Source organism: Schistocerca cancellata, chromosome 2 (assembly GCF_023864275.1).
Source record: "Schistocerca cancellata isolate TAMUIC-IGC-003103 chromosome 2, iqSchCanc2.1, whole genome shotgun sequence".
Lineage (NCBI taxonomy): Eukaryota > Metazoa > Arthropoda > Insecta > Orthoptera > Acrididae > Schistocerca > Schistocerca cancellata.
The window spans coordinates 753,029,916-754,088,202 of record NC_064627.1 but is presented as its reverse complement, the minus strand read 5'-3'; the positions used below and the strand labels follow the sequence as shown (position 1 = coordinate 754,088,202).

At 42.3% G+C, this 1,058,287-nt stretch overlaps 5 protein-coding genes and 1 non-coding gene across 9 annotated transcripts; 3 read left to right on the top strand and 3 right to left on the bottom strand.

The window, feature by feature from the left end:
* The first annotated feature begins 22,606 nt into the window (after positions 1–22,606).
* Positions 22,607–43,462, top strand: LOC126162577 (centrosomal protein 20-like). Of its 2 annotated transcripts, none has more exons than XM_049919171.1 (5): positions 22,607–22,700; positions 22,908–23,072; positions 23,149–23,352; positions 23,672–23,756; positions 38,299–39,024. In XM_049919171.1, the coding sequence occupies exons 2-5, from the start codon at positions 23,045–23,047 to the stop codon at positions 38,390–38,392; spliced, it is 411 nt and encodes a 136-aa protein (XP_049775128.1). In that variant the 5' UTR covers positions 22,607–22,700; positions 22,908–23,044; the 3' UTR covers positions 38,393–39,024. The 2 variants fall into 2 exon arrangements, with proteins under 2 accessions (XP_049775128.1, XP_049775129.1); XM_049919172.1 differs by lacking the exon at positions 38,299–39,024 and adding an exon at positions 43,261–43,462 and having other exon boundaries at positions 22,620–22,700.
* An 83,539-nt stretch (positions 43,463–127,001) lies between these two features.
* LOC126162576 (POC1 centriolar protein homolog A-like) lies at positions 127,002–258,888 on the top strand. 2 transcript variants are annotated; one of them, XM_049919169.1, is made up of 7 exons: positions 127,012–127,042; positions 127,138–127,306; positions 127,393–127,787; positions 175,956–176,155; positions 187,289–187,408; positions 240,820–240,990; positions 258,190–258,888. In XM_049919169.1, exons 2-7 carry the CDS (start codon positions 127,149–127,151, stop codon positions 258,532–258,534), a joined length of 1,389 nt encoding a protein of 462 aa, XP_049775126.1. In that variant the 5' UTR covers positions 127,012–127,042; positions 127,138–127,148; the 3' UTR covers positions 258,535–258,888. The 2 variants fall into 2 exon arrangements, with proteins under 2 accessions (XP_049775125.1, XP_049775126.1); XM_049919168.1 differs by having other exon boundaries at positions 127,002–127,306.
* Positions 258,889–272,082: 13,194 nt separating this feature from the next.
* LOC126162570 (protein singed) lies at positions 272,083–623,720 on the bottom strand. The gene is made up of 8 exons (XM_049919161.1): positions 623,530–623,720; positions 429,786–429,959; positions 426,608–426,898; positions 362,905–363,319; positions 283,927–284,083; positions 278,596–278,757; positions 275,003–275,139; positions 272,083–274,819 (listed from the first exon to the last, which is right to left on the bottom strand). Exons 2-8 carry the CDS (start codon positions 429,948–429,950, stop codon positions 274,617–274,619), a joined length of 1,530 nt encoding a protein of 509 aa, XP_049775118.1. The 5' UTR covers positions 429,951–429,959; positions 623,530–623,720; the 3' UTR covers positions 272,083–274,616.
* On the bottom strand, positions 406,531–406,605 carry Trnas-cga (transfer RNA serine (anticodon CGA)). Its single transcript has one exon. It is a non-coding gene; the product is annotated as a tRNA-Ser (tRNA).
* Positions 623,721–858,093: 234,373 nt separating the features above from the next.
* LOC126162569 (exocyst complex component 7) lies at positions 858,094–971,559 on the top strand. 2 transcript variants are annotated; one of them, XM_049919160.1, is made up of 14 exons: positions 858,094–858,240; positions 858,338–858,503; positions 860,150–860,340; positions 864,335–864,452; positions 875,399–875,631; positions 886,607–886,668; positions 895,262–895,362; positions 922,644–922,828; positions 934,428–934,607; positions 951,136–951,370; positions 961,521–961,737; positions 963,919–964,033; positions 971,139–971,272; positions 971,391–971,559. In XM_049919160.1, exons 1-14 carry the CDS (start codon positions 858,190–858,192, stop codon positions 971,491–971,493), a joined length of 2,091 nt encoding a protein of 696 aa, XP_049775117.1. In that variant the 5' UTR covers positions 858,094–858,189; the 3' UTR covers positions 971,494–971,559. The 2 variants fall into 2 exon arrangements, with proteins under 2 accessions (XP_049775117.1, XP_049775116.1); XM_049919159.1 differs by having other exon boundaries at positions 875,399–875,634.
* A 43,818-nt stretch (positions 971,560–1,015,377) lies between these two features.
* On the bottom strand, positions 1,015,378–1,050,708 carry LOC126162571 (uncharacterized). The gene is made up of 3 exons (XM_049919162.1): positions 1,049,925–1,050,708; positions 1,032,388–1,032,748; positions 1,015,378–1,016,330 (listed from the first exon to the last, which is right to left on the bottom strand). The coding sequence occupies exons 1-3, from the start codon at positions 1,050,689–1,050,691 to the stop codon at positions 1,016,178–1,016,180; spliced, it is 1,281 nt and encodes a 426-aa protein (XP_049775119.1). The 5' UTR covers positions 1,050,692–1,050,708; the 3' UTR covers positions 1,015,378–1,016,177.
* Positions 1,050,709–1,058,287: the final 7,579 nt, after the last annotated feature.

Genomic DNA, 1,058,287 nt, shown 5'->3' with positions numbered 1-1,058,287 from the left:
AAACGTAATTTATTGTAAAAAAAATTGAGTTTAGTCATCTGTAACAGTATATTTCCTGTCTTTTGCATTATCATGGTTGTGTAAGTGTCTTTTTCATTGTGCCTATCTGCAACATAACGTGTCATCTTTACGGTAAGCAGCAATCTATCTTTTCCTTACATTGTTGACATTCCAACCCGGAGTTCCCATTGTTTGAATACTTCTCCTTTGTATGACATGTGTACAAGTTGTGTGTGTGTGTGTGTGTGTGTGTGTGTGTGTGTGTGTGTGTGTGTCTACTGCTGACAAAGGCCTCAATGGCCGAAAGCTGTAATTGTGTGAATCTTTTTATTGTGCTTATCGCGACTTAGCATCTCCGCTACATGGTGAGTAGCAACTTTCCTTCTCTGGTATTGTTACATTCCATCCTGGATTTTCCATTGTTTGATTTGTTGTACTTTTAAAGCAATGTTTTGTGGGGTACATTATACACTGAAGAGCCAAAGAAAGTGGTCCACTTGCCTAATACCATGTAGGGTCCCCATGAGGGAGCAGAAGTGCCGCAACATGATGTGGCATGGGCTCGACTAATGTCTGAAGTATTGCTTGAGGGAATTAGAGTATGAGAGTATGAAGAGATGGAGATCTCTTCTGAACAGCACATTGCAAGGCATCCCTGATATGCTCAATAATGTTCATGTCTGGGGAGGTTGGTGGCCAGAGGAAGTGTTAACTGAGAAGAGTGTTCGTGGAGCCACTCTGTAGTAATTCTGAACATATGGGCATTGCATTGTCCTGCTGGAGTTGCCCAAGTCCATTGTAATCCACAATGGGCGTGAGTGGACGGAGGTGATCCGACAGGATGCTTACATATGTGTCACTCGTCAGAGTCGTATCTAGATGTATCAGAGGTACCATATCATTCCAGCTGCACATGCCCCACAACATTACAGTGTCTCCACCAGATTGAACAGCTCCTGCTGACACACAGGGTCCATGGATTCATGAGGTTGTCTCCATACCTGTAAACGTCCATCCGCTTGATACAATCTGAAACGAGACTCGTATGACCAGGCAACATGTTTCCAGTCATCAACAGTCCAGTGTTGGTGGTGATGGGCACAGGGTAAGGCATAAAGCTTTGTGCCGTGCAGTCATCAAGTATACACGTGCTGGCCTTCTCCTCCAAAAGCCCGTATCAATGATGTTTTGTTGAACGGTTCGCATACTGACACTTGTTGATGGCCCCGCATTGAAATCTGCAGCAGTTTGTGGAAGGGATGCATTTCTGTCATATTGAATGATTCTCTTCAGTCGTCATTGGTCCCGTTCTTGCAGGTTCTTTTTCTGGCTGCAGCGATGTTGGAGATTTGATGTTTTACCAGATTCCTGATATTCACGGTACACTCATTAAATGGTCGTACGGGAAAATCCCCACTTCATCGCTGCCTTGGAGATTCTCTACTTCATTACTTGTGCGCCGACTATAACAACATGTTCAAACTCACTTAAATCTTGATAACCTGCTGTTGTAGCAGCACTAACCGATCTAACAATTGCGCAATTCACTTGTTGTCTTAAGTAGGTGTTGCTGACCTCAGCACTATATGCTGCCTGCTTACGTATCTCTGTATTTGAATATGTGTGCCTATACCAGTTTCGTTGACACTTCAATGTACTTCACTGAATAGCCGTATGTTTAATAAGCAACAATTAAAAATTTAGAAACTTGTGAGGCATGTTCACCAAAAGTTTATAAATTATACTGCAACATTTCTTGTAATATATTTTTCTTACAATTTACTCATCTTCTGGTCAGGTTTCTTCCTTCAGAATCAGCTTTTTATAATTATATGGTAACGGAAGGTCTTTGGTGGAATATAAAAAAGGGAGGAATAAAAGTAACATCTCACCATATAGTTGTGTAAGAATGTCAATGGGCATGTAAACAAGACTGAGGATGCTGCTGAGCTTCCAGATGAATCATCCTTCACACACACACAAACACACACACACACACACACACACACACACACACACGTTCGTCAGATATATAATAAGGACTTGTGATACTTAAAAATGAATTCATAGAGCAACTGTAACAGGTAACATCAATGATGAAATTGCAGTACTACCTGCTTTTGCTCATAATTCCTGTGCAAACGCCTGAGACATTTTGTGACGGTCTGGAATTGCTCATACAAAAGTTTGGGTGATCCTGCACCGTCACAAATACCTTTCCTACCACATATCCATGTGTCAAGAACATTCATAAGAATGATTTTCGCAGGTGGGTATGGTTTTACAATTGAGCACTTGTGCAAATACAAAGAGGTCCAAAATTCTTTTATCAGGCAACGTTCTCTTATGAGACAACAGTTATGAATCCTGGTGAAGTTAACTAACATAAGATGCATTACTGGAGTGTGGAACACATGCACTGGATACTTGAGGTCCTTGGTCTGTTAACATTTGGGTTAATGTCGTAAGGGACAAGCTAATCGGCCCCCTTCTCGTGGAAGGCACACTGAATGGGTAAAGATATCATAAGTTGAAACTTCCTGGCATATTAAAACTGTGTGCCGGACCGAGACTCCAACTCGGGACCTTTGCCTTTCGCGGGCAAATGCCCTACCAGTTCGAGTCTCAGTCCAGCACATAGTTTCAATCTGCCAGGAAGTTTCATATCAGTGCACACTCCGCTGCAGAGTGAAAATCCCATTCTGGATATCATAAGTTATTGCAAGATGAACTACCCATTCTGTTGGAAGATGTACCCTTCATAGTGTGACAGAACATATGGTTGCAATATAATAGTTATCCAACTTGTTATGCTGCAACAGTCAAAGAAACATTGAAGTGTGATTTCACTGGTTGCTGCATCGGTAGAGGTGGTCCAGTTACGTGGCCTGTCAGATCATATGACATTGTCACCGTATTTTTTCTTGTGGGGTTATCTGAAATATAAAGTGTGTGCAGAAGCACCAACTACTCGACAGAAAATGCTAGAACATATCAGAAATGTGTAACACAAACATTGCACCAGACATGCTTTTAAGTTGTGTTCTTGCACTCTATGCATGAATTAATAAATATATTTAAGTATAAAGTAGGCAGTTTGAGCATTTGTTGTGAATTACATTTATGGTTAGAGGCAAGAGACTCCCCTAAATCAAGCACCCCAATGGTGGGAGGCAAAGGGCACACTGATATCAATTATTCCACTGGAAACAGAAAGCTATTGTGTCCAGGTGTTGTTACTGGATCACACTAAATGTGGTTTCTAATCAGACATTGAAACGGCTAACCATATTGTACTGTACAACCAAATTTACAAGACTAATGGACATTTTGTACACAAATATCGACTGTTGGAAGACAAATGTTTACATTTACACAATAAATGAAATTTAGAATCAAATTCATAAGTTCTTAATTGCAAAAACGGGCACACTTGGGATTTTGCCAATAACAGCATCATCCAGTATGAACGAACGTCGTATACCATGAATGGAAAAGAATATGTATAAGTAAACTGTACAGATTTTTTTGACTTAATATCCAATAAAAATGGAGGGATTCCCATTTGAGAACAGAAAGCCGACCCTCCCCATGCAAGGGGAGTGTTTTGGTTGTGGCCAGTTGTAGCACAATCAGATGTCCCCTTTACTAGTATTAACTTTTCACCTAGAACTTTTCTTATTATTATACATTGTTTTTGAGATAACAAGATGTCTCACATTGAAACAAACAGCTTGTATACACATGAACTGGTTCTCCTAAGAAATTCATCAATAGATTAGGAGTTGGTCACCAATAAATCCTCTAGGCTCCTATTTAATGCAGTTCATTAGTAATTAAATTTTTTATGACTGCTTGCAAGTTATTGAAAATGTGTGTTCCTGAATAATGGACAGCTTTTTGGACCAAAGTAAGTTAGCGAATTTAAATATTTGTGGTGCTCATTTGTATTTCTAATACTCATTCCATGAACTGACCTGTGGGTTTGGAAAAGGAATGTACTTTTACTGACTGGCTGGAGTTGCCCAAGAGAAGGAAAGAAAGAAAGAGTGAGAATCAGTAGTGATGTTGCTGAACAAATGATTGAGCCCAACGTTTTCCAGGAGAATGTAGGTGAACCGTAATTCTTCAGGCCACATGAAGCCAGGTACATTTTTACAATGCAGTGAAAGTCAAATGTGGAAATAAGGAATCCAGACTCACTCAGTTTAACAGTATGCTGCATAAATGATTCCTCCTCTTGTGAAGTAAATGCACAGGTTCATTCAGGTACAGCCTTTATTCTGAGAATTTTAGAACTATGTGCAATCCCATAGACCAATACAGCCTTGTGAGAGTATAGCATTTTTGCCTTGATATCCTCTGAACACTATTGCATCACATCATCAGAATAAATTTTGTATGGGTGACCCACAATCTTCTGTCATGCTCTCTTACCATCATTCATTGTTGCCTAAAAGTTACCTAAAACAATCCAGAAATACTTCACCCTTCTTTAAGTTTTTAATTATACACTCGGAAAGATATTTTCATCAGTGAAGAACATGGAACAAACAGTGGTCCACACTAGAATGTAGACCATAGTTGCACTCAAAGTTACACATTCTACTTTTATTGCATGTTTCTCACATACATCATCAGTAGATAAGCACCAAACTGAGGATGGCATATGCCAAATATATTATAAGGTAAATAAAGAAAATTCATATGAGGTAACTCATACCTAGCTTTCAGTATGGAGGAAAGTAGGATGGCTAAGTTAAAAATAAGCTGCTTTACGTTTATGCTTTGGATGTCACGATGCATTATCAAGCAGGGCTTTGCAGTTTCTTGCTCTGCTGCTAGGGGCAGACCACCTAAATATTTCAGGAGCGATGATAGCACTCAGCTATTACCAAACAGTGCTGTGTGGAGTCTTTGTAACCAATATGGACCATCATTGTGCTTCAGGACCATATTTAGGGGAATCTTCTATATGCTAATGTACTTTCACGGATCCTAAGCAATGGTCCTCACAGATATGGAATATGTGAAAAAAATCTTAAACATATTTTGATTTAATAGGTAACAAATTACTTTTCACAAAACATGCCAGTGTCCAATACACTCAAGAGCATATGATAATTCTTAGGCCGTTGTAGTCATGTGCCATCAAATAAGAAAATCAATTTACAGCACTTATTTACAATGATTGTATTAATGAATTGATTTGCACAGAAGTCATACTGTACCAATACTTGCATTATTTAATATTATTGGTAAAATATACACATGAACTGGTTCTACTAAGGAAATCAGTGAAGCAGTTGTTCACCACTAAATCCTTTAGTCTTCTTTTAAACTGAACTTTGTAGCAATTAACCTTTTTGTGGCTGCTTGTAAGTTATTGAAAATGTGTGTTTCTAAATAATGGATCTCTTTTGGGAGCAAAATAAGTGATTTAAATCTCTGTGGAGATCTTTCTCATTTCTGATATTGATACCAGGAACTGATCTGTTAGTTTGAAAAAGAGAGATACATGGTCCAGTCACATAACTGTGACCACTTTCTGTGCCCGATGTCAATATGCAATAACCACTCAGACGGCAGGCGACAGCACTGGCAGTGGAGGGTCTATTAACTGTGGCAGGGTGATATAGAAAACAGTGCAGTCATTGTCGTAATGCAGAAACAGAGTGATTTATCTGACATCCAAAAGGGCATGATCATTGGGTTACAGGTAAAGGGTGGATGCATTTTTGAAACAGCTATATTTGTAAGCTGTTTGCATGCAACCATGGTTAAGAGTACCTTGCATGGCAAAATGGCACTAACCAAAACTGGCACCAAGGCAACTGTTGTGCACTGCTGTCCATAGATTGCAGGTGTGAACAATGGCTGCAGGGATTTGTATGGGCAAACAGATGTGTAATTGTTGAACACCTGACCACTCAGATGAACCACGAGGCTACCAACAGTGTCTCCTCAATGACATTCAGTGATGGTTGCTGCGTATGGACCTCTGCAGCAGGCGTTGGTTCATGCTGACTGCTGTTCAATTGGCGACGAAGGCTGGAACTTGTATGTCAGTACCACAGAGTGGTGACAGGTAGCATTTTCAGGTGAATAACTTTTTATGCTCCATTGGACAGATTGCTGTTGATACCTGCAGCAGACACTGGTAGGGTCCAGGATGAGGGTGGGAGCATTATGGTCTAGGGAATGTTTTTGTGGCATTCCCTAGGCGATCTCGACATTCTTACAGGCACAGTGGATCAAGACAAGTGTGCATGTATCCTTTGGGACCATGTCCATTTCCACATGCAGTTTGTTTTTTCTGCAGCATGATGACATCTACCAGAAGGACAATGCAATGTGCGACACAGCTTACAATGCACATGCATGGTTCAAGGAGCACCTGGATGAGTTTCCCATAGTCCCCTAGCCAACAAACTTGCCAGTTTTAAACCCAATTGAGATTCTGTGGGACCACCTTGACCAGGCTGTTCATGTCATGGCTCTTCGACTGAGAAACCTTGTGCAGCTGGTCACAGCACTGGAGTTAGCACGTCTCCACGTTCATGTTGGTACCTTCCAGAATGTCATTGACTCTTGTTATTCAGATTTTTGACAGGTGGTTATATTAATGTCACTGGACAATGTATTTTTAATGACAAATTTCATTAAGGCATAAATATTGGAAAGCAGTATTTTGCATCCCCAGTCTTCTACACAGACTTCTGTAGGATGATGTGGTTCACACACAAAAGAATTCTTATTACATGTTTTTGGATGCAGAAACCTGTAGCTTTGCTTGATCATTTACACCAAAAAATAAACCGGTAAGGCATTATGGTATGAAAGCAAGTAGTGTGCTGGCTTTTTAGTTATTGTGTCACCTATGTCTGACGACATTCACATTGTAATGGTGATTAGTTTGGTTGCTTCTGTAATACGTTCCTCCAATTACATTTATTATCAATTATCTGGGTTGCATCACCAGCAATTATTTCAACATATAATTTCATTACTGTCTCACAGTTATAGAATTTTGTATTGTGGGCGTATACACCTGTAAAACTGTACCATAATTAAAAAGCAGTATGATAAATATTTATTTATGTACCAACTAGTTTCATGATGTTAGAGCCAAATCTTAAGGAATATAAATTCATTTCATAACTTAGTTCAAGCTACTCTGTCCAATTGTAAAAATAAATGTTCACCTGTCAAGTGGTTGCTAGTCAAGTTAAAACAGACCAGAATGCAGGGAACATCATTTTTATAAAGGAAACCAAAGATGTAACATTTTTGTGAAGACATAAAGCACACAGCGGCCACCAAGACTTCCACTCAAAGCAGTTGCTGCATGCCTCACGTCATCACGACAGTGTTGCACTTTTGGTTTCCTTTATCAGAATGATGTTTCCTGCATTATAATGTAGTTTAACTTAATGACCAACCTGCTGATGGCTGAACATTTTTATTACAACTGAATTAAAGTATGAAATAAATATGTGTTCCTAAAGATGTGACTCTAACATCATGAAACTAGTTGATTCATAAATAAATGTTTATCATTCAGCTGAAGTAGTTTTCTTCGTCATGATACCTCACTATTTTGGACAAGAAGAGAATAGAAGCTTTCGAAATGTGGTGCTACAGGAGAATGCTGAAGATTAGATGGGTACCTCATATAGATAATGAGGAGGTATTGAATAGGATTGGCGAGAAGAGAAGTTTGTGGTACAACTCAACTAGAAGAAGGGATCGGTTGGTAGGACATGTTCTGAGGCATCAAGGGATCACCAATTTAGCATTGGAGGGCAGCGTGGAGGGTAAAAATCGTAGAGGGAGATCAAGAGATGAATACACTAAACAGATTCAGAAGGATGTAGGTTGCGGTAGGTACTGGGAGAGGTCTCAGGACTGAAGACCACAACAACAACAACCACCCCACTATTATGTCAGTCACTGACAAGCAGGCAAATTCCAAAAGAAGGACAATGGTCAAGGTTCAAAATCCCGTTGGCAACAAAGCCGTGACGGACTAGGTTTGCCATATCTAGCTGGACCTCGTTGGGACACTGTGAGATGGGGATGTAGAAATTAAATGAAAAATTATTTAACATAATTACAAGGTGTACAACTTTGTTTCTGCCATTTGCCGATAGTTGGTGACAACGGTAAGTAGCGGTCGAAAGAAGCAGATCGCAGATGTCAGGCAGTTAGCTTGGACCTGAGTCAACATAACCTCATTCAAACATTAGTCAATTTGTGTCTGCATCATAAAGTTGTTCTTGATTGAAAATGTCAGTTTACGAGCCTAATTCTCATCATTTGCGGGAGGTGTTACTGTTTTGTTTCAATATGCAGAAAACAGCGGCTGAGTCTCATCAAGTGCTCATAAGTACATATGGTAAGGAGTAAGGATGCTAGTAGTGAAAGAACGTGCCGTGAGTGGTTTCAACGCTTCAATAATGGTGATTTTAATGTCGCAGACCGGCGTAATGGTGGAAGATGCAGAATTGGAGACGTTGCCGAGTGAAGACTCGTGTCAAACTCAAGAAGAATTGGCACGATTAGTGGGAGTGACACAGCAGGCCAGGATGAAAAATGGGTTCATTACGATAACCCTAAACGCAAAAAATCGTGGGGATTTCCTGGCCGTGCTTCCACGTCGACGGCCAAACCAAATATTCACAGCTACCAGATCTGCATTTGGTGAGACCAGCTCGGCGTCATGAACTATGAGGTGTTAAAACCATGTGAAACAATCACAGGTACTTGTGAGCAAACGCAATTAATGCATTTGAGCAGAGCATTAAAAGACAAACGGCTACAATACAGCGAGAGGCCCATAAAGTGATTTTGCAACATGACAACGCTCAACCCCATGTTTCAAAAGAGGTTAAAATGGGGAGTCCTACCCCACCTGCCGTATTCTCCAGATATTGCTGCCTCTGTCACTTGTTTAGATCATGGCCTGGCTGACCAACACTTCCGATCTCATGAAGAAGACACAAATTGGATTGCTTCAAAAGATGAACAATTTTTTCGACGTGGGATTCGTATACTGCCCAAAAGATGGGAGAAAGTAGTGGCCAGCGTTGGAAAATACTTTGAATGATACATGTGTAACCAGTTTGTTTCATTAAAGTCTCTAATGTTGGGGAAAAAATGGCGGAAGCAAAGTTGTACACCTTGTGCTTACTATTTAGAACACAATTACATGGAACTTGTAGCGGCAGAAGTAGTTGGTACACCATATTTTTTGTGAGATTTCATCTTTTTCAGCAAGCCTTTATGGAACTCTATGTAAGTCAGCTTGTAATTAAACTGACACCGTAAGACTGATTCCACAGTCCCTGGCAGCAGTCAATTTCTTTTATCAGGACTGGGCCGACATCAGTAAAAACACTTTTTCCACAATAGTGGTGTGGCAGGAATAAAAAGCGAATATTTGCATAATTTTGGCATTTGCTTTCAGGAGTTTTGGTTTTCGTAAGAAAGTAAATCCACCTTTCTTTCATGGAGTGTTAGACTTCCATTCTTCCAAGTCATGCTTAGTTTCTAAAAAGCTCTCCAGATACATATATTCCCGAAAACAATTGTCACCTGAAATCTTGACCCCATTTTTAGTCAGTTATGGAATAGAGTTTTCAATCATCTCCCAATCTGAGGTTTCAGACAGCATCATTCAATTGGATACTTGGTATTTATTAAAAGAAATAGCCCATTTCTCTAACAAGGGGAGGCCACAACATTGGAATGACAGATTTACTACAAACTTTGTATACTTTTGGTAGGCCATTAAAACAACACAATGCGCAAGTAGTAAGAATTCCGAGGAAGTCGCAAGAGAAGTTTTGTGCATTTATTATGTATCGGATATATCTGTATGCAGGTGCCCTATGTTAAAGATCATGATAGTCAGGTTGTTAGCATTCGAGTGCCATGAGGCAGACGTGTATGAAGTGACAATTCAACTCCAACTCAAATTTAATTTTTAATCCATAGTTTTTTCATCACTGGTCACACAGTTTAATCCATGTGACATTTGAGAGGTAATATAATTTTAAAAAGCACATCTATTTGCACGAAGTTCTTAATGAATTTAGTGTTATTTGACTACTTACTATTTTTAATTAAATTTAATTATTACTACAAATATTTTATATCTATCAACAAGTAAATGAAGAAAAGCTTAAAATTTTCCTGAAAATGTATGCTTGTTGTGATTTGCAAAATCAATTATGCATGCAATCTGGTGAGATACCCAGAACTACTTCCTGGAACTACTTTGCACCACGACACTTTGAGCTGCAGACACAGAGGCTGGCCTCATTTGGCAGTTAACGTGCATAATGGTGAGACATTGGTAACGTAGCAACAACGAATGGTGTAGGTGCAAATTTTTTGAATATCACAGAATTTACACTTGTGCTATAAAAATGAAGATTTGAGTGGGTATCGAACTGTCACCTCGTATACTTTCATCTAACAAAGTTCAGACACTAACCACTAGTTTTTCCATAGGGTAAAAGAATAGAAGGAATGGTCTCAGTGGCAAAGTGAGCAGGGGTCATTGTACGAGGCCTGGCCACGATGTCTTTATCACCAAACAGCAACACATGGAAGGGGTAAATGGCCACAGGAGAATATTCATTTATTTATTGACAAAAATAAATCTGCCTATTCTGTGACTTGTCTCTAAAAAAAAAAAAAAGGAAAATAAACACAAAGCTACACTTCTGTGACATGAACATGTGGCATCGATACTCCACAGACGCTGCTGCCCCATTTTCATGGCATGTCTTCTCGTAATGTCGTGTAGGTACCGTTATCTGTTCGTTTCCTTGTGTGAATGTATCAAATATGTCTCCTGCGATGAATAATCCAGCTACGGGGCGGATCGTGGAAGATGCTCAGCAAGAAGTTTGAAAAATATTGACTGTACTAGTGTTCTTCTCAATAGCACAATGACGATCGTATAAATAGGTCCAAAAATCCACGAGTCCTCTGACACCACCTCCAAATAACGAATCGCATGACCTCTTACCCATGTGACAATGTTGGGTTTCGTCCTTAGGTAATAAACAGTATCTGGGTAGAGGAGAGTGTGGGAATCGATATAAGCGGATGGCATATGCAAAAAGAGAGCCAAAATTTGATGGAAAAAAATACCAGTTCTCTTCCGCTGGCCCACAATGTAGTCGGTGTTCATCTGCATCCAGGACGTTGCAGTTCACAAATAAAGGCAAATCTGCAAGATGGATCCAATGGAGTCTCGAGTAATTTGTTTTCTGTTCACCATCAAGTACCAGGTCAAATGTACATCTGAATCTAGCGTTACAGTGTTGACAGTGCGCCGTATGACATTCCAGTGCATGGCAGGACATCTCAGTTCAATGACATTAGGCGAACAGCAGCAAAGTAGTGTGCAATAGATGTCACTGGCCAATGGTAAGTGAGAGATGGAGAGAACGTCCAGATAAAACCTCCCTAAGTAGGAAAAGTGCCCCTGGTATCTCAGTAAGTAGAGTCAAGGGAATGTGGTGCCAGAGCCGCCATGAGGCTGGTCAGGTATCATAGCCAAAGCTTGAGATGCATACTGATATATATATAGAGACACTGCTCGGTCTTGAACACTGATAAGGCCAAGTCCACCCCGTACTTTAGGAAGAGTGAGGGAGTCATATCGAACCTTAAACGTCATTCGAGTGCTGACAAAGGAACTGAATGCCACCATGATGCTCCGTGTTAGTGTTTAAGGGGATACGGAATCGGATTTTGGGTTAAAAAATCGAATTTTTTTTTATTGGCGTATTATATTCTGCCATGTTTCCTCTTTAAAATGACGTATCATACATAGCTCTACTACAATTATAACTATTTTATTTTTATATATTTGTGAGATCGGGTATTGCGCTTTAGTTATACACGTCTCTCGTGGTTGACCATGAACTTTTTGGCAGTACCTTTAAAGTGACATGAATTCAAATATCCCGGTTTCCAGCGACTATTTATACACTAGTTGCCCGAAAATGTTTCTCTCTGGTTTCCTCAAGTTACTCTTTGACTTTGTGGCGGGACTGTTTTGTAAACAGTGTGATATAAGAAAGTAGTTGTTGTTGAGTTATTTCGTATTTAGTGCTTCATTTTTCGCAGTGAAAATGCCTAGAGCTAAAGCAAAAGTATTTAAAAAGCGTGTGAACTGGCAAAAGAAAAGAAATAATGATTCATTAGCAAAGCAAAGCAGTTCATCATCATCACTGTTGGAAAATGTGAATCCACTTATTACTGATTTGCCGAACGAACTTACACCAAATGAAAACAGTGCTTCTCATAAAAAACTAAGAGATTTGGAAGAGAAATATAATTTACTTGATAGAGGGAATGAAGTTTTTGAACTCATTGATACGAATATATTGTGTGAAGCTCTTGAAAACAGTTTGTGCTGCAAAAAATGTCATGGAAACGTTTCTCTGAAAGTAGAATCCCATGTTGGCCTGGCTGCCCAGTTTAATTTAATATGCAGTGTTTGTAAATACAGCTGTAAGTTTCCAAGTTCGGTTTCAGTAACTGTAAATAATGGATACAAGAAAACTGAACTTTATAGTGTAAATATTAGGTTAGTTTATGGATTGCGAGCAATTGGCAAGGGCAAAGCAGCTGGTGATATGCTATGTGGTGTTCTAAATCTTCCAAGTGCACCTTCAAAGTTTGAAGCTTACAATTATGTACTAGGATCTGCAGTTGAAGATGTAGCACAGAAGTCAATGCAGGTTGCTGTGGAAGAAGCAGTGGAAGAAAATGACGGCAGTCGTGACCTCACAGTGGCGTTTGATGGCACGTGGCAGAAAAGGGGCCACACCTCCAACAATGGTGTTGTAACAGCAACTAGTGTTGATACTGGCAAGGTTATTGATGTTGCAATAATGTCTAAATACTGTAGGTGCACAGGCAGGCTGAAAAATGAACACAGTGATGACTGTATTGCTAATTATTATGGTAGTAGTGGTGGCATGGAGGTTGCTGGGGTGAAGAAAATTTTTCATCGCTCTTCACAGTGGTATAATGTTCGCTATGTCAAATATCTGGGAGATGGTGACTCTAAAGCATTCAAAGAAGTTTTGGAAAGCAAACCATATGGGAACAGTGTAAATATAAGCAAACTTGAATGTATAGGACATGTGCAGAAGAGAATGGGTGCCAGGCTGAGAAGGTTAAAATCAGTTATGAAAGGGAAAAAACTAGATGATGGGAAAACCTTGGATGGCAGAGGAAGATTGACTGATTCCATAATAGACCACATTCAGAACTGCTATGGCCTTGCAATCAGGCAAAATACAGGCAATCTTGAAGAAATGAGGAGAGCTATATGGGCTTTATATTTCCACACCGCATCCACGGATGAGCATCCACAACATGGTTTGTGCCCCAAAGGTGAAAACAGCTGGTGTAAATACAATAGGGGACTAACAACAGGAGAGAAATACATTCACCACCACAGTCTACCATCAGCCATCATGGCAGAAATAAAGCCCATTTTCAGAGATCTGGCTGACAGAAGTCTTCTGATGAAATGTCTTCACGGAAAAACGCAGAACCCCAACGAGTGCTTGAATAGTGTGATATGGCATCGTCTCCCAAAAACAGTGTTTGTCGGAATTAATACACTACATTTTGGTGTGTATGATGCTGTGGCAACCTTCAATCTTGGAAATATAACTAAATGCCAGGTCCTTCAAAAGTTGGGTATGTGTGTTGGTTCCCGTACGGTACGTGCTATGTTCTTTTTAGATCAGCACAGACTAAGGCATGCTGATAATATAATCAAGACATTAGTGAAAAAAGCAAGACAGGTGCAGAGGGGTGCCAAAAGAAGACTTGAAGATGATTATGAAGACTGTGAAGGGGGTATTAGCTACGGATCAGGAATGTTTTAATCTTCTTTCTCCGTTTCCCGTAAGTTTACTTTTTACTTCATCTAGGAACATTATCTCAGGTACTGGTCAACCTAGAAGTCTGAAATTTTTATGACGTAGTGACATAGGTCCCTATTACATACTGAAACAACGATTTTTTAATTACTTGATTTACAAAAGACTTAGGGGTGATAGTCTAGTAAAAAGCGATGGAAAAAATTTACTTAAAAATAAATGTACAATATCTCTGTAAGAAAATACTTTGACAATAAACTGTTGTTTCAGTATTGTTGTAACATATGAATGCACATACAGTAAAATTTTTACCTCTCTGTCTCCAGTAGTTTGTGAGAAAATGTTCCCTATAGTAGGCATATATTAACATTGCGGGGATAGGTGATTCCGTATCCCCTTAAGCATCAGTAGTGCTTGCACTACATGTGGAATTCATGATGCCTGATAGATATTAAGAAATTCCGTCCACTGATGAAGGTCCAAAGCATGAAGATGATGATCCGCAAGTCCAACACGGATGTGTTGCAAGAGGCTGCGATAATTAAGGGTCATCGTGCTTTAGATGTCACCTGTGAAGCTGATGCCAAGACAGCAGATCATATCACACAGTCTGAGTGGGGCAATGCTTGCAGGTGTCGTCCCAGTGCCAATATTTAAAGCCATCAATTTATGTATATTTATACAGCTCCCCAAAGCTTCACCATAAGTGGCTAACCAATCCAAGGCTCTGTGTACATCATGTTCGTCATGAAGAACTAACATCTAAAAATGAAGCCACCAGAGATAAACCTGTGAGGTGGTGTTGCAGACCACACAACAAAGATTCTAATGCTAAAGTGTACAGTATTGTTGATAATGGGCATCCCTGTATATCAGAGCAGCGAATTTGCAAGGTGTTCAACAGTCTACCATTGACAAGCATTTTCGATGTTGGGCCACATAGGAGGCAGCGTACCACCCCGACAAAAGTGCTCAGGTAATGCATATTTGGAAGAACAGCAGTTAAGTACTTATGACTGACGCCATCAAATGCTAGACTGAAGTCTATCACAGCCAGTGTTCCCAGTATTTGATGCACCTTAGTGAGGTCCCTGTAGTGGCACGGGGCAGTGCGGATATTATGCATTCTACCCATCGATACCTGATCCACTGATAGGACACAAGATGTCATACACCAAATTCGAGCTGCAAGTAGATGTGTGGAGATTTTCATATCAAAGTTTAACAAAGTTAATGGTCGATGGTCCGTAATATGTGATCCTCTGTGAGGTTTACGAATAGGGATGACAATACTTCCACAAATGCAGCCAGAAGTTGCATCTCCAATAGGGCACCAAAAGTCTCGGAAGGCCCTATAAAACTCCAAGGTAACCCATCAAGTCCTGGTGACTTATTGGGTACCCCTTTTCCTATTGCATCCAACACCCTTTTCCTGTTGCATCCAACACTTCTTCTTTAGTTAATGATTCTAGCGTTTCCTGTTGGAGTTCCGGAGTAACCGTTGCGTGTGTCAAACCAGTGACAGGAGTTGTGATCTCTGGATCAGATATCTTCTGTGCATACAGGTGAGAATAATGTGTAAGGTATGCATTGCTTATGTCTCTTTGCGTGACGTGACGGACGCCATCTTCTGTGGTCACCTCATGGATCAATGTCCTGTGTCTGCGCTTTCTTTCCATGGCTATATGGTACATGGAGGGCCATGGTTATGGAGGACCATTTGTTGGCTATTCTGACCCTTTGACATGTAAGAATGATGGTCACTTCCAGGTGTTGTTGTATCAACATCAAAATCTTTGCTTTTGCTCAGTTGACAGTCATCTGGTGGGCTGCTGATGGGGGCATAACGGAACACTCCCCCAGAATGGCATAATAGAACACTGTAGTGCTGCGCCTCCATGCTGCAGCTGTGCTGCTAAAAGTCTTCAAGGTACGTCGAAGTCTCGGCTTGGCACAGTCCAGCCACCACTGTAAAGCAGATGTATATGCTCCTCATCGTCATAGGCACAGTCTCCCACTGCCACTTGACATTCTGGTGAGGCCAGGTGAGTCGTGTTACATTTCCATGGGCTGCGGTTGCACCACACTTGTTGACGTCGAAGCATGATGGTACAGTATGGTCAGTAAATGCTGCTGGCCACAACTCAGCTGCCGTGACCACATCCCTGAGATAGTGGGAGGTATGTATCCTATCAATTCTTCTAGACAAAAGTTCCATAAAGTGCACGAAACCCAGTCTATCAGCATAGATGATGTCCCAAGTGTCTACCAAACCGAGCTCACGAATGACAGTGCCAACTGCTGGGCATGGTGAAAGCTGAGGAATTTGGTCCTTGGGAGATCGTGTACAATTAAAAGTGTCCCCAATCACCATATCATCTGTCCTGCTTTTGCATAGTTGTGTTAATTCATCAGTAAAGAATAGCGAACTTTCATGCCTCTTGCTGGTACCGGACAGTGCATAAGCATTGACGAGATGTATCCCTTGAACTATAAGCGCAACGCCCCTAACACTCAGCAGGTAATGTACACTCCTGGAAATTGAAATAAGAACACCGTGAATTCATTGTCCCAGGAAGGGGAAACTTTATTGACACATTCCTGGGATCAGATACATCACATGATCACACTGACAGAACCACAGGCACATAGACACAGGCAACAGAGCATGCACAATGTCGGCACTAGTACAGTGTATATCCACCTTTCGCAGCAATGCAGGCTGCTATTCTCCCATGGAGACGATCGTAGAGATGCTGGATGCAGTCCTGTGGAATGGATTGCCATGCCATTTCCACCTGGCGCCTCAGTTGTACCAGCGTTCGTGCTGGACGTGCAGACCGCGTGAGACGACGCTTCGTCCAGTCCCAAACATGCTCAATGGGGGACAGATCCGGAGAAGTATTGTGACACCACTACCTGTATCCAACACGTGTAATATTCATGTCGTGTATCTGGAGATATCCTGGAAGCCAAGAACGTTTACTTCCTGCAATAAGATACGTCATTGTCGGCAACATAAAGTGTGTTGTGTAATAATGACAGCTTCTCGTTCGACTGGTTGTTACTGATGTTAATCATCACAAATCGATATGACTGCCATTCGTCCTTGAAGGCAGTGGCAGTCATTGGTGTACGCAGTGGCGTTGGGGTTGGTCACTCCCATGCCACCCTGTCGTCTCTATTATCAAGCTGTCCACAGGAGATGAAGAGAACTGTGTAACTCTCCATCTTCTGCAAGTGATGTGCCCACCAAAGAGTCGTCTTGCAAGTCATCAGCCCATGAGTCACTGGAGAGAGGCTGTCGGTGTGGTTCATCGGCTACCAAAGAGGCCCTTGTTGTGATTCCTCATGGCTGCAATGGTGTTACATAGCCCCTCCATCTCTGAACGGGTTTCCAGGAGAAGAAAAGTCCATCATCTCAATTCCTACAGAGAGCAGTGTCGGTCAAGCAGGAGCATCACGACACTGTCGAAATCAATACGATCGTATGTATCTGTCCGCAAGAGACAATCGTCAAGCGGCGCCCGTCAGCGTTTATTGTGCTTGCTGGCTGAATGGTTCTTCTCGACATGCGTCTCTATTTCAGAATCTGAATGTAGATCCGACTCCTCTCCACCTTTCGAGAGGAAATCTCGATTTGGCATGACTCATGGATTAACATCCATCCACTCATTGTGCGGTGGCAGTTGCTGTTTGAGTTTATCTGGCGACTCCGTCTGCAGAGAGCGGATGGTTTGTGCCTCATCAATAGTGTCTCCGTCTACACACGGTGGTAACCTATCCAGTCCCCACCACCTAATGTCACAGGTTTAGGCGCCATCACTTGTGTGAGAGATGTTGTGGGTGCCATCACTTATGCATAAGTAATTGGTAGAATCGATGGAGGAACATGTTGTACTGCTTCTCCTGATGCAATCTTGGTGATCCGCCACTGCAAACAATCAGAGCGAACATGATCCACCTGTCCACATCCTGATCATGTGCGTAGTTGTCCATTGTTCATGATAATTGTACAACAACCAGCAATGTTTAAGTACGAAGGAACGTGCTTCATCAGTTCGATTTTGACCTGTCTTACTCTGTTGAGTACGGGATACGTTGTAAAAGTCTGCCACTTCTCAGCCATGTGGCTAATGACAGTCCAGTACGACTTAAAAGCGGACATAATGGACTTGGCAGGTACCTCAAAAGGTAGCTCGAATGCCTGTAGGATCCTTATCCTAGGCCAGTACGTTCAACAGTAACAGCACCGGTATGTCCATCTGAGCGCCAAAGCTGGAGTTTGCCGGCAGAGCCAGCGACCACCTTTGTGCACTCTTCTTCGTTAATCATCTTAACATTGACTACACTGGCTGTGATCGAAAAGTGAATACCAATTATATCCTGTGGATCTAGACATAGTTCATCATGCAATAAGTTTTCTACTTCATATGCTCGCAGTCTTGTATATTCTGCTTGGAACATTATCTTGATAGTGTTCTTTCTATATAAGTTCGCCATGTTACTTCAATGAGCTTGTAGTAAACGCCTCGCGCTCGCGGGAAGTAAACAAACTCGCGTACGTCACTAGACCGGTGGGGCAGTAAGCGCATGTCCTCCTCGCTCCGTCGCTGACGGCCAACTGCCACCTCACCTCTATCCAGCACCTACGCACAAATACATCAGTTATACAAAAGGTGCTTATTGCAACTTTTTCGGAGTTGGCAGAGTGGCGCATCTTACTACTTGCACATTATGTTGTTCTAATGGCCTAATAAAGGTGTACAAAGTTTGAAGTAAATTTGTGATCCGAACAGCGAGGCCACTCCTCGTAAGTAAGCAAGTTCTGTGGTGTAGAAAGCAGTGGCGGACACCAATCATAATCCCACCATCAAACCACGATCTCCATACAGGTCCCTTTCAAGGACATTAAGGGGTGGTATCTGATTCCTGGTTCACGCCAGATGAAAACCAGCGAGAATCACGGTTCAGACTATATTTGGACTCGTCAGTGAACATAACCTGGGACCATGTACTGTGTTCTTGACACCAGGCTTTACGGGCTCTCCTATGACCAACCCCCGTTCCCCCCAACCCTTGCGGTACCCACCCTAATTGCCACCCGCGCCGTCCCTGCCAGTCAGCCCGCACGCTATTCGTTCGTTTCTTTCGTCAGTCGACTCGACCGAATCGAGTTATCGAGAGTAGTTGTACTTTCCTATGTAGCACGCGGGTCCGCGTCATCGTATTTTATACGTTTCTGTCTGGCACATAGATAGCTAACACATACCTACGAGAAAAGTCGCGGCCATTCTAGTGATCTCGATACGTTATTCTGTCTGTCATTTGTTCGAGAAAAGTCGCGAATATTCTAATGTTGTCTTGTACAGAGAACCTTCGGTACGTAGCGTTATAAATGCGGACTATTCTCCGAATAGGAAGCAACGTAGTTTACATTCAGAAGCAGAAATATTAAGACTGAATAATGAATAAGTAAAAAGAATTGTAGCAAGAGCAAATGTGAAGATTAGTCAAGAGTGAGAGTGATCAGCTGATTGCGAAGTATTAGTAAAAGTAACTCATTAGTAATTACTCAGTAAAAATATTGTTACACGACTCGTACATTATTTTTACTAATAACGTAACATTAATTTCCCCATACCTAACTCGTATATCTCCGGTAATAGTGACTTTCGAGAAGATTCCTAAAAGCGCATTATCTCCATCGAATGCACTAGAAAGGAACGGAATCGACAATAAAAGTTCCCCATACATAAATTGCTGGATGACGTCATCACTGGAAACTCGCCCTTATATTATAGGGTGTAAGGTAGATATTTGCTTGTTACTTTCACAGTAGGTATTTGTTCACACTCCGTAAAAGTCTGGAAGCGAGCGGTAGCTCAAGATATCTTTAGCGCCCCCTGCTTGAGGTTCTCCTGTATCCGCTACTGATAGAAAGTCATTGTATTTTCCTCAAATTTCGAAATCAGATTAATTATTTCTTGGTTAGGATTCTCCTTCTTTAATTTGTTCAAATTCATCCTGGTTTGCATGCCAATAAAATTGGCAGTCTTCCTTTCATTCGGACGTTTACATGTTGCACTGACAGATGGCGTTACTTCAGTATCGAAGCCAAGCTTACAAGTCGTAAAGCCTAGTTTACACGACGACATTGGGTTGCGCCACTCGTTGCGTGGAATGAGTTGCACCCAAATGGTTTCATAATTGACAGTAGACACGGCGAAACCAGTATATACATCAGTTTCGTCGTTTTGTGGGTTCCTGAGTCGTGTCTGAAATGAAAGTTTTGCACGAGTTGTGATGGAGTTAAAGCTTGTTACCTGGAATCGCTGCATAAGAAAAAAAATAAGAAACCTGTTTCGATTCGTGACCAAAACCCAGGCGATCATTGTAGGCAAAACCACCCCTTCCTTCCGCCTCCTTGATTTCTATCTCACCATCTATGGCCGTCCTATCGCCCTCACTCCCACCCTTAAGTACCTTGGCGTCACCCTCGACCGTCGCCTCTCCTGGACTCCCCATCTCCGGACAATCCAAGCCAAGGCACGTTCCTGACTCCGTCTCCTCAAGCTCCTTTCCGGCCGTACGTGGGGTCTGGACCCCTCCACAATCCTCCACACCTATAAATCCCTCATCCGCCCTATCCTTTGTTACGCCCATCCGGCCTGGATCCCCGCCCCCCCCCTACCTTTTATAAATCCCTCCAAATCCTTGAACGCCATGCTGTCCGCCTCGCCTATCGCATCCGTCTCCCCTCCCCCACGAGGATCCTGTATGATCTCATCCCCTTCCCCCACCTCCTCCTTTTCCTTGAAAGGATACGGATCCTGTACACATCCCGCAAACTCGATCCTCCTCATCTGCTTGTCTCACCCATCCTCTCCCACCCCCACCCGCTGCTGTGCCTGTATTCCCACGTCCCACCCGGTCTCCATCTCTCCACCCTCCTCACCCTCTCCCAAGATGGCTTCCGCCAGCTCCCCCTCCCTGATGATGTCCTCCTCCCCTCCATCTACCCCTCCTATCAACTTTGATCCTGCCCCCCCCCCCCACATCCTGTGTCCTTTCCATTAGGCACCCTCCCTCCCTTCTCTTTCCTTTTTCCCCTCCCCCTTCCTCCCTCCCCCCTATCTCCCCTGCCCATGGCATCTGCTCTCCCCTCTCTCACCCCCCCTCCTCTCTTGGCAGGTCCCCGGACTCGTACACGGATAGTGAACATTCACGCGCCGGAGATCAGCGCCTCGTGTTCTGTGTGTGCCGTCGTTTTGTGCTTAAGTGATTCAGTGTTATTCGTTTTGTGCCCTTACGTTCACGTGTGATAATTTTCGTCTCTGTCTGTGTCGAAGTGTCTGAACAATTTTATCTTGAACTCTCCGCCCGTGAACGGCACCTTGTATTTTAAAAAGTGTTTGTCTCCGTTTATATGTCCACCATGTTTCTTTCTTTAAATGTCTTCATTTGTATATTTGTGTTCTCTGCGGCTAAAGAGCGGCGTCGTCTGCTGCTGCATGGCCTGCCTGTAATACAGGTTTCAAAATAACAATAAAGGGAAAAAAAATCGATTCGTGACTGGATGAAGAAAAGACGTCATCTCGGTTGTTCAGCATCCCTGCTGAAATAATTTGTAATGGAAGACCCAAGAAGTTCTTTTAATTATCTTAGATTGTCACCAGAACTGTTAACGTTTCTTCTAAATAGAGTTAATTATGCGATAAGGAATAAAGATATTGTAATGCATGAACCACTGTTGCCAGAACTGAAATTACATATCATATAGCATGCATTACAATCGAGAACACTCGGCATGCCATAAGATACGGTTTTAGTTGGTAATGACGCTTTTTCATTAACTACTCTCTAGAAGATAGATCTGTATAGTGGCAATAATTCAAAATTCAAACATATGTGAATGGGAAGCACTGCTGCGATGTTTTAAATAGATGAATACTGAGTAAAAAATGTAGCTTATTGATTTGTGTAGCATTTCCTCCTGTCAACAATACTCCTTAAAAAAAATCGGCTAATTCGAACGATGGGATTTTAGTCCTGTAGACAAGAGCATTTCTACAGCTAGAATTACATTTGCTTGTATTTTTCTTAATTCATTTGTATATGTGCTCCTAATTTAATAAATTTTGCCCTGCAGTTCAGATATTGTCAAACTGTCTATGTTCTGATAGTACGTGACGGTCTCGTAAGCAGCAAAATGTTGCTTATTTTTGTAATCAGCATCACTGAAATCCCACAAACACCTATGCAAAGCATAGATATCCAAAAAACGAACATTATTCTCCGTTTCCCCACTTCATATTTCAGTTTGTCTACACTTAACCTCAAAACCCATTCAACTAGTGTCGCCAAAAGTTTGAACACGCCGAAACTGTTTAGTTTCACCGACGATTTGCGCAAAAGCGCGGCGCGCTTGCGCAGTGACCGGTAGCGCAGTTGCATGCAAGAGTCGTCGTGTAAACTAGGCTTAACAGTAGTTTGCAAAATGGAGACAAAAATTACGTCTTTTCAGGACAGGAAGGTCCATAACGGTGACAGTCCCGTTATATCGGGACGGATGACAACTGTATTACGGAGGAAATCAACCTCAGACTATAGAGAAAAATGAAAGAAACGATGTAACCTTTCAAGTATTGTTTATTGATTTTTGGGAAATCGCGCAGTTTGAGATTCTGATGGCCGAACTGAGAGTTGAAACCGATCCTCCCGAATGGGGCGCCCCACATTAGGCGTAGTTAACATCTGTCTGCATGCTACTCGGTAATTATAAATACAGTAGTAAAGAGTTTGAGGGATAAATGCAGCGCTTATTACATGTTTCTGTTTTTGTTTTTAAGAACTGACCGTGTCAGTACCGGTATAGATATAAAATCAGGATGCGCTCTCGATCGCGTGATGTCCTTAGGTTTTTTTCCTGCAGCAATGCTATGTCTTGTGAATTCTAATGGGATCATTTCAATTTTTCAGAAACCCAAATTTTCTAAACAAGACAAAGGAATGTGTTTTTAAGATCCTGGCGTCAGAGATAACTTACCATAGAGAAACAAATCAAGGAGTGGTAGCGAGAAGTTGTCACAGCTACTGCGAAGGCGGCGATACGAAAAATGGATTCAGAGCGGGAGCTGTATGAAGGTGCTGAAGCGTGTAGGTTTCAGAAGTAAATAATATTTGTGGTATATTTTATGGTTACTAACTCTTGGCGTTCCAGCTTTAAAGGAAAACTTGGAATCATCGGGAAGCCTGCGCAAAGTGAGAGCCGAAGTAAAATCAGAAATAATGAAAGTTTTCGACACTAATCCGCAGCCACGGGATAAACCAGAATTGCCCGAAAGTCTACTACTTATTAACAGTTTAATTCAAGAATACTTGGAATGGAATGGGTACATGTATACGTCCCAGATTTTAGCCGAAGGTGAGTTGAAGTGTGTAGAAGAATTTTTGAAATCTAAATATCGTCTCGGAGTCGACGAAAGTACCTTTCCGTAGGTTAAAAGTGTACTGAGGCGGAAATACACTTTCAACAATAATGTACACGAAAAGAATCATCGTGAGGTGAATAACTGACTGCTTTTTGTGTAGTATCAGTGATTCTGATAACATTCGCCAATGATTTAATAGTTTTGTAATTTGTTAGGCGTAGCCTTAGATGTAGTGTGTTTCATGCAACTGTCATTACGGTATGCAGGTCTTAAATCTAGGTGTAGGACTTTCATTTTATTGTTAACTTTCAGAGTCCGGAATGACAAGCAAGACATACAGTAGGCAGAGTATGCAGAAAGAACTACAGGTTTCAGAAGACGAAAATACTCGAAAACTGTGAGTACTTACAGTTGTGCTAATAACAAATGTAAAAAATTGTAAGGTTACACTTTTGATTCAGCATTTTTTGTTTTGTTATCTATTATGTATTATTTTCATTTTATGGCCTTCATTGGACTACTCCAGTCGGTTATACATAGCATTAGACTGTGGGTTTAATTTAATAAGAAATTCAGTAGTGTGGTAGTTATACAGGGATTGTTATAATGTATTATTACTTGAAGGTTGTATTTCTCTTCTGTCTGCCCAGTACTTCTTCATTCTTTCAGATATTTTCTTTCTTCGTCTGAGATCATTCTTCCTGTAACCCGGTTATTGAACCTCATTTGTAGCCTGGTTTGTGTGGCTTGCAGTAGTCTGCTTCTCCCTGTTTTTGTGTTGTATACTGTAATTTTGAGTTCTTGTATTTTCATAATTTATGTGCTCCTTTTAACGTTGCTCTTACTATTCCACAATTTTTCTATTATTATCACACTAATTCTGTTTTCTGATGATCTAAGCAGATGTCCAAAGAATGAGATATGCTTCTTCCTGATTGTGCTCATTACTGGTTCTATTTTCTTGTACACTGTTTCATTTGAAGCTATTCTCCAGTGCCCATTTACTTAATATTGTTTATTTATGCATGTCCTAACTATTATTCTTTCTGACTTCAATGTATTGTCAATTTCTGCTGTATTAGTTGTTTTGAAGATGGTTTCGGCTGCATAAGTTATTTCTTGTTGTGTGACTGCTTTATAAAGTTTTAATTTTGTTTCTATGGATAGGCTTTTTTTGTTCTATGTGTTTTTGTAATTTACTTTATTCAGTTTTTTATTCTGTTTTGTCATGTTGCTTTCTCATTTAGATTGTAAGTTAAGATTTCACCTTATTAAGTTTATCAACAATTTTGATTTCTTGTTCCCCTATTGTAATTTTGTTTGCAAGTGCTTGGTCAGTTAGCATAATATCTCTTTTCTTTTTTTTTTTTTTTTTTCCTTTAATGATATTCTGAGTCCAATTTTCTGTGCTATTTCTTATAGTGATTTCACTTGTTGCCTGGTTTCTCGAACAGCATTGGCTAGGAGAGCAAGATCATCAAATCCCATGCATTTCAAACTGACATTATATTTAGCACATCCAATTCTTATGTTCTTTGGGTTATCGTTGTACCATTCTCTCATTGTGTATTCCAGGGCACAGTTAAACAATAATGGTGATACATGGTCAGTTGTCGTAAGCCTGTTTTTATAAGGAGTGGTTCAGAAATGTCTCTTCTAAATGTAACCTTCGAATTGGTGTCTGTTAGAGTAAGGAATTTAATTAGTTTTGTGTGGAGTCCCAGATTTCTTAAAATATTTAGTACTGGAGGTCTATGGAGGCAGTCATATGCCTTCTTAAAATCTGCAAATGTTATTTCAAGATGTTTGTTCCATTCCATGTAGTATGCCATAATCAGTTTTAAACTAATGATCTGCCCTGAAAAGCTTCTCTATGGTCTGGAAGCTCCCTGGTATTCCCCTAACTCGTTTTATTATTTGCGTTTAGACAATTTTCATAGAATTAGACACACAGTTCAAACATAAGCAAGAATAACCTGTTAGCTGTTTGTGTTCCAGAATTGATTGGATGTACATGCATTGAGTACACTGAAATACACTTGAAAAAACTAAACGAAAACCGTGCATAAATGTGCACACATTAACGAAATCTTTGCTGGAGACACAAATACTCATATGCACATATGGTTTGTATTATTTGCAAGCCCGCATCTCGTGGTCGTGCGGTAGCGTTCTCGCTTCCCACGCCCGGCTTCGATTCCCGGCAGGGTCAGGGATTTTCTCTGCCTCGTGATGGCTGGGTGTTGTGTGCTGTCCTTAGGTTAGTTAGGTTTAAGTAGTTCTAAGTTCTAGGGGACTGATGACCATAGATGTTAAGTCCCATAGTGCTCAGAGCCATTTGAATTTTTATTATTTGCAACGATGTTCTTACAAGTATTCTCATATAGGGAGAAGGCTCAGCCAGTTAACATTTTAGTAGTTGTTGAAATGCAGACATTACGTTTTTGCTCCTTTGTTTTGTGGAAGTTTCTGGTCCTTATTCATTAGTTTGTCATTCACTTGTTACATGATGATTATTCATGCTTCCAATATTTGCTCAAAAATACATCAGTGTTCTTAAAAATACAGTATTGCCTGAAGTGTTACGATTATGAGAGTTTTAATTTTTTTCTGCAAGGTTCTCTTGACTGTGATTTTGCCAGTATTATTTCTTTATTTGATCTAAATGCTCTGATATCATCCACTGGGCTACAGATGTCAGACTAAATGTCAGTATTTACACTGGGTGTATTATAATTTACAATATACCACTACAGATTTATATAAAATTTGATGTGCTGAATAATCCATTTGACTTTATGCTTATGGGAAGTTTTCTGTGAATCTGACGGCCCTTGTTAAATGTTCCCTTTTGACAGAGCTGTGTATTGGCAATGTAACACATGAAGATTTGAATTTATTCTTGTGTAATGTTTATGAGTGTCACTGCTTTTCGTTAGTCTGCATTCATTTGGAAATGACTCTAGAAAAGAGTTCACTAAAATGTGTTTTAGATGTTATGAAATGATTAGCAGAGAGAACATAATAGCAAAAGCATGAATCTAAATTTGACCAACAATAAAGAGGGGACTGGATATTCTGCTAAGTTAAAATATACTGTACGTGCTTTGCATGTTGCGGCACATAAGAAGCAAAGCTACAGTAATAAAATCGACAAAAAAGAATGGATCTGAAGGGACGTTTTCTGTATATGATTATTTCAGTTCAGATTCAAGAATGCCACCATAAATCTCAAATACCAGAGCAAATAGAAATGCAATGCAGAAGAAAGGCCTGCTATTAAAAGGTAAGCCTGTGACACAAATGCAAGTGAAAAAATTTTGATGCTAATTTTTTTGAATATATGTATATAGAGCAAACTATAAATTAACAAAGACTTATTTATGTATTTCGGTAATGGTACACGTGCAAATTAAATCACTTATGAGTTGCCATTATCCAGATGAGATGCACAAATCATAAAATACATGAATAAGTGTTTTTGTCTTTACTGTGCCTTCTCCATGTATGAGGTGGTCAGAAACTGTGCGAAGAGTGTATAAGCATGTTGCAGGGGAAGTTGTGGTAAGAAATAATTGTTAAGAAAAAAGTTCAATAATTTATATCGTTTCAGTGTTTTGTAGCATTGAAGTTACCCAACCAGGTCATTGTGCACACAAATTCAAGCATCCTGCCAGAGGCAGTTGCCAAACATGTGCTTCGTTTGATTTCTTCAGATTGAACATACATAGCTTTTCCTTTTGTAACTTACATTTGCCACTTCCAAAAAAGGGACACTTTAACTGATAATGAGCATTTCAGCAAGTGGTAACTGATGGACCCACAGATATCTGTGCATTGGCATGTGTAAATACTTGAATACGCTCTCGCGATGACAAGACTGGCTGACTTGAGTGCTTGTGTGCGTGTTTATAGTAGCTTTACTGTAGCACCGTTAATAGGGTTTGATGTGATCTATGTTACCTTTTACTGTTCTTCTTCAGATAATGTCACCTTTTTGTTTTGTTCTCGTGGTCCGGCTACTCAATACCATGACCATTTGTGAACTTATTCTTCTCTACTTCATCTCCAGGCAGGGTGATTCTGTAAGAGAGTGTCTCACTATTTCCTACCACTGGATGATGAACATGTCTTCAATGATAATCTGCTGCATTATTTCAACTATTTAAGCCAAGTGTGAAGACAGATCCAGTTATCAATAACTCATAACTTCAAATGTACCATTCAATACATCTGACTACACCGAACACAACTTAAAATCTAAGATTTACAGTCTTCATTTGTCTTGAACGTTTTATGTTGTAGTATGTCTGTTTTCTCTAGGGTGTTCTTAACACTTTCAAGGGGCACCACCACCAAGGTATAAATGTTCACGTCCAGCAAGTGCTATTGTGCTCGCCACACTGTGCCGTGCCCCTGCTGTGTTATGCCACTACACAGGCACCGTTTGCACAGATCACAGATCAGTATATGCACAGTGGATTTTTGTGAGTACATTAAATGACCATCTTTCACCAGTATGAGTGTCTGTGGTGGAACATAGGTCATTCTCGCGAACAACCCACGTTACACTAGGAGCTTCATTTTCAGTTGCCACACGTCACATCTTTTCTCGTTCACGATGAAGCTGTAAGCCTTGCGCCAATCTAGGATTTACTTTTTGCCTTTCAAACTACACAAAAATTCCCAATCAGTTAGCTGACTCGTTTTTGCAGCTCAATGAAACTTGCTACAATTTTGAAACCAGTCACGGTTTGAATGGTTGCCAAACTATTCACTGGTAGAGAATAAGTAAACACAATGCAAGCGATGTCACAGAAAGAAACCAAAGACCAAATATTCAGTGCCAATATCTTCAACTACTCACAAACTGTACAATATGAAATATACATAATATATAAAAAGCGCTCCACTCTCCAAATGCAGCATATGTTTACAGAATGAAATTGCAGAATGAAAGCAACAAAATGAGCAATATAATGAAAGGTATATCACACCCGTATTTTACAGCTCAGTTCTCATTTAGGGGGAAAAGGAAATTTTACACTGTGACATAGTCATTACTGATGCAGTATAAAATTCAGTATTTTAGGACAGGCACTTCAAACACATTTCAAATGGCATAATTATTCTTGCATGTTTAACAGCTCAAATGTCACATTCCAACCTAGGTACAGACCAGTGAGTCACCACAACCAAAACTTTTGCTTTCACGTTCATCAACTTTGCCAACTCCTAATCAAACTGTTACATTTTGACCTAATCTAGATTTCGAGATGTGCTACAGATCAGTCTGTTAGCGCAGTCAAGCTTGTTATCATCACATTTGCTGTCCTTGCTGACTCTCAACAAATGCTTTACAGCTTAACCTAGACCTTGTAATACACTACACATCAGTTTGTCTCTGCAACCAGATTTTTTGTACTCACTTCTGTGTCAATCATTTAATGCTACTTCACCAGTGAATGATGTAACATCAGAGTTGTAAACCTATATCTACATCCATACTCAAATGCCTCTGTGTGCATTGTAATTAATCTAATCTCCTCATCACTAACCCCATGGAAGCAATGTGTAGTGTGTTACTGTATATGCCTAGACTCACCATTTCAAGTTGGTTCTTCTAGACTTTCATGGGATAGTTTGTGTCCGTCTGAATAGAAGAACTTCAGTGCAGCATCTATTCACCACCACCCAAATACATCGTATCTATAGCAGAATGGAACGAACTTTTCCTCATAAGCTAATTCGTACAACACAGAGAGACTGGCAAGAACAGATGAGGTACTTTTGGACATTCTCTATCAATTAAGTAACAGAATGCATCGAGATGACTGGGACAAGACTGACTGCATCACCCACAGGAGCACGCAGAGTGACCTCAAGTGCTGCACTGAGCGACAGAAGAAAAAGTTTGTAATATGCTGGAAGCAGACCGACAAGGCGTTTCCCGACATGTCGCATGAAGTGGTCAACCTCACTGAACCACAATTGACCACAAAGGAAGTGTCTGTCCAAAAAGCAGGAAACTTCACGGTCATCGTGAGAATTGTACCTGTGAAGGACATCATTGCTAATATCAAAGCAGCCATTTGGACCATTCCTTGTGAAAGAGCGGAGGAAATATGCACTGAAACAGCCAGGATACTCTGCTAAGCAAACTCACCAGCTTGCAACCTGAAGAAAGAAGAGGTACAATCTATTAAGAATTTTAATACTGACAAGAGTTTATTGGCACTGCTTGCCGATAAGGGAAATGCAACTGTCGTAATGAAGACCGAAGATTATGAGCAGAAGATCTGGGGCGTACTAGATCCGACGACATACACTGTGTGATCAAACTTATCCGGACACCTGCCCTCCATGGTAATGCTGGAATTCAATATGGTGTTGGCCCATCCTTAGCCTTGATCAGTTTCCATTCTTGCTGGGGCGTATGTTCAATCGGGTGCTGGAAGGTTTCTTGGGGAATGGCAGCCCATTCTTCACAGAGTGCTGCACTGAGGAGAGGTATAGATGTTGGTCGCTGAGGCCTGTTACGAAGTCGGCATTCCAAAATATCCCAAAGGTGTTCTGTAGTATTCAGGTCAGGACTCTGTGCAGGTCAGTCCATTACAGGGATGTTATTGTCGTGTAACCACTCCGCCACAGGCCGTGCATTATGAACAGATGCTCAATCGTGTTGAAAGATGCAATTGCCATCCCCGAATTGCTTTTCAACAGTGGGAAGCAAGAATGTACTTAAAACATTAATGTAGGCCTGTACTGTGATAGTGCCACACAAAACAACAAGGGGTGCAAGTCCCCCTCCATGAAGAACACTACTATACCATACCATACCATAACACCACCACCTCTGAATTTTACTGTTGGCACTACACACGCTGGCAGATGATGTTCACCAGGAATTCGCTATACCCACACCCTGCCATGAGATCGCCACATTGTATACCATGATTAATCACTCCACACAACATTTTTACAGTGTTCAATCATCCAAAGTTTACGCTCCTTACACCAAGCAAGGCATCGTTTGGCATTTACCGGCGTGATGTGTGGCTTATGAGCAGCTGCTCAACTATGAAATCCAAGTTTTCTCACCTCCCGCCTAACTGTCACAGTACTTGCAGTAGATCCTGATGCAGTTTGGGATTCCTGTGTGATGGTCTGGATAGATGTCTGCCCATTAGACATTATGACCCTCTTCAACTGTTGGCGGTCTCTGTCAGTCAGCAGATGAGTTTGGCCTGTGCGCTTTTGTGCTGTAAGTGTCCCTTCACATTTCCACTTCACTATCACATTGGAAACAGTGGACCTAGGGATGTTCAGGAGTGTGGAAATCTTGTATACAGACGTATTACACAAGTGACACCGAATCACCTGACCACGTTCGAAGTCCATGAGTTTTGTGGAGCGCCCCATTCTGCCCTCTCATGATGTATAATAACTACCAAGGTCGCTGATATGGAGTACCTGGCAGTACGTGGCAGCACAATGCACCTAATATGAAAAAAAAACATGTTTTTGGGGGTGTCCGGATACTTTTGATCAAATAGTGTGCCAAAAACTAAATACAGATCCAACACTGTGTATCACACAGAATACGAATCGGTGAATCAAGGCATCTTCTCTGCCGGTGGACGTACAGAGGAACCTGTGCAACACAGAAGCCCTCCCGCCTCGGCTTTATGGATTACCTAGAGTCACAAGAATAATGTTCCACTAAGACCGATTGTTAGTGCTCCTGGCTCACGACGTATAACCTGGCAAAACACTTGGCCTCCCTGCTTCGTCCGCATGTGGGGAAGACTGACACATACATAAGGACTCAGAACATTTCATTGAGAAGCTGAAGAATCTTAAACTTGCACCAAACGACATCTTGGTCAGCTTTGATGTTGTTTCTTTCTTTATGAAATTGCCATTCAGTTACTCTGTGGAGCAGATCGGTTCCATTTTCACACAAGAAATCGCAAAACTCTTTCATGCATGTCTCACCACGAGCTATTTCACGTGGAATGGCAACTTGTATGAACAGCTGGAAGGTGCCACCATGGGTAGTCCTCTTAGTCCAGTGGTGGCGAACTTCTTCAAGGAACATTTCAAAGCACATGCACTGGACTTGGCACCTTTTAAACCTAAGGTGTGGAACGGATACGTCGATGATACCTTTGTTGTGTGGGGCCATATGGTGAAGAACAGCTCGGCGACTTCCTAAGACGTTTGAACAGCTCCATGTCAACATAAAATTTACCATGGAATTAGAAAAGGACAAACTACCATTTCTAGATGTGCTGGTCACAAGGGATGTTGAAAACCTGGGACACAGCATGTATTTAAAACTGACACATATGGACCGATACCTGCATAAACTATCAAATCACCACCCAGGCCAGAAAAGAGGCATGATTAACACGCTCGTAACGCAAGCAGGATGAATATGTGAGCTGCTGCAACTCAGACGCAAAATAAAACATTTGGAAAGTGTTTTGAGGAGCTTTGGGCACTTCACAACTTATATTAAAAGTATAACAGGGCCAAACACTTGGCGAAGTGACAAATCAGAGAAAGAAATGTCTGGTACGGCCTTTCTGCCATACAGTCCCAGAGTGACTGACAGAATCGGCCATATGTTGGGCAAACACAGCGTAAGTACTATTTACAAACCGACAAAGAAGATAGAGTGTCTCAGATTGACAAAGGAGAAAAGGGATCAACTTGCAATGTTGGTAATATACCACATACCACCCACCTGCGGGAAAGTTTATGTTGGAATGACTGGATGATCAATCAACATCAGGATCACAGAATATAAGCAACTTTGCAGGTTGGGCAAGTGGAGAAGTTGGCTGTGACAGAGCACGCTCTATGTGAGATCGACCACGTAGTAAGATTTGCTGACACGGAAGTTCTGGCTATAGAGAAGAACTATCACACACCCTTGTTCAGAGAAGCTATAGAAATACACAAACATGAGAACAGCTTCAACAAGAAAGAAAAAAGCCTCAAGCTAAACGAATCCTGGCTTCACTTGCTGCACAGTGAATGACCATCACAGGTAGCAAGAGAACCACATTGGAGATGACCACGGGGGAGCCTTTGGACATTGGTGCTCCACGTAAATATAGTCTGCGGCCTTGAGCTCGGCTCCGGTCCACCACCGGCAATGGAGAGAGAAACTTTGACATGGCCAGACATTTACTTGTGCTGGTAAAATGTCTGAAAAATGATCAGACAAGTGGCCGAAGAACCTGAGACAGCAGCCAACAGGCAGTAAGATCAGCATCTTTGGATATGATGGAATTAAATTTGTTCGTCATGACTAGGCAAAGACTTATTGCCTTAGTGCACCACTGCTACTGTGAAGCATTCTATCTGTATCATGGTGTGGGGCTGCATGCCAAGTCATGTCTGGCAGCGTTACAGGACAACGTTATCGCAAAAAAGCGCCAAGTCTTAAGGCCATCATCAGTTTGTGATGAAACCAGATGATCTTCGACAGCTGGTGGACTCAATGCCTTGCAGAGTCGAGGCAGTGATTAAATCAAAAGGACATTCCGTAAAATACTAACAAATATTGCAGTAACTGTTGTGCCAAGGGAATTTGTAACTTTCTGAAATTATTGGGCTGTGAATATTTTGTTTCGATTTCTTGACATTTTTTATTAAATTTTTGTATTTGAACTTTAATTTGCAAATAATGGACATTAAGGTGTGTTTCCTGAAAACTTTAAGTGAATTATCTTGTACATTTCAACTAAAATAAATTCCTGAATGCAGTACTCAGTGAAATCTCTACAAAGTATCCAGTATTAACACCATTTCTCTAAGTCTGTTTCTGTATTTACTTTTAATGTGCATGAACTCAGAAAACTCACTTTCACACATGTAACTAGTAACAAACACCACTAAAACTCAGATAGCTTATTTCAAAGGAGGTGTTTTTTTTCCCAAAGAGAAAGAAGAGTATTCGTTGTGAAATCATCTTGCATTGACCATCAGAACAATATGAAGAGTTTTGGGCATATTCTCAGAAGCCAGTCTTTCTTAGTGTATTATGCAGTGTCTGCTTTGACAATCAGGTACAACATTCTTCATGTTTGCTGTCATTCCTGTTAAGTTACCAAACATTGTCTTGGCCCCATCTGTACAAATAGCAACACCTTTTTGCCATGAAATGCTTATTTTTAACAAATAAAGGGCAATCATATAGGAAATGTTCTCTGCTGAAGCATTTGACGCAAGTGATTTGCAGAAAAAGACACACTTCTATTATACCATCATGATAGTCAAAACATACAAAAATGAGGAACTGTGCCATAATTGTGCTGCCTCCACTCTTGTCTATTTGAAGAGCAAAATCGGTGCACTCTTGCAGTTGTAATAATAATGCTTCTTCAATATTGGAAGACATGACTTCAGCTCTCCGTTTTACTGTATTCTTGGATAATGGAACTATTTGTATTTCTTTTGCCTCTTTTCCCCCAAAAACTGCTGGGGCCGTATCTAGTTGCAAGCAGTGGGAGAGACGCATGAGGTTTTCCTTCCTTACCAATTCTAAAACTAACCAGGTGTGAGGCTTTTATTGAGTTAGTATCAGTGTTAATCAAATTTGCCACCAATATGAACTTTTTTTACGACGTCCACAGCTCATGGTCGCATTCTCGCTTCCTGAGCATGGGCTCCTGGGTTCGGTTTCCGATGGGGTCAGGGATTTTCACCTGCCTCGAGATGACTGGGTGTTTGTGTTGTCATCATCATTCATGAAAGTGGCGAGTTTGGACTGGGCAAAGGTTGGGAATTTGTATGGGTGCTGATAACCTCCCAGTTGAATGCCCCAAAAACCAAACATCATCATCTTTTTTACAAAACACACATTTCTTTTGAAAAAAAAGTCAGTAGTTTTACCAGCTGACTCAGAATGCTTAGAACTTCGAAGATATTTTAATAAAGAAGGCTTCATGCTTTGATTTGAAAGCATTTCTGAGCATACAATGCATAGGAGGATTGGGTTATTACTGGTTTCTTTGTCGGCCTTTACCCGTAATGGAAGGGTGTTGGCAGGGTATAATCTGAACTTCCTGTGTCTTGCATACAGCCTGAAATAAACATTCTGTGACTCCTCAGGGGGCTCCTGGCTCTTCAATGAGCTTGTGCATTACCCCCAAGCTGTTGCGGCCATTTCTTTCATCCAGGGCTGCATTCCTTTTTTCATACCCTCCCTCCTTCCCCTCTGCCCCCTCCTTCCCCTCTGCCCCCTCCTTCCCCTCTGCCCCCTCCTTCCCCTCTGCCCCCTCCTTCCCCTCTGCCCCCTCCTTCCCCTCTGCCCCCTCCTTCCCCTCTGCCCCCTCCTTCCCCTCTGCCCCCTCCTTCCCCTCTGCCCCCTCCTTCCCCTCTGCCCCCTCCTTCCCCTCTGCCCCCTCCTTCCCCTCTGCCCCCTCCTTCCCCTCTGCCCCCTCCTTCCCCTCTGCCCCCTCCTTCCCCTCTGCCCCCTCCTTCCCCTCTGCCCCCTCCTTCCCCTCTGCCCCCTCCTTCCCCTCTGCCCCCTCCTTCCCCTCTGCCCCCTCCTTCCCCTCTGCGTTTCCGGCTATCCTCCTGGTTATTGGTACTCCTTCTGGTTTTTGTTCCTCTTTATTTTTTGTTTTCTCCTTTCCTTTTTGGCATTTTTGGTCCCCTATGGGATTTGATCTTCCCTTTTTAATATTCACTACATAGTGTGAGCCAACTGGGGAAGAACACCTTACTTAGTGTCTTCGGAAAGTGCCTTACCACCTCCTGGAGAAGGTCAAGCTTGTGTGTTATTGCTGTGACCTGAAGCCATACGTTCTCCCCACCATAAGGTGTTTTCTGTATTTACATTTCGGGTACATGTCTTCCCACTGTACAGCAGCAGAGCCTCTATGCTGTGAATGTAGTCATCCACTCCATGAGGGGAGGCCCTGTGTTCCGCCACCCGTGTTTAATAATTGTCATAACTATCACTCTCCACACTTGCCAAATTTCCTGGTTTACAGAAAGGAAAAGAAGATAAAGAAGTGTAAATCCCTTGAGCACTTATCATACATTGAGGCTTGTCAGAAATATGACTGTCTTCACCCTGTCTCTATGACAGCTAACTTTGCCTCTGTTATAATCTTTGCCCCTCCTCCCTCCTTACCCCAGTCCAGGTACCTCTCATCTCTACCTCCCTAGCAGCTCCCACGTGTTTTCCCCTCCAATGCCTCTCTCCCTACCTGGCCGGAGTAGTGTGTCCCTTCTTCGGCACCTGTTGGTCTTGATGCCCTTCTCCCAGCTTGTCCCAGACTGGAGGTCTGGCACCACAGGTTGGCCATTGGACCCACAGTTCATGCACCCAAGGTCACCCATTCTCTTTCAGTCCCAGTTCTCACTGAATCCAACTTTCTGTCTCTCTCTGGGCCCTGCCCTCCTTGACCTATGAAATAATGGTAGTCCTGGGACGAGGCTGCTCCAGTGCTCCTGGAGGTGGTGACTCCCCCCTCACAATCGGAGTCGTACTTCTTGTTTATGGATATCACCCCATCCATCTACATACCTCCCAGGTTGTGTTTACCCCTTCTTTATTGGGTAGTATTGATGAAGTCTTCCATGACATGTCTGATAGAATTATTTACACCACCGGTATTGCTGTCCCCCACTTGACGAGCCCCTTTTGCCACCAGCCAGTCGCTTGGTGGAGCACAACCATTGCTTTAAGCAGCAGTCATGCTCCACCGGTCTTATCTACCTTCTTCACACCAGAGCCTGTTACTTAATCAAACACAGCCAGCAGGTGTGTTGGGAACATTTTGTCCCCTCCCTAGGTTCTTTTGTCCCTTCATCACGGGTCTGGGCTTTGCACCACACCCTCCAAGGTTGCCAACAGCAGTCTTCTATCCTGAGCCTTGCCCTTCCGGTGCCCTTTGTGTGGATCCATTGGTTCTCACAGAACAACTTGCGAAATATTTTGTGACAGCATCTGCCTCCTGTCCAGCCACCTTCCTCCTCCAGAAACAGTGGGCTGAAGCTTCCCATTTACGTTTCATCTGCTTGTCAGGCGGAATCCTACAATAAACTCTACATCTAGTAAACTTTGTGTGATAAAGGGAATTCCCACCACATTGCATCCTTCCATTCACCTTCTCTGGAGGGACCCTACCACCCTCTGCTCTCTTCATATCGACCCATGATTTTATGCTCCATAACGAGCCTCCCCCCCCTCACAGTGGTCCATATTTTGCTGAAATGCCACCATGTTTTGGTCCTTCGCATTAAATATGCCCTCCCCCCCTCCTGATCTTTATTCTTCCTGCCATCCCAACATTTATTTTGCCTCTTTGTTTGCCCATATTCCTTTACCAACCATTGACTGAACCATGCTGTTCATGTTGTTCCTTTGTTCAATCATTTTTCTCACTTTCATTTAAAAATAAGGCAACATAAGAGAATAATTTTACGTATATTGATATGTCTTTTGGTTACTCAAATGTGTACCAGCTGAAATGTCCTTACTTACCACGAGAGGTATGCATATCACCATTTGGGAACCTCTGGTCTAGAAGCAAATTAGAAAATGAATCTAGCAGATATTGTTTAGCTACCACAGGGAGATGCCAATTATGATTACTTTTCTTGTAACTTTCTTCATTGCAAAGATATGAACACCAGTAAGTCTTTTAAATAGTACCCTATTTTTTAATTTTGTAATCCACATTGTCTCCTCAAGACCAGTTCAAACACTTATCACAGTGTAACGTTTGAATAAACATGACATTATTAAAAATGTAACACAAAACTGACTTTGGCCCTCTAGTACTAGCACACAGTCTGGGTACCTGATTGACATGTCGTCCACTTGTTAGAGTTGACAGTAAATAAACGGATAAAGATTGCAATGTTGAGAATGAATCCACATTTTGCATGTTGGATATGAGATAGCTTTTAAAATAATGCACAGCATAAGAATGACTGGTATTTGTAATATAGCATGGTTATTGGTGTGGCAAATGCTCTTATTTTCACATTTATGCAGCTTAATTGCTGATAAAGAAATAAGGCCAATGAAAATTTCTAGAACATTGTACATGACATTGGTGCCGCAACCCATTCAGGCACACATTAGAGAACAGTTACAAAAAGTTAAAACCCATATAACAAGTCTATAAGAAACAATGCTTTTGATAAGCAAAGATTAATCCTTAGTTATAAGAAATATAATATTTGAGGTTTTACAGCTAAAACCATGTAGGTAAAACATGGATGGATGGTGCCAAGAAGATACAAATTAATTTAAGTGATATCAGAAATTACTTTCATTCCCATAATTGTTTTAATGAAAACCATGATAAACGTGGACCGATTGTTGGTTAAAATTTGATAAACCCATTGTTTTGTAATTTTTGTAAATAATTATGATCTCTCAAAACTTACACAAAATTTGGAAGTTAAATGAAATATTAAAGTAGGATTAGAGTTGGATGAAAACATCTTAAAATCATGCTTGCCTGGGAAGCATTGATGCTCACTTTACGATTAAAATACATTGTACTAGGTAATTTTGTTGTGGTATGAAATTATGTTAAGTAATACCAGTCAAAGCTTATGTACTGCAATGTTGCCAGTATGTTGCACAGCCGGCCGCGGTGGTCAGTCCGGAACCGTGCGACTGCTACGGTCACAGGTTCGAATCCTGCCTCGGGCATGGATGTGTGTGATGTCCTTAGGTTAGTTAGGTTTAAGTAGTTCTAAGTTCTAGGGGACTTATGACCACAGCAGTTGAGTCCCATAGTGCTTTGAACCATTTGAAGTATGTTGCACATATCAGTCATGTTGCTGTTATTGCATTATATTAGAACTAAGTGAATTTTAATGTGGGCAAACTATTGTTGCTCATGTGGTAGGTATTTCTGTAACCAAAGCAGCCAAAGTATTTGGTGTTGCAGGAGGCACCATATTGACGATTTATACTGCATACAAGAAAAGAGGAAAAGGCTCATCCACTTAGTTGTGACACAGTTGAAAGTGTGTGTCGAGTGATAGCACAGACAGGCATTGAAAGAAGACTGTGATGAAAAATAAGAAGATAACAGCTGCAGAAGTCACTGCAGAACTGAATGTTGCACTCACAAACTCACTCTGTCAGCACCAAAACAGCATAAAGGGAACTCCATAAGCAGAGAACTGCAGGGCAAGCTGGAATTACAAAGCCATTCATCGGTGATAAAAATGCCTGTAACAGGAATACATGGTACTGGAGCCATAAAACCTGGACTATGGAGCAATAGATTATCACCATTTGGTCTTATTTCACACTGTTTTTGACGTACGGGAAAGTATACATCCCAAGAATGGAACATGACAGGTGCTCTGTGAAGATTTGGGCAGCCATATTGTGGTATTCCATGGGCCCCAGCTTACTTTACAAGGCACATTACTGCTAAGGATTATGTGACCATTTTGGCTGTTCAGGTGCATCACATGGTACAATGTTTGTTCCCAGATGGCCTTGCTATCCTCCAAAAAGACAGGGCCTCTGTTCAAACAGCTATCATCTTCCAGGACTGATTTTGTGAGCACAAGGATGAGTTGTCACATGTGCCCTGGCTGTCACTGTCACCAGATCTCAATGTTATTAAGCGTTTATGGTCTCCTTTGGGGAGAGAGAGAGAGAGAGAGAGAGAGAGAGAGAGAGAGAGAGAGAGATAGAGAGGGGGGGGGGTGCACGTCATCACTATTCACCTCTGTCATCGTTATTTGAACTTGCCACTGTTTTTCAGGATGAATGGCACAAACTTTTCTTGAAAACCATACAAGATTTGTTTTTATCCATTCTGAGATGACAGGAATCTGTTTTGAATGCCAAAAAGTTTCTTACACTGTATTAGGCATAGTTATGTAATGTCTTTTGAGTTTCCATATTTTTGTTCAACCCCTGTAATTAGTGTCCTCTGTTATCTGTTGCTCATTATATTTACAAGTTACCACACTTTGGTTCCTGGTATTTTATGTAGCCGAGTGCTTAAATTCTTTTACAGGTGAGTAAGTGACTTCGGAAACCATGTATGTCTAGAATTTTTTGTAACATATTTTTTCACATTATTTAACTTGTCTGGGATCAACATACAGTGTGCATAGTCCAGTGCCTCATCTCAAAGATGCTGAACCATAGAAAACTGCAATGATGGCAGGGACAACACAAGTCCGTAATGTATGCAGCTTCTGCTCCGATCAGAAGATGCCATAATAATGCTTGGGAATGATACTCTGGTGTTGGTTCTGGGCCGATCAGTAGATGTCACAACAGTGCTTGCGAGTGATACTGTGCAGGTGTGTTTGGCATTAACAAATGATGTGTCCACACTGTTGTCAGCTTTCAAACACTGTACTGTTTGTTAAGAATCCGTTGTAATATGGGGATACTCGCCAATCTGTTGAAAATGTTACAATGTACCGGATGTGCAAATTGGAAAAATAACTTCATACCAGCAAGAGCAACAGCTCCTGTCTGTAAGTGAGCATACAGTGTTTCTTCAAATTAAGTACTGACCAAAAGTCTGGCTTGACCAACACTGTTAATTTGTTGGTAACCTGCAACAACCCATCAAAAAGGAATAACATAAAAGAGAGTAAACCTCAAAGTGCCTGTCCGAAATCTTGCACAACCTCCTTGAAATAAAATATTTTGATTGATGGAAAACAAATATGTACATTAGAGTAGCATTTAATTCATTGCATGGTGTAATAGAAAACAGGATGCTGTGACTGACAAAGCTACTATTGAAAGGAGTTGTGCTGTTGTGTAAGTGAAGGAAATATCATAAGAAAAATGAAACAGATGCAGAAATATACGTTGAGATTCATGATCATATTGAGAAATTTCCAGCTAAGTTCAATCATTATCATTACCAGAATATAAAGTACTTAGATGCTGGGCTGGACATGACTCTGTATCTGGATTCACATGGGAAATAATTTAATGAATCTGTAATCTGCACACAAGTGATGGTATCATTAAATGTGAGTGGAGACATTTTACTGTCATCCCTTATGAGAAAAGTAACTAAAAAAGAAATAGAAGTTAATGAAAGGAGAGCAAAGAATTTTGCCGTAAAACTTAAGTGCAAAATTGATTTGGGCATGGAACAGGATGAGACTATTGGTGTCATATTTTACTTCAATGAGAATCTTCTGCTAGCAAAACTTCTCAATTTTTTAAAAAAATATTTATTTGTTTATTTATTTATTGTGAAAGAGAAGTAGGGAAAGAGCCATACACTATTACTCAAATACATAAATGAATATTTACCTCCTCCACTAAAAATCTTCACCTTTTCCTGATGGTTATCCTGGACAAAGTCGTAACTGGGTTTTGATTTTGTTTTGTTCTGACATTGTAAGTGCTCAGCAAGATCATGCATAACTTTCCCATTAGATGCCATTCCTGTCTCCATAATGTTCAAAAGTAATATAATTGGTTGTATGTTCCAGAAGAGTATGTAGTCATAATCAGTTAATCTAAATTTGAAGTGACAAAATTCACATCCTCGCACATTTTGGATTTTCATTATTCACTATGGAAAGACTGTTACTAGAGGAGTACTATAGCTGTGGAACCACTGGGTACGTCCTATGCTGGCCAACAAAGAAACTTAATTTTTACCTGGTAAATACATGGAATTTCTGTATGATTCACAGCACAAGGATCTTGTAATAGCCAATGAGTTTATTGATAGATTAGTGTGTTAGTCAGGTTCAAAACACGTCAGGCTGTCCAACTCTCTCTCCCTCTCTCTCTCTCTCTCTCTCTCTCTCTCTCTCTCTCTCATCCTTCTGGACCTGTTGCAGTAAGTAAAATTATGTTAAACAATGTGACGAAGATGGTGGGATATATAGTGCAGGATTTCCACAAATTTTATAAAAATTTCTGCATGTTTCCCAGGGCTGAGTTGGCAGATGACACTGCAGATTATGTTTTTCGAATTTATCACTCACATAACCTTTTGTATTCTGTCTTTTACAACAATAAATTTTCAGTGTGTTGCTTTTTTTGGCATTTTACAAGGCTTGAATGAGAAGTAATGCCTCCACCTTCGTTAATTGGGTTTGGAAGGGAATATTTTAATAAATCAAATGCAGAAATAACCCTTAGAACGTGATCTTTAATTACCAATATTCACTTTTCCACATAATCACCAGCCAATTGGATACATCTCTGCCAACGATGAACAAGTTACAGAAGACATCGACACTTTTTCCGCAACCACAGTCTCTCAGTTCTCTCAACGTCTTCATCAGAAGCATAATGATGTCCCCGCAGATTGTCTTTCATTATCAGGAACAGATGGAAGTCAGACAGTGGTAAATCTGGACTGTATGCCGTATGGTGGTGAGATTCAGTCTCTGAAGTTCTGCTTTAGTGGCACGCGAAGTGTGTGGTTTGGCATTGTCATGCTACAGGAAAACATTTCCCTTTTCCTTTTGGACCCTTGTTATCCATATCCAAGTTTGCAGCATTGTGATGTTATGCTCTGGATTTATTGTTGTTCCACGATCATGGAAATCAACATGGATAACACCATCTGCGTCCCAGAACACTGTGACCATGATTTTTCCAGCTGAGGGCTGCGTCTTGAATTTCTTTTTCTGGTGCGAGTCTTTGTGTCTATATTCCACAGACTGACATTTCGTCTCCGGGTTGTAATGGTGTACCCACATTTCGTCTGCTGTGACAATTGGATGGAGAAAGAAATCACCTTCATTCTCATAACGTGAGAGGAGTTCCCGGCAAATTTAAAAGTGTGTGCGCTTTCATTTCAAGAGTGAGCATCTGGGGTACCCATCTTGCACAGATCTTCTGATAACCAAGCAAAGCAATAATGTGACCCACACGTTCATGTGAAATGCCGATTGTGCTTGCAATTTCTCTCCAAGTGATACAATGATCATCCTGAATCAATCTATCAACATTTTGCTTGTGAAACTTGTTGGTTGTTGTCACAGGACGTCCAACTCTTTGTTTATCATGCAGGTCAGATGTTCCTGCGTCAATATCCTTAAACTTACTTGCCCAATGACACACAGCACTCACATCAACACAATCACCACAAACTGCTTTCAATCTCTGATTAATTTCCTTTGGGGTCACACCTTCTACTGTCAAAAATTCAGTGACTGCACGTTGCTTAAATCGCATTGACCAACTGTCTATGCAGGGTTCCATACTTTACACTGTAACAACACAACCGTTGTGCTAAGGCTTCCCACCAACTGGAGTTGTAGAGAAGAGGCTACGGAACAAGCCAGTACCTGCTGCATACCAATGCTGCCAACTGTTGAAGAGTTACAAAGATGGAGGCATTACTTTTCAGTCAGCCCTCATATGAATTTCAGGTGTCTTCATAAGTGTTGAAAATGAGAGGTGTTTTATCATATTTCCAAATTTGTTTTGAATCTGGAAAATAAAACTGGATGAGAATTTGTGTTCCATCTACTTTGGTGATTAAACGTCTACCTTCTCTGAGTGTTTTCTTTTTTCAATTTTTCCCCCCTCATCCAAGTGTTATTTAGTATAGACACCATGTAAAACATTTTTACAAACAGAAATTTAAATTAAATTTGAAACGTGTAAAAATCAGATGGACTCTGTTCTCTCTTTGGATAGATACAAAAGATACAATTTTTTTCCTCTTCTGTAAAATTTATAAAATTTGGTTTATGTCATTTTTGCAGTCACCTATTCAATTGCAGTGTAAAAATTGGTAAAACTGCAAACTTTCTTTTGAGTCAAACGTTCGACACTAAGCAGCTCAACAAGGAATTCTTATATTACTAACAAATTTACATGTATTGTGAAAATAAAAAATAATTTCTTCAAATTAAGTGTCTGACTCCACTGATCTTTCCAGGCCTCTGTTATGCAGTTTAGTATCAACATTCAAGGAGGGTGCAGGTAAAATATCGCAGTGACATTTTGTGTGCATGATTATTAAATTATTAGTAGGTTTGTATTTTTTAAAGAAGAGATTGGTGTAGCAACAATTGTTTAATAAATATGTGTACATTTCTGTGTGTTTTTACAAAAGCAATTAAAGTATACTTTGACATTTATTTTTTCTACACTTTTATTTTTAGTCCAAACAATTACTCAGCCAATTTTAGTGGCAGAAACCATGAGAGATCAGATATCCCTTGGACAGGGTCATGACTGCTTCTATTTTCCATGACATTGCAGCTGCTCATTTTGCTAGGTGTCAACGTATGATTAAAATGTAATAAAAAATAGTGTTCAATATAAAGATGTGTTATAACCCCAACATTCCAATATTGTCATGTATTTATATTCCTACATTTTTAAAATTACACAGCTATATCATTCCAGAGTGAAAGTTTTTTAAATTAGCCATAAGTTGCAATTAGAGTTCTTCCTAGACGTGTGAAATTTTTCCACGATATTTTGGTGACGTGTTGTTGAACCTTGTAACAAGATACTTTTTTAAAAACAATTAATACTGTTCTCATTTACACCAGAAATTAGGCTATACTATCTAAACCTCAAGACCCATGATAGCATTAAAGGTTGGGTTGCTTCTTCCTGTCCCAAGGCAATCCCTTGTTGAAGTTGTTTTGGCTCACTCATCATGACGGAAAAATCTCTGGTGTCAGTGTTCTTAATCTTGATTCCGTCAGAGTGTGGTTGGTTGAAAGTCTCAATAACAGATGCAATAGCAAGTGAAGAGAGGTGTTACAAGACTGGAAGAAAAATAAACCACTGATGTGCAAATTTAGGAAATACATGAAATTGTTGTCAAAAGTCTTATCAAACCTATTGAGAAGTGTGTTATAGCAAATGCTGTGAAAGTTGAACTATCAGTTTGTTAATTTGGTGTTTGAGGTAAGTTAAATATTGCAAATTATAAGTGAGTACCATATCAGACTGAGTAATAACTAACTGAAAGTGAACATTCATTGTAAATACGTTGTTAGTGATGCTTTTAAGTAGGCATCAATGTGTTTGTTTATTATTCTGGTTTGTTTGCATCACAATAAATAGAAGCCACAGTGTTTGTAAGTTTTGTGTAGGCATTTAACATTCAGAACTAACATACACTCATCCTGGTTTATTCAAGAAATTGAGATATGTTATAGTAAGCTCTTCAGATCAAAGCAAGCTGTGTTTAAGTAAGTAATCAAATCAAAGTCCAGTTCATGCAATGTCAGAGTAGCCAGTTACTAAAAGATTCCAATCAGTAAGCATCCACAAACAAAATCCATAGTGAAAATCAAACCAATAAAGCAACTGGCATGGACTTCGACTGTTTCAGTACTGCAATAAAACTGTGCGCTGACCCGAAAGGGAAAGGCCTCAGTGAAGAAATGGCCCTGTAAGTTGCCTTAAAACTGCAGAGGGTGTTATAGAAAATGTGCATCATTTCCTTGTAGAGCTGGGTCTTGAAAGTGTACACAACTGTTGGAGGCAGGGTTAAGTACAAGGTGTTGAATCCTGTTATGGACACAAAACTGCCAAAGTCATGGGAGCTGAATGCCATCCTGTTATTTGAAGCTAAGTGTGGGGTGCCTTCAAGAGCAGATATGTTTCCCAATGCCACAGTAGTAGAGGAAGAAATCACCTTGAACATCCCAAACATACAAGAGCTGTGAGACAATAAATCAATCCCAATTAAATTACATTGTCTGAAAAAAAAAACAGGTTAACAAAAATCTATGTAGATACACTCCTATGACTCCATAACATTAGGTCAGGGAGAGAATCATTGGATAGGTCCAGTTTGTGGGGCCTGACAGGTGGATCATTGGTGGACAAGTCGGAATTAATATTGGGCCGGAACATGTGTTGTGCCGAAGTTTTCATGCAGGACTTGCACTAATGGGCAGTATACAAGAGGCGCAGTACTCGTGCAAAAGAGAGGGAGGAATGAAGATGAAGTGGTCAGAGACAGACAACAGAACTCATTCGTTTAGGTGCATTGGATTTTGCCATGGCCACCAGGGGTGAAAACCAGATCTGAGAAGTGTATCTGGCCAACCGTGTTGTACAGAGTGAGGTAGTGTAACATATTGGTCCAAAACTGAAACTGGGACAGCGTATCTGCATTAGCATGTGAAGTCGCTACCCAGTGGTGGATATAATAGTGAAAATTAGGCAAATACAGCAGCCTGGGCTGGAAGTGATAGATAGTCAGAGTTGATATGTGATGCATAGGGCCAAAGATGGAGGAGAGAAATGGTCGATTGCATGAAAGAACACTTGCACAAATTTTCGTTTGAGTCTTTTTGCTGCTGCTCTCTGGAAATAAGAGCTTGAGATTGTGAAAGTGGTAGCACATTTGGAATATCTTGTAGTAACTGGTCCATAAAATGCTGAAATAGGGCAGGGAATAATGAGATTTTGTAAGATAACTTACTATAATGTTGTATGGTGTATTTAGCACTAGGTAAGCTTGTGATGCTGAGTCCAAGCGATTTTGGTAATATGCTTCTGTGATGTCAGTCTTACTGAAAAGGTGCTGTGCTGTGGCCTAATTTTGGCAAAAGTTCATCTATGTTTGGTAATGGAGAAATTTCAGTCACTGAGTTGAGCTGCAAGTATAAAGAAACTTTGAAAAATACTAATAGCAAACTTCAATTAAAATAATAATGCTGCATGAAGTGAAAGGATGTTATTGGTCTGAGAAGGCTCGGTAGCGCATCAATGCAAAATCATTTCTGTAATGTAGTTATGAGTAAATATTTTATAATATTGAAGGAAATTCTTGGAAATGTAGTAAAATTTTGTTACAGTGATGATCTGGGGACTGAAGTAATGTTTTTCAGAAGAAAGTGCTTTGTTTTATGTAGAAATTACGAAAATGATAGAGTAGTTTTGAACGTTCAATCATAGGTTAGTCAGTAGTTATACAAGTAAAGCATTTTCAAAATTCCAGTCCTAGTGTGGTAAAAAATATGCATGAATCAATTAAAACACGATATGCATTCAGTAGTGCTGTATATTATTAATAAAGTAAAATAATCAGTGGAAAGCTCACTAAAATTACTAAATTACAAAACAGAATGATTTTAAAAAAAATACAGAGAAAACTGAGGTACTAAGTTTTATTTGACTTTTTCAGTGCATTAAAAATTTCGTTGTGGTAGTGTTAGTTGAGAGGTCAATTTCCAGAAAAAAAATTTTGAACACTTCCTGAAGCCACTGCATCTAAATCACTGTAGCCTGTAGGCCCGCGTATTCAGGCATTACTTTTCTGATGTTACTGTTTATATATTTATGTGAAATGTGGAATCATTCATTGTTTCCAACTGCCAGTAGGCTTGTGCAACCCTGAATTCTGTAATGTCTGTACATAATGTAATATGATTGTAATATTCTGGCCACGAGTACCATCGATGATGCACTCCGGAATTTAATACGACAATGCTCTTTGCTCTGATGACAATTCTCTTTGCTTGGGGGGGGGGGGGGGGGGGGCAAAAAAAGTAATTGTTGGAGATAAATAATGCTGATTGGACATTGCGTTTTTTTTGTTGGAGATAAGTTTGCATATAAAAGTAATGTGAAGTGCAGAGGTCAACATGTAATCACGATTATCAAGAATAAAAATTGAATTTGTGATAAAGGTAAATATCATTTACTGACTTTTATTCGATGTTGGATCCCCAGACCTTAAAAAACTGTTAGTTTGTTTAGCAATACAGTACATAGTGATTTCTTCGCGAATTAACAGTACTGGGCAAATCCTTTACTATCATGGTTCAAACGACGAGCGCGCAATATTTCGCCGTTACTTGTATGTTCAAGATGTTCCCAAAGCGACCAGTTTGTTAGTCAGAAGATATTGTACTGCCACTGTTGTTCAACCTTATCATTCTCAAAGTGTTTCCAGGAAAGAAAATCTTACGGCAACTGTTTATATTGTAGCAGCTGAGGGAGACGGCGTCTTTGTTGCGAGTTGTAGCTGTTTTCTCTGGCTTTGCCTGGCGTTCTCTGAGAACTGAAGAACCAGAAACCTCTGACCAACTCATCCTGTACCTAACCCGTTCTCTCCTTACAGCAGCCACGAAGAAAAACATATTCGTCTATAGTCAATTTTTTCACAAATTGTTTATATTAGACAGGTAAAAATTTTATAATGCATCTAGGTAAAAAATTCAAAAGAGAGTTCTTTTTAATGCAGTACCTGTCTTATCTTTGTCAAAGACAAAAAGTCAAAGAGCAGGCAAGTTCATTAATTAATAATATTTTCTTTTCATGTAGAAGCAGTCTCGTTTCAATTCCTACAGGGTTAGTGTTCTAAAGTAGAAAGGTTTTTCCATATTTCACCTATTGTGTAACACGTAAATGAGACAAGGACACTTATCTGGATCACCAGTTCCTACATGACTGAAGGTAACCGCCTGAAACCATATTGAGGATGACTAGCAGAACTGATTCTGAAAGATATGTGGTAAAATTGAGGCAGCATTCACTTCCACAATTTGACTTTCTTGACACTAATGTAATATACAGAGATCGCAATGTTGTATACTACAATATTTACAACTAAACAATGAAAACACCAGGATGGAATATCAACAATGCAGGGGAAGATAGATTGCTGCTTACCACAAAGATGGCATGTTAAGTTGCGGACTGGCTCAATTGAAAGACACTTTACACACAACTTTCGGCCGCAGCCTTCATCAGAAAAGAAAGAAAAACCCGAATGAAAGGTGAGTTTCTTTTTCTGACGAAGACTGTGGCCGAAGGCTTTGTGTAAGTGTCTTTTAATTGTGCCTGTCTGCTACTTAATGTGTCATCTTTACGGTAAGTAGCAGTTTGTCCATTTCTACAGTTTCATATTATTGCATTGGTACTTCACAATTAAGATAATTTCTTTGTAATTTTTCTTTTGTTCTCATTAGTCTATAAATGAAGTAGTTAAATAAATCAGTTAATAACCGGGATGCACAAAACACTGTATTGTTAACGACACTTGATTCAAGTAATTTTCATATAAAGATGTCATTTTTTTGGTTCCAATCACTGGAAACATGATTATACAGTGGAATCTCAGTAGCATGAGCCTGATTACTCCATTTTGCTGCATAGTATTTAAATTTTTGGAAGTCCCAGTCACAATAGCATTAAAAACATACATTTCTCCCTCCCAGCTTAGTGTGTTCAAATTTAGCGGTATTGGTAGTGTTTGGCTGTTGCAACTTTGGCCGCCGAGAGTTGTGAGAGCGGTGGGAGTAGGAAGCTCGCGACCGCATGGTGCAGAAATATGGAGGAAGCAGTATTGCCAGCCAAATAAAAGCTACTTCAGAGACAAGCATACTCAGATTCTGCTATAATATAAAATATAACTTATTATATAGCCTACACAAATTACCGATGATGTACAGGCTAAAAAAAGAACTTAAACTATAAAAAAATATATTCCAAATTTTCTAGCTAGCCAGTTGATGATGAGCAATGCCAAAGATGACAGTGACTGAAGATTGTGAATCATTCACAATGTCACTGTTAATATGATAACTGTAATTTGATGCAACACTTTCCTTTTGATGTGGAATTTGAACTTGTGAAGGTATCAGATATTCATTCACAAGGGGGCTTTGTTAGCTTTATGTGTGAAATGTTTTAATGTTTCTTAAAATGGCGGTGAAATACACAAGCCTGCAAATATAGCACTAATTTGCTCACCTTGGGGTAGCTGTTGGTGTTTGTTAGAGAGCTGATACGTACATTTTTCAAAGCAGTACTCAATGAAATATTTTTTGTACTTCAAACTGGAAATTTACAGAGGTTTTACTTTCAGGCAAAAGAAGTTAAATTACATTACATTTTTTTATAATTTCACAATTCTGCCACTACACCACAAAGATCAAAAAAATCCTCTTGTGTGTGGCAGAATTCCACAACAGTTGGCAACATCGGCAGGGAGACAGTACTATTCTGTGCTGGCAACTTTGTAAGTAATACAGATAGTTTGCTATATTATGGAAAGGATAGATCACTGTGCACTACATAGTGGAGAGTGATATACAGATTGCTGCTTACCACAAAGATGGCATGTTAAGTTGCGGACTGGCTCAATTGAAAGACACTTAACACAAAACTTTCGGCTGCAGCCTTCATCACTATGTGGTGAGTAGCAATCTATGCTTTTCATAATATTTTCATTATTCCGTCCTGGATTTTCCATTGTTAGATCATTTGCTCTGGTAAAAATTTCACGTAGAGAAGTGGTTCATTTAGTTTGGTCATAGCTCTGATGATTTCAGGCTTCTATAGCGGTGAGACAAACCGAATAGCGTATAATTATCACTGGTCTCCTTTGTTCGTGTTTAGCGTTTGACTGACTTTCAGTCCATGATTTCTTTGCATTCTTTTTAGCCTGATTTTTTTGTGTTAAATAGTGTACCGGTTCATCATGAATAAAAAGAATGAGACAGTTTACAAATAAGGAAAAGTGGGAGATTATTCAGGAAATGGAAAAAAATTCACACATGAATGTGTTGATATTACACGAGAACTGAACATTCCTCCATCAAAATCAAATACAGTTGTGAGCAAACAAAACATAAATGAGGCAGCAAGTTTGGAAACACAAAACAGCGAATGAAGACTAGTGCATGATGGTCAGCATCCAGAAATGGAAAACATGCAACTAAAGTGGATAAAACAAGCCTGTGCTTGCAGCATTCTAATTGACAGTACAATGATTGGTGCTAAAGGCAGTATATTTGACACAAAAGATGGGACTCTCAAAGTGTCCAACTATTGGATCGAAAGGTTAAATAACTGAAATAATTGAGTGTATAAATGTGTTCGAACTGATATTGGAATTGTGAACATTGCCACTGTTCAGCCAAGGAAAATACTCTTTCCTCAACATAGAAAAATATGGTACAATGATGTTTTCAATGCAGATGAAATGGGCATATATTTTTGTAATGATCACATAAAGTCACGCGGGAAGAATGTGAACGTATTTCAAATCAGTGGGAGTACTGCGCAAATGCTCTAATGGTCAGTAAATCAGACGACACCAGCTAATACACCAGTGACTTTATTTGATGTATTTCGAGTAGAACCCATCATCAGAGTGCTTGCAGACAAGAAATACACAGCAAATAACTGAAAACGTATCATACAAAGAATAGAAAAGAGTACGAACATCTCGGTGATCAGATACATAAAGACGTATTGTAACAAACAAAGCTGTCATCATAGACTGACTGACTACCTACAGTAGTCAGGAAGACAATTTAAGCCACCAGAAGTTGCAACATGTACTGACAAAAGCAGATTATTATATAAAAGTAAAAATTTGCAAAAGTTTACAACGTGTGAATAATAAAATGAAAGTTATACAAGGTGTGATCAAAAAGTAATGTGAATTTTTGTTTTTCTTAACATATTGACTGCCACGTGAGTTAAATATAACTCACAGGAAAAGTTCTTTTTGGGCCACGTGAAGTAAATACAACTCACGGACATTTTTCCATTTAAAGCTCCGTGGTGCAGTTGTAACTCGCAGGAGCGTCCTGTGACTCTGTGTTCTAGTAGGTTATGGCCCCAGTAACAAAACATGTTCATGGCCTACGGTTTTCAAGAGAGAAAGAGTAGTTATTGACATTTGAATTCGTGAGTTATATATAACTCTCATGGCTCAGTCATATTGGACTTTTCTTCTTTTTATTATTTATTTATTATTTAGTTTGACATATTACACTCCTGGAAATGGAAAAAAGAACACATTGACACCGGTGTGTCAGACCCACCATACTTGCTCCGGACACTGCGAGTGGGCTGTACAAGCAATGATCACACGCACGACACAGCGGACACACCAGGAACCGCGGTGTTGGCCGTCGAATGGCGCTAGCTGCGCAGCATTTGTGCACCGCCGCCGTCAGTGTCAGCCAGTTTGCCGTGGCATACGGAGCTCCATCGCAGTCTTTAACACTGGTAGCATGCCGCGACAGCGTGGACGTGAACCGTATGAGCAGTTGACGGACTTTGAGCGAGGGCGTATAGTGGGCATGCGGGAGGCCGGGTGGACGTACCGCCGAATTGCTCAACACGTGGGGCGTGAGGTCTCCACAGTACATCGATGTTGTCGCCAGTGGTTGGCGGAAGGTGCACGTGCCCGTCGACCTGGGACCGGACCGCAGCGACGCACGGATGCACGCCAAGACCGTAGGATCTTACGCAGTGCCGTAGGGGACCACACCGCCACTTCCCAGCAAATTAGGGACACTGTTGCTCCTGGGGTATCGGCGAGGACCATTTGCAACCGTCTCCATGAAGCTGGGCTACGGTCCCGCACACCGTTAGGCCATCTTCCGCTCACGCCCCAACATCGTGCAGCCCGCCTCCTGTGGTGTCGCGACAGGCGTGAATGGAGGGACGAATGGAGACATGTCGTCTTCAGCGATGAGAGTCGCTTCTGCCTTGGTGCCAATGATGGTCGTATGCGTGTTTGGCGCCGTGCTGGTGAGCGCCACAATCAGGACTGCATACGACCGAGGCACACAGGGCCAACACCCGGCATCATGGTGTGGGGAGCGATCTCCTACACTGGCCGTACACCACTGGTGATCGTCGAGGGGACACTGAATAGTGCACGGTACATCCAAACCGTCATCGAACCCATCGTTCTACCATTCCTAGACCGGCAAGGGAACTTGCTGTTCCAACAGGACAATGCACGTCCGCATGTATCCCGTGCCACCCAACGTGCTCTAGAAGGTGTAAGTCAACTGCCCTGGCCAGCAAGATCTCCGGATCTGTCCCCCATTGAGCATGTTTGGGACTGGATGAAGCGTCGTCTCACGCGGTCTGCACGTCCAGCACGAACGCTGGTCCAACTGAGGCGCCAGGTGGAAATGGCATGGCAAGCCGTTCCACAGGACTACATCCAGCATCTCTACGATCGTCTCCATGGGAGAATAGCAGCCTGCATTGCTGCGAAAGGTGGATATACACTGTACTAGTGCCAACATTGTGCATGCTCTGTTGCCTGTGTCTATGTGCCTGTGGTTCTGTCAGTGTGATCATGTGATGTATCTGACCCCAGGAATGTGTCAATAAAGTTTCCCCTTCCTGGGACAATGAATTCACGGTGTTCTTATTTCAATTTCCAGGAGTGTACTTACACAGTAGATTGGAAATTGCATACAGTTTTATTTACATTCTTCAACTCTAATTGCAACAACAATGAAACTGAAAAATTTGGGTCATTCCACTTTGTTTCTCTAAAACCTGTATGCACTGTGCTTTATGAAAAAGAAAAAAACACTCTGCAAAAATATGAGTCACAAGTCTTATATTTCCATTCAGTTTGTTTGCATTTCTTGACAGCTTGCTCGTCCAAATTCATTCTTCATTTTTTCGTAGCACATTGTACATCTATGTCTGGCTACTCCCATGTACAAGTTACATGTACAAATTAGTTTGTTGAGTCACATATTCTAAAATTTCACCAGTTACAAAATATTTGAAGAAATCGTATGGTGTTTTGCCTTTGAGAGTTAGTGCAACAGAAGCATTTACACCAGAACTGGAATGAATAAATGTAAAGTTTTTCATATTTTTTTTATGTAACTGGCCCCCAGACAATCTCGTTAAATTTGTTCTAAGTTTGTCATCTTCATCTTCAGAACTTTCTGGTATTACACTTGCTTCAATTGAACCTGAATCAACTGCAGTAGTTATGGCACTAACACGGTTAGAGGTGCTTTGTTGCCTGGTTTTTACAGCTGTGAAGTCTAGTTCTTTGACTGAACATGGACATAAAGCTCTTCTTCCTATCTTCACTGATGTGATTTCATCATCAGAACTTCCGGTTTCACTTCTGGTCTCCTGTGGTAAAAATTCATTTGAGCTATCACCAAATAAAGACACAGAATCTCCATCATATCTAAAAGCTGCTGTACATGCCTTTGTTCATCTTCATAACTTCTACGAGACATTTTATTCTGCCACAATATCACTTTGTTATGGAGGAAACAACACTGAATAAAGCCTGTAGCAACAATGCAGGAAAGCAATAATGGAACTGTACACAAATAATGCTGTGGAATGAAAAACTGACAGGAGTGCAAACCTAAAATTATTAGTGACATAGCAAATGACACACCTGGTACCTTTACTCTGGGGCTGTGTGAATCATATGTAACTCAAACAAAAAATTTTAAAAAAGGTACTAAAATGGCATATTTTCGCTTTATTTGCACTTAACAAGTTTAATTGGAGCAAACTAAAGCAGGATATTGAAAAAATAAATGGCCCCAAGGGGTCGTAACCCAACTCTACCATGGCAGTCAATGTGTTAAAGAATCTCTATTTAGTTATCATCATCTCAACATTAACTTTGCCTGCTTCCTGTCAGATGTACACCAAAGTGACAAGAAGTGTGAGATACTGTGAAGAAGCAAGCAGGGATCTTTTTACTTCCTCTCTTGTTTTGCCATCTGACTCCTTAAATCCATTTTTTAAATGTTTGACTAATTACCTTTAACATACGTAAGTATAATCTGCATTTTCATAAAAGAGAAAGGTTGGATCTCAATTTTAAAGAATATAACACCAGATCTAGTATTGTGAAGAGTTTTGTGTATGTCATCAATTTCCTAATTTATTTTGCCTATTCCTAGTTAATATTTTTGTTCTAGGGTGAAATCAGTAATTATTTTGTAGCTTAAATTCTATTGTTGATTTATAGAGAAATATAAATTCTGTACTAACTATAAACATTTGGAAGACAAAACACTAGAATTCTTTAAGTATTTATTTGGCTCTATTCGAAAACATGTTAGCAAAGCCAGCCCTTAATTAATTCCAAAGTAATTGCCAGTTTTGTCAAAAGTATACTTTGTATATGCGCTGCCACTACCACCTGCATATATGCATATTGCGAACCCGTGACTTGATGACTTACTGTAATACGCTTGCCCATCACTTTTATCAATCTTGCAAGCAGTTCTGGAACTCACTTTTGGGTATGGTGTTCAAATCCTTCATCAATTATTTTTATTTCATCAGTGATGGGAAAACGACATCCTTTCATGGTTCTCTTCAGCCTCAGGAATAGAAAGAAGCCACATAGGGACGAATATGGTGGCTGAGCCAAAAAATGACGAACAATCGTGGAGAGCGGGAGCTTTATGGTGATGCAATGTCCGCAAATGATTTTGACACAATTCTGGTAGTTTCTTTCGAATTGCTTCACACAAACAGCGCATAACTTCCAGGTAGTATTCCTTATTAACTGTACAACCATAAGGCAAGAACTCATCATGCATTATCCCACTGTAATCGATAAAACAGTGACAAGAACCTTCACATTTGATCGAAATTGTCGATTTTATTTTCTGTCTTCGCACTTCAGACAGTTTAAATTGGGACAACTGGGCCTTGGTTTTGACATCATAACCGTCTTATAAAGCTCTGGATCGGTGCCAACATCATTCAGCAATTCCTGAGTGATGTCTATGCCACGTCATTTTTGGCCAAAATCCAGCAAGTTCAGAAACTTCGCCGCTACACGTTTCATGCCCAAAACGTTTGAAAAAATTGCGTGGCATGAATCAGAGGATATACTGACATCATCAGTAACCTCTCGGCTAGTGATTCGACAATTTTCAGAACTGTTTTCTTTACTTCTTTCACAGTGTCGTCTGTAATTGATGTGCTAGGGCGTCCAGCACGGTCGATGTCTTCAACATCTCGTCAACGCTCTTTTAAACGTTTATATCACTTGTAAGCTCTTGTCTTACTCATATCAGATTCACCAAAAGCAAAGTCAACATTTCCGACACAGTGCTTGCACTTTATTCCATTTTTCAAGCAAAATTTAAAACAAATTCTTTTGTTCCTTCTTTTTCAAAAGTAAAAGGTCGCCAAGCACTCTAAAAATATATCAATAATTAATTAAGTTTTCAAAACAGCTGAGGAAGCAAACATACATCAGGAACATGTGTACCAACGAGATTAAAAGAAGTTTGGGAATTGGAGGTATAAAGCCTATAATATTAAAAAATTCTTGTTACTCTTTGATCACATGTCGTACAAAAAATACCATCATAAAAGCATACATATAAACTGACAGATAGAATTATAATTCCTCAACAGTTACATAAATTCAAGGCTTCATACAAAATTACATAAAAATGTGAAGGAAAACAATACAAAAAATTACAATAAAATACAAATAATAATAAAAGCAATTGTAAGATAAGGCAAGGACTCAAACCATCGCAAAATTAGGTATGGGATATTGTGCTCGTAAAACTCGTTATAAGATAAAATACATGATGTAACAATAAAAGACGAAGGAAAACAGTGGAAAATAGGGGATATTATAAAATTTCTGAAAGAATTAGGCTAAGCCAGTAACAACAACCTATTCGGCACATGAGCATTAATTACAATATTAGATGTCAAGGATGTCAGGAACTGGAATACTAAAAAAATACGTATAACAAAAAGCGATAAGTTTGGGAAACAGTTACATGTATGGAGAGACATAAAGCACGGGATAATACATGCAGGAATGCTTTAAATTACAGGCCCAGTGTTTCACAGAATATCTTAAAGAACCACTTCCATCTAGAAGACAGCTGTTCATGAAAAGTTAAAAATATTTTGAATTTCACACAGGCTTTGAACCAGTTGCATCGTAAAATTTGTTTCACTGTTGAATTGTAGAATAATAAGCATCTCAGTTTTCTAGATCTTATGGTAACAGTAGTGTGCCTCACTTACATGAGATATTATTATAATTCCTTTTTGTGTGCCATTCACTGTGGGAATCAAGGTGAACGACATGACGATATTTAATGTGTACAAGTCACCCTCCAGCTCTTGGTCTCCATCCATGCTCCCTGTGACAAAAAAATGGTTCAAATGGTTCTGAGCATTATGCGACTTAATTACTGAGGTCATCAGTCGCCTAGAACTTAGGACTAATTAAACCTAACTAACCTAAGGACATCACACACATCCATACCCGAGGCAGGATTCGAACCTGCAACCGTAGCGGTCGCTCGGATCCAGACTGTAGCGCCTAGAACCGCACGGCCACTCCAGCCGGCTTCCCTGTGACACTTGACCCCTCTGTCTACATAGGAGACTTTAACTCTCATCACTTCAAGTGGGGATATAACAAGAACAACAGTGATAGCGTCTGCCTGGCAGACTGGGCTGAAACCAATAACTACCACCTTCTGTACGATGCCAAAGATAAGCCCACTTTTCACTCGAGTGCATGGAAGACCAAAACTACTCCCGACTTACATTTCGTGTCCAGCACAAATACAGGAGCAGCAATGCCAGCATCACTGACAGTACTAAACCGCCTGCCTAGAAGCCAGCACTGCCCAGTCTTAATAAAAAATAGGCCTACAGCTACAAATTGTAACCAGCCCTCCCATCCCACGTTGGAATCTGAGAAAATCTAACTGTGAAGCATATTGAGAAAGCGTGGAGAAAATGATAATGAGAATACCACCTACTGCTGCAAACTATGCACGCTTCTGTAAGTTACTCATCCATGCAGCTCATAAAAATATCCCCCAAGGAGCCAGATAATACCACATCCTAGGCTGGTCTGAAGAATTCAGCAACCTACTGGAAGAATTTAGCAGAACAGAAGATGAGGGCACTGCCCAGACTCTTACTGACCTACTGGACGAGTAACAAAAACAAAGATGGCACAACCTGATGGAACAAATGGACTTCACACATTCAAGCCGTAAAAGCTGGAGTCTCATGAGAAAGCTGGGAGGAGCCAACCACAGGAAGTCAGCAGAGGCCTGTATCCACCCAAACAAAATCAGCAAGAAACTCGGGGATAACGCCAAGATAACAGTGACTCCTGAGTAAAGAAAAAACATAAAAGCTCAGATGGCTATGTCACTGCAGGAATGTGAAGAAACAGCCGACACGTTCACGGCAGCAGTCCAAGAAGAAGAGGTGAAGATGGCACTCCAACACACACGGGCAGGGAAGGCAGCTCGACCAGACAACATCCTCCCTGAATTTTTGAAAAATCTTGGACCAAAAGTGCTGAAATGGCTATGCAAACTATTCACGAGAATAATGGAAACCTGTGAAATCTCCAGAGAATGGAAAACAGCCAAAATCATTGCCGTACTTAAACCAGGGAAGAGTGGAACTGACGCAGGGAACTTCAGGCCAATCTCATTACTGTGCATAACCTACAAACTGTTTGAAAGGATACTGTTGGAAAGACTTAAACCAGTACTGGAGAAACAACTACCGGTGGAGCAAGCAGGTTTTAGACAAGGAAGCAGCTGTTGCGACCAGATGCTGGCACTTACCACACACATTGAACGAGGCTTTCAGGAAAAGAAGAAAACAGGGATAGTCCTCATTGACTTGACATCAGCGTACGACACTGTATGGCTAAATGGTCTCATGCTAAAACTGGCAAAGATAGTCAAATGCAAAATAACGTTGAAGCTCATGAACAACATGCTGAGCGAAAGGAAGTTCAGGGTCAAATTAAATGGTGAAACCAGCAAGTGCAATACGCTAAAAATGGTCTTCTGCAAGGATCAGTCTTAGCTCCTTCAACATCTATATAGCAGATTTACCTGATCTGCACTCACGTAAATTTGCCTACACAGATGATTTAGCTATTAAAGTGCAAAGTAACTTGTTTGAAAACCTGGAATCAACACTAAATGAAGATCTAGCTACACTGAAAAAATACTATGACACATGGCATCTAAAAATCAATGTGACAAAAACAGTAAGCACAGTCATGCATCTAAACAACAAGGAAGCGAGAAGGGAACTGCCCAAAATATCTTGGTATTAAGCTAGATTGCAGCATGACTTTCAGACAACACCTAACTGATACTGCCCAAAAGCTAAAGACGAGAAATAACCTGCTCAACAGACTGGCAGGCACCACTTGGGGCTGTGATGCTGCCAATCTATGAACTGCTGCACTGGCATTGGTGTATAGTGCTGCAGAATACTGTGCCCCAGTCTGGAGCAGAACCCCGCACGCCAAAAAAGTGGATGTACAACTAAATGCCACTCTGAGAACTGTCACCAGCACTCTCAGGCCAACCCCTGTCGAGTGGCTTCCGGTGCTGGCAAACATCGCTCCTGCTTCCATACGTAGAGAGAAAGCAACCCAGGACATAGTAGAAAAAATTGAAGCAAACCCAAGGTTACCCATACATGCCGACATGGGAGGACCCACGAGACTCAAGTCCAGGAAACCTATCGTCTGGAGCAGAACATTGAGCACAGAGGGCCTTGATGCTGAATGGAACAATGCCTGGCAGGGTCTGAGAAGAGGCGTCGTGGAAAACCATCACCTAATCCACGACCCAACCAAAAGGGTTGAAGGCTTCAATCTCAACAGGAAACACTGGTCGGCTCTAAACATGTTTCACACGGGAGCTGGATGATGCAGACAGCAAACAACCAAATGGGGCTATAAAGACGATTTGTGTTGTGACTGTGGACCATCGTCTGTTTTGTAACATTCATGGTTTCAGAGACGGCTCTCTGATGCCGCTCCACAAGTTAATGGACAATGCCAGGAAATGGCTCCCTAATCTTAATGTTACTGTGTAATTAATTGTCTTCAATTTATGTGATTTTTGTTCCTTTTAATGTAATAATGTAGTTTCCCTGACATAATTGTAATGTAATAACTGATATAATTTGTTTCCACATTGTAAGTTCCAAAAGTTTATTGTGATCTACACTCCTGGAAATGGAAAAAAGAACACATTGACACCGGAGTGTCAGACCCACCATACTTGCTCCGGACACTGCGAGAGGGCTGTACAAGCAATGATCACACGCACGGCACAGCGGACACACCAGGAACCGCGGTGTTGGCCGTCGAATGGCGCTAGCTGCGCAGCATTTGTGCACCGCCGCCGTCAGTGTCAGCCAGTTTGCCGTGGCATACGGAGCTCCATCGCAGTCTTTAACACTGGTAGCATGCCGCGACAGCGTGGACGTGAACCGTATGTGCAGTTGACGGACTTTGAGCGAGGGCGTATAATGGGCATGCGGGAGGCCAGGTGGACGTACCGCCGAATTGCTCAACACGTGGGGCGTGAGGTCTCCACAGTACATCGATGTTGTCGCCAGTGGTCGGCGGAAGGTGCACGTGCTCGTCGACCTGGGACCGGACCGCAGCGACGCACGGATGCATACCAAGACCGTAGGATCCTACGCAGTGCCGTAGGGGACCGCACCGCCACTTCCCAGCAAATTAGGGACACTGTTGCTCCTGGGGTATCGGCGAGGACCATTCGCAACCGTCTCCATGAAGCTGGGCTACGGTCCCGCACACCGTTAGGCCGTCTTCCGCTCACGCCCCAACATCGTGCAGCCCGCCTCCAGTGGTGCCGCGACAGGCGTGAATGGAGGGTGGAATGGAGACGTGTTGTCTTCAGCGATGAGAGTCGCTTCTGCCTTGGTGCCAATGATGGTCGTATGCGTGTTTGGCGTCGTGCAGGTGAGCGCCACAATCAGGACTGCATACGACCCGGCATCATGGTGTGGGGAGCGATCTCCTACACTGGCCGTACACCACTGGTGATCGTCGAAGGGACACTGAATAGTGCACGGTACATCCAAACCGTCATCGAACCCATCGTTCTACCATTCCTAGACCGGCAAGGGAACTTGCTGTTCCAACAGGACAATGCACGTCCGCATGTATCCCGTGCCACCCAACGTGCTCTAGAAGGTGTAAGTCAACTATCCTGGCCAGCAAGATCTCCGGATCTGTCCCCCATTGAGCATGTTTGGGACTGGATGAAGCGTCGTCTCACGCGGTCTGCACGTCCAGCACGAACGCTGGTCCAGCTGAGGCGCCAGGTGGAAATGGCATGGCAAGCCGTTCCACAGGACTACATCCAGCATCTCTACGATCGTCTCCATGGGAGAATAGCAGCCTGCATTGCTGCGAAAGGTGGATATACACTGTACTAGTGCCGACATTGTGCATGCTCTGTTGCCTGTGTCTATGTGCCTGTGGTTCTGTCAGTGTGATCATGTGATGTATCTGACCCCAGGAATGTGTCAATAAAGTTTCCCCTTCCTGGGACAATGAATTCACGGTGTTCTTATTTCAATTTCCAGGAATGTATATTAATCTTATTTGTTCTTTGTAAAACGTATCTGGCAAATCGAACGAGAAATAATGTGTGCCATTGAGGAAAAAGATTTTGGTAAAAGCAGTCTTCAGTGTACTGTAACCTCAGGAAAACTACTTTATGCTTCTATCTCTTATCAGGACCACATATGCTTGTAAGAAAGTGAAATTTGTAACGTGTTTGTATGCAAGTGATTTGGCCACCTGGAAGTAGTACGAGGTGAGGTGAATTTGTTTGTGAGACTTAGTGCTGGCAGTCAGCCCAATGCTGCCAAGTTCTGCGGCCGTTCCAGTGGCAGTGACCGTTGCTGGGGAAGCCAGGTGCAGATACAAAGGCTTGACTAGATATGAGGAAAATCCTGGTATGGGGATTTTAACGCTTAAGAAGACAGAGTGCTCCAGGAAATGATAGTGTGTCAGACAGGCTGAAATATAGCTTCTCACAGCCCTCCAAGAATCTATAATAATTCAAAGGCAAGTATTAAGCAAATCTGAATACATATTCGATCTCAGAAATTGAGGTGCATCCAATGACACAACAATATTTCAATATCTTTAAAACTACAGACGATAATATTTCACAGCGAATGAAAATTGTTGGAATGAATCTCTGAATTAACAATTTTTAAATGCTTCATGTGATTTCAACATACAATATCTTAAATGATAGCACTGCTCTGTAGCTGTCATCTCTTAAAGCTACGTATCTGTATATAGTTTATTTCTTGATGTATTATGCTTCTATGTCTTTTCATCGTGCATATGTTTGTCAGAACATTGTATTCTCCACAATTGCACAGCAAATGAATACAGCATGAACACATCGTATTTTGTCATGCTTGTCTATGTATTTAATGAATATGGTACTATTTTGCCAGTAATTTGACTTAAATATTAATTACAATTGATAATACAAAAAACAGTAATTTAAGAAGTGGTCAGTCATATGTGTTAGCTGACACCAGCTTTGAAAATAGTGCTTATGATAAGCTGGCTAAATAGTATTGAACGACAATCTGTTGTCATTTATTGCGGATCACTCTTGTGCAAGAATACTGGCTTGTTTATTTATGGACAAACCTGTATTTCCACTGATCGGCCAGAACACTATGAGCACCGACCTACTATCGATATAAAACCGTCCAGGCAGTAGCAGTGTCACCTGACGGAATGACAGCTAGTCACACACACACACACACACACACACACACACACACACACACACACACAGCGGTAGACAGAGGATGTGTGCTTGTAATATCAGTGAGCGAGCTGTGTGCGTAGAATGAGGAAGACACGTGATCTGTCTGAGATTTAGGAAGTGCTACGCAGTGTTGATGGTAACTCGGAGCCAGAACGAGATGCCTCTCCTGTTGGGCCAGCGGCTAATTTTTCTGCCTAGTCTGGACAAGTGCAGAGGGTGGGTATGCTTGCCACTGGGAGCTCCAGTGTTAGGTGGGTGATGAAGCCCCTCAGGGAAATAGCAGGCAAGGCAGGAAAGAATGCAAGCTTGGACTCGGTATGTCTGCTGGGGGTCTCATCCATGATATGGAAGAGGTCCTACAAGCAGCTATCGAGCACAGTGGGTGCAACTGGCTGCATATAGTAGAACATATCGGCATGAATGCCGCTTGCCACTTGTGTTCTGAGGGCATCCTTCGCTCCTTTCAGTGATTGGCTGATTTGGTAAGGCAACTAGCATTGCACACAGGGTGCAGGCTAAGCTGTCTACTGATCGCGCTCCTCTGGTTTGGAGTAGAGTTGAAGGTCTAAACTAGAGGCTCAGATGACTCTGCGACGGTATCGAATGCGAATTTCTGGACCTCCGCTATCGGGTAGAGAATTGCAGGGTTCCTCTTAATAGGTCAGGCAAGCACTACATGCAGGAAGTGGCTACTAGGGTGACGGAATATGTGTGGCGTGCACATGGGGCCTTTTTAGGTTAGAGAAAAACCCTCCCTTGGGCTCAAAGACCACAATGTCCCCAGAGAATTTTCGTCATCACAGATCAGAGTTAGAAAAGGTTAATATGATTTTAGTGAACAGCAGTTGTATCCAAGGGAGATTTCGATTGTGAAGTAGTTTGGGTGAAGTTAAGCTGGTTGGTTGATTTGTGGGAGGGGACCAAAAAGTGAGGTCACTGGTCCCTTCGGGTTAAGGAAGGATGGGGAAGGAAGTTGGCCATGCCCTTTCAAAGGAACCATCCTGGCATGTGCCTGGTGATTTAGTAAAATCACTGAAAACTAAATCAGGATGGCCAGATGCTGGTTTGAACCGTTATCCTCCCGAATACAAGTTGAGTGTGATAACCACTGCGCCACCTCGCTTGGTGAAGTATCAAAGATAGGTCAAAAATGGTAATCAGATGCTTTTATAGACCGCCTGCGTCAGGAGCTCTAGTGGTACAGTGCTTCAGACAGAACTTGCAGAATATCGTTACTAATTTTCCTGATTCCAGCGAAGTTGTAGCAGGGGTGACATCAACTTGCCAGGTATAGGTTGGGAGTGTCATGCTATCAAAACTGGTGCTAGAGACATAGATTCATGTGACATTGTTCTGGATGTCTTTTCCGAAAATTACTTTGACCAGATAAGTAGAGAATCAACCTCCTGGCAACAAACAGACCTGAACTTATCAAATCAGTTAACGAAGAGAAAAGTATCAGTGATCATAAGGCTGTGACAGCATCTATGACGACAGATCCTACAAGTAATATTAAGAAAGGCTGGAAGATATATTTGCTCAGCAAGGGGGTGAGGATACAAATTTCAAATATCTCAGCAGTCAGCATCAAATAATAGGTGATGAGGACGAAGATGTGGAGAACAAATGGAAAAACTTCAAAGGAATCATTCAATATGCCCTAGACGAGTATGTTCCGAGTAAGGTTTTAAGAGATGGGAAAGATCCGCCATAGTTTAATAGCCGTGTTAGGGGGGGGGGGGATGAAAGGGACCAGACTAGCCGTGTTAGAAAAGCGCTACATAAACAAAGAGCACTTCATCTCAGACTCAAGAGAAGTAAAAAAATAGCTGACAAACAAAAGTTAAATGAAGCGAGAATGAGCATAAGGAGAGCAATGAGAGAAACGTTCAATGGTTTTGAAAGTAAGACTTTGTCAACAGACCTGCACACTTGCACCAGATTGGAAGATCACAGAGAGAAGGCCGAAATACTGAATTCGGTCTTCCAAAATTGTTTCACTGTGAAAGATCGCAACATGTCTCTCTTTCAGTCATCGTACAAATGTCAAAATGTCAGATAATGTGATAACCGACCGCGGAGCAGAAAAACAACTACAAACGCTTAGAAGTGGAAAGGCGGCAGGACCAGATGAAATACCTACAAGATTCTACAAAGATTATGCGAAAGAACTTGCTCCCTTGTAGCAGTAATTTATCGTAGATCGCTTAAGCAACGGAGGGTATCTACCGACTGGAAGAAAGCGCATGCCATTTTCCCGGTTTTAAGAAGGGCCGTAGGACAGATACACAAAATTATAGATCTATATCATTGACGTCAATCTGTTGTAGAATTACTGAACATGTTTTATGCTCAAGACTTACGACATTCTTAAAAAAGGAAAATATCCTCTACAAAAATCAACATGGATTCCGCAAACATAGATCCTGCAAAACCCAGCTCGCTCTGTTCCTCCATGAGTTCCACAGTGCCATGGACAATGGCGCTCAGGCTGATGCCGTGTTACTTGACTGCAGGAAGGCATTTGCCGTCCCACACTGCCTTTAGTGAAAAAATGCTAGCTTATCGAGTATTGGAGCAGATTTTGACTGGATTCAGGACTTCCTTGCAAACGAACTCAAGTCGTCGCTCTGAATGGAACAAAAGCGACAATGTAAAGGTAATGTCTGGTGTGCCCCAAGGAAGTGTGATAGGACTGTTACTGTTTATGATATAAATAAATGATGTAGTAGAAAGCATCAGATGCTCTCTAAGGCTGTTTGGAGATGATGCGATTGTCTATAACGAAGCAACAACACCAGAAGAAGTAACGATTTGCAGAATGACCTCTAGAGATGATGATGCAGGCTCTGGCCATTGATCCTGAACGTAAATAAATGTAACATATTGCTCCTACATAGGAAAAGCAATCCACTACTGTATAGCTACAGTATTGATATCAAACCACTGGAAACATTATCCGCTGTAAAATATCTAGGAGTAACTATCTGGAGCTACTTCAAGTGGAACGATCATATAAAACAAATAGTGGGAAAAGCAGATACCAGACTCAGATTCATAGGAAGAATCTTACGGAAACGTAACTCATCCTCAAAGGAAGTGGCTTATAAGGCGCTTTTTCGAGCCATTCTTGACTATTGTTCATCTGTCTGGGATCCCTACCAGATAGGACAAATAGAAGAGTTAGAGAAGATCCAACGAAGAGCGGCACATTTCGTCATGGGATCATTTAGTTGGCACGAGAGCGTTATGGAGATGCTCACCAAACTCCATTGGCAGACATTACAAGAGAGGTGTTGCGTGTCACAGAGAGATTTACTACTGAAATTTCGAGAGAGAACTTTCAGGGAAAAGTTGGACAACATATTACTTCCTCCTGTGTACATCTGAAATAATGATCATGAGGAGACAATTCGAGAAATTAGAGCCAATGCAGAAGCCACCCGATACTCATTCTTCCCACACGCTATTCACGACTGGAACAGGGTTGGAGGGCTCAGTTAGTCATACAAAAGTACCTTCCACTACGCACCATTACGTGGTTTGCAGAGTATGATGTGGATGTAGCTGTAGATGTAGAGGGCAGATTGTGATGGTAAAGAGGCTCAGCAGAAACCTTTCGGAAACTGCATGACTTGTTGGGTGTTCGAGGAGTGCTGAAGTGAGTGTCTTCAACATGTGGCGAAACCAAGGTCAAACCACGTCCACATGTCGTGGGGTTGGATGGCTACCCCTCATTACAAATGTCAAACATCATAGGCTCGGCAGCCAATTAAAATAGGATAGGTCGCGAACTGTGGCAGACTTTACTGCTGGGCAGAATACAATTATGTCTGAACACCCATTTCCTGTGTACGACACACTATGTACCTGATACGAACTGTAAGTATTTATCATCTGAACTGTCCATCAAGAACATGTATGACTTGTATAAGGTGAAATATCCGGGTGAAAATACCAAGTATGAGATTTATAATACATATTTCGAAGAAAATTTTAACGTAAAGTTCGGAAAGCCACAAATTGACACCCGTTGCTTTTGCGAGGAAAAGAAGGTGAGGATATGTAGTCTTGATTTACATGATAAGGAAAAAGAGTTGCAGATGCAGAATTAATGGTGCACATGAGGCGAGCTAAAAAGTTCACATCTGCACTTGATGAAATGACTAAAACGAGTAAAGACAATGGAAACATTTTAGGCCTTGTGTTTGACTATATGCAAAATGTAAGTTTACCGAAGATCCCTGTTCAAGAAATTTATTGCTTGAGGCAACTCACAGTGAACGTTTTTTGTATTTTCAACACAGATACAGATTTAGCTCATTACTACATCTACCGTGAAGGACAGGCCTGCAAAGGACCCGATGAATTTGCTTCATTCCTGTTGGACTACATTAAACATCATGTACATTACCGAGCTACACCTATTTTCGGATAATTGTCCTGGTCAAAACAAGAATCAAACATTGTCAAGAGTTTGTATTGTCCTAACCAATAAATGCTGTATAAAACAGTTCTTTCCTTCTCGTGGACACTCCTATAATCCATGTGACCACATGTTCAGACTAATAAAACGTTCCATTAGAAAATGTGACCATATTTACAGGGTTATTACAAATGATTGAAGCGATTTCACAGCTCTACAATAACTTTATTATTTGAGATATTTTCACAATGCTTTGCACACACATACAAAAACTCAAAAAGGTTTTTTAGGCATTCACAAATGTTCGATATGTGCCCCTTTAGTGATTCGGCAGACATCAAGCCGATAATCAAGTTCCTCCCACACTCGGCGCAGCATGTCCCCAGCATCGTTGATGCGAGCTCGCAGTTCTGGCACGTTTCTTGGTAGAGGAGGTTTAAACACTGAATCTTTCACATAACTCCACAGAAAGAAATCGCATGGGGTTAAGTCGGGAGAGCGTGGAGGCCATGACATGAATTGCTGATCATGATCTCCACCACGACCGATCCATCGGTTTTCCAATCTCCTGTTTAAGAAATGCCGAACATCATGATGGAAGTGCGATGGAGCACCATCCTGTTGAAAGATGAAGTCGGCGCTGTCGGTCTCCAGTTGTGGCATGAGCCAATTTTCTGCGGGCTACGCGTGAAACTTGCCCGCACGCATTCAACCGTTTCTTCGCTCACTCCAGGCTGACCCATTGATTTCCCCTTACAGAGGCATCTAGAAGCTTTAAACTGCGCATACCATCGCCGAATGGAGTTATCAGTTGGTGGATCTTTGTTGAACTTCGTCCTGAAGTGTCGTTGCACTGTTATGACTGACTGATGTGAGTGCATTTCAAGCACGACATACGCTTTCTCGGCTCCTGTCGCCATTTTGTCTCACTGCGCTCTCGAGCGCTTTAACGGCAGAAACCTGAAGTGCGGCTTCAGCCGAACAAAACTTTATGAGTTTTTCTAAGTATCTGTTGTGTGTCGTGACCATATGTCAATGAATGGAGCTACAGTGAATTTATGAAATCGCTTCAATCATTTGTAATAGCCCTGTATACTCCACATGAAGTTAGTGAGCTTATAGCCAATGCTGAGAAAAATATTCAGGGAGAGTTATGCTGGTCGAAACACACGTGATCATTGGGTGTTCTACTTGATGCCCTACTTATTATAAGAAGTTGACTGTCTCTCTTGAAACCAGATACGTTCCCAGAAATGAAAGGATGCAGTTTCATGTTTCCAAACATCATTATTTTGAGTACGCACATGAATACAAAGATATCGTTAAAGCAAGTGAGTTTGTAAGATATTCTGGTTTTCAAAACCTGAAAACCTTTATCCTAAATACTACTGAAGTATCTTCACCTTATCAGGAAGATTATCCAGAAGGAAGAATACAAATCAAGAAAAGCAAAACTGAAGACTCAAAAGAAGTTACGCCATATATTGTAGAAGAACACAATCAAGAAAAGCAAAATTGAAGACTCGAAAAAAGTTATGCCATATATTGTAGAAGAACACAAAAGCGTTTCACAGTGGCCAGTAGCTGATATTTCTCTCGATGATAATGAATAAAGTTCAGAAAACCATGTCTCAGTAATGTAAAAATATTCTTTGCCTCTTAAAGAATTGTGTTTGTAATATGAGATAACAGATATTACTCTTTATTTAATAAAAAACCTGCATTATTTTAAAGTAATGCTATGCTTTAAATTTTGTGGAGTGTTAAAAGGGACCTAAGTCAGCAAGATAAAATAATTTGTTTCTGTTTTACTATTAGGTATATTGCGTGAAAAGTGTACCTAATTGTAGATCTATCAGTATATTCTAATATGTAACTTAACCAGTGTGGCATTTAACAGCACAAAAGAGAAAATAAGTTTTTTTGTTTCTCTCGGAACTATGAAAAAATGACTTAGGTACCTTTTAAAAATAAGCCATTCAAATATTGTTTTAATATATTAGTTTAGTGTGGTAAGAGGTCATCTTGAGGCAGATCATGTCTATAGAGCACAAGGACATCGTAGTTTTGGTGGGATTGGCCTTCTGCCAACGGAAAAGCAAACAGTAGCGGAACACTATGGGAATCAAGTGGAGACTGGGACTTTTAGAAGGAAGGACTCAAGGGAGCGATTCTGGACACTTGGATGTTCGTTCTGGAAAAAGGTAGACCTGCCTGTGATAATGTGTGATATTCAGACATTTGACTGATATACTCTTCATGGTGAATGCCCAATACAGTACTCTATATTTTGAGAGGTCTAAATGTGCTACAAAGTAGGACTCTTCAACTTTTTCTACTTGTATTACGGAACTGAGAATAGACAGAGTATGTGTTGTTATTCTTTATATCACATGTGTTAATTTGTAAATCATCACATTGTACTCTGAACTGTTTTGAGCTGGTGAATATTCCATGTACTGTGATTGCAAAATTGACTTAGTTTTGATGCACACATCAAAAAAAGTTTTGCATCACCTTCGTTCCGAGAGTTCCGGAACCTGTACAGAAAATTGAAATAGAGAGCAACATAAACATCATTTCCGCCGTTTTTATTGCTCAAGAAAACCACACATTGCTTGTTGTACCACCATACAGCGACACCTTCAGAGGTGGTGGCCAAGATTGCTATACACACTGGTACCTCTAATACCCAGTAGCACGTCCTGTTGCATTGATACATGCCTGTATTCGTCATGGCATACTATCCACAATTCATCAAGGTACTGTTGGTCTAGATTGTCCCACTCCTCCAGAGTGGCTGGTGGGTCACCTCATCCATAAACAGCCCGTTTCGATCTATCCCAGGCATGTTCGATATGGTTCATGTCTGGAGAACATGCTGGCCACTCTAGTCGAGCGATGTCGTTATCCTGAAGGAAGTAATTCAAAAGATGTGCACGATGGGGATGCGGATTATCGTCCATGAAGACAAATGCCTCCCCAATATGCTGCCAACTATGGTTGCGCTATCGGTCGGAGGATGGCATTCATGTATCGTACAGTCGTTACAGCGCCTTCCATGACCACCAGCGGCAGATGTCGGCCCCACATAATGCCACCCCAAAACAGCAGGGAACCTCCACCTTGCTGCAATCGCTGGATAGTGTGTCTAAGTTGTTCAGCTTGACCGGGTTGCCTCCAAACATGTCTCCGACGATTGTCTGGTTGAAGGCATATGCGACACTAATCAGTGAAGAGAACATGGTGCAAATCCTGAGCGGTCCATTCGGAATGTTGTTGGGCCCATCTGTACTGTATTGCGTGGTGTCGTGGTTGGCAAGATTGATCTCGCCATGGACGTCTGGAGTAAAGTTGTGCATCATGCAGCCTACTGTGCACAGTTTGAGTCGTAACACGACGTCCTGTGGCTACACGAAAAGCAGTATTCAACATAGTGGCTTTGCTGTCAGGTAGCGGTCATCCACTGCAGTAGAAGCCCTTGGGTGGCCTGAACGAGGCATCTCATCGACAATTTCTGTTTCTCTGTATCTCCTCCATGTCCGAACAATATTGCTTTGGTTCACTCTGAGACGCCTGGACACTTCCCTTGTTGAAAGCCCTTCCTGGCACAAAGTAACAATGCGGACGCGATCGAACCGTGGATTGACCATCTAGGCATGGTTGAATTACAGGCAACACGAGCCGTGTACCTCCTTCCTGGTGGAATGACTGGAACTGATTGGCTGTCGGATCCACTCTGTCTAATAGGCTGTAGGGAAGCAGCATACTCACGCCTTATAAAATTCACATCAGTCTTTCCATTGTGTGCCAGCCTAGTCCGCTGTAACTAGCTCTGACGTCATAAATATTGCGCAATACTTTTAAAATCAAGTAAATAACCTGAAACGTTTCTAGCATGTCAGGAGTAATACTAAATCAATATGTGTTGAATATCAGTTCAATAACTCTAACCATTTTCGAAATTTGGACGTTTTTCTGTAAAAATCATTGGCACAACAGAAAAGAGCTAGAAACTTAAAAATTTATATTTAGATTCCTTTTGCATAATAATTTAGTAGAAACAGTATTCTGGATCTCACAAATTAAAATTTTATTTGAAATTCATGATTTTCTGGTTTTTGTCTTAGAAATTAAGGAAGCAAGATAGATTAAGTAGGCAAATAAATAAAGCTAGGATGTTTAAATTTAAGTAGAAGGGAGATCCGCTATAATCATAAAGATGTGAGACGTTTCAACTGAATAACTATAAAACTATAGCGATAGCATATCTCCAAAGGGCAAGTTCAGAGCTCGTGTGTGTAGTGTAATTAAATTAATAATCTTGACCAAAATATTTGACTTAGCCACGTCAGACTTTTATTATGATTACTTACCTGTGTGCTGATTGCACATTTAAATTGAGAGCTTCATCGGCCATCATCAAAGGAAGCAATGATTTATTCGATAACTTAAAGTGGTGCATTACTAGCCCAATGGCTAGTCGGGAGAGCAGATTTGATCAGACGTTCCCTTAGCCGTCCGCACTGCGGCTTTATATGTAAGAACGCTGCATTCACTTAAACATTTAATTTGAACAGTTATAGTGGAATCAGCGCATTAGACTCTGAACTGCTCTGGTAGTTGGATTGTGTGGCTTCTTTTTGGTCTGTGACTTTCAGAATATAGTGAACATTTTAGAGAGAATGGTTTTTGATTATGAATCCCAGACAATCTCCTAATTCTTCAGAGCTATAAGCTGTAGCTATAAATGTACTTCTCATATGAAGTGGGCACTAGGAATTCTAATTACAGGCTTCAATTTTTGCTAATCACTTTCTGGTTGCCAATATTGTAGTTAGAGAGCCAGTGTTGGCAAACAGCATAAATACAAAACATTTATTCTATTATTCAACCCGCCGCCCCACAAGGCGCTGCGCATGCATGGTTGTTTACATCTTTGGGCAGGTTTTGCGACATCTCTGGGCAGTCGAAAGGACTGTGTCTGTGATACAATATCCACAGTCAACGTCTGCCTTCAGGAGTTCTCGGAACCAGGGTGATGCAAAACTTTCTTTGATGTGTGTATCTTCAGTGCTACCATTTTCATAACGCTGTCAACGTAACTTTACTGAATTTGATAAGGTTTATTTGTCTGTATCTTAACTGAATATCATAGGACATATTCCCATTGATTTGAGATGCCCTTTCTTGTATAAACATTATTTAACAGAATTCTCTGGGTTTTTTTACATCAGTAAAGACATTAGAATAAAACATTTTTTATTAAATTATTCATTTAACTTTAATTTTGTAGTTCTGTGTAAAATAATTCAAAATTCTGGCCAGTACAGAGACTATTTGACTGCAGAATCATGGCTACAAGTTATTTATGCGACGAATTAGTTCTTGGGCATGAAAGCAGACATGTATGGCTTGACCCTATGACTAGATCAAGCTATTCTTTTTAAACATAGTCATGCGAAGCCCAAGTACCTAAAGTATGAGTAGTCACAGGGAAAGACACAACTGGTTTGACAATATGGGATGCTTTCTAGAAGAGCAATTACAATAGCAGTAACCATTAGGTACCATCACAATTGATGTTTTCTCATCCACTATTTAAATTTAACCCTTTTAGAATCACAACTATAATTCAAACACACTACCATGCTGTGTGATCCACATCCAAAATGCATGGTTGGCAGGTCATGTGGGTGGCCATGCATGAGACTTTGCAGCAGTTGTGTACATGAGAATCGGTAGCAAAAGTTAGGTATGTGGAAATTAGGTGCAGAATTTCAAGAAAGAAGGAGGAGACTACGTTGAGGCATGATGAGTTGGAATCTGCAGCAGCTATCAGCAGCAGAGATACGGCGGCAACAGCAGTATGGGCAACTTCATTCATAGTATTGGCATCGCCAGCATCTAAATATTCGGAAATAGCAGTATGGCAGAAGCAGCTAGCATGTCTTACAACTTAAGTACTTGCACCAATAGTGTTAATGTATGTGAACCTACATTGTTACTGTCACTGATGGAACTTCCAACGATTAAGCAATCACCCAGAATGTGTAGTTCAGACAATGTTAGTGGGCCAGTTAGTCCTAAATATAAACATGGTGATGTTGATAGGAACAATGTAAATGGGCAAAATCAGAAAGGGAAGGAAGCTTCTGGACAATACATCGTCACAATTAATGAAAATTTTCCTAGAAATGCAGTTTGGTATGGTGGTGTAGGATACAGAGCTAACTTCTGTAAAAACAGATCTAGGTTCAGTAGGGATAAAAATTGAGAATGTAGAGACTAGTGTAGCAGAACGTACAAAATCTAAGATGAAGAAAATTAAATCTGATATGGAAGGGATGACTGATTCGAAGTTGGAAGGGCAGATGTGGGCAAAATTTCTCAGGAGATTTATCTGGATACCAGAGTAGATGCAGTAGAAAACGATTTTGGGGAAACGTTGAAAAACATACAGGACGAACCAGGGGGTGATATTAGGAACTGTGTGCCAAGGCAAAGGGCACGTTAGAAAGTAACAACTGAATTGGTTAACAATTTGTGAAAATCAAACAATGAAAATTCCAGGATGGATAGAATGAGAAGGAAAGTTGCTACTAACCATATAGTGGAGATGATGCATCGCAGATAGACTCAACAAAAATATTCTGACAGTTAAAGCTTTTGGCCATTAAGGGCTTCATCAGCAATAGACACACACACACACACACACACACACACACACACACACACACACACTCTCTCTCTCAAGCAAATGCAACTCACACACTACTGCAGTCTCAGGCAACTGAATTTTATTTGCCTGAGACTGCAGTCACGTGTGTGTGTGTGTGGGGGGGGGGGGGGGGGGCGCGCGCGCACGCACACACACCTGTGTCTGTCTGTAGTTGATGAAGGCCCTAATGGCCGAAAGCTTTAATTGTGAGGGTATTTTTTGTTGTGCCTACCTGCGACATTCTGAACCCATGTTAATTAAAGAAGCTGTGGAGCTTGAATGGCAGGTTAAAGACATATGGCCAGAATTAAATTCCTTAGCGGTGAATCAGGCTACTACTGTGATAGGTGCTCCATGGGTTAGTTTAGGAATGAGAAAGTGTTTTGAAAATGATGGAAAATAGCATCCAGTTGATTGTCTTATTGCACTTGGAGATGTTTTGGTAAGAGGACTACCGAAGAGGCGAAAATTAAGTTCATTAAAAGATATCTTGAGGTCAAATTTAATGAGTGGTTCATTTACATCTGCTTCGTTTACATCCTATGAAGTGTTTGAGAGTGGTTTTCTGAACAAATTTGGGAGTAAAGCAAACAAACGCAACTTCAGAATGAGTTCCTAAGCCCACCAAGTTTCAAACACAGAAGTGGGTCGATGAAGAATTTTTGTGTGCATGAACTGTCTAGGTTGACACATATAAATTGCCTGCTGGGAGTGTTGAAGAAGTATACGATGCTCAAGAGATGCGTACCAGTATTTTTACAATGGGATCTTGTCCACAGTCCAACAAATTCGTTTCTTATTTTATTGAGAAGGTTGCACAAATGTTGAAATTCAAGCCTCATAATGGGAACAGTAAACAGGGAAATGGGTATCAGAACAGGAATAATAGTAATATCCACGAACATTATAATGTTCATAACAAAAATAATTATCACTGTAATAATAATTTTCCATGGAGAAATGGAAATGGGGACATACATAACGGAAATCAAAACTAGGAATGAAGATTTGAGGATCAGGAGCCTCATGAAATGCAACACTAGAATAAGCGGTTGGGGAATTACTGATCGCCATATCTCAGGTCAGGAGATGGAGAAATAAACTGGCATTGAAAAATACAAGTTATTTTAAAAATTCTGTGAGAGTCGAAAATTATGCAAATAAGCCACAAATGTTGGAGAAGGAAGTTATAAGAAGAAAGGGGAGTAATTTTAAGCAGTGCAGCCATAAAGATGTCGCAAGAAATATGGTAAAATGTGTTGATGATTTTGATGATGATATGGGGCTGAATAATTTATATTGTGAAAGGGAAGTGAATGATGGAATGCATGTATGTTTGTTGACAGATTCTGTGAACAAAAGAGAGGCAGAGGTAGATCTGAATTTACTGAAGGTGGACTCTATGATGAACTTTACGAGGTACTAGTCAGTAGCAACAATTACAGTAATGTAGATGATTTTGTATCAGAGGAAGTAGATGAAGGTATCTGTGAAGGCAGTGAAGCTGTAGCCTCGTCAGCTATAGGTGAATTTTGTGGTTTATCGATGGAAGTATATGAAAGTATTGGTGAAGGCAACCTAGCAATGTTGTCATCAGCTGGTGATGAACCGTGTTATGTCTTGGTGGAGCGGATTTCAGTGATTTATTGTTAGAGGGAGGTAAAACTGATGTTGAAGCTGCTGATTTAGATATCTTCGCAGAAGGAGTCTGTACATTTCTTTCTACTGATGGAAGTGAACCAATGGTTCTTGATTAAAGCATGTATTATGAGTGGATGTGGAAGGATAATGTGAAAATGTATTGGACATGGCATAAAGAGTGGCAGAGGTATCTGAGAGTAGTGAAAATAGACCTGAGACAGCTAGATACGAGTTTCATACAATTCGCATGTACTGTGAATTCTAATGTGGAATGACGTAGTAGCGGCAGTTTGAGAGCTGTATTGGTAGAGGTTGATGGAGTTATTGGTGATGATTTCCATGATGTATCGATGGATGTTTTAAGGAAAGAAGCTTATGGGTTATCGGTGGATGTTAATGAAGTTAATTGTGATAAACTTTGTAGTGATTTGGTAGAAATAAGTGAGGATTTGTTTAAGAGAGACGAAATTTTAAGTTATGTTGTTAATTGTGAGAATGTTGAAGTTACTGGTATCGTTAATTCAGAGGAAGGGAACAATATATTTGATGCTAACAAGGACAAAAAAGCGACACATGTAGAGGATGTTTTAAATGCTGCAGATGATTTCGAGGTAGATCAGGAGAATATGGGAATGGGCAATAACGAAAATATTTGTTTAACAGATGATGTTAGTACAGAATGGTACAGTAAGGAAGAAAGTGAATATTCTTTTAATGGTTGGAAATTGTATGGAAAAATATTGGAATCATTACTGCCTCACTCGTAGGAATGGGAGAAATATAAATTAGCAAGACGTTTTGAAGGGAGAAAGGACGAAACTGCGATGAAGGAAGTGTTTAATGAATTGTTTGATGATGATAATGAGATTGAGGGTTGGTCTGAAGTTGCAGTGTGTGTCATAAATATGGAGTAAAAACGAACGGATTTTGAAAATGTTGTCTTGAGAGAGAAATGTTTAGAGAGGGTTGAAATTAAAAATGTGCAGTCTATAAGCGAAATGATCCAGGTTGATGAAGAAAGAAAGTGTGTGTTTCTCCAAGGTGTTCCAACAGTAGTCACAAATTTTGTATGTAAACATAAGAGTCCATTGGTATATGAGGAAACAGGACTGGAATATGAGCAGGAGGAAAAGTGGAAAAAGTGAGGTTCAGTATATACTGTCACTGGCGACATAAATCTATGAGGCAACGATGAGAGTTGCACCATGTAAAAGAAGAATGGCACAGGGGTGTTATTTGTATTGTGTGTAAGGGGTGAACTCAAGATGTATGTGGTACAGTAGGGAGGCAAAATTTAATACGAGAATGCAATTATATTGGTCGCACAACTCATGGTGCATGGAGGTTGGCAGAACATAATTAATTTTTCATTTAAGAAACAGTGAAATATTAATCATAATGCTCAAAGAAATTGGGAGAAAATACACAGGTTATTTAAATGTGTTACTTGTAGTATTTTAGATGGGTTTCTCATGTAATATGTGTAGTTTATTTGTAAATATGTTCACACAAAATTTGGTGTGTGGAGGTCATCAGGCCTCAATAAAATTTTAATTGATTGTGGAAATATAACTTGTAGATACATGCAAAGTGTGAGCTAATATTTGGGGGGTATGTTATATGAGTACTATGATGTATTTTCTTTTGGAAGGGTTTTGAATAGATTTGTATTTAAAATTTTTGGGGACAGTTTCATGTAATGTTTAAGTAAATAAATGTAGGGGATAAGTGTTTTATTATGCAAATGGGATATTGATGAATTTAGAATACATTTATTAACTGAGTTGAAAGGAAAGTTAAAAGGGCGATTTCTGCACAAGTTTTAAAGTTTCCAATTAGACACAGTGAAAGTGAAGAGTAATGATGAAATGTTAGTGGATTTATGGTGCTGAACAAATTTCATAGGATGAAAGATGTGTTTTCTAGTGGTAACTTCCACAGTGTTCGAAATGTCAAGCTGAAGCATATGTGTTTTGCTACACTTTAAATCGGTTTTTGCTTGGTATCCTGTATGTGACTGTATCGATTCCACTGGGGAGGACGTTCAGTGCCTGATCTGGGGGGATTCGGGAAGTCATATGGTTACTGATAATTATACCACAGTCGATTTCGACAGCCATCGTTCTGCAGCATTTACTGTGATTGCAGACTGATGCTTGTTTGGCACAGTACACGGGCAAGAGGGTCACGAAATTCTTCAGAGGCGGCTGGAACATGAACCATCTAAACTTCAACACCATAAACGAGGCTTGTGTGTGTTGGCGATGGTGAAGTGATACGATGTGATCATACCAAAAAAGTGCTATCAGATGAGCGCAAAAGCGCTAAAAACTTTTGAAAACATCGAGCTGACTCGAAAGTTACGTAAAAATTATGTGTTTATTTACACTTTTAATTAATATGCCATTATGGTTATAATTTCTGGTTGATTTAGTAAACATATACCAATAATATGTAATGACGTATCCTATGAGGTACATGATGTTCCACACACCACCACAAAGGAAATTACACAATTGTGCTGACACACAAGTAGTACACGCTATTTATTACTTTATGTATGTATTTATTATATTATTTATGCTAGTCAAATTTCGTGTCATTTAATATGCCGAGTTAGAGCTCTAACATGCTACATGAAGTGGAAGTGTGTAACATTACATGTATGGAGCCGAGCGATTTGACTGCATGGAAGTGAATCGTAGTATACAAAATTAAACATTTACAAAAGTTTACAAGTTGCGAATAATAAAGTGGGCAAAAATAACAGCACCAGATCATAATTTGCTTTATGTGGTTCCCTATAGGTCTAAACAATGTAAGTAAATAAATAAATAATAATACTAGTAGCAGTAGCAGTAGTAGTAATAGTAGTATCAGAAAATTCAGAAAATAAAAATGACCATGCAGGTGTCATCCAACGCATTACGAAAGAGAAGGTACAAAGTAACATCTAATTAAGCAGACTACAGGATAGATGGCAATGAGGAAAAATACTAATGAGATCAATGCAGACAGAAAAGCATTGGCTGCTAAAAGTTAATCACGTCGAGCTCCTCAACTACATCGAATGTGGTCTTTAGTTAACGATAACAGATGCTTAGTACAAGTGAATAGAAGAATTGTAATAACAAACAAGCATTTACAGCCAAGACATTTCAACAATTAAACCCATCAAAGAGGTAATACATAAATGTAATTAAAAATCAACTATACGGGATTTACACCTCTATAATTCTGGGGAATTAAGCAAAGAACTTTCTAGAAGCAACAGTAGTTTACATGGAAGGGAGCAGGGACTAGGACAATACGGATGCAAACAATGAAAAATCTGAAAGCACCATGACACGCAAAGAAAGGTAAATGGAGAAAATAAAGAGAAGGAAGATGCAAATCATTTCATAAATCTTTATATACATCATTTTTTTCCTTTATTGTTAGTTTCACACCTGATACAGGTAGGCCAGCAGCGGCATACTACGCCGTTCTTCGGCCACAGATATGACTAATGATACAAAAGAAGACAATTGCAGAATAGACATTGTAGATATACAAACGTAGACATACAAAATTAAAACACAAGGAGCTGTTCACGGGCACAGTGTCCAAAATAAAAACGTTCATAATCGTCAAGATGCACAGAAAAGACAGAGATGACACACGTGAACTAGGGAGCACAAACGATGAAACACTGGAACACGAACATGGCACCACACACAAACACTAGGCGATCATCTCCGGCGCGGGAAAGTTCACTATAAGTGTACGAGTCTGGGGACCTGCCAAAAAAGGGGAAAAGGTGGGGGAAGAGGGAGAGGGGAGGGTGTAGATGCCAGTGGCAGAGGAGATGGGAGGGGGAGGAAAGAAGGTAGGGGGGTAGGGGAGGCCTGGGGGGAGGAGGGAGGGAGGAAGGGAGGAGGGAGAGAAGGGAGAGAGGGTGCCCTTGGGGAAAAAAACACAGGTGGTGGATGGGGATTTTTAAAGTTGGTAGAAGGGGTAGATGGAGGGGAAGAGGGCATCATCAGGAAGGGGGAGTTGGTGGAAGCCACCTTGGGCAAGGGTATGGAGAGTGGAGAGATAGAGAGCAGGTGGGACGTGGGATTACAGGCGTGGCAGCAGATGGGGGTGGGAGAGGATGGGAGAGACAAGCGGGTGAGGGAGAACAAGTTTGCTGGAGGTTTAGAGGATCTGTATCCATTTGAGGAAAAGGATTAAGTGTGGGAACGAGATGAGGTCATATGGGATGGGAGGCAGATGCGATAGGCGAGGTGGAGCACATGGCGTTTTGCATTTGAAAAGGGTAGGAGGGGTGGAGATCCAGGCAGGATGAGCATAGCAGAGAATAGGGCGGATGAGGGATTTATAGGTGTGGAGGACCGTGGAGGGGTCCAGACTCCATGTGCGGCCAGAAAAGAGCTTGAGGAGACAGAGTCGGGAGCGCGCCTTGGCTTGGACAGTCCGGAGATGGGGGGTCCAGGAGAGGCGACGGTCAAGGGTGACGCCAAGATACTTGAGGGTGGGAGTGAGGGTGAGGTGATAGGATGGCCATAAATGGTGATATAGAAGGAAGGGGTGGTTTTGCCTACAATGATCGCCTGGGTCTTGGAAGGATTGACCTTGAGCAACCACTGGTTACACCAAGCGGTGAACCAGTCAAGATGTGATTGGAGAAGGTGTTGGGATCGTTGCAGGGTGGGGGCGAGGGCAAGGAAGGCGATGTCATCGGCATATTGGAGAAGGTGGACGGGGGTAAAGGCGGCGGAATTTCCGCCGTATACAGAAGGTATAAAGAAGGGAGAGGACGGAACCTTTGGGCACACTGGCAGAGGGGTAGAAGGTGTAGTAATCCGAGTTATGGATCATGACATAGGAAGGATGTTGGGAAAGAAAGGATCCGATCAGACAGACGTAGTTGATAGGAAGGGCGAAGGTTTGGAGTTTGAAGAGGAGACCGGTATGCCACACATGATCTTATGTGCGTTCAAGGTCGAGGGAGAGGAAGATGGTGGAGCGATGGGAGTTGAGCTGTTCGGAGAGGAGATGAGTGAGGTGAAGGAGAAGGTCATGGGTAGAGAAGGATGGTCGAAAGCCACACTGGGTAACGGCAAGGAGGCGGTGCTGGCGGAGATGCTGGTGGATGTGCTGGGTAAGGAATAATTGCAGGACTTTGCTGAAGGCCGAGGTAAGGTTGATGGGACAGTAGGAGGAGACAGCGGACATTGGTTTATTGGGTTTGAGGAACATCAGGATCTGGGAGGTTTCCCACAGGTAGGGTTGATGCCAGTGGACAAGACCACATTATACAATCGGGCCAGGGTGGAGATGAAGGACGTGGGAGCTTCATGGAGATGGTGATAGGTAACATGTTCGTCACTGGTAGCGGTGTTGCGTTTCACGTGGAGTGTAACGATGATATCCTGAGTTTTGATGGGAGCATTGAGTTCGTTGTGTGTAATGTTGTCCAAGTACTGGAACCAAGAGTGAGTGTCAGTTCGATCGCAGACATCAGGGAAGAGTGAGTAGTCGAACCGGGGATCGTCAGGGAGTGTGAAGATATCGGGGAGGTAGGAGGCAAAGTGATTGGCCTTACTAAGGTTGTCAGAGAAGGGGCAGTCATCATGATGGAGAGGGTAGTAGGGGGGGGGTTAGATCCGGTAAGGCGGCAGAAGGCTGATGACCAGTACTTGGACGAGTTGATAGGTAGGGTAGCATTAAGACAGGTGCATGTCTGGAGCCAGTCCCGGCGTTTCTTAGCTGCGAGCAAGTTTCTGACGTGTCATTGTAGTTGGCGGTGGCGTTGTAGTGTGTCCCAGTCGCGTGTGTGAAGGAGGGCATGATACAGAAGGCAGGATTCACGGAGGAGGAGGACGACCTGTGGGAGTAAAGTGGGACGGTGCAGGTGGATGGCGACAGTGAGGACATGGGCATCCACGGCCTCCGACTAGGTCTGCTGGAGAAAGGAGGCAGCATGGGTAACATCATCATGGTGGTGGTAGGCGAGGGGGTTGCTATCGACCTGGGTAGAGAGAGTATCCCAGTAGGCATTCCAGTCGACACGGGAATAATCATGGACATACTTCGGGGGAGGGTCGATGTAGGAATTGGGACAGGGGTGTCGACCATCTGAAACAGTGAGGAGGACAGAGAGATGGTCACTTCCAATAGGGTCAAGGACGTCCACCGCTATGCGGCCAAGGAGGTTAGGGGAGGAGAGGACGACATCGGGAGTTGTATTGGATTCGAGGCAGGTGTGCTGGGGAAGGGGAACGTGGTCACCTTGGAGGGTGGAGAGGAACCGATGCCACCACCGTAACTGGGCGGCAGAACAACTATGGATGTTGAGGTCGGCGGCAATCATGTAGGAGGAGAAGGTATGGTCGATGTGGGAAAGGAAGTCAAAAGGAATAGGTGCAGTGGGGCGGACATAGTTGGTGGCGCAGGTAATGGTAAGGCTGGGGAAGAAGAGACTAATGATCAGGTGTTCTGTGTGGTGGGGAAGGAGGGGTTGGAGCCGAACAGGGATCTGGCAGTGGTGGCCAATGGCTACTCTGCCACACACTATCAGGAGAGGATTATCAGAGCGGTGGAGGAGGTAGTGTGATGTGTGTACGGTATGCTGAGGCTGCAGAAACGTTTCATTTAAGAGGAAGGAATCCACATGGTGGGTCGTGAGGGTGTGCAAAATCGATATACTTCTGATAATCCGTCAAGCGTTGCTTGATAGCAGCTTTTCAGCATAAAAGTCCATGATCTTTCAGTCTCCTTCTCACAGTTCTTGCACTACCAGCAAACTGAAAAATCTCTCCCAGTTGACGGCAACTGAGGAACTGATTGGTGTGTATATTGTCGACGAGACATTGGTCGTCCTTCTCACTGGACACACGGACACACGGACACACGGGGTCACCCACTCCCACTTACCGCCCGATACAGCCCGTTCCGATATAGTTTTTCCACGAACGCCTAGTCGTCCTCTTTGGTACTCTGCACCTCTCACAGGCTGCAGACGGGCAGTAATTTCCGTCCTCAATCACTGCGATAAAACGTACTCCTCTACCTTGGTTCCACTGAGCATGCACTATGACTGGTGCTTTCCTGATGTACAGCACAATTTATGTACCATGTGTATGTATGTATGTATGTATGTATGTGTGTGTGTGTTGAAAGAGGGCTGATGAAAGAAGGGGGGGGGGGTTATCAGCGCCCTCACGCAAACGGAATACAATTTATTGTGACAATGACGAAAACAAATGTATTAAATAAAAAATCACAAGTTTAAATAGCTAATGAGATGGAAAACGAAACTAGTTACAGTATTGGTAAATAAATATCATGGATAATTCTGTAGTGGGGGTGGGAAATGACAACGTGGTCGATCTGGTATTCACCAAGATGCTCGATCGGAGATCGCCATATTTTCTATTTTTCTGCTTTTTTCCTCAAGTAAGTAGACATCATTTTGAGGTTAAGTTGTTGGCAAATGTCAATCAGACGTGTGCCATTGGTGTTAGGGTTTTGGTGTGCTGAATTTTTAACGATGATGTTTCTACAGGTTTTTTTCTCTCTCAAATTTAGTGTTGAAGTCTCCAATTAGGGTTTTGACGCCATCTTGGTGAACTTACCCATGGTTTTTGCGAGTGTGTTCCAGAATTTTTCGACATTTTCGGGGTTTTTCTTATTTTCGATGTTGGTGGGGGCATGCGCATTGATGAGTGTATATATTTTATTGGCGCTCTGAATGCGCAAAGTCGTAAGTCGATTGTTGATGGGTGTGATTTCTTTGACAGAGTTGATGAAGGATCTGTGTAGGATAATTGCCATGCCATAGATTTGTGCACCTTTCGCTACCTTTTGTTGCGTTTTGCTCTTGAAGATGCGATAGTTTCAGTATTGCAAGGTTTCATTGTCAGTTAGTCATGTTTCTTGAAGAACAAGGATGAGAATTTTTGTCGGTCTATTTCTTATGTGAGATTATGTAGTTTTCCTTTTTGGACGAATGTATTGATATTTAGTGTTCCAATGCATGTTTTCTGCTTATAGGAAGTTTACCAGAGATCTCCCATATTCTCTGCTGTGCTAGCCTGGACTCCCCAGAATCCGAAAGTCCAGTTGCCGTCTGTCGACGGGCAGGTTGTGTACCACATGGGGTAAAGTTGAATTTACTTGCACAGTTCATGTTTGCTTGTGTTTCATTGGTTTGGCCTGAATGATACCAGGACTGGATAGGACCAGAGATTGTTAAAGCCCTTGGAACCAAATATTTTCAGCCGAACTCATTGCGCTAACAGAAGCTGACCAGAGTACCGGTGATATTCACTCAGACGTGTCTGGTTTTTGGATTCAATGGGTTGAATAGCCGTTGAGGATTGTGTTAGTATTTGGTCCAATCCAAGTATTTGATTTCCTCGGTACCATCCGTAACTGGGAGACTTCTCCCCTATCTGCCACCTGCGGAGGCGCCCGATCGAGGGTCTAACTACCTCACACAGGGTTATTATTATTATTGCTATTATTATTTTTATTATGTCATCAGTGAATCCGATATGGTGTATCTTCCCACCACTAAAATAGATGTGTATTGTTCAATTCAATATTTTCATAACATAAGTATAGTTGTATAAGTATTGCTGCTAGTTAACATATTCCTCACTTTTTCTTAGCAGTTACTACCTGTTACTCCATCAAAGGAATTTATATGTGCAGCATTGTTGCAATACGGACGTTCAAATTATCCGATTTCTGTAGTTTCAGGTCGATACAAGATCGTTCTAATCGAATTCAGCCAGTCAGTATTAATGTGGATTTCCGACTACGACTCTCATCATATGATAGACTCGGTAAACCATTCCTAATCGGACTGTTGAATCTAGATCACTTACCTATGACAGGGTTTGAATTCTTAAACACTATGGAAAATGCTAATACGATGTGCATTTTACAAATATGTTATTTAAATATAAATATATGAAGTAACGAGATAGCAATTTATTTACAGGACCACAGCCCCATCCATCAGAGCAGAGCAGTGCAAGACTGGTTTCAGGGCCAACAGAAGATAAAGCTGTTGCCGTTTGTCCCACGATCACCAGACCTCAACCCGCTAGAGAATATGTGGGCAGAGGTAAAGAACCCATTACCATGTGGACCTACAAATGCAAGCGACCTTTGGACGACCAGAGAAAACGTATGGTGGGAAGTAGAACATCACACTCCACTACGAGCACCTTAGTGGAATCAATGCCCCCAAGCCTTTGAGAAATCTTACGTAATGATCGTGGGAGAGTTGATTACTAAAAGTATACTCGTCCACCAAACCCATGTGGACAATCATATGATAATAATCAGTCAAGCTTTGTATTGTCGCAGCTCTTTAACATGCAAGTCCATATACTTTCAGTCTCCTCCTCACAATTCTTGCAGTGCAAGGTAACTGAAAAATCTCATCCACTCGACGCCAACTGAGGAATTGATTGGCGCATGTGTTGTTCAACAGACAGCAGTCGTCACACTCTCTGGAATCAATAACTGTGTGTGTGTGTGTGTGTGTGTGTGTGTGTGTTTTCGTGTTCACGCACAATCTGAGTCAATACTACACTCCTGGAAATTGAAATAAGAACACCGTGAATTCATTGTCCCAGGAAGGGGAAGCTTTATTGACACATTCCTGGGGTCAGATACATCACATGATCACACTGACAGAACCACAGGCACATAGACACAGGCAACAGAGCATGCACAATGTCGGCACTAGTACAGTGTATATCCACCTTTCGCAGCAATGCAGGTTGCTATTCTCCCATGGAGACGATTGTAGAGATGCTGGATGTAGTCCTGTGGAACGGCTTGCCATGCCATTTCCACCTGGCGCCTCAGTTGGACCAGCGTTCGTGCTGGACGTGCAGACCGCGTGAGACAACGCTTCATCCAGTCCCAAACATGCTCAATGGGGGACAGATCCGGAGATCTTGCTGGCCAGGGTAGTTGACTTACACCTTCTAGAGCACGTTGGGTGGCACGGGATACATGCGGACGTGCATTGTCCTGTTGGAACAGCAAGTTCCCTTGCCGGTCTAGGAATGGTAGAACGATGGGTTCGATGACGGTTTGGATGTACCGTGCACTATTCAGTGTCCCCTCGACGATCACCAGTGGTGTAGTACGGCCAGTGTAGGAGATCGCTCCCCACACCATGATGCCGGGTGTTGGCCCTGTGTGCCTCGGTCGTATGCAGTCCTGATTGTGGCGCTCACCTGCACGACGCCAAACACGCATACGACCATCATTGGCACCAAGGCAGAAGCGACTCTCATCGCTGAAGACGACACGTCTCCATTCGTCCCTCCATTCACGCCTGTTGCGACACCACTGGAGGCGGGCTGCACGTGAAACGTCCCCTTTAGAACAATTTATACATGACTGTGCTGATAAACCTCTTACACTATTTGCTTTTCAAACAGCTGAATAAACTGAACGTACTCACACATTCACTAAAGTGACACACAATATTTTTAGCGCAACGCAATCTGACTATCAAAGATCCCTGCAAAAGAATGGCCCTGACTAACATTAACCTATACCTTTCAGAAATCACTTACCTCACAAAAATCTTCATTCCTCGAACTACTGCAATACAGCGAGCGCCACTACTGCCAGCTAAATAAAAGATTCAAACTACTGAAGGCACTAACTACTGATAGGGATAGTTAGCAAATGAAAGAATTTAATAGAGAACAAACACTGTATTTACCTTAATAGTCATAATATATATAGCAGTTCAGGACAAATTACAAAACTCCGCCATCTCTCTCCCCACATCCACCACTGCTGGCGGCTCACCTCCAACTGCGCAACGCTACGCGCTGTTAACATCCAGCTGCCCCTCTACAATGGCAGACAACAATGCAAACTACCCACAGACTGCACACAGCACAGCCAGTGATTTTCATACAGAGAGCGCTACGTGGCGGCGGTGTTACCAATATAAGAACCTAAACAGCCTGCTTACATAAAGAAAACATAAACAGCCTACTTACATAGGCCCCATGCTCCCCACAAAAATTTTTACAAATGGTGTTGGGCACTGGCCAATACAGATTTGAAAAAAAATTTCACAATTACAGTAATAAAGATATAAAATGCACACAATTATTGATACAATGTTGGTCAAAAGCTAAAATTTTCTCACAGTCCATAAAGATAGTCCTGATCATTCATCATAATAGTAATTACAGTTTCTCATTAGTAAAAGAAATTGCACACAGAAGTAGTGGATTTCCATGCAGTCTTGAAGAAGTAGTGTTGTCCTTCCAACGGAAAGACAGTGCTGACTCTTGACATGCTGACAGGTAATGGGCCACAACAGAGCAAACCCACAGCAGAGTCATTCGACATTTTGAAGAAGATTGATAGGTAGGTCATCACAGAGCAGACCCACTGCAGTCCTTGTAGAAATAATGGTATTGGTGAGTCAGCAAAGGTGTAGACCCACTGCAGTCCTTGTAGAGATGGCCAGCAGCCATCTGTTGTGACTGTGCAGGTGCACAATCACCATCGAAGAGTCTTGTGGACAATATAGCAAGTCCATGAACCACCACTTGTGCACTCACAAAGTTTTTTGGAATTGTCCTTAGAACCAGCAATGCTGTTATCCAGTCCCTTGCTGGATTAGTAACACACGTGCAAACACTAACAGTCCCAACTTCTCACATAGTGTCCTTATAGTATGACCAACAGAAAAGTGTGCAGTGAAATGAATGCTTACAAGTTAATAATATGATGTACTGGTGTCAATTACAATTTTATGACATAAGAATACAATTACAAAGGTACAAAATACATCATTAAAAACATAACAATACAGATAACATTTGTAGTACAGGCTTTACAACAGAATAGAAATAAACATATACATCAGTGTTACAGGAATTACGACATGAGTAAATACATAAAAGATCAGAATAACTTTCGAAACATCAACTTTACACATGAGCATTACAACAGAATAAATAATGTCTAAGCAATAACATATTATTAATGCCAATTATATTTGAGGATAACAGTATTAGCTTAATATTAAAAGAAGAAAAAATTCTATGTAACTACACAGAGACAGGAAGAAAACAAATACACAAGGGTACACAAACACATAGTGGGATAGCACAAAAGGAAAGGACGGGGTTCGTTTTACTGCAATATTTTGCATGGAGTACTCCCTTCGTTCATCATTATTCCCAAAAGTCCTATCTAAGCCTGCTTTCTGTATTCTGTTCACATCCTCTGTCAAAATACTTTTTCTCCACTGTACAGTATCCTTTTTTTTTTTTTGCCCAAACCATTTTCATATAGCTTCTCAATACATTTCTTCCAAGTCATCATAGTTAGTTTCTTATATAGTCTACCCCCTCTTAAGCTAACTTAAATCTACTGAGCTCAGATGCTAAACTAAGGGACGAGGCAATGCAGCAGCATACAACAAATCAACACAAACAGCAATGACAAAAAAATGCCAATTTGCAAAGCAAGCCACAGTAAATCTAAATTAACAGATAAAATGCAAAATTGCAACTAATATGAGCCAATGTGCAGCAACAAGAAAAGCTTAACAGAGTAATACAAAGTTAAATTCAATAACACTATGCCTGGCAAACAGCAGCAACTTATACCTAAACATGACATAGCTCAAGCAGAAAAAATATTACAGTAAAAACAACAATGCAGACAAGGGAAATGTCTATTCACATCTTAATGTCTATGTAATTAAAGTGGTGCACCACAACAACTTATTGTAAAAAGAAATAATACCATGTACTTGAAAAGAAAATTATTTGTTACTGTTACTAGTTCCTTCTTATTGTTCTTTCCTTTCCAAGTGCTCCTTTTTTAAAGAATGTGGATTACAAAATTATTATTTAATAGATCTGTTGACAGAAAGTGTTCACATTAGCAAATGCATCTAAGTTTATTTTATAAAACTAATGCTGCAACGCAGCTGGAAAACAGGTATCAAATGAAATAAGCAATTACGCAAACCAAAGCATAAAAATATCATTCAATAGACATGTGGCCTTTCATAAGTCAGTAGCTCTCAACTCTCGTAGAAAGACACTTGTCATAATCAGGTGTGCAGATGTACGAATATTTCCCATCAATTTATAAGCATTTCAGTAATTAGCACAAAGTACGAGTAATCATATGTTTTCAGGTAATGAGCGTGTAATATTTGCGATGCTTTCTACAAAGGAATGTCAATAGCAAGGTTAATGGAAGTAATGAGGGTGTCGCATTTGCAATATTTTCTCTAAAGGAATGTCAATGGCGAGAATAAAGGCCTGCCTTTTTTCTTTTTTTTCTACCTGTGCTTCCGGAAAGGCACACCCTAATGGCTTGTTCTCCAGGTGTTGGACACAGCTGTGTGCAGGTGGTCACTTAACTTTCTTACGGAAATATTTACGACACCAGTTTCCGCTACAGTGACAGTCTCATATGAAAATTTCACAGGTCGAAAATTTACGTCACAAGTGTGTAGAAACAAAATCCTATGAATATAACAGTGTCCAAAAAAATTTTCGCCGGCATTGTGATACATTCACGCATTTACACACACATTTCATAACTCTTAAAGTACGATTCTCGGTTTCCAACATCCTCTTTCACAAGTCAAGAGTCCTTAACTTCTTTCATTATTCATATACATATAAACACGTAATCACATTCCTCATATATGGTAGCATCATATTATTGACATAAACATACCTCAACAGCATAATACACATCGTCGTTGTAAAAATAACATCATAACACCTCAGTCAAGTCTCAAAATCGTCGTAGCTTTCTGCAATAATTTCAAACCATAAAAAATATTCTCTGCTCATTTCAATAGTGTCATCTGCCTCAAACGTACTTTAAAAATCATGATCTCATACCAAATACATCATTCAAAGCTCTCATAGTATCACAATGGTTCCGAAAAAATATGAAGAGTTCACACAGTACAGACAAAATACAATTTCATAAGTGTGAAGTTACCCAACGGTGTAATTACGTAAACATGTGTCACTGATGTAGTAAAAAACATGTTTATCTCTCAGTTAAATGATCAGATAGTTGTGTAATTTATGTGTTAGAGAAATATGGTACCAATGTGTTAAATTGTATAAGCAAATACCATATTAGCTAGGGCTCCTTGTGCTTGCCAAACACATGATACACAAAGTAGGCGTGTACCCCCCTGAGGATTATTGTAATTATACCCTCAGGTGTTACAGATTACAAGAATGGAATGAAATGTATTACGGAAAACCTTTGTATCATTGTATTTCAAATATCTTTGAAAATAAATGTTTTTAGTACAAAATTAATCACTCAAATACATGTCCTGTAGCGCTAAATGTGCGTCTTGCTGTAAGATAATCTCTGTGGGAGTGTCGTAGTTATCGTCCTCCGAAAGCTAAGTTCAGCAGAAGCCAATGTACTTACCTCATGATAAACAAAGTGAAATGCTTTGCGTATAGATATCATACTTATTACGTTTATTGCCGTGATGAAGAAAGTACTGTGCTGTAACGTATTGTTGTGCTACAGAAAAGGCTGTCTCCTTGTAGCTATACCACAAAAGTTACTACTAAAACATGTTTTACTTTCCAGAATAATACAGAAAAACTGTGCAGATATAAAACAGAAACACCGCAAAAGCAACACTGTAAATTGTCGCTCATTAGTAGCGTCGTGATAAAATCGTGTAGCTGTCACATAAACTAACCACTGTCTCATCTGGTATCTCACTGAAAGTACCTTAAATCCAGAATCCACTCTCAAGCAAACCAAAATGTTGCATGAAAATTTCATTACCAGTGCCGGTATATGTTCCAAGTATGTGAGCCTTATAGTCGTTACATAATCGTGCAACTAACAAGCAAGAATGCACACACACAATAACACTGTGTCGCCTGTTCACAATAACAATGCATTCGTAATTTCTGTTTAAATAAGTTCTCTTGGTTCTTGACTGGATATTTAACTTCAAACATTGTTGCATGTTAACAGTTTCTCAGTGTGACAAATTGTACAAGTAGCGTGAAGTGAAAATTGCAAAGACTAAGTTAAAAAGCAGATTATCTGTCAATAAATGGTTTTACATGAGAAATGTGGTGTAAACCTTTACTCTTCCTAGTACGCAGAGTTTCAACTTCAACGCAATTATCATGTGGTATACGTCGGATTCTGTAAGGTCCATTGTAAACTAGAAAGAATTTGTGACTCAAGTGTTTCTTCTTATGTGACTATGAATGAGCTTTAATGAGAACATTCTGACCAATACATAATTTCTTTGCATTTGCTTTACCGTGTAGTTTTCTCCTTTTGTCTGCTGCAGATTTTATATTTTTAAGAGCCAAATCAATTATGTTTTTGTGTCGAAGTTTACGTGTATTCGGGAAAGGTACAAGCTCTCTGATTCTGTTCGGAGGTTCTACATTCTTCAGTACAAGAGTAGGTGGTAAAGCAGTGGAATCATGAGGCATTTTATTCAGCACATTTTGAAATAAGTGTAAATATCTGTCCCAATGCTGATGCTTTCTGTGACAATAAAGTCTGCAAAGCTTATTGATTTCTTTCATAATCCGTTCAGACGGGTTACAATGTGGTGAATACAATGAAATAAAAACAGGTTTCATTTTATGATTCCGAAGCATGCGTGACCAAACAGCAGATCTGAATTGCGGTCCGTTATCTGAAATGACTTTACTAACGTGTCCAACTTCACGTAAGAAATTTTTAACAAAGGCGTTGGATACAGACCGTCCAGTGGCTTTACGTAACGGAGTGAAAGAAACAAATTTTGAAGTAAGTTCAACAGCGACTAGAACGTACGCAAATCCATTAGATGTTCTGATAAGTGGTCCCAAGAGATCAACAGCAGCAAATTCTTTTAATTTAGAAGGAATGATAGGAAACAGCGGAGCACGATGTGAGACAGTAGATGGTTTCGCCTTTTGACAAAGTTTACAAATAGACAAGACTCTTCGAATTCTCTTTTCCATATTGTTAAAATAACAAGTCGTTCGAAGAATATGATAACATTTTCGTGGACCAAAATGTGCGTAGCTGAAATGAATGTACCAAATGAGCTTATTAACAAAATCGTCTGGAATGCAAAGTACCCATAGCTTGTCATAGCGTTTGAAGAGTATGTTGTTTCTAACCAGGTAATACTGCCGAATCTGAGTGTGTGTCTTTTCATGCCATTTACTTTTGATGTCTTTCCAAATCGGATCTTTATCTTGTTCATGAGCAATGTCCTTTAAAGATGTGGTGATGAAGTTTTCAAAGGCGACTTTCTGAATGTAAAGAATACTGAAATTTTTCTCGAGGTTGCCTTCTGTGTTACTTTTCTCAAGCCCAGCCGGTGCGCGTGACAGCGCGTCCGCAACAATGTTCTCCTTGCCGGGAATGTAGACTATTGTGAAGCGGAATTCTTGCAGAAACAATGCCCAACGTTTTAACCTATCATGATTTAATTTTGAAGACATAAGAAATTTTAATGCACGATGATCACTGTATACTTTTACATGCTTACCAGAAAGAAAGAAACGGAATTTGTTAAATGCCCAAACGATCGCTAAAGCTTCTAATTCAGTAACGGAATAATTTTTTTCAGATTTTGTTACCACTCGGCTAGCAAAAGCAATGATTTTCTGAACAGTAGTGTCATTTTCTATGGCTTCTTGAAATAAGTGGGCACCAAGACCGACTTTAGAAGAATCCGTGCTAAGGCAGAAATCTTGTGACAGATCTGGATGAGCTAGTATTGGCGCGTGAAGTAACGCTTCTTTCAAAGAATTGAATTCCAACTGTGCTTGTTCGTCCCAGTTCCAAATAGTAGAACAAAGTTTTGGTGTAACTAGAATTTGCATATTCAGAAAACGACGGTAAAAATTTACGAGACCTAGAAAACTGCGGACTTGTCTTTTTGTGGATGGAACTGGAATGGCTCTGATTGCTTCTAACTTTTCAGGATCCGGCTGAATGCCTTCAGAAGAAATAATATGTCCCAAAAACTTCACCTTTGACCTACCGAATTCAAACTTTTCCAAGATTCCAGATTCTGCAAAAATACGTAACAAACTGTTGAGGATGCGGTTATGTTGTTCCCATGAACCTTCTGCTATTAGAATATCGTCCACATATAAGGTGATGTGACGTTTTAAGAACTCAGGTAATATGGAATTTAACCCGTGAATGAATGCTGCCGAAGAAATGTTCATACCAAAAGGAAGTTTCCGAAACTGATAACAAACGCCGAAACAAAGGAAAGCTGTGTATTTTCTGCATTCTGGATGAAGTTCGATCTGATAAAAGCTGGATCTGAGATGAATGGAAGACAACACTTTTACACCATTAAAATTTTGAAGAAGTTCTTCCATCGTCTGCGGCCTGTCTGTTTCAGGAATAATGATAGTATTGATTTGTCTCGAATCTAAAACAAGCCTGATCGATCCATTTTTCTTCTCAACAACATGTAATGGGTTGTTGTATGAGCTTACTGCAGACTCAATAATGCCCTCATTAAGCATAGATTGTATTTCTGTTCTAACACGGTCCCTATAATGCGCCGGAATTACGTATGGTCTAACACAAAATTTAGTATGCTCACGAACACGAAATTGGTATTGAAATCCCTTGATTGTCCCTGTTTTGTGGGTAAAAACTGTGGAATGTGTTTGTAAAATCTCAAAAACGTCCTGCCTATCAGTGTCATTACAATTCTCAATTGTTTGAATTTTATTCTGAATTAACTCATTAATTTCAAATATGCCGTCAATGTCATCCCTGTCAGTACTTGCAGAGTGATTGTTAGTGTCTAGTTCCGTAGAAAATTCCGAACTGTTATCTAACAGAACGTAAAGCCGATTAATTTCCTCATCATGGTTTGAGAGCCAGTCTTCAAATTTCAAAGCTATTGACTTACCTTCTTTCTCTAAACTTATTTCAGCATTGTGAAAGCTTAAGATTGCTTTGTATTCATTCAAAAAGTCTACTCCCAGTATAATTTCCGTCGACAATAATGGAACAATAAGAAAGTTCATAGAGAAGCTGTGGCTTTGACAAAAGAATTCTAAGTTGGTTTGTTGGCGTACATCTACACTTTTTCCAAAGATTGCACCTTGTAATTTAATCTTACGTAACGGAAGTGTGGGGCAATCGTTCGATTTGTTGCATTTGCTAAAAGCTGTTTCACTAATTACTGAAATGGGACTGCCAGAGTCAAGTACTGCCGTAAATTTTACGTCATTTACAGTAATGTGAATCACAGGATAAGCAATGTTGTTATGTTTTACGTCGTGTTCCTGGAGTAAGATGTCCCTAATGTCTTCCATTTTTACGTAATTACTAGCTACGGCAGCTGCGTCGTCAGTTTCATAAGTACGTATTGTGGCTGCCAGCGGATTGAGTCATTGCCTATTGTCTCTTTGTTGGCGCGCTTCGTTATTGGGATTTGGAGACCTAACTTCTACAAATTCATCGTGACGAGAGTGCTCTGCTCTGTTTAAATCTCGCCAGTTCTGATGCAATTCAGGTCTGTCGTTACGATCATATCGTCTGTCGTCATGTCGGTAGATTCCATAGTTTCTTTCTTGTCGGTCACGTGGTGGAGAATTTCTCCCTGAATCGTAACTGCGCGCTGGACCGTTGCGTCTAAAGTTATTCTGTCTCCCTTGATAATAATTATTTTGGTTCCCATATTGTCTGTTTCTCTGATTGTCTCTGTGATAGTCATTACTGCGGAGAGGTGATCTTTCCCTGTAATTATGACTACTCTGCCAACGGTTGTCATACAGGTGGTGTCTATTTTGGTCACGATTTGTGTGGTGAGAATAGCCTTGTCGCATCCCGTTATCATTTCTGTCGTCACGGAATTGTGACGGATGTGACCTGTAGTGATTGTTTTCCTGTTTTCGCATCCCGTGACTGTCTGTGTCAATTTCTAATTCTTGTAACAGTCCCTGAAAAGCTTCAATGTCGTCTTTGCAACGTCCTGCTAAAATAATATGTCGTAAATGTTCAGGCAGTTTGATTAAGCAAATGCGTATGAGTTCTGAGGGGCTGTATGGGTTTGACAGGTACTGATTCTTTTGCAACATGTCTTCAAAATATTTCACAAGACTGGAAAATTCAGATTGTTCGAAGTGTTTCATCATTATGATGCTATGTTTTACTCGGTCTTGGGTAGCTTGAGACCAATATGCTGAGAGGAAGGCATGATAAAAATCTCCTTCACTGTGACAATCGTGAATGACCGATCGCATTCTTACACCTGGTTCATTCTCTAAGTAGCCATACATAAATTCTAACCTGTGCTCCAATGACCAGTTGGGAGGGAAACAATGAGAGAATTGATGGAGCCACGCTTGTGGATAAATGTCGTTGGCAGAATTCTTAAACGTTTTGAATTTACGTGTAGTAATGAACAGCTTATAGTCAAAATCATCGTGTCGGCGAGTAGCATATCAGCCATTGTTACGTCGTGTCGGCGGTTCCATCTCAAAATTCGGTGTACCTTGCCAATTTCTTTCATAATTACCGAAATGCCCTGTGTTATTATTTTGTGGCTTTTCCGTATTTCTAAGTTCCTCTTCCCGTGTTGGAGCGCGAGTGTCCTCTGAAATATGTAATTCTTGTATTACCTGTGTCAGCTGATCTTGTACTTCCCGGATTTCTCTTTGGTGTTGCGTATTAATTTGATTCAGATTTTGTTTCAGTTTCCTAATTTGTTCGCACTCTTCTGTGTCAGTGATGGCTACAGGTCTTGTGTCATTCAGATCATCATCTACCTTTGTAGATAAGTTAGTGACCTGATCCGAAAGTTCGACTACTTTCTCCGATAGTGAACACGTTTCCTCAGTGTGTCTTTCTACTGTGTCCTTTAAGTTTTCCTGAGTTTTTGCAAGTTGTGTAACCGAATCGGTAGATGCAACTGTGTCAATTTTAGCTTGCAAGGTCTCATGATTTTCATGAACAATAGTTTGCAGTTCTTTTATGGCTGCTTCGTGATTCTGTAATGCATTTTCATGACGCGAAAAAATAGGCTGAAAATGCTCACAAATTTGTGTTTTTATGTCATTACAGACTTTTTGACATTTCGATTCAATGTTATGTAACTCAGTAGTTAAATCTTCACGTGTTTGTTCAAGTGTGTTGTCTAACTTCCGAAGACTTTGTTCCATTGTGTCTAACTTTTGCAGCTTTTCCTGTGTTTGTCTCTGATTTTGTTCCATTGTGTCTAACTTTTGAAGATTCTGTTCCATTGTGTCTAACTTTTGAAGATTTTGTCCCATTGTGTCTAACTGTTGCTGTGTTTGTCTCTGATTTTGTTCCATTTGTTGCATTAGTTGTAATAACAATGCATTAGTGTCTGGAATCTTTCCTCTACTCTTTTCGGCAGTGCATTTGCACCGGCAACATTCATATTTTGACAAGCTGAAAATGTGTCTTGACTTATTTGAGAAAACGGTGAGGACGCAAAACCTGAATCTACAGTATTTGTAAAATTGTGTCCTGTCATTTCGGATTCCTAAGGCGAGCTGTTGCCGACCGATCGATCGATAATGCTTCCCTGTTCACAACCTGTTTCACTGTCTACACCATTATTTGCCGCCCGCTCCATCTCCCTATGCACAATTACCAAATTACTACTTCGAATGTCTGTTAATTCACTACCCAGTGGTGCTGATAAGCTACGCTCGTCGTCACTATTATTTCTCAGTTTACTTTGGAGCCGAGTGTTACGTTTTTCACACGCCATTATTGTGACAATATTTCACACGATAACACAGAAAAACACAATTTGAAGAGCAAAAATAAGAGAACACATTAATATAGCACTGAAAATAATATCTAGTTAATTGCAGCTGCGAAATACTTGGTGCAAATCTACATGCATGCCACAACTGTTTTGCAGTACAACAATGAAAGACTGCAACTACAAAGGAGATTCTCTCTACAATTACGCGCTAGCAATAAACAAAAGCTACACTAAATACACAAACTACAAGAAAAAATCAGAAGATTCCAGTGAGGTATCCTAGGCTAAGGGTCGACATATGAAACGTCCCCTTTAGAACAATTTATACAGGACTGTGCTTAACCTGACACACAATATTATTTAGCGCAACGCAATCTGACTATCAAAGATCCCTGCAAAAGAATGGCCCTGACTAACATTAACCTATACCTTTCAGAAATCACTTACCTCACAAAAATCTTCATTCCTCGAACTACTGCAATACAGCGAGCGCCACTACTGCCAGCTAAATAAAAGATTCAAACTACTGAAGGCACTAACTACTGATAGGGATAGTTAGCAAATGAAAGAATTTAATAGAGAACAAACACTGTATTTACCTTAATAGTCATAATATATATAGCAGTTCAGGACAAATTACAAAACTCCGCCATCTCTCTCCCCACATCCACCACTGCTGGCGGCTCACCTCCAACTGCGCAACGCTACGCGCTGTTAACATCCAGCTGCCCCTCTACAATGGCAGACAACAATGCAAACTACCCACAGACTGCACACAGCACAGCCAGTGATTTTCATACAGAGAGCGCTACGTGGCGGCGGTGTTACCAATATAAGAACCTAAACAGCCTGCTTACATAAAGAAAACATAAACAGCCTACTTACACACGATATTGGGGCGTGAGCGGAAGACGGCCTAACGGTGTGCGGGACCGTAGCCCAGCTTCATGGAGACGGTTGCGAATGGTCCTCGCCGATACCCCAGGAGCAACAGTGTCCCTAATTTGCTGGGAAGTGGCGGTGCGGTCCCCTACGGCACTGCGTAGGATCCTACGGTCTTGGCGTGCATCCGTGCGTCGCTGCGGTCCGGTCCCAGGTCGACGGGCACGTGCACCTTCCGCCGACCACTGGCGACAACATCGATGTACTGTGGAGACCTCACGCCCCACGTGTTGAGCAATTCGGCGGTACGTCCACCCGGCCTCCCGCATGCCCACTATACGCCCTCGCTCAAAGTCCGTCAACTGCACATACGGTTCACGTCCACGCTGTCGCGGCATGGTACCAGTGTTAAAGATTGCGATGGAGCTCCGTATGCCACGGCAAACTGGCTGACACTGACGGCGGCGGTGCACAAATGCTGCGCAGCTAGCGCCATTCGACGGCCAACACCGCGGTTCCTGGTGTGTCCGCTGTGCCGTGCGTGTGATCATTGCTTTTACAGCCCTCTCACAGTGTCCGGAGCAAGTATGGTGGGCCTGACACACCGGTGTCAATGGGTTCTTTTTTCCATTTCCAGGAGTGTATTAAAATGAGAGAGACAAGCAAACAATGAACATTGTGTCAAATGTAACTGTAAAGTATTTTAATGTGATGGAAAGTTACAAACTGAATTTTTACCCAACCCATGTCCTGCATATTACGTTATGTAAGTAAAATCTATTAACCCCATAATATCGTTAGTAGAGACAGTGCACTCTTGTCGCGGCTCGCGACAAGTGCAGCGACTCGCAGTGCCCAATGCCGCCGCGATTGTTTTATGTTGGCTGAGCGTGGACACTGCAGCAGACGCTTCGCCATAAACAGAAAGAAATCGCCTTGGCTCTGACTGCAGTGAGCGGGATTCAAATAAATGGTTCAAATAGATCTGAGCACTATGGGACTTAACATCTATGGTCATCAGTCCCCTAGAACTGAGAACTACTTAAACCTAACTAACCTAAGGACATAACACAACACCCAGTCATCACGAGGCAGAGAAAATCCCTGACCCCGCCAGGAATCGAACCCGGGAACCCGGGTGTGGGAAGCAAGAACGCTACCGCACGACCACGAGCTGCGGACATGAGCGGGCTTCACTGCCTGCATGTATAGTAACCAACGTGAGATTCTACTCACAGGTGCCATGGAGCAATTGGAACCGGTATTATGCCATTAGTCATCAGAATATTAACCACCCTATTTGAATCCCAATAAAATAGGAACATTCTCTCAAAGTAATGTGAGGTGATATCAAAATTTATCCAACACACAAAAATTAACTGCAGAGCTTTCATGCACGCATTAGTAGCACACAAGGAAATATGTCGTGGAAGTGTATACTTCTTTTCCTCCTCTAATGTTAACGCCCTTGTTTTAGTATGACGTGAGAAAATGAACACAATAAAACAAAAGCTCCCGAGAAGCGTATAAGTCATTTCCTCTTCTCATGTCATAGCTTTTTTTTTTAGTATGAAGTGGAAAAGAAACAGTTTAGGGTTCTGAAGCATAATATGACAGCAGATTGTTATCGTAGGCCGAATGGAAACGCAAAAAGCAGGGAGCTCTCCAATCTTTTGTCCAACATTCTGTTTCCTTTCATGCATTACTGCCGCTCGCAGATTCTTATTGAAGGACTTGCGGGCATCAAGTTCTTCAGCACAATGAGCCTTATGTTATTGTGCTAATTACGGTTTGGAAAAATGCAACAAAAACGAGTTGCCCTAGACCAGTGAAGATACTTGCACGTGTCTGTATTAAGCAATGACTGCCTGCTGCCACAACACTTTACAGAATTCATGCGGCAGGCAATAACTGTGAGTGCACTTCATTCAGTAAGTCGTCAGGAGACGGACGAAAACGTCATATTAATGTCGCTTTCCGAGTCATATTCAATCCAAAATGAGGTGATATTAAGGTAGTTCCGAGTGTTCTAGCAATTACACTTTGATAATGCCCATACGAGTATCCCGATAGCCAAAAGAAACCGCCACTGTGAAACCATCGGGAACTACATTACTATGAAACTGCAAGAACTTGAGACAATACGTGGACTCTTCCCTTCGCTGGGTAAACTCTTACTATTATTTACGATTCTCTCTGTCCTTGGCGTGATGCAAATGGAACTTCATGAGGCGTTTTCCGCTATTCTTGACAAACATCAGCAACTTGTAATCACTGCGAGTAATAACTGTGTGATGATAATGGTACAGGTTGTCAGTGGTGTTATGCTGTCAAACGCTGAATACCTAAGTAAGGATAGTGTGGTGGTGTCGTCACTCCTCTTTATTAGGCATCAGCTTGAGTAATCTGATTTAACGACCATAGTGCTCCATTCACGAGCTGCTAATGATACAGTCTGACTACAGAGATCATCGTGCGGGTATTACATTAATTCTGCAGTGAATTGGTTCAAATGGCTCTGAGCACTATGGGACTTAACTACTGAGGTCATCAGTCCCCTACAACTTTGAACTACTTAAACCTAACTAATCTAAGGACATCACACACATCCATGCCCGATGCAGGATTCGAACCTTCGACCGTAGCGGTCACGCGGTTCCAGACTGTAGCACCTAGAACCGCTCGGCCACACAGGCCGGCTGCAGTGAATTGCTTGACAAGTATTATCGTCGGTTATGCAGCTGAAATGACTCATTACACAGGTACTCTACGTTGCACTTGGTTAAGCGATCAGCTCGCTGCAATCCTTCTACTGTTCATAACTACTTGTATACTGACCATTCGTTATTCGACTAAATATGCGATAGAATCTGATTCGCATGTATATGACATGGGTTAGCGCCATCACAAAGCAATGACTAGGGAATGGATGCCGTTGAAGTCCCGTTGTATTGATGGCAAGATAAATGTTCGCAAATCACCTGTATTGCCTCGGAAAACAATTGCATCTTAAATATCGAAAGACAGACGTCCACACTGTCACAGGGCGTTGAAATGCAATAACGGCGGCAGAAGAAAATTTGTGCCCCTCCGGGGTTCAAACCTGGACATCCTGCTTACAAGGCGGACGCGCTGACCATTACACTATCGGGACAAAACGGCCAATCTGCCTGAAGGATCTATCTACGCAGTCTAGTCAGGCGCAAATTCCCATCTTTGCCGCATACCACACACGCGGTACCCCGCCGTCCATTATTCCACTTGCTCGCAGCCACACTGTATTCCCGCGTTGGTTTGGACGATGACGTGCATTTAGAACTAAAAACTTCCGGTGGTCCATCGAGACCTGAATAATTATACGGGATGTTTCAGGAGGAATAATAAATATTGTATGAGATGGCAGTATAGACAAATTGCAAAAAAAAAAAAAAAAAAAAAAATCGTTTGTTGTTCCTTACAGGACCCTGTTGTCTACACTTTCTTGAAAATGAGCTTCCAGCATTATTGGAAGAGGTTCCTTTGGCTACAAAAAAGCGTATGTTCCTCCAGCATGAGGGGGCTCCTGCACATTCTAGTCGTCAGATGACACATCATCCAAATCTAACATTTCCCGGAAGATGGATCAGTAGATATGGGTACTTTTGTTGGCCACCAAGGTCTCCGGACCTTATCCATTTGGATTTTTGGCTGTGTGGATGGTTAAAAGGCGAAGTCTACAAAGAAAAAGTAAACCCAAGAGCCGATTTGATCGTTCGGGTTATGAATAATGCAGCCCTCATAAAACAACGCAAAGACGACCTCGGAAGAGCTACACGTGGTATTCTCTAATCAAAAATAAATAAATAAATAAATAAAAATAATTCAAATGGCTCTGAGCACTATGGAACTTAACATCTGAGGTCATCAGTCCCCTAGAACTTAGAACTACTTAAACCTAACTAACCTAAGGACATCACACACATTCATGCCCGAGGCAGGATTCAAACCTGCGACCGTAGCGACTGAAGCGTCTAGAACCGCTCGGCCACACCGGCCGGCTTAATTCCTAAGGGACCAAACTGCTGAGGTCATCGGTCCCTAGACTTACACACTACTTAAACTAACTTATGCTAAGGACAACACACACACACACACCCGTGGGAGGACTCGAACCTCCGTCGGGAGGGGCCGCGCAATCCGTGACACGGCGCCTCAAGCCACGCGGCGTGTTGTTTTCAAGGGAAGTCAAAAGGGCATTGAAGTTGGTGGGGGAATTTTTGAAAATAAACTGTGAACGTCCTCATTTGCCTTTGCTTTGAGGTTTTTAGGTTTACGTACTAACAGCTATATCTCTGCACTCAATAAAAAGTGGACACATTTATATGGAATTTTTTATGCAATTCGTCTATACCACCACCTGCTAAAATATCTACTATTCTTCCTGAAACACCCATTATATGCATATATGTGTGGTGTCTGTTCTTTCGGACATGTCCGAAAGGAAAGACACCACGCATCCGGGTTCGAACCTGGTCGGGCACAAATTTTCATCTGCCGCCGTAGCTGTAATTTTAGTGCCCTGTGACAGCCTGGACACCCTTCCTTCGACATTTAATTAATTAACAAGGCAGTCCGTTCCGAAAGAACAGGCGCCACACACACACACACACACACACTTCTATCTTAAGTGCTATTCGGAAAGTGTTTGGCAACTCAGTGACGGACTGGGGCTGCATTAACCTACTCATTTCACTAGTAATAAGTGACAGCGTTTTGGAAAACTTACGTTTGCGAGATAGTTACTCTATGCGATAATTAGGGTGTCTCTCATCGTTTACTTTGTGGGAAAACTGTTTCTTTCTGCCTCAGCCTACGCTACAGTAATGAGTGAATGCTCACATTCTTGATACCTCACTGGATGTACTACTGCAACTGTAGCCAAAGATTCAAATCGCGCTGGAAAAGTCTATTTCAAGTCAGATGATTTCCCTCTTCCTCTACAGTCATTGAAAACTATCACAACGAAATTAAGTGTAGGAATCCTACGAAACCCTTAAGATCATACTGCCGTGCTGTGCAGATGAAAAAAGTAGTTTTTCACAATTATAGATTTCAGATGGAGTTCGCCAGATTCCACTAATTATGACTGCTTTATTAATTGTTGGTTCACATGCGCTTTTCTGCCGCTTATTGTAACTATCTTTTGAATGTTAGAGCTAGAAGAATAGAAACATCAGATTTTCACCATATGGAATATTCGAACTCAACTTGAGTCTTCGCGTTTCGAGCAACGGCAGAATATCCGTCAGAACAGCTGACAACAGGAAGTCAGGTCGTGCTGGTCTTCTGGCGGGTGTGCCAATGACAGTGATCTCAATAACAGTATTGTACAGCAAAGATACATTGCTAACTCAACCATTTGAGAAGCTCCAAAATTGTGAATCGCGTCTGGTGAATACGCTCTCAAGGTTTCAGTTCGATTAAGACAGTAAAACATAAATAATTTCGCAGTTATTAATTTATGGCGTTTCGTTGCACTTAGTGCATCGATGTGTTACAAGTAATTACACTCTAGCCCCTAAACCTAGTTAGAGAAATGCGAATAAGACTAATTGACATATAATGATGATATTCCGGCCCTTGCCACCCACTGCTTTGAGACGAAGCTACAGGCACTTCCGACGTCACTCACAGAACACATCAGCTGGTATCCTTCCTGGTAGAATAACTGAAACATTGCAACTATGCAGAATATGTATGGCAACTCTGCGACCAATGAGTTAACTTCCTTCATGGTACAGAACTATCATGCTAAATGCACTTGATATTATCATGTCATTTCAATTGAATAATGTGAGGGATTTTCTCTTGAGATGTGATAAAAGGATATCAGTTAATGCTTTTGAGTCCATGAACGTCGTTCCATACGGGAAATACAACTACTCTCGTCTCTCTTGTTGCGATCTATCTGTCATAGAGGCTACTGGGCCAATAAGTAAAACATATATGCCGCACCTCCTAACATTCTGCATGGTGTCTGTTTGTTCTAAGTCGTGTCTCCCTACCTCTTTCGCGCAACGACGCTCTGAGCGTGTTTTTTAGGGAATTGACTAGTTTGAACCTGTGACCTGTTGCTGGTAAGGAGACGCCAGACCACACATGACATGTAGAGTTCAGAAGAGTTCAGTGAGACTAGCGATGATATAATCGAATACTTAATGATTTCGGCGTCAGCTCCACTGCACTCCCTGTAAAAGAATCTTAATACTAACTAAATTCAGTGGAAGGGGTTCAAGGCTTTCCTATTTTTAATTAGCTGGTAAAATAACGTCGAAAAAGCATTTAAGTTTACCACTGGAATTTTTATTCTACTCACAAAACACTGTTTATAAATTGCACTATTCATAAAAGGAAATATTTTAATACAGGATGATAAAAAACAACAGCATTCAACAAAATTGTGAACGAATATTCCATGAATGGGTTTCCAAGTTCTATAATGGATTGAAGGATGACCTATGCCATATCACATCTATAATCTAGGTTTAAGTTAAGTTTCATAAAAGAGAAAACTATCAAAATGGTCTACAGTGACCCTCAATTATCTTCAATTACTTATTTAACTTGTCATAAATTACAGTGGCTGATGTGGCTTCTCAATATTTATATAACAGAAAAATCATCGCGTTTCAGATTTTAACTTCTGGTAGCAAATGTGAATACCACTAAGTTTAATTGACGATCGACACTAGTATTACGTAGAAAGGGGATGTAACAGATGAGACTTCTGCAGTTCTGAGTGAAGCCTTATGCGCTCTTATGCGGCATCGCGTCATCGCGTACGTTCATTACCTTGTCGTTGGTTAGGCAGCGTCAGCCGGCGGGCGGGCGGCGCAGCTCCACACACCTCGCCATCTCGGAAGCAACTCTCTCTAACTTCTCTTTACTACAATTTACTGAAGTGGGTTAAAGAAAAAGGTATCTGGCTGCGTTTTCAACTGACCAATCAGGGTCTCAGTGTTAACCTTAAGCTCCGCCTACAAAAATTCTGTCTATCAAATGAGAAACGTTATACTTTTCGTGGTGAGGCAATGTTTTTAATGTTTGCAACGTAACAGAGACGCGTATAGTCTCACGCTAAAACGTGCAGCTGGTGTGGCCCTTTTAGTGTTATCGTAAGATCTATACTGATCTTCTGGAGGTCTCCATCTTTTAATATGGGCTGGGGGGGGGGGAGGGGGTGGTCTCGGCGGTCGGCCGGCGATGTGGGTGTCCGTCCCTTATCGTAGGGCCTTCTAGCTTACACGGGTCTGCTCTCGGCTTCTGTTCTCGTTTCTCTCACCGGAACTGCGTCTGTTTCACGGTGGGAAGGTATGACATGCATTTAGGCGTTCTTGTGTTAGTCTGAGGTATCCCATTTGCACACTCGTTGATCGTATTACTTTGGTTAATTTAATGTCAGGATTTATTCGGAGCTATGTGACATACTGCCGGATTTCCTATCATGTCAGGGTTTTCATGGAAGGTGTTGGATTTGCCTGACACCTTACAACCTTTCCGCTAGCTCCGAGGTAATGTGCTTGCCTACCAGGTGCAAGTTGCTTTAGTTCGCCTTTCGAGAATAGCTGAATGCCAGGTTTTTAATTCTTTTTGTAGCAGAGCTACAAGCAGGCAGGTAGAAACTCAATAAGGAAATTGTAATACAACGCTCGAGCAAAAGTCGTTTTCCTACTTTCAGTACCCCTTAGTGTCAGAGCGAAAACCTTATAGTGCTGCAGATATTCATAATGCAACTTTTGTTTTGTGCTGACATATTTTTGGTTGTTGCGAATGCGTAATTTTATCTATGAACTGCCACATTTTCATAATACTTGAGTGTGATACAGGACATGAAGTAAATACATACCTTTTCGAAGTCAAAAGTCGGTAATACCCTACCAATTCGTGTTAAAAATGGCTCTGGGCACAATGGGACTTAACATCTGAGGTCATCAGTCCCCTAGAACTTAGAACTACTTAAACCTAACTAACCTAAGGACATAACACACATCCATGCCTGAGGCAGGATTCGAACCTGCGACCGTAGCGGTTGCGCGGTTCCAGACTGAAGCGCCTAGAACTGCTCGGTCACACCGGCCGGTAATTCGTGTTAAAATAGGCACGATCGTGTTACAGGCACTTAATGCTTTATTAAGGTAGACTGCCGTCGAGATGTTTCTATAGTAAGTCGAATTTAATTTGTTTTAGTACAGTGAATATTTTAATTGCATTTCCATTAGTTTATTGAACACAACAAGAGAAATTAATCAGCAACAGTATATTCTTCCACGATATGTTAAACAGTCTGACAATGCTAAAGTAGTTTATCAGTTCTACGCCTGTAGAAACCTACTGGATCTAACGATGTCATTAAACCAGTGTAGTCTGAAGAGCGTTTTCGTCTAGAAATGAATTGCCTTGACGGTTGATCGATCAAGAGCGGGAAAGGTAAAAGGTTACGAATAAACGATCGAGGGACAAGTGCCTGAGAGATGACTTCCCTATCAATACAAGTGCCTGAAAGATGACTTCCCTATCAAGCTCCTGGATAGTTTTGTTTCTCAAATCAACAGAGTGCATTAGGATGCAGTAGCACGCATGATGTAGTTTTGTCGGTCGATTTTCTTACACTGAGACCGAAAGGTGTCTCATTTGTTGGCAACAAATTTCAGCTGTGATGGACAAACCCTTCGGGAAGAGTTCGTAGTGCAAAACACACATTTGGAGCTATCAGATGGAAAATATTGCGTTCATACTACTCTTTGCTCGAGTTTACGTCTTTTGGTAGGGCTCCGCCTATCTTTTCTTCTTAGGAAGTTAACGATAAAGGCATCATAACTCATCACCAGTAACAGTATTGCGTAGGAATGCTCAATGAGCGATGTAATGACGTTCAAGCAAAACTGCAATAATAGTCACTCCGTTGATATTTGTTGTTTCGAATTAGTGCATGTAGTACACCTACACCAGACGTCTGGACCTTGTCTGCTGAATGTAAATGTCGCATGATGGTTAAATGGTAGTGCATCACTTATATCAGTAGTCCAGACTTCATTCATGCCAGAACCATCTTTGTTGAAACAAGAATATCTTTTCTGGCATATTTTTCCTAGAAGCACTCACTCCACACACAGTTCAAATCTTACGAGCTGCCTCACCTGCATTCACCCCTCTATTATACCAAAAATAAATATTGTGTTGCAAATGTTACACCTTTTGCACTTGCGACTCCATTTTACAACGCTTAACCGTAGTTCGTGATTTTAAAGTATGCAAAATCTAATGCTTAACTGCAAGATGATAATTAGAACTTAAAATTCGAAAATGGCAGTTGATACGCACACTGGCAGTGTCGCGCCACGTTCGCCTGGGCGGCACCCGATTTCAGGCGGCGGGTGGCGTCTGGCCGGTGGCAGGTTTCCGCTGCAGCGCGAGGAAATACTCGAGCGTAAACTGTTGTGATCGCGACGCAGCCACGAGCTGTCCCGATGAATTGTTTTGGAAGTATTAAGTTATTACTGGTGGGTAGAATGTAAAGCCAATTATCCTCGATGTTCAGTCAGACTCATAACTTTAGACAAGGGCCGAAAAGTGACAAAAAAGAAAAATAGAGTAGGACGCGAACACATGGCTATAAGTTTAGAATTCGCGACGATTACCACTTTTTTATTATACTAATTTATTTATTTATTTTTATATATTTGTTGAGATCACATAGGACGCCATACAGACGAAAAACTATTATGTGTAATTACCATTAATAACAAACAAAATAAAAAGGCAATTATAGAATTTAAAGAAAACGCCCTCCTGGCAGAACAGACAAAATGGCATCCGCGTCCCGCTAACTTGTGGGTAGACGCACACTGTATCCCAAGGCAGTCAGGCATGTTCCAGGCACGTCTTCACGAAGAATATTGCATTTGCCGATATATTGGATCGAGTCCTGGTACTACACAATCTCACTGAAATCACTTTCTCATACCTAGGACACCCCTGCTGCAGGGGGGATCGAAGAAGGCACTACCCATAAAGTTGGCATGGTACTGACGGTATCGCGGATGGTGCACGAGAGAAGTAAAGCGATCTTGCAGGAACGTCCAAAAATCAAGAACACTCTTATCACCTTCATGGAACAAATAAGAGATAGAGAGGCCTTTATCCAGATCACAGCGTTGGTCTTCGTACGTGGGAAGTAAGTCTCATCTGGGAACAGAATAGATTGCGGTGTAATGGCATGGGGAGCCGTACGTAGAAGAAAGGCAAGCATCTTCTGAATCAGCTGCCACACCTCTGCGGAAGATCCGCACATCAGTTGATGTTCGTTCGTATCGAGCGTGTGACAACGAGGACACAGCGGCGAATCTGTCATTTTTATGGCGTGTAGACGAAGTTGGGTCATGTATTTTCCATTAAAGACCAGATACCAGGTCGTACGAGCGCTCGTGTCGAGGAAGATGTGGTGCACAGAACGCCAAACCACGGGCCATGCGATCGTTGGATGTTGGCTTCCCACAACATTCCTAGTATGATTTCTCATCATTAGGCGGTAAACATCACGTGCGGTAGGGTTTCTGGTACTAGGCAAGTCGGCATGGACATAACTGTATTCGATGAAAAAGGTCCTGACATGTGAGAGAGAGGAAGAAATATGGACTACTGCAACGGGCGCCACTCGAGAGGGAGGGGCCAGTTCGTCAATCAGGCTCCCCGATAATCCGGTTCGGCGGCGGATCCAAGATTTAACCATCGTACTTACATAAAGGGCAGCTGCTCTCGCTTGGACGTAGAAAGGCCGAGGCCGCCATCTCGAGGAGGAAGTGTCAGCGTGTCATAGCGGATTTTGAGGATAAGACCCGCGCTTACAAAGTAGCGGAACGCAGCCTGAAGTCTGTGTGTCATTGCCTTTGGCATCGGTAAAATCTGTTCTAAATGGGGCAGTCGCGAGACGAGATGAGTGTTAACAAAACCTACCCTTGTAACATGTTCAATCTCTCAGGAGGTTGCCATGAACGTACGCGCGGATAGCTTGAAGCAGGCGTTTATAGTTAAATGAGATTGTGCGCTGTATATCACTCGTGAAGGTGATCCCCAGACATTTAAGATTGTCCACTAATGGCAATCGAGCCACACCCTCTGCTGGAAGACCTCTACTGACGGACATAGCACTAGATTTCGTCAGGTTCACACGGCTGCCCACAGCAGTACCTCTCGCACTTCATCCTCCGATAGAACCAAGAACACCACGTCATTGATCAAATGCGTCTTATGACATATCGTATCACAGAATGATGTTTCATGAATATGAGAACAACAATATATAAGCAAGTCAAGCATAAAATAGCTATTACATAAAACAACATACATGATACACTGATTATAAGGATCATGTTCATACACTAGCTGTTTTATGTAATAGTTATTTTGTGCTTGACTTGCTGATATACAGTTGTTCTCATGTTCATGAAATATTGTTCTGTGATATGACATAAGATGCATTTGGTCAAGATTCAGTCAAATGTAGTGCAGAAGATCTGATTACGGCAATGTGGTTTGTTGAAACTAGTTATCACAACAAAGACTGTACAATAACAATCTTAGCTGTTTCAAGTTATACTTCTATTTCTCCCTGATAAGAAGCACTTGGCTTGCGTTGGGGTCTACAACCGTGAAGTTTGGTCAGGCAGTCTTTTGTCTGCATGCTGATGTTTCTTGTGGTGGGTCTTGAGCGCCAATAGGTGGTGTCATCTGCCTAGCTTGGCTTGGTCAGAAGGGGAATGTCTGTCGTATAGATGAAGTGTAGTAGGGAGAAGATGATTTGCCCTTGTACTACGAGTGCTTGAAGGGAAAAGAAAGAAGATGTCTTGTCATTTAACTTAGCCTTGCACAGTCTGTCCTGTAGTTGTATTTTAATGAGTTTTACTGTCTTGAGGGGGAGGGATGGGAGCAGCATCCTATCTTCAGAAGTATATATAGGAACCTATGTTTGATATGTGTTTGGGCATATCCGTTGTCAGTCTTAGGAGTGGGTCATTCATTGGGTAATATTTCTGAAATTCGGACTGGAGAGGGGAGATTACTTGTCATTTGTTGAAGAATTTGGTTAGTCATCCATTAATATTCAAACAAATGTTAGTGATATGGGGCGGTAGGTTTTTGGGTCTGTCTTGGTCTTGCCGAGGTTTGGGCTAATTATGGTCTTTGTTATTTTCCAGACCGTGGGAATCATGTTGTGGATCAGGATTAGTTGTAGAGCTTGGTCAGTAGAGGAGTTAGAGTTGACAGTGGCGTTTTTCTAAGGCATTCTGTTTGCATATCAGTTTCTCCTGGGACTGAATTTCTACCAGCAGTGATTACCTCTCGAACTTCCGTATCTGTAATTTCTTTCGTCAGTTCATAATCATCTTCTGTGGGGGCTGTTTGCATGTTAGGTAGTGTGGGGACTTTGTTAGTCACGGTTTGTAAGAATTGTTCGTCAAAGAGAATGTCCTGGGGAAGCCGTGGATGTCTACCAGTACATCTTCTAATGCTTTAGGCACTTCTGTGGAATCTGTGCTAGAGGTGCTGTCAATCGTTCAGCTTGTAGTCTTTTTGAAAGTCCTGGAATCCAATTAGAAGCACTTTATCGTAATAAATACATGTTGGGAGGAGCAGTTCTCTTCTCCAGTCATTTCCCAGCCTTACAGGATAACCTAAGCGTATTGATTCATTTATAAATTATGTAATTACATATCATCCAATCGCATGCTTAATACTTATTACAAATAAAATATATTTAACAAGAAGAATATAAATTCACTTGGCCTCTCAATAACAGGCGTCTTCTAATACTCTTCTCTATGTTGGTTTCAGAGAATACATAAGTGGCACCAATTTTAAATGACTTGTATCTTTATAAATAGCCAAATGAATATTCAATTCATTAACTGAGCTGTCATTCTAAGAATTATACGTATGAGATATTGGGAAATACGACATGGTTATAGGTACAGCATCCTGTATTCATAATGTGTCTACATGTGGAAAAGCCCTCGTTCTGATAAATTTGCATAATAGCTATAATAAAAATATGCTCTGGTTTAAACTATATGTTAGAGGCGCAGTGAGTTTCTACAGCTGACTCTCTCAGCTATCGCCTCACATTCTGGCTGTAGTTATTGCTCAAAGTGTTTACTAGTCATTCATTTTGAAAGACTTATGTAATAGTGTTCCTATTAATTGTGACGACTTAACTTCTGTAAATTTGGAAGTACAACTATGATTCAGGTCAAAATGTGGTGATAAGTTCACTGCAAGTGGGATAAAGAATTACAGTAGTTCATAATTTCTCATTGTTAGTCTGGGAAAAAGCACATTTAAGCAACCATCACAATTAATACTTCACACTGTCTTGAAGAATACCAATTTTGTTTCAAACACTTGCACCTGAAGTTCGTTTCTAAACAGTGTACATCACTGGCAAGGGTTTAAACAGCTTCTTTAACTTCACAAAAAATTATTCTAAAATAATTTTCGAAACAAATGCATATTTGTGAGTAGTGGTGCAGCTTTTCCTTTTCACTCCTAAATGTTTGTTTTTCTGTATCATTTGATATAAAAATTATACATGGTTGTTAGATAAAGCTCAAAGGCAATACGTCTCTCAAAAGTTCGAAAATGAAGCAAGTAATCACCTCGTAGATTTGTTGTATTTCGAAAAGCTTTTAAATAAAGATAGATATTGGGATGAGCCTATTTTGCATAGAGGTGTGTTACGAATACTTACAGCAAAGTTTCCTCTGGACATAAGAGAAAAGCTAGTCCACGTTCCAGAGATGATATTAGAACACTTCGTGTCCATACGGGAGTCTACTGATTTAATACGTAAAGATTCTAAGGTCACTAACGATAATAGTAACGATGGTGTGGTGCAGTTCATTCACCACACCCATGGTTCTATCATCATGGCAAATGAAATGACTGTCATGTTAACTCTGTGATGCAGCTGCTGGCACCTCTGCTGTACAACACTTAATCAAGGCCCACCAAATTTTTAAAAAAGGAGAAGAGTAGATAATAGGCACCATCTAGAATATTTAGTAATGGAGCAGGTCGATGCCATCAAACCAGTAATAATCAGTCGAATTCCAGTGTGAGAATTTTGTTCTACAAACAGGATTTTTTGAGTAGCTTATACCATTTACACCCTGTATAATTCCTTACTGCATGCTGCTTGAAAATCACTGGCATGGTGATCTATGACAGTTACAGTGATATAATCTGTGAATTTAAATGATGAGTGTGCAGCAGGAATGTGTTAAAGACTCTGGAAGCTCAATAAAACTTTAAACTCAATTTCTGGCAACTTTTGTTTTTTTCTAGTCTAATGTACATATTCTCTGAAACCATTTATCCCAGACCAATGCAATTCTAACAGTCAATCTTCTTTGTATACATGCATTAAGTGGCATTATGTAGCTTTCTTTATTATTAAGCAATCTCTGATATTTTTTATTTTAAAAATGTGCCCACAAAATGGGACATTATTAAAACATCTTTCAAAATTAAAATTTTAATACACTAGTTTCAAAAAGTGTCAGATTGTTGGCAAACGGTGTAAATGCTAGCGAAAAAATGTCAGTATTCTACTGTTAATACTTCCTGAGAAAACGTACATTGAAAATGGTCAATTTAACGCAGTGGAGACATAAGATATCTTCTCCCATTAACTACAAATAGTAGTACTGCCAGAAACTTCTCCCAGTTCATGGCAAAAGGTGTTGCGAGGACAGCTGTACGCCAACGAAGACTTCCTGCACGATCGACATTTGTTACTGTTCACCAAAGCTTTGTATCATCATACTTCTCTATTTTTACTCGATTATTTTTCTATCCACCCGTAAGGAAGTACAGTAGTTATCTTTACCTTTAATTCTGCATGCGAAGCGTATTGTAAGTTCCGATATGCTTCCGTTTTATTGTTCAGTAAATCACGACAGAATACAGTTTACGAGTAAGCATTTAATTTGCATAGATTGAGAGATACTGGTTCTTTACTACCCCTCCTCGCGGAAGGAAGAGGTGTACACCGCAAAGAGCGTACGATGGAAGCTGAGGAACAAATTCTGCACCACGTCCACCAAGATCCCACTCAGAGTACTAGCAGCATCAAGTGAGTGTATCGCACACTGTCGTTCATCGCACTTTGAAAGAGGAGCGTCTGCAGCCCTACCACATTCAATGCTCGATGCATGCAAGAGCAAGGTTTCCCTCTACGACGAGAATTCTCATAGTGGCTTTTGTTACAAAGTGCGCAGCATTATTTTGTAAATAAAATACTCGTCACGAATGAAAACAATATAACCAGTTTCCCTAACATGCACACGTGGAGTATTCACAAACCGCGCCAAGTAGTAGCAGCACATTTTCAGCAACTCCATTTGGGCGGGTATAATCGATTATTACAGTATTGGGCTTACATTTTACCCGCGCGATTGACCAGTGATAATTACCGAACCTTTCTAGAGGAAACATTGCTCTCAGCTTTATTAGATAATATTCCGTTAGCCGTACATCATAGCAACAATGGTGGTCCACCTCACATTGGTCACAGAGTACGAAGATTTTTGAATAGGCGATTTCCAGGACGATGGACGACGGGCGATGGATAGGACAGTTTGGTCCACGTCGATGGCCAGCATACAGTCCTGATTTAAATCCATTGCATTTTTACTTTTGGGGCCAATTCAACGAACTTATTTATGCTCAGCAAAAAAATTACGTGGACGAACTTACGCAGAGGATCTTAGATGCTGCCAATATCATAAAGACAAATGTGCATATGTGTGGACGAGCGAGACGAAACTGGGTTCATCATAATGAAGCATGTATTGAATCGAATGGTGGACATTTTGAACAGTTATTGTAGCATTGGTGTAAAAGGAAACAAAGTAATATGGGTTTCATTTTCGTTACGGTACTGACGTAGAACTGAAAAATAATCTGAATTTGATTTTCGTTATGATAGTGTTGTAAAAAGAGCAAACAGTCGATTGTAATTAACGCACAACAAATTGCGTGGTAACTGGTTGATTTTTTACTAAGGGAAACACATTTTATTTGACTTTATTTGACGTTAGCTTGCATTTACTACTACGACAATCGTTGTGATGTTCTAAAAGAGAAAACGTCTGACTGTACTTAACTAATTGTTTATGTAAAACTAATTACACTTTCTCTACAGCCCAGTGACTGCTTACATTGCTTGTTTCGGTAGTACCTAGCCGCCGCACCGCGTCGTTGTTCGCCTCCAATGTTTACATTGCTGTGGTTCGTCTGTTACCTTCCTCTGACCGCCGTTGAAGTCAGTAATACACAAGCAAGGTCGTGTGTCATCAGTTGACAATATAAACAGATGTGCGTCTACAATCAAATCTACAAATATTTTTCTTATAGAAATACAAAAATAAAGAACGTGATACAACGATATTTCATTAGAGTTTTTTGTAAAGCACACCAAAATGTACCGTCTGTATAATTTTGGCAGCTTATACTATTTATACCAAGTATTTCTGAATTTTTGTAGAAGAGCTTGGTAAGTTCTTAATGGCAATCAAGATTTCCCCTACTGTCCAATACCACTGTCTAATAGCCTGTGTGCCATACACAAACCTAATATTGTTTTCATTATATTCACTGTTTTCTTTCTTCCATGTCCTCCAGACCTTTACTCGACAATTTTTGTGGCTGACCTCGGCATTTCTTTCCTTAGAAACAAAAAACACACTTGTAGCATTATTTATTGTATTGAACTGGGGACTTAGAAACGATGGAGAGGCTTCGTCCCAGCCATAGCCCTCATCAGTACACAACCCCACAACAGACTACAGCAGTCCACTCACCCCACCACCGGCCAACACTGAACCCACAGTTATTGTTCGGTTCGACCCCCAGTGGACCACCCTCACTGGGAACGTGTCACATCAAATGAGTGTAACCCCAAATGTTTGTGTGGTAGAGTAATGATGGTGTATGCGCATGTAGAGACAGTGTTTGCGCAGCAATCGCCAACTTAATGAGGCAGAATAAGGGGAATCAGCCTGCATTCGCCGAGGCAGATGGAAAACCGCCTTAAAAACCGTCCACAGGCTGGCTGGCGCACCGGACCTCGAATCTAATCCGCAAGGCAGATTCGTGCCAGGGACCGGCACGCCTTCCCACCTGGAAAGCAATGCATTAGACTGCGTGGATAACTGGGCAGGCTGTAGCTAACAGCTGAAAGCTCAAATCACTGGAACGAATGTTCCCAGTCTTGTGAGTTCAAAGAATAGAGGTCACGGAGGAACGAGTGGGTGTCTCTCACTTTGCAAGCTACCATTTACATGGGCATTTGAGATCTTTATATAACAATTTTGTCAAAGATATTTTTATATCCGCACAAAGCATACTTCAAGCCACTGTAACCACCAACAAAAAGAAATTTCACATATTCATCATTTTCAAGGTCTCTACTGCCCTTAAGCAATTTTTGCATGTTGATGGCACTGATGTTTAGTGTATAGAATAAGCAACCCTTGCCACAGCATCTGTTTACTTCAGAAGAACTGATTATTAGGTACTGCCCTAGTTATATCTCACACGAAGTGAAACAGTTTTTTCATTGTACTTCCACCGCATGTTATACGTCATTAACACAATGCTCGCTGAGTGAGATGACGAATACAAAACGAAAAACAGTACCTATCTAAAAAGCTATACATACACGTTTATATTGCTTTCATAAAAGAAAGAAAATACTGAAATGAGTATAAACTGTGCATACAGAAAATTTCAAAACATATACTAAATGCCACTTATCTAGAACAATATGTTTCCTTAAACTGAATTTACACAAGAGGAATAACTAAAAGACTCAACGTTTGTACTGCATTTTGCACTAACTTGAAATGGGTATGAATTTATTTTGCAATGATGTGTAATGCCTTTAACCTTGTAAATTGTTTAAGTCTGAATGCCCTATCAGTTTTCCTTGCAAATACTGCATCCAAAGGGCGAGAGGCAAATTTTTTAAAAATATATTCATGAGCATATAACTAAATCCAGACTTTAACCTTAAGTCATGATGTCTAGTGTTCTATTGCAAAATTTTATCAAATCTCTAGCTCTCAAATCACTTGCATGAATGCCATGATGAAGATGTCATTCCAAACCATACTGATTTATTGAACTGACTTTAAAAAATAGTGGTCTTTAATGAGATAACCTTTTCACCAAAAATACCATATGTTCAAATTGTTGGATGTGAGGTCCGCCAGTTATGCAAAACACCGTTTTTCTCAGTACCCAAACATGTTTTGGCACCACTGTGCCATCATCAGTGGGTTTTCGTTTTTATTTATTCTGCAATGTGAACATTTTTGTTAAATGACTATAAAATTATGTGCATTTTTAGTTCAAAAAACATCGTTTCTTTTTGTAAATACCTTTATATTTGGTGTGAATGAATTATCTGGATAACTTGTGTGTTAATTACTACAGATAGCTTGTCATCTGCAACCAAACAATGTTGATAGTAGCACAGTGGTGCTAGAACATGTTTGGGTACAGAGAAAATCGGTGTTTTGCATAACTGGCGGACCTCACATCAAACAATTTTAACTGCAAACACAGCCAATACAAGGAGCTACAAATCACAATGATGGAAATACTATATGTTCATTTTACAATGGCTATGATACTGTGTTTTTGCATGTCAGCTGTTGAAACTCCTGAGTGGAGTAGGTGAAATTGATAGGTGTCATGTATAATTTTTGTATCTGAATTTTTAGTAACTGAATCGATTTTGAATGAACAGCGATATTTTAAGCTATATCGCAGAAGTTAAGCTTACATATTTGAGCTGTGCAAGGGCGCAGGGGAGCAGACAATGTTTAGCTTTGGTAGAGACAGAGTCGAAATCCAGTTGTGTTAGAGTTAGGCTGATAATGTTAAGCAGTGTTAGTTAGGAAGCTATGGCAATATTATGATACAAATTTAATGTCTTAATTTATCACTTAGTTGAATCAACATGATTATGAAACTTAAATCATGTTACTTTTATTCACTATTGCTGTGCCATCGAACGAACTTGGTTATTGTGCTGAAAGTTGTTAAATTTGAGAGATAGGAAAGTGTATTGTTTGGATGTTGAAATGATCATTAAATTTAAAATTGCCTTGAGCACTTTTTCTCAATACATTAAAGAACATAGTGTTGTCATTTTTCTGGATATTTCATTTTCTTACCAACATTTCTCTTACAATTCTTTTTAATGGATTTTCCAACCAAGTGTGTTCGATTGGCAACTAACAGAGAACCCATTGCACCTCTCAAGTGTCTCTATGTAGCTACAGTAATCTGCAGTTTAAGCATAGTGGCGCACAAAACAGAGCAGTACTGCAAATGCATTATCAGAATAGAGGTAAGGAGAAAAGATTATGATTTTTTTATTTATTCAATCAGGGCCAACTTATGTTAGTCAGAGACAGTTTTTGTGATAAAATTTTGCAAAGCCAGTTACTCTACATTTCATGTCCAAGTTAATTATTCAGGCACTTCATACTGTTCAAAATTCTTGCAGTCAGGTTGCTAACTTTTACAGTATGAAAGATTTCCATTTCGACAATTAATTACTATCACAGTGCAGCTTTGCCTTCACTTTAAAACAGTTGATGTATTATCACAGCCCAGGCTTACAATCAGAAACAGTATACTTCAGTCCATATTTTTATTTATTTAAAGATAACTTTCAAAGTGAAACTGAATACATCGATGTACTATAATACACACTGTCTGTACCATGCAAAAGGGTTGTGCAGCAAAACATTTGATTTCAAGCTGCCACACTGACTGAACTTGATGTTTCGATATCACAGGTACGATTATATCTCTGAAATCAATTTCAGCTTTGTATACAGTACGTCTCTGAAAGAGGTTTTTGATCTTATCTAAAAAAATAATGGAACTGAAATTCCTTCTTCTTCTCCTTCAATCATCAGTAATGTGAGGTTGTATCATTCCTGTAACTTGAATTAATGTTAAGTAATAATGGTGTTTCAGTTATTTCCCCTTGATTTGATTGCAAGTTCAAAACAGCAAATTCCAACATTAATGAAATTTACTTTGTGTAAATTTGGCTTGTAACTTAGTTGGAAGTAGTCAGTTCAGTGATGCAATGATCGCAAGCTGTTAGTAAGCTGTGTTTTTAACGAATTCTGATCTGATTATCATGCAAAGCCAACTTTTCACATTAACAAATAACAAGGGGAAATAGCAGGAAAGTTAAAGGGGGGAGGCACTGTCATGAGTGGTAAAATACCAGTGGTTATAGGATTCAGAAAAGACCCTTTTTTAGGGTAGGGAGGACAGAAAGAAAGCAAATTTTAAGAGAGGTTAGAACTGAGACAAACCTTCAGTTTGAGAAAGAAATCAAAAAACATAATTCCAGCTTATTACATCAGCATAAACAGCCATTGGTTAAGAATTTTCAACTGTCAGCAGATATTTTAACTCCACCCAATTTTAACTCAGTCAATGTGAAATGTCAGCTATCTTTATTGTATCAAAATATTCGAGGAGTGAGAAATAAAATTAATGAATTAACTATCTGCATAGATGAATTAGAGTCTTCAAACCCAGCTGACATAATCTGCCTCTCTGAACATCATGTGACCACTGGTATAGAACTTTTAAGTGTTAAAGGGTTTAGGTTAGCATCTCACTTCTGTAGATCAGAAATGGAGAAAGGAGGAGTTGCCACATTCATCAGGAACTGTCATAAATTTAAGAACATAGACATTCATAAATTTTGCCTAGAACAGCATATGGAAGCATGTGCAACAGAATTAGAATTTCACAAAAAATCCTTCATAATATTAAGTGTATATCGAGCACCTGCAGGTAACTTTAATCTGTTTGTAAACCACCTTGTAGCTGTATTGGCCCATTTAACTACCAAAAACAAAGAAATAGTGGTTGCTGGTGATTTCAATGTAGATTTCCTTAAAGACTCTCCCAATAAGAACTTATTTGAGTTAGTAACACTATCATTCAACTTAATTCCCACTGTAAAGTTCCCCACTAGGATAGCCACTTGCTCACAAACAGCCATTGATAATATCTTTATAGAAAAGTCCAATGAACAAAATTATATTACAAAACCAATAGTCAATGGCCTCTCAGACCATGACATGCAGTTCCTTCTATTAAATGTTAATACTGAACAGGATATAAAATCTGTTAAATCTGAGCTCGAGAGGGTAATCAGTAAGCCAAAAATTGATTATTTTAGGACACTCCTCAGAGACATTCACTGGACTGATGTTTACAGTGCTCATGGCATGAATGAAAAATATAACATTTTTGCTAATAAAGTGCTTACCTTATTCGAACACTGCTTTCCCCCAAAACTTACCAAGGTTAGAGCAAAGTCTACAAAGAAGCCATGGATTACTCGAGGAATAGGGGTATCTTGTAAAACAAAAAGAAAACTGTATCTGTCAATCCGAAACATTTCCAGTGTTGATGCTATAGCACATTATAAGAAATACTGCAAAATATTAAAGACTGTAATACGGATGTCAAAGCAAATATATTGCAAGGAAAAGATAGTCATATCAGATAACAAAATAAAGACAATATAGGATATAGTGAAGGAGGAGACCGGTAGAACCAGACATGAAGAGGAACAAATAGCATTAAGAGTAAATGATACATTGGTGACAGATGTGTATAGTGTTGCAGAACTTTTTAACAAACATTTTATAACTGTTACTGAAAAGATGGGGTTGTCAGGTTCGGTAGATGCTGCTATGGATTACCTTAGACCAGATATCTCAAGTAACTTCCATAATATGAATTTGACCCTCACTACCCCAACAGAAATAATGTCCATCATAAAATCTTTAAAATCAAAAACATCTAGTGGGTATGATGAAATATCAACAAAGTTAATTAAAGAATGTGATTCTGAGCTAATTAACATATTAAGCTATCTGTGTAACCAGTCGTTTATCAGTCGAATATTTCCTGAGTGGCTGAAATATGCTGAAGTTAAGCCACTGTTTAAGAAGGGAGATAAAGAAATAGCATCAAATTTCTGTCCAATTTCACTGTTGCCAGCATTCTCAAAAATTTTCGAAAAAGTAATGTACAGTCGTCTTTATAACCATCTTATCTCAAATAACATACTGTGAAAGTCACAGTTTGGATTTCTAAAAGGTTCTGATATTGAGAAGGCTATCTACACTTACAGAGAAAATGTGCTTAATTCATTAGACAAAAAATTGCAGGCAACTGGTATATTTTGTGATCTGTCAAAGGCATTTGACTGTGTAAATCACAATATCCTTTTAAGTAAACTAGAATATTATAGTGTAACGGGAAATGCTGCAAAATGGTTCAAATCTTATATCTCTGGCAAGAAACAAAGGGTGTTATTAGGAAAGAGACATGTATCAAGCTATCAGGCATCATCCAACTGGGAACTAATTACACATGGGGTCCCACAAGGTTCCATTTTGGGGCCCTTACTTTTTCTTGTGTATATCAATGACCTTTCATCAGTAACATTACCAGATGCCAAGTTTGTTTTGTTTGCCGATGATACAAACATTGCAATAAATAGCAAATCAAGTGTAGTCTTAGAAAGATCAGCCAATAAAATATTTGTGGACATTAATCACTGGTTCCTAGCCAATTCTTTGTTACTAAAATTTAAAAAAACACACTACATGCAGTTCAGAACTTGTAAGGGGTGTCCCAAGAGTATATGTCTAACATATGATGACAAGAAGATAGAAGAAGTGGACAGTGTTAAATTCTTGGGATTACAGCTTGATAATAAATTCAACTGGGAGGAGCACACCACAGAACTGCTGAAGCGTCTTAACAAATCTCTGTTTGCAATGCGAATTTTGTCAGACATAGGGGATATAAAAATGAAAAAGCTGGCATACTATGCTTACTTTCATTCCATAATGTCATATGGGATTATTTTTTGGGGTAATTCATCAAGCCAAGCTAAAGTTTTCCGGGCACAAAAACGTGCAGTAAGAGTTATATGTGGTGTGAACACAAGAACATCCTGCAGAAGCCTGTTTAGGGAACTAGGGATACTAACTACTGCTTCCCAATATATTTATTCCTTAATGAAATTTGTCATTAAAAATATATCACTTTTTCAAACTAACAGCTCAATTCATGGAATCAATACTAGAAATAAGAATAATCTTCACAAGGATTTTAAGTCACTTAGTCTTGTACAAAAAGGTGTGCATTATTCAGGAACACACATTTTCAATAACTTGCCAGCAGCCATAAAAAGCTTAACAACCAATGACATTCAGTTTAAGAGAAGCCTAAAGGATTTATTGGTGGCCAACTCCTTCTACTCCATTGATGAATTTCTTAGTAAAACCAACTGATTTGTTTATAAGTACAACATAACTTCTGCACAATTTCAGTGCAGTAATGTGTTCATTGAAAATGTGTGTGTGTGTATGTAAGTATAATCTAACTTCGGCACCATTTCAGTGCAGTAATTGTAAATAAGTATTACAGTAGTTGTATTACATGTTACCTTATAAATAAATAAAAAACTTTTTTATTTTAAATTCAGTGCATTAGTATTTGTAAAATGACTCTTTAGTGTTCATTAAAAAATGACGATCATTCCACTTGGGACCTGTGGAATGGTACATTAGCTTACTTGTTTTAGTTGTAAATATTTGTTGTGTATTGTTGTTTTTCTGACATGTTCCACATCCTGGAGGACCTCCTCACTACGGATCAATTGGAATGAAAGTAAATCTAATCTAATCTAATCTAATAACATGGTTATTGTCACCGGACTTACTACTTTCCAACAACGACTTCATGCCCTAATCAACAAATAGTCTATGAGATACACAATGTTACCATACACTACCATCAACAACATCAAATGCACTATAACGTGCCTGAATATATCACTTGCAACAGTAAGCTACTCAACTACTAGCAAAATTTATGTGCTCCATCACAGAATAAATTAGTGATTTGATAGACTCCATAATGAGGACACCTTGGTGTTCTGATACATGATGCAGACACATTGAGAAAACCAAGAAGTGTTTTCCCCAAGAATTTTATAATAGAGGTAAAGAAAGATTCACTTAGAAAATTTCAAATAGATGTAAGGAATTAATAGATAATAGCATGTTGCTCTTCATGGAGGAATAGACTTTTAAACTTAACATCAAAACCCACAAATCCATGAACTACATTCACAAATAAAGCTGCATAAGGATGGAAAATCTATACATTCTGTTGCGAATATCAGCCGTTGCCCAGACTATGAAATACATAAAGAACTGAATGACAGGTTGAAGGCAGCATATAAATATCGCTAAAATTATAACATTACGAACAGTTACAAATTGTCTGCAGAAATTAAGTTTATAGTAACAACTGAGGGCACATCACTTGCATCATTGGATATCACCAATACAAAGAAATATTTATATGAAAGACATGAAAATCTCATCAAAAACTCATTCCTCACATACAAAAAAGTAGCACTAGGAGAAGTAACTGAATTAATGGAAATGTCAGAACTGGTTTTATCATTCAATTACTTCACATCCAGTCAGAAAATTTATCACCAGATCGATTTTTGCTTTTGTACAAAGGAGACAAAAGTAACAATGAAAACATAGCACCTAAAATACGTTCTTAGCAACCCAAGATTAAATTCACTATGGACTTCGTGGAAGAAACTATGTGAATGCACAAACTATGTGAATGTAATACTAATAAGGAACTACAGAAAACATGAATTTACCATATTCAGGATACATACATGTACAGATGTTGTTGTTAATGAATACCCATGCCACCTCAACAATAAAAGTGGGCATATTTTATTGCAATGACGTGTAATTTATGCCAAGCAGGATGTAAAAAAAGAACTGTGGCCTTGGCGAATAGATACAGGAGCAGGAATGCGGTGAAATTTATAAAAAGATAAAGAAAAATCAGCTAAAATGAATAAATGGAAGTCATCTCACAACTAAGACTAACAACAGAAGATATATCGGTATGACTTGTATTGTATGGAACTGGGGACCTAGAAACAATGGAGAGGCTTGTTCCCACCATAGTCCTCGGTGGTTCACAACCCCAGAACAGGCAGTCCACTCACCCCACTGCCACCCCACACCAATCCCAATGTTATTGTGCACTTCAGCTCCCAGTAGACCCTGGGAACATCTCACACCAAACGAGTGTAACCCCAATCTTCGCGTGATAGAGTAACTATGGTGTAAGTGTACGTGGAGAAAGTGTTTGAAAAGTTACCTCTGACATAGTGTAACTGAGGCGAAATAAGGGAAACCAGCCCACATTCGCCAAGGCAGATGGAAAACCGCCTTAAAAACCATCCACAGAGTGGCCGGCACACCGGACCTCGACACTAATCAGCTGGGCAGATTCATGTCATTGACCGGCTAACTGGGCAGGCTTAGGTATGACTTACTATGGAAAGACTTCCAACAAAATCAAGTTATATTTTCGTAAAGCTAATATTAGATTGGTTTTTCTTTAAATAGCATGTTAAAATTCAGGCTCCTCCATAAAATCTATAATAACAGCAACAAATTTCTGTGTTCATGTGTGTATAGAATCAAATGCAATGACTACAGTAAACATTACATAGGATAAATGGAGAGGAACATTGAAACTAGATTCAGGGAGCGTAGATACTCTCAGAACAAAGCAGAATTTGGGGCACATATGAAAACATGAAACACTCAGTCGCAAACTTTGATCTAAATTTTGACATCCTACACAGAGCTCAAAATGGATACTTCCTTAATTTCTTGGAGAAACTCACCAAAAGCAAGTTCTGAATCTAATTCTGGATGAGAAAGAGCAAATTCAGTAACAATTCCCAGTTTAACATTTATGACGATTTACTAATGTATGATTGTTGTATATGGATCTCCAAGGGACAGGTAAGAGAGAGTGTGTGGTAGGACAGCTGGAACATGTGAGCTGCACCTGATATTGGAGGAGGGGCCCTCCTGCATGGCCCTCTACCCGCAGATGTGGTCAGCACAACACCATGTGAGAAAGCAACAAATTACAAAAAAATTGTAATGTACAAATGTCTTTTAACTTTGACAGACCGCAAATTTTAGCTAAGTATCACCAATAACAGCATTCACACTAAACAAACAATAATAATTATTAAATAGTGTCAGGTATATATGTTTATTCAATAATGACAAATACGCCAGATACCACCTGCTGACAGTAGCCTTGTGGGCTGTATTAATAACTGAACTGGCTGAATCTGTTCTTCTGTGTCTCCCAGCTGTTCATACTCTAAGACTTTACTGGTTAACAAACCACTATTTTATCCTGTGATGTTGCTTGTAAATTTTGCTGGTAATTGCACAGGCTACTCTTGTAACCATTACAATCAGGTATTTTTTGGTACATTTGATGTTTGATGATGGTATGATATGATAACATCATTTATTTTCCTACATACTTGCTGATTAGTTATTTTACTGTTGTCTGCAGATCTGGAGCTCTTTATGTTGAACACAAACTGGTCATTTTAAAAAATTAATGTAAACATGTCAGGCAATAAAAAGATCTGACTTGGGAAATTATTTGAAGTTTAATATGATCCAGGTTTTTTGAGCTGAAATGTTTCTTGCACTCTGCTACTTCCACTCACTGGGTTTCTAGAAAAATATAAATTTCATCTCTTGTAATGCATTCAGTGCATCATGTTTTAGTACCAAGTCATTGTAACAGTATTTCTTAGAAAGGACTGAAAGCTCGCGCTGTGGATATTTTATTTTCTCACTACAATCATTCTCTGATGGATAAACATTTCTTTCTTGGCATGTTAAATTATGATCATGGTTAAGCTGTTTTCCACATAAACTACACAAATATATTTATCCTTAGTTGTCAAGTGATATGTTTCTTCTCAAATTCTTGTTGTAATCTTATAGTTCTCCGATTTCTGAACCTGTGTATTTTTGCCTTCATTCATCATGTTTTTCAATAAGGAGAAGAACCTTACTCATTAAACACACTACAAAGAATTGACAGTAAATCAATGAAAACAATTCACTGTTTAGCTATAGTTGCACATCAGGGGCTAGACACAAGTTGGAGCTAAAGTTACATATCAGAGGCTAGATACTAGCTCCAACTCTATCTTAGATCCCATGTCACAGAGTTAGTTTTATAATAATGCCTCCCAGAAATCTACAAAGAACAATACTGAGCTATCCTGATGGTTTTAGTTTGTGCTTAGTGGGTTCTCGAAACTGGATTTGTACTTCATAGAGTTGGCCAGCCAAAATTGTTCACAGTTGACAATAAATGCCCTAGTTTTTCCAACTACTCAACACTAATAACAATGCTGCCCTTTGTAGTGGCAGTCTTAGGCCTATAACCTAACTATTGTATTTCCTTTCCGCACTTCTCGAATTACGCAACTTTCGCTGAGGAACACGATAAAGAGTTTTTACTTATTTATTTATTGCTTACCCATGAACTCTAGTATACTCAGGTAACCAATAGGACAATTATACATAGTTTGAAACCAGCGATCATTAGCATCACTATTCTGCTAGATGATAATACTGCTGCTAATAAAGGCACAGCAAAGAAAACTGCAAAAGCTGCAATAACTACTCAAAAACGACTAGTGAAATGATTAAGGATAAGAATAAAAATAAGTATTGTTATTATGTGATAGTCGTGGGCATGGATATGCATCATCTTAAATGACGTAGCTCCTAATAAGCAGTAGTAAAATAAAATGCATAGTTTGAGAATGTTGTCAGGGAAACAGTTTAAAAAATAACTCTTCAGAGACTTGTCTTTGAGTCACAAGAGGTGTACAAGCATAGTGTAACCAGTCTCTTCAGTAGAGCTGTTGCATTTTCTAAGTGTTCTGGCAATAAATCACAGTCTTTTGTTAGCTTTCCTCACAACATTATTATGTGATCTTTCTAGTTTAAACTATTCATAATTGTGATCTGTAAGTATTGGGTTGAATTTACAGGTTTTAGCTTTGTGTGATATACTATGTAACCAAAATTTAGGGAATTCCTTTTATTGCTCATGTGGATGACTTCACACTTCATCTTTAGTATAAATTGCCAGTTTTCTTCTCCAATAAAACAACAAAGTAGACAGTGTTTCACACCAGGCCAGATTTGATCTTACATTGACAGTTTCTTGGTTTTAGACTCAAAGAAACTTCTTTTGGATTCAAATTAAATCAGCAGTAGCCAAATGACTGGATTTCCATAGACACCAGTACCACTGACCTCAGCAGTTTGGTCCCATAAGACCTTACCACAAATTTCATAATTTTCCATAGTCACCATAGGTCCTTCACTTGACTGGCTCAATAAAATAAACGAGTTTGAAGTGACATTTTACAGTTTCAATGGGTGACATGTTGTTGAATGTGCAATAACGTGAAAGTTTCCCAAAATGCATCTTTATCTAAGGCCAAGAACCTTCATTATAGTAAGACATCTGAACACAGAAGCTAAAACAGATAACATAAAAAACTTGCCACAAGAGAAAATCTTCAGTGGGTTTCTGAGTCATCTTCCTGAGCTACAGTTAGTGTTTGTGAATGTTCTAGCGCTTAATATTAAGCCTTTGAAGGTAGCTATTATTAGGATATACAGATCCTTATTTATTATAGTTTTAGGTTTAATCATGCTTAATAATATGCACCACCACTTAAAAACATACAGTTAATGAGGCTGAGGTTAAAACTCTCATAGACTGCAGTACAACAATATTCCGAGGCCCACGAGGGTGGGCCCTGAACAATATTTTCACTGTCGTCATACGCGTTAGCCAATAGCAGGGTGACCCCTGGTAATGGGGTACCTCATTATTTCTAATTGCACTGAGATTCTGTGTTAAATGTTGTGGCAGTGACTGCACTTCAGCTAAACTTCTTGCAATTGCTCTTGAGTTGAAATTATCATGGAAGAGACATAGCGATATCTGTACACAGTTAATGTGTGTTACATATTTGTTAGGGAAAATGAGGGTTTGTGATAGTGATAAGCTATTGCTCAACGGATACTATGCCTTTTTCCACATCCACCTTGGGTATGCCAGTTTCTTGTAGAGGAATCCCCCTGGAGCACGAAAGTTCTCATTTGCCAAAAGAAGGCAGTCAGATGCATCTGTGGAATAGAAATAATGAGCCTTCACTTACATCTACATCGATACTCCACAAGCCAACATACAGTGCATGGTGAAGGGTACCCTGTACCACTACTAGTCATTTCCTTTCCTGTTCCACTCACAAACAGAGAGAGGGAGAAACAACCATCTATATACCTGCAAATGACCCCTTATTTCTCGTATATCATCTTCATGATCCTTTTGTGCAATGTATGTTGGTGGCAGTTGAATCGTTTGGCTGCAGCTTCAAGTGCCGCTTCTCTAAATTTTCTCAGTAATGTTTCTCGAAAAGAATGTCACCTTCCCTCCAGGGATTCCCATTTGAGGTCCCGAATCATCTACATAACACTTATGTGTTGTTCAATCCCACCAGAAAGAAATTTAGCAGCCCACCTCTGAAATGCTTTGATGTCTTCCTTCAATTCGACCTGCTACAGATCCCAAAAACTCGAGCAGTACTCAAGAATACGTTGTACCAGCGTCCTATATGCGGTCTCCTTTCCTAAAATTCTCCCAATAGACCAAAGTTGACTACTTGCCTTCTCTACCACAGTTGTCACACGCTCGTTCCATTTCATATTGCTTTGCCACGTTACATCCAGATATTTAAACAACTTGACTGTGTCAACCAGGACACTAGTAACACTGTATTCAAACAATACAATATTCCAAAAATCTGAAAATATTAGTGGTTGCATGCTCCTTTATACTAAAGGTCAACACAGATCAACACCACAGTCACTAGACTTAACAAAACTCAATATAATTACAAACATAAGGAGGTAAAACTATTTCACATATTGCCAATATAGGCACACAATGTACCGCTGAGTATGTTTGAAAACACCACACAGAACAGCTTAGAGTAAAAGCATTTTATACAACAGAAGAACTCAAAATGTGTCTTAAAGATGATATATAAGTATAATATAGATTGAATTTGGATATGTGAATATGCTAAACGTATTATATGCGGTATGCTGGACGATTTTGTATCTTGACAGCAAAATTATCTGAAAAATCTTTCGTAAAATATATGTTATTTTATATGTAATTGTGTATGTACACAAAAGACGACATCGGTTGCATTTTTAATTCTTAAGATGGATAGTAAACAAACAAATAACAATAGTTGATAAGTTTCAGCTGAAAGTATTGAGTACGTCTTCTGTTGCCACACAGCTCGACAGTCGACATGAATTCCCAATAGAAACAAATATATCAAAGAACTCAATTGTTCCTGGATGCTCTAGAGAAACAGTCCTCTCTAAATGTTCTGGTCTTATTGCTTTTGAAGTTATTTTTCATGTGTCAGTATAAAACTCCCAAGTATCTTGTTTTATCTACATCTAAGAATATTCGAAAGTGACTTAAATTGCAGACGTTCTTATATGGGACTACCGACGTAAGTACTTATCTAACTAAATGTACAGAATAGTTGAAATAATTTCCCAATTCTACATTCTGTGGTTGGAGCCATGTTGCCCTCAATAGAGAAATTTATTTTGGTAATGTTGACTACAGTTGACTTGCTTTTGTTCCACCAATAGAGAAGGCCGGTAGATTTGAGTTTGAGATGTAAATGTTGTATGTGTTGTTTTTGATATTTGTGATGTTTTGAATATTGTCGTAAGTTGTCAGAAACTGATGTTTATTTGTGCTGTACACGGTGCCGTCTATAGAACTGTATAAAATGACTCAAGAAGATCCAACTTTAGAACGTCATTTCAGAGGCCATCGCGGTGGAGTTACCGCGCTGTCATTTAATCCTAATAGTAAACAGATTGTTTCGAGTAGTCTCGATTCATATTTAATGCTATGGAGTTTTTCAGACGGTGTGAGAGCTTTCAGGTATGTAAATACATTCCAAATGCTTATAACAATTTTTGAAACTGTTATGTAGATTTGTGCACTAACTGTTTAATTTATATATTCAGGTTTATTGCCCACAAAAATGCAGTGACAGACGTCAAATTTTCTCCCACGGCGCGTTTGATGGCATCTGTCTCCCGTGATAGGACAGTACGTTTGTGGGTCCCGTCCCTGCAGGGAGAAACAGCTGCTATTCAAGCACATTCAGGTGTAGTGCGTTCTGTCGATTTCTCACCTGAGGGAGGAAAATTTCTTACAGCTTCTGATGATAAAAGTGCTAAACTATGGGCAGTTCCGAGGAGAAAGTTTATTACAAGCTTCACTGGCCATACACACTGGGTGCGCTGCGCAAGATTTTCTCCGGATGGAAAAACTATAGCTACGTGCTCTGATGATAAGACGGCGAGGTTGTTTGATATTGACAGCGGACAGAATATTAAGGTGTTTCCTGAGTTGGGTGGTAAGGCGTATCCAGTTTTTTTTCTTTTCATTTATTTAACAGTCAAGTGTAATATTTCTTATTTCTGTATGATCAGTCTGACCACATAACTTGTATAGCGCAGTCATCGTGTTCTAACTTTCATAGAGTGGCACTGTGCTTTAAATATTAAATATGTGTTGACTAGAGATAATTGTAACACATTAGTGCACTCTTCAGTCTCGTTTATTATGTTCCTGCGTGCTTTTTTATCAGGGTGGCAGATCGGCCAAATATTTTGTCACCCGATATGTTTTACATTTTTTAAAAATTGTTTTGATAACAGAATTTTCGCATATTGAGGTAAAGATTGAATCATCATCATCTTTGTTGCAATTTCCTCTGTTGTGAGTATGTTGATTATTAGAAAGTTAAACTGAGTCTTATCGTTCATAAAAGTGCAGTTAAATGTCTGTTGGACAGTAGTAGTATCCTGATATCTCGTAGCTGTTAGGGTAATCTGGAACACTTCTTTCTACAAACATCATCAATCCACATTTCAGTTTTTGTGGATTTGAGTTCATAAATATCAGCAACTTATTTACAATACTAGTAACTCCATGTGCAAAGCTTTAACCCCACATAACAACGTTGTTGTTAGATTTGTAACATCTGACTTGTACTACAATCCTAGAGATGAAAATTTGTTTTTGTTGCTTTTTGAATTTTTTACGGGATGCCAAAATAATGAATTACACCTGCTTTGTCATGTGTTTTCTTACTTCTTGAGGTGCTGTGAACTTTTGACATGACATCTGGCTAAGTTGTGAACACACAAGATTAGATTTTGGTCCATTTGAAGACTACTGCATAAGTCACTGAAATACATTGCACGTAAGTGGGAGCATTAACTCATGTGAAAACCTAACAACGTGTCATCGGTGGTTCCTTGAATCCTTTATGTGCTGTGAGCTATTCCATATAGGCAAATTAAAAAACAACACTGTTAAAAATTCTCAGGTTTTGACAAGAATTTTTACTATATCAACAGTGTTGTAATATTCTTGGGAAAGTTCATCTGCAAAAATGGTCACACACTATGGGCACCTTTTTTTTTTGAGCTTCCTGTGTTTGCATTTGGTCTTCTCTGCATTCGTGCACACCAATCTTGCTGTGTGTCCTCTACATCTCAGTCTTGATTCCAGCAAATAGAAACCTTTCTGTACAAGGTAGTTTATTGGGTAGCTTGCCTGTTCAATGATATGCCGCCGCCCCCCCCCCCCCCCCCCCCCAGCACAAGGCTAACTTTTTCCAGTTTGAACAGGTTTCTTGGTATTTATAGTAAGCTATTAATGAGCTCTTGTTCATGGCTCCTTTTCCCCATGAGATGAACATTTCTTATAAAATGATGTAGTGGTAAACATTATAGAGCATCATTAGACAAATAACAATAACAACAATAAAGGAAATTAAATAGAGGTCCTGTCCTGTTTCGATAACTATAACTTAACTGAAAACACGTAGGAATAAACGATTTCCTAACATTGACAGTGTGTATTGCACCTCTTAATAAACAAGAAAATAAGGGTTTATTAGATTTACTCTGTCAGCTATTGTGTACACCACTGACAGACATTATTACCAAAAATACACCTATACTCGGAACAATTGATTCTTCATACTATTCTTGAAGAAAAATGTTCGCCGAGATCACTAGTAATTCTTTTTATTACTATGACTGGTTTCAGCAGATCTACGCTGTTACAATCACATGGCGCCATTGTTGTCAAGCGATTAGTGTATGATGGGACATCAGCAGTTATTTTATTTGCGACACGCTGATGTTCCCTGCCATGTTTTATTTGGTGCAATATGACTATGTGACTTTCAGTATATTAACAAGCATGTACATCTAATAATGTTAAAAGATCCAGTGATGACAGCATAGATCTGTTGAAACCGATCATAGTACTAAAAAGAATTGCTAGCAATCTTTACAAACTTTATTCTTCAAGAATAATATAACTTTAAGATTGCCACCAAACTGAAGCAGTGTCAAACGTATATTGATTCTTCACTGAATTTTGAACTTCTATAAATTCTCTGGAGCTGTTTTATGTAGTTCTTGAAAGTCTTGAGAAATTAACTACTGTGTGACCTTTTGTAAAAAAAAATGACAAAAATTTGGGGTGATATTTTGATAATCTTTAATTGAATGAGTGCAAAACTACAAGTACAGCATTAAAAGCATTTGTGGAATTGCATATCTACATACTGTATTTCAGTAAAAGAGGCACTTTCACGTACTTGACAGTGCTGATCTTTTCACTCATGGCAATGTAAGCTGTGCTTTTATGTTCCTGCCTAACAACAACATCTAGACTTTCAACATTATTGAAAGAAACAGCAGAGTAATAGTGACAATAAGAGTGTAACTATTATTGTTACTCATTTCATTCACATCAGTTTAAACTGTGCTCTTAGGTTCGTATCTAACCACTCTTTGAAATCTTGACATATTTGAAAAAAGCCAAGTATTTTTGATAAGCAAATGCACTTATACTATATATTTACTCAAAAGTGCACTTAAGATGCAACCTACACATAATATAAATTTTAAATTCCTATGAGAGAGAGAAAATATCAGCTAATGTAATTTATAACATGAAAGAAATGAGAAACGACATCCTCATTGGCTGTCAACATCTGTCTCAAGATTGCCCATTAACATTTCCTGTGATGCGCCACACTGTTAGCAACATCTGCATCAACGCACAAGTCGCCGAAGTGGTGTCAATATAAAAGAGTTGCATCAGGTGATCAGGTCTACCTGCTGGGAGGCCCTCGCCACACTATGTTTCATTTCACTAACATCTGCATGTCACGTAAAAACTATTGACACCAAAAGTGCACTTCAACAAAACCAGTTGCCATTGAATGACCGATAAATATTTGTTATTTAATATAATTGTGGATGCAATAGCATTTTTAATTAGTCACATTACTGCTAATTTTACTATGTTAAATTCAATATGAATAATCACAAATAATTTGCAGCAGCTTAACAAAAGTTAAGCGTTAATGGAGTCTACAGATTCAGTTTCTAATAACATTATCTTTGTTAATGTCTTCCTTGATTTGTTCCATGTCCTTTGAAGGTTCTCAGTTATGATGTATTTTGAATGTGCTGTGTGATGAATGAGTGTATGAATGAACTCAAGCCAATATCAGGACACATTTCACAGCCCTAAGATTTTAAATACTTTTGTTACATATACTACTAACTACCTTTGTACCTATCATAAAATCCAGCTTATACCCTTTACAGTAGTCTGATATGGCAGGTGAATCACATTTTTCATGTGGGTAGTGTGGTGTCACCGCCAGACACCACACCTGCTAGGTGGTAGCTTTAAATCGGCCGCGGTCCATTAGTACATGTCGGACCCGCGTGTCGCCACTGTCAGTGATCGCAGACCGAGCGCCACCACACGGCAGGTCTTGAGAGACGTACTAGCACTCGCCCCAGTTGTACGGACGACTTTGCTAGCGACTACACTGACGAAGCCTTTCTCTCATTTGCCGAGAGATAGTTAGAATAGCCTTCAGCTAAGTCCATGGCTACGACCTAGCAAGGCGCCATTAACCATTTCTAGAGAGAGTCTCACTTGTATCATCAAGAATGCTGTATACAAATGATGGATTGGCTAATCTGCCGACACAACAGGTAGATACCTGGATTGGAATAACAAAATGATTGACATGGAATGGGTTTTGGAGGGCCTCGTGACGTCTCACAAGCTGTGCATCCTCAACATGATTACTCACACACGTTTCTCTACTGCTACTGGGTCATTCCCAACCATTGACCTCTCTTTCTGTTCTCCCGCCCTCGCCAACTGTGTTCAGTGGGAAGTCATTGACAACCTTCATTCCAGTGACCACTTCCCAGTCTGCCTTCATCTACTCAGGGCTAACTGGATGCGTTTCAGCCAGCTGGCTGTATTTGAACACTGCGACAGCGTCCAAGGATGGGTTGACCGCATCACACGAGTGATCCATCGTGCCTCTGACTTCTCCATCCCACAGTCGTCACGTTATCTTACGAGGCGACCAGTACCTTGGTGGATAGATGAGTGCTGTTCCGTGATCCAGGAATGGCATGCGGCTTTTGGACATTTTAAATGTCGATGGACAACAGACAACTTTAGGGTCTTTCGAGTCATGAGGGCCAAGGCTCGACGCATCATTAGGAAGTGTAAGAAAAGGTCATGGAAAGTGTTCCTGGACTCCATCAATTGTTCCACTTCTTCTATAAAAGTATGGGAAGCCATCTGGAGGATTTCCGGTAAACGCAGCTGTTTACCGATAGCAGCAGTCCTGAAAGAAGCGGTGCCTCCAAACAACACCCAGAGACATTGCTCAGACGCTGGCCGAACTTTTTCTCAAAATACTGCCAATGTAGGCCGTGATCTGGCGTTTTGTCGCTATTGTGTGACTGTAGAGAGGGAAAAGTTGGACTTCAGGTCGAACAGTTCTGAGGCCTACAACTCTCATTTCTCCATGAGGGAGCTTGAATTGGCACTTATAACCCTCCTACCTCTCCAGCTAGTTAGGCTTTTCTATATGACCATGTACCTTAAAGTCCCTAATCTGTGGGGAAAAGGCATCTACTCCAAAGAATATGGCAAAACCAAGAGAAGTAGATGAAATTATAACTGAATTACCACTGGTTAGTATTTCAGCAATGACGATTAAAAACAAATTTCAGTCAGATTTATATATTCTTAATTATGTAAAGTAGGTTTTTAATTTACATTAGTTAGTGGAAAATTTGGAAGAAAAGTTTTCAAAGTATGTCATTAATGAAATAACCAACGGTCGCCTGTTTCTCACCAGAAGAAGACTAATTAAATTGAAACTGAACTTTATACTCGTAAGCAATCTTACATAAGTTATTGGCATCATGACGTAGGAACAGTACCTAACGCACATCTTCAAATACTTTACACCACACATCACAGTAGTCAGATTATAATCAATTAGCAAACACATACAACATATAATATTAATTTTCAAAGATCAATTAAAGTAAGATTGTTTACTGGCTGTGAACAGAAACATTTTGGTACATTACTCACCATAATACTGACTGTCGTAATTGTAGCAAACGGAAAGATTATTTGAATTTACCCATTGGTAAGGACTGTCATTTACATAGCAGTTACTTTGATATTTCTTTGTAATAAAAGTTATAAGTTATGCCACAAGCTATAAATTAGAATTATGCTTTGACAATGAAATTCAGTGTCCAAGTTACGTAAAGTTTTACTACCAATTTTTTATTACGAAATTTACTCTATTTTTAGCAAATGAATTAATACTGGCTTTTGCATCATTCTATTTCTGACATTTATACTAAAACCAAAGATTTAATTACTATGTAATTGTGCAAAAGTTGGAAAAATTATGTTTCGACAATCTAATAAATTAATGTTCATTTTCAGTTCATTTTCTGATTATCTCGGTTCATACAAAGGGATAAGATCGATACTACTTGGACAATGACTTACAAAAATTATTTGTGTGAGAATATGCATGAAAACAATGTTATTCAAGCAATAAAATTCCAACTACGCTGTTCAGTCTATTACACTTCTAGTTATAAAAGTCTAGATCTTACTTCACTTCATAATGCCATTGGTCTGTTGAGTGGCTTAATTTAGCGGTAAATAGGGCACATGTTGATCTTCTTGCCATACCATAGCCAATAACAAGGGCCCATAGTACTCTTGATGTTATGTGAATTACTCTTGCTGCATTTGTACTGTGCCCAATAAATGCCATAGCTTGCCCATATTAAACATCCACCAAAACAACCAATTCAGTTTTCACTGCTCCGCACTTTTGCATAGCCACACCAGCGAATACACACAACCAACGACACCAATCGTCTCCTCGTGACTCCCAACTGCTACTTTTTTGGTGTGCTCGCACACCCAGCAATAATGCATTTACAATTTATTACACTCTTTGACAATAGCTTTTCCCTGACTAGACCGGTGTGTCTACTTACAAAATGTTAACATTCCATGCCTATTCTCCTTATTAAATAACAAATAGCATTTGTAACTTCACAACGTATTTACAAGAATAATATTCAGCACAACTAATAAAGCAAACTTCGCAAAACATGTAGAAAATGTATGATCATCCACCAAGTTGTGGTGTTACACACAGACTGAGATTCGTGACACTGCACCCGGTCACGACAAAATCTGGTACTGCATGCTTTGGCATTTGCCAGTGACATCATCAAAGGAAATCCTCCTTGAATGTTTTACTCTAATATGGCAGACAGACAACTTCCCCAATTAATGAAGGGAGGCAATTCTGATCCCTCTCCTCAAACCAGTAGTTATCGGAGTATTGCCTTAACAAGCTGTGTAGGAAAGTCCCTGGAGCGAATGGTTAACCATTCTCTAGTCTGGTTGTTAGAGACCAGGCAACTCCTTAGCCGCTCTCAGTGTGGATTCCAAACCCTTAGCCGCTCTCAGTGTGGATTCCAAAGATTTTGGTCCACTATCGACAATCTGACCATCCTAGAGGCAGATATTCAGCAGGGTTTCCTCTGTAAGCATCATATTCTTCGATATAAGTAAGGCATACAATACTACTTGGAAACACTGTATTCTCGCACAACTGCATCAATGGGCCTTTCATGGCCACCTCCACATTATCATATGGTCTTTCCTGTCTCAACTGTTTTTTAGGACCCAAGTTGGTGGCACGCTGTCTGATCAATTTGAGCAGGAGAATGGTGTTCCTCAGGCCATTGTTTTAAGTGTTACTCTCTTTGCCATAGCCATCAACAGTATCACAGCTACGGTGAGGAGTCCTGTACAGTGCTTCTTATATGTAGACGATTCTGCTGCTTTCTGTTCCTCCTCCATTGTTGCAACAGCAAGCAATCATATGCAACTTACAGTGCGGCAGTTAGAGGAGTGGGTTGCAAAGATGGGTTTTCGGTTTTCTGCAGATAAGTGTGTGTGTGTGTTCATTTTAATTGTTCTCATCGTCTTTTTAATTTGCCTGCCTTGAATATGGGGGACACCATCCTACATTTTAGAGACACAGTGCGGTTTCTGGGCTTCATTTTTGACTCCTGATTGTCGTGGTTACCACACCTGTGAGACCTGAATGTCAGAACCCTAAAGGCACGGAACATCTTCAAGTGCCTTAGCCACAGTGTTGGGGAACGGTCAGGGCGCATCTCCTTCAGTTTTATCGGGCTTTTGTGCGTTCGCAGCTGGACTGTGGTTGCACAGTGTATGGGTCAGCAAGGCCCTCTTACTTGCGTATCGTTGTCTCTCTCCATCATGAGGGGATTCAGCTGGCCACAGGTGCTTATTGGATCAGTCCCTTACCTAGTATCTGTGCTGAGGCGGGGGAACTGCCACTTACCATCTGGCGCCAGCTCCTCATGGTTCATCAGGCATGTAAGGTCCTTGCAGCTCCAACTTCACCTGCACACCATACTGTTGTTTTTCCACATTTGGAACGCCTTTTTTCCATCTGTCCACGAGCCACAATGCCATTTGAGATCTGCGTGCAGTGTGTGCTGGACTCACTCGGTGTGGAGCCAGTACAACCCAAAACCCAGGGTTTTAACTGCCTGCGACCCTGGTTACTGGAGAGGCCCAGAGTGATTTTAGACTTAGTGCAGTACAGGAGAGATAATACTCCTGCTTCCGTTTTTAAAGTGATATTCTCTGATATTTTATCTAAGTACCATGACCACGTAGCTGTTTTTATGGATGGGTCTAAGAAAGGGGGGGACACTGTTGGTTGCTCTGTTTTCCAGGATCGTGTCCTCAAGGTCAGATTGCCTCCAGAATTTACCATCTTCATCGCAGAATTATATGCGATCTTGCAAGCACTGAGCAGATGAGATGGTCTCCTGGTGTTAGATTTCTTGTTTGCTCTGATTCTCTGAGTGCCCTTTACTCCCTCCAGCATTTGTACCCAGCAGATACAGCAACCCAGAATATCCAGGATGCCCTCCTACAACTACAACGACTGGGGAAGGAGGTGTCTTTCTGCTGGGTACCAGGGCACTTTGGAATTGCGAGGAATGAAAGGGCGGATCGAACAGCCAAGGAGGCGTGTTGTGATCCTTTGGTATATCGGTGTGCTGTCCCGCTACATGCTATCACCTCACTGAGGTTCAAAGTCATGTGTCAATGGCAAGGCAAGTGTCTGGCAGTGACCAATAACAAGCTCCGTGTCATCAAGCCCACAACTCGGCTGTGGAGTACTTCCTTCCAGCCACGGTGGTGGAACGAGATCCTTCTTACTTGTCTTCACTTAGGCCACAGCCCTGTACACATGGATTCTTACTCCAGCAAGAGGACCCTCCAATGTGTGTTGCTTGTGGCGTGCAGATCACGGTGCACCATGTTTTATTGGACTGCATTTTATTTGCGAACAGGCGGATCTGCAGTCTATTTTATGTAATGATCAAACGGATGTGGTAAGGGTTTTAAAGTTTTGTAAATTGTCCAACATTTTAACAAGATTTTAGGAAGATGTTTTTAATGTGTTGAAGGGTGGCTGGCTCATCCTAGATTTTTTTAAGTGGTCAGCCAGTCACAGTTCCCTGTGCTTTTCTTTTAGTTCTTCTGTGTTATGTTTTCTCTGTGTTTTAATTTCTTGATTAGCTCTCTTCCCTCCTAATACGTTTTAATGCATGTGAGAGTGCATGTGATACAGAGTGACTGTGTGGTCATTTCGAGTGCATGCATGTACAACACTTCTAGTTAATCTCCACATTAATTTGTTTTGTTATAAGTGTAATTCTCACTCTACTCATTTTTGAATCTATTCTAAAAAGGAATGTCTCTACTGTTTATAATAAGAAAGACTAGGCCTATCCACTATATTCAACCTAATTAGTATTATCAATATATCCTTCTCATATTGGCGAAGTGTAAGCCATGCCTCGTGAAGTCCAATTTTCTGATTCTCAAAACAGGTATCAAAAATCTGTGCCAAGTGTGCTGCCATCAGTTTAATATTCAACTGTGCAGTAACATACTTCACAGAATTATTTATACAACACCAGTCATTGTGTGAGAATGACTTGACAAAATACACATTAGTACAGCGAGTCCAAGTAATTACCAATATTATATGTTCTGTCCCATCCCAAATTGTTACACACACTACAAACTTTCAATAATATATCTTTTTAGATTCCTAACCTGGAGCTCCTATATGTTATCCCATTTTATGACACTATGAATTAAGCTTGAAGTGGCTATTGACTTGGAGCTTTGTTTGTGTTAACTCCTCCCCAAGACCACTAACTAGCAGCAGTATTTTCATATTTGCAACAGTTCTCTTGGTCTCATGGTTATTGCCAAAGTATACTGCTTATCTTATGCCATACCTCGTCACCTAGATAGTTTCTTTGTTTTATTATTAATTGTCACCATGGCACTGTGACTTATTCCTCTCTCACTTTTCACTGTGTCTAGACCGAGTCTTCATTATTCTACACATACAAGCATATGTAAAAATTACTTTTAGCACAGTTCTCTTGCTTGTTTTCAGTAATTGCACCTGATGATGGGCGTTTGTTAAGCCCAAAACCAATCATGACTTAAAAAATAAAAGCCTTGCAACTGAAGTGGTGGTTTTCATGTCTGCTGCAATGCTCAGTTGTGGATGTCCCCCCAACAGGATTGTCTGCTCCATTTTGTTCTATAGTCACTTCTGTGCTCATAATGGCATTATCCCAAATAAACTGAATATGCTGTTGTGAAACCTTTTTTTTTTTTTTTAATGAAGATAATGTAAAAAATGTGTTTATAATGTACAATCGCTATATAAGTACTAAATAAAATGGCGCATTTTAAGAAACATACAGTTAGGATTTCAGAAAGAGCTGTCTGCTGACAAGACTATTAAGCAGAACGCAGTAAGATTTACACTGAGTAGAGGCCACTCAAGATAAAATATCTGGGCTTAGAACCAGTTGTGCTCAAGGCATACACAATGCTTTCATGTTAGTCTTGATGCATACTGTTGTCATTTTGGAATATCTGAACTGCATCCACTCCAACAGAAGATCGGTATACCATGACATAAATCTGTTGTAAACTGTAATACGATCACCTCCAGCAGTTTGTACAATAGGCAGTATGTAAAATGTTCCTAAACCCTTGTGAATTAATTGCCACATTTCAAATAGAGCATCTCCTAAAAGTGCAACTATCTGCAACATTAAGAAATAATCAAACAATGGAAACTCCAGATAGGAATATATCAACAATGTAGGAGAAGATACTGCTACTTACTGTAAAGAAGACATGTCAAGTTGCAGACAGAGATGATTAATAGACACTCGCACAAGAGTTTCCTTTAATCATACCTTTCTGCAACTTTATGTGTCTTCTTTACGGTAGGTAGCAGTCTACCTTTTCCTAAACTGTTGACATTAAGAGATAAATTGTCTGTGTTCTTACAATTTATGCAATGTCACACAGTTATCACATCCCAGATACATGGGTGTTGCTCAGGATTGGGCAACACAATTCGTATTAAAGGATTCAGCTGGTTGACTGTTGTAAGAGAGAGACTTTGATGTACAGTCAGAGGATTTGGAAGTTGTCTTGAGTAATAAAACCCATCAAAAGAATTACATTACTTCGAAGTTTTTTCTACCACTTTCAGTTACGCAAGCTAACAGCTTTGACTGAGATATCTTCAGTCTTAAAACATAGATAGTGATTGTCTATCACCATCCCATTTGCTCTCTGTGAAATCTACTATAGCTTCCCATGACAAAGTAAAACAGCAGAATGTTCTAAGTTCTCGTTAACATTGACTGAAACCAGCAACTCTGCCTAATCACCAGCTGTTGACTCTCAACTGTTTCCTACTGCAACTGCAGCTGACTCGGGATGTCCTGCCTTCTAGTTTTGCCCCATTTTCCCTGTAGACCCCCTCTTGCTGTAGCAGTGACATAAGGTCTTGTCGTGACTGTCATTGAGTTGATGCTACCCCTTCCACTCTTGGCAACACCCCGAGCTGTATGGTGGAATTGAGATGTTCTTGTTAAAACAGGCTATTAATGTGGGAAGGCTGACTCTCAGGTCTTTCATTGGCAAGTGATGACTTTCTGGAGACACCACCACGTGTCGTATCTCTTTTGCTTCCCACACTTCGTCTCGCCAAATTGCTGACTTCAGCTTTAACTGTGTTTTGTTATTGATATTCACTCCAGTCTTCTAGGCATATATGCATTTTACTGCATCTGCTGTCAAAATCCCCACGGTCCAAACAATGCTAGTGACATAGGATTTTTCGGTTTTAGAATATGTCTGTATCTTTATCAGACAGGAGACTTCTCAGCCACGTGGTGCCTGGATACTTTTCCAGTGTGAATACATGATGCCCTGTGACTTCTTTTGCCTTTCCCTAAAGTCTATTTCTCTTTTCAGTTATTTATTAGATACGGCTTTTACCCGTAGACAAGATACAGTGATGAACAATTTCTCCGTAACACTGAATGCTCATTATCTGCTGACTGCGTAGTTTCCTTGCTGTGCTGCCTGAGACTGAGCAATTTTCATGATGATGTTTATAGACTACAGAGATGTTCATAATTCATAGCTCATTCATTTTACATTGTTGTAACAGCCATGTTACACATTTTCTTGGAGATAACTTTGTGTTTACAAATCAATAGGTAATCCAGGATCTCTCTCTCTCTCTCTCTCTCTCTCTCTCTCTCTCTCTCTCTCTCTCTCTCTCTCTTCTCTATCAGCAGCTGTGAGGTTTGTTGGCAGCAGCTCCCCATTCTTCTCACTTGCCCACCTTCCATTTCAACTTGTAGTGTGAAGAACAATTCATATCTTCCATTATTTGTATAATGTACTCTAGTCTGCATCTTCCTGTGAATTTCTACCCTCTACTGTTCCCACAGTTATTTCTTTCAATAGACCATCATGTTGGAGTATAAGACCTGTCAACTGAGCCCTTCGTCTTTTTAATTGTTTCATGAAGCATGTTTTTTCTCTTACTCTAATGAAAACTTCATTTGTGATCATTTCTCTCCAGCTAATTTTTATCATTCTTCTGTACCACCATGTTTCGAATGCCCCCTCACACCTATCCTGCAAGCTTCGCCGCTGTATGTTGCAATGCACCACACATAGCTCTTCAACATTTGTTTCCTCATGTCATTGTTTATATTCTTTGTAGTGATCTTGGCCTGGGCAGTTCTGCGTACTATCTCCGTGTAGCTTCTTCCATTGCTCATGATTTTACTTTACAGGTGATTAAACTTGTTCACTTCCTCAGTTGTTTCAATGTTTCATTTTTTGACATTACCACTCTCTTGCTTTCTTTGTTTCTACTGTAGACTACAACTTTTGTTCTGTGTGTGTTTATTGTCTTATGAAATTCCTTTTCCATTATTCTATCCTTTGTGTTCAGAATTTTTTGCAGATCTCCTTCACTTTCTGCAATTAATACTATATCATTGGCAAAACACTGTCAAATGCTTTCTCAAGATCTGCATATGCTATGAATGTGCGGATGGATATGTGTGTGTGTGCGCGAGTGTATACCTGTCCTTTTTTCCCCCTAAGGTAAGTCTTTCCGCTCCCGGGATTGGAATGACTCCTTACCCTCTCCCTTAAAACCCACATCCTTTCGTCTTTCCCTCTCCCTTAAAACCCACATCCTTTCGTCTTTCCCTCTCCTTCCCTCTTTCCTGACGAAGCAGCCGTTGGTTGCGAAAGCTAGAGTTTTGTGTGTATGTTTGTGTGTCTATCGACCTGCCAGTGCTTTTGTTTGGTAAGTCTCATCATCTTTGTTTTTAGATATATTTTTCCTACGTGGAATGTTTCCCTCTATTATAACCCATAGTTCTAGCGTATCTAATAAGCCACCCCCTTGTTGTGTTGCGGAACCTTACAACAGTAGCTCACACTCTGGTTTAATGGCCCCACCTTCTTGTCTCTCCAAGCTAAGAATGTCTTCCAGATTCTTTGCATCTAATATTGATGGAAAACTCACAGACAGTTGAACTGGTTCCCCATTTTCTCCTTGAAAGTGATTTTTATTCTTAGGTATAATGTTTTAAACTACTTTTGGGACAGGGCAGGGTGATTGGGCTTGGTTCGTTTCACACTGCATGCTGAGTCTGGAGGAATCCTCAACGCTGCCTGCTTTTCTAACTGCCTTGGTCATCCCTCTTTCACTTGGTATTAATTGCTTATAGATGTGATAGTGTCCCCCCCTCCTCCCCTCCTCTGCAAGCACCCTGTTTACAGATTTAGGGGTAGCACTCCAGTGAATAGTACCAGCTTTTCATCTCTTTAACACTTTGAATATAACATATCAGGGGAGACAAAATTGGTAGATGTAAAGGCAGCAGTTTCAGACATACCCCAAGGAAGTATGATGGGGTGGTTACTCTTTACATTATACAGGGTGAGCACAGTCTTGCCCTGATTATAACAATTTATTACAGAATAACCATTTGACATAACAATTTACTTTTGATGTCATTACATAGATTAGTGTTACTAGTTTTTTTTTAAGACCACTATTGTACCCCATTCTTTTTAACTCCCTACACACACTCATTGTGGCAGCTGGTAGCAGTTTGAAACTCAGAGCGATTCCTTCCACTGATTTCGTGTGATTCTTTACAGCCACCCCCTGTAAAGCTTGACAGTCCCTGAAGTGAAGTCTACCGGGTCTTGGTTTAGCTGTTGTTGTTCCTTCATGTGTGTGCTACAAATAAGAACACCAGGAAACACACGGTCTTAAAACAGTATTGTTTATTAGGTCACGGAGTGACAAGAAGGCTGTATTGGATGTAGTTACAAGCAGCGCATACTCACTTAACAACTGAGAGCACCTAGCCGTGTGTATGGTCTTAAAAAGATGCTGTCTCTGTTTGGTGTCCTGTGCATGGCAGAACATTTGACAGCAGTCGGTGACTGGGTTGCCCCCGGTGTCCACCTCGAGTAGCTGTGGCTGCACTTGCCATAATGGTCCAACTCACATCCACTGTCATTGGTGAGTTTAGTATCCAGTGGGTTACTGCATTCCTCCTCCCTTGGGGAAGGAGAATGACCATATCAACGGCTGCAACCAAAGGTGCGAGAAGTTCCTGATTCGCTCGAACTTAAATTGGGGGTAGCAAAGCAAAAGCTGAAATACTTAACTCTGTTTTCAAATTTCCTTTACAAAGGAAAACCCAGGAGAATTGCCCCAATTTAATCCTTCTACCCCTGAGAAGATGATTGAAATGTTAGTGCCAATGGAGTTGAGAAACAATTAAAATTAATCAAAGCTCCACGGCTTGATGGAAAGGGATATGAAATGGAATGATCACATAGCCTCTGTTATGGCTAAAGCAGGTGGTAGACCTTGGTTTATTGGTAGAACACTGGGGAAGTGCAATAAGTCAACAGAGGAGTTTGCTTACAAATTACTTGTGCGACCATTTCTAGAATATTGCTCGTGTGTGTGGAACCCGTAGCAATATGACTAGAAAGGTATATTGAATGTATACAGGGAATGGAAGCGAGAATGGTCACGTTTGTTTGGCGCATTGGAGAGTGTAACAGTGATACTGAAAAAACTGAACTGGCAGACTCTTGAGGATAGGCTGAGAAAGCCTACTTACAAAGTTTCAAGAGCTGGTTTTAAATTAAGACTCTAAGAGTATACTACAACCCCCTACATCTCGTACACTTAGGTACTGTGAGGAAAAGATTAGAATAATTACAGTACACACTGAGGCTTTCAAACAATCATTCTTCCTGCACTCCATACATGAATGGAACAGGAAAAAACACTAATAACTGATACAATATGATGTACCCTCTGCCATGCTTTTACTGCTGGTTTGCCGAGTAAGGATGTAGATGTAGCTTTAGAACCCGCATGTACAGAAAAGAGTGATTGGTGTGAGAGCATCCCCACCGTCCACAGATACTGGGGATACTGCTGGGTAGGACTTGCGATGGGGGCTGGATCCACCTGGATGTCGGAGTCCACGACGAGGGACATCGCTAGGACTCTGATGACAGTGGAATGATAAAGAGAGGCTTTGGCAGCGAAGACAAAGCTTCTGTCCCCGCTGACAGAGGTGCCAGCTCAGAGCTGTGTGAGGTACCAGGACTGGCTGCATGAAGCAAACCTGTCATTAGTGTTAACGAAGTCCTTATCACCGGGATAGACGAGCACAGCCAGGTGTGCTCAACCCTGGGAGGGGCCAGGGCTGGTGAAGACAAAGATGTCATGCCCACAGCCAGAGCAGGGGGTCCAGCACCCATCATGGGACACAAATGGTTCTTGTTGTGTGCTACGAATCAGTCTTCAGTGTGATGGTGCCAGCTGTGGATGATAGCTGGAATCCAGTGATGGCACTGAGTGAAAAAACAGGGCTCAGACTGGTGTGCCATCTGTGATTGTTGACGGAACTGTTGGTGCTGAAGGACACCTGCACAGCAACGAGGGAGTAAGCAGTGTCCGTGTCCACAGCTGCCGGCCATGCGGGAACTCAGCGAGACTCTTGGCCCCAGTTGACATTTTTCTATAAGAGCTTAGAAATAATGAGAGAACCTTCTCGGCCAGGAATTCGTCGATGTATTTGCACATCAGCATCTTAAATGTTTGGACAAGGCATTCTGCCTTACCATTCAACTGCATATGGAATGGAGATGCTTTGATGTTTTTGTGTTCAAAAGTCCTTGAAAGATCGCACTACAAATTGAGGACCATTGTCAGAAACCATAGAAGCAAGCCTTCGATGGAGAATATCTGTGACAGTTTTGTCTACTGTCACAGATGGACAATGAATGACATAAGAATGGCGCAGTGCATAATCATTCTGAAGAAGATGCAATACACGGCCTGATGGACAATCAGGCCACTCATGTTGTATCATTCGTATGGCCTTCCATAGTACTGGATCTGCCACCTAACCAGAGATAGTATGGGAACTGGTGATGGAGAAGTCATCCACTGTGCGAATTACCTCCATATCTAGTTGAAAACAAAGTAGTTCTTCCTGGCTGAATGAGGAGTTACGGCTTACGGGAACAAGAACAAGACATCTGTGTTTGCATGTTGTGACGTGGGACAAAAATGGATCTCATAATTGTACTAGACAAGAATGGAGTCCAATGCTAAAGACAATTAGCAGGTTTGTCCGGTAAGGACACCAATGGGCTAAATAGGAAAACGTAAGGCTTTTGGTCAGTAATTAATGAAATTTTGCACCACACAAGAACACGTGAAAGTTTTTTAGGGCATAGATATTGGCAAGGGCTTTTTTTCCATCTGAGAATAATGTTGCTGAGCCAAGTTGAATGTTTTCAATGCAAAGGCTATTCGGAGCCATCTGAATGGTGATGGGTCAGGACAACATCCACACTGTACTTGGAGGTGTCCATGGCTAAAACCAAATTCTCACCCTGTTGGAATGTTGCAAGACACATTGCAGAGTGAAGACTATCCTTAAGCTGTGCAATACATGTCACAAGCTGCAGACCAAACCATAAGAGCACATTTCAGAGCAACATATGCCAGGGGTGTGTGATAGCAGCCGCTGTGGGAATGAACTTGTGATAGTATGACACCGTGCTTGAGGAAAGCTGTAATGTCAGCAGTGAGTTGTTCTGCTATGAAATTTCATGACCCAAGTAACCACTGCAAGGTTGCAAAAAGTGAGACTTGGGAAGATTACATTTGAGGCCGTCATCTTAAAAAACAGTAAACAAAGAACGGAGGTTACATAAGTGATCCTCCATGGCACCACTTGTTTAGCAGTATCATCAAGATGGTTAATAGATGTTCTAAAAAGGTTGAAAGATAGCAGGCGCGCTAATGAGCCCAGACACAAGCCATTGGTATTGATAGAGGCCAAAAGGCATGTCGACCACAGACAACTATTTTGATACCTTGGCCAACAGAATCTAGAGGTAGGCTTCTGATAAGTCAATTTTCGAAAGACTTGACGCACAGTCAAATTTGTGAGCAGTTCTCCCGCGCCTGGTAGGGGTTATGTGTCTACAACCGACTGTGTGGTAATAATGACCTTGAAGTCGCCACAGAGCCCATGTTAAGCGGCAGCTTCTTTACGATCACTAAGAGTGTAGTCAGTTCACTTGAAAAAAATCATTTTAATCACTCCCAGTGACGTTAATGCGACCCAGCTTCGTCACGACTGTCGCATAAAGGTATTGGCACTGGCTGCACAAAAAAAAAAGTGAGAGTGGGTGGAGTCTTTGAGGATAATGTGTGCTGTGAAATTGTTTGCACAACCAAACTCTGGGGCAAACAGATCCGAAACTCGGAACACAACGAAAATAATTCATGATAAGGCACTTTGTCTCACACCAGATGCACTACATCCAGATTGAAAAACCAAAAGCAACAAAGGCATCTAACCCAAATAAATTTTCAGTATTCACAGCAGTAATCACCAAGTACATAACAGATGAACAACTGAATTGTAAACTGTATCAGCCATTAATTGGCTAAGAATAGGAATCTGCGGTTTGCTATACCTTACGAACCAAAGCTTGATGTGTGCCAACAGTGGCCAACTGAACCTGGCTTCTGATGATAGGCGATAGTCAAAAGAAAGTGACGCTGGTTCCTACAAAAGAGTTAACTGGCGCAGTAAATGACACATATGAGAGGGTGTCCACAATGAGAAAAGAGTTTTATGGAATACTGTGTCAGCCACTCGGAACTCCTCAAAATGTTGGTAAAGTTGCTTCTTGTAATTGTCCCAATCCAGCTTCCACAGATTCATCTTGGATGGTGGGGAGGGGCGCAGCAATTGAACAACTGGTGGTGGAGCCTGACTCATTGTAGCCAACAGCTATTCCAACATGGCCATATTCATCTGTTGTTGTTGCAGAAGTGACTGGAGTGGAGCCTCTATGGAAGAGCCAAATGGCAGATGAATGACAGGATCTGAAACATGGAAAAATACCACCCTCATCATCACTTGTGTTCTAACTAGAAACACCAGGCTCTTTTAAGAGTATGGTTTATTAGGTCACAGAGTGACATCAAGAATAATTTGTTGGAGGTTGTTAAAAGCAACAAATACATTTGACAACTGAATATCTGGAGGCCCATGTACGGTGGTGTCACTAGAGTCACGATCCGCACACTCCGTGGAACAGGTAGCTGCACTTGGTGCCAGTGTTGCTCCTGGTGGCCACCTCGGGTCGCCGTGGCCACACTGTTTGATTGTCGCCGTGCACTGTGCTTGCTGTAGTGGCTCAACTCTCATCCGCTGTGGGCGGTAAGTGTAGTAACCAACAGGTTACTACAGTTTTCACTTCACAATCACATCATCAACAGTCAGCTTGAGTAGCCTTGGAAGTGTTGAAATGTCACTGTTGGATTTGTTACTCTGGTGACATCCAGTGACTAGCCTACATTCGAAGTGAAATCACTGAGCTCTCATGAGTGACACATTCTGCTATTACTGCTTCTCTGTTGACAGCACAATAATCCCCACGTCCTTTTATAATGACAGCTCTGCCTCTCAAGGCATGTAGTGGATAGTTACCTCAGGGAGTCGGGATACTTTTGATCATATAGTGTATTTATGTAGCTATTTGCTGACCATTTATGGATTTGTAATTGACTACTTTTTCTGTTTGAGACTTCCTCTGTGCCATACAAGGAGTTGTTAAGTAGAAATAACTTTAATTTATGTTTTAAAACCCTTCTCTATCTATCAGATACTTCATAATCAAGGGCAGATTTTATAGCTACACACTTTTTCCGTGCAAACATTTCTTCTCTAGAGGCAAGTGCAGATAGTTTTTCCCTATAGTATTGAAACTCTCTAACTACAAAGGATTGCTGGCAACAAATTTTGTCAGTGAATAAGTGTACTGTGATGCTGTTGTTAATATTCCCAATTGCTCAAACAGATACCAGCCAGGTGTTTGTCCCCCCTGCGGGTTCGGGGGTTAGAATAGGCCCGCGGTATTCCTGCCTGTCGTAAGAGGCGACTAAAAGGAGTCTCAACTGTTTCGGCCTTTAATGTGATGGTCCCCATTGGGGTTTGACCTCCATTTTTCCAAATTCAACAGAAGTACGAGCCTTTTGGGGAAGGACACCTTACGTGGTGCACCATGAGTCCTCTGTGCCCTAAGACCTTGGCACTCTTGATCGCCTTGGCGTCTTCACTGCACCCTCCATCCCTCATTTTGGGCTTACACAGCTGTGTCACCATCTGCGCCCACGATCACTATGGACTACCCATGGAACCCAAAATCCAGCACGGTAGCCAGTCCGTTGTGGTGGGGTAGTCATGTACCCTCTAGGTTGTAGCCCCCTGACAACACAGGGATCGTACTGCCGATGCCTGAGCTGACACCTCTCCACGTAAGCCAAGGAGTCGATGCTCATCTCTCTAGGGCATCAGGACTCCCAGCAACGGCCATCCTGCCAGGTGGCCTTTGCTGTGGCTGGGTGGCGTCCGTGGGGAGAGCCCCCGGTCGGAGTGGGTGGCATCGGGGCGGATGCCCCGCAATGAAGCGGGTGAAGTCTCAATCCAGTGGTTGCACGACCGCCAACGTCTCTAAGCACGGTAAGACAGAATTTAATGCTGTGACATATAACCCCAAATCGTTCCCTTCCCTAGCCACACCATGGGAGGAACGTAGGGCTGCGGACAGACAGGAGCCGTATTCACCGCGATACCTTATGTGCAGCAGAACCGATGGGAATTCGTTTTTGGGGACTAAGCCTCTCTTCTTTGTTCACCATCTTGAAGATAAGTTTGGGGAAGTGGCATCTGTTTCCAAAATGAGGAGTGGGGCTATTTTGATACAAGCAGTTTCATCTGCACAGTCACGGGCGTTACTCGCCTGTGAGAAGCTCGGTGACATCCCCGTTCACGTCACTCCCCATAAGTCCTTAAATTTGGTCCAGGGGATTATCTTTCATAAAGATCTTCTGCTACAGTCTGATGACAAGCTACGGGAGAACCTGGCACGACGAGGTGTGCACTTTGTCCGTCATGTCTTTAGGGGTCCCAAGGATAATAGGGTCGCTACCGGTGCCTTCATCCTGGCCTTTGAGGGTGACTGCTTGCCTGAGAAGGTCAAGGTCATGATCTACCAGTGTGATGTCAAGCCCTATGTCCCGCCCCCTATGCGATGCTTCCAGTGCTGGAAGTTCGGACATATGTCCTCCAGATGCACTGCCAGCCCCACGTGTCGTGATTGTGGATGACCTTCACATCCTAATGCTCCATGTGCTCTGCCTCCCACCTGCGTTAACTGTGGGGAGCATCATTCTCCCTGCTCACCAGACTGTGCAGTCTACCAAAGAGAGCGGAAGATACAAGAAATTAAGACCCTGGACCGTTTAACTTACCAAGAGGCAAGGAAGAAGCTAGAACGGCTCAACCCCACATCTATGTTGAGGAGTTATTCTGCTGCAACTCTGCCGCCACCAGTTCCTGCAAAGATTCCCTTCTCAGTTGGCCCACAGAACAGTAAAGTTACGCCTGCCCCACCGCTGGTAGGGGCCACACTCTCCCACAGCTCCCAAAACACCCGGTTTGGGAGCATTGGACCCCGAACAACTGGGGACATCCATCCCCACCTCTCAGCCGGAGAGGCACCAGCCTCCTCCGGCTGCTCAGCCGGAGAGGCAAGAGCCTCTTCCGGCTGCTCAGCCGGAGAGGCAAGAGCCTCTTCCGGCTGCTCAGCCGGACAGGCAAGAGCCTCTTCCGGCTGCTCAGCCGGAGAGGCAAGAGCCTCTTCCGGCTGCTCAGCCGGACAGGCAAGAGCCTCTTCCGGCTGCTCAGCCGGAGAGGCAAGAGCCTCTTCCGGCTGCTCAGCCGGACAGGCAAGAGCCTCTTCCGGCTGCTCAGCCGGAGAGGCAAGAGCCTCTTCCGGCTGCTCAGCCGGAGAGGCAAGAGCCTCTTCCGGCTGCTCAGCCGGAGAGGCAAGAGCCTCTTCCGGCTGCTCAGCCGGACAGGCAAGAGCCTCTTCCGGCTGCTCAGCCGGACAGGCAAGAGCCTCTTCCGGCTGCTCAGCCGGAGAGGCAAGAGCCTCTTCCGGCTGCTCAGCCGGAGAGGCAAGAGCCTCTTCCGGCTGCTCAGCCGGAGAGGCAAGAGCCTCTTCCGGCTGCTCAGCCGGAGAGGCAAGAGCCTCTTCCGGCTGCTCAGCTGGAGAAGCAACAGCCTCCTTCGGCTGCTCAGCCAGAGAGGCAACAGCCTCCTCAGGCCTCACTCGTTCGGAAGGGGTCCCTTGGGGCAGTCCCTTCCAAGGATTTTACCAGTGTCTCGCAAGACGCTAGCCAGTGGCTGAGGAAGCCACCAGCTGCTGGTCGAAGGGCTTCACGCTCTTCCTCTGTTCCTGACAATGCATCAGGAAAGCCCTCCCAGCATGCGAACCCTCCTCCCAAAGACAAGAGAGAGAAGAGGAAGCTCTCTAAGAAGCCTAAGGACCCAGTGGTTCCCACACCAACGCTTCCTGTCAGCTCAGCCTCTGAGGATGAGGTCGAGCTCTTTGCGTCCCCTGATGACCTCGATCTCGCTGTCTCAGAAATGATGGCAGTTGCGACGTCAGTCACTCAGTCGGTGGCAGCATGTGACTCTGTGAAGTAATTTGCTTTTTCAGTACCTTAATGCCCTCCCAGGACACGCTTTGTACAATTCTCCAGTGGAATTGTGGCGGTTATGTTAGCCATCTCCCTGAGCTACGACAGCTTCTAAGCATAACACCTGCTTTCTGCATTGCCCTCCAGGAAACCTGGTTCCCGGCAATGCGGACCCTTCTCCTTCGTGGATACAGGGGTTATTACTGCAACCGTAGCACTTACAATTGTGTGTCAGGTGGAGCCTGCGTGTATGTCCTTACCTCTGTATATAGTGCTCCTGTGCCCCTTCAAACATCATTGAAAGCTGTGGCTGTCTGCGTAAGGACTACCCAGGACATAACCGTCTGCAGTGTCTATCTCCCTCCAGGTGGTACAGTCTCCCTGACCGAATTGGCTGCACTTGTCGCCCAACTCCCCACGCCTTTTCTTCTCCTGGGTCATTTTAACGCCCACAATCCCCTGTGGGGTGGAACGAAGGTTACTGGCCGAGGCAGAGAGGTCGAGAATCTCATCTCCCAACTCGACCTCTGCCTCTTAAACACTGGTGTTGCCACACATTTCAGTGTGGCGCATGGCACGTTCTCGGCCATAGATCTGTCGTTGTGCAGCCCAGGGCTTGTACCATCGGTCCACTGGAGAGTCCACGAGGATTTGTGTGGTAGTGACCATTTTCCCATCTTCCTTTCACTACCACAGCGTCGCTCCCTTAAACGCTCGCCTAGATGGGCATTTAGCAAGGCAAACTGAGACACGTTCTCCTCTGCTGCCACTGTTGAATCTCTCCCCCACGGTACCATCAATGTGGCGGTTGAGACACTGACTGCAGCGATTGTTTCCACTGCGGAACGTACCATTCCTCGTTCGTTAGGGTGCCCCCGGCGAAAGTCAGTGCCTTGGTGGTCTCCATAGGTTGCTGACGCCATTAAAGAACATCGGCGGGCTCTTCAGCGACATAAGCGGCACCCGTCTCTGGAGAACCTTATTTTATTCAAACGTCTCCGTGCTCAGGTCCGGAGGCTTATCAAACGGCAGAAACAGGAGTGCTGGGAGAGGTACGTTTCCAACATTGGTTCCCGTACTTCACCCTCCCAGGTGTGGATGAAGATTCAGCGCATCTTTGGATTGCAGTACTCTACAGGTGTCCCAGGGCTTACCATCAACGGGACGGTATCCACCGATGCCGATGCAATCGCCGAGCATTTCGCACAGCACTATGTTCGGGCCTCTGCGTCGGGGAATTACCTGCCTGCGTTTCGCGCGCTCAAACGCTGGGTGGAAGGCAAACGGCTTTCTTTTGCTTCTCGCCACCCTGAGGCGTATAACGCCCCATTTATTTTGTGGGAACTCCAGAGCGCTCTGGCACAGTGCCCCGATACAGCCTCTGGGCCAGATGGCGTCCACAATCAGATGCTCAAACACCTGTCCCCGGACTGTCAGCGATGTGTTCTTGCCATCTTCAACCGCATATGGGGCGATGGTGTCTTTCCATCGCAGTGGCGAGAAAGTACCATCATTCCGGTGCTGAAGCCTGGTAAGGACCCACTTAATGTGGATAGCTATTGGCCCATCAGCTTGACAAATACTCTGTGCAAGCTACTGGGATGTATGGTGAGTCGACGGCTGTGTTGGCTGCTCGAGTCTCGGGGTCTTCTGGCTCAGTGCCAGAGCGGCTTCCGTCAGGGCCGTTCCACCGCCGATACTTTGGTCTTCCTTGAGTCTGCAGTCCGCACTGCTTTTTCCAGGCGAGAACACCTCGTCTCCGTCTTTTTCGACCTCTCCAGAGCATATTACACGACGTGGCGGCACCATATTCTCGCCACGTTGCACGGGTGGGGTCTCCGGGGCTCTCTCCCCATTTTTATTCAGAATTTTTTATCTCTTTGGACATTCCGCGTTTTAATTGGCACATCCCGTAGTTTACTTCATATCCAGGAGAACGGCGTTCCACAGGGCTCTGTATTGAGCGTGCTCCTTTTCCTTGTGGCCATTAATGGCCTTGCAGCAGCAGTAGGGTCGTCTGTCTCACCCACATTATATGCTGACGATTTCTGCATCTTTTTCAGCTCCTACACCATTAGTGTTGCAGAACGTAGGTTGCAGGGAGCCATACACAAGGCGCAGGTGTGGGCCCTAGCCCATGGGTTTCAATTTTCTCCTGCGAAGACTTGTGTTATGCACTTTTGTCGGCATTAAACTGTCCATCCCCACCCTGAGCTTTATCTTCAGGATGCCATGCTCAGGGTTGTTGACACGTGCCGTTTTCTGGGATTGCTGTTCGATGCCCGGCTTACTTGGCTTCCACATATTCGTCAGCTCAAGCGTCAGTGCTGGCAGCATCTGAATGCCCTCCGCTGCCTCAGCAACACAACTTGGGGTGCAGATCGTAACACGCTGCTGCAGCTCTACAAAGCCCTTGTGCTGTCCCGACTGGATTATGGGAGTGTGGCGTATGGCTCAGCGTCGCCCTCAGCGTTGCGACTGCTGGACCCCATTCACCACTGTGGGGTTCGACAGGCGATAGGAGCATTCCGCACCAATCCTGTTAATAGCCTACTTGCTGAGGCTGGGGTTCCTCCGCTCCACATTCGGCGTCTACAACTCTTAGCCAACTATGCTGCCCACGTTCGTTGTTCGCCTCGTCACCCTAACTACAGTCTCCTTTTCGCTGATGCGGCAGTCCATACCCCACACCGGTGGCCTCGATCAGGCCATACCATTGGGATCCGTGTTCGGTCACTCCTTAGTGACCTCGCGACTTTGCCTCTTCCATCTGCTTTTCAGGTCCACCCACATACACCACCTTGGTGTATTCGTCGGCCACAGCTTCGGCTGCCTAGTCCGCCGCTCGTGGTCTCGCGGTAGCGTTCTCGCTTCCCGAGCACGGGGTCCCGGGTTCGATTCCCGGCGGGGTCAGGAATTTTCACCTGCCTCGAGATGACTGGGTGTTTGTGTTGTCCTCATCATTTCATCATCATCCAGGAAAGTGGCGACATTGGACTGAGCAAAGATTGGGTAATTGTACGGGCGCTGATAACCACGCAGTTGAGCGCCCCACAAACCAAACATCATCATCACAGCTTCGGCTGGACCTCTCACAATGGCAAAAGGGTCCAGTTCCTCCTGCAGTCTTGCGTCGCCAATTTCTTGCTCTCCTCGACGCATCCCGCGACTCGGAGGCTATCTATACAGATGGCTCGATGGTTGATGGCCGTGTGGGGTACACTTACGCTCATGCGGACTATGTAGACCAGCGCTCCTTGCCGGACGGCTGCAGTGTTTACACCGCAGAGCCATTTTTCGTGCCCTTGAGCGTATTCGTACCACCACTGGCGAGTCTTTTGTCATTTGCAGTGACTCTCTCAGTAGTCTACAGGCTCTTGACCAGTGCTACCCACACCATCCCATTCTTGTTGCCATCCAGGAGTCTGTTCATGCTCTTGAACAGCGTGGACGTTCAGTGGTGTTCATATGGACCCCGGGACACGTTGGGATAGCGGGAAACGAACACGCCGACAAGTTAGCTAAAGAAGCCACCCGCAAACTGCCGTTGGAGATCGGCCTCCCGGCAACTGATCTCCGATCGGTGTTACGCCGTCAGGTCTTTGGGATGTGGGCAGACGAATGGCGCACTCTGTCTGTACCCAACAAGCTGCGGCATGTGAAGGAGACCACGACCGTGTGGGGTTCCTCCATGCGGGCCTCTCGCAGGGATTCTGTTATTCTCTGTACGCTCCGCATTGGTCACTCTTGGCTGACGCATGGTCATCTGCTGCGTCGAGAGGACCCCCCTCATTGTCGCTGTGGTGAAACCATGACGGTGGTCCATATATTGTTGGAATGTCCTCTTTTTTAACCGCCCTCAGGCGAACTTTTATTCTCCTGGGTGATTTATCATCTCTTTTAGGTGACAATGTCTCTATGGCAGATCGTGTTTTAAGTTTTATTCGAGCAAGTGGCTTTTATAGGTCCCTCTAATTTTATTGCGTCACCCTCTTTTGTGCTGTCTCTTTTACTTTGTTTTGTGTTGAAATTCGACTCCACCCTAATCTTTTAGGCTGGAGGTTTTAACGTGTTGCAGAGTGGCTGGCTCATCCTATTATTTTCGTGATCAGCCAGCCACAGTCTTCTGCTGTGCAGTTTTAATTCCTTCTGCCTTTGTTCTCTATGTTTTTGTTGCTGTGTTTCCGTGTTGTCTTACCATTGACCATGGGGCTTTTCTTCCCCCGGAATTTTTATTTTAGTGCTTCGCCTGACTGGTGGATGGTTTCACTGTGCTCTGTGTTTTTATGAAACAAGGGACCGATGACCTTTGCAGTTTGGTCCCTTTAATCTTTAAACCAACCAACCAACCGGGTGTTTGTATGAGAACATCACAGTAATTGAAGGTGTCTGCAGACAAAAGTTTTAATTTACAATAGTGTATTTTGCATCACTGCATGTGTTTAAATTCAAAGATAAGAGAACAAATACAATACAGTTAAGCAGTTTATACAGGAGACAGCATTTTGCATCAATATATATGGACCTAATTGTTACCATAATGTGATGTGTTCGAAAACACGACATTGAGCAGTACTTTTAACTTGCCAATTTGTGCATCCTCCAAGTTGAAAATTACTCGTATGGCAAACATAGCTAAACTCAAATGTTTATCAGGTCTTCTGTATGTATTTTCCAGTTTATGTTTTCATCAATATACACTTTCAAGAACGTAAAGCTATCCATCCCATTTGTTATTTTTTATTGATACACTACATTTTTGACAGTATAGTACTGGAGAAGTTGTTTAAAGTTTAAAGCTGGTCAGTTTGCGCAAACCGAATTAATAAACTGCAACAAAAACCTCATTTATGATTTTCCCTGTATCATCTGAAAACTCTTCTGGTTCAAATACTGTAAAACATTAAATCATTGAAATAGAGTAAGAACTGTAATGGGCATATCATCTGACCTTGTGATATGTCTTTGTGACTCTTCTCCATAAAAATGATGTGCTCTCCCTATTTTTGTATAATTCAAACTTCATGGTGTAACATTCCACATCCTGTCATGAAACTGACGTTCAGATTCCTTTGATGAGTTGCAGAAGATCCCAACTGGTGATACTTTATTGTTTAAAAATTGTACGATGTGCTCAGTGAAAGTTAGCCAATCAGCTCTCGAGTCCTTAAGCAGTAAAAGTCAGAGGACGTCAGTAGGTATTCATTAATATGTTATTGGAAATGATACCAGTTCCATAAAAATTTTTTTGAGTAACTCATTAATTTTCCTTATTTCAGATATGTTAGAAATTTTCATTTCACTTTTCCTTTGTTTTGCTTCTTCAGTGTATTGTTTTTCTTCATATGGAGTGGGGTGCCACTGTGATTAATACACAAGACTTGCTTTTTGGAGGAGCATGGTTCAAATCACCATTTTGCCATCCAGATCTAGGTTTTCTGAGATTTCCTTTGCTTAAGGCAAATACTGGGATGGTACCATTGAAAGGTATGGCCAATTTCCTTCCCCATCTCTCCTTAATTCGAGCTTGTGCTCTTTCTGTACTGGCCTCAGAATGTTAAACCCTAATCTTCCTTTTTTTTAAGCCTACATCAATGTGGATACTCTGCAAGTCACATTTAAGTGCCTGGCAGAGGGTTCATAGAATCACCTGCACAATTCTCTATTACTCCAATGTCGTATAACGTGCGGAAAGAACAAACACCTATACCTTTCCATATGAGTTCTGATTTCCGTTATTTTATCGTAGTGATCATTTCTCCGTATGTAGGTCGGTGTCAACAAAATAATTTCACATTCAGAGGAGAAAGTTGGTGATTGGAATTTCGTGAGAAGATCCTATCACAATGAAAAAAGCTTTTCTTTTAATGATGTCCAGCCCAAATCCTGTGTCATTTCAGTGACACACTCTCCCATATTTCGTGATAATACAAAACATGCTGCCTTTCTTTGAACTTTTTCGATGTACTCTGTCAGTCCTATCTGGTAAGGATCCCACACCGTACAGCAGTGAAATTTTTTAGCTGGTTGAACCAGTTTGTTCATCTACTTTTTAAAATATAATCATGATGTGCAAACTTTTAGATTTATTTTACAACTTTTCTGAAAAATGTTGCAACATTGTTTATAATATGAAAGTGTGTTTTTTAAAGTGGAACCACACCTGTCAACATCAATAAAATAAAAATAGAGTATATTAGAATGTCAGTGTTGTTTTTTGAAGGATCGTAGTGCAAGTCGTTAACAAGATATCATATTTTGAAAAGTTCCCACACTGACACTTGTACAATACCTGTGGTAGCACACACTAAAGAACAGCTCAAGTGCATGCACTAGTTATGTGAATTCCGACCAGTAATGAGACAATTGACCATCACAGGTTGTGTTCAAAATGACCAATGGCAGTGGCAATACATGCTAACATTTCAGGGAAGATATCTGATCAGACTGCAGTAATATGTCGTTGCATATCATCAGATGTAGTTGGCATGTCTTTATAGACAGTGTCTTTCAGCTTTTCCTACAGAAAAACACCTACAGGTGTCAAGTCTGGGGAATGGGCCAGCCAAGGTACAGGTCCTTTGCGTCCAAACCAGTGATTTGGAAACAATTAATCAAGACTTGCTGTAGTACTTTGTGCATTGTGGGCTGGACAACCATCATGTCAGTACTGCAGGTTCCTTGTAGTCTGCAGAGAAATGTCTTGTAGCAGCCATGGAAGATGATCTGTTAGAAGACTGAGATACTTTTGCGCTATCAGTGTTCTGTCTAAGAAAAATGGACCTATGAGCTAATGGTTCACTATCCCACATCACACGTTTACACTCTATGGACACTTACATGCCACCTGATGAAGCCAATGGGATTGTCAACAGATCAACAGTGCATGTTTCAGCAGTTTACCTGTCCTTGACTGGTAAATGTGGCTTCATCACTAAACAGTCTGGAATATCCTGTCTTCATGCCCATGTACAGAAGTTAACACATATCTCATAGTCATTTCCATGCAACTCTTGATGGAGAGAGACATGATAGGGGTGGAACCTGCGTCAATGGAGAATGCATAAGACACTTGCCTACCTCATGCCACTTCCTTGTGCGATTGCGTGTAAGCTAATATGCAGAGTAACTCCAGCAGCAGCAAGAACGTTAATTTACCCCTCTTCTGTTGCCACTTGTTTCCGTCTGTTGCGTTGTCTAGATGTCACACTGCCTCAGTCATGTAACTGGTTTAAGAAGCTGATAAATAATTGTGGAGATGGTTGACATCTGTTGGGATATCTTGCCTCATACACTGTACAAGAACAAACTGCAGTTTTCCTACACTCTCCATACACTATGAGCATGGCAGCTTTTTCTGCATTGGTAAATCCCTTTGTCTGCCCATGACCCACTGCTTGGCCTGTCACACACTGACTTACTAGCAAGATGCAGTCCACTCAAGGGCCAACCAAGCACACTGTAAGCAAACACAACAATATTGTACCTAGCACCTATGCATGCTGAATAGTGCAAACAATTGTTGATGTGGAAACTTTTCAAAATACGATATCTCGTAAATTATTCACATTAGACTCGTGCAACAAACACCACTGGCATTTTAATGTACAATCTGTTTATTGGCTAACAGTTTGAGCCCCTGACTACCAATCCATTCTTTGAAAGCCACACATCTATAGTGCTTTCCATTTCTGGAATGTTTGAGGTGCAAATTTTAGGTGATTCACCCTGTTCGTGAGTAGGGAAATAAATGACTGATACCAAATTTACTTTTCCTCCAGATTCTTTTAATAAATTAACATTAAAATCTTCTAAAGTCCCTTCTTCGTATCTGATGGAAGGCATAGTGTGTGTCCTCAAAATTTTTCATGAAAATTTCCCAACTACTCATTGGGACCAGTATACTGTAACAATAACAAATATTCCTTTGCCCAATATTAACACCAATTACTTGATTCTATATTCCAATCTGAGATGTTTTTAATGAATCTGACAACTTCTACTTGATCCATGTTGCATCTTTGTGCATATGCATCTAATTTATATCTCTTACTTTAATGTTTTGTATCCCTTTGAGTTTCTTCCAGACCATTGAAATCTTGAAGAATATGTTGTCATCAGTCTTTTGACTGGCTTTGGTGAAGAATTCCGTCTTCGACTATGCTGGTTTTATTCTTATACCATCTTCAGTTCATCTTCTACATAGTTTCCAATTTCAAAGTTAAGTTTGACATTAACTTTATTTCTGCTACTCATTGGCACTTCTGTCTGCCTTTTAGTTTACTCTGAATTCATATTCTGTGCTCAGCAGAGTGTTCATCCCATTGTAATTCTTTCTCCTTTTCACAGAAAATAACAATGTCATCCTTAAATGTTATCATTTATATTCTTTCATCGTACCTTTTCTAATCCAACTACTTCTCTCTTAATCTTGCGTCTTTATTAGCCCCTCTTGGTTCTTGTACATATATTATGTTTTTTTCCTTGTAACATACCTCTTTTTCTAAGAATTTGAAACATCATCAACCACTTTTCCAGATTGACAAATCCTATGAAAGAATCTTGATTTGTCTTAAGACTTGGTTCCATTATCAAATTTAGTGCCGGAACTGCCTCTCTGATGCCTGTACCTTTCCTAAAGTCAAGTCGATTATCATCTAACAGATTCTCAGTTTTTGTTTCCAGTCTTCTTTACATTATTCTAATCAGCTACTTGGAAACATGAGTTGTCAAACTGAATATGCAATAATTCTTGCAGTTACATCTGTGTGGATAACATTCTTCTGAAAGTCTGATATCTTATCTCCAATCTCATAGATTTTACACACTAACTTGATTAATAATTGTTTGATTGCCACTTTCTCCATTGAGTTTAGAATAACGCAACGAATTTAACTATTCCTTCTGCCTTATTTGATTGTGAGTTCTCTCAACTCCATCAGAGGGCAACATTAGACCCCAAGTGTCTTCCAAATCAAAGGCTATTTCATCTTCTATAACATTATCGGATTGTTCCTCCTCTTCTTAGAGCCCCCACCCCCACCCCCCACCCCTCCCTCAGTGACTTTCCACTTATCTGCTCTCTCCTCTGCATTTAACAGTGGAATTCCTTGGAGACTGTTATTGTTGATGCCTTTCCTTTTAAAATTTCCCAATGTTTTCAGATTTTCTAAATGCTGCCTCTATCTTTCCAAGTATCATTTGTCTTCTAATTTTTTTCACACTTTTCCTGCAGCCATTTTGCTTCAGCTTAGCTGCACATCCTAATGATTGCAATCCCAAGTATTTCTTTCTTTTCCTGACAAAAGAATTTCCTTGTTGCATTGATTAGTTGAGGTAGTTACTCAGTTGCCCATAATTTCTTTGCAGTTACCTTGCTTATAGCTATATCTGTTGAACATCAGTAATAACCCATTTCGGAGATGTCTCTTCGTCTTCAACTGACCTGTCTACAGTGCTGTTCACTATCACAATATCTAGACTTTCAAAGAACTTCGAATGCTCTTCATACACCAGTATCCTACTTATACACTGATTTTTATGATGCTATTTCTTACACTTTAGCATACTCAGGCAGCCCTCAAGATGCTGTTCACTGTGGGCGAAATATTCTTACTCCTACTTAAAAAAATTAGATTTGTAAATGCATTGGATGCAGATTTCGTACTCACCAAGGTTTGTATTTAAATGGACTGGGTAAACGTCTAATAACCAAGCAAGTGTTAGAACAAATAAACCTCACACATTAAATACACAGTAAATAACATTAGGATGGTATCAACAGTATCATCACAAATATTTTTTAGGTTAAGTGTGGATACTGACAGTGTTGAAAAAGTACAAAGTGAATTGCATTCAAACAGGACAGACCTCCCCCATCTTGAAATAATTCTATTTAGTTTTGTGTCTCAACATCAGAGTTTCGACAAATGAGGTAGATGATCTTAGTGTTCTACTAGGAGAAAGTAAAAGTTCTGCTGCATATATTAATGAACATGAGCTAAATACAAATCAACTACATTTGTATGAGCAGTCAGGCTATTGCATAAAGTTTTTGTAGCAGTCTGAAAAATTATGAAAGTTCTTCGATATATATCAACAATGACCTTACAGAAAAATGCACAAATCTTGACATCAGTAATTTCTGCATTGAAGTTGAATTTGAGGCACTTGCTGTATTATTTCCAGGCCTCAAAGTAATTGTAGTGCTTGTATTCTGTACATCTGATTGCAACATTGATGTCTTTACAGAGGCTCTAGATAGAACAATCTCCCTCTTGCAGAACTACACTTAACGTAAATATTTAATCTTTGGGCATATTAATATTGACATTAGGGTTACAACAGCAATGTAATTACATTTGCATAGTGTCCTTGAGTTACCTGTTAAATGGCAGGAGTCATGTGGGGGGGGGGGGGGGGGGGGAATATGTGCTTGTGGTTTTACAATACAAATTCCTGTTCATCATTTACTAATAGAAACCAAAGTCTGAATGTGGCTGTAATACATTGTGCACATTATATTAAATAAGTGGGTGATAGCAAACTTAGTGGTAATGACCATATTAACAAACAAATTATTAAATTTATAATATCAGCATCTTTGGAATCAATGGTACCTTTTCCTTGTGAATCATGAAAGATCTTTACAAAAATCAGCAAATTCTTTAAAATAAATATTCATTCAGAAACTATCCAAAGGGACAAACAAGGTATGTACATCAGTTATCTTGAGATACATCAAAATCTGTACTTACTTAGCACACTAAATTTTACAGAATCAAATGGTGATCAACAGCATATACAGAACCATCTGACAGATAACCTCAGCACTCCCAGCGTAATAAATATTTAAAGGTATGGCATAGCAGGAGGCTTCACAACTAAACATCACAATAGAGGATGATATTCATTTGCAGCCCATAAAAACATGTGGTTACAGAGATAGGTAAACATTTATTCATTTATATGAGAGACCAACAAATTGACAACACAGTTTCATAAGGACCCTAGCACATACTAGTAACACAACTCAATGAATGACGGGGGAGGGGGGGGGGGAGAGAGAGAGAGAGACAACAAACAAACAAACAAACAAACACACACACACACACACACACACACACACACACACACACACACACACACATAGCAGCAGAAAATGGCAAGCCAAGAGTTACACTCACTGCTGGTGACTCCATGGCATCCATCTGCGTGCCATATTGGGTAAATGGCATCAAGTTAATGACATGTTAACAGCCTGCTGCTGATGCCTGTTACTCCACAACATCCATGCAGATGTCATCCTCAATGTGTGATGCTGAGAAGTAGCAGACAGACTCAATGTGCACAGCCTAGGCCTGTTGCCCTCCATGCTCAGTGGTTATGGCCACAACTCCAATATCCAGTTTGCCTGCTACCCAAGGTACACCATCAGGCCACGTGATCCCTTTCTTGTTCATAGACAGATTCGTAGCTGCACTTGACAGTGCTTCCTTTCTGCTTTGACCAGATACAACAAGCGCATTCACAGCAAGGCTGTCGGATATTGATTACCAGAAACATACTGGCATGGCTCAATATGTTTTGTCCAGATAACAAGCCAAAAAGGCATTGTCACATCTGGACAATGTTAAAACAAATGTAGAAAGAAATTGTGTGAAACTGGTTTTTTTAATACTATGTATCTGTCAGATCATGAAGGAATATCATTAAAATTGCCAACAAAAAAATCTCACAGAGCAATGTGAACAACCCAAATACAAAGGAATTTATAATGATTCTTATATCTGTGCTTTCAGACCACAGCTGTGTATGATAGTGGTCCAATTTCCTGCCCCAGTTTACAAATGTTGGTGAAGCTTTTCACAGCTTTGTCAGTCTTGTTTCCAAGATGTTTAATAAGTGTTGTACTAAAGTACTAAAAATACACAAGGGGGAAACAAGCCAAAGTAATCATAGAAGTTTATATTGGTGGTTCACAACTGACCTCAAGAAATTAAGAACACAGGTCATGAATCTCTATAACAGATGAAAGAACAGTGGAGATGACAGACGTTCAGTACCTTCAACTAAAGAAGAGATACAGATCGGAAATTGTGAAACATTTGTGAATGGCACATGGTAACTGTATTCGGCAACCACAAAACAAATGCAAGGATGCTTGGAGAATTATATAGTCAGAACTGGGTAATAATAATATAACCATTTGTGATACTGCCAATATCACACCTGATGAATTGAATAACTTCTTTATTAATTCTGGTAGCAGAGGACACCCAGCTCATCCTAATGACCATTATAAATCAGGCATTAATAAACATAAAAAATAGTTTTTCATATCGCACAACAAACATGGAACATCTACATCTAAGTGAGCATAAATTCTTGTCACTGACATTGCAGTAGCTATATTGTGATTCAGCAACTCAGTCGGAAAAGGGTCATTCCATGTCAAATCAACATACTGATTCAGACTTGATGTCTCAGATTTCCATGATTTTTGGTATGCAGCAATGTATCGTAGACTTATGGAAAAATACCAAATTTCAGTTATGAAGCACAATTATTTTTAAAGTTATTAATTTTTAAAGATTTAAATTTTTATGAAGAAATTTCATGTTTTGGCACCTTTGGATGCCTATAGGCTGGCAACCAGTGATGATATAAACTTGTGAGTGGTCTCATTTTAAAGCTGTGGAATGGGGCTTTAATATGATATGCCACAAGACAGGCGTTACAATTTAAAAAAAAAAAATTTAAATTTAAATTTCTCAAAAAGTGGCAATTTTTAAAATTCCAAAAAATTATCGAATACAGTTTGTAATGTCTTAAAACAGATAGTAAAATTCTATCATGGGGTCAGGAGATAAAGGACTTCAGAAATACACGTTTTGTGAAAAATACGAGAATTAGTATCGTTTCAGAAAATTTTAAATAGTTCATTGAATGAAACAAGCAACACATTACAATGAAACAAGCAGTAGCTATTACTTTTACATTTTTTAATGGAGAAAGCTCACATAGACACGTAAGTGTAACATTAAAAATCCAATATTATGAGTAAAGTTAAGGATTAACAAATTAGTTCATCGAGACTTCAGTCGTTGGAAGATACCCATACATTTGTTCACTTCACTGTCTGGTAAACTGTATGTTCGGCCAGTCTGTGTGACGGGGCTCACTTTGCATATCACATCTGCAAAAGGGATCAACAATGTATCAGGTGGTATGTGATATATAAATGAGGGTGATGGCCCTGAAGGATGGAGGAATGTAACTTGCACTTTACTGCAGTCTTCATCTTTATCCAGAACACAACTCAACCACCAAGTGTAACCATAGATTGATGTTACATACCCACTAATATCTGCAAATAATATCTGCTGTATGTCCTTTACAACATGAAAAATGCTTGAAACAACTGCAGAAGAAAATAAATTCACATTTACTTTGGTTCCACATTTGAGAGGTGTGAAGGCATGAAATTTCTGGGTGCCTGATATAGTTTCAGCAGTATTGTACCAGTTGGACAGTTGTTCTTCAGTTTTAATGTATTCTTCAAGGGTCACAAATACGAAGTCTGTGTTAGATATGTTCTGATGTGACCATTCAAACAGTTACCTTGCATCCATAATTTGGTCCATATACGGTCTTTGTAGGCTTGCTCTGGCTACTAGTCTTTTTACTCTGGCCCCCAGCACATCGCGTGGTCCTTTGCCATGTGCCATTGCTGAAAAATGCCGTTCAGCATCAGCTCCAAAATTTTGCCTGTGATTACACAAGTTAATAAAGTTTTTTTTATTTTTGTATTGGGCATCAGAGTCGTCGGAAAAATAGAAGAATTTTTTGGAAGGTCTTTGAAACTTGCATTTCAGATATTCCATCAACTTTGTCTGGAACAGGTAGATGGCTGTAGTGTTGTGGTTGAGGCAGTCTGATATTATTACAAAATTTAAATGTTTGACTTCTTTCTCTTTAAAATACACCACAAAAGGGTGAATGGTTGCTTGACTATTTGTGTTGTAACTGCGACCGGGATGGTCGCGGGGTTGAAATGACGGAAAGCGCAGCGGGACCCGCGGAGAGGCCCGCAAACAACAACACAATGGGAGAGGACAGAACAAACAGCAACAACAAGATCGAACAGCGGAGTCACAAGGAAACCTAACAAACACGTCCACTCATACAAAGAACAAGAAAGTAAGCTGTCTTAACGTGAGGTGAGGTGTACACAGACGTACGTGAGATTAGACTGGCTGGCTGAGCAGGAGGCAGACACCTAAGTAGTCTTATCAGGGGTGCCGCTATTGGCTGCTGGAACCACATGTTCCACTGTGGCGCCCTCACACTAAAAGCGGGCCAGGAGGTGCGTGCTGCCACAATTTAAAGCGCGATTGTGCAGAGACCTGTAGGGGTCTTCGACATCCATGACGTCTGGCAGGGATTCAAATTCCACGGCGCGCGATACCAGAATTTGACCAATGATATGGTTGTGCCTCATCTCACAAAATGATCGAATAATTCTCAGGCAAGTCACAAATGACAGTCACTTCACATTCCAGGTGGTTTTCCTTGGTATGTCTCAGAAATGCACTCTGTTCCTTTGCTGTGAAGTTATTACAAAGTAGGACAGGAAGTTTTTCACAAAATACATCAGCAAATTCACTTACCAGTTTTTGAATTATTTCCAAATTACATCGAACCACAGAGATCCACTGTCTGTATGTGACAGTCTCAATTGCATTGTTTTCATATGCTCTTTCGAAAAGTTCTCTAGTCCTTTAGTACCTGGACATGACATGCAATTTGTAAAGCAGCAGTCAGTTGATGGGGGGCTGCAAACCATCATTTGCAGGCAGTACTTGTATGTTTCAATTTTACCTTCCGTCATTGAAATCATTCTTGCATTTTCAAACATAAACTTCACATTCTGATGAGTGGTGCTCACACTGACTGAGTGTGTTCCGCTTTGGCCTGCTAGCACACAATTTTTAGGCCAAAGTTGTGCAAACTTAGAAAATCCCACATTTACAGTTGGGAATTTTTCTTTGAAAACTATATACGTTTCTTTTAAATTATTAAGCATCAACCTTTTTGAAACATGTTCTTTACCACCTGTGCTGTCGTCTTTCACTTAGATATGTTCTGATGTGACCATTCAAACAGTTGCCTTGCATCCATAATTTGGTCCATATACGGTCTTTGTAGGCTTGCTCTGGCTGCTAGTCTTTTTACTCTGGCCCCCAGCCGTTTCTTTTCTTCATCCTGGGCATCACTCTGCTCATTTTGTTTTGTCACTTGTAAAAAATCCTTTAACAATATGAACGGTATGATTTGACAGATTTTTTCCTGGTTTCAGATCAGGACCAGACAAGGTGCCCCCCCCCCCCTCCTCCCCCCCAACGTCTTGTCTCGTCGATCTAAGTAGTTAGAGGCCAAAAATTCCTGCATTACTTTCCTCACACCAGCTGTCAGGCATAAGAGTCAGCAGTTGAAGCTTCTTCTTCTTCTTCTTCTTCTTCTTCTTCTTCTTCTTCCTACTAGTGAAGCTGTTGTACACTTTCTTTACGTGTGTTAAGAACTCATCTTGTGAATCATCATTCTCATCATCGCTAGATGCATTCACTAGCAGTTTTCTCTTGACAGCCACATTGATTCTGTTGGCCTTCTCAGTAGAGTAAATTTTGGATTGCATCCTCTTTGTGTCTATAGGTGACTCTCCCATCTCTAAAAGAGTTGTTAAGAGAACTCAGAGCTTCACATTCATTTGAAAATAGCATATCAATAGTTTCTTCAATTTCAGTATCAGACCGACCTCCTTCATGTATGTAGCTAGTTCCAGTGGAAATTTCTCTGTTTTTCATTTTTCAACTTTGTCAGCTGCTTCCTACAACTGTCACAGACCTTGGATAACTCAGGTGTTCCGGAATCAAGTCACACATCCCTGAAGTAACATGTCTCAAACCTTTTCTTGCATGGGAGTGATTAAGCTTATTTGAAGGATTAAAACAATCCATTTTTACTATCTTGTCAGTGGTATCCATCCTGCAAGGGAAAAACAGTGAGAAATTAACAAGGAAAAGTGCAGTGGCCAAGAAATGGGTTGTGTTCTAAACATACAATATCACAGGAAACATCAAATGAACTTCATACCAGCAACTCTGATGCTACACTGGCTATAAATGAGTGGTATTGTCAGCTTGACCAATCAGCTTCCACCTTGTGAAAGGGGATTTCCCATGAGGGAAATTCCCTTTTTATCTGAGTAAAAGGGGATTTCCCTCTATTTGTAGGCCAAACAGCTTGTTTTCTTTTAAAGAGAGGTTTCCAAACATGGTACCTATAAAGTAATCATTGCATTTTATTAATTTAATAGTAACCTGCCCACTGAATAGCAAAATTAGTAATTCAAAAATAAAATTTTACTAATTTGGTACATTATTTACAAAACGTGTATTTCTGAAGTCCTGTATCTCCTTATCCCATTGAGATCCCATAATAGACCCCTCAGGGGCTCAGCATTTAGTTGCTGGGGGGTTTGGTGACCCCGGGGTCCCTGAGCTGGGAAGTGCCACCAGTTCTCAATACCGTAAGCTCTGAGCATGCTTCAACGACCACCATAAGGTGCGACGGTGGAACGTTGTACGGTACAGAGCCCGGGGATCTTGGCTTAACTGCCTGGGTCACGAGGATGGTATAAACCTCTATAAAAAAAACCTCAATCTCAAGGTGTGCTGCACGCCCAGGAGACGCATGGCTGTTGAGGTAGAACAGTTGCTAGCGGGCGACCTCTGGGGAACCTGCCGCCCCCCGGTTGTATTAGGCTTACCCAGGCAAGCGGGGCTCTGTCTGGGTGGAAATTCCTTCCCCTAGCTGCTTGTGGGACCACCATGAAACGAAATACGAATAGTGCGCAAGCACGAGTCTCTAAGAAAGGAAAGTTCAATGCTTTACAGTATGACCCCCAATCGTTCCCTTCCCTGTCCACACCAGGGGAGGAATGGCGGTCTAAATTACCTGGTGTGATGTATTCTCCTCGATTTCTGGTTTGCAGACGAACAGATGGGGGACTCGTTTCTGACCACAAAGCCTCAGTTTTTTGTGGAAAATTTAGAGGACAAGTTTGGAGAAGTTGAGGGCATGTCTAAAATGAGGTCTGGAGCAGTCCTCATACAGACAGCATCCCCAGCACAGTCAACGGGCATTGCTTGCTTGTGACAAGCTCGGTGATGTTGCAGTCTCCATTTACGCCTCAATATGGTTCAGGGACTTATTTTTCATCATGACCTGTTGTTGCAGTCTGATGACAAGCTCCGTGCAAATCTCGAGCGCCGCAGTGTCTACTTTGTGCGACGTGTCTTCAGGGGACCTAAAGATAGTAGGGTCGCCACCGGCACCTTCATCATGGCTTTCGAGGGAGACACCCTGCCCAAGAAGGTCAAGGTGATGATATATCGATGTGATGTTAAGCCTTACGTCCCTCCTCCCATGTGCTACTTTAAGTGCTGGAGGTTTGGGCATATGTCATTGAGATGTGACGCCAACCCTACCTGTCGGGATTGTGGACATGCCTCCCACCCCAATGTCCCGTGTTCGCCGTCCCCTGTTTGTGTCAACTGCGGACAGAAACATTCACCTTGCTCGTCAGACTGCGCGGTTTATCAAAAAGAATGGAAGATTATGGGGTATAAGACCTTGGACAGGCTCACTTACACAGAGGCTAAACGCAAGTACAACCGACTTCACCCTGTGCGCATTTCATCAACGTTTGCTGCAGCAGCTTCGATGTCGCCACCAGTGGCGACGAGCCCCCAAGATCCACCGCTTTTTGTGGCCCCTCCAGCCCGGCCGTCTATTTCTGCCCCCCCCCAGGTAGTTGGGGGAACACCCTCTTCCGTTGCTCCCCTGTTATCAACATCGGGAGTAACAACCCCTCCTTCTTTGGGGACTTCAGCCCCCAACTCTGAGCCAGAGAAGTGCCAGCCTCCTCCGGCTCCCCTCACGTGGGAGGGATCGCTTGGTGCCCTCCCTTCCACGGTTACTGCCCCTCCAGATGTCAGCCAGTGGCTGAAGAAGCCACCACCTGAGGGCCGTAGGGCTTCCAGGTCTTCCTTGGTCCATGAGCCTGGGTCGGAAAAGCCCACCCAGCCTGATAAACTGAAGGACAAACGGGACCCTACCAAAAAGAAGAGAAAGCAAAAGGAGAATGACATAGAGACAGAAAAGGAGTTCACCACTGCACCTGAAGATGATGTGGAGCATCTAGCGTACCCTCAGGAGCTAGATGTTGCTCGACCTGCAGCTCCTATGGCAGTTGATCAGGCTACTTTGCAATTGGTGGCGCCGCGCGCTTCTAAGGCGTAACATATCCCCCCCCCCCCCCCCCTCCCCCTGGTTCTTTCATGTCTTCAGTCTTGGATACCATTATCCTTCAGTGGAATTGCCGTGGTTTTTTCCACCACCTTGCTGAATTGAAACAGCTTTTGTGCTGCTTCCCTGCCACTTGTCTGGCCCTACAGGAAACCTGGTTTCCTGTTCGGCGGATCCCTCCCTCCGTGGCTACCAGGGTTACTATAAGAACCATGTAGAATATGACAGGGTGTCTGGTGGTGTCTGTGTTTATGTTCTTGCCACTGTCCCTAGTGCCCCAGTGCCACTTCACACAGCTCTTGAGGCCGTGGCTGTTAGAGTCCAAGCAGGAATGGAGCTTACCATCTGTTCCCTCTACCTTCCCTCGGATGACGTTGTCCCTCTTGCCGACCTAGCTGCCTTGTTTGCCCAGCTCGCCCCGCCATTCCTCCTTTTGGGGGACTTTAATGCCCACCACCCTTTATGGGGTGGGGCCCAGATCTCGGGCCAGGGTAGGAACATTGAGGCTCTTTCGGCACAGCAGGACGTTTGCCTCCTTAACACTGGTGCTCCCACATATTTTAGCTTGACTCGTGGCACATACGCGGCCATTGACCTCTCTCTTAGTAGCCCAGGTCTTCTTCCATACCTTAGTTGGAGGGTCCACGATGACCTATGTGGTAGCGACCACTTTCCTATCTTGGTTTCTCTTCTTCAATCCCAACCCTCTGACCAGCTGCCATGATTGTCTCTTTGTGTAGCTGATTGGGCAGCCTACACTGCAGCTACTATGGCCATTGCTCCGCTTCCTTGTGGCATTGATTTGGCAGTGGACGACGTCACTATGGCCATTGTTTCTGCTGCCGAGGCAACTGTCCCCTGCTCTTCAAGTACCCTAAGGCGTAAGTCAGTTCCTTGGTGGACACCAGAGATTGCAGAAGCTATCCGGGACTGCCGGCGAGCCCTGCATCGACACCGGCATCATCCTTCCCTAGAGAATCTGGTTGGCTTCAAACGGCTGCGGGCCCAGGCTTGGCGGTTCATCCGGTGGAGCAAGCAGGACTGCTGGGAACAACATGTTGCCACCATAGATTCTCGCACCTCCCAATCTCAGGTGTGGTCGCGGGTTCGGCGCATTTTTGGCTTTCGCCCTCATGCGTATGTCCCTTGCCTTTCTCTTCGGGGTACACTTTGTACTGACCCAATCACCATCGCCGAACATCTGACAGTATTTCCGCGACAGCAGACTACAGCACAGAATTCCGCGCCATTAAAGAGTAAGCTGAGCGTACGCAGTTGTCATTTCGCACGCACCGTTGGGAACGATACAACGCCCTGTTTAGTGAATGGGAGTTCCAAAGTGCTCTTACACCTTGCCCCCATACCTCTCTAGGTGCAGACTGAATTCACGACCAGTTTCTTCGCCATCTTTTGGCACACTGTCAGGGTGAATTACTCGCCCTGTTTAACCGCATCTGGACGGAGGGCGTTTTCCCAACTTGTTGGCAGGATAGCATTACCATTCTGGTGCTGAAACCTGGTGCAGATCTACTGGTGGTTGATAGCTATCGCCCTATCAGCCTTACCAACGTTATGTGCAAACTCCTGGAATGGATTGTGAGTCGGCAGCTCATGTGGATCCTCGAAGCTCTGGGCCTCCTAGCCCAGCAACAGGGGGGGCTTCCGTCAGGGCCACTCAGCAATCGACAATTTAGTCTTGCTAGAGTCGGCTATTCGTACAGCTTTTTCTCAGTGAGAACACCTGGTTGCTGTTTTCTGTGATCTTTGGAAGGCGTACGATACCACCTGGAGCCATCATATCCTTGGTACGCTGCACGAATGGGGCTTACGGGGCCCACTTTCGATTTTTCTACGGAATTTTCTCTCCAATCACTCCTTTCGGGTTAGAGTTGGCACATATTGTAGCTCTGCTCATATTCAGGAGAACGGTGTCCCGCAGGGCTCTGTTCTCAGTGTTCCCCTCTTTTTGGTGGCGATTAATGGTCTTGCGGCTGCGATGGGCTCATCGGTCTGTTCCTCTCTATATGCCGATGACTTTGTCTTTATTACAGGTCCCCAAGCACCAGTGTCACTGAACAGCAGCTGCAGGGAGCTATCCGTAAGTCACATTTTTGGGCATCCAACCATAGTTTTCAGTTCTCAGCCTCTAAGACCCGAGTGATGCATTTCTGTCATCGTCGAACTGTCCACCTCCATCCAGAGCTCTACCTCGCCAATGAACTCCCTCGTGTTGAGGAGATGCATCGCTTCCTTGGCATGCTGTTTGATGCTCAGCTCACTTGGACACCTCATCTTCATGAGCTTAAACAACGGTGCTGGCGGCACCTCGACATCCTTCGCTGCCTCAGCCACACCATTTGGGGGGCTGCACGAACAACCCTCCTACAGCTCTATAAGGCCTTAGTCCAGTCCCGTCTCGACTACGGGAGCGTGGTGTACGACTCAGCAGCACCTTCAACATTGCAGATCCTCTACCCAATTCTCCATTGTGGCGTCAGACTGGCAACAGGTGCCTTCCACACTAGTCCGGTGGCTAGCCTTCTTGTAGAAGCTGGAATCCCTTCCCTTACGATTCCGCCGACAACAATTGCTTGTGTCATACATCCCCCGCGTCCATGCCTCACCCAACCACCCAAACCGCAGGCTCCTTTTTCAATCTACTGCACTCCCGTTCCCATGACAGTGGCGTAGGTCGGGTCTCCCGATCGCGGTCCGTGTTCGTTCCCTTCTTTCGTCGCTAAAGTCCTTTCCTCTTCCTCCATCCTTCCTGCCCTCTTTTTTTACCCTTCCTTGGTCCCTCCATCGCTTGCGGCTTTGCTTGGATTTGTTCTGCGACTCCAAGTCCTCCGTTCCACCTGCCAGTCTTCGTCAACAATCCCTGGCTCTTCTTGCCTTGTTTCCCGATGTAGATGTAGTCTACACCGATCATTCTGTGGTCAGTGGACGCACTGGGATTGCTTTCATCCACGGCGACTACGTTGAGCAGCATTTCCTGCCTTGTGGAAGCAGTGTTTTCACTGCGGAGCTGGTTGCTCTTTATCGTGCACTCGCTCACCTTTCCTCCTGCCCTGGGGAGTCATTTGTCGTATGCAGTGACTCCCTGATTTTATTGCAAGCACTCAACCAGTGTTTTTCTCGGGACCCTTTGGTGTGCTGTTTTCAGGATGCTGTCTTTGCTGTCGCCGAGTGTGGTTGTTCAGCGGCGTTTGTGTGGACCCCGGGCCACATCCGCATTCCAGGAAACGAACGTGTCGATCGGTTGGCCAAGCAGGCCATCCCTGGAGCTTGGTCTCGTGGAAAGAGACCTATGGTCAGCCCTACATCGCAAGATCCGCGATGTCTGGAGCTCTGAATGATCTGTCTTGAACATGCCAAATAAGCTCCACATGGTCAAGTCGTCCACGGCCGTATGGAACTCATCCTTGAGGGGCACGCGTAGGGACTCAGTTGTTCTCTGCCGTCTTCGAATTAGACATACGCGGTTGACCCAAAGCTATCTCCTTTGTCGTGAGAACCCGCCCAAGTGTAACTGTGATACAGGGCTGACAGTGGTCCATCTTCTGATGGACTGCCCCCTTTTAGCCCCCTTGCGGTAGTCCTTTAATTTACCAGCTGCACCTCCTTTAATTCTCGGTGACAATGCCTCTATAGCTGACTCAGTTTTAAGTTTATCCATGCAGCTGTGTTTTATCACTCACTCTAGTGTGGGCACTCTCGCATGATTTCTCAAGCTACACACACTCCAGTGACTTTTAATTGTGACGTAGATACCAAAATAGTGTCTTCTATGGTAACAAGGACGTAGATACCAAAATAGTGTCTTCTATGGTAACAAGTTGTATTGGTACCTCTATCAACGTTTTCCAGCTGGATGTTCTTCGTTTGTTGTTGAGTGGTTGACCTTTTACCTGATCCATAAACCACTGTAGTATGTTTTACTCTAGTCAACTATTTGCTCTGCTCCTTTTAAGTGTCCTCTATTTTGTGTTACTGCGGTGCTCATTTTAGATCTGTAACCCCTTGGTGTTCCCTCCCTCTGGGTGCAGAGGTTATGCTTTTACTGTATAGGCCTTTTATAAGTATGTCTGTTTGGAACTGGGGACTGATGACCTCGATGTTTAGCCCCCATCAAACCCCAAAACCAACCAACCAAGCCATGATGGAATTTTGCTATAAGTATTAAGACATTACAAACTATATTTGATAATTTTTTGGAATTTTTGAAATTGCCACTTTCTGAGAAATTTAAATTTTAAAATTTTCAATTTTTTAAAAATTGCAATGCCTACCTTGTGGCATATCATATTAAAGCCCTATTCAACAGCTTTAAAATGAGACCACTCCCAAGTTTATAACAACACTGGTTGCCAGCCTATGGGCATCTAAAGGAACAAAATACAATTTTTTTTTTCAAAAAAATTTGAATCTTTAAAAATTAATAACTTCAAAAATAATTGTGCTGTATAACTGAAATTTGGTATTTTTTTCATAAGTGTGTGATATATTGTTGCATACCAAAAATCATGAAAATCTGAGACATCAATTCTCAAAATCTCCCGAAATTTTGTTGATCTGACATGGAATGACCCAAAACTTGTATGTTCCGCCTAATTTTGTTGTTAAAAAGATGACAGACATTATACTGCAACAACTTTGTATACTAATAAATTGGATTTTTATGGGTTGTACTTTTCCAGTCTGCTTAAAGATAACATAATTGTCCCTCTACATAAAAAAGGAGACATATCCTGTGTTGATAATTACTGTCAAATTTCTCTTGTGCCAATACTTTCAAAAATAGTAGAACAGTGCACGTATTAACAAGAATTTCACCTTTAATGGAACACTGAAAACTGTTGAAAATGTTGTTTCAAAAATATTCAGTGCCTCTGAAAAAAATTTATTTGCTGATGCCCTACTGATTGACTTGTGCAAAGCATTTGTCTCTTGTAAGTCATTGGATTCTAATAGATAAACTTAGTTGCTACGGTCTTGGAGATTCAGACCTAACTCTTGTATAATTGTTTTCTCGACAGTAGAAAGCAGAAGGTACACTTTAATAATATAAGCTCTAGAGGCGTGTCTCAAGGTTTCATGCTGGGACCTTTATAGTTTGCAGTTTATTTTAATGACCTACCTAGTATCATGCTATGTGAATCTGTTTTCTAGGCTGATGATACTACCTTCATTGCAACTGAAATGACATGGAGGACCTAAAGGAACAAGGACAGTGAATTAACTATAAATCAGAATAAAACTAAAAGTGTAATTTTTAGTTTGTGCAGTACCGACGATGATTGTATGGCTGTTAAACTTCTGAGTGTACACTTGAATTCCAAATTAACTTGGAAACTCCACACAGATTTTGTATACACTAAATTATCAAGAGTCATATACTTGTTACATAAAATTAGAGCATGTGCGAGTGAAAACATTATGCTTAGCTCCTATTATGCATTTTTTAATAGCCACATAATATACTGTATACTGCATTGATGCAGTGGGGCAAAAAGAGGGATTATGTGGCAGAAAAAGGCTATCAGACGTGTAGCATGTGTTTTCAAAAACAGTATATCCTGTAGGAAACTGGGTGTCTTTATTTACTCTCAGATGTCCAGTATACACAATAAAACCAGGAGCACTACAAATTAAATCAATCATTTCATTATCACAATGCATGTCAAAAAGAAAAGATTGACCAAGACCAAGCAAGGATCACAATAGCCATATATACCTTCCAGTTAAGTTGTGTAATGCGCTACCAGCAGAAGCGTACCGAGCAAGGTGGTGCAGTGGTTAGCACACTGGACTCACATTCAGGAGGACGACCGTTCAATCCCACGTCCAGCCATTGTGATTTAGGTTTTCCGTGATTTTCCTAAACTGCTTCAGGAAAATGCTGGGATGGTTCCTTTGAAAGGGCATGGCCGACTTCCATCTCCATCCTTTCCTAATCCAATAAGATCGATGACCTCGCTGTGTGATCTCTTCCACCAAATCAACCCAACCCAACCCAGAAGCATGCACTAATTCATTAAAAACTTACATGAATTTTCTATAAAACTTGCTTAATAAGAAAGCTTTGTATGCCATGGAGGAATACTTTGATTGTGCAAAAGAATGTGAGGTATGCTCATTGTATGTTTGTAAATATATAATATTTAACAGTTTGGTATTATTTTATTATTATTATTATTATTATCATCATCCAGCTGGTTTGTTCTCGTGTCTCCGGGCCTTTTCCAAGAATATCTTCCTTCCTTCTCTGTGCATACAGTGTATTTCTCATTGCTAGCTAAAATTTATTGCAGAACTCAAGGGTTTTCCAATGCCTTGTTGCTGGGCATGTGTTCTCATGATAGCCCGCCTTCTATTTCATCCTCCCGTATAACATTCCAAACTGACAACTCATGTACTTTATTTTTTTAGCAAGTTAGCAAGTTGATTTTCCCCTTCACCTCTTCTCTTATTTAATGAACTAGGTATATGTCAGTTTAATTTCTTTTATTACCTTCTGTGTAAATTATGAATTTAACATAAAACAGTTATCTGACCAAATCCCAATAACCTCTAGGATTTGCCAATGTGCTGAAGGGGAACCCCTTATGCTTTCTACTAATAGATTTGCTAACTTGTCTTTAACCCTTGTCTTCAAGTTTAGACCATGAGTATATCTTCCAATAGTATCCACTGGAACTGCACCAATATGAAATCTTGCATCCAAAGAAATCCTCTCAGCTTTGTGTTTACTTGCTTTACAGGAGGGTTAACACAGGTCTACTCATTGCACCATAGGACCTCCATAAACGCAAGTAGTTGCTTGTAGTTTGGTCAAGTAACACACGAATGGTGGTCAGAAACAGTCTGAAAAGCTTGTAAGGGTGTTGTAGGAGAGGCTGTGACGAGAAACAATTCTTCAGAAAAACATTTGATATGTTGCATCGTTTGCATTATTTAGCATTGAAGTTAGCCCATCAGGTCATTGCTTGCGCTATTTCAAGCAGCCTGCCAGAGAAAGCATTGCCAAATGTGTTCTTCGTTTGGTTTCCTCACATGAAAAAAATGTAGCTTTTGCTCACCTAGCTTAAATTTATCACTTCTGAAAAAGGCAAAATTTATATTATAATAAGCATTTCAACAAGTAGTAACTCACAGATCCACAGACATCTGTGCAAGTCCTTGAATTTCATGCTCAGTGACCTGATTGGCTAAATTCAGCACTAAATAACTCCAAAATGGTGCAACATATCAAATATTTTTCTTAACAAATATTTCTCAGCACAACCTCCCCTGCAACATTCTTACAAGCTTTTCAGACTGTTTCTGGCCACCCTGTGAACTATGTATTACATTTATAGCAAGACTGTTTTCAGCTCCCCCATCTGTCAGCACTTGATCATCCTCACTAAAGGCTTTACATATTTTTCTCAAGGCTTACTACTTGGTGTCACAGTAGTTGTGATCTGATATCGTGAATCTGATGTTTCCTATAGCTGCTAGGCCACGCATCTCCCATGACTGCTACTGAGCAGCAGAACTCTTCTTTTTCTCTTCCATTCTGTTTTGTTCCCAATTTACGTGAAAATCTCCTATCACTGATCTACTGCACTTTACATTCCACTACATGTACTGTTTGTTTACCACTTTTTCCCAGCATCCTTTCTCTCTCTCAAAACACCCACCTCTTCCAATTCTACAATCCTGATGCTATCTAACACCAAACTCCTCTCTTGAGTCTTGCAGGATTCCTTCTCTGCACATTGGAATGTGTTGTAACATTGATCCTGCCATCTTTTCAGAATTAAGGCAAATGGTGGGATGGTTCCTTTGAAAGGGTATGACTGATTTGTTTCCTCAATTTTGCATATTCTAACTCTGCTTAACAGACAAATATCCTTTCCTACTGTACAATTTTCTGCTCTTTGTAAGATGATAAAAATTCATGTAAGAGTTTTGTTGAGCATCCCATTCTCTTCACAGTTTAATAGTCTATGGCAACAACCATAATCCTCACATACGTCAAGTGCCCAGAATAGTGCAAATCTGACAGTACAGATTTTCAATAAGACAACCTATTCCCTGCATAATAATAAATTATTTATTTGCAGAAATACACCTCATGGAACGCCGTCACAAATTTAATATTACTTTTTACAGATTCGGGATTGAACATAGAATTTCATCCATCAGGAATGTATTTTGCTGTTGGACTCACAAATAGTGGTGTGAAACTGTATGATATAAGAACATACAAGCTTCTGCAGAATTATAAATGTCACTCTGGAGCTGTCAACAAACTGGCTTTTCATCCAAATGGGAACTATATTCTTACTGCTTCTGCAGATTCCACGATGATGGCAAGTGAATAACTTTCTAATCATATGCTAGGATTATTAATGTCAAATTTTCAAGATAGATTTTCTATCCTTGCTTTTACACTGCACAATTAACATTGTTGCCAGTAAAGGTCGCACTGTTTTCAGTATGGCTGTATCATGAAACTTCCTGGCAGATTAAAACTGTGTGTCGGACCGAGACTTGAACTCGGGACCTTTGCCTTTCGCGGGCAAGTGCTCTACCAACTGAGCTACCCAAGCACGACTCACGACCCGTCGTCACAGCTGCAGAGTGAAAATCTCATTCTGGAAACATCCCCCAGGCTGTGGCTAAGCCATATCTCTGCAATATCCCTTCTTCCAGGAGTGCTAGTTGTGCAAGATTCGCAGAAGAGCTTCTGTGAAGTTTGGAAGGTAGGAGATGAGGTACTGGCGGAATTAAAGCTGTGAGGACAGGTCGTGAGTCGTGCGTGGGTAGCTCAGTTGGTAGAGCACTTGCCCGCGAAAGGCAAAGGTCCCGAGTCCGAGTCTCGGTCCGGCACACAGTTTTTAACTGCCATGAAGTTTCATATCAGCGCACAATCCACTGCAGAGTGAAAATCTCATTATGGCTGTATCACTTTTGGATCGTAATGAGTCTAATTGTAATGGTAAACTAATCAGTGATTTGTTTGAGGAAGTTTAGCATTATCTGAATTTTATCTAGTGAGTCAACATGGAATTAGGTTTTAAGTAAGTATTAAACTCTGTCAAATAGAGATAGAAATAATTTACTTTTCACTTGGCTGTAGAGTAGCATATACAAATTAAAATAAAAAAAACTTACAATGTTTTGTGCTTGAGATTTCTTGACAATGAGAGGAAAATGTGGAAAACAAGTGGGACCTTACAAAGCTTTATATGTGAAAGTACCCAGACTGGATTGTATGTCAGATTAAAACCGTACCATGACTAGACCTAAACCTTAACAAGCAAGGTATTGGAAATAACACCCTGGTCCAACTTAAATTTTCACTGTTAACTGCTTTACTGAACTCTTAAGCTCTCTTTTTAACTACTGATGTGTTAAGTTGTGGTGAGCACTAGATTTTATCAGAGTGATAAGTGGTGGTAGTGGTAATGATACTAAAAATGTCCCAGGTGGCAGATGGGGGAGAAGGGGGGCGGCATCCTCACCTGATAGTGATAGATGTGAGTGAGACAAAATAGCTCTAACAGACTCTGGAACTTTAATTCCAGTTTTAAGAATGAATTAAGAAATTCATATCCCCCTTCGAAGTTCAAGTAACCTTGGAATGCATGGTGGAAACATCTCAAGAAAGGACTACATAAGGAGGTGTCCTGATAAGGGATCCTCTGTCACTTTAGGCAACACAGTTAGTCTTGTGGATTATGGATATGCCAAACCAGCATTCAAGAACGAGTCTGAGCATTCTGAAAACCCCTTGTTAGAATTCAGGTGCAAAACAAAATACTTTCTTATATTTTGGCATTCCAGGAAACATTGTTATAGGATGACAATACTGTGTAATATGAGAACTATTGCAGTTTTAAAGGAGAAGATATTCAACATAAGGGTATGGCATTTGCCATATGTTGTAAAGTGGTGAAGTCCTTCATAAATTTTTATTCTCCTTCAGAAGACAGTCTCTTGTAACATTATCGTGTGGAAACAAAGTTACACGCTTATTGCCTGCCATGCTCCTGTAAATTAAGACAGTAGGAAGAACCCAAATAAGGTGAATAATTTTGGGAACCCTTAGGAAATGAAGTATCCAAAGTATCAAATCAAAGTGTCAGAATATTGCTAAGATATTTTAAACCTGAAATTGAGAAAGAGAAAATCTTTTGCAAAATCGTCTGAGACTACCCAGCACATAAAAGAACCAATAGAAAATGCGAGAGACTGATCAGCCTGTGCAAAACTGTCAACTTAAAAATGATGTTCACTTATATCAAAAAGCTCCTCAGAAAACAAGAAGCTTGGAAATCACCAAATCCAAATTTTGGAGACTTCCAAATTGATGATGTTGCAGTTTAAAGTAGAAATATTAAAGAAATGATGAATGTAAAGGCGAAGAAAGGAGTAAATATTCAAAAAGACTATTACTTCATGACAGTTAAGGTAAAATTTAATCCCCAGTGCAAGACTAGGTGGTAGAGGTATAAAATATTTGAGACTGACTGATAGAAATTACAAAACAATGAAGAAGTCTTCCAGAAAAAATTAAACAATTTAGATACTAGTGATCGGAAAAGCATCAGTACCAAAACAGTATATGCTGCGAAGGAAACATCTCCATTGGAAAAAGAAAAAATAAAAACCACGGAAGGTGGAATCAAGACTGTGATGGTAGCTTAGAAGGAAAGATTGAGAGCATGGGAAAGATAGTATTCTGCAAAGAAGTTGATTACATGCAATTCATAAACCAAAGAAAGCAAAGGGCAAAACAACACAAAAAAAAACATCGAATTCCAGTCACCCATGACTATTGAATTTTCGTCTCCCTTCACTATCTGAATAATTTCTTTTGTCTCATCATACATTTCTTCAATTTCTTCGTCATCTGCTGATCTAGTTGGCATAATAACTTGTACTACTATAGTAGTCGTGGGCTTCGTGTCTATCTTGGCCACAATAAGGCGTTCACTATGCTGTTTGTAGTAGCTTACCGTCACTCCTATTTTTTTTTATTCATTATTAAACCTACTCCTGCATTACCCCTATTTGATTTTGTATTTATAACCCTGTATTCACCTGACCAGAAGTCTTGTTCCTCCTGCCACCGAACTTTGCTAATTCCCACTATATCTAACTTTAACCTATCCGTTTCCCTTTTTAAATTTTCTAACCTACCAGTCCGATTAAGTGATCTGACATTCCACACTTCGATCCGTAGAACGCCAGTTTTCTTTCTCCTGATAAGGACGTCCTCTTGAGTAGTCCCCGCCCGGAGATCCGAATGGGGAACTATTTTACCTCCGGAATATTTTACCCAAGAGGACGCCATCATCATTTAACCATACAGTAAAGCTGCATGCCCTCGGGGAAAATTACGAAAGATAAATCTGACTAAAACAACACACCAAGTCAGTGGTGGCAGAATACCAGGATGAGTGTGACAAACACATTGATTTTGGTGAAGCTCTCATACTGACAAAATAGCCTCGTACTTTAAGGAGAAAGATTAGAGAGGAAATAGAAATAGTCATGTGACCTGCCAACGTGAACAGGGAAGGTGGGTACCAACTGCCGATGTCTTGGCTGCCAGCAATAGCAGCATTACGGGACGACAGCTCACATGAAGCAATACATACGGGCATGCGGGAGACTGCAGAGACCGCAGGCACGTAGAGCACTGGCACGCCTCAGCCGGTACTAGAAAACAGGAAAACAATGCCATGTCAAAACTGCTGCCTGGTTTCCCATTCGCATATTTACACCAACCACAAGCAGTAATGCAAACACCAATCAAAATGTTGGATTTCCACAAATGAAAAGGAATAATAAAAACACCAATAAAGAACTTCTAACATCCCTCTTCTCCATCCTTAACAGCCTATCAAAATTAGATAACAGCCACGTCTGCAGGTACATAAGAAACAAAGCTTTCTCATTCAGCAGTAAACAAAAAACCCTGAAGGAGGTCACTTGCAACAGTGACCAAAACATCGGTAGTTTTACGTATTGACAATGTGGTCACAAATACAGAAAAAAAATATTGACTGTGATAATGGCTGTGGAAGCCTACATTTATAAAAACATTTGAGCACTGCAAAGTGAATGACGGTGTCAACTACCACTACAGGAGGCCAAATGCCAAAACACGTTAATTATGGTTTGAAAAAGGTGTCGTCACAATGATCACAACAATCGCACAACTGCGTTTACGCAGTAGAGATAGTTTGGAATGGTTGTGATTGGTCATTATATCTGTATTCGAACGAACCTAGTTACTCCCATCAGCTTGGCAGTCGCGGTAGATACGGCATGAATTGTTCCAACTTTTACACATTTACCGGTTCAGATCCGCTGAGTAGAGTGCCCTGCTGTCAAGAAACTTAACCATGTAATATTTACAAACAATACTGAACGGTCAACATCATGCCAGTGTCATTTTGTTCTCCATGATCATTTTTTTGTAATGCGTAAATCTTGGGGAAATTGTAAATATGTTAATGCAAAATTGGGTACAAATTAACATTGTGGGCAGAGTAAATTTGACGGAAACAATAAAAATGTCGTAAATGGCGGGAAACGCTAATTCCGGGAATGTAAAGGCGAGGTTATACTGCAGTTACAGAAACATTGATACAAGCAAAGTCCAAAGTAAAATACCATGCAGAAATTCAGAACCATTGGGAGGGGAGGGGGGGGGGGGGGGGGGGATATACGGTGTAAGGGAAGTTGATGGCTTTTCCCCTTTGTTCTTCAGTTGCGTTTTGGAAAGGGTAATGGAATCTTACTCTTCAGCAAAAAGGAACCCAAGAAATCTGATTGGGATATAAAACCTCGAATGTTAAACTGAACTGTCTAACCTTAGCACATGATGTAGCAATATTTTTCAGAAAAGTTGATACAGCAATTTAACAAATCAACCTGTTTGAAGAGAAGACAGAATAGGCTGGATTACAAATTTCTTTTGAGAAGACAAAATTCGTAACAAACATTAACAATGCTCCAATATACCTAAGCACAAAATATGGTAGAATCGAAAGAGTGAATAAATTTAAGTACTTAAGGAAAATAACACAGCTAATGGTCTAGATAAAGCAGCAAATAAAGTGCAAAGAAAATGGATATGGCTTATCAATTAACAAAGGACTTACAATAAAAAATCCCTCTCAGTAAAAATAGAAATACAACATTACAACACTGTCTTAAAACTGGAGTGACTTTCTGCAGCTTAGTGTTACATCCTCAACAAAAAGGGAGAAATTGAAGAGTTGGAGAAAAAAAGAAAGGAAGGTCCTAAGGAAGATATTCGGCCTAAGAAGAGTTGGGACTCCACAGACAAAAAGAATTAATGAGGAAATGTACACCCAACTGAAAAATCATCTGATGCTCTCCGGAAAAGGAGAATTTCGTTTTATGGTCACTAGGTTTGAAAGAGTTGAAAAAGACTGTCTAAAAAAAAGTAATTGACCATTTTGACAAAAATCTCAAACACAAATCCTTCAGTTCAGGGAAGTGAAATCAACATTACAAAGGCATAAATTATAGACGGGCCATTTCTGTAACAAGGTTAGAAAGTTGGGTGTTTTCAGGAAGAGACCAAAAACTGCATCACACAGTATCATAAGGAGATTACTTCACACAGTCCATGGATGGTTGAAATAGAAAGAAAGAAGGAGAAGAAATATAGCCTCTGTTGCCTGACTAAAGTCTATTGGCTGATTGTAACACTGTGTAGAAAGCTGTTGATTCAAATACAAATGTTGCCAGTATGCCGATAAGTCATTGGAACATAACGGTTTCCGATGTAGATCTCTGAATCCTTTTGAAGTTATGCACTGATTGTAATTTTGTAACCACTCAACCAACCATCTAGCTAGGTAGCAATGTAACTCACCTACTTCCTCTGTGGTTCTCTGTATGTACCACCATTATGTTTATACTGATAAAAATTTGTGATGTTAAAGCCACTAAATTTTCCAAGTTCTGAAGTCAGTCTCAATTCTCCATATCGTTACAGATTCCATCCTTAGCTCCAGATATGAGGTATCAAGATATATGGAAGGGAATTCCTACAGGTCTACACATTGGAAAAACTACACTCTTCAGTTGACACACATGTAATCATAATCTAGTTGGTGTTAAACAAACATGTGGCGTAATGCTACAGTGCTTAAAATTTGGGTAATTCTTCCACAATCATCAGAGTCATGTTTCCGTTCCACAAATAAATTGTTAAAGTAATACTATTGCATTTTTTATCACATAGTGTCCTATCTGAAAAGCAACTGCAAGTAGCTGAATCCACATAACAACAATATCTGGTTCCATAAGGCACAAATTCGCCCTCTTGCCTCTGAATCCCAACCCCAGTTGGAGTGTCTTGTAACATTGACACATGTTATCTTGTCAAAATTAACCCTTCCCACTTTCTCTTAAATTTACATAAATTCACAATGTATGGTTTTGTATGTACATAGCTTGAGGCAACGAAGCGCATCACCTACACTACGTCAGTAAGTGTCCTTAATCTTGTAAGACACCCTCTCATAATTTTCTAAATTAATCATCTTATATGCAGATTTAGTATAAGCTGGTGATCACATGCTAATGTGCTACAGTACTCTGTAAATATTGCACTAAAACTATACCGTTTCTCTTTGAAAGCAATACAGAAATGACACTAAAATTATACCAATTCTCTTCAAATGCAAGCTGGAAATCACACTAAAATTATGACAGTTCTCATCAACTGTGTGCTGGTATGCAAGTAAAACAGATAAAAACGTGTTTTGTACTGCTCTGTCCATGATAACTAGAAATGAGCGTCAGGTGTTGAAATGATGCCTTATGATCAAATCAGAGAAGTGATGCAGCTGTCAGTTTTTAATTTCGCATTCCCTGATGTGACTTTACCTTTGCTGGCACTGACGGTGCTGTGTTGCTCACAGCACTAGATCAGTATTTTTCTTTGATCACGGCATGTAAAGTATTGTGCAGGTATAGAGTATGATGAATTTTAGAGGAGCAGCTGACACATGGTGCCATAGCCCAGTGGTAAAGTGCAGCGACTGGCAGTTGTTTGGGTCAGGTTTGAATCCCTCTGCTAACATCAATTTTTTTCCACACAGTGAAAATATTAATTATAAAATTTAACCATTCCACTGGTGCAGATGTGCTCTCTAAATTCTGGGCTGAGACTGGCTTTGTTGCCACTGTATGCTCACCTAATGCTGTTATCTGTGCTGAGATAAGACATTCCAGCCTCAGTGAAATACTTATCATCTGATTTTAAGAATGCTGTTCAGTGAAGAAACTTGATCTTCTCACATCTTACAGTTTGGTATCTTTCCTTGATAAAGGACTGAATTTCTTTTCATTATTGTCATCGTTACTCTGCAACATCAAATTAAGTAAAGCATTGCACTAAAATTTAAAGAGTTTGCTGAGGTAAAAATGTGTTGCACAAATATTGCATACAGTTGATTTTAGCCTGTACATTACTGTGTATGAAATATAGATTAATATAAAATTTTATTTAAAATTGAGAGCAGAACAATATCTCATTTGTTTCTCAAGTTATTGGTTATTACATCTGGTGGATATTATGCACTGAGATATGGAAGTAACTCATCCGCAGCAGTGAGAGGGTCGGCAGGACTGGACGCATAAACACGTTAATAGCATTCAATTTTAGTAAAGATTTAGATGCAGAGTATGAGAGATTTTCAAGCAACGGCTCTGGAACGAGGCCCGTATTCGAATGGTCAAGTGCACAGACTGCGCCAATTCATTGGCTTAGGTCCTATTCCTGTTGCTACAATTTTTTTTTCCAAGCTGCTTTAAATAATTAATTATGAAATTTAAATATATCTAAAGAGTTCAATTTATATAAGTAAAATTAATGTATTCAGTTTAGTTATGATTACTACCCATGTAAGTCAAATGGCTTTAGGCCACCCCATTGTAAGTCACGGTAAAATTTTGCATGAGCCGCCACTGTGCAGATTTACATTCACAGTAAAACAGAATTCTTCCCAAGGTATTAATATTTTAGAGAGACAGTATCCCTGCCCCACCCCCCTCCTCCTCCACAGCACACACTGTTGTTTCCTCCATTTCCAAGCTAAAGTGCTTTCAAACATTATGAATTTACTGTGTCAACAGTTGTGGATTAGGACAACTTGTAATGTCCATCCAAAAAAGTATTGATACCTCAGGCATTTCTGGAGACATTAACTGGTTCTTATACTTTACAGTCATAGGAACACTGCTGAGATTGATAATGATTTGTTTTTAAGTAAGTTCATGTAGAAGTAGTTCTTACATTTTAGGACTGAGAGTACATTGATTTATGCACTGAATCTATGACGGATTGCCACTATATCCTAGAAACTAATATAGCGGAATATTGTGATTTAGTTCTCGTCAGCACTTAGATTTTTTCCTCCAGAGTAATTAGATCAGTGTTAAGTTCACAGAAGCATTGTTTTGCAACTTTAGTGGAACAAAATATTGTGTGTACTTAACAAACATTTACCTTCTGTGTTAACTGTGTAACTTCTGTAGCATAGAAAAACAGATGAAATTTTAGTGCCATGTATTTTACATATTTATTGTGAAAAGGATAGATTGCTACGCAGCATGTAGAGAAGAGTCACAGATAGGCACAATGAAAAAACTGCTACAATTAAGCTTTTGACCCTAGAGGTCTTGTCTGCTTCTACGTTTACACATTCTTAAGTAGGAATCATTTTAATTTGAACTTACAAGGAAATGCACATAGTTATTCAATAGTATGAAAAGGATAAATTGCTACTCACTGTAAAGATGAGATGTTGAGAGATGGAGACAAGCATGACGAAAAGACGGTTACACAAGAGCTTTCGGGAAAAACATTCTTCATAGAAGAAGAATGCACTCATATTCACACAAGCAAGCAAGCAAGCGCCCACACACACACACACACACACACACACACACACACACACACACACACACACACACACACACGACCACGACCACTATCTTTGGCCACACTGGTCATACTGCAGTTAAAACACACTGAATGGGAGCAACAATCCAGAGTGGGCAGGCAAGTGAGATGGATAGCAAGGTATGGGTGGGAGAAGATGCATCATTGCTGCCTGGCAGAGCATGAAGTGTCTTGAGGTGGTAGGACAGGGCTGCCAGGCACTGCATCAGGAGGCTTTGTGGGAAGGGAGATGGGGGAAATTGGGGAGCAAAAGGAGAGGAGCAGAGAAGGGGAAAAACCCAGTGGGTGTGCTATCAGAGAACAGCGCACAATGAGGGTGAGTGGAGGCGAATTTTGTGGAGGTGACAGAGGAAGTGGAAACAGTTGGATGGAAGGTGTGTGGACAGTAGGTTACTGTAGGTTGAGGCCGGGATTATCTCGGGAGCAAAGAATCTGTTGTAAGGATATCTCCCATCTGCACAGTTCAGGAAAGCTGGTGGTGGAGGGGAGGATCCAGATGACTCATGTCATGAGGCAGCATTGAAATCGAGCATGTTATGTTGATCTGCGTCTTGCGCCACAAGGTGATTTACTTTTATCATGGCCACAGTTTGTAGGTGGCCATTCATCCTGGTGAACAGCTGGTTGGTAGTCATACCAATAAAAAAAACTGTTCAATGATTATAGCAGAGCTGGTATATGACATGGCTGCTTTCACAGGTTGCCCGGCTTCTGATGGGTTACTACAAGCCAGTGACAGGACTGGAAAGGAAAATGCTGGATGGGTGAATTGGACAGGTCCCGCACTTGGGTCTTCCACAGGGTTATGATCCCTGTGGCAGAGTGTTAGGATTAGGACTAGCATTAGTAATGGACTGAGATGTTGTGGAGGTTGGGTAGGCCATGGAAGACTAGGGGTGGGGAGGATCTTTGGTAGGATGTCCCTGATTTCAGTGCAAGATGGTAGATAATCAAAGCCCTGATAAAGGATGTGCTTCAGTTGTTCCAGTCCAGGATGGTACTGGGTGATTGAGGGAGTGCTTCTTTGTAGCTGGTGCTGGGGGATGGGGTGAGGATTTAGGGTATGTAGGGGTATACCTTGATAAATCTGTTTGTGGACTAGGTCTAGAGGATAGTGATGTCGTTGTAGGCCTTCGTGAGACCACCTGTATACTGGGCAAGGGATCTCTGCAGACATGCCGTACCTGCATAGCCTGGCTGTATTTGAGGGATTTTTGTGGTATGGAAGGGATGACACAAAAAATCCCTCCAATACATCGTAGCCACCTGGTGATGGCATATCTGCAGGGAAGAGAGCTCCCTTGGCCAGTATCCTGCGCAATCCACCCACCCAGTCCTGTCACAGGGTTATACTACCCCATCAGAGCCTGGGCAACCTGTGAAAGCAGCTATGTCATACATCAGATGTGCTGCAATCGTTGCTCAGTTTTTTATATTGGTATGTTCACCAGATTGAATGGCCTCCTCCAAAATGTGACCATGAGCAAAGTAGGTCACCCTGTCATACAACATGCAGCTGAACATAATGTGCCTGATTTCAATGCGGCTTCATGACCCAGGCCATCTGGATCCTCCTCTCCACCACAGCTTGTCTGAACTGCGCTGATGGGAGTTATCCTTACAATACATTCTCCATTTCCAAGATCATTCCAGCCTCAACCTATTAAATCCTACTGTCCTCACACCCTCCACCCAACTGTTTCTGTCCCTTCTCCTGTCACCTACTCATGATTAGTCTTCCCTTATCTTCGTTGTGCACTGTTCTCTTCTAGCACATCCACCAATTTTTTCCCTTTCTCTACTCCTCTCCTTTCTGCTTCCCATTTCCCATTTCTCCCTTTCCACACATCCTCCTGATGCTGTGCCTGACAACCCGGTCACACAACATCGAGACCGTAAATGCTCCACCGGGCGGCACTGATTCCTCTTTCATCACCATGTGCTCATATTTTCGTCATGCCTGTCTGCAAATCAACATTTCATCTTTATGGTGCTTTTTGTGGCTTTTCATAATGTTGTTGATATTCCAAGTAGGACTTTTCATTGTTCCTTTAGTTGCCATATTTATTGAACCACTTAGAGTAAATTTTGTGTGCATCTATAATTTATTACAATCAGACATTTTTTCATTAAATTTTGTGTACAAGTATTCTGTCTCGGAGGTTGATAAATGTTCAGTTTTAAATTAAGAGACAGTTGTTGGCTATTACTTACCTTCTGTTGGCAAAATATTTCATACAAGTGATAGATACATTTTTTTTTTTTTAAATGTTCTCCTTTCTCTTGTCACCAAGGAAGGCAATAATAGGTCCAAAAGCTAAGATATTGTTGTGTTCTTTTATATTTACCTATTGGCAGTGCCAAATATTTGCCTCTTGAATTTAATTACTGGCCAACAATTGTTTGTAATAATTTTACGTTTTTTTCAAATGAGTTATCCTTTTGATAGAAACATTTGGTTTAATCATGTTTAACTTTGTAGGTGCTTGACTTATTAGAAGGTCGGCCAGCATACACACTTCAGGGCCATGAAGGAGCTGTGACAGCTGTCACATTTTCTGCAACTGGAGAATATTTTGCATCTGGTGGACAGGACTGCCAAGTAAGTGTATCTCATTAGGGCAGCTGTAGAAATACTGTATTTGACAGCAAATATGTAGAAGTAAATACACTAGCAGATGTTTCCTTTTTCTGTGTTCTCTCATTATTGTTATAGTTTAGAAACCTTAATTAGTTAGTTTCATTGCGATATACTCTGTATAGTGCATAGCAGAAAATATTACACTTAATTTTTATATTTATTACATCCTGTGATCTGAATTGGCCACTTAGACGTAAGTTGCAAAATGTTTTTATACCTCAAAATAATTATACAGTCAGTTCCAGGAAGACTTCAATATCCATCATATGTTAATGCTCATTATGCAGTAATCAAGTTGTTGGGCTATTCTATGTAATGCTTGGGTGTGGTAATTCTTTGAAGTTATTCTTTTTTTTTTTTCTAGTGTAAAATGGCATTTCTTTTCTAAATGAGGTACCCCTCTTATGTCATTCCATGTGGTTTGTTATCAAATTCTTATACCAGTAATGTCTGCAACTCACAGTCTGGTGATTGGTACAGCTGCCTGTAGATCGTGGGGTCTTGGGTTTGATTCCTGGCTGATTCAGAGATTTTCTTCACTCAGGGACTGGATGTTTGTGCTGTCATAATCATTTCATCTCAACTTTATCATAAAGATGCACTAGTTGCCAGGTGCTGTCAGATAGAAAGACTTGCACCTTGTGGATATCCAACCATGCTGTGGGTCTCTCAGCCAGTACAGCCGTACAGTCATTTCATTTCTACCAGTTATTTTTATAATTTTTTTTTTCGTTTTTTAAATACTTCCCTTTCTCATTCTACCGAGTGTGTCAAAACATAATTAACTTTTTGTTTTCATTTGTAAATTGTTACTGCAAGTAATTTTCAGTAGAGATTTTGTTCTTTGCACTGTTCTCATTTTCTGTCCTCCTTTTCTTTCTTTATTAAGGCATAATCCATTACAGTGATGTTATCCTATTGGCAGACTGACTGCATGTTTTGGAAACTTCAGCCCATATTGAAGCAATTGCCAAACAATAAGAGTGTCTCTAGTGAGGTGACTTGAGTATGTAGTGATGTAAATTAAAAGGAGGTGGACAGGAAATTAAATTAAGGTGAAGAAATGACAACTTCTTGAAATGTGTATGTTAATCCATAGCAGTCAAATGTGACCCAGTTACATCACTTTAATGAAATTGCTGCACTGCCTTCTGTGACGTCGCTGGTGTCCACTCCAGTGCCTCGACACAGCACCTGCAAAGCCTAGTTGCTTTTGTTGTTATGTCGACAGTATGTTCATTTTCTGGTCTCATGGGTGTCAAAAGCTAGGAGAATTCTTGAACCACATCAACAATATCCATAACATCACGTTCACAATGGAGGTAGAGACTGGTGGTGCCATTCCTTTCTTTGATGTCCTCGTCTGTCATAAAGCAGATGTATGTGTCAGCCAAAATGTTACCGGAAACCCACGCACACAGGCTGATATCTGCGCGCTAACATCTGTCACTAAAACATTCTTTTCTGAGGATGTTGGTCCATTGAGCAAAGCCCATCTCAGACGTTGAAAACCTCCGTAAGGAACTGAGACACTTACAAAAAGTATTCAATTAAAACGGCTACAACAACTGCCAGCTTTCACAAGCCATCTTTTTGAAAACAGGGAAGCCGCAGGACCCCAAGGAGGACTCAAAGAAGCTTACATTTTTGCCCGTCTGTTGCTTAGTAACAGGAAACATTAGCCAGCTCACAAAGAGGCATAAAATCGTATGTCTTCAGGGGTCCAAAAAAAATTTGATAAGTCATGAGGCCAGAGAAAGGCGATGTAGGCCTCAGAACACCAGGAGAATGTATAGTAGTATGCGATTGTGGACAGTTTTATGTTGGACAGACTGTGCATTCTATTGAACAGCTCTATGTAGAACATGAGAGTTGCTTTCACTTTTGGTACCCTGAGAAACCAGCAGTAGTAGTAGAGCATGCTCTAGAAAACGGACATAGTATTGCATTCAAAGAGACGTCAGTTATTAGACAGACTGCTAGTCTCTGGACTAGCGTAGTTAAAAAAGCAATAGAGGTAAAAATTGGTGCATCACCCTCAATAAAGATGGCAGCCTATAGCTAAGCACAGCTTAGTTGTTGAAGTGTGCACATAATGAAAACATTACCTGTTGTGGTGCTGGAGCGGGCGGTGTTGTTGTTGTTGTTGTTGTTATTGTTATTGTTGTGGTCTTCAGTCCTGAGACTGGTTTGATGCAGCTCTCCATGCTGCCCTATCCTGTGCAAGCTTCTTCATCTCCCAATACTTACTGCAACCCACATCGTTCTGAATCTGCTTAGTGTATTCATCTCTTGGTCTCCCTCTACGATTTTTACCCTCCACGCTGCCCTCCAATGCTAAATTTGTGATCCCTTGGTGCCTCAGAACATGTCCTACCAACCGGTCCCTTCTTCGTGTCAAGTTGTGCCACAAACTCCTCTTCTCCCCAATTCTATTCAATACTTCATCATTAGTTACGTAATCTACCCATCTAATCTTCAGCATTTCTTCTGTAACACCACATTTTGAAAGCTTCTATTCTCTTCTTGTCCAAACTATTTATCGTCCACTTTTCACTTCCATACATGGCTACACTCCATACAAATACTTTCAGAAACGACTTCCTGACACTTAAATCTATACTCGATGTTAACAAATTTCTCTTCTTCAGAAACGCTTTCCTTGCCATTGCCAGTCTACATTTTATATCCTCTCTACTTCGACCATCATCAGTTATTTTGCTCCCCAAATACCAAAACTCCTTTCGTACTTTAAGTGTCTCATTTACTAATCTAATTCCCTCAGCATCACCTGACTTAATTCGACTACATTCCGTTATCCTTGTTTTGCTTTTGTTTATGCTCATCTTATATCCTACTTTCAAGACACTGTCCATTCTATTCAATTGCTCTTCCAAGTCCTTTGCTGTATCTGATAGAATTACAATGTCATCGGTGAACCTCAAAGTTTTTATTTCTTCTCCATGAATTTTAATACCTACTCCGAATTTTTCTTTTGTTTCCTTTACTGCTTGCTCAATATACAGATTGAATAACATCGGGGAGAGGCTACAACCCTGTCTCACTCCCTTCCCAACCACTGCTTCCCTTTCATGCCTCTCGACTCTATAAGCATCTGGTTTCTGTACAAATTGTAAATAGCCTTTCGCTCCCTGTATTTTACCCCTGCCACCTTTAGAATTTGAAAGAGAGTATTCCAGTCAACATTGTCAAAAGCTTTCTCTAAGTCTACAAATGCTAAAAACGTAGGTTTGCCTTTCCTTAATCTTTCTTCTAAGATAAGTCATAAGGTAAGTATTGCCTCACGTATTCCAATATTTCTACGGAATCCAAACTGATCTTCCCCGAGGTCGGCTTCTACCAGTTTTTCCATTCGTCTGTAAAGAATTCGCGTTAGTATTTTACAGCTGTGACTTATTAAACTGATAGTTTGGTAATTTTCACATCTGTCAACACCTGCTTTCTTTGGGATTGGAATTATTATATTCTTCTTGAAGTCTGACGGTATTTCGCCTGTCTCATACATCTTGCTCACCAGATGGTAGAGTTTTGTCAGGACTGGCTCTCCCAAGGCCGTCAGTAGTTCCAATGGAATGTTGTCTACTCCGGGGGCCTTGTTTCGACTCAGGTCTTTCAGTGCTCTGTCAAACTCTTCACGCAGTATCATATCTCCCATTTCATCTTCATCTACATCCCCTTCCATTTCCATAATATTGTCCTCAAGTACATCGCCCTTGTATAGACCCTCTATATACTTCTTCCACCTTTCTGCTTTCCCTTCTTTGCTTAGAACTGGGTTTCCATCTGAGCTCTTGATATTCATACAAGTTGTTCTCTTTTCCCCAAAGGTCTCTTTAATTTTCCTGTAGGCAGTATCTATGTTACACCTAGTGAGATAAGCCTCTACATCCTTACATTTGTCTTCTAGCCATCCCTGCTTAGCCATTTTGCACTTCCTGTCGATCTCATTTTTGAGACATCTGTATTCCTTTTTGCCTGCTTCATTTACTGCATTTTTGTATTTTCTCCTTCCGTCAATTAAATTCAATATTTCCTCTGTTACCCAAGGATTGCTACTAGCCCTCGTCCTTTTACCTACTTGATCCTCTGCTGCCTTCACTACTTCATCCCTCAGAGCTTCCCATTCTTCTTCTACTGTACTTCTTTCCACCATTCCTGTCAATTGTTCCCTTATGCTCTTCCTGAAACTCTGTACAACCTCTGGTTCTTTCAGTTTATTCAGGTCCCATCTCCTTAAATTCCCACCTTTTTGCAGTTTCTTCAGTTTTAATCTACAGTTCATAACCAATAGATTGTGGTCAGAGTCCACATCTGCCCCTGGAAATGTCTTACAATTTAAAACCTGGTTCCTAAATCTCTGTCTTACCATTATATAATCTATCTGATACCTTCTAGTATTCTTCCATGTATACAACCTTCTTTCATGATTCTTGAACCAAGTGTTAGCTATGATTAAGTTATGCTCTGTGCAAAACTCTACCAGGTGGCTTCCTCTTTCATTTCTTAGCCCCAATCCATATTCACCTACTATGTTTCTCCCTTTTCCTACTCTCAAATTCCAGTCACCCATGACTATTAATTTTCGTCTCCCTTCACTATCTGAATAATTTCTTTTATCTCATCATACATTTCTTCAATTTCTTCATCATCTGCAGAGCTAGTTGGCATATAAACTTGTACTACTGTAGTAGGCATGGGCTTCGTGTCTATCTTGGCCACAATAATGCATTCACTATGCTGTTTGTAGTAGCTTACCCGTACTCCTATTTTTTTTATTCATTATTAAACCTACTCCTGCATTACCCCTATTTGATTGTGTGTTTATAACCCTGTATTCACCTGACCAAAAGTCTTGTTCCTCCTGCCACCGAACTTCACTAATTCCCGCTATATCTAACTTTAACCTATCCATTTCCCTTTTTAAATTTTCTAATCCACTTGCCCGGTTAAGGGATCTGACATTCCACGCTCCAATCCGTAGAACGCCAGTTTTCTTTTTCCTGATAACTACGTCCTCCTGAGTAGTCCCCGCCCGGAGATCCGAATGGGGGACTATTTTACGTCTGGAATATTTTACCCAAGAGGACGCCATCATCATTTATCCATACAGTAAAGCTGCATGCCCTCGGGAAAAATTACGGCCGTAGTTTCCCCTTGCTTTCAGCCATTCGCAGTACCAGCACAGCAAGGCCGTTTTGGATAATGTTGCAAGGCCAGGTCAGTCAATCATCCAGACTGTTGCCCCTGCAACTACTGAAAAGGCTGCTGCCCCTCTTCAGGAACCACACGTTTGTCGGGCCTCTCAACAGATACCCCTCCGTTGTGGTTGCACCTATGGTACGGCCATCTGTATCGCTGAGGCGCACAAGCCTCCCCACCAACGGCAAGGTCCATGGTTCATGGGGAAGGGAGCGGGCATTAGAGACTTCAAAAAAGGCAGTGCGATTGTATAAGGATTGCAGCAACAACCAAAACTCAGCCAGAAGCTCATGGGTTTTAAACCACTTGATTCGGTTGGAAGCTCAAGAGAATTTCATCAGTACATATCGCTGTGAAACTATGCATTCGTATAACTCGGTTACCTATTGCTAAACAATAGGCTTACCCTCTTTGCTTTTTCCTCAAAATTCTGAAATCTCATTACTAATCAAGAGGGTACTCTAAGATATATGTATGCCCCAACTGTATTGTCAGGTTGATCTTTCTTTTCTTGTGGATGGGATGATCTGAGGATGAGTTTGTGGGAGCAGTTACACATGCTCACAAGATAATTTACATAAATGTGACTGAAATAATGCAATTTTTTGTTGTAGATGTTCACATTGTAATTGCCCTGAGATGTCCATGTTAAAGTATTCTTACTTAGCCCGCATGAAGTGCTATTTAGTAAATGGAAATTTAGTGAATACATATACATAAATCTTGAGGAGGGAGAATTAACAACTAGATGTGGGTCAGGCTAATGGAGAAGTGATCCAGCCTCAGGTACTCCATGATGACACACATTGGCATCCATATCTAAATGTCATGCCAATGTCTTTGCTACATGGAGCACAGTATAAATCCTTATGTGATATTAAGTCCCTCAAGTTTGCCATACCTCATCTACTCAACAAAGAAATTAATATTCTTGGCAAATGAATTAATTGAGAATGGTAATTACAGCAAAGGTAATTGTCAGATATTACAAATGCCATTCCTTCTATTATTCCATGTAATTGGGATGGGCTGATATCAGTAGAAATAGTGTACAATTTTGTAGATGAAAAATTAAGCATTATAATTCAGTACACGTAATAAAACTAGCTGCTGAATGCTTTGCAGTTACATTGATCAGTTAGTGAATATGTGCAACGCTACTGTTGTGTCATGAGAAGCTTAAAGACACTGAAATGCAAAACTGACATGACAGGCATTAGCAAATTGCTAGTCTAAGTGATAAACAGATTTTTAATGGTTTCTTGATGCCTTCAGCTGCCACTCTCTTTATTTCATGTGTGATTGTCAATTTTTATTTTATGGGCGATTCTTTGGTGGTATATTGCGCCATGTATGCCTTTCGAATGTAACATACTTCTAAAATAGTGAGTATGAGAGAAGGATTATCGAAGTTGAGGGTCACAAGGCAACAGTGGAGGTGGCATCCAACTGGGGCTAGGGGAGATAGGCCAGGAGAGATATGAGATCAAAAGATGTGCTGCAAGAACAATTCCCATTCACATAATTCAGAGGAGCTGGTGTTGAGTTGGGGGATCAGTATGGCATGTTCATGATGCAGCCATTGAAATGTAGCATGTTTTGGTAAGCAGTGTGCTCCAACACTGGGTAGTCAGCTCTGCTCTTAGGTAGAGGTTGACAGTGACTATTCATTCAGGCGATTGTCCATATAAAATGCTGTGCAGAAATGGCAGCAGAGCTGGTATATGACCTCTAATAGGAAGGGATATTCCTGTGATAGGATTGGAGTAGGAGGTGCTGGGTGGGTGCATTGGGCAGGTCTTGTACCAGAGTTTTCAGAGGTCTGACAAACATAAGACAAGAGGGTCTGGCAGTTTCTGGTGATTAAGGGTGCCAGTGTGGTACTGGTGTGCAAGACTCTCACTCCCCCTTGGCTATCGAACTTTCTGGGAGTTGCTTCAACCATCTTCTGTCCAGGATAGCCGGCTGCGATTTCCTGCACAGCTTCTTTTCCAAAGATAAAATGCTACTCTGGAGGAATTTTTTATTCTTTTAAAATAACTCCATACACTTGAGAATACTTTGAAATCAGTCTCACTGTATTTTCATCACACATAACAGTTTTCGTACAACTAAAATATTTTTCGTAAGCTCGACGCCTTCTGGTCCATCAGAAACTATCACATTCATTTTTCGATAAATACGGTCCACAGATCTCTCCAAGTTTAACAAGATAACTGTCCGGACCTTACGAAAGTAAGAGAATGAATGAATAAGTAATTGTCTCTTCTCTTCTTTCAACAACGTTCAAATGTTCACACAATAATGTTTGATGTCGTACGGAGTATGGTGTGTTTATTCCTTGAGTTGGACACGTAACTTCTTAGGTGGGCTCGGCAACTACCTTCCCGCGCTGATCATCCGTCCGATACACGTTCGTCTTGCACACACATAATTGTGGTTCAGTAGACACAGTTCTACTTTACCCAACTCATCTCTAAAATAATGCGTGTTCGAGACAGTGGAAATATAAGGGTCTCTAGAATTTACCCCAAAATTCTCAAGGCACTACATATCCCTTCCCATAGCTCGAATACACGATATTTTATACATGTTCATTATGTACATCAGTATTGTATTCATATAATATTACTTTACGTTTCCACCAATTTATATAACATTTTTCTAGCCATCGGGTACTTCATATATAGCTCTCTTTCCTTTTCCATGTTAATACCATTATAATCATGGACCTTTTGATCATTGTAAACTTTGTAAGAATAAGAATCTTGCTATTCCCTTTCCGGTTGTAAATTCCAAGTGTGCATTACCCAAGTGTATGCGGTTGTTTGCTCTTACTTTGCTTACTACTTTTTCTTAGTATGGATTTATTCAGTACCTTTTACAATCTCGAGCAACTCTGGGTAAATAAAGGTGTTCTTTTCAACACATGTAACTTCACACAAACATAACAATACGAGTGGAAACTAGAATTCAAACTTGCCCGAATAATCTCTACAAAATGTGAGGCTTTTGTCACGATACTGCCCTTTTCCTGTAGGCACAGTACGTATACCTTACATACAGGTTGATACTATGAAAGCACTTTCTCCTTCCATTTCGGTGGGTACGCCCCTTTAAACAAATTCCTAATATATGATGGTACAGGTCAATACTCTTCTTGGTGCTCCTACCCGCACAGTATAGGTCAGCCTTTCTTGGGTCTGCCTACCTGACCTTTTCCATCCAATCAATGCTTGGTGCGCCCTCCTCCTCCTTCCTGAGTAGGCTTCATAGTCCATTGCCCTAGCATACCGTATTTACTCATATCTAAGCCACACTTTTTTCTGATTTTTGTAATCCAAAAAACCGCCTGCAAAGTAAGCGGAAGTTTTGAAAAATGTTGGTAGGTGTCACAACAACTAACTTCTGCTGTCGAATATATGTAGCACTACACAGGCATACTTTGCAGGCACAAAGATAAATACTGGCACAAAAATCTCTGTATCAGTAAATAAATTAAAAAAAAAAGGTAGAAGACGAGCTTTTTTCTCTGCCCCGAGTTTCGACCACTGCATTTTCATACATTATCCAACAAAGTAAATAGAAATTCCATATTGTTCATCTTCGAATATAGCAGCCTTTCAAATATTCTTAGCAACAAAAATAAATTTCTGTACACAAAAATACCAACAATGCACAAGGCTTTAGGATTGTTGCACGAGTTGATATGCTGGGGCTCATTAAGATTTCACGTAGCGGCACCTATTGCTTCGTGGAATTTTGTGAAGTGCTTGTTGGTATTAGTGAACCATATTGAATTGCTTTCATTATAGTGCCAAATTCAAGAGAGGAATTATTTCTTTTGCAGAACAAAGTTCTAATCGTGCTGCAGGTCTGCGATACGGGATCGGTGAGAGCAATGTCAGGCAATGGTGACTGCAGAGAGACAAATTATTTGAATGTTCAAGTAGCAGGAAAGCATTTAGTGGGCCAAAGTGTGGCCGATATCATGCACTAGAAGTAATTTTAAATGAATTTGTTAAGGAACAGTGTCAGAAATTTCTGCTTGTGAATGCCGAAATTTTAAAAATTAAGGCACATGAAATTGCTAGAGAGGAAAAAAATCGAAAATTTTAAGGCTAGTTGCAGCTGGATTGATCTGTTTATGAAGCGCTAGGGTTTTTCCCTTTGGAGGCGAACTTCATTTGCATAGAAGCTGCCGAAAAATTATGAAGAACAACTTGTGGAATTTCAGCGCTTCATAATTAGGCGGCACACAGAAAAGCAATACCTTCTTGGTCAGATAGGAAATGCTGACCAGACTCCGGTATATTTCGACATACCATCAAATTATACAGTTGACACCAAAGGAAAGAAAGACATAAGTGTTCTTACATCAGGGGGTGAAAACAGCGGATGTCCGTCATGCTTGCTTGCACAGCAGATGGGTAAGTCCATTACCCCCATTCATAGTTTTCAAGCGAAAGACTTTACCGAAATTGGAAGTGTTTTCAAAAACTGTAATTGTACGAGCAGATAAAACATGGTGCTGGAATGGATTAGGCGTGTGTGGAATCGTCGTCCTGGTGCAATGCTTGGTTTATGCAGTCTGTTGGTATTAGATGCGTATGCAGGCCATACTACACCTGCAGTAAAACGAAAATTAGAGGAAAGCAAAATGGACTTTGCAGTAATTCCAGGTGGGATGACGTCAATTCTGCAACCACTTGACGTCTGTTTGAATAAACCGTTTAAGGACAAGCTTAAATGCATGTACACAGACTGGCTTTCGAAAAGCGACGGACAACTGACACAAACAGGACGTGTAAAACGCGCAAGTTTGTCGCATGGAAGTGGCTTCCAAATCAGAGTGTGCAACAAGCATTTAAAACTTTTCGATATCCAATGCATTAGATGGTACGGAGGATGATGCTCTGTATGAAGAAATGAATAACAAAGAATCAAGTGATAGATTCAGAATCGTGACTGATATTTTAAACATTTCGTATAAGATGTATTACAAACCTAATAAAATTTTGTTTTAAATTTCAGCATTTAATTTCTAAAGTTACTTTCAGTCTTATTTTATAAGTGTTGCTTCTCTGCATTGCACAGGATAGAAAAGTGTGGAGATCACTAAAAATCAACTATGAAAATCTGACTGGTAAGACTGGGATGTGTGTCAATATGGCCAACTCTACGTTCTGAATTTTTTCCTACCTGTGACGAGATTGTTGCTAATAGGAACTTCTATGAATCGTGAATCACATGCAGTATTTTCTTCACTACAAGAATAATACGAATGTAAACATTATGCCGTGTATTCTTTCGTGTTTGCTGCTATCTCATTTGAATCTTGTCTGCCTAATAAACTACAAAACTAGAGTGAGACAACAGCAAACACGGAAGAATGTACATATCATGTCATGTTTATATTCGTATTATTCTTATGCTAGATAATGATACAGTCAGAAATGAAGCACGGCAACTGACAATATTTTAAAATCTGAGATGACTCTAATTTCTGTGCAGAATGTAATGTACTAAAGAGGTGTCTGCAAAGATTTTCAAAGGGAGAAAAATTGTCGCTAAACTCTTGTTCAGAACATCTTCTGTCATACGCAGTCCTTTATTTGGTTCTTGTTGATTATTATCAAAGAAAGCAGCATTGTAAGTAACAACAAATATCAGCCTCTTGCCATTGTTTCGCTAATGAGACAATTCCCCTCTCTCTCTCTCTCTCTCTCTCTCTCTCTCTCTCTCTCTCTCTCTTTTTTTTTTTTTTTTTTTTTTTTTTTTTTTTTTTTTTTTTTTTTTTTAAAAAAGCGTTGGTGGTACGCACGAAAGCAAGCCATACCGCGAGCGGCAACAGGTCAATAATGCATTTTCAGCTTGGAGTGACATAAACACCTATAACAAAGAGAACGGCACTTATGAGATCAAAACAAAATAAGCAATAAATTCAAACCAGACGAACCATGTGAGAAAGGAAGGGTACCCATATAAATATGCACGGAGCCCCTGACACATAGCTACCTGGTAAAGCTTAACTGCTAAGCTTACGACTCGAACCAAACTACTGTAGTTGTATCTTCATCCATTCATCCTAAATTGCGTCTCATGTTACAATGGACCAACTTTCAATTTGGAGGTGCGGTCTAAAACTTTTCTCTTCCCTTGAATTTCGAGTCACAAATTTCAGGTGCGGCTTAGATACGGGAAATTTTTTTTCTTGATTTCGAGTCTCATTTTTCAGGTGCAGTTTAGATTCGAGTAAATACGGTACATCTTTATGTGTCCTAGAATTCAAATACCTCTTAGAGAAATTAACATCCTACTTCACTCCTTACACTCGCTTCTCAATACTTTGTTTAACCCTTTAGAGTCCTCCATTTCTCTTCCAGTCCTGTGTTCCCAATAGACACCACACTTGGAAATATTTTATATATATAGTTAGACTGACACCAATTCTGTCCACTTAAGTATACAATGTAGCATAACGAACAACAATATGTTCCTCCTCCTCTCATGTACACATACTGGTGTAATACCATCATTATAACCATAAGTACTCTTAGCTCATACATATATAAATACACCCCTGTACATACCTTTACGTGATGCGGAACCGTCACCTCACATTACCAGTTGTGCATACCTGTCACTATGTGCACACTTTTCTCCCTCCAACACGGCAGTTCCCACATTATCTTAAACTGTGCTCTTCCTGTTTGTGTGTTTGTGTTTCATTGTGTGTATGCATATGGGTAGTTGTGTAGCCTGATTCTTCGGCCAGCTTATGAAAAATAAGTTGAAGGTTATAGAAAACCACAGAAATTCAGGAGGACTTCAGCAATAGAAGTGTATGCATATGGACAGAGGGAAAGATAGACTGGTAGAAAGAGAAGTAAGAAAGGAAAAAGTAGAAATTGTTGCTAAGATCGAAGAAGAGAAAGAAGATAGCCCCAAAGACAGGAAACCTTTCCCACCCCCCTTCCCCAGGATCCCCACTTTGCCGGTACTTTGTGTGCCGGAGGAGGTATCATGTTAAATGTCTCCTGCAGAACAGGCATTCTCACCTTCACCTTTGAAGTCCCCGAAGAAAGATCTTAGCAATTCCTATAGAATGGCAATGGTGAAGAATCTGTCACACTTGTCTGTGAGGGTCGTTTGAAAGGTGTGGTGTGTGTATATCATCATAAGTAGAAATTATGTATCAGATCATCATAAATATCTCATTATTCCTCGTACCCCCTATCGTATCATTCACATCATTTTTCACAAAGGATATACAATATTCAGTAGTAAGTAGAAAAAACTATGTATCATGTTATTGCAAATATAGAAATATTCATATTATATCGTATCCTCCAATAGGTTAGGCCCGAATCAGACATAACTGTACATTGGTTGGCTAGGCAAAAATATGACCTAACTACACGCGGATGGTGGGAGAGACTGGTTGGTTAGGCAAAAATATGACCTAACAATCCATGGAGACTGCATGTGCTGCTGCGACACTACAAACGAGACCCCAGAAGCAGTCACGAAGACCAGCAATAGCGCTCCTGGAACAACCAAGGAGGACGTTACAGCGGGTATAATTTTTCTTTCCGTTGCCACCCATGAATACCTCTGCACACAGGTTCATAAGGAAAATTGGTGAAGAGATTACGTTCACAGACTACTTTCGGCAAAAATAAAACCTAAACATGATCGGATTCGAAATCCGTGATGAGTAGAGCAGAGCGTGCTGTCAACTCACCTTTACATCAAGACTAGAACGGAACACGCTGTCAACTCAAATAAAACCTAACTATGATCGGATTTGAGATCCTTGATGAGTAGAGCGAAGCATGCTGTCAACTCACCTTTACATCAAGACTAGAGCGGAGCGTGCTGTAAGTTCAAATATTATGATATATTACCCAATGCTTCAGTCTTGACTTGATATAATAACCTAATTCATCATGATGAATATACAACGGGGAATCGCAGTGCCCATAAAACAAGTAAGACCGTGTATATTGACGTGATCAATTACTATTACCTGCACACGAAGCAGTATGACCTTGATATAAACCCTGCTTGTCTGTGACGTCTGGAGGTGTATGCTCAAGTACTAAACTATATGACAGTATGAGAGGAAGAAAACAGAATACAGGATAGTATAAGACTTGAAGAGAATTCGATGTAGGAAAATGAATATGGAAGTAACAACGAACCCAATTCGGGATCCAGTGGTCGTCACTCCGCCCGTTACCACAGAATGTTAACGTCCCTGGGGAATATACCACTTTATATCCTTAACATATCCCCTTTTTCTTCTCCAGTTGTAGGGTCCACTAAAATAAGGTTTTTGGGTGGATCACCGATTGTACTTTGTAAAGCCCCACATACTTTTGAAAAAATTTATGCATTTTACTAAGACTAGGTCATCGACCTTATATTGAGGTTCTATAGCCTTCTTGTTGTGCTTGCTTACTCGTTGTTGTGCTCTCTTAACTAAGTTCTTAGCAACTATCGTTTAATTCAGTGGTAATCAGTAGTAGGTTGTTCTGGCCAAGTAAAACATTTAATAAGTGATTCACCTACAAAGGGTTTACCTAATACTTCCAAGGGTGTTTGTCCAATTGATAAATGTGGTAACTCATTTAAAATAAGCTCAAAATCTTTAATTTTTGTCACCCATGATGTATGGTTTTCATGGCATAAGTACAGCATAATTTCCCACTCTCCTTCAAAACTCTTTCACACAGGTTAGGAGATGAATTATAGTTGGATATTAATATTTGATAAATTCCTCCCCATGCTAAAAATTCTTTAAACTTGTTACTAGTAAACTGTGGTCCAGTGTCAGAAAGAAATTGTCTCAGTTTGCCTACTTCAAGAAAGTATTGTTGTAGACAAAGTATTACTGTCTGTGTGTTTGCTTTTTTTAATGGGGTAGAATTTAACATACTTCGACCAACACACACTGAGGACAAAAATGTAGGCCACTCCTCTTCTTCCTTTTGGAATTGGTCCAAAGAAATCTGCAGCTGTCAGATCGTGCAACACTTTAGGAATAATTGGATACATTTTATATTTAATGTGAGAGTTACCCTCTTTTAGTCTTAATGAATGATTCTACTTTATGTCCTATCTTTTTAAAGTAATAGAACTTATTCATATGTGTAATGTATTTCGTTATACCGAAATGTCTATACCCCGTGTGAATGTACCACACTAACTTGTTTTCCACTAAATTTGGTGTACATAAACGCCAATTGTGCATTGTTTTACCGTCTCTCCAGAACAGATTATGTCCTACAATCTGCCACCTTCCCTCTTGACTCGTCGGTAGTGACTTACTAACCCACATAGCAAAGATGTCCGTAAAATAAGGTTCTCTGTTATTTTCTGAGCCATCTCTTGCAACTTGTTGCGTGGGTATTCTAATGTCAGAAAATTAATCACAAAGATTACGCCAGGTCCTTCCGAATGCTCTAGTTCTTTCATGCCTATTGGTAGCCAAGACAAAGTGTCGGGTACGATGTTCTCTGAACCCTTTACATACTGGATCTTAATGTCATACTCTTGAAGAAACAACATCCACCGCATCAACCTACTATGTAGTAATCGGCTATTCATTAGAAATGACAGAGCTTGGTGATCAGTATAGACATACATTTTGGACCCCCATATCAGTGTTTGGGATTTTTGTACACCCCCATACTATGGCTAATAATTCCTTTTCTGTTGCCGTATAATTTAATTCATGTTTGTTGAGACTCCGGCTAGCGAAAGATATTGACCTATGGTCTATACTGTCTAATCCCCATTCACCATGAGAAAGCTCTACAGCTGTACCATAACTGATGCATCGGTCGAAATCTTAAATGGTTCACCCATCACCAGATGGTACAGTATCGGTGATTCTGATAGCGCCCTCTGCCTCTTGGTCCCAACTCCATGGTATTACCTTTTGTAATAAACGCAAAAGTCGAGGGTCGTTGAACTCTTGATTTTGTACATATCATCCATAATACCCTGCCAATCCAAGAAATCCCTTCAATTGTCTTATGTTTCTAGGTGGTGGACACTCCTTAATAGCCTTTATACATTCTGGGTCGGGCTTAATTCCTTGTTACACCTACAATATGTCCCAAGAATTTTAGTTCTTGCTTGGCAAAGTGGAACTTAGATAATTTTACTGTAATACTTTTTAATTTTGTCAGGGTTTTCTCAAGGTTAGGCAATGCTCATTCCAGGTGGGTGATATTATCAATGTATCATCTACCTATATAATTAACTCCTTTAATAAATCTTTCCCTATCGCTTCGTCCAATGCACTTATAAACACTGATACCGAGATATTTAGCCCAAATGGTAACACATTAAAATGATATGATTTTCCATCAAAAAAGAATATATATTTCATTGAATCTGGATGTAACAGCACCTGCCAGTCCCCATCAGTCAGGTCCATTGAGCTAAAGTACTATGCTTTCTCAAATTTGGATAACAACTCGTCGATGTTAACAGGTCTATCCCTTTTGGTTTCTATATGTTTATTCAGAGTGCGCGTGTCCAGTATGAGCCGCACACCATCATTAGCTTTTTTCACTACTACCAAGGGATTATTTATAATGCTTGTACTGCGTTCTATTATTTTATCTACCATTTTATTTATCTACCATTTTATTTATCTACCATTTTATTTATCTCCTCCTTAACTGCCTCTTTTAAACTCACCGGTGTCGGGTACGGTTTACAGAAGAATGGTGTATCATCTTTTTACATTTGTAGTCACTAATACTACCTGGACTGCCTAAAAATACCATTTTATATTCTAATAGAATTTTGGCTAATATATTAAAAAACTAAAAAACCTGCCTCTATTGTGAAAAAAGTACCTAGTGTTAAGTGATAACCCAGGTTTTGGCGTAGATAACTACACCACCTTCAGAACAACAATAAAACCCACAAGTGCCTAAGAAGACCTTTGTCAATGATTAAAAGAACACCATAGCTATACATTTATAAACGTGAGGTGTTCATGTTTTATCCCTATATCTTTATTACCATGACGTCTGTAGATTATGTCCCCTCAGCCCCCCCACCCCCCCCCACCCCACCCCCCAAGCTAACTATTGGCTTTAGGTATAGTTTTTAAGAATTCCTCCTGTTGTCATAGGTAGCTTCATATGTAAGTTTCTTTACTAGCATAAGTAACCGTGTGCAGTTATTTTTAGGCTTCATCTCCTATTTAGCTCGTCTCTTGTTCTATCTATTTCATTTTTTGATATACGTTGATCCACAGTTGGAAATATATGGGCTATTTAGCCCCGACCCATGTATAAACTTTCTCGTATTCCTATGCGCGTGCGCATTCAAGTATCTTCCCTTGTCTTGCGTATGTGCATAGATAGCGGGTCAGACTTGTGAGCGAGCAACCATTTGTAGCTGCAGTTTATGGCGGGTCATGGCCCATCGAACATAGGCTGGTGTGAGGTGGAGTGTACACCATTAAGTTAAATAGTGGTTTTGACTTTGTACATATGTATTGTTTGTGTTTCCCTTTCTTTTTCGTTTATAAATGTATAGCTATGGTGTTCTTTTAATCATTGACAAAGGTCTTCTTAGGCGCTTGTGGGTTTTATTGTTCTGAAGAAGGTGTAGTTATCTACGCCAAAACCTGGGTTAACACTTAACACTAGGTGCTTTTTACGCAATCGAGGTGGGGTTTTTAGTTTTTTAATATATTAACCAACGATTGCTGACACGCTGCGGTGTTGAAGGTTCTTAATTTTGGCTAAATCTGTTTTCTGGTCATTGGTTAATATTGGGGATTCACTTACTTTATTTTGTATGTCAGTTCGTTGTGATGCATGGCTTAAGTTTTCCATCTCTGGTGATGATTGCGCTGTCGTGGTTAATTGTAAACTCTGGTGTTCAGTTGATTGTTTATCAACATAACTGTCTGCTACAAACTTAACAGAATATTTATCTTCCTTGAGTCCTAAACAAAGGCAGCTCTTTTCAGAAATCAATATAATGTTAAACTCTGACAGCCAATCTAAGCCAAATAACACCTCTCTATTAATATTTTCTACTACCAGCAGTGTTCGCCGTAACGTGATGTCACCGATGTTACAGTTTACTTGGGTTTCATATTTGACAACCTTGTTTTTAGTTCCAGTTATACCAATTATATATACTCCTGTTGCTGGTAATACAGGTAAGCTATTGCTAGTTCTTAACTTATTAAAGAATCCACTAGAAATAAGTGATACTTCACTACCAGAATCAATAAATATGTTCACTTCGGAATCCTCTATTTTTCCAACTGTAATCGGTTGTGGATTAACTGTAGCTACACAGTGTTCTTCTAGTAGCAACCATTCTTTTGTTAGTATTTTATGCATAAAGGAAACATACTTAGTATGAGGTAGGCCTCTTGATGTATCTCTATGACCTGCCCCCCGCCCTGGGTCCAGATCGCCCTGCGTTTTCCTCACTATTTGTAATCACCGGCTGGTCACCAACCCTAGGTATGACATTTCAGTTTTGAGCCCTATTATTGCCAGGTACAAATTCTTGTGTAGTTAGGGGGACTATATTTGAAGGTGGATGTCCTTTTTTGATAATTTTCATTACCCTTATTCTGACTATATCAGTGTACTTTAGTCAAATTTGTCTCGTGTCTTTTGAAATTACCAGAGTTGTTATTATTACTCCTACTGTAGTTTTGATTCTCATTCTGATACGCATTCTCATTTCGGTCTTTATTTATTGCATTCAGTGCGTAACTCTTCTACCGTCTTACCGCCCACTACATAATATATCTTTCCTAACGTAAGTGGGTAATCACCTTATCAAAATATGTACTAATCCCTCTTCCTCCATTGGTTTATCTAAATATTTGGCTCTTGTTAATTGCCAGTCGAAATATTTTCTCGTTGTACCCCACATACTATTATAATACTTTGGGTCCCATTAATCAGATATTAACTTCTCCTGGGCACTTGATGACCAGTATTTCTTAAACTTTCCCTGAAAGTCCACTCAAGACAAGAAATTTTCTATATTCACTGTGCCCCATTCGGAAGCCTCTCCTAGAAGGTAACCTACAGCAAATTTTATGTTTTTTGCATGTTTCCAATTGTTTGTTAAGGCTTGATTAAATCTTTTTAAGAAACGGATTGGGTGCACGTCTCCATCTGGTCTAAATTTGGGCAGTTGTCTGGTGAGTCCAGAATTTGCTCCACATTGTAAATCTGTTACTACTTCACTAGTCAACACTACATTCTGTGAAGCTACTCCCTTCTCTATCTTATTCTGGATAAGTTTAAATTCCCTCCACAAATCATCTATGCCTTTTTTTAGTACCATCAGTTTCTGATGCTAAACGTGGTGGAATGTTGTCTGTGTTTAGCCTTTCGGCAACTTTCTGGTCGATTAATTCCTCTACCTGTTCCTCCAGACCGCTTATATTTGTGGTGTCAGGTTTTCATTAAAATTTCTCTCTACCGCATCTACACGAGTGTTGACCCCTGCAATTTTCGATTGGACAATAGGGATTACTTTGACTTGTCTTTCAATGGTATCTTTTAAGTTATTTAATCTCTGTTCCACTGCGTCGAATGTAACATTACACATGCTTTGAAATGACCCTAACTTCTCATTAAATTCAGACTCTATATTGGTTCACTTATCCTCAATATCAAATTCTAATTTCTGGGCCATCTTCTGAAATTGATCATCCTGCTTTTTGTTAAAGTCCATAAACATTTGATTCATTTGTACAGTTGAAGAATTACTTAATGCATTCTTAAATGTACTCGTAAATTTTCCACTTTATCATTTAACATCTCAAATTTATAATTTGAAGCTTCACCCTGTGCTTCTAATTTTTTAAAAGCTTCACTCCGTGCTTCTAATTTTTTCATTTAAAGAAACATTTTGATCACTTATTTCGTTCCTCAAAGAGGAAATTTGAGCAGCTGAAGAAGTTACACTCTATGCATCTAACTTTTCACTTAAAGTAGTACTTATTTCATTTCTCAAAGAGTCAATTTGAGGAGTGGCGGCTACACTTTGCCCATCTATTTTTTCACTTAATGAAACATTCTGAGGATCTAATTTGGTATTGAACTTAGTATTCACAGAGTCTAACTTCAGACTTAATCCTTTAATTAAATTTGCTACTTCAGTCCAGTCTGGTGTGACCTTAGTCACTGTTATCGCCATGGCTTGTTCTACTGTTTTTGCAGGTTCCTCCTCCTCCCCCATAGTCCTAATTTTCTTTGATCTTGTATCATTAAAAAAATCACCTCTGTGAATAATGACAATCCTAATTTACATTCAAATAGTTATTATCTTGAGCTCGCCCGGCATAGGTTTGTAGGCTGCATCGGTGAGGTGTAGAAATGGCACTGGTGAACTGCACGGGCAGTGGCAGCGTCAAATGTTAGTCGCGACATCAGCGGGCACGAAGTCAACAACTCAAATAGCAACCAGCAACAATGGCTGGTTACTGCGTCGGCGTCGGCTGGTTACTGTGTCGGCATCGGCTGGTTACTGCGTATGTGAGGATTGCTTCCTCCCCACAACCAAATCATCTTAATCGAATCTTGCAGACCAATTTTTTCATCTCATTATTATATGTTGCTATGGCAACTCTCAACTTTTTCTCATCTCAATCTTCTTCAAAAAATTCCTCTTTTTCATGTCCTGCTAACTTTGGTCACCACATTCTGGCAGTTTCCGCTGATTAAGGGTGGCAGTGTGGCACTGGTGTGCAAGACTATCACTCCCCCTTGGCTATTGAACTTACTTGGAGTTGCTTCGCTTATCTTCTTTTCAGGAGAGCCGGCTGTGACGTCCTGCACAACTTCTTTTCCGAAGATAAGATGCTACTTTGGAGGAATTTTTTATAGTTTTAAAATAACTCCATACACTCGAGAATACTTTGAACTCAATCTCAGTGTATTTTCATCACATGTAACAGCTTTCATACAACTAAAACATTTTTCGTGAGCTCTACACCTTCTGGTCCGTCAGAAACTATCACATTCATTTTTCCATAAATACGGTCTACAGATCTCTCCAACTTTAATAAGACAACTGTCCGGATCTTCCAAAAGTAAGAGAATGAATGAATAAGTAATTGTCTCTTCTCTTCTTTTAACAACATTTAAATGTTCACACAATAATGTTTGACGTTGCACGGAGAACGGCGCGGTTATTACTTGAGCTGGACGTATAACTTTCTAGGCGGTCTCAGCAAATACATGCCTGCGCCGATCATCTGTCCGATACATGTCCGTCCTGCACACACATAATTGTGATGCAGTAGACACAGTTCTACTTCACCACACTCACTTCTAAAATAACACATGTTCGAGACGGTGGAAATACGAGGGTCTCTAGAATTTACCCCAAAATTTTCGAGGCATTACAAGGTTGGGAGTGGATGTGGCATAAGGATGGACTAGTATATTTTGTAGACTGTATGGGTGGCAGAATACCACTTTGTGATGGGTGGGAAGGGTCTTAGATAGGATGTTTCTTATTTTTGTGCATTGTTGTAATTGAAGCCCTGCCGAAGGATACCGTGAATTTTTTCCAGTCCAGGGTGTTACAGGGAGATGATGTGGGTGCTCCTTTGCAACAGGTTCAGGGGGTTGGTCAGAGGATTAGGGGCACTTATGGATATGGCACAGGGTGTCTGCCAAATGGTTCCAGTCATTGAAGGCCTTAGTGAGACTTTCAGCGTACTGGACAAGGGATTGCTCATCACTGCAAATCTACTGTCCACCATTGGCCATAATATTCGAGAGATGCTTCTTAGTGTAGATGGGATATGGAATGTCAGCCATCAGAATTGCAGTTACTTTTGATGATTGTTAGTAGATTTGTGGACAGAGGTTTGTGTGAATCCATTGGAGAGGGAAGAGTTCAGTGTCCAGGAAGGTGTCACACTGAGCTGACCAGGTGAAGCACATGGGAGAGGTGTGGAACCTGTGGAAGAATGAAGATAGTGTGTCTTGGCTCTGGGATGATATCATCGATGAACTTGAATCAGATGGGAGGTTTAAAATCTTGAGTGGCTAGGAATGCTCCTCTATATGGCCAATGACCCATAAACAGGTTGACATAGGAAGAAGTATCCATGATCACACTGCATTAAGGTGCTGGGTATGGAGTTGGTAGAGCTAATGGGGTGGGGATGGTTGAGACTAGTGAAAGAAGTGGTTTATACCTTTCATGTGGGAAGCTAAGCTGTATGGAATGGATTGAAGGTGCTGGTCTACAAGACGTAAAATTGTTTCTGTGGAAACAGTAACTATCAACAATGGTTGGGGCTATGGATTCTGCAGCTCGTGGAAAGTATATGTCTGTGGGGGTAGTTGAGAGTGAGGAGTGTGATGGATTTGAGGGAGAGATGCTGAGATAAGCTACCGAGTGAGGTAGCACAATGGTTAGCACACTGGACTCGTACTTGGGATAATGACAGCCCAAATCTGTGTGCAGCCATCCAGATTCTGATTTTCCGTGATTTACCTAAATCTCTGTGGACAGATGCCAGGATGGTTCCTTTGAAAGAGTGCAGCCAGTTTTCTTCCCCATCCTTAAAATAGTACGAGCTCGTGCTCCATCTCTGATGACCTCTATGTCAATTGGATGCTAAACCCCAATCTTCGTTCCTTTCTTTCAGAGATGAACTTAAGGATATGAGTAGGTGTTGGAAGTTACATTGGACTTCTAGGATGGGATCATTGTGGCAGGGGCTTGTAACTGGAAGAGTCAGACTATTGGCAAATACTTTGTGTCAGGTAAGTACTGTGGTTTATCATGACAGTGATGGAGCCTTTGTCTACAGGAAGGATGATTAAATCATAGTCTAAATGTTCTGAACATCTGTTCTGTCCTCTGTTGAGAAGTTCGTATTATGGGAAGGGACATAGAAAGAAGGGTAATGCCATGTTGAAGGCAAGGAATTCCTAGAATGTAACCATTGGGTGGTTAGGTGGGAATGGGGATTGGTTACAGTTGAATGGAGCTGTGAATGGCGACAGGCAAAGTTTAGTGGCGGACACTGGTTGGCTTTGGTTAGAATGGTAGGTGCCAAAGAGTGTTTCTACTATGGGAATCTGTAGGAGGAGAGCTGGTTTTTCACAGGTCCAGCATGGTTTAACTTGGATATGAGGCTGAAGTTGGACTGAAGTCCCATCACAGGCATATTCTATGCTATCCAAGAAAGGGTCACTTGTGAAAGCAGTCATTATCATGTCAGCTCTGCTGTAACTTCTGCAAAGGATTGTATGTGGACATGACCATCAACCAGTTGTTCCCCAAAATGAATTGTCACTGTCAAATTGTAGTCAAGAGTAAAGTTGACCATCCAATAGCAGAACATGCTGCTAAACACAATACACTGGATTTCAATGGCTGCCTCACAATCCGTGCCATCTAGATCATCCCCCCCCCCCCCCTCCCCATGTTTTGAAACGTCCCCTTTGAAAAATTATACATGACTGTGCTTAAACTGACACACAATATTTTTTTTAGCGCAACACAATCTGACTTTCAAAAATCCCTTCAAAAGAATGGCCCTGACTAACATTAACCTATACCTTTCACAAATCACTTATCTCACCAAAAATCTTCGTTACTCGAACTACTGCAATACAGCGAGCGCCACTACTGCCAGCTAAATAAAAGATTCAAACTACGGAAGGCACTAACTACTGATAAGCATAGTTAGCAAATGAAAGATTTTAATAGAGAACAAACAATGTATTTACCTTAATAGTCATAATATATATAGCAGTTCATAATATCCAGTATAACAAATTTCAAAACTCCGCCATCTCTCTCCCCGCATCCACCACTGCTGGCGGCTCACCTCCAACTGCGCAACGCTACGTGCTGTTCACATCCAGCTGCCGCTGCCCAACACTACAATGGCAGACAACAATGCAAACTAGCCACAGACTGCACACAGCACAGCCAGTGATTTTCATATAGAGCGCTACGTAACGTTGCCGATAAGAAAACATAAACAGCCTACTTACATAGCCCCCATGCTCCCCACAAAAAATTTTACAAATTGTTTTGGGCACTGGGCAATACATATTTGTTAAAATTTTTTCACAATTAAAATAACAAAGACATCAAATGCACACACTTATTGATACAATGTTGGTCAAAATCTAAAATTTTCTCACAGTCCATAAAGACAGTCCTCATCATTCATCACAGTGAAACTGCCGTTTCTTTTCTCAAAGTCTGAGCAGTAAAAGACAATGTGCACGGAAGTAGTGGATTTCCATGCAGTCTTGAAGAAGTAGTGTTGTCCTTCCAACGGAACGACAGTGCTAACTCTTGACATGCTGACAGGTAATGGCCACAACAGAGCAAACCCACAGCAGAGTCATTCGACGTTTTGAAGAATATTGGTAGGTAGGTCATCACAGAGCAGACCCACTGTAGTCCTGGTAGAGATTATGGTATTGGTGGGCCACCAGAGGTGCAGACCCACTGCAGTCCTTGTAGAAATAATGGTATTGGTGGGCCACCAGAGGTGCAGACCCACTGTAGTCCTTGGAGAGATAATGGTATTGGTGAGTCAGCAAAGGTGTAGACCCACTGTAGTCCTTGTAGAGATGGCCAGCAGCCATCTGCTGCGACTATGCAGGTGCACAATCACCATCGAAGAGTCTTGCAGAGAAGATAGCAAGTCCATAAACCACCACTTGTACACTCACGAAGTTTTTGGAATTGTCCTTAGAACCAGCAATGCTGTTATCCAGTCCCTTGCTGAATTATTAACACACGTGCAAACACTAACAGTCCCTACTTCTCACATATTGTCCATATACTATGACCAACAGAAACGTGTGCAGTGAAATGGAACTTACAAGTTAATAATATGATGAACTGGTGTCAATTACAATTTTATAACATAAGAATACAATTACAAAGGTACAAAATACATCATTAAAGAACATAACAATACAGATAACATTTGTGGTAATATGGGCTTTGCAAAAGAATTGAACTAACATATACATCAGTGTTACAGGAATTATTACATGAGTACATACATAAAAGATCAGAATAACTTTCGAAACATCAACTTTACACATGAGCATTAAAACAAAACAGAATAAATAATGTCTAAGCATATTTACAGGGTAAATAACATATTATTAATGCCAATTATATTTGAGGAGAACAGTATTCCTCATCATAGTGAATGTAGCTTAATATTAAAAGAAGAAAAAATTCTATGAAACTACACAGAGACAGGAAGAAAACAAAAACACAAGGGTACACAAACACATAGTGGGATAACACAAAAGGAAAGGACAGGGTTTGTTTTCAGTGTAACATTTGGTACTGCAGTCCAACCCAAAACTTCATTCCATAGATCTTTCGTCTTATTTCAACCTTTGTTTCCACCAAAAAAATCCTATCCAAGCATGCTTTATGTATTTTTCTCGTATAACCTCTCAGTGCATTTCTTCAAATTCATCGCAACTCATTCTCTTATATAGTCTACCCCTTCTTAAGCTAACTTAAATCTACTGAGCTCAGATGCTAAACTAAGGGACGAGGCAATGCAGCAGCACAAAACAATTAATACAAACAGCAATGAAAAAAATGGAAATTGTCAAAGCAAGCTACAGTAAATCTAAATTACCAAGCAAATGCAACATTACAACTAATATGAGCCAATGTGCAGCAACAAGAAAAATAAATCAGTAGTAAAACTGGCTTAACAGAGTAACACAAAGTCAAATTCAGTAACACTATGCCTGGCAAACAGCAGTAACTTATACCTAAACATGACATACCTCAAGCAGAAAAAATATTACAGTAAAAACAACAATGCAGATAAGGGAAATGTATATTCACATCTTAATGTCTATGTAATTAAAGTGGTGCACCACAAATTATTCTACAAAAGAAATTACCAAGTACTTGAAAAGAAAATTATGTATGCAAGTCCTGTGAAGGGAAATGGCTTTTTGTGCTCCTTCGTTTTTTTTTAAAGTTATTGTTTACTGGATCTATAGGCATAAAATATCTATATTAGTACATTCATAAAATTTTATTTTAAACAATGCTGCAGTGCAGCTAGAAACTAGATATTAAAGAAAATGAGCAAATAAATACATAAAGCAAGCCATATGGCATTTCTCTCAACTAGAAAGACAGTAGTCATAATCAGGTGTATAGACATAAAAATATTTCTCGTCATTTCATTAGGCATTGCAGTAAATATCATAAATTAAGAGCTCCACAGTGTTATCATGTTTTCAAGTTTGAGGGTGTCGTATTTACGATGCTTTCTACAAAGGAATGTCAACAGCGAGGATAATGGCCTCCCCTTTTTTTTTTCTACCTGTGCCTCTGGAAGGCACTAATGGCTTTTTTCCAGGCGACGCGCAGCTGGCCGCTCAAGACGCATTACGTCAAGGTCACTTGGCTTTCTTACCAAAATATTTACGACACCAGTTTGCGATGCAGTGACAGTCTCATATAAAAATATTTCACAGGTCAAGAATTTGCGTTACAAATCTGTCGAAACAAAATCCTATAAATATAACAGTGTCCAAAAAATTTTCGCCGGCATTGTGATACATTCACGCATTTACACACATTTCATAACTCTTAAAGTACGATTCTTGGTTTCCAACAACCTTTTTCACAAACCAGAGTCCCTAAACACTACTCATTATTCCTTACCTTATTCGTCGACACGTCTTCAATATTTCATCATAACAGATACGTAGCTTAATCAAATAACTCATATAGCATCAGCTTATTTATCATAAACATACCTCAACAGCATAATACACACCGTCATCGTAAAAATAACATCATAACACCTCAGTCAAATCTCAAAATCGTCGTAGCTTTCTGCAATAATGTCAAAACCTAAAAAAAATTCTCTGTTCATTTCAAGAGTGTCATCTACCTCAAATGTACTTTAAAAATCATGATCTCATACCAAATATATCATTCAAAGCTCTCATAATATCACAATGGTTCCGAAAAAATATGAACAGTTCACAAAGTACAAACAAAATACAATTTCGTAAGTGTGAAGTTATCCAACTGTGTAATTGTGTAAACATGTGTCACTGACATAGTAAAAAAAAAATGTTTATCTCTCAGTTAAATGATCAGATAGCTGTGTAATTTGTGTGTTAGAGAAATATGGTACCGATGTGTAAAGTTGTATAAGCAAATACCATATTAGCTAGGGCTCCTTGTGCTTGCCAAGCACATGGTACACAAAGTAGGCGTGTACCCCCCTGAGGATTAATGTAATTATACCCTCAGGTGGTACAGATTACAACAATGGAATGAAATGTATTACGGAAAACCTTTGTATCATTGTACTTCAAATATCTTTAAAAATAAATGATTTAAGTACAAAATTAATCACTCAAATACGTGTCCTGTAGCGCTAAATGTGCGTCTTGTTGTAAGGTAATCTCTGTGGAAGTGTCGTAGTTATTGTCCTCCGAAAGCTAATTTCTGCAGAAGTCAATGTACTTACCTCATGATAAACAAAAGTGAAATGCTTTGGGTATAGATATCTTAGTTATTACGCTTATTGCCGTGATAAAGAAAGTACTGTGCTGTAACATATTGTTGTCCTACGGAAAAGGCTGTCTCCTTGTAGCTATAGCACAAAAGTTACTACTAAAACATGTTTTACTTTCCAGAATAATACAGAAAAACTGTGCAGATATAAAACAGATACACCGCAAGAGCAACATTGTAAATTGTCACTCATTAGTAACGTCGTGATATAATCTTGTAGCTGTCACATAAACTAACCACTGTGTCATCTGGTATCTCTCAGAAAGTACTTTAATTCAGAATGTATTTTCAAGTACACCAAAATGTTGCATTAAAATCTCATTAGCAGTATTGGTAAATGTTCTAAGTATGTGAGCCTTATAGTCGTTACGTAATCGTGCAACTAACAAGCAAGAATGTACACACACAATAACACTGTGTCGTCTGTTCGCAATAACAATGCATTCGTAATTTCTGTTTAAATAAGTTCTCTTGGTTCTTGACTGGATATTTAACTTCAAACATTGTTGCATGGTAACAGTTTCTAAAGCATACTAGTAACGTGAAGTGAAACGTTTTATGGCAAAGACAAAGTTAAAAAGCAGATTATCGTTCAATAAACGGTTTTACATGTGAAATGTGGTGTAAACCTTTACTCTTCCTAGTACGCAGAGTTTCAACTTCAACGCAATTATCATGTGGTATACGTCGGTAAAGAATACTGGAATATTTCTCAAGGTTAGCGTCTATGTTATTTTTCTCTGAGCCAGCCGGCGCAAGCGGCAGCCTGCGGTGCGAGTCATTGTCTGTTCCTTTGTTGGTGCGCGTCATTATTGGGATTTGGAGACCTAACTTCTACAAATTCACCGTGACGAGAGGGTCCTGCTCTGTTTGAATCCCGCCAGTTCTGATGCAGTTCAGGTCTGTCGTTACGATCATATCGTCTGTCGTCATGTCGGTAGATTCCATAGTTTCTTTCTTGTCGGTCACGTGGTGGAGAATTTCTCCCTGAATCGTAACTGCGCGCTGGACCGTTGCGTCTAAAGTTATTCTGTCTCCCTTGATAATAATTATTTTGGTTCCCATATTGTCTGTTTCTCTGATTGTCTCTGTGATAGTCATTAGCGCGGAGAGGTGATCTTTCCCTGTAATTATTACTACTCTGCCAACGGTTGTCATACGGGTGGTGTCTGTTTCGGTCACGATTTACATTGAAAGAATAGCCTTGTCGTATATTATTTCTGTCGTCGCTGAATTGTGACGGATGTGATCTGTAATTGTTGTGCTCCTGTTTTCGCGTTCCGCGATTGTCAGTGTCAATTTCCAGTTCTTGTAACAGTCCCTGAAAAGCTTCAATGTCGTCTTTGCAACGTCCTGCTAAAATAATATGTCGTAAATGCTCAGGCAGTTTGATTAAGTAAATGCGGATGAGTTCTGAGGGGCTGTATGGGTTTGAAAGATACTGATTCTTATGCAACATGTCTTCAAAATATTTCATAAGACTGGAAAATTCAGATTGTTCGAAACGTTTCATCATTATGATGCTATGTTTTACTCGGTCTTGTGTAGCTTGAGACCAATATGCTGAGAGGAACGCATGGTAAAATTCTCCTTCACTGTGACAATCTTGAATGACCGATCGCATTCTTACAGCTGGTTCATTCTCCAAGTAGCCACACATAAATTCTAACCTGTGCTCCAATGACCAGTTGGGAGGAAAACAATGAGAGAATTGATGGAGCCACGCTTGTGGATGAATGTTGTTGGCAGAATTCTTAAACGTTTTGAATTTACGTGTAGTAATGAACAGCTTATAGTCAAAATCATCGTGTCGGCGAGTAGCATATCGGTCATTGTTACGTCGTGTCGGCGGTTCCATCTCAAAATTCGGTGTACCTTGCCAATTTCTTTCATAATTTCCGAAGTGCCCTGAGTTATTATTTTGTGGCTGTTCCGTATTTCTATGTCCCTCTTCCCGTATTGGAGCACGAGTGGCCTCTGAAATACATAATTCTTGTATTACCTCTGTCAGCTGATCTTGTACTTCCCGGATTTCTCTTTGGTGTTGCGTATTAATTTGATTCTGATTTTGTTTGAATTTCCTAATTTGTTCACACTCTTCTGTGTCAGTGATGGCTACAGGTCTTGTGTCATTCAGATCATCATCTACCTTTGCAGATAAGTTAGTGAACTGATCCGAAAGTTCGGCTACTTTCTCCGATACTGTACTTATTTCCTCAGTGTGTTTTTCTGAACCAAGTTTCAGAGTGTCCATTTGTGTTGAAATCGTATCTACTGTGTCCTTTAAGTTTTCTTGAGTTTTTGCAAGTTGCGTAACCGAATCGGTAGATGCAACTGAGTCAATTTTAGCTTGCAAGGTGTTGTGATTTTCATGAACAATAGTTTGCAGTTCTTTTATGGCTGCTTCATGATTCTGTAATGCATTTTCATGACGCGAAAAAATAGGTTGGAAATGCTCACAAATTTGTGTTTTTACGTCATTACAGACTTTCTGACATTTCGATTCAATGTTATGTAACTCAGCAGTTAAATCTTCACGTGTTTGTTCGAGAGTTTGTTCCAATGAGTCTAACTTTTGAAGCTTTTGCTGTGTTTGTCTCTGATTTTGTTCCATTGTGTGTAACTGTTGCTGTGTTTGTCTCTGGTGTTGTTCCATTGTGTCTAACTGTTGCTGTGTTTGTCTCTGATTTTGTTCCATTGTGTCTAACTTTTGAAGATTTTGTTCCATTGTGTCTAACTTTCGAAGATTTTGTCCCATTTGTTGCATTAATTGTAATAACAATGCATTAGTGTCTGGAATCTGTTCCTCTACGCTTTTCGGCAGTGCATTTGCACCAGCAACATTCACATTTTGACAAGCAGAAAATGTGTCTTGACTCATTTGAGAAAACGGTGAGAACCCAAAACCTGAGTCTACAGTATTTGCAATATTGTGTTCTGTCATTCCTAATTCCGGAGGCTAGCTGTTGCCGACCGATCGATAATGCTTCCCTGTTTACTACCTGTTTCACTGTCTACACCATTATTTGACGCCCGCTCCATTTCCCTATGTACAGTTACCAAATTACTACTTTGAATATTAGTTAATTCATTACATGGTGGCGTTAACACACTGCTTTCGTCTTCACTGTCATTTCTCAGTTTACTTTGATTAGATTAGATTAGATTTACTTTCATTCCAATTGATCCGTAGTGAGGAGGTCCTCCAGGATGTGGAACATGTCAGAAAAACAACAATACACGACAAATATTTACAACTAAAACAAGTAAGCTAATGTACCATTCCACAGGTCCCAAGTGGAATGATCGTCATTTTTTAATGAACACTAAGAGTCATTTTACAAATACTAATGCACTGAATTTAAAATAAAAAAGTTTTTTATTTATAAGGTAATAAACACGTAATACAACTACTGTAATACTTATTTACAATGAACACATTACTGCACTGAAATGGTGCAGAAGTTAGATTATACTTACACACTTACACACACACACACACACACACACACACACACACACACACACACACACACACACACAATTTTCAGTGAACACATTACTGCACTGAAATTGTGCAGAAGTTATGTTGTACTTATATACAAATCAGTTGGTTTTACTAAGAAATTCATCAATGGAGTAGAAGCAGTTGGCCACCAATAAATCCTTTAGGCTTCTCTTAAACTGAATTTCATTGGTTGTTAAGCTTTTTATGGCTGCTGGCAAGTTATTGAAAATGTGTGTTCCTGAATAATGCACACCTTTTTGTACAAGACTAAGTGACTTAAAATCCTTGTGAAGATTATTCTTATTTCTAGCATTGATTCCATGAATTGAGCTGTTGGTTTGAAAAAGTGATATATTTTTAATGACAAATTTCATTAAGGAATAAATATATTGGGAAGCTGTAGTTAGTATCCCTAGTTCCCTAAACAGGCTTCTGCAGGATGTTCTTGAGTTCACACCACATATAATTCTTACTGCACGTTTTTGTGCCCGGAAAACTTTAGCTTGGCTTGATGAATTACCCCAAAAAATAATCCCATATGACATTATGGAATGAAAGTAAGCATAGTATGCCAGCTTTTTCATTTTTATATCCCCTATGTCTGACAAAATTCGCATTGCAAACAGAGATTTGTTAAGACGCTTCAGCAGTTCTGTGGTGTGCTCCTCCCAGTTGAATTTATTATCAAGCTGTAATCCCAAGAATTTAACACTGTCCACTTCTTCTATCTTCTTGTCATCGTATGTTAGACATATACTCTTGGGATACCCCTTACAAGTTCTGAACTGCATGTAGTGTGTTTTTTCAAAGTTTAGTGACAAAGAATTGGCTAGGAACCAGTGATTAATGTCCACAAATATTTTATTGGCTGATCTTTCTAAGACTACACTTGATTTGCTATTTATTGCAATGTTTGTATCATCAGCAAACAAAACAAACTTGGCATCTGATAATGTTTGGAGCCTAGTGTTACGTTTTTCACACGCCATTATTGTCACAATATTTCACACGACAACACAGAAAAACACAATTTGAAGAGCAAAAATAGGAGAACACATTAACATAGCACTGAAAATAATATCTAGTTAATTGCAGCTGCGAAATACTTGGTGCAAATCTACATGCGTGCCACACCTGTTTTACTGTACAACAATGAAAGACTGCAACTACAAAGGAAATTCTCTCTATAATTACGCGCTAGCAATAAACAATAGCTACACTAATTACACAAACTACAAGACAAAAATCAGAAGATTCCAGTGAGCTATCCCGGCAGGGTCGCCATATGAAACGTCCCCTTTGAAAAATTATACATGACTGTGCTTAAACTGACACACAATATTTTTTTTAGCGCAACGCAATCTGACTTTCAAAAATCCCTTCAAAAGAATGGCCCTGACTAACATTAACCTATACCTTTCACAAATCACTTATCTCACCAAAAATCTTCGTTACTCAAACTACTGCAATACAGCGAGCGCCACTACTGCCAGCTAAATAAAAGATTCAAACTATGGAAGGCACTAACTACTGATAAGCATAGTTAGCAAATGAAAGATTTTAATAGAGAACAAACAATGTATTTACCTAAATAGTCATAATATATACAGCAGTTCATAATATCCAGTATAACAAATTTCAAAACTCCGCCATCTCTCTCCCCACATCCACCACTGCTGGCGGCTCACCTCCAACTGCGCAACGCTACGTGCTGTTCACATCCAGCTGCCACTGCCCAACACTACAATGGCAGACAACAATGCAAACTAGCCACAGACTGCACACAGCACAGCCAGTGATTTTCATATAGAGCGCTACGTAACGTTGCCGATAAGAAAACATAAACAGCCTACTTACAGTTTCTGCACATACAAGCTGGTTTGAATTGTATAGATGGAATTTCTGCAACACATTCTTTAGTCCTGTAATCCTCCTGGCCTCAATCTCCACTAGCCCCTGCCCCACACTCAGCACTATCCCTGTACCATGAGTCTAACTTTACTCACCCTGCATTCACACCCTCCTCTCAACAGTCGCTCATCTATTTCCATCTCCAAATCTACTTTACATTTCAGAAATGACTTGTAAGCAATATACACTACTGGCCATTAAAATTGCTACACCAAGAAGAAATGCAGATGATAAATGGGTATTCATTGGACAAATATATTATACTAGAACCGACATGTGATTACATTTTCACGCAATTTGGGTACATAGATCCTGAGAAGTCAGTACCCAGAACAACCGCCTCTGGCCGTAATAACGGCCTTGATACACCTGGGCATTGAGTCAAACAGAGCTTGGAGGGCGTGTTCAGCTTCCACACGATACCACAGTTCATCAAGAGTAGTGACTGGCGTATTGTGACGAGCCAGTTGCTCGGCCACCATTGACCAGACGTTTTCAATTGGTGAGAGATCTGGAGAATGTGCTGGCCAGGGCAGCAGTTGAACATTTTCTGTATCCAGAAAGGCCCATACAGGACCTGCAACATGTGGCCATGCATTATCCTGCTGAAATGTAGGATTTTGCAGGGATGAAATGAAGGATAGAGCCACAGGTCATAACACATCTGAAATGTGACGTCTACTGTTCAAAGTGTCGTCAATGCGAACAAGAGGTGACCGAGACGTGTAACCAATGGCACCCCATAGCATCACGCCAGGTGATATGCCAGTATGGCGATGACGAATACACGCTTCCAGTGTGCGTTCACCGCGATGTCACCAAACACGGATGTGACCATCATGATGCTGTAAACAGAACTTGGATTCATCCGAAAAAATGACATTTTGCCATTCATGCACCCAGGTTCGTCGTTGAGTACACCATCGCAGGCATTCCTGTCTGTGATGCAGCATCAAGGGTAACCGCAGCCATGGTCTCCGAGCTGATAGTCCATGCTGTTGCAAACGTCGTCGAACTGTTCGTGCAGAAGGTTGTTGTCTTGCAAACATCCCCATCTGTTGACTCAGGGATCGTGACGTGGCTGCATGATCTGTTACAGCCATGCAGATAAGATGCCTGTCATCTCGACTGCTAGTGATACGAGGCCGTTGGGATCCAGCACGGTGTTCCATATTAACCTCCTGAACCCACCGATTCCATATTCTGCTAACAGTCATTGGATCTCGACCATCGCGAGCAGCAGTGTCGTGATATGATAAACCGCAATCGCAATAGGCTACAATCTGAACTTTATCAAAGTCGGAAACATGATGGTACGCATTTCTCCTCCTTACACAAGGCACCACAACAACATTTCACCAGGCAACGCCAGTCAACTGCTGTTTGTGTATGAGAAATCGGCTGGAAACATTCCTCATGTCAACATGTTGTGGGTGTCGCCACCGGCACCAACCTTGTGTGAATTCTCTGAAAAGCTAATCATTTGCATATCACAGCATCTTCTTCCTGTCGGTTAAATTTCGCATCTGTAGCACGTCATCTTCATGGTGTAGCAATTTTAATGGCCAGTAGTGTACAGTTGACAAGAACAACTTGCGGTTGGTCCTGACAAATGTATACTTATTTTTGTTGCCATTTTCATGACATGGTGTTGTACATGAGTAACAAATACACACAAAAGCACAGTTAGTGCCTACCTTAAAATAGAAATGTACACACAATAGACAGGAAAATCTGTAAGGTAACAGTTATAGTTAATATTTATGTATATAGTGTTATTATTGGCTAGTGACTGTGATTATGAAACAAAAATACAGTTGTGTTTTAGTTAGATTTTCAGCCACCCCTCGTGGGTTAATAGTTCCAAGAGAAATGGAGAAAGTGAGTGCAGACAAGTTTATATTGACACATTAGATAAAAAGGTATGCAGTATGTCATATACGCTATGACACCACCTTGCTTATGTGACAAATTTGGAAACTCACTCTTCCAGGGTTCTGGATTTGAGATTCTTCAAGACGTTGCTGTGTAGTATTGACTATAATGTGTTGATATTCAATTCCGTGGCATGTGATCTAGTAATTTCCATAGCCTCCAGCTGACACCACCCTACAACATTTTTACTCTATGTATATCTTCCATGGGTTTGTCTAGGATTGTCACCAACCCAGTATTGAAATTAGACATCTTAATCTCCTTCCTTCCCAGTGCTGCAATCTCTCATCTCTGACTCTCCGTTTCTTACTCTCTTTTTTGTGGTGGCAGCCATTGATGTTGACCGGGATATTCCCTAGGTTATGCCTACCTTTCTCGGAATATTCATTCATTCATTCACTGCCTTTCGGCTGACGTAATTTGTGGACTCCTTCTGGGTTTTACCTTTATTTTCCAAATTATTCTGTAGTGTGGACTGACTGGGGGAGAAGACCTCAAATAGCGCCTATTGCAAGCTGTGTTTAAGATCTGCACACAAGAGCTTCTCTTATTTGCACTTCAAAGCCAATGCAGTAGCCAATTCAGTGTGGTGGATTCATTATGTACCCTTTTGGTTGGGCCCGCTGAATACACAGAGATCACACTGCTGAAGCCTGAGCTTCTGTGCCAAGGAACAGATGACCAACTTCCTGGAGTATCGGTACTCCCCACAGCACCCATTGTGCCAGATGGCCTTTGCTGTGGCTGGGTGGCTCCTGTGGGGAGAGCCCTTGATTGGAGTAATTGGCTTCAGAATGGACATTTCACACATGAAATGTATTAGGTAACACACAAAAAAATGGCCATTCTGGTTGGACTGTCTCATCAGACAGGTATAGAAATTTTAATGCAGATAGTTGTAACATTACTGTGTTCCCTGCCCTGGCTATCCCATTGGGAGACTGACAAGCCTGATGTCTAGGAGGAAAACAATTAATCCAATTCTTAGTATGCACTTGAACTGATGTGGATACTTTTACTGCAACAAAGTCATTATTTTTTGTGGAACATATTGGAGATAAGTTTGGAGAAGTTCAGTCACTGGGCAAAATGCGCAGTCGCTCACCATTGATTAAAGCTCCTCTGCTGCACGATCCACAACTCTTCAGGCAAGTGAACATGTGGGTGATTTACCAGTGACCATTCCCCCTTACAAAACGTTAAACATGGTCCAAGAAATCATCTTCCAAAAAGACCTTACACTCTAAACAGACAAATGTATCAATGCATACATTTTGTCCGACGTGTCCAAAAAGGTCCCAAGCATAGTATAACAGATATAGGTGCCTTCATCTCAGTGTTTGGAGGGAATGTCCTTCTGGTAAAAGTTAGTCATGGTCAACAGGTATGACATGAAACTTCATGTCCCATCACTCCTGTGATGCTTCTGATGCTTATACTTTGGTCTTGTGTTGAATCATAAACCCAAATCATAAAATAAACATTTCACTGATTGGAAACTGCCACAGGCTGTTGCCTTGTCTCATGATAAGCCAGACCTTGATTCAATTCATGATCAGATGACCCATCACCTGAACGTTACTCAAAGGGTCTTCAACCGTATTTGGCTAGGATCCGTCTTCCTTTCACAATGGTGAGATAGTATCGTCGTCCCAATCCTTAAGCCAGGCAAAAACCCAACATCTCATGACAGCTACCAACCAAGTGCTCAGAGAACAGCTTGAAAGGATGGTTGGCCACATATTATGATTTGTTCTTGAATCTCAGGGCGTTTTGTCCCCCTATTCTTGTGGTTTCTGGGAGCCATGATCCTCACCTTTTCGAAACGCCAACACTTGATTACAGTCTTCGTTGACCCCTTAAGGCATATGACAATCCTTGACATCATTGTGTTTTACTTACCCTTCATTTCTATTTTTATTCATCAGTTTTTATCCCACCAGTTGTTCTGGGTTACAGTTGATACTTCAGTCACCTGTCCATGGGTCGAAAAGAACAGCATCCGACAGGGCTTCGTACTGAGTGTCACACTCTTCCTCATTGCCATCAGTGGACTATACCTCTGTTGGATCACTGATCACCCCTGCACTGTATGTCAACATCTTTCGCATGTGGTACAGATCCCATTCAGCAGCCTCGGCTGGACATCAGTTCCAAAGCGCTATCCGAAGGGCCTCCACTTGGACACTTTCCTGAGGTTTCCACTACTCTCCTGCAAAAATCCGGGTCATGCATTTCAGGCACCATAACACTGTCCATCCTGAACCAGAACTCTCCTTGGGTGCCCAGCACTTGGACATCGTTGCACAGTCCCATCTGTTTGGGCCTCCTTTTTGATAAAAAGCTGACTTGGCTGTCCTGAATTCGCCCACCAAGGAGCTGCATGCAGAAACTAAACTTCCTTGCTCATACCTCTTGAGGCACGGACTGTGCTTCTCTTCTCTTACTTACTGGGCCCTGGTCTCATCCTGACTGGACTGTGATTGCAGGTTTATGGCTCAGTGGCACCTTCAGCATTGAAGTTGTTAGATGCAGTCCGTCATTGTAGAGCTCGACTGGTTACTGGCGCCTTCTAGACTTGTCCCTTAGACAGTCTCCGTGCCGTCCCTCTTCAGTTCTAACACTACCAACTATTAGTCTCCTATACAATTGCCATTTGACAGTTCCTTAACCATCCTAATATCCCTTTGTTTTTGTGTACGAGGGGCAGCAACCTTCTGACACCCACTCTCAGGTGAGATTATCAGTTATTCTACACATCACAGGCAACTGCCATGATCTCAGCTTCTAGTACTTGGAATGTGCTTCCCATGTTTTGTTGCGAACCCCGCTTGGTTGATGCACAAGCCACAAATTAGGATCAATCTATTGCAAGATCCTAATGTTTGTCACCCTCATGACCTTTCAGTGTCTGTTACATTCAGTTCTTAATGGGTTCCAAGGTGTTATCATCTTTTACACTGATGCTCTAAAACCATGGATAAGATGTGATATGCTTTCACTTCTCTAGCTGATGAGGAACACCATTGGTTGCAGGGAACTTGTAGTTTTTTTATGGTGGAGCTGATAGCTAACAAAGCCCTCCAGTTTATGAAATGAGCTTCCTTTGATCGTGTTTTAATATGTAATGACCTAGTGAGCATTCTTTAGGCCATTGACTGATGTTACTCCTGTCGCCCCATGGTGTCTGCTGTTCATGACCTTCTCGTTGACATCAATCATACTGCTTGCTCAGTTTTCTTTAGGCCCCAAGTCGTGGGTATCCCAGGGAATGAACTGGCCGACGTTTGGCTAAAAGGGGCAATTACTCGCTGACAGTAAATCTTAGCAGTTAAATTTTACAAGAAGTATGGTAAAGAGATGCACCAGTTATCAAATGCACCTTCCATTCTGTCAGAACCAGAATTCTCTGCATTGCCCTTCCCTCAAAATGTTCTCGTACCAGTAATTTAGGAAGAGTACTTCGTATATTTGATTTGTGACTTCAGTCGCTATGAACATTTTATGGCTTTGCATTAGGTGTAGTTTATTGCCTTTCTCATGGACCTTATATGTAATAGTATTTTATGGTGTGGAGTGTGCTAAGAGTTGCAGTTTCAACATATGAAACACTATTGCACAACATGCAGTCCAGTTGTACAGGGTGAGGCAGCTAAGTCATAACACCCCTTGTATCTCCCCAACCGTAATAGATACAAAGATGCCGTTTGGACAGTGAATTGCAGGGACATGGGCTACTTGAATACATCACATTTCATGTCTGTGCTATTCTTTATTACAGAGATATGAGGCAGGCAATCTTTGTTTTGTTTTTTTAAATAGAACCCTATGTTAAATTTTACATAACATGGTGGGCTTAAAAAGACTGTTTTAAATATGTGTATATCATAATATTTAGGCAAATAGTTTTTGAGACACAGATATGTTCTCGTATCGTGTTCGTCCTTCGAAGCGGTGTTGTCCAATGCAACCTTTCCTGTTGTCTAGAATACATGGGAAACGTCGCAAGTTCGTCCTTACACAAACACGCCCATATACCCGACAATAGTAATACATACTGTGATATTTTGCGCAAAAATTAAATGTTGACATCACGCAAATATTATTTAGTTATTTGACAACTGTGATACCAAAATAGTAGACAACATACAGTATTAAAATACTACAAGATGTTAAGACATTTTAAGTAACAGAAGTACAAATGTAAATGAGGAGGCCCTTATTGGTCACAATTATTTCATACGTATTTTTTATTTGTAAATATTTACTATTGATCACAATACGAAGCAAATACACATAAAGATGCAACATACGTGCTGTACATGATACAAAACTTTACTGAAGCATGTGCTCAAAATGCTTCCCCTCTGCTGCAATACGCATTTGTGATCTCTGTTTGAATGATTTGTGAACAGTTGCGAGGGTGTCATGTGAGAGATCGGCATATGCTTCGATGATACGTTGCTTCATATTGTCTGACATAGTTGGTATTTGAGCATATACTTTGTTTGATTGCTCCCCACAGAAAAAAATCAAGTGAGATCAAATCAGGAGACTGGGCTGGCCACTTCACTTCAGCATGTCATCCTATCCAACAATTCGGGAACTTTCATTAAACAGCTTTGTAACAACATGGGAGGAGTGAGCAGGACAGCCGTCATGTTGGAACCACATGCACTGACGTGTAGTTAGTGGTACCTCTTTCAGCAAAATGGGTAGAATGTTTCGCAGGAACTGTGCATAGTTATTGCCATTTAGTATACCCGTAATGACGTACGGCCCCATAATGACATTTCGGGTGATACCACACCACACGTTAACACTCCACAGTTGCTGATGCTGTACCTATCGAAGCCAATAAGGGTTCTCTATTGAGCAGTAACGCATATTTTGCAAATTCATATTACCGTTGTTGGTGAAAGTCGCTTTGTCAGTAAAAAGCACCCACTGAAAAAACATTGGATCGTCTTGTGGGCGCTGCAGAGCAAACCGGCAAAATTCCTGGCGCCGTTCGAAATCCACACCGGAGAGTGCTTGATGTAATTAGAGGTGAAACGGGTGAAATCTGTGCCGGTGCAATATGGTAGAACACTCCTCTGACTTAAACTACATTCCACATTCGCGACGAAACAGTAGGGTCGTTATGCGCCAATGCTAGAACACCCTCTTCATGTACCTAGGCAGTTGCAGTTTTCTGCCTTGTCCTCTTTATGGCTTTCCATGATCGCAATTCAAGTAGTTTCTTGCAAATACGTGCAAAAAGCTGGCGTGTAGGACACTCACGATCAGGATATGGCTCTCCATATCGCTTCATTGCTCTAACAGCATTTTTTGCTTTTACCATACACTAGAAGCATTTCTAACTTTTCTACGTTGGTGTAAATGTCTGCTCCAAGAAACTGTGATGGAAATGTGATGTCTCATTACCCCAGTAGCACATTTATACCCTTCTCTCCAGCTACGTCATGCGTCACCTTGTGGCATTATCGAGAAGCAGGAAAACAAGGCCTTCCCTGTTATGTTCCTCAGTGCCTCAACAGGAAAGGTCACATTGGACAATGCCGCTGCGAAGGACGAATACAATACGGGAACATATCTGTGTCTCAGAAACTATTCGCCTAAATATGATGATATACACATGTTTGTAATCGTCTTTTTAAGCCCATCATGTTACACTAAAATTTAACATAGGGCTCCATTAAAAAAAAAGGCCTCATATCTCTGTAATAAAAAAATACCACAAACTTAAAATGTGATGTATTCAAGTAGCCCCTGTCCCTGCAATTCACTGTCTAAATGGCATCTTTGTATCTAATACGGTTGGGGAGATACAAGGGGTGTTATTACTTAGCTGCCTCACCCTGTATAGTAGTCCTACAGCCAATTTATAACAGAAAGTGATTTGTATGTGGTGTCTACACACTTAGTTTTCATGCAGAATACAATAAACAGAAACACACAAACTGAAACAATAGCATAACAATGACAAAGTGATCTTTTAATCTGTACATAGTATATGTTGCATTGAATATATGTAACAAGTTAAAGCTGTTCGCTGCACCAGGATTTAAACTGAGATCCTTGATTCATGAGCAGTGTGCTACTGTTCATACCACCCAAGAGCACTCTTCACATCTGACTCAAAGCTTCAACTTGTCCATACTCTACTCTCCTACCAAGCTATGTTGTCTCACCCACAGCTCTATAATATTAGCACTACTGAGAAAAAGGATACAGCTTTTCATTTGATTTACCCACAAACTCAGAATTGTTGCTGAGGAAGAAACTGTGTATTTTATGCAGACCATCAATCCGTACATTGATACTCTGCAAACAACTGTGTAGTGCATGAGTATCTCACTTTTCTATTTTTGTATGGACCACAATATAAATGACTGCTTGAATGTCCTCTGTGTGTACTGTAAAGTAGTTTAATCTTGAAACTTCCTGACGGACTAACACTGTGTGCCAGGCCGAGACTCGAACTCGGGACGTTTGCCTTTCGCGGGCAAGTGACTACCAACTGAGCTATCCAAGCATGACTCACGACCTGTCCTCACAGCTTCAGTTCTGCCAGTACCTCGTCTCCTACCTTCCAAACTTCACAGAAGCTCTTCTGTGAACCTTGCAGAACTAGCACTCCTGGAAGAAAGGATATTGCGGAAATATGGCTTAGCCACAGCCTAGGTGATGTTTCGAGAATGAGGTTTTCACTCTGCAGTGGAGTGTGCACTGATATGAAACTTCCTGACAGACTAAAACTGTGAGTCGTGCTTGGGTAGCTCAGTTGGTAGAGCACTTGCCCGCAAGGGGCAAAGGTCCCAAGTTCGAGTCTTGGTCCGGCCACAGTTTTAGTCTGTCAGGAAGTTTAATATCAGCGCACACTCCACTGCAGAGTGAAAATCTCATTCTGGTTTAATCTTGTCATCACATTCTCTTTGAGTGACACGTAGGGGCTGTAATATAGTCCTAGATTTCTCGCTTAATACTGGTTCTTGAAATTTCATAAATAGGCTTTTGTGCGATAGCTGACATCTATCTTCATTTTTCAATGATTCTGTGGCACACTCCCTTGTTTCAAACAAATCTGTGGCCATTCATGCTATATGTGTGTTTAATAACTCCTGTTAGTCCTATTTGGGTCTGTCACACTTTAATAGTCTACCATGGGATGCCTGGCAGACTTGTTCAAGGTCCATTGAGCTTGCCAGTCTGCGGATGGCTTTTAGGCGGTTTTCCATCTGCCTCGGTGAATGTGGGCTGGTTCCCCTTATTCCGCTGCAGCTACACTATATTGGTGATTGCTGCGCAAACAAGTTCTCCACATATGCGTACACCACCATTACTCTACCATGCAAACATAGGGGTTACACTCATCTGACGTGAGACGTTCCCTGGAGGGGTCCACCATGCCCTGGTGGACCACACAATAACCCCGGGTTCGGTGTGGGGCGGCGGAGGGGTGAAGTGGACTGTTGTAGTCATTGTGGACCACTGCGGCTGCGCAGGGACGGAGCGTCTCCATTGTTTCTAGGTTCCCAGTTAACATACAATACATACAATTGGATGCCTGATGGTTTTGTGAGCAATCTCCTTTGTATACTAACTGAATTTTCCCAGCAGCCTACCAGTGAACTGAAACCTGCCATCTGCTTTAGCCATGCTTGAAGTTATATGATATTACGTAATATTACCACAAATTGTTACATCTAGGTACTTCTGTGGGTTAACTGACTTCGGTTCTGACTAACTGATATGGTAGTCAGAGAATACCATATAGATTTGCATTTTGTGAAGTGCGTAGTTGTAGATTTATGAGCATTTAAAGCAAGTTGCCAATCTTTGTGTCACTATGAAATGTTACCCAAATCTTATTGGATATTTGTACAGCCAGTTTGAGATAGTATTTTGCTATGGAATATATCCAAACCAAGTGCAACAGTGGTCTTTACCTGACCATCTTCAGTTTGAAAACAATTTAGACAGATGTTCCTTATAGAATAAAACTCGTCTGTGGTAAATTTAGCTCAGGATACAAGAAAGTCATGATTTTACATGACTCATTAATGGGCTGCAAAATGTCATAAAAGTTCAATGACAGTTTAAAATTTAAAACAGTTGCAATCAGAAGCAAATATTTGGATCAGATACACAGCTTGTTGTGCTCAATACGCTGATCAGATTTCAAAGCTGTGTAATTCACCACTCTCTGCTTACACCTCCCCAAGCCATCAAACAGTGCAGTGTGGAAGGTGCCCTGTACACTGCTAGTCATTTCCTTTCTTTTTCTGCTGGTAAATAGAGCGAGGGGAAAACGACTATCTATATGCCTCCATGGGAGCCCTAATTTCTTGTATCATATCTTCATAGTTCTTACACAAAATGTATGTTGGTGGCATTAGAATCATTCTGCAGTCAGCTTCAAATGGTGGTTCTCTAAATTTCCTCACTGGTGTTCCTTAAAAAGAATGTCATCTACCTTCCAGGGATTCCCATTTGAGTTCCTGAAGCACCTCCATAATACTTCTGTGTTGTTTGAACATAACGGCAACAAATCTAGCAGCCTGCCTCTGAATTGCTTTGATGTCTTCCTTTAATCCGACCTTGTGTGGATCCCAACTCAAACAGTACTCAAGAATAGGTCACACTAGTGTTTTATATGCTGGCTCCATTACAGATGAACCACACTTTCCTAAAATTCTCCCAATAGACGGAAGCTGACTATTTGCCTTCTGTACCACAATCCTCACGTGCTCACTCAATTTCATATTGCTTTGCAGCGTTATGCTCAGATACTTAAAAGACGTGACTGTGTCAAGGAGGACACTACTAATACTGTATCTATACATTATGGGTTTGCTTTTTCTACTTATCTGCATTAATTTAAATTTTTGTACATTTAGAGCTAGCTGCCTTTCATCACACCAACAAGAAATTTTGTCTTAAGTCATTTTCTATCCTCCTACAGTCTCTCAATTGCAACACCTTCCCGTACACCAAAAATCATCAGCAACCACTGATTGCTACCCATCCTGTCCACCAGATCATTTATGTATATAGAAAATAATAGCTATCCTACCATACAGCCCTCGGGCACTTCTGGCGATACCCCTGTCTCTAATCAATACTCATGAAGTACCTGAGGTCAAAGTTGGGAAAAATCAGTCTCAACAATTTTTCAGCCATTTTGTAACAGCAGCAGCTTTAATCTGTTGATTGTAATTTAGTAGTTCCACAGAGAAGTTACTTGTTCCCAGTTCTACATAACTGCAACAGTTATTTGTTAGTATTCTAGAAGTTATTGATTGTAAGCATCCTGTCACACTGCTCAAATTTAATGCAAACATTTTTTATGGCACTTCCCATATTAGTAACTTCTAGAATAATCCAAATCATTGCTGCAATCCAGTAGAACTGATTGCAGATAACTTCTGTATGAAACTACTGAAGGGTTTTCAGTATACTTTGTTAAAAAATTATTGCAGTCACAAAAAGCTTAAAAATTTTGCAATAGGTTTTTTTCCAAATTTGGTCACATGTAGCATGAAAATGGTGAATGACTCACACTGTAAATTTGAACACTGTGAAGAATACAGGAAGTTGTGAATCTAATCGATCCATCTTGCCAGCATTACTGAGAATTGAGAGCAGACAGACAATCTTTCTTCAGATCTGAAGAACACTCACCACCCCCTCCTGCCCCCCCCCCCCCTTCTGCACTTTCTATAGAATAAGAATGCCTCCTAAAGCTAGCAAAGTTCTCTGTCTTCGTTATATGCAGGTCAATAATTTATCACTTACGTTACTACTTGTTTTAGTTTTAAGCTATCTTAAATTTGGACATTCGTAAAGAGGTCAGGCCTCTTTGTTAAAAATATTAGCACTAATTTATTTCCATCATGAGCTGTATTCCAAATTATCTGTCCTGAGTAGTTTCCAAAGAAGGCTTGTAGTATTGTCTCACAAGAGTTCTAGCCAAGCCTCCACTTATAAAATGTAAACTATTTCAATCAATTTTTGGATGATGAAAGTCTCCTGTGATGATGATAGTATGATTGGGGGGACACCTAATAGTGAGCTGAGGCTACATCTGGTGCCTAATTTGATGGTCTGTAGTAATACTCAATTGTAGTTTATGCTCACCCTTAATACTGAGTACTGCTGAAATAATCTCTCCTGCAGCTTCAATTTCTGTCTCAGTGGACCCAAATTTCTTGTCTGCTGTGACAAATATCCAACCTCTTATTTCCTATTAGCCTATCTTTATTATATACATTTAGATTTATTACCCTAAAATTCTCACTGATGTCAGTTTCGGATTTTATTTAGCTTTCTGTGCATAATATTATGTGACCTCCACTGTTTTTAGGAGTGATTCAAACTGTGGAATTTTAGTGTGAATGCATCAGCAGTTTGTCGCTTGGATTTTAATAGTGCTATCTGTGGTATTTTGTAAATTACATCATGGTCACTTTTTAACTGTAAAATTAATTTTGCAGTCAAAAGATAACATGAAGTCATTTACAAAATTCTGCACACCTATGAATTCCAGGAACAAGAAATTAATCATCTGTGGGAGGCACTTCTTTGGGTCGTGTACTAAAACTTCGGGGTCCCATCTGGAGTTAATTGAGGTGTCCCACACACTCTGCTATACTGCGCTGAATAAATCTGAAAATTAAAACTTTGTGATAGACCAGGATTCCTATTCAAATCCAAGTCTCGTTGTAGGCAGTGTAATAGCAATAATACAATCTGTGCCATCCTCACAGGCAGACTTAGCTTCAGCTTGGCATGTACTCTGCAAAGAGTAAAGATAGGTCTCTCAGCAACAACCATGAGCTCCATGAGGAATCACGGCGCTACTAGTTTGACAGCCTCTTGTGAGGAGAGCCTCTGCATAACAAAGGAGAGAAGCTTTTGGAAAGTTGAAGCTTTGAATGAGTCTATCACCTACATTTTTTGGTTTAAAATTATGTGGTTTACATTGAAACAAGTGACTACTTTTTTGCAGATGCATGGTGGATGGATGCCCTTTAAGATCGGTTAATTATGTCAAATTTTGAGGTGACTTTCATTGTTATGAACAGTCATGGTAAAATACTTTAAATGAGATAAGTAATAGACCAAAGTAATCAGGACATGTTTTTGTGTTTATTTACAAATGGCTTTTTCAAGTTATGCATTAGAGCTTCACCTTTTGGCCTTAAAAATATGTGATAGTATTTGGTAGTAACATATTGCACATTAGGGGACGCATTGTCACCTGCTCATTCCATTGTGATGTTTCCTTTAGGAAAAATTTGTTCAGAACAACAATGACCTCTCAGTTTGGATTATACTTATAATCACTGTTATCAGTATGCAGTCTACCACACCTATTCTGTTTGTTGATTATTTCACAATTTCATATATCTCCTAAAGCTTTTCAGACACTTCTTTTGATAAAGCTGTAGAGATGTATCTCCTTTCAGCATTAAAATAGTGTGTGTCTGTTGCAATACTATATCATTTGAATGACTGAACAAGAGACTGGAAACATTTGTCCAGAAGGAACAGTTTGGTGTCTCTTTTAATTATTTGTCACAGTCATTTTACCAGTCCAGTTTGACTTGATTGGCACAGTTCACCAGTTTAAAAATCCATGTTTTCGTAAGGCTTAGGATAAGAGCATTGGCAGACTAATAGCTCGGTACAAACGTAAATCTTTTCTTCATTTGACATAATTTTTTTATTTTATTTTTACATGCCATCCAAATTACTGGAAAGATGGGTGGACTAATGACTGTAATAATGATGGTATATCCACTTTGATACTCAAAGTGACGGTAGACCTGTCAGTAAAAATCAAGAGGTTGAATAGGGTAAAAAATACCTATATTCACAAATTTTTGTACAGTGTAGGTGGGAGTGTCCTGAACAATATACAATCAATTCTGACTAGTGAGATGTGAGCATAGGGGTAGGCAGACATTTAAAGATCACTTTCACGTTTTTCTTGAACACCCCAAAAATCATGGATTCTAGTGAGAATGATTCCAAAAACAAAACTCAGCTTCATTATATTTCCTGCAAAAAAAGTCCTATTCTCTCTCTCTCTCTCTCTCTCTCTCTCTCTCTCTCTCTCTCCCCCCTTCTTCTTCTTCTTCTTCTCTCTCTCTCTCTCTCTCTCTCTCTCTCTCTCTTTTCTTTTTTTGCTAGTAGTTTCCATGTGGTAGGGATGGAAAAACCACAGTTATTGAAAAGCATGTTCTAACAGTTTAAAATTGATGTTTGTTGTTAAATGCAGTAGGCTAAGAACAAAAATTAAATGTGTGTGTCACATCTGAATTCAGGAGAATCAGATTAATGGATAGACTGCCTTCTGGGGGTGTGGCGGGTTGGACAGAGGGGGCAGGGGGAGAGGGCGAATGAGACGCATGAGAGAAGGCAGGTTGCCAGATTGTGACCTTGAACTTCCCTCCTTTCTAGGTCTGCAAGCTGGAGAACAAGCTGGAGATTCCCCACTTTCTCTTTGCCACTGCAGGTATTTTACAAACTTATACTGACCCTTCTGCAGCTTTCCTTATGAATCACTGGCAACACAGTGTGCAGACACTATTGAAATGAATCTGGGTGTTTATTTTCCGCAAAGTGTGTTAACACCACATTGAAATAAAACAATGGAAATTCCAGGTTGGAATATGAAAAGGATAGATTCCTACTCACTGTAAAGATGACACATTGAATTGCAGATAGGGGCAACGAAAAGACTGTTACACATTGAGCTTTCGGCCAAAGCCTTCTTCAGAAAGGAAAGGAAATACACACATTAACACAAGCAAGCGCTCGACTGCTATCTCCACCTGCATTGTGGTTGGAGATAGCGGTTATATGTGCACAAGGTGTGCTTGCTTGTGTGAATGTGTGTGTGTTTCCTTTCCTTTCTGAAGAAGGCTTACACCGTAAGCTTAGTGTGTAGCAGTGCCTCTCTGCAACTCAACATGTCATTTGTGCATTGAGTAGTAAGCAGCACTTTCCACAATATTGTCAACACTACAGTGAATACAGATATACAGATGCTAATAATGCAGATGTAAGAAAATCATATGGACGGATTCTATATAATTCTGCTCATTGCTCTACACTGTTAAAGGGGAAATTGATTCTTAATCATCCTGTATGGCAGCTGTAGCATTCTTTCCTGGGAAAAGCAACTTCCCTCACCACAAGTGCTGCTCACTGTTCAGTTCATATAGCTAAAAAGGAGGGAAGTTCATGCACACAATCTAGCTACCTGCCTTCCCTCATGCATCTACACTCACCTTCCACCTCCTCCAGCCCATCAGACTCGTAGAACACACTTTGTCCCTTAATATGGTCCTCCTGCACTTATATGTGATACACACATTTAATTTTTGTTCTGAAACCACTTCACTTAACATTAAACATCAATTTTTTCCTGTCAAAACATTATTTTTAAATATCTGCGAGGAAAGTGAATAGGACCTTTTCTGGAGGAATTTTAATGCAGTTTAATATTGTACTGGAAAAAGTGTTCACTAGAAGCTGCAGATTTTGAGATATTCAAGAAAAACATTAAGTCAAGTGATCTACAAAGATAATAGCTCACTAAATACTAGAGATGTTGATTTGAAGACAGACACATAAACAAGACTGAAGACATGCTGGTTTTCAGAGGAATCCTTTTTCAAGCTAGGGTGTGACACATAGCCACAGGAACTGGTATTTTTGTGTAGTACTCGGTAAAATGATGTGGAGGAGTGGATTGGAAGGGGTGATGGAACAGCCCCATACTCAGGTTCAGTCGTGCTGGACATGTGTAATACCTACTCCCCTTCTCCTGACACGTCCAAGTTCAGTCATGCTGCACTCGTCAAAGACCTACTATCATTCTCCCGATTTCTACAGTGCAAACACATTTTTGCTACCAATTCCTTCGACAAAAGCCAAACTAATCCCACCATTGAGCTTTGCCTCTCCCAGTTCACACCTAGCCCCTTGTCACAGGGATTACTCTGTGGAAGACCCAGGTGCAAGACCTGCTGGATTAACCTTTCCAGCACATCCTACTAGTGTCCTGTCACGGGCATATCCTATCTTGTCAGAGGCATGGCCTCCTGTGAAAGCACCCATGTCATATATCATGTCTGTGCAGTTTCTGCACAACTTTCTTTGTGGGTGTGACCACTGATAAGCTGTACATCCAAATGAATGGTCACTGCTAAACTGGGGCCAAGAGCAGAGTTGACCACCCAGCGGTGGAACATGTTGCTGAGCACAAGCTGTTCAATTCCAATGGCTGTGCCATCCAGATCGTCCCCCAAACACCAGTTTTTCTGAGGTATGTAGATGGGAGTCCTCCTTGCAACACTTCCTCCATTCCCATAATACTCCTGCCTCAACCTCTACTAGCCCCTTGCCCCCACCCACACCTCCACCCTGTCCCAGAACTCTTTAACCTCGCTCAGACTGACCCACACCCTCTTCCTTACAGTCTTCTCCTTCTGTTCCTTCACCCCCTCCTCATCCACTCCTTCATGTCTTCTTCATTATGTGCTGATGAACTAACCTGGCACCAGCATCTGTGTGTTGTATTCCTTCCTGTATACACACACACACACACACACACACACACACACACACACACACTCTCTCTCTCTCTCTCTCTCTCTCTCTCTCTCTCTCTCTCTCTCTCATTCGTATTGTGTACACCTGCTGCCTCTCCCTCTCATATTCCTTTCCCGTACATCTACTGCATCTTTACAAGCTGTTAACCACCCTTCCCCAACCTACCATCCTTGCTACCTACCTATGTTCTCCCCTCCCCAACTCTACTTGATACAAGTAGTGTTACCCTCTGAGATGAATTTTGTTATGTTGACCATGATATACCTAACGGAGGTGGCTTATCGGAAGTGAAAGTCAGAAATACGTAAATATTTAAACAGTTATAAATAATATTTAACCTATCCACACTGTTCAAAGGATAAAGAAAACGGTCACCAGCCTAATTAGGCAAGAGAATGATTAGCATTTGTGTTCAAGAAAATAGTTATTAGTAACTTTAACAGACAAACACAACTTATACTTTACCACACACAAGTGCAATGAACTCTGACACCTGCATATGTTAACGTTACGGTTGTAACTAACAGCTAGAGCAGCACAAACTATTTGCAAAAATATAACAGATAACGAAACACACTATTACTTTCAGGGCTTATTCAAACTGAATGGTCTTTTTAACATTACTATTAATATTCACTGCAGAATCATTAATTGGACATAGGTTCAGTATTATTGTTCAAACATTTTCCTAGCTAAAATTATAAATGTAGTTCACTGCAAAATTATGAACTGGTCACAGGTTAAGTATCTTTCAACTAAATACTATTCTATTTAGAATGAAAGTTAAATGGAATTCACTAGCAGGTTACTTCTCACTGTCTTTTTGAACAAAGAAATTATTGTTTTCATAAATAGCGGTCTTTCTATTAATTGTTATTTATCATGACCATAATGGATAACCTGTGGATCTTTTTACACTATTAATATGCACATTCAATACCCAAAATTAACGAGTATATAACTTTCCACAAGTGCAGTTTTCCACATTTACTACAGTGAGACACAAAATTAACATATTTGTAAGATACTGGCTCACCTTTTGTGATTTACAGCAGGCAGCAATGTGATCATTTACAAAGCAAAACTTTATAAGCCTCAGTCTTGAGAACTTTTGATTTTTAAGTTAATAAGCAGTTTTAATAGGAAAATTATTTTCAGCAAGCATCATTTACTTTAACTCACTCTTGGCACATTAACTTTAACTTTCTTTTTACTATGTTCAAGAGGCATTAATTAGCAAAACACTGGGCTTTAATGTTCTTTTAGTAAGGACACTCGGTAATCACTTTAGTTCAAACGGAGAGGAACCTGAGTGGTGTTATGATAAGGAAAAAAAATCAAGGTAGGTACATAAATTCAGTTATAAATTACCTTATATTTGAGCACACTAACACATCCAATAAGCTGATCCTTCACTGTACATTATTATAGTGTTCCGTTACAGTGATTGCGCAATGTGGTGGCAATTGCATGTTAGTATGTGGATTTGTAGGTATAATTGCTGGACTCTGTCATTTCTTGGTGGCGATGATAGATACCAATTTCAGAAAATTTCCAGCTCTTCATCCATCCATCGGAGGCATTAGAGAGCGTCAGGAAAAGTCTCTCTCGGAACCAGCACAAAACATATTTCCTTGAGCAGTTGATAGTTTAGTAGCTCGTCCCCGACTTACTCTTGGTTCCACCTTTTCTACCTAGGCCAACCACAATTTGCACGCGCTACACAGTTCCGTTTCCAAGGGGAACCAGAACACCTTTTACATATGACATAGCTAAGAATCCTAAGTGAAGGTCAGCAGTTTACAGAACAACAAACAAACATTTTAAATAAAACAGCACCTTTGCACATGTTAACATTTCTATAAAAATTACTTAAATAAAATTACAATTATATACGGAAGTTTTGTCTCCCTCCAATTGGGACAAAGAATTTAAATGACAGATACACTACATTGCATAGAATCAAATCATGACATCAAAGTTTTAACAAAGAAAGGAGTATACAATTTTGTGTTATCGATCCAAACACATTTACAGAAGCTCAACGATGTAACATTAAATAAAACAAAAGGCAAAATAAATCAGTAGAGCATTAGAGCTATGGTGTTACACTCTCATCCCAGTCAATGTGCAAAGCTGCAATTCTGCCATTATGTATTCTGTCGGCACAAGTTTTGTGTATGTGCATTTCTATTACTCAGTGCCTCTGTCATTTGGCAAGCTGTTACCTTTGCTCCTATATATTTACATTGTGTCAGAACTTTCCATTGACATATTTATATCACCACATGGCTCCCTTCTGTGCTAAATATCGTGTTACTTGTTGTTTGTTACTGTTTCACATCATGCACCACCTTTATACCTCTTTCGTTGTCCATCTGTATCTTTCCCTACATTTTCTTTTTCATCTTTTTAAGACCTCTAAGTGTGCATCACATTTGCACAGACAGATTATAGTATGTAGACAGGAGATTTGAACAGATGTGCAATGTACTCAAACCTATAAGTTGGAGGTTTGAGAAAATTTGCTCAAATCTACACAGACAAAATCATTGGCTGTGGACAGGAGATCATCACAAATATTGTGCACAAAATGTGTTTTGAGTCAGCTGTTTGTTCAGTATCGATGTGCTTCAGTGCTGTAGGGAGTTCATTGCTGAATTCATTGAAATTCTTTTTTATAGTTACGGACTGCAGCAAAATTACTAGTTCTGTGCCAGCTAGAAATCTGCGTTATTATGTTGACCTGTATAAAAAACTGCTAACATAAATTTGACTCAGTACTGCCTTATGGTATAATCTTTCGAGGCAGTGTCAGTAAAAGGAAAAAAGTTTTTATTCTACAGAAAAGTGCAGTCAGAAGTTGATAAAGGTTGTTTCGCAGCAGTGTCTTCAGGGTCATACGTACTCTTATACTTGTGTGTTGTTACATTTCCCCCTAATCAAATATGTGGTTCATGAAAAGAGGGAACCAGAGGTAATACATACACTTCACTATCACTGTATTGATAGTAAAATTTTCCATATAGATTATGAGTCTCTAACTTGTGAAAAAGTTTGTTACAGGTTGCTGGTAGACTTGAGGCATGGGACTGAAAATCCACAGATACTCGGAATCAAAGTAAAAGATGTGCCATTGACCACTCCCATAATTTATTAGAATATATGGAGTTCCAAATAAATTTAAAAGAGTGAAAATATTATGTGTAACATCTTGCAATTAATGTGTGATTTAATTTAGATGATGTAACTTACCAAATGAAAGCGTTGGTATGTTCATAGACACACAAACACACACACAAAATTCAAGCTTTCGCAACCGAAGGTTGCTTCATCAGGACAGAGGTAAGGAGAGGGAAAGACAAAAGAATGTGGGTTTTAAGGGAGAGGGTAAGGAGTCATTCCAACCCCGGGAGCGGAAAGACTTACCTTAGGGGGGAAAAAAGGACAGGTATACACTCGCGCTCACACACATATCCATCCGCACATATACAGACACAAGCAGACATGTGTAAAGGCAAAGAGTTTGGGCAGAGATGTCAGTCGAGGCGGAAGTACAGAGGCAAAGATGTTGTTGAATGACAGGTGAGGTATGAGCAGCGGCAACTTGAAATTAACGGAGGTTGAGGCGTGGTGGGTAACGGGAAGAGACGATATATTGAAGGGCAAGTTCCCATCTCCAGAGTTCTGATAGGCTGGTGTTAGTGGGAAGTATCCAGATAACCCGGACGGTGTAACACTGTGCCAAGGTGTGCTGGCCGTGCACCAAGGCATGTTTAGCCACAGGGTGATCCTCATTACCAACAAACACTGTCTGCCTGTGTCCGTTCATGCAAATGGACAGTTTGTTGCTGGTCATTCCCACATAGAAAGCTTCACAGTGTAGGCAGGTCAGTTGGTAAATCACGTGGGTGCTTTCACACGTGGCTCTGCCTTTGATCGTGTACACCTTCCAGGTTACAGGACTGGAGTAGGTGGTGATGGGAGGGTGCATGGAACAGGTTTTACACCGGGGGCGGTTACAAGGGTAGGAGCCAGAGGGTAGAGAGAGAGAGAGAGAGAGAGAGAGAGAGAGAGAGAGAGAGAGAGAGAGAGTGTGTGTGTGTGTGTGTGTGTGTATATCGGGTATTATTACATTCAATGCTTGTTTGGACTTCGCTGTCGAAAATTCTAAATCCTTGTAATTTCTTCCTAACACCAGGAAAAGCAGTGTTGCTATCAGCCATTCTTGGAGTGAAATTATGAGTAGTAAGTGTATTAAACTATGTTTCCATGTCACTTCACAAATAATTTCACCAAATCATTGGGTACAATTGCCAGTAGCGGCTCTCACTTTTTGTGCAGATTCTGGGTCACAGTATTACGTTAAACTATAATTAAGGATAAATGTAACAGTCATGTTATCTATTAATGACTGCTTCATTCTGAACTGGAAACATGCACAGAGTGATTTCCATGACACTGTTTGCTAGAATTACAGTTAAGAATGTAATCCTCAAATTATTTGGTGTATCAAAATCAGCACCCATGCAAATTTGTGGCTATCAATAGTTTTACCTTTTTATCCTTTCAGGTTTTAGTGTGGAAGACTAACTTTGACAAAGAAGAAGTCCTCCGAGAAAATCTGAAGCATTCTTCTCATTCATCAATAAAAGAATCATCAACAGCATTCAACGATCCAATAAAATTTTCTGCAGTTGATGCACGGAAGAGTGTTCGTCAAAATGTGGGGCCAGATGTTCCTGTAAGTATTAAGTGTGAGTCCTCCTTTTCACTTCTTAAGAAATAATTTCAGTTTTAAAAACTGATACTTTAATAGCTTTCATTTGTAAAGCTCATGTATGAGTAACTTTCTATAACAGCACACTAAAACTTGTACTGCATGTCATTGGATTTTCAGAAGCAATTCATTTGAAAGTTAAGGTGGCAGAATGTCCAGATTAACCAGCTTCATTAAGTATCTCTCTGTTGGACAACTTAATCAGTTTTTTTTATTTTTTCCATTGTAATTAATTAGGGAACGACCAGATGAAAAAGATTTGTTTTAGAAAAAAATGGCAGATATTCACTTACTTTGAACATAAAACAATGTAAATATCTGTCCATAAAAAATTAATAAAAATAACATATCTTGTAATACACATATGCATGTGGTTAAGAAAAGCTTTGAGCTTACCGTATTTACTCGAATCTAGGCCGCACTTTTTTTCCGGTTTCTGTAATCCAAAAAACCGCCTGCGGCTTAGAATCGAGTGCAAAGTAAGTGGAAGTTCTGAAAAATGTTGGTAGGTGCCGCCACAACTAACTTCTGCCTTCAAATATGTGTAGCGCTACACGGGCATGCTTTGCAGGCACAAAGATAAATACTGGCGCCAAAACCTCTGCATCAGTAAAAAAAATTTAAAAAAGGTGGAAGACGAGCTTTTTTCTCCGCCCCAAGTTTCGAACCACTGCATTTTCGTACATTATCCGAAGAAGTAAATACAAATTCCATATTGTTCATCTTCGAATGTAGCAGCATTTCAATGTACTACGAAAATCCGACTGGCAAGACTGTTTGGGATGTTTGTCAATATGGCCAACTCTACGTTCTGAATTTTTTCCTACCTGTCAGAAGAGATGGCTGCTAATAGGAACTTTTATGAATTGTGAATCACACGCAGTATTCTCTTCAGCATAAGAATAATACGAATATAAACATTTTGCCATGTATTCTTTCGTGTTTGCTGCTATCTCTTAAATCCTGTCTGCCTAATAAACTACGAAACTAGATTGAGACAACAACAAATGCGGTAGAATATACATATCATGTAATGTTTATATTCGTATTATACTTATGCCTAATAGTGATACAGTCAGAATTGAAGCACGACAATTGACTAGATTTTTAAATCTAAGATGACTAATTTCTGTGCAGAATATAATGTACTAAAGAGGCGTCTGCAAAGATTTTCAAACGGAGAAAAATTTTCGCTAAACTCTCGTTCAGAACATCTTCTATCATACGCAGCCTATTATTTGGTTCTTGTTGATCATTGCCAAAGAAAGCAGCAGTGTAAGTAACAACAAATAGCAGTCTCTTGCCATTGTTTCGATAATGAATAATGAGACGATTCCTCTCTCTCTCTCTCTCTCTCTCTCTCTCTCTCTCTCTCTCTCTCTCTCTTTTTTTTTTTTTTTTTTTTTTTTTTTTTTAATGAGCAGTGGTAGCGTGCGCAAAAGCAAGCCATGCCGCGAACGGTGACAGGTCGTAAACACTCATTATCAGAATGCGACAAACAATGCATGACAGTACAGTAATGCATTTTCAGCTTAGAGTGACGTAAACACCTATAACAAAGAGAACGGCACTTATCAGATCAAAGAAAAATAAGCAATCAATTCAAACCAGACGAAGCATGTGAAAAACGAAGGGTACCCGTATAAATACGGACGGAGCGACTGACGCATAGCAATGGCTACCTAGTGCAGCTAAACTGCTAAGCTTACGACTCAAACCAAACTACTGTAGCTGTATCGTCATTTATTCAACCTAAATTGTGTCTCATATTACAATGGACCAACTTTGTTTCGATTTGGAGGTGTGGCCTAAAACTTTTCTCACCACTTGAATTTCGAGTCTCAGACTTCAGGTGCGGCTTAGATTTGGGCAAATTTTTTTCCTTGATTTCGAGTCTCATTTTTCAGGTGCGGCTTAGATTTGAGTGCGGCTTAGATTCGAGTAAATACGGGTAGATTTGGTGGGGGGGGGATATGCAAACGTATAACTACGGTTTATATGCATTTTCGGTAACATCATCAATGGGTGTTACCTACTGCAATCTCTTCTTTTGCCTCTTCCTTCATCCGTTTGAGTGACCAGTGTACGAGGGCAAATCAGAAAGCCTTTGCCCCCTCTTTTTCTCTTTCTTCTTCTTATTTTTTATAGCCAAATTACAGATGTAAATGTGAAGTCAACACATCCAGTCCCAGCACTGGACCTTTCTTGGTTCATGCTGACATTATCTGGCAGTTGTGCTTCACATGTCCACGGCATTAGAGCAACGAAGTGTGATTCGTTTTTTATGGAGCAAGAGATGAATGCCCATCGAGATCTACAGGAAAAAGCAACCCATATATGGAGAAAACTGTCTTGCTTTGAGAACTGTGGGGTGATGGTGTTGTGAGTTCAACAAAGACTATGAAGTCTTGCATGACAATGTGTAGTCGGAGAGGCCGTATTTGTTGCTGACTGATGACAACAGTTCTTGCATGGATGCAATAGTGAAAGAATACTGGTGTGTGCACATCATGGCCATTTCCTGGGAGCTTGGCATATCGTATGGGAGTGCTTAAGTCATTGTTCATAGGTCCTTAGGGTATCAGAAGGGTTCATGCTGGTGGGGATGTAAGTAGTTGGATGACATGATGAAAGGCAAGTGAATGGTGTCTTCATTGAATTGTCTGAAATGGTACTCCAAGGAGGGTGAAGGTTTCCTGGACCATATTGTTACTTGCAGTGAAATGTGGGTACTGCATTTCAAGCTCGGATCCAAACAGCAGCACATGGTGTACAAAGATCCAGGTGTGCCTGTGACAAAAAAAATCCGTTCAGCACCACCTTTTGGGAAAATGATGTTAAACACCTTCTGGGATAGCTGTGGACCATGCTGGATTTCATGCCACGAGGTGCAACCATCAATGCTGACTGTTATTATTTCAAATTGTCACATCTGAGGGCTGCCATCAGGTGAAGGCACCAAGGAATTCGCGATATGGACAACGTGATTCTGTTTGATGACAGTGTGAGACCACATGTAGCAATTGGAACTACCAAAAAGCTCTGGGCATTTCACTGGGAGATTCTGGACCACCCATCGTACAGTCCAGACCTTGCCTTCTAGTGATTTAAACATTTTTCAGACTGCTGAAGGGGCTACTGGCAGGACAGTGGTTCACAAGTAATAATGAAGCCAAGACAGCAGTCCAACTGTGGTTCCATATTCAGCTGGACAAATTCTACTGCAGTGGCACCTCAAATTTAGTGCTGCAATGGGACAAATGTGTGAACCAATGTGGGGACTATGTGGAAAAATAGTGGAATGTACATAGAATAGGATGTATATTAATCATTCCAGTATCTACCTTACTTTGCCTAATAAAAATAGGGCAAAGACTTTTTGACTTGCCCTCGTATTTGTCTATGTAAGAAGCTGTTATTACAAAAAAGAACTGAAAATGTGTTACTCAGCAAAGTAAACTGAAGATCTGGCGAGGGTGGCAGCACCACCATGTTTTAAGCCTCAGAAACAGGGAGGTGGGGTAGTAATAATATGTAATCCAGTATTCTTACAAGGAAGGACTGTTACATGATACTTCTCTATGTATGCCACCAAATCCATTGCCCATTTAGAATATGATGAGGAATAGGATGTACAGTATATTCGTCTTAACTTGTGCTACTCATTACCTCAGCAGACAGTAACCATCCACGGTGATGTTGCTGTCAATGTCACTGTATCTTATCAATTTGTAGACTGCAATTTCAGTTGCGGTTACCAATGATGACAGTTTTGTTGCCCACTGATCATCTTTCCTCCAGAAATAGCAAACACATTTTAGCTCGATATGTGGCTTTTCTCCAGTCTTTTGGTGACACATTAAGAGTGATGACAATGAATCTGAAGGATGCATAAAATCAACAATATTATTCTGTTATATTTAAAAATAAAACACTGCACCCCCCTGCGGGTTCGGGGGTTAGAATAGGCCCGCGGTATTCCTGCCTGTCGTAAGAGGCGACTAAAAGGAGTCTCAAACTTTTCGGCGTTATGTGATGGTCCCCTGTTGGGTTTGACCTCCATCTCTCAAAATTTTTTCCGAAGAGCGAGCCGATTGGGGAAGGGCACCTTACTTGGTGCATTGTGTCCATCTTGCGTTGAGATCTTTCACCAGCTTATTCGTTGTTGCATTGCAGTCCTGCCTGCTCTCCATCTATTGGGCATGGATACGATCCTGCGTGCAGTTTCTGCCGTGCAATGTGCAATGCCACTTTCCCACGCCCGGGTTTCCGGGTTCGATTCCCGGCGGGGTCAGGGATTTTCTCTGCCTCGTGATGGCTGGGTGTTGTGTGCTGTCCTTAGGTTAGTTAGGTTTAAGTAGTTCTAAGTTCTAGGGGACTTATGACCATAGATGTTAAGTCCCATAGTGCTCAGAGCCATTTGAGAATGCCACTTTCTGCACTAACGGTGACCATGGACTACATGTCACCTAAAATCCAGCACGGTAGCCAGTCTGTTGTGGTGGGGCTGCCATGTACCCTGTAGGTTGTAGCCCCCTGACAACACAGGGTTCGCTCTGCTGATGCCTGCGCCGTTTACTCCCCATGTATACCAAGGAGTAGATGCCCATCTCCCTGGGGCATCAGGACTCCCGGCAATGGCCATCCTGCCAGGTGGCCCTTGCTGTGGCTGGGTGGCGCCCATGAGGAGGGCCCTTGGTCGGAGTAGGTGGCATCAGGGTGGATGACATGCAATGAAGCGTGGCACCACCAGCAGTCTCTAAGTGTTCGAGGGCTCATTTTAAAGGTAACGTTTATGACCCCAAATCGTTCCCCTCCCTGGCCACACCATGGGAGGAATGAAAGGCAATGAATGACAGTGAATCGTATTCGCCGAGGTATCTCATCTGTACCAGAGCTGACGGGGAATCCTTTCTATCCGTGAAGCCTCAGTTCTTTGTAGAGCATTTAGAGGACAAATTCGGGGAGGTGGAGGGCTTGTCCAAAATGCGGTCCAGTTCGGTATTGATAAAAACCGCATACTCTGCCCAGTCACGGGCCTTGCTCGCTTGTAATAAGCTGGGGGATTTTTCCGTTACTGTCACGCTCCATAAAAGGGCATTATTTTCCACAGGGATCTCCTTTTACAGTCCGATGACGAGCTGCGCACCAACTTAGAGCGACGAGGTGTCCATTTCGTCAGGCGCGTCAACCGGGGTCCGAGGGATCATCAAGTTGCCCCGGTGCGTTCATCTTGGCCTTCGAGGGTAACACATTACCTGAGAAGGTCAAGGTGATGGTCTGCCGTTGTGATGTCAAACCCTATATCCCTCCCCCGATGCGGTGCTTCAAGTGTTGGAAGTTCGGCCATATGTCTTCTCGCTGTGCTTCCACCCTCATCTGTCGCGATTGTGGTCGACCATCCCATCCTGATACTCCATGTGCCCCGCCTCCCATCTGTGTCAACTGCGGGGAGCACCATCCCCCTTGCTCACCAGATTGTAAGATTCTCCAGAAGGAGCGGAAAATAATGGAATACAAGACCCTGGATAGGCTGACCTACACTGAGGCTAAGCGTAAGTTTGAACGACTGCATCCAGTATGCATGACGCCCACTTATGCTGCCACTGTCACTCCTGTTACAGTTCCCATAGCTGCACCACACTCCATTAGCTCTCAGAGCCAGAGAACCACACCTGCCCCCTTGATGGTGGGGGGGGCACTTCACTCTCTGTTGCTCCTGCTCCATCTACTTCAGGAGCAACGCCCCCCCCCCCCCCCCCCCCAACCATCGGGGACATCAGTTCCCCCTTCCCAGCCGGAGAAGCATAAGACTTCTTCGGCTCCTCTCGCCAGGAAGGGGTCCCTTGGGGACCTCCCTTCGCAAGTTCCGACGGGTACAAAAGCAGACACCCGCAAGTGGCTCAAACAACCACCGGTCCCTGGTCGTAGGGCCTTACGGTCGTCGTCCGTCCCTGAGACTGACCCAGTGAAGCCCTCCCAGCCTGAACCACTGAAGGCACAGCGAAATAAGCTGAAAAAAAAAGGTACCCGAGAATCCCGACACTGCGGTGGCACCCGTCCCACCGCTTCCTACAAGCTCAGCTTCTGAAGACGAGGTCGAGATTCTGGCGTCTGCTGAAGACCTGGATCTCGCTGGTCCCTCAGACGCCATGGATGTCACTCGTGCGGGTTCTGAATCGGTGGCAGGGAGTGAACAAGAGGCATAAATTGCCTTCCCAGTCCCTTCACACCTTTCTCAGCCATTGACAATATTATCCTCCAGTGGAACTGCAGCGGTTTCTTCCACCATCTAGCTGAGCTCCGACAACTTATCAGCCTTCACCCTTTCTTCTGCATTGCTCTTCAGGAAACTTGGTTTCCAGCAATGCGAACCCCCGCCCTCCGTGGCTATCGGGGTTATTATACGAACCGGGCAGCTTACGAAAGGAGTCTGGTGGCGTCTGCATCTATGTCCTTCACTCTCTTCACAGTGAGTCTGTCCCTCTACAAACACCTTTAGAGGCTGTCGCTGTTCGGGCTGTTACCGTCTGCAGTCTTTACCTTCCACCGGATGGTGATGTCGCGCAGCATGTCCTGGCTGCGCTGATAGCCCAATCGCCGCTACCTTTCTTGTTACTGGGCGACTTCAACACCCACAACCCTCTGTGGGGTGGGTCAGTTGCAACAGGTTGAGGCACCACCATTGAGCATTTATTGGCACAGCTCGATGTTTCCATTTTAAATGATGGTGCCGTCACACTCTTCAGCGTGGCACATGGCATGTACTCCACCATCGATCTGCAGCCCTAGCCTCTTACCTTCTGTCCAATGGAGTGTGCATGACGACCTGTGTGGTAGTGACCTTTTTCCGATCTTTCTGTCGCTGCCACAGCATTACTCTTCTGGGCGCCCTAGCAGATGGGCTATGAATAAGGCTGACTGGGACTTCTTCTCCTCCATTGCCGCTATTGAGCCTCTCTCTAATGAAGCCATTGATGCGGTGGTTCACTCGGTCACCACCAGCATCATTACTGCCGCAGAATCTTCCATTCCCCGTTCTTCTGGTTCCCCTCGGCGGAGGACTGTGCCTTAGTGGTCGCCTGAGATTGCTAAGGCGATTAAAGATCGCCAGCGGGCGCTACAGCGTCACAAGCGACATCCCTCCATTGAACACCTCATCACCTTCAAACGGCTGCGTGCGCGGGCCCGCCGCCTTATCCGCCAACGCAAGCAGGAGTGCCGGGAGCGGTATGTGTCCACTATTGGCCTCCATGTCTCTCCATCGCAGGTCTGGGCCAAGATTAGACGCCTCTATGGCTATCAGACCCCTGTCAGCGTCCCTGTGCTCTCACTGAATGGAGCAGTTAGTACTGACTCCGACGTAATTGCCAACCGCTTGGCAGAGCATTTTGCTCTGAGTTCCGCTTCTGCGAATTACCCGCTGGCCTTCCGCTCCATAAACGTCGGAGCTTTTCCTTTCACACCCACCATCATGAAACCTACAATGTTCCATTCAGTGAGTGGGAATTTCACAGTGCCCTAGCCGCTTGCCCTGATACCGCTCCTGGGCCAGATCGCATCCACTGTCAGATGCTGAAACACCTTTCAGTGGACTGCAAGCGACGCCTCCTCGACCTTTACAACCATCTCTGGGTCGAGGGTGAGTTTCTGTCGCAATGGCGGGAAAGCATTGTCATCCCCGTTTTGAAACATGGCCAGAACCCTTTGGAGGTGGACAGCTACCGCCCCATTAGCCTCACCAATGTTCTTTGCAAGTTGCTAGAAACGATGGTGAGCCGACGGTTGAGTTGGGTACTCGAGTCGCGGGGCCTTCTGGCTCCTGCTCAGGGTGGGTTCCGTAAGGGCCGCTCTGCCGCCAACAATCTGGTGAGCCTGGAGTCAGCCATCCGTATAGCCTTTGCGCGCCATCAGCACCTGGTCGCTGTCTTTTTGGACATTCGGAAGGCATACGATACGACTTGGCGTCATCACATCCTACCTACGCTTCATGGTTGGGGACTTCGGGGTCCACTGCCGATCTTCATTCGAAATTTTCTGTCGCATCGTACCTTCCGCGTGCAAGTCACAGCCTCCCATAGTTCCTCCAAAGTCCTGTAGAATGGTGTGTCACAGGGATCTGTTTTAAGTGTCTGCCTGTTTTTAATAGCCATTAACGGGCTCGCTGCGGCGGTGGGAACGTCTGTCTCAGTGTCCTTGTATGCTGATGACTTCTGCCTTTACTACAGCTCTATTGGCATTGCAGCTGCTGAACGTCAGCTACAGGGCGCTATCCATAAGGCGCAGTCTTGGGCTGTAGCTCATGGGTTCCAGTTTTCGGCAGCCAAGACCTGCGTTATGCATTTCTGCCGGCGATACACTGTCCACCCAGAGCCGCGGATTTATCTTGACGGCGAACTTCTTGCAGTGGTGGAGTCACATAGGTTTTTGGGGGTGGTTTTTGATGCTCGGTTGACTTGGCTGCCTCATATTCGGCAGCTTAAACAGATGTGTTGGCGGCATTTAAATGCTCTGCGATGCTTGAGCCACACCCGCTGGGGCGCCGACCGATCTACCCTGTTACGGCTCTACCAGGCGTTAATCCAGTCCCGTCTGGATTATGGGAGCCTGGCTTATGGCTCAGCATCCCCATCTGCATTGCGGGTGCTGGACCCAATCCTCCACAGTTGGATACACCTTGCCGCTGGTGCTTTCCGGACCAGCCCTGTGGACAGCATACTTGTGGAGGCAGGTGTCCCTCCACTGCGGTTACGACACCAACAATTACTGGCTGCTTATGCTGCCCATGTTTTTAGCTTGCCCGGGCATCCAAATTGTCGTCTCCTGTTCCCGCAGTCAGTCGTCCATCTCCCAGAACGTCGGCGCCAGTCGGGTTGTCCGATCGCCGTCCGCGTCAGAGAGCTTCTCTCCGGGCTTGGGGTTTTCCCTGTTCCAACTCCTTTCCGGGCCCCTCTGCATACACCCCCGTGGTGTGTGCCTTGCCCTTGCCTTCGGCTCGAATTGGCACAGGGCCCGAAGGACTCAGTCCCTCCGGAGGCCTTCCACCGCCACTTTTATTCAATCCTAGCCACGTATCAGGGCTCTGGCATTGTCTACACTGATGGTTCGATGGTTGCTGCTCGGGTCGATTATGCTGTAATTCTAGGGGACCATTACGTACAACGATCCTTGCCGGCTGGCTGCAGCGTTTTTACTGCTGAGCTGGTCGCCATCTTTCGTGCCCTAGAGTATATCCGCTGCTGCTCAGGTGAGTCCTTCGTTATCTGTAGTGACTCCCTGAGCAGTTTATGAGCTATCGACCAGTGTTTCCCTCGCTCTCGTCTGGTGATGGCTGTCCAGGAGTCCCTGCATACTCTTGCCCGTTGCGGCCGATCTGTGCTCTTTATGTGGACCCCATGCCATATTGGGATACCCGGCAATGAAAATGTTGATTGAGTGGCGAAAGAGGCCACCAATAAACCATCTCTGGACATTGGCCTCCCGGAGACTGATTTGCGAGCAGTCTTACGCCGCAAAGTTTTCGCGCTATGGGCCGATGAGTGGCGCGGTCTGACCATCCCTAACAAACTCCGTGCCGTCAAGGAGACGACGACTGTGTGGCGCTCTTCCTTGCGAGTCTCTCGCAAGGAGTCTGTTGTCCTCTGCCGACTGCGCATTGGGCACACTCGGCTGATGCACGGCCACTTATTGCGGCATGAGGACCCACCTCTATGTCGCTGTGGCTCGGCATTGACAGTGGTCCACATTTTATTGGACTGTCCACTTTTAGCTGTGCTCAGGCAGACATTTGTGCTGCCTGACACGCTCCCTGCCCTTTTAATAGATGACTCTGCCGTGGTGGAATTAGTTTTGCGTTTTATTTGGGCAGGGGTTTTTTATCATTTAATCTGAGTGTTTATGTTTTTTTTAGTGTTGATTCTGGCTTTTGGCCTCTGATTTTAAACTGAGTTTTTAATGTGTTCTTGGTGGTTGGCTTTTCCTTTTTTTTCTCTATGGTCCGCCAACCACCGTCACACTGTGTGTGATTTTAATTTGTTTTGTCTGATCTCTGTCGGAGTATTTCTTGTCCTGTGTCATCTGCCGTCTTTCCTGTTATTCGTTTTTTATTCTCTTTGGGTAGTTTTAGTTTTTTGGAAAAAGGGACCGATGACCGTAGCAGTCTGGTCCCTTTAATCCCACAAACCAACCAACCAAAACACTGCACCAGTTACCTTTTTTCCTCAGGCATAGCATGTTGTGTTTTAGGAATTTATTCCCATTATCAAATTCAGCTATTTAAGTTGGCATTTTATGTGATGTCTGCATGTACGTTGTTCTGCCTCTAATGCCCTGTTGTTGTTTTTGTGTTTTTTAGGTACTATGCCTACTTCGTTGTGCAGAAATTCACATACACGCAAGTCGTCACTCATACTGCTTGTGTACATGAAACAAACTTTGTGAGTGATGCTTTGCATGTATGTGATATTCGGGGAGGAGGCACAGAACCTTAAAACCATAAAAACATAACTGCAGGGTAAGAGAGGCAAAACAACATATATGCAGATATCACATAAAAAAACCATTGTAAATTTGCAGACAGGCATGATTAAAAGACACTCACATGTAGCTTTTGGCCACAGTCTTCATCAGTAAACACACACACACACACACACACACACACACACACACACACACACACACACACACAAAGCAAGCACACCTCACTGATACACGACCATCATCAACTCCAGTATCCCGGGTCAGAATGCAACATCACGTGGGATGCAAGCAGCCATATGTAGCGGGTGGAGAAGAGGAAGGAACAGTAGTGTACGGGTGAGCAGAGAGACGAAAGTTGTCTGGTGGAGTGTACAGGGACTAGACTTCAACAGGTGCAATGTCAAGAGGTTGTGGGGCAGGGAGGTGGGGAAAAAAAGGAACAAAAAATGAGAAGAGTGGGGAAAGATGTGGATGCATTGGAAGAGAGCTGCAAATAAACAGGGTCGTAGACGAGAATGGGGAGGAGATGATAGGACATCGGGGATGGAACTGTTGGGTGGAGGGTGTGGGGACAGTATGTTACCACAGGTTGAGGCCAGGATAATGCAACATATTATCTGCTCCCTTAATTATCCTGGCCTAAACCTATGGTAACATACTATCCCCACACCTTCCATCCAACAGTTCCATCCCCGACATCCTGTCATCTCCTCCCCATTCTCGTCTCCCACTCTGTTTATTTGCAGCCCTCTGCCAAGGCATCTGCCCATCTTTACTCTCTCCTCTCCTTTTTCCCCCATCTTCCTCCCTGCCCCACAACCTCCTGAAGCTGTGCCTGTTGGAGTCTGGTCCCTGCACACTCCTCCCTCCCCACCTGTACACTACTGTCTCTTCCCCTTCCCCACCCCTTCCAGATTGCTGCTTGCATCCCACTTGATGTTGCGTTATGGCCCAAGATGCTGGAGAAGGCAGTCGTGTGTGTGTGTGTGTGTGTGTGTGTGTGTGTGTGTGTGTGTGTGTGTGTGTGTGTGTGTGTGTGTGTTATACCACAGGTTGAGGCCAGGATAATGCAACACATTCTCCGCTCCCGTAATTATCCTGGCCTAAACCTATGGTAACATAATGTCCCCCACACCTTCCATGATTAAAAGACACACATGTAGCTTTCGGCCCCAGCCTTCATCAGTAATTACATGATGAAGGCTGGGGCCAAAAGCAACATGTGTGTGTCTTTTAATCGGCCTTGTCTGCAACTTGACGTGTCTCCTTTACAGTAAGCAGCCACCTATCCCCCAATAATGGAATTGACTTTTTGAGACCAAGTGTACAATCATGTAGGTTAAGAGCCCAAGTATGACACCCTGCAGCCATTCAGCCTCGTGTGTCATTGTTTACAAGAAATTAGCCCAAAAAAAATGGAATTTTGCGTGATAGTAACATTAAAAAAGTTACATTACACAGTCTGATTGTGTGGTGTAGTGGATAGGATAATAGTTTCATTTGCAGGAGGTTGTGGGTTCAAATCTTGTCAGATACAGTTAATTTTTTTTATTATTTTTAAATCTTTATCGAAATGGCTTTGATCATTGTTTTTATTCAATTAATTGTTTTAACTGTAAACATTATTTATTCACCATGTGAACTTTTTAATTTGTTTCATTCTTCCTTTATATCATTCTTTTCCCAATCATAATTTTAGTGAATATGAATTTAATTATGTTTATCTATTATAATATTCAATTATTTGAAAATTCCTATCTTAACAGTTAAAAAACAAAAGGCAACATAATCTATGTATGTTGACTGTGCGGTGATGTGAAAAATGTATTTTTCATTACCAGATGCAATTTATTTGCATGGTAACCGCCATAAAAGATTCAAGACGTAAGCTAAATATCAATTGCACTATAGACAAAGAAAACAGTTGAACATTTAAATGAAAGAAGGGTTTATAAGTAAAACAAAATTCAAGCAAAATGTGAAATAGATATAATGAATGCAATAATGTGGACAAAAAGCAGGGTGATAAAAGAAATTAAATCAAAATTAAGACACAAAATTAATTAGAAACACATGAACAGAGATTTCAAGTGGAAAAAGAATGATAGGAAGAGCAATGAGAGCAAATGAAGAAGTTTATATGATTAAAATTATGTAACAAAGGACTGGAAATAAAAAATACATTTAAATGATTTAATTGAATAAAAATGATTGGTCACTTCGATAAATATTTAAAAATAAAAAGTTACTGCACTTGACAAGGTTCGAACCCATAACCTCCTGCATGTGAAGCTATCATCCTATCCATTGTACCACACAACCTACATTGCACAGCTTTTTTAATGCTATTGAGTGTCATACAAAGTTCCGAATTTTTTTTTTCATTAATTACTTGCAAACGAGGGTCCACCAGGGTGAATGGCTGCAGTGTGTGATACCTGGGATTTTAACCTACATAACCACATAGATGGCTTTAAAAAGTTTATCCCACCACTGAGAACCTTCTCCTAATTAGTGCCATACTATAGTTCCTAAGGTTTTGGCTTTAATCTCGATTCAATCCTAGGATTTTTCTCTCTCTTCATTTCTTTCACTTCCAGCCATTTGTTAATGTGAAAAAGGCTGAGTTACCCTGTGGTTCAGAATCCACATTAAGTGGATAACTGGTAGAGTCAATCAGTTCAAAGGTCAAAAGAAGGCAATGGCATACCCCTCTCTAAAAACACTATGCCTAGTAAAATGTTTTTGAACTAACCTTTGGATTAATGACCGCTTTACATTAGCTTTTGCCTTTCCCTGCATGTGGCGTGAAAGTTCGGGATCAGTTACATCCATTTCTATATACCTTCTGTAATTGTATATAAACATTTGTGTAGCCTACTTTAATAATAGTGCAGGCTGCAAAAATATTTGTAAGGACTTTACTTACTGGTGAGAACCTAATCGTGTATGTCTTGTACTTGCCCCACTGTTTGTTCCAATAGTTGCACATAACAAAATACCATGTTTTCAGATGGCTAATATATTAGCCAGTGACTATATACTCATATATGGCATTTCTACAGGGAAGTCTTGTTTATAAAGTAAGAGTTCAAATGTCTCAGACACCAGTAGGAACACTTTATGCCTGAATTCCCTGTTAAAGATCTGTGGTATATCTTTAAATTATCCTCAACAGGTAGATAATATATACAGACTATCTGATCATGTGTATTCAGACACCTCTCTGTGGGCACTGATGTGATATGTGTCCACCCTTTGCCTTTATGATGGCTTGATCTCTGCTAAGTATACTTTCACTGGTGTGTCTGAATGTCTGTCCATTTTTCCTCAAGAGCTGAAGCACAGCCGATGTGATGCTGGTCACTGTGTGTAATAAGAGGGTAGGTTGAAAAGTTTTTGTTATGGTATAGAAAGAAATAACTTACCTCAGTGAAACACTTTTCTATTCTTAAATGTAGTCTCCCTGTACACTAATGCACTCAGGCCAGTGATATTCTGATGCCTTTATCGCATCTCACCTTCAAAATGCTCGTCAACATCGTCTGCCAGTTCTTCATTTGAAGAGAATCTCCATTCATGTATTTTTTCCATGGCAACAACACTGGTGTGTGAGTGCTCATTATGTTGACAAAAGATGACTTTTGTGCTTGCCGAACCTGGCCTTATGTCACATAGCTTTTGGTGTAGATGATCCAGGAGGTTAGAATAGTATTGCAACATAGTTGCAGAATGAAATTTTCACTCTGCTGCAGAGTGTGCGCTGATACGAAAGTTCCTGGCAGATTAAAACTGTGTGCTGGACTCGAAATCAGGACCTTTGCCCTTTGCGGGCAAGTGCTGGCTATCCAAGCATGACTCGCAACCTGTCTTCACAGCATCAGTTCTGCCAGCAACATAATTGTTTGACCAGTGGAAAGATAATCTATCTACAGCATCCTTTTTGCATCCCAGAAAACTGACACTATGATCTTTCTGGTCCACCGAATTGTCTTTAATTTCTTTGGTGGTGGTCAGTTGACGTGTTTCCACTGCTTTGATTTTTTTGTCTCTGGAGTGTAGTATTGGACCCAAGTTTTATATGTGGTCACAGACCAGTGCAAAAAATCATGTTTGGTGCTCTGAGAATGGTTGAAGGTTGTTCATATTGCCATTCTGCTTGAATTTTTTTCCCCTCCCCCACACAGTTCACTACAGAGGGACATCCCCACCACAGGTATCTACCAACAGCACCAACACATCACATGTTTGTTTATAAAAGATGATAAATTATTGCGCAGGAACCTCTGCGATTGCATCTGATGGTGATTTCGTGAACTTTTCAAACTACCCTCGTGTCTCATGAGTAGCATTTTATGATCTGCAGTACCAGTAATCTCTGTTCTTGGTAACGTAAGAATCCGGAGGCACCATGCACGCCCCGTTTGAATATTTGCTGCCCTTCTTTCAATCACTACACTAAGAAGAGCTGAAAGGAACCCGTGTATTCCATAGTGTAAATGACTAAGTATTAATACATTCTAATAGTTAGTGAGAAAATAACCTTATCATTTCTGTGCCTAAATCTTAATCAGAGAAATTTTATTTTTCATGACTAAGTAACGGGGAAAAGTATTATAATGTGTAATGTATTTGTGTGTCTATTTGATGATGCAGTTCATTGAAACAATGATCTCGCATTTTATTTTTGCAGATGTCAAACCTGCATCTTTGCAGTTTCTTTCAAAGATTTAATTTTATTATGGATTACATGTCTCATTGTTATAAGTCATCAGATAGTGCAAATAAATAATTAAATCCCTTTACAGTACACATAATATGGTGTCTGCAATGAAGGCAGCCTTCTGACTCACCAATGTTATTCTTTTGAGTTTAGATTTGGGCTCTGGGCAGGCCAGTCCATTTCAGAAATTTCATTGTCTACAAACCATTGCCTCAAATATTCTACTTTATGACAGAGTGCACTGTCATGCTGATACTGTCATGCTGATACTGTCATGCTGATACAGTCAGTCATTGTCTCTGAACTGTTTATCTGCTGTAGACAGTACATAATTCTGTAAAATGATGGTTCAAATGGCTCTAAGCACTATGGGACTTGACCTCAGATGTTATCAGTCCCCTAGACTTAGAACTACTTAAACCCAACTAACCCCTAAGGACATTACACACATCCACACCTGAGGCAGGATTCGAACCTGCGGCCGTAGCAGGCATGCGGTTCCGGACTGAAGCGCCTAGAACTGCACGGCCACAGCAGCCAGCCCTGTAAAATGAGTCCAAATCCTTCTGCATTTAGTGTTTTCTTAATTGCAGTGATGGGGCCTCATCCTAACCACGGAAAACTCCATCTCCTCCATACTTCACTGTTGGCTCTACACATGATGGCAGGGTTTTGCCAAACCCAAATCACCCATGTGGTTCATCACTCCAAATCACTTGCTTCCAGCTATCGACTGTCCAGTGACATCTCTTTAAACCACCTCAAGCGTCACTTGGCATTGACTACAGAAATGTGTGGCTTATGAGGGCCTGCTTGACCATTGTACCCCATTCTTTTTAACTCCCGGTTAAGTCATTGTGGCTAGCAGGACTGCTGCTAGCTCTTTGGAGCTCATGAGGGATACCTATTGCTGATTTAATGTGACATTCTACAACCACCCTCTGCAATGTTTGATGGTCCCTTTTCGTCAGTTCATGAGATTTGTCTTGTCTTGGTTTAGCTGTGGTTGTTTCTTTGTGTTTCCACTTCACAATCACAACAGTGAACTTGGGCGGCTTTAGGCAGTTTTAAATATCTGTGATGGCTTTGTTCTTTGTGTTGACATCCATTGATTAGTCCACGTTCGAAGTCACTGAGCTCTCCTGATCAACCCATTCTGCTGTGACTGCATCTCTACTAACAACACAGTACTCCTTGCCTCCTTTTATATTGATGGGCCTGCATCTTGTGACATATAGTGTATGTATATTGTAGAGAAACGAAGTGAGGTTCTACTTTAATTTTATTTCTAACTGATTTTCCAACACATCAAAGGCGCAAATAATGTTTTTCAACTTGAGATTCCATTTGGATTAATCACTGCCTGCTTCTGTGCACTACACCTCTCAACTTGAACTGTTACACCTACATCACTGAAGCTATTGTCAGATGTTTCTGTGTGAGAAATATGAGTGGTTAGCAGTTCCACAATGTTTTCATCCTTCAGAGATACAAGCACATACCTCAAGGTCTTGATCTGATTCCTTTATGACTTGAACTTGTCAAAGCTTTTGTAACCACTGGATGATTGATTATAAATATGCCCAGCTACCAGAACATATCTGGAAAAATGGTTTGATGAGTGCTTTTGTAAGAGATTCAATTACCATAATAAAATTTTTTCAAAAGGAGTAAAAAATTGATCCATATTTCAAAATTTTGTTTATTTTAAACAGACAAGTACAAATGGAGCTGGTAGACATTTTCGTAGCAACTGTGTATTATAATGGTGCCATCAATTGGAAGGTAAAGTAATTTGACCCAACTGAGTTATTAGAATATAAAATGGAACTGAACAGTGCATTGTATTCCAGCTGAAATGATAATTTTTTTTAAAAAAAATGTGTTAATCTTTTTCCTGTTTCAAAACCTTTAGTTAATGTGCTTAATATATATTATTAATTGTGAAATGCTGTTGGCAGGTGAGCACAGTACGATCAACAAGGTGCAACAATGCTAATGGTGATGGAGATGGAGAGTATGCTCATATAAATGGTAATTGGTCAGAAACAGCCACGGTTGCATCTAAAATCTACAGTGAGAATCCAAAAGAATCTGAATGCAAGAGTATGGATACAACTATAGTAAATACACTGGAACGTCTATGTGACCAGATAGATGCTTTACGTTCAGCAGTTGAGTGCATGGAAGAAAGACTCACTAATGTTGAGGATCGGCTGCGGGATGTTGTGGATAAAATGAGTCCTACACATGAAACAAGTCTGAAGAAGGAAAATTCACGCAACAGTGTTGTCTTCCTTGATTAATTTTATGAGCTGATAAATTTAATTTATTTGCTTTCTGTACTGCACTTGGCTGTGTCACGTCATTGTTTTTGAGGTTATGTTAATTGTGTATGTTAATTTCACTTGAGTTTTTTTGAACTTTCGCTGATGTGAGTTTATGAGAGAAACAGAACTGAATAATTTTTACTGTTCAGGGTGAAAACTTATTATAAAGGCAAGGGTTTTACTGCTCCCTGTAACCATGTTTGGTTGTGTAATTTTTATTATTTATTCATGAATTTTAAATATTCTTTCAAAGCCAAAGCTATTATTTTTAATTCTAGCAAAGCTGGAAATTTGATCTTAACAGAAACATTAAAGAGAACAAAAATGTCAGTCTTTGTTGTTACTTTTTCCGTGATGAGTCTTCTCTCATTGTAGATCAGACACTCATGTGGCCAATTACCCATTTAGACCTCAAAGCATAACCTGTCTTTAAAGATAGGAGTTTCACATGTAATCTGTTTGTGATAATCGTAAACTTTGCTCAAGAAACTACGTAAGCAGCAGAGAGGTGAGGGAATCTGACCAGCTGCTTGAAACAGGCACAAAGATTAACCAATGCAAAAATGGGCTGTAATCTGTTTCACCTCCATGTTCTGCAAGCTAGTATTTTGCACATTATGCTATATCAGCATACCAGCAATTTGTGAAGTAATGAAAAAAAATTAATCCAGGAACTTCTGCAATAATTTAGGGTCTATGCGATGAGCAGTGTGAGCCCACACTTGTTCAGTTTATGCATATAACTGTGACGGCTGGTAGACCTGTCCACGGCACAGTTAAACCACAAGAGCGAATATTGTCCTAATTATAGTTAGGATATTGAACCTCTGTTTACCACAGCCACTTCCTGGCGTGTGCACATAAACTAAATAAAAGTATTGTTACTATGTAGTTTTCAGCTGTAAGAATAACATCCTGTAGTCCATCATTAAAAGTTTGAGTGAGCAAACGAGTGAGTTCCCAATATGTCTACGCAACTATATCACAAGGCACTTTTATAGGCTGTTTTATAAGTTGAATTGCGCTTCTGTTGGATGCATTACAACTATGTGGTGACACAGTGTGCAGATCCTCTGGGCAGCATTTATTTTTAGATAAATGCATTAAAACTATACGGAATACAGAAGATGATTGTCATGTACTGAAACATAACGTTATAGAATAAATTACATTAATGTAGGAACAATTCAGGATTCATATATCTACTACAGATATAGAATCAAATGCATGTTTGTCTGCTATCTTCTCCTGAAACAGTGGATATATTCTGATCGGATTTTGAACACAACATAGTGCAATTTCTCTGTAGAATTTAAGGCTTATTCTTACACTGTTTTTCTGTTAAGGGGTAGAATTTTTCTTTGTAGGACTGTGCTGAGAAACAATAATTCTTGCTACATAAGGGTATTTAAAAAATAATGTGGAATTCGTACAATAGAACCTGGCTAATCTGACCTAGGATTGCCTGACTCCCAGCTTACGCCGATGATCCTGTTTTTCGTGTGTGTTTGCATACAAAGGTCACTGCAATAGATAAGTCTGTTTAATTATGAAATAACTTGTTTCTAACTTGATCATTAAGCGTTACTGTGCATGCACTTGTTTTAAAAATTAGTGACAGTGTTGTTCTTACATATTAAAGTGTGTAAAACCAAATTGTGGTACCAAGTAAAGGTAAACATACAACGCTGACAACAGAACATTGAGCCCAGTGATGTAAGTGAGTCGTTACAGCTGATGTTGACTGCACTGTGGAAGCAGAATTTAACTGCCAACTAGATAATTTACACTATAACTCTAAGAAACAATGAGCATGAGAAAGATGGCAACAATGAAGACAACAAACCTGTCGCTCAAGTGTCGCATACAAATGCTAAAAATATAACACATTAAGTATAGCACTTCATTATATTGAGCAAAGCTCTACGGCTACACCAATAGACATTTTATGGATTAAGAAATGGCGGAACATGCAAAAGAAAATTACAGACTTCTTGTGTTCTGCTCTTTAGCAGAACATTTTTTACCATGTGGTTCCATGTGTTGTAAACAGTTACAGGCAAACCAGTTGCTTCAATGATTACTGTAACAAGGTATGTACAGGTGTTAAATTTTCACTCACAGTTACAATATATTCTGTATGATACACACTTATTTCACACTACAGGCACTACTGTGGATTACATTTGTGTAAGATTTTTTAGTGTTCTAATATTTTCTATTCTTGGTCAATAAGTCCTTACCGTACCTTTTTTGTGTTTCGACCATGCTCCCAGTCCCTTAAAGAGATTAGCAAGGTTCCACTGTAATTTCACATGTAGTATTAGTTGGCTTTGCGCGACTTTTTATCATTGCATTGGTAAGCATATCAGGTATGTATCTGTACAGTGTTAGGCACTTTGGATATTTAGTATTTTGTCAAAAAGTTACAAAGGTTTTTGTAGTAACGACAGTTATTTATTTTGTATGAAAATAGATCAGAGAATTTGCATGAAATTCTGCTATAAGAACAGAATAAAGTGCATCAAACTTTAAGGAATGTGAAATATTGCTTTTGGTAGTCTGCTGTGAGTAAAACAAGTCATATAAGCATTTCAGACAAGGCTGAAGACACTGAAGAAACTGTGCAAAAAATGTAAGAAATGACTATGAAAGGTAGCTGTATCACAATCAAAGAAGTAGCTGATGATTTTGGCATATCAAGTTGGCTCATGTTGTGACATTGTTTTGGGTAAATTTGTTCCAAAATTGTTGAATTCTGAACAAAAGCAGGGGCTCAGGAATTACAAGGTGAAGTCAACAATGGTATGACCTGTTTCAGTATTCCTATTACAGGGGATGAAACTTGAGTTGATGGATATGATGATGACTCTAGGGCTTAGTCGTCCTAGTGGAAATGTTCTGGATAGTTATGACCGAAAGTCGCTCAGAGTGGTCCGATATGAAGGTTATGTCAGTGTTCTTAGATTTAAACGTTATAGTGACCCATGAATTCTTGCTAGCAGGTGAAATGAACAATGAGTAATACTTAGAAGTTAAATGCAGGTTGCATGAAGCAATCCAGGAAAACACAGCTTGGATTTGTGGCGCAGAAACTCATGATCTTCGTACTGCGATAACACACCTTCTTGCACTTCATTGCCTGTTTGTGAATTTCTTGCTAAAAATAATACTGTAATGATGCCCTAGCCTCCATGTGACTATTTTTCAAAAGATAAAGGATAATCTTTTTGAAGGATAGATGAGAGATCTAAAAGCTGTCCCAGAGATAAATTTCCAGAAGGCTTTCGGGAACTGGAAAAAGTGCTGGCAGAAGTGTGTAAAATGTAATGGTCTGACATTTTCTAAGAGTAACATTGTCCGCCCAAGCTTCATCAAGATAAATAACTTTCTGCTTTGATCGCTTAATTACCTTGTTTGAATGAATTATTTGCACCACCAGTCAATTACGTCGATTCCCTCTACCTGAATCTTTCCCTTATTCACATATTTTTCCAGATGAATCCGACTTCACACAGTGGCCTGGGCAAAACATCTTTCTGCCATTAAAAATGATTTTTTTTGTTTTGTTTTACACTATGTTTAAGTTATATAAAAGTCCACCATTTTTGTGAACTATTTTTGTAAATCTGCCTATGATGATGGGTTTCCTCCCAAAATTCTTAGTGCTCTTAATTGATGATCCCAGTAAACCATGTGGTTTATTTTCTAACGTGTCCTGTTGTAAAGCTGACTTTTGTATAAATTATCCTCTGTTTGGGGCTGGCAACATTAGCCACAGGTCATTTTTGTGTCAACTTTTTAATACAAGCTGTAATTACATTAGAGATGATTGGATGCTCTTGACTCTGCAAAAAACCCTCTTCTTTGTATTGTGCACATTTTGGTGGGATGTAGTACACTTATCCATCACTTCAGAATTATTAATTATATCACAAAATATACAAACTGAATTGACTGATTCTGGTAACTAAAATCACATGAACAGAATTGACATAAATCACCACATGCTGCACAATACTGCTGGACAGGAAACAGGCAACTATTTTGGGTGCACCTGGAGGGCAGTTGCAGGGCTGTTCCAGAAAACCACTCCGTCCGCCCCTTGCCAGAGACAGTGAGTCCTGTTAGTTTCGGTGAAAATCAGACCGAAAATGACTTCGTGATAGGTGCTGTATATCGTGAGAGGAACATCAAGCTACTTATTGACACAGGAACACAGACCTCAATGTGGTGTTGCATAGATAACAGGGTAAATTGAAACCGCCACTATTAAAAGTGCGAGGTTTAAACGGAGGAAAGCTGCGTAACTATGGAGAAGTTGACGTAGTAGAATTAATTCTTGGCCAAGGCCAAAATGAAGGTGAAAATAAAGATAAATACACAGCAAGGGTGCAAGTAGTTTCAAATAACAAAACGCGTTATCACGGTGTACTTGGATTTGATTTCTTGTCCACTAACGAGGCAGAGATATTTGTCACAGAAAGAAAGATCAGACTAGGCCGTAGTAACTACAACCTAGGAAATGGTTCTTCAGATCGTACTCAAAGGAGCAGCAATACTGACGTCGTGGGAATGGACAGCCCATACAATGCATTAGTTCAAACCGTCCAAGTCGATGTTCAAATTGATCAGCCTCAGCAAATTCCCAAGGGAGCAGGAAAGACAATCTACATTGAAGTTAAGTCACTCCGATGCAAGGAAGGAACTTTGTTATTAATTGAGCAGTCCGAGAAAAGTGAGTTATTGGATACAATGCATTGTTATGTTGCTAGAAGTGTAGGTGTCGCTACAATGGTGAGACAGAATGTCGCAAATGTCCTGGTTACAATAATGAATATGAGCAATGAGGATGTTGTTTCGCCATGAGGAACGAAAGCTGCTGAAGTGTCGAGCGTAAGTAAAAATGATGTAATACAGATTCCAGATGAGGTAACAAATGTTGCAGTTATAAAAACAGATTTTTGTAACAGTACCGCAATGAGGAGACGAAGTTAATAATGAACCAAAGCGCAAGATTTGGGAAAAGATAGAACATTTGACAGTTTATGAACAGTAGATTTTAGCACCTGTTTTGCTGGAGTATGCAGATTTATTCCGAGTACGTGCAAATTTACCTGTTACTCATTTAGTTCAGCATCGTATTCATACAGGGAATGCTGCCCCAATCACACAGAAACCTTACCACATACCATTTAGTCAAAGAGAGTTGGTAGAAGACATGGTTAAAGAACAACGGTGCTTCAGACCCACAGTGGTGTTCGCATGTTGTAATTGTAAAGAAGAAATCCATTTCAGGAGAACCATAGTTCCGTTTTTGTGTTGATTACTGATCTTTGAATGCTGTGACCACATCCGACATTTACCCTTTATTTACCAAATTTAGTGGAAACCTTGGATTACTTGGGGTAGATCTTGAATTTTTTCAGTATGTGATTTAACAAGTGGTTAACACCAGTTAACAGTGCATCCAGGTGATAAAGCAAAAACTTCATTTGTAACAGCAACAGGAGTATACAAGTATTTCGTATGCCGTTTGGACTTCATGATGCTCCAGCTACATTTCAACGCCTCATGGATTCAGTTTTAAGAGGGCTCACCCCAACACAAGCACTTGTTTACTTTGATGATGTAATAAATTTTGGTGAAAACATGAATCAGCATTTATCAATAGATAAATGTCATTTTGCACAGAGTAAAGTTAACTGCCTTGGTCATGTTATAACCAGTGAAGGTGTTTGACCTGATCCAAAATTAATTAAAAATGTAAAGAATTTTCCTGAACCACAGAATTTGGAAGAACTACAATCATTCTTGGGATTGTCAAATCTCTACAGACGATTTACAGCCGATTATGCGAATACAGCACGTCCAATGACACAGCTACTGAAGAAAGGAGTCACATTTAATTGGTCAACAGAATGCAAAAAGGCAATGGAAGAGCTTAAAACTGCTCTAACCACAGCCCCAGTGTTATCCTATCCAGATTTCAGTAAACCTTTTATTCTTTCAACCGATGCATCCAATTTTGCCATAGGTGCAATCTTGTCTCAAGAAGTTGATGGTCATGAACATCCAATCTCATTTGCTTCCAGACAATTAAACAAAGCAGAATGCGACTATACTACCACTGAGAAGGAGCTTTGTGCTTTGGTTTTTGGCATAACACATAACAGATGTTTCTTAACAGGAAGAGAATTTACAGATCATACCGCACTTAAATGGTTATTGAGCTTAAAGGATCCAAGTTCCAGATTAGCAAGTTGGGCATTAAGACAGAGAGTACCAATTTAAGGTTATTCACCGACCTGGTAAACAACATGTGAATGCTGATGCAATGAGTTGAAAGTCAATGTTTGTGTTGCAATGAGTTGAGAAGAAGAGTTAAAGGTAGCTCAGGAAGAAGATCCACAATGCAAATTATGGAAAAATGATCAATGTTTTGTCAAAATAGGTGGATTATTGTACAAAATCACTAGTAAAGGAAACCGCCTAGTTATTCCAGAAAGCATGAAAGAGCAAATCATGAAGAGAGCAACACGATTCTTTATTATCAGGACATTCCGGTAAATAAGCAACAAACATTAAAATAGCTCAAATGTTTTGGTGGCCGAGTCACAAAGCTGACATTTTCGAGTTTGTTTCACAATGTGACTCCTGTAACAGACAGAACATTGTAGGAAAAAGTAGAGTGCCATTGCAAGAACTGCCAGAAACAAGTGAACCACTTTAACGAGTAGGACTAGATGTCGTAGGACCGTTGCCAAAGACTAAAGATGGAAACAAATACATGTTGACAATGTTAAATCATTTCTCTAGATACCTTCTCGTGATACCAATACCTGATCAGAGTGCTGCGACTATAGCTAAGTTTTTCTAAAAGAATGGATTCTTAAGTTTGGATCACCATTAAGCATAATTAGTGATCAAGGAACGAATTTTATAAGTGAATTACTTAAACAGACTTGTAAGCTCATGCAAATAACTCAGTTAAGGACTACACCAGCACACCCTGAAGGAAATGGAAGAGTTGAGTGAGTCCACAGAACAATTATTAAAATGTTTAGCCATTGTGTGAGCAGCAAACACAGCAATTGGGATGTCTGTTTACAGTGCTTGGTAAGTTGTTACAACGCCAAAATGCACAACTCAACTCGCCTAAGTCCATATGAGATCGTCTTCAGAAGAATAATGCATTCACCCTTGGCCTTTGCACGATTGACTGCCGGAATCAGCAATGAACACGTAAGGGTTCTAGCACGCAAGCTAAAGGAAGCATGGAAGGGAGTGAAACAGTGTAATCATCAATCCTTTCTTCAGCAAGCAAGACAATATGACCACCAAGCAGCAGTGCCAGAGTATAAAGTTTGAGATCTTGTGTATCTGAGCAACTTGGTGTTAAAGAAGAGTCAAGTCAAAAAGTTTAAGAAGTTTTGGAAAGGACCATATCCAATCTTGGAGGTGTTGTCGCCAGTCACTCTTAAGCTCCAACTGCCCTTTCATTTGATTGTTATTCATATCAATCATGTAAAGCCATTTCTGGGTAGATTTCCTGTAGTATCGCAAGACAACGAGGACCGACCGAGAGGAAGACCTGCTGTTCTCAAACCCAGGAAGTGAGAATTGTGAGGTCGCAGTCCAGACTTCGAGGCAGAGGCATCGTCACGTTCCAAGCGATCCTGTTCCACACACCCCTACCATCTGCGTAAATGTGTGTAGAGTGTGAGAGTGCAATGCGTGTGTTTATTCCAGCCATTTGTTTATGTGAATGTGTTGTGAAAATTAGTATTGAAGCTATTGCACGAGTACACGAGTGAAACTAAACCTTTTATTCCACAGGTTACCCCAAGAAAGTAATTTATTTTATGTTCATTCTTAACTCTAGTATTTAAAACTAATTAACCATGTTCATTTTTCAAAAAAATGGTTCAAATGGCTCTGAGCACTGTGGGACTTAACTTCTGATGTCATCACTCCCCTGTTCATTTTTATTGTAATGCTTGTGATGATAGCATATTCTGCTAATGCTATACCACAGAGTACAGGTGTTTTGTTTGAACCATGATCAGACATGGTAGTTTCAACAAGTAATACAAAACTTTTCCTCAAGTACAATCTGAGTGAAATTCAGCAACAGTTCAATTCTGTAAAGAAGCAGATTGGCCTAATTTGTTCTGTTAAGGGTAATGATACAATTTTGGAAATCGGTACATCTTGGTATAGTAACTGGATCACAGCCAAAATGCAGGTAGAGTCTACATTTGCTAATTATGAACAAGAGATTTACTCTTTTTTAAAGCTTTTGCCACATAAAACTTTAATTAGGCATAAACGAGCCTGGTTTGATTTTGGAGGGAGTATCCTTCGAACTGTATTTGGTACTTTAACTAGTCTAGATCCACTGGAAGTTAAAGGCAAAATATTAGCTCTTGAACAACAGTCCAGCACAGATTCAACTAACGTCTCTAATTGAAATTATCGTATTAAAGAGTATGCAAAGAACCATTACTAACCACACAGTTTTCATTGAACAGATTGTAAAGCAATTTATCTCATATTTGTATGTACTTCGTAAAGAAACGAATGCAAATATCCAAGAACTATTCCAAGTATTAAATGCCGTGAGTGCACACTTAGATTTAAACACTCTTTTGTTAAGGATTACTTATAGTTTATCAAATGCTAGAATTGTTGCCCTTAATTTAGAAAGTAGTTCAAATGATTGTCTGAGCACCGTACTACTACATCCAGAGCAATTTTTACAGATCCTACTACCTGTAACGTCTCTTAGCAAAAGTCATATTATGTAATAAAGAGAAAACATTGTGTGTCATGTTTTGTTCTTGTATAAAATTATGTACTGTTTTTTTTTTATTTATTTTAGATAATATCTGTGTCGGCGAGTACTGAAACCGCCACAGACGATACTTATTAAATATCAAACAAAGATGAGAATATATGACTAGTATAAATAATACAGAACGAACATTAATTTCTCTGTCGTCTTCTTGGAGTTACGGGAGTAGGATAGCCTGTGACGTGATAGTGTACACTAGGGTAGCATTCTTTTGTCAAGATCGAGAGATGTACGCCATTATGTACTCATTGTAAAGGTGTGTAATAATTAATATATTTAAATGTTTTGAATAGAGTTACTTAATGAAACCTTGCATTATGATTTATGATAAGCTTGCCTGGTATTTTATCCCATCCCCTTAAGACATTTTCAGTTAGTTAAATATTATTCGTGGTGCAGAGCTGCGCTACGAACGAACGAGCCGTTGCCGCGGCGCATTCAAATTTCATTAAATGAATCCTATCATACCGCAAAGAAGCGGGCAGGTAATAGTGAAGTAAAAATTATTTCTTTCAGCTTTCGAAGTTGCAGAGCAGAGCAGCAGATTTTATGATGTGTTTTACAGGTTGACGCGGGCTGCTGATAATATATTATTAACAGTGCAAAAAGATAATTTACTGTCATCACATAAAAGAAACTTTCTGTGCGTAGTTCTGGTCTGGCAACCTTATAGTAAAAACATCTTTTTCTCCGATAATAGTCTCATGTTCTCGTGTTAGTCGTGGTACGTATTGTTGTTTTACTGTTAACAAAAATCCACTGCAAAATTATGATGTTGAACAATCATTGCGTACTGTAACATCAGTATTGATAACGAAGTAATTTTCGTTAACCTTTTCAATAACTATAAAGTAAGGAAGATAGGTTGAACTTTATGGCGAGTTACAGTAACGAAAAAATGTTCCTTTAATAGAAAGCCAGATCCAGAACAATAAGAACATAATATATTTTGTTTTGTTGAAAATTAATGATCCAAAGAAAGGCATAGCACAGCATCACTAAAAGGTATTTCGGGTCTCTTTTCGTAGTAACATATTTTATCTCATACATTAGTTGTTACGTGAATAATAATAATAAAACAGAACAAATAAGAAAAGAGACGAAGCGAAATACCAATTCAACGAAAGCTAGATGCAACATATACCACGATTTACCCTGTTAACTCTTACAATTTATATGCTTACAATAAGTTAACCATCACACACTCCGTAATGACTGAAGATGAATTCACTGTTATTGTTTCTATTCCCATTGCTAGACCAAAGTATAATTTTGAAATGTATAAAATTTATATATAATTTTGAAATGTATAAAATTTATACATACCCTGTGAAATGGAGACAGGCGGGTATTCATGTAAAGTACGTACGGAATGATTATCTGCTGATAAGCAAGGATCGAAGATATTTTGTGTCCCTAAATGAAAATGATTTGTGTATGTGTAATGTAGCCATGAGTTAATTTGCCCTGAATTGGCAGTATTCTTAGACTGTAGAGTGTACAGCTGTGAGAAAGAATTGTTTATGAATCATCGCCCAAGAGATGATTGCCCTAGAATTTTAACGCATCTTTATCATCCATTTCTTAAATGATGTTCTGAATGTATAATTTTCTCATTTCACTCCATCCTTGATGTTACATTTACATGAAAAAACTGTGATACACCCGAGCTACCCTTTACACCAAAATTGAACAATAGTGGATTAATCTTGAAGGCCACACATTGTGATTTATCATGTGAACTATTTGACATGCCTAGTGTGTTGCCAACTACATGTCATGCAACTGGACATTTGCCATTAACTAGAATGTTATCTGTCTATTACAATGATTCATACATACTAACATATGGAAAGCATTCCTTATCAAGTTTTTCTGAAGACAATAATTTGATTAATGACATCCATGAAAATGTAATCTCTTCAACTGATGAGTTAAATTTCACTGAAGCAGCAAATCGAAATAAGTCCTTCGATTCATCCAGACAGTATTCTGTTTTTATTGCTTTTATTAATTTGTCTTTTGTCAACAGCATTTGTCATGTATGAAACTGTCATCTTGAAGGTGCGCTTCTCTGTACCAAACGTTACTGTGTCTGCAAATTAAATACATGTTGCAATGCCTTCTGATGCCACAAATGGCGAAATAGATTCATAATGCCCAGGAGGTCGTTTTGAGCCACCTATGGTTGCTCTTTTCCTCTGGGGAGAGTGATGTAAGGGTCTACGAGTTGCACTCAGCTGTGCAGTACATTAACACGCGCTCACCAGCCTACCTGTCTGGAATGCTGACGATTCGCTTGGTCAGTAGACGCGCGTCCGGCTGCACTGCGACTGGGAGTACGCCACTGGCCGCCATCTGCAGTGGGCAGCATTAACTAGCACGGCCTCGGGCACGAATATCTCTCTTTTTTAGTAGGTCACCATGGAGCCTTTTGATACGACTGTAATTAGCTGGTGTTAGGATGTCAGACACAGTGACGATGGGTGTTGTAACATTATGTGATTGTCTTATCATTTTAAATCATTCACTAATCGAGCAGTCGCTCGGCAACAGCTACAGTTAGCAAATAATGTTGCGAGAATGTAAAAGGTGAACGACCTGTGACGTAACTTGTTTATTGTCGAAGCGCCGTCAGAGATGCAGTGAGTTATGGACTTTGAAAACCGCGGTGCGAAAAACGGACAGAAGAAGAACACTTTTATTCCTTTTTTTTTTTTTTTTGAGGTACGAGATATTCTCGATGAACAGTTACTCATTCTTCTCTTGTGTCTGACGCGCATGTCTTGCCGCCGTATTATTATCGTTAAAAATAATATTGTTTTAGTGAAAAGTGAATGTGTAATACTAAAAGTGCCTAGCAGTAGATTTATTGTGCGACGTGTATGTGAAAACGTCGAAGGAATTGTTTTCATTAAGAGAAGTACCAGTCAAAATGGCATCCATGTTAAATCCTTCATTGCAGTGTAAGTTCGTCTATTAATTGCCATAAATTCAGACTTAAATGGAACTGGTGTATGGACTATTTATTTAATATAGAATCTATGTCTCACTCCTTCATGAAGTTATTTAATTTTCTTTATGTTTCTGCCAAATAGAGAGTTCACAGTCACGAATTCTTTCGTCTAGTTCGGACGGAAGTTGCATGCGGCGAAATACTTTCTCCGCGCCATATTCTACTGGTAAATGCATGATAAACTACGGTCCCTTAGGAAATTCATGTTGAGCTATCCAAAATAATTATATTTTGAATAGGCATTTACTCTCCTATGCAATGCAACTTCCGACTGATCAGACGACGAACGGGGACATTTATAACTGTATGTTTATGTATACACATTATGTAAACATAACGTTATAGTGTGCATAGCGTGTGTGTTTTATAATCTGCCGTTGTTAATAAAACTGTTTAAACTTACTTCTTGTGTTTGCGTATTGCTGTACCTCAAGGACCCACCGCTTACAAATCCTGACAAAATATTTGTGTAATCATCATCCGGGGCAGCAACACAGACTAATACCCTTACAATATTTAAAATCTTTCCAATTTTTGTTTTTCAATCCTGCCTGCCTTACCTTTTGTACTTATTGCAGTAACATTAATGCTTAGTTCTTCCTTTGTTTGTAGTTTTCCGTGTGTTTAGTAACATGAGCTGCAATTGAATTAACAGCTGGAACTGGAATTTAGATCCTTGCTAAAGGAAGCACTGTTACAATGACAGTTATTCTAGGACAGTTGCTTTGCTTGCCCTGTACTACATTTTCTGTCTGAAATATACTTTCCTTTGCAACATTCAATAAGGGCAATCAATTAAGGCACAGAATAAAATAATCAAGTGTAGTCTTGGCACAACAAAGGTGCCAAACCTCACAACATACATATAGTGTGGACAAAAGGTAGTGAGGGCCTGTGTTCTGTATCACCCGTAATGGTAAAGATACAGTGAATCAAGTAATACTTTTCTTTAGTTGTAGTAAGATTGCATCATCTAAGAACATGCTTTAGCATTATATCTGTAAGGAGAGGGGCTGAAGCCAGAAAAAAAAAGTTGGTTTGTATAGTGGTGCAGTAGGGAGACATTACCGTGTGCCAAACAAAGATGTAAGTATGTGGTTCAAAACTGAAAGCAAAGCACAACAGAGGAGGGTTGTTTAGGGTGCTCATCTAAACTGCACATGAAGGAGTATGTGTGTATCAGTACTGTTATACATTAGTGAAGAGGTGACAAAGACGTTTTCTGCAGGGAGATAGATCCTGAGAAAAGGGTTGATGTCTTGTAGTGAGATTCATTAGACAGAACACTGTCCAGCTGCCTATGCTTTTTATTATTACTCTTAAGAAATGATGCAAAACAAGTGCTGCAGCTGCAAATGTGCATAGGTACTAATTCACTGTACTGATTAAAATGTCTTAACCTTCAATTTTAAATCTTCTTAGAGTGAGGACAGTTAAGTGAAAGATTACAATAAAGGGAATGGATTACAGTGAACAGTAAAATATGTACGTCAATAGCATAATGCTTCAAAATAGAAACAGGGAGAGACACTGATCAAGAACAGGTACACGTGAAATTAGTTCACGTGAAGTTAGTAGAACACACATTGTCACATGGAGCCCTAGTAACTTTAACATTATAAAGTTGGTATTTTAAATAAAACAAAATCAATGAGCTTAATTTTGAACATACGTTCATTTTGTATTCTTTTGCTACAAATATATTACAGTGATAAATAAGTCATTTCTTTACATCAGGAATAACATACAGTATCTACTTAGACAAATATACTGATATAAAAGGTATTCAGTACAAATTAATAAATAAGATGGAAAACTGTCAGTGTAGGTTGTTACCTGCTACACCGTCTAAATATCAAAGCCATATGACAAGACATTACAAATATATTTCATGGAAATATTAAGATAATTTTTGTTGTGTAACTTTGACATTAACAGTTCATAGTGAAACCCATTTATTGCTGGCAACAGTAACAAAATAGTAATTTCATGGAGTCTCTTTTTATATTCTATGAATCTGGGACAATGCAAGTCAAATAAGACAGTCTTTCAAGAATGAAAAATAAACAGTCAATTTTTCTTGTACATAAAGCACATTTTACATTACTGTTTTGGAACATGTCAAAAGATTAAATTTAGCACACAGCTAATAAAACATAGAATGTATCAAATCTGGAATGCTATTTCAGAATGCAGTAGTACAAGCATACTCTTACATCTCAGAAGATTACAGAAATGGGAGCTTTATCACCGAGAGTGATATTTAGCCCTTTTATGATATTTAAATGCATGTTCTGGTAATGTGTAATTTTTCCACTCCCTTCTGTTGTAAATATACATCACTATCATTTAATACTTAGTTGTTAACATAATGCTGATGCCTCACTTACATACTAACAGTCCTTATTTTATTTTTAGTAATATTTTCTACATTTTACTGTAAAGACTTAGCACTTAATGTCTTACAGCAAGGCTGTTTAAAAGGGAGAGTGCTTCATATGTGAAATAATTTACACCCTAAACTGAAAAATAGCTCAAACAAATGAATATTAGTTTAAAATTGCTAACATTTTCAAAATTGCAAACTTTTTAAATAATGAAACAAATTTTGAATATCCACACAGTTTCAAATAAGTTAGCACATGTCATTGTGGTAACATTATGTTCAAAGACAATATGTTGTCATCACGTCAAGCTGTAACACTGCTGTGTGAATATGCAATTAAAAGACTAGAAGAAATTAAAAATTTCTGTATCCTACAGTGACATAACTAAATTTCACAAGTATAAAATATATCCCAATAAGTTCAGAGGAAGTCCATCATCTCCCTCAAATACAGCTAGTGCTTCAATGCTTCTCAAATCACAAGTCTTGACAGTATAATAAGCAAGTCACACATACTATTGTTTTTTGGGTATGTACAGGCTTTGGAAAACCATAAAAATTGATGCTTTGTTACATTTTAATATACAGTTTCAATTTAACATTTACTCTCATAATACACTTATATAAAAGACAGTGCAAAGTATAAAAATGCCCTTTTTAATTAGAGCACATGATATAAAAACTGCCAACTATTTCACTATATGCCTGAAATAAATCATTAGTTACTCAACAGCTTTCTTCCACAAAAGCCACACAATATGTGGATCTGTAGAAATTTGGTCATCATCTGCACATTGTAAATCTGATCATTTACCCTGTAATGTATGTTTGTAACTATAGTCAAATTTTAAGGATACTATTTAGCACACTTCAACCTGACCAGCACACAGCACACACGGAGTATTTAGTGGCATCTGCAGAGAATTGAAAATCTGGTTTAGTCTAATAGCGTCAACACACATTACACACATTCTTATGGAACAAATGGTAATGGCAGTGTTCATTTGATACCCATAGTGAAAATTTACTCTGTCATTACTTTGTGTACAAATATATTTTTGCATGATTCTACTGCTCCATTAAGTGAATAGTTATATGTGAAACATGCTTCACAATTTCAGTAAATGTCAGTGGTTTGTGCTACATGGAATTAAGATCTGTATCCAATGAATGAATGAATGAATGAATGGTCTACAACCCCTATGCATTACATCAAGAATTATAAACACACATATCCCTACTTTATGCAAGGGCATTTCTTCCAAATACAACTTTATAGCCTGGGTTGACCACTTGCAAATACTGACAAATAAAACATATATTCCTATTCAAATTTTAAAAATGTGTGTGTGAATGACAATGTTGTATTTTTTTATTTGTGCTGGTAATTTTTTTTCAACCAAAATTTCCAGGTAGTTTAATTTACTACAATTTCTCAGATACCATGAAGTGTGTCATTGGATGGTTATGCATTTTATTCCTACATTCCAAAACGCTAGAGAAGGAAAAAAATATCTTCTGCCAATAGTAGTAGTAGTATTTGTTAATCTAATTACATATTCCCAGACATTTTATCCAGGAAAGTCATGTGCATCCCTCAGATCATTGTGACAGATACAATTTATCTGATATAAAAGTTCTTACATTTGGTGTATACTTCACAATACAAATAATTTGAATATGCTAATCAGCCAAGTAGCAATATTGCATAAACACATAAATACCTTTGCTTAAGAATCATTAAGTTAATATAAGGGAAATTTATATCCCCCAGTACACCAGATTAAAATAGTTGGTGACTAGTATTCCCATTTGGTTGCATTCTCATAGTCTGATTCCCCAAGACGAAATGCTCCATTTTTGCCAGCAACAAGGTATTCACCACTAGTGCTTTTTATACAAACATGTGTTGGATCACGGAGTTCAATGAAGAAACCTTCTGGTGCATCTGAATCAGCAGTTACAGATTCACCATCTACATGCCAGTATTTTCCATTCTGACCTGAAACACAAGTTCATCAAATGTTACTTATTGTTTTATTGGGTCTGGAATGGCATATTTGTCATTGCCTTCCTACTGGAAAAAAATCAATACTAAATAATTTACACAATCATATTCCTCAGTGAAGGTATGATCCAATGAATACAATCATATTGCATGTTTTGTATTATAGAGAATGATTACCTTTAAAGAAAACAACACCCTTTTCGCTTCGTTCAACCAGTATAGTCTCATATGAAGCTTTGTTGCATTCTAGTTTTGGAGATGAGTTGCTCTTGTAGCCAACAAAACCTTGCTCACATTTCAAGACAAGTATTGGCCTGTAAGAAAAACCAAAATTAATTCTAACTCTTATCACAGAAGGCACAGATTTTCTTTGTGGTGAGTTTGCCAACTTATGTGGCAGTTCATGAGCTATGGTACCACCACAGAAACCAGAGCAACTAGTATCTGTTGTCAGGAGGATATATATTTGGTTAATTCACACATAAAGCATCAAATATTTCCCATTTATAGTTTCCAAGACATAAAAATACTTTATTTAGAAAAACTGTTCTACCAGAATTATCACGCAACAGATTTTCACTTTACTGTTCTGAGGAGAAATATGAAATGGACAGTTGCAAGTAAGAGTAATGACACTGCAGTAATTGTCAAGATATTTAATGTTCAGCCCAGCTTCACTGGTATGCAGATATACTACAGTTTTTACTTCACTGCCCCTAAGTGCAGAAGTATTAGACAAAGTATCTTCAGAGCACCCTAAATCTTTTCCTAGAAAATGCAGTGGGCGTCCAACAGTTTTCTGTCAATAGGACATCAACCAAACCCACATTACCATGAAAAGTAGGCTCTCGAATACCACCTCCTTAGTTAATATCATACTACTACTACTACTTACTACTACTACTACTACTACTAGATAAAGTGAGGATTAATTTACTTTAAATACAGTACTTCTCCAAAGCTTTACCAAGCAGGCACTGGCTAAAATTCTGTGTGGCCTTTCAGAACATTTTGTACTTCTAACACATCTGGAGCACAATTATGGAATACATACTGTATTGTTATGGCAACGACTCTTCAATACATGATACTTAGAAGCTCTCTTCCAGCACTCATGAACACACACAGAGTAGCTCTGTTGACAGTCTTACATTCTTTATTTCTTCAGTTGCGCATTAGACATACAAAGTGTGTCCATTTTTAAATTGTTGTTTTGTACAGTCCTTGAGTTTTAATTAAAGAATCCAAAATGACTTACGAACAAAGAAAAGCTTGTAGTGACTATGTATCAGAAACTGTGCTGTAATGTGACTGGATTCTGGGGTAGCAGCAAAAACTGTTGCTTTGGAGTTAGGAATAGGGAAAAGTACTGCTGGAGACTGGAAGAAAAATCAGATGGAAACTGAAAGCTGCTATGCTTCCCAAGCTAGTGAAAGTAGAATTAAAGAAAGGCAATGTTGAAAGGTAAGCATAAAGAAGTTGAGGAACTTTTATTTTTCTGGCATGAACATTTAAGAGGAAAAGGCTTGCCTATAACTGTGCCAATATTGAAGCAAAATGCATTGCAGTTTCAATGGGAAATAGAAGAAGATTCAGAATTTACTGCCAGTGATGGATGGTTGGATTGGTGGAGAAATTATTTAGTTTTCACCAAATTACCATTAGTGGAGAGGTTTTATCTGCTGACACAATGTGGCATTGTTTAAAGACACTCTTTTGAAGTTAATTGATGACAAAGGAATTTCTGGTGAACAGTTCTACAATTGCGATGAGAGTGGCTTAAATTGGAAGGTGCTTCCTACAAAGAACGCTCGCTTCAAAAAAGGAAGCTGCAGCACCCAGATACAAGAAAAGTAGGTACAAGTTACCATATTGGCTTCCAATAATGCAACTGGCAACCACAAGCTTATGCTTACATTATTAGGGAAATCACAGAAACCAAGAGCTTTCAAAAACCTGAAAAATCAGGAATCATTCCACAAACTTACATTCATCAAAAGCATAGATGAATTCAGAAATCTTTAAAACCTGACTCGAAAATGAATTCATACCAGCTGTAGATAAATATCAGAAAGACCTCCACAACCTCCTATTGACTAACTCAAAGAGGGAGATACCAAAGCATTATTTTTACCACCAAATGTGACTGCTCTTTGTCAGCAATTGACCAGGGCATCCTTGAAATGCTAAAGTAGTAGTATTAGTGCCATCTTTTCAGTTCACTGGTATCAGCAATTGACAATAATGAAGACTGTGTAACCACTCTGAAGAGGATTGACTTGCTATATGTCATAATGTGGTTAGCCGAAGCTTGGGAATAGATTCTGAACCACTTATAGGGTCTTCTTTAATTCTTTTAGTTCATGGAAGTGGACATTTTAATATTGGAACGGAAATGATGATCTCTGCACCAACATCCTCACTGCCCAGTAAATTTTTGAGGAACAAGACGAGGACGACACAGAATAGATGGAAAATGTTGAAGTTGGTAACCCAAGTGGCAACAATATTATGGAAATGGTGACGCAGGGGAAGTAACCAAGAGGAGAAGACAAACTTAGATACACGATAAGTCTCGTCTCACATTTGAAAATGTTCAAGAGTATTTGACACAGCTGATGTCCTCCGTTGGTGCAAGTGAATGGATACTGCAGCATGGAAGAGGGCTGAAGGAGGGCAGGGGTATATCTATCAAAGACTTTTTTAAAACTTCAAACCTGTGTTTCCTGCCATTTCCATGTGTGCCAAAAAAAAAAAAAGAAGAAGGGTAAAGTCATGCTGTTGCAGCCTATCTTGGGGCTTCATTTCATGCACATTCTGAATCTTGTAGGGACACCAGTGTAAAATGCACAACTGTTGACCAGGGGAGAGAGAATTCCTGTGACACAGTTCAAGTGCTGGCTGCAGAATCTGAGGCATGTACTGCACCATCAGCTATAGCTACAGCAACAACTGCCATGGGAATGGGCCACCTTCCTCTCCCTGATGCACTACCTAATTCCAAATTGCTCTGTAATTCTGTGATCAGTTCTCTTCTCCTCCTTACACAGAAAACTGAACTGTGCTCTTAATGATATGGGAGACCAATTGCTGTGCAAGGGATTTATGATAAATATTAGCTAGGAAAATGGCTAATTCCAAATTGTATTCAATATCAGTTTCAATGAGGATTCTGCCTGGGGCTACTTATTTATTCACTTTGAGTAGTGCACCTGGCAATGAGGGCAACACTATGTCATGTTGACTGCAGTGACAGACAGAGGAAACTACTCAGTCAGAACGAAAAATTGTGCATTATTCTTTTTTGTGAAGATGGTATACATATGAGTAAGCAACAAAGGCATTTTTAGATGACTGAAAACAATGAAGAAATAAGTTATCGATTTAAAACAATTTGTACATGTGCATACATTAATTCTAAATGTATTATTTCATTCTTGCTACTTCAAGCCTTGTTCTGTTGTGTGCATGGAGTTCTATTTATTGAGCGTATTAGACTCAACTGACCATGTTGTTCACTCCAACAACACTAAGTTGCTAATGTGCCAATATCACATCACATTCACTTCAGTTTACCTTGTTGGGCTGTGCACACTATAGAATAATAATCATAACAAACGTACTGCCACACACCTTCGTTAATACAATGCTGCATTTGTGCAGAAAGAAAAACGTCATGATTATGCTAATTAATCTATTTACACAAGTAATAATTTAAATTACACTATTAACACAGTTAACTGTAATTTAAGCTGATAATTTGAGCTTACCTGTTTATAAGGTAAAAGAAATATTTAGCAGTGTCATCAACAGCATCACTGTTGGCATAGAGGTGCCCTGAACGCTTTGTTGTAATGAATTTACCATTATTAGCTCTGAAGCCAACTGATCCATCTCCTTGCCATACTAAATCAAAAAGCGCATTAGAGGACCTGAAATGAGGAAGGACAAAGCACATATTATACCTTGTTTCTCATACAGATCATAATATAAATTGAGCTAAACACGTTTAGTCCTTTCACTTATCATATAAGCTGTTGTTAATGTAACTTCTGGAGTATCCCATTTGATCATATATATTATCTGAATATCAGAGCACATATGTATATTTATTTTTAAAAGTAGTTACAACTATGAAACAGTTTGTCATGTTTGACGCTGCTCAATAATGGAAAACAAGCCATTTTACTATTATCATTATTACTTGGGAGATTTGTATCAAAAGGAAAATCCATTCAAGAAAACTATAAAAAGTACGAGACAGAATTGCTGGCCAATACTTATCTTCAGCAAGCAAAATAGTTATTATTGACACACACACACACACACAAAAGATAACTATCCTCGCTTTTAAAACTCATTTTCCTTCATCCTCAAAGTGGCTGGAACTTGTCTCATCGTAAGTTCTGAGTGACCTGGCTTTCCTATTTCACCTTCCCCAACTTATACCTCTCTCTCCTTGAGGAAGAACTAATAGTTCTGAATGTTAGGATGGTGTTGTGTACATCTATTGCCAGTAATAAATATTTCCCCTCCTGAAAGTGATACTGGCCAGCATTTCTGTTTACCAATTACTTCAGACAGTCCACTTCAATGACAGGTTCTATGATCTTAAAACTAGCAACAAATGAGATTATCAAAAAAACATGAAAATTCAATCTTTGCTTGTCATTTTACAACTCTAGAGCAGTAACTCAGTGTCAAATGCCCAAGTATGTCTTTTCTTTTCTCTTGCACTTGTATATCATCTAATTTTGTGTGTTATATGTGAATTTCAGTGTTTCATAGATAGTTCATTATTGCAATTAGTATGAAGGTACTTCAACATTTTGAAAAAATAATTTAGCTATGAGAAGGTCAGTGATGAGAAAATTGTCATACTCTCAAAGCCAAATGTACTTGTCCTCATAAGACATGATAAAGCAAACATATCTCATCTCTTTACAAGTTCTCTCAATGTATCTCTGAATCCTTGGAAGTACTGTACTGAATCTTGTTAGTGATTTGCTGTTCACACTAGATGTTCTAAACATCCAACATTCATTTTATTCTTTCCAGTTTGATTAAGATCTTTATATTTCCATCAGTACCTCTATTACAGAAAGTGGGTTCCTTAGGAAGCATATTGAGTAAACAATTTTTTTTCCTACTATGGTTCTAAAATTTTTGTGTTTAATGTATAATTACACACTTATTACCTTTCAAAAGTTATGTAGTGCAAAATAAGAAAGGTTAAGTGTAATTACACTCTGCCTTTCTTCAAGTGCAGCATTTTACTACTTTGAAATATTTCTTTTAACAAAAAAACCTAAATATTGCATTAGGGTATCTTTTAAGAATTTAAAAGATAAGGAAAGCCAATATGACATTCAAACAACTATATCAGGTGTCTTCTAAAGTGTGGATGATAATTCTAATAGCTTCTTTGAAAATATGAACATTCATCCTCAAATGCATCCCTATGTTGTGACAGAGTCTTTTCTCCATTCCTCCAGCAGTGTTTCTGTTTAATAGACAGAGAGTAACAGAACTGATGGCAGGTTATGAGTTGTGCCTAGATAGCTCAGTTGGTAGATTATTTCTTTTGAATGACAAAACTTTGGATCTGAATTGTGATGACACGCAGTTTTAATCTGTTAGAAAAGGTTAAAACAACACAAATTCTTCAGCAGAGTGGAAAATTCATTCTATAAAGAGTGGTAATTGTCTCTGCTTCAGTTCAAATGCCCCTTTGCCCAAATTATCAGAGCCCACCCGACTACATGGGAACTGGTTCACAAAAAAGCATAAGGTAGAAGAAGTGAGGAAGTTACAGTTGTTTGTGTAAAGGAATATATGACAGAACAATGATTTATTTCAGAAATTTAACTTTCCACCATTAGGTAAAGAATGAATAATCTCTTAAAATTTTTTCACTTATGAATGAAGCATTTAACTTCACTTCACTTCACTTGCTCCCGTGTATGTTGTCGTTATGGTCTTCAGTCCAGAGACTGGTTTGATGCAGCTCTCCATGCTACTCTATCCTGTGCAAGCTTCTTCATCTGTGAGTAACTACGGCAACCTACATTCTTCTGAATCTGCTTAGTGTATTCATCTCTTGGTCTTCCTCTACAATTTTTACCATCCATGCTTCCCTCCAATACTAACTTGGTGATCCCTTGATGCCTCAGAACGTGTCCTACCAACTCATCCCTTCTTTTAGTCAGGTTGTGCCACAATTTCCTCTTCTCCCCAATTCTATTCAGTACTTCCGCATTAGTTACATGATCTACCCATCTAATCTTCAGCATTTTTTTTTTTTTTTTGTAGCACCACATTTCGAAAGCTTCTCTTCTCTTATTGTCTAAACTATGGTATTTATCATCCATGCTTTGCTTCCATACATGGCTAAACTTCATACAAATACTTACAGAAACAACTTCCTGACACTATACTTGACGATAACAAATTCCTCTTGTTCAGAAACACTTTCCTTGCCATAGCCAGTCTACATTTTATATCCTCTCTACTTCAACCATCAGTCAGTTATTTTGCTGCTCAGATAGCAAAACTCATCTACTACTCAAGAGTCATTTCCTAACCTAATTCTCTCAGCATTACCTGATTTAATTCAACTACATTCCATTCTCCTTGTCTTGCTTTTGTTGATGTTCATCTTATATCCTCCTTTCAAGACACTGCCCATTTCGTCCAGGTCCTTTGCTGTTTCAGATAGAATTACAATATCATCGGCAGACCTCAAAGTTTTTATTTCTTCTCCATGGATTTTAATTCCTACTCCAAATTTTTCTTTTGTTTTCTTTACTGCTTGGTCAATGTACATACTATCTCACTCCCTTCTCAACCACTGCTTTCCTTTCATGCCCCTCGACTGGCATCTGGTTTCTGTACAAGTTGTAAATAGCCTTTTGCTCCCTGTATTTTACCCCTGCCACCTTCAGGATTTGAAAGAGAGTATTCCAGTCGACATTGTCAAAAGCTTTCTCTAAGGCTAGAGATGCACATTTGCCTTTCTTTAATCTATCTTCTAAGATAAGGGTTTATATTCTAAAATAAGGGTTAGTATTGCCTCTTATGTTCCAGCACTTCTACGGAATCCAAACTGATCTTCCCTGAGATTGGCTTCTACCAGTTTTTCCATTTGTCTATAAAGAATTAGTGTTAGAAATTTCTATCCAGCACTTATTAAACTGAGAGTTCAGTAATTTTCACACCTATCGACACCTGCTTCCTTTTTGACTGGAATTATTATATTCTTCTAGAAGTCTGAGGGTATTTCACCTGTCTCTTACATCTTGCCCACCAGATGGTAGAGTTTTGTCATGGCTGGCTCTCCCAAGGCTATCTAGTTCTAATGGAATGTTGTTTATTCCCAGGGGCTTTTTTTGACTTAGGTCTTTCATGTCAAATTCTTCATGCAGTATCATATCTCCCATTTCATCTTCATTGATGTCCTCTTCAATTTCCGTAATATTGCCCTTAAGTATATCACCCTTGTATAGAGCCTCTATATACTCCTTCCACCTTTCTGCTTTCCGTTCTTTGCATAAGACTGGTTTTCCACCGGAACTCTTGATATTCATACAGGTGGTTCTCTTTCCTCCAAAGATCTCTCTAATTTTCCTGTAGGCAGTATCTATCTTACCTCCTAGTGATAAATGCTTCTACATCCTCACATTTGTCCTCTAGCCATCTCTGCTTAGCTATTTTGCACTTCCTGTCAATCTCAATTTTGAAACATTTGTATTCCTTTTCGCCGTCTTCATTTATGGGATTTTTATATGTTGTTCTTTCATCAATTAAATTCAATATCTCTTCTGTTACCCAAGGATTTCTACTAGCTCTCATCTTTTTACCTACTTGATCCTCTGCTGCCTTCACTATTTCATCTCTCAGAGCAACCCATTCTTCTTCTACTGTATTTCTTTCCCCTGTTCTTGTCAACCGTTGTCTAATGCTCTCTCTGAAACTCGCTACAACCTCTGGTCCTTTCAGTTTATCAAGGTCCCATCTCCTTAAATTCCTACCTTTATGTAGTTTCTTCAGTTTTAGTCTACAGTTCATACCAATAAATTGTACTCGGAGTCTACATCTGCCCCTGGAAATGTCTTTCAATTTAAAACCTGGTTCCTAAATCTCCGTCTTACTGTTATATAATCTATCTGAAATCTTCCAGTGTTCCACCCCTCTTCCACATACACAACCTTCTTTTATGATTCTTGAACCAAGTGTTAGCTATGATTAATTTATGCTCTGCACAAAATTCTACTCTTTCATTCCTTAATATCGAATTCCAGTCCCCCATGTCTATTAAATTTTCGTCTCCCTTTAACTATCTGAATAGTTTCTTTTATCACACCATACATATGTTCAATCTCTTCATCATCTGTGGACTAGATGACATATAGACTTATACTACTGTGGTAGGCGTGGGCTTCATGTCTATCTTGGCTACAATAGTGCATACACTATGTTGTTCATAGTAACTTATCCAAACTCCTATTTTTTTATTCATTATTAAACCTACTCCTACATTACCCCTATTTGACTTTTTACTTGTAACCCTGTATACACCTGACCAGAAGTCTTGTTCCCCTACCACTGAACTTCACTAATTCCCACTATATCTACCTTTAACCTATCCATTTCCCTTTTTAAATTTTCCAACCTATCTGCCCAATCAAGGGAGCTGACATTCCATGCTCCAATTTGTAGAATCCCAGTTTTCTTTCTCCTAATAATGACATCCTCCTGAGCAGTCCCAACCCGGAGATCTGAATGGAGGACTATTTTACCTCTGGAATATTTTACCCAAGAGGACACCATCATCATTTATCCATACAGTAAAGATGCATTCCCTTTGGAAAAATTATGGCTGTAGTTTCCCCTTGTTTTCAGCAGTTTGGAGTACCAGCACAGCAAGGCTAGGTCCATGTCTGCTGGTTCCCATCAATAGCACTGTGAATGTAAGTGTGACTAAGGTGGTGTAACTATACATGTCTTCTACGTATGTTCTTCCACAGGTTGATGTAATTTTTGATAAAGCTATACAGGAAATAGAAAATGTTAATAACATCAGAATACATTTATGTACTTACTTTTTGTCACTGCTTGCCTGAATACCGCCACCAGTCTCCAAAGTCCAGTAACGATCTTGCATGGTGCGAATGTACCAGCGTTTGGTGGCAGCATCATATTCCAGCTGGAAAGTCTCATGGTCTGAGATTTCATCTTGGTTGGCTGTTACATCTACACCTGTGGGTATAAGAAAAGAAAAATGTAAATGAATAACTTTTTCTTATATAATTGTATTGAAATGTTACAAAGGTATCTGAAGTGACATCCAATTTTAAATAACGGTGTAGGAAGTTAACTACAAAGGGTTGGAACTTAAATAGTGGCAACTATTCATTCACATGCGATACAAAAGAGTTACATGTTTTCATCTGTTACTGTCCTTCAAAGTAGTCACCAGTATTGTGTAGAACCTGCCGCCAACAATGGAAGGTGTAGTATACCATTAGCAGAGCCTGTTCTGTTGATGGAGCGAATGGAGTGGTCTAAAATTATGGTGATTCTTGTGTACGACTGTGATGGTGTTATCCTAATGCATTACGTTCCTCCATGGCAGACCGTCAATGCACAGTATTACTGTTTGTTTTTGGAGCATCACCTGTGACCATCTTTGCGAAAGAAGCGGCAACACTTTCTGTGCAACCCAACCATCATTTTGCACGACAATGTGCGGGCGCATATAGCGCAAGCTGTGGCTGCTCTGTTCGGTCCATGGGACCGGGAAGTACTGTACCATCCACCATACTCCCCGGACTTAAGTCCTTGTGACTTATTTGATTCCAAAGATAAAGGAACCACGCCGTGGCATTCACTTCAGAACTATTCCAGAGATTCGAGAGGCAGCAGACCGCTCCATTCGCACCAGCAACAGAACAGGACCTGCTAACAGTATACTACACCTTCCACATCACTGGCAACGGGTTCTACAGAATGCTGGTGACTACTTTGAAGGACAGTAACAGGTGCAAAACTGTAACTCTTTTGTATCGGTTGTGAATAAATAGTTGCCACTATTTAAGTTCCAACCCTCATACATTTGTCATTTCAGAACAATGTTGATAGAACAGTATTGATGTACTGCACACAAAAGCAAATTAAGAGACCAATAATACATCTCGAACCTTTTTTTGTTTCTTGAGCGATATGTGCAACCTATTAAGCTGACGTGGGTTTGTCTGTTGGTTATGTAAGTTGCATCAGTGGTTCTCATTGTGAGATTGTTGCCTCCTGGGGGGGGGGGGGGGGGGGGGGGTGTTACACTTCTTGAAGAGAGAATGCAGCAGCTGGGCAGAGGGGTTGTTGTAACATAAAGGAGGCAGCAATGGTGAGTGTTCTGTGCCCACTTTTATTTTATTGTTCTTTTAGTTACTAACACAGAAAATTACCTGAATTTAGTTTCTGAAATATTGGTACTATACTGCATGACAGCTAAAACCAATACTACTGACTAACATGTTATTTCTATTATCAGTTGGTTAACGGAATTCCCTTGTCGGATCTTTGCCTGCATCTTGAGTCTGAGGTTGTCCACTTCATGCAGACTTACTGTATCCAAGATAGAAAACTTTCTGACAATACTGTGACCTGTGGAAGTCATTATTTCAACAGCTTTTAAATACCTTTTTATCTTGTTTTCAAGTTCTTCTGGTATAATTCTTAACTGACTCTGTAACGACGACTTCTTCAGCAGCAGTGAAGCACCAGTATACAAATTGCTTAAGCTGTGTGTATATTGCAGTACCTGTGTTTGGTGGAGCAATATGAAAATCTGTTCAGTCACGTCAGTGTTTGAAATGAGACGTTTTGAAAGCACATTTTCTTAAAACGGCCGAGGAAACGAAAGGACAATAATTTTCATATGAATATCTGAAATATGCATTCACCCCATCCTACAAATGGACAATTAACATTTGTGAAAAGAAATTTTCAAATTAAGCTACGAGCTTTCTGGACCAAGTGATGATCCTGGAAAATTTCACTCTGTCAAAGTGAGTACATCTGTTTTATTTTTCCAAGCTTTAGAAACAAAGGCTGAGAAACGTAGTTGTTTGAAAATTCTACTGTCACTGACAAAGGCCTCCTAGCTTCCTATAAAATGTATCTATAATAGCAAAAACTGAGAACTTCTATACTACTGGGGAAACATTTGTATTACTCACGATCAAAGAAAGCGGCAGTACTAGGCTGGAGTCTGATGCATGTGCCATAATCAAATCAATTCCATCAAGTAATGACACATAATCAATGAGATGGTTTTTTATGTGGAAGTAAAGGTCTGCACTGTGTTGAAGGACACAGAATTTATAACACATATTAATGAATCAATAGCTATAGTCAATGAAGCATTGTTGCTAGTTCAAAGCGTTCATTAATGAAATTTTCCACCAAAACCTACACGAGTAACCCATTGACACCCCCCCCTCCTTTTTCCAACTAAAAACAAAATAACACACACATTTCTTTAGCAAATATACTTGCATGTGTAACTGAGGCACCTGCAACCATGGTTGGCCTACATCACAGACTTTTAGCCTGCTTAAAATCACCTATACCTGACTACTTCAATCCATCTTTTTCATAACCCCTTCTCCATTTTTCTTCAGTCTATTGTACTGTATTGTATTGTATTGAAACGTCAAGAAATTGCACATAAGGCCAGAGACATGCTTGCAAAAACAGGCTTAAGAGGCTTTTTACTCAAAAAAGCCAGAGAAAATGAGTTCAGTGAGCTCCAATATGTATTTAGATTTGAATGCTCACTGACAAATTGTGCTCAAAAAGTGCATTAATGGAAAAGGCTTCAACTTGTACTACAGTTTTAGGAATCTCACCATTAATTAATTATCACCTAATACTGTTCGCCGCTTCATTAAAGCGATCGATAATAGGATAGTCAGGTAAGAAATAGTTAATAAATAAGACAATACCTGCCATAATACTCAAGCTACAAGTGTTTTTACCAAGCAACATGTTGTAGTGGTAAAGATAATGTGGTGGTCATGTTAGAGGTATGGGTTCCAGATCACTTTCTGGCCACTCTAATATGGGTTTTCTATGGTTTCTCTAAATCACTTCAAGCAAATAACAGTTGTTAAATAATCATGATCTTCTTTTCCTCTGATCGCTGTGTAACTGAGCTGGTGCTTCTGCGTTATGGCCTTGATGACACTGAGATGTTCCTTTTCTTAAATCTAGTGATAGCCTTGTCAGTTGCAAAATGTTTGCATGATATTTTCTAAAGCCATTCATCCGTACCTATCCACACTTCACGAATTTAATTATTAATTAATTCTTGCAAAAATAGCATGTTTCAAACATGAGTGCCTTAATCATTAGGCCCTTGTCATTTCAAAATTTTTGCGACTACGGCTGAAATTGTGAAAAGCAGAAAATTCTCTCTTTCAGAATGTTCCTTTCACTTGTCACTTGTTACTCAGTATTTACATATTAATCAATCTGAAACTTTGTAAGGTAGTTGGAAGTACCCTGCATTTTAGCTGAATGAGCATACATATCCTGAAAACACACCTACAAACTTAACCACCACTGAGAGTATCAATATTAGAGAGGGATTTTTTTTTTATGAGGGTGCCATGAAGTATAATTCAAACTGACCGGAATGGATACTTATTACCACTTATTACCAGTTCTGTGTTGTTGACCCGCAGTGGTTGAATAGACTGAATCAAAAATTACAAAATAATTTAAAAACTGAAGCATTTTACTGCAGATACATTTTATCTAGAACTGACATTTTAGTTCTCTGACAGATTAACTAGTTTTGCAGAAAGTGCAGTAAATCCATTCACTTTCCTCCCAGTAAAAACATTCCTAGATCGAGTGTAGTGGATGTAGTTAAAATCTTCTGGGTTATTAGGCCGTATCATGTTTCTTCTAAAATGATCGACGTTTTGACCCCTCTGCTGAGATCTCCCTCAGGATCTTCTGGTGTCCACTACTGCTAGAACATCCTGAGGAAGATCACAGCAGAGGGGTCAAAACGTCGATCATTTTAGAAGAAACACGATGCAGCCTAATAATCCAGAAGATTTTAATTTCAGTGACAACGGCCACGAAAGCCTGCAGACTTACGTAGTGGATGTAGTTTGCAGTCTCTTGAATATTTTTTTCCTTGAACCTCTCCAGTGGCAGGACGTGCACTTCCATGGGTAGTGGTCTGAACATTCTCAGGGCCATTGTTGGAAAGCTATTTCTGATTTTAGGCAGTCTAAAGGGTTGGTACATTTATGTTCTCTTTGTTGAGGGTGTTGTGGTTGTGTATCTCGTACCTCTTGCTAAAGAAAGCTAACATGGAACAAGCACAAAAATACATAATGGCTGTAAACAGTCATTATTCCCAAGTTTGTAAATAATGACCTGCAGTGCTCCTGTCCCCTACTGAATCTAATAATTCCTGCTACCTTCTTTTGCAGTAATAGTATCTCCTTGCAGACTAATAAATGACCCCAGAGCTGTAATCCATATATAATATGGCTATCAAACAGGACATGATATAATAACGTAATCGAGATTTTTATAATCTCCTAGAAAGTAAACTACACTTGACAAGTGTCTTTGCATACCTGCTCAATGTATGCATTGCATGTGATTTCAAAGTCCATACAAAAACCCATTAGTTTCACAGTTTCTACATTTTCCAGTTATGTATTTTTGCTGAGGCTGCATACCATACACTGAGTTCTCTCTGCATTTATTTTCGTCTTATTTGAAGTGAACCTTCCTTGATTTTTTTTAAAAAAATAGCACTTCTGATTCCAGGACTCCTAGGACTAGTTTTTTCAATTCGTGATAAATAACAGTATCATCAACAGATTGTAGAGTGTTACCATGGTAACTCATTTGCAAAATGAGGATGAGGGGGAGGCTGTGACGAAATCTTGTGGTACGCTGTGTTCTAACTTCTACTCCCATGATGCTGCTCCTTTGCCATCTGTTTTCTAAGTAGCACTCAAGGTTAGCAAGAATAGCACCTCCCACACCACAGTATTTTACTTTTTTGATTATACTGTGAATGTAGTCAAATACTTTGCTCAAACTGCACAGTAAGAGTGCCACATTCTCTCTCTCTCTCTCTCTCTCTCTCTCTCTCTCTCTCTCTCTCTCTCTCTCTCTCTCTCTCCCCCCCCCCTCCCCTTCCGTGCAATTGAGCACCTCACAAATTAAACCATCTCTCTCTCCCCTCCTCCCTCCAAATGGCATCTTAATACTTTTTAATAAGTTGTCAACTTTCCCTTTTGAAAACTCTGTTGTGGATCATGGAAGAGATCATTTTCTTCAAAGTAATTAAAAAACTAATGTTTCATAATATATTCAATAATTTTAGGTAAGTCTAGAATGACTTAAATTGGCCTATATCTTGGTACTTGACTGGTTCTCCATTTTTTTATTCTGTTATTGTCTGTAACTGTTTCAAGAGGTCTGAGAAGGCTTCACTAGAGCCTTTTCTATAATTTTCTGTCCCTAGTCAATATCAGACTGTGGAGCTTTTAATGCATCTCGTTTTTCCTTTGGTACACCTCTCCTAACACACAATCTGAGTGCTCATTCTACACCACACCTGTATATGAATTTCTGAATAATATACAGTGTGTATGTGGTTGGGTTACTTTCATTGAATTTTACTATAGTTTAAGATAAAAGTAGAAATCCCATTCTGTTAATGATCATAGCCATGTTTTCAGAGAAAATTAACTTGTATGTAAATGCACTGATACTTTCCCTGGTAGAATAGTGAACGTCCCCTAACAAGATCCTTGGGATATGCACATAATTAACATGAGAGCTGTTGTTTGGCGAGTGGTAGTTCGGTAGCACTGTGCTGTACTCCAGCACAGGGGGCCCGTTAGCCGCTTCTCTCGCCGACCGGTTCCCGACTCCAGTTGTGCTCCGGCATTTCATCCACGTGCGCTTCAGTAGTTAATACGCACGACCTTCTTATTACAGATGATACTTCTGAGTAGTCTCAACTTGGCGCCGCGCGCTACGGGGAATAGTTATACGGCTTCGCTCATTTCTAGTAGGATTATCTTCCATTGCTAACACTGTCAAAGCCGATTCACACTGGGCAGAGCGGCAGGCGATGTCATCGTCAAATTGTGGTGTGATCACCCAAGACGAAACGTCATTTCGAATAGCTCAGTACTCGACGCGTAAAAGTGAATGATGAGGTACTATACGTGACACGAAAACTCGGACGGAAAAACAATGAACAAGTTTATCTACGGTCAAAGGAAACTTCATAACTTATGTTCTTGACAAATTTTGCACTATAAACTGCTTCGAAATGAAAAAAATACAAATAATTTTGTCCTAACTTTTTAAAATATCGATATTTATGTGCTAGGAAAAATGTATACAAACGAACAAATTTCGGTCTCTCTCTACCTTATCCATTGTGGTTTTTTTCTGAGTACAACAGAAACAATTATACAGTGTGCCTTCAACACAACTTACTATTTCATTGTTACAAGGATTATTTAATTAATACTGCTTCATAAACTGACATTCTGCTTTACCCATTTCAGACCCTCTGGTTACAACTGTAAACATTAACTTTTACTGTGTCTTAGCTGCAACAGACTTATATTTTCCCAATTGAAACCTTAGGTACACGTTTTTGAATGTTCAACCTTTTCATCACGCGTAATTGATGCCAGTTGTTGGGCATAATGAAAATAGCAAGTCAGTGCAGCAGTGCGCAGCAGTTCGTGTCCCTCAGAATACACTGAGAACAGAGCCCATCTGATTTTTATACATGTTTCAAATTTAATTTAAGTTTCTTTTCGTAAAAATGTTTTATATGGTTTCTGTACTAAATGAGTAACACTTGGAGATTAAAAAAAACTCAGAGAAGGTAGACGTTTAATCATCAAAGTAGATGGAACACAAATTGTCATTCAGTTTTATTTTACAGATTCAAAATAAACATGGAAATATGATAAAACACCTCACATTTTCAACATATATGAAGACACCTGAAATACACACGAGGGTTGACTGAAAAGTAATGCCTCCATCTTCGCAACTCTTCAACAGTTGGCAGCATTGGTATGCGGCAGGTACTGGCTTCTTCCGTAGCCTCTTCTCTACAGCTACATTGAATTATTATGTTGTTACAGTGTGAAATACGGAACCCCGCGCAGGCGGTCAGTCAATGCCAGGAACTCCTCTCGCGTTACGAGAATGAAGGTGACGCCTTCTCCATTCAGTTGTGACAGGAGACGAAACATATGTACACCGGAGACTCGTCAGAAAAATAAATAAGACGCAGCCCTCAGCTGGAAAAATCGTGGCCACAGTGTTCTGGGACTCAGATGGTGTTATCCATGTTGGTTTCCTTGATCGTGGGACAAAAATAAATTCAGAGCGTTACATCACAACGCTACGAACTCTGAAACGACGGCTAACAAAGGTCCGAAAGGAAAAGGGAAATGTTTTCCCGCAGTATGACAATGCCAAACCACACAGTTCACGTGCCACCATAGCAGAACTTCAGAGACTGAATCTCACCACCGTACGGCATCCTCCATACAGTCCCGATTTAACACCGTCTGACTTCCATCTGTTCCCGATAATCAAAGACCGTATGCGGGGACATCACTAAGCTTCTGATGAAGAAGTTGAGAGAACTGTGAGACGACTTCTTCAGTAGCTCTACAGCCCTTGGTGAGCCTTGGCTTCTTCAACAATCTTCCTCCACACTTCTCGGTTATTTGCTGCTCTTTTCCACCCCCGGACTCCCATATTGCTGATATCCATTATTACCTCATCGATCCATCATCTTCTAGGTCTCCCTTTTCGCCTAACTGAATGGATCATACCTTTCATCATTTTCTTTGGAATTCTATCCTCTGCCATTCTCTCCAAGTGTCCTAGCCATCGTATTCGCTGTGATTTCACAAATTTTACTATGGAGCTGTGAGACTGTGGTTGCAGAAACAGAGCGTCGACCAATTCCGTGACAGCTTCAGAAAACTTGTTCATCGTTGGCAGAAGTGTATCCAATTGCCTGGTGATTATATGGAAAAGAGAATGTGATCTTTAATTACCAATATTCAAAGGACTATTTCTGCATTTGTTTTATTAAAATATTCCTATTCAAACCCAATTAACGAAGGTGGAGACATTGCTTTTCATCCAGCCCTCGTAGTTGGTTCGCTGTATTCCAGTGTATAACTGAATACATGGTAATTACTGAGTTATCATTTTACGATTTAGTACAATAGAGAATATTTCGTAATTAGTTATTTAGTCCATCAAATGAAGCCAAGTGTACAAAGTTAGTTTTGAAACGGTGCACATTTTTGTATAAATCTTGTATCTAAAATTATTAAAAAACAGTTAAGAGCATTACCAAATAAAGAAAAACTTTCTGTCCTCCAGAAGGTCACGGAGGCCTGTTGTAAAACGTCCTTTTCGGGTATCTGGTCCCTCTTGTGAAAGAACAGTCTTGGAAAAATATCCTAATCATCATGGAACATTTATGATATGCCATAAAAGGACGAAATCTGCTGTTGTAACATAAGTGAAGGGGAAGAGCATTTGTGGATTATCGGTACAGAGTTTTAATTCATTACAGAATTGTGATATACTTCTAGACTTTATTTCCACAGATTCCGCTAAACCTCTGTTTTAGTAAAAAATGGTAATTGTAGAGTCGTTTGACAAGACTAATGTTCTGAACAAAAATTTAGTTTTTCTACTGTTTGACAATGGAAGACGCTCTTCATTACGTCTATGCACTCTTCGTATATGTTAATGCACACCGAATCTTCGTATGCTATCCAGCACTGTTAACGCAACTTCAACTTCAGAACTGTTCGTCTCTTGTCCATGCGTTGAAGTTACCAGCCACATCCGCCACAGTGACGCAACAGAGAATTTAATTTTCGACGCTTTCATCATCATTTATGAAAGTCGCAAGACTGGACTCAGCAAAGGTTGGGAATTTGTCCGGGCGCTGATAACCGCGCAGTTGAGAGCTCCCACAAACCAATCATCATCAATTTTCGACGATTGAAAAATTGCTAAATTTAGATGCTATACCGGATCACGAAAAGCGAGAGAACATTACAGTTCCTGGGTATTGGAATTTTCACGCCAGGCATGTTGCAATGTGTTCGTGCAAACTGACAGCAAGATGTCCTTTGAATATCTTCTTCTTCCTGATCAGTATCAACATTTTACAAAAGTAGAAAATTTAAACTAGTGGTATTTCAAAGAATGGGAGTCCTTTAGTTGCAGGTCGTCTTTGTTTAAATAATCCGTGGCTTCCCCTATCTTACTATGGTGGCTCCATGACAACAATGACACAGAAGACTTGTTCCTCCAATATATGATTTGATTCGTAATTCACTTTCTTTGTGACATAAGAGCCAACACGATATTTTTTTTTAAATAAACATTAAAGTCAGTTGCGATGTTTTGTCTTTTATACGTTCTCTCCCTTCGAGAATTATTCTTAGACGTACACATATGACCAAGTATCTTGAGCTACGTGCTATCTACGAGCAACTATTGATCATATTGGGCTGGAGCCGTACGGCACAGCTAGAAAATGCTGTCGCGGCTGCAGTCTCCATTGTTCCTTCTCACATAGAGGCCATTGTGTGCAACCTGGAAACACGTCGTGATGTCACCGGAAATAGCCCCGCTGCAACTGGCCTCCAGCCTTCGCAGGCAAACGCCCCCCCCCCCCCCCCCCCACACACACACACACAAAATAGTGTGCCGTAGCTAGGACAGGCTTTTTACCTGTAATACGTCATACATGACTTTTCTCTAGATTTGTTAAAATCTCTCTCTGAAAAAAACTAAAATCTTCTGTAAAACCATCATTTCTTTCGGTAGTTACGGATTTGGTACTGGGTTATACCACACCATCTGGGCCCAAAGGAGCATCAGTTATAGGCCTACTCATCAACTACTGTATGTATGTATGTATGTGTGTGTGTGTGTGTGTGTGACGCTTTTACCAAAGAAAGTATAAAATACGTTATATCAAGTAATATAAGCGCCATATACAAAATATATTTTTTTTGCGAGAGCGTTTCTCACAAGATATTGTGCTTTTGAGCACCTGTCACCAAAGTCCCTGCCCCCTTCCCGCACCAAAGTTCCGCCAAAAAAACAATTTATTAGAGCTGGGCAAACGATAATCGCGGAAGAAAGGGCCCGAGATTTCTCCATACGCTGCAGGGCTCGACGCGGTATCAAACGCTGCTCGAACAACCACGTTATCTATGATTCGCGCGAGTGCAAGCGATCCAGGTGAAACTACGAACTAGTCGCAACAACAAGCTTGTAGTGGAACAGAAGATAATGTACAATTAAACGTTTTATAGGGTAAGATTTAACGCTATTCGTTCATATGTGTTGGCTTTGTGCAGAACAGTAAAGAGTTCATTTTAATGTTCCAATTTCTAAAATGTTTAAGATACGATATTTTAAGGAATTCAGTTATCAGAATTTATAATAATTTCAGTTTTGTTGTAACTGGACATTCTGATGCTTATCCATACAGTAGAATAACGTGTAAAGAATGTTACAACTTTTAATCAGTCTAAAAACAATGTGTGAACACTCGGGTAAAACAAGGAAGAAATTTAATTAAAAATTCAGTGTGTAATAAACGTAGAAAATCTGACTGAATCTTAACTAATGTGAAGCTTCGTCTCCATAGTTGGAGCAAACATGTCTCGCTACTACACGGAGGATGCAGATTCGATCCCCAGTGCTGCAATGATGTTTTTCCTTGTAAGAAGAACTGGAATGGGGTCGACTTACCTTCCTGAAGACAACTGACGAGGTATCTAAAGGAGACCACTTCGAAAGCCGACATTCCGATTCTAATATGAGTGGCTCAATGGTTCAAATGGCTCTGAGCACTATGGGACTTAACATCTATGGTCATCAGCCCCTAGAACTTAGAACTACTTAAACCTAACTAACCTAAGCACATCACACACACCTATGCCAGAGGCAGGATTCGAACCTGCGACCGTAGCGGTCGTGCGGTTCCAGACTGAAGCGCCTAGAACCGCTCGGCCACCATAGCCGGCGTCACACTGCGGCTCGAATTGAGTATTTATGCGGCCCGCGGTTCTTAGACGTAACAATTTGCATGTCGCAACTAATAATCGAATCCAAAAACTTCAACTAACGTTGAGAGTTTCTTAAAACTATAATTTTCCCGTTCAGTAAGACACAACAACATGTACAAAGACAGCAATATTTTAAGAAGTGCTTAATTTTAATTGATGTTGGTGAATTAGGCCATGAGATAAGTAAAGCTGCCCGCTTCTCTCAGGGGCAGAGTAAACACGGCCACTACGGGGATAGAGGATGTGGGAGAGGGTATGTTTCCTTGCAGCACTAACAACTCACGGACGTTGGAGACTCGCACCAATAAGATGATATGGGATACATTTCAGATGAAAGTAACATGGATTTGTGAATACGCATTAGAGAGGGACGGTCTTCTTCAAACGCGGTACATACTTGTGGCAAGGAAGATGAAATTAAATTAAGGATAATGTTATACAACGCAGTAACTAAAGAAAACTAATGCACAAAACATTTATAAAACATTTGTGATCGTGTTTCATATTGCGTAATGCATTTCAATACAGGTACAGTTATTCAGTTACTGTCATTAATCAATACATCATGCGCTCACAGAGACGACACCCTTCGTCAGGCAATTACAGGGTCACAACTTTGGGGCCTCTAAGGGTGGCAGAACCTAAAATAGAAGACAATCGACACGAAGTGTTCCGAATGGTGCTGACTTTCAATCTGGGGGTCATCGGTCAACTTATCGCGCCCTTACTATGGCCTGTCTATGAGGGGGGGGGGCAGGCTCATAACGTATCAATTTATGTACGTTATCAATTAATAATAAGATCGATGTACATGCGGTTCGAAGTGCCACCCTGCAATGCCAGTACTGGCTCCTGAGCAAAAACGTTTGACGACTACTGCTCTAACGCAACTGTTAACCGTGCTAATAAGTGAGATTTTCCATAATAACTTCTTTTTTTTTTTCAATTTTCCTCAACAGCTTGCTCAATCGTAAGTTGTCTTTCATGACAGCTGGATTCCTCAGGGATGTAGATAGATGCAAGATTGTATCATGCCTTACAAGAAGCAAAGTAGGTTTTCCCTTCAACTGACACCCTCTTCCCTCCCTCCCCCTTTTTTTTTTTTTTTTTGCTTCTGCGGCGTAATGGTTCCCACTTTCTCACAAATGAAGTCTTCGTCGTGGTTGTGCCGCACGAACTATGTAAATCTGTTGCACACGGTGAAACTAAGCCCCTATTCTCCACTTCCACCTCACTAGAATCTAGCTACCAGTAGCACTAAGTTCTACAAATGGCCACCTCCGTTTCAGACAGGGGAAGAAACGTACCGGCGGAGGTTCGAGTCCTCCCTCGGGCATGGGTGTGTGTTTGTCCTTAGGATAATTTAGATTAAGTAGTGTGTAAGCTTAGGGACTGATGACCTTAGCAGTTAAGTCCTATAAGATTTAAAGAAAAATAAAAAAAAGTAAAAAAGAAAACGTCCGAAAAACACATGGCAACTGCCGACCACAGCAATCCAGGGTGACAGGACACGCAAATTATAAGGCATTTCGCAAACTGTGTAGATCGTCTATTGTACGCTTAGCCTTCACTGAGTAAGACATGCAGAAAAAAGGGGACAGCGTTCATACAAGTTGGCGCACAGTTATGAAACTGCGATCCCCGGTCTCGTAACAACGTCTGAACGAATTCTCGTATTTCGTCAGAGCTGTCTGAATGTGTGTTACTACTATAGGTCCTGTTAATTATGCATTACTGAAGATGACATAGCTGATTTAACCTTGTTTAGTTCTAACGGTGTGCTACCGTAGTCCTTCGTTCCTTCGCACTTAGCACGCGCTCATGACTTCGTACTTCATGCAAAATAAATTTTCTTATTTGTCTGACCATTGATGGTCTAAATATATATATTCCTACTTCATGCTTGTATCTTTTATCAGATCTGCACTTTTGAAATCTGCGTTGATGTTCTCATACTTAAGCGTTCGCTTTTAAGAACATGACTTTCATTTACTTGTCGTGCCAACGGCGTCTTGTAGACGGAGCACTACTTTATTTTCAGTCAGATGTTCGTAAGGTTTTAAGGCGACACGTAGACAGACAACTTGTTTTAAATGTTCAGTAATGAGAGATTTTTCGCTTCAAAAAACACAAAAACGGGGTAGCCTATGCTTACAACATCAAAGGATCACAGTTGGAGTATGACTACTATATCAATGGGTCAACTCTCACAAATACCCAGATGTAACACTTTCCAAGGATGTGAAATGGAATGATCAAATAGACTCAGTCTTCGGTAAGACAGTTAGAAGACTCCGGCTTGTTGGTAAGATGTCGGGAAAATGCAATGAGTCTACAGAGGGAATTCTTTAAAAAACCTGTAGAACAGTGCTCAAGTATGTGGAAGTCATGCCAACGGGGAATATGCAGGGATGCAAAGAATGGCCACACGAATGGTCACAGATGTGTGTGATCTAACGGAGAGCGTCAGCGATATACCAAAAACCTCAGCTGGCAGGCGCCTGAAGACAGACGTTAACTATTCCGGGAAATGCTACTTACAAAGTTTCCAGAAAAAGCGAACCTAGGAATGTATTGAAGTCCTTTTTACGTATAGATCCTGTAGGGAAAGTGAAGACAAGATTAGACTAATCATATTGCACATAGAAGCATTTAAGCAATCATTCTCCTCGTAATCAATAAGCGAATGGACTAGGGGAAAGCAGTAATACGTACGTATTACAATGAAAAGCACCCTCTGCCACGCGCGTCACTGTGATTTTCAGGTTGTAGAGGTGTGGTGTTTTTTTTTTTTTTTTTTTTTTTTTTTTTTTTTTTTTTTTTGTGGCGGAGAAGGGGGGTGGGAGAATATCCAGTGCACAAAGAGCGACAAATCTGGACGCCGTACTCGATTCTTACGCAACCCGTGCAAAGCCACATTTTGAAATGTGGCAAGGAATACCACAATGCGTACTAGTATTCACTTGCTATACCTCATTTTCAGGGAGTCTTTTTCTTTTTTTATCTCTCTCTAAAACATGTTCGCACAATTTCTAGTGCTTAGGCTCTCATATCCTTTTTCATCGGTATGAAACAAGGGGGCAGCGAGAAGCGTCGAAAATCAGTCCAAAGCGGATAAACCATACAAAGTCTTACACAATTTTTTTTCGTTTTCCGCCGTTCCTTGGTTGCTTCAAAATTCATGGAGGTTTGTTCGGTCTTTGCAACTAAATGAAAGTCAGTTTGTTTTTTGACAAACGCGTTTCGCTTCTTTTATTTATGAAGCATCTTCAGTGGCCTGTAAGTCAAGTCTCTTTCCCTACATATAATAAATGTATTATGTGGGTGAAAAAAAAAGGCGGAAATCGGCCAGGTAGGGTATGGGGTATTAACCGAATGAACACACCTCCAGGACCACATTAAATTCACGAAACTTTTGTCACTAAAGTTGTTTCTAATCCGAAAAACATGAGAAAACGTGAAACAGTAACATATTTGTAGCTACAAACTAATACATCTTGATGTATAAAAGGCAATGTCCTGATTGGCTGACTGATTGACTAATCATCGCGCAGCCGAACCCGCTAAGGACAGAAACTTGAAGTTTGGAGAGTGTGAATCTTATACTGTAGGCGTCGTTTAAGACGGGATTGTCCGAAAACGAAAACTGGTATTTGGTTTTTCAGTCAGAAAATAAAAGTATGTATTTCAGTATTTTTGGGAAGTCAGCCACTAAGGAAATAAAACAGTGGTAGAAAGGTGTTTGCCGGCCGTTGTGGCCGAGCGGTTCTAGGCGCTTCAGTCGGGAACCGCGCTGATGCTACGGTCGCAGGTTCTAATCCTGTCTCGGGCATGGATGTGTGTGATGTCCTTAGGTTAGTTAGGTTTTAGTGTTCTTAGTCTAGTAGGGGACTGATGACCTCAGATGTTAAGTCCCATAGTGCTCAGAGCCATTTTTTGAAAGGTGTTTAGAATATAAACAATTACTAAGGAACTACTAAAGGATTTTTAAGGCTACATCTACGAAAAATTGGTATTTGACTTCTTGGTTAGAAATAAAAAGATGTGTGTTTCAGTGTTTCTGTAAAGGAAGAGTTTCTAAGCGAGTGCAATAGGGAACGAAAATTTTGAAGAAAATATTTCGTTACATTATAAAAATCTGAAACCTAAATTTATGAGAACTGGTACTTCACATCTCGTTTAGATATAAAGAAATATTTGCTAGGGGATGAAAGTTGCTATGGAAATATCTCCACAAGGAAGCAAAAGGCATGATTAACAAAAACTTTGGACTCTTACCAAAATCGCTTTTAGGTCAGAAGTACATTGGGAAACGACCATGCTTATATGGCCCTAATTAGCGTGAAAAGCTTAGAATGTGTTGCAGTTTGTGAACAACATAAAATTCGACTAAATAAAAACAAAAGAAGTCCCTGCAGCGGTCGCTAAGCTGGTTTGTTATAAAATAAAAATAAACATGTATTACATAGCAAAACGTGCGCGGAAAAAAGCAAGCTGCCTTTCACTTGATTGTAAAAACGGAACATATTTCCATGAAGAAATGTTCAAATGTGTGTGAAATCTTATGGGAATTAGCTGCTAAGGTCATCAGTCCCTAAGCTTACACACTACTTAACCTAAATTATCCTAAGGACAAACACACACACCCATGCCCGAGGGTGGACTCGAACCTCCGCCGGGACCAGCCGATAGTCCATGACTGTAGCGTCTCAGACCGCTCGGCTAATCCCGTGCGGGTTTCCATGAAAAAAATCTTGTGCATATTTTGGAAGTACGTACAGTAAAGAATTAGAAAAGGCATCTACACATCAGTTTACTAAGTGTTCAGGTGCCCAGTAAGATACTTCCACAATCGTGGATGTGTTAATCCATAATCGTTGTGTGTTAACAAGAGTGCTACAAAAATGCCACGAATGTTTTGACTATTACACGCGAGGTTAGCTGTTGGTTCAATTCTGAGTGAGCGGCGAGCAAAGTTCACGGCCGCGGAGGGCAGAGCTCGCAAACACAGACAGTCACACAGACGGGGAGCACAACAGCAGCGCTTCTGGGAAAGCGACAATAGGTAGCGGCGAGCGGCGGCCCATTGTGAGGAGGCAGCCATTACAGCGGGACCGCCACGAGCTGACGACACAGTCACGACGCCGCTTCACCGTGCAGCAGGGGTCACGTCACGGCCGCGGTACTCGCACTTCGTGCGGACGACGAAACCGCACGTTATTCCACGACACTACGTCTCCACAGTGACCGCCTCTTAGCATTCTTGTCATTCTCTTCCCGTTTTGAGGTTTTCACATGATATCTTGCGAACCATGGATGAAGGGTATCAGACTGATACCATATTCCTTGACTTCCGGAAAGCATTTGACTCGGTGCCCCACTGCAGACTCCTAACTAAGGTACGAGCATATAGGATTGGTTCCCAAATATGTGGGTGGCTCGAAGACTTCTTAAGTAATAGAACCCAGTACGTTGTCCTCGATGGTGAGTGTTCATCGGAGGTGAGGGTATCATCTGGAGTGCCCCAGGGAAATATGGTAGGTCCGCTGTAGTTTTCTATCTACATAAATGATCTTTTGTATATAGTGGATAGCAATGATGCTGTGGTGTACGGGAAGGTGTTGGGCGACGGTAGGAGGACACAAGATGACTTGGACAGGATTTGTGGTTGGTGTAAAGAATGGTAGCTAACTCTAAATATAGATAAATGTAAATTAATGCAGATGAATAGGAAAAAGAATCCCGTAATGTTTGAATACTCCATTAGTAGTGTGGCGCTTGACACAGTCACGTCGATTAAATATTTGGGCGTAACATTGCAGAGCGATATGAAGTGAGACAAACATGTAATGGCAGTTGTGGGGAAGGCGGGTAGTCGTCTTCGGTTCATTGGTAGAATTTTGGGAAGATGTGGTTCATCTGTAAAGGAGACCGCTTATAAAACACTAATACGACCTATTCTTGAGTACTGCTCGAGCGTTTGGGATCCCTATCAGGTCGGATTGAGGGAGGTCATAGAAGCAATTCAGAGGCGGGCTGCTAGATTTGTTACTAGTAGGTTTGATCATCACGCGAGTGTTACGAAAATGCTTCAGGAACTCGGGTGGGAGTCTCTAGAGGAAAGGAGGCGTTCTTTTCGTGAATCGCTACTGAGGAAATTTAGAGAACCAGCATTTGAGGCTGACTGCAGTACAATTTTACTGCCGCCAACTTATATTTCGCGGAAAGACCACAATGATAATATATGGGAGTGGAACAGGGAGAGACGATGTTAGTTGTGGTACGAAGTACCCTCCGCCACGCACCGTATGGTGGATTGCGGAGTAGGTATGTAGATGTAGATGTTCGTACTTGTTCCATAATACGATCACATTACAGTTTAGAATGCAGCAAACTTGTCGAAATCGGATCTCTAACTTCGAGAAATAGAAACGTGACAAACTACAGGGTGGCGCACGAAGCTGAGTGGTCAGCGGGACAGAATGTCAATCCTAAGCGCCCGGGTTCGATTCCCGACTGGGTCCAAGATTTTTCCGCTCACGGACTGGGTGTTGTGTTGTCTTAATCATCATCATTTCATCCCCATCGACGCGCAAGTCGCCGAAGTGGCGTCAAAGACTGAAGCGCCTAGAACCGCTCGGCCACCAGCGGCCGGCCTTACTTTAAAATACTTTAAGGACAATATTCGTAATGAAATTTCGAGAATGTATGCGACAGAGTTGCGTAAGTGTATGTTAGCATGTTAGGGCGGACGCCGATGTGCACTGAAGCGCAAGGTGATCATTTTCAGCACCTAATGCAATGTAAAAAACAAGATCAATTCAGTAAAATAAACCTTTGCATTAGCTTATTTGTTACTTCTTTATTATCTAATTATTATAACCCGCGGCAGCCAACAATTCGTGCGTAGCTTGCGAGCAATCTGTGCTCGGCACTGGTTTTTCGTGCACCGCCCTGTACTATGCCAAGCAATTATTAGGCATGGAGAACGTTGGCGTTTGTAAGTGGTTTCAGACGGCACGAAAGTAATTCGCTTATATCCGGTCTCGCAGTTTATCTCTCTTACGTAAGCAACGCATGAAGCCAAATAGCACAAATTGTCTCATTTTACTTAATGAGCGCAGTTATTCGTGAACAAACTATATAACATCCGAAACGTGCGCCACCGTTTTCAAACAATGGGCATCTGTACATAATTATGCAACAATATATGAGAAGCAGTCGCTCACTACCCTACCTAACGGCCTACGTAATGGCCCACGTAACAGGCCACGCAGACAGTTCCCATCTGGTTCTACACGCCACAGAGATGCTCTGCCCACATTTTGGATATTTTGAAAAGTTATTCATATTAGCGATTTTGTGGTGGTTAAAACTGTCTCATGTCGCAAGAACCAATTATAGTCAATGTATGAGCTGAAGATCTACATCTGTACTTTGCAAACCAACGTGAGGTGGATGGCAGAGGGACCATTCCATTGCCGTGCAGTGTGGCCGCGCGGTTTGAGACGCAATGTCACGGATTGCGCGGCCCGTCCCGCCAGAGGTTCGAGTCGTGCTTGGTGTGTGTGTGTGTGTGTGTGTGTGTGTGTGTGTGTGTGTGTGTTCTTAACATAAGTTAAAGTAGTGTGTAAGTCTAGGGACCGATTACCTCAGCAGTTTGGTCCCTTAAGAGAAAAAAAAATAAAAAACCAATCGCATTGTACCAGTTATTAGGGTTTTTTCCTGTTCCATTCACGTATCGAGCGCGGGAAGAATGATAGTTTGAATTCCTCTGTGCATGCAGTAATTATTCTATTTTTATCCTCACGATACCTGTGTGAGTGATACGTAGAGGGTTGTATTGTTTTCCTACAGTAATAATTTAATGCCGGTTCTTGAAACTTTGTTAATAGACTTTCTCGGGGTAGTCTACGTCTATCTTGAAGAGTCTGCCAATTCAGTTTCTTCAGTGTTTCTGTGGGACTCTCCCCGGGATTGAACAAACCCGTGACCGGTCGTGCTGCCCTTCTCTGTAATATCCCCTGTTAGTCCTATCTAGTACAGATTCCACATACTTGAGCAATATTCTAGGATGGGTCGCACGAGTGATGTATAAGCAATCTCCTTTGTAAACTGATTGCACTTCCCCAGAACTCTACCAATAAACCGAAGTCTACCTCCTGCTTTACCCATAACAGAGGCTATGTGATCATTCCATTTCATTTCCCCACAAAGTGTTACACCAACTATTTGTATGAGTTGGCCGATTCCAAAAGTGGCTCACTAATATTATAGTCATAGGATACTACGTTTTTTCGTTTTGTGATGTGTAAACTTTTACATTTCTGAACATTTAGAGCGGGCTGCTAATCTCCGCACCATGTTGAAATTTTATCAAGATCTGATTGAATATTTATGCAGTTTCTCTTAGATAGTACTTAATTATAGATAACTGCGGTTTCTGCAAACAGTCTGATTTTACTATTATTATTGCCTGCAAGGTCATTAACATACAACATGAACAGCAATGATTCCAACACACTTCTCTGGGGTACTCCCGAAGTTATTTCTACATCTGATGGTGACTCTCCATCCAAGATAACATTCTCTGTCCTCTCTATCAAAACGTCCTCAATCCAGTCATAAATTTCACTCGATACCCCCATATGATCGTACTTTTGATAATAAGCTTAGGTGGGTACTGAGTCAAATGCTTTTCGGAAATCAAGAAACACTGCACCTACTGGTTGCCTTGATCCAAAGCTTTCAGTATGTCACGTGAAAAAAGTGCGGGTTGGGTTTCACATAATCGATGTTTTCAAAATCGATGCTGGCCGACACTGAGGTGGTCATTCTGTTAGAGATACCTCACTACATTTGAGCTCAGAATATGTTCTAAGATTCTAGAACAAATCGTTGTCAAGGATATTAGACGGTAGGTATGTGGATCACTTCTACTACCCTTCTTGTAGATGGGTATGACGTGTGCCTTTTTCCAAGAACGCAACAGATGGTCGTTGGTCTAGTAGTTGCTGTATTATAATGCCATCACGACTATTACAATTCGCAGCGAACATATAAACAAAATGCTCAGACTGGGATTCGAAGCAGACCCTCCTGAACATAGACTACCGTTAGGCCATTATGCACTCAAAATAACGGGAAGTGTGAAGTCGTCCACACGAGTACTACAGCTAAATTTCTGTTATACGAAATATCTTAAATTAAATTGGAACGATCACAATACGGAAGACTACGATTTATTGTCTGAACACATAAAATGCAACAAGTCTATTAAAGAGATTGCTCACACTACGCTTGTCCACCCTTTTTTGGCGTACTGCTGTGTAGTGTAGGATCCAAATCAGATAGCACTGACTGACCAAGTCCAACGACGGGCAACTCATTTTGAATTACGCGAAATAGGGATGAGAATAACACGGATTGATACGCGAACTGGGGTGGCAATCATTAAAAGAAACGCGATTTCGGCGGGATCTTCTCATGAAATTTCAATCGCCAACTTTCTCATCCGAATGCGAAAGCATTTTTTTGGCGCCCACTTACATTTTGGAGAAATGATCATGGTAACAAAGTAAGAGAAATCGGAGCTTGCACGGAAAGATTTAAATGTTCGTTTTGTCCGCGCGCTGTTCGAGGATGGAACCTTTGTCCGACATTTAGCTGTGAATTACAAAGTAATTATGTAGATGCAGATCGTACGGTCTTTCCATAATGCTCAGTCATAATAAAATACGACACTAGCGGGGGAGAGGGGGGGGGGAATCTGCTCTTTGTCGAAGTCGTTGATGTCACTCAGCTGTTTCATTTGCGACCCGTATCGTCGCTAGAAATATTCACCATTCGTCTGTTCTCTGCTTCTTTTTCACTTTCCTTACCGCGTCACGTGACCACAACGCCACCGGGTGGGGTGGGGCGCTTCAATCTGGTGGTTGGGGGGGAGGGGTTGGGCGTAATGTTTCGTGTAGTTAATAACTGTACTGTCGAGTAGGTAATTGGATACAACCCGCGAGACGTCATCAATTGAAAATGCTTCGCCTTGACGTGTATTTTAATGAATAACAAAGGGGTGAATAACTAACTAGCCAGCGTGCTTGTTGGCTTGTTTATACGTATACGACACAGCTGTGTATTTTGTTCACTCGTTCGTCCGTTGTGCTGTGATGCAGGTCGTCATGTTTGCGCGGTAGGTGTTACGTTTGGGGACGGAAACCTCGGTCATCCAGTGCAGGGAGAGCAGAGAGAAAATGACGCAGCCAGCGTTCTTCCGGGGACTACGGCTGTTTGTTTGCGCGGCAGCGACGAAGACCAGGCGCAGCTGTGGCTTCGCTTCCTGTGGGCCTGCTTCGCGTCGTCTAGCGCCCGTCGCAGCGGAGCCAGCAACCGCGGTCGAGCGGCGCAGCATATCGTCAATCGATGCTTCCGAACAAAAATATCGAATCAAGAAGGAAAGTGAAAAATTCTCGATCCGGTACAGTGAAGACACTGACACCAACGATTGTTTTAACATGTTGTTTAGTAGCTTAAGCCGAGCGTCAACTTGTCCTAAAGGACAGGTCTATACGGCTTTCTCAGGCAGTCGCGCAGTGTTAGTCTCGTTCGAATGGAACAACCGGTGTACTGTGCCGACGTGAAATTCTTTCTTTCGTGCGGTTTATCACCAACAGAAATTCACCGAAGTTGGTGAATGTCTAAATTGAGTCTCCTCCTGCGTATTCAACAGTTAACAAATGGGGAGATAAATTATAATAATTTTAGCTGAATGTATTTCATACGAGGACAAGATGCACGAGGTTAGTTTACTAGATAAACTGTACTTTGGCATATGATTAGAAGAACGTGGTTCAACTTTTAGGCCTGTGCAGAATGTCTGACTCGATGCCTAAACTATGAGGGGACAGGATTTAATGTGTTGTGGCAGTGGCTGGATCATCCTGGATTCTTTTTTGTTATTCTTTTTAAGTGATCAGGCAACTAAATTTTTCTGAGCCGTATTTCAATAAATCAGTTATTGACAAATGTCAAATGGTTCAAATGGCTCTGGGCACTATGGGACTTAACTTCTGAGGTCATCAGTCCCCTAGAACTTAGAACTACTTAAAGCTAACTAACCTAAGGACATCACACACAGCCATGCCCGAGGCAGGATGCTAACCTGCGACCGTAGCGGTCACGCGGTTCCAAACTGAAGCGCCTAGAACCGCACGGCCATACCGGCCGGCGACGGTATACAAAAACAATAGGATCAAACTTTGTTCGCCGCAAACGATGGGACACGTTTAATTGTGAGCTGGCCGCGGATAGGCGCGCCCAATTATTAGGACCACTTGTGCTAATCGAGGACTGATTGGCCAGCACGCATTCCCACGCCCGCCATGTCTGCCGCGCCGGCTCACAGTTATCGAGAGTTTGCGCGAAAAGGACCTGTGTACAGTGTCTCAAATATTCGGCTAATCATATGTCACCATTCCTTAAAATAACTGTACTCCACCATTTGCAATAGTAGAGGCAGAAAAAAATGTACATACCAGACAGACGAACTGGAGGAAAGAGTTGAGCTTTGCAAAAATCTATTTTAGTTGATACCTTAAGTAGGGTTGTATTCAAATGCCATAATATCGTATGTGTGTGAGGCATTACTCACGAAGAACTGCGAAAGAAAAATCTTCAGAAGCAGCAGAGTGTCTTATAGCAATGTATGTCTTGGACCGACTTGGATGAGCTAATATATAAATATTTCTTGTACCAACACAAATCAGTTAGTTTCTTAAACGTGTCATTCCCATCTTTGCGCTTACTTAGTGTTTTTAACGTTTTAGTTTTGCTTAAAACTGCCACAACGCACTATTTAATTACAGTTTATTGAGAGGATTTTACTATTATGTGCAATTGTATAGCCGTAATTATTTGTGTTGTAGTTTGCGAACGAATAACATGTACTGCAAATAATGTATCACTTTCAATTCAGCTTCTTTGATCCGTGTTACAAGAAGCCCCATTGCATTGAAAAAGCGCTGTTTCTGACGCACTGTCTTCGCTTGTAATGTACGCAAATTGTTGCGAAATACGTTGATCACAGTTAACACGAACGATGAGATATTTATTTTGATCGTAAAAAGACTAATAGTAAATTGGACTACAACTAATATCGTACGTAATGGTTCGACTGTCAACAGTCTCCTAATACATGGCAAGATTACAAACGACGGTTCGTGACAGGGCAAACATGTACACAATATTGAAGTCTTGAAGTAAATTTTGAGCACACAATACTACAAAAGTAAAAATATTTGGAGCGCGAAACAACTGCAGTCTTACAGCACTCGTTGATTTCTGCTCAAACGAAGCTGGTCAATGTCAAGATAAGACGAACGTCATATGTAACGTACATCGGTACTCCGCTGTACACATTCATTCTAGCCTGCGTGCGACACGGCTCACAAGTGAAACACGGTGCAGACCATAACCTGCGCGAGCGCATGAAGTTTCCGGCAGGTCCGGCTAGGCGAGATAAGTCGAGCAGTGCGGGCAACGAAAGCCTCGCCGCGCGGTCCTTATCTGCGTGCCTGCAGACTCAAGCTCCATCTCGTTCCAGCGCACGGCCATTCTTTCGTTGTTTTTATGAGCAGGCGGGATCTGGCAAAGGGAAGCCAATTAAAATTTAACTCTCTTATCTGACTTCATGTACAAAGTAATCAGTCCTAGGCATCTAATGCTAGCACCCATTCGGTGTAGTAAGACGAGTGTTCCTTTTTCCTATTTTTCAAAGTAAGTACTTTTTTATATTAAACCCACATGCATTTTAAAATAATTTTAATTAATAAATGAGCGCCTCTATCTTACTAAATTTTCCAACGTATTTTCCACAAATATTAAGGCTCATGACGAACAACAAACTACTGAATTTCATTCTCAGAAAAATCTGGCGGCTGATTGCTAACCACTGCTGAACAACCATATTGACGTCACCGTTTATGTGGTGAAGCTGACGACTTTTTTTTTTCAGGTGGAGGAACAAGTGGTAATCAAAGGGCTAGAGGTTTATGAAGAGGTTTATGATGCAAAGTGATCTTGTCCTCTTGAAGCTGTATATCGGTGGGCATTGTAATGAAGCACAAAGATCCATTTACTGAAGTTCACACATATTTTGCTTTGGATTGCTTAACACAGTAAGGCTTGTCATTTCTGACTGTGTTCCTTCGAGGCCAAAATTCCGCAAGCAACGCCTTCTATCACTAAACAAATCGCACATTATTTTTCTGCCTGAAATGGCTGATTTGAACTTCTCTTTCTGATGGTTTTGAATGGTTCCGATTTATACACAGTTGTTTCGATTCCGATGTATGAGACCCCTAATTTCGTCGCCAGTGACAACTCTACTAGAAAATTCATCGCCTTCACTACTTAACGCTCAAGGACACTCAAAGCACAAGGTATTCGACTGGTTTTTGTGTACACAAGTCAATTCCGCTAAATTTCACGAGATTCGAACCTACAACCTTGTACAAGTCAGGTTTGTACGCTAACTATAGCGCTTGGCTACAACGCTGGGTTTCGTTTGTTATACACTGGTGTTCAAAATTAAAGCAACAAACGGAAATTTTCTAAGGTTGCGTTTATTTTGGTACAGAATAGTATAAACAGGTGATGGTAGAGTAGAAACAATATAACGAATACAGAACGTAAACAATTGCAACATGCACAACGGTAGACAAAAATGTTCTTCGTTTCTTCCAACGTAACAGATTTTCACATATTCCGACAACTGGTTAATATACTCAGTATGGGATGTGACCACCTCTGGCAGCAGTACAGGCCTGACAACGACGGGATATGCTGTGAATGATGTCATCAGCCTCATGTTGAGGCAGTAATGCCCTTTCTTCCTGGACTGCTGCACGCAGTCTTGGAGAGTGGTTGGTGAATGCTGACGTGATGCAAGCCGTCTCCCTAGAGGGGTTCAAATCGGGAGAGCTAGCAGGCCACGCCATGCGTGCCGTATCTTTCGTTTCAAAGAAAACAAATAACCCGTGCTCTATGAGGTCGAGCATTATCGTCAAGCTATACAAAGTCTGGGCCCACAGCACCTCGCAACAACAGCAAATAACGTCCCAAGATCTCGTCACGATACCTGAGAACAGTTAAAGCTTGCCGATTCTTCCGTACAATTTCACAAAGAGCAGTTCGAGTGGTGAACATGATCTCTGCCTACATAGTTAGGGATCCTGCTCGATATCGATCTCTTTCCACAATGTTTGGGTCCCGAAATCGTGTTCCACGTTCCCTCCAGATGTGAATCCATCGAGGATCACTTTCCATCTGCGAAAATAACACTTGCCCACTGTTCGACCGTCCAGGTGGCATGTTGATGACCCCACTCTAGACGTTCCCTTCTGTGAAAAGACGTCAGAAGCAAACGTACAGCAGGTCTCCGACAATAATGGCAGCTCTGCCGATGCTTTCTGCACACCGTGTGCCTCGATACAACACGTCCAACCGACTCTGCGAGCTCACATGCCAACTGCTGTGCAGTACTAAGGCGGTACTGTCGTGCCCTTACAGCCAAATAACGGTCCTCTCTTCTGAAGTCACACGTCTTCGGGGTACAGTTTCGGTCTTTATACACTGTCGTCACATTCGAGAAACAACATAAGGATTGACACTAAGCCATCGGGCCACGTCAGTTTACGACTGTCCTGCTTTCTTTCTTTCTCTGGCCCTCCACCGCAGTCTGGCAGTCATGTTCTCTGTGCCATCCTGCCTGTGACTGTGTACACAGCGATTGTGAAGGTGGAGCTATCCGGCAAACACTATCTCGTTTCGTAGGTGCCCCGAAGTCATCGTTGGCATCGTTGTCTGTTGACCGGAGTGCCATTTTCCGTGCAGAACACGATCGTGCGGACGGGGAAGTAGCGGTTTGTTGCTTTAATTTTGTACACCAATGTATTTATGATTGCGGTGACCCAGTCGCAACGATGAACTACAGCCATCAAAAATTCAGCTTCACGTATTATTGCGCGAAGCTTATCTAATGTAAGCCGAACTCCGAATATGATAACTGCATATGCGATGCTCGAAAGTGTCTAGTAGTGTTTGGTTAGTGCTGTCAATGAAACGTGTGTATTTCATTAGCATCGTTGTGTGTTTGTGTGCGGGAGTTACCATATGTGATGAAACACGAAATAGTAGTGCCATACCCATGATTCGGGATGCAAATACACCATGAAAGAATGCCGGACACGGAACTGGAAATCAGCTTACCTACTGTCGTGGGCAGAGTTCGCAACAGCAAACGGTTTGGGCGTGACGTTGAGCACTCTGGAGAAAACCAACTCAAACGCGAGAGTTGTAAGCTGTCAAGTAATTTTAATCGGACTACAGTTTTTACTGTGTATATACACAAAAAAAAAATCAAATCAAGAGTAGTAGGAGTAATCCATCGAATTACAGACCTATATCACTGACGTCAGTTTGCAGTAGGGTTTTGGAGCATATACTGCATTCAAACATTATGAATCACCTCGGAGGGAACGATCTATTGAAACGTAATCAGCATGGTTTCAGAAAACATCGTTCTTGTGCAACGCAGCTAGCTCTTTATTCGCACGAAGTAATGGCCGATATCGACAGGGGATCTCAAATTGATTCCGTATTTCTAGATTTCCGGAAAGCTTTTGACACCGTTCCTCACAAGCGACTTCTAATGAAGTTGCGGGCCTATGGGGTATCGTCTCAGTTGTGCGACTGGATTCGTGATTTCCTGTCAGGAAGGTCGCAGTTCATAGTAATAGACGGCAAATCATCGAGTAAAACTGAAGTAATATCAGGTGTTCCCCAGGGAAGCGTCCTGGGACCTCTGCTGTTCCTGATCTATATAAATGGCCTGGGTGACAATCTGAGCAGTTTTCTTAGGTTGTTCGCAGATGATGCTGTAATTTACCGTCTAGTAAGGTCATCCGAAGACCAGTATCAGTTGCAAAGCGATTTAGAAAAGATTGCTGTATGGTGTGGCAGGCGGCAGTTGACGCTAAATAACGAAAAGTGTGAGGTGATCCACAGGAGTTCCAAAGGAAATCCGTTGGAATTCGATTACTCGATAAATAGTACAATTCTCAAGGCTGTCAATTCAACTAAGTACCTGGGTGTAAAAATTACGAACAACTTCAGTTGGAAAGATCACATAGATAATGTTGTGGAGAAGGCGAGCCAAAGGTTGCGTTTCATTGGCAGGACACTTAGAAGATGCAACAAGTCCACTAAAGAGACAGCTTACACTACACTCGTTCGTCCTCTCTTAGAATATTGCTGCGCGGTGTGGGATCCTTACCAGGTGGGATTGACGGAGGACATCGAAAGGGTGCAAAAAAGGTAGCTCGTTTTGTATTATCACGTAATAGGGGAGAGAGTGTGGCAGGTATGATACGCGAGTTGGGATGGAAGTCATTAAAGCAAAGACGGTTTTCGTCGCGGCGAGATCTATTTACGAAATTCCAGTCACCAACTTTCTCTTCCGAATGCGAAAATATTTTGTTGAGCCCGAGCTACATAGGTAGGAATGATCATCAAAATAAAATAAGAGAAATCAGAGCTCGAACAGAAAGGTTTAGGTGTTCGTTTTTCCCGCGCGCTGTTCGGGAGGGGAATGGTAGGGAGATAGTATGATTGTGGTTCGATGAACCCTCTGCCAAGCACTTAAATGTGAATTGCAGGGTAATCATGTAGATGTAGAAGATGCACCATCCCGTCAACACTAGTTAAGATGATACGTTTCTTGCTGAATAAAGGTTGTAGTAGCGAACGTATCAGACATTGTCGACTGGGAAACCTGCAGAAGGCGTAGACACTAATCCGCGTTCGATAGTAATGCAATACAAGAGCGCGTTATTTGAAGAATCTTGTTAAGACAGTTGGCGCGGGCAAGGGTGGTACTGTTCGTACTGCGGAGGCAAGCAGCCGGCAGCCCAAGTTGCGCGTGGGGGCAGCAGCGGCGGCAGGAAGTGATTACCTGGCGCACGCGCCGTGTCCGATGGACGGAAATATCGCCGGCGCACGACTCTACGCTCAAGCCGGTCAATGCCGCACTGCCGGCTGGCTGGGTCACACAATATGCCCACGAATTAGAAATGGCTTTTTGTGCAACATATTTGACGATTTCGTTGTGTCCTCTTGTTCGTACATGGCTTGTAAGAGAATTAAGCGACCACATTCTTAGGACCCCTGAATGCCTCTACGGAAGTTCTCTTTTTGAACGACGTTAACCGTGCCTGTCCGAGCTTACTGGATATCCAAAATATACTCAAGCAGACACCTCTTCAATCGTAGGATTTGTGGTCTGGCAAGAGTTAGATCTCTGGAGCGCAGCAGAAGTCTGAAGTCTCTTCAGGTTTTGTCTGTTAAAAATTCTTCTCGTAATCGGTGGGTTTACCTACTTTAAATAATATCACCTTAAGCTCCCATGCTCCCTGTAACTGCTTAAACCGTTTTCAGGGGACTTACCACAACACCTCAGTACTATACTGCGATCGCAATTAGTGACTGATGAAAGTGAAGGTGGGCAACCTCGTCTTCAAATGAGACACCTGAAATCGTGTGTTCACCTTGCGGAAGTGTTGAGAGTACGCGCGCGCGTTTGTGTGTGTGTGGGGGGGGGGGGGGGGCGGGCGCTTAAGATAGAGGTGTACCAACGACCTTTATCGTTGTTGAAAATTCGTCACAAAGCTGTCATTTATCGGATGTGTTGTTACGTAGATAATTAAAAACATGGCTCTGAGCACTATGGGACTCAGCATCTGAGGTCATCAGTCCCCTAGAAATTAGAACTACTTAAAACTAACTAACCTAAGGACATCACACACATCTATGCCCGAAGCAGGATTCGAATCTGCGACCGTAGTGGTCGCGCGGTTCCAGACTGAAGCGCCTAGAACCGCTCGGCCACACCGACCGGCCAGATAATTCCCAAACGCTTTCGTGGGTGTATTACATTCTCGTAAATGTTTTCCAATGAATCACAGTCTCAACATCTGTCTGCTTTTTTTGTGGTCATTTCACTTTAGGTAGTTTCGCGCAGTTACTGCGAGGTGTTTTACGTGTATTCCGCTACATCGTTTGTAGTGTAATCGCACAGTACTAAATCTCTCCGTGTACTTAATACGCAACAAGTTACAGTTACTTATGTTGGGGTTAAGCTTCACATCCCTGCGCAAAGCGTCAATACTCTCGAGTCTTCTTGCAGTTCGCTGTAGCTTTCTGGCGAAAAAACCTTCCTGAAGGCAACAGCACAGTCCAGGAAAAACTCTTAGCCATTTCCAGGCCTTAATCAGTATCAAAATAGGAGTTGATGTGTCTCCGTAAATTAGCCCTAATTTTTCGTCGCAAGGCTGAGTCATTCAACCGCGGGAAAATGTTTGGTGATTCCAGGAACAGATTTCGGCGGAAGATGCTGAGTAAAAATGATCGGCGATTAAAGCAAAACAATGTTAGCCTGACAACCACGGAACAAGCTAAACAGCCTGATGCAGTATACCATCACTTCCCGTAAGCGTCTGCCTGACTTTTACACCAACGTTTATTAACTCTACTACGATCATACGGCATCTCAAACGATATTTGTAACTGGAATGACGGTTCCTTGCTAGAAAAGACGGAGCGTATTATACTGGATGGTGCTTCATCAACAGATGTAGAAGTATCTGCTGGTGCGCCCAGTGAATTGTGTGTTGGGCTGCTTGCTGTTCATGCTGTATATGGCTGACCCGCCAGACAAAATTAATAGTAACCACAGACTTCTGCAGATGATGTAGGTATCTACAATAACGTACTGTATGGAAAAAGCAGCATAAATATGCTGTCAAATCTTGATTGGGCAATGTGGTGCAAAGATTAAAATTTGTTTTAAATGAACGAAAATCTAAAATTGTGCACTTTACGAAACTAAAAAATTTAGTATACCGTGACTACATCACAGCTGGAATCAGTCAACTCAAATCGCTGGGTGCCCAAATGGAATAATCACACAGGCTCAGTCGTAGGGAAATCAGGTGATTGGCTTCGGTTCCTCGATTGGCTACTGGGAAAGTTTAATGAATCGGCCAATGAGGTTAGATTGCAAAACACTCTTACATCCCATCTTAAAATAATGCACAAATACCAAATAGGACTAACAGCGGACACTGAAAGTACACAAAGGGCGGCGCGAATGGCCACAGGTTTTTTTGGTTAACGGGTGAGCATCACCTAAATTGTGAGACGCTTGAAGATAGCAAACTTATGAAGCTTTAAGAACCACTTTTAAACGAGGACTATACTACAGGCACTAAAGGTCGCTCCTGCAGGGCCCAGAAATACACAATTAGAAGAATTACGGCGCTAGCGGCACTTAAACAGCCATTCATGCATCGTGGTGAAATCCTAATGTATGTATGTATGTATGTATGTGCCTGCGTGCGTGCGTGCGTGCGTGCACGCGCGTGTGTGTGTGTGTGTGTGTGTGTGTGTGTGTGTGTGTGTGTGTGTGTGTGTGTTTTTGTGTGGCAAATGGGAATAAGCCCCTGCAATGAACTTCAAAAATGGTTTTTCGAAGTATTCATGTAGATTGTCGAAAGTCACGAGTGGTACTCCTTCAGGAGACGTCTATGTAAACGCGTCTATGTACATGCTCAGCGGGCAGCGTTACCAGCAGGGGCAGACGCGCGCGCGTGCAGGCGGAATGCGCCGTGAGTCAACGCGTGCGCTGGGGCGCCGTGCCCTTGACTGCTGCTGCGGCCCCTGTCCTTGGCGGCAGCAGCAGCGGCGGTCAGGGACAAGGCTGGAGGGGGCGGGGAGCACGTGACACCGCTGCCACGCCCGTCTGCCTACTCCCTCACCTACCAGTCCCGTCACCTACGCCAATTTTACAGGTTAGCCGCGATATGGGATTGAACAGAATAAGATAACTAATTTTTGGCGCACTGATGTTGCCGTCTGTTTTGCCCCTTCTTCATCGGTACACGGCAATCCATCGTGCAGAGCATGATGGGAAGTACATAATGTGCCAGTCCACACCACCCTCTCTCCCAGCTTGATAAGCCAACTGACTGTGAAACTAATACGCGTCTTGAGAACACACTGTATCATCAAAAAAACAGTGGACCGGGCACACTGTAAATAGGACTCATAGTAAAGCCGCTACTGTTTGTATTTTTCCATATCCCAACTGATAGGGATAGGAGGTTGGGTTGGGTTGTTTGGGGGAAGAGACCAAATACTGAGGTCATCGATCTCATGGGATTAGGAAAGGACGGGGAAGAAAGTCGGCCGAGCCCTTTCAAAGGAACCATCCCAGAAAGTGCCTGGAGCGATTTAGGGAAATCACGGAAAACCTAAATCAGGATGGCCGGACGCTGGATTGAACCGTCGTCTTCCCGAATGCGAGCCGCTACTGACAAACTTTTTAAATACTAAGTGCAAAGAAGCTTCAGACTTCCAAAAAGGGTAAAAACTCAACTACCAGTCAAGCACTTGCCTCGTTGTACAAACTATTTCTCGTCAGATCATCGAAGTTAAGTCAACCTCGTGTTTGGTCGGTACTTGGATGAGTAAAGGCGAGTGTTATCAGCTGTTTTCCCTTTCCGGTGGATTGGGCAGTGGCGTGAAGTCCTAGAATTAAATTCCAAACCTCACCGCTGTGTCATGTGGTGAAGGCATGAGCAATGCTGATGGCGATACGTCTGTCGGATGGCAATGTTAAGCTCGGCGATCCCCTTGGTGCTATGAGATAGGAGTAGGCTCTGTGCCGGCACCCCGATTCAGCCGTCCTTTCTCTCATCACCACCACCCAATACAAACATGACACCACACTACACATAGCCATTAGTCACGTACACTTACCAGATACAAACACAAAGCTCTCACGCCTCACGAAGGGAAGGCGCCATTGTGCGGGAAGGGCACAAAACAATTACGCAGTTGAACCTGCCCTTCGAGGTCTCCTAGCCAACAATGGCATACGACCTAATTTCATACCACAACTACCACCCAACAATACATTGTCCGCTAGCGTATGACATATTTAGCGTATGGGGAACACCACAGGAAGAAAACATTCTGGTTTCTCACAACTTTGAAGCAAAGCGGAGGTGTTGTAATAGACTGAGCAGTCAGTTCGTTGTCTTTAATGCGGCTCTTGATTACAATGGTAGGAAGGGCTATGAAACCACTGCAGGGACAGTTATGCAGTGGCGCTAGTCTCTTCCTTCAGCGATGGGACAACCGACTGGTTTCAACAGCCGATTGGTTAGTGGATTATTTTTTCATTCACTCGATATTTGCATGAAGCAAGTGAAGCAAACTAATTATCTGAGCGGCCACGTCACTATGTACATTTCTTACTCATTATCCAGGTTCCAGTGCCAACGGCCTTGTCGCGGTGGATATACACCGGTTCCCGTCAGATTACTTACGTTAAGTACGGTCGGCCGTACCTAGCACAACAATACAACAGCTCAATTAGTCATGCGTTATTTCCATCTGGAACTATTTAATCCACAGCAATATATTAATCAGTTTTACATGATGGAAAAAGTATTAGTCTTTCCAGGACGTAATTAAATAGATATGTCCATTTTAACCTTGGCTTGCCCCCTGAGATGTATTCACATATCCCCGGCACGGGGTGGGGAGGAGGGGGGGGGGGAAATTCAGTTACAATGATACATCAACGGCAACGTACGCGACAATCTGACTCGAAGCGTATAGGAGAAAGCTGTATTACTGCCTCACCTATCTTCATTAATGTACCTTTTCGTAATGTGTTACGATACTTACACCGAAGAAAGGGGGAAAATTTATTTAATGATGCACGAAGATCACTTACCCCCAATCTGTCTGCACTTTTCGTCCTTTACGGGGCTGATCCAAAAGAACATTCATTCTAATCACTGAGAAAAATGCATGCGTTTATAAGTATTACACGTATTTTCTCTTCACTCAAGGTAAAGAGTAAAACGATGCTAAGTGGAAGTGTCATTTCAACAATGCGCATTCGCTTACCCAAGGGAACTAATAAACGGGAGAGCGACTCCAGAACCACCGAACCGTGTGGCTTGTGTGCACCAGGAGGGATAAAAATTAAGATTTAACGCCCCGTCGAGAACTAAGTCATCAGAGAAGAGCCGAAACTTTTTATTGCCGAAGTAAATCTGCCATACATTTTCAAAGGATCCAGCCCGTCATTTGGCATAAGCGACTTAGGGAAACCATGGAAAATCGAAATCTTGATGGTCGGACGGTTACGTGAACCGCTATCTACTGGATAACGAACCCACTCCCTTACCACTGATTCACCCCGCTCGACGAGTGCTCTGGAGAAGCAGCGGGAAGTACAGATCGGTTTCCTTGGATCCAGATCAGCCGACTTCCTAAATACTAGTATGGCATGCGTAATTGCAAACTTGTGGTCTCTAATTACATTCTGCGACGACGCGAATACCGCATGCAATACAGGAGTTCTGCAGAAAGTGTGTAGTTTACGGAAAGATTGATCTTTTATGTTGAGCTGTACGCTTTACAGAGAAATGAGAACTTCTTGCCCATTTAACAACAGGATACAGGTAGAACGTGAAAAGGGATTTACGTCCCGCAACACCGTAGGATAACTATCTACACGAAGTCCGCGAACAGCCACAAGTCGCCACTTTGAGACATCGCTTTATGCCTGCCTGTCGCGCATGCTTCAGTAATTAAACCCGTCTCCGCCGTTCCACAACATGCACCGCAAAGACCACGGCGAAGTAAATTTTGTGTGCACGAGTGTAACCACTGAGCTTCATTTTACAACTGTAATTTCCATCCTGTACTTGGCACAATTTAGCAGAAGCTGATCTGTAAAATTTCAGCTAATCCGAAGGTCCCGTAACTATTTATCAGATGTTGATTCTTTTATATTAGGTTGGTTCCTAAGTTCGTAGCGTGCTTCTATAAGTCATCAGCACTTTATTCTCCTTCACTGTCTACAATAGTCTGCCAACGCTGGGGTAACTTTCCGAATCCGCGACTGAGAAATCAGATGGTTTTGAGGCGAAGAAGTCGTCGAGCAATGGTCGGAGCACATTTTCATCCGGAAAGTTTCTTTGAAGGATGTTCGACAGAATGTGGAAAAGGTGAAAATATGAGGGAGCAAAATCTGGTGAATAAGGTGGGTGAGAAATGTCTTCCCCACCCAACTCCTGTATAGATTTTTAAGTCTAGCAAGAAGCGGGCGGGCATTATCGTGGCCTAGCATCACCTCGCGCAGTCTTCCGGGGCGTAGCTGTTGACAGTAAATGTCAGCAGTAATGGTTACACCTCGGGGAAGCAATCCGTAGTATACCGCATCATCGCTGTTCCACCAGATGCATCACATTATCTTTTGTGGACACGCGCAGGTCTTTTACGGGGAGTTGCTGCTTTGTTAGGGTTGAACCATTCCTTTCTTTTCCTTATGTTAGCATACAGAGACCACTTCTCGTTACCAGTAACTACACACTGATAGGGATGGTCGCTACTGTTCATGTACAAACTGGTGACGAGCAAGCAGAGATGCGCATACAGCTACCCGCTGATGTTTGTAACTTTGGTTTACAGCATGCGGTACCCATGTAGCAGATATTTTAAACCTTCACCGTTGCATGCAAATGTCGCACGTTGATGGAATGATCATTGTTCACCACATCTGCCAGTTCTGGAGTATACTGTCGGGGATCATTGTGGATTAATGCGTTTAAACGATCTTCATCAAACCCCGAAGGTCTTCCTGAATGTGGATTATCAATAATGTCAAAAAAATCCGCCTTAAAACGAGAAAACCCTTCTCTTGCCGTGCTCTCCCCAATAACTTTACCCTCGCACACGGTGCAAATGTTTCTGACTGCCTGCGCTGCTTCCGTCTTTTACTGAACTCAAACAGAAGAAAATGTCGAAAAAGTCATTAAAGTTTTCGCAGTTGCGAATATGAAAAACCATCAGCTGTATAACTGAATGAAGACAGTGAAAATTTGTGCCGGACCGGGACTCGAACCCGGATTTCCCGCTTATCGCGAGCTCTAGTCGACGCAGTGTCTGTTCCCTCAGACATGCATGCATACATGCATGCATGTCCGAAAGAACGTTGCATCGTAATTGCCAATAACACAGGCACTGCAATATCGTATGTCAGAAACATTTCTATTTCCCCACTTGGCATTCCATTTTCTGGTGTCCACATTCACTACCTTCAAATGACAAGATGACCATATAAAAACTAGTAACAACAGTTAAGTACAAATAAAAAATGACAATTGGTAAATAAACCCATAACAATCGGAGTACAAGCATGCACAAAAAAAAAAAAATCGCTGCGAACTTATGCATCAACCTAATACACTCCTGGAAATTGAAATAAGAACACCGTGAATTCATTGTCCCAGGAAGGGGAAACTTTATTGACACATTCCTGGGGTCAGATACATCACATGATCACACTGGCAGAACCACAGGCACATAGACACAGGCAACAGAGCATGCACAATGTCGGCACTAGTACAGTGTATATCCACCTTTCGCAGCAATGCAGGCTGCTATTCTCCCATGGAGACGATCGTAGAGATGCTGGATGTAGTCCTGTGGAACGGCTTGCCATGCCATTTCCACCTGGCGCCTCAGTTGGACCAGCGTTCGTGCTGGACGTGCAGACCGCGTGAGACGACGCTTCATTCAGTCCCAAACATGCTCAATGGGGGACAGATCCGGAGATCTTGCTGGCCAGGGTAGTTGACTTACACCTTCTAGAGCACGTTGGGTGGCACGGGATACATGCGGACGTGCATTGTCCTGTTGGAACAGCAAGTTCCCTTGCCGGTCTAGGAATGGTAGAACGATGGGTTCGATGACGGTTTGGATGTACCGTGCACTGTTCAGTGTCCCCTCGACGATCACCAGCGGTGTACGGCCAGTGTAGGAGATCGCTCCCCACACCATGATGCCGGGTGTTGGCCCTGTGTGCCTCGGTCGTATGCAGTCCTGATTGTGGCTCTCACCTGCACGGCGCCAAACACGCATACGACCATCACTGGCACCAAGGCAGAAGCGACTCTCATCGCTGAAGACGACACGTCTCCATTCGTCCCTCCATTCACGCCTGTCGCGACACCACTGGAGGCGGGCTGCACGATGTTGGGGCGTGAGCGGAAGACGGCCTAACGGTGTGCGGGACCGTAGCCCAGCTTCATGGAGACGGTTGCGAATGGTCCTCGCCGATACCCCAGGAGCAACAGTGTCCCTAATTTGCTGGGAAGTGGCGGTGCGGTCCCCTACGGCACTGCGTAGGATCCTACGGTCTTGGCGTGCATCCGTGCGTCGCTGCGGTCCGGTCCCAGGTCGACGGGCACGTGCACCTTCCGCCGACCACTGGCGACAACATCGATGTACTGTGGAGACCTCACGCCCCACGTGTTGAGCAATTCGGCGGTACGTCCACCCGGCCTCCCGCATGCCCACTATACGCCCTCGCTCAAAGTCCGTCAGCTGCACATACGGTTCACGTCCACGCTGTCGCGGCATGCTACCAGTGTTAAAGACTGCGATGGAGCTCCGTATGCCACGGCAAACTGGTTGACACTGACGGCGGCGGTGCACAAATGCTGCGCAGCTAGCGCCATTCGACGGCCAACACCGCGGTTCCTGGTGTGTCCGCTGTGCCATGCGTGTGATCATTGCTTGTACAGCCCTCTCGCAGTGTCCGGAGCAAGTATGGTGGGTCTGACACACCGGTGTCAATGTGTTCTTTTTTCCATTTCCAGGAGTGTATTTTAGTTAATTGACGCATGTGCTTTTGCCCTCCGTCACTGTTAATTTAATGAAGTAGTCACCTTGATTTAATGGTTTGCTAGAAATGCTATAGTTGCTCCAACTCTCCAACTAGCTTATTTATGACTTTAATAGGAGAAATTAAAGATAGACTGACGAAGATTTCGATAATGGAGAACACAGCGTGATATGGTCGCATGTTAAATAAGGGCGTTTGAGGGGCAGCAATATCAAGATGTGCGTCTCTGCCGTGTGACGAACGAGGATCGGTTTCAATAGGACAGTTGGGCAACGCGATGAGGTAAGGCGGCACGATACGGTGCCGAGATGATTCCTAGAAAGTGACGTAACGCATGCTGTAACGCTCATACGCCTACGATTCTGCTGTCTAGCGACGTGTCCACCGGCGGCCGTTTGCTACGGCGCTCAACGTTACTTTTTGCTGGCCAGCGCCCCAGGGCCCGCTGGGAATGGCCTGACCTTTCCTACCAGACGCAGGACAGCGGCGAGTAGTCTGGCCACGCACATGCAAAGAGTTAAATGCCACATCCACGCCATTAAATGCCATTGCTTTCTTCTCCTCCTACGCCGTGCAAAATTATAATGAACCATTGTTTTACCGCGAGCTGTCGCTTATTCCGTTCCGAGTACTCCACTGCTAGCTTATTTTACACGTGCTACTAGCTTTAGTAAGGCTTTCGCCACTTTTAGTATGTCCCTTGAACGAAGGAGATTAGCTCAGTGTGGAAGTACCAATCTACAATCATTTTACTTCTCTCTTAAAGCATTTCTTATACAGTGTTCCGTGGATCGCTGGGTCTCCCGAAACTAACGTGTCTTTTTTCATAGCATTAGAATAAGCAATAAAATTAACTCTTCTAACAAGTTAATCAGTAAACCACGCGCTCACTAATTTGGATAGTCAGTACGAATGGATCACCGACGGCGAATACGGCTGTTATTTATCAGACTAGACAACAACCTTGCAGTCTACAAGCTCAACAATCAGGAAACGACTGCTAAAATTGTAAGGCGAGCTCTATAAATACTTCATTCAAGAAATAAGGGGAAGATCACTGTCTACATAGTATTTCGAAATTAAGTAAATAGCGTTTGAGGAATTTAGATTCATTTTAAGAATTGAATATCCTCAATCGACACAAAAGGTCGTGAGATATATAGAGAGGCTGGACAAAAATAAGGAAACTCCGCGAAAAATGTATGCTTGAATATAAATGCAGATGCTACCCACCCCAGCAGCTTACACTGTCGTATTTGACCAGGAACAGCAGCTGTGAAATGTCCTCAGGACGTTGGAAGTGTCAGCCGTGGTCAGAACAGCGTACTGTGTAGCTGTGAGTGCATTACGTCGGAGCTAAGAGAATTCGAACGTGGGCAAATTATGGTGAGTGTTCCCGTAACCGTCGCTGGCGAAGTGTTTTGTGTTTAAAGAGGCACCGAATACACGGAAAGCGGAAAAATGTCATCCTCTACATCAACACGGACGAAAGTGTGTGTGTCGAGTAATCGTTGACAGAGGGTCTTTTGAACAGGACAGCGATGAGAAATAAGACGACGACAGCTGTAAAAGTCATTGGAGAACTGAATGTGGCATTCGTGAACCCTGTCAGCACTAAAACAACACTAAGGTAGTTCCGTGTGTAAAGAATTGCAGGGCGAGCTGGAATCTCAAGACCGTTCATCAATGATACACGTGACCGTAACAGGAAAACGTGGTGCCGAAGCCATAAAACCTGCACTACGGAGCAATGGAGTCTGTCATTTGTTCAAATGCCTTTGAGCACTATGGGACTTAACTGCTGAGGTCATCAGTCCCCTAGAATTTAGAACTACTTAAACCTAACTAAACTAAGGACGTCACACACATCAATGCCCGAGGCAGGATTCGAACCTGCGACCGTAGCGGCCGCGCGGTTCCAGACTGTAGCGCCTAGAACCGCTCGGCCACATCGGCCGGCGTTTGTTTGTGTGTGTGTGTGTGTGTGTGTGTGTGTGTGTGTGTGTGTGTCCTATGGCGACTGGACTGGACAACTGGCAGGAAGTTTTGCAGTGTGTGTTCAGTGCGTTCGCTGAGCGGCAGCTTAGCAGAGTACGGACGCGGGCGGATGAGAGCAGCTGTTCGGGGGAAGCCCCTACGAGGGTAATGCCACACTGCGCGCAGCTGTGCAGTCGAGTCGATCTACGTGCCGCGCGTGAGGAAGGTGGGGGTGGGACGACGACCCAGAAGCACGGGAAGTTCGCGGTGTGCTCTATGTGGATACCGTCCTCTAAACCAAGGGGAAACTACTAGAGGCTCACAGTAAAAATTATCACTCGTGTGCGAACCACGCTTCTGATTTCTGAGTCACTAAAGGAAGTTCTACTTTCGTCCTAGCTTCAATGCGCGAATGGTCAACTACTATTTGCAGCAGGTGCTGTAGGGAGGACGCGTGCCAATTCCTGTCCTGCTATTATCGGAATTAAATTCTGTACCAACTACGGAAGCAATGAGTTTTGTAAGGGGATCACGCTTGCTCACACACCGCTGTTGTAATCGAACATACTCTACAGACTGTCAATACGTTGCCTTGACCTGCTCGGTCACCAGATCTGTCTCCAGTCGAGGACGTGTGCGACACCATCGGACAACTCTAGCGTCAGCCACAACCAGCATAAACTGTCCCCGTACTGACCGGCCAAGTACAACAGGCACGGAACTCCATGCCACAAACTGGCATCCGGAACATGTAAGCTACAATGCATGCATGTTTGCATTCAACATTCTGCGGTTACATCGGTTATTAATGTACCAGAATTTCACAATTGCAATTGCTTTTCTCGCGCTCACATTAAATGGTGCACTAGCGACGTTAATCATTTAAGTATGTTACATGCACAAATGAATTCCTGAAATTACATTACTCAACATTAATTATTTCTTGGTTTTGGTACTTTTTCCGTCAGCGTATACAGAATTCGGAACTCTATGAAGTTGGCTGTGAGGGACGTACTGCTATCGAGAACCGTGAAATACAGGAAATCATGACTGCGCCAAAAAACTGGGCTTTCACGCTCGTGTCCCTCCCTCACTGAAAGGTGTCCCCCTGCGTTCCGTGATGATGTTCAAAGTGTAACACTTTATTTCTTTCAGCTACAGTAGCAAGTTGTTGTTGTTGTCTTCCGTCCGAAGACTGGTTTGATGCAGCTCTCCATGCTACCCTATGCCGTGCAAGCTTCTTCATCTCCCAGTACCTACTGCAACCTACATCTTTCTGAATCTGCTTGCTGTATTCATCTCTTGGTCTCCCTCTACGATTTTTACCACCCACACTTCTCTCCAGCACTAAATTGAAGTCTTAGAATATGTCCAACAGACCCTTCTTCTAGGCAGGTGATGCCACAAATTTCTTTGCTCCTCAGTTCTTTTCAGTACATCCTCATTGATCACGTGATTTGCCCATCTAATCTTCAGCATTCTTCTGTAGCACCACATTTCATAAGCTCTGTTCTCCTCCTGCCTACACTATTTATCGTCCATGTTTCACTTCCATACTTGGCTACACTCCTGACAAATCCTTTCAGAAAAGATTTCTTGACACTTAAATCTATACTTAATGTTAACAAGTTTCCCTGCTTCAGAAACGCTTTGCTTGCCACTGTCAGTCAACATTTTATATCCTCTCTACTTCGTCCATCATCAGTCATTTTGCTGCCCAAAGAGCACAACTCATCTACTAATTTAAGTGTGTCGTTTCCGAATCTAATTCCCTTAGCATCACCTGATTTAATTCGACTACATTCCATTAGCCTTGATTTGCTTTTTTTTTTTATTTTCATCTTACATCGTCCTTTCACGATGTTGTCCATTCCGTCCAACTGCTCTTCGAAGTCCTTTGCGGCAAACCTCAAAGTTTTAATTCTTCTTCCTGAACTTCAATTTCTACTCCAGACATTTCTTTTCTTTGCTTTACTGCTCGCTCAATGTACAGATCGAATAACATCGGGGATAGGTTACAACCCTGTCTCACTCCCTTTTCAACCACTGCTCTTCTTTCACGCCCCTCGATTCTGATAGCTGATGTCCGGTCTCTGTAAAAGTAGTAAATAACCTTTTGCTCCCTTTATTTAGCTCTGCTACCCTCAGAATTTCAAAAGGATTGCTCCAGTCAACAGCGTCAAAAGTTTTTTCTAAGTCTACAAATGTTATAAACGTATGTTTGCCTTTCCTTAACCTGTCTTCTATGAGAAGTCGTAGTGCCAGTAACGCCTCGCGTGTTCCTACATTTCTCCGGAATCCAAACTGATCTTTCCCGATGTCGGCTTCTACCAGTTTTTACATTCTACTATGAAGAAACCGTGTTAGTATTTTGCAACTGTGAATTACTGAACTAATAGTTCGGTAATATTCACACCTGTCAGCACGTCCTTTCTTTGGAATTGGCATTATTATATTCTTTTTGATGTCTGTGGTATTTATCCTGTCTCATACATATCGCACAGCAGATGGAAGAGTTTTGTCATGGCTGGTTCTCCCAAGGCCGTCTGTAATTGTGACGGACTGTCTTCTACTCAAAGGGCCTTGTTTCAAATAATAACTTTTAGTGCTCTGTCAAATTCGTCTCGCAGTATATCTCCCATCTCATCTTTATCTACGTCCACTTCCCTTTCTATAATATTGCTTTCAATTTCATCTCCCTTTTATGGACGCTCTATGTACTCCTTCCACCTGTCACCTTTCCTTTCTTTGCATAGGACTGGTTTTCCAGCTGAGCTCTTGATATTCATACAAGTAGTTCTCTTTACTTCTAAGGCCTCTTTAATTTTAATGTAGGCTATATCTGCATTTTTCCTAGTGATACATTCTTTTAAGTCCTTAAATTTGTCCTCTAGCTATTCCTGCTTAGCTAGTTTGCTCTTCCTATCAAATTCGTTTCTTAGACGTTTGTGTTCCCTTGAGTTACAGAAGAATTTCTACTAGGTCTCTTCTTTTTACCTAATTTATCCTCTGCTGCCTTCACTATTTCATCTTTTTCTAATGTATTCCTTTTCTCTGTTCTTTTCTATCGTTTCCCAATTCTCTCTCTGAAAGTCTCAACAAGCTCTGGTTCTTTCAGTTTATCCAGGCTACACCTCCTTAATTTCCTACCTACAGTAGCATATCGAAACAATAAGCACCAACTGAAATCATGTTTCTCTCCGTATCATCTGTCATCAACACAAATACGTAACACGTACTCCAGCAGTGACCACAATTTGAGGGACAGAGTGTTGTGGCGTGTATTTTGTAGTCGAGGCGTTTCCACGGCCCCGGCATGTCCTGAGACGTGGTCGCCCCAACGGTGAGAGTGCGTGAAGCCCCTGGTGGGTTTTTGTGGCGGCTGCCATTGCGGGGGAGACGCGTGCGACGCACGTGCGGAGGGGCCGCGGCTGCAGACCGCCTGTCTGCATGGCGGCAAAAACCTGCCGTCTGCCGCCGCCAAACACGTCGCCAGATTTTCAGCACGGGGGAGACGCCGAATTGGCTGCAAACCTCACGAAACTATTAGGCTAGTGCGTAAGTACGTAGCGCTTTTGTAAGTTTAATATAAACATAACAGATACGCATAAAAGAGACTTTAGTCACAAATAACACATTCTTCTTCACTATTTACAACTGTCTGCCAACGCTGGGGTAGCTTTTCGAATCCGCGACTGTAGAAATCACGTGGTTTTGAAGCGGAAAACTCGTCGAGCTATGGTCGGAGCACATTTTCATCCGTAAAGAAAGTTTCTTGAAGGCTGTTGGGTAGAGAGCGAAAGGGTGAAAATCTGAGGGCGCAAGATCTGGTGAATAAGGTGGATGCGAAATGACTCCTCAACCCAAGTCCTATTTAGATTTTTTTAAGTCTAACGACATGCGGGCGAGCGTTATTGTGGAGTAGCATCACTTCACGTAGGCTTCCGAGTTTTAGTTGTTGACAATAAATGACAGCAGTAATGGTTGTGGATAGGTGCAGTCTGAGGTGCTGCTTTGTTTGGGATGAACCAGTCCTTTCTTTACGTCAGCATAAAGAGACCATTTCTCGTCACCAGTAACGATACATGACAGAAATGTTGTTCAGGATGCAATTGATGACGAGCAAGCACAGATGCACATATGACCACCTGTCGATTTTTTTAGATTTTGGCTTGGATCATGCGGTACCCATATACCCGATTTTTGAACCTTCCCCATCGCATGCAAATGTTTCACGTTGATGGAATGATTACACTTCACTACATTTGCCAGTTCTCGAGTAAAGTGACGTGGATCATTGTGGATTAACGCGTTTAAACTATCTTCACCAAGTGTAAACGATCTTCATCAAACCCTGAAGGTCTTACTGAAGATGAAAGTCACTAATGTCAACACTATACTCCTCAAGACAAGAAAACCATTTTTTCCCGTGCTCTCTCCGATAGCATTATACCCCAAAACGGTGCAAATATTTCTGACTGCCTCCGCCGCTGTCACTCCTCTATTGATCTCAAACAGAAGAATATGTCTTAAGTGTTCCGATTTCTCCACTTGGCACTCCTTTTTCTAGCCTCCACCGCCGCACTCACTATATCCAAATGACAAAAAGATGATATGTAAACTCAAATAACAACAGTGAATTACAAATAAATGAAAATCGATAAATAAATCCTATAGCAACCGGAATACTAACATGCAAAACAAAAACGCTAAAAATTATGCACCAACCTAATGCTTACGCAACGAAAGAAACGGAGTTTCTCTCAAAGTGTCGCCTTAGGTACTGATCATTCCTACGATCCCAAAATAAGTTCTCTGATAATTTTTCAGGGTGCGCTAAGCATCCCTCGGTCACACAGGAGGGCCCAATCTCTAAAACAGAACTTAATATAATCCGTCTACTATCTTTTCAATTATGTTTCCATTTCGCTAATGTACAATTCCAGATTACAGCACCATTATCAAGACTTCACTTAAGGTAAGTTCCTTCAAAAATGTACATATGTTCTATAATTCTGAATATATTCCATCACTATTTCGCGAACTGCAATCGAGAAGGCACTGTAGCTCCCGACGTGTTGACATCGCAATGAATGTTCTTACGCGAACGAACGTGGATAACGATAATGCACAGGTTTTAAGCTGATGCAGTGCCCTCCATGCAACACATTCTAACCAGACCGCAACTTAAGGTAACGAGGAGCCTTCAGCTGGGCTGGACACTTCCCGTAATAACGTTGTAAATTAGCAACTGGGGAAAGAAACCTCTTGCGAGTCGAAGTTAATGGGTTACATTTTAGAAATAGTCCAGAATTTGAGTAACAACGATGAAAACCTATACAAAAACTGTAAGCAGATTTCAACAGCTTCAGCCATTAACTTTCTTTAATCACCGGATTCGAACCTTTGCGACGTGACTCATCGCCGCACCAAGTCAAGCACTGACATACAGATTTCTGTTTTTTTTTTCTGCTTTGAAACTGTTCATTTTCAGATGTTTTCTAAAAATAAAAAATCCAACGACAGATGTGTTGGAAAAATCGAATAAAGAGGAAAACTCTTTGTTCATAAGATGGAAACTGAAACACGAAAAACATACAATACACCAACTCTCTTCATACTTACCGAAAAACACTCATGGAGAATAGAGATGTGAATGCTTAATACATCTAAATCATATCCTGATGCATTATAGGATCACCACAGAAGTAACTTCTAAAATTATACAGCCGGTACGGAAATCATTTGGCACTATATTCATTTACTTTTCTTCCCGTGGACTTTAGGCGATTGCTTGTACAGTTTCTGTTGTGCTAACTTGATGAAGCTTGCAATTTAAGAGAACAATGAAATGAGAATCACTAAACTAAAAATGTTCCAACAAAATAATACCACCACTTTTTTCTTCGTTCCTACTTTACAGCTGCTCTCGTGTTACTGTAGCCTTAGTCTCACGAGATGTCACGCTGTTCATGTTTCCATCACTAAAATACCTGCTGGGAGCGATAGGGGACACTCAACAAATAGCTCGCAGCCCCAAATGTTCAAATGTGCGTGAATTCCTAAGGGACCAAACTGCTGAGGTCAGCGATCCCTAGACTTACACACTACTTAAACAAACAAACTAACTTATGATAAGAACAACACACACACCCATACCCGAAGGAGGAATCAAACCTCCGGCGGAAGGGACCGCGCAATCCGTGACATGGCGCCTTAAACCACGCGGCCACTCCGCGCGGCTCGCAGCCCCAGGACATGCTGAATGTAGCGCCATACAACACAGAACTTCAGGCGGCTGTTGTCATAAATGTCTGGATTGTCTTTTTTAAAACAATAAGCTTATAATTTTCTTTACACACTTTTGTTGACTAGGGAACTCCACGAAAGTATTTTTCTAACAAGAAATAAAGGCATCTCCAGTAACAGGAACGCATACGCAGAACATTCAAATTGATCACGGGCAAAAATACAAGACTGAATTAAATACAGGAATTCCCTGGTTGAGCAAAGAGTAAATAAATTAGACATTTTAATCTGAAGTTGTAACGGCCAGCTGTAGTATAATCTCGCATCGAATTTCTACGTATACATTTACACGTCTATGCTCTGCGAACCTCTGAAGTACGTAGCACAGCGTACTTCTCATTGTATTAGTTCTTACGGCTTCTTCCCGTTCGATTCACCTACGGAGCGAAGGAAAAACGATTGCTCAAATGCCTCTGTGCGCATTGAAACTATTCTTGTCCTCACGACCCCTAGGCAGCGATGCGAACCGAGTTATTTCTAAAGTTGGTTCTTGAAACTTTAGAAACAGTTTTTCCCGGGATAGTTTTTGATTAAGTTTCTGCAGCATTTTCATTAATGTCTCCCATGGATCAAAAAACTGGTAACCATTCGTGCTGCACTTCTTTCTGTACACCCACACACTTGAGCAGTTGTCTACGATGGGTCGCACGAGTGTTTTGTAAGAAATCTCCTTTGTAGACTGATTGCTTTTTTTCAGTATTCTACCAATAAACCGAAGTCTTCTACCTGCTTTATCTATGACTGAGACTTTGTAATCGTTCCATTTCATATCCCTGCAAATTGTTGCACGAGGTATTCTTATGGGTTGATCAATTCCAATTGTGACTCGTTTAATGAAGTGCACAGATTTACGTTTCTGAACGCTTAAAGAGAATTTCTTGACCTCTGCACCACGTTGAACTCTTACCAAGGCGCGAAGGAGTATTTCCATGCAGGAATAAATCCAAGAATTGGTTTGCAGAATTGGAGCGACCAGGTGATGTGTGAACCTGACCTTGTTTCAGACATTAGACAAAGATTGGTTTGTTAACTGATGTTTGTTGTCACTACGTTATCAGATTGAAGTGAGCACATTTCGTTAATTGCGTCTCAACAGCATTACTCCAAACGTGGCCGTCCGGGTGAAACACCACAATGTACTACAGGGAAACAAGGCCTATACATGGAGACGGTAAACAGGTAGTAAGAATATGCAGTCGCGGAAAAACAGTACTGGTCGATACAGTTTTTACATTGTTGACTCGGCGCGTGGTCCCAGCGTGAGATACACACAGTGGGGCAGGGTCTCGCTGCCAGTACAGTACTCCGCAGAGGAACAAAAAGCAACAGCGGAAGACAAGTTTTGACAGTGAGATAGGAGCGGGGGCGCAAGACGCAGGCCTGGCAGGCACGATGGACGTGGCCAGAATACGACGGAGGGAGGGAGAGAGGGAGAGAGGGAGGGGGGGGGAGAGAGAGAGGGGGGAAGGGGGGAGGCCAGAAGCGAAACGCTGAAACAATCCGACTGCGGCAACGGGCGGCAGCCACAAAAACTGGCAGCTGGCGACTAGCGAGTGACAACGGCGAGATTAAATGGCGCAAGTAATTAGGGCGTGAGATGAGGCAAGGACGCCGGCGCGCCGTCGCAGCCAGGACTTCATTAAGAGTGTCCGACCGACCACTAGCATTCCAGGAACGGCCCACAATGAAGAGGCGGCGGCGGCGGCAGTCTAGAATGGTCCGCCATGGCCCAACCATCACCCACGCAAAGCCACAGGATTTCCGTCACATCCATTAACCAACCGGAGCTTTGATTTACACCACGTGGTTCGCATCTGCATGTATCGTACGGTGTCCAGAAAACTGACAGTAACTTTGGCGAAGGCGAAGAAAGACATGAACGGAATTTGTGTTGCTGTTTCAGTGGAGATGCGGAATACGCGATATTAGACACACTTTCCTGCAAATCTACTCTTTTCTTTCTTGGAACTACTTTTTATAAGGACACAACCCCACGTGATTACACAAACTGTCGCATATGGGTTTCTACTCCGCCACCCACCGCACTCTTCTTTGAAGAGGTGACATCTTGCGAACATATTATGTGTACAGTAACATCTGCTTGTTACAAGGACCTCCTTGTGCAACACGCAACTCCAGCTTTGTAAGAACGCAACTGTGTCCATACCACTATTTTCACTCAAGATGGGGCGACACCAAGTGTCGCTTGCCAGGTGAAAGATTTGCTTCGAGAAACCTACGGTAACTACCACATTATCTGTAGCCAATTTCATGGTGTGTGGCTTTCCAGATCCTCCAACCTAAATTCATGTGACCTCTAGTTGTGGGGATATCTGAAAGATCGTGTCTATCAGGGATGTACCCGGACTCTGCCTGATATGAAGGACAGCATACGATGACACATTGCTCTTATTGCAGCGGATATGCTTGTGAGCAACTAACGACCATGCAATGTTACGGAAGCAGCATTGTTGCTGAGTCAGGAGACCACATTCATCACATGTTGCAGCTTGTGACCATACCCTAATGAATGTACCATAATCACCGTTATCGTGTTTCTGATCGTTCCTCCTCTTTTCCTGCACCCACACAACAGTCTGACAACTTACAGCGCCATATTTCACCTGCTGGCAGAAAGTGAAACTTTCTTTTCAGAATGCTCCGCGATAGCACCGATTAGTGAACATAGCTACGATTGTTCAACGGCGTGCATTGTATACAGCTAGCACGGCATCACTCTGTACACCGCCAATGTAATTACAACCCCACGGTACGCCACGACGGGTTTCCAAACGAACATCACTGAGAGAACTACATGCAAGGGACATTTGCAGTCGAGTGCGTCGCAAATGGCCGTTGCTCACAGTGACACATAGCTGCACGGCCTGAACTATCCAAACAACAAAGAAACTGGACTGCAGGTGACTGGAAACGTATAGTTCATTCTCAATTTTGTCTCTTTAAGAATGATTCAAGGCACTGACTGCATCGAAGGCACAGTGTGGCGTTTAACCCGTACTGTGGGGAAGGGTGATTCTGTGATGTTTTGAGCGTGTTTCTTATTCTAGTTATACGCACTTACCGTTAACATGAACAAGGCTGATTAGTTCAAAATTCTCGGTGATCAAGTGTTGCCCTTTCGTCTAAATCCTCTTGTTGATTATGCTATAGGCATTCACGTCTTCCAGGATGATAACACACCTGTTTACAGGGCCGCATTCATACGTTTCTAGTTTGCTGAACGCTCACGCGTCCTATCGCAGCGTCGACTGGTCCGCCGAACACCCGATCTTGATCCCACAGAAAACGAGCAGTCATCACCCGTACATTTAGGTAGCTCTACGGCAGTTAATCAGTATGGAGTGGCTTCAGCTCAATATGGCATCCCTGAAGAAACTTGTTGATTCTTTTTCTTGCCAGATACATACCATGTTCAAGCCTAGAGGCTGTGGTACACATTTTAGTGTGATGTTTTCCAGAGCAACAAAAAATTTTTTTGCTGTGGGTTTGTTTGAAGTGGTGTATGTGAGTACTATTATTTTTTCGAGTGTTTTTCTAGCTCAAATTTAAAGTATGCCCTTAAATCTGGGATGAAAATCGTTGCGCCGGCCCAAGTAGCCGTGCGGTTCTGGGCGCTACAGTCTGGAGCCGGGCGACCGCTACGGTCGCAGGTTCGAATCCTGCCTCGGGCATGGATGTGTGTGATGTCCTTAGGTTAGTTAGGTTTAATTAATTCTAAGTTCTAGGCGACTGATGACCTCAGAAGTTAAGTCGCATAGTGCTCAGAGCCATTTGAACCATTTTGAAAATCGTTGCACTGAGTAGCAGTGGGCATGTAGTTTCCTGTAGATGTTGTTTTTAGCGTCTGCAGTTGGCAAACGACACGTGTAATTGTTTTGAGCGGAGGAAGGAACGAATACTGATGGACACATCTGGACCCAGATGGCTCGAGCTTGGTAGGAGGCTGCCACTAGCCGGGAATACTAGGTAAGTATAAAAATTTGTAGCATCAGTCTAACTTTTTTTTCGTAAGACCTCGTACACATTTTCGGCTGCAGATCAACGAAACGTCTGTAATAAAATGTACATCCAGTGCCACTGGTTTGATAGATTTTCATGACGCTTGTTACAGCTTGGAATTCCAGTTCAAGGTCGAAAAACAGTCGCACACTCGCAATGGCAAATAATACAGCATTAAAGGGAGCAGTTTCGCACCTTTAGTCTCAAGACAGGTTTACGTAACCAGGAGAGTTGCCAATCTTAACAAAATTTCGTTTTGGTTCAACAGCTTGAAAAGTCTCCATCATCATCAGCAGGTAAGTCAAATGAAAGCCCAACGATCACCACTGACAAGATCGAGGCGGTGAAATGGCACTGATGACCGACAATCCCCACTGAGGTAGTTGCGTTGAGAGGAAACTTCAAGGCTCACGAGCTCCACTTGCTCACCAAATCGACGATCTTTCTTCGATTCAGACTGAAATTTTCATGTAGAGAATTTGATTCCATCGCAACAAAATGGGATAAGTTTACAAGTCAGATCATAAGGCAAACTTAATTATCTCTTTAGTTGATACTTACAATTTTTGTATTATTATTATTGCTGTTAAAGAATATAACATACACAAAAAACGACAGTCACTGACACACCCGCGCAGCCTGCATTAGCGGCCCTTTCAGAGTCCATACAGTCGATACGTTCAGAATAACTTCTCCTTCCTTTTTCGAATGGGCGTGGCTGTGAAGTTACTCAGATTGCAAATCTGATGCTCCAATCAGGCTATCATCAGAGCTCCAACGCTAATGCACAATTTGTCGTTAACGGTTACATCACGATGGCTTCGAAATATTATGTCAGCTAACACGTGTTCTCCTGTCTAAAAAATGTTCCAACAACTTCGTCTCTTTCGTACTATCCGAACATTTATTATATTACGATTATCTACGAAGGTGAGTGCGAAAAGACAAAAGGGCAATATTAATGGGATGAGAGGATCGCTTTGTCGAATGACCGACGCGAAGCAAGAAAGATCAACGTCAGCTTCTATAGCATACACCCGGGAAACAACTGTGTAATCTGACAATTGTATTGTGCCGATATCTAGTAAACAGGACGCATCCGTGACGCTGTGCGGGTTAGTGCCAAGGGTGCAGGTGTACGGGGTTATAGTTTTAAATAATTTTAGTACACTTTCAACAGGAAGTGTAACTAGTTATGGCTTTTTTCAGGCGTTGCCAGATAACAAGCGTTAGCGTGCAAGCACGACGAATAGCGGAGCGCTCGATGAATCGATATGCCGCCGTAAGCAACGCACACGTGGCTTGTGTCACAGCTTTGACAGGACGAGCGCATTTTTCTAAACGTCATACGCCTCAAGAGAAATGCAACGTGCGTGTGCAACTGCGGTTGTAAGCGAACTTTTAACAGCTTACTGGCGACTGCCATACCCGTAATGGCATCCTCATTAATAAGCTGTGCCCGAAACATTACAGGCATGGTATTCTCTACAATATCGAAGGCAATATTATATGAGGAACATGATACTTGAAGTGTTAAGATCAGCACGTTTGTTCTTAAATGTAATTCTGGTGTTTTGGACGTACAGTTTATTTAACATGGACTCCAAACTACGGTGTAGCTTGCAATTTTTCACTTACACTAATCACTTCCATACGCGAAAGAAATGATGGACGGAAAAAATTCTAGATCTGACAGGATTGAGCGCCGAACCTCTACATATGTACTTCGACACCCAATTAACCACCGAGCCATGTATTAATAAACAGCTTTGTTTTTTCTCGATATTCGTTATCTGCTTCATAAGAGATCAGTCACTCTTATGACTTCAACTCTACTGTGCTCGTAGAAAAGTAGGAGCTCCGTCTGTACACATAGTCAGTCTCGGACGCTCCCAGAGTAACTAGTGTGGGAGGCCCGTGTGAGCCTGTGGCTCCCCCTTGAGTACCAGGAACAGCGGATGGCCGGCAGCAGTAAAGCTGTCTGCGCCCCTGGGGTGCCCCTGCAGTCTGCCTCTTTCTCGGGTGCTTGTTTGTTTTGAGTCCGGAGTCAATTCAAAGGTTTCTGAATCACCTCTAAATATTACTTAAAACGATGCCGTGAAAGCTTTTGCGCCCACCCCCCTCCCCCACAAGACAAAGCTGTTTCAAGATGAACGATACATTATTTCGTCGAGATTGGCGGTTAAAGTTTACAGAGACGTTCCCCAGATTACCCACAGGTGGCAGTCGAATTACATGGAAAAATCACTTTCTTGCCACTTGTTTCACAACTTATTTATTTTTGCAACCTAGATTTCGGGTTATTAGCCCGTCGTCTAACACAACTGACAAATTTATTGTTATGCGTAATGATACAAACAGAAACAGCCAAGATTTGCAATCAAAGTTAATCAAATTAACTTCTTTTACCAAACTTACAAAGTAACACCCTCGCTATCACAGAACACTAAAATAGCTGGCAAATCTATCTAACAAAACTGGATTAGGTGATCAGTCAGCTTTGTCAGTATATCAAGAAAAGAAGAGTTACTGAAGTTAGTTTGCTCATCCAGTGGTTCTTCTGGTGCTTTCTCACATCCAGTATTACATGCAGTGGCAGGTTCTGCCACTGTCGCAAGTTTGTATATTTAGTAATAACAATTAACTTTTTAGATAATTGCAAATTCGTTGTGGTTCCTGTTTATGCCATTATGCACATCGTTATCATTCTCGGTTTTGCTAGACAAACTGCTGCCGGCCGGAGTGGCCGAGCGGTTCTAGGCGCTACAGTCTGGAACCGCGCGACCGCTCAGAGCCATTTGAACAAACTTCTAATAATATGGAACCCATGTCGCAAAAAAAGTTGTAAAACAAGCGTGGACGAAAGAAGTATGTTTTTTCCAGTAATAATGTTTTACGAAGTACCCACAGTGAAATCAACGACGGAAATTGGTAGTCGTATAATTCCATTACCACTGTTCACTGGTTAATTCTTTGTAACGCATTCCTTCCCCACAGGTGACACTTGCGACGTGCAGTCACAGAAACAAGGCTACGTGTCGGCGATGGGTTTTACTAATTCCTCTTCTGCCTGACCCCCTCACCCCCCCCCCCCCCCCATCCCTGCCCGTAACAATATAAAACCAACACCGCAATGCATTCTCATTCTTGTTATCCACGGGATAACACACACATGTCGGACAATTATTCGCGCAGACAATACTCAATGACCAGAATGGGTATGATCGCCTGACTTTCAGTAAAATTTAACGGTCTTTCAGTGTCAGATGCCTCCAATTATTTTCTTCTTTCCACTCGCAAGTGACAGGCTGACTAAAACCGCAGTCGTTAACAGCAAGAACTGTCCACTACACGGACATACACTAAGTGGGGCATAAAACGCGACAACGACGTTGGAACGCTAGAGAATCAGATTGATTCATCAAGCATCTGAGAATGCTGTTCTCAAGCAATGGTTGAAACAAAAACGTCTACAAATTAACAGGCACAACGAACCGTAAATTAGGTGGTATGCTCTGAAGCTCCCGGATCTCTGTTTACGATAAAAAGTAGAGTTGTTGCGGTTGGCCGCAAAGAAACTGTCTAAACGATTGCCAGTGGTACGCCAGCAGCAGCAGTCTGCCTCGGGAGCGACGTGTGTACCAAGAAATGACTTGGTGGCTACCGCAATCTGGACCAATCTCTCTCTAATCAAAGTGTGGCAGAATTGCGCTACCGACGGCAAATCGGCCAGCGTCACGGCTGCGGCTGCAGACCATCTGAGATGTTCGCCTTTGCGGAACAGACGAGGATCAAGGTCGACGTCCGTGCAGCCGAGGCAGCGGCAGCCGATCCCAGATCAAAGAGTCGGCGGCACTGGCAATGGCGAGCTAATGGCCGCCGTATCAGCTGTCCCGCTAGGCGGCACAGTGTTTGATGCCAGCCCCTGGCCCTAACTGTACACGCTGAGCCGAGGTCGGACTCTCTGGAACACAGTCCACAGTCCCAACAGTCCACGACGCAATTTCCTTACGCCGAGCTACTTATCAGACATTCCATCATTGTTAAGGCCACGCGCATGCACATACTGGGCAGTGGTCTGCCGCCAATCCGATTTAAAGGAGCTGGCGTTTGACAGTTAGCGGACCAGACTGCTCCAGCTATTGATACACCAATGGGACCATGGCATTTACGGCTGCCACCGTGTTGCCACGTCTTAACGTTCTGCAATGCATTGTGCCCGCCAATTCTCACGTAGGGAAGTGTTCCGGACGCATTTTTTTCCCCTTTATCAAGAACAAAACGCGATTGCAGCTCTGATTAGAATGAAGCACATATTTTTGTCATACTTAAAGACGCTATCGAAAATGCTATTTTGTCGATAACTGACTTGTGGGGACAGTAGCTGCGTGAAAACAGGTTAATTCTCACAATAAAGTAGGGACAGCAACCAGGCGACTACGTGGAATTTCCGGTCGTTTCATTCACAGCAATTACCAATGTCATTAGAACTCATCATTCGCCGCAATTTAATCTTTCGTTTTTTAATTAGACTAAAAATATAAAAGCCCTTAAACGTGCCTACATAATAAGTGCAAAGGGAATCCTAATCCTGTATAAAATGTGACGGTAAGTACTTATTACAAAACCGTTGGGGAAAGCCACGGCTAACAGTAAAAGTTTTGCGCGATCGTATTTCCTACTAGAGCCTCCCCAACTATTGCAGCTTCTTTTGACGGTCGGAAAAGCCGCCACTAAAACATCCGCCGTAGAAAACGCCGCAGAGTACACCGTGGGAATGTCCACGACGCCATACAGCCACAATTAAGAATGAGATATACGATGTACAAATAGCACCGTTACCGGTGTCGAATCGACAGCCGCTGTTCGTGTTAAAAAATAGATATGGCTTATGCCGTATGTGTGATGGTGGCTGATTTTTATTCTGGGGGAAATTCATTGGGGTGCTAGTGCCATAAAAGGACTCAAAAATATCGGTTTAGGAAAACTATGAAATTCTAAATCCATGTACTCCGGATGTGTTTGAACCGTGTCGTCCTCAATGAGGGTCCTATGTTCCAACTATTGCGCCACCTCACGCGACAGCAGACCAACAAGCACGGCGATGCTCTTACTGTCCAGTTTGTGGCACACCTCTTAACGGAGACACGCCAAGTTCGGACTAAGTGAGAAAGTAACTAATGGTACCGCGCTTCATTAAACAATACTTCTGTTCTTGGGGAATCCCAAACTAGTTCCGAGTATGTATTTTGCCAATGTGCTAGTCACAGATGGGTAATGGCCATTTATTTCTAAGGGTATTTCGTTAAGCCAATAACGAGGGACCCGAGAGATCCTTCATTAAGTATCAGTTTACAAGGCGAATATTTCAGGTTCGATCTTCTTTATTCTGGCGATCAATGTCCTCTGCGTATGTGAAACACCAAAGCTGCGCCTCAGTTAGTGACCCATAGTAAAATCCACCAACTTTTCCAACCACTAACTGAGTGACCCTGTTCACATGTTCCACATAGCCAAGAGCATGATCGCTTCCTATAGAAACAATGAAATTACATTCGAGACTGGCGGAATTAACTCCATCGAGCCATTTACATCAGGGTAGTTAAACTTTTTCATCTACCGCCCACTTTTGTAGCTCTCTTAGTAGTAGCTCAGTCTTCGTAATTGGTCAGTGTTCTTCCTGAAATAATTTTGTCAAAGTAAACTAAAAATTCTTCAGTAAACAAAACAAACAGTTCTATTTCTTCTGGAAACAATAATCTGTAATTGAATACTAATATTTCTCATTTCAAACCACTTTGTGAAGAACGTTATTTTCTTTCGAAATCATTTCGTAGAAGTCTTGACACGATGATTTTGAACCACCCAACAACTACTACTTTTTGACTGTGTCGGTTTGCAATTTTTTTGCGTTCCTCTGTCTATTGGACATTTATGTTAGAGAACCCCTTCGACGTTGACATTATGACCTTTTTTTAAGGCTACAGTTTACACCACTAATGTACTGTCGAAAATATTAGGTGAATACGGCGCAATATTTCAATGATAGCTGCCGATGGGTATCGTAACATGTCCTGTAATAGGTCATTCGTCTGTACAAGAAATGTAAATGTCGTATTGCTTTTTGCTTTTCTCTGGATGATGATTGACAAAAATAAATGTGTAAAATTCAATACAGCAAAGTTAACACGCATTTTCTAAAGCTACATTATGGCCTGGAATTGCAAAATAATAGTCTTACAAATTTCAGTAACTCCCCAAAATAATTCTTCATTATGCTACGGTTTGAAATAAGGTGTCCATTTTCGATGTGCTGAAAGCTTTTTAAAGGCAAAGACGTCTTTTTGTTTACGAATTTTGTGGAATTTTGTCATTAATCAAAGATTTTACTGTCCTCCACCTTTACATACTTTCTAGACAAATTCTCTCTAGTCTGCTGCTTTTCCCGGGCTGGAATATCAGTTAATGTCATACAGTGAAAGTGCTTTAATTTGACGCTAAATTCATATGTCCTGGATTTAAAATATTTTTTGTCACATATATCGTGTTTGTTCTAATTTCATCCATCTAATTTTGGTGTGTTTCTTATAACCGCCTTAAAATCCCGAAAATTTTGACCGGACATTTACGTCATTAGCTTGGAACGAGCCTTGGTTGTGCGTTCTCTGCTTCATTTCTGAAAAGTCTAAGAAAAGCCGAACGGGCCAGACAGGATGATTCAAAAAGAAAGTACAGGTTTCAACTGCTTATTACGGACAAACTATCAAAGAAACACATTGCGCATGTCACTGGATAGAGGAATATTCGAAGGTTTATGTTCGCACATATACTCCGCATGAGCACCATGCATTGCTCGAGAAACAACGAAACGGTATTCCGTTTCAAACCATTCACGAATAAACAAGTCCCTGAAATGATAACTTCAGCAATTCTGTTTCTCAGCTCTCGATGAATAGTTGCAATAGGTGGGACAGACTATCTCTCGCGTACCAACACAGAAAAAAAATCGCAAGGTGTGAGGTCTGGTGACCAAGGAGGCCAAATGCAATGAAGAAGATCTTCTCTCCCTCTTCCAATCCAACGCTGTGGGATGGTTGTGTAAAGACAACGCCATACCTCAAGCAGAAAGTGAGACGGGGAGGCGTCATGCATAAAAATGGTATCATTGGAATCTTCGTGAAGTTGAGGAAACAACTAATTTTTGTAGCATGTCCAGGTATAACGCGCCTGTCACAGTTACCTCCGCAAAGAAAGAAAGCTCCATAAACATTGTAAACAGAAACGGTACAAAACACATTCAGTTTCGGTGAGTCATGTTCGACGACGACGTCAGGACTTTGTGACACCCAAATTCTTACATTTACTTTACTCGACAGATTCGTCCGAAAATATAAGACGTTTGGGGAAAGTATCCTCTGCCATATCCTCGAGAATTGAAATATAAAATTCGTACCTTCCGTTATGGTCACCGGGACGCAATTGCTGCAGTAATTAACTGCAACTTGTAAGGCTTCAGATGCAGGCGTCGTTTCAGAACATGCCACACAGTTGTGAGGAAATGTTAAGTTCTTGGCCTGCCCGTCTTGTGGACTTCTGAGAGCACCGTGTGAACGCATCTCGGATACGCTAGACACATGTATCACACGTGCGTCGTCGATCAGCGCTCTCCCCTTTGCATACTCATCCAACTTCCAACAGTTTTGTGTGCCAGTCATAAATCTGCTTGTGCAGAGGCGGGTTCTCGCTGAAATGTCGGCGGAATGCAAGTTGCACTTGAACAATGGATTGACTTCGCGCAAATCCCAACATACAAAACGATTTCTCTTGTGGTGCAGTTGCTATGGTCTTACAAACAGCGCAGCTGTGCCAAACCTTTGAGCCTTCCCCTGCCCAGTGCCATGCGCAGTAAGTTTCTATCATTTATAGTTTGTCTCTAATAAACAACTGAAATCTGTTCTTTGCTTTTTTTCTTCATCACTCGGTACTTTTGGCAGGGTAACCTAAAACCGGACGGCTGCAACCCTACTATTGCGGCCCGCAGTGTAACTGATATGATCCGTATTCGTCGTGTGCTTCGTTTCTGTGTGCAGATAAGAAACAATATCTGATGTTTGCAGCAGATGTGAGTACAAAAGTGATGATGCAGTTAACGGGGAAACGTACGTGTGTGTGTGTGTGTGTGTGTCAGGGGAGGGGGGGGGGGAGGGGGGGGGGGGACGGGAGATTGAGTACAAAACCTTACAGCTGTTTTTGCCGCAAGCATATTGGGCGCGCGGAAACTGGCAAAACTTTTTTTCAGTACCGTCATGCCCATACTTTGTTCGCCGAAAGAACGCCGTGGTAGCAGACAGCACTGTTGCCAGCATTCAATTGGGAAGCGAAAAGGCTGCTGACGAAAACAATAGTTGGCTATGTTGTCGTTGTGGTCTTCAGTCCTGAGACTGGTTTGCTGCAGTACTCCATGCTACTCTATCCTGTGCAAGCTTCTTCACCTCCCAGTACTTACTGCAACCTACATCCTTCTGAATCTGCTTAGTGTATTCATCTCTTAGTCTCCCTCTACGATTTTTACCCTCCATGCTGCCCTCCAATGCTAAATTTGTGATCCCTTGATGCCTCAGAGCATGTCCTACCAACCGGTCCCTTCTTCTTGTCAAGTTGTGCCACAAACTCATCTTCTCCACAATTCTATTCAATACCTCCTCATTAGTTATGTGATCTACCCAACTAATCTTCAGCATTCTTCTGTAGCACCACATTTCGAAAACTTCTATTCCCTTCTTGTCCAAACTATTTATCTTCCATGTTTGACTTCCATACATGGCTACACTCCATACAAATACTTTCCGAAACGACTTCCTGACACTTAAATCTATACTCGATGTTAACAAATTTGTCTTCTTCAGAAACGCTTTCCTTGTCATTGCCAGTCTACATTTTATATCTTCTATACTTCGACCATCATCAGTTATTTTACTCCCTAAATAGCAAAACTCCTTTACTACTTTAAGTGTCTCATTTCCTAATCTAATTCCCTCAGCATCACCCGACTTAATTTGACTACATTCCATTATCCTCGTTTTGCTTTTGTTGATGTTCATCTTATATCCTCCTTTCAAGACACTGTCCACTCCGTTCAACTGCTCTTCCAGGTCCTTTGCTGTCTCTGACAGAATTACAATGTCATCGGCGAACCTCAAAGTTTTTATTTCTTCTCCATGGATTTTAATACCTACTCCGAATTTTTCTTTTGTTTCCTTTACTGCTTGCTCAATATACAGATTGAATAACATCGGGGAGAGGCTACAACCCTGCCTCACTCCCTTCCCGACCACTGCTTCCCTTTCGTCCCCCTCGACTCTTGTAACTGCCATCTGGTTTCCGTACAAATTGTAAATAGCCTTTCGCTCCCTGTATTTTACCGCTGCCACCTTTAGAGTCCGCTATAGAGATGTGAAAACACTGAGGCGTTGCCACAGAGACGCGAACAACATCGCTTTATGTGACTGGTCGTGATAATTGCGCGTAGCAGCCGCATCAAACCTACTTTAACTGTCAGGGTACTTCTCTAACCGTACGGACTATAGATAAATACTGAGAGAAGCGTAGCAGTCTTCGTGCTGGCGACCGCTGTGTTTTTTTACTGCGGCTAATAACGCGGTCATCACCGCCCGAAGGCGCACGGGCACGTGTCAGTCGTACACGAGCCGTTAGTCGCTGGCTGTCAGGAGGATCAATAATGCATTAGAAGCAGCCGGAACCAGCGTAGCGGGCTGGATAATGACGAACGAGCTGTCCACCGGCCGAGCCAGTGTGTATAACAGGCAGTCAGCGGTGCACACTGTCCAACGAGCCGGCAGATTCAGACGGGCAACTGCAACTAAGATTGTGCGTTTCTATATTTCTATACCTGTTTGGCACGCACTACAAAAAATAACGATCGTTGTTAACGATTAGCGTACCGTCTGGAGCAACGTCATCAGAATGGAGCATCCGCACAGTTTGAACAACGAATTTGGTCCCAGAATTCGTCGAAAATCCGTTCCGAAATCATCAGGAAACCTAAATCAGGTAGTCCGAACAGAGTTGTTGCTCTGCTCTTTGAGAAAGCACTGCAACTGATCATTTATTTGAAGGCTAACTGCATCCAGTAACTGTAGAATAGATTATTCTGTAAGGGGATTTGAGATTACTGTTACAGTGGAGAAGATTTTCTGTCTTACTTCTCGGTTCCGAAATCTACTGATTCTCCGAATTTTGCAATTTTACTTCTGACTGCTTATACCTAGGTCTAGTGGAACTGTTCTAAGCCTAATATTTATTACGTTTTGAAATTATCTGCGAAGGAAATACAGTTCTGTGCTTCAAGGTAATAAATGGCAGAATAAAAGCACAGGTGGAGACAAAATCAGCGAGGATAAAGGCTGAAGCATATTTACGGAAAGATCCAGATATTGCCCTGGAGAGGTTTTCAAACAGTGTTATGAACCTGGTTACTTCTGTAATACGTGCGCAACGGCGTGCAAATCGCGCAACCAAGCTTGTCGAAATTCTATAAAATGTTCATAACACCTAAGTGGGACATAACGCCGTTCTTTCCTCTGTCATGTATGTTACCTGCTCGTATTCTCATTCGATCGTGAGACAGATTAGGGAGGAACCTCTTCTGATATATCACATTTTCAGTTTTCAGGAGGCCATTAGAATAGCTGATCCCTAACTTCAATGTGCTATGACATTCTTTACACCCAAATGCAAACGCCTCAAAACTTCGTCACGTGTATGTCAGATAGCAACATACCCCGTTAAGTGGGTATGGCTTACAAATGGCTTCGGACTGTTCTTACTGGTCGCAGCTGGTCAGCACCTGGGATGTTTACTTCGTCCATGTTGATGGTGAATTACTCTTACTATACAGTGAACCAGAAATCGCCAGACAAATTTTCAGAGGTGGCAGAATGCACAAAAAAAAAAAAAAGAGAGAGAGAGAGAGTCCCTACAAACATGTGCCCTAATGCGCATCTTAAAAAGAGTTATGATCACTTGTTCATCATCTTCGCTACTTTGAAACACATCTCTTCTACTGAAGAAGTCTTGGCGACGGTCTTCTGGGACTCTGGAGCAGTCGTTCAGCTTGATGTCCTCCCTCATGGCGGAACGATCGACTCTGAAGCGCACTGTGCTACCATCAGGAAACTGAAGAAACGACTTCAGCTTGTTCGTCGCCACAAAAATGCAAACGAAATTCTCCTTCTACGTGACAACGCAAGGCCTCACCATAAGTCTGCGCATCCACGAGCAGCTCCCAAAATTTCATCTGACTGTTGCTCTTCATCCGGCCTACAGCCCGAATGTCGCATCTACCGATTTCCATCTGTTTGGGAAGCACCGTGGGAAGCATTACGTGGATGATGGGGAGGTTACTGATACAGACAGACGTTGGCACCGACGTCGACCAGAAGAGTGGTACCGTGCGGGCGTACAGGCCCTCCCAGTAACGTGGTGTGAGGCCGTCGCATTGAACTGAGATTACTTTCAAAGACAGGATTTTGTAGCCAACAGGGTGGGGAATAATACAGTGAATTGGAATCCTGCATAAAACCAACTTGCTGTCAGAAAAAAAAATGTGTTGCATTACTTAGGGAGAGCCTCTTAAATACCGGACGTTCCGTAACGCGCCTTTTTAACGAGTGGTAACGCAGTGCTCAGACACACTTGGGACTGCATTTTCCCCTAAATATTTTAACTGCACTACTGGCGATTAAAATTGCTACACCAAGAAGAAATGCTGATGATAAACGGTTATTCATTGGACAAATATATTATACTAGAACTGACATGTGATTACATTTTCACGCAATTTGGGTGCATAGATCCTGAGAAATAGGTACCCAGGACAACCACCTCTGGCCGTAATAACGGCCTTGATACTCCTGGGCATTGAGTCAAACAGAGCTTGGATGGCGTGTACAGGTACAGCTGCCCATGCAGCTTCAACACGATACCACAGTTCATCAAGAGTAGTGACTGGCGTATTGTGACGAGCCAGTTGCTCGTCCACCATTGACCAGACGATTTCAATTGGTGAGAGATCTGGAGAATGTGCTGGCCAGCGCAACAGTCGAACATTTTCTGTATCCAGAAAGGCCCGTACAGGACCTGCAACATGCGGTCGTGCATTATCCTGCTGAAATGTAGGGTTTCGCAGAGATCGAATGAAAAGTAGAGCCACGGGTCGTAACACATCTCAAATGTAACGTCCACTGTTCAAAGTGTTGTCAATGCGAACAAGAGGTGACCGAGACGTGTAACCAATGGCATCCCATACCATCACGCCGGGTGATACGCCGATCGAGACGTGGCTGCACGATCCGTTACAGCCATGCGGATAACATGGCTGTCATCTCGACTGCTAGTGATACGAGGCCGTTGGGATCCAGCACGGCGTTCCGTATTACCCTACTGAACCCACCGATTCCATATTCTGCTAACAGTCACTGGATCTCGACCAACGCGAGCAGCAATGTCGCGATACGATAAACTGCAATCGCGTTAGGCTACAATCCGACCTTTATCAAAGTCGGAAACGTGATGGTACGCATTTCTCCTCCTTACACGAGGCATCACAACAACGTTTCACCAGACAACGCCGGTCAACTGCTGTTTGTGTATGAGAAATCGGTTGGAAACTTTCCTCATTTTAGCACGTTGTAGGTGTCGCCACCGGCGCCAACCTTGTGTGAATGCTCTGAAAAGCTAATCATTTGCATATCACAGCATCTTCTTCCCGTCGGTTAAATTTCGCGTCTGTAGCACGTCATCTTCGTGGTGTAGCAATTTTAATGGCCAGTAGTGTATACATGGAATGAACAAATTACTAACTAACCGAAGGTACGCCTTTGAGAAGAAGGCATGACCAAGTTCATTCTCTGCTTGTTGTTTTGCTAGCCGTCCCCTATACAAGTAAATGACAATCACTTTGTTATTTTGCTCCAAGTATAAACACCGTGGATAGAAGAATGTTCACTATACATATAACTTGAGGTACAGAATGTCCCACCCGTCTGGAAAACTGTGCCATGTCCCGTTCCAGCTTAGCAAGCCAGTGAACGGCACATCCATTTAGTGACACAGCTTCATCGTAAATGTCTCAGCAACACACGGTTCCTTTTAGGGTGCTGATACTAAAAGCACCCAGGATGACGCAAACGCGGTGTTCCTGCAGCTGGACAGGCCCTAAATACGCCCAGCGGCCATCTGAGGTAGAAACCTGAGAGCACGGTCTGAGTGGTGGCAGGCGGGCGCCCTTTCTGAGGTAGCGGCGGCGGATTTACGAGGTAATTAGCGTGAGCCGGCGCGGCCGGAAGCCGCCCCGCGACGCCGGGAGGGAGAACCGCCTCTGTATTCGGCAGGCGCTGCGCTGCCCCGCCGGGTCCCCTTGACGTACGGCAGAGCGCGCCGCGAATACTGAGCCGCCGCATCCGCTCTCCCCACCTACCTTACACACGGGCGGCGGTTCTGCGGCCGAAAAGCTAGAGGGGTCGCTTCCAGTTCCAACGATATGCTTCATTATTACGTCATATTCCGCGACATTATAATACAGGGCGAATCGAAAAGGTCTTTGTAACTTTAGAATGATATAGAAATGTACTAAGATACCTTACAGAATCGGTAGACGTGTCGTTTTGGAGCAAATAACCTCAAGTTTGGTCCACGTAGTCCATCAGTACCCCATTCCTCCACCAGGAAAGTCAGTACAGTGCACAGTTAAAATGGTTACCTTCACTAGTGCGGAGCTTGCTGGCTGTGTGTTTTGGTTTCATGAAAGGAACTCTGCAATAACTGTTCGGCGTGTGTTTCGCACAGAATACGCTAATGAACCTCCAAGTAGGCCTACAATTTACTCTTGGCACAAGAACTTTGTTGAAACGGGTTGTTGACAGCGACATTATAAATCACCAGCTCGCCCGCGTGTTGATGATTATGTCGAACAGGTTAGGGAGACCTTAGCCCACAAAAAAAAGCAACGCGATGTGCATCTCACGAGACTGGAATTCCACAAAAAACCACACAAACTCAAAATGGCACAGCACATTAGTAATACAGATAAGGTTGCTCGAGGGGAATTCTGAGCGGAAATGTTGCGTCGGATAGGGGACGACGTGATAATCCTGAACACAATCGTCACTGATGCGTCAACATTTCATATTAGCGGCATGGTGAACACCTACAACTGCAACTTCTGTAATGTTTGGAAGGTAGGAGACGAGATACTGGCAGAAGTAAGGCTGTCAGGTCGGGGTGTGAGTCGTGTTTGGGTAGCTCAGTGGAGAACTTGCCCGCGAAAGGCAAAGGTCCCGAGTTCAAGTCTCGGCCCGGCACATAGTTTTAATCTGTCAGGAAGTTTCATATCAGCGCAAACTCCGCTGCCGAGTGTAAATCTCATTCTGGAAACATTCCCTAGGCTGTGGCTAAGCCATGTCTCCGCAATATCCTTTCTTTCAGGAGAGCTAGTTCTGCAAGGTTCGCAGGAGAGCTTCTGTAAAGTTTGGAAGGTAGGAGGCGAGGTACTGGCGGAAGTATGGCTGTGAGGACGGGGCGTGAGTCGTGCTTTGGTAGCTCAGTTGGTAGAGCACTTGCCCGCGAAAGGCTAAGGTCCCGAGTTCGAGTCTCGGTCCAGCACACAGTTTTAATCTGCCAGGAAGTTTTATACAAACACTGTCCGAACAGGCCACGAAGGCCCAACGGTACCGACCGGCCGCCATGTCATCCTCAGCCAGTAGGATTCACCGGATGCGGATGGGCATGTGGTCAACACACCGCTCTCACGGCCGTTGTCAGTTTTTGTGACCGAACGGCAGAATATGGGACAGGAAAAATCCACTGGCAAACCTGGAACAAGTTCGTGACAGCCCCAAAGTTAATGTGTTTTTTGTCCTTTGTAAACAAAGTTACGGCTCTTTCTTCTTCATGCAGAAAACTGTGACTGGTATTGTGTATCTGGATACGCCTGAAAACTTTTTAATTGCACAAATAGATGAATATGACCAGCGAGACAATGTAGCACCTCATTTCCTCACGGAACTTCGAGATATGACCGGTTCTCTCTCCTTTGCAATTAAAAATCTCTCATTAGGTGAACCTGAACAAGGGTTTGCTAGCATACTTCTACAGAAGAGTGCTGTCAGAATATTGTTATATATTGGTAAAGGAACTGCTTGCAGCAGTATCTTCAGGAACATTGGTATTCTTATACTTGTGTGTCAATACAATTACTCCCTAATGGAGAATGTGGTACATAAGAAGAATGAGACAAAGGTAAACTGTACGAGTCGCTACTACAATCTTAAAACTCTCCTTACGAACTATGAATCCCTAACTGGAGTTCAGAATGAAGTTTTATAGTCTGGCGCAAAAGTTTGTAACATGTTGCTGGTCGATTTCAGGGAGTGAACTGTAAATCAGAAACAAAGTAAAAGATGCTTCATTGGCCTTTCCTATAATTTATTACAATATATAGAGTTCAAAACACTTCTAGAAATAAAAAAAAATATTTTTAATTTACCACGATTAACATATTACGTAACTGAGATCCTTTGTCTTCATGAAACTTTTCTGCAGGACAGTGTATATAGAATGCCATGTTTCAGCTGTTATTTCGTTCAGTGCTTGCTTGGGTATTGCTGTCGAAAAATCTAAACTACTGCAATTTTTTTCCTATTCTACGGTATCGCAATGTCGCTACGAGTCGATATTCGTATGGGTGGAATTACTCTTCTCAAAGAAGCATTTTGCTGTGATATGAGAGGAGTTACGACTGTCAGTTGATATTTCTATCGCCATATCCGTTCCCTAATAGTTCTGCCAGTTGTCGGGTTCGCTGTGTAACTCGCGAAGAAAATTAATATGCGAAAACTGCCATCCGTTAAGGAGGTCCTATCTTAACGATTTAGACAGTTATTCCCCCTATGACACGATGTTATAGTTGCTGATGACCTCAGCAGTTAAGTCCCATAGAGCTCAGAGTCATTTTAGAAATAAACTACTGATAAAGGAGGACCAAGTGTGAAACACAGAATATAAGTCAAAGAAGATTTTCTGCGGCTTTCACTGTTGGTGTGTTAGAGGAAACCATCTTTACGCGCTTAAGACACCAAGGATTTCACGGTGTTCCCAAAAGAGCCACATTTGCTATTCTCCCACCCAGACTTCGGAGCGCGCCCGTTGACGTTAGTAGAGATAAGTCAATTCCCAATAGATTTTAACTAAATTTGATGACTGAAGCATTCTAGGATAAAGAACAATCTCAACATTTAACTGGCCCGAGACTGGAAAATGAAAAGAACTGTACTAATTGACAGTGAGTCATAGTTCTGACCATAACGGCGTCATCTACATGCACTTCATCACACTACTAACTCACGATATAATTTTCCATCAAAACTGTCCCGAAATCAGGACTTTCTTTAGTTATTTAGAGCTGCAATTAAGCTCCATTAAGAGACAGCATCGAAGTAAGTAGGTGTTTGATGTTTCCCTGAGATAGTGCTTGCCTAGTGGCTTCGACTCAAGCGTTTAACAGATACCTCGTGTCGAGGAACTAATGGATCAGTGTGGCCTTCAGCCCTGTACGTCGAGTCGGCAAAATGTCAGCAAATGTCACTTAGTGGTGAGCTGCAAAGACGATGTAAACTTATTCAGCATCATGTGATATGAGCCTTCATTAGAATTCAGTGACGGTAGTGTGGTGTCTGAATAATATCACTTCACTTCAGCTACGTCAGCCTCTCAGGTACACGTCGCTGTTGGTATAGCAGCCGCTATAGTGGCCACGGCGGTTTGTACCGCACAACTCTCCAAAATGTACACTTGGACCAAGATTCCGTACGACTCACTTGCCCTATGAATACAATTTCTGGACGACAGGTCATCTGGCACAAGAATTCGCACTTATCTATCTTAAAATAACACCTGGATCTCATTTAATGAAAGGTATTCTGCAAAAAACAGCTGAGGTTATCATACATCTTTTGTGTGTACAGCCTATGGTGTTTTTGTAAAATGACTCGTTATATTCAGTAAGGATGTCAGCGACCGCTGACATGAAACTTTTATTTGCATGGCAGATTGAAATGGCGAATGGCAAGTGACTGTGACGTGGTCCCGGGATATCGCTATCGGCTAGGCAACGGGTGTTCACAATATCATTGTAAATTCTGGTAATTTGCAAAAGCAAAGTCTTACCATTTCATCATCATTCTCCTGAACCAGTACCGCAACAAGACAACGCTTTGTAGCATGTTGTTTGTAATGCAAAAGCTGTTTTCATAGCAAACCATACATATCGCCCGCCCTTGCCTGTCTTTTGATTATAGCTGTAAGGTAAAGCGTCATTTGGAATGGCTGATCTGGGAAGTGTTTGATCACCTGCCATACAGCTCAGAATTGGCTGCCTCTGAGTTCCACCTCAGTTCACGAGACTCGCTGTCTATGAAGACAACATTTTCGCACAGCAACGTGCTGCAGATCAGCGAAGAAAATTGGCAGAAAGGGCAAGCGGCTGCCTTCTATGGCGAGGGTATTGGAAAGTTGGTACAAAGCTAAGACAGGTGTCTAAGTCGGGGTACCTGGAAGGTGTAACTAACTGTTGTAAATAAAACATTTTTTTTATTTTCACTGTGGTTTCCATATCGCGACCGATCGGACCTTTCTTTCCGGAAAGCCCTCATAAACCTTTTTTGTGGTAATGTAGCTGATTCTTCTACGTTTAATTTCACTAGGCTTTGTCAAGTGCGCGCCAGTGCTATCAATTTATTGAACATTCACTCATGGTGGTGTTTTTTTCTCCCTGTGTACAAAGGTGATCTATTTCAACAATTGTTGTCACATGTCGCCATCGTTACCATGCTCTTTCTTCCTATACGCATACGTCGGTCATCCACTGTGTGCGAGCAGTACCTATTTATTCTCTAAACTTGAAACAGACTAAAAATCAATCGGTAATCTTAAAGGAGATTTATAAAATCGTACAGACCAAGAAACGAAGCTGGATACTGGATCAACATCCACCAAACAGCTTTTTGTTAACCTATTACCCTTAAACCAACGAAAGGAAATTTCTCTATGCATCAGTTTCTCTATGTAAAAGGTACTTTTGTCGGTGGCAAAGGTTGTGCGAGCAGTATCTGAACCGGAAAACCTAACTTGCGAGGCTGCATCTTCAGAGTGGAGAGAAGTTTATAAAAAGGAAAAAATAAAATCTGTATCGTGTAATTTTCTGATATGCTCACTAAGAAAAGTACTTACAGTGAACGTGCGGCAGCCGCAGTTAGCTTGCCAATTTTATTCACGTACGAAAAGGGCATACCTAGCAGACTACAGAGAATTTATTTTGCCACAGTTTAGTGATCTGGGTGCTATTTAAGACTCGGGTCAAATATCGGTAACAGTGACAGTACTTTGCTACTGTATATTGCCCCACCGAACGACCAGCTGCTTCATTCATTACTTAAAGTGCCGGGTCATTAAGTCCGCACTAAACACTCTCTGTTGGCTTTATAAAATAAGCAATTACTCTTCCTTCAAGTATCTTCTGACTTAAAAAGTAGTATTTGTGTTTTTCGTACACGTAAGTGTACTGCAAACATATTAGTTACCAACAGGTTCTCGAATCTGAGTGTGCGGAATCTGCACTCGGCAGCATTTGCATCCCCGGCCTCGGGTGGCTGGTGTGTGAAAAAGCAACAGAGACTGAGTAGTTCTCCAATGCAGTGCTATGAAGAGTATGGCCAAAAAGGGAACCCCTGGGTGTCGGTGAGTCACGACCGCGACGCCGTGGCCTTGGTGGGTGGAAGGCGACGCCGGCTCTGCGTTACGTGACGTGACGTGACGCGCCGCGACGCTACGGGGGATCGGGTGGCACATGCCAAGCGGCGCACCTCTGTACCAGCCAACACGCACATACTTAGTGGCGTGTCAACACTCAGCGAAGCACTGGCTCAAAACAGCACGGGGCAGGTGCAGATTTCAAGCTCCGCACAGCAAGTATCAATTTGCGTTTATTTATTTTTTCGGTGTTAGCCGGATCAGAATGTTCAGGACCATTCAAACATTTCACATTTCACATGATAGGAATACGTATATTTCAGTTAATAACTAAGGAAATTCGTGGGGAGTTTATAGCCGATTTACGCTTTTGGTAACAGGTTAAGAGATATAACTTGGTCATCAACGATTTATCTGCTCTCAGTATGCCTCAATAGTGTGTGTCTGTGTGGTACATTTATTCGTCTCACCTCTCTACCTGTTATACCTACTCCCACCGAAATATACGGTCTTTGAATGACCAGGAAAGTCATAATCGAATAACTATGTAAGAAGTAGTAATAGGTGCCGGACTCCTCTCGGAATGTAGGTTTCGCCCTTTTATGAAGCGCAGTCTCTTTGTCTCAGTTTCTCTCATTGCAGCCTCTGTTACATTTTCAGTCTTTACTAAGCCAACCTGGAAGATTACAACTGTGTGCTGTGTGACGGATCGGGACTCGAACCTGGAACCTTGCCCTTCGCGGGCATTGCTTGTACCAATTAGCTATCCAGGCACGCCTCAGAGCTTCACTTTCGCCCTTACCTCTCCTCCTGTACAAGGTTCTGGGTTCGAGTCACAGTCCGCCACACGGTTTTAATCTCCCAAGAGGTCTCAAAACTATGCACACTCCACTGGAGAGCTAACTATTTCGCAGTGCTTCTTTGGATTTTATATAAGGATCATATGTGGAAGAACAATACTCAAGTTTTGGTGTGATGAGTTTCGTAAGCCACCTCGTCCACAGATGAACCTTTCGTCCATGGTGAGGCGTAGCGCCGTATATTGATCCTGCCTTGGAGGCGGTTAAGTGGGAGATGTGTCTCAGAGCTGGATAGTGATAGATGGTGACGCGAGACTGGACGCGCACGTAGTTTGTGTATCAGCCGATAGAGAACAGTATTGGATAGGGGGACTGTGATTTTAGTTTCGATTGTGCCCACTAGAGTGCACTAGTAATAGAATGTTTTTCATGAACGGTTCTAATATTTTCATAAAGTGTTGTTATGTCTTTTTGTGTATGTAAAATGTTATAAATGTGTTTTAGCAGTATGAATGATGCGTGAGTGTGGTTTAAGGTTATATGAAGATAATAGATTAACGAGTTGTGTAGTAGGATTTAGTGTGGGAACATTTCGAAGAAGTATGGATATGAACAAAGGGGATTTTTGTAGAATAGATATGTAAAGTAAATTTATTGTAAAGGGAGAGTTAATTCAGGTATAAATAACAATATAACTTTATGCATAAGCAAAGCTTCAGCATATTAGATAATTACGTCGGTAAAAAGTGCAGTCGTTAGGTTTACTATTTTGCGATTGGTTATTGATGAAAAGCGCGGACTGACGCGGGAAAGTGTTGTTTTGCTATTGGCTGTTGAGTAAACTGACCAATGGTAAAGCAATATTCTTCGCGCGTCTTTCTCTGCTGGTAGAGAAGACAGAGTATTCTAGAGAAGAGTGGGAACCTAGTCATGAAACAGTTCGGACGTGTGTGGTAGTAGGTCCGATCGAAACGATAAGTTGCCCGATCTAGCTGTATTTCATACATCAAAAGTGTGGTTAAGTGACGGCATAATTATTCCGATGGGCGTGTAGATATTTCGGAAATTTTAAGTGAATTTTGTGACGAAAAAAGACATATATTCCGCGTGGCGTATTGAGCAGGTCGGTGGCTAAAAACTGCGACTGCATTTGGTACCGACAGACTTAATATTTGGCGAGCATTATCAATCAAAAACAATCAGTATTTTTGTGACTATTACGTTTTTGGGAAATGCAACACCATAAACTTGCTAACGTGAGTGACTGTGTTAAGACTAGCACGGGCTTGGCAGTGATACTTGTTCACCTAAGTTTCAGAATATATTAATTAAGGACAAAAATTTCCAACCTTTCATTTCGTGAAAACTTTCTCCCGAAACGTAGATTAGTGACTTTAATTGCAGCCTGGTTCACGTCGAAGTACAGTAGGTTTCGCTTGGCTTTCCTACTGATGATATGCTCAGACAATGTTGACAGGTATGTGCAGGTTCGTCGAAAAGGGACAGAAGGAACCGCGCCGCCGCAATGGTATCCAGATTGCAATATACAACGGCGCCCGGGTGAATGCTATCTTACTTGACTTCCATGGAACAGTCGATACAGTCCGTACTATCGCTTATTACCCAGTATCAGACAGAATATTGATTCGACATCAGATTTCCTACTGATGTAAAAGAAACTTTGTATGTTCTCCCGCAGCTTTTGTGTTTCACAGAGTCATTACTATTTACGTTATGTAAACGCTAGCTGATCCAAAGTATCTGGACACCACTATGTAATGCGGAACAGACCACTAGACGCCACGAGAGCTGTATCCACTAGTATAAAAGGAGGCGGAATATGGAGCTCACAGTGGAAATGCAGTAACACCAGAATGGTTCGGTCGAGAGAGCTCACAGTCTTCGAATGAAGATTGGCCAATGGATGTCACGTAGGTAACGAATCCATTTGGGGCATTTCAACCCTTTAAGAGCTGCAAATGTCTACTGTTACGTGATTGTGAAATAGAAACACCACGACCAGGCAGACATCAAGTACTGACGGACATGTTCGTCGAACACTGCGAAGGACAGCTGAAAAAAATCGCATGGAATCAGCAGAAGGAATCATGAATTCACAAGTGCCACCATCATTCCAGTAAATCCAATGACAGTGTGTGTGGAATGGAGGAAAATGGTTGAGGAGCGCCTCAAGAGCCATACATTTATTTAGTCAGTGCTAAGCGACGCCTGTGTGGCGTAGGGCGACGCCACTGGACGGTGAATGATTGGAAACGGGTGATCAGATGTGATGAATCACGCTATACACTGTAGGAATCCGATGGAACGGTCTGAGTTTGGCGAATGCCTGGAAAGCGTTACCTGCCATCATATGTAGTACCAACAGTAAAGTACGGAGGACGCGGTGTTACTGCATGCGTTTTTCGTGGTTAGGGTTTTCTCCCCACATTTAACTTAAGGAAACGCTAAATTCAGAAGGATATGAAAACATCTTACAGCAGTGTGTACTGCGAGCAACAAAAGAACTGTTCGGAGACGGTGGTTGGTTGTATCAGCTTAACAATACACCTTGTCACAAAGCAGCTTCTGTGAGACAATGGTTCGTGGAGAATAACATTCCTGAAACGGACTGGTCTGTCCGGAGTCCCGAGCTGAACCCAATGGAATACCTTTGGCATGCGTTAGAACATCGACTTCGGTCTGGACCCCAGCTTCCATCATCACTACCTTCCCCGGTTTAGGCTCCTGAGGAGGAATGGACTTTCATTCCTTCAGAGACATTCAGATATGTCACTGAAAGTGAGCTACGACTGATACTATTGCCGACCACCAAATTGAAACTGAATTTCGTTCTGTGGCCTCTAAATACCTGAGACAATATTTTCTCTAACAAAGTGACTTCTACTGTAATTTATTTTGTGTGTCAACATAAGGCCTATTCTTACAGAATCTATAAACTGTGGAATCACACAATTTAGTTACATCGTCATGACTTCTGCACTGTCCTTATTTCAGAATAGTCTGAAACAATTGGTTGACTTAACATATGACTTCGTTGGTATTTATTAGCGAAGACCAATAAAGGAAAGAGAAAGGTCGTGGTTGTGGTGGTGGTAGTAGGTGTCGTCACCCTCGTAACAGTGATGAAAAAAGAAGGGGGGGGGGGCGGGGGCAGCGCGCGTTGGTTTCCAACCAGCTACCGTATGGGTGTGCTCTCCACTACGTTTCGGAAGTCTGTATTGCAAGAAAATCTGACAGACATAGCCATGGAATTTTAGTACGTAGCAAACACAAATGATAAAATACGTTACTTTTAACTTAGTCTTTCTGACTTATAACTGACCAAATCACACAACCGGAACGTAAAAATTTCTAAACGAATCGACTTGCCCTAGATTTGTGAATACGCGCCTCTACAAACTTTTCGAATTTCAGCAAAGAGAGACAAGTCGAAAATCTAATCTATATCCTTTAATGCCAGCTGCAGCTTCCCCTGAATTTCAGCTTTTGTGATTGTATTGAAAACGAATGACAAGCTTTGTGAAAAGAAGAAGGGACGCCGTTTAAAATTTATTGCACAATATACTTTAACGCATACGAATTAGGTAAAATAATGTGTTACGCACTTTAGAAGGTAAGCGCTGCAGGATGGACTGTACCTACCTGAATATTTAATGGTTCAAATGGCTCTGAGCACTATGGGACTTAACATCTATGGTCATCAGTCCCCTAGAACTTAGAACTACTTAAACCTAACTAACCTAAGGACATCACGCACATCCATGCCCGAGGCAGGATTCGAACCTGCGACCGTAGCAGTCCGAATATTTATCATCATCTCTCGCACACTTACAGCAACTGCAGTACGTTTCTACCAAGTGCAGACATCGTATCTACATACGTACGCTACGACAGGAGGGGCTTGCGAGTTGCGATCCCCGCGCCAGGAGAAGTCGCAGCATCTTATATGCCTGTCAGCAGGCGCGTACAGCTGCAGCCTGGATTACCAACACTGATTTGCCAACACTGTTCCACTTAACACACAACTACTATAGTGCAGTGAGACGATTTGCCTCTGGGACTTCTGTACCCTTGTAACGCTTTCGCCAAGGCACTATGCTTTTCCGTGCCCCCTCCCCCCCCCCCCCCCCCCCCGACAGCGGACACCTCGTGGCGCAACCATAATAAGTCCGAAAATCCAGGGGTCGACCTTGACGGGGAGGAACTTGAAACGTGGAGAATATGGAACGTTCAGCCTCTACTGCGCTGGCCATGCACTTCCGCCACTTTTTTTAACGACGCTGCCGCTTCCTGTAGTGTCCCCATTTCCGCGGTGAATTCTGCAAGCCGTGGGAGTTTTCCCAGAGGTGGGAAACCGGCAGTAGTTCTTAGCTGCGCCGGCGGCAGCCTGCGGTAGGATCCGAACAGGAGTCTTACTGTGCCGACGCAAACTGAAATACATTACGGGTACAAATAATCATAAATCAAGAGTTGTATGGATCTCTGTAAACCTGCAACATCGCTCTTTTCTGATTTTATTCATCCAGAAAATATCTGTTTAGCCTCACGCTACTTTTGTAACCACATATTCTTCCATTAAATTAGCATTTATCAAATTTATGAGCAAAGAGAAAAATCAATTTCAACTTTATGGCTGCGAAAACTGTTTCTCCTAGGGAGTGCAATCCTTTCTGCACGAAACGTAACGATTTCCGCAGCAAGTCTGCGACAATTACGGGATTAAGGAAAAGCACGTTTAGAGGGAGCATCTGATTGCGAAAATATCTGTCACTGGCCAAGGACACAAATACGCGCTAGTGAAAAGGTGTTCAATAAGGAATTAATTGGTTCGATTATTGGTAGTGGGTGACATGATGGTAAAAAATTCCTCTTTGCAAGACCATCCCAACACGAGCACAAGTTAGACATCATATTCTATGACCTACTCATCACAATTTATGTTCAACAAAATTTTCCTGCGTACGTGACCGCATTTTCAATGTGTAAAAGTTTTTGACGGGTCGGCCACAGTCGCAGTTACAAATACACACAGAGGAAGGCCATTTGCAATAGTGACCGAAACATCGGAGAATTTCATACATCGTCAATACGGTCACGTACCCAGAAGAATTTTATTGATTGTGACAACGACCGCGGAAACCTACGCTTACATATATTTTCTGTTGTTTTCCTAAGTCGCTTCAGGCGAAACACAGTTCCCACAACACCACAAGGGTAATTCTTTCCCCTACCCCTCTACTGAGCTGGTCTCCGTTTGTGACTTTGCTGTACACTACATGAACACTCTACATTCCTTCCGTGTCACGAACACCACAAAGAATGTATGGCACACTGGCTGCGGCCGATGTTGCTAATACGTAGAGACTGTTGATTATGAAATACAGGTAGATGTTCGAATTAGATAACCGTGATATCTTAGTAGGTCATATGAAATATTGCGACTATTGGGTTTTAAGAAATTACACTACAATTTATGTTCACTGCCTAGATCTCGCTTATAGCAGCTCTGAATCAACATTTATACTAAGCTTAATCCTAACCATTCAAACGCAAGAAATGTTGCATTGGCAGAGATTTGCAGAAACTTCAAATGCTCTACCTTCACTCACGGATACTGAGGTCGTCTTTTTTTAAGGTTGCAGGACGTGAGCATGGAGCTGTCTACCGCAGTCGTTAACCGCAATGACGACTTCTAAGAAGCGTAGCTAACTTTAGAGTGTTTCACTCGCTAGCCTGTGACTGCGTTCTGGTGCCAGCATCCTTCTCTAAAAGAGCATGTAGGGTTTTACTCACAGCACAAACAAAGTGGCCCTCCAATTACGTGAATTCGTACTTACATGTGCAACTGATAAGCTTTCTTATAGTCCAGTAAAGAACAGAAAAGTCAGATAAACACAAAATAATCCTAGTGTAACAAAACGTATAGTTAACATCTATTCAGATGATGTAATGGCTTCCGTAGATCATACAGAGATGTAACTTGCTTCTCTCCTATTAAGCTACGAACACTCCACAGGAGTTCAGTCTGTTAAAGTATGCCACAGACGAAAAAATTTAACGACTAAACTGCACACCTCTTCGTGTTTATGCGTTGCGCGTGACTCACCTGCATTCATAATCGCCGTTGGTGTGACGAAGAAAGATTTCATTTAACATTAACTGAATTTTCCGTAGGTCCTTGGCAGAACAAGACAACAAAAAAGGAAAAACTTCCTTGATAGTTCGAAAAGCAAAGAGCGCTCATTCCACTGAAGACACGCTAGTGATATTGCTTGGTTTCTTTGGATAAACGGTGAGCTATTTCGCTACTACAGCAGTTTGACAGTCGCCGTCTAGGCAGGACGGGTTTCCACGGCGCCAATCATGATGTTCGCCACTTAAGAAGTAATATCCCCATAGTTAAAGCCGTTTTCATTCATTTTAAAAACTCAGATAAATCATTTCCTTTACTCATGATATCCGTACACTAAGTGAGCACATATCAGCCGTCAGTCCCCTCCGTAAGGACTACTTCGCCAACACACGTCGATTGACACGCATCATGAGCTTCGCTCTGTGGACGTCACTTCATGGGGCTGACAGGATGTGACTCGACAACATATGTAACAATCAACCCCCCCTCCCCCTCTTGGCTGAAGTAGATAACAAATGAACGGTACGAGTAAAGTAAGAGCCGCTTGCTCATATTTGATTGTCAGAAGCTCAGAACGAAGTTGCTTGCATGTAGTGCCATCTAGTGATTGTTTACGAAAACACAGAAGTAGCTGCTTCGATTCAGCAGTACGAGGTGCATTCAAGTTCTAAGGCCTCCGATTTCTTTTCTCCGGACTGCGCATTGTTTTAAAATGAGGCCGCGTTCATTGTCAATACGTCCCAGAGATGACAGCACCGTACGGCAGATGGAATTTTACCGCCAGCGGCGAGAATGAGAACTGTTTTAAATACTTGAACAGCGTGCAATCATTCGTTTTCTGAATTTGCGTGGTGTGAAACCAATTGAAATTCATCGACAGTTGAAGGAGACATGTGGTGATGGAGTTATGGATGTGTCGAAAGTGCGTTCGTGGGTGCGACAGTTTAATGAAGGCAGAACATCGTGTGACAACAAACCGAAACAACCTTGGGCTCGCACAAGCCGGTCTGACGACATGATCGAGAAAGTGGAGAGAATTGTTTTGGGGGATCGCCGAATGACTGTTGAACAGATCGCCTCCAGAGTCGGCATTTCTGTGGGTTCTGTGCACACAATCCTGCATGACGACCTGAAAATACGAAAGTGTCATCCAGGTGGGTGCCACGAATGCTGACGGACGACCACATGGCTGCCCGTGTGGCATGTTGCCAAGCAATGTTGACGCGCAACGACAGCATGAAACAAAGTGCCAGTCAACTCAATGGAAGCACACAGATTCACCGCCACCAAAAAAATTTCGGGTAACCGCCAGTGCTGAAAAAATGATGGTGTCCATGTTCTGGGACAGCGAGGGCGTAATCCTTACCCATTGCGTTCCAAAGGGCACTACGGTAACAGGTGCATCCTACGAAAATGTTTTGAAGAACAAATTCCTTCCTGCACTGCAACAAAAACGTCCGGGAAGGGCTGCGCGTGTGCTGTTTCACCAAGACAAGGCACCCGCACATCGAGCTAACGTTACGCAACAGTTTCTTCGTGATAACAACTTTGAAGTGATTCCTCATGCTCCCTACTCACCTGACCTGGCTCCTAGTGACTTTTGGCTTTTTCCAAGAATGAAAGACACTCTCCGTGGCCGCACATTCACCAGCCGTGCTGCTATTGCATCAGCGATTTTTCAGTGGTCAAAACAGACTCCTAAAGAAGCCTTCGCCGCTGCCATGGAATCATGGTGTCAGCGTTGTGAAAAATGTGTACGTCTGCAGGGCGATTACGTCGAGAAGTAACGCCAGTTTCATCGATTTCGGGTGAGTAGTTAATTAGAAAAAAAAATCGGAGGCCTTAGAATTTGAATGCACCTCGTAATTTGACTGAGGGCGGAAACAAACGAAAATGGCTTCGAAAATATTTTTTTACGCAGTTGCTAAGTGAGTACTGTAATTGGATTTTTTTTGCAACTGTTCAAATTCATCAGGAGGAAAGTTTAAACAATGGTGTCTAGATTTTACAAGTGACCATACTGATGTACACGATGAAGATATGGGTAGCAGGACCAGTATCCATACAGATATGATTGAGCCACAACAGGATCGAAAACTTCAATCTGAATGGCGATTGATGTTGCAGCTAATGAATTTCTTTTTGTCGGACGCACCATTAATTACACAATCGTCATGGGGAAGCGCGAAGATAGCAAACTGTATTAGCACCGAAAATGTTATCGACCAACGCATAACGCAAAGAATGTCAAGAGGACGAGCATTGTTAGATTGCTATTGACAAGATGGAGCTAATTTGTTTTCCAACAGTATTACGGATGACGAGACACGGATAGCCTACACAGACGCAGAATCAAAGCAGTAATCAATGCAATAGTGTACTGCGAAACGCTCACCAAACTGAGACCTTCACGAAACCGCGCGTTCACACACCGCTACCCTCCGTACCAACAATAAGATTCGGCATTTTCGTTAGGAACTGTTCGATCATCCACCCCACGGTTATCGCACTTAAGGCATTCAGAGACTATTACCTCTCTTCGAATTTGAAACAACGGCTCGGTGGACATCGCGAACTCAAGGCTGCTGTTAAGAAGCTCAGTTCCCTAGCGGAGACCTACGTAGCCGAATTGAAGCAGAAACGTTACATAAAGCGCTTGGAAGTGAACGGCTTTTCCTTCAAATTTTAAACATTTTATGGGCTGTGATCCAGCAACCGTACGCTATTTAATTACAGGACGTATATACAGTCATTTCGGTTGCACAAAATGTTTGTCAACTGACCACGGTTTCGACTGTACTAGGGTAATCTACATCAGAATAAAAAGTTACGTGGAATACATGTAATCACACCGTGGTTTAAAACATCTGAGCAAAGGTGCTATCGTAAAATAGAAATTTCATACGAATAAAAACTAAAATATAAAAGAATAACATAACTGTCAACCAGATAAAATTCTCTGTGGAATATAATTACTTTTAGAACGTGTGTGTTATGATCTATTAGTTGTCTGCGACTCCTAGTGACATGGTTAACTATGTGACTCCACGCATTCGTGACTCCACGCATTCCTGGACGTTGGTTTGGTACCAGTTCTTCCGGGACCATTTGAGTGCTTTCTTTGATGTCCTCTATAGAACTTCTACTTAATTTTCTTCTCCGCATTTGTCCTATTCTTCCGAGCATTACAGCTTTTTCTGATGAGTCTCCCGCTCTCATCGTATGCCCACATTACCTTAATTTAATCTGGAGTATTGGGTAAAAACAAAAGTCCTAAGGATGCTTCTCCAAACCCAGATTTCAAAAGAATCGATTTTCTTGAGATCTACTTCTTTCATTGTCCACAACTCACATCCACACAAAACCATGTAAAAAAAAAAATCAGAGTTTCAGCCATTTTCATTTTAGTCAGTAGCCACAGTTTCTTTTAGCTTAATTTAACTGTAGCAGTTTTCACAAGTTTTGCCCTTCTTTTTATTTTCTCAATCAGGAGTGGCTTTTTGTTATCATAGATCCTGCAAGGTATATATTTACAAATTTTCACAGTGATTTCTCCGTCTATTACGACATGAGTCTTCATTTCTGTTGTCAAAATTTTTTGTTTTCTTCAAATATAGCCGTAGAACAACTTTTCACCTTCTTTCAGTATTTTTAATGTTTCCTCCACTACCTGTCATAAATGTTGGGTGATCCGTACATATTGATTAAAATGCGTCCCCGCCCAGTTTTTAATTTCTGTTTCCGTATCTGTTAGAACATTTGTTATTATGTATTCAATACACAAACTGAAAAAAAGACACATTCCTGCCCGATTCCTTTCCCTTCCTCGAAAGTTCTTGCTATATTTTTACTCTGGTGGTTGGTTTAAGACCACATTTCGTATAATATTGAACACTTGTCCAGCTATGCCCAATGCAACAACCGTTATTGCCGAAGTAACCCATAAGCGGCAACGGCAGGATGGAACTTACCTTGCTTGACGGAGACGTATCTAGCGTTGAGCCCGGCGACGAAAGAGGCCTGAGGCAGCGAGTCCTCCAGTGAGAAGAGCTCGTCCTTGGTGACGGTGTTGGAGCGCGACTTGAGGACCGCCTTGGAGCCGATGGGTGCGAGGTAGGCGCCGGTGCAGTCTCGCAGCGCCAGCTGGCCCTGATGGTACTCGGCCGAGAAGAGGCAGTTGGGGTTGAGCGTCTCGACCAGCTTGCCCTCGCGGGACAGGTAGCGGTTGGTACACGTGTGCAGCGCGTAGCGGCCGCCCTCGTCGGCGCGGAACTCCAGCGTGAACAACGTGTCCTCGCCCCACGGCACGTTCGCGTCCACGTGGATCTCGTCCAGGGACTCGGACAGGTGTGCGAACCTCTTGCGACCCACGGAGCGCAGGTTCACCTGCAACAACGCGTTCTTCAGTTGAGCGGCGCAACCTCGTTTGGAAAGTCGTAGGAAAGCCATTAATTTACACATACGAGAGAGAGAGAGAGAGAAAATCACGATTGTTGTAGGCATGAGAATTAGTTCGTGAAGGGCTGACGCAAACCGCCACCAAGGGCATAGTCACAGAAAGAGGGTGACCGAAAAATACAGCTCGGAAAAACAGACGGTTAGAGAATGATCAATGAGAGCCCCAACAGAAACCCAATGGCAGCTCTTGGCTTGGAAAGCACTTGCGTTACAGGGGCAATTTTAAAGACCACGTGTAGCGTCGCCAGCTATCGAACTTCATGAAACTTTAGAGGCTGAAGTGGAAATATTCCATGTCGTCTCAAAAAATTCCGCATTTTTTTCAACTGAAATTGGCTGAGAAAACAAAAGTGTTGCATTACTTATTGAACGCCCTTCGTGCATATCGGCTATTGAGCCACCGTCCAACATAGCGAGAATGGATGCATCTAAGTGGCTGTAAGCTGCTGTTATTCTAGCGTGAATGAAAGACAGATATACCGTAACATACCCAAAGCCTTAAATTTCTTTGTTTATCACTCTGCTGAACATCTAGCCCTTTTAGATCTCGTATCAAATGTCACTCGACAGTCGGTTCAGCTGCGCTTCATTTTTATTAAACCTACTTACCAGATTTTAACATTTGGTTAATCTGTGTACAAAGAATTGCTGAAAGCTTTGGTAATTTTGCCAGGGACGCAGAATCACCTCGGTACAACTTTCCGCATTAGACTTTTAAGAATTTTTTGTGGAAGGTAATAATGGAATCGTACGTATTTAAAAAAGGATGGAATTCAGGAGCTCGTTAAAACGAGGGAATCGAGATCTTGAAAAGAAGAGTACAGTGGTATTAATTTTGTTACATTCTGTGGTGAATCTTTTCGCTAAGACAGACGGACTGACCTAAGTTTGGCGGCAGTATAATCGTGATGCCTACTGCGGATCCGTGAGCGCGTGGGTGGGAATTGGATGGTAATGACGCTCCCTCTCTCAAAACATTTAACTACAAGCATTCATATTTTAACATACACCAATTCTAAATTTCTCAGTTAACTTTCGGCGAATGAGGTAATATGAAAATTACAGAGGCAAGAAATCCTTGAAAATTTCAAGCTATATTTAACGTAGGGTACTTTTTAGTTAATTGCCTGAGGTGGACGGGCTTATGCCCCAACCGGATGCAAGTGGCATTCAAGCCCGGTAAAGGTATCCATTCACAGGTTCAACATACCAGCTGCCAACACGAATTAAGACAAGGTTCCTGAAAACACAGGTGGAACCGGCAGCAAGCTACAGTAGTAGTATACGAGAAGACTTTTTTGTTTTGGTTTTTTTAGGGCGCAAAACTGCTATGGTCATTAGCGCCCGGTCTGTGACTTATGAAAAGGTAAAAAACGAAAATGGAAACCAGCAGCAATGGGAACGAAACTCAAAAAATTGGAGAAACTAAAAGCAGATGGAAAGCTTAAAAAACCACTACAGAAAGGGGTTGGTTGTCCCCAAAAAGAGCTTCAAATGACTGACGTCATCTCACTGGCACTAATAAACTCGAAAACGCGATCGGCTGAGCGCGTGTCATCTGCTAAAATGGACGATATTTCAGGCGACAGCTGTAGACGGGCGCGTAACGGAGTAAAATAGGGGCACTCAAATAAAAGATGTCTCACCGTCCACAGTTGAGAGCAGTGGGGACAGAGTGGGGGAGGATCGCCGCTTAAAAGATGTCGATGGCTAAAAAGACAGTGCCCTATCCGGAGTCTAGTTAAAATTACCTCCTGCCGACGACGCGTTAGGGAGGAAGAGGTCCAAGCACAAGGAAGAGCTTCACGTTCCACAATTTATTATGGGGAAGTGTCGATCAATGTGCATGCCATAAAAGAACAACACGAGGACATAAAACACTCCGTAGATCAGCAAAGGGAATCGTGCGAATAGCTGGCCGAAGAAGAGAGACTGCAGCCTTGGCCGCTAGATCGGCCGCCTCATTTCCACAGATACCAACGTGCCCTGGGATCCAGAGGAACGCCACCGAGACGCCCCCCAAGTGGAGCAAGTGGAGGCAGTCCTGAATCCGATGGACCAGAGGGTGGACAGGATAGAGAGCTTGGAGACTAAGGAGAGAGCTGAGAGAATCTGAACAGATAACATACTGTATCCGCTGATGGCGACGGATGTATTGGACAGCCTGGAGAACAGCGTAAAGCTCCGCAGTATAAACCGAACACTGGTCGGAAAGCCGAAATCGATTTCGGGTGTCGCCAACAATATAGGCACTCCCTACACCTAACGATGTTTTTGAGCCATCAGTGTAAATAAATGTGGCTTCCTTCATTTGTCCACATAGAGCAGAAAATGCCCGACGATAAACAAGTGAAGGGGTACCATCCTTAGGAAACTGACAAAGGTCACGGAGCAGGCAGGTCCGGGGACGGAGCCAAGGCGGTGCTGTACCCCAAGTTGTCAAGAAAGTTTTAGGAAAGCGGAAGGAAAGAGAATGGAGCAGTTGACGGAAGCGGACTCCTGGTGGTAGTAGGGAGGAAGGGCGGCCTGCATACCCTAAATCCAAGAAGGCGTCGAAAAAAATGTCATGGGCCGGATTAGCAGGCATGGAAGACAAATGGCTAGCATAACGACTTAGAAGGACAGCTCGCCGATTGGACAGCGGAGGTTCAGCAGTCTCAGCATAAAGGCTTTCCACAGGGCTGGTGTAAAAAGCTCCAGACACTAAACGTAATCCACGGTGGTGTATAGAGTCGAGACGCCGAAGAATAGACGGCCGAGCAGAGGAGTAAACTATGCTTCCATAGTCCAATTTCGAGCGCACTAAGGCGCGATAGAGGCGGAGAAGGACCACTCGGTCCGCTCCCCAGGAGGTACCATACAGGACACGGAGGGTGTTGAGGGATCGCAGACAGCGAGCCGAAAGATATGAAACGTGGGAGGACCAGCACAGTTTTCTGTCAAACATAAGACCCAAGAATTTAGCAACGTCCGAAAACGGAAGGTTGACATGTCCTAGATGTAAGGAAGGTGGAAGAAACTCCGTACGACGCCAAAAATTAACACAAACGGTCTTACTGGGAGAAAAGTGGAAGCCTGTTTCGATGCTCCAAGAGTGGAGGCGATCGAGACAGCCTTGAAGACGTCGTTCAAGAAGGCTGGTCCGTTGAGAGCTGTAGAAGATCGCAAAATCGTCCACAAAGAGGGAGCCCGAGACATCAGGAAGGAGACAATCCATAATTGGATTTATGGCAATGGCAAACAGTCCAACACTTAGCACGGAGCCCTGGGGTACCTCGTTTTCTTGGGAGAAAGTGCGGGAGAGAGTAGTGTTCACCCGCACTTTAAATGTGCGCTCTGCCATAAATTCGCGAAGAAAAAGGGACAACCGACCGCGAAAGCCCCAAGAGAACAGTGTGCGGAGGATGCCTGTCCTCCAACAGGTACCGTATGCTCTCTACAGATCAAAAAATATTGCTACTGTTTGGCGTTTCCGGAGAAAATTATTCATGATATAAGTGGAGAGAGCAACAGGATGGTCAACTGCAGAACGATGCTTTCGGAAACCGCATTGAGCAGGTTTTAAAAGACTGCGGGACTCCAGCCACCAAGCTAAACGGCAATTCACCATACGCTCCAAAACCTTACACACACTACTCGTGAGAAAAATGGGGCGATAGCTAGAGGGGAGATGTTTATCCTTTCCAGGTTTCGGAACAGGAACGACGATAGCTTCCCGCCATCGTCTGGGAAAAGTACTGTCAGTCCAAATTCGATTATAAAGGCGAAGGAGGTAACGCAGACTATGGTATGATAAACGCAGCAACATTTGGATGTGGATACCATCCGGTCCTGGGGCGGAGGAGCGAGGAGAAGAGAGTGCATGTTGGAGTTCCCGCATAGAGAAAACAGTATTGTAGCTTTCGCGATTTTGAGAGGAGAAAGCATAGAGGTCGCACTTCCGCTGCACGTTTCTTCGGGAGAAACGCTGGCGGGTAATTTGAAGAGCTCGAAATCTCAGCAAAGTGTTGACCCAATGAGTGAGAAATTGCGACGGGGTCCACTAATGTATCATGCGCGACAGTGAGCCCAGAGACCGGGGAGAAACTAGGCGCGCCTGATAACCGTCGAATCCGACTCCAAACCTCCGAGGAGGGAGTGAAGGTGTTAAATGAGCTAGTAAAGAAGTCCCAGCTTGCCTTCTTGCTATCGCGGATGACGCGACGACACCGCGCACGGAACTACTTATAGCGGATACAGTTGGCCAATGTAGGATGGTGTTTGAAACCGCGAAGAGCACGTCGCCGCTCACATATTGCGTCACGGCATGCCTCGTTCCACCAAGGAACTGGGGGGGGGGGGGGCGCCGGGGCAATTCGGAGGTGCGAGGTATTGAGCGTTCCGCAGCTGTAAGAATAACGTCTCTAATATGAGTGACCTCATCGTCGACGCTAGGAAAGTGACGGTCATCGAATGTCGCTAGAGACGAAAAAAAGTGTCCAATCGGCTTGGGCAAACTTTCAGCGTCTCGGGCGCATATATGGCAGTTGTGGCTGCAATCGAAGGACACATGGAAAGTGGTCACTCGAGTGTGTATCAGCAAGGGCGAACCATTCGAAGCGCCGAGCTAGCGGAACAGTACCGACCGAAAGGTCCAAATGAGATAAATTTGTCGTGGAGGCAGACAAAAATGTAGGGTCCCCAGTGTTGAGGCAAACAAGATCCGCTTGGTGGAAGACGTCTAGCAATAGTGAGCCACGTGGACAAGGATGTGGAGATCCCCAAAGCGGGTGGTGGGCATTGAAGTCCCCAACCAGCAAACAGGGGGGTGGAAGCTGACCAAGAAGATGAAGGAGATCAGCTCGTGCCATTGGTGTGGAAGATGGAATGTATACAGTACAAAGAGAAAAGGTATATCCAGAAAGGGAAATACGGACAGCGACACCTTGGAAGGAAGTGTTTAAGGGGATTGGGTGATAATGGAGAGTATTATGGAGAAGAATCATGATTCCTTCATGTGCTGGAGTGCCTTCAACAGAGGGGAGATCAAATCGGACTGACTGAAAATGGGGAAAGACAAAGCAGTCGTGGGGACGCAGCTTTGTTTCCTGAAGACAGAAGATGACCGGCGAGTAGGATTGTAAGAGGATCGTCAATTCATCCCGATTGGCTCGAATGCCGCGGATATTCCAATGGATAATGGACATAGGGTGGACAGAAAATGGAAGAATGTGACCAAGGTTGCCGTCAACTCAACGACTGCTCAGAGCTTGCGACTGACAGCGTGGAACGGCACTCAGCCGAAGGCAGAAGATCCTGATCCATAGGTTGTTCAGGAGCAGCTCCTGCCACCAGCGATCGGCCGGTTGATCGGCCGCCAGCAGTGCGCCTCGGCGACACAGAAGACGGCTGAGGGCGGTTACCGCCAGGTGGTGCTGTAGATGAGACACGCCGTGGCGGAGGAGAGGAACTGGGTTTCTTATTCAGGGTGTCTACGTGGACAAGAAAAAAAAATTCCCGGATTTTTCCCGGATTTCCCGGTTAAAAACACAATTTCTCCCGGATGAAATTACGTATAAAGCGGATGAAAATACATCCTTGTTAAGTAACAGTATGCTATCCCTCGGAGCTGTAAGACCTATCAGTCCTTTGAATCGTAAAGGTCTTATACCGGCGGAGGACGTACCAGCACTTTAGGAAACGAAATCCAGGAAAAACAATGCGTTTGGAAAGTTGTTTGATGCGAGACAATATGCACGAAGTTTATTTTCGTATTGCGAAAGTACATACACAAATTCCACAAATTACAGCACGGTAGCTTCCGAAACTCTAAAAGAGATTGTGTTGAGCGATGCACTTTTGTCAGCCAGTCATAGCTCATGTCACGTGATCTCGCTAGCGAATGACGGCAGTTATTCAGAGCACGAGGCCTACGAGAAAGACAGGCCGCGGCGCGTACGTTACGAAGGTAGGCCGAGCTCGCTCAAATCAGCAAAGTGCGTTTCTACACCGGTTAACTCTTAAGTTGATGTGTATGTGCGAACGAGAATTGCATTCACTGTTATTAGTCCTACAATGATAGGAAGTCCGTACGCCTACTAACAGGCTCTAATTTGGCAATTAAAATCGTGCCAAAATGATTATCAGTTGCGTAGAAAAGTCGAGGTGTTCTGGCATGAAGAGGCTTGTGACATTGCTCAGTAACACATTATGCACATTTTTTTGAAGGTCAGTTACACTTTTTGCCATCGATTGCATAATTTTTTATCTATGAAAGAACAACATTAAGTATGAAAACTAACTTGAAGCTCGGTCTTTTTTTAGTGTGTTACACGTTAATTCATATCAAATACAAATGTGCCGGTAAAATTTTAAATAGTGGCATAAATGACTTATCTTCTGGACCCGACTTTTTCAAATGGCTGATCCTCAAAGTGTTACGTTTTGAATGAGAGTTATAACGCCCTGTGATTTAAGAAATTCACTGCACATTCTCACACGTAACATAAATCATCTTGCGTGGAAATTTACTTTGTAAGTAACGCATCTCAAGCCACTATTCGTAATATTTTCTGGTGATCTGTTAGAAATGTAAAGAATTGTGACGTGACGCACATCGAATGCACATTAGTTGTTACGGACGTACTGCATAATCTTCGACCTAAAGCCTTTGACACTTTTCGGTGTCGGCAAACTGGTCTGTGCATTGTGTGAATTACCCATTTCTATACAACTAAACTTTTATTTTGGTGTTATTCCCTGATTTGTGTTTCATTGCTGCCGTATTATTCAGCAGTAGTGGACTTAAGTTCTTTGTCAGCGTATGAGATCTTACACGTCAAACCTACAAAACTTCCACTGAAATCTAAAACATTGAAAAATCCCGGAATTCTAAAAAATTCCCGGGTTTTTCCCGGATGAAAAAATTCCCGGGTTTTTCCCGGATCTCCCGGGCCGTATACACAACCCATGGTTGTGAAGTTGGGGTACGTAAAAAATCTTCATGAGTATGCTCTCTTTTGGAAGTCCGGGTGTCCGACTTTTGGGATCGAGATTTAGCAGAACCCGATGAAGGGTGAGCCATAGATAGAGCAGGCGAAAGTGGGGAGGTTGAACGGGCGATCTTTGCGCTGGCCGATCTGACGACCGTGTCACTTAAGGTGAGATCACAAGTCTGCGTAGCCGCCTCCTTTGTTGGCCGAGGAGAGGCAAGGACAGTCCTGTATTTTCCTGTCTGAGGCACAGTGGGCTTTCGACTGGCGAATAATTTTCGAGCAGCAAAGGTCGACACCTTTTCCTTCACTCTGATTTCCTGAATGAGCCTTTCGTCTTTAAAAATGGGGCAATCTCGAGAGGAAGCAGCGTGGTCACCCATACAGTTGATGCAACGAGGGGATGGAGGTGGACAAGCACCCTCATGGGCACCCTTGCCACATGTAACACATTTGGCCGGGCTGGAAGAGGACTGGCTGGTATGATTGAACCGCTGGCACCGATAGCAACACGTAGGGTTTGGGACGTAGGGGCGAACGGAAATTATTTCACAGCCTGCTTTTATTTTCGATGGGAGTTGAACTCTGTCAAATGTCAAGAAGACAGTATGGGTTGGAACGATGTTCGTGTCAATCCTTTTCATAACTCTATGAACAGCCGTTACGCCCTGGTCAGACAGGTAGTGTTGAATTTCCTCGTCAGACAATCCGTCGAGGGAGCGTGTATAAACGACTCCACGTGAGGAATTTAAAGTGCGGTGCGCTTCCACCCGGACAGGGAAGGTGTGGAGCAGTGAAGTACGCAGCAATTTTTGTGCCTGGAGGGCACTGACTGTTTCTAACAACAAGGTGCCATTCCGTAATCTGGAACAAGACTTTACAGGACCTGCAATTGCGTCGACACCTTTCTGAATAATGAAAGGGTTGACCATGGAGAAGTCGTGACCTTCGTCAGACCGAGAAACAACAAGGAACTGTGGCAACGATGGAAGAACTGTCTGTGGCTGAGACTCAGTGAACTTACGCTTGTGAGCAGACATAGTGGAAGATGAGGAAACCACTGCGGAAGAATCCCCCATGATTACCGGCGTCTCCGATGGCGCGCTCCTTCCTCGTGGGGGCCCTCTCTGAGGGCACTCCCGCCTTAGGCGATTGTTCACACCTCAGGTCACACCTCCCGAGAAACGGACGGAGGGACCAATCGGCACTTTCGGAAGGTATCAGCTCGGGTAATCACCCCTCCCGGGGCCTGGCCGTTACCAGGGGGTACGTGCGTGTCCTACCTGTCTACCCGGGGGCGGCGAATTACGCGTTACCCCGTCACTGGCTACGCATGAAAATGCGTGGGTCGGCCTTCAGACACGCACAAGGAGGAAGAAAGAGGAAGGGGAAAAACAAAGAAAGGGAAAGGAAAGAAGAGAGGTCTCCAACGCCGCAGCGGAGAAAAGGGTAAAGAGAAGAGGTAAGGAAAAGAGAACGACAAAGGAAGGATCAAGACATGCAAGCAGAGAAGGCGAAGAATGTGTTACATATTACGAGCGTCCGTCTCCGGACGTAGGCACAAACCATACTCCCAGAGGGGGAGAAAGGGAAGGTAAGAGCCCGAGGTGAGAGAAGGGGGGCAGGGGGGGAGATGGGGGATAGTGAAGGATGCGGAAAAGGAAGGTATGCAGCCCGGAAAGGAAGGAGGGCCACATTAGCTCGGGGTCCCGTGTTTGCTACACACGTATCCACAAAAGAGTTGTGGACCCCCTGGGGGGTACGAGAAGACAGAAAGAGACAATTCCACCAAGAAAATGTGACAGCCTCCCCCCAGTCGCAGACGAAAAGAGACACCTTTCCCAACACATATACGCTCGAATAGTTTAGTCTGCTAACATGTGTTCACAATCTTAGTGCTAAGTGAAATAATGACATTGATGAATGCACGCTTCCAGTATATATTGTGTAAATGATGATGCTGTCGAAGTTGTGACAGTTTGTTGTTATTACAGATGTTAAATAAATTGCACGACACATATACTCTAATTTTCGAGTGAATGCTTTTCAAACGATGTAATTCATTTACTTCTCTGAAATGCAATTTCTCAGAACTTATTCTAAGGTGAAGTATGAAGATCTTACGTAAATAAATTATTACTATAATATTTTTTTGTATTTTATTACTAATATTATTAAAATCTTAGGCATCTATGGCACATCAGTAGCTGTAGAGACAAAATGTTATATTACGATTGTGAGGAGAGGACTATAACAAAGAGTGAATCGCCTCCCCCAGAACGGAATGCTGTATCCACCCCTGACTGCCGAGTAAAACAATCAAGGGCGTTGTTCCGGGTCAGTTCGGCAAAGCTTTTAGTACATCTACACCTCTACTGATAAAAACTACAAATGTTAAACAGTTGCAAAAAGACTATTCGTTTTGTGTATTCTCGCTCACCCAAGACCTTGTTTCAACATCTCTAGCAATTTACGAAATATTAATGGTGTCCAAGTTACTTACAACATCGCGTAGACACGATTCTAATGGTAACTGTAGTTATAGAAAACGTTAACGCATGTATAACAACAATTAGCTTTGCTGACACGTGAGTGGGAGAATCGCTGTTTTTGACAACTACGAGTATGTCGCGAAAATGAAGCAAGCGCACATAATCCAGCTCAGCAAAAGAAAGGATATTTGCCGCAAGTTCTCCCTGTGAATAAATACTGCCGTATTTTCTTACTGAGACATCACTTACTTCCGGTGCATTAAATGAACTAAGATTTCCTCGCGATCTGTTCAAATGGTTCAAATGGCTCTGAGTACTATGGGACTTAACTACTGAGGTCCTCAGTCACCTAGAAATTAGAACTACTTAAACCTAACTAACCTAAGGACATCACACACATCCATGTCCAAGGCAGGATTCGAACCTGCGACCGTAGCAGTCGCGCGGTTCCAGACTGAAGCGCCTAGAACCACTCGGCCACTGCGGCCGGCTCGCGATCTGTCACACACAGCGAAAATACAGAGTTTGAATCCTTAAACGTATAAAACCTTGTAGGCTGAGGGACTGAGCGTGCCTTTAATCCAACAGCCCTATAGGTTGCGTCTCGAAATAGGCCGACGCGAGTCTATTCGAATTCAAGACGAGGTGAACTGTTACCATCAGTCAAACCTTTTTTGAAACACCACAATCACTGTTCGACTGCGATATTTAGATTCTCGTACTGAGGAAAGCAAAGGTGCAGCATAGATGGCACAGTATGAGATTTTCCGATGTCAATGTGTGGTACATGATGTACATCAGGCTGCGGTTTGAAGACTACATTCTAACATCGTAACACGTGCTCCAGTCTTCTTTGATAAACATACAGTTCAGCTGAACCGCCGGTCATCGATGACAACGCAAAAAAATGGTTCGTCGCATCAGGCAGACGGAGCATAGGAGAATAAAGATCACAACCCCTCCTGCGACACCTTAAAACTGCCAAAAAGCAACAAAATGTCGGTCATGTTACACTCCCCTTCTCTCTCTCTCTCTCTCTCTCTCTCTCTCTCTCTCTCTCTCTCTCTCTCTCTCTCAAATTTAAGTGATTTTACGGAACAAGTTCTGTGCTCACGAAGTTAGGTGTCCGTGTTAAAAGAGTGGTGTTCAGGGGCAATTCACCCTATTACGGGCAGTGAGATTAAGTGTTAATCACAGTTCAACGTCTATTCGCATTACCTATAGGTTTCAGAACATCTAAACTGCACCTAAAAACGAACTAGATTATTCCCTGTGTTTACCTTCTAGTTGTCCTGTTTGTCTCTCGCTTTGCTTGATACCTCGCTGATGGCAACTGAATAATTCGACTGGGTATAAATATAAACCATCACTGCCACGAGATTACATTACAATGTTGAGTGTGAGTGTAGTAAACTTCATCGAATTATACCTAATTGCCGTTGATGTTCTCAGTTATTAAATCAAACATATTTTAGACTATAGAGAAGAACACGAGTTATTGGAATTTCAACAACAGGTGCTATTTCAACAAGATGGTCCACCGCCTCTGTGACAAGGGAAACACCCCATTGCATCCCTTCAGATTTAGTCTTAAAATGGACCAATGGATGGCCCGTCAAAAACTGAACATAGATCAAGCATGAAAACATGAAGAAGGTGTCCTGAACTGTGAAGAAAGAAGCGAAATAGAAACAGTGAACGGTCCAAGCTGAAGATGTGCAGCATCGAGCGAGTTTGAGTAGCCACGGCGTCGTGATTATGTGGTCACGGTGTTGGACTGTAAAGCGAGAGATCCACATTCAAGTCTTCCTAGTAACCCATTCTTTTTCACAAAATTATGAACTTTCCGTCCTGTCCTCGGCGTGTCTGTTCTTTTGTAGTCTTGGCAATTGTCAAATTGTACATTGGCTACAGAATATTAGTCATATGGTAGGAATATAACGTCGTCTCTAGTATATGTGACTAATAGTGACAGCAGGTGAGATACCGCATAGATCTCGCACAGAAATGAAAACAACAAATAAACGGGTGTGAACTACGTTACAACAAAGGAGTTCAAGAGTCAAAACTTCCAATACGGAACGCAAGAGTCATAACATGTGGTACGTACGCCTCGAGATCGTTTCCTTACAGCCCGCTGTTGCGAACTGACGTTCTACCATGTAAAAGACACATTTTTGAATACAGCGAACAGATGCTTCTATGACCGGACGGATAGTTCATAATTTTGTGAAAAAAAGTATGGGGCACGAGGGAGATTTGAACAAGGACCTCCCCCTTCGCAGCCTAACACTGTGACCATATAAGCACGACGTCGTGCCTATTCAAATTCGCTTAATGTTGCCAATTTCGAGCTTGGACCGTTCACTGTTTCTATTTTGCTTCTTTTTTCTTAATTCTTTTCACACCTTCCTCCTGTTTTCATGCTTGATCTGTGTTCAGTTTTTGACGGGCTATCCACTGAGCCATCTTACCACTAAGTCTGGTAAGTGTGAAGGGGAGATTCCCTTTTGAGCGCTGTTTGCTCGCCAGTTCTTGGATGAAAACTTTCCGAACAAACGGATCGGTAGAGACAGTCAAGCATTATGGCCACGACGTTCACCAGAAATAACCCCTCTTGACTTTTTGGTGGAGTTACGTTAGCAAAATCTTGCTAAACGAATACAAAAAGCTGCCCAGCAGGTGACGGACAGATGTGTTCGCAAAGACAAGGGGAGAAATCGAATATGGCGTAGACATTCTACGGGAAACAAACGGAACGCATCTGAAAGCGTATACATAAAAAACATTACGAGTTAAGCTACCATTTGCAACAAATCCATAGGTGTATCTATTGTAGCATGGTACCTTGTAGTAATTTTTTAGTCACGTAATGACTTTTTGATCACCCTGTATTACGGATATCCATTTTTCCAGCTTCCGACGGAGGCTAACTGTATTAACTGGAGCATAACGGCGTCGTTCACGGGTTTTGGTTGCTTGTCGATAAGCGACGTAATTAACATTTACATCACGAAGCAGCAGTGAAGCGAGGACCAATATGAAATGCGCGCGGCGAGAGATACAGGAGGGGCAATTACAGAGGACATAAAAATATTAGTGGACGTTTTATGGGCGGGGGGGCGGGCAGCAGATAACCCGGGCCTTTGTGCTGCCGGCGCCGCAGCCGCGGCAGTCGTAAACACAGCGCGGGGGTGGCGGCGTGGGCAACGCAGGGAACCTAGCTGGATGGCTTCCCTCTGCTGAAACAGGCGGCATTTGCGTGTGCAGGCCTGTGCGGATCTGCCGTCGCCTGATGAGTGCGAACACAACACTAAACTAAATGGCCAGCATCAGTGCACACCAATCACAGAAAGTGTCATTTGCTAATGATGGAATTATATTTTAGGAATGCCCTTGTCTGTCACCTGCAGGAGGAAAATAAAATAAATAAATAAAACTGTTGAAAATACCGGTGTTTCAATACCTTCATAGCCTTCTAAACGCGGTGTTCTGCAGTCTCCATACATATTAATGATTTGTATGAGTTCTGTTACTTCTATCTTTCTTCCACAGGCCATAATTTTACTTGCTTTACACACTCACTCTCTCTCTCTCTCTCTCTCTCTCTCTCTCTCTCTCTCTCTCACATACACACACACACACACACACACACACACACACACACACACACACACACGGCGAATCGTGTAAAACTTGCACCGCAAACATTGCGGAAATGGAAAGTGCTATTGATGTGCGGTGGTCACAGAATGGGTTGGTAGTCTGGGGCCCGTAAATTTAGCCACTAAACAGACAGTAATAATACTTAGAAACTGTATTTTTGTGCAAACACACACTTTTTTTAAACGGAACATTCCTGTTGACATTAACAAACTAAAAATTAGGACAAATTAGAATGTCAGTGGTGTTTGTTGCCGGATTCTAGTGCGAGTCGTTCACGAGATATCGTATTTTGAAAAGTTCCCATACTGACACTTTTACAATACCTGTGGTAGTACACATTAAAGAACAACCCAAGTGGATACATTAGTTACGTGGATTCTGACCAGTAAAGAGACAACTGACCATCGCAAGTTGTGTTCAAAATGACCACCGACGGCGGTAAAATACGCTTCCAGACTAACACGGAATAACTGCCGCACACGTGATAGCATTTCAGCGTAGTTCCGAGCACACTGCAGTAGTACGTCGTTGCACATCATCGGGTTTAATTGATATGTCCTTGTAGACAGCGTTTTTCGACTTTCTCCACAGAAAATGTCTGCAGGCGTCAAATTTGGAGAACGGGCCGGCCAAAGTACTGTGTCCTCTGCGTCCAGTCCAACGATTTGGAAACAATTCGTGAAGACTTCGTGCACTATGGGCTGGAGAGACATCACGCTGGTACCATAGATTCCTCCAAGTCTGCAGGGAAGCGTCTTACTGCATCCCTGGAAGATTGTCTGTTAGGAGGATGCGATACTTATGTCTATGAGAGACAGTCCTATCAGCTGATGGTTCTCTATCACACACCACACATTTACAATCCATGAACGCTGACGTACCACCTGACGAAGCCAACGGGGATTGTCAACAGACCCACAGAGCACGTTTCGGTGGTTTACCTGCCCATGATTGGTAAATGTGGCTTCATCACTAAACAAGATACATTATACATCTAGAGTATCCTGTCTTAATGACTATGTACAGAAGTTAACAAGGTCCTCATAATCGCTTCCCTGAAGCTTTTCATGGAGAGATATGTGACAGATATGGAACCTACGTCGATGCGGAATGCAGAGGACACTTGCCTGACTCATGCCACTTCCTCGTGCGAGTGCGAGGGAGCTAACGTCCAGATCAACTGTAACAGCAGGAAGGACATTAATTTCTCCCTCTTCTGTCGTCACTTGTTTCCTTTTTGTGACGTTGTCTAGGTGTTACACTACCACTTTCACGTAACTGGTTGAAGAAGTTGATAAATAATCGCCGAGATGGACGTCTATTGGGGTATCTTGTCCTATACACCATACAAGAAGTAACTGCACTCTTCCTATACTCTCCAAATATCATGAAAAAGTCGGCTTGTTCTGCATTGGTAAATCCCATCGTCCACTTACGACCTACTGTTTGGACGTCACACACTGATTGAGTGACTGACTGACTGACTAGCAAGTAGCAATGCACTCAAGGAACACACAAGCACGCCGTAAGGAAACATAACATCATACCTAGCAACTACCCAGGTTGAATAGCACAAACAAGTGTTAGTGTGGAAACTTTACACAAAACGTTGTCTAGCAAACGACTCGTACTAAATTCCTGCAACAGATGCCACTGACATTCTAATTGACTCTACTTTTAGTTTTCAATAGGCACTGTTGCATTTAAAAAAGTGTATATTTGCACAAAAAATACGCTTTTGTAAATATTATTACAATCTGTTGATTGGATTACAATCCGAGCCCCTGACTATAAATCATTCTGTGAAAACCGACATCAATAGCACCTTCCATTTCCGCAATATTTGCGGTGAAAGTTTTAGGTGATTTAAAAACTATACCGACAAACTTTGAGGGGTTGTAGAAGGTGTCTTGAGGAAGACAATGTGAATAGGAACCAGTGTGCGGAAACGCCATCCATCGACGTTCAAGAGCGTCGAAGTTATAAGCGCCGGAGCCTGTTTACTCGTCTGCAGGCATAAACAGAGCGGAGAAAAATTGTCATGAAATTTTTTAAACCCTGGATAGTTGATGCCAGTAGGAAACAAAATTACTAATGTTGTTTAGGTCGACAACGCATCATTTTTAAGCTTTCGGCCGTGGTATTGCCCTGTTGCCATTCGTCGGTATCGAGCGAGGTGGCGCAGTGGTTAGCACACTGGACTCGCATTCGGGAAGACGACGGTTCAATCCCGCGTCCGGCCAGCCTGATTTAGGTTTTCCGTGACTTCCCTATTCTCTGCCTCGTGATGACTGGGTATTGTGTGATGTCCTTAGGTTAGTTAGGTTTAAGTAGTTCTAAGTTATAGGGGACTGATGACCATAGATGTTAAGTCCTATAGTGCTCAGAGCCATTTGAACCATTTGATTTCCCTAAATCGCCCCAGGCAAATGCCGGCGCGGTTCCTTTAAAAGGGCACGGCCGACTTCCTTCTCCCATCCTTCCATAATCTGATAAGACCGATGACCTCGTTGTTTGGTCTCTTGCCCCAAACAACCCAACCCTCAGCAACCAAAGTGCGTTCGACGGTTGACGGGTAGCGCTATGATTGTCGGTTCACACATACAAATGTCCCTCGCCCCAGTCATTGCCCCAACGTGATACGCACACGTGTCGAAAGGACATGGCCATCACCAGACCTCACGCCACCGGACTTTTTCCTGTGGGGACCGTTCAAGTTTCTAGTTCACTCACCCGGACTCGAACCACCAAGAAACGAAGAGGAATTAATGGATCGCATTCAACATGCCGCTAACCACATGAAGGCAATGGCAGGAATCTCTGAAAGAGTTTGGCAAAACACCGATGTTACCAAGTTTGTGTCGCATCAGAGGGTCGCCAGTTCGAGCACCTGCTTTAAGTAAACAATGTCCTAGCTACATAAAAGGCCCTTTTCAGGGCCAACACAATTTGCAAAAGACTTCCTATGCGCGAACTAACAGCTGTTGACGGGTTTGTTCCCGTTACGTCTTATCATGAAACTACAATGGATGTGTCGGGATCCCAGCGGATTCGCTCCCAGGCCCCCAGATTGGAAGGCTGGCGCGCTACCACCGAGCGTGCGGGCCGCCTTGGATACATCGCGATCTCCGGCAGGCAAAGAATTCGCGGTCATGCGTTGTCCAGAGCATCCGCAACAGGGCAATCCTGCAGCCAATCACAGCGCGTTGCGCCAAGTTTCCGTAGTTTAAAAATTGAGCATTGTCGACCTACACAACGTTAGCGATTTTGGTTCCTACCGGCATCTGCTATCCAGGGTTAAAATTTCGTGACAATTTTTCTCCACCCTGTATAGTAGGATTCCGTGATGATGTCACAAACTTTCGGGGATGACGGAGAAGGACAAATGTATCAATTTGAGGAAAAGGGCCCTGGACCGGAAACGAACGAGTCAAAAGTTACAAGCGAAAATCATTCTGATACCTCTAACAGTGGAATACATGTACCAGTACCGTTGTTGCTAAGATTGTAGGATAGACAATTTTCAGAGGTGGTAGTATGGATCAAAACAAGAAAATATGTCCAGTAATCATGGGTTCTAAACTCCATACTGTAAGAGCTATGAGTACTTGTTCAGTAGGGGAGATATGTTTCACAGTTCACATTTCGTGGTTTGAACTACAGTATGTCTTTTCTACAACGATTCCCCGGGAACACAAGTTCGTAATTTCTTCAGAATGGTTATGTTAACGCAAATATGTGGTTCGTGTCTTCCAAATTTTTTAATGTCCCACTGCCTGTTAAGTGGGTGACTGACTACTTAAAAACAAGGGCCAAACCATCCACTCTGACTTACTGACTTTCTCTCCGTAACACTTTAAGCTGGAGACTTGACACTTCACAAAATGTTATAATGACAGGTCGCCAGCCATAGAGAGGTTTGTCCTAATGTCATCATATGAAATACATGCAATATATTTTTCGAAAATTGTATTTCACAATCTTCTTCACATACTGGATGATCTCGCCGGAGAAGGAAACTGTGCGTCAGTGACCTGTGTCCTATTTTTAAACTAGTGTGTATCACAATCTTCCATCGGTATGTGTGTGGCGTGACGTTCGCCGCGCCTGAGAGATCGAAGTTTGTTGCTTACCATTCCTAACCTTCACCGTTCGTATTCCCACAAACACGTGACCGTTCTGTCCGACAATGAGGTGACAGCGTGAGGAGGCAGTACACCAGTACCCAATGACGGAGGATGAACAAAGCTGAGCGCAGAGGGGTCGCTGGGTTCCGAGGTACGCGCGGTGTGCAGGCACCGAACACCGGAGCGGAGTGCAGCCGGCACGGTCTTATCACGCGGATATCCGCCTGCTGCGTGACGCACGGCGGAACACCGGCTGCCCGCTTCTTGTTGACCAATACGCAAGTTCCGTCACTTGTGACACAGATAAAATCAGATACATGTTGCATAAATGCTCTATGAGATGTCACGGTCATTTAGTCGCACTACAGAAACACTAATTTGTCCTGCCCACATTATTTTATTGACTTTATTATACCTTACGTGTTCCCACGTTACACCATTTTCAAAGGATTTGCTATAAAATGGGTTCAATCAAACAGATAGTATCATACCATCCAAAATAGTAAGAACACCATGACGAGCGGAAAAATTATACGAATGAGACGGAAATCCGTACAATTTCAGGAAAAAATGGATGTTTTATTCAACTAAAAGTGCTTCAAAAATTTAACAAATCAATAACGAACTGGTGCACCTCCGGGCCCTACGCAAGCAGTTATTCCACTTGGCATTGATTGACAAAATTGTTGGACGTCCTCCTGAGGGATATCGTGCCAAATTCTTTCCAACTGGTGTCCTAGTCGTCCAAATCCCGAGATGGTTCGAGGGCCCTACCCACAATGTTCCAAACGTTCTCAGTTTGGGAGAGATCCCTTGGTTCCTGAAGTATTGCCTTCTGAATGGGTAGCTTATCCATGACAAGAAATTCTCACAAATCGCCCTTCCGAACATAATCTACATGTTTACGTACCTTGCACAGTTGCTAGCCGCAACAACGTTAGCAAAAAAATAACATCGAAGTAGAATAAGCATTGACAGTATTCCGTTGTAACAGTTTTCGCTTTCAAACACCGTCTCGCAGCGACAGAAAAGCGTATGTCAGATCTACTGACTTATTGCTCATGAATACCACATACTGCATGTTGTATTATCATACAGCGAGACCTTCAGAGGTGGTGATCCAGATTGCTGTACACACAGGTACCTCTAATACCCAGTAGCACGTCCTCTTGCACTGATGTATCCACAAGTTCATCAAGACACTGTTGGTCTAGATTGTCCCACTCCTCAACGGCGATTCGGCATAGATCCCTCAGAGTGGTTGGTGGGTCACGTCGTCCATAAGCAGCCCTTTTCAATCTATCCCAGGCATGTTCGATGGGGTTCATGTTTAGAGAACATGCTGGCCACTCTGGTCAAGCGATGACATTCACAAGGTGTGCACGATGGGGCGCGAATTGTCGTCCATGAAGACGAATGTCTCCCCAATATGCTGCCGATATGGTTGCACTATCGGTCTGAGGATGGTATTCACGTATCGTACAGCCGTTACGACGTCTTGCATGACAACCAGCGGCGTACGTCGGTCTCACAAAATGTGACCCCAAAACAGCAGGGAACCTCCACCTTGCTGCCCTCGCTGGACAGTGTGTCTAAGGCGTTCAGCCTGACCGGGTTTCCTCCAAACACGTCTCCGGCGATTGTCTGGTTGACGGCATATACGCACTCATCGGTGAAGAGAACGTGAAGCCAAACCTGACCGGTCTATTCTGCATATTTTTGGGCCCATCTGCACCGCGCTGCATGGCGACGTGATCGCAAAGATGGACCTGGCTATGGACGTCGGGAGTGAAGTTGCGCATCATGCAACCTATTGCGCACAGTGTGAGTCTTAACACGACGTCCTGTGGCTGCACGAAAAGCATTATTCAACATGGTGGCGTTGCTGTCAGGGTTCCTCCGAGCCATAATCCGTAGGTAGCGGTCATCCACTGCATTAGTAGCCCTTGGGCGGACTGAGCAAGGCATGTCATTCACAGTTCCTGTCTCTCTGTATCTCCTCCATATCCGAACAACACCGCTTTGGTTCACTCCGAGACGCCTGGACACTTCCCTTGTTGAGAGCCCTTCCTGGCTGGCTCAAATGGCTCTGAGCACTATGGGACTTAAAATCTGAGGTCATCAGTCCCCTAGAACTTAGAACTACTTAAACCTAACTAACCTAAGGACATCACACACATCCATGCCCGAGGCAGGATTCGAACCTGCAACCGTAGAGATCGCGCGGTTCCAGACTGTAGCGCCTACAACCGCTCAGCCACTCCGGCCGGCCCCTTCCTGTCGCAAAGTAACAATGCGGACCTGATCGAACCGTGGTATTGACCGTCTAGGCATGGTTGAACTACAGACAACACGAGCCGTGTACCTCCTCACTAGTGGAATTACTGGAAGTGATCGGCTGTCGAACCCCCTCCGTCTAATAGGCACTGCTCATTCATGGTTGTTTACATCTTTGGGCGGGTTTAGTGACATGTCTGTAACAGTCAAAGGGACTGTGTGTGTGTGATACAATATCTACAGTCAACGTCTATCTTTAGTAGTTCTGGGAACCGGGGTGATTCATAACTTCTTTTGAGGAGTGTATAATACTTCGAAGGTAGTACAATATTCCGGAAGTGAGTTACCCACGCTCCTAATACTTTAACCGAATGTTGCCGCCTACTGGCGCCTTGCAAGTTCTGCCGCCGAGACAGCAGTCCTGCGAGCAGCAGACGCATCGCCGCACTTGGCGGGAAGCGGTCAGAGCCTCGAGGTCGGCCCGCTGTGGGGGAGGCGACGCGCACGACTGCCGGCAAATAAATAGGCTGGTGAATAACGCGGACGCCGACCCGGCGGCGAGGCGTGCTTCTACCAGGCAAACCGCCGCTTCTCGCTCGGCCCGCCGTACTCACTATTTAAGTCGAAGGAGTGCGGACGAGAAACTGACACTCATACATATTAGGCGGCTGTGCTGCGGCTTCTGGTTGCACGTGCAAAACAATGACTACAAAAACATCATCAGAATATGAATCCAAGATGCCAAACCCTGAATAAAGAGGAAATTACGATGCTAGCAGCCGGCTATGAGCAGTGACGTCACCTCATGGATGATATTTTCAAACGCAAAACAGACGGTTTCGTATACGAGAGTTTACTATTTCGGGGAAAAAATAGTTCGAATTAGAACTATAATAATTATATGTAAATAAAGGGAATACACCTTGGACACAAAATGGATCGAATATCCTAAAACCAAGTTCTACAGCTGTTAAAGACATCAAGACACAATGTGCAAACTAATAATACACTTTAGTTAATTAGAGACTGCGACACGCAGTTTCGAATCCATGTACTTTTCAGGAAAAAAACGAATCGAGCACCGTAAAAAAAGCTCTTCGGCTATATAACACGAAGTAAAAATAAAATATGTATCGGAAACAAATACAAGCTAGTATTGGAAAATATCATTAGGTATCTAGGACAGTTTCGAATACACAAAATATAATCGGTAACTTTACAGCGTTCCACAGTGGTGTAGGCAATGTGGGGCACTGCGGTCTATCAAGCAGGGAAGTAACCTCAGACTATCTTACAAAATCACTTAAGCTACAGAGCATACGCTCCGCGTGAGGTCTTCAATACACTCTCGCTGTCTTACTCCACTGACTTAGACAGCTGTTTCGTTAATATTATTAAATTAGACCTTCCTGAGTGGTTAATGAAAGAATAAAGACCTCGGAAAACGTTAAGAAGGCGTTACTTATTTTTACAGTTCTATATAAAATTAATCCTTAGAAGTACAGTACTTCCGCTAGTAGGAGGCCAGACAAACAAAAGTATTTAATTGTTATTTCATGCTCTCAAAACTCAAAATATTTTGAGATAAAATTTACACGAAAGTAAATTTTACATTTAGGAAGTACAAGAAAAACAGGTTTCTAAATACTGAAGGAAGATTTTAACCAAAATCTCGTGCGGCGCTCATATGCTGTGGCTCGAGTTGTTTCTGTGGACCAATAGCTGTTCCGAGTTGATACTGTCCTGAATCAAACTGTTTGTCTCGACTTGACCTGCAGCGCTGTGATACGTTGTAAATAATTATTGCGTTCTCCATATACAAGGGTTGGAACTTAAATAGTGACAACTATCTATTCACAACCAATACAAAAGAATACATGTTTTCACGTGTTACTGTCCTTCAAAGTAGTCACCAGCGTTGTGTAGAATCCGTTGCCAGCGATGTGGAAGGCGTAGTAAACAGGTAACAGAGTCTGTTCTGTTGATGGTGCGAATGGAGCGGTCTATTGCCTGTCGAAATCTCTGGAAAAGTTCTGAAGTGAATGCCACGAAGTGGTTCCTTTATCTTCGGAAACAAATAAAAGTCACAAGGACCTAAGTCCTGGGAGTATGTTTGTTGGTACAGTAATTCCCAGTCCCATTTACAGAACAGCCCAGGCGTTCCTTCATGCGCTAATCCGGTTTCGTGGGCGAGCTCACGAATAGTATGGCGTCGATCACTGTCCACTTACGCGGCAACAGCATGCACGTCTCCTTCAGAGGCGCTAGGACGACCTGCCCGGTTCATGTCTGCCACGGTTTGCCGACCTTCGTTGAAGGCTTTTACTCAACGTGCCACTGTTCTACACGGCAATGCCGATTCCCCTCACGCCTCTTGGAGACCTTGATGACACTGTCGTGTTGTGTGATCCCTGGCACATTCAATCTTGATCCAACTCCGTTGTTCCTGTTTCGAAAACATAGTGACACCGTTACGTTAGACCGCTCGCTCACAAGTGAGTGTGTTTCCCTCGATTGTGCGCAGGCCGGTGACGTGGGACGGGTGAGTCCATTCGCTCGGACATAAGGTGGGTATGTCAACAAAGCGTGCTACCAGCGACAATCCATTGCATAGTGTCTCCACAGCAGTGTTGCCACTATTTAAGTTCCAACACACACACACACACACACACACACACACACAATACATTTGGTGTGTGTGTGTGTGTGTGTGTGTGTGTGTGTGTGTGTGTGTGTGTGTGTGTGTACTAGTAGAAAATGTAAAAGAACAGCGATGTATTGACAAGAACACGAATCGAGCACCGTTAAAAAAAAAGAGGCCATAGATGCATTGTGGAAGACAAACAGTGCGAATTTCAAAATATATTTATCGCAAAGAAAAATAAAATCCAGGTAAGTGTGAGTAGAACTCCCGCACCGAGAGTCCCGCACAAACTTAATTATATGTATAAATAGTTCTTCTATCCCGGGAATTAAGAACCTTGACGATTTTTGCCAGTTATCGATATCGACACTGTAAGGTAGCAGTCTCAGGAATTCCTAGACTTTCGAAAATTCCAAGACTTTCGAGAACGACAAAAAAATATCTTTCGTGTGATGCAATAATTATTCAACAATTCTCGGATTTTTTCCTTTACTTGTAACCTTGCTCGCTGCCAAATTTCAAATATTGTACGCGAACGGAAATTACGCCATGGGGTTTCATGAATGAGTTTGCGAGTATCAAAATGTGTGACATGAATGGCCGTATCTTTTGATTACATTGAGTTAGAAGCTTCAGTTTTTTTCATCGCCTAGGGACCGTAGACCCCACTGTGAGACAAAAATTGGAGCTTGGTAAGTCAACTCGTTCGTGGGAAAAAGGATCTTCCAGTCGGTCGGACAACAAAGTGAGCCTGCAACAGTTTTGTTTTTACCGATTGAGGTAGGGAACCCTAAAAAAAGGCTGATGACTCGATTAAATATTAAGTATGGAACCCTAAAAAAGGCTGATAACTCAATTACATACCATATTTCCATCTGAAACCGAAAGAAATAGTATTTTGTTTACGATACGCAACAAAGACTAAAAATAAAGCTCGAAAACAACGACAAAATTATAGAAATAGCGCTATAAAGAAATGAAATTCAAAATCCGCACCAATAAGTGACGTTGTAACTTGTTATTACCACCACCACCACCACCACCACCACCACCACCACCACTTGTCGGCGGCTAGTATCGCCAAACTCTCTTGGCGCCAAACATTATATACCTGCTTGTTTGAAGGGAATACATCTTTCCCTTTGCTCCTGCAGTGCTAAGAGAGATGGCAAAACTGTGTCGCCTTTTAGTTTCCGCTGTAACTTACGTACACCACGCCATGTCCCGTGTGTCGTTTATATTCCAGTAATAGACCACAGGCAGCTGCAGTCCACGCGGCTTTAGCACTTCTGTCATCGGACGGGGCGCGGATAAGATGGTATTGCGATTCGCAGTCCAGGCCGGCATGGGAATAGCTGTTGCTCAGCAACGGACGAGACAACTGAGCGATTGTTGTACGAACGAGATTAATAAATGGCTCGAGTATAAACAAACAAAAGGTTGTATTTAATAGTCATAAACAACCACACGTTAAATAAAATTCAGACTGGCAATAGCATGAAAGCGTTTCTGAAAAAATAAATCTTCTAACCTCGAATATAAATTTATATTGTTAGGAAGTCTTTTCTGCAGGCATTTGTTCCGATTGCAGTTTTGTACGGAAGTTACGTGGACGACAGCAGTTCAGACAAGAATAGGAGCTTTTGAAATGTGGTGCTACAGAAGAATGGTGAAGATAAGATGCGTAGTCGAACAACTTATGAGAAAGCACTGTGTCGAACAGGGTCAAAATGAAATGTTATGGCCTAACTTGATTAAAAGAAGGGATCTGTTGGTAAGACACGGCAAGGCACAGTCCATTTGGTAGTAGAAGGGAAGAGTGGGAGGCAAAAATTGCAGAGGAAGACCAAGGAAATAATAAAAAGCAGGTGCACATGGATGTATGTTGCAGTAGTTTTTCGGAGATGAAGAGGCTTGTCCAATATATAGTAGTATGGAGAACTCCTTCGAACTCAAGACACCACCACCACCACCACCACCACCACAAACAACAACAGAACACAGAGCAACAATGCTCAAATACGAAAGTGCGGGTAGGAGTCCAAAGAGAGAGAGCAAGGCAGAGACTAAAGAATCGAACTAGCCTGAGGTCCGTCTAAGGAACGATTCAGAACGTCAAGGGAGTGCCATACAGTTGAAATACCAGGTGTAGCCAGCGAACCTGTGACGCCCCATATATGCTGGCTGGTAACAGAGCGGTGCATGCAAGCGTGGATGGACATGTGTAGCGAGAAGTCCATCCAGAACCAAATGGCGTATTATATACGAACAACTCAGCTGACATGCAGTTCAACAAGACAAAGATAGGCTAAAGTCTACAAAAATAGACACTGTCACAACGAATATTCGTTAACAGTCTTCGTAAATAATAACCATAAATTGGCAGAAATGTGCCGGCGTCATGACTGAAAACGCTGAATTGCCCAACGAAACCTCGAAAGGTACATGTTGGAATACGACACCTATCAGTCGAACACAACGAACTCGCCGAGATAAGATTTATTGACCAAGCTGCTCATCTCGCTCGGATGTCTTTCTTACTACGCCGCGGGGGCAGCTACGGAATTATGTGCCCGTTGACGTGGATACAGCGCCACGACTCATCTTCGACCTTTGGAACGAAGTGTACGGTTTCAATGTTCGTTTGAAAACGAACGTCATAGATTACTGTGTACTGTACGCACTTTATTTGTAAAGTTTTATATATAAAATACTCATTGTAATATCCAGCATTCAACAAGCTGACTTTGGAATACGTATTACTCAACTTTCGCAGTTTATTCACTAATTTTTCTCGCAAAAAGCTCCTGTATATCTCTAATACAAATATCGCATATCTCTTTCGATTCCTGCCCGACATTAGACGGATGTTACGTAAAGGTATTACAATAAAAGTTGAAAAAAGACTGACAATAAACATATCACCAAAGAGAAGGAAGTGTAGCTACAAATGACATACAGGTTGTATCATTTACCTTGACTACCCCAAATAACTTCGTCGAGAAGCAATACAAAAAATGGATCAAGCAACTAATGATGAGCTATTGCGGGAGCCCTAACCAGCATAATTGCCTTTCTTGTAACTTCGTTGGTCACCAAGACAGGAACAGAAATACATCTTTTTTTTAAACAGCACCAGTATTTTTTATTAGGTACTGCCCTTCCTTTCTCCAAGAATGTTCAAAAACATATCGTAGTGCACATATACGCAAACATGATGGTATATATAACTTAACACAAAACAGAGTGACTTTCCTGCACCAGCACGCTGTGCAGTTAACCAGGTTATCGTAACTCGTCCGTTTGGAGTTGACTGGAAACAAACGGAAACACAAGGAAAATGAACATGTCATTCAGCCGACAGTCTTCGGTTGAAGGCACTAACGAAGAGACGATGCAAAGGGAATGCGGCGGAGAATGTACTACAGTAATGTCCTACATGTACCCGTATTATACATACTAAGAAAACGTTATTGCACTCCCTGTTATATTAACTTAAATCAACATAGATGAGTAGCACTTATACCATCTCTTCGTTGATGTACAATGTATGAGCACAAATCTCCAACTGAATACGGATGAGAGTGTGACCTATCTGCATTTCCATTTGTCTACTGTCAGCTCCAGCAATTAGACGAGTTACATTCCCCGGGTGTGCAAGCTGTGTATTAAGTAGAAGAGATTTATGTATAAACAGTTTAACATACACAACGACTACACTTGTTCCGTGAGCTCATCAAGACGGACTGCGTGCCTGGTTGGGTGAGGGCCCTGTCCCTAAGAATCCATACGGCCGTCCAATTGAAGTCAGCGACGGAATACCTAAACTACCACGATGTGACTGAGATCCAATATCTCTCTCTCTCTCTCTCTCTCTCTCTCTCTCTCTCTCTCTCTCTCTCTGCAGACATCGAGTTATAATTTTCTTCCAAAGTCATCTTTGTCAATGTATGATTTTGTGAGAGCTCTGTGTGAATACATGTACTGCCGTTTTGTTACCGCAATGTTATGTAGTGCACAGAATCGGATCAACAGAAGCTTCCAATTCCACCCGTTTGCTTTGACCCGTGACGTTATGGATGTGTTTTTAGTCGGTTGTGTTTGTAGATTTCATGTTGTTATATTTGATGGTGCCCTCTGATGTGGACGTGCTGAGTTTAACGTGTGGTATTGGGTTCATTTGAGTTTTGATTGTCATCGTGCTAACGTAGTTTTCAGTTTAGGTAGTTGGCGCGGTAACGTGGGTGTTTGTGTGCGCTTTGCGCGCGTGCGTGTGGTGGCCGACCTAGGTGGTACTACCATAGGCTTTTGTTGGCAACTAATGTTTGTTTTGTTTTATTCTATAGTAATTGTGATGTTTTGTCTGTTGTATATTTATGGCACGTCGGTTGTGTTTTAATTCTTGCTGTTAATATTGGGTATTTGGGTTTCTGAGTAGTTGGGGTTTCGGTTCCACTTTGCGGAGCTGCAGGTGTTGTTTTTTTGGTATCAATAGTTGCGATTGAGCTACATAGGTCAAGGGAAATGTACGATTCTACTTTACTGGGTTGTGGGTGTTGGTTCTTTTGTACCGACAGTTGCGGTTGAGCTATATAGGTCAAGGGAAATGTCTGATTCCTGTGGTTTTGTTGGTGTAGCAGAATGGTGTAACTTTAATTTTTTCTATTATTTGTTTTTGGATGGTGCGGTGTTTTTATTGTATATTTAGCTCGTCCCCGCCCTAAACCCTCAATTTTCCGCTGTTGTCCCGTTAGTTTCATTTTAAATTAGAAGTGAGACATTGTGTCATTTTTATTTTTGTTCGTGTTTGTTGGCGTGCATATGTTAGTGACTTCATTGTCGCCATATTATATAAGCTAGAACTAGCCGTTTCCGCCATATTGATGACGTCATATGTCAAAGCAAACGGGTGGAATCGAACGCTTCGTTAATCTCGTATGCTCGCCTGCTCGACGTCTTTATGGTGCAGGTTTACTCCGTAGGGTTTTTCTTCGCGAAACTTTACGACAGGTATGAAAAAGTGTCCTCAAGTAGGGACAGTGAGTCCTTGTAAGATAGGCGATATCACGTCGTAGTCCTTTCTACAGAGTAGAAATCTCACAGCTCTAAAATTTTTTGTCAAATTAAACTTAATGTCATGTAGACACGAGTGCATTGTGGATATTACGAAAATATCATTACAGGACGCCATGTGCTCTTTGATCGTCGGCTGGAGTATATCAGAGTGTCAACAGCAGATAATTGCTTGATGAGATACCTATCTCCATGCAGAGGCGACTATGTACTGTCCAGTCCGTAACAATGTAATCTAGATAAGACAGGACTTGGCGTGCTAATACTGCTCGGTTGCCCCTGCTTCGTTGTTTGCCTCCCTATCTACTCTCCTCATGTAACACTGTACTTAATAATAATAATAATAATAATAATAGTAATAATTCCCGTGGAGGCCCGGGAAAAGAATAGGCCTCCGGTATGTTCTGCCAGCATTAGTAGTAGAAATAATGAAAATAAAATACGCAATTATTAAGAGGCTTTGTACAACTTATGAGAGTTGTTTTTGGAGTAGGGTTTCCCTCTTTTTCAACTATCTGCCGAGTCAATGTCCTCTTCCTTAAAAGTTCCACATCTTTCTGAGCTGCCCCCTTGTTTCACGATCTAAATTTCTAATTGCGTCGTACGTTTTCTATTCGTTGTCTCACGCCTAACATCTTTTTGCGCCCTCCGATAGAACTTAACATTCTCATTTCCGAGGTTTGTAACTTTAATCTTTATAATATCATTATAGCTGTTTACCTCCAAGCCTTTGCTCTTTAGCATTTCGTACTATTTTTCCTTCGTACTGCGTTCTTTAATATGACAGTTGACAATGATACCAGAAGAAAAAAAAAAGAAAAAAGCGATCTACGACGTGCTTCGGATAACAGTTAAAAAAACCTGCAGAGGCGATATCCCAGCTGCATTATTACTTGATCTCAAGTGCCAGTCACTATTTTCGTACTCTGCGGAGAATTCCTTAGAAACCTCTGAGCACCTACCGCCTCGTTGGTAACATTTATTACAAGACAATCTTTGGCTTTGGGCAGTTCCTCGGACACAGGAACAGAGAAACAATGGCAAATTTCTTCCCTTGACACGAGCAGCTTCAGCGACAATAATATGTTACGCTACTCTTCACTTTTGGTGCGCTTGTTATTTAGCTAGCCTCTTAGCCGTTCACAACTTTAAGGCCACTTGCCGCTGTGACGCAGAGGTTCTGAAATGGCAAGGACGGAAGGCGTACCGAGCAACCCTGCCATACTACAAAACGAAATGCTGAAGTTTATCAATATGTTCACCTTGGGCAAGCTGTCAAGAGGAACCGCGAAGTTTCTAAATGTTAACTTGGTTCTTCCTCTTCTGCAGATGACATAATAAACACCTGAAAAAACCCATGAAGAAGAAACAGGTATTTTAACCAAAGGTAGTTCAAAGCCTCAGAAATGGTGTATTTTCTGGCATCGTGAAGTTTGATCTGAAGGTCTCGGTCTTTGGGTATCTTCAAGTGATATTTCCTTATGGCATCGGATGTCTTAAGTTTGTATTATGGAACTAGAACAGCATTTTCAAGGCATTGTCGTGACGCACCTAAAACAGAATCGCATTTTACCGACTTATATAACTGCAAGAGGATTTCATGCAGTTACGGGGCTATAAACAAGAGATTGGGTGTCAATTTTTTAATATTTAATCATTTACAGTGGATCGAATATCTCAAATGCATCGTCAAAACGTAGTAGCTGTGTCAACCTTCAATACCAAGTGAGGTGGCCTGCTCGTTAAGACCACCATTCGCGAGGACAGCCATTCGAATTCCCGTCCGAATATCTACATTTAAGTTTTCTATGGTCTGCCTAAACCGTTCATGACAAGCCACGATGATTTCTGTGAAAAGAGCAAGGTCGATATGCGGGCTTGTGGTCCGCCCCTGCAACCACAATCGAGAACCAGTGAGATATGCATCTTACGCCGTAAATGTTAGTGAATTATGCAGCGTAATTCTGTGTTTCGGACAAGATCGTTAAGTGTCCTGGGAACAACTGGATTTATTCTTGCTTTAGCAGTTTCTTTTTAATCTGACTGACCAATGCTGCTACTGTTCTCTCTATCGACAAAGGAAAACATGAATTATCTGGTGGACACAAAGTTCTTCTTGTCATTTAAAAAAAAAATGTTCTTTTGATTGCAGAACGAATTTTCTTACGACTGCAGGTCTTGGTAAAACCTCAGGCTCGCAGCGATCGTCATCGTCATCGTCGTCGTCGTCGTCGTCGTCATCGTCATCGTCATCGTCAGGAGCGACTGACGAAGACGGTAGGAGCTGATTATCAAAAGCTGGAGGTTTTACTAAGATTTGATTGAATTTTCTCATTTTCAGAATACTGATGGAGCGATCAGCTTTACTTGCTAAAAACATTCAACAGCCTAGATCGCATAAATATTTCTTATTTAAGACAACCAGTTTCGACAGACGTTGCCGTCATCTTCAGGACTCTAACAAAGTGCACACACATGGAATACGTCTCATAATATTAGTTAAGACGTGATATTTGCGATAAAATTTTTAGTTTGGCATTACAAAAAACAGAAGTCGAACTGTATATTTACATACCTCAAAAATCTTTTTGTTTTGAAACGTGTTCATTTTACGCTGGACTTCATGCCAAGTTGTCACATGGATAAAAAATTAGCACGTTGTAGAAGCTTTGTCATAACTAAAATATTTAAAAACATAAAGCACCATGTGCTGATTATACAGGGCTATTACAAATGATTGAAGCGATTTCATAAATTCACTGTAGCTCCATTCATTGACATATGGTCACGACACACTACAGATACGCAGAAAAACTCACAAAGTTTTGTTCGGCTGAAGTCGCACGAAGTCGCACTTCAGGTTTCTGCCGTCAGAGCGCTCGAGAGCGCAGTGAGACAAAATGGCGACAGAAGCCGAGAAAGCGTATGTCGTGCTTGAAATGCACTCACATCAGTCAGTCATAACAGTGCAACGACACTTCAGGATGAAGTTCAACAAAGATCGACCAACTGTTCACTCCATTCGGCGACGGTATGCGCAGTTTAAAGCTTCTGGATGCCTCTGTAAGGGGAAATCAACGGGTCGGCCTGCAGTGAGCGAAGAAACGGTTGAACGCGTGCGGGCAAGTTTCACGCGTAGCCCGCGGAAAATTGGCTCATGCCACAACTGGAGACCGACAGCGCCGACTTCATCTTTCAACAGGATGGTGCTCCACCGCACTTCCATCATGATGTTCGGCATTTCTTAAACAGGAGATTGGAAAACCGATGGATCGGTCGTGGTGGAGATCATGATCAGCAATTCATGTCATGGCCTACACGCTCTCCCGACTTAACCCCATGCGATTTCTTTCTGTGGGGTTATGTGAAAGATTCAGTGTTTAAACCTCCTCTACCAAGAAACGTGCCAGAACTTCGAGCTCGCATCAACGATGCTTTAGAATTCATTGATGGGGACATGCTGCGCCGAGTGTGGAAGGAACTTGATTATCGGCTTGATGTCTGCCGAATCACTAAAGGGGCACATATCGAACATTTGTTAATGCCTAAAAAAACTTTTTGAGTTTTTGTATGTGTGTGCAAAGCATTGTGAAAATATCTCAAATAATAAAGTTATTGTAGAGCTGTGAAATCGCTTCAATCATTTGTAATAACCCAGTATATATATCGTTCACAGATATGCTTCTTGCATCACAAAAGTACAGTACACAGTAGCACATCTGTTTACGCAAGCTGGAAAATCCACTTCACACGACCTGTCATGTACAAGTAACAGGTGGTATTGCAAAGATAATTTTTATATAGCGTGATACTGCCACTAGATGGCTCTTACATCAGTACCATGTAACAGACCGTAAATAATTCTCTTTTCCCATTTAAAATTGACTAGTTCAGTGAGTGGCCTTTAAGAATAGTAACGATTATAGAACGGTACAGTACTGTACTTGCAACCAACATTTTTAATACTCACAATCCCTTTCATACGTTCTTACTGCTGCACGCATGATAGAAAAATTAAGGTTTTTACTCTGCAATAGTTTACTTTGTTGTTGTTGTTGTTGTTGTTGTTGTGGCGCGTGCATGCCACAAATGTGACAGTCGTACAAGTTCGCAGGTTATGCTATCAAAAATGTTTTTCACACTTCTTGCATTTGTGTGTTAACTGTTAACTTTTTTTTGCCTTGTTGCATTAGCGTTTTTTCAGCTCTCTGTCAACAAAGAAAAACACTGCAGTAAAACGAAATGTTTATATACGCTAGTGTCAGATAAGTAGGGAAATTAAGAAGGTAGGTGTCAGAGCTTGGTTATTCCCTCTCGGTTAATCCTCTACGCTTCCGTGCTACAGTACCGCATTAGCCTCTAGCTGTTTGAGCTCTCGGGCGGTAGTCGCGCCGCTGTTTGCCGAGTGACGCCCGGAGCGCGTGGCCTGCCAGAAGCCAGAGCCAACACAGATAGGCGGCTCAAACATTTGGGCAGGCGGCCGGAGGCAGGGAGGAAGTGCGGCTAGGGGTCAGCTGCCCCCTCGCGCTGCGCAGATAGCCCTTATCGCTGCGACCGTGGCCGCGGCCGCCAGCACCCACACAACCCCGTGTACGCCTTTCCGTCTCTGCTCGTGTGGCCCGCAGGCGAATCGTCAGGATACGTTCTACCCCCTCCTTCCTTATTATAGTTTTAATTATCTCGCCTTTTAAGAGCGCGCTGTGCATTTACTAGGACTTCTGCTCTCCACGCACATTTACACAGTACTAGCCGCACTGCGACGCGCGGCAGAAGGTACGTCTCACAACAAGTCGTTTCCCCCTTTCTTGTTATAATCACGAACGGGGCGCGAGAAAAGCGACTGTTGGTGAGCCACCATACGAGTTCGATTATCTCACGGTCTTTTCGTGCAGTGAGAAAAGTCATGGGATAGCGATATGGACATACACAGATGGCAGTTGTATCGCGTAACACGAGGTATGAAAGGGCAGTGGTGCTGGTCAAAAAGTTTGCTGGTCAAAAAGTTTCCGGTGAGATTTTATGGCCGCTTTCAGCCTTTGGACCAAGGCATCATTTCTCTCATGAAGAGAGCTTATCGCAAGCGACTTGTAAGATTTGCAATTCGCGCTGCTGAAAACATTACTGCAACCCCAAACTGGAATCTGCTTGATGCAATAAAAGCCATCGCAGCAGCCTGGTACTCTGCGTCACCACATCATAGACAGAAGTGTTTAGCAGAGCCTGGAGACATAGGAACACTAAATATGTTCACGAATTAGAGGTGACCACTTCACCTGATGAATGGACAGTTCCGCAAGACATTGCGAACCCTGGGATTAGTTTTGAGGAATCCATTAGTGCAGAAGACCGTGTTGCTTTTGTGCTGCCGTGGAACCTGATGTGGGTCGGCCTGAGTGGCCGAGCGGTTCTAGGCGCTACAGTCTAGAACCGCGCGACCGCTACGGTCGCAGGTTCGAATCCTGCCTCGGGCATGGTTGTGTGTGATGTCCTTAGGTTGGTTAGGTTTAACTAGTTCTATGTTCTAGGGGACTGGTGACCTCAGATGTTAAGTCCCATAGTGCTCAAAGCCATTTGAACCATTCTGAGATTTTATGGCCGCACGACGGGAATTAACACCTTTTGAACGCGGAAAGGTAGATGGAGCTAGACGCATGGAACATTAAATTTCTGAAATCGTTTCGGATTTCAATATTCCGAGATCCAAAGTGTCAAGAGTGTGCCGAGAATACCATATTTCAGGCACTACCTCTCATCACGGACAATGCAGCGGCCGACGGCCTTCACTTAACGACAGAGAGAACGGTGTCTGCAGATGGTTGTCAATGCTAACAGACAAGCAACTCTGCGTGAAATAACCGTAGAAACCAACGTTGGACGTAAGAGGAATATATCTGTGGCGAAATTTGACGTTATTGGGCTGCGGCAACAGAAGATCAACACGAGTGCCTTTGCTAACAGCACGACATCGCCTTCAGCGCTTCTCCTGAACTCGTGGCCATACCGTTGGACCCACTACGATTGGAAAACGGTGGCCCGGTCAGATGAGTCCCGATTTTAGTTGGGAAGAGCTGATGAAAGGGTTCGAGTGTGACGCAGGACCCACGAATCCATGCACCCAAATTGTCAACAAGGCATTGTGCGAGTTGGTGGTAACTCCATAACGGCGTGGGCTGTGTTTATACACTCTCCACGGCTAGTGCTGCCATCCCTGAACCAAATGTTTGCCCTCTGCAGGCTTCTGCATCGGCTAATACCGCGCGGCGTTTAATCTGGACAGCGAATATTTTCATTTTTTTTTATCAAAAATGATTTGCTTTCCGCCGTTGTTCATTATGAGATCCACTACAACTAAACAAAATCCCCAATTCAATAAGAAAATACCTCTTCTCTCGAAAGTAGACACGTCTTCCTCAGCTTGGTACTGACTACAGGCGTGATTTCGAGTAGATCAATAAGTTTTGCCTCTGAGTTGATTTACATCTCATGCTTCGTTGAGATCGCAACGTAAATCCCAATGTGAAACTGTACGTGCTAAGTACTGTACTTCCGTGTGTGTTTCTAACCACTCTGGCAAACCGCTCGCGAAAATTAATGAATGCAGTGCTATCCTTGAGTGTGCATGCACGCACGCGCAGTTCACATACAGTAAGAGGCTTTATTTACTGGTCTGCCTATGTTACTTTAAACATTTTCTTCTAGTCCAAGTGTTGAGTTCTATTGACAAGTGATTTCAAATTGTTTCCGTATTTATAGGTTTTCAGAAGGCTTTTGACACTGTACCTCACAAGCGGCTTGTAATGAAATTACGTGCTTATGGAATATCGTCTGAATTCGTGATTCGTAGTAACTGGCGGTAAGTCATCGAGTAAAATGGAAGTGATTTCTGGCGTTCCCAATGTAGTGTTGTAAGCCCTCGTCTACATAAACGATTTAGAAGATAATCTGAGCACCCGTCTTAGGTTGCTTGCAGATTATCGTCTACTAAAGTCATCAGAAGATCACAACAAATTGCACGATGATGTAGAAAAGATATCTGTACGGTGCGAAAATTGGCAATTGACTCTAAATGATGAAAAATGTGAGGTCATCTACATGAGTGTTAAAATAACCAGGAATCACAATTACGAACAACTTAAATTGGAAAGAGCGCACAGAAAACTAGTGTAGAAGGGAAACCAAAGACTGCGATTTATTGGCGGAACAGTTAAGAGATGTAACAGACCTACTAAAGAGACTGCCTACACTACGCTTTGTCCGTCCTCTTTTGGGAGTATCACTGCACCATGTGCGATCCTTACTACATAGGATTAAAGGAGTACATCGAGGCAGTTCAAAGAAGAGCAGTACGTTTTGCACTGTCAAGAAATAGGCGAGAGAGTGTCACGGACATGATACAGTATTTTGGGTGGAGATTATTTAAACAAATGCGTTTTTCGTTGCGGCGGGAGCTTCTCACGAAATTCTCACCAAATTTCTCCGCTGCATGCGAAAATATTTTGTTGATGCCGACCTACATGGAGCGAAATGATTATCAAAATAAAATAGGGAAATCAGAACTCGCACGGAAAGATACAGATGTTCGTTTCTCCCGTGCGCTGTTCGAGAGTGGAATAATAGGGAATTATTGTAACCCTCTGCCAGGCACTAAGTGTGATTTGCAGAGTACCCGCGTAGATCTAGATGTAGAAGATCCTGATCTTGTTCAAACAGCAAGAGTAGCACTCGCGAAAAGCAAGTATCTGGGACTGACCATCGGCCCGACACACCGTTTTAGCTTGTCACAACTATTAAACGCATCGTGAACTCCAATAAAGTTTGTGTGGTGTCACCGCCAGACACCACACTTGCTAGGTGGTAGCCTTTAAATCGGCCGTGGTCCGTTAGTATACGTCGGACCCGCGTGTCGCCACTATCAGTGATTGCAGACCGAGCGCAGCCACACGGCAGGTCTAGTCTAGCACTCGCCCCAGTTGCACAGCCGACTTTGCTAGCGATGGTTCACTGTCTACATACGCTCTCATTTGCAGAGACGACAGTTTAGCATAGCCTTCAGCTACGTCATAGCAAGACACCATATTCAGTTACTATAAGTACTATCTTCAAGAATCTATACCGAACAGATAATATTGTGACTTATGTACCGTCAAGAGCGACGTTCATCATTAATGGATTAAAGTTAAGTATCAAACTAAGTACGTCCGCTTTCTGAATTCTAATTCCTTGTCATGTTCCAGCTCTCACGTCAGTATAGTCCTTCCCTCCTCACGCCAGCCTGCGTGAGCTAAAACGCGTGCATTTCGGCCTCCACTAGTAAGACGGTGTTGGCTCTTCTGCCAAACACAACAGTGTGGAAATATTTTATTTCTGGTACATTAATCTACAGAGTTACTTTCGATCACTCACTCCAATTTTGCGTCTTTCGCTCTACTGTATCAAGCTGGTAAATCTCTCTCATCAACTGAGTCCCACTACCCCCTCTGATCACTAAGCAGTCTATTTAAATGCACCAATACGCCGCAAAATACTTTACGATGTATTGGAGATGAGGAGAAAAAATAATTATTTTTGAAAAATCAAGTTAGCCAAGATCGCTGGCAATTCTTTTTATTACTATGACCGCTTTCGACAGTCCTACGTAGCCATCATCGGATCTTGTAACATTATTAGTTTTACAAGCTTGTTACAATACTTTAACAAATAACACGATGATGATGTTACGTCAAATGAAAAGTGGCTGGGAACATCAGCATGTCACATACAGGGTGAAAAGTATTTAAACCAACAAACTCTGGGAGATTTTAGGGGACATCAAAACAAATATTTTCCCTAATGTCATTTTTTCCTATGAGGAGTATTTAAACAGGTACAGGAAGATTTCTCTGGCGGCAAATTAATTAAACCAACAAACATTTTTCCATTTTTTATGACCAAGAGACAACACGTTAACACAACCCAATTTCAATTACAGTAGATTTTCAAAAATGCCTCCATTGACACGTAAACAAAGGTTACACCGACGGATCATGTTCTGCCTGAAACGGGCAAAAACCCCAGGAGCATCCTGAATTGTTCCTACTGCTGATACTATCCGGGCAACCAGATCCTCTTCTGATGCAACAGGAGTTGCGTAAACAAGGTTGCGCATCTCTCCCCATACAAAAAAGTCCAGAGGGCACATATCTGGGGATCGAGCAGGCCACGGTACAGGACCACCTTTGCCAATCCACGCTTCTGGGAACGGTCGGTCCAGGAATCGACGCGCATGACGACTGAAATGTGCCGGTGCCCCGTCATGTTGGAACCACATGCGTTGTCTTCTAGGGAGCGGGACGTCTTCCAGCAATTCTGGCAATGCTCTGGCGAGAAAATTTTAATAGTGCCTGCCACTTAATGGCCTATGTAGCAGATACGACCCAATTAAACAGTCCCCAACAACACCGACCCACACATTAACGAAGAACCGCACTTGATGAGCGTTAATAACTGTCGTATGTGGGTTATCCTCACTCCAAACATGAGAATTGTGCATGCTGCAGACTCCATCACGCTCGAACGTTCCTTCATCGGTAAACAACACAGATGCATTTCACACTCTTCCAGGTACCACTGCGAAAATTGTGCTCTGAGTGGATAATCAACTGGTTCCATGCTGTGGACACGCTGTAAATCAAATGGACGTAACAACTGCTCTCGAAGGACTGTTCTTACATTCGTCTGATTCGTCACCATGTTACGTGCAATTGCACGAGTGCTGATTGAAGGATCCCGCTCCACATGCTGCAAGACACTTTCCTCAAATTGCAGCGTTCTTACCGTGCGACGGCGTCCCTGTCCAGGTAATCTGCCAAATGACCCGGTCTCACGCAGACGTTGGTACACAGCAGCAAAGGTCGTATGATGCGGGATACGGCGATTAGGATATTGTTGTTGATAAACCCGCTGTGCAGCTCGTCCGTTGTGGTGCGCTACGTAGTGCGCACCAACCATATCAGTGTACTCACTCCAGGTGTATCGCTCCATTAGTAAACAGAGACAATGCACTACTACATTGGTGGACAGCTGCTGCCTACAACCGAAGAGCGTAATACGCCCTCTAACAACTAGAGATCGTAATACGGCCTCTAACAACTGAAGAGCGTAATACGGCCTCCACCGGTTTAAATAATCCTCATAGGAAAAAATGACATTAAGGAAAAATATTTGTTTTGATGTCCCCTACAACCTCCCAGAGTTTGTCGGTTTAAATACTTTTCACCCTGTATATAATAGCACACAATTACAAGAGACAACAGGATGTCATCCGATGCAGATAGCCCAGATCTGTCGAAACCGGTCAGAGAGAGAGAGAGAGAGAGAGAGAGAGAGAGAGAGAGAGAGAGAGAGAGAGAACTCGGCGGATGCATCACCTACCGCAACATCCGTTCCTTCGGCACGGTGTTTATCTGGGTGAACTGAGCACAAACATGTCTGATGTCTGGACGATGGCTGTGCGGCCGATTTAAAACTCAAAAGGCTTATTCTGGCGACTTCAAACAGAGGGAATCATCTCCGATAAATAAACAGCTGAACGGTTTACAAGACGCTGTTCCGGCGGTACGTTTTCCAGATGCCTTCCTTATGCCACACTGGATGTAACATTTTATTTTAACGTCAAACAGTTCAAATACGACCAGTAAACATCGACAATAACTGTTACAGATAGCGTGTGCATACTTTACTATGCATGTAACTGTTGAAGATGTAGCCGAGACTAACTTACAGGCCCAGCGTAGACCGGTGGCTCCCCCAGCAGTGATCTTAAGGTCACTAGCGGCAACTCAACGATGCAATTCTGGGAGCTAAGACCAGAAGCGACCCTACAGATCGCGCCTAAATGCTTCACTTCCAATCTTAGCGACAATATACAGTGGACTCTGAATTTCGCAGTTCAATAGTCGGACACTTAAACTCTGAGGCACTCTGTGGAGCAGACATATGCCAGCAATAGATAACACAAACTATAATATAAAGCATGTGGGATTCCTTGGGTACTGCCAATAACGCGAAAATTTACAGGGAAAGTTCCACTTCTGGCCTACATCTGAAATTAGTCCCAGTTGTCTGAAGTAGTTTCTCAACGGCTACAAGCTCACCGTGGAAGTGCTATGCTAGTGTTCAACACAAAGCCTAGAGCGCATTTTCGAGATTGGCCGACTTCATTACATCATATTACTGCTTCCAAACAACGGATCTGCGAGCTTATTCCAGGTAGACTAAGGCTTTGTTCTTTAAGCCTTTTAACACATTCGTTTTTCTTACAAGACAAACTATTTCTATGTGATTAAATTCGACGTTCGCCATGTTCTTCCATGCTGTCTGCTGGCGATGAAGTCGCTGAAAGAGTCCGTCGTTAACCGTATAACGTGCCACAGCGCAGATCAAGCAGGAAAAGGATCAGCAACAGAACGTCTCATTTCCTGGCCGTGCCTTTGTGCCTCTCCTCCGGCCTTTGTCTTACGACAGAGTCAGGTTCTAAGGGAAGGAGGCTTTCTTCAGTATGGAGTGGATGGGCCGGTCTTTCCCCAATCCTCCTACATGGGTTGTGGTCAGAGACTAAATGACTGGCTCACATGGAGAGAACTTTCCTCACGATGGTTGTTGCAGAAACAGGTCTTACAGCCCTACCAGGAGACAACACTTCACAGAAGCGCTGTAAGCAGCTGCACGCAATGGCCAATGAAAATGCCTACATTTAACTACTCCTGATGCTAACTGGGTGACAGGGCTAAATAAATAATTTGCTGGAGGTTTTGTGGAGCTCGAGAAGACGGGCCGAACGCCCACATGAGATGTCCAAGTCGTGCGCGCCGTCTGGGTTACAGATGGTATACAATTCGTATTTCTGGAGTCGGGTTAGGCGAGCCTTCGTGGTCATGCAAGTTACTTACTGCAGTAAGGAAAATAAAGAATATGAAGTGCGTTCCCAGGTACGGGCGTGGAATCCTGCTTTGGCACTTCCCTGTTTTTCTCGGCGAGTGTTGCGGATTAGCCAGCACGGACATGTTCGGTGATGGGAGATACTCCAGAGGAGAGCGTGAAGGCATTACCTGGACGGAGGTGGTGTTGCATAAAAGTGCCGAACTTGGCTATGGTTATTTAATGTCAGTAAATTTCATTTGTTTCAAAGCAAATTCGAGACTGATGTTTTTGTGTGACTTTTCCCTGACTGACTCCGTACTGTATTCCTGTTTTGTTGCGGTGGTTATCGGTGAGAATTGCTAGTGAGCAGTTGGCGACGCTTTATGACCTGTTTGTGATGTGCATATTCCAGTCCAATGATCGTTTTCGAAATCTTCCCTGAAAGTAGTTGGACTGTACAGGGCTTTAATTGGCTTTGGAGTCGTGAGGAGTTTAACCTCGCCTCGCAATTCAAAGCGAGGCTAACGACCCTTCTTTAAAATGACTGGTAGTGTAGCAGAGCAGAGATTTAATACAGGGCTACCAAAAGACGTTTCCGCAGTAAGTCGTGCAATTAGTGCCGGACGCTGCACATCGCCAAGTGTACGTCTATTCTAGCTGTGTGGTCACATCGGTGCCCTGCCACTCTCGAGAATAACACAGCTTACTGCTGCCACATCAATATAATGAATACAGTAATTATGTACATTTCAAATTTTCTTATGCTTAGAGAACAAATTGCTTGACTATAATGGTATTTTCATGTTTTATTACTGTATGCCATGTCTTCGGGAGTAAGTCTAACCAATGCCGACAAATTTTAGAATTAACGCCAGTTTTATGATTTTCTTTGACTTAACGGACACAGCTGTAGAAGCAAACTTGTCCTGGACGTGACGTTAACTTGAACACTAAAACGCTTTACTGGCGTGGTCCTATTGCATGTGGAATGCCGTTTTAAATTTACTTACTCAGACGTTTGCCAGGGGCATGGAGGTATATTCATATATGCGGGTCACTGCCAGGTGACAAAATAGACAGGCGAGTAAAAAAAATCCGCAATCTAATCCCATACGATTGATGTTTCAGTCGACACCCACTCAGCCACCGAATGTTGAATACATTAATGTTGAGAGTCTCGGTTTTGAGAGAGAGGGACACCAGGCCCGGATTGGATACGTGTGCCCTGATTAAAGACCAGTAGGTTTCCGGCGGTTGGCCATAGTTGCTGAGGCAAATGCCGGCTTGGTTCTCATATACAGAAGGGGGTGACCAAAAATTTTCGTCCGAAGGAATTACTGCAGCGTACATGCAACAGAGCGAGACTCCTTTGCGGGTCTATAAGCAAGGCAAGGGATTAGTGTGGCATTTTTGTCTTTCGGCGCACGCGCGGTAAATGCGGAAACGAAGTATGGCAATGTTATTACGAAATGCGTCCAAATAGGACCAACATGATGTTTATGGGGCAGCGTGTCTGAAGAAACCCACAACGGCGCGCCAAGTTACGGACGTCCCCCACATCGCAGTCGAAATGCAGACGTTACAACAATACAAGTGGGAGATAGTCGGGCACGCACCCTAGTCCTGACCTGTCCCCATGCAACTGTCACGCCTTCGGTTCCTTAAAAAAGGCCTTGAAGGGTAACGATTCCTGTCGGACGACGACGTGCAACACGCATTTACTGACTTCTACACGCAGCAGGACACGTGTTTTTCGAAACGGGTACGTTCAACCTGATGCATCGGTGGGAAGATTGCCTCAATGCTCATTGCTCAATGCTGATTGGCATACCGATTGTGAGTGTTCAAATGGGTGTGAAATCCTATGGGACCTAATTTCTAAGATCATCAGCCCCTAAGCTTACACACTACTTAACCTAAATTATCCTAAGGAGAAACACACACACCCATGCCCGAGGGAGGACTCGAACCTCCACCGGGACCAGCCGCACAGTCCATGACTGCAGCGCCCTAGACCGCTCAGCTAATCCCGCGGAGCCACCGATTCTGGCCTGTACGGCCTTCGAAAGGAAACTTTCTGACTGCCCCTTATATTATGCCGTTGGCGTTCCTCCCTCTGAGTAACAGACAACTGCGGTGTCAAGAATACTACCCAGAGAGATAATTAGAAAGGAATTCTTGTAAAACTGTAGATATTTAGTTATTATTGCCACTACCACAGGTGGGGAAAAAAGTAGATGAAAAACAATAAGAACAAGGTACTGTTATACGTCAAAACTGAGGTTGAAAACGAACAGAAATTCCCGAAAATTCTCTATTATCAGCAGAATAATATTAGGCGATCAGATTATCATACAATACTGACCCGATCAACCTTGAAATGCAAGTGAGTCATAACAAACAAACGTGCACGCGCGCTATTTTCTCAGAGCCAGCGCCGCATGATTCACTGTGAGGTATCAGCTTTGGAAACATAGTTCATGTTTAATTTTTACACTGCCGCGCCGAGTGGCCGCGCGGTTAGAAGCGCCATGTCACGAACTGCGCGGCCCCTCCCGCCAGAGGTTCGAGTCCTCGCTAGGGCATGGGGGTGTGTGCTGTCTTAGTGTAAACTAGCCTTAGCGTAAGTTAGTTTAAAGTAGTGTGTAAGTCTAGGGACCGATGACCTCAGCAGTTTGGTCCCTTAGGAATTCACACACATTTGAACATTTTGAATTTTTACACTCTGCTGCGGTTATTACTGGAGCGTGTATGCTCAGCTGAGTATTCGGGCGACGGTACGACGGTCGGCTCGTGCCGAAAACTCTTGTCAGGAACGTAAGTGGGCTGCGCTAGAGATAACAGGCTTCGGCCGGGCATTTTGGCAACAGAGTGGGTCCTGTGTGCGGGAGCGTAAAGGCAGGCGCGCGCCTGGGTTGTGTCCGCCGCCTCGAGAGCTGCAGGCGCCGTACACACACTGGCGACTGGCGGGCAAAAAGCCGAAGCGCGGCGCGGCAGGCAGCCAATAACTCTGCGCGGCGCGGCGCGGCCGCTTAACCCCGAGCTGGCTGCGGGCTGTGGGCTGAGGCGCCAGCGCGGCCGCAAGAAACGCGAGCCCGCGGCACCGACCACCGATCGACTCCCTGCTAGCGGCGACTCTCCCTCCTACAGTTCTATCTGCGGCCAGCCGCGCACACGTGTTGCAGCTCTACAGGGGAAACAAGACGTCTATCGTGCTGGCCATTAGAACTGCAACACCACGAAGAGAACATACAGAAAAGGTGAAATTGGCTGAAGGGTATCACATGCCGGATATGCAGATGACTAACATTACAGCACAATCGCACAAAGCATGTGGGAGTATGGCTATCTACACAGGGCAAGTAATGCAACACTGAGGATTCCAATAAACCAGAGGTTCCCAACGAAATTTTCCCGAGGAGCCCCCTCATCGAGCATGATTGGTACCTTGTCATATCACAGTATCAAGTACCCAAAAACGCCAAATTAAGAGTCTTTTTATACGTTTTTTTTGGGTACTTAGGAAAAACATTGACATATTCATCAGTGAAAAAAATATTAAGCTTAAAACTTTTTCAATTTAGCCATCATTGTTATTGTTAAATTTTTGATTAATGGTCAAAATCTTTGACTTCAAATCTGGGTGTTTAGTATAACCAACTTCTTAAAAAATATAAAAATTGAGTATGAACTGAAAATGGCAATAAATTAACAATGGCCGACTGTCGTCTGAAATGTAAAGTGACTGTCAGTTGTCAGCTGCAAACAGGCAGCGCGCGCAGTCTAACGGCATACAGCAGAACTATTTGCCTCTGTCTAATTCTAGTTTTATGCTAGAGTGTGCTAGTTTCAGTTGGCTCTAGGAAGACGCTAGACGCACAAGTTAGCGTTCGCTAAAGCTCTGCTCATGCAGGAAGCGACCAAAACAAAAAAAAATCTGTTATCATACGAAATATATTTAATATGAAACTTCCTGGCAGATTAAAACTGTGTGCCGGACCGAGACTCGAACTCGGGACCTTTGCCTTTCGCGGGCAAGTGCTCTACCAACTGAGCTACCCGAGCACGACTCCCGCCCCGTCCTCACAGCTTTACTTCTACCAGTACCTCGTCTCCTACGTTCCAAACTTTACAGAAGCTCTCCTGCGAAGGTACTGGCAGAAGTAAAGCTCTGAGGACGGGGCGGGAGTCGTGCTCGGGTAGCTCAGTTGGTAGAGCACTTGCCCACGATAGGCAAAGGTCCCGAGTTCGAGTCTCGGTCCGGCACACAGTTTTAATCTGCCAGGAAGTTTCATATCAGCGTACACTCCGCTGCAGAGTGAAAATCTCATTCTGGATATATTTAATATATTTTTTATTCTAATAGCTCGCGGACCCCTGTGGGTCCACGGACCACCTGTTGGGAACCACTGCAATACGCTATTCATCCCCCACTCTTTCGGTTACAAAACCATTCCTTCAACATAATCTCCATTCTTTCCAACGGAATATATTACTGAGGGGGCCTAAATGTCCACATGATACCAGTCTAACAGTCGACGTCGGAGCGAGCGTCTTGCTGTATTAATAACCCCCCCCCCCCCACAATCAACGTACTGCTTCCTGTGTTGTGCAGCGAAACAGATAGAAATCGGAAGGTACGAGATCCGGACTTATAGGGTGGATGAGAAAGACCAGTCCATTGTAGTTTTGTGGGCTCCTATAGGGTGCGCAGACATTTGACAGTCCTTGAGTTGCCATGGAGAAGAAGTTGATTTGCATTTTTATGACAACGAACACGATGAAGTTGTTTCTTCAGTTTCCTGAGTGTTGTTGGACAATACACTTCAGAGATTATCGTTGCACCATGGAGGAAGACATCAAAGACAATAACCCCTTCAGAGTCCCAGAAAACAATCGTCTTGACTTTACTGTCTGAAGGTACATCTTGGAACTTTTTCTTCCGAGCAAAGGTGAAGTGGTGCCACTCCATGGACTGGCGTTTTGTTTCGGTTCGAAGTGATGCACCCGTGTTTCATCGCGTGTGACGTTGTTCTACAAGAAATTGTTACGATGAGCCTCGTAACGCGCAAGCCATTCCGCACAGATGGTCCTTCGTTTCTCTTTATGCTCTTCTGTTAGGCGATGAGGGACACAATGGGCACACACCTTTGAGTATCCCAACTGGTGGACGAGTATGTCAGCATAACTAACTGCGATACCCAGCTGAGTAGCGAGGTGTTTGATTGTGATCCCTCGAACATCACGAATGAGAGTGTCCGCACGTCCCGACATTGCAGGAGCCACAGCTGTGTGCGGCCGGCGGGTACGCGGGACTTCGGACAGCTTTGCGCGAACTTGTTGCAATGATGACAGACGCCTCTTTTATCGACTCACCGTGCTTTTGTTAACTGCTAGGTGTCCGTAGACAAACCGCAAGCGCCTATGAATATATGCGATGGTCAGGTTTTTCGCCAAAATAAACGGAATGACAGGTCCCTGCTTGGAACTCATCTCCATTACAGAGGCCATTGTGAAGACTACGTAAAGCGCCTCCACCTATCGGAACTTCATGAAACTATAGGGGCTGAAGTGGGAATATTCCATTATGTCCCACAATAAATTCAGTATTTTTTCAACAGAAATTGTCGGAGAAAAAAAAAGTCGTATTACTTGTTGAACTCCCGTCGTACATTCTGTGTACAAATAAGATTACACACCGGGTTTCTCGCTCAGAAATAAAATTTCAGTGTCGGTTGTTTGAGAGCAGATCGTCTAGTGCCTCTCGTGTGAGGAGATACGTTTACATGCATGTATCGGAATTCAAGACTGCGGTTCAAAGTCCCTGTTCTATGTACAGTATCACTATCGACGTATCCATCTGTGGAGGCGAGGCTCTGAGGAGCATGAACGTTGCCATATTCCATTCGTCATCGTCCTACGTGCCCATCACCTGGCGTAATGGTATGGGGGACCACTGGGTACGTAACAGGATCACCTCTGCTTCGCACAGCACGTAATTTGGACAGCAGCCGTTACACTTCTGATGTGTCAGGAGGGGAGAGACAATGGGGTTCTGAGAGGTACCGACAGGGATGTGGGGCCCTGTCTGCTCCAGTGCAGTTAACTCATGCGCTACATTTGTCGGTTGAGGATGCATGGCGCGAACCGCCCGATCGAAGTGGTCCCACAGGTTCGCGACTGGATTTAAATCCGGTGAGTTTGGTGGCCGGGGGAGTATGGTGAATTTAATCTGGTGCTCTTCGAACCATGCATGTACATTGCGATCTGTTTAACACGTTCCACTGTACTGCTGGTAGATGCCATCGTGACCAGCAAAAACGAACTACATCTAGGAGTGAACACGGTCCCCAACGATAGATCCACAGTAGTGTTGATCCACTGTACCCACCACCCAGAATTTCAACGAAAACATTACACAGACCATAGCGTTCACTCCTCCAGCCTGTATCCTTCCGATGATTATTTTAGAACGTTTGCTTTCAGACGTATCACGTCGTACATGCCACCGGCCATCTGTCCAGTTGTGGTACTGGCGTGCAAATTCCAGCCTTCGTCGCCGATGGTCAGCAGTCAGCATGGGTGCATGAACCAGCAGCTTGCTCTGGAGGCCTACACGCAGTGACATTCGTTCAATGGTCGCTGTTGGTAGTCCCTTGGTTCATCTGAACGTCTGTCTACTTGGCCGCACACATCTCCGAGTCCATCGTTCACCATTATACAGTAATCTATTGCCCATCTTTCAGCATAGTTGCCTCGGCGCCAGTTTTGGATAGCCCAGTTTTGCCATACACGAAACAATTTTAACGACGGCGGCACGCGAACGGTTTAGACACTTCGCCGTCTCGAAAATGTTTTCACCCTCGGCCTGAAAGCCAATGATCACATCCTTTTGGTCGTCATGTAATTCGCTCTGTTCCCGCTTTAACATAACGACGCCATTGTTTTCGGCGTCCCCCGGACACTTTTTATATATCAAATGGTTCAAATGGCTCTGAGCACTATGGGACTCAACTGCTGTGGTCATAAATCCCCTAGAACTTAGAACTACTTAAACCTAACTAACCTAAGGACATCACACACATCCATGCCCGAGGCAGCATTCGAACCTGCGACCGTAGCGGTCGTGCGGTTCCAGACTGTAGCGCCTCTAACCGCTCGGCCACTCTGGCCGGCTTTTATATATCCTCCACTGCTACTGCTGCCACCTGCCCTCTGATAGTTATTGCCCGTTGATGTCGAACGTAGGTGGTGGCCACATTAATGAGACTGAATCGTGTAAAATGTCTTCCTCAACCTACCTGTGACATGCTTCGGTATCAACTGAGATGCACCTGAAAACATGCAGGCCTTACACCGCTTCAGTGAGTACATTCTGTTGCTTGTTTTTTTTTTTTTCGTGCTGTTCCCTAAAAATTTATGTGTGGAAGACCGCTTAGTCTCTTGCACAGACTTGCAAAGTCGCGACGTGGTGCAGATGTTACGGCAACGATGTTTTCAATCTTCATCCCGACATTCGGATTCTTGGTTTTTCGTGGTTTCCCCAAATAAACTAAAGGCAATGTCACAGTCATTAGCTAACTGGCCGATGTCTTCATCTGTTAGTCTCCAAATGAGTTAGTCCACCTTTAACGACTTCGTTGTCGACGAAATGGCGAATTATAACGTTTCTTCTATTCAACCCTCCCTTCTCCCTTTACAGGGTTACAAAATTTTAACATTAGTGCGTTCTCATGCACCTGCAAACCCAGAGCAAATTATAAATTCGGAATGACCACTCGCAAAATCATAGGTCCAGCGGAATCATACAGCGAACTCGAGGAATGAGATATCCATTTACTAAACGAAAAACGGAACGAAAAAATTAGCCAGATGCTATTTTCGGCTACATCATTGTTGCTTTACGAGCGACACTGCGTGGTCAGCAGTAAAGTTACACTGAGTGGGGAAAAGCGGGTAGGCGGATATGTTTTTAAATCTACTAGACATAAGCAACCGAACAGTGTCTTATGGGGGATTCACAGCGCACCAGTTTATGTTATGCTCTCCCCGTTCTCTTCGCGGCAAGAACGACTACAGGTAAGCCTCCGAGTTGGAGCGAATTTCCTTAAATTTACTGGCACGTCCATTAAGCGAAATGTATGTCCGTGTATGTATATTCTTTTCCTTGGGAAGTACGCTCTCTAAGGAAGTCTAAGTGACCTAAAACTTTTACTTGCAGTGTTTCACACTATCGACTGTTAACTATTTCTGGTACACACGCGGGCGAAACAAACCTGTATCTAACTGCGCAAAGTTTGTTCGGATTTCTCTGTACTGTATCTTCATTTTAATCTACCTTCGTAAACGTTTCGTACGTAATAACCATGAGTCGGCCAAACGAGAGTTTCGTTAGCAAGATGGAAGAATCAAACTTCTTTAGGATCCTCCCAATAATCTCCGCCTGGTACATCTCTTCCCCAAAAGTAGTTTTATGTCGCCGATCTACTTTTAACAAATCTGGATAGATATCGCTAAATGTTAGAGGGATCTCATTCATTCCATTATTTGCACGGCGGTGATATGATGGAACACTGTGCACTGTTTTTCTATGCGAACGTACGTTCCCCACAAATACACGTGGAATGGTACCAGTTTCCTAAGGTTCCCCAGAATCTCAAGAACACAAGGCTCTTGGTATGTGCTCTGTTGGTGAAGCGACGACAGAGATGTATGATGCACTCGCACTGTGTGAAATAATGGAGCTACTGATAGTCAGCAATGGAATTTATTCCAGTGGTACTTCCCGTCATTCCGTTCTGACGAAAATACATCATTACTTTTCTAACTATCCCAGTAAGATATGATTACCTGTGCGCTGTTCAACTACGTGGGAACCTTGCGACCGAGCTATTTAAATGCTGCACACCGTGTGGCATTCGCTCGCATGCGGACGGTGGGTGCTATTAACGTGTCTGGTTTACGACCAGTATGTATATGGTCCTACTGAACCCGGTAGTTAACATACGTAATACATCTACCGTGCGTTTATTATGCTTACTCTACGTTGACACGGCCATTGCTGACAAGCGTTTAACATGCCACCTTGAGCGCATCGTCATTTCAGTGTGATGTTTGCTGACATGAATAGCGGATTGTTTGCAGTTATCTTCCAATGTCAGCTTCTTTCCGTGCATTTCCTACAGTTCCCTCGTTTGTAGTTTTGGACTTTACATACCATTCGAAAATAGGTATGTAAATATGCAACTTTTTGTGGAAAAATAAACGACGAGAAGCAGAGGCGCAAATTTACACCATTAGTTACATTTATCCCAAAAAGGCGAAAAAAATTTCAATGAACAGCTTCGACCAGCTTCAAATTACGATTCTCGCGAAATGACAGCACATTGTGAAGGAAACAGAGAATCAACGGATAGATGGGTATCCTCCATGCAGGTAGACAATATGACGTTGCCTTGTGGATGTCGCATCTTCTAAACAGAAAAATGGAATAAGTAGTGAGCAGACACAACTAGGAATAAGAAGATAATAATTAAAAGACCATAGTAACGGAATAACACGCTTCAAAATACCTAAGAGATTACTAATGTTTAAAAATACAGGTACCCGCTTTGTCTCTCATAATTAATGACATTGACGATGGAGTACGCAGACTGACTTTCGTTGCCAAAGTCGTCAGTTGTTCCCGTTATACGCAGAGAAATTTTACCGGATCATAAAGAATATCCGTTTCCGAATGAGATCCGATACATTTTATGAAAATATTTAAGTAGTTCGCGGAAGAATGGCGCACGAGTTTAGTAAAGTTAGTCTGACGTTGTTAAAGTTGAAGAAACTGCAATCCCTGCAACGGAAAGAGGAAATCTCGGTAATTTCGCCTAGCCGCGTCATTACAACTTTCGCTTTCCTCGAGATTGCAGGCAGCTAACGTTAAGCTTCACCATTACGAAACAATACAAATGACAGAAACACGACAATTTCCGACGATTTGCGGTAAGAAACAACGTTATTATGACGGAAGTGAAAGCTGATGAACACCTTCGCTGTCTGTCTGCAAGAGATGTTCCGGGATGAGCCAATGTTTCAGTTATACACAACTACTCTCTAGGACACCGCTCCTTTATTTCTTGTGTCCCCCTTTGCTCTGGGTAGAAACTGCATCCTTAGCGGGAAACCAGTTACTGATACTTTGATGCGAGAGAGACACGGAAAATCTGCTTATTAAGTGAAGCTCCACGTTGACTGCACGTGGAACCTAGCAGGACATGTCCGTGCGGTTTTAGAATCTCTCAAATTAGTTTGACAGACTATTTCCTGTGTTGTTGTATCACACTAGACTGGCTTGTTACCAGACACTAGCATTCGTCACCAATATATTGTCTGCACAGGGAACTGAATTGCTATAACGATCTAAGTTATTTTTAGAGAAAAGCGAAGAACCTATATGACTCCTCGCTGTTCTCAGCATAAAGTAGTGATAAGAGTTGCACACCAAAATAAGTACCCGTGATTCGAAAAAGAAAAGAAACAGAAGGAAAAAGAATGAGAGGGAGGGGGGCAAACCCACATCTCTTTGTGGTGCCGTCGGCAAAACATCCAAGCCGTGGCACTTTGTGAGATAATTAATGACCTTCTAGAGATCAGAGTCGGATGCCGCCAAAGAATTAAATTTTTTCGGTCAGGAAGAGCTCTGGGTTATCGTTGTTTGACTCTTATAAAAAAAATCCCTTCAAATTGAAAATTCAAATTTTTTGCCTAAACTTAATTGACCTATCTAACTTAGAGAGGATATTAGTAGACTAATGAGCTAGTGGGGAAGAAATGTCTTATTTATCATTCCACAACAAGGTCATTACGAACGAGCAAAATCTTTGTCGAACTATGACGCAAGTAGATATCTGCAGTAGGTTTCCGAAAGCGCCAACTCAGTGGAGAGGCCTCGGGAAGCCACAAAATATCCACCCCTATCGAAGGAAAGAGTCCTGCATGTCCCCTTTCCGATGGGGAGGGGAGAGAGAGAGAGAGAGAGAGAGAGAGAGAGAGAGAGAGAGAGATATGATGATGTTTTTAGGCCTTGTGCTGGCCGCTGGAGTGACATTTGAACGAGAGATTATTATGGCCGCATGCACACTGCCAACACACACTCGACGCACCAATGGAGGTCGCCTAGACTAAATGCGTCACGGTACACATTGGTGAACATCGACAAAGCGTACGAGAACGTCAAAAACAGCACGAGGCGATGCATCCTACTTCCAATAAATAAGGTCACCGTTTAGACAGTTGGGATTGTGCAGGATGCTTACATGTGATATAGAGGTGGTCCGTGAGACGTCTGCCATAGTCTCTTGCCGGAAACGATAATTTTCATCCATTCGTTCGCCTACAGCATTTCGCAGACGACCTGCATTTTCAGCCAAGCAACCCATCACCCACTTGCTTCCGAATTACGTCAGAATTATTTGAAGAACACTGTTTGGTCATATAAGTGCTTATGTGGTCACCCAGATTACCCGATCTCAGTTTCATTGACCACATCTGGGACTCTATCGAACGAGGTGTGCACATCTTGCACACAGCTGTAACCGATATTCCTGAGTCCTCTGCTGTGGCCGAGCGGTTCTAGGCCCTTCAGTCCGGAACCGCGCTGCGCTCTACCGTCGCAGGTTCCAATCCTGCCTCGGCCATGGATGTGTGTGCTGTTCTTAGGTTAGTTAGGTTTAAGTAGTTCTAAGTGTCGGGGACTGATGACCTCAGTTTATAAGTCTCTTGTTGTAAGTCTCTTAGTTGTACTAAGGGTGGAATTCGAAGCCGGGTTTCCAGATCACACGGCAGAGGGGCTAAGAACTACGCATAGCGGTAGAGTCTGCCGCAGCACATCTCCCCCTTCAATCCAAATTCCTATTTACGCCTCAACCCACTTGGTATTCCCTTTAAACCAACAGCACTGCACAGGCTATCCATCTGCATTGAAATTGCCCCTCACCATCGAACGAAACTGGAGATCCTGCCTGAGATCCAGGCACTGGTGCTTTAATCAAATGCAACTTTACACACATATACATCATAGATGTTTGAGATTTTGGGAAGATCTCTGAAACCATATAGTTCCAGTGGATAATTTAAGTGGCGATAATTTTCACTCGTGTATATTTAATATAAGCTTCCCTTCTCAGGCGGATTATTCTCCTCTGCGAGCAACTACCAAATGTGGTGGAGTAATTTGCACAATCGCAGCCACGCGGATTGGCCGTGCGGTTTGAGGCGCCACGTCACGGATTTTGCGGCCCCTCCCGCCGGATGTTCGAGTCCTTCCTCGGGCGTGGGCGTGTGTGCTGTTCTTAGCATAAGTTAGTTTAAGTAGTGTGTAAGTCTAGCGACCGATGACCTCAGCAGTTTGGTTCCTTAGGAATTCACACACATGTGAACTTTACCTTCTTTTTTTGCACTATCACATCTGTCATATATGTTGTTAAACTTCGCAGTACTGCTTTCTACAGTACTGTAAAGGCAGAGAAGGTACAGCTATCTTGCACACAGTTTGCTTTAAGCTGCTTACTGTGAGCGAGCCAAAGAATTCCACCACCTCCCGCTACGTCGACCTGGAACGGCGCTATACCTCGTCACGTGACCATGGTTAGTCCCCGCTACAGCCGGGTCTACGGTTGGCTTTGTCGAGCGATACCTAGAGTACATACGTTGGAGACAGACAGACGCAGTCACACTGCAATTACGCAACCCGACTCTCGTCCTCCAGTCCTGCCAAGAGCCTGTACCAGACGCCTCGCCCACCGCTCTCCTCTGAGCTGACCTTTCTCGCGATTTGTCCCGCTACCAGCACTCGATGCGACCTTTACGGAGCTAATTTGTGCCTGCGAGCTCACAATTAATCTCTCCTCACGTCGATGTAAAAAAGCTATCCTTTCACCAGCACTTTTCCACTACACTGAAGTCTGGTGCGGCATTTCGTTAGAGAAGACTTACGGGCTTGGGCTGCCGCACTGTTTAACTACTACACGCACCAAGTCAGGTAGCGTAGTGGTAGGAAACCGGATTCGTATTCGAGAAGTCCGTGGTTCAAATTCTCGTCTGGGCGTCCAGTTTGGGTTTCCGTTGTCTCTCTAACTCGGTTACGGCAAATGCATGGTTGGCTCCTTTCAGAGGGACACGACTGGTTTCCTTTCCCAGTCATCCCCAATGCGAACTTGGGCTCCATCCCTAATGATCTAGTGGTAGACGGGACATCAAGCCCTAGTCACCTTTCGCTAAACTTAATGCCAGTTTCTGTCTAATACTAGAAATCTTTGTAAAGTCTTCTACAGATTTGATAAATCACATTTTTATGTACACCACAACAAAGGTGCTAAAATCTTCATTATCGTCCAATTAGTTTCGACAATTTATTTTATGAGTCGTGTTCTTAACTAGGTGATGTCGTCCTATACTAAAGGCCTATTTACTTCGGCAATATTAACTATATGCTATATATTTTATTTTTTTTATTTTTATTTACTCGTCAAGTTCCTTAGGACCAAATTGAGGAGCAAATCCCCAAGGTCATGGAAACGTGTCAGTACATGATATTACAACATTAACGTAATAACAGATAAAATAAATGTTCATGAACCTTTAAAAAATCAGTCCATAAGTTTAAGTAAACGTTATCAGCAATACAATAAAAATCAGCTTAATTTTTCAAGGAACTCCTCGACAGATTAGAAGGAGTGACCCATGAGGAAATTCTTCAGTTTCGATTTGAAAGCGCGTGAATGACTGCTAAGATTTTTGAATTCGAGTGGCAAATTATTGAAAAATGGATGCAGCAGTATACTGCACACCTTTTTGCACAAGAGTTATAGAAGTCCGATCCAAATGCAGGTTTGATTTCTGCCGAGTATTAACCGAGTGAAAGGTGCTTATTCTTGAGAATACACTAATATTAGTAACAAGAAACGACAGTAAGGAATATACGTATTGAGAAGCCAATGTCAAAATATCCAGACTCGTGAACAGAGGTCGACAAGAGGTTCGTGAACTAACACCACTTACTGCCCGAACCGCCCGTGTCTGAGCCAAAAATATCCTTTTAGAATGAGAAGAGTTACCCCAAAATATAATACCATACGACAATAGCGAATGAAAATAATCAAAGTAGACTAATTTTCGTGTCGAACGATCACTCACCTCTGATACCGTTCGAATAGTAAAAATGGCAGTATTAAGCCTTTGAACAAGATCCTGAACGTGGGCTTTCCACGACAGCTTACTATCTATCTGAACACCTAGAAATTTGAAATTTTCAGTTTCACTAGTCATATGCCCATTCTGTGAAATTAAAACTTCTGGTTTTGTTGAATTGTGTGTTAGAAACTGTAAAAACTGAGTCTTACTGTGATTTAGCGTTAGTTTATTTTCTACAAGCCATAAACTGAGGTCATGTACTGCACTATTTGAAACCGAGCCAATGTTGCACACAACATCCTTTACTACCATGTACCAACTACTAAACGAAAGACGGTACATGTATCTCTACACCTGAAATAAGATCTCTACTCAAATTTCGCGCCAGTCGCGTAAGAGAGGCGCTAGCTGCGCCACAATTAGGATGCAGATCAGGTTTGCTTTATATACACGCTGTAACGTTCGTGGGCTTGTTACTTACCTTTGGGACTGGACGTGGTGAGTTGATGTTAGTCAAGTATGCCTTTACGGCGACAAAGACGACATTATCAATACATCACTGGGTTTGAACGAGGTCGTGTAATAGGGCTACGACAAGCTGGATGTTGCTTCAGCGATATTGCAGGAAGACCTGGCACGAATGTAGCCACTGTACATGATTACTGGCAGCGGTGCTCACGAGAATGTCAGGTCGCAAGAAGACCGGGCTCCGGACAGTCACGTGGTGCTGCCGAGAGGGAGGACCAACGTGTTCAGCATATGACTGGCGCATCGTACTGCATCTGCAGCAGTAATACGAACGACAGTTGATACCACAGTGACAACGAACTGTCAAAAGTCGGTTACTTGAAGGGCAGCTCCGAGCCAGACACCCTGCAACTTACATTTCGATGACCCCAAACCATGACCATTTGTGACTTCAGCGGTGTCAAGCGAGAGCTCATTGAAGGTCTGTTGAGTTTTCTGATGAAAGTTAGTTCTACCTCGGTGTCAGTGATAGCCGTCGAGGGGGAGGCCAATTAACAGCCTGCAACCAACCTGTGTGCTTGCTAGACACACTGGACCTTCACCTGGAGTTGCGGCTTGGGGTGCGATTTCGTATGGCAGCAGGAGCACTCCCGTGGATATCCCACGCAACATGACTGCAAATTTGCACGTCAATCTAGTGATTCGACCTGTTATGCTACCATTCATGAACAGCATTCCAGGAGGTATTTTTCAACAGGATAACGCTGGACCACATAATGCTGTCGGAACCCACTACGCTCTACAGGTGCTGACATGTTGCCGTGGCTTCTTTGATCCGCAGTGGAGCACATTTGGGATATCATCAGACGACAGCTCCAGCGTCATCCGCGAACAGCATTCATCGTGCCTGTACTGACTGACCAAGTGCAGCAGACATGGAACTCCATCCCACAAACTGACATCCGGTCCCTGTACAACACAATGCATGTGCGTTTGCATTCCTGCATTCAACATTCTGGAGGTTACACAGGTTATTATTGTAACAGCATTTCAAATTTGCAATGGTTTATCTCGCGCTTACATTACGCTGTGATCTTGCAATGTTAATCTCTTACATGTTACCTATATGAATGTATTCCCGAAAATTCATTACTCTACATTAATTATTTTTTGGTGTTGCGATTTTGTTTCCGTCAGCGTATTTTAAATTAACTAGCATTTGTTAGGTGTCATTAAAAAATGGCTCTGAGCACTGTGGGACTTAACTTCTGAGGTCATCAGTCCCCTAGAACTTAGAACTACTTAAACCTAGCTAACCTAAGGACATCACACACATCCATGCCCGAGGCAGGATTCGAACCTGCGACCGTAGCAGTCGCGCGGTTCCAGACTGTAGCGCCTAGAACCGCTCGGCCATTCCGGCCGGCATGTCATTTTTAAACTCAACAGTTTGCCAGAAGATGACAAATCGTCGAATCTAGTTACAGCATAACAAATAATTTAACATCTTTGTGGTGGTGTGTATTGGCTCATTAGTTAGCCTAAAATCTATTTGTGTTCTTATTATTTTCGTGGATCGGGTCTAAACTGTACTGACGTTGTGTAAAAAATATCTATTAAATTCTAGAGTGTTCCTCTTGCCAGATTTGATACAGTGTTAGTCATTTGAACTCCTCGACAAGTGTCATTCACCGCCACCGCATTAGCTGCCGCATTGGTCAACATATTGACGTCGTGTTCAGGAGTGGTGTCGGTGAATCTCCACAGGGCAATACAGGAATACACAAACGTTTGCGAAAATTGAAACACGCTGGAATACGAAAAACCTGAAGACTGCATAGAGATCGTATACACGATAGCTCTTTCGTCTGCCGCGAGGGTCAATGTTATGATGGCCGAACTCATTAAAGAACCGTGACTGCTCAGCCGAAACGTAAAACCAAGTGCCATTATGCTTCGTGACATCAAAGGACGCAATACAAAATTCAAATATGCAAAATGATCAGTCTGTAGATAATGAGTTTGATGTACCGTAACATGTAAATGTGTGCAGGTCATGTTGCTGTAACAGTGATACGTAATATGCCAACAGTAAGAGATGACTGCTTTTCAGTCAGCACGGCCATAACAGACTGTATAGATTCTGCCTCCACACTTTCTTTACAAGAAGGTTGATCGTAAACAGCTATTACAAATTGGGAGGCGCAAAGATGCATGAAGTGATTTTTCCATGTTCCGGTTGCTGACTGGAAAGGAAGAACAGTGAAAGCTGTAGATAACAAATGAGTTGTTAAGTGGACAATGGTACTTGCCGATGTTGTTCTGACAATTCTGTGTACAACAAACCAGGTAATAGGCTTGGGAGATCTGTGTCAGAGTGGCAGAGATCTGGAGCTAAGGGAATCTGGGTAGCATTCCTCAGAACAGGCTTCTTTCCAAGTGCAGCTTCAAGCTGCTCCTGCGTTGCTACACGCGGTAATTCGCATTGCAACTACAAACTTTCTCATTTGGCGTTGATAATTATAGCCTAGATTGGATTCTCGCCGAAAGCTTATTAATCCAGCCGCTCAGGAAGCATTTTTCACTTAGTTTCATGAATTAAAAAGCTTGGCGACTGCTCTCTCAAAGCCTTGGATCCCAAACGCATCTATTACTAGAGCGCATCACGTCTAAAACCACTGGGCTTCTTTTTACGGTGAGGTATTATTAGTGCAGCTGTTGACGTTTTCCCGATACTACAATAAAACACATTTAACAATCATGCTAGATATGTGCACAAGGTAGAGTTTTATAATCAACTAGTTTGTCAATAGTCGGCATTTGGTAAGTCCACGATTGCACGGTGTCCGCAGCTCGTGGTCGTGCGGTAGCGTTCTCGCTTCCCGCGCCGGGTTCCCGGGTTCGATTCCCGGCGGTGTCAGGGATTTTCTCTGCCTCGTGATGACTGGGTGTTGTGTGATGTACTTAGATTAGTTAGGTTTAAGTAGTTCTAAGTTCTAGGGGACTGATGACCATAACTGTTAAGTTCCATAGCGCTCAGAGCCATTTGAACCATTTTGAAATGAACCGTTACAAAACATTCTCGTGTAAACATCAGTCCAGCTTCCAAAGTAACAGCACCTCGTACTAGGTTTCTCTTCTTCCACAGGATGACAACAGCGTTGACGAAAAGACTCTGTAACTTCAGTATAGCCTTATTTTAAAGATGTTTTTGTAATGCCATTTAGCCTGAAGATGAGGTTTACCTCGAAACATGTCGCTAAATAAATAAGTAATATAATAGTTGATACAGTTTGTGACTGGTAACGGTAATTTAAAAAAAATCTTTACATATTTCAAAATGGTTATTCCTTTTTCAGCGATAAAGAGCTAGTTCACTCCACTGACTGCTTCGCTGAAATCGACTGTATTTCTCCATGAGCAGTTGGCCGTCAGATTATGCGGCACGGGAAAACAGGTGACTCGCATCAGCGTTTTCACAATCTCTGCCTCGTTTGCGATAAGCATTGTCTTGTCCACTGATTGCAACTTTCACTGCTATGCTTTGTTCCCAATATGGAATTACTAAGGTTTTTTCCCCACAGAATTACATTTACACATAGTTCAGGGTGTTATATATTAACAAACATTAGACTGGTCTAAAGACGCAAGATACACTTCCCAGCGTATACATGCCCGTGTTACGTTGTGACAACTGTTTGTGCCTATGGCGATAATGAGACTGTGTGGTCCTGACGAATTTTCGACGCAACTCCACAAATTATGTTCTCGGGACTTTGTTATCCAGCAGGTGCCGCGAGAAAATTATGTATTTACAATGCGAAAACTTACGACGTTCGCATTATTTTGCCTGTAGGTTGGATTGGACCCACACAGAGCAATTGAAAATTGTTGCTCTCAACTAGCCACCCAGGGAATTACCGGAGTAACTGTGGAGTCCGTTCTCCACGAGAAGTAAACCACAGGATGCAGACCACAGTACAAATTTTTACAACTACGCGCGTATTGTCTTTCGCATCATCCTACAACCACTGATACAGTGCATCAAACATCCCTTGTACACTCTGAGTTAAATTTTATAAGTAGCTATCCGCTGCACATATTAGCTGTTAATACATAGTTACCTTATTACGTCAAATCAAAGGTCTGAGTAATGTTGCATGATCCAATAAACGGCACCGTGGAAAAATTTTAATCGCGTGTTTCCCCGCCAGACTTGTGAGCTGGAGCCGTAGTGACAGAGGTTTGGCATTTCAATTAGTTAAATGATGAAGGAAGGAAGGAAAAAAAAGTTATTCTCACAAAAGTTATTCTCACCTACCGCTCGGAGTACATCACTTTTTATTCACAGCTATCAGCATACCGTGTCCTCCTTGAATACCGTTTATATTCAGGACAGTTACACCAAAAGAAATCCTTTCTCTTGCCATGGCTTCTAACTAAGCAGGAAAGCTTTTGCCGCTTTACTGGCATGCTGAACACGAGAACGCTTCCACTGAATGTGTGGCAAATTGTGTGCAAAGCCTTGTGGTCCTTTGTCACAAAGCAGACGCCCCGGGAAATTGCTGCACTAAACAGAATCTGCTTACTGTTTGCCTGATTCGAGACGGGTAAGAGTATCCGGCGGGAAAAAAAAAAGACGTTCAGTTTCTGGTTTTGAAATTATCGCTCCTGCATTCTGGGTCTTTCCGTAAGTTCTCATGTAGGCGACTTGAAGATCATGACGTTCACAGGGAGGATACTAATTATGCATATGTGAAGCAATCTGTATTTCGCAGACTTGTTATTTCTTTTGTGCACTATATAATCAAGTCCCCCTCCCCCCCAAGAGATGATTTTATAATTAATGCGCACGTACTATGAATATTTGTGTAATATCATATTCAATAGAAAAAGAAAAGAAGGAGTACAAGTTACGGCGTTAAAATTTAATAATTATCGTCGAACAATCGACTTCAGAAGTAATTCTGTAGACTCAAAACCGTTAGTTATCATGAGGAATATTTCTTTAAAAGAGCGGAATAAACCCCTGTAAAAATATAAAAACTGCTACAAATGGGGTAGAAATGGGTACCCGACATCCCACATTCAAATAGGTGGCGCTCTGACAGAGTACACCGTCCATCGCCCCACACGGCTTTTCAGAAGCGGTATGACGTTCTTTAGTCAAGCGCTTGTAATCCTCCAGTGTGGCAGTTTACTCGTGTGGAAACATTGACTGCGATATTCAAGATTCATCCTATACCTTGAACTACAACATTCTTATGCGATTTCCGATATGAGATCACCCCTGTGTCATGCACCGATTGTTATCCCACGTGCGAAGTCAAACAAGACATGCTTCCATTTTCACCCAACACCTGTCCATAACAGGCTACTCATATATTGTGACTACACTCGCCCAAACAAGATACATCCGCCAACGTTTCGATATCGTCTACGGCAGATCCTCAAGTAGGACAACTTTGCGCGCGCCTTTTGGCCACTCAGTTTAGTATGCACTGACGGAAAAAAACTCCGCACTAAAAAATAATTAATGTACAGTCATGAAATTTCGGGAATACATTTGTCTAGATAACATATTTTAGTGATTAACGTTGCAAGATCACAGATTAAGTGAGAGATAAGCCATTGCAAATATGAAATGCTGGTACATTAATAACGGGTGTAACTGTCAGAATGGTAAATGCAGGCTTGCAAACTTGCATGCATTGTGTTCTACGGGTGCCGCATGACAATTTGCGGGATGGAATTCCATGCCTGTTGCACTTCGTCATTCAAAACAGGGGCGGTTACTGCTGTTACAGGATGAGGCTGGAGTTGTCGTCCGATGATGTTCCATATGCTCGACTGGGGATAGATATGGTGATCAAGCAGCCCAAGGCAACATGTCGACACTTTGTAGAGAACAACAGCGGTATTTTGACGGGCGCTATTCTGTGTGAAAGCATCCCCTGGAATGGTAGCAAAAATGGCCGAATCACGTACAAATGTGTAGTTATGGTACATGGGATAACCACGAGAGAGCTCCAAGTGTCATACGAAATAGCACCCCAGATCATAACTCCACGTATTGCACATCCAGTGCGTGTAGCACGCAGATACGTTGGTTGCAGACCCTCAACCGACCTGCTGCTAACCAACACACGGCCATCGCTAGCACCGTGGCAGAACCGCCTTTCATCAGAAAACTCAACAGACTTAAACCCCGCCCTCCAATGAGCTCTCGCTTGACACCATTGAAGTCGAAAACAGGATACAGGTTTTGTGTCAGTGGAATGCATGCTACAGGGTGTCTGGCTCGGACCTACTCCTGAAGTAACTGTTTTTTAACAGTCTGTTGTGTAACTGTGGTGCCAACTGCTGCTGAAATTGTTACTACAGATGCAGTACGGTGCGCCAAAGCCATACGCCGAACACGATGATCTTCCTCTCGGTAGTGCCACGTGGCCGTCCGGAATCCTGTCTTCTTGCGACCGTTCATCCTCGTGACCACTGCTGCCAGCAATCATGTACAGTGGCTACAGTAGTGCCAAGTTTTTCTGTTGTATTGCAGAAGGAATATCTAGCTTCTCGTAGTCGTATTAAACGACCTCGTTCAAACTCAGTGATGTGTTGATAATGGCGTCTTTGTCGGCTTAAAAACATTCTTGACCAGCACCAACTCAGCTCGTCCAATTTCAAAAGTAACTAACGCTAACGACCGTTACGGCGTGTATTTAAAGCAAATCCGATTTGCACCCTCGTAGACACGCTATTAGCGCCACTTTTATACGACTGGCGCGAAATCTGAATAGAGAGCATCTTTCAGATGTAGAAACACACGACAACGAACTTTCGTTTCTATCGCACAACTACTTCGTGCTGTTGCGACTTTTTTTCGTCAGCATAGTAAGCAGTCCCGATTCTTTAAAGAATCTATCTCCCACGAAGAAAACAGCGAGAAAAAAAAAATTTAGGAAAGGATTCAAATTTTGTTTACAGTTTTTTGGCAGTCGCTAAGTGCTCCCATTATCAAACACTGGATGAGTATGATCTGGGTAATTTCCGCTCAGTTTCAAGGAAAAGCTAGGTTTTCAAGCATGACCCTGTTCATGGCGTATTTCGCGTACTGCTTGTCGTACAATGGTATGATTTTGCAGGTACATTCAATGGTATACATGGATACCATCAGCAAAATGTGTTATGGTTGTTCCATCGCAGGGTTTTAAAGCCTATATCGACATCTGTGTGTGTGTTTTGAACACATGTTTAGTGACTTGTCTCCTATTTCCAGTTGCTGACACGTTCTTCGTATCTATTTTTAAAATTTCTACAGGTTTGTCTAACAGGGTAGCGCACGAATTGTGTTACCATTTTCTTTTTAAATATAAACTTTATTGTCAATACAATCTGAAGGGAACATATACTACAATGAAGAGCCGCATGGAGATTTTTTCTAACTCAGCACATGCTCAATATGTCCATCATTTCGTTTCAAACGAACACTGAAGTTAGTGATTACCCTACGGCACATGTCCTCCGTCATTTCACTGCAAGGTTGAAGAATAAGTCTTCTGAGCTCCATTAAATCACGTGGAAGTTTCGGGAAAATTTTTTCCTTTAGGTACTCCCAAAGAAAAAAGTCACATGAATTGAGGCCTGGACTATTGGAGGGCCAATTTTGTCCGTCATTGAAGCGACCTGGAAACCTGAGTGAAATTATCCGCATTTCGAAATGCTCGTGTAAAAACTCCAACACAGTGTTTTGCAGTATGTGGCCTTGCTCCATCTTGCATGAACCACTGCGTGTTGAAGGGCAAGGCAGTAGCAAGAAGCTGTGGAATGAAGCTATTGCGAAGCATGCTCAAATAACGCTCGCTGTTCAGTTTCTTCAAAGCAAAAGGGTCAACGAAGTCCGTGACTGGAAATTGCTGCCCACGCTGTAATCCTCTGAGTATAATGTTGTCGTTCATGAAGCACTTGTGGGTTTTCAGTGGCCCAAAAGCGTACATTTTGTTTGTTAACCACAGCGTCTAAATGAAAATGGGCCTCGTCTGAAAACCAAACGTTGTTGAGAGTTACTTCCCTATCCTCTGCCCACTCAGCAAACAGTAGTCTCTGCCGCTTGTGTCCTTTAGTGAGCTTCTGTGCACAGGTCATGTTGTATGGGTACATATGGAGGTCACTTTTAAGAATGCGTTGAACGGAGCGTCTGGATATTCCCAGTTACACTGCTAGCTTTCTACACGATTTCCCGGGACTTCTCTGTACAGCAACTCGTACCGCTGCAATATTCTCCGGCGAACAAACAGGCTTAGGCCGAGGTCGCTTCGTTTCCAATACTGTTCCTTCCTGTACAAATTTATCGTACAACCTGTGGATGGTCTTCTTGCAAGGAACCCATCGTGTGTTAAACTGCTGTCGAAAACGGCTCTGAGTCACAACAAGGCTTTTCGTTTCACGAAAAAGTAACAATTGCTGATCGTTGCTGTGTCGTCAGTCTTCCATTGTCAGCCATTGCTGCTTACTAGTCTCCCAGCGGCAGTATCGTGAATTACACGTCGTTTCGTGACTCATTTGTTTTTCCAAGCTCTGCTGGTACTGCTGTAGAGATCCCAGCGGGATATCTAATGTGCGTCGTAAATTGTTTATTTATTTATTGTTCCGGGGGACCAAATTAAGGAGAAGTCTCCATGGTCATGGAACGAGTCAATACATGAAATTATAACACGATAGTAGAAACAGATAAAATGAAATATAAGTAACATATTCAGGCGACAATTAGTAAGTTTAAATAAGAAAATCAACAATGTAACACTGGAATTTGCTTAATTTTTCAGCTCTTGCAGGAGCTCCTCCACAGAATAGAAGGAGTGAGCCATGAGGAAACTCTTCAGTTTGGACTTAAAAGTGTTTGGGCTACTGCTAAGATTTTTGAGTTCTTGTGGTAGCTTATTGAAAATGGATGCAGCAGAATACTGCACTCCTTTTTGCACAAGAGTCAAGGAAGTGCATTCCACATGCAGATTTGATTTCTGCCTAGCACTAATTGAGTGAAAGCTGCTAACTCTTGGGAATAAGCTAATATTGCTAACAACAAACGACATTAAAGAAAATATATACTGTGAGGGCAATGACAGAATTCCCAGACTACTGAATAGGGATCGACAAGAGGTTCTCGAACTTACACCACACATAGCTCGAACAGCCCGTTTTTGAGCCAAAACTACCCTTTTTGAATCAGAAGAATTACCCCAAAAAATAATACCATATGACATAAGCGTATGAAAATATACGAAGTAGACTACTTTTCGTGTTGTGACAGAAACAATTGGTAACACATTTCGTGCGCCAGCCTGCATGTAACGGCTTTTGCGATCTTTTTCTACGAAACGAAAACAGGCGGCAAGAGCAGAGGCGCTGTAGCGCAGGCGTACCTGCGGCCTGGCGGCGAGGTGGACGAGCCAGAGCTCGGCGTCGGCGGGCACCTTGGCGGTGCAGGTGAGCTTGTCGGCGCAGGCGCCCAGGTGGTAGCCGCGCGCCACGTTGCGCAGCGCCCAGCGGCCGGACCCGTCGTCCGCCACCGAGATGACGAACTGCGTGCCCGGGTCGCGCTCCTCGCTGTCGCACGCCACGTTGCCGAACGAGTCCACGGCCAGGTACTTGCCCAGGTGCGAGCGCAGGTACACGGTCGAGCCGGCGTCCTTGCTCGGCTCCAGCGTCCAGATCTGCAAAACGACCGTCCACTTGCTGTGCGTACTGGGGCATCCGAGTCCACACTTATACATAAAACGAGGTTTCGATCCGAGCCTCGTTTGATTGCTGAAGGCAATGATTATGCGCTATTACTGGCCATCTAGGCCTGAACTGTTACGCAACAGGTGGGACAAAATCAGTATTATTCAGAGCAGAAAAGGAAGTGTGCTCTCACCAGTACTCTTCAATGTTGTCATTGGCAACTTCGTAAGGAAAGTTCGCTAAGGGTCACCAGCAGATGACATGAAATTCATAGCATATACAGACGATGTGTTGATATGGCAAGATAATAAGCAGAAATTGGAAGAACAACTGGAGGCCTGGCAGAGGGTAACTGCACAAGCAAGCACTGAGGTAAGTGAGGTAATGAAAATCAGCAGAGGAATGAAGGATTCAAGTTGTAATGGAAGAAATTATTAAAAAATATGTTCTTTCAAATATCTAGGAAATAAGCTAACCGGTAAAGGAAATGTCAAGGAACAAATTTCGAAGTGGATAGAAAATTGCTGACGGCCGGCGTGGCCGAGCGGTTGTAGGAGCCTCAGTCTGGAGCCGCGCGACCGCTACGTCGCAGCTTCGAATCCTGCCTCGAGCATGGATGTGTGTTAGTTAGGTTTAAGTACTTCTAAGTCCTAGGGGACTTATGACCTCAGCTGTCCCATAGTGCTCAGAGCCATTTGATCCATTTTTAAATTGCTCAAAATTTTTATTATTGTGCATCAGACATAATTTGCAATTGAAAAGTACCTGTCACAGCAAAGATCGTGATATAAAAAATCCTACTATCTACGATTTTTAACCTATGGATGAGAATCTTGGCCTGGATGGAGAAAGATCTGAGTAAAATAGAAGAGACAGGGTGGTGCTTTCTACGAGAGGGTTTGACGAGAAGGGACGGGGTAAGAAATTAAACAATGCGAAACACGCTTCAGATCATATCCGTAGAAGAAACTATAGAGAGAAACCGGCCGAAAAGGTTTCGCCACTTTAAAAAAACTAAGCTGACACACTACTTAACCTAAATTATCCTAAGGGCAAACACACACACACCCACGCCCGAGGGAGGACTCGAACCTCCGCCGGGACCAGCCGCACAGTCCATGACTGTAGCGCCTCAGACCGCTCGGCTAATCCCCCGCGGCCCACTTTAAAACAATGGGAAGAGCATTACTACCAAGAACATCTCTGGAGTCCGCATGAACGATCAGCGTAAGCAGAAGCGTTTCAGGAAGAAGAAAAAAAAAAAAGAAAACCTTAATAACGTAGAAGTCTTATTTAAACGATAAGACAATAATTCTCCTTCATGGCCATACGCAAAAAATAGAAGTTTAACAGAATCGAACGATGATATCGGTCCTCATTAGAATACACACGCCAGTAGATCAGTAAGTCTAGCCTATAACGCCGACCTGTGCTTTAACTACGTCTGTAACGGGTACCTTCCACGATGGCATGGGGATGAACATTATACCCAACAGCAAGGATTTCGGACGTGACCGAAAGGACAGACACCACGCATTTATATAATTCATACGCCTCGATGGACGTGATTCCACAAACTTCAGCGCGGATGCGCAATTACATTTACCTCCAACGGGCATCTAAAATTTACCAGCATGTGGGACATGGACGGGGACTGTGGACAGTTAGCTCTACGTGGGAGTATGGGTCAGCCTGGAAGTGTGTTGAGATAGTCCGCGCATTTGAGATAAACGCTGTGTCGGATGGCGCAGTGGTTAACGCCTAGTAAGCAGGAGATCCCGGGTTCGAGTCCCAGCCCGGTACACATTTTCACTCGTCGTCAATGATTTCACAAAGTCTCGATAATGTCGCCTGCCCGGTATCGGCGGGAAATACGACACTGAAGTGCTTTTGTTGTTCTGAAGGACGACGCACAGGACACTGAATCGTACTTCAGAACAACACAGAAACTGTAATGTCATATCCTTTATTTGCACACTATGTCACGTCATTGATGACACATTCAATATGAGCCTATTTGCATAGAGGCCATTTACATCGAGACCTATTGCGGACATTCTGGATTGATATTCGCAGTTCTTTTACCGATTGTTTGGCTCCTACAGTTCATACACCTTGCACCGCCTATTCGCCTGTTCTGTGAGAGAAAGGTAACGTTCGTCTTTGTCTGTATCTGCTGCCTTCAAAACCCTTGCACACTTACGTTAGTTTTACAGTGAGGCTACAGACGTGGATCCTTTTAACGGCTCGCCACATCTCTGAGAGTGCCATAAATCATGCTCTAATGCATTGCAAGACCTTTATTCGTAGGGTACTGAATACGTAACACAGAACTGCAATGATTTCTGGAGCGCCTACATTGGACCGAATAATCATTCTAAGTCGGAGTATTGTCCTTAATACTCTGCGCTTGTACTCCCAATTAACGAAGACAGTGTGTCTGCGCCACGAGATGTCTGGTAACTTCGAGATGGTCGACGGGCACAGTAAGAAGTAAGTGTTCTGTGCTCATACGCACTACGAGTAGCGAAGTGCTAAAGGGGAACTCAACCGTCTCATTGTTAGCGCTCAAAGTGAGTCAGCGTTGGCAGATGAGACTGTAGCATCGCTGCCAACTGACAGGACTAGAAGCTGTAGCATCTTGCGCTGCCGCGGGGATAGTAGTATTAACTCTCAATCAGTTTCGTGCTGTTCTGATTTCCTGCTTACTTTCGTTGGCTACGCTGCAAGGTATCGTAATAAGTGACCTTCTGTCACGGAAACACTACGCCGTTCCACGCAGAAATCTGTTTACGTACAGCTGTCTAAAAGTGAAGATCTTCCTTATGTGCATTAATGCTCGTGTGTCATTCAGGAGAAAACATAACTTTGGCTTACCTGCTTCTTTTTAAGGGAGGTGCCGTTAGCGTTGATCTTGAAGCCAAAACTCTCTGCGGTGAGGTAGCGGAACTTGGAGTTGATGAGCCCAATGGTCCACGAGCCCTTTGGAGGAGCCAAGTCGCCGCCACCGTTGACATCGTGACCGTTTACGCTGCCGTTCATTATGCTGAACTGGAACACAAACAGTTCACACTGTTACACGGCGGATGTAATTCATGACAGAAAGATATGTAAAAACTAAGACAGCGGCATGAAAAAATAGTTGCTGTTATTACTAGATAGCAGTCAGGTGTGGTTCTTGGGATAAAAACTTGTATGTGAGATCCCAGACAACTTTAAATATAGTTAAACTAAAAAGAAATGGGAACGTAAACATTTCAAAATCGACTGTTAATTTTCTCAGGATGTTGCTATTCAAACTTGTTCAGAAAAACGCAGTGCGGCTGATATATGAATTTGTGCATCAAGGAGTTTTCTTGGTAACAGTAAAGAGGGACATTCTCTTCCTATTTCCTATGTTATTCCTTTGGTTTCGTGCTGTCCATTTGTTCTGTAGGATGAAAAACTAAGTGTGGGAGGTACAGAAACTGTAGTTTCGTTTATCTCATAAAAACATTTTCTGCTACTATTCACGAACACACACGTATATTTTAACACGGCAGTATCGGGGAATACTTAATATTGTTAAAAGTAGTTTCTTCTTTACAAAATATTTATATATCTTGCACATTGTCCTTGTAGCTTTACTATAAGAAACCTTTTACCATTAGTGATTTTTTTTGTCCTATACATTGTGAAGCGCGAAAGTAACCGTGTTTACAGAACTTTGAATATCCTGTAACGAGTTTCAACATTGCATCTGTGTGTCTAGTTTTTTTGTTTGTTGCTGTTACCGTTGTTGTTGTTATTGTTGTTGTTGGCGTAAACAAGCGAATTTTTCTTTAGTTACGGTTGATTAGCATGTTCGAGTTCCGACGTAACACCGCACTCTACACCACATAAGTAAGGTCATCGGGCAAAAAATTCGTCAGTCACGCAGAAATCATTAAAAGCATCATTTAATACCGTTTAATTCAAACCCCGGTCTTGATAACCTCCTGGATTTGATTAGGAAGTTACTCCACAAGGTTGCGCAAGTACATCGCAACCAGGTTAAGCCAGTCACTGAGGACTTGATGGCAGAGTTCCAATAAATTGAGGGGATGCTAATGTCGACATTTCACACGCTATTCTAACATGACCCACAGATTTTCTATGGGGTTTTAAGTCAGTTGATTTTTCAGGCCAGTCGAGATGGAATGGGATGTGCGAGTGTTCAGAAAATAAGTCAAATATTCCTCCTGCTCGATGAACTTTGCTGTTTTCTTGATGTGGTTTTGTGATGGTCTTTCGCGACGTTCATTGCATGCAGTTTCCGTCTCAATGTTCTATCGGTAACAGGTTGGGATGGACCTTCATTCATTGCCTACAGCTATTCCTGTCGGATTTGGATGTGATTTTGATACACAAGCCGTGAAACACGTCTCCGGTCCCTTTTAGTCAGGATCTTTTTCCGAGCACAATTCTGCGACGTGTTTCGTGACCAAGTGTGTTACACCACTGATTGTAGACAAGTTGTACAGTCCGCTGCGAAATACAAACAAATCCAGCAACGTCACACACCGTATGGCCACAAGCATGGCTAAACACAATTGCCACTTTTTACACTCTGTCACGTCGTTACATTTACCCATGTTTACGTACAACGTCCGCCTGAAGTATATATGTCTCACTGATAAATGTTGTCGTATGTTCACGTAGAAGCAGTGCGCATGTGGCCAAGTACGTAACTCGATCTCTGCGTCATCTGCAAAGGCTTAACGATTCATGTGAGCGGCGCACTAGAGTGACTAATTTTTTGTCAGGTGAGCTCACAATTACCTTCTTATTTACCAGTAGCAAGCCTAAACGACTAAAAACATCAATAACGATAGCTGAAATTCCACTTCCTTGGATCACAATGCGATTACGAGTACACTGGAGTAGCTCACGCACAACAAAAATTAAATTCAAGATAGCATAATGTAGTAAATAAAAACAAAGGTAGCTAGTGGAAATTGGTTCCCGAAAAGCATCGCGCACAAGAAAAATTAAATGTAAATCTGAAGAGTGTCGGCATCAAATGTTTTTTTTTACAGAAGAAACTGAACAGTTTTCGCAATCGAAGGCTTTTAACAATTGTTACAACTGAAAAAATTAAAACACAAGCAGATTTCTCCAAAAATTGTAGGTTTTATGACGCTTCACCGTGTGTTTCTACGCTTTTATGGCAAGAGAAACGACGGTGAGCGAACTGCCGCTGTATTGTTACTCCCAAGCGTCACTGCGCAAGTAACGCAGCACGGAGTCCCCCGGGGGCGTGGACTTCCATAAAGAGAGTCGCAATTAAGTTGACAGTTGTCGGGGGGAACGAGAGCCTGCAAGCAGCAGGGGGGCTCAGATGCCACGCAGAGGGTGAAATGGAATCAAGAGACCCTTTTTGTCGGAGTTTTAATCAATTTCCGCGGCGACGCCAACTGAGCGAAAGCAGCAAGCCCAGCGTTCCCGCTGCTCTGAGGGGGTGGGGGACCTTGGCGAAGGGAGCGAACTCAGGGGGGGGGGGGGTTTGGTTGTCCACCTGCCATTACCGACGGAAGCAGTGACACGGCAAATGCCAAACAAAAGTTACTAGATTTCAAGCAAATCTGATATTTATAGTGACAGAAAAAATTTAAAGAACACTAATGCACTGAAACTGACTCTTGCTGTTTCGCAACACAAAGGTAGTCATAAAATTTGAAATATCACCTGGAAAAAAATAAAGTTAGGTAATTAATGTTTTGTCTGGTGGCAGGTGCATGTCTGGAGTTAAGGCACACAATAAGATCCCCCATCTCAGTACCGTAGGCCGTCGCTACAGGAGCCAAAACGAAATGGTGCAGCCACTGATAAAATCAAGTGTGTGCGGTGTTTGGGGTTTTGCATTTAAAAGGGAACAACGCTGCAACAATCGATGATGAGTGGGTGGTAGTGTACGGCAGCAATGCACCGTCATATGGCACAGCGGTTAGGGCTAATAGCAAGAGAGGTGGATACCTATATGCTCTAATACCAACGTATCACAATCGAAGCGATGGTGAAAACAGTGAAAAATTACTCATGGGTCAATTTCCAACATCTTGCATGGCAGTTTAACCCCCTACTACTAGGAGTTTTTTGGCTCACTGAGTATCATTGGGGTCATACAGAACTTAACTAATTTACACTGGATGTGTTGCGAGTATTTTAATGAACTAACATAAAAAGTATTTTACTGAACTAACAAAAACATACATTACAGCTGTTCAATGTAACAGTAATGATTCTATTTTCGTAAACAATAAGTTCAAGAAACAAAAAGGAATTTAGATTGGAGTCATATTAACGGCAGTGGTACCAGGAGGGTTAAACACAACAAAGATCGTTCTCCACCGGGTTCCGCGACCGCTCAAACCCATTCAAAGGTCCCGCCTAGCTGTGGCAGCAGCGGATATGCTGCATTTGTGCATGAGATCAATCCAGATGATGTCTTTAGCCGTCGAATCAACACAGAGGAGGCAAAGGAGCAAAGCAATCAGTGGAAACATGTGGATCCATCGGCGCCGAAAAAGGCGCGGACCTAGCCATCATCGGACAACGTGATGTTGAGTGTTCTTTGCGCCTTCGATGGTGTGTCGCTCGAAGGAGCAAACCGCAGAAGGAACATACTAGCGAAATCTCACGAGGTTACGGCAAGCTGTCAAAACGAAATGTCGTAGGAAGGAACCGCACGACCGCTACGTCGCAGGTTCGAATCCTGCCTCGGGCACGGATGTGTGTGATGTCCTTAGGTTAGTTAGGTTTAAGTAGTTCTAAGTTCTAGGGGACTGATGATCTCAGATGTTAAGTCCCATAGTGCTCAGAGCCATTTGAACCATTTTTTTGTCGTAGGAAACTGTGAAAGGCGATGTTTTGCCCCACGACAACGCCCCAGCTCATTCTGCACGGGGCACAGTCACACTTTCAGATTCGTTAGGCTACCAAATTTTGACTCATTCCCGTATTCTCCTGACTTGGCTTCCAGTGACTACATCCTCTTTCCTCGGATGAAAGAAAACATGCGTGGCCGGCGTTTCCAGAATGACGACGGCGCATTCTGACTTTCAACAAACGTTACAAACTGAAAATCAGACTTCAACAACCAAGTGTATACCATGTCATCCATTGTTGGTGTTGTGACTTGGCAAGACAGCCAAGCCACTATGATTGGTAGCCGAAAGGCACGCGTTAAGCTCACGCATGCTGGCGTGAGGTCTGGAACAGTTAAGGGAATTTATAGTAGCAAATAAAGTACGTAGCTGATGGAATACTTAACTTTAATCCATAATTGGTGAACATCGGTCTGACGATACATGCATCACAAGATAAATAGCAAATGATAATGGCGCCTTGCAAGGTCGTAGCAAATGAGAGCGTAATTTGTCAGTGAACCATCTCTAGGAAAGTCGGCTGTACAACTGGGGCGAGTGCTAGGAAGTCTCTCAAGACCTGCCGTGTGGTGGCGCTCGGTCTGCAATCACTGACAGTGGCGACACGCGGGTCCGACGTATACTAACGGACCGCGGCCGATTTAAAGGCTACCACCTAGCAAGTGTGGTGTCTGGCGGTGACACCACAGTTGGGATAAATATGTCGCACTGAAGGCTGCATATGTACTGCGCGACCGACATCATCGCCAAGTTACATGGTACCAGTTCCTTTTTTTTTTTTCCGATGTGACAAATGACACCAACGGACTAGCCGATAAACCTCGACATCTGTTCTAATTTCTCGGATTTTCTCAACTTTATCACTTCACGACTAATATCTGCGAGGAAATAACACATTCAGGTGCACCCAGAGGGAAGAAAGAACAAACGCGAAACTTTGCAAACAAGTATAGTGAGATCTGGTACGCATGTGATCCAAGTTTGGTGTCAGCGCGCATGCCCACAGACTCCGCAGTGACGCTGCAATCGGGCAGGAGGCTATATTTAAACGGCGCATAGTGGAAAAGTCATACACGTCATGATCACATCCCGACTCGAGGAGGGCGTTAGTAGGCGCAGAATGCCAGATAGACGTGTTACACATTTCTCAGGTTTAATCCAGTTTGAGAAGGACCTAATCATCGGCATGAAAACAGCAGGATGGCTGACACACCTTATGGTTCGCCGGGGTCGATCGTTCGGAGTGTTCCGTCAGAGCCTCTTGGGTGCCGTGGACACGAGATGGCATCCATTTGCGACGTACCGGAGGTCTGGAGCGAGCACAAAGACGACGAGGCAAGAGGACCGAAAGATCGTGCGCCAGGCGACCAAGGATTCTGCATGATTCGCTCCATGACACGTAGATGCACGGGTACCAATTATTCCACCAACCATTTATAAACGCCTTGCAGATGTGAATTTGCAATCCAGGCGCCCTAGTCGAGTACCGCCGTTAACACCGAGACATCGGCGACTCCGTCTACAGCCGTGCCAAGCCAGGAGGAGGTGGACTATCGCAGACTGGCAAACCGCGATGTTTAATGATGAATCCCCCCCTTTTTGGGGACGGATGGTAACCGCATACAGATGCAGAGGCAGCCTGGTGAACGGTACAGCTCCACTCACGCTATCGCGCGCCACACCGCCCACAAAGCTGGTGTAAAGGTTTGGGAGGGAGGGGGGGGGGGGGGGCACAGACTACGATAGCCAGCCCCACTAATTGTCGTACATGGAGCCTCAATGGATCGGCGTTATGCAGACGATATTCTTCAACACCATGTGGGACCTTTCCTACACGGTCTATTGGGGGCACTTTTCCAGCAATATAATGCTCGACCGCGTACAGCTCGAGTTGCTGAAGACTTCCTACATCATGTTCCGACTCTTCCATGGCCGGCCTGCTCCCCAGACTTGTCTCCTAGAGAGCAAGTGTAGGACCAACTAAAACCCAGATGCTGCTGTGTCAATTTGAACATGATATGCAGGTGACTGTTCCAGATTTGTGGGCCAATCTGCCTCAGTACAACATCAGGCCTGTAATCAACTCAATGCCAGACTGTGCTGCGCCATGTATTGCAGCTAAAGGTGGTCCGATGTGTTAATGATGTCTCACTGCATTTGTTTACGTGTTTTCATTCTGGGATCAAGTGAATCTTGTCATCTATACTATTAGGTCTAATGAATTTCATTTTGAATCGATGCTCCCCTCTTGGTGCACTATTTTCAATGTTTCTGAGTATATGTCGCCTGACTCCTCTTCAAACATCAGAAATTTCAACAGTAAACAGGAAACGTGACGGACAACGCCTCTCTTGCAGCGTCTACCACTGGTGTGAGTTGAGCATATCCGTATTGCTCTCGTGATTAAAAACTATCCCGTGGTTCCTTATTGCAATCCTGTCGTGATACTTTGCTATCGAGGAAAAGCAACGTCAGCGAAGAATTTAAAGAATGTGTTCCGGTGCTGCACGGGAAGGCACGAGGAATTTAGATTTTAGCGAAGGTACCGACATCACTAGAGGTAAGATAGATACTGCCTACAGGAAAATGAAAGAGACCTTTGGAGAGAAGAGAACCACTTGCATGAATATCAAGAGCTCTGATGGAAACCCAGTTCTAAGCAAAGAAGAAAAAGCAGAAAGGTGGAAGGAGTATAAAGAGGGTCTATGCAGGGGCGATGTTCTTGAGGACAATATTATGGAAATTGAAGAGGAGGTAGATGAAGGTGAAATGGGAGATATGATACTGCGTGAAGAGTTTGACAGAGCACTGAAAGACCTAAGGCGAAACAAGGCCCCGGGAGTAGACAACATTCCATTAGAACTACTAACAGCCTTGGGAGAGTCAGTCCTGACAAAACTCTACCATCTGGTGAGCAAGATGTATGAGACAGGCGAAATACCCTCGGACTTCAAGAAGAATATAACAATTCCAATCGCAAAGAAAGCAGGTGTTGACAGATGTGAAAATTACCGAACTATCAGTTTACTAAGTCACAGCTGCAAAATACTAACACGAATTCTTTACAGACGAATGGAAAAACTGTTAGAAGCCGACCTCGAGGAAGATCAGTTTGGATTCCGTAGAAATGTTGGAACACGTGAGGCAATATTGAGCCTACGACTTATCTTAGAAGAAAGATTAAGGAAAGGCAAACCTACGTTTCTAGCATTTGTAGGCTTAGAAAAGCTTTTGACAATGTTGACTGGAATACTCTCTTTCAAATTTTGACGGTGGCAAGGGTAAAATACAGGGAGCGAAAGGCTATTTACAATTTGTAAAGAAACCAGATGGCAGTTACAAGAGTCGAGGGGCATGAAAGGGAAGCAGTGGTTGGGAAGGGAGTAAGACAGGGTTGTAGCCTCTCCCCGATGTTATTCAATCTGTATATTGAGCAAGCAGTAAAGGAAACAAAAGAAAAATTCGGAGTAGGTATTAAAATCCATGGAGAAGAAATAAAAACTTTGAGGTTCGCCGATGACATTGTAATTCTGTCAGAGACAGCAAAGGACTTTGAAGAGCAGTTGAACGGAATGGACAGTGTCTTGAAAGGAGGATATAAGATGAACATCAACAAAAGCAAAACGAGGATAATGGAATGTAGTCGAATTAAGTCGGGTGATGTTGAGGGTATTAGATTAGGAAATGAGACACTTAAAGTAGTAAAGGAGTTTTGCTATTTGGGGAGCAAAATAACTGATGATGGTCGAAGTAGAGAGGATATAAAATGTAGACTGGCAATGGCAAGGAAAGCGTTTCTGAAGAAGAGAAATTTGTTAACATCGAGTATTGATTTAAGTGTCAGGAAGTCGTTTCTGAAAGTATTTGTATGGAGTGTAGCCATGTATGGAAGTGAAACATCGACGATAAATAGTGTAGACTAGAAGAGAATAGAAGCTTTCGAAATGTGGTGCTACACAAGAATGCTGAAGATTAGATGGGTAGATCACATAACTAATGAGGAGGTATTGAACAGAATTGGGGAGAAGAGGAGTTTGTGGCACAACTTGACTAGAAGAAGGGATCGATTGGTAGGACATATTCTGAGGCATAAGGGGTCACCAATTTAGTATTGGAGGGCAGCGTGGAGGGTAAAAATCGTAGATGGAGACGAAGAGATGAATACATTAAGCAGATTCAGAAGGATGTAGGCTGCAGTAGGTACTGGGAGATGAAGAAGCTTGCACAGGATAGAGTAGCATGGAGAGCTGCATAAAACCAGCCTCAGGACTGAAGACGACAACAACAACCGACATTCGGAGAACGGTTTTGCGGTAAGGGACCTCGCGTTGCGCCAGTTCACTAGAAATGGCGGATGAAGCGATAACGTGCTCCGGTCACGAATCCGACTCTGGCCGAAGCGGCATTGATCTTGCCCACGGTCCACGGGCGGCGGCGTGAGGCGGGGCTCGGCGGGGCGTGGCGTCGGTGGCGACTGCCGGCGGCCGCGTCTGCGAGCGCAGGCCCGCTCCGCGATGCACGTTTGCCCGGGCCGCGGCCGCGGTGCAGCGGTCGATGCGGTACGCGGGAGCAATGACCCCGCCATTCATGCTGCGCGCTGCGACGCCTCCTATTGATCGGACTGCCCCAGCCTCCGGGCTTGCGTACGCGCAAGCGCTCCTCAGGTAAGTCCCGCACTCTGCCTCAATGGGATTGCGGTCGCAAGCGCTCGGTAACTCCGTCCTTGCACGGGAAGTGTTTCTCACGCCGAGTGTGGTTGCCATCGCGGTTGGTGCACGCTCATAAAAGAGCTGCTGCATCACAGTGAACGTGTTCCTCATCATTTGCGACCACAGTGCTTTATAGCGGCTATATATGAAGCGCTACACTGTTTGTTTATGAAGATGGCCGCACGCGAGATTGCTACCTTAGCTCTATTAAAACGCACGTTTGCTAGCTATGTTGTTTCGTCTGTAGTACACACAAATAAAAACTTCAGCCTTAGTGAACATGATACAACGCAAAAAGAAAAGTTCCATGTACACTGAGTAAAAACAAGTTTTTAAAACTTCGATTACAAATAGCGCGATACAAATTTACAACAGTCTTCTACATAAGACAAGAATTATTTAATCATTTTCACTTTTCAGTAAAACCCTATGAGTATCACTGTTTCTATTCAGTAGTGGATTTTGTTCAAAATCTGAAACACAAGAGACTCGATAAGAAAGTGTAATATCTCCTGCTGCAAGTATGAAATGTCCCTTATTGACAGACATAACGAAAATCTTGTTTTACGATGAGATTACTGTTGAATGCTGTGTTTCCGTACACGAATAATATGCTGAACCGCAAGCGAATCTGGCAGTGAATAGACAATCTTCCAGTTCATTGGTCCACGTTGCTCCACACGTTCACAAAATCAAAGGAACTCGCTTCTGTATGGAGAGATCTATTATATCTACGTGAAATCGAATATTACAGTACATACATCCATTAAATTAATAAAAAATCCAAAATCTTTTATTAAACAAAGATGAACAAAAAGTTAATGTAGAAAGTAGAAAGTCTTTCCCCTCTATCGACAAAACTAAGGTTAATAGAGCATACCTTTCTGACGTCACAATGCGTTTACACACTGAAGAGCCAAGCAAACTGGTACACCCGCCTAATATCGTGTAGGGACCCACAAGCACGCAGAAGTGCCGCAACACGACGTGGCACAACCTAGCGCGTTGGCGCTGTGGCTAGCACACTGGACTCGCATTCGGGAGGACGACGGTCCAACCCCGCGTCCGGCCATACCGATTTAAGTTTTCAGTGATTTCCCTAAACCGCTCCAGTCAAATGCCGGGATGTGTCCTTCCCTTATCCAAAGAGACCGATGACATCGCTGTCTGGTCTCCTAACCCAAACAACCCAACCCAACGACGTGGCATGAACTCGACAAATGAAGTAGTGCTGGAGGGAATTGATATCATGAATCCCGCAGGGCTGCCCATAAATCCGTACGAGTGCGAGGGGGTGGAGATCTCTTCTGAACAGCACGTTGCAAGGCATCCCAGATCTGCTCAACAATGTTCATGCCAGGGAAGTTTGGTGGCCTGAGGAAGTCTTTCAACTCAAATGAGTATTCCTGGAGCCACTCTGTAGCAATTCCGAAAGTGTGGGGTGTCGCATTGTCCTGCTGGAATTGCCCAAATCCGTCGGAATGCAAAATGGACATGAATGGATGCAAGTGGTCAGACAGGATGCTTACGTACGTGTCACCTGTCAGAGTCGTATCTAGACGTATCAGTGGTCCCATATCACTCCAACTGCACACGACCACACAAGTTTGAACAATCCCCTGCTGACATGCAGGGTCCTTGGATTCATGAGTTTGTCTCCATACCCATACAAGTCCATCCGCTCGACACAATTTGAAACGAGATTCGTCCGACCAGGTAACACGTTTCCACTCATCAACAATCCAATGTCAGTGTTGACGAGCCCAGGTGTGGCGTATAGCTATGTGTCGTGCAGTCATCAAGGGTACACGAGTGTGGATTCGGCTCCGAAAGCCCATATTGATGTTTCGTTGAATGTTGCGCACGCTGACACTTGTTGATGGCCCAGCACTGAAATCTGCAGTAATTTGCGGTAGGGCAGCACTTCGTCGTTGGTCCCGCTTTTGCAGGATCTTTTTCCGACCGCAGCGATGTCTAAGATGCGATGTTTTACCGGATTCCTAATATTCACGGTACAACCGTGAATGGTCGTACGGGAAAATCCCAACTTCATCGCTACCTCGGAGATGCTGTGCCCCACCGCTCGTGCGCCGACTACAACACCACGTTCAAACTCACTCAAATCTTGATAACCTGCCATTGTAGCAGCAGTAACCGATCTAACAACTGCGCCAGACACTTGTCTTGTATAGGCGTTGCCGACCGCAGCGCCGTATGCTGCCTGTTTACATATATCTGTATTTGAATATGCATGCCTATACCAGTTTCTTTGGCGCTTCTGGCTTTAACCAACGATATTTCAACGAGTCACATTTAATTATAACAAATCGGACCAAAAGCGACGCGTTTTCGAGAAATCCTCACTGTGCCAGTGCTTTGTAGCGACATATATTCGTAACACATAAGTGTTAATATAAAAACCACCAAACTGCAAACGACGTAATCAAACACGTCGTCTCCCAAATTATGTTTGTGACGTACAAAGCCATCTTGCACCTCACTGACCATGTTCCTCCCCACGAACGTAAAATATGACGTGCTTGATACTGGGTTTCACGCACGAGAATACAATGAAACTTGAAATTCCACTTTCTGACGTAACAAGTCTACCAGCTGCATGGCCAAGTTAGATTTCACGTCCCAAAATATAAGTGGCAGTTAAATCAAAACGATACCTATGAAAAGAAAGTAAGTAAGTAATATTTATTACTTCAAAAGTAATCGCCATAACTGTTAATAAATCATTTTACCCCATTGTGAGACAAGACGGTTAATGTCTTCACTGAAAAATGTTTGCGCTTGCCTATGGAAACATGATTGTACCCAAGCATGGATTTCTTCGCTCGAAGAAAATCGACGGCCACACATGTATTTCTTCAGGGCTCCAACAACACAGAACCCTTATGGAGAGAGATCGGGACCGTACGGAGGACGTGTAAGGGCTTTCCAACGAAATTTCTGCAGCGTAGTCGAAAGCACGGACACGCGAACTCCGAGAAAGTCATTATGACTTTTTTCTTTGACTGAAATGGTCCGCTCCTCATTGACTTCCTGGAACACGGCGCCACAATTAACGCACAGCGATGCGGAACACACTGCAAAAACTGAAGAGCGCCACGAAGTCCAAACGAAAAGGAATTTTTTAGGACGGCATCTTTCTGTTGAAGGATAGTACCCCCCGCCCCGTCACATGTTGTCATGTTGTTTGGACTACGATGCAGAAGTTTCGTTGGAAAGCCCTTACACATCTTCCGTACAGCTCCTAATACTACCTGTGCAATTTTCATATATTTGGAGTCCTGAAGGAAGACATTCGTGGCTGTCGATTTGCTTCGAACGAAGAGGTACACGCCTGGGTACAATCATGGTTCTGCAGGCAGCTGCAAACATTTTTCAATTAGGGCAATGACCATCTTTCTCACAGTGGAATAAATGTATTAAGCCGTCTACTTACTTTTTTCCATCTCTCGTTTTCATTTCCTTTTATACATCACGCCAATGGACTATTCACGCACTCCGTGAAAACACTCGGCGCAGTGGCTGATGGCTATGTGAAACGACATAAATCGATCGGCACTGACAGTTTTCCCCCAACTGCCAATCCAGCCTGACTTAAATGGCAGACAACACTGAATTTAGCTCGTCGTCTTCTTTTATATACAAAAGAAGGCATGGCACACGGAAATAACGACTAACAAACAAAATTCTGCACAGCAAAGACAACGCACTGATCCAAAGCTGTACACCATGTTGCTACTTCGACTGATTCTGCTACTGCCATCAGCGTTGCGCCGAGCGTCTTACGGAGTGCGCGATCAGTACACAGCCACCTCGACAAAAGGTGTTCAGAATGTAACGTTAACGAAAGGAAAATCACTACGCTTCAAAAGCTGTTGGCAGTGGTATGTATTACGCGATTCGCATAATTGAATATGGAGCTACAAAACATGTATTGTAGCGTTTATTGAAGGGTTGTAGCAACAGAGCGTTCCATTCACCTCTGCAGTTCGATCGAGCGAGGTGACGCAGTGGTTAGCACACCAGACTTGCTATCGGGAGGACGACGGTTGAAACCTGCGCCGTTCCCGGGTTCGATTCCCGGCGGGGTCAGGGATTTTCTCTGCCTCGTGATGACTGGGTGTTGTGTGCTGTGCTTAGGTTAGTTAGGTTTAAGTAGTTCTAAGTTCTAGGGGACTGATGACCATAGATGTTAAGTCCCACAGTGCTCATAGCCATTTGAACCATTTGAAACCTGCGCCCAGCCATCCTGATTTAGGTTTTCCTTGAATCACTTCAAGCAAATGCCGGGATGGTTCCTTTGAAAAGGCATGACCGATGTTCTTTCCCATCATTCCCTCATCCGACGGGACCAATGACCTCACTGTTTGGTCCCCTCCCCCAAATCAACCAACCACCCAATCCGCAGCTCGGAGATAGTGTGTGGGTGAGTTTATAGCAACCTAGTTCCTCGTGCTACCCAACAAGGAAAAGTCAATTGAGAATAATTGGGAGTTCCGTGGAGCCAGAACTTTTTGAAATCACATTTCGATGAGGTCACTGATCTAAGACAGTGCATGTTTGAATCACGTATACTGTCGCTGGTCTTTAGGTGTAGTGTTGACAAATTGTTGCAGTATCTGTATGAAGCGCTCGCTTTACATTGTCTCATGAAAGAATCTAATAAAAATACGTCGTACTACAGCATAAAAATCCCATTTTTGTGTAAGCAGATGGGACTTGTGTAGTTGATGTGCATTTTCTATTCTTCCATAACAAGCGTTCCTTTTGAATAACCTAAGATTTTCCCTTTTCTTCAAGGTTTCTCCCGTCTGCCTTGTTGGCTCCACTAATAACGGCCATTCGCCCAATCATGAAACGTCAATTACTGTATTTGAACTGTCCCACCAGATACCTTTCCTGTGGATGCCATCGTCAGTTAGCGTAGAGAAGAAAAGTCGTATGTGTCATCTGTGAACGTTCTGAGCGTTCCAGTTGTGTGTAGAAGGCGCTTGAGGTGGCTAGAGGGAATCACAGCTGGGCAGCTACCTAGACAAGCGTGGGAAACAATTTGAACACTCTCAGGCTGTACCGAACCTGGTCTGACTCACATTCCTTCCTGGAAAGCTATGGTCCTCCGCGTTAACCCGTACCAGTAGTTCACAGCCACAGAGATCTCATCACATTTCGAACAATATTCACAATCTTGACAGAAACGTTACCAGCGCACTAAGGAGTACGGACACAGTAACGAAGTTAAAGAGTTATGTCTTAGACCTAGGATACTTCACATTATGGGCTACACAACACGTTAAGTAAAATAAAAGCTTCTTTTCATTTCTTCGGAATGTACTTGCCTTTTTTCTCCTAAAACTATCCTGTTTACAGCGTTTTACGGCGTCTGTATTAGTTAGAATGTTGCGCATAGATCCGAAGTCTGTTTCATATGCCAACCAATACAGTATAAGATGGCGAAACAAGATTTTATAATTTTTATCAGACTGTCGTGCATCCAGCAGCAAAGCACCAAAAGATTTACAGTTGTACTTTTTCTTCATATGTTTTATGTTATGCGTCTGTTCGCTGGTGATTTCTTCATCCAAACGATTTTGTTTAGGTCTTTTAGAACATCTGGATCAAAGAGAGATAAGGAATAGCGTGTAGCAAAATTTTATGCTTAAACAACTCGAGGTTAAAAGTTTCCATAAAGTAGTCGTTGATCTCGGCATTACTTCCTGTACCGAAGTCTCTAATTTTTGACGACATTATATTGAATGTCGGTCATTCAGAACCCGACTTCTGGGTGTAAGTAAACCACGTCAGAAGAAGTCAAGAGTCAGTTGCTATTGACATTATGGAAGAAGTCGATGAAAGCTCCAATTTTTACAGAGAGATGAAACCTCATTAAGATCTCTGATATTTCAGCCAAAGATTTTGACGTGAGAAATTTCATTTCCTACGTAGAAATTTTTGCTGTTTTCTCTTGCATGACCATGTCAGAAGAAAATAGATGTTGGTACTGTCTGTAATAATGTATTTTACTTTTCATTTTTGATGTAAAGTAATATCAGAATGAATTACTTCCGAATCAATACACACAAGTAAAAAATTTAATCTGTGATCAGTTGTTACAGATCCTATAATTGCGCTAAAAGGGCGAAACGCACAGCACGATCGGTCATTGCTTTTCTTTGCTCTTCTTCTACATAACTGGACTAGCTTTCCAGGCGAAAGCGTGCTGCGCTTTTCTAAACTGCCGCGGTAGGTTTGCGCCCCGTCCTGCTAGCAGCTCAGGTCCCGTTACTTTGCGTTGTCCGCCCTACAAGAAACGACGGCAATTACTCAGCCCTGACACGGAAAGACGTGCGGCTCCAGAAGAACGTCTCTAAGCGGCAGCAGTGGTACTTCAAGCAGGAGTTGCTGGCACGAGGCAGATTTCTGCACGGAGGCATCACCGGCATCGGCCCGTGGCAACGCCCCCGCGGTTCAAGGTCGGCGGCAGCCAAGCGCAGAGGTCACGGGCAAGGTGGCGCGCTCAGTCAACACCAGTCCGGCCATCGGCACTGCTTATTCCGCTGGCCAAGTCTGGTGAAGCGGGCAACCGCCTTTCCAAAAATATACATTTGTTTTCCTGTTTTTGACAGATATGCTCTATTTAGACCTCTCTGTACATAATATGAATAGTTCTGTAGAATTTTGCGAGGAAAACAATGTGACTACAGGCGCCGGCAGTTTCGGATCGCTCATTTGTCGGTGGGGCGGTCGCACCAATCCGCCGCGAGTATTAAAAGCCCTGCAGTACACCCTGACAATAGCCTTAATATATAGACAGAAGGAGGCGGTGGGGGACTAATTTGTAACATGTATAGAAGGAGAATGTACGTATAATAATAACAATAATAATAATTTCGTGTGGTTCAGTGTTCTGGTGCAGTTGGGTGTCACTTTGCAGACTTGCGTCTCCCTAGCCATTTATACAAGCGGGAAAAGATGACCTACAGTTTAACGTGGAATCCGAAGCACATTCCGTTTCTGGCGAATCTCCAAATTATTTAAAGGTGATTGCTAAGTTAAAAAAAAAAAATCTGTGGTCCGACTGGGACTCGAAACCATGATGTTTCGGTTACCATGCTTGCTCTTTACTGTCTTTTTTAGGTTCTTACCTACTTGTTTCTGCGTCATTGTTCATTTCATCTGAACACTTCATTTTTTTTTAAAGATTATTACAGAAGGTGTCTGTCCCCTGGCCGCACAAGCCTAATCGATGGAGCACCAAATCCGATTTCGATTCAACTCTGGGCAAGTAAAACCTACAGTTTAACACAGAATCTGAAATATGTTTCACTTCGTTCGAATGTCCATATCATTGAGAGGCAAATGCCAGGTTAAAAGACGGTGAATAATCCTTGGTCCGACCAGGATCGGTACCGCGACATTTCGGTTTTGAGGCACGCGTTGGACGACCAGGCGAGACTCAAGCTTCCCTGCTACATGAAGTTGCGATGGCTGTACCAATTAGATGGCAAAGCCTTCGTCTTCACAGTGGCGACAGACTAATTCATCACAGTTCATCAAATTTCCACAAAATGTTTATAAATAAGATGCACAGACCTTCCTCGTGAAACATTCTATCTATTAGACAAAACCAGATCAAAATCCCTCCCTTGAGATTAGCGGGAAATTTCAGTTTATGTACACGAAGAGACGACGTGGCCTCACATCGAGAAGAACGTTATTGAAATGGAAGCAGAGTTTTTTTTTTGTTTAAATAAAACCTTGTAAATGTCTCACGTGTTTAGTCCATTTGAGTTTAGTCCATATGACAGAAAATGCCAAAATAAGCTAGACAGACTGCTTTGTGCATGCATGAGCAGTGAAGTGGGGATACGCTGTGGCGCGGGTAGCGAACTAGCTGGGCGTTAATCCAGCGTGAATGGTTATGCCGGAGCCGCAGGGGAGGAAGATGCGACCCCGCGGCTGCATTGTTCGGCAGGAAGCTGCGCCGAGATAAGGAAACAAAGCTGGCAGAGGAGCCTAATTGTATGCAGGCCGGCAAGCGGCACAAAAACCACTGTGCCCTGTGTCAGGGAGGAGCCGCCGAGAGGGGAAGCTGGAGCGACAACAGCAACTCTGCTGGTCGCAGCAGCACTGCGGCACTTTAGGTTTGGTAAAGCACGTCTTGTGCTACACCATGAGCTGCACTTCCAAAGCATTCATTTGCAGACCACTCTTCTGCTCCTCAGTCTACCATCAGTGGCATATACTATGCGCATCTACGTTACGCGACGTGCCCGTCAAGTGTAATATCCTTGCCATAATTTGTGGTACTCAGATGTGAAATGAGAAATACTATTTCTTCAAGAAGCATGTACTCGTAAACGCTACCACCATGCAGTTTCTTCTATCTGATGTGTTCAAGTGCAATGTCACTTGTTTCAGCCAGACTTTCATGTGACAACTCGTAGAAGAAATTGCCTGTTGAAACTTCCTAGCAGATTAAAACTGTGTGCCGGACCGACACTCGAACTCGGGACCTTTGCCTTTCGCGGGAAAGTGCTCTACCAACTAGGCTACCCAAGCAGGACTCACGCCCCGTCCTCACAGCTTTACTTCCGCCAGTACCTCGTCTCCTACCTTCCAAACTTTACAGAAGCTCTCCTGCGAACCTTGCACAACTAGCACTGCTGAAAGAAAGGATATTGTGCAGACATGGCTTAGCCGTGTCTCCACAATTGCCCGCGAAAGGCAAAGGTCCCGAGTTCGAGTCTCGGTCCGGCACACAGTATTAATCTGCCAGGAAGTTTCAAATCAGCGCATACTCCGCTGCAGAGTGAAAATCTCATTCTGAAATTGCCTGTTGATTGTGCCTGTGTTTATTTTTATTGTCTCCTTAGGACACGCCACAGCAACGTTATCAGCGCGACAGACACATTGGCGTGTTTACGCCTTACTTCTTCAACTGAGGCATTACATTCGTTGGGCACTGGGATAGTAGTGGGTGGTTATAATTAAACTGAAGGTGTTCCAGGTGCTGCAGTGCGGCCTGTATACATCACAGGACGCTGAAATATCGTACGTATGTTCATCAATCCGTGTGCTCGTGGAGTATACTGAAATAATAATTCAAGTACAAGGGAAGATCGGAAAGTAATGCACAATAATTTTACTACAAAAAAGTTTAATCGGCAACAAAACAAAAAAATCACTGACGAACTTATATCTTTTACCTACTTTTCTACATAGTCACCAGCGTTCTCAGTGCATTTCTCCCGTCGCGGTACCAGCTTCAATACGCCCTGTTGGTATAAGTCCGTCTGGTTGGAGAAAAGCCTATGCGGACTGCTGATTTCACAACCGCATGTCTCAACGCCTTGGCCGGTCAGGAATTTATTCATGGGACCGAACAGATGGAAGTCCGACGTGCAAGGTCCGGACAGTTTTGTGGGTGCTGGAGTACCTCCCCACAAATCTGGCGATTTTCTCACGAACAGGAGGGGCGGGCATTGTCATGAAGAAGTCTGGTACCGTCAGCATTAATGTTGTAGCGTTTGTCACGAAGGGCACGAAGCAACTTAACCAAAGTTTTAATGTAGGCTGCAGTGGTCCACGTTCAGCGAAGTCTACCAATAACACACCATGCATATCCCCGACCACTGTGCAAGCACTTTCCTAGCAGATTGAGTCACTCTGAATTTTTTCCGTATTGACAAGCCAGCATGTTTCCACTCCATAGAGGCCTGCCTGGTTTCAAGCGTGTAGAGGTACGCCCACGACACACCACCAGTGACGATTCCTTTCAGCAAGTCATGCCATTCTGCGGCATAACGCGTTAACTGATCCAAGCGTGTCATCATTCGCTGGCCCTCGTGGTTGTCTGTCAGTTTCTTAGGCGTCCAGCAAGCACTAAATTTACGAAATTTCAACGTGTCATGAACAGTATCGTATACCATGACATAGGAAATTTTGATCTGCTGCGATAAGGTTCGCAGGTGCACACGCCGGTCGTTCAAAATTGCTGCTTCAATAGCTACGACATTCTGCTATGTTGCAGCTGCCATCAGCGGCCCGGAGCGTGGTGAGTCACTAAGATTCACACGGCTCCACTGGAAGAATGCACACCACCTGGAGACACTTACGATCCAAGCAGTCGTCCCCATACACGCTACGCAAGACTCGTCAATTTCACTCTGTTTATGCCCTTTACCCCAAGAACATCAAACTAAACTTCGCTGTTCTTCGCAAGTTGACAATAACATGCGCGCCATGTTTATTTTGTAATTCAGGCTTCTCTCATTAGAGCTGCACATGAAAACAAATTACTCTGTACCGCAAAGTTCAAACTATATCGTCGTACAATTTCAACATTCCAGCTGCAATACCAGGGCCGGCCGCGGTGGTCTCGCGGTTCTAGGCGCGCAGTCCGGAACCGTGCGACTGCTACGGTCGCAGGTTCGAATCCTGCCTCGGGCATGGATGTGTGTGATGTCCTTAGGTTAGTTAGGTTTAAGTAGTTCTAAGTTCTAGGGGACTGATGACCACAGCTGTTAAGTCCCACAGTGCTCAGAGCCATTTGAACCATTTTGCAATACCAGGGGAGGAAAAGATTATTGAAGGTTACTCTCCGATCCTCCGTCGTCGTTACATTTTGAACTACCAGGTGAAAATGTGGCGCTGTAAGCAGTCAGAATTTGGTGTGCAGGAACATGGTAGGAACGATCACACACATGGTATCGGTGGTTCTGGCACTTTTATTAGGCTACGGACACATATTACATGTGTTCAATATAGTATCCCGACTCAGCAACAGTCTGCATCTGTAACAGGCTTGGTTGACAGTTCTTCGCAGTATATTCTTGTAAGCAGAGCGATATGTCGTCGTGCGCTATCCCTCAGGTCCAGAAGAGTCTGGATACATCCATAATACACACTATCTTTCAGGTAGTCTCACAACCACAAGTCTCATGTTTTTCAGGTTAGAGGGATATGGAAGGCCACGAAGGTTGTATGTATTGTATTGTACGTTAACCGGGGCCCTAGAAACGACGGAGAGGCTCCGTCCCCGTCGCAGCCGCAGTGGTCCACAACCCCACGACGACCACCACAGTCACTTCGCCCCTCCGCCGCCCCACACCGAACCCAGGGGTTATTGTGCGGGTTGGCCCCCGGTGGACCCCCCCCCCCCCCCCAGGGAATGTCTCACACCAGACGAGTGTAAACCCTATGTTTGCGTGTGTACGCGTACGTGGAGAACTTGTTTGCGCAGCAATCGCCGACATAGTGTAAGTGAGGCGGAATAAGGGGAACCAGCCCGCATTCGCCGAGGCAGACGGAAAACCGCCTAAAAACCATCCACAGACTGGCCGGTTCACCGGACTTCGACATAAATCCGCCGGGCGGATTCGTGTCGGGGACCAGGCGCTCCTTCCCGCCCGGAAAGCCTGGCAAACGAAAGGTGGTGTCACCCCATCTTACATGAAAATGGTATTGTGTGCACATGTGCGTTCTTGCAAAGACGGAATCACGAGTTGTACAGGGTGGTTATTAAAACGTGTAGATGGAGAGAGAATGAAATTGGCGGTGTCCTTTCAAAAAGAACCATCCCGCCATTCGACTTAAAAGATTTAGGGAAACCGGGAAAATAATTCTCGATGACTGAACTGTATTTTATCCTCCCCCATCTTCCCTCAGAATGAATGTCCAGTGTCTCAACAACTCTGCCACCTCTAACGTTACGTGCTTTAGTACTATAATATCACAGCCGATTTTGAGACATTAAGTTGATACGAACCTCCCATCTTCACGTTGTCACACTTTTCAGGGACGACCTCACACTGTTTTTATCAACACCTTCTATCGTACTTGTTGAGGGATGTGGCAGGCGAGTATCGCACGGAGACGTGTGCCGCCGCTGCCTGCTTTAATCCGTGATGTGGGTCGCGTGCTTTGGCGGACGCGGCCGCATCCCGGCAGGAAAGCGTCGGGCGCGCTTCCTGTGCCTATTTCCGATAGCGCGGCAACCCCTGTCGCTATTTTTAGGCGGTCACTATCCCTACGAGGAGCGCAGCTGAGCTACCGTGTAGTAGGCGTCTCCGCTCTTCTTCCCCCTGGAATGAGGACGCGAAACGCCTGCAAAGCGAGATCGCAGGTCACGGCACGCAACAAAATACCGTTCATTAGTAGCAGGACGGAAAACACACTACGATGGGGCGTCGAAAACAGACAAAATTTGAACGTAGAGTGAGCGAGAGCTATGCGAGAAGGATTCAATTAGTTTCCGTCGGTCGCTCAGTGACCATACTGACTCCGACACAAAAGATGCCAGAGACAGTAGAAATACTGAATTCGGTCTCCCAAGACTGTTTCACTGCGGCAGATCCTAATACGGTTCTTCCTCTCAATCATCCAACAATTGCCGAAATGTAAGATATTGACATAAACAATCGCAGAATAGGAAATCAATTAAAACTGCTTAGCAGTGGGAAGGCGCTGCACCCGACAACATTCTTATGTTTTACAGAGATTATCCGAAAGAATCAGCTGCACTTCTAACAGTCTTTTACCGAAGGCCGCTGAATCAACTAGGATACCTAGCGAGTGGAAGAAAGTAGTCATTCCCTTTTTCAAGAAGGGCGACTAGAGATATGTGCATAATTATAGGCCTCAATCGCTGACGTCAATCTATTGCACTGCGCGTTTTTAGAGAACGAAAGTCTTCCGTATTAAAGTCAGTATGGATTCCATAAACAGACATGTTGCAAAATTCAGCTCACTATGTTCCTCCACGTGATCCATAGCGCCGTCGACCACGGCGCTAAGGCTGATGCCGTGTTCTTCGTCTTCAGGAAGGCATTTGATACCGTCCCGTACCGCCGTTTAGTGAAAAAAATATGTGCTTACCGAGTATCGGACCAGATTTGTGACTGGATACTACAAGGCTTCCTCACAGATAGATCTCAACTCGTTGTTCCTCAAAGGGACAAAACCGACAGACGTAAAAATAATTTCCGGAATACTCCAAGGAAGTGCGATAGGACCGTTACTGCTTACAATGAATATAAGTAATTTATTAGAAAGCGCCGGAAGCTCTGTAAGACTGTTCGCAGATAATGCGGTTGTCTGACAGAAAGGTTTGTAAGAGGTCCATGATTAAGGAATTTGTTGGTAGCGCACTCGAGCAGATGTAATTTCGATGGATTGCTCGCGCGCTGCCTGCGATATGTAAGCTATAAGAGAATCTCAGACGAGAGAGCAGTGTTGTCAGCAGTAGGAACTGTGTAGCAGTAGGAGTAAGTAGTAGCTAGGAGTCGTGTGTGTAGAGTTGGCTGGGCCGGTCGTGGGAAACGATGGCGGAGCCTGAGGGCTAGAAGACCTCTAGAGAAATGCAGGAACAGCTGCAGAGGATCGCCGATCGATGCAATTGACCCTGAATGTAGGAAAATGTAGCGTATTGCACATAAACGGACAAAGAGTACCACTACTGGTCGATTAAACTTTTGGCGACAAATCACAGGAAATACACTCCTGGAAATGGAAAAAAGAACACATTGACACCGGTGTGTCAGACCCACCATACTTGCTCCGGACACTGCGAGAGGGCTGTACAAGCAATGATCACACGCACGGCACAGCGGACACACCAGGAACCGCGGTGTTGGCCGTCGAATGGCGCTAGCTGCGCAGCATTTGTGCACCGCCGCCGTCAGTGTCAGCCAGTTTGCCGTGGCATACGGAGCTCCATCGCAGTCTTTAACACTGGTAGCATGCCGCGACAGCGTGGACGTGAACCGTATGTGCAGTTGACGGACTTTGAGCGAGGGCGTATAGTGGGCATGCGGGAGGCCGGGTGGACGTACCGCCGAATTGCTCAACACGTGGGGCGTGAGGTCTCCACAGTACATCGATGTTGTCGCCAGTGGTCGGCGGAAGGTGCACGTGCCCGTCGACCTGGGACCGGACCGCAGCGACGCACGGATGCACGCCAAGACCGTAGGATCCTACGCAGTGCCGTAGGGGACCGCACCGCCACTTCCCAGCAAATTAGGGACACTGTTGCTCCTGGGGTATGGGCGAGGACCATTCGCAACCGTCTCCATGAAGCTGGGCTACGGTCCCGCACACCGTTAGGCCGTCTTCCGCTCACGCCCCAACATCGTGCAGCCCGCCTCCAGTGGTGTCGCGATAGGCGTGAATGGAGGGACGAATGGAGACGTGTCGTCTTCAGCGATGAGAGTCGCTTCTGCCTTGGTGCCAATGATGGTCGTATGCGTGTTTGGCGCCGTGCAGGTGAGCGCCACAATCAGGACTGCATACGACCGAGGCACACAGGGCCCACACCCGGCATCATGGTGTGGGGAGCCATCTCCTACACTGGCCGTACACCACTGGTGATCGTCGAGGGGACACTGAATAGTGCACGGTACATCCAAACCGTCATCGAACCCATCGTTCTGCCATTCCTAGACCGGCAAGGGAACTTGCTGTTCCAACAGGACAATGCACGTCCGCATGTATCCCGTGCCACCCAACGTGCTCTAGAAGGTGTAAGTCAACTACCCTGGCCAGCAAGATCTCCGGATCTGTCCCCCATTGAGCATGTTTGGGACTGGATGAAGCGTCGTCTCACGCGGTCTGCACGTCCAGCACGAACGCTGGTCCAACTGAGGCGCCAGGTGGAAATGGCATGGCAAGCCGTTCCACAGGACTACATCCAGCATCTCTACGATCGTCTCCATGGGAGAATAGCAGCCTGCATTGCTGCGAAAGGTGGATATACACTGTACTAGTGCCGACATTGTGCATGCTCTGTTGCCTGTGTCTATGTGCCTGTGGTTCTGTCAGTGTGATCATGTGATGTATCTGACCCCAGGAATGTGTCAATAAAGTTTCCCCTTCCTGGGACAATGAATTCACGGTGTTCTTATTTCAATTTCCAGGAGTGTAGTACCTACCATATAATACCCAGCAGTAACCGTCTGGAATGACCTAAGGTGGAATGACCACATAAAAAAACTATAAGAAAAACAGATGCTAAACAGATTCACTGGGAGAATCTAAAAGAAGTGTAACTCATTCACGTAGGAAGAGGCTTACAATACATTCGTTCGACCGATTCTTGAGCACTGTTCATGAATGTGGCGTCCACACAAAGTACAATTAATAGAGTACATAGAGAAGATCCAACGAAGAGTAGCGCGTTTCCTCACAGCATCATATACTCGGCGCCAGAGCGTAAACGATATACTCAAAAAAGCCCAGTGGCAGACGCTGCAAGAGTGACGTTGTACATCACAAAGGTTTACTGTTGAAATTTCGAGAGCGTAGGTTCCAAGGAGAGTATGGCAACGCATTACTTTCTCTCACGTTTGCCACATTTGTCTCGGGAAATGATCACGATAAGAAAAACAAAGAAATTACAAGTCACACGGAGTTTTACTGCCAATCGTCCTTTCCATGAGGCATTCGTGGAGAGAGGGGAAAGGGTAATGGTACCAGAACTACTCTCAGCCACACATCGCAAGGTGGTTTGTGGAGTACAGACGTAGATGTAAAGTTCAGGGAATTAGACTAGAAAGTTAAGACACTAAAATAGTAAACATCCTCAGACATAGATGAATTGTCAGTCACCTAAAAGGAGTGAGTTTGAGAGATAAAAAACCTTGACTACGGTAAGGAGATTCAGGTGGATGTAGGTTGCAGAATCTATGAAGAGATAAAGGCGCTTGAACAGGACTATAGTGGAAATCTGCATCAAATCTATAGGCCACAAAAAAACATTATGGACTAGCTGCAATGGTGGACAATGGTGCCAGAAGTTGTGCCCGTGTGCCGAAAGCACTACAGAGGGAGAGTAGGTCGGGCAATACTATCACGTTGTTATGGACCTTGGTTACTACTACACCTACAGAAGTGTTGATTATGTTAGTGAGCGTACGTGCTTTGGATTTCTAATGAAACGCGCTGCCACACAATGACTTCAGAAGAAGAACACAGAAATTTTATAAATTTAGTTGAAATTAGGAATTTAGTTTGTCTGCATGGTAGTACACGTTGAATCCCCCAGAAAGTGGAAGGCGAACTATGCCCTTCTCCTTAATGGTTACGAAAGGTTTCAGACAGCACACTTCGAAACAGGTGACTGGGTGGCGCACTTCCTTATAAATGAGGCCCCTTCCTTACTTATGAGCACTACATCCACTGTGCTCCTACAGGATGGTAAATAAACAATCACCACACGCGTCTAGTGAACTGGAGACACCAGATCACGTCTTTTGTGAGCGGCCCCCAGTTACGCTAGTTATTGGTTGTACCAAAAGGAAGAGATCAGCGAAAAAGAAATACACCTACGTTTCAATGGCAAGGTAGCGAAGTATACGAGCATACTAGCACTACATGAGAAAAAATGCTCAACAAACCTCTGTGAAACAACAATGGTTCTCTTCTCTTGCTCTGGATCTGCATGCAGCGTACTATTGCTGAACACGAGGGATGCCTTCGGGTGAGATGGTATCTGTGCGTGGGGCATGGGGTGGGGAACTATGTTACAGGCGGACGAACAGTGCAACTGTAACTCTGTTGGCCTTTGGAGATGATATCGAACATTCTCACTTAGATGCAATAAGTAATCTTGTCAGCTTAACATGAGAATTCCCGACAACGGATAATGCGTTTCGTATACGACACATTTCAACAGAAAATGGCTATCAGACAGTTGGAGTTCCAAACCTGAATGTCTCGGGAGGCATGTTTCAACTCTTAGTCCTCTTCCCCATCGCTGCCGCGATGAAATGGAAGAAGAGACTTCCGTTCTGATCGAGCTGCTACCCCCCTCCCCCCCCCGTTATCACCATCATTAGTAACGTCGGACAGTGCTACACGTGCTGTACAACTGTTCCGGATCATTTCACTCTGTCCTTAAATTACTTGTACTATGAAAACTCTCACAAATTTAGTGCATTTTCAGCATATCAGATACCTAACAAATTGTTGACTGAAAGTGTAAAAACTTCTCACACTCTGAAGCAGTTTAGAAGTTTCATTTTGGGAATTCTGGATTTTTTTCGTATTTTATTTACGCTGTGTCATATATTCGGTATCATCGAGTTGGTGCAGTGGTTTAGGGCGCTGGACTCATTCGCGAGGACCGGGTTTTACATTCCCCTTCTGGCCATGAAGATACAGATTTCCCGTTAGTTCCCTAAATTACTTAAAGTAAACGCCGGGACGGTATCTTTGAAAAGGACACGCCTGATTTCCTTCCCCAGAACTGTCCAACCCGAACGTGGACTGTATCTCTTAAAACCTAATGGCCGGTAGGGCGTTAAACACCAATCTTGCATCCTTCACGTTTGCCACCTAACCTCCTCTGCTGGACTCGTGTATTTGAGATTAGTGACACAACATATTGGGGATCGGGGTGTTTTTGGACGCGGCGTGAGTAATGGCGTAGCGCAGCGGCAGATAAGAGAGTCGCGATATGGGGGCAAGCGTGGCCAGAGCCTCGCCACACGGCGCTGACAGACGCTATCTGCCGACGCAAAAATGCACTCCCCCCCCACCCCCACCCGCTTTAATGAATGCTGTCGCGTTATCTGCCGGCCCACGTTCCGTGGAATGTTTGCCGTGCCCCTAGCCGGCCGCAGCGGTCTTAATCATATAGCGTCCGCCTGCCACACCAACGCCTGTAACTTAGAGAACCAATTCTGATCGAAATGAGTCAATAAATTGGGGCATAAGTTCGGAGTGTTTTTTTTTTTTTTTTTTGCATGTCGGTATTCAGGTTGCTATGGGTCTATTTATCGATTGTCATTCTTTATTTGTAGTTCACTGTTGCTACTTGAGTTTACATATTACCATTCTGTCGTATGGAGACAGTCACTGGAGCTGTGCACGCTAGAAAATGGAGTGCCAGCTGGAGACATCGGAACATTTCCGGCATATTCTTCTGTTTGAGTTCAATAGAGGGGTGACAGCAGCGGAGGCAGTCAGAAACATTTGCGCCTCGTACGGGGTTCATGCCATTAGACAGAGCACAGCGAGAAAATGGTTTTCTTTCTAGTTTAAAGGAGGGTCGTTTTGAAATTAATGAGTCTAGACGTTCAGAAGACCTTCGGGGTTTAAAGAAGAGCGTTTAAACGCATTAAGCTGCAATGATCCACGGCTGTTTACTCGAGAACTGGTAAATGTAATGAACTGCGGTTATTCCACCATCGCGAGACATTTGCATGCATTGGGGAAGGTTCAAAAATCGGGTGTGTGGATATCGCATGCGCTAAGCCGAAATCACAAAAATCTGCGATTGGTCATATGTGCTTGCTCGACATCAACTGGCTCGTGAACAACACCGACCATTCCTATTCTGCATTGTTACTGGTGATGAGAAATGGTGTCTTTATGGTTACACAAGGAAAAGAAAGGAAAGGAACGAAAAGGAACGACTCAGCCCAAACAAAGCAGCAACTCCCCGTACAAAGACTTGTGCGCATCCACAGAAGTTAATGGTAATGTATCTGGTGGAACAACGACGGTGTGGTGTACAAGAATTGCTTCCGCGAGATGTTAACATCACTGATGACGTTTATGACATTGGTGTAACCAAACCAATCGCTCCACAATTATTCTTTATTGCTGAAATTTCGACCCTGAGAACAAATAGTGGCTGCGTTTGTCAACTACTGCGAACCTTTTATTTCCCGCCTTCATTAAAGCTTCATGTCATTTCGAGGCTAATCCACGTGCATCTCCTAGTAATTTAAATGTGCACTAGGTCAGGTTATATTTTCAGACGAATCAGTAATTACTTCGAAGGCTATTCTGTCCATGAACGATCCCCCCTCCCCACCCCTCTCTCTCACTCTATGGCTCTGAGCACTATGGGACTCAACTGCTGTGGTCATAAGTCCCCTAGAACTTAGAACAACTTAAACCTAACTAACCTAAGGACATCACACACATCCATGCCCGAGGCAGGATTCGAACCTGCGACAGTAGCGGTCGTGCGGTTCCAGACTGTAGCGCCTTTAACCGCTCGGCCACTCCGGCCGGCCTCTCTCTCTCTCTCTCTCTCTCTCTCTCTCTCTCTCTCTCTCTCTCTCTCTCTCTCTCTCTCTCTCTCACACACACACACACACACACACACACACACACACAGTATATATATATATATATGTGTGTGTGTCTACGTCGACATATTGCGCATCCTTTCCGCATTACTGTCTACACGGAACTCCTGACCAGATTCACCCTAACGTCTACCCTGGAACTATTTTCAAATAATAAAGAAATTATTTACATTTCTAAAATCTATTTTGCTTGCTTTATGACGGCAGAAATTTCAGTCTGGCTTGTGCCGACCACTGCTAACTTCCCAAATAATAAATTCTTATACATCGGGAAGTGTAGGACATTTTTACGATGGTATTCCTTATCCCCTTGCAATACATGACTTAAGCTTTTGTCTGTACGCTGGTAACGTTCTCGTAGTATCGTTGAGCATTTTCTGCAACGGTTTCTCACATTTAACCAATACATTATTACCATCCGCTAACTGCAGCATGTTAATTTTCTAATCGTTATTTCAAATTGCTGCTATCTAACAACAGAAAAATCTATTTTAACCATCTTTTCCGTGAAGCCCGTAACTTATGCAGGCATTTTAGAAGTCTTGAAAGAACCTACATTTCATTGTTTCTACATTCATAGATCTACAAGCATACGCAATCGTCCCCTAAAGTTATCTTCTACGCAAAATTACCCTCAGCATGCTTGAAGTCGGTTTAAATCTTTCTGCCATCCCAACTGCCGGACGCACGGGGCGAGCTAAATTGTGGGCGGAGTTGGTGCAGCAGCGACTACAGAGCACTAATGAAGGCCGCCCGGCGGGTGGGGTGGGAGCTGCGCCGTTGCCATGGCGACCGGCCCCCGGCGCCCCTAAACTCGCGAGTGCAGATTAAACAGCCGAGGGCCCTCCCACCGCTGTTTTATCCGCTGGCAGCCCCGGGCCTTCCAAACAAATCACGAACAGCCCGGTCTCAAGCACTGTCCGGGCCTCTCGGGGACAAAAACCACATGTCCCGGCGTGCACCCCAGCCCAGCCCTAGAAATGCAAAACTTTCAAAACACAGCGCAAACAGTACCGTGAAAGACAGCAGCTGTGCGTCTAGAGGCTTTTACTTCGTTTAACCCGTCGGGGCATGCTTCCTGGCGTTCACTTGCAGGAAGAATCGTGAAATGCCAATCTTGCAGTTACGCCTACATGGCTTCTTCTCACAAATCTTAGATCCTTGCATCATGAAAATGTCATTCACAGTTAATTTCTTGCGTCACTGCAAGAAGAAGGTGTTGAAAAGTTAAACACTAAAATGCAGTACAGTATAACCTCGTTAACACGAATTCGAAGGGACAGAAAATCAAGAGTTCGTGTTAAAAAAATTTATATTAAGTGAAAAACAGATTTTAATATGTATACATGTACAGTAGTACAGTAATGCATAACACACTACAATATCAATCATTTTACATTACTGTAGACTTTAAACACTATGCAGTGGCTGTAAAAGTACAAGTACTCACAAATTACACTATTTTCTTGAAAAATATTCGACAATGGTTCACTGACGTTCACGGAAACGAAAATATATTACACTTTTACAACCATTTGTAACTATAGCTCCCGTTAACACAGTAGTGACGACGGTTGTTAAAAAAATCGTTCTAAACTGTCCAAGGCTATGAACATCTCCTGGCGGGTAGGTAGAATAGTATCTGTATTTTGCTCCCCCTCATCTTCTTCTTCTGATTACCCTTCTTGCACCTCGATCACTGCTTTTGGCACATAAGCACCACGGTCTTCTGCACTAATGAATTCCTCAAAACTAATCCCAGGGTTCGCAATGTCTTGCGGAACTGTCCATTCAGCAGGTGAAGTGTTCTCCTCTAATTCTTGAACGTATTCCGTGTTGCTATGTCTCCAGGCTCTGCTAAGCACTTCTGTCTATAATGTGGTTTCTATGAAATACTAAAAGAGGAAGGATATTGTGGGAACAGTAATTAAGAAAACTTAACAATTCATTCACAGCAGTTATTGTTGTTGTTGTTGTTGTTGTTGTGCTCTTCAGTTCAAAGACTGGTTTGATGCAGCTCTCGATGCTACACTACCCGTGCAAGCCACTTCATCTCCGAATAACTACATCCTTCTGAATCTGCTTACTGTATTACCTCTTGGTCTCCCTCTACAAGTTTTTGCCCCCGCGCTTCCCTCCAATACTAAATTGGTGACCCCTTGATATCTCACAATGTCCCCTATCAACCAGTCCCTTCTTTTAGTCAAGTTGTGCCACTAATTTCGTGTCTCCCCAGTTCTATTCAGTACCTCTTCATTACCTGCGTGATCTACCCATCCAATCTTCAGCATTCTTCTGTAGCACATTTCAAAAGCTTCTATTCTCTTCTTGTCTTAACTGTTTATCGTCTATGTTTCACTTCTACACATGCCTACACTGTAGACAAATACCTTCAGAGAATGACTTCGTAACACTTACGTCTATGTTCGATGTTGACATATTTCTCTTCTTCAGAAACGCATTTCTTGCCATCGCCACTCTACAATTTATACCCTCTCTACTTCGGGCATCATCAGTTATTTTGCTGCCGAAATAGCAAACTACATTCACTGTCTCATTCGCTAATCTGATTCTCTCAGCATCACCAGATTTAATTCGACTACGTTCCATTTATCCTTGTCTTGTTTTTGTTGATGTTCATCTTATATCCTCCTTTCGAGGCAGTGGCCATTCCGGACTAAATTTTCTTTTATTTGCCTATTTCCATTTAACATTTTGATTCTATGTATCATGAAATTAAGTCAGTCAAAATTTTTCAATCTTTGTTCGATTTCTACATTTATTACAGGAAATAATCGGAATAAAAAATCGAAAATCATTTATTTCGGAAACTGGTTATTCTGAGCGGTTTTCACAGTGCGTCCGCAGGCGGAGCCTGCTTCTCCGGCCGGGACCGTAACTTATCCCGTAATCCAGTACAGCCGCCTCCCGTCTCGGCGGGCCTTATTTATATGGTACACCCAGGCAGCTAGCAGCCGCGCGAGGTGCGCTTGTAACGCTGCGCTAGCACACCGTCACATATTTACATCAGTTAATGAGTAGTTGATTTTTAGCAATTCTAATTGCTTCGTGACATGATCTTATCCATTCTCATCCTGAATCTTATGACGCGGCCGGTGCTTTGTCAGGAACTAAGATCATTTGGTTTTGTTTTACTTCGCAATATATCTTTAGAAGCAGCTCACCGACTTTATGAACTTGCTCTGCACAGAATTGGACAACATGCAACCCTGCGCTCTATAGCAGTGTCGTGAAAAATAACATGTACCTGAGGGAGGCGAGTACCTCATGACGCAACTACGAGTATTTGAGATGCCAGCGACAGGTTTAACAGATAGTCGAGGAAGCAACGCATAAGAAGGGCCCACAGAAGTTTCAAGAACCTTCAACCCTGTGTCCGATGAGCCTAAGCGTCTTTGGTCGGTGGAAGTTCTAAAGGTTTCGCTCAGGAAATACGAGGTTGTGCGTGTGCGACCGTGGATGTTGTTCACCTGATACATGATTGCCCGCCCAGTTGAGAACCTGTTTTCTCTTTCTCTCTCTCTCTCTCTCTCTCTCTCTCTCTCTCTCTCTCTCTCTCACACACACACACACACACACACACACACACACACTCGTGACTTAGCTTCAAACTCGCGACGTGATGCGTACAGCACGAATCTCCATGACATATGTAACATTGCGTGCAATGGTGGAATACACACTCGTATATAAACGCACTGACACGAAGGGCCTCCGCGCTTTGGTCGAGTTTTAAAGGGGCAAGAACACTTGTGCCAAGGGGCACGGGGACGTCCATATTCCTGAAGCGGCGAAGCGTGTTAACTATTGGCGTGCCTCTGTGGCGACAAACAACCGTGAGTCATGGGACCATTGTGTGAAAAGCTTGACGCAGAAACTTAAGAGCATCATGTGGAGTTAATATCGGACGTAAACGTAGACTACGGCGGTTCGTGAAAGCCAATTGACATGATACAGTAAAACAGCTCGCTGCTGAAGTAAGCCAGGAATCTAGCAGAATCGCGTCTACAAGCGTCTACGACGCATGGCGCTTCAAAGCGAAAAGACTGCGTACGAATTCACGCTAATGACATACATGGAAGGCAAAAAATTAAATACTCTCTGCAAGAAGAAGATTGGCAACAGGTAGATCATTATTTCGGACTGACTGGTCAGACAGACGTTGGTATACCCAGTTACAAATGTCGTAGAACAAAGAAGGGCAGTCTTTGATATCTTTGGCGGAAGAACATGGTGGAGACAGTACAACGTCCACGGACTTGTTTTCCTTGGCATACCCTAGGGCTATGACGACTTACCTTTTTTCGGGCAATTACCTTCCAGACTGAGCTATCCAGCACGAATAACGACCTCCCTCTCCACTCTTCCCGTTCTGTCTGTACCTCTCTCCTAGTTCCCAAAATTCGAACTCCATAGAAGCTCTTCTACGTACTTTACTGGACTAGACTTGTTTCCTTTCATCAAACGAAGTTCGGAATGAAGAGGAAAAATAGCAGCAAAATTGAAGCTGAGGCATGCCTCGAGATTATAGTCGGTAAGACTGAGCCGCAGCTCGGCATACAATTTCGATCTAACAGACACATCGCAATAGTGCACACTTCGCTGCAGAGTAAAGAAAAATCTAATAATAATAACCCCCTATAAAAATGAATTTTATTTGATATCAGCTCTCTTAAAGCCAACTTTCTGGCTGTGTTCATCCTTGTGGAGAAGAATACCACACTAAGGCAACCGAGAAACACAAACCGGATTTTCCTTGAGCTTTAATTCAGATCATGCACGTACGACCTACGAATAACATTTTACGCAATGTAATCAGCATGGCTTTGTAAACTACAATATTATAGGTATCACATTTCAAGATGGTTTCAAACAACAATAACAAGGTACCCTCCGCCACGGACCGTCGGTGGCTTGCGCAGTATCGATGTAGATGCAAAAGTGCATTTTTATGGGTGTACACCACCAGACTACTGTGTCTTTTTCTGTTCTTATTAATGTCATAGATCACAAATAACGTTCACGACCACTTAAATGTATCGCATGAAAATGATATATGCTATACGCTCGAAACTTATAGCAGGAAACTAGAACAAAATAGAAACTAGTAAGTTGTAACTCAGGTACGCCCACGTTGCGCAAAACAAGATCATACTTTGCTGAACTTAAAAGGGCACTCTTAGCTCGTGGTTGGAAAACACACTTCACAGTACGTTTCTGCAGAATAGCCCTGTCTTGTTAGAAATGGTACCTGAGTAAGCCAAAAAAAGATCGTAGACTATGGAGCTAAGCTGTTGATTTCATAAAATACCTGATTTACGGTTCATCAGTAGCGCAATGTTTTCACTATAACCATTTCGTTGAAATGAGACAAATTTTTACTTAAATTCTGCCTGAAATTTTGCTCTCTCCCCCTGGTCAAACACGAAAGCGTCAGAATTAATGCAGCTTCTTCACACGTTGGTAAATAATATTCATTATCTGTAACTTGTAACGTTGGTCATCTTCGGTTCTCTGGAGGCACTAGTTGTGTTTTTCCTTATGCCGTTGACGTACCTCCGTTTACCGAGAGTAAGCAACGTTCTCTCTTTGCATTTATGTCTTGGATACGACGGGGTCATCGCCTGTCAAAATATACACACATAAAAAAATTTTGCATCACCTAGATTCCGAGAGTTCCGGAACCTGTACAGACAATTGGAATAGAGATCAGCATAAACATCATTACCGCCCTTTTTATTGCTCACGAAAACCACACATTTCATGTTGTACCACCACACAGCTAGACCTTCAGAGGTGGTAGTGCAGATTGCTGTATACACCGGTACCTTTGATACCCAGCAGCACGTCCTCTTCCATTGATGCATGCCTTTATACGTCCGCAAGTTGATCAAGACACTGTCGGTCCAGATTGTCCCACTCCTCAACGGCGATTCGGCGTAGATCCCTCAAAGTGGTTGGTGGGTCACGTCGTCCATAAACAGCCCTTTCCAATCTATCCCAGGCATGTTCGATAGGGTTAATGTCTGGAGAACATGGTGGCCACTAGTCGAGCGATGTCGTTATCCTGAAAGAAGTCATTCACAAGGTGTGCACGATGGGAGCGCGAATTGTCGTCCGTGAAGACGAATGTCTCCCCCAATATGCTGCCGATATGGTTGCACTATCGGTCGGGGGATGGCATTCACGTATCGTACAGCCGTTACGGCGTCTTCCATGACCACCAGCGGCGTACGTCGGTCCCATATAAATGCTACCCTAAAACATCAGGGAACCTCCACCTTGCTGCACTCAGTGGACGGTGTCTAAGGCGTTCAGCCAGACCGGATTGCCTCCAAACACGTCTTCGACCATTGTCTTGTTGAAGGTATATGCGGCACTCATAGGTGAAGAGAACGTGATGCCAATCCTGAACGCTCCATTCGGAATGTTGTTGGGCCCATCTGTACCGCGCTGCATGGTGTCGTGGTTGCGAAGATGGACCTCTCCATGGACGTCGGGAGTGAAGTTTCACAACATGCAGCCTATTGCGCACAGTGTATTAACATGACGTCCTGTGGCTGCACGAAAAGCATTATGCAACATGGTGGCGTTGCTGTCAAGGTTCCTCCGAGCCATAATCCGTATGTAGCGGTCATCCACAGCAGTAATAGCCCTTGGGCGGCCTGCGCGAGGCATGTCATCGACAGTTCCTGCCTCTCTCTCTATCTCCTCCATGTCCGAACAACATCGCATTGGTTCACTCCGACACGCCTGGACACTTTTGCTGAGAGCCCTTCCTGGCACAAAGTAACAATGCGGACCTGATCGAACCGCGGTATTGACCGTCTAGGCATGGTTGAACTACAGACAACACGAGCCCTGTACTTCCATCCTGGTTGAATGACTGGAACTGATCGGCTGTTGGACCCCCTCAGTCTAATAGGCGCTGCTCATGCATGGTTGTCTACATCTTTGGGCGGGTTTAGTGGTATCTCTGTGTCTGTGATACAATATCCACAGTCGACGTCTATCTTCAGGAGTTTTGGGAACCGAGATGATGCAAAAAATTATGTCTGTAGTAGTGGAAATCCATATTAAGGCAGGGTTACTACGAAAATAACATACAATGTCTGAGGCATAAATGTATCGCATTTATTATGAAAGTAGTCGATATATAAGACATAAGCAATCACGACAGAATTACATGGTTTCTTTCATAAAGCGAATAACAAAATAACGCGTTTGCATTTCCTGGATGGAAATTAGTATAAACCATTTACTGCCCTGTTGTGATACTGCGCCGGCTGGAGTGGCCGACCGGTTCTAGGCGCTTCAGTCTGGAACCACACGACCGCTATGATCGCAGGTTCGAATCCTGCCTCTGGCATGGATGTGTGTGATGTCGTTAGGTTAGTTAGGTTTAAGTAGTTCTAAGTTCCAGGGGACTGATGACCTCAGATATTTAGTACCATAGTGCTCAGAGCCATTTTGTGTTACTGCATTCCCAATCTTCGTTCTCCCTGATTACCTCAAAAATTCTCTTTGGCATAGTTTCGTAGTGTTTTTAGTTCTTGCAGTGAACTTGGTGCCCACTCGTCTCGTATCGCTCTTTTCAGCTCACATGCGACCTCAAATTGCCTTCCATTGCGATAAACACGCCTTGCAAGTATTACCGAATGGTTTCCCACGGGGTTCAAATCTAGGATACGTACAGGTCAGGGCAAGAAGTAATCGACATCCTTATGCTCAAACTATTTCTTGGTTATATCAGAACGATACATTAGTGCATTATCTTGTTGAAACAGACTTTCGTACCCTAGGTACTCGTACATTCTAATCAATTCTGTCTCTAGATCTCAGTGTACATATTATGTTCACTGTAGTGTTCAATCAAGCAATGCGTGATTTACCTTTAGCGAAGAGGGCTGCCCAAATCTTAACACTTACACCACCAACATTTCTGCTCATTCTTATCCGCTGGTCTGTTCTCAGGTTATGACGTTTATACTGAAGTCCTTCTGCCAATCTAAATTAAACTTCTCATCACTGAAGATAATTTTACCCCATGCAGTAGCACAAGACATATGAATTTCGCTAACTCCGATCTAGCCTGTTTACGTTTGGGTGTTAGAGCAGGTTTCTGCAGTCGCTTCTTTAATGCAAGATGTTTGTCATGTGATAAAATTTGTCGTGCACGTCCAGCAGTTACTCGCAAATGTAAATCAGCAACATGTTGAGAAGAATAACGGTTTGTGGCCCTTGCTTTGCGCGAAAGTAACCGTTTCGATGCCTCAGATAATCTTGCATTTTGCCCATGTATTTCGTTCCGTCCATATCGTGCACCCAATCTAACGAAATTATCGATCACTGTACTTGACCGGTTCAACTTCTCGGCAGTTTGACGATTAAAGTGTTTAATTTCCTTCTACATACAGATTTTTGCTTTTTCATTACATGACAGCTGTCTTCCGCTTGGCTGTCACAATCGTGCCGACTGCCTTTATACCGAGTTCCACCCTTTACCACCTGAATCGTTGATGTCTTGTTATACTAATATACTGGTTCCCATACGTACTATTGCGTATACACTGTGCGCAGCCGACAATGTTAATTTTGCTACAATTATCCGTGCTTTTACACTGATTTCCACAACTGTATCGGTGGTTATCGAAGACATCAGCCGGCTGCATTCCCTAAGTTTCTTAAACCCCGTATACGCAGGGAGAAACTCAAAATTTGAAATCCGATGAATGGCAAAACAGTAACTGATTTATAAAGAGACCTGCCCGTCTCTCTCTGTCTTCTGGGGAAGAGATCTAGAAGGAGCTGAAACCAGCAGCAGAGTAAGGCGTTCAGTGAAGGTCTCGCCATTCTCGTTGTCCTAGGCTACAGACATACGAATTGCGTTCGCTACAGAGAAGCAGCAGTGAAGAGACGGGCAGCGGGAACGTCCAACAGCCAGATAAAGGGCGGAGCAGCGGTCAGCGGCCGGTGGCCAGTGGGATTTGGTGGGGTCGACGTTCTACGGGAGGTCAGGGTAATGACCCAGGCCGACACGCGACGCCGCCTCCGCCCCTGCCGAGTGCAGGCAGGTCCTGCCTCATTCCTCGGCTGACCTCGCCGCTAACTGCCGGCCTGCGGCGCTTCACCGCCTGCAGGTCACCTGCAGCAAGATGCAACCGGTAAGCGTCAAACCGTGAGCTTCTGAAAACGTTCCTGCACCTACAGTACTGCTGCCGACTGGGTTACAAAATCCGTACACGCCAATCTTGCACTTGGTTTCCGTCACAAAGAAGCTTGTCCACAGGATATGGCGGCATAGCGATTGAATAGGTTTACTGCCCCGTCCCTACCGCCTCCCACTAAATGACCAAATAAGTAAATAAATAAATAAAGCAAAGAGATTCGACCGGAAAGTTGTATATGCATTCAGTATACTCCTTTCTCTTAATGAACAGGGAAAGCACGGGATAGTAACTAGATGTCAAACAAAGCTATATTCTGAGAAAAGATCTAACTCGTCTGCTGAAGATGAACATTAATACAGAAGAACGAAAATATCATTAGATACAATCAAATAAGGAAGAAATAAGTTGCTATTGGAAAGATGGTTGCTTTCTGTGGTCTCTTATCTCTCAGGTCAGGAAGGCTGTCCGAGTTTTTGTTTACTTTATGAGTAAGAAAACGATAGGATTTTGGTCCAGACACACACACACACACACACACACACACACACACACACACACACACACACACACACACACAAATTGTAAACAGTATTTCACTTCACCGTTATGCCAAACTAAGAAAACTAATGTTAAACAACAAAAGTACCAGCTTTTAGTGGATCAGACAGACTGCTGAGGTCTCCTTGTAACTGACAGAGCGTTCCTCAGGCACATAACAAATTTCGAAAGAGAGATTCCTTTTATATTCTCGGAATCTTAAGCGAATGGCTTTTTGCAGTGCTACATGATTTCTTCAGCTTATGCTAAATCGTTATGCAAGCTGCCAATTATTATCTGGTATCTTTACTGACAGTTCAGGCAAGAAGACAACAGAGAAATGTGGTGCTAGAGAAGAATGCTAGTAATTGGATGGACAGATCTAATATCTAACGAGGAGGCGGAGAATCGCATTTATGATATCACATAACGATACCGCCCCATGGGCGTCATAGCAGTGGAATTGCTGGAAGTTTCCGTGCGATGCCACAGTTCTGGCGGCTCGGTAGCACGAGCGCCCTCTCCCGCCACGATACAGGGTGGCCAGCAGCAGTGACTCAGCCATCACACCTGGAGCCTCGTCGCACCGACACCGTAGTTAGTGCCTAGTGCAGCGAGCTTCAGTCTTGTTGGCATTGTGATAACTGAACTATTTCTTGTTGCATCGTTTGCAATGAGTCTACTTAGGTTTAAGTAAATCTTTTGTTTATTGTGTTACATGTTCACTAATCATTTCTGCCCCTGTCCAGCTTTCCTGCGACAGTTGTTGCACCGCTCTGTAGCTCAGCTCTCCTTACCATTGTGTACCAATTTATACATAACAGAACTGGAACAAAAAAAATTTACGGCATAAGTTGGCTAAAAGAATGGATCGGTTGGCAAGACCCACCCTCAGGCATCAAGGAATCGCTCATTTGGTAATCGAAGGGAGTTTGGGGAGGGGGTGAAACTTGTAGATGGTCACCAAGGTCTGACTACAATACGCAGTTTCAAATGGACGTAGGCTGTAATAGTTATGAAGAGGTGATGAGGCTTGCACAGGACAGACTAGCGTGGAGCGGTGCCTGAAGACCACAATAACAGTCTTCTTCAGGAAATACAAGAACTTCGTAATAAACGAATAAACAGTCAGACTGTAGTTCACGATCGAAGGAGTTCCATACTGTCACAACCCCTAAAATATCCTAATACGTTAAAGATATCGACTCCAAGGTAGGAAAGTCGCTGTGGTATTAGCTAGGCGTGAATGATTGCAACATCGTGGCCCACTACACCTTTTCCAAGTGTAGAGCGAAAGAACCACGACGCGTTAATCCTAACGGCTGTCTGCGTTGCATAATAATGATGCGCCATTATCTCAACATCCTGCCGCGGGCTCGTGACCATTTTTACAACATGCTTCGCCAATTAAGGTCGGGATTACAGAGTCTAAAAAGTGAGCGCGCATGCCACGGGTGTCCTTACTGTGCTGCTTCTGCAGCCGAAGCGAAACGCTAATCAGTGGTAATTACGCTACGCTCGTGGATCACTTAGTGCGCAGAGGTTTCTCACCAGCGTTCCAGCGAAAGTACGGTCGAGGAGTAACTCCTACACACTAGCTAATTTGCGCACAGTTTCGTAGAAAGTAAGCTAGTGCTAACATCGTTCATGAAAATAGGCACCCGCATCATAATTACCTAGTGAACACTAAAAAATACCTTAATCTCGATACATGCTCACATGCTTTTACTTGTTCCATTGTCATCTTAAAACCCTACGTTTTGGCAGTAACAATTTTGAATAAAGGTAAGTAATGAGCTTCCCCCGTTATTCAATGAAAAGAAGGAAGAAATGTGAGTGACGATACCCAGGTCCTTAGTGACGAGCACTAGTCACGTGGGTAAGGAATGGGAGAAGTGATAGACTATGCCATTGTTGAAGGAAATACATGCGCGTTCGCCTGTGCAAGAAAGGAAGGAAGGTTGGGTTTAACGTTCTGTCGACATCGAGGTCATTAGAGACGGAGCACAAGCTCGGATTGTGCCAAGGATGGGGAAGGAAATTGGCCGCGCCATGTCAAAGGAACCATCTCGGCATTTCCCTGAAGCGATTTAGGGAAATCACGGGAAACCTGAATCAGGTAGGCCGGACGCGTGTTTGAACCGTCGTCCTGCCGAATGCGAGTCCAGTGATCGATTGTGGATATAGGAATGTAACTGAACAGCCATGTAAACAAGACTAATACCTTAACCATTTCCGCAGCTCAAATTGTAAGAAAGCGCACACACTAGAGAGTACACAAGAACCCAAATTGCTTCCGACTGACGTGACGTCAAACAAACGACGAAAACTATACAAGACGTGCGCAGAGATTGCAAGGCACGCAACAAAATCATATCTCATTTATAATTTGGGATGGCGGGTAAACAGACACTCAACCACAGGAAAAATCAAGATAATCATCTAATCTCGAAGACAAAAAGCATACTTTTGGAAGATTCCTGTTCATTCAAGATAACAAATGATCTTACAATATATTTACTTTATCTTTACTGGAGTTCCACTGGTACCTCTAGACAGAACATTTTGAAACTAATGCGCAGGTTGAAAACCACGCAAGAGGATGAAATAATATACTGATTCGCATAGGAACGGGAAGAAAAAATTCAGAAAACTATGAAGTAGATGCCATGTATTTTCCAGCAATATCAATAAGTAATTCTGGAGCCAAGTTGGTTTTAATGACGATTCCAATACTCCGTATTATTCTCCACTCTTCTGGCTACAAAACCCTATTTCCAGCATAATCTCTGCGCAAAGCGAGGGCTTTACGCCATCTTACTGAGAAGGCTTCTATGCGGGCTTGGTACGACTCTACAGGTCGTCGTCGCAGCCAACGTCTTTCTGCATCAATAACGTCCATATCATCCACGTACTGCTTAACGCGGAGTGCATCCTTCATTGGACCAAAGAGATGGAAGTCTTTGTTAGGTGGCGAGGAAACCAGCGGGCACAAACCTCTGGGTACCCCAACTGGTGGACGAATGTGTCAGCACTATTAACACAGACGTTCCAGTTGAGCAGCGAGGAGTTTGACTGCGATCCTTCGACCATCTCGAATGAGAGTGTCTGCACGTTCCAATGTCGCAGGAGTCACAGCTGTGTGGCCGATCGGTAGGCGAGAGATCTGATAGGTTTACGCGACCTCGTTCGGATGATAACATACGCCTCGCCCAACGAATCCACGTGCTTTTGTTCACTGCCAGGTCTCCGTAGACATTCTGTAAGCGCCTATGAGTATCAGCGATGCTCTGCTTCCCGAAGACTTAGCAGTCGTAATTGTAGTGATGGCAACAATAATAACAACAACAATAATAATCGCTGGTCGTGATACATGTGATGAGATTAAATTACATGGGTAAATTTAGATGCACACGTTTTGAAGCACGTGAGCACGTTCTACTAAGTGCTCTCACACTGACATTTAACAGTGATCATTTGCGTGCTACAATCCTGAAGAGGTATTTTTATGGAGTGTTTTGCATATTATTGATAGTGAATAAGAAGTGGTCTGTTAGTGTCATGTACTGAAAATTCCTCACAGCGACTCCTGCTAGCTTCTGCGCCGAGGAAACTGACTTAGTGGCTAGGTAATGGGCGTTTTCAGCACTCAAATTAAATGTGCGCGTTCCTAAGGTACCAATACTAAGGTAAATCCATATACATACCACACACGCTACATAATCATTTAAGAGCCCCACCGTGGGAGTTCGTTGCTCATAAGATACGAGTGACAACTTTTAAATGGTTTGGAAGCTCTACCTTCGAACTAGATCGTAACATTTTTAATATAAACGTTTTGTCCCTTTTCAATAAATGTATGAATATTCATTGGTGTTATCGAGCAGTAACCTACTTTCCTCACTTAAATGTCTTGTATTCGTGAACGATTGTCTGTGGGGTCAACAAGCATAGTAACTAGGGACCTCAGAAAGTAAGTTACACATGTCGTCCCAGATCACTGCGCAGCTACAATGGAGTACATGTTTGGGGTTTCCCGCAGACATTGTTCTGCTGCGGTACGGATAAAAAGTGCGTTACAGTGTGCGATTAAAATGGCAAGGCAACTGGAAGCTCTATCTAAAGCTGAAGCACGACGGCCAGTACGATTCTTGAGGTTCACAGGTTCACCGTCAAATACTGGCGGTATATTCAGTAAATGCAGTGTCGCGTCTAGGCGTATAGCAATTTGACCGGCGCCGCACAAACGTGGCTGATGCTGATCGGAAAGTAAGGCCGTCCACATCGATCTTGCACCATGCCATTTCTGCTTTTTCGCCAATCTGAGAGAACATCTGGAACGGCAACATGAGGTTTTGTATCGACGAGGACACTCAAGCGGTGTGTTTTTGAAAGACTCCGTGAGGGAAGAGCGGGTTTCTATCGCGAGGAAGTGAACGACTGGTAGAACATTCCGACCGCTGTTTACAAAGACTTGGTTACTATGTACATTTACCGGCATGTACATACTGTGTGACGTTTACATACGTAAAATTCTTAGAACTTCGCGTGTAACACATTCTCGACCTGTATATATCATTATCAGTGTGTCAATGTTCCGTTCGTATGAAATATGCCTGCACTAAAGTGGCCGCCAATAGCAGAGCTGAAGAGAATTTCTCACCGGTAGAACTTTCAAACCGAGCGTAATACAGCGTTTGGATTTAACAGCTCCATGGTGAAAGTATAGCTTCTTTACATTTTGGACATATCACATATTAGACTTTTCGAGTCGATGGGTGACCTCGTACGAATCTTCAGTTAACTTAGAGATATAAACATAAATGGGCGTGTTTTACAAAAATTCCAATAGTTTTTTTATTTTTTACGATTGGTGTCATGGGACTCTACAGTGGATTATATTTTTTTCCTGTTTTAGAAGTTATTACCTTAATTAGGGGGTTAATTTTTGTTTAATTTTTGCTACAGGTCAAACTTTAACGATGAATGGAAATGAGGACAGACTGATTCCATCACAAAAAGAACTTACTTTCTGGCTAAGCCACATAGTTAATGAGGCTTGTTATTCAGCACCGCCGCGTTTATGAATTTTAGTGAACGTTTCTAGAGTAAGGGGTAAACAGAAGTAGACAGTTAAAATATACAGCTAGAAAAAAATGAGCACTCCTGGAAAGACAACGTCGATTTTGATCCGGTGACAGCATATGCCGCCTGGAGGATAGTAATGGATTCCACGTCGTCCGCCAACAGACAGTGTAGTAGCATAGCTACCAGAACGCCATCTGCGTCTACCTTTCAATAGGGAATGCTCACAGCCAGAAGGGTCAGCGTGGTACAAACGTGTGAAGCAAGCGGGCAACCATGCCACGGAGACACACTCTTGCTTCCTACAGACAAATGAGCGAGTTTGACAGCGATGAAATTGTGGGGTGGTCCTTCCGAAGACTTGCCACCCAAGTTGAACGTGCTGCGTCAGTTGTGCAACGACGCTGGTATCAGTGGTTACGTGAACTTTCTCACGCCTGTAGACGATGTTCTGGACATCCACACGGCACAGAAGCTCGCCAGGATCGTCCAATTGTATGGGCAGCAGTACAGCTATCACAGCACAGATAAGAGAGCTTGTGAGACCTGATGTGACAACACGAACAGTTGCGAACAGGCTATTAATAGTGGGACTACGGGCACGCACAGCTTTAGCGCGTCTTCCATTCACGCCACAGCATGGACGTGCAAAGCTCGACTGGTGCCGTCAGAGAATCACTTGCAAGACGGATGGCGCGCTGTGGTCTTAGCGATGAAAGCAGATTCTTTCGGCACGCAAGTGATGACCGTTCATGCGCGGGATGTAAAATTTGGTGAGCAATGTCTCCTAGATTGCATTCGTCCAAGACACACAGTTCGAACCCCATGCCTTACGGTCTACCGAGCGAGGTGGCGCAGTGGCTAGCACACTGGACCTTCATTCGGGAGGACGACGGTTCAATCCCGTGTCCGGCCATCCTGATTTAGGTTTTCCGTGACTTCCTTAAATCGCTCCAGGCAAATGCCGGGATGGTTCCTTCGAAAGGGCACGGCCGACTTCCTTTCCTAATCCGATGAGAGCGATGACCTCGCTGTCTGGTCTCCTCCCCCAAAGCAACCCAACCAACCTTACGGTCTCGTGTGCGATAAGCTAGAACTCTCGTTCAGCTCTGGTGATTCTGGAGAGGTCGCTAGCCAGCGCTCAGTACGTGCAGAATGTTGTTCGACACGTTCTTTTGCGTTTCTTGCAACAGGACGGTGATGGGTTGTTCAAATAAGATCGTAATCGTCCACACACCGCCATTGAAACTCAAAGACCTCTGCAAGACGTGCAGCAACTTCCCTGCCCACCACGATCTCCACACTTGCCTCCGCGTGGGATATGATGGAAGGGGAAGTGACTCGTGCAATTCGTCAACCAGTAACTCTTACAGAACTACGTGTTCAGGTGTGGCATAACATATCTCAAGACAGTATTCGCGGTCTGTACGATCGACTGGACGCCAGAGTCAGCACCTGCATTGCCACCCGTGGAGGCTACACCACATACTGATATGGGCGCATCAGCATGGGCTGATACCTCGTACCTCAGAACCGCTTCCGCTACTGATCTGTAAATGTAGTCATTTGATGTACTTCATATGGACTATTGCAACAGTAAAGCTGGAGTGAACTAGGAACCTCTAAAAGGGTGTACTAATTTTTTTCGGATGTGTGTTGTTATTGTGGTCTTCAGTCCTGAGACTAGTTTGATGCAGCTCTCCATGCTACTGTATCCTGTTCAACCTTCTTTATCTTCCAGTACCTACTGCAGCCTACATCCTTCTGTATCTGCTTAGTGTATTCATCTCTTGGTCTCCCTCTACGATTTTTACCCTCCACGCTGCCCTCCAGTACTAAATCGGTGATCCCTTGATGCCTCAGAACATGTCCTACCAACCGATCCCTTCTTCTAGTCAAGCTGAGCCACAAACTCCTCCCCAATTCCATTCAGAACCTCCTCACTAGTTATATGATCTACCCATCTAATCTTCAGCATTCTTCTGTAGCACCACATTTCGAAAGCTTCTATTCTCTTCTTGTCCAAACTATTTACCGTCCACGTTTCACTTCCATACATGGCTACACTCCATACAAATACTTTCAGAAACGAATTCCTGACACTTAAATCAATATTCGATGTTAACAAATTTTTCTTCTTCAGAAACGCTTTCCTTGCCATTACCAGTCTACATTTTATATCCTCTCTACTTCGACCATCATCAGTTATTTTGCTCCCCAAATAGCAAAACTCCTTTACTACTTTAAGTGTCATTTCCTAATCTAATTCCCTCAGCATCACCCGACTTCATTCGACTACATTCCATTATCCTCGTTTTGCTTTTGTTGATGTTCATCTTATATCCTCCTTTCAAGACACTGTCCATTCCGTTCAACTGCTCGTCCAAGTCTTTTGCTGTCTCTGACAGAATTACAATGTCATCGGCGAACATCAAAGTTTTTATTTCTTCTCCATGGACTTTAATACCTACTCCGAATTTTTCTTTTGTTTCCTTTACTGCTTGCTCAACATACAGATTGAATAACAGCGGGGAGAGGCTACAACCGTGTCTCACTCCCTTCCCAACCACTGCTTCCCTTTGATGCCCCTCGACTCTTATAACTGCCATCTAGTTTCTGTAAAAGTTGTAAATGGCCTTTCGCTCCCTGTATTTTACCCTTGCCACCTTCAGAATTTAAAAGAGTATTCCAGTCAACATTGTCAAAAGCTTTCTCTCAGTCTACAAATGCTAGAAACGTAGGTTTGCCTTTCCTTAATCTAGCTTCTAAGATAAGTCGTAGGGTCAGTATTTCCTCACGTGTTCCAATATTTCTACGGAATCCGAACTGATCTTCCCCGAGGTCGGCTTGGGTAAAATATTCCGGATGTGTACTACGTTAAAAAGAGATTCCAGTGGCAGAACTTGGTTTCTCTTTCCCTGGTGGCGACGCCAGGTTGCGCGCGTTGGACGGCGCTGGGCAGGCAGCAGTGGAATTCGGGTGGGGAGCCACAGATGTTAGCGACGCGGAGTGTACTACAGGGCGGTGGCATTCAGCGCCACAAGCCTCCCCCTGGGGAGAGCCAGTAATGTCGAGGGTGGCTGCGGCGCAGCCGGCGAAGGGACTTGGCGCTGAGGCAGGAGGGTGCGAAACAACACGCCGGTGTCCGCAAAATTCAGCAGCGCCGAGCCTAATGAGCATCCTAAAGAACCCGGACGAGCCTTCCGCAGGGGACGCCCACGTCTGTCTGCGTGCACGGCGACAACTCACGGTCAGGCTTATGCAAAATTATCTGTCTCTGCATGTACTGCATTAGTCAAAATCTACAAACCACTTGAAACTTCCTGGCACACGTTAAAATTTCGCGGCCAATGCTCTTAACCGACTGGGCTATACATACAGGACTCATGAACCGTTCTCCACGGAAAATAGGAAAGGCGTACTGGCAAATGTGACGTCGTTTGGTGTAAGTGGGAAACCTCGTTAGCCGGTGAAAGCATGTTCTCCGAACCGCAGTATCCCGGATTCGAAACCCAGTCTGGAACACAGTTCTAATCTACCACGAAATTTCGAAACAATGCACAGACTGGCTACGGAGTGAAAGATTCTTTCGGCTACTGCTAGCGCAGTAACTGCCACCTTAGCCTCACTACTCACTAGACTGAATCTAAAGCTGCCTTTATTCCCGAAGCTGAATGTCATAAATTCGCAACTGAAAATAAGATTTAAAAGCCCCTAAAACTCCCCCTTATCCTTTACCTCCTTTAACAGCGTTCTACTAAACCAGAATCATCACACTCAAACTGGTGTGGACAAGAACCGCTATCCATAAAGTAAGAAATCGTCTCCACGAGCTCCTCGTTTATAAAGAAAGCAGGCTGATAATATTAGAATGGCTTCAGTTCATATTTACGGTTACTTTTCAGGCGTTTTATCGTTATTTCAAGTCAATTCCTGCCACACTAGGACGATGAATTACGTAACATATCGACTTTCATAAGATTTCATTATATTACAGTACACGTGTTTCTGTAACATATCTGCCCTGAGATTTGACGATAAAACGCTCCGCAGCCCTCGTGACATTTTTAAATAATGCCATTCCCCTTCAGGCTGTTACAACATTGTGCATAGCAACCACAGTGTCAACAAGTGGTCATTTTCAAGCATTCTGAAAGCAGTCAGTCGTCAAACATAATACACGTACTTATGAAACTGAAACGTCGAAAGTGAAAATCTGAAAGCTGCTTATGTGTGATGTAACCCACTCAGTAATATAAAGCTGTGACACGCTGTGTAAGAGCAGTTACTGTGGTACTGTAAATTTGTCTGCTGTTCCACATACTACGGACGTTAAAAAGCTGGTGAAATAATGACATAAATACTTAAGTTTAAAACTCGTGTAGCAGGCGTGGTAAACGGATCATAAAGGCGAAAAAGACGTATACATACAATAAATATGAGCTATGGAGTGCAAACATGCTAATATGTGGAGTCAGTATCATGTGGTTCGTGAAACGTGTACACATAAAGGAGGAAAGTGACAGAAGTGTGGTAAATAAATATAGAATTCACAAATGATACTGAGAATGTAGATTAAAAGTAGGTAAAACGATGAAGTAACTAACAAGGCACAATAAAACAATACCAACAAAATATAAGCGCAGACAATATTATATATAATAAACACCAGATTATAAGATGTCCTGAGGCAATCTAGAAGTTTCATACTTTCAAGGTCATTCTATTCATTCAAAATGTATTTTCTAAACGCCCGCTACACGAGATTTAAACGTAAGTGTTTATATCATTGTTTCACCAGCTTTCTAACGTTTACGGTATGTGGAACAACAGATAAATGCACACTATCACATTAAACTGGTCGTACACAGCACGTCACAGCTTTATATTATTGAGTGGGTCACAACATCCAACGTAAGGAGATTTCAAAATTTCATTTTCAATATTTGTCAGTACATAATTACGTGTATTATACTTTATGACTGACTGCTTTCAGAATACTTGAAAATGAGTACTTGCCGAAATTGCAACAGCAATAAATAAGGTTTAAACAGCGTAAAGCGAAATGATTCCATTTAAAATTATCTGCTCCTGCTCGCCTCCAGCAGCACGATGAGAAAGTAAATACGAAATTATTGTGAGCACCATCACGAATTACGCGCTTCGCCTGGCAATGATCAAGAGCGGGTGTGGCTGCTGAAGTAGGAAAGCCGCAACATGAAACTGGAGAAAAGTAGCCACCACGGAGATCCCTTTCATCCCGACGTTAATGGGAGTGACTATTCCCTGCGCGGTGACGGCTGCTGTGGGAAGCAGAGTCCAGAAATAACCGCGGCTTTCATCCCACTGGTCGCGGGGGTGTATGGGGGCTGCCGCCCCGCCCCGCCGCGCCGCAGTCGGCCCACGCTATCCTCTTTCGCCTTTTTTGCCGGCCACCCTCATCGCCCGTAGCGTCCCTCTGAAGGGAGGCTTCCAGCTGGAGAAGGGTCTGCATTTTTGGAAGTTCCGGAGCGGCTATGCGGCGAGGGGAGAGCGCTGTCACTACTTCTCACAGAGCAATGCACAGGAATTTATGGAGCCACATCGGACGTACTGACAGAAAGGGCCAACAAATGCGGAACGATCGGAGAATGGCCTGCATTCTTGAGTACACGCCTTCTCCTACTACCCTTTATAACAATGTGTATCGGGATCAAATGGTTCAAATGGCTCTGAGCACTATGGGACTTAACATCTATGGTCATCAGTCCCCTAGAACTTAGAACTACTTAAACCTAACTAACCTAAGGACATCACACAACACCCAGTCATCACGAGGCAGAGAAAATCCCTGACCCCGCCGGGAATCGAACCCGGGAACCCGGGCGCGGGAAGCGAGAACGCTACCGCACGACCACGAGCTGCGGACGTATCGGGATCACCTAAGCGGTTACTTACTAGGCAAACCAGTATGAGGCGAGGTGTTTTGGGTAAAAGAATATTCCGAAATCGCCTCGTGGATCAGTTTACAGATCTGATCTGTCACCAACTTTCTCCGCGTTGAACAAGCTACGTATACTGACTAACCCATCTGTCTTATTAGTGGTCGGTACTGTAGCGTCATAATCGGGTCTCACACTGCACGATACCTTGAGACTGTCACTACCTTTCGAACGCGACATCCTAAGTTAAACCCCGTAACATTATACAGGGTGTTCGGAACTTCCTGTTCCACACATCTAGGACTTGTAGAGGGGAAGGAGTAAATAATACTTCGAATAGGAACCCATGCCCGGAAACGTATATTCTACGATGGTTTCAATTCAGATGTGTAGCGCGTCCACTTCTGCTGAGGAAAAGAGAAGTCTCTCAGGGTTGCTTGTCCCGGTATGCAATACAGTGGGCAGGATGACGTACTACGTCTTGTGGAGTCGCATGCAAAGTTTAATTTACGAGACTCCTGTAGAGGCAGAGGAACATCCGCTGGCACGAATTCTGGCCGTTGCACTAGAAATTGAAGAGACACCAGGTGGGATGGAGAGAGAGTGCCAAAACACGCTTCGTAGATACAATGCAAAGTAACAACGTTGGTGGGCTCCACATAGAGCCGCTGCTGTAATGCGTCAGTGCTTTTCTGTACGTACACTATGCTGGGTTCTTTATAGTGGAATAATGTGACCACGTAATGTTTAAGCGTTAATACAAACAAATGTGCTTAAGTGATAAATGAATGTTCCGTTAGGTTTCCTTTCGAATTGTTACCTAATATTTGTACTGCGTCACGCCTAATTCAGTATCCTTAAGCAGAAGTGGATGACTTAAACATGTGAACTGACACTGTCGTAGAATGCAAACAGTACGTTTCCGGACATGGGTTCCTATTCAAAATACTATGTAGTGACTGCCCTCTAAAATCCTAGAAGCTTGTAACGGCAATTTCCGGACACCACTTATACACTATCTGATGAAAAGCATCCTAACATCTTCTACTGGACATTAGTATGGAATGTCTCCACTCTTCTCTTTTATAACGACTTTAACTCTGTTGGGGAATTTTCAATGAGGTATCAATTTCTGCGAAGCAATGGCAGCCCATTCTTTCCCAACAGCCGAAACCAGAGAGAAGATATTGATGTTGGACGCTGGGGTCTGGAGCAAAGTCGACGATATAATTCATCCCATTGAGTTCAAAAAAATGGTTCAAATGGCTCTGAGCACTATGGGACTTAACAGCTATGGTCATCAGTCCCCTAGAACTTAGAACTACTTAAACCTAACCAACCTAAGGACATCACACAACACCCAGTCATCACGAGGCAGAGAAAATCCCTGACCCTGCCGGGAATCGAACCCGGGAACCCGGGCGTGGGAAGCGAGAACGCTACCGCACGACCACGAGCTGCGGACCATTGAGTTCAAGTCGGAACTTTAGGCAGGTCAGTGTATTTCAGCAATTTGCTCACAAACCATTGCCACACGGCAGCAGTTAACGCCAATGTGTGGTTCCACGGTCCATTTTCATCATCTCAGATCTGATCACTCTTCATGCATATCAGCAAAAATGTAACTCAAAGAAACACAGTTGTACGACAGTAATATCTATTTCCTTTCTTTACATTTCTGCTTACAACCTTTACCTGTTCTTTTCTTTTTTTCAGGCTGGGAGATGTGTGAATAACATTAAGACTCGCATAATTAGTCGCCACTGCTACTGCTTTGTATCAATACTGACGAATGGTAACCCGTTTTACATTTGTATATATTACTGTGTTTCGCACACATGCAAAGTTGGATATCGTAATGCCAGTTTACTGTGGAAAGCGACATCAGAAAGAAAACTGTTTGGCGCTTCACCACACGTCTGCTCCTACCGACAATCTGTAACATTGCTTTTAATGACTCGCTAATATTCACTTTGACTACGTAATTTAAAAAAAGTGCATGAACTTTCTCGATCGTGCAATTTGCAGAGCTCTGTCTAGGATGCGGCACAAATGTATTTGACGAGACTACATGTCTAAACAAGTCCTTTTCTCCAAGAGAAAGTAATACTTACATATGAATATGATACGACTGGTTAAGTCTATGGAGAATCAGACGGTAAACGAATGCTTTGTAGTTCAAAGACGACACAAAATACTGTCACATTATATGTAACCAAATTTCCACAACTCAGGAAACCTTACCTTCTTCTTTTAGCCCAATATGGACAGCCAGCCAGGATCTGTATCGCTAAGCCGACGATGTGGTGGAGAGTGTCTTTAAATACACATCTAAATCCGGATCGAGACGCGCGTGAAAGAAAATATTCAAGACAGCTTGTAGCCCTAGTGAGCAGGCGCCAAGAGCACAGTACGCGGAGGGTGACGGGAACTCAAGACGACACCGGCTGCCAACTCTCCTCGCGTCTCACACAGACACACACACAGAAATGATTCTCTCCTCGGGTTGCAGGCAAGCTACCATGACCGCTGCGGCAAACACGACCTAGTCTAATCCTGTAGTTCAGTCACATTACATTCATGACATATTATTACACTCTCTAGTTGTTAGGGTTTGTAGTTCTTAAATTTCACAGATCCACAATTTTTATATTTTGATCCACTGAAGATTCTTCAGAGTATTACTTCAAAGTCTTTGGGAACGTCAACGCTTTACGCCTTTCTAGTTGAATCCAATCCGGTACCTTGCATGTAAGATCCCTAAGTGTAACTTTTGATACTGAAGGAAGATGTGATGAGTGTGTGTAAAGTGTTGTATTACTGATGACTGTGACACGAATGAGGAAAGGTGAAATTCGGTGCCGGCTCGAAGCTTACTCGTCTCTATTTGCTAAATCACTGTGCCAAGGCTAGTGTTCCCATACGACGGGTGTGAAATGCACTCACCACAATGAGAGATTGCAGATATGTTTCTGAACGCAACCTAGAAAACTGGCGTTACTTCAGCGGACTATCATTTTCCACCAGCAGGCCACAAAATTGTGATGAAGTTTTTTTTTCACAGTTGCGCCAAGATTCGAACTGGCTACCTCACTGATTCAAGCGCGCGTGGGCGATCTCTCATACGCAGGAATTCTTGGCAAAGGGAGGGGGGGCAGGAGGAGGAGATTAGTGTTTAACGTCCCGTCGACGGCGAGGTCATTAGAGACGGCGCACAATCTCGGGAAGGATGGAGAAGGAAAGCCTCCTTTCGAAGGAACCATGCCGGCATTTGCCTTAAGCGATTTCGGGAAATCACGGAAAACCTAAATCAAGATTGCCGGACGAAGGTTTGAACTGTCGTCCTCCAGAATGCGAGTCCAGTGTGCTAACCACTGCGCCACGTCGTTGTGTGGTAGGGCATCGAGACAACTGTCAATACAAACTAGAACAGAATATTTGCCACGGGGCGAGAAACTTGCAAGGAAATGAGCCCTCCGTTGTAAATCAGGCTGTGTGGTGATTTGGAGATCCAACCCGGTCTACAGCTTTCGTTAGCCGTCTCTCGAACACCGAAATATTCGAACAAGGTAGACTTAAGCTAACAGATCATGTATCGAACCCCGTCCTGATACTAAATTTCCATTTATCATTTGAATTTGCAATGAAGGCATGAAATATCAGACAGTTGTTCACCGGAAGGGCTCTGAACACGCGAAATATGTCACTAACACAAATTCTTGTTCAAAGAAGCATTGACTACTATACTGTCGGTCAGGAAACCTTACCACGGAACGTCTCGAGAGAGCAGGCTCATAACGAACAACGCTATTCGTATTGTGTTTGCTTAGACAAAACGACAGCGTGCCTTGCACACAAGAAATCGCATCTAGCTACAAAGTGAGTGCAAACTGATCAAGTTGAGATGTGACGGTACATAATACGACCAACATGCAATGGTTTACTCCCTCACCACACGTGAAATGAATGGTGAGGAGAAATACCAAAATGAAGTAAACGAACATTCAGGATAAAACTCGCTGTTGTGATTCAGTGTAGTTTCAATCCTCTTACTACCGCTCGCTTGTGAGAATAACCTCAGTAAATCTTTTACGAACTGTGGACTACATGACGTCATAACAGAGCGGCTAATCTCTCACACAGCAAAGGGGCTGGTGAAGTTCCGCCGGAGCGTAAGCCAGTCAGGGGGAGTAAAAAGCATACGACAGCTGAGGTAATAACCAGGCTACCGTAGGATCGGCTGACGGCAACGCAATTACCCGCAGACAAACTGCTAGCAGGCTGCTGCTGTTCCCGTCCTTCCTTCTGCTTCGTTTCTTGCCGGCTCATTAATATCTCTTTCTAGCACTCTGACAGTAGCAAAACGTCGCCGCAAAATGTAACACAAATCTGTAAACTCGTCGTAACGAGCTTGAACCTGAAATCTTGCAAAAAAAGGTCGTGGCGTAGTACCATCTTTTACGCTGAAACATTATTTAGCTCTCCTCCGCAGTTATCCCCGCTGTATAACGCTACCTTATCGCCACCACCCCGACCCTAGAAAACAGACCCACACAACAGAACGAGTGATCCATAATAGTTCACCTTTTATTAACTGTGATTTGTGCCTGTGGTTTTTATTATGACTAATTCTTATATTGTGCCGTTCAATAAAAAGAACTGGAAACTCTTTGCGCTCCTGAAAAGCTCGAAATCATAGGTCAATACCTGCTACAGACAGATTTTGAATATGGCACACGATATCCAAGATTGATGAATGCTGTGACGTAGGTGACTTAAGCTGTTTTAAAGAAACTACCATGAAAACAGTATGGATGCTAATATACGAGATAACAGGCTTCTTGCGCAACAAATATGGTTACGGTACGCAAGGCGGTTGTCACTATATGGCTCTGAATGCTGGCAATAAAAGTTGCTACTGAAAGACACTCTCCATGCTGTGGAAATGCGCATATCCTCTGAAAAAATGTTCAAGGGACTTAACAGCTAAGGTCATCAGTCCCTAAGCTTACACGCTATTTAACCTAAATTATCCTAAGGACAAACACACACACACATCCATGACCGAGGGAGGACTCGAACCTCCGCCGGGACCAGCCGCATATCCTCTGATAAGGGGAGTTCGATACTTCATCCCATGGTGTTTTGCTTTATCTACCAACTACAGCGGAAATGACAAAACTCGTTCTGTCGGTATGGACACACCCGGAGAACAGCACATCTTTTTGTGGCCTTAACTGCACACACATGGAAAAAACGGTAGACCACTACGTCAGCAACCGACGCAGAAACGGCAGAACGTCATTAACAAGGATATGAATATCGTAGGCCTCTGCTCAAGAGAGGCATAAGTCGTGAACAATAGTATTTCAACACCTGAAACAGCAGAACCTGTCAAGAGCTAGAGATCACGAAGAAGAAGGAGACGATCATAAGGAAGATGAAGAAAGAAGGATGCCACATACAGAAACCCGAGACGTTTTATTAATAACAACAACCCGAAGTAATAGTTATCTGATTTTTAAAACTGGATATCAAATATTTACAATGAATGTCAACACAAGACATTACTCTGCACCACGGATGATCAATGACTGCTTCGCACGTTAATTTCCCGTTTAACGGCGTGGGCTCAGATTCAGTTGTCTCGGTGAAATGGTGTCGTTGGATGCCACGCTAAGTCTTGTCATCAGTAGTGACAATGGAGACCACGACGTTGGGGTGATCAAATGGTTCAAATGGCTCTGAGCACAATGGGACTTAACATCTGTGGTCATCAGTCCCTTAGAACTTAGAACTACTTAAACCTAACTAACCTAAGGACATCACACACATCCATGCCCGAGGCAGGATTCGAACCTGCGACCGTAGCAGTCGCGCGGTTCCGGACTGAGCGCCTAGAACCGCGAGACCACCGCGGCCGGCTTGGGATGATCGCAAGAGAAGTTTTACGCGTCTATTATGTAAGTGATGTAAGTGCATAGGTGCCGGATGTTATATTTCATGGTGGTCAAGTAGTTAGCGTTCGAGCTTAGTAAGACGAACGTGTATTGAAGCAACGGTTCAACTTCCGCTCAAACCTTCATTTTTGTAGTACAAGGGTAAATTGTGAGACATTAAAAAAATTTGCACCTACACTAGTCGGTCTTGCAACATTAGCAACGTCTCATCACTACGCAGGTCACTGCTAAATGTGGCCTGCCTCTTTGTCTGCAGCTCGAAGTGTCGAGATGCAAAGTAGTTCCGGGTACATCACCAGACTGCATGTACAAGGAATTTCGCAAATCATGAGAGCCACTCATTTTCAGGAAAACTCTACGCGGGTCTTCATTTACTTGTCGATAGTTATAAATATGTTTGTTCTAATAATTAAATTTCATTAAAAATAGTACGTAGTTTTTTTTAATTGTTAGCTCTCCAATGTCACAAATTGAATAAAATGACCAGTGATGAAAAAAATATAAATTAAAATTAAGTTTCAGCGGGAGTCGAACCATGGCTTCATCCACGTTCGTCTTTCGACTCTATAACGCTAATCACTGTTTTTTCTTTTTTGTGTTTTTTTAATATTTTGTTCGTTGCATCTGCTCGTGGCGGACGTCGCAAGACACCCGTTTCAGTTCGTCGTTGAGCCATTAACTCAGTTTTTTATTATTGCAGAGGGCAGCTAACCCTCTGACCGAACACGCTGAGCTACCGTGCCAGCATCACTTGACCATCACTAACTCTCAACTTTCGGCCCCTACGCACAGATACATCACATACGTAATAGACGCTTGAAACTTATGTTTCGATTTTCTCTAAACTGCCAAAGTAGTGCACCTTACTACTAGCACATACGTTGTTTCGATGGCCTACTAAAGATGTACAAAGTTTGCAGTAAATATGTAATCCCAGTCGTGGCCTCCCCTTGTGAGTGTAAAGGAACGTTGCTTTCAATGGACTCAGGTTAGCGATGGCAGCGCCCTGAGGCTAGTAATCGTATTAGCAGCCGTTCTGTTCGCGATTATTCCGTCAGTGACAATGATATGGAAAGTCCCTGAGGAGTCTGTCGACAGCGATGCTGGGCTGGGCTGCACTGCACGGAGCGGAGGCCGGAGAGAGCGCGTCAAGGCCGCGCCGGGACTTCTTGCTGCGGCTGGCTGAGCCGCTGTCGCGGGCGCGGGACCAGTTTTAAAGAGCCGCTTACTGTTTTTCCGGGCTCCACGGCGCCTCACTGCCTGCCTGGCCCACTGGCACCGATACTTCCGGCGCGCTACCCGCGTCCTCCTCCACAAGCTTCAGGCTAGTCTGGCTCCTCACACACCGTTGAAGGTACAACACCGACGACCTGCTGCTCACGTCGTACGCCAGGCGATGTACAGGCGGTACACAAACGTATGGGAACACCACAACACACTTTTGCGTCTAATTCGGCGTAGAAACACCGTTGTCATTCAAAACAACTTCCAGTCGTCTCGGAGTTCATGAACACAGGTTTTTCAAGGGAATCTTTCTTAGACCATTCCTCCTGCGAAATAGTGGCAAGTTCAGGTACGATGATGGAGGCGCATAGCGATCACGCAACCTCCTCTCCAAAGCAGACCACAAGGGCTTAGTAATATAGATGTAAGGCGACTGATGGCCAGGGGAGATGCCGTACTCATGGCCCTATCGTCAAGGAACACAACGTCAACATTGGGGAACAAACATAGGACCATGCGATGGACCTGATCAGCCCAAATGAGATGGCTGGCTACCCATGTACGTTCTGCCTCTGTCACTTATTAGTTACCTCGGCCCGTTTCCGCTAGCAAGGGAAATGGGATTTTTGTTCGAGTGCGCCGTAGTTTCCCTTATCCCGCCAAAAGGTGGTATCTGGAACCTACGTAGTGGACTTGGAGAGAAATGTCCCCATACTGGCCGTTGCAGAAATGTTTCTGAATGTCCTGTCAGTGGGCAGCTCTTCGAGGAGCGCTGTAAGCGGCAATGGCAATGTTTTGAGCAATTCCGTGGAGCGATGGGGAGGCAAGAAATCGAGGAAGTCTGCCGTCGGTGCTCGTGGGATAGAGGTGGAAGGTTGTGAGCTTTCCTAGACCGGAGTTTGCGCTTTAAGTAGTTATCGTTTCGGAGTTCTGGAGTGAGAGATCCTCTGAGATCAATGGAGGTACGTCTCCGGTACGGAAAGCCGACAAAGTATTCGAGAGTACCTTCCCACGCGCGGGCGTCGATTACCGTTTAGGCATTTTCCTGTTGCTATCTGAGACTGCTACTGAGTAATGAGAGTGCACGTCTTCGGTGAGTTGAAATACTGAGAGGAAACGGGCAGCCGGAAGCTGACTGGGCGGTAGGGCTTTAGTGAACGGAACTGTTCCGGCGTAACGACAAGCCCCGACACGACGATCAAGAACGATAAGCAGAGAGGCCTGAGAGACGACGACAGCCAATGCCACGCTGACTAGGACGTCACCACGACAGGAGCGGCATTTACACGAAGAGAACAAAAGCGACGGGCTGCCTAGTCGCTGCCGGACACTAGCAGACCCGGACTAGAAGAGAGCACTAGAAGAGCCGCAGTGATCTTAACGATAGCAGTGACTTATGAACTTATTTGATTAGCTTGCATGGAAATTGTATCTAAAAAAGGACATTGATTATTAGTATGTCGCCAACTGCTTGCGACTCATCATGTAGAAACGAAAGGTAAGAATTGTCAATTCAGTTACTGTAATAAACTTCTTTAATATGATTTGCTTGTATGTTGTCTGGCTATCCGAGAAAACAACTTCCTAGGCACCCTGTAAGACACGAGTGGGTAGCATTCCACAGAAATTGGCTTTGTGACCTGACCTTTTCCCTGTTGACATTCAATTGCATTCTCATCTGGTCGTTACGTAATTATGAATGGCATTCGCTAATAGAGGGTGATTCACAGAACTGCTAGCGGCGAATCTTTCCAGTCCAGTGATCATATCTAGAAACCTTACCTGAAAGTAGTTAGGCAGCAACGGGGGTTTTAATGTAACCCTGTCCTGACGGTGAATGCGAGGGTGATGATTCTTATTTAATCTGACTGGGTAGTTATAACAATCGTCTCACTCACCCTCTCAAGAACGCCAGTTGCCGTGATGAGTGCATGGCGCAGCCGCTGGAGGCCGGAAATAAAGGTTGAATCTAGAAGTCATCAATGAATTTCAAATCTGATGACAGTTTCGGGACCCTTTGACGAGGACCGAATCGCTGCTGTATCCATAATCGATGTTATTTCAACTTACATAAAACTTCACTCGCGAACTAAAGTGTCAAAATAATTACAGATAAGAAACAAACTTCATAATAATGATTCTCTAGGTACAGGTTTCGGCTGCCGTCATTTGAGAGCAATTAATAAATTGTTCAATGTGTTAGTTTAAACGGAACGCCTCAGCTACAGTGGCGGACCTCCTGGGTCTTGAGGTGCATACGAATACAGAAAAGCCCGCTGCACCGAGACTGTGTCAGGTTAGGAAACCTCTGCAGCAAAAAGGAAGCGGTCAGTTCTGTGGCCCAGCAGGCGACCGCTAGCCGCTAGAGTACACAGCAAGTAGGCACCAGAATTAGTTTTTTCAGCCGTAGGCACACTAGCGTGAGGTGCCGACCAACTTACGAAAGCCCTGAGCATCGCCGCAGCGGGACATTCTGCAACATCGTCTTGGAAGGATCACCAGCAGCCGTCAGCCCAGCGACCGCCGTGCCGCGCTGAAGTTTAACTGTTAGTTAACTTCGGGCTCAGTCCGTTAATGAGGCTGGGATTTGATCGCCGTTTCGGTCATTTGGGATCGCGAGTATTTTGCGACACTATGGGAAACAGCGCCAACTATACGGTGAGGTTCACCGAAGTCTGCCACCCTCACTTTGTTGTCTAAATCTAGTTCTAATGGTTCAGTATTCTCTCTCCGAACCGTTCTCCAGTTAAACTTGCGTAGTTATAGGTCATGTCAGTGGAGGCCGTCCTTGGTTAAGGGGTATCATTTTTGTACTGATTACAGAATTTCTCTTTATTTATAAACCTTTATTTAAGAGATGAAATGTGTTCGCAGTTGCGAATATGGACAACCATCAGCTGTATAATGGAAAGGCGACAGTGAACATTTGGGCCGCACCGGGGCTCGCAGCCGGACGTCCCACTTGTTGCGAGCGGTCGCCTTACCATTTGGCTATCCGAGCACGACTCACGGCCAGACCCAACTTCCATATGTCGTCAACCATGCGTCTGCAACAAGTACTCTTACATCCACTATGTATATTGCCGTACAGGGTAGGCATTTTACTTTACAGTCGCTTCCTCGGTGACGGCGGATAAATACGATATAGCAGTGCCTGTGTTGTTCATAAGTATGATGAAAAGTTCTTTTGGACATGTATGCATGTCCGAAAGTCCGAAGTAACACTGCATCGTTTTCGAGTCCCGGTCTGGTACAAACTTCCAATTTCGTAATTCCATTATGCAGCTGATTGCAGTCTATATTCACAACTACGAATACATTTCATGTATTTCTTTACGGCTGTAGTTAACGCAGTGCTTGTTCCTTCGGACATGCATACATGTTCAAATCAGTGACACTCTTCAAGCAGGGTAGTAGACCATGGCTTTCCACGGTGTGCACGGGGTAGAATATTAATGTGACATCCTGATGGCCTCTCAGTATTTATCTCGCCCGCTAGCCGGGGCTCTTCAATTTAGCCCACCTGGGATCCGAGAACTGTGGCGGTCAGTTTAGATCTGTTAGCGCATAGTGTAGCAGAGTAGTCAATTAATGCGGGTATACCGAAAACGTTTCCGATTAAATCGGCGGAGCACTAAGTCGTTTCACTGACCTCGCACGCCGCACACCGCCAAGAGTGCGTGGATTAAGGCCGCGCCGCGAGTGGGATCCCACGCGACGACAAGGAATATTCGAGGCAGACCAAAGGAACGTTTCACACTATCCGCGGTGATAACGGACATACTTCTGTGTAGCAACCGTCGTACGTTGAGACGGTCGGGTGGATGAACGTCAACTGCCGCTAGAGAGAGAATGGACGGGCGGCGGGCCCCGTGCTGACACTTGGGCGACAGCTGTTTGGGGACTCAGCTGGGGCGTCAGATGCGAAGCGGCGGCCTCCGGGAAGTGTGCCGAGCCGCAGCCGGCGGCCAGGAAGAGCGTCGCCGAGATCCGGAGAGCCGGCCGGAGCCGACTGGCTGTGCGACTCGCCTGTAGTAAAGGCCGGTTCCCACTAGAGCGCGGCAGCGCGGCGTGCGGAAACGGCAGCGGCAAGCGTTTTCCGCGTTGACGCGGCGGCTCGCGGAATTGGCGTTCCCATCTGGAAGCGGCAGACGTTAGCGGTAGCCAATGACGGACAGCCACTGAGGTACGGGGCAGGACCCACTGAAACGCGCGGTGCGTTTGAAAAACTATATCTAGTTGGGTGAAGACATACCAATTTTTCATTTTCTGTACAATGTACTCTTTCACATATTCCATTATGCATGTTTTCTCATTTCACCATAAACAGATTTCATGACTACCGTTCATCATTGTTCACTATCTAGCACATTGCTTAAGAATCATGAAAGAATAATACATATTTGAAACAAAGTTTTCGAAACCAGATTTGAAATTATAAGACATTTCCCGGTGCAGACGCAAATCTACAGTACTTTATTAGTTACGAGCTGCAGTTTACAACTAAAGAGACAGTAAACGGTAGCAAATTAAGGAAATGGAACTTGAATAAGTCAATACCCACAGTTTTTCGATAATCTTAAAGTTAGCGTAATGCAACGACTGACTGAAACAGAGGAAGGAATCCGCTAGAATACGAATGGATATCTTTGAGAGAAGAAGTGGTGAATGCAGCAGAGTATGAGAACGGGAAGAAGGTGCAGTAGAAATCGTTAGATAAAACGTGGAATATTAAATCTGACAAGAGGGAAAAATATAAAAATGCAGCAAATAAAGTAGGCCATTGGAAATAGAAATGTCTAAACATGACGTTGACAGAAAGTCCAAAATTGCAACGTGATTTTGCACTTGGTAAACATAAGGGAATGAAAATGAGAAAGAACAAAGAAAACTTTGCTCAAAGGAGAAGCAACTGTCAAGAACTCATTTGGCAAGCCAGAACTAAGCAAATAAGAGAAGGCTACATAGTGGAAGGAATATGTAGACAGGAGAGGGGGAGGGGTTGTACAAACTAACATAAGTACAATGTTAGATTCCTGTGAGATGTCTGAACACGCAAGGCAATTCTGATCCTACCACTTAACTAAGTAGACACACTGAAGAACAGCGAAACTGTGTTTATAGCATTTGCATGTTTAGAGAAAGGTTTTGACAATCTTAATTAAAACATTCTTTGAAGCTCTGGAGATGTCATCGATAAAACACAGGGACACAAGATTATCTACAACTTGTACAGAAACCAAACTGCATTTCTAAGACTTCAATGACTTGAAAGGGAAGCAGTAATTGAGAAGGCAGAAGTAGAGAGGATATAAAATGAAGACTGTGAATAACAATAAAAGCGTTCTGAAAAAGAAAATTTGTTGACATCGAATATAAATTCTAATGGTTGGGTACTATTTTCCAAAGGTATTTGTGTGGAGTGCAGCCTTGTAAGTGAAACGTGGGCGATGAACAGTTCTGTCGAGAAGACAATGGACGCTTTCGAAACGTGGTGATCAATAAGAATGCTGAGGATTAGATATGAGGATCGTGTAACTAAAGAAGAGGTACGGAATTAAATAGAGTAGGAAGAGGAAATTACGGCACAACTTTGACTACAAGAGGGGTAAGTTGACAGGTCATATTATGAGGCGTCAAAGAGTGAGGACAAAGGGATTGGGTGATAGTATTCTGATAATAATCATTTGTTCAAACGCTATTCTACTATTTTATCTGTTAATGTAAGCAGTGAATTTAGTCTTCCATGCACTCCTCCACAAAACATTTAAACCAAAACTGAAATCAGCTGAACACCAAACCTTTTAACCACTGTCTGACAACTACTGCATTCTCTTTCAACTTTCTATAACTATCACAGGCTAGCCCCACACATATACAGATATAAGGAGAACAGAAATAAACAAACAATTTCAGCATATAATTCTTTAGGTTGGCAACATGTACATAAACAAACCAAACAGGAAGGGGCATGAGGTGAACACACTGTAGTTACGACTTCAAATCAGTGTTTTCGGTAAAATGTCTACAGCTAGTGACAGAAGAAAAAAGAGCGAACATGAAAATGTGCTTATGTTCCATAATATAAGTTTTAGTTCAACCTCCAGCATGTGACGAGGTGAGGGGAAACGTATATGTCCGCCAAAAACTCGATTCACTGTAAGTAATCAGTTATGCATTTAAAACAAAACTGAATCATTCTAGATTCCACCGAAAATGCCTTAAAGTAAAAGGCGAAACGCGTCTTGAACCAATAAAGTACACTCGATAAAGAAAAAAAATGTTTGTTACTTACCAAAGGAAATAATCAATAGCTGTAGATACTTAGCAAATTACATCTTATGACATACTAGCAAATTAGTTTCTGTTTAACTTCTCATTCCACACGCTATTAAATGCTGTTTAAAATAAATCATCTATCCCTTCTGAAAAACTGTAGTTTCTTTCATATCTCGGTAGATAAACAGATTTTGGATATTTATCATGCGACGAAATACATGATTTTTTACAAGTTATCGTTTGCAAAAAACGCTTTTAGATTTCTTGAACCGTTTACGAAATTTGCAGTTGATACAACCACATGGTTTACAACGAACAGGACGAAGTATCGGTCGCGTCGCGAGCGACCCACGCGCGGTCACCGCACAGCCCGTCCGCCGACATACCACTCAATATCTCGAGAACGGTGATAGCTATCGATCTGCTCTCAGCTTTAAAAACAATTTCGATATGTTGACTAAATTTCATACGCAATAATGTATTACCTAAAATGAACTGTACGCAAAGTCCACGCAATGCGTTTTTACCTCTGCACACTCATTAAAATTTCGTGTAAAGGTTTACGTAAATGCGATACAGCAAGTAACCACGACGAATATCGGAAAGAAATTCAGCCCTTTATCGAGAAAAGATATCAGGCTGTAACATGCCCAAGAATCAAATTTTTCTACCGAATAGTTTCCTTGGAATCGGATGATAAGTATTTCATAGCTGCCGCCGCGTCCGCGCCAGCGGTTCGGCGAAAGTTCTTGTGGCCCGGGGTTGCGTACCTGACGTCACGCTCAGCGCGGTCTGTGATTGGCGGCGCGCACCTGGGGCGCGTCACGCGGCAGCGGAAGCGGTTCGACATGGTCAAACCGCGACGCAGAGCCCGCCGCGCCTTGCCGCTGACGCCGTTTCCATGGCAACCACGCCGCTGACGCGCGGTTTTGACGCGCGGCAGCCCTAGTGGGAACCGGCCTTAACGGGAGAGCCGCCACAGCGCCGCCCGTTACCCAAACAGCCCGCCGCGGCTTACACGCTCGCCCGCTCTCGGGCACAAATCTGGTTGACGGCGCCGGAAATGTCATCTAGGTCGAAGTGCTGCCTCCGCGAGCGCGACAGGCACTCAGTCTTCCAACAAGCGTAACGTGCTTCCACGCGTTCGAGCGGTATTAACCCACATTTATAGCCGAGGTCACTAATGCGCGCTAATACGAATCCTGAAAATGGGGGACATTTTCATAATCAACATTTGGCGGGCAAGGGTTAGGAGAGCTGGTGGCGTCCAGTTTCTGATTACCAGGCTCAGGATCTATTTCAGTTTATTGGTTTTCGGTTAGTGCCCGTTCAGCCATCTCAGTAAAGGAAAGACGATACCACAGCGTACTGGAAACGATTTTCTTGTCAGATACGAGGATACGACACCCGCCAGGGTAGCCGAGCGCGCTAACGCGCTGCTTCCTGGACTCGGGTAGGCGCGCCGACCCCGCAACGAATCCGCCCGGCGGATTAACGACGAGGGCCGGTGTGCCGGCCAGCCTGGATGTGGTTTTTAGGCGGTTTTCCACATCCCGCTAGGTGAATACCGGGATGGTCTCCACGTTCCGCCTCAGTTACACGATTCACAGACATCTGAACACGTTCGCACTATTCCATGACTTACACTAGACGCCAAATCCGTTCCTAACAATCCCGACCCTGCGTCAGCGTGGGTCATGGCACCAGTAAAGGAAGAAGATACGAGGATACGACCGTAAGCACAATACAGCACACAGTTCCTGAGCGTAGAAAATCTCCTACCCGGCCGGGAATCGAACCCAGGTCGCTTAGGGTAGCAATCTGCCACGCTGACCCCGCAACTACCAAGACGGACTAGTTTGTGGGTGAACATCCTGCATTAAATGTCTTACTTCTCCGTCGTATGTTACGTAGTGAGGCACAATGAATGGTGATTTTTGCGTCGTATGGGGACTCTGCACAGCCGTCGTAGCCTGTTACTCTCTAACAGCATCGTGTGCAGACACCTGGCTCAATCCTTAGCTCTCCTTTGACTCCATCACTATCTGTAGCAGCACATGTGTCAAACATAGCGACCATTCTCTAAAATCATCCACACAATACAGTTACAATACACAGCAGGGAAAGGTCACTTACAAACCACCTACACTACGACTCTGACAGGAGTGGACACGATTCCAACATTATTCCCAGTGTTCACTGTCGTATATTCAGTGGCTCATCACCTGGTGCATGCTTTTCAAGTTGATGCCAGTGAAGACGTTTTAGGAGAGGTCCTCCGGTCAACTTTGTGAAAATACGAGAAATGGAATTCACAAGAAACAAGAATTAACAATGAGAAGCCTCCGTGAGCTCGGGGCAGGTCGCTGGTTCGGAACAAGCCTCTGGGATGCGTGTAGGCAGTAAATATGCCGCTGTATTGTGTCAATATTCGTCCATACAGATGCAGAATAAAGAATAGTAACATCAGTATGCAGAAAATTCAGTCTAGTTTATATGGTGGAAGAAGCGAAGGAAAAAGAAAAATGGTTCAAATGGCTCTGAGCACTATGGGACTTAACTTATGAGGTCATCAGTCCCCTAGAACTTATAACTACTTAAACCTAACTAACCCAAGGACAGCACACAAATCCATGCCCGAGGCAGGATTCGAACCTGCGACTGTAAAAGTCGCGCGGTTCCTGACCTAGAACCGCTCAGCCACTCCGGCCGGCTAAAAGCGCCGTCAAATTTAAGGCAGTTGCGATGATTTCACTGCTTAAATATTTAACCGTTAAGTGTCTATAGTAGTTAGAGAAAGAAACTACCACGAACTAATCTCACACTGCACCACAAGATTACAACAGCACAATAATTATAATACACATCACAAACATAGACGATTGGTTTCATCACGTCTATAAGGGGCAGCTGTGAGCGGCGATACTGCTATACAGAAGATGATGTACTGGCGGAAGTAAAGCTGTGAGGACGTGTCGTGAATCGTGATTGGGTAGCTCAGTCAGTAGAGCACTTCGCAAAAGGCAAAGGTCTAGCACACAGTTTTAATCTGCCTGGAAGTTTAATACTTGTATCAATCATCTCTAGATAAACCGCCAATCATGTGCGCTTCTCGCAATTGATATCTCGATAAAAAATGAGAGTTTTCGTTATGATATACATACTGGAATATATCTCGTAAGTTCGTATTAATGGCAAAATTACTTGACATGACACGACTCTCATCTAGTTTTAGGGAGTGGATATTGCTTAGATGACTCCAAAGGTAACCGTCCTGGAATTTTGGGAATTTGAGGAAAATATGAACTGCGGAGAGAAGGACTAGCATATTAAATCTTCGAGCCATGCTGTAAAGTGGATTCGGATAGTTCGCCTCATAAAGCGTTACTCGCGAAAGGTAAAGCTGCAGAACAGAACATCCGCCTGGAGCGTAGTATTTTGTTTCTTATCCATAGATATATTTAAGGGGCAAGATTATTCGATCAGGCACTCTCTTACATCTAACCCAGCTTTTCACATATTTTAGATAGCATGTATTGTGATGTGCATCTCTCGAGTTACATCTAATACAGATTACAACGTTTAGAAACTACTATAGTGCAGATAAAGAAACACAGTTTACTTAAGTTCAAGAGGAATATATCAAGAAATACAAATTGTATTGAAGTAGATATAAATTATGAGGGCTACAGAAAGGCTGGAAACGGTGGGGTGGTGGGGGGAGGAGGAGGAGGAGGAGGGGGAGGGAGGTGTAGTGGGAGTGAGAGAGAGAGAGAGAGAGAGAGAGAGAGAGAGAGATAGAGAGAGAGAGAGAGAGAGAGATAGAGAGAGAGAGAAACAAACAAACAAAAATAATTAATCTAGCTAGGAGTAATAATCTGTCAAGAACATTCGAGTTACGATACCACCTGTGGTCAGACTTAATGCAGCGGACTATTTTTTAAGTTTCCGTATTGACTGTGGTACGCCAAATGACATTACGAAACTCAGCACTAATATCTGTGGTGCGATGCCAACGACAAAATACGAGTCATTTTCAGCTGTTAGGGCTTCGCTCAAGCACTAGGGTCATACCGAATGCACGAACTACCAACAGGATAGAACTAAAATAGTAGTTATGTTCCGACATCTTACTCCTTCGCCGGTGCTGACGTTGATCTTTACTACTTATATGTTGGATAAGTTGATACATATTTTGGGGAACCGTTACAAGTATAAGAGCGAATTACATAAAGTTTAGACAACCAGTTGACAGGAGTTCTTCACTGTAAGTTATCCTGAGAGGTAATGCAAGATAACAGAAAATGCAACAAGCATGAAAATGAAATGAAACGACTCCCACCAACCTACTGCCTCACTTCACATCCTTAACCAGCTACAATATCCTTTGTGGCAACCTCCTGGTCCATAGTGGTGACCGAGCGACCGCTACGGTCGCAGGTTCGAATCCTGCCTCGGGCATGGATGTGTGTGATGTACTTAGGTTAGTTAGGTTTAATTAGTTCTAAGTTCTAGGCGACTGATGACCTCAGAAGTTAAGTCGCATAGTGCTCAGAGCCATTTGAACCATAGTGGTGAAATGGTATAGTCATACCAGTGTGCTATCAATCTCACCGAACTGGCAGCAACGTACGGGTATTTATTTGGACTGACCGCCACACTGGAGTGTGGTCCGGGAGGACGACCGTTCAAATCCGTCAGAACACTCTGATTTAAGTATTCCGTTATTCCCCTAAGTGCCTAAGGCAAATGCCGTGCTGGTTCCTTAGAAAGGACAAGGTCGATTTTCGTCCCCTCTCCTTCCCTAATCCGAGCTTGTGTTCAGTCTCGAATGACCTCTTTGTCGACGGAACGTTAAACACTGATTTTCCTTTCTTCGGACTAACGCCGAGCTTGACATGTGAATTTTCGATAGCCAGTTGCCAGTTTCTTCTGGCAGATGTCCCGCCACCAGACGTGTGCCAGTCAGGATGTTAACGCGAGTGCCGCGGACCCCTTGGAGCTATGTACGGTGCCAAGACAGGGTGCAGAGTGTTTCGCGCTGGCCGGGCAGCTGGGGGTCCTCCGTGGGAAGCCCTCGGGACAAAGGGCCTGCCGGCATCTGCATTTTCAATGCGCCCGTCCATGAATTATGAATGAGGCGCAGGCGGAGGCGCGCCACCAGTCTACTGCCTGCTGCCTACTCCAGGCGCTAACGAACTGAAGCTCTGTCCACTGCCTGCGGGGTACTGGGCAACACCTCTGCCCTGTATCCGAACTATCACGGTGAAAATTAGTACCGTAGCGTCGTCACAATCGCACTGCAGAAATATTTCTAATTTAATTTAGGGGCATGTAACATAACATTCTTGGTAAGTACTGCTTATCAAACTGAAGTCAAACCAACGGCCTCGGCGCAGTGGTAACACCGCTTCCCGTCAGATGACCGCAGTTAAGCGCTGACAGACTTGGCTAGTACTTGAATGGGTGACCGTCCGGGTCTGCCAATCGATGTTGCCATGCGGGATGCACTCAGCTTTCGTGAGCCGGCCGGGGTGGCCGAGCGGTTCTAGGCGCTACAGTCTGGAACCGCGCGACCGCTACGGTCGCAGGTTCGAATCCTGCCTCGGGCATGGATGTGTGTGATGTCCTTAGGTTAGTTAGGTTTAAGTAGTTCTAAGTTATAGGGGACTGATGACCTTAGAAGTTAAGCCCCATAGTGCTCAGAGCCATTTGAACCATTTTTTTCAGCTTTCGTGAGGCCAATTGAGGTAGCGGCTCCGGCCACGAAATCTGACTACGACCAGAATGGCCATGCGCTGCCAACATGCCCCTACATATCCACATCCAGTGACGTCTTTTGGTGAGGATGACAAGGTGGTCGGTCGGTACCTTTGGGCCTTCCGAGTTTTTGAAGATCAACCCCTCGAATTACTGCGCTTCCATAATCGAAGTGATAGTTGCGATTCGCCTGTTTCCTAAAAATTTCCACAGAAATAACAGCTACACGTTGGTGTGACATTGGAGCCGGCGCGGGTGATAACAAAAGCGACAAAGATGGCAATGGTAAGCAACTGCGGTGCTAGCGGTGGCCTCACTGTCGTGACTACTAGTCCCACCCGGGCAGGGTGCCTAACAACATTTTTAATCCTCATAGAAAGACGAGATCGATCGAGCAGCCCTGATTATATTAAGGCCCAGCCTCACAAGACTGGTGTTCAGGCCGTTCACCGAGGTTGCAGCAAACAGGTCGGCGGGAGGAATGAATCTCGATTAATGGGACAAAGAGACGATATTATTCCCCTAATTTCTGGAATCACCATGGAAGGCGGGAACGGTGTAGTCAGTATGGGAACGCATCAGGAACCACACAGGAACAGAAACTTGTGGCGCAAGGCACACCCTCACAATAAAGGCAGCACGTAGGGGTCAAGTAAGGGGAAAGGTAACAGTTAGTTTAAAAAATTGAACAAGTGCGATTAAAATTCGCGCTCTAAAGGTTCTGTAAACTCAATTACGTATACAGATAGTTCACCCATCCCGGTAATCAAGAATATCGGCAATTTATGCCTGATATTGATACAGCAAGATATCGGTCCTGGGAATTTCAAGAAAGTTTTAATGTTAAGTTTAAATTTTTATTGTAACTTCGCATGTTGTATTATTGCAATTCTTGAGAAGAAAGGGGTCTTAACTGATAGACGGATAACAAATGACAAAGTTTCGTATGATATAATTACAAATTAACAATTCTCGGATTTTTTCCATTAGCTCTACTGTGAAACCTTGCTGCCTTCCAGATTTCATGATTCTACGTCAACGGGAAGTACCGTATTGGGTTTGATGACAGTCTGCGAGTATCAAAATATGTGACATAAATGGTCGTATTTTTTATTGCATTGACTTACAAGCTTCTCTTTTTTACACTGCCAAGGGTCCGCAGACCTTGGTATGTGACAAATTTCAAATTGATGGGCCTACTTGTTCCTGAGAAAAGAGGTTCTTAACAGTCGGGAAGACAAACAGAAAGAACGGTCGGACGGACAAGGACAACGAAGCGATGCTATAAGGGTGCAGTTTTTACCGATTGAGGTACAGAATCCTAAAAAATACGTGAGGAAGGGGGTGTTAAAGAAAGAGTTTAAATGGAGTTTTTGTGAGATGTGGAGAGAACGATGTAAGTGGTCATCTGTCTAGGTGACAAATTGTTTAGACATTCATATTATAAACAAAGATACAGGACTGAAGAAGTAGTACAATAAGGGAAAAACGAAGAGTGTAAGTCAGTGGTGATGAATATATGAATTTAACAGTGTTCTGAGGCCCCAGGGATATAGATTTTTTTGTAGTTGTATGTATCACTAAATTGAGTCTTCTGACAAGGGACGCGGATCTTCTCACAACAGTCGCTTTCTTGTAGGTAATTTAACGGTCTGATAGCGACATATGTCTGATATTCAGTTTGGATTGTGCTAGTTGTAACTTAATGCCGAATTCCTAGCAAGTCTGGGTATTTGACAAGACTTCAGACCGCCATGAACTAGGTTACTGTTCTTGTCGAAGGATATATTAATGTATGAGCTTGATGTGTGCAATGCGAATGCGAGACAGGGAAGAGTGATGAGGATTTCTAAAATTTAGTGGTATGTTTTACCATCCTGACTTTGTTGGAACGGGTTAAGGTCGCCGCTCTTCCTTCTATTTATGCAGAAGACTGCATCGATGGGAGCCAAAGTCTAGTTCCGCATTGCTTGTCTGAAGCTATTTAGCACACGGCATTGTACTCTGCTGTTTACGGCCGTGCTGTGTTCTTTGTATTTTTATTTTGTTGCGTAAACTAACTACTCTGGCTCGTGACTTCGGATATGATTTTGCTTATAACTTGGACAGCGGAGGTATCCTCTCCACCTGTTTGGCATTGCCTTCGCTGCAGTCAGCAATGACTTCGAACTATAGCCTTGGGTAGTAAAACACGGTAGCAGACGTTGTCCTGAAAACAAGAATGGCAACAGGATACCACTGAGCAATCAGGTTTTATCTCTAGATTTAGAGAACGGTGTTCGTAATTTTCTAACGCTGGAGTTTTGAGTAAACTATGTGCTAAGAACGTTGCACTAATATGTCAATAAAAAATTAATCTGCAATGCAGTTTAGAAATCTTGTATGTGGAAAGAAAGGCCCATGAAAAATAAGTGTCCATTTAGTATTACAGAAAGTACTTTCGGGTAGTGAGAAACTGGTATTTAATGTGAGAGATCCATATTGTTTTTTTGTATTCCACCTCCCCCCCTACCACACACCCCTCCCTTCCACATACGCACTTTAGCAAAACGGTATAGCAAACTGAAGTGCCAGCGAAGTTAGCCGTTGGCTTAGAAAAGCCTCGCGAAATTATTTTCGCTGACAGGACAGTATGTGTAGCTTACGAACTGTGCCTTTGTTATCTCTCCTGCAGTGTTCATCGACCATCCAGATTCTAACAGCGTTGATGAAAATCATGCCGATTGTAAGAGTCGTGCCCTACCGCCGACTTCGCTACTTTAATTTATACCACTCAATCATTCAATTATATTTCACCCTTTCAACAGAGGGCTCTCATCATGGCACACATGCTGAATATACCGGGCGTTGCTAAATCTATCGAAACTCCTCAGATAAAATATATTACACCGCATATTTTTAATTGCGAGTTAGTAAAATGCTGTCAGTCCTGCTTTTCGAAATAGGTGGCGTTAGTTGCATCATAGTCGTGATTTAGCCCCACCCTGCTGGCGACATCAATTTACAAGTACGCCGTTCCAGATTTATCAGATTTACAAAAACAATGTGTAAATGCCAAGGCTGCTTACAAATAAAGGCGGTGAGTACCCCCGGATTAATGTGGTGCCCTGATCATAGCAGCTGCCTTCCCTCACAATCTTGGTCAGCTTCATCCGAGACAAATTACCCATCATAATCTTTAGCTCGCCCCCATAACGGGTTTCTATATTAGCGTGTATGAAGAAATGTTACTGCAAATTGAATCGTTCCTTCACCTGCGAGCAAAGGAGTAGTTACTCAACACGACGGTAGGCCGCGTCTGGCGTTTAGTCTGTGCGTTAAGAAGCGCAGCACTTTATGGCGAGGGAAAATGTGACTAACTGCAGAGATCCCACACGGAAGAACAGAAGGAAAGATATACTACTACCGGCAGAACATTCTGCTCGACTTAGTTCCGGAACCTAATTCCCTGCCACAGATGAAATGAACGTTGCACTTAAAAAAAAAGTACAGCCATTTAATGTCTCTTGATTGAGAAATTAGCACAATTCCTAATTTCCTTAATTGGTATTTACTACGTGTATTTAACTAAGCAACAGATTTGCACCACAAGTCTGCTAGATTTCTCTCAGTATGACAATAATTATAAATTCGATGGATCGAACATGTTTTATTTTCGGGGAAAAGATAAAGGCTTACCGGGTATATTTTTTTCACAGTAGTTTCACATGACAACCTGAGGCTTAACGAAAAATATGTTCATGTACTTACTGTTTAATTTCTACTATATTCCCTCGGAGCTTTGAAGATCTCTGTGATAGCAACGTATCACAAAATATGAAAGTAAAACTAATCCAAAAATTGAATTCTTCGGCAACATGGCGCGGAATTTCAGTGTAACGTGCTACTGATATAAACTGTTTTAACTAATTTGGATTAAGATAGTACGCATTTACGATTCATAATACCAGTATCTAAGCGTGATAAAACTGAAGACTGCACACCATTTAATGACTGTAATATACAGTGGTGTTATAATACAACTAGCGCTACTTCAGAGGGCCCCCATGAAAAATAAGTGATCGTAGGACAATGGAGCTTTGTTGAAACGTTTGTAAGGACATGCGGATAAGACATAATGAATATGACGTTGAAAGACACGCATTTTATTTTCCACATGAGAGTGTACCATTTCTTAACTGCGCACCATGTTTACGTTACAGGTCATAGCCGTAGCTCAATGTGACGACCATCTGCATCCACGACCGCTTCTTCTGGGATATAGGCTGGGGTTGCAGAGCTCGCGCACTGCTTGAAGATCGCACACTGCGCTCAGCCTTATCAGCTGCGGCAACAGTCACTTCTTCGATAATTTGTGGCACAATTGACCTTCCGCCTCTACCAGGAGCAATTCCCAGATCGCCAGTTAATTCGAACTTGCGAGTCATGCGAAAAGAAGACATTTCTGTATTTCTTTAATGTGTCGAGACTTAACGAAGAGCAGCAATACTATTGCTGTTTTTTATATAAAACAGCTTTAAGAGTAAAGTACTGTCACCTTGTCCAGAGCCATGTTGACTGACTGCAACTGTAAGGTACATTAATTCTTGTGTTAATTCTGTCACCGTACCGGTAGCGACGCCTAATGATGACATGTCATGACATTAACACTACTAAAAACGCAAGTACTGCATCGCACGGTCTGAACATCATTCCTATGAAGCCGCGTACCCACACGGTAAGAAGTTTTCCGTCTCCACTGGCTCACGTAGCGGGAGTTTAACTATAACAACCCTATAAGTTAGGAACGACATTTATTGTGAGACGCTGTTCACTTCGAAAAATGTCCAACCACGTTGATGACTCAATTTTCTTCGACGTCTTCGTCACTGTTCGCTACTAGAACTACTAGAAAACCAATCATCCTTGACAGGCAAACATGATCTGTCAACGATACAGGGCCAACCTTGAGAGTCGCATTATTAATTTGTTCGATTAGTGCAGCAGCAAGACTCTTGGTGTTAACAAAACGCAAGGACGTGTGATTGTAGACTTTTCCTGGCGAATATTACTGCTGAAATGTTCTCTGTTTACAAGGCAGATGACAGTGTTGAGGTACTGTGATGCTTCGACTAGTGTCGCCATCGTTACCTGAAAATAATGATTATTATTGTTGTGGTCTTCAGTCCAGAGACTGGTTTGAGGCAGCTCTCCATGCTTCCTGTGCAAGCTTCTTCATCTACCAGTACTTACTGCAACCTACATCCTTCTGAATCTGTTTAGTGTATTCATCTCTTGGCTCCCTCTACGATTTTTACCCTCCACGCTGCCCTCCAATACTAAACTGGTGATCCCTTGATGCCTCAACACATGTCCTACCAACCGATCCCTTCTTCTAGTCAAGTTGTGCCACAAACTCCTCCCCAATTCTATTCAGAACCTCCTCACTAGTTATATGATCTACCCATCTAATCTTCAGCATTCTTCTGTAGCACCACATTTCGAAAGCTTCTATTCTCTTCTTGTCTAAACTATTTATCGTCCATGTTTCACTTCCACACATGGCTACACTCCATACAAATACTTTCAGAAACGACTTCCTGACACTTAAATCTATACTCAATGTTAACAAATTTCTCTTCTTCAGAAATGCTTTCCTTGCCATTGCCAGTCCACATTTTATATCTGCTCTACTTCGACCATGCGTCTCATTTCCTAATCTAATTCCCGCAGCATCACCCGACTTAATTCGACTACATTCCATTATCCTCGTTTTGCTTTTGTTGATGTTCATCTTATACCCTCCTTTCAAGACCATGTCCATTCCGTTCAGCTGCTCTTCCAGGTCCTTTGCTGTCTCTGACGGAATTACAATGTCATCGGCGAACCTCAAAGTTTTTATTTCTTCTCCGTGGATTTTAATTCAAATTTTTCTTTTGTTTCCTTTACTGCTTGCTCAATATACAGATTGAATAACATCGGGGAGAGGCTACCACCCTGTCTCACTCCCTTCCCAACCACTGCTTCCCTTTCATGCCCCTCGACTCTTATAACTGCCATCTGGTTTCTGTACAAATTGTAAATAGCCTTTCGCTCCCTGTATTTTACCCCTGCCACCTTCAGAATTTGAAGGAAAGTATTCCAGTCAACATTGTGAGAAGCTTTCTCTAAGTCTACAAATGCTAGAAACGTAGGTTTGCCTTTCCTTAATCTATTTTCTAAGATGATTATGACAGCGAAAGGCTGCATTAACACTGCCACTCGGCTGGAAACCCGAGAGGTTTTAATCAATATGCCAAGAGTCTTCTACAGAAGGAACTGAACGTTGAAATGCCTAAAATAGTGAAGAGTTCTTTCTACGGATTAATTCAGGCCGAGATGTATTAAGATGCTCTTCATGACTAAACGACGGAATCTAACACACAGGTTAGTTTGAGAGTACTATCTGGTGAGCTTCACCATGCTGCCGCTCTATAGTTGGTACCCGTGCAGGGAGATTTACTTTGTGTGGCGGTGCCTCATTCCAGAAGCGCAATCAAGCTCTCCGGCGTGCCCTCACAGTGTATACACGCGAGGTCAGCCGCTGCTGATGTCAGGCTGCGGGTATACCGGCCACCTGCACGCCAAGCAAGGCATCGCATTACCCCAGGCGACCTCGGCGTCAGGTGGCACACCAACATCCGCCGCTGTACTCAAAGTCTGCGCAGCCTGTCGTGTGCCAAACTGCCCCACACCGCTTCCTGACTCCACGGAACGAGACCACACGTCTGATACAGCTCATCAAAAGCCACTGCGTCCGCCTGCTCAGCTGGGTGGTAAGCCGACACGGTAGCTCAGCGTGTTCGGTCAGAGGGCTGCTCGTTCCCTGTAATAAATAAGCTGAGTAAAGGAATCAACGACCAACTTTAACGGATGTCTTGTGACGTCCGCCCAGAACAAACGCCTGGGTTCGATTCCCGGCCGGGTTGGAGATTTTTCTCCGCTCGGCGACTGGGTATTGTGTTGCCCTCATCATCATTTCATCCTCATCAGCGACGCGCAAGTCGCCCAATGTGGCGTCGACTGAAGTAAGACTTACACATGGCAGCCAAACTTCCTCGGATGGGGCCTCCCGGCCAATGATGCCATACGCTCATTTCATTCGATTTCAAGACACTGTCCGCCGCCCGTTGACTCAAATACTGTTTTTTCTTTTTTTTCCCTTATTGCCGATACAATACTACTCAACTGAACGCAGAGATCCGGATTCAGTAAGTCTAAATCTTTGCCAGGTGGGATTTCTAGAGATCCAAGTAAGGGCAGCATGTTTCGCTACGCATTTGCTTAAGAGTGTGCGTAAGGGTAATGGTAAGGCTCATCCAACTCCGGTGGCAAGCACTGAAACATTAGTCGTTCGTCACAAAGAGGTTTAGCATTCGAATTCCGTAAGCGCACGTGGTAAGAAGTGTGAAGCGGTACATTACTTCCTCTCACATTTACCCCGTGTACCGCGTACCTCGGCTGTGAGAAAAGGCAACTGTTTACTTTCGTGTTAGTAATAGTAGCGTTATTACTTTCTTTTGTTTATCTCTGTTACACTCTATTAGGCTCTCACTTGAACAAAATATATCTTTGCTGCAAAGTCATTTTCACTTGTCGCGAAACGTAAGAAGCATTTCGATCTTTATATTGTCTGGCAGCAGTTTTATCGAGCGGACACAAATTGTGAAATGGGCATCCAAGAGAAAAATTTCACTCGTATTTTCTTTGCTTACATCAATGAGAATTAAAGCATTCAAATTTATATATTTCGAAAGAAAAGTAGCACCAGCCAGTTCAACAGCCCAAAAAGAAAACAATATTGGTCACCTCAGACAAATGGATGGGAGCAGGCTGACCAAGATGATCTTCCAATTTTTTGATTCAAACTGCAAAACCCTAGTGCTCTGGTGTTGAAACAGCAATGAAGACCTCCAACTGCTGCAAATCAAACCAAAAATACCTGTGACAGATCTCTTTCGTAAGAAGATAGTGACGATTGGGCTACACCTAGACAGGCAATCAAAAAGAAGCGGTGCCCCTTGGACGGAGAAATGCAAGCAAGCCCACTGACAAAAAATAAAGGAAATCTGGGCTTCAAAAAAAGTGAAATTCTCATAAGAAGACTTAACATGCTTCTAGATGGCCTCAGATTGTAGGGTATATAATGTCGTAGAAATTCAAGAAATCGGAGGAATTAAAGCTCATATAGAGGCATACTGGCCGTATTACAGCCGCACACCATTCGCGAACGCACCATGTAATGAGGAAAATGACAGTGGTGTAAGAAAATACTTTGCACCACACACTGTAAGAGGACTCGCGGAGTAAAAATGTGGACATGAAATCATCTGTAGCAAAGATCTTTTTGGCACTTAGTTCACCGCAGTGTGATACATTTCAGTCTACAGTTGACGTATGTTCTCGTTACAACGTGTTAGTACTGCAAAATAGCAAGCAATCGATGAATTCACGAGTCTCGGCAATTTATCGCAGCAGCGAGAGTAACATCGGGCCTGTTTGCTTTCTACACAAACTTGATTCTTTCGCAAATGACACAGTTATCAAGTTCCCCACAGGCGATTTACAATTAAACCGCAAGTATCCCAGAAACAATGTTTGTAGTTTGTGTCTCTAAATTTAATGACATATTGTGTTGAGATGATAACGGAGTATTCCACAAATGAATCCATCCTGAAAACTGTGTATCACGATCAGCAGTCATCAATTTGCCTCTCATTATTTCGCCACTGTTGTACTCCATTTTATTCTTCATTGCTTTGTACTTCAAGATCTAGTTGACGTGTTACGTTAATACTAACCTTACGCATTTGTAAAACTTTGTTTCAACGAAATTACCAAGAGATGTCACGTTAAAATATGATTCGATATACATATTACAAATTAAGTTTCGAGACACGACAGAGTGCATAACGACACTGAGTTTTCGGTTTTCAAACATACGTATAATGAATTAATGAAATGACAAGTAGCCATATGAAATTTCGAGGGAAGTCCCAGATTACAGAATTACTAGAAAATGTATCTGCTTACAACCCATCATATTCGACTGCGTATTTTTTAAATTTACTACAAACTATAAGCACACAAATATCGAAACAGCCATCAGATCAAGAGATTCGATAAGTGGGCAGCAAAATATACTGCATTGCGCACAATGATACAGAAGTCAACATACTGTCTTGTTGCTGGGACACAGTAAAAGCCTGCGGTACTCTCCATATTCTAGGAAAACAACTTGACGGCTTTGTAGATACCATGGATTTCCACGAAAGAGCACCTACGTCGATGTCTCTGTCATTTCTCGGTGTTCCAGAGTAGCATACTTCGAGTTCAGTTATAGGTGAACACACATTTTATGTCTTTTTGATGTAATGAAGAGTCGAACAAGTGTTACACGCTACAGCTGAAGGTTTGAAGTCGTTGAGACTCGTCTACTTGCTAACATGGAAGCTATGACAGTTTTAGTTGATTCCAAATATTTCTGTGTCGGTCTTCATACAGATTGCTATCGTCAAACACAACAAAAGATGTCACAAATCATCTCTGCGTAGTGAAACAGCCCTACTCGTAGGTCAGGAGTGAGGTGGTGCAGGCACCGCCAGGGCTGGAATGAGGCAGAAGTGGCGGCGCTCGTGAGTATAGGGCTGTCGTGGGAGCGCGGGGCGGTCGTAGAAGTTGGCAGCGAATTTCCCCCGAGTACGGCAGCGAATCAATAACTGGATTTCCCCCTTGGCGGTGCCGCGAGCGGTTCCCATGAACCACCCCCCGGCGCCCTCCACAAGTCACCGCCTGCTGCGGCTTCCAGCTTATGGGAAGCTCTTTCTCTACCCGGTGAAATAAAATACCATCTTGACGGATGTTCGTAAATTGTTTTTTTTAAAGCAGGGAAACACAGGGGAAGGTCGAAATTACTGGACCACGAGCCAGAAAGTGCCTACTCCCCAACGCGCTTGTACAGTGCGTTCAAACACGATGTTTGGGAGGCATGATTTTGTAACAGTAGTCATCAGCATATTTGTGCCCTTAGCAATGAGATTTTCCTTAATTGACAGGTAAAACAGAGGGCATATCGTCAGCGATATTGACGATTTTATTAAAAAAAACCTGGTTGAGAAAAGTACAAAAGTAAAGTATTTTAAGTTACTGCCAGAAAACCTACCTGTGACGCTTCGTTCTGTAACTCGCACGTAAGCAGAGGTATCGGGAGCAAGGTGAACCTTAATCGAAGCACCGCGATCCCCGCGTGCTACTTACACCATACTCTGTCTCTCAACAGCCGGCCGCGGTGGCCGAGCGGTTCTAGGCGCTTCAGTCCCGAACCGCGCGACTGCTAAGGTCGCAGGTTCGAATCCTGCCTCGGGCATGGGTGTGTGTGATGTCCTTAGGTTAGTTACGGCTGATGACCTCAGATGTTATGTCCCATAGTGCTCAGAGTCATTTGAAACATTTGAAGCTGTCTCTCAACAATTAAAATTTAAACAACTTCGACCTCTTTTCACGACTTCCACGATCATTAATAACTACCAGGAAAAATAAGAAATTACAAAGACAATTGGCGCGCCTTTTCCCTCATCTACAACATTTCGTTCACCTCACAAGAAGTTGAAAACTACGCAAGTCAAAGGTTTTATCAAGCAGTCGAACTGCCATACGTACACAAAGCGATGGCAACAAATTTAGCCATTTTTACTGAGATCGATTCAACACTTACGTGAATACATTTATCACGCTTTCTCATGCCGCTGGATTTCCTGTTTTAGATGTGGTTTCACCAGAATGCGAACGAACGCCTTCCAACAATGCACCCAAAAACTGACTAAATCTTTAGAAAACATGAGGATGCAATCACACATACTATCATTTCTCGGAAGACAGTAGCTTCAAAGTGTCAGGTAAAAAGTCGATTATACCTGGTCATCGATGGAAAGCATGCTCTCGTATCGGAAATACATACAGCGGATAAAAATTACGAAACTGAAACAACATTGATGAATTATTACAACTCTAAGAGTTCTACCAATAATTTAATTTCGATTTTGTTATTTCTGCTGCTCACTTTTAACTATTTTAAAACGGCGGCTGCACAACTGGACAACACGAGTTAATGGGTTAGCTTTATAACGCGATAATTAACTGAAAATAGAGGTTTAGAGTAGCAATATTATTGAGCAATCGCACGCTATAACAATGAGTCGTGGTTGGTCTTAAATTCAACTTTTTGATGGCAACTGCGTATCTGTTGATAGGTAAGTCACGACTCAAGCGTCGTCCACAACCAGCATTAAGCATCCATCTATTGACCGAACAAGTTTAAGCATGGAACTTCATCTGCACTTGTGCAACACAATGCATTCACTTGTGCATGCTTGCATTGAAAGTTCAGGCGGTTACACTGGTTATTAATGTACCAGCATTTCACGTTTTCCACGGCTTATGTCACGCCTAGGTCAACTTGTGATCTTGCTACGTTAACCACTTAAATATGTTACCTAGACAATGTATTCTCGAAATTTCACTGCTCCACGTTAATTCTTTTTGTGTTGAGACTTTTTGCGTCACTACAAAAAAGAATGGACACGCAGAAGGAGTGCGGAGTTCCTCCGGCCTTTTGTGGGCACGGTGAGGTGAACGGACGCAAGCAGATCGGAGTCGTGCCGTCACGCATAACGCCGCCCCAGCGGGTCGTGCTGCTGGCCTTAAGCGGCAGCCACACTCGGGCCATTCCGCAACGCAACGCCGGCTGCGGACACGGCGCGTTGCGCTGATTGCTGACGCGGTCCGCCGCCGCCCCCTATCTGAGCATCGCCCGCTTCTTCTGGCCAGCCTTCACTTCTGGTGGCGTACAGTAGCGGGAGGCCGCGTGTGGCAACACCTGCTACACGCGTATTACGCAAACCACTGGGGTATGAGGTAGTCGATCTTCTTATCGCACGACTCTCTCCAATTCCATCCATAGATGGAGCGAGGAAGAAATTACTGATATTAAAGGCCCTCTGCAGCACGTAATTTAGACTATTTGTTTCGTTCTGTATCTTAACGCTAACAACATGGTGGTGGTTGTTGATTGTGCTCCGAGAAAAGTACAGTCGATTTTCTAACACTGTTTGGTTCTAGGCGCTGCAGTCCGGCACCGCGGGACTGCTACGGTCGCAGGTTCGAATCCTGCCTCGGGCATGGATGTGTGTGATGTCCTTAGCTTAGTTAGGTTTAAGTAGTTCTAAGTTCTAGGGGACTGATGACCACAGATGTTAAGTCCCACAGTGCTCAGAGCCATTTGAACCATTTTTTCTAACACTGTTTGTACGAAATACGACGTGCCTTCCTTTCCAGCGTCTACCAGCTGACATTTTTCAGCCGTTGCTGTATCTGCTTTGAGAGAAACTAGACTGAACGTTCTTCCTGTCCTTTCTTCGTGTAACACAGATTGGCGATCTCCGGCAGAGTTGAAGCAGCGTGAATGGCCTACCCTCATTCTCATCCAAGCTCAGTTCGAGTCTATTTCAAGCCGGGGTAGGCCCTCGGCTGCTCCATCTACAATTTTAATTGTGTATTATTCCGACTACACTGTATATGCACAGTAACTAATATTTCATTATTTGATATCCTTCCCGATGTTTTAGTTTTAATGACCAATAGTGCACTTTTACATCTCATAAATAGACACACTCCACGAAACGGCCATGCAAGGCTTTCGTTGCTTAATCGCTAAGATACAATCAATTATTGGTTGGTTGATTGATTGCTTAAAGGGACCAAACTACTAGGTCATCAGTCCCTTTTTCGGAAATTTGTGGTAAGGTCTTATGGGACCAAACTTCTGAGGTTATCGGTCCCTAAGCTTACGCACTACTAAATCTAACTTAAACTAACTTACACAAAGGTCTCGAACCTCCGACGGAGGGAGCCGCGCGGACCGTGACAAGACGTCTAGGACCGCGCGGCTACCCCACTTGGCAGTCCCTTTTTTTCCCTCGAACACACAGGTCTACATAAGTGTACATCAGAACGGCCTCCCTCGCAAAACCCATGGGAAGAAAACCCCAAGGTCTACCAAAGGTCAGTGAAGGCTAGAAAAAGCAAATTCTGCAATGTACAAGAAGATAAATTACAGACAGTGATTAATTGGAAAAAAAAAATTCGACAGACATTTATCCAGATGAAAGCCCGTATAATGTACTGTCGTTTAAATCTACTTTAAGTATTCCTTATGTGACAATTACAAATGGAATAACCTCTGGCGGCAGGATGGTTTTATAATTTTTTTTATTACGTGATCGATTTCGGAAATCGCATTCCCAGTTTCAGATACACCTACGCACAGTTCTCATTTCCAGGCGTGGAATATATATAATTCCCTCTTTATATCTATTGTAGTGGATGGTGGCCGAGCGGTCTGAGGCACCGCAGTCATGGACTGTGTGGCTGGTCCCGGCGGAGGTTCGAGTCCTCCCTCGGGCATGGGTGTGTGTGTGTGTGTGTGTGTGTGTGTGTGTGTGTGTGTGTGTGTGTGTGTGTGTGTGTGTGTGTGTCCTTAGTATAATTTAGGTTAAGTAGTGTGTAAGCTTAGGGACTGATGACCTTAGCAGTTAAGTCCCATAATATTTCACACACATTTGAACATTTTTTGGATGGTGGGTACGCAGCCGTATACGATTAGCAATTATAAATAAACTTTATTATTAATTATAAATAAACTTTATTATACTTGCAAATAATTTACGGCTGCAGGCTGCATTTCCACAATCCACTAAAATGAATAGTCAAGTTTGTTTATGTACATTGAAATTGTTATACATACGAAACATGTAAAAATAATAATAAAAAACAGAAGTGCCTGGAGACCAGAGTGTTTCGTTTACCGTTTGTTGAACAACTGTTTCTGTCAACGAGAAGGGACGCTGCAAAAGCCACAGTGTCTTACTTCGCACGATAAAATGGAGCAGTTAAAAAGTCAGGTATTTCTTCTACACTGTTCATGAAAGCAGTTAGAATGCAAATCGCGACGGAGGCAGACAATTTACCACTGGCTTCCCGTCACAACCACCCAGCGCGTCCAGTTAAGGTAGCTAGCTAGCTATCGTAGCAACGGTATGCAAGCGGAGCATGGCCGTGGTTTCTGGTTACATTATAAGATTTCATGGACGTCTCTGCGACTTTCCGCGACATACTAGCGAATACCGAGAAACAGCACTTACAAATACAGCGCGAGATGAAGGCAACAGCGTCGCATGCAGGAATGTGATCGCAGCCACTAAGTTATTGAGGATTCGCAGTTCTGTTTGCGGATAGCAACATAAGGGTTCAGTTAGAAACCAGTTCACGCCAGGATGTACGCAACTGCTTCTCATGATAAGTGGCAGTGAGGCACGAAACGGAGGTCGCGACAGGTAGACGGCGCAAAGTCGCCTTACCACTCTTCGGCTTCCACAGCTGCCGACAGCACCGTTGGATTTATAACATACTCGCCAATTAATGGCAGCTGTTAAACAGCCCGTTTCGTCACTAACTGCACATGTTCAGGACCATTAGTAACTGTAATAACGTACAAAATCTCCGGTACAGTGTCCCGTTACACACAATCCGTTTCACCGAAAGATCAGATTTCTTACGACGTTATCATAAATAATGGTGGCGCTTCAAACTCAAATGGCTCTAAGCACTATGGGACTTAACATCTGAGATCATCAGACTTACAACTACTTAAACCTAACTAACCTACGGACATCACACAAATCCATTCCCGAGGCAGGATTCGAACCTGCGACCGTACAGCAGCGCGCTTCCGGACTAAAGCGGTGGCGCTTACTCCCCTCTTTAAGCACCTTATAGAATACCATCGACATCGAGATCTTTTCTTTCTATTTGAAGCGCAAAGCCTACTTTAAAATTTGGCAAAGTAACAGCTGCTGTTCAGTGAGCAACGTAATGACTACGTCTTTGTAACAAGAACTTCCGAAATTCAGTTAAAATGATTAGCGCAATAACTACGGTATCATCACTACGAGATGCTAATCTCACGTAACATCCTGAAAGCCATCGAAGGCAGCCAGATGCAGTATTTCTTGACTTCCGAAAATACGTAATTGACAATCACACCAACGTTTATTAGCGTAATTCCGATCATATGGGGTATCAAACGAAATTTAAAATTCATTGAGCATTTCTTGATAGGGAAGACGTAGCAATTATCTTGCATGGGGACTCGTCGACAGAAGTACAAGTAACTTGGGGTACACCCCAGGGAAGTGTATTGTGACCCATGCTGTTAAGGTATATTAGTGTCCTGGCAGACTACTATTGATGGTAATATCAAACTTCTACCAGCAGATGCAGTTAACTACAATGAAGTACTATCTGCTGCTAAGATTTCAAACTGCGCTAAGTTTGGCAACTTGCAATATCAATGAGTCACAACGAGAATGTGTCAATTCATACAAATACCTGGGTATAAACTGGACTGCTCAACAGAGTTTTATTTGCAGGTAAAGCAGGTGACAGACTTCGGTTCACTGGTAGAATACTGGGAAAATGCTAAGAAGTCTATAATGGGGACTGCTTACAAAATACGTGGGCGAACCTAGAGTACCGGCCGGAGTGGCCGTGCGGTTCTAGGCGCTACAGTCTGTAGCCGAGCGACCGCTATGGTCGCAGGTTCGAATCCTGCCTCGGGCATGGATGTGTGTGATGTCCTTAGGTTAGTTAGGTTTAATTAGTTCTAAGTTCTAGGCGACTGATGACCTCAGAAGTTAAGTCGCATAGTGCTCAGAGCCATTTGAACCATTTTTGAACCTAAAGTATTGGTGAAGTGTGTCAAACACAGACCAAATAAGATTAACATGGGATACTGAACGTATACAGTGGTCACATGTTTGTTCGAGACATTGAAGAGTGTCACGAAGACGTTGAGAAACCTGAACTACCAAAGTTCACAACTGATGCCCACCATCCTGCGACAGCCAAGTTAAAAAGTTTCTAGTGCCTGCATTAGGTGAGGAATGTAGGAATATATTACAATACCCTGCGTATCGCTGTTGTAGGGACCTCGAAGACAAGATTAGACTAATTAGAGGGCCCACAGGGGCGTTTAAGACGACATTCTTCTCGCGCTCTATATGTTAAGAGAACGGGAAGAAACCCCAATAACGTATGTTATTCCGTGAACTTCAGAGCAGTTTGCAGAGTGTAGAGGTAGACGTAGAACTAACTCTGCAAGGACATCGCCACAGAACTGACTCAAGAGTGTGCAATCATTACTACGAATATAGCCGGTCGTGGAGAGTAAGTAAATAACCAAACACGTACGTATACTTGGATGAACTATCAGGACATATGATCTATGCTATAAAATATAGGTTCCAGTTAGTGTTAAAAAGGGGGAAATTTTTGGTAACCTCCGTTTTGACATTCAGAAGACTGGAGAGCAACGAACGTTCGTTAGGCATTCTACGCTCGAAATTTTGATTTACACAAACACATTGGAAATGTGCAACCTTTGTTTAGCATTTGACATGATTTTGTTAATGTACTCTACCAACGACCTAAGGATTAGACGTATCGCATCCAAGCATAACCATTGAGCGGCATCTGTGAAGTATACTGCCAATAGTATGTCAACTGAACAACGCAACTGCTTGATTTCCCTGATGTAACACACACTGTTTCTTTTTGTTATCTCGCTACTCTTCTGAAAAACTTTCATGGTAGTACTCACATTAAATTTTCTCAAATAAGGTATGATGCTTACGAACTATTAGCTTCAGGTCAAATTAAAAAGTGATCCAATTGCTTATTTCGCCGGTCAAGTTGTTCCGAAACGACATGAATGTTTTTTTGATCACATTTATTCGCTATACAGGGTGAGTATCTAACTTGCCACCAAGAATAACTCCGAAAGTATGATAGGAGCTGAAAAGTTTGTGGAACAAAAGTTGTCCCATGCAACATTTGTCTAACAAACTTTTCAGCTACTACCATACTTTCGAAGTTATTCTAGGTGGCAATAGTTAGTGTATCACCCTGTATTTTACCTACATAATCATCTGTATGTTCCGCGAGAAGAGAAGTTTAAGCTCATACGGAGGAGTGGCAGTGGTACACGAAGTACGTTTCGTCCATCTGAGAAATACAAGGAATCCGCTAAATTTCGGTGAGACGAAAAATCACACAAACCTAAGGACTTTAAGGGCTGTGATTTGGACTAAGTACCTAGGAATAACAATAACAATTATAAACATTTAAATTGCAACGACTACAAAGATAATGTTGGGAAGAGGAACAAAGATCGCGTTTTATTGGCAGAACACTTAGAAGATGGAACAGGTCTACTATAGAGACTGGCGACACTACGATTGTCCGTCATTTTCTGGAAATTGCTGTGCTATATGGGATCCTTACTAAATAGTATTGACTGAGGACATCGAAAAGAATCCAAAGAAGAGCAGCTCGTTTTGTATTATCGCAAAATAGGGGAGTGTGTGGCACAGATACGATGCGCGAGTTCGGGAAGCTGTGATTAAAACGAAAGTGTTTTTCATTCCAGTGATACGCTTTCATGAATTTTCCATTATCTAGTTTGTCCTCCGAAGGCAAAAAAATTTCTTGACGTCCACTTACACAGGGATAAATGATCATCGTAATAAAATAAGAGGATCAGAGCTCACACAGAAAAATTTAAGTGTTCATTTTTCCCGCGCGCTGTTCGAGAGTGGAACGGTAGAGAAATAGAGTCAAAGTGACTCTATGGGTCCTCTGCCAGGCAGCTTAGTGTGAATTGCAGGGTAGTCATGTAGATATAGAAATGGGAAAAAGGAGAGTTACATTTTGTGGCATACATCAAGAATATCAGGAACTAGTCCTATGTAACTCCTATTGTACTACTTTTCGAAAAATAAAACCAGAACCAACTAGCACTTCAGGTTGAATTAGGAGAGTTATATATAACAGCGCACCAAGCGGATATATGGGACTCAAAACATTTGAACGAAAACAATACTTCATCGCTGATGAAGCAGGTAGGACAGCCAAATCTGAATTAATGAAACAGAGGGGTAACCCGAGAAAGTATGTCCCGTGAGTATAGCGTATCGCAACTGGTTGAAGTGCTCCAGTGTGTGCGTAAACTAAGTGAACAAATAAATGGCTCTGAGAACTATGGGACTTAACAGCTGAGGTCATCAGTCCCCTAGAACTTAGAACTACTTCAACCTAACTAACCTAAGGACGTCACACACATCCATGCCCGGGGCAGGATTCGAACCTGCGACCGTAGCAGTCGCGCGGTTCCGGACTGAAGCGCCTATAACCGCTCGGCCACCGCGACCGGCGAACAAATATCGATGTTTACGTAAAGTTACGAATAATACACGTCACAGTGATAGTCGCTACGTAATCAGTTTGTCCAGAACGTGTGACGGTAACGACAACTCGCAACATCATTAAGAATACTCTGGTACTAGTATCAACGTTAAATTCTTTGTACGCACTGGTACATGAACAAGTTCTACCGATGGTCTGAGGGCGTCCTATACTTACGCAAACTCGAACAGAGACGCGGACATGAGGCCGGTATAGAGCACAAGTGCTGAAGAACTTAAATGTCCAACGACACAGATTCTGTAGTTAAAACAGCGTATCCGTAGACATTATTTAAAATCGTTTCACATGATTAAAATGTGTGTCTATAAGGAAAATTTAGAAAACCAATAACTAGATGAAGCGACCGGATGATAAGTCACGTGTTTTGTGATACCTCCACCGGTGGCCACTTTCGCCAATTTCCAGCGCCTGCAGCCCGTGATGAAGGGAAAGACAGGCTCCATTCAGTGGTCGGCGGAGACGCGGATATGGGCGCCTTCCGTAGCTATGCAAGGGATAGGCCGGCGAATATCCTTAAGTCCTTAAGAATGGACACCTTTCGATGTGCCTGGCGGACAATGCAAAACGTGCAGTTAACTGTGGACCCCTTCAGGAACTAAGATTGTGCGTAGATAGACAAGCGACAGGAACGCTCACCTGCAGCCGTTTTCGCCTGTCTTAAAAAGCGAGACACGTGCTGATAACTGGTGGGCACCTACGGACACTTGAATAGAGTGCAGACACAAAGCGCCAATAATTCTCTGAGGGATGCGTGTGAAATTAAAGAAACGGCAGACAAGTTAGCCCGCTTAATAAAAAGTTTCCTGGGTAGTAGGAGGTTCCTTATGAAACACGAGTACCAGCCACCAGATTCTTAGATAAAGCACAGACGTGAGACTGCCCAGTTCTCATGAAGAATGTACGACCAACACTGCGAACAGCCATAGCAGTGAAATGTGAGAAAGGCGCCTATTCTCCAGTCACGCACCAGCTCACGCAAGATAGAAAAGCTTTTTTTTTTTTTAATTTATTGGCTTTCGGGGACATGCCTATACAGTGAGGTACTATTTCTGAGGCTCGCACTGTTAAGAGATGTAAGAGCGGGCTCTAGAACGGCGGAACGCTTGTGGACTTGCGGGTACAAATTACACGTCCTGGTGACCACGGGTGCTAGTTCCGCGTGCCGTGACAGGTGGTCGTATCTCACGAGACGGCGGGCAGCCGAGTAACGGCGCTCTCCAATTAGTGAGCGCCTCGCCAGCTGGCCGGCTGGGCTGGTGACGCGCTGCCCACGCACCTTCCGCAGCTAATGGCCGCACGACCGGCAGGCCGCGCCGACATCTGCAGCCTCTGCAAGTGGCACGTGGCACTCAGCTAGGCGTCTCACTGACAGCCTGTCGGCGAGTGGCAGATTGCCGAACCCGAGACACGTGCCAGTAAGATTGTGTGGTAACGAGGTGGCACAATGACAGTCCTCCACACCCGGAAGTGGTTCTCGAGCGTATCGTGAGATGCAGGAAACATAGCCGAGTTAAAAAGGAACTTGTTAACATAACGGCAGTACGCAGGCTTCGAAGTACATATACTCTGGAGAATGGTGTGGCACAATTCTTCCCACGTCAGGAAAGTGGACCATAATTAGAAGAAAATCTAAAACCAAATTTTCTACACAAATACACAACGTTACCGGCAGGGAGGCTCCTGTAGCCCATCGAGAAGTTTGACAGCCTACAGGAATGAAAACGCAACCGTAAGCGTCAACGTTACCTGTTACACCATCACGTTTCAGCTCATTACCAACCGCACTGCAGGAACACTTTCCACAGATCCGTGAAGCCTATGAGACGCAGCATGTGGCAATGTAGTGGTAAAGATGCTCGCTAATAACTTATCGCTCCGATAGAAACTCTCTTCTGGCCAGTGATGGCTTTGGTCCAACTGGAAGGCATTGAACAGACTGTCTTTTGAATGACCAACTCCCAACACGTAATCTACCACATTTATCTACGGTGCTTTTTTCATGCTGAGAAAACAACGCCACACTTGGTGCATTGTTCCGTTGTTTACCCTATGTCAGGCTACTAAATTTTGTGGCAACGAAAGGATCACAGCAGAGCAAAGGTTCAAATGGCTCTGAGCACTATGGGACTTAACATCTCACACACATCCATGCCCGCGGCAGGATTCGAAACTGCGACCGTAGCAGCGGCGCGGTTCCGGACTGAAGCGCCTAGAACCGCTCGGCCACAGCGACCGGCGCAGAGCAAATGCATCAGACATTAATTAAACTCCGCCCGAACAGGCCATGAAGGCCTAACGGTACCGACCGGCCGCCGTGTCATCCTCAGCCCACAAGAGTCAGTGGATTCGGATATGAAGGGGCATGTCGTCAGAACACCGCACTCCCGGTCCTAGGTCAGTTTGCGAGACCGGAGCCTCTATTCCTCAATCAAGTAGATCTTCAGTTTCCCTCACAAGGGCTGAGCGTAACCCGCTTCCAAACAGCGCTAGGCAGACCGAATGGGCACCCATCCTCGCGCTAGTCCAGCCCGACAGTGCTGAACTTCAGTGATCTGAGAGGAACCGGTGTTATCACAGAGGCAAGGCCGTGAAGGCATCCCACATAAGTCACGGAATGGTGTCTATTGAGGACAATATTCCTGTGAACATGAATAACTGAGGTGAAACGAATGGGAAGAAAAGCGGATGAGAAAGAGAGATAGGGAGGAAATAATGACTTTCAGTCGCACAGGACATTGCGGCGCTGCAACGGCGAAAGCTGAAAATTTATGCCACATTGAGACTTTAACCAAGATTTACCACTCCTCTAGAGCGGCTACCTTAACCGCCTCGGCCATCCGACACGCTTACCGCCAGACCCAAATTCCCAACTTCCCGCTCGTCGCATCGCAATGACCCCCGCCCACTGACCCCCAACTTACAGTTTTCTGAGTCCCGTAGGCGTTCGGACATTGGTTGTACATCCGCACTGACCACTGTTATCTACAATTCTATGGGCGCGACGGCTGTCTGATAAAAATGCTTCTGTGCGGATGCACAACCAATGCCCGAACTACTACGGGAAGCAGAAATCTGCGAGTAGGGTGTTAATGGGCAGGAGTCGTTGCGGTGCGGCTAGCGCGAAGTTGAGAATTTGCGTGTGACGGGAAATGCGTCCGAATGGTCAGGCGGCTAAGATAACAATTCCAGAGAAGCGGAGCGTCCGGGTTCGAGTCCAGGCCGGCACAATTTTTCAACTCTCGCCGCTGCAGTGCCACAATGCCCTTTGCGGCTGGAAGTCATTATTTCCTTCCTATCTCTTTCCCATCTAGTTTCCTTTCCATTTTTCATACCGGCTGCTTCATACCGAGTGGTGTCAGACATATCCGACAGGATACCACTCCCATCTACAATTCTGCGAACGTAGTTAGCCATTCCATCGTCTAGGCGCGTACTTGTGTCAAATAGCTAGCTGTACAGTATGAATGGCTGCTCATGGATTTTGAAATGCCAAGATTGTGTTATGTACGAAGTTGTAAACTGAGAGAACAGTGTCGCTTAGCCATTAAACGTGTAAATTACGAGGAAGCAGTCACCAGAGGAACGTTTCCCATCCATGAAATCTTATGTCTCCGCTGTACAGAGTAATTGGGGGGAACCGACGTACTCTACGACGATGCGCATCCAATGTAGTGTAGAACTGCGATTATCGCTGAACACAATGCCACACCATTCCGGTCCGGCACCACTCCAAATGTGGCCGTTTTTGTTGTAGTACTAACAGCAGCCTACGCATGGATTGGTAATTCGCTAGTCCGGCTACTCCTAGTCTCAAACCAATGGTGCAGGACGACAGACTGTTGCAAGGAGACCATTACTGGTTCTCGGATGGCAAGCGCACATGTGAAAAGGTTAAGACGTGCCTGATGCACTATACGGTGATCACCTCTTGTTTTGGTCAGATGTGGTCTACCTAAACCTTTCTGATAAGTATGCCGGTGCTCACGTTCAAATGTAGTTCAATATCGGGCACTGACACATTCGCATGACCAACAAATCTAGATATTGCACGATTCGACCAGCCGCCCAAATGGAGATCCACAATTAGGACTCCTTCAGAAACTGCCAGATGCTGATAAACCTGTATCTCCCGAGCACGCGCCATCTCCGCGTCCTTCGCAGCGATCAATCAAATGGCTCTAAGCACTATGGGACTCAACATCTTAGGTCATCAGTCCCCTAGAACTTAGAACTACTTAAACCTAACTAACCTAAGGACATCACACACTTCCATGCTCGAGGCAGGATTCGAACTTGCGACCGTAGCAGCCGCGTGGTTCCGGACTGAAGCGCCTAGAACCGATCGCCCACAGCGGCCGGCAGCGATCAATCGAAATGTAATGCTGTTCACGCCCCTTATATACTCTACACGATTTACAACACCAAACACGAACAACACTACTGGGTTATGGTGGCCGTTCTACCTTTCCGAATTGTAACCGATGGTTTGTACGTCTACGAAATTACATTAACTTCAGATCATGTGTTTTGGGTGCTTCACTTTTTTTTGTCAAACACTGTAGTTTCTGAGATAGTGTACCCTCCTGTATCGTCCCTAAAAATCTGAATTTTTATTGCAGGGACGTCATGTAAAGCATATGCATAATCAAGAACGGCAAAAGTCTCTAACATTATTTTTTAAATCGAACCTTCTACATAATATTTCGTAATTAAAACCACCTGCGTTAGTGACATGTGCGCTTACCCACTTGGTCAATTTTCAACTAGAAACGTCGACACTTCTTTCTCCCAAACCGTAGGATTACGGCTCTGGGTACTTACAGAAACGTCTGAAGAAAGATGTCAGCCCGCAACGATCTAAGAAGGCCGGGCAAGAGTGCCGAAATAGTTCCGTCATTGATGCTGAGAAGAATAAATTAAACACTTTTTAAGAAACCATTCCAGCAAACGCCCTAAGTAGTTTTATCAGGCATATTACATAAAATGCAAACGAGAATGGCCATACCGGGTTCTTGTCTAATATGACTTCAGTGTTTCGATACTGTTCCATTTCGATGTGTACAACAGTTTTTATGCACGCAAGAGACGTAAACAAAAAGAAGACGAGGGACCGAACCCCCTCCGTCGCTGTTTGCTTTGCTGAGAGCGCCAGCCGCGCGCACCTGGCCTTCCCGCCTCATTACGGAAGGTAGGCGCCACAGCCTGCTGGCTGCCTCGTATGGAGTACCGCACGCCTGTCAGAACAGCTCTTAATGTGTTGGCTTTGAAAACACAACTTCTCTAACAAGCGAGTCGTAATCACACCACATTACTACAAAACGTAATTTGCAATTGATATATATTGCATAGGTGGTACTACACAGCACTTGCAGAAAGAAGACGTGACAGCCGGGAAGCTGCAGTACGACCTCATTTTATTCAAGGATTTGTATCGACAGCATAATCTCGGCAAACGTAATTGAGTTAAATATGGTAACTATGCTGAGGCACTGTCATTACGTGCCATGAATCAGTGAACATTATTAGCATTTTTACGAGGGTCATTCAATAATTAAAGAGACAAATTGGTATGGGGAAAAAAACTGTTAGTAGGGGAAGTTTGGTACTTTTATGGCTTTAAGTTGGCATCACTGGGATGAACCCTGATCAGCTGATGTATCAACATTGTTTTGTTTATAACCTCAAAAATACATTTCAATATGGCGAGTCGCTTGAAATTGTCCACATTAGTTGAACAACGTCCTGTTATTAGTTTTTTTACTTGCAGAAAGCGAGAAACCCATGAATATATACTGTAGAATGTCTAGCGTTTATGGTGAACGTTGTATGAATCGTGCAAATTTTTACAAGTGGGTAGAGCAGTTCAAAAATGGTCGCGACTCAGTGACTGTCTAACACCGTTCTAGCCGACCGGTTGCAGTTTCAACTCCCTCACTTGAAAGTCGAATTGATGACATTATTCGTGCCGACCGCCGTGTGACTGTGGAAATGATAGTTGATAAGGTTCAAATTAGTACTGGTACAGTTCATAACATTATCTGTAATAAGCTGAAGTACCGCAGCCAGCCGGAGTGGCCGTGCGGTTCTAGGCGCTACAGTCTGGAACCGGGCGACCGCTACGGTCGCAGGTTCGAATCCTGCCTCGGGCATGGATGTGTGTGATGTCCTTAGGTTAGTTAGGTTTAATTAGTTCTAAGTTCTAGGCGACTGATGACCTCAGAAGTTAAGTCGCATAGTGCTCAGAGCCATTTGAACCATTTTTTTGAAGTACCGCAAAACATGTCAGAGACGGGTCCCATAGGAGTTGACGCGGCTACACAAGGAAACATGTGATGAAACTTGGATTCACTATTAAGAGCCAGAATCAAAAAGACAAAGCATGGCGTGGAAGCACACCAACTCAACTGTCAAGAAAAAATTCAAAACCCAAGCTTCAGCAGGAAAATCCATGTTGACGGTGGTTTGGTATGCTGAAGGTGCAGTTTTTTGTGGTTATCTCGAAGAGCAGCGTACAATCAACCAATACTACTCGGATTTGCTTTTAAACAAGGTGAAGCCAGCCATGAAATGTCGTGGTTCTCAGACGAGAGGTGCGATTCTCCACCAAGACAACGCACGTCTTCTTATTGCTCAACTAACCCGTGAAACCGTAGACAAAATAGGCTGGGAAGTACTGCCTCATTCCCCTTACAGTCCTGATTTAGCACAAAGTTATTTCCATTTGTTTGGTGCACTGAAGGAGGCATTACGTGGGAAGAGGTTCCAAGACAACGTGGACGTGAAAAGGTTTGTGGGAAATTGGTTCAAACATCAAGATAAAGAGTTCTTTGCAGCCGGAATAAAAAAGCTTGTAACTCGTCGGAACAAGAGCATAAATGTTCAAGGGGATTATGTTGAAAAGCAGAAAAAGTATTGTTTTGTAAAAATAAACGGTTTTTTCTCCAGACCAATTTGTATCTTTAATTACTGAATGACCCTCGTATATGTACTTGTATAACTGTCATAGTCCGTCAGTTTTGTGAATTTTGCAATACATTTGTAGGGTTCATACAACAAACTGCCATCACAATTTGCAATCGTTGGAGCAAGACCTATACACGATGCCACACAATGAAGAATGACCCAACTTAATCTATAGCCTAGTACTATATAAAGACAAGTCATTGTTTAACGTTGTTGCCAAAAATCTCGAAAAGTACTTAACCGATTTACTTCAAATTTTTACACGGTACTCCCATGAACATTCTCTCGGGCATATGCTGGTTGGCTGGTTGTTTGGGGAAGGAGACCAGACAGCGTGGTCATCGGTCTCATCGGATTAGGGAAGGAAGTCGGCCGTGCCCTTTCAGAGGAACCATCCCGGCATTTGCCTGGAATGATTTAGGGAAATCACGGAAAACCTAAATCAGGATGGCCGGACGCGGGATTGAACCGTCGTCGGGCATATGCTATATATTCTTTTAATATATGTAATATATAAAGGGGCAATGTAGTTTCCAACAATCTTGAAACGTTCTTGACCGATCCATTTCAAATTTTTACATGATACGCTAATGAACGTTCGGACGGACGTAGCCAGTACATTTATTAAACGGTCTAGGACATGGAAAATGCTGTTCTGTGACAATATGCGATTGGAGGGCAGATAAACGACTACACAAATAAAAACTGTATACACAATAATGTGTTTTTTCTGTTTTCTTTCTCGCGTTGGGGTGTACAAAAACCAGGAAAGTTATATTTATGGCTTATCGGCTTATGATTAGAATAATACTATGCTATCTGAATCGCCCGAGCCTTCGTAATTCTATCCGTTCGCAAATTAAAGCTAGGTGAAATAGTATGTATCACTGAAGCTACTATACTCACAGATCCAGCAGCTGGAGAGATGCATCTCATACCCTGCACAACAATGATCCCATCAAAGTTTCCTTTGAAATAACAAGAAACAAGGCTCAAGGTAAGAGGGGGGAGGAGGAGATGAACAGAGAGGGAGAGAGTGTGAGAGGAGGAGAGGAGATGGGCAAAGAGAGAGAGGGAGAGAGAGAGAGAGAGAGAGAGAGAGAGAAGATGGGCTGACAGGAGGGGGCATAGAACTTTAGGATATATATCGATTTCCCATACATATTTAGCAATCTACATCTACATGAATACTCTGCAAATCACATTTAAGTGCCTGACAGAGGATTCATCGAAGCACCTTCACAATTCTCTATTTTTCCAATCTCGTATAGCGCGTGGAAAAAACGATCACCTGTATCTTAACAATACTTAGCTATAAACGAAGTAATGACGGAGACAACTAACAATCTGCTCTTTGAAACATAAAAATAATACACTCACGTTCACTAATGAGCGTATTCGAGACCTATGAAACAACGAGATGGGCGCGGTAGTGTGTGCACTGAAAGTTTCCATTGCAACATTGTGATAGGAATGTAAGTTACACCAGAGTGTCGTATGTTGGTGGTTATCAGCACCCTTTTGAAATTAGTAGAACCGAAAGCGGTTAGGACGTAGAAAATGCGAAAAATGAGACAAAATCGCACTCACTCTCATCCATGATCACCAGCACAATCACACTCAGATCATGAAACACAGCGTTAAATGAGTTCAGATGTTCTAAAATCGTTAAGTAGACTAGGAAGACAAGACGAAAACTAAAATAGATTCACAGGAATATGTGGCTGCCTGATTAATTACAAAAACTCGGATAAGCCTACCACCCCGATAATACATTAGAAACATCACACCAAAAATTTTGGGCACAAGTTGCAAATACACTAAAATTTTAAAAGTCCTGCCACATTCGTTTCACTGTCAGTTGAAATAAAGGTCAAATCTTCCGGCAAATGAGCTGCTGCCCGTTTGGTCCGAAAGAAAAACACAGTCTAGTAAACTTGTGGCGCACTGTCGTGTACGCCACAAGCACCTCTCACAAGAGGGTCCTCTTGCGGGAGCAAGAAGCCTTGCGTGGCAGGGCTGCAGCCTATGCGAAGACGAGTAAGCAAGACCTCATCCCGCCTGCGTGGCTGGAAGGAGGTACGCCATGACCGCGTTGTGGACTTTATTAGACGCAGCTTATTATCTGTCACTTCCAGCCATTCTTCCTCCCATCGATGACTGACTCTGTACCTTAACAACGAGGCGACAGATGCAGGAGGATAGCACATTGTACTGACTGAGGATCGTGACACTTTCGTTCCTCATAATACCCACGTGCCCAGACACCTCCTTTCCCAACCTTTGTAGTTGGAGGAGGGCGTGCTGGATATTTTGGTCTACTTTATTTGCTAGTTACAACCGTATTACAGAGTGAAGGACACTCAGGGAGTCGGAACAAAGAATTTAGCACTCGCAACACATCACATCTACTTCCCACAAGAGCTCGTATCATTCCGCGTCGAAGACAGTTAAGTCTTCAGGCAGTCATGTCTTGAGGAGACGATCCGGAAAAACAACAGAGCAAACAACGAAGTCCGTCTGTTTAGACCCATCCGTAAATACCGTGATGTTAGTCGTTGTTGGTACTTACCACGTGCAATATACAAAACGCCCACACAGTGTGTGATACCCCCCTATGGCTACAGAGCTGCACAACGACCTCCCAAACCGTAAACTCAGGACGACCAGCATAATCAGTGGTAAAGCCCAGCCCTCCTCTCCCTTTCGAACACGGACCCTCTGGGGATCGGCAACAGTAAGAGCTAGAGATCTTAGGGTTTTAATTCTTTAACGCAGAACGCCCCACGCTCTTTCATTTAGATTTAATTTTGGATAGTGAGTTTACCGCACCAAAGGAGTGAAGAATGTATTCGTCCATCAAACCGGCCCTGTAGAGTGGGACTACACCAACCATCGGTCGGAACCCAGAACCACGTGCATTACGTTACATGGGCACATACATCAGCAGAATGTCACCATTATACACTAAACTCTTTACAGTTCTCCTAGCAAACACTTGCAGTGGTGAATGTGCTTCTAACATGCCACCTCCCCATCCTAGAACACTGCTGTCATCAAATCGGTCCCTTTCCACAACGAGTCTGTAACGTGTTATGGTCTTGCGCCACATGAAGACGGGAGGGGTTCATTATCCACGTTACGCCGCCACACATTCGCGAATAGGTCATTACATGTCCTTACCATTTCTGAGACCCTCACGGTGGCTAGATACTATACTCGCAGAGGGCCGTGATACTTTTGTGTGAGGGGACTGCCATTTACTGGTAGACAAGCATACAGAGCATCTCGCGAAGCTGATAATGCACAATGAAGGCACATGTGAGAGCCAAAAGGTGCTGCGAGGTCTCTAGCCGACAAGTCCTGTGATACATATCTCTGTGTACTTATGGCAAGGTAACGATCGTAGTGCTGCATTGTACCATATGGTCGTGCTTGCCTGCACTGTCGCTGAATGCTTCGTTCTCCCTGTAATACCCACGGCCATGAAGTGACACTACGAGCGACATCCAACTCATGGCCAAACTCTCACTTGCTGCGGTTGATCTCTATCCGGCTACGAATAATATCATCTAAAAGTGCTGTCCAAATCTTCTTCCCTACGACTCCAATACTGGGTGCCAGATGCACATCACAAGCAGTGAGAACCACTGCAACCAAGCCGCTTGCTCACATGGACGGCTCCAGCCGCATTGACTACGTAACGTGCATCTGTGTCGACCGTAACAGTTTCTTCCACACGCTGACGCCATCTTTTTTTGGTGGATCTCGAAAACCCCTTAAGATATGGACATAATTCTATTTCTGTTTTCATCTTGACTGTTTAATTGGTCCTATAATATCAAACGTCGCAAGTGATGCTGAAGAATTCAAATGAATAATAAGCGTGAACGGAACACTCCGGTTTCATATTTTCCACGTGAAGCTGAGACGCAGGACTGAGTAATGCACGCAAACGGACCCCTGCTCCATATTTAGCACGTGAAGCTCATACGCGTGACAACTCACAGAAGAAACGCACGTTCCGGTGCGCCACGCGCCATGGACGTGATCGACATTCTTGGTTGCTAGAGGCCGAGCCACTCACAGCAAGAAGCACTCATAGGACGTTAACTCCTGGGAAGTCGCCTGCGTGGAAGAACCGGTGCGGGATTCCGCGAGGCACGTGCTCCCATATAAAACAGTTTCACGCCCATCCATCCTGTGGACTCGACATCTTTATGTCATCCGTTTTGTGTGGCATCGAACGACTTTTTAGCGACTCTATCGGACCTTCTGAGTAAGGAATTCGAATATGACGCACGTCAAACGGAAGCACCAAATGCTGCGAAGTGTTCGCTGCAAACAATAGCGTGTACACACACACACACACGGTGTCCTGAGAACCACTCTTAGAAGAGGCAACAAATGACAATTCTGTTCTGTCATTAACAGGAAAAACTTTCTGGATCCCAGAATGGACAAAGAAGGCTTGTTGGGCTACTCGACGGACAGTAAAACGTGAAACTATCATCTCAGTCGAACATGCCTCTGAACCACGCATATACTATTATACGTTGTCGATCTTTTCACTGACTGTGTGGAAGAAATAAATCGCCAGGTCCTGATGGGATTCCAATTCGGTTTTACAGAGATTACTCTACTGCATTGGCTCCTTACTTAGCTTGCATTTACCGCGAATCTCTTGCCCAACGTAAAGTCCCGAGCGACTGGAAAAAAGCGCAGGTGACGCCTGTATATAAGAAGGGTAGAAGGACCGATCCTCAAAATTACAGACCAACATCCTTAACATCGGTTTGTTGCAGGATTCTCGGACATATTCTCAGTTCGAATATAATGAATTTCCTTGAGACAGAGAAGTTGCTGTCCATGCACCAGCACTGCTTTAGAAAGCATCGCCCCTGCGAAGCGCAACTCGCCCTTCTTTCACATGATATCTTGCGAACCATGGATGAAGAGTATCAGACGGATGCCATATTACTTGACTTCCAGAAAGCGTTTGACTCGGTGCCCCACTGCAGACCCCTAACTAAGGTACGAGCATATGGGATGGGCTCCCAAATATGTGAGTGGCTCGAAGACTTCTTAAGTAATAGAAACCCGTACGTTGTCCTCGATGGTGAGTGTTCATCGGAGGTGAGGGTATCATCTGGAGTGCGCCAGGGAACTGTGGTAGGTCCGCTGTTGTTTTCTATCAACACAAATGATCTTTGGATGGAGTAGATAGCAATGTGCGGCTGTTTGCTAATGACGCTGTGGTGTACGGGAAGGTGTCGTCGTTGGGCGACGGTAGGAGGATACAAGATGACTTGGACAGGATTTGTGATTGGTGTAAAGAATGGTAGCTAACTCTAAATATAGATAATGTAAATTAATGCATACGAATAGGAAAAAAGAATCCTGTAATGTTTGAATACTCCATTAGTAGTGTAGCGCTTGACACAGTCACGTCGATTAAATATTTGGGCGTAACATTGCAGAGCGATATGAAGTGAGACAAACATGTAATGGCAGTTGTGGGGAAGGCGGATAGTCGTCTTCGGTTCATTGGTAGAATTTTGGGAAGATGTTCATCTGTACAGGAGACCGCTTATAAAACACTAATACGACCTATTCGTGAGCGTTTGGGATCCCTATCAGGTCGGATTGAGGGAGGACATAGAAGCAATTCAGAGGCGGGCTGCTAGATTTGTTACTGGTAGGTTTCATCATCACGCGAGTGTTACGGAAATGCTTCAGGAACTCGGGTGGTAGTCTCTAGAGGAAAGGAGGCGTTCTTTTCGTGAATCGCTACTGAGGAAATTTAGAGAACCAGCATTTGAGGCTGACTGCAGTACAATTTTACTGCCGCCAACTTATATTTCGCGGAAAGACCACAAAGATAAGAGAGATTATGGCTCGTACAGAGGCATATAGGCAGTCGTTTTTCCCTTGTTCTGTTTGGGAGTGGAACAGGCAGAGAAGATGCTAGTTGTGGTACGAGGTACCCTCCGCCACACACCGTCAGGTGGCTTGCGGAGTATGGGTGTAGATGTATACGTAGACACGCCAGAAAGAGTCACAAAAACTAGGTAGCTTCCTAAACACATTAGCACTCGCACAAAACTTAAAAATATTCCAAATGTGTGTTGGTAAGAAACTTATTAACACCTTGAAATCATCTAAATCTTGTTACTTGCAAGAAATGACCGCATTTTATTGCCAGATCATTTAGCACAAGGAACAAATATACTGACGAGACTGCCTACAACTACGCTTGTCCGACCTCGGCTGGCATGTTGCTGGGCGGTATGGAAACCTTACCGGATGGAACTGATGGTGGACACTGAAAAAGTTCAACAAACAAGGGTACCTATGCTTATATTACTGCCAAATAAGGGAGAGCGTCACTGAAATGCTCGAGTTGGTATGGAATTCGGGATAACAAAGACTTTTTCGTTGCGGCAAGATACTTTCACGAAATTTCCATCACCAACTTTCTACTCAGAGCGCCAAAATGTTTTGCTAACTCCCGCCTACATAGGGAGAAAGGATCATCGTAGGAAAGTAAAGAAATTATAGCTCGCAAGGAAATCTTTAGGCGTTCGTTTTCTCCACGTGGTATTCGAGAGTGGAACGGTCGAGATGTGTTAGGCAGTGGTCAAGTAGCTGTAGATCTGATAATTTGCTTATATTTTGTAGTGCTGGGAGACGCGTCATAAATTAACTGATCGTAAGCTGATCTTCATTACGTGTAAGAGAGTGGTTTTGAAAAAAATATTTTAACTGTGTGAATGTGTACATGGTTCTTAAATCTACTGATTAGGACGAAATTTTTTATGTTTGCGCAATGTGAACATCGTGACATTTTTTTGTTCTTTTTCACAAAACTTTACACCTTGTTACGCCGCTGGAATGTGAAGCGTGTTTTCACTTATAACCGGGGATGGTGTTTTGGAGGACAGCAACAGCGGTTTGCTGGCTGCAGAAAAACACGCTCCGTTGCTCCTAACTCCGCGGCCAGCTTCGTCACGGCAATAAGCGCTTGGAATGCGTGGCAGAGCAGTGTCAGCTCGCCACTTGGCGCCAATTTCGAGTAGTACACGTCCAAATCCTTTCCAGAACCTCCAAATTTTCTCAGCGGCGATATCATTCGCCCCACGAGGTCTTTGCGAAAATTTGATCTCTCCATCCTTTCTGTCTTGTACAGATAGGTCAAGGCTTAAATTTTACACAGCGGCCAAAGTAACGGCGGAGGACAAGAAACACTTTGCACGCGCGTTCTCTCTCTGTGTGCATTTCTTTGTTTTTGTGGCACCTGGAGGTATTCCTGGAGAGGAGGAAGTCATAGGTTTCTTGCTGGAAGACTAGCGAGCCTCTGCGCTGGTGAACAGGTTCCGTTATTCGCAGGCACGAACATCGCGCTAAGCGCAGTCGCCAAGGACGTCACTCGTGCTGCCGTCTGAACACCAAGCAATTTACACATTCATTTCCTGATTGCAAATCTGCATGCGTTGGATGCAAAGAAAGCATCTCGCGGAGATGTGTAGAAATCATTATAAAAAGAAGATATCTCACGACTTGAAATACGCAATTAATTTAATTACGGGAAGATCAGGAACCACTGGTTTGCACGGACTAGATACAAAATCACCAAGACAGCAATAGTTTTGGAAAACATAAACCTACAGACACGAAAGTAGAACACGCAGTTAGCACGTCATCACTGACAAAACTGCCACACACAGCCAACGGCACTGCAATCCACTCGCTTCAACTGTATACTGCAGACGACTGCATCTTCCAGAGTATGGCGCTGGTCCTTTCATGGAAGTCGTCCTGAATGCAGTAGAGAATAGTGGGAGGCATAAATAAGCAACTACGAGGCAGGGACGCGTCGCATACCAGCGGTCAGTCACACACAGGGTAACGGACGACTGCCGGAAAACGGGTTACCCGAAAACTTGTTTAGCAGCGCCGGGGCAGGAAAAGGCTCATTGATGTGGTAATGCCACACCCGGAGCGAACATTAAGTCATTCTGACGCGGCGCGCGAAAGATCTCAAACTGGTGACGACGAACGGACTTTTCTCTATTTACACTCACTGAAAAGCCACGTATATCTTCCGCAGGTAATTCTGTAACTGGTGTCCGAAATATAATCGACATGACTGCTCCTGTTGAATTTTCAGAGGTTTTTTGTGCTGAAGACTATATATATATTTACTCTGTCGTACAAAGTGATGACACAACAGGGAAACGTGGTTTTTGCCACTGCACTTGAGACATTAAATGAATAATGCTTCATTCCATGACCGATATCGCTTGAAATGCAACAGAATATTTGGGTGACCTCCGACGTAATTTCTAATAGTTCCCACCCAATAGCGCTCAAGGTTCTCAAAGCTCAAAAAATTAGAAATATTGTAGTTCTGAGTTCGTGCCACTATGTCCCATATCAGCTTCGCTACACGAACCTGATATTGTGGTTTTGAGACCCGCCTTAGGGAAAGAGGTGCGTTTTAAAAGTTTCACTCTGCCTATTTTCTGTATGTGTATCATCAATATAACTCATAATCTACAGTGTTACAGAATATAAATAGAAAAAAATAACACAGTAATTAATTGTGATACCGGTATGTAGGCGTCTAAAACTGGAGAAGTTTTAAAAAAAGCATTTTTCCCTGAAGCCACTGAACGTCCTGTTTCATAGTGGGATAAATGTATTAACAATTATGGCGAGTACTTTTTAAATTATAAACATTTTACTTACTTTTTCTTCACGTGTCTCGTTTACTTTTACCCCTTATACACGGTCCAGTTGCATTACTAGGCCACTATCTCTATGTTCAACGTCAACGTGCAATAACCACTCAAAGACGACAGGCCGCAGCATTAGCAATGGAGGCTATATAAGCATGTCGGGGAGATGCGGAAAAGAGTGCAGTCGTTGTCGTAATGCAGAAACGGACCGATACATCTGACGCCCGAAAGGGCATCAGCATGAGCTTTCGGCCAAGGGTAGTGGGATTTCCGAAATGGCAAAGCTTTTAAGCTATTTGCATGCTTCCATGGTTAATGTACGCGGTGCATGTAAAAATGGCGCTATGCAAAACCGCCATCGAAGCAAGTGTGATGTACCACAGGCCACGTGCAACTGTTGAGCAAACTAACCGCCCATATGAGCCAAGGGGCTACCAACAGTGAGCGCCTGGTTCATGCACCCATGCTGACTGGTGTTCATCGGTGACGAAGGCTGTAATTTGCACGTCAATATCGCAAATGTGCGTACACTGAGTGGCGACAGGTGGCCTTTTCAGATGAACCACGTTTTGTTTTCCGTTGGACTAAAAGCAAACACATTTCAACAATGTCCGCCCCGATAGCTAAATGGTCAGCGTGACGGACTGCCGTCCTAAGGGGCCCAGGTTCGGTTTCCGGCTGAGTCGGGGATTTTCTCCCATCAGGGACTGGGTGTTGTGTTGTCTTCATCATTATTTCATCCCCATCCGGCGCGAAGGTCGCCTAATGTGGCGTCGAATGTGATAAGACCTGCACCAAGGCAGCCAGTCCTGCCCCGTAAGGGGCCTCCCGGCCAACGACGCCAAACGCTCATTTCCATTTCCATTGCAACAATCGTCAGAAGGGTCCAGACCGGAGGAGAGAGCGTTATGGTTTGCGGAATGTTTTCGTGGCATTCCCTGGATGATCTTGTCATTCTCGAAGATATAATGGATGAACACAAGTATGCATCTATCCTTGGGACCATGTCCATCCTTACTTTCAGTTTGTTTTTCCTCGGTAAGGTGGCATCTACCAGCCGGTCTACGAAACGTGCCACACAATTACAGTGCACGCGCGTGGTTCTAAGAGCACTAGCAACGCTTTTACCGTACTCCGCTGTCCATCCAACTCCCTGGAGTTACACCCAATCGAGAATCTGTAGGACCCCCGCGATCGGGCAATTCGCTCCATGGATCCTCAAACAGTGGGGTTGGGATGGCTCCAAATCCCCGTCGGTACCTTCCAGAACATAATTTAGTCTCTCCCTGCATGTCCGCCCTGCAAAAGGTGGTTATTCAGGCTTCTGACAGATGGTCACATTAATCTGACTGGACCGTGTCGAACTGATGTTACTGATACACGCCATTGTTATCTGAGACTTAAAATGAATAGTGTGCTAAAACATAGAATGGAACCAATGATTAATTTTCATTCATTAGCATATGTACTTTACTACGTTCAGGATCTCGTTAAAAAACTACGAATTTTTTCAAACAAGTTACTGCCTCACCCACACCATAGGCAGTGATAAAAATTGAAGATTGAAGTTGAGTTGCATTCACAGAAACAAAACTGATAACGATTAAGCGACCGAGTTAGTATTTGCCGGTGTTTGCTATTAATGAAGACTCGATGTGTCGATTCCCAGTGATTGCTTCAAATTTTGGTTGATCCAGATTTTCTGTTGCAGCGCCCATTCTATTTCGTAAGGCTAAGAGGTTAATTCCACAAATAACGAGGCTGCTACGTTTACACACAAATCGAATGTGTGGCAGACAGAATTCGTATCAGGCAAACGTGTATAAGGATCATGCAAAGTTGAAACTTGCCCATTAACCTCAGAGGAAAAGGGGTTGCTTGATAGATAATTTGAACCTACTCAGGTCGTGCACTTCTAGAGTTACATGAGTGCATGTAGCATGACAAGAGGATATGAGAACTCCATGCAAAAAATAAAAAATAAAAAAAACAAATTAGCTTTAGTAAATGGTGTGAAAATAAACATCTTACAACTCCAGAAGAGCTTAATGTCAAGTTCTACTACGCAACAAATGCAGCAACATGAGGACGTCGTAAGTAGTACGTGTTTCGTTCTGAAGCAAAACTGTTTTTTAAATATTACATATTCAATCAAAATAGACGATTATGTGACAACAAGGCGAAACAAGTTTGGTGAAGAACTTACTTATTTTGTGGTATGCTTACGACGGGAAAAAAGGAACATAATGATTGAAATACGGTATTATTTGGAATCGTCGACAGAGAAAAAAAAGTCTCAAAATGATTAAAATCAACGGAAAACCTTAAGGAAACTAAGAGCTACAGGCACTCAACCTCAAACGCAACAAATGATTTTCATGAAAGTTATAAAAATAATACAATGGCTGACAAATTATGTTTCGTGACTACATAGTCTAATGAGGAACAGGTATAGCCCATGAAACATCACTTGCAGCCAGCTTCGCGAGTTCTTTTCCTTTGCGTGTTGTTTGATCCCACACCAGACAAAAAACTCGGAGCGATGCTTGCAGTGGTAGTTGGCTGTCACCACGGCGGGAAAAAAAGCGTTCCCCTTGCTTTTCAGGTCGTCCGACTACAGAAGGCTAATTTTCCCGGAAACGAGACCAGAGAAGAAAAGGAGTCTGTTACCTGAAGCTTTCTTTGTGCTGTCGCAGTGCACGAGTCAGCAATTCTCTGACGTGCAGGGGCGAGTCTGCTAACGGTAAACGTGCTTAAAGGCTTTTTGAGGGCAGAAGCTCCAAGCAGCGAACAATCCGTGGCATACCAGGCTTAGTGACGGCGGAGTAAGTTATTTACCTGGAACAGAAAGAGAGAAGCGCAATTTGTTAAAATTATCTACCAATTAACAGTCAACTGTAGAGCGGTACACACTGTTTAAAGCACAGCATATTAATGGCTTTTACATTAATACAGTACGTAATTCTACATGGTTATGTAGATATTGATATGTACGAGCCTAGTATTTTACGTACAGGAATGGACATGGCTAGCATAAAAAAATGTGTATCGTGCGCGAGATACATAAAGTTATATCATTTCTTCTTATATGCGTAAAATTACAGCTTCAACAATTCCACTTCTACAATCTAGAAAAGCAGCAGATCTTTATGAGAAAATTGTATCTCCCTCCAAAATTAATTGTGGAATTTCATACAGCGACACTTTCTCTTCAGAAAGCTGGTATATATGAGCTATAGTGTAACACTTGTGAAGGCACATACATAGAACAAACAGGGAGAACATTTGATGTCAGATACAAAGAACAAATGAGAGCCTGGAAATATGTGACAAACCACTCCACATTTGCATAACACCTAAGGGGAAAATGACCACAAACCAATCGCTAGAGAAGATGACATGAAAATAATTAGAATCAACAATAGAAAAACACCTTCTAATCATGCAAGAAAATTATCATATAGAGAAAACCAAAGCAGAGGGGCAAATCCTGTTGAATGATCAAGTACACGTGCCAAGCAATTCATTATTTACACTAATAGATAAAATAATATAATAACGTTCGCAAAAAGTATTAATATAATAATAATAGAACCCAAAATACTTACACTCACTCATCCATGAACCCCTCCACAGAATATTGAAACGAAAAGTCGAAGTTAGTCTCGAACATATACTTCGTTAGGCTGGCAACAAATAGGTAAAGAAGATGAAGCACGTAATGGAGTCGCAATATTTACGTTGTGAAAAACAGTGTACGGCGAAGTAGTTGTAACGAGTGACAAAAGAACAAAAGTCCAGCACAAAAAAGAGTGAGAAATATGGTGAACATGTGTGGAAGGCGAGAACACAAAGATGTGATTATATGGCAGTGATAAAAGTGGTAGTGCGACCTCCAGACCAGATGTGAGGAAACTCAGATCAGCAAATCGTAAGTAATTACTTTTTTTACAAAAAAAAACTCGAATTGAACTGTTTAATAATCTAAAACTAACAAAACTTTATCGTTATGGATCCCGCTGATGATGCCTTAGAAGCGGAGAAGGCGAACGCGTGTGGGATAAATAAAGTAACTAGCAGCAGGAAAAGGCAGTTTTCAGAATGAGATTTTCACTCTGCAGCGGAGTGTGCGCTGATATGAAACTTCCTGGCAGATTAAAACTGTGTGCCGGACCGAGACTCGAACTCGAAACCGAGTTCGAGTCTCGGTCCGGCACACAGTTTTAATCTGCCAGGAAGTTTCAAAAGGCAGTTTTATTTACAAAACAAGTACGGAACAGAGAAGAATCTTACGGGATATCGCATACCAGTGGTTTTTCAACTCTTTGTTCCTCTCTCCCCCATACTGAAGAAGCTTTTACATAAATATACGTACAAACTTCCCAGGTCCTTCGGATCTCGGTTCAGTCTATACATTTGAATGATCCTGAGTCCTAATATAATGCATGTTCAGTGTTACTCACATGTGGTATCGTTTTAAGTATGGGAAGGTTAAGTAAAGTAAAATCGCATGGCGTGAATGGCTGGGAGATCCCGAAGGTCAGGTTCAGTCGCCTAACTGGAAAGGCTTCTCCCATCCGTCGCGCCCACAGGAACTTTTCCTTCGCGAAGAATGAGAACTGTGTTTAAGTGTATCTATGAATGAAGTGTAGTAGTGTGTGTGTGTGTGTGTGTACTGTCATGTTTGATTTGAAAGATGATGATGATGATGATGATGATGATGAGAGAAGGGAGATTGTGAAACCCGGTGTCCGCACATAGCCTACTCGTCTCGAATAGCACCAAGGGGAACTCCCCAATCGACGGACGGATCACCAAGAAGAGTCGTGAGACACTGCAGAGAGATTTGGGGCTGAACATAGAACATTGGCGCAAAGACGGGTGATCAGGCACATTACGTTCCAATCCCTCCTGTTCCCTCTGCCGTAATTGCCAACAGCACGCGACGTAGCCGGATTGTCGGCCAAGTAAATACTAGCCCCGCCCACCGGCGCTTAACTTCTGGGATCTCAAGGAAACCGGTGTATTCACGTCGACACGGCAATTGACTATAGGAAGGCTAATGTCTCAGTACGTGTGTGGTTTCGACATTAACTAAACATGGAAAGAAATTTCTGGAGACGGGAAACTACTGCGAGCTAACTGCGAACCAATATCTGATTATTTACAGAACATGTTTCTGGCGTTTATCTTCTTCACTACAAGAACTGCTTCTGTACCAACCATCTCCCATGCATATTCACAAAAAATATTGAGTCACGTGAGACTTGTTTTCAGTTTCACTTCGTTATTGTATCTATCGCAACGACAGCAGGAACAATATGCCTGCTAACCACACAGGACAAAAAAAGTGATCCCCACGAAGTAGACGCTATCAGAGAGTAACGCTGCCAGCACTCTTGATAATTGTTTCGATTCTGCGAGGAAGAAGGTCCACACGTTTGTTCAGGCATGCCATATCCAGCTGAAGACACTCACTGATGATCAGGTTCAAAAAAATGGCTCTGAGCACTATGGGACTTAACTGCTAAGGTCATCAGTCCCCTAGAACTTAGAACTACTTAAACCTAACTAACATAAGGACATCACACACATCCATGCCCGAGGCAGGATTCGAACCTGCGACCGTAGCGGGCCGCGCGGTTCCAGACTGTAGCGCCTTTAACCGCTTGGCCACCACGGCCGGCGATGATCAGGTCTCACGGAAACTACAAAACCTGCTGGGAGGCTGACTGTTACATTTCATCCGATGTCGCAATTAGTCCGAAATATTTTCTGTAGAATTAAGGTGGGGGTGATTCAGCGAGAGCCTGAGGTGCGGCAGGGCGCCTGAGTGTTCGTCAAGCCAGGAATGTGCTCCCTGGGGTCCCGTAAACACGGCCGTTTTCAGCTTGGAATATGACAGTCTGCAGAAGAAAGGGCAAAACTGTGAATGTTGAGTAAACATCCTGTTTGATATGTAATACGGAAATTTGGTTCTGCCTTGAGCAAACAATTTTTATCGTTTTTACTACCCATACATGTTTTGGAGAAGTACCTCCATCTTTATTATCTGTTGAACAATATTATGTACATACTGAGGTATTACTTTATGAGACAGATTTTGTTGGATTTTAAATTGAGTAGAGTCTGATGCTATGCCTCTGAATTTGTTGTACGGCTTACTCGGAAATGCTTGGCACGGGGTTAGATAACACTGTTCTACAAAAAAAAACCTTTTTTTCTATTTCTGATAAAAAATATTGTGATCCTAGCTGTATTTTGAGTGTTGAATTGAAAAATGTTTTTGGTTTTTTCTGTCAGGGATAGTTTATGAGTAATCCCAATTTTATTTCTCTTTTCAGTTTCTGATATAGTGCAGCAAACGTGAGGTGAAATTCGACAAACAAATGCACATCTTTATGATGTTATAAGTTCATCACATTAATGGAGGGTGAGATCTAACATATAACACAGTAACCTTTGTGTATACACTTTGAAGCATTTATTTGACACGAGAAATTACAGAAAAATGATGTGCATTACAAGGCAGTGGCTCATTGTTTGTCACTTTTTTCTCTTGCATTGTGAATCTTTCTTCTGTCGAATGATATTCCAGCAATAATCTGCTAACGTAGAAGGTACCCACTTCCCTTCATAGCGCCTTTCTATGGTAGAAATGTCTTTATGGAATCTTTCCCCATGGTCATCCGATACGTCACTACAGCTCTCTGTGAAGTAGTCCAGATGAGAGTCCATCATATGTACCTTCAAAGACATTGCTCCCCAAATCCTGATATGCTTTGATCATATCCTTCACCATTGCTTTGTAGTTAGTAGCTCTTCTTCTTCCGAGGAAGTTTTCTGACACCATCTTGAAACAGTCCCATGCGGTTTTTTCTTTATCAGTTAAACATGCTTCAAAATTTGCATCTTTCTGCAGCTCCCTGATTTGTGGGCCCACAAATACACCTTCCTTTATTTTTGCAGCTGAAAGACGGAGCAATTTGGTAGCTAGATATGCAAACCCACAGCCTGTTGGATCCATGGCCTTCACGAATTGTTTCATCAGGCCAAGTTTGATGTGAAGCGGTGGAAGTAGTATATATTCAGGAGCTACCAGACTTTCACGTTGTACATTCTTTTCGCCAACTTTCCATCTTCACCTAGGCCATTTCTTTTTCACGTAGTGAGAATTTCGGTCTCGACTATCCCACTCGCAAAGAAAACAGGCATACTTTGTGAAGTCTTGTTGCATTCCCAGTACCATAGCAATTACCTTGAAATCTGCACATATTTTCCATTTGTGTTCATTGTATCTTTATGAATTTAGCATCATTTGTACGAATTCGTAATTCTCTTTTGTCAAACTAGCGTAAGCTACTGGAACAGAGGGTATTTTATTTCCCGTTATGGAGCAAAACATCCTTCAGACTTGTTTTCGATGCATCTATGAAAAGTCTCCACTCCTGTGAAATATAAGTGAAGTTCAGCACTTTCATCAGGCCAGCAACGTCATTGCAAAATGTCAGTGCTTCGTCAGTTGAAAAATAAGAAATAAAGGCATGTTCTCTGTGCTGGAACACACTGATTTTAGTAATTTGGTGCAGTAGATTATACTCCTGTAATCTTGAACCAAGCAGCTGCGCCTTCTGTTTACTTAGTCCTAGATCACGTACTAAATCACTTAAATCTGCCTGTGTTAACAAATGTGGCGATGACTCACTTGTGCAGTGATATAAAGAATCATCATCTGTGATTTCTTCAGTACTACTTATTTCACTGTCACTCGGAATTTGACCTCGAGCTCTTGAAGGTACTGGAAGGTTGTCGGAATGATTCACTGGCATTCTCGCTGAAGGCAGATCTGGGTAAACAATGTGCCTCTTCGACATTTTGTTTGTAAAACCCTGAATTTTTGTTAGACAGAAATAACAACCAGTAACATGGTCCTTAGGCTCCCTCCACACCATGGGAACAGCAAACAACGCCACATTTTCTTTACCTTTCCACCACTGAATTAGTTTGCAGTAACATGTAGCACAACAGAAATGTGGTGCCCATTCTTTATCTTGGTCTCCTACCTCTACTCCAAAGTAATGTTTGTATGCTTTCTTCATGACTGAAGAAATTTTCTTCCTATTTCTGGCAAAAGAGAACTTCCCACAGATGTAGCAGAAGTTGTCCAGCTTATCTCGACATCCACGACGAAGTGGCATTTCTGCAAATTTAAAAATACCACTTTGGTAATACACCTGTATTAAATTAATAGTAGGGAACTAGAGGAACGCTGATGTGTAAAAACAAGCAGTCGTTTTACCTTCAGCAGCAGGCTCAATCAGTTTACACACAGGAGCTAAAAATTTCAACCGTGCTCGGAAATATGACAGACAGTTACTTGTCAGCCAAAACACCCACTCGTTAAGACTGACACAAATTGCGGCTAACACCACTGTTGTAAACTCGATGCACCTGCCCCTAGGAAGTTTTACTGCCGAGGCAGCGACCGGCTGTCGCCGTACGAGTTAATGAGATGTTTCAGGTGGTCTTAATGACATAGGTGTGGCGGGGGATAACCTAATTATGTCTGATTCTTCCGACCTGCTGTTGCACAAGAAATTATCACGTTCTATCGCTACTGGATGCGTCAACATACCCGTATTTGTCTATAACGTCTCTGTGTTTGCCATGAATTGTGAATATACATATACATACAAACATACATATATATGTATATATTACATAAAAGGTATCCCTGACAACGATATTTTGTTTACATATTTGAATTTCCCACGGTAAAATGGTCTAGAAGCACATACTTTAATATCAGAAATAGAACCCATGTCGAATAGTGATAATCATTTTCTGTTTGCTTCCTAAACATAAAAACTCAGTCTATATGCAATAAAAAACTCAACAAAATCTGTCGCGCTCACAAAGTAATACTTAAGTATGTAGGGGAAGGTTGGGTTACGTGGACGCTATAAGTGAAATTGAATTTTATGAAAATTCTATTAACAGAAGCTTGTGGCATGTATATCTCGAATCTACATACTGTAAGATATCACACCAAATATTTATAGCTACGGTAAAAATATATTGTAAGGGGTATAAAACTTTTTTCTCAAAGCTTACACAGTGGCCACTTTTCCCTACCTAACGGGGTAAAGAGGTCAATCCTTTGCCACCAATCACAAATAGACTGTTTACTTTAAAAAAATGGGTAGGCTTATAGCTTTTATTTCACCATTGAATATTATTAGGAGAAGAATAATACAAATGAGAAAGAAACGTGTTACATTGTTGGCATAAAAAGGTCAACAAATAAGAAGTATTAATTATTCCTAATGATTTACATAGGGAATTCAACGAATAGCTATGGTTACTATTCCACTCTAATTCATTCACAATTATCTGCTCAGAAATGAACCCAGATTCTGCGTTGTTTGGCTCAGTGAAGACGTGCAGTTCTATGTGCCGCTTTAAGCAGTGACCTCTGCGATGTTCCAGACTCTAAATGCCATTGCACACAATTCCATTCGCATAGTTCGGTCGGAAACTGGATGTCTGTACTCACAGTCAACAGCAATTCCCGTCAGGTTTGAAACCGAGGCGTGACACTCCACTCCTTTCCCCGTCATTTAGGACCTTTTTACAACACTGTTCTTTAGCCTGTTACATGGCTGCGTGTGGTGCAACGTTCATTTTATACACTTTGGACAATCCGCTTTGATACACGAACAAATCGGGCAACTTCATTCACGGTGTAATAATGGGTGCGTCCAAGCTAGGACTGCTGATATTTGTAAAAATATCAGGTCTCCGATATTTCGGTATTAAAAAATATTGTTATCTGCTTTTGATAAATAGACAAGAAGTATCAATATATCGAAAGACACGATATCGACGTATCGGCCTATGAAAATATCGGCTGCACATTGTAAATACACTGCCTGTTTTAGAGTTCTATATTTAAGTACTGATTTATTATTAGATATTCTGTATATCAACAAAATAGCACTATGCCTTTCCCCTTAGAAAAAGAATTGAAGGAAAAACACACGATTTGAAACTCCCCAATGTTATTCAATCTGTATATTGAGCAAGCAGTGATGGAAACAAAAGAAAAATTCGGAGTAGGTATTAAAATCCATGGAGAAGAAATATAAACTTTGAGGTTCGGCGATGACATTTTAATTCTGTCAGAGACAGCAAAGGACTTGGAAGAGCAGTTGAACGGAATGGACAGTGTCTTGAAAGGAGGATATAAGATTAACACCAACAAAAGCAAAACGAGGATAATGGAATGTAGTCGAATTAAGTCTGGTGGTGCTGAGGGAATTAGATTAGGAAATGAGACACTTAAAGTAGTAAAGGAGTTTTGCTATTTGGGAAGCAAAATAACTAATGATGGTCGAAGTAGAGAGGATATAAAATGTAGACTGGCAATGGCAAGGAAAGCGTTTCTGAAGAAGAGGAATTTGTTAACATCGAGTATAGATTTAAGTGTCAGGAAGTCGTTTCTGAAAATATTTGTATGGAGCGTAGCCATGTATGGAAGTGAAACATGGACGATAACTAGTTTGGCAAGAAGAGAATAGAAGCTTTCGAAATGTGGTGCTACAGAAGAATGCTGAAGATTAGATGGGTAGATCACATAACTAATGAAGTATTGAATAGGACTGGGGAGAAGAGAAGTTTGTGGCACAACTTGACCAGAAGAAGGGATCGGTTGGTAGGACATGTTCTGAGGCATCAAGGGATCACCAATTTAGTATTGGAGGGCAGCGTGGAGGGTAAAAATCGTAGAGGGAGACCAGGAGATGAATACACTAAGCAGATTCAGAAGGATGTAGGTTGCAGTAAGTACTGGGAGATGAAGAAGCTTGCACAGGATAGAGTAGCATGGAGAGCTGCATCAAACCAGTCTCAGGACTAAAGACCACAACAACAACAAGTCAATAATGGGACTTTGCGCAGATAGAAAGCTCGTATTATAATACTTTTTGGTCGACAGTTTTGTTTATAATTAACAACTGTGTACATGGTGCACTACCATGCGATATTCCTTTCAGATTAACCTCTGATACATTATTTTCTTAATTTGTCATTGGCTACATGACGAAATAAACCTTTTTCCACTCTAATGTAGGAAAAATGCGTAGTGAAGTTAAACGCTGCAGTTTCTGTCGGTAGCGCCGAACGTCGATTACGTTAGCGTTTCCCCTACACGTCTCCACCCGTCGCGAAGACCAATCTTATCATTGGCATATTGTTCATCATTCTCAGCAACTGTTTTTGAAGAATGCCGATGTGCAGAAATAGCATACTAGTTGCGTTAAAAATTGTTTTTTTAACGCAACTGGTGTGCTGTTTCTTCATATCGGAAACCGTGTAATTCCATTCACACCGCCACCCTGCAGTGCAATCAGACTACTACATTTGTGCCACCTACGCTTGCTTCACACAAAAACTGGACGAGATGAAAGCTCAAAAAGTAGTAAGGCTCCGGTGGAAGTAAAATTATGTTCTACTACGATTTCAGAAGAATCAGTTCAAATGTTTACCACATATCGCGAAAAAAATGTAAAATAAAAGTATCAGCATATGATGATGATGATGATGATGATGATGATCATGATGATATTTGGTTTGGGAGGAGGGGAGGCACTCAACTGCGCGGTTATCAGCGCCCATACAAATTCTCCCAACCTTTTCACAGTCCAATCTCGCCACTTTCATGGATGATGATGATGAAACGATTAGGACAACACAAACACCCAGTCATCTTGAGGCAGGTGAAAATCCCTGACGCCGCCGGGAATCGAACCCGGGACCCCCGTGCTCGGGAAGCGAGAACGCGACCGCGAGACCACGAGCTGCGGACTCGTCATTCTATATTGGCCCTTTGACATCGAAATATCGGGAAAGGAAAGACCGCTGATTACATATTGATATTTTCGTTGGGAAGTATCGAATATAGATATTTTATAACAGCCCTAGTCCAAACGCGACAGCTTCTTCCTGGCAGTCTATCACGTTGACCCATGTTACTGCACTCATTCCATACAGTCGAATTGTGCATACACACCACTTCACTTCACTGCCGTAACTTACATCAGCAGCGAAGAATACATGACCGAGTGGTGCCAGCCGTATACCATCAACAGTGCTTCACAGCGACCACTGAAGCTCTTTCAAGGTTGAGATTAATATTTTGTCAGTTGAGCTTATACGCGTTGTATCCTGCAGTGGTAATTTTAATGTTCATGTAGGGGCATCAATACGAATGTAAGCCACACACGCTCATCCGTACACAGTGTACGCTGCCTGGCCCGGAAAGGCGAAAAGTTGCGAGCCGCGCCACGCAAAACGAAGAGCGCGACCGCCCGTGTGAAAGGCACCCTTTGCGACTTGGCACCGCGCCAGGCGGGACATAATTCGCAGAGCTGTTGGCGCGGACACGCTGGACCGGCCGATAAACGGCTGCGGACCTCCGACGCCGCCGGGGTCGTCGACTGTTGCCGACCCCGGCGACCACAGCGGTCCGGGTTCCGCGGTACTCTGCAGCCGTGTAACGGCCGCGGCTGCCGGAAATTCCGCAATGAAGAGCTCTGACACTCAGACTAGTGAACCGTGGGACACAGCAGTAAACGCTCCGAGGACAGATCATCCTCCACTTAGTTGGCAATTTTTTTGCGCACTGGTCAATTCTGCCAGTGCCACGAATTTCTGACGGCAGAATGTGTAAAACGAAAACAGAGAAAAGTGAAAACAGCGAAGTGATAGTTAATCTAGACAGCAACATTTCTTAAATTATACTGACAGCCTCCTGAAAAGTGTTCTCTTACTTAGCTGTCAATGCCGTAGTGGAGGGGGGATGAGTGCGGATATGCCAAGAGAGGCGAGACTGATGACTTGTTGGTATGTGATGTGCAGTGTTTCGTGTCTCCCCCCCCCCCCCCCCTCCATGATTGACACAACAGTAATTTAACAGAACACCTGCTGCTAGACACGAAGGCTCTGCCACTAAGCGAACTGACATTAATAATTGACAACAGGTGATTCAATGAACTAAGTCAGGTCTACGATACGTAAGAAACTCTCACGGTATAAGTGATGAAAGCAAAATGGAAACCCTAGAGGAAACTGAAAAGTTTCGCATCTAAGTTTAGGCCACCGTGGACGACTATGTCATTACAGACGGAGCAAAAGCTCGGATCTGTCACTTATAGAGAAAGAGATCCGACTGATTCCTTTTCCAATTAAGCAACCCAGCACTCGGCTTAATCTTTTTTGGGAAACCACCTAAAAATTTTATCTGGATGGATGGATGGACGGCGATTTGAACGCCGCTTCTTCTGAAGAGTGCCCACTGTTTTAGCCACTGTGCCACGTCCCTCAGTGGTAACCTATGTACAGAGAGAAGTTGGCTGCACATCAAAACCTAACATTCAATACGCAGTAACCATCAACAATGCAATTTTGTCATATGATGACATGGTTGGAGACCGTGGCTGTTATTTGAAGACAAATGTTGATGGGATTGGGACAGCAACCAACCACAAATTTACTTTCAGTTCCTTTATTCAAAGGGTACCGGTTTCGAATCTTTGTGATTCATCTTCGGACGGTTTACACGCTTTCCTTATAACATGTGGTGTGTTTTTTTTACAGATTAACTGTCGTGTAATGTCGGTTTGGAGTGTTTGTTTTCATAACATTCGTCCAACAAAAATGGTTCAAATCGCTCTGAGCACTATGGGACTTAACTGCTGAGGTCATCAGTCCCCTAGAACTTAGAACTACTTAAACCTAACTAACCTAAGGACATCACACACATCCATGCCCGAGGCAGGATTCGAACCTGCGACTATAGCGGTCGCGCGGTTCCAGACTGTAGCGCCTAGAACCGCTCTGCCACCACGGCCGGTATTCGTCCAACAGATGTGAATACATTCCCACTGCATTCTTATTGTTGCACACGTAAATTTTTCTCAATGAACACTTTAGATTTCTCACTGAGAAGATTTCTACCACGCACCGCATGTTTAGATACATACAAAGAACGTGAGACTTTACAGTTTGATGCTACATCGTCCGTTGCTGGATACATAAATCAACACCATCAGTTTTGGAGGCGTTCTCATCGCTAAGGAAGGACCACCACCTCTTTCAAAGGACGCACATGCCACACTACTTCGAACAATAGTACGAACTTATCAACCAGGTACTAGGTGCAGACATTAATCTGGACTACACTGATAACCCAGTAATGAATAACAGAGATTCAGAAAACTCTCTCGAAAAATGACCAAGTGCCAAGCATCTGTATACTGAAGGGTCTAAATACTAGGTCTCCGTTGGCAGTGACCATGTTAATATTAAAAATAACAAGAGTGAACTATTTAGTCAGCCGAAAGAGACGTCAATTTACACTGTTGAACTAGCCGTTGCCAGAGCATTAGGTTACGACATGACCATGGCTGTAACATCTTGTAACACTCAAGACTCGCTCTCCGCGCTGAAAACCCTTAAATGGTAAGGACAAAGATAGGATTTACCTTGCATATCGATCGGCTGCCTTTTTATCGGAGCTGTATTCTAACGGCAAGGGTGTCACATTTGGAAGAATCTAAGGCCATGATGGGATTGTGGGGAACGAAAATGTCCATCAACTGGGTAGGGACGCGACGACGACTGGCTTACAAGAGTGATGCATTCCTGCAGATGATCTAATTACTCATTTCCGTGGTTGGAGGCTTGACTAGAATGAGGTATGGGAGAGAAGATGCAAGCAAGGGAACCTGGTACAGCGGAAGCCATCCGCGTTTACGACCCAAGACCCAACGGTATGTTGCGGAGGCGTTTCTACACTGCAGCTTGCCTGGCATGGAGACCGCGGGACAGTTTGTGAAAATCATTGCTAGATTGAAATTCAAATTCGGCTGCTACATCGCCCCACTGCGGCTATGCGGAACTGTAGGACATTACTCACATCTCCTTCGGCTGCCCTCGATGCAGAAGGGGATCCGACTGCCTGATTACAAAGCTGGACTAGTCCTCATGCATCAACCCCTTCCTCCTCATGCGTTAATCCTCCTGCTTACGGATAATTTAGACAGTTACAGATGAGAGTGACATTTGTTTTAAAGGTTTCAATACAATTGTGTGTGTGTGTGTGTGTGTGTGTGTGTGTGTGTGTGTGTGTGTGTGTGCGCGCGCGCTTTCGCACTGCCTGAATCCTAATTGTTAATTTAAGGGACCGATGTCTTTATTTCAGTATTGCTGAAAGACGTTGTATGTTTGGTTGGCTTTTTATATTATTCACTTATTCCCAATATAATTGAAGTTTTTTTAACTTTCTACGACACAGTATATTTCGGCTGGCTGTATGTATGCAACCGAGGGCCAATAAACACACAAAAGAGAACACAGGTTTATATGACTAGTTCTGTCTGATTTCTTACATAGAATGGTTCTAACTTTATTGTATTTATCTGGCTGTCTACAAATCATAAGTCTGCACGCATAATTGGAGCAGGTCTGCAAATAACAGAGGAAACTGAACGGATCCATATAAGAACTACGTTGAAATCACAAACTACAATCTACTAATCAAAAGTTACTACATCGAACTTCATGGAAAGTACCTTCACGACTGTAATGTCAAGTGATAGAATGTTAAGAAATTTACAGGCCAAAGCAATGCAACGTCAACATACCGCAAACATTGTTCGTGGGCCAAACTGATGATAACTATAGAATTAACGGAGAGAGGGGAAAATATCAATCCGTCACTACCGTTACATCTTTCCTGCAATGTTTCTTGGAGGCTTGTCAGTGGCGAAATGGGTCAGATCCGGTTCGTCCCAGAATTTTTCTGCCTAGTTGTACCATTGATCAGATTCTGAGTTTTTTGTACTACGACAGAATGAAGGAAATGGCATACTAATTGAAACCTCAAATACATACACAATATATATATATATATATATATATATATATATATATATATATATATATATATATATATATATATATATTTTAGACAACGTAGTAAGGTAAATAGGCACGAACACTCATTATTGTATGATTACACAAAAATATCTAGGAGTACGTGTACGGAGAGATTAAATGTGGAATTTTCACATACAACTAGTCGCAGGTAAGGCAGACACCAACCAGATTCATTTGAAGAATCTTCAGGAATGTAGTCCACCGACAGAAGGAGATAGCTCATAAAAGCTTCCTTCTATCAATATATCAGTACTGCACGTCAGTGTAGGATCCTACCAGCTAGGATTGACAGAGGAAATAGAGAAGATCCAAAGAATAGCAGCGCGCTTTGGTACAAGTTCATTTACAATGAGATGTCAAACGTCATGCGATAGCGATATGCACATATACAGGCGGCGGTAACATCGCGCACACAAGATATAAAGGGGCAGTGCATTGGCGGAGCTGTCATTGACACTCAGGTGATTCATATGAAAAAGTCTGCGACGTGAAGATGGCCATGCGCCGGGAATTAACAGACTTTGAACTCTGAATGGTAGTTGGAGCTAGACACATGGGACATTCCATTTCGGAAACCGTTAAGGAATTCCGTGTTTTACAGTGTCAAGAGTATGCTGAGAATACCAAATTTCAAGCATTACCTCTCACAACGGACAACGGAGTGGCCGGTGGCCTTCAGGTAACAACCGACAGCAGCGGCGTTTGCTTAGAGTTGTCAGTGCTAACACATAAGCAACGCTAAGCGAAATAACCGCAGAAATCAATTTGGGACGTATGACGAACGTATCCGTTAGGACAGAGCGCAAAATCTGCCGTTAATAGGCTATGGCAGCAGACGACCGACGTGAATGCATTTGCTAACAGCACCTGCTGCGCCTCTCCTGGGCTCGTGACCATATCAGTTTGGCCCTAGACGACTGGAAAACCGTGACCTGGTCAGATGGCTCCAGATTTCAGTTGGTACGAGCTCATAGTAGGGGGGCGAGTGTTGCCATCGGCCACTCCATTGACCGTTGTAAGAGGTAATGCTTGAAATTTGGTATTCTCAGCATACTCTTGACACTGTAAAACATGGAATTCCTTAACGGTTTCCGAAATAGAATGTCCCATGTGTCTAGCTCCAACTATCGTTCAGAGTTCAAAGTCTGTTAATTCCCGCCGTGTGGCCATATTCACCTTGAGTGTTGCGCACACACCACGAAGCCATGGATACAAGTTGTCAATAAGGTTCAAAATGGTTCTGAGCACTATGCAACTTAACTTATGAGGCCATCAGTCGCCTAGAACTTGGAACTAATTAAACCTAACTAACCTAAGGACATCACACACATCCATGCCCGAGGCAGGATTCGAACCTGCGATCGTAGCGGTCACGCGGTTCCAGACTGAAGCGCCTAGAACCGCTCGGCCACACCGGCCGGCTGTCAATAAGGCTCTGGGCAAGCTGGTGGTGGGGGTTGGGTTGGGTTATTTGGGGAAGGAGACCAGACAGCGAGGTCATCGGTCTCATCGGATTAGGGAAGGACGGGGAAGGAAGTCGGCCGTGCCCTTGGAAAGGAACCATCCCGGAATTTGCCTGGAGCGATTTAGGGAAATCACGGAAAACCTAAATCAGGATGGCCGGACGCGGGATTGAACCGTCGTCCTCCCGAATGCGAGTCCAGTGTCTAACCACTGCGCCACCTCGCTCGGTAGAGCTAGTGGTGACTCCATAATGGCGTGCGCTGTGTTTTAATGGAATGTCTTGGGTCCTCTGGTCCAACTGAACCGATCATTGCCTGGAAATGATTATATTCGGCTACTTGGAGACCATTTGCAGCCAATCACGGACTTCATGTTCCTAAATAACGATGGTATTTTTTGCGGATGACAATGCGCCATGTCACCAGGCCACAATTGTTTGTGATTGGTATGTAGAACATTCTGAACAATTCGAGCGAATGATCTGGCCACCCACATCGCCCGATATGAATGCCATCGAACATTTATGGGACATAACCGAGAGGTAAGTTCGTGCAGAACATCCTGGAGCGGTAACATTTTCGCAATTATGGACGGCTGCAGAAGCAGTGTGGTTCAATATTTCTGCAGGGGGGGGGGGGGGTCTTCCAGCGACTTGTCGAGTCCATGCCACGTCAAGTTGCTGCATTACGCCGGATAAAAAGAGGTCCGACACGGTATTAGGAAGTATTCCATGACTTGTCACCTTACAGCAGTAAGCGCGAAAGCGTCAGGGACATGCTACGCCTACTCCAGTGGGAGAAGGTGCAAGAGTGGCGTTCTGTGCCACGGTGCGGTCAACTGCTAAAGGTCCGAGAGCGTACTTTCTTAGAACAGTCAGTCATGCAATGCAGTGCTTCACATACGTGTATTTCGTGGAAAGACCATGTAGATAAAAAAATCCACACAGAGACTTACCAGCAATTGTTCTTTCCGCAAATCATTCGCGACTATGGGGGAAATGACAGTGGTACACGAAGCACCCTCCGCCACACACCGTAAGGTGGCTTGTGGATTATAGTTGTACATATATCATCATTCATGTAGTAAATATAGTCTCCTGAATGCGAATTAATCTTTTTGACACACCCTGTATGTTAGGAGATCTTTAATTTTTCTGGTCAGACGAAGAACACCCTCTCCTTAGCGATGCGTATTTTGAGGTCGCCGTGTAAGACGTCAGTAGCACATGGCGGACGTTAGCTGCATCCTGATAACCGCGCTGGCTGGCAATGGGCCGAGGTGCTGAGACGTGATGCACGATCGCCTCAATGGCGCGTGTCAGACCATGACGCCGCCAAAAGACGCGAGACGGCTAACCGCAAACTCAGCTGCAGGTCTGTCCTGACACAGCTTAGCTGAGCCCCTATGAAAGGCGACACGTCATGTACCTTCGCACGCCAGTCAGCTGCCCTAGAAACGTGCCGGTGCAATGTGGACAAGGGGACTATCAGCAACGGCTACGTTCTCACTGCGGTCGTTGCTACTTGTATACATCACATTACATTTTAACAACAAGAGACGTGGCGTAGGTTTGGGACACAAGATCGTATTCAGAAGATACAGAGTCGAAATCCACACTTTACAATTTTAATTACAGTTTTCGGTGTTTTTCTTAAATCTCTTCACGCAAAGGCTGGGGTTGTTCCAACAAACCCACGGTCGACAACTGAGCCAATGTTTCGTCTTTGATGACTCCAAAGTCGACACCTTAGTTGAATAATTTTAATAACTTCTATGTTTTTCGGGGAAACATAACTTAGTTTTTCTTGGGGAGTAGTTACCCGCCGGCGTAGTACAGCTGCGGTGCTCGATAGAGCAGTATCCGTTATTTTAGGGGCTGGATCTCCACCACCACAATTTGACAGAAAAAAAATGAAAGGTTGCCCCTGTCAGATCCTGGTCTCAAGAATGTGTCGCTGGCGTCACGGTAGACACGTCAAGCCACCCTCTACTTCTTACGAAATCACGACAGAAGCTACTACAATTGGTCATTCGCTCGTGCAAACATCGCCCATTTTTTCATTCCTTTGTCTACAGCAACAGATTGTTATACTTCATCCACACCGATTTATTACGGGTGTGGCTTCATGTAGAGGTGACGGAGTCCGTGAGGATGAAAATGTCCTACTTGTGAAGTGTACGGAAGCCAGATCGAGAATCTTTCACCGAATACCGCGCAGAATAATAGACTCTGGCAGTGCGTAGATCGAAAACGATCTCTGGTAAAACTGTTCGTTGTCTGCGTTCATATTCAACCGTTCCGTTCTAACAGAATACGGTGGGTGCCTGGCGATAATGTTTTCTGATTGCGCAATGAAAATTAAGTCGTTAGGACGAAATGTGTGTTGATACATACTACTTCATCACGGGATTTAACGCTTCGATCGCGTTGCACGATTCAGCTAGTCGGCAGGCTATTGTTCAGAATAAATTAATAAAAATTTCTGATGTCAATGATTTAACAAGTTGTGAGCTCTTGCTGATGTTTCGCTCCTGGTATTTGTTTTCTAATGGGTGAAAAAATTAAAATGGATAGAAAATCCATGTTTGTAAACATTTAGGTGGTTGTTACGGTTTTGCCCGATAATGATGTCGGCTGTACGGCACCCACTGCGTTACACGCTGGTGTGCAGGCAATCTGGTTCTCTTTTGCGAGGTACATTTTCATACAAACGCACCGAGATATAAATACGGCTGGATTTTTAATTTACATAGGTGTATGAGTGTAATACACCTTCAAATACAAAATAATCATATTTTTGTTGTTTGACTTATGTGGTGACAAACCATAGGGTGGAGTGAACTGTTAGCATATCCGCAGTTTTAAGTTTGCAACAGATAGTAAATCTTATTCCTTCATCTACTATGCAGCAAATACTTCACGGATAATTAGTCTGAGGCATCACAAGTTGTTCGCAGAATGACAAGACACTGGCGTTGAGAAATTTAACTAAGACTGGGAATGTGTAAAGCATTCTGGATCGTCACCTAATGCTGAGTCTATGAAGAAGAATGTATTTGTGACAGGTAACGGCTTCGTGAATAATTTACTAGTATTTTAAAACACCATAGTGAATACTGGAAGAAAAGGATCAACGGATAAGACAATGTACCGCAGATAGTGGAGCCTCTCGACTATCATATACTGCGTTGCAAAGCAGGAAAGGAGGGAAAAAATGCACGATTGAAAATGAGTTGACAACGAACAACTAAACTTCTTGGCATTTTTGACGTTTATTTCAAGTTCTTCTCAGCTGGTAAGAATTTAAACTAGCCATTGGAGCTCTACATTAAGTAGCAGTCTCAGACAGAAACAAACTAAATGGTTATTGATGTCAGGACAAAACCTCTCGGCAAACGGTTATACAAACCCCGGCGGTTATCAGTGTTTAAATGCCCTATGTTCTGTCGCATTAAAAAAATTCCTGGAACAGAGAGATGGTCTTTTACGGTGAGGAGGACGTTGAAGGTGACATTTGAAACTAAAACGAAAGAGAGAATGCTGGGCTGATGTGAAGAAGCAATACGTGGATCATTACGGGCCGCAGAAAGCAGCAGTTGGCGTTTTCTTTTTTTCCCCACCTTCCGACGGTGGCTCTTCCTCAAGCACGATTTCCGGGAGTATGAATAGCACCGAGGCATTTGAGCGTCGAGCCTTTCAAGCGTTGCATACCGACGGTGCGGTGGAGTCAAAGGAATTACATCTTTGGGACTTTAAGTGACAAGTAAAAGCGGAGCCGACTGACGAGCGAGGAGACGGCTGACAGTTAATTGGAACGGGAACCGGTTCCCGGAACCGGCCGCCCGTCATCCCTACAAGACGACTCGCTTCTCTGATATGCGAGGCGGCAGGTGCTCGTGTACTGCGTGGACGAGCTCAACCGCAACGCAGTGAACATTTGAAGGCTGCGTCAGCAGAAGTGGCGGGCGTCAGTCACAAGCAGTTAGGTCAGGTCGGCTTGCGGTACTGCACTCGCCGCTGAGACCAACTTACACGAGTCGCAACTGAAATTACAGAACAGTAGCCCACTGACTCTCAGATGACCTTCATTTTCGGTAACACTGGAATGTGTTATTGACCGAAACGTTAACTAAGCCCACCCTGTGGTTTATGAGTTCGCAATATTAGGTACGTGTTTGCTTAATGGAAAAATATGGATATCTCTCTCTCTCTCTCTCTCTCTCTCTCTCTCTCTCTCTCTCTCCCCCTCCCTTAATGGGGGTAGGACGTCAAACGGAAACGGGCCGACTTGGAGCAGGAGAGGCACCACAGGACATTTTAATTTCCACTGTCTATACTTTTACAAATAAATTCATAAAACTTTGTCAGCATGACCAGGAAGGAGTCACAATTCACTCTCATAGCAGTGGAAGTTCGAAAACATAACGAAATGATTTTCTTTTTTTTTACATGTAAAATTTCATCATTTTTTTCACTTACTAATGGGAGTATTTGTTGCTGTAGGTACACTTTTCTTCAGAAGTAAGAGATTCTTCGATGAATTTTGCACAGCATACAAACCATACTTAAAGGTGTATGAAACTCTAGAATTTTCCAAATCTATTAAAAACTGTGGTAAAAATTGAGGTAATTAACTATAAAATTTGTGTTTTTCGTAAACATGAACTTAAAAATATAACAGTTCATTCGTTTTTTCATAAATTAAATAAATTCTAGAGTTTCGCACTCCTGTAAGTATGGTATGTATGCTGCGCAAAATTAATTGAAGAATCTCTCTAACATATGAAGAAAAGTGTACCTATATCAACAAATACTGCCATTAGTAAGTGAAAAAATTTATGATATTTGACATGTAAAAAAAATTACTTCGTTATATTTTCGAACTTCCACTGCAATGACTGTGAATCCTGAATCCTTCCTAGTGATGCCGACAAAGTTTCATGAATTTATTTGTAAAAGTATAGACACTGGAAATTAAAACGTCCTGTGATGCCTCTCTTGCTCCAAGTCGGCCCGCTTGACGTCCTACCCCCCTTAACACAGTCCAACTTCGTTACCATTGTCACAGGATTAGCGGACCCTGTAAGTATTGATATGCTACGAGTGTACTATCTAGTTACAGGTGAATCCATCGTATCTTGGACAAATATTAAAAAAAAACCTAACAAATAAATGTGAAAGTGATTTGCAAGTTCTTTTCAATACCCACTGTAAGCTACAAAGGCCATGCCCAAGATGTAAATACCATTACAACAAGCCTTTTAACAGTGTACACAGTGTGTCCCAGTTCCGTTAGGACTGTACCTACGAAAAATAAAAGTCATGGGTTACTTTCACAAAATCACTGTATTTATTCAAAATAGTCTCCGCCTGAATCAAAACAGCTGAAATCGTTTTAAAAGTGTTTTGAAACACTCACTGTAGCCCTCTTTTGGAGTTGCATTTACTACTCCGGTACAATTTTCTTAGATATCCTTAACTGCGCCATAACGGTGTCATTTCATTGCCATCTTCAATTTGTGGAGCAACCAGAAGTCGTCTGGGACCAAATACGGTGAATACAGTGGGTGATCGATGACTGTGATCCATTTGCTGGCCAAAAACTCGTGCACAGTCTTCGCTTTGTAGGCTGGGGTGTCGTCATGGTGGAGCAACCAGAAACCTGCCTCTCGTTGAAGGACTCAAAAATACTTGTTGCCTGTAAGATGCCTACTCGTTTATTTGTATCCACCAAGGCCAACTTTTTCTCTAAAACTGGCTGTGTCGACATAACTCCGGCGATCGGAACTGTGTTTATGCTGCACAGCTTAGAGCGGGCATCTTACTTCAAAGGAACATCCAACTGAAGCCTAAAAATGGGCATTGTGCCTACCGGTACATGCCCTACCAAAATCACCATTCTTGCTATTAAAAATCTTAGTCCTGACAGATATGAAATTCACTTTTCTGAGGTAACTATTCCTTCTGCCAGTCTTTACTAACGACTCGCTTCTAATATTTATAACTGCAACATTCAACGGATTTATTGAACTTCTCACGTCACGCGGCCATGTATCGTCCAACCTAGTCTGACATCCAGCCATGACTCGCCACTACTACTTGCCCTTTGCGCCACCCGTAACGACTGGCGCCAAACCGAGCTTCTCGATACCTGGGGGGTTCCCCTGCGCTCGGCCGCTATGTGTAAGGTACAGATATCGATTAACCTAATATGCCTCACTGCGATTTTCCAACGATTGTCAGACACAGTCGCCCCCAGTATGTGCGCTGCGGCAATGACTTTTGACTTTCGACAAAGGTGTTTTTGAAACTCCAAGGATCGCCATGCTGCAACTCGCCGCGAGATAGCATTGTAGTCTGGAAATTCACACAAGTGTATCTTTAACAATTAAATAATCTACTGGTCACAGTACAGCAATACAGAAAGTTTTCTGGGTGAAATTAAGAAAGAAACTGTTTTGCTACTAAATAAAATATGAAATAACAATTTTGTGTACCTTAACATTCAGCACAGAGACCGCATTGATATACACGAAGGTTACAATTAAACTTTCGCTACTTTAGCCAGTGCAGACGGAAAATTATTTACCGTATGGTTACCAAACTTTATAGTGATGATGTTCAGACAGTGCGCTTCAGGATTTACGTTGTTAGTAGTGTTACTGTCATGACTTGCTATCAGGTGCCATTACTGCTACGGCGACGTAGGACTGAAACTCAAGCATCAGTGTGCATTACAGTTGCACTAAGTCAACATGGATCTGGACAAGGTGAATAGGTCTTCACTCGTAATGTTGTTTTATGAAAATAACAGCAATAGCTGCTGCTCTTAGCGAGTATCGACGCATTAAAGGAATACGGAGAGGTCCCCTTGCCGCACCAAGGTTGAACATGATTCGGTAGTTCAAATTAACCATCGACTTGGGAACTGTTCCTGGGAGAGGCGGGAGACCAGTCGTGCCACAAACCTGTTGAAGAAGTAACTACTGCCATGGCTGAGAAAGTTTGGCGCAATGTGTGATCTTCGAGCAGTGCACGAACTGTGTCACGACAACCAACATCCCATTAGAGATGCTTCGGGCAGCAGTATAGCAATCAAGCACTGTATGGGATGCAGATGGACGTCACATTGAGCAACGTTCGAGCAACGGTAAACATGGTACGCAATTAACAAATGTTATCCTCTCATGTGGATATTAAAATGTGTTTCTTTCAATTGCGTATTCGTTATTTCTCTTCCTCGGCTCCTTTCAAATGTTTCCGCAAAGTTTCATTGTACTACGAGCAGTCGTTTGTCATGGCGGCTCTCACAAGAAGCTGAAGTTTGATTACAGCCACCCTGTACGTCTAAATTAACACATGACCTGTCTAAGTTTGAAACATCCCCTCAGAAAAATTTATAAATGACAGTGCTGGAAAACCTCTACGTTATTTGATTTTCAAACATCAGCAAAACTGAACGTACTCAGACATTTCTCTCTTTACTTATTCTGGTCAACACTAAACCGACACACAATATTTTTTTTTCAGCGAAACACAATCTGACTTTCAATAATCGCTACAAAAGAATGGCCCTGACTAACAATAACCTATACCTTTCATGAATCACTTACCTCACAAAAATCTTCGTTACTCAAACTACTGCAATACAGCGAGCGCCTCCCCTCCAACTGCGCAACACTACACTAGCGAATATTAATCCAACAATGCCAACCAGCCACAGACTGCACACAATACAGTCAGTGATTTTCATACAGAGCGCCCCGTGGCGTTACCAACATAAAAATCTAAACAGCCTACTAACAAGTTTAGTAGGGGCAACCTTCACAAAAGCTTCCAACTATTCCCCAAGTTTCCAAATTCAGTCCACGTCTTTCTTTTTAACACTTAAATGCAGTCAGGCTTGTGCCTCTGTTGCCCACTACATTTATTTTTGTCGTCTTTTATGAACAACTCATCAGCAGATGTGGTTTACGATCTCCATAAATGATTTTCTAATTGTCTCAGTCAATTAAAATACACTGTCTGATAAAAAGTATCCGAACACCTATTAGTGTATATGGGCGTGTCCACCCGTTCGCTTTACGACGGCTGTAACTATGCTGCGGTCGCTTTCAATGAGGTGTGTGTACATCTGTGAACGAATGGCAACCCATTCATCCTCAAGAACGAAAAACAGAGAAGGCAGCGATTTTTTACATTTTTTCCTTCGTATTTACAGCCTATTATCTGAAAAGCTAAAGCAGACCATACAAATCACATTTTCTTGCATAACAACAAATGTATATATTAACTACTTCTTGTTATTACAACTACTTCTACTAATACAAGACAACAATAAAACCCTTAACCAGTTGCACAACTACTAATACTACTATAAGTGGTAGTGATGTTGGACACTGCCGTCTGGAGCTAAGCCAATTTCCAACTCATCTCTAACAACTCATCTCAAACGTGTTTCACTGCGTTCAGTTCGGGAGCCTGGGCAGGCAAGTACATTTCTGGAATATTATTATACAAATACTCTTACCTAAAAGATGCTGCTATAACATGGTGCACCGTCATACTGATACAGTCATCTTCTCGGACGTATTCCTCTACTGTATGCTGTACTGTCAAATGTGTTCACGTCCTTCCACAATGATGGAACCACACCCTAACCACGAAAAATACCCTCATTCTCATACCGTAACACCGCCATCTCCTTACTCCACTGTTGACACTACACATGATGGCAGGAAAGTTCTCAAAGTATTCGCCAAACCCGAATCCTTCCATCGGTTTGCCACAGTGCATAGCGTGATTCACCACTGCGAATCACTCCTTTCCTGTAATCCACGGTGTGACCTACGCACAGTCGTTGTAATAGCTAGACTGCTAGTAGCACTTTGGAATTAACGAGTGACTTCTTGCGCTGATTTCATGCGATTATTTTTACATCCAACTTCAGCTGAGCTCGACGGCCAGTGTCCATCATCAGTACATGATGTTTGTCTGGTCTTTGTTTAGGTGCGGTTGTTCCTTTGCGTTTCCACTTCATAATCACATCAGCAACAATGGTGGTAGTAGTTGTTGTTGTGGTGGTGGTGGTGGTGGTGGTGGTGGTGAGTTCCTATATGAACAAACTGTTCAGGTCATCGGTTCCTAGGCTTACACACTACTTAAACTAACTTACGCTAAGGACAACACCCCCCCCCCCCCACACACACACACACACACTTGACGGAGGACTCTAACCTCCGACGCGGGGAGCCGCGCAAATCGTGGCAAGGCGCCTGTGGAAATGTCGCTGACATACACTCCTGGAAATGGAAAAAAGAACACATTGACACCGGTGTGTCAGACCCACCATACTTGCTCCGGACACTGCGAGAGGGCTGTACAAGCAATGATCACACGCACGGCACAGCGGACACACCAGGAACCGCGGTGTTGGCCGTCGAATGGCGCTAGCTGCGCAGCATTTGTGCACCGCCGCCGTCAGTGTCAGCCAGTTTGCCGTGGCATACGGAGCTCCATCGCAGTCTTTAACACTGGTAGCATGCCGCGACAGCGTGGACGTGAACCGTATGTGCAGTTGACGGACTTTGAGCGAGGGCGTATAGTGGGCATGCGGGAGGCCGGGTGGACGTACCGCCGAATTGCTCAACACGTGGGGCGTGAGGTCTCCACAGTACATCGATGTTGTCGCCAGTGGTCGGCGGAAGGTGCACGTGCCCGTCGACCTGGGACCGGACCGCAGCGACGCACGGATGCACGCCAAGACCGTAGGATCCTACGCAGTGCCGTAGGGGACCGCACCGCCACTTCTCAGCAAATTAGGGACACTGTTGCTCCTGGGGTATCGGCGAGGACCATTCGCAACCGTCTCCATGAAGCTGGGCTACGGTCCCGCACACCGTTAGGCCGTCTTCCGCTCACGCCCCAACATCGTGCAGCCCGCCTCCAGTGGTGTCGCGACAGGCGTGAATGGAGGGACGAATGGAGACGTGTCGTCTTCAGCGATGAGAGTCGCTTCTGCCTTGGTGCCAATGATTGTCGTATGCGTGTTTGGCGCCGTGCAGGTGAGCGCCACAATCAGGACTGCATACGACCGAGGCACACAGGGCCAACACCCGGCATCATGGTGTGGGGAGCGATCTCTTACACTGGCCGTACACCACTGGTGATCGTCGAGGGGACACTGAATAGTGCACGGTACATCCAAACCGTCATCGAACCCATCGATCTACCATTCCTAGACCGGCAAGGGAACTTGCTGTTCCAACAGGACAATGCACGTCCGCATGTATCCCGTGCCACCCAACGTGCTCTACCTGGCCAGCAAGATCTCCGGATCTGTCCCCCATTGAGCATGTTTGGGACTGGATGAAGCGTCGTCTCACGCGGTCTGCACGTCCAGCACGAACGCTGGTCCAACTGAGGCGCCAGGTGGAAATGGCATGGCAAGCTGTTCCACAGGACTACATCCAGCATCTCTACGATCGTCTCCATGGGAGAATAGCAGCCTGCATTGCTGCGAAAGGTGGATATACACTGTACTAGTGCCGACATTGTGCATGCTCTGTTGCCTGTGTCTATGTGCCTGTGGTTCTGTCAGTGTGATCATGTGATGTATCTGACCCCAGGAATGTGTCAATAAAGTTTCCCCTTCCTGGGACAATGAATTCACGGTGTTCTTATTTCAATTTCCAGGAGTGTATTTGATATCCATGCGACGTCCAGTAAGTACGCCACCTTTCAAATCAGTCAATACTCCTGACGAACCCATACTGCTATTACTGCTTCTCCAATGACAAAACAATACTTCCCCCATCTTCTTTTCTCGTTACCTCTTGTGGTCAGTTCGGCATTATCTAAGAGTGTCCTGATAGCTTTAGATCAGATAATGTAAATAACCAGATTAAGGAATTTGTTATACATGTAAACAATTGCAAAATGTTAGTTGCATAAAAGCGCTGTCAGCGTTCAAGACCTACATACTACAGAAGGAGCAAACGAATAACTGTGAGATGCCATAAATAAGCTTATTCCCCTACATTTATTTTTGTAAATAGGAAAATGGCTGTTTCTCGAGTCGTATATTGCACTTGATACCCAATGTTAGATGTCAGTCGATCGAATACCTCTCTTAGAGCAACGGTTCGTTTCGTAGAAGAACAGAGTCCACCAAACAGATACAAATTTGTTGATGTTTGGTGGAATCTTTTTCCTCTTGCAAAGTGAATATGAGCTGCGGATGTAACCAAGGCATCTACCACATGGAATTGAATGAAGAGACAGAAGGCAACGAATTTTTCCCCTATTGCAATAATATATATGAAGCAACTAATGGACAGCAATCTCAGAGACCATCAGGTGAAAATTTATTACGCATACCGGTTTCTGGGAAGCCATTACATCCATAAATGAAAATGTAGTTAAGAAAATTTACTTTTAACCTCACACTATTCATCCGCACGCAGCAGCATTGTCCCGTTCCTCCATTACGGCTAAGAAGTTAACGCCAAACACCGTAGCAATGGAGGTTAAACTCACGTTGACGAACGGAGAATGGAAGACATTTAGCGGCAGTAACCCTGTACTAAAAGGCCGGTGAAAGGCAGTGCCATTTGAATCGGGGAAAATACAAAGCTGTGAGTGCGGCTGCGTACCTCGTTAGGACACAGTTGTGACATCATCCCCAGTGTGCTGCCAACACCTACTCTACGGACAATCCGTTCCACTTGCAATAGGCGTCGCACCTCGGACCGATAAACTATAGTTGCACGCACTGCAAGTGGGTAACTGCCGAGCATAATCTATCTGACGAAAAGGAAATCACGGGAGAGTTAGTTATAAGGCAGTTGGCACGCCCTTGTGCCGTATGCCTCATGTAATATCGGGAGAAGGGATACCAGTTTTTAAAGACAATGTGACTGCTACTGAAATACTAAACACTGATTAGCCACACAAGGCATCCAGTGCGTGTACTTTCTCACTGATGCATACTTTCGTATTCACTTCATGTGTGCAGTGATGCTATAGCATCCAAAAACGGAAGATTCTGTTTACCCTGAAGTTTTGAGAAATAGAGTTATCGGAGTTAATGTTCTTAGCTGGAATACTCCAATCCGAATGCAATTTCTGATCGGGCACAGCCTTATTCGCTACCTATCGAATTTTTTACTATTGAACCTTTATTTGCAGCATACTACGAGTACATATTATGACAACTCTTAATTAAGCAATAAATCTTTAGCTGGGTGTCGCATACTCTGATTTTACTGACTGCACTAAAGTACACAAATATCACGTACAGTCCTTTTGCCCTGCTAAACAATGCCATATTTTAGGTCTGTGTATCACTACATCAACACTATACCTGGGTTAGTTTGCATTTCGTTATCACCGACAGCCAATTTGACTAAAATGGGACATTACAACCGTTCGCTTTACCAACTTCAAATCCAACTGACGTCTTTCAATCTAATCTAGACCTCGAGCTACGCTACAGATCAGGCTGTCTGCTCAAATTACATTTCAAACAAATATAAAAGCGAAATAAGTATCGACAGTGTTCTGCTCTCCCTTTCAGTTCGCTCACGTATGCCGTCACACGCCACAACACTATTAAGTCACGGGTCAAGGCCGACGTCCGGTATAGATAGGTTCAACCCGTCCCAAAATACTTTAGATACCCTCACAAGGCTGCAAGGATAAGAGCGGGGAATGTTTAGGCACAGAAGTTTCTTTGAAGTAGCGAGAACTTTCGCAGAGCGGCATGACCTTAAGTTTGATGTATGCGGTAACATTGCTCAGATGTTCAAAAATTGTTTCTTGACTTCTTGACACTTGCCTTTAGTGATTTACCTCAGGTTTCTTAAAACACTTCTGCAGAAGAGTATAGACGTCTGTGTGTGTGTGGGGGGGGGGGGGGGGGGGGGTACGCAGGCCTAGACCACAGACATACACAGACCGCGCACACCCCTCTCTGTGCACGTGTTATGATTTGAAACCAACATCTACATCAAGTGACGGAGGGCAAAAAGACCGAGATTCTGTCATTACGAACTATCTCAATTGTACCCGACAGTTACAGATTTTCGTTTATTGCTGGAATCAAGCTCTGATTTTAACATTTTATTGATTTCTTACTTTAATATTACACATGCAGTATCGTGCACTTAATTTAATTTCTCCGAAATTTACAATATTAATGCAATAGTCACTGGTTTTACGTTTAGTCACGTCAACGGATAGCAAACAGATTGAAACATTATATTGGTAGTTCTTTCTACAAACTACAAAACTAGCGTTCTTCAGTAAATTCCTGTTTTCGTCGCACTGTGAGCCATTAAATAACATACATTTCTATCTATAATGTTAGGCTTTTACACAAAATAATCGTTCATGTTTAAAGACTATGCTTAATCCAGCACATGTACCGAAATAATATGAAGATACGAAGTATCGTAGAAAACGTTGATTACACGGAACACTGTAGTACTGAATTACATAGTAATACCCTTTAGTCTCAAAATTTTCATCATTCATCGCGTTTTAGATCTGAAGACCAACAAACATCTTAACTTTCAACTCATGCAAATATGCCCGTAAGAATTTTTTTGCTGCATAACTCTGAGTAATCGTTTGGCTTAAAATTGTCACTTTTGCAAAGTAAGGCACCAAGCATCCCTTCTTACTTGATGATAGGGAAAATGTAATTAGTTTTGAGGTTACGTAAACCCAAGTTATGGAGCTGAACAGACAACAGCAAAAAGAAAGGCCCCTCAAGTGGTATTTCATAAATTTCAACAAATATTTTTTAAGAGATATATAACGACCCTTATCATTCAATTCGTAACATTTAGACACAAAATCGCTTAATCATAATGCCATTCGCATCTGCTTGGTAGCCATATCAATCCTTAACTTCGGCCTGTAACTTCACAGACCATCGTTAAAAGTGAGTTTGCAGTCTGTCTTCTATTTTTTTAAACAAATTTACCTGCGGAACAACATATTACAACGTTGCACGAGATTTAATCATTATAAAAAAGAAACTTTTATTGAAATTACAATTTAATTAAATATCAATTGAACAGTATTCCAGAGGTCGCTCGCAAATTGGTGCCACCATCAGTGATGTGACGGAGAGGCTGGTTTTAATATAGTGACGTCAGACAGTCTGTGTCGTCTGGAGTTGCAGTCGTGGGTCCCCAGGTAGTCATCTCGCGGCTGTCCTGTGCTCACTGCCTAGCCTCGTGGGGGATGGCGGTGGCTTTCAGTGCATGCCTGCAGTGGTGAGTCGATAACAGAGGGGGAGGACCACGTCAAGCCACGCACGCACGCACGCTAGCCGGGCCTGCAGCAGTGCGCGCGATCAATGCGGCAGGTGCGTGAGGGTGCGGCCTCGGCGTGCAGCTCGCCGCTTTGGCTGTCCGCGCATCTCCCACCCTGAGTCTTCATCGTGTCACCGGTATACAGAGCAAAGTGTTTCTCGCTCAAGCTGGCAGTACACTATCTGATCAAAAATAACCGGATACCTATTGGTAGACTTTACATCTACATACTGTATATACTCTGATAGCCACCAAGCGACGTGTGGCTGAGGGCACAACTCGCACCAAAGACATATTTACCCCCTTCTGTTCCACTCGCGGATCGCGCGAGGGAAAAAAACGACTGTCTGAACACCTCAATACGAGTTCTTATTTCCCTTACCTTGAATGGTGATCATCGCGCGATTTGAAAATGATTCAAATGGCTCTGAGCACTATGGGACTTAACTTCTGAGGTCATCAGTCCCCTAGAACTTAGAACTACTTGAACCTAACTAACCTAAGCACAGCGCACACATCCATGCCCGAGGCAGGATTCGAACCTGCGCGATTTCAAAGTTGGTGGTAATAATATACGCTCTACATCCTCGGTGAAGATCGGATTTCAGAATTTAGTGAGCAGCCCCTTCCGTTTAGTACGTCGTCTATCTGCACGTGTGTCCCACTTCAAACTTTCTATGAGATTTGTAACGCTCTCGCGATGGCTAAATGTACCAGTCACGAATCTTGCCGCTCTTCTTTGGACCTTCTCGATCTCTTGAATCAGACCCAACTGGTAAGGGTCCCATGCAGACGAACAATACTCCAAGACTGGACGAACTAACGTATCGTAAGCTATTTCCTTTGTTGAAGGACTGCATCGCTTCAGGATTCTACCAATAAACCGCAATCTAGAGTTCGCCTTACCCGTTACTTGTGTAATCTGATCATTCCATTTGAGATCATTTCGAATAGTCACACCCAGATACTTGACGGATGTTACCGCTTCCAGAGACTGTGCATTTATTTTGTGCTCGTGCATTAATGGGGATTTTCGCCTTGCTATACACAGTAGGTTACACTTACTACTATTGAGAGTTATCTGCCAGTCATTACACGACGCATTTATTTTCTGCAAATCCTCATTGATTTGTTCACAACTATCGTGTGATACTATTTTCCTGTAGATTACAGCATCATCGACAAACAGTCTAATGCCGCTGTCAAAACCATCAACCAGATCGTTTATGTAAATTGTAAAAAGCAGAGGACCTATTACGCTACCCTGGGGCACACCTGAAGTTACGCTTGTTTCTGTTGAAGTCACCCCGTTCACGACGACATACTGCTCCCTGTCTGTTAGAAAACTTTCTATCCAACCGCGTATGTCATCGGATAGACCGTAAGCGCGCACTTTTTGTAGCAAGCGACAGTGCGGAACTGAGTCGAACGCCTTTCGAAAGTCGAGAAATACGGCATCAACCTGGGAGCCGGTATCTAGATCCTGTTGTATATCATGCACAAAGAGGGCCAGCGGTGTCTCGCATGACCGCTGTTTCCTAAAACCGTGCTAGTTTCTGCAGATGAGCTTCTCAGAGTCTAGAAAGGTCATTACGTCTGAACACAAAATATGTTCCATGAATCTATAACAAATCTATGTCAGTGAAATTGGCCGATAATTGTGTGCATCCGATTTTCTACCCTTTTTATAGATTGCTATGACCTGGGCCTTCTTCCAGTCCCGTGGAACTTTCTGCTGTTCCAATGATCTCTGATAGATGATGGATACGAATGGTGCTATATTTGTAGCATAGTCAACATAAAATCTTAGGAGAAACCGTCTGGGCCAGATGCCTCTCTGGCGTCTAAGGATCTGGGCGTCTAAGGATCTTAACTGTTTTACAGTCCCAGATACACTAAACACTATGCAGCCATTCTTTCGTTTGTTCGATAACTGAAAGGGGGAATGCTGCTGTAGTCCTCTAGCGTAAACGAGTTTTTGAAAACTAGGTTTAGAATTTCGGCCTTCTGTTTATAATCATCAGTTACATTACTCGCACTGTCAGCAAGAAAAGGTATTGAATTATTTGTAGCGTTCATAGATTTCGACCCTTCCCGTTTCTGACGGCTTGAACTCTGCTGCACTTACTATAATGTGTTTGAATGTCTGTGGAGGGATCGGGTCCCGATCTTCCTCAAGACTTGAAACTAGGAAAGCTAGCGACTCTGGGGTCTGGAGCAAAGTCTACCTATTAACTCATCCCAAGCGTGTTCCAGTGGGTTAAGGTCTGGACTCGGGACACACAATGACCCCTCTTATTCAATTCGTAACATTTAGACACAAAACATCTTAAACATAATGCCATTCGCATCTGCTCGGTACTGTACACAAACCGCTGCTACACATACTGCTTTATGACAAGTGCATTATCATGCTAATACAATCTATCATCGTCTCCTTACTACTACACGCAGTTCACAATTCTGTAAAATGTGTTCGTATTCTTCGGTATTTTTTGAAGCACAGTAATAGGACGAAATCCTTAATTACGGAAAACACGCCCGCACTGTAACACCACCTCCTTCGTACATTACTGTTGGCATTACACAAAATATTAGGTAACGTTCTCCAAGCATTCGCCAAACCCAAACCCTTCCATCGGATTGCCACAGGTTAAAACGTGATTCATCATTGCAAATCACTCGTTTCCAGCCATTAACTGGCCAGTGGCGTTGCTTTTTGCACCGGCTCAAGCGTCGCTTAGTAATGACTACAGAAATATTTGGCTTACGAGGAGGACCTCGAGCATTGAATCTCATTCTTCCTACGCACAGTCACTGCCCTAGCTGGATTGCTAGCAGTACTCTTTCACGACTGATTTCTTCCTTTGATTTCACACTTTTTTTTACCACTACCCACCGCAGTTCTCAGCTGTCCTTGTCTGTAAGTCCAACAGGTCTGCCTGGTCGTGATTTACCTGTGGTTGTTCCTTCGCGTTTCCACTTCACATTCACATCAGCCACAGTCGAATTTGGCAGTTTTAGAAAGGTTGAAACGTCCCTCAGATTTGTTACTCAGTTCACATGAAGTGCCTAGTTCACGTTTGAAGTCACTCACTGAACTGTCCTGGAAACCCATACTGTTGTTACTGCTTCTGTACTTACAACACAAAACTCCCCGCCTCTTTTTATACTAACAAGTCTGCCTCTCGTGACAGCTGACGGTCAATTTCGCATTACATAGGGGTGTCCGGATACTTCTGATCCGAGTGTATACTCCGTTGGCTGCTGTCGGAGGAATGATGAGAAACTGAAAAGCCTGCTGCAGGCCTTGCGCGTTGTGCTAAGAATCTTAGTCGGAATTTTACGGTATCTAAATAATGCATTTAAAGTATTCCAGGAACACTACAAATCTGTTTGAATATCTAAGGACGCATTCCTATCAGGTACTAACAGTTCTATCAGTACTATACGGTACTGCAACTATACAGGCCTCAAAACAGCTAAACTACGCAATGGACAATCTAACATTAAACTGCCATGAAGTTTGTACCTAATGGCACGACAGGTGCTGCCGACCAAATCACTAGAATGTGCGCGGAACCGTTACTTACTCTTAATCTAAAATGTAAAAACTAATGCCAAGTATAACGGTAAACGAGGATGCAATTTACACTGGTGAATAAAATTAGTCATTTTTTACTATCTATTTCAGGGTCAGGCCACTCAGATGGTACCATTAACGGTTTCGTCTTATTACAAAGTCATCATCATATGATCTCTTCAAAACTAGGTAGTAAGATACTAGTTACTTCAATGAAAAATTAACTTCTACACAAACAAATATACGTGCTTTAATTACGGGAGTTAATTTGGTTTGTCATTTTGTTTCCTAGTGTTTAACTATCCCTAACTGTTGAACACAATATTATCTGATGATGGGAGTGTAATATCTCGAAGCCGGAAATGATACGTTGTGTGTGACCTGAAACTGAAATAAATAACAATAAAGAAATTACAAGAAAATCACTGAGTTTCCGACAGTACGCCTAGAATTTGTGAAATTTCTTAGCTTCTAGCTACGATTCAACGAGAACTGCTACGGAAGTTTTGTTTTCGATTCAAGAGTGAAAATAATCCCCTTACTTAGCAGCTTTTCATAATGAATAAATTTTCATAGCATGGAAAAATAGACTACCTTTAGGGAAAGACTACGGAACTTACACCACTATGAATTTTCAAACAAACCATCTATAACTAGTGATGCAATTAAGCTCTTCAGCGAGAGGCTAACGACGGGCACGTCACGTTAACGCGATGAACATGCGAAATGAATTAATTATTTAAATAAAAATGGATAGTTAATACATCAGGTTTTTAATTCTGTAAAAATTAAAAAAGGATTGTTTTCAATATTTTCAATATTAAGGATTATTTTCTTAATTTAGTATTGTTGTTGTTGTGGTCTTCAGTCCAGAGACTGGTTTGATGCAGCTCTCCATGCTACTCTATCCTGTGCAAGCTTCTTCATCTCCCAGTACCCACTGCAACCTACATCCTTCTGAATCTGTTTAGTGTATTCATCTCTTGGCTCCCTCTACGATTTTTACCCTCCACGCTGCCCTCCAGTACTAAATTGGTGATCTCTTGATGCCTTAGACCATGTCCTACCAAACTATCCCTTCTTCCAGTCAAGTTGTGCCACAAACTCCTCTTTTCTCCCCAATTCTTTTCAATACCTCATCATCAGTTATGTGATCTAACCATCTAACCTTTAGCATTCTTCTGTAGCACCACACTTCGAAAGCTTCTATTCTCTTCTTGTCCAAACTATTTATCGTCCACGTTTCACTTCCCTACATGGCTACACTCCATACAAATACTTTCAGAAACTACTTCCTCACACTATACTCGATGTTAACAAATTTGTCTTCTTCAGAAACGCTTTTCTTGCCATTGCCAGTCTACATTTTATATCCTCTCTAGTTCGACCATCATGTGTTATTTTGCTCCCCAAATAGCAAAACTCATTTACTATTTTAAGCGTCTCATTTCCTAATCTAAGCCGGCCGGGGTGGTCGAGCGGTTCTGGGCGCTACAGTCTGGAACCGCGGACCGCTACGGTCGCAGGTTCGAATCCTGCCTCGGGCGTGGGTGTGTGTGATGTCCGTAGGTTAGTTAGGTTTAAGTAGTTCTAAGTTCTAGGGGGCTGATGACCTCAGAAGTTAAGTCCCGTAGTGCTCAGAACCATTTGAACCATTCCTAATCTAATTCCCGCAGTATCAATATAGAACGAAATGATGTCATGTATAAGTGAACATTCCCGCAGTTATGCAGCCGAAAGAAGATAATGCTTATATGAGGCACCTTTACTAGCGTCAAGTGCAAGCGAGATTCATCCAAGACACTTTGATCGATGACAGGAAGTGGTGTGAGGTTTATTTTTTCGAGGACAGCCCCGGACGATGCGCCTCGTTGCCACCGATAAAGCAGGCGCGCAAGTATCGATCTCGAACGGGCGACGAGCGGTGGCCACGAGCTGAAAAAAAAGTCCTCTACTGTAAATAAAACGAAGTAGGAGAAAAAGAACTAAACGTAGCGCAGCAGACTCTATACGCGAGATTGCGCTCTCTGAATACGTACTGTATATATCCACCTCAGCCGACAAAATAAAGTGGCCAGGGATATCATGTTTTTGGAACGGTCCGCTGCTCCGTCATTAAAGGGCGACGCATTATCTGGCGGCGCATTAAGCACCCGCGGCGGCGCTCCTTGTTTTGTCGCGGCAGTGGCAGGCATAACCGGCTCGCTATCTAAACACGACGCCGGCCGGCCACGTGTTGAAGGCGTCCCGTTTGAAAACATCCGCTGAGCGCGGCCCGGAACATTCCAGGCGCGCACAGCTGCCGGCCAGGTAACACGCTGCAGATCGCAATCTTCCTCTGAAGAGCTATCACAAACCGCACGAGGATTTGCGAGACTTAATACAGGAATCGACCTACGTTATTTTCCCACAGGTCGTAATGCGTCGCTATTAAATAAGTCTGTAGGATGTTATTCGTCTATGGACGTGGACGAAGATTCTAATAGATAACTGTGGATCAAGAATCGATTACAAAAAGGGCAAGTTAGTAGTCAAATGCCTAGTCTTGGCAGGTGAAATGAAATGATTGTACAGCATTATGGAGCTGCAAGTCTTTCTATTTGTCGCCACTTGGCGAATTGCGTATCGATGATGATGATGATGATGATGATGATGATGACGCTGGTGACGATGATGATGAAGAAATGATGATGATGATGATACGAAATGGTTAGGACAACACAAACACGAAGTCACCGAGTAGAGAAAATCTTCGACCCAGCTGGGAATCGAAACCGGGACCCCTAAATCTAGATGTAGCAACACCAACCACTATTTTCCCCTTTCCGATCTCTCTCTTCGTCGTACACAGGGTGTTAGGGGTAGAGGAGTCGGTATCACTGGTATCTTGACATGCAGCCATTTCAGTGTTTGAGTAGTTTTGTCTCGGCGTGTAACAGTCTTCCCAGAAAAGCGTAACATAATTTACTAGTTAATTTTTTTTGCAAAGTCGTAGATGCACCGCATTGTCGACTACTACACCTGTCAGTACAAACTCTCCGATTTGCGTCCACACTTCAATATCAGACCTGCTGTTCAGAGGAAAATAAATTTTAATGGCTCGCTTGTAGCATACGTACTTGGAGGTAGTAACCAACCTAAAAACGGCCTACTCGTAATAGTCATAATTATTAGTTCGCAAAAAAGTAAATACTGACGTAATGTTGTTCAGTACACTGTACTCAGTCACCCAAAGATATATCTGCACTGATACCCCTAACACCTTGTATTCCAGTCGTACTTTGCGGATATCGCAGAACACCTTTCACATTCTGTCGATGAGAAGTAAACTCAGTTTTCTTTTGCCAGTCTCCTGTACGAACACGCCGAGATGAGATACGATGTCGGCGACAGCCCCGAGCTGCAGACTGCCTTCCCAGGAGACTTCACACTTCTAGCACCCAGTAACAACAAATCTCGTCCGTCAGCCACACAGCAGCCAAAGTCGGATTGAAGATCGCCATCAACAAGGTACTGTACATTATGAACATACGATATGTACCGAACATAGTGCCATCAGGTAACACATTGATACAAAATACCTCTTAGATGGATATCCCCGAAAATTAATCGGGATCTAGTACCAAACTGGAAAAAACCTACTACCTCTGTGCGAACCTTTAACAGATCTAACTCCCTTTCCCTGAACGTGAAACTCCGACATTAGAGTGCTGTAATGAGACCTTCAGCACCCCGTGCCTCAGAATGCCTGAAGTGATCACAAGGGACAACTCAGGAAACTAGAAACAAAGAACGATCGTAGTCTTCTCAAAGAAAACGGCGGTGGTGATGTTTGGTTTGTGGGGCGCTCAACTGCGCGGTCATAAGCGCCCGTACAAAGTCCCAATTTTTTCAAAGTTCAGCTTTTACACAATCCAGTCGAGTCACTGTCAAGAATTATGATGATGATATGATGAAGACAACACAAACACCCAATCCCCGTGAGGAGAAAATTCTCAACCCGGACGGGAATCGAACCCGGGACCCAGAGACAGCAACGCTAGCCACTAGACCACGAGCTGCGGACAAAGAAGACGGTGAATACAGTAATCATCTACGGCCATAAGCTGATGACAAAACATTATGACCACTGCCCACCGCGAAAATGAATACCGCCTGGTGAAGCGGGTGCGTGGCACATTGAGGACGTACATGGAGCAGAGACGAATGTTGAATCGTTCTAGCAGCGATACGGCTGCAAATGGAGAAATTCACTGACATAAGCGACTTTCGCAAAGAGCAGATTGTTATGGTGCGGCGTCTGGGAACAAGCATTTCGGAAACGGCGAAGTTCAAAAATGGTTCAAATGGCTCTGAGCACTATGGGACTCAACTGCTGTGGTCATAAGTCCCCTAGAACTTAGAACTACTTAAACCTAACTAACCTAAGGACATCACACACATCCATGCCCGAGGCAGGATTCGAACCTGCGACCGTAGCGGTCATGCGGTTCCAGACTGTAGCGCCTTTAACCGCTCGGCCACCCCGGCCGACAAACGGCGAAGTCGAGCGGCTGCTCACGTGCTACTGTCGTGAACATCTGTGGCAAATGGTTGAAAGTTGATGAAACCACAAGCAGCCGGGAAGATGTTCGACGTGCTCGCTTCATCATAGAACGTTAAGATGGGAGGCGTGCCCGCTTTATAAACCAGGATAGGCGGCGAGCTGTGGCAGATCGGACGTCAGAGTAGAATGTTGGTGCAGCTGTCAAGTGTTTAGAGCACGCTAATCACCGCACATTGTTCAATATGAGTATCGATGTTGATCCAGCTACTGCAGCGGGCATAGGACATTTGAGACTGGACCGTAGATAATGGAAATATGTGACCTGGTTGGATGAATCACGGTTCTTGTCCAATGACTGCTCGAAACTGGGCTCCCATAGGATCTGTGGTTGTAATCGAAGGCTTAGCGACAACGGTGCACTATGTGAACATTATTGCTGACCAACTGCATCCTTTCACGCTTGATGTTCTCCCCGATGGTGATATTTTCCGGCAGGACAACTGTCCGTGCCACAAGGCCAGCATTGTGCTACAGTAGAATGAGGAGCATGATAATGGCCACATGCTGATGTCTTGGGCAGCACATTCACCTAATCTGAACCCGATGGAACACATCTAGGACCTCATCGAGCGTCAGCTCCGCGTTCGCGAATTACCAGGCCACAAGTTACGGGAACTGCGTGGCCTGTGCGTCGACATCTCCTGTGGGAACCTACCAAAAACCTGTATCCACGCTAAGCAGAATGGCTGCTATAATGAGATCCAAAAGCGGACCAACGCACTATTAAGTAGGTGGTCGTCATGTTTTGGCTCAACAGTTTAGATTGAGGATTGAAATTGGAGACTCCGATCAGCTATCTGCACACGGGCAGCGACTTACGACAAGTGGACAAGACTTGTTAGGAAATACTTTGAGCATCTAGAAATTTATCAAAACGAAAGTCACGACTGATATCAGAACAGAATGCTGATGAGAACACGAGACTCTCTGCAGTCACTCACAAAAGTAAAAGTGTGTCCGAGAACTGGAATGAAATGGACCCAGGAACGGAAAACACGTATAGCGCCAATGTGTCAGAGTACTGGGCCAAGATAAAGCGCTCCACAATTAGGAGCTAAGTAGCCCAGTATAGGCCTACACGGAAAACAGCTACACGAAACAGCGTTTATGACTGGTAGATTTTAATGACTTGTGCCCATTATCAACGTTTGTATAGTAAAAAAGTAATCACAAGGATAAACAAACTCTATTTAAAATAATCATATTTAACGATACTCCTGCTTGACAGAACAACATGGGCGCTAATGTCCCAGCAGTCGTGCTCCCTTGAGTTGAATTCATCTGCACAACACGGTCCATTAGCGACAAATCACACAGGTAAGTTATTAAACACACTACTGGCGATTAAAATTGCTACTACACGAAGATGACGTGCTACAAACGCGAAATTTAACCGACAGGAAGAAGTGTGATACGCAAATGATTAGCTTTTCAGAGCATTCACACAAGGTTGGCGCCGGTGGCGATACCTACAACGTGCTGGCATGAGGGAAGTTTCCAACCGATTTCTCATACACAAACAGCAGTTGACCAGCGTTGCCTGGTGAAACGTTGTTGTGATGCCTCGTGTAAGGAGGAGAAATGCGTACCATCACGTTTCCGACTTTGATAAAGGTCGGATTACAGCCTATCGCGATTGCGGTTTATCGTATCGCGACATTGCTGCTCGCGTTGGTCGAGATCCAATGACTGTTAGCAGAATATGGAATCGGTGGGTTCAGGAGCGTAATACGAAATGCCGTGCTGGATCCCAACGGCCTCGTATCACTAGCAGTCGATGTGACAGGCATCTTATCTGCATGGCTGTAATGGATCGTAGAGCCACGTCTCGATCCCTGACTCAACAGATGGGGACGTTTGCAAGACGACAACCATCTGCACGAACAGTTCGACGGCTTTGCAGCAGCAGAGACTATCAGCTCGGAGACCATGGTTGCGGTTACCCTTGACGCTGCGTCACAGACAGGAGCGCCTGCGATGGTGTACTCAACGACGAACCTGGGTGCACGAATGGCAAAATGTCATTTTTTCGGGTGAATCCAGGTTCTGTTTACAGCATCATGATGGTCGGATCCGTGTTTGGCGACATCGCGGTGAACGCACATTGGAAGCGTCTATTCGTCAATTGCCGTACTGGCGTATCACCCGGCGTGATGGTATGGGGTGCCATTGGTTACACGTCTCGGTCACCTCTTGTTCACAGTGACGGCACTTTGAACAGTGGACGTTACATTTCAAATGTGTTACGACCCGTGGTTCTACCCTTCATTCGATCCCAGCGAAACGCAACATTTCAGCAGGACAATGCACGACCGCATGTTGCAGGTCCTGTACGGACCTTTCTGGATACGGAAAATGTTCGACTGCTGCCCTGGCCAGCACATTCTCCAGATCTCTCACCAAGTGAGAATGTCTGGTCAATGGTGGCCGAGCAACTGGCTCGTCACAATACGCCAGTCACTACTCTTGATAAACTGTGGTATCGTGTTGAAGCTGCATGGGCAGCTGTACCTGCACACGCCACCCAAGCTCTGTTTGACTCAACGCCCAAGCGTATCAAGACTGTTATTACGGCCAGAGGGGGTCGTTCTGGGTACAGATTTCTAAGGATCTATGCATCCAAACTGCGTGGAAATGTAATCACGTGTCAGTTCTAGTATAATATATTTGTCCAGTGAATACCCGTTTATCATCTGCATTTCTTCTTGGTGTAGCAATTTTAATGGCCAGTAGTGTATTTGCTGTGGCACCGGCGAAAAAACGTAGCTGCAGAATCCTGCGTCTAAATATGGGGGCAGATAATCAAAAATGTCACATTGTACATGAAAATGAGGAAGTCTGACGGAAGTTAGCAGTTTTAGGTTAAACCTTCAATAAGACGTTTAACTGCCGTAGCTGGTGAGAGCTCGAGTGAGGGACTAGTGCTTTTTTTCAGTAGCTGTAAATGGTACGCCTGCATTCGCACGGGAGGTGGGGAAGCAAAACACTGGGACGGAGGTGGTTGGTTAGTGGGCGAGACGCACCCGGCGGTCGGCGCGCAGCTGGCAACACGGCCGCCGCCACCGCCGCCGCCTGCGCCAGGTACGGCTGCAGCTGCAGGCCGCCGGTACTAGTGTGCGATCACCTGACAGCTCGTGGGACAGCCGAGTCCATCGTCAACTTCGCAACTTCTTTCTGATTCTGCTTAGTCGGTTAAGGTGCCGAATGGCACCGAGGAACTGATCGACTCGCACTTGACTGAAATGAGCGGAATGTTTGACAATCCACTATACACAATTTTAATTCTAAGCACGCTTCCAAGTTTGATTGCTTTTATTTTTAGAATAGGCCTATTTCGGCTGAACTGTCATCAGGTTACTGTAAGTAAAAATACGTACAATTACAACAAAGAAAATATATACTACTCCATGAAACACGCAGAAAAAGTGCGACAACAGCAAATATCAAAGCCTGCGTACAGGTAACAGCGGTGATTACCGAAAGGGAAGAAAAGGAAAGGAACTATTGATGTCAGCTGCGTCGGTAGTTTTTAGTGTGGAATAAGCGGCGACGAGTGAAAATGTGTTGGCTCTGAGCACTATGGGACTTAACATCTGAGGACATCAGCCCCCTAGAACTTAGAACTACTGAAACCTAACTAACCTAAGGACATCACATAAATCCATGCCTGAGGCAGGATTCGAACCTGTGACGGTAGCAGCAGCGTGGTTCCAGACTGAAGTGCCTAGAACCGCTCGGCCACACCGGCCGGCTGAAAATGTGTTCCGGACGCAGATTCGAATCGGGGATCTCATGCTTACTAAGGAGTTGCGTTAACCACTGCGCCACCTTTTTTTTTGTACTGTTGATCCCATTTTGTTTGTTGTTGATCGTTCCATTTCTTCGGGGCGGACGCCCCATGACGCTTGATCAAGTTCATCAGTGATCCATTAACTCAGTTCTTTTTATTACAGAGGGCAGCTAACCCTCTGACCGAACACGCCGAGCTACCGTGCCGGCTTGACCTGGACGCAGTGTTTATCGCAATAGCGCGGACTATCTTTGGTTCACATGGTCACTCATCGCCGCTGATTCCGCATAAAAAGAAGTCCTGATGCAGTTGACATCAGTAGCTCCTTCCCTTTCTCCCCTCTCCACTTTCAACTTATATAACTAACAGAACTGCCTGTAGCCACACAATTTCGATGGATAATCTGTCAAATAAGCTGCCACGAAAATACTAATATGAAGAATATGATCTGATAACTGCGTGCCGGCCGCTGTGAGCGAGCGGTTCTAGGCGCTTCAGTCTGTTACGGTCGCAGGTTCGAATCCTGCCTCGGGCATGCTGTGTGTGATGTCCTTAGGTCAGTTAGGTTTAAGTAGTTGTAAGTAACTGATGACCTCAAATCTTAAGTCCCATAGTGCTCAGAGCCATTTGAACCATAACTGCATAAAATAGTAAGTCAGGTACGGCGATAGCCTACCATTATTACTCCCAATAACACCAAAAAAAACGTAATTAACAAGCATACAGACAGTGACAGAGCCACCGATATATCAAGAGTGTCAAAGCAAAACACACGTACAAAAAATATAAAATAATGAACACTATTAAGTAATTACCTATAAAATTAGAAACAATGTACCAAAACTGTGTACCATAACTTACAGATAACATGTTGATGGCAATTCAGCCGAAATAGACCAACTGCAAAAATAAAAGCAGTCAAACTTAGCAACGTACTAGGAATTATTATGTAACGACATTAAGAGAGATACTAACCAGCGGGCCGAAAAGAATATGCATTCCTCAATACATTTCTAATAGCTGCGGTCACATAGGGCGTCGACGGAAAGGGACGTCAACGTCATGGCTTCTCGGGAAGGAACTTCTGACGCTGATACTGGCGAGGGTCTGTGGTGGCGTCGTCTGCTATCACCGGAAGTTAACGCATTTTCACCGCGCTCACTACCGTTGCAGAAGCCCATTTTGTGCTCCTGTGGCTTCTTTGTCTTTAATGAATTGTTTGCTTTATTTTATGACACACTTAAAAGCAAGATCACATTGAGATTCTTTGACACTTCTTCCAGAAGACAAACTAGGTATCAAAAGTGAAAAAAAGTACCTGGGCGAAGAAAAACCTACAATGTGTAAATAAGAACATAAAGCGATGGAACAATTTCCACTGAATAATCTCTCTTTTAAGATTAAAGTCAGATCTATTGAAAGAGAAAAAAAACTTATTTTTAGGTTCTTTGTTACTAACAAAGGGAAAGCAATGGATAAGGTAAGACGGAACTATGTAAAACGTTTTAAATATTATTGAGGTTTTTATATAGTCACTTTTTTCTGTAGCAAATAAACTTCAACATTTTAACTATTTTCAGACGACACTTTATTTCATTTCAGCAATTTACCATACAAGCCCTACCATGAACATCTTTTATCAATTTTGCTTTGACCATTTATCAGTTTTATCGTCGATAGCTCTTTATTTCTGATATTATATTGTCACTTTTTGTACAGGTGGGCGCGGAGTCCCTACACCCCTATCTGGCAACAAATTTTATTATTCACGTTGGTCGCTACGTTACTTCTCATCAATTGTTAGAACCAATTTTTGGAATTTAGTTTTACATGTTTCCGCAGTCGCAGTCGGGTTTTAATTAGTAGCAATGGCAAATGTGAGCGGTCATGGTTACATTACTAAGGAGCGCTTAACGTAAAGTGTGTGGGTGTACGAGCAACACACAGGGCAGACAAAGAGATATTACGGAAGCGTTCCAGGAAAAGGCAGCACTTCTGGATTGGCAATAATGTGCTTCTGCTTTTGGCAATGTTAATGACAGGAGGCGGAGTGGAAGGAAGAAGACACAAGCAGAATCATGTGCCGGAGAGTCTGCTTCGACTGAATGATTTCCTATGAACCCGACACGTAAACCCGTTTCGGAACTCGGTACACCGAAGCCAACAACCTGAGATCACATGAAAAAAGACCTACAGTCCGACTTTTTCGACCAATGTTCCTAAACAAGTTATCGAAAACAGAACGGAATGAGCGCGTTTTAGCACCCTGCTTTGTTGACTCAATTTCCAATGCAGTGAACCGTGCCTACGTTGTTTTCAGATGAAAGTGCTTTTACCGCAGCTCATGTGCTAGAAATATTGTCGTTTGGCAAGAGGAGCCTCATGACATAGTCGAGTTAGAAAGGAACCCGCCTCGGTTGATATGGGTAGCGACGCCGTCACAACATTTGCTTGGACTGTACTTTTTTTGAAGAAACCGTGAATGGAGCAAATTATTTACCACATGTTACAAGTGCCTAAATGAACACTTTCCAGTACGGTGGATAGCTCGTAGTTCATTAACGATACCATCATTCATTTACAAATGCCCACCAAGAAGCCCTAACCTCACCATACCTCATGACTCGTTATAGGGAGTCATTAAGGCGCCTGTTTTGCACGTCGTTATGCTGCAAATGAAGCACTGCGCAATTTTGTTGAGGATGCATTCCGCACAACGCCTGACATAGTCCAAAATATGTCAAGAACAACATAGTAACGTATGTAAACGTAAAAGCATAATGGAAAACATACCGGTATACTGGACACTTGAACACTTCATACGTTAGCAAGTACTTGTCCTAAAACAAATCCAGTCAATCAGCATTCGATAGTAGGGGGTACGGGGACTTCTCGTTCGCCCTGTATGATGGGAGGTATCCCATAAACTCATCTTCACTGTTCGGTACTGGGCGGTATGAAATTGTACTGACGTTCGGAAATAACACCAACTGATGTGACGTTCGGCTTCGCTCCGTTGAGTTAATGTGATTCGACCTTAAAGTTTCGTTCCCTAATTCAGGAAAACCGCTTATTTTCACTGCGCTATCCGTCCGTTTGCAGAGAGGAGGCGCACTCAGCAAAGTAACGCTCTCATCGGTTCGGATATTCAGGCGTTCTTCATAGACCGACTCAAAGCTTGTCCCATATGATCAGTACACATCACTTACATATTTAAAACTGATACACAGAGGTAACCATTTAATAATTCACATAATGGCAACTAGGCTATAAATTTCAACAGAGGTCTAAATTTGGTCTTTGATGGTCTAGAGGTTCATTTACCACTCTGTTTTGCATAGAATACTCTACGTGCTTCTACTGTGTTGCAAAAAAGATTGATCAGTGGTTCGCAAGCACATTATTTATCCGAAGTCTTCCATTTTTATGTCAATTCAGAGCTAAATACCGTGCAACGAACAGAAGCAGCAGGAGTACAACAGTCTAGATCTCGTATTTCCTGCGAAGGTTTATTTTTAGACCAATAAACTAGTCAACAAAACAACAGCATGTAGGAAGATTCCCTTGATCAGAACCGCCATAGCATTCCCAGAATTTTAACAAAGGAGCCTGGCGTTTCAAACGTTGTCACTTCCTAGGACGCATCGTCTATGCACGTGCCCGATTCCGCGCCGTCTTTGGTTCTTATCTGTTCCACTTCTCTTTCCGACAAAGGAGACGGTGAGATTGAAAGATATTTTTCAAAAATTTTCTCGCCTGCTGTTTTTTGTCTAAGGTAATAAATGGTTTTATGTCGAGTCGGATACGGTTACGATATTATTCTCGAGTATAGATGACCAGGTCACATTTTTTCCTCACAGTGGATCACATTTTTTTTTACCAGAATCTATGCTTTCTACCAAGCAAGGCGGCCATCGAACATCACTTCTACTAAAACCGACATTCCAGCTGTGGAAACGGCATCACAGTTTCAACGAGAAAGTAGTGGCGATTAACGGCGGAAGACTTAACGCTTTTTATTCAGTGCTCGTCACGCTATTCCCGTATGGGAGGTACTTATGAGGGGTCCATTTAAATAGCGTCTCTCTCTCTCTCTCTCTCTCTCTCTCTCTCTCTCTGCCGCGCTATCAATGGCCCTTACTATCCAAAGCCTGGCTTCCGGAAGCGATTTAAATTTGAAAACGGGTAATTGACAGCAACCCACAGCCGATTACTGCCGTTACCGGTTGTTCTCGGATATCAAAAACAGAGACCACCGAGTCCCAGAGAACAAAATTAACAAAACCGCAGTGTTGATGAGGCACGGCAGCAAAATTCAAACCCGAGAAATTTTCACTACTGTTCTCAGGTTTTTTCCCTTTTTGTAAGGGGGCGTAAAAGCAGCAGACGATAGTGGATTTGCCTGTGGTGCCGCCCACGAAAGATGATTAGATTCCAAAACAGTAGATCTTTTTTCATGTCTTAGAGTTAACGAATTGATCGTAAACCACTAAACGGTGCTCAGCTGACAAAAGAAAACACACTCGTAGCGAAGTTCAAAGCGGTAATACGTTGTTCAAAAAATGGTTCAAATGGCTCTGAGCACTATGGGACTCAACTACTGTGGTCGTAAGTCCCCTAGAACTTAGAACTACTTAAACCTAACTAACCTAAGGACATCACACACATCCATGCCCGAGGCAGGATTCGAACCTGCGACCGTAGCGGTCGTGCGGTTCCAGACTGTAGCGCCTTTAACCGCTCGGCCACTCCGGCGGCAATACGTTGTTCATTTTGTGAGGAAAGAGGTTACAGATGACCGTCACTCCAGTGCTAAGTTGCACGATTCGATTTCCTTTACTTCGCGAGTAAGCTTACTACTTCCGTTAAGGCTTGGGCTTGGGTTGTTTTGGGGAAGGAGACCAGACAGCGAGGTCATCGGTCTCATCAGATTAGGGAAGGACGGGGAAGGAAGTCGGCCGTGCCCTTTGAAAGGAACCATCCAGGCATTTGCCTGGAGCGATTTAGGGAAATCGCGGAAAACCTAAATCAGGATGGCCAGACGCGGGATTGAACCGTCGTCCTCCCGAATGCGAGTCCACTGCGCTACCTCGCTCGGTGTGTTAAGGCTTGAATTCACTGTTCACAACGTCAGCGTTTTGAAGCTAATTCTGTTTGTTAGTAATATTGGAATGTTGATTTATTGTCTGAATACATCAGCGCATAATTTTAACGTATTTACTACAACACACAATCAGAATTTGCTCAGTGTGATTGACGACATGACCTAACGAAACCGAAAGGGGTGCTTCAGTACTTAAGGTACTGGACATTATTTGGGAGGACGGGGTCCTATCCCATTCGACCGTTTTGACTAAGTTATTTCACTATTTCACTAAATAGCTTCAGAAGAATCAAGATAGGGTTTCCAACGTACTTCCCCAGCCATTTCCAACCGCCTCGCGCCTGACCATCTAGACGTCGACGAAAGACGCTATAACCAGCCTTCCTGGTTTCTTCGCCTTTTAAATGGTTGTATGACGCAGTTCGCAGATTGGTGGATGGCTAGGGCGTGCCATTTAAAGACGGATCTTTACTAGCGTAGCAGTGCTAGAGCATTAGTCAAGTCTGTTGCTTTGCATCTGAATTTCTGACAAGCAAAATAAAGGCTCGTTACCTGCCAATAGCCGGCCGGTGTGGCCATGCGGTTCTAAGCGCTTCAGTCCGGAACCGCGCGACCGCTACGGTCGCAGGTTCGAATCCTGCCTCGGGCATGGGTGTATGTGATGTCCTTAGGTTAGTAAGGTTTAAGTAGTTCTAAGTTCTAGGGGACTGATGACCTCAGATGTTAAGTCCCATAGTGCTCAGAGCTATTATGAACCTGCCAATAACGTCTAACAAAATATTTTGCGTTCTATTAAAATTACTTCCTATTTGTATCGTAAACGCTTCAGATACTGCTACCAGTCTACGAATATCTGAACTATCTCTATTCTCTTCGTCTTGCCATTAAAGCAACTGAGTAATGTATTCCTGTCCGCGACTTCTTTCATGTAAGTCTAGTTCGATAACCATATATGCTACACGGAAGAACGTAAATAAGTAAATAAATAAATAAATACGGGAGCCTACTTCATAATTATGTCTGAAAGCACGACTCAGCTATTGATTACCACCAGTCACGTCAATTGTTCAATGCACTTCGTCCTTTACGGTTTCCGCAATCTCCCTAGCCCCACCTGCTGTGTTTGCAAGCATCCAATTTCCGATCTTTGTTCGTGACAAAGATGGAAAATATAGATTAATGTTTGGTTTGCTGTTCTCAGAAACGTATTGTTTGGCTGTCACGCAGCACAGCGTGACGTCTCCAGGACGACCGAAAACAGATTGTTCGGAGCGGAGGGTGCGTGAACGTGCAAACAGTAATCATCTCCACCACTCGTTGTGCCCGTGTCAGATTAATTCCTTGTCGATAATAGCACACTGGCGTGATTCGACAGCCACTTTAAATCGTGACGAAGCGTTTCGTAGACTTTTTATCGCTGTTTTTAGCATACCCGCCAGCTTAAAAAGCACACATTCTTACTTGGGATGTTCCTATCGACACGCAACGCTCGTTGTTTGACTGCTTTCAATGTACAACGCGTAGGCTTTTTGTCCTCTTTCGAGCTGCAGAACACGCTTCGTTGGATACTTACTGCAGAAGCGAGATTTTTTTGTTTTGTGCCCTTGTTGACAACAGCTGAGCGGTATATCAGAGTTCATTCTTCCATCTGAATACTCCTGACATTCAAAGTGGGCTTTTTTACCTATCTACAACAGTTTACGTGCAAAACACCATATTCCCGATGTTCCATTAAACTTTATGTCTGCTCTGAACGATCTAGTGAGATAGTTTTTAGTTCCAAGGAAAACAGGGCAGTTTGTGAAAGGAAGGCAGTGCCAAGCAAATCATTCTTAGTCGTTAATCCAACCTATTGGTTGAGTTTTTAAACCCGAAACTTAAATCCTATCTTCAGGATTGTCAGTCTTTAAATACATTCTATTATTTTACACCGTACGAGCGCTGCGCTGGCTGTGGTACAAACGGTCGAGAAAAAGCAAACATTTTCTCTTCTCCACCAATTCTTCTTCACACACCTTGAACTTTTGTGAAACTTCCAGTATTATGGGCGGTCAAGCACCGCAACGACTACGACTTTGCTGGCTGGTACCACGTCGTAAGAAGTGCTCCGGGCTTTGTACACTGTTCTCGGGATAAAGTTCTTAGTGGGTGAAATCAGCACCGCCGCCTTACTGACTTTCGCATCGACTTTTTTCTAATCTCACTGGTGAGAAAAGTGGGCGAGGGAAAGAGTTTTAACGTCGCTTGTGGAGAGGCATCACCACAAACGATGATAGCATCTGGCGTACCTCAAGGTTAATAGATCCGCTGCCCTTCATGGAGTACCGAGCGAGATGGCGCAATGGTTAGCACACTGGGCTCGCATTCGGGAGGACGGCGGTTCAAACGCACGTCCGACCATCCTGATTTAGGTTCAAATGGCTCTGAGTACTATGGGACTGGACATCTGAGGTCATCGGTCCCCCTAGAACTTAGAACTACAGTACTTAAACCTAACTTACCTAAGGACATCACGCACATACATGCAGGATTCGAACCTGCGACCGTAGCAGTCGCGCGGTTCCGGAATGAATCTCCCAGAACTGCTCGGCTACAGCGGACGGCCCTGTTTCAGGTTTTCCGTGCTTTCACTAAATCGTTTCAGGCAAATCCCGGGATGGTTCTTCCCAAATGGCACGGCCGATTTCCTTTTCAACCTTCCCTAATCCGAGCTTGTGCTCCGTGTCTAATAATATCATTCTCGACGCGACATTAAACACTAATCTCCTCCTCCTCTTCCACAGGGTATATAAAAGACGTGGTGGCTAACGTCAGTCGTTTTATTAGACTGTTCGCAGACGACGTAATTGTGTGCAAGGAACAGACATCGCTACGAATTGCCGCGAAATGCAGATGATTAGCGGTGATAGTAACTGATTCTACTCATCTACGATGTAGTTAATGCGTTTAAACAGACAAATACGGGATATCATTTGACTACGCGATCGATAATTTGTCACTGGGATTTGTAACAATCTTCAGTTATCAATGAGCGTCTTTAAGGAGCGATTTAAGGTGGGGAGACCACACAAGTCTCAGACAGAGATGTCAGACCCAAATTTTCTGTAACAATCCCAAGGAAGTGTAATCCACACAAGGAAGAGCTCCTGTACCCTGTTCTCGTTCGACTAATTCTTTAGTACTGTTGATCAGTCTGACACCCAAACCAAGCCGAACTGCCGGAAAAAGATATAAAGTTTCCACCAAGAGCTGCAAGATTTATCGCATTTTATTTATTCAGCGACAGTTTGCCAGAGGTTCTGAGCAAATTACAGTGAGATAAGAAATGAATTGTTGATAGCGGAGAGCATTAAATACAAAAATCCGAAAGCCCACATTTAGAAAGGATGAAGTGTACGCCGTTTTTCGAAATGAAAATGGATTTTTTTTCTTTGGTGTGTGTGTGTGTGTGTGTGTGTGTGTGTGTGTGTGTGTGTGTGTGTGTGTGTGTTGTGGGGGAGGGGAGGGGAGGCGGGTGTTTGTAACAGATTTACGTACAACCCGCCATACACAGGTTGGTGGCCTGCGGCGAACATATGCAGATGTAATATAAACAACAAAACAAGGTGTACCGTTTATGCCGAAGATATAGGAAAATATAGGCCGTCGCAATACTGTCTCCCTTCGACAGTGTGTGTTTTCCTTTTTTTATGACAAGCCCATCAATACGTCCGCCTCTTGATTTCAAACAATAGCATGCCGTGCCACAGAGATCCTCTGATGAGTAACGACTGACAAAGTACTGAAAGAACAGACTAATTATAGACTTTTGAGGTGTGGTGTCACCGCCAGACACCACACTTGCTAGGTGGTAGCTTTAAATCGGCCGCGGTCCATTAGTACATGTCGGACCCGCGTGTCGCCACTGTCAGTACTTGCAGACCTAGCGCCACCACATGGCAGGTCTAGAAAGACGGACTAGCACTCGCCCCAGTTGTACGACGACTTTGCTAGCGACTACACTGACGAAGCATCGCTCATTAGCCGAGCAGATAGTTAGAATAGCCTTCAGCTAAGTCCATGGCTACGACCCAGCAAGGCGCCATTAGCCTTACATAGCAATTGATAATTATCGTCTAAAGCATGTCTCAACAAGAACGATGTATACCAAAAGGATGGATTAAAATTAAGTATTCCCAAAGCAACGTACTTTTCTTTATAGCATTCATTGAGCGTCCTGTTTCAGACTTCACGATATTCTGGGTGAGCTTATAGCGTGCATATCAGCCCCCTCAAAATAACACTGTGTCGGCACTTCTGTCGACACATCATGAGGCGCTTAATTATAAATTATATTCTGTATTTACATTATTAATCCCTATCGTATATTTTAAGAGAGTACGTAGAAAAAAATGCAAATAATGTAAATAAATAAGTAGAGCAAGAAAACTGAGCATTCTGGGTTCATGAAACAATTTCTTCCTGTTCACTATGCCGGCTAGTGTGGCCGAGCGGTTCTAGGCGCTACAGTCTGGAACAGCGCGACCGCTACGGTCGCAGGTTCGAATCCTGCCTCGGGCATGGATGTGTGTGATGTCCTTAGGTTAGTTAGGTTTAAGTAGTTCTAGGTTCTAGGGGACTGATGACCTCAGAAGTTAAGTCCCATAGTGCCCAGAGCCATTTGAACCTTTTTACTATGTAGGAGGACAAATGGCTACAAAACGGGTTAATTAAATTTTTCCAGCATCGATATAAATTTGGTACGCCATTACTGAATTTTTTGTCCATAGGTGAGGCTCCCACTGCTTTTAAACAGTATGAGCAATGCACAAACGCACTTACCTGTGAGTTTCGTGCCACTTCGCTCACAAACTGAAAGTAACTGCTGCTTGTCATTTTCGATCTCGACGGCTCAGCGTAACGCTTTAGGATTATTTGACATAGTTTCACTACTCTTTAATCGATCTTGATACGCTTCGTAATATATTAAAAAACCTTTGCACATTTAGTTTTTACTGTAGATGACAACAGGCAATTCCGCCTCCTGCTTTTACCAAAGACGCACTGCTCACCATTCTCAACATTCTCTCCCCAAAAACGTACCTGCGGGCTCTTGACAAGGTGGAAAGGGGGAAAAGCATCAACAGGGGGTGCTTACAACAATTTCCCATACATGGTTTGGTGCTGTTACGCGATCCTCACGGGGTTTCGTTTATTTTACAGCATGAGATAAGCACTGTTGAACAACCAAAAACGTAAATGTTGGGTTATGGACAGTAGTTTCACTGACAGTCGGTCGTTACAGAACCTGTACCATAGCAGCACAACTGACAGTACATGTTGCTGTTTGCTTTCTACATTTGTTGCTAAATTAAGTTCCGTACACATTTTGTTTGGGCAATATTATAAGGAATTAGGTTTTTCTCAAGGCGGGACCCTCAAACAGTTTTTTATTGTTCAAGGACACAAGGACGTAAATGGTGAGATTTGAGAGGCAAGCAAGATGATGGCTTTGAGTACCATATAGCAAACGCTAATACGCGACTTTCTCTATTAGCAAGCATTTCCTAATGCAGTGTGCGCGACTGTAGTTTCCAGGTTACAGATTTTCTGCTAGTAACGCACTGTGTTGAAACTGTGTATTAAAACATCAGTCAATCATAACTACATTGTGCCAGCATTTGAGTTACATAGTACGGCCATAAAAATGTCAAATCATTTGAAATTTACACGAAAATGTGGAAGTTTATGACAAATTCAAAAGACTAACATTTTGAGGCGAAATTAGGATAACCAATAACAATGCATTATCTGTTCATTAATCTTTTCCGAGACGTTTCTCTCTCAAACTAACAACTATGTCGCTCATTTACTACCAGTAGTAAAATTAAGTAGGTGCAACACCTAAAATCCCGACGTAGGCCTTGGAAACGTAGTTGTAGCTCCGGAACGCGAAACAGAAAATTAAAAATTCGTGACTGCGGACGGATATTACTAATGAAAATATCCGTAACACTAATTTCTGCTTTTACAACCAAGTCTCAAACAGAGGCTCACAAACGTCGAACTTAGGCAGCGTACAGGCTTACACTGACGTCTCCCTCTTGCTGCGCCACTTCAGGATTCTAAGGGTCGGCGAACACGTGCCGTGAATCCAGATAGCCATGTTTCCTGATGAGTCACAGCCCTCCCGTCCACTAAACATATTTATGGCTGTCGGACCTTACGATATGCTAAGTTCTATATAACAGCTTAGCGATCCGTGCAAGAGATGCTTGGCTGAGCGGGAGAGAACGTGACGGCGCATGGAGATGGGGGCTTGCCTACAAGGGCTGGGCGCTAACAGATAGCCACACACTTCCGGTAGCTCATAGTGCCCAGTATCTCGGTAGTTATCGCTTGTCACGCTATTTTACTCTGCAATATATTACTTATTGCGTCAGAATGGTGCAGACTCTGGCAGTTGACCCTGAACGTAAATAGATGTACATATTGCGTAAACAGGAAAAGAAATCCACTGCTGTACTGATGACAAACCGCTGTAAACAGTATCTACCGTAAAATATCTAGGAGTAACTATCCTGAGTGACCTTAAATGGAATGACCACATAAAAGAAATAGTGAGAACAACCGATGCTAGACTCAAATTCGTAGGAAGAATCTTCAGGAAATGTAACTCGTCCACGAACGAAGTGGCTTATAAGGCGCTTGTTCGACCCATTTTTGAGTGGTGTTCATCTATCCGGGGTCTCTACTAGGTAAGACTGATAGAAGAGAGAGAGAAGATCGAACAAAGAGCGGCGCGTTTCGTCACGGGATCGTTTAGCCGGCGTGAGAGCGTTACGGAGATGCTCAACACACGTTACAGGACAGGCGTTGTGCAACCCGGAAAGATTTAAAAATTGAAATTTCGACAGAGCACTCCCCGGGAAAAGTCGCACAACATATTACTTTCCTCCTCCCCCCCCCCCCCCCCCCAACACACACACGTCTCGCGTAATGATCACGAGGAGAAATTTCGAGAAACTAAGAGCCAATACAGAGGCTCACCGACAATCATTCTTCCCACGCGCTATTCGCGAGTGGAACAGTTTTGAAGGGTACCCTCCACAGCACACCATTAGGTGGCTTGTGGATTATGATGTTGACGTAGAATAACTAGGATACAACACCAAATGACAAATGCACACTGCGTAAAAGCAATATGCCTTTTGAGACCAGATTTCATAAAATCTTTTCGTTTCTTTCATTCTTTTATACTTTATAACGGTGAAGCAGCACAAAAGATACATGCAGCACGAAGTCTCCGACGATGCACTTGAGGCGGCGACTGCGATCTTCGGCGGCATTACCCGATGCAGCCACAGGAGATACCAGTCACTGGTTCTAATTAACATGTTTGACTCATCGCCTGGAATATGCCTTTCTAGATGACGCCTAGGAACTTTCTTCCTAGCGATAGAGAATTTCTAATTTTTCTCGGAATACAATGTTGGTTACACGTCTCTGCAAGTATGTCGCGTTAAAGTTGGGCGCTGAGGTACTTATACAAGTTTGAATACAGCGCCACCTGATCATGCTTTCTTGTGTACATATGTACAATGTACATGTTGTATAGCAGTGAAGATAGTTAACTGCCATGAGTGGTTCTGCTGTTGTACCGGAAGTCGACAACGACTATTAAACTGGCCGTGACCTTTTAATAAACTGTCTAGGCTGTCACCTCGAACAAGTAGCCTAAATGCATACTGTAAATCATATCTACATTTACAGTCTGCAAACCACTATGAAGTGCTTGGCAAAGGATACTTCCCATTGTTCTATTTATTAGGGCTTCTTCGCGTTGCATTTGCGTACTGAGTGCAGAAAGAACGAATGATTGCTCAAATGCCTCTTGGAAAAAAAAAAAAAAAATTCAAATGTGTGTGAAATCTTATGGGACTTAACTGCTAAGGTCATCAGTCCCTAACCTTACATACTACTTAACCGACATTATCCTAAAGACAAACACACACACCCATGCCCGAGGGAGGACTCGAACCTCCGCCGGGACCAGCCGCACAGTCCATTACTGCAGCGCCTTACACCGCTCGGCTAATCCCGCGCGGCGCCTCTTGGATTCGAGGTCAGAATAGCAGTGACACATATGGTGTTGTTATACATTCCTAGTTTCTTCACTTCACGCTGGTTCTTGAAATTCTTAGAACATCTGCCAACTTACGTTTTTCAGCATCTTCGTGACGCTCTCTCACCGGTCAAACAAAGCTGTGACCATACGCGCTGTCCTTTGTATCCTTTCAGTATCTCCCGAGAATCGTATTTAGTATATTTTGGGATGGCAGTCGTCTCTACCTAGGATCTGGAATGGACACTTAATTATACTTGTCGGACAGCGATTCGAATCACAGCTACCCTACTGATAGTCCGAACTCTCGCCATTTTACTGTCTTGTGTGCTTTGGCCAGTTCCTTGCCAATCTTCGTGCTCTGTGAGTAGTATCGCTGACTCAAACTGGAGGTCCTGTCTGAGGCACGAGTGTGTTTTACGTGTGCAGTTACTACGACTGGTGTTCAATAAGCAGTGTAACACTTTTTTCTGATAGAAGGTTGGTTTTATTCGGACTCCAATACATCATATTATTCCCTACTCTTCTGGCTACAAAACCCTATTTTACACATAATCTCCGTTCAATGCACGCACGGTACCTCTCTATTGGTCGAAGTTGGAGCCATCGTCTTGCTGCATCAATGAACTCCATGTCATCCACGGGCTGCTTCCCGCGGAGTGCAATTCCGCAGAGATGGTCCTTCATGGCTCTTCAAGATTGTGATCCGTCGATCACCTCGAATGGTAGAGTCCGCGCATTCAAGAGTCACACCTTTGTGCGGCCGGCCGGCACGCGAGAGATCTGACAGGTCTGCGCGACGTTGTTACGACGATGACAGACGCCTCACCCAGCGACTTAACCGCGCTTTTGTTCACTGCCAGGTCTCCGTAGATATTCTGCAGCAACCTATGAATACCTGCAATGCTCTGGTTTCCCGCCAAAAGAAACTCCATAACAGTTCTCAGCTTGGAACGCACCTCCATTATAGACCCCATTTTGGAAACAACGTATAGCGCTGCCCCAAATCGGAACTTCATGAAACTACAGGGGCTGAAGCGAGAAAATCCTACGATGTCTCATAACAAAATCCGAATTTTTTCAGCCGACAGTGGCCGAGAAAAAAATTTGTTGCATAACTTATTGGTTCAAATGGCTCTGAGCACTATGGGACTTAACATCTATGGTCATCAGTCCCCTAGAACTTAGAACTACTTAAACCTAACTAACCTAAGGACATCACACAACACCCAGTCACATATCTTATTGAACGCCCCTTGTACAAGTGTGTGCCCCATACTTGAAGAACTCGAACGTACAAGTGGCGATTGTAAAGCAAATGACAGACAAAATACATTGGAACAATTACGATGAATCTGTGGTTGCAAAATTTTCTCTGCGGCTTGCTACTGAACTTGTTGCACTGCATAGTGGATGAGTACCAATGTGACACGCTAATAATAACAAGCAAACAGATTCTGGTACTTGACAGCGTCGCGGTACTCTCTATCCTTGCGTGGGTGAGTTGTGTGAAATACACAAGAAGAAACTGTACTCTACATTCCATTTGGGTCTGCGTATTCTACAAGCAGATATGAGAGATGTAATCGGCCACAGCTCTTCACGACAGCTTTGCGTGTTTACGGAAGGGAAAGAACATTTTTTTCGATATAAAATTTGTGTTTGTTAATACAGGAAACCTACCATACAGATTGATCTTAAAGGGGGGAGGGGGGAACCAGGAGAGATTAAATAGGCGTATGTCATTTCCATAGCTGACTTGTTAAGTAGGTCCCGCGAGACTTCCCATAGAGAAGCAGCGTGTTTCACCTGTTCTTCTGGAGAGATGTAAAACTGTAAGACAGATGATTGCGTTATTTTAGAGAACTGCCCACAGACAGAAAGTGTGATGAACTGCAAACACTTAATTAAAGCAGAAGAAAGTCAACGCCGCAACGAAAACAGAGTAAAGCCTCGAGATGAAAATAATGGAAGGAATTAAGATTGCACTTCAACAGTCCTATAAATATCAATATTATTGAATTTCGAATATTAGCTCAATTGTGTAACAGTCGCAGAAGGAATCTTAGCGCAGCCATATTCCAAGTAACAACCTGTAAAATCACCGGAAATGATTTAGAAAAGTCACAGAAAAGTTAAATTAGGGTGGGATCGATGGCAGTTTGAATCGGTTCATCAAATATCCGGACTATCAAACAACTTACGTGTCTTAAACACTGTAACATTCAAGCATGAACAGATAATAGCACTCTTCGTATCACAAAACATTTCGAAAAAAGTCTCGAGATTAATTTTTGAGGTTGTGAACAATTTGTTTAACTTAGTCCGTATACATAAACTGATGCTTCTATTAGATCAGGAGGAATGCGGGTACTATTACAGTCCATACCTTCCATACAGTCTTCCTATTCGATCATCCGCATATCCCTCATGGCTCTGTCGCCAGCGACCTTTGATAGCTGCTGCTAATAATGTCGAATTACAATTACAACGGAAGCAAGCCCCGGTTGTGCCACTATGTCTGCAGCAAAATGTATTGCCGTACTCACTAAGGCACAGCACAAGTACTTCATAACACTAGGCACCAACGTGACAGGAAAGCTATAGCTAGGAAAGGCAGCCAGCATACCATATTTCTCCAACTCAAACTCCACTACAGTTGGAAGCAATACACGATGCAGCGTGTGATCACAGATCTGATAGGCAACAGCAAGCGCGGAACAGCCGCATCTGTCGGTCCCAGCTCCTGTCGCTAATTGGCATGGCCAAAGAACGCACGAACATGGTCGGTAATTAAATTAGCGCAGGAGTCGTGCCACGCAGTGTATGGGAACGTCGCAGCTCGGCAGGCCGCACAGAAAAACGGCTACTCGTGGCCTGCGGGCTGTCTCACGGGCAGAACAGCCAATTACGACGCACCACAATGGCGCGGACGATAAACATGACGGATATGGGACGTGAACTTCACAGATACTCCCAGGACCAGCTGTACAACTGCGAGTTCTCCAGTGTCTCTGAACCGTTCCATTTCACGTGCTACGACACGCACATAGAGACGCACTACACAACCCAAAGACATTGTAAAGGCGTGTGAAGGACGTAATCGACGTCTTCTCCGGTTCTGGACAAAAACAGCACGCTATGTGCTGCGAACAGAATGCAGTCTTATTAACTGGCAGTTAACTCTTACAAACAAAAAGATTCTGCAATATGAGATTACTTACAAGGGAACCCCCCCCCCCCCCATCGCACCCCCCTCAGATTTAGTTTTAAGTTGGCACACTGGATAGGCCTTGAAAAACTGAACACAGATCAATCGAGAAAACAGGAAGAAGTTGTGTGGAACTATGAAAAAAATAAGCAAAATATACAAACTGAGTAGTCCATGTGCAAGATAGGCAATATCAAGGAGAGTGTGAACCCAGGAGCGCCGTGGTCCCGTGGTTAGTGTGAGCAGCTGCGGAACGAGAGGTCGTTGGTTCAAATCTTCCCGAGTGAACAGTTTACTTTCTTTATTTTCGCAAAGTTATGATCTGTCCGTTCGTTCATTGACGTCTCTGTTCACTGTATTAAGTTTAGTGTCTGTGTTTTGCGACCGCACCGCAAAACCGTGCGATTAGTAGACGAAAGGACGTGCCTCTCCAATGGGAACCGAAAATATTTGATCGCAAGGTCATAGATCAACCGATTCCTCCAAAGGAAAACACATCTGATATACTCTATACGACAATGGTGGCGGCATGTGCGTCACATGATAGGAATATGTTGTCGACTCACCTAACTTGTACACTTGGCGAAGGGGTAAAAAGATTCTTCTACCTTGCCCGATTTAGGTTTTCTTGTGGATGTGATAATCACTCCCAAAAAAGTGATGAAAACATAAGAGCGTCACACAAACTGAAAATAAAAAATTAAACTTTTCACTCGAGGGAAGTGTTGAACCAAGGACCTCTCGTTCTGCAGCTGTTCACACTAACCACGGAACCACGGCGCTCCTGACCTCACACAATTCTTGATATTGCCTATCTTGCCCGTGGACTACTCAGTTTGTAGATTTTGCTTATTTTTTCATAGTACCACAAACTTCTTCCTGTTTTCTCGATTGATCTGTGTTCAGTTTTTCAAGGCCTATCCACTGTGCCAACTTATAACTAAATCTGAGGGGGGTGCGATGGGAAGGTTCCCTTGTTAGTGTCAAGCTCTTCGTAACCCATTCCGGATTAATACAGAATTCCTTTACTTTGATTCTTAGATCACTGTGTGTTAACTACAGTTCCACTTTTTATTCCGTGACAGTAGTGCCCGATGTAATCAGGGAGTGTAGTTGTTTAGCGCCTGACAGCTGTAAAATGTACGACAACCCGTGTACTGCTGAGAACCACATCAATTTCGACATCAGTCATTTTATAACGGACACGCACGTCAGTTGATACTCCGTGCACAAAACAGGGTGTAAAAAAGTATAAACTCTTTCACAACTCGTAACTACAATACTTTACTTCCTATTTTCAGGTGCGACGGTTTGAAAAAAAAAGCTGAAGGCAGGCTGAACCTTGAGCAAAGAAAGTTCATTCTGAAGTGTTACTGTCAGACTGAGAACGTAACTGAATTACAAAGACAGTTCAGAATGAAGTTTCAATGAGGTGCACCAATGCGACTCATAATTACTCGTCTGCAAGTTCCAGGAAGAAGAGGGATTGTCCAGAATGCCTACAAGAGCCATCCCGGAAGATCGCGATCATCGACCGGCCCCACAAGAGGAAGAGAAATCATCGCAAGGTTTCAGTAATCTCCTAGAAAGTCTGTGCGGCAAGCGGCTCGTGAGACAGGTGTTTTAAAAACTAATGTCCGTCGCATTTTGAAGCGCGTCAGATGGAAAAGTTTTATTCCTAGAGTGCTCTACTTCTGAATGAGGATCATCACCACGGGAGGAATGAACTTTGTGAGTGGTATCAAGCAAGATGCGCACAGGACGAACAGTTCCCATAAAAGATTGTTTGGAGTAATGAGGTCGCTTCTAAGTTAAATGGTTCAATCAACCGCCACAACTGTACCGACAATCAAGGAGTTGAAAGCAGCCACTGAAAACGAATGTGTCAAAATACCAATTGAAACGATTTGGAAGTACTGGATTCCATCGGTCAGCGTTATCAGCTGAGTCTGGACCATAATGACCAACAGTCTCACACTTTCGATAAATGGCTGGTTTCTAAATTTGTTCACATTATCTTAAATTTTGAATTTTTCCGTAGCTCAATAAGCATAAGCGTTCAGATCAAAAAAAGAGTGTATACGTCTATTTGGGACACCCCGTACATCCCATGACGATGGGGGCTCCGCCCGATACCGGTCTGGCAATTATATATTTTACATGTAACGCTTAGTGCATAGCAAGATGTCTTAACAACTATAGACCAATTTTTGATTTACGATGGTCATTACTCTTTCGACAACGTAAACTGCATTTTCGTATTTTACACAAAATATTTGATCAACCGAACAAGCTTGTGTTCGAGTTTTCATTTTTGCATGCTCATACCACAAACAACGACACATACACAAGAAGAGTGAAACAACTTTTTCCTATATGAATAATTATTGGAGACCTCTCTTCCTGTAGCTTTAGAATCCAAGCAAGTTCGGCTACTTTCGTACTATTTTAATTAGGGTTTATTACTGTTTTACATCGTATTTTTCCCCAATAATTTTGTAACATTGGATCCTAGAGAAAGCACAGTCACTATTCTTCTTGTTGAACAAAGGCTATGCACCTTTAATGCAGTTCAGCAGGCTTTTAGTGTATATGTTGCACACTGTGTTAATTGCTTATGCCGCTCAAACACTTTTCCGTTTACATGTACTACCTGTTGCTTTCTATCACTGTCATATAAGAGCGAATTTTCTTTAATACGAATTCTGACCTTAATTTTTACGCCATCTTTTACCGTTCTACGTACCGGATGCAAAGGAGGGAGAACGAAAATCTGATTGCTGTAGTTTTGATAAGCGATAAATAGTCTCCACAACCGGTCTTTGAAGGGGAGGAGGGAATATTTGGGTTTAACGTCGCGTCGAACACGAAGTCATTAGAAATGGAGCAATATTTCGAATTGGGAAAGAAACAGGCTACGTCCTCTCAAAAGAACAAATTCGGGATCTGCGTTAAGTAGTTTAGAAGAATCACTGAAGGCCTAAATTTGGCTGGGTGAACCAGGATTTGAACCGCCGTCCTCCCGAAAGCGAATCCTGTTAGTTACCACAGCGTCATTTCCCTCGGTCGGTCCTTAACGGTCACCGGTCAGCTGCGAGCAACGGGTAGAAATTCTGCGGTCACTTGTGACATTTCTGTCTCTGGGAGTCGTAAACTTTATTCCCACAACGAGTATAAAATCTTAATCTAGCGAAGATACAGCAGTTGGTGCATGACGTTATAAAGTGGAGTTAGGAACGATAGATGGTGCTACCCAGCTAAAGCAGCCTTGGAAAACTGCTTCAGCTAAATCGACTTGTGTTTTGACTGGTTGCTGTAATAAAGGAGGGGATACCCGCTGGCCGGCGCGCCGAAACTGTTAATTTCACTTGCCAATTATTACTAAATTATTGGTTCATAATAATGTGGGAGAATCTGATAATACTGAGCTATCATTACATAATGAAAACATTTTACTGTAAAGTTATAGAAAATCATTGAGTAACTAGAAACAGCCGAGTCACTTCGTGAGTCATCGACTTCGCACCGAATGACTGACTAGCGAGGTGGTTCTCGCCGATCTGTAAGTGTCGATTGAGGGGTCGAACAGTTAGGTTATACGGACTGCAATGCGCGTCTAAAATCGCAAATCTGAGAGCAATGCAGATTATAAATTAGTTTTGGACATATAACTTGCCATATGAAATGTTAATATTTGCCACTCTGTTGGAAAGTGAGAAGGAATTGTATTTTGACAAATACAAACAGCAATCATTTTGCGCGCGATTTCTGTATGCGTACGCAAGAAATTGGCATAATAAATATAGCTTACATCCCCATAAACTGGACTTTATTATTTCACTAAGAGAGAGCCCTAGCCTGTTTCTTGGCAGTTCCATTAAAGGCTCAAATGGTTCAAATGGCTCTGAGCACTATGGGACTCAACATCTTAGGTCATAAGTCCCCTAGAACTTAGAACTACTTAAACCTAACAAACCTAAGGACATCAGACACACCCATGCCCGAGGCAGGATTCGAACCTGCGACCGTAGCAGTCCCGCGGTTCCGGACTGCAGCGCCAGAACCGCTAGACCACCGCGGCCGGCAGTTCCATTAAAGCCTCACAGCAAAAACAGCGGACTCGAGATCTAGGTGCTACTCTGTGCTGTAACGACGATGTCATTAGAGACGCCAGGCTGGTTGATATTTTAGAAATTCTGTGTTTTGCTTTCATGTGGCAACAGAAAAATAGGTCCCTTACACATTACGCTATCCCAATACAAATGGAATCCGTTAAGTGCCATCTGTGGTAACACAAATGTTCAAATGTGTGTGAAATCTTATGGGACTTAACTGCTAAGGTCATCAGTCCCTAAGCTTACACACTACTTAACCTAAATTATCCTAAGGACAAACACACACACCCATGCCCGAGGGAGGACTCTAACCTACGCCGGGACCAGCCGCACAGTCTGTGGTAACAAACGTGGGAATCGCATTCGCACTGGTGGCTGACAGTTTTACCCATAGTCATTTGCGATGGATTTCTGTTACCATCGCCGTACTATTCGGAATTGCTGTCCGAAAATCATCTGGACCACTTTCCTGCTACCCGCATACTGAAAATGTGATGTCAGTACACTCTGCTGATGTAAATCCCGTTTGGATTATGAAGACCTTGTGATGGAGTCCAAAGCGTTGCGATGTACAGGGTGTTTCAAAAATGACTGGTATATTTGAAACGGCAATAAAAACTAAACGAGCAGCGATAGAAATACACCGTTTGTTGCAATATGCTTGGGACAACAGTACATTTTCAGGCGGACAAACTTTCGAAATTACAGTAGTTACAATTTTCAACAACAGATGGCGCTGCAAGTGATGTAAAAGATATAGAAGACAACGCAGTCTGTGGGTGCGCCATTCTGTACGTCGTCTTTCTGCTGTAAGCGTGTGCTGTTCACAACGTGCAAGTGTGCTGTAGACAACATGGTTTATTCCTTAGAACAGAGGATTTTTCTGGTGTTGGAATTCCACCGCCTAGAACACAGTGTTGTTGCAACAAGACGAAGTTTTCAACGGAGGTTTAATGTAACCAAAGGACCGAAAAGCGATACAATAAAGGATCTGTTTGAAAAATTTCAACGGACTGGGAACGTGACGGATGAACGTGCTGGAAAGGTAGGGCGAACGCGTACGGCAACCACAGAGGGCAACGCGCAGCTAGTGCAGCAGGTGATCCAACAGTGGCCTCGGGTTTCCGTTCGCCGTGTTGCAGCTGCGGTCCAAATGACGCCAACGTCCACGTATAGTCTCATGCGCCAGAGTTTACACCTCTATCCATACAAAATTCAAACGCGGCAACCCCTCAGCGCCGCTACCATTGCTGCACGAGAGACATTCGCTAACGATATAGTGCACATGATTGATGACGGCGATATGCATGTGGGTAGCATTTGGTTTACTGATGAAGCTTATTTTTACCTGGACGGCTTCGTCAATAAACAGAACTGGCGCATATGGGGAACCGAAAAGCCCCAAGTTGCAGTCCCATCGTCCCTGCATCCTCAAAAAGTACTGGTCTGGGCCGCCATTTCTTCCAAAGGAATCATTGGCCCATTTTTCAGATCCGAAACGATTACTGCATCACGCTATCTCGACATTCTTCGTGAATTTGTGGCGGTACAAACTACCTTAGACGACACTGCGAACACCTCGTGGTTTATGCAAGTTGGTGCCCGGCCACATCGCACGGCTGACGTCTTTAATTTCCTGAATGATTATTTCGACGATCGTGTGATTGCTTTGGGCTATCCGAAACATACAGGAGGCGGCGTGGATTGGCCTCCCTATTCGCCAGACATGAACCCCTGTGACTTCTTTCTGTGGGGACACTTGAAAGACCAGGTGTACCGCCAGAATCCAGAAACAATTGAACAGCTGAAGCAGTACATCTCATATGCATGTGAAGCCATTCCGCCAGACACGTTGTCAAAGGTTTCGGGTAATTTCATTCAGAGACTACGCCATATTATTGCTACGCATGGTGAATATGTGGAAAATATCGTACTATAGAGTTTCCCAGACCGCAGCGCCATCTGTTGTTGAAAATTGTAACTACTGTAATTTCGAAAGTTTGTCTGCCTGAAAATGTACTGTTGTTCCAAGCATATTGCAACAAACGGTGTATTTCTATCGCTGCTCGTTTAGTTTTTATTGCCGTTTCAAATATACCGGTCATTTTTGAAACACCCTGTAACTATAGTGCAAACCAACACAAGATTGTCGATTAATATGTAACGTACAGTACAGGTGGCTAACGGATAGGCGACATTTTGAACAACGCAGAAACAAAATGCTGTCGCAGGCAGGTCGTCTAGAACAGCTGTTGATGATTCGCAATGTACTTTATGTAGCAGGATGGCACTGCTTGGGCATTCATTTAGTCGCACGGTTTGAGGCGCCGTGTCACGGATTGTGCGGCCCCTCCCACCGGAGGTTCGAGTTCTCCCTTGGCCATGGATGCGTGTGTTGTTCTTAGTATAAGTTAGTTTAAATAGTGTGTAAGTCTAGGGACCGATGGTGTCAAAAAGCAGTTAGATCCCTTAGGAATTTACACACATTTGAACAAATTTTGTATTCGTTATGGTAGGCTGTAGTGTGAAAAACGGGCAAGAACTACTTCAGATCATTTTACGGCGACAGAATTCTAGCCATCTGCGAGAGACCGCAATAGTTCCTCCCAAATAACTTTCGAAGTTAACAGTATTCGATGTTTCACGGGGTCTACTGGAGATGGCACTTCTGATCACCACTGTTGCTGACAAGGTTAAAAGCCTCATACTGTCAGTAATATCTGAATACTTCATGGACCCTCTAAGCAATTACAACCACAAAACGAGGAAAAAGAAGAAAACAAAAATGCTAGAAGTGGCTGAGGCCTCCCGCAAGTGTACAACAGCAGCACTACACACGTTGACGAGTAATTAAAGTAAACACGCTGTGTGACGGTGAAGAGCTGGCAAGCAACCAGCGGGGAACGTGAGATGAGCACGCTTGTCACGGAACAGCCACCAACAGGCAAAAAAAGCCGGCACAATGGGCGTAGCAAACAATGGCTGGCCCACGGACATCCACTCCCCGCGCCGCGGCGTCACTGCCTGCCGTGAAGCAGCGCGGAACGGTCCGAGCTGAGCTCCCAGTCCACACAGAACGTCGACATTCAGAGAGAGAGAGAGAGAGAGAGAGAGAGAGAGAGAGAGAGAGACGCCGTTGGCGCGTCTTTACATCCTGGTTTGACAATGAAGCAAACAGTTTTCCCCACCACCACCACCACCACCACCACCACCACCACCAACGGAACAGTACTTTGTAATCTCTATTTAATAGTACTTGTACTTGTGCAGATTTCATAAAAGGATGCATTGCCTGGTTAGGTTGAAGAGAGCGACTACCCTTATCAGATAAAACGTTAACACCATTCACGAATAAGGCTTTAGACCTGTTTTCGACTGGGTGGCTAGTGCCTGCCTACAAGGCAGTACGACGAGCGCTCTGTGATCGTGAGGTATGTGATAAACATATCGCCAATTCCCCCCCCCCCCCTCCCCTTCCCCTCAACCGTTACTGCCAGTAGAAGAATTGCCACTTTCCCACTGCTTCTTTAATCGAGCAGCTGCTCATTCGGCCTCACAGGGGTTGAGAGGACCCCGTTCCAGACCTCCCCGCTTCATTAAAAAAAAATCTGAGTTGGTTCCGGTAATCGAACTAGGTCCTTCCGCACCGAACGCAGTGACACTAACCACTCGAATACAGAGGCGCTCATCAGGTAACACAAATGCTTTAACTAATAAGGAGGCTGATAATTCGAAAGTAACAAATGACCTTTATATATTAAAGGCAATGTCCTGACTGACGGACTCACTGACTATCATCGACCATTCCGAACAGCTAAACATAGAAACATGCAATCTAGAAGGCGTCGTTTAAAATTGGATTTTTCGAAATTCAGCCACCAAAGGGGATGAAAATATGTCGCTAGAAGGCAATTTTGAAGCCAGACTTACCAAAATTTGTATTTGTATCTTAGTTAGAAACGAAAAATGTGTTTCCTCATTTTTAGGAATTCACCATTACGGGGGTCAAACAGAAGGTGAAAGTTCTTTTGGAAAGAAATCATCATTAAAGAACTACTAAAGCATTTTAAAGCTTTATCTATGAAAACTGCTATTTGACTTCTCGGTTAGAAATAAAGATACGTGTTTCAGTGTTTTTGGAAATTCGTCCCCAAAGAGAGTGAAATAGGCGATGAAAAGTTATTTCATCACGAAAACATTTTCAAAGCTAAATCTGTAAAAATTTGTATTTGATGTTTCTGCTACAAATTAAAAAATACGTATTTCACTGTTTTTGGAAATTCAGCGCCTTAGTAGGTGAACAATTTCAAGGCAATATTATATTCAAAAAATTAAAGCTACCGGTAAATCTATGAAAATTCCCATTTCACGTTTCTGTTAGATATAAAGAAATGCGTGTTGGAGGATGAAAGTTCGTATGGAAATATCACCAGGAGAACGCGAAAGGCATAATTAACGAAAACCTTGGATTCCAGCTACAAAAATGGTTGAAATGGCTCTGAGCACTACGTGAGTTAACTTCTGAAGTCATCAGTCCCCTAGAACTTAGAACTACTTAAACCTAATTAACCTAAGGACATCACACACATCCATGCCCGAGGCAGGATTCGAACCTGCGACCGTAGCGGTCGCTCGGTTCCAGACTGTAGCGCCTAGAACCGTTCGGCCACCCCGGCCGGCTTTCCAGCTACAAGAATCACTTTTTGGTGAGAAGTACATTCGGAAAAGACCATGGTTATATGGCCTCGATTTGCGTGAGAAGTTTAGAAGATGTTGCAATTTATGAACAACATAACAGTTTGATTAAAGAAAAGCAAAAAAATCTGTGCAGACCATACAGACTACGCGAGGGAAGCTCATTCCTCCAAGACGTATTCACAACTAATCCCGTTCGGTCCTACACGTGTGCGGACCCTTACTCATTTGTGACACTGTAGGTCGCATGTTGATAAAGTGCCGTGCTTTTCTGATGATTCATACGTGGTCTCGCAAGGTTTGCAGCCAACAGCGCACCTACGCCGAAGGACCGGAGCGCCGAGTATTGCTGATGCATTACCCTGGAATCGACGACAGTCTTGTGGTAACGAGGACCGTGCAGCAGACACAAAGATCAATACGGCCGCTGTTGGGGTATTGCCTCACCCCTCCCCCCCCTTCCCCCCCCCCCACCAACCCTCTTACGCAGCCATGCTCGCAAATGAGGGGGACGAGAATTGGGCGTGGCCACTGTTGGACCTACTGCACTGACACATAGGTAGAGTGTGTGTGTGTGTGTGTGTGTGTGTGTGTGTGTGTGTGTGTGCGCGCGCTCTAGCAAGCGGTTGTTCCACACATTTAGTTGTGCGGATAGTTTACATGTGGCACCGTTCATGACCATGATGGTACCCTCTCTCTACGGACACACTGGTTAGTTGCGCTTTAACAACATCAAATCAATATTAAATACAAGGCAAGTTGTTTAGCCGCGTTGTATCTGAGGCTCGTGTACTTACGTCAGTGCAATTGCCAGCAGTAAAAAATTATACATATTTTATCGGCTACTTGTGCTTGCAGTCACGCCACGCCACTGTTGAACTTTGCTGAACAGTCGCGACCTATACAACGATCCACTGGGTCAATGAGGGTCAGGAGGCACAGTCTACCGCGTCTTGTTACATTTTAGTATGTTTGAAGTACTCTCTGTGTAAATACCGATGATATTACTGCTATAAAAAACGAACTGTTGCCAATGCGTCCAACTTGTCCTATAGGTTTCGATACGAGTATCTTTATTTGAGTCTTCATCATCGCTGCACAATCTATACACGTACTTCAGCTACGTGTGCCATGATGTCCAAGTAAAATTTCTGCGCAATATAAAGTCTCTGCTTAGCAGACGCGTCTGTTATCTACGCTCTCGAGATTTTTCTTCTTTCAACACAAATTCTGTGCTGCAGTTTTAAGGATTTGTATCCCAAAACGTGCTTGATGATCAGTCAACCCTAATTTCGGGCCTCAATGATTGCTTCTGGATTATTTTACGAATATTCGGATTAATGCGTAAAACAATGACACTTTTACAGTCTCATTTGTAAACGTCCCACTTTGTCCATAACTTGTAGATACGTTTTGCACAATGATTGGTAGCAAACAATGTTACTCATTGTAAGAGGTAGTCGATCTACAAAAGTCACAACAGTGCACTCAAGTCCTTGTACCTCGCACTTGACGCGCGGGATTAGCCGAGCGGTCTCAGGCGCTGCAGTCATGGACTGTTCGGCTGGTCCCGGCGGAGGTCAGAGTCCTCCCTCGGGCATGGATGGGTGTGTTTGTCATTAGCATAATTTAGGTTAAGTAGTGTGTAAGCTTAGGGACTGATGAGCTTAGCAGTTAAGTCCCATAAGATTTCGCACAAATTTCACAAGCACACCTCGCACTTGTCCGCCCCCGGTAACTCAGTGGTCAGCGCGACAGAATGTCAATCCTAAGGGCCCGAGTTCGATTCCCAGCTGGGTGGAAGATTTTCTCCGCTCAGGGACCGTGTGTTAAGTTGTCCTACTCATCATCATTTCATCCCAATCTACGCGCAAGTCACCGAACTGGCGTCAAATCGAAAGACTTGCACCCGGCGAACGGTGTTCCCGACGGGACGCCCTAGTCACACGACATTTACATTTACCTCGTACTTCTTGGGTTCCTAGTAGGTACCAGAATGCAATTTACGAACATTCTCGCATGAGCAAAAAAACTGCTTCTTTAACTAGAGTCTTGATATATTGGCTCAGTTTGGTTGAGACTCATGCAGGAGAACAATCCAACACTAAGGTACGCATTTGCGTGGTAGATGTGGAGAGCTGTTGGCAGTGCACGGAAAAGATACTCTGTAACAAATGTTCAAATGTGTGTGAATTTATGAGGGAACAAACTGCTGGGGTCATCGGTCCCTAGACTTACACTCTACTTTAACTTATGCTAAGAACAATACACACACCCATGCCCGAGGGAGGACTTCGAGCCTCCGGCGGGAGAAAATGAGTAACAGGTCCTGCTTTTGTTGTTAGAGGACACACTAGAGAATTGTCATTCGAGATTACCAAACAGCATAAGCGAGTAACAGAGACTAAACAACGTTTGATTGAAAAGTTCACCGACGCTCCTTAGCACGACCAGCTACTTCACTACAAGCACCGGATGCCGCGCTCCCCTTCCTGTTCTACCACCCGATGAGAAGATAAACACGCTCTGCAAGTGGATTCCCAAACCGGCCAAACACGTCCTTCATGGAGATCCATAAATACCAACACTTGAAAGGACGATGCACTTGGAAACAGTCTCCGTTGCCAGAGACTGAAACGCGTGTTACTGTTGTGGGACCAAATTTGAATGCCAGTGGTGGAAGAAATTTGGCAGCCACGAGGAGGGTAGGTGTTGGTAAACAGTTCGTTATTTACCAGATATACCGTCAACTTCTCCGTCGTCTCTAACGGAGTGTGAGCACATAACATTGTGCTTTTTCAGTTCTTCCCGGCAGTATTTTACAAAATAATTTGCGGGTGTCCTGTCGGTTGTTGATGCCTAAAGGAGACAATATTTCAGAGACCTATCCTGTCGACTTCATCATGATTGTGGCAGGATGGATCGTCCGGCCTTTCAACACCAGCAACCGCCATTACTACCGCGGATTATTTTATTACGTGGCATAGCTGCTGATGATCCATAAGTCTGATGGGTGCGATAAGCTCAGCGATCAACCGTCATTTACACTTCCCGATGCGAGATCTGGGTACAGAGTTTTTATTCATTACAGAGTTCTCATACGTTATCGATAACCATCAATTCCTTAGGATACACACTGAGGCGACGAAGTCATAGGATAGCGATATGCACATATGCAGGTGGCGGTAGTATAGTGTACACAAGGTATAAAAGCGCAGTGCCCTGGCGAGGCTGTCATTAGCACACAAGTGATTCATGTGAAAAGGTTTCCGACATGATTATGGCCGCCTGACAGAAATTAACAAAATCAATGTGTGTGTGAAATCTTATGGGACTTAACTGCTAAGATCACCAGTCCCTAAGCTCACACACTACTTAACCTGTATTATCGTAAGAACAAACACACACACACACACACACACACACACACATGCCCGAGGGAGGACTCTAACCTCCGCCGGGACCAACCGCACAGTCCAGGACTGCAGCGACTCAGACCGCTTGGCTAATCCCGCGCGGCCAAAAATTAACAGACTTTGAACGCGGAATAGTTGGAGGTGGACGTATGGGACAGTCCATTTTGGAAATCGTTAGGGAATTCAACATTCCGAGATCCACAGTGCCAAGAGAGTAGCCGGCCGCTGTGGACGAACGGTTCTAGACGCTTCAGTCCGGAACGGCGCTGCTGCAGTCGCAGGTTCGAATCCTGCCTCGGGCAAGGATGCGTGTGATGTGCTTAGGTTAGTTGGGTTTACGTAGTTCCAAGTCTAGGGGACTGATGACCTCAGATGTTAAGTCCCACAGTGCTTAGAGCCATCTGAACCATTTTGTCTAGAGAGTACCGAGAATACCAAATGCCAGGTATTAACTTTCTCCACGGACAACGCATTGGCCGACAGCCTTCACGTAACAACCGACAGGAGTGGTGTTTGCGTACAGTTGTCAGTGCTAATAGACAAATACCATTGCGCGAAATAACCGCAGACGTCAATGTCGGACGCACGACGACCGTATCTGTTAGGGCAGTGCGGCGAAATGTGGCGTTAATGGCTATGGCAGCAGACGACCGCTGCAGCGCCTGCAGCGTCTTTCCTGGGTACGTGACCATATCGGTTAGACCCTAGACGACTGGAAAACCGTAGGCTGGTGGCTCCTTAATGATGTGCGCTCTTGCCCAGCTCAACCGATCACTGACTGGAAATGGTTATGTTCGCCTACTCGGAGATCATTTGAAGTCACTCATGGACGTTATGTTCCCAAACAACGATGGAATTTTTATGGATGCCAATGCGTCATGTCACAGGGACACAATTGTTCGCGACTGGTTTGAAGAACATTCTGGACAATTAGAGCGAAGGAAAGGAACATCTGAGAGAAGGATGAAAACAGTAAAATATTCCGGGATATCATGTCGCGGTGAGTGGATTTCACATTAAAACCCAACGTTTCGTCCCCATCTGCGGAGTTCATTTTCAATGGAAATCCATTCGACCACAGGATAATAGTCCGGAACATTTTATGAGACATTTCCGGACGTGAAAGTTTATATTTTATGGGGGTAAAAATATTTTCAAATTAAGTGGCTGGACAACCGCTTGGTATGTCACAGCGTTTCACCCATACGATTCCGCATTTTCAGGTAAAAACGTCTTTTTTAAAATGCTTGAAATATTATTCTCGCAGTTCTCTAGCACACTATTTTATTACAGCTTTTGAAAACACACACAAAATGATCCGTGACTGTTTTACTGTAGATAATTCTTACAACGAACAGACATCAAAAATCTAGTACTTATTGTGATCTTTACAGGTGATCAAACATATAACCGGTGAAGGTAATCAACTATTCCCCTGTTCTTGACCGCTCTTATTTCATGTGCATTTCTCAGTATTCTGATGAAGTCTGATAGAAAGTGAGTCAAATGGTTTATTAAAAACTGCAATTCTCACACAAAGTAGTGATTCACACGCATTATTACGGTCTAGAATTCTACTTGCAAATGGTCAATTAAGCTACACCCACTCCTAAAGATGTGCTGTTCCTCCTCTTGAGGCGAATTCAATGATACTGGTCATGATTTCAGTGGCTCTCCTGTACATTACGGAGAGAAATCCGATAGAGCATTTTTTTTTAAATTTTTCCCCTGTATCTACATTCTTGTGAAGACCTACAATTACTATATTTTGGTAATTGTTTTCTTTTGCAAACTTTCTGTGACTGTATTATGCATACAGTCTGTGAGGACAAATAACTTGTTTGTTTATTGTGAGGCAGCGTGTTCCGCCCATCTGCTGATTACATTAGTCCTGAACAGGGTTATGCCACGCAATAAGCTGCGCTCACCACCGTAGACGGAAGGCGAGCTGGTCTTTTACTACGCAGCGGCACTGTATTTAGTCGGCATAAACGTAAGCCCTCGCACTCCGCCGCCGCCTTTGTTCCGGCGGCGACAATACACAGGAGCACTGCTGCCTGCACGATGCAAAGCAAGCCCGTATTGCGGTAACCTCGGGACAAAACACACAACGCATGGCAAACTGCATCAATACGCTCACGCAGTCTCCCATTTTATCTGTATCTCCAATAAATACTCGTAATACATATAAAAGCGCTGTGTTCCAAGTAATTTCTACGACACTGCAGCTTGGTTTAAGATTTTTTTATTTATAGCGATGACCATGTGATACGTGTTGTACCAGTTGTCTTTTAACAACTTAGTCTGACATGGGCTTTGCCCCTTTGCTTTCAAACCCTACAGCGGCTCTTCCACGGTGCTACGAAAGTAGTACCGCTGAGAGGAATGGTACAGAGGGAATTTGGCTGATTCACACGTCGGGCGTGATATGTGTAGAATGGATTTATTGGTAGCTCGTATCTGCCGAAAGGCGGGGATCTGGGTTCGTCGCGCGGGTAGCCGTTCGATCTCAAACGCCTTGTCACGGTTCGCGCGGCTACCCTCATCGGAGGTTCGAGTCCTCACTTGGGCATGTGTGTGTGTGTGTGTGTGTGTGTGTGTGTGTGTGTGTGTGTGTTTTGTCGTTAGTTTAAGTTAGATTAAGTAGTGTGTAAGCCTAGAGACCTCAGCAGTTTGATCCCATAGGAACTTGCCATTACCACCGGATCTGGGTTCAAATCTCGGCCCCGGCACAATTTTAATTTGGTAAATGCACTTGTTTATCCGTTCCCACTTCTACCGGTTTGGAGGTTTTCATATAGAGAAATTTCCTAAGAAATTGGTATTGCTCAATTTCAACTGCGCTGAGAAGTCCTCCTCTTGTGTGTGTCTCGTACAGTTGCTGCCGCACTCCACATCTCTGTCGCCAAAAGCCGAGATCTCGCCATTCTTCCTCATGCTCTTTCCTTCATCGTATCTTGGATATCCATTAGCCACCCTTTTGTGGTCTTCCTCTTCTTCTCCTATCAGGGGGTTGCCATTAAAGTACTCTCTCTGGCCATTCTTTTGACATGCCACAACCACCCTAACTGTCTTTCTTCTATTCTATCCGTAATACTATATAGGATCTGCGTCCTTTCTCTTATTTAATCATTTCTTACGCAAGCCAAATCGGGAAATTCTACATGCTGTTCTAGAGAGCTTCACTGCAAATTTAAAATCACTCAACAGAGGAAAGTCCAGTGGACCTGACGGGATACCAATTCGATTCTACACAGAGTACGCAAAAGAACTTGCCCCCCTTCTAACAGCCGTGTACCGCAAGTCTATAGAGGAACGGAAGGTTCCAAATGATTGGAAAAGACCACAGGTAGTTCCAGTTTTCAAGAAGGGTCGTCGAGCAGATGCGCAAAACTATAGGTCTATATCTCTGACATCGATCTGTTGTAGAATTTTAGAACATGGTTTTTGCTCGCGTATCATGTCATTTCTGGAAACCCAGAATCTACTCTACAGGACTCAACATGGATTCCGGAAACAGCGAGCGTGTGAGACCCAACTCGCTTTATTTGTTCATGAGACCCAGAAAATATTAGATACAGGCTCCCAGGTAGGTGCCATTTTCCCTGACTTCCGGAAGGCGTTCGATACAAAAAATGGTTCAAATGGCTCTGTGCACTATGCGACTTAACTTCTGAGGACATCAGTCGCCTAGAGCTTAGAACTAATTAAACCTAACTAACCTAAGGACATCACACACATCCATGCACGAGGCAGGATTCGAACCTGCGACCGTAGCGGTCGCTCGGTTCCAGACTGTAGCGCCTAGAACCGCACGGCCACTCTGGCCGGCCTCGTTCGATACAGTTCCGCACTGTCGCCTGATGATGAAGTAAGAGCCTACGGAATATCAGACCAGTTGTGTGGCTGGATTGAAGAGTTTTTAGCAAACAGAACACAGCATGTTTTTCTCAATGGAGAGACGTCTACAGACGTTAAAGTAACCTCTGGCGTGCCACAGGGGAGTGTTATGGTACCATTCTTTTCACAATATATATAAATGACCTAGTAGATAGTGTCGGAAGTTCCATGAGGCTTTTCGCGGATGATGTAGTATACAGAGAAGTTGCAGCATTAGAAAACTGCAGCGAAATGCAGGAAGATCTGCAGCGGATAGGCACTTGGTGCAGGTAGTGGCAAGTGACCCTTAACATAGATAAATGTAATGTATTGCGAATACATAGAAAGAAGGATCCTTTATTGTATGATTATATGATTGCGGAACAAACATTGGTAGCAGTTACTTCTGTAAAATATCTGGGAGTATGCGTGCTGAACGATTTGAAGTGGAATGATCATATAAATGTAATTGTTGGTAAGGCGGGTGCCAGGTTGAGATTCATTGGGATAGTCCTTAGAAAATGTAGTCCATCAACAAACGAGGTGGCTTACAAAACACTCGTTCGACCTATACTTGAGTATTGCCCATCAGTGTGGGATCCGTACCAGGTCGGGTTGACAGAGGAGATAGAGAAGATCCAAAGAAGAGCGGCGCATTTCGTCACAGGGTTATTCGGTAAGCGTGATAGCGTTACGGAGATGTTTAGCAAACTCAAGTGGCAGACTCTGCAAGAGAGGCGCTCTGCATCGCGGTGTAGCTTGCTGTCCAGGTTTCTAGACGGTGCGTTTCTGGATGAGGTATCGAATATATTGCTTCCCCCTACTTATACCTCCCGAGGAGTTCACGAATGTAAAATTAGAGAGATTTGAGCGCGCACGGAAGCTTTCCGGCAGTCGTTCTTCCCGCAAACCATACGCGACTGGAACAGGAAAGGGAGATAATGACAGTGGCACGTAAAGTGCCCTCCGCCACACATCGTTGGGTGGCTTGCGGAGTATAAATGTAGATGTAGATGTAATGCTGCAAGACTTATTTATTTCTGTGCGTTCCCAACACTCGCTCCTGAACTTGTTATTCGTTCTACGTTGGATTTCTTATCGCATTTATGACGACCAAGATCCCAGTCAAAAGCTAAGAAGTCAACACGCAAAATGCGAGAAATACCTGACAACTTAGGACTGGCAGTCCACTCGTCTGTTACCGTAAACCTTTACGCAAATGTGCAAAGCCAGGAAAGTACAGAAAGCTTAATGTCTAAAAACAGGCATCCAAACACCATCACAGGAAACAAGTCTCTATTAGTTCGATGAGGTTTCGGGATTGCAGCCGTCACGGACACTCACCCGAAGACGGCTGGACGATTGCCAGCCGAAATATTGTGGCAACACGATCCCGAAACCTCATCGAACATTCAGTACGCCGGGAAAACTTCAAGAATCACAAGTCTCTATTTGAACAGGCGCATATTAGTGATACCAGCTGAAGATTGTTGATGAGACTAGTCGTCTACCCGATGAGACGCGAAATCGCTACATTATTATTGTAATACTGTTACAGTAAAACATTTTATGCTCTCGAACAGCAATAAATTTATCTGAAAGTATGTTGAAAAAAGTCGCATCGCTATAACAACACATAATATTGCCCTCAAGCGGGAGTGGGACGCTGCGAGTGCGATTTTGCTGTACAATAGACGAACGGAATTTCTTAACGGTACAAAATAACGACTTGGCAGTAAACGTTAATTGCAGAAGGGGCGACCGCCTAATTGTGCGGGTCTACTGGCGTACCACAGCCCAGAGACGATCATTACCTTGTCGCTAATTATGCTTGTTCCCTGGTTTAACTCTCAGCGATTCGTTCCACTGCCTAGCTCAGTGGTATCACAAGCATTGTATTCACCGATATAACGTACGCTTTTCAACAGGATTCGAAGTAACGCCGCCAGTCGTAAGCATTAACGGCGATCATAAGGTCGGCACTCTGGTGACTAGAAATATCTTTGCAATAAGTTTCCTTTAATTCACGTATATGGTCACAAACTTTTTGTTAACAGATTACCGGTTTCGGTCTTTAATAACCATCATCAGATCTGTGATGTTATTTATATGTATTTGACGATGCTGGTGCTGCTTCCGCATTTAACATTTGACGATGCCACTATGGCTGCAGTACATTAGGACTTTGTTTTTATGAAACAGATCTGCTGATGGTCATTAAAGACCGAAACCGGTAATCTGTTAACAAAACGTTTGTGACCATAGACGTAAATTAAAGGAAACTTATTACATATACGCCCGCAATCTCGTGGTCGTGCGGTAGCGTTCTCGCTTCCCACGCCCGGGTTCCCGGGTTCGATTCCCGGCGGGGTCAGGGATTTTATCTGCCTCGTGATGGCTGGGCGTTGTGTGCTGTCCTTAGGTTAGTTAGGTTTAAGTAGTTCTAAGTTCTAGGGGACTGATGACCATAGATGTTAAGTCCCATAGAGCTCAGAGCCATTTTTTTTAATTACATATACGGGTCACTGTTTTTTCGCGACAATGTCGCAGCTTGTGATATCTTTGCAACATGTGGCGATAACGTGTCCAGATGTATAGTCGGCGAAATGTGTTCGTAGCTCTGAAATACATACAGAGCTTTCAAATTACCTCACAATGGAACGGAATGTTCAAGACTGTGGGTCAGAAATTATCTCTCTTAAAGAAACTTGACAACAATGGATACAGATTCAGATTATACGCAAACATGTGTTCATATATTTGTAAGTTGCTTTCTTCATCTAATCAGGCATTCTTCATATCTTACCAACATACTCATTATGACGTAAGTATTAAATTTGGCATGGAATATAACTTTTACAAAGTATAATATGAGGACACCGTAAAATAAGTAAGGGCACCAAAGAGGAGAATAATAAATATTATTGTATAGGTACGTAGATTATTGCTATCGCGCCAATAAACCTGAAGAAAGAGGAGGGAAGTAAGTAAGAAGGAAGGGAAAAGTACATGGGAAAACGACGGATAATAAATAATGTAGAATGGAGAAAAACAATATGTAGCAATTTAAAAAAGCAGAAGACCCATGGAAGAAAACATGGAAATCTGCTTCACTTTACTGGGCAAAAGAAAAAGCAGTTACGTTAATTTCTTTGACAAATTACAGGGATGACCAAATGAAAAGTCATCTTTCTGACAAACGCAACATGGTGTATTTTTCGAAGACTGAGGAGCAGATTTTTCAATGGGCGGCATCCTAACGAGATTCATAAAATTATATAAAAAACTAAACTCTGGACGAACAGACATGAAGGCCCAACGGCACCGACCGGCCGCCATGTTAATCTCAGCTCACAAGCGCCCCTGGAAGTGGATCCGGAGGGGCATGTGGTCAGCACACAGCTCTCCCGGCCGTATGTCTGTTTATGAGACCGGAGCTGCTGCTTTTCAAATCAAGTAGCTCCTCAGTTTGCCTCACAAGGGCTGAGTGCGTCCTGCTTGCCAACAACGCTCGGCAGACCGAATGGTCATCCATGCAAGTGCTGGGCCCAGCCCGACAGCGCTTAACTTCGGTGATCTGACGGGAACCGGTATTACCACTGCGGCAAGGCCGTTGGCTAGTAAAATTATATAGGTTGAGTAAGATAACAATGCATTAAAGAGCAATGAGGTAGCGCCGAATAGCTGTTTCTTTCCTGAATCATTAATGAGAACTGAAAGGTGGTATCCCTGTCAACGAGGACACTGATCCCGTCGGTGGAACAGAAATCAGTCGCGGCGCTCGTTAAGAAACTATTAAGATAGTGGCTAGGTGATAAATAAATTACAAGTGGACCTGCAGACACTCCTCTACTGAAAGCTAAAGAAATGTACTGGACGACAGTGGGACGCCTGTGCCCTTCCGGATCTAATTAACGTCACTGTTGTTATAAACCTTTCTCATAACGTCACTCCAGCTCTTGTATACGGAGAAGCCAAAATGGAACTACACCGGAAAATGTTCATATATCTTATGCGAAATAAGTCACCTTAGTTCATGAAAAGGATAACTGGTTTTTGCACTTTTTCTGTCCAGTTTCCTAATAATCTCTCTGCTATTCAAATTCCGTTGTCACGAACCCCAGAAAACATTTTTCGAGAAAGTTTTATTCTGAGCGCCCCATAAAACCTCTTCGGTTTCCTAGTAGAACATGTCATTTAATCTGATGCAATGCACAGAAAACTGAAATTGTAGAATTTTAATAGACGGTAAAGTCGAGCTACTGCACTAAATTGAAAGATGACCACAGAAATACCTGCACAGGAAAATATAAGCAAAATGAAGGAGTAATTACTGTAATTGAAGTCCCGCCTTATTCGTATTTGGTGTATTGACGAACCTCTTTATTGGAAGGTAATGCCTCTACTTACGAGACGTGTTGGGCGATGTGCGTGAAGTCGCCAGCGTGTTTCTGAACTAATGCAACTAAAAAAAAGGAGGTTCCAATGGCTCTGAGCACTACGGGACCTAGCATCTGAGGCCATCAGTCCCCTAGACTTAGAACTAGTTAAACCTAACTAACCTAAGGACATCACACACATCCATGCCCGAACCTGCGACCGTAGTAGCACCGCGGTTCCGGACTGAAGTGCCTAGAACTGCTCGGCCACAGCGGCCGGCAATGCAACTCCATGTCATTAACACTGAACGTAACCACTATCAAATTCTGTACCTTTTCTTTCCCGCATTTAGTATGATATTCAAGTTTTTGCACGAAGCGCCAGGGCCCATCACTTGCATCAGATTTGACGCGATTTCTGTGGTGACTGCGTAACCACCAAGACACCAGATGTCAGCATCCGTTAGTTTCATCTGTGCGGTTCACTGGTGACAGGATCGTCATCACTGGGAACTGCACGTAACGTTGAATCAACACATCCTACATTAACTCCAGCAACTCTCCAGTCTTCAACAATATGCTGAGTCATGTGCAGACAGGCCCGCAGGTCTAAGTACCATTTCTACGTTTAAATGCCAAATTTTTGTTCGGATATCTACTTTCTGGACATGTTCCCTTCAGGTAAAAGTTTTGTTCTTGCGCAGTGAAGCACTGCGTCTGACGCAGTGACGCACTGCATCTGATTGGAGTGGGGTTTGGGGAGTAAGGGTCGCTTAAGTTATACGAGTTATATGAGACAATGCCAACAAGCAGAAAATTCATTTCTGACGACAGCGTACCAGAGGAAGGTGATCACCGTGCTGTATGCTGTAACAGCTGACTCGGCTGCCAAACATACCGCACTTGTGACTTAAATCTCCATTTACCAGTGATAGTTACAGTTGCGAAGTTTCCCGCATGCCGTTTCAGTAGGTGATGCCAGAAGTCGAGACACCAATGTCCTCTTGTGAGTTCTGGCAACTTCATCGAAATAATACGCACCCATGTCACAATTCAACGGAATCATAACAGGTCGGCGGAGATAACGTTGTTCAGCTAATCTGTCAAGTTATTTCTTTCCCCTGTTGGATGAATAGCACCAGTTGCACCTAGGTCATCACATTTGAAGCGATACCTTACACTGAGCCAAGAGAGAGAAATAACTGCTACCCTGTGTACATAGCAATCCAAGCAGTCGTGGGTTCTGACTTAAGAAAAAATCTGACAAAACATAAGTTGGAGTCGCTAGTCGTAATTTACAGTCAATTTTATTTATCTCAGTATTTCCAAATATATTCGCGTCATGTATTATTTGAAAACTACTGTTTTCTTCAAAAATCAAAAGTTTATATTCTCCTCAGCCTATAAAAACGAAATTTGAGTTGTTAAAGTAGACACATTAAAAAAAATACTTTTGAACTGTGTCTGCTAACATGTTTGACAAGACGCAATGCTACCTTACCTCTGACGGTGTATTTGCAACGAATGATAATACTGACGAATAGATAACGATGGCAACTACGGTATTTACGATTGGAAAACTGTCCTGTGTGACAAAACTAGCTCGCGAGTAGGTATCAGAGAGAAGAAGAATCACGTGATACCTAAGAAGAATGTGGACAGAGGAATTGCAAAAGGTAATAATGCTTAATTCGTGAACAGGACGGAGATGATGATGTTATGAAGATGAGAAGGAAAGGAGCCCTAGGAATTCTGTATTATTGTTGCCAATATATCTGAAGCTGACCGGTCCGTACTCTGGTAGAAGTCTAAACGCCTGGAAAACAAGATTATTCCTTACAAGGCTATATTAGGAGGTGTAAAAACTGTTTAAGTCTGATGTGAAGTACTCTACTGTCGTGACAACTGTAGGGTAACCGAAGCTTGGAGCCTGATCAGGAACACTGGGGCGCAGTCGAACCCCACAGGTAGCGACCTCTTCAAAGAGTGGAGAGACTTCTCGTGCATCTTTGTGGTTGCTTTGCATCTATATAGAACGCACGTGGACCAAGATCGCCTTTGTAATCTATAGGTTGGCGTGGGCGAATACAGACGTTAGACCGATTCCTCATGACCAAATCTGATTTTCTCCAGAGTATGTAACGGGGTCCATTCATTCAGACTCAAGACACCAAAACTAGCTTCTTGCATAAGGATGCAGCGACAGTTATGTACAAGTCGGTGAAGTGGCGAAAAAATTCGAGGGCCTGAACCAAACCTTCTATTCGTGCTATCGGCGGTGAGACATTGACTCGGATTAGGGAGGATGGCGATTCAGGTATCCATTCGACCATCCTGATTTACGTTTTCCTTGGCGTGTGTACGTCGCTTACGACAAATGCCAAGATGGTTCCTTTGAAAGGCACGGACGGTTTCCTTCTATATCTTTCCCCTTGCGGTCGGTCTCTAATGACCTCGCCGTCGACTGGACGTTAGTCACTAATTTTCCTTAATCATATACGGACTACAAATCTATAATTTTAGACAATTAGTTCATATCAAAGTTCTCAAAAACAATCGTAAACAGCGCTACACCTAGGCAAACCTGCAAGCAAAGCAAGTTACGACCTGGCCATAGCGGGAGGACCGTCGCGTTAACGTCCAAGAAAAAGGAGGCGTTGCAATAATAGCGTACACTACAATATTCATACAAGGGGGCGCTCACACGATACACACTTGTACGCCGATGTCCAGAATGGAACAACCAATAACATTTACTGGCCATTTTTCTGCAATACTTGTCATGTACTATCACTGTGACAATTATCTGTTCACAATGTAATACATATTAATCTATGTTTCGTGTGAATAAACCCCTGGCCGAAAATTCTGATGCTTAAATCTAATGTTGTAGGTCTTTTTTCTTTTGTTTTGAGGTTGTGTAGACCCTTTCAAACATCATAATTCTTATTCTGGCAGCTTTTCAAACCAAATACCACAGTAAAACTTTTTCAGACTTTTCTCGCTGGCCCCCTGTGTGTTTAAATATGTGGAGTTTTTTAAAGTTGAGGTTTCTCTCTATTGTGCACGATATAGCAGATGTTGCTGCCTAACAACTTATTTCATGTGATTCGATGGCTCAGCAGTAAAGCGCCAAAGAATTTTAGGGAAGTGTGGTTCATCTGTAACGTACCCAGCGTACAGCACTAGTGTGACACATTCTTGAGTACTGCTCGAGTGTCTGGGATCCCCACCAGGTCGGATTAAAGGAAAACATTGAAGCAATTCAGGGGAAGGGGGGGTTTCCAAATTTGATAACGGTAGGTTCAATCAACCAACGAGTATTGCCAAGATGCTTCGTGCACAAAAGTTGGACTCCATGGAGGGAAGACAGCGTTCTTTTCGCAGAATAGTATTGAGAAAATTTAGAGAACCCACATCTGAAGCTGACTGCAGAATGATTCTACTCTGTCCCCAAAGTACATTTCACGTAAGGACTGCGAAGATAAAAGAAATTAGGGCTTGTACGGAGGCATATAGAAAATTGATTTTCCCACGCTCTATTTACGAATGGGACTGGAGAGAAAATTACTTACAGCGGCTCAAGGTAGCCTCCGTCATGCAACGTACGATGCCTTGCGCAGTATGTATGTAGATGTCTACTACAAATTTAAAGGTCTCGGTTTCGACCCTCTGACAATCCTAGGATTTTTTTTTCACTTATCCTTTCTTTCAGCGTTGCCAGTGTTTGTTGACGTGAAAAGTGCCGAGTTGCATCGGGTTCGAGATCCATGTGAAACGCAACGGCGTAACACCCCCAAAACAAACATGCTTAGTAAGGCACTGTGGTGTCCCAAAAATTTTTCGGATTGACGACTGCTTCACCTTTAAGTAACTTACTTTACCATATCGTCAGCGGGGTATTTACCTCCTCCTCCTTTGGGGAAAATACAATGAGGTGACAAAAGCCATGGGATACGTCCTAATATCGTATCGGACTTCCTTTTGCCGGCAAACGAGCTGTAGCAGCTCGACGTGGCATAGACTCAAAAAGTCGCTGGGAAGCCCCCTACGGCTGATCCCGGCGGAGGTTCGAGTCCTCCCTCGGGCATGGGTGTGTGTGTTTGTCCTTAGGATAATTTAGGTTAAGTAGTGTGTAAGCTTAGGGACTGATGACCATAGCAGTTAAGTCCCATAAAATTTCACACACATTTGAACATTTTTCAAGCCCCCTACAGAAATATTGTGCCATGCTGGCTCTACAGCCGTCCAGAATTGCGAAAGTGTGGCCAGTGCAGGAACTGACCTCTCGATTATGTCCCATAAATGTTAGATGGGAGTCCTGTCGGGCGATCAGGGTGGCCAAATCATTCGCTCGAACTGACCACGATGTTCTTCAAACCAATAGTGAGCAACTGTGCCCCGAAGACATTGTGCATCGTCATCCATAAAAATTCCACTGTGGTTTGGGAACGAAGTCCATGTATGGTTGGAAATGGTCTCCAAGTAGCCGAACATAACCACTGCCAGTCCAGTTGGACCAGAGGGCCCAGTGCATTCCTTGTAAACACAGCACACACCATTACAGAGCCACCACCAGCTTGCACAGTGCATTGCTGACCACTTACGTCTAAGGCTTTCTGGGGTTTGCGCCACACTCGAACCCTCCAATCAGCTCTTACCAACTGAAATCGGGACTCACGTGACCACGACCGCGTTTTGCAGTCGTCTAGGGTCCAACCGATATCCTCACGAGCCTAGGACAGGCGCCGCAGGCGATGTTGTGCTGTTAGCAAAGGCATTCACGTCCGTCATCTGCTGCCATAACCCATTAACGCCAAATTTCACCGCACTGTCCTAACGGTTCTTCGTACGTCCCATATTGATTTCTGCGGTTATTTTTCGCAGAGTTGCTTGTCGGTTAGCACTGACAACACTACGCAAACGCCGCTGCCCTCGGTGGTTAAGTAAAGGCCTCCGGTCACTGCGATATCCATGCTGGGAGGTAATGCCTGTAATCTGGTGTTATCGACACACTCTTGACATTGTGGATCTCGAAATTTTGAATTCTCTAACTATTTGACAGAGCCCCAGGAGTAGACAACATTCCATTAGAACTACTGATGGCCTTGGGAGAGCCAGTCCTGACAAAACTCTACCATCTGGTGAGGAAGATGTATGAGACAGGCGAAATACCCTCAGACATCAAGAAGAAGAAAATAATTCCAATCCCAAAGAATGCAGGTGTTGACAGATGTGAAAATTACCGAACTATCAGTTTAATAAGTTACAGCTGCAACATACTAACACGAATTCTCTACAGACGAATGGAAAAACTGGTAGAAGCTGACCTCGGGGAACATCGGTTTGGATTCCGTAGAAATATTGGAACACGTGAGGCAATACTGACCTTACGACTTATCTTAGAAGAAAGATTAAGGAAAGGCAAACCTACGTTTCTAGCATTTGTGGACTTAGAGAAAGCTTTTGACAATGTTGACTGGAATACTCTCTTTCAAATTCTGAAGGTGGCAGAGGTAAAATATAGGGAGCGAAAGGCTATTTAGAATTTGTACAGAAAGCAGATGGCAGTTCTAAGAGTCGAGGGGTACGAAGGGGAAGCAGTGGTTGGGAAGGGAGTGAGACAGGGTTATAGCCTCTCCCCGATGTTATTCTGTCTGTATATTGAGCAAGCAGTAAAGGAAACAAAAGAAAAATTCGGAGTAGGTATTAAAATCCATGGAGAAGAAATAAAAACTTTGAGGTTCGCCGATGACATTGTAATTCTGTCAGAGACAGCAAAGGACTTGGAAGAGCAGTTGAATGGAATGGACAGTGTCTTGAAAGTAGGATATAAGATGGACATCAACAAAAGCAAAACGAGGATAATGGAATGTAATCGAATTAAGTCGGGTGATGCTGAGGGAATTAGATTAGGAAATGAGACACTTAAAGTAGTAAAGGAGTTTTGCTATTTCGGGAGCAAAATAACTGATGATGGTCGAATTATAGAAGATATAAAATGTAGACTGGCAATGGCAAGGAAAGCGTTTCTGAAGAAGAGAAATTTTTTAACATCGAGTATAGATTTAAGTGTCAGGAAGTCGTTTCTGAAAGTATTTGTATGGAGTGTAGCCATGTATGGAAGTGAAACGTGGACGATAAATAGTTGAGACAAGAACAGAATAGAAGCTTTCGAAATGTGGTGCTTCAGAAGAATGCTGAAGATTAGATTGGTAGATCACATAACTAATGAGGAGGTATTGAATAGAATTGGGGAGAAGAGGAGCTTGTGGCACAACTTGACAAGAAGAAGGGACCGGTTGGTAGGACATGTTCTGAGGCATCGAGGGATCACAAATTTAGCATTGGAGGGCAGCGTGGAGGGAAAAAATCGTAGAGGGAGACCAAGAGATGAATACACTAAACAGATTCAGAAGGATGTAGGTTACTTTAAGTACTGGGAGATGAAGAAGCTTGCACAGGATAGAGTAGCATGGAGAGCTGCATCAAACCAGTCTCAGGACTGAAGACCACAACAACAACTATTTCCGGTAGACCACAACAACAACTATTTCCGAAATGGAATGTCCCATGCGTCTAACACTTACTACCATTCCGCGTTCAAAGTCTGGCAATTCTCACTGTTCGGTCATAATTACGTTGGATACCGTTTCACATGAATCACCTGAGTACAAATTATGGCTCCGCCAATGCACTGCCTTTTTATACCTTGTGTACTCGATAATATCGGCAACTGTAAATGTGCACATCGCTATCCCACGACTTCAGCGGTCGTGCGTCGAGTGGACAAGGACAATGGCAGCTGCAACCGCGGCGCGCGACCTAGCCCACGGCGCCTTGTGCGTAACGGTGCGCCGGCCGCAGCTGCGGCGGAGGTGCACACAGCTGGCTACCGGCGTCTGCACGCCACGCAAATCGGTCGTCGACCGCCGGCCGGCCAGCAAAAGACGCCGGCACCGCCACTTTCGTCCGACACGCTACGCGCCGCGGTCACTGACCACCTCCCGCTGAGCCGCAGTGCTTCCCAGGACAGCACAAGACGCTCACAGTAAACGGTTATAAAGAAACAAACGGTCTACTGAGTTGTTCTCACTGCTACTGTGTATCTCACAAGGCGTTCCGCTTGAGCAACATTTTCCCGCGTAGTGAATAAAGGATTGTATATCTCATTCTACTGTATCTAGTTTTTGCAAGGCGTCTCACGCGTCTTTGACACTCTTAATAATCCATTAAAAAAAGTGAGATACCAAAATCAGTCTACTGCAAGTGACAGAACGGACGCAAATGGAGAAACTTGTTCTCGTGTAGTTAGCACTCCTAACATGTCTTGTGCGAGATGCAACCAAGTTTCTCTCCTAATAGAACGATATATATTTTTAATGCCATCCGGTAGCTGTTGATGCAAGGAACATATCAAGTTTACAAAAATGAAATGCCTTGGTCCGAACAAGATAGGGAGATTACGGTTTCAGGTCCCCTCAACGCAGCAACAAGCCCGGAATGGGCAAGGTGGTCAGCCACGCTATAGGTGGATGTCTATTACGTCCATTCTTCACGTGTAGTCTATTACGATGGGAAATTTGAAAACTGAGGGCTGTTCATGAACACGGGCAACACTGCAGTGCCGCTCTTCATTTGCGCATGCACCACGTAAAGAAAAAAGATGAGAGCCAGCTTCATTAGGGACCGAGCACAAGCTCCGATTGGACACTGTGTCCTAATTGTTCCATACTACTAGTATCACAATGAGAAGTACTAAGCAAAACTGGCACACGTCTTGCCTTTCAATTAAATGGAGAATCAAATCCTCCAAAAATCCATTCCTTATGACTCAATCAGTAGGCAACGCCACAAGTAACAGATGTCCAATTTCGTAAACATTAGCAATAGCCAATAATTTCATTTTTGCACATTTGATTATCAGGCAACAGAAAAATTGAAAAAAGCCAAGACACAAGAACAAATAGGAACACATTTTAGGAAACTGGGTAACTACGATGTAACTTGAGTTTCCCTCCGTTGGCTTTGAAACGGTAACTCAAACCGAATGTCATCTAACATCACTCAACTACCTTTTACTGTGTGGCCCACAAATATGATTTCATTTGCCTGTTTCTATATAGCACGGAAGGATGACCGTGACGGACACCATCCGTTAATTTACATGCCATATCCGTCAACGTCGCTCGACAATTGTCCCAACTATGGCGATCCGCTTGGTATGAGTGACAGATGGCCGTCTCACGAACACGTAAGAATCATTGGTGCTACTTGTAATGTCTGTCACCACAGAACGATTTCCAGGGTGCAACGAGATATTCTACTATTGTAATATTCTGTGACTATTAATTCGATTCCGAAGTTGCCTTAACTACAGAGGAAAAATGAAGTACAGAAACATAAGGACTTAGGTAGAGTGTCGACATACGGCAGGGGACAGACAGTCTCAGATCCTTTTATAAAGAACTCTGTAAACATTTTCCTTTCTTCGAAAATTGCACCGGGAGACAATGTTACAAAATTAAGATGACACGTAGACACTTACGAGCATTTTACTTTCGTTGAATTATCCGAAGAACCGATTATGGACCTAAAGGCTTATCTGGAACAAGAAACAGCAGCATATACACCTCAGTAAGGCGAGAATCCCATTGGCACCACGAGCGTAGTTCTGTTCATAAAACGACTGTATCACGAATCTTAGTCCTTTTGGATGAGACTAAGAAATAATTACCAGTTCGCTGATCGCTATTTAACAATTTCCTCACTTTACAACAGCGAGGTCAACCAGATACTGAGCAATTTTCCGAGAGATGCTCACTAAATAACTTAAACCAAATGGCACTTTATTGATTACTGGGTTGTACATATTTGAAGTCCCAAACCAATCATCATACTCTCTTACCCATAAAAAACTATAGGTGAAAACAGGAAAAAAGGAATATTACACGAAGAAACGAGGCCCGTCATCGATGTCGTTCAGGAGTGGAATAGAAGCTAGTCGCGAATGTAAGAAACTACCCATCATTTGCCTGAATTGATTAGGCAAATTACGAAACAGCTGAGTGGAAGAGGATTTGATCCCGACCTTCCGAATACTAGTCAGAAGACACCTGCCATTACATCGCCTCGCTCGATGTGAATCAGTATGGTTTATTCTTTGCCTCCCTTTCCTTTTTCGGGAGACGTTTTGATCTTATGAACTGCTCCATCTGGCAGTAGAAAAATACCTGCTGGATGTCTTCAAGGATCCAGCCCTACTCGTGGGGTTTAGGGACTATGGTGAAAAACCTAAATGAAGGTATATACGACGGTATCTGAAAGTTTCCCCCCTTGGCACTGACCAGTGTCTTAAAATTTACAGCCTACCTTAGTTGGTCCGTTCCTTATTCGACTGATGTAGACCGCCAGTCAAGACGCTGTGGATGAGCCTGCTCCACTGTAATACTGAATGGGAACCAGAGTTTCAGGCCACCTCAAATAATGAGAGCGACGTGGACGCAGATGCACGAAACGGGAAGCACGCCTCGTCATCCTCAGCTGGCTGTTTCCGCCCGCCGCAGCTGTCGCGCCTGATGACTGATGGCCTAAACCGAGCGGTAATGTTCTGCTACGAGCTGTGTGTCCTACTCTATGGGCACACAGTCCAGTTAACGCTTCGTGCCAAGGCGCTCACTGTGCTCTTGCTCCTAATATTCAAGTGTCCATGAACAACCGCGAAATTCTAACTTATCGCTGGAATGTTTCACACATTCGTTACCTCGGCCAACTGTAAAATAAATTGCGCAGGGTATGTCTATAGTGAGCTTTATGAGCAGTCGTCTACGACCGCCGTGGTAGGCTTGTTTCACAGTGTTGAAACTGTTGTTACATTAGCCAGCAAAGCTATCAACCCTAGCTGTAAACATCACATTGGGTATATTTACATACACACATACTTACATACATAATTCGATGTCGTTCATTGATAACTACTTCCAGGAAACAAAACAAATGCCTACGGAAGTAAGTCGTTTCCGTCACACTCTATAAACAACCGTCGTTAACCATACTTCAGTAAACTGTCACAAAAAAAAAACAACTCTTACGGTGGTTCAGGATATCTGCTTCGTTCCTTGGAGAAGCTGTTACTATGCATTGTGTGTTTTTAATACGGGGTGGTCAAGGTAAAACCTTCAGTGCTTTGTTTTCCACTACCTTGCAGAAGATGAGACGGCAATGAAATGCATGAATGCAACTGAGACTGGGATCACAAGTATCTGAACGCAGCCAATGAATCTTTGGGTGAGTCCGTATTTTACGACCATGAGTCAACAGCCACCCCTAACAGCGTCCGATCACCCGCTGTGTGCTCACACCCTTCCCCAAGTGTGACTCACCTAATGGTGCCTCCTGTCTGCGGTAAATAAACGCCTAACTAGTACGCACAACTCTTACAACTGTCACTGAACTAGATTACAGTGTAAGTACTCTTCTGTGGCAAACGATGAGCGTCACTGTGACGAACACTTAGAAAACCCATCTTTAAACGAAACAAGACGCGTAAGACACTGATTTGTTTACAGAATGCTAACAAGTTGAACAATGTTGCCAAAGGCTGAGTTAACATGCAGTAATACAAAAAATAAATAAATAAAACAGGAAAGAAGCAACTGAAAATAAACATTACGAATTATTTCTCCCAGGTGCGTTACTGCAAACTCGCTGTAGCTTATGGCGTTGACGCGTTCATGTATCTGGCTTAGCACCTCTTTGTGTGCACTAATAATTGATGATAACCATAGAACAAACATCATTCACAAAACCACAACGCCAGGCACCTTCAGCGACAATGCTAGAACGCGCTTTCAGTTATCAGCAAATAACGGTGCAAAGGAACAACTGATCAACATTAAAGATCTACTCGTATTGATCAGATGACATAGCTACAGTTCCTGTGGTAACAACATCTGATATCTCAGCAAGCAAATGTTGTTAATCACAATTGTTTGAATATTTACATTTGCTTACATCTACAGAGCACTTCATTTTCTGGAAGTTTTCATCGGATTTATACGCAAGTATAACAAACCTCTATTGGCAATGCCACAAGCAGTCAAATTTTTGCAAGAGCACGTAAACACACATTGTAAACAATGGAAAACGACGATGTTTTCGCTCACCTTAAAAACACGTGATGTCTCCTGAAAGCTGATTTGGCGGCGTCCCGCTAACAATTGTTGTGTGAAGAGGGTACCGAAACGGCTTCGGATTACTATAGGCTTCGCACGACGATTTCAGTCATCCACACGAACTCTCGGCACAGAGAAACAGCCGCCAACACAGACCGAGACGCACTACGCTCGCTCACCGCCAGAGATGCTACCAACTACCACGACCCCCACCATGGCGGCCGGCGTCTCGCACTTTCGGCCAATAGCGGCGCAGCTTTCGGTCAGCCAATGGCTGACGCCGTTGCATCGCTCACCGCGCGAAACGCTCTACAGCGCAAGTAAGACGCGATATCTTACTCATCTTCGTTATGCTTTTAATTAAAACTGAATTGATAACAAGGTCGTCTGGAGCTCTATTAACACTGCTAATAAACTTAATGACGTGACAGGCAAGTGTCCGATACATTCTAAAAATGGAAAGGAGATTATGGTAACGTCCCGTCAACGACGATGTTATTTGAGAGTTAACACTCACTTGCTTCTGTTGGACAAGTATGCAGACGGAAATCGGCTGCGTCCTTCCGAAAGGAACCATTATGTGATTTGCCTTAAGTGGTCAGTGGAAGGATAGAAACATTAAATCTGGTTGACCGGATCGAGATTTGAATCTGCTCCTCCTGAATGCGAGACCAGTTACGTAACAACTGCGTCACATCACTTCTAAGAAATCGATAATTCGATTTTGAAAATTTGTAGGCCAAACCACCCTCATAACTTAACATTACCATCAGATAATACAGGAACTGATTTGGAATTAAAAAGCGGCATGTTATACAAATATTCATTCATTTAATGAACATTTTAACGACTGTATATCCAAATTTTCTGATGATTGAAAGAACGTCTTCCAGAATCCGCAATAGTTAACTAATTTTGTTTTGACGACGTGAATTAACACATTCAAATTGGTAAGTTTGGTGTGGTTATCGACCATCGTAAAATGTAGAACTTAAATTCACCATGTGTTGCAGCTTACGGCTGCTTTGACTGTAAGTGTCTGTGATCACAGAAAATCAAAATAACTGTACACAGAAATAGATAGTTTCAGGAGAATTAATAAACCATTGTATAAGAAAACGAACAAGTAATATGAATTAGATAACACAAATGAGACCTGAACCCACTAAAGAGCCATGAAGTTGATTTGAAATTTAAACTTGTTGAGTTCACAGATGAATACTGCAGTATATCTACACGAGTAAAGGGAGGGTAAACGAAACTGAATTTGTTTAACAAAAAAGAAATTGGCCAAGTGCCTCGTTTTTACAATGGAGAATTTTGAAATAGAAATTCACGTATAAACATTGCAAAATGTACACTTTATAGCAAATGCATCGTTATAGGTATGATTGTTTACTGTTCGATATTCGAAGTAGATTCTGCAGATACTCAGTTTACTACAAAGAAGTGCCTGAATTAACACAATGGCTGACGTAGCGGGTCTTCTTTATATGTGTCTGCATTTCTTCCGTTTCTGTATACATCCACAATGCTAAACAACAAACAAATCCGTCGCTAATAAGTTACCATGATGATGTTGCCATTTGGCGAAAAGCACCTATGATTTCATAGTAGACTAAGGCTAAATTCACATAACGGAAATCTGACGCGCATTTCAAACCACGTGTTTAGCTATCTAACATTCGTCTTACAACTGATAATATCAGCGCGCGTCAACGCAGCACTCACTGGAAAAAAATCTTAAGACGCAGACGAACGGGCGTTGACGCGCAGTTAGAATGAAAGATAGATGGTGCCCGTATGGGCTGTTCAGTTGATCACACGTTTCCGTCGTAGTTAGATGAATTTTGTGCGTGTTACTGTTACTTTTCTTCGCTAGACGTTGTGAAAAATAAGTGAAACGAAGTGTGAAAATATTGACATCGAGCTACTGATTGACGAAGCAGAAAAAAAAGGACAGCTTTTTTGAATACAGCGTAGGAATTGTATAAAAATAAAGTTTTGATACGACGACATTCGCAAGAACTGGTTTTGATCTCCTGTGAGGGAACTGACGCAAGAAAAAGAAAAACATGGGCAAGAAAAGTTTCAACGTTAATAAGTATACGGTCTGGATGTTCTCAATTCTACGTTCGTTAACAAAATAGTTGGTAAGATTAGCCCGAACATTATCCGCTAATGAAGTGGGCCCTCCACTGCGCGTAGCATTTATACTTGTGAGATTTTCTTCTAAGACATCTTTGCGTTTAAATCCATCAGTGGATCCAACATAACTGTAGTGAACTATAATCGCTCTTACAATGTATTCGGCACAATCCACTCAAGCATCTAATGTACGATGTGGTATTCTGCACCTATTACAAGCAATGTAGAAAGTACACAGAACTTACCTAAGTGCTAAAGTTAATCGATAGTTAAATATCTTTTTTTATACAGTATAAGTCAGCTGCTTTCCGCCGTAGGGTCCATTAAACTTTTCATCACCAAAAAGCTTCGTCATTTAACATCATGTAAGTGCTACGTCGAGCTTTTCTGTTAAAGGTCTTTGTTTTGGTATATGTAAAGATTTTCCAGTGTGTTTTTCAGGGAGAATGGAATCTCTGAAAATTCTGTCTTTTCCATAAGCGCGAATGTCTGTCTAGGTAAAGCGATGATCAGTCACATAGCACCAAGAACACTAGAGGGAAAAAAAAGTTTATAAGTGAAGTATAAGAATTTGAATGTTCTGTATTTTATACTCTGATGTGTTCGCCATCGAGAATCAGGTGTTTATCATCACACTATCCTTTACATTCAACGAGATAACTTTGAATGCTTGACGAGTAATACCAGATATAGTCGATTTTCCAATTTTTGATGAATGGAGTAGCTCCGGCGTTGAACACTGTTTGCAAGGTATCTGAAACCGCCAACAGACTGCGAGAGGGCTACTGCAGCGACTAATGCGCTCTACCGTTCGTCATGCGAACTCTCTTGAAACTCGATCGCGCGATAGCGGGCGTCAACGCGTGTTGTATCTGAACTTAGCCTAATTGAATCTACCTTGAAACTCTGAGTTTCTTGCGCTGTTGACGCCCCGTAGGTGAAACTTCTAAAAAAGAAAATGCACCCAATTTGTGAAAACCGCAGTATTCGGAGACAATAGAGCCAAAGGAACAAAATGTACTCGCATTGTTTGGCTTATTTGGGGCGAAGAGCATATTTCGTTTTATTTGAATAACTGGTTTTTACAGAGTATTAGTAACTCCACTCGCACAACAACATAAGCATCTACCCGATGCGTTAGTGACCATAACAGAATATGTACGAGGTGTGATCAAATAGTAACGGGAATTTTTGTTTTTCTTAAAGAATCATCGTTTATTCATCAAAATCGCTTTGTTCCCTCCAAAATAATACTCACTCAGATACAATGTTCTTGTGACAGCGCTTGTACCAATTTTAGAAGCACTTATGGAACTCACTTCCCGTTATGGTTTTCAGTTCCTTCAGCGATTCTGTTTTTACCTTATTAATGATGGCAGAACGACGTCATTTCATGGTTCTGTTCAGCCTTGGGAATAGAAAGAAGTCGCAGGGAGCCGTGTCCGGTGGATACGTTGGCTGAGGCAACATAACAGTTTTGTGTTTGTTAAAAAATCAGGTACAAGCATTGAGGCGTGCGTGGGATCATTATCATCACTGTGATGCAGTTTCCCACGGTTCTGGTCGTTTTTATTTGGACTGCTTCGCGCAAACAGCGCATAACTTCCAGGTAGTATCCCATCTTGACCGTAAGACCACAAGGCGGGAACTCATGATGCACGATCCCATTGTAATCGAAGAATACAGTCAGAAAAATCTTCACAGGGGATCGAACTTGTAGATTTTTTTCTTTGGGGGGATGGGGGGGGGGGGGCTCTTCAGGCAGTTTCCATTGGGACGATTGGGCTTTAGCTTCGACGTCTTACCTCTATAGCCCTGTTTTGTCACTTGTTATAACCTTCCGTAGAAGTTCTAGATCGTTGTATACTTCATTCAGCAGTTCCTGAGCAATGTCTACGCGACGTCGTTCGTGGCGGAAATTCAATAATTTCGGAGCACACTATACTGCTACACGTTTCATCCCCAAAACACCCGAAAAAACTGCTTGACATGAACCAAAGGATATGTGACAACATCAGCAACCTCTCTGATGGTGATTCGGCGGTTTTCCACAGCGTCGTTAGTAATTCATGTGCTGGGGTGTGCAGGGTGGTCGCCGTCTTCAGCATCTTCTCGGACCTTCTTTGAAACATCCGTAAACTCTTGTCTTACTCGTCGTAGATTCGCCAAGAGCCACTGTCAACATTTCGAATGCGGTGCTGCACTTTATTCCATTTTTCAAGCACAACTGATTGCAAATTCTTTGATTCATGTTTTTGGGAAAGTAAAAATTCACCGAGCATTCCAGAACAAGTATAATATTTTCGACTCTCAACAGTAAATTAAATGTTCGAAACATCCGAAAACGCAAACATACATCAGGAATATGTATACCAACAAGATAAAAAATTGAAAATCTGATATAAACACTGAGAAATTAAAAAAAATCCGTTACTTTTTGATAACATCTCGTATATCCGCTGCTTGCGGTACGGTTCGGTACGCTGTACCAGTCACGAGGACAAAGTTTTTGTCACTGTCCGCCCCCCCCCCCCCCCCCATCTTCCACTCCCTTGCCGTACTCGGAAATATATCTTGTCGTCATGCTCACTTTTAAAATGCAACAGATGCCTTCGATTTTAATAACAACAATAAAATGTATTAACAGATGAAGTTTTTATTAGAACTTCAAAATAAGCTTGTAAGATATCAACCGCAAAGTCTTTGCTTCAATAAAGAAATAAAGAAAATGGGTATTTCATTCTAAGCAATCAAGAAAATTGAAAGGAACTTGCCAGATATTTCAAAGAACAACTCAGCAGCCCAGAACTAACACGAAGGTTCCCACCACAAGAACCTGAGGACACTTTTCCAAATTCATTACTGCCAGATGAAGAAGAAATTGCCAGTCAGATCAAAAGACTCAGAAATAATAAAGCGTCGACGGAAGATGGAATCACAGCAGAAACTCTTAACGACCATAAAAGAAATCACCAAAGTCGTGCAAGACATTTGACAAACAGAACAAGTTCCAGAAGATTGGAAAATGCGCCAATTCACCCACTGCACGAGAAAAGAGACAGAACAGCTGTAAATGACTACAGGGGAATCTCACTAATATCAGTTGCATACAGAACTCTACTCCAGTGTTGTCTGCATAGAGCACAGAATCATCTTGAACCGAACATTGGAGAACATCAGTCAGGATTCAGACCAGACCGTTCACATCCAGAGCAAATCTTGAACGTAAAGCTAATCCTAAGACATTAGAGAATTTGCAGAAAAAAACGTGGTCTGCACATTTGTTGAAACTTTCCTAGCAAGTTAAAACTCGAACTCGGGACCTTTGCTTTTCGTGGGCAAGTGCTCTACCATCTGAGCTACCCAAGCACGACAAACGCCCTGTCCTCACAGCCCTACTTTCTCCCAGGCTGTCTGTGGCTAAGCCATGTCTCCACAATATCCTTTCTTCCAGGAGTGCTAGTTCTGCAAGGTTCGCAAGGAGAGCTTCTGGCCGGCCGCGGTGGTCTAGCGGTTCTAGGCGCTCAGTCCGGAACTGCGCGACTGCTATGGTCGCAGGTTCGAATCCTGCCTCGGGCATGGATGTGTGTGATGTCCTTAGGTTAGTTGGGTTTAAGTAGTTCTAAGTTCTAGGGGACTGATGACCACAGATGTTAAGTCCCGTAGTGCTCAGAGCCATTTGAACCATTTTTTGAGAGCTTCTGTGAAGTTTGGAAGGTAGGAGGCGAGGTATTGGTAGAAGCAAAGCTTTGAGGACGGGGCGTGAGGGAAGTTTCATAACAGCGCACACTCCGCTGCAGAGTGAAAATCTCATACTGCACATTTGTTGATATCAAAAAGGCTATGACTCAGCTGAACGCGACTCACTCTTCAAAATATTAAAATAACAAACTCTAGATGTGAAAACAATTGCAATCATAAAACAGACATTGACCGATACAAATTCCAAGGTTAAATTTCTTGGGAAACTCTCAGAGCCCTTCGATAACAAAAAGGCAGTAAAACAAGGAGATGGGCTGTCTCCATTACATTTCAACTGTTGTCCCTCAGAAAGTGATACGACGATGGCGCAAACGGAAATCAGTCCTCAAATTTGACCAACATATCACTCCAGGTAGAGGCAACTTGTCTGTAGATTGTCTAGCATTTGCAAATGATTTAGCTACATTACTCGTGCCATTTCATCAGCCTAACATCAAATTGTATCCTTGAACGAAACTGCAGCAAAATTCGCTCTCCAGACATCTCTTGAAAAGACAGAATACGTAACATGTAACATATAAGCACCAAAATTCATGGGGAGGAAAATGGCAAAATTAAACGAGCTCCACAATTTAAATATTTTGGTGTAACAATACAGAAAAATGGAACTGGAACAAAGGCAAACGAAATTAGACGCCAAAAGATGGAAACTGCATTCAGACTTATCCGAAATAAATGCAACGAGAAATATATCTCCGGGCACACAAAACTAAGTTATTACAATACAGCAATTCCAGCACAATGCCTTTATGGCTCAGAAACACTAATTCTGACAGGAAAACTAACATTGAAAACGTAAAGAACGAGGATCACAGAATCTTAAGAAAAATTCTACGCCCAAATCATGTAGATGAACAATATCGGCTTAAAGCAATCAGTAAATCGATCAAAACATAAACATCTACAGTGGCTTTAGGAAACTCTGGTTAAAATTCTGTGGATACATTAAAAGAGTTAATCCAGACAGGCCTACAAAACAAACAATCAATTTTTTTGGCAACAGGAGTAAAGAAAAACGGATACGATGAAATAAATGGGTTGGCTAGATCAAAACTGATCTGAAACTGGCGGGAATTACTCCAGAAGATGTCCAAAATCGCGAAATCTTCAGGATCATAATTCACAAACTGCATGTTGGCCAAGAGGAAAACCAGATGAAAACTAGGACAACATAGTCCGAAGAGAGAAAGGAAGCCCACAGGAAGCGGTTGAAAATAATATAGTCACAAAGAAGGGTGCTTATTCGCAAATAATGATAATAATAAAGTGTAAGATTTGTTTTAATATAATAATAATCAGAAGAAGAAGAATATTTTGTTTCCATCAGTTTTTAGTACAATTGGAACTGTAATTCAGAGAAATATAGTAGCTGAAAGGATACCTTGCGAAAATTTGAGAAGTAAATGTACCATGCAGTTGATTTAAGAATAATAATATCAAGAAACTTGCGGGGGGGGGGGTTAAATGTCGTGTTACGTTGCGTAATTGCTTGTTTGATCACTTATCTTCGGCGTACTGTTCCGACAAAAGTTCCACCTACCTCAGTACGGAGTCTGATCAGCAGCCCGTTTATCTGCATACGTAGATACTGTCCAGACGATGTTAAAAGCAGCGTTGAAGAAAAACATCGTCAATACTTTTTTGCAAAGTCCGCCTAAACTCTGGTAGCAAGCTATCCTGTAATATCTTATAACGATTTTCAGGTGGAGGGCGATTACTTCATTCTTTTAGAAAAAAATGTCAAAATTCCGTAACAAGTTCTTTATTTTTTAGGTTCACAATTAAAGAATTAGACATCAGCCCGTATTTATTTAAACGACTAATATCAATGTCCTCAGCTCACAGTTCATACAACCCAGGATACACGCAAGACAGCCAGAAATGTGCTTAAGTCCGACCCGAATTATTACGTGATCTACAGTCGACTACATGAGTTTCACATTCGGGCTTTTTTTTAGTGGATTTCTAATAAAGAAACTGCTCGCCAACTATTCCATAGATGAATATGAAACATGCCACGCGGAATTTTACAAAGGCCGAAAGTTGACACACGTTTATCTTTCCAACTAAACACTTCACATAGCTCAAATTTCCACAGTCTGTCCGTAAATGCAGCTGTTTTCACGGCAATACAATCTGGACGCGAGAAACCAATAACTTCTTCATTTTACTCATAATGTAAAAGGACACGTCCATCTTGACCTGCACGTCCGATAGCTAGCCAGCGACCACCTCACTGCCGTTCCTTCCAGGGCCTGTAACTACTTGCAAAGCGCAGGAAATGGTTATCTCTAATTGGTTGTTCAGAATGACCACCCAATCAAAACAATCCTTCGAGTTCTTCCTCGCGCTAAAACTGTCTTACGCCAATCAACATTCACAGATGCATTTACGTCACTTCATCATGCAAATATTAATGAAATGTCTAACAAATCCAAACGAAAAGAAAACTAATCATGAAATAACTTTAGGAAAACTTTAGAAAACTATTACTCTGCAAATGGTTATTCTTGCTGCCTTCTTATAAACGCAAGTACCCTTGGACATACGTCATCAGCACGGTGGGGAAATTACATCTTTCATTGCAACTTGGTTGCTTAACACTTTCCCATGACATAGTTACGTAATGTTTAACATGAGATAATACTGAATTTTGTCGTATGTTCCACATACACTCTCTCACTCATTCTCATTTACTCACACAACACATCAAATAAATACTGATCTTTTCTGAATTTTATATTACGAAAATGAAAAACAGTCACCGTTTTTAATTACGAAAATTCAAACAAATTGACAAAGACAAACTGTTATGAATCCTAACTGACTTTAATCTTACAAGTGTCGGTTTGGGGAGATTTAGGTAATTTTCTCTAACTCTGAAAGTATGCCAGCTACAAAGCTAAGATTTTTACACAATCTTCTTTTTAATAACAAAGGGCAGTATATTGACTTTTAACTAAATTGAATAATATTTAATATAGTTTGTTTAGATTCTTAGGGGCTTGAATATTCTGTCGCTCGAATTGACTCAGGTACCGCTTCCCACGGCTAGGCTAGCGACAGGGGTGAATCAGTCACGCTAAAATCCAAGCGGCTGTTTCTATCACCGCCAACGGGTCCAAATCTACGAGCCGTACTGCAAAGTAGTGCAATAAATGCTATTGCGTATTGACTTGCGACGTTACAAACTCTATAATTTCCACACTATAAAACAGAAGTGTGCGCTCACTGTTAACAATGTTTCACTAAGCACTATGATTATGGTCGCAGGTCTGTAGACTATGGTTATACGAGAGTATAAACGAGCGGAATACTGCTGCTTTCAGTCGTTCCCGCGTACGTTTCTGAACTCAGTTTATTTTTATTTTTATTTTTTTTGGGCAGAGTGTCTTTCTCTTTCGTCTTCCCACGGCCCCTCACATGCTCAGGATTAGTTGCACAATAGTTGTGCAATAATCTGAGATTGGTATTGACGCATTGCGCAGTATGCTCAGGAAGAATAAGAGCTTTAAAATATTAACTATAGCTCAGTGTACTGTGTAATATATTGTACCGTATAAGGGTGGTATTGTGCATTACATGTCAGGTCCATGGTACGCTCCAAAGATCGTAGTGCCACAGCAAAGTAGACATCGCACATCGATACCACAGACATTACTGATATCTCACTGGAATTCATGAGGACGAAGCGCTCCTGAAGACACGACCTATCAGCAATCAGCGTTCTCGTACAGAGGTCGATATAGAGTCGATGGACTCGCAACCGCCCCCCCCCCCCACCATCACCACCCCCCCCGGTCATGGCCCCTAATGATGCAGTCAGCATCATCTAGTTAGGACACCAGTGCTATTAAAAAGTAGCTTTATAAATGTTGAACTTACACTTCAAGAGAAGAGTTTGTAACTGTTTGCATCAAGTGACGCTTTACTGTTCATAGAGAGTTGTAAATATCCGACACACACCTGTGGTAACAGATTATATAAACTACGGTAAATATTTTTATCATTCGTGTAATAAAGTGAAATAATGTTTCGTATGTTGAGTGCCGATCAGCTATCTCCCAGTGCTATAAGAACCCACAGTTATGACCGGACGACTGTAATTTCGTCAGATCAAGACAAGTTCCTGCCGAGAGCGAGAGAAATGAATGAATGAGTGCCAAACGAATTTATGCAAATAACTGAAAAAAGTAAACGACAAAAATCGGGAAGGGGGTTGGGAGAAGTATGCGAAGGCATCATGTGGCACTTTGAGGAAATGAAATTCCTGACCGAAGGAAACGCCAGATATCTCTTTGTACTCAGCAGTAGAGGAAACTGAAGATCATGGTCAAGTCAGAAAGGAGGAATGTTTATTTTGGTTGTAGCTGTTCTCAGAATTGACAAATAAGTTCAAGTCATTTTGTGCAGTGAGAATATACAGTCCAATCACATTAATGTGACCACCGTCTACGTTCGACGTAAGCGTGCAACAATCACTCACTGACGGCAAGTGACAGCACTATGAAACTTGTCGGGAGGACACAGAAAACAGTGCAGTTGTTGCCGTAATGCGGAAACGGAGCGATTTGGCAGACGTCCTAAAGGCCAAGTTCCAGCAGGACCTTGCAACACACCACGGCTACCTCCGCTAACCTAAGAAAATGGCGCGAAAATAGGTCACTTGGGCTACTTCCACTAACCCAAGTCATCCGACCGCCACCTCTTCCTAGGAATTGGCGGGAAAAGAAGTCAGCCTGTGCTGGATAGGATGGACATAAGTCTTTATTTTCAGTCTTCATTTAAACAATTAGAGGCAGAACCGCCATCAACTGCGCAAATGAACTATTTTTCTGATCGGGAGGCGTAGTATATCTCTGTACTCGATTGCATCCAGTCGCCTCCACCCACATATTCCACATTTGTAGTGTGTTTGCTCTGTTTTACGTATGTCTGTGTATCTGCATGTGTCCCGGACAGCTTCCAGGACCAGGTCCCGCCGCTGGTGGACCCAACTTCGAACATAGAACACATCTTCGGACGTAACGTGTGGTTGGTCCTCTTGCGAGCCTTATCACAGATGTGATCTGATGGATCCGCCTCTGAACAGCGTTCTGGATGTGTAGTGCGCGGCAGATCCACAGTCGATTGCTAACTCGGATGTGGTATATTGTGGATCTGCATCCCAACATGGCTCCATACATCGTGCGTGGCGGATCCAACGTTAAACCTTATCCCGGACGTGGCACATTCTGGATCCGCATTCCAACATCGCTCCTGATACAATGCGCGGCAGATCCACACTCGAACGCTAATTCAGGTCCACTGCAAGACCTGGGAATCGTCCGAGATACATGTACATACACAGACATACGTAAAACAGAGAAAACGCACTGCAGTTAGTGGAATATGTGGGTGGAGGCGACTGGATACAATCAAGTACATTGCTATACTCCGCCTCCCGATCAGAAAAATAGGTCATTTGCGCTAGATGTTGGCAGCTGTACTGCATTTACAAGGAATTTTAGAACACGGAACGAGAGGTGATGTCATGAACGCATTGATAGAAAAGACATACAAAACCGATAGAATTGCGAAAAATGACTGAAAATACGTATAAATTGAAGGAAAATATACTGAAATGTCTGGAAATTGAGGAAGCACCTGCATGTCTTCTGGTTGGCGCAGAACAAATCTTGTGCAAGGGAACAAGTGTGCGACTGCGAGAGGGATCCGAGAAAACGCCGACATGGAAGTGAAGGGAACCAGGGAAACAGTCACATTTTTTTCTGTCGAGGCAGCATTCTACTGTATGTCTGTTGAGGTAACAGTGATACACTCGAGTTGACTACTGTATTTGACGCTTTTCAGGAAAACAGAGAACCATCTGCCTCTAAACTTACATGCATCTGCATTAAAGGATAACAGAGAGAGAATGGACGGGGTGATCGATTGAAATGAAGCTGTAACAAGATCGATTTAATGGCAGACTGATGATGCATTCTAGAGAATGTTCTGTCAGAATGCAACGGTCGCGTGACATAGCCTGCGTTCGACTCGTATACAACCACGTGTCCTGTATGTGACTTAGAGCACTGTCTGCTCGTGATCAATAACAGTAAACTTCTCGGTCATTTGAGGACTTCCATCTCATGTGTGATGAAACGTGACCCTCCTGTTTCGAAACATTCTTCTAAATGTATGAAGATTTGTGAGATGTATTCCATTTCTCTGTCGCATCTTGGGTATAAACTCGAGAATTCAGTTTCATAACTAAGATGGTTCTAAGTTGGCGATGGGTGTTTGTGAGACACTGCAATCCCCATTTATCCATCTACTTGACAGATGTCCTGTTTACAGAGTTAGTGGCGACATGACGTGTAATTTCACATGTTGGACGCCGCTGCTATGCGTTTATCTGTTTCGTTCTAAGAGGTATTCTCCGTTACTAAGGATCATTTTATATAGGACTGATGCGAGCTTAGTATAATTTCTGAACCGTGATTGTATGTGAACAGTGGACGCTATGCATCTCTGGAAAGCTACATTGTGCACGTATCACACAGAATCGATATTTTAAGGAAGTAGTTTTTTCACTTTACAGTTTGTTACCATAGCTACCTGCAAGAAGGATGTATGTCATGCGCTGGAAATAGATTTCTTACAATGGAACATTAACAGCGCTGCATTCCACATGACTGATAGGTCGGAAACTGAAGCGATCTAGCATTATAGCCTGTTTTAAGTGCAGAACTGTTTAGTCTTAGGGGTGCGTGTGTTTATGATCCCTCTTACCAGTATGCTGGTGGTACTGATCCCAGACACTAGAACAATACTTTAAAATTGATAGCGTAGTTTATTTACGTAAAATGCGTTGAACTCCATCCGTCTGGAGCTCCATCATGCATAAAAACCGCACGTTTCTTGTTCTTCTTAACCGTCTGCTATTACATCTCAGCACTTTCAAATCTACTACTATACACCGCTAAGGGGTGGTGGCCTCCTCGACATGGGCGCGTCTGGAGAAATCTTGTGTACCCATCCAGGGTGACAAGCTCCTTTCATAAAACACGAGATGTAGCGGTCTACTTCTGGTCAACTGCAGATTAAATCGGTAACGGTGCTGCAGAGTGGGTTGGTCAAAGACTGTGCGAAGGGGTTTTTCAGTCTCTAATTTTATCCTAAGACTGCGAGAATGTTCTGTGACACCTATCCGCATAGATTCAAATGGCTCTGACCACTATGGGACTTAACTGCTAAGGTCATCAGTCCCCTAGAACTTAGAATTACTTAAACCTAACTAACCTGAGGACACCACACACATCCATGCCCGAGGCAGGATTCGAACCTGCGACCGTAGCGATCGCGCGGTTCCAGACTGTAGCGCCTAGAACCGCTCGGCCACTTCGGCCGGCTATCCGCATAGAGATAGATCGTAAATTATGCACTATGCTCGAGGTACCAGAAATATGTAGAGCGCTGTCTGGTATACTTTGATGATGTGTATGTTCAAGAATTAACAATAATTGTATGTACTGCATTGTCTTCTATCTACATTCGCAACGATACTCGCAAAGTAGAGAAGCGACGGTTTAACAATTATACGGAAATTGTGTAACATGCTGTTGCATCATTCGTTGGTGTTGAAATTACTGTAAAATTGCTAAAATTCCATTCTTTACCTGTGACAGATGAGTTTAAATGTAGAGGTCGTCAATCACCTTCAGATAGGAGTTTGGAAACGCTCTACAACGCGGGCAAACTCTTCCATTTTCCTTACGTTGTAACTGTCTTTTATTTAAAATCATTCAATGTGTGTGGTGTGTTATGGTAGCAGTGGTAACAACATGACTTATACCGTGCAACGTCTAGTTTTCTGCGATAGGTAATGGATCAGAACACGTTAATGTCAGTTTAGAACCTGACACAGATCTCGAAGTCGTGGTGCAAAAACAAAATGTATGACAGTGTACAAAGTGTGTTACAGTAGAAAACAAAACAATGTTTCAAACAATGACAGGTAGGGTCACAGGGAGGGACTCTTCGACTTATAGTATAGTTTGTAGGATACGGTCATCCTCCTACAGTACAGGCGATGCAACTTTACACTGGTCTGTGCAATGGATCAATAACTGTATATTTAATAGGATAGTCACATGTACTCGATGCCGGCATGCAGTTGGTATTTGTTTTCGATATATGGGAGCAGAGAGAGAGATGAGGTAGAAATCGTGTGGAGTTATCTATTGGATAAATTTAGTGGAGCTTTTATAGTTTGTAACCTTCCTCTGTTGCATGGTACAGAATAATGAAGATAGCATCTTGGGGTGATAGACGTGAATGGGCCCTGAGGGACGCAGATCTGTAGTACCTGTTTGCAGTTTGGAGAAACACCACAATGCAGTAGCAAAATTCATGTCCTTCCACCACTACCCATACTGTCTTTTGTACTAACTACTCAGCTTAGCCATCGGGACAGAATGCATTACAAATACTGGAGAAATATCTAGTGGCGACGGCATCAGGGAGTTGCAAATACTGGTTTCATACCACGATCCTTAGCCGAATCACTTTCAAAATTCGCTCTGGTCAGGCTTCGGGAGAGCATGACCGCCCGACCTCACGGGAAATGTCTAATGCAGCGAGTAGTACACCTACAGTGCGTGTGCTTATGCTGTCTGTCTTCGTGATATATGTATGAGTGTCTGGTGGCCGACATCTATATGAATGATGTAAAATGGGCGATTTTTTAGGGCGCAGGATACGAATTGTGTGTTTACTACATCGACATGGTATGTGGTGATATATTGCTGGGTTGGAGATCGGTTTCACGCTCTAGTATTCAATTTCCTGTGCTCAGTGGTAGAACAGTGTAATTGAGTAAGAGTCCTTCTGTATTTGACGATCTGCAGGCCACTTCGAGGGGTTTAACTGTCGGTGCAATATGGTGATCTGTACAAAATAGTTTTTTGCTGCTGAACGTCTTGTCTGCAGAAAGAAAAAAAGGCAGGTGGTGCTTCCACACAGGCAGCATCAGTAACTATTACTGGGACACTATACAATTTCCGAGAGGTCGATTTGGCTCTTATTTTACATAGCCTTGTGACATCAGTATAACATTGAGGACCTTTTAGATGGTGCATTGCCACAGGGACATTTCGCGGCAATGCGTCAGCCATGCTGGGGAGGTCAACATGCATGTACAGCTAGACGCAGCTCACATGTCCCATTAGGATCGCTAGGGAGAAAGCAGTCGATGTTATTCTGGAGCAGATTTCTATAGCGCGACCTGTGACATTAGTATCCACAGGTATTGCGCCAGCAACGGTAAACACGTGTGCCCAGAGGCGTCTCGCATATGGGACCAGCAAGAGCAAACAGCCGCAATGCATGATTTCGACAGTTGATGATTAGCAAGCATGTTTGCAGAGCCTTTTACATGCATTATTTTGGCAATTTACAAGTTGTTTACACCTTGCAAACCTCTGGTGGCAGAACTGTGTATTAGGTCAGTTGGACTCTAGACCTCATGGTGAAATGGCTCTGAGCACTATGGGACTTAACTGCTGAGGTCATCAGTCCCCTAGAACTTAGAACTACTTAAACCTAATTAACCTAAGGACATCACACACATCCATGCCCGAGGTAGGATTCGAACCTGCAACCTCATGGTGAAGACACTGGATGAAGCTACTGCCTCTAATTGTTTAAATAAAGACTTCATGCAAACATAAAGATTTACATTCATCCTATTCAGCAGTCCAGCATGGGCTGAGGCATTTTCCCATCATTTTTCCCCTTCAGACCACCATCTTGGATTACATCACAGGAGGGGTGATGGCGCCCTCTGGTGGCAGTACTGTGTACTAGGTCAGTTGGACTCTGGACCTTGTGGTGAACACACTTGATGGTGGTACTGCCCCTAATTGCTTAAATAAAGACCAAAAATAAAGACTTATGTCCATCCTATCCAGCACAGGCTGAGTCCTTTTCAGCACAGGCTGAGTCCTTTTCCCACCAATCCCTAGGAAGAAGTGGCGGTCGGATCACTTAGGTTAGTGGAGATAGCCCAAGTGACCTATTTTTCCGCCATTTTCTTAGGTTAGTGGAGGTAGCCATGGTGTGTTGCAAGATACTGCTGGAATTTGAACCTCCCGCCATTTTCTGGAGAAGGGAAGGGGAGGGAGTTAGGTTAGTGGAGGTAGCTGAATTGACTTATCTTCCCGACAAAGTTTGAATTTCTCGCCATGACGTCATTGCGACGTTGCCATATCTACTGCCATAATATTGGATCAGCCATTTTGAATAAATTTTGCAACAATGCAACGTTGGGTGGTACATACTTTGTCCTACTACTCACGGGCCATAGATGACCCGGGTGAATGACGATTGTGGATATACATACAGGTGAATAGATGTGCAGCTGCTGAGCAATTAACCACCCACACAGACCAAGTGGCTTTCAACAGTGTCTCCTCAACGAAAATTCAGCGAACGTTATTGAGTATGGGCATCCACAGCAGGCGCCTCGTTGCAAACACGCCAACTGCTGTTCATCAGCGACGAAAGTTTGCACGCCAGTACCACAACTGGACGCCCATCGAGTTTGCTTTTTAGATGAATCACGTTTTATGCTCCATCGGACAGTTGGCCGTTGGTGTGTACCGCCCTACAACAACCGTCGGAGAGGTCGAGTGGAGAGATCATTACAGTTTAGGGAATGTTTTCTTGACACTCCCTGGATGATCTCGTCATTCTGGAAGGCACAATGAATCCACACAGGTATGCGTCTATGATCAGGAACCATGTCTACACCTACATGCAATTTGTTTTTTTTCCTCAGCAAGATGGAGGTCAGAACCGCGACGCCCAGCGTTGAAATCACGAATTTTTCTTTTGAGTGGGCGAGGAATACATTCGAGAAGCACAGCCGCTCAGAATCGGCACAGAAAGGCCGCAAGGGGTGGCATAAAGGGCGTCAATGGAAGCACTCCTTTCCCTGGGGCGTTGATTCCCACACATTTCGCGGTCGAAAACGACAGTTCGCAGTGTGATGAGCACCAGGAAGAAGTCTTCACAATCTTTGACATGCTGATAGCCTCGGGCGCTTCTACCCTTCCCTAAGGACATTGTGGAGCTGTATCTGTCCGCAGCTCGTGGTCGTGCGTAGCGTTCTCGCTTCCCGCGCCTGGGTTCGATTCCCGGCGGGGTCAGGGATTTTCTCTGCCTCGTGATGACTGGGTGTTGTGTGATGTCCTTAGGTTAGTTAGATTTAAGTAGTTCTAACTTTTAGGGGACTGATGACCATAGCTGTTAAGTCCAATAGTGCTCAGAGCCTTTTGAACCTTTTTTTTGAGCTGTATCCCCCCATCGATCGTGATCGCACGTTTCGAGCTTGGTGCGACAGCAGTTTTTACTCTCGTGATCAGCAACATCGCTAACCCATGAAAATACCATACACATACATTTGTTACTTGTCGTATGACACTGGTTGTGAAACCCAGTTGTAATTTTACAATTAATATAACGCACGTCTATACCATAATTCAGTAAGAAGCATTTGTGTAGTACGGATATGGGCAGATAAACGAAAAAAATAAGCTAAAATAGAAACAAAATGCGGGTCGCGTAAGTGTTACGCCGCGAAGCTAGTCACTGTACCACCGCTTCGGTTGCAGATTCTCCGCGCTAAATGGCATATTAAGTACATCGGAAACTTTGACCGTCGTTTTCTCACAAACGGCAAAGTATCTGCAGATAAGCCGAGACACGTGTTCTCTTATTTTGACTCCTCTTCCACCGAGCAAAGTTTATGGGAAATCGTTTGATGACACTTGCCGTTTTCTCCTCTGTAGTACCGCGAGGCGACATGTGACTGTTCTGTCACAAGTCTAGTGATGAAAAGTAATGTAGATAACCTACCCCTTTTCATTGCACTTGTTTCTGTTTAAAAAGATGACGAGATTATGCCGATGAATTGTACTTTACAAGTTGTGTTTCTCAGACTGTGTTAGTTGTTTTATTATCCACACAGTATGCATGTAGCACACTAAACAGCGTGTTGAGGTCAATCGCGTTGCAGCCCTTTTTTATATACGAAAGTGACGACTGTACGAGTCAATAGGCTGTACCGTTACCATCTTCAGGCTTCAGGTCTATTCTGCATCGGAAGCCGCTGTTCTCTTGTCTTCCATTGTGCCTGTTGCTGCAATCCACTAAGGAGACATGTGAGAAGACTTTGCAGTCGACTGACAGAGGAAAATGTCTCGCTAACTGAGACTTCGTGGCAATTTAAAACTGTGTGCAGGACCGAAACTCGAATTCGGGACCCTTGCCTTTCGCTGGTACGTGCTCTGTCAACTGAGTTACCCGACCACGACTCAAGACCCATCTTCACAACTTTACTTCCACCAGTGCCTCAAATCTTACCTTACAAGCTTTACAAAAGTTCTCCTGCGTTACTTGCGAGACTAGCATTCCTGAAAGAAAGGATATTGCGGAGAGAAGGCTTAATCGCAGCCGGGGTAATTGTTTCCTCAATGAATATTCGTTCTGCAGTGGAGTGTGCGCTGATTTGAAACTACCTTGCACATTAAAACGGTGTGTCAAATGGAGAAACGAACCTGGGACCTCTGCCTTTCGCAGCCAAGTGATATACCGACTGAGCTATCCAAGCAAAACACGATTCAAGATCCCAAGTGCGAGCGCCAGTCTGGCACACAGTTCCAAATCAGTGCACACTCCGCTGCAGAGTAAAAATTCATGTTCGAAACAATCCCCAGGCTGTGGCTACTCCATGTCTCCGCATTCTCCTATCTTTCAAGAGAGCTAGTCTCGCAAATTCTGTGAAGTTTGGAAGATAGAAGGAGAGGTACTAGCTGAAGTAAAGCTGAGAGGATGGGACGTGAGTCGTGTTCGAGTACAAACATACCGCCGTTTGAGTCTCATACAGATTCCCGTATGGAGGACATAATGACAGACATCCCTGGGGTTGTGAAGCAGCTGAATGGGTTGAAAATAAATAAATCGCCAGATCCTGATGGGATTCCAATTCGCTTTTACAGAGAGTACTCTACTGCATTGGCTCCTTACTTAGCTTGCATTTATCGCGAGTCTCTTGCCCAACGTAAAGTCCCGAGCGACTAGAGAAAAGCGCAGGTGACGGGTAGAAGGACGGATCCTCAACATTACAGGCCAATATCCTTAACATCGGTTTGTTGCAGGATTCTCGAACATATTCTCAGTTCGAATATAATGAATTTCCTTGAGACAGAGGAGTTGCTGTCCATGCATCATCACGGCTTTAGAAAGCATCGCTCCTGCGAAACGCAACTCGCCCTTTTTTCACATGATATCTTGCGAACCATGGATGAAGGGTATCAGACGGATGCCATATTCCTTGACTTCCAGAAAGCGTTTGACTCGGTGCCCCACTGCAGACTCCTAACTAAGGTACGAGCATATGGGATTGGTTCCCAAATATGTGAGTGGCTCGAAGACTTCTTAAGTAATAGAACCCAGTACGTTGTGCTCGATGGTGAGTGTTCATCGGAGGTGAGGTTATCATCTAGAGTGCCCCAGGGAAGTGTGGTAGGTCCGCTGTTGTTTTCTATCTACATAAATGATCTTTGGATGGAGTGGATAGCAATGTGCGGCTGTTTGCTAATGACGCTGTGGTGTACGGGAAGGTGTCGTCGTTGAGTGATTGTAGGAGGATACAAGATGACTTGAACAGGATATGTGATTGGTGTAAAGAATGGCAGCTAACTCTACATATAGATAATGTAAATTAATGCAGATGAATAGGAAAAAAGAATCCTGTAATGTTTGAATACTCCATCAGTAGTGTAGTGCTTGACACAGTCACGTCGATTAAATATTTGGGCGTAACATTGCAGAGCGATATTAAGTGAGACAAGCATGTAATGGCAGTTGTGGGGAAGGCGGATAGTCGTCTTCGGTTCATTGGTAGAATTTTGGGAAGATGTGGTTCATCTGTAAAGGAGACCGCTTATAAAACACTAATACGATCTATTCTTGAGCGTTTGGGATCCCTATCAGGTCGGATTGAAGGAGGACATAGAAGCAATTCAGAGGCGGGCTGCTAGATTGTTGCTGGTAGGTCTGATCATCACGTGAGTGTTACGGAAATGCTTCAGGAACTCGGGTGGGAGTCTCTAGAGGAAAGGAGGCGTTCTTTTCGTGAATCGCTACTGAGGAAATTTAGAGAACCAGCATTTGAGGCTGACTGCAGTACAATTTTACTGCCGCCAACTTATATTTCGCGGAAAGACCACAAAGATAATATAAGAGAGATTAGGGCTCATACAGAGGCATATAGGCAGTCATTTTTCCCTCGTTCTGTTTGGGAGTGGAACAGGGAGAGAAGATGCTAGTTGTGGTAAGAGGTACCCTCCGCCACGCACCGTATGGTGGATTGCGGAGTATGTATGTAGATGTAGATGTAGTTCAGTTGGTAGAGTACTTGCCCGCTAAAGGCAGAGGTTCTGTGTTCGAGTTCCAATGCCGCACACACTTTCAATCTTCCGGGAAGTTTCAAATCAACGCACACTCCGCTGCAGAGTGAAAATTCATCCCAATCTCTATAATTATTTTGGTTCGGTGTGTCAAGCTTTCTGAGAAGCTAGTGAATCGATGTAGTTTCCTGGTCTACAGATATAACTTCGCTCTCACGTATAGCCACAAAGCCACAATGATGTAGTCCTCCTATCATGAGTTAACCTCCGATATTGAGCAGCTCAGCCATTACGCCCCTTCCCCAGGTGCTTTGTTGTTTTTAAGGTTTAGTATGCTAATTCCTATCTTATCATGTGTCGATGGAATTGAACTCTGGAACTGTTACAGGAGTTTCACAGCTGTGTAGAACACTAAAGAAATGTTTCGGGATGTGACACTTAGCCTTTGTGCTCGTCTCGTAAAGATCCTCCTGGTGTGTGTATACGGACACTGGGTAATTTGTTACTTGTTACTTCTTCCCTGAAAGCCTGCAGAGATTTCACATACTGTTCTGTTTCAGACTATTATAGATTTCCTCAAACGTATTGAAGTAATATGTGTATTTAATTAGTTTCATTATTTTGAACGTTTGCTTTTCTTCGTTTTGCCAATGACATTGCACTGTTTGCCTCTGGTGCAGAGACATTTCAGCAACAAATGGAAGAAAGAAACGGAACTAGTTTGAAAGTTGGCCTAAAAATAAATTGCAATCAGATTAAAATAATTTATAATCACCTCGCAGACAAGAAACAGTACAAAATAACGATGAATTCAGAGACGCTGTTGATGAGTTCTTTTATCAGTGCCAGGGACAGTAAAATAATACACAAGTAAGTAAGAATTAAATAGTGCAGAATTTTCAAAACTAATATTTCAATGAGTTTGAAATGGTAAGCTAACAATCAATGTGCGTTACCACATTAGGTTAACGTCAATGTACAAACTTTAAATGTGAAAACTATTTTAAACCTAAGGTTATTGGGCAAATAATAGAGAGAGAGGCATGATGGTAAGTACTAGCAGAGACATGAAAACTAACAAATGACTAAGTGAACAGACTGAAGCTCGTTTCGATAAATTTCCCCTAATACTAATAAGTGAATATCAGTATGGCTCTTCAAGCAGCAACTCATATGATTTCCTTCACATTTTTAGGTTACCGTTGACCTATTGTCCCTTTGAGATCCCACCAGAGCCTAATTGTGCTTAAAAGGAAATCATAATCATTCAAAAGGACATCATTTGTGTCACAAATGTAATTTATGTCTCTTCAGCTCTGTCTTTTATTGAAAGCTTGCTTTCTGTACCAGTACGAGAATGATAGGATTTCCGTATTACATATTACTGGAAGAAATATATGTTTTGCCAGATATCACGATGTAAAAAAGTACTATTGTTGTGATCTTTAGTCCAAAGACTGGTTTGATGCAGCTCTACACGTTAGACTGTCTTGTTCAAGACCCTAAACTGGCCTCCACTAGCGAACTGCCGATTCCTTGATGCGTCAGGATGTGTCCTACCAGCCGATCCCTTCTTTTAGTCAGGTTGTCCCATTACATTCTTTTTCCCCCAGTTCTATTCAGTACCTCTTCATTAGTTATTCTATCTCTCCATATAACCTTCAGCTTTCTTTGTAGCACCACATTTCAAAAGCTTCTGTTCTCTTCTTGTCTGAACAGTTTATTGTCCACGGTTCACTTCTGTGTATATTACGTCCCAGGCAAGTACCTCCAGGAAATGTTTTCTGCCATTTAAATGTATATTCGAAGTTGACGAATTTCTCTGTTTGGGAAATGGTTTCCTTCCTGTTGGCAGTATACTTTCATACCCTGTATACTTCGTCAATCATCAGTTGACACTCAAAGAGCAATACTTATCTACTATTTTTAGTCTCATTTCGTAATCTAATTCCCTCAACACTACCTGGTTTCATTCGACTGTATTACATCATCCTTGTCTAACTTTTGTTGAAACTCATCTTATAACTTCTTTTCAAGGCTATATCCATTCTGTTCAACTGAGCTTCCACGTCCATTGCCTTCTCTGACAGAAGTACAATGCCATCAGAAAACCTCAAAGTTTTTGTTTCTTCTCCATGAACTTTAATTCTCTTTCCAAATTCACGTACTAGCAAAGCATCTCTTGATGCACAAATGTACAAAATGTCCTCTTGAGGTACAAGGTTCAATACTGACAAAAGTATTTGTCCACCTGAAACTTTTACGGTCACTGTCCTACTCGATGATGTTGAATGCTGTAGCTGAGATCATGAAGTGGTGTAGAGATCTTACTAGCTCGACACTGTATTCACCTCAGAGTGAAGGCGCTGCTATGCGGAGAGAGGAGATGTGGTTTCACGAGCGCCTCACATACTTCGTTGCGGATTGCATCAAGCGCTCGTTAATGTCTGTGGTATCGATGCGTTTTGGCAAGTTTGGTGTGCCAACACAATCTCTGTACGATATCACAATTACCAATGATTAAAATATTCTGTGTGCAACATCCCACCAGGCAGCTCCCTGTCTCATTCCTTTCCCTCAGTCCACACAATACTACTAGCTTCTCTTCTCTTCCTTTTCGTACCATGGTATTCCAGTCTCTTATCACAAGTAAATTTGCGCCTCGCTGAACTATCTGAATAATTTCTTTTATCTTAGAATACATTCTTCGAAACTCTTCATCTACAGAGCTAGAAATCATATAGACTTGTACTACTGTGGTGGGTGTTGGCCTTGTGGCTGCCTGGGCTGCGATAAGGCGTACACTATGCTGTTCGTCGAACCTTAACTACATTGCTATTTTGTTATTCATCACTAGCTGCAGGTTCGTGCTTCGCAAAGGAAATTAAAGAAAGGTCTTTGAATACCGTCGTTCTTTAGGCTTCAGTACCTCGGTGAAACGAAAGCCCTATAGGACCACTTTGTCAACAAATTCGTTTTTCCTAACCAAGAAGCTAAAAATAAATAAAACCTATGGAGAGAAGCAAAGAAAATTGGTTTTTAATACACAAAATGAAATCAGTTAATTTGTCTATCCTAGACAAGAAAATTCAATGTTAGTTTGTATTCGTAAAGATTAAATTGCGGCATTTAATTCTGTCACTGAATTAAAATTTCGACAAATCTTCAGTCACATAGGTAAAAGAGAAACGCCGCCGTTTATTGGTTCTTTAGTGTACTACGAAGTTACATCGTGATGATCGTGTCATAAAGGTAAACATCCGAACTACTAGAATGAGGTTCGCAAGAGAGCTTCTGTAAAGTTTGGAAGGTAGGAGAGTAGATATTGCCAGAAGTACAGCTGTGAGGAGGGGGTGCGAGTTGTGCTTGGGTAGCTCAGATGGTAGAGCACTTGCCCGCGGAAGCCAAAGGTCCCGAGTTCCAGTCTCGGTCCGGCAAACAGTTTTAATAAGTTTCATCCGAACTAAGAAGTTGAACAGACTCATAAAACTTTAAATTACGATATTTTTTTTTCCTTTTTCTTTTTTTGTGATCCGATTTCTATGAAATAAAGCATACATGTTGTCCCAAGCTAGACTCAAGTTACCTGTGAAAACCCCATGAAAACTCGTTTAGTGTCTTTGGAGATTAGCGTGTTCAAACAAACAAAAAGACATGACGAATTTAGATAAAACTTTAAATCATTATGTCTCCTTTGATGAAATAAGGGCACTACGTTTTCCAAGCTATGCTCACCTCTCACCTGCGAAAACCCCATGAAAATTCGTATAGCACTTTTCGAGATTAGCGTGTTCACACAGACAAACAGAGGGACACAACGGATTTACTGTTTTATTTTTAGTGCAGATAGGCCTACTCCTGCATTGCCCCTGTTCGATTTTGTATTGTAACTCTGTACTTACCTGAAGGAAGCGCTGCTCCTCCTGTCATCGCACTTCACTAATAAGACAACTGCATTCCCGTTCCACATGTTGAGCATTCAAATCAATTTGATAATGGATTTCCAAAATTCGCTGTAAGTTATGGTAATAATACAGAATAAGTCGTTTATTGTTTCTCGTAGGTATTGCTAATTTGTTTCTTAATGTCAAAGTTTTGTCGGTGGTTTGAAGAGCAGCTTCCTTATTTTTCTGTTTCTTCGGCTAGTGCTCGCTCTCTCCTGCTTGCGAACTCTGCTTTCTTATCCACTTGGCCACATTCATCAACTGGCTTTTGAGACTTCCTTTATCACCCTAAAAAAGAACTGTCATTTTAATGCATATATTACAATTATCGGAGTTGAGAAACAACAGCAAGTGTTCGATAGTAACAAGCTCTCTAGAAACTGTACGCAGTTCATGAGTTAAGAAGCTGCTATTTCTCAGTGAAACTGTATTATTTGACAGCGTTCAATAGTATCGAGCTCTCTGGATGTTATACGCCAGTTCGTGAGTTCAGAGGCCGGCCGGGGTGGCCGAGCGGTTCTAGGCGCTAGAGTCTGGAACCGCGTGACCGCTACGGTCGCAGGTTCGAATCCTGCCTCGGGCATGGATGTGTGTGATGTCATTAGTTAGGTTTAAGTAGTTCAAGTTCTAGGGGACTGATGACCTTAGAAGTTAAGTCCCATAGTGCTCAGAGGCATTTGAAACATTTTGTGAGTTCAGAAGCTGCTATTCCTCAGTGAAACAGTATTGCTTGTACATGTTCTAATGACCTCATGTCTTGCCAGAAGCTCTCATATGGTAGAGAGGTGTATCTGGATTCTGCACAATGGTCATCTAGTGTATGTTTAAGAAATGGAATTTGTTCATGATTACCACTGAATAAACATAATGTACTTTCAAACACCTCTGTGAGTCCTAAATGTTCTGAACTGTAACTGCAGTTTTTGGTGAGAGGTAGTTCTGGAAGTTTTTGTATGCTATTCGGACAGAAAAATAATCACTTAATGTGGCTATGAGTTGTTTCAATGTATTAAAACAGTTAAATCTATCATTAGCTAAAAGTGTCCGTATTTAGGTTCTTCTTCTTTCAGTGCCTATCCGGTTCGGATGTTGACAATCATGATAGATGTTCTTTCTAGTTGGTACCAACACGGAATAGTTCTGCTGAAGACATACTGAACCAGCATCTAAGGTTGTCAAACCAAGACATTCCTCTTCTTCCAGGACCTCTTTTGCTGTCAATTTTCCCTTGAAGTACTTTTTGTAGCAAATCACATCTATTCGTCCTTGATACTGCAACTTTCGGCATTTTACCATCTTGATTAATTTAGATGTAGTGTTTATTCTTCTAAAAACTGTTACGTTTGTCACTCTCTGAGTCCAAGATATTCTCAGGATCTGCCTATAAAGCCACAATTCAAAGATTTCCAGCTTCTTCTCCATGTTTTTATTTAAGGTCCATATCTCTACCCCATGTAGGAGGGCAGAATATACATAGCAGTGCAAAATTCTGATTTTTGTCCTTAAAGTTAAGTTATGCTTTTGAAGACAGTAGATAGCACACATTTTCTGAATTACACTAGTTGCTTTCACGATGCCAATCTTGATTTCTTGCAAGTTATCCCAACTTCCATTTATTTTGAAACGTCCCCTTAGAACAATTTACACAAGACTGTGCTTAAACTGACACACAATAATTTTAGTGCAACGCAATCTGACTATCAAAAATCCCTACAAAAGAATGGCCCAGACAAACATTAAACTATACCTTTCACAAATCACTTACCTCACAAAAATCTTCGTTACTCGAACTACTGCAATACAGCGAGCACCACTATTGCCAGCTAAATAAAAGATTCAAACTACAGAAGGCACTAACTACTGATAAGCATAGTTAGCAATTGAAAGATGATAATAGAGAACAAACAATGTATTTACCTTAACAGTCATAATATATATAGTATTTCATAATATCCAGTATTACAAATTATCAAAACTCCGCCATCTCTCTCCCCACATCCACCACTGCTGGCGGCTCACCTCCAACTGCGCAACGCTATGCGCTGTTCACATCCAGCTGCCGCTGCCCAACACTACAATGGCAGACAACAATGCAAACTAGCCACAGACTGCACACAGCACAGCCAGTGATTTGCATACAGACCGCTACGTAACGTTGCCAATAAGAAAACCTAAACAGCCTACTTACATAGCCCCCATGCTCCCCACAAAAAATTTTACAAATTGTTTTGGGCAGTGGCCAATAATGATTTGATAAATTTTTTCATAATTACAATAACAAAGATATCAAATGCACACACTTATTGATACAATGTTGGTCAAAAGCTAAAATTTTCTCACAGTCAATAAAGACAGTCCTGATCATTCATCAGAGTAAAACTGCCGTTTCTTTTCTCAAAGTCTGAGCAGTAAAAGACAATGCACAGGGAAGTAGTGGATTTCCATGCAGTCTTGAAGAAGTAGTGTTGTCCTTCCAACGGAAAGACAGTGCTGACTTTCGACATGCTGACAGGTAATGGGCCACAACAGAGCAAACCCACAGCAGAGTCATTCGACGTTTTGAAGAATATTGGTAGGTAGGTCATCACAGATCAAATGGTTCAAATGGCTCTGAGCACTATGGGACTTAACATCTTAGGTCATCAGTCCCCTAGAACTTAGAACTACTTAAACCTAACTAACCTAAGGACATCACACAACACCCAGCCATCACGAGGCAGAGAAAATCCCTGACCCCGCCGGGAATCGAACCCGGGTGTGGGAAGCGAGAACGCTACCGCACGACCACGAGATGCGGGCGGTCATCACAGAGTAGACCCACTGTAGTCCTGGTGGAGATAATGGTATTGGTGGGTCATCAAAGGTGTAGACCCACTGTAGTCCTTGTAGAAATAATGGTATTGGTGGGCCACCAAAGATGCATACCCACTGCAGTCCTTGTAGAAATAATGGTACTGGTGAGTCAGCAAAGGTGTAGACCCACTGTAGTCCTTGTAGAAATAATGGTATTGGCGGGTCATCAAAGATGCAGACCCACTGTAGTCCTTGTAGAGACGGCCAGCAGCCATCTGTTGCAACTGTGCAGGTGCACAACCACCATCAAACAGTCTTGCAGACAATATAGCAAGTCCATAAACCACCACTTGGGCACTCACAAATTTTTTTTTTGAAATGTCCTTCGAACCAGCAATGCTGTTATCCAGTCCCTTGCTGAATTATTAACACACTTGCAAACACTAACAGTCCCTACTTCTTACATATTGTCCATATAGTATGACCAACAGAAACGTGTGCAGTGAAATGGAACTTACAAGTTACTTAATTTGATGAACTGGTGTCAATTACAATTTTATAACATAAAAATACAATAACAAAGGTACAAAATACATCATTAAAGAACATAACAATACAGATAACATTTGTAGTACAGGCTTTACAAAAGAATCGAACTTACATATACATCAGTGTTACAGGAATTATGACATAAGTAAATACATAAAAGATCAGAATAACTTTTGAAACATCAACTTTACACATGAGCATTAAAACAAAACAGAATAAATAATGTCTAAGCATCTTTACAAGGTAAATAACATATTATTCATGCCAATTATATTTGAGGATAACAGTGTTCCTCATCATAGTGAATGTAGCGTAGTATTAGAAGAAGAAAAAATTCTAGGAAACTACACAGAGACAGGAAGAAAACAAATACACAAGGGTACACAAACACATAGTGGAATAACACAAAAGGAAAGGACAGGGTTCGTTTTTAGTGTAACATTTGGTACTGCAGTCCAACCCAAAACTTCATTCCATAGATCTTTCGTCTTATTTCGATATTTGCTCCAGCCAAAAAATTCTATCCAAGCATGCTTTCTGTATTCTGTTCACACATTTCTTACCTCATTATTTATTTACCATTATCTTACCTCAACATTTATTTCCAAGAAAATCCTACCTAAATCTGTTGTCCCTATCCCCTACTTTTTTTGTTCATATCCTCTTTCAAAATTCTTTTTTTTTGGCCACACCATTTTCTTATAGCTTCTCAATGCATTTCTTCCAATTCATCATAGTTAGTTTCTTATATAGTCTACCCTCTCTTAAGCTAACTTAAATCTACTGAGCTCAGATGCATAAACTATGGGATGAGGCAATGCAGCAGCACAAAACAATTAATACAAACAGCAATGACAAAAAAATGGAAATTGGTGAAGCAACAATATTACAACTAAGATAAGGCACTGTGCAGCAAACAAGAAAAATAAATCAGTAGTAAAACTAGCTTAGAAGAGTAAGACAAATTAAAATTCAATAGCACTATGACTGGCAAACAGCAGCAGCAAATATAAAAAATATAAAACTTATATCTATACATGACAAAGCTCAAGCAGAAAAAATATTACAGTAAAAATGGCCATGTTTAATACTTATGTCACATCTTAACACTAGAGTGATGTATCACAAAATCTTACTCTACCAAAAAAAAAAATTACCAAGTAGTTGAAAAGAAAATTATGTGTGCAGTTCCTGTGAAATGTCTTTGTGCTCCCCCATTTTTGGGAAGTGTATTACAAAATTAGTATTTACTGGATCTGTAGACAGAAAATATTTATATTAGTACATTTATAAAATTCTATTTTAACCAATGCTGCAGTGCAGCTAGAAACTTGATATTAAACAAAATGAGTAAATAAATACATAAAGCAAGCCATATGGCATTTTTCTCAACTAGCAAGACAATAGCCGTCAAATGTTTCTCATCGTTTCATTAGGCATTTCAGTAAATATCATAAATTACGAGCTCCACAGTATGCTTTCAACAAGGAAATGTCAATAGCGAGGATATGGCCTCCCTTTTTTTTTTCTACCTGTGCTTCCAAAAAGGCACACCCTAATGGCTTGTTCTCCAGGCGTCTGACACAGCTGGGTGCCCATGACGCATTACGTGCAGGTGGTCACTTAACTTTCTTACGGAAATATTTATGACAGCAGTTACCGCTACAGTGATAGTCTCATATACAAAATTTCACGGGTCGAGAATTTGCGTTGCAAATGTGTAGAAACAAAATCTTATGAATATAACAGTCTCCAAAAAATTTTCGTCAGCATTGTAATACATTCACGCATTTACATACATTTCATAACTCTTAAACTACGATTCTTGGTTTCCAACATCCTTATTCACAAATCAGTGTCCCTAACCATTACTCATTATTCCTTACCTTATTACACAAATACATATTTGTCGACACTTCTTCAATATTTCATCATAATAAATACGTAGCATAATCAAATTCCTCATATAACATCGGCTTATTGATCATAAACATACCTCAACAGCATAATACACATCATCGTCGTAATAATATCATAACATCTCAGTCAATTCTCAAAATCGTCATAGCTTCCTCCAATAATTTCAAAACCTAAAGAAAATTCTCTGCTCATTTCAGTAGTGTCATCTACCTCAGACGTAATTTAAAAATCATGATCTCATACCAAATACATCATTCAAAGCTCTCATAGTATCACAATGGGTCCGAAAAAAATGAACAGTTCACACAGTACAGACAAAATACTATTTCGTAAGTGTGAAGTAATCCAACTCTGTAATTGCGTAAACATGTGTCACTGACGTAATAAAAAAGTTTGTCTCTCTCAGTTAAATGATCAGATAGCTGTGTAATTTATGTATTAGAGAAATATGGTACCAATGTGTAAAGTTGTATAAGCAAATGCCATATTAGCTAGGGCTCCTTGTGCTTGCCAAACACATGGTACACAAAGCAGGCGTGTACCCCCCTGAGGATTAATGTAATTATACCCTCAGGTGTTACAGATTACAGCAATGGAATGAAATGTATCACAGAAAACTTTCTTTGTATTTCAAAAATCTTGAAAAATAAATGGTTTAAGTACAAAATTAAGCACTCAAATGCGTGTCCTGTAGCGCTAAATGTGCATCTTGTTGTAAGATAATCTCTGTGGAAGTGTCATAGTTATTTTCCTCCGAAAGCTAAGTTCTGCAGAAGCCAATGTACTTCCCTCATGATAAACAAAAGTGAAATGCTGTGCGTATAGATATCTTAGTTATTACACTTATTGTTGTGATGATGAAAGTACTGTGCTGTAACGTATTGTTGTGCTACGGAAAAGGCTGTCTCATTGTAGCTATACCACAAAAGTTACTACTAAAACATGTTTTACTTTCCAGAATAATTCAGAAAAACTGCGCAGATATGAAACAGAAACACCGCAAACAGATTCTAAGTCTGACAAAGCATACTAGTAATGTATAGTGAAAAGTTATATGGCAAAGACAAAGTTAAAAGGCAGATTATCTTTCAATAAACGGTTTTACATGTGAAATGTGGTGTAAACCTTTACTCTTCCTAGTACGCAGTTTCAACTTCAACGCAATTATCATGTGGTATACGTCGGATTCTGTAAGGTCCAATGTAAACTAGAAAGAATTTGTGACTTAAGTGTTTCTTCTTATGTGACAATGAATGAGCTTTAATGAGAACTTTCTGACCAATATACAATTTCTTTGCATTTGCTTTAGCGTGTAGTTTTCTCCTTTTGTCTGCTGCAGATTTTATATTTTTAAGAGCCAAATCAATTATGTCTTTGTGTAGAAGTTTACGTGTATTCGGGAAAGGTACAAGCTCTCTGATTCTGTTCGGTGGTTCTTCATTCTTTAGTACAAGAGTAGGTGGTAAAGCAGTGGAATCATGAGGCATTTCATTCAGCACATTTTGAAATAAGTGTAAATATCTGTCCCAATGCTGATGCTTTCTGTGACAATGAAGTCTGCAAAGCTTATTGATTTCTTTCATAATCCGTTCAGATGGGTTCCAATGTGGTGAGTACAATGAAATAAAAACAGGTTTGATTTTATGATTCCGAAGCATGCGTGACCAAAAAGCAGATCTGAATTGCGGACCGTTATCTGAAATGACTATAGCAACGTGACCAACTTCACGTAAGATATTTTTAACAAAGGCGTTGGATACAGACCGTCCAGTGGCTTTACGTAACGGAGTGAAAGAAACAAATTTTGAAGTAAGTTCAACAGCGACTAGAACGTACGCAAATCCATTAGATGTCCTGACAAGCGGTCCCAAGAGATCAACAGCAGCAAATTCTTTTAATTTAGAAGGAATGATAGGAAACAGCGGAGCACGATGGGAGATAGTAGATGGTTTCGCCTTTTGACAAAGTTTACAAATAGACAAGTCTCTTCGAACTCGCTTTCCCATATTGTTAAAATAACAAGTCGTTCGAAGAATATGATAACATTTTCGTGGGCCAAAATGTGCGTAGCTGAAATGAATGTACCAAATAAGCTTATTAACAAAATCGTCTGGAATGCAAAGTACCCATAGCTTGTCATCAACAGTGCAGCGTTTGAAGAGTATGTTGTTTCTAACCAGGTAATAATGCCGAATCTGAGTGTGTGTCTTTTCATGCCATTTACTTTTGATGTCTTTCCAAATTGGATCTTTATCTTGTTCATGAGCAATGTCCTTTACAGATGTGGTGATGAAGTTTTCAAAGGCGACTTTCTGAATGTAAAGAATACTGAAATTTTTCTCGAGGTTGCCTTCTGTGTTACTTTTCTCAAGCGCAGCCGGTGCGCGTGACAGCGCGTCCGCAACAATGTTCTCCTTGCCGGGAATGTAGACTATTGTGAAGCGGAATTCTTGCAGAAACAGTGCCCAACGTTTTAACCTATCATGATTTAATTTTGAAAACATAAGAAATTGTAATGCACGATGATCACTGTATACTTTTACGTGCTTACCAGAAAGAAAGAAACGGAATTTGTCAAATGCCCAAACGATAGCTAAAGCTTCTAATTCAGTAACGGAATAATTTTTTTCAGATTTTGTTAGCACTCGGCTAGCAAAAGCAATGGTTTTCTGAACAGTAATGTCATTTTCTATGGCTTCTTGAAATAAATGGGCACCAAGACCGACTTTAGAAGAATCCGTGCTAAGGCAGAAATCTTGTGACAGATCTGGATGAGCTAGTATTGGCGCGTGAAGTAACGCTTCTTTCAAAGAATTGAATTCCAACTGTGCTTGTTCGTCCCAGTTCCAAATAGTATTCTTTCCAGTGAGAGAACAAAGTTTTGGGGTAACAAGAATTTGCATATTCAGAAAACGACGGTAAAAATTTACGAGACCTAGAAAACTGCGGACTTGTTTTTTTGTGGATGGAACTGGAATGGCTCTGATTGCTTCTAACTTTTCAGGATCCGGCTGAATGCCTTCAGAAGAAATAATACGTCCCAAAAACTTCACCTTTGTCCTACCGAATTCAGACTTTTCCAAGTTAACTGTAATTCCAGATTCTGCAAAAATACGTAACAAACTGTTGAGGATGCGATTATGTTGTTCCCATGAAGCTTCTGCTATTAGAATATCGTCTACATATAAGGTGATGTGACGTTTTAAGAACTCAGGTAATATGGAATTTAGCCCGCGAATGAATGCTGCCGAAGAAATGTTCAAACCAAAAGGAAGTTTCCGAAACTGATAACAAACGCCGAAACAAAGGAAAGCTTTGTATTTTCTACATTCTGGATGAAGTTCGATCTGATAAAAGCTGGATCTGAGATCAATGGAAGACAACACTTTTACACCATTAAAATTTTGAAGAAGTTCTTCCATCGTCTGCGGCCTGTCTGTTTCAGGAATGATGATAGTATTGATTTGTCTCGAATCTAAGACAAGCCTGATCGATCCATTTTTCTTCTCAACAACATGTAATGGGTTGCTGTATGAGCTTACTGCAGGCTCAATAATGCCCTCATTAAGCATAGATTGTATTTCTGTTCTAACACGGTCCCTATAATGCGCCGGAATTACGTATGGTCTAACACAAAATTTAGTATGCTCACGAACACGAAATTGGTATTGAAATCCCTTGATTGTTCCTATTTTGTGAGTAAAAACTGTGGAATGTGCTTGTAAAATCTCAAAAAGGTCCTGCCTATCAGTGTCATTACAATTCTCAATTGTTTGAATTTTATTCTGAATTAACTCATTAGTATCAAATGTGTCGTCGATATCATCCCTGTCAGTACTTGCAGAGTGATTGTTAGTGTCTAATTCCTTAGAAAATTCCGAACTGTTGTCTAACAGAAGGTAGAGCCGATTAATTTCCTCGTCATGGTTTGAGAGCCAATCTTCAAATTTCAAAGCTATTGACTTACCTTCCTTCTCTAAACTTATTTCAGCATCGTGAAAGTTTAAGATTGCTTTGTATTCATTCAAAAAGTCTACTCCCAATATAATTTCCGTCGACAATAATGGAACAATAAGAAAGTTCATAGAGAAGCAGTGGCTTTGACAAAAGAATTCTAAGTTGGTTTGTTGGCGTACATCTACACTTTTTCAATGATTGCACCTTGTAATTTAATCTTACATAACGGAAGTGTGGGGCAATCGTTCGATTTGTTGCACTTGCTAAAAGCTGTTTCACTAATTACTGAAATGGGACTGCCACAGTCAAGTACTGCCGTAAATTTTACGTCATTTACAGTAATGTGAATCACAGGATATGCAATGTTGTTATGTTTTACGTCGTGTTCCTGGAGTAAGATGTCCCTAATGTCTTCCATTTTTACGTAATTACTAGCTACGGCAGCTGCGTCGTCAGTTTCATAAGTACGTTTTGTGGCTGCCAGCAGTGTGAGTCATTGCCTATTGTCTCTTTGTTGGCGCGCGTCGTTATTGGGATTTGGAGACCTAACTTCTACAAATTCACCGTGACGAGAGGGTCCTGATCTGTTTAAATCCCACCAGTTCTGATGCAGTTCAGGTCTGTCGTTACGATCATATCGTCTGTCGTCATGTCGGTAGATTCCATAGTTTCTTTCTTGTCGGTCACGTGGTGGAGAATTTCTCCCTGAGTCGTAACTGTGCGCTGGACCATTGCGTCTAAAGTTATTCTGTCTCCCTTGATAATAATTATTTTGGTTCCCATATTGTCTGTTTCTCTGATTGTCTCTGTGATAGTCATTACCGCAGAGAGGTGATCTTTCCCTGTAATTATTACTACTCTGCCAACGGTTGTCATACGGGTGGTGTCTGTTTTGGTCACGATTTACGTTATAAGAATAGCCTTGTCGTGTATTATTTCTGTCATCGCGGAATTGTGACAGATGTGACCTGTAATTGTTGTGCTCCTGTTTTCGCTTTCCGCGATTGTCATTGTCAATTTCCAGTTCTTGTAACAGTCCCTGAAAAGCTTCAATGTCGTCTTTGCAACGTCCTGCTAAAATAATATGTCGTAAATGTTCAGGCAGTTTGATTAAGCAAATGCGGATGAGTTCTGAGGGGCTGTATGGGTTTGAAAGATACTGATTCTTATGCAACATGTCTTCAAAATATTTCATAAGACTGGAAAATTCAGATTGTTTGAAACGTTTCATCATTATGATGCTATGTTTTACTCGGTCTTGTGTAGCTTGAGACCAATATGCTGAGAGGAACGCATGGTAAAATTCTCCTTCACTGTGACAATCGTGAATGACCGATCGCATTCTTACAGCTGGTTCATTCTCTAAGTAGCCACACATAAATTCTAATCTGTGCTCTAACGACCAATTGGGAGGAAAACAATGAGAGAATTGATGGAGCCATGCTTGTGGATGAATGTCGTTGCCATAATTCTTAAATGTTTTGAATTTACGTGTAGTAATGAACAGCTTATAATCAAAATCATCATGTCGGCGAGTCGCATGTCGGTCATTGTTACGTCGTTTCGGCGGTTCCATCTCAAAATTCGGTGTACCTTGCCAATTTCTTTCATAATTTCCGAAGTGCCCTGTGTTATTATTTTGTGGCTGTTCCGTATTTCTATGTCCCTCTTACCTTATTGGAGTGCGAGTGTCCTCTGAAATACGTAATTCTTGTATTACCTGTGTCAGCTGATCTTGTACTTCCCGGATTTCTCTTTGGTGTTGCGTATTAATTTGATTCAGATTTTGTTTCAGTTTCCTAATTTGTTCGCACTCTTCTGTGTCATTAAAGACTACCGGTTTTGTGTCATTCAGATTATCATCTACCTTCGTAGATAAGTTAGTGACCTGATCCGAAAATTCGGCTACTTTCTCCGATAGTGAACACATTTCCTCAGTGTGTTTTTCTGAACCAAGCTTCAGAGTGTCCATTTGTGTTGAAATCGAATCTACTGTGTCCTTTAAGTTTTCCTGAGTTTTTGGAAGTTGCATAACCGAATCAGTAGATGCAACTGAGTCAATTTTAGCCCACAAGGTCTCATGATTTTCATGAACAATGGTTTGCAGTTCTTTTATGGCTGCTTCGTGATTCTGTAATGCATTTTCATGCCGCGAAAAAATAGGTTGAAAATGCTCACAAATTTGTGTTTTTACGTCATTACAGACTTTTTGACATTTCGATTCAATGTTATGTAACTCAGTAGTTAAATCTTCACGTCTTTGTTCAAGTGTGGTGTCCAACTTTTGAAGCTTTTGCTGTGTTTGTCTCTGATTTTGTTCCATTGTGTCTAACTTTTGAAGCTTTTGCTGTGTTTGCCTCTGATTTTGTTCCATTGTGTCGAACTTTTGAAGATTTTGTCCCATTTGTTTCTGATTTTGTTCAAGCGTTGTGTCTAACTTTTGTAGCCTTTGTCCCATTTGTTGCATTAACTGTAATAACAGTGCACTGGTGTCTGAAACATGTTCCTCAGTGCTATTCGGCAACGCATTTGAACCGGCAATATTCGCAGTTTGAATAGCAGAAAATGTGTCTTGACTTATTTGAGAAAAGGGTGAGGACGCAAAACCTGAATCTACAGTATTTGCAAGATTGTGTCCTGTCATTTCGGATTCCTGAGGCAAGCTGTTGCCGACCGATCGATCGATAATGCTTCCCTGTTCACTAATTGTTTCAGTGTCTACACCATTGTTTGCAGCCCGCTCCATTTCCCTATGTACAATTACCAAATTACTACTTTGAACATTAGTTAATTCATTACTCGGTGGCGCTAACACACTGCTTTCGTCTTCACTGTCATTTCTCAGTTTACTTTGGAGCCTAGTATTACGTTATTCTCACTCCATTATTGTCACAATATTTCACACGACAACACAAAAAAACACAATTTGAAGAGTAAAAATAAGAGAACACATTAACATAGAACTGAAAATAATATCTAGTTAATTGCAAGCGCAGCTGCGAAATATTTGGTGCAAATCTACATGCATGCCACAACTGTTTTACTGTGCAACAATGAAAAACCACAACTACCAAGGAAATTCTCTCTATAATTACGCGCTAGCAATAAACAAAAGCTACACTAAATACACAAACTACAAGAAAAAATCAGAAGATTCCAGTGAGGTATCCTAAGCTAAGGGTCGACATATGAAACGTCCCCTTAGAACAATTTATACACGACTGTGCTTAAACTGACACACAATAATTTTAGCGCAACGCGATCTATCAAAAATCCCTACAAAAGAATGGCCCAGACAAACATTAAACTATACCTTTCACAAATCACTTACCTCACAAAAATCTTCGTTACTCGAACTACTGCAATACAGCGAGCGCCACTATTGCCAGCTAAATAAAAGATTCAAACTACAGAAGGCACTAACTACTGATAAGCATAGTTAGCAATTGAAAGATGATAATAGAGAACAAACAATGTATTTACCTTAACAGTCATAATATATATAGTAGTTCATAATATCCAGTATTACAAATTATCAAAACTCCGCCATCTCTCTCCCCACATCCACCACTGCTGGCGGCTCACCTCCAACTGCACAACGCTACGCGCTGTTCACATCCAGCTGCCGCTGCCCAACACTACAATGGCAGACAACAATGCAAACTAGCCACAGACTGCACACAGCACAGCCAGTGATTTTCATACAGACCGCTACGTAACGTTGCCAATAAGAAAACCTAAACAGCCTACTTACAATTTTGCTTCCAAGATATGTATATTGTTTTACACCCATTCTATAGTTCTTAGGTTTATGGCTAAGCTCACTCCTGTAATATTTTCCCTACTTACGACCACGAGTTTTGTCTTTGTGGTGTTTATTTCAAGCCCATACTGTCAAATTCTCAGTGTGTATTAGTTTCTCAGACATCAATTCGTAGTTTTTAAGGGATGTAACTGACTAGAAGTACTGTTTAATGTCCCCGATACACAATCATCTGTCAGCGTTTCATTCTTACTTTGTTTCAGATGGCATATATACGAAGTCTCAAACAGATATATTTAACACAATATTTAACAGTTTCTTTACTGAATGAGGAAATTTAGGATATGGTCCGGGTCTTTTTTGAAGTATCAGTTAGCTATGCAGTACTGAAATACTCGCGCTTACAGAAATTTTGATTTTATGCGTCTCAAAAACCTGTTCGGAACCTGATATGACGAATAATTCGTCACGGTACTAAAAGTGAAATGCGGTCTTTAAAAAAATATTTAGGGATTAAAAAATTTCAGTGCACTAATTGATTTGTTTTTACATTTGGTCTCAGTCACACCAGATGTGTGCTCCAAGAGCTGCATACGAGAAGCATTCATTAAAGCAACTTTGAAGGGCTGTGTGCTGAAATGATAATTATGTGCGTCGACTTCCTGAAACTATCTCTAATATCAACTCCAATCCGAGTTACAATACTCTAGAAATAGTTCATATAATATAACTTGTATGGGTGTATATTTTAATAACGGTAATCACGACGGTTTGTGACTTCATACAAACGGATATACATGTATACCATGAGCTGCTCTACATACGAGTAGAAAAGCAAAGAGGAAATTAAGGGTTGATACTTTTGATCGCAATTTTTGTAGATACGTGCTATAAGCAGCACGAAAACAGTTTTATTGGTCTCCGCATGCTAGATTTGATGAGTCTCAATTACCCTCTAAAGTTTTAAATATAGCGAGGTGTTATGTAATTGCATTGTAAGCCAGAATGAATCTTGAGCAAAAGCTAACAAGCAAAACAATTTAATTGATGCGAATGCCCGTTTAATTGGTCGCACTTCATAGTTATGTATAATGCGAGAAACAACAAAGCAGTCAGACCTTATCGGCATTCTCAACGGCGCCGTAGATCATAAGTCATTAGCGATAAGAGATTTATGAGCCGTGTGCGACGTAGTTAACAGCCCCTTCTTCCTCTATTGCACTTCTGTCACATTCGTAAGTTCTTGAGAGTCTAAAGAAGATGTAACGCCAGGATAAAACAAGCAAATTTCAAAAGTCAAGCAAATTTAAGTTATAAACGGGAAACGGTAAGAAATGGCTCCAATAATTTGCACAGATATGAAGAACGCAAGCGAGTAAATGTGCCATATCAGTACAATGGTAATACATTTCATGCTAATCGACGATCTTGTACAAAACAGGGCATTAGAAATCGAAGTGTTAGTGATATCTGTGATATGCTGAAATCCTTTCCTGTGTCTTGTGCAAAGAGAGCCCAGGAGCCGATGTATGCAGTTCTTCTCCATTAACAGTTTCTTAGCTGTAAACGGAATTCGACATGGTCGGAAGACTAGGGTCGGCCATTGTAAATCATGTTCACTTGGTGTTTTAGTATTTTTTGCGTATACGTCGTCGTGATATAGTGCAACGCTTTGCGTCTTCCTAAGTGATCGTTTCAGACTCGAAGAGGACGTCTTTGTCTGTGTTTCGTACGTTGGCCCACAGCTCGCCTATTGCGACCACCCGTCAGAACTGTGGTTCTCGAAGAAGGAGAGCGCATGCACGAAGCTACAGTTGCTGCCCTTCGCCTCTTCGGCTGCTGCCGCTTCCTCCTCGTCCTCCATGATGCTGTAGCAGACGCGCCTGCTGCCGCAGTAACACTCGTGGAAGCTGCGCTTCTCCGACGCTGGCCCGTTGCTTCTGCTCCGCACTTCCCGTCGGCAGGCACTGCACCCATCGCGACTGCTTGCTTCGCGCTGAACGCTCTGCTGGGCTTGACAGCAGCACGGCGTCTCGGAAGCGGATGCGGCAACGCCACACTGAGCGCGCTTCGCGACATGTGTGGCTTGCCGGCCGGAAACATCCGGCTGGAAGCGATGCCGACCAAGAGTTTTATGGCACCCGCAGGAGCAGCTAGAGCGGCAGTGAGTGATATCCTCGTCGCGCGAGTCGTTAAGTTCGTACGGGATTTCCTGTTCCATTCGGCAATCTGCGTTTCTCACGAACGCCGCACGGGGCTCTCTCTGTGTAGCACAACTCCGCGACTGATCGGTACTTCGTCGACTTTCCCACATTTCTGCCTTCTTCCAAACGGGAACAAACTTGCAGACGTTGCATTGCTTGAAAGATGTAGCTTGTGCTTGTTCCCTGTAACAGTGGCACAACAATGACGTACTAGATTTATTGATGCTGTCACTAGAACTTTCAGTGCTACCGATCAACTCGTGAGCATCGTCACTGGTTTCCTCTTGTCGTTGGTCTCGAACTACTCTTTTACTGTGGGCGTTGTGTCTGAAGTGACGTTTGTTATCACCTTTACTGTCAAACCTAATGTCAGGCAGTAACACGTCTAATTTATCAGAACTGTACTTCCCGCGGCAACTATTCCTTAGATCCGTTTCTTTAACCATACGCTGAGGAGACTGTATACTATGTTGAGTGATTCTTCCGGGCTCTGATACTCTGTCAGGTTCGGCGAGTTTTTCTTCCTGTTGTGTCTTTCTTGAGGTGTTCTTCTGACGCCTGGAGTACCGGGGATGTCTAGGAGCGAATCGCTTGCGGATTTTCTCACGATGGTGCTGGTCTGAGTGGTGCTCAGCCTTTTTTTTAGTTTCTTCTTCCCTCGAAGGATCGACCCGGTGATGCAACTCGTTCCCGTGAGCATTAGGACTGGAGTACTGCATATTTCTGCCATCGCCGACACGCGAGATGCCAGCAGGAAGATCATCTAATGATACCATGCGATTATTCTGATTAGACGTAGTCAGACTAACAGAGTAGAGTTCCTCTTCTGGTGTTAGTGGCTCTTTATCAGAAAGTGCGAGTCGTTGCGTCGAATCCATAGTTTCTGCGTTGTTTTTGTTGCTACAGCAGAGCTGCTCCGTTTTGACTCGCCCTTCATTCACAGGAAGCTGCTGGGGTATACTGTGGAATACTGGGACAATCTTCCGGTTCCAGGCAGATTTTTTCCCCTGCTTATCCTCCAGAGCCTGACAGGCTTCTTTGTCATGATCACAGCTCCTTGCCACCATCAACTTAGATGCAGTGTTGCGATGGTGACTTCCACTATTTAGTTCTGATAGCGGCTTGAGAGCTAACCCACACGTACGACCAGAACTCGTTGATTCCTCGCTCGTGTGACTGGCTACCGACTGTGCCATCGAAGAGTGTCTGCTGTTATGAGAATCGGTTAACACGATGTCGGGAGAGATCCACTGTGCACTGGTCCCAGGGCTGTGAGGGATGCGGTCGTTGTGACTGCGTTGTGATGCGCAGCCACGTGAGGGGGAAGGCCTCTCCAGTACCAGGTAGCTGGGCATCCGCTCTCCATCGGGCAGCCCGGCGTCGGCTCCGACCGGTGGACGCGATGGGTTGCCAGGCGCGCCGGTGGTCATGACCGACCTCACGCTGCCCTCATGGCCGATCCCATAGTACCTGCGGGATAACAACAATGTGAATGTCCTACGCAGATGTTACAGTTTACTACTACTAATGTGATCGTTCATCTCGCAATATATCATTCCTTAACCTCTGGAAATGTGGGTTTGGAGGGACTGCTGTGGACTGTGATTGGGGACAGACATTTTACTCTCTTGGGACAGACCTGAAGGATGGCCGCACGCTGTAGTTTCACGCTCTTGGCTGTTGGGGTGCATCCAGTGTCCGGTCGAATTTGGCATTGTCCAGCACGAAACTGATTGATTGCTTTCCCCTAATACGCTTAAAGTACACACTAGGGGAGAAAAAACTTAGTCACCCTCAGGAGAAATCATACTAATACTACATAACAACGCCCCTCGTCTTCATAATGCCTAAATTAGGAGAGGAAGACAGATACCAAATTTATTCAAGTATGTGATATCCAGCTGAAACCACTCATTGATTGTACCCTAAAGAGCTACTAAACGGCGAGAATGTTGATTACCAAATTTCACACACTGCTCCAAATAACACAAATTTTTCTATGGGATTAACAATGGACGACACAATCAGCCACCCGACATGCCTGAGTGTTCATCAGACCAACAAAGTATGCGTTCCGCCCTGCAGACATGCTTTTGTCATACTCATACCGAAAGACTGGAGTGTACACAGCATGCTCATCATGAGGACGATGAATGAAGGGCGACCCTTGGTTACCGTGAATTTTGAAATAAATATCGTTTTTTATAAACGCCTTTTTCGCTTCCCAAAACGCATTGAGCACTATGTTGTTGTCTTGAAAACGCAACAACATAGTAGTAGTGGGGCAAGGGGGGCATCACCCCACAGTGTGCCCTGAAAGTTCTGTCACGATGATGTCATTCAACCCCAAGGTTCATGCCACTCCACTCTCCATTGTTGCCAAATTTATTCAAGGTGGCGGCGATGACGTCATCCAAGATGGCGGCATGTAGACTTGGCAACATCGGATGACGTCATCCAAGATGGCGGATTTTGGAGGGAAAATATGCCAATTGTGCCATATCCACTAACCTAACCTCAAGAAAAAATGGCGGGAAGTTTGAATTTTGGCGGTAAAATAGGCCAATTGTGCTACGTCCACTAACCTATCATTCATTGTCATTTATTATCATTCATTATCATTTATTATTAAAGGCCTACATCCACTAGAAAATTGCGCAAAATTCAAATTCCAACACAATATTCTCTCGAAAACTGTACTTCCATTTATTATTATCATTTATTATTTATTCAAGATGTCCGATTTTCTCGGCGAGAAAGCCATTTTCCTTACATCCATAACAAAAATCTATCATCACTTCAAATCCCAACACCATAATTGATCACACGTACGAACTTTCTCCGTCACTTATCATTTTTACACTGGTAGCCTATCATAATCGCGTCAAATAATAAACTGCACTTATAGTAATGTAATTCACGTCCTTTGATTTTGCAGGGGGGAAGGGACTGATGACTTTATTTCAAGCAGTACAGTCATCACTTGTTCTCCAACACAGTCAGCACACACATCTTTGATATCACAGTGCAGTCACCACGACGTCCGCGCTCCAACTGAATTAGTTCAAATCCTCGCCACCCCCTGGCCAGCGCACACAGACACTGCCGATGTCTGTCACGTGAGGCGGCCGGCCACTAGCGCTGGGGGGCGAGCCCAGCGATCGCTCCCACGTCGTAAACATGTTTTCGCTGGACATGCTGGAACTTGTCGAGTTTGATGTCACAGCGGCCCCTTGTGAGCTCACCACGTGTATTCGTCACCTCCGAACGTTTCCCACCAAAATTGTCTGCCTCGGAGCTGAATCACACAACGGTCGACCGTTTGCTGCCACATTTTTGGCGTCACGTTCAAACCTGTCGATGCCGACCGCTCACCGTTCACCACATGTCTCTGTGCGGGCGAGAACGCAGTGCTACACTTTCGGCGGCAAAGTTTGCTTGACAGTGGAATCCGCCATGACTATATAACAGCATGTTTGGACCGCACTAGAATGCCCGCTAATTGACTTGCTCTCGAGCACGCGTAATAACTGTACAATCGCTGCGCCGCCGCCCCACTTACGTCACACACCCTAAATACACGCAACGGACATAGCCTTCTGTAAATACCTGGAAAATGACTCTTTATTTCTGACATTATGGTCATGGAGATGTGTCCCACTGACTTCTCCATGCTCACACAGCGAAACTCCAAAGCGCAGCTGGCTGACGTACACGCGGCCGGCTGAGCCTGCTCCATCGACAGCTCCCTGGCCGGCTGACATCAAGCGACCAACGGTGCCCGCACAGCCAGCGCGCCAGGTAGGCAGCGAGCGGCACGGCGCCCGCGAGCACTTAACGCCGGACACGATGGAACCTGGCGACCGCGTGCCGGACAAAGAATACGTTTGGCGCTAGAGTTTGACCGACAGTGGAATCCACCAAGACCGACTAACAGTGTGTTAACTCCTTAATTTCAATTACTTTTCGAGGAACAGACCACCACCTCCACCTCCTCCTAGGAACCAGCGCCAAATTTGAAATCTGCCAATAAACAAAGCTCACTTGCGCTTCCGCCACCAACCTAAGAAAATTGCTTCAAACTAAGACACCAGCACTCAACCTCTTCCTACACGTTTCTGGTAAACGGACTCACCCTGCACTAGGTCCATGGACTGAGGAACGAATTTACTTTATTTAGGAATGGAGTATATGTATCACACCGACATGTCCCACATCATACAGACCTGCAAAACACTCCTACATAACTCATTTATAATGTTCTAGACACACACTTGCTAATTGTAAACAGTTAAAAATAACTCATAGCACAGCCTACAGACATGCGAACCGCTCGTAAATAATGCAAAACATTTACCTCCAAATAGCCAAACAACTGCTAATTTTCGGAAATAATTTCAGTGCATAGGCTGATGGAAGGAAGAAGGAGTGTACTGTATTTATTTGCGACATATCTTTTTGAAACTTTTACTTCTCATAGGTTTCGATATGTAAGGCTGACATAAGGCAGTTTCTGAACTCGAGTAGTGCACTACACTTGGCAACACAACCACACCCATCAAGATATTCATTCCAATTCAGACCTGTAACTCCTCTACAGATAAATTTATCTAGTTATTTGTCTACTCACTCACATTCTGACCAGATTGCCGTTATTGCGCAAAAACAGCTCAGACTGCGCTGTGCTGCTCGGGGAAGTAAGGAAGTGCTGCACTCTATTTATTTGGAGCCCTTTTATTTAGTCGTGGAATATATTTGTCACAAAACACCCGCACTGATCCGACTGTGGTCATCTGACACAGGCCACAAACAGGTAAACAACTCCTAATTTCATCACAAAATAGCAAACAGTTCTTAAATAATGCAGTACACAATATCCGCAGACGAGCTCTGTACTCTTAAACTCTCCAAATAAAGCACCGCACAGTGCACAGACATGCTCGCAAAATAGTGCAACAGACGCGCCCTAACACCACCAACTGCTAAACCGACCAAACGTCTCTGCTCGGCCGCCCCCAAATATGACCTCAACACAGTCGCATTCGCATCTATCACCGGAGAAATTCATATCGCCTATGCGCCTTAGATTACGCTCCAAGGCAGGCCGCGCGCGCGTGCGGTCGGCGGGGAAGGGGATTTCAGAGTCTCCGGCCAAGTTCAGCTTCCGAGCGCTCGTGACAGTCGACATATTTCAAAGCTTCATTGTTCTTCTCATGTATACTGCCGGCGTCTCAGGTCTGGACCTGCCTTCACGTCTATTGGCAGAATAGCTCATAGCTCGTTGACACACTCGATTAACGCGGCCGGGAAAACATTTACTACTCGCATGCAACCGAGATGGTGACGGAAAACCAGTCACTCTCATCTGCGCTGCAGGCGCGTGTAATCGTTGAGAACACACTATTTTTTTCGAACAACTTATTTACCCATACAGTATATCTATCTCGCTATCACAAAACACCAATCCCAGATGTGCCCTGGGCCATGTTGCACAGCCCACAGACACGCACTCAATCATAATTTCAGTACACACTATAGCAAACTGCTACTAAATAATACATCACACAGATGTGTAGATACGCTCAGTACTCGTAAACTATCCTAATAACGCATAGCAGAGCCTGCAGATCCTCTCGCAAAATAACTCAGCAGACGTGCGCACGTACCCCCACTCTGCACCCTGCCCACAGGATCGTGAAGTCACCCATCCGTCTGATTTCAGACCTCGCACAGCCGCTGCTCGGTTTCCGCAAGCGCGAGTTGGCGCGGTCAATGCGCTCGTCGGCGGTCAGTGCACACACATACGTCCGTCCAGGACCGCGATCCCGAGCCGCGACCACCGAACCCGGGTGAAAGTCAACTTTATTTCAACGTAGCATAATTCCAAAGCGCAGCCTCCATACGCTAGATACATCATAGCAGCACATGTCTTTACCTCCTATGACACTGTAGCACACTGCGAATTGCTCCTCACACGACATTACACGGCCCTTTAAATAAACATAACTACACATCCCTGCTCTCGCCTCGTCGCGTGACCAGCCATCTAAAAACCTTCTCAATATTATTCTTACTTTACAACATTAAAAAAAAAAGAGATCTAATTTACACTTCCCACCGCACCTATCCTCACACCTGTCCCACCATCAACATACGCAAACAGCCTCAAGCCTATCTTGACACTCATGTATCACCCCACAAACCATACCCATCAATCAATTTACCATTATCATCCCCTCTTTTCGAATTACAAACGTAGCCTCTATCTAAACACCAACCAACTCGTCTTTCTCGCACTTTCAACAGTAAAATTAATTTTACACACACCCAGAAATACCAAACGCAATTAAAGACTCAAACTTTTATACAGAGCATCAAGCACATACGACACTCACACCAATATTCAAAGCCTGGTCCATATTTACCACCTCTACATTCAATTAAATATTATTACCATTGCCACAACATTCTGCCAGCGCTCGATTTGTACCTATTTTTCGGCTCTTAACTGTTGTCACTAGCGGTCGAATATCACTATCTATAGATTGCATAAATTTCCACATAAAAAAATCTCGCCCCGCCGTTTAGAGACTCCTATATCCAAACACATAGCATCATTCAACTATCACTTGCTCTAAACTCATCCATCAAGTCTGGGGGCAAGGCCATCCATTTCTTTCTTTCTTTCCTTCTTTCAGCAGCAGACAACTATTTTTTTTTTTTTACAGTGGTAGCTAAACTGCGCCATCAACTTAACATCACCATTCGCGAAACATATCTTCAAATACGTAAACACACTTACTCAATTACACAGCGGTCTCACTGAGGACATGACCTTCAATATTACAGTTCTTAATCCAATAACCACAGAAACAAGTACTAAATGCTCAAGCTAATCCCATAGCGCCTTACAAAGCGAGTGTCCGAGCGCCGCCGGCGGCATGTCAAAACCACATAGCTGTCCATCTAAACAGCCATCAACTCAGCCCCAGGACCAGAACGCTGAAGTGGGCTCTCCCTATACCTGCTCTCCAGCTATTGTCTTAATGACATACAGAGCACAAATGGATTCCTGAATAGCGCAGATCTCTATCTCCCCCTTGCATCTCGAACAGGACATGTAAACAGTGTCTCCCCCAGCCAGCGAACCCGACGTCATTCACCCTTCGCTGATAATTTGCACTCGCATATATAAAACCATATTCACTCCTGCCAAAACTCACTTAATAATAAAAAAGCATTCTCCCTTTCTAAGCATAGATGAGTATGCATTTATCTTCACCCATCTGACCTCTGCAATTTAAGTCGGAGAAAGACATATCTATTGCCTTCTGCAACCTGTCTATAAACAGGACGATCTCAGTTACTACAACAGGACCTTGTTTTGACCATTCGCCGGAAATGCGCGCAATGTTGTACACCTCAAACTAGGTACAAGTACAACAGATCCTCAACACCCTATCATCTTTATCCTCTACCATCAAACAGTGAAAGAGTCACGAAGGCACCAATGCGATCCACCTCTAGCACGGACAAACGGAATTCACAATACTCCCCCCGAATAACTCACGAGTGCAACCATCCAAGAATTCCTAACAGCTCACCAAATCCGACACCTCAAACTACAAATGCCTATATGAACAAGATCATATTAAATATACACACACGCTGCAGAGACCCCTTTAAAGTTTGATCACCTATACCCTAAGCGAATGAGAAGCTGCCTCTGGCCCTTGTTCAAACAGTGTTTTCTAACACACTTTTGCACACTACTGAGCATTTCGTCTTTCTGCCGCGACTTCGAAGTCATTGTCTGATTCTAAACAGACATTAACACGGACTGATGCACGGTCTCTCACAGGAAACTATACCTCGCACCTTATAAATCACATTCTTACGTCGATAGCATAACATTGAATGATTTTAAATAAAGGACACCCACAACACAAGGAAAATAGAAGAGCCTGCTGGCGTTGTAGCCACTTCCCTCGAAAGTGATTGACCACCTCTATATTTAAACTCATGTGTCGCAGTGACCGAATAGTTTATAACTCTGCATTCAATTTCTAGTGATTGGTCATTTTTGCACACAAGTACAGGATCACCATTTTCGGTGCTAGCAACCCTGGAAGTTGCGCTCCATCAACCAAAATTTCTCCCTCAACTCAAGCAAGCATTGTCAGTCAATCATTATGTCGTACCCAATGCACAGATGCGATGGATAAGACACCACCGATCTACTGTAACATTATCCATCACAGCTGATATCGTGAAAAATTTTACAGTAAGTCCAACACTGGCCAATCATGTGACAGCTTGTTTTCTTAATTTCAGTACTATAGCTAAACCATACATCCTCTACTTTGCAAGTATCATTGCGACCATTCATAGATGACACCTCAGCACGTCCATTCACACTTAATTCTCGAACACATAAAGACGATCAAATTATACCAGACAACGCTATACATATTTCTAAGACCTCGCGCATAGTACTCGATCAATCTCTCTGTGTATGGTGGTCACAGAGCTATCTAGTCCTCTTACGTTAAAAGACAATCCTCACCTCGGCATTGACCTACCTACCCCGCAACATCGCTACCCAATTATTCCTCAACCGAGCAGACGAATACAGCTGCACTCCACCTCTCTTGACTGAATAGAGCTTTTGCTAGTCCTAATCCATCCAAGTGCATCACATTTCTCGAAATGTAACCAAGTCTTGGAGCTTAGCACAACATATCGATCTATAGTAACAGATCTCAAAGTGCCTTAATTTAATAGCATACAGTTAAGAAGAACAAGAACGGATCGATATTTATACACAACGTAGTTCGATAGATTTTTAAGCAAATCATCCAATCTATCATGTGTAAAGTGACTAGAACGTTCAGCACTTAAAAACGGGCAATAGCCTTAGATCGCTTACTTTTCCGTCCTGTCAGACATACATCCTTCTCCCCAGTCACCCTACGCTGAGCCATCTCTACCCCAATCGTAAAACTTTTCCTTTCTATGATACGAGCCCAATATAGCCCTGCGGACACGTCTAGTGCCCAATTATCACATCAGATCACGAGTCAGAAATAATACTATTACTCCATCAGGTCTATATAAAAAAATGATAATTATTAGCAGCCGGTACATCCTACAAGCAAACAGATACGTATAACAGCAGCGTCCAACATGTGAAAATTAAAAGTCATCCCGTCAACGACTCTGTAAACACCCGTCTGTCGGGTAAGTGTGTACACAATGATTACAGCCCCTCACAAATACCCACAGCTAACTTAGATATGACGCTGAAGTCTCGATTTTACACCAAGCATGCGACAGGGTGGGGATCGCGTAAATCAAAGTGCATTTAGAGGAATGTGTCAACCTTCATCACACATGAGATGAAAGTCCTCTGATGACTGACTGGTTCACCGTTAACGATCGCAAGTAGACCGCGCTTTAAACCACATGCCGAACACGTAGCCGCATACGACTAGAACGCTGGCTATATCACGTGACTAAAGCATCCAAATAGAATACTCGAAAAAAAATTCTACCTTCAGCAACTTGTCCTTCTCTAGGATAAATGAGTCAACGCTTGAATCGTACCTAGTTGCAGCTCTGTCTCAATCGATCATCCCGTACACCCTCTGTTATAATTTAACACAGATGTGAGTAAGTTTAGACGCGAATGATTCTCTGTCCTCCTGAAAAGCATCAAATACAGTATTCAACTCGCGTGTATTACTGCTACCTCACTAGACATACACTATAATACGAACTCAACGAGAAAAAATTGACTGCCTTCCTTATTCGGCTCGCTTCGAATCATCGTTTTCCTGCATTCCTCTTGTTGCCGCATACTTGACTCCATGTACAAATTCCCCCCCCCCCCCCCTCCCGCGAACTAGAAGATAATCAAGTACGCTCTCATTTTCACCGCATTTCGGTCTATATTAGGTTAGTTTATATCTATGCGCTAATCAGTTTTCGCATTTCTTTCGATTTTATGTCAGATCCATCCATGCGACCGCGACATAAGTTATCGTTCTGTGTTCTAAAATTGTCTCGAAATGTAACCAAGGCGTATCCAGTCACCTCCACATTCGGAGAGCGCTTGCTCTGTTTTCTGTATCTCTTTGCACACGCACGCCTCGCGGAAGGCTCCCAGGGCCGGCGGTAGAGTAGGGTTAACGATCGAATGTGGATCCGCCGCGAATTACATGGAGAGCGGTGTTCAGATGCGGATCCACAATACACCGCGCACGGGGTAGTGTTTGAAGGTGGATCCGCCTCGCGCAAGGTAGGAAGCTGTATTTGAATGCAGATCCACAGTATTCAATACCCGAGTTAGCGTTCGAGTGTGGATCTGCTGCGTACTATATATCCGGAGCTGTGTCCGAGAGGCGGATCCACCATATGCAGCATCCGTGATAGGGTTCGCGGGTGAACCAAGCACGCGTTACTGTTACAAAGAAGATATGTCTCGAATTCCAATACGTACATAATTTTTTCCCTGTAAAATATCTGTTCTATGGCTTTAACGGTTCTGATTTTTCCTGCAAATCTTCTAGCAGAGGATATTCTGACAGTTTAACTTTACCTCTTACTTTGCGAATAACACTACTGTTATGTCACTCCAGATCTTCATGGATGTATGTTATCAAGTCGTCTGCTGGACATTCTTGTGGAATTACCGTATCGAACTTAAGGTTTACAACTTTCACAAACGAATTACCACTAAATATTGTTATTCCGTTGGTTTTTAATTCTGCAGGTGGTTGTTCTGTTGCTAGGCGGACAACTTCCGTTTCAGCACATTTAGATACAATGTAATCAGCTTTTTTTAAGCAGACGTAGGGGGAAGTGTATCTTCATAAAAAGATTTTTCGTGCGTCCTTTAATGTAACAAATATGCTTCGATTCGTCTGTTTCGGCCAAGACTCCAACATATGACCACTTACCATTACTATCACCACTAAATGTAGATCTTTTATAGTCTCCAGTTGTAGCCAGATTTCTCCGTAACTCTGGTGAAGCATGCTTGCACACCTGCGATGACTTCCTCGTTTTCCAGTTGCAGTTCGTATTCGCTCTTTATCGCAACTGTCTTCACCATGTACTTCAGTTTTCGTTTTTTGTCGTTGATTTCTTCAATTTCCAGTTTTTTTTTTCGTACACGCAACACATTAACTAACAGGCGTAATTCTTTAATGCGGAATGGCTTAAGTTTGTGTGATACATTTATTCTCTTTTTTTAGGACTTGTGGTATAACACTGTTTTAAGGTAACAGTCCTAATTGAGCAATATTTATATCCGACAGTACTGTGGAAAACAGTGTCCGGGTTTGTAATAAATATTTTATCCCCACTTCACTACAGCATTGTGTAATACTTATATCATCTTTGTTGGAGTCAGTGTTACGAATCTCCACGCAGTTAACTGGTAGATAATTAAAACTGTACGCAGACAGAACATAATTTATAAGCTTTTTCTCTGTCTTTAGTGACTGGAAGGTGTATTTGTACAATGCTCAATTTTCATGTATTCTTATTACCACAGTAGACAAACTGCAGAACTTCTGAATGTTATTTGTTAGCTGACTGCACAGGGCTGTGAATGGCACAGAGTACAGAGGAGAACATTGTATATATTTGTGTTAAAACAATTAAACAAACTTGCACAGTGCCAAACAGGCGATCCATTTAGTAGTTGTATATTGTAGCCTCCGGTGTGGTAATACCAAAGCCTTTAGACAAGGAGGACACAAAAGCTTCTCGCAGTTGCATACCTGGACACTTTACAAAATCTATAAGGTGGTTGCTGCTAACTTTGTTCATCCCCACTTGCTGTTTGATATATAAACTTATTATATATATCTTTATTCTACAATTGGAGGCCATCCACTTTAAACATTCTATTTCAAATGTCTTATCATTGTCAAAAATCACATTGCTGTTTTTCTTGTTCCCTGGCAGTCTCTTCCATGCACAAGTCGTAGTCTGATATCAGGTAGTCGCAGATCCCCACTTCGTTAAACGTTCCAGCAAAATATTGCGTTATGTCCAAATCCAAAAGGTAATAGTCATCCACACAAAGCTGCTTCAGTATTTCGCGCAGCTCTTCCATTAGAACATCCATTTTAGCGTCGATTAATTCCACTTGAAATGACATAGCCACAGAGCTTTTATATCTCCTCAAAACGGTTTCCATCGCTTCCTTGTCCATTTTTCCCAGAATTACTCTTGATGTCACACCGTCGTTCCCATGTAAGAGAAAAGGTAGCTTCACTTTGACACCATGTCTTGCAGTGACGAACTTAGAGAAGTAACTAAACAGATAAAAGTTAAATCAGCCACACAGCTTCTTCTTTGACATTACATATCGTCTCTTCCTTAATTGTACCTGACGGTTCACTTGATCACCACTCCTCCTCCTGACAACCATACCCAGCCCCTACCCTCCACACCTTTGTCCTATCAACCCTGGACCCTAAGTTCCTTGATGTCTGCACCCTCACAACAGAGATACGAAAGTATCTACCTGGTGTTCCTATCTCTCATCTGATTCCCCACAGGGACTCAGTCCTCATCGTGATCACGGAGGATGAGGTGTTGGCGGAACTGAACTCCCACCCAGGCCTCGAAATCAGCTCTGCCCGCTGTATCCACAATGCCTTTGGTCCCACCTATATCAGGCAGGTCTTTTCAGATCCTACTGTTATCAGTGCTGCCTCATGTACAACGATCACCTGACCCCCGACAGCAAACCCCCCCCCCCCCCACCTGCCACATTGCAAGGCCTCCCACTTTCTTACAAACTGCCCTAACCTCGCCACCCCTCCTTCCTGTAACACCTGCAATCGCCCCCATCCCACCTACTCCAACAAGTGTAAAGCTAAACTCCCTCCTGCCACCCCTGAGCTTACTGCCCCTGTCCATCCCACTGATCCCCCTGTCCACTCCAACAATTCAATTCCCTCCATCCCTCCCCCCCCCCCCCAGCTGAAGACATCATCCAGTTCCTCACCATGGTCCTCCAAAACATTCACCGTTTTCAGTGCCCCCACACCATCCAACAGATCTCACTTGCCACCAACTCCATCTTTCACCTGAACAACTTTGCCACATACTCCCACAACCAAAACCACTTCACCTTCACAGGCCTCGACACCCTAGTTTAAGCCTCTTCCCTCTCCTCTCTCTACCCCCCGCTCTTCCCATCATGACACAACACGAGTGTCGCATCCTATTCCAGAATGTCCACTCCTTCCACACCAACAAATACCTGCTCATGAACACCCTCTCCCTCCACCAGGTCGACACCTTCCTACTGAACGAAACCTTTCTCCAGCCCCACCATACTATCTGCACCTCTCACTATATCCTCCTCCACACTGATGCTCCTGGTCCTCGAGCACAGGGTGGAGTCACCATTGGTCACCTTAAGCATATCCCCATCCGGCCACAACCGCTCCTCAATGGCCCCACTGAACACATTATCCTTAGCGTCTTCTTCCTCTCCCTCACCATTACCTGCACCACTATCTATGTCTGCTCCACTGCTCCTCTTCCCTATGACTTCATCTCCCACATTGACTGCACCTTCTCCACCTATCGCCACCGACATCAACATCCATAGCCTATCTCCTGCCTCCCTTCGGTGGTGGCATCAGTTCCTCCTCACAATCCAAGGTGACCTTGTTCCCCTTCCCCAGCACACCCATCCAGAAAGCAACACCACCCCCAATGTTGTCATTGCCTCTGTCAACCTCCTTGGGCATATTGCCATCGTCATCCTTGACCCCACCCCATTTTTCCCAGAATTACTCTTGATGTCACACCGTCCTTCTCACCATAATGTCTGCTCACCACCCCCCTCCAGCTTCCCAGCCTGCACCCCCTCCCTTGGTAGCTGATGACTACCATCGCACCAACTGGGATGCCTACCAGGAATCCATCGCCACCCAGGTCGAAAGCCACCCTCTTACCTATCACCATCCTAATGACATCATCAATACCTTGTCCTTCCTTCAGAAGGCCATTACTGACGCTGTGGAGGCCCATGTCCCTACCAAAACCATCCACCCCCACCGTTCCACTCTCCACTCCTCCCGTGTGAATCCTGCCGCCTCTATCGCTCCTTCCTGTGCACTCATGACAGGGATCATTCCAATGCCACTGGCAAATACAGCAACACATATGGAACCTTATTACAGCTAAGAAACGCCAGGACTGGCGCCAGACCTGTACACGTCTCAACGCCAACCTCCCTATCAACTCCTCCAAGTACTGGTGCACCTTCCATCGCCTTACTGGTTCCCATTGTGCACCCCGTTACCCCCATCTCCATAACAACTGCTCCCTTCCCCGACAACCTCAGAAAGGCCAACCACTTCACTTCCCACCTGTCTGAGGTCTTCTCCATCCCTGATGATCCCCACTTTGATTATTCTCTTTTCCCCACCATCATGGAATGCGCCAATACCTCAGTTGCTCCACTTGCTCCTAGTCTCCAGTGCTCCGACATCAACACTTCAATCACAGCACAAGACATTAAACTTATCCTCCGGTCAAAATGCAACTTGGCCCCTGGTCATGACTGTGTCACCTAACGCCACCTTAGAGAAAGCCCCTTCTCCTTCCTGACTCTCCTTGCAAATTTATACAGCATCCTCTCTACTGGCTTCTACCCCGATCTGTGAAAGACTTCTGGCGTCCTATTATTCCTCAAACCCAACAAACCCCCTTCCATTGCCTCTTCCTATTGTCCCATCTGCCTCACCTCTGTCTTCAAATGGTTCAAATGGCTCTGAGCACTATGGGACTTAACTTCTGAGGTCATCAGCCCCCTAGAACTTAGAACTACTTAAACCTAACTAACCTAAGGACATCACACACATCCATGCCCAAGGCAGGATTCGAACCTGCGACCGTAACGGTCTCGCGGTTTCAGATTGTAGCGCCTAGAACTGCTCGACCACCCAGGTCGGTTTCCATCTTTAGTAAGGTCTTTGAATCCATCCTCTCCCATCGTATCCATCAGCACCTTAATCAACACCACCTCCTCCCCCTTACTCAGTGTGGCTTCGAACCCTCCTTCCCCCCCAAAGACCAACTCCTTAACCTCATCCACCATCTCTCCCTCCAGCTTAACTCCCATCCCTCGACCTCCAAAATGCCTATGACTGTGTATGGCATCCCAGCCTCCTCTTTAAACTCCAAACCTACACCAAGCCTATCAATTTTGTCCGTCTGGTCACTTGCTTCCTTCTCACGCCATCCTTCCTATGTCACCCTCCACAACACCAACTCCCATATCTTTTACCCCACTGCTGGCGTCCCCCAGGGCTCTGTCCTCTCCTCTGTCCTCTAACTCCTGTACACTGCCGATATGCCCAAGCCACCCCCACCTGTCCACCTCCTCCAACATGCTGATGACACCGCCTTCCTGGCTCTCTATCCTATCCTTCAATGGCTCCAACACACCCTCCAAACACACCTTGACCAGTTCACCACTTGGTGTAACCAGTGGTTTCTTTGTATCAACCCTTCCAAAACCCAGGCAATCATTATAGGCGGAAACACCCACTCCTTCCGTCTCCCTAATTTAAACCTCACCATTTATGGTCATCCTATCCAGCTCACCCACTCCCTGAGATACCTTGGCCTCATCCTTGACCATCACCTCACCTGGACCCCTCACCTCCTGACCATCCAGCAGAAAGCCCATTCCCTCCTCTGCCTACTGAAGCTCCTGTCTGGTTGTACATGGGGACGCATGCTTCCACCATCCTCCACACCTACAAATCCCTCACCCATCCTATCCTCTATTATGCCAGCATTGCCTGGTTCTCCGCCCCTCCCACTCTTTTACAAGGCCCTACAAATCCTCGAACGCCACGCAACCTGCCTTGCCTTATGTATCTGCCTCCCTTTCCCCACATGTCTACTGTATGATCTCATTCCCTTCCCCCACCTCCTCCTTTTCCTCCATCATCTCTGCATCCTTTACACTGTCCTCAGGCTTGATCCCCCCACCCCCTGGTTTCCTCCCTCCTTTCCACCTGCCGCTCACTGCCGCACTTCTATCAGGGCAATTTCCAGCACCTCCCCCTCCCAGATGTTGAACTTTGTCATGACAGCTACATTTCCTTCCGACTGTAACCTGGTCTCGCCCCTCCCCCCTCAGGGCCCCCCTATTTCCTCTCCCCTCCTCCCACAGTGGATTTTCCTCCTTTCCCCCCTGAGTCCCTGCACACCCTCCTTGACTGTGTTCCCCCCAATTCTTTCCCTCCTGGTCCTGCTTGGCGCGTCCTGCCCATCTCCCACCTCTCCTCCCCTCCTTGCCTTCTTCCCTTCTCACTCATCTCCATGCCCCTGTCAGATCCTCTGTTTGCTCATCGTCATCAGTGTGTTACGTCAGTGTTGTGTTTGGTACTGTTCTCCCATGCATCAAGAACTGTGATTTTAATTGTGTGCTGGACTTGTACATAGTGTTACTGGCAGTGGTTGTTATGTGCTACACCGTCTGTCGATTCTTTTATGATTCAGTGTGTGGTATTTTTGTGTGATACTTTGCCATGACATCTACATTTCCTTATGACTGTAACCTGGCCTCGCCCCCCCCCCCCCCCCAGGGCCCCCCTTTTTCCTCTCCCCTCCTCCCACAGTTTGCCTCTCTTTTTGTCTGTTCTCTTCCGTACTGTTCCCCGTTTTTTATATCTATGTACACCATATTTTCTCCTTTGTGTTATTTTAAATGTCTTCTTTGTATAATTCCTGTCTTTCAGCTGAAGAGCAGTGCATATGCTGCTGCCAGCTCGCCCCAGATGGGGCATTGAAATAGAATAAAGGAAAACAAAACGGCTCACTCGTCACCCTTCGAAGTCTTCGGATTATACTGCCTGGGCTACCCTCAGGGTGTAATCTACAGTTTCTAAACATCTTTTGCTGTTGCCGCTTGTCTGCCTGCCTGTTTCGTCTGCTTCCCTGCCGGCCACTGTCGTCCGCTGTCGCCGCCGCTGCCATCCAGTGCCCGCCACCGTACGTCCGTCTGTCGGCTGCTACCGCTATTGTCGTTCGTCCGTGTGTCTGCCTGCTTGCCTGCCAGCCTGTTAGCCACCGCCCGGAGCTCGCCGATGCCATTTGGGTCTCACCGCTACTGTCGCTACCTGAGGATTCTCGGCCACCCCTTTTATCCATCTTCGTCCAGCTGCTGCCCAGGGAGTTTTACCGGCTCGCCTACACCACTTACCAGAGGGGCTGCCGCTCCCTCCTGCTGAAGGCTCCCTCGCTGTTGCTGCCGCCGCCGCCGCTGCTGTCACCACTGCCGCCATCCTTCGGCGCCGTCACTTCTGTCCTCACTGCCACCACTGTTACTCATCCTTGCCGCCATCGCTGTCACCACCACCACCGTCTTCACCCCCCACTTGCACAACACCAGCATGTCCCATCCCACCACCTCCATCATCTTCGCCTCCCCCTCAGCTACTCCAACCACCATCACATGAAGCTCATCTGCCATCCCCACCCCCTTCCTCCCTTCCCTCCCTGTCCACCTCACTCCTGTGCCATTTTTGGCTGTCACTTCCCTTGACTCTTCCTCACCCTTAGCTGTCACCCCATCGACATCTTCAGACTTCCCACCACTTATTGCACCTCCTATGACAGGCTCCCGGCCAGCGTAGATTTCCACCCACCACACCACAGTCTCTGGGACACCCATGCCCCTAGCCCCTGCATCACCCACCTCTCAGGGAGGACCTGCCCCCTGCCACCTCCCCCTGCAACCCATCGCTCAGCCCCCTTCACACCCTACCTTGTCCAAAAAAACCTGCTAAACGCCTTAATGTTGACCCTGCCCCCACCGTCTCTACAAACAAAATCCCTGATCCCTGCGACCCACCCATCCCCATGGACGCGACCCCGGCCCCAACACCTACTACCCCTTCTACCCACAACTTCGTCCTCTCTAATCCTGACTCTCAATTCCTCGATGCTCGCACATTCATCATCCATAAATACTTCCCCAATGCCCCCATCTCCTTTCTCATTCCTCAAAAGGACTCAGCCCTCATTAAATCCCCCAATGCTTCCTTACACACTGATCTCTTCTCCAAAATCCCATGTATCAAACTTGGGCCATGGGCCACCATTACCCCCTACCACAACCCGTCATCTCCCCAACAGCCTCAACCTCCCCGACTTCTGCCAACCTTCACCACTGTGATCACGAAGCTTAGCCCCGTGGTCACAGAGGCTGAGGTGTTGGTGGAACTAAACTCCCATCCCAACATTGAAATCTGCACGGCCAATTGCATCTTTAATGATGCCTAGCCGACTTACCTGATGCACTCTTCACTGAATCCTCCTCCTCTGTAACCGCCTCCTTACAGAGGGAGCCCTAATCTACAATAGATGCCATAAAGTGGACCCCTCCCATTCCCCCCTTCAATCCTACTGCTGCCAATGGTGCCTAAAGTACAACAACCATGTCACTGCCAGCTGCAAGAGCCCCCCTACCTGTCCCCACAGCAAAGCTTACCACTTCTTGAACAACTGCCCAGCCTCGCATCTCTCCCCTCCTTTAATACCTGTAATGAACCCCATCCTACCTACTGCTCGAAATGTAAAGCGAAACCTCCTCCCATCACCCCTGAACTCACCGTCCCTGTCTGCCCTGTTAATGACCCCATCCACCCCAACAACTCGCTCTGCCCTCCACCTGCTTCAGAGGACATCATCTGCTTTGTCACCATAGTCCTCCAAAACATCAACCTCTTCTAATGCCCTCACACCCTTTCCCAAATCGCCCTTGCTGCCCATTCTGTCTTCCACTTCACCACCTATGCCAACTACTCCCACAACCAGACCCACTTCACCTTCACCCCCCTCACCACCCTCATCTAAATCTCCAATACCATGGTGCAACAACATTACAGCAACCTTTACCATAATATCTGCTCCCCACCCACCCACAAACTCCTCTTCCTCCACTCCCTCCATCAACACTGCATGGATGGCTTCATTCTAAATGAAACCTTCCCTCAACCCCATATTTCCGTGTCCATAGCTCCTTACACCCTCCACCACACCAATAACCCTTACCCCCTGGCATGTGCCTGGGTTGCTATTGGTTACCTCAAGCACCTACATGTTCATCCCCAACCTCTCCTCAACAATCCTGCTGAGCATCTCGCCCTCAGCCTCTTCTTTCCCAACCTTACCGTCACTTGTGCTGCCATCTATATCTGCCCTCATAGCCCCATCCTGTACAATTTCCTGTCCCACACTGACCACACTTTATCCACCTATGTGATTGTCACAGACCTCAATATCCACAGCTGTGCTCCTGCTGAACTCCAGTGGTGGCATTGGTTTATCACCATCCTCCAGGGAGACCTGGTTCCCCTCCCCCAACACACCTGCCCCAAATCCAACACCACTCCTGACATGATCCTAGTCTCTCACAACCTCCTTGGGCGCATCACTGCAGACGTCCTTGACCTAATTGGCAGTCATCATGCCTCCATACTCCTCACTATCTCTGATGATCGCCATCCCCACCATGTTCCTCATCTTGACATTCCTCCTATACTTGTCCACGACTACTCCCTCGCCAACTGCGATACCTACTGGGACTCCATACACACCCAGGTCAAGCGCCACAATCCTACCCTCCAATCTCCTGATGACATCTCAAGAACCGCTGTCTTCCTCCACCAGACTTTGTCTGACACTGTCGCCACCTATATTCCTACCAAAGCCATCCACTCTCACCACCCAGCCCTGACCCCACAGGCCGTCCTTCTCCTACACGAATCCCGTCATCTCTACCGCTCCTTCCTCCTCGCTTGTGACTGGGACACAATCACCCACCACCAGCAATTACAATGCTGCATCCGCAACATGCTTACTGTGAAGAAACGCCGATGCCTATCGACAGTCATGCACACAACTCAACACCACACTCCTGCTAAACTCTTCCCAAGTATTGGTCTGCTTTCCACTGCCTTACTGGGAACTGCCTTACTGGGAACTGCCCTACCCCACAGTACCCTCTCCCCCTTGATGACCACCCCTTTCCTGACAACCTCAGTAAGGCCAATCACTTTGCCTCCCACCTATCCAATGTCTTTACCATTCCAGATGATCCCCAATTTGATTATTTCCTCTTCCCCGATGTCATCGAATATACAGATACCTCCACTCCTCCCCTTGCTCCTAGCTTCCAGTACTTGGGCCACACACCACCATCAGGACTTACCATTCCCATCACTACACAGATCAGCCGCACACTCCGCACTAAACGCAACACTGCTCCCAGCCACCCAAAACCTCCTGCATCCTGATGTTCTCCATACCCAACAAGCCTCCATCTGATTCCTCTTCCTATCGCTCTATATATCTCACCTTAGTGTTCAGCAAGCTCTTGGAATCCATCCTTACCCGGCGCATCCATCAGCACCTTCGCCGACACCACCTTCTCCCCAACACCCAATGTGGCTTGTCGATGACCAACTTCTATGCCTCACTCTTCTCGTCTCCTCCCAGCTTAACTCCCATCACTCCACCATTTATGTCTCTCCATAGACCTCAAAAAGACCTACGACCATGTATGGCACTCTGGTCTCCTGTTTAAACTCCAGACCCATGCCCTTCCTATCAACTATGTCTGTCTGATTGTCTCCTTCCTCTCCTGCCACCCTTCCTATGTTACCATCCATAACGCCGATTCCCACATCTTCTACCCCTCCATGGGTGTGCACCAGGGCTCTGTACTCTCCTCTACCTCCTGTACACGACAGATATGCCCCAACCCCCCCCCCCCCTCTGGTCCACCTCCTGCAATATGCTGATGACACCGTCTTCCTTGCCCTTGTTCCTACCCTCCAACAGTCCCAACACCTTCTCCAGAATCACCTTGAGCTTTTTACCACATGGTGTAACCAGTGGCTCCTCAGCATCAATCCTTCTAAGACCCAGGCAATCATCACAGGTTGTACCACCACTCGCTCCTTCCGGCTCCTTGATTTTCACCTTACCGTCTTCACTTGTCCTTTCTGCTTCTCCCCCACCCTCACCTACCTTGGACTCACCATTCACCATCGCCTCATCTGGATCCCTCATCTCTGCTCTATCCAATCCAAAGCTCGCAAACGTCTCTGTCTACTTAATCTCCTCTCTGGCCGGACATGGGGGTTGAACCCCTCTACCATCCTCCACATCTACAAATCTTTAATCCGTCCCATCCTCTGTTATGCCAGTCCTGACTGGATATCCGCCCCCCCCCCCCAAATTCTATAAGTCCCTCCAGATTCCCGAGTGCCATGCACTCCGCCTACCTAGCCTTCCGTATATGCCTCCCGTCCCCCTCGCAAATCCTCCTTTCCCCCATCTGCTCCTTTTCCTCAAACATGTCTGCGTCCTCTACACCTCCCGCTGACTTGATCCTCCTCATCGCCTGCTTGCTCCTCTCCTCTCCAACCCCTGCCCACTGCCGTGCCTTCACCATTGTGTTCCCCCTACCCTCCACATTCACACCCATCATCTCCTTTCCTGAGGTGGCTTCCATCAACTCCCCTCCCGGATGATGCCCTCTCTCCCTCCATTTATCCCTCCTATCAACTATGATCCTCACCTCCCCCTCCCTCCCTCTGTCCTTTTCCCGGGCTCCCTCTCCCCCCTTCCATCCTATTTTTTCTCCACCTACGCATTCCTTGACTCCGTTCTCTCCCCCTGAGTCCTTTTTCTTTCCCCTCCACTGTCTTCCCCACTCCTTTCTCGCATCCGCCCTGCTCACGCCCTTTTTCTGTGCCCTCCCCTTCCATTGGCCCACCTCTTTTTCTTGCTTTTCCTCTCCTCCCCCCCGTTTTGCCCTCTCTGGGTCCTCCTCCCCATACACCTTCATACTCTATAATGCAGTGTTTCTGTGAGTGTTCAGTGTTGTGCGTCTCCTTTTTAAGTGTTGCGAACAGTCACCATAATGTTGCTAGGTGTGTTTTTAACTGTTGCGAACAGAAACCAGACTGTCACCATGTTTTTTCATTGTGCCTGTCTATTTACTATGTGTTTTCATCAGCATCACCGACCCTTTGTTTTTATATTTTCATCGCATCTCTTTCGCCATGTTTCCGTTTTTAAAAGTCGCAGTTTTATCGTCTGCTTTTATTGTTATGATATCTCCAAATTCTGTTTTTTTAACTTTTCTGTAGGCTGCAGAGCGGCGTATTGTGCTGCTGCTGAATCTAATCCAATAAAGAAAAAAGAAAAAAAACGGCTCACTGGCAGATGGCTATGTTACTGTTTCTAAAATAGCAACCATCCATTCCACACAAATTGTTGTGGTGAATTACAAGCATAATACTTGAATCTAATTTTTTAGTCCTGAGCTCCTGTACAAAAAATGTTCACTGCCAGAAGGACGAATGTGCGGCTCTTGATTTTTCAGTCTGTAAACAGAACGAAAATGTCGGTTATACGTTATTTTCGTGTGGAACCACGGACTTCTCGAAAGGTCTGGCGATCCAGAACTTCACCACCACAGAAAGGAGGCTAGCCCAGTGGGAACACTGGGTGCAGCACCTGTATCCCAGCCCCTCAGAGCAGCACAGAGATTCGCGGTATCCAGTCAGCTACCATGGAAATGGTGGCATGTCCGGAGGGCCCTATCCCTCCCTCCAGTGTTTATTTAAATAAAGACACAAGTGGAAAGATCCAGACTTAGAGTTAGGAGAATCGATATACACTCCTGGAAATGGAAAAAAGAACACATTGACACCGGTGTGTCAGACCCACCATACTTGCTCCGGACACTGCGAGAGGGCTGTACAAGTAATGATCACACGCACGGCACAGCGGACACACCAGGAACCGCGGTGTTGGCCGTCGAATGGCGCTAGCTGCGCAGCATTTGTGCACCGCCGCCGTCAGTGTCAGCCAGTTTGCCGTGGCATACGGAGCTCCATCGCAGTCTTTAACACTGGTAGCATGCCGCGACAGCGTGGACGTGAACCGTATGTGCAGTTGACGGACTTTGAGCGAGGGCGTATAGTGGGCATGCGGGAGGCCGGGTGGACGTACCGCCGAATTGCTCAACACGTGGGGCGTGAGGTCTCCACAGTACATCGATGTTGTCGCCAGTGGTCGGCGGAAGGTGCACGTGCCCGTCGACCTGGGACCGGACCGCAGCGACGCACGGATGTACGCCAAGACCGTAGGATCCTACGCAGTGCCGTAGGGGACCGCACCGCCACTTCCCAGTAAATTAGGGACACTGTTGCTCCTGGGGTATCGGCGAGGACCATTCGCAACCGTCTCCATGAAGCTGGACTACGGTCCCGCACACCGTTAGGCCGTCTTCCGCTCACGCCCCAACATCGTGCAGCCCGCCTCCAGTGGTGTCGCGACAGGCGTGAATGGAGGGACGAATGGAGACGTGTCGTCTTCAGCGATGAGAGTCGCTTCTGCCTTGGTGCCAATGATGGTCGTATGTGTGTTTGGCGCCGTGTAGGTGAGCGCCACAATCAGGACTGCATACGACCGAGGCACACAGGGCCAACACCCGGCATCATGGTGTGGGGAGCGATCTCCTACACCGGCCGTACACCACTGGTGATCGTCGAGGGGACACTGAATAGTGCACGGTACATCCAAACCGTCATCGAACCCATCGTTCTACCATTCCTAGACCGGCAAGGGAACTTGCTGTTCCAACAGGACAATGCACGTCCGCATGTATCCCGTGCCACCCAACGTGCTCTAGAAGGTGTAAGTCAACTACCCTGGCCAGCAAGATCTCCGGATCTGTCCCCCATTGAGCATGTTTGGGACTGGATGAAGCGTCGTCTCACGCGGTCTGCACGTCCAGCACGAACGCTGGTCCAACTGAGGCGCCAGGTGGAAATGGCATGGCAAGCCGTTCCACAGGACTACATCCAGCATCTCTACGATCGTCTCCATGGGAGAATAGCAGCCTGCATTGCTGCGAAAGGTGGATATACACTGTACTAGTGCCGACATTGTGCATGCTCTGTTGCCTGTGTCTATGTGCCTGTGGTTCTGTCAGTGTGATCATGTGATGTATCTGACCCCAGGAATGTGTCAATAAAGTTTCCCCTTCCTGGGACAATGAATTCACGGTGTTCTTATTTCAATTTCCAGGAGTGTACATCTCTGGGCGACTTACAGCTGAGGGGAGGGGGGAGGGGCGGGGGGGGGGGGGAACATGTTAAGTTAGCCAGCCTTCCTTTGTCTGACAGACAGGCCTGGACCTGCACAAACACCTTTTGTTTCTGGAAACCTGACGTTATAGAAAATGCATAAAGCCAGGGCCAGTATCCCAGGTCTTGGATTCTGAGGTCATAGAGCCAGGGGCAATATGCAAAGACTGACACCTTGAATTATAACATGACAATGCACGGATTCTGACGTCATACAGCTGCACTGGTATGCCTTGTTCCATGTTGGATCACCCTCTTGGATTTTTAAATTTCCGTCGATTCATCCTTAGGACAACAGCCCTACTTACACAAGTGTAGAGGAAAAATCCCACCAAAATTTGAATTTGGCACCAAGATTTGAATTTTCTGCTGTTTTATACGTAGGGTAGTTGGCCTTTGTCAGAGAGGGGAGGAGTGTGAATGGGAAATACCAGGACTTCATTGGTGATACAATCTGCACCAGAACAGCCACCACCTATTTACTATGGCCCTTAATGTTTTGGGGCGTTTTTCGTATCATGTACAAATGTTCGTACCATGAACATAAATCATGACTTTTAACTGTACATTCTCGGCGATTTAATGTTGCCTTTTCTTCTACATCTTCTTGATGAATATGCTGTGAATACTCACATCGTCCAGGATGACAACAGCCACATTCTCAGGGCTACATACGTATGTTCCTGTTTGACAAACACTCGGACACTCTGTCACATATCCACTGGGTCTGTTTAATCTTCCGAGCTTAATGCCATAAAAAGTCTGGGAATGTTTGGAACAGTACATGAAATGCAGCAATAAACATCCCTACAATATGGTAGCTCTACTGGATCATATCATGAATGTCTGGTTTTAGCTGCGTGTGACATACCTCAATAAGCTTTTGGACTCCCTTTCTCTCAGAAATGAGGCCACAATCAGGGCTAGAGCCTGTGTTACACTGTAGCAGTGGTGTGGTGTCCCTTGGGGTGACTCGTATATGCCTGGTCTATTTATGTATCAATGACAGTAATTTTTGATTCTGTAACTGCGAACCGTTTAAAAAAAAAAAAAAAATAAAAGCAAAGACAGATGTTCAGATGTGTGTGAAATCTTATGGGACTTAACTGCTAAGGTCATCAGTCCCTAAGCTTACACACTACTTAACCTAAATTATCCTAAGGACAAAGACACACACACATGCCCGAGGGAGGACTCGAACCTCCGCCGGGACCAGCCGCACAGTCTATGACTGCAGCGCCTTAGACCGCTCAGCTAATCCTGAGCGGCAAAAGCAAAGACAACTAATGGGTTAAATCGTTATTATTCTACAACTATCCTTATTAAGAACCTAGACTCCTAATAACTTCTAATGTCACTGGGTGAGTTCCAGTGTAAACAGAGCATAAGAAAATGTCGTAACAGTGCCAACAACTGCACAGCTTATCCTACATATGAATGACGCGTTCTCCTGGCCTATGCAGTGGCGATAAGTCATCCTCATAGTCAATAATCGACCTTGACGAATGATACAAAATTAATTTGGAAACAATTCACAAGTTGTATGCAAGCGTTCCACAACTAATTGTAGCTTTTGTACAACATAAATTTGGGTCAATCCTGTTTTAAACATTTTGGCTTAGCTGTTTCTATTGGTTTGATAGGCATCTGTACTTGTGTTACCTGAACGACCGTAACACAGAATAGCACGTCAGTTTATAGTGCTCTAAAACACTAGGAAGCGTTGCAAATAGATGCAAGTCACATATTATTTAGACCACCGGTCGTCAAACTTTTTTACTCAAGAGCGAATGTGGGAGGGAGGCGGCACCTCGATGTACCTATCTTATTATTAATAGGTAATCTACATAAATTAGTATGCGGTAAGCCCCCAATAGACCAGCTACTGTAAGAGCGCTACAAGTTGGTCGCCGGACCCCAGGCTCAAGTACTGATCGTTAAAAGTGTTTACCATTCGGAACTGTTCTCTGTTTCATATTGCTGCCACCCTCAGCGGCCCCAAAACTGTGAGACTCTAATCATTTGGCGAGGCGTTGTTGTGTTGTCCGAGTGACTGGATGATTACTGACTGACAAGAATAATTCTCCTGATATTGCACCATACGTTTATTATATGAGACACGATCACAAATGTTTGCTAAATATTTTGAATGACGTTTTTCTTTCACTTGTTGCATTGTGTTACAACAGCCTTAATTAAATTTCATATTCCTTGATAAAAATAAACTGACGGAAAAAATTGCAACACCGAGAAAGAGTTGTGTGACATAAACGATAGTTGGTAGGCGTGTTTCTACATCTGAAAGATAATATCTATTCAAATTCCGCACCAGTGGCGTAAGAGTGGCGCTAGTAGCAGCGCTATGGGGATGCAAATCAGGTTTGCTTTAAATACACGCTGTAACGGTCGTGAGCGTTAGTTACCTTTGAGATTGGAGGTGGTAAGTTGACATTAGTGAAGAATGCCTTTAAGGTGACAGCATCTCACTACAATGAGGTAGTGTAATAGAGCTACGAGAAGCTGGATGTTCTTTCTATACTGCAGACACACATGGCAGAAACGTAGCCACTGTACATGACTGATAGCGTCGGTGGTCGCGGGAATGCACGGTCGCACGAAGACCGGGCTCCGGACGGCCACGTGGCACTACTTAGAGGGACGATCATCTTGTTCGGCGTAAGGCTCTGACGCATCGTATGGCATCTGCAGCAGCAGTTTCAGCAGCGGTTGGCACTACAGCGGCACAATGAACTCTTAAAAATTGGTTGCTTCAAGGCTAGCTCAGAGCCAGATGCTCTGTAGCGTGCATTCCACTGACGCCAAATCAACGTCATTTTCGACTTCCTTCGTATCAAGCGAGAGCTCATTAAAGGCAGGGTGGAGGTCTGTTGTGTTTTCTGACGAAAGCTTATTCTGCCAAGCTGCCAGTGTTGGCTGGAATGGGGTCAGTTGAGGGCCTGCATCCAATCTGACGCATGCTAAATACATCGGACCTACACCTGGAGTTATGGTCTGGGGTGCGACTTCGTATGACAGCAGGAGCACACTCGAGGTTATCCATTTACACCCTGACTGCAAGTTTGTACGTCAGTCTTGTAATTAGACCTATTTTCCAACAGGATAACTCTCGTCCACATACCGCTGGTGTAGCCCAACATGCTCTACAGTGTTGAAATGTTGCCTTGGCCTGCTCGATCACAAGATTTGTCTCCAATCGAGCACATATGGGCCATCAACGGACGACAACTCCAACTTCATTCATAAACAGCGTTAACCGTCCCTGTAATGACAGACCAAGTGCAACAGGCATGGAACTCCGTCCCAGAAACTAACATCCACCACCTGTAAAACACAATGCATGCAAGTTTGCACGTTTGCATTCAACTTTCTGGCGATCGCACCGGTTATTAATGTACCAGTATTTCAGATTTGCAATGTCTTATCTCGCACTAACATTAACTTGCGACCATGCCATGTTAATCACTTAAATGTGTTATCTAGACAAATGTATTCCAGAAATTTCATTAATCTACTTTAATTTTTTTGTGTTGCAATCTTTTTCCATCAGTGTATGTACTGTATTTTAAGATGAGTAGCGTTATGATTCGCACTGACGAATCTCTGTTCCTTCCAGTTGAAATTTATGCTGTAGCAGCTGATCAGTATGAGGTACACACGCCCGTTAGTTGTCAGTATTGGAAAACAAACAATAAAACATTCCTCCCGTCACATCCTTTAACGCCACAGTGGCCGCGCTACTTCCCTCTCTGCCCCTGAACTAAGCGGCCAACTCTACTTGTTATTTGCTCGTGTCCGAATTCACCAGCGTCAGTTAAAAATTAAGTTCCTCTTCAGGTATTACTGAACCTACAAATATTTCTACATCTACATCTACATCTATATCCATACTCCGCAAGCCACCTGACGGTGTGTGGCGGAGGGTGCTTTGAGTACCTCTAGCGGTTCTCCCTTCTATTCCAGTCTCGTATTGTTCGTGGAAAGAAAGATTGTCGGTATGCCTCTGTCTGGGCTCTAATCTCTGTGATTTTATCCTCATGGTCTCTTCGCGAGATATACGTAGGAGGGAGCAATATACTGGTTGACTCCTCGGTGAAGGTATCTTCTCGAAGCTTCAACAAAAGCCCGTACCGAGCTACTGAGCGTCTCTCCTGCAGAGTCTTCCACTGGAGTTTATCTATCATCTCCGTAACGCTTTCGCGATTACTAAATGATCCTGCAACGAAGCGCGCTGCTCTCCGTTGGATCTTCTCTATCTCTTCTATCAACCCTATCTGGTACGGATCCCACACTGCTGAGCAATATTCAAGCAGTGAGCGAACAAGTGTACTGTAACCTACTTCCTTTGTTTTCGGATTGCATTTCCTTAGGATTCTTCCAATGAATCTCAGTCTGGCATCTGCATTACCGACGATCAACTTTATATGATCATTCCATTTTAAATCACTCCTAATGCGTACTCCCAGATAATTTATGGAATTAACTGCTTCCAGTTGCTGACCTGCTATATTGTAGCTAAATGATAAAGGATCTTTTTTTCTATGTTTTCGCAGCACATTACACTTGTCTACATTGAGATTCAATTGCCATTCCCTGTACCATGCGTCAATTCGTTACAGATCCTCCTGCAAATCAGTACAATTTTCCATTGCTACAACCTCTCGATATACTACAGCAAAAGCCTCAGTGAACTTCCGATGTTATCCACAAGGTCATTTATGTATATTGTGAATAGCAACGGTCCTACGACACCCCCCTGCGGCACACCTGAAATCACTCTTACTTCGGAAGACTTTTCTCCATTGAGAATGACATGCTGCGCTCTGTTATCTAGGAACTCTTCAATCCAATCACACAATTGGTCTGACAGTCCATATGCTCTTACTTTGTTCATCAAACGACTGTGGGGAACTGTATCGAACGCCTTGAGGAAGTCAAGAAACACGGCATCTATCTGGGAACCCGTGTCTATGGCCCTCTGAGTCTCGTGGACGAATATTGCGAGCTGGGTTTCACACGATCGTCTTTTTCGGAACCCATGCTGATTCCTACAGAGTAGATTTCTAGTCTCCAGAAAAGTCATTATACTCGAACATAATACGTGTTCCAAAATTCTACAACTGATCGACGTTAGAGATATAGGTCTGTAGTTCTGCACATCTGTTCGACGTCCCTTCTTGAAAACGGGGATGACCTGTGCCCTTTTCCAATCCTTTGGAATGCTACGCTCTTCTAGAGACCTACGGTACACCGCTGCAAGAAGGGGGGCAAATTCCTTCGCGTACTCTGTGTAAAATCGAACTGGTATCCCATCAGGTCCAGCGGCCTTTTGAGCGATTTTAATTCTTTCTCTATCCCTCTGTCGTCTATTTCGATATCTACCATTTTGTCATCTGTGCGGAAATCTAGAGAGGGAACTACAGTGCAGTCTTCCTCTGTGAAACAGCTTTGGAAAAAGACACTTAGTATTTCGGCCTTTAGTCTGTCATCCTCTGTTTCAGTACCATTTTGGTCACAGAGTGTCTGGACATTTTGTTTTGAGCCACCAACCGCTTTGACATAAGACCAAAATTTCGTAGGATTTTCTGCCAAGTCAGTACATAGAACTTTACTTTTGAATTCATTGAACGCCTCTCGCATAGACCTCCTTATACTACATTTCGCTTCGCGCGATTTTCGTTTGTCTGCAAGGCTTTGGCTATGTTTATGTCTGCCGTGAAGTTCCCTTTGCTTCCGCAGCAGTTTTCTAACTCGGTTGTTGTACCACGGTGGCTCTTTTCCAACTCTTACGATCTTGCTTGGCACATACTCATCTAACGCATTTGTTTGTTACTGAGCACTCCTAAGAAGCTCTTAGAATTAGTTGACAATTTTCTGTTCGGCAGTTAGTTGGTAGCTGTATATTATTACAAAATATGACTGGGAACCGCGGGCCGTACGAGCACCTGATCCGGGCCGCATGGTGCCCGCGGACCGCAGTGTGACGACCACTGGTTTAGACATAAATGCTCTGTCGGCCACTGGCGAGCGCGGCCTATTTTAGAGTTGGAAAAACAAAGTACAATTTGGTACTCACCTGGTCAGGCCTCCACGGTGGTCTATTTCAATCTTCGGAGCGAATTCGAGCGGCGGCTTGTCTACGTGGGTGAGCCTCCTGGAGACGTGCACCGGCAGCGTCTGCGTCTCGACGCTCTGCCTCTCCACGGGGTCCCTCCAGCTGTGGATGCTCACGTCCAGCTGGTTGACGGTCCTGCGGAGGGGTCCTATCCGCGGCCAGCACGGCTCGCTGTGTTCGTACTTGAAGTAGCCACCCAAGAGCAGCTGCATCACGGCATTGTCCTTGCGCAGCAGCGCTCTTCCGGCAAAATCGCTCGCCGTACTACTCTGAGTCGAGACGTTACCTTCTTCAGCATTCCTGCTCTCTAGCTGCTGCGAGTCGCATTGCGGTGTATCTGCCCCGAGTTCTTTGATATCGTTAAGGTCACTTTGACCAGCTTGCAGCAATATATTGTCCTGTTCGTTTTGTTCTTGTTTCTGTAGTCCTTCCTTTTCACCACGCCAGTTACGAACAACGGCACTATCCATTTCACTCTGTCCGTATCTTTTATCCCTGCTCATCACTGTCTGGAATTCAGATACCTCATCTCTTCTACTAATGGTTTCTGTTCCTCCATAAACATACCCCCATTCATTAGGCATGCCCCCCTTATCCGCATCCGTTCTTTTCTCTTTTGTATGATTTAGACGCGTGTTTGCTTTATACACTTGATCCTTTTCAGTTTCATAAGTGTCCACTGTCAATTTTTTTGAGAAAATGTCACACATACGACGTTGTTCCTGATTATTTTCCAGCTGACGAGGATTTGCACTGTCTTGATAGCTGTTTGTGAGCATATAATTAGGATACTGGTCCAGTGGTTCCCGCCTACTAACTGCAGTGGTATCATCTCTACCACTGAGCGTTGACTTCCTGCCTTCGCTGTTTTCAGATCTACCTTCAGCCGCCGAAGAACTTAGAAAGCTACGGGGCTCTGAACTATTACTTCGGTCGGGACCTTTGTCCCCACTGGTAACCCACCAGTCGTTGGGGCGTCGTCGAAGCCTACTGCGTGATGTAGGGACCTCGCGGCCGACGCTGGACGCCAGCCGTTTGCTGACCACGTTATCCATCCGCTCGATGGCCAGCAGCCGGCGGCGGCGATCTTCCTCCGTCTGCAGCTGGTAGCGGGATTTGATCTCCTCACAGAAACGGCGGTGAAGATCGTTTGGGAGTTGATCTTCGCGAACGCCTCGTACCTTCCAGGGTGGAGGGCGCGGGCTCTGCGGTTTTGTGCACTGTTCTCCCTCACTGTCATCATGACGACTCTGCAAAAACACATTAAAGTCATCAGGTTTTTCGGCTTAACTAGAGAACATGACTTCAGCGCGCCAGAGAGAGTGATTGTATTATTGGTTATATCCTTAGTGGTAGAAAGACGCAGACTGATATGCCATTCTGAATGATTATACATTTTCTACAAAATCAATCATGCTTCACATGATTCGTGCACATTATTATTTCAATACCATTATAAAACTACAGATGGCTCACAACAGCATTCTAAAGCGTGTAAAGTAGCCTGCAATTCTAGAATTACGTAATAGCTAAAAAGCACCCTTCTATTACAGCGATAATGTGCAGGGAGTTCCTTGCTAGGGGCAGCCCCCACGGAATCTCCCGCGTCACTTACTCTGTACAAAGAACAGGCTTAGCTAGAAATTCAGGTCAGCAGTCGAAATCTTCGGTATCAAACTGGAATCGTCAACCAGGCTGGAAGACATAAAATGTACTCCAATGAAACATCATAGAAAAGTATTTTTCGAATATAATATTCTACTTTCTCTTACTGGGGATGAACTTAGAAAGAATTTTTACAGAAAGACAACCACTTCCACACAGGCTATTATGTTGAAATAAATACTGTCTACATTTACACTCGGCAGTCCATGTTACGGTCTGTGGCTGGGGGTACTTCTAGTAAAACCAGCATTTTCCCCCTTTTCTGTTCAATTTTCGACTACTACAGCGGGAGAACGACTCTTGGCACTCCTCCGTATGACCTCTAATTTCGCTGAATTTTCCCATTTGTTCATTTCCCGAGAGGTATGTGGGAGGAATTAATGAGGTGTCTGACCCTTTTAGGACCAAACACCCTCGTAGTTTCAAAGGTAAACTCCTCTGTAATGCACATTGCCTCTCTAGTAGCGTCTGTTACTGGAGTTCTACGTTCTCATGCTTACCAAACAAGCACCTGACCAAATAGTCTTCTTTGGAGAATGAGAATTTTGTCTGACAGACTTTTTGTAGGTAAATTACATTTCTATGGGATTCTTGCAATGAATCTCAGACTAGCGTCTTCTTTTCGTACAATTAGTTTTGTGTGATCATTCCACTTCAGATCACCCCGACTGTTACTCCTACATATTTTACGGTTGCAACTATTTGTGGTGATAATCGATGGGAGTGTAATCGAAGAGCAGTGGATCCTTCCACCTGTTAACGCATAATACAGTCCATTTATTTACGTTGATGGTCAACTACCAGTCCCCGCAAGCAAGCGTTGACCCTCTGCAGGAAACCCTGCTCTTCGAAGATATCTTTATAGCTGACGATTTCACTCCTCTAAGAATGACATGCTGAGTCAGGGAGTCTTGAATCGAATACTTCATTCTGTTGTGTAGTAAACTGAGATGTAAAGCATAGAAATTAATGTGCAAATGGCCTCACACTGGGCACCATAAATTTAATACATTCAAAAAAATCGCTCTGAGCACTATGGGACTTAACTGCTGTGGTCATCAGTCCCCTAGAACTTAGAACTACTTAAACCTAACTAACCTAAGAACATCACACACATCCATGCCCGAGGCAGGATTCGAACCTGCGACAGTAGCAGTCGCGCCGTTCCAGACAAGCGCCTAGAACCGCTCGGCCACGCTGGCCGGCAATACATTCAAGATCACGTCGATGTAATGTAAATGACAATGTTCTATAAACAGCACAAACATAAATCATGGGGCCAGTTTTCAAACGGCCTAGACAAGACTCAGGAATTGGGCAATTACGAGGTGGGGTGGAGGGGGAGGTGGTTGGGGTCGGAGAGAGTTAATTACCTCATCTTACCACTCAACGGAGACAGTCTTGCTTGAAGGCATGTGTGGCAGACGCGAGGTCGGCTTGTCGCGTCGATCATTCCTCGACATTCGTGTGGCGGCGAGTTGACAACCGGCAGATTTCATGTTCCATGTTCTGCAGATTTGTGGCGACGCCCTGGGCTGCTTCATTCTTTCCTTCTTCTTCGCCGGCTGACTTAATCCCTCCTAGTAACGTGAGCGGGGCCAACTCATTGTTAATGAGTTTGCGCTCCTGACGGCTATTGTACCCGGTAGTCGTCTCGCAGGAACATTGTTATCGTAATACAAAGAGGCTGACGGTAAAGAAGGAAAAGCAATCGGATGCTTAAAGATTGGTGCATCGGACAGGAAGGTAAATCCATTCAACACGGAGTGAGAAATGAATGAGCTAGAAAGCAGTGATTGACATCGGAATAAATTCAAGATCTGTCTCAAAGTCTGAAGACTGAGTCGCCAGTAGGTTGGGATGCCTCCAAAAGGCAAACTCATTGTCTCTTCTGATTCCTCTGACTTTTCGTTCACCGTCTCATCACTGTTATTTTGTGAGGCGGCGGTCTGTTCCTGGCTTTACCTCCCACATTATCCTACTCTGCATAGCCGATCAGCATATCAGACTTTCATTTCTTCAATTTGCTTTCCGAATCGTTCTGCATTTACCATGCATTACTCGTAATTTGACGAAAGTAACTCACGAGTGATTAAGACGTAGTTGCTAGATATATAGATGAGTGATTATATTGGATTTTGGCATCAAGCTTACTTCTGGTGATATTCAAATTTCTCAGTTCACATCTGCGTTCGGCACATGGGACATCCTATGACTACTGAATGACAACCTTCTTACGCTCTGAAGAGTTACAAGTCAGTCAGACCCGGTTTTCCCTAGTAACTAAGTTCCCGAGAGGACAGCACTGTGACGAGCTGCAGCCTGCAGTTTATCTGCTGGCCACGTGTCGTCAGTGGGAGACAGACCTGAACGCAAAAAAAAAAAAAAAAAAAAAAAAAAAAAAAAAAAAAAAAAAAAAAAAAAAACTGAACGCGCCCAGGCGAGCTTTATGTAGGCCTACAATAACAACAGGTACCTCACAGGTATTTGGGTTGAGATCCGGCCCTCGTTAGGGCCATCAACGGCCGGTTCTGACCGTCCACAGCGAAACTTCCTGCTGTGTTTGCTCTAGTAGCCGTATTTCGCTAAGCCAGAATTAATGCCACACGTGAACTTCGAAAATCTCCCCAGCGCTCCTACCATGGGAATGATGCTGATAGCCTTCCTAAAATTTGTAGAATTTCCCATAGTGAAGAACCGGCCGTGGGAATCTTCGCCAGGTCCCTGTCATTGGCTGATGCGTGTTATATTATATTCTGAAGGGATTTGCAGTCCACTTAGGCCTTTTTGCTGATTAGTCTCGGAGGAGTTTTCGCATGTGCTGTTCCGAGATAAGGAGGAAATCTCACGGGCTGGAGTGGACAGTTCTGAAAACGCTGCAAGTTTATACTTCAACTCGCTCATGACTTTGAGATTATTCGGCCGCGTCGGTATCGACAAGATGATATTTTCAGCTTTACACAGTCAACTCGCTACAACCAGCGGCAAAGTCTATTAGCAGTTCTCGCGCCTCAGCGGTCGGCGGTCGGCACTACCACCTTGGGCTACGATTACCGTAGCCACGGTTAAGACTGCAAATTGCTATGAGCGCTTTCAATTTCAGGTTGTGCTGCAGAGTGGAGAAACAGCGGCTTAAATACGATTTACAGCTCAGTTAGTGTTTCTGAGGCAATGCTTCAATTACTTGAAGTCATGTTTTTTCTACGAGTCAACTTATCTTTTCTTGCGGGCTTTTCACTCGATTGCCACTCGTGAATTAATTAATTGACGTTGTTGTCAGCTCTAGGTCTTGCCACTATTCTAACGATTTTTCAATTTTTTGATTGCAATTCCATTCCGGTTGTTTACTATGTTGATGTCATGCTAATTTGATAATTTTTCTAGCACGGTTCAAATTACTATTTGTGTGTCCACAGATATTTTGTGGCCACCATTTTAGTCGACTTGCCCATTATAATACTGGTGGCGATCCTTTGTAATTAATCACTCAATATACATCTTGTTAAAGAGAGCCTTATTTCAATAGCTCTTGTTTTTTCAGTCTATTCGTGAAGTTTTCTGATTTACCTAGCTTCTTATTGAATAAAAATAAAACCTTACCTTCTCCAACGGTTCCAAGAAGTAGTTATTAGGTTACCCTTCTTGTTGATTGCCCGAATTCTCTACCATTAGCTACTGGACGAGGCTGCCTGATAGTTTCAGGCATTTGCTTCAACGGTTTTGCATACCCCCAGTAAATTCGTTGAGGCGGTGTCTGCTCACAGAAGACTGACTTCTGGCAACTTCCCTGTCAGACATCTTTAACTCATCACTGTCTCTCCACCGTCTCTCTGCTCGACGGTTTGATTCTGACTGACTGCCTCGGAGAATGTGTTTTCGCTGCTCTTTCTTCGCAGTTTTGTAACTGATATCTCTTCCCCTGTGCCCCAGGACTCTGAATTTTCCGTCATATCAGCTTTGCAATCGAACCCACTGACCTCCCAGCCTTTGTGAAGGGCGAAAATTTCCAATTTTGCTGTGACTGGCATGTAAACAGGGAACTCTCATCTCTTTCTCACGCTGTTTCTCTCTGTGGAAGTTCCCAATGCTGACTGTGATTTCACGAGTGATTTGTTTCACGTGTTTGTCTGTATTCCTAAGTTGTCAAGAGGGCAACCATACAATAGCAAGCCCCACTTGTTTGTAACAGGAATGCTTGTGTTTCGCTCAAGTATTCACAGGTGCACGTGACTTAGTGGCTTCCCTATTGCTGTCCGTCAGACTTCACATGCGGCAGCCCTTTCCTGTGCGAGGGAAAAACTTCAGTTAAGCCAACCCTGCTGGCTTTTGAGAAAGTCTCACGCACTGGTTGCAGCTTAAACTTCTCCCTCGATCGCAGCGTCCAACGGCGAAGCATTACAGTACTATTGGTTCAAATGGCTCTGAGCACTATGGGACTTAACATCTGAGGTCATCAGTCCCCTAGAACTACTTAAACCTTACTAACGTAAGGACATCACACACATCCATGCCCGAGGCAGGATTCGAACCTGCGACCGTAGCGGTCGCGCAGTTCCAGACTATAGCGCCTAGAACCGCTCGGCCACTCTGGCCGGCTAAGTTCTAGGGGACTTATGACCTCAGATGTTAAGTCCCATAGTGTTCAGAGCCATTTGAACCATTTTTTTCTTATGAGAAAATCGATACGCTGATTTTACTATATGACATTTAATAACAGAAGTCAAAATGGGAAAGCAGATACACGAACAATATAAAAATCGCCTTGAAGTCTGAGTTTACTGATTTCCCTTTAGATTTGAGGCAGTTCCACAATATTAGGGAACTTGTGCCAAATTCTTTCTTTTCTGAAGGTTGCGACGCCCAAATACCAATTGCAAATGAGGGAAAACTGGCTGTGTCTCTGAGGTAACTTGTATTTATATTACTGACAAATATAACCTAACAGTAAATTTAATTATTAGGATATTCATCAACTAGAAAGTACTAAGTAAAGAACTGCATAACTACTTTACAAAATTAATTTAAATGAGTGTTGACAATGTTTATGAGTCGAGCTTCAAATCCAGTAGTGGAAGTAATTAAGAATATATAATTAAGAATAAAGTAAGAAGTAATTAAGAATAAAGAGTAATTAAGAAGCGTCCAGGATGAACTGCTGTTTTCTGTAGAGTAACAAGGAGGTATTACTACTACTCATATATAGCTGTGCCTGTGTTGGTTGCATGCATGTCTGAAGAAACAGGCACTGCTGCAATCGTCAGGTGCATGAAATACAAGGATTATATTCGCATATGGGACTATGGTGAAACTCCAGCTGCACAACTGATTGCTGACAATGAAAATTTGTGCTGGACCGGGACTTGTACCTGGAATTCCCGCTTTACGTGAGTGGTCGCCTTAACAATTTTTTTTTTAATTTGCCTTAACGAAAGAAGAGGACTCAGTTTCAGGCTGTTGGAGACACGGGTGGGCGGAGTCGAAACCGAGTCCTGTCCAGGATGCCTCCTCTTCCCATCCCGGAACCGCCCCCTTCGATTTTGTTTTTTCGTGGAACAGGAAGGCAGGGTAAACAAACAATCTTTATTCATACAAATGTGCTCTCCTCGGGGTAGAGAAAGTATCGAAACATCAATAACAAATTTAAAGCATAAAAACAACGTAAAGGCCGGCCTTCCTGAGGAACCAACATTAGACACTATACCCGCAGCCACTAGTGACAAGACGTCCGGGGAACCTCCTAAACTGCCATTGAGTCCGGGCACGTCTTTACACAGAAAGGGTCCGAATGGTTCTGTTATTTGTTTCGGTCTGTGCTCACACGCACTTTACGTTAACTTCTCATACCAGGCAATCCCCAACTGCAGGGAAGATCCAAGAAGTCACTAGTCAGATAATTAGTGAAGCAGTAGCGCGAGTGGCTTTGGAGACGAGCGAATCGTTCTAATGGGAAGATCCAAAAATTGAGAAAATGCTCGTCACTATCCCAGTGAAGATACAATATGGTCAAACCATTGCCGGACGCTGTGACCGAGCGGTTATAGGCGCTTCAGTCCGGAACCGCGCTGCTGATGCGGCCGCAGGTTCGAATCCTGCCTCGGGAATGGATGTATGTGATGTCCTTAGGTTAGTTAGGTTTAAGTAGTTCTAAGTCTAGGGGACTGATGACCTCAGATGTTAAGTCCCATAGTGCTTAGAGCCATTTGAACCATTTTCAAACCATTGATCCACATCTTCAGCTATCCGGGAATGCTCCCGTGACAGACCCAAATTTCCATGAGTCACAACTCACATAAAGGAAGATATCCAGATTCAAGTACCGGTTCGACACAAATTTTCACTGTCATCAATCAACTGTGAAGTTGGAGTTCCATCATATTCGCAAATGCGAATAAAATTCGTGTACAACAAGGAAGTGTAGCGTTGTACGATAGAGCGATATGGATTGTTGTGCTGGAGGACTAACGTCCAGAAGATATGCTCCAGGGACGTGACGCGCGGGCAGTAAACTGTATCTTCAGCAGTACATGGCGCAGGCTGAAGTACTAAGCCAACCTTATTCTGCGTCGCCTGCGTCCCAGTGCGAGTCTGACCTTAAGGAGCTGTTGCTCAGCACAGTCCAACCCAAATCTCCACAACCTTTCATTTCATATATCTCCGCTTCCTCCTCATTTTTTGCCATCCAATCAGCTTCCATCTTTTTAATTTTTTTCCATTTCTACTTATTCTCCTAAGCCCTCCTGTTTCACCCTCTCTCTTCTTCTTCGTGGCGGAGTGGTTAGCGCAATAGACTGGCGTTCGTGAGGGCGACGGTACAAACCCGCGTCAGGTCATTCTGACTTAGATTTCCCATGATTTCCCTAAATCGCTCCAGGCAGATGCCGGGATGGTTCCTTTGAAAGGGCACGGTTGACTTCTTTGCCCATTCTTCCCTATTCCGATGGGATCGACGAACTCGCTGTTTGGTCCCCACCTCAAAATCAACCAACCAACCAATCTCCCCCCCCCCCTCCTTTGCCCTTCGTCACTTTTTCGCCTGTCACAAAAAATGGAGCTCCAAAGAAGGAGCACCCCGGGCATAACCTAGCTACGTAACTGACTGAGCCCAGCACACATTTATTTCTGTTAATTTACAGATCAACGATCCGTAAAGCGAGGAGGCGAGCGAGCAAACCCACACAGAACGATAGGAAACAGCGCAGACTGACTCATACCTCCAGTGAGGACGAGATGCCGGAATCGCCGGGGGCGGGGCTGGAACGCGAGCTGGTGCTGGAGCCGGCGTAGGACGCCGAGACGTCGTTGCAGACGCGCAGCTTGGGCCCGGCGTCCGGCCTGTGGGCGGCGGCAGGGGTCGGCGGCTGAGAAGGAGGCGCAGGGGGCCGTGCGGCAGCGTTGGGGCTCCGCTCTGCCACGTGGCCGGCCGCAGGGGCGGCTGCAGGCGCATCAGGCCGTCTCGGCGAACGAGGCCGCGCAAGCGGCGGCGGCTTGTCCATTTTCTGTGCAGAAATATCGTCCGAGGACGGTGTTTCCAAAATGCTGGGTGGTCCATTGATCGTGACCGGGACAAATATCTCACGAAATAAGCGTCAAACGAAAAAACTACAATGAACGAAACTCGTCTAGCTTGAAGGGGGAAACCAGATAAAGCTATGGTTGGCCCACTAGATGGCGCTGCCATAGGTCAAACGGATATCAACTGCGTTTTTTTTTAAATAGGAACCCCCATTTTTCTATTACGTATTCGTGTAGCACCTAAACAAATATGAATGTTTTAGTTGGACCACTTTTTTCGCTTTGTGATAGATGGCGCTGTAATAGTCACAAACGTATAAGTACGTGGTATCACGTAACTATTCGCCAGTGCGGACGATATTTGCTTCGTGATACATCACCCGTGTTGAAATGGACCGTTTACCAATTGCGGAAACGGTCGATATCGCGTTGATGTATGGCTATTGTGGTCAAAATGTCCAACAGGCGTGTGCTATGTATGATGCTCGGTATCCTGTACGACATCAACCAAGTGTCCGGACCGTTCGCCGGATAGTTACGTCATTTAAGAAAACGGGAAGTGTTCAGGCACATGTGAAACGTCAACCACGACCTGCAACAAAATGATGATACCCAAGTAGATGTTGCAGCTGCTGCTGTCGTGGCTAATCCGCACATCAGTAGCAGACAAATTGCGCGAGAATAGGGAATCTCAAAAACGTCGGTCCTGAGAATGCTACATCAACATCGATTGCACCCATACCATATTTTTATGCACCAGGAATTGCATGGCGACGACTTTGAACGTCGTGTACAGTTCTGCCACTGGGCACAAGAGAAATTACAGAACGATGACAGATTTTTTGCACGTGTTCTATTTAGCGACGAAGCGTCATTCACCAACAGCGGTAACGTAAACCGGCATAATATGCACTATTGGGCAACGGAAAATCCACGATGGCTGCGACAAGTGGAACATCAGCGACCTTGGCTGGTTAATGTATGGTGCGGCACTATGGAAGAAAGGATAATTAGCCCTCATTTTATCGATGGCAATCTAAATGGTGCAATGCTTGCTGACTTCCTACGTAATGTTCTACCGATGTTACTACAAGACGTTTCATGCATGACAGAATGGCAATGTACTTCCAACATGATGGATGTCCGGCACTTAGCTCGCGTGCGGTTGAAGCGGTATTGAGTAGCATATTTCATGACCCCCCCCCCCCATGAACCATGGACCTAGCCGTTGGTGGGGAGGCTTGCGTGTCTCAGCGATACAGATGGCCGTACCGTAGGTGCAACCACAACGGAGGGGTATCTGTTGAGAGGCCAGACAAACATGTGGTTCCTGAAGAGGGCCAACAGCCTTTTCAGTAGTTGCAGGGGCAACAGTCTGGATGATTGACTGTTCTGGCCTTGCAGCATTAACCAAAACGGCCTAGCTGTGCTGGTACTGTGAACGGCTGAAAGTAAGGGGAAACTACAGCCGTAATCTTTCCCGAGGGCATGCAGCTTTCCTGTATGGTTAAATGATAATGGCTTCCTCTTGGGTAAAATATTCCGGAGGTAAAATAGTCCCCCATTCGGATCTCCGGGCGGAGACTACTCAGGAGGACGTCGTTATCAGGAGAAAGAAAACTGGCGTTCTACGGATCGGAGCGTGGAATATCAGATCCCTTAATCGAGCAGGTAGGTTAGAAAATTTAAAAACGGAAACGGATAGGTTAAAGTTAGATATAGTGGGAATTAGTGAAGTTCGGTGGCAGGAGGAATAAGACTTTTGGTCAGGTGAATACAGGGTTATAAATACAAAATCAAATAGGGGTAATGCAGGAGTAGGTTTAATAATGAATAAAAAATAGGAGTGCAGGTAAGCTACTACAAACAGCATAGTGAACGCATTATTGTGGCCAAGACAGACACGAAGCCCACGCCTACTACAGGAGTACAAGTTTATATGCCGACTAGATCTGCAGATGATGAAGAAGTTGATGAAATGTATGATGAGATAAAAAAAAATATTCAGGTAGTGAAGGGAGACGAAAATTTAATAGTCATGGGTGACTGGAATTCGTCAGTAGGAAAAGGGAGACAAGGAAACATAGTAAGGGACCGGTTGGTAGGACATGTTTTGAGGCATTGGAGGGCAGCGTGGAGGTTAAAAATCGTGGAGGGAGACCAAGAGATGAATACACTAAGCAGATTCAGAAGGATGTAGGTTGCAGTAAGTACTGGGAGATGAAGAAGCTTGCACAGGATAGAGTAGCGGGGAGGGGGGGGGGGGGCTTATGGGCGCTCAACACCGAGGTCATCAGCGGATAGAGTAGCATGGAGAGCTGCACCAAACCAGTCTCAGGACTGAAGACCACAACAACAACATTTCATGACAGGTGGACTGGTCGTCGAACCACCATACCATGGCCCGCACGTTCACCGGATGTGACGTCCCCGGATTTCTCTCTGCGGGGAAAGTTGAAAGATATTTGCTATCGTGATCCACCGACAACGCCTGGCAACATGGGTCAGCGCATTGTCAATGCATGTGCGAACATTACGGAAGGCGAACTATTTGCTGTTGAGAGGAATGTCGTTACACGGATTGCCAAATGCGTTGAGGCTGAAGGACATCACTTTGAGCATTTATTGCAATAATATGGTATTTACAAGTAATCGCGCTGTAACAGCATGCGTTCTCAGAAATGATAAGTTCACAAAGGTATGTGTATCACATTGGAACAACCGAAATAAAATGTTCAAACTTACCTACGTTCTGTATTTTAATTTAAAAAAAAACCCTGTTCGTCTAAAATGGTGAGCCATATGTTTGTGACTATTACAGCGCCATCTATCACAAAGCGAAAAAAGTGGTCCAAGTAAAACATTCATATTTCTTTATGTACTACACGCATATGTAATAAAAAATGGGGATTCCAATTTTTTAAAAAAACGTAGTTGATATTCGCTTGACGTATGGCAGCGCCATCTAGCGGGCTAACCATAGGGCCATCTGGTTTCCCCCTTCAAGGTAGACGAGTTTTGTTCTTTGTAGCTTTTTCGTTTGATGCTTATTTCGAGAGATATTTGGCCCTGTCACTATCAATGGACCACCCTGTACAGCGTGTCTAAAAAATAATCACCTGATTTCAAAACTCCATATTTACTCATCTGATGGAATCACATTTTCGTGGAAATATATGAAACTCAGCTTTATCTTCAATAATGATAGAAGCTGAAACAATGAGTTAGAACTTGAACCACAACTGTGACTTGAACCTACGTCTGTTGTTTAGGAGGCAGATGTACTAACCACCACACCACTACACGGACTACCCAAATCGAATGCCCTTCCTAACACAAGCTTCAGCTCACACCTTCAGCCCATTTTCCTGTTCTTGAATCGTCAGTATGGCGAGGCTCTTCGACAGTGGAGTAACACCCCAGCTTTGTACAGCTAGAATTTCCCCATTTCGTACAAAGCTGGCCAAAGGTGTACATTGAAGTTTGTGTTAGGAAGGGCATTCAACATCGGTAGTCCATGCAGGTCTAGGAACTGTGATTCTACGGTGATATAGTGGTTAGTGCAACTACATCGTAAGTAGGCGACCTGTATTCAAATCCTGTTTTGGCATAAAATTTAATTCGCTGCTCCAACTTCTATCTTTATCGAAGACAACGTTGACACTCATTTGTCTCCAGAGGGAAATGTAATTGCATCAGATCAATAGATCACCTATGCTTGAGGTAGAGGCAGGATTTCGCCATTATGTACAAAGCTGGGATGATATTCCAGTGTCTGAGAGCCCTGGCAATACTAATAATTTAAGAAGGGGAAAATTAGCTAAAGGTGTGATTTGAAGTTTGTGTTCGGGAGGGCATTCGACTTAAGTAGTCCGTGCAGATGTCGCAACCACAGTGCCACGGTGATGTAGCGGTTAGCAAATCTGTCTTTGTAAGCAGAAGGCCTGTGTTCAAGCCGTGGCTGTTGCACAAATTTTAAGTGATTGCTTCAGCTTCTATCCCTATCCATATTTATTGATAAATACGTACTCCAAATATGGGATCAATTACAAGGAACTCACAAAATCTTAAAGTTTTAGCTATGCAATTACAAATGCTCTGTCGATCCAACAGCAGCAGCATGAACAACATCCAGACGATACCTTAATTCGTCATATACTTTACACAATGTATTTGCTTTTACAGAAGCTATGGCAGCTGTTGTTCTGTTCTTCATTTCTTCTATGCCACGAGATAAAGGGGAGGTGGACACTCTTTCCTTCACGTCTCCTCACAGGAGAAAATCACATGTGGTCACGTCTGACGATCTTGGAGGCCAAGAATGCAGGGCAGTGTCTCGGGGTCCCTACCCAGCGTTGAGGCAGAGTGTCATTGAGAAACTGACATACGTTGTTGTGGCAGTGTGGTGGAGCTCCATCCTGTTGGAAAATGAAGTCATCGGAGCTCTCTTGAAGTAGTAAAAAAAAGTAGATACTGCGCATTTGAAGATAGCTCGACGCTGAATAGCGCACAAGACACTCTAGAGACACTGCCCTGCATTCTTGGCCTCCAGTATCTCCAGATATGACCCCATTCGATATTTTTTGTGGGGGTATGTAAAAGAATATGCGTTCATCTCCCCTTTACCTCCTGAGAAGAAAATAACAGTTGCCATAGCTTCTGTAAAAGCAGATAAACTGTGTAAAGTTTGTGAGGAATTAAGCTATCGTCTATATGTTGTTCGGGACAGTTATTTTGCTCTACAAATAGCAAAATTTATCTATCACTTTTGTGTCTCATTACCTAATCTAACTCTCTTAGCGTTGCCTAATTTAATTTGACCACACTGCATAACACCTTCCTTAATTTTGTTCATGTTCATTTTATAATCCCTTCCCAGGAAACTATCCATTCCGTTCAACTAATATTCCAAGTCCTTTGCCGTCTCTGACATTGTTACAATGTCATCGACAAATCTCAGTTTTTATTTCTTCACCTTGTACTTTAAATAACTTTACCAGACTTCTCCGTGGTCTCTTTTAGTGCTTGATCAATGAGCTGACAGAATATCATTGGGTACAGGCTAAACCTGTCTCATTTCGTTCTCAACAACTGTTTCCCTTTCATATCCTTCGACTCCTGTTATTCCAGTCTGGTTTCTGTACAAGTTGTAGATAGCTGCTGGTCGCTGTATCTAATTTCCTCTACTTTCATTATTAAAAAAAGTTATTCTAGCCCACAATGTCACAATTTTTTTCTGAAGCTACAAATGCTGTACATGTATTATCGTCTTTCTTCAGTTTATCTTGCAAGAATCGTCTTAGGATCAGTATTGCCCAGCGCGTTTCTACATTTTCCCAGGCTCCAAAAGCATCTTCCTCGACGCTTCCCACTCTTCTTTAAATAACCCGTGTTGGTATTTAGTAAACTTGATTTAATAGACTGATGGTGTGGTAATATTCACATGTCATCACCTACCTTCTTTACAATATTGTAATTATTCTATTATTCTTGATTTCTGAGTAGACTTCCGTTATTTTGATACCCAGTCCAGTCACATTAATGTCATCACTACCTATGTTCGACAAAAAGGTGCAACCACTCACAGACGGCAAGTGGCAGCAGTATCAGTGGAGAGTATGTGAAACATATTGGGGGACACAGAAAAAGATGCAGTCATTGTTGTAATGTGGAAACGGAGCGATTTAACTGACGTCAAAAACGGCATAATCGTTGGATTTCGGGTCAAGGGTGGGCGCATTTCTGAGATGACTAAGTCTGTAACCTGTTCACATGCCACCTCGGTTAACCGTGCATGACAAAATGGTACTATCTAAAACTGGTGCCGAGGCAGATACGGTGCCCTATGGGCAATAGATGAAGGGTTGAATTATCACTGTGGAGATGTGTATGGATGAACGTATGAGCAATTGTTGAACAACTGACCACCCAGATGAACCAAGGGACTACCAACAGCGTCCCCTCAACAACCGTACAGCGAACATTGCCGCGTGTGGACCTCTGCATCAGGCACCTAGTTCATGCACCCGTGCTCACTGCCATTCATCGGCGACGTAGTCAGGAATTCGAATGCCAATACTGCAGCTGGACATCCACTGAGTGGCGACAGGTGGCCTTTTCACCTGAGTCACGCTTTATGCTACATCGGACCGATAGCCGATGGCAAATATGGTGTGAAACGGTGAAAGCCAACAAGGAGGGAGCGCCATGGCCTGTGGAATGTTTTCGTGGCTTTCCCTGGGAATGTATCGACGCCAAGTATGCATCAGTCCCTGGGGACCATGTCCACCTCTGCATGCAGTTTGTTTTTCCTCGGCACAAAGGCATCTGCCAGCTGGACAGTGCAACATGTCACACGGCTCGCAATGTACGTGTGTGGTTTGAAGAGCACCAGGATGAGTTTACCGCGATCCCTCGGCCACGAAACTCCCTGGATTTAAACCTAGTCGACAGCTTGTGAGATCACTTCGATCTGGATGTTCAGCCACGTATCCTCAGCCGAGAAGCCTAGCGCAGAGGTCACAACACTGGAGTCGGCATGGCTCCACATGCCTCTCTGAAACTTCCACATTGACTCTGTTCCTGCACGCCTCGCAGCGTTCCGTGCAGCAAAAGGTGGTTGTTCAGGCGTTTGACAGGTGGTCACATTAATGTGCTGGACAGTGTAGAATTCCATGGGGGGGATTGGGGGGGGGGGGAAGTTCTGTCATGGCGCACAATCTTAAGAATCTCTTTCAATAATACTGTCTCCAGGTTCGTTTCCTTTGTATAACCCTTCTACATATTTCTTGCAACTTTTTGGGCCTTTCCTTAATACTTTATACTGCTTTATCAGCGAAAATAGCAAACGAATAGAAAATATGATAATAAAGTAACCAGGCTGCTGCTCTTCTTTGTAGTGTGTAAGGAAGCTGAAGTCTCTCCACATTCGGCTGTCGCAGAGTGCTGAGCTACGATTTACCAGCGCCGCCATATGTACTTCCTTTTCATAGTTTCTGGTAGCTGCAGTTTTGTTTACAAAAGAGACTGCATACAAGTCTTTTGTACGCCTTACATTAGAACACTGCTGAAGTTTATGGGGCCCACTTCCTGTCGGACTACCAGAGGACGTCGAGCGTATACAAAGATGGAATCAAAAACACACTGCAATAAATTTCTTTTTATTGATCCATTTTTTGAACTTCGGTATTATTTAGACGCATGCTATATGTGTCTTAACAATTTTTTTAGTCTCTAGCCATGCTGACGATTTCATTTCTATGTGCAATATTTCGACAACTGATCTAGTCGTCTTCGTCATTTCCGGTGTATTCGGCGTGCTTGTAGATATACGAGGCAACCCGGTCAGGCTGAACACGTTTGACACACTGTCCAGTGAGTGCAGAAAGGTGGAGGTTCCCTGCTGTTTTGGGGTGGCATTATGTGAGGCATACGTGGTGGTCATGGAGTGTGCCATAACGGCTGTACGATACGTGAATGCCGTCCACCTACCGATAGTGCAACCATATCGGCAGCATACTGGCGAGGCATTCGTCTTCATGGGCGACAATTCGCGCCCCAGTCGTGCACATCTTGTGAATGACTTCCTTCAGGATAACGACATCACTCGACTAGAGTGGCCAGAATGTTCTCCAGACATGAACCCCATTGAACATGCCTGGGATAGATTGAAAAGGGCTGTTTATGGAGGATGTGACCCACCAATCACTCTGATGGATCTACGCCGAATCGCCGTTGAAGAATGGCACAATCTGGACCAACAGTGCCTTGATGAACGTGTGGACAGTATGCCACGACGAATAGAGGCATGCATCAGTGCAAGAGGACTTGCTGCTCGGTATTAGAGGTACCAGTGAGTACAGCAATCTGGACCACCATCTCTGAAGGTCTCGCTTTATGGTGATACAACATGCAATGTGTGGTTTTCATGAGCAATAAAAAGGACGGAAATGTGTAAAGGTCCCGGAACTCTCGGAATCAAAGTGATGCAAAACTTTTTTTCATGTGTGAAGAAACGTACGTCATGACTTCAAAAACTTCACTGGAAACAGCACTAAAAATTTTTGGACATCTGGATTTCACCCTTAATAACGATATGGTTCGATCAAAGATAGACTCCATTAATAGTTAATATGCTCATCGTTGTAACTGAGTCCTACGAGACATCTACGTTTAGAATTTGATATCCATCTGTAGGTTGCAAATCTCTGTGAAACTCATGACAGAGACTATATGTTATACTCAACCATTAGAATTCCATGTTTTTCACGCTTATTTTCCAGAGGGAGGTATGTTTATACTTTACACCGCTCATGGTGAGAGTGTTAGCTGTGATTTATTTACCACTTTAGAAGTGAAGTCAAGAAGGCCACGACAGTCCGTGCCCTATTTTCGTCAAAACTGAGTTAATTCTCCATGTCTAAAGATTCAGGTATTCATGTGCCGTTGAATTTCAACAAAAAAGACACGAGTGGGACTGAAGATCTCAAACTGTGCCCGCTATCGGAAATACCCAGCGAGTATAAAATGCTCTCTGATCTCGGATACAAGTGCGGTTAAAAGGGCACAGACATCTCCCTTGACATTTTCGTCTACTAACGTATCTGATAATGCTCATCCTTTCACTCTCTGTAGCCAACAAACACTCGGGTGACGGTATATGGTTATATTGTAAAAGCACGCAGAAAGGTTTTAATTTTGCGTTTGCTTTAAACCTGTCAGAGTCGCACAGCATGAGCTGGTCAATTTCGCATCCACACCTTTGTTTAAGTTATCTACCCCTGTGCGTGAACAAATATTCCTGCAATGAAGCTAAGAAATGGTGTGGCTCGCAGAACCGCCTGAATGAAATGTTTAATTATTCCTGTATTGTCACCAGGGACGTTTCGTGTTATAACTGAAGTCCCAGCTTCAACACTTTGAAAAAAATGAAGTACTGCTCAGAATGATGTCAAATTTGGACCGAATGTTATCGAAGAAGGGGGAAACGTAAGGGAAACAAAAATATTTAAAGAAAAATTTCCCACTAGATGGCGTTGTAAGCGTCAGAACGTGAATGGATTCGACTACAAATGACAGACAGATCGCAATTCAACAACTACGGTGTATCATGTTAAACCAGTCGTACTATGTAACGTGCATGGCCGCACAAGTCTGGCATACAACGGTTGTGGCACTGTTAGTTAGGAAAGCCCATCCACCACGGCAAGGTCGTACTTCATCGGATAGAAAAAAGCGGTTTTTAATTTCCCTGAGGCCAAAAACTGCATATAAAACAACAATGAAATAAATTTTTAAGTTTCACGAGACTAGCGCAAGACATGTTCAATATTCAGTCCACCGTTATCTGACCCAAGTTGAAATCGAGGAACAGGATGAACCATAATAGATCGGAGTGTCTCTAGGATCACATTCAGAATGGGTTACGCAATGCGTGCCTTCAGTTCAGCAACGTTTATGATCGGAGCACTACACGCAGCATCTTTCAGAATACTCCACAGCTGTAAGTCACACGAATTAAGATCAGGTGATCTGGACGACCAGGCTGTAGGGAAATGTCGGCTGATAGTTCCAGCGTTTACCAAATACCTCTTTAGCAGCTGCTTCACTGACTGCAGAGGAGCGATATCTTGCATAAAAATGATCCTACCCACACATACATGCAGTTAAAGGGTTGGAATGATGGTGGCGCACTAAACACGTTCATGGCGTTCACCAGCAACGGTACAAGGTAACAGGACTCGCAGAACCCATCTCCTCGGAAAAATATGACCCTACGATAAGCGGTGCTGTCGACTAACACCACACCTTTGCAGAACGAAGGGGTACCGGTTGATGTGCGAACGGTTTTTTCATTGCCCTTATTCTGCAATTCTTTGTATTGATATGTCCTTACAGATGGAAATGGCCTTCGTCTATCCACAGAATGTTGCATGGTCATTCATTGTCCACCTCTATGCGCTCTTCTATGCGAGCAAACGTTTGTCTTACTGGCAAGCCAGCACGAAGAAGCAACTGCCGAACATGCGTAATTTTGTATGGATGGGAATGTAGGACGTTTTGTCGAATTTTACACACCGTGCTGAGAGGGATGTCCGAACTTCGGGCAATTCCCCCTGTACTGCATGTTTGCACAGCCACCGCTCGATATCTCCTGGAACACTGTGGCCACATGTTCTACTGACGTCGGATCGATTGTTTTCCTCCCTCTGCCACACTGTACTACAAAAGAATCTGCTTTTTTTCGAATATCGCAATAATTTTCTCCAGACCCTTGGCAGACATTGGACCAATGCTTTTTTACCTAGCCTTGAGTGTCCAGAACTTCTGCAGAGCTACTAGTTGACAGTCGACATTCTTGTTAATGAGCTTTGTCAGCAACGCGGTATCCTGCACTGAGACAGTCATGCCGAAAGTCTTTTATTTTGCGTATTCTGTCGCTTACAGTGCCATCTAGTGGGAAAACTTTCGTTAAATTTTTTTGTTTCCATAACCTCCCCTCCCCCCTCCCCCCTTCTCCAACAGTATTCCATTCAAATTTGACGTCATTCTGAGCAGTAGTTTGATTCTTACACGGTTTTGAAGCTGGAACTTTAATTGTAATCACCCTGTATTAAAGACTCGTCAGCGGTGCTGTTCTTCAAAATTTAAAAAGGATCGACTCCAAAACTATAACTTATCTCAGTGAAAGCAGTGCAACAGTAACGATGCTTACATACAAGATGCAAAATGTGTCTTTCTCTTTTGCTTGTGCCTTTGATCTACATCGGTGCAGAGTCAGCATCGATATTAATGGATTTCCATGGTTAGGTTAAAGGGAGGCCGAATAACCTTCCTATCACCACGCCCTTAATCTTCTGGGACAGAATATGTGTACCACAATAACTGCGTGCTGTGTTATTCATGTGAAACTGCACAAAAGTTGTCTAAATGTGTATGAATCATGTAACTGAGGTGGGACTTAGGTAGCAGTGAGTATTGGAAGAAAGGGGTGATAGAGCAATTTGTTTGTTTGGGTTGCATTATTCAGCAGCAAGCATACATTTAGGGGCAAATTACATCCCTTCTCCTCCCCTTAACCTAATGTTATGTTAATTGGTATTTGACCCCCTGGGGATTTACTTGTGACCTGCCAGGGATAATATGTCCTTCTGAGAAATCCCCACCTCTTTCCTACCCCTTCCGTCACCCTTCAGGGAAAAGGGATGCCGATCCTGCGACACTTTTTTTTTTTTGTCGCCCACTCTCCAGTTGAGTTCTGAGCCACTTGTCCCCCTCTCCCTACCCAGCTATCCCTACCTCTCCTTCCCACCCCCAGTCCCTATCCACCTATTTTCAACATTTGGGAATCACATACGTACAATTCGCACACCAAGTAATTGAATTTCTGCCCCAAATGCATTGTAGTGCTAAATATAACTGAGATCTTGAAGGTACTGACATTTGAGAACACAAGCACCCTCCTCCACATGCTGCCCTACTCACCACCACCACAATGTTTCCGACTTACACTAAACTTATCTGGCGAAAAAACCTTCCACTCACACACACAATGGCGATCGCGAAGTGTGCACCATTCGTCGACTGTAGGGTACCCAAGAGCCATGTCTCCATCAGCCGGGAGAGGAATACAGAGCTGCACATGCATCAGCCATGCTGGCAGTTGTGGGTCCATCTCCTGGTATCCACACATTGGCCATACCAGATGCTCAGAGACTGGAGAGACTGTCACCTTGACCATCCAGCCAGCAATTTACAGGGTGCAATGAATGTCCAGGGCAAACACTTGCCATATTGAATCTTCTCAAATTTCCACATACAAATTGGAGAATAACCAAAACACATATGTACGCTTCTGTTGCTGCTCGACCAGCATACTAATTTGTTCACAATTCAGCCACCCAGAAGGCCATGTGAGCAAAGCACCAGGACTTGTCCCCATAGCTGAGGGTAAGAGTTGACTAGAAGGAGCCTTTCTTTGTACCTAACATGTCCGCACAGGCTAAGCTGCGGCTTACTGTCAGCCAAGCCTCTGTGATCGCCCCTGCTGCTGGCCGCAGATGGGCAGCGCTAAGCCCTTAGCACACTGCGAGACAAGCTGGGGCGGCTTGGGCATAGAGTTCTAACTGCAGTTCCACCCCTGACATAGACTCTTCCTGCATTAAAAAATCCACTTTATCCAACCTGAGATAGGGATGTTGCCCATACACCACGAATTTCTCACGCATAATGTATATTCCTCCCTTTTATAAGAGCTTTTTTCGAGGACAGTAGAAATCGGAGCATACACGCATTTTCACATTGGTAAAGTACCGTTTCTTGTTGTGAAAATTCTCTACAGCAGTATGGCATAGGCTACACACACACACACACACACACACACATATATATATATATATATATATATATATATATATATATATATATGTGTGTGTGTGTGTGTGTGTGTGTGGTTCACTTGTTCGGTATATATAAAATGGCTGTGATTCGTCATGTCTGCTCGTTCTGCTCTAAAGTGTCTAGCGGTCTTCAGTTTTTTTTGTAGAAGGAGGAGTCCAACTGGCGAACACTTTCAAATGTTTGTGCTGGCTTTAACAGTTATCTACGTGGTAAATTCGTCAAGTTCATCTCTGTCAGGGCTGAGAAACCAGGTCTCCTACTTGTGAATGAGAATGTGATGCCAACAGGAATACTAGGTAAACGTGAAAACAGCAAGAAAGCATCTAAAGACCCGTGATGAACCCGTATAAATTGGAAATGACTGACGCTAAAATTGCTGTTCTGCAGCAATCTGGAATATCACAGTAGCTACCAGTTCTTCCAATTCTTTTTCCTGTAGCTTATGCTTATTTTCTTAGGCTTTCAAACATCTGTTCACCACCTCATCGGAAATCCACCTTCCTGCCGTCGACTGTGTCACAAACTCTTCTAACTTCTAAAGGAATGTGACAGGACGATCCTTGATAATGGTCATATGTTAGAATGTCCGCCCCCGGTAGCTGAGTGGTCAGCGCGATAGAATGTCAGTCCTAAGGGCCCGGGTTTGATTCCCAGATTGGTTGGAGATCTCTGATCGCCGACGGAGTGTTATGTTGTCCTAATCATCATCATTTCATCCCCATCGCCGTGCAAGTCGCCGAAGTAGCGTCAAATCGAAAGACTAGCACCCGGCCAACAGTCTACCCAACGGGAGGCCCTAGTCACACGACATTTAAATTTTTTTATATGTTGGAAGAAAATACGAGAATCCATACCAGAAAATATAGCTTTTAGACCTTTCAGAGGCAGCGGTATAGGGATGGATGTACAGTCGTGGACAAAACGAGCGAGACCCCTCGCCTTTTCGTTATGCTGATCCGCACGGCTTTGAAGTCTGCTACACAGCGTAACAGGCAAGGCGACGAAGTGCTACCAACATACTATGCACAGGCGTGAAATTGACAAACTATCTGAACTTTTTTAGACTGTTTTCAATAATTTGTAAGACTATATTAATGCTGATTAGTGTGTTAAATACAACACGTAAATATAAGAAAGAACTGAAAGAAGAAACGCTAATTGGTATGAACTGTATCAATAAAAATGAATTTCAACTTATCGACATAACATAACTGTTTTAGTAAGACATAGAACCCCAAATTGTTACGAATTAGCAAAATATTAAACTTCCTGGCAGATTAAACCTGTGTGCCCGACCGAGACTCGAACTCGGGACCTTTGCCTTTCGCGGGCAAGCGCTCTACCATCTGAGCTACCGAAGCACGACTCACGCCCGGTACTCACAGCTTGACTTCTGCCAGTACCTCGTCTCCTACCTTCCAAACTTTACAGAAGCTCTCCTGCGAATCTTGCAGAACTAGCACTCCTGAAAGAAAGGATATTGCGGAGACATGGCTTAGCCACAGCCTGGGGGATGTTTCCAGAATGAGATTTTCACCCTGCAGCGGAGTGTGCGCTGATATGAAACTTCCTGGCAGATTAAAACTGTGTGCCCGACAGAGACTCGAACTCGGGACCTTTGCCTTTCGCGGGCAAGCGCTCTACCATCTGAGCTACCGAAGCACGACTCACGCCCGGTACTCACAGCTTTACTTCTGCCAGTACCTCGTCTCCTACCTTCCAAACTTTACAGAAGCTCTCCTGCGAACCTTGCAGAACTAGCACTCCTGAAAGAAAGGATATTGCGGAGACATGGCTTAGCCACAGCGTGGGGGATGTTTCCAGAATGAGATTTTCACTCTGCAGCGGAGTGTGCGCTGATATGAAACTTCCTGGCAGATTACAACTGTGTGCCCGACCGAGACTCGAACTCGGGACCTTTGCATTTCGCGGGCAAGCGCTCTACCATCTGAGCTACCGACGCACGACTCACGCCCGGTACTCACAGCTTTACTTCTGCCAGTACCTCGTCTCCTACCTTCCAAACTGGCAGAAGTAAAGCTGTGAGTACCGGGCGTGAGTCGTGCTTCGCTAGCTCAGATGGTAGAGCGCTTGTCCGTGAAAGGCAAAGGTCCCGAGTTCGGGTCTCGGTCGGGCACACAGTTTTAATCTGCCAGGAAGTTTCATATCAGCGCACACTCCGCTGCAGAGTGAGAACCTCATTCTGGAAACATCCCCCAGGCTGTGGCTAAGCCATGTCTCCGCAATATCCTTTCTTTCAGGAGTGCTAGTTCTGCAAGGTTCGCAGGAGAGCTTCTGTAAAGTTTGGAAGGTAGGAGACGAGGTACTGGCAGAAGTAAAGCTGTGAGTACCGGGCGTGAGTCGTGCTTCGGTAGCTCAGATGGTAGAGCGCTTGCCCGCGAAAGGCAAAGGTCCCGAGTTCGAGGCTCGGTCGGGCACACAGCTTTAATCTGCCAGTAAGTTTCATATCAGCGCTCACTCCGCTGCAGAGTGAAAATCTCATTCGGGAAACATCCCCCAGGCTGTGGCTAAGCCATGTCTCCGCAATATCCTTTCTTTCAGGAGTGCTAGTTCTGCAAGGTTCGCAGGAGAGCTTCTGTAAAGTTTGGAAGGTAGGAGACGAGGTACTGGCAGAAGTAAAGCTGTGAGTACCGGGCGTGAGTCGTGCTTCGGTAGCTCAGATGGTAGAGCGCTTGCCCGCGAAAGGCAAAGGTCCCGAGTTCGAGTCTCGGTCGGGCACACAGTTTTAATCTGCCAGGAAGTTTCATATCAGCGCACACTCCGCTGCAGAGTGAAAATCTCATTCTGGAAACATCCCCCAGGCTGTGGCTAAGCCATGTCTCCGCAATATCCTTTCTTTCAGGAGTGCTAGTTCTGCAAGGTTCGCAGGAGAGCTTCTGTAAAGTTTGGAAGGTAGGAGACGAGGTACTGGCAGAAGTAAAGCTGTGAGTACCGGGCGTGAGTCGTGCGTCGGTAGCTCAGATGGTAGAGCGATTTCCCGCGAAATGCAAAGGTCCCGAGTTCGAGTCTCGGTCGGGCACACAGTTGTAATCTGCCAGGAAGTTTCATATCAGCGCACACTCCGCTGCAGAGTGAAAATCTCATTCTGGAAACATCCCCCAGGCTGTGGCTAAGCCATGTCTCCGCAATATCCTTTCTTTCAGGAGTGCTAGTTCTGCAAGGTTCGCAGGAGAGCTTCTGTAAAGTTTGGAAGGTAGGAGACGAGGTACTGGCAGAAGTAAAGCTGTGAGTACCGGGCGTGAGTCGTGCTTCGGTAGCTCAGATGGTAGAGCGCTTGCCCGCGAAAGGCAAAGGTCCCGAGTTCGAGTCTCGGTCGGGCACACAGTTTTAATCTGCCAGGAAGTTTCATATCAGCGCACACTCCGCTGCAGAGTGAAAATCTCATTCTGGAAACATCCCCCAGGCTGTGGCTAAGCCATGTCTCCGCAATATCCTTTCTTTCAGGAGTGCTAGTTCTGCAAGGTTCGCAGGAGAGCTTCTGTAAAGTTTGGAAGGTAGGAGACGAGGTACTGGCAGCAGTAAAGCTGTGAGTACCGGGCGTGACTCGTGCTTCGGTAGCTCAGATGGTAGAGCGCTTGCCCGCGAAAGGCAAAGGTCCCGAGTTCGAGTCTCGGTAGGGCACACAGTTTTAATCTGCCAGGAAGTTTCATATCAGCGCACACTCCGCTGCAGAGTGAAAATCTCATTCTGGAAACATCCCCCAGGCTGTGGCTAAGCCATGTCTCCGCAATATCCTTTCTTTCAGGAGTGCTAGTTCTGCAAGGTTCGCAGGAGAGCTTCTGTAAAGTTTGGAAGGTAGGAGACGAGGTACTGGCAGAAGTAAAGCTGTGAGTACCGGGCGTGAGTCGTGCTTCGGTAGCTCAGATGGTAGAGCGCTTGCCCGCGAAAGGCAAAGGTCCCGAGGTCGAGTCTCGGTCGGGCACACAGTTTTAATCTGCCAGGAAGTTTCATATCAGCGCACACTCCGCTGCAGAGTGAATATCTCATTCTAGCAAAATATTATCCGCTTTCGGCCGCGAAACGGTCTGTGTCAACGTTCAGACCAGTCATACTGGATTACCGTTGCTGACCTACTATGAAAGTGTACAAATTTAGCAATGCGTGAAGTTTCATAACGAAATTCAGTTAAAAATCATTCAGTGACACACTTAAGTCAATTCCATTATTGACAGAAGCGGAAAAAGTAGGCAGTAACATGTATGAAATTCTACAAGAGGTCATATTGACATCCACAGGGTGCCAGTACAGAATAAAGGTAGCGATAAAACGTATTGGGGGCGCGAGAATTTCTTAAAATTGCTTTAGTGATATTCTACCTGCCTCCATCGAGATTAGAACCGAAAACAAACCAGACCTTCCTTTCACTACGCTAGCAGATAACCCAGGCAAACAGCCCTCTATTATTACCCCAGACATGAATAAGCCGGCAATTTCGCAATGAAAATGGCAAGCCGGCCGCGGTGGTCTAGCGGTTCTGGCGCTGCAGTCCGGAACCGCTTGACTGCTACGGTCGCAGGTTCGAATCCTGCCTCGGGCATGGGTGTGTGTGATGTCCTTAGGTTAGTTAGGTTTAAGTAGTTCTAAGTTCTAGGGGACTTATGACCTAAGATGTTGAGTCCCATAGTGCTCAGAGCCATTTGAACCATTTGAAAATGGCAAAATGATCTGCAGTTTCTGTTGCATAGAGCTTTCTGGACTCAAATACATGAATTTTCTTCCTTTATGTCACCGCTTATGTGACAATCATTCGGGATGTTTATTGAAATAACAAAATACTGTTATTAGAGAGTAAATTTAGAAGGATAATTCTGCACCACCCCAGGAAATAAACGGCTACATACCTGCCAAACGTATTCTACACTGTTTCGAATTCTCCACTAGACTCGCCACAGCCAGAAAACGTTCATTAGCCGAAGTGTTTATTAAGCTAGCTAGCAATGGGAATGTTCGCACCTCTAAAACGCGGTGGCATTAATACTGGGATGTTAATTACCACGTGTATAGGCAAATGGATTCTATTTGCATTCTTGTAAACGTGATTTAGATCGAATGCGTAGCTACGATTAATATGGTGATGTATCGATTGCAACTAGAACATTTCGAAAAAAGAGTAGGGGGTGTTATTTATGCGGCCGTCATCTTCAGTAGCTGTCGTAGCTGTTTTCGTTGTTAGGATTTCGACACCTAAACCGGAACCCTGCTATCGTCGGAACCGTCTATCGGTCTACCCAACCCCTAAAACCCGTTTACACCCAGAACGGGTGGACATAATAAGCGGAAATGTATCACACTTCTTTCGGTAACCGGTTCCTTGGTGGTGTAAAAAAAGTGAGCTTCTATGTCAACGCAATCTAAAGATACGGCCGCCCGCATCTCGTGGTCGTGCAGCAGCGTTCTCGCTTCCCACGCCCGGGTTGCCGGGTTCGATTCCCGGCGGGGTCAGGGATTTTCTCTGCCTCGTGATGGCTGGGTGTTGTGTGCTGTCCTTAGGTTAGTTAGGTTTAAGTAGTTCTAAGTTCTAGGGGACTGATGACCATAGATGTTAAGTCCCATAGTGCGCAGAACCAAGATACGGCCGTTTATGTAAAGAAAATTTACGCGAAAGGTCAAACAATGGGTTCAAGAACTATGCGACCAAACTGCTTATGTCATCAGCCCCTAGAACTAGAACTACTTAAACCTAGCTAGCCTAAGGACATGACAGACATCTATGCCCGAGGTAGGATTCCAACCTGCGACTGAAGCAGCCGTGCGGTTCGTGACTGAAGCGCCTGGAACCGCTCGGCCACCGCACCCGGCGGAACCCTATTCACCTCATGTATAATGATAAAATATACTGTCCATTGAGGATAAACTGTATTCGCCAGCAACTCAGATCGTTTGATCACGGAACTTTTACGAAGCTACATTCAAACTTTGTTCGAAGTCGTCTGCAATATCCATTTATAAACACCCTAGGAACGTCGTATGCGATAGCCACTTCTGAAGACGCTGGCAGATACTGCAGTACCATAACAAGTAGGTAAGAATTTATTGTTATTGGTCCATGCATGACACTTCATTTCAATATTAATTTAACGCGCCTAGGTGTTCGTATATGGCTGAAGCTAATGAACAAAAAGTAAATAAACAGCAAGCAACGTCGATGTTGAAATCAAATGAAAGTCACATGTCGCAATTACAACATTATTTCGTTGTTACATCTACATGACTATATCAACAGGATTTCTTTGCAATCCATACTTACGTGCCTGGCAGAAGGTTCGGACTATTTCTCTACCGTCCCACTCATTAACAGTGTGCGGGAAAAAGGATCACCTAAATCTTTTCTTGCGAGCCTTGAATTACATTATTACTATGGTTTCTTCCTGTGTAAGTTACCGAGGAAATAATGTTTTGGCATTCAGAACACATGTTGGTGATTGAAATTTCGTGAAAAGATCTCGCGGCAACGATAAACGCTTTTGTTTTTATGAATGTTACCCCAACTCGATTATCAAATCTGGGGCCCTCTCTCCCCTATTTCGTGACATTACAAATCGTGCTACCGTTCCTTGGACGTTTTTGCGTGCACAGTCAATCACGTCTGTCAAGGATGTTATAGCAGTGGACGGACAAACGTAGTGTAGGCAGTGTTTTCAGTTGGCCTGTTGCATATTCTTAGTGTGCGGCCAATAAAACGCAGTCATTCGTTTGCCTTCCCCACAAAAGTGTGTTTTCGATCGTTCCAGTTTAAGTTTTACTGGGTACTGAGATGAATTGACAGTGCTTCGACTTGTGTTTTGTCATGTAACCGAAAGTTCATTATTCTTATTGGACGTAGCTTTCGTGTTTAATGTATTCCTCATTCAACAGAGTACACTCCTCGTACACCACACATAACTGTTTCAAAGTATTAAATTGTTACTGATGTTACCAAGTTGCAGTAGTCATCTTAACTTGCCGTTTTGAAACAAAGGAAAATATTATAGCGAAATTTAGCAACTAAGAAGCGGAGTATCCAAATAAACAAACATTTCCGGTTTAAGTAGTTGCAGTAGGTCTACTACACAGTAACGTAAATTAGGAGCAAAGTCCATTAGTAGATCGTTATCAGGAAAACCAGCCCTCATAAAGCAAAATGCCACTACAAGAAAGAAAATTTCCAAACATGTCAATGAGTAGTCGAGGAAAGTGGACGCATTCTGTCTACTGAATTCTAACGCACGCCACTTACGAGGGGACACGCCAAATGTCATACCCCGATCTTGCTGAAACTTCGCTCAGTGAAAGAGGGGACAAAATAAGCGAACACGTGTCTCGGCTTATCTTCTTACACTCTACCGCTTCTGAGAAAACGACGGTAAAAGTTTTCAATGCTATAGTGTAGATACCTCTTAGCGGGTAAGGATTCAACTGAAGCGGTGGCTCTGCGGCTACCATAGCGACTTCGGAACTTTTCGCTGCGAGTTTGAAACCCGGTTTTTCCTTTTTTCCCCCATCACTCTCTGAATTATCTACGAATATTTATTCCAATTGATGTTGAAACACTGTTGTCGTTATACGTCAGTTATTTTACTGTGTAAAGAAATAAGTTAAAAAGGGAACACATAGTGCGTAGTGGGGCGATCACTCTGTTGTAGAAATAATTCAGAAGCCAAGATCGCTTAAAAACTGTTTACTGGATAACCGGTTTCAACACACTAAAGGTGCCATCATCGGATCTGAATGTAGATTAACATTTATAAACCATTTGGATATAACGATACATGAGGCATACCAGATTATTTTAGATCAGCTTGTCTCATTCGTTTATTAATTTTTAAATTCATTAATTACACATAAGTTAACTGGCGAATAATGACAACAATATTTCAACATAAATTAGAAAAAAACATTTGTAGATAATTCTGATAGAGAGGCAGGAAAAAAAGAATAATAAAACAAACCAATATGGTCTCGAACACGGGAAACAAAGTGTGAATGGTTAAAATGAAATGAACTAAAAGTCATCTTCTTGTCTAAAACACGTTACTCTTCCAGAGAACTTCGCAACCTCTCAAAATTTTTTATACCTCTGATGTTTAGCCACATGTGGACAAGTGGACAAATTGTGGGTCTCATGATGCAGCACTGTTTAGACGTCACAAAATAAAGCCGCAAAAATCAGTAAATAAAACTATTCTTCTACTGTTGCTCCGAATTGCATATACCAACCGCCCTCTGCTGCGACAACGACTCAAAGTCTATTGGATATTTGATTTTTCTCTGCTTTCTCGGGCCTCCTTAGCTCTCCTTCTAGCCCAACCATTGTTCTCCAATTACGCCTTCATCGGCGAGCTTCTCCTCAATATTTTTCATTTGTGATGAATTGTTTTGGTCCCTTCTTGCACATACACGTGTGTCATGTATTTTTTAGAGACTGCATGAATATATAAGGTATTTCTTCTCTTATCAAATTAAATACTACATACCTTGTAATTTATTTGTCCACATTCCACTTACTGCGTAAAAAAAAAGGTTGAAACAGCTGTTACAGCTGATTGGTGAAGGGCAGAAAAAAAAACACCTCTGCTAATGCTGCTTAGTATCGTGTATAGCCTCCTTCGGCTTCCACAACAGCTCGAAGTCTGTTGGGCATTGAGCCCACAACTCGAGCCACATAACTAGGAGATTCAAGTGACTCATTCCAAGCGTCGTGAATCACATCAGAAAGCTGTCGGCGAGTCGACGGTGACTGCCCCTTTTCTCGTATTACTCTGACCATTTCTGCCCAAATATTCTCAATTGGATTCATGTCAGCTCCTTTAGGTGGCCATTCCATTACAGTAATATTACTATGATCGTCGAACCACCTCTTAACCACACGTGCCATATGAATAGGCGAGCGATCTTATTGGAACATCATCTGATCATCCCCAAATCTTGCTGTCACAGAAGGCAACATCACGTTCTCCAGAACTGATATGTAATTGCGCGCATCGAAACTTCCTTCCACTTCTCACAGGAGCCCACACCCTTCGGCCGATATCCATGCCCATACCGTTACCGACTCCTTGCCACTCCTTCGGCAACTGTAAATATAGTTTCGATTATACCCAGCACCTTTAGGCCGGTAAACAAGTACTTTTCCGGTTGATGCCGTAGAGATAACTTTTTCGTCCGTGAAACTCACTCGCCTCCAAAACTGGAGAGGTTTGTCGACTTTTCAGCAGCAAAAGCAAGGCGACCTTTCTGTGGGAAACAGTCAATGTCTCTTTCACAGCAGCGCTTCTTGCTCTCAGTCCACCTTCCCTTAGACGACGAGTGTCGGTCTTACTACTAACATTGAGACCCAAAGTTTGCTGAATTTGTCGTGCGTTGACAAATGGGTGGTTCTCACTGAAACGGCGTATCTGCTGATCCTGAGCTGCTGCTGTTTTGCGGCGACGGCCATGAGGCCTCCCATTCAGGTTACCACTCTCTTCCTTTCGTCTGATCCACCTGGCTACCGTCGACTTGTGAAGACCCATAGTTCTTGCTATATAGCCATTTGAAGATCCCTCTGCATAGAGTGCTATTATAGCGCCCTTGTCTGCCTCAGCTAGATGGACCATTTAGCGTTGACTGAATGATTCGTCGCGGTTAATATCTGATGCGGAAACAGCGCTAGCAGGAAACAGACTGCCTCCTCCACGATGGCAGCCACAACGCAGTGGCCAAGTATGTGTAATACGGAAATCGATGGCATAAACGAGAGATCGCAAGCCCGTACCCGTGTCATTACATAGTGGAGCAACTTAGAATCTGTAATTTTTCTCAGAAGGGACTGGTCCACTCTTGTCGTGTCTTATCCTGATAAATATTACATGAAATGAAATGTTTACGTTTTGCATAAGCGGCAGGCCTAACGCAAGAAACATTTCTGAAATATCTGAGGCAACCTGACGAACACTTCGTGAATTTTAGCTTTGCCTTATAAGAAGGAAAACGTGTTTATCCCCGTTCGCCGTGTTTCCAAATGGCGCAGTTTACTCTGAGGCATACATAGTTCTCGCCGGGCGCAAGAAGCGACTCGACTAACGAGGGGAACTCACCAGGTGTCATAGGCTGATTGTCCGGAAACTTCGCTCAGTGAAGGAGAGGACAAAATAAGCGAACGTGTGTTTCGGCTTATCTGCAGACACTCGACCGTTTCCGAGAAACCGACGGTCAAAGTTATCAACGCGCTGTTGCTATAGTGTAGATACCTTCTGCAGCCGAGAACGCAATTGAAGCGGTGGCTCAGTGGCTACCGTCCTTCCTTCTTAACTTTGTTTCCCGTGTTCGAGACCATATTGGTTTGTTTTATTATTCTTTTTTTCCTGCCTCTCTATCAGAATTATCTACAAATGTTTTTTTCTAATTTATGTTGAAATATTGTTGTCATTATTCGCCAGTTAACTTATGTGTAATTAATGAATCAAAAAAATAATAAACGAATGAGACAAGCTGATCTAAAATAATCTGGTCTGCCTCATGTATCGTTATATCCAAATGGTTTATAAATGTTAATCTACATTCAGATCCGATGATGGCACCTTTAGTGTGTTGAAACCGGTTATCCAGTAAACAGTTTTTAAGCGATCTTGGCTTCTGAATTATTTCTACAACAGAGTGATCGCCCCACTACGCACTATGTGTTCCCTTTTTAACTTATTTCTTTACACAGTAAAATAACTGACGTATAACGACAACAGTGTTTCAACATCAATTGGAATAAATATTCGTAGATAATTCAGAGAGTGATGGGGGAAAAAAGGAAAAACCGGGTTTCAAACTCGCAGCGAAAAGTTCCGAAGTCGCTATGGTAGCCGCAGAGCCACCGCTTCAGTTGAATCCTTACCCGCTAAGAGGTATCTACACTATAGCATTGAAAACTTTGACCGTCGTTTTCTCAGAAGCGGTAGAGTGTAAGAAGATAAGCCGAGACACGTGTTCGCTTATTTTGTCCCCTCTTTCACTGAGCGAAGTTTCAGCAAGATCGGGGTATGACATTTGGCGTGTCCCCTCGTAAGTGGCGTGCGTTAGAATTCAGTAGACAGAATGCGTCCACTTTCCTCGACTACTCATTGACATGTTTGGAAATTTTCTTTCTTGTAGTGGCATTTTGCTTTATGAGGGCTGGTTTTCCTGATAACGATCTACTAATGGACTTTGCTCCTAATTTACGTTACTGTGTAGTAGACCTACTGCAACTACTTAAACCGGAAATGTTTGTTTATTTGGATACTCCGCTTCTTAGTTGCTAAATTTCGCTATAATATTTTCCTTTGTTTCAAAACGGCAAGTTAAGATGACTACTGCAACTTGGTAACATCAGTAACAATTTAATACTTTGAAACAGTTATGTGTGGTGTACGAGGAGTGTACTCTGTTGAATGAGGAATACATTAAACACGAAAGCTACGTCCAATAAGAATAATGAACTTTCGGTTACATGACAAAACACAAGTCGAAGCACTGTCAATTCATCTCAGTACCCAGTAAAACTTAAACTGGAACGATCGAAAACACACTTTTGTGGGGAAGGCAAACGAATGACTGCGTTTTATTGGCCGCACACTAAGAATATGCAACAGGCCAACTGAAAACACTGCCTACACTACGTTTGTCCGTCCACTGCTATAACATCCTTGACAGACGTGATTGACTGTGCACGCAAAAACGTCCAAGGAACGGTAGCACGATTTGTAATGTCACGAAATAGGGGAGAGAGGGCCCCAGATTTGATAATCGAGTTGGGGTAACATTCATAAAAACAAAAGCGTTTATCGTTGCCGCGAGATCTTTTCACGAAATTTCAATCACCAACATGTGTTCTGAATGCCAAAACATTATTTCCTCGGTAACTTACACAGGAAGAAACCATAGTAATAATGTAATTCAAGGCTCGCAAGAAAAGATTTAGGTGATCCTTTTTCCCGCACACTGTTAATGAGTGGGACGGTAGAGAAATAGTCCGAACCTTCTGCCAGGCACGTAAGTATGGATTGCAAAGAAATCCTGTTGATATAGTCATGTAGATGTAACAACGAAATAATGTTGTAATTGCGACATGTGACTTTCATTTGATTTCAACATCGACGTTGCTTGCTGTTTATTTACTTTTTGTTCATTAGCTTCAGCCATATACGAACACCTAGGCGCGTTAAATTAATATTGAAATGAAGTGTCATGCATGGACCAATAACAATAAATTCTTACCTACTTGTTATGGTACTGCAGTATCTGCCAGCGTCTTCAGAAGTGGCTATCGCATACGACGTTCCTAGGGTGTTTATAAATGGATATTGCAGACGACTTCGAACAAAGTTTGAATGTAGCTTCGTAAAAGTTCCGTGATCAAACGATCTGAGTTGCTGGCGAATACAGTTTATCCTCAATGGACAGTATATTTTATCATTATACATGAGGTGAATAGGGTTCCGCCGGGTGCGGTGGCCGAGCGGTTCCAGGCGCTTCAGTCACGAACCGCACGGCTGCTTCAGTCGCAGGTTGGAATCCTACCTCGGGCATAGATGTCTGTCATGTCCTTAGGCTAGCTAGGTTTAAGTAGTTCTAGTTCTAGGGGCTGATGACATAAGCAGTTTGGTCGCATAGTTCTTGAACCCATTGTTTGACCTTTCGCGTAAATTTTCTTTACATAAACGGCCGTATCTTGGTTCTGCGCACTATGGGACTTAACATCTATGGTCATCAGTCCCCTAGAACTTAGAACTACTTAAACCTAACTAACCTAAGGACAGCACACAACACCCAGCCATCACGAGGCAGAGAAAATCCCTGACCCCGCCGGGAATCGAACCCGGCAACCCGGGCGTGGGAAGCGAGAACGCTGCTGCACGACCACGAGATGCGGGCGGCCGTATCTTTAGATTGCGTTGACATAAAAGCTCACTTTTTTTACACCACCAAGGAACCGGTTACCGAAAGAAGTGTGATACATTTCCGCTTATTATGTCCACCCGTTCTGGGTGTAAACGGGTTTTAGGGGTTGGGTAGACCGATAGACGGTTCCGACGATAGCAGGGTTCCGGTTTAGGTGTCGAAATCCTAACAACGAAAACAGCTACGACAGCTACTGAAGATGACGGCCGCATAAATAACACCCCCTACTCTTTATTCGAAATGTTCTAGTTGCAGTCGATACATCACCATATTAATCGTAGCTACGCATTCGATCTAAATCACGTTTACAAGAATGCAAATAGAATCCATTTGCCTATACACGTGGTAATTAACATCCCAGTATTAATGCCACCGCGTTTTAGAGGTGCGAACATTCCCATTGCTAGCTAGCTTAATAAACACTTCGGCTAATGAACGTTTTCTGGTTGTGGCGAGTCTAGTGGAGAATTCGAAACAGTGTAGAATACGTTTGGCAGGTATGTAGCCGTTTATTTCCTGGGGTGGTGCAGAATTATCCTTCTAAATTTACTCTCTAATAACAGTATTTTGTTATTTCAATAAACATCCCGAATGATTGTCACATAAGCGGTGACATAAAGGAAGAAAATTCATGTATTTGAGTCCAGAAAGCTCTATGCAACAGAAACTGCAGATCATTTTGCCATTTTCAAATGGTTCAAATGGCTCTGAGCACTATGGGACTCAACATCTTAGGTCATAAGTCCCCTAGAACTTAGAACTACTTAAACCTAACTAACCTAAGGACATCACACACACCCATGCCCGAGGCAGGATTCGAACCTGCGACCGTAGCAGTCAAGCGGTTCCGGACTGCAGCGCCAGAACCGCTAGACCACCGCGGCCGGCTTGCCATTTTCATTGCGAAATTGCCGGCTTATTCATGTCTGGGGTAATAATAGAGGGCTGTTTGCCTGGGTTATCTGCTAGCGTAGTGAAAGGAAGGTCTGGTTTGTTTTCGGTTCTAATCTCGATGGAGGCAGGTAGAATATCACTAAAGCAATTTTAAGAAATTCTCGCGCCCCCAATACGTTTTATCGCTACCTTTATTCTGTACTGGCGCCCTGTGGATGTCAATATGACCTCTTGTAGAATTTCATACATGTTACTGCCTACTTTTTCCGCTTCTGTCAATAATGGAATTGACTTAAGTGTGTCACTGAATGATTTTTAACTGAATTTCGTTATGAATCTTCACGCATTGCTAAATTTGCACACTTTCATGGTAGGTTAGCAACGGTAATCCAGTATGATTGGTCTGAACGTTGACACAGACCGTTTCGCCGCCGAATGCGGATAATATTTTGCTAATTCGTAACAATCTGGGGTTCTATGTCTTACTAAAACAGTTATGTTATGTCGATAAGTTGAAATTCATTTTTATTGATACAGTTCATACCAATTAGCGTTTCTTCTTTCAGTTATTTCTTATATTTACGTGTTGTATTTAACACACTAATCAGCATTAATATAGTCTTACAAATTATTGAAAACAGTCTAAAAAAGTTCAGATAGTTTGTCAATTTCACGCCTGTGCATAGTATGTTGGTAGCACTTCGTCGCCTTGCCTGTTATGCTGTATAGCAGACTTTAAAGTCGTGCTGATCAGCATAACGAAAAGGCGAGGGGTCTCGCTCGTTTTGTCCACGACTGTACATCAGAAACAGCATGCTTCGTCTAAATGTTTGGAATGTCACATATGAATAATAACCTGGAAAAAGTTATAACTCTGTCCGCCGTTGAAACAACTGAACTGTTAAATTCCACCTCAAATCAAATGTGGTAGCAAGAAAGAGAGTAAAGACCTGTGATCAAACCATATAACTTGGAAATGGCTGACATTAAAATTGCTGTTCTGATGGAGCAGCAGTAGCTACTAGTTCTTACAATTCTTTCTCCCATAGCTTATGCTTATGTTCTTAAAATTTCAGACATCTAGTCACCACTTCATCGGAAATCTACCTTCCTGGCAGTGTCTGTGACACAGACTCTTCGCGCTTCTGTAGGAGTCTGACAGGAGTATCCCTTCGCTTTTAGCGTTTGGTAGCCATGTTGCAGATACCTGTTTTTAAGCCCTGATTTGTAACTACAGAAATGGACTGTTAGAGTTTGATCCTGTCTACAAGCCAGCGATATGGAAATACATTTCAAAAATAAGTATGGGATCTATATGGCGCAGAAGACTATAGTTTGAATGAAACATTTGTTAGTTATGGAAGCGAGTACTCTACAAAGCATCACTGTAATTAAATAGCCCTGCCAGTCATTTGGGATCTAAGTTACACACATCCGATTCTATTGCACAAAAATATTACTGGGTATTTTTTCTTTGTAGGAAAATTACATTTCGAAATTAGAATGAAGTCTACATGCATGTATTTGACATGGAAGACTCTAGTTTTAATGGAACATTTGTTAACGGCAGTAGGGAATACCACACATAGCATCATTATACTTAAATAACCCAGGAGAACCTTTGGAGATTAAGTTACAAGCATCTCATTCCATTGCAGCACTGGGTTACTGGGTATTTTATCCTTGCTAAGCAAATAACATTTTGAAATCAACGAGGATCTATATGATGTATATGGCATGGAAGACTGTAGTTTTAATAGCATATTACTTAATAGTCGGAGGGAGCACCACACACGGCATCTCTTTACTAAAATAGCCCTGACAAATGTTTTGTAACTGTGTTGCAGATATCTGATTCCATTTCCATGTGGCAATTTGAGATAATTCAATATGGCAAATGTTTGCACTGGACGATTATTCCCTCCATGTAAATTGATTGGCTGATGGCGGGGCGGTGATGGTGTCGGTCTGTCTGGTCTCTGAGAATCTGGTAGAAGTTGTTGTTTGTTGTTGTTGTGGTCTTCAGTCCTGAGACTGGTTTGATGCAGCTCTCCATGCTACTCTATCCTGTGCAAGCTGCTTCATCTCCCTACTGCAACCTACATCCTTCTGAATCTGCTTAGTGTATTCATCTCTTGGTCTCCCCCTACGATTTTTACCCTCCACGCTGCCCTCCAATACTAAATTGCTGATCCCTTGATGCCTCAGAACATGTCCTACCAACCGATCCCTTCTTCTGGTCAAGTTGTGCCACAAACTTCTCTTCTCCCCAATCCTATTCAATACTTCCTCATTAGTTGTGTGATCTACCCATCTAATCTTCAGCATTCTTCTGTAGCACCACATTTCGAAAGCTTCTATTCTCTTCTTGTCCAAACTATTTACCGTCCATGTTTCACTTCCATATATGGCTACACTCCATACAAATACTTTCAGAAATGACTTCCTGACACTTAAATCTATACTTGATGTTAACAAATTTTTCTTCTTCAGAAACGCTTTCCTTGCCATTGCCAGTCTACATTTTATATCCTCTCTACTTCGACCATCATCAGTTATTTTGCTCCCCAAATAGCAAAACTCCTTTACTACTTTAAGTGTCTCATTTCCTAATCTACTACCCTCAACATCACCCGACTTAATTCGACTACATTCCATTATCCTCGTTTTGCTTTTGTTGATGTTCATCTTATATCCTCCCTTCAAGACACCATCCATTCCGTTCAACTGCTCTTCCAAGTCCTTTGCTGTCTCTGACAGAATTACAATGTCATCGGCGAACCTCAAAGTTTTTATTTCTTCTCCATGGATTTTAATACCTACTCCGAATTTTTCTTTTGTTTCCTTTACTGCTTGCTCAATGTACAGATTGAATAACATCGGGGAGAGGCTACAACACTGTCTTACTCCCTTCCCAACCACTGCTTCCCTTTCAGGTCCCTCGACTCTTATAACTGCCATCTGGTTTCTATACAAATTGTAAATAGCCTTTCGCTCCCTGTATTTTACCCCTGCCACCTTTAGAATTTGAAAGAGAGTATTCCAGTCAACATTGTCAAAAGCTTTCTATAAGTCTACAAATGCTAGAAACGTAGGTTTGCCTTTCCTTAATCTTGCTTCTAACGTAAGTCGTAAGGTCAGTATTGCCTCACGTGTTCCAGTATTTCCACGGAATCCAAACTGATCTTCCCCGAGGTCGGCTTCTACTAGTTTTTCCATTCGTCTGCAAAGAATTCATGTTAGCATTTTGCAGCTGTGGCTTATTAAACTGATTGTTCGGTAATTTTCACATCTACCAACACCTGCTTTCTTTGGTGTGTGCATATTGGGAGACGAGCACGCAACTGCGAGTGTGGCCGACATATGTGCTGGTCTCTAGTCCTCCCTCGGCCAGTATGGCCATAGCTCCTGGCGCTCCTGCAGTCGGTGAATGGCGTGCATTTAGCGATTCTGAGTGTATGTAATAGGAAGATCTTTTACGCCTGATTTGTTTAGTGTAAGGTGGAAACTTTGAGGTGGTGGCAAGTAGGGCAGCATGTGGAGAAGGGTGCTTGTGTTCTCAGGGTGCTTGTGTTCTCAAACGTCGGTGCCTACAAGACCTCAGATATATTTAGCGCTACAATGTATGTGTGGCGGAAATGTAATTACTTGGTGTGCGAATTGTGTGTGTGTAATTCTCAAATGTTGAAAATAAGTTTTATTATGAAGAAGAAATATTTTACGGTGGTTGTGAGGTTTTTAAGCGATCTATTTGACTTACACACTCCACAGATTTTTTCACTATCTAGTCTCCTGTTAACTTTTAAACAATTAATTTGATAGGGTAGTGCAAATGGCCTATTTCCTGCCATTTTTGATATCGCAGTTGTAACATCTTCAGACTGGGCCACTTTTCCCACCAAAATAATGAGAAGCAACATTTCCCACCAATTTAACTAATTAATTCAATTCATGTTTAAATAAATAAACGCTATTTTGCTCGAATTTACCACCTATTTCGTGACATGAGATCCAGTCTGACAACTCAACACAGATAGAGTCTTTTCCTATCAATTCAAAAGTAGAAGAGAGGGGAAGTAAGGGAGGGGAGGAGGGTGAGAAAGGTTGTGGATTTACCAGGAGGAGGAGGAAAAAGTGGCTCAGAGCTGAACTAGACAAGGGGTGACAAAAAAGTGCCCCAGGATTGGAATCACTTTTCTCTGAGGGGTGGGGGAGGAGGAGGGGGAGTGGAAGGGAGGGAGTTTCTCAGAAAGCTGGATTATCCCCAGGGGTCATAAATCAACTCCCAGAGGTCATAAATCAATTAACATAATAGTAGGTTAAGGGCAGCGGGAGGAGGATAATTTGCCATTGAATGCTAACTTGCCCATGAAAGTACGCAACTCTGAAACTGTCTAAAACCACATCCAGAGAACCTCTTCGTTATCCGCTGGATGGATTCAATCCAGGGCCAGTGCATCTCCCTGTCCTGAAAGTGGCATGGGTATCTGGTTGGCCTAAGATGCAAAATCACGTCTGTTGATAATAAAAGAATAATAAAGCAACTAAACATAGATAATTCTCCTAACTCATAATGCAAATAATAATTTCTGGAAGATGGCCACAAACATATAGAAAAGCTGCAAAATATTTACAAACAATTGATCTGGTGAAATACTAGACATCCGAATGCGAAAACTGATATTCCCACTTGCAATCAGCTCAGTTACACAAATGCTTGAGAAAATTACAACACCCATAAAGAATGCCCCAAATAAATTTAAATTCTGAGCATTGTATAACAGTGTACCAACTGTAAGTGGTTTACATTCCAAAGAGATGACATACATATAAGTAGGTAGTCTAGGAGAGAACAAGCATAGTTTGCATTGTTGCCAGATTTCTGATGACATCATCAATGTTGTCATATGCTTTTGCCAGATGTCCCCCCTCTAACATAGGTCAATTGCCATATGTATAAAATGGAAGAAGTTCAAAAATGGTAGGAAATTCAAAATATGGCAGCAAATTCGAAATAGCCAAGCTGTGCTACAGATTTTTGTCCCTAACCCTATGATGTCACTGTGGGAGTAGGGCTCGTGTCTGAAGTATAAATTGGTGGGAAATTCAAAAATCCAAGTTGTTGTATTGTCATGTTGGTGTGAAGTTAAAAAATTCGAGATGGCGATCCAAGATGGCTGACATGGAATATGAGCGCAGACAGCATTGATGCCACATTTACTGGTTTTTTCCCTGATGTCATTCACCTGAGACAAAGAATGTTCGTTTACTCCTGCAGGTCCAAGCCAGTCTGATAGACAAAGGAAGCCAATCTGAGCCTCTTGGCTACATATGGATGTTTTTCACCCTACAGGTAGAGACCAGTCTGAGGACCTACCTAATATGTTTTACCCCCAGCTATTATTCAGTCAGACTTGCAGGGCTATTTTTATAACAGTAAGGTCAGTTAGTAGAATCCAGAATAGGTTCTGACATCACACACAAACTGCTTCTCCTATGTTAAAGTCCAATCCCCCCTAAGTTACGATTCATTCACTTATGTTGTGGTGGGAAAGTTTGTCTTTAATATCACACTGGGGGAAGGTCCTCCATGCCAACACTGCTGCCCCTGCCATTTTATCAGGCTTCGGACGCTGTAACCACTGTTCAAGTATCATCACTTGCCACGACATGCCAGGACACTGTAGCACACCAACTATAGCTGTGCCAGGCATGACAGCCACTGCTACTGCCATTGGCTTGAGTGCAGACCTAGCACTGTGTCCTCTCGTCATCTGATGTTTAGCTGTGAGTGTTCATATTTCATTGAAGTGCAAGTGTATCCTTCCTTATAGTAAGGGCGCGTGCAATGTTGATGTCTCTGCCTACTGTAAAAATTGAACACTATATGCAGGTGTGTGCAGCTACCTTCAATAAAAATACTGAAGTATAAACGTGCCCATTTTTATAGAAAAGACGCATGCAATGCAGATGTAACTGCATGTTGTAAACAATTATCTATACATATGAGAGGGCAGAATGAAAGAAAACGAACAACTAGAGTTTAACAAACTATATCTATTTGAAATACATTGCAGATAATGTTTTCGTACAAAATACATGTCTCACATGTTGGAATAGTTCATTTTCATTATACACATAAACAGTGTGAGTGGTCTGTATTCGAATCGAGAGCTTGCGGACATGTATTGTTTTGCTGTTTGTCTGAGACAGAGTTGTTTCAAGAAGCAGGACATCATGAAGAACATACCAAAAATGTTAAGACACCAGACTTGGAGGAAAATGTGATTAACACTGTAGAAGACGACTGCCGTGTCAGTACGAGGCAGTTGGCCTGCCAGTACAGTGTAAGCCAGACGACCACGTGGAACATTCTTCATGACAATTGTTACTATCCTTATTACTTGCAGTGTGCAGGGGTTGCTATCGACAGACTTTCCACGTCAGAAGCAGTTTTGTCACTGGTTTTTCATCAGGCAACCACGATTCTGGGATTTGTGTCATCCATCCTGTTCATGAATGAGGTCATCTTTACATGGAGCGGTATCTTCAACTTCCGTAACAGTCATCTGGGGGATATTATGCAGAATCCCGACGGTATGGTGACAGTGAATCATCAGCATCCGTACACCGGAATGTGTGGGCCGGGATAATTGGCGACCATATTTTGGGACCAGTCTTCCACGTCGCCTAACAGGCCGGAACTATCGGCGTTTCTTGCAGGCCGGAACTATCGGCGTTTCTTGCAAGTAACTTTGCCTCTCCTATTAGAAGAAGTGCCATTGACAATTCGACGGCTTACATGATGGTGCTCCAGCCCACTTTGCCGTTAACGTCCGGACACATCTCAATCATGTCTTCCCTGGTCGGTGGATCAGATGAGGGGATCTAGATGCATGGCCTGCTTGTTCACCAGATCTCGACCCGTGCAATTTCTTGTTATAGGACCATCTCAAAAGTATCGTGTATGAAGAGCCTATTCCAGATTGGAGACACTGGAGCAGCGTATTCATGCTGCCTTTGACACTGTTCGGATGCAGCCTGGCCGATGTGAATGTGTCAGACAGAACATGCTATGGCACATACACACATGTGTTGAGGCACGTGGAAGCCATTTTCAACACATACTGTAGCTATGACTGCGTGGTACAGTGCATATCAGACCTCAGTCTTGGATAATTGGTCTCTAGCACGGATACCATGCATTTCTGGACATAAGTTTATTAGATCCTTTTCGTTCCATATCCTCTCATTGATCAGTCCCTACGGTTTGCACGAGGTGAAAAAATCACCCTGTATAGATGTGTCTGTAAAAGTAAGATGATTGGTAAATCCTAGAATTTACAGGTGAAACCTAACATTCACCGGTGTAGTTTGGTAATAGATGTAGATTTCGAACTTTTTCCAAGAGATGTTGACAAATCTTAGGATTTTCCCATGTATACTGGTAAAATCGCATTCATTAAAAAATCAACATAGCAGTTATTGAAATGGTTTGTATTGATGTAAAATTACGATATTTAAATATTCTTGCATTCCATTGTGATTCTATACTAAAATTACCGAAAATTGATATAGTTATACAAAAATGTTATATTGTGAATGTTAATTTTTGTTCCAGCGAAGGTGACAGTTGTGACATTTAGAATTACGTAACATGAAAAACGATTCGCATAAGCCTTTGTTAGTTGAAGAGTTTTTAATCAATTGTACTTTTTGGATCCTTGTCCTCCAATGAACGACACGTTGGCAAGCAAGGTGTCTGAATGTCTGTGGAGGAATGGCAGACCATTCGTCCTCAAGAGCCGAAACCAGAGAAGGTAGTGATGTTGGACGCTGAGGTCCGGAGCGAAATCGACTTTCTGATTCATCCCAAAGGTGTTCCGTTGGCGTGAGGTCGGGCAGGCCAGTCCATCTCAGAAATGTTATTGCCCACAAACCATTGCCTCACAGATATTGCTTTACGACAGGAAGCATAGTTATGCTGATACTAACAATGATTTTCTCCGAACCGCTCCTCTATTGTACACAGTACACAATGCTGTAAAATATGTTCATAACCTCCCGCATTTAGCGTTTCCTTAAGCGTAATAAGGAGACCACACCCTAACCAAGAAAAACACTCCCACACCGTAACACAATTTCCTCCATAATTCACTTTTGGCAGTACACATTTTGGCAGGTAACGTTCTCCAGGCATTCGCTAAACCAAACCCTGCCATCGGATTAGCACAGAGTACAACGTGATTCATCACTCCAAATCACTCGTTTCCAGCCATCTAGTGTCCAATGGTGTCGCTCTTTGCACCACCTCAAGCGTCGCTTAGAAGTGACTACAGCATACATCTCCGCAGCCGTCATTCACCTGTGTTATCTATGGTGCATGGTGCACCACAGTTGCCTCTGCCCTTGTTTTGGATAGCACCATTTTCCCATGCACAGTTTACTTTAATCAAAAACACAAACAGTTTACAAACTTTACCGTTTCGGAAGTTCCTCCACTCTTGGCCCCAAAGCCTTTGATCACGGCTTTTTGGACGTCAGATAAATCGCTCCGTTTCAGCTTTACGACAACAACGCACTATTTTCTGTATCCACCAGACACATTTTTTTGTACTCTCCACTGCTAGCGCTGCCACCTGCAGCCTAAAAATAGCTATCGCATGTTGGTGTCACACATAGGCGGCGGGCAGACCAATGTGACTGAACCGTGAATGATATTTTTTTGTTCCACACCCAGTCATAATCTTCGTCGATTATTAATAATATGACTATTGATTTATTGGCGATGCTTTACGAGGCACAAGTAGTGATCATCAGTTATCAAGGCACACAAATCACTTAAATATTATTTACACTACTAATATTATTAGCTAGATTATCGGCAATTTTCTTGCGCTGTCGGGACCTTCATTAAATCCGCAACATATGCGTTCCTATATATAAATGTAAAATAAAGTATTGTTTTTCGTGTCAAAAGACGTGCTGTCAACTTATGAAACATTTTCAAAGTATCTAGTGTTTGTACGGTGCCCATCTTATGTTCTTGTTGTGTTGGTCTGTGAAATATAAAGTACAAATTTTCCATAAGTTGTGAAACTGAAACGTGACGTAGAACAGTGTAGAAAAGTGTTACAAAACCGACTACAGATGCTCGATCATTGCAGCAGCCAGTGGAAGGACCTGCGGTACGTCACCAACACAGTATCGCCAAAAACACATTTACATGATAAGCAAGGTTTTTGGCAAGAACTACATCAGATACGAGGGGCTTTCAGTAACTAATGCAACATTTTTTTTCTCGGCCAATTTCGGTTGAAAAAATGTGGAATATGTTGTGTGACATAGTGAAATATTTCCACGTCAGTCCCTATAGTTTCATGAAGTTTCCATAGGTGGCTGCGCTATCGTAGCCTTCAAAATGTAACGGAGGAGCGTTCCGAGCAGAGAGCTGTCACTGCGTTTCTTTTGGCGGAAAACCAGCATTGCAGATATTCATAGACGCTTGCAGAATGTCTACGGAGACCTGGCCGTGAACAAAACCACGCCGGCCAGGGTGGCCGAGTGGTTCTAGGCGCTACAGTCTGGAACCGCACGACCGCTACGGTCGCAAGTTCGAATCCTGCCTAGGGCATGGATGTGTGTGATGTCCTTAGGTTAGTTAGGTTTAAGTAGTTCTAAGTTCTAGGGGACTGATGACCTCAGAAGTTAAGTCCCATAGTGCTCAGAGCCATTTGAACCATTTTTGAACAAAACCACGGTGAGTCGTTGGATGAGATGTCTGTCATCATCGCAACAAGGTGGCGCAAACTTTTTCCGATCTAGCAAGACTTTGGCTCCGACATTGAGCAGTAAAGCGGTACCATACAGACCCTCCCAGTAAAGTGGAATAAGGCTGGAGGACTGATCGGAGATTTTGTAGCCAAAAGAGTGGGTAAAATATGGTGTATTAGAATCCCTAATAAAAACAACCTGCTTTCAGTGTTGCATTACTTATTGAATGCCCCTCGTATTTTTTCGCTTTCTATATAATGATGATCCTGACAGCGCTACAAATTAGAGGTAATCTAACTAATAGTATTAGAAGCATAAATAATATTTAAGTGATTGGTACTGACGTCCGATGAGGCTCTAAACGCGACGCCAGTCACTGAGACTGGTCGGCTATATACATATACCCTAGAGACTTTGAATGTAAAATGCTTGCTCGTAAGTTGAAATGGTTATTTTTCTTATGGCTTTATTTACCTTTCTGTTCCCAGTAGTCAACTTCATATGATACACTACGGCCCTGACTTAACTCAAGATATTTTAGGAGTTCTAAGCTGACGATTCACCATTGAACATTTATTTAGCTGTAATAATGAGTTAATGAATGTGTTGTGATATGCAGGAGGAGAAGAGAAAATGTTGAGTGATACCTGCTTTCCAGCTGTCAGACGAGCCGTCTCGTTGATGACACCGTTGCCCGAGTTCCAGAGGAAAGAAGCGTCGCCACGATGGAGGCACCGTTGTCTGCCAAGGCCTTCATGCGCCCTGAGTCCTGCAGTCTGTGCTATGGGCTTCGGCCATAAAATGTCTCCATACCCCTGGAAGGACTCGCATCCTGCTCGCAGCCTCCCTATTCCCACTTCTCCCTTTCTGGGAGCCACATTCTTCTGTACTGTTGCCCCTCGAAACTGTTGCTGAGGTTTTGGCGGCCCATGGCGGCATTTAGGCAAACCGATCCCCGTCCGTGGCTGTCTCCTGGTAGGATCCAGACAATGGAGACGAGTGCTGGGAGGCGATCGGTGGAGCTCCTGCGCAGATCTGCTCCCTGAGCTTCCCATGTGATCGACGACACGACGAGGTACTGTCTTGTTTGTTTGGAGCTATAGCACAGCGTATTTGACTGAAAAAAAAAAAAGAAGTCGCTTGGATTACTCGAGGACTGTGATGAACATACGTACGTGACAAACACGGGGTGCGGCAGAACCGACTAAGCAGTTTTAAGGAGCAATAAAAAGTAAATCTGGATGTATAAAGAATAAATGTTTTTATTTTCTATATTAGTACAAGATACCATTTTACATTCATTTAGTTTTGAAAATAATGTCCTCAAGATGGCGGCCGTTAGCATCAATACATTTTTGTAGACGATCCCTCAAGTTTCTAGCAGGTCTTGCATACAAATCGCGGGATATGACATTCACTTCTTCAATAATCCGCTATTTTAACTCTGGTAGGGTGGAGGGCGGCTTTTGAAACCTTTTCCTTCAGATATCCCCAAAGAAAATCGTCACAAATGCTGAAATCTGGTGACCGCGCAGGCCACCCGACATCACCCCTCAAAGAAACGAGGCGTCCCGGAAACATTTCTCGCAAAACATCGAGTGAAATTCGAGCTGTGTGAGCAGTAGCTCCATCCTGTTGGAACCATAAGTCCCCAAGTCCACGTTCTTCACCAGTCTCGTCCATTCTGGGTTGCAGAAAATTTTGCAACATTGAAACATAAAGTGTGGAATTCACTGTCACGGTCACTCCTTCCTCCTCAAAAAAGTAAGGGCCTACCACACCAAATTGTGATACGGCACACAACACTGTCACTTTAGGAGAATGTTGCGGTCTTTCATGAATAATTCGGAGGCTATTTTCAGCCCAGTAGCGAAAGTTATGCTTATTCACGCACCCACTAAGATGAAAATGTGCCTCGTCACTACTGAAGAAAGCTGCATTCGGAGGGATCTGAGCCAGCATTTGCTCACACAGATTTTCACGGTTGGTGTAGTCTGCTGGGCGTAATTCTTGAGCAATCATTATTTTGAAAGGATGGAACTTCAAATCGCATTGCAGGATCCTTCTCGAACTGTGGTCTGAAATCTCCAATGCAACAGCGTGTCGTCGAGCTGAACGCTGCGTCGATTCTTGAACTGCTGTTCTTACCATCTGCACATTTTCTGGCATTCTCATGGATTTGCGCCGGCATGTGTATCTATTCTTGGTGTGTTACCAGTTTCCTCCAACTGCCGAACCCAGGACCGGATTGTGTTTGCATTAGGAACGGCATTGTTGCGTCGAATGTTGAACTGTCGCCGAAAAGCTCGTTGTGTAGCGATCGCAGATCTGTTGTTTTCATAATAAGTACGAACGGTAAAACCACGATGTGCACTGGTCCAGACCATGTTGGCTACTGAAATGGGGTCAACGACTGAACAAAGGCAGACCACGTGCAAATGCCTACCCCCACCACAGCCCCAACGGTAATCGATAGAAACTGCTTAGTCTGTTCCGCCGCACCCTGCGTTTATTCCTTCACTCACAGATACTTACTTTTATTATACACTGAGGTGACAAAAGTCATGGGATACCTCCTAATATAGCGTCGGACATACTTTTGGACGGCATAGCGCAGCAACTCTACATATCATGGACTCAACAAGTCGTTGTAAGTTCCCTGCAGAAATATTAAGCCATGCTGCCTCTATAGCCGACTATAATTACAAAAAGGTTGCCGGGGCGGGATTTTGTGCACGAACTAATCTCTCGATTATGCCTCATAAATATTCGATGGGATTGATATCGGGCGATTTGGGTCGCCAAATCAGTCGCTCGAAATGTCCAGAATGTTCTTCAAACTAATTGCGAACGGTTGTGGCTAAGTACATGGCGCATTGTCATCCACAGTAATTTTGTCGTTGTTTGGTAACATGAGGTCCATGAATGGCTGCAAACGGTCTTCAAGTACCTAAAAGTAATGATTTCCAGTCAATTATACGTTCAGTTGGACCAGAGGACCCAGTCCATTCCATGTAAACACAGCACACACCTTTATGAAGCTATCATCTGCTTGCACAGTGCCTTGTTGACAACGTGGGTCCATGGTTTCGCGGGGTCTGCGCCACACTCGAACCCTACCATCAGCTCTTACCAACCGAAATCGGGACTCATATGAACAGGCGACGGTTTTCCAGTCGTCTAGGTTCCAACCGATATGGTCACGGGCCCAGGAGAGCCAATGCAGGCGATGTCGTGCTGTTACCATAGGTACTCGCTTCGGTCGTCTACTGCCATAGCCCATTAACGCCAAATTTCGCCGCACTGTTCTAACGGATACGTTCGTCGAACGTCCCACGTTGATTTCTGCGGTTGTATCACGCAGTGTTGCTTGTCTGGTAGCACTAACAATTCTATGAAACACCGCTGCTCTCGATCATTAAGTGAAGGCCGTCGGCCACTGCGTTGTCTCAAGTGAGAGGTAATGCCTGAAATTTGATATTCTCAGCGCACTCTTGACAATGTGGACCTCACAATATTGAATACTCTGACGATTTTCGTAATGGAATGTCCCATGTGTCTAGCTCCATCTACCACTTCGCATTCAAAGTCTGTTAATTCCCGTCGTGTGGCCATAATCACATCGGAAATCTTTTCACACGAATCACCGGCTACAAATGATGGCTACGCCAATGCACTCTCCTTTGATGCCTTGTGTACGCGCTACTACCGCCATCTATATACGTGCATATCGCTATCCCATGACTTTTGTCACCTTTGTGTATTTCCAGCATCTACGACTTCGAACACTATATTTTTCTTTCCAAAGGGTCCTGAATTTGTCACCTGATTTATTTCTTATTAATTCTCGAAAGCAAAGCGCTCAGAGACTTACCGCACTTTAAAAGTACACAAATGACGGTCATCTTTAATGAATGTACGTACTCGTGAGTTCTCGGTTTGGTATGTCTTTCTAATGAACATCACTTATGCGGCATGCACGTCAGGTAGAATGATTGTGTTTGTAATATAACGTCGTATTTTTGTTGTTAATAATGATCAGAGGAGGAAAAGATGAAATCCAGTGTCAACACGTAGCTTACGTCACTCGAGCAGCATTAAGGGGGATCGCTGAGCTTACGTTTTCATTTGATGGGCGGATCTCCAACAATAATCTTAGATCACCTCACTCCGGGAGACACTGCGGAGAGGTATGGGATTTCATCCACAGCCTGGTGATATGGAACTGAACGCTACGGCCTCTCGTAGCGTTACCGAAAAAAATGAAACTGAATAGTTTTTCACTCACGACACATTTCAGTGACTACATTGTCGTACCATACAAAATAAAAACATTTGGCAGTTACGTTTGTACAAGGAACATTAGGTCTCACGAGAAACTCTGTATCTATTTCTGAACCGAATTTTTAATTTTATGGTCTGACGAGGAAGTTACTGAAAACCGTCACTGGGGATTTTAATTAAAATCATAAATTTATACAATCAACACGGAACATTTAATAATTGCAAAAAAAATATTGCGGACGTGTACACGGAGTTTGTAGTCTATGCAGTAATAATTTTTTCCCTACCAGAATTTCGACCGGTCACCATTGAGTCGATCACCAATGTACGTTAGCGATCTCATCTACAAATATGGGTCTCTTTGGGATTACTAGAAGTTAACAAACCAAATTAAAGGTCGTCTTAAGGACAAGAAGGCGTGCATCGCTGCAATGGAATTTCTCAGCATAAAATAAAAGAAAAGTGGTAGTAATCTCAAATCAGTCGTGATGGTCAGTATATTGCAGGCATTTTGTTCGTGAATTAACGATTGTAAATACAGCAAAAGTATAAAGAAAACTGAAAGAACAAATGAAAAATATTCCGCAAAATGAACGATTGTTTCTTTTATGTCTACGACCGACCGATTGTAAGATGTGATATTTATCATCATGAACTTACAAGTGAGATGGGTGAGAATACATGTTTGAAGCATAGATACACTTTTGTTTAGTTAGAAGTTTCTTAGATGACGTTACGATTATAGCAAATTCTGCAACGGAGCTAGAAGTAAGAAACAAGGAAGAATTTAATGTGATTAATCTATTATATTACGCGCTGTCCATGCCGCATAACAGTTACGGCAACATTGTTTAGTCATTGCTATGACTGCAATAGATTTCCTTTTACTATGTGAAATATGGTTTTTAAAACAGTACAAAGAAGAAATAGTTTTTTTTATAAAACTCTCTATGCGACAATGATAAATCAGCTAGTCAGACAAAGATGTCTCAGCGGTTGGTTACTGAATCACGATACTGGCCTCGTAATAAGGCGTCAATGCTCTGCTTACTTTCCCGCTGTGATAGGTCAACTCAGCTAATATATTGGAATTAACTACGCTGTGGGCCGAGAGTAACGTGTATGGCGCGCAGCGGAAGACGAGCTATTAAAAAACTGTTCCGCGTCGACGACTACCAGCAAATGAGAAACCTATTTGTAAAATGGTAGCACACTATCATTATACAGGTATCATATGGTAATTAAAGTAATGGTGAGTAATTTACTGAAAATAACGACCACAAATTCAATGTTTCTTCTGAGTAAAAAAAAAAAAAAGAACAAATTTACGGTAAATGTTGCAGTTCCTTCAAGCACTCGTCTATATCTATACTCAGTATAACCATGGTACGTGACACATATGGTATTTTATATTATATGATATACCAAAGTTAGCTCCAGTTCCATTCAAGGATAGATCATAGGAAGAATGACTTTTCAGAGGCCTCTACCGACAACTGAATGTATGTGGTCATTCCACCTACTTTTCTGCATATATTGCTGCTCTTGGGTGTTTATATGACTTCATTAACCATTCAAAACTTCATTACATTAAGAGCTTGTTACCAGTGTCGGACTCTGCTCATATTTTAACTACGTTTCACGAGATATTACTGTAATGTTTTTATAATGTAGCTGTCAACGGTACATCTATGGGGCTTCTGGCCCACAGTACATGTTCTTAAGACATCACATGCCAGCAGTTACCCACATGCAGGCGAATTTTGGGTTGGTGAGGGTAAAAGCAAGGGACGGGAGTTAGCACAACTGCGCATGTGCGCTCACACTCACACACAATAATTTAATATCCAGTCACATTTTGCAACTCCTTCAAAAGCCACGCCTCTTTCTTCCATGTAGGTCCAATCACATGCACACACACGCACACACAAACATTTTGCTATTTCAGTCACATCCCAGTCTTTTGCCAGCTATTTAAAAAGTATGTATTCCACAGGGCTGGCCATGTTGTTCTCTGTACCCCCATTTGACGCCTCAGATACGACTTTAATTCGGTCTTTGAAGCCCAGTTGGTCCAAAGCAAAAGGGACCATCAAATTAAGTGAAACAACGTTATTTCCACGTCTACATCGTCTATATTATTGTTCTATGACATTATAAAACACGTGTGGCTAATTTATTGGCGTTACCACACTTGACGACAAATGTGGTTCAATCTTTGTATTCATGGGATCAAGCCATAACTTACTCTAAAATTAACTGCAAGAATGTTATTTCCGCGTCTAAATTGTCTGTATTATTTATCAAAATAAGTAAAAATTTGTTCTACACCAAAACACAAGCACTGTGGTTTGATCTTTGTAGCAACTGGTAGCAAAGCATAATGAACACTCAAATTAACACCTAGTTCCACATCAGATACTCAGTGGCACAACATCACATAGTTCCGATACTGCATCGTAATCTTTTGCGCGTAAACTGGAATGCGGATGGCACCCAATGAGAATATATTTTTCAATGTTTCTCTCGCTGTCATATTACCATTCAGGTGTAAGAGAAATGATAGTTTTATCGTGATGCCATGTCGCGCAGAGATGAACTTGGAGAATTTACCATCCAAATAACTGTTCAGTACACCAAATATTTCGTTCTTTAATATACTATGAGAAACAAGGCAGATGCAAGTTTAATTATATCAATAAGTCTTGTCTTTTCTGAGTCCTTACTGACTAAGCATATGCTCAACACAGTCATCTGAGCGTCACACGTCCTGACTTTCCTTCTTGAACACTAACACAGGCAGTCTAGACGTGGCAATAACGTCATGACACTATGACACTATGCCTTGCACCAAGTGAGGTGCAAAGATCAAACTACAGTCGTCACCAACTGTACCTTTACCTGTAAGCTGTATCAGTAGTGTCAATAAAGTGAATCACATGTGTTCTGTATGGTTATAGAGAACAAAATACTGATATTTTAGAACTTGAGAAGACACTGTGACAGTTAATTTGAGGGTAAACAGTTGGACATCAAGAGTGCATTAACTTATAAGTCACACCGATAGTTTCAAAGTTTCAGCCAAATGTGTTTTCTACTGTTATAGAAGAACAATACAAATAATTTAGCCGTGGAAATAACACTGTGATACTTAATTTGAGAACGCATTGAATCTTTCACCAAGTGGAGTGAAAGATCGAACTACAGTCGTGTTAGGGGCATCAGTCGAGATACAGAGAACAAGATGGTCAGCTCTAGGGTGTGCATACTGATTGGCTATTTCAGTTTTAATGGCCATCTGAAGACTGGACTGTGACAGGGAGAGCAAAATGTGTGTGTGTGTGTGGGTGTGTGTGAACAAGGGAGCGGGCAAAGGAAATCTCTGACTGGCGTTTTTCCAAGAAAAGCGGTATGACTTAAGCAGGAGTTGCAATATTTGTTTGGGAGAGAAAAACATATGTGTGTTTGCTTAGGATCCCTCCGTTTGCTCTGATTCCGCGGAAGGAAGCGTGGCTTAAGAATGAGGTGAAAAATGTGATTGGAAGACCATCATTTGTGTGTGTGTGTGTGTGTGTGTGTGTGTGTGTATCCCTCCGTTTGCTCTGATTCCACGGAAGGAAGCGTGGCTTAAGAATGAGGTGAAAAATGTGATTGGAAGACCATCATTTGTGTGTGTGTGTGTGTGTGTGTGTGCCAATTCTCCAACTACCGTCCCTTCCTCCGCCTCTCCCATCGCCACTCAGCCTGCCCACGCACGTAGACAACTGGGTTGTGTAACGTCAGTCACAAATATCCTTTGGGCCAGAAGCCCCAAAGATACACTACTGTTCTGGAAATGGCTGTAACTTAAATTTTTTTCTCACAATACGTTAAAATAAGATTGAAAGCTACCATCTGTTTGCGATACTTGCAAGGTTAACACAAATATTTAGTAACTGCTGCTCACCGTAGTTGTACCGAAAACAAAAAATCTAGCAAAGAGCCAGGCACAAATCGCCACATACACTGCAACTTGATAATCAGACTCTGGACGCGAGTATTGCACAGGATGTTCCACTTTCGATGCAAGCGCTGTGTCCAGCATTGTGTTGGTTGTTCGACAAAATCGTTCCGTCATTTAGCACTTTAGACTAGGTATTAAATGATGCTGATAAATTGACTGTTCAGTATATAATTCAATACAAGATACATAGAGTTTCCACTATAAACCATTGACATTATTGGCAGGAGATGATAAACATCTCATACTCTATGACAAAGTAAGCATTGTAGTATGGGGATAAGAATCTGTGTGAGCCTTGAAAGCTGGACACCAGCTGGTCATAAGTCTATACAGTGTAAATTCGTTGCGAACAAAAATCGAACTACAAGAAGGAAGATGGTAGAGCAGAGGGTCATACATTGAACTACCATTGCAACATCTTTGAGGATGAGATGCCGAACTACGAGAACTAAGATGGTGAAGTACGGGTACATAGAAAGAACTACTGTTGTAACTTATTTCGGGTCAGAGATCGAACTACCAGGGGAAGATGCCGGATCGGAGGGTCAGAGGTCGCACTACGAGGACAGCGATGGTAGCCAGAATCGATCTAGCGGATCAAGACTACGGTTCTGAGCTGCATACTGACTGACAGTTTCATTTTTTTATGGCGATAAAATACTTAAATGCTTTATTTGGATAGAGCAAAATACAGTGCCGGGAAAGATGCAACACTTTCAACGACTGTGTCAAGTGAGATCAGGGTATTGGTATACAGAGGCGTCATAGTGCTAGTGATTTATTTGTCACAGTCATTGGCGATCAGATGGCGCTTAGGAGGTCTGTATGTGCACCGTCGTGTTTACTCATCAGGCAGAAAGTATGCTGAGTTTAGGTGTGAACAGTGTTTTCATCATTCAATCTAGGGCACAACCATGCCCCACCAACTAGTCTGTATTCCTACTGAAAAGCTTGAGCCATCTGAACAGGGTCGCACTGTGGGCCTGTGGGAAGCTGTATGTACGTATCCATGAATTGATGCACACGTTCTGCACAGTTTATTGGCGGTTTATCGCTGCTTTTAATAATTGTCTGTGGAACATTCCTACATTTGTAGACGAGGCTCTGGACACCCTTGGAGTACAGACGCACATCAAGATCGGTGCATTGTGCGAGCAGCAGTGGTCGATCGCACATCATCCAGGGACGAAATTCAGGCACATGTTACACCTGTTCTGTCATCAGGGACCATAAGGAACCGCCTTCTTCTAGCAGGATCAAGATCATGTACGCCTCTGGCCACGCCACCACGACACCGCCAAGCATTGATATTCTGGTGTTGTGAAAGAGATGACTGTAGAGTGGAATTACGCTCTGTTGCCTTCAGTGACAACAGTTTTTGTCTGTCAGCGAATGATGAATTTACACGTGCGTGGGATAGATCTGGTGAGATGCCTATTCCAGAGTGCATTTTCCCACGAATACACATGTCCCATCTCAGGCTTCGTGGTCTGTGGGGCCACCATTTACAATTCGTGGTCACATCTAGTGATTTTGCAGGGTAAACTAACCAGTTGCTGCTGTTATCCCCATGCAACTGCTATTTCTTCGAAAGGAAGGTGATGTGCCTTTTCAGCAGGAAAATGCATATTTACATACGGCTGCTGCGACGGAACTTACTCAACTGCCCTGGCTAGGAAGATCATTAGACCTCCCGCCAATTGAGTACGTATGGCGCATCATGAAGTGGGAGCTTACTCGGTCTTCAGTATCTACAAGAACCATTGCCGAATTGCACCAAAAGGCGCAATATGTTTAGCACAGTTTATCGCAGGATATTATTCGGCGCCTTTATGATCGTCTGTGTTGCTGCCACAGGGGCGTACACTGTGTATTGCTGCGACTGTTTGAGCACCCTTTACTGTGACCTGTGTGCGTGCGTGCGTGCGTGCAAGTGTGTGTGTGTTTCATGTGGTCTAAATTCGTCTACACATACTTCTACAATGATGAACGACCTGTCACCTCAATTGTTAATAAAATGATCTCCTCCTTGAGAGTGTTGCATTTTTTGCTGGCAGTGTGTGTGTGTCTGAGGGGGGGGGGGGGGAGCAAGTGCAACTGCAGTGTCAACTGCTAACACGCCGCCGTCCTTGCTTTTTTTCTACCACAATGATAGGAATAGAAAGTAGTTTACTATCTTACTTCTGTTTCAACTTTTTAGATTGAAAAAAAAAGAAGCCTCTGATTGATTTTTGTTATTCACTGTATGTGTCAAGTCTCTGTATGGTCTTGAGAAGTACTCATGCTCCTGAAATAGAATACATTCTCCTTCGTGGCAAATTTTCTTCTGAAACAAAGATCAGGTCCATGTTACATAGCGAAAATATAAAAAGATACTCATTTTGTTGCAATCTCCATTAGGAACAAGTTAAATTACAGTTGCTTAATTTTCATTCATTTTCTGTCTGTTTAGTTGCAATTATTTCACCTGGCAAGATTAGGGCCTTCAGGTCCTCTTTTACATCTGACCAGACTTCCTCAGTGCGTAAATACTACAATTTGTATGATACACGAGCGATATATAAATTTTTAGTAATAATAAAAAATCAATAATAATAATAACAATAATAACGGCAATATGTATAGTAATGAGTATGTGGACTTTAGGAACGTTAGCCTTATTAACATTAAGTAATTCCCTCATTACGTTCTTGTCGAATCCGATTACTCACATCTAAAAGAAACTTACAGAAGGAATGACTGCGAAGAAGAAAATGATGGGTCAGAGGAAAAATGAGGAATAATTGGGTAAGTTTAACAAATGAGATGGAAAGAAGAAAACATAAATAGCGAAGGATGAGATAAGCATAAAAAATTTTAAGCATAAAAAATTTTTGAATGCAAAGCGGTTTTGGATAAGACCCACGTTACAGGGTAATTTGTTCTATGGTCGTATGATTGAAGAGCAGAAGAAGACAGAAAGATTTAGTGCTGTGGAAGGGTACAGCCGAGGCGCTGAACACATCCGATCTGATAATGCAGGACAACAGTGACTACGAAACCGACGAGGTAAAGAGAGAGAGTCAAAATCATGCCATCTGTCTGGTCGCTTCCAGCCTGAATGTAGAAAGGAACCAAATGTTGCACACACATCTTAAGCAGGCATTCATCGCTAGATCCGGACCTGTAGTTTCCACTATTTTTAGCTACAAGACAGCACTAACCATATATTGAAGAAACAAAAGTCATAGCATGCCTCCTAATATCGTGTCGGAGCTTTTTTTTCCCGGCGTTCTGCAGCAACTCGACGTGGCAAAAAAAAAAAAAAAAAAAAAAAAAAAAAAAAAAAAAAAAAAAAAAAAAAAAAACAAGTGTTTGGAAGTCCCACGCAAATTGGCCGTCCATAACTGGGAAAGTATTAACGGTGCAGAATTTTGTGTACGAACTGACCTCTCCATATGTCCCATAAATGTTCAACGGGATTCAAGTCGTGCGGTCTGGGTGGTAAAACCATTCGTTCGAATTGTCCAGAATGTTCTTCAAACCAATCAGGAAAAACTGTGGCCTGGTGACATGGCGAATTGTCATCCGTCAAAATTCGATCGTTGTTTGGGAACATGAAGTCAATGAATGGCTGAAAATGGTCTCCAAGTAGCTGAACATAACAACTTACAGCCAATTATCGGTTCAGTTGGATCAGGGGACCCATTCAATCCCGTGAAACCCAGTCCACACCATTATGGAGCCACAACCATCTTCCACAGTGCCTTGTTGACAACATTGATGGGTTCATGGCTTCGTGGAGTCTGTACCAGCCGAAATCGGGACTCATCTGACCCGGCCAAGGTTTTCCGGCCGTCTAGGGTTCAGCCGATGCTGTCATGAGCCCAGGAGAGGCGCTGCAGACGATCTCTAGCTGTTAGCAAACGCCCTCGCGTCGGTCGCCTGCTGCTATAGCCCATTTAACGCCACGTTTCGCCGCACTGTCCTAAAGGATACGTTTGCCGTACGTCCCACACTAATTTCTGCGGTTATTTAAGTCTGTGACGTTTGTCCGTTAGCACTGACATCTACGCAATCGCCGCTGCTCTCAGTCGTTCAGCGAAAGCCGTCGGCCACCGCGCGTTGTCCTTTGTGGGAGGTAATACCTGAAATTTGGCATTGTTGGCACATACTTGACACTGTGGATCTCGGAATACTGAATTCCCTAACGATTTCCGGAATGGAACGTTTCACGCGTTTAGCTCCAGCTACAATTCCGCTTGCAAAGTCTGTCAATTCCCGTCGTGAGGCCATAATCACACCTTTTCTCGTGAATCACCTGAGTAAAATGACAACTCCGCCAATGCACTGCCCTTTTATACATTGTGTACGCGATACCACCACTATCTGTATAAGTGCTTATCGCTATCCCATGACTTTTGTCACCTCAGCGTACAGCTCTAGTTAATTTCGAAAAAACACGTGCCAATACACGATATGCTTTTTACGGATACTTTTCATTTTAGTACTGTATAGATAATACACTGTTTAAAGAGTAGGCGGTCTTCGATCCGACTGAATTACTCCAGAGTGACTTCATTCTGGGTTCGGAATGTGAAGAATGGTATCGACATTGAATGCAGACATGCCAACTTTCAATAGTGAAAAATCAGGAGAATTTTAGCGGTGGACTGTTGTGAATTACAACACATCCCTGACGATTAACGTTGCAATAATTCAATAACTGTAACAATTCAATTACATTTGCTTTATTATTTAACATGTAAATACTAAATAATGGACATTCCTGAGCCTTTGGACTGTATAATTTATCATTCAACGTGCTGAACAATATGAATGATGAGCTCTGCAGGTTCCTTTGGATTCACACACATTCAAATGAAGCACTCTCGAGAGAACTACAGTTCGAAATCACGATCCGAGGAAACAAATTAACGTATATTAGATTTCTGCTTTGACATTAGTATAGTTTTTGCATGAATAAATCACTGTTAAATGATCATACGTTTTCATTTCATAATGCAACCCATATTTGCATGGCATCTTATATCCGTAAGACATCTTTCCCAAATTTAAATCAATTTTATACAGGCCAGTTAGACACAATGCTGATCACTTCGCTTGGAACAACTATCGACTACTCCTTGTCCACGTTAACTTTACGATTGCGCTGGTACTACCAGAAGCGGACGAAATTGGCACTAGTTGAAAGATATTCATTTGTCTCCGAACGCTGCCAACGATACGTTCCTTACTTCCTTGTAAATACGAAGCGCGAGGTACGCCTACTGCCGCTCCCGACCACGACCGCACCAATCTACCAAGTTAACATAGACAAGTAGCAGCCATACCTTGTCATCCACCAGTATGTCGAAAGCGCAGGATTTTCAAATAGTAAGGAAAGTATTGAAACTGCTCTGAAAATCGAGAGATCGGTCTTCACTGTCGGGAGATCGCTCTTCACTGTCGGGAGATCGGGAGGAAGAAGGAAAAATCGGGAGTCTCCCGCTTAAATCGGGAGAGTTGGCACGTCTGCAGAATGGCTTGTCAAACATCAAATATTCAGCAGGCTGCTATGCTGGTTCAGATACGTTTGAAACTTTCTGTGGTACGTTACTTTACAATACAAGCTCGCACACCCAACGTTCTATACATACACGCATACGCACACGCGTTCGCACACCACATACTCACACACACACACACACACAAATACACACACACACACGCACTCACAGCAATGTTGCTGGCGGTTTTGGCAGCCTAACGGTGATACTTGCGAGGCCTCTCTAAACATGAACTGCGAGGCGCGAACAAAGGCCAGCAGTTATCGGGAGAAGAGTTCGATCAGTGAGGGCGGACGTTGGGGCTGGCACACGGCGCGGGGATGGACGCAGCTGGCGAGATCAATAGCAGAGGCACGCCCCCGCCGGTGCTGGTGCTCGCCCAAGAGCGCTTACAGCGAGCTCTCAAGTGCGCCCCTGAACACACAGCGATAGTATCTGCCTGACGGCTCCACAGCCCATTCATACTATGTTACGATAGATTAAATTGTGGAAGGAATAACGTGTTAACTAAAAACAGACCTAAACAGTTGTTTTTGTTGTGGTCTTCAGTCCTGAGACTGGTTTGATGCAGCTCTCCATGCTACTCTATCCTGTGCAAGCTTCTTCATCTCCCAGTACTTACTGCAACCTACATCCTTCTGAATCTGCTTAATGTATTCATCTTGTGGTCTCCCTATACGATTTTTACCCTCCACACTGCTTTCCATTGCTAAACTTGTGATCCCTTGATGCCTCAGAACATATCCTACCAACCGGTCCCTTCTTCTTGTCAAGTTGTGCCACAAACTCCTCTTCTCTCCAATTCTATTCAATACCTCCTCATTAGTTATGTGATCTACCCATCTAATCTTCAGCATTCTTCTGTAACACCATATTTCGAAAGCTTCTATTCTCTTCTTGTCCAAACTATTTATCGTCCATGTTTCACTTCCATACATGGCTACACTCCATACAAATACTTTCAGAAACACTTCCTGACGCTTAAATATATACTCGATGTTAACAAATTTCTCTTCTTCAGAAACGCTTTCCTTGCCATTGCCAATCTACATTTTATATCTTCTCTACTACGACTACCATCGGTTGTTTTGCTCCCCAAATAGCAAAACTCCTTTACTACTTTAAGTGTCTCATTTCCTAATCTAATTCCCTCAGCATCACCCGACTTAATTCGACTACATTCCATTATCCTCGTTTTGCTTTTGTTGATGTTCATCTTATATCCTCCTTTCAAGACACTGTCCATTCCGTTCAACTGCTCTTCCAAGTCCTTTGCTGTCTCTGATAGAATTACATTGTCATCGGCGAACCTCAAAGTTTCTATTTCTTCTCCATGTATTTTAATACCTACTCCGAATTTTTCTTTTGTTTCTTTTACTGCTTGCTCAACATACAGATTGAATAACATCGGGGTGAGGCTAAAACCCTGTCTCACTCCATTTCCAACCACTGCTTCCCTTTCATGCCCCTTGACTCTTATAACTGCCATTAGGTTTCTGTACAAATTGTAAATAGACTTTCGCTCCCTGTATTTTACCCCTGCCACCTTTAGAATTTGAAAGAGAGTATTCCAGTCAACATTGTCAAAAGCTTTCTCTAAGTCTACAAATGCTAGAAATGTAGGTTTGCCTTTCCTTAATCTTTCTTCTAAGATAAGTCGTAAGGTCAGTATACACAAAATAAAACTTCCTCTGACTCTCTCTCAAGAATCATAAAGCAAGTTGAACTGATGGATTACCAGCAGAGACGTTTAAGTCTTGGGAGTAGTGGTGTGAAAGAGTTAACATGTCTATGTAATGAGATACATGAAAAAGGTGAATGTCCGAATGACTTTCTCTCGGCGTAATGATATCGATTGAGAAGAAAAGGAATGCCAAGAAATGTAAGGATTTTAGAACTATAATTTTGATTTCTCATGCAGCAAAAGTTTTATTAAGGGTAACAAATAGAAGAGTTTACGGAAGACAGGAAAAAAGTATTTCAGAGGAACAGTACGGATGAGGGAAAGGTGCAAGAGATGGAGTTGGACTGCTGAGAATTATAGATGAGAGATACGTTGAAAGAGGAAGAGACGTTTATGCTGTTTTCATTGACTTGGAGAAATCCTTTGGAAGAGTACAGTGAAATAAATTAATGGACATTCTATGAAAGAACTGGAGAGAGAGAAGGCAATTAAAAACCTATACATACATAAGACAAAACGAGTACAAATTGGGAATGAGGTGACAGAAGAAAGCACGGAAGGGGAGTGAGGCAAGGCTGATGTTTCTCCCCAATACTGTTTAACACCTATTTGGAGCACATTATTCAAACATTTTTGAAACAAAATGGAGGAGTGCGCGTTGGGTTATGAGGATAGAATGTATTGGATTTGCGGATGATATGGTGTTACTGTCAAAGACTGAAAGAACAAAGACTGGAATCTTAAAAGAATTGAATAAGAAATGTATCGTGATAAATGCAAGAAAAGTAAAAATAACATAAAGTTAGGACAGGAAGATACAGAACGAATTAATGCTTTCAAATACCTGGGAAGTATTATCACAGTGGACATTGATGTAGTAAGAAGGTGAAAGCACGTACAGCAATTGCCAAGGAGCCATTTAATAAGAAGAGGGGGCTTCTATTTGGGTGTTTGGACGGGGACCTGAGGAAGACACTGGCGAAATGTTTCTTGTGGAATGTGGTATTATACTGAACTGAGACATGGACACTAAGGAAAGAGGAAGAAAGAAGAACAGAAGCATTTGAGATGTGAATTTGGTAGAGGATGGTAGGGACAGAGGGGGGGGGGGGGAGGGAGAGGAAACATATGAAATGAGGTGTTGAGAAGACTGGAAGGAACGGTGAGTACAAAAAAAGAAGAAGACGCAGAAGATACCACATTGTGGACAGTATAAGGATAGAGACAATTATGAGAAAACGAAGAGGGTAGCAAATGACAGGATTGCAGGGAGAGCTAGAAATGAAGAAGATGATGATGAATCTCCCTCGGAACATGAAATACACTAACATTCCTGTTACGGCGTAGCATGAAAACCATTGGCGTTTCTAGTTAGAAAAGATGTGAGGTGGCACTGTAACTCAGGGCCGGCCAAACGCTGCACAGTGTGCAGACGTGCGGAAGTGCTACACATGTGCGCACGTGTGCGACAGCGACATCTGTTATTAGACATGTGTCCTAAATGATCGGCGGCGGCTCCACTTCCCTGTTTATGTGGTACAAGCAAGAGCGCAAAATACCTAGTCTCGTTTACCCCTGGTAACCGTAACCTTAACAGAGAAGTACTGAGAAATGGCAAGTACTGTGAAAAAGCAAAGGACGGGAGATCTATGTTCTCAGTCGTTTGAAAATGACTGGGAACTGCAGTTCTTTTTTGTAGCCGTTGGTGAAAACTCAGTGTTTGCTATGCCGCCGAATAATAGGCGGCCAGCGTAAGTTTTCAATTATCCCCACTTTGATTATTCCCTCTTCCCTGATGTCATGGACCGTACGAATACCTCTGTTCCTCCCCTTGCTCCTAGCTTCCAGTACTTGGGCCACACCCCACCATCTGCACTTAACACTCCCATCACTACACAGGACATCAGCCTCACACTCCGCACTAAACGCAACACTGCTCCCGGCCACGACTGCGTTACCTACCGCCACCTCAAACACTGCCCTCCCTCCTTCCTTTCCCTCCTTGCCACCCTCTACAATGCCATCCTTGCCACTGGCTTCTATCCCGACCTGTGGAAAACCTCCCATATCCTGATGTTCTCCAAACCCAATAAGCCTCCATCTGATGCCTCTTCCTATCGTCCTATCTGTCTCACATCGGTGTTCAGCAAGCTCTTGGAATCCATCCTTTCCCGGCGCATCCATCTCCACCTCCACCAAAACCACCTCCTCCCAAACACCCAATGTGGCTTTCGACCTTCCTTCTCTGCTGATGACCAACTCCTCCGCCTCACTCATCTCCTCTCCCTCCAGCTTAACTCCCGTCGCTCCGCCATTTTTGTCTCACTTGACCTCGAAAAGGCCTACGACCGTGTCTGGCATCCCGGTCTCCTGTTTAAACTCCAAACATACGCCCTTCCTATCAACTACATCCGTCTGGTGGCCTCCTTCCTCTCCCTCCGCCCCTCCTATGTTACCATCCATAATGCCAATTCCCACACCTTCTACCCCTCTGCCGGTGTGCCCCAGGGCTCTGTCCTCTCCCCTCTCCTCTACCTCCTGTACACGGCGGATATGCCCCAACCCCCCCCCTCCAGTACACCTCTTGCAATATGCTGATGACACCGCATTCCTCGCCCTCGCTCCTACCCTCCAACGGTCCCAACGCCTTCTCCAGAATCACCTTGACCTTTTTGCTGCTTGGTGTAACCAGTGGCTCCTGAAACTCAATCCTTCCAAGACCCAGGCAATCATCATAGGTCGTACCACCCGCTCCTTCCGGCTCCTGGATTTCTCCCTTACTATCTGCGCACGTCCTGTCCGCCTCACCCCCACCCTCACCTACCTTGGCCTCACCATTGACCGTCACCTCACCTGGATACCTCATCTCCGCTCCATCCAATCCAAAGCCCACAACCGCCTCCGACTCATCAAACTCCTCTCTGGCCGAACGTGGGGGTTGCACCCCTCTACCATCCTCCACACCTACAAATCCTTAATCCGTCCCATCCTCTGTTATGCCAGTCCTGCCTGGATATCTGACCACCCCCAAATTCTATCAGTCCCTCCAGATCCTTGAGCGTCATGCACTCCGCCTCGCCTTCCGTATCCGCCTCCCGTCCCCCACGCGGATCCTCTATGATCTCATTCCTTTCCCCCATCTGCTCCTATTCCTCGAACATATCCGCATCCTCTACACCTCCCGCCGTCTTGAACCCCCCACCCCCTGGTTGCTCCTCTCCTCTCCCATCCCCGCCCCCTGCCACGTCTTCACCGTTGTGTCCCCCCTACTCTCCATCTCTACACTCTCCATCTCCTTTCCCAAGGTGGCTTCCGTCAACTCCCCCTCCCGGACGATACCCTCTCTCCCTCCATTTATCCTTCCTATCAACTCTGATCCTCACTCCCCCTCCTTTCCTCTGTCCTTTCCCTGGGCTCCCTCTTCCCCCCCTTCCGTCCTGTTTTCTCCCCACTAAACCTCTCCCTACCTCCCTTCTCCCCCCCCCAAGTCCTTTTGTATTCCACTCCTCTGCCTACCCCACTCCCTGTAGCGTCTGCCCCCCACCCCTCTTCTGGGTCCTCATCCTCCATCAGCTCCTTTCCCGGTTTCACCCTTCGCTTTTACTCTCCTTTCCCCCCTTTTTTTCCCATCTTCTGTCCAGTTTCCCCCCACCTGCTTACGACTGTGGTATGTCACATTTGCCAACTTTTTAGTGCAGTGTTCCAGTGACTATTCAGTGTTGTTTGTCTTTCTCGTGTTGCGAACAGAAACCATTCTGTCGCTAGGTGTTAATTTTATGTCTTTTGCGAACAGAATCCAGACTGTCGCCGTGTTTTTTAATTGTCTGTCTATTGTTTTCCCTGTCTGCTCGTATGTATTTTATTAGCATCATCATCCCTCTGTTGTTTGTTTTAAGTTCCACGGTTTCTTTTCGCCATGTTACTCTTTAAGTCTCCGATTTTATCGCCTGTTTTTAATTATTTATTCTCTAGAACTTTCTCACAAAATCTGTAGGCTGAATAGCGGCATACTAAGCTGCTGCCAGCCCGCCCCCCTTCGGGGGGAATTGAAATTCAATAAAGAAAAAAAAAGTTTTCAATTGAAAGACACTACAATACATATCACAAAGAGGAGTGTAGTGTACTCAAGAGTGAAGAACGGCAAGCAAAATTAAATGTCCTTAAGAAAATGGATGAGACACATCAACTCGATTATCCTTTCTCATGACCAGTGATAAACGTGTTTGGATTCATTCCTTTCATAATTAAAAATTATTGTTTACTAACTGTGCATTAGAGCCTCATTCTGCTCCATGTTACATTATTATCAGGAAAGTTGGTCATTAAACCGATTGTTCTAATCTATACTTACATTTAGGGTATTTTTTTAATGTGTGAAGGGCTACGCTCAGCTGAAGTCGATAAAACGTAACATTCATCTAATTGTCGGTTATTATGCAGATTTCAGACGGAGCTGATGAAAGATGTAGCAATAATGGTATTGAAATAACAGGTGATCATCGAGAGGTCTGCGGTTATCCTTCTGTTCAGAGGTCAGTGAGACAGAAATTATGTGGGTGTAACTGAGGGCACAGAGAATTAGTTATAGGAAACCTTGCATTAGTTTAATGTTATTGGAAATCAGGAATAAGGTTCGTTGGAAGTCGCTAAGTGCTCTCTTTCCTAAATACTAGATCAAAAACATTACTCGTATTTACGTGCCGTTAGTCAAGCTGCCTTAATAAAAACACACGGTTGTTAACTGTATTACTTGTCTTACTGGGTTAAACTGTTAACATAAAAGTGGACGTCTCAATGAGTACACTGTGACAGTATTTTAAATGTTTAATACGCGAAATACCTTCCCATGGTTGGCTTGCAAGCTGTGGAAAGAGCACTAGAATGCGCCGGTACAGAGTATCCCAGCAAGTGGATGAAGCGACATCCGTGGGTAGAAACATGCAGTACATGAACGCTGAAGGCTGCGGCGTGCATGCTGTGACCCGGAAGTTGCACATGTGCAGGAGCACCGCACGCGTGCAGAATTTCTGGCCGGCCCTGCTGTAACTAAAACATTGACTTCCATTTTGTTCAAATTCCCACTCGGACAAACTGATACTTTGTTTCCGCGGTTTTCTTAAATAATTTTAGGCCAATGCCAAGAGCGTTCCTTGAGCAAGGCTACAGCCGATGATCCTCCCTGTCAATCTACATCTGCATCAAAGATGTACAACTTCTCCTTCCGGCCATCTCCACCGCAACCTTTAAAGCAGCTCAACCTGCCGCAACGTAGACACAAGAGTTCATGCGTACTTAGTTAAAGCAGGCTAGCTTGGGTTTCAGCAAACCTGGACCCATTCGGCCTGCTGCACCTGACAACACGTTGCAGCATCAATCCAACAAGACTAGCCAGGTATATTTTTGGGTACGTAGTTTCAATACATAAGAGTCGAAGCAGCAAAATTAACACACCAGACTTAAAGGAGACTGAGGAGAAATTCAGAATTGGGGAATATATACCAGAAGGGAAAAAAGTGTTCATGGGTTTATGAGGCAGTTTCAAATAAATCGGTAGGTGTCTCGCAATGAAAATTGTGTTAAAAGCTGCTTAAACCTCATTCGGGAACCTGGAATATGTTACGTCATGTTTATAAATTTGACCCGCAGTTTTCTCACTCCAAAAATATTTTGAAAGAGGACAAAGACTTAGTGGCTGGTAAGTATGTGGAAATGTGTGCTAACGACTTCAGGCCATTTAGCTGTATATAGGCTTTCTAAATTTAGGGCAAACATTGACTGAAATAGGAAAAAATATGGCTTAGTGCATATTAATAACCACGTTCTGGTGGTATGCAACGTAGTGCGAAGAAAACTTACTATAAAATAAAAACCTCTTCTTCTTTCAGACGATTACTTTTTAGATTATATGAAAAAGGAGCTTCCTGTTTGCTAAAATGCATTTGAGGAATGTAGAATGAACTGTTTAGGCCACTTAAAATGGATTCAGCGAACCCACATTACACATCCTGGAAAACGTAACTAAAACTGGTATAACTGTGGTCATATTGGGCTGCAACACAAAAGGTTATAGAAGTTAAACTTTCGAAACCATAATTTAGTTGGCGTTGCAATATAACAGACATCTTCAGATTCTCAAGTGCAAAGGATCTCGACTTTCAGAGATGGTTCTGCTTACAACAGGAAACATGGATCAGAGGTGACCTGATGATGGCTCGAATTGAGAGTGTCCAGTATAAGCAGAAAGAGGGTGAAGTTGCAAAGAAAACCGCTACGGTCGCAGGTTCGAATCCTGCCTCGGGCATAGATGTGTGTGATGTCCTTAGGTTAGTTAGGTTTAAGTAGTTCTAAGTTCTAGGGGACTGATGACCTCAGGAGTTAAGTCCCATAGTGCTCAGAGCCATTTGCATTTTTTTTTTTTGCAAAGCAAACCGTTAATATCGAAATAAATAAATAAGCCCGAAATAAGCGAAAAAGACAAACAAAATCCACAACTTTCTGGCTTACAATGACTCAAAATGAATATGTATATTTTATTGGGCCTCTTCGCTTGAAACTTGAGTAAAAAAAAAATCTTTTCATCGTCTTCCGAATCCTGCTAACAACGCCACAATGATAAGCTGCAACGTAGCGCAGCACAGCGTTAAGGCGGGCAGGAAAGTAAGATTTCTATAGCCCCGTTGGATTGGGTGTAGCATGGCTTGGATAGGAGTAAAGCAGCCTGTCCTTTCGACTGACATCGTACGACAGCTTGCCTTCCTGGCTAACCGGCAAGCATACAAACTGTGCAGAACATCGTGAAGAGTATGGTGCCACAATATGTTCCTGTTTCTTCGCGCTTCAGTCACGTTTAAATCACGGGAAGAATGACTGATTAAATGCCTCTATGCGAACTGTAATAAGTCTAATATTGTCTTCACGGTCCTTGTTAGAGCGATACTTAGGGAATTGAAGGACATCTCTATATTTGTCGCTTAATACTGGTCATTGTTCCTTTGTAAGTAGGCTTCCGTGGAATAATTTGCGACAGCCGGTTCATATTTCTCACATCTCAGTGAATCTTCCCAGTACTCTGAAATGGTACGCACAAGCGATTTTTAAGCAACCTTCTTTGTAGACTGACTGAATTTTCGCAGTATTCTGTCACTTGTCTTATTGACGATAGAGCCTATGTGATCATTCCATTTCGTATCCTTACAAACTGTAGGTGTTTGCTGTAGTCTTCAGTCCGAAGACTGGTTTTACGCACCTCTCCACTCTAGTTTACCCTGGCAAGCCTCTTCATCACAGAGTAACAAATGTGACTTCCATCCATTTGAACATGCTTATTGTATTCATCTCTCTGTCTCCCTCTACAATTTCCTTCTACAACACTTCCCTGCAATAGCAGACTGACAAGTCTTTGATGCCTCATAATATGTCACATCAAATTATCCCCACTTTTAGTCAATTTGTGCCAGTATTTTCGTTTCCTCCCAGTTCGAATCAGTAGCTCTTCAATAGTTACTCGATCTACCCAGTCGTCAGCACTCTTCTATAGCATCAAATTTCAAATGCTTCTATTTTCTTCTTATCTGAACTGCTTATCGGCCACGTGCAAGGCTACATTCCTAACAAATACCTTCAGAAAACACTTCACAACACTTAAATTTATGTTACATGCAAAGAAAATCCTTGTTCTCAGTAATGGTTTCTTTGATATAGCCACTGTGCGTTTTATATCGTCTCTACGTCGGGCATCATCAGTTATTTTGCTGCCTAAGTAGTAAAACTCATCTGCTACTTTTAGCGTCTCATTTGTTAATCTAATTCCCTCAGCATCGCCTGATTTAATTCGACTGCATTCCACTACCACTGTTTTACTTTTGGTAATGTTTGACTTACAATCTCTTTTCAAGACAATTTCCATTCCTTTCAACTGCTCTCCCAAGTCCTTTGCTGTTTCCGACAGAACTACAGTGTCATCAGCAAAGCCCCGGTGTTTTATTTCTTCTCTCTGGAGTTTAACTGCTTCTCCAAATTTTCCTTTTGTTTTCTTTACTGCGTACTGATGTACAGATTGAATAACATGGGAGGATAGGCTACAACCCTGCCTCGCTCCCGTCTCAAGAACTGCCTCCCTTTCATCTCCTTCGACACACATAACCACCGTCTGGTTTCTGTACAAATTGTAAACAACATTCCACTCCCTGTGTTTTCTTCCTATTAGCTATAGAATTTTAAAGAGACTATTCCAGTCAACAAATTATTACACTCAGGTGTTTGTATAAGTTGACTGTTACCAGCTGACTGATCGTGACGCAAATGCAAAGGAACGTTACTGCTTCTATTAAGTTTTCTTCATAGTACAAACTTAGTTAAAATAAGGTAGCTACTAGCATCAGTAGAGTCTATTCTCACCAAAATGTGTAATTAATTTCGTATTGTTTATTAGTTAAATAGATACCTAAATTTTCAGAGATCCTTGTGTTAGTTCGCGTCAAATCGCAAGGGAACCTAGCATGAGCCAGAGTAGTGTTATTCGTCTGCTGCATCGCCATAAATATCATCCTTACCATATCAGTTTCCACCAGCAATTAACTGATAAGAATTGTATACGTCGCACTGAATTCTGCCGATGGGCTCAACTTCAGATTCAGAGGAATGACACATTTATTAATTTCATTTTATTTACTGACGAGGCTACATTCAAGAACCATGCAAATGCTAATTTGCATAACATGCATTATTGGGCAACTGAATACCCTTGTTGGCTGCGGCAAGCTGCACACCAAAAACCGTGGTCGGTGAATGTATGGTGTGGTATTCTGGAGGACAGAATTATAGGCCCCTATTTCATCGAAGGAAATCTTAATGGTACGAACTACACCACATTCCTGCAAGAAACATTAGGTCTGTTTGGAAGAAATACCTTTAGGAACAAGGAACATAATGTGATATCAACACGAAGGGTGTCCGGCACATTTTTTGCTGATGGCTACAAATGTGTTGCAGAGACAAATCGTTGCATTGGACGCGGAGGAGATGTGTCGTGGCCGGCTCGTTCGCCAGACTTGACGCCTATGGATTTTTTCTTGTGGGGATTCGTAAAAGACATTGTTTATAAAGACGTTCCAAGTACACCTGAAGATATGCGAGAGAGAATTGTCAAAGCATGTGCTTCGATAAGTGCCGATGTGATAAGGAATACAACTCAATCCATGATAAGAAGATTGAAGCACTGCATTGACACCAATGGTCATCACTTCGAACACGTTCTGCAAATGGACGTTCATGCCACCTTTGTGAACATCGTTGACCTTCAAAGACCTTACTGTTACTCACCATTGGATTCGTCTCGATAGCCGCTATCAGAAAATAAGTACCAAACTATAGCATCCCATTTTAAAAAAAACAAAGTTGACCTTCATATCTCTGAAACGACCACACCTAGCAACAAAAAACCAACGTCATATTTTGCCCCCCGTTGCTCCATGCAACATTTGTCCCACACACTTTTCAGCTCCTATCATACTTTCGGAGTTAATCTTGGTGGCAACAGTGACTCACACTGTACGAGCACAATTCTCAAACTTCAGAAAAGAGTTATAAGAATAATATCCAAAAATAGTAGTCGAGCTCATTGTAAATATCTGTTCAAAACACTTGGGATTTTGACTGCGCTATGTGAAAACATTTACCAAACTGTGAACAAAAATAACGTTGATAATTACTGTACAAACGACTCTCTACATGGGCATGGGACAAGATCTAGGCCGAACCTGTATTTACTAAGAAAGACTAAACAAAAAACTCGAAACAGCATTTTCTACAAATTAATAAAACTGCACAATAAATTACCAAAGTAGATTAAAGAAATTGTTAACAGAAATTTATTTAAAAAGACAGCTAAAAATACCTGTTAACCGAAACATTCCATACAATGAACGATTACTTAGATAACTCAGAGCAGGGGTTTGGAAAAACGTTAACATAAATAACAATAACAATATTAAAACGTCTAACATTCCACATAACACTTTCACACTATTTTTTCCTTCTTTTTTTTTTCCTTTTCTGGAAAAACTTACTCCCAAAGATATATAATATATAATACTAATACCTTATCCACTTTCTGAGCGCAACATCTCACTCGTGATAGAGGGATACTGACTCAGTTTTTCAGGCTAGCAAATGGGAAGCTGCCGTACACAAAATGGTTCTGACATCAGCTGACTGTGAGTGTAGTGTTATGAAACAATATGTGTATAGTATGTGTAGTGTGTGCTGTGCCTGGGAGAGAGAAATGAATGAACAGTGTAGCATTAGTATTTTATCATTATTAAATAACTTATTTGTAAAACTGTATTGGGCTCTAGGGGTAAACCGAATCAGGTAGGACAGTTTTTAAACAGTGTAGCCATATATTCGGGAGGGTGAAGGCTCCAGTCTTCATCCAGCCACCATGATTTAGGTTTTCTGTGATTTCCCTACATTATTTAAGGCAAATGCCGGCATGGTTCCTACTATAAGACCATGGCCGAGTATCTGTCCCACCCTTGTCATTCAAGTCCTGTAAGTCCTTTTGTCGTGTTTTTGGAGTAGTTTATTTTTGTTGTTCTTAAATTATAATACCAAGGCATCTCCGATATCCTTGTAAAAGAGATCTACGGATAAATAAAGCAACTACTAACTACTAGTACTACTACTGCTACTTCTTAAACTGTAATACCAAGACATCTTTGGTGTTCTTGTAAAATAGATCTACGGAATAAATAAAGCAGCTACTAATTATTACTACTATTACTACTACTGCTACTACGTAACATCAGGTCAAAATAAATGTCATTAGTCAGTAGCACTAGTTAGAATAGAAAATATGACCACAGGTGCGACGAAGGGGCCATTCTCACACTGACCAGAATTGGTTCAGGAAAACCATAGGAAATCTACATCTGGGTGGGCAGATGGGGACGTGAACACAGCTCCTTCCGTATACGTATCCAGCATTTCAAAAACTGCACCATCTCGGATGAATGAGCAATCCAGCTCGTTGAAAGGAGCGACATTAAACTTAAATCTTCCTTCTTCCAGATGTATGAATTTCATGCGTGAATTTCCGTGTACGAAGTGACAGTGCTACTTAATTTTGAATCAGATGGGAGGACTTGTCTTTCTTTAAGTAAACAGTTAATTAACGATAACCTGTAGGACATAAGTGACAAGGAGGGCAGAAAGGTTAACGTTGAACGCCACCTCGACGATGAGATCATTAAAGCCGGAATACAGTGTAGGAATGGAAAAGGATATGCAAGTAAACAGAGTGTATCCTCTTCAAAGGAAGCATCCCGGAATTCTCTTTGAGGCCAAAGGGGACGAAAGAAAATATAAACCTGGATGGTCGTAAATGGAGACTTTATCTCTGGTCACACAGAATTATAGTCGACACTATCAAAACCAGATCATACAGATATTTTTTCAGCATTAAAGTATAGAATTTTTTTAAAATACATGTAGAGTGGTTAATTATTTCCATAAATTTTATGAATCGATTTGAATATAAACTTACTCTCTTTGCCAAAGACATAAGAGAACTAAACTGCCAAGTCATGTGATGTTCTATGAATTTACTCTTTGTCAACTAAACAATCAGCAGCAGAAATTTTCATGCAATGTACACATAGTTCTTTCGAGTAGTCGAAACGGTTTATTAATGTTGGAGTGCTGTGATGATTTAGGTTTGATGTTAGCTATCTACTTCAAACTATTGGACTTACTCCATTCGGCAACTTAATTTGTTGTGAACAACATTTACGCATCATTGTTTGAAAAAATTGGATTACAAATTAAGAATTAATCAATGACATTGGTAAGTAGGCAGCCAGTCAGTTCCGTTAGTTTACTTTGTAAATAGCGCACATGAAATGAGAGAGTGCTCAATTGCCTATCTACCTGCGTGTTTAACTAAACGGAATCCGTTCTTATGCAGAGTGAAGAATACAGTGTTCACGCTGAGGCAGGTAACTGGAGGCTAACAACTTTCAGAGCGACATACATCTGCAAAACTGAAACTGCACTATATCCCAGAACGACAAAACGGGCGTATTCATTATTTCATTTATATCTTTAGTTACGTGCCTTTCCTTGACTTGCTACAAATTTTATTTAAAAGGTGCAAGAACTGTCATTATCCATTTGATTCATTGTAGAGGAATTACTGAACCCTTTGCACACGATGCGACTGTAATATTTCCCATGAATATAGCTAATATTTTAAACAAGACATTAAAAGACACCACGACCTAACTCCGGAGGCAGCTAACAACATCGCCACCTAGTTTTATGTTCTACTGTTCTTCTGACATTCATCACGCTTGTTGCATGTAATGTTTTGTTTCCAGTTGCGGAGTGGAAAAAAATCACTGAAATATTAATGAAAGAACAGTTTCTGTAAGTTCGCACCAGGCTGGGCAGCAAAACGGACTTTGGGCTATGCGACGCTCGCCAACGCTGGCGTGCTGGCACACAACTGGACGTGGAGTGGGCAGAGCCCTGAAAATGCGGCCCCCGCGCCGCCGCTGCTTCCCGCTGACAGCTCACTGCGTTGACGAGACTCAACTGTGAGCCGGCGTTGCCTTGTTTACGACGGTTAGGAGTTTTGGACATCAAAGCATTCCTCCGCCTATGTAGACGCTCCGCGATGTGGCGCAGTTTCAGTCTTGCAGATGAATGCTGAGCTGAAAATTGTCAGTCTCTGTTTACCTAGCCTAGCATCTCAATAGTCGGATAACCATGACCGTCAGCTGATGTAGCCGCTACGTCGAGAAGTGAAACGTGCCCGCACATCAACATGAAATCTCTTCACTTATAGCTTGCCATGTAACTCTAGAGACGGAACATGGGCGATTGTTAAATATGAATTCCTCCATAGTTAACAAAGGTGTGCCATAAAGGCACACAAGAGAGAGGTGACCATGGTGAAAAGTTTACGTAGTCTGCAACTTGATGAAATGGTCGCAGTTGAAGGAATTGTAATGCAGAGAAAACTAGAAACCAGTATCTCTTCATTCATTAATCTATTTATGCGAGTTCCACCGTTAGCCATCATCAGAATCATATTACTCAGGATTACATAGTTACATGGATGGCTTGCAACGAATATGAACAAACTAGAAAAAACTAAAAAAAAAAACTTTCACAGTTTGCGTTTGATTACGATGGACAAAGACAGCCAAACAAAATCAAAGGACTTGGATCTCACACATGGTCAACAAAAAATTTTGAAATGACTCAGACATTCGTATATTGTAAAATTGTTGAAGGTGGACAGTTACCATACACATTATCAGACGTCACAAAATATTGGTCAAAACTGCTTATGGCACTATCCCAATGAAATACAGAACGCACCAACATGGTGGTGCATCATGTTGGAATTTCTCAACGCGTTTCTCTGGGCGGAATTGAAACCTATTTGACGAAATTTGCTATTCCATCCTTTTTTCAGCTATGTTTTACCTAAAATTGCAAAGCTGATGTACGAAAGGGGAGCCTACGCGATCGATGTATTGTAAGGAAATATTTATTTAAATTTCACTCTTTTCCAAGTTTTCTTTAATACTTTGGAACACTATTATTATCTTCAATTTTACAGAACTTAATTATCGTATAAATTCTATTTGTTTGAGTTGACCATAAATGGCATATAATTCTTACTTTGCAATATCTTGGTTACGAAATTTTTTCATAACAATCTATTGTTTATTAAACCACAAGAAAATCTGTAATTTTTCAACAGCAAGCTCTGTTTTTCATAAAAATCAATCGTACCAAATAAAATATAAAACGTTTATTATTTTGGCAATGTGATGTAATCAGTAAATTTACGAGAACATTATTTCAAACTTATGAATAATGGTGTATAATTATTTTTATCTTTATAAATTTTGATAATCTCAAAAAGAGCGTTTTCTTTGTGACCGTTCACTCATGTATGAGTATGCACAAAAAAAGTACAAAAGTTAATTCAACCAATTACCAGTTCTGGAACAACCTAGAACTTCAAGCTGTATTATATCGTTTGTCATACGTGCCAAAAGTTAATGAGTCTTTGTTTCGAGCTGAAGGAGGATGGTATTTGTCTAGATGCTGTGTAGTAAGTTTGTCTTTGCACTGTGAACACAGTGTGCTTCATGTACGTTTTTTTATATCGGAAACGACTATTTGTAGTTGAAAATGCATTTTAAGTGTTTAACGAAATAGTTAACAGAGCACACTAAATATAATGAAATCTGTGTAACCTTGCGAGAAGACTCTAGCAATGTGCAGAAAGTTGAGGGCTAATTTCTACTGATACGTATGGACTGGAAATAAACCACAATACCATCAAAATCTGAATAAGTATCTTCACTGACGTTCAAAAAGTTGGACCTATACATCATTCCCTAGACAACAAGATGACGATATTCGGAGCCACAATTATATGAGCGAAACAACTTGAGAATTAAACTTTTTGCACATTATTGCCACAGTTTAAAACTTTTTTTTTCACTACTGTTTCCGTTATATGCAACTATGCATCTACATAACTATTTATCTAACTGAAGAAACTCAATTCTTTGTCATCATGTAATAATGATTATAACGGAATTTAGGGAATGGTGGTGTTTGTCTTCCTCTACAGTTTTTATCTCCCACACATCCTTTGTTTCCACATTGATTATTCCTTGATGTCTTAGATTGTGTCCTACTAGCTGATCTCATCTTTTATCAAAGTTCTGTCATAAATTTCTTTTACCCAGATCGATTTAGTGCCTCCTCATAAGTTACTCGATCAACTTATCTAATCTTCAGCATTCTTCTACTGCACCGCACATCAAAGGCTTCTATTCCCTTTCTATCTGAACTACTTATCATCCACGATTGCCTTTAGTGCAAGGCTACACTGTGCACAAACACTTTCGAGAAATACTTAGTAACTCTTAAATTTATAATAGATGTTAGCAAATTTCTCTTTCAGAAATTCTCTACTTCGACAAAAGCCAGTTATTTTTTTGTCCAAATAGCAAAACTCGTTTATTACTTTTAGTGGCTCATTTCCTAATTTCATGCCCTCAGCATTGTCTGATATACCGACTACATTCCATTATTATTGTTTTACTTTGTTAATACTCATCTTATAAGGGCAGATCATGAAGTTTACATGCATACAACCATACATTATAATACTTTTTCCATAGATCATGAATACGACATTTCATAATGATGTAGAAGATGTCACTTTAACATAAGTTTTCTTTACACAAGATAATTAATCAATAATTTTTTTACATTTACTACTTCATATCTAAAAATTCATCTATTGAGTAGATGGCGTTGTCATTCAGACTTTTTTTAAATTTGTTTTTAAATGTTGTAAGACTTTTAATGCTATTTGGCAAATGACCAAAGATTTTTGTGGCAGCATTATTCACCCCTTTCTGTGCCAAAGTGAGATTTAATCCAGAATAGTGAAGACCATACTTTCTTCTAGTGTTGTAGCTATGCACTTCACTGTTATTTTTGAACTGGATTGGGTTATTAATAACAAATTTCATGAGTGAATATATGTATTGAGAAAGTACTGTGAATATCCTGTGTTCCTTAAACAAATGTCTGCAAGGTGATCTTGAGTATGCTCCAGGTATGATTCTGGTTACACACTTCTGTGCAATGAATACATTCTCTCTTAATGATAAATTGCCCCAAAATATGATACTATATGAAAGTAATGAATGAATAGGCATAGTAGGCTAACTTACTGATATGTTTATCACCAAAATTTGCAATAACCCTAATAGCATAAATAGCTGAACCTAACCATTCCAGCATATCATCAATGTGTTTCTTCCAATTCAATTTCTCATCAATGCACACACCAAGAAATTTTGAATATTCTGCCTTAGCAACAGACTTCTGTTCATAGTCTACATTTATCAATGGCGTTACACCATTGTTTTCTCAAAATTTAGTGATTCTATTTGCAGAGAAACACTTAATAATTTTCTGAAAGACGTTATTTACAATTTCTTCAGCTGATTCTTGTTTATTGGGTATGATTTCGATACTTTTATCACCAGCAAAAAGAACGAGCTTTGCATCTTCATGAATATAGATTGGCAGCTCGTTAATATATATTAAGAACAATAAGGGACCCAACACTAAACCCTGTGGGACACCATTCTTGATACCTTCCCAGTTATAAGACTCTGCTGAGTTTTGCAGACTACCTGTACTGAGAATTTCAACCTTCCACGTTCTTCCAGTTAAATATGAATTAAACCATTTGTGCACTGTCCCACTCATACCACAATACTTAAGCTTATCTAGAAGAATTTCATGATTCACACAATCAAAAGCCTTTGAGAGGTCACTACCCAGTGGGTGATGTTCAGTTATTCAATGCATTAAATACTTGATCAGTGGAAGCATATATAGCATTTTCAGATGCCCTGTTTCAGTGACCTACTACATATGTGGCTGAAATACTACTTATTTGTTGGGAACAAGCTTTTAATACTCTGTTGGAAATGCCATCAATTCTATTTGAGCTTTTACTTTTGAGTGTATTTATTATTTTCGTAATTTCAGTAGGAGAGGTGGGTTGAATTTCAGTTTTATCAGATTGCATAGGTATTGCCTCTTCCATATACTGCCTTGCATTTTCTAATGAATAGCTGGATGCTATTTTCTCAACAACACTTAAAAATGATTATTAAAAATGTTTTCTGCTTCTGACTTCTTGTTAACAAACTTTTCATTGAGTCTGATAGAAATACAGTCTTCCTGTGTCCTCAGTTGCCCCATTTGTCTTTTAGCAATATTCCAAATTGTTTTAATTTTATTAACAGATGTGCTAACCTCAGACATAATGCACATACTTCTGGACTTTTCAGTAACTTTTCTTAAAACAGTGCAGTATTTTTTTATAATGTTTCACTGTTTTGGGATCATTAATTCTCCTAGCTATGATATACATTTCCCTTTTCTGTTTACAGATATTTTTATCCCTTTAGTAAGCCATGGCTTGTTACATGGTTTCTTACAATTATATTTCAGTGTTTTCTTAGGGAAACTGTTTTCAAATATACTCACAGAGGTATCATTAAGTAGGTTAAATTTTAAAGTAGCATCAGATTCCCTTTACACCTCATCCCAGTCTAACTTTTACAAGCTTTCCATAAAATTTTATATTATTAAATCATTAATTGAATGCACTATTTTGGAGGACCGTTTTGCATTACTGTATGGAGTTTTGTCATATACTGTAACTAGCTGTGCATCATGATCAGACAGACCATTCCTAACAGGAAAAGTTTTTGTCTGATTAAATTTATCTTGGTGTTTAAAAACATTATCTACCATTCCGCTGCTTCCCTGTACCACCCAAGTAGGAAAATCAATAGCTGACATCAAATTGAAAGAACTGAGTAATACTTAAAGGTCAAGCTTTCTATCGGACTCTTTCAGAAAATCTACATTGAAATCCCCACAAACAATAATTTGCTTCCCTCTGTCTGACAGATAGCACAACAAAGAATCCAATTTTTTCAGAAATAGTTGAAAATTTCCCAATGAGGACCTATACATGACTACAATTATAAAAGTGCTATTATTTAGTTTAAGCTCACATGCACTTGCTTCTGTATGTTTCTGTACACAAAATTTTTTAGTTCCCAAATTTTTCACACTATGATAGATTTTAACATATATGGCAACTCCTCCTCTCTCCATAGTGTCTTTACTTACATGTACTGATAGCTTATATCCACCTACACTTACCATTTCCATACTTATGTCTATATGATGTTCAGACATGCATAGTATATCTATTCCAATTTCAGTTTCTAAATCTTCTAAACAAACAAGAAACTCATCCACTTTGTTTTTCAATCCCCTGATATTCTGATGCAATACACTAACATTATTTTCCACTGTGCTTTTATGAGAATCTTGTGACATACTAACATTAGTTTTCACTGTGCTGCTGCGAGAATCTTGTGATATTTTAACATCTCTTGTACCTGCCTGTCTGAGCTTCTCATTAAGCTTAATTTCAATCAATGTTGGATCATTAGACACTAATCTTAGCCTAAAAAAGAAGTACTCACGTGAGTTTCAGTGCCTGCCCCCCTTAAAGGTTTTGCTATCATCCCAGCCAGTTTACTCTTCCCTTTCCTACTGATATGCAGGCCATGTCTTGTGAAGTCCCACCTACCAATACCATTAACAGGAACCAAACCTATCCCTGAGAAAGCAGCGGGCAAAAGCAGCTGATCTAGCTCCATATTGACCCTTGCGAGACAGCTGTTCAATTGGGGCCGATCATACCGCACGAAAGCAGGAACCGAGACAACATTTGTATGGTTCGTTGCAGATGCTGTTTTCTGTTCGAAGGCCAAACTAACCCCTTGCCTACATGTCGGTGCTTATACACCCGCATCGGAGTCGCGTTGGATTACATACACGGTGTAGCAACACACTCACACGGAAAATTTTTGATTGGCCGTTACAAAATCTCGTTTCAAGAGACTACCCATTCCATCCAAATGCTCTTCAATGCCTTTTGCCTTTTCTGACATAATTACAATATCTTCAGGAAACAGAAACGTTTTATATTTCTTCTCCCTGGCCTTTAATTCCTTTTCCGAATCTCTCCTTGGTTTCCTTCACTGTTTGCTCAATGTGTAGATCGAATAACATCGGGGAAGACTACAATGCTGTCCCACTCCCATCTCAACCACGCTTCCCTTTCATGTACTTCGACTCACATAACCGTAGTTTGGTTTCTGTACAAGTTGTAAATAACCTTTTGTTCTTGTATTTTACCCATACTACCTTCAGAATGTCAAAGAGTGTAGTCCATTCAACATTCTCAAAAGCACTCCTTGAATCTACAACTGCTAAAAACATAGGTTTGCCTTTCTTCATCCAATCTTCTTGGGAAACCCTGCAAGTGTGTTAGTGAGGTTAACTGCTAACAACAGAATGCCTAATACTATGAAAGATCGTGGCCATGGCAGTGAATCTGAAGGTGGGAAATACACATATTAAATATGATCAGGGCGGCATCGTCTACTTGAATAACAGACGTCATTTATGTGAACTCTTTAGTTTATTACAAAAAGGCATGAGGATGAACAAGCATCTAAATAAGTCAAGAAATCCGAAAACTGCAAACATAGAATATTGTCTATAAGAAGTAGCTAATTGAAATATCGATTAGCAAAGTTACTTACCGAGCGAGGTGGCGCAGTGGTTAGCACACTGGAATCGCATTCGGGAGGACGATGGTTCAAACTCGCATCCGACCATCCAGATTTAGGTTTTCTGTGATTTCCCTAAATCGCTCCATGCAAATTCCGGAATGGTTTCTTTGAAAAGGCACGGCCGATTTCCTTCTCCGTCCATGACACAATCCTGGCATTTGTTCCGTCTCTAATGGCCTCGATGTCAACAGGACGTTAAACCAAATATTTCTTTCCCTTGTGGCAAAGTTGCTTGGTGAGGGTAGGAGTTAGCTAATAATCATATACCCAAATCTGTGAAATGGTTCTCCATGGTGAACTTAGTGCAACAGGTTGTCGCCCCGGCCCGGTCTTGAACCCATGATTGCAGATGGTGGCGTCCAGTCGTGGTCGTAGTCCTGGCATCATGGTTGTACTGCTGGGCTCCAAACGGCTCTGACTCAAAATTTACAGTTATAGTTCAGCTTCCGGTCGCGTAACGTATAACATAGTTGTAGCTCTGGTGTGGTGACACCGCCCTGCACACCCCGTCTGTTACCGCTGCATGGTGCAGGTTTTGCAGAACATGGCCAACCCGTTTCACAATCATTTCTCGTACATGCTATAACCTACATGTCCTCACACTGCGCTTCCCGGCCAGCAGTATCTAATGCAACTCTCCACAGCAGCTACTTACGAATTTCACTTAAGACTAGGTAGCAGCACTACAGAACTCGACCTGATTACACTTTTTAATTACAGTGATTGTTTATATGACCGGAGAATCGAAGAAGTCGATGCTACTGAGAGTGTGCTGATCAATATGGGGAAGTGAATCCAAATGAATTTTGAATTTCTATTTTGTGATGATGCCAAATAAACCCAAACATGGATTTTTTCTTGTAAGAAATTTGTGCAGTAATGTTTTATCTTAATGTGAAGTGTGCAAAGTGTTATTTATACATGGAGATGCGTGCAGACAATGTAGTGCTGTTCCATGTTGGTTTGACAGGAACTTGACAATGACAAGTAGTCGAAATCAGCTAATCGCACGATTGAACAAAGATCACATTACAGCCTACTATGGCCCATGTTTACGTTTATTAAACATCTGGAGGTTGTGGAGCCCCACAAATACTAAATTTTAACATGCCGAAGATTCAAGTTATGCTCGCAGCATTGTCAGTGCGATATGAGCGGATCGGTGACACTGTGTCTGGTTGCCATCAAGTACATCACTAGAACTGTTCTGCGAAGGACTCAAAGACTGGAATCTGCTGTCCCAGTTGAGGGCGAAGCCTGTGGAGTACCGAAGCATTTAGAGCCAAGTCCAGAGACAAAGTACTTAATTTCTAGTCCGTAAAGAACCGACTGCTCAATTATTCCCATCAAGAATCTCGGCTACTAATCCTCTTACAATTTATACCGATCCGTCAATTGCAACAAAATCTGCCAGCAGAGGCGGAAACTCTGCGATATCTTCTGAACCTGTAACATGTCAAAGCTGTTCTGCCATGTTTCCTGGAATGCCTGGAGATACTTATCACCTGCATGTACTTTTCTTAGCATGGTCCGGACACCCACCTCCTGGTGGGCGCCAGTATGACGCTAGACGAGGCGACTTTCCCCAGGACAAGGTGAGGGCTGCTTCCACCTGTCGAACCTCCAGCTAGCAGTGCTGCAAAGGACGTGTTTCGTCAGCCCAGAGGGTGTTGATTTCGGCGTACTGCTCTTGCGACTCCTCAGTCGGGTATCTTCAGCTGATCTCAGTTCTAAAGCTCACTCAGAAAAGCAGTTGAAATAACCAGCACCAGGTTAAAAGAGGAGATGAAATCAGTGCATACAACCGTAGTAATAGCATTAATCAATATCAGAATTTATTAAAGGACGTATTCCATCAGCCCAGAGGGTGTTGATTTTGGCGTATCGCTCTTGCGACTCCCCAGTCAAGTATCTTCAGCACATCTCAGTTCTAAAACTCACCCAGAAAAGCAGGTGAAATAACCAGCACCAGGTTAAAAGAGGAGATGAAACCAGTGCATACAACCATTGTAATAGCATTAATCCATATCAGAATTTATATTACCTGATTCTGTCTAGCTCAAATCACGTAGAGTCGAATTATTTATCAAATATGAATGAAAAGAGACTGGACGAAAGGCTTGCTGCTTTTCATTCTGAAATAGGGTTTGTACTGCTTCGCGTGTTCCTACATTTCCTCTCACAATATCATATCTGTCATCACATCTTCATTCATTTCCGCTTCCCTTTCCATAATATTGCCTGCTGTATGAAATGATTGTTCGATGAACCAAGCACCTAAGCGTGAATTGCCAAGTAGTAACGTAGACACAGAAATGCATGGAAATCACGTCGTAAATCATCTAAATGGTAAATGGGTATAAGTAGGTAATACAATATTTGCGTCACCAGTTAGTAATTATAGATGATATTATTTGGGCAAGCTGGTTTCGAAATGGGTTGAATTAAACCGTTTATTTACCCTTTTTATGAACTTGAAAACGTGCAGCAACTGTCTGAAGTGACATACTTACGCGTATCTTTGTCAAATTCAAATAAAGAAGTTTAATGATGTGAAGTCTAACAAATAATACCATTAAGTGATTTCTTTCTATAAAATCAGTCGCTATGTCATGGATGATTTCATTCCAGAACTTTGCTGCATGTTTTTAGGTTCCTACAAAGATGAAAGAAAAGATTTAAGCCACTGAAGAAGGGTATCACGCTCACAGCTGAGTCGGTGAAATAAACTACATGAATTAGAGCTAATGATAGCATTATCACACAACAAATTCTAGAAACAATCAGTTTCTTCTAGCCTTTGTAGACAAAATAATAACGTTATGAAATTGTACTACACGACAAAAGTGCGAAGAATCATGTATGAACAATTGAAAGCGACGTTGCCCTATGAGACTTTTTTGCGTCTCGCCAAATCGTCCAGTGCGTTACCTTTTTGAAACAGCTGGACTATTTTTTGGTGGGTGGGTACTGCGACAGTGAATCAGCTATAAAGTAGCTATAAAGTAGCTTTAAGTAGTCTCTTCTATCGACAATATTATATGAAAGAATAATACTGGACTGGAGCTGTTTTAATTTAAGGCAGCTTTTTTCCGCGGAATGTTTGAAGGTTCAGAATCATGTCAAGCATCTTCTCAGCTTCGCCTGTAATAGACTAGCCAGAACCGACAATTAAGCTATATCAGGTACTAAACGGGAAGTTAAACGAGAGGTGGTGCAACACGGAAATCAGTGAAATGGAGAAAGCTTAAAAGAGATATTGAAATGAGGGGGCTGATGTATTCCCAGAGCATTGTTTTTTGACAAATGGTAACTCAAAATGAAAAATCTTTTGGACTAACTGACGACGCCTTATAGCAATCGTAGTATGAAAAATTTATTGACAAAATATCTTATATGTGAGGTTTGAAGATGGAACTATTGCAAGTATACAACGATATTTTTCTGCGAGAGGAACAAATAAAGACATTTCGTTTCATGTGGGTTGGATTCGTGTAGGAATCATCTTCAAAAGTAGCCACCAGCACTTTGTTCAGTAAGGTGCATGTGCATTTCTCATTGTTCTGTTTGCCTCACGGAGTCTTTGTTTCTAGCAAGCCCTCCTTCATATTCACGAGGGACCAAACACTGCGACAAAAAAAGGGGTGACGTCACTAATGACCTTACTCTTTATCTCTTTAATCTCAAATCATCTCTAGGAAAGATAAAATGTTAGATCTGACTTTTAACTCGGATCTTTGAGGGAGTCGTTTCGCTCAACAGAGAGGGCCCTTGCGACTAAGGTTTCAATTTTTGATTCAAATCCTGATTCAATATACAGTTCTAAAAGGGAACAAAATTTCACTGCTGGCCACCCAAAAGATTTCCATTACCTGCAGGTGACGTTAGTGCTACAGTGTAACGCCGCCTAGTCGCCAGGTGCAATAATGCTGGGTTATGAAAGAAGACAGACACCATGGACAACAGTATTCGTGCAAACTGGAAGTGGGCAATAATACTACATGATTAATCATTATTATGAGGAAAATAGCAAAAGCAATTTAAACACATGTACCAAGCACATCAACAATTCGTTGAATGGACCGGTATGCTTTCATGCCAACAGGCATGAAAATCTATGGGCATGGAGAGATATCTGGAAAAAAGAAGGAAGATTCGGGATCAAAGACGCAGCACATGCTCAAATTAGGGAAGGATGAGGAAGGAAATAGACCATGCTCTTTGAAAAGAATCATCCGGGCATTTGCAGTAAGCCATTTAGGGAAATTGCGGAAAACGTAAATGTGGATGGGGAAACAGGGATTTGATCCTGTGTTATCCTGAATCCGACTCCTTGTATTACCACTGCGCTACCTCGTTCGGTAGACATCTCGATAAGCGCCACGCAGTGGAATAAGTGAAAGTGTACAAACGTTTCATGGTCTGATGGGGGAAAAAATTTGGCGACAGAGATGCGTGTGGTGACTAGAAAATGTATTTGCGGTTCATTCATATGCCTTCACAACGGAAAGAAACAGTTGATGTTGTGCCACATTAGAGTCGATCGATAACAACTATAACGACAAACATCGATCAAGCTCGTAAGGTCCATTTCTCATACAAACGAATTTGGCCTGGAGTAGCGTATGCAACGAACACGGTCGCAGTGGACACCATCTGTCCGTTCACATTTCGACAGACACCCATTAGCCATATGACATGAATATTTCGACCGATTTAACGAGAAGCGTGGTAAACTTTGCCGAAAGTATTAATTTCTCCGTGTTTACAGAGTGGTGTTGCTCCGTAACTCTATCCTGAATTAATAACAGTCCTTCCAGTTGGTTAACTGTCCTTTATTACATTCATCGACCGGTTTCGGGTTTCATATTTAACCCATTCTCTAGTCTAGTGGATCCGGAAATTATGTGGTTGTGAAGCGAAGTCAAATGTTATTTGACATCATTTCACCGCAGGATAATTTTCAGGTTCACTACAGAACGACTTAAATATAAAAGCCGAAACCGGACGTGGACTACAATAAAGAACACAGTAGTAAATGGAGCGGCTACTCATCAACTTGCCAAAAGTGTATGATGGTCAATAGCAGCTAATCTGAAGGTGACTGAAGGCATTTTTCAAAAATATTTTCTGTTTTCTTACACCATTTACAGAAATTATTAAAAGCATCTTTTATTAAATGACCGCTTACCATGCTAATCAAGTTAACAATCTTCACGGCTCCTGATGTTTCAGATGGGTAGGTATACATTTACAGCACGAAGTATCTGCAGTTTTCGAACAGTTGTTCTTTCACTCCGAAATACAAAGTACAAATGTCATTGTCTAATTAAAAGTTTATTCGCAGCCGCGGAAATTATTTGTTCTCAAGCGCATAATATCTTGGACAAATACGGCACGAGGTTTCGAGGAAGGGTGTCTGCCTGAGGAGCTGTATTTGAGCTCGGTGAGCATTTGCTTTGCCGTAAGAACGCTTTGTCATGACTGATTGTGAGAGCCGATTCTCAGAACGCTGGATTGAGGAACGCTTGAAATATCAAGGGTCGCGCTCGTCTCAGCAAACCTTAATTGCACCGTAGCACCGCACCACCTTAATTACGGAGCTTTGTAATGATATCCGCCCCTTTACACTCCCGTAATTACTACGAAAGTGCCCTGATGCATCAAGACTCGTGCCTTGCGCACTCAAGCCTTTGAAAGATGCAATTAATTCTTTTGGATGAAGTCTTAGCAGTCAACAAGCATAAGGAGAGAGACACCAGTTCTTGCGTTACATGAAGCTTGTCGGTATGCTCCAAACAGTCTGTTACGATCCCCCATCAACGGATTACGTTTTAAGTACGGTGGTGACAATGTTTTCGCTTCATTTTAGCTCCGTTACAAGAATATATCAGAAAAGTTATCAACATCCGATAAGACGCAGGTATTTGTTTTTCTTACCATTAACGCCTTATGGATTCATTTACAGCACTTTAACAGGAAGATACTTTTATAACAAACTGAATAGTCGCGCTATATAAAGTACAAAAAGTTCTTAGCGTGCTGAAAATGGAACCCGGAAATTGCAGATGCAGATGAAAATCTTTCTGTATGATTCTAAAAATCATTATTTCCATGAATTATGTTCAAAAGTTTGTAACATATAAGCCTCCTTTTTTCTTCTTCTCCTGCACTTTCCATATTAGGCCAATTGTGGCCTGTTACGGTTCCCATCTATTCCTCTGTCTGCGAGGATCTCTTTTTCCTTTTGGTTTAAAGTTTTTATCTGACATGATAGTCTCTCAGGATCCTTTCGATGTAGACGTTCATTCCATTTCTTTTTGTTTTTTTCTTCCACACTCCATATTTTCAACTTCTCTCGAATAGCTTCATTCGTAATTTATATGTTCTTTCACAACCCTTCCTTGTTCTAAGAAATCTCGTTTCTGCTCCTTGCAATTGTTTTTCTTGTGTTTTACTCAGTGCCCACTACTCAGTTGCATATAATAGGGTTGAGAATGCGACTGTTTTATAAAACTTCAATCTTATTTCCTTCCGTGTTTCATACTTTGAAGTTCTGTTAATTGTTCCTCAGAAACTTCCAAATCTGTTCAACTTAATCTGCATACCTTCTTTATATTTCTGTGATATTTTATATCCAAGACAGTTAAAATATTTTACCTATTCTGTTACGTTTTTGATGAATATTTTACACAAAAAGCCATTGACTTAGATTTACTGGAAGATATTTTCATACTATATTCTTTACATATTTTATTTAGTTCATAAATTCCTTTTTTGTAAATGAAAAAAAAATCACTGTAAGATCATCAGCGTATAGGAATGATCTTAGTCTTATCAATGTTTAGTTACACCCCAGTGTTTATCCTTAAATTCCATCTACAAACTAAATCGTCAACGTAAATATTAAACAGCGTAGGGGACAAACTATAGTATTGTCTCACAATTTCATTTATTTGTATACGTTCTATATATGTCTAGATTGCTGATATTTCTTTATACAGACTTTTGATAGTTGATGTAAGCTGCAAAGTGTAACCTTGTGCTCCATTATTCTCGATAACTTTTCTGTAACTACGTTATCAAAAGCTTTATCAGAATCTACACAAGCAATATCCGTCTCTTCGTTAAACTATCTCTGCTTTTAAAAAAAGCTGTCGTAAAGTAAATACTGCACGTTTCTAAAACCGATCTGTTCGTCCACAAGCAACAGCCGTTTTCGTTGTGGTGTTAGCGGCAGCCTACACAAGAGATTTGTAATTCCCTAGTGCGGCTACTAAGCAGGCTCTGGCCAAAGTTGCGGGATGACACAGACTGTTGCAGGGATCCATTAGTTGATCTCAGATAGAAGGTGCGGATGTGAAGGGGTTACGATGTGCTTGGTGCACAATACGGCGGTGGTCAGATGTGGTCGCCTGGAACCTTGACGACTATTTCTGCTCTCACTTTCCTGTGCAGATGCAGTCCAAAATCGGGTCACTGTCACATGCGAATGCCTCACAAATATGTATATAGCACAGTTTGACCAGCTGACCAAACTGAGAACCACAATGGGGCCCATTTCAAAGTCTGTCAAGTGTCGATATCGCTTTCTCAAGTGACTAAGCGGTATCTCCGTGACCTTCACAGCTACCGTTCAATATCTGACGATGTTCACGCCCATTATACGAGGTGCATTCAAGTTCTAAGGCCTCCAATTTTTTTTCTAATTAACCGAAATCAATTAAACTGGCGTTACTTCTCGACGTAATCGCCCTGCAGACGTACACATTTTTCACAACGCTGACGCCATGATTCCATGCAGCGGCGAAGGCTTCTTTAGGAGTCTGTTTTGACCACTGGAAAATCGCTGAGGCAATAGCAGCACGGCTGGTGAATGTGCGGGCACGGAGAGTGTCTTTCATTGTTGGAAAAAGCCAAAAGTCACTAGGAGCCAGGTCAGGTGAGTAGGGAGCATGAGGAATCACTTCAAAGTTGTTATCACGAAGAAACTGTTGCGTAACGTTAGCTCGATGTGCGGGTGCGTTGTCTTGGTGAAACAGCACACGCGCAGTCCTTCCCGGACGTTTTTGTTGCAGTGCAGGAAGGAATTTTTTCTTCAAAACATTTTCGTAGGATGCACCTGTTACCGTAGTGCCCTTTGGAACGCAATGGGTAAGGATTACGCCCTCGCTGTCGCAGAACATGGACACCATAATTTTTTCAGCACTGGCGGTTACCCGACATTTTTTTGGTGGCGGTGAATCTGTGTGCTTCCATTGAGCTGACTGGCGCTTTGTTTCTGGATTGAAAAATGGCATCCACGTCTCATCCATTGTCACAACCGATGAAAAGAAAGTCCCATTCGTGCTGTCGTTGCGCGTCAACATTGCTTGGCAACATGCCACACGGGCAGCCGTGTGGTCGTCCGTCAGCATTCGCGGCACCCACCTGGATGTCACTTTTCGCATTTTCAGGTCGTCATGCAGGATTGTGTGCACAGAACCCACAGAAATGTCAACTCTGGAGGCGATCTGTTCCACAGTCATTCGGCGATCCCCCAAAACAATTCTCTCCACTTTCTCGATCATGTCGTCAGACCGGCTTGTGCGAGCCCGAGGTTGTTTCGGTTTGTTGTCACACGATGGTCTGCCTTCATTAAACTGTCGCACCCACGAACGCACTTTCGACACATCCATAACTCCATCACCGCATGTCTCCTTCAACTGTCGATGAATTTCAATTGGTTTCACACCACGCAAATTCAGAAAACGAATGATTGCACGCTGTTCAAGTAAGGAAAACGTCGCCATTTTAAGCATTTAAAACAGTTCTCATTCTCGCTGCTGGCGGTAAAATTCCATCTGCCGTATGGTGCTGCCATCTCTGGGACGTATTGACAATGAACGTGGCCTCATTTTAAAACAATGCGCATGTTTCTATCTCTTTCCAGTCCGGAGAAAAAAAATCGGAGACCTTAGAACTTGAATGCACCTCGTATACTCTACCAGGCCAGGCAACACTAAACATGAGCAATCCTAATGCTCTCTGGCGGCCGTTGTACCTTTTACAGATAATTGTAACGCTAATCATTTACATACCCGCCCGAGGACTTCAGTGACATACACTATGTGATCAAAAGTATCCGGACACCCCCAAAAACATACGTTTTTAATATCAGGTGAATTGTGCTGCCATCTGCTACCAGGTAGTCCATATCAGCGACCTCGGTAGTCATTAGACATTGCGAGAGAGCAGAATGGGGCGCTCCGCAGAACTCACGGAGTTCGAACGTGGCGGCGGGGCGAGGCGTGTTATCATATCAGTCGTCTGGATGGTTTGATGTGGTTCGCCACTACTTTGCCTTCTGCGCCAACCTCTTCATCTCACTACCTCTTACATCTAACGTCCCCAATTATTTGCAGGATATAATCTAATCTCTGTCATCCCCTGCAGCTCCCTCTAACATCAACAGTTATTCTCTGATGGCTTAACACATGTCCTGTTACCCCGCTCTTTCTTCTAGTCAGTATTTTCCACACATTATTTTCCTTGCCGATTCTCAGAAAACCTCCTCATTTCTTGTCAGTTCCCCTAATATTCAACATTGTCCTACAGCACCACATCTCACACGCTGAAGTTCTGATTTTTATTTTTTCTTATAATCCATATTTCACTTCAATACAATGTTGTGCCCCACATGTATACTGGTATACTCAGAAATTTCTTCCACAAACTCAGGTCTACGTTTGATACTAGGACTTTTCTTTTGGTGGGGAATGCCCTTCTTGCTCGTGTTAGTCCACTTCTTATGTCCTTCTTACGTCGTCCATCATGCGAAATTTTTCTTCCACCGTAGAATTCCTTTACTTTGTGGTCGCCGTGTTTCATTACTGCTGGCCCATTACTTTCGTCTTTCTTTGTTTTACTCTCAGCTCCTGTTCTATGCTCATTAGTCTGTCCGTTCTGTTCAATAGGTCCTGTAATTCTTGATCACTAGCTCTGAGGATAGCAGTGTCTCAGCGAATCTTGTCATTGATGTCCCTTCATCCTGAGTTTTAATACCACCTCTGAGGCTTACTATTATGTCCGCCCTTGATTATTTGCTTTGAGAAAGAATGCAACCCAACTTAGCAGCTTCTCCAAACCTAGCACCTCGTCCTTGGTTTTCGATTCTTATTGTTCCCACTTGGGTCTTGAATATATTGTATATTACCTATCTCTCCTTATAGCTTAGAACTATTTTCTGAGAATTTCAATGATTTTGCACCATTCCATGTTGTCAAAAACTTTTTCAAGGTCGAAGAATTCTATGAAAGTGTCTTGATTTTTGTTATGTCCTGCTTCCAGTATCAAAAGCAACGTAAAAACTGTCTCTCTGGTGTCTTTAATTTCCCCAAAGCCAAACTAATCGTCATCAAAGGGATCCACAGTTTTTCCATTCTTCTGTATATTATTATTGTCAGCAACTTGGATGCTGAGCTTTTAATCTGATTGTTCGTTACTTCTCGCATTTGTCTGCCCATATGATTCCGTGACTGTGTGGATGATGTTTCTGAGCAAATCTGATGGCAAAGAACAAGTTTTAGATAAAAAATCTTCCTATTCTTTACCAAACTCCAACTTTAATACTGGATTCCCTATGTTTTCTAACTCGACGTCCGTTTCTTCTTCTGTCCTTTGAGCAGACAGTTCCTCTCCATGGTAGAGGCTTTCAATGTACTCTTATGTTTCCACCCGATCTCTCTGTGTTTAACAGTGAATTTGCATTTGCCCTCTTAATATTGATGCCTTTGCTTTTAATTTCACGGAAGATTGTTTCGTCGTTTCAATAGGATGAACATGATTTTATGTTGATGTTTCCTTTCGATTTCGAGACCCTGCAGCCATTAGGTTTTCTTGTGTTTTCATTCCTGAGTGGCTTATATTGTTGTATTCTTACCTTTTCCTGACATTTCTGTACTTAATTTTCGCGTCGAACATTTGGAGGATATGTTCTGTCATCCAAGATTTCTTCGCAGTTATCGTCTGTCCAACGACTGTGTTACTCTTTTTAGAGATGTCCATTCCTCCTCAACGGAATAGTCTACTGGTGTATATCAATATTGCACTTCTTTGCACACTGACTGTTTCGGACGACTCTCTTAATCTTCATTCTAATCATCATCATCACTAAACTGTTGTCTGACAATGAGTCTATATTTTCGCCTGGGTACACCTTACAATCCAATATCTGATTTTGGAATCTGTGTCTGACCATGATGTAATCCAACTGGGATCACCCGTGTCTCTGTTTCTCTTCCAAGTGCACTTCTTCCTCTTGTGATCTTTTAACAGTGAATTCCTTATCTCTAGCTGAAATTTATTGCAAAACACAAACAGTTTTTCTCCTCTTTTGCAAAACACAAATAGTTTTTCTACTCTTTCATTCCTACTACCCATAGCTCTATATACTGAATTACCTGTTCAATACCCTCATATATCTCCACTGCTTCTTCATCTTCTGCTTGTGATGCTGACACGTACACATGATCTCTTGTTGTTCGGGTTGGTATGCTTTCGATTCCGATGAGAATAATCCTATCACTGAATATTTCTCAATCGTTAAAGGTGTACTTCTGGATGCCCAGCCGAGTTGTCTCACTCTCTGCCCTCCCTTCCTTTTCATAAAGAATCCTTCTCGGGATATACCATTTTCTGCTGCTGTTGACATTACCCTGTATTCACCGAACCAGAAATACTGATAATCTTTCCATTTCACTTCAGTAACCCACACTACATCCAGACAGAGCGTTTGCATTACCCCTTCCAGATTTTCTAGCCCCCTTGGTTCATTCAGACTACTGACATAGCACGCTCCGAGTCGTAGAATGTCACTGTTTCGTTTATTATTCAATATTTTTCTCATGGTCACCTTCCCTTGGCGTCTCCCTCGCGGAGATCCGAATGAGGGACAAAACTGAAATATTTTGCAAATGAAGAGATCATCATGACACTTTTCCAGTCTCAGGCCAGATGTTCAGTGCCTACACACAATGTGTCTTTAATGTAGTATTTTCCACTGTCTTCTATATACTCATTACTATTTCTTCCACCTCCGTGGGTAGGTTTATGTCCCAAGGGCAAGAGGGTGCCCTGAACCTCTTAACCCTCCTCCGCCCTCTTCGACAAGGTCATTGGCAGAATAAGGTCAACTTCTTTGGCTATACCGGACGTCTTCGGCCACCATTGCTGATGATTTTTATTAAATATCTAAAAAGCGGTTGCGATTTAACCCGAGACCAAGGACGATGGTATGCTGGAAGAAAGTTTGTCGATACCACTCTACAAAAGCCCGATGTGAAGAGCCCTTCTTTGTATTTATTCTATCTACACTGCTAATCTACTTGGTGAGTGTCCCAGACCGTCGAACAGTACATAAGGAGTTGTCAAACGAGAATTTGAAAGATATCTCTTTCGTGCGTAAACTGCACTTTCTTAGGATTCGTTCAGTAAACCTGTGCCAAACATCTGCTCCCTCACTGCAAGAATTAGCGTATTTACACAACCTCTATGCAAAAGAAACGAAATTGTTGGTGTTACTAAGGAACTAGATGACGCAGTGTTATCAGTGTGTAACTCTTTTGACCTTCAACTTTAACGTTACGTTGTGGCAAGTTTCAGCCTGTTCAACCAGTTCAGTGGCAGTGGACGAACAGTTTGCCACAGGCGTGTTCTTGCGCTCCGCAGAAAGGTGTCATCTACGAGGACTGACAAAAAAGAAATAATCATCTTCAAAATAGGGGACGATGGAGTCCACATACGTGTGCATTCATTACTTCCACTCCTCAATACATTTTTGCATGTCGTTTTCAACAGGAGAGTGTAGCTACCCTCTCCGTCCCCACCCACTCCTCAGAAATAGTTATATTCACATACCAAACTCACATCCTGCGCTGTCACACGGACAAAAGTATCAGTTTAGTATCACTTTGAATAAAGACGGAACATAAAATGAATACTGACTAGAAACAAGTGTATTCAGAACCATTTGTCGTGTGAACTCAAAATTATTCGACATTCACCGCACAGTTAATTTGAGTTACCCCCGTCTCCTCCTCTGTCCTTCTGCCTCCTACCCTCCTCCGCTCTTGAAGTCCTCCACCATATAACTGTGCATGACCTCCACTGATTTTGCCTTCCAGCGATGCGCAAGAACACATATGTAATAAACAGCTCGTCCCGTACCTCTGCGTTCATCGACTTTAAATGAAATTGATCACAGCGTGAGGACAAGTAGACGGTTAAGATACAGTGGCCTCCTAGTAAGCTCCAACAAATTTGTTCCTTAGTAATTTGAGCAGCTATCCACTTACACAAAGGGATTCGCCAGAAATAGCGACGATGTATGAGCACTACGCCACCGCCTTCAAACGTGCCGAAGAATCGGCTTCTGAGAAAAATGTAATCCTGCCGCAACAAATTTACAGACACTGCAATAGGACCTATTAGTAAACGAGGTGAGGTCGTATTTTTCCTCTACAAATTGATTCAATACTGGAGGCACTATAGTGGCGTTGGAACGCTCCATACACCGTGCGCAGAACATGACATTTCCAGGTGCGAATAACGCCCGTAAGGAACTGCACTCTTACGTCCACAATTCACCAGCTGAAGGTAGACTTCCGACAAAATTCTGTCAGAAACTGTTGCATGGGAGCGACAAATGTTGAAGATTGGAAATCCAAAATGAGACGAAGCACGTATTCAAGTAAAAAGTTCAAGTACGCTACTAAAATATCTTCGCATCAACAAAGTTGCAGATCACCTCTCATAGAATCACTTTGAAGACAAGGTCTTTATGCCATATAGGCTTCATAAATTCAAAATGGCAAGTCTGTGTCCAGTGACAAAGGGGTGAGAAGAATAGGCAGACAGATCCAGAATGTACTGTATTAGGCAATTGTCAACTCAATGATGGCGTTCTTAATCTTCTGTGACGTCTTTCCCACGGTCTTTTACCTTCAGTTTTCCCTTGGTTGATGATTTTTCTCTACGAATTATGAGTCAAAAGAAATCGAGGATCATGTGGTAGTGTGTTATGCGCAGTCTCCTTTCGAAAAGCGAAACTAAACACCGCGAACAGGCTGGGAGCGCGCGATTCCGACGGGCGCCGTGTCATCCTCTGCCATATGGCGTCCTCCGAAGTGGTATGGAGTGGCATGGGGTCAACAGACCGTTCTCCTGGCTGTTGTCTGCTTTCCAGACCTCGGAGCCACTACTTCTCATTCACCTAGCTCCTCAACAAGCCTCATCTGGCTCAATGGAAACAGTCCAGTCTCACTAACGAAAAATCCATGGTCGTACGGGGAACTTCACTCAGGCCCTGCGTATGGCAGTCAGATGGGCTGCCCACTTTAGCTACGGAGGCGGACACAGCCACCTTCCTATCTTAAATTATTGTAGGACTGAAACATTAGTTCTACTTTCTTTCAATGATGTTCACAATAGCCTTCTACAAGCCCACATTTTAAATGCATCTCTTTTTTTCGCTCTGCTTCTCTGATGGTCAATGTTTCCATACCACACAGGAATAATGGTACTAATAGTGTTCTTGAGTCTTAATTTTTATGTCCAGTAATATCGCGACCACTCTGCATAACTCTTTACTTTTATGTTGCTTCATTATCGAGTGTTGCCATCATACAGGCCATGGGCCCAAAGTAGATGAAATATCAACCATTTCGCATACAGATACTGGACCGTTAATCGTAAATGTCAGCGGGTGAAAAAACTAGCTATACATGTATCTCACAGGTGACTTCAGCATCTAGACAGCCAACTCTTAATAATAACAGTCGAAAAATGATCTAGATTACATTTAATACGGGTACAAATTTTATTCCAATGTACTGATAATGTATACTAAGTATCTGGAAGTAACTGATTTGCGAGGATTAAATCTTTGGTAATGGGCAGACACACAACATGGCCTAAGCAGGATACCGGGAAAGAACTCAGCGGCAGAGAAGAGGGGAAGCGCTAGCCATGAGCAGAACGGAGTCGATGACCTTGTAACAGCGCGTGCGAATAGTGTGAAGCCGTAGCATGCTTCTTCATGAGAGCAGCTTCACGCTCTGCGATCTTAACCTGAGAGAGGCAGACACGCTAACGGGGCTGAACCCATTTGTCTTGCTCCTGACGAAGAGTGGAAAATCGTGAACGGCAGCATAGTCTGCAGCCGGCGATCGAATACCGGAAGACTACACGAAGTTCATCGTTAACCTCCTTGTTGACGAGACGTTACACTACAATCTACGTACAGTACAGTAGTTACACATGTTTAATTTAACGTTTTACGGAAGCAATTCTGGACAAACTTTCAGCAGTAATTAACAAAGGACGTATTTGAAAATATTAATAGTCATATACAGGGTGAAACAGAACTACATCGACATACTTTCACAGGTGGTAGTATGGACTAAAACAGGAAAAAATGTGTAGTAAATACTACTGATTCATCTTCGATTCAGTGCAACACATCTATTCTACGACAAACTCTTTGCTTTCCGTATTTTGAGAGAAGGTAGCATGGAAACAAACGAGAAAAAATATCCAGTAAACATGGGCTCTAAAGTACATACCTTAAGAGCTGTGAGCACTTGTTCAATCGACGAGATGTGATTCACAGTAGTGAAGATGAACAAACGCTCACCGCACCAAAGGTATGCACTTTAGAGCCCTTGTTAACTGGATTCTTTGTCCTTGTTTTGGCCCATACTACCTCCGCCCCAAATACTGAAAGCAAAGAGCTTTATCTAATGAAACTACACTACTGGCCATTAAAATTGATACACCACGAAGATGACGTGCTACAGACGTGAAATTTAACTGACAGGAAGAAGATGCTGTGATATGCAAATGATTAGCTTTTCAGAGCATTCACACAGGGTTGGCGCCGGTGGCGTCACCTACAACGTGCTGACATGAGGAAAGTTTCTAACCGATTTCTCATACACAAACAGCAGTTGACCGGCGTTGCCTGGTGAAACGTTGTTGTGATGCCTCGTGTAAGGAGGAGAAATGCGTACCATCACGTTTCCGACTTTGATAAAGGTCGGATTGTAGCCTAACACGATTGCGGTTTATCGTATCGCGACATTGTTGCTCGCGTTGGTCGAGATCCAATGACTGTTGGCAGAATATGGAATCGGTGGGTTCAGGAGGGTAATACGGAACGCCGTGCTGGATCCCAAAGGCCTTGTATCACTAGCAGTCGAGATGACAAGCATCTTATCCGCATGGCTGTAACGGATCGTGCAGCCACGTCTCGATCCCTGAGTCAACAGATGGAGACGTTTGAAAGACAACAACCATCTGCGCGAACAGTTCGACGACTTTTGCAGCAACGGACTATCAACTCGGACACCATGGGTGCGGTTACCCTTGACGCTGCATCACAGACAGGAGCGCCTGCGATGGTGTACTCAACGACGAACCTGGGTGCACGAATGGCAATACGTCATTTTTTCGAATGAATCCAAGTTCTGTTTACAGCATCATGATGGTCACATCCGTGTTTGGCGACATCTCGGTGAACGCACATTGGAAGCGTGTATTCGCCATCGCCATACTGGCGTATCACCTGGTGTGATGGTGCGGGGTGCCATTGGTTACACGTCTCGGTCACCTCTTGTTCACATTGACTGCACTTTGAACAGTGGACGTTACATTTCAGATGTGTTACGACCCGTAGCTCTACCCCTCATTCGATCCCTGCGAAACCCTATATTTCAGCAGGATAATGCACGACCGCATGTTGCAGGTCCTGTACGGGCCTTTCTGGATACAGAAAATGTTCGACTGCTGCGCTGGTCAGCACATTCTCCAGATCTCTCACCAACTGAAAACGTCTGGTCAATGGTGGCAGAGCAACTGGCTCGTCACAACTCGCTCTTGATGAACTGTGATATCGTGTTGAAGCTGCATGGGCAGCTGTACCTGTATACGCCATCCAAGCTCTGTTAGACTCTATGCCCAGGCGTATCACGGCCGTTATTACGGCCAGAGGTGGTTGTTCTGTGTACTGGTTTCTCAGGATCTATGCACCCAAATTGAGTGAAAATGTAATCACATGTCGGTTCTAGTATAATATATCTGTCCAATGAATACCCGTTTATCATCTGCATTTCTTCTTGGTGTAGCAATTTTAATGGCCAGTAGTGTATATGATTCCAGAGACCTTTCCAAGTAACAAAAATCTATGATGTATATATGAAGAATGTACCAAGGCCGGGATTCAAATCCGGATCTCCTGCTGATTAGCCAGATGCACCAACCACTACGCCACCCCTGGCACAGTGGCTTCGCACAACTGCACAGTCTACCCTAGCACGCCTCCCTCCTCAGTCCGAATTCCTATTCACGCCTCAGCTCACTTGGTATTCCCCCTAAACTCGAACAGCATTGTAGAGGCTCTTCAACTGTATTGGAATAGCACCTCAGCATCGAACGAAACGAGGAATTTCCGTGAAAAAAGCTGAGTCCATTCCTAGTGGATGTAACAACTATCTGTACTTAGCTCCTACACTGAGTGCCTACACTAACACTTCAAGCGACAAACTGGAGTGGGCATTAACTAAGGAATGAAATTACTCGAGACACAATATGAATATTTTGATCTGACAGAAGGAAGATTAGGGTTTACTTTTTATCGATTGATCTGAAGCTCTGCTAATCAGCCATCTGAATGACATTTTAAGATTATGAATTTGATAACCTGAAACCAGGCTGTTGCCAAACCAATAATTAGGAAAATGTAATGTTGCTTAGACAACTGTGCCCGAGAACATTCGCAAAACAAAGCAGGAAGAGAGAAATCGAAATACGTCGACCTCAGTTCCTGTACTTGCCTAATTGAAACCTCATGTTCACTGCGCGCAATCTGATACTACACTTCGGGAAAAGAACAAGTCAACACTGAGGAACGGCCTTACACATATGTTATTCACGTATTATAAAGGTTGTACACTGTATAATAAAGTAATCGCAGGGTGCACACCTGAGGACACATTGTCAAGGGCAGCAGATTCAGCACATTTGTAGGACGTCCTCTTGCTGTAATTCGGTACTACAGCCAGCGTAATGTCGAACGTAGTAGCGTCAGATGTCATCTTTGGAAACAGAGTTCCACGCCACTGCCACACATTATTGCAACTCATCGAGGGATGTTGCCGAACGCATATGTGCTCAGTAAGGATCAAGTCTACGTATCATGAGGGCCAGGAGAGTTGAAGAACGTCTTGTAGAACGCACTGGGTAACAGAGTGAGTATGTGCGCAGCAGGCATTGTCGTCCGGGAAGAGCATCTCTCCCGTACGTAATACGAACGGCCAGAGAATGGACTGAACGATGTTAACGATGTGTCGTACAGCATCCACAGTATCTTAAACAATCTCCAAAAGTCTGCGGTCATTATAAGTTATGACTTACCACACCACAATATTCAAAGTTGACACACTGCAGCTACTTGTAGCTGCCGTTCTCCTAGTTGGAGCCGCTCCCACAAGTTAGCATTATTAACTTCGTGCCACTCATACCTTGACCGTCTTTCGCTGCACCACAAAGATGGGCTACCGAACGAAGTGGCACAATTGTCACACAGAACTCGCTTTCTGGAGGAGCAGTCTCTAAATAATTAACCGGCCAGCCAGATTCAAGTTTTCCATGCTTTCCCTAAATCAATTAAGGCGACTGTTGTAACTGGTCATTTGAAGCGGACACAGTCGATTTACTTGCGCATCTTTGTCCTACGCGAGCTGGTGCTCCGACACTACTGACGTCGTCGTCGACGGGACGTTAAACCCAGCCTTCCTTCCGGAAACAGTCTGCACAATATGCGATGCAACCTACGGAGCGGCACCCTTACTCATAGCCGTAGTTCAGCTTACAGCAAACATTTCCCAACGTCCTCAGTTGAGACAATATTGGAACCAACGTATCGTAAATAAAGAGGAACTGGATAAGTTTCACAACCTGAGAACAAAATTATTGATCACTATAAGCTTCTTGCTTATAGTGGAAACCGTTTCTGAAGAAGAAAAATTTGTTAACATCGAGTACAGATTTAAATGTCAGGAAGTCGTTTCTGAAAGTATTTGTATGGAGTGTAGTCATGTATGGAAGTGAAACGTGGACGATAAATAGTTTAGACAAGAAGAGAATAGAAGCTTTCGAAATGTGGTGCTACAGAAGAATGCTGAAGATTAGATGGGTAGATCACATAACTAATGAGGAGGTATTGAATAGAATTGGGGAGAAGAGGAGCTTGTGGCACAACTTGACTAGAAGAAGGGACCGGTTAATAGGACATGTTCTGAGGCATCAAGGGATCACAAATTTAGTATTGGAGGGCAGCGTGGAGGGTAAAAATCGTAGAGGGAGACCAAGTGATGAATACACTAAGCAGATTCAGAAGGATGTAGGCTGCAGTAGGTACTGGGAGATGAAGAAGCTTGCACAGGATAGAGTAGCATGGAGAGCTGCATCAAACCAGTCTGAGGACTGAAGACGACAACAACAACAAGCTTCTTGCTAATATCAGTGACCATAATATTATTACAAAATCTGCCAGTTCGCTGTGGCGGACCATTTAATAGCGTATTTGCAATGAAGAGGATATTGTGAAAGACACGACTGGCTGGTGTGAAGAAGAGGATTCGGTTCAGCTGCTGCAAATCACATTAAATTTCAGAAGAACTATACCGCCTACATTTTAAGACTGCAACGGATATATATCCCGTTTTCTGATAATATGGATGAAGCCTTAACGTGCTCAAATTTGAATGGCCCCACACAGATTACACAGCTAAACTTTTTTTTTTTTTTTTTTTTTACTTCGGCCGACTACGCACTCTCTTTGGCGGTAAGAAACTGCTTTCCACAGAAGACACTACTAAAACCATCGTACATTAAAGTAATCCCGCTACAGAAGGGGTGCTTCATAACGACACTCACACGATAGGTCTTCCTGTCGATAAAGGTAATGCCACAGTTTCACTATCACGAGAGGCCTATATTTAAGAAAATTAAATTTGTTAACTATCCTACATACCACAAGATTGATAAAGAACCAAAGAAAAAAACACCGTCGTTGCACTGCTACCCTTTATCACAAGAGTTGCTTGAAGGCTGAATTCTCTTAGTTCACTGTTCTGTACACTTCGTGACCTTAAAATGATGGACAACTGTAACCAATAAAAAGTAAGTTGGAAACTTCTACTTAGGTTACTACGTTAGGTTTAGTGACAGTTCTTATATTTCTGGCATATTTCTTTTTTTATTATCATTACAGTAGCTGAAGATGGCTGCGCCGAAAAATGTAATTAATGAAAACCATCCATACGAGCTAGACAGGAAATATTTATGGAAACTCTCTATTATTTTATTCACAATTTTTTAATCGTTGCTCTCCAATCTGCATGCATTACTGCTCGGTTCTGTCTAGGCTTTTGTTTTCTGGTGTTGTTAGTTGTACGTTAACAGTTGCACACAGCAGTACTATGGATAGGTTTGCTCATGAACCCTTGGCTTACATGCTTCTCGTTTATGGATTCCCTGAATGCAGTGGAAGAGCGGCACCGCGACGCTATGCTGAGCTTTCACGCACTGACAGTAACCACGTCACAGTACTTCCGCATCCATCTAATGGTTGTTGCATTTCTCTGTACCTTTTTACTATCGCCTATTACAGGTTCCTCCACTGTTGGGAAGGTGTTTTCACAGAAACAAAGGTAACTGCGGTAACAAACGGAATAAATCATAATTACATAATTACTCTGTATTGAGCCACCGGGGACGATGGTCCATTGTACCAAAATATTCACAAGGTATCTCTGAATAACTCCGGAAAGTTTGTCGATGAAATTTTGGTTCACCAGTCTCTCTTAACTCGTCAAAGAATTATATAGCATCCTTCGTAGCCACTTAAAATCAACTGCCGTACTAATAAAAATCGTACTAATAAAAATCAGGCAGTGTACTTGATTTAAAGTGACCACGATAGGCGCTGTATAATTATTTAACATTTTCCTTTCGTAAGAAAAAATTATATATTTTTTCTGGATTTTTAGTTCTGATGATGATTTATAAGAGTCGTAACAAATACGATGAAGACACTCTGTCACTGTAAGGCACATTTCATGGGCCTGCAGTTTGTCTTGGTATTAAATTTGCTTTCACGTTGACAAAAAATCATGTTCATGGCGACCTAAACTAGGTTACTATCGCTGTTGTTCGTGTTTATGGAATTACTTCGTTGGGAAACATAACTCGTTGATATATCGTCGCTTTCAAGACTCTAGTTATATCCGAGACTATGTGGTAGCATGCTGCTTTTTCTAGGGCATCTGTTGTTTATGTTTTGGAGACTAGTTGCACGTAGGAAACATACTCGCTGCAGAACACCGGCATCAAAACTCTGCACTCCACGAGTGCCGTAGAATCCTCCTGTGTCAGCGGAGATGAAAACTGTTGACCTTTGCTCTTGCATCGCGAATAATCGCCAAGCCAGCGGTACAGCAGCTATAATAACGGCAGACAGAATAAGACGGCGCGGCACGTTTAGAGGCGAATGGCAGAGTGGGCACGATGAGCCTGGAGCTCCATATGTGCGCGAGCGGAGCGGCAGCCGGAGTTTCCGGCCGGTGGCTGCGCCTGCGCCGGAAGAGCTCGCACGCTCTGATTGAGCGCGGCAATTAGCGCGCGGTCCGCGTCCGCAATTACTGCGCCAATTACGCCTGCCCGGGCCTTGCCCCCGCACAGACCGTCCAGTCCATTCCGTCTAACAGCTCCGGCCGGCCGCTCTTCTGTACCACCCAGGGCGCAGGGAGCAGACTGTCCGTCGAGGTCGACTATTGCCACGGCGCCAAGCCATTTGGCGTGTGCAACTGTGCTGAGCTCTCCACGACAATAGGTTCACAACAGCAGCACCCGCATATCCTCCCCGTGCCCCTGTCCCGGTATACAGGAGGTATCATACACTGAGGCGACAAAAGTCATGGGGTACGGAGATCCACGTATAAAGATGTCTGCAACATCGCGTACACAAGGCGTAAAAGTGCAATGTATTGATGGTAGTGTCGTTTGTGCTCAGGTGATTCATGTGAAAAGGTTTCCGACTTGAATATGGGTGTACGACGGGAATTATCAGACTTTGAACGTGGAAAGAAAGGAGGAAGGAAGGGAGATTGGGTTTAACGTCCCGTTGAAATCGTGGTCATTAGAAACGAAGCACAAGCTTGAAGGGATGGGGAAGGTAATCGGCGTGCCCTTTCAAAGGAACCATCCTGGCATTTGCGTGGAGCGATTTAGGGAAATCGCGGGAAATCCAAATCTGGATGGCCTGACGCGGCTTTGAACCGTCGTCCTCCTGAATGCGAGTCCAATGTGCCAACCACAGCACCACCTCGCTCGGTTTGAACGTGGGATGGTAGTTGGAGCTAGACGCATGAGACATTCCATTTTGGAAATCATTGGGCAGTTTAATACTCCAACATCCATAGTGTCATGAATACCAAATTTAGGCCGGCCGCGGTGGCCGTGCGGTTCTGGCGCTGCAGTCCGGAACCGCGGGACTGCTACGGTCGCAGGTTCGAATCCTGCCTCGGGCATGGGTGTGTGTGATGTCCTTAGGTTAGTTAGGTTTAAGTAGTTCTAAGGTCTAGGGGACTTATGACCTAAGATGTTGAGTCCCATAGTGCTCAGAGCCATTTGAACCATTTTTTGAACCAAATTTAGGCATTACTTCTCATCACGGACATCGCAGTGGCCGACAGCCTTCACTTAACGATCAACAGCAGCAGTGTATGCGTAGAGTTGTCAGTGCTAAAAGACAAGCAACACTGCGTGAAATAACCGCAGAAATCAATGTGGGACGTATGACGAACGTAGACGTTAGGACACTATGGCAAAATTTCAAATTAATGGACTATGGCAGCAGTCAACATGTTGACTTGGCCTGCTCAATCACCAGATCTGTATCAAAATGGGAAGAAATGGGCCATCATCAGATGATAATTCCAGCATCATCCACTAACAGCATTAACCGGCCCTGTATTGACAGATCAAGTGCCACAGGCATGAAATTGCACCCCACAAACTGACATCCAGCACCTGCATGACATAATGCATGCACTTTTGCATGTTTGCATTCAACATTCTGGAAACCGGTTATTAATGTACAGCATTTCACATCTGCCACGTTAAACACTTAAATATGCTACCTAGACAAACGTATTGCCAAAATTTCATTACTCCACATTAATTATTTTCTGGTGTTGCGATTTTTCCCATGACTGTATATATAAGTAGTAGGGCAACACCAGTGTCACCCTCTGTGCATTGTTGCTAGATTTATTCAAGATGGCGGATCCAAGATGGTGGACATAGACGTAGCAATGTCGCAGCCATGTCATGGGGTGAATTTCAAATTTTAGCGGGAAAATAGAGTGATTGGACTGCTCCTCTAACGTAACCCCACCCTTTCCCCTCCTTTCCCCTCTCTATCCCCCTCTCCTCCCTTCCCCCACCTCGAAATTGATGGGAAAAGATGCAGTCTGTGTAAGGTTGCCAGATAGGATGGACATAAGTCTTTATTTTGCATACATTGTTTATTTAAACAATATGAGTCATCGTAGACAATAACTCTATCCAATGTGTTCACCATGAGGTCTGGCATCCAATTGACCTAGTTCACAACCCCGCCACTAGAGGCCGCAGTGCCGCACAGGATAAGCCGAGCGGTCTAAGGCGCTGTAGTCATGGACTGTGCGGCTGGTCCCAGTGGAGGTTCAGGTCCTCCCTCAGGCATGAGTCTGTGTGTTGGTCCTTAGGATAATTTAGGTTAAGTAGTGTGTAAGCTTAGGTACTGATGACCTTAGCAGTTAAGTCCCATAAGATTTCACACACATTTGAACATTTTTTTTGAGAGGCCACAGTTGGCCCTCCCCCCCCCCCCTTCTCTCACATGACATAATCTGGAGAAAAATGGCGAGAAAAGGAGGAGTTTAATGGGTATATTACCTGTAATCATGCAGCTGAGAACTGTCTCGATAGCCACCTGTACAATGCTTGGAAAGCAATGATATTTGGTGAATGTATGAAGAAGACAAATATGCTTCATCATCAGATAATGAAGATGCAGCAGGATAGGGCTAAGTTACACGTCGCAACTCAAGCTGATAAATTTGTTTGCTGTAAGTGTAGATCATCTGATGAAAGTCCAGTAAGTTTTCTGAAGTGCAAGAGGCACGACGTTCACCCCAGAGTCTCCGCATCGGCTGGAAGAGAGAACACGTGTTGGGCTCATGGCACTGCCACACAGTAGCCTCTGGGGTGGTCACGTGCTATGTCGCCTGGAAATACCCACCGCCTTCCTCCTTCCCATCCCCAGTGCAAGGATACACTTTCTCACTGAACACATGAGGTATCAATGTATGATACCTCCTGTACACTGTGCGATTTCCAGTTTTCTGTGAGAGCCAATGGATTGAAACATGTTCATGTCAGTTTAGAACCTGACACAGACCTCGAAGTCATGGTAGGAAAAAAATGTATGGCAGTGTACAATGCTGCAGTCATACACTGCTTGGACGTGTTACAGCAGAAAAACGATGTTATCAGACAACAAAACAGGGAGTCCCTTTTTCGACTAATAGTCTGTGGGATATGGTTCTCCTATAGTACAGGCATTGAAATTTTACACTGGTCTGTACAAGTCACCTGTTCCAATGGATTAATACCCGTATATTTAATAGCAGCACCACATATGGTCAGTGCTGGCATACAGAGGGGATTTGTTTTCGATATGTCACAAGAGAGAGATACGGTAAAATCTTATTGAGTTCTCTGTCAGATGAAGTTAGCTGATCTTTTATAGTTCATAGTTTTTCTCTATTGGATGGTACAAGATAACGATGATAGAGATAATGTTGGGTGAAAAACGTGCAGGCATCCTGAGGGATGCAGATCTCCTTCAGACTGCAGTGTCTGTATGTAGTTTGGACACGTATCGCGATGCAGTAGCAAAATCCTAGTCCTTCTTCCAGTTACCATACTGCCTTTTCTGCTACCTTGTACTGCAGGAGATAGCATCATTTGGTGCTGACCTCAGACATCGTACACAGTTGGCATAGCTACGGCAGCATGTTCCTGTTTCCACCGAATGGTCAAAAAAGATGGTCCTGTAGCATTAACTCAGCTCACCCTGTTTCTCTATTGGTTGCAGAAGATGGCAGATGTAGCGCCCGCCGACTTCTGCTCAGTTATGAGCTGAAATGGAACGATCATATGGACAAAGCTGTAGCGATGGCAGGCAGAGGCTGAGAAACAGTTACAAGATGCATAGGGGCTATCTAAAAAAACATGTTGGCGTTTTACTGTAGCAGATAGGTTTGAAAAGGTTACTCGTTTCAAGATATGACACAGTGCCACAAATATGATTTACTGGTGGCTGTAATCATTAAAAGATATCTCCAAAGGATTTGGTGCAGGTATGCGGTTGAATGGAAAGACTTGCTTCCATATTGCGGACAGCATTTCTACCACAAAGTGTAACACTGTAGATCTGAAAAGCCAGTGAAATGGTCATAGGATTTTTTACATTTATTACAACCCAATTTAGTATAGAATTTTGTGGTTTGTCGCTTGGCACCTCTACCACCTATCATCCTCCCTCGCCTACAACCCAGTGAACACATCGCAGAACTTCTACTCATGTGGCACTGGGATAGAAAGCGTTACAAATACTGTTTGTTAGCGTGAGAAATATCTAGCAGCGACATGAGCGAGGTGCAAGTACCTGCTTCATACCATGTTCCTTAGTGGAATCACTTTCAAAATTTGGTGATTTTATTACGGGTTTACACCATCAGCCACGTGCACTCGTGCCTTCGGTCTGTTAATAAACACCCCTGCGATCAGTGCTTATATTCAATGTCTTGGATTTTGTGCAGACAACTTCTTCATTCAGAGGCAATGCGGTATCTCGATTTATAAAGAGTGTATAGTTTTTAAAATGGATATTGTTAGTGATACTTGTGTTCGCCGGTAGGACCAAGACTGCTTTTTATGCAGGGTGACAGTAACATAGTCGTTGCGATCGTGTTTTCTTTAAATAGCTGGTCGCTTATAAGACTATTACGTCTCTCTTCCTAAGACACACTGGCACCACTCGCGAAAAAAACAAATGAGACATATCCATCCATCGCGGATTTTCACTCGATATTGTTTGGTATCACCAGCATTCAGTTATTGGCAAAGTCGTATACTTACTTAGTGGGGGATGTGTATTAGATTCACTGTGATCAGTGGGCTTAAAATGTGTGTATATTGTGGTCAGTGCTCCGACATGTGCAAAGAAAGACAGGGAAGGTATGGATTTGACATGGAAAATTGTGATTTCAGCACATCGATGGGTATAGGGTGGATTAAAGTGCGTTTAAACATGGGAAATTATGTCCAGTCATAAGAAGGATATAGATATTTATATTTCCAGAGCCAAATAGTCAGGAAGGAGTATTTCCGATACTTCGTTCATTGCAAAAAGTCATCAGACTGAGGCTTCAATCGTAATATTTAATTGTAAGTACAGTGATAAAATATATGTTGCAAGTTTCCTAGGGCGATTCTGCCAGGGGTGTGGGGCACGTGGTGAATAGCCTGTGGCCAGAACGACTGACATTTCCAGCTGAAGGCGGGAGCTGTCTGAACTGGACAGGCTGTAGTACAAGAATGCAGCTGACCTAACCGTGGTGCTCTCTAGACGTGTGAATAGTGGACTAATACTCAGCATGTGTTGGACTGCCTTTGAGATCACATGTGTTCGCCATGGATATTTGAGAAGATTCAATGAGGGTGTGTGTTTGTGCTGGACAATTATTCCCTGCCATGTAAATTGTCCAGTTGACTGCCCCTACACACTTCCTGTCTTTATTTGGTTAAGAGAACATCGATTGTGGTGAGTGTTGTGTGCATTTAGATGGTGAAAAAGAGGTGGAAGAGACATTCGCTGTTTCTCTAGACATCGAATACACTGTAGTTGACTTTGTAAAGTACAAGAATGATTTGGAATCTGTTATATCACTGACATAGGTACTCGTACAAAAATGGAAGTGGAACTAACAGTTTCCTGTATTTTTTCGAGTTTTCATGTAAAGATCTTCATAAATGAGATATGTTTCTAGTTACTCGGTGGTTTGCAACACGTCCCATCTCGCTAAAGTTGCAGGTTTCTAGAGGTATAATTTCCACTCTTTATCTTCGGAACTATACTGTGGAAGCAATCGCTGGCATCCTGCTGTGTGGCTGATATCGAGAACTATCGCGTAAATGGTATGATGTTCTGGTAAACCATGCGAAAATACATGTGTTCTTGTAATCCCAGAGTCTGGAGATTACTGTAGAAAGCATGGCAGCAAGCAAGCAGGTCGGGACCGGAAACAGTAATGCCTTTGTGCCGGGGAAACCAGCTCAGTCTTTGCACACCGATTCAGAGAGTCACCACAGTCACCTGAGGTCGCTCTGATTGCATGTCAGGCCAGCATGTGTGGTGGGCAGTTGACTTGTGACCATTGGCCATGGTGAATGACCGACTGACATCACACTAAATATCTAGTGTTACTACTACACTCCTGGAAATGGAAAAAAGAACACATTGACACCGGTGTGTCAGACCCACCATACTTGCTCCGGACACTGCGAGAGGGCTATACAAGCAATGATCACACGCACGACACAGCGGACACACCAGGAACCGCGGTGTTGGCCGTCGAATGGCGCTAGCTGCGCAGCATTTGTGCACCGCCGCCGTCAGTGTCAGCCAGTTTGCCGTGGCATACGGAGCTCCATCGCAGTCTTTAACACTGGCAGCATGCCGCGACAGCGTGGACGTGAACCGTATGTGCAGTTGACGGACTTTGAGCGAGGGCGTATAGTGGGCATGCGGGAGGCCGGGTGGACGTACCGCCGAATTGCTCAACACGTGGGGCGTGACGTCTCCACAGTACATCGATGTTGTCGCCAGTGGTCGGCGGAAGGTGCACGTGCCCGTCGACCTGGGACCGGACCGCAGCGACGCACGGATGCACGCCAAGACCGTAGGATCCTACGCAGTGCCGTAGGGGACCGCACCGCCACTTCCCAGCAAATTAGGGACACTGTTGCTCCTGGGGTATCGGCGAGGACCATTCGCAACCGTCTCCATGAAGCTGGGCTACGGTCCCGCACACCGTTAGGCCGTCTTCCGCTCACGCCCCAACATCGTGCAGCCCGCCTCCAGTGGTGTCGCGACAGGCGTGAATGGAGGGACGAATGGAGACGTGTCGTCTTCAGCGATGAGAGTCGCTTCTGCCTTGGTGCCAATGATGGTCGTATGTGTGTTTGGCGCCGTGCAGGTGAGCGCCACAATCAGGACTGCGTACGACCGAGGCGCACAGGGCCAACACCCGGCATCATGGCGTGGGGAGCGATCTCCTACACTGGCCGTACACCACTGGTGATCGTCGAGGGGACACTGAATAGTGCACGGTACATCCAAACCGTCATCGAACCCATCGTTCTACCATTCCTAGACCGGCAAGGGAACTTGCTGTTCCAACAGGACAATGCACGTCCGCATGTATCCCGTGCCACCCAACGTGCTCTAGAAGGTGTAAGTCAACTACCCTGGCCAGCAAGATCTCCGGATCTGTCCCCCATTGAGCATGTTTGGGACTGGATGAAGCGTCGTCTCACGCGGTCTGCACGTCCAGCACGAACGCTGGTCCAACTGAGGCGCCAGGTGGAAATGGCATGGCAAGCCGTTCCACAGGACTACATCCAGCATCTCTACGATCGTCTCCATGGGAGAATAGCAGCCTGCATTGCTGCGAAAGGTGGATATACACTGTACTAGTGCCGACATTGTGCATGCTCTGTTGCCTGTGTCTATGTGCCTGTGGTTCTGTCAGTGTGATCATGTGATGTATCTGACCCCAGGAATGTGTCAATAAAGTTTCCCCTTCCTGGGACAATGAATTCACGGTGTTCTTATTTCAATTTCCAGGAGTGTATATATGTGATGCATCTGCTTATGTTGTACGAGTGTCAGGCGCCTGATAGCTATATGCAGGATGCACAAGTGATGATTTTGTACGTACAGGATACAAATTGTGTTTACTACATCGATATAGTAATTGTCTGCAGTGATATAGCCCTGTTGGAGATCGGTTTCAAACCGAAAAATTCAAGCTTTCCTCGACAGTAGCAGAGCAATCTAATCGAGGAAGTGTTTTAACGATAGTTTCCTTATTTCATAATCTGTAGACTACTTTTGCGGGGTTTAACTGTCAGTGCAATATGACTGCTGTACGTTTTTTTTTTCGATCTGTACAAAATACTTTTGCCATTGAAAGTTACGAAATTTGTCCATCTGCAGAAAATGGCTGACTGTGCTCCCACTCTGGCAGCATTAGCAGTATGGTGGGGTTCACAACGAAAAATTCAAAATTTCCTCGACAGTAACACAGCAGTGTAATTGAGGAAGTGTCCTTGACGGTAGTTTCCTTATTTCATGATCTGTAGTCCACTTTTGCAGAGTTTATCTGTCAGTGCAATATGACTGCTGTATGCTTTTTTTCGTTCTGTGTAAAATAGCTTTGCCACTGAAAGTCTCGTAACTTGTCTACCTGCAGAAAATGGCGGACAGTCCTACACTGGCAGCAGCAGCAGTTTGGTGGGTAAATTCAGTAAGAGTGAGTCAGAGTGCTCCATTCACTAGAGTTCCATGACGTCTGTCACAAGACATCCTTTTAGCGGTGCATAGGAGCCTCTACAGACTGGTTCAAACAAAATTGGGGCAAGGTATCTAGAGAAAATTCTGTGACGTCTGAGAGCCTCGTGATGCCTTCTTTGTTCGAATGTTCAGAGACAAGTACAAGCAGACCATCCTCCTCTGGTTCGGACAGGCGGGATGCTGTCCCTCACCTGCCAACGTGGCTTTAGAGCATCTCCATACTAGCAGCCGTAGAACATCGAAAATTCGCCGAGAATTCCAGACATTTTTCTCTTCTGTAGTACAATGCTTCGAATTCTGATTGTGTAACTGTTCTGATTTTCCTGTCTGTGCTTTAACCCCAGTGTTTGCTTCGAGAAGTGAGGAAAATAACGTCCCTGACTCCAGCGGAAAATATGAACTAAGCCTACTCACTGTTTCAGAAAAATGATGAACAGCACAGCATCTGTAGGACATAGAAATTTCTCTCTCTCTCTCTTGCAGCGCCTTCAAACAATGAGGTAAAACTCGAAAACTGCGAGCATCCTGTTTATAGTTACAGTTATTTCTACTTCCAAGTATCGTTTTTTTGGCATGTAAAATCAGAGACTGCAGCTGATATCGGTTTCGGGATCCGGTTCCCACAGAAGTGAGTGAAGTGTCTGTGGGAGAGTTCGCAAGTGTGTCGCGATCTTTTTAGATTCATTGTTCATGTATGGCGATATACACGGCAAATAGAGGCAAACTACTGTGCAGTGATCTTTTGAAAGTGTCTTTAGAGGCATATTCAATTAGATTTAGTGACTTCTGAAGCAGCTTGTTCTCAAACATGAGGGAAGGCTGTGATATTTCCAACAAATCTCGCGAAATGTCTCTAGAAGGTTTCACAAGTATCCTGCGATCTTTTTTAAGAATCCATATTCAAGTGTGGTGGTGGCGGTACTCCTTGGATTAAAGCATGTATTTACATCCCAAATTGTTTAAAAATTCTTGTGTCAACTGCAAAAGCTCTCTCTCTTTGTACAATGGTACATTTAGTTCCTGTGACATCTTCAAGTTGTGTATGTGCCAGTATTCCGCAAAAAGCTTAACCATCAGATTTAAAACTCCCAGAGCAGTTAATGTTCAGTGACAAAGGGTATCCGTGTGCTGGGTATGGGAAGGAGGAAGGCTGTGGGTATTTCCTACATGACAGGGAGTACCTAGTGCATGGCCACCCCTGCAGCTACCACGTGGCAGTGCCATGATCCCAGCACGTGGCCTCTCTCCCAGCAGACGCAGAGACTCTGGGGTGAACGTCTTGCCTCTTGCGCTTCAGACGACTGACTCGACTTCTATCGAATGATCTACAGTTACAGCACATGCATTTATCAGCATGAGTTTCGAAGTATAATTTAGCTACGTCCTGGTGCATTTTCATTATTTGATGACGAAGCGTATTCCTCTTCATAGTTTTACCGAATATCATTGCTTTCCAAGCATTGTGCAGGTGGCTACCGACACAACCGTCTGGTGCATGACTACAGGTAATATACCAGTTAAACTCCTCCCTCTCCAGCACAGACATCTTATCCATTGAACACATAGCACACACTAAACAATTACGTCTGTCCTCGTAGTCCAGCATCTAGACACACAGACTGGGTCTTTTTCCCACTAAAATTTAAAATTCCGACCATGACGTCACTGCGACATTGCCACACTATGGCCGCCATCTTGGATCCGCCATCTTGAATAAATCTGGCAACAATGCAGAGCAGGGTGGCACTGGTGTTGCTTACTACTTATATAGTAGTAGTCAATAACGTGTGATGACCAAAGATCCATTCTTTCAGTGCAGATGCACACCAAGCCCGTTCTCTTGTTGAATCTCTGTACATTACACTAATAGTAGTGTGCAACAGGCTGGGAATTTTGGTTGGCTGGGAAGCATGGTTGGATAGCCAAGGCTGTTAAGGCATTAAGCAGGAGATTCTGATTCGAGCCCCATTCAGGCACAAAGAAAGATACCATTGATTCAGTTCAATGCCCGAAAGCGGCTAACGTTGTTGAAGATCTTTGAACACAACCTTACCAAGCAATACAGAACTATTTTCGCATGTTGCATGCTCCGGAAGGTATGTCCGATGCTACTGCATGGTTTAAAATTGAAAATTGAAAATTGAATGCCAAGAAATAGTATAAACTTTCATAAAGCCCGTCAGATTTTTTGAGTTCTATTAATCTTTGTTGTAGAGTAGGAATTAATATAGTGCAACGTCATGAAATTTAATTACGCTGTGTGATCCTTGTTAAGCAGCGCTGCATACCTTCAGAAAATACGAAATATGGTAAACTCTGATAACTGGTAACACGCCAATGGTTAACATGTAGCGATCGTAACGCACAGTATGGGGTTCATAAAATAAATAGTAGGTTGTTACACTTTACATAGCGATGACAAATTCTACGCTATTGTAAGGCAGAAATCATTAAGATTGTAGTAAAATTCAAGATCTGTGTCCATCGCATAAATGGTTATATACCAATGAAGATGAATGGCCGAAGAGAAATCAAAGTTCCAGAATGCTCTCTCTGGAAAACAGATTCATCCAAGAGATAAACGGATAGCTTCACCGGAACGTGAGCACACTGATGATCCTATTGATTTTAGAAGACAAGTCTCCACTAGAAGTTACGCGTAGTGCATGTCCTGAAGATCAGCATGCAGCATATTGATAGTCTTGTATTAATGTGTCGAAGTTTATACAAAAAGGCTGCTCATGGGGAACATACATTTAACGTAATAGTAGTCAACTAAGATGATCAGCTGCACACGAGATATCACACAATACGACCGCTTCAACAATTAGCTCCAGAAGTTTTTCAACAAACACCTCGGGTAATTCAGCTAAAACTTCGCAAATTATGGTATGAGCTTATATTTCCAATGGCTATGTGAACATTAACTTACGAAATATATGACACAGCCTGAAGATCGGATACGAAAAAGATAGTAAAATTCTATTAATATAAACATGAATTTGGATTCGACGGCGTCAAGTTAAATTCAAGTACTCTTCTGGCCACTGAAACTGAACATGAGAAACTTTTAGGGCATTTGGGTGTACGCAGGGTGCGACCTTTAGTACATAAAGGTGATACCTCTGGCAGTAATGGTTGTAACCGATTTGGGCATGAAGTCGATCTGATCGTGGATAAAAGATACGGGTATGTCAATCCACGCTGCTTCAAAAAAAGTGTGTGTGTGAATTCCTAAGGGACCAAACTGCTGAGGTCATCGGTCCCTAGACTTACACACTACGTAATCTAACGTAAACTAACTTATGCTAAGAACAACACGCACACATACACCCATGCCCGAGGGAGGACTCGAACCTAAAGTCCGCCGCTCGTGGTCTCGCGGTAGCGTTCTCGCTTCCCGAGCACGGGGTCCCGGGTTCGATTCCCGGCGGGGTCAGGGATTTTCACCTGCCTCGAGATGACTGGGTGTTTGTGTTGTCCTCATCATTTCATCATCATCCAGGAATGTGGCGCAATTGGACTGAGCAAAGATTGGGTAATTGTACGGGCGCTGATAACCACGCTGTTGAGCGCCCCACAAACCAAACATCATCATCACATCATCATCGAACCTAAGGCGGGAGGGGCCGCGCAACCCGTGACATGGCGCCTGAGACCGCGCGGTCACTCCGCACGGCCACGCTGCTTCACCTCTGCTAGAATTTACCAATCGTAGCATCTGGCGAGTGGTGGCGTGTCAGTCTCGTCGCAACCCATGGTCAGATGTTATTATCACGGGGTGAAAGTTCTGGTGAGCATGCTGACCAGGGCAACAGTCGAACATCCTCCGTATCAATGTAACTTAGGTTTTGCGGTCTCGCGTTATCATTTTGAAAGACCTCTCAGATGGACACAGCCACCGGTCTTAACACGTCAGAAATGTAAAGGTTACTGTCCAAATTACCTGCTGTCCGCCGGCCGGAGTGGCGGAGCGGTTCTAGGCGCTACAGTCTGGAACCGCGGGACCGCTACGGTCGCAGGTTCGAATCCTGCCTCGGGCATGGATGTGTGTGATGTCCTTAGGTTAGTTAGATTTAAGTAGTTCTAAGTTCTAGGGGACTGATGACCTCAGAAGTTAAGTGCCATAGTGCTCAGAGCCATTTGAACCATTTGAACCTGCTGTCCGAAGCAGAGGTGGTCGTCTTATGTACTCGGTAGCACCCTATGCCATCACACCAGGTGCTGGGCCCATAGTATGACGATAAGGAATGAAACGTGGCAACGTTAATTCTCCTTGTAGCCTCTACAAACGGATATATCAATCTCGATGCCATACACAAAACTTGGGACTCGTCTGAAGGACGATATGGCTCCAGAACCGTGTCCATTGTTGTTGGGCGCTCCACTGTCGGCGCGCTTCTCTCTGCTGTCGCGTCAAGCCGTAGCAACGGTCGCCGTGTGCAGACAGTTTGTGATCCTCCCGACGTCGTCGCTCTGTCAATGTGCAGTCTTGTCGTTCTACAAACAAGCCCATTTCCTAATACAAGACATGAGACGGAGCTGTACGATCCTACACGGCCGAGCGAACATGTCTGTCATCTTCGACTTTAGTCTTGTGTCTGCAAGGTGTCGAGTATGATCCTCCTGATTCCACTTCTAATTCCATACTCGCATGGTCGAGAAATCTCGACCAATGCGAGCAGCAATATCGTCGAAGGGTAAACCGCAGTATCGACAGACCACGATCCTGCCACAATTGAACTCCTACATGTGCTGATAGACATATCTTCTTACACTGAACGTAATACGACCTTCCCACTAAATGCCAACATTCACATGAGCAACCTGCTGCGTAATCTTTCCTACTCGCACCTACTAGGAGCGTTCAATAAGTAATGCAACACATTTTTCCGAAAGCAGGGTGGTCTTAATCAGGATTCCAATACACCATGTTATTCCCCACATTTCTGGCTACGAACCCTATTTTTCAACATAATCTCCTTTCAGTGCGACGGCCTTACGCCAACTTAATGGGAGGGTCTGCGAGTACACATGTACCACACAACTGGTCGACGTCGGAGCCAACATTCCTGCATCAATAACCTCCTCATCATCCACAACTGCTGCTCGCCGGAGTGCATCCATCATTGGGCCAAAGAGATGGAAGACGAGAGGTGCGAGATCCGGGCTTTAGGGTAGATAAGGAAGAACAGTCCAGTGAAGTGTTGTGAGCTCTTTTCGGGTACTCAGACTTGTGTGAGGCCTGGCGTTGTCATGGAGAAGGAGACGTTCGTTTGCATTTTTGTGGCGTTGGACACGCTGAAGTCGTTTCTTCAGTTTCCTGAGTGCAGCACAGTACACTCCAGAGTTGATCGTTGCACCATGAGGGAGGACGTCAAACACAACAGCCTAGAGTCCCAGAAGACCGTCGACCTGACTTTAGCGGCTGTGGGTGCATCTTTCAACTTTTTCTTCGGAGGAGAGGTGGTGTGGCGCCACTCCAAGGATTGTCGACTTTCGAAGTGATGATGAACCTATTTTTTAACGAAAAATTGTCACGATCAGCCTCGTAACGCGCAAGCAATTCCGCACAGATGGTCCTTTGTTGCTCTTTTTGGTCTTCTTTTAGGTGGCGAGGAACCCAGCGGGTACACACCTTTGAGTACCACAACTGGTGGACGAGCGTATCAGCACGAACAACACCGACGGTGCAACTGAGCAGCGAGGTGTTTGACTGTGATGAATGAGAGTGCCCGCACGTTCCAATATTGCAGGAGTCACAGTTGTGTGCGGCCAGCCGGCAAGCAGGAGATCGGAAGGTTTGCACGAACTTGTTGCGGTGATGACAGACGTCTCACCCAACGACTCACCGTACTTTTGTTCATTGGCAGGTTTCCGCAGAGATTCTGCAAGTGCGTATGAATATCTGCGATGCTCTGGTTTTCCGCCAGAATAAACTCAATGACAGTTCTCTGCTTGGAACGCATCTCCTTTACAGATGCTATTTTGAAGGCTACGTATCCGAACTTCATATATCTATAGGGACTGACGTGTGAATGTTGCACGATAGTCCACAATAAATTCCGCATTTTTTAACCGAAATTGGCCGAGAAAAAAAGGAGTGTTGCTTTACTTATTGAAAATCCCTTGTACTTCGAGCTGTTGCGTTGAAATGGTAATCATTTACATATCCAAGTATGTAGACACATGGCACCAATTTGACATAGATGCATGCCGCCATCACAGTGTTGCAGTTCTAATGCTCAGCAGTGTACTTCACATCTCATACCAACGTAAGATAATCTGAAAGAGAGAGACCTTGCCCACTCTGAGCAAACCTAGTTAAGGGATTGCGGAAGTGGAGTACAAGTTCACGGTAAGGAAGAGCTGAATACATGTGCACGCAGCGTCGCGCTCCGCGGTTGAGACAGCTCGATGCTACAGCAGTTAGTAGAGCGTCAGCTGGCAAGCTGCGAATACTCGCATCTGTGCGCGGCGTGCCGCGCCACAGACCTGAGAGCTGGCACGTTCCTTGGCCCGCTGTGCAGCCGGCTGTGCGCCCGTGTCTGGCACCGCTGGCTCGCCTCGCTTGCGGCCACCTCACTCGCTCTTCACGCCGTAGGCTTCGAATGATGCTGAAGTTCAATGTGTAGCTATTCTATGTCTATGGGGCAGGTCCTAGTTACGTACGACCTCATACGTATAGGGGTAGGGAACGTCCATTAATAACATGACGAGCTTCCTATAAAATTTTGACCCCTCCCGCCTCCTTGGTGAGATTTGAGAAGATGTGCTGGAATGATCTCCCCTCCTCCACTCACATGAGGTACACCCCGTAGTTGGGTAAAAATATGCAAAAATCACTTTTTTTTAAAAAATATTGAGTAAAACACGTATAAAACCATATTTTATTATAAAGTGTATTAAACAATGTTCTTAACATGCCATTAAAATACTTTATTAGAAAAATGCCTACCCTGAGTAGTATTCGGACGGATGGACAGACAGACAAGAGACAGACGGACAAAAAGAAAACGAAAATACATTACTGGCCATTAAAATTGCTACACCACGAAGATGACGTGCTACAGACGCGAAATTTAACCGACACGAAGAACATGCTGTGAAATGCAAATGATTAGCTTTTCAGAGCATTCTCACAAGGTTGGCGCCGGTTGCGACACCTACAACGTGCTGACATGAGGAAAGTTTCCAATCGATTTCGCATACACAAACAGCAGTTGACCGGCGTTGCCTGTTGAAACGTTGTTGTGATGCCTCGTGTAAGGAGGAGAAATGAGTACCACCACGTTTCCGATTTTGATAAAGGCCGGATTGTAGCCTAACGCGATTGCGGTTTATCGTATCGCGACATTGCTGCTCGCGTTGGTCGAGATCCATTGACTGTTAGCAGAATATGGAATCGGTGGGTTCAGGAGGGCAATACGGAACGCCGTGCTGGATCCCAACGGCCTCGTATCACTAGCAGTCGAGATGACAGGCACCTTATCCGAATTGCTGTAACGGATCGTGCAGCCACGTCTCGATCCTTGAGTCAACAGATGAGGACGTTTGTAAGACAACAACCATCTGCACGAACAGTTCGACGACGTTTACAGCAGCACGGACTATCAGCTCGGAGACCATGCCTGCAGTTACCTTTGACGCTGCATCACAGACAGGAGCGCCTGCGATGGTGTATTCAACGACGAACCTGGGTGCATGAATGGCAATACGTCATTTTTTCTAATGATTCCAAGTTCTGTGTACAGCATCATGATGGTCGCATCCGTGTCTGGCGACATCGCGGTGAACGCACATTGGAAGCGTGTATTCGTCATCACCATACTGGCATATCACCCGGCGTGATGGCATGGGGTGCCATTGGTTACACGTCTCGGTCACCTCTTGTTCGCAGTGACGACACTTTGAACAGTGGACGTTACATTTCAGATGTTACGACCCGTGGCTCTACCCTTCATTCGATCCCTGCGAAACCCTATATTTCAGCAGGATAATGCATGACCGCATGTTCCAGGTCCCGTACGGGCCTTTCTGGATACAGAAAATGTTCGACTGCTGCCCTGGCCGGCACATTCTCCAGATCTCTCACCAATTGAAAACGTCTAGTCAATGGTGGCCGAGCAACTGGCTCATCACAATGCGCCAGTCTTGATGAACTGTGGTATCGTGTTAAAGCTGCGTGGGCAGCTGTACCTGTATACGCCATCCAAGCTCTGTTTGACGCGTATCAAGGCCGTTATTACGACCAGAGGTGGTTGTTCTCGGTACTGATTTCTCAGGATCTATGCACCCAAATTGCGTGAAAATGTAATCACATGTCAGTTCTAGTATAATATATTTGTCCAATGAATACCCGTTTATCATCTGCATTTCTTCTTGGTGTAGCAATTTTAATGGCCAGTAGTGTAGTATTTACCGTTTTGACGGATCGCTAAAAATTTGACCTTTTATTAGTATATCATATAAGTGAAAGAAAACATTATTCCTATCTTTCTTTGAGTCATGTGACTACGTAGGTTTATAATTTCTTGATTTAAGTTATATGAGCACTGGAATTCGGTAGTAGGAAAAGGTAGAGAAGGAAAAGTAGTAGGTGAACACGGATTTGTGGAAACGAATGTGAAGAGGAAGCCACATGGTAGAATTTTGCACGCAGCATAATTTAATCATAGCCAACACTTGGTTCAAGAATCATGAAACAAGGTCTGTATACGCGGAAAGAGACCTGGAGACACCGGAAGGTTCCAAATTGACTATATAACGGTAAGACAGAGATTTCGGAAACAGGTTTTAAATTTTGAGACATTTCCAGGGGCAGACTTTGACCACAATTTATTGGTTATGAACTGCAGATTAAAACTGAAGAAACTGCGAAAAGGTAAGATTTTAAAGAGATGGGACCTGGATAAACTGAAAGAATCAGAGGTTGTAGAGAGTTTCAGAGGGAGCATTAGGAAACGATTGACAAGAACAGGGGAAAGGGATAAATTAGAAGAAGAATGGGTAGCTTTGAGAGATGAAATAGTGAAGGCAGCAGAGGATCACGTAGGTAAAAACATGAGGGCCAGTAGAAATTCCTGGGTAACACAAGAGGTATGGAATTTTATCGACCAAAGGAGAAAATAAAAAAATGCAATAAATGAAGCAGGCGAGAGATCGACTGGAAGTGCAAAATGGCTAGACAGGAATGGCTAGAGGACTAATGTAAGGATTTATAAGCACATATCACTAGGGAAAAGGCAGATATAGCCTGCATTAAAATGAAAAAGGCCTTTGGTGGAAAAAGAAGCACCTCTACGAATATCAAGAGCTCAGATGGAAAATCAGTCCTAAGCAAAGAACGGAAAGATGAAAGTTGGAGTATATAGAGGATCTATACAAGGGAGATGTACGTGAGGGCAATATTATGGAAACAGAAGAGGATGTAGAAGAAGATGAGAAGGGAGATATGATACTGCGTGAAGAATTTGACAGAGCACTGAAAGACTTAAATCGAAACAAGGCCCCGGAAGCAGACAACATTCTGTTAAGAGCTACTGATAGCCTTGGGAGAGTCAGCTATGATAAAACTTTTCCACGTGATGAGTAAGATGTATGAGGCAGGTAAAATACCCTCAGACTTCAAGAAGAATACGATAATCCCAATTCCAAAGAAAGCAGGTGCTCTCAGGTGTGAAAATTACCGAACTATGAGTTTAACAAGTCAAGGTTGCAAAATACTAACACGAATCGTTTACAGAATAATGCTAAAACTGATAGAAGACGACCTCGGGGAAGATCAGTTTGGATTCCAGAGAAATGTAGGAACACGCCAAGCAATACTGTAACTTCTCGTAGAAGATAGGTTAAGAAAAGGCAAACCCACATTTCTAGCACTTGTAGACTTAGAGAAAGCTTTTGACAATGTTGACTGGCATACTCTCTTTCAAATTCTAAACGTGGTAGGGTTAAAAACAGGAAGCGAAAGGCCATTTACAATTTGTACAGAAACCAGATAGCAGTTATGAGTCGAGGGGCACGAAAGGGCAGCAGTGTTGACAAGGAAGTGAGACAGGGTTGTAGCCTCTCCCCGATGTTATTCAATCTGTATATTGACCAAGCGGTAAAGGAAACAAAAGACGGGGTCAGGGATTTTCTCTGCCTCGTGATGACTGGGTGTTGTGTGATGTCCTTAGGTTAGTTAGGTTTAAGTAATTCTAAGTTCTAGGGGACTGATGACCACAGATGTTAAGTCCCATAGTGCTCAGAGCCATTTGAACCATTTTTGAAACAAAAGAACAATTCGGAGTAGGTATTAAAATCCATGAAGAAGAAATAAAAACTTTGAGGTTCGCCGATGATCTTGTAATTCTGTCAGAGACAGCAAAGGACTTGGAAGAGCAGTTGAACGGGTACAGTGTCTTGAAAGGAGAATATAAGATGAACATCAACAAAAGCAAAACGAGGATAATGGAATGTAGTCGAATTAAGTCGGGTGACGCTGAGGGAATTAGATTAGGAAATGAGACACTTAAAGTAGTAAAGGAGTTTTGCTATTTGGGGAGCAAAATAACTGATGATGGTCGAAGTAGAGAGGATATAAAATGTAGATTGGCAATGGCAAGGAAAGCGTTTCTGAAGAAGAGAAATTTGTTAACATGGAGTATAGATTTAAGTGTCAGGAAGTCGTTTCTGAAAGTATTTGTATGGAGTGTAGCCATGTATGGAAGTGAAACATGGACGATAAATAGTTTGGACAAGAAGAGAATAGAAGCTTCCAAAATGCTGTGCTAAAGAAGAATGCTGAAGATTAGATGGGTAGATCACATAACTAATGAGGAGGTATTGAATAGAATTGGGGAAAAGAGGAGTTTGTGGCACAACTTGACAAAAAGAAGGGACCGGTTAATAGGACATGTTCTGAGGCATCAAGGGATCACAAATTTAGCATTGGAGGGCAGCGTGGAGGGTAAAAATCGTAGAGGGAGACCAAGAGATGAATACACTAAGCAGATTCAGAAGGATGTAGGTTGCAGTAAGTACTGGGAGATGAAGAAGCTTGCACACGATAGAGTAGCATGGAGAGCTGCATCAAACCAGTCTCACGACTGAAGACCACAACAACAACAACTATTTCCGAAATGGAATGTCCCATGCGTCTAACACTTACTACCATTCCGCGCTCAAAGTCTGGTAATTCTCACTGTTCGGCCATAATCACGTTGGATACCGTTTCACATTGTAATTCTGTCAGAGACAGCAAAAGATTTGGAAGAGCAGCTGAACGGAATGGACAGTGTCTTAAAAAAGGATACAAGATGAACATCAACAAAAGTAAAACGAGGATAATGGAATGTAGTCGGATTAAATCAGGCGATGCTGCGGGCATTAGATTAGGAAATAAGACACTTGAAGTAGTAGATGAGTTTTGCTGTTTCGGAAGCAAAATAACTGTTGATGGTCGAAGTAGAGAAGACATAAAATAGAGACTGGCAATGGCAAGAAAAGCGTTTCTGAAGAAGAGAAATTTGTTAACATCAAGTATAGATTCAAGTGTCAGGAAGTCCTTTCTGAAAGTATTTGAATGGAATGTAGTCATGTATGTAAGTGAAACATGGACGATAAACAGTTTAGATAAGAAGAGAATAGAAGCTTTTGAACTGTGGTGCTACAGGAGAATGCTGAAGATCAGATGGGTAGATCACGCAACTAATGACGAGGCTCAAGAAATGGTTCAAATAGCTCTGAGCACTATGGGACTTAACATCTGTGGTCATCAGTCCCCTAGAACTTAGAACTACTTAAACCTAACTAACCTAAGGACATCACACGCATCCATGCCCGAGGCAGGATTCGAACCTGAGGCCGTAGCAGTCGCGCGGTTCCGGACTGAGCGCCTAGAACCGCTAGACCATCGTGGCCGGCAATGACGAGGTACTGAATAGAACTGTGGAGAAGAGAAATTTGTGGTACAACCTGACTCGAAGGAGGACACATTCTGAGGCATCAAGGGGTCACGAATTTATTACTGGTGGGAAGCGGGGGGGGGGGGGGGGGAGGGTAAAAATCATAGAGGGGGGGCCAAGAGATGAATACAGTGGGCACACTCAAAAGGATGTAGGTTGCAGTATTTACCTGGAGATGAAGACCTTTGCACAAGATAGACTACCATAAAGAGCTGCAACAAAACAGTCTTTGGACTGAAGACCATTACGTACTAATAGCTTCAATTTATTTTGAATCTTGGTGTTGCAAACAGTCATCCAGGAAAGTTACCGCACTTTTAGCAGTTGCTCCGTAAATGTATTTTGTTATGATTTGTTTGTTCTCCAGCACGTCTTTGTCTTACTCTTTGTTTTCTCTTCGCTTTTGTGAAGACGTGGTAAAAAAAGAGAAGCTTTACAGTAACGTTTTCAGTTGACCTACATATTTTGGAGTCTGGAGCGACTAGTGTCTTATAAGACATACAGTATACCGTTATAGGAATCAAGATGCCAAACGATAACTATAAATCTAAGTTTAAAGTTTACTAAAAATCTGAATTTCCTTTTCTGCGCCACGGTAGAACAGACAATAGAGGCACTAGGATGCACACTACGTAAACGGTAGCAGTTCGTGAGTGGTTGTGTTAATTGCATTGAAGTGTTGAAAATGGTACGGTACTGTTTTGACACACTTGCACATAATGTAGCTGTGAGAGAATACTTTATCTGCTAAATGTTCAGTTGATGAATGAGCGGAGTAAGTTCACTGATAAAAATGTAAAGCTGTTGTTAATCGTACATGAAAAATGTAACACATGTTTAGTACCACGACCCAATTATCTGTAAAAAATAGTTCTGAAAAAGGTCCAAGGAAATGAAAAACATGTGGAATAAATCACATTATCTGAATTCCCCCAGTTTTTGGACATCGAAATATGGTAACTCTACATTTGTATAAAGAAAGTCAGTCATTACCAGAATGGTGGTTTGAAAACTGCAGCGATTTACTAATTATGGGGAGCTTTACGCGAAGCGAGGAATTCGAACTGCGATGTGACTTTCCTTATTTTTACACATATATATGATAGCCTCAGTATGTGCCAGAAAAAAAATCGTGACCACTGGACATCCGTTCGTGCATTCACACCTTGTCACGCGAATGAATGTTTCATATAATAGGCAGCCAGGTTTCGGTCTTACACTACTGGTTACACACAAGACAACAATAATTAAAGAAATCCTTGACTGTGCTAATTATTCCGCCAAAAGAAGTATGCGCTCTCTCAACTTCTAACATAATTCTCTATCGCGAGACCAGGCAAATAAGAGTGAGTGCAATAGATTTACTGAGACAAAGCTCAGCTGAGATATTTTTTATATCACTGCGGCTCTGGTGCGTTTTGATACAGAGTCTTCATAGCCGCCGTTGCTATTATCTGCTTATGAGACGTTATTGAAACCAAAATGTTCGACACGAAGGAGAATCAATTTTGCCATCATGTCAAGGGCAGTGTATTAATTCAATAGACTGGATGCAGCAATCCTGTAATATCACATTGCCAGAGGATCGCAATTCTACTGTGAAAAGTTATAGAAAGTGGCTGAAGGAGTGGTGTCCATACATACTGTGCACAAAAGAACGCAACAGTTTGAAACGGAAACTACCAATACTGCTATGCCTCAGTATGCAGTCTGAAAGAGATATTATGCGTGTGTACCTAGAAACTGCACAACAACAACAAAAAATTTGAGAGACGAGTTGTAAGAAATGAAATTTAGGTAACTGCAAGAAGACGTAGAGGAGGAAAATTTCATACAAGGAGCGATTTGATGAACGATTACAGCTCATTATGGAAGAAAACGATTATATTTTATCAAGGAAGGAGACCCCAATGAACCATGGACCTCAACGAGCTGGGATGGTTTGCGTGCCTCAGCATTAGCCTATAGATAACCGTACTCTAGCGTCAACCGCAACAGAGACATATTTGTGGAGAGGCCAGACTAAGCCGTGGTTCCTGAAGAGAGGCACCAACCTTTTGAGTAGTTGGAGGGGTAACAGTCTGAACGATTGACTAATCTGGCCTTCTACCGTTAGCCAACATGAACTTGCTATGTTGGTACAGAGAAAGAATGAAAGCAAGGGGAAACAATAGCTGTTATTTTTCCCGAGGTCTTGCAGCTCTACCGTATAGTTAAATGATGATGGCATCGTCTTGGTTGTAATATTCCGGAGGTAAAACAGTCACTCTTCGGATCTTCGGGTAGGACTACTCAGAAGAATGTCATCGTCAGGAGAAATAGAACTGACGTTAATAGGGTAGGTAGGTTAGGAAATTTGAACAGGAAAATGGATACATTACAGTTAGATATAGTGCGAATCAGTGAAGTGCCATAACAGGAAGAACAGGATTTCTAATCAGGCCCACTATAGGATTATAAACACAAAATCAAATTGGGAGTAACGCAGTAGTCGGCCCAATAATGAACAAGAAACAAGGAATGCGGGTAAGCTACTATGAACAGAATAATGAATGCATTAACGTAGCCAAGACAGACATGAAGCCGACATCCACCACAGTAGTAAAAATTTATAAGTGATACAGTCCGCAGATGAAGAAGAGATTGAAAGAAAACACGATGAGATAAAGGAAAATATACCGATAGTTAAGGAAGAAGAAAATCTAAGTGTGATGGATGTTGAAATTCGACAGTAGGGAAAAAAAAGAAGGAAAATCAGCATGAGCGCAAGAAGTGAGGGAAAGGAATGAAAGAGGAAGTTGTGTAGTAGAATTTTGCACAGATCATAACTTAATCATCGCTAACACTTGGTTTAAGAATCATGAAAGAAGATTATACACATAGAAGAAACCTGGGGAGACTGGAAGGATATGGGTTCAGTATATAGTGATACGACAGAGATTTCATAACCCGATTTTAACCTGTTAGATATTTCCAGGGAAAGACGTGGACTCTGAACGTAATTTATTCGTTATGAAATACAGATTAGAACTGAAGAAATAAAAAAAGTAAAAATCGTATGAATTTAAGGAGATGCAACCTAGATAAATTGTAAGAACCAGAGGTTTTTGAAAATTTCAGAGGGAGCGTCGGACAACGCTTTACTGAAACAGGGAAAGGAAAACGATGTGTAGCTTTGAGAGACGAAATAGTGAAGGCAACAGAGGATCATATAGGTCAAAAGAGAAGACCTAATAGCAATCTGTATATAACAGGGGTGTACTGAATTTGATTGACGAGAAAAGAAAATATAAAAGTGCAGCAAATAAAGAAGGCGAAAGGGAACATAGCTACTTAAAAAATAAGACTGACAGAAAGTGGCTAAGCAGGAATGGCTAGATGACAAAAGCAAAGTTGAAAAAAACATGCGTTACCAGAGGAAATATAGATCCTGCCCATAAGGAAATTAAAGAGACCTAGGAGAAAAGAGAACCAGCTGTATGAATATCACGAGTTCAGATGGCAAGCCAGTACTTAGCAAATAAGGGTAAGCTGAAAGACGGAAAGAACATATAAAGGTGCTATATAAGGGAAACAAACTCGAGGGCAATATTATAAGAACAGAAGAAGGAACAGATGAAGACCATATGAGAGATATCACACTGCGAGAAGAATTTGACAAAGCTCTGAAAGACACAAAGCTCCTGGAGTACAGGGCATTCCCTCAGAATTACTAATCCTTGGGAGAGGCAGCCGTGACAAAACTATTCCAACTGTTGCGCAAGTTATATGAGGCAGGGGAAATATCCTCGGACTTCAGAAAGACTGTAATAATTCCAATTCCAAAGAAGGAAGGTTGCTGACAGGTGTGAATACTATCGAACTATCAGTTGAATAAGCTATGGTTGCAAAGTACTGACACCAATTATTTGCAGAAGAATGGAAAAAGACATAGAAATCAGCCTCAGGGAAAATAAATTTGGATCCCAGAGAGGCTATACTGACCCTACGTCTTATTTTAGAAGATACGTTAAAGAAAGGAAAATCTACATTAATAGTATTTGTAGATTTAGAGATCGCTTTTGAAAATGTTGACTGGAGTGCTCTGTTTAAAATTCTGAAAGTGGTAGGGGTTATAAGAGATGAAGGATATGAAAGGGAAGCAGTGGTTGAAAAGGGAGCGAGACAGGGTTGTATCCTGTCCCCGCCGTTATCCAATCTGTGCAATGAGCAGGCGGTAAAGGAAATCAAGGAGAAATTTGGATAGAGAATTAAAAAAGGAATAAAACGTTTCATGTTTACCGATGACATTGTAATTCTGTCAGAGACGGCAAAGGTCTTGCAAGAGCATAGGCATAATGTCTTGAAAAAGTAAAACAAGAATAATGAAATGTGGAATGAAATCAGGCGATGTTGAGGGAATCAGACTATGAAATGAGATGCAATGGTACACAGCCTGACTGACCAGCATTTCTGGAAATAATCGTCTACGGTAATGAATAGGTCAGAATAACGATGAGGAACACTATTCTGTTATTTCATTAGTGATTTCGAACAAACTCAGTAGGTTTATACAGGAAGTCTGGTATTGAGTTTTAGGCTGCATCCTTCAGATTGCTATTTCAATTCTTTAACGGCCGTCCTACTTCGCTCATGATGATGCTGATTAACAGGTTACATTCTCACGATACACCTTATTCTTTATTAGGTGTAGTAGCCTTTAAAGCAGGTTGGATTCATGTCTCACGTAATCGTTATTTCTATTCTTCTTGGCGAAATCCTATAAAGAAAATTCTCAGCTTGTTCCATGCATAAATACTTTTTTTACTGTTTCGCATAATTGATGGAACAGTACATAGAAAACCCCAACATTTCATGACACGGGCGATCTTGATGTCACAGCTAATGACAGGCGTGAAAGAAACATCGCCAATTGAAACACCATACAAAACGCAGTTTCAATTTTCAGGGCATTTTTTTCTTATCAGTTTCGTTTGGTTGGTATTTTGAAATAATGTGTACTTCTTTAATTCGTTTGATATCGAGGTCATTAGGGACGGAGCACAAGCTCGGGATTTTGTCAGCGGTGAGGAAGGAAATAGGCCGTACACTTTCAAACAAACAATCCTGGCATTTGCCTGGAGCGATTTAGGAAAATTACGGGAAACCTATATCTGGATGGTTCTATCAGATTTCAACCGTCACCTTCCCAAAAGCGAGTCCTGTGCACCAACCACTGCGCCATCTGCCTGGGTAAATACTGTATAAAATACAGGGAGTTCCACGTGAGACGCATGTGCTGGCTTGCGGCTTTGCGCAGAAACCAATCGCCTCACACGTATAATTTGTGTTGCTCTATTTAAACACCACCCTCCTGTTTTGACACGACGCAGAAGCTCTTGATGTAACTGTTGCGAATTTTCATAAGTCCAGAGTCGATTTTCCTACGAACTGGCGTAGCCCCACGAACGTGACCGTGCTCCATCAGAAAAAAGAGCATTACGCACAGACTGCATTCGCCAGTCTCAGTACTAACGCCGAGCAGCAGCATCTGAATTGGTCAGTCGATGCAATATGGTTACTTTATAGGTACGGTTACTTTTTAAGGTTTCAGTTCGAGTTTGCTCACAGCTCTGTGAGAACAGACAAATCGACTGTGCTAAATGGCTTAACGATAATCTCGGACATTTTTCCCAAGTGTGCTCCTAACTCCTCTTGGCAAAAACAGATATGTCCGAGAAACGGGCTGGAGCATCTTGCAGAGACCGCAGTCTGCCTACTGGGGTACTCGTACCTGCGCAGTGTTGGAGGCAGTGCTTACATCGTACGTGAAACAACTTGCTATGTTCCGATAACATTGAAAATCTCCGTGTACTATGAGTGTATTTAGGACACACTGAGTGACATGGCGCAGTACTTAAGGCATTGGACGCGCATTCGAGAGGAGCCGAGTTCAAACCCTCGTTCAGTCGTCGAGATGTAGATCTTCCGTATTTTCACACTATTATATGAACTGAATGCCGGTGTGGTTCCTTAACAACGTCACTATGGTATTCCATCCCCATACTAAGCTTTGAATCGAGGCGACATTACTCACCAATTTTCCTTTATTAATTGCACCAAACATCTTACTAAACTAAATAGTAGCAATAGTTCATTCAATTCAACAGCGTAGCCTATCGATTGTGCCACATAAGGTCCGAAGCAGAATTGAACTGGCTTATGAATTTGACACTTGGCAAGAGAACGTAGCAAACGTGAGTGGACAGTGTTCATCTGTCGTAGAATCATAGAACGTATTCTCATCTCAATCATAACATGACATCCCGAAAGCCATGCACCATGAGAATCGGGTGGATACAGTATTCCTTGACTTCCGATAGGATTTGAATCGGTAGCACACCAATATATACTAACAAAAATATAGTGTATAACGTATCACAAAAATTTCCACCTGGATAGAGGATCTTTTGGTAGGGAGGGCTAAGAGTACTATCTCGAGTGGACAGTCATCAACACAAGTAGAAGCAACTTCAGGCGTGCCCCAGAGGAAGTGTATTGGGACGATAATTCTTGTTGGATATTGATTAGGTGGTTAGCAATATTGCTAATAAATTCAGACTTTTTGCATATGATGCCATTATCTATAATGAAGTACCCGCTGAAAAAAGCTGCACATATACTCACTACGATCTTGACAAGATCTCAAAGCGATGCAAAGATTATCAACTTGCTTCAAATGTTCGGAAATGTAAAATTGTGCACTTCACAAAACGAATTTATGTAGTATCAAATGACCACAACATCAATGAGTCACAACTGGAATCAGTCAACTTATACAAATATTTGGGTGTGACAATTTGTAGGGTTATGAAATGCAATGGTCACACATGCACAGTCGCAGTTGCGGCAGATGACAGACTTCGGTTCATTGAAAGCATTTGAGAAAATACAGTCAGTCTACAAAGGAGGGCTTGCAAATTACTTGTGCTTCCTGCTGTAGAATGCTGCTCAAGTGTGTTGCGCGCATATCAAATAGGACTAACAGGGGATACTGAACGTATATAAAGAAGGGTGGCACAAGTGGTCACAGCTTTGTTTGCCTGGGGAGTGTCTCGGAAATGCAAGAAAATTTGAACTGGCCGACGCTTGAAAACAGACGCCAGTTATCTCGCGAAATCCTACTTACGATATTTCAAGAACCATTATTACGTAAGGAAGCAGCCATTCTTTGTGCTCCATAGATAACTGGAACAGGAAGAAATTCAAACATGTGATACAATGCTAACTGATCGATGGCATGCACTTCACACTGACATGCAGAATTTGTGTATTATGTGATCAAAAATATTGGCAACTCGATGCCACGAGAGGAAGACGTGCCAGCTTAAAAGAAGGCGGGGAGTATTGTGCTGTCAGTAGCGAAGCAGTAACAGCAGAATGGATGTCAGAAGAGCTCAGTGACTTCGAACGTGGACTAGTCACTGGATGTTAACGTGAATAACAAATCCATCACGGACACTTCAACCCTTCTGAAGCTGCCCAAGTCGACTGTTGGTGACGTGATTGTGAAGCGGAAACGCGAGGGAGCAACCACAGTTAAGCCAAGACATTTTACAGGGTGGATGTAAAAAAGTCGGATGGCATCAGCGGAAGGAATCACTCGTGAGTTCCAAAGTGCAACCAGAAATCCAGATAGCACAATGGCTGTGAGTATGGAGTTACAAAGAATGCGGTACAATAGTCAAGAGCTTCTCATATGTCATTTCTCTTGTCAACGCTGAGTGATGCTTGGGGCGGTGTAAAGAATGGCCCACTGGACTGTAGATGACTGAAAACGAGTGATCTGAAGCGGTGAATAGCGCTGTACCTTGTGGCAGTCCGATGGAATGGTCTGGGTTCGGTGAATGCCTGGAAAATGTTACCTGCCGTCATGCGTAGTGCCAACACTGAACTGTGGAAGAGGCAGTGGTATGGTATGGCTTTTTATCGTGGTTATAGTGTGGTCCCGTTATTGCAGTTAGGGAAACGCTAAATGCGGAAGAATATGAATACCTTTACAGTACTGTGTACTGCATACTATACAGGAACACTTCGTAGACGATTACTGTTTGTACCAGTACGACAAAGAACTAAGGCAACATCTCCGAGGTTGACCTGCCCAGAGTCCCGATCTGGAACAGATCTGAGGAGAGTCACAACGTCGACTTCGCTCCATATCCCAGCGGCCAACATCACTGTCTTCTGTGGTTTCGATTCTGGAATGGCTTCCGTTGCTCCAAAGCCATTTAGACATCTCAGTGAAAGTATCCCCAGCAGAGTTAAAGCCGCCAGAAAGGCAGAGTGTGGGCACACCTCATATTCATGTCCACTAATAGGTGTCCGGATACTTTTGATCAGATAATGTAATGTGGAAGTATACTTACCGTGGATTTTTAGACCTACATAAATAGTGAATAAATGACGATGATAGCCTTATTCTAATTGTGTTAACATCCTAAAACTGATTTTTTACATGATCCCACAGTGCCATTAGCCATATTATCGGTGATGTATTTCTGTTCTTTTTTAACCTTTGCTTTTACATCTACACTCCCCAAGCCATCTTGTGAGGCGGAGAACACCTCGGCTTACACCACCATTTCCGCTTCCCCTGTTCCGTTCCCGAATGCTGTCTGTGACGAGCCACTGTGGTAAGCCTCTGTCTGACTTTCACACAGTTTTGATTTCGTGAGTTGTATGTGGCAGGAACTATCATGTGCCTGACTTTCCTTGCATCGTACGCTATCTGAATTTTGTTAGTACAACTTTCTATGGTACACAACGGGTCTCTTGTAGCGTCTGCCATTGGAGATTGACGTGCATCTCTGTGGTGCTCTCGTGAGAACTAAACCAACTCGTGATGAAACGTGCTGCTGTTCTTTGGATCTTCTCTCTCTCCCTCTCTCACACACACTCTCTCTCTCCTCTATAACACCACCCGGCAAGATTTCGTAGTGAAAAGCACTATTCAAAAATCTGTCGAAAGTGGGTTTTGTAAGCTACATATTTTGTGGGTGAATTACATTTTCTCACTATTCTTTCAATGAATCTCTGTTTGGCACCTGTTTTTCCCACAACTAATTTAATGTAGTCGTTTCTGGCGACATTTTGCAGTTTTTACTGTTCTCACTCATTGATCACCGACCGTGATAATCGGACGATAATACGTACTTCCGTTTATTAATGTGCAATATGTAGGACTTATATATGTTGTTGGTCAGTTACCAATACCTGCATCAAGCCCCGACCCTACGCAGATATTAATGCATTTCGCTACAGTTTTGTTTACGTTGCTTGACTTTCTCGCATCCTTCACAGCCCCACATAGCACCCGACATCACCCACCAGACCACATTTATATGAATGAAAAGTAACGTCCCTATTACTCTACCCTGAGATACGTCCGAATTTACTTTTTCAACTGACGATTTCGTCCAGTTTAGGACGACATGTTGAGTTCTACTTGCTAACTAGTACTGGATCCAGTCGCAGAGCTGGTCCGATATTCCGTGAGTTTGTGTTTTGTTCACTAGGCAACAGTATTGAATTGTACTGGATACCTTCCTCGAGTCAAGGAGCGGTCAAGGTGGTTCAATGGTAAGCCAGTGGACTCGTATTCTGGAGGAAGCATTTTCCTGTTACCTTACTGCCATAGAGGTTAATGTTTTCAGCGGTTTTCCCAAATCGCATAGAAGGAATGACAAGATGGTTCCTTCGAAAGTACATAACCGACTTCCTTCCCCAATCAAGTCTTTGTGCCATATCTAACAATCTCGTCATCGAAGAGACTTTAAACAGTAATCTTCCTTCTTCCCTTCGGAAGGCAAGGAACACGGCCTCAATCTGGGCGCGGTTATCCATTAATTTTTAGATTTCTTGGATGAACAGAGCGAGTTGAGTTTCACATGATCTCTGTTTTCATAAACCATGTTGATTCCTACAGAGACTTTTGTTATCCAAAATGCTCATAATGTAAAAGTAAATTCCATCCACAGGCCCTGGAGGACACATAAATACCGATCGACGGCCGTGTCATCTTCTGCCTATGGCGTCATTGGATCCGGGATAGAGGGGCGTGGGGTCAACACACTGCTCTCACTGCCGTTATCAGTTTTCGTGACCTGAAGCAGCTACTATTCTATCAAATAGGTTCTCAGTTCGCATCACGACGCTGAGAGCACCTGTTCCAGTTCCTCCACCAAGGAAAAATCCCTAGCAGTACCGGGAATCGAAACAGGGTCCTCTGCATGGCAGTCAGCCGCGCTGACCTCTCAGCTCCGAAGGTGGACCAATGCTCACAATCTGTAAGCAAAAACTTCTGGCACAATAGGCTAGCTGACTGTTTTCTGAAATTCATATGACATAGTTAATTATGTCAGTTTATACACATAACATGATTTTTTCCTCAGGAGTTTCAGCATTAAAAAAGGGAAATGAAATTCCGATAATTTGAAAGACATCACTGGCTATCACACTGATCCCACTTTTGTAAAGTCCATTGACAGTGATTTCTTGTTTTGGAATTTACGTTTCGGGGAATGGGTTACAAATGGTGTGTAGTGTCACACAGTAAAAATACGACTATAAAAACACCTGTGTTCCAAAGTATGAGAAGATGCGTAAAATGTGGTTGCAACTAGCTCGTAGAAATCCAAATGAGATGTCTTTACGTGTGTTTATTTCTCTGAGGATCAATCTGATTTAAGTAAACACTGCACGTGCTCGCATTGTCTCTTGCAGTGCGTGTTCGACTACTATTGCATTGTTCATAAGGTCGATTCTCATTGAGAAGAAGTTCTTTTTCTTCCTGTTCGCTTTGCGTACTGCTACTGCCTTCTTGAGTTTACTTTATTCGTAATACAGTTATGTAAGAGCTTTAAGTTCTATATCACAGTACATTTGTATATTATATTATTAGCTTATTATATATATTATTAGCTTATTAGCTTGATTTTACATCTTATCAGTTTGAGATGAATCGCAGGGATGGTGCTGAGAAACTGGTCTTAATGCCCAACGTAGCTCTTATTCTGCAGAATCTGAGAAACCATTCAACAATTTGCCATCACATTATTCTCCTCAAACAAGTCATTGAAGACCACAGTTTGCCACTTCCGCCTGTCTCCACTGAGCCTGTTGTGAAGCTGTATGGCTTCGACAAATAGAAAACTCGAACACTACGAGGAAATATAACAATACCAAGGCATTACGATAAAATGAAGGTTGCTCCTGCTTAAGCACTTTAAATTGTAATGTTTCAGCAGCAGCTAAGTATGCAATAGAATAAAAGATACTTTAAGGTTATACTGAGTCAACTCCATACTTTATAGATATAATTACTCAGTAGTTTAAAATAATGACTTGAAGAGGCAGGAAAACTGCAATGTTTAAAACTGTTTGAAGGCAAACACGATGCTGCTCTCTGTAGTGCCCTACGAGTGTTATCACGCTGACTGAAAATCTGAAAATTGAGGAGAGAGGTACCTGGAAAACATCACCGGAGCTTCAACCAATAGTATAGTGTTTTCGATCACGTGACCAGATCTTTATATTTAATGGTTTTAAAGATTTAAGTAAATAGAAACAACAGATATTTTGCGAGAATATTGATTGAAAATGCTATTTGCATGTTATTACCCTTCAGAATGACAACAATCTCAACCATATATGAAGATAGTAACTGTTCTCGAAAGAACAAATACCATTGATGACCGTGCAGCTTCTCTAGAATAAATAATAATTAATTGAAACCCTCAGCTGCCGACAGGTGTTGTTGACACACCTTGATGGGGACAGCTGAAAATGTGTGCCCCGATTGGGACTCGAACCCGGGTTTTAGTCCCGGTTGGGGCACACATTTTCAGCTGTCCCCCTCAGGGTGCGTCAACAACAACTGTCGGCAGCTGAGGGTTTCAGTTTATTATTATTTAATCTCAACCATATTTATAACACAGGAAAACAGCGTATTCTACAACAGGTTGACGCCTGTGATACAGGCCAATTGTTACTGTGATAGAGGCCAGTTGTTGCGTAGTACATTTTGAAAACGAGAATGAACTGCTTTTTTCAGCAATGGTTTGAGACGCTTGGTTCCTCTGACGACCTACGATAAACTACTGGTAGAAGGAGAGATCTTCCGCTCCCTCCCTTTTTTAATTTTTTTCTCTATCTAATTTGGATGACACTGAAAAACGATGGACACAAATACGTGATGACGCATCTATTCAGCGGGCAAGGTGAAACGGTTCTGGATTTCGTGGATTGCCCGTTACGTAAGCTCGATCACATGGCCGTCCGAGCCACTGTGCCCATAGATGGCCGGGTGGCGACAGTGCAAACGAAAAGGGATCCCAAACAGCAACATATAAAGGAAGGCGCAGCAACGGCGCTTGACCTTGCACAAGGGCGAGCGCGCCGCTGAGCAGACAATACGGCTACGCAACAGGGGCGGTTGCCGGCTTCGCAACACTATATACAGCAACAGCGGCGAATTAACTGCGACCAAGCCAAACGACAGCCTCATTTCCGATTCCTCACGAACGCAAAGCCCGGTTGTACCTTGATCAGGAAGTAATTAAGTATTTTGTAACTCAATCTCATTCAGCATGTTGGATTAGTTATTTATACACTGGTCGTTTATCCATACACTGGGGTGATAAAAGACAATGGAATACCTCCTAATATCGTGTCGGATCTGCTTTTGCCCGGCATAGTGCAACCATTCGATGAGGGGTAGACTCAACAAGTCGTTCAAAGTCCCCTGAAGAAATACCGAACCATACTGCCTCTATAGCCGTACATAATTGCGAAAGTGTTGCCGCTGCAGGATTTTGTGCGCGAACTGACCTATTGATTATGTCCCATAAATGTTCAATGGGATTCATGTCGGCCGATCTGGGTGGCCAAATCTTTCGCTCCTACTGTCCAGAATGTTCTTCAAACCAATCGCAAACAGCTGAGGCCGGTGCCATGGCACATTTTTATTCATAAAAATTCCATTGTTGTTTGGAAACATGAAGTCCATGAATGGCAGCAAATGGTCTCCAAGTAGCTGAAAATAACCACTTCCACTCAATGATCAATTCAGTGGGACCAGAGAACCCAGTCCATGCCACGTTTAACAGACCACACCTTTATAGAGCCACAACCGTCTTGCACAGTGCCTTGTTGACAACTTGGGTCCATGGCTTCCCATGGGGTCTGCGTCACACTCAAACCCTACCATCAGCTATTACCAACTGATATTGGGACTCATCCGACCAGACCACGGTTTTCAGCCATCTACGGTCCGACTGGTAAGGTCACGATCTCAGGAGAGGCTCTGCTGGCGATGCCTGTAGTCGGCCATCTACTGCCATAGCCCATTAGCGCTAAATTTCGCCGCACTGTCCTACCGGATGCGTTCGTCGTACGTCTTACATCGAATTCTGCTATTATTTTACGCATTGTTGCTTGACAATTCTTCTCAAAAGCCGCTCCTCTCGGTGGTTAACTGAAGACCGTCAGCCACTGAATTGTCCGTGGTGATAGGTAATGCCTGAAATTTGGTATTCTTGACGCTGTGGATCTCAGAATACTGAATTCCCTAATGATTTCCGAAATGGAATGTGCCACGCGTCTAACTCCAACTACCACTCCGTGTTCAGAGTTTATTAATTGTCGTAGTGCGGCCATAACCACTTCGGAGACTTTCTTACATGAATCGCCTGAGTACAAATGACAGCTCCGTCAATGACCTGCCCTTTGAAACCTAGGGTTCGCGATACTACCGTCATCTTTACATGTGCATATCGCTACCCTATGACTTTTGTCACCTCAGTGTGTAACACATCTAGCACATGCTGTCAGGGAAACCCGCAACTGGGCTGCTCACTTTTGAGTGGGAAAATTAATATCAGTTTCTAATTGGGTACGATAATAATGTTTAGAATTATGTTCACATGATTGTGCAGCACTGGAAATGACAGATCGCTGAAGTAAAATTGAGTCACTTAGTTGATTTGATCTGATTAATACAGGGAGACAAAAACAACAGTGGTCTTAGCCTAATGCCGCCCACATCGAAATTGAATTTCTCGTGCGATTTCGCTCCCTGTGGTTCTAGTAAAACCAACCGGTACCCTTAAGAAGTAGTAGGAGAGTATTTACTAGTTTCTCATTAGATACGATTTCTTCAGGTCTGCCGACGCGAAAATTCTGTGTCTCTTGCCCTCCAAAGCTTCGCATTCGAGGATTAGATTTGGTGTCATTTCATCTTCCTTATCACATACTCTACACTTTGAGGATTCTTCCTCTATACCCATCGTGTGTAAGTGTTTCTTAAAGTTCCCATGGCCAATCATGAGTGCCACCATAAGCTTAATCAGTTTCCTATTCAAGTTTCCAGAACTTTTTTTGAAACATAGCTTCAGCGTAATTAGCTTGCCATGTTTTTGTTTCTGTATCATAGTCCAATTTCTACATGCTGCCTTCTGATCCAGCTACACTATGAGCTCAAAAGTATCCGGACACTCCCAAAAACATACGTTTTTCGTATTAGGTGCATTGTGCTGCCACCTACTGCCAGGTACTCCGTATCAGCGACCTCAGTACTCATTAGACATCGTGAGAGAGCACAATGGGACGCTCCGCGAAACTCACGGACTTCGAACGTGGTCAGGTGATTGGGTGGCACTTGTGTCATACGTCTGTACGTGAGATTTCCACACTCCTAAACATCCCTAGGTCCACTTTTTCCAATGTGATAGTGAAGTGGAAACGTGAAGGGACACGTTCAGCACAAAAGCGTACAGGCCGATCTCATCTGTTGACTTACAGAGACCGCCGACAGTTGAAGAGGGTCGTACGCGTAATAGGCAGACATACACATCACGCCGGTAAATGCCTCGCTTGGTGTAAGGAGCGTAAACATTGGACGATTGAACAGTGGAAAAACGTTATTTGGAATGACGAATCACGGTACACAATGCGGCGATCCGATGGTAGGGTGTGGATATGGCGAATGCCCAGTGTGTAGCGCCAACAGTAAAATTCGGAGGCGGTGGTGTTATGGTATGGCCGTGATTTTCTTGCAGGGGGCTTGCACCCCTTGTTGTTTTGCGTGGCACTATCACAGCACAGGCCCACATTGATGTTTTAAGCACCTTCTTGCTTCCCACTGTTGAAGAGCAATTCGGGGATGGCGATTGAATCTTTCAACACGATTTTGCACCTGTTCATAATGCACTGCCTGTGGCGGAGTGGTTACACGGCAATAACATCCCTGTAATGGACTGGCCTGCACAGAATCCTGACCTGAATCCTATAGAACACCATTGGGATGGTTTGGAACGCAGTCTTCTAATCTAATCTAATCTAATCCAGGCCTCACTGACCGACATCGATACCTCTCCTCAGTGCAGCACTCCGAGGAGAATGGGCTGCCGTACCCCAAGAAACCTTCCGGCACCTGATTGAACGTATGCCTGCGAGAGTGGAAGCTGTCATCAAGGCTAAAGGTGGGCCAACACCATACTGAATTCCAGCATTACCGATGGAGGGCGCCACGAACTTGTAAGTCATTTTCAGCCAGGTGTCCGGATACTTTTGATCACATAGTGTGTGTAGTTTTGCTTTTACCATCGCCATAGTGATGATTAGGACAGGTTCCTGTCCAATAAATGGAGTCGCCGTGCATGTCCTGGCCAGTCTATCAACTTGTTCATTGTCACTAATTTTTCAGTTCCCATACATCCACAGCAGATTTACCTTGTTGCTTTCCCCTAATCTCCCAAAGGGTTCACGGCATTTTGCAACGATCTTTGATATCGGCGCAGGACCTGATAGAAATTTCAGAGCTGCTTATCTGTCTGACTAAATTTAGATGCTACAATCCTTGTTGCATACACAACTTCTCCTCTATGCACACTTTACCATGTCTCCAGAACTGTACCGTGATCGATTCTTCTACCATTCCCTTCTTCCATCTGTTACACTGAAAGGTATACTGAAGCAGGTGGAAGTTATTATATGGTGAGCTGATACTTCCCCAACCATTCCTATACCACACTCATTATATTGGTGTGAGATTCTGCTTATCCTACAGGTATTCAGTTATTTCCAGTTTTTAACCTATATGCCCCTCTCGCTACATCAGTTCTAATCCAAAAGTGTAATGGAGACACGTCCAACATATTCTCCATCAGCGGGTGTGCTGCTAATTTCACCTGTTATGGCTAACAGTAAGCAGGCCAATCTTTGCACCTTCCCAAGCGCCTTAGCAACCACCTTATTTCACCATACTGTAGCCCCTCATACTATCTTATGTCTTATTACAGTGGTGTATATCCAATACATACTCCTGGGGTTTAGAACCCAGTTTTTACCATAGTCCCATCTAGTACTCATAAGAGCACCTTTTGACTTGGAACATGTATTCTTTGTATGAGGTTTCACATCCAGGTTATCCCTAGACAGTACCCTCTCTACTGGCAGAGATTCAGCGAGCAACTAGAGATTCCTCTATGTGTGGTGGATTTGCTTCCTCGTAAATGGTACTACCGTAGTTCCTTGGGACTGATCCTTAGATCCTGTTTCCTAGAACAGTTTTCCACAATGTCTAGTGCACATTGTGCCATTGTTCCAAGAGTAACAGCAAATTTGCCATATATTACTATGATTAAATCCTCTGCATATCGTTGGCAAAAGCAGCCTTTAGTGTTTAATTCTCAATTAATTCATTCTCCACTAGGTTGAACAAGAGTGGGAACAAGATCACTCCTTGTGGACACTCCCTAGTGGTGTTCATCGCCATTTATCATTCTACATGGTGACTTCTACCTTTCCTTCACTTAGCATGGTCTTAATGCACCTGTATATGGCGATCTCAGTGCCATGCTCCTCTGCAGCTCTAACAATGGACCCGAAGGTCTTGTTGCTTAAAGTCCAGAAAAATGCAAGAGCTATTTTCTGAAAGTGTAGAGCTTTTTCCACCTTCCCGACAAGTTAGTGAAATGCTGTTTCACATGATTTACCTGTTTGATATGCATGTTGGTTTACACGTAGAGGAACCACGGTTAACCTCTTCTCCCTAACGTGCACATTACCCAGTTTTTCTAACGTCTTAATGTCTTTAGAAGAAAGGAGGACAGTCTGATCAGCCTCATAGCTTTGGTATGATCAGTTCTCCCTGGCTTCAGAATGAAAACAACATTTGCTGTCCTCCAAGCATTAGGAATGATTCCTACTGCTAGGCTGACCCTAAACAGTCTACACAGGAATCTAATTAAATCCTCGTTTGCTTGTTGCAGTAGAGCTGGGAAGATACTGACTGGGCCTAGTGTCTTGAACAGTTGAAACATTCTCACTGCCGACTGGATTTTTTTGAAATCAACATAGTCTCTGGCAGATTCAAAGTTTTCCCTTCCATTACCTGAAAACCAGTGTCTCTCAGGAGCTGACTCCTGTCTATGTTATCTGCCAATTTATACTGAGGGAACTCAGTCTTGAGGAGCACTTCCAATGTCTCATTTGCTGTCCTTGTATACTCACCATCTTCGTTCCTGGATTATTTGGTATTCTAGGAGGGTTTTATGATGTGAAGCGCAAGTAGCTGTACCGTCCACGTCCGCAGATCGTGTTCTAGTGGCTAGCGCTGCTCCCTCTGGATCATGGCGTCCCGGTTCGATTCCCGGCCGTGTTGGGAATTTTCTCTGCCCGGGGACTCGGTGTTTGTGTTGTCGTCATCATGTCATCATCATTATCATCCGTGACAGTTGCTAAATTGGATTGTGTAAAAATTGGGACTTTGTAGGGGTTCCTTACATAACACGTCCAGGAAGACAGCTTCGCTTGCTTTCACAAGATTGTGTTTGACAAGGGCCTCCCTATTTTTCCCATTGCTCCTTCTTCCTTGCAAGACTGAACAGTCTTCATATCTGCTTCAAAATGGTTCAAATGGCTCTGAGCACTATGGGACTTAACTGCTGAGGTCATCAGTCCCATATAACTTAGACTTACTTAAACCTAACTAACCTAAGGACATCACACACATCCATGCCCGAGGCAGGATTCAAACCTGCGACCGTAGGGATAGCGCGGTTCCAGACTGTAGCGCCTAGAACCGCTCGGTCACCCCGGCCGGCATACTTGCTTCCTTTTGAAGTTCCAGATTATTGTTTCACCAACGTACATTTCTAATCTTGCACTTCTTGGCGACTGGGAAGTTTTCTAAATATGAGATCTTAATGTCAGATGTTTCTACGTATGCTATTTCCTCAAAATCTGCTTTGTACCTCATTGAAGTTCTCCATTTGGATAAGCGGGAGTTTAGGTCTTTCCTATATGATTTCTAATTTGTTTTCATAGGATTCCTATAAGCCATAGTCTGTTTAATGTCCATTTCAACTTCAGCCTCAATATACGAAGGCGCGCTGAAAAACAGTGCCTTTGAATTTTTTATTTTGTTATCAATATCGGTTGAGGTAATATATGTCATGAATATTACTCAGTCGAGTTTCCTGCTCCGCTGAGGCAAGTTGCAACCCTGTGCCGCTAGAGGGCTTCGAAATGTTGCGTGTAACATGGCAATGTGTGACGTAACTTTATTGGTATATTGCGAGACCCTCATAAAACTGAAAGCACTAATTTGAAGGTTTCATCCACCCATGAAGCATCCTTTCCTTCAGCATGACAATACCAGAACGCTGTGACATCTGCAGCAATCCGACGCCTTAGGTTCACAGTCATCGACCATCTTGCGTACAATACTAATTTGGCCCCATCCAGTTTTTATGTGTTTCCAAAACTTAAACAACACTTTCGAGGACTCCACTTTTATAGTAATTAAGGCGTGCATGCAGAGGTACTGTCAGCAAAGTCAAACATACTACAGTGACGGTACCATCAAACTGCTCTCTCACTGCAACAGATGTGTTCGTCACCAAGGTAACTATGAGGGGAAATAAATATGTAGACATGAAAATAATGATGTACACGGACTAGTCACATTAACGTGACCACAGCATATGTTGGCCGGCCGTCGTGGCCGTGCGGTTCTAGGCGCTGCAGTTTGGAACCGCGTGACCGCTGCGGTCGCAGTTTCGAATCCTGCCTCGGGCATGGATGTGTGTGATGTCCTTAGGTTAGTTGGGTTTAAGTAGTTCTAAGTTCTAGGGGACTGATGACCTCAGATGTTGAGTCCCATAGTGCTCAGAGCCATTTGAACCAGCATATGTTCGACTTCAAGGTGCCATAACCACTCAGACGGAAGGTGGGAGCACTAGCACTGGCGGGTATTTAAAGTGCGTCAGGGAGACGTGAGAAACAGTGCAGTCGTTGTCTTAATGCGGAAACGGAGCGATTTATCTGACGTCCTATAGGGCATGACCATTGGCTAAGGTCACGGGTGGAAGCATTTCCGAATCGGCAAAGTTTGTAAAGTGGTCGCATGCTGCTATTGTTAAAATATACCAGACATGGCAAAATGGTGCTATCCAAAACAGGCGCTGAGGCAACTGCAGTGAATCTTGGGTCAACAGATGACGGGGGTAAAAAATGGCTGCAGAGATGTGAACAGGCAAAAAGACGTGCAACTGTCGAACAACTGGCCATCCAGATGAACCGCAGCGCTATCAACAGCGTCTCCTCAACGTCGGTTCTGAGAATGTTGCTGCGTTTGTCCTCTGCATCAGGTTCCTGTTTCATGTATTCATGTTGTCTGTTCTATCACCTGAGGGCAGGCAACCCCACTTAAGAGGTGTCGAACGGGTTTCTTGCGCTCAGGTGCTAGGACAGGTCCGAGGCACCACTCACCTGAATGGGTGTGGAAGTCTCTGAAAGGTACATTCTTAAACGTGCTAAACAAAGGTGCGTGGATGACGCCAAGGTTGTTGCCAAACTGAAGGCTCTTAGAGGGACCCTTTGACGTTTTATTCACGCATGTCAGCGGTGCACCCCACTGTAGGGCGCGAAACAGGAGGGCTGAAAGATGTTTCGGGTCATTTTCAAATTTCGTCGAACGTTTTTGGGCGATTCCTAGAGGTTTCACTCTGTATACCAGAGCAAATGTTGTGGTCGCGATTCGGTCCAAAGGTCAGACCACATTCAATGGTGGTGAGTCTCCAATATCCTTAGAGCGGGGTTGAATCGTCCGGGAGTGTCAGCAGTGTCGAACGTAGTCAAGAACGTCGTCCTGTTGCTCGTCGCACTGCGAACTGTTGTTTTCGACCGGGAAATGTCAAAGGATAGTGTACTGACGGCCTTTATGCCACCTTCTGAAGGCTTTCTGTGTCAGCTCCGAGCGGTGGTATGTCTGAAACGTTTTTCTCGGCCACCTATAAGAAAAAGGCGTGTTTTCAACACTGGGTGTCGCAGTTCTGACCTCCATCGCAGAGACGTCAAAATAAGGGATGAAATGTGGATAAGAAGGGTTGTGACGACCTTTCCATAGTGTGACACGGCCGCGATGGCATTGGGCAGCATTGTGGTGAAATCTGGTGTCCATGTCACATCATTAACCCACCACCCACCTCACATCAACTTCTGAGCTGTAGCCTTTCTTTCGCATGTGTCGACACCTTGCTGTTTATACAAGTAATGCAAAAGATTTAATTACTTGTACCATATCATAATTACAGAGAATAATTGTGTAGATCACTTACGAGGGCCACATTCAAATTAACGATAATAACTTTTTCCGAAGATAAATGTAATACATAAACCATGTGGTTCAATTATCTATGACTTTTTCATCATGGCCTCAATTTCTTTACGTATTTTTCAACCATCCTGTAAAACGTGAAATATTTTTTTACGACTGCACTTTGTGCCGTGTACCCGAGTACCAACTTCTGAATACTCTCTATCGTCTAGTAGATTCAGTTTCTTCTTATTTGTGAGTGGAAGGGTGCAGGAAGTTCACATACAATTCCATCTAGTTTCTTAGTGTCCTAACAAGCAGTCAGCGGTAATTTTGAACGGTGGTTTTCACAGCATTTATCGAATACTACATATCAGTAGTTGTATAGATCTTGCCATAGCAGACACTGTATTCCATCCATGATAAAGAAATGCAACAAGAACACAACCCCTGATATTCAATTTTTTTTATTTCTTTCTCTATCACGAGATTCCGTGGATTATGCAGGCTTCCTCATTCTGACATATCTGAAGACGGTCTCCTGCAATGATTCTTCTTAGAACTTCACGGTTTTCAGTGGATAAGGGTGGAACCAAGCACACTATATTGGAGTCGATCACTAGTAATTTAGATTTTCCGTGACTACTTCATACAGCATTTTGGAAAAATAGTGGTGCGCCAAAAACGAGTATTTTGCTGTAATGTCGGTGCTTGTAATATGAATACTTATCCAATCACATAATCTGTAATAGATACGACTGCCTTTAATCATTACGTTAAGACTCTTTCGTTACAGCGAAGTTTTTATTCGTATTATACCAGTAAACCATTTTTTATATTTTTATCACATGCGTCAGTACAAATCAAAAGAAAGAAATTATGGTACAAGTTACGTGAGCATAACGCATATTCTAGATACAGTATGACAGACGCGAATATTTTGGCATTCTAGCAGTTCATCGTTCTACACGTTAAAAAAGATCTATTTGTACTGACATCAATAATACGAATATGCTGGGAACAGCCATCGGCTGTATAAGTGAATGACTAGAATGAAAATTTGTGCCGGAACGGTACGCGAACCCGAATTTCCCGCTTTAAGCGAGCGGTCGCCTGAAACACTTCCGCTAGCCGTGCACGACTCACGGCTATAACCAAACTTCCATATGACGTCGTTCCTACGTCACAGCCTCTACTCGCACACCCATTATGTAACTCCCATACAAGGGAGGACATTTTTAACTGAAAATCGCTGCCTGGTGTTGGCTGATAAATCCGATACTGCAGTGATTGTGTCGTTAAGAAGATCCATAAATGTTAGCAGGCTCGAAAGTGAATGCATGCGTAACATATATGCGTAGCATTCGGTTGTTAGATCACTTCAGTTCTCCTTGTGCACAGTTAGCGTGGATCACACTGGATAGTCAACGATATTTTCACGTGTTGTTTTCTTCGTGGGTTTCTTAGTCACTGGTGTCTGCAGTACCTCTACTCACATCTACATCTTATGTACGCCGCTAGCTACCAAGCGGTGTGAGGCGGAGGGCACAATTCGCGCCAACGTCATATTTCCCCTGCCCCCCACCCCCACCCCACCCCCTCTGTTCCACTCGCGGATCGCGCGGGGGAAAAACGACTGTCTGAACGCCTCAGTAAGAGCTCTAATTTCCCTTATCTTTGAATGGTGATCATTGCGCGATTTGAAAGTCGGTGGTAATAATATATGCTCTACATCCTGGGTGAAGATCAGATTTCGGAATTTAGTGAGCAGCCCCTTCCGTTTAGCGCGCCGTCTATCTGCAAGTGTGTCCCACTTCAAACTTTCTATGAGATTTGTAACGCTCTTGCGATGGCTAAATGTATCAGTCACGAATCTTGCCGATCTTCTTTGAACCTTCTCAATCTCTTGAATCAGACCCAACTGGTAAGGGTCCCATACAGACTAACAATACTCTAAGACTGGACGAACTAACGTATCGTAAGCTATTTCCTTTGTTGAAGGACTGCATCGCTTCAGGATTCTATCAATATACCGCAATCTAGAGTTCGCCTTACCCGTTACTTGTGTAATCTGATCATTCCATTTGAGATCATTTCGAATAGTCACACCCAGATACTTGACGGATGTTACCGCTTCCAAAGACTGGGCATTTATTGTGTACTCGAACATTAATGGGGATTTTTGCCTTGTTATACACAGTAGGTTACACTTACTAATATTGAGAGATAACTGCCAGTCATTATACCATGCATTTATTTTCTGCAAATTCTCATTGATTTGTTCACAACTATCGTGTGATACTACTTTCCTGTAGACTACAGCATCATCGACAAACAGTCTAATGCCGCTGTCAAAACCATCAACCAGATCGTAAATGTAAATTGTAAAACGCAGCGGACCTATTACGCTGCCCTGGGGCACACCTGAAGTTACGCTTGTTTCTGTTGAAGTCAACCCGTTCAGGACGACATATTGCTCCCTGTCTGTTAGAAAACTTTCTACCCAACCGCGTATGTCAGCGGATAGACCGTAAGCGCGCACTTTTTGGAGCAAGCGACAGTGCGGAACTGAGTCGAACGCCTTTCGAAAGTCGAGAAATATGGCATCAACCTGGGACCCGGTATCTAGAGCCTGTTGTATATCATGCACAAAGAGGGCCAGCTGTGTCTCACATGAACGCTGTTTCCTAAAACCGTGCTGGTTTCTGCAGATGAGCTTCTCAGAATCTAGAAAGGTCATTATGTCTGAACACAAAATATGTTCCATGATTCTACAACAAATCGATGTCAGTGAAATTGGCCGGTAATTGGCTCTGGGCACCATGGGACTTAACAGCTATGGTTATCAGTCCCCTAGAACTTAGAACTACTTAAACCTAACTAACCTAAGGACATCACACAACACCCAGTCATCACGAGGCAGAGAAAATCTCTGACCCCGCCGGGAATCGAACCCGGGAACCCGGGCGCGGGAAGCGAGAACTGGCCGGTAATTATGTGCATCCAATTTTCTACTCTTTTTATAGATTGCTATCACCTGGGCCTTCTTCCAGTCCCATGGGACTTTCCGCTGTTCCAATGATCTCTGATAGATGATGGGTAAGAATGGTGCTATATTTGTTGTATAGTCAACATATAATCTTACGGGGATACTGTCTGGGCCAGATGCCTTCCTGGCGTCTAAGGATCTTAACTGTTTTACAATCCCAGATACACTAAACACTATGTCAGCCATCCTTGCGTTTGTTCGATAATTGAAAGGGGGGATGGTGCTGCAGTCCTCTACCGTAAACTAGTTTTTGAAAGCTAGGTTTAGAATTTCGGCCTTCTGTTTATCATCATCAGTCACATTAACCATACTGTCAGCAAGAGAGACGTACCTGCCAGTTTTCCATAAATGCAACACCATGTCGAATACCTTTCCGCATTTCCTTCTCGATTTCGACCATACGACTCTAGAACAAATTACTCCGTAACCTACGCATTATCCAAAATCACTCTGTTATCAGCGTAGCTTCGTTCTCGGCATATCACAGCTGTTTTCCTTCTGTTCAGCAGTGAACCAGTTTGCCTTTGCCTTTACGGAAGTGGAGACAGGAGGGGCCTTGACGTAAAGTCCCTGATCACCAGTCTTTGCGCCAATGTTCTGGGTTCAGTCCCAAACTTCTCTGCAGTGTCTCACGAAGTGAGGGCATGCGACACTGTAGATGGTGATCCGCCCGTTGGATGGGGAAGTTAAGCTCGGTGGCCCCTTTGGTGTTATTCGAGAGGAGTAGGCTATGTGCCGGCACTGGGTTTCACCCTCTCCCTTCTCTCATCATCATCCAACACATACACACACACACATTACAGTCTCCTACACTTAACAGTTGCACTAACCAACACATAACGCTCACACTTAGCGATGAAAAGGTCCCTACCCATGTGAAGGACAGAAAATGCCTTTCCGATTCAGGTGGCTAAACCTGCCCTTCTGTATCTCCCAGCCAATCATGACATACGTTTTTACTTCCACTATATTTCTGTTAGATATTATTACGCACATTTCACAAGAACGTAAAGAGGAAATTGTCTAGTGTAATATCAATAAGACTACCACTTATTCAGCTATATGTATTAGCTATTATTATTATTATTATTATTATTATTATTATTATTATTATTATTATTATTGTTAAATGTTGCTCATGTACTATAAATATTGTAATGTTGTCTCATTAAGAATCTCTGATTCGATGAGACAGAATGCCTGAAAATGTTGATCTTGCCACGTGAAATACATGCTTACATAAATAAATAAACAAGTAAATAAATAAATAAGTAAATAGGTCGCTGAACTCCTCGAAATGTTTATGTGGCGCATGTAGACACATACAGGATGCCATCCACTCAGAAGACTTGGGATCTTTGCTCAGGGCCGGTTCGAGAACATTTTTCCACACAAGCAATTTTCCTTTCGGAGTCTCCACTCCCTCCACCCTCCTCCTCTTCACCACCGTACATATTCACTGGTTTCCTTCGCTGTAACTGTGATGGTACGCAGTCTATACAAGTCTCGTACGAGAGCAACCCTCTCAGTTTGGCGCCCCAAGCGGCCGCTACTACAAATTGTGGTACGTCCTGTACAGAAATCTTACAGCTGTGACGTCTCCTTCTTCTTGACGCCCGAAGCGGCGACTTGGGTCGCTTGGGCCTTACACATGCCTTGTCCTTGCTGCTTATAACGTCACTTTTATATTAATGTGACTACCGCCTATGTTCGACGTCAACGTGCAGCAACCACTCACAGACGGCAGGTGGCAGCAATAGCAGTGGAGGGTATACAAAGTGTGTTAGGGGGATGTCGAAAGCAATGCAGTCGTTGTAATATGGACATGGAGTGATTTATCTGACGTCGAGAAGGGCACGATCACTAGATTTTGGGCCAAGGGCGGAAAACATTTCCGAAGTGGCTAAGTATGTAAACTTTTTCGGTTGAAGTATACCATGAATGTCAAAATGGCGCTATCCAGAACCGGCGCCGAGGCGACTACGGGGCACCAGGGACCATAGATGACAGGAGTGAAAGACGGCTGTGGAAATGTGTACGCGCGAATAGACGTACAACTGCTGAGCTACTGACTACCCAGACGCTGTCCAGGTTTCGAGAGGGTGCGTTTCTGGATGAGGTATCGAATATATTGCTTCCCCCTACTTATACCTCCCGAGGAGATCACGAATGTAAAATTAGAGAGATTCGAGAGCGCACGGAGGCTTTCCGGCAGTCGTTCTTCCCACGAACCATACGCGACTGGAACAGAAAAGAGAGGTATTGACAATGGCACGTAAAGTGCCCTCCGCCACACACCGTTGGGTGGATTGCGAAGTATAAATGTAGATGTAGATGTAGATGAACCAAAGGACTATCCACAGTGTCTCCTCAACGCCTGTTCAGCGAACGTTGCTGCGTATCGGCCTCCACAGCAGGCGCCTGGTTGGTTGGTTGGCTGATCTGGGGAAGTGAGGTCTTTGGCCCCTTCGGATTTGGGAAGGAGGGGGAAGTAAGTCGGCCGTGTCTTTCAAAGGAACCATTCCGGCATTTGCCTGAAGCGATTTAGGGAAATCACGGAAAAACTAAATCAGGATGGCCTGACGCTGGTTTGAACCGGCGTCTTCCAGAATGCGAGTCCAGTGTGCTAGCCACTGTGCCACCTCGCTCGGTAGCAGGCGCCTGCTTTATGCACATATGCTGATTGGTGTTCATCGGCGACGAAAACGGGAATTTGCACGCCAATACCGCAAGCAAGCCAGTATCCCAAGTGGGCGTCCAGTGAGGGGTGACAGGTGGCCTTTTCAGATGAATCACGTTTCATGCTCCATCGGACAGATGGCGTGAAGCGAATGAAAGAAAACATCCTGCATGCGTTATGATCTGGGGAACGTTTTCATGTCATTCCCTGGGTGATCTTGTCATTCTGGAAGGCACAATGGATCAACACAAGTATGCATCTATCCATGGGGACCATGCCCATCCCTAAATGCAGTTTGTTTTTCCTCAGCACGATGGTATCTAACAGGAGGATAAAGCAACGTGCCACATGGCTCGCAGCGTACTGTATCTGCGTGATTCTAAGAGCACCAGAGTGAAATGTCATTTGGCTGGACCTCCTGTCAGGGAGACCGGTCACCTGGTGCAAGTCTTTTGAGTTGACGCCACTTCGGCGACTTGCGCGTCGATGGGGATGAGATGATGATGATGATGATGAGGAGGACAGCACAACACCCAGTCCCTGAGCGGAGAAAATTTCCGACCCAGCCGGGAATCGAACATGGGCCCCTTTGCACAGCATCCCGTCGCGCTGACCACTTAGCTATTGGTGCGGGCCAGGATGAGTTTACCGTATTCTCCTGGCCACTGAAGTCCCCGGATTTAAATCCAATCGAGAATATGTGGAATCACCTCGATCGGGCTGTTCGCGCCATGGATCCTCAACAGAGAAATCTAGTGAAGCTGGTGACGCCACTGGAGTCGGCATGACTCCTCATCACAGTCGGTACCTTCCAGAACCTCATGACTCTCTTCGTGTATGTCTCGCAGCGGTTTGCACTGCAATAGGTGGTTATTTAAGCTTCTGACAGGTTGTCACATTAATACGACTGGACGGTACACTTCTACACCGTCAACAGCTTTTCATACTTCATCGTCCAATTTTTTGGTTATGCTTCCTCTGTTCCAAGGTTTCCTGTACTGCACCAATCTGAAACGCATTTTCGTGCGCACTTGCTTCTACACCTAACGGCCAGTGGTATAGCGGAAGAGGATACGTGACAGATGGGTGCACTCGCGACGTAAGCGAGGCTGCGGGCCGAGTGAGGCCAATGTGGAAAGCGGGCAGGATGGAGCGCGCGGCGAGGCCTTCGCGGGAGGCCGTGTCCGATGGCGCCTGACGCGTGTCTCCAGCACTGGCGCAGCCGGCCGTGACGCGGCCCTGCAAAGGCGCGCTATCGTCCGACATCAGAGTAAGCTCACCTGGTACTGCTTTGTAAGAGCACAGGTCAACCTGTTCTGTGATAATACCGACCAGCGCTGCAAATGATCGTGTTTAATTAATTTTTTTCGCTGTGTAGGCTGATATGTAGGGTGGCTAAAGTTTTTGATAATGTCAATTGGAATAAATTCTTTGAAATTCGGAAGGTAGCAGGGATAAAATTCAACGAACGAAACGCCGTCTGTGACATGTTAAGAAGCCAGACTGCAATCGCAACAATCGGACATAAAAGTTAGGTGGTCTCGCGGTAGCGTTCTCGCTTCCCGAGCACGGGGTCCCGGGTTCGATTCCCGGCGGGGTCAGGGATTTTCACCTGTCTCGAGATGACTGGGTGTTTGTGTTGTCTTTATTATTTCATCATCATCCAGGAAAGTGGCGAAATTGGACTGAGCAAAGGTTGGGAAATTGTACGGGCGCTGATAACCACGCAGTTGAGCGCCCCACAAACCAAACATCATCATCATCATCAAAAGTTAGGGAGAAGTTGAGAATGGAGAGAGAGAGACAGGCTTGTAGCGTCCTAGCCTTGATGTCGTTCAGACTGTTTATTGAGCATGCTCTGAAGGAAACCAATGAGAAATTTGGGAAGGAAATCAAAGTTGAGAGAGAAGAAATTAAAACTTTTTTTATTTACTGATGACATTGTAATTCTGTCAGAGACGGCACAGGACTGCGAAGAGCAGTTGAGCGAAATGGATAGCGTCTTGGAAAGACGTTACAATGTATCAACAAAAGGAAATAAGGATAATGAAGTGTAGTCGAATGAAATCAGACGACGCTGAGGTAATTAGATTAGAAACTACAACAGTTTTGCTATTTGGACAGCAAAATAACTATGACTGAATTAGACAGGATATAAAATGCAAACTGGCAATAGCAGGAAAAGAATTTTTTGAGAAACAAGACATTCCTAACATTGACTATAAATTTAAGTGTTTCGGAGTCTGTTCTGAAGGTATCCGCCTGGAGCGTAGCCTTGTACAGAAGTGAAAAGTGATCGATAAATAGGTCAGACAAGAAGAGAATAGAAGCTTTTGAAATGTGGTCCTACGGAATAATATTGAAGAGTAGCTGGACAGATAGGACAACTAATGAGCAGGTACTAAATCACATAGAGAAGAACAGAAATTTATGGCACAACTTGGCTAAAAGAAGGGATCTAATGATAGGAGACATCCTCAGGCATTAAGGAATCGTCAGTCTGATAATGGAGGGAAGTGTGTAGTGGTGGGCAAGTGGATGGTTTTTAATGGAGACTACGGCTTCACAAGAATAAACAAATTCCAACTGATGTAGGTTGTAGAGATGAAGAGGACCGCATAGGACAAATCAGCGTAGAGGACTGCATCAAACCAGTCTTCAAATGGAAGACCACAACAACAACATCAAAGCCCACTGCAACTGGTACGACTTATTCCTACCCGAAACAGCTACTTCCTCCGATAAGTCACATGCTTCAGTGACCGCTTTGCTCAAAATCCAGCACAGATGATGGTTTCTTGCATAGCCATCTCGATAACCTCAGAAGTTGTGAAGCTCCGGGAAGACCAGAATTACACATTTCTTACGACCGTGGCGCATTTTCGCCTATAAATTTGTATAAACTGATTTACACGTCATTTATAGAACTGAATCATCTCTATGCGACATTTATAATGATAATGAATTAAATTAATGTGCATTACGTTAGGCGACTGCTGTATCGCCGTCCGTCCAACACATTGGGAGGCACAAAGAAACGTATCATTAACTCTCAACGACGGCCAGTAATTGAAGCACAGTAAATTGGATCAAGTGTCTGGACGAGCATCAGGCTATGTGTATTGAATATGTCGTGAAAACTACGAGTTTGTACCAGATCGAGAGCCGAACCCAGATTTTCTGCTTTTTGCGAGCCGTTGTCCTGAACATTAGGCTAACTGAACACTCTTCCAAACCCGTTCTTTTCCCTCTAAGATTTCCGAATAAAATGCGTACCACCTTATCAGGGGTTAGCACCGCCTCTCTTAGGGTAGGTCAGAGACTTTTTTTGCAGGGGGAATGGGTGTTTGTGCTCTCCTCTTCAGTTCATCTCATTTTCACACAAGCGCATATCGCCGAAGTGGCGTCAAATACACTGCAAATACATTAACGGAAAAAACATCGCAACACTAAAAAAAATTTATGTAGAGTAATGAAATTTCGGGAATACATTCGTCTACGTATTTAAGTGACTAACGCTGCAAGACCATATGCTAACGTACGCACGAGATAAGACATCGCAAATGTGAAATGCTGGTGCATTAATAACCGTTGTAACCACCAGAATGTTGAATACTAGCACGCAGACGTGCATGCACTGTGTTGTATGAGTGCCGAATGTCAGTTTATGAGATGGAGTTCGATGCCTGTAGCATTTCGTCGGTCGGTATAGGAACGGTCAATGCCGTTTGTGGGTGATACTGAAGTTGCGCGATGATGTCCCATATGTGCTCGATCAGAGACAGACCTCTGATCAAGCAGGCCAAGGCAACGTGTGGATACTCTGTAGAGCAAGTTGGGTAACAACAGCGATATGTGGAGCGAGCGTTATCCTGTTGGAAAACACTACCTTCAATGCTGTTCATGAATGGAAGCAAAATAGGTTGAATCACCAGACTGACATACAAATTAGCTGTCAGGGCGCGTGCTGTCATACGAAATCGCACACCAGACCGTAACTCCAGGTGTAGGTCCAGCGTGTCTAGCACGCAGACAATTTAGTTGCAGGCCCCCAACTAGCCTCCTTCTAACCAACACACTGCCATCACTGGCACCGAGGCAGAACAAGCTTTCATAAGAGAACACAGAAGACCTCCTCCCTGCCCTTCAATGAAAACCATTGAAGTCGCAAATGGCGGTAGTTTGGATTCAGTGGAATGCACACTACAGGGCATCTGGCTCGGAGCTGTCTGAAATAACCGATTTGTAACTGTTCATTGTGTCACTGTGGTGCCTACTGTTGCTCAAATCGCTGCTGCAGATTCTATATGATGCCCCATTCTTATGACCACCGCTGCCAGCAACCGTGTATAAATGCTACATTCCTGCCAAGCCCTTCTGCAATATCGCAAAAGGAACATCCTGCTTCTGGGTAGTCCTATTACATGACTTCGTTCAAATTCGGTGAGGTGTTGATAATGGCGTCTTTGTCGCCTTAAAGGCTTTCTTGACTAACATAAACTCATCACGTCCAATCTCAAAGGCAACTAACTCTCACGACCGTTACAGCCTGTATTTAAAGCAAACTTAATTTGCTATGTCATAGTAGCGCTACTAACGCCACTCTTATGCGACTGGGGCGAAATTTGACTAGACATCATCTACACGCCTACCAACTTTCACTTATGTTGCACACCTCCTTTTCCCCGTCAGTTTAGAAAGACATGCACCAGGCGGCCAAGCAATCGCAGTCGGGGTCTCCCGGTCAATAGTGCAGTACGATCATTTTATTTCATTTGCGAACACTACTATCAGAAGCTCTTCAATGGTTATGTGGAAATAGGACTACTGAAGCGGACAACAGCGAAGAATTGTGGTTTAACCTGCCACTAGAATAGCATATCTGAGTGGTATACACGAATATCATCTCATATGCATTTCATCCACTTCATATTTACACAGAGTTCATCAATAACAAAGCTGTGGAGACACGCAACTCGTGGAAAGGCAGCATCACTAAAAAGTGACAGGTCGGACACTAATTTAGAATTTTCTGGACAGTCTAGCATTAAATTGGACAATTAACACAGTTGTGGTGCTATTTTGACACATAAGATGACAGAATTCAGCTCATAACCTCGAACGACCTGTTTCTGCAATGCCAATCTAGTAAAACACCGATCAAAATCGCCTTGGAGTAAGTCTAAGAATCCATATCACCGCGAAGAGCACTTCACGATACCAACATCATGTTGTTTAGACTGACGATTATTGATTATCCGATAGGTCATTCTTCAACGTTTTCTCAAAGAATAAATCCGGTTATGTATGGCAGACGCCCAAGGAATTTGTGCAAGTGATTCCCTTTTCGGGCGTTTAACGTTATAGTGCCTCTGTGATAAAAGTGGATGCGTTTTAAATGTGCTTCACTGGTCTTTGAGTTAAACGAGGACAGACGACAACCATGCTGCATGCATACATTATAGATCCATCATATGGCACAGAAATTTTGTAAAAAAATTTTGCTTCTAATGGGAAAGTAACCTAATGTAAGGCAGCTCACTTTTTTCAGTAGTGGTCTGACAAACACAAATGACAGTAAATTAGTGCACCATCTTGGTCAGTAAAATACTTAACGATGTACTTCAACAAATACTCTGATCTGCTCATTCACATGATTCTAACATATTAAGCTTTGAATATAAAATGAGGAAGACATTTTTCCTCGAACTTTCTGACGAAATTACGTGCTATTGCACTAAATTTCAGGCTGCTACTTCGATATGGTATTATAGGAGTTCAAAGGTCGAAGATTAGATACTGAAGACACGATTTAAGCCGTCTGGGAACTGGAGCGAGACGTGATGATAGAAGAAGCAAGCAAAATATATGTAATTTACTGGCAAAAAAACTGTTTTTTATTGTACATTATACAAAGAGCAATGTACAATAACTTGCCATACACAATAAGATCCCCCCTGACCCCATGAACCATGGACCTCGCCGTTGGTGGCTTGTGTGCCTCGATGATGCAGAGAGGGATGGTATCTTTCGAGAGGCCGGACAAACATGAGGTTCCTAAAGGTGGGTGGCAGCCTTTTTCGGTAGTAGCAAGAGCAACAGTCTGGATGACTGACTGATCGTTCCTTGTAACATCAACCAAAACGGCTTTGTTGTGCAGGTACTGCAAACGATGAAAGCAAGGGGAAATTACAGCTGTAATTTTTGCCGAGCATGCAGCTTTACTGTATGATTAAACGATGACGGTAGCCTCTTGCGTAAAGTATTCCGGAGTAAAATAGTTCCCCATTCGGATCTTCTGATGGAGACTACTCAGGAGACGTAATCAGGAGAAACAAAACTGGCATTCTACAGGCTGGAGCGTGGACAGTAAGCAGATTCAGAAGGATTATAGCTTGCAGCAGTCATTGGGAGATGAAGAGACTGCACAGGATATTGTAACATGGTGAGCTGCATCAAAATCTTTGGACGAAAGACCACAACAACACACAATAAAATACATATTTTATTTTACTTCCAAACGTAAATTATTGTTATCAGCGACACATTTTAATTTTGCGTGCCACATTTTTCAACAAAATTGTTCACTTAAGTAAGACTTTTCATTAATACTTCATTTTCATTAAAACTACTAACAAAAATAAATGCATAGCAAAAATTACAGAAATTTTTAAAAATAGGTCAGAATAAGAGGCACTCTGTATAATTATGGCTGTTAGTTCCTCTACTTAGGCATATAACAAATCATATAATCACTTCCATCAATATGGGTTATTGATTACATGCAGATCAAACAAAATCATTGAATGTAATTATTATATCATATGGCAAGCGCCTGCAATCCAATTACTACTCCTGCAGCTTTGTACCATGGGTGGTAACCTTCATCGCCTGCTCGCTACATGGGCTACCAGCTTCTCCGGATCAATGCCGGGTGCACTTTGCGATCCCTCCTGTCGAAGTCCACAGCAGAAGATCAAGGAGCAGTCTGCCGGCCGCGTATCGAACTGCTGACCCACCTCGAGTGCCCCTGCACAACTTCGTGGGACGTCACGTCCGACATTGTCTCCAAGCTTTTGCCTCGTGGGACACCACATACCATGGGCTCCACCCACAACTTAAAGACAGTGCAGCACGTCGCAGGCCCTATGTCAAATCAATGGGCCATCGCTGAATGACTTGTCGGCGCTGCTTTGTAAGATGTCGCCTTGGTCTTCGTCTCCTAGTCCTCTGCCTTGCCGAACTTCGTTCTGCTACTGATTAAAGCCACCTACAACCATTCTCAGCACATTCCAGTGCAGAGTGACGTACTCTAAGCCAGCAGCAAGTTATTTACGTGGAGACTACTGTAGTGTTTGTTCATTGACATAAAAGAGCTATATTGTTTTGGCTAACTAGTCTCTTACCTAACAGCATGTCGTTCCCATTGAACAGAAAACTGGCAATGAGGATTGTTGATTTTCGGGTTGCACCTTTTAGAGACAGGCTTGGGTCTCGCCCAGTGTAGCCTCTTTTCGCTATGGCATGGCAGCACTTGGTTTTTTTGGTGCAGTTGCTCCTGTTACAGACCATACAGTGCAACATCAGTACTATGAAACACAATACTGTGCTTATGTTGCAGTGACTCACCCACCCAGTCGCTGCACCACCCCAGGCAAGGACGCCACAGCACCTGCCGCTTCAGGTCTTCGATGACACCTTGGAGCTATGACTAAACGTCCTTATCTGGCTGGAACAGTACTTCTTAGCCTACATGATTCACGAGAACTCTCGTCGACAAGCTTTTCTCCTCTGGTTCTTTGGCCTATAACATCCATTAGTCTCTTAACCTTGGGGCCGACCTTTTCACTCTCTCCTATACTCACCTTTGGGACCAACTCATGGTCTACTATGCTGACAACTGCTGATCTCATGATTCTGCGCCCCATTTCTCTTCAGGGGCATTTTCTCTTTGCCCTTGGGACTCCTGGCTGGGTCCTCCTTCCTGACCTCTCCTCCTGAATCCTCCATCGCATCCTCTGTTGCACCAGGTGTTGTCACTGTGGGTGTCATTGCAAAAGGCACTGACACCTGTAAAGATTGGCGCCTGCCAATGCGGGCCCTATCGATGCTGGCCTGTCGACACCAGCCCTGTACCACTGGCCTAGTCGATGCCAGCTCTGCTGATACTGGCCCTGTCGATGCCAGCATTGTCGAAGTCGGCCCTGCTGACACTGGTCTAGTCGACACAAGCTCTGACGCCACCAACCCTCTCTTCTACCATCCTGCTGTCCTTCTCTCTCGGTGGGCCTCGCTCCTCATGTTGCACTGTTGTTGTGTCGACTGGTGATTCTCCGGCTTGCACAGTGTCTTTCACAGTATCCATCACGCGCCACCCTGGCACAGACACCATTCTCCACAGTCTCCGGTCGTGACTGCCACATGCGCCCTCCTGGACCTTCCACACTATGCCAGGTGGTCGTCTTTCTGCGTCTGGCTGCCTCAGCAGCACCGTTTGGCTTTCACTGCACTTTCGGCGCTGCCATCATGGAAGGTTTGTTGAAAACCTGGACCATGACTCTGGTGCCACTTTTCATAGCAGAGCCATCGTTCCACCATGACAGCCCAGTTTGTTTCTCTTCCTGCTGCAACCACATACATGTGGCCTGCCTCTGGTCCCGGTTCACTGGGATTGGGCTTCCTTCACCTCGTATACACCTTCCAGGGACTTCCTCACCACTCTGAGATATCTCCTCCCTTGCAGGGTTACATCATCTCTGAGATTGTGTCGCCATCTCTTCCTAAGAGAGGGTAGGATCTATATCATATGGCTAGCGCCTGTGATCCAACAACTGCTCATACAGCCATGCACCATGAGTGGTCGCCTTCCTTGCCCGCTTGCTACATGGGCTCTGGCACTAACAGGAAAATAATCTACTGTACACAAGAACATGCATAACTGTTTTCCCTCTGAGTCTCCAGCAGTCGCCACAGTTCATGGTGGAGTGAGCCTCACCACATATGACGCTACCACAACTAGCACTTCATTGGTGGCACCAGTCATGTGCCGCCAAGCGCTGGTTTCCGTATCCATCCACGACCTGGCTATATAGGTTGCTGCTTGGCCCATCTACAGCAGTTCACATCAGAAGTCACTCTGTAGCTTAACAGCAACTGCCAATGGTCCCTCAAAACAGTGCTCCCATCATTGAGTGTACCACTCTCTCTGGATCAAGCTCACCGCACTTTGTGGACCCTCCAGCTAAAGTCCACAGGCAAAGATCTAGGAGAGCTTCGCAGAAACCACTGGGCCCTCTCTTTGTGTCTTCTCCACACTGCTCTGCAGAGCATCATCTCCAACATTGTCAGAGCTATTGCTCCATGTGGTACCAGCTGCTATGGACTTCACCCATAAACAAAGACTGAGGAGTACATCATTGTCCGCACATCAGATTTCCAGACCATTTCTGGGTGGTTTCTCTACATTGATTCTGTTGTGGGTTGGCAGGAGAGCCAACACCGTGTTATTAGAGGAAGCCGAAAGGCACGCGTTTTAGCTCACGCAGGCTGGCGTGAGGTCTGGAACAGGACAAGGAAATTAGAATTTAGAAAAACGGACGTAGCTGGTGGAATACTTAACTTTAATCCATTAATGATGAGCGTCCTTCTTGACTGTACATGATTCAGTATCAATAGTAACTGGTAATGGCGCCTTGCTAGGTCGTAGCAATTGACGTAGCTGAAGGCTATGCTAACTATCGTCTCGGCAAATCAGAGCGTATTTTGTCAGTGAACCATCGCTAGCAAAGTCGGTTGTACAACTGGGGCGAGTGCTAGGAAGTCTCTCTAGACCTGCCGTGTGGCGGCGCTCGGTCTGCAATCACTGATAGTGGCGACACGCGGGTCCGACGTATACTAACGGACCGCGGCCGATTTAAAGGCTACCACCTAGCAAGTGTGGTGTCTGGCGGTGACACCACAGATTCATTGTCTCCAAGCCTTCTGCCTAGCAGGATTTCATTCTACAACTATTGCAGCCACATACAACCATTCCTAGAATATTCCAGTGTACAGTGAGAGACTCTAATCTTGCACCGAGTTATGCCCCTAGATGCTATTGTTGTGTGTGAGAGACTCTAATCTTGCACCGAGTTATGCCCCTAGATGCTATTGTTGTGTTTGTTCATTGTCTTAATAAAGTGTTATTGTTCTTGCTACTTGGATCACATTAGTAGCATGTCGTTCCCACTCGGTCATGGATGCAAAAATAGTCTTTCAGGTTTAAGACCAATAAATGTTCTACCTACGCTTAAAATGGCAAACTCAGTGCTCTACATACACTGATGACTTAACAGATGGTGTCAAGAGAGACATTGGGTCTAGTCTACAAGAGAAAGGTGAGGTAAATAGCAGTGTCGAACATCTTTTCTTTTCCTCGTTATTCTTTACTACGCAATCAGCTGTTAGACAGTAGTCTATCTACTACCTAGTCAGCACTTCAGCAAATATAGGTAGCATGTTGGCTGTCAATTTGGGACGCAATAGAGATGTGTTTTAACCAGTCTATGACAATAAAATACTATAATTGGTGAGAGTAAGAAATGAGCATGGTTTCAATGCACAGTATATCTTTTCTCTAGCCTTAACAACCGTTTTCTTTTTCGCTTACAAGGGCGCTAATAACCTCGGTGTTGAGAGTTCTAAATCCACATACACAACAGTCACACATTGGGTATTATCCAATATATGAGCTCGCACATGCAGATGATATTAAAGGAAATTGTGCATTGGAGTTTTCATTCACATTCATCAAACTGGGCATTAAAATAGCAACACTATGATGGTGGCATGTAACAAACATAAAACTGGCATGAAGTGTACTACATGCCTAGATATGCAGTGAATGAACATTTTAGCACAACTGTCCAAAAAAGTAAGTTGGAGTACCGTCATCTACATTCTGTATACAATGATAGATTCGCTGCAAGTTATTCATTTAGAAATCACATTTGAATATTGTTTGTCTGAAATGACATGAAATGTTTGTATGGCATTGATGGCCAGAAGTCCTCATCTGTGGAAGTTAACCTTCCCAGTTGATGACATGTTGGGTGACTTGTGTGTCCATGATGATGAGAACAACACAACATCTGGTCCCCAAACAGAGAAAATCTCCGACCCAGCCAGGAATCGAACCCAGGCCCAGTGCATGCCAGTCAGATGCGCTGACCACTCAGTTAATGGGGCAGACTGTCTGTGAGACAGTCGTGTAATCCCTTGTGCAAGAAGAAAAAGGTCTTTTGCAACAGAATTCAACAATATAAAATTGTGGCGTATTGAGACTGTGGTCTATTGTTCTGTGATATTGCTACTTGCTTTGGCTGGGACCCCACGACTGCCATGTCACTAGGAAGTCGATGGGTTCAGCTGGGCCATACCCAAAGCCATGAAGGACCTCAATGGCCACTTGTGATTAGCCCCTAAGGGGATGAACATATTTGTTCCCTCGGCCATCCAAAAACATACAGCTACATCACATACCTTAAATCATAAAATGGACTATTTTGCAACAAGGCAAATATCCAAACATACAATAGAGAAACGCAGAATGCCAGGATGACCTCCATTGACACGGTGGCCGAGAGAGGTGCGACGACAATGGTGCACCCAACGACAACGACACAGGAGTGACATCATGTTGTCTTTTCAGAAGAGTTCCGGTCTTGCATAAAGCATTGCAGTGGACTATCTAGGGAACAAAGTTCCGACACCTCCCAAGGAATTTTTTTTTAACTCACTGGAACAACTCGACACTGACGGTACACGTGTATTAAATCACAATGTAACTATAGGGTGGTCCATAAAGAACGAAGTTTTTAATGTAATAATGAAACACATAATTTATTTGAAAATTGCTAGTTTTATTATGTCAATATGAAACACAAAGACTGCGATTAAACATGAAACAAAATATCAAGCAAATGTCCTCTATGGCTTCGTTTGTACGCCTCCACTTGGTGGACAAAGTTTTTGACGACTCTAGAGCAAAGTTTCGCTTCAGTTAGACCCATGACACACCGAATTTCTGCCTTGAGTTAGGAGATGGCTCGTAGATTGTTCACGTAAACACAAGATTTGACACCCCCCCACAAAAAGTCACATGGTGTCAAATCACACTATCTCGGTGGCCATTTATGATCACCATTGTGAGAGATGAGACGAGGACGCATTCTTTCTCTTAGCAACCTTGTTGTTTCAAAGGAAGTGTGGCAAGTTGCCCCATCCTGCTAGAACCACAAGTGTTCCACATTCAGTTCTTGCAATTGCAGCCACAAAAACTGTGTTATCATATGGTGATAATAATCACCAAACACTGTCGCTGTTTTTCCAGTCCCGTCTTCAAAAAAGTGTGGTTCAATTCGTCTGCCAGCCGTAATGCGCACCAGATAGTGACTTGTTGTGGATTAAGACGCTTCTCTTAGACTTTGTGAGGATTCTCCGTGCCCGGATCCGGCAATTTTGCGTATTCACATAACCATTAAGTTGGAAGTGTGCCTCGTCATTGAAGGTTATTTCCTTATGAAAATCACTATCGAATTCTTGTTTTCTGAATACGCAGTCAGCAAATACCCGACGCTTCAAATGGTCCTTCGGCTTCAGCTCTTGTGTTAGCTGAATCGTAAAAAGATGCAAATGCAAATCTTCACTTAAAATTCGATGCAGACTGCTTCTCGAAATGGCTCCTGTTGAGAACAGCGGCGAATCGTCTTCATTGGACTCGCAGCGACGCTCTCACTGACGAGAGCGACATTCTCTACCGGTCGAAGAGAATGAGGACGTACAGGTAATGTGATGTTCACTGTCGATCCTATATCTTCAAATTTCCATACCAATCTCTGCACTGCTGACATATTAGGCACACTCGCCCACCAAAAATTAAAGGAAGTCTTCGAACGGTCTCTGTATAGCATTCACTGTACTTGAAATGCACTTTCAAAATCTGGAAGCGTTGATCCATCGTATATCGCTTCATTATAATTGATAACAGTACGCACAAATGCCAGCTGACAATGGCAATTGGTAATCGCAATATCAACAAATGGCGGTCGCTTCAATTTCAGGTCCGGCAACCTAGCAAACTGAAAGAAGCGCTCAATTGAAAAATTGCATTCCTTACGTGACACGCTATATAATTTGCCGCTGTCTCGGGCACCAGCGAGCAAACAATGGGTGATCAAGGTAAAGCGGTAGCCAGTACCATGCGGCAAGGTACTATGTAACTACAGGGTGGCGCAGATGGATCGGGTGGTTTTGAAGTGGACTGTACGTCTGGAGGGGGGGAGCCAGGTGTTCGGCGACTTCGTCCTGTGGTGGGGGGGGACGGGAAGTTTCAGTTGCAGGTTGGCAGTCAGTCGCGATGGCTACGTGGTCCGTTGAGCATCGTGTTTTCGCAGTGGAAGAGTTCATACGCAATAACGAGTCAATTGTTGCTGTGACGCGTGCCTTTCGCCGGCGTTTCAACATCCCACCTCGCGGTAGTGTTCCTAAGCGAGATACGATATTGAGCTGGGTGCATAATTTCCGCACTACTGGTTCATGTGCTCCAAAATGGACGCCTAGACCGCCAACAATAACAACGCCTGAGAACGTGGAGCGTGTGAGACGCGATGTCACTGCGAGCCCACGTCGATCAACGAGACGTCGTGCTCAAGCTCTTGGAATGTCACGTCGGAGCCTTCAAAGGATTCTTAACGAAGAACTGAAATTCCACCCCTATAAAATCCTGTTGGTACAGAAGATTCTCCCAACAGACCATCTTCAAAGGCTTCAGTTTAGCCAACAGATATTGGAGTTATTGGAAGATGTAAACCTGATTATCATGATGTCTGACGAGGCTCACTTTCACATTAACGGATACGTAAACAAGCAAAATTGCCGTTACTGGGCCGACACTAACCCAAGAGATCTACACCAACGGCCTCTCCATAGTGACAAAGTGACGGTTTGGTGTGGGGTTTCTAAGGTAGGGATAATTGGTCCTTACTTTTTTGAAAATGAAAGGGAGCAGGCGGTTACTGTTAATTCGCAGCGTTATGTGAACATGATTGAAGATTTTCTTCTCCCACAACTTGAAGAGAACAATTACGACATGGGCAATATGTGGTTCCAACAAGACGGGGCAACTGCACATACCGCTAGGATATCAATGCAAGCTGTACGCGCTCTGTTCCCTGGCCATTTGATTTCCCGTAATGGAGATGTCCATTGGCCCCCTCGCTCACCGGACCTCACGGTATGTGACTTTTTCTTATGGGGCTATTTAAAAGCAAGGGTCTACATGAACAAACCCCGGACCATTCAGGAGTTGAAGGCAGCAATTCACACCGAAATCACATCAATTCCTGGTGATGTGCTTGAGCGGGCAATGCGGAACGTTAAGGACCGACTCCAAGAATACGTCGCTCGAGAAGGAGGGCATTTGATGGATGTAATTTTTAAAAACTAACATTACTATTTTTTTGTTAATAAACTTCCATTGTAACTACACGTTTTGCACTTTATTTCAATCCAATACCTTTACAATTGACAGTTTGACAAGTATTTTAAAACCACCCGATCCATCTGCGCCACCCTGTACAACAACGTGTTAGTGAATGAAATATTTCAATCAGCAAATACAAGTTTCCAGAAAAGTCATGGTGAGCCTTCCTAAAAACCTAGGAAGGCAAGTGTTCACCCAAATATCCGCTTCATCGAGCAGCTACGATGCAACTGTTTGAACACTGCTACTGGCAGCAATTGAAAACATGGCGTCATAGTCACGAAGACTAGCGAGTTGTGCCGATATGTATGTATAAAGTGACACTGCTACTGGGACAGATGGCAGCACTTGTTGTTAAATATTGTGGTTGTATTGTTTGGATTACAAGAAATCATGTTAAAAAAAAACAGAAATTCAGAACAGTATCCTATAAAAGAAATGATTTCTCGTTATAAATTTTATCAAAGGTTTTAAAAAATCGAATCTTGTGATTTTTACGGTTGGGGGGGGGGGGGGGGAGGTGTTGAATGGTTGAAGAGCTGCGTTTCGGTAGCAAAGGTTTTAGGAAATAAGCATCAGATGTATCTGTGTGTGTGTGTGTGTGTGTGTGTGTGTGTGTGTGTGTGTGTGGAGACTCCGAGGAGAACGAACATTGTCATTGGGAAATGCAGATCGAGTGATATGCATATCATTCTGAGGAAAAGTTTCAACCAGTTTGTGGAGTGAAGTCTGCATAAAGTGTAAAGAGTCAAGGAAGCAGAGCGTAATTTTGGCTTCATTCATTTTGAGAAAGAAATGTACTGCTCAACACTTTCAGGGCGGACACTGACCTGATCTTTCTCCATACCGAAATTAGCCAAGTGCTCAACTAGAAAATGAGCGCCACACCATCTCAAATTATGAAAAAAGACAGGTGCGTGTCAATGTAACTTATACTTCAAATTGCATGTTCTGCACCACAGAACTTACCTGTAAGATGGCAGTGGTCTCTACAAGGAGTTTCCACTTTTCTATCTAAGGTTAGCCCACAAATATGACAATCAACCGCCTTTTCATACAATTCATCATCTTCCTTTGATTTGGTAATTGGATTCGCTATCGTCATATGGGCGTAGAATCTGGCATGATGGTATGGGGTGCTAATTGGGTACCGGCACACAGAACGGTCACGTCTGTTTTGCATTGCTGGCAATTTTGGCAGCTGTAGTTACATTTATGACGGCTTAAGGCCAGTAGCTGCGACCTATTTTCAACAAGATTACGCAAGACCGTTCATTGCCCAGAACTACCTCAGTCCAGACGGTGATCGATTCTGGCATGAGCAGCACATTCCCCTGAATTTATCCATTCCTGAAATCATCAGGAAAGGGGTTGCCGAGAGACTGGCTTGCCATTTCTTGCCAACCACCGCAATTGTCACATGGAATGATGTAACTGAATCATCCAAGCTCAGTTCGACTACATTCTCGTCCAGGACGAGCCACTGTTAGTGCCAGTTAGTAACTATGTATACTAAAATTCGCACCCTTAATACCCCTCAAATCACCTACAAATTTAATCATGTTCTTGGTGCCATGCTGTATAAGTAAATTTACGTTACCGATATTTGCTATAAGTACCAGTGTACAATTTTAATGGCCAGCAGTGTAAACTGTGTTTCTGTTTCTCCCCAACATCAACCAGTGTCCATAGCAATCACATTATTGTCATTGCTGCGACAGTAATTTTAAATTCTTCCGCTTTCTTTTATAATAACTGCAGAATGTGAGCAGGTTTTAATTGTGTGTTTTGGGGTTTGATTATAAAACACCTGATGAATTAAAACCTTTTATGCACAGTTGTATGAAACAGTTTTGATTGAGGTTCTACCTAAGTTACCGATACCTGTCCCAGATTTCACGGTGAGTATACATGATCTAAGCACTTTCAATAAAAACACAATGTTAAAAGGAAGACGATAGGTGCATCAGCACTAGAAACTATCGAATATAACAGCTACGTTAAACGATATTCGTTTAAGAACTGATTACACATTTTTATCTTTCAGAAGGTTTGAAAGGGGAATTTTCTACCATCGCGCAAGCTTGGCGACACTGTTTGTTTATCAGTGATTCAATTGTCAGCTGTCAAGACGAAGAAGGCGTTTATGCTTGTGTTAGGTTATGTACTATATTGACGTTATTAATAAAGTCATCGATACAAACAGTTTACGAAAATGCATGACGCAACGGAACGAAAATGCGAAATCGAATCAAAACTTGAAAAGGTTTGTTAATAAATATTTTCGATTACATTGTTTTATTGTTGCTTTGAGAGCTTTCTCGGAAAACATGGTAATACTTAACGTACGTTTCTTGTTGAAGGAGTTGAATAACTTGAATATGCTAAAGGAACTCAAGGGCAAAAGTAATCACCTAACAAAAGGTATGATTAATATACTAGATTCCTTTGAACATCGATTGGCACGCTTAGAGGAGACTATATTACCAGTTTACAATGAAACTGGCAACTTACAGAAACGTCAGGAAAGTATCCTTTTGAAATTAAGAAAGTTTAAATTGTAATCTGTAGTCTGAGGAAAAAAGAAAAAAAAAAGACTTCATGTGGTCATTGTGTTATTAATCTGATTTATTGTGCTAAGGTATCTTCAGTAGAGGAATTACTCTGTGTACAACAAAAACATTTTTCTTCAGAGTCATATGTGAAACAAACAAATTTGTGCGTTAATTGTATACACTTCAAATAGTAAACTGTCATAGCAGTGTGAACATAATACAAAAATATTTACTAGGTTTTTTTAGGTTAAGTTTGCAGAAAACCATAAATAGATGGTATCAGTAGGTCTGTAAAGACAGTTAACAGACAAAGTACTGTTACATCAACTGAATGTAAAAACCATATTTCGTAGAAATCATAAAATATTGTGAAGTCTATCATTAAGTATACTGTAACTCAATATTGTAAGAATCCTACCAATCCACGAAAATGAAGGCTGTGTTTGAGCTTATTAGCATCACCTATGACATCGTGGTATTCAGTGTCAGTGAAGCATCCATTTAATTAAGGATAACCTGTCCAGTTACAGACGCAATGAATTAGGCACAGGTGGGGAACAATGCTTGTTTAGACACATACTATTAACAGAAAAACCTTACAGTGTTTCATTTTGCAAGAGCAAAATTCTGTTGAGTAACTAATGAAAGGAAGAGAAGTTTCAATAAATCATTCCATTTCAACATGATATCAGAGTCAGTCAGATATCTGTAGAAAAGACAGATTAACGCCACTTACTGCTGACAAGGAGACTGTTTTCAACTTCCCAGTGAAGTAATCTGTCAAGTGACAGATTATTTTCCTAAATAACATATATTGTCACACAGAGTCTTACACTTTCCAATCTCATAATGAGAATATGGAGCAGGAGTAATTATAATATAATGAGTTTCTCATTGTCATTTTCGTTATCGATGTGGTCGATATAGTTAACAAACATTTACTTCATTCCAGTTACATTTTCACTGTTGGTTAGTGTATTCAGTTTTTTTTCTAGTTTAAAACAAATTTTGACAATGAAAACTCTTGTTTACATTGTCTGGTTTATTTAGTTTGTGATACTATAGTTTAGTTACTTTATTAATACTGGAAGTATCCTGGTAAAAGTTTGTTTTCAAAAGTTGTATTTACAATCATGGAATCATGTACTGTGGAAAACAGTATAAAGAACAAATGGCAGGTCAGGACAAGTTACAAAATAAAACGGAAACTTTCTGCACTAATGTGTAAAACAGAGGCAGCTCTCTTACATTAAAGAAAACTGTAATTTTTGAGCCATACTGCTTCAGTTTAAATTACTACTCAGCTAATAGTGTTCAATAAGTTTGAAGACCCATTTAAATGTTTCTCGACAAACAAAATTATAGTGCTAATGGGAAAATAGGGAGCAGGCTGGTGGGTTTTCATCTGTAATGTGAGGAACTAAAGTAGTCCCAACATTTTGCTAAGTTAAAAATGCATTCAGCCATAAATTTTTCAGATCAAGCAATATTATACCAAAGCTAATAAATAAAATAGTTCTCATCATTTTTTGGAATTCAGGTTTTTTTTGTTATTATCCTTATAAGATATTTATTTGATAGCAGTCTGACAAAGAAAACATCCTTGACTGCCAACACCAGACATTGAAAAAGCACTTAAGGCACTGGATCATGTCATTGGTTTCTACAGTGTCAGCCAAGAAGTAGCACAGGTAGTGCAAGCAGGGCCTGCTCCAGGATTGGAGCCTTTCCTGGCAGCGATGGATAGACTTCAAACAGCACAGCGTTACTTTGAAAAGAATAATCCACAGAGTGTTGAACTCGAAAACATAGTGAGTAACTTTTTTGCTTTTGCTTTCAATAATGTGTGTGTGTGTGTGTGTGTGTGTGTGTGTGTGTGTGTGTGTGTGTGTGTGTGTGTGTGTGTGTGTGTGTGTGAGAGAGAGAGAGAGAGAGAGAGAGAGAGAGAGAGAGAGATGAAGGACTTAATCCAATATATAAATAATATCTAACAGTCCATACTCATTATGCCTAACTACAACTTAATTCATCCTCTGTGGTGAGTAGCAGCCTGTCCTTTCTGTATTGTTGTCCTATATTTAATGTTGATATACAGATGCAGTGGCAGCCTATTTGTCTCTTCCAAGCAACAGGAGAGGGAGGGGGGGGGGTTAGAGAAAGGAAGAGGGAGAGAGAGTATTGAATGATTACCTGTCATGATTATAAGTGGCTAATGAAGAATGTAGAACTGGTAGAAGCCGACTTTGGGGAAGATCAGTTTGGATTCCTTACAAATGTTGGAACATGTGAGGCAATACTGACCTTATGACTTATCTTAGAAGAAAGATTAAGGAAAGGCAAACCTACGTTTCTAGCATTTGTAGACTTAGATAAAGCTTTTGACAATGTTGACTGGAATACTCTCTTTCAAATTCTAAAGGTGGCAGGGGTAAAATACAGGGAGCGAAAGGCTATTTACAATTTGTACAGAAACCAGATGGCAGTTATAAGAGTCGAGGGGCATGAAAGGGAAGCAGTGGTTGGGAAGGGAGTGAGACAGGGTTGTAGCCTCTCCCCGATGTTATTCAATCTGTATATTGAGCAAGCAGTAAAGGAAACAAAAGAAAAATTCGGAGTAGGTATTAAAATCCATGGAGAAGAAATAAAACTTTGAGGTTCGCCGATAACATTGTAATTCTGTTAGAGACAGCAAAGGACTTAGAAGAGCAGTTGAACAGAATGGACAGTGTCTTGAAAGGAGGATATAAGATGAACATCAACAAAAGCAAAATGAGGATAATGGAATGTAGTCGAATTAAGTCAGGTGATGCTGAGGTAATTAGATTAGGAAATGAGACACTTGAAGTGATAAAGGAGTTTTACTATTTGGGGAGCAAAATAATTGATGATGGTCGAAGTAGAGAGGATATAAAATGTAGACTGTCAATGGCAAGGAAAGTGTTTCTGAAGAAGAGAAATTTGTTAACATCGAGTATAGATTTAAATGTCAGGAAGTCGTTTCTGAAAGTATTTGTATGGAGTGTAGCCATGTATGGAAGTGAAACATGGACAAGAAGAGAATAGAAGCTTTCGAAATGTGGTGCTACAGAAGAATGTTGAAGATTAGGTGGGTAGATCATGTAACTAATGAGGAGGTATTGAATAGGATTGGGGAGAAGAGAAGTTTGTGGCACAACTTGACTAGAAGAAGGGATCGATTGGTAGGACATGTCCTGAGGCATCAAGGGATCACAAATTTAGCATTGGAGGGCAGTGTGGAGGGTAAAAATCGTAGAGGGAGACCAAGAGATGAATACACTAAGCAGATTCAGAAGGATGTAGGCTGCAGTAGGTACTGGGAGATGAAGGAGCTTGCACAGGATAGATTAGCATGGAGAGCTGCATCAAACCAGTCTCAGGACTGAAGACCACAACAACAACAACAATGAAGAAGGAAGTACATGGTACAATACCTTTCCACAAAATCTAGTACCTCATATTTGGGTCTGAAATAGGCCAAAGACATGGTCTGTTGTAGCATGTGTAGTGAAATATGAGCAATGTTATCTAAACACATGAACTGTAACCCATATTTGTAATACCATATAAATTGTAGTCTCAACAATAAGCTTCAGCTTTTATCATTTGCACCAAAAATAAGAAAATGTGGAAGGTTGATAGAAAGATAGCTTGCTCAGCATCCTCAACCTGGACTGAGATTAAAGTCATAGGAATGAAAGTGAGACAACAAGGGCTGAGATGGTAGACACTGCATGAGATGACATTTGGAGTAGTATCTTTCCACTTACGATACTTGTAAGTATTGGCATTAAATAGGTAGGTTTGAAAGATATTAGCAACAGAAGTTACTCTCCATTAACTTCTCCTAACACGTGGTTCCTTCTTAGTATGGGTGTTTAGTGATTTCTTTCTTTGCCGAAGAAAGTATCTATTGTTCTTGAATGGGACATTCTGTGATATGTTTTTGCCCACTTTCAGCATAATACTCGGAGTTGGGTCTTCTGATGACAATTGTCTACTGTCTTTGGACAATTTTTTCATATGAAGCTAAGAGGTATATCAAAATATATAATAGTTATTTATTCATGCATGCAGTGTACATTTGAGGATCATCCGAAAAGTAAACAATGGTTGCACATCATGCCCAGCACTGGTCCTTCACCAATTTTTAAATTTATAAGCAAATAAGCAAGGTTTATGGTGACAGTGCAATGAACAAGTAGTCAATGAGGAAATAGTGCATTTATGTAATCAAAGAAGAAGCAGTGTGCTCAAGGAAAATATTCAGGAAAACCAACAGTTTGCTTTAAGCATATTACATGAATCCATCCCACAAATTTCAGATTTGCATCTGTGTGAAATTGTGACACAGCATCTTGGCTACAAAAACATATGTGCTCTGTGTATGTCTATTTGACAGATGTCCATAACATTAAACTGGTGGGGGAAGCCATTGAATTTTTGTCTGAATAAGAAAATGTTGGTGAAAAATTTATTGACTGGATAATAACGGAAGTCGGGGTTGTATTCAAGATTCCAGAGAACTAGCATCAGTCTGTGGAGTGGCATCGCTCACTCCCTCCTCAAGGCCCAAAAAAGAAAAACCAAATCTCAACACCAGAAAGTGGTGGCAACAATGTTTTGGGACACAAATGGTGTGATCCTTTGGAGTTCATGCCAAGAGTTTGAATTATCAATTCCGTTGTGAAACTCTTCACTGATTTCAGTACACTATCCAAAATGAGAAATGTGGAATGCAATGCTGTTGTCAAACTTGTTTTTGACTCTGGACATCCTCCTTACAGCCCTGACTTGGGACGGAATGATTTTCTCTTGTTTCTGAAACTAAATGAAGTTTTGGGTGGGAAACAGCAAGCAGTGATGGAGAGCAACAAGGGAACTGAAATATTGGCCCCACCTTACAATAAGTGCCTCAACAGCTGTGGTGATTACATTGAAAAATGGTACTGTAACTTCATAAATAAAGTTTTGAGTTTTGTGTTGTCATCTTGTAGAATCAGTCTGCATTTTCCCAACATCTTTCATTTTTATTTAGTTATGCCAACCATTCCTTACTCTCTGGACAAACCTCATGTATTTGAGTAAGTCTCCCATGATTATTGACATAAAATTGCACATTACTCTTGTAAAGACCATATTCACATAATTCATAACAGTGAATAGGTTGTTGCAAGAAATTAAGATGTCCAAGCCCTTCTTAGAGCAAGGTAGCAAACATGTGTCACTGAATCTGAAGCAGAGCAGTAATAACAACTTTCACTGTCACCACTGATCTAATTAGCAGGTGGCCTCAAAAATGGCAAGTAGAACAGTCATGTGTAATCTAATACTTACAGTTGAAGTAACTGCCTCCTACAAGAAAGATAAAATAATTAAATTACTCTTGTGGATGTGGGGAGCAAAACAGTAAGTGGGCTATATAGAAGTGTAATTCATAATGACTGAAGTATTGCAAAGTAAGAATGATGCATGTTGTTCTGATGATGCTGATGGAGTGGAAAAGACAAAGATTTAGGGGAGGCAGGTTGTTGTAGGAGGAAAAAAATACCAATAACTGAAAGCTTTTTATAATGGATTTAAATGTATTGCACCTAAAAGAGGGGTCTGAAGTATGCTCTCCTATCATAAATGTAGTTGTCGTCGGTGATTGTAATAAACACCATGGTCCTTTTTTTGTGAGTATCATAATAACTATAAATACTGTTATTGAAGCAAGGATTAAATTTTAAAAAAATACCCAATTGAGCAATTGAGATTATTTAACCTGCTGATCTTTTTACACAGACAACACTATTTAATGCTGGAGGTGATGCCCTGAATAGAGAATTTAAAGATCTGCTCATGCGACACAGCAAGCCAGTACCTCCAATTGTTCTCTTGGATTTGATTGGGGCAGATGAAGGTAAGTCAATTCTGCATTACTGTTTGGCTGATGCTGCGAGCAGTGTCGTGTTTAATACATGCATAATAGTTATTAAAGGTTTTGAAACTAGTTCACTGCCAGAGTGTTATACATTACCTGTCTCAAAACAACAAATAAATCATTGTCATTAGTTACATTATACTATGAAGAATGGAGTTAGTAGTGCAAACTCATTTATTACACTTGCTATTTAGTTATTTATTATTATGACATAATTTGACATCAGTTCCAATTAGCCACAACATTTATGCAACTGATTCTCATTGAAACACTTGTCTGCCTTTCACCTGCCTGCCCCCTCATCTGCTTCTCATCTGCCACCCCCCTCCCACTTCTGCAGCCCATCTCCTCTACGTGAACCTGCCACCCACCCCCGGCTGGCCAGCCAAAGTCATTAGCATTGCAGCTTCCATGCAGTGACACACCAAACGTATGGCTTGTATGGCTGTGCTAGTCATTTTAGCATATCCAAAGAAAATGTTCAACTTTTCATGAATGTGAAATGATGTTAAATCTCATATTATTGTAGTCCACTGTCTAATATGCACTTCAGTGACAACCATTTTCTCAAACACTTTGGTGCTTCCATGCTGTTATCTGGAGAGCACAGAAAGAGAGTAGGCCACTGACTTGGAAATCTAATAAGTTATGATCACCACATGGAGGTGAGGTTGAGCTATGGACAGGCTTCAGATATAGAAAAAACACACATTTATACAAGCAAAACACACACTCACTCTCTCTCTCTCTCTCTCTCTCTCTCTCTCTCTCTCTCTCTCTCACACACACACACACACACACACAGCCCCTGCTGTCTCCAAGCACAGGCTTGACTGCAGTGAGCAGTGATCTCAGCTGTGGAGGATAGTGAGATGTAGAAGAGGTGTGAAGCAAAGGTGGGAAATAGTAATGAAGTAGGGGTGGGGAAGATGGTGTTGTGATGGTCCGCCGCTCGTGGTCTCGCGGTAGCATTCTCGCTTCCCGAGCACGGGGTCCCGGGTTCGATTCCCGGCGGGGTCAGGGATTTTCACCTGCCTCGAGATGACTGGGTGTTTGTGTTGTCCTCATCATTTCATCATCATCCAGGAAAGTGGCGAAATTGGACTGAGCAAAGATTGGATAATTGTACGGGCGCTGATAACCACACAGTTGAGCGCCCCACAAACCAAACATCATCATCATGGTGTTGTGATGATGTATGAGAATGTGCAGGGATATGGCATGAACAGGATGGAGGGCTACTGGATACTGCATCAGGATGCTGTGCTGGGGGAGGGGGAGGGGTGGAGGGGGGACACAGAAAAGGAGAAAGGACTGGACTGGGCAGGTGAGCTGGGAGGATAGACGTGAGTGTAAGGTTGGAGCAGTGGCAGAGAAGGGCAAAGAGTGGAGGAGAGGGACTGCCAAAAGTTGAGGGCACAGGGGTCCACAAGGGTTACAGCAAGGAAGGATATGCTACAGGAAGAATTGTCACCTTGGCAGTTCAGAAAAGCTGGTGGTGGTGGGAAGAATCTAAACAGCCAGAAGATACAGTCATTAATGTCATGCACACTATTTTGCTTGGCATGCTCATCAAGTGGATGGTCCAGCTGTATCTTTGTCACAGTTTGGCAGTGGGCATTCATGCTTATTGGTGGTCATGCCCACATAGAATGCATTGGGATGCAATACAGATCTGATCTCTGTGACATCAATACTCTCAATTTTCTGTATTTTTGAAGTTTCATGTATCAAATTGTGTCGTGAATTATCTTTCAATTTTTGTTAATAAATGCACTGTAATGGCACCATGGAATTTATATAAAATGTATCCGATACCTGCATTTCCTTTTATACCCACATAGGCAGGCTGTTTTCAACTCTAAATGAAACCAATATGCTACAAGAACTGATTCAAGGGACTATGCCAGCAAGAGAACAGAACGGGTAGGGAGGACTTCAAAGTGTCTGTGCACTAAGTTGATCCGGAAAGAGCTAAGTTGACTTTTGAAATTTCGAGTGAAGAAATGACCAGTTATACTGTACATTGCCTATACTACTTTCTACAGACTCGTGGTTAGGCCGAGAAACATCTGTGGAGGCTTAGTATCATGGGGGGGGGGGGGGGGGGGGATCTTGCAAGGTCTTTTCCAGGGATTTGAGCTATGATGAGCACCTACTGTATAGCTGAATATCTTAACAGAGACTGTTAGGCCCCAGCTTAAGTAAAAATGTCTGTTAGATTTCAGTTTTGATAGCACTTGGTCACGTCAAGATTAGGTATTTTGTGTATGATAAATTTATTAATAGTGCATAGCAGTGTTTCATTCTGACAGCATATAAATTCTGTAAATATTAGCTGTTCCAGTTTATTGTATTCAACTATTTTGACAATATCCTGACAAATAGTCAGGATAGTAAGTACTATATTCAAATGTTTATGTTTTTTATGCTATACTTTCTGACTGGTTACACACCCACGAAAATCATCTCATTTTTTTGGATCTGTGGAATGAAATCTGAATCTAATCTAATCAGAACAGTTACTCTAGTCCTGTGTGGTACGAAGTCATGAGGGAGGGAGCTCTTTTGGCCAGTCAGTGGGTATGTACTCTTTTGGACAGTCAGTGGGTAGTATCTGTGCAGATATGGTGCCTGATGGGCAGTGACCAATTTTTATCCAAAGCTCTGGGTGAGTTCATTTGTTTGTTCAGACGGGAAGGTCAGTGACAGTTGGCGATGACAGAATCAAGTCGCAAGCCCTGCAATCTTTCTCAAATGATTTTACAGTAGAGGTCACTATCCATTTGATGGATATTACATAATATGTTGCTACATATGAAATTTAGCTAACATGCTGAATTTTTCTTTAGACTTGGTGGAGATCTCCATCTGTCACCAGTTTTAAGAAAATTGATCTGACATAGGACACTCATTTGTGATTGTGCCATGCCAGCGATAAAGCCAGAGTAAAATATCCACACCATTCCTCATATTTCATAAACGGTGTGAGATATTAAAATCATCTTTTGGCAAATGATATCACACAAAGAGGAGAGTATTTTGCTGTATGGTTATTATGCAAACCTTTACTATCTACTGTATTATTCCACTAACTAAAAACTTTTTCCATGAAAGAATTTAATTTTTAAGGGCCATCGATAGTTGGTGAAGTGGGAAATCATATGGGTTTTGGAACAACATAAGTGAAGACATTACACACTTATTTTGTATCGAGGATGTGCTTTTTGATAAGATACTGACCTTACTTTTCCCCAGTTCCTTACTTAATAAACCAGTTTCAAAATTCTCTCACAATTGCTTCTGCACAACATGCTAATGAAGTGAGACTTGTGTAAATTGTGCTGTGTTTTTGCAAAAGAAGTAAATTTTAACATGGCACCAAGAGAAATGGGTAGGTTTTACTCAAAATTCACCACTTTTGACACTTCTCTGAAAGTGAAAAATGGTCAACAAGCCAGGTGGAAATAAACTGCTGCACTTTCAGCAAAATTCTTTTTAGATACTAATCAAAGCAGATGTGACAGATCTTTTTGAATGGTCACCATGCAAGTGTGGGCATGGAGGGAACCTACTTAATATCTACAAAAAATGTGAATGTAGGCTTCAGTTTAAAACGGCACATCCCTTCCAGCACTTGGCATTTTTCCTACAGTGCCTGCCTGCAGCCCCCACCACTGCCACTCTCCCCATGTGCACTCTGCCACCTGCGCATCTGCCAACCACAGTATTCGGCATGGATTCTATCTGGGGGACGGTAAGTGATTTGAGAGACAAGACACGGGAGATCTGTGCGGTGGGTAGTTTGTCTGTGAAGGCCACAGTGAGATCCTCTGTGTTTTGGTCAGGGAACATTCGTCACTGCTGATGTGACCACCATGTCTGACTTGGCTGCAAGGAAGGGACTTTTTAATATGGAAGGGTAGCAGGTGTCAAAATGGAGGTATTGTTGGTGGTTGATAGGTTTGGTGTAGACTGATACAGCCATCAGTGAGATGGAGGTAGACATCAAGGAATGTGGCTTGTTGGGCCTAGGAGAATCAGCAAATGGGGAAGATGATGTCAAGGCTATGGAAGAATGTGGATAGGGCGTCCTCACTGTCGGTGCAGATCATGAAGTCTTCAGTGAATCTGAACCAGATGAGGGGTCTGGAATTCTGGGTGGTTATGGAGGATTCCTCTAGATGGCCCATAAATAGTGGCATTAGAATGGTACTGTGTGGGTGCTAGTGGCCATACCACACATTTTGTTTGTAGGTGCTGTCTTCAAAGGAGAAATAATTGTGGGTGAGATTATAGTTAGCTATGGTGACCTCTTGTCATGCTCTGAATGAATAATATCCTCTCCACTCTCATCTCCACCCTTCCCACAGTGTTATTCCACTATCCACCCAATCTACTCAGTATCCTTGTCCAATCCTGTACACAAGGCTTGTATACCTGTAAAAGACATAGATGCCAGACCTGTTTCATACATTCTCCCACTACCACACACTACAGTTCTGACAAGGGCATTTCCTACCCCATCAAAGTAAGGGCCATCTGTGAAAGCAGCCATATGGTGTGCCACCGTAGATACAACCACTGTGCACCATTCTATGTGTGCATGACCACTGACAAACATGAATGACCATTGAGAAACTGGGACCATGAAACAACTGGACTATCCAGCCACTGAGCATACAGTGCATAATATGACTTCAACGACTACTTTACTGCCCGGGAAATCTGTATGATTTTCACCAACAGCTTTACTGATTTGTCCTCCAGCTACCTCTACCCCCTTCCCTACTCCCACTTCTATCTCACACATGCTTTGTATATGCTCAGGTCATCTACTTCTCGTCTCCCTGTGCTGCTGTCCTGTGCCCCCCCCCCCCCCCCCCCTGCCGCCACCACCACCTTTCAACGCAGCACACAGCAGCCTACCATCCTACCATCCTGTCTCTGCCATGTCCCTGCACACTCCCACAGGCAGCACTACAGCATCTGCCACCACACAAACTGCATGAATGACAGAATTGTTGGGTTGCGCAAGTCTCTGAACTCAAGTAAGGGTGCGGTTAACGTGCCATGATATCATGGATATGGACATAGCAGAGCTGAAACAAAAATGGGCATCCCAGGAGATATTCCATGTAGAACAACAAACACAAAGGAATAATGGAGAAACTGAAAAGACTGCCACTTTCATTGTCACATTCGATTCTCCAGCACTGCCTGAACATGTTATGACAGGGTTCCTTCAACTTACAGTTAGGCATAACATACCAAACCCTATACAGCACTATAAGTTCTAGTGTTTTGGCCATACAACCATGAGTTGTGGAGGTGAAGTGACTCATGGGAACTGTGGAAAAACAGTCCATGATGCTGGGACCGACTGCATGTATCCAGTGATCTGCATCAACAGCTCTGGGAGCCGCCCAATCTGGAGCTGAGGCTGCTCTGTTTTTTCTGAGAAATGCAAAATACAGGAAATAAAAGTGACCATGTGAATTCCTCTATGCTGAAGCCAAAAAAGAATATAAGGTGAAGAAGCCCTCTGTCCTTACCACCTCGTATTCCTCCATGGTGCAGAAATCTGTTCTCAAGGTGGATGCTTTGACATAGACGACATCCAATGTGTCTGTATCCACCATAAGCACCTTTACTTGCAAGTGTACATGCCAAGGAAAAAGAGTAAGGACAAAGCAATCAAGGCAGCTGCAACAGGAAAGACCAACAACTATTCCACAATCAGCATCCAGAAGGCACACAAAAAGCAGAGTGCCTCTCAATACCCCATTTCACTCCCATCTTCATAGGGATAGGGTGCCAGGAAAGGTCCCAACGTTCAAGGTCAAAAGCTGTCCCAGGCACCATCAGATTTCATCCTGGTGCGTTTGACCAATGAGGACGACATCATGGAATTAGATGCCTCGGATCCTGGCAGCCTCTCTACTCCTCCTTGCTCTACAAGTGCTTTACCTCTCTGGAGCAAAGGTAGCGTAAATTAAAACTACACCAATGGAATGGCTCCCATTCTAGAGCAGAACTTGAATGGGTTCATGAGTCATATGGAGGAACTGAAACTCCTAGCAAAGGCACACCCCTTGTGCTTGTGTTTACAAGGAACACATTTTAAAGATACGGACGTACTTGTGCTACAGGGCTATACGCTGTACTGCAAAGATGACATATCAAGGTAAAAGAACCAAGGTAGTGGTCACAGTGTTTGTCACTTATGCACACCACTCCTCTGCTCTCCTCCTGGCTACTGACCTACAAGCAGTTGCAGTTGAAATTCATGTGTATAAGAGGATCACTATTTGCTGGCTGTATTTACCACTGCAAGATGCAATAGAGTCTGAGACACTCACAGATCTTGTACAACAACTGATGCAACCATTTCTCCTCCTGGGAGACTGGAGAGGCCCAGAGTAATTTTAGATTTGGTGCAGTACAGGAGAGATTCCACACTTGCTTCCACTTTTAATATGATATTTTCTGGTGTTTTATTTGAGCACCACGATCCTGTAGCTGTTTTTACATGTGGGGTCAAAACAGGGGGGGTCTCTGTTGGTTGATCTGTTGTTTTTCCGTATTGTGTCCTTAAGGTCTGACTGTATGCTGTCTTTGATGCAGAATTATATGCGATCATGAGGGAAGTGGAGCAGATAAGACATTCTTCCAGTGCTAAATTTCATGTCTGTTCCAATTCTCTGAGTGCCCATCACTCTCTGAAACATTTGTACGCAGCAGATAAAGTACGGTAGTCCAGACCATTGAGGATGCCCTCCTCCAGCTACAACTACTGGGGAAGGAGGTGTCTTTATGCTGGGTACCAGGGCACATGGGAATTTTGGGGAATGGAAAGGTTGTTCTAGCAACCAAGGTGGTGTGTCATAATCTTTAGGTACTGGGTGATCAAAAAGTCAGTATAAATTTGAAAACTGAATAAATCACGGAATAATGTAGATAGAGAGGTACAAATTGACACACGTTTGGAATGACATGGGGTTTTACTAGAACCAAAAAAATACAAAAGTTCAAAAAATGTCCGACAGATGGCCCTTCATCTGATCAGAATAGCAATAATTAGTATAACAAAGTAAGACAAAGCAAAGATGGTGATCTTTACAGGCAGTGCTCAATATGTCCACCATCATTCCTCAACAATAGCTGTAGTCGAGGAATAATGTTGTGATCAGCACTGTAAAGCATGTCTGGAATTATGGTGAGGCATTGGCGTCGGATGTTGTCTTTCAGCATCCCTAGAGATGTCGGTCGATCACGATACACTTGCGACTTCCGGTAACCCCAAAGCCACTAATCGCACGGACTGAGGTCTGGGGACCTGGGAGGCCAAGCATGACGAAAGTGGCAGATGAGCACACGATCATCACCAAACGACGCGCGCAAGAGATCTTTCACGCACCATCTGTTGGACATTTTGTGAACTTTGTTTTTTATTTATTTATTTATTTTGTTCTAATAAAACCCCATGTCATTCCAAGCATGCATGTAAATTTTTACCTCTCTATCTACATTATTCCATGGTTTATTAAGTTTTCAAATTTATACTGACTTTTTGATCATCCTGTATTTCAGTGTGCCATCCCATTGCAAGCTATAACCTCATTCTTGAGCTCCAGAGTCTTGTGTTGGTGGGAGCAAGAGTGGCTATAAGTGACAGACAATAACCTCCCTCTATTAAAGCCCACGGCACATCCATTATGTGCTTCCTTCCAGCCATGTAGACAGGACAAGATTCTCCTCACTTGTCTTCACATAGGCCACAGTCCTATGACATACAGCAAGAGGACCCTCCAGCGTGTCACTTGGGGCATGCAGATCATTGTTCACCACCATATTTTCTGAGCAGTGGGCCATGCCCTCTATTTTAGGTAACATTCAAATTAAAGTGGTTAGTGTTTTAAAGTTTTATAAATTGTCCAATGTTTCTTCCAAGATTTTAGGGAGATAATTTTAATCTGTTAATAGGGTGACTGGATCACCAATTTTTTTACATAAGTAGCCTGCCACTGACATTTTCCTGTGCCTTCTTTTTAACTCCTTTTTCGTTTTACTTGTTTTAGTCTCTTGTATAGCATCTTTTATTCTTTTCTGTTGTCTTAGCTTGTATGATTACATTTTAGTAATTTTATGCACATTCGTTGCTTTTAATGTGTTTAAGGGTGTTGACAACCTCGCCGTTGAGTACCCGTAAGCACTCACATACATCCACCCCTACCCTGTTATACTGTGCATTCCCACACTACACCACCTCTGTACCCCCACTACCCACCCAAACCGAGATTGATGATCAATGTGGTTGAGCCTCTGTGTCCAGAGATAACAGCAGTCATGTGGGTGTGAGTTGTGCATGTATGAATGTGTTATTTCCTAAATCTGAATTAGGACTTTGTCCGACAGCTTAGTGTACTTTTAAATGTACTGGGTAATCGTAATTAAAGTACAGCTACTCATGGATGTCCAGTGTGGGCTGTTAATTATTGTATGGTAACAAAACTTAGTAGATACGCCAATGCATTGGTGTAGAACTGATTTACACTGGGAAAAAATAGTTCCAGTTTTGGCCACCAGGTGCAAATCTGGCAATGTACACTGTTTGTATGATGGTATGACATTCACGATGTCAGTTGACAAGCCATAATGTGAGTGAACAGCGTAGATATCTAGAAGAGAGACTGCGTGCTTTTAGTGAAATTGTTTTATGTGGGTGGCAGCAATTACAGTGCTAGATTGAGAGAATATTGCCAACTGAAAGGCCAGAGGAGAGGCTCAATGTCATTAAATGTTTAAAGATGATGATAATGAAATTTGAAAACACGAGTGAGCTCAATGTGGCACCTGGAAGAGGTGTCCTATGCCAGTGGAAGTTACTCATGAGGTTTGCTGCTGCTGCAACTGACCATGCAATGTGGGCTGTGGGTAGTGCTAGTGCTAGTGGTAGTGCTCGCGCAGTGTTGTGAGAATTGTCCAGCTCGTGGTCAACAGTACAGAAAGTTTTGTGGTGTGTTTTGCACTGGTACCCGTACAAGATCCCCGGATGGTGCTGAAATCTCATGATTCGCAGAAACATTCTGAATTTGCTCTTCGGTTTCTGGCAGGGCTCGAAGTTAATGACTTGTGGCCAGGCAATACTCTGTGGAGTTGTGAGGCACATTTTACACTACAGGGTGCAGTGAATATATAGAGCTGCCAAATTTGGGGTACTGTTAAACCACGTGTTCTGCACGAATAGGCATTAGACTCGCCATGTGTGGCTGTGGTGTGGATTCACAAGAACCTTTCTTCTTCGAAGAGAATACACCCGGAGGGCCTGTCAGGTGTACTGTGACATCTGCACGTTATCAGACCTCCTTGTACAGCATGTGATTTCTGCTTTGGAAGAGCTCAACTGTGTGGAAACCAGTAACCGGTGTAAATGCCTAAATGTCACATGCAAGCATGCAAACATGCTTGTATTATGTCATACAGGTGCTGGATGTCAATTTGTGTGATGGAGTTAATTGCCTGTTGTACTTGTCACTTAATAAAGGGATGGTTAATACTGGATGTCGAGACGTATCTGGTGATAGAGTAGGCCCAGCCAACATGACGACACTCTGTAAAGTGTGTTGGATTACAACAGCGATATGTGGACAAATGTTATCATGTTGAAAAACATCCCCTTGAATGCTGTCAATGAACGGCAGCAAAATAGGTCGAATCACCAGACTGACATGCAAATTTGCAGTCGGGGTATGTGGGATAACCGTGCGAGTGCTCCTGATGTCATACAAAATCACACTTAAAACCATAACTCTAGTTGTAGGTCCAGTGTGTCTAGCTCGCCGATTGGTTGGTTGCAGCCCCTCAACTTGCATTTTTCTGACCAACACCTAGCCTCAAATGGTTCTTGTGCAGAAGTGGCTTTCATCAGAAAACACAACAGACCTCTGCTCCACCCTCCAATGAGCTCTCGCTTGACACCACTGAATTCGCAAACTGTGGTGGTTTGGGGTCAGTGGAATGTACACTTCAGAGCACCCGGCTCAGAGCTGTCCTTGAATTTGTAACAGTTTGCTGTGTCACTGTGGTGCCAACTGCCTTTCGAATTGCTGCACAAATGCACCACAGCCATACACCAAATACGATGGTCTTCCCTCTTGGCAGTGCCACATGGCTGTTCAGAGCCTGGTCTTCATGTTACCATACCTTCCTGTGACCACTGCTGCCATAAAGTCATGTACAGTGGCTACATTCCTGCCAAGTCTTTCTGCAGTATCGTGAAAGGAACATCCAACTTCTTTTAGCCTTACTACACGACCTCGTTCATAGTCAGTGAGCTGTTAACAATGGTGTCATGGTTGTCTTAAAGGTATTCTTGACTAATATCAACTCACCATGTTCAGTATCAAATGTAATTAATGTTCACAACCATTACAGCATGTGTTTAAAGCCAACCTGATTTGCATCCTTACAGTGACATCACTAGTAGCAGTAGTCAAAGGCAGTGGTCATGTGTGTATGATTTGCATTTGCATGTTGTCTAATGTTTGTTGTGTCTGTTTGCAATGCAACATCCCCAGTGTATGGTGAGTAGCAATTTATCCTTTTCATAGTACTGTCATTATTTCGTCCTGGATTTTCCATTGTTTGACAACACCATCTTGGTGTTGGAGATTTTTTTCTGTCTGTTTATATTGATTTCATAGTATAAGGAAATTCCCCACACTTCTTTGTGTGTGTGTGGGGGGGGGGGGGGGGGTTTCCAGCCACAATATTTTTCACCTAGAAATGGATTGGAAGATATGTACATCCAGTTTGTATTGTTGTTACCAGTATATAGTTGTTCTCTACACATTATCATTAATGGAAAAGAAAGATTGTATTAGGGCGTATGTAATTCTTGTTTATACAAATCCTGCCCACAGATACGCCAGTAGAGGAAGTCCCTTCAGCTCCAGTCCAGCTGCCTGAGGATGTGGCTGCTGAGTTAGTGCGCATGGCTGATTGGCTTATCCTACATAATCGTGATGAATACATGAATGTGTATGCTAGAGTTCGTGCTACGGTACTACTCAAGTCGCTGCAGCAGCTCAAGGAACATCAGAAATCTGCAAGTGGTGGCAGCATCCAAGGAGTTGCAGCTGCTAACTCACCAATGGTAGTAAGTTGTATATTCTAAGCTTGCTGCTGTACTGCTTCAGATCCTGCATTCCAGCTTGGTAAACTATATTGTACAGTAATTCTTTGCAAAATACTTAGGCTGAAGTAAGTCTGAGGTAATTATTTATGTAAATATTGAGGAATCAAATTTACTACTTAGAGTACAACAGCGCTTCAGCATGTATATTACACTCACATGAGTACTCAGTGTGTGGAAAAGACATGTCAGGCATTTATGTTTTCCTACTTGCTCCTGCATGGAGCATGTGGGGGGGGCAAAAATGTGGCATGGGGTGGGTGGGCACTTGTGTGTGTGTGTGTGTGTGTGTGTGTGTGTGTGTGTGTGTGTTTTCTTGAAGTCGTCTTGTCTCTAAGCTTTACAAGCAGTGTGGAAGAGAGGCAGTAGAAATATTTTACATTATGAATCATGAAGATGCTATCCGCTTGTACCAACCATCTCTCTTGAAAGAACAGTTTTGCATTACAGAGATTTTTCTAATTATGTTATCCTCCTACACACCATTAAGGATTTCAGCTTAACAGCTTTCAAGAAGAGATTGTGTATTAGCTCTGTAACTTTCTGACACTGATGAAGGACTTCATTCATGATCCAAGACTGTCTTCCTCTCCTTGCAGCTAGTTTGAGGTGATGATTTTATACCAGTTCGGGGAGTTACCCGTAAGTATTTGACTGATGAAGTAGTTCAGAGTTGTATAACAAATCTGATAAGCTTTTTCCTTCTCAAGTACCTTACCTATCTGTCATTTTGGAGTAAACAACTTTTCACAGCACCAACATGTAAGCAGAAACATTTTAAATTTCATTAGAGATTTTCTCCTTTAAATCAGTTTCTCAATGTCAATACCTCTTTGTAAATAATGGCATCATTATGGGCTACTGAATTCGCACAGCACCTGGTGTTTCGATATGCATCTGGATTAATGACTGCAATATTTTCTGCAGGAAAGCAAGACCTGTGTTTTGGAGGAATTATTTTGTTAAAACATTGTTTACTTTTAATTGAAAGTGTTTAATTTTCAAATATTACAGGATTTTACAGTAGAGAGGTGCTAATAATTTATATTTTGCTTACTTGATTTTACTGATACTCCTGGATGAAAACAATTAATGCTATTTTTTTCAGTCTTACAGGTCTGATCCATATACAAGATATCTGCAGCAAATAGTATCCTATTGCCATCTGTAAAACAGTGGGAATTGCATCAGGTTTACTATACGGTCTTGTTACTTTCCAGCAATTCGTTTTACGTATCATTGACACACAATTTTCCTTTGTGTCCTCCATTTCTGTATTTGTGTAGTCAATGAAGACATACTGAGATGTTACAGCATAGATGAGCCTCTGATATAAGACTTATGTTACGTCTACCTTTCCGAGTTCTGGCAAATGGTACAAGTAGTCTCTGACGCAAGAACCCGAACACTCTGGTATTCTATTTAAGAGATTTCACTGAAGTATGTCTATGCAGCTTACTGCATGGCTTTGCAAGCAGATGCATGAATTGCCATCAATACTTTTGGCTGTTGCTCTACGTTATCTTTTGAACTGAACATCCTATGATCTTCATGAAATTTGCTGGTATTTTTGCCATATTTGTCATCATGTTACATGTCACACAATTTTCCATGACCCATTGGATGAAGTATTTGAGTGCACCTCAGCTGCTTTATGTAATTTGTGCTGGAAGTCAAGCAGTCTAATTATTTTAATGTTGACACAGATTAAATTTTGGTCCTTCTCTCCTTACGAATTCCTGTCCCCTGTAGAAAATGTACAGTCCTCTTGGCTAAAGGCAATTTGTTATTAGGTTATCCTTTTACTAGATACAGGCGGTGGACAAAAAAGAGGAAACACCAAAAACACAACACGTTACCATGCCTAATATGGCATAGGGAAACCTTTGGCATTCAAAGCAGCTTCCAGTCATCTCAGAGTGGATAAATACACTGGTCTAGTTTTCAAGGGAATCTTATACTATTAAAATAGTAACAAATTCAGGTAATGATGATGGAGGTGTATAGCGATCTTGCACCCTTCTCTCCAAAGTAAATGACAAAGGTTCAGTAATATTGAGATTTGGTGACTGTAGTGGCCAGGGGAGATGTGACAATTCATCCTTGTGCTCACAAAACCTTCCTGGAAAATGCAAGCTGTGTGAACAGAGACCCTGTCATCTTGGAACACAGCATCACAATTGGGGAAGAAACATTGTATCACAGAATGGGCTTGATCAACCAGAATGGTCATAATCCTTGGCTGTAATGTGACCTTGCAGAGTAACCATGGGGTCCATAGAGTACCATGATATGGCTGACCAAATCATCACTAAACTGTTGTCATGTTTCACATGGATGTAAACTCGGCAAGAAGTTGGAAACTGTGAAACAAGTCATATCTGACCAAATGACATTCTTCTATTGCTTCATACTCCAGGGAGCACATTTTCCCATTATGGGCCTTACCATCACTGATGTGTGGTTTTGGAATTCCAGCTTGCCCTGCAGTTCGCTGCTTCTGGAGCTGCCTTCATGTTGGTTTGGTGCTGACAGGGTCTGCAAGTACGACATTGTTCTGAATGGATGATATTTCTCCATGTTCCTTGTATGCGGTGTAGACCTTTGATATAGTGCCTCTTGAAAAATCAAACACTCAATCTCCTTTGGTTATGGAAACTCTCACCATATGAACATCAACTATCACCCAAATTCTAATTCACCTGGCTCTGACACAATGTACTCACAATTATGCAGGACTCTGTTCTGACCACGACTGCCACCTGCAACGTACTGAGAATATTGGAAGGCGCCATTCATGGTCAAATACAACAGCACAACCTGTAGGCCTGGCTAGCATTTGTATTTATGTTCAAACATGCATTTGTTGTGGTATTTCCACATTTTTGTCCAACCCCTGTAAGATAATAATGCATATATTTCTCCTGAAGTAATCAGCTGTAGCATCTGGTAGTTGATATAAATAACATAGTACTGTCTTTGTTTCACATTAGACTGCTATCTTCACCCAGATGTTTCTAGTCACATCCACGATCAAGTGCTTTGGAGATCAAAATATGTTTCATTAACACAATGTGGAAGAAATATCTGGTGAAATCTAGGCTAATTTTCTTAGAGACATACCTCTCATACTTAAACATTTCACAACTGTTTACATTCAGTTTCAACCAACTCTTGGAGTCTGCACTACAGAAGGGTTACAACTTAAGTAGATGTCTAATTTTCAGATGTCCAATGAGATTGAAAGTTCAGCTCTACACACAGTATTTTGATGACTGACCTGTCTTCAATATCAGATGATGGTATTAAGTGTGCTTGCAGCTTGGAAATTAGCCAGGCTTTGAGGTGTATTTGGTGTTACATCACTGTTCAAACACCAGTCTGACTCCTGACCTTTGATGTACTTTTATTGTCTGGCAACTGTACTAGCATTCTGTGAAACATACACCCCTTTAGGTTTATCCGTTGCTCATTGAAATCTGATGCATTCATATTAAGCTCACAAATGTACAGTGCTTTTCGCACTCAGAGTTTCATGTGAATGCATGATTTGGATGACTAGTAAAATGCTCTTGCTTTGAAATCTGTTCCATTAAATTGTTTAATGTCTACCTTATCTTCTCTTCTCTCATTATGTCAGATGACTGTCTCGTAACAGAGTGCGTCTGTGCTACTTGGATTGCCCAGGTGTGGCTGTATCACCTGTCAGGCAATCATAATGTTTGACACTTAATATTTATGACATACACAATGGATAGGGGTTTATGGTCAACAAGAAGGTGTATCATCTATACCTTTGGGTAAACATGCTTAAATTTTAACCACACAAAACATTTGGAAACACACCTTTAGAAATCACACTTTGTTGCCTCTGCAAATAGTCGCAAATTACATTTTTTATTTCAGTTTTAGTAAAGGATCATTGATCAGTGTTACCTACAGCTATTCAAATTTCCTGTTTCTGAGTTAGTAATTAGAAGTCTGTGATCTAATTGTTAAATTTATAAAAAATAGTATCATCCACTTGCAGAAGATATACTTAAAGATAGCATGTGACGTAAAATGACATTCTTCTATACACTACTGAAAGCCTGACAGGCTTCACAAACTATCTGATGCAAGTAAACTCTTACAATCATGTAACTCCAGCTGAAAAAAAGGAAACATCACTGTCCAACACCTGAATGCTTATGAAATACTATCAATTCTCATACATTTGCTTAATGTATTAAGCAAATTTTGTTTTCCTATTACAATAATGGAAATTCCTGGGTGGAGCAATGTGTGAAATAAAGGAAAGGCAACCACTCACCTATAGCAGACTGATGTGTGGAGCACAACAACGCACAACAGACAACTGCGTTCTCACTAATTTTTGAGCACTAGCTCTTTTTTCAGCAGTAGGACACACACACACACACACACACACACACACACACACACACACACACACACAGCCAGATCAACACATGGCTGCGGGAGTGTGCCTTTGGGTGTCTGTGAAAAAGTATGTATGTATTGAAAAGCATGTGTGAATGCTGTTCTCTGTTGTGTGTTACAATGTATCACACATTGATTGGCTATACATGAGCGGTCACCTTTCCCTTGTTTTGCATACTGCTAAATTTCTTTTTCTTATAAAACAGGATTACTAAGCATGTAACTGCAGTATGTTTCTGTATATGCCCATTTGTAGTAGATCTTTGAGAAAAAAAATTGTGCAGCAATTTAAAGTTTGATTATTTTATATGCTGAACATTGTTTTATTAATACAAGACAAAAACCCATATAAATAAAAAGTTATTGTCACGAGAAAACTCAAACAGTAGCAAGTATTTGTCCGTTATTACCCCGCTTGTATGCACTCTCACAGGCAAGAAAGTATCAATGAGTCTATATGAAAGTAACTAACAAGTTAGTAGACAGTAATCGGGTGCATATCCAGATTTTAATGTCCAAACATGTGCCAGGTCCTAAAGGGACCAAGAGTGTCGTCACTGACCCCTTTTATTGACAAACTCAGTCTTGATGTTTGGTTAGCAATTCTGCAGGACCAGTGTGAGTTTAAATAATTGATGAAGTGGTTGGATTTTGTGAAGCACAGTATCCTCATGTGTAGCCCCCGGAGATAATGGTGTAGAGGCACTCTTGTATGTAGTGATCTTGTTACAGTGACAATGGGTGTGTGCCTGTGAAAATTGTTGGGTAGCAGTGGGAATGCTGCCTGGTGGGAGGGGATGACAAAGTCATAGGAGCCCTATGTTGAAGCAGTGGCTGCTGGAACATGAGTCAGAGCGGGTTCTGGTGATAATACAAAGGTGATAATACAAAATTTAGCCTTGGCAGAAGTAGAGTAGGTCCAGCAACTATCACATGGGAACTGGGCCAGACAGATCCTCACCTGATGCCCCTAAGTGCAAGCCAACACACACATCCCTGAACTGTATCAGGAGTGCTGTGACATGGGACATAGTAAGTAAATAACTGTCCAGTGCTACTGCCCTTCACAGAATTTGAGACAGCAATTCAGTCCTTGTCTCTGTCCCTTTAACAACTTTTTGCATTAGGGACTCACATGTGCTACTCAGCCACGATCTTAATGAGCATGGAATAGAGATGTAGATACTAGAGATCAGATGTAGGCTCTGTATACTAACTTTAAATTCACCACTGAGCCCTATGAAGTTGTTTCTGAACTCACTGTCTCCGTTGGTTTGGAGGCTATTCTCTCTGGTCTGTGTTGCTGCCCATTTAGCTGAAAACTCGTCACTAGGGTCTGTTGTCAGGTACAAGTGGACTCAATTTGTGTTGAAAGGAGAGCAAATACTCAAGTTTGCAGGTATAATTATGGCATTGCCACTACATACATACCCGTAGAGCATGACAATTATGATGTAGTAATACAATGACTGACCAGTTCTAGGTGAATATTGTTCTGCATATAAATGTAACTTTTTTGAACAATGCTGTAAATTTGTTTTAATATTTAATCTCCATTCAGAAAATGTCTAACAATTACGTTGACTTACACACACTTTCAACACGGTACTAAGTGTGTGGTTACAGTGCAAGAAAAGATGACATGAAAGTGCTTTCTCTAAATAGTCATTAATTACAATAGATTTACAACTCTCTCAAGAAAGCTACAGAAATTAAAGCTAAGGTGCACAACTTGCTGTTAGCCCATAAATGCAAGTAGCCATAATCAAAAGAGTGGTAACATTGCTTTGTGCCCAGTTTTGGTTTGACAGAGCATCTATGTTTTCTCATGGTGGAGGCAGAATAAATAAGAATACAAAAACTTTGCATTGGATAAAATCGGTGTGTTTTTCATCTGAAGATTGAGTCACCTCCTCAGCTAATGGGAAATGCACTGCCTCTTGGGAGCCTAAAAGCAGAATACAACCCCATGGGCAGCCAAGATAGAGCATCTGCTTTCACGTATTGGCTAATTGGTGTGAAAATAGTTTTGATTACAGTATGCGAAGATGTGTCTTCTAAGAAATGGGTGAGAGTTCTCAACTCCATTATAGTTAGGATTCAATCTGTGCTCAACAGATTCCAAATGCACTTGTGCACTCCATCAGGGTTGAAATTGCCCACGTAGTGTCCCCCTGCATCATTGAATTGATCTCCTTTAGTTCCTGGGCATGCCACTCATGGCCTTTTGAAAGTTAAATAACAAGTAATGTTTTTGAGATGATGAAAACAGACACTTCATCAAAATTACCATGTTTCATTTAATAAATTGCAGACTGCATAATCTGGACAAATGACAATTTTTTCAATCTATCAGATGGGAACAGTTCTGAGAATTTGTGGCAGAGGTCATCTATGGCTAACAATTCTTTAGCATTAGAGGTTAATGTAACATTTTTATGAAATGAAAACTCTGACATGGTAATCACATCCAATCCTAAAATATTTCTAGTGATAGGCACAACTAAGGAGAGCAGGAAATGCCTATGTCTTCAATAAATCACTTATAGAGAAAACTGATCTTTCATGGGATTTCTTTGTCCACTATAGCTAAACAAATGTTACTGCTGAGTTGCAGGAGGCGAATGTGAACACAGACAGGTATATTTCACAGTGGCGAAGTCACAGGCTTGTGGCTTGTTGGTGTATAGGGAGGTGGCATAACAGTGATAAACAGGCATCCTGGTGGTAATCATTTGGGGATGGTTGAGAAGTGCTGAAAGAAGCAGTTTATGTCCTTGTTGCAGGAAGTTAGGCATCAGGCAACAGATTGGAGTGTTGGTTAGCAAGAGCGTAGCCATGGTGTGCTCAAACCCTACCTCTGTGTGTCCCCTACCGACATCAAACCCATTGCCACAGCCCTTACACATCTGATCTACTATATCCGTATTGTAACTACTTCTCCTTGTAGGAGACGATTTACGAATAAATTTGTGACACAGGCACAGGCACCCGCATGGCACTCTTTTATGACAACATATTTATGTGCCACCTAGAGGAAACCTTCCTAGCCATCCACGATCCTAAACCGCTGGTCTGGTACCAGTTCACTGGTGACATCTTCATGATAGAAATCTAGGGCTAAGACATGCTATCCTCATTCCTTTACAACCTCAACACTTTCTCTCCCGTCCACTTCACCTGGCCCTTTTCAGCTCAGTATACTACCTCCTCAGAACAACCCAGCTTTCCAGAAGTCACACTACCTACATCCTTATATCATAGTCCACTAAAATCATGCACCGATAGCCAAAGTGGTTAAGGAGCCACTTGCAATAAGTGGGAAATCCAGGTGTAAGTACCAGTCCAGCACAAATTTTGATATCTGAATACTGGGTAGTAAATATGTACAAGTGATGTCAAGGAATTTGCAGTCAGCAAATTAATTTTGAAGTATTTCTTACCATTGTGGATCAGTGTCTGTTCTTTCAGACATGCATGTAAGCTTTCATTATTGTTTATGTGCCTGTTGACTGCTCAGATCCTCAACTTGATGAGAATACAATTTCTGTTATTTATGTGTCAGTATGACTTTCCTGAGTCATACCTGTAATAATGAGACTGCTGTGTGGATGGTAAGGTCAACTAGAACCCCCAGCTGAATTGTATTGAGTGTCTGTGGAATTAGATTGAAAAGGGTATTACGAGGTGCATTCAAGTTCTAAGGCCTCCGATTTTTTTTCTAATTAACCGAAATCAATGAAACTGGCATTACTTCTCGATGTAATCGCCCCTGCAGACGTACACATTTTTCACAACGCTGACGCCATGATTCCATGGCAGCGGCGAAGGCTTCTTTAGGAGTCTGTTTTGACCACTGGAAAATCGCTGAGGCAATAGCAGCACGGCTGGTGCATGTGCGGCCACGGAGAGTGTCTTTCATTGTTGGAAAAAGCCAAAAGTCACTAGGAGCCAGGTCAGGTGAGTAGGGAGCATGAGGAATCACTTCAAAGTTGTTATCACGAAGAAACTGTTGCGTAACGTTAGCTCGATGTGCGGGTGCGTTGTCTTGGTGAAACAGCACACGCGCAGCCCTTCCCAGACGTTTTTGTTGCAGTGCAGGAAGGAATTTGTTCTTCAAAACATTTTTGTAGGATGCACCTGTTCCGTAGTGCCCTTTGGAATGCAATGGGTAAGGATTACGCTCTCGCTGTCCCAGAACATGGACACCATCATTTTTTTCAGCACTGGCGGCTACCCGAAATTTTTTCGGTGGCGGTGAATCTGTGTGCTTCCATTGAGCTGACTGGTGCTTTGTTTCTGGATTGAAAAATGGCATCCACGTCTCATCCATTGTCACAACCGACAAAAAGAAAGTCCCATTCATGCTGTCGTTGCGCGTCAACATTGCTTGGCAACATGCCACACGGGCAGCCATGTGGTCGTCCGTCAGCATTCGTGGCACCCACCTGGATGACACTTTTCACATTTTCAGGTCATCATGCAGGATTGTGTGCACAGAACCCACAGAAATGTCAACTCTGGAGGCGATCTGTTCAACAGTCATTCGGCGATCCCCCAAAACAATTCTCTCCACTTTCTCGATCATGTCGTCAGACCGGCTTGTGTGAGCCCGAGTTTGTTTTGGTTTGTTGTCACACGATGTTCTGCCTTCATTAAACTGTCGCACCCACGAACGCACTTTCGACACATCCATAACTCCATCACCACATGTCTCCTTCAATTGTCGATGAATTTAAATTGGTTTCACACCACGCAAATTCAGAAAACGAATGATTGCATGCTGTTCAAGTAAGAACAGTTCTCATTCTCGCCGCTGGTGGTAAAATTCCATCTGCTGTACGGTGCGGCCATCTCTGGGATGTATTGACAATGAACGCGGCCTCATTTTAAAACAATGCGCATGTTTCTATCTCTTTCCAGTCCGGAGAAAAAAAATCAGAGGCCTTAGAACTTGAATGCACCTCGTACAGCTAGCTGGCAAATCCCTCGACTGTTTCAGGCATGGAAATGCTGTTATTTAGTATTGGTAAAGTTTTACTTAGATACTCCTCACTCTTCTTCTTTTCCTTCAGTGTTTGTCCTGCATGCTTGCAGGGTCTACTACATGGATCCATTGTCTCCATTTTGCTCTATCATGGACTACATCTGGGCAGATGTTCACGCATTTAAGCTCTTCTCTCACGGGCTGCATCTGGGTGGATGTTCACACATTTAAGGTCTTTATGAATTGTATCAGCCCAACATTGCTTAGGTTGTCCTTTGGGTCTACTGCTGATGACTTTAAGTGTGTTACCCGCCTTGGGAATAGAGTCATCTCCGGCCCATACCTCTAAATTTTTGCCACAAAGTTGAATACCAATATGGGATGTCCATGGTTACAATGGAGACTGTAATAATGGATAACTTGACTTGTTTCTGCACAAAAATTTCCTCACATCATTGTATTCATTGTCAAGAATTACAAGCCACCTATTTTTTATATTCCTGTAATTTACTATTTATTTCGAAGTGATCTTTCTAACTAATTTAAAGTAAATGGAAAGCTCAATTTTCCATAACGTGATATCTCAAGTGACCCCTTAATTTGTTTGAATCAGCGAATTCCACTTAATTTTTCACAATACACAGGTAAACTGAAAAAAGAGTCAAATGGAAAGAAAATACCATAAATATACCAGACAGGGTTTTCCCAGGAAAATTTGTTTGTGAAGTAAAAGAAAGGGAAGTGTTAAACATTAAAAATGATAAATATAAGTAACTATTAAGCTCAAAATTAGCTGCATATTTTCCTTTTTCACAACTTTGGTTGTATCCAAGAAACATCATTACATTATGCTTTCGCAGAGTTAACATTGGTGCCAAAGTCCACTAGACCAAAAAAATTACATATAATTGGTATGATTGGTGAAAGGTTTTTCCCATTACATAAGATTTTTCCCTTAAATTGTCCTGTGGATTTGTTAGCTACACTGGATGACTGGGTGACTGTAAAAATTAAAATGCCTGTATTCAAAATTGGCATGTTGTTGGTTTGTTGTTAATTTCAGCATTTTTGTATACTATACTGCATTACCTTCAGACATAACATGATGACCCACCCTGCTTCTAGGCTGTATTGATGTAGGCAACTGTTGGTTTTTGTATTATCCAGGGCATAAGTCTTGTAGTTCGAACTTGATTTTCCCATACTGAATTTACATACTGCATAATATTATATAAGTATAATAGTATATTGTAATTTTTAACTTACAAGTTACACATTGTCATTTGCTTCTTGAATCCCAGCTCATGCTGCTTTAAGTGATCGATAAGTGGCTGTTAAACCTGTAACAAGGAGAAAAGCTGTGCATGAAGCATGTTTGTTGGCAGTTAATGGTTGTTATTATGTTGACATGATTTTTGAAACATAAAATTTTTATTGTTGGACAACTTCTTTCATTACATGACTACTTAATATATGCAGAAAACTTATACTCAGTTACTACTGTTACAGAGACCTAAATTTCAGTCACGTCATGATACACCAAATCGAAGAGGATCAAAGAGACTACAAGTGTAAGTACTCTGCTGTGCTACTGTTACCAGAATATGTGCCATGTGTTACATGTTGTTCTTAGCTGCCACAATTTTATTTAGTTTTGCTGGTGATTTGATTTCAAATACTAACTACAGGAAAACCAGTCAGATTATAGTACCAGGACAGTGAAGTTGGTGCACATGTGATTTCGTTAGTTAGCTTTTGAGGAGGATCTTGTTACAAAGTGAGCAATATTTTCAGTCTTGTTTATATGCTTATCAACTACTCAGCTATATGACAGGTAGTTTACCTTTACCTCTTCCATTATTTGCCATACAGAAGGCTGAAAATTTACAGTTTCTTCCCCAAAAGCCTGGTAATATGAAAATTTTAAGTAGTTTCTCATAAGATCTATTGTGTTGTTATTCAGGTGTATGCTGGTTTAAGTCTTTCTAAGATTTCTGATTAATGATCTTGGTGCCAACAAGTGAATGACCCATTGTGTTGTCTTTTTCCCATAAGCTTGATGCTCTCAGTTAACTTTACCTGATATGGGTTCTAAAAATTTGAGCAGTAGCCAATTGTGGGTCATGCAAATGTTGTGTAAACAATCTGTTTTTGTAAACAATTTACAGTTTTCCAGTATCTCAATGATGAATTGAAATATGCCAATTGCTGTATACATAATTGAACTTTTTCAGTCTTTTTGCCTCATAGCTATAACTATTGTAACTACCAGATATTTTCATGGCAGTTTTGACTCAATGGTCATGATGCAGTGAAAGGGCACTACCACCACAAAGTTACATTTTGTAAAGTGCAGATTCCCCCACCCCCCACCAGCACCAGCACCACCACCACCACCACCATCGGGATGGCATTTTTGTCAAGAAGTAAACAATGTATGTTACGAGGTCATTCAATAAGTCCTCAGAAAGAGAAAGGGATAGATAAAAAAAATTATTTCAGAATTTTTAAAAATATTTTTCAACATAATCCTCTTTTAACTCTATACACTTTTACAAGCATTGCTCCAAATTTCTTAAACCATCCAAACTGTAGGATTTCAAAAGGTCTGCAAAACAGGCATATGTATTGGGTGACTACCTCCTCATTCTAGGTGAACTATTATCTGCTGAGCCACTTTTTTAAGTTTGAAAGTAAAAAAAAAAAAAATCACTGGGGGCCAAATCTGGCTTATGTTCCAGTAATTTGAACTGTAATTCCATCGTTTTGGCCATCAAAACTGCACAGGTGTGCATCCCTGCATTGTCATCATGGAAGGAAATCTTTTCTTTTTCAAACAAGCATGTTTTTCCTTGATTTCTTCATTTACCCAGTGCAACACATAATACTCTCCAGTTATTGTTGGTCCCATTTTGAAGTGATCACTTAGACTATTCTGCATGCATCCCAAAAAACTGTGGCCATCACATTACTGACCGATTTAACTGTCTTCACCTTCTTTGGAGCCCATTTGTCTTCAAAAACCCACTGTTTTCATTGTTCCTTAGCCTACAGAGTGTAGTGGTGTACCCATCTTTTGTCCAGAGTTTCCTATATATGCTGAAACCTGGAAGGATTTAGACAGGAATGTGCAAAACACAACCTGAGGATTTATTCTCCACTGAGAACAAAAGGGGCATTTCATCTTGTGGATATTTTTTTCAGACTCAATTTTTTGTGCAAAATTGTAATTGCTCCACCTTGTGATACACCTGTGGCTTCAACTATTTCATGCACTTTGATTTGTTGAACTCGAATTTTATCATTGATTTTGTCTATTATTTCAGAGGTGGTCACATTGATTGGGCTGTTCATCGTTTGTGAATGTACACCAATATCTAAAGCCATTTGCCCGATTGTAAACATTCGTAAACACAGGAGCAGATGTGCTATTAACTTCACCCAACTCAGCTTTGATCTGTATGAGTATTAAGCCCTTTAAATAGAAGTGTTTAATCACTGCTTGAAACGTACTTTCTTCCATGTTGCGAAATAAACATAAGCTTGTTGCTTGAATTGACTGGAACGACGACATCGTGTAATTAGTACAAAATTAGAATTATATATTAATACCTTCAGCTGCTGATGGGCATTGATATATACCAACGGGGACAGGTGAAAATGTGTGCCCCAACTGGGACTCGAACCCGGCATCTCATGCTTACGTGGCAGATGCTCTATCCTTCTGTGCCACCAAGGGCGCAGAGGACAGTGCGACTGCAGGGACTATCCTGCGCACACCTCCTGCGAGACCCGCATTCTCACCTTATATGTCCACACACTACATTCGTAGTGTCCCTATCCGACACACTCATTACTCGTGGAAGACATTCTTACCAAGTCCCATAAGAGTTCAGGTAATATGTGTACATCCGCACAGAAGAGGAAGGTCATGGCCGGTATTGCCAGAATTATATACTTATATGGATGTGGTTTCTTTTCTTTCGGACATTGGGGAACAAACACTGTAACGTGGGCTGGACCTGATCAGTCAAAATGCTCACAATTTCTTGGCAGTAATGAAAGCGTGCGAGTACTAATGGGGCCTCATGGAATATCAAGATGTGGCTGCCTAAATCATCACCGAATCCCTATCATGTTTCACTTCTGGGACATCAGCTCGGCCAGAAGTTGGACATAGTGTGCATCAAGATACATCTGACCAAATGATGTTCTTGTTCCGTGTTTTCCTGTTATGGGCATTTTCATTACTGATGAGTGGTTTTGGAATTCCAGCTTGCCCTGCAGTTCCAGGCTTATGTTGTCCTGGTACTGACAAGGTTCACAAGTGCAACATTCAGTTCTGCAGTAACTTTTTCAGCTGTTGTCATTTTTAGGCACAATTCTCTTCAATTACCAGCTGTCAAGATCACTCAACATACACTTTCATCTGTGCTGTGACTTAGTGGATATTTTTCTGCTTTCCCATGGTGCCTCATGAAAAATCAAACACTTTGGCTACCTTGGTTACGGAGTCACCCACTGCATGAGCATCAATAATTTTCTCATGTTTGAATTCATTTAGCTCCTACATAATGCCCTCAAAATGACATGGAATGCAGTTCTGATAGGCTGACACTGGCAACGTATTGAGAACATTTCACAGATACCATTCATGGTTAAATACAACAGTGCAAAATGCAGTCAGCTGTCATCAGCATTTATGTTCAAGCATGCATTTCTTGTTGTGTTTCCACTTTTTTCTCCAACCCTTGTACACAAAGCATTGCCTCATGGGATAGAAATATTACGTTCCATGAAAAAAATCCTAAAACTGACTGTGGATAAAACTCTGCATGTTTGGATTAATAGCTCAACACTTAACCACTAAGATAGAAATTTTATGTTACTGTTATCATGCATTGTGTTTGGTATTTTAATTTTTGATGTATCATTCTTAGCTTACACATAGTTTCTGGAATGAGAAGCAGTAAGCCTTAATAAGAGGATTTAAGCGGTTTTCCTTTATAACTAGTGTTATGAGTAGTTTGCCATGAATTTTAGTTGCTAAATGTGGTTATCCTGTACTTTATACATTAAAGTATGATCTTGTGAAAGTTATGTTCACTGATGAGCAAAGGCATTATGAGTACTGCCCACAGCGAGACTAAATACCACCTGACAGTGTTGCAAACACAGTAAGAGAAGTATACAAGTATACAAGAAGTATACAAGTGAATGGAGAATCATTCTAGTGACAATACAGGCCACAAATGGGGAAAACCACTGACATAAATGGTTTTGACTAAGGGCAGATTGTTATGGTACCCTGACTGGGGACAAGCACCTCGAAAGTGGCAAAGCTTGTCAGCTATTTGCATGCTCCTGTAATGAGCATCTAGAGAAAGTGCTTGAAGAACAGTGAAACCACAAATAGCTGACAGAGTGGTGGATGTCCATGCCTCATCGCAGAACACAGAGGTTGGAGGCTTGTCAGCTCTGTAAAGCAGTGTGGGAGGTGTGTGATGATCTGATGGCAGAGTTCAGTGCGGGTGCAGGCACAAGTGTTTTGAAGCACATGGGGGTCCATAGCAGATGACCACCAACTGTTCCCATGTTAATTCAACTACATTGTTCCTTATGATCACAATGGGGATGGAATTATCAATATTGGACTATTAATGGAAAATAGCTGCCTGGTCAGATAAATTACATTTCATGTTACACCAAGTCTTTGGTTGTGTTCGGATAAGCTTCTTCATTAAGGTGAACAACTGCTTGAAACCTGCACTATGCCTCAAATGCAGTAGTTTGCAATGGAGGACTTTCACGTGAGCTTCCATGGGACCACTGATAGTTATCAAGGATATTGTGACAAATGCAGACTACATGAAAATTACTGATTACAATATGAACACCAGCATTTTGGTTTGAAGAATGGACCTGTAGTTACAATGTGGAGAATGTGGTTTTGAGTAACTTGGATAGATGTTCAGAGACATGCAAATGGTCACTGGAGAACTCCAGAGTTTGGGTTCCAGTGTGTTACAGAATCCATGTCAGGACTGCTGACTACAGAGCACTTAAGGGAACAAATTTTAAGTTAGGTGAACTTGGAGCCCAGTTTAGAAAACATCTGTGGTAGTTCCTTAAGAAGGAATACAGAACGGGCTCTCTCTGTGCCATTTGCCTTTCTGTAAGTAAACACCATGTCGACGAGCTCTCGATTTGAACATGGAACCATTGTGTACCATGCTGTATCACATCCAGTATAAAGTGAGTCAGCAAGAGAAGTGACTCGGACACAACATTACCAATTACTATGGCACGAGAGGGTGCTAGGGTATGACTGCAGTATTTCCAGTTCAAAAAGCCGACAGTATTTCCAGTTCAAAAAGCCGACAGTATTTCCAGTTCAAAAAGCCGAAAGGGTTGCTGTTGTATGGAATGTGCTCTGGTACACCATTTATAGTGGTAAAGATATTTAATGGATGGAGAGGGATCATGGGCAGGTAAATTGGGACAGAGCGTGAGGCTTAGCCAGCAGATACTGACACTGACACTTCTTCAATGACGTACCAATCGAATGAGCGACTGAGATGGAAATTCCACCAAATCATAATTATGATCATTTAATGCACACACCAGCACACGCAAAACTATACCACATTATTTCTAAACTTCACCAACTTTACTTAATATTAAAAAGATAGAGATTACTTATGCCTTTGGTTAGCAATAGAATATTCATGTTAATGTAATATTTTATGAGAAGCTATTTTTTTTAATTATATAGTGTTTGATGTCATTTTGTCCATCATTTGAGCATGATTTATTATGAAAATCTTTTTACTAATGTTGGGCTTAGGTCCAAAAGTTGTATAAAATTGCAATGTAATGCATGTCACTAGAATGAAATGAAAGCAAGCTAAAAGAAATAGCGGGTATAATGCATTGTGAGCTGGCCTTGCATGTTGAGACTGGAAGGGATATAGTTTATGGAGATCAAAGGGTTAGGAGTTCTGCTTCCACGATGCGAGTTCGAAAAGACTGTGTGATTGATTTGTGGCCAGCAAATGGCATTGTAGTGCAAGTCTTGAGGCCATAGGAGATCTGTTTTGCAAATAAAACTATTTAGATCCTTTAATATACATTTTTATTTATAATGTCATTTTGGCTACCACCATCAAAAGATTTCTAATTAAGATTAGAGGCATGTGGGAATGAGAGGCATTAGTTGCAAAAGATGAAAAAGTAAAAAGGTAAAAAAAGTTCGATCACCAAAACCTAGAACTTGTAAAACAATGTTTGGTGTTAGTATCACTAAAACTTACTCCTAATTGGGGTGTCAATTGTGAGCTTGACTCAAAAAATTTCAAAGATGTTGTTGTCCAAAAGGTGGCCTTAGTATTGGGGACATTGCCTTCAGATTTCTTTTCCCAGTATTACTTATGAACACACAATTTAAATGAGTATAGTTGCACATTTATAAAGTTAACTTTTCAGATCATAGCCATTAGTCCCTGTGGGGTTCACCTAAATTTGACACCAGATGAGGTGGTGCAGTGGTTAGCACACTGGACTAGAATTTGGGAGGACGAGGGTTCAGATCCTGATCTGACCATCCAAATTTAGGTTTTCTGTGATTTCCCTAAATCATTTCAGGTAAATGCTGGGATGGTTCCTGTGAAAAGGGCATGGCCAATTAGTGTTTCCCATCTTTTCATAACCTGTGCTTGTGCTCTCTCTCTCTCTCTCTCTCTCTCTCTCTCTAAAGACCATGCTATCAACAGAACTTTAACCTTCCTTCATTCCTAAATCTGACATCACATATTCTTTGAATTTGCATTACATTATTATCTGTTCAACAGTTGCATAAATATTAGTATAAAAAAACTTTTTCCTTTTTTTGAGAAAGAACACCAGGCTATGTTTTAAAACACTTTATTCAGACCACTAATTTCAGAAACTGTCCATTCTCAAAGTGCACATATAGGGTAATTTTTTTCCACTGTGAGCAAACCCGAGGGACTGATCGATGAGTGGATATGGAACAAAAAAAGCTCTGATGAATGTCTGTCCAGAAATGCATGGATTCCATGCTAGAGACCATTTATTCAATAACACTATGTTACAGAGACTGCAGTCTCATACACATTGTACCATGTAGCCACAGTTACAGTATGCATGATTTCCTCCTAGTGGGTGGTACTGTTCCTCATACGTCATGCCCTAGCAGCTTCTCTTGCCATAGTAATTAGTAATGTTGTGTCCGAGTCACTTCTCTTGCTGACTCACCTTGTAGTGGATGTTATACAGAATTGTACACAATGGTTCCATATTCAAATCGAGAGCTTGTCGACATGGTGTGTCCTTGCAGAAAGGCAAATGGCAATGGGTGGTGGGCAGCAAGGCTATATCAGTAGACCTACTCCACTGACAACCACCACAGCATTCAATGTTTGCAACAGTGTTTCATTTGTCTCAGACAGGATCGTTTCAGGAAGCAAGAAATCATGAACAGTGTACCCGAAATGTTCGAACGCCAGACTTGGAGGAAAATATGATTAACACTGTGGTAGGCGGTCACTGTGTCGGTACCAGGCATTGAGAATGTTCAGTGTCCGGAACTAGTAGTGCAAATAAAATATTTTAAAAAACAGCCTGGTGAAATAATCGCCTTTTCCAAATTTACTGAGGCTATGGTGCCCACCCAGAAAAAAAAAAAGATAAATACATTTTGCCTTAAGATGACGTTTTGACTATAAAAGTTGTTTGCTCTTATAATTGCACTTGCCTGATAAAGCTGTGCCCTGTTAGATAAAATTGATTTAAACAATTTTATTAAATATGTAGACTTGTAAAACATGTTGCAAAGAATAAAACAGTCTGATTATTAAATTAAAATATTTTGGAAGGCAACATAATCTTATATAAGAACCATTAAATTACAAATCCGTTGATGGGGGGTAGGTGAAACAACACTATAAATACACATACATTAAGGAATTTAGACATTTTGTTCACAAAATATTCACATTGACTGTGTACTCCTTCATGAAATTTGTTTACTTTATTAAAAACATAGGAGAGCTGGTATTTAGACTTGATAGGGTGAGCGACTTTGGCTGCAAGAGTTTCTAAAGTTTATGTCATTTGATTTCCAGGCAGTGAGTGGCCAGGCAGTGCAGTTGTTAGGAGCTTGATTTTTTTCGTGAGCCCAGATTACATTGCGACACAGAATTTTTCTGTGAGCAAGACCATAGAGTAACTCTTAAGTTTGCATAGGGGAGTGTGTTGATACACAGTGTGAAATTACAAGTGTGATTAATTACTCACAAATTGCAAGGGACACTTTGACTCTACTTTTTGTGAATTGTCTGACTGCTAGATTTGCTGAGCTATTCAAATTTCAAAGGTATTCCTTGTGTCACCTAGCAACATTCATTTATTTATATTGCAGTTAACAAGTCTGGAAAAAGCTCACAGACTTGTTTTTATTTTTTTGTGCATTTGTATTCCATTCTAAGATATGTTTATCAAAACAGAATGGTAACTAGCAACCACCTGCAGCCTTTCATGCTTAATGCCTTCCCTGATGATGATGGCATCTTCCAGTAGGATAACTATTCATGTTGCAAGGCCAGAATCATGCCACAGTTGTTGGACGAGCCTGATAGTGAACCCAAGTTGGCCATGGACAGATCTGTGAGACTGTTGGGTGTCAGCTCCATGCACACAACCCACCAGCCCATAATTTAGGGGAAGTGTGTGACCTGCACAGTCATCTGCTGCCACATACCTCCGGAAATGTACTAAAGACTTGTTGAATCTGTCATGCAGAATTACTGCTATATTGAGTTCCAGAGGTGGACCAACATGCTGTTAAGCAAGTGGTCAGAATGTTTTGGCTCATCAGTGTATATTTTGATTGCATTTTTCTTATTTCAGGGGAACAGCAATTAAGATATTGATCGGTTGCCTTTTCATGTATTCAAAAGCTGATTAGTACCTACAATTCCATGTTTTTAGAATGCTTGTGTATTCTGTTGTGGTGAAGATATTTTCCCTGAATACAAATGGTAAAATATGAAAACTGAGATTTTGTGCAACAGTGTGTTGGTCATGTAATGACTGTTTACAGTTTGTATACTTTTTAAGCTCATAAAAATATTTGATTTTCAGATTTGAGAAGAAAGCTAATAAGATGTTGATGAGAGCATCACAAACTATAGAACATTCTACTGGTCTCACCTTAGGCACAAGGCGAAGTGCTATTCATCTGGGTCAGTCAGAAATAAACTTCGAATCTTCTTATTTCTTTAGTCACTAATTTAGGCTAATTTATATTTGATAAAAGTTACTCAAGGTAAACAAAGATATAAACATTCTTGCTGTGCCTTGTAGGTAATTGAGATGATATTCCAAAGTTATGATTTTAAAATTAGAGCTGCTGGTCCTAAGTACTTTTCACTTTAGAGGCATATTATTAATATAATGAAATCCTGTCTGTAATAAATCTCACAACACAGTTATTGCCATTGGACTGTAGTGAAAAGTGAATGTGTGCTCATATGCCAATGGCCAAGTGGAAACTTATAATAGGTCTAAGATGTGTCTGCAAAGCTAGAAATGTGGATGTTTGAAGTGTGTATGCTGATATTTTAAACTGTAAATAAATGAATTGTGAAACTTGGCATTTAATTTTAAGTGAGACACACAGTCGAGTTAATCTCATTAGTGAGTGCTGCAAAAGTTACAGTACGAGTAATTTTGTATCAGAATGATTTTAAGATTAGGGACATATATTGCTAGTGATTAAAGATATGCTGAGTAAACACCTGCAGTATTATTGGGAAAACATCCAATACAAAAAAAGACTTGCTCCCACTCTCTGGAATAAATTCACTATTGTGCATTTGAACTTGGCATCTCAAATAATGGAAACTGCAAGCATCATCTTTACAGTGACCAGCAGTTATATTGTTGAACCTATTAGTAAAGAGTCTTCTTATGTTTTTTATACACAAAATATATCTTATCAAACCATATGAAAAGCAGTGATCCATTATGAATTTCTTTCAAAAAAACTTTAAAATAATCAACACCGATTTTTTTCTGCTACATCTTTCTGTTGAAACTGTGTTTATGAATAATGGAATATCCACAAAAATTACTATCAGTATTATGCTGTGAAGAGTCATTAAGTTGCGAGGACACACATTCAAAATTTGGACCAGTCAAAGGTTGGACATCAAATGTATAAGAAGGGTCACCAGGAATCTGACATTCTGTGAAGACTATTAATGTTCATTATCACCATAGACTCTTTTATGAACTTGTAGTGAGGAGAAGGGTTCATGCTATCTGGCAAGGAAAATATCACATGGTGGATGAAGCGATGAAGATATAAGAAGCAGGCAAGTGCAGACAAAGAGAGCTTTCCGATTCAACAGAAGTCTATTAGTATCAAACTTAGCCTTAATTAAAAAAAAATGTGAGTACACATTGTTTGAAAGTGGATCACAGACAGTAACCAGAAAAGAAGAGAATTAATGCTCTCTTAGAAGAATGCTAAGTAGACTGGTAAGGAATAAGGTGGTTCTCCATAAAATCAGCATGGAAATAATACTTGGAAGAGATCAATTAGATGAAGGAACAGGGTAATAGATCATGTATTAAGACATCACAGTATATCTCCTCCATGGTACTGTGGGAATCAGTAGAGGGCAAAAATTGTAGGGAAGGGCACATATTGGATTATATACAGCAAATAATTGATGATTTTGGGTGTACATGCTACTCTAGAATGAAGACACCAATATGCAAGAGGAAAATGTGGTGGGAAATGTCAAAACAGTCAGAGGACCAGTGCCAAAAAGAAAGCTTACCGATAGTTGGTCTCCTTAAGCACTATTTCCAAATGGAATCTGAAAGGAGGAAATAATAGTGGCACTTGAACCACCCTCTACCATAAGGTGGCGTGTAAAGTGTACATGTATTAAGTTGAGGTTTATATTTTTTTGGAGTAAATACCATTTTTGAGGAAGGCCACTGCAGCACTGTGTTCAGTGATTTGTGCATGTGCACTGACTATCTACAACAGTTGCTCAGTCACAGACACAATAATGGAATAATTTTTCCCCGTTTACATCCATTTGTGCATATTTAAAAGTCTCAGTTAACTGAACATTCCATCAAATGTGAAATACAGGCAGTGATTAGTTTTCTGTGCACTAAAATCGCAAAAAGAATAAAAGTTGACAGTTTATAGATAAAACATTGCAAGTTAATGAGTATAAACAATTAGTTGGTCATACCAATGTTAATTTTGAAGTGCGAAGTGGGTGACTATCAGTCATCTCTAAAGACTTGGTACAAAAAGTTGATGCAGAAGTTCAAGAAAACATATTTTGCCCTTATTTAATGAATTTCCTCACATTTTGAAAGTAATCTTTATGAAACTCTTACAGAACACTTAAATTACAGGAAGTTGTGTTCGAGTCGATTACTAAAAATACTGAATGGAATTCCCAAAACCTGTTGCGTAGCAAGTGTTTTGAATTTCTTGAGTGTCACAGTAATAACAGTAATACTGGTTATGGCTCTTTAAAAGTAACCATTTTACAAGCCAAAGTAAACGCACATGCATACGCGCGTGCCCACACACACATATCTAAGCTTAAATGCACATGCGTTTTTACGTGCGTTTGTGTGTGTGTGTTTGCGTGTGTGTGTGTGTGTGTGTGTGTGTGTGTGTGTGTGTGTGTTTTATTCTAGCTTGTAAAAGGATTACTCCAAAAGCCAGCAGTTTTTCTTTCTTTTTGTGTGTGCCAATTGACAACTTTTAATACTTTTCCTTTTCGGTAAGTGGTCTTCTTAATCCAAAAGTATCTACATTCTACCAGAGCTTTCATACAACATTTAGGGGTATTTAAGCTGAATTATCACTGGAGCCAAAACTTGGGTGGCTCACATTAAATGTGTTATGGGATGGGCAGGCACTGTTGTAGGCTTTTTAGCCTCAAGGTAACACAATAAATCCTAGCATACACTATGTGATCAAAAGTATCCGGACACCCAAAAAACATATGTTTTTCATATTAGGTGACTTGTGCTGCCACCTATTGCAAGGTACTCCATATCAGCAAACTCAGTTGTCATTATACATCGTGAGAGAGCAGAATGGGGCACTCCATGGAACTCACAGACTTCAGACGTGGTCAGGTGATTGCATGTCACTTGTGTCATATGTCTGTATGCGAGATTCCACACTCCTAAACATCCCCAGGTCCACTGTTTCCAATGTGATAGTGAAGGGGAAACGTGAAGTGGAAACGTGAAGGGACACATACAGCACAAAAGCGTACAAAATGGTTCAAATGGCTCTGAGCACTATGGGACTTAACATCTGAGGTCATCAGTCCCCTAGAACTTAGAACTACTTAAACCTAACTAACTTAAGGACATCACACACATCCATACCCAAGGCAGGATTCAAACCTGCGACCGTAGCGGTCGCACGGTTCCAGACTGAAGCACCTAGAACTTCTCAGCCACATTGGCCGGCAAAAGCGTAGAGGTCGAACTCGTCTGTTGACTGACAGAGACTGCCGACAGTTAAAGGGGGTCATAATGTGTAATAGGCAGACATCTATCTATACCATCACGCAGGAATTCCAAACTGCATCAGGATCCACTGCAAGTACTATGACAGTTAGGCGGGAGGTGAAAAAATTTGGATTTCATGTTCGAGCGACAGCTCATAAGCCACACATCACACCAGTAAATGCCAAACTATGTATCACTTGGTGTAAGGAGTGTAGACATTAGACGATTGAATAATGAAAGAACGTTGTGTGGAGTGAGGAAGCATGGTACACAATGGGCGATCCGATGGAAGGGTGTGGGTATGGCAAATGTCCGGTGAACATCGTCTGCCAGCGTGTGTAGCGCCAACAGTGAAATTCGGAGGTGGTGATGTTATGGTGTCGTCATGTTTTTCATGGATAGGGCTTGCACCCCTTGTTGTTTTGCGTGGCATTATCACATCACAGGCATACATTGATGTTTTAAGCACCTTCTTGCTTCCCACGGTTGGAGAACAAATTAGGGATGGCGATTGTATCTTTAAACATGATTGAGCAACCTGTTCATAACACACAGCCTGTGGCAGAATGGTTACATGACAATAACATTCCTGTAATGGACTGTCCTGCACAGAGTACTGACCTGAATCCTATAGAACACCTTTGGGATGTTTTGGCATGCCGACTTCATACCAGGCCTCACCACTTGGCATCGATACCTCTCCTCAGGGCAGCACTCTGTGGAGAATGGGCTGCCATTCCCCAAGAAATCTTCCAGCACCTGACTGAACAGGCCTGCAAGAGTGGAAGCTGTCATCAGAGCTAAGGGTGGGCCAATACCATATTGAATTCCAGCATTACCGATGGAGGGTGCCATGAACATGTAATTCATTTTCATCCAGGTGTACAGATGCTTTTGATCACATAGTGTATATTACTAGAAGTTAACGGAAATGTGTATAGCAGTTGAAAACAAAGATTTGCTTCATGACAATGTCTACCCATATTACTTGAGACAAAATTTTCATCCTTTTTTTTTTATATTGACCTCTTGGTAAACACCTATTACCAGTAAAAGGTTACAGGATGCCAATTTTTATCCAGAAGACAAAGAGCAGTTTATATAAGTTTTTGGACTTGCCAAGAGGATCAGCAGACCAGCATTGAGCTCTTGTTTAATTTCAGCCTGCTCCTTAAGTCACCAAGCTCATTCCTTTGTGTGCCTAATACAATCAAATTATACAGGGTGTTTTTTTAAAAAAAAAAAAAAAAAAAGTGACACACATTCCTATAGGAAGTATTATTGGTCAAATTAGAAGAAAAGTTCATGTAATTACACATCCAAAAACCAACACCTGTCGAGATATGAGCCAGTCTGTCCCCTCATTTCCATTTGTCTGTTACATAGGAGTAGACACTATGCCCATGGCTGCATTTGGTTACCATGCATCCTGACGCCTCATTCAGCTCTTTTTGGCACTGAATTATGCACTTAATTACACGCTTGGCTCCATTTGGATTGCATCTCACACTCCTGTGACAGTTGCACTTTTGCAATGGGTTGGGAATACACCAATGCCTTTAAATGTCCCCATAGCCATAAATCGAACTGATTAAGATCCAGTGAACAGGGAGGCCATGGTACTGGTCCTTCCAACCAATTTATCGCCTATACAATGTTGTGGCGATGGAATGTCACATGATCCTTTGAAAATGGGGTGGTACCTCATTGTACACGTATCAGTCAGCTTTCTGCAAGGGTAACATTCTCCAATAGTGGTGGTAATTCATAGCTCAAAAATCAGTGATAAACAACCCCTGTCAACCTGGCAAACTGTGTGGCCATATGAGTGTCACTGGCAGTCCCGCCTACACATAGATACTGATGTGAACCTGATGCCTAACCTCCATGACAACTCAAGGATTAGCATCTGCCCATACTTGCATATTGTGGCAATTCACTAGGCCATCTATCGTGAATTCTGCCTAATCTGTAAATACTGCTCATTACTTGCCACAAGTAAAACAGTCCCTTCAAATTTATAATAATTTTCCTTGTAGTTTTGACCAGTACTACCTCCTGTAAGAATATACACCACCTAAAAAAAAGCATCCTGTATATGTTTCGCATCCTGAATCCCACCACAGCTGCAGTATGGTGGTGGTATCACATCAGTCCTGTGGAGATAATGTTGGTAGTGACCATGATTGAATTTTAATTTGGTAAATAGTCCTCAAAAAGTGGCTTGTGTTCCTTTGACCAGTGGAGTTATCTTTTATTTTCTATTTTACAGTCCAGTATTGTGCCAATGTGGTTTGTGCAGATGCATTTGAATGTACCAGGAGCCCTTGTGCCCACTTTCAGTCATTTGTTACTTGTTCCAGTAATCTTTAATTATGTCTTTGACGACAACAACAACAGCAACAACAACAACAATCATTGCAATCTGGAATGTATTCCTTTTGTACATCATTCTTTGCTGTGTAATTTGCAGATTGGTTGGCTTTTCCTGTCCCTTTCTCAACACAAATGAAATATGCACATCATTCCTTTGTAATTCTAAAATAATATCTGCTATTTGATATGGCAAATAGCACCTTTTGCCATCTTGACATACTGATGTTAGTCTTTTGCAATGAGGAGAGAGAGTTAATTATTATTACATTATGATCCACTTGAATCATTGTAGTAGTTCTTACAGCTCATGCAAGTATAAGTTCTGTCGTACTAACTGACATCTCCTCCGAAAAGCAAATTAGACTGCAGTTTTTACTTCCGGTATATCTTAAATACATATGTATAGCTGAAGGAATTATCACATTTGCTGATGTCCATACATAAACTTGTAGCACTTGGTCTTTGTTGGAGAAAACTGTAATTTTTTATTATTCAGAGCTGGAATATTTGCATAACCTGTACTCATAGGCATGCTATGTACCTGATTGATATTCATGTATTGGTGAAAACAGGGTAGTGGCCCAACTTTTTAGATTAGATTCTAATACTTGTTTAATACTGAAAATGCTTCAACTGGAAGTGGAGAGGATTTGTAGTGATATAGCTCCTTATTGTAAAATCACAGACTTATTTTGGCGGGTCATCCATAAGGTGGTGTATTTGTTTCAGAATACTTTCCACACCTGTGTACAGACACTTCCATTGTTTTGGCCAGTAGTGCATTCAGGGCAGTTGATCCTGAGATGCCTGTGCAGAGTAGCAACACTTCATGTTGATATGCCAAGTGAATGTAAAAGCTGCCAGGAAGTTGAAGTATCATCTGCCACAATATGTACACAGGGACGAGCAGTGATGCTACGTGTGGTTTACAGATGACGGATGTAGTGTGTCCACTCCCTACTTCTCTTAACTGAATTGTAGCCAACTTGCTTACTTCATGTCTCATAGATGCTGCACTAATTGGTTTCTTCTCCATCACTCATGAGCTCCAAAGCTTGTGCAATAAACAGTGCATAATAATGTTACAAATGGGTATGTCTAAATGCTAAGAACAATAAGAATCATAAAATGTTAGGATGCCAAGAAATTCTCTTTTATTTCACCAATTGCAAAATTATTAAAACAATTTCTAGAGCCAATCTTTTGGTAATATTTATAACAAGATTCCCAGTCATTAATCATTAGTTCCCAAGCACCTCAAAAGTCACAAAAATGCTTCACGTGATCTTAGAATCAGCATGAGATCGCACAAATATGTTTTTTATGGTCATACACAAGTTTGCATGTTGCCAACTTGAAAGCTGATCATAGACTGCTTAGTGAGCTATCTTAACAGTTTGGCACTGGCTCTTTCAGGGTGCACTTGTGATTGGTCTATCATTTCCATCAGGAAGCACTGGCAGTAACTAAAATTTGTAATTAGCATTTCCTGGAGGCAGTGATACTGAAATTCTTAAACAGTAAATATAAATGCTAAAAGATTCACTTCTTGGCACCCAGCCCAGCATGATAGGTCATTCTCCAATCTCTCTCTCTCTCTCTCTCTCTCTCTCTGCTCCAGTGCAATATGGCTCTTGTTCGCCTGGACAGTCTCAGGCTTTGTGACCAACTAGTGCATTTTTCGATGGGTCTACTTAGTGATCCTACCTAATCGCCAGCCTCTGCACAGGCATCTCAGGATCAACTGCCCTGAATGCACTACTGGCCAAAACAATGGAAGTGTCTGTACACAGGTGTGGAAAGCATTCTGAAACAAATACACCACCTTATGGATGACCTGCCAAAATAAGTCTGTGATTTTACAATAAGGAGCTATATCACTACAAATCCTCTCCACTTCCAGTTGGAGCATTTTCAGTATTAAACAAGTATTAGAATCTAATCTAAAAAGTTGGGCCACTACCCTGTTTTCACCAATACATGAATATCTGTCAGGTACATAGCATGCCTATGAGTACAGGTTGTGCAAATATTCCAGCTCTGAATAATAAAAAATTACAAAGTTTTCTCCAACAAAGACCAAGTGCTACAAGTTTATGTATGGACATCAGCAAATGTGATAATTCCTTCAACTATACATATGTATTTAAGATATACCGGAAGTAAAAACTGCAGTCTAATTTGCTTTTCGGAGGAGATGTCAGTTGGTATGACAGAACTCATACTTGCATGAGCAGTAAGAACTACTACAATGATTCAAGTGGATCATAATGTAATAATAATTAACTCTCTCTCCTCATTGCAAAAGACTAACATCAGTAGGTCAAGATGGCAAAAGGTGCTATTTCCCATATCAAATAGCAGATATTATTTTAGAATTACAAAGGAATGGTATGCATAATTCATTTGTGTTGAGCAAGGGACAGGAAAAGCCAACCAATCTGCAAATTACACAGCAAAGAATGATGTACAAAAGGAATACATTCCAGATTGCAATGATTGTTGTTGTTGTTGCTGTTGTTGTTGTCAAAGACATAATTAAAGATTACTGGAACAAGTAACAAATGACTGAAAGTGGGCACAAGGGCTCCTGGTACATTCAAATACATCTGCACAAACCACATTGGCACAATACTGGACTGTAAAATAGAAAATAAAAGATAACTCCACTGGTCAAAGGAACACAAGCCACTTTTTGAGGACTATTTACCAAATTAAAATTCAATCATGGTCACTACCAACATTATCTCCACAGGACTGATGTGATACCACCACCATACTGCAGCTGTGGTGGGATTCAGGATGCGAAACATATACAGGATGCTTTTTTTTAGGTGGTGTATATTCTTACAGGAGGTAGTACTGGTCAAAACTACAAGGAAAATTATTATAAATTTGAAGGGACTGTTTTTCTTGTGGCAAGTAATGAGCAGTATTTACAGATTAGGCAGAATTCACGATAGATGGCCTAGTGAATTGCCACAATATGCAAGTATGGGCAGATGCTAATCCTTGAGTTGTTATGGAGGTTAGGCATCAGGTTCACATCAGTATCTATGTGTAGGCAGGACTGCCAGTGACACTCATATGGCCACACAGTTTGCCAGGTTGACAGGGGTTGTTTATCACTGATTTTTGAGCTATGAATTACCACCACTATTGGAGAATGTTACCCTTGCAGAAAGCTGACTGATACGTGTACAATGAGGTACCACCCCATTTTCAAAGGATCATGTGACATTCCATCACCACAACATTTTATGGGCGATAAATTGGTTGGAAGGACCAGTACCATGGCCTCCCTGTTTACTGGACCTTAATCAGTTCGATTTATGGCTATGGGGACATTTAAAGGCACTGGTGTATTTGCAACCCATTGCGCACGCACACACACACACACACACACACACACACACACACACACACACACACAGGGTGGTCCATTGATAGTGACCGGGCCAAATATCTCACGAAATAAGAATCAAACGAAAAAACTACAATGAACGAAACTTGTCTAGCTTGAAGGGGGAGACCAGAATGCACTGTGGTTGGCCCACTAGATGGCGCTGCCATAGGTCAAAAGGAGATCAAATGCATTTTTTAAAATAGGAACTCACATTTTTTATTACATATTCTTGTAGTATGTAAAGAAATATGAATGTTTTAGTTGGACCACTTTTTTTGCTTTGTGATAGATGGCGCTGTAATAGTCACAAACGTATAAGTATGTGGTATCACATAACATTCCGCCAGTGCGGACGCTATTTGCTTCGTGATGCATTACCCATGTTAAAATTGACTGTTTGCCAATTGCGGAAAAGGTCGATATTGTGTTTATGTATGGCTATTTTGATCAAAATGCCCAATGGGCATGTGCTATGTATGCTGCTCAGTATCCTGGACGACATCATCCAATTGTCCAGACCATTCGCCGAATAGTTTATGTTATTTAAGGAAACAGGAAGTGTTCAGCCACATGTGAAACATCAACCATGACCTGCAACAAACAATGATGCCCAAGTAGGTGTTTTAGTTGCTGTCGCGGCTAATCCGCACAACAGTAGCAGACAAATTGAGCGAGAATTGGGAATCTCAAAAACGTCGGTGTTGAGAATGCTACATCAACATCGATTGCACCCGTACCATATTTCTATGCACCAGGAATTGCATGGTGATGACTCTGAACGTCATGAACAGTTCTACCACTGGGCACAAGAGAAATTACAGGACGATGACAGATTTTTTGTACGCATTCTATTTAGCGACGAAGCGTCATTCACCAACAGCGGTAGCGTAAACTGGCATAATATGCACTATTGGGCAATGGAAAGTCCACGATGGCTGCGACAAGTGGAACATCAGCGACCTTGGTGGGTTAATGTATAGTGCAGCATTATGGGAGGAAGGATAATTGGCCCCCATTTTATCGATGGTAATCTAAGTGGTGCAATGTATGCTGATTTCCTACGTAATGTTCTACCGATGTTACTACAAGATGTTTCACTGCATGACAGAATGACAATGTACTTTCAACATGATGGATATCCGGCACATAGCTCACGTGTGGTTGAATCGGTATTGAAGAGCATATTTCATGACAGGTGGATTGGTCGTCGAAGCACCATACCATGGCCCGCATGTTCACCGGATCTGATGTCCCCGGATTTCTTTATGTGGGGAAAGCTGAAAAATATTTGCTATCGTGATCCACCGACAACTACTGACAACATGCGTCAGCGCATTGTCAATGCATGTGCGAACATTACAGAAGGCGAACTACTCACTGTTGGGAGGAACGTCGTTACACATATTGCCAAGTGCACTGAGGTTGACGAACATCATTTTGAGCATTTATTGCGTTAATGTGGTATTTACAAGTAATCACGCTGTAACAGCATGCGTTCTCAGAAATGATAAGTTCACAAAGGTACATGTATCACATTGGAACAACCGAAATAAAATGTTCAAACGTACCTATGTTCTGTATTTTAATTTAAAAAACCTACTTGTTACCAACTGTTCATCTAAAATTGTGAGCCATATGTTTGTGACTATTACAGCGCCATCTATCACAAAGCGAAAAAAGTGGTCCAACTAAAACATTCATATTTCTTTGCGTACTACACGTATATGTAAAAAAAATGGGGGTTCCTATTTTAAAAAATGCAGTTGATATCCGTTTGACCTATGGCAGCACCATCTAGCGGGCCAACCATAGCGCCATCTGGTTTCCCTCTTCAAGCTAGCTAAGTTTCGTTCTTTGTAGTTTTTTCGTTTGAGCTTATTTCGTGAGATATTTGACCCAGTCACAATCAATGGACCACCCTGTATATATCATCAATGAAGTAGAATCTTTGGCCACCAATAAATCCTTTAGGCTTCTCTTAAACTGAATTTCATTGGTTGTTAAGTTTTTTATGGCTGCTGGCAAGTTATTGAAAATGTGTGTTCCTGAATAATGCACACCTTTTTGTACAAAAGTAAGTGACTAAATCCTTATGAAGATTATTCTTATTTCTAGTATTGATTCCATGAATTGAGCTGATGGTTTGAAAAAGTGATATATTTTTAATGACAAAGTTCATTAAGGAAAAAATATATTGGGAAGCAGTAGTTAGTATCCCTAGTTCCCTAAACAGGCTTCTGCAGGATGTTCTTGAGTTCACACCACATATAACTCTTATTGCACATTTTTGTGCCCGGAAAACTTAAGCTTCTTCATTTTTATATCCCATGTGTCTAACACAGTTCGTATTAAAAATAGAGATTTGTTAAGACACTTCAGCAGTTCTGTGGTGTGCTCCTCCCAGTTTAATTTATTATCAAGCTGTAGTTCCAAGAATTTAACACTGCCCACTTCTTCTATCTGCTTGTCATTGTATGTTAGGCATACAAGTATACTCATGCGAAACCCCTTACAAGTTCCGAACTAAACTACATGTAGTGTGTTTTTTCAAAGTTTAGTGAGTAAGAATTGGCTAGGAACCAATGATTAATGTCTACAAATATTTTATTTGCCGGTCTTTCTAAGACTAAACTTGATATGCTATTTATTGCAATGTTTGTATCATCAGCTAACTAAACAAACTTGGCATCTGGTAATGTTACTGATGAAAGTTCATTGATATACACGAGAAAAAAGTAAGGGCCCTAAGATGGAACCTTGTGGGACCTCGCATGTAATTAGTTCCCAGTTGGAAGATGCCTGATAGCTTAATACATGTCTCTTTCCTAATAACACCCTTTTCTTCCTGCCAGAGATATAAGATTTGAACCATTTTGCAGCATTTCCTGTTACACCATAATATTCTAATTTACTTAAAAGGATATTGTGATTTACACAGTCAAATGCATTTGACAGATCACAAAATATACCAGCTGCCTGCAATTTTTTGTTTAATGAATTAAGTACATGTTCACTGTAAGTGTAGATAGCCTTCTCAATATCAGAACCCTTTAGAAATCTGAACTGCAACTTTGACAGTATGTTATTTGTGATAAGATTGTTATAAAGCGGATTGTACATTACCTTATCTAAAATTTTTGAGAATGTTGGCAAAAGTGAAATTGGACGGAAATTTGATGCTATTTCCTGATCTCCATTCTTAAACAGTGGCTTAACGTCAGCATATTTCAACCATTCAGGAAATATTCCACTGATAAATGACTGGTTACGCAGATAGCTTAATACGTTACTTATGTTTTGTCATATCCACTAGATGTTTTTGATTTTAAAGATTTTATGATGGATATTACTTCTGCTGGAGTGGTGACGGTGAAATTCATATTATGGAAGTTACTTGAAATGTCTGGTCTGAGGTGTTCCATAGCAGCATCTACAGAACCTGACAACCCCATCTGTTCAGTAACAGCTATAAAATGTTTGTTAAAAAGTTCTGCAATACTATACACATCTGTCACCATTGTATAATTTACTCTTAATGCTATTTTTCCCTCTCCATGTCTGGCTCTACCGGTCTCCTCCTTCACTACATCCAATGTTGTCTTTCATTTTGTAATCTGATATGACTATCTTTTCCTTGTAATATTTTTACTTTGATGTCCGTATTACAGTCTTTAACATTTTGCAGTAGTTCTTGTAATGTGCTATAGCATCAACATCAGAACTGTTTTGGATTGACAGATACAGTTTTCTTTTTGTTTTACAAGATACCTCTATTCCTTGAGTAATCCATGGCTTCTTTGTAGACTTTGCTCTAACCTTGGTTATTTTTGGGGGAAAACAGTGTTCAAATAAGGTAAGCACTTTATTAGCAAAAGTGTTATATTTTTCATTCATGCCATGAGCACTGTAAACATCACTCCAGTGAATGTCTCTGAGGAGTGTCCTAAAATAATCAATTTTTGGTTTATTGATTACCCTCTTGAGTTCAGATTTAACAGATTTTATATCCTGTTCAGTATTAAATTTAACAGAAGGAATTGCATATCATGGTCTGAGAGGCCACTGACTATTGGTTTTGTAATATAATTTTGTTCATTCGACTTTTCTATAAAGATATTATCAATGGCTGCTTGTGAGCAATTGGCTACCCTAGTGGGGAACTTTACAGTGGAAATTAAGTTGAATGATAGTGTTACTAACTCAGATAAGTTCGTATTGGGAGAGTCTTCAAGGAAATCTACATTGAAGTCACCAGCAACCACTTTTTTTTTAAATGGGCCAGTACAGCTTCAAGGTGGTTTATGAACAGATTAAAGTTACCCGCAGGTGCTTGATATACACTTAATATTGTGAAGGATTTTTTGTGAAATTCTACCTCTGTTGAACATGCTTCCATATGTTGTTCTAGGCAAAATTTATGAATGTCTATGTTCTTAAATTTATGACAGTTCCTGATGAATGTGGCAACTCCTCCTTCTCCATTTATGCTCTACAAAAGTGAGATGCTAACCTGATCCTGCAACATTTAAATGTTCCATACCAGTGGTCACACGATGTTCAGAGAGGGCAGATATGTCAACTGGGCTTGAGGACTCTAATTCGTCTATGCAGATAATTAGCTTATTAATTTTATTTCTCAGTCCTCGAATATTTTGATGCAAAAAAATAGCTGACATTTCACATTGACTGAGTTAAAATTGGGTCGAGTTGAAATTTCTGCTGATTGTTGAAAATTCTTAACCAACAGCTGTTTATGCTGATGTAATGTTTTGTGGTTTCTTTCTCAAACTGAAGGATTGTCTCAATCCTAACCTCTTTTAAAACTTGATTTCTTTCTGTCCTCCTTGCCCTAAAAAGGGGTCATTTCTGAACCAAATAACCACTGCTGGTATTTTACCACTCGTGACAGTGGCATAATGTGTTTCCCATTGTAATGCAAATAATGTTCAGGAGCATTTTGACTCTCAGAAATGTCTGTGTTTTCATCTGCTGAAACCATCCAAACTTACTATCTATGAAGCCTTAGATATTTAATTCCTGATTTGTAGGATATCTTTTAACAATTTAACTGTACAGATTCAGTCATTGTGAACCTGTGTTATGTGGAAATCCTTGTTGTAGTTTCACTAGGTGTCAAAGATAATACTGTATGTTGTCTTTTTCAAAATGTTTTTAATATCTCCCTATGGTTCGTCACTTTGTCTCTAATGAGTGCAGTGTTGATGGAATAATAAACTCTAATCCTGCTTCTGTGTGATTATCAGTAGTATATATTTACAAATCATCAGTAAATTGAAACATGTAGTTTCTTCCGACAAAATATCTAAAATATTATTTATGTAATTGTTAAACAATAATTGGGGCAGAACAGATCTTTGTGGTAATTTGATTTTCTTATTGTATTTATTTTGGGAGAAATATTTGGAGGAAGTAATATGTTGCTTAGCTCTTTTTGGAACATAAACTTTCATAATGTAAATGGCAAATCTCTCCATAAAGACAACTTTTCTCTTGCAGAGTCTGCCACTGAAGATTTGTGAGTGTGTAAAAAAATGCTCTTATGTGCTGTAGAAACCTGTCATCAAATGTGTTTCCTTTATTTGTGTCTTCTGTATCTCCTCTGTTAATCTGATCTGGTAATAGTCCTTGACTGATGAACATTACTCAAGAATTGGCTGAAAAAGAGAGCTTTTAGATATGGTGAAACCCCGCTTTTACACTTTTCAAGGGACTTCAGAAAAATGGTGTAAAATTCGGGAAGGTGTAAAAATGTGGAAAATAACATTTCAAGCTGTAAAAGTTACATACATATAGGATGTCCCCTTACATTTTCATACTTTATGTATGATATATGTACATAACATGCTTCAAAAGACTTGCCAGGGTCTTGTTTATTTTCCAATAAAAACTGCTGATGTAATTGGAACTGATAACTGCCTGGGAAGTAGGAACATGCGACCCAATTTCATACATCATAATCAATGTTTCTGAAAGCCTGCAGCTGTCATTCATTATTAAAATAATGAAATACAGCACTAGTTACATATTTTTTCATTCTTAGCACCACGACGCGTTTCGAGGTTTTTTCCCTTGTTGTCAAGTACAAATATGTACATAAGTATTTTGTGTGATGTCCAAATATGTGTTATTCTGTGTCTCTTGCACTGTAATTGTCTTTTTGAGGTTATCAGGTACGGTGCCTCTTCAGTTACTTAGAAAACCACACACATGCAAAAATCACTCACATTGTTTGCGTTACATCACAAAAAATACATACGTAAATACTGCACTTGACAACGAGAATAAATTCTTGAAACGTGTTTAGCTCAGCATGAAAAACAAAAATACGTAACCGGCACTGTGTTTAAACTAAAAACATCTGAGCAAAGTGAATGATGGTCTTCACTAGCACTCCAAGTGGCCAAACACCAAAACACACTAAATATGGTTTGACAAAGGTGTCACGAGGATTGCAACAATTAGGAAACTGCGTTTGTACAGTAGAAACGGTTTGCAAATGGTTGTGATTGGTCACGATATCTTCACTCGAACGAACCTAGTTACTCCCATCAGCCACCATGCCAAGTAAAGCTGGACAGCGGCAAGAGATACAGCACAAATTGTTCCAACTTTTTCTCATTTACCAGCCCGAATCTGCTGAGTAGAGTGCCCTGATGTCATGAAACTTCTTCTTCCTTTTAGTGTTCAACCCTGAGATTGGTTTGCAGCAGAGCGCCATTCCTCTCTTCTGTCTGCCTTCCTCTTCATTTCCACGTATGTGTTACATTCAACGTCATTCATGATCTGTTGCATGTACGATATCCTTGGTCACCCCCGCCGATTACTTCCCTCAATAGCTCCTTCTACTATTGTTCCAATGATGTTGTGTCATAGGATGTGCCCTACAAGTTTGTCTCTTTTTGTTTGGATGTGCCTCCACAGAAATCTGGTTTCCTGTACTCTTCTAAGCACCTCTTCATTTGTTACTTTGTCTCTCCAGCTGATCTTCATCATCCTTCTGTAGCACCACATCTCCAGGGCCTCGAGCCATCTTCTCTCTTCTCTTCCAATTGTCCAAGTTTCACATCTGTATAGGGCCACACTCCAAATGAAACCTTTCGTTTCCTTATTTTCAGACTGATGTTGTTGCTGGTGAGTAAGTTCCTCCTCCGATTAAATGCAATTTTGGCCTTTTGTGTTCTGCTCACAATTTCTTTCCAGCTTGTACCATCCCTCGTGATTTTGCTTCCCAGGTAAGTAAATTCCTCTACCACTTCCAGCTCCTCTCTTCCAATTCTCATTCTCAGAGGTTCATATTCTGCTCCTGTACTGCATACCATCACTTTAGTCTTTTTCTTGTTTATTCGCATTCCATACTGATTGCATAGAATTTTTTCCATTGTTCTGAGGACTTCCTCTACATCTTGTTTTGTCTCCGTGACTATAGCAATATCATCTGCATAATGTAACATGTCTATCTTCTGAAACTACCTGGCAGATTAAAACTGTGTGCCCGACCGAGACTCGAACTCGGCCCATTAATTTTGATCCCCACCTCAGTAGTTTCTTGAACTTGGTCTATAGCTTCCTGCATGTAAGCATTGAATATAAGAGGAGAGAGAGCACAACCTTGTCTTACCCCTTTTCTAATATTTGCTTCCTGTTCCTGGTGAAGTTTCTAATCACTGCCACCTCATTCTTATAGAAACTGAGTATCACGTGGATGTCTTTGTACTTTATTCCACTTTTCCTCAGAACTCTTAACATCTCTTGCCAGATAATGTTATCAAATGCCTTTTCCATGTCTACAAAGGCAATATAAGTTGGTTTACTTTTCTGTAATTGCTTTTCGATAAAGAATCTCAGTGCCAGAATCGCTTCTTGTTCCCAATCCCCTGCTGAAACCAAACTGTTCTTCACTCAGCATATCCTCCACGTTCTCTTCAGAACTATTTTTATGAGAATTTTTGATGCATGTGATATTAGGCTTAGAGTTCAGTACTGTTCACATTTTGTAGCTGCTGCCTTCTTTGGTGTAGGAACAATGTTACATTTCTGGAAGTTTGTCGGTATCTCTTGTGGACCTAATAAGTTTAAGCATCATCATTTTCATGCTGTCACCCAGCATTCTTTATTAGTTCTGCAGGGATGTCATCAATATCCGTTGCTTTGTTGTCTCATAGTTCTTTTAGAGCTCTGTCAAATTCTTCTTGTAGAATGTCATCTCCCTTGTCATCTTCGTCTACTTGCTCTTCCCTTCCTAGTGCTTCCTCTGAAAGAGGTGTTCCGGCATACAACTCCTCCATGTATTCTTTCCATCTCTTCACCAAACAGCATTTTCCCCTCTTTATTTTCTATTGTGCCTGAGAGTGTTGTTTTACGTTTGTTAAAAATTTGATTTGCTGTTCTGTAGGCTAAGTCAGTTCTTCCACTTTGCATATTTTCTTCCACTTCCCTGCACATTTATTCAAGAAAATTTTCTTTTGCTTTCCTAGCTTATTTATTTAAATTCCTTAGTCTTCTGTATTCAGCTTTTCCTTGTTCATCAGTTGCATTTTTGTATAATCTCCTGTTTTCTATAAGCTCAGTAATATCTGCTGTAATCTGTTTCCTCTTGTTTTTGGGTTCAGTTCTTCCAACTATCTTTTCTGTTTGTATATACCAGATCTAATTTGATCCCAGTCTTCATTTACTCCAGCATTTGAAAATTTTTGGTTAGGTTGTCTGTTTCATGAGCATAGTGCTTTGCCACTCCCTCAGTTTTCAGTTTTTCTAGTTCCCATTTAAGTTTTACTGGCTTCTTACTTAACCACGTAATATTTGTAAACACTAGTGTACGGCCAACATCATGCCATTGTTATTTTTCTCCATGAACATTTGTTCATAATGTGTAAATCACAGGAAAATTTGAAATACAATATAAATACGTCAATGCAAAATGAGGTGCAAATTAACATTGTGGTCTTACGAAATTTGATGGGAACTATAAAAATGTCGTAAACGGCAGGAAAACATTAATTCTGGGAACGTAAAAATGGGGTTATACTGTACTTATTTCATAGGTGAATAACTTTTTCTTTTGAATCTTCTGTTGAAGCCCTGTGGCATCTGCTGTTTTGACTGTAATAACTGGTTACAGCATTTTAGGTTACTCCAAATACGTACCTCTAGATATGTGGCAGTTATTACTGTAACCAGTGATTGCTAGTCAGTTTTAGAAAACAGTGACATATAATTGGAAGAAACCAACTAAAAAGCCATGGCTTACTTGTAAACAGAAAAGGGAAATGTAGCCTATATGTCGGAGGAGTAATGATCCAGAATCAGTGAAACATTATAAAAACCTACTGCACTGCAATAAGAAAAGTTATTAGAAGTTCAGAAATATGTGCATTGTGTTTGAGATTAGCACATCTAGCAATAAAATTAAAACAATTTGGAATATTGTTAAAAGGGAAACAGGGCAACCAAGAGCACAGGAAGACTGTGTTTCTATTAGACTCAATGGAATGATTATTAACAAGAAGTCAGAAGTAGAAAACATTTTTAATAATCATTTTCTAACTGTTGTAGAGAAAATAGGATCCAGCTATTCATTGCAAGATAGTATATGGAAGAGGCAATGCCTATGCAATTTGATAAAATTGAAATTCAACCCACCTCTCTTACTGAAATCAGGAAAATAATAAATTCACTCAAAAGTAAAAGCACACATGGAATTGATGGTATTTCCAACAGATAAGTAGGATTCTCAGCCACATATGTAGTAGCTCACTGAAACAGGACATTTTTACCTATAGACTGAAATATGCTATTGTTAAACCATTGCATAAAAAAGGGGATAAGTCTGATGCCAACAACTACCACCCAATCTCACTTCTGACAGCTTCATTCAAAATTATTGAAAAAACAATATATTCAAGAGTAGTATCACATATTTGTAAAAATGAAGCACTAACTAAATGTCAGTTTGGTTTTCAGAAAGAAAATACTAGATTTGCTTTCACTGATCAAATGTTAAATGCATTGAATAACTGAACATCACCCATTTGGATATTATGTGATATCTCAAAGGCTTTTGAGTGTATGAATCATGAAATTCTTTGAGATAAGCTTAAGTATTGTGGTATGAGTGAGGAAAGTGCACAAATGATTTAATTTATATTTAACTGGAAGAATGCAGAAGGTTGAAATTAACAGTACAGGTAGTCTGCAAAAGTCCTCTAACTGGGGAAGTATCAAGAATGGTGTCTCACATGGTTCAGTCTTGTGTTCCTTATTGTTCTTGATACATATTAATGACTTTTATAAATTATAGAGTGCAGCAATCAGTTGTCCTTTTTTGTAGGTTTTTTGGCAAGTCCAGATTTCGGCTAGTACCTAGCTGTTATAAATGCACTATTTTTTAGTCTTGATACATGTCAGTTCCCTGTTGTTTGGGTGTCAGTCACAGTTCTTTGAAGACTACTAGAATCTCACTACCGTTTGTGGAAATCACAACACCAAGAAGGAAACACATGCATGAATTCAATTGATTTAATACCACAGGTTAGGTACAAGACAAGTAACAAATGATTACCTTTTCAAATCTTTGCATGTCCTTTGAGCCCTACTATTCAGTATGTCATGTAGCGACCATGCTCTGCAATTAAAGCTACTATACTCTGTAGCATTGAATCAATAATGTTTTGAATATGTTTCTGAGGGATTTCCCTCCATGCAGTTTGTATCCGAGCCCACAAATCCATGACACCAGTTACTGGAGGATCGTGAGGCACCAGGTGCCGACCAACCATATCTTAGACATGTTCGATGGGCAACATGTCTGTTGAACATTCAGGCCAAGAAAGCAATGGTACCCGTCGCTCTTCAAAGAAGGCCTTTCCATTCCTCGCAATGTATGGCCGGGCATTATCATGTTTAAATGTGGCCTGTAGAGATGCCTGAAGCAGGGGAATATCTCAGGCTCCACAACCTCCGTTAGGTACCAGTTGCTGTTCAAAGTGCCCACAATATGTACGAGGTGAGTTTGGTTGTTGTAACCAGTAGTGCCCCAAACCATCACACCTGCTGCTTGTCCGCTATGCCGCTCCACAGTGCAGCCCTCCAGGTTGCGCTCACCACTGTACTGCTGGACACTTATGCAACCATCACTATAGGACACGTTGAAGCGGGACTCAACCGAAAAGATTACATATTGCCACTCAGCACTCCAGTGACGGTGTTGACATGCCGATTGCAGTCTGAGGAGCTTGTGGTTTCTGGACAATGGAAGCTGACATAACGACATATGTGCAACCAATCTAGCCTGCAGCAGATGGCGATGAACTGTTGATGCAGACAAGTTCACACCTGTTGCAGTGCTCCAGTGACGAACCAACACTGTGGATGACACTGTATGGTCCATAATGGCCATGTGGACAAGATGACATTCATCCTGTGCTGTGGTCATGTTCCGTGGTCCAGTTCCCAGTCGTTGCTGCACACGACCTTCCTCTATTCATTGCTTCCACACACACATCGCTGTCATAGCAGCATGCCCTGTGTGAGCTGAAATGTCACAGTATGACTGCTCCCATGCCGATATAGCTCCCTTTGATGTCGACGGTGCATACTGGCACTCACTGTATTGTTTTCACCTTGTTTGACAGCTCTGCACTGACTACACTAAGCACAACACCAACCTTGTCGGACCAACATGAGAGGGCTCTGCTCGGCCTGCAAAACGTATCATACATTGGCTGCACACCCATCACCACTTCCACCAAGTGTGGCGCTATTCGGGTAATTCCTTCTTGGTGTTGCACTTTTCACAAACGACAGTGTACAGTTCTGCACAGTAAATGGCATAACACCATTGGTAAATACAGACTATGAACAGAAGTCTGTTGCTAAGGCAGAATATTCAAAATTTGGGTGTGTGCATTGATGTGAAATTGAATTGAAAGAAACACAACAATGATCTGCTGAAACGTTTAGGTTCAATTACTTATGCTATTAGGGCTGTTGCAAATTTTAGCAATAAACATATCAGTAAATTAGTCTACTATGGCTGTTTTCATTCACTGCTTTCATATGGTATCTTATTTTGGGGTAATTCGTCATTAAGAGAAAAAGTATTCATTGCACAAAAGCATGTACAGAATAATAGCTGGAGCCCACCCAAGATCACCTTGTAGACATTTATTTAAGGAACTCGGGATGTTCACAGTACCTTCGCAAAACTTATCTTCACTTATGAAATTTGTTATTAACAACCCATCCCAGTTCAAAAATAACAGCGAAGTGTGTAGCTACAACACTAGAAGGAAGGATGATCTTCACTATTCTGGGTTAAATCTGACTTTGCCACAGAAAGGGGTAAATTATGTTGCCACAAAAATCTTTGGTCATTTGCCAAAAAGCATTAAAAGTATGACAGATAGCCAACCCACATTTAAAAACAAATTAAAAGAATTTCTGAATGACAACTCCTCCTACTCAATAGATGAAGTTTTACATATGAAGTAGTAAGTGTAAAATAATAGTAGTAGTAATAGTAATAATAATAATAATAATAATAATAATAATAATAATTTTGTATAAAGAAAACTTATGTTAAAGTGACACATTCCACATAATTATGAAAGGTCGTATTCATGATCAATGGAATAAGTATTACTATATGTATGTATGTTGTGTAATGGAACAATAATAGGTCTTCCTTCATTATTTATTTATCATAGTGTGTGACAACTGGGGTCATGTGTGCTGCTGATGTCAGAAAATAGCTCAAATTGTCCTCTTTGTGATTCTTATCTTTTGACCATGTGTTCCAGTATTTATTCACACACAACAGCAATACTGGTTAGTGTGAATATTGTAACCCTTACTTTAGAGCAGTTTTGCCCCTTCCCCTCCCCCCCCCCCCTTTCAAACCAACCAACCAATCAATCAATCTTACTTTAGGGCCAACAAAATTTTTTCGGCACAAATAAACTTGTGTAACTACAAATTAAAGTTCAGTCCACGAAACCAAACAGTAATAGTTATTACTGGCAGAACTTAATGCAAAGCATATTGAAACAGATATGGAATAGTTCCCAATAAAGTCCAAGCCCTACCAATTGCTGTGCACACACGTAGCAAGTCTGATATTAAAGAAAGTTTCATTAAGCCTGATTAAGTTGGAAACTACACATTCCTAAGTCAAAGCACTGGGCACAAAGATTTATACAAAGTCTGATAACAGAAATGGAAATTGTTTCACAGATGTTTATTACTCCATTTCAATGTTTACATGATTTTTTCGAAGTACTCGCCTCCTACATGAATGGACTTTTTATAGCATCTCTGCCAGTACTTGAATATGTGGTGCAGGTCATTCTTTGTCAGGTCCTTGAGAATCGCCTGACTTTTCTTGAGCACAACTTCAGAGTTCTCAAATTGAATGCTCCAAAGCTTTGTCTTTAGTGATGACAACAATAACAATAATAATAATAATAACAGGCTGCAAGATCGGAACTACAAGCTTGAAGTGGTACACATGTAATGTTGAATTGAGCCAGAAACTGAACGACGTGATTTGTGACGTGAGGCCGCGCATTGCCGTGATGAAATCGCCACCCAATCCGAGAAGATTCTTGTCATTTCTTTGAAATGTGCTTCCTCAGTTTAGCCAATGCTGACCTTTAATATGCTGTGTAATAGCAATTGAGGGAGAACTGTACACTTGTAAATCATGCCAAGACAGTAAAAAACAGTGATCATTGTCACTTTTCCTGCAGATGGAAAAACTTTCATCTCTTTTGGTGTTGGGGAACCTAGTAATTTCCACATTATGCCGGCTCATTTTTGCTCAGGATCACAAAGATGCAGCCATCACCATGATAATCAAGTCCTAAAACATATCCCCTCCATCAGCAAAGAGATGCAGCATCTCATGGCTTGCCTCCAAATGCACAGCCTCTTTTTCAGGAGTCAATGACTTTGGCACCGGCACAAACACATGTTATAAGGAGATGAACATGCACAATCGTAAAGACATAGTCATATGAAATTCTCAAAGGAATTCAACACTTCACTGAGGTTACATAACATTATCCACTGATCCTCATGGACAATCACAGCAGTTGTGTTGATGTTCACTTCGGTCACCATTAACAGGCAATTCACAATTCTTTGAAGTCCTTTAACCACCTAATACTGTTGTGTGAGTTAGTGCATCTTCACTGTACACTTGTTCCAGCTTTTCGTGAGTTTCAGTGGCTATATAGTTTAAATGAACACAGAATTTTATTGCACCAAACTGCTCCTCTCTCGTCACCTCCATTGTTTGGCATGTGTAATGCAAAGAACGCTACAAAAGAGAGCGTTACTACCAACCTACCTATACGAGAGTGCTGCCACCAATGGACATAATACAGAAAAGCCCACTCTTTTCAAATACTCATGGTACAGATAGGAAACCATCGTGGAAGCTACGTGAAAAAATTAGTCACAGTATTTGTTGATCAGCCCTCATTTGATCCTGGCAAACAGTTGGGGCAGTTTTAGTCTGCCGGCAGAGGCGAGTCGGATAACAGCAATTGAGGAAGAGACTACCTCTGGTTGGCTTTATATTTGCCCACTATGGAAATTCACATGATCAGCTAGCAATTATCCAGCCACAGGTGCCCACACAGAATGTGGGTAGCGTTCTTGTCGTCATCTTCAGTCTGAATACCAGTTTGGTGCATCTCTCCCCGTTGCTCTATCCTGTGCAAGCCTCATCATCTCCAAATAACTACTGCCACTTACATCCTTTTGAGCTTACTTACAGTATTCATCTCTTAGCCTCCCTCTACAATTTTTATCCCCCCCCCCCCCCAGTGCTAAATTGTTGATCCCTTGGTGACTTGGGATGTGTCCTATCAACTGATCCTTCCTTTTAGTCAAGTTGTGGCACAAATTCATTTCTCCCCGATTCTATTCAGTACCACCTAATTGGTTATGTGATCTGCATGTCTAATCTTCAGCATTCTTCTGTAGCACCACAGTTTGAAAACTGTTTATCATTCACATTTCACTTCCATATAAGGCTACACTGCAGACATATACCTTCAGAAAGGACTAACACTTAAATCTATATTTGATGTTGACAAATTTCTCTTCTTCAGAAAGGCTTTTTCAGTGTACACATTGGATAACATCAGGAACATACTACAACTGTGTCTCACTTGTTTCTCAATCACTGCTCTCCTTTCATGCCCCTCAACTCTTATAATTGCCATTTTGTTTCTGTACAAGTTGTAAATAACCTTACGCGCCCTGCGGTTTACCTGTGCTACTTTCAGAATTTCAGAGAATGTATTCCCCAAATCTACAAAAGCTATACATGTAGGTTTACCTTTCCTTAGCGTATCTTCTAAGATAAGTCCTGGGGTCAGTATTGCCTTGTATTCCTGCATTTCTCTAGAATTCAAACTGATCTACCCCAAGGTCAGCTTCTACCAGTGTTCCCCTTCTTCTGTAAACAATTCATGTTAGTATTTTACAGTCATGACTAGTTGAACTTATAGCTTGGTCAGGATGCTTTATTTGGAATTATAATTATTACATTCTTCTTGAAGTCTGATGATATTTTGCCTGTCTCATACACCTTGCACACCCAGTGAAGTAGCTCTGTTATGGTTTTCTCTCCCAAGCATATCAGTAGTTCTGAGGGAATGTCATCTACTCTGTAGGCCTTGTTTCATCTTAGGTCTTTTAGTGCTCTTTCACAGTCATCTTCATCTACATCTACATCCTCATGTCTGTATATAATATTGCCTTCAGGTTTGTTTCCTTTGTCTTTGTCCCTTCTGTCTTTCAGCTTTCCATTCTTTGCGTAGTACCAGCTTTCCATTTGAGATCTTTATTGTTAAGTTGCTTTTCTTTCCTCCAAATGTCTTTTTAACTTTTCTAAAGGCAGTCACTATCTTTTCCTTAGTTATATATCCTTTTTTTATACTTACATTTGTCCTATATCCATGCCTGCTTAGCAGTTTTGCACACTTCCTGCCAATCTGTATTCCATTTCACCTGCTTCATTTGATGTGTTTTTATGTTTTCCCCTTTTATTAATTAAATTCAATATTTGTGTGATACCAAGGATTTCTACTAGGCATTGTCATTTTTCCTATTTGAACGTCTACTGCCTTCATTGTTTCATATCTCAAAGCTACCCATTTGTCTGCTGCTGTATTCCTCTCTCCTGTTTCAGTCAGTTGTTGCCTAATGCTCCCACTGAAACTCTCAACAGCTTCTGATTCTTCCAGCTTATCCAGGTCCCATATCCTTAATTTCCTACCTTCTTGCAACTTCTTCAGTTTTAACCTACAGTTCAAAACCAATAAATTGTAGTCAGAGTCCACATCTGCCCCTTGATGAATCTTACAGTTTAAAATCTGGTTCAATATATCTGTCTTACCATAATCTGAAACCACCTTGTATCTCCATGTCTCTTCCATGTATACAACCCTTTTCCATGATTCTTAAACCAGGTGTTGCCAGTGATTAAATTATTATATGTGGAAAATTCTACCAGATGGTATCCTCTTTCATTCCTCAATCCCAGTCCATATTTATCTAGTATTTTACCTCCTCTTCCTCTTTCTGCTACTGAATTCCAGTCCCCAATCAAAACTGAGTTTTACTCGCCTGGTAACTATCTGAATAATTTCTTTTATCTCATCGTATATTCTTCCAATCTCTTCATCTATGGATCTAGTTGGCATATAAATTTGTACTACTGTGAGTGTTGGCTTCATGCCCACCTGGCTAATAATGCATTCCCTATGCTATTCATTGTAAGTTACACAAATTCCTTTATTCTCATTCATTAGGAGACTTAGTCCTGCGTTACCCCTATTTGGTTGTGTATTTACAACCGTGTACTCACCTCTCCAGAAATCCTGTTCATCCTGCCACTGTATTTCATTAATCCTCTCTGTATCTAACTCCAACCTATCCATTTCCCTTTTTAAGTTTTCTAACCTACCTTCCCGATTAAGGGAAGACCAAGTTTGAATAATGAGAAAATTTTATTCAGGCACGCCACATGAAAAACTCGGAGGTCATACAACTTCCTGCCATGGTTAGGACATAAGTGCAGTAAGCAACTTCAGAAAAGTCCAACACATCTTGTTTGTTTTTTTAGCATTGATACAGGACAAGGAGGTAAAGCGTTACTTTGTTTTAGTCAAGCACCTCATTTAAACTGCTGCAGTAGATAGAATTTTAAGGAAGACAAGTCCTTCTATAGTAAGACAGGAGATAGAACAAGCAAGGTATGAACTCAGTGTGTATATGCAGGAACAGCTTGTTAGTATATGCAAGATGATGATTAAGCAATGTCTGATTGCTTAACTCATAAACAAGAGGTGGGTAACTCACAGCTTGAGGTCTGAGTGATGTGCCTCTCCTCCCCAATATGTCCCTCTGTCCTCTCTAAGGAAGGAACATAAAAGTTCCAAAGGCTAGGTATAATTTTTTGTGCTTCTAATTGTTTCTGTTGTCAGTACTTGCCATTTCAGAATTTCACTTCCTTTAACTAAGTACTGGCTAGCCTTACTGTCTCGTTGTAAGTTACCAATATACTTGCTAATTCAAGGAAGGGGGGGGGGGGGGGAGGGGGGAGGCTCGGAGGGAGAGAGGCGTAGTCATATCTCTAGCATTAGCGGTTCTGTGCCCTGCTTTCAGAACAGCTGAAAGTTTGTTGCTGTTCTCCAGTATAAAGTCCATTTTGTGACTCGGATCATGTGCATCTTTAGTTTCCTTGAAAAACTTCCTTGAGATGCTGTATAATATTCAAATAAATACCATAATAAATTATGAATTTAGATATATTTAACTCCATAAACTGAGCCAGTATGTTACTGTTGGTCTGTTATTATGCTCTTCTATGCTATAGGCATGCTTAATAGCAGGAATGGAGAATAAATGAACCATAGGTTTATAAAACTAAATGAATACCAGTCACAGATAAAACACTACTTCTGCAACTCAGTATGATGATATACCTCTCTCTGCTTTGTGTTTCAATCTCTGATCTATATGCACTGTTATAAAAGTTGTCAAGTTAGGAGTAAACTTATTATTTAGCCAGTTTCTACTTTAAAGCCCTGTGTGTAACACATTGTAACTGAAGTGGTAATTATAAAATGCTTGTTTCAGAATCACGCGAAGATGTTGTGGATGAACAAGAAATGGAAAATTATCTAGTGTGTGTAGTTGCATTACAGAGGCTAATGCAAGGTGAGAGAGCTCTTATGGCTGGTATTGTACCTCTGCAGCACCAACACCAAGTGTTTGAAATTGTTATACGGGAAGCCATGGATATGGTTGTACAGGATGGTGAAGTAAGTCTATTGTAGCGTACACCAGAGGGGATCAAATAGTTTTTATTGCATTGTTTAAAATGAAATTGAAGAAAAATTTATCATTTTTAGACACTGGGAATGAATCCTACTACTTCTTGTGATTTCAACATGCTTCTCAACGAAATTATCCATCAGTAATCGGTACATTCTCTGAATGTGTGTGTACACACACACACACACACACACACACACACACACACACACACACACACACACACACACACTCTACTACAAGTAATACAAGAACAACTGTTGCATGGAAGCTGTATTTTATAGATAAGTGTGTGATGTGAATTTTTCAGTAAACTTTAGAGTTAGAGTGAGTTAAGATTAGATGTCTGTTTAATGTTGAACCACATGCATGACTTGTTCATAAATAACTATAAACTTTGTGACATTTCCATGAACAATGTAATGTCTTAAGAGAGTGTTGTCCATGAGTATGTGAAAAGGTAGTTTTACTCTATAAGACATCTTCTTGCACCAGTCGTAATTGGTTGTTACTATAGATAATAGAAGTAATCTACAGTGGTTACTTATGTCAATCTATTATTTAACTCATTCTCAGTCTATGGAGGCTTTCTTCACTGTGGAATTTTTTGAATACAGTGTGTAACTGGATGAATAAATGTATTTTGAGTCTCAGGAAGTCATCAATTTGTATCCTGTCAGGAGCCAGGACTTCAGATATTCCTCAACATAATCTTCACCAATGGGAGAGTTTTTCATATGAAAATGTAGCTACACAATTCTCAGAACTCAACATGAAAATATAGGTTTTTGCCTTTCTGAGTACGAGCATGCTGTAAGGTACAGTTCGATTTTAGATAAGAGAATAGCAATGCAAATTCTGCATAGCTTCTTGTATACTTAGAGATGAGACGGAATATTGTATAAGCTTAAGATTAAATCTGCCTTATAATATATTGACCCTTCACTAACAAATACAGGGCAAATGCTAAGTTTGGCACTATGCAGGAACAACTACCTAGAAGGCCGACTCCAGTTGTCACAAATGGTTCAGACAGTGACATGCGGTGTAATCGATTTAGATGAATTAGATGAGTTATGACCATCATTGGAAAGAAATGCAGGAAAATCATTGTGCCATTTAGCGACTGGTGTAGCAGTAGCATTATTAGTAGTTTCTGTCAGAAGAATGTCTGTCTGTGTGTCTGTAATCTATAAAAATCTACAGTTGTATTCTGATCTTGATAAAATTTTGTACTTTTTTCCTTTAAGACAAGATGAAGATCACCTCGGCATAACATTATGTAAAGGAGAAAGGTTGTTATCAAAAATAAAGGAGAAATTTTGTTATTAAACATTTGGAAAAGTACTTTGACCGATTTTCTTCAAAGTTCTTGGCTGATTTACTTCAAATTTCTGTGTTCAAATGAAACAATGAAGAAAATTAATGAAAATTGAATGTCTAACAAACAAAATATATCGTGGTAAAGTATCTGTAATTCCTATTGTGAGAATAAATTACGTTGGCAATAACTGTTATGGAGATAGTACAATCAGGCGTCACTAGATCTTGGGACAAGCAAAAGCCTGAGAATTTGACAGAAATATAATTGCAAATTCTTATTTATTGATTAAATGCCATTGTTAAATTTGCAACGGAACAAGGCTGGCTGTGAAGAACCCATTGTCTGGTGTAATAGAGACCACCACCATCACATGGTATGCTGCAGGCGAAGACATATCCATTCCTCCCATTCCATTGATACCCAGTCATTTCAATATGCCCTTTGATGTGAAGTGATTGTAGTTTCCCATGCAGCTTGCATTTGCTATGAGTATCAACAAAGCAGAGGGCCAATCACTTTGTGTAGCAGATATTTAAGATCGCAGACAGTGTTGCACACTGCAGTTAGTACTGCCATATAGATGCACTGACAGTGTGTGCTCCTAGATGTTATAGACGTAAATCTTTTTGTTAGTTGTTAGTTCTCTGAAAAACAGCTTGCAGTCTCTTGTTCATATACCTTTCAGAAATTATGATGTGATGGGACATTATTGGTCCAGTAATTTGCATTGTACTAATTGCACATCACAGGCCTATTTTGAAATAATACATGGGTTCTTAATTGATGGGAATTTTTAGAACTCTAGCATTAATTTTTCTGGGAGTTTGAGTATCCTGTTGAATGCGTCTGTGCTTCACCAGGAAAAAACAGCATTTCAGAATCAACCAATCCACCATGCATAGACTGTGATAGCCAGTTTGAGTACTGATGTTCTGCAACAATATCATTTGTTGCAGTACAATTATTGTGGAAGGTTTTAGTTTGAGTTTACGTACGGCTCTGCAAGAGATGCTACTGACGTACCAGTCTTAAGTGTTAAGCAGTATGATTTTCTCAGATTTCTTTCCTAAGCTGCTTGGAACAACTCTAGTTAAACTAAAATCAAAATGCCCTTGTGACTGTCTGAAGAACAAACTGGAGAATATGTGGTAATTAGAGCCTGTCTCTTTGGTATCACATGTAGCACAGCACTGGAGATGAGACTTGTCATATGTGTAACACCCTATATTTTAATCTGTTTCTATTTCTTCTTTGAACGTTCATGTCCCTTGAACGTGCATGTCTGTTTCATCCTTGAACGTGCATGTGTGATAGCGAATGAAAAAAAAAATGTTAAAAAAATGACTATCAGTCAGAATATGACTAACACATTTATGTATTTTAAGCACACAAAAGTCTAGTAGGTGAGAAAAATAAATGTTAGTGCAAATGGGAAAATTTTATTATTCAGGTGTCTCCTGGGCAACATCTTTAGAGTTGTTGTTGTTGTTGTTGTTGTTGTTGTTGTTGTGGTCTTCAGTCCTGAGACTGGTTTGATGCAGCTCTCCATGCTACTCTATCCTGTGCAAGCTTCTTCATCTCCCAGTACCTACTGCAACCTACATCCTTCTGAATTTGCTTAGTGTATTCATCTCTTGGTCTCCCTCTATGATTTTTACCCTCCACACTGCCCTCCAATACTAAATTGGTGATCCCTTGATGCCTCAGAACATGCCCTACCAATCGATCCCTTCTTCTAGTCAAGTTGTGCCACAAACTCCTCTTCTCCCCAATTCTATTCAATACCTCCTCATTAGTTATGTGATCTACCCATCTAATCTTCAGCATTCTTCTGTAGCACCACATTTCGAAAGCTTCTATTCTCTTCTTGTCCAAACTATTTATCGTCCATGTTTCACTTCCATACGTGGCTACACTCTATACAAATACTTTGAGAAACAACTTCCTGACACTTAAATCTATACTCGATGTTAACAAATTTCTCTTCTTCAGAAACGCTTTCCTTGCCATTGCCAGTCTACATTTTATATCCTCTCTACTTCGACCATCATCAGTTATTTTGCTTCCCAAATAGCAAAACTCCTTTACTACTTTAAGTGTCTCATTTCCTAATCTAATACCCTCAGCATCACCCGACTTTATTCAACTACATTCCATTATCCTCGTTTTGCTTTTGTTGATGTTCATCTTATATCCTCCTTTCAAGATACTATCCATTCCGTTCAACTGCTCTTCCAAGTCCTTTGCTGTCTCTGACAGAATTACAATGTCATCGGCGAACCTCAAAGTTTTTATTTCTTCTCCATGGATTTTAATACCCACTCCGAATTTTTCTTTTGTTTCCTTTACTGCTTGCTCAATATACAGATTGAATAACATTGGAGAGAGGCTGCAACCCTGTCTCACTCCCTTCCCAACCACTGCTTTCCTTTCATGTCCCTCGACTCTTATAACTGCCATCTGGTTTCTGTACAAATTGTAAATAGTCTTTTGCTCCCTATATTTTACCCCTGCCACCTTTAGAACTTGAAACAGAGTATTCTACTCAACATTGTCAAAAGCTTTCTCTAAGTCTACAAATGCTAGAAATGTAGGTTTGCCTTTCCTTAATCTTTCTTCTAAGATAAGTCGTAAGGTCAGTATTGCCTTACGTGTTCCAATATTTCTATGGAATCCAAACTGATCTTCCCCAAGGTTGGCTTCTATTAGTTTTTCCATTCGTCTGTAAAGAATTTGCATTAGTATTTTGCAGCTGTGGCTTATTAAACTGATTGTTCGGTACTTTTCACATCTGTCAACACCTGCTTTCTTTGGGATTTGATTTATTATATTCTTCTTGAAGTCTGAGGGTATTTCGCCTGTCTCATACATCTTGCTCACCAGATGATAGAGTTTTGTCAGGACTGGCTCTCCCAAGGCCATCAGTAGTTCTAATGGAATGTTGTCTACTCCCGGGGCCTTGTTTCAACTCAAGTCTTTCAGTGCTCTGTCAAACTCTTCATGCAGTATTGTATCTCCCATTTCGTCTTCATCTACATTCTCTTCCATTTCCAGAATATTGTCCTCAAATACGTCGCCCTTGTATAGACCCTCTATATACTCCTTCCACCTTTCTGCTTTCCCTTCTTTGCTTAGAACTGTGTTTCCATCTGAGCTCTTGATATTCATACAAGTGGTTCTCTTTTCTCCAAAGGTCTCTCTAATTTTCCTGTAGGCAGTATCTATCTTACCCCTAGTGAGATAAGCCTCTACATCCTTACATTTGTCCTCTAGCCATCCCTGCTTAGGCATTTTGCACTTCCTGTCGATCTCATTTTTGAGACGTTTGTATTCCTTTTTGCCTGCTTCATTTACTGCATTTTTATATTTTTTTCCTTTCATCAATTAAATTCAATATTTCTTCTGTTACCCAAGGATTTCTACTAGCCCTCGTCTTTTTACCTACCTGATCCTCTGCTGCCTTCACTACTTCATCCCTCAGAGCTACCCATTCTTCTTCTACTGTATTTCTTTCCCCCATTTGTGACAATTGTTCCTTTATGCTTTCCCTGAAACTCTGTACAACCTCTGGTTTAATCAGTTTGTCCAGATCCCATCTCCTTAAATTCCCACCTTTTTGCAGTTTCCTCAGTTTTAATCTACAGCTCATAACCAATAGATTGTGATCAGAGTCCACATCTGCCCCTGGAAATGTCTTACAATTTAATACCTGGTTCCTAAATCTCTGTCTTACCATTATATAATCTATCTGATACCTTCTAGTATTTCCAGGATTCTTCCATGTGTACAACCTTCTTTTATGATTCTTGAACCAAGTGTTAGCTATGATTAAGTTATGCTCTGTGCAAAATTCTACCAGATGGCTTCCTCTTTCATTACTTTCCCCCAATCCATATTCACCTACTATGTTTCCTTCTCTCCCTTTTCCTACTCTCGAATTCCAGTCACCCACACTATTAAATTTTCGTCTCCCTTCACTACTTGAATAATTTCTTTTATCTCATCATACATTTCATCAATTTCTTCATCATCTGCAGAGCTAGTTGGCATATAAACTTGTACTATTGTAGTAGGTGTGGGCTTCATGTCTATCTTGGGCACAATAATGCGTTCACTATGCTGTTTGTAGTAGTTTACCCACACTCCTATTTTTTTATTCATTATTAAACATACTCCTGCATTACCCCTATTTGTTTTTGTATTTATAACCCTGTATTCACCTGTCCAAAAGTCTTGTTCCTCCTGCCACCGAACTTCACTAATTCCCACTATATCTAACTTTAACCTATCCATTTCCCTTTTTAAGTTTTCTAACCTACCTGCCAGATTAAGGGATCTGACATTCCACACTCCGATCCGCAGAATGCCTGTTTTCTTTCTCCTGATAACGACGTCCTCCTGAGTAGTCCCTGCCCGGAGGTTCGAATGGAGGACTATTTTACCTCCGGAATATTTTACCCAAGAGGACGCCATCATCATTTAACCATACAGTAAAGCTGCATGCCCTCAGGAAAAATTACGGCTGTAGTTTCCCCTTGCTTTCAGCCGTTCGCAGTACCAGCACAGCAAGGCCATTTTATTTAGGGTTACAAGGCCAGATCAGTCAATCATCCAGACTGTTGCCCCTGCAACTACTGAAAAGGCTGCTGTCCCTCTTCACTACCTGAATAATTTCTTTCGAGTACTAATTAAAATAAACAGTTGCTTTTTACTTCCTATTAAAATCAGAAATTATGGTGGGAAAAAATTATAAAGTCATTTTCCAAAATGAAAATAACACTAGACAATGTAAATCTGTAAGGACTGTAAGAATGGGAAAAGAGACGTATCCATTAACAGATTTTTGTTCATGTTTCTCCTGTCAAGTGCACTTCCAAAAATGATAAACCTCCCACCCCCACCCCCTCTTCACCCCTGTCCGTTAATCCAAAGACACATAGATGTTTCCCCAATAACTAAATGTGTTTCTCTTCATTTGTGTGACAGTTTATTCTGTAATATGAGGTCTTCAATAGCACAACATATTCAGATAAATTCTGAAATTTTTAAGCTGATTCAAATGTAATCTGCTCCAGTGCAAAAGAAATTAAACTTAGAAACTGATAGGAGAGAAATAAGTATTGCATTCTAAAAGAAACTCAGAATCTTATATTCATTTTACAGAATACTGCAGAGATGAAACTTCCTGGAAAAAATCTATTTATCAACTGAAGCATCCAGCATTACAAATTATGCATCTTCACAGTTTTATTTCTACCAGTGCTTCCCACAGGTTTGAAAGGATTCTTTTACACTGCAGCAACCTATTCATAGTTATGAAACCAGGAGTTTTACTCGCACAGAAAGTTTCTTATTTTCTTTACTTTCACAAGATCTGTGCTGTGGTGAAAACTTAACCAGGAAGGAGAAGCACACAAATATTAGAATATTTGAAACAGATAATTGAAAAAGGTGGGTAAATAAGCGGAAATGAAAAGATCAGCATTAGATGAGATCCAATGAAAGATAAATTACTTACAGAGTACAGCACTGTAAATTCAACAAGCAATCCTACTGAGGCTTCCATCCAGAAATATTTGCCTGAAACAAAATGACAACTATAGCCACTTTGACAGTTCAAAAAGAAAATTCTGTGGAATTTTATCTGTAATACTTTATAAATGTGTTTTTAATTAAGGTAATGTGAAGTACTTTACAAATCAGCAAAGTGCAAATGCTACAAGTGAAAAAAATTAAAATCGCAAGGCAATACATGAGTCAGTATAGAGCATATTCAGGTAAATGAACCTTAAGCTGGAAGCTCTCGCTGGGACTTAATCTGCAGGAAGTATGTATTTAAAGTAATCTGAAAATGTTCCTATAATTTTACTTTCTGGATTTTATTGTGTTGCTGCAATGAGTCCTGCAGTTAATTTTCTTTGAAATCACAAGTAGAATGCGGAGGCAGTTCATGACATCCAAATCAGCTTGTATGAGGGTAATCCCAAAAGAAATGACTCCAAAGCACTGGGCCTATGAGGGAACTGTTTGCATGGTTGTTGGTCACGCTATTTTTTGCCTTGTTCCCTCTGCTCTCTACAGAATCCACCTCACGTCCACTGGGGCTTTCAGTCTTGGCTGGGCAACCAGTTGTAATGGAGCTCCCATTAGCTACTACAGCAAAGTTCGTGCAGTTATTTGGTTTTTGGGTGCGAAAGGTGTTAATCTAATCATCATTCATCAACAGTTGAAGGAAGTATGTTAAGAGTCTGTATTAATGTCAGAAATGTCTGCAAGTGGTGTAGAGAGTTTGTAGGTGGTCGTACTGAAATTTGACAAGGAAAGAAACAGGAGATCGTCAATTCCCAAAGAGACAATTGCAGAGGTTGAAGTAAATCGTGCTTCAAGATTGGTGGATGACTTCGATGAGCTCAGCAATGTTGTTCGTGAGGGTTCTCAAAGCAGCATTCACTGGACTTTGACTGGAGAGTTGAACTTTTGGAAGGTGTGCGCAGGATAGAGCCCGAGAATGCTGACAGAAGATTACAAATGGCTATGCGTTGAAACTTCCCACCAACTCCTTGAATGTTATGCAGATGAAAAGCACAGCATTTTCGATTCAATAGTTATGGGTGAGGAAACCTGGGATCTCCACTTCACACCTGAAACCAGACAACAATCATGAGTGGCAGCATTCTGATTCACCCAAGCCAGGAAAATAAAGAACACAGTCTGCCGGTAAAATCATGATGACTGTGTTTTGGGATTGAAAGGGGATATTGTTGGTCAACTTCATGGTTCTTGGAACAACAATAAATGCTGACAGGTATTTTCAGACTTCAAAAAAACATGTACAGGCAATTCAGAACCGAAGAAAACGATTGTTGAGCAAGGACATAAACTATCTCCACGACAATGCTTGTCTCCACATTGCACATCAAACAATGGATCTTCTGCAACAGGTTGGATAGTACATCAGTACCCTGCCACCCTACAGTCTGGACTTAGCGCCCAGCGAGTAGCAATTGTTTCCCAAGTCGAAAGAACACCTGGCTGGTAAGCACTTCAGCAATAATGGGGTGAAAGATGAGGTCTAATGCTTCTTCAATAGCGTGATGGTGGGCTGGTATGACGTGAGCATACTAAAACTGCCACAGCATTTACAAAAATGGCATTTGATTGAAATGGCAATTACATGGAAAAACAGAAGAATGTTCAAGCTTCAAAACTATGTGCAATTTATTGTAAATAAATGTTTCTTTATATTTCTTTTAAAAAACTGAGAACTTACATTTGGTGTACCCTTTGCAATAAACAAAAGTGAGAAAAGGCAACACCATCATGTGTAGCTGATCAGAAAGATGTGTAACATTTACTCCTTTTGGTCAATACAGTCATTTTCAGACTCTTCAGTTAACAATGTGACGAATGTGAGGATTTTGCAGTGATGTACAGGGCAAGATCCTAACAGAGGTGTTTTGGTATTGGCCCTCCTTAGACATACTGTAAAGTGGCAGATGTGTATGTGTGTTAATGGATGGCTCTTCTAAGAGCCTATTTATTTATTTATTTGTCATTAGCCAACATAAGTTGAAATAGACAATTACATACTTTAAAGGTTGATCACATTTGATAGTTTACATGTGTAGCTTTACTGTATACATTCAAATTCCTCAATACTATACTGTACTATATACATTCAAATTCCTTAATACTATACACACACTTACCAATTAACAATTTGTGAATGTGCTTACGGAAGGTATCACATGGTAAGTCTCTCACTGGTGGTGGTAGCTTGTTATATAATTTCATCCCTATTTGTTTGAAGCTACTTTGGGCCTTACACAGTCTTATAAAATCTACATCTACGTTATTTCTGTATCTAGTTTCATGCGAACGGATGTCTGTTTTGCAAGGTAGTGTATGTATTTGATTGTTTGTAGAGAGAAGACATGTTGTAATGTAAAGGGAAGGTACAGTCAAGATGCTGAGTTCTTTAAAATGCTCCACATGCACACTGTCTGAGCACCATGAGAGTTGCCCCATAGTTTTATTGCATACTGGAGGTGACCCTGAAAGAAGGCAAAGTAAAAGTTAAAAGTTGTTTGCTAACTAATGTTTTTAATTTCTTCAACAAGAAGACTACTCTTGATAGTTTGGTACATAACTGTTCGGTATGGAAGTTCCAAGTCAGTTTAGGATCCAGGTGGATTCCAAGAAGCCTTACTGAATCTGATTCATTTACTTTTTCGTTAAGCTTGTGCAGGTAGAAAAACATAGTCTCAGTTTTGCTATTGTTTAGGATTAGCATATTACTGTGGAGCCATATGGCAGCCTTTTCAAGACTAGCTTTTGTTTTTTGTTTCTCCTTCTCCAATTTATGGCCCACAGTAATCAAGGTAGTGTCGTCAGCATATATTATTGGCTTGTCAGGCAAGAAAGTAGGCAGGTCATTCATGTAATTAAGAAAAGGAATGGCCCAAGCACTGAGGCTTGTGGCACACCTTTAACTACTGGCAGGGCATTTGATTGACAGTTATTTACCATGACCACTTGAGTTCTGTTAGTCAAATATGATCCAATTAGTGTCAGTTCATTATTCTTGATACCATATCACTCCAACTTATTTATGAGTATTTCATGTGACACAGTATCAAATGCTTTGCTCAGATCTAGTAGTAAGGCACATGTGTAGGAATTGATCTAGTAGTAAGGCACATGTGTAGGAATTGTTCTCAAAGCCATTAAGAATGTCTGTTACAAGAGTCGATACTGCATTTACTGTAGGAAAACCTGGCCTAAATCCAAAGAGTGACGAGGAGATAAGATTATGATCATCAAAATAGTTGCAAAGTTGAATTAATACAACTTCCTATTACCTTGGATATTATAGGTATGAGAGATATTGGGCGATAACTTTCAGGTTTTTTTCCCCTTTTTTATAAATAGGGACAACAATAGTAGCCTTCAAGACCTCAGGAAATTTTCCAGTTTTAAAGGTATTACTGATCAGAAAGGTAAGAGGGGCAACAATTATGTCAATTATTTGTTTCAGGATGTTGTTTGAGATACCATACAGATCTTCACTGTAAGATGGTTGTAGGTTTGTGACCACTTTGTGTACAATTTGGCAGGTAACCTGCTTTCATTTAAAGGATACGTTATTGTCAGGTATGTTATGGAAAAAGCTTCCAGATGTTGCATCATTTGGTGCAGAGGTAGGAGCAGCTTCATACTTAGTGCTGTTTTCAAAGAATTCTTTCAATTTATCTGGCAATATTGGTATTCTTGTATGTTTTTATGTTTTCCTGTTATTGTGTTGATTACCTTCCAAGCTACTTTGCATTTGTTGCTTGGAATTTTCTATTGGCTCTTTGCTTTGCTGTCTGTATTTCCGTTCTGTACCTCTTCCTGGCTTCTTTGTACCTCTGTTTCCAGTCTAGATTACCAGTTTTAGCCATTTTATGTAGGGCAATAAGAGTTTTTCTCTGGCCATGCAGGTTAGGAATGAACCAATTGTTCCACTTTTTCTTGTTTGTTAGACCATGTGTTTTCACCTTTTCAGTTACTTGTGGGCAGCAGCTTTGAACTAAGCTCATTAGTATGGTAATAAATATGTTAAAAGCATTGCCATTGCTATCACAGTTATATACTCTATCCCACTCAAGTTCTGAGAATTTTTCTCTTAGCTGTGTGATGTTGGCTGGATATAACAGTCTGATCCTCTTAATGTGTTTAGGTTGCTGAATAGGGTATGTTTCACGGTTGACCATTTGTTTATGATTGACTGTACATTTAGATGCAAAATTAAAATTCTGTTGTCAGCAAGGATAGGCAAAGAATTTGATACTTCTGTATTTACAGTTTTTATGGCACTGACTGGGGCATAATAGTTCATAAAAACATTATAGAAATATGACTGGCTATAGAAAGAAGAAAAGAGCTGAAACCTAGATCCAGCATATAGCTTACATCTCTCAAAGACCACTAAGGAGGTTGTAGAATGTAGCAGGTTTGGTCCTCATGTACAAAGACACCTTTGGGTAATGTAATTATATCATTTCGTGTTACTTTATGACTACAGAAGAAAACTGTATTGTGTCATGATATTGCTGTTGGTGGAAGAATGCAAGCATGTTTCTTAAAACCACTATAAGGCTGTAATTGCTCTCGAGAAATTAAATGACATTATATTGTTTCTCTTATTTCCAATGATAAAGATTATAATTTACATAAATAATTTCTTATTTATATGTCACTCAATCACTATTTAATTTCAGAGCATAGCAGCAAGGGCAAAACGTTGCATCAGCCGACATGATTTCGCAGCAGTCCTGGTTGTTTTCCCTATCTTGAAGCATCTACTGACCCTGAGGCCAGAGTTTGAGCGAACTATGGAAGGCTGTGACCAGAATGTCCGTGCCAAGTTTTCCTCAATTCTGCGAATGTTACATACAACTGTAAGTATGCCTGTCACTTGTTAAATTTGATGTTTTTGTTACCAAATGAGATTTAGAACAGATACTGATTAATAGAAATTTTATTCTTGGATATGATAACATTGTCCTCTATACTTGCCATACATTGAAAAACTGCACGATCTAATAAAATGCCATGAATTGAAAAAATGGTAGCAATGATTTTGCGTAGTGATCATGCACAGGAAACTGCGTATAAAATTACTACCTAACAAATTGAGTGCTGAATGTCTGTTTTTTTTTCCCTCCTCTAAAGTGCACCTGTGTTTCTGTAGTATATTCTGAAATTATATTACCTTCTTGAGTTTGTGTGTATTTATCAGTTCCTCAGCTGAATTAGACTATCCTTATTGGTATATTAGAAACATGGAGTTTGGCTTATGTACAAATAGCATTCATGTAAAAACAACTTTACAGTTGCTAATGCTAGAAGTACAAAAATGCATCTGTTATGCTAAAATATAACCACCATCAATGTAAGAATTGGTTTGAAAATTTCCTGCGGCAGCCAGTTTTCATGTGCTGATTTGCTACAGTACACTATAAATTGTGGACTAAATAATTATAGACTAAAATTCTTCCATTTCTCTTCAAATGCAAGCTGAAAATCACACTAAATTATGCAGGTTCTCTTTGAAATTGAGTCTTAACTCACACTACAATTATGCCATTTCTCTTCAAATGCATGCTGGTATGAAAATATTAATGTTTGTAGCACTCTCTCTGTGCTATAAGTCAACTCAGACATGGGACACAGCTGTCTGTTTTTGACTGTGCATCCTCTTATGTCACATCATCTCTTACATCACCATGAGTACGACATTGCTCACGGCACCAGGTTGATATTTTTCTTTGGAATTGTGTGAAGTATTAGTTGGTGAATGACGCAACCAGCCATAAATGCTTTTTAAATGTTTTATTTTAGTACCATAACCAGTTTTGGGTTACCATGGCCTTCTTTATATGATTAATATTTTTTGTTAGGTAAATGTTCTAAAACTTGATGTATGTATTCGTGAATTCCACCACAGCACACATACTGTAAATAAATTACTGTGGCACACTTCATAATATTATTCTTAAAATGCGTGTTGAGCATCGCACTTGTGTTATACACTTGATGTTTTTGTTTAAATTAAGCAAAGATGCTAGGATATCATTCATTAAATACTGACCAAGGGCGTAAACAGAGCAAAGATGATGATGTGGAATGTGCAAATTGCAACATGTTAATAACAGAAAAATGTTTGCACATTAAGCATAATCTCATTATTAAAAGACAGTAGGATAAACTGTTTTTACTAGATTTTTGTACTGTCAGTGGAAATTATTGATGAAATACTTCATAGCCAACGGACTTCATATTGTAAAGTAGACATATAATAGAAGGAAACATTCCACGAAGGAAAAATATACCTAAAAACAAAGATGATGTGACTTACCAAATGAAAGTGCTGGCAGGTCAACAGACACACAAACGAACACAAACATACACACAAAAGCCAAGCTTTCGCAACAAACTGTTGCCTCATCAGGAAAGAGGGAAGGAGAGGGAAAGACGAAAGGATGTGGGTTTTAAGGGAGAGGGTAAGGAGTCATTCCAGTCCCGGGAGCGGTAAGGTAAGTCTTGCCGCTCCCGGGACTGGAATGACTCCTTACCCTCTCCCTTAAAACCCACATCCTTTCGTCTTTCCCTCTCCTTCCCTCTTTCCTGATGAGGCAACAGTTTGTTGCGAAAGCTTGGATTTTGTGTGTATGTTTGTGTTCGTTTGTGTGTCTGTTGACCTGCCAGCACTTTCATTTGGTAAGTCACATCATCTTTGTTTTTAGGTATATAAAGTAGACATATATGTATATATAGACACACATTTAATATATACAGATATTTGATTATCACTACAATTCATAAATTAACTGCAGGAAATATAAAATGAAAAAAAATATACTGGTGTCTTAAATTCCCAAAAAACCTTGTAAATTCCTGATTTTTCTAGGCCCAGCTTGGTCGTTTCAGTGCTGTGGAAAATGTTATGTTGCACAGCATTATTGGTGCAGTCACACCACTGCAGTTTAAGATACTAATATATAACTGTATAAATATAAAGAACCATGACGAACAAATTTGTTACCCTCATCCCAGCCTCCAACTTATTAATTATGTATTTCCTGCAATTAACTTATGAACTGTGGTGATAATCAAATATCTGTATATATAAATGTGTGTATGTAAAAGTCTACTTTATGCACATATACAGACACAAGCAGACATATATAAAGGCAAAGAGTTTGGCCAGAGATGTCAGTCGAGGTGGAAGTACAGAGGCAAAGATGTTGTTGAATGACAGGTGAGGTATGAGCAGCGGCAACTTGAAATTAGCGGAGTTTGAGGCCTGGTGGGTAACGGGAAAAGAGGATATATTGAAGGGCAAGTTCCCATCTCCGGAGTTCTGATAGGTTGGTGTTAGTGGGAAGTATCCAGATAACCCAGACGGTGTAACACTGTGCCAAGATGTGCTGGCAGTGCACCAAGCATGTTTAGCCACAGAGTGATCCTCATTACCAACAAACACTGTCTGCCTGTGTCCGTTCATGCGAATGGACAGTTTGTTGCTGGTCATTCCCACTTAGAAAGCTTTACGGTGTAGGCAGGTCAGTTGGTAAATCACGTGGGTGCTTTCACACATGGCTCTGCCTTTGATTGTGTACACCTTCCAGGTTACAGGACTGGAGTAGGTGGTGGTGGGAGGGTGCGTGGGACAGGTTTTACACTGGGGGCGGTTACAAGGGTAGGAGCCAGAGGGTAGGGAAGGTGGTTTGGGGATTTCATAGGTATGAACCAAGAGGTTACAGAGGTTAGGTGGATGGTGGAAAGACACTATTGGTGGAGTGGGGAGGATTTCATGAAGGATGAATCTCATTTCAGGGCAGGATTTGAGAAAGTCGTATCCCTGCTGGAGAGCCACATTCAGAGTCTGATCCAGTCCCGGAAAGTATCCTGTCACAAGTGGGGCACTTTTGGGGTTCTTCTGTGGGAGGTTCTGGGTTTGAGGGGATGAGGAAGTGGCTCTGGTTATTTGCTTCTGTACCAGGTCGGGAGGGTAGTTGTGGGATGCGAAAGCTGTTTTCAGGTTGTTGGTGTAATGGTTCAGGGATTCAGGACTGGAGCAGATTCGTTTGCCACAAAGACCTAGGCTGTAGAGAACGGACTGTTTGATATGGAATGGGTGGCAGCTGTCATAATGGAGGTACTGTTGCTTGTTGGTGGGTTTGATGTGGACGGATACGTGAAGCTGGCCATTGGACAGATGGAGGTCAATGTCAAGGAAAGTGGCATGGGATTTGGAGTAGGACCAGGTGAATCTGATGGAATCAAAGGAGTTGAGGTTGGAGAGGAAATTCTGGAGTTCTTCTTCACTGTGAGTCCAGATCATGAAGATGTCATCAATAAATCTGTACAAAACTTTGGGTTGGCAGGCCTGGGTAACCAAGAAGGCTTCCTCTAAGCGATCCATAAATAGGTTGGCATACGAGGGGGCCATCCTGGTACCCATGGCCGTTCACTTTAATTGTTGGTATGTCTGGCCTTCGAAAGTGAAGTTGTGAGTCAGGATGAAGCTGGCTAAGGTAATGAGGAAAGAGGTTTTAGGTAGGGTGGCAGGTGTTCGGCGTGAAAGGAAGTGCTCCATTGCAGCGAGGCCCTGGACGTGCGGAATATTTGTGTATAAGTAAGTGGCATCAATGGTTACAAGGATGGTTTCTGGGGGTAACAGATTGGGTAAGGATTCCAGGCGTTCGAGAAAGTGGTTGGTGTCTTTGATGAAGGATGGGAGACTGCATGTAATGGGTTGAAGGTGTTGATCTACGTAGGCAGAGATACGTTCTGTGAGGGCTTGGTAACCAGCTACAATGGGGCGGTCGGGATGATTGAGTTTGTGAATTTTAGGAAGTAGGTAGAAGGTAGGGGTGCGGGGTGTCGGTGGGGTCAGAAGGTTGATGGAGTCAGGTGAAAGGTTTTTTAGGGGGCTTAAGGTTCTGAGGATTTCTTGAAGCTCCGCCTGGACATCAGGAATGGGATTACCTTGGCAAACTTTGTATGTAGTGTTGTCTGACGCAGTCCCTCAGCCACATACTCCTGACGATCAAGTACCACAGTCGTGGAACCCTTGTCCACCAGAAGAATGACGATGGATCGGTCAGCCTTCAGATCACGGATAGCCTGGGCTTCAGCTGTGGTGATGTTGGGAGTAGGATTAAGGTTTTCAAGAAGGATTGAGAGGCAATGCTGGAAGTGAGAAATTCCTGGAAGGTTTGGAGAGGGTGATTTTGAGGAAGAGGAGGTGGGTCCCGCTGTGACGGAGGATGGAACTGTTCCAGGCAGGCCTCAATTTGGATATTGTCTTGGGGAGTTGGATCATTGGAAGTGGGATTAGGATTATTTTTCTTCGTAGCGAAGTGATATTTCCAGCAGAGAGTATGAGTGTAGGACAGTAAATCTTTGACGAGGGCTGTTTGGTTGAATCTGGGAGTAGGGCTGAAGGTGGGGCCTTTGAAAAGGACATAGGTTCGGATTGGGAGAGAGGTTTGGGGGAAAGGTTAACTACTGAATTAAGGTGTTGTGGTTCCAGATTGTGTTGATTAGAATTTTGAGGTTTTGGGGGGAGTGGAGCTGGAAGTGGGAGATTGAGTAGATGGGAGAGACTGGGTCTGTGTGCAATGAGAGGAGGTTGAGGTTTGCTGGAAAGGTTGTGGAGGGTGAGTGAGTTGCCTTTCCGGAGGTGGGAAACCAGGAGATTGGGTAGTTTTTTGAGGTGGAGGGTGGCATGCTGTTCTAATTTGCGGTTGGCCTGTGGGAGGATGCTCTGAACAGCTGGTGTGGATGTGGGAGAAGAAAGATTGAGGACTTTTATTTAGGATGGGAGTTGACAGGTGTGTTCATTGGCTGAGTTGATGTGTAAGTGAAGGATTAGGCGGGTGAGGGCTATGGATTGTTCAGTTTGGAACTGGTATAGGGACTGATGGAAAGAAGGGTTACAGCCAGAGATGGGAACTTTAAGTTTGAGGCCTTTGGGGGTAATGCCAAATGTCAGACAAGCCTGAGTAAATAAAATATAGGAGCGTAATCTGGCTAGAGCGAAGGCATGTTTGCGGAGGAAATGTAAATAAAACTTAATGGGATCTTTGTGGGGATGTTGTGAGGGTGACATGGTATTAATGAAACAGCTAATACCTAATACAGTGACACAAAATAGTCAAGTATTCGTGTGCAGTGTGGAGCAGACCACATACTGTTGATCAAAACATGGAGTATCAGGAAATTTACAGCTCCTCCCTCATTTTTTTTCTCGAGTTCTTCAATGTTGTGAGATTAGTGTCCTTTCATACCCCTTTTCATGCATGAAATAAGAAAAAGTTGGACGGGGCCAGGTCAAGTGAGTAAGGTGCGTAGGGCAGCGGAACCATGCCATTTTTAGCCAAAAACTGTCTAACAGAGATGGCTGTGTGTGCAGGTGCATTGGCATGATAGAAGAACCAGTCTCCTGTCTGCCACAAATAGTCTTTTTTGACTGCACAATCTTCATACAACTTCCAAATAAAAGGTTTCATTGACGGTGTGATGTGGGAAACCAACTCTGATTGAACTACGTCCTTGGCATCAAAAAAGCAAATCAGCATTGTTTTGATGTTTGATTTGACTTGACATCATTTTTTTGGATGGGGTGACAATGACGTCTTCCACTGCTGCTTTGTTTATGAGTCATAACCATAGCACCATGACTCATCACCAGTAATGACCTTTGACAGAAAATCTGGATCAGTTGCAAGCTGTTGTTTCAATGGATGACATGTTTCAACTTGACATTCCTTTTGACTGTCAGTTAGAACCTGAGGAACAAATTTGGTAGCAACCTTTTTCATCCCAAACCTTTCGTTAAAACTCACTGAACTTTGCTCCAAGATAATCCACTATTCTCTGACAGTTGATCAGTTGTCTGTCAACAGTATGTGAGCACAAACTCTCGAATTTTTTCAACATTTTCATCAATTTGGGCTGTTGATGGACGTGCAGAACAAGGTTTGTCATAAATCAACATGTCGCCATTTTTAAATTGAGCAGATTGACTTGTACACTTAAGTTTTTCCCATAGTGTCATCTTGTTAAGCTGTTTTCAACAATAAAATAGTTTCAGCAGCATTTTTACCAAATGGAAAACAAAATTTCACAGCTGCACGTTGTTCATTTAAACTTGGCATAAAAAACAATGAAACAAGAACAAAGCACTGCTAGCAAAAACAATCACTGCAGACGTGAACAAGTCGACAACACAGGCGGCACTGAACTGCCAATGTGTTGTACTATACACGCCAAGTGGCAGAAATGATACTACGCAAGCTCCGACCATGGCAGTGTTTTTCCGGTATTTTTTGGGTACCCCCTCATAATATTAATACATTCAGTTTAGTTATGATTACTGCCCTTGTAAGTCAGATGGCTATAATACACTGATTGATGGTACACAGAGCTAGTACTATATGAGGAAATTTAGTATGAAAGACTAAACTAGATCTTTGGAGGAAAAAGTGAAATTTAGAGAATCTGATAGATCTACTTCAAATGTAAATGTAGCAATAGAGGGTTGTGGGAAAAGACTCACCGATTTGGCTTACGTAATACTGAAAATTCTGAAATCTTGCAATTTATTTTGGTCAGATTCTTAATTTCCAGAACCAATCTATACACTTGAATATTCAAACACTTGTGAAAATCTAGATGATGATTTATCTCCAACTATCAAAGAAATTGAAGTTGATAAAACCTTATAAAGCTAGTGGAGAAGACTCTACTACAGCAGAACTTTTCAAGTTGGTACAGACCCAAAGATAAAAAAAAGAACTAAAATTAGTCTTTGAAAAAACATGGAAAACGGAAAAACTCCCAAGAGAGTTAAGGTGACCCTGATACATCCTATACATAAGAAACGCAATCATCAAAATGTCAACAACTGCAGAGAAATTTCTTTGCAACTATAACATATTTTCCAGGATTATACTAAAAAGAGTAGAAATAACACTGGATAGGTGCTTTTAGGAAGGGCAGATCATATTCTGAACAAATATTTAATCTGAAGTCAATCCTTTGCCACTGATTAGTGAATTCAAAATATGTTTGTTGATTTCCAAAAGGCCATTGATTCTGTAGAGAGAAATTGTAGATGAAATAAACTGTGTTGGTAGGAGCAGATTGATGGCCCTTTCAGAGTCCTAGATTATTTTGCCTGAGTGTGCTGTTGGAAAAGGTAAAACACACTCTAAAAGACTTATGCATAGTGTATAAGGGATTTATGAGCAGTAGTTTTCACAATGGCACAACAGATGTGTGGTTAAGGGCATTGACTGGTAATTTATTTGCTCAGGTTGGATCTCTGCTCCTGCCATACTCTTTTTTTCCATTTTATTTTATTCCTCACAGTGTTACACAATTAATTATAAAATTTAAATATATTTACTCAATTCAGTTTATATATTTGTAAAATTAATATATTTGATTTAATTACAAGTAAGTCAAAAGGTTATAGGCCACCCCATTGTAGGGAATTGGTAAAATTTTGCGTGAGCTGCCACTGAACACTACAGAAATATATTAGAAAAAGATCTACATTAGCCTGTCTCTAAACTGAGGCAGGGAGGACTTACAATCAGCACATTGTGATGTTACTGATTCGAGTAAGTAATGATACTTTTCTATCTTCACCTACAATATCAATATTTTATAATTTCATAGTGTTGTAAGAAATATCAGAGTACAGGGTGATGGTCTTAACAACCACCACCACCACCCCCATCCTTGCATCAGTCCGAGCCTATCCGTTTCTAATGACCTTGATGTTGGCAGGATGTTAAATTCTGATCTTCCTTTCTCCCTTTTGAATTTGATTCACTACATTGACCTACCCATCTAATTTTCAGTGTTCTCCTGTAGCCCACATTTCAAAAGCTTCTCTTAACTGTTTATCATCCACATTTCACTTGTGTACAAGGCTACACCCCAAACATACTTTTATAAAAGACTTCCTAACTTTTAAATTTATATTGGATGTTAGCAAATTTATCTTTTTCAGAAACTGTTTTATTGCTTTTGCCAGTCTACATTTTATATGTTCTGTACTTCGGCCATCATCACTTTCTTTGCAATCCAAACAATAAAAATAATATACTACTTTTATTATCTCATTTCCTAATCTAATTATATCAGATTCACTGACTTAATATAAATTAACCCTGTTTTCATTTTGTTATGTTTATCTCATAAATCCTCTGCAAGATCCTATACATTCTGTTTAACTCGTCTGCCAAGTCTTTTGTCTTCTTGGACAGAACATTATCATTATCACACCTCAGAGCCCTGTTACCTACAGAATTTCACTGTGTTTATTCCACTCAACATTTTCAAAAGTTTCTCTGATCTGCAAATGCTATGTTGTAAGTTCACCTTTTCTTTCCATCTGTCTTCTAAGATAAGTTATAAAGTCAGTATTACACACGTTTCTGCATATATCCTAAAGCTAAATTGATTGTGCCCTAGTGTTTCCATTAATTTATGTCAGCATTTTGGAACCATGACTTATTAAATTGATGGTGTGTACTATTCACGCCTATCAGCATTTGCCTTCTTTGAAATTGTGATTATTACATTATTCTTAAAATCTTGGGGTATTTCACGTGTCTCATATATCATGCATGCCAGGTGGGATAATTTTGTTGTTGTGTTCTCCCAAGGATATCAGTAATTCAGAGGGAATGTTGTCTATGCAAGGAGCATTGTTTTGACACAGGTCTTCAATCTCTGACTCTTCTCACAGTCTCATGTGTCCTGTCTCTTTTTTGTCCCTTTCCTCATCTCTTCTATAGTAATATCTTCACATAGGCTAGGAGTGTATTACAATAGACATCTCAGGAGAGAAGACTCTAACAGTATTGAAAAAATTCCAATGGAAAAGTGTTTGACTGCACACCTGAAAATTTTGAGCACAAACAGTGGTAATATTTTAACACTAAAGAACCATTCAGTTGTTGTGTAAAAGTGGTTGGACTTTGTAGAACAAAATTGTAGAATTGTGGTAAGATTCAAGAAAATGCAGTTTCATTATTCAGTTGATGTGCTAGAGCAGTTAGCAAGCTGAAAAGGCTTTCATCTAATCAGAGTTCTTTTGGTGACTGAGGAAGAAGTTACTGTAAAAGAAATTTGATTTTTGGTATACACATGAGCCTGCCCAATGCCAGTAGAGGAGGAAAAACAATGATTAATCAGAGGTACTTTTGCACCTAGTAAACCCAGTGAGCTTTTTCAGTTAGAGCCTATAGAAAAGTACGAGGACATGAAGACTATTTTCCACAGATTATACAAGTGGGCGAGAATTGATTTACTCAACTTGAGAACTTCAGTGACTTGTGAATATCTTTTTAAAAAGCAGGAGCCACTATTCTCAAAGAGAGAAAGCCACAGTCACAAAAGAGAGAAGTTTGCCTTGTGACACACATCTGGTGTAGCTAATATGTTTAGCATATTTCAAGCAGACATAAAATAATGGAAAGTCCAGGTGGGAATTTCAACAGTTATGGAAAGGATAGATTGTTCACCTTCAAGACAGGCACAACAAAAAGACTGTTACACATTAAGCTTTCAGCCTAAGCCTTTATCAGAAAAGAGAAACACATTCACACAAGTCAGCACACATCTCACACACGACTGCTATACCATTATCTCTGGCTAATCAGGCACGCCTGAAGTTCGCAACGTGTAACAGTCTTGTCGTTGTCTGTCTACAATTCAACATGTCATCTTTCAGTGAGTAGCAGTCAATCCTTTCTATAATTGTTTCAAGTAGATATGACTGATACACTCTGAAAACAAGTTCACTTGTAATAATAGTATGAAATTTACATCGAGGCCTATATTTTGGTTTGTGTCTTAAATGTTTGTCCTTTACTGTTATGTTTGTAGTTGATTTTATACACTAGTTGACTCATGCAAATATAGCTTAATTTCTGTATTTCACCTTAATTTCAAAATAGGTCTTTTTGTCCTAAAGGAAAGGTTTTAATAATGGCACATATATGTAGCACAAAGTTTATGTTAAGGCGTGTAATTTTGTTGTCTACTGCTAACCTGTGTTAGCTGGTGGCTACAGTTGACACATAAACAAAAAGAAAACTAATGTAATGGTGTGTGCAATAAGCAGACATTCTGGAAGATTAAATATTAAATTTGGACACAAGAAACACAAGATGATAAGGCTGAAATTTGGTGCGTCGAAAGTGGAACTGATAAAGAAGTAAGATGTAAAGACTCGAGAATTGCACAAGGCTACAGGTCGTTCTATAAAAAGCAACAATGTCTAACATATAAAAATATAAACATTGAGACCAGAAAAAGATTACTGAAAAGATCTTTAGAGCACAGTTACGAGGGTCTAAAATGTGGACGAAGGGAAAGACAGAAATGAAATGATTCAAGGTGTAGAAGTGTGATGTTACAGTGTGCCGTTGAGGATCGCGGAATGAAATTGTCCTCCAACGAATCATTTAGGAAAAATACCTGGTAAAAAACATGCTGAATAGGTGTGTGTGTGTGTGTGTGTGTGTGTGTGTGTGTGTGAGAGAGAGAGAGAGAGAGAGAGAGAGAGAGAGAGAGAGAACATAATGCAGACTGCCAGTGTGTGGGATGTTTGTAATAGTAACAGTTGTGTGTAGTGTGACTTTTAAATCATGGCATATATTTTTGTTTATGTTTGGCATATTTGTCCTCGAATCACTGAGCAACATTGGCCTTCCTATTTTCTGACATTAAGACAGAAGGTGGAACTGGTCTGAAAATACTTGATAGTAATACAAAATCAAGATACTGGCTGCAACATTGTCCATGGTCGTGTAAGCTAGTAATATGTATTTCTTTGAGTAATCTGACAGAAGGTAAAAGTTAATCATAAGAAAAACTTGAGTATGGCTCAGAACTGTGTGTTGTATCAATCTGAACTGAAAGCTGTCAGTGTACTTTCTATGATTGGATGTGTTATATTTTCAAATGATGCTTTATTTGACCTTAAACTACTGTGCAATAACAGAACTGCCATTTCCAGCATGAGAAGTAAAATGTTTATTCATAAAGAATGCAAGAAGGAAACTGTCAGTTTCTAGCCCTGAAGTTCTTGGTGTTTCTTCCTTTTAAAATTTACATAAAACAATATGGTTTCATTGAAGTAATTAATAAATCAACTGAAGTAGTATCTGGAATAGAATATCTTGTCCAAAATGATGACAGATTTCTTCTCTTGCTTATTAATTCCTTTCCCATCTTTATTAAATTGTATGTCATTTTCTCAATAATCCCTACACCGTGAACTCCTCCTCAATGCTTACTCTCATTGTATTTTTATGAATTTGATTAATTAATATTCAAACATTGTTAAACTTTGGTTTCAATTGCTCTTCTTCTGTGTATTCTATAATTGTTGCTGTAAGTGAAACAACTGTATTATATGTGAAGTGAATAATATCTAATACATTGAGAAGATCAAAAAATAAATCAAATATGCATATTATGCTAACCAAGCATGTGAGAAGAGTACACTCAACATTTAAACAGTTTAATGATGACACAACTTCTTGATACAGCCCATGCATTTACACGTGAGAGTCCAAAACAGCACAGCCAAAAACTAAGTCCAAGAGTATTGCAAAATTCATTTAACAAGAGCAGAGTACTAGTAATGATTATAACTATGCAAGCAAAAGTTAATTAAGTGGTATTTGCTCCAGGTTATATGTGCACAGTTGGTGTCTCAATGAAAGTCTCAGTGAAAGGTGGTAACTGCTGGGTTGTGCAGGCCTTAGTGAGAGCCCATCCCTGGGTTGGTGGTGCCACCTGCTGTAGTCAGCCCTGTACTGAGCCTAGTGAAGGCACGGGCAAGCTGGTAGCAGTTGCTTGTGTGCGTACCCCATGGCAGTGGATGTGGCATCAAGTGCTGGTTTGCTGGTTCCCAGATCAGTAATGACCACTCAGTTGGTCCTTACTCTGCATGGTAGAAAATGACCAGCTGGTTTGGTGACAGTTGCAGAGGCACTGGCCAGTGAAGAGATGTAATATGGGTGTGTCACCACAGTCCTCCTCCCTTGGGGAGGTGACTATTAGTCAGCAGCTGTGAGACTACCATGCTGTGTACTGCTGAGTTTCCCCCACATCCAGGGTGTCGGGATCTGCTCCGACAAGGGAATGGTCCACATCAGAAATTATTTTGTTCTACAGTTTTCTGAAAAATGCTTTACACTCTCGCAAAAATTTCTTTATCTGGAGAGGTGGACTGACACTATTCATTCCAGGGGGAATCCAAATTATATCAACAGTCTTTTTATCATTTTCCTAAGGACAGAGGTGTCATTATGTCCAGACCAAGAATCCAACAAAAGCAGTGATCTATTTCCTGCAACTGAAAAGATTTTTCGGATGTAATATTGAAAATTATACTGTCCCATTTTCACAGATTTTGCCATGTTGATTACAAGTGTGTTGTATACAAATGTGTCATAGAAAATATCAACTACACATGTGACTCTGCCTTTTTTCATTTGAAATGATAAAGTGTGGTTTGCATAAAATCTGACTGATCAGCTTTATACACAGCATTTTAGGGGCTAGCAAGATGCTTTGTCTTTACATGAGCTTCTAATTTCTCTGTAGTATTACCTATTAATAACATGTCCTGTACATGTTTGCTTGAAGTAAACTTCATAATTTCGTAACTTCCTTTTCCATATAATTTTGTGAATCCAGTTAACAAGGTTGAAGAAACATGGAAATCACTAATGTTCATCTCATTTGCAGTTCAGAGCTCCCAGTCTTGTAGATCTCCCTCGGTAACAGTGCATTGACTCTCATGTGCAGTTTGAAATCTTTTAAGTTTTTCTTTCACAATTTTGCGAGTTGCATGTTTGTGCATCTTCATGACAATCTTTCTTCTGTGTAAACAATTCACGTTCAAATTTTATGAAATGAAGTCAGTTTGCACACTGCTTAGTCTTAAGGGTTTTCTCCTTCCTTCACTCATTTCGACTGCATGCAATGTAATTCAAATGTCATATTTGCAAGGTTCATCATTGTTCAAACCACAGTTCATGCAACTGAGTTACTTAATGTTTCTTCTAAAGTTTCCACAGTTTCTAGTGAAATGCCAACATCATTTGAATGAGTGACCAGGAAATTAACCAATAAAAATGACATACGTAGATGTGCAAGTGAAGTAACTGATTTAGTTGTTCAGGGCACCCCCACAGGCCACTTGTTGGAAAACATGGTCAGCACCAATGGCATTGGCGATGCATGAGCATGTAATTAGGAAGGCATGTAATGCTTATTGACCATCCACATCTAGATAAAAACGGAGAATTCTGTCTTGGTTGAAGCTTGCATCCGGACCCATCAGATCATCAGATATGGAATCTATATTGACATGCTGTGCTGTTTTTCAAAATTGAATTTTGCAATTTTAGTGGCTGAGAAATGGGGCCTAACATTGTAGATCTGTGGGCTGTTTTATCCAGAAACTGCACAGAAGGGCTAAATAATGAAATTAGCAGTTTGTGGTCAGTGATGAGGTGACATTTCATGCCACATTAAGAAAACATGAAAATTTTGTTACATATATTATGGCTAAGGCCTCCTTTTCTATTTGCAGATAGTTTGACTCTGCAGTGTGTAGCATTTTAGAGGTGAATGCTGTCAGCTGCTGCAAACCATCTGAATTTCAGAGGACGAATACTGCTCCAAGCCCATATTGCAATGCATCACTAGCTACTGCCAGCCGTTTCTGTGGTTTATAGGTGGCCAGGCATGGAGCTGAACGGAGACTGTTTGTTTATCAAGGTTTGCAATGGGTGTTCACACCAGATGACCAGACAAATAACATACCTTTTTTATCTAACTGACGTAATGGATATGCAATTTTAGCTGCATGTGGAATGAATTTTTTATAGTAAGTAATTTTGACCATAACAGGCTGGAGTTCCTTTATATTTGAGGGCTGTGGTAGTGCATTGATAGCTGTGATGTAGCTGTCCATTGGCTGAATTCCGAATGGAGCAATTACTTAATAGAGGACGGAAAAAATTTGATTTTTCTAAATTACACTTCACACTTGCATTCTAGAGAGTCTGAAAAAGATTCGTGAGGTTTGGAAATGTTCATCTATGGTTGAACACATGATCACAATACAATCCGGTACTTGATGCAACATGGAATATTTTGCGTGAGCTGCTCTAAAAATGCTGGAAAAGTGCAACGGGTGCTTGCCACGCTGAAAACTATTTCTTTGCATTTGTACGGTCCATAGGATCTGTTGACCACTAGCAGTTGTTGAGAAGCTTTACTGAGTGGAAGTTGCAAATATGCACCTGAGAGGTTCACTTCAGAAAAATACTGACACCCCCTGTCAGTTTTGCTATTCTGGATGAGGAATAGGGTATGTATCGATTACTGTTTGAGAGTTTTCTGTCACTTTGGAATTGCAGCAGACGCATAGTTTGCCATACGGTTTTTTATCACCACCAGTGGTGTTGCCCATCAGATAGACATAATTGGTTCTGTCACTCCCAGCTGTATTAATCTCTCAGGTTCGTCCTTGACTTGTTCGCATAGTGCTTATGGGATAGGTCATGCCCCAAAGAAACACAGCTATGCTGTCGGCTTTAGAGTGATTTGAGCAGTGAAATCTTTAACTGTGCTTAGACCTGGTGAAAAAAGCCAGGAAACACTTTGTGTACTTCTTCTAGTTCCATGAATGGTATTTGTTCGGATACCAGGGTTACAGAAGATTCTGCCTGCTGGGCTAATAATCTTTAAGTCCATTGGTTGTTCATGTTGCTTTGTGGCATAAACTGACATAGATATACTTATTTCCACTATGAGTCTTCACTTTTTACATTTATTGTAATAAGACCAACAATTTGGACAGTCAACGTTAGGTTTTATGAAAAATGAGGGGCAAGATGGAAGTGGTCATTGGATGGCAGATTTCACTTGAGTCCGCTGTTGATGGGGTTGTGCTGAGGTATGTTTATGTTTATGCCTCACTGCTGCTATGTACACCTTGCTTTGGTCATTGTGTACTATGAGTATGTCTGTCCAGGACTCTTAAACTGGTGGCCAGCACTCGTGACACTTCAAATGGCTGAGCAAATGTTAGAACCTCTTTGAAAATGGGGCATCAAATTGTAGTGCCTTTTGGTGAACCTCTTTTTTTGGAGCTGAACAAATTATTGCATCCCTGATCAAGGTATCTGTGTATGACTCTTTATAGCTTGTAGTGACAAGTCTGCACTTCCTACTAAGGCTCTGTAATTCTGGTTCCCAAGCACAGTCAGTGCTTAGGCTGCTTCTTAGACTGATATAACTATACTCTCGAGGATATCACATGGGAACGGCAGTGATGGTAAGTTGTTAGTAAGTGACACATTTCATCGAATGATAGTGATGTGGGTTCCAAAGTGGAGCTGACTTACATAATAGGTGATACATGTGGTGGTTTAATTCACAGCTGGAGAAGAACTTCTATGGAACCATCATCTGTTGAACTTGAATGCTGCGAAGTGATGTCGTGTCCTCTTTTCGTGTTCCTCCCAGTGTTTGGCAGATCTGTCATATACTGGAAATTGTGAAAGACGGGCTGCTTTTACTGTTTGGTTAGTAGTCCTAACAGCACCTTTTTCAACATTACTTGTTTTCTTGCTGCTGTTTTTCAAAGCATTGTTGGCCCTTCAATTGCTGTTTGAGCTGGTCTTGGAGTACAACCTCCAACAAAGCACTTGAGACCCAAGATAGTACAGAAATCTTTGTCACCACTTGTGTCAAACCAAACAAAGAGTAAGCCCAACACTTAAATGGTTTAATGACAACACAAACTTCATGTTACAACCCAGGCAGCATTTACATTTATAAGTCTGAAGTAGCATAGCTAAAACAGTACAGGAATATAGCAAAGTTCAGTTCACGAGAGCAGAGTAATGACATTATGGCAATGCTGGTAGGCACTGGCGTGCGCAGGCTTTAGCAAAGTCCCATCCCTTGTTCATCGACAGCCAGCCCCCTACTGAGCATAGCAAAGGTGCAGGAGAGCTGGTGTCTTGCTTGGGTGCCCTGCGGAAGTGGAGGCAGAATTCAGTTGTGGTCTGGTGGCTTCCGGACCAGTGTTGTCAACTTGATTGGTCATTAATTCATACAGAAGACCAGTTGATTTAGTGTTGGTAGCAGAGGCACTGGCCAAGGAAGGGTGGTAACATGGATGTGTAACCACACGTGGTTATGTGTACATTCTCATATGAGGATCAACTAATAGACATACTGAAACTATGGTAACAGTGAAATTGAACAGATGTTATGTCATGCACATTTCTGAATGTATATTGATGATTCCTAGCAAATAAAAATTTTAATTATACAAAATCAACTGGAAATATGTTTCAGGGTGCTAAAGCTTTGGAAAACTTCATAGAGAGTGTAAGGACAGAGCCAAGCACTCAGTTGCCAAAGGATGGTACTGTTCATGAATTAACAAGCAATGTACTTGTATTTTTGGAGCAACTGTTGGACTATGTTGATACAATTGGTGGTGTTCTGGGTGAAGATCCAGCATATAATACATCTGTGGCAAGTCATGGCAAGGTAGATCGAAACAAAGCACTCGTCGGAATTTACATTCGTAAGTATTTTCACGTTTTAGAAGAAGTATATACAGGTACAGTCTTAATGAATTTATAAAATCTTTCTAAGTAGTGGAGATAAGTATAACCTGATAAAATTTTTGTTACTTGATGCTTCATACAGCTCCTCTCATCAAAGGTTTCAGCATGACATGAGGAACAATCCACTGCAGCTGGAGCACAATCAGAAAGTGCCATTGTACTTGCAATGTTTAAGTAGCGTGTTGTTCACAAGTAATCCACTATTGAGCACATTTGACAGTCCACTATACTGTTTCTGGCAACAGTAGGTTAAACCATTTTCTGTTGGTGGAGGAGGAGGATTTCCCTACAGATGTTACATTTAAAAAGCAGATTCCCAGTTCTTTAGTAACTCAGAGGTAATAAAGATTACATAAAGGCACAGCTGGCAACTGATGTGGTATTGCTGTAAAGCCATGTGGCAAATGTCAACTTTTAATCAGTGTGTACACAGATACACACATTTAACAAAGTCATGTTCAGATGAATGCAATATATTTATATTCCATATATACTACAGTGTCTATAGTATATCTAAAAACAAAGATGATGTAACTTACCAAACGAAAGTGTTGGTATGTTGTTAGACACACAAACAAACACAAACACACACACAAAATTCGAGCTTTCGCAACCTAAGGTTGCTTCATCAGGAAAGAGGGAAGAAGAGGGAAAGAGGAAAGGATGTGGGTTTTAAGGGAGAGGGTAAGGAGTCATTCCAATCCCGGGAGCGGAAAGACTTACCTTAGGGGGAGAAAAGGACACATATCCATCCGCACATATACAGACACAAGCAGACATATGTAAAGGCAAAGAGTTTGGGCAGAGATGTCAGTCGAGGCAGAAGTACAAAGGCAAAGATGTTGATGAATGAAAATGTCTTGCTGAGTGCGACGAAAACGTGTTTCCGCCCACAATCAAACCTGGGACCTTCTGCGTGTTAGGCAGACGTTATAACCGCTACACCACGGAAACTGCTACGCTCTGCCCTCCACATCTGATACAACTTGTAGGACGATCGCCATTGTGGCATAAAAATCACTTTGTGGAAACGCACAATGCAGGTATTTCACATTCGTGTGCAACAATCGACAGCACTCTTGACTGCATGAATGCCATGACAAATAAGAGCTCAAGAAGTCATCGGAAACGCTCGAGGGAGAGTCCTCTGCAGCATCTGCTGCTCTGTCTTTCCTTATGAGATACCGTCGATTCGCACAATCGTTATTGCAAAAGATGTCACCAAAGGCAATCCCTTCGTTAGCGGCACGGCGCTTGGGCTCAGCTTGACTGACATCTCTGCCCAAACTCTTTGCCTTTACACATGTCTGCTTGTGTCTGTATATGTGCGGATGGGTGTGTGTGTGTGTGTGTGTGTGTGTGTGTGTGTGTGTGTGTGTGTGTTTTAAGGTAAGTCTTTCCACTCCCGGGATTGGAATGACTCCTTACCCTCTCCCTTAAAACCCACATCCTTTCGTCTTTCCCTCTCCTTCCCTCTTTCCTGATGAAGCAACCTTAGGTTGCGAAAGCTCGAATTTTGTGTGTGTGTTTGTGTTTGTTTGTGTGTCTATCAATATACCAACGCTTTCGTTTGGTAAGTTACATCATCTTTGTTTTTAGATATACTTTTCCCACGTGGAATGTTTCCCTCTATTATATTCATAACAGTGTCTATAGCGTTTTATTGATTTTTGCTGTGCTCGTCCCTTTGTTGGCTATTACTAACTTAAAACGAAAAACTGTTTGTAGTATTGCTATCATGTTAGTTCTTAATTAAAATGATAAACTCCACAGCTGCATATACATTTCAGTAAGCTTCCATTAAAGCTGTACTCTACATCTACATGGATACTCTGCAAATCACATTTAAGTGCCTGGCAGAGGGTTCATCAAACCACCTTCACAATTCTCTATTATTCCAATCTCGTATAGTGCGCGGAAAGAATGAACACCTATATCTTTCCGTACGAGCTCTGATTTCCCTTATTTTATCACGGTGATCGTTTCTCCCTATGTAGGTTGGTGTCAACAAAATATTTTCGCATTCGGAGGAGAGAGTTAGTGATTGGAATTTAATGAGAAGATTCCGTCGCAACGAAAAACGCCTTTCTTTTAATGATGTCCAATCCAAATTTTGTATCATTTCTGTGACTCTCTCTTCCATATTTCACGATAATACAAAATGTGCTGCCTTTCTTTGAACTTTTCCAATGTACTTCGCCAGTCCTACCTGGTAAGGATCCCACACCGCACAGTAGTATTCTAAAAGAGGACGGACAAGTGTATTGTAGGCAGTCTCCTTAGTAGGCCTGTTACATTTTCTAAGTTTCCTGCCAGTCTTTTGTTAGCCTTCCCCACAACATTTTCTGTGTGTTCCTTCCAATTTAAGTTGTTCGTAATTGTAATACCTAGGTATTTAGTTGAATGTATGGCCTTTAGATTAGACTGATTTATCATGTAACTGAAGTTTAATGAGTTCCTTTTAGCACTCACGTGGATGACCTCACACTTTTTGTTATTTAGGGTCAACTGCCACTTTTTGCACCATTTAGATATCTTTCCTAAATTGTTTTGCAGTTTGTTTTGATCTTCTGATGACTTTATTAGTCGATAAACAACAGCGTCATCTGCAAGCAGCTGAAGACAGCTGCTCAGATTGTCTCCCAAATCGCTTATGTAGATAAGGAACAGCAAAGGGCCTATAATACTACTGTGGGGAACGCCAGAAATCACTTCTGTTTTACTCAATGACTTTCCGTCAATTACTACGAACTGTGACCTCTCTGATAGGAAATCACAAATCCAGTCACATAACTGATACGATATTCCATAAGCACGCAATTTCACTACAAGCCACTTGGGTAGTACAGTGTCAAAAGCCTTCCGGAAATCCAGAAATACGGAATCAATCTGAAATCCCTTGTCAATAGCACTCAATACTTCATGTGAATAAAGAGCTAGTTGTGTTTCACAGGAATAATGTTTTCCAAACCCATGTTGACTGTGTGTCAATAGACCGTTTTCTTCGAGGTAATTCATAATGTTTGAACACAATGTATGTTCCAAAATCCTGCTACATATCGATGTTTATGATATGGGCCTGTAATTTAGTGGATTACTCCTACTACCTTTCTTGAACATTGGTGTGACCTCTGCAACTTTCCAGTCTTTGGGTACGGATCTTTCGTTGAGCGAACAGTTGTATATGATTGTTAAGTATAGAGCTAATGCATCAGCATACTCTAAAAGGAACCTAATTGGTTTACAGTCTGGACCAGAAGACGTGCTTTAAGTGATTTAAGTTGCTTCATTACTCCGAGAACATTTACTTCTACGTTCCTCATGTTGGCAGCTGTTCTCGATTCGAATTCTGGAATATTTAGTTCGTCTTCTTTTGTGAAGGCATTTCAGAAGGCTGTGTTTAGTAACTCTGCTTTGGCAGCACTGTCTTTGATAGTAACTCCATTGCTGTCACATAGAGAAGGCATTGATTGTTTCTTGCCGCTAACATACTTCACATTCGACCAGAATCTCTTCGGATTTTCTGCGAGGTTTCGAGACAAAGTTTCGTTGTGGAAACGGTTATAAGCATCTCGCATTGAAGTCCGCACTAAATTTCGAGCTTCTTGAAAAGATCACCATTCTTGGGGATTTTACGTCTGTTTAAATTTGGCATGTTTGTTTCGTTGTTTCTGCAACAGTGTTCTAACCCGTTTTGTGTACCAAGGAGGATCAGCTCCATCGTTTGTTAATTTATTTGGTATAAATCTCTCAATTGCTATTTCTTTGAATTTAAGCCACATCTGGTCTACACTTATATTATTTATTTGGAGTGAGTAGAGATTGTCTCGCAGGAAGGCATCAAGTGAAGTTTTACCTGCTTTTTTGAATAGGTATATTTTTCACTTATTTTTTGAGGATTTGGGGATTACAGTATTCAGTCTCGCTATGACAGCCCTGTGTTTACTAATGCCTGAATCGGTTTTGATCCTTGTTATTAACTCAGGATTATTTGTTGCTAAGAGGTCAAGTGTGTTTTCACAACCATTTACTATTCGCATGGGCTCATGAACTAACTGCTCGAAATAATTTTCAGAGAATGCATTTAGCGCAATTTCGGATGATATTTTATGTGTACCTCTGAAATTAAGAATGTATTTTCACCAACATTTCGAGGGTAAATTAAAGTCACCACTAACTATTATCGTATGAGTCAGGTACGTGTTTGAAATCAAACTCAAGTTTTCATTGAACCTTTCAGCAACTGTATCATCAGAATTGGGAGGTCGGTAAAAGGATCCAATTATAACTTTATTCCGGTTGCCAACAATGACCTCTGCCCGTACTAAGTCACAGGAAGTATCTACTTCAATTTCGCGACAAGTTAAACTACTTCTAACAGCAACAAACATGACACTGCCAACTGTGTTTAGTCTATCCTTTCGGAACACAGTTAGGTTCTTCACAAAAATTTCAGCTTAGCTTATATCCAGCTTTAGCCAGCTTTCAGTGCCTATAACGATTTGAGCTTCAGTGCTTTCTATTAGCACTTGGAGCTCTGGTACTTTCCCAACACAGCTACGACAATTTACAACTATTATACCAATGTTTCCTGTATCTACATTCTTCCTGAGTTCAGCCGGCACCTTTTGTGACTGAAGCCCTTCTTGTGTTTTGCCGAGACCCTCTAACTTAAAAAAACGCCCAGTCGACGCCACACAGCCCCTGCTATCCATGTAGCTGCCTCCTGCGTATAGTGGACACCTGACCTATTGAGCGGAACCTGAAAGCCAACCACCCTTTGGCGCAAGTCGAGGAATCTGCAGCCTACACGGTCGCAGAACTGTCTTGAGCCTCTGATTCAGACCCTCCACTCAGCTCTGCACCAGAGGTCTGCAATCGGTCTTGTCAACTATGCTGCAAATGGTCAGCTATACTTTCATCTTGCAAGCAAGACTGGCAGCCTTTACCACTTCTGTGAGCCCCTAGAAACCAGAGATGATCTCTTCTGATCCAAAGTGACACACATCATTGGTACCGATGTGAGCAACCACCTGCAGTTGGCTGCACACTGTGCTCTTCATGGCATCCAGGAGGGCCCTTTCCACATCTGAAATGACTCCACCCGGTCTGCAGACAGAGTGCACATTTGTTTTCTTACCCTTCTTGTCAGCTAAGTTCCTAAGGGTGCCCATAACGCGCCTTATGTTGGAGCTCCCAACTACCAATAATCCCACCCTCTGTGACTGCCTGGATCTTGCATGCTGAGTGGTTTCCCCTGAAACAGGACAGGCGACAGCATCTAGATCAGCAACAGTGTCAGCCACAGACAGCACCTGGAACCTGTTTGTCAGACAAACCGGGGAAGCCTTACGTGCAGCTGCCTGGGAAGTCTTTCGCCGCCTGCTTCGCCCCAGGGCGACCTCCCACTCGACCACAGGTGAGTGGTCAGCCTCGGTGTGAGCAGTAACTGTGTTGGCTACTGGTGAGGACCTATCGGATGACTCGGACGTGCTGGACATCCGTTGAATCCTCACGGCCGGCCCACAACAGTGGTGCCCACCCACTGCAGCCTCAAGCTGTGTAACCAAAGCCATCACAGCCTGAAGTTTAGAGCAAAGTGTCACCAACTCGGCTCGCATCCGTACACAACAATCGCAGTCCCTGCCCGTACTAAATACCGTGGAAAACTAAACAATGCAGATAAATGGACTATCGGCACGTGCTGCGCGACTCTACTGTAGACCCTGATGAAAACGCACGAACTGTGACTAGTAATACGTAGGTATTCAAAAACCTAACTACTGAAGGACTCCGGTGAAACTAAATAATTTGCCTGATTATATACTTGTAATATGTCACAAAATCGTTTTACTTTCCAACGCAAACGGAAATGCGAGAACATTGGCTATTAGATATTAAATTTATATGCAGAAACTCAATTAATTAAACTATTAAAGCACACAGATGATGTAATAAAATTTGCTCCTGGTCAGGAGCTCATAAATGTCTCAAAAGTGGTTACTTGCCTGTTGCTGCGTCTGTCTCAGTCGACTATTACTGTATATTCTGTGCAAGAATGAAGAATGAGATGTACTTGGTGAACCATTTTTCACTGTGATTATAGTTCAGAGGATGGCTACCAAGGCTATCCACATAAATTTACCTGGAATGGGTGTGTGGGGAGGGGGGATTGCAAGACTCTTAAAATTTCCATTTAATAAATAAGTGGGTTGGTCAGTTTCAAGATGTCATACCACAAGAACAAAATTGTATAGGTGATACAAATAACTTACTATATCCCTGAGAAATGATGGTTATCCACTAAATTTTAGAAGCATTTGAGAATTTTGCAGTAAATAAAACTTGATGCTTCACGTAGATTCTGGAGGGCGAGAATGGGGAGGAGGTGGATGTGATGGGGTGCTCCCTTTTTTTGCAGATGCCTATGGTTCAGGGACAAGTGGTGAATAGCAGTGTAAAAATTTTCGCATTGTTAACTATGTAAGCTTTCCTTCCATATCTAGTCATTCTACGTATGGTTCCAATATTTTGTGGCCATCACTTTTCTGGCTATTATAAGTTGGAAGATATGTGCAAGACATTAAATTGAAATGTTAATGCAACTCAGCACAAGCAAAGGTAAGAGTAGTATTGCAATGTGGGGCACTTGTAGAACAAGTCACAATATGCATTTGAACATACTTAAAGTTATAATGGTTACAAAGAGAACAGAAACAAAGAGGAATCCTTGGTCCTGTCTGCATTTGTATTTCACAACATTATACAAGGCTATCATAAGGTAGAAAACTTGCTTTTTTTGTGAGTACCATACTACTTAATACTTTCAGATTTCGAGTAAAACAGCATTTATGGCTATTTAAAAAATGTTAAATATATAAAGTTCAAGACATTTTGCATTCTCTGATTGAAAAAATAATGTAGAAAGTAAATTTTCTTTACAAAACAATAGTGTTTTGAGTTCTTGTGCAGTTTAAGAGGTAACTGACATTGGCATGGAGCAGTTGGAAGCATTCTGGTATGCAGAGTGGTATTTTAGGGCTGGGACATCACTAACTTATTACCTACTGACTTTGCTACTACATTGTTTCTTTTTTCCTGAACAAATTTTGCAAACTATAGTTGAATGGTCCTTCTCAGTAGCCAATTGTTTGGAGGGGAAAGTTTAATATCTGTTCATGACAAGATAATTACAGTTCTTAGAATTTATCTTCTTTGAAGTACATTGCTGTTGGTTGCATTAGGAACATTTCTTCAAGCAGTGTAGTACACATATGAGAAAGTTCTTAACTAATCTGGCACAAAATATAAGGAAATGGAATCTGCTCCTGTGAATGAGATTCCTAGTCTCATGATAAAGAACAAAAGGATTCACTGCAGGTGTTCGGAGCAAGTGGAGGCATTAGGAGCAAGTGAAAGAACAATTTCGTACATCACTTCATATGTTTTCTCTTGTGCATGTAGTAAATCTCCTGATCACTGTCAACCCGTGTAATGTAAAGATTATAGTCAAGAATGGCATCTAGTTTGGATTTTGTTTTCCACTGATACAGAATCGTGCAATCTCAAATTCCTCTGAAACATCGTTGTATTCCAATAATTTACTTACAGTTTTCATTTTATTTTGGCACTGGTAAAATGTCAAATCTGTCTTTCCTTCTCTTATGTAATCAGCAAGCAATATCTTAAGAAGTATCACTGAATTATTTTGTGATGCATTGCCAGTTCTCTACTCTAATACAAGAACATAACAATTCTTTGAATTACAAACAATTAACGTCATTATTCAGTATTTGTGCTAATGGAAAATCTTAGTGTAATGTAATTAATTTAATGAGTAAAAGTAACAGTTCATCAAATAGTTGAAGCATTGAGTCATCAAAAGGCACACAAACGAGACTGAAAACTTTGCTAACCTATACACATACACAAACATACATAGGCATGCATACATCTGTGTGGTTACAACTTGCTGGCAGAATACAGTGTGTCAGAACAGCAGTTCTGCAGCTCAACTGAGGTGGAACTCGCATTGGGTAGAGCAGGAAAGAGGAGAAAGGAGGTGAGGAGTGGGAGTGAGGGTTGGGGAATGGACCTAACAGCAGGGGGAGAAAGGCGACAGGTGTATGGAATATGAATAGGACATGGGCACCAACACTGGTGACACTGTACAGCACACTATGACTACGACCTGGTGTGTATAGGTAGGGCAGACAGAATAGAGGATGGGAAGGCTGTGGGAAGAGGGTGTGGGTGGAGTTAGGGGTGGAAGTAATTGTGGGTGGGGGTCTATTGGGGACTGAGGCCCAGAAGGATTACGGGTTCGAAGGATGTGTTATAATGACAATTCTCATCTACGTAATACAGAGAAGCTGGTGTTCGGGGTAATGATCCAGACAGCACAAGTGGTAAGCAGCCATTGAAATCAAGAATGTTTTGCTCAGCACTGTTTTCCGCCACTGAGTGGTCAACTCAGCTCTTGGCCACAGTTTGACCATGCCCATTCATTTGGAGAGCCATTTGGTGGTTACGTCCACATAAAATGCTTGGTTGCCAATGTGTTAACAGATGAATAAATCACTAATCATGTCTTGTAAAATAAATAGATATTTGATTTTTTTAGAGTGAGCAGTATGTTTTACAGGTGAGAAAACCCAGCTTCATTACTAAGCCCTTAAAAATTCATTATGGGGGGGGGGGGGGTGTTATATAGAATACTACTTATTTAAAGTCACAGACACGTTTAAACAATTGGATCAAGAATAAGATTAAATGATTGCTCCTTCAACACAGTGATCAAAAATATTACATAGCTGCAGTAGCCATCAATAGAACATGACCACCCTTCTTAAAGCCCTGATTTTGCCCCTCACCGTACCCTATCTGCACATGAGAGGACTAAGCTGAAATGGTATTTTTCTACACAACATGATCTCCTGCAGGTGTAAATTGGTGCATGAATCCAGCTGCCAGAAGAAACTTGGCAAAACAGTTTGATAAGTTACTCTGAAAACCAAGAGGTGCAATGAGTGCAATAGAAGATATTTTGAGAAACAGAATAAATAGGTCTCTATCGCAAAACTTTGTCCATTAGCTAACACTAACATTATAATGTCATATATCAGTACGTTTCACATAATTTGCAGTTTTACTTTTGAGTGTAAAACATTAATGTTAATTTAATCTGTAGAGTGTTTATTAATTTCACTAAACACATTACAGCATTTGTGGGAGACTCAATGAGTGAAAGCTCTGTTTTGTGATATCTCCCAAAGGGTAACTTATTAGCAAGTCCAGCCTGTCCTTAGTTTGACAGTGTAATGTAAGAAGCAGCTGCGGATAATTGTAGACTGTGGAGGTGAAATGTCATAAAGCTGACACATTTTCAATTTTTCACACACCAGTCTCTTATTACATCATATTCTGAGACAATTTCTCATTGTGGAAGAAAGTGATCATTGTTCTGAAGCATATAATAAGGATGAACATCGACTACCATTATCGAACCTCTTGTAGACAGTTCTTTAAACAACAAGATACATTGTACATTTATTCCTTCTTTAATTTTGCTGTCAAAAACTAGAGGAACAGTCATAAATATAATATTGAAAGGAGCACGAGCACAACTCCAAGTCCCACCAATCAGCCTTAGTGTGGCACAGAAAGTAGCGAAGTATTCAGCTTTAAAAAGTTTTGACCATTTGCTCAGTAATTTGAAGAATCAAATAATTAAATTAACTTTAATGCAAACTGAAATCGTAGCTAAATGACAACTCCTTTTACGCCAAATAAGAATTTTCTGAATGATTAATATATATGTGGGGGGGAGGGGGGAGTGCAGTATTTGTCACTGAGAAAGTTTATTATATTTGTATTATATTTATGAACTGACATGATACTCATCATAGCAAGAGATAAATTATGATGCACGGAACATGCAAATAACTCCCTTCTTCACACAGTAGCTGTATGTGTGCACATGTCCATTACTTTGAAATGCTAGGGAGATTTGAAACTAAAGCTATTGCTCTGTATACTAAAATGTGCATATGCCATAATGTTTGTGTTAGTATTCTTCTTGTGTGATATAAAAATTTACTTTCTCAGGTAAAGTACTGGAACAGTTGAGCCAGACCTTAGTTGTGAAAAGTGAATTTTATGGAGATGTTTGCTTGCGAGCAGTGTTTTTGTTGAACAATAATAATCATGTGCTGAAAGCACTCCAACGGTCTGGGTTATTAGATCTAGTAAAACTTTCAAGGCCTAACTGTGAAGAGTGGTACCATAGCCGCATACGTGAACATAAAGATGCTTATACACAAAGGTAAAATAATTATTTTCTAACCTAAGTTAGTTGATAGGATTTGTTTAAAAATGTTTGGAAGAAAAGTAGAATTGTTCCTCTTTGACAAAATTCATATGCATTAACACATCTAAGTTCCTATCAATTTAGATAATGGTATGAGAATACCAGGTGTTTTCTAAAGAGTTATTTGATTTCACAAGATTAACTTCTGCATGAATGAAGATAGAAACTTTGGGTAAATTTTAACTCAGGCATTGAAGCTAAAAGTTTATCTTTGCACTGGTTATACATTGCCAGTTCATGTGGATGCTGGAAGCGCTCTCCCTGGCGTAGCTAACTCACACGTGTGCTCATTCATTATGCAATGTGCACCAAGTCAAGATCGTGGCATCGCAGCAACAGAATAAGTTTTGGGTTCTCTTTTTCAACAGATGCAATTCAGTTTCAACTGTGCGGCATGATTATCATCAGAAATACAGTACTGCAGCTTCTACATCTCAAAGCGTTCGATGATGGTACCAGAAGTTTATGACACTGCTTGCTTGTGTAAAAATAAATCCACATGTCCTCTCTGTGTGCTTGTTCAAGACATAGAGCATAGTTAGCCAATCCTCATTTGTCTGTCTGGTGTGTTTTGTGGTGGTGCTTGTATTTCAAACCACACGGGACGCAGTTGCTACAAGCACATTGTGATGGCCTTGAACAATTCATTCTGGGTACAGAGCTGGATAATAACACTTTTCTTTCACATTTAGCTTTCAGTATTGAGGATACATTCCATTTAAGTGGAAAAGTGAACCATCACAATGTAAGTGCCACATACGCTAGCCAAGAACAAGACATACTTTCCAAAGCTTCATAGCTTCATGTGTGTTGCACCAGTCTGTCTCTCTCTCTCTCTCTCTCTCTCTCTCTCTCTCTCTCTCTCACACACACACACACACACACACGGTTACAGGAATCATGTACTTGGATCTGTTGGAGAGCTGGCTTTTCCACACTTGTGAGTAGTTGCCAGAAAGTTCATTTTTAAACTGGATGGAGCGCCACCACACTGGCATCTGCATTTAACAGCATTTATTAACAAAGAGCGGTCTCAGTGGTGGATTACCTACAAAGGGTGTATGGATCTCTTATTGCACCAGTGGACTCCATGGTTGTCTGGTTCCATGTTATGAGTTTTTTTTCTTGTATGGTGGCTTTTGAAAGACTGTGTGCCTCCCCTTCCAACAACTATGGGTGGACTGTGATGCTGCACAGCAACAGCAAACATTCTCACAAAAGTATGGGACAAGTTTGGCTAGCATCTGGATGTTTGTCGTGCATGCAGTGGAGGGTATGTTGATAATCTGTGAAAGATGCACTAAACTGTTGATCCTAAATGTAATTGTAAAAGATTCTATATGCATGCATATAAAAGAAATGCCCTTGTAAAATCAAACTGCTATTTTGATAAAACTTTTAGTCCTGTGTGTAAGTAGAAACAGATCTCAAGTTTCTTACTTTATTAATGCAGAACATACAGTATTATGAAACCACATGAATTATTTGAAACAACCTGTACATTGGACAATAATACTGTAAGTGCAGCTCACAGAGAGATAAAGATTTTGTACTCGTATTTTTTTTATTTTTCAGTATTGATCCTTAACCTTGCTTATGTTCATATTTATCCAACAGTCTTTTAGATTTTGTGTGCAATATTAACCTTTTATAATACCAAGGAAATTAGGAAACTGTTTTGTATGTCTTTCTTGTGAATTCTACTAATGAAAAATTTGTTAGTCTGTAAACTTGAATGACTTCCTCTATTAAACTTCAATGGGTTATGTAAACCTCTGCTCATAATTTTCCTTTCAGATCTCTGTACAGCCCTCAATCATAAAAATTGAAAGTGTTCAGTCAAATAGTGAATCAGTGTCAGTGAATACCAACCTCTGGAATCAGTCGGCTCTTTTATGCATAAACAGACATAGTGCTATTGTCCAACTTTTCTCTTACTTTAAGATTCTTTTCATTAAAAATTACATTTATGTGCCTCAGTTCATGGGACAGTTTGTGGATTGGGAGACCATCCTCCAAAACTGCTCAGTAACCAGTGTGTGTACCATAACAGCACATTACAGGAAGTAGTAACTGGATGATGCATGCTTAGTGGCTTTCCATAAACATTGGTTTAAAATTTGGTTTCTTCCACAGTAGTTGGAGTAAAGTGCTCAGTTACATTGCTCCATCAGAATTAGTGCCTTCATCTGTGGTACAGAATGGCAAGTTACGTGATAAAGATCGTGCTGCAATCAAGGAGAGATTTGCTGTAAGTAATCTTCATTTGTAGCACTTTGCTATTAATAATTGATTTATTGGAAGAGAGAGGAATACAGAAATTCTGCTTACTAACTTTTGAGACATGGCCAATTACAACAGGGCTGTCAGAACTGCAAATTATACATATATATATTAAATCTAAATTTGCTGAAATTCAAAAAATAATTCCTAAACTATAAGGAGGAGGTTTTTTAAATGGCTCATTTCTTTATTCTTTTTTGTTTTCATAGCATCATTGAAGAAACAATCCCACATGACTGATTCTGTGTTGATTTCCCACCTAAATGCAAAAGTTTGTGTAGCCAAAACATATTGATCTGGCTTGTAACCAAAACATACTGGTTTCGATGGTGATGTTTCGGTTCCTGTTGGAAAACAGTTCTTCAGACAGGATTTCATATGCCAGAAATAAGGCTATAATTTCATGAAGAAAGAAATCATTGCTCACTTGAAAGTAGTGGGTGACAGTGGAGATTCACTTTTGAGAGTCACTGATAGCTGCTGACCACTGCGTGAATCATCCGTCATTTTGTTCAGTAGTATAACAATGGAACTTCCCTGTAGAAAACAGAATCGTTTGCAAACAGCTGTGTGGCCTCCCAACACCCCAGATACATGGAGATGCACAGACAATGAAAATCCAGAAATTGGAAAAGTTACCATGTGATATTGTTTCTTCAATGACAGTAGCTGTTAGATTTGTTCTGGTGGCTCGTGACTTACTAATTGGTAAATAAAAGTTCCTTCTCCTAATGTACTGTCACATTGCTTACACTATCTAATACTTGTATTTTGCACTTACTCTGTTCTTTTTCTTCTTTGAATCAGACAAATAATTTTTCTGGTGTGTCAGCTTCAATTTCCACTGTACTTTTGTTAGATGTTGTATTTGTATGGTACAAAAAGATAAACTTTTTTTTAAATTCCAAGTTTAATTCTGAAACACACATTCTTTGATTTTAACAATTGAAGTGGTGCCGTAGTTTGGTGTATCTGAGGACTGGTTTACAAGCCATATCTACTGATCCTGATTTAGACTGTCAGTTGTGTGAGTACAAATTTGATACTTGTGAAACATTTAAGGAAATGAACGGGGTTACAACCACTAATATATATATCCTACCAGTTTCACTTGGCTAATAAGCGTCCTTTCAGTGCATTGGAAGGATCCTACTTGTGTGGATTCTGACTACCATTGACGGGTCCAATATCCTTGACATTGATTTGTTGTAGAATCATGGAACATACTCTGAGCTCAAATATAATGAGGTATTTTGGACAGAATTACCTCCTCAATACTGATAAGCATGACAGAATTACCACCTCAATGCTGATAAGCATGGCTTTCGAAAATGTCGGTCATGTGAAACCCAAATTGCACTTTTCTTACATGACATACTGAAAGCAATGGATCAAGGCAGCCAAATAGATGCAGTATTCCTTGATTTCCGAAAAGCATTTGACTCAGTACCGAACATGTGCTTATTGTCAAAAGTACGATTATACGGGGTATCTAGTAAATTTTGTGACTGTATTGAGGACTTTCTGATAGGAAGAATACAGCATGTTATCTTGGACAGAGAGACATTGTCAGATATAGAAGTTTTGTGCTCCAGGGAAGTGTGTTGGGACCCTTGCTGTTCACATCATACGTAAATAACCTTTCAGACAATGTTAATAGTGAAATCAGGTTTTTTGCAGATGATGCAGTCATCTATAATGAAGTACTATATGACAGAAGCTGCATCAATATTGAGTCAGATCTTGAAAAGATTTCAGCATGGTGCAGATATTGGCAACTTCTCTAGACCTGTCCCATACATCCCACCACCACCACCACCACCACCACCTACTCCAGTCCGGTCACAATCATCGCCTATCCCCTCAAAGGCTGGACTACCTGTGAAACCAGTCATGTGAGCTACAAGCTAAGTTGCAAACACTGTGCTGCATTATACGTGGGTAAGACAACCAACAATCAGTCTGTCCGTATGAATGGCCATGACAAACTGTGGCCAAGAAACAGTGGGACCACACCATTGCTGAGGCTCATAACCCAAACACCACCATCACCAAACCATTGCTGAGCTTTCTGCCCAAAGACAAGTAGGTGGGGACCCTCCCTGCAGTGTATGCTATGTTCCCATAACCTTCCTGGCCTCAACATTCATTAGTCTTTGTCCTCACCCTCTAGCCCCTTCCCTGTTCCCATTCCAGCACTACACAGTCCTCTCATCTGCCAATGCGCCCACAATCTTTTTACCTCCATCCTTTTCCACTAACCCTCCCCTGCCGTCCATCTAATCTCCCAACTGCATCTAGCTGCTCAACCTTCTCTCCACCTCATCTCTGTATGCTCCAGCAAGCAGCACTTCACCATCCCACACCCTGCTATCCCTCCCCCTCCCTGCCCCAGCTTCCTCCTTACCCCCAGCACCCATTTGTGTCTCCCATCATGTGGTGCTGCTCACATTGTGGCATCAGCAGCCAGAGACTGTGGTCGTGTGTGTGTGTGTGTGTGTGTGTGTGTGTGTGATCACCAGTTACGTTGCCAGACACAGCACACTAAACCCTAATTTTTCTTGCTTTGAATTGATACTGTCATAATGTGCCATCTGACAAAGCTTATTTGCTTTTATGCCTGGGAGTGTAGATGGCTTTATGAGTAATAACATGCAATAAGTCTCATGCAGCAGCAATTATACACCTCTTAAGAAAATACTGCTTCCACAGTGATAATTATAAGCAATAATAATTTGTACATGGTCTTCCCACTTCCCACAATTTTGTTAACAATAATTAGTTCCATGAGCATTACTAATAATTAAAGTGGTTGTTGTTTAATTAAACTAGCAAACCCAGCAATGCTTTGTAAATGCTAAATATGTATTGGGACTGGATACATCTCCAAATCCCCTTCTTCGCCCCGCCCCCCTCCCCTCTGTCCATCTCCTCCACCCTTCTTTATCACCTCTTTCCCTCCTCTCTCCGACTTAAAGCCTTGTTTATTGTTATTGCAAATGAAACCTTGATTGGAAATGAAGTCACTTAAAATGAGTAGGTAAATTGGTTGGGATCATTGTTGTATGGGGTGTGAGAGAGGTGTGAGAGAGACCTCTCCAGCTGCTGGATCTGTAGTGCTACTAGTTTCAGTGACAGTATTTTGCATAGTTTTAATCTGTGAAGGGCTGGATTACAAAGTTTCAGACAATTCAAATTCTGTTATAGTATTCTAATTGTAAGCCAATGAGCCATGAAATACAACTTTCCTGTTTTCTGTTAAGATCAACTGTGAAGAAGAAAATGGACAGCACATTGTTGTATATACAATTTTGGTTTAAAATTACATATGTATTGGTAGTTCATGGTGTGGGTTCCTGTAGTCATGTCCTAGTTCATGAACCACGGGCAACGTATGAGTGGCCAAGTAAGTGGTCCCGACAGTCGGGATACCAGTTACTTTGAAATAAGGCTGGGCATCTCGGACATATTCTGAGTCGTGGTCACCTTTGTGCTCATACGGCAAAGACTACCAAATCCACCAGTTAGTCCCTCAACCGTTCGGGGTAAAACTCAATGGGACTCGGGGCAAGTAAGGCTAGCAACCTGCTTCCCTGGTACTTTAAATATGATGCTGGCAACAATCAGAGCAAAATGCCTCAGACCTTTGGAGGTGACGGAGTCCCATCTCTAACTGACAAACCAGGGACTCCTAAGATACGACTTGGTGAACAAATGGTAATGAGATAGGGAGCTATTAATATCAATGGGGGCTACTCTGGGAAGAAGCTAGAGCTGGCAGAGGCTGCAAGTAAGATGGGGCTGGACGTTTTAGCTGTTAGTGACATTCGGGTAAGGGGTGAGAAAGAAGAGGAAGTGGGAGAATACAAGGTCTACCTGGCAGGAGTCAAAGCAGGACTAGCGCAATGGGGTGTAGGGCTTTACATCAGGAAAGAAATGGAACCCAGCATAGTTGCAATAAGGCATGTAAACGAACGAATGATGTGGATAGATTTGACAGTGTCTAGCAAGAAAATTAGGATTGTGTCAGTATATTCGCATTGTGAAGGGACAGATCAAGATAAGATGGATAGTTTTTATGAGGCACTCAGTGATGTAGTTGTTAGAGTAAAGGACAAGGACAGTGTTCTGCTCATGGGTGATTTTAACGCCAGGATTGGAAATCGAACAGAAGGGTATGAAAAGGTTATGGGTAAATTTGGAGAGGATATGGAGGCCAACAGGAACGGGAAACAACTCTTGGATTTCTGTGCCAGTATGGGCTTAGTAATCACAAACTCCTTTTTTAAACATAAGAACATTCACCGATATACTTGGGAAGGCAGGGGAACCAGACCTGTCATTGAATATATAATAACAGATCAGGAATTCAGGAAGGCTGTTACGGACACACGTGTATTCAGGGGATTCTTTGATGACACTGATCATTATTTAATCTGCAGTGAAATTGGGATTGTGAGGCCGAAAGTGCAGGAGATCAGGTCCATATGTAGGAGGATAAGAGTGGAGAAACTTCAGGACAAGGAAATCAGGCACAAGTACATAACAGCGATCTCAGAAAGGTACCAGTTAGTTGAATGTAGTCAATTACAGTCATTGGAAAAGGAATGGACAAGGTACAGGGACACTTTACTAGAAGTGGCTAAAGAATGTCTTGGAACAGTAGTGTGTAAAAGTAGGATGAAGCAAACAGCTTGGTGGAATGACACAGTCAAGGCAGCATGTAAAAGGAAAAAGAAGGCATATCAAAAATGGCTACATACTAGAACTCAGGTAGACAGAGAAAGTTATGTTGAAGAAAGAAACAAAGCCAAACAGATAATTGCAGCGTCCAAGAAGAAATCTTGGGAAGACTTTGGAAACGGGCTGGAGACTATGGGTCAAGCTGCTGGAAAACCATTCTGGAGTGTAATTAGCAATCTTCAAAAGGGAGGTAAGAAGGAAATGACAAGTATTTTGGACAGGTCAGGAAAACTGCTAGTGAATCCTGTGGATGCCTTGGGCAGATGGAGGGAATGTTTTGAAGAGTTCCTCAATGTAGGTGAAAATACAATCAGTAATGTTTCAGATTTCGAGGTGGAATGGGATAGGAATGATGATGGAAATAGGATCACATTTGAGGAAGTGGAGAAAATGGTCAATAGATTGCAGTGCAATAAAACAGCTGGGGTGGATGAAATTAAGTTGGAACTCATCACATACAGTGGAATGTCAGGTCTTAAATGGCTACACAGGATAATTGAAATGGCCTGGGAGTCCGGACAGGTTCCATCAGACTGGATAAAAGCAGTAATCACACCAATCTTTAAACATGGAAACAGAAAAGATTGTAACAACTACAGAGGTATCTCTTTAATCAGCGTTGTGGGTAAAATCTTCTCAGGTATTGTTGAAAGGAAAGTGCGAGTATTAGTTGAGGACCCACTGGATGAAAAGCAGTGTGGGTTTAGGCCTCTTAGAGGTTGTCAGGACCAGATCTCAAGCTTACGGCAAATAATGGAGAAGTGTTATGAGTGGAACAGGGAATTGTATCTATGCTTTATAGATCTAGAAAAGGCATATGATTGGGTTCCTAGGAGGAAGTTATTGTCTGTTCTACGAGATTATGGAATAGGAGGCAAACTTTTGCAAGCAATTAAAGGTCTTTACATGGATAGTCAGGCAGCAGTTAGAGTTGATGGTAAATTGAGTCCATGGTTCAGAGTAGTTTCAGGGGTAAGACAAGGCTGCAACCTGTCTCCACTGTTGTTCATATTATTTATGGATCATATGTTGAAAACAATAGACTGGCTGGGTGGGATTAAGATAGGTGAACACAAAATAAGCAGTCTTGCATATGCGGATGACTTAGTTGTGATGGCAGATTCGATTGAAAGTTTGCAAAGTAATATTTCAGAGCTAGATCAGAAATGTAAGGACTATGGTATGAAGATTAGCATCTCCAAAATGAAAGTAATGTCAGTGGGAAAGAAATATAAATGGATTGAGTGCCAAATAGGAGGAACAAAGTTAGAACAGGTGGACAGTTTCAAGTACTTAGGATGCATATTCTCACAGGATGGTAACATAGTGAAAGAACTGGAAGCGAGGTGTAGCAAAGCTAATGCAATTGAGCGCTCAGCTACGATCTACTCTCTTCTGCAAGAAGGAAGTCAGTACCAAGACTAAGTTATCTGTGCACCGTTCAATCTTTCGACCAACTTTGTTGTATGGGAGCAAAAGCTGGGTGGATTCAGGTTACCTTATCAACAAGGTTGAGGTTACGGATATGAAAGTAGCTAGGATGATTGCAGGTACTAGTAGATTGGAACAATGGCAGGAGGGTGTCCACAATGAGGAAATCAAAGAAAAACTGGGAATGAACTCTATAGATGTAGCAGTCAGGGCGAACAGGCTTAGATGGTGGGGTCATGTTACACGCATGGGAGAAGCAAGGTTACCCAAGAGACTCATGGGTTCAGCAGTAGAGGGTAGGAGGAGTCGGGGCAGACCAAGGAGAAGGTACCTGGATTCGGTTAAGAATGATTTTGAAGTAATAGGTTTAACACCAGAAGAGGCACCAATGTTAGCACTGAATAGGGGATCATGGAGGAATTTTATAAGGGGGCTATGCTCCAGACTGAACGCTGAAAGGCATAATCAGTCTTAAATTATGTTGATGATGATGATGATGATGATGGAAAGAGAATATATACAGGAGAAACAATTTGTCTAATAATTCGAATGCCCTGCTATTGTAGTTAAAATTGACTGCCAGAAAGAAAACTATAGCACACATTTTCACCGCACAGAATTTTCTACCTCATAGTTAGTTTTAACAGGAGACCTATCCTGGTCCATCTTACTGTATTTCATCAAACTGTTGGAGAGGAGGTAAACTCTAATTTTATGCATATGATACTTAATAAACTTTCCAGTTTCATCACAAGTGAGCTGTTACACATTTTTGTTGGGCAGAATGGTAGTTTTATTTCTTGTCCGTATGATGGTTTAAAGAGGAAATAAAGAGTTCTATTTTCTGTAAGAGAAACAATATAATTGTAAACATAACATGAAGCTTGTTTTTCTTCCAGGGATTCAACAAGGAAATGGAAGACATAGCAAAAGTGCAGAGGAGTTATTCAATTCCAGATGTTGAGTTACGAGAAAGCTTAAAGCGAGATAATAAGGAATACATACTTCCAAAATATAATGCCTTTTATGAAAGGTAAGGCTTTAATTTCAAATAAAAAAGACCCCCACTCCTCACACACACACACACACACACACACACACACACACACTAATTTGTGACATAAATTAATTTTTAATTTTTCTCTATTTAGGTACTGCAACGTCCAGTTTACAAAGAATAAGGAAAAATATATTAAATATGATCCAGCAGGAGTATCAGAAATGATTGACAGATTTTTTGACGTCGCAGCATAAGTTATCTCTGTAACATAAATAAGCATTGTAAATTTGTGAATTAAATATGTATTTACAGTTTGTTAATTGAAATGGAGATTTTATGTGCCTTTACAGCAGTCTAAAATGCAGTATTTTCAATTTGTGCAATAATGAACAGTTAATTCTACCAGGATACATAAATTGTTGAATATTAATAATAATAGAGCCGGCCCGAGTGGCTGTGCGGTTCTAGGCGCTACAGTCTGGAACCGAGCGACCGCTACGGTCGCAGGTTCGATTCCTGCCTCGGGCATGGATGTGTGTGATGTCCTTAGATTAGTTAGGTTTAATTAGTTCTAAGTTCTAGGCGACTGATGACCTCAGAAGTTAAGTCGCATAGTGCTCAGAGCCATTTGACCCATTAATAATAGAAATGCATCATACTTGAAAGATTGCATTGAAATTAGGGTCTAAACCTTAAAAATCAAATAAGAAACAATTATTTAAACAATTTTCTTGTTTGAATTAGAAACAGAGGTAACCAGTTTGTAAAAATAAAAGTTTCATAGTATGGGAAAGACCTAAACTGTATGTTGTGCTACAGTTACAGATCTGTTTTATAAATTTTCTGGCTGTGTACCGGTCTCCGGTCTCATATTTCATTAGTATCCTTCAGTCATCAACAAGCAATATAGTTTCTGAATAGTGCTTTAATGTGCTACTTAAAGTTTTGAAATGTAATGACCTTTACTATGGCTCTTGGGATGTGTTGATACAACTATGTAATATTTAAATAGAGAATCTGCTCTCAACTTTCAGGTAGTAATACCAGTTTTATAGTCTGAAGATGACACACAGGTGCTCTGTTGAATATGGCATAGTTCAGCAACAACATCTAAAGTAATGCTCAAGATCCTTAGAAGTCAATCTATTGGTCACAAGGATACTACTCTGTTTTCCCACACTAAGGTTAATTTTATAAAGAATGGGTTATATTTATATAAGTGGATGACAATTAATGTATAACACTTTAATTTCCAGTTAGAATTTTATGGTCTAAACAGAAGATGCGAACAGGTCAGTTCCCCTCACTATGTTTGTGAGGTCCTATTTATATCTTTTTCTGCATAGAGTCCATTACCAAACACAAATTAGGCTGAAGTTAACAAGCTGTATTGAGAAAAGTGACTACTACCTTATAAGTTCCTTTTTCAACATTTTTGAAAGACTAGAAGTGAAGTAATTGAATGTTACATGTTTAAATTTGTTCTTGTATAGAGGGGTAACTGCTGTTTTTTTACGTTGGGTAATATGTATGGCATAGTGGGTTACAAAGGTAGGTCAAAGGATAGTGGGGGTCCAATAGAATCAGCACAATTTTAATACTGTATTAAGAACACTAGAGTAAATGGAGGAACTGATCATGCATGAGTTCAGGCACTCAACTTGCAGGAGGACATAGTTTAAATTCCCACCACAGCAACCACAGTAGATTTTCTGTTCTCATAAATTATTTGGGGAAAATATTTGGATTGTTCCCTTGAAAAGAATGTGGCTGTTTTCCTACTCCATCCTAGTTCAATCTGAGTATATGTTTCATTCCTAGTAAATCATTAACAGGGTGTTAAACCCATAACTGGTTCTGTTCAGTTTCACCCATCAAGTCAACAGTTATTTCTTTATGATAGTAATGATGAGAGGGCTTATAGAAACAACTGACAGTAGTCATACAATAGAAAATGTTGAAGAATATGTGTATACAAGGCAAGACTCAATTGTCCTGGCAAAATTTTTTCATGGATGTTTACTAAATAATTTGATAAAAAGAATTGTGGTCTCAGTTGCTGTATCCAGTTCAATTTGTTGATCTTTTAACATGTAATGTCTTTTTTAAATACAAAACATATCCACTGATATGGCACACTCACTGTTGACAACAAAGTTCAAAGTACAAAGGACATAGTAACACAATTCGTAACTTAAAAATCACTGAATGTAATTACAGGAAGCAGAATTTGTCTTGACCAGGAGTCAATGATGGACTATTGATTTAAGCCTAGATTAGTGAAGATTCCTTCAACCCTTTCCTCTCTTTCATTTTATGACAATACCTCTGTCTCTTGTTTTGTTTGTGGCTATTTCTGGTGCCATTTGGAAAGTAGAAGTTTTTCTGTTTTTATTTGGCTATGATAAAATGATGCCTAGGAAGACACTGCAGGAAATGAAGCAGAGGCAACAGGGAAGTTTTGGAAAGATCTGATAAGATGGAGAGGCATGTGTTCCAACTAAAGCCACCCAGTGGCAGAAGACTCTACAAGATGATAATAATCTGACTGAAGTTTCATTTCAAAAATCTGTTTCATACACTACTTGTGACTTTTTTTGTTATAATTATATACTGAATTCTAATATTACTTGTTATTGAGATGGCAGCAACAACTACTAATATGCACCTTTTGCAAGTAAGATCATTTATTTCTCATTTGAAAGGTGCAAAATATTCACCATAAGGCAAGCAGATTATCATGCTAATTATCATATACATTGCAGTCGCCTCATTGCACTTGTACTAGTATGAGAAGGAGCAAGCTAATGCATTCCAAGCTAACCGCTCTGATGAACTGAGCTAGATTCCCAACAAGAGGCCAATCAGAACATCAGAAGACTAAAGGAAAGAAAACCTTCTCTGAAAAACTCTTAGTGGACTCCCCTTGAACATGTCTGCTACAAAATTAACCAAGGATTTCTTCATACCACATTACATTATTAACATTATCCAAACTCTGTCTCCTTTTTTTCTGTATGAAAGGTAAAGGGTGAACCAGAAATCCACCAAGAAACAAATCAGAGGTTGTTCAGGGATATCTCCTGACTATTTTGATATAATGAACCAATGGTCTCTGGCAGCTGACCAGTAGGGCACAGGGGAAGTTGGTTTCAATGGTGCTGTAGATGCCAGGTGCACTCTTGTACAAATATCTCTGGTTGTGAATAAATTCTGTTTGGGTAGATAAACTGGCTTTTCACAAAAGTGGCGAATGACAATGAGGACTAGGAAATTTAAGGAAATGTTTGAAAACAACACATTCAACTTGCACCAGAGCAACTATCATGAACTTTTTCAATCATCAGCTATCTTCAGATTCTACAATGCTCTACTGTTAACTGGGTTTTTATTTCTTTAATGACTAGTGGAACAGAATCTAAGGAAAGTTTTCATCCATTGCAGGGTATATAACATATATATGTATCATTCCACACCAAATGGTCTAGCTCTCCAACTTAGCATCTCACATTTTGTTGAAATTTAGTATGTAATTCCTTAAATTTTTAGCTCTTTATATGAAATACTTGAGATGCTGCACTCATTCGAGTAGGGGTTGTCAAAACTTTCAGTGAGGTGTCTGAATGTCTGTAGAGGAATGACAACCCATTTTCCCCCTCAAGAATCAATATCAGTGAAGCTAACAATGTTGGACTTTCTAACCTATGTGAGGGCTGTTTCATTGCTTTCAGGTCAGGACTCTGGGCATGCCAGTCTACTTCAGGAGTGCTGCCTACAAACCATTGCGTAACAGAGGCTGCTTTATAACAAGCTTTTTTGGTCATGTTGATACGATTAGTCGTACTGGACTCGCATTCGGGAGGACGACGGTTCAATCTCGTTTCAGGCAAATGCCGGGATGGTTCCTTTGAAAGGGCACGGTCGATTTCCTTCCCCATCCTTCCCTAACCCGAGCTTGCGCTCCATCTCTAATGACCTCGTTGTCGACGGGACATTAAACAACACTAACCTAACCTAACGATTAGTCGTCATTCCTGAACTATTCCTCTGCTGTACACAGTACACAATTCTGTAAAATGTGTTCATATCCTTCTGCATTTAGCATTTTCTTAAGTACAATAAGTGGACAGCATCCTAACCATGAGACATACCCCTTTATACTAACACCAACTCATCTGTTTTTCAGTGTTGGTGCTACACATGGTGGCAAGTGATGTTCTCCAGGCATTTGCAAATTCAGGTCCTTCCATTGGATTGTTACAGGATATAGTATGATTCATCACTCTAAATCAATCATTTTCAGTCATTCACTGTCCAGTAGCATTGCTCTATTACACCAACTCAAGCATCACTTGGCTGCAGGAATGTGTGGCTGATGAGCTGCTCAATCACTGTATCCCAGTCTTCTGAACTTCTTATGTGGTCATTGTGCTAGCTGGACTGATGGTAGCATTTTGGAACTTATGAGAGATCCTATCTGCAGATTACATGCAAGTTTTTTACAACCTGTGTCTACAATGCTCAGTGGTCCATGACCATCAATACAAGAGATCTGTCTGGTTTTCCTTCTGGTATGTATATTAGTAAAGTTAGCCTCAGTGCTAAATCTGTAACTCTTAACTTTTCCTTGGTATTTAAGTAAATATCACATGGCTAAAACACCAGTTTAATTTTACATTTTTCTTTGATATAGTGTTATTTTTGAGTTAGCCTCTTATTTTACTGTGGCTACATTGAGAGTTCATTCCTTTGGACACCATACCATTATTGCGATGAAATCGTAACATGAATTTAAGTGCACAGCCTTTAGTAAAAATGTTTTCAATAATGCTAGGCAACCATCCATGATTCCTTTCATCAATTATGCAACTTTAATGCATGTGGGATGTGTCTGACACACACACACACGCGCGCACACACACACACAAGCGCACACACACACACACACACACACACACACACACACACACACACACACACACACACACACACACACCTAAAGACGTTCTCAACTGTTCAAGATATTCTCCAGAATTTTTTTAGAATTTTTTTGAAGAAGAGAAAGTGTGTGCAATGTTTGTCCCCTGCTCACCTTGACTCCTGAACAAAAGCAATGATGCATGGACATCTGCCAAAACATGGACAATTCTTTTCTAGAAAAAAATCAGAAGAGTCGATGAGACCTGGTGCTACCAATACGAACCTACCACAAAATGACAAATGGCAGAAATTCACATGAAGGACCAACACTTTGATGACATAATTCATATTCAAGTCATTGTGACACATGGGATGAACAGAATCCCGGAGCAGGACTTTCCTGGCAGTTTTATATTACTATACAAGCATTCTGTGCACTGAAACTTCCTGGCTGATTAAAACTGTGTGCCGGATTGAGACTCAAACTCACGACCTTCGCCTTTTGCGGGCAAGTGCTCTAATGACTGAGCTACCCAAGCATGGCTCACGAACTGTCCTCACAGATTTAATTCCACTAGTTTCACAGGAGAGCTTGTGAGAAGTTTGGAAGTAGGAGATGAGGTACTGGCGGAATGAAAGCAGTGACGACAGGTTATGAGTCATGCTTGGGTAGCTTAGTCGATAGAGTACTTGCCTGAGAAAGGCAAAGGTCCTGAGTTCAAGTCTCAGTCTGGCATGCAGTTTTAATCTGTCAGGATGTTTCATACCAGTGCACACTCTGCTGCAGGGTGAAAGTTTTATTCTGGATTCTGTGCACTGCACTGAAATGATGGAGACTATGTAGAACACTTGAATCTTTAAAACCACCATCTTAACTTTCTTCTGATTTTTATTAATCCAATCTCGAAAAATTTTGGACTGACAGGGTATATGCTGAGTTTTGCTTAATTATCACTGAATCAGTGTCACTTATTTTATTGTTTTACATTTATTGTTCAAATTTTATTGCCTCAGTGTACTTTACTGCAGCTTCAAGAAAGTTTAATTGTTGACTCTGAATCCTGATTTGTTTGTAGCAGAATCTTAATGTCTATGTTTACTTATACCCAGACTTGTAATGTCATTATGTCTACAACAATGAGTTTTCCTGCTGTTTCCTAAATAATCTTGTTGATTGTACCTAGTATATTAGGGAACTTACTTTTGTTCATCAGGGATCTGAGACAGCTATGTGTTATAACTCTTAGCAGTTAATGGGTTGAGTTAGCTGTATTCTGTAATTCATGTTAGGGTTTTGCCCATGGAAAACTTCCTAGCTTAACTGATATTTACTATTTCAAATTAAATTTTTATTAATGAAGAAAATTTCCATGAAATTATTACATAGTTTAACAGCTGTGTTATCTTGTGTTAAACTCATCTTGAGTAATGTGTTTTATTGTGATGGGTTTCTAGAAATTTACTACAATGGTATGAGTCCTCTATTTTACATTACTGCTATGAAAATACACTGTCGTTTTGTTTTACACTTTTCTACAGTTGCTTTATTCAATGTTTATATTATGAGAGTTACAATATTTGGGTATTTTTATGATGTAGACAACTGATTTGCACTACTAGTGCAGTTTTACTGAGAATTACTGTTTGTACACAATAGTGTTAGAGAATTACCCTTGGGTAACACACTAATCTTACAGTTGATCCCACATCAGACAATATAATAACTTTTGTATCTCTTCAAGCTGAATACATTAATGCCTATGCATTGATTCTGTTTTGGTGGCCTTTACGACTTACAATTTTTCATTAATGTTAATTTAGAGAATTTAAACAAAATTTTGCTTGCAGAACTTAACCCAGAGGCTGTATTGATTTGTAATATTTTCCCCTGGGCATTGTCTAATGCTAGTTATATGAGAGTTTCATGTGACTAACAGTATATATAACCAATGCTACTCAAACCATGTGGAGGGCCAATAACATCACCTCACATCCCCCTCCAACACCAGAGCATCATCTGGCCATTGTTCAAGCCAGTTTTTTTTTTAAAGTAATTATAATACAAATAAAAAAACTTTGTAAATAATTTTTAATCCAATCTGGAAAATTCAGCCAATCAGGTTCCTGTTATCGTAGCTATACACTCCTGAAAACACTCTACCCCCACCACAAGTGCTGTTACGCAAGGAGGAAGGAATGTATACAGGGCCTAGTGAGCCCAAGGGTACAAGATTTTATAGTTATTTCTCTTAGTTTCATCTGCAATGTCTGAGTACAATTCAATGGACCTATGTGCTGAATAAGATCATTATTCCTGTGGAATGTGCTGACAAACAAGCATCACTTCTCTTTGAGTAGCCAATAGGGTGATGTGGGAAAAGTGCTGTGTGTTGGCTGCTGGCTGTTGCTGGAGTGTCGGATCCATAATAGATGCTCTCTGTGACAGAACCATCTTTTCTCTTTCCTTACCTTTTGTACTTTGTTCCACCATTCTTTTGAACTTCCTATGTGGTCACTGTGCTAGCTGGACTGCTGGTAGCATTTTGGAACTGATGAAAGATCCCATCTGCTGATTACATGCAGATTACCCCGAACAGAATATAGAAATTAAAATTGTACAGTCCAGGTGAGTTTTGAACTCACGACCCTCCATGCAACAGTTTAGTATCATAACCGCTACACCACGGTGCTACTCAGCTTCTTCTGCGACAATATTTATTTCATCCAAAAATTATGGTCCATGACCATCAGTACAAGAGGTCTGTCTGGTTTTCCTACTGGTACATATGTTAATAAAGTTAGCCTCAGTGCTAAACCTGTAACTCTTAACTTTTCCTTGGTATTTAAGTAAATTTCAGGTGGCTAAAACACCAGTTTAATTTTACATTTGTTCTTTGGTATAGTGTTATTTTTGAGTTAGCCTCTTAGCATGACCATCTCGACTGGGAATATAGATCACTGAAGTTCAGTTACTTTTTTTATATCTCAAACTGCCTTAAGATGCCTGTACTGTTGAGTATCCTGGCAGGAGCAACTCTAACCCTGCACAATAATGTCACGTAGAAGGAAGTGTAATTAGATGAATGATGAACACTAACTTCACTTAACAAAGGTTTATTCAGCACTTGCACATACAACAGGGCAGAGTGAACTGCCTCCGGCCAGAACACATACAGTATATATACAGCTACAGAAAATTCCAGTACAATGATTCTTGACATTTATGGATACTTCTAGAATGTACCCCGAACCGAATATAGACATTTAAATTGTACAGTCCAGGTGAGTTTTGAACACACAACCCTCCATGCAACAGTTCAGTATCATAACCACTACACCATGGTGCTACTCAGCTTCTTCTGCAACAATATTTAATTCACCCAAAAATTATTGCACTTACAAAATGTTTGAAAAATTGTTGCAGCTCATTTTTCTCCAATTTCACCCAATGTAGTACAAAGTGGTGAATGAGTCAGTCTTCAAATTCTAACACTGTGAAGAGCACAAAGGTTGTGCATGTAATCCAAATATATCTTTTAGATAATTACTAGTTTAAGTGTTAAGCTGTCTTAAATTTGCTTGGAACAATACAAATCAAATTTTGCTACCCTTCATTGAAAACGTCCTAAAGCCTTGAATTTTCTCTATCTTCAGCTCAAATTCTGCATGGTTTAGTTTTATTATAAAGATAAAATTTCATTTAGATTGGAGATGGTCATCCAGTGAGTATTGGTCCAGTTGGTGTGGAATGACCCACATGTTGATTTGATATCCTCTGCAAGTAGGTTTGACTGAGGCTATGAGCTTATTCAGAAGAGTTTTTCCATTAAATAGATTTCCCTGTGCAGCTGCCCTGTAATACGAATTCACTTTAGTGACAAATGTAATTATAGCCTTAAAGAGTAATCTGGCCAAGTAGGGACTGTCACTGGTTTCTGTATGATTAACATCGGTGTTTGCATTATCTACCACCCCACAAGGGCATATAGTCTCCATTTTGACACTGTCATAGAAGGCCTTGACAGTAGGACTGCATTGACACTACCCACTGCACCTAAGGAACTTACATGATTCTCAAAAACATCAAGACAATCACACCTAAGTTATATAGTGATTGCTAAAGTATGGTATCTTCTATTGTACTTGGCAATATTGTGGCAAAATAGAGTAAACCTGCTGTTTGGTTGAATCAGAGACAGTTTTTTTATGGAAATACATAGGAACTCTGTAATGAATAAAAAGTAAGTACTTCTTCTTGTAGAAAGTTTCAGAAAATTAAACAAATATGGAAGTAGTGACAATACATTGTAAGAAATGAAATTAAACATTCAAAATAGGCTAAGCACATAAAATACATGAAAATGAAATCACACTAAATGTAAGAACAAGTTTTAAAATGCACTCTACACCATTTGATATGTGCAAAAGGTGGCAAAAACAATATCACGGCAGTATTCAGTTGCTTGTGCTTTCTTCTGACATGTCTATTAATACTATGGAAAAGAACTCGACATTTAAATGTCATTCATTATGGAGATACACATTAACCATCACACAACCCAAGTATAATAAAAACATTCAGGGATGGCAGTTGAGGAATACGAATTACCAGAGAACAGAGCTTCTGCGTCGGAACTGGTAACTGGGGAATTTGCCATACAAGAATTTATGAACCATTCTATATCAGTGGGGAGGAACACAATTGCTGAATAAAATATTGGGCTGCTAATTATCTAACTAAGAGTGTACATACTGATTTTGCAATTTAAGATACATCGCACAATTCCCAGTTTTCAAACAGCCTCCGATTTTCAGTACCCAAACTTCAATTCTAGGACATTCCAAGAAATGGGGATGGACTGTAAATTTTGTAACCCACTTGGTTTAATTACAATGACTGATAAAAACATGTTTCCTATAAAATTGTGATCATCCACAAATTAAGTTTTCCTTTTTAAAAAGCCATGGTTACATAAAAAAAAACTTCATTGGCAACAGATACTGCAATGTTTGAGTTTTTCAACATAGTCACCACCACAACTGAGACACCTGTAATATTGTGGGATTAATTTTTTGTATTCCTGTGTCAGTTCTGTCTAGGATTGTAACCATTGTGTGTCAGTTGTTTCCAGCTCTTTGTCATTATGAAAATGATGACCTGAGGACAGGAATTTCTTGAAGTGTAAGAAAGGATGGAGATTGGTGAGAGGAAGATCAGGACTATATGGTGGATGAGCAAACAGCTTCCAGCCAAACACCTTCAGCTGTATGTTGCCAAGTACTGTCATGGATCAGCACAGCACCTGCACTGAGCAAGCCACACTTCTTGTTCTGAATGGTCCATCACAATACCTGCACTGAAGATTCCACACTTCTTGTTCTGAATGTCAGTCACAATTTCCGTATGTTCCACAGTAACAATCAGCATTCACTGTTGTACTTTTGGCCATGAAGTCAGTGAGCAGAATTTATCTCCCAGAACACTGTGCAAATCACTTTCCACATCAATTTGGTCTGTTTAAACTTCTTGACTGGAGAGGTAAATGCATCAACTGCAGCTTGATTTCCACACTAAAATGAGCAATGCACATCTCATTGCCTGTGACAATTCTCTCTTGGCATTTTCATATCATCATGATACCACTGCAAAAATGTCAATACTTCTTCCGACTGATTCATACTGTATACAGGTGTCAGGTTTTTTGGAAGCACTTTGGCACACTTCCTTGAACAGCAAGCGCTTAGTGACAATGTTATGCAACAAGGATCGTGATATGTGTGAAAAATCCCTGTTGAGGCAAGAGTGTCAACACGATCTGTTCATGACCTTTGGCCCATACATCTGACATAGCTGACAAGAAATTTCATTTGACACTGTGTTTAGTGTGTTAAGAAACTTTATCACAGACCCAAAGTAACATGAAACATTCGATGGGAGAAAGAAGAGTATATTTGTGTGTGTGTGTGTGTGTGTGTGTGTGTGTTTTTTTTACTGTATTCCTCTACATATTCTGAATGTTTCAACTTGGAACATGGGATGAGCATGGGATCCCTGTAAAAAGTAATTTAATGTTTAAGATGGTGCTATAAAACACTCAAAAATTAATTTATTTCAGATATTTGCCCTACTTCTCATCAACTATGTGTAATTACAAATAGCTATATATGCACATCAAAATAAAATAGTTTATGCAATACAGTGGACAAAAATAATATTTTCCTTATCAGTGTTGGATTAACAAATACAAATACAAGAAGTCCAAAATCTTAAAAAAATCAAAACAGCTGAATACTAGACAGGCCTAAATGCAATTAGTTATTAATTCTTGTTACTTACTGAGAGGAGTCACATCAGTCAAGTTCATCATGCTTCTAGCCAATCAGTTTGCTTCACATCACCATTTCTGCACAGGTTAATGTATATGTTTGCCCTGTAGCAGTCTGAGGGTTCAGTGTTGTCTTTACTTCTCTGCTGCTTGTGGAAAGAATGTCTGCATGATAGGGGAATGTGAAAGATGTGGATGGGCCATGTGGATGTAAGAAGCTAACTGCAATTTCATCGGCGGCCGGAGTGGCCGAGCAGTTCTAGGTGCTTCAGTCTAGAGCCACGCGACCGCTACGGTCGCAGATTCGAATCCTGCCTCGGGCATGGATGTGTATGATGTCCTTAGGTTAAAGTATTTCTAAGTTCTAGGGGACTGATGACCTCAGATGCTAAGTCCCATAGTGCTCAGAGCTTTTTTTTTTTTTTTTTTTTTTTTTTTTTTTTTTTTTTTTTTTTTTTTTTTTTGCAATTTCTTCCTTTTCCTGCTATTCCCCCCCCCCCCCCCCCCCCAATTACACATGCTTATCTACATGTATACTCTGCAAACCACTGTGAAGTGGCAATATATCCTTTGATGTCATCAAACAATAATGGCTAACTGTCCACAGCTGTCACCATTAGCTTTGCTTTCATTAGAGTATGAATACATTTTTTTTTCTTAGGGGAATAGAAGTGATGTTTGTGTCCTTGCAATTGTGCAGCATTTCTGAAATCTCTCAGTAAGTTTCAGTTCTTCATTTTTATGATCTTTCATAGTAGCGTGTTTGAAATTGATCCCTCATACATTATTCTTGTCAAAAGAAAGTTGTTCAGGTGTCATTATTTGATCAGTGTATAGGCACTGCAGACGTGCTCAAGGAGCCAGTGGCTTGATTGTTCCACCAACACCATTGTTAACAGTTTACCCATGAGAGGTGGCTGAAAAATACCACTGGGCATCAATATGGAAATCTTTGTGATAGCACAGGTTGATGAAGTTATTTCTATTTTTAAACTGAGTTGTGTCTCAGTCGGAGAAGCAATATATTTTACATTTTTTTTTTTTTTTTTGTGTGTGTCAGAAACTCAATCACGTAGGACTGGAACAGACACACAGCAACAGTGTATTTTGAGGCATTCTGATGTAATGACAAGACTTGTGCACTAAAGTTTGTCACCATTCTTGTACAAAGGGACGAATTGTTGCCTTGAACTTCATGCTGTATAACATAGGTGTAATTCTCAGCAAAAACATGAATCACCAAAAACTCGCCTTCTTTAAGCTCATTTTCAATCTTTTTTGGAAGGCTGATTGTTGACTGGCCACAAAGGAATGTCACATAATAAATTATTTTAATTTTTTATAAAAAGTGGTCACAAGATTTTGTGATGGTTTCTAGGGAGTTTCTAGGGATATACAATCAAAGATCTATTGTTTTTAATTTATCACTAGTATCCAGACCTGTAAGTACATTTAAGTGTTTCTAGTCTTGTACAAAATTTACATTCAGAAAAGTGGCAATAAGGTAATGATGGGTTACTCAAGACTCTTGCAATGCAGTCTTTGTAGGTTTCTACTGAACTGTTATCATTCATTGTCGGCTGAGGAATTTTGTGAGAATTGTACGAAAGTATCTTTAAGCAATTTCAAAAACACAATGTTTCAGAATTACTCACATTATTTCACTTTATAAGCTACGTCATACCAATAGAAAATGTACAGGTCACTTTCACCAACAACTGAAAACAGGCGACTGACGACTACCCAATGACAAAACACTAAACAGATGGGAGAGTCGCACCAGCCAACCATTTGAATACTGTCTTTAAAGTGAGGTTTTTTTTCTTGTATTAAGATTTATATTTTAGATATCTTGTCAGATTTTACCCACTTTGTCTTTGTGAATGCATCAATGTGCATCTTGAAACTGCCACAAAATATTCCAGCAGTGAGAAATTTACTGACTGACATCATGACATGGATCATCAATAATCCACTTAGTCTGCACTTGTTGAATCAATTTTCACACAGCAAATGATGACTTGCATTTTCTATTATGGACTCACTTCATTAGTTCATAAGCACACCAGGTAAAATTTTTTTTATGTCAATCCTTGTAAGAGATGATTACGGGAGCTTTGGCTGATCAGTATGAAAATTAAAACACCTGCAGCCATTTCTTTTGCATTTAATTTATTTACGCTACCAGTTTTGGTGTTCCATTATATCATCTTCAGGCTCCTTGACCTACATAAATTGGAAATTGGGATGAACCTAGACTCGTGTGCAGGTGTAATAGGAGCCATTATCAAATAACTGATGTCCATAGGTCTCTGGTTTACATGACACTATCACCTCCTCCATCAACTGACGACTGTTTCGGTATGAATTTTGTCATGACAATCATCGATTGATGAACACAGTAATAGTGTTGTGTATACAAGAGATCTCTGGATACTGGTTATTTAATACTGGCTCCTGTTATGACTGCACATGAAATTGGATTCCCCCCAATTTACTTAGGTCAAAAGGATTGAAGATATCAAAACTTGTTGTGTAAATAAATTAAGTGCACAAGAGATACGTGCAGGTGCTTTAATTTTCATTTCAGACAAAAATTAGTTACCTTCATGAGACATCATGTTAATATCATGTAACACTACCTCTAGCCCTCAGTTTGGCAAGGAAGTGTGTCCCTGCTTCAGGTAGTCCATATCCAACCTCTAGCCCTCAGTTTGGCAATGAAGAGTGTCCCAAAGTTGCTTCAAGTAGTCCATATCCAGCTGAAGCACCTCACTGATGATTGACTGCCATAGAGGTGTCAAAGCGCAGGGGCATTGATTGGTGTGTTTAATCACCATAGCCCCAGACATTTTATATGGTGAAATCAGATGATTCGGGGGGGGGGGGGGGGGGAGGAGTACTATAGGTGCTCTAGGCTGTTGGAGTGTAATCAGATCAGGAATGTATGCATGCAGCCTTGTGAATATGGACATTATTATCCTGGAAGATGGGAATGTCCATAGCATCCTTGTCATATACAGCAACTTTGGATATACAGCAAAGCACAACTCTTAGTCATTGAGAATGTTGAGATAAACATCCTGGTTCACATTCATGCTCATAAGTGAGCCCAAAACATGACAGAACCAACTTTGACCTGAACTACACCCACTACACACTGTGGGTTAAACACTTTGTTGGGGCATAAGTGCATTTAAGGCATTACACCATTTTAGAAAAGTTAAAATTCAACCCGTCAGACCACAGTGCATGTGTCCAGTTAGCTATTGCCCAATTTCTGTGTCATTTAGCCCCAATACCTCCTGCAGCTGTATGTGCATGGTGAACAGTGGCCTTTTAGAGGTATCTGATTCCAAATCTCCATTGCATGCAGTTCCTTTCACAATTTTCATTCAGATACTGGTTGAGATGGACCTGCATTCACTGACAGCAACAAGTTTTGCTGGTATTTCGGGTGCGTATATCCCAGCCATCCTCAGAGTTAGTCACAGAACTGATCACAAGATGCCAAGCACGGCTCTACACGCTGCACTGCGGCGGTACTGTGCATGCAGGTCACTGATGCTGGTTGGCAGCAAAGAAATATCCTTACATATGCGCCGCCTGTGGCGAAGGCGTACAGACATTCGATTCGCTTATCAATGAATGTTCGGAGGCGGTGACACCATGACAACTTCTCTGCACTTTAATTACCCCAAGAGCCGGATTCCATGCTTTGTCCAAATTAAAACCATTATCTCTATTTATTAAATTATTAACTAATCTAATCTCTATAGCTTCCTTGAAGACAGATTCCCAAAAGGAAGAGGTAGATGTTAAAACCTTCACATCACTGTAATTCACGGAATGCCCTGTATCAATACAATGTTCGGCCACAGCTGACTTGTCTGGCTGTGATAAGCGTGTATATCTTCGATGCTCCACACATCTCTCATGAACGGTGCGTATTGTTTGACCTATGTATGACTTCTCACAATTTCCTCAAGGAATCTGATACACACCCGCTTTACGAAGCAGTAAATCATCCTTTACAGAACCGAGTAAAGCTGCAATCTTCATGGGGGACCAGAAGATCACCTTAACACAATGTTTCTCAAGGAAAGAGCACTTACATAGAGCAAAACCACACTTGATCAGAAGAAATTACTATGTTCTTCCCCATCACATACCTGCATCCCAGGTTTTGCATTGAATGCTCTATAAATTTTTTGCGGAGAAAATCCATTCAGTTTAAAAATGCACTTGAGGTATGTGAGCTCTTCTAGCAAATTATCTTTATCGGGTATACAGTGCGCCACATGCACCAAGGTCTTAAGGACACCTCTGGTCTGTGAAGGGTGATGGCAGCTTCTGGCATGTAGATATAGATTTGCGCGTGTTTGTTTCTGATATATGGCATGTCCTAATGTGCCATCAACTATATAGCAAATGACAACTTCCAAAAAGAGGTGGCACCCGTCTTTTTCTATTTCCATAGTAAATTTGACTGATAGAGTTCAAATGCTCAAGAAATCAATGTAATTCACCTATCCCGTGCAGCCATAATTTGATAGAAGAGCTCATCTGTGACCCACATGCGCAGTACCACCGCAGTGGAGCATATAAGGCCGCACTTGGCATCTTGTCATCAGTTTGTGACTCTCTCTGAGGATGGTCGGACGATACGCAGCCAAAATATCAGAGGAGGAAATTTTATTTACGTGGCTGCAGGCCCGAAATTTAATGGACTATTCATTATGCCATGAGAAGTTGAAAATGCACATAAAGTTGTGCTGGGTTTGAATCCAATTGTCATTGACAAGACATGACAAATGACTCACATCACTGTCAATTAGAATCTTTTTGCAATGATTGTTTTCATGCTGTGTTGTTTGGCACTATTCCTTGTAAACACACTGAAAAGTATTGTTCATATCAACATACCAGTAAACTTCATTTGTGGAGTAATCGTAGGCATGTTTAAACATGATACCTTCTCTGTGTCATTCTGTCATCTCTCAACATCAATGCATCTTTCTGTAGTGTTTCCATACAACTGACTAGAGCGCGTGCACACACACACACACACACACACACACACACACACACACACACCATTTCACTGGCTCACATCAGAGCAGTGGTGGGCCACACAACACCTGCTGCCAGTTATGCACCATTCACAGCAATTTGCACCCAAATGCTCTTTTAAGGTAGTGACTACTATTTTGTTTGCTACTCTTATGATTGACATTTTCTGGTAAAAGATGGTGCGAACTTCTACATAATGAAAATAAATTACCTCAGATGATTAACCCACACTGACAAGAAATGTTCATTACTAATAATTACACTGTCCAGAATAATGAGTAGAACATGTTTGGATGATTCCTTGAAAATCAATAATGTTTTTGATTGATACAAATTGTATTAAAGGATAATGAAATATATCAACAGCAGCACCCTATATGGTACTTAAGAAAATTAGCATTTTATCATTTGACACCTTTAGGTTAAAGATGGCTACCTATCAACTGATTTGTGTATGCTGAATTAGTATATCTTCAAATGGTACAACCGCATACCCGGAGTGTGATACACTGAAAGTAGTTCCAGTTTCTGAAAATAGTTAGTATTAATATGGAAATAGAAATGATAATATATGGCATTGTTGGCCAAGAGGCCCCATTCAGGGGAGTTCGGCCACCGTATTGCAAGTCCTTGTTAGGTGACGCCACATTGGTGACTTGCGAGTCAATGATGATGAAAATGATGATGGACACACAACACCCAGTCCTCTGCCGGGAATCAAACCCAGGCCCCCTCCGTGGTAGGCGGTAACGCTATGAGGGCAGACAGTATTAATATAATCAGCATGCATATTTTATTAACACTTATACAGCTTATGACTATGTAATTTAAAGTTCAGTTATGCAAAATCAGTTGTCCTGCAAGTGGCAAAAAGGTTATGATTCAAACTGCATCCAGAGAAAAAAAATTGAAAGTGAGGATTGCCCTCTTTCCTAAGATGTGGGTGGAAGTACTGACATATGATGGCAAAAGTTCAACTATATATTCACTACAGCGATATATTTCTTACTGTTACTTCTGTCCCACAGGTGACACCATAAGCACATAAACATACGTAAAGGATGCTAATTTTACTTTCTATCCATATTTAGCTTCAGTTTCTGCAAATAATTTACTTTTAAGATGTTCATAGGTCTAATTTGGTTTATGTTTTGATAGAAGTGGCAGATCAACCAAAACCGATTTCCACAAATGCAGCCTGGAAGAGGAAACTAAGAAATCGCCGCAAAGAAGAAGATCTATGGTTTCAGAAAGAAGAAAATGAAAGGGCGAATGAAATTTAAAAAAAAAAAACATAAAAAAGAATGTATGACAGAAATTGCACTCCAGGAGCGTCAAAAGAAGGAGAGTGATTGAAAGTGCCTTCAGAGGGAAAAAAAGAAGACTGCTATTCTTATGACCATCCCAATGCCAACTATATCACCATATCCATGTACTTAGACATTTAGCAAGGCTTTATCAAAATCTGTCTGGGCACTTCCCACATTCCCTCGAAAAAAGGTAAATATGGACTGCCAGAGAACGTCGGCCTCGCCTTGCAGATGAAATGCAAAAGAAAACGCCCTTGAATCAAGATAAATATTATTCCCAAGTTGCCGTGTTCATCTTTTACCCTAATACTGTAAACATGTCCAGGGAAGAAAGATAGTATGTGTGTGTTTGGGTGAATAGAAACAAACAAATTTTGCAGAAGTACTGTCTGACAATGTTTTTACGAGAGGCCTTCCAGATATTTGAGTAAGAATGTGGTACAGATTAACAAATAGGTTTTCAAAGTTATGCTCCTCAAGACAACAGAATGTTCTGCTTTTGAAGCCAACTGGCCTTGAGCAATGCAAGTGTACAATTCAGTGAGAATTTCATTCTGAAGTTGGAGAGTCTGCAATACCACTACATTGATGACTCTTGGAAATTGTGTTTGTGTGATTCAACTTTAAATTCTAATTGTTCACAAAATAAATGTTCCACATATAGTTCCAGGAATAAACTTGTGGCTCCAAGTGAGCTTGAAAAAGCAATAGCTTGGAGAGAAAGGAGAAAAGATGATTCTGGGAGGTTTCAGCTCCTTAAGGAAGGGTGTTTGGGTGAATTGTTTGAATTTCTCATAGAACAGTTCCCTAAAATGTGACATTACGTGAACATTAAAATAATACAGCATGCAAGCTTTGAAACAGATAAAAGAATACAAAATGGAAAGATAGTCCTTCAGGTAGATTTTGCTATGTCATGCTCCTGCGAGTGTCACAATGACATTCACAGTGCATTGTGGTCTAGAAGTAGTGTTCTTTTATTTATCACAACTACAATCTACAAGGGAAAGTATAAAACTTATGTGATATGTTCAAATAATGCACAGAAGGACAAAGATAATATTTGTCTTTATGAATACACTGTATGATACAATCTGTCAAAGTGCACTTGAATCTGATTCTGGAGAGGTGGTAATCTGGAGTGATGGCCCATCCTCAGAATTTAAAAATTAATTCATGGTTACACTTCTTGATTTTTTGTTTGAAAAGCATTCCAAGAAATTTACCTGAAAATATTTTGCCACTTCACATGGAAAAGATGTTGCGGATGGTGTGGTTGGAAATGCGAAGTGTCTTGTGTGCTACAAGGGCATGGTCCAAGGAGAGGAACCAACAATTATCCAGCCTGCCAAAGAGTTTTACAAAGTGGCATCTTTAAGTTTGCAAAAATAATACTGTACTCTATGTGGGTCAGGAGACAATGAAGCAAAGCATTGAATGAGAGAAACCTTGGAAAAATGTTCCTGAAATTCCAGGAATACCACAGCATCATGTGATTGAAACAAATGAAGAAGGAATAATGTGTAAAAAGATTGCCTCACATTGCAACGCAATTTACTCTTGCAAGCACAATCAACTCAATAGTTGGTCAGTTGGAGATTGAGTAACTGTGCCATACAATGGATAAAAATATTTTGGAGAGATTTGTAAAGTTGACTGAGGGGATCAAGATATCAGTTATGGACAAAGCTGGAACGGATACCTTCAAGTGGCCAGAACCCTCTGATTGCATTTATTACAATGGTAATGAAATTGTGACGAAGGATACAATGCCAGAAATTGTAAACAACCGTGGACACTTCCGCTTCATGGAATGTATTTGATTGTCACTGTTTATATTATCTACTTTCACTTCATGTTAAAATGAACCTACCAATTTTAAAAATTGTTAATTTTTAAATATTGCATTTTGTTTATGTTGGAATTTTTATGAAACAAATCTGTCATACAGATGACATTGTTTCTGAAACTGCACTCAGCGACTTTCTTCATCTCAAGATCACATGTATTGCATAACCTATTCATTGGAATATAACTAACTGATCCCTTGACATACTTGTGTCTTACCAGATATATGCACAGAGTCCTGCACATGACATCTGTGTCCCATATGTGACAGAAACACATGATTTTTTATTTTTTTTCTTTGTTTTGTTATTTGCAGGATTCACAAATTTTAGGGATATTTTGTTCATACAATGTGACACACTCTACATTCTCGAGAAAAAATTGTCTTATTGCAGTAACATAATTCAATAAGCAGAATTTTTTGGTTAATGCTTGACTTGTCATTTTGCATTTCGTGCAATGACCTGCACGTGACATCCGTAGAGAGCATTTCTTCAAAAATATGTAAGAGTAGATGACAGTAAATCATAGAAAGAAAAATAAAGAATGTTCCATACTTCGGATATGCAGTACTATTTTGATATTTTGACAGTAACATGAACAGTGTTTTATGGATAAAACAATAATGCACAACTGCCCTAAATGTGACAGTGGGATTCCCCATTTATAAAAGTACACCACATATATTTCCATCTATTAAAGAGAAAACAACAAAATGTCATTTGATCTTGGTTCATTTTGTCAACAAAAACAGATGTGTCCAGATAGAACTGAAAACAAAGTTCAAACAGTTGCTCATCCAAACATCCAGGTTGATGTCTATTGGAGAACAAGAGCTATCACATCCCAACATCAGCATGGAATAGTCTGTTTAAGCTGTTTTGTAGTATCCATTCTGATGGACACCGGCCAAATTCTTTAAAGAGTCTTTGGTGTGACACAACAATCAAGAACATACCTACCGAGCAAGTTTCACACATGCTCTATTGTACAAAAGTCAGGTTTCTTTCCTAGTCATTTCATTACATAAACGCCCAATCCTTGCATGATAATCATATTATTGTGTGCAACATGTACCCTGACATTGTTGGGAATCAGACATTGTTGGGAATCAGGGCCAAAACTGCCAACACACAGTTTAACAGGACTTGTGCAATGTATTCCCCAGTGATAAAGAATTTATTTCAAAATGATTTTAATTAAATTACCCCTTTGCAAGATAAAAAAGCACTCTGAATCGCTTTAACCCACAGAACACTGACTGAACATGTCAACTTCCTATATATCATTTGTCTCCTACATATACATGATCATCTCCTTGCATCGGAGAGATTCTTGACATATCTGTGAATAACAATCTGTAGTGATGAACTTGCGAGGGGCTGACATGTATATGGTTGAACAGAAAATGTTCTGCGTTAATACACCCTTTGAATGGGGCATACTGTTCAGATGGTCACCAATTTTCGTTGAAACTGTTTTTAGTCTTTGATGGAGCCGGGAACGGCAACGGCAGAACACGGCAAGTCTCGTTCATAATTTCGTAGGAGTCCAGTGAGCATCTCCGCAAGACAATCAGGGAAAATGTCAAAATATCGCGCAAAGACGATGACAATTCGGCTGCAAACTCAAAAACTTGCATGCAATGTTCAAAATGTGTTTCGTAAAGTATTTTGTACAGTTGCGTTTTTGGAACTTCCACGTGTGTGTGTGTTTTAGTTTCTTGCGCACAAGTTTGTTTACACTGTGAAGGAACTTCACCACTAAAGGAGAGCGTGACACACAACATGTATTTAATCGACAACTGAAGCGTATTATTGTGTTAACACTGTGATATTAGTTCCATCGTAACTGTCGAAAATAAACTTTACGACTATACAATCTGAGCGAATTGTCCAGGTATTGATAAATAACCGCGGAATACCATAATCAGCGACGGCACCCGTGTAATAAGCGTCATTTATCACGGATACGGCGAAATATTGCTACGATTCTATGCCAAACAGTACAAGGCTTCTAAAAACAACAAATAAATGATTGCAAGAACTTGAAGAGTATCGCTAAACAAAATCTTAAATCTCAGTTTAACACCGTGAATACTGTCTCACCTTTGGTATTAGATGTATGGCGCTTACTTCCACTGAAATTTCTACTAACACTTTCGTATTCCCACCCTTTTTGAAAGATGACACTTTCTTAATGCAAAGATGACATTTCTAATCAGAGGGTTGATTTATGCCAGGGGGAGATAGAAATTGGTGATCATGATAAACTTTTTCTTAGATTATTGAAGCACGTAGGACGTACCGACGTAATGAGAACAATGCTGGTCACTGCGAAAGTAAACCAAAATATTGCGTGAATGGGAGAGTGTAGACTTACAGTTTCTAAAGAGAATGCTGCTCCGAACTTCCTCACAAACGAGAATGTCTATTATATTCGCGTTTCTAGAGGTTATGAATCCCAAGTTAGTGGATTGTCAGTAACCTAAAGTCAATAATGCAGTTCATGCATTCTCTACACACACAAAGCCTTCCTCAGAATGGTGGTGACTGAGTGACAAGTGTTCTTCTAAACATAACTTTTGGTTGTATTATTATTCTTTTTGTTTTTGATGTGTTTCACATTTTGAACACCTTTTCAGTGACTGTATATTTTAGTAGTTACTATACTGAAGTTTCAGTTGTACGCCGAATTTCGGATACTAATAGTCGTTATGTAGTCTGACTATTGTTTACTATAACTTACTATATACTTTAACTGATCTCACGGTCAAAACGAACTGTGCTCATAAGCGCGTATGTTATACATAAGTTCTGCTCTGAATGGCCACACTACTGTCATTTTCCTTGTGACCAAGTCAAGATTTAACATCTCCGTGTTGTATTTAAGATATATCTCGTGTTGTTTTGAATTTTACTTCTGTGTAACGTGCATTTTTTTACATACTGTGCTACATAACCGAATATTTTTCTAGTTTAACTTATTTCTATAAATATATTAGTAGCTGTTCTACAGATATTTTATTTGATCGTGCGTGGAAACTGCGGGAGATGCCGTAGGAAAGTAAGTAGCAGGGTGCATTGTGGGAGCTGTAGGAAAGAATTTCACAGGGGTGCGATGTAGTGACCCTCAATTGGAACTGCAAAGTATGCAGTAAGACGAGATTTGGCAGCAAGAAACTAAGATCTGTGTCCTTCAGGCACATTTGGAAGAAATTAGGAGGGACCTAATGAGGTTGAAGGAAATCAGTAGTTGGGAAGTGGCAGTTGGTAGAAAGGCTAGCAAGTAGAGGATGCGGTCTGATAGTTGTGTCTACAGTAACAGCCTCCAGCTGCGAGTATTGGGGAGAGAGGAGCCTCAAGATGTTGGAGTAGGAAATGTGCAGCCAACTCTGGTTGTGAGTAGTAAGGTTAGGAGTAACACTTATGTCAAAGAGAAGAGAGTAATGTTGCTAACAAGGGAACCTCCCCATCGCACCCCCCTCAGATTTAGTTATAAGTTGGCACAGTGGATAGGCCTTGAAAAACTGAACACAGATCAATCGAGAAAACAGGAAGAAATTGTATGGAACTATGAAAAAAATAAGCAAAATATACAAACTGAGTAGTCCATGAGAAGATAGGCAACATCAAGGACAATGTGAGCTTAGGAGCGTCGTGGTCCTGTGGTTAGCGTGAGCAGCTGCGGAACGAAAGGTCCTTGGTTCAAGTCTTCCCTCGAGTGAAAAGTTTTAATTTTTTATTTTCAGACAATTATTATCTGTCCGTCCGTCCGTCCGATGCGATCACTTTTTTGGGAGTGATTATCACATCCACAAGAAAACCTAAATCGGGCAAGGTAGAAGAATCTTTTTACCCATTTGCCAAGTGTACAAGTTAGGTGGGTCGACAACATATTCCTGTCATGTGACGCACATGCCGTCACCAGTGTCGTATATAATATATCAGACGTGTTTTCCTGTGGAGGAATCGGTTGACCTATGACCTTGCGATCAAATGTTTTCGGTTCCCATTGGAGAGGCACGTCCTTTCGTCTACTAATCGCACGGTTTTGCGGTGCGGTCGAAAAACACAGACACTAAACTTATTACAGTGAACAGAGACGTCAATGAACGAACGGACAGATCATAACTTTGCGAAAATAAAGAAAATAAAATTTTCACTCGAGGGAAGACTTGAACCAAGGACCTCTCGTTCCGCAGCTGTTCACGCTAACCACGAGACCACGGCATTCCTAATCTAGTCTTGTCCTTGTATTGCTTATGTTGCACATGGACTACTCAGTTTGTATATTTTGCTTTTTTTTTTCTTAGTTCCACACAACTTCTTCCGGTTTTCTCGATTGATCTGTGTTCAGTTTTTCAAGGCCTATCCACTGTGCCAACTTATAACTAAATCTGAGGGGGGTGCGATGGGGATGTTCCCTTGTAAGTAGGAGCATGCCAGCAGCGTAGACCCTCAGTAACGGGAGAAGTTATGGAAAGAGTATCAGATCACCAGCATTTTCAAGCCGAGTACTTGGCTGAATTACGTGATTGATGGTTTTGTACCTTTTTGAGGAGCTTTTTCCACCTTCCCAACAAGATTGTGAAATGCTGTTTCACATGATTTGCGTTTCTGGTGTGCATATTGGTTTACATATAGAGGAACCTTTGTTAACCTCTTCTCCATAATGCATACGTTAACCAGTTTTTCTAACGTCTTTAAAAGAAATCAGGACAGACTGATTGGTCTCATAGCCATGGTAAGGTCAATTCTCCCTGGCTTCTGAATGAAAACACCGTTAACTACTCTTCAAACACTAGGAATGATTCCTGCTGCTAGGTTGACGCTAAACAGGAATCTAAATTCTATCCTGTTTGTTACAGTAAAGCTAGCAACATTCCATGTGGGCTTGGTGAATCGAATGGTTGAAAAGTTCTCACCGCCCACCGATTTTTTTTTTTTTTTTTTTTAAATCAGCACGTTTCCTGTCGGGTTACTAGTTTTCCCTTTGTTTGCCAGTAAACCGCTTCCTCTCAGGGGTCGACACTTGGTCTGCGTTATCTTCCAGAGTGCATTGAAGGAAGTGAGTCTTGATGAGAAGATCCAGTGTTTCACTTGCTGTTCTTGTATAGCCCCTCCCCGCTTAGGCAAAGCAATAGTCACTGCAGGGAGCTTTCCGTGAATAGTTTTACCGAGAGAGAGAGAGAGTGTGTGTGTACTCCCTCCAGCAGCATACGTTTAAAAAACTTAATGCATGCACTTATGTGATCCAGAATGCTCTAGACACGCGACTAATCCGATGGCCATATGTGTACAGATTCTGCAGAGAAACATGGGCCACTTAATTACATTTAGCTCATCAAATTATACATCCTACAGAAGGAATCATCACTCAACTTTATGACATATGTTGTGCATCAGTATGTGCAGATACATGTGAATATTGCGTGCCAGTTGTAGGCAGAGAACAATATTCTCATTTAAGCATCTTCATAGATCCTAATAATAATGCCATGTGACAATGGCCATTCGTCGGGAAGACCGTTCGCTGGATGCAAGTCTTTCTATTTGATGCCACTTCGGCGACTTGCGCGTAGATGGGGATGAGATGATGATGTTTAGGACACCACAACACCCAGTATCTGAGCGGAGAAAATTTCCGACCCAGCCGGGAATCGAACCCGCGACCTTAGGACTGACATTCTGTCGCGCTGACCACTCAGATACTGGGGACATAGATCCTAATGTATGTAAGAGTTTATAAAAAGCAAACAAAATGTGTAAGCGCTAAATGTGTTTTTTATTTCTTTGTAAAAGCCCTTGCATCACGATGGCAAAGTGGGCATCAGAAGGACCCTGTACATTACTGGCCATTAAAATTGCTACACCAAGAAGAAATGCAGATGATAAACGGGTATTCATTGGACAAATATATTATACTAGAACTGACATGTGATTATATTTTCATATTTTCACGCAGTTTGGGTCCATAGATCCTGAGAAATCAGTACCCAGAACAACCACCTCTGGCCGTAATAACGGCCTTGATACGCCTGGGCATTGAGTCAAACAGAGATTGGATGGCGTGAACAGGTACAGCTGCCCATTCAGCTTCAACACGATACCACAGTTCGTCACGAGTAGAGACTGGCGTATTGTGACGAGCCAGTAACTCGGCCACAATTGACCAGACGTTTTCAATTGGTGAGAGATCTGGAGAACGTGCTGGCCAGGGAAGCAGTCGAACGTTTTCTGTATCCAGAAAGGCCCATACAGGACCTGCAACATGCGGTTGTGCATTATCCTGCTGAAATGTAGGGTTTCACATGGATCGAATGAAGGGTAGAGCCACGGGTCGTAACACATCTGAAATGTGACGTCCACTGTTCAAAGTGCCGTCAATGCAAACAAGAGGTGACCGAGACGTGTAACCAATGGCACCCCATATCATCACGCCGGGTGATACGCCAGTATGGCGATGTCGAATACACGCTTCCAAACCGCAAGACCGCTACGGTCGCAGGTTCGAATCCTGCCTCGGGCATGGATGTTTGTGATGTCCTTAGGTTAGTTAGGTTTAACTAGTTCTAAGTTCTAGGGGACTAATGACCTCAGCAGTTGAGTCCCATAGTGCTCAGAGCCATTTGAACCACGCTTCCAATGTGCGTTCTTCGCGATGTCGCCAAACACGGATGCGATCATCATGATGCTGTAAACAGAACCTGGATTCATCCGAAAAAATGAGATATTGCCATTCGTGCACCCAGGTTCGTCGTTGAGTACACCATCGCAGGCACTCCTGTCTGTGATGCAGCGTCAAGGGTAACCGCAGCCATGGTCTCCGAGCTGATAGTCCATGCTGCTGCAAACGTCGTCGAACTGTTCGTGCAGATGGTTGTTGTCTTGCAAACGTCCCCATCTGTTGACTCAGGGATCGAGACGAGGCTGCACGATCCGTTACAGCCATGCGGATAAGATGCCTGTCATCTCGACTGCTAGTGATCTAGCACGGCGTTCCGTATTGCCCTCCTGAACCCACCGGTTCCATATTCTGCTAACAGTCATTGGATCTCGACCAACGCGAGCAGCAATGTCGCGATACGATAAACCGCAATCGCGATTGGCTACAATCCGACCTTTATCAAAGTCGGAAACGTGATGGTACGCATTTCTCCTCCTTACACGAGGCATCACAACAACGTTTCACTAGGCAACGCCGGTCAAGTGCTGTTTGTGTATGAGAAATCGGTTGGAAACTTCCCTCATGTCAGCACGTTGTAGGTGTCACCACCGGCGGCAACCTTGTGTGAATGCTCTGAAAAGCTAGTAATTAATTAGAATTAGTAATTAATTAGAATAATTAATGATAAAGAACTACGCTGCATGGCTGTGTAAAACATGCAGTTGCCTCGAGTTTAATAAACATGCTGTTGCCTCACGAGCAACAAGGGCCATTGAAAGCCCCCTCAACCATTCCCCTATACATCCGCACGCCAACGCGGCTGCAGAGAGACTGGCACACAGACAGGAAGTGCCGCTAGACCCCTGCAGCGGCCTTATCAGTCCCGATTGCGCAACCGCAACTTGATTTTCCAGCAACACGGGCCCGTGTTGCCCGGCTGCCTCGCTCAGCGGCTAAGTCCCACTCAAGGTCATGCGCCCAGCGCTGCCCAGCAGTGTACACTAAATACAAACAGCCATGCATATCACAGCATCTTCTTCCTGTCGGTTAAATTTCGCGTCTGTAGCACGTCATCTTCGTGGTGTAGCAATTTTAATGGCCGGTAGTGTAGTAACTGACTGTTCCTGCAGCACTGTACAGTACAGTACGACGCTGCAGTGGAAAATCAGGATCAAACAGGGAAATGTTTTTGTCTCGGCTTGTATGGGTGTTAGTGTCCCTTTTTCGGGTCAACAATATTTTAGGGCTCCAAAACAGTTGGTAAGGGCTAAAGTTAACCTTATTATCGCCTTCAAACAGCGCATTATGAATTTAGAACACATTTATCAAGTGCATCTAGCCATGACATTCAATTAGTTTATAACAAAATGTTTAATTTGATGAAACTACTCTCAGTACAGGTTGCTGGTTGTCCATAAAACAAGAATATTGAATGACAGACGATACAGACGAAACTTACAAGAGTTTCATTAATTTAATACACATTGTTCAAAAGAATTAGGGGAACACATGAATTAACAACCGGTTGTTAAATCCATTTTGGCACAGGTGGTATCTGTGGTCTTATTACATGGCTTGAGATCATCACTTCCAATGTACGCAACAATTAAAATAATTTGCCATCTACCGGCTGTGTCATTCATTACCTGTCAGGTGACCCCTCAGAAGGAAATGAGTTCCTGTGTCTCAGTGTTCTATACTGAGGCACACAGACGGCAGTTGTCATTTGTGGACATGTATTCAACAAAGCACATGCAATGCGACGTCTTAATGCAATGCAGGTTGCAGGGGCAGTCAGTTTGATTAAAAAAGAATAGATTTTCCCACGTGTTGCTACTGATGCCAATGTCTCTCCCTTTGTCATCCATATGTTATGGACACGCTACAAGGTGCGAGGTCAGTACAGAAGGTGACTTGGACAAGGTCGTTAACGCTTTACAACCCCTCGTGAATACCGATATCCGCTCAGCTGCGTTGCGGCGTCGCAGATACCCCCAGAGCACTGCAAGACGATCTTAAAAGGATCACTGGAGCCGCTATGTCTGATCAGTCTGTAATGAACAGGTTACGAGAAAGGACCATAGACATTATTTGTTCGAGTACCCCACTTGACACAATAACATCTTGCAGTTCGCCTTCAGTTCTGCCATTCCCATGTCAACTGGCAACTTCGTCACTGGTGAAATGTGTTGTACACAGATGAGTCCAGATATCGTGTGATGCAAGGCGATGGCCATGTTCATGTGCAGAGACCTGTGGTGAGCGATGCCTCCCAGATATTGCCCAGGAAATCAGCAGATATCCAAGGATCTGTGAAGTTATGAGGCGGCATCAGTGTTGACAGTCATGCAGATCTTGTCATTGTCTATGGTTGCTTGCTTCCATGCAATAAATCGAACAAATTCTGTTGGACCATGTGGTGGATGTTGCATTTAGTGGTGGCCGTGAATTGCTTCTAATGTCAGGGCCTATGTGGCAGGCATCAGCTGGCATGCCTTGAGAAGCCTGGACATTGAAGTAGAGGAGGGTCTCGACCTAAACCCTGTCATGCATCTGTGAGAATGGATACCACACAGTGACCTCTGTAGACTTATACGGAGCGTGTCATACAGGTATCAGGCAGCGATAAATGCTCATGGAGAGTATAAATGTTACTGAAGCTCTCAAAGTTCAATGAAAAGCACCCAGGATGAAGCGATGAATGATTGTGCCCACTTTCCTTTCGACACTTGGACATTTCTGTTCTTTCTATGTAAAACGATTGAGGATGTAATGACGTTTTGCTGTGTACTTAATTCGTGAAAGATTATAATTTAGAAACACATCCATTTCTCAATTATTGCTCAGTGGAGTATGGCAGACACCCAAACACATGTTCTCCTCATTGTTTTGAGCAGTATATACACTCCTGGAAATGGAAAAAAGAACACATTGACACCGGTGTGTCAGACCCACCATACTTGCTCCGGACACTGCGAGAGGGCTGTACAAGCAATGATCACACGCACGGCACAGCGGACACACCAGGAACCGCGGTGTTGGCCGTCGAATGGCGCTAGCTGCGCAGCATTTGTGCACCGCCGCCGTCAGTGTCAGCCAGTTTGCCGTGGCATACGGAGCTCCATCGCAGTCTTTAACACTGGTAGCATGCCGCGACAGCGTGGACGTGAACCGTATGTGCAGTTGACGGACTTTGAGCGAGGGCGTATAGTGGGCATGCGGGAGGCCGGGTGGACGTACCGCCGAATTGCTCAACACGTGGGGCGTGAGGTCTCCACAGTACATCGATGTTGTCGCCAGTGGTCGGCGGAAGGTGCACGTGCCCGTCGACCTGGGACCGGACCGCAGCGACGCACGGATGCACGCCAAGACCGTAGGATCCTACGCAGTGCCGTAGGGGACCGCACCGCCACTTCCCAGCAAATTAGGGACACTGTTGCTCCTGGGGTATCGGCGAGGACCATTCGCAACCGTCTCCATGAAGCTGGGCTACGGTCCCGCACACCGTTAGGCCGTCTTCCGCTCACGCCCCAACATCGTGCAGCCCGCCTCCAGTGGCGTCGCGACAGGCGTGAATGGAGGGACGAATGGAGACGTGTCGTCTTCAGCGATGAGAGTCGCTTCTGCCTTGGTGCCAATGATGGTCGTATGCGTGTTTGGCGCCGTGCAGGTGAGCGCCACAATCAGGACTGCATACGACCGAGGCACACAGGGCCAACACCCGGCATCATGGCGTGGGGAGCGATCTCCTACACTGGCCGTACACCACTGGTGATCGTCGAGGGGACACTGAATAGTGCACGGTACATCCAAACCGTCATCGAACCCATCGTTCTACCATTCCTAGACCGGCAAGGGAACTTGCTGTCCAACAGGACAATGCACGTCCGCATGTATCCCGTGCCACCCAACGTGCTCTAGAAGGTGTAAGTCAACTACCCTGGCCAGCAAGATCTCCGGATCTGTCCCCCATTGAGCATGTTTGGGACTGGATGAAGCGTCGTCTCACGCGGTCTGCACGTCCAGCACGAACGCTGGTCCAACTGAGGCGCCAGGTGGAAATGGCATGGCAAGCCGTTCCACGGGACTACATCCAGCATCTCTACGATCGTCTCCATGGGAGAATAGCAGCCTGCATTGCTGCGAAAGGTGGATATACACTGTACTAGTGCCAACATTGTGCATGCTCTGTTGCCTGTGTCTATGTGCCTGTGGTTCTGTCAGTGTGATCATGTGATGTATCTGACCCCAGGAATGTGTCAATAAAGTTTCCCCTTCCTGGGACAATGAATTCACGGTGTTCTTATTTCAATTTCCAGGAGTGTATACAGCAAAGGAAATGGGAAAGTACGTTAGTATTCTATTTACACCATGGACAAATTTACATACACATCAGCCACTCAGCCCGACAGGTGGAGGGTGCATAGACAGAACATTCACCAGTACGTGGTTGTAAAAATTGAAACAATGAACGAAAGCCTTAAACTTCATGATGGGAAAATTGAAATAAGTATTGAATCGAAAAGGCTGATGAAACTGAAAAATGCGTAAAAGTTAGATGTTATGGGAATCCAAAAGCGTCTTGCTCATGAAAAAGTTGAATGAAAGGATCAATCGGCATGAAGCTCTGGTGGACCATTTTCGCACATCTACTGGAAGAGTGTATATAAGCTGAATACTATATCAAAGTCAGTTTAATATGCAACAGCATGTCGACAAAATTTAAAGTCATCAGGTGCATAAGACCATGTGATGGAAATTTTGGTTGCTGATGTTAGGGAAACTGGAAAGAGATCAGTCTTTCAGAGAAAGGTTAAAACCTGTTATTGAATCTCTCCAATGACTCTGGAAGGAAAAGGAGAAGAAGAAGACGACGGCGACGACGATGATGATGATGACAACGATGACTAAGCCATTATCAATTTCATTAATTGTCACAGTAATGTTAAGGTAGGTAAAGTACATGGAGTCAGTAGGGGAACACCATATATATTGGGTACACGTCCTATATGTTTAACTAAGCAAACAAAACAGTTTGGTGTTAAAGAATGTGAAAGAAAATCAGGTTTACTGAATTAATATTCCTAAGAATCCCAAAATCCAAGAACTATTTATTGAAAGATCTAGAAATGTATGGCGAAATTTTACATTTGACTGACGTGCATAAGAAATGCAATGGAAGGCCAAGAAACCCAAGCAGTGTGAAATACAAAACATCAATTGAATCAGCATCAAATGCTAGAGATAGTTTGAGAGCTCTGCATACTGGCCCATAAAACATTCCTCCATAGATGTGTTATAGTATGAGGCTAGAACGACTTACTGCAGGTGGATCTCAGAGATATGAAGAAAATATATTTTAATGGTTATTGATATTTATTCCAAATTTGCCTGGGCAGTACTTGTGAGAACAAGAACAAGGATAGATGTAGCATGGGTGTTGGAATAATTACAGCAGTTTGGCATGGATGGTTGCCCAGACAACCTTCAACTCGATCATGACAGTGAATTTTATAAAGGTATTTCTAAATGATAATGGAGCCGTATGGAATACTTCTAGTCAATATACACCCATATGACAAATTACTGGGTCTTTTACCGCAGAAGAATTGCAGAGAAATTTTGAAGTGACATAAGACGTTAAGGGAACAAAACTTCAGTTAAGTGGCTTTATTTCCGTTCACCACACAACAGTTGGGTGAATGTCATGATTTGGTATATAACAGGGTGTGCAAACATCAAACCATGCAGTAGAAAAACATGATAGTTAGGAAGTTCATTAGAGACAGTGGCAGTATACTCGAAAAGATACCAGTAGAATTTCATATTATTTCATATAACTACTGTAAACGATGAACAAAACTTGAAAAACGAGTAGCTTCTGGTGACAAGGGGATTAATTAATCCATTGGACGAGGCGTACAAAGAAGTGAAAGTATGGCAGAACGTCACATTGCAGATTGAATTTTAACTGCAAAAGCTAGAGAAATAAGTTGGAGAAGAGACGTCGGTGTAGGGCAGTGTACTGCAGCATAGTGCAATCGATAAAACAATGCTCACCAAACCTAAATTGGGTTTGAGCGTAAATTTCCGACAAGCTATGGACACTACTTGTTGTACACTAAAGATGAAGAAGAAAAAACCTGTGGGATGTTTAAAAAATTACATTCAGACACCACTGTCAGCAGCTAAAAGTGTCCTGAAGCAAAAAGCAGGAGTGAGGAGAGGAAAAAGAAGAGGATCCCTATAAATGATCAGCGTTCTAATAATACCTAAGACGTCTGGTGGAATTGTTTCACTTCTAATTCCTGTGCTGGCGGGTTTTTCAGCGATTGTCGCTTTAGCTGGAGGGGCGGCAGCCATTGCCTGGAGAGTCAAAAATTTGAAAAGCACCCTTGAGAAGGTGAAAAGACACAACATGATGATAGAATCCGTGGCCACTGGAAAAATACTTCATTTAAAACCGCACAGTAAAAGGCTTGCGCTATTCATAAAAAACTCTTATTCGTACCACTCAACAGATGACTTAAAAACACTGACTTACTTCACTTCGTCAAAGAATTTATATCAGTCCAAAATCTGAGGAGTCTTTATGCAAAATACACTGCCCATGGCCGAGGAAATCTAAACAGTCTGGGACAGTGAATTTAGATGTCGCAGAAGGCCGTGGAACTCACTGGGTTGTTCGTTGTGCTAAAAAACCGTAGTAACATACACTGTTTTGAATATTCGAGAACAACAATCATGTGTTCTATCACTCTCAAAGCTACGAAAACTTCGATAGGTACTAATGTGGCCATTTTTGCCTAATGTTTCTCCTGACGAGTGCATGAAAACAAGCGCTACAGACGTCACTGCGTTAATTGAGATTTAGATGTGATGTGATACACTCTGACTTTAAAAGATCGGTCGTCACTTCTATGCGTGAACTACTTTCCACCAGTTGACTGAAGCAAGGGGAATTGGAGTACCGCAAGGATTGGTCTGTGGACTGGAGTCATATGACAAAATTCCTAATAACGTCTTGAGGTGTCAGGTATTTTTTTTTTTTTTTTTTTTCGCGGGGTGGAGCTCGGTAATCGGGGGTTCGCAGTTACTCTGTTCAGCCAATTGTAGTCCAAGGGTACAGTTTTATATTTTAGCGTTATCTCCTCGTCCTTTGTGGGACTTAGCGTATGAGTAGACTTATTTTCTCCCAATTAGGGCTATGGAGGGATTGGGGAACAACTTTGACATTTGTCTTACGTCTAAGGGAAACCTCTGAAAACTCTGGCTGCAACTGCTGCTGTTTGCCACCTGTTTTGTCATGTTTCAATGCTTGTGCATTTCATCTTCTGCTCATACTCGTAGAGTTCCCTTTGCTCGATGGTCGTCAGAATTCTTCCTACCCCAAAGGCTTCGTTGGTTTGCACTCTCTGGTTGGTCATCTCTGGATGCTTCTTGCATTCATCCAACTTATTCGGTCCGACAACTTCTGTCACCCTCTTGACGACCTTCTTTGGGTGGAGCTTTGGCTCATCTGCATGGGTCATCTGCGTCTGCATTCTGTGTTGTCTTTTTGTGTGATCATCTGTTTACTAAGGCGCTGTCGTATTCCTGTGATCACTGATTTGTGCCGCTCGTGACTCAGTCTGTGGCTGCTGATGGTAGATTTCCCACAGCAGGAGGCTAGAATCCTCCATCTCGGCGTGGAGCACCATCCTTAACCTAGTCTCTGACTCTTCCTGGGCGACATCGGCCATGGTGCGCGAGTCGCCTATTACTAAGGAGGTTGTTTTTGTCCTGCCTTCTGCCACTGTGGCAACTTATTCTTCAAGGCTAGCCGATGCTGACTATCTCCGCTCTGCGGTGCACGGTTTGCTTCCCATCTACCATTTTCACTAGTGGAGAGCGGCAAAATTAAATTTTATCGTTTAATTAAGTTCATGCAGAGAAACGTGTATATCCTTGAAAACGATGTGCTAGAGTTGATGGATTAATTTCGTCTTTTTTTTTTTAATGAAACTAAGGAATTTTCTAAGAGTCCTACTTACTTCACACTCTTTCTTCTGTATAGATGCATGTTAGATCGTCATGTTTGTAGCCATAAGTTAATTATGTATAATATTCTTACTATTGAGTACAAATGGCTTACTATTTATTGAATATGTCTTAAATATCGCTAACTGTATGTACAAGTTTATTACATGTTTCAGCAGTTTAATTCCGCAGGGAAGTGAAAGTTTAGTGATGTGGTGATTCCGCGCCATCAACATGATGTCATATGAATATTTGCATCCCTTCTCTTAGACCCCGCTGTCTAAATGGTTTTTTATTATACGAAGTTCGATTATTCTTGCTGTGCGCTGTGACATATTTCATCGCACTGTTTTGTATTTTAAGATGGTCGACCATTATCCAACTTATCACTCTCCTACAGCGATCTCTGTGTCTGGCTTCATCATAGTGGGAAAAATAATGGTAACAACGCACAGAAGCAGCTTCAGCAGGGAGTTGTGTTTCAATGTTATGGTTCAAATGGCTCTGAGCACTATGGTACTTAACATCTGAGGCCATCAGTCCCCTAGAACTTAGAACTACTTAAACCTAACTAACCTAAGGACATCACACACATCCATGCCCGAGGCAGGATTCGAACCTGCGACCGTAGCGGTCACGCAGCTCCAAACTGTAGCGCCTAGAACCGCTCGGCCACTCCGGCCGGCTGTTTCGATATTATCTTAACTGCAAACTAAACATGATCATTCCCACTCCTGATGCAACCTTTCTGATTTATCCTACCTCAGAACAATTAGTTTTGAGGCATAATGCAATCTAGCATTCCATCTTTATTTTCATGAGGTTTACAGAATAAAAAAATCACAGGACCTGCAGGCAGTGATGAAGGAGAGAGTCCTCTGCCGTCTCACCTCTGGTCAGCTCAGGCAGCAAGGCCGCAGTACTGCCGCGCTTGCGTCTCCGACGCCTCTTTTATCTTTATCGGCTGCTGCTGAGCTAGCCTGGTTCGACTTCTTCCTTAGCGTCGTGTCACTAGTTTACCGTGGCCTGAAAATGCTCGGCAGTCGCGCAGTTTGTCACGTGAGGCCCACCGCAGCAAGCGCACTTTAGCGCTTCTTCTTTGTCTTTGTCACATGAGCGACTTGCCTCTACCACATGAGCGACTGTCATGCTCGTCAGAGCATTTTACGTATCTGATCGTATGGTGGCAGCCTTTATCCTGGCACTGCAGGCGCTAGGGCTTACTGTCCAGATCGTGTGAAACCCAGCTCGCGCTATTCGTCCACGAGACTCAGAGGGCCATAGACACGGGTTCCCAGGTAGATGCCGTGTTTCTTGACTTGCGCAAGGCGTTTGATACAGTTCCCCACAGTCGTTTAATGAACAAAGTTAGAGCATATGGACTATCAGACCAATTGTGTGATTGGATTGAAGAGTTCATAGGTAACAGAACGCAGCATGTCATTCTCAATGGAGAGAAGTCTTCCGAAGTAAGAGTGATTTCAGGTATGCCGCAGGGGAGTGTCGTAGGACCGTTGCTATTCACAATATATATAAATGACCTTGTGGATAACATCGGAAGTTCACTGAGGCTTTTTGCAGATGATGCTGTAGTATATCGAGAGGTTGTAACAATGGAAAATTGTACTGAAGTGCAGGAGGATCTGCAACGAATTTACGCATGGGGCAGGGAATGGCAATTGAATCTCAATGTAGGCAAGTGTAATGTGCTGCGAATACGTAGGAAGAAAGATCCTTTATCATTTAGCTACAATATAGGAGGTCAGCAACTGGAGGCAGTTAATTCCATAAATTATCTGAGAGTAGGCATTAGGAGTGATTTAAAATGGAATGATCATATAAAATTAATCGTCGGTAAAGCAGATGCCAGACTGAGATTCATTGGAAGAATCCTAAGGAAATGCAGTCCGAAAACAAAGGGAGTAGGTTACAGTACACTTGTTCGCCCACTGCTTGAATACTGCTCACCGGTGTGGGATCCGAACCAGATAGGGTTGATAGAAGAGAGCAGCGCGCTTTGTTACAGGATCATTTAGTAATCGCGAAAGCGTTACGGAGATGATAGATAAACTCCAGTGGAAGACTCTGCAAGAGAGACGCTCAGTAGTTCGGTACGGGTTTTTGTTGAAGTTTCGAGAACATACCTTCACCGAGGAGTCAAGCAGTATATTGCTCCCCCCCTACGTATATCTCGCGAAGAGATAATGAGGATAAAATCAGAGAGATTAGAGCCCACACAGAGGCACACCGACAATCTTTCTTTCCACGAAAAATACGACACTGGAATAGAAGGGAGAACCGATAGAGGTACTCAAGGTACCCTCCGCCACACACCGTCAAGTGGCTTGTGGAGTATGGATGTAGATGTAGATGTAGACCATCCACTGTGATGAGGAAGCCCACGATCTTCTGCAACTCGAAGAGGCTGTCATATGCGAAGTCGCGTGCTGTTTGCACAGCGACGAAGAACAACGACGGTGGCCTCTTCTTATTTGTTCAGTTATGGGCCTTTGCTACTGCATCCTCAAGGCCAGAACGTAGCAGCCCTACGTGGGCTGCCTTCTCGTCGAAAAGCCAAGGCAATCGCCTGATGATCGCTGTAGTTTCCTTCTCATGCTACTTTGGTGACGTCTTCTTCTTCGTAGGCTGCGCTACAATGTAAGCAGCCACAACGCTCTTCAGTGCCCTGAAGTCTGCCGCATTTCCTGGCTGCAGCTTGATTATGGCATTAGAGTCTATAGACTCGACGCCGAATTCGAGCTCGCTGCAGTCGACCACCACATCGTACAGTTCGGTCCAGTCAGTACTTCCGCAGTGGATTTACAGAGGCAGGGCAGGTGTACAGCCATCATCGTTCTTCTCCTGCCGATCGGCAGACTCTCTGAGACGCGCGACCCATGGTCCACTCGCTGGGTCAGCTTCCTTTCGCCCACCTCATTTGCCCATGCCGTTGCAAAAACGACGCATTTTCAATTTGATTTTTACCAACGCCATGACACAAGCACGTCTTCTTAGTTCCTCTTCAGTCTCGACATCGGAATGCACAACAGCCGTAGTGCACCCTCTGCAGTTGCTCAGACTGGACTCACACATCGAGTGTAATTTTTTTTCGGTAAATTTCATTCTTTTCTCTTATGAAGTTCATGTATATTGACACTTGCTCGACGAATGACTTAAATTAAGGTTATTCTGTTTGCATCTTTATTATGTTTGTGGTGATGCCAAAATGGGGCATTTGGTGAGGGAATAGTTACTACCGTCTCGTAATTGGGACTGTAGGAGCAGTTGCAAGGGACAATTCTGTCATGCGACTTACAGCTGTGGGGAAACCTCCAAAAACTCTGGCCAGAACTGTTTGTGTTTCCTTCTTCTGGAAGTCTTCTCATCACCTCCAGTAGGCCCTGCCGTCCATTCATATCGTCCTAGTATTTGGACCGCTCCTTGATGGACACCAGTCTACTTCCACAAATGACTAGGGCGGTTGCACGCTTTGGACTAGCTGCTCTGGTCAGTGACGGCGCTCGGAAGATGTGACTGCCTCAACGACTCTTGTTCTCTGTGCCGCTCTGTTGACGACTACATTTTTGGTTGTGTTCTTGCTGTTTGACGTCTCAGGCCGACCCTTGTGGTCCAGTATGGGAATCTACATCTCTTGGTAATCTAGAGGGCAGCCTTCCGTCTGGAAGGCCGCAGAAAAGTCCGTTTGTGCTCCTGTCTGTGGCGCTCGCGACTCCACTTCCGGCCGACGTTGGTAGGCTTCTCTCTGCAGGCTTCCATCTCTGCGTGGAGCGTCATCGTAAACCGGGACGCAGCTTCTTATACGGCGGCGTCAACGTTGGCACCTGGATCGTCCCCGCAGACTTCTGCGCCGCCTTCTGCCACTGCGGCATCTTGGATTTCTCGGTGGTCCGCTGCTGACAGCCTGCCTGCCTCCGCTCTGCCACTCTCAGCCGTCTTCCCCCTCCACCACTCTCACTGACGGAGGGGCAGCCGGCTGCGCGGGAAGGGAGGCCGCTTCGGCCTGGACTCTGTTCTGCTCTGGCGGCGAATTCAAGTCCTTTCCGAATTTTCGCCTCCTTCGACGTCTCATCTTGGCTTGGTCGGTGTCTGCCGAGCTCGCCTGTTACATCATCTTCCTCGCATCATCTTCCTCGCTTGGGACGCCTCTCCCTCTGTTGCATCTCGCCAGCGCTGTTGCGGCCAGCAGCAAAAAACTCTGCAGCCGTATCAGCTTGCGAAATGCGACCCACTGAAGGGGGTGCACATCGATTGCTCTTCTTCCTTCCGTGGGCAAGCTTGACTCGCGTGTTTGCCAGCGCACGTGAACACTGACTGCGACAGTATTTTGCCATATGACCCTCTTGTTGACACAACACTGTGGCTTAGTCTTGAGTTCTGCTGGGAGAGGGTACACTTGCCAGTTAAATCCCATGAGCTTGTTCGGATCTTAGATTCTGTGGCTTCCTTTTTTCTTTGCTGGTTCTCGATTATGTCTGCAGCTAAGACGAAGAGCGTGGCTTCTTCTTATTGGTTCAATTATGTAGCCTTACAGCCACATCCCCGAACCCGACACTCAGCAGCCCTTTGCGGTTTGTGTCTTCCTTGCACAGACATGGCGTTTAGTTTTGCTAAGCGTGCACTGCTGAGGTGGGGTGGCTTGCATGCCTCAGTAATACAGATAGCCCTACCATAGATGCAGCCACAATGGAGAGGTAACTGTGGAGAGGCCAGAAAATCTTATGGTTCCTGAAGAGGAGAAGTAGCCTATTCAGTAGCTGCAGGGGCAGCTGTCTGGATAATTGTAACATCAGCCAACATGACATTGCTGTGCTGGTACTGGGAATGGCTGAAAGTACTGTTACTTTTCCCGAGGAGATGCAGCTCTGCTGTATGGTTAGATAATGATGGCGTTCTGTCGGGTAAAGTATTCTGGAGGTAAAACAGTCCTCCATTCTGAACTCAAAGTAGGGGCTACTCAGGAGGATTCTGTCATCAGGAAAAACAAATCTGGCATTCTAGAGGTTAGAGGGTGGAATGTTAGATCCTTTAATTGGATAAGTAGGTTAGAAAATTTAAAAAGAAAAGTGGATAAGTTGAAGTTAAATACAGTGGGGATTAATGAAGTTCAGTTGCACGGTGAACTGGACTTCAGAACAGGTGAGTACATGGTTATAAATACAAAAATAAATGGAGCTAAAGAAGGAATAGGTCTCATAATGAATGAGAAAATAAGCATGAGGGTAAGCTACTGTGAGCATCATAGTGAAAGCCTTATCGTAGCCAAGATAGATATAAAACCAACATCCATCACAGTAGCATACGTTTATGTGCAAATAGGTCCATAGAAGATCAAGGAATTCAAAGAATGTATCATGAGAGTAAAGGAATTATTCAAATAGTTAAAGGAGAGGGCAATTTAACTGTGATTGATGACTGGGGCTAGAATTCGGTGGTAGGAAGAGACGGAAAAATAGTAGAAGAATTTGGACTGAGAAGAAGAAAGGAAAGAGATAGGTGTCTGATAGAATTTTGCACAGAGCATAATTTAATCGTCGCCAACATTTGTTTTAAGAATTATGGAAGAAGGTTGCATGCACGGAAGAGGTCTGGAGACACAGGGAGGTTTAAGAGTGATGATATAATGCTAAGATATAGATTTTGTATCAGATTTTAAACTGTAAGAAAGTTTCAGGGTCAGATGTGGACTCTGACCATAACTTACTGATCTTCAGACAGAGATTTTGTCCCTGCGTCTGACCCTGAAGCTGTACGGACTCGCGAGCTGGACATAACTCAGTGTAGCTGGGGAAGTGCTGCTTCTCCCCAGTATGTCTAAGCTGTAGTAAAAAAAATGGTTCAAATGCCTCTAGGCACTATGGGACTTAACATCGGAGGTCATCAGTCCCCTAGACTTACACTACTTAAACCTAAGGACATCGCACGCATCCATGCCCGAGGCAGGATTCAAACCTGCGACCGTAGCAGCCGCGTGGTTCCGGACTGAAGCGCCTAGAAACCGCTCGGCCACCGCGGCCGGCCCAAGCTGTAGTCGGTCAGTAATCTTTGAGGGTTTTTTATTTTTTTAAGGATATTCGCAGTAACATTTCATTTCGCTTAGTACCTTTTTTCACGATTTTGCCAAGCATTTATTTAACTTCTTTTCACAGCAAAGGAGTCGATTTTTGCCATAGTGAAATCTGTATCCCCACATCTTGCTCACTGTAGTGCCAAGTTCCTGTTATCAGTAGACCACGGATTTTTAGGTCGTATAAAGTGTGTTTTAGGCACCTAAAATAGGCTCCTTCAGTAGTTCATTTAGGTTATATAAAACCTAAAATAGGCTCTAATAAAAATGATGCAGAGAAAATAAAAATAAATTAAAATACAGTGTTGGCAGTATGAACATCTTATTAGTCATTAAAACAAGGAGAATGAATATTTACACAGTTACAGAGCACAGCAATCTACAACATTAATGTTGAACATAACTCCAAATATTTTTGAGTTCCTACAACATAAAGATCTCCGTAAAAAAGATGTGGCAGTGGTTTAATTAATACATTCGTAGTTTCACATATTCTGACCATAGTTGGCTTCACAATAAATAACCAAAACCTTTCCTAGGTTTTCTAGTGAAAAACTGTGGCGCTTGTCAGTCAGAATCAATTTATACGCTGAAAAAGAATGTTCTACATCAACAGATGTGACTGGGGCGTACTTCATTTTCGGCACATGTTGGACAGGAATGCTGCAGTCAGGAGTGCTGGATTTTTCACTAAGTATGTCGGCAGCTGCACACAACTCCTTCAGGCCAGTGTTCTTCTGCAAAACCGTTTGCATTTTTGCCCGTACTTTTTCCCCTACTTCACCTGGCGCTTCATAAATTTTCATTTTGACTTCTTCAAGCAAAGAAATATTGTCTCCCTGAGCCTTCTAATTGTGAAATTATTCTTGCCATAAATGTGTAGTGGGCCTTAATGTAAGATAAGTCCCGTTTTAAAGAAGAATCTTTGAGTAACTCCATTGCTGCAGTTACGGAGGCAGCATCCTCCGGTATATTTTCAACCACCTTCTGGACAGCTGAGAGACGCGTACTCTGCTATTCTGCTGCTATCAGCCACGTGCCCCAGCGGGTGACAACAGGCTCTGGCGGCAATGAGACATCTGGAAGCTGTTCTTTGAATGCCTGTATTCTTGATGGTGCCTTAACAAAAATTTTCTTCACCATAGATATTACTTTATTTACTTCAGGAAATTGTAGCCTTACTTGCTCTGCTATGCGGTTGATCCCATGCACTACACAAGTTACGTACAGCATCAATGGGTAGAATACTTTTAATAGTTGAAACGCTGCTATCATATATGCAGCAGCATCAGTGATGGCCAGAAGCACCTTATTCTCATCCACTCCGATTGGGTATAGCAGCTTAATCCCATTGTTCACAAACTGTGCTATTGTTTGTTGGTTAGTTTTTGCAAGCTGTTTTGAGTAAATCAAATAAGCCCTGGATGGAGCATCTGGGTCTAGCTTGCCAATAATCAGGTTTGCAATGTAACGGCCAAGACTGTCAGTAGTTTCATCCACAGAAATCCATATACAAGATTCTCCAACATCTTCTCGGATTCTGTGCAATGCAGCATTGTAAGCTGAACCCACATAATTCCTACGTAAAGTTGATTCTGCAGGAATAGACTGATGGCAGTACTTCTCAAGAAAACCTCTGAAAATAGGGTTTCCTAGTTTCCGAAAGGGGATGTTTGCTGCCACAAGTACATGACACGAATCACTGCAGAACTTGTTTTTTTCGGCGGATTCACCAGATTTATTGGTTAAAAGAGTTTGCTTCAATTTTGACTTTCGTTCAACATTAGCTTTATGTGCGATTCCATCTGCATGCCGAGGTAAGTGAGATTTCTTAACACTCGAAACCTAATACGAGAGAAAAGGGAAATGCAGTTCAGAATCGCATATAAAGAGTATTTCGTACTACTAAAGGATAGCGATAAAAAAGAATCCTAAGTGACAGGAAAATAAGAAGTCTGAGAAAAACATCAACTAACCTCCTTGTTGCATGCTTGGCAGAAAATAATTTCCCCATCTGTTGTATAATGCGGAAAATCTTGCAGCCACTGCCTTATATGAGTAGACTTTGAACTAGCTGTTTTCGGCATGGCGTAGTATTCTCACACAGAAACTTTATTTTGCACTTAGCACGAAACAGAGTAGTTTGATAGGACTGCCTGTAGACAGCAGCGAGAAAATGCGCGAAGGGCAGTAATTTAGCTATAGAGGGCGTCTACGATTAACATTGTGATTTTTTAATCCGTGCTCAGCTTAAGGCCTATGACACCGTTTCTTTGCGAAAATACACAGCTGGCCAGAATCCTACGAACGAAATATATTCAAATATAACATTTAGTACTCCCACGTTCGATTCTAATGTGTAACTCAAATCTTTGACCGGTTCCCATTCGCTCACCGAAGTTAAGCACTGTCGCGCTCGGCGTGTGCTTGGATGGATGACCATTCAACCGCGCCAGAGTGTTGTTGGTAGTAAGGCAAGCAAAGGAATTGTAAACAGTCTCTATTGACCTTCGCCTTCGACGAGACGTAAAGCCCTAAGTTTACATCCTTTCTCTAATCCTTGAAAACACAAGAACTCTATGTCAGATTAACGAAATAGGTACTTTTTAGGATTTTTATGCCGAAATAGGCAAAATTAGGCGTCAACGTCGAAATACGCAATTTTAGGTCCTAACGGTATTCAGTTTAGTTAATCATGAAACGCATAAATACCAACTTATATGCAAATTGGAGCTTAGGAAAAAAATAGGTTTTAACCTAAAGATCCGTGATCTATTTTTTACATATGAATAATAAAACACCTATAAAGAGTATTTGGTATTAACAGGGATAGCGATATAAAATAATAAAAAAGACCGAAGTGTTAGGCAAATACGAAGCATGAGCGCATATCAACTAGCCACCTTACTGCACGCTGGGCAGAAAACATTTTTTTCCATATGTCGTATAGTGTGGAAAAACTTGGAGCCACTGTCTTATATGATGAAATAGGCACTTTTTAGGATATTAAAGCCGAAATAGGCAAAAATAGGCACTAACGTCGAAATAGGCTTTTTTAGGCCCTATAGAATTAACGCTATTAAACGCATAAGTACAAATTTTTATGGAAATAGGAACTCTGGAACAAAATAGGTTTTTACCTAAAATCCGCGGTCTAGTTATCAGTTCCTTGCATGTTGGATTAGTGCCCAAATTTGCAGCATGGATAATGCGATTATTTCTGTCATACTGGTGTAGGTTGATTCCAGGGTGGTTACTAGACGTAACATTTTTCATTCCGTCTTCCCTGATTTCTTGTGACGCATGCATAGGTGTATGAAGTATGAATTATATAATTTATTGCTTTCACCTGTGTATTGATAGTGTTCTTGGAACACAGGTTTTGTGACTGTGTGATTTTCCCTACGTGTGTATATGTGATTGTAAAATAAACTGTGTAGTGACTGGACTTCCTTTTTCTATTATTTCTACAGTCATGTAACTTCTGCCACAGTTAATTGGTGATTTTAGTAGAACTATTAGCCATTGTTCAAGTATAGGGGCCAGTTTTCCTTAATTCCGTTGCGTATATCTTAATTCATGTATGTGAATAGTGGAGAGCATCCTGACTGCCAGAAAATCAAGCCAGCACCACACATTAAACACCAGTCACGTCGAGACTCACGACAGGCACCTTACAAAGTTTAATTTAAAATGCTTTGTGTATACAGTGAAAACAGTTAGAGATACACATCTTGCTGAAAATACTGAGTATGCTGGTGACATGTGCTGGAACACTCACTGACAAGAATTGCCTGGTAGATGTAGCTGCTGGGAAACCGTAAGGATGGAGACAGGGCCTCACATTTGAGCAAGGAATCTGCACTTTATTAACATAAAATTCACAATACACTTTTACAGAAAATTTGTAGTCAACAGGGTGAACATTAATTAAACCGACAAACTGCAGTGACGTACAGATATTCAAAATGGCTTCCATGGGATGCAATGCACGCTGTCACATATCGCATCATGGATTGCCGCACTCTTTCGTACTTTGGCGGGCCACTTGCTTGGAGCTTGTACTAGCTTTCCTAGAACCCGGTCCTCCAAATCTGGTGTACGCACAATCCGCCACCTTCTTGCTCGTTCGTCTGTCTGGAAGGACCCATGATCACACAAAAACCCAAAAAGGGGTTGAAATGTTGTGTGATGTGGTTTGTGTCTGTGGGGGTACCCGTTTTGGTATGGCCATGTTGCCTCTCGACCGTTTCCTTCTGCTTGGCCGTCCACAAACACCATCTCGGCTTATTACCTACTTGAATACCAGACCATTTAGCTGCTTACAGTACGCTGCGTCAATAATACAGCCTGCAATATACAAGGATCACACGGTACGTGATCAAAGGGACTTTCATTCGTCAGCACCATTTACCATGGCAACGATGCATTTCCGGACACATGTTCATAGGACCTTTTCTCCTCCATTTCCAGTCACGAATCCGTCCTTGCAGTTCGTCAGTGTGTCGGTTCACCATGTTGGCTATATCAATAAAACAATGGTGGAAAGTGATTAGGAAGTCTGCAGTCACGTAAGTAATCTTTGAGATATTTCTTCTGTAGTTACAACAGAGGAAATGAGCTTGTTTTGGATAACTGCTACGAACCACTGGTCACATAGTCCACAAAAGCACAATACTCCTGGGTGGTCACCGCTGCTGTTCCCGTAGGCGAGGCATGAGGCAGGTCTCAACCAGTTCCTCCACAGCCTCTGTAATCCTCGAACGATAGTGTTCTTCATGCTGGTATGTGGCCTTCACCGGGTCGTTAAGGTCCAATACCAAACTCCTCAGGTCGAAATCCTGTGGAACAATGACGCATTCAATTAATTTATACTATTTCCATACCACTAGGATCTAAAACACTTTAATAACATTCCTCAAAACACATGAGTTTTTCATTGATAGGGAGGAAATACAGAGCCAGATGAGTGATTTATAAAATGTACAAGAAATAGTGTGGATAAAATAAGCTCTTATTATACAATGGAATGAGCCCAAATGCCTTTTACTGGTGCTAGTATCTAAGTTCTACACGAAGATGCAAGAAAGCAAGTAACAAAAGTTGGCAACGTGCATAAAAGTCAAGGAGTACGAAAGCTGTTGAAATTACTCTTCTTGCTAGAAAAGTGCTCTTGCTCTATTATGTATGAGTATGTGGTTGGTATGTTCCCCATTTTCTTAAGCAGAGACGGTTTGCTGTTCCATCATTGAAGAAAATTAACTTACATTTCCGCACCAGAAATGAATTCACAAAACTCTACCACAGTTACGAAGGGATTGAACGGAAAGAGCACAGAATGGTAAGCCAGCGGTCACGGAGTCGTGTCCATATGTGGAAGCTTATTTTTGTTTTCAGTTTTTATCTTACTTACATTGCAAATAAACTGAAATAATGTTCAGCATATTGCATTCTATTACAGGCATGAAAAGGCAAAGGCAAATTTGAGACTGGGAATAAATTCTGCAGAATGGGGTTATAAGGCGTAAACTTGAACTTCGTACATAATATTAGATACTTTTATTATTTTAGAGTTGAGAATTACACGTGCTGGGGTGATGTTCGTTGTAAGGTAATATTCGTCGTGAAAAAAAGGAAAGCAGTAATTTTCTCGGCTTCTTACGTTATAAGCGCCGCATTTTTACAATACATGGTTGTTTTGAAGTTCCTATAGAAAAACAAACTTTGTTAACATTCATAAAATGTTCGTTCTTACCGCACAATTTGGCAGCCAGCCGCCCGTAACGTACCATTCAGTCAAATATTGGTGAGTAAACCGGTGATGTATCATGGAATGTATTTTGATAGTCTTCTTGGGATGTGATTTCTTTTTCTCTTGCTATAAGATCGGTTTTGAACGTTTTTTGATAAAATTCTTTAGCTGACGGCTAAAGTAAACATCGCAGAGCTACACTAGTGGGGAGCATTTGAGGTGAATCATTTTAATATTGCACGATTGGCAATACCTTTTCATCATGACAAAACTCGTTGTACAACGAAATAAGTAAATCAAATAATTTGACAATTCGAAGGCTTCCTTTACCAGGATACAGATTAGCTGGCTGTTTTTCAAGGAGTTCCTTGCGGGGTGGGGGAGTGGTCATGTATATAAAAAACAGTATTCCATTTGAGTCCATAGACATATCACGGCACTGCACTGAACAGATATCTGAATATTGTGCAGGGGCAGTGGAATTTAGTGACACTAAACTTCTACTTGTTGTTGTTTATAGGTCCCCTAACTCTGACTTGAGAGCATTTCTGCTCAAGCTAGAGAGGGTTCTTGATTCACTTTATATGAAGTACCAGAAATTATTGTATGTGGTGACTTCAGTATAACTTTTGTATTTGATGGTGCAAGAAAAAGGATGTTGGTAGTCCTAAATTCATATGACCTGATGTAGACTATGTATTTTCCAACTAGGGTGCAGGGGAACAGTAGCACAGCCATAGACAATATTTTTATTCATTCTTCTTTACTAAGTGGGCTTTCTATTAGTAAACATGATGCACAAATTTTAAGATTAAAAGGCTTTTGTACTCAAAAAAATGTCACATATAATTATAAACTATGTAGGAAAGTTAATCCAACAGCAACAGAGAGTTTTTTAAATCTCGTCAAGGAACAACAGTGACAGAATGTTTATAATGCTTCCCATAACACATTTATCATGGTCTTTGAGAGTTGCTTTCCATTAGAACGCTCTAGACGGGTTACTAGCAGTAAAAGGCCGCCCTGGCTGACTAGTGGGATAAGGATATCATGTAGAACAAAGCGGGAATTATATCAAAATGTTAGAAGTAGTCACAATCAAGCTGCAGTAGCCCATTACAAACAGTACTGTAAGGTGCTTAAAAATGTTACTAGGAAAGCAAAGAGTATGTGGTATGCAAATAGAACAGCTAATTCACAGGATAAAATTAAAACCATATGGTCAGTTGTAAAGCTAGTGTCTTGTCAGCAGCACAAGGACGACGATATAAAGTCAGTTCATAGTAAAAAAATTTATGTTACTTATAAATGATATATATATATATATATATATATATATATGAATAGTATTTAACAATCGTTTCTGAACATTGCTGTTGAATTAAATAAAAATTTAGTTTCTAAAGGGAACCATACAATTCTCTTGACAAATGCCTTTCCGAGATTGATGTATGAAATACTCCTCTGTGATACAGACAAGGGGGAGACAGAGACAATAATTACATCACTGAAGACTGAGGACTCTCATGGATATGATGGAGTGCCTAGCAGAATATTAAAGTACTGTGCTGCACATGTTAGCCCTGTGTTTAACCATATTTGTAATTTTTCCTTTAGGAATGGTCAGTTTCCTGAACGGTTAAAGTACTCAGAAGTAAAGCCGCTTTATAAAAAGAGAGAAAGGGATAACGTAGACAGTTTTAGACCTATTTCTATGCCATCAGTGTTTGCTAAAGTTATTGAAAAGCCTGTATATGTAAAGATAATTTATCATTTCATACCACATAAATTTCCTATCAAATGTACAGTTCGGCTTTAGAAGTCGTTTAACAACTGAAAATGCTATATTCTCTTTTCTCTGTGAGGTACTGGACGGGTTAAACGAAAGTTTTCGAACGCTAGGCATATTTTTTTTTGATTTAACTAAGGGACTTGATTGTGTTGATCACAAAATATTGCTCCAGAAGTTGGACCATTACAGAATACGGGGAGTAACTCGCAATTGGTTCACCTCTTACTTTAGCAACAGACAGCAAAAGGTCATTATTCACAGTATTGAGAATGGCTGTGCTGTGGGGTCTGAGTGGGGTACAGTCAAGTGGGTGTGCCCAGGGATCAGTGTTGGGGCCACTCCCATTCCTTAATTATATAAATGATATGCACTCTAGTATTATGGGTAACTCTAAAATATTTCTGTTTGCTGATGACACTAGGTTGGTAGTAAAGGATATTGCGTACAACATCGGCTCAGTTTCAAATAGTACAGTTCATGACATAAGTTCTTGGCTTGTAGAAAACAAAATAACACTAAATCACAATAAGACTCAATTTTTACAGTTTCTAACACACAATTCAACAAAACCTGACGTTTTAATTTCACAGAATGGGCATACGTTTAGTGGAACTGAACAGTTCTAGGTGTTCAGATAGATAGTAAACTGTCGTGGAAAGCCCACATTCAGGATCTTGTTCAAAGACTTAATGCTGCCATTTTTACCATTCGAATGGTCTCTGAAGTGATCTACTTTGCTTATTTTCATTCGCTTGTGTCGTAAGGTATTATGTTTTGGGGTAACTCTTCCCATTCTAGAAGGATATTTTTGGCTCAGAAATGGGCGGTTCGGGCAATAAGTGGTGTAAGTTCACGAATCTCTTGTCGAGCCCTGTTCACGAGTCTGGGTATTTTGACATTGGCCGCTCAACATATATATATATATTACTTATTGTCATTTCTAGTTAACAATATTAGCTTGTTCCCAAGAATAAGCAGCTTTCATTCAGTTAATACGCGGCAAAAATCAAACCTGCATTTGGATCGGACTTCCTTAATTTCCGTGCAGAAAGGTGTGCAGTATACTGCTGCATCCGTTTTCAATAAGCTACCACTAGAATTCAAAAACCTTAGCAGTAATCCATGCGCTTTCAAATCGAAACTGAAGAGTTTCTTCATGGGGCACTACTATTCTGTCGAGGAGTTCCTTGAAAAATTAAGCTGATTCTTGTAATTGTTGATTGCGTTTACTTAAACTTATGGCTTGACTTTTTTCGGGTTCATAAACATTTTATTTTATCTGTTATTACTTTTATGTTGTAATTTCATGTACTGACACGTTGCATGACCTTGGAGATTTGCTCCTCAATTTGGTCCTAAGGAAATTGACGTGTAAATAAAAAAAAAAAGATTTGTTTGTCTTTCCCACGAGTCAGTTAACAGAAGAAATTTGTTCTCTTGTACGTAGGGCTTCATCATATTATTCAAAATATTTTTAAGTTTCTCAGGTTTTGACGAAGGACTGACGACATTGCTATATACTGCAGCGTACTCGTCCACCATCTTGTGAATTCTCGGTCTAAATGAGCACGTACTGTATTGTAGGTATACCTAAACAGTTGGCAATAATTTTACAGAAAGGGGTACTTTGTTCATGTTTCGGTTTATTTCCAGTGTAAGTAATATTTTACATTTGCATTTAATTGATGATCCATCAACTAGGTAACTGAATGGATCATTGCTCTTTTTTTTGTTTTTTACTAATCGTACTAGTATATACTTACGATTTTACAATCAAATAAAAACTTTAAAAATTTTAAACTGAAAAAATAAGAAAAATTTAAGTAAAGATCATTTGATTAGGAGGAAAAAAAAGAAGAAAACAGAATAGAATATGTGCGTGCCATTCCAAATGTGAGGATCTCAGTAGTACATTTTGAGTCATTCGCGTCTGCATGGCATACTGACATCTAGTCCTAGTGATTTACTGACCGTGGTCTAGCGGTTCTGGCGCTGCAGTCCGGAACCGCGGGACTGTTACGGTCGCAGGTTCGAATCCTGCCTCGGGCATGGGTGTGTGTGATGTCCTTAGGTTAGTTAGGTTTAAGTAGTTCTAAGTTCTAGGGGACTTATGACCTAAGATGTTGAGTCCCATAGTGCTCAGAGCCATTTGAACCATTTGAACCATTTACTGACCGTAGGGAAGCATCTCCGAGTGAGAGTTGAGTCGCTGCCTTTGGTCTGTCTTCTATGCCCTTCTATTCTTTGTGCTATCGCATTCTAATTTAATTGAAGTCATTGTATCGTTCTGTGTGTGTGATTGGACAATTTCATTTATATACAATCCAGTTATCTAATGGCACTGTTTCTACGCTATAGCTGTTACGGATTTAACGTGCCTTTTTAGGGCATATCATGACATGTTTATAGATAGTTATAATGTACAGATATTATTTCTTGATGTCCTCTAATTTGGGAATTGTTAGTCGTCAGTCTGTAAGTGTTGTGTGCCCCATTTCGCTTCCACTGTATCACTCATTGTAGGGAAACGATTTTAAAATGCAAATTATGGTCAGAAAAGGAGGGAAAAAGGTTTTGAAAATTCATACAAAAAGATGCAAAAAAGATGCTGATGAAATTAGTTCATCTGGGTTTAAACCAGCTACATTAACTTTCTTTGTCGCATTTACAAGATTCTGTTATATTGGGCTTGGTTCTGTTAAACTGGATTGCAAACACCATTTCGATGTTTATGACACTAAGTCGCTGGCGCTTTGAGCTCAATAGCTCCTTATGTATGGAGAAACGTCTCTCTACAGAAACCTATGGAGCATAGTTTGCCAACACCCGTAAAGAAAGTCCAGTCTAAGTTACATAGGTTTCCACATCTGAATTGTTCTTCAAATTTAATTCGAATATGTCTTTAGCAAATCCACCAAGGATGTCCCTAACACATATTAACTTTTTTCTCTGATCCTCCTCCTCCACACCATCTTCTTTCAAACTCTGAATCACATCAAGCAAATAATTCTAGCACTACACTGCAAAATGTTCCAACTCTAGATCTTTCTTGTTGACTAATTGCTGGACCTTCTTGATGGTTGCTACGCACATTGATTCTGGAGCACATATGAAGGATTTGATTTTATCAAAGTTTTCGCATAATAAAACTGTTTATCTCTTCCAAGTATCCGACCTTGTCATGACAGAAAACTATGGAAGGTGGAGCCCTGTCATTTCTTGAACAAAACCTGACGACGACTGGGAGCCTTTACCAACATTTTTTTCAGCAGCAATGAAGTCATTTACCCTGCAGTAATTCTCCCCGATGTTTTCGCAAATACGGTGTAGATCGTGTGCAATATATGACACATGGTTGAAGTTGGGGTATGTGTCCTTCAATTGTCGAAAAGTCGAAAGTATAGCTGCCCCCTGACCACAGGTTCGCACATCAGTCGTTGAATGATTGCATTCCGTGTAGGCATTTGTCATCTCCAATTAGTATATTTTAAGAAGCATGGGTTTTTCCCATCTATCAAATGACGGAAAAACAAACATATTCAAAATATAACTTTGCAGTTCCTCAATAGTTTCATCTGAAACGAATCCCACTTCATGTTTTCCGACCGCCTCTTCTATTTTCTCTAAAGCGTTCACATAAATTGGTTGTATGTAACGTTCTTTCAGAGTGCCCTTATCCAGTATTGACCTTTGTGAGTACTTCTCATGCAATGATTTGAATGTAGGATTGTTTTCTTTATGGACTGAAATTCCTGACTGGATTATTTTTGTTTTATTATGACTGTAGTTGACAGAACAAAAGCAGTTTTGTTTATTATGTCCGGTACTGACAATAAAGAAATATGAAACATTTATTTTAACCACTGTATAAAGAATCATTTCTTTAAACTGCTGGTACCATCATCGAATTCTATGAGCCTACTCTCGGTGAAAATCACGCTACACCGTTGTAATTGAAATGCACCACCGAAACGGGGAACGCAAAACGCCTTCGCTGCTATATTATAGCTAAATCGACTTATCGCCCACTGGTCGATGATACAGCTAACTCGACTCAACGCTCACTGAGCGATGAACAAGCGAGATAGCGAGCTGTTATCTCGCTAACTGCGCAGGAGACCCCTACTTGTAACCACGTGAACCAACAACTGACAACTGGCGCTAACGTGAATTATTAGTTCCGATGCGTAAGTTAAAATTCATCTTAAGTCTCTGCCTTTATTTAGTAGAACATTATTGTCTTCTGAAATCGAATGGATCTTTTCGAAACTCCCTTTATATTCGGACCTGTCCCCTCCTCATCCCACAATTTTTTGTATATCCACGCTACAACCGATTTATGTCAGCAAGAAACAGCAACGCGGCATATGAGTAAAACACAACACTGCCAGTATTTGTCTATAGCTGACCATGAATTTGTTCATCTTCACCGTTTCGCAATCCAATAATTTCAGAATCTTAAACATGGCTGTAAACAGCAACGGTAAAGCGATAGTCTTGGAAAGAAGAAAAAACCAACCAAGCAGTTGCATAACATGCGCTATGGTTGGCTGTTTTTTCATTCTTTCCCAAGCGAATTACACTGATGCAAAAAAAACCACAACACCAAAAAATAATTAACGTACAGTATTAAAATTTCGGGAATACATTTGTCTAGGTGGCATGTTAATGTGACTAACATTGCAATATCACACTTTAATGTAAGCGCGGGATCAGACATTGCAAATGTGTAATGCTGGTACTTTAATAGCCGGTGTAACCACCAGAATATTGAACTCAAGCACGTAAACTTGCATGTATTGTGTTGTACAGGTGATGGATGTCAGTTTGCTGGATGGATTTCCATGCCTGTTGCACTTGGTCAATCAATACAGGGACGGTTAATGTGGTTTGTGGATGACGTTGGAGTTGTTGTCCAATAATGTTCCATATGTTCTCGATTCGAGACAGAGCTGGTGATCGAGTAGACAAAGGCAACACGTCGACACACTGAGGAGCCTGCTGGGTTATAACAGCGGTATGCGGGCGAGCGTTAGCCCTTTGGAAAATACCCCCAGGATGCGATTCATGAATGGCACCACAAGAAGTCGAATCACCTGATTGACGTACAAAACAAGGCTACAGGGTACGCGGGACAACCACGACAGTGCTCCTGTTGTCTTACGAAATCGCACCTCAGACCGTGACTCCAGATGTAGGTCCAGTATGTCCAGCACACAGACAGTTTGCTTAGAGACCCTCACCTGGGCTCCTTCTAACCAACACATGAACATCACTGGCACCAAAGCAAAACCAGTTTTCATCAGAAAAAAAAACAGACCTTGTAAGGTGCGGTTTGATTTTTCTAGAACTGCGTAAGGTGAAATGACAAGTTTAAAGTCGCAATATTTCTCACAAAATTACAGCTTTTACACAGTTTACAACTCGCCAACATAAAAACAGCGCAATGGATAACGCATCTTGCCAACATCAGAAAGTGAAATAATTTTACACACAACAATGTCAAATATTAACTCTCTGAAAGATCATTAATCCTAAGCACAATGTTATGAAAGTTTAATTGGAAGTTTCTTTACATTAATCCTAAGCACAATAATACTAAAGTTTAATTGAAAGTTTCTTTACAAAATTGCTCCTACAAATATGTTATGATCTTGGTCAGTACTACGAAAATCGTCCTATTCCGGTTCAAAGTTCGGTACTATTTAAGATGACAAGCAAGTCTACGGTGGATGGTTAGTTAAGTGACAAATCTGAGCGCAAGATTACCCAAGGCCGCTCGAGTTTACAGTGGACTCAAGCTGGTGAACCAACAACATTTATGCCTCTGCACGCGGTATTTACCTTAAGCTGAGATGTGCTGCTGTCTGCAAAGCCGCTCTCTCCCACTGAAATTCCTAAAAAACTAATCTGGCCTTTGCTGAACTTTCCAGCAGAAACTTTCCCTATGTTTTCTGATATGCGAGAAAACACGTACTCAGCCCTAGTCTTTTTATGTGGCGATATACACGTCATGGTTGGAGCAGCGTGCATAATTATAGTGCCCTCTCAGTTCTCGCGAGAACAATTAAGTAATTTGGCTGGTTCGTTTCTCCACAGTTGGAGCTAAACGTTGCTACAGCTAATTTCTAGCTGAGTGCAGCCACTGTGAATGCAGTGTCCACACAAATTTCTTCTGTGCGTTGTATGGAGCGTTAAGCCCTCCGTTCTGCACTTGACGCCAGTTCAGAGAAGAGACCTCTCAAAGTTTCTCTCTTGTCCTACTCATGGCAGAACTACCTCCCTCCACTTGGGTTCCTTTTTCACGCCAAAGCTTTTTTCGACCAATAGGAGCATTCATCTTATTTTGTAGAAACTCTCTGTACCAATCGCAATGTCCCTTCTATCAACTGCATCGAAACTTCAGTATATTTCTTCTTCCTAGTGCGTTTCCGCCAATCGGACGTTTTGTGCCCATTCTAGACGCCTAGAGTACATTGACCTTTCCGTGTGTCGCACTTGCTGCACGAAAATGCGTCACTGGCTTTTGTTTGTATCCCGTTGGAATTCTGAAACGCAGCTTTCTAAAGCTTTTTTTTTTTTCCTTTGCGCAGAGGTGCCACTACACGCGTCCTCCGGCCCAAATCACCTGGCCCAGGGTCGCTGACCTTCCTCCAGCCACCCCTTTAAGTAGATTCTGTTGTAACCCCCACAGCAGAGCTTCGCTACACCGTTGTGGGGCTGGCTTTTCAAAACTAAAAGCGACTCGCGTTCCCTGTTCCACCTTCCGCTCAAAGATATGCATTGTATAGGAACGGTGTGTTAATTGCCATCAATTGGCTCTCATCCCTTTTTGCATTAGATACTGATAGACAAATGTTCTCATAACCGCCGAATTATGTTAGGTGTCATCTCCACCTTCTCGTTGCGATATGTAAAGATCTCATGTAAGGTGAAAATCTGACCATTTATTCTGCCACCTTATAACCTAAAATCTACCCTCCAACGAGCTCTATCTTGACACATCTGAAGTAGCTAATGGCGGTGGTTTGGGTTCAGTGGAATGTACGCTACAATAGTCTCTCTCGGAGCTGCTGTTGAAGTAACCGATTTGTACCAGTTCGTTGCGTCACTGTCATGCTAAACGCTGCTTAAATTGCTGCTGCAGGTACCAAAGCCATACGCCGAAAACTATGGTCTTCCACCTCGGTAAAGGCATTCGTGACTAGCATCAACTCACGACGTCCAATTCCAAAACTGACTAACGCTCACGACCGTCACAGCGCCTATTTAAAGCAAACAAAAAATGGCTCTGAGCACTATGGGACTCAACTGCTGAGGTCATTAGTCCCCTAGAACTTAGAACTAGTTAAACCTAACTAACCTAAGGACATCACACACATCCATGCCCGAGGCAGGATTCGAACCTGCGACCGTAGCGGTCTCGCGGTTCCAGACTGCAGCGCCAGAACCGCGCGGCCACTTCCGCCGGCATTTAAAGCAAACCTGATTTGCGTCCTCATAGTAGCGCTACTAGCGCCACTCTTACGCCACTGGGGCGAAATTTGAATAGACAACATCTTTCAGACGTAGAAACCCACAGAACTCTTTCCCAGTGTTGCGACTTTTTTTCCTGTCAATGTATTTCATTTTCAATTGTCATACGAAAGATCGTTTCAAATGTTCTTTTTTTTGCCAGACATTCTGGCAGTGGCACAGTTTGCATAAGGGGCGATCAAAAAGTTTCCATTCGAAGGCCGTACGGTCCTGAACAGGTATGACACTCACGTAAAATCGCCGTGAGCATTGAGGCAATCATCCCACCAACGCACCAGGTTGATGATACCGGTTCCTGCTGCGTGAAGAAGTCGATAACTGTCTGCTGCGCATCCTCGTCCGACAGGAATCATCGACCCTTCAAGGCCTTTTTTTAAAGTGACTGAAGGCGAGATAATCGCATAGGGAGAGAGCAGGACTGTAGGGACAGTACTCGAATGTCTTCCTTGGCGTGACTTCTGCTTTCTGATATTTGCGATATAGGGACATGCATTATCATGAACCAGCACCACCCCTTGACGCAATTTTCACTCCACAGTGGTGGCTTCCGACAGATATGCTGCCCCATACACATTGTTCATTCTCCTATAGACTCCTACCGGTGTTTGTCCTTTGGCAGCCAAGAAAAGAATAAATAGCAACTTGGTCCTGTTTGGACGCATTTGGTAGTGACGTTCTCAAAGTTCACGTTCCAGCAGTTAACGCACGAACGCCGGGGTGATACTAATCCCTTCCCTAACTGTCGGTATTTATACACCCGCATCGGATTCGCGCTACGTTGCATATACGCTGCAGCACTGTAACATTATGATCGCCCCTTATAATTCCAGGGGTATTCCTGATGATATTGGCTGAAAGACGATGGCAGTATTGCAGAAGCAGTCGTAGCTTCCGGTTTATAGTACAGTTCCTGAAGAAATAGTTTGTGTGTTATTGACAGGACGTCGACTAGGGGATACCACAACCGTCGCTTAGCGAACCATTACGTTCATGATCTTCACATCCAGAAACTGAGTCTTCGTTATGAGAAGTGATTATAATCGCTTTTATCTCTGCATTAGTTAGTAATTTGTTGATCATGGAGAGTATTCACGAAGTTACAAAATTACAACAGTCGAGTATCCCAAAGAATTCTCCGCCAGTTGGATTTCATGTGAGCAATAATAAAAAGCAAGTTAGTTATTGAAAACTGACGCGTTATTATATGAGACTAAATTCCTTGATTAGATACAAATGCAACATGGCAGCAAATGATACAGTTGCGGACGGTAAAGTAAAAAGATTTCTGTCTGCGTTATACATAGCCAAACACTACATACATAACAACTACTAATTTGGATGAAGCCCGTTTAAAAATCAATAACACTTCTGAGCTACAAGCAGCTCTAAAAATTAAAGAGAAAATTAGTAAATTTCACAAGTACGTCTGATTTTACAAAAAAAAAAAAAAAAAACAAGAATAAAACCATACTGCTTTTGGGTCATATAAACGCGAACAGAACAGCAGGCCATATGCTCATCTTTAGTCAATAGAACGTATATGAACTACGTGTTAATTTTTAGTGACTGGGCATTTTTATAATTTTGCCATGGCGGTTGGATAAGAGACTGATCTAGTATTCACTTTGCGTCTTACTGTTTGGGCATCGTAGAACACACACTTCTTTTTAAAGCAGCTCAGACTTGTTCTTTTGGACAGTGTGATTGCATTGTCGGTTATAAAATTACTTCAAGTAAGTGGTCAAGTTTACCGAATGACTTAAACTGTACTAAGGCTCATGGAACTCTGCTCTCTGTGCTAGTGAACATTGCCATACCGTAATTAAAACTCCGTTACGATATATCAGAACTTTAATATATTTGGAGTATTAACTGAACAATAACATTTTTTGGCCCAGCAAGTTTGCGAGACAGTTTAAGTGAAACGATCCATCTCATCTCAAAAATTCAAAATTATCAATAGCAATGAGAATTACTGAAGGCTAAAATTAGAACATCTGAGTTATTCCAATATGAACATTCTTTTCATAATAGAATTGGCGTACTGTATTGATCCAGACCAATCTTAGTTTACACACGGGGTGTGAAATAGTCATGGATGATCCCTCATTTGCAGTTTGATCGCTGTAGCAAAGACTGCAACGCTTCAAATTAGAGACGCTCGATGATCTATAACAATCACAAAATATCAATACCAGATGTTTTATTTTCGAGGTATCGATATCGATACTAAAGTGACGTCTATGTTGAAGACAAAAGATCGACCATCGTCCACGCTAACTGCCGCAGATATTGTATATGTGGCAGATGTTTGTGATATTCTGTGATATTCTGAGGTTTATAGAAATGGATACTCGTGAAATTCGCATAAAATACGTTGTAAAGTAATTCCGATAATTAGTATGTTGAAAATAAAAATGTGAGGCGTGGAAGCAATACAGACTACTGGAGGCAGTCTGAAGAGGTAACATCGTAACAGAAATCAAAACGGACATATATGTTCACTTATTTGCCACATGAACGTTGATCGGTTGCAGATTCAAAGACAAACTGTTTCAGCTTACTTTTACACATTTAAGGCAATCAAAACCGTTAAGGATTTATTGGCAGCTGTTAAAACGGAGTCGATGAGGATTGACAACACTTTGATACATTACAGGAAAACAGAAAAATCAAACTTGATTTGTAGAATTTACATTATAATGTAGGACAAGAAAAGAGTAAGTTGCAACCTGGAACAGAAACGGATCAACCATGAAAATTCAATTATTACCTGAGAGATCGCCTTCTAGACCTTCAACAAGATTCATTAGAAGTATGGGATCATATAGAAGTTTTATCTAACCAAAAATGCATTTAGGTATTGGAATTTTATAGAATTTTTTTTACAAGACGTGTGATAGACACTCACTTCTTGAGCCGCACTGATATTTGCTTTGGGCCGCATGTGACCCACAGTCCCTAGGCTAGAAACCTCTGGTTTGTGAGATGTGAGGGATGTTACGAACGTTTCACGTTCACTGTACTTTTTGCGCGTACAACTGGAAGTTAGTGCACCATATAGAGTCCATTTCTTTGTGACTGGAGATAGACATAGACGTCTCAATTTTAAAGAAAAATTCCATATATTAGATACTTTTCAAACGCAGCATTTTATGACCAAACACGAACTAAACTCATAGCGACAACTGTTTTTCATTATAAAGTATTCGAATTTCACGCAGTAGCTTACTTAATGTAGCAATGGCACAATAACTGTGACCATTAACGAAATGATAAGCAGTTCAGCATGAATCTGATGAGATTCGAGACAATCAAAATTATTTACGTTATAGTTTCTTTAATATCGTTTGAGAAAGACTGCAGAGCAGCAAGCGTGCACATACGTCCATTTCTGCAGCGCAGTCGAAGTGGGCAGTGAATGTTTCTCTCATAATGGACAAAATTTGCACTCAGTGGGCAACAGAAAACTGAGACAGCCACCCCTTTGAAACAGAAGGGTGGACTCATCCAGTGCTGAGAACGAGAATGTGTTTCTGCACAGGTGCCATTGGTAAATAGCCTTCCTTGTTGGTATCTTCTTACCGTACTTGGTTCTAAACATCCGTTGAACAGCTGTAGAACACTTGTTTTTGTTGAACTCCAACACACATAAAGCTCGCTCCGCATCATAACTCGCCATGTTTGCGACTAGCGCTAACTATCGGCAAATTACCAAACTACGCTGTGGCGGTATACATGAAAAGAAACTTTCAGGATTTCTCTTCAAAATGACATATGTATGATATCTGTACAATGTTTGGTTCTTGTGCAATAAATAATTGAAAGTGTTCCCAAACTTTTTGTACACCCTGTACTTAACACTAACATGTTGAGCAAAAAAATGAGAGAGAGAGAGAGAGAGAGAGAGAGAGAGAGAGAGAGAGATGGTTGGAGGTGTGATAAGAGCTTCAAAGTGAATGACTGGGAAAAGTTTGTTAGAAAATCTATAAGAACAACTTTTGCTTGGCTTTGTCAATGTTTTCCTCGGCATTGACAAACCCCAGACATAAATTTTGTCAGGAGGGAGATATGTAAAACATCGTGATCTCCTGACCTTCATTGCTTACATATTCCGCCCTCACAATCATATTCCGCACATCAAGACGCTTCATTCGAACCCAAACACGATAAGATAAAATCAATGTTGTATGAATTCATGTAAACGATATGCAAATAACTAATAAATCGCAAGTGCGCACCTTGGTTGAAATACTCGAGGCTGGCGTACACACATACATTCCAGACACGACAGTCACAGGAGCTGTTGCTGGGAGGCCGGTCCCAACCCATCTACGTCGGCCGGTAGAGCAGACAGCTTTTGCCAGAGTGAAAGGACGACCCCGTGTTTGGCTTAAAAGCAAATTCCGCTACATTGTGTGGGAGCGGCCAGCCTACGCACTCGTTACACATAGCACGCAATTTCAGAGATTTTCACAGGGAGACAGCAAACGCCAAACGCCGATACTACAGATTTCCGGATTGGTCGCCTTAAACGAAACGTCATTCTGCCGTTTTAGAAGAGCAATGCTGATTGGCAGACGACATTTCTGACGCCTTAAGCTGAAGGAGTAATGGAAGAGACCGAAAGATATACCCCTTCACGTCTGGCGTGGAGAGGGGCCGTTCCGTTGTCGCTCTTGGAGCGAGAACACGTAACGAGACTGTGCACTCTCGTACGTGTACACAAAGAGCGAAGAATAAGTCTCTCCTCAGTACTTCACTGGGAGAGCACCTCTGTCGAGAGCGAATCGGAGTGCGACTCTAAATTGAGTCCTTACGATTAAGCATTGTTCACTGTGTTGGCTGCCACACTTATTGTGCGGTGTGAACGGACAGAGTTATAGTTAAGCGCCTGCGAGCGAATTTTTGAGTGGCATCGCGGTGGACTGGTTATCTGACCGGTGTACAACGCCAATAGTTAGACTAGGGACGAATAGGAGTCCTTGACTTCATCAAGGTGTAGGGAGAGTTTGATTGGCGAAGGTCAATCCAGATAGAACGAGAGTTATCTTATTTGTCAGCAGCGAGTGGCGCAGACAGCAGTCATCGCAGCTTACGGTATTGTGCGCTACAGCTCTTGCGAGCTCCATATTTGCTCCACAACAGTACACCTCACTGCATTTCACATGCGACAGCCTCGACCGTACCTAGCAACATTCTAACAGATAATTATTCAAGTTGAGTAGGCGCGGCTCTCAGCCATTCTGCTAAGTCAATAACAATGTTAAACTTTGTATAGAAATTTCATTAGCGAATCCTAGCCTTGAGAGATAACTTCACATTCCGAAAAGAACCCGGAAATAACTTGTTCAGTTCATAACTAAAAGTGCCATTGTGATTTCTCAGAATTTTTACAAAAAAAATAATAATTTTCGTTAGATTCATGTTTTTCTTACACTAACTAGCACTACTCCAGTACCCAAGTATCCCACTAGTTACGTAAGAAATTTCGTGAATTTTTGTGTCATTTCCTGACAGCGGACGACTCCAGAAGATATTTATTGATGAAAGTTTTTCAGGCATTTCTCTTTAGAACGTTAGGAGCGTCTGTCTGACTTCTGTAGTGGTGTGGGGTGGAAATTGCATCTTGCAGGAGCCACAGGGTAAAGGGTACATCTCAGATTAATCCGTTGCGCAGAATGACAGAATAGCACCCACACGCTCACAATGGCGACGAAGATGGCGGCGTGGTTAGCGTCCTCACAGGATTGCAGGAAGACCTGTAAGAGCAGGACAGAGTCGATGTTCAGGTCTTCGTTGTATGAAGAATTTGTACCTTTGGTTGAGGCAGCATGGTGAATGGCAGTATGTAGGCGGCTAGGACGACGGCCAATGGCTTGGTGTCCTCGCATGACTGCAGGAAGATCTGCAGGGGCAGGAGGGAGTCGATGTCGAGGTCGTGCTGGCGCAGCACGTCGGCCAGTGTCTGGTGGTATAGCTCCAGCAGCCGCTGGCCGTGGACACGTCGCATGTCGCGCTCAGTGACCAAGTGCAGAAAGGGTACCACGTCGTGTGCTGGAGGCTCCAGGTGAAGTGTCTGGAAGTCCACGAACCGCACCGACAGCTCGCCCTTGGTGTCCTCCGCGAATAGCATATTGTTTACCCACAGGTCTCTGTGGCACAGCACGTTACGATACCTGCACAGAAAACCCACAAACACTGTAGCAAGAGGCACCAAAATAATGATCAACAGGAGCAGTGCTTCAGCAAAAGTTGTATTTACCTCCTGGTCCGTTTTACGAACCATCATTAATATTTGTTGAAATAATGGTTCAAAATGGTTCAAATGGCTCTGAGCACTATGGGACTTAACTGCTATGGTCATCAGTCCTCTAGAACTTAGAACTACTTAAACCTAACTAACCTAAGGACATCACATACATCCATGCCCGAGGCAGGATTCGAACCTGCGACCGTAGCGGTCGCGCGGTTCCAGACTGTAGCGCCTAGAACCGCTCGGCCACTTCGGTCGGCTGTTGAAATAATCTGTAAGCAGTTGCACAGAAGAAATTTTATTCCTTTACCGATTTCAGGCACTTAGTGCCCTTTATAGTTATCGCATTATTAACGAACGTCAAAAATAAGCAGGTTAATGCAGAATATTACTGTAATCTTTCTTGGTGATAAGTTTGTTAGTGAAATTAATGTGGTTGGACACTCTGAGAGTCTTCAGTTTGTTTTTCCTCTACAAACAGATGGTTCTTTGAGTCTGGCTTGGCGTTAAATTTAGTATTTTATCCATCTTCAGCAACTTTATTTCTATTTGTTGAAATACTGTTGCTGATGATGGATAGAAGACTAAATTTAACGTCAAGTCAGAAGCAAGACTTGTACAGGAAAAACAAAATAAAGACTCTCGAGATCTTTAACCACATTAATTTTAATAACGAATGTATCGCCAATAAGGACTACGCAATATGTTACGTACATACGTTTATTTTTGACGCTCGCTAATGATGCGATAATCTTCTGAAACAAAAAAATGGTTCAAATGGCTCTGAGCACTATGGGACTTAACATCTGAGGTCATCAGTCCCCTAGAACTTAGAACTACTTAAACCTAACTAACCTAAGGACATCACATACACATCCATGCCCGAGGCAGGATTCGAACCTGCGACCGTAGCGGTCGCGCGGTTCCAGACTGTAGCGCCTAGAACAGCTCGGCCACTCTTCTGAAACAGGTGAAGGGATAAAATTTCTTTTGTGCAGTTGTTTGCTGATTATTTCAACTAATAGAAATACAGTTGCTGAGGATGGATAAAATACATAATTAATGTATAAGTTACAATAAGGGTTTTCAGCACGAATTAATGGTCCCAGCAAAACAGAAGCTTTATTGGGGAATGAACCAAGGTAGAGGTGGGGATATGTGCCAAAGCAGAGAAGAATAATGGAACAGGAAGCCAAAGGTTAAAATATATTATTGAGGAAAAGAGTGTGATTATTGTCTGATAGGTATACGCTACGTGTTCAAAAGTATCCGGACACCCCCAAAAACATACGTTTTTCATATTAGGTGCATTGTGCTGCCATCTACTGCCAGGTACTCCACATCAGCGACCTCAGTAGTCCATAGTCATCGTGAGAGAGCAGAATGGGGTGCTCCGCGGAACTCACGGACTTAGGACGTGGTCAGGTGATCGGGTGTCACTTGCGTCATAGGTCTGTACGCGAGATTTCCACACTCCTAAACATCCCCAGGTCCACTGTTTCCCATGTGCTAGTGAAGTGGAAGCGTCAAGGGACACGTACAGCACAAAAACGTACAGTACAAAAGCGTTGACTGACAGAGACAGCCGACAGTTGAAGAGGGTGTAACGTGTAATAGGCAAACATCTATCCAGAATATCACACAGGAATCCAAACTGCATCAGGATCCACTGCAAGTGCTATGACAGTTAGGAGGGAGGTGAGAAAACTTGGAATTCATGGTCGAGCGGTTGCTCATAAGCCACACATCACGCCGGTAGATGCCAAATGACGCCTCGCTTGGTGTAAGGAGGGTAAACATTGGACTACTGAACAGTGAAAAAACGTTGTGTGGGGCGACGAATCACGGTACACAATGTGGCGATCCGATGGCAGGGTGTGGGTATGGCGAATGCCCGGTGAACGTCATCTGCCATCGTGTGTAGTGCCAACAGTAAAATTCGGAGGCCGTGGCGTTATGGTGTGGTCGTGTTTTTCATGGAGGGGGCTAGTACCCCTTGTTGTTTTGCGTGGGAATATCACAGCATAGGCCTACATTGATGTTTTAAGCACCCTCTTGCTTCCCACTGTTGATGAGTAATTCGGGGATGGCAATTGCATCTTTCAACACGATCGGGCACCTGTTCATAATGCACTGCCTATAGCGGATTGGTTACAAGACAATAACATCCCTGTAATAGACTGGCCTGCACAGAGTCCTGACCTGAATCCTATAGCACACCTTTGGGATGTTTTGGAACGCCGACTTCGTACCAGGCCTCACCGACCGACATCGATATCTCTCCTCAGTGCAGCACTTCGTGAAGAATGGGCTGCCGTTCCCCAAGAAACCTTCCAGCACCTGATCGAACACAGAATACAGAAATAATGCATATAGTGTAGCTATATGTAATTTGAATATAATTATGCCGTTAGATTTTGAAACTAAGAGCCATTATTTCAAAATTGGTATATTTCACAACAGCAGGGCTATTTCTAGAGAACAAAACAAAAAACTAACGTATTCACCACCGGTTGAGCATCTGTTTTCCAAACAAATGTGTAATTTTCTGTTTATACTCGTTACGTTCGTGTATTACAGTTCTGTACAAACAAGTTGCAGTTACTGCGAGGTCAGGTAACTGACCGTATATAACTGTCAGCACAGTGTTATCTGTATGGGAAAATTCAGTTGACTGTGAAAATAGCAAACTTGAACAAAGTAAATGAGTTATTAAAAACGCCATAAATGAGTTATTGAAAACGCTATTTAGCGACAGGACTCTCAGATAATAAACAATAGGTTATCCTCTTCCAAATCTCGATCTGTAGTAGCAAACAAAAAGTCGATGCCATAAGTACAATCCAGAATTTAACAAAAGAAGAAATGGACTTGTGGTTGTGAAGGGAGCAACGCTGTTTTTTGTTTTCCTTGTGTGTTATTTGGGGGGGGGGGGGGGGGAGATGTTCATTGGTGTAAGACCGGAATAACTGATATTGGGCTTATACGGTCTAAAACAGAAGTTCACGAAATGTCAAAACGAACGACACATGAATGCTTAGTCTTTCATTTCTAGACAAAACCAACATTCAGCAGAAATTAGATTCGCAATGTACACAAACAATTGACAGCCACAACAAACGCGTAGAAACGAATAGATATATATGTTGAATTTAATTATAAACTGTATTCGGTTCTGTGGTGCTTTGGAACTGGCTCTCAGGGGCCACGATGAATCTGATGCCTCTCAAAATAAGGTGGTTCTTTCCGAGCTAATTCAGTTCAGCGCGGAACTGGAGAAACATCAACTTCATCTCCCTCAAGCATCAGTGTTCAAAGGCATTTCTATGACTGTTCAGAACAAACTACTGCAATGCACTTTGGAAGTGTACCATGAAGAAGTCCGTAAAGAAATAAAACGTGCCGATTATGTTGCAATAATCGCGGATGACAGCACAGAGGTGTCTTGCGAATTTCAAATGGTTATTGTTTTGCGTTATGTTGCTGAGGGAAAACCTATTGAAAGATTCTGGATCTTTGTTAGTACAGAAAGTCAGCATGCTTATTCTATAGCTGGGAGTATTCTGAAAGAAATTGAACCATTAATTGGCGATGATTGAGCATAACTAATAGCTCAGGGTTACGATGGTGCAGGCGTTATAAGTGGCATGTCGAACGGGGTTCAGAAATTAACGACAGATATCCAAATGCAAACAACATCCATTGTTATTCTCATCAGTACAACCTTATGTCTACGGCAGCCTCTGTTAATCGCAAAGCCCGCATCTTTTTTGCACACCTTCGGGTCATTCTTCCTTCTTTTCTAACTCGCCACAGAGATAAAAAGTGTTACATAGCATTATTCAAAAAAGCTTGCCCCGTGTGTGTGCTGTTGTTGTTGTTGTGGTGTTCAGTCCTGAGACTGGTTTGATGCAGCTCTCCATGCTACTCTATCCTGTGCAAGCTTCTTCATCTCCCAGTACCTACTGCAACCTACATCCTTCTGAATCTGCTTAGTGCATTCATCTCTTGGTCTCCCCCTACGATTTTTACCCTCTACGCTGCCCTCCAATACTAAATTGGTGATCCCTTGATGCCTCAGAACATGTCCTACCAACCGATCCCTTCTTCTGGTCAAGTTGTGCCACAAACTTCTCTTCTCCCCAATCCTATTCAATACTTCCTCATTAGTTATGTGATCTACCCATATAATCTTCAGCATTCTTCTGTAGCACCACATTTCGAAAGCTTCTATTCTCTTCTTGTCCAAACTATTTACCGTCCATGTTTCACTTCCATACATGGCTACACTCCATACAAATACTTTCAGAAATGACTTCCTGACACTTAAATCTATACTCGATGTTAACAAATTTCTCTTCGTCAGAAACGCTTTCCTTGCCATTGCCAGTCTACATTTTATATCCTCTCTACTTCGAGCATCATCAGTTATTTTGCTCCCCAAATAGCAAAATTCCTTTACTACTTTAAGTGTCTCATTTCCTAATCTAATTCTCTCAGCATCACCCGACTTAATTCTACTACATTCCATTATCCTCGTTTTGCTTTTGCTGCTGTTCATCTTATATCCTCCTTTCAAGACACTGTCCATTCCATTCAACTGTTCTTCCAAGTCCTTTGCTGTCTCTGACAGAATTACAATGTCATCGGCGAACCTCAAAGTTTTTATTTCTTCTCCATGGATTTTAATACCTACTCCGAATTTTTCTTTTGTTAGCTTCACTGCTTGCTCAATATACAGATTGAATAACATCGGGGAGAGGCTACAACCCTGTCTTACTCCCTTCCCAACCACTGCTTCCCTTTCATGTCCCTCGACTCTTATAACTGCCATCTGGTTTCTGTACAAATTGTAAATAGCTTTTCGCTCCCTGTTTTTTACCCCTGTCACCTTTAGAATTTGAAAGAGAGTATTCCAGTCAACATTGTCAAAAGCTTTCTCTAAGTCTACAACTGCTAGAAACGTAGATTTGCCTTTCCTTAATCTTTCTTCTAAGATAAGTCGTAAGGTCAGTATTGCCGAGGTTGGCTTCTACTAGTTTTTCCATTCGTCTGTAAAGAATTCGCGTTAGTATTTTGCAACTGTGGCTTATTAAACTGATTGTTCGGTAATTTCACATCTGTCAACACCTGCTTTCTTTGGGATTGGAATTATTATAGTCTTCTTGAAGTCTGAGAGTATTTCGCCTGTTTCATACATCTTGCTCACCAGATGGTAGAGTTTTGTCAGGACTGGCTCTCCCAAGGCCGTCAGTAGTTCCAATGGAATGTTGTCTACTCCGGGGGCCTTGTTTCGACTCAGGTCTTTCAGTGCTCTGTCAAACTCTTCACGCAGTATCGTATCTCCCATTTCATCTTCATCTACATCCTCTTCCATTTCCATAATATTGTCCTCAAGTACATCACCCTTGTATTGACCCTCTATATACTCCTTCCACCTTTTGGTTTCCTTTCTTTGCTTAGAACTGGGTTTCCATCTGAGCTCTTGATGTTCATACAAGTGGTTCTCTTATCTCCAAAGGTCTCTTTAATTTTCCTGTAGGCAGTATCTATCTTACCCCTAGTGAGATAAGCCTCTACATCCTTACATTTGTCCTCTAGCCATCCCTGCTTAGCCATTTTGCACTTCCTGTCGATCTCATTTTTGAGACGTTTGTATTCCTTTTGGCCTGCTTCATTTACTGCATTTTTATATTTTCTCCTTTCATCAATTAAATTCAATATTTCTTCTGTTACCCAAGAATTTCTACTAGCCCTCGTCTTTTTACCTACTTGGCCCTCTGCTGCGTCACTACTTCATCCCTCAAAGCGACCCATTCTTCTTCCACTGTATTTATTTCCCCCATTCCTGTCAATTGTTCCCTTATGCTCTCCCTGAAACTCTGTACAACCTCTGGTTCTTTCAGTTTATCCAGGTCCCATCTCCTTAAGTTCCCACCTTTTTGCAGTTTCTTCAGTTTTAATCTACAGGTCATAACCAATAGATTGTGGTCAGATTCCACATCTGCCCCTGGAAATGTCTTACAATTTAGAACCTGGTTCCTAAATCTCTGTCTTACCATTATATAATCTATCTGATACCTTTTAGTATCTATAGGGTTCTTCCATGTATACAACCTTCTATCATGATTCTTAAACCAAGTGTTAGCTATTATTAAGTTGTGCTCTGTGCAAAATTCTACCAGGCGGCTTCCTCTTTCATTTCTTAGCCCCAATCCATATTCACCTACTATGTTTCCTTCTCTCCCTTTTCCTACACTCGAATTCCAGTCACCCATGACTATTAAATTTTCGTCTCCCTTCACTATCTGAATAATTTCTTTCATTTCATCATACATTTCTTCAATTTCTTCGTCATCTGCAGAGCTAGTTGGCATATAAACTTGTACTACTGTGGTAGGTGTGGGCTTCGTATCTATCTTTGCCACAATAATGCGTTCACTATGCTGTTTGTAGTAGCTTACCCGCGTTCCTATTTTCGTATTCATTATTAAACCTACTCCTGCATTACCCCTATTTGACTTTGTGTTTATAACCCTGTAGTCACCTGACCAGAAGTTTTGTTCCTCCTGCCACCGAACTTCACTAATTCCCACTATATCTAACTTTAACCTATCCATTTCCCTTTTTAAATTTTCTAACCTACCTGCCTGATTAAGGGATCTGACATTCCACGCTCCGATCCGTAGAATGCCAGTTTTCTTTCTCCTGATAACGACGTCCTCCTGAGTAGTCCCCGCCCGGAGATCCGAATGGGGGACTATTTTACCTCCGGAATATTTTGCCTAAGAGGACGCCATCATCATTTAACCATACAGTAATGCTGCATGCCCTCGGGAAAAATTACGGCCGTAGTTTCCCCTTGCTTTGAGCCGTTCGCAGTACCAGCACAGCAAGGCCGTTTTGGTTATTGTTACAAGGCCAGATCAGTCAATCACCCAGACTGTTACCCTTGCAACTACTGAAAAGGCTGCTGCCCCTCTTCAGGAACCACACGTTTGTCTCGCCTCTCAACAGATACCCCTCCGTTGTGGTTGCGCCTACGGTACGGCTATCTGTATCGCTGAGGCACGCAAGCCTCCCCACCTACGGCAAGGTCCATGGTTCATGGGGGGAAGCCGTGTGTGTGATGAGATGGAATTGCCATTCACGAGCAGTAAAAGACGTTTTTGAAAACAGGGAAAAATCGTATTACTGTTATGGAAGTCACTGAAACAAGCGTGAGCATCTCCTATTGTTGAAAAAGCTGATTCGTACAAAGACGGCGTGATAACCAAGTCATTTTCTGGCTATCATTTTTCTATAAGACGTACTTTTTAATCAGTTTCAGAAGAAGATAACCGAACCGACCACAGCAACGCAGTACAACCAGAACATTGAAGCGGTAATCCAAAACATCAGAGATGACATTTATTCCATGCTTAACAAGATTAGTTTCGAAAATGGTGAAACGATGCCCACCAAGAAGCCACAGATTCTTGATGGGCCCCAAAAAAGAGATGCTTTGGAAGTGTGCGATGCCTTCCTTTCTGAAATATAATTACATTTTCAGTTCATTGGACACCTCATTGCAGCCAGCTTATTTGAAGTAAATCAGTTTGACAAACACATCACAGATATTCCTGACAAATACCTTGAAATTAAAGACACGAACTTTTCTGGAAAAAAGAAAGTTGAAGGGTGCGATTCGCTTCTTCTAAGCTAGGCCTGAGTTGAGAGCAGTTGCATTTCTCTCGCTGATTCTAGAGGATGAACTTCGTGACACATTCGACGACGAGACTGTCACAATTTTGAAACTGCTAATCACGACGCCTATCTCGACCTCAGAACCTGGGCGGTGCTTTTCAATGCTCAAGAGAATTAAAACGTTCCTACGAAACACCATGAAAGAAGAATGAGTGCCTTAAGGATGCTTTCCTGTGAAAAGTCGTTAGTGTGTAAAACTGAACATTTCAATCTGAGATGACAGGTTTATTCCCCACAAGAAGGAGCGATGAATCTATTTACAATATCGTTCCTACTAATTATTTTGAAGCTGTCTTCCTAAAGTCATGGCGTCGCTGCTTTTGGTGAGTACAATGCTTTTATTTTTAAACATTGGTAATTTCATTAAATTTGCTTCGCAAAATCCAGATTACAAGTTCGAATAATTTATACATGCTCTGTTATTTCTCGTACTAGCACTCATGTCGTAGCGGACACTTTTCTGATAGTCAGCCGCGAACGTAAAACAAACGAGGAGTCTTGGCTGTCGAGGGAACAAGAGTGGAGTGGGGGGAGAAGCCACGCCTCCCTCTCACAGGGCTGGCCCGTGTTCCGTGCTCCTGGGAAAACAGTACTTATGTAATAATGTACATACGGATCGCTGATTCCATCTGGTGTTGTGAGAGTCATATTCGAACCCTGTGACAGAGCAAGATTGCTCTCTGCACTCATTTCAAAATAAGAAAAGGAACAGTCTGGAGCCGAGGGACCGCTACGGTCGCAGGTTCGAATCCTGCCTCGGGCATGGATGTGTGTGATGTCCTTAGGTTAGTTAGGTTTAATTAGTTCTAAGTTCTAGGCGACTGATGACCTCAGAAGTTAAGTCGCATAGTGCTCAGAGCCATTTAAGAAAAGGAAACAACCAGCAAGCTCAACTCAAAGCAAAGCGGAGCACATAAATCATTTGGTAACGGCTAGAGCGCAATCGTTAGCTGAGGTTGGTGGCGTCGTTACGTGGTAGTTACAGGCCCGATCTCCGCCGGTATCTTAACCAACACCCCCTGCTTATGACTGCCACGTTTAAGTTCAAATGGTTCAAATGACTCTAAGCACTATGGGACTTAACATCTGAGCTCATCAGTCCCATAGACTTAGAACTACTTAAACCTAAATAACCTAAGGACATCACACACATCCATGCCCGAGGCAGGATTCGAACCTGCGACCGTAGCGGCAGGTCGGTTCCGGACTGAAGCGGCCGGCCACGTTTAAGTGACCGAACATACCCTGCGAGGAGTGAAGAACTGTGCTATTGATATGTGTGTGCGCGTGTGCATTTGTGTGTGTGCGAGAGAGTTTTTCGGAGTTAGTGTTACGTTGTATATCTCATGCAGACATGCGAAAAAGATAGCTAAAGCAACTTCTGTCTCTCTCTCTCATACAAACACTTGCTATCATGTTCTACAGGAATATATCAATCTCTAACTGTGCATAAGAAGAGCGCTGTTGTAATAAGTGTTTATTTCTGTTTCTCTATACGTTTAGTTTGATATAATATTTTGTGAAATATATGAATTATCGACAAAATTCCGTAATACATTCGATGCTACCAAACTATTTTTTTTTTTTTTTTTGCACCACCAAATGGAATGCTTCAGCGGCCGCCACTGGTCGTGACTATTTATTTGGCTGTGGCTGCAGCGAGGTGTGGAGGTAGGAACTCCCACAGCGATGAGCAGTCTGGTGGACGGCAGCCAAACGGCAACATAGCCTGGAGCCAGGGTTCCTGGGTAGCAGCGGACGAGAGCGACGTCGGGCCAAGGGAGACACGCCGCCCGCTCTTGTTTACGTCCTTGCGTGGCTGGCTCAGAGTTTGCGGTGGTAGCGGCCCGTTATATTAGCAGGACGGGGCGGTTGCTGTCGTCACCAGTGGGGCCTCAGCGTAGAGCTGCGAGAGTGAAGAAGGCACGGCAGCTAGGGCTGTCCAACTAGGAGATCGCCGCGGCGTGTGTTTCGCTGAGACGGTGAAGGAACGTTGTGCCGGTTGTGTCCAGTGCAAAATTTTCTAATGCAGACGACGGTGTGTGGTTGGACCAAATTAAATTGCGCGAGAAATCACACTGCACCACGGCGAGGCCGCTGAAGGGGCAAGTGTTTTAGAACCTGAAATTATGTATTTCACTGCTCAATGCGATTTAAGAGATTTCGATCTGTTTTACTACTGGCGTTTATTGAACTGCGCTCTCATTTACTGTCGGCTGTGGCCAGCAGTGGATAACTTGTTGTTTGTTCTGTTAATTATGCTCGATACTCTTGTTAATTAGTTGTTTTAGTTTTGGGTGTCGGCTTCTGATGGCGTATGCTTTGAGATACTGTGTTTGGGGTTAAGATTTGATTATTGGAGTTATTCTTGTTGCCCCTTTACAGTTGCTCTATTATTAATGATACTGATACTGCGTGAAGAGTTTGACAGAGCACTGAAAGACCTGAGTCGAAACAAGGCCCAGGGAGTAGACAACATTCCATTAGAACTATTGACGGCCTTGGGAGAGCCAGTCCTGACAAAACTCTTCCATCTGGTGAGCAAGATGCATGCGACAGGTGAAATACCCACAGACTTAAAGAAGAATATAATAATTCCAATCCCAAAGAAAGCAGGTGTTGACAGGTATGAAAATTACCGAACTATCAGTTTAATAAGTCACGGCTGCAAAATACTAACGCGAATTCTTTACAGACGAATGGAAAAACTAGTAGAAGCCGACATAGGGGAAGATCAGTTTGGATTCCGTAGAAATATTGGAACACGTGAGGCAATACTGACCCTACTACTTATCTTAGAAGCTAGATTAAGGAAAGGCAAACCTACGTTTCTGGCATTAGTAGACTTAGAGAAAGCTTTTGACAATGCAGACTGGATTACACTCTTTCAAATTCTGAAAGTGGCAGGGGTAAAATACAGGGAGCGAAAGGCTATTTACAATTTGTATAGAAACCAAATGGCAGTTATAAGAGTTGAGGGGCATGAAAGGGAAGCAGAGGTTGGGAAGGGAGTGAGACAGGGTTGTAGCCTCTCCTCGATGTTATTCAATCTGTATATTGAGCAAGCAGTGAAGGAAACAAAAGAAAAATCGGAGTAGGTATTAAAATCCATGGAGAAGAAATAAAAACTTTGAGGTTCGCCGATGACATTGTAATTCTGCCAGAGACAGCAAAGGACTTGGAAGAGTAGTTGAACGGAATGGACAGTGTCTTGAAAGGGGGATATAAGATGAACATCAACAAAAGCAAAACGAAGATAATGGAATGTAGTCGAATTAAGTCGAGTGATGCTGAGGGAATTAGATTAGGAAATGAGACACTTAAAGTAGTAAAGGAATTTTGCTATTTGGGGAGCAAAATAACTGATGATGGTCGAAGTAGAGAGGATATAAAATGTAGACTGGCAATGGCAAGGAAAGCGTTTCTGAAGAAGAGAAATTTGTTAACATCGAGTATAGATTTAAGTGTAGGAAGTCGTTTCTGAAAGTATTTGTATGGAGTGTAGCCATGTATGGAAGTGAAACATGGACGACAAATAGTTTAGAAAAGAAGAGAATAGAAGCTTTCGAAATGTGGTGCTACAGAAGAATGCTGAAGATTAGATGGGTGGATCACATAACTAATGAGGAGGTGTTGAATAGGATTGGGGAGAAGAGAAGTTTGTGACACAACTCGACTAGAAGAAGGAATCGGTTGGTAGGACATGTTCTGAGGCATCAAGGGATCACCAATTTAGTATTGGAGGGCAGCGTAGAGGGTAAAAATCGTAGAGGGAGACCAAGAGATGAATACACCAAGCAGATTCAGAAGGTTGTAGGTTGCAGTAGGTACTGGGAGATGAAGAAGCTTGCACAAGATAGAGTAGCATGGAGAGCTGCATCAAACCAGTCTCAGGACTCAAGACCACAACAACAACACCAACATTGTTTTGCCCCTCTATATTGTAAAGCTGAAGATATGTTTAGGGGCAGCAAATCTTATCCATTGTTATACTGTGCTGTAGTAAGTTGGCTTTTATAAATTGAGCGCTGTATTATTTGCTTATGATCATCCTGTGTACGCGTTCAGGTTTGTTGAGTTTTATTGTTGTTGTATTAATAAACGTATGTTAACCTTGTAAAGGATTTACGCTAACACAACTTTCCGCCACCTCCACTCCCAACGTGTCTTGCACCACAATACTTATCCTTAGAATGAAAAGGCACTAACCTGTGCGAGCTTCTAAAAATAGCTCGGATAAAGCATAAAAATGCATTTAGAGGATGACACTTCCTTTGTGCAAGAGAGTCAATGTCTCCCTTCAGCAATATCAGAGAGGTGATTTTTAAAGCTGTAACGTAAGCTAAGGCTGAATTATGAGTTTTCTGTTTTATTATTCAGTTTTTAAATATTTCTGGCGTCTTTTGCTTCGTTCTTTGACAATGTATTTATCAATAAAGGAATGAAAGTATAAGTACCTCAGCAGAAGTCGTTCGAGCTCTAATCGTGGGTTTCTGTTTGATGGACTGCAGAGTCCGCTATTAATCACCCTCCGCGATATTCGTTTTCCTCCTGAATTTTTTCTGGGCGTCTTTTTTTTATTTTATTTATTATTTTTTTAAGAATAAAATTGTACTCTTACGGCTTTTGTATGGTGATTCAGTTGCCCCTGCCGATGTCGTTTTATGCAGCCTGCAATGTTCTATCTGGCTTTCATAAAACACAGGCGTGTTTTTCATATTCTCTCGCTCGCTATGCGCTAACTATTATTTCTATAGAGAAAAGGAACAGGAAATTCAATGTAGTTAATTTTGTACTGGAATTCGTGTTTGCTGGAGTCCAAGGTTTTCAAGTCATTCAAGAAACATGTGCAAAAACCTTCATACGCACCTCCACCCCTTCACCCGCCCGTCACCAATCAGGATTTCTAGTATGATGCTCATGGCACTCCCTCCTTCCATTGTACAAAAATTTCCGACTACACGATCTATTCCCAATATTCGACCTTTTTTGGTCTCTATTGATTGGACAATTACGTCACCAGCATAGTCGGCTATCTCGTTAACAACATTAATTTAAAATGTCAATGAGAATAATGAAAGAAAAACAAGTAATGAAAGAAAAACAAAAAACGAAAGAAAAACGACTTTTGTAAACGATATGCTAACGTTGACAATTCAATCCGAACTTAACTCTTACAAGCACTCTAGTTTCGTAGTCAGAAGGTCTGACGAACACAATGTAATTTTTTATGTTATACTGTTAAAGTTCACAAAATAGTTAGATAAAATTGACGGAAACCTCAGTTTTACAATTTGTAAGTGTTCGACTAAGCGTAATCTTAGCTAGTCAATGAAGACCAAAAAGGGTCGAATGTGGGAAACGATACGTGCAGTTGCAAATTTTTGTTCAGTTGTTGGGGAGGGAGTACCGTGAACAACATACTACAAATCGTGCCGTGAGAGATCATTGTGGGGGTGGAGGTGGGCTTGAAGGTCACTTTTGTAAGTTTTTCGTGAATAACTCGAAAACTACGGCCTAAAACGGAAATGTAACCCATTATAAAATTTTACTACATTAAACTTCCTACAAAAAAAGTCCTGTTCATTTTTTTCTGTAGGACCAACAGCTTGCGCATAGCGCGAGAGAGAATATGGAAATTTCGAGCGTGGTTCACGAACGCCAGTTAAATATTGCGGATTGGATAAAACGACATCGTAATGGGCAGCTGAATCACCCTATACAATCGAACGAGGTCTCTTGATAATCTATGACGTCACTGAAGGATCGGTTTACGTTATCGAGCTAAAGAGCATCCTTAACAGAATCTGCAAAGTCATCGCTGTCTGACTGTGATTGCTAGACCAGTTGGATAACGGGGTACACGACAACCAGCTGTGGTCGTTCTGAAGTGGGATCCCAACATTAACCTCAAGGGATTTACGGAGACCATTGTGGCCTGAGAGGGTTTTGAACCGAGAACTTTCATTTCATTTATGTTGTTGCAGTGCTCATACAATACATTTATTAGTTTCGTACAAAATTTGGTCTTTACCAAACGGGGCACACAGATACACTAGGATTCAGTGTACATCCGTAATTAAGTGTAGAATGTGGACACTGTAGGCACGACATATACCTCACCGCCAGCTTAATACTCATCAGTGATTTTGTTGGAAGTAGAAATGCTTCTTACACATTAGGAATAGATAGGGTTTATAGATGAACTCCTTGAACATGTTAATGTATTGTCTTTAATTTAAAGAATAAACTGAATATAAGGTTTCCATTGGCTTTTACATGTTCATATTAGTATATTTACCATTCTAGAGACAATGTTCAAAGTGAAAAGTCCACGTATCTGAACACTCACTGTATGTGTTACGATACATTTCGTTCGCGTTAGCTCTCCCATTCTACCAAGCCATACTTCAAAATAAAAATAACCCATAGTCTGAATTGTTTTTTGTAGACTGTATGTAAGCGAATATTTATAGATTTGCGGTATTTAACTCAATGTGTGATGTGTACTGTCTTTTTGCGTAAGAAACATCACATCAGAAATGTCAAGAACATTTGTGTTCTGCATAAGATCCGAAATCGAATTGTACTTCCTATAGTAAGTATTTGTAAAAATATTGTCTTGTATTGCAAAAAAGGGAAGGTCTTTAGGGCGACGATACCACCACCATAAAGGTATTAATGAGACAACCAGCAGAAGGCATGGTAAACGAAATCTGCATATGAACTGAGTGGTTCTCTGCGAATAAATTCACAAATTGTAACTGCATCACTCTATAAAAATCAGAATAACACGATTATTAACTTCTAGAAACTGAAAGGAAGTCAACTTCCAATAAAAAATTTAAAAAATACGCTTCTTGTAAATATATATCAGTATAAATGGATCTAAGTTTGTTTTTTGTTTTGATGAGTATGGCAATACTAATCTTGGTGATGAAAATGCAGGAAATTAGCTTAAACACATGCAGCTTTAAAACAATTAATGTCCGTCGTAGGATCTACGTATGATATTTCTTGGTTGTCTTTTTGATAACTTCCAAGCATTTAAGCTGGTAAGCAGCATTCTTTCAGCGTACTGGTGGAAGAACGTAAACCAAACAACACCAATGACCTGAGTTTTCTAGGCAAAGAGGCAAAAGCTGCTGAAGATGAAATGTAAGCACCGGTATCGTAGCTACATCGGTGCATGAGATACGATAGTCAGCTTACTAATGTTAAACTCAACTGTGCTACGCAATTTAATTCCTACATTAAAAAATTACGGAATAGAAATTCATTTAAAACTGAGATTGTTCCATTGATATCCAACTAGAAGTTTTTATACTACTCTTAATATTTATTACACTGGTAAGAGGCTTAATCACATATGCTTCGGCCGTTGACGTAATTGACTTCTACCGCGAAAGAACCTCTGCCAATGAGGATGAAGTTTGCTTTGAACAAAGCCGAAATAAATTCACAAAATGTTCTCCAAAAAATGTAATTGCCTTGCTGGAGACCCAGTGTCGTATTCTAAACGAAACTGAAAAGCATTACCGTCTAACGATTTATGAAGTGGGATGTAGAAAAAGTGATGTTTGTATTTACGCAGAATATACAGGGCTATTACAAATGATTGAAGCGATTTCATAAATTCACTGTAGCTCCATTCATTGACATATGGTCACGACACACTACAGATACGTAGAAAAACTCATAAAGTTTTGTTCGGCTGAAGCCGCACTTCAGGTTTCTGCCGCCAGAGCGCTCGAGAGCGCAGTGAGACAAAATGGCGACAGGAGCCGAGAAAGCGTATGTCGTGCTTGAAATGCACTCACATCAGTCAGTCATAACAGTGCAACGACACTTCAGGACGAAGTTCAACAAAGATCCACCAACTGCTAACTCCATTCGGCGATGGTATGCGCAGTTTAAAGCTTCTGGATGCCTTTGTAAGGGGAAATCAACGGGTCGGCCTGCAGTGAGCGAAGAAACGGTTGACCCCTTTTTCTTCTGCGAAAAAAACGTTACAGGACACGTGTATCTGGACATGCTGGAAAATTGGCTAATGCCACAACTGGAGACCGACAGCGCCGACTTCATCTTTCAACAGGATGGTGCTCCACCACACTTCCATCATGATGTTCGGCATTTCTTAAACAAGAGATTGGAAAACTGATGGATAGGTAGTGGTGGAGATCATGATCAGCAATTCATGTCATGGCCTCCACGCTCTCCCGACTTAACCCCATGCGATTTCTTTCTGTGGGGTTATGTGAAAGATTCAGTGTTTAAACCTCTTCTACCAAGAAATGTGCCAGAACTGCGAGCTCGCATCAACGATGCTTTCGAACTCATTGATGGGGACATGCTGCACCGAGTGTGGGAGGAACTTGATTATCGGCTTGATGTCTGCCGAATCACTAAAGGGGCACATATCGAACATTTGTGAATGCCTAAAAAAACTTTTTGAATTTTTGTATGTGTGTGCAAAGCATTGTGAAAATATCTCAAATAATAAAGTTATTGTAGAGCTGTGAAATCGCTTCAATCATTTGTAATAACCCTGTACAGAGCACCTCTTCAGTCGATAATCGATATCTTGCAATTACTGCAACCGTTACAAGGATTGCAGCATCTACACCTATGTTAGTAACACGTCTGCTGCTCCTAATGCATTTCGATGACAGTTCTCTATTAAGTAATACACCGTCACTTCATTTGTAAGAATGAGTTGCCTATCTGTTATAGATTATCGGAAAATTGTGTTGGAATGTGGTATATCCAACGTATAGCCAGATGTTGGTTCTCTCTGACTACATGTTTGTTCCTATGAAGGACAAACTACAAGGACAAATTTGGTGACACAACTAAGGAGAAAGTAGACGAAAATGTGGTTGTGAGAATGCACAACTGGTTAAGAGGAGCCGGCCGGTGTGGCCGAGCGGTCCTAGGCGCTTCAGTCTGGAACCGCGCGACCGCTACGGTCGCAGGGTCGAATCCTGCCTCGGGCATGAATGCGTGTGATGTTCTTAGGTTAGCTAGGTTTAAGTAGTTCTAAGTTCTAGGGGACTGATGACCTCAGACATTAAGTCCCATAGTGTTCAGAGCCATTTGAACCATTTGATTAAGAGGAATCCAGAGTTGAGTTCAATGATACATCGTTTTTAACGGAGACTAGCAGTAATTTTAGAGCTACTGTAGCTATATGTTTTTTAAACTATGTTTAGGAATTAGTGAAGAAGTTATGAACGTTGCATTACTTTTGGCTCAATACTTACCTCATGACGCAGCTCAGAATTTACAGCAGTTACAAACACACTCTATGAAACGATCTATACTACAGCTACACCTTTTTGACGACGACTTACTTGTCACTCGGTTTCAAGAGTTCGTAGATTGATTCCATAACAGTGTCAAGGAGGCTGTGTAGCTTTTCGTTATGAGGCGTGCCCGGTGCGAAGCGAGGTACGAGGTCCAGCAAAATGTGTGTAGCGCGGCGGCTGGCGACTTGTGCGAGGTAAAGTTGCGAGTCCGGCTCCCACCGATAGAGTGTCTCGTGCCCAAGAAGCGGGTACTTGTCGGCCAGTAGCTGGCCCTCTCGCTCCTCGAACACGATGGACGTGGCGTGGAGTCGCGCCAGCGCCTTCAGCACGCACTCGCACTGGTGGACGTCCAGTGGCTTCATGGGGTCCAACACGCGAAAGCCGGCCAAATCCAGATCCTCCAACACCAGCAAGTCCGGCCGCAAGTAGTAGCACTTAGGGACGGTGCCCAGGTACGTAGCAGCCTCGTACTCCGAGCAGCGCAGGTGTTTCTGCACGTCCCTAAGGAGATCGCCGTAGTACAGGACCTCCTTCTGGTAGGCCACAGACGCCATAGCGAAACTCCTCCTGTAGGCGTCATCCAGAGGCACCGACTTCACGAAGAACTGCAGTTCGATGGTCTTCGCCCCTCGGCTTTCCTTGTCGCCTAGTGACACCGATGCACGCAGTTTCAGGTGATCGCCCATGAAGCCCTTCATGTTTGTGCTAAGGGGAGCCACTGCAAACCATGCCAACTCGAAGTCGTCCCTCTGCAGGTGCCTCTTTACGATCTTGCGACATTCCTCTCGTGACAGTGCTGAGGTGGAGCTCATGTCAGGCGTCAGCTCCTCCCGTACTAGTAGACAGCACAATAGCAGGTCGGCTGCGAAAAGAGAGCTTATTTATACTAGTGCCCTAAACTGCTAGCGGTAATGAATGCAGTAGGGGAGGGGGCGGACTTTACCTGCGATTATTTTTAGGTGAGTACTTAAGTGTCACATTATATAACGAACGGTTTATCACACTGCAGCACGTCACGCACCTGTACAGCTTTTACAGCACCAGATAGCTTTTGGAGTCATATGATAAACCTTGTTACAAGCACTCGAAGGTCAGTGTTGAGCATGCCGAGTTTCTGACGTCATAGCGTGTAAAACACACGCCCGGGGGTCTTTCCGAACGTGCAGAGCAATATCAAGTATGTCAGATATTTTGAACGCTCGTACGAACGTAGACCAAAGTGATGGAAGAACGTTACCTACGTCACGTGTAGGTCATCTCTTTTCAGTACGGCGCCCGAGACGGGACATTGTGAATAAAATGATCCGCACTGGTTGTAAAATACTTTTTCTCAAAAGTCGCCATCGGTTTCGCGTCGATTGAAGACGCACCCTCAGGTGATACAAAATTAATAACAAAAAAAATTTTTACAAATAATTCTTAAAATATTGTCTGAAGAAAAGAAGGGTACTAAAAATCAGTATTGTACAGCAATACTCGAAGAATACTCACATGTTGTTTTTAACAAGTCATAGCGAGCAGGCAACTGCAATTAGCGTGCTAAAAGCGGTAGTCCACTATTAAAATGCAGGAAACAGCAGAAACTATAGAAATAAAAATTGGATAAAGACCAAATGGACCAAAGAAAGGTGTAGACTACTAGTGCACCGAGACAATATCAATGTATGAAGCCAATAAACGATAAGAGCCTTACCATGCCAAAGGTAGGAATGTCGTTAAGCGTATAACGTTATATATGGTAGTCATGAAATACATTTATACATTACGTCCATGTGACTCCATGACTGTCTAAAGATTGAGACGAAAAATACCAATAGAAACATATTAATATTCTGATATATAGCGACTTCTGTTGTTGTTTTTCTGTGTAAAAATACGTTTTGTAATTAAAATCACGATAAAATCATTTGGTCAGAGACTTTTGCTAAAGAGGTCAAATTGTAACGAAATCTGTTTATCTTTTGCTTTAAAAAAATTATGTCATTTCATTTTCTTTCGCTATTCTGTGGCGCCTTTTCTTATGTGGCTGCTAACAGAGTAGGCACAGAGTACATGTACATTATCTGTAGACAAAAAAATAATTTTTAAATGTCTAAGCGGACTTTAATTGTAGTATGAAACCTGATAATGTCTCATAATAGTAACCATAACTTTGTAAGAGTATTTTCAGAGACCGTTAAGAACGATTGATATCGAATTGTTCGAAGATAGGACGACCGAACACGTTTCGTGTTCTTTCGTTACCTGTAACATCGCTAAGCAGAAGCACCCTTAAATCGAGTTGCCGATTATTTCTTTTCATTCATTAGGTATATTAAACCTAAGAATTATGTTAGGTTGATCGGTCCAGTACCCCTGAACAACGACGTCGGCAGTAGCTTAAATGGGTCAGTGTATCGTGCCTCACTATATTAATAGTCGGCAAATTCATAATTACGTGAATACATGATTTACATCATTAATTTCATTGCCGTCTTAGAACGTTTCTCTCACCCGTCACGCAACTACACAATAATCGGTATTTTTATGCTGCGTGACGTACTGGGAAAAGTTTACATGATAGTGATATCTTAGACCTTTTCTCTTTAGTATAAATTCGAGAGGGAAACGTTTCAACGGAGCTCAGCGTGGGGCTTGATAAATGAAAATTGTATTACGTATATTTATATAAAGTTTTGTTGTGTTGCATGTAACTATGTGGATGGAAGCCATTGATGTAAACACAAACTGTGACTAAAATTGTAAGAAGAAGAAGAAGTTATCCACGTTATAAGATTTCTTGGGGATTAAAAAAAAAGTAAACGACATTATTGTATAAATTATGAAGACGTAATGCACAAAAATCAGAAAAGGGCACCACTTATCTACGCTTGCATTTTTTGCGTTGCTACGACTTTCAGACAGTGCTATAAACAACTCATGGTTCAAATGTGCCATTGCAATTATTCCAGATCTTTTTAATTACGAAAATTATTGTTTATAAAATTCATGACTAGCGGTGGAAGTCGAAGCAACATGGCTGCTATTGAGCTGTACGCGAACAAGATGGATGGAGGTTGTCTATCTTATGTTTCAGTTAGAGGTATCCATCTTGTTGTGTCTTAATTTAGTATTTCCGTGCACCACTGCTACAAAGTAGTTGTATATATTGTGTGGTGACGTGTTTTAGTAAAATCCGTCATTCTGTAGTAGTATTTGACAATGTTGAAAACAGTTCAAACGTCGATGGCGACGATGTGGTCGATCCGACAATGTCTGATGTAGACTTAAATAACGTGCAAGAGGAGAATAATAAGCAATCTGAATTAACGGATGAAATTCCGCAAACGAGCGCTGCTCAAGATGCGTTAAGTGCATTGTTTAATAAGTTGTCAAATATCGTGAACGATGAATGATAATTTCCAAATATTTACATTGAAGCAAGCAGAACAAATAGATAAGACTTTTGAGCGACCCGCACGACAGCAATCCGTACAGTTCATGTCTGATTTTCATCACTTTGCACAAGAACGCGAAACAACAGATTTAAATAAACTGTCTCAACAGCAAGCAGTGCACACTAACGCAGCTCTCGAGCGTGTTTCCAGGGAATAACCGGAACAAATGCGAACTGACTTTGATCGTATTGCCAAGCAACAATTAAAGTAAATTTTGAACAGTTTGCGAAGCAATAAACCGATACTGTTAATGAAGATTTTTTATGCAATCCGTACTGAAATGACTACATTAAAAACGCTTATCAGGGAATACCAGAAACACTAAAAAGGTTATCGGACGATATTGGCGAGCTAAAAACTGCGCACCATACACCGCAGGGAAATGTCACTTAACGTACACAGCAGTTGAATGAATTAACTGTTAGCCAGAAATCTAACTTTAATGAGAAACTCACAGCACAGAGTACAAAATTAGTAGATGATATCAGTCGCGCGTTTGGGAAGAAACATGCCATAACCAATACAAAACTCGACACTACGTGATGCCGCGCAGGATGAAGCAGAGGTATTACATGGAGTGGGCGCTGCGCTGAAAATGTTCAAAGCGACTCGTCACAATTTAAAAAGATATTAAAGAGCGAGTTATCGGACTGGCGATTGGCGTATACCCGCAAGTAGGGATAGCGGTTATCGCTGAAACCGACGGTTTCCGGTTATATTAATTATTCCACGGCACTTTAAGCTGACAGTTAAAATCGCTCAAAGTAACCTTTTTCTGAAATAACCGATTTTCAATTTTTTATTCTTATTATTTCCTGTAATAAACGTCGAATTCGAACAAAGATTGAAAAAAATTTGACTCTCTTATTTTCAAGATACATAGAAGCAAAATATTAAATTAAATAGGCAATAAAACAAAACTTAGACCGTTCTAGATGCGCTGCTTTTCTCGAAAAGTGATAAGTGATTGAATACTACAGAAATTCACATATTCTCCTATTGATTCCAATTTTTGAAACTCTGCTCAAAAATCATGTTGTAATCGGGGATTTACCACTATTTACGCATTATGAATAGTCGGTGTTAAAGGGTGAAAACCAAGGTTAAAGAACTCTGTTTTTTGTGTTAATTTGTCGGTTTTCAAGGACTGCAAGTAGACAAAGGCATATTTTGTAGGCACACGCAGCTACAGGTACTTTCCATTTTTATTTCATTCTATGAATTGAATGTTGTTAAATTTTTAATTTGTTACTATTACCATAATTTCCGGCATCTTTTATTATTTCATAAAAATGGCAGACAAATCAGGCGGGGCCACTTCTTACATACTGCACGTAGACGTGTGCCTTCGGTCACGACGTACGGCAATAGGAACAGTGTTGCCTTAGAAATGCTACGTATACCAATTCTTATGCAGTATGTTAGTTGATCGTTTCTGCCGGCATTGTTATTAAAATAGCAAGAATCACTTTTCCAGTTGTCTACAACAACGCAATTTTTCAAACCAATGCAAATTTCACGAATAAAATGTACTCCTTTTTTAAAAAAATGGTTTTTAGAAACGAAAAATTTTAGCACTGTTTCCATGGGTAATTAATATTTCGGTTTTTTACTCGGTTATTAGCAAAAATTAAAAAACACCTTCTATAACCGAGACCAAACAAGTAAGTTGTCAGTTGCGTATCAGAAACGTTTCTGTTCACATTAAAATAGATGACTGGTCGAAAATTGGAAGTTTGAAAGGGAAATAGGATTTAACTAAAATCACAAGTTAGTGTTATGTCAACGGAACATATAGCTTGTAGTGATGTGTCTCAATCCGGCAAAAGTGAACCGTGTGTAAAGGAAAGAAAGTAAGATGATAATTGCATTACATTTTAATTTTCGTATATAGGTGACAAGTATCATCCAAGACCACGGTGTGTTGTTTATGGTGACATTCTTACTAACAATAGTCTGAAACCTTCGCTACTTCAACGCCATTTAGAAACTAAATACCCCACCCACGTAAACAAATCTGCTGGTTCTTTTTATAGGGAAGGCTAACGAATGGTAAAATGATTTAATTGCTTTTGTATCGGCTGAAATCAGTGACAATAATAATGCTCTTGAAGCGTCTTACCGCATTAGCTACGGAATTGCTAAAACTGCAAAACTAGATTCAATAGCTGAAGATTTAGTGCAGCCATGTATAAATGGTGTATTACGCTGCATGCTTGGAGAATCTTCCACAAATCAAAAATCAATATGGTACCATTGTCCGACAATATGATCAACCGTATGTCAAATTATGTCCAAAATGAAGTGTGGAATGAGCTCGACCCAGTCCTTCTTCTGTGATTCAACTTGACGAATCGACTTATGTTACCAATTTAGCCATTTTGTTACTTTTCGTCCGTCATATTAATTGTCTGTAGAAGAGAAGCTACTATTCCGCAGACCCTTAAACGAGAGAACTATAGGAGGAGTTAGATTTAAGTTAACCGACGAATATTTTGGCGAAAATTCAGTAGACTGGACTCGCTGTGTAGGCATTTTGTTCAGACGGTGCGAAATCTATGAGAGCGTGCCATGCTGGCTTTGTTGCCATAGTGAAGTAGGTATCGCCGAAAGCTACTTGGACATATTGTTGCGTTCATAGCCCGGCTCTGTTTCTAAACGCATGCCCGATTAACTGAAATCTGTGCTGAACGCTGCAGTGAAAATAATTAATTTTATTAAGGCACGCTCTACAAATTCCCGCATCTTCGCAGTGCTTTGTGACGACATGGGTAGCATTTATAAGGGTTTATTGTCTCACACTGAAGTTAGGTGGCTATCTCAAGATGGAACTATTTCCAGACTGTACGGGCTTAAAAACTAAGTTTACGTTTTCCTCGCCAGCTACGCCTTTCACAAAGCAATGTGTATGGAAGATGAAATTTGGCTTCAGACCTTAGCTTATCTGGCGGACATTTTCTCAAAAAGCAACAGTTTAAACTTACCTCTCCAGGGGTCATACATAAAAGTTTGTACTGTGCAGGACCTATTGAATCATTGACTAAAAAATTTAATTTTTGGAAAAAATGTTTCAGGAAGAATCAAACCGAGTGCTTTGATACCCCTTACGACTTCCTGGTGGAAAATTATCTTCCTTTGGAAGAAAAAGTCAAGAACATTTGAAAGGACTTGGAAAAACCTTCAGAGAATATCTCCCTGCTATGTCCAATAATAACAATTGGATTCGCAGTCCCTTCGAAGAATCGCCAATTTTAGAATCCACATTAAGCGTGAATGAAAAACAGCAGCTTCTTGAAATTTTCTATGATTTTCAGTTACAGGTAAGTTATAAATCTTTGTCATTAACTAGTTATTTTGATTAAGTTTGAAGGAGTTCCCTATGCTAACGAATAAAGTCATAACGGCTATATAAGCCTTTTTAGCCACATATTTTCGCGAAAAATTGTTTTCTTCATATGCCTGTGTAAAATAAATACAGAAACGGACTTTGTGCTGAAAGTAATTTGAGACTTTATTTAACTGCTGTGCTTCCTGGCTTAAAATCTCTTTGCCATGGAGAGCAGGCGCAACCTTTTTACTGAATTCCAGGGAAGAGATGACTAATTACAATGGAAACTTATATTTATTATTGCAGCTAGGCCTACACGTTGTGCAACTTTTAAGCTGTAACTAGAGGAATTTTAGGTTTTAACCGTTAAGGGTTAAGTTAATTTCATTTCTTCATTTGTGTGGTCATAGTGTCCGTAGTTGCTTTACAATTCTTGAGGGTATTTTCGTTCTGTCGTTGTAACTACCAAAAAGGAGTGATTTTTTTACCAGAAGCGTTTCGCATCATCAGTGGTCTGAAATTAAGTTATTTACATTTTGATTTGCCGGCCGGTGGTGGCCGAGTGGTTCTAGGCGCTACAGGCTGGAACGGCGCGACCGCCACAGTCGCAGGTTCGAATCCTGCCTCGGGCATGGATGTGTGTGATGTCCTTAGGTTAGTTAGGTTTAAGTAGTTCTACGTTCTAGGGGACTGATGACCATAGCAGTGAAGTCCCATAGTGCTCAGAGGCATTTGAACCATTTTGATTTGCTGTTAGATAGAAAAACAGTTCGTAAGAATAGGTTGATTTGTACTGTCGGTGATTTTTCGACTGATTTCTCGCTTACAGCGGGAAATGGCGTTTCCTGGCACATCGTTGTTTTTATGTGTTAGACATTGATAATTTTGGTCTAATTTTTAGATTTTCTGCAGCACTATGCATTACTTTTTTTTTCACCCCCTCATGAACCATGGACCTTACCGTTGGTGGGGAGGCTTGCGTGCCTCAGCGATACAGATAGCCGTACCGTAGGTGCAACCACAACGGAGGGGTATCTGTTGAGAGGCCAGACAAACGTGTGGTTCCTGAAGAGGGGCAGCAGCCTTTTCAATAATTGCAAGGGCAACAGTCTGGATGATTGACTGATCTGGCCTTGTAACAATAACCAAAACGGCCTTGCTTTGCTGGTACTGCGAACGGCTGAAAGCAAGGGGAAACTACGGCCGTAAATTTTCCCGAGGGCATGCAGCATTACTGTATGGTTAAATGATGATGGCGACCTAGCCTTTGTAGACTTAGAGAAAGCTTTTGACAATGTTGACTGGAATACTCTCTTTCAAATTCTGAAGGTGGCAGGGGTAAAATACAGGGAGCGAAAGGCTATTTACAATTTGTACAGAAACCAGATGGCAGTTACAAGAGTTGAGGGACATGAAAGGGCAGCAGTGGTTGGGAAGGGAGTAAGACAGGGTTGTAGCCTCTCCCCAATGATATTCAATCTGTATATTGAGCAAGCAGTGAAGGAAACAAAAGAAAAATTCGGAGTAGGTATTAAAATCCATTGAGAAGAAATAAAAACTTTGAGGTTCGCCGATGACATTGTAATTATATCAGAGACAGCAAAGGACTTGGAAGAGCAGTTGAACGGAATGGATAGTGTCTT

Bases quoted from the DNA above. Each gene is read 5' to 3' on its own strand.
- LOC126162577 (XM_049919171.1), top strand. From the start codon at position 23,045: ATGGATTCAGAGCGGGAGCTGTATGAAG. The intron at 23,073-23,148 runs GTGCTGAAGCGT...TTGGCGTTCCAG, and splicing joins AGAGCGGGAGCTGTATGAAG to CTTTAAAGGAAAACTTGGAA. The intron at 23,757-38,298 runs GTGAGTACTTAC...TTGGTGTTGCAG, and splicing joins GACGAAAATACTCGAAAACT to GAGGCACCATATTGACGATT.
- LOC126162576 (XM_049919168.1), top strand. From the start codon at position 127,149: ATGACTCAAGAAGATCCAACTTTAGAACGTCATTTCAGAGGCCATCGC. The intron at 187,409-240,819 runs GTAAGTGTATCT...TTATCCTTTCAG, and splicing joins CTGGTGGACAGGACTGCCAA to GTTTTAGTGTGGAAGACTAA. The intron at 240,991-258,189 runs GTAAGTATTAAG...TGCTGTTGGCAG, and splicing joins ATGTGGGGCCAGATGTTCCT to GTGAGCACAGTACGATCAAC.
- LOC126162570 (XM_049919161.1), bottom strand. From the start codon at position 429,950: ATGAACGGCAGCGTAAACGGTCACGATGTCAACGGTGGCGGCGACTTG. The intron at 284,084-362,904 runs GTAAGTTCCATC...TTATACCCACAG, and splicing joins ATACGTCTCCGTCAAGCAAG to GTGTAGATGTAACAGCCAAC. The intron at 278,758-283,926 runs GTAAGTACATAA...TCCTCATTTCAG, and splicing joins CAGGCAAGCAGTGACAAAAA to GTCCTCTAATGCGCTTTTTG.
- LOC126162569 (XM_049919159.1), top strand. From the start codon at position 858,190: ATGCATGACGCAACGGAACGAAAATGCGAAATCGAATCAAAACTTGAA. The intron at 858,504-860,149 runs GTATCCTTTTGA...TGCCAACACCAG, and splicing joins CTTACAGAAACGTCAGGAAA to ACATTGAAAAAGCACTTAAG. The intron at 886,669-895,261 runs GTAAGTACTCTG...TTTGATTTTCAG, and splicing joins GGATCAAAGAGACTACAAGT to ATTTGAGAAGAAAGCTAATA.
- LOC126162571 (XM_049919162.1), bottom strand. From the start codon at position 1,050,691: ATGAGCTCCACCTCAGCACTGTCACGAGAGGAATGTCGCAAGATCGTA. The intron at 1,032,749-1,049,924 runs GTAAGTCGTCGT...TTTTCTGTGCAG, and splicing joins CTCTTGAAACCGAGTGACAA to GTATCGTAACGTGCTGTGCC. The intron at 1,016,331-1,032,387 runs GTACAAATTCTT...ATTGTTCCACAG, and splicing joins CCATGCTGCCTCAACCAAAG to GATTTCGACCTGAGGAGTTT.